This window comes from Lissotriton vulgaris, chromosome 3_1 (assembly GCF_964263255.1).
Source record: "Lissotriton vulgaris chromosome 3_1, aLisVul1.2, whole genome shotgun sequence".
Taxonomy (NCBI): Eukaryota; Metazoa; Chordata; class Amphibia; order Caudata; family Salamandridae; genus Lissotriton; species Lissotriton vulgaris.
The window spans coordinates 1919935381-1921046687 of NC_141689.1; the positions used below are offsets into that span (position 1 = coordinate 1919935381).

General features: G+C 45.6%; 2 protein-coding genes and 1 pseudogene across 2 annotated transcripts; 1 reads left to right on the top strand and 2 right to left on the bottom strand.

The window, feature by feature from the left end:
• The first annotated feature begins 266896 nt into the window (after positions 1-266896).
• On the top strand, positions 266897-280756 carry APELA (apelin receptor early endogenous ligand). Its single transcript, XM_086963317.1, has 3 exons — positions 266897-267107; positions 270790-270879; positions 279752-280756. The coding sequence occupies exons 1-2, from the start codon at positions 267032-267034 to the stop codon at positions 270876-270878; spliced, it is 165 nt and encodes a 54-aa protein (XP_086819443.1). The 5' UTR covers positions 266897-267031; the 3' UTR covers position 270879; positions 279752-280756.
• A 61784-nt stretch (positions 280757-342540) lies between these two features.
• TMEM192 (transmembrane protein 192) lies at positions 342541-870810 on the bottom strand. The gene is made up of 6 exons (XM_086962393.1): positions 870542-870810; positions 818121-818267; positions 697615-697873; positions 590263-590397; positions 394554-394656; positions 342541-343694 (listed from the first exon to the last, which is right to left on the bottom strand). The coding sequence occupies exons 1-6, from the start codon at positions 870554-870556 to the stop codon at positions 343571-343573; spliced, it is 783 nt and encodes a 260-aa protein (XP_086818519.1). The 5' UTR covers positions 870557-870810; the 3' UTR covers positions 342541-343570.
• A 129679-nt stretch (positions 870811-1000489) lies between these two features.
• Positions 1000490-1004622, bottom strand: LOC147728624 (cytoplasmic dynein 1 intermediate chain 1-like; annotated as a pseudogene).
• Positions 1004623-1111307: the final 106685 nt, after the last annotated feature.

The window sequence follows — 1111307 nt, forward strand, 5'->3', positions numbered from 1 at the left end:
ATTAAAAATTTTGTGGCTTCTCAAGTTTCTATTTCTAGAAGAACATTTGTAACTGTAGCCATTATTTATCATGAAGGGCATTCTACATCATCAGGACATTATACGGCTTATTTGAAGTGTGCTACTGGCTGGACACTTTGCAATGATAGCCAATTGACTTTTAAAAAACGTTTGCCTTTTGCCTTAAGTAACTCTTATTTGTTATTTTTGGAACCCAAATTTCAGTAGAGTGGTTTGGTGTAGGAATATGTATACTATAAAGATCTGAAACTTAGTAGTTTAAAAATATCATGTAAATAAGGGTGTACAAATCTATACATGAAATTTGTGTTTTGCATATTGATAACATCAGGTACAAATTTACTTAATGTTTGATGGTATAACATATGGTACAAATTTTGATTGCAAAAGTACAGAAAATAATAGATGAGACTAAGATTACAAAATTTCAGAAAAAAACTACTTAACTCATAGTATTTGGCCACGTGGAAAAATATGAGAGAAGAAAATGAGTACTTTTGAGAATTATTTAGAAACTTATATGGACGTAAGTGTTTCGGAGAGGTATTTAAAAGATAATGAGTTAGCTTATACAATTTGGCCACGCGGAAATGTATGAGAGAAGAAACTGTGTCTTTCAAATACATTTTTTATAGGCGATTGCTGCACGGGATTTTGTTGAGATATCTTGAAAAATAAGTGGTATACTTTAATTAGGTTGTAACTGTGGAAGATGTAGTGTGCTTACTCAAGAAATTGCGAATTTGAGGAAAACATTTAAGACATGTTTTTTTCAAGTATTTATAATATGTATGCAGATTTTGTATGGGTTTTTTAAACACAATCATTTTGATTGTGTTTTTTTTCCCCGCTGTTATATGATGATTAATGTTGAAATCACTCTTGATAGTGAAAATCAATGTTTTCTGAGGACAGCAAAAATAAATCATTTAATATGTTGTTTACTTATTTTGCTACATTGTATTCAGAAATATGTATTATAACAGATTTTTTTTTTACTCTCCTCCACAGATATTATATTTATAAGGTACATATATTTAATAATATCTGACAGTTTTGTTTGGACCAGTCTTATTGTTTCGTATTGTTTTTTCTATAAATAATATACTTTATAATTGTATTTTTAATTTCTTTCCACAGGTGCTACGTTTTCATAAGACATTTAATTTTTTTTTCTTTTTATTAGGTAAGTATATATAATAAAGAAATTTTTACAACATTGTGTTATTTATTTCTCTATCCTTCTTAAAACAATGTCATCTTTTATATTGAACACTTCCACATAGGATTGGGTGCATTGTTAGAAGGTATGGTTTAAAAGTGATTAAATAAAATGAGCGATATTTCACTGAGTGAGTTTAGGACAAGTGATATATGAAAACGATGGTGTATATGGTATTAAATGTTACATGGTGTTCTTTGCAGGACTTTAAATCCTGTGTTGTAGTTCCAATTTTGACTCAAGATTAGGGGGCTGGGGTGCTTAGTGGGACTTGCATGGTCATGATTGAGGTACTCCTTTTATGAGCCATGGTTCAAATGTGTTTATGATAGAGTGGTTCCGTCATGGTTCTGCTTAGTGAATAGAACATGTTAAGGAAGCACAATGTTAGTGTTGTGCATGCATAGCGGCAAGTTCATCAGAAATGTTGTTCGTCCTGAGGACAGATCAGACAATGTTCATGATGGAGGACGTTTGTGATGAGTATTGAACCATTTAACAGTTGTTAAAAAAAACCTGAAGGGTTTTTATAAAGACGAGATATGTTTGTCATTCTAGAGCCCTGTATCATAAAGAACTGTTCTTCTGAACTAATACGTATTGAAATTAGTTGACTGTCATTTATGAGATTTTACTCAGTGACTTTCTGGGCCATATTCTTTCAAATCTGTACATGTGATTGCTGCGTGAAGACCTACGCCTACTTCAATTTGAATATAGAGGTATATTATGAAAGGTGTTTATCTGTGGTTTTTTTTACTTTAAACGTCAAGAAAGCAGAGATAAAATTATCTCTCTATTATTTAGCAGCTGCTAACACCAGTTAGGAACACTTAGTAGAAGATAGTGAACATTTTGGGTGCACTTTGTATGTCAGTTGCATTTATATGTAATGAGATGCAAAGTGGGCGTGCCAAGATGTTACCGACTGAAAATAGTCTTTAACATCGTTATCTCTTATTACTAGCTTTTGGAGATATTTGCGCTAAGCTGGAATATTTCTAAAAGCTAAGACTTGCCTTGAGTAGTTCTTAGCTATGTTATCCAATGGGGGGTGGATAACATGGCTAATAGCATTAGGTCGCTATCTATGAATAATCCTGATTTTTTTGTGATACTTATGCTTTGTACGTTTTTTACCGCATTTGCGTTAAACCTTAATAATACCAAGGTTTATTTGCGGAAGAAATCGCTGCAGCGCTGCGGTAAATGTTTAGGGCCATATTACCAAGAACTAGCGATAATTTTTGTCTCTAACTTGTTTAGACACAAAAATTATCGCCGCACATTGGCGATTTTTATCGCAGATAAACCTTGCTATTAGCAAGGTTTATCGTAAATGCGATAAAAAACGGCCGCAATGCATGAATATCGATGAAAAGTCAGCGATATTCATGAATTATCGAGCAAATGCTCTTAGCCATGTTATCCACCTCCCATTAGATAACATGGCTAAGAACTGCTGAGGGCAGGTCTTAGCTTTCGGAGATATTTGTGCTTCGCGCGAATATCTCCAAAAGTTGATAATAGGAGATAGTGATGTTAGGGACTGTTTGCAGTGGCTAACATTTTGGCATACACACTTTGGATGTGATTAGTGATAAATATCACCGACATGTAAAGCGGGGCCCAAGATGGTTGCTATCTCCTATTAGTTGTCACTAATTGGTGTTAGCGACAGCTTGATAATAGGGAGATAATTTTATCTCCGCTTTCTTGGCTTTTAAAGCCAAAAAAGCGGTGATCAACCCCCTTGATAATATGCTCCCTAGTCTGTAACCAAGTAGAAGGAATACTACATACTTGAATATTGTTTAGTGCTTATTTTCATTGAGATCGTCACAGAAGTTCAATGGACCCGAGACGCTGTTTTTGTGTATCTTGGCGACTGCCAAGCCTTTGTAGCAGTGGGAGTGAGGCCTCTCTAAGGGGGGCAGCGTAGCTCCTTTTGATGTTTATAATTGCAGTTATAGTAAGCTGGAAATTTTACTGATATAAAACCAATGAAATTCCACGTTATAGTTAGTTGGACTCACTATAACTTGCGCGTGTAATGCACTGCTGATGACATCACATATTACATCACTCATGACATGGTCAGTGACATCACTCATGACATCACTGATGACACCATCCTTGTGAGAAAGTGACATATATCATTTCAGTGTAATGTAACCCTTGAAACACATATTCAAAAATAGAAACTAACATTTTCAAAAAAATGGAGATACCTATACCAGTTACAACAACCAATTCAGTAATTCCAACATTTATATACACATCCACTAATTCACTAACAGTTCTATATAGTCACTCGTATATATGCTTACTGATTATATATAGTGATACAGCTATACATCCTATTATATACCGACAGACATCCAAAAGTAAATCACACATATATTCACACTTGGAAATAAACTAATAAACATCCATTTATTTACATATACAGATGTACACACAGTAATACCTTACTTCTAAGTAAACTTTCAGTTACTTACTCTTTTAAACAATCACTTATAGAAACACATATTTATTTAAAAAGGAACTCTTTCAATCTCTCACTGTCACATATACTCAGTTATATATATCAATACTTACATAAACTACATTAAAACATATGTGGTTACCTATAAACACACTAGTGAAGCAGGTATTCACTCACTAACACACACATATACACGCTCAGCCATCCATACAGTCCTGTACATCCATTAAGTCACTTATTTAAACATTTATTTTTCCATTAACCTCTACATATACATATATAAAACATATTTATTTTTTAAAAAGACACACATTCACTGAATAGTGTCATCAGTGATGTCATCAGCAGTGCATTACACGCGCAAGTTATAGTGAGTCCAACTAACTATAACGTGGAATTTCATTGGTTTTATATCAGTAAAATTTCCAGCTAACTATAACTGGTGTAAAACCTATGGTTTTTTCAGTGAATTTCATAGGTTTTTCAAATGCTATTTCCTAACTATAACGTGTGTAAAACCTATGGTTTTTTCAGTGAATTTCATAGGTTTTTCAAATGCTATTTCCTAACTATAACGTGTGTAAAACCTATGGTTTTTTCAGTGAATATATATATATATATATATATATATATATATATATTCAATGAAAAAACCATAGGTTATAGACCATATATAGTTAGGAATTCGCATTTACAAAACCTTATTTTACTCGCATAAAACCATTGAAATTCCATATATAGTTAGTTGCGCTAACTATATATCGCGCACCCGCAATCCACTGCTGATGATGTCACATATTACATCATTCATGACATGGTCAGTGACATCTCAAATGACATCACTGATGACATCTCAAATGACATCACTGATGACATCACTGATGACAACATCCAGTGACTGTATGTTTCTGTGAAGTTAAAATATGTCTTACATATTGAAGAATGAGTGGATGTATAAGTGTCTGGATGAAGGATTTAGTAGGTGCATGACTGACTGTATGAGTGAGTGATTAAATGTGTCTCACTGAGTGCATGGGTTAGTGACTAAACTGTCTTAATTTGTGCATCATTATGTCTGTTGTTCTGTAAACTGTTGCATGTGTTGATAAGTAGCTATATGAGTAACTATATGGGTTATTGATTGGTTACCTTAGTATTTGTATGGGAGACTGAGTGTGTGTGTGGGTGGCTGGGAGGTGTATGACTCTGTGCATAGATGTGTGAGCAGTTGATTCACTAGAGGTATGGTTTCAAAAGTGCATGTGGTAACAGCTGTATGGGCGGTTGACTGTGTGCATGAGTGTATTGGTGAGTGAATGGATATCTCAGTGCTACATGTCAAAGTAAGTACATATGTAAAACACAGTACATGTGAGAGTTGACATATATAAATAACTGTGCATAAGAGCCAGTGAATGTGTGAGTGGCTGTATGGATCATTGTGAACTTGTATCAGGGATTGTATAAGAGAGTAAATATGTGTTAGTATATGTTTGAATAAGTAAAGTTTGCATAACTGTATAGTTGAGGAAATGGAGGTGTGATTGATTCTTTGCATGACTGACTAGGTGTGTGAGTAACTCCATGGATGAGTGACAGTCTGTGAGTGTCTGTTTACACTGATTGTATCTAAGGTTATATTAGAGTCTGAAGAGGTTCATCGTATTATCACATGAATGATAAAATCAGTGATGTGATCAGTAATGTCAAATGAGATGTCATCAGTGATGTCATCAGTGATGTCATTTGAGATGTCATCAGTGATGTCATTTGAGATGTCACTGACCATGTCATGAATGATGTAATATGTGACATCATCAGCAGTGGATTGCGGGTGCGCGATATATAGTTAGCGCAACTAACTATATATGGAATTTCAATGGTTTTATGCGAGTAAAATAAGGTTTTGTAAATGCGAATTCCTAACTATATATGGTCTATAACCTATGGTTTTTTCATTGAATTTCAATGGTTTTTTAAATGCAAATTTCTAACTATATATGGTCTATAACCTATGGTTTTTTCAGTGAATTTCATTGGTTTTTTAAAAGCTAACATCTGTAGCTGTAAAATGTATTATTCTTTAAATCCCAAAATATATTTAGATGTTTATTGATAATTTTTTTTTTAATATTTTTTTTCTTCGCTTCTAGTTCGCGAACCGGGAAGCTTTCCGTTAGCTCATCTTGATGCCGCGATCTAGTCCGCGAACCGGTCAACGTTACGTTAGCGGAACAGTGACGCGCCGCGGAAGCGCGACGTATCACGTTATCGCGTAATGCGTCTAATGACGCGCCGCGTTAGCGCTCCCGGAAGTGCTCCGGACCGCGAACCGGAAGCGATCTGGGACGCGGCGCGCGCCGCGTAACGTAAGCGGAACAGGTCATGTGACTTGTTTATCAAACTTCTCATTGGTTCATTTCACTTTTGGTTTCCAAATGATGTATGACTAGGTCATGTGACCTAAAAATAACACTTTTCATTGGCTCAGAACTTTTGTTTTCCCCAAATCAAGTAAACCCCTCCTTATTTCCTCACTCTGACTTTCATCTTGGTGAGAGAAAGACCATTTATCTGAAGATCCACAATGGCTTCCATTGTTGCTGCAGCTGGTGCACCCCCACCACCACCTCCACCTCCCCATAAGAAGAGAGGACCACCCAGTCAAATTATGACTAACAGAGAGGAGGAAGATGAGGAAGAAGAAGAAGAGGAGAGAGAGGGACAACAATTTGTTGATGAGTTGCCCCGGGTTTCTAAAAGAAAAACCAGTTTCATCTGGCAGTTTTTCACCATCCCTCCTGGAACCAAGAAAGTGAATGCAAAATATGCCACCTGCCTCATCTGTGACCACAGATTGTCGAGAGGCACAGAAAAGAAGTACAGTATGGGGAACTATACAATGCACCGTCACATGAGCAGGTGGCATCCCTTGAACTACAGCCGGGCTGAGTTAAGGGATCTTGTAGACAATCCGACGGCAACTCCTGTGGCAAGATCTACATCCACATTGTCTTTGACGGGAAGAGAGGCACAAGAGACTGTGCCAAACATCCAACGTAACTTCCAGCACATGAAGGTGTCTTGTATTTACTGTGGTGCTATGCTGTCATATGGCAACATGAGTGTCAACCTCATGAACATTGCATATGAAAATCATAAGTGCCCTAATGCACCCAAAAAGTAATTTTCTTTTTTTTTGCTCCAGTTGAGCCGTTTTGAAAGCCTGTTTTTTGTTGTCTCCCCTCCTTAAAAAACACAAAAAAAACATAAAACAGTTCTAAAAATACAAAAAAATCAAAAAATGTTCAAAAAATTACAAAAAAAACATAAAACAACAAAAACAAAAAAAAACAGTTCTTTTCAGAACTACCTCCCCTTTCAAACAAAATTGCTAGAATGTTTATCACTCTGGCAAGCTCTATTTCTTTTGGTTCGCTTCAAGTTCGCTGACCGGTTCGCGAACTTTAAGCGAACTAAAAAAAATATTTTTTTAAAAAAAAAGAAGAGTTAGTATAAGGGAAGTAAACAGAGAATAATGTAAAAAGAAAGACAGCTAGAGAGAGTAAATGAGAGATACTGTCAATGACATCATCAGCAGTGCATTGCGGGTAAAAAGAGTGGAAAACATTTACCTTATAATTCTTGTTACCTTTTTTAAATATTTTTTCATACTTTCAATCTGTAAAACAAAGAACAAACATTTCAAAAAATATTAAAACATGTATTTAAAAATTAGAAAAGACAAGGGAAGAGGTTCCCATAATCAAAATCTAAATTTGCCAAGCACAAGTGGGAGCGTATTTACAAGACACTTGTCCCATGAGGAACACTTTACATTTTAAAAGGCGAACACAACATCTTAGACACTCAAATACCTTATAAATATGGCCCAAAACAACCTATGAAGCTCTAGCAGTACATATCTAGAAATGTAATTGATTTCTTAAATCGTTTTTAAAAGCAACATATCTGTTTCAGCTTACATAACAGACCATGAAATGGCCTCCATGTATTACAATATCTTGTGTAACTGCATGCCAGAATGTTACACCAAATATGCAATTATAATTTCTCTTTGAAACTAATTCTATTAGTATATCACTAGAGACAAAACCACATTTTAAAAACACAGCTTTCTTCATCATTTTCTCCTTAAATCATACTATTCTCTATCTAAATTAAATAAATCTTTTCTCACCTTAGCAAATATTTTTTGAGTTTTGAAAACAGTCTCAGAAATACACCAAATTGTCTTCAGCAGAAGAAAAAGGATGCACTCCAAAGGCTGCAGCTATTGAAAGCACAGAAATACAGATATTCTTTTCACATATCTCTCATATTAGCCAATCATACCTCTTCCCTCACTTTTTTCAAATCAAAACCCTTCCCCCCTCTGCCCTGTCTGCCTTGTTTCCATAGCAACCACCTCCTGGAAGACCTCTCATGTTTGCAAATTCACACAACAATGTTTCAATTGAACTCTGAACTCTCAGTGCACCTGCGTATCCAGTGCAATCTTTCATTAAATGTTTCTTCCTTGACCATTCAAATTACATCTTTCAAAGAACACATCCATGCACCCTAACTTTCTGTTTTCAGAAATGGAAATGCACCAATCACTGCTAATGAATCATTAGCATTGTAAATCCACAGTTTTTTTTCTTTAGAAACTCCTACTGTTTCAACTGCCCTTTCATTACCACACTTCATCTGACTGCAGAACAACCTTCTTCCACCATGTTTAACGTCTGGATTGTTGGACATAGTTACATCCACTGGGCTCAAAGGTATGCTGAGAGCAGAAATTTACACAACCTCAATTTACAAGATGTGGAAATTAAGTGGTTGGGCCAAAGAGGATTAAAATGTCACCAATTGATACCATTGGTGAAAACCTTTATGCATTTGCCAAAACCTGACCTGTTAATAGTGCACTGTGGAGGTAATGATTTGGGCACTTTGACAGGGGTAGGTCTGGAAATGCTTTTAAAGGACACCTTGGAGCAATTAATGGCACTTTTTCCTCAAACTGCCTTGGTATATTCCAATATATGCCAAAGACAGAAATGGAGGTGGTCCAACCAATTTTGTCCACAAATTGAGAAAGCGAGGAAGCATGTAAACAAATCTGTTTCAGCTTACATGAGAGACCATGGAATGGGCTCTCTGTACAACAATAACTTGCGTTACTACATGCAAGATATCTACAGAGGAGATGGAGTTCACTTCTCAGATGAGGGCAACAGAATTTTCATTCTGAATTTAAGACTCTGCATTGGTACCTACTTATAAGTACCTAAATGTACCATAAACCCAAAAGCTCTTCTCAGAGCTACCCTACATCTGATCACTCACAATTATTATTTTTCTCTAACTTTTTTCACTAATTTTCCACAAAATTCGCTCCCCGGAGCGCTACCCGGTTCGCTAACCGAAAGCTAACCTCGCGGAATTTTTTTAAAAAAAATTTTTTTTCCGCACATATAAGCCTCCTCAGCCACGCTCAGAAAACCTAGGGGGTCAAGATAAGTCTACCATGACCCCTTCTACCCATTCTAAACATTATTTGCCCTCCATCTTGTATCTTAATGCGAACGAAACACAAAATGGTGGACTCCCGTGACGCTTAAGGTTCGCTAACCGGGCAGCTTCCCGGAAAGCGGTCCTAAAAAAAGGCGGGAAAGTAATTTACAGAATAACGACTAGAAACACTCTCACCAAATATAGATTAGCTCATACTACATAACAATCCCTTCCATTCTCACAAATTTCATTGAAATTCCATTTAGCCATTTAGCCTGTAGACCTCTCCAAGTACCGTGAGGTAAATTACTTCACAAAACACATCTGAATTGTTGGAATTGACAACCAATGAAAATGTTACTTTCATTTTCTACTTTTATTACCTGACATTTGATTGGTTATATACCTGTATATATATAAAGGGAGAGAAGGAAACACAGCCATTTTGACTACTACTTCTTGTTGTACCTCCTATTTCAAAAGCTTCAAAAAACTTCAACTTCTTTGTGAAGGTAAGTTATAATTTAATATATTGTGCACTATGACTTAATATAGTAGACTTTTTCTGCTACATATACACTATCCCTCTGTAGTAGTAGTGTCTTGGTTAAATCACATACACTTTTTTTTAGTCCTATTTCCACTCTCATACTATACACTGCCAAAAGATAAATTCACTGATAAAAACTGCCTATCTAAAATTAATCCCAACAGTGCCCTATCTCTACTAATATATATTTTTTTAATCCAAATTTCAGGCAAAATGGAAGGCGAGCAGCAAGTTTCATTTTCGATTGAACTGAAGGAGAGCAGCCAAGACAAACTTGATGACTTTATGGATGACAGTAGAGACCACGAACTTCTACAATGTGTTGAAGCAGTAGACAACTTGCTTCAAAATGAAAAACAATTACACCCTATAATAAATTATGACATTTCTGACAATGAAATGTTAGAAAATTTAATAAAGTATGAAACACAATCATAATAAAAAAAATAAATAAATAAAGAAAACAAAAAAAAACAAGAAAAACAACAAACAATTAACATACAGTATTAGAAAAGTCTTTCATTCTTTTATCCATAAAGTTCGCTGCCCAGAAAGCTATCCGGTTCGCGAACTTGGCGCTTACCACGCAAAAAAAAATTTTTTTTTTTGGACCCTCCTAGGCCCTTTTAAAACCTCCACATAAAACCTAGGGGGTCAACGAGGATCTACTATGCCCCCTTATGGTAATTTCCCCCTTTGTTTTGGCCTCCTCTTGTCTCTCGATCCTACCGAGAGACAAGATGGCGGCCGCTCCGGACTGTTTAGAATGTTGACAGACACCGGAGGGCCAATCAGCTTCTCATCGCAAAGTTCCGTTACGCGAAAGGTTCGCGAACCGGATCGCTGCCCGGAGCGCTGTTACAGATATATATCTTGATTTAAACGTTAATTTCTCAAAATCCACTGAAGCACATATATTGAGACCTAGCAAAGGCACATCGGGCTAACAGTCCCTACAATTTTGCCAAGTTTCGTGAAAATCCATTCAGCCGTTCGGGCTAAAAGTGAGTCCAACCGCCCTATGGAAATTAACATGGGAAAAAGGCGTTTTGGGACCCCCCTTTTTTCTCGGCCCCCCCTCCACAAAACCCCCCCAAATTTTCAAGGTCTGCTCAGAAACAAAATGTGCCATTTTCCTGAAAATTTCAGCCAATTCCGTCCACGAACGCAAAAGTTATTAGGCATAGAATTTTCAGAAATCCCATAGGGAAAAAATCCTAACTATATATACCTACTGGCGACCGCCAGTAGGTAATATATATATATAACCTACTGGGAGACACCAGTAGGTAGTTATAGTTAGGACCTATTTTCCATAGGAAATCCGCAACAGTATTAATATCCTTGGTACACTGGTTGCAGCGGCCATAAGGGGACACAGGACAGCTGCCGTTAATTTTCTTTCTCGCCGAGGCATGTATTCTTCACCACCTACCTGCAGTCAGCGGGACCCACAGTCTGCCTCACTCCCCCACGCCATCGACTCAGCGGTGCCGCCACAGTGCACTCTGGGAGTAGAAGTCCAAAAATTGAAACGGACTCGAACTAGGTGTGTCAACCACATAAGGGGGAGGAGCGTCATGTGCTGAACCTACACAACGAGCAGGAAGGAACATTTGTGAACTTTGCATGCTGCAGTGCTGGGCGTTGAAGAAGGCTACTCTAGCCGAAATGCATTCGCCGCCATTGCTGGGGACAGAAATAAACGTGCTACCTGACCTGCAATCCCCTTGGCTTTCCGCGTTCTTCTTGGAGGGATGTTATGGTGATATTTACTGTGCCTGCCAGACGACACAGAACGGAAGGCTCCCTGCATCAAGGGTTTGCGAGGTAAATCTGGCACGCAGCTGCTTGCAGCGAAAACGGCATCGAGGGATCGATAACCTCCGCAGGCCGCCAGAGGACCTGGATGAATGCTGGGCAGAGCGAGGTATTTTACTTCCAAGGGATTTCCAGTCCGCATTGACTGCCCCAACCCAGTAATAATATCCTTGGTACACTGGTTGCAGCGGCCATAAGGGGACACAGGACAGCTGCCGTTAATTTTCTTTCTCGCCGAGGCATGTATTCTTCACCACCTACCTGCAGTCAGCGGGACCCACAGTCTGCCTCACTCCCCCACGCCATCGACTCAGCGGTGCCGCCACAGTGCACTCTGGGAGTAGAAGTCCAAAAATTGAAACGTACTCGAACTAGGTGTGTCAACCACATAAGGGTGAGGAGCGTCATGTGCTGAACCTACACAACGAGCAGGAAGGAACATTTGTGAACTTTGCATGCTGCAGTGCTGGGCGCTGAAGAAGGCTACTCTAGCCGAAATGCATTCGCCACCATTGCTGGGGACAGAAATAAACGTGCTACCTGACCTGCAATCCCCTTGGCTTTCCGCGTTCTTCTTGGAGGGATGTTATGGTGATATTTACTGTGCCTGCCAGACGACACAGAACGGAAGGCTCCCTGCATCAAGGGTTTGCGAGGTAAATCTGGCACGCAGCTGCTTGCAGCGAAAACGGCATCGAGGGATCGATAACCTCTGCAGACCGCCAGAGAACCTGGATGAATGCTGGGCAGAGCGAGGTATTTTACTTCCAAGGGATTTCCAGTCCGCATTGACTGCCCCAACCCAGTAATATTATCCTTGGTACACTGGTTGCAGCGGCCATAAGGGGACACAGGACAGCTGCCGTTAATTTTCTTTCTCGCCGAGGCATGTATTCTTCACCACCTACCTGCAGTCAGCGGGACCCACAGTCTGCCTCACTCCCCCACGCCATCGACTCAGCGGTGCCGCCACAGTGCACTCTGGGAGTAGAAGTCCAAAAATTGAAACAGACTCGAACTAGGTGTGTCAAACACATAAGGGGGAGTAGCGTCATGTGCTGAACCTACACAACGAGCAGGAAGGAACATTTGTGAACTTTGCATGCTGCAGTGCTGGGCGCTGAAGAAGGCTACTCTAGCCGAAATGCATTCGCCGCCATTGCTGGGGACAGAAATAAACGTGCTACCTGACCTGCAATCCCCTTGGCTTTCTGCGTTCTTCTTGGAGGGATGTTATGGTGATATTTACTGTGCCTGCCAGACGACACAGAACGGAAGGCTCCCTGCATCAAGGGTTTGCGAGGTAAATCTGGCACGCAGCTGCTTGCAGCGAAAACGGCATCGAGGGATCGATAACCTCCCCAGACCGCCAGAGGACCTGGATGAATGCTGGGCAGAGCGAGGTATTTTACTTCCAAGGGATTTCCAGTCCGCATTGACTGCCCCAACCCAGTAATATTATCCTTGGTACACTGGTTGCAGCGGCCATAAGGGGACACAGGACAGCTGCCGTTAATTTTCTTTCTCGCCGAGGCATGTATTCTTCACCACCTACCTGCAGTCAGCGGGACCCACAGTCTGCCTCACTCCCCCACGCCATCGACTCAGCGGTGCCGCCACAGTGCACTCTGGGAGTAGAAGTCCAAAAATTGAAACGGACTCGAACTAGGTGTGTCAACCACATAAGAGGGAGGAGCGTCATGTGCTGAACCTACACAGCGAGCAGGAAGGAACATTTGTGAACTTTGCATGCTGCAGTGCTGGGCGCTGAAGAAGGCTACTCTAGCCGAAATGCATTTGCCGCCATTGCTGGGGACAGAAATAAACGTGCTACCTGACCTGCAATCCCCTTGGCTTTCCGCGTTCTTCTTGGAGGGATGTTATGGTGATATTTACTGTGCCTGCCAGACGACACAGAACGGAAGGCTCCCTGCATCAAGGGTTTGCGAGGTAAATCTGGCACGCAGCTGCTTGCAGCGAAAACGGCATCGAGGGATCGATAACCTCCGCAGACCGCCAGAGGACCTGGATGAATGCTGGGCAGAGCGAGGTATTTTACTTCCAAGGGATTTCCAGTCCGCATTGACTGCCCCAACCCAGTAATAATATCCTTGGTACACTGGTTGCAGCGGCCATAAGGGGACACAGGACAGCTGCCGTTAATTTTCTTTCTCGCCGAGGCATGTATTCTTCACCACCTACCTGCAGTCAGCGGGACCCACAGTCTGCCTCACTCCCCCACGCCATCGACTCAGCGGTGCCGCCACAGTGCACTCTGGGAGTAGAAGTCCAAAAATTGAAACGGACTCGAACTAGGTGTGTCAACCACATAAGGGGGAGGAGCGTCATGTGCTGAACCTACACAACGAGCAGGAAGGAACATTTGTGAACTTTGCATGCTGCAGTGCTGGGCGCTGAAGAAGGCTACTCTAGCCGAAATGCATTCACCGCCATTGCTGGGGACAGAAATAAACGTGCTACCTGACCTGCAATCCCCTTGGCTTTCCGCGTTCTTCTTGGAGGGATGTTATGGTGATATTTACTGTGCCTGCCAGACGACACAGAACGGAAGGCTCCCTGCATCAAGGGTTTGTGAGGTAAATCTGGCACGCAGCTGCTTGCAGCGAAAACGGCATCGAGGGATCGATAACCTCCGCAGACCGCCAGAGGACCTGGATGAATGCTGGGCAGAGCGAGGTATTTTACTTCCAAGGGATTTCCAGTCCGCATTGACTGCCCCAACCCAGTAATAATATCCTTGGTACACTGGTTGCAGCGGCCATAAGGGGACACAGGACAGCTGCCGTTAATTTTCTTTCTCGCCGAGGCATGTATTCTTCACCACCTACCTGCAGTCAGCGGGACCCACAGTCTGCCTCACTCCCCCACGCCATCGACTCAGCGGTGCCGCCACAGTGCACTCTGGGAGTAGAAGTCCAAAAATTGAAACGGACTCGAACTAGGTGTGTCAACCACATAAGGGGGAGGAGCGTCATGTGCTGAACCTACACAACGAGGAGGAAGGAACATTTGTGAACTTTGCATGCTGCAGTGCTGGGCGCTGAAGAAGGCTACTCTAGCCGAAATGCATTCGCCGCCATTGCTGGGGACAGAAATAAACGTGCTACCTGACCTGCAATCCCTTTGGCTTTCCGCGTTCTTCTTGGAGGGATGTTATGGTGATATATATATATATATTCACTGAAAAATGTATTGACATAAAACCATTGAAATTCCCACGTTATAGTTAGTTGGACTCACTATAACTTGCGCGCCTGCAATGCACTGCTGATGACGTCGCATATTACATCACTCATGACATGGTCAGTGACATCACTCATGACATCACTGATGACACCATCCAGTGAATGTGTGTCTTTCTGAAAAATACATTTTTTTTTAATATGTTTTTGTAAAGTACGATGGAAGAATAAATGGTTAAATAAGTGTGTAAATGTATGTTTGTTTTTAAAAGAATTGATTGGTTAACTGCCTTATTAAGTGTATCTTAGTGAATACATATATTAGCAAGTAACTTTTATATATTGAAATGTATGTATCAGTGCTTCACTTTGTGTATAAGTGGCTGTATGGGTTGGTGACTGACTCACTGTTTGTATTTGTTTTGAAGACAGCATATGTACAGGACAGTATGGATGTATGAGTGTGTATATGTGTATGTTAGTGAGTAAACGACTGTCTCACTATTGTCTTTTTCAGTAACGACATATGTTTTAATCTAGTATATGTGAGTATTGATTTATAAAACTGAGTATATGTGAGAGTGAGAGATTATAAGAGTTCCTGTTTAAATTAGTACGTGTTTTTATAAGTGATTGTTTAAGAGAGTAAGTATGTGTAAGTATTCTTAGAAGTAAAGTGGTAGTGTGTGTATAGCTGTATATGCAAATAAATGAATGTTCATTACTTTTTTTGCATGTGTAAATATGTGTGTGAGTAACTTTTGGATGACTGTCGGTGTGTAACAGGATGTATAGGTGTATCACTACATATAATGAGTAAGTATATGTATGAGTGCCTATATAGAACTGTTTGTGAATGAGTGGATGTGTATATAGATGGTGGAATTACTGAATTGTTTATTGTAACTGGTATGGGTATCTCCACTTTTTTGAAAATGTTAAATACTATTCTTGAATATGTGTTTCAAGGCTTACATTACACTGAAAGGAGGTCTGTCACTCTGTCACAAGGATAGTGTCATCAGTGATGTCATGAGTGATGTCACTGACCATGTCATGAGTGATGTAATATGTGACGTCATCAGCAGTGCATTGCAGGCGCGCAAGTTATAGTGAGTCCAACTAACTATAACGTGGGAATTTCAATGGTTTTATGTCAATAAAATTTCCAGCTAACTATAACTGGTGTGAAACCTATGGTTTTTTCAGTGAATTTAATAGGTTTTTTAAATGCCAATTCCTAACTATAACTGGTGTGAAACCTATGGTTTTTTCAGTGAATTTCATAGGTTTTTTAAATGCTAATTCCTTTCTATATCGAGTTTCTAACCTATGTTTTTTTTTACAATTTGCTGTTTTGTGTAAGTATTAATTTTTGAGTTTTTTTTTATATAATTTTTTCCTGGGCGCTCCGGTAAGCTCTCCGGTAAGCTCTCCGGTAAGATCACCGGTAAGCTCTCCGGAAAGCGCACCCAGAGCGCTACTTTCGTTCGTGAAAACAATAAGAATGAAAAGTTAATAATAATGCAAAACATTTCGTACCATACAAATAAACGCAGTTTTTTTTATGAGGAAAATGATTATGCATTTCCGTAAAAGTATGATGATGTCACTTCGGCGCGCAACGTAAGCGCCCTCGGAAGCGCCTACGTTCGCGCCGCGTGTACGCCCCCGGAAGCGCCTACGTTCGCGATGCGTAAGCGCCCCGGAAGCGCCTACGTTTGCGCCGCGTATGCGCCCCGGAAGCGCCTACGTTCGCGCCGCGTATGCGCCCCGGAAGCGCTCCGGTGCGCGCAGCGTCAGAGCGTCAAGTCATGTGACCTTAAAATAACACTTTTCATTGGTTGCTAACAGTTTTTTTTACAAAGAATGAAATCCCCACCCATTTCCTTCACTTCTTCTTTCACTTTTGTGACTGCAAGACCTGCCTTTTTGCTCCTGGATATTTGTTGGTTTTACCATGGCTGCCAGACAATCCAGCAGTGAAGAAGAACCAGAATTCATTAATGAAGAGCCTCCTCAACGAATAGTTAAGGAACATTTTATTTGGAAATTTTTTATAATCCCACCTAATCAAAAAAAGGTGAATGCTCCAAAAGTGGAGTGCAGGATCTGCAAAGAAGTGCTGTCGCGGGGTAACCCCTTAAAAAAGTACTCATTTGGAAACTACACAATGATCCGACATGTGGAGAGGAAGCACCCCCAGAATTTTGCCCGGGAAAGTGTCAGGGCTCTGGCACAAGAGGTTCCCATTGATGGGGCCTCTACATCAACCGGAGGAGCAACTTCTTCTGGGAGGGGGAGATCACAAGAGCTGGTTCCGAACATTCAACCTGCTTTTAACCATGGTGCCCTCAGATGCAGATACTGCAATCAACTGCTTACCTTTGGAGAACAAAGTGTACAGCTCATGGCTCGATCATTAGAAAACCATCGCTGCTCTTCCCACCCCTAATTTATTTTGTTTTTTTTGCTCCTGTTGAGCAGTTTCCATTCCCTGTTTTTGTTCCTGTTTAGAAAAAAGCAGAAAACCAAAAGTTCTTTTCAGAACTACCTCCAATTCTCATCAAAGAGCTATATTCTAAAAAAAATGAAAAAAGAGTAAATGAAATAGAGTGCATTGATAATGGAAAGGAGAATGAGTAAGAAAGAACAGAAAGGTATGAGAGGAGAAAGGAAGTGAAGTAGGAGGACTGAAAGAAGGTGAGTGTTAGGAAAGAAAGTAAGGAGAAGAAGAGTGAATATGGGGAATGTTGATATTCAAAGAAAATGTTGAAAAGGAACAGGGGTGTGGAAGGATAAGAAAAGATGCATTGCTGGAGTTGAAGGCAGAAGGCCTCATTTATGAAGCCATGCGTTACTTTAACGCCACCAAAGCATCACTTTTTGTGACGCATCAGTCCAATAAAAAATGCACCTTATTTATTCATATTTACAAAGTGGCGTTTCTAGGTAAATACGTCACTTTGTAAACCCCTGCGCCACATTATTCCTACGTCAGGTGTAATGTATGCAAAAGGGACGTATTGACGCAAGAAAGGGTCGTAGAGGTGCCACAGTGAAGAAACTGGAGGCCTCATTTCTGAAAAGTGACGCATCGCTGCGTGAAAACAGCGATGCGTCACTTTTCTGTGCGCACTCCTTACGACATTCCAGATGTGTCATATTTAATGTATGACGAATAATGTCGCAAGGAGTTACAGATACGTCAGTATTTCTGACGTATCTGTAAACACAAAAATGACGCATTGCTGGAGTGCGTCACAAAAGTGACGCAACTCCAGAAATGCGTCCTTTCACATGGGGAAAGCACCATGTGAAAGGTCTTGCGTCAGTCTTACACCTGCTGTGAGGCAGGCGCAAGATTTTGACGCAACAGCATCCTAAAAGTGACGCAGTGAAATCTCATAGATTTCACTGCGTCGCTATTACGAAGCTTTTTGCGGGGGAACGCCCCCTCTGCATACATTATACCTGACGCAGGTATAATGTGGCGCAGGGTTTTAAAAAGTGACCCATCTACCTAGATGCATCACTTTTTAAATATAGCGTAACGAGGCACATTTTTTTACACCACTGGTGCGATGCGTCACTTTTCTGTGCGCACTCCTTACGACATTCCAGATGTGTCATATTTAATGTATGACGAATCATGTCGCAAGGAGTTACAGATACGTCAGTATTTCTGACCTATCTGTAAACACAAAAGTGACACATTGCTGGATTGCATCACAAAAGTGATGCAACTCCAGTAATGCGTCCTTTCACATGGGGAAAGCACCTTGTGAATGGTCTTGCGTCAGTCTTACACCTGCTGTGAGGCAGGCGAAAGATTTTGACACAACAGCATCCTAAAAGTGACGCAGTGAAATCTCATAGATTTCACTGCGTCGCTATTACCAAGCTTTTTGCGGGGGAGTGCCCCCTCTGCATACATTATACCTGACGCAAGTATAATGTGGTGCAGGGTTTTAAAAAGTAACCCATCTACCTAGATGCGTCACTTTTTAAATATAGCGCAACGATGCGCATTTTTTACACGGCTGGTGCGTCACAAAAAGTGATGCACAGGCGGCGCAAAACTGTCGCCAGGCCTTCATAAATAAGGTCCTGGATTTTCCCCATACTTCGCTCCCCGGTGCGCTTCCCGGAGCGCGTACCGGGCGCTCCTCCCGCGCAAATCTACAAAAAATATTTTTTTTAAATGCCCCGCGGGACCCTATTTTAGCCCCCACATTAAACCTAGTGGGTCAGGAGGGGGTCTACCCTGCCCCCTTATAGTAATTTCTCCCTTTTTTTATGTCACCTCTTGTGTCTCGATCCTACCGAGACACAAGATGGTGGCCGCTCCGGACTGCTTCGAATGTTTACAGACACCCGTGAGCCAATCAGCTTTCCGCGCGCAAGTCGCGTGTCGCGCCTGGTGCGCTCCCCGGTGCGCGCACCGGGGCGCGCCTATAGATATATATATTTTTTTGAACCTAAATTACTCAAAATCCACTGGAGCACATATCTTGAGACATAGCAAAGGCACATCGGGCTACCAGTCCCTACAATTTTGCCAAATTTGGTGGAAATCCATTCAGCCGTTCGGGCTAAAAGTGAAATCGACCGCCCTATGGAAATTAACATGGGGAAAACGCGTTTTGGGACCCCCCTTTCATCTCGGCCCCTGCCTGACGAATCCCCCCCAAACTTTCAGGGAAGGACCGGAGCTCGGCGAGGCCATTTTGAGGAAATTTTCAAGCAGATTCGTCAACCGGTGCCAAAGTTATTCCAAATAGAATTTTGAGATTTAACATTGAAAAAACTCCTAACTATAACTACCTACCTAGGTTATATATATATATATATATTACCTACTGGCTATCGCCAGTAGGTATATATAGTTAGGATTAATTCCCTATGGGACTTTTGAAAATTCTATGTCTAATAACTTTGGCGTTTGTGGATGGAATCGGCTGAAATTTTCAGGAAAATGGCACATTTTGTTTCTGAGCAGCTCCTGAAAATTTGGTGGGGTTTCGTCAAGGGGGGGCTGAGAAAAAAGGGGGGTCCCAAAACGTGTTTTTCCCATTCATTTTTCCATAGGGCGGTTGGACTCACTTTTAGCTCGAACGGCTGAATGGATTTGCACGAAACTTGGCAAAATTGTAGGGACTGTTAGCCCGATGTGCCTTTGCTAGGTCTCAATATATGTGCTCCAGTAGTTTTTGAGAAATTAACGTTTAAATCAAGATATATATCTGTAACAGCGCTCTGGGCAGCGATCCGGTCCGCTTACTTTTCGCTTATCGGAACTTTGCGCGCAGAAAGCTGATTGGCTCTCCGGTGTCTGTCAACATTCTAAACAGTCCGGAGCGGCCGCCATCTTGTCTCTCGGTAGGATCGAGAGAGAAGAAGAGGTGAAAAACGAAGGGTGAATTTAATGAAAGGGGGCAAGGTATCCCCCTCTTGACCCCCTAGGAATGCTGTTCGGGTTATTAAAGGGACCCGTGGGGAAAAGAAAAAAAAAATGATTTTTCACGGTAGAAGCGCTTCACGGGCCGCGAACTGGGCCGCAAACTGGTAGCGAAACGGGAATTCGCCATTTTGTGCTTCGTAAATTAAATTACTAGTTATAAGTGGGTACGGGAGACGTATCCTAATCCCCTATGTTTCCTGAGGGTGGGTGAGGAGGCTGATATATGTTGATACATCTCTTCCAGCGGCTGTGCGTGAGCTTTTTTTTTTTTTTTGCTGCGTGACAGTCCGGAGCGGCCGCCATCTTGTCTCTCGGTAGGATCGAGAGAGAAGAAGAGGTGAAAAACGAAGGGTGAATTTAATGAAAGGGGGCAAGGTATCCCCTTCTTGACCCCCTAGGAATGTTGTTGGGGTTATTAAAGGGACCCGTGGGGAAAAGAAAAAAAAAATGATTTTTCACGGTAGAAGCGCTTCACGGGCCGCGAACTGGGCCGCAAACTGGTAGCGAAACGGGAATTCGCCATTTTGTGCTTCGTAAATTAAATTACTAGGTATAAGGGGGTGCGGGAGACGTATCCTAATCCCCTATGTTTCCTGAGGGTGGCTGAGGAGGCTGATATATGTTGATACATCTCTTCCAGCGGCTGCGCCATCTTGCCTTTTTTCGAATGCCACAATTTTGTCGTGCACGGCAGCCATTTTAGATGCCAGGCTGGTCCCAGGCTATCACCTACCCCTGCGGATGTAGTTTATGGCCCCAGCTGTAGAGAATTCAGACATGCCAATCCTCCTGATTCAGGCGTGTGAGTACTGATTTCAGTGCTAGTCTCCCGCCTCCCGATTTCTGCAAGCAAAAACCCGGGGGCATATTACTAACAACTAGCGATAATTTTTGTCTATAACTTGTTTAGAGACAAAAATTATCGCCGCACATCGGCGATTTTTATCGCAGATAAACCTTGCTATTATCGCAGAAAAGTCAGCGATATTCATGTATTATCGACCTAATGCTCTTAGCCATGTTATCCACCTCCCATTGGATAACATGGCTAAAACCTGCTCAGGGCAGGTGTTAGCTTTTGGAGATATTCGCGCTTAGTGCGAATATCTCCAAAAGTTGGTAATAGAAGGTAGCGATGTTAGGGACTGTTTCCAGTCGCTAACATCTTGGCACGCCACTTTGCATGTCATTAGTGATAAGTATCACTGACATGCAAAGCCGGGCCCAAGATGGTCGCTATCTCCTTTTAGGTGTCACTAACTGGTGTTAGCGACAGCTTGATAATAGGGAAATAATTTTATCTCCGCTTTCATGGTTTTTAAAGCCAAAAAAGGGGAGATAAACCCCCTTGCTAATATGCCCCACGATTCCTTGGGGGTTTCAGCTGATAGGGCTTGGTATTGTGTTACATGGTAATTTTTCCATGAAACGTCAGAGGGTCGATGTAGGGGTTCTAGAAGAGGTGATAAACCATTTAAGCCTCATGAACAAGCGCATGGTCTTTTAAAGATTTCTGAAGTACTCGGGGCGGCGGTGTGTGTGTGCCCTCTTTCAGGAGCGGGCGGGGGGGGCACTGCCAGCAACTTGCCAGGTCAGGTAGTGTTCAACACGTGCATCACCCTTTCTCTGCCTGCTATTGCGCTCCATGCTTCGGAAAGGTAAGAAAAAGAACGTGCATTTGAGTTTGAAATGTCCGATCCTGCAGCAGCACACTTCCAAAGCCCACACATGACAATAACCCGATTCAAGGCCCCATTCACCCGTTTTTCAAAAAATAGATAACACTCCAACAAAGTAAGATTATAAAACTTTATTAACTTTTAACGATAATGAACAGAACAAAAACTAAAAACATTTAAACATTTATTAACACAAAAAGCAACAATGGTTAGAAGCTATCTTTTGTGCGAATAGTCCCAAGGCAGCACAACGTGCAGAGTTCTGGACGGCACCCAGGTGATGTCGCCTGGGTGCCGCACTGGTTTAGGGATCCTACAATGCTGCTCCGAAAATTGGCGTGGGGCGTCCCGGGTGGGGCGGGGGGAGGCCTCGTCAGTAGCGGTCTGTTGTGCGAATAGTCCCAAGGCAGCACAACGTGCAGAGTTCTGGACGGCACCCAGGTGATGTCGCCTGGGTGCCGCACTGGTTTAGGGATCCTACAATGCAGCACAGAAAAACAGCGTGGGGCGTCCCGGGTGGTGCGGGGGGAGGCCTCGTCAGTAGCGGTCTGTGTCCAGTGTCACATGGCTGACACAACATGTACGACAGGCACCCAGGTGATGTCCAGTAAACTGCCGCACTGGTTTTGGTATCCTACAATGCTGCTCCGAAAATTGGCGTGCGGCGGCCCGGGGGGGGGGGGGGGAGGCGGCGTGAACGGGTCTCCCCAGGTGGCGGCCATCTAGCTGAGTTGCGCTCGCTCTTGCGGCCACAGCGTCTCGCTCACCATGTTGTGGAGTTGCTCCCACTCTTGCAGTGCAGCGATAGGCGGCTGCCACATGGCTGTCAAAATGGCGGACGGCTCTTCGGTTTTGGGCCTGGTCCACTGAAATGGCCCTGGGACACCTTGGAAGTCGGACGCTTGCCTGCTAGGGCTTGGGCTCCATTCTCGAAAAGCGTCCCCTCAGCCGTGAAGATTGTATAAAAGTCTTGGGGGCCCCCGACTCCCGCAGGCTTCCGGTGGGGAGCGGCTGCCATGATTGCTCGCGGAATGACCACGACGGAGCCACGAGATGGTGGTGCTCTCATGCTGACGCCAGCTTCAGTCTGAATGATCCAGAAACAAGGTGGGGCTTTCATCGTTTGGGAAAAAAAAATGTTCTAAACCAATGAAAAGTGTTATTTTTAGGTCATATGACCAAGCCTTCCATCTTTAGGAAACCAAAAGTAAAATGAACCAATGAAAAGTTTTATAAACAAGTCACATGACCTGTTATGCGACATAGGGCTACAAAAAGCGTAGAAAATCCGTTGGCACGTGAGGCGGCGTCAGTAGCGGACCGATGTGCGAATAGGCCGAAGGCAGCACAACGCGCCGAGATCCGGATGGCACCGAGGTGGTGTCCAGCAAATTGCCGCACTGGTGTGGCCATCCTACAATGCTGCGCCGAAAGACGGCGTGTCCAGCTGAATTGCGGTCACTGTTGCGGTACAGTGACTCGAACGCGCCGAGATCCGGATGGCGCCGAGGTGGTGTCCAGGAAATTGCCGTACTGGTGTGGCCATCCTACAATGCTGCGCCGAAAGACGGCGTGTTCAGCTGAGTTCCGGTTACTCTTCCGGCACAGTGACTCGAACGCGCTGAGATCCGGATGGCACCGAGGTGGTGTCCAGCAAGTGGCTGCACTGGTGTGGCCATCCTACAATGCTGCGCCGGAAGTCGGCGTGGGGTGCCCCGTTGGCTTATGAGGTGATGTCAGTAGCGGACCGATGTGTGAATAGGTCGGAACCAGCACAAGGCGCCAAGATCCGAATGGCAAGTCCTGGATGTTGAGTGCCTCAGTTGAGATTTCTGAGAAGTGCTTGTAGAACTGTCTGAAGCTTATTTGCACCTGCTGCAGCTTCACTAGGTCCGGCGGAACTTGTTGCCTTTTCCTTTGTGCTTCTTTTCCTACAATGCGTTTCTTCTGAAGACACGACCAGGTCCCTGAATGTGTGCAGGGGGACGCTATTGAATGAATGAACGCGCCGAGATCTGGATGGCACCGAGGTGGTGTCCAGCAAATTGCCGCACTGGTGTGGCCATCCTACAATGCTGCGCCGAAAGACGGCGTGTCCAGCTGAGTTGCGGTCACTGTCAGTAGCGGACCGATGTGCGAATAGGCCGAAGGCAGCACAACGCGTCGAGATGCGGATGGCACCGATGTGGTGTCCAGCAAATTGCCGCACTGGTGTGGCCATCCTACAATGCTGCGCCGAAAGACGGCGTGTCCAGCTGAGTTGCGGTCACTGTCAGTAGCGGACCGATGTGCCGAGATCTGGATGGCCAAGTTTCAAGTTTCATCTGGCAGTTTTTCTCCATCCCTCCTGGATCAAAGAAGGTGAATGCTAAATATGCCACCTGCCTCATCTGAACATATGAAGTTAACTTGTATACACTGTGGTGCTATGCTGTCCTATGGCAACATGAGCATCAACCTGATGAATACGGCATTCGAAAATCATAAATGCCCTAATGCACCCAAGAAGTAATTTTTTTTTTGCTCCAGTTGAGCCGTTTTCAATGCCTGTTTTTTGTTGTTTCCCCTCCATCAAGAACAAAACAAAAATACAAGGCGCTAAGATCCGAATGGCAAGTCCTGGATGTTGAGTGCCTCAGTTGAGAGTTCTGAGCAGTGCTTGTAAGACTGTCTGAAGCTTATTTGCACCTGCTGCAGCTTCACTAGGTCCGGCGGAAATTTTTTCCTTTTCCTTTCTGCTTCTTTTCCTACAATGCGTTTCATCTAAAGACACGACCAGGTCCCTGAATGTGTGCAGGGGGACGCTATTGATTGAATGAAAATGGCGGCTTGACACAAAGCTGACTCAAGCGTTACTGTTGGTGCTATACAGACAAAAATTGGTTTTCAGTTTGTACATTCTTCAGGTTTTTTTTCCATCTAAGTCTGATTGAGAGTTTGTAGAAAAATGGCTTCAGATTTTCCACATACTACTCTTCAACATTCTTCCTAAATGTAACAATGTGAAACTCACTAGGAGAACGGCTGTTTCTGTTTCCTTTCAAAATGCTGCCACCAATATTTTCTGAATAGAAGACACCATCTTGTAACATAAAGGGCCGAAAGGGGTTCTGGTCTGGCCGATGGTTGGTGGAGACATTTTGACTATATCTTGGACCTGCCCGGCCTCGCCCAAAATGGCGCCGGTATAAATGGGACTCGTAACTCTTTGCCCGCAAATGTATATCTAGAAAATGTTATTGTAAGTGGCCCTGTCGTATTTTAATTACAAAATGTACGTCCACCGATTCCGCAACTGTTAGACACCTTTGTTCTTGTCACCTAATGGCCCGCTCGTTACGTTCTTCTACAGTGTAAATGTCTCCTCATCATATACGATTTGAGTTTGCTCCGTGGCCGGCCCACGTGGTTATAGGCCCGTATTTGTATACTGACATTTTCACAATAAAGGTTTTTAAAACAAAACACGGTAGTAGTATTTTCATTTGTAAAGTTTTTACTTTTAGTGACTGTTTTGGAATCAGTAAAAGGCAAGTGAAATAAAGCAGTCCAATTACATGACGGATAAAAGGTATAATATGTAGGAACGCAGTAAAGATAAATGGTCAAGGGCAGTTGTGTTTTTCATGTCTGCAACATAAAGTGATCGATAAGAATCTGATAATCAGGCGTATCGGCGACTAAGACAGCAGGCCGAATCTCTTTTACTCAACGGCTCCGTCATGGAAGGAAGAAACGCCCTTTTTCTCGAAAAAGGAATATATTTTACTTGCAAGACAGTTGTAAATTTTCCGGGAAAGTACATTAGCCTGGAATATTATAACATATGTTTGAAAAAAAAATATTGTTCGAAAATAATAAAAAGCGTAATTTTTAGGTCATAAGACCAAGCTTTTCATCATTAAATTAACAAAAGTAAAATGAACCAATGAAAAGTTTTATTAACAAGTCACATGACCTGTTATGCTTACGTTACGCGCTGCGCGCCGCGCCTCGGATCACTTCCGGGTGCGCTAACGCGGCGTGTCATAAAACGCATTACGCGACAACGTAGGTCAAGAATATAGTCTAAATGTCTCCACCAACCAGCGTTCAGAACACAACCCCTTTCAGCAGTCCAAAAAGTTCTGTTAAATGACAACAGAGGGGACAGGCAACAAGAACCATCAGTCAAAGAGGGGAGGGCAAGTTCTTCTCTTCCGGGTCATGTTGGGGCGCTACCGGAACTGATCGAATTGGTAGTCTACAGTGTTTCTGGATGTTTCACACTAAAGCTGGCGTCAGCATGAGACCACTACCATCTCGTAGCTCCGTCGTGGCCATTCCACGAGCAATCATGGCAGCCGCTCCCCACCAGAAGCCTGCGGGAGTCGGAGGCCCCCAAGACTTTTGTAGAATCTTCACGGCTGAGGGGACGCTTTTCGAGAATGGGACCCAAGCCCTAGCAGACAAGCGTCCGAGTTCCAAGGTGTCCCAGGGCCATTTCAGTGGACCAGGCCCAAAACCGAAGAGCCGGCCGCCATTTTGAGAGTCCTGTGGCAGCCGCCTATCGCTGCACCGCAAGAGCGGGCGCATCTCAACTACATGGTGAGCGAGACGCTGTAGTCGCAAGAGCGGGCGGAAAACAGCTGAATGGCGGAAGAGGCACAGTGTAGCAAAAGCGGGCGGAATGGCAACTAAAACGATAAAGGGGCGCCCCACTACAGCTTGTCTTCAGGTCAAACGGATTGTGGGACAAGGTCCAGAATTGAAGAGTCATCAAAAGGCAAAAAGTACCGCCGGGAGCCGGCCGCCTATGTCGGGGGCGATCTCAGGCTACACCAGTGCTATAAGACTTGGGGAGGGTGTCGGAGCCAAGCGTCTTCTCCGAGTCCATGGCCATCACAGCGTCCCTCAGGGGCCTCCGTCAAGCTGTTTAGGAAGGTAACATATCACATTGTTTTCTAATGCAGTCAGGTCCACAAACGACACTCACTTACTTTGAGAATAGTGAAGCTGCAGTAGGTGGAAATAAGCTTCAGACAGTGTTACAAGCGCTGCTCAGAACTCTTAACTATGGCACCCAACATCTAGAACTTATGCTATTTGAGAATGGTAGTGACATCGAAGCATCTCAGGGACCAAAACCATTAACGTACTTTCACGTATGAAAATCTTACTTGGGGAGGGGGCAGGAGCGAAGCGCCCCCTCCCAGTCAGCGCCACCACACCGTATGTTGAAAATCTGAAGCCATCGTTCTACAAAGTCAACCAAACTTGGATTGAAAAATCTAGAAAAATGTACAAACTGAAAACCAGTTTTGGTCTGCATAGCATCAGTAGCAACGCTTGAGTCAGCTTTGTGTCAAGCCGCCATTTTGATTCAACAAAGCACAGGCATTGAAAAAGGCTGAAATTCAGAACTCTAAACTATGGCACCCAACATCCAGGAGCTTGCTATCCGGATCTTGGAGCCTTGTGCTGTTTTCGATCTATTCACACATCGGTCCACTACTGACATCATCTTATAAACCAACGTTATGTAAATAGTTTTTTAATAAAATGTTTTACCCTGTTTCTTTGCTGGTGTGTTGTCTATATTTTTAATATTTGCATAGGGTTTGTCATTATTTTGTGCGGGATGGGTGATGGAGCCGAGCTGTCTTGCAGCCCTCATGGTGTGGAGCTCAGTTCATGTCACTATTTTCGTATTTCTCAAGAAGGGTTGTTCCTAATATTTCTATTTTAGCGAGGTCAAAAAGAGATCCAATTAGTGGCCTACTGATTTTGCTCGATTACTTTTATTTTTTTTACACGATTTTTCACTATCTGCAAAGACTAAACAGAGTATTGCGACTTTGTGCTTGTTTGTAAATAGAGAATGATCCAAAGAGAACCAATTCTAAAACAGTAAATGCTTGGACAACAATCAATCAAATGGAGAGACAAGGAGGTACGACGGATTACAACGGAGGGGAGGGGGGGGGCAGCGTTCAAAGCACATCAGCGTGCATAAATACGAAAATGTTTTTATCTATCACGTACTTGACATTTTAAAGCTTTTCATATTTGCTATTAAAAAACCAATGAAATTCACAGAAAAAACCATAGGTTATAGTGGATATATAGTTAGGAATTTGCATTTACAAAACCTTGAAAATTCTATGAAAAAACCATAGGTTATAGGCCATATATAGTTAGGAATTAGCATTTACAAAACCTTATTTTACTCGCATAAAACCATTGAAATTCCATATATAGTTAGCTAACTATAAGCGCTAACTATATATCGCGCACCCGCAATCCACTGCTGATGATGTCACATATTACATCATTCATGACATGGTCAGTGACATCACTGATGACATCACTGATGACATCTCAAATGACATCACTGATGACAACTCAAATGATATCAATGATGACATCTCAAATGACATCACTGATGACAACTCAAATGACATCACTGATGACATCTCATTTGTCATCACTGATCACATCACTCATGTGATAATACAATGAATCTCTTCAGACTCTAATATAACCTTACATACACTCAGTATAAACAGACACTCACAGACTGTCACTCATCCATGGAGTTACTCACACACCTAGTCAGTCATGCAAAGAATCAATCACACCTCCATTACCTCAACTATACAGTTATACACATCTTACTTATTCAAACATATAATAACACATATTTACTCTCTTATATAATCCCTGATACAAGCTCACAGTGATCGATACAGCCACTCACACATTCACTGGCTCTTATGTTCAGTTATTTATATATCTCAACTCTCACATGTATTGTGTTTTACATACGTACTTACTTGCACATGTAGCAATGAGAAATCCATTCACTCACCAACACACCCATGCACAGTCAACCGCCCATATAGCTGTTTCCACATGCACTCTTGAACTCATACTCCTAGTGAATCAACTGCTTACACATCTATGCACAGAGTCACGCACCTCCCAGCCACCCACACACACACTCAGCCTCCCATTCAAATATTTGGGCAACCAATCAATAACCCATATGGCCACTCTTATAGCTACTGATCAACACATGCAGCAGCTTACACAACATCAAACATACTGATGCACGAATTAAGACAGTTTAGTCACTAACCCATGTACTCAGTGAGACACATTTAATCACTCACTCATACAGTCAGTCATGCACCTACTAAATTCTTCATCCAGACACTTATACATCCACTCATTCTTCAATATGTGAAACATATTTAAACTTTACAGACACATACAATCACTGGATGTTGTGATCAGTGATGTCATCAGTGATGTCACTGACCATGTCATGAATGATGTAATATGTGACATCATCAGCAGTGGATTGCGGGTGCGCGATATATAGTTAGCGCTTATAGTTAGCTAACTATATATGGAATTTCAATGGTTTTATGCGAGTAAAATAAGGTTTTGTAAATGCTAATTCCTAACTATATATGGCCTATAACCTATGGTTTTTTCATTGAATATATATATATATATATATATATATATATATATATATATATATATATATATATATATATATATATATATATATATATATATATATATTACCACAACCTCTCCAACGAATGAGGAACTGGAGTCGCACTTCACTGGGTTCAGGGGCCAAATCTTTTATTATTTCACGTTGGCAGTGGCAGTCCTGACGCGTTTAGTTCAACAGTGAACTTTTTCAAAGGTAAGCCATGCACACTTTGTCACTGTTCGGTTTCCCACAGCGATTGCCTTCGTTTAATTCTTTGACCCTCTGGTGGGCTTTAACCCTCTGGTGGGCGGTGTTCTCAATTAACGGCATGCTGGTACCTGTAGTACTCGCAAACAGTGTCTTTCAGAACCCTCCAGTGGGTGGTGCATTAAAATTCCATTGGTGTTACTGTGTCCGTGAACCTTCGCGCTCCGTGGCAGCCCATTTTCCAAGCTACACGGAAATCATACCGGAGGCAGTCTTCGGTGGCAGCCACTTTCCCTTTTCTGCTTTCACGATCACAAACTGAGGTTCCTGTCGGGAAAGTATGGCGCTCTTGCTGATTGTGCGTAACTCCTGCGGCCAAGCCGCTTAATATTACAACAACCTCGATGAAGAACTGGAGTCGCACTCCATACATATATATATATATATATATATATATATATATATATATATATATATATATATATATATATATATATACACACACACATACATACACACATATATATTCACTGAAAATGCCAATGGTTACAAAGACATTATAGTTAGGCTCAGAATTAAAGCGTACAAAGCCTGTGAAATTCAGCAGTTATAATTAGCTTAGCTATCTATAACTCGCGCCCACGCAACGCACTGCTTATGACCTCACATATTACATCACTCATGGCATGGTCAGTGATATCACGGATGACATCAACGAGTGACTGTGAGTGTTCTTAAAAAGTGTATCAGTATTAAATATATATATATATACCAAGGTGTATTGGTGAATCAGTGGGTGAATGAGTGCCTCTACGGGTGCTTTAGTGGCTGGGTGACTGACTGTATAAGTGAGTGATTAGATGCCTCAGTGAATGCGTGGGTGAGGGACTGGTTGTGTGACTTTCTGTATCAGTCAGTCAGTTGGTGTCATAGCGTCTATGTGGGTGTGTGAGTGGGTATGTGAGTGGCTGTATGGGTGAGTGAGTGTCTGTGTAGGTGGGTGAAGGGGTGTGTGATTGCCTGTATGAATGAGTGAGAGGGTGAGTCAGTGGCTGTATGGGTTAGTAATTGCATGTGTGAGGGGCTGTATTGGTGAGTGAGTATGTGTATGGCTGTATAGGTGAGTGAGTGGATGTGTCTATGGTATTTGAGTAACTGGGTATGTGAAATGCAGTATAGGTGAGTGATGGGGTATACAAGTGAATGTATGGGTAAATGAGTGAGAGAGTGAGTGAGTGGATGTAGCTGTATGGGTGAGTGTGCTTGTGTCAGCAGCGGTATTGGGGCATGAGTACAAGTTAGAACCTTTATGAGTAAGTAAGTGGGTGTGTGCGTAACTGTATGGGTGAGTAAGTGGCTGTGTGAGTAGCTCTATGAGTGTTTGATTCAGTGTGTGCGTAGCTGTATGGGCATATGAGTGGATATGTGATTGGCTGTATTAGTGAGTGTCAGAACTGGCATCCTTGGCATGGTTTTCACCTGTCTTTTTGCCTCTGCCTTCTGTATTTTTTGCTGTGTGCTGGATTTCGTTTTTGCTGGTCTAGTTGCTTTGGGCCCTTTGCCACTGCTGATCAGTGCCAAAGTGCAAGTGCTCCCTCTGTAAATTGTGAATACGGATTGGTATTTCCATGATTGGCTTGTTTGACTTACTACTAAGTCTCTATTACAATGCACTGTGTGTGCCCAGGGCCTGTAAGTCAAAAGCTGCTAGTGGGCCTGCAGCACTGATCGTCACACCCACACAAGCAGCATTTCAAATGTGTCTCAGACCTGCCCCTGCAGTGTCTGGGCACAGTCTCTACTGCCATGTCGACCTGGCAAATGAACCCACTTACCAAGCCCTAATGTTCTCTTTTATTACATGTGAGCCACACCTAAGGTAGGCCCAAGGTACCCTAGTGGGCAGGGTACACTGTATGTTAAAGGTAAGACATGTGCTGATGTGTGTGACATGTCCTGATAGTGAAATGCAGTGTATTTGGTTTTTCACTATTGAAAGGCTATCTGTACCCTAGGATAGAATGGGAGTTTATTTATAACATCTTATAAGTATAACTTTCCATTGGGACAAGATAGAAAGCTGGAGTTTAGTATGCCTGTACCCAGAATATAAAAATGCATCTTTTTTTAGTAAAGATGATTTTCATATTGTGTGTTTGAAAATACAATTTTTAGAAAGTGTGTACCTCTGCTGCTTTTGTGGATTGACTGTTTGACTTTGGAGTGACAGGGGTTGGGGGTGTGCATTCACTATAGACCGCCACAGGGGTAGGAGGTGTGTCCTGTCTTTCCTGGATTAGTCAGGGCTGGGCAGAATAGACCTGGGCTGCATCTAGAGTAGGGGGAGGAGATTTCCTTGCTCCTGAATGGGCCTGGTCTGAATTACACATAGCTGTCTTCACCTTCTGCCGGGAAGCTAGATCAGAGAGGATAGAACAGGTTTTGACTGAACATAGAGCCTCTCTGCCACCAGAGAACAAAGGAAAATGCAGAATAAATATTGGGGCCACAGAGAGAAATAGCAACATCGATGCTGGTGAGTGACGCCGCGACCTGCATGAAGCCTGGGCACCGAGGCCACTGCCTGTACCGGAGCCAAGGGCAACCCTCATAATACTCACAATCACCACCTGACTCACATCGCAGCCCCGACTTCACCGACGTCGGTGCTTCATCCTCATGGAATCCATACCTGACGTAGGTCACCTCCTGAATCCATCGATCCCACATTATCATGAGGAATTGACGCCTCAACGCCACTGCAATGTCACCTCCCCAGCTACAGTAAGGAACCAACGCCTCACCTCCCCTGTGGTCATAAGGAACCGACGGTGCACCAATAAAGCATCACCTCCCCAACGCTGTGCACCATCTTTGTTTTCTTTGTTTAAGAAGGCACTGTTCTTTGGGATTTGTCTGACTCCAGCCCGACGCCACACACCTCGCGGTCGGCGCCGTACTTTGGGATTTACACCTGTCACCACATCGCAATAGCCCCTGGTGGAGTTATTTGTTGCTACAAGCTTTATTTGTGTGAATAACCTATTTTTGGTGATATCTGTATATATGTATTGTAGATTTTTTGGTTTTGATAAAGATTACTTATTTTTCTTAACTGGTGTGGTGTCTATTTGTAGTGTTTTCACTGTATTACTGTATGTGAGCACAAATGCTTTACACACCGCCTCTGAGACAAGCCTGTCTGCTTGTGCCAAGCTACCAATGCTTGTGCCAAGCTACCAAGGGGTGAGCAGGGGTTGTCTAAGGGTGTAACTCCCTTACCCTGACTAGAAGCAAGGGTCCCTACTTGGACAAATGTGCAAATCATTACCAACTAGAGACGCCCCATTTCTAACAGTGAGTAAGTGGGTGTTTAAGTGGCTGTGTAGGTGAGTGGATGTGTGTGTGTAGATCTATGAATCAGTGAGTGGGTGTGCAAGTACTTGTATAGGTCTGTAAATGGTTTTGTGAATGGTTGTTTGGGAGTGGGTGTATGAAAGGCTCTATGGTGGTGTGAGTGGATGCGTTAGTCATTTTTGGGATTATGTCATCAGTGATGTCATTTGAGATGTCATGAGTGATATCACCGACCATGTCGTGAATTATGTAATATGTGCCATCATAAGCAGTACATTGTGGGGGCTCAAGCTCAGCTAACTATAACTGCTGGATTTCACAGTTTTTTTCCTTTTTGTAAGGGAGGGGGTGCCTCGTGGACCCCCATCACTGGTCCATTTTTAGCCCCGGGGACCACATTCCGTGGCCCAGGCCTTTTTTCAAGGGGTGAGGGGGCCATGCACACCCCCCTTCACAGGCCGAGTTTAAATTTACGCTTCCTCTTCCAATGCTGAAATCCAAAGATTGTAAAAGTACACTTTTTCGAGCATTGCAACATCCATACCTGAATTTGCATCAACCAAAACACCTCTACTTGTGTCCTGAGGTCTTCAGGACTTAAGAGGACCTCATCCCCCACCAGTAGCGCACCAGAAGCCGCGTTCGCAGAGTGGTGTAAAAAGGGGTGTGGTAATATATATCACTGAAAAAAACATAGGTTTCAGGGGTGTTATAGTTAGCTGGTCATTTATTTTTATTTTTATATTTTTATTGGTTTTTCCACTTATAACATATGACATATAACATATAATTGTCATCGTTTTGTTAGTACAAGGGTGACAGCCAGCGTGGCGTAGTTGCTGGTAATACAGTTTACCCATGAATCAGATATGCTTGTCCGTCCCTGCTTTACTTCTTTAACACCTATAACATATAACATATAACATATAATCTTCGGTGCTTTGTGCTGCAGGTATCAGCCAGACTGGCCGGTTTACATCAAAATATATGCTAGACCGGCCCCGTCCATCTGTCTTCTGTGAAAGAAAAAAAAAGGGAGGGAAAGAGCGAAGAGTCTAGGAGGGGAGAAGGAGGAGGGTGTCCTGCTCTAGTGGGGGGTGTGATACTTGGCTTGGTGAATGCTTTTGACTAGCACTTTCATGTGGGTTTGTATGGGTCTAGGAACTTGTCCAAAGATGCCCGCATACCCCTGTTGGGTTGTCTCCATGGCGTGTTTCGTAAGGCTGTGTTGTCGGTTCCTCTCAGGTATGTCACTCAGTTGAGCCACCCCTTGAAGGTGGCCTTGGAGGTGTCCTTCCATTTTGTGAGTACTATTTTGACTGCTGCTGTTAGAAGGAGATCTAGAAGGTCTCTGTTATGTTGTGCGTTGAGTTCAGATGTTATAAATGCGGTGGTGAGTGTAGCAAACTCTTCTTTAAGTGTGTACCCTAAAGCTTTGTTTATGAAGGTGAATATTCTGTTCCAAACATGTTTGACCTTTGTGCAGTGAAAGATAAGGTGTGCCAGGTTCCCCTGCTCTCCATCACAATTCCAGCAGCGGTCATTTTCCCTCAGACCCAGAGCCGCTAAGTGAACCGCTGGAAGAAGGGGGAAGCCCCTACAATTTCAACATATTTAAAAAAACGGCATAACCTACCAGATATAGATCTCCTTAAAATCAGAACAGCACTAACCAAATCAAAAATAACAAGACACAAACCCTCAATTATCCAGTACATGGAGAATCTGAACAAAGTAGGCCACCAAGTTTCCCACCTCTACAGACTACTCCGACCCAGTTTCTCCAAGCTTAATATTAAAACAGCCAGATACTGGGAGACACATCTAGGTACCGCACTTAGCGAGAATGAAAGACACACCCTCTGGGCGTCCCCAGCGAAAAACATGATCTCCCTGGAAATAGTGCAGATAAAATTCTGGTTTAGCTGGACATTTCACTAGTACAAAACCATAGAAATTCCTCCATTATGGTTAGTTCTGCTAACTAAAACTCGCGCGCCCGCAATGCACTGCTGATGATGTCGCATATTACATCATTCATGACATTGTCAGTGACATGTTTACAATAGAGGGGAGAAGGTAGATCGCTAGATCAAGAGGGCACCAATTACCACTCAAGGGAGTGGAAGGTCCAGTCTCAGTATGTGCCCGTGGCAATGGTTGCAACAAGGGGGGTACTGGACTGTTCCTGAGCGTGACTAGAGGGAAGATTAGTTGGCGTGACCAAAGGTGTGGATGTGACACCCAAGGGCATCCATTTTGTTGGATGGATTGGCCTCACACACCCCGAAGGATGTCATGCTTCATCATCGGCGGTTGCTCCTCGTCGGGGAGGCGGTGCAATCCCCGACGGGCTCACCTCAAAGAGGGGCTCTTTGGCGGAGATCTTTTTCCAACTGCCTTATGGTGAGGTGCGGGTGTGTGGGCAGGGTGGTGTGTGGTAGTGAAAAAGGGATATTAAAATGTAGCTAAGGGTACCTGGAACGAACTTTATTCAGGGGGTCCCTCGCTGCAGTTAAAAACAGGGGGCTAGCTCACTAGGAGTCAACGAGTAAATTCAGGTGAACCTAGATGGGGCTAGTAGTGTAAAACGGTCGACATGTTTCTCGCAGTGGGCTGTAGTAACCCGCGATTCATCAGGACCTAAAAAAGGTGATTAAACCACATGCTAGTGTCATGTGTGGGTTTGTGTTTGTATTACCTCTGTATTGGTTGTCCTATGCCTAATAGTTAAGAACTAACTGCCACATGAGGGGTCGGCGGGGTGAGGCATCAGGGATGAGTCAAATAGTCAAAACTCTAGTCTCCTGCGCCCCGGCTGCTTGACCTACCCTTCACCACTCGAGCTCGGCGGTGAAGGGTAGGTCAAGCAGCCGGGGCGCAGGAGACTAGAGTTTTGACTATTTGACTCATCCCTGATGCCTCACCCCGCCGACCCCTCATGTGGCAGTTAGTTCTTAACTATTAGGCATAGGACAACCAATACAGAGGTAATACAAACACAAACCCACACATGACACTAGCATGTGGTTTAATCACCTTTTTTAGGTCCTGATGAATCGCGGGTTACTACAGCCCACTGCGAGAAACATGTCGACCGTTTTACACTACTAGCCCCATCTAGGTTCACCTGAATTTACTCGTTGACTCCTAGTGAGCTAGCCCCCTGTTTTTAACTGCAGCGAGGGACCCCCTGAATAAAGTTCGTTCCAGGTACCCTTAGCTACATTTTAATATCCCTTTTTCACTACCACACACCACCCTGCCCACACACCCGCACCTCACCATAAGGCAGTTGGAAAAAGATCTCCGCCAAAGAGCCCCTCTTTGAGGTGAGCCCGTCGGGGATTGCACCGCCTCCCCGACGAGGAGCAACCGCCGATGATGAAGCATGACATCCTTCGGGGTGTGTGAGGCCAATCCATCCAACAAAATGGATGCCCTTGGGTGTCACATCCACACCTTTGGTCACGCCAACTAATCTTCCCTCTAGTCACGCTCAGGAACAGTCCAGTACCCCCCTTGTTGCAACCATTGTCAGTGACATCACTGATGACATCTCAAATGACATCACTGATGACATCATCCAGTGAATGTTGTTTTGTTTGATATTTAAATATGTACTATATATATATAGCAATCTGCATTGAAGAATGAGTGGATATTTAAGTGCCTGGATGGCGGATTTGGTACACAGACATTAAATTTCGATATACAATAATATCGAAGTTTAAATATCGATGGGACAAAATATCGAAGGTAAGTAATATCGACAGTCTTAATATCGATATTAGTATGATATCAGTAATATCGAAGTTTTAAATATCGATGTCAATAATATCGAAATAAATAACTTCGATGTTACTAATATCAATTTTTAAATAAATTTCGTGTATATTATATTGTATTTATTATGTTTTATTATTTATTTTTAATGTAATTTAATTAAATATTGTCTTTTACTACTGTAGCGGGTTGTGGGTTTATAGGATAATAGGGTGGGAAGTAATTTAATTATGTTAAATTAATTAATAATTAGTAGGAATTATTAATTAATTAATTGAGAATTAATTTTTAATTAATTTTAATTAATTGATTAATTGATAAATATGTTCTGTAGCGGGTTATGGGTTTATAGGGGAATAGGGTGGGAAGTAATTTAATAATTATTAATTAATTATTATAAGTTTGTACATATTTTAATTAATAATTAATTGGTAATTAATTTTTATTAGTTAATTAATTAATATAATTTTGTACATATTTTTAATTATTAATTAGTTGGTAATTAATTAATATTAATTAGTTAATTACATTAATTATAGTAATTATTTTTATATATATATTTTTGTTATTCTTAATTAATTAATTGGGAAAAATATTATTCATTATTAAATTAAATTAAATACAGCTAATGTGCTAATATATTTACTTTATTGTTATTGTTAATTAATAATTAATTGGTAATTAAATAATATTAATTAATTTTGGGTAAAGGAGTATTTTTAGGGTTCAGGGTCAGTTTTCAGTTTTTGGGTAAAGGGGTATTTTTAGGGTTCAGGGTCAGTTTTCAGTTCTTGGGTAAAGGGGTATTTTTAGGGTTCAGGGTCAGTTTTCAGTTTTTGGGTAAAGGGGTATTTTTAGGGTTCAGGGTCAGTTTTCAGTTTTTGGGTAAAGGGGTATGTTTAGGGTTCAGGGTCAGTTTTCAGTTCTTGGGTAAAGGGGTATTTTTAGGGTTCAGGGTCAGTTTTCAGTTTTTGGGTAAAGGGGTATTTTTAGGGTTCAGGGTCAGTTTTCAGTTTTTGGGTAAAGGGGTATTTTTAGGGATAAGGGTCAGTTTTCAGTTCTTGGGTAAAGGGGTATTTTTAGGGTTCAGGGTCAGTTTTCAGTTTTTGGGTAAAGGGGTATTTTTAGGGTTCAGGGTCAGTTTTCAGTTTTTGGGTAAAGGGGTATTTTTAGGGTTCAGGGTCAGTTTTGGGTTTTTGGGGTACAGGGATATTTTTAGGGTTCAGGGTCAGTTTTGGGTTTTTGGGGTACAGGCATACAGGGTAAAAACAAAAAAAATTACATTAAATCAATTAAATAACATTAAAAAAATAAAATTACATTAAATTATTAAGTGTTTTATTTATTTTAAATGTATATGTATTAGTTTTAATTTTGTTTTAATATTTTTATTTAATATTTGTAAAATTATATGTATTTTAAAATTATTTTTACATTATTAATAATACATTTAAAAACACGATATTTTTAATTCCGATATTTTTGTACTACGATATTATTTTTTCGATATTTTTGTACTTACCTTTATGAAGATATGATTCCGATATTTTTGATGTCGATATTTTTGTGCCGATATTTTTGTATTTCGATATTCTGTCTGTCGATATTATGTCAGACATTCGGCGGATTTAGAAGCTGTGTAATTGACTGTTTAAGTGAGTAATTAAAAGTGTCTCACTAAATACATGGGTTAGTGACTAAACTGTGTGAATGTGTGTATCACTCTGACTGTAGTTGTGTAACCTGCTGCATCAGTTGGTCACTAGCTACATGAGTGTCTATATTAGTATTTGATTAGTTGGCTGAGTATTTGTATGGAAGACTGTGTGTGTGTGGTTGGGTTGGGTGGGGGTGTATAAGTTTAAGAGTACATGTGGAAACAGTTGTTTGGGTGAGTGAGTGTGTTTATGGGTGTATTGATGAGCGAATATATATCTCAGTGCTACATCTCCAACGAAGTAGAAAAATAAAAGGCAGTGTATGTGACAGTTGTTGTATGTAAATACCTATGCGTAAGAGTCAGTGATTGTATGAGTGACTGTATGGATGAGTATATACTTGTAATAGTGATTTTATAAGACACTAAGTATGAGTTACTATCTGTATGAATAATGAGGTGGTATTTGTGTAAGTGTGTAGGTGAGTAAATATAAGTACGATTGATTTTTTAGTTTGAGTGAGTAGGATGACTGCATAACCGACTGGGATGAATGCTGGTGTGTCAATGTCGATATAGGTGTATGAGTGCATTTGATAGTGTTCTATTGATCAGCTGTAGCATGTATGAGTGAACCTATGGGTGAGTGAGTAGATGTGTGTGTGGGGCGAGCTGGGTGCCCGACTACCGCAATAAAATGTATGATATGTATGTGTCTTTAATATACATATTAGGGCAAGAGATTATCTAAGATATTCATAAAAATAATATATTTGTACTAATATTATTTTTAAATATATTTTCGCGAAGTCGTGTCAGGTGCGTGCTTCATGAGCGCAGGGTGCGTGGATCCCATGTGACCTCAAAAAAAAAGATATGATTGGTTCATAACATTTCCCACTGTAACTATTGAAGGACCCCATCCCATTTCAATCATTCTTGTTGGAGCATCTTTAGAGAGACATCTCTTTTCCTTTTTTTGGTGTTTATCAAAATATATTTAAAAAATAGCTTCTGGACAGCAGCAGGAGGAAGTTTCTTCTGAAGAAGAATTTTTTCAAGAGGCACCACGTCCACAGAGGCCAGAATCATGTGGAAATTCTTCACTTTTCCACCTGGACAGTTTAAAGTCAACACAACAAAGGTCACATGCAAAATTTGTGGCCGAGTCCTCTCTAGAGCCAGTGAAAAGAAATATTCTTGTGGCACTGCTTCAATGTATAAACATCTGCGAATCATACATCCTCTGAATAATTTCAGTGCAGCAAAGAGAGTACATGTTGAATGTATAAGTGCTTAGGTATTGGTGAAGTGATAGGATACATAGATAGTGCTGGATGGGTGATTAAAGAAATGAACACACAGGAGAACTCCAACACTGCATAGGTATTAACTAGGTATTTACAAGAGCGTATTAATAGTATGTTGCTTGTGAAAGGTCTGCATGCATAGTATACAAAACATTGCACTTGTGCTTGGGTAAGTGGCTAGGTCATTTCTTAAGTATATGACTAATACCGGGAATAATTTCAGTGCTGCAAAGAAATTGCATGCTAAATTTATAAGCCCTTAGGTATTGGCAGAGTGATAGGATACATACATAGTGCTGGATGGGTGAATGGACAAGTGCATGGGACAAACAGAAGGTTTCCTAGGCTGCATAGGAACTAACTGAGTATTTAAAAGACTGTATCAATGCTATGTAGCTGATTAAAGGTCTGCATGCATGGTGCATAGAATATGGTAACTGTACTAGTTTTTCTGATTAGGCCATTCCTTAGGTAGTAACTAGAATAATTTCAGTGCTGCAAAGAGAGTATATGCTGAATGTATAAGTGCTTAGGTATTGTCAGAGTGTTAGGATACGTAGATAGTGCTGGATGGGTGATTGGAGAAATGCATGGGACATATATAAGGATTCCTACACTGCATAGGTACTAACTGGGTATTTAGAAGAGCGTATCAATAGTATGTAGCTGGTTAAAAGTGTACAAGCATAGTGCACATAATATTGTAGCTGTACTAGTTTTACTGGTAGGCCATTCCTTAGCTACATGACTAGTAACAAGAATAATTTCAGAGCTGCAAATAAAGTACATGTTGAATTTATAAGTGATTAGGTATTGTGGAGTGATAGCATACATAGATAGTGCTGGACGAGTGATTGAAGAAATAAATGGGACATATAAAAGGATTCCTAAAAAGCATAGGTATTAAATGGGTATTTAGAAGAGCGTATCAATAGTATGTAGCTGTTTAGAGGTTTACATGCATAGTGTACAAAATATTGTACCTACACTTGTATTAGTGGCAAGGCCATTTCTTAAGTATATGACTAGTAACTGGAGTAATTTCAGTGCTGCAAAGAGAGTGCATGCTGAATTTATAAGTGCTTAGGTATTGGCGGAGTGATAGAATATGTAGATAGTGCTGGATGGGTGATTGGAGAAGTCCTTGGGCCAGACAAGAGGATTCCTAGATTGCATGCGTAATACTTTACTTAGTAGCTTGTTAGAGGTTTATATATATAGGTTCTGCGAAGGAGGCACTACAGGTCCAGAGCAGGCTCTGCCCAGAAAAGCTGGTCAACTCCTTGCCACTTCACAACCTTGGAGCAGAATACTCCTTAAACTAGCGTGTTTTTGAGAAGGGAATCCCCCTCTCACACATAGATAAACACTTTAGGGCGTGTATACACATAGTCTGAATTACACACCCACTAGTTTAATCACACACACTTATTTTAATCTCGTCCTGAAGAAAGCCAGCATATTCATAAGGCACTTGCTGAAACATGTTGACCCACCAAAGGATGTGGGAGGTCGTAACTCGCCTCTAACATCCAACAGCCTTATTTTTAACCGCTGACGGTGGCCCAGGTATTAAAGTTTAATTCACCTCCGGGTACTGGGACCCCCGCCAAGCCGTTTTAAATTCACATTCATAACACTCTTCACCGCACACTCAGCGACATACCTGCTCCGCTGTAATCAGGCGTCGAAGCACACCCGGGACACGCTAGGTGTCACTGTGTGGGCCCGATGATGAAGCATGCCACCAACTAGGTTGGTGGGTGAGGGCTTCATGAGCACACTCACCAGGTGCTTCTACCCCCTGACAAAACATACTTGAGTCATTAAACTTTTTTTAACTTCTTATACATAAGCTAGTCTCTTTTTGATTTACTATATATAAACCCGGGGATATGGACTAGCTTTCTGGTCCTCTCTCTCTCTCTTGATACGCAATTATATATATAGTGCACAGATGAATGTAGTAGTGCATTGATAGTGTTTGGATTACTTAATCTTACCTTGACAGTAGCTAAACTTTTTCTTTTCGTTTTTTATAATTAACATTTCTCAATATTTCGTATTTTAGAATTAGGATCTGTGAAAGAGAAGAAAAAATACAGTAATAATATATAATATTATATTTTTTGCACCACAATATAATTTTAACATTATATGAATTATTCTTTTTGCCTTTTTTGCTGTTCTCAGAATATATTGAATGTCACTACAGATAGTGATTTCAATTTTACTCATCACATCAGTGGGCAAAAAAAAAACAATCAATAGGATTGTTTAAAAAAACTAAATTTGTGTCAAAAATATTTTCAATATAGTCAACTATCTTTGCACATTCTAAAAAAACAATATCCCTAATAACATGCCGTATAATACAAATCACACATATATATATATAATGCTTCTTTGTAGGACAATTTTGTTACTGCAATATGAAAGAACCAAAACAATAAATGAATCAACAATTGATTATAATTTCCATGTACTCCAAATAATGTTCTTTAAAATATATGATGTGAGAACATCCAAGAAAAAGTACTTAATTGATATAGATATCTTTCCTCTAGGCCAAATGATATTTCTGAAATCTTTTATACTGAAATTGTCAAATAGTAATTGTATTAATACATTTTGACATATTCCCAATAGGCTGAATTATGTCCTTAGAACTTTGGCTTTACAAATATTAGGTAGGAATTTGGTAATTCATAAGGCAAACGATGTTTAAAAACCAAATGAGCCTCATTACAATATGTCCATCCTTTATTGCATTTTAAATAGACGGTGTAATGTCCAGATATTGTAGAAGGACCATCATGGAAAATAATTGCTACTGCTACAAAAGTTCTTCCTGACATTGATAGCTGACTTGCTACAAAATGTTAATTAAAGTTTCCAATTTTCTTCCATCAGGTGTATAACGGTGTATCATTAAAATGATATATTGTCTAAATCTTTGTATAAATAATGTTGATAACATTTCTGATTTTGTTGAAAGGCACTGTTTTACAGTCTGGTATTGTCAAATATATGAATCTTTCAGTGTCTATGTTAGTGGTAGAACTAAATGTACAATTTTCACATTCATGTTTCCATTTATAACTAACTCCAAAAAGGTTTTAAATTTCTATTCCTTCATTTTCCAATTCTGCAAGCATATACATTAGGAATTCCTGAGCATCTTGTTGGACATTCTGTGTAAATTGCGTAAAACCAGAACATATATCCAGAAGATTCCGAATATCAGAAACGCTTTGCATTTTACTTTTATTAGTTCTCAATTTTTCATAGATACAATGCAACAAGGAACAAAATCATTTTTCACTATTTGCTATAATTTGCTGTTGCAGACTTTCTAGAAAACAGAACAACATTGACCACAACATTAGCATAGCATTTGATACCTGAACTATTTTCTAACTGATACCCGACAATCTCTTCAATAGTGTCCTTTATCTTTTTGCTTGCAATCTCAACATTATCTTGAATTTTTTTCTTCTGTATAACTTCACTACAGATATTCTTATATCTTCTTTTTTGACCTACTACACGCTTTTCATATACAGGATATTCACCTAAAGTAGGAGCATGCATTCTTCTTAATCAATTACACTCTTTTACACAGTTTGCATCTTCACTAAACTTTCCCTCATCAAAATCAATCAAACACAATCCGGATAATGTTCTGACTCAGGACAAAGCAACATATGCCATACCCTCTTTAAAAACGGTATTTTGTCTTCCAATGTTTACCCACCCCGATCCCGCTTCACTGCATTCGGAGCCTTCAGCGTGAGATCACGTCCTTCATCTGGGGCGGGAAGCGCCCCCGGTTCTCGCAGAAGGTCCTTATGGAACCGAGAGATAGAGGCAGCCTGGCATGGCCCAACTTGGTACACTACTATTGGGCAGCACACCTCTGTTTTGTGGTGGAATGGGGCGCACGTGAAAGCGACAAGAATTGGTTCCACATGGATCGAGCGGTCACAGGACGCACCATATGGGACTTGCCTTGGCTTCCGCGGACGGCACGCTCCAGAAGTGCGTACATAGCAGTCCCCACAAAAACGGTCCTGGATGTTTGGGACAGGGTAGCGGTGTCTAGAGGTCTCACTACGTTCCCATCCCCACACACCCCAATAGCAGGCAACCCACAATTCCCCCCGGCCCACCGGACTCGGGCATTTGAAAAATGGACGCATGGGGACTGTAGAGTTATTGGGGACCTTTTCCTTGGGAACTCGCCTAAAACGTGGGATGACTGCAGGGAGGAATTCAGGATACCACCGATGGCTGGCCTACAGTATGCCCAGCTACGTCACTGGACTATGGGTGAAGACATGTATCAAGCAGCCACTAGGGCCTACACGCCCTTCGAGAATCTAGCACGTTCCCTTGGGGGGCTGAAGAGACTTATCTCACAAATATACCACATACTGCAACACCCTACCTCGACACCTGCGCACCCCTATCAGAGACAATGGCAGTTGGCAGCAGGCACAGACATCGAGCCCTCCCAATGGCACAGACTGTGGCGTGATATCCCCAAAATCTACCGCAGTATCCCGCAGAGGGAAAACGCCTACAAGTTACTCACCCAATGGTACTATACCCCGCTGCGACTTAGCAAGATGTTCCCCAACGCCTCGCCGACGTGCTGGAGGTGTGGCTCTGCGACTGGTGACTTTGTGCATATATGGTGGACGTGCCCGACCCTAGCTGTTTACTGGAAGGAGTACTCAGCCACATCAAAGGGGTACTGGGTTTCCCCCTGCCTGAGGAAGTGAGCACGATTTTGCTTGAAATCCGGCCTACCACGCTTAGGGCACTTACCCGCAGCGACTGGATCCTTACGCTCCAAATGCTGGGCACAGCTAAACAACTCATCGCCCTATACTGGAAGCGGGCTGAGGTGCCACCAATAGCTTCCTGGTTTGTGCATCTCTGGCAGGTCCTGGCAATGGAAATACTCACGGCAAGGCTACAGGCGAGGGACACACGCTTCAAAGAGGTCTGGGAGCCCCTAATGCGATATCTCTGCTCTATAAGCTATGCGCGACATATGCCCCCTAGACTCCGCGCTCTGCACCTCTTTGAAGACACCATCATCCCTGGGGACCCTGCCAGGCTATGCCCTTGACTGCCATTCACACTACAAGCTCTGCTGCTACTACACATGCCCTCCCATGCCCTACTCCCTGAAACGCCGCACATAACCACTGCCCACACTCTTTTTCTCTACCTACTCTCAGGCTACCTGACCTCACATACTTCCTTCTTTCCTACTTGCCAATCTGGCCTTCGTCTCTCTACGAGACAGTTACACCCGGTTGGGCTTTCTTTCCTTTGTGACACTTAAGCCAGTTACCCACCATACGCCTCCCTTACGAACCGGAAACGCACTCGCATGCGACAAGCCCCTGCAAACTTCACTCCTAAGCCATGCGGCCGGCCCTCCCTGGAGGGTTGTAGGCAAGGCGCTGTGTTAAAGCTTCTTCCCCGTCCCAGTTGGCGTAGAAACACAAGAGTTATCATGTACGAGGCCGGCCTCGGCATGAGGTTGTAGGCTTAACGCTGTGTTCACAATAAAAACAGATTTGAACAAAAAAAACGGTATTTCCAATGTTTACCAAAGCATTATCTACACTTAAACTTTGAGATTTATGAATAGTCAATGCATATGACAGAGAAAGAGGAAACTGTTTTCTACGAACATACAAATCTTTAACAAGCAAAAAATGAACTGAACAACAACCAATTTGTTTTACTTCTTCACTGTGATCAAATTTGATTTTCAAAAATTCAATTCCAACTCTATTTTGATAATTAAAAATCAACAATTTTACCCATTGCTCCATTATCTAAACCTTTTTCCACATCCAAATTATGCCGTAGAATTACCCGACAGTTTACCCATACATATAAATTCTTTTCTAAACCAGCAGTTTTAGATATAGTTTTTTCCAAAGAATCCAATTTTGTTTTTAATTTTTCCATCAAAATAATAGTGATTCCTTCATGCTCTATTTTATCAATGGCTTCCATTTTTATTATTTGTTCATTTTCTAGCTTTAAAAAGTCTTAATTAAATATAGAACGCTCACTCAGTGTTGGCATTAAACAGATTCTAGATTTATTTTCTGCAATTTTTTTATATATTTTTTCAGGAACTATACTTTCATTTGGAAACAAGTTTGTAAGCAGCGGACTTTGCTAAGCTTGTTTGCCATGTTCTTTCAATACTTCAATTCTTATATCTTGAAGAATAGCTCCATAATCAACATCATTTGCTTGTCGCATATTTTTATTGAGTTCTTTGTATTCAAAATATGAACAAATGTTACCGTTACCAACACTTCCCAAATATTTTTTGGTGTCTTCATGTACAAGTGTTTTAAATACTGGTTGTCCTTTTAAGGGAGTGAGTTGCAATTTATTTTCATGCTCTACTGGTAGCATAAGTAAACGATGTAATGTAATTCCTTTAATGTTGTGTGCTGCCAACACAGTTGGAGCAGTTACAACACAAGACAAATGTGAGTCAGTTGTTTTCTGTAGATATCTAGTCAATACTTTAATTAAGAAACTTTTCCCTATTCCAGCTTGACCGCTGACGTACATTCGGATAGGTTGAAATGATGTACATGTGCATTCTTTCTTCTCATGAAGAAAACCATGGTCAATCTGTTGTCTCAATTGCTGATATATTTCATTCTGTTCAACATTTAGTTGTTCTTCCAAGTTTTCTAAGTCCATAATATCTTCTTGAGCTTGATGCATTGCAATTTCCACTTCGTTCATGGCAATTGCCACTTAGTTTTCAAGAATTGGTTGTCCTAGTGGATCTTGACTCAGTGGAGCAGAACTTTGACTATCTTGAGAACTGTCTCTAGCAATCTCAGCTGCAACAGTAGCTTCTTGATCAATTTGATCATTCAACATTTTCAGATAAGTTGCAAAAACTGTACATTCTATGCTATCTTTACAAGCATTCAAGGAATCTTCATAGCACTGAAAATCTCCAAGTAATTCCAAATCTGTATTCCACAGTTTGAAGAGTTGCAAAAGTGCTAAATAGTAAAATTCTCTTGTTTCAGGAGTATCACAACTCAGTTTTCTGTGATTAATCAGATTTCCTATCCTTTGTTTCACCAAACATCCTTCGGAACCAATTACTGCATATTTTCCGTCATTTATGTTTTCTGTAGTATTCCTTTTAAAAGTGTAATATTGCAGCACTTCATAGAGACATATGTTCTCAAGATGATGGCTTCTATTTGGATAATATGTGTCCAACACATTTGTTTTGACAATATCTGTACTTTCCGCTTAATTTTCTGCTAAATATTCGATCTCTTGTATAGATTTAAGTACTCGATTTCGCGTTGCAGCAAGACCTAGACTCACCCAAATGATTCCTCTAGACTTTGAGTATAAACTTGCAGATGATAACCGATTTGAGCATTCGTACGCTCCAATTTCTCGATGGGATAACATCTTCAAACTGAAACTGTACAATTTTTTACTAAGACTCTACCCATATTTATTTCAACTCTGTATTTTCTGATTTTGTTATGTGAGATGTTACATACCTGGCAACAGCAATGGAATTATCCGCAACATACTGGATATCCATATTAGCATTCCACATTGAGAAAATAACTGAATTATAATCATTGATATACTTTGATTATTCACTTCTTCTCAAATTGTACGTATTTTTAGGAGATTTTCTAGTAATGGTATGTCTCACAGCTGAAATGAAACTGTTTACTCTTCCTTTGGATATTACTGGACATGGAAATCCAAAACGACATTCGGTATAAAACGTTTCCTTAGACTTATACTTTTGTCGACAGTATTTGCCACATCGATGACTTTGGAATTGTATCACTTGTTGCTTTAAGGTGTTTTCTTCTGTTCTTTTTGGTGTAGCACATGTGACATATTCTTTAATAAAAGACAAAACAGTGTCATCCGAATCAGTTCCAAATTTGCGTGCATCCTTGATCCATATCAGCATATGTATATGAGGAGCATCTCTAGCTTGATACTCCTTTCTCCAAAAGAAATCCACAATTTCTCTAAGAGGAAGATTTGTTTTATTGCAGATAAAAGACATCATAGCTTCAAACCTATGATTGAAATATCTGCATACATTAACAGGATCCAAAAAGCACAATTCTCAAAATATATTTGAATTTGCTTCTCGAAAAAATTCAAGTAAATCATCCCAAGCATAGGGGTTGATTATGTTGGCGGTGAATCCGCATCCTCCGGGCTGGTGGAAGCCACCTCTGGCCCAGAGGATGCGGATTCAACGCCACGGACATTGCAAACACCCACCGTGACATTAGAATGCCGGTGGGATCAGCGGCGGACGGCAAGTCCGTCCGCCGCTGATCCGGGGTGAATGCACGCATATATGGTGGCGGTGTCTGCAATACACTGCCAACCATATTAGGTTGCAGGCGTAAACATGCTTTTCCACGGCGGCTTTTCCGCCGTGGAAAAGCATGTGGTCTTTTGTGTTTGGGGGCCCGTTGCGGGCCCCCAGGGTTTCAGGGGGTGGGGGGTGCACATGGGGGGCCTGCCGCTTTGTGCATGTAAATGCAAAGCATGCATTTTTAACCTTGCGGCGGGTGCTGCTTGTAGCAGCACCCACCACAAGGTTAAAGATACGGGATGTGACCACCAGGGTGGAGGTCACATCCTAATTGGTATGGAGGGACCACTGCTGCCCCTGCGGACGGTCCCTCCACCTTGGGGTGGCGGACGTACGCAGGTCCATCCGCCATCCTAATAGGCCTCATATTCAGCACAGCTTAGGGTAACAAACTATGATGGAGTTCCTAAGTTCCTTAGCATACATTTAAGTTCTCCATGACAACAGTACCAATACTCATTCGTACCGAGCTGACATGCCATCAAATTAATCACCTGTGATTCGAAAATGATCGTCTCTCTGATGTACTTTATCCATAAATACTTTTGCAGAAACATTTTGAAGATGTACTCCTGTTTTTAATATGTGGTTGACTGCATATGAAAGTCCAGACAAGTCACTCTCAAACAAAAGAAGAAATATATGGGATACATTGCCAAAATCTTGGATCTTCTGCATACAATTTTGTTGTCCGATATTCTGATGCAGGAATCTGCACTGATCGTTCGTCATATCGTCCACCTTTTCCAGTTAAGAACAGCTGCGGAAAACAAGGATCTTCAAAACTTTTTTCCCATTCACTCATGGGACTCCCCTTCGCTTTCTTCATTTAGAATAATTCAATAGTACTCCCCATCACTTCTTTCGAATGAAGTGGATGTACACTATAATGTTCATACATTACTTCACTTTTGGACATGTCCACTTTTTCAATTTGACCACTTGATGTTTCTCTATCATCTCCTAAAAGTATTTCTTCTTCTTCTACATACACATTTTTGTAGTAATCATTGTTTTTTATAAGTTATAATGTTGCCTTTTGCACTTTCCTGACATCCATTAATTCCTGCCAGATTTGGAACACCATTAACTGGAATAACTAGTGGTTCACTTTCTACATTCACTACACCAATAGTTTCAATATTTTTCTTTAAATCTAGAGGTAAATATACAACTCTTCCTTTTAATCCTCTCTGTAAATCTGTAGGAGGCAAGTTACCTGTTTTAGGCTCCATACGAACAATAGCCTGAAATGGGTGCATACATTGAATCAGAATATACTCATACGTATTTAAATCTATCAGTTCTGGAGGAATAGTTACCAACTCTATATTATTATGGACAGCTCTAGCGGGCATTTTATTCTCGTCTAATTTGTTATAACAATATTTACAAATACGCTGATCAGAACCCAAATCAAAGCAATCCTCTACCAACAAATAAGTTGAAAATTCCTTCCACTTATCACTTTTTAAATATTGATCAACAGTCCTAGTCTGATTTTTATAGTGAGTTCGTCGGCAACAAATACACAAATATTTAGGCCTTTCACATGACATCACCTTAAACTTTGACATTTGTTCTTCAAAATGTGTTGTAGTAGTATGTTCCACATTCCCTTCAACATTGTCCTCTTTTAATGTGTCAGTTTCTGCACTATCTTGTTCAGGACCAAAGTACCGAAACTCGATTTCATCACAATCCTTCTTTACATTTGATACTGACCCAAGCAAAAGAACACTGTTCAACTCTTTTAAAATTATTGCTCGACTTTTTGCAAAATACAATCTTCTGACTAACTTACGTATTTGAGAATGATGTACTGCTAACATTCTGAAATTATGAAAAACACTTTTACATACTTTCCTAGAAAGACAAGACAGAGTGTGAACTTGCAAACCAGTATTTTTTCTCACTCTACAAGGATCTAGTCCTTGCAACATCTTAATCTTTTGTTTAACACTTTTATTACTATACTCTCGTACGCAATTGCGTAAAATATCAATAAATTCCTGTTGTATACTACAAATACTACTGCAATCCCAAGAATACACTGGGGATTTAGGACGTCTCCCTAGAACTTCATCAGCTGTTAGTTCTTCAACATTTCTAGAAATCATCTTCTCTTTCTCAATAGGACAACCATTTCTAACCTCATAAGCTCGACCACTAGTATCAACTGCAAGCAATAAAGTATTGGTCTGAAAATAACTCTCTTCATTAAAAAAATGCTCTGAACGTAAACTGTGTTTCCATTCACCCAAACAAATATCACAAAAATTAGTTCTGTTAATCACTCTTTTCTTGTTACTTTTTGCCTTCATAAAATGTATTGTTTTATCTAGTAATCGAATTCTGTTTAAAACTAAAATGAATAATTTCCTTCTTAATTCAAAAGCGTTATCAACAATATTTTTAATTTCTTTCTTCTTTTTATAAAATGGTGCTCTTCTTTGGTATTTCTTCACATCTTTCAGCAAATTAAAGACAACTCTATAGTAAAACATCTTCTTTCTTATTTCTTCATACTGACTCTGCCGCCTTTTACCATACATTGCGTCTTTTGAATGTAATTTCCCATTTATTACATTTTTTCTCATTACTTTTTTGTTGTTGAGGCATTCTTTATACTTTCCACAATCTGCACACTGTTTCTAGGCTTTGAAGGTTTTTTCATAAATTATTTTGTTCTCTTACCGCAAGACTTTCTCCTTTTTCCCAACATGCTTTTGTTCATCCAATACTTGCTGTTGAGTTTTCTTCAAATTATAGTCCTTTTTGTATTGTTTCCTCTTTTCTGTTTTTCTAGCCATAATAAGTTTCTTTTAATAGTGATGAGCAATATCTGAAAAATAGATTGCACAAAGTTCCCCTGGGGGTGGTATCTATGTAATAAAGAGTGGACTATCTTCCTATCTCAGAAAGGGAGGTTGTATCTAGAAGTCAGGGGCAATTGTCCCTTTTCGGAATTTACGGACGTAGGTGTTGAGGCTCCGTCTATGCGTGATCGAGGTCACTCATTGATTACGCAGGTCCCACTAAAGCAGCCTGGGGAAAGTTATCTACAGCGACTGTGGGGCGGACGACAATACAGGAACTCCTCCTGTGCCAGATCCTGACCCCACAGGTTGTATCTACTTAACCCTGCAGCCCAACATGGGCTCCTTTTTAAGTTTATGAGCAACCTTTTTGGTCCTGATGAATTGCCGTGATGGCATGAAACATGTCGACCAGATCACTTTTGAGGGTTGAACGGGTTTCCCACACATAGGGTGGTTGAAATACCATACCCCTCTTAGTTTTAATAAAGTAGGTAGCTACAGGAATAAAATACCCAGAGTAGACTACACTAACTTTTTTTAGAATCACCACACGTCACGCTCACTACTTCACTATTAGGGCCCCTCACACCCACTCAAACATCGGCCTTGGAATAAAAGATCTCCATCAAAGTGTAGCACCAAGTGCTACCCATCAGGCATTGCAGCGCCGGCTTGACGCAGGAGCAGGAAGCCGATGATGACACGAAGCAATCGGTTGGGAATGTGACAGCAGCCATAGAACCAACCTGTTGGGTGAGGTTTCCCTAAATTCCGAAAAGGGACAATTGCCCCTGACTTCTAGATACAACCTCCCTTTCTGAGATAGGAAGATAGTCCACTCTTTATTACATAGATACCACCCCCAGGGGAACTTTGTGCAATCTGTTGGGATACGGTTCATTGGGACATGCACATTGGACCCCTATAAATATTGTCCCCTCACTGTCCCCCTCATTTGTTGTTTAACAATAACTGAAAAAAACATATGATATTATTTTAAAAAATCTATAATTTATACTATTCTATTACTCAAAAAATATATTCTACATAAAAACCATTTAAACACTCCCTTTTGAAATCACAACTAATTTAGTAAAGTATACATCTACTAATTAAATAATTATTGGAATGAATAACCGTCACACAAATGCATGGACAGTGAATAAGTACCTAGAGTGCTAGTAGTTCACAGCAAGGTGACTTTATACGTACTTATGCTTCAGCAGAGTGACTTCAAAAGGACATACTTCTGTCAAGATGATTGTAGGAGTGGACACAGACTCATAGTGTGATTGCAGACAACATCACTATTCCCTGGACTTTTGCAGGACTGACTCAGTAGTAAGGGTGGGTGTAAAATCCGTTTCGCGGGCGAATTTGCGGATTTTCCGCGATTTCGCGATCCGCGAATCTCACGAAATCCGCGAATCAGCGGGGACGAATTTTCAGCCAAGCAAGGGTTACAGCAGCAGGTGCAAAAGTTGAACCTAATTTCTTTGTAACCTTTTACAAAAGGGTTACAAACAAATTAACTTCAACTTGGACACCTGCTGCTAATTGCTTCCTGGCGCCTCGTTGCCTACTTGCAACTATTCTCTGACCCTGCTCTGACCCTTGAAGCAGGGTCAGAGAATAGTTACAAGTAGGCAACGAGGCACCTGTCCAAGGAATTAAACCTCATCTGGAAGCACTTACAGATATAAAAAACAGTAAGAAGGGAGAGGATGGCAAATACACCCATTTTGAGTTGTCAGGAGGGGTTAAACTAAAAGAGACCTTTACAGCACAATTTTCATATGCATTTTGCTAAAAATAAAAAGCTGTATGTTCTGTAGGGGCAGCTCAGGAATCTGGCCCTTCAGAGATCCGGCCTCTCTTTCTTTCTCTCGTTCTCTCTCTCCCTCTCTCTTTCCCTCTCTTTCTCTCTATCTATCTATCTATCTATCTATCTATCTATCTATCTATCTAGCTATCTATCTATCTCTCTCTCCCTCTCCCATAAACGACTGCATGGGTAACTTCGCTATGCAAGTGGCTCGCGAAGACGCAAAAATCCCCGCGAACATGCAAAAAACCCCGCGAACACGCAAAAAACCAAAAATCCGCAAATTCGCACAAATTCGCGAATTTTGCGGATCGCGAATTCGCAAATCCGCAAATTTGTGGATCGCGAATTCGCAAAATTCACCCATGCTTGCTCAGTAGTCTCCAAAGGGTTAGGGAACCGCATACATTGTGCACATTTGACTGTACTAATGCTAGTCTGAATGCCTAACTCATTCTCCAAGACCATAGACAGTGACTGGGTTCTCAGACTACTAGTACTTGACAGCAGGAAAAGTTTATAAGCGGTTATGTGTCAGCAGAGAGATTAAATAAGGACATGCTTCTATCAGAATGATTGTAGAAGTGGAGACAGACTCAGTGTGATTCCAGACAAGCATGAGTATTCCCTGGATTTTTGAAGGAGTGACTCAGTAGTCTGCAACACATTAGGGGACCGCATATATTGTGCACATTTGACTATACCACTGCTTGTCTAAAAGCCTGACTCATTCTCCAAGTGCATACACAGTGACTGGGTTCTCAGACTGCTAGTAGTTGACAGCAGGATAAGTTTATAAGCGCTTATGTGTCAGCAGAGAGATTAAATAAGGACATGCTTCTGTCAGGATGATTGTAGAAGTGGACACAAACTCACAGTGTGATTCCAGACAAGCATGACTATTCCCTGGACTTTTGCAGGACTAACTCAGTAGTGTGCAAGGGGTTAGGGACTGCATACATTGTGCACATTTGACTGTACTATTGCTAGTCTGAATGCCTGGCTCATTCTCCAAGATCATAGACAGCGACTGGGTTCTCAGACTACTAGTACTTGACAGCAGGAAAAGTTTATAAGCGGTTATGTGTCAGCAGAGAGATTAGATAAAGACATGCTTCTGTCAGGATGATTGTAGAAGTGGAGACAGACTCACAGTGTGATTCCAGAAAAGTATGGCTATTCCCTGGATTTTTGAAGGAGTGACTCAGTAGTCTGCAAGACATTAGGGGACCGTATACATTGTGCACATTTGACTATACCAGTCCTTGTCTAAAAGCCTGACTCATTCTCCAAGTGCATAGACAGTGACTGGGTTTTCAGACTGCTAGTAGTTGACAGCAGGATAAGTTTATAAGCGTTCATGTGTCAGCAGAGAGATTAAAGAAGGACATGCTTCTGTAATGATTGTAGGAGTGGACACAGACTCACAGTGTAATTACAGACAAGCATGACTATTCTCTGGACTTTTGCAGGACTGACTCAGTAGTCTACAAGAGATTAGGGGACTACATACATTGTGTACATTTGAGTGTACCACTGCATGTTGAAAGCCTAACTCATTCTCCAAGTGTATAGACAGTGACTGGTTTCTCAGACTGCTAGTACTTGACAGCAGGGTAAGTTTATAAGCGCTTATGTGTCAGCAGAGAGATTAAATAAGGACATGATTCTGTCAGGATGATTGTAGGAGTGGGTACAGACTCACAGTGTGATTCCAGACAAGCATGACTATTCTCTTTACTTTTGCAGGACTGACTCAGTAGTCTGGAAGGAGTTAGGGGAACAAATATATTGTGCACATTACTATACCACTGCTTGTCTGAATGCCTGGCTCATTAAAAAGGAGCATAAACAGTGACTGGGTTCTCAGACTGCTAATAGATGACAGCAGGATACGTTTATAAGTGCTTATATGTCAGCAGACCTGCTCCCAGGACACCCCCGCACCGCACGGCCACCAGCTGCTGCATGTGTCCTCCTGCCGCTGCTGCACTCAGCTTCGCTGAGCCTACCGCCACGACCCCGCCCCCCGCTGCCCTAGCGGGATCGCATCCTCTGCCTGACTGTTGTCTTGTAATTCTGTTGTTTTTTATCTCCAGTGCCCTCAGTGAATTTTCGTGCTAGTAATCTGTATTTGGTTCCTTTTCTCCCTGTTGTTGTTCTCCCTGCGCCCCCGTGCCCCCCTGCCCCGCTCCCCGCTTCCCGCCGCCGTACTCGCGGCCACGCCCCCCTTTCTTTCTGTACCCTCCCTGCTCCCGCCTCCCAGCTCCTCCCTCCCTCCCACTTCGCCATAAATGGCGACCGGGCGTACGCGCAGCGGGCGCGCCGATTGTGCGCCAAAGGCGCGCCAAAGGTAAGTCCGTTTGCGCCCGTCCGCGCCTGGCCCGCGCCCAGTGCCAGGACCCCTGGCCCCCGCAGCCGCCAGCCCACCCGCCGGACCTACAGCTCTACCAAACTCAACGCACTCAACGCCGGCCGATTCTCAGGTTGCTACCGAGCCACCCCGAGACACACCCACGGACCCTTCTGCTGCAACTCCTGCAAGTTCACCTGCATCCGATCCTGCACCACTCCAGCAGGGCCCAAGACCTCGACGAGCAACAGCAGCAGCTACCTGAAGTGCATCCTACTCACCACCCGCTCCGTCCACAGACACGCCGTCGAGCTCTGGAACCTGCTCGACAACACAGACCCAGACGTCGCCTTCATCACGGAAACCTGGATGAACGCCTCCTCAGCGCCCGACATCGCCATCCCGGACGGCTACAAGATCATCCGAAGGGACCGGGTCAACCAGACAGGAGGAGGCATCGCCATCATCCACAGGAACTCCATCCGCATCACGACCAACACCGACGACACCCTTGCACCCGCCGAGCACCTGCACTTCCAGATCCACATCAACCCCAAGACCACCCTCAGAGGCACCCTCATCTACAGACCCCCGGGACCACGCACACAATTCAGCGAGGACATCGCCGACTTCGTCAGCCCGCATGCCCTCCCCTCCACTGACTACATCCTCCTCGGGGACCTCAACTTCCACCTGGAAAACAACAATGACCGCAACACCACCACCGTGCTGGACAACCTCGCTAACCTCGGACTCAAGCAACTGGTGACCACCCCCACCCACTACGCCGGACACACACTCGACCCCGTCTTCTCATCCAGTAAGGACATCGCCTTCAGCCACGCCACCGGACTCCACTGGACGGACCACAGCTGCGTCCACTTCAGCTTCAAAAGGACCACGATCCACCACCAACAGCAACAGGTTCCACGCAGAAGCTGGAACAAGATCACAGCCGACCAGCTCACGTCGTCCCTGAGCAAGAACCCACCCACCAGTGCAACGAACCCCAGCCAAGCGGCCACCAACCTCACCAAGTGGATCAGCGACTGTGCAGACGACCTCGCCCCTCTGAGGACCCCGCCTAGCAGACCCGGCAGCAAGAAAGCCCCATGGTTCACCGACGAACTCAAGAGCTCCAAGAAGGACTGCAGAGCCCTGGAGAATGCCTGGCGCAGAGACCCAACACCAGACAACATGACTGCCCTCAAGATCGCCACCCGAAAACACCACCAACTGATCCGCACCACCAAGAAAACTGCATTCAAGGAACGATTGGACAACAACGCACACAACAGCAAGGAACTCTTCAACATCGTTAAAGAGCTCTCCAACCCCAACGCCGGGAACAACGACATCACCCCTTCGCAAGACCTCTGCAACTCCCTCGCCTCCTACTTCCACAACAAGATCGCGGACATACACAACAGCTTCAGCACTCAACCAACGCACGCCACGACGGAACCACCGCCCCCGACCACCACCCTCCGCGCCTGGACCCCGATCAGCTCCAATGACACCATCCAGACGATGAACTCCATCCACTCTGGATCCCCGACCGACCCTTTCCCTCACCACGTCTTCAACAAGGCCGACGCTGCCATCGCACCCCACCTGCGGGACATCATCAACACCTCCTTCAGCACCGCTACCTTCCCGGAGAGCTGGAAGCACGCCGAACTCAGCGCCCTACTAAAGAAGCCATTAGCCGACTCCACCGACCTCAAGAACTACCGACCCATCTCGCTGCTCCCGTTCCCCGCAAAAGTCATCGAGAAGACCGTTAACAAGCAGCTGGCCGCCTTCCTTGAGACAAATGGATCCCTCGACCTCTCGCAATCTGGCTTTCGGGCCAACCATAGCACTGAGACCGCCCTGATCGCAGCAACCGATGACATCCGAGCCCTGCTCGACAACAGAGAAACAGCGGCCCTCATCCTCCTAGACCTCTCTGTGGCCTTCGACACTGTCTGCCACCGTACCCTAGTACAGCGCCTCAGCAACGTCGGAATCCAGGAGAAGGCACTAGAGTGGATCACCTCCTTCCTCACCCGAAGGACACAGAGAGTACGCCTTCCCCCGTTCAGATCAGAAGCCACCGAAGTCATCTGCGGCATTCCTCAAGGCTCCTCGCTTAGCCCAACCCTCTTCAACGTGTACATGAGTCCCCTCGCTGCCATCGCACTCCAGCACAACCTCAACATCATCTCCTACCCCGACGACACCCAGCTGATCCTCTCCCTCACCAGCGACCCCGCCACCGCCAGAGCCAACCTACACGAAGGGATGAAAGAGGTAGCCAAATGGATGAAGAACAGCGGCCTGAAACTGAACTCGGACAAGACGGAAGTCCTCATCCTGGGATCTTTACCCTCCGCCTGGGACGACTCCTGGTGGCCCCCCGCCCTAGGCTGCGCACCCAAACCAACAGACCACGCACGCAACCTGGGCTTCATCCTGGACTCCTCCCTCTCCATGACCAGACAAGTCAACGCCGTCTCCTCGTCGTGCTTCAACATCCTACGCATGCTACGCAAGATCTTCCGGTGGATCCCCACCGAGACCAGGAAGACAGTCACCCAGGCCCTCGTCACCAGCCGACTGGACTACGGCAACTCCCTCTACACCGGAACCACCGCCAAACTCCAGAAGAGACTCCAGCGGATCCAGAACGCCTCAGCACGACTCATCCTGGACATCCCCCGTCACAACCACATCTCCGGACACCTGAAAGACCTGCACTGGCTCCCGGTCAACAAGAGAATCACCTTCCGTCTCCTCACCCACGCACACAAAGCCCTGCACAACCAAGGCCCAGGATACCTCAACAGCCGCCTCAACTTCTACGCTCCCAAACGCCAGCTTCGATCGACCGGCCACGCCCTCGCCGCATCCGAAGAGCCACCACAGGAGGAAGGTCCTTCTCCTACCTCGCCGCCAAGACTTGGAACTCCCTCCCGACCCACCTTTGCCTGACCCAGGACCAACTCGCCTTCAGGAAGCAGCTCAAGACCTGGCTGTTCGAGCAGTAGCGGACCCCCCCTCCCCTAAGCGCCTTGAGATCCTCCGGGTGAGTAGTGCGCTATACAAATGCTTTGATTGATTGATTGATTGATTGATTGATTGATTGATTGAGCAGAGAGATTAAATAAGGACATGCTTCAGTCAGGATGATTATTGGAGTGGACACACACTCACAGTGTGATTCCAGACAAGCATGACTATTCCCTGGACTTTTGCAGGACTGACTCAGTAGTCTGCAAGGGGTTAGGGGACCGCATACATTGTGCACATTTGACTGTACCAAACACAGTGCATAGAGAATTTTTAAGTACATAGATATTGCTACACTGAAAGAATTAATGTATGGTGCTAAATTGGTGATTGGAGAAGTGTCTCACTACTAACAAAGTCTGTGTCATCCTCTGAGGCGGAAGCCGGAGGACTGTGTGTGTTGATACTATTTTTAAAAACTGCACTGTTTTGTTCTTGTGAGAATTTTAAAACCCACTGAGCACTCTCGCTCTAAGCGCCGATCTTAACGCGCTGTTACCGCCCTCCTCGAACCCCTGGAACAGCGACCCCTCGCTAGTCTGGAAAACGCCCTAAAGGCGATAGCCACGCCCACTGCGAGGCCACGCCCACCCCAGAAGACCACATAAACGCTGATTGAAAGCGCTTGTGTTTGTCTGTGTCATCCTCTGAGGCGGAAGCCGGAGGACTGTGTGTGTTGATACTATTTTTAAAAACTGCACTGTTTTGTTCTTGTGAGAATTTTAAAACCCACTGAGCACTCTCGCTCTAAGCGCCGATCTTAACGCGCTGTTACCGCCCTCCTCGAACCCCTGGAACAGCGACCCCTCGCTAGTCTGGAAAACGCCCTAAAGGCGATAGCCACGCCCACTGCGAGGCCACGCCCACCCCAGGAGACCACATAAACGCTGATTGAAAGCGCTTGTGTTTGTCTGTGTCATCCTCTGAAGCGGAAGCCAGAGGACTGTGTGTGTTGATACTATTTTTAAAAACTGCACTGTTTTGTTCTTGTGAGAATTTTAAAACCCACTGAGCACTCTCGCTCTAAGCGCCGATCTTAACGCGCTGTTACCGCCCTCCTCGAACCCCTGGAACAGCGACCCCTCGCTAGTCTGGAAAACGCCCTAAAGGCGATAGCCACGCCCACTGCGAGGCCACGCCCACCCCAGGAGACCACATAAACGCTGATTGAAAGCGCTTGTGTTTGTCTGTGTCATCCTCTGAGGCGGAAGCCGGAGGACTGTGTGTGTTGATACTATTTTTAAAAACTGCACTGTTTTGTTCTTGTGAGAATTTTAAAACCCACTGAGCACTCTCGCTCTAAGCGCCGATCTTAACGCGCTGTTACCGCCCTCCTCGAACCCCTGGAACAGCGACCCCTCGCTAGTCTGGAAAACGCCCTAAAGGCGATAGCCACGCCCACTGCGAGGCCACGCCCACCCCAGGAGACCACATAAACGCTGATTGAAAGCGCTTGTGTTTGTCTGTGTCATCCTCTGAGGCGGAAGCCGGAGGACTGTGTGTGTTGATACTATTTTTAAAAACTGCACTGTTTTGTTCTTGTGAGAATTTTAAAACCCACTGAGCACTCTCGCTCTAAGCGCCGATCTTAACGCGCTGTTACCGCCCTCCTCGAACCCCTGGAACAGCGACCCCTCGCTAGTCTGGAAAACGCCCTAAAGGCGATAGCCACGCCCACTGCGAGGCCACGCCCACCCCAGGAGACCACATAAACGCTGATTGAAAGCGCTTGTGTTTGTCTGTGTCATCCTCTGAGGCGGAAGCCGGAGGACTGTGTGTGTTGATACTATTTTTAAAAACTGCACTGTTTTGTTCTTGTGAGAATTTTAAAACCCACTGAGCACTCTCGCTCTAAGCGCCGATCTTAACGCGCTGTTACCGCCCTCCTCGAACCCCTGGAACAGCGACCCCTCGCTAGTCTGGAAAACGCCCTAAAGGCGATAGCCACGCCCACTGCGAGACCACGCCCACCCCAGGAGACCACATAAACGCTGATTGAAAGCGCTTGTGTTTGTCTGTGTCATCCTCTGAGGCGGAAGCCGGAGGACTGTGTGTGTTGATACTATTTTTAAAAACTGCACTGTTTTGTTCTTGTGAGAATTTTAAAACCCACTGAGCACTCTCGCTCTAAGCGCCGATCTTAACGCGCTGTTACCGCCCTCCTCGAACCTCTGGAACAGCGACCCCTCGCTAGTCTGGAAAACGCCCTAAAGGCGATAGCCACGCCCACTGCGAGGCCACGCCCACCCCAGGAGACCACATAAACGCTGATTGAAAGCGCTTGTGTTTGTCTGTGTCATCCTCTGAGGCGGAAGCCGGAGGACTGTGTGTGTTGATACTATTTTCAAAAACTGCACTGTTTTGTTCTTGTGAGAATTTTAAAACCCACTGAGCACTCTCGCTCTAAGCGCCGATCTTAACGCGCTGTTACCGCCCTCCTCGAACCCCTGGAACAGCGACCCCTCGCTAGTCTGGAAAACGCCCTAAAGGCGATAGCCACGCCCACTGCGAGGCCACGCCCACCCCAGGAGACTACAAATGTGCCGGCCATACCAGCGCAGCGTTCGAGCGCAGCGGGAGCGCCGTTTGCGCGCCGAAGGCGCACCTAAGGCAAGCCCGTCTGCGCCCGTCCGCGCACGGCCGGGCCCAGGGCCAGACTCTATGCCTGTCCCTCTCAGCACGAAGGTAAGCTACTCACGTAGAGAGCTTCTCAGCCTAAGACCCAGTAAAATCAGCACATGCCTCGTCCCGCATGATCCGAATATCTCCTACTTTAGCTGCAACAACTGCAAACCGGCAAAGTTACTCCTCCCAAAACCCCCGGTCCCACCGCCTGTCCTTAAAATTGCGACACTCAATTGCAGATCGCTCCCTAAGCATGCTTTGCTTATTAATCACCTCATCGTCGATCTCAGTTTGGACATACTCTTCTTGACAGAAACGTAGATCACTGAGCATTCCAATTCCGACATGGTACTGGCCCTCCCCCCAGGCTTTCTTATCGTGTCTCAACCACGCCCCTTAGGAAGAGGAGGTGGCATAGCCATCATCCACAGGGATCACCTCGCCTGTCGCACCAACGAGATGGCAACCCGGGACTCAGAGAGCTGTCTCTTCACTATCCAGCTAGCCCCGACCAGCTCCCTGTCAGGCCTTCTGGTGTACCGGCCTCCCGGCCACTTCGCCCCCTTTGCAGCGTCCCTCTTGGAAATTGTCTCTTCCTCAGCCCACCTGACATCGAACTTCCTAATAACAGGCGACCTCAACATCCACTTTGACGACCCTCTGGATGCAGGAGCAGATGACCTTATTTGTGACCTGGCGGCTCATGGCCTTCTACTTGCCAACACCGGTCTAACACATATCAAAGGGCACCTTCTCGACCCGGTGTTCTCGAACATCCCCTCTCTCCAATTTATTAGCTCCCAACCGCTCCCATGGACGGACCATTTTCTGGTCGCATTCCACATTCCTGGGGCTATCAAGAAACCCCATAAACCCTCTATCTTTACCAAAGACAGATCGTGGGCCAAACTCACTGCAGTGGACTGGTCTATTGCTCTGGACTCCTCTACCCCGAGTCTTGTGGCGGACCCGTCCGAGGCTGACACCCAAGTCAGGGACTGGATCTCTTCCTCCCTGGACATCATCATTCCCATAAAAAATCGGGAGATCAAAGATAGGACAAAGGGCCATGCCCTATGGTACACCTCTGAACTCCGAGACCTCCGCAAAGAGTGTAAAAAGGCTGAGAGACTGTGGAGGAAAGACTGGCTCCACAGTAATAAGGACACCTACAACAGAGCGGTTAGACGCTACAAATCGGCCATTAAACTTGCCAAGACTACATTCTACGATAATAGAATAAAAAACGCGGCCAATTCTGCCAAAGAATCCTACCTGATAGTCAAGGAACTGCTCAACATCCCCTCAGCCCCCGCTGCCCCCCCTTCCCCTCCGGACAGAAGCAAGGACTTAGCCGCCTACTTCGATTCCAAAATCATGCGGATACTGGAGTCCCTCCCCCCGTTCAGCCCCCTTGATCCAGCTGATACAGACGCCTGCTCTACCAGCCCGCGGCTGACCTCCTTCAGAGGAGTCTCCCTCGATGAGGTCACCGCCACGCTGGCCAAAATGAGAAGCGGATCCCCTTTGGACCCGGCACCTGTCAGATCCTTAAAAACAGTGTCTCCCAGCATTTCCCCCACCATCAGGGACCTCATTAACACATCTCTTGCCCAAGGCACAGTGCCTCCCACATGGAAGGGCGCAGTCGTCAAGGCCCTGCTGAAAAAGCCCCACTTGGACCCGGACGATATGGCCAACTATAGACCCATATCTCTCCTCCCCTGTATCAGCAAGATGGCTGAGAAACTAGTCAACGGGCAACTTTCCCAATTCCTTGAGACGAACAAAATCCTACATCAGTCCCAAACAGGATTCCGGCCGGGCCAAGGCACAGACACTGCACTCCTCTCCGTCATCGAGGAGGCAAGATGTATCCTGGATTCAGGAGGATCAGTGGCAGTGATCCTCCTGGACCTCAGTGCCGCCTTTGATACGGTGGATCACCGTGTCCTCCTCCATCGCCTGGCCAGGGCAGGAATTGTGGGAACCGCACACGCTTGGATCGAATCCTTCCTTTCCGGTCGTTCATTTCAGGTGTGGGACGGCAACTCTCGCTCAGACCCCCTCCCTCTCACATGTGGAGTGCCCCAGGGGTCCTCGCTTAGTCCCACCCTGTTTAATGTCTACATGGCCCCCTTGGAAGATGTTGTGACCCCCTACGGGATAAAAATAGTCAACTATGCCGACGACACCCAACTCGTCGTCTCTCTTTCCCATCTGGACAATCACCCAGAAATCCTACTGAACTGCCTGCAAGATATACACACCTGGATGTGCGAATCCTCTCTGAAGCTGAACGGTACAAAAACCGAAATCATGCTTCTGGGCAATAAATGGTCCTCCATCCCTCCATCAGTTTGGCCGGACGCCTTCGGTGATATCCCCACGCCTAAGACAGAAATCAAAACACTAGGTTTCTGGCTGGAGCAGGACCTTTCCATGAAGACCCAGGCAACCAAGACCGCTGGGACTTGCTTTGGCCTTCTCCGATCAATTCGCAAGATTCTCCCCCTCCTTCCCCCCCTGTCCAGGAAACTTCTGGTCCAAGGGCTTATACTAGCGCGGCTGGACTACGGCAACGCCGCGTACCTCGGTGCTCCTGAAACTACCTTGGCGAAACTCCAACGTGCACAAAACGCTGCGGCGAGACTCATTCTGAACCTTCCTCCCAGAGCCCCGACCAAACCGGCCCTTAAATCTCTGCACTGGCTCCCTGTGCGCCAGCGAGTAGAGTTCAAGGCCCTGTGTACCATGCAGAAACTCATCAAGGGGGCCGGACCTGCCGCCCTCAAAAACATGGTCACCCCCTACAAAGCCCCCAGAAACCTTCGTTCTGACAGCGAACATCTGGCCATAGTCCCAAGATTTAAGAAGTCGCGCACCGGTGGCCGCCGCTTCTCGGTCAAGGCCTCTTCAAAATGGAACGCACTCCCTCATATGTTGCGCCTTGAACCATGTCACACCCTCTTCCGTAAAAAACTTAAAACCTTCCTCTTCCCCAATTAGTTTCTGGTCTCCCCTTCCTGGATTTCACAACCTTACAGCGCGGGGATGCCTTCGGGTCACCAGGCGCTCTATAAATCACAAAATAAATAAATAAATAAATAAACAAGGCAATACCTGATCAGCAAACAAACTCTTTATAGAATAAAACGACTGCATAAATCTCTACTGCTACATTACCTTTCTACAACATCTTTTAATATTACATGTAGCCAAATACAAATCAGAAACGTTTCACATTTCTCTACTATAACTCTCACCATATCACTGAAAAACATAAAAGAGTATGTCTATACAGAACTCTATGTACACCACACAAATTCAAAATACAAGCTTTATTTTCAAACCAAACACCAGAAATTATGTTGCATATTTTACCTATACCTCTGTAGACACTTATAAAAACTACTCTCATCCCTAATACCTTAACTCAACATATACATTTCCAATTTGAAATCAACACCTAAAAGTATGCACTATAATACCAAGGTACATATGCACACATTAAAACAGTCAGTCATAATCAGAAACCCCTATTCCAAAACACACATAATAGTATACAAACTGTATATTAAACAATATTTAAACACATTACAAAAAACTGCAATTGATATTTCTTCCTTACAAAATATATGAGTAACTTCAAATGTTATGAATTATATTTCATGTTTAAAAACAAAGGCAGGAAATAGTACACCTCGCAATTTAATAACTCGCCTTTCAAATTAATTTGAACATTATGAAGTATCTGAATGACACACCAGATTTTCTTCTGCACACAAGGAATATATGCACTGCTCTTAGCAAAATCAAAACATGGCAAACTCTCCCTCTCATTCTGCACACATATTCATGTAAATATCAAATCACATTGCTTCCCAGGTTAATTCAAATTCTAAGACACATTTCAATTGGTTACACATATCAAGCCTTGCCAACTGACCTCTAACTGAACCATAGTTGCTTCTGGAATTTTCTGGAGTAGCCCCTGGTCCGTGCACCATAAGCGATGGAACGGATCCAGACGAGACTTCAAAAGTATATTACAAATAGTTGTACCATTCTTTTTTTCATAACACACTACTTTTAACTATACCAGTGGCTTGGGAAATCTCACTGCAATTACATATTACTGTAATATTAATATGAAATTCACATTTTAATGCCACACATTACTTCCAACCCTACCCCCATTCTGCTTAACGCCTGTTACCACAGTAACAGTTCAGGGAACACTCAACTGAACACACAGGTCACAAGTTCAGTACACAATGTGGTAAATTCAAACAGCAAGTGTGCTTGACTTTCCAAAGTACAAGCTTATCCTATCTAATGTACCATTCAAACAGTTTTTACTAACCAATAAGAAATATGTTTTTTAAACACAGAAACATTCACCCTATTTTTCAGTCTATAATATTCTAAAATAAACTAATCATTTCTCTTTGTTTTTAAAACTGCATCTTGTCCACCATTTCAGAGACATCTTATTTTACAAACTGCCTACTTCAACTACAGACATCTTCTGACTGCATCCAGACTTCCCTTCAAGATGTTTAGAGTGTGGATTGTGGGACACAGCTTTATTTTCTGGTGCAAAAGATATACTGAAAGCAGAGGTATTGACAAAGACCTAGCTTTGCAAAATGTAGACATTAAATGGATTGGACAGCGAGGATTAAAGTGGCACCAATTGATGCCATTGGTTAAATGCTTGTTGCATCTCCAACACCCTGACCTCATAATTGTGCACTGTGGTGGCAATGACCTAGGCACTTTGACTGGGGTAGGTATGGAAATGCTAATGAAGGACACCTTTGGAGAATTTATGTCACTTTTCCCCAAAACTGACTTTGTCTACTCTAATATATGCCAAGGACAGAAAGGGAACTGGTCGAATCAATCTTGTCCACAGATTGAGAAAGCTAGGAAACATGTCAATAAAGCTGATTATGCTTATCTCAGAGATTATAGTATGGGGTAAACATACAACAAGAATCTGCTTTTTAATAAGGATGGCATCTACAGGAGAGATAGTGTACATTTCACAGATGAGGGTAACAGAGTCTTTCTCAACAACTTTAAACTCTGTATAGGCACTTACTTGTAGGTACAAAAATCTCCCAATAAACACAAAGGCTCACTTTAGAGCCACCCAAAATCCAAACATATAACCAAGATTTATATTTAAAAATATATCTGTTTTTTGTTTGGAGTCGCGCACCCAGCGCTTTTTGGAGTCGGGCACCCAGCGCGTTCACACCAGGGGGCCGTGCTGGGAGTCGCGCACCCAGCGTGTTCACACCAGGGGTCCGCACTGAGAGCTGCGCTGGGGTCACGACTCCAAATTTTTTATTTAAAAAAACTGCCTCCTACTACTAATTTCTATTCGCCCCCGGGACCCCATCCCCTGGGGCCTATACATAACGATGGGGACCGTGGGGGGAGCCCCAATGCCCCCATGGTCCCTGCCGGCTCCCTGTGTCCTCCCGGAGCCGGCATTGCTTTTCCACATGGAGAGCTGCTAACATGCAGCTCCACGTGTGGAAAAGCAATTCTGCCTTGAATTTTGAAAGAGAGAGCAGGTTTCCCTGCTCTCTCTTCCAAAATCCAAAGCAAAGTTTGCTATGGTAGGGTGGGAGACATGCTCCCACCCTACCATAACAAACAGCAGTGTCCCGGGGTGGGCATCCCGGAACACTGCAGGAGCCGGCCCTGGGGGCGGCAGTACCCAGGGCCATCAAAGGCTCCAGTAGGGGGGCCCGGCGGCCCCCTCACAACATTTGAAAAGCCCCAGTAGGTGGTGGTTCCAGGGGTCAAATGTGAATACTTAGTGCCCCGGGGAGGTGGCGGTCCCCGGGGCGTGTGGGGCAGAGCCCCAACACAGGTTAGTTCTTTTTTTTTTAAAACAAGCCCCAGGGTGGCGGTCCCCAGGGCTTGGGGGGCCTTATAGGCCCCCCATTTAAAAAACAAGCCTCTGGGATGGCGGTCCCCGGGGCTGGGGGGGCTGTGTGCATGCCCCAAATACTTTTAGAAAGCCCAGTGGGTGGCGGTCCCCCGGGGCTATGGGGGTGCCCCTGGGCCCCCGCACATATATTTTTGTGATGCCCCTGGGACTTGGCCCACCCGGGGGCTAATTATTAACGAAGCACTTTTATGGCCTGAGTGGCTTAAATAAAGTTTTAACAACAATAACGAAGCGCGGATATATATATATATATATATATATATATATATATATATCACGCTCCTTGCTTGTTCCAGTTATTGAAAGGCACACGAACACACACAAGGCTTCAAGCATAAGCCTTTAATCACTGGTACAGAAGCGTCTGGCTGCCCACCTTTCACAGTCAGAGTCCCACTGCCTGACGCGTTTCGAAATAACTTCTTCCTCAGAGGCTTGTGTGGAAAATGAAAAGAGCACCAGCTGGTTCAAACACTCCCTTTTTCTTCTGCATGATAGCACGCCCCCTGATTGGGCTGTTCTGAATGAATCCTGCGCTGTGCATTGAGGGAAATGTAGTGCCATGTTATTAAGGTGCTCTGTGCAAAATGTTCTGTTGGATAAAAGACCTTCAGATAGGTCCCGGCAGCTGGCGCTTCCTGATCCAAAGTGAAGTGCCCCACATGTGAGGACCGGCTGATGACAACCCCCGTGGCCCCCAGGTTCTCGGGGTGGTGCACTTTCGACGGCCCAGCAGCCGCCTATAAATCACGCTCCTTGCTTGTTCCAGTTATTGAAAGGCACACGAACACACACAAGGCTTCAAGCATAAGCCTTTAATCACTGGTACAGAAGCGTCTGGCTGCCCACCTTTCACAGTCAGAGTCCCACTGCCTGACGCGTTTCGAAATAACTTCTTCCTCAGAGGCTTGTGTGGAAAATGAAAAGAGCACCAGCTGGTTCAAACACTCCCTTTTTCTTCTGCATGATAGCACGCCCCCTGATTGGGCTGTTCTGAATGAATCCTGCGCTGTGCATTGAGGGAAATGTAGTGCCATGTTATTAAGGTGCTCTGTGCAAAATGTTCTGTTGGATAAAAGACCTTCAGATAGGTCCCGGCAGCTGGCGCTTCCTGATCCAAAGTGAAGTGCCCCACATGTGAGGACCGGCTGATGACAACCCCCGTGGCCCCCAGGTTCTCGGGGTGGTGCACTTTCGACGGCCCAGCAGCCGCCTATAAATCACGCTCCTTGCTTGTTCCAGTTATTGAAAGGCACACGAACACACACAAGGCTTCAAGCATAAGCCTAAGCATAAGCCTTTAATCACTGGTACATTGAATTTTCAAGGTTTTGTAAATGCAAATTCCTAACTATATATCCACTATAACCTATGGTTTTTTCTGTGAATTTCATTGGTTTTTTAATAGCAAATATGAAAAGCTTTAAAATGTCAAGTACGTGATAGATAAAAACATTTTCGTATTTATGCACGCTGATGTGCTTTGAACGCTGCACCCCCCCCCCCCTCCCCTCTTTTGTCTTAGTAGTACTCTCTCTTTGCAGATACTGAAGGGTAGTTAACGCAGGCCTTTACCCCCGTTGTAATCCGTCGTGCCTCCTTGTCTCTCCATTTGATTGATTGTTGTCCAAACATTTACTGTTTTAGAATTGGTTCTCTTTGGATCATTCTCTATTTACAAACAAGCACAAAGTCGCAATACTCTGTTTAGTCTTTGCAGATAGTGAAAAATCGTGTAAAAAAATAAAAGTAATCGAGCAAAATCAGTAGGCCACTAATTGGATCTCTTTTTGACCTCGCTAAAATAGAAATATTAGGAACAACCCTTCATGAGAAATACGAAAATAGTGAGATGAACTGAGCTCCACACCATGAGGGCTGCAAGACAGCTCGGCTCCATCACCCATCCCGCACAAAATAACGACAAACCCTATGCAAATATTAAAAATATAGACAACACACCAGCAAAGAAACAGGGTAAAACATTTTATTAAAAAACTATTTACATAACGTTGGTTTATAAGATGATGTCAGTAGTGGACCGATGTGTGAATAGATCGAAAGCAGCACAAGGCTCCAAAATCCGGATGGCAAGCTCCTGGATGTTGGGTGCCATAGTTTAGAGTTCTGAATTTCAGCCTTTTTCAATGCCTGTGCTTTGTTGAATCAAAATGGCGGCTTGACACAAAGCTGACTCAAGCGTTGCTACTGATGCTATGCAGACCAAAACTGGTTTTCAGTTTGTACATTTTTCTAGATTTTTCAATCCAAGTTTGGTTGACTTTGTACAACGATGGCTTCAGATTTTCAACATACGGTGTGGTGGCGCTGACTGGGAAGGGGCGCTTCGCTCCTGCCCCCTCCCCAAGTAAGATTTTCATACGTGAAAGTACGTTAATGGTTTTGGTCCCTGAGTTGCTTCAATTTCACTGCCATTCTCAAATAGCATAAGTTCTGGATGTTGGGTGCCATAGTTAAGAGTTCTGAGCAGTGCTTGTAACACTGTCTGAAGCTTATTTCCACCTACTGCAGCTTCACTATTCTCAAAGTAAGTGAGTGTCGTTTGTGGACCTGACTGCATTAGAAAACAATGTGATATGTTACCTTCCTAAACAGCTTGACGGAGGCCCCTGAGGGGCGGTGTGATGGCCATGGACTCGGAGAAGACGCTTGGCTCCGACACCCTCCCCAAGTCTTATAGCACTGGTGTAGCCTGAGATCGCCCCCGACATAGGCGGCCGGCTCCCGGGGTCCGGCGGAACTTTTTGCCTTTTGATGACTCTTCAATTCTGGACCTTGTCCCACAATCCGTTTGACCTGAAGACAAGCTGTAGTGGGGCGCCCCTTTATCGTTTTAGTTGCCATTCCGCCCGCTTTTGCTACACTGTGCCTCTTCCGCCATTCAGCTGTTTACCGCCCGCTCTTGCGACTACAGCGTCTCGCTCACCATGTAGTTGAGTTGCGCCCGCTCTTGCGGTGCAGCGATAGGCGGCTGCCACAGGACTCTCAAAATGGCGGCCGGCTCTTCGGTTTTGGGCCTGGTCCACTAAAATGGCCCTGGGACACCTTGGAACTCGGACGCTTCCCTGATAGGGCTTGGGTCCCATTCTCGAAAAGCGTCCCCTCAGCCGTGAAGATTCTACAAAAGTCTTGGGGGCCTCCGACTCCCGCAGGCTTCTGGTGGGGAGCGGCTGCCATGATTGCTCGTGGAATGGCCACGACGGAGCTACGAGATGGTAGTGGTCTCATGCTGACGCCTGCTTTAGTCTGAAACATCCAGAAACACTATAGACTACCAATTCGATCAGTTCCGGTAGCGCCCCAACATGACCCGGAAGAGAAGAACTTGCCCTCCCCTCTTTGACTGATGGTTCTTGTTGCCTGTCCCCTCTGTTGTCATTTAACAGAACTTTTTGGACTGCTGAAAGGGGTTGTGTTCTGAACGCTGGTTGGTGGAGACATTTAGACTATATTCTTGACCTACGTTGTCGCGTAATGCGTTTTATGACACGCCGCGTTAGCGCACCCGGAAGTGATCCGAGGCGCGGCGCGCAGCGCGTAACGTAAGCATAACAGGTCATGTGACTTGTTAATAAAACTTTTCATTGGTTCATTTTACTTTTGTTAATTTAATGATGAAAAGCTTGGTCATATGACCTAAAAATTACGCTTTTTATTATTTTCGAACAATATTTTTTTTTCAAACATATGTTATAATATTCCAGGCTAATGTACTTTCCCGGAAAATTTACAACTGTCTTGCAAGTAAAATATATTCCTTTTTCGAGAAAAAGGGCGTTTCTTCCTTCCATGACGGAGCCGTTGAGTAAAAGAGATTCGGCCTGCTGTCTTAGTCGACGATACGCCTGATTATCAGATTCTTATCGATCACTTTATGTTGCAGACATGAAAAACACAACTGCCCTTGACCATTTATCTTTACTGCGTTCCTACATATTATACCTTTTATCCGTCATGTAATTGGACTGCTTTATTTCACTTGCCTTTTACTGATTCGAAAACAGTGACTAAAAGTAAAAACTTTACCAATGTAAATACTACTACCGTGTTTTGTTTTAAAAACCTTTATTGTGAAAATGTCAGTATACAAATACGGGCCTATAACCACGTGGGCCGGCCACGGAGCAAACTGAAATCGTATATGATGAGGAGACATTTACACTGTAGAGGAACGTAACGAGCGGGCCATTAGGTTGCAAGAACTAAGGTGTCTAACAGTTGCGGAATCGGTGGACATACATTTTGTAATTAAAATAGAACAGGGCCACTTACAATAACATTTTCTAGATATACATTTGCGGGCAAGGAGTTACGAGTCCCATTTATACCGGCGCCATTTTGGGCGAGGCCGAGCAGGTCCAAGATATAGTCAAAATGTCTCCACCAACCATCGGCCAGACCAGAACCCCTTTCGGCCCTTTATGCTACAAGATGGTGTCTTCCATTCAGAAAATATTGTTGGCAGCATTTTGAAAGGAAACAGAAACAGCCGTTCTCCTAGTGAGTTTCACATTGTTACATTTAGGAAGAATGTTGAAGAGTAGTATGTGGAAAATCTGAAGCCATTTTTCTACAAACTCTCAATCAGACTTGGATGGAAAAAAAAAACCTGAAGAATGTACAAACTGAAAACCAATTTTTGTCTGTATAGCACCAACAGTAACGCTTGAGTCAGCTTTGTGTCAAGCCGCCATTTTCATTCAATCAATAGCGTCCCCCTGCACACATTCAGGGACCTGATCGTGTCTTCAGATGAAACGGATTGTAGGAAAAGAAGCAGAAAGGAAAAGGAAAAAAGTTCCGCCGGACCTAGTGAAGCTGCAGCAGGTGCAAATAAGCTTCAGACAGTCTTACAAGCACTGCTCAGAACTCTCAACTGAGGCACTCAACATCCAGGACTTGCCATTCGGATCTTGGCGCCTTGTGCTGGTTCCGACCTATTCACACATCGGTCCACTACTGACATCACTTCATAAGCCAACGGGGCACCCCACGCCGACTTTCGGCGCAGCATTGTAGGATGGCCACACCAGTGCGGCAACTTGCTGGACACAACATCGGGGCCATCCAGATCTCGGCGCGTTCGACTCACTGTACCGCAACAGTGACCGCAACTCAGCTGGACACGCCGTCTTTCGGCGCAGCATTGTAGGATGGCCACACCAGTGCGGCAATTTGCTGGACACCACCTCGGTGCCATCCGGATCTCGGCGCGTTCGAGTCACTGTACCGCAACAGTGACCACAATTCAGCTGGACACGCCGTCTTTCGGCGCAGCATTGTAGGATGGCCACACCAGTGCGGCAATTTGCTGGACACCACCTCGGTGCCATCCGGATCTCGGCGCGTTCGAGTCACTGTACCGCAACAGTGACCGCAACTCAGCTGGACACGCCGTCTTTCGGCGCAGCATTGTAGGATGGCCACACCAGTGCGGCAATTTGCTGGACACCACCTCGGTGCCATCCGGATCTCGGCGCGCTCGAGTCACTGTACCGCAACAGTGACCGCAACTCAGCTGGACACGCCGTCTTTCGGCGCAGCATTGTAGGATGGCCACACCAGTGCGGCAATTTGCTGGACACCACCTCGGTACCATCCGGATCTCGGCCCGTTGTGCTGCCTTCGGCCTATTCGCACATCGGTCCGCTACTGACGCCGCCTCACGTGCCAACGGATTTTCTACGCTTTTTGTAGCCCTATGCCGCATAACAGGTCATGTGACTTGTTTATAAAACTTTTCATTGGTTCATTTTACTTTTGGTTTCCTAAAGATGGAAGGCTTGGTCATATGACCTAAAAATAACACTTTTCATTGGTTTAGAACATTTTTTTTTCCCAAACGATGAAAGCCCCACCTTGTTTCTGGATCATTCAGACTGAAGCTGGCGTCAGCATGAGAGCACCACCATCTCGTGGCTCCGTCGTGGTCATTCCGTGAGCAATCATGGCAGCCGCTCCCCACCGGAAGCCTGCGGGAGTCGGGGGCCCCCAAGACTTTTGTACAATCTTCACGGCTGAGGGGACGCTTTTCGAGAATGGAGCCCAAGCCCTAGCAGGCAAGCGTCCGAGTTCCAAAGTGTCCCAGGGCCATTTCAGTGGACCAGGCCCAAAACCGAGGAGCCGTCCGCCATTTTAAGAGCCATGTGGCAGCCGCCTATCGCTGCACTGCAAGAGTGGGAGCAACTCAACAACATGGTGAGCGAGACGCTGTAGCCGCAAGAGCGGGCGCAACTCAGCTAGATGGCCGCCACCTGGGGAGGCCCGTTCACGCCGCCTCCCCCACGCCCCCCCCCCGGGCCGCCGCACGCCAATTTTCGGAGCAGCATTGTAGGATACCAAAACCAGTGCGGCAGTTTACTGGACATCACCTGGGTGCCTGTCGTACATGTTGTGTCAGCCATGTGACACTGGACACAGACCGCTACTGACGAGGCCTCCCCCCGCACCACCCGGGACGCCCCACGCTGTTTTTCTGTGCTGCATTGTAGGATCCCTAAACCAGTGCGGCACCCAGGCGACATCACCTGGGTGCCGTCCAGAACTCTGCACGTTGTGCTGCCTTGGGACTATTCGCACAAAAGACAGCTTCTAACCATTGTTGCTTTTTGTGTTGAGAAATGTTTAAATGTTTTTAGTTTTTGTTCCGTTCGTTAAAGTTAATAGTTAATAAAGTTTTATAACCTTACTTTGTTGGAGTGTTATCTATTTTTTTAAAAACGGGTGAATGGGGCCTTGAATCGGGTTATTGTCATGTGTGGGCTTTGGAAGTGTGCTGCTGCAGGATCGGACATTTCAAACTCAAATGCACGTTCTTTTTCTTACCTTTCCGAAGCATGGAGCGCAATAGCAAGCAGAGAAAGGGTGATGCACGTGTTGAACACTACCTGACCTGGCAAGTTGCTGGCAGTGCCCCCCCGCCCGCTCCTGAAAGAGGAAACACACACACCGCCGCTCCGAGTACTTCACAAATCTTTAAAAGACCATGCGCTTGTTCATGAGGCTTAAATGGTTTATCACCTCTTCTAGAACCCCTGCATCGACCCTCTGACGTTTCCTGGAAAAATTACCATGTAACACAATACCAAGCCCTGTCAGCTGAAACCCCCAAGGAATCGTGGGGCATATTATCAAGGGGGTTTATCTCCGCTTTTTTGGCTTTAAAAGCCTTGAAAGCGGAGATAAAATTATCTCCCTATTACCAAGCTGTCGCTAACACCAGTTAGTGACAGCTAAAAGGAGATAGCGACCATCTTGGGCCCCGCTTTGCATGTCAGTGATACTTATCACTAATGACATGCAAAGTGGCGTGCCAAGATGTTAGCGACTGGAAACAGTCCCTAACATCGCTACCTTCTATTACCAACTTTTGGAGATATTCGCGCTAAGCGCGAATATCTCCAAAATCTAACACCTGCCCTGAGCAGTTCTTAGCCATGTTATCCAATGGGAGGTGGATAACATGGCTAAGAGCATTTGCTCGATAATACATGAATATCGCTGACTTTTCTGCGATAATAGCAAGGTTTATCTGCGATAAAAATCGCCGATGTACGGCGATAATTTTTGTCTCTAAACAAGTTAGAGACAAAAATTATCGCTAGTTGTTCGTAATATGCCCCCGGGTTTTTGCTTGCAGAAATCGGGAGGCGGGAGACTAGCACTGAAATCAGTAGTCACACGCCTGAATCGGGAGGATTCGCATGTCTGAATTCTCTACAGCTGGGGCCATAAACTACATCCGCAGGGTTAGGTGATAGCCTGGGACCAGCCTGGCATCTAAAATGGCTGCCGTGCACGACAAAATTGTGGCATTGGAAAAAAGGCAAGATGGCGCAGCCGCTGGAAGAGATGTATCAACATATATCAGCCTCCTCAGCCACCCTCAGGAAACATAGGGGATTAGGATACGTCTCCCGCACCCCCTTATACCTAGTACTTTAATTAACGAAGCACAAAATGGCGAATTCCCGTTTCGCTACCAGTTTGCGGCCCAGTTCGCGGCCCGTGAAGCGCTTCTACCGTGAAAAATCATTTTTTTTTATTTTCCCCACGGGACCCTTTAATAACCCCAACAACATTCCTAGGGGGTCAAGAGGGGGATACCTTGCCCCCTTTCATTAAATTCCCCCTTAGTTTTTCACCTTTTCTTCTCTCTCGATCCTACCGAGAGACAAGATGGCGGCCGCTCCGGACTGTCACGCAGCAAAAAAAAAAAAAGCTCACGCACAGCCGCTGGAAGAGATGTATCAACATATATCAGCCTCCTCAGCCACCCTCAGGAAACATAGGGGATTAGGATACGTCTCCCGCACCCACTTATACCTAGTAATTTAATTAACGAAGCACAAAATGGCGAATTCCCGTTTCGCTACCAGTTTGCGGCCCAGTTCGCGGCCCGTGAAGCGCTTCTACCGTGAAAAATCATTTTTTTTTTTTTCCCCACGGGACCCTTTAATAACCCCAACAACATTCCTAGGGGGTCAAGAGGGGGATACCTTGCCCCCTTTCATTAAATTCCCCTTTCGTTTTTCACCTCTTCTTCTCTCTCGATCCTACCGAGAGACAAGATGGCGGCCGCTCCGGACTGTTTAGAATGTTGACAGACACCGGAGAGCCAATCAGCTTTCTGCGCGCAAAGTTCCGTTTCGCGAAAAGTAAGCGGACCGGATCGCTGCCCAGAGCGCTGTTACAGATATATATCTTGATTTGAACGTTAATTTCTCAAAATCCACTGAAGCACATATATTGAGACCTAGCAAAGGCACATCGGGCTAACAGTCCCTACAATTTTGCCAAGTTTTGTGCAAATCCATTCAGCCGTTCGAGCTAAAAGTGAGTCCAACCGCCCTATGGAAATTAACATGGGAAAAACGCGTTTTGGGACCCCCCTTTTTTCTCGGCCCCCCCTTGACGAAACCCCCCCAAATTTTTAGGGGCTGCTCAGAAACAAAATGTGCCATTTTCCTGAAAATTTCAGCCGATTCCGTCCACAAACGCCCAAGTTATTAGACATAGAATTTTCAGAAATGCCATAGGGAATTAATCCTAACTATATATACCTACTGGCGATAGCCAGTAGGTAATATATATATATATGTATATATATATATATATATATATATATATATATATATATATATATATATATATATATATATATATATATATATATATATATATATATATTACCTACTGGCGGTTGCCAGTAGGTAGTTATAGTTAGAGCCTAGTGTCCATAGGAAAAGCATTTTTTGATTTGCTAATAACTTTGTTGTCGTTTGACGAATCTTCCTGAAATACCCCCCCCCCCCCCTCCCACAGAAAGTCTATCCGGGTCAGCTCCTATCCTGAAAGTTTGGGCGTGATTCGTCAAGCGGGGGCTGAGAAAAAAGAGGGGTCCCAAAACGCGTTTGCTCCATGTTAATTTCCATAGGACATTTTGCAACAAGCTACAGCCCGAATTACCCCATATTTGGCAGAAAGGTAGGGTTTGGTTCAGAAAGCGACCTTTTTTTAAATGGTGTAACTCCGTTTAGTAGTTTTTGAGAAATTCAAAAAATATGACTAAAACAATAATTTTCCCATAGGAAACTTTGTGCAAGGCTACAGTCCGTTCAGTAGTTGCTGAGAAATTAGAAAAATAAAAGTTTCGATATCTGGGCGGAGCCTAAGTCACATGCGTGAGCTTCACTGTGATTAGCGACTAGCACTCCAAACCAGGAGGTGCTGGCAGCCATCTTGTGGCTTGGTAGAAGCGAGGCATCTGAAAACAGAGAAACAAAGGTATAAAACAAAAGAAGGGGCAGGGTAGAAAAACCCTGACCCACTAAGTCTGCTCAGGGGGTGCCAGAAGGACCCTCAGGGCCCAAAACATTATTTTTAAAAATCTGCAATAAGGTGTTGGGCTTTCGAGATTTATTTCGGAGAGTGTTTCAGCAATTCCTGTGATAGTGGCTCAAAGCTGATTTATATTTTAATTTGGACTTATGATCATAGAACTTTCTCCACTCCCTTTCAAGTCACTTGCAGAGTTTTTTTTTCTTCCAAGAAAGATGGATTATACCAGCGGGCAGGAGGGTATTGCCTGGACACAGCTTTTAATTTCGCTGGTAGGAGTATATCAAGGGAGTTTCTAAGCCAGCTGTCGACCATCGGCTGGTCTATATCGACCTGGTGGGCCAACTGGGGGAGAGGTACTGGATAAGTGGGAGAGGAAAGCAGGAATGTTGGGTGTGGCCCAGTTCCTGACCAACATGAGTGAGGCTATCTTCGTACTGCATTTAGGTCAGAGATCTGACTGGCATCACTACATTTATGGTAAGGTTAGTGATGTATTTCTGTAGCGGGATAGCTATTATTAATTAACTAATATTCTTGTGAGTGACAATTGACACTTTCTCTGAGGTTCATGTAGTAATCAGATCCTGGCTTCTTTAAGGATGGTAAGATGCTCCTCAGTTTAGATGTGAGGTGAAATCTCCTTTATGCAGACAAGCATATGCCAATTTCAGATCCAGGATTGCACCCATTATTTTTTCGGTAGATGGTCTGCATGTTGGATGGGCATATTTGACACTTACTGCTTGTCCCAAACTCACCATTGGCTACTCATTGCCTTTTCATAAGTCCTGATGTATTTCATCCAGTAGTGTTTATTTTTTTATCTCATTTATTCTGTGTGCTCTAGTGCCTGCCTGTGTATAGGTCATGACAGACAGAGTGATTTCTGAAAGAGATTGTCTTTTTTCAGGAAGTTAAAGGCCCTACCCTCATAGCGCTATGACCCTTTACAGAGAACAAAGGTGCTCACCTGCTACCTTTACTTCTGCTTGAAGATGGAGATTCCCCACACCAACAGAAACACAGCGAATATTGTTTACACACTAAGAGGTTAGAAAGGGATGATTAGCACTTCAACACATGTTGTATTATGTATCCCATTATTTAGGTTAAAGAACCACTGAGGCCACTCTATTTTCTTCTACTCTGGTGCAGAATGACTGTTTGCCAATTTAGACATGGGAGAACTTCAAAGCGATGACATCAGAGCCTTGCAGATACATAGTATTCTTGACCCCCGGTTCTGTAGGAATTATAAAGAAGAGATTGTGTGTCTCCATGAAAATGTCATTGGCCCCAAATATTTCAAGGTGTCAACCGAACTGTGTCAAACCAGTTTGATTAAGGCATACTTCTGGCCCATCTTTAAGGCAGGGGTTTGAGCTGCATGTTTCCATAGAACTGATCCCCCACAGGTCGGTCAGAAGCTCAGAAAGGCATAGCTGACCCTATTGATTACCTTACAATCTAGCAGAAAAATTAACAAAGCATTGAAAAATAAAATAATGCCTAGTGTTCGTCCCAATGGGGCCCATAGGTTATACTAATCCACTAGAAGTAACACAAACACAAGCCACATCTCTCAATCACTTTCAGTTTCTCTCATGTTGACATTCCGAGAGATAATAAAAAGCAGTTCAAACTGTCTCTGAAAGAAGTAAAAGATGAAATTGCCGGTGGGTGAAAACAGATATCACTTTTGAACCCTCTACTTTTTAGAACGAATCTATAACGTATGGAGATGATGTTACCACAGAATCTACAAATAACTGTGTGTATGTGAGAGAAGCAAGATCATTTATCATGCATAATTAAATTCATAGGGTTAACATAAGAGTACACAAACCAACTGGTGAGACTGCAGTTTTTTAAACAAAATCCCAGTAACTCTCAGGTGCCATACAAAACTATCATTAAAGAAGAGGACCGGGATGGGAGCGGGGATGTAAGAGACACTCTTTCCTTTGACTCAATTACAGATCAGAATAATTGTGATATACAGAGGAAGACTGCAGTTGGGGAACTGATTAATGTATGATTAATGGCCTATCTCGAATGAAAAGTCTGACGATTCTGCAGAATTGTAACCTAACAAGGTAGAAACAAATGATAGCAATATGGACCATAATGGTGGGACCTTAAAACACCTGATCATATGTAAGAGTGTCTACTTAGAGCAACTAGAAATGTGAGGTTACTTGACTCTAAAAGCATAGAATTGGTAATGCCATAATGGATCCTAATAGAATTAGCAGAACACATCCAGTGAAACTTGGTGAGTATTACGGCTGCCTAATTAATGAGTGAAGATAAGTTGACCAAACAGAATTGGGGAAGCGATCCCAGATGGGTCCACACAACCCATTTACCACTCTTTGTTAAAGAAAATATGAATGTCTGGTCAGAGGTAACTTTTTAAGAGACATGAACCAAGTGATAAGTAGCGTGGAAATTAGTGGGGCTGGGAATAAAGAGAAGATATTGAGAAAATTAAATGCTATGTACATGGAGTCAAATCCCCAGCAAGGATGCGGACAAAATTTAATTTGTCTGGGCATCTAATATTTGAGGAACAGGGATTAGACTCACTAGACCCAAGCGAGGTTCCAGGATACTCCGAAAAGGTATTATGGGCAATAAGTAGCAAGATAAAATACCTAAACTGGCCAGATCATGCTCTTTGAAAAATGCACTTGGTAGGGAGGGTACATCAAATTCCTCCACAGCACAAATTTGAGTGAAAATCGAATCCAGTATAAATACGCGCAGTTCAAAGGATAAAACACTCTTAAGTGAGCTTAACCTCCCATGAGTAGCCAATCCCCCTCTGCATACACCTTCGCCTGTGGGGGTTTGCCCAGGTTCTTCCCTATAGCTAAGCCCCGTGCCCAGGTCCCAGTGCACAGCAGGGGGGTTGGATGCAGGGCCTGGCTTCTGACCAGGGCATGCACTCTAGCCCAGCAGGCAAATTACAACCAAATCCCTGTAAACAGCCTACCCCCTGCCCCATTCGGCCATGAGAAGTGGTTGGTTGGATACAGCTCCCAACCCCCATGAGGGAAAACATTGTTTACCCTGAATCCCAAACATTGCATGCAATTACAACGCGGTCATTATAAGGACCGCATTCTAACAATGCATGCCATTACTCCGCAAGTTGGAACAACGACTTGCGGAGAGGTCAGAAGGTGTTGGACTTAAAATTTAACACCTTCCCTACTATTGCACAGACTGGAGTTGGAATAGTAAATTATACTAATCCAACATCCAGCACCCCCTCTAGAGCAAGTCGTTGGTGCGACTTGCGGAGTAATGGCATGCGTTGTTACAACGGGGTCATTGTAACAACTGCGTTGTAATTGCATGCGGAAAAAAGCATGCGTGGTAAGGTGACATATTCAACTCACAGTGGCAGGGAAGTGGTTGAACGCAGGGCCTTCCCTTTGGCCAGGCTCTCTGCCTAACCACCTGCGGGTGTCTTGTGCCCAACCATCTACAGACAGCCAAACAACCACTACACACAGCCTATAGCCTGTTCAATGACATTTGGTCGCAGTGTCAGTACTACGTCCAGGTACTTCTAACTTATCATGTTTTTTCATACCGCAGTATTAGGTTGGAACCACAGTACAATACAGGAGGGCCATGCTAGGTACCACAGATCCAACCACTGGAACTGCAGTTCCCACAAGTAAAAATAAAATGTTTTATGTAACCTTAAGGAGAGCCTCTTTGGGACCCACCGAAGCCAGGACTGGGGGGTCAGGGTGTGCTCATTCTGCCCCATTATGAGCCAATGTTTACGTGTTTTTTAGGTCTCAGGGATCTGAGTCCTTTCATGGCAGCTTCAAACTTTGTCTCATGTTGACTCCAATCACATTGAGTTGGTACTATGGTTCCTTCTCTGGATAAGCTATACCGAAGTGGTCACTGGGAGCAAAAGGGCACACAGGCAATCAAAAGGTACTATGGGGCAGATTTATGAGGCCGTTGCGCCTCTTTGCACCGCAATTGCGTCACTTTATTTGACGCCACTGCGGCGCAAACAATGCGCCCTATTTACAACGTGACGCATCTAGGAGATGCGTCACGTTGTAAAGCATAGCGCCATAAGGAGTTGTTCCTGCGCAGGGGGGGCATTCTTGCGCAGGAACGCCTCCTGAAAGTGGCTGAGTGAAATCTATGAGATTTCACTCAGTCACTTTCAGGGCAATGCTGCGTCAAAACCCTGCGCCTGCTTGAAGCAGGCGTAGGTCTTGACGCAGCATTGTGCAGATGGTGTACCCCCGAGCCTTGCTGGAGCTGCGTCGCGCTTGCGGCGCAACTCCAGCAATGCGCCACATTTCCGGCACAGATGCGTCACGCATCTGTGCCGTTTTTGCACCATGGTGCGCCGCATTATAAATGCTTACAACAAGGGGTGGTGAGGGACAGAGTCTCTGAATTAAGCAGAAAGCTCTCACCCAGTCAAGAGATCAGGGCTAGATCCAACACCGTTTTTTAGCTCACTGCACCATCCCAGTTTCAGAACCTGGCTGTATGCAAATTAGTCTGTTCCTGTCCCATTGCATGATGGGAACAGGGCAGACCAAACTACAAAAGCCAATTCTTACACTGGGAAGGAAACAAACTCCCGGGGACCGGTTTCTGGCATTACAGCCGTCTTCGGCCCGGTTTGCTTGAATCCTGATGGTGCAATGAGCAAGGGTCTCACATCTGAGCTCCATCAGGATTCAAGCAAGCCGGGCCGAAGAGGCTGAAATGCCAGAAACCGGTCCCCGGTAGCTTGTCTCCTTTCTGGTAAAGAATTGGCTTGGTAGTTTAGTCTGCCCTGTTCCCATGATGCACTGGGCCAGGGACAGACTGATTTGCATATAGCCAGGTTCTGAGCTGGGATGGGGCAGTGAGATAAATAACGGTGATGGATCAAGCCCTGATCTTTGGACTGGGTAAGAGTGGTCTGCTCAATTCAGACACTCTGTTCATCACCACCCCCTTTTGTAAATCGCATTATAAATGCGGCGCACCATGGGTGGCGGAGCTGTGGCGCACGTTAACTGGCGCATCCCTGGGGATGCGCCAGTTAACATAAATCTGCCCCTATATTTTCAAAATGTTGGTACCGCATTATTACCACGGTACCCAACGTAGAGATAGCTCTAACTTTTCTGAGGGTTAACTCCTTCATACTAAAGCTGTGTCCCCTTTTAAACGCTAATTTCTCAAAAATAGCTGAACTGGTTTACACCAAATCACAAAAAGCAAGCTTTCTGAGTAAGTCTAACTTTGTACCAAATGTGGTGTTATTCTGTCAATCGTTTTTTTCTGTATCAGAGAACAAGCTTTCCTATGTGAATTAAAATGGGAAGTCATACTTATGTGCCCCCTCCCTTTTTCTTGGTCTGTGTTTAACAGATCAGCTCTAAACTTTTCATGAAAGAACCAAAGTGATTAACTTTTTTTTCCGAATGTTTTGTGCAGATGCGTCAATTGTGTCAAAGATATTAAGAAAACAAAAAATGCTCTTCCTATCAAATGCCAGAGTAGTATGTAATATATATATATACACAGCTGTGCAGAGTGTAATATGTTATTTATTACCATTGATGAGTGTGGGCAGTGTTTAATTTGTACAAGAAAAAGTGTTGGTGTACAAAACGCAGTGTAGAAGCCCGCAGCTTGTACAATTAAATACTCCAGCATCAATACCAAGGCTCCACTTCACTATCAGACACCCTCTTTATCTCACTCTTGCAGGTTCCTTCTCTCTCCCTTTCTGACCTTTTTTCCATGTTTCCCTTATTCAGTCTTTCTGTTTAGTGTACTTTTCCTTCTCCTAGCTAGATAAACGCAGGAAGCGGAAAAATTAGTGCCGGGCCCCGATAGTGAGTGCCAGTGACCCGCACCTGCAAACACCCGCTCGAATTAAGCACTGAGGGCCATATTATCAAGAAAGGGCAATACATTATTGCCGCTTTTATCGGCAGGAAACTGCCGCTAAAGCGACGATAATGGGCTTTATAATATGCCCTTGTGAATTCCCATAGAAGCCCAGGTTAACACCAGAACCTGGGCTTCTATGGGAATTCACAAGGGCATATTATCAAACCCATTAACACCTCTTTAGCAGCAGTTTCCTGCCAATAAGCGGCGATAATGCATCACCCTTTCTTGATAATATGGCCCTGAGTGTGGGGAGTGTCCATAACTCATGAGAGATGAAGCCTCGAATGGGTCACGATGCCACACCCTCCCTCAAAATTGGCAATACATAGCTCATTATGCCCTGCACGTATGCATATATGTTTATGCCATGGCATTTATGCATGTGTATTTTTTCAACAAAAGATATTTAAACTAAACCAGAGTGCAAGGGGTTAAATGTGTACAGTAAGGTTAACCTCCATTTAATGTGTCTTTTGATTAAAAGGCGGATTGTTTCCATGTCTAATGTAATTGCCACATGGAATCTGTGAGGCAGTAAGCAATGATTTTCTCTTGTGAATTTCATGCTACTGTGGTAAAAAAAAATTGAATTTGACCTTTGGACTGTAGTAATGAATGCGTGAAATTGTGTCAAAGATATTAAGAAAACAAAAAATGCTTTTCCTATCAAATGCCAGAGTCGTATGTAATATATATACACAGCTGTGCAGAGTGTAATATGTTATTTATTACCATTGATGAGTGTGGGCAGTGTTTAATTTGTACAAGAATAAGTGTTGGTGTACAAAACGCAGTGTAGAAGCCCGCAGCTTGTACAATTAAATACTCCAGCATCAATACCAAGGCTCCACTTGACTATCAGACACCCTCTTTATCTCACTCTTGCAGGTTCCTTCTTTCTCCCTTTCTGACCTTTTTTCCATGTTTCCCTTATTCAGTCTTTCTGTTTAGCGTATTTTCCTTCTCCTAGCTAAACGCCTGAAGCTGAATAATGAGTGCCGGGCCCCGATAGTGAGTGCCAGTGACCCGCACCTGCAACCACCAGCTCGAATTAAGCACTGAGGGCCATATTAACAAGAAAGGGCAATACATTATCGCCGCTTTTATCAGCAGGAAACTGCCGCTAAAGCGACTGAAATGGGCTCCATAATATGCCCTTGTGAATTCCCATAGAAGCCCAAGTTAACACCCAAACCTGGGCTTCTATGGGAATACACAAGGGCATATTATCAAGCACATTATCGCTGCTTTAGCAGCAGTTTCCTGCCGATAAAAGCGGCGATAATGCATCGCTCATTCTTGATAATATGGCCCTGAGTGTGGGGAGTGTCCACAACTAATTAGAGATGAAGCCTCGAATGGGTCACGATGCCACACCCTCCCTCAAAATTGGCAATACATAGCTCATTATGCCCTGCACGTATGCATATATGTTTATGCCATGGCATTTATGCATGTGTATTTTTTCAACAAAAGATATTTAAACTAAACCAGAATGCAAAGGGTTGAATGTGTACAGTAAGGTTAACCTCCATTTAATGTGTCTTTTGATTAAAAGGCGGGTTGTTTCCATTTCTAATGTAATTGCCACATGGAATCTGTGAGCCAGTAAGCAATGATTTTCTCTTGTGAATCTCATGCTACTGTGGTCAAAAAATTGAATTTGACCTTTGGGCTGTAGTAATGAATGCGTGAAAGTGTGTTTATTAATGCAGTTGCAATAAAATAACGTAAAGTATTGATCACATTTACTTTCACTGCCATGGCACATGCTAACACACACATTTTCTTTCACCTTGCCGTCAATAGTGTGTGTGTACTCATGGTTATGGTCTCATGGTTATGGTAGAGTTTCTATTGGAAAAAGCATTTTCTGTTTTCTTAATTACTTTGGCACTGTTTGCTGTATCTGCACAAAACTTTCCAAAATAAAAAGCAAAAATTTGTAATAAAGCATTACTTATCTGGGAGAGTCGCCTCTTCGGTTTTACTGTTACAATTTTACTGTGGGCAGTTGTTGTTTGATATGGGAGTGACGGTGACCCACAAGGCGTGCACCCAGCCTCAAGGTGCATGTTACAATCAATGTTCAAACAGTGTTCTGGTCTGGGCAAGGAGAGGTTACATTTTAGAGACTTGCGGACACATGCTTCATCGTTTCTTTTTGCGATTCGTTATTTGCGAAAAATAAGGAATCGCAAATAACGAATCGCAAAAAGGTATGCATCAATTTATTCGCATTTCTTTTGCGGTTCGGTAAAAATCCCAATTTTTACCGAATCGCAGGAAAAATGCGAATTCTTAATTGTGAATTTGCATTTTGCGAATTCGCAAATTGCGAAAAATCGCACATGATGCATCTCATTATAATCACAGCCAGGAAGCTCTGAGAGCAATTACACCCACCTGAAGGCCAGTTTGAACTGCAGGAGTGGCTTTTGGCAGTTTGAACTCAGCCTGAAGCAACAGTAAGAGGCTTTCTGTGTGGTGTGCTTTGAGAAATGGCAGAAAATCTTTCAGAGGAGCAACATGCCAGGAGAAGGAAAGTGAAATTCAGTGACCAGGAGCTAGAGATATCAATTGAAGAGGTCACTGCGCGCCAGGAACAGCTTTTTGGAAAGCAGTCTCTGAAGGTTCCTGAAGGGGTAAAAAGAAAACTTTGGCTGGCTATACAAGCAAAAGTAAATGCAGTGGGTGTTGCACACAGAGACATCAGTAACCTTCAGAAGCACTGGTATGACCTGCGCAGTCGTGCCAAAGAAAGGATTGCTACCCGCATCAAGTCTGCCAAAAGAACTGGTGGTGGGACTCCCAGGGACAGACCTAACACCCCTCTGGAGGACCTGGTAGAAGGAACCCTTTCCACTGAAGCGGTCATTGGAGTCATAGACATTGATACTTCTGAGCAACCTGGAACCTCTCAAGGTAATGATACAAATGTCACTTTTTAATGTAAAGTTGGTGTGTGCTTCACACTCCTAACAGTGTAATACCTCTATTTAATATTCCTCTGCTTGTGTTGTGCATATCACAGGATGTGTGTACTCTCAATGCTTCTTGTAGTGGTAGAAGCAATGCCTCATGGTACTTGTAGTTCTGTAAAATGTAAATTTACTGACATATGTAATTTTTTCAAAAAAATACATGACCAACAATTGAGTATTTAGAATAAGTGACTGGCCTTGACACATTTGTTTTCAATATTGAAAATATTTATTTTAATGACACATGAAGTGCACTTCTTTAGTAGTAACAAACTATTTGCACTCTTTTAAACCTTAGATGCTGACCTGGACACTCATTTCATTGAGTTTGCTGAGTCATTTACTCAGGAAATGCTGGACTCTGCAGGAATAAATTCTGAAACATCATCACCCGCAGTACAGGCAAGAAATCCACGACACAGAGTGCGCCAAATTCAAGAATCTGACAGTGATGACAATACAAATGTCCATGTTGATGTCCAAAACTCAGTTCAAATCCCTGCTCCTGTACAAAGACAACTTGGCAGGCGACATAGGATCCAGCAATTTTACAGGCGGAGGGCACGTCCTTCACAGCGCAGATCAACCTTAGATGATGACACAAGTGCCAGTGTTGTTGAGTTGAAGCTGCTGAAAGTGCGGTGTCTGCAAGGAAAAGACATAAGGGTGATGAAGGGGAAATTAAATCACATCAGTGCCATTAGCAGTAGTCTTACTCAAATGACAAAGGTCATAGAAAAGGCACATATGGTGTCATCTGATAAACTAGACCGCATGGCAGTAGCCATGGAATCAATGTTTGCAACAATGCAGGCTCAACAAATTGCAATAGGTTTAACAGGTCATTTTCAAGTATGCAGGCATGTAGTAGGACATTGAATCGGATGTGCAGCAGCACTGCTCAGCTTATCAAACATACACTTGAAATGCAGAAGGATATGATACAGTGCTGTGGGGACCTATCCAGAGGAATGAATGCACTCCAAAGTATTGCAAATGACATGCAACTTTTTAAACCAACAGGAATGTCAGTGGAAGGATCGGTTAGTGATGTTGCTTCAAAAATGAGTGGTGAAGGGAGTACAAGTCAAATTGGATAACGCCGTAGCAATAGAAAAGTAGACAAAGCAAGCAGCATACCCATCCATGGCCACTGCTAATCTAACATCTAAGGCGTTAGGGGTGCGAGGAAGAAAAAAATGACATGTTTGCAATGGCCTGTTTTTTCAATGACATCATACGAATTAATGCTTTATAGAAACTGGAGGAAGTAAATGCATATCAATTTAATTTGTAGAGCAATCATTATGGTGTCAAGAGTTCCATGACTTACATTTTAATGTGAAGTTAATAAACATAAGATGTAAGCACACTGCAAACATTGTAAGCGTCATACCTCTGCTAAAAATAATGTTGTGTGATCTCTGCCCTCCTTCTCCTACCCTCTGCTGCGTCTGGTCCATGAATTCTTGCTTGGGGTTGTTGAGGTTGGTTGTCAATGTTGGGTAATACATCCTCAAAATCAAGTTCAAGGCCTCTCTTGGTAGCTACGTTGTGAAGCGTGGCACATGTTGCAACAATCTTACAGTAAACATCTGGTCTATATTGTAATGCTCCTCCAGTTTTATGGAGTATGCGAAATCTTGATTTCATGACACCAAAAGTCCTCTCTATGACATTGCGGGTTGCAATATGGGCATGGTTATACTGTTTTTCTTTGCGGGTAGTAGGATTGAGATAGGGTGTGAGTATAAATTATCTCACAGATTATGCACTATCACCTATGGTTTTGACAAATAGAAAGCACAATGCATGAGTATGACCATATAGTAACATGCCATTTTCACAAGAATAAAAAATGAGAAGTACTTACCAAGCAAATATCCATCTTCAGAGAATGGTATCATTTCCTATTGCGGTAAATGTACTCATTTTCTGAAGGTGGGCAAATGGGAATATGTGTGCCATCTATACAGCCTATCACATGTGGAAAATGTGCCATGTTGTAAAAGTCTAACTTAGTTTGCAGCAATTCCTGCTGAGTACTTTGGAAAGTAATGTAGTGCCTAATCCTTTGCAACATGGCATTTAGGAAGGTGTTGAAAAATCTAGAAAGGGAACTCTGCGACACCACACCAGCAATGGCTAAGACACCCTGGAAAGACCCTGAGGCAACAAGGTGAAGGGAACACAGTACTTGTACATGAGTGGGAATGGCTTAGGTCCTACGTGTTTGTCTTTGCAAAATTAAGTCCAAATCTGTGATCAGTTCTAAAACAGAGTCACCATTAAGCCTATACTTGTCATAAATTTCTGCGGCTGTTAGCCCTAACAAAGTAATGCGCACTCTAAATATCCTATCATTGATCATCCTTCTCCTCCTTGCAGCAGCTCTCAACCTCCTCCTACGTGCCAATGCAATGACTGCAGCCATTGTGAAAAAATGTAAGATGCGTTGTGGTACCCCTTTTATGCACTTAAAATAAGTTTCACCTGATTGTCTTAAAAATAAAATACCACCTGGTCAGAGTGCTTCTAAAAATAAGAATTCCAATTTGCGATTTCTTAAAAAATCGCAAATTGCGAATTTTCATGCATGCTCTTTTGCACCAATAAATTGCAATTCCTTATTTTTTGAAAATTCTTTAAGAAATCACAACAACTTTTGCGATTCCTAAAAATGTGAATTCCATTTTCTGCTTGATGCATCCCAAAAGATGAAATTGCATTCACAAACGGCCGAATTTTGCGATTCGCACCGTTTGCGAATGCAAATTCAAATGATGCATATGCCCGATACTGACAGTTGGAAGGGTGTGCTTCTGGTTTTCCGATAACTTTAGTGCTGTTTTTGCGAATTTGTATGAAATGTGGCAGATGCGTCGCATGTTCACTTTACTCTCGCAATAATAAAATGTGCGCAGATCATCAAGGGGGGCACTTTTGAAAGTGGGGAAAAACGGTTTCTTTGGTAAAACTAGGCATAATTTGACATGTCTTCTTGCAATTTGGCAGGCATTTAGTTTAGTTTTTTTGCCTTTTGTGAGTATTGCATGAAGTAAAATGGGTAGGGCACAAATGCTTTCATATGCTAATAATGCTTCTTTATCAATCTGCAGGAAATGGAAATTTGAAGGCTATTAGCAAGTTATGCTACGTGGAAAAGGTTAAGTGGGGAAGGTTAAAAATATTATTTTTGATAATTACTTTGGTGCAGTTTTAGGGTTCTGTATAACACTGAGAAATAATTCCCACTTTTAGCTTACTTGTGATATTTTAGAGTTTCATGCAAACCAGTCAAGGGGGACGGACCTAAAAGGTTAGTCTAAAAGGCAGCAGTTCTCATTGTAACTCCTTCAGGAATATTTGCTCTCAGTTATGAAAAGAAAATCAAAATGGGATTAAAACTAACTTGGCATGAAACTAAAACTTTACTCAGGAAAGTGCCAAGGTTTTATTTGGTGTAAATCTGTTCAGTAGTTTGAAAGTGATTAGCATTAAAATAATGTGTCAGTTGGCTTGAAAGAGTTAAAATGTTAGAAATATTTGGACCCTTAGTCTATGGACAGTTCTCAAACCCAAGTTTGTAGACTGTTCAGAGACCCAGATTTAAAAACAAAAAACTCTCATTGGACAAGAAAGGTTTATTTCTTGTTTTTAATTTCAAGTCTGGGGTAGCAAATAATCCATAACTCACACAACAGCCATTCCAACAATAACTTGCACATCAAATGCAACCCTAGTTTGAAGACTATCAGAAGATCTAGATTTAAAAATAAAAGACCTCATTGAACAAGGAAATGTAACTCCTGCTCTTCATGTCTACTCTGTGGTGGCAAGGTTTGGCCTGCAACCCCTTAAAACAAGGTCCACAACTGCTTACAAAATATCTATAAAATTACCCAGCCAGACTACAAGTCTGGCCCAATAGCCAGCTCACGGTGTGCAAGACTGTACAAAGCGGAATTGGCCACCTGCAGCAAGTTACAAATTATTACCAAATTAGTACTCGCTCCACCTACCCTGAAGTATTAAAAGATTTTCCTCAAAATCCATATTCTAAGGGTAAACAAAACTTGATAATAGTCTGATACATTTTTTACGGGTTCCTAATAAAGTTTGAAACACAATTCATATCTCGTACAACAACCACGCCAACCATAATTTACACATCAAATGTAATGCTTATGATGTCACAATAAATAACAATAATGTTCATCAAAGAATAACACATAATCAGGCCAATAAAATATACTGCATTCCTAGTCATCTCTGTCAAAGCGGTAACAGTAAATTGATATGTAATTTCATCTTGAAGATGATTTCCAATATTTGTTATTGCATCTGTTTCATTAAGGGTGATGTCATGAGCGTTGCATTTGGTGGGAAAGTTATGGATTGCATGCCAAGCCCTATGGGCCGCTTAGCAGCCAACCACAACTGCACACAGACAAAAGCTGTGTGCAGTGGGTGTTGGCGGCTCATGGAGGATGGAGTACTGGATCTGGCCTTAGGTCACACCCTACGTCTAAAGACTGCTGCATAAGGCTAAAGGCCATGCACGTCAGGGATTGGCTGCCCACAAAAGGTTGGGTACCAGGGCATTGGACAGTCCCTACAGCACACAGATGAAGTCTGGGCACAGTGGCGGCTAGCAGTAAACAGTAGATGAGGTCCCAAAAACATTTCCATGCTGAATAGGATCAAAAACAAGCCTGAAATTCACTGAAAAAAACACAAAGGGTAAAGTGAAGCTATAGTTAGCTTTGTTTATAATACTGATTCTATTGGACCTGTCTGCCGCATTTGACACGGTCAACCATGCAGTCTTTCTAGCAAGACTGAAGAGAGATGGGGTAGTGGACGTAGCCCTGAAATGGTTTCAATCTTACCTGGTAAATAGATGTCAGGCAGTGGCTCTCCCCCCACCAATCAGACTTTGTTGATATTAGACATGGGGTACCCCAGGGTTCTGCAACTAGCCCAATACTATTTAATGTCTATATGAGTCCTTTTATCGCTGTTATCAAGTCGCATATTGTCAACCTTGTGAATTATGCTGATGACGCACAGCTCATTTTATCACTGGAGAGAGATCAGGCGGTCTTACTAGCAAATTTTCACGCCTGCATGCAAGATACGGTGCACTGGCTGAGAAACAACTCTTTGCAATTCAAAAGCGATAAAACTGAGATACTATGATGTGCAGCAGGTAAAGTGCCACCCTCACTCCCAATGGGCGTTTGGCCCATCCCCACGGATACACCTCTCATACCCGTTGAAATGGTACGTAATTTAGGAATTACCCACAACAATAAGCTGAACCTGGAAAACCAAGTAAACAAGATTGTGGGAAGCAGTTTTTCTCTCATCAGAGTACTCCAGAAGATTCTTCCGTTGTTACCAACCCAGGCATGAGCACAAGTAGTATGGAGTGTAATCCTGAGTCGTCTAGACTATGGCAATTCGCTGCTGCTGGAGTCTCCAAGGTATCTGATTGGGAGACTACAGAGAATCCAGACTGTAGTGGCAGAGCTTGACCTATCGAGACCTCGATGGTCATCCACATCTCTGACATTGGCGGAGCTGCATTGGCTCCCTGTATTACAGAGGATTCAATTTAAACCAATCTGTATCGTTTTTAAGGCACTGCATGAGACTGGGCTTAAACCGCTGCAGAACAAGTTTAGCTGGTATGTTCTTACCCGCAGTCTCCGCTCCTCCTCGGCTAACCTAGTAAAAGTACCCAGGATTAAATGAGTAAAATCGGGGAATAGAGCCTTCAGTTTTGCTGCAGCCCGATTCTGGAATGGTTTCCCAACTGATCTGAGACAGATGCAGTACTTGTTGAAGTTCAGAAGTAAAATAAAAACCTGGCTATTTCCCAGAGCTTAACTCTTTTATAGTAACATGGTCCTTGTGGCACTATGGTGGCAGGACACATGATATTACATACAATGTATCTTAGCGCCAGGATGCCCGTAGGGTTACAGTGTGCTTTACAATTCTGGATAACAATACCAATAATGTTTGTTTAAAAAAAACTTAATTTTCCTAATAAAAATCACAGTTAAATTGCACTTAGGGTTACAAAACAAAATCTAAAAAGCACTGCAATTAGCAAGTTATGGTCCAGTGTACTAACCATAACTTGAGCTCCCATCCTGCACTGCTTATGACCACACATATTATATCACTCATGATTAGATCACTGGTGATATCTTAAATGGAATAATTCTTCAATGGTATCCAAAGCCTTTCCTTCAAGTGCTAGACTGAAAGACATTTTGAAAGGCTGGTTGGTCTTCTAAAGCTATGTTTAAAATGTATTACTTCAAACCTGTGACTTATGCCTCTTTTTCAGTAGGAAATGCAATTACAATTTACATAATAGAAGACTTTGGTCTTTGCATTAAATGATAGTTTCCCATGGTTTAGTGTAGGAAAATCCTAATTGTATTAAATACACAGGTGTGAGTATTATCCCACAACTAAATTACAATTTATGAGTGTAATATGTTAATATCAGAATGACTTGTTATCCTATAATTTATTACCCCCCTCATTTTTAGGTCTCACTGAACCAACGCGCATGCGTTGTTCTGCGAGAGTATAGTAGGGCTTTCAAAAATGCTCCCAAAGTCTGCAGATCAAACACAGTTCATGTGCGCTGGGCGCGCGAACCATTTGTCTGCCGCAGGCTTTGGGAGAAATTTTGCGGCCGCTTTGATGTTCTCAGTGAGCTGCGCGGCCACTGAGAACATCAAGTGGCCGTAAAAGGTTCACCATTTGTCACCCCTTCCCTTCCTGCTGGCATTCCCCACTCCTTCTCGCCATGTCTGCCCCTAAACGTGTTTTGTGCAAATTCTTTACCTGGGTAGAATTTTATTTTCGTAAATCCAGATATCCTAGAGAACGTACATCAGTATTGCACAAAAGAAATTTTTTAGATATTGGGTAACCTGCTGTTTGTGGCAAAATATTAACTTTATTGACTGTTTGACTGTTCTAAGATGAAGTAAAGAAACCATTTACCACCTTACATGAACTCTGAACCTTTGTTTGGATAAGGATTGAAAACCTTTCTGCACCTTTCTGTATCAAATAGGGTGCTCCACTATTAATGTTGTGGAAATATATTTTATGGCACATACACAATTGCACATACATAACCACTGCGCAACCCTCAGAAACCCCCCACACTTAACTCCCACAATCACCACCCCCTCACCGTATACGTGTACTCGCAGCACACAAGTGCATGCGCACCATCCGTTCACCTCTACGTATGTGTGCACAAACCCACACATTTGTTGAATGTGTCAAGGCACGTACATAATGACGCGAGCCTCCTTTAGCTCGAGCACCCTTCTTTGGACCTGACTGGAGGCCTGACTCCACCCCCTCACCCCTCCGGTGACTGACGACATCCCTGTGTCTTCCAAACAATAGCTGCATTGTACTTGTTTAAAGCACCGCAGCTTCAGCATCCATCCGGCTTCCTGACATGTGGTTTGTTTTGTCACCAGAACTTTGAGAGGCATTTACTATCATGATTATATATGTTTTGGCATAATTTCTTGTATAGACTCTTAGAGTTAGGGCTGATGTGTTGCACGCAATTAATATTATAATAGCCCTCTGTGCGGCTGTGCACAGAGTGCAGTCTCATCAGCGATCTTGGCTCATGAAATGTTTGTTCAATGTGTGTTTTTGAATCGGAGGCTGATGCGGACTGAAAAGGAGCTCTATCTATCTATCTATCTATCTATCTATCTATCTATCTATCTATCTATCTATCTATCTATCTATCTATCTATCTATCTATCTATCTATATGTCTGTCTGTCTGTCTGTCTGTCTGTCTGTCTGTTAGTCTCCCTGCCTGCCTGCCTGTCTGTCTGTCTGCCTGCCTGCATGTCTGTCTGTCGGTCTGTCAGTCTCTCTCCCTGTCTGTCTGTCTGTCTGTTAGTCTTTCTCCCTGTCTGTCTGTTAGTCTCTCTCCCTGTCTGTCTGTTAGTCTCTCACCCTGTCTGTCTGTCTGTCTGCCTGTTAGTCTCCCTGCCAGCGTGTCTGTCTGTCTGTCCATCTGCTTTCCTACTTGTCTGTCTGTCAGTCTGTTAGTCTCCCTCTCTGTCTGTCTGTCTGTCTGTCTGTCCATCTGCTTTCCTGTCTGTCTGTCTGTCTGTTAGTCTCCATGCCTGTCTGTCTGTCTGTTAGTCTCCCTGTCTGTCTCCCTGTCTGTCTGTCGTCTGTTAGTCTCCCTGCCTGCCTGCCTGCCTGTCTGTCTGTCTGTCCATCTGCTTTCCTACCTGTCTGTCTGTCCATCTGCTTTCCTACCTGACTGTCTGTTTATCTGCTTTCCTACCTGTCTGTCTGTCTGTCAAGTCTGCTTTCCTACCTGTCTGTCTGTCCATCTGCTTTCCTAACTGTCTGTCTGTCTGTCCATCTGCTTCCCTACCTGTCTGTCTGTCCATCTGCTTTCCTACCTGTCTGTCTGTCTGTCCATCTGCTTTCCTACCTGTCTGTCTGTCTGTCCATCTGCTTTCCTACCTGTCTGTCTGTCTGTCTGCCCATTCTGCTTTCCTACCTGTCTGTCTGTCCATCTGCTTTCCTACCTGTTTGTCTGTCCATCTGCTTTCCTACCTGTCTGTCTGTTAGTCTCCCTGCCTGCCTGCCTGTTGGTCCATCTGCTTTCCTACTTGTCTGTTAGTATCCCTGCCTGCCTGCCTGTCTGTCCATCTGCTTTCCTACCTGTCTGTCTGTTAGTCTCCCTGCCTGCCTGTCTGTCGCCCATCTGTTTTCCTACCTGTCTGTCTGTTAGTCTCCCTGCCTGCCTGCCTGTCTGTCTGTCTGCCTGCCTGCATGTCTGTCTGTCTGCCTGCCTGCATGTCTGTCTGTCGGTCTGTCTGTCTGTTAGTCTTTCTCCCTGTCTGTCTGTTAGTCTCTCTCCCTGTCTGTCTGTTAGTCTCTCACCCTGTCTGTCTGTCTGTCTGCCTGTTAGTCTCCCTGCCAGCGTGTCTGTCTGTCTGTCCATCTGCTTTCCTACTAGTCTGTCTGTCAGTCTGTTAGTCTCCCTCTCTGTCTGTCTGTCTGTCTGTCTGTCCATCTGCTTTCCTGTCTGTCTGTCTGTCTGTTAGTCTCCATGCCTGTCTGTCTGTCTGTTAGTCTCCCTGTCTGTCTCCCTGTCTGTCTGTCGTCTGTTAGTCTCCCTGCCTGCCTGCCTGCCTGTCTGTCTGTCCATCTGCTTTCCTACCTGTCTGTCTGTCCATCTGCTTTCCTACCTGACTGTCTGTTTATCTGCTTTCCTACCTGTCTGTCTGTCTGTCAAGTCTGCTTTCCTACCTGTCTGTCTGTCCATCTGCTTTCCTAACTGTCTGTCTGTCTGTCCATCTGCTTCCCTACCTGTCTGTCTGTCCATCTGCTTTCCTACCTGTCTGTCTGTCTGTCCATCTGCTTTCCTACCTGTCTGTCTGTCTGTCCATCTGCTTTCCTACCTGTCTGTCTGTCTGTCTGCCCATTCTGCTTTCCTACCTGTCTGTCTGTCCATCTGCTTTCCTACCTGTTTGTCTGTCCATCTGCTTTCCTACCTGTCTGTCTGTTAGTCTCCCTGCCTGCCTGCCTGTTGGTCCATCTGCTTTCCTACTTGTCTGTTAGTATCCCTGCCTGCCTGCCTGTCTGTCCATCTGCTTTCCTACCTGTCTGTCTGTTAGTCTCCCTGCCTGCCTGTCTGTCGCCCATCTGTTTTCCTACCTGTCTGTCTGTTAGTCTCCCTGCCTGCCTGCCTGTCTGTCTGTCTGCCTGCCTGCATGTCTGTCTGTCGGTCTGTCAGTCTCTCTCCCTGTCTGTCTGTCTGTCTGTTAGTCTTTCTCCCTGTCTGTCTGTTAGTCTCTCTCCCTGTCTGTCTGTTAGTCTCTCACCCTGTCTGTCTGTCTGTCTGCCTGTTAGTCTCCCTGCCAGCGTGTCTGTCTGTCTGTCCATCTGCTTTCCTACTTGTCTGTCTGTCAGTCTGTTAGTCTCCCTCTCTGTCTGTCTGTCTGTCTGTCTGTCTGTCCATCTGCTTTCCTGTCTGTCTGTCTGTCTGTTAGTCTCCATGCCTGTCTGTCTGTCTGTTAGTCTCCCTGTCTGTCTCCCTGTCTGTCTGTCGTCTGTTAGTCTCCCTGCCTGCCTGCCTGCCTGTCTGTCTGTCCATCTGCTTTCCTACCTGTCTGTCTGTCCATCTGCTTTCCTACCTGACTGTCTGTTTATCTGCTTTCCTACCTGTCTGTCTGTCTGTCAAGTCTGCTTTCCTACCTGTCTGTCTGTCCATCTGCTTTCCTAACTGTCTGTCTGTCTGTCCATCTGCTTCCCTACCTGTCTGTCTGTCCATCTGCTTTCCTACTTGTCTGTCTGTCTGTCCATCTGCTTTCCTACCTGTCTGTCTGTCTGTCCATCTGCTTTCCTACCTGTCTGTCTGTCTGTCTGCCCATTCTGCTTTCCTACCTGTCTGTCTGTCCATCTGCTTTCCTACCTGTTTGTCTGTCCATCTGCTTTCCTACCTGTCTGTCTGTTAGTCTCCCTGCCTGCCTGCCTGTTGGTCCATCTGCTTTCCTACTTGTCTGTTAATCTCCCTGCCTGCCTGCCTGTCTGTCCATCTGCTTTCCTACCTGTCTGTCTGTTAGTCTCCCTGCCTGCCTGTCTGTCGCCCATCTGTTTTCCTACCTGTCTGTCTGTTAGTCTCCCTGCCTGCCTGTCTGTCCGCCCATCTGCTTTCCTACCTGTCTGTCTGTTAGTCTCCCTGCCTGCCTGCCTTTCTGCCCATCTGCTTTCCTACCTGTCTGTCTATTAGTCTCCCTGCATGCCTGTACGTCTGTCTGTCTGTCTGCCTGGCTGCCTGTCTGTCTGTCTGTCTGTCTGTTAGTCTCTCTCCCTGTCTGTCTGTCTGCTGTCTGTCTGTCTGTCTGTCTGTCTGTCTGTCTGTCTGTCTGTCTGTTAGTTTCGCTGTCTGTCTGTTAGTCTCTCTCCCTGTCTGTCTGTCTGTCTGTCTGTTAGTCTCTCTGTCTGTCTGTCTGTCTGCCTGTCGGTCTGTCTCCCTGTCTGTCTGTCTGTTAGTCTCCCTGCCTGCCTACCTGTCTGTCTATCTGTCTGTCCATCTGCTTTCCTACGAGTCTGTCTGTCTGTCTGTTAGTCTCCCTGTCTGTCTGTCTGTCTGTCTGTCCATCTGCTTTCCTGTTTGTCTGTCTGTCCATCTGCTTTCATACCTGTCTGTCTGTTAGTCTCCCTGTCTGTCTGTCTGTCCATCTGCTTTCATGTCTGTCTGTCTGTTAGTCTCCCTTCATGTCTGTCTGTCTGTCTGTTAGTCTCCCTGCCTGACTGTCTGTCTGTCTGTCTGTCTGTTAGTCTCCCTGTCTGTCTGTCTGTCTGTCTGTCTGTTAGTCTCCCTGCCTGCCCGCCTGTCTGTCCATCTGCTTTCCTACCTGTCTGTCCATCTGCTTTCCTACCTGTCTATATGTCCATCTGCTTTCCTACCTGTCTGTCTGTCTGTCTGTCAATCTGCTTTCCTACCTGTCTGTCTGTCTGTCCATCTGCTGCTTTCCTACCTGCCTGTCTGTCCATCTGCTTTCCTACCTGTCTGTCTGTCCATCTGCTTTCCTACTTGTCTGTCTGTTAGTCTCCCTGCCTGCCTGCCTGTCTGTCCATCTGCTTTCCTACCTGTCTGTGTGTTAGTCTCCCTGCCTGCCTGTCTGTCCGCCCATCTGCTTTCCTACCTGTCTGTCTGTTAGTCTCCCTACCTGTCTGCTGTCTGTCCGCCCATCTGCTTTCCTACCTGTCTGTCCCTTAGTCTCCCTGCCTGCCTGCCTGTCTGCCCATCTGCTTTCCTACCTGCCTGTCTGTTAGTCTCCCTGCCTGCCTGCCTGTCTGTCCGCCCATCTGCTTTCCTACCTGTCTGTCTGTTAGTCGCCCTGCCTGCCTGCCTGTCTAACTACATGTTTTCAGCACGGGAATTTGCCATTGGCAGAAGAGTCTCCGGTGCTGCTGAAACCAGTGCTCATTTTGTACCGGTGTTTGCCATCGCTCAGTAATTTTTAGGTCTCGCTGAACCTACGTGTATGCGTTGTTCTGCGAGAGTATAGTAGGGCTTTCAAAAATGCTCCCAAAGTCTGCAGATCGGACACAGTGCATGTGCGCCGGCCGCGCGCACCATTTGTCCGCCTGCAGGCATTGGGAGCAATTTCGCAGTCGCTTTGATGTTCTCAGTTAGCCGCGCGGCCACTGAGAACATCAAAGCGGCCGCAAAATGCTCACCATTTGTCACCCCCTCCCTTCCTGCTGGCATTCCCCCCTCCCTTCTCGCACAGTCCTTGTTTCCCTTGTTTTTTCAAGAGGCCGGTCAGCCTACGTCTATGACAAGATCACAGGCAACTCCTAACGCCCCCATTGATATCAGAACCTGCTCGTTACTCCCCAGTCCAAATGAATTGTTAGAGGAATTTGGCCTGTTGTCGTACGTGCCTAGAAACCCTCGAAGAGTCTCATGCCCTTGCCAGATGACACAGGATTTCCTGAGCTACCTCTTTCCTAAAGCTGTTGTTTTAGTTATCCCCATCGACATTAAGTTCCCTTTTTCCCTCTTGGTGTATGTCCTGACCTTGCTGTTTTTTGTAAAGCAGTGACATTTAGTGTTCTCCGCAGAGAAGTCACTGCCGCACCAATGTGTAATAACAAACCGTTTACCTCAGTCCCTTTCTGGCTGCCATGCCTTGGTTTGGTTCTATAATAACTGCCATACCACGCAGGGGGAAAAGGGCAGAGGACACATCTGCACGATCGTTCGTGGACGCATTTGCAATGTTTTAAAGGCAGCAGTGTAAAGAGGTGTGTTTGTGTGTGCCTGGTACATGACTTTTTACATCTCCTTGGCGCTTTCACTTTGCCAAACGGCGGCGCTATATGTGCGCAAAATTTTACATCACAGCGCTTTAAATTCTGGTACGTGACTTTTTACATCTCCATGGTGCTTTCACTAGCTTTACCCCGAATGTCATGCCACAAATGTGGCACGTAATGCCCCCCATCCCCACCAATTTACGACCTATTTGAGGACATTCTTCTTAAATGTATTTTCGAATTATTCATCAACTATCTTTTTATATGCTAGCCGGTAAATATTATAGCTCTTTAACCACAGCGCTATGTGTGCGCAATGATGTTAGCGCTATAGTATAGATATATACAATAATTACCATACCACGAAGGTGGGAACAGCCAGAGGCCACCTCTGCCCGATAGTTCCTGGATGCTTCTGCAATGTTTTAGAGGCAGCAATGTAAAGAGGTGTGTGTTTGTGTGCGCCTGGTACATGACTTTATACATCTCCTTGGTGCTTTCATTTTACCAAACCGTGGCGTTTTGTGTGCGCAATGATGTACATTGCTCGCTTTATATTCTGGTTTGATAGCTGAGCGTACTAGTTTGCCTACGAACTGCAGGAATATGTGCCACACCCAATAGTCACAGGCTCAAATTTGTGCTCGTCCGCTTGGTTTATCAGCCTCCCAATGTTGATAAATCATTTGTAATTAATCGGACACATCACTTAATCTTCCAGTGCTCAACACACATATATATCATTTACACTTGCCATCTCGCCATTGTGTGTTTGTGTGCGCCTGGTACGTGACCTTTTACATCTCCTTGGCGCTTTCACTTTACCAAACCGCGGCACTATGTGTGCGCAATGAACACTGCACTCAATGCAACCTACTCTCCACACAATACCACTCACTGTCACATAATTACACACCACATAATTACACTGCACTCAATGCAACATACACTCCAAATACCACTGAGTGCCACACAATTGCACGCCACATAATTACACTGCACTCAATGCAACATACACTCCAAATCCCACTCAGTGCCACATAATTACAAACCACATAATTACACAGCTCTCAATGCAACATACATTCCAAATACCACTCAGTGCCACATAGTTATATGCAACATAATTACACTGCACTCAATGCAACATACACTCCAAATACCACTCAGTGCCACATAATGTAGATTTTTCTAGTATTCATGACGGAAAATCTTAATTTTATTAAAGACACGGAGGCGAGTATTATGCTTTCTAATCTTGCATTTAATTGCACAGCAGCCAAGATAAGCAAAAAACTACAGTTCCCAGAGGGCCAGAGAACAAACTGGGCCATGGGAATAAGAAAAAACGAGAGTGAAGTAACCAATCACGGAGGACCTAACAAATAAAGACCCTAACTGACTGCACAGCTTCCTCTTTTCGCTGGCGAGCAGATCATGGAAAGTCATTAAACAAAGGAAAAATGAATAAAATTAAGGATATAGCCAAAGTCCAGGAACATAAGTCTTGTATCAGAGGAATCCAAGGAAGAAGACCAAACAGGATTCCAGAAGGAGGATCCAGGAGCACCGGAGCTGGAGAACTTGGAGGTGATCTCCTAAGATGAAGCCGGTGGCAGGGCTGGATTCGCTGTAGGGAGGGAGAACAAATGTTAGTAATGTTGCGGCGGGATAATACTCGCCTCTGTGTCTTTAATAAAATTAAGATTTTCCGTCATGAATACTAGAAAAATCTACATTTTATGGCAAGACCGGAGGCTGCTATTATGCTTGTTTAAAGCATATTAACAACATCAGAAGCCACAGTATGAACAGGTTTACAATAGAACATGCGAAAAATACTGTCATTGGACCAATCTGCTGATCTCAGAATGTCTTCCAAACGAGAGCCAGACCAAAAGGCTGTAGAAGCCATGGCTCCCCTGGCCGAATGAGCCCCAATAACGGAGACATCAATTCCGGCAAGAGACATGACCCAACGGACCCAACGGGCAAGGGTAGGAGAGGAGACAGGAAGATGGGGTTTACGAAAGGAAATAAGGAGTTGAGAATGAGAGGGCGTTCTGAGATCAGCGGTCCGTTGTTCGTACACTTTTAAACACTGTCCAACACACAATTTGGGATGAGCTGGAAAATAAGGATAAAACACTGAATCCAAGTGAGTCTTAGTTCGTCTGCGTATCTGAAATAGAACACCTGTAGGAGAGAATTGGCGAGCAGAAACATCTAGAGCCTTAACATCAGAAACTCTCTTAATGGAAACGAGACACAGTAACATGGTAAGTTTAGCAGATAGCATCTTGAGTGAAAGAACAGAATTGTCTGGCCAATTTGTAAACAATTTAAAAACTACTGTAACATCCCATAAAGAAGTATACTTAGCCAACGGTTGTTTCACACATCGAACTCCTTTCAATAGACGACAAATCAGAGGGTGAGCACCAACCGGTTTACCATCAATTTGGGAATGGTAGAGAGAAATGGCTGAACGATAGAGATTGACAGTGCGATAGGCCTTACCTGCACTGGCCTGTGAACCAAGGAAATTAATGATAAAATTCAGAGAGGCTGAAACGGGATTGAGGTCCCTTTCCAAACACCAGCTTGTCCAAAGAGACAAGGCGGATTTGTATGCCTTGGAGGTTCCAGGGGCCCAGGCCTGGCTGATAAAGATCGAAGCCTCTTGTGAAATGAGGCCGTCAGAAGTGGAAGGCCGGAAACTTTCCAGGCCGATAGCGACAGGGAGTTGTCGAGAATGAGACTGTGTTGTTCGCCCAGGGGATTGAGTAGAAGATCCCCGAAAGAGGGAAGAAGGACTGGGAAGTCCACTGCCATCTCGAGAAGAGTCGGAAACCACACCTGCGCCTGCCAGAAAGGGGCTACAAGAACCAGAGACGAAGACTGGTGGCGAATATGAGAGAGAACCCTGTTGATCATCAGAAAAGGAGGGAAGGCATAATGTAGATGACGAGACCAATCCTGCAGGAAAGCGTCTGTCGCCAAAGCCATTGGATCCGGTCGCCAACTGTAGAACCGGGGCAATTGGGAATTGAGCCGGGATGCAAAAAGATCGATAGAGAAAGGGCCCCAAAGTTGGGAGAGAGAAAGGAAGACGGATGGATAGAGCTTCCAATCGCTGGAATCTCGAAGAAATCTTGAGTGCCAATCCGCCACGCTGTTGAGATCTCCCGGGAGATACTCTGCTGTCAAAGAAAGGTGATGGGCGAGACAGAATTCCCACAGACTCTTCGCCAAGTCTACCAGGGGCTTGGACCTGGTTCCGCCAAGATGGTTGATGTAGCGGACCGCAGAAACATTGTCCATACGAAGGAGGATAGAACAGTGAATTCTGTTTTTTGAAAGGCTTTTGATCGCAAAGGAACCTGCAAGCATCTCTAAACAGTTGATGTGCAACTTGGACTCCTCGGCGGACCATGAACCTCCAGTCGAGATTGGTCCACATCGGGCGCCCCAGCCCGACAGGCTTGCATCGGATTCTAAGACAAGATCTGGGGCAGTGGCGAAGATAGTGCGTCCGTTCCACGTGGTCTATCCACCATTGAAGCTCGGTGCGGGACTCGGGGTCTAGGGCAACAAGATCCGAATAAGCGAGACCTTGTCGTAGGTGTCTTATCTTTAGGTCCTGAAGAGCGCGATAATGGAGAGGGCCAGGGAAGATGGCTTGAATGGAGGAGGAGAGGAGACCAACGATCCTCGCTCGGGATCGGAGGGACAAAAGAGAGGACTGAAGAACTGACATAATCTCCGCTTTGATCTTGGAAACTTTGGAGAGAGGAAGGCGAAGGGACGCTGCAGCAGAGTCCACCAGAAAACCCAAGAATTCCATGTTCTGAGACGGGATTAGAGATGACTTGTCTGTATTGATGAGAAAACCCAGGTCCAAAAGAAGAGATTGTGTCAAAAGCAGGTCGGAGAGAAGAGACTGTTTGACGGAATTCATGAGGAGGATGTCGTCCAAGTAAATAATTAGTCTTATGCCAAGAGATCGAAGGTAGGCGACCACTGGTTTTAAGAGTTTTGTGAAGCACCAGGGCATGGAAGATAAGCCAAAGGGAAGAGAGGTGAAACAATAGTTGACACCTGCCCATTGGAATTGAAGAAACTTCCATTGGGAGTGATGAATGGGTACCTTGAGGTAAGCATCTTGAAGATCCAAACGGACCATCCAGTCGTTGGGGCGAAGGGTGTCTCTCAGATGTAAAATAGTTTCCATTTTGAAATGGCGGTAAACCACAAACTGGTTGAACCGCTTCAGGTTGATGACAGTGCGGAGCTTTTTGTTTTTCTTTTGAACTAGAAAAATAGAGTTTAGAAAACCTGAGGAGTCGAAGGGAAAAATTTGAATTGCTTTTTTTAGGAGAAGAGCATCAATTTCGTTTGAAATCTGAGAGGCCATGAGAGTTGAGAAGACAAGGGGAGGAGGAAAAGAAGTTTGAACGGGAGGGGAAAGAAATTCGATTAGGTAGCCTTGCACGGTGCTTAAGACCCAAGGGTCTGAACTGAGAGTGCACTATTTTTGAAGGAACAGCTTTAAACGACCCCCCACAGGAGGGGAAAAAGAAAGGCTTACCTTGCTGGTTGGAGTTGTGGCGATAGTTTCGTTGACCTTTCCCTCTGAAGCCACGGCCACGTTGGGGGTAAAATTGGGGCTTGTAGTCCTCGTTGTTAGTGGACGGCCCTCTGGAGCCTTGATTGTAGGGACGGCCGGCCCGTCCAAAAACCCAAGGGGCGAAAACCTTTTTTACTGTTTGCTGGGCTTTATCCAATAAAGCAAAAGTAGAAACGAAGCTACTGAGATCACGAACCAAATTTTCTCCGAACAGGAGACCATTCGCCTTGGGGCCAGGATCCATGGGAGCGAGATTCGAGAGTTTAGGATCCAATTTAATCAGGAGACCCTTGCGGCGTTCATGAGTAATTGCGGAATTCGCATTCCCTAGGAGACAGAAGGCGCGTTGAGCCCACATGGAGACTTCTTCAGCAGAGAGTTCCGTACTCAGGCTCAGATTTGAGCCTGGCTCTCACAGCGGCCTCCAGAGGGAGACGTAATCTGGCTGAAATATATTCTCCGACATGATGGGAAGGAAGCCATTCGGCAGAATTTGGGTGTCGAATAGTAGAGGGATCAAACATGGGAAAACCCTCGGAGTCAAAAACTGGCTCAAAAGAAAAAGAATCTAATTTAGCTGATTTAGAAGGGAGGGGGAAGGGTCAGCAGCGTCAAATATGTCAAATAATTGATCAGCATCATCATCATCATCTGTGTCCAATATGGTGGAAATTACCAATTTTCTCCTAGGAGACTCTGCATGTTTGTCTTTTTGTTTGCGCTTGCCCTCGGAACCAATAAACCCCTCCTTAGTAGGAGGCCTGGGAGGAACTGAGTCCTCAGTCAAGAGCGAGGAAAACTCGCCAATCAATGACGCTTTTTTAGAGACACGAGTTTGAGCAGAGTGGTCCACCTTTCTTTTTCTGCTTTCCCCCGCAGATTAGGCCAAAACTTTGGACATGATGCTTAACATGGAGTTCTCCATATTTTTGGACATTCTTTTCATGGAGACTTCCACAGCTGTTTCAACAGAATTATTTATAAATGTACTCAAATCCTTTTTAAAGGTTTGGGAGTCCTGAGCAGGGACTTCTTCTGAGGAACTATCGAGTTCCATAACCAGGCAGAAACAGCAAAAGTCACAGAAGGCTGGAGAGGTAGGCGAGGTTTAATAACTCGAGCAGGGGCGTGTTTGGAAGGCGGGCCGAGTAGAGGGTGTCAACCGGCTTCAGAAGGAGCAGAGAAGCTGGAAGCGTCGACACGCTGAGAAGTCGGAGCCTCGGGGAGGTGAGAGGATGACAGGAGAGACGTGCGAAGCAGCGCGAGCCAGGAAGCTACCAAGCGCCTGAAAGGGGAAGGGGGGGGAGCGAGGAAAAAAGGCACCGAAGCCGAAGCAAGACACGCGTATAGCTTGAAAACAGCAGCGCAAGGTCGCGCTTTACAAAGAAATAATAAACACCATGAAAACGGGCATAAATTCATATAAAATTCACACAAAGTCAATCAAATAATTCTGTGAGCAAAGATAAAGACACTTATCTGACTGCGAGCAGCAAGAAAAGAGGAAGCTGCGCAGTCAGTTAGGGTCTTTATCTGTTAGGTCCTCCATGATTGGTTACTTCACTCTCGTTTTTTCTCATTCCCATGGCCCAGTTTGTTCTCTGGCCCTCTGGGAACTGTAGTTTTTTGCTTATCTTGGCTGCTGTGCAATTAAATGCAAGATTAGAAAGCATAATAGGAGCCTCCGGTCTTGCCATAAAATTACACTCCACACAATTACACTCTAGTGAATACAGCATACACTCCACACAATACCACTCAGTGCCACATAATTATATGCTACATAATTACATTGCGCTCAACGCAACATACACTCCAAATACCACTTAGTGCAACATAATTACACGCCACATAATTACACTGCACTCAATGAAACATACACTCCAAATACCACTCAGTGCCACATTACACGCCACATAATTACACTGCACTCAATGCAACATACACTCCAAATAACACTCAGTGTCACATAATTACACGCCAAGTAATGACACTGCACTCAATGCAACATACACTCCAAATACCACTCAGTGCCACATAATTACACGCCACATAATTACACTCTACCTAATGCAACACGCACTCCACACAATCCCACTCAGTGCCACTTAATTATATGCTACATAATTACACTGCACTCAATGCAACATAGACTCCAAACAATACCAATCAGTGCCACATAATTACCTGCCACACAATTACACTCTACTGAATACCTCATACACTCCACACAATGCCACTCAGTGCCTCATAATTATATGCGATATAATTACACTGCGCTCAATGCAACATACACTCCAAATACCACTCAGTGCCATATAATTACACGCCACATAATTACAGTGCATTCAATGCAACATAGAAGCCAAATACCACTCAGTGCCACATAATTACACGCCACATAATTACACTGTGCTCAATGCAACATAAACTTCAAATACCACTCAGTGCCACATAGTTACATGCCACATAATTACACTGCACTCAATGCAACATACACTCCAAATACCACTCAGTGCCACATAATTACACGCCACATAATTACACTGCGCTCAATGCAACATACACTCCAAATACCACTCTGTGCCACATAATTACACAAAACATAAGTACACTCTGCTCAATGCAACCTACATTCCAAATACCACTCAGTGCCACATAGCTACACGCCACATAATTACACTGCACTCAATGCAACATAAACTTCAAATACCACTCAGTGCCACATAATTACACGCCACATAATTACACTGTGCTCAATGCAACATACATTTCAAATACCACTCAGTGCCACAAATTACATGCCACATAATTACACTCTACTGAATGCAACACGCACTCCACACAATACCATCAATGCCACATAATTATATGCTACATAATTACACTGCACTCAATTCAACATACACTCCAAACAATACCACTCAGTGCCACATAATTACACACCACACAATTACACTCTACTGAATACAACAAACGCTCCACACAATACCACTCAGTGCCACATAATTATATGCTACATAATTACATTGCGGTCAACACAACATACACTCCAAATACCACTCAGTGCCACATAATTACACGCCACATTAATACACTGCACTCAATGCAACATACACTCCAAATACCACTCAGTGCCACATAATTATATGCTATATCTTTACACTGCGCTCAACACAACCTTCACTCCAAATACCACTTAGTGCCACATAATTACACGCCACATAATTACTCTATCTATCTATCTATCTATCTATCTATCTATCTATCTATCTATCTATCTATCTATCACCCTCACTCGATCTATCTATTGCCATTACTCACTCTATCACCCTCACTCTATTTATCACCCTCACTCTATCGCCCTCACTTTATCTATCTATCGCCCTCTGTCTATCTATCGCCCTCACTCTATCTATCTATTTATCGCCCTCACTCAATCTATCTATCGCCCTCACTCTATCTATCGCCCCTCACTCTATCAATCTATCTATCTATCGCCCTCACTCTATCTATCGCCCTCACTCTATCTATCGCCCTCACTCTATCTATCTATTGCCCTCACTCTATCTATCTATCTATCTATCTATCTATCTATCTATCGATCTATCTATCTATCTATCTATCTATCTATCTATCTATCTACTATCTATCTACTATCTATCTATCTATCTATCTTTCTATCTATCTAACGCCCTCACTCTACCTATCTATCGCCCTCACTCTGTCTATCGCCCTCACTCTATCTATCTATCGCCCTCACTCTGTCTATCTATCGCCCTCACTCTATCTATTGTCCTCACTATATCTATCTATCTATCTATCTATCTATCTATCTATCTATCTATCTATCTATCTATCTATCTTTCTATCTATCTATCGCCCTCACTCTGTCTATCGCCCTCACTCTATCTATCTATCGCCCTCACTCTATCTATCGCCCTCACTCTATCTATTGTCCTCACTCTATCTATCTATCTCCCTCACTCTATCTATCTATCGCCCTCTATCTATCTATCACCCTCAATCTATCTATCTATCTATCTATCTATCTATCTATCTATCTATCTATCTATCTATCTATCTATCTATTTATATATCTATCTATCGCCCTCACTCTATCTATCTAGAGCCCTCACTCTATCTATCTAGCTATCTTTCGCCCTCACTCTATCTATCTATCGCCCTCACTCTATCTATCTATCTATCTATCTATCTATCTATCTATCTATCGCCCTCACTCTATCTATCGCACTCACTCTATCCCCATCACCCTATCTATCTATCTATCTATCTATCTATCTATCTATCTATCTATCTATCTATCTATCTATCTATCTATCTATCTATCTATCTATCGCCCTCACTCTATCTGTCTATCTATCGCACTCACTCTATCTATCTATCTATCTATCTATCTATGTATCTATTACCCTCACTCTATCTATCTATCGCCCTCACTCTATCTATCCATCGCCCTCCCTCTATCTATCTATCGCCCAACCTCTATCTATCGCCCTCACTCTATCTATCTATCGCACTCACTCACTCTATCTATCGCACTCACTCTATCTATCTACTGCATCACCACAGCATCACTCAGCACCACCACATTATCACTCAGGGGCATCACAACATCACTATGCGCTACCACAGCATCACTGAACGCCACAGCATCACTCGTCGCCACCACAACATCACTCAGCGCCACCACAGCATCAATCTGTGTAACCATTCAACAACAACTGGTTCAAATATGTTCTCTCAATGTTTCAATCTTTATTTAAACAACACCAACGACATCCTGCCCTCGCAGGAGCTGTGCGACTTATTGGCCACTTTCTTCCATCGCAAGATTGCCGACATCCACGACAGCTTCAACTCTTCATCCGCCCCGACCACAACAGACCACACCCTGAACGCCACCTACAGCAACCAGCTGACCTCCTGGTCCCACGTCAACGACGAAGAGACACGCAAGGTCATGAACTCCATCCACTCAGGATCTCCATCAGACCCCTGCCCACACCACGTTTTCAACAAAGCTGACGCAACCATTGCACCCCATCTGCAAAAGATCATCAACATCTCCTTCGACACAGCGACATTCCCGGAAAGCTGGAAGCACGCCGAAATCAAAGCCCTCCTCAAGAAACCCAAGGCATACCCCAAAGACCGCAACAACTTCCGGCCCATCTCCCTGCTCCCCTTCCTGGCAAAGGTCATCGAGAAAAATCGCCAACATGCAGCTGACCCGCCACCTCGAGGACAACAGCATCCTAGACCCATCCCAGTCCGGATTCAGATGCAACCACAGCACCGAGACTGCCCTTATCGCCGCCACTGACGACATCAGGCACCAGCTGAACATCGGCAGCACCTCAGCCCTCATCCTCCTGGACCTGTCAGCCACTTTCGACACGGTCTGCCACCGCACACTAAGAGCACACCTCCAGGAAGCCGGAATCCAGAAGAAGGCCCTGGACTGGACCACGTCCTTCCTCTCCGGCAGAACCCAGAGAGTCTGCCTCCTGCCCTTCCGATCCGAATCCACCGACATCATCTGGGGCGTACCCCAGGGCTCATCGCTCAGCCCGACCCTGTTCAATGTCTACATGGCCCCCCTTGCACAAGTATCCCGCTAGCACAACCTGAACATCACCTCCTATGCCGACGACACCCAGCTCATCCTCTCCCTCACCAAGGACCCACACACCGCCAAAACCAACCTCCACGAGGGAATGAAGGCCGTCGCCGAGTGGATGAGGAACAGTCTTCTGAAACTGAACTCGGACAAGATGGAGGTCCTCATCCTAGGTTCCACCCCCTCTGCTTGGGACGACTCCTGGTGAACGACAGCACTGGGAGCAGCTCCAACACCCACGAACCATGCAGGCAACCTAGGATTCATCCTCGACTCCTCCCTCTCCATGTCGAAGCAGGTCAACGCCATCTCTTCCTCCTGCTACAACACCCTCCGCATGCTTCGCATGATCTACAAGTGGATCCTGACCGAAACAAGAAGAACAGTGACCCAAGACCTCGTCAGCAGCAGGCTATACTACGGCAACGGACTCTACGCAGGAATCCCGTCCAAACACCTGCAACGACTGCAACGCATTCAGAACGCCTCAGCCCGACTGATTATCAACGTCCCCCACCGCAGTCACATCTCCCCACCTCAGAGACCTGCACTGGCTCCCCATCAACCAGAGGATCACCTTCAAACCCACGCACACAAAGCACTCCACAACACCGGACTGAATACCTGAATGACAGACTCAACTTCTACACCCCCGCCTGCCAGCTCCGCTCCGCCAGCCTCGCCCTTGCCGCCATCCCGCGCATCCAATGAACGGACTCCGGTGGCAGATCCTTCTCCTTCCTCGCTGCTTCGAGCAGTAGGTGCACCCCCCCCACCCCCCCTCAGGACCTTGAGACCCTCACGGGTAAGTAGCGTGCTTTACAAATTCACTGATTGATTGATTGATATTACAAATGTCACAGAAAGATGTTAAAATTTCACTTCTGTTCTTGGATTTTCTTCACAATAAAATACACTGAACATAATCTTCACAAAAGTTATTTACAAATGTTTAAGCTATTGCCATTATAAATTTAAATAACTTTTATTTAAGTATTAATTATTTAAAAAAATTAAAAGCCATTGTTATTTGTGAAATCAATACATCGAAGTCACGTAAATACAACACATATTTAATTACAAATGCTATAGGTGACACTTTTGCTGAAGTTATAACTATTGGCATTGTAAATGACAAAGCTATTAATTTTGCTGTTTTCAAAACCAACACATAAATAAAAAACTTTTCATTTACAATACCAATAGCTCAAACTTTCCTAATGCGAGACCTATTGCATTGCAAATGCTTGTTTTTCCTTCATATCATTACTAATATGTTTCTGACCCTCTAGTTGTCCAGTCCAAAGATCCTCAAATTATCTAATAATTATACAGATGATAAAGATTGAACTTAAGTCTTTCATGCGCTAATTGCCTGCAGGTTGGATTTTGCCAACATACTTTATCTAGGTGTCCCCCAGAATCTGCTGTTGCGACTACAACGTGTACAGAATGCCACAGCCAGGCTAATTTTGAATATTCCCAAATGTCATTTTTCAGACAAGGGCTAAAAGAACTACACAGATTACCAATCAAATCTAGGATCAAATTAAAATTCTTATGATCACACACAGAGTGCTCCACCAGAAGGGTCCCAGCCATATCCAAGACAAGCTTTAACATTATACTCCTGTAAGGGCACTCTGCTCATCTAATCTCAATTTCTTATGCACTCCTAAATTTCACAAAGCCAGATCCGGGCAAGTCTTTCTTTTTTCTGGCTCCCAGTTTCTGGAATGCTCTCCCATCCTTCCTTTGATTAATTTCTAGCTAAAGCCTGTTCAAGGCACAGCTGATGACAGTGCTGTTTGGTGAGCTGTATTCCCATCCTACCTGACCTACGCAAGTGTAGGTTTGAAGCAACAGTTGCGCTCTATAAATATCTCTTCATTCATTCATTCATTCATTCATTTTTCCGTTCCTGTTTTCCTGTACTTCATCTGTGTATTGTTCATGAACAAACTTGCAAGAATTTATTGCACCAAGAAAGTGACTGGAATATTTTTTATATTAATCTAATTGGAGGCCTATGGGAATATCTTGTAGCTCAAAACCAGAGTCTGCTGGAAATTAAAGTTTTTTTTGGTAAATGCTTCTAGTTCTATCTTTATTGATTAGTTACTGGTTGCTCTGCTGGCAGCTGCTATGTGATTTAAGCTAGAAAGGTAATAATAGGAGCCTCTGTGTTTATAATAAATGTAAGACTTTCCTAAACTAAATCTTGTAAAAACGTCATCCATTGTTTTACCTATATACCAGCTCTACGCAGAAGAGGTTACTGGAAGTTTAAAATGCTAAACGTGCTTGCTCCTCGCTTAGTAAAATGAAAGCAGTGCAAGGAAGACTAAAGAAGGGACTGTTGTGCCGCCATAGCTTGTTCTTGGATTACTATTCACTGGAGCAATCCTGTCTTAGAGACTCTCTTTTCAACTCTTGGTTTTAGGCCTGCTGAGTCCTTCATCTCAGCCCAGCATGCTCCCTGGTTACAATCCGTCACTGGGCAGGAGCCCAGGGCTTGTTCACATTGCCAGCAAATACTGTGCACCCTGTACCGTTCTAGCACTTTTCCATGTCAGTGGCCAACATTCCTGAACATTTTGGCAGGATTGCACTCAGGAGTAGGACTAATCTATTTGGGCCCCACTGGGTGACTGCAAACACATTTCATACATATGTGTGCTCTCACCATTCTTTCTTCAGGCACAGGGAACAAAGTAATGTTTGTTTATGTTCCAAAGTGTATAGCGTTTCTATGGTGCAAAGTGTAGTGTACTAGTTGAGATATAGTATGTTCCCAATATTGTAGTCAGAACTCTCTTGCAGGGGGTGTAGATATCAATAGTGCAGCAGATGCAATGGCACTAGGGCCCAGGGCTGTATAACATAACATTACATGTGTATGTGTAAAGCGTACGTTCACCCCTGACGGGGCATCTTGGCGCTGAATAACAGATGTTTATTGTTCAATGGGGTTCAATGTTCCCTAATTATGTCTGGAATTTGTTACTAAATCGTGTCTTGGGTGTGAGTCGTTTCCCTTGCTTCCACTAAGCCCCATGTCATTGCAGATGTCAAGTTATACACCCTGTTCCATTATTTTTTTTTTTATATATATATATATTTTTATTGCAGGAATTAGTTATAGTTACACATTGGTCAGTGATAAGGCAAACGGTGATGGTAGCACCAACAGTGAAATAACATTTAAACACGGCCATTTAGCCCACAACCCGGGGGTCGGGCGGCAAGTTATGCTGAAACGACGGTTCGGGTCCAGCGGCCTTCTAAATATGACCAGTTATGAGTTAAAGTTTTACTTCTGCTTTTCTAAAGAAAGAAAACTCCCCCCCCCCCCTTCCAACTAAACAACACCCACCCAGAGGTCTAATGTCCAATCAGAAAGTTCAATAATCAAACAGTGCAATAGGAAGCTTGTGATGTTCCCTCCGCCCTCTATCCCCCACCCCTCTCCCACCCCCGCCATCGGTGTCTTAGCAAATGTACAAAGAGCGTGTGGTAGGAGATATTACGCATCCTGACGGGAATACCGTGCCTTTATTGCATTACGGAGACGCAGGCTGCCCATCGGCACTGGGTGTGCTGTGATCGCGCAGGGCCTGCACCAATGTCTCCCACGCCTGTGCTGATTCTAGCGCCTTCTCATTCTGCTGCCGCCTCGCTAGCTGGTATCGCAGGGTGCTCTCTCCCTCAGCCCACTTAAAAAAATTCAGTGCGCCATTTAGTGCCCGTTGGACCAACTCGTGCCTTCCAGTGTCGAGTTATTTCCCGCTTCGCCAGGAGTAGGCCCATATCAATAAATTTACTGGGGACTTTGTTTTTGGGGGTATGAAGAAACCAGTGCAAGATCCCCACCGCAATGTCAAATTGTAGAGACCGCTCTGTAACCCTATTAAGGGTGTCCCCTATCAACGTCCAATACGAGGACAAAGCAGAGCAGGACCATAGCAAATGAATAAGGTCAGCCCCAATCGTCCGGCATCTCGGGCAGGCCGCCGTGTCAGAGGCGAAGTATTTCTGTATCTTCTCCGGGGTCAGGTAGGCGCGGTACAATATGTAAAAGTGGACCAATTGGAACTGAGCGTTACGTGTGCCCTTCCAGGCCCAGCGCATTAACTGGGCCCACGTGGTCTCCGGGATCTCCCTCCCTATGTCTGCCTCCCATCGGGTCCTGAGTGTGTCCAATTGAGGTAACCGCTCGTTAACCATCCTGGAGTACAAACACGTTACAGCTTTGACCGTTCCCGCCGCCATCATGACATATTGACATGCCGCTGACGTCTGTGGTTCCTCAAAACCATTCTGCCAGTGCGCTTGGAGTGCCCTCGTGACCACCGTGTGAAGCAAAAAGTCGCCCCAGGGGATGTCGAAGCGGTCCAGTAGCACCTGGAAAGACAGTAGCACTCCATCTTCGTAAAGGTCACCTATAATCTGTAAGCCCGCGTCCTCCCAAGCCCGCAGTTGTGACCAATCGCCCCCATGCGGTAATGCATTGAGCATCCCAAGTGGGATTTCCGGGGCGTAAAGGTGTTTCATTCCCGACTTGCGCTGCACCCAGTTCCAGCACGATCTAATAGTGCGTTACTCCAGTGTGAGGTCCCTCAGAGCCAGCCTCTGTTGCAGTGCTATATAGGATAGAACGTGTCTGGGCATGCCCAGCCCCCGCTCCTCCTCTGGGCCTCGAAACTCCCGTGCTATCTCCTGGGTGTAGGTCTGCAACTGGGCGGCCAAGTAATAAGTTTCAAAGTCGGGTACAGCCAACCCCCCTCCGTTTTAGATCTCATTAGGGTCTTAAGCACAACTCTGCGGCGGCCAGATCCCCAAAGGAATGCCACGAGCAGTGAGCTCAAGTTCCGGAAGACTGCCGGAGGGATCCAGACCGGAAGCGCCCTGAAATAATACAGCAGCCGAGGAAGTGCCACCATTTTCAGCAATGCTATACGTCCTGCCACCGATAGGGGCAGGGTGGCCCAGAAGGACATGCTACCCTTCAGTGCCCGGACGCATCGGGAAATGTTGCCCTCCAGGATGTCAGCAGGGCTGTGGTAAACGTAAATAAACCCTGTTCCATGTTTCGCCAAAACCCCACAGTCATTGTAACTGTCGAGGAGACGTAACCTCACACACAAACATAGGTGGAAGTCCGTCCTGCACTCACCCTCTGTAAAGTGTAAAGCCATGCATGCATAATAGGGGCGACGGCACCGCTGCCTATTTTAAGCGAATACCCCGCATCCACCAAATTCTATATAATACCGATTGTTATTTAAAGATCATTTTAAATGGGGTTCTGAGAGTTTTCCCTTACGGAATTGCTAGAAAGAGTTGTTTTAAGGACCCTCGCTAGTAACATTTGTCAAAACAATTTAAAGATAATTGCACAGAAACGTTAGTGGTCCTTCACCAAAAAAATGGAAGCAAATCCTTGGCAAATTGAATACTGAGACAATAACAGGAATAGTTAAACAAACATTTTGGCATGAATATCAATCACTATAGGAACTGGTTAAAAGGCAACTTCAATAGGACATGTTCTTGAGTTTATAGTTGGTGCAAAATAGCTCAGTATCTCTTTATCATGCCCAATAAGCAGTGACAATGCCCAAATGTATCTGTCAGGACATCACAGAGGCCAAGATGTGGCAGGCTTTCAATGACCCTCAGAATTCGACAGTATACCTTAAGATGACATAAGTGCCCAAAGTCCACAATTTGTTCCCATGAACATAAAAGTCCCAGTGCTAGCATATAAGTGTATGAAGGCATTGGTACACTATAATAGAAACCTGTGTCGACACATCATTTCCCCCTTATCTATAATGGTGCTAGAAGTCTAACTTCCACTATGATGCTCTAATGTTCTTCTATTTTCCACAATGTCCCAGGACATTACCACTGTTGGAGTATATACACAAACATGAAAGTAGGCAGTAGCATATACATATTTTCACACAGGCCCTGCGACTCAGAAAGGCATATAGGCAGACATACAGATATACAGAATTGTCAGCAGACACACTAAGATTAAGATACCTTTATACAAACATATATCAACACTTGCACACCATAGGCACCTAGACTGACACACAGAGAAAGAAGAATACACACAGATACACAGCCTGTCACGCACAAAGACTTACACCCACACATACAAACCCCCACCAGCATCAATCAAAGCTACACCTTCATCACCCACTGGCCCCGCCACAAAGATCAGCCATCTTCTTATAACCCTGATGCATTTAGTCAACCTAGCAATAACACACAACAATGTCATAACATAAAAGCAGTGTCACTTTGAATGTCAAATGTAGTGTGTGTGAGTCTTGTAATCAAGGCCGTACTGGGAACAGCAACCAGCCCTGTCAGGTTGCTGCTCGACCGGCCCTAGAAGCGGGAGGAAGTGGGGTGGTATTAGCCACGACGCAACACTCCCGCTTTTCTTACAGGGGTCTGATATTGCAGCACTGCAAGAAAAGTGGCCCTGCTGCCACAAATCCAACCCCCATCCCTCCGACCCACCTTGGAAATGCCCACTGCCTGCTTCATCCAGTCCGGCGCTGTTTGTAATGACAGAACCTTTGTGGCTCCTGATGGACTCCGTAGAACTGTGTTGTAAGCATTAGAGCATAGTGAATTTAATGCAGGCTTAGCATGTTAAGTTTGTGGTCGCACGCAGAGGAATACAGACATGTTATACTAAGCTCCGTGTGTGGCATAATCATTAGTGAGTTCCCAGGCAGGGGAGGACGCTACATCAACTAAGACACATGAGTCCCAAAGACCTTCAACCATCACATGCCCAATTCACCCAGTCTTAAGTTTATATTTATTTTATTTATTTATAACGTTTTATATAGCGCGAACAAGATGGGGAAAAATTTTAAAATAATAGTTCTTTAAAGTTGCATGTGGAGGTCATGATGAACTAAACATTTTATAACTATGCTGAGAAATAAATGATCTATTCCACATTAAAACATCACTAACATCACTCACCCATGGCCTCATTTCCATCAGGTTCATACTCTCTTTGCCTCCCATTATTTTCCATGCTCACATGAATCTATTTGAATCCCTCTCACCTTGCTTCTACCACATTTCCATTGCCTCTCACCTTCCTTCCCTTACTTTCTTTTTCTCATTCTTTTCTGTCTCACTAGAAGTGTGTGTCTCTTTTCCTTTCTATCTTTTCTTGGCATCTTATCATACCCTACCCATCTGTTATGTTTTGTTACTGCCATTTGTATAGCGCAGCAGCTGTCCCAGCAAAGGGGCGTCCCGGCGCTGTCAGCAAAGCAACTAACACAAGGTGATGGCAGAGACTACACAATGGGAAATAGGTATGTTTTTATGGCCTTCCTGAAAGCCAAATAGTTAATATGGCTTTGAATGTGAGTGGGCAGTGAATTCCAAAGAAGGGCTGCCCTGCTGCTGAAGAAACGGCTTCCTACCTGCACTCTCCGTAACCTTGGGACCCTCACCACGGGCTGGCGAAGTGAACGGAGCGAGCGTGTGGGAATGCAAGGAATAACTAGGTTGGCCAAAATACTAGGAGTGTTGAATTTCAGGGCTTTAAAAGTGATGCACAGGGCCTTAAATTCAATTCTCCTGGCCACCGGCAGCCAATATAGCTGGTGGATTGTGGCTGACACCAGCAGGACCTGAGCAGGCCAATCATCGATCTGGCTGATGCGTTCTGTACCCGTTGTAGCCGAGCAATCTCGCACTTATTTTCCCACTAAATAAAGAGAACAGGCATATTCCAATCTGGACATTATAGCTGCCTGAATGATTGTTTGGCGCGTCGGGGGGGGGGGGCAAAAAACCCCAGTAGAGGTCTAAGCCCCCATAAAAGCCCAAAGCAAGTCCCTGCTACCTTTTTGGTTTGGACTTGATAGCTCAGCGATGAGTCCAACCATAGCCCCAAGTTTTTGACGGCTTGCTTAGGAGGGGGGGCACTACCCAGGTTTTCTGGCCACCAAAGTTCACTCCATAGACCCTGGTCCTTTCCCACCAACAACACCTCTGATTTACTAGCGTTCAGCTGGAGGCAGTTGGCGGTCATCCACTCAGCGACCACCACCTGATCGCCCTGAAATTTCAGGGAGTCCCTCTTGGTGTCGCTTGAGAGTGCCATCACCAGCTAAGTGTCGTCGGTGTAGGAGACCATGGTCAGTCCCCTGTTAATAGCCACCACGGCCAGCGGTTGGACATAGAGATTGAATAAAAGGGGACTGAGGGAGGAACCTTGTGGAACTCCTTGTTTAATGGGGTGAATGCCTGAGACAAAAGGGGGAACAGTAACCATAAATGACCTCTCACTGAGGAACGAAATGAACCACTTCAAGGCCGAGCCGACAATCCCCGACTCCTTCAGGGGTTGTAGCACCATGGCATGGGACACTGTGTCAAACGCGGCCCTGATATCTAAAAGGATCAGCGCCGACATTTGCCCAGCGTCCAGAGCACACCAAAGATGTTCCGTCACAGCCACAAGAGCAAACTCTGTGTTGTGACCAGGTCGAAAACCATTCTGGGAGGAGTTCAGCGTGCCGTTCTCGGCCAGGAAGTCTGAGAGGAGTGAATTGACATGCGCCTCTGTGATCTTGGCTGCCTATAGGAATAGTGTATTGGGGCAATAGTTTTCCGGCTTGGCCGGATCCAACAGAGGATTTTTAAGTAAAGGTAGCACCTTGGCATGTTTCCGCACCTTGGGCACAATAGCAGTGGAAAGCGGCATATTAATTGCCTGTTTCAAGTAGGGCATAATCGTAGGCAGCAACCTTCTAAATTGCTCCAGTTTAAGGGGTTCAGAAAAGGGGGTGGTGATGGACAGAGTCTCTGAATTAAGCAGAACACTCCCACCCAGTCAACAGATCAGGGCTTAATCCATCACCGTTTTTTAGCTCACTGCACCATCCCAGCTCAGAACCTGGCTACATGCAAATGAGTCTGTCCCTGGCCCAGTGCATCATGGGAACAGGGCAGACCAAACTACCAAGCCAATTCTTTTACTGGAAAGGAAACAAGCTTCCGGGGACCGGTTTCTGGCATTACAGCCGTCTTCGGCCCAGCTTGCTTTAATCCTGATGGTGCAGTGAGCAAGGGACTCACATCTGAGCATACCCTTCCACGCTTATGGTGGACAAAACGATTCAGAAAAGGGGGTGGTGATGGACAGAGTCTCTGAATTAAGCAGAACACTCCCACCCAGTCAACAGATCAGGGCTTAATCCATCACCGTTTTTTAGCTCACTGCACCATCCGAGCTCAGAACCTGGCTACATGCAAATTAGTCTGTCCCTGGCCCAGTGCATCATGGGAACAGGGCAGACCAAACTACCAAGCCAATTCTTTTACTGGAAAGGAAACAAGCTTCCGGGGACCGGTTTCTGGCATTACAGCCGTCTTCGGCCCAGCTTGCTTTAATCCTGATGGTGCAGTGAGCAAGGGACTCACATCTGAGCATACCCTTCCATGCTTATGGTGGACAAAACGATTCAGAAAAAGGGGTGGTGATGGACAGAGTCTCTGAATTAAGCAGAAACGTTTAAGGGGATCAGCCGGTGAACCAGTTTTAATTTTCCTGCAGAGTGCTTGCAGTGGTCTGTGGAATGGGTGCAAGAGACTCCAAGGTATTGGCAGGTGGATCACACCCTACCACTAGAGGGGTGATAACTGTGGCAGGGAAGAGCCTATAGAAGTTATCTGTCTCACATTCAACTGACTCTCTCTCCCCCTATATTTCTCTAGCCCTTTTATTTCACCCTTTTCTTTCTGTCCCTCCCTTGCTCCTTCTCACCATCTCTGTCAGCATCTATTTCTCTTCCTTTCTCCTTTTTTTATATATATCTCCCTTAACACCCTTTGTCTTAGCTCTCCCTTTCTATTCTTTCTCTTTCTACTTTCATTCTCTCTCGATCCTCCTTCTTTGTATCTCTTTTCATCTTTCTTCTTCTGACTCACTCTCTTGCCTTCCTCGTTCTCCCTCTTTTTTGAGACACTGAGGTGATAATGCAGGGTAGAAACAGTCACACTTGGGAATCTAGACATACAGTCTGCCCCATCACAACCCGTCCTCCATAGACTCATCTACCAGTCCCTTCTTGCAAATAAACAATCCAAAATGGCAAATTGGAACTCCTATGTGTCCTGCATTGTGCAAATCATAATTTTTTAATGCTTGTTTATGTGCAAGAAGGGACACCCTCCTGCACATAAACAATCATTCATGGTGTTTTGCTGTTTCTGTGTGTGCTGCACAATGTAGCTCACAAAGAAACAGCAAATACGAGGAGAAATAAAGCATTTCTTCTTGTTTCACCTTTTTGAGACCAGGTTTTCGCTGGTGTTTATTTTGGCGATGCCTCTTATTTACGCCACCTTTGCAAACAGAGGGCAGCATCAGAATCAAAGGGTGTTGCGGCGGAACGTCCACCACAAAACCCATTGCACAACCCGTTCATGCTACGTGTAGCGGGAAAGGGGGCCTTCCTTACAAGGCGGTGTTAAACTATAAGTTGCCTAACCCCATCTAGTAAATTAGGCAAAGCTCCTATCGCCACAGGAACGTCATTAAGAGTGACGTTCCTGTGGCGATAGGGACTGGTAAATATCCCTCTTAGAATTTTAGGACTAGCAAGTGCACATCTGAAGTTATTTAAGATTAATTGGGAAAGTACAAGTCGGAACAGATGAATCCATGTCATTAGGACAAAAATGTTCCAGTTCTGGTTTTAAATTAACCTATCACTGCATTGTGGGAGTTTATTTTCATTCTTTTATTTTGACCTGTGAATAAACACACATGATTCAAATAGGTGCGTAAAAGCCATGGAATTAAAAAGTAGGGTCATAGTGCAGTTGACCCATTTTGCAACTAAGTAACACAATATTTTGACACACATTTATCCTCACACATAACATTAACTATGTTGGGTCTTGAAAGTGCAATAACTGTCCATTTTTGTTATAAAAACAAATAAACATTCAAGGGCTCATATACATAGAGGGAGAAATAGAGTGAATTATATGTAAGGCACTCAAAAGCACTGCAAAGTAGCCTGTGTCTGCTCACGAGAGTGGTCTGCTGCCTCACTCAAATGTTGCACAAGATACTTCTCCTAGCAACAGATTGTGAGTGGATTGGACCGTTGCCAGCTGATGCCCGAAAATTTGTCATCAGTCTGTAAGAAAAATATTGTCATAGATAGTGTGTAATCTTTAAGGTGTGGTGCAGTATCTACACTGCGAAGCTAACTAATAGATTCAACTCTATAAAAGGGTGTTTTTGAATTAGAGGGAATCACCAAACCTAGATGTCTTTGAAGCACACCAGCAATGTACCTATCAGAAATGTATAGATGTTTTATTGTTTTATAAATATTACACTATAGTACTGTTTTGGTTGAAGAATCTAAAGGAATTTTATTTTAAATGAACTTTAGCTTGTATGTTGCAATCAGTATGTGCTGTATATCCTAAGTAACCTCCATAGAAGTCTGGGATTGTTTAACATTACTAATACTGATGCCCGAGTGTCTGAAGGATTGCATTCCGCACAGTGTTATTAAGACATAGTACGATCGTCCCTGGTACAGGAACAAGGTTGGACTGGCTGCACTGGGCATCGGGTGTTTCCCCGGGATGCTGGCTGGTAGGCAGTCGGTTTTGTTTCTGGAGGCCGCTTTTGTAGCAGTGCAGCAGTTCCGAAAGTACCAGCTGCAGAGTTCCTTGTGTATCTAGTAGTTTTCAGGCAATGATAAAAGTGTCAAGATAACTCTGGTGAATAATGTACCTGCTGGAGAGAGATCGGAGTTTTGTCTAGTTTTGACTGACCTAAGGTTGTGCAGAGGGTTAAAATGCCTGCTGCAATGGAGGGTTGTATGTCAACACAACGCGGGCTTTTACCCCGCGTGCCATTACAACGCGGGCTTTACAACGCAAGTCGTTACCACGACTTGCGCAGTAGGGTGCTGGACTTAGGAATAGTAAGATTTACTATTCCAACACCAGCCTACGTACAGTAGGGAAGGTGTAGGAATAGTAAATCTACTATTCCCTAGCCTAGAGCGCCCTCCAGCGCAAGTCGTGGTAACGACTTGCGTTGTAATGCCCACGTTGTAATGGTAGTGCGGTGTAAAAACCCTGTGGTAATGGATGTTCCCCCAATGGAGCTGTATCATGCAGATCACAGAACAGTATGTTATGTGCATGGGTTAATAGGTTACTGCTTTTGTCACAGAGACCCTTTTGGTACTGTGCAGTACATAAGTTACAATCATAGTCTAGCACTGTGAGCTTTGAAGTGTCAATAAAGAGTTGCTTGCAAACTACACGGTACGGGTTAGAAAATATTTTTCGTATCAAGTCTTTCATTATCGTAATGATGCTAGAAAGGGTTTGTTTGAGTAGAAAATAATTCTTATTATTAAACCGTCATGGGCAGTGAATGGAGTGAGGGGTGGTGAGGGGTATGGTATGCAGGAAAAAAATGAGTAGGTGAGGAGCAGAATATATTCTTTTTGATGAATAATATTCAAAGCAGGTGTATAAAAGAGGAAGGGGAAGTTTGGAGCAAGAGAGCTTTTTGTAAGATAGTAAATGATGCAGAGCATTAGGATAATCATGTGTAATGTGAACGGATAGTTGGATATTCGAAAAGCGGGTCCTATGTGAAGTTAGTTGCCGTCTTACTCCCTGCAGATAATATCCATTAAGGAGACCCACTTGTAGTCAAATACTCCCATATTGTCCTTGCCTATGAAATATACTCAAGCCTACTTCACATCTTCAAGTTCTGCCGTTATGTTATGTTATATTATATGCCTTTTATATAGCGCAAATCACCTTCAGGTCTCTAAGCGCTTATAGAGAAAAGTGAGCAAGTCACTAGGGCAAAATGGAAGGCAGCAGTGTGATCTTTTATATACCTAGGTGCCTGACCGTAGATTGCCTTGTGGGCAATACATAAACCCTTAAACTGCGCTCTCTGTTTAATGGGAAACCAGTGTAGTTTATATAGCAGAGGGGTAGCACGTGTCTTTCTAGGAAGTCTAAAAATGAGCCTGGCTGCATCATTCTGCACCACCTGTAATCCCCTGAAAAGCTTCTGGGGGCGGCTAATGTAAAGGGCATTCCCATAACCCAGCCTAGAGATGACAGTGGCGGAAACAATTTACTGTAATGAAGATGTTGACAAGAGAGGAGCAAGCTTCCATAACTACCTAAGTAGTCCAATGCAGGTTCCTACCACTGTGGTGACCTGGCAGGACATAGATAATTCCGGATCAATTTTCAAACACAGGATTTTTACAACCGGGACTGCACCTAATTCCGGAGGCCAAAAAGGATCACACCAAGGACTATCACTTATTGGAATGACAAGCAGCTCGGTCTTATCAGGATTTATTTTCAGTGAATCCAGTTCACTGTGAATCTGAGCAGCTTTTTGGCCGATTCCTAGGCCTGGTGGGAATTACTAATCCGGATAAGGAGTTGAGTATCGTCGGCGTAATTAAAGACCTGACAGCCCATGTGAGTCAAAGTCTCCACAAGAGGTTGCAGATAGATATTAAAAAGGAGAGGAGATAACGCTGAGCTCTGTGGTACACCAAAGGCCAGAGAGCCCAAGTCCGATGTCTGCTCACTCAGCTGAACCCTCTGAGTACGGTCCGACAGAAATGACTTTAGCCATTGGTATGCTTGCCCGCTGATGCCCAGATTGGTGAGATTGTTCAGCAGTATGTTATGGCCAACCGTATTGAATGCCGCTGATAGATCTAGTAAAACCAGGGCACAGGGTTGGGATATTACTTTCTAGTATGCAGGTCTTGGAACTGGATTACATTTTTCAGGCTCGTCAAAGCAGATGGATCAGGCTCATGGTTGAGATAGCTGGGACAGTTTTGAATCTGGTGAATTATTATGATCCTGTATTCAATGATATAGGCATTGCAGCAAATGTATGCCTCATTGATTTTATCTTAGGGGTCCTTAGTTTTAGGACGGGATTTAAATTATATTCAACATATTAGGTTGGATACGTCAAATAAAACTAAGTTAACACTTAAAACCAAAAACAATGAAATTGTTGAATAGTATGAAACATAATCTTGCCCTAATAGATACATGGCACTAAGACTACTTAGGCTGTTCACAATTCGCCTGCTATTCCTCCAGGTTCAAGTCGTATAGATGTTTTCGTGGTTGATAAATGGTTAGAAAAGGGGAGTCGGAGATAATTACAAATTCTTTCTCCGATCTCTCAGTTATAGTCAAAATAGAGGGAGGAGGAGAGAAAAATAGGGGTCTTAGGCAGTTTGATAAGTCATTACTCAAAGACCTAGGATGGATTGAAGAAATTAAGCTTTTTATTCAGAACTTTTTCGAAGTTAATGAGAATTCGACCTCAATATTTTCAGTTTGGGAAGTTTTAAAGCTGTTTTCAGAGGCCATGTTATTTCTTATGAGGCAAGGATAAATAAGAAGCGGGCACAAAAAAATAGAAGCAGCCAAGAGTTAAACGTTCGATACTTCAATTAGATATTTCACAGGGGGGCTTAGCCCTCCCTCATTTTGAGATATACAATCAGGCAGCGCTGACTAGTTTGTTACTTCAGTTAGCTGAGTCAAATTTGATAATTAAATACGCAGTACAATGCCTGTCTTTCTTCGATCTCCCAAATTACAGAAAAAAACAAGGTATAAGACAATAACTTATTTACTATCCTGTGTAAACTATTTCTTAAAGCATGTAAGTCCCAGAATGTGATGCATTTATTAGAATTTCGGATTGTAAGAATTCGGGGTTACAGTTTTCTCAAGGGATTTTACGTTCATGGAGTGATTTAGGGTTTGAACGATTGGGCGGGTTCTGCAACCCAACAAATCAGATCACTTGGTATTTTTTTGAAAAGCAGTTTGGGCATCAGAATGCATCTCTTTGTCTTAGTTTTAACCAACTAACTAGTTCTTAAAGAGATAATTATGTGTTGTTGAGTACTTCGGCAATTACAATACTCTCGCAAATACAGAAGAATAAATTGCTTGGAGGGGGTAGCTGGTATCTTCTGCGCCAGATGATTGAACAGAAAGAGATAGATCAATTCTTGTCAAAAGTAGAAGAAGAAACAGGTTGTAGACTTAATATCAAAGAGTGACAGTTATTAAGAGTAGTGGGATTTAGAGCACTAAAAGCAGCCAATTACAAAAGGATGGATTGTTATCAAGTTGGTTGACTTATTATACACCAAAAAGGTTACATAAGACATTTCCACTCCTTTCAGACCACAGTTTTAGGTGTCAACCTAGACGAGTAGGAGGATGGAATCATATATTCTTTCCTTGCTGCCATTTACAACAAAGGTTATTCATCAATTGTTGTCTGTGCAAATTACACCGTCACTTAGATTGGTGTTGTTCGGTTCCTCACATGAGGTTTATCATCTGAAGAAATATTATTCTTATTTTATCTCAATTGCTATAGTGATTGCTGGAACCCCGATTCTTCAGAATTGGAAATCAGATAGGATACCATCAGTAAAACATTGGTATGGTAAGATGGCCAGGACATATGCGTTTGAAGAGGCACATGCTAAACGTATCGGGCGTTATGTAGATTTAAGGGGATATGGTTAGAGTTCTCTTCATTTATGGTAGCAAATGGATGATGATTATGAATTCCACCCTCTTTGCTTCTTGTGAGATACAATACAGATTGAGTGCAAGACGCTTAGTATTCTGCTCCTAATGGCTACTGGGAATACAACATTTTTTAAAGTTAATTCTAGCCAACATGAAAGGATGTCAGCAATTTGTATTTTGTTTTAGAATGAAAGTGGGAAATAATAAGATATGCTTACTGGTTAATATTACACTTAGCACTTTGTACTTTTTATTAGGAAATTTCCTTGGGATTAGTAGTAGGATATTTACATTTATTTTATTTATTAATTTTTTTATTGTTACTTCTGATGAGTTAGGCGAATATAGTAAGTTTGATATTTTTACTTACTATCAGAAAAATAGTGCTGCAGGATGTATAGTTGGTAAATTGCACTACGTAAATGCATTTTTTTGCATGATGCACTTTCTGCAAATTGTTATTATATTTTTTCTCAGGTATTGTTCTAGCTGTTATTTGAGATGTGATTCGAGAAGATGTTAGTAGTAGTAGTAGTAGTAGAAGTAGTAGTACTTAATTTGGTTTTTATGAGCCATCCCAGTATACATACACAGTACAATAACAATGTATCAAAGATAAAAATATAGATATAAAACAGCACATGTCCAAATCAGTTTATAATTTTTAAGATGTCTGTTCAACCATAAAAAAGGGTCATAATATATACACATTTCATCCCTACATGCAATTAGTGCAAACACAGCCCTAAGCTGTGTACAAAACAGCAAAAAGATCAACAGTTTATTACAAAAATTTCAATTAAACATGAGAAAAAAAATATCTATATTGATAAAAATTGGGAAGCGGTCAAAATATGAGCATAGTCACTAAACTACTGCTGTTGTAATTTTGCTTCGCTTGTACCAAACATCCTGTAGAAATTTACTAACAGCAAAGACAATTACAGGAGAAGTGCCACTTTTTAAGAATCTATGAGCTGCAAGGTATCTAGTTAATCCCAGGTTCCGACATATTGTGCAGATTCATTTGCGGTGAGACTGATGCTACTTTGGGCAAAAAAACATTATGTGTGTTCTTTCTTACAGTTCAAGCCACAGGCTGGGCAAGTGCTAAAAGCTGGAGCCTTGTTCCATTTATTAGTAAATGATCTTAATGGCAGGGTACTGAATCGAAAACGGGCGTACAGACTTTGAACTAGAGGCGGGGAAACTGAATCTAAAAATGCCACAAAGCATAGAAAAAGCATACAAACCAGGAACATGTTGGTCAAGAATCCATTTGACCTGTTGTTTACATAACCTTCATGAAGTGTGGCTCACTGGTTGTGGAGAAGTGTGGCTCACTGGTTAGAGCAGGCAGACCCTGAAGCAGAGGTCAGACCCGGGACCAGGGTTCAATTCCCGACGCGGCAGGGTCTTGAGCGCAAATGTCCACGGACTCGATAATTCTCTCTTCGGTGCCTGACCTAATCATGGGTTCACACTCTGCAACTCTGGGCATTAAGCTTGCTTAATCTCCACAACGGCCCCCCGCGGCGGGATGCCTGACTTTCACCTTGGGGATGCCTGTTAGGGGCTATCTCACAGGGAAAAGCCAGGACGGGTTCCCAAGGCAAGCGCCGAGATGCCTCCGGGTAGTCGAGCGCTATATAAGAACATACAAAAAAAAACAAAAAAAAAACATATGTTCAATAATATATTTTCAGGTCATTGAGAACAGCTTTACGAACGTTATTCGGCTCATCCCAGAGCCTTTGCAAATCTAACCTTCTAAACCACTCAAAAACTAATTTAACCCAGGGTATTATCTTGACCCGTAATTTGAAAATATTGCATTCTTGATGTTGTGCCTGCTGCTAAACTTCGCACACTTTGCACTTTGACAGAACGCTTTTTCACCTTTTCAACAATCTTTTAAATCACTTGTGTGGTAGTTTGTGTAACTGAATTGTGGTGTTGGGGAATTTAAAATTTGAATTCTTAGACTGGTAGGACGGTGCGCGAGCACGCCAGACCCCGTAATTTGAAAATATTGCATTCTCGATGCTGTACCTGTTGCTGAACTTTGTGCACTTTGCACTTTGACAGAACGCTTTTTAACCTTTTTAACAATCTTTTAAATCATTTGTGTAGTAGTTTTGTAAAGTAGTTTGTGTAACTGAATTGTGTTGCTGGGGATTTTAAAATTGGAATTCTTAGACTGGTTGAGGGAGCGGGAATCGAATCCTGATTTCTCTGTGGCTATATAGACCAACACCGCCACTTTTCCTCTGGACGGTGCGGTCTACTTGTTTGACGCTGGCCACTACTAAACGGGATGCTGCGCGAGCGCGCAGTGGGCGCGCTGCTGGCGCACCTAAGGCAAGCCCGTCTGCGCCTGTCAGCATCCCGGAAATGGTCCGGGGGGGTTATGCTGCCGGTTCTCCTCCAGAGCTGCCTAAAGGTATCAAATATGGCAGAGATAGCTTTTTGGACATCGCTATGAGCTCGGTATGTAGACCTCATCTTGATATGCAGGGGACCAATGTGTGGGGTGTAAAGATTGTGACTGGGTAGCTTGCCCCCTCCTCGGGGATTGCATTGCAAACTCAGATACAAATTTACTTAATATTCTACCGGATAACACTGGTAACTTCTTAAAGGCTTTGTTACTGAACACTCGCTCTATAAAAAAACATGAACTAGAAATCTCTGATCTTTTAACTGACTCCTCACCTGATTTGCTGTTCCTTACAGAGACATGGGTAACTGATGCCTCCAACCACACTATCGCAAAGACGATACCCCAGAGTTACCAGATTATGAGGAATGATCACGCTACGGGGAGAGGAGGAAATTTGGCCTTAATATTTAAGAGTTCCCTTTGGTGTGTGCCTTTAGCAATCACGGAGATAGAGCGCGCAGAGAGTTTGGGTTTTCTCCTGACTATTTCGGCCCATCAATCTAGCAGGGGAGTATTAATCTACCACCCTACGGGACCGGCAGGGAATTGTTTGGAGTCCATCAGCCACGTTACATCTCCTATAGCGGCCAAATACTGTCATGTTCTGGTCCTAGGTGATTTTAATATCCACATGGATAAGCCATTGGATCCTGACTCCATGAGGCTACGTGAATCCCTCGATATTTTCAACCTGACTCCACACGTTTGTGTTCCCACCCATGACAAAGGGCACACATTGGATCATGTCTTTTCTGCAAATCAGATTCAAATTGACGCCCCTCTCGCTTTAACTTGGTTGGACCATTATTTGGTCTGTTTTAAAATCCGTAGAGAGCCCGTAAGGTCCCAATCTCTGGGTAACACCAGTGTCAGCAACAATTTCAGGCACTTTCATTTGATCACACCCGAAGAAATACAATGCGCCTTGAGTCGCCTCCCGATCCCCTTAAGCGGAAACCTTGAACAGGATGTGCAGTCCCTAGAAAGCTGGCTACAATGCCAGGCTTTGGAACTTGCACCCTCTTCTTTGAGGGTTGCTAAATCCACCGAGCATCTGCCCCTTGGTTCACTGAAGCCGTAATGGATAGTAAAAGGGCGTGTAAACATCTGGAAAGAGAGAGAAATTATAGACCCACTGATAAATCTATCTACAAACTAGCGCTGAAAGATCGCGAGGTAAAGAAACTTTTTCTCACAACTAAAATCGATCTGGCAGGCAACAAAAGTAAAGCACTTTTTAGCATTGTAAAAAGTTACTCTTCACCTACGTCAATTAGTCTTCCATTTGCTACTACTAGCGACTTAACCAGCCGCATGGGCTGTTTTTTCTACGAAAAAATTAAAAACATGCAGGACTCCTTTGTAGCTCAGTTGATAGACCATGAAGCTGCTGAGGAACCCCCCATGGGTGTGTCCCCCCGCATTGTTGCCTCTTTCACGGCATTCCCTGTGATCACTCTGGAGCGTTCTCTAGCACTTATAAAAGCTCTGAAATCAGGCTCGCCATCGGACCTATGTCCAGCTAAAGTGCTGTCCTCAATAGCAGAAGTGATCAACCCTGTAGTGAACCTGACCTTGAACACCGCCTTGCGGAAGGGGCTTATGCCACTAACGTGGAAACATGCTAAGATTCTCCCGCTGCTGAACAAATATATAGCTGATCCCGAGGCCGCCAGTAACTATAGGTCTATATCACTTCTGCCTTTTTTCTCCAAGGTTTTGGAGACGTATGTTAATGAAGTTACAACGGGTTATGTGGAGACTAATCATTTGTTGCACTTTAGCCAGTTGGGTTTCAGAGCTAACTTTAGCACCAAAACAGCCCTACTAGAAGTTGCGGAGACAATTAAAGCTACGCTGGACAGAGGAGGCAATGCGGTTTTGGTATTACTAGCCCTCTCTGCGGCTTTCGTTACCGTGCCCCACAATAGATTACTGCAAAGACTTAGGGAAAGTGGTATCGGCGGCATGGTGTTGCAATGGTTCACGTCCTTCCTTGCCAACCGCTCACAAACAATTTGGTCTCCTCCGTTTGCCACTGTGATTCCACCCATGAATGTCGAGGTCCCACAGGGCTCAATTCTGAGGTTCTGTGAATTCTGAACCTGGGTCATAAAGGTCGTGGTTCCGTTACGATTTTGGTAACAGCGAACCGTAAACAGTGAGCTCAGCCAGCATGAGTGTTTTCGTCATGTTACACCGATGGATTCACTGTGTATTTGACGATTTCGTTTTGAAACCCTTGGGTTCCATTTTGTGCATGGCGGCCATTTTGTGGATTGCCCTCACATAGGCTGATGACTGTGGCCAAACAGTCTTTAGGACACATACACCTTAGCTTGAGTTTGTGCTGACTCCTGTTTGACCTGAGCGAACTGACCCTGCTGCCTGAAGCCAACCTTGCGAAACCAATTCTTGCCCTTTAGCTGATCAAGATTAGGATCAAAGAGCAGGACATTGTTGAGTTTATTGTACACGCACACACCCCTTTATCTTGCTTCTCATCTGTTTCTGTTTCCATATTTATGGTCTATTTATGATGTGGGCTGCAGGCCTTTTATTATGGGTTTTGTCCAGCTTGTCTAAAGAGGAATGTTTATCTTGGGTTTGTTTGATGAATAATTATGGGCTGGACAAACTGAAAAATGGGTTTGTCATCATGCAAATGCTTTTGTCGTGGAAACATGTTAGTGGTCAAACTGTAAATAAGGAATGTTTGCCTGAAGCACAATTTTTGGCATAAAAAGGGACGACCTGCTTTGTAAGTTTGAGCAGTCTCCTGAGAACATACACCGTGTTGTACTTCTAGGACCTCTGTTACTGGCTGCAGCTAATAAATTTGATCCTTGACGTCACCAAGAAGTATCCTGTGTCTCTGTTTGCCAAGACAGGAGAATCCGAAGACTTTGGGCGTGCCCCTGGCGCCGCTGGGTTTAAATCCTGGTTCTTCAATACTGAGCCCAACTTTATTTAATTTGTATATTGCCCCCTCAACCTTCTCGCTGAGAAATATGGAGCTAAAATAGTGTCATACGCTGATGACACTCAGCTGTTGTTTACATGCAGGATGGGTCTTGAATTCAACTGCAGCTTAATCAATACATGCCTCTCTGAAGTCTTCTCTTGGCTGAGACACAACCAACTAAAGTGTAACTCTGAGAAGTCAAAGATCATTTTCTTTGATCCACGTCAGTCTGAAGCTTGGCATTCTTGGTGGCCTCAAGACTTGTCCCACCCCTTGTCCTCTGTCACCATTGTGAAAAATGTAGGGGTCAAATTAGATGTGGCCCTCTTGATGAAGGCCCAAGTTCAAGCGGTGGCTGGGGTTTGTTTCGGGATGCTGAGAATGCTACGGAACTTTCTCCCCCTGCTCTCAGTTCCCTACAGGAAAACAGTGGTCCAGGCCCTGGTGGTGTCCAGATTGGACTATGTTAATTCCCTGTATCTGTGCCTTCCTGAGTATCTTCTAGACCGATTGCAGGTGATCCAGAACATGGCAGCAAGGGCCATTTTTCTGTCAGACTCAAACCACCCAGCTTCCCTCGCTTCACTGTCTTCTGGTGCGGTAAAGAATACGTTTTAAAGCCTTGACCTGGTTTTTAAAGCATTTCATTAGATTGGAGATCACTACCTTAGAGAAAGATTTTAACCTAATATCCCGCAGCGCACGCTAAGATCTTCCTCTCAGCTTCTGATCTCTGCCCCGAAGGTCTTGCTCTCCCGGGTACGGGGGAGATCTTTTTATGCAGTGGCTTCCCGGCTATGGAACAGTCTGCCTTTCTCTCTTAGACAGATTCCGGACCTAAAAACTGAAGTCTAAAAACATGGCTCTTTCAGCAGTGAGCTTTGGCGTAGTGGAATGCTTTGTCTGATGTTATGGGGTCTCTGTTTGCTCAGCGCCGGAACACTCCTGGGAGTAGCATCGCTCTATAAATATTAGATAACACCTGCAACATTTAATAGATCTATAAGGGAAACTCTGTAGTCTCTTAGCTCGGTGTGCACCAATGGCAGTCCCAATACACTAGTGGTTTTGGTGCAGCCAAATCTGCGATTCTTTTTAGTTCTATATCAGAGTATAGTGGGATAAGAGGGGAGCAAGTTGGTATTATTTTTATTTAGATCTAAGCCCCTAGATGTACAAAATCAAATGAATTGGTCAATAAGGTGCTGGAACCACATGGACATCTTGGAAATAAGGAGAGAGTTGTCTGTGAATAAAAGTATAGGAATTTGTCTGTTGCTCAAAGCAGGAGAGTCATTTCTACCCTTCAACAATATTTCCACTTCGTCAATCATATATAGGGTGAATAGCGTTGGTGCGAGAACGCACCCTTGGCACACACCATGCACCATAGGGATGCGTTCAATTTGTTCACCCTTTTGGCCACATTAGACTTGGGCAACATTATTTGTGTGAGGCTTAATCATAAGCTAGGTCAAGTATCCAGGAACCCCCATTTTGTCAGAAAACGCCACAAGTTCGTACATGGAATAAGGTCAAATGCGGCTCCGAGGTTTTATGAACACAACATAGAGCTTTTGATGAAATAATAAGACGTATTTCCAATATAACGTGCCAAGTCTAAAAATCTGGTCGGAAGTACTGATCTTTGGGCAGCAACCAGCTAGAAAAGAGGACATAATTCTGTTAGAATCCAGCCAAAATAGCAATTTCTCAAGGACTTGTCTTGCAAAAATCTTCTGTGCATTATCAATTAAAGTGATTGGTCTATAGTTTTAGGGGGCCCATAAATCCTCTTTTTGTATATTATTATAATTTTGGCTCTTCTCCAGGATACTAGTGTCTCTCACCTTGCCCCAATTACATTTGACAATAGATTTATGTAACTTGTCTAGACTTTGGGCTCTGATTTATAGGGATTTCATCCAGACGGGGTGCCTTGGCGGATTGAAACAAGTTGATGAATCTGGCTGTGTCTTCAAAACTGAAAACAACTGGGTCAGCACCTTCTGTGCCAACTGTGGATGGTATTTCGTTAACGGTCGCCTGATCGCTGCTCAACAGTGACTCCTTAATATATTTTACAACATATAGTTCAGAGAAGTGAGACACCCATTTTTCAGGCGAAATGTGGCAGTGATAAGTTGTCGCTTTTTCTGACATAGACTGAGCTATTTTGTACCAAAAGATCTGATTATCATTTGTTTTAACAGCAGCAAGCATGTCTTGCCAAATTTTCTCATGCCAATTCCTTTTGGCTAAGCTCAGGGAAGCATCGTAGGTACGCCTGGCTTCAGCAATTAAAATCCTGTCACCATCGAGGACAGCCAACTTCAATGAGCACTTTGCCTGTTTACAGGCATGATCACACCACTTTACCTCTCTGGCCAAATTTGGTTTCAAATGGGCCAAGTCTTTGTAAAAAATCCTTTGCAACTCTTTAAGCAACAATTTGTGTATACGTAGAATGGGAATATCTGCTTCACTCGATTCAACATAATTTGATAGAAAGATAACAAACAAACTATGTACCTGTGAATACAGTTTTTGGTTTGACAAGGCATTTGGCCGAAAGCATAGCGACGATTGTTAGCTAACATTGGTTCCGGTACTATTGTGTGACATACATTCTTTTTCTTTTTCAGAAATTCCTCAGTTAGTGTTAAGTTCAGAGAATTATGGCCACTATCTGGGCGCAAATCCACTTTCATTTCGACCAGAAGTGACCATAATCTTACATCTAGAAGATGTATTTAATAACACTAGTGTAGGATCCTCTCTTAAATCTAGGTGCTCTATCTGGGTCAGAAATGGTACATCCGTTGCAAGCCTTTAGTTCTCTGCCAACCGTTCTGGAAGCTAATTTCAGCACAGTGGCAGAGAAATTCACCCTTGGCTTCCCTCTCAGTAATGGAATACCCCATATTTCATCCTCCACGTCTATTACCTCGTTAATATATCAGGAGGGTTCATAGGAAGTGTTGTAGTCACCTGCCATTACTATTTTTGTGTTTGAATGTAGGGAGTCTAAAACCTCTTTCAAGAAGGAAAGAGTGGGTGATGCCAGACGAAGCCTTGTAGAAAGGGTAAAAATAATCCCAATTAGGTCAGGACACTTTGTCTGCAGTAAGGAATATGAGCTAACGAAACCGTTCCTGATTAAAATCATAAGGCCCCCAATTGCCCTCTGAAATTGCTCCCGGGGGTTTTGCTTCCATACTAAAAGTGGTAAACGCATCTATAAACACGTTCTTGGGGCCCATGTTTCTTGAAACATACAAACATTGTGGCCCCAATACAAGATGCCCAATCAGAATCAACCAATTTTTATGTTAATCCAGACAAGTTCCAAGATAGTAGGATAATACTAGAGTTCGAATAGAAATCCCTACCATCCTTAGAATCAGGGATGATTGATGAACAGTGAAGCTCCTCTAGATGTAAAGTAGTTTTTCCATCAGGAACGCTCTGCTATTTATTAATTTATAGTATGTTGTCATTAAGAAATAAATGTTATAAGGGAAAATATCAGGATATTGTGAAAAATAAATACAAACTTGGTGAACATTATCGGCGCCATCTTGCCCCTTTCCAGGCCCATTCGTGCGCGTAAGCGGCAGCCATTTTTGAGCACCATGGCCTCCCTGCCCCTCACTAATAGCCAGCGCGTCTCTCTCTCTCTTAACCTCGCAAGCATTCCCCCGCACGCTGACAACCCCCCCCCCGCTCTCTCATGCCTTGGGTCATAAACCCCTCTCCAGCGCAGCTTCACCACGGAACCCCATCCTGTTCCCAGCGCGACACCTCCCTTCATTCCTTTCATGGCCTCAAACCCTTTTGATGCAAACCCCCTTTTCCTGTGTCCCCGTTTGTCTTCCTCGTTCCCAGGCTGCCACCTGACCCTGCGGATACTGTTTATTACCCCGTACAGTAGGAAGCTTCCCCTCCCCATCAAAAGACCCCCGAACCGATCAAAGCCCCCACCCCATGAGATCCGATCAACCCCACGCATTCCGTGAATCGGCGGAATGCCCTGCTGTGCGACCACCATCACCTGTTGTGACCGGGGTGGGGAATCCAACTGTAAATGTATGTGGGAACGGGTCTGGAGGGGAGATTCCGAGGATGTTCTTTCAAGTATTAAAATATTACGAGAATGTGTTATGTGCAATAAAGGTCGTAAACTCTAGTATAAGAGGCCCGGCCTCAGAGATGTGGTTAGAGCACCTCGTGACGATACTTGCTGTCTGAATTGATGTGTTCTCCTCCGGAGAGAATAAAATCCTCGTTTCCCGCCTTCCAGTCTCCAGCGCCTGCTTCTTCATTGATTAATATTGGTGGGTCATAGAGGCGATACCGCCGGGCAACATAAAAGGGTCTTTGGTTACCGGTTGTCTTTGGAACCCTTTTTAACAATTGGCGTCCCAAACGTGGGGCCCATCAGCGACTCGTGGATCCAGTGGGAGAGGTCCTGACGACAGAGTGAACGACTGCAACGATCGGAAGGTACCCTGTCCGATAGACCCTCGTCTGACAGCCGATCATCCGAACTTCACTGGTTCCGAACAGACCTCTCTCGAGTGATCTGCGGTCCTGACTGGGAACCATCAGGAGTGCCACGAGAAGTACGAAGAGAAGAGGACGATCGGGCGCTGGATTCGGAAGACGAGAAACTGTCCATGCGGTCCGGGTAAGGTCGTGTAAACACGACGAATTGCGAAAGTGATAGATAATTGAAAGAAATTGATAATTGTTGTGAAAATACTAGTATTACTCTTTGTTAATTTATTGGAGATTCACTGTCTACAAACGGAGAAACAACAGGCTCTCCCTTTATAAACAGCGAAGGATAGGTACGCACCCGTCGGACCTATTTTTCTCCCCCACTGAACAATTGCCCCTTCGCCCCATTGATTAACTGTTATAGATTGTTTTCTGGAGATTCTCTGTCTGAAAACAGGGAAGATTAGGTCCCCTCTTTACAGATAGTGAAAGGGTAGGTGACGCGAACCTTTGCGAGCCTACTTATTCTCCCCATTGACCATATTGATTTTTTATTTTTGACCTAACGTTGATTGATTTCTCAGAATTGGTTCATGAGGTACTCACTACGTGCAAACAACGTAGAATAGAAATATTCTGTCTAGTCTTTGCGCGCAGTGATAAGATAGGTAGTGCTGATTATTATCCCATTGTGATCCGTCATGCCTGTCTTCTCCCCACTGGTCAGTAGCCTGTTTAACCCGGACCGCTTATTAGAGATGAACCATCCGGCTCCGCTGGAAGGCACCCCTAATAAGGACATGTTCATGAAGCATGGATTAATTGCTATAGCCTATAGTGAGCTGTGGCATAAATATACGAAAAAGGATCGAGAAAGACAGTGGCCACTGAGAGGATCCTTTGATCTCGACAAAATAGAAACAGTAGAAATAGCCCTTCGTAGGAATGAAACAACACCTATTATGCTCGATAGTCTCGGTATGTGGCGCAAAGAAGCCACGCAACGAAGGGAAAGCGACGAATTTAGAAAAGGTGAAGGGACACGACGGACAAACCTCCAAACGTCTAGTAGGCAAAGGGAAGGGCCAGCGATGGCACAGCCCCGAGGAGTAGACATGAAAAGCGAATGGTGTAAGGGGATGTGCCGACAAGCCAACCCCGGAACACAACGACCTGAAGGTAATCCCCCGACATTACGCACAGGACGGACAGATTTAAAACAATACCAATGTGCTTTCTGTAAATGCCTTGGACACTGGAAAGCCCAATGCCCGACTCTGCAAAGCATAGGTAAGAATGAAGGGGTGACAGAAAGGACGGACCGACAGAAAGGAAAAAGACGTGAGATAAAAACCAATCAGACTAGTGCAGACAGAACAGATAGGACCACCCCGTTCGATTATGCTCGGTGGCACAGATTTCGTCAGACAAATTTTAACGACATGTTGGAGTTCTGGGACTGATTGCTCTCTGTTGCTCCCCCACTCTGAAAAACAAACACAACTGCAGGTCAGTGTAAACAACCCCCCCCCGTTAGAGAAAAGATTCAAGAAAGCCAAGCGTCTATTATATAACTTAGGATTTAATTACGGTAAAACACACAACCAACAGTAAATAGAATAACTAGTAGAACTCTCTAAAAAGCAAACTTGACTAATAAGAAAAATACAAAACATGTTATGCTCACTCCGGAAGTCCTCGAAATATAACAGTTCGATGGTCCCGCCCATCCGAAACACATAGCACGTGTGGGGCGGGGCCTGCCAGCAACCATGAGCCCAAAAAGAGATTGCTGGCGAGAAGGTACTGGAGACCCCACACAGCGGGCAATGAAATGGTCTTCCCATATTGCCCTTCCAGGGATGGCGTCCCCCGGACCGCGAGTAGGGAGGAGGCGGATGAAGGTGACCCCCTCCCTCATATCTCCTGGTCCGGCCATCACGAATTCCTCCATCGAACGGATGCAGGGTGGGCAGGGAGGAAGAGGCGACGCGGACGAGCCTCTTCCACCTCCACAGGTAGGAGGCTTCCCTGCCCTGGCCCGACGCCGACGTCCTCCAGCCGGGCGACGGCCATATACCTACGCTGCACAGGAAATATAATGTCCGGCTGGTATATTTCCGTAGCACAGGACATATAATGCCCGACTGGTATACTTTCTCAGTACAGGACATACAATGTCCGACGGGCATATTTACGGAGTACCGGATGTACAGTGGTCCCCCAAGAGTCGGAATCAGGGGTGTAGGGTGGTCATCATGTGCGCCCCTGATTCCAAGAGACGGCGTAGGATGCACCGGGAGAGGAAGACGGCACGGTGAGCCTCCCTCACCTCCCCAGATGAAGGCTCCACTGCTGCACCCTGGCGCCCCGAACCAAAATGTCCTGCTCCAACCGCATGATGCTCTGTTTTTCGCCATCACAAGAAGTTTTCCTCCACTCCTGATGGATACGGCAAAGGTTGCTGCAGGGCCTCAAAATGGCGTCTGGGCCCTTGAAAGGCGGGTCTAGGCCGCTGGAGTAACTTTGTCCGAAATTGCAACTCGGGCGCTTGCCCACCTGGGCGCAAGCCCCCACCATCGACAAAACATCCCCTCGACTTTGAAGATTCTACCAAAGTCCCAAGAGCCCTCGGCCCCTTCAGGCTTCCGGTGAGAAACAGCTGCATTGATCTCAAATGAAATAACCACGGCACAGCAACAAGATGGCGGTGCTCTCGTGTCTGCATCAGCTTCCGTCTGAACCACCCAGGAACATTATGGGCTAACGAACTCGAGCAAGTTCCGGCTGAACATCAACATGACCCGGTAAGAGAGACTTTACCCCCTCCCTCTCTTGATTGACGGTCCACACCACCAGCCCCTTTGTTAGCACAGTTTTCTTTTGGACTACCGAAAGGGACTCTGGTCCAACCGCCAATTGTCGGGGATATTTTGCCCCTGATGCTACTTCCGGACTAAACCGGCCTCGCCCAAAATGGCGCTGGTATCAATGGAACTTACGGGTGCCTCGTGGTGTTCCTTAGCTAATGAAACTTGATGTACTAAGATATATATGTATATATATGAACCATTGCGCACTCGATGTTAAAGGGAGGAGGGTTCACTTGGCAGACATTTAAGAAGAGGTTCTGTAAAAATGTTGATTTCAATGAACAATTTATTTTTGATATTTGTTGTAACTGATACCTAACGTCGCTCATGATGCACGCCCGCGGTTTGCATTTAGGAAATGTGATTACGATGAGCTTGACTGTGTTTCCATCTATGAACTGAAATGCCCCTGATTCCTTCGTCACGCAATGAAATGTTTTTGGTTACTTACAAATAATTAATTAGACCTTTTTACATGTTCTTGTACTACAAAATAACCCCCTACTGTATGTGCTTCCATCGACGACATGTCAGGCCAAAATATGAATTGCGCTCTCACATTTTACGTACTGAATAATTCTACAAATAAAAGTCTTAAAAGCTATGGATAGGCTCCGCGTACTTTTGTAAATACGGGTATCGGTGGGAGGGTTTTTCTGTGTGCAACTGTTCTGCTCTCTTTTTAAGGTTATCCGAGAAATGGTTGTTCGGCCCTGGGTTGACGGTCAAAACGAAGGTATGATACGCTGCTTATGAAGAAGGACCTCGACTTCAGAGAATGGGTAAAGTAAAATGGTGTGATTGATAAATTGTTATAAGGATATGGTGGTCGAAGGTACTAAGGTACAGGGTTGAACGAAGAACTGGTATGCCTTAAGAACATCACAGCTTTGGGAATGATTTAGGGACCCCGATGACCGGATACATCTACGAAACCGGGTACCTCGCGCTAGGCACCTCTGATTCCTCTTTTTAGCGTTTTTCACTACACACGATCCTTAATGCCATCCTCGAACCTCCCCATGAACCACCTATCACATTGCCTGCCCCCATGACTTTAAGAAACCAGAACCCTAAGGGATTATATCCCGAAGAGACAAGTACGAGTATGTGGTAAGTAAAGGATTTTCGTGCCCTTACACTTGATGTGTTCGAATGTTGTCCCCCTACCTCCCCTTTTTCTCCCCCTTTTTCCTCTGCAGGTTACATTAGAATCCCGATTAGAGTATCATAAGGGATCTGGAACCACGTCACGCCCGATGCATGAAGACGGACTAGCGCTACAAAATGGCGCAACAAGGACGCTCTCACGACCTTTTTACCAAATCTAACGCTTTTCTGTCCCAAAACCGCATGCTTCCCACCTCCTAACACAGACCCGAAACGTCTAACGTTGGGTAACGCACTGAATAGCCCAAACAATACACGGTCATTCTCTATGTCACACGTGTACTGTTCGGCCTATTGTCTCTCTCTCTCTCTCTCTCTCTCTCTCTCTCTCTTTCTCTCACTCACTCTTCCACCCCTCCACACTTTCCCTCTTCCTAGCAACTGGCACCTAATTGGCGAACCTGGTGCACCTCTTGATTGGCCCCAAATACCACAAGTATTTGTGCAAATCTGTCCTAAATAAAATTGTATTGGTACCACGTTACTACCTCTCCTTTTCTACTAAAATATGGATGAAATTTAAATTGGCCGATAGGAAAGGGACAGGTAAGACGACTAAGGTTCCCTAAATTTGACCCACTCTCAGGGAACTCTTTGTCAGTGGCTCCTATGATAAAAATGTGTCTGTGGTGATGCGACCATCCCCATTGAAAATTGTCTCCGTACCCCAAGCTGTAAGAAATGATCGAGACACCCCCATCTACCCAAAATGCCCCCAGTTTGGTATCCATCAGATCCCTCCCCCCCCGAGGATAAGTTTAATAATTATTGCAAACCACCCCTCCCGAGTTTTTGTAGTAACCAGGTTGCGAGGATTTATATAGAAAGTTAGAAGGATGTGTGCAAAGTTGAAAATTAGATTGAAAAACGAAAGAACTTGTTGCAGTAAGCATGGTTGAAAATAAGATGTTTTTATGTAATGCAGACTTGTTTAGCCTATGTTCATCCCTCAGAAGGATGCTTATCAGACTATGGTGAATAGCACGTTGCACTTTTTGTAAAATACAAGGCCCTGAAGACCAGCCTAGCCTTTCAAGACTTGTACTAGGGAAATGGGTCTCTGCCAGAAGAACTGACATCCACTATAATAAACATATGACAAATGAACGTAATAATCATCAAAGCGTCAAAGAATTAGCCAACAAAAGGAAGTTGTAAGGAATCCAGCAAACCCATCATCAATTGTTTATACGTAAGCCGCAAGAATCTCCAATGTAGCGAGTGCTTACCCCAGTTGCTTGGTGTTGGGAGAGAAATAGACTTATGTAATTACCTTTTTCTGCAAAATCTCTAAAGACTGTCTTTTCAAAACTCATTTAAGGGTATCACTGTCGGAGGAGAAAGAGACCGGATGTGGGAGCACGCGGCCTGACTGCGGATTGTGGAACATCAGCGACGGAGGCCGAGGCGAGACCACAGCAGTAAGGAGACGCCGGACGGGGCACTGTTTCAAACAAAGCTAAAGGAAAGGGCTGACCTGAAGCCCCTGCTCTATGATCAACGTGTGCCAAAAAGCCCCCGCTCTCTGAACATGGTCTCGGACTCGCCTGACGCAAAACTCTCCGCCCCCCTCCCCCTGATCTGTTCCCGACTTGGCCTTGCTCCATCCCCTCCTCCTCCGACCTACCATAAGGACTGTTCACACCCGCACCTTTCCACCCGAACTCCCAAGTTCCTCCAAATCCTACTGAGCTACCCAGAGAAGAGTACTCCCTACGTCAGAAGGGAGGGAGCTCCGACTAAGTAGACCACGAACTATGCTAATCTTAGAACGGTGACCTAGAACTCCACCAAGGGTCGCCTCCAAAGAAAAGATGAACGAAGTATGTGGTTCTACCCGCTGCTGAACGCCTCGAAGATGATGGAAGCGACAGGAAATGCCCACCACAGAGACTCAAGAAACAAACAGATCTCACAATTCAGGAACAATCGCATTTTTTATTGCAAATCTATGCTCTGCATTACGGAAAAAGATGCATCTGCTCCAAAACAGTAACGCATTGCTCCTATGAGGCCTGGCGAAACAAGCCCCTGCCCGCAGACCTCCAACGACTCAATCCACATGAACATTCCTGTTGACAGACCGAATTGTAATCCAGGTGCTTAACAGTGCCAACAGAAGACGACAAAAGACAACGAGAACTCTGATATTTTTTCTATCTCTCCTTTCTCTCCCAATCACCATTGGACTGACTATGCACCCGCCGTATACAAAAAGGACTCACTTATATGATAACTTACCAGTTCTTATTCTCTGATCTGTACCCAACGCCCTCGCTACGTAATTCTAGTCTGATATTGCATTACAATGACTTTTCCTGCAATCAACTTAACGATGAACCCGCCTACTAACTGATGAGATTTTTCAATATGATGTTTATAATGTGGTGTTTACGTACAGTTCTTTCACCTAAGTCCCCTCTCCCTTACTTATGATCACTGCATATAGGGGTAGATAGGAAATAGGCCAGCAAGATGTCTTGGAAATGTTAAAGGGAGGACTGTGAAAAATAAATACAAACTTGGTGAACATTATCGGCGCCATCTTGCCCCTTTCCAGGCCCATTCGTGCGCGTAAGCGGCAGCCATTTTTGAGCACCATGGCCTCCCTGCCCCTCACTAATAGCCAGCGCGTCTCTCTCTCTCTTAACCTCGCAAGCATTCCCCCGCACGCTGACAACCCCCCCCCCGCTCTCTCATGCCTTGGGTCATAAACCCCTCTCCAGCGCAGCTTCACCACGGAACCCCATCCTGTTCCCAGCGCGACACCTCCCTTCATTCCTTTCATGGCCTCAAACCCTTTTGATGCAAACCCCCTTTTCCTGTGTCCCCGTTTGTCTTCCTCGTTCCCAGGCTGCCACCTGACCCTGCGGATACTGTTTATTACCCCGTACAGTAGGAAGCTTCCCCTCCCCATCAAAAGACCCCCGAACCGATCAAAGCCCCCACCCCATGAGATCCGATCAACCCCACGCATTCCGTGAATCGGCGGAATGCCCTGCTGTGCGACCACCATCACCTGTTGTGACCGGGGTGGGGAATCCAACTGTAAATGTATGTGGGAACGGGTCTGGAGGGGAGATTCCGAGGATGTTCTTTCAAGTATTAAAATATTACGAGAATGTGTTATGTGCAATAAAGGTCGTAAACTCTAGTATAAGAGGCCCGGCCTCAGAGATGTGGTTAGAGCACCTCGTGACGATACTTGCTGTCTGAATTGATGTGTTCTCCTCCGGAGAGAATAAAATCCTCGTTTCCCGCCTTCCAGTCTCCAGCGCCTGCTTCTTCATTGATTAATATTGGTGGGTCATAGAGGCGATACCGCCGGGCAACATAAAAGGGTCTTTGGTTACCGGTTGTCTTTGGAACCCTTTTTAACAATATGATGAATGATTTGAATGATTGCATAATTTTGCTTTATATCTACTACTCGTTATAATGCACTTTTTTGGGAATCATAGTATTGCGTTGCTTGCATGCAGTATATTTTTGCTGCTATAGTAGATGCTTTCTGTCTGAAATTATGTTAGATTATTATTTTTCTTTGTGCTTTGAAAGATATTGTTTTGTTATATATATTATATTCCTGCTTTTCACTAACTCTAATAAACATTTAAATATAAAAAAAGTACTATTACCTTGCAGGTACCAGGGTAATGAATGAAAGGTGCAGCATGTGTGGTGGCTCAGGGCCATAAGTTCTAGGAAACCCACTGAACAACGATTACTGCTCTATTTTACTACTTAACAAGCAGTCAAGAGTGCTTTTTGGTTCTTTTGTAACCACTGCACCTACAGTAACACACTGCAATAAAAGCTGTAACTTATTGGACGTTTGTGTCTACCTACAACTTATGTTACATTCAGCATATTTATCTGGCACATTTTCACAGTTTTTGTATGGTCCTAAAATGATTCTGAATCTGGACACACTAACACCTTAACAAGGGCATTCTCCATTCTATTCTACAACATTAGCACTTCAGCTGTCGGAAACACTATATAAACTTCCCATATGACAATTCATACCAGGCATTAGCAAAGCTTATAGGTCTCGCCTAAACAAGACCTATTGGCTTTATCAGTGTTTTTTTGCCATATTATACAGCAGGGCTAGCTTCAGTGCAGCGTTTCCGAAAAAAATGTTTTAAGCGCTGTAAAGCGGACAACACTGGCTGTGTCATACAGCTTTTTTTACATTAGTTTCAGCCATTTGCAACATAGCTAAACAACATTAGCAAAGCCAATAAGTCTCACATAAAAATCAAGAACTATTTGGCTTTGCCAATGCTTGTTTTATATGTTTTTCTAAAAAAGGAACTGAACAATAGAGAGAATATGTTCATCACAAAGTTTTTTTCATTATAGGTCATTAGAAGAAATATAAAATCTGTGAATTTTTCTACAGAATCTGAGCTACAGAATTTTGTAACCTGGTTTACATCAAACTGATACTAATATCTTTTCGCAACACAGTTTCTGCTTTTTTTCTATTGATCTGCAAGGAACATGACAGAGCAATACACCGAGGGGCCTGTTTATGAGCCAGATTGCGTCGCTCTTGCACCACACATGTGATTCATGAAGCCACGCAAGGTCACTTTGCGTGGCCATGAGTCGCTACATAAATCTAGAGTAAGGCAATGCAGTGTAAATCGCGGACTTACCCTACTCGGCCCAGGGAAGGCATTCCATGGCGTTGCGTGGTTGATCCAACTCCTGTGGTTTTTGGCGCATTCCAAGATTTGCCAGAACTGGAAGACCTGGGAATGCTCCAAAAAGATACGCCTTCCAAGGAGAGGTATAACGAGGAGAAATATCTTTATTTCTCCTCATTACTTACTCTTTCTGTAAACGCTGCATTCTGCAGCACACACAGAAAGAGGACTATGTCTCCAGGATTGTTTTTGTTTAGGAAGTTGTCCCTTTCTGCATATAACAATGCTGAATGATGCAAGGGTGCCTTCATTGGCGCTAGGCTGACAAAAGCAAAGGAGAAGGCACCGTTGCAGAGGAGAAGGCAGGAATGTGCTGTATTGCCTTTAATATGGCGCAATCCTGCCCTTTCCCTGTCATGCAGTGCAGCGCAGGAAGCTGACTTGCTGCGCTGTGTGACATTCTCGTAAATAGACCCCAAGGATTTAAGTGATTTTTGGGAAGAGTGATGATGCGGAGTTCTATGACCTTATAAATGAACTCAACCTTCTGCCTTACTTCTCCATATGGTCACGGAACTCCTCAGTGACTTGCAATATCCTAATACTGCATGGCCAAGGGAACGTATGCCATATATCCCTGAATGCGTCTAAACAACCCGGTTCATTCAGGTATAAACCAGTAGGCTGCAAACCCCCAATTCCTGATGAAAACGAAACAGGTGTTACATTATTGTATCGAAATTATGCTGTCCTTTTCCAATTTTTCAAGGTATTTCTTCTTCATGCCTCCTTCCCAGGGGTCATATGACGTTATCATTTTGGATATCCATGCCCCCCTGGCTTTGGCCTTTGCATTATGTAATGTTGCCCTGTATTTCTTTTCTGAGTCTAGGCCTTCCTGTACTCGAAAGTTATTTGCACTTGTGCTTCAAAGACCATGTCACTGTAAGCACACTTATCGCTTATTTCCATTTAGAATTGATGGAGAGATACAAATTCAGTACTTGGGGAAACTGCCACTAGTTGTTTGGGTGCCCCTTTTAATATATTCATTTTAGAGATGCCATTCAGACGCAATATGAAGATACCAAACTGCTCAGACTACTAAATCCGAATGGTGTTTTTTATATTCGTATGTTTATAAAATAAGACACATTTTAAATTGCAACAATTCTATAGTGAGGTAGTGACACAGCACGAATTTGGGTTTGCTATAAGGATCCGTGTTGTGTTGTACAGCACAGGTTTTGACATCCTGTTTTGGAAAGTAACGTTCCACCTGGGTAAAGACAGCAGGATGTAGGACAATGCAGTTTATAGGGGCTATAAGTCGAAGGCCTTTCTTTGTAGTGGAGGTAGGCAATAATACAGGGATTTAACGAGCTGATAGAGGCTGATCATTAGCCACTATGACTGTCTGTCTGAGTCAGGTGCGAGCTCTCTACTGCACACGTGGTCATTATTCCAGTGGGCTGCCGAGACGTCACACACCTCTCTCTTTACACCTCCTATTCCCTCTGTAATACCTCTTTCTTTCTTTCTCTTCTCTTTCTCTCTCTTTTCTTTTTGCCTCTCTTACTCTCACTTTATTCTCTAACCTCTATTAGCCTCTGGTTCTCTGTGTTTCTTTCTTCAGCCGCTATTTCTTTTAATCTATCTCCCTAACTATCGATCTCCTAATTTCTCTGTTTCTCTATATCCATCTCTTCCTCTCTTCCTCTCCCATGTTCTCTCTATGGCTCTGTCTACTTTCTCTCCACTTCCTCTCTTCCTCTATCTCTCCCCATCTGCATAAATATACTTATCTCATGCTGGTGAAAATACGTGTAGTTCAATAACAGGTAATTTGGAACAAGTCTACGATAAACAAAGATTCACAATTCATTACTTCAGAGCAACGGTATTACTAAAACAGTATATCACAACTGACATGAAAAAGCACTTATTAATGCCTTACACATTCAGTTCTAGTATCACTTTACTGAAGAAAACAACTGGCGCTAAACTCAAATGATTTTCTTTTGTGATTTTATCGCATGGCTCGGATTTAACCCTTGTGGATTTTGGGGTTATTTTTCGTTTTTAGATATCTTTGTTTGAAAAAAAGCATATATGCTTAAACTACACATGCAAATGTGCTACATATACGGCCATATGTAGGAACAATTTTTCTCGTTGACACAGAATGGGTGAAACCCATTGATACATGACTCATTTTCATTGTTGTTGGAGAGGAAGGGGCACCATGACCCAGCAAAGTCTTTATCCTTCCTCAACTATGGCCCCTCCCCGCACTTAACAATGGTGATATAATTTCATCAGTTTTCTTTAGCTCCCCGATCCATAAAGTTACATGAGAACTACCAACCATACCATAGACAATTGTGGTTTGATGGAGCAAGGATTCGCACGTGAAGCGACTTGCTTGAATTCATGAACCTCGAAATAATATTAATCAACTAATCAACCTGTTTTGTCTTAGTAATCTGCCCCTTGTCCGACATTCTGGGTGTCCAAGAGATGCTTGGTTATGTGTCTATTAAGATTAATTCGCTTGCAACCTAAAATGGCCACTGCTACGTGGGAATTTAGACTGCGCATGCGTCGGTCATATCCATGTGACGTGACGTATTCAATGTCTTGGTGGGAAACTGTTTGCACTTGCGCAATAGAGCTAAGATGGCTGCTCTGTGTTCTCACATGCTTGAAGCTTGCATTGCTGCTTTCGCTAAGCTGTTCGTTCTGCTTAATCCTAATGCTATAGTTTATTATAAAGTAATGGGAGTAGTGTAGAGATTCATGGTATACAGTGAAATAATTTTATTCTGTGTTCTAAAACTGTTTCTTTTTCCGTTGGCCTGTCATATTACGCTGTACTCCATCTTGAATGAAACTGCGTCTGCGCGAGATCTGCGAGTCTCCAGAGCAATGACCTTTGAATCCCCGCCAAGGAGCTGACTGACTGAGAAGATGCTCCTGGGAACCTCACCTAGTGAACTCCAAAAGAATACATTGTAATTGTAAATAGAACATGTATTGTTATGTGAACTGAAGACATCATGAAAACACAAATTCAATGAGCCGGAACCTTAATTTAAATAGGAGACGGCAAATTCTGAAATATTAGGTGGTGTGATGACCTGTCCTCCTCCTTTGTCCAATCAAAATTGGGGATCCTTACACTTGCAACATTGGGGGGTGGTACACTGACCCGAAAAACAGTATAACTAGCTTAGGTTTAGCTAGAGAAATTGTCTGACTTGTCCGAATAGCTGTCCTGTCACTGACCCAACGCACTCAATAGGTGACTGAAAGCAGAGAACTGCGGAGCACTCTGTTGGGAGGTTCGAGAATCCAATTGGGGTTCAAGGGAAGTGAAAGTGCTGGTGAAGCACTTTGCTGATAAAAGTTATAACACAATCGGGGTTTTGGAAGATTCCTTGCAGAGAGGGAGTAGCGCAGGCATTGCAACCGAAGCTGCAGGTGTTGGTCGTAACCTTTGGTGTACCCGGTCCTGATCCAAATTCTGGGGTTATCCTGTCCTGACTGTCCATGAGCTGCACCTGCTCGCCTACTGGCACTTAAGTCCTTGGGGTTCTTCCCGTCTCTCCAACTGACCCGTGGCCAGGGTTGGTCTTCAGTCTATCCTAGGTAAATAGGAGTCTGTGTGGGTGTTGATATATTATCTTGCATTCCCAGCTCTTGCCTTACCCAAATTTTGCAAAGTTTGCTTAATTGCATATGTTCCTTTTCTTTCCCCGTTCCTCTGTAATATGAGGCTTTCTCGTGTTTCATTTATTATTAGTATGTTCCACTTTTATACCCACCTTTAGACAAATGCTAAATAGTTTTTCTATATAGTATATGTTCCTTTTTTTCACCTTCCTTTTCTGAGATAAGCTGAATTAATAATATGTTCCAAATCTTACCTTCCCTATAGTTTAATTGTGTTGAATTACATAGTTGCATTTCTCGTTTTTCCGAAACTGTTAGGTGAATTACGAAAGTCTATGGGTTTAGCATGTTCCCTTTCTTTACCCTCCTTTAATCAAAGTTGCGAAAGATTGATATCTAAATATAGCATGTTCCTTGTTTCTACCTTCCCTTCATTTTAAAAAGTTCTTAAATGCTTAGCATACTCTATCTCTTGCATAGCTATACTCTATTTATGATTTTGATTATAGATAGTCTCATTGCTTTTAATATTCTGCTTATGACAGATGATGATGATGATTAGATAAAAGTTTGAACCTACCCAGAGTCTGTGGTTATTTAATTTTTACAATTGTTATAAATGTTCTTGTGTACCTAGCTTAAGAACTCAACTCCCTGATCCAATATGTTTAGGTTCCTAGTATCTACATTGATAGGTTATAGATATAGGAATTAGAGATTAGAATCACAAATTATACTGATACTAGAGCGTGAGTTACCTAATTAATGTGTGCGGTTTAGAAATTATGGACCCAGGTGAGTATTAATAAAATTTCCTAGCTGGGTGACCTGCGCGTTCTATCAGTATACTTTTCTGGTAGCAGAGCTATGGTTAGGGATTAGTTAAAGTTAGGTAGTAATAAGATGTATGGTTGTTTCTATCAACTCATAAAACTCTCTGCCAAGTTGTGAAGCGGTTCAATCTTCAGGGCCCTGCTCCCAGAGGCAGTGAGATGGTTGGTCGGTTCCTTCCGCATCTAAGGGACGTGTGTCGGGCAGATGAGGATTAAAAAAAAAAAAAAAAAAAAAAGTTAGGTAGTTAGTTAGTTAGTAGGTTAAAATTCATATTTTATTGATCAATCAAATGTGCTATTATTGAAATGTTTATTTGATTCTGCTATATTGAAGTTTATGTATTAATCAAAATTGTGCATACCTGTTATATGTATTGTTTGGAATCCCCGGGGGCAGAATAGCAGGTGGTAATAGAAGCCACATCGCAGTGAGGTCACTTACTAGAGTAAAATTAGTGCATGGTTGGGCAGAACCGGAAGCACTAATTAGGGTTTTCTGTGTGAATGATTGAATAAATGATAGCAACGAGTTCGCTAACAAAACTTCTAATGTAATATAACCTAGTAAGGGTCACACGGGAGGAGTAGCAGATTCGTCGGAGCTTGATTGATAGCAAAAGGGTTCGCTGGTGAAACTTTAGACTTAGTATATATCCCTGAGTGGATGAGTCGAGGGAGTAACAGGTTCTCTAATGCTTGTATGAAGGGTAGGCAGAAAGGATCTATCCGCAGTATATGAAAAGTAAACAGAAGAAGTTTACTTGCAGTGAAATAAATCTTTCCTTTCTAGACACTCGAGTACAGTGGCGAATGTTTTGCGTTGTAAATTAAACAAAGCACTTGCACTTTAAAGGAAGAAATTAAGTTTCCGTTACCCTGTGAAGGAGGGAGTCAGTCGCGGAGCTGCGCTGACGTCACTCAGTGCCGCACTGGTATTGGTCAAAGCAGCGGGTGTGTAGCTGAGATCGCCTTGTAAAGGAGGGGTGAGCGCAGGAGCGTGAGAACTTGACTCACGGGAAAGGCTGCGCACCCATTGGTTGAAATTTCTTGCAACCACAGTGGTGATTGGTTGTCGAGAAAAATAAAACGCGCTAGTATTGGAAGTGATTTTGTGAACTAGGGAAGTTTGAGGAAAGTATTTGTGGTATCCAACTTTCCCAGAGATTAGACCTGATCCCACATACCAGGGGTTTGCTAGAGAACAAGCGATACGAGATAGACCTCGCAAAATGTAGGGAAGTAAGAGAAAATTGACTTTCGTAGACAAAGTTAAAAAGACAAACCAATTAAAACTAGAGAAGGAGTTATTATCCCCCCGCCAAACACTCCCGCATCCTTTATGATGTTTGACAGAGGTTCCCATTCTTGTGTATGGTTAGGGAATTGGGTGGAATATACTAAAGATGATGGAATTTTAGCATTTCCCTTAGAAGGTACCTTTAATGGAAGAATTTTGTTCAACCTGAGAACCCGAATGAATGATTTACATCCCAGACCTAGATTGACACAATATAAGGCGTTAGAGGAATGGGAAATAGAAGCTTTTGAGCGGGACAGACCAAAAATTGACAAAGGGTTAAGTAAGTTTTACCCAAAGGTTAAAAGAGAAACCAAAGAAAAAAGAATGAAAGAATGGAGACAGAATATGCTAGTGGAAGGACTTTACCCAGTCCTAATGTAGAGGAGCCTGTGGGAGGTAAAAGGACTGAGAAAACTAGACACTTAATGACTAGTAGTGATTCCGATGATGATTACATGGAGGATTTATTAATGAAAAATCCACCACCTTATAATGAAGAAACAAGAATAGTAAGTCCAAATAACCTGTTCTTTAGGCCTCCTTGTAATGAGGGGTCAATCACGTCAAACCCGACTGCCCCGTTTTTTAAGCCACCTTTAATTCTGCAAGTGATACATGAGACCTTTATCGAAAGGGTATTACAAGAAAGAGAAGCGTTAAATAAACAGAGAAGTGAATTAATTCAGAAGATTTCCCAATTAAATACAAGTCCTGAGGCTTTGACAATTCCAGTTACTATTGGCCCAGTTGTTCCTCTGTACGGGGATAAACAAGCCAGTACAAAAGCTCCAGTTATACAGCCAAGAAAAGACCCTCTGATAATAGATGATCAGGCAAGTGAATGTGAATCAGTGATTTCCTTAATGGATTTACCAATACGAGAGCCTGAAAGTGGTTCCATGAGGAAAACCACTCCTGTACCCGCAAGGGAAGTACAAATAGAAACCTCATCCGGTACGAGAAGTGCCACTGTAGTAACTCCTGAAGAAATAGACAGATGGACCCGAGAAATAGAGAGACCAAAGATACAGCCCATGCCATTAGACATATATAAATTAAGAATTGAAATAGAAGAATTGATGGCTGGGAAAGTGGGATTGAAAAGATTAAATACCCTTAGTGAAGATGAATTGCTGTTTGTCTGCAAAAGCAATTATGAAGACACAGGTCATTTTGCTAACATTGTTTTTATTTACAATGTAGCTAAGCCACTTAATAAGGCAACCATTATAGACGAAACATTTACAATATTTAGTAAAGTGCCCTGGTAAAGGGGAAAGGGAGGTGTGAAGTGAGTGTTGGAAGGGGTAGGTGACATAAAACCAAAGCCAAAAAGGCTACAATCAATCAAGGATTCTTGGACTAATTCAAATTGACAAGGACTAAAGTTCAATGTGAATACTACAAAATACCATGCTTCATAAATGTGTTTAATAACATAATTGTGGGAATGAAGCTGAAGAACATAGAAAAACAGTCGAGGTTTCGACCCCTAGTGTGAAGGCAGGCTGAAATTGATCCCTTACATTGGGGTCTTCATCAGGACAAAAGACAGAGACACAAACCTATTTAGTACAAAAAGGGGGTATATTACCATTAGGGACAAATCCATAATATAATGCTTAAAAATTCAAAATTCAGCACATCAAAGTTGGAAATAACAAGACATACCAGGGATGATTGTTATCGGGGGCGGAGAGGGAACTGATACTCCCACAAGGCTCGGTAGGTAGGGCCAAGGCTGGAGGACCACGCTCTGGTGTCAGATACGACTGGAAATTATTGGGGGAGTCATTCTATATAGGAGGAAACAATGAAGAAACTAAGCTTGTACCAAGCGATATGCATAATAGCCACATGTAGTAGAGTAGATAAACTTACAGTATGCTCCACTGTGATTAAGAGTGGATGCAGTAGCATCAGTGACGTCGACGACTATGTATTTCGGACGAGGTTGCAAGATTGTATCGAAATGGAATCTCTAGGAAAAGAAGGAATTGGTCACTGGTAATACCACATAGCAGGAGGGCCTATGTGAACCAATCTGGCTTGTCGATATCCGATAAAGAAGTTAACACAGTCCCCTGAAGCAAGTTCCAACATACTTATTTATACATCCCGGCTTCTGGCATAAGACAAGGACGGTGGTCTCCGGATAATTAATATAGAGACAGTGTAGGCAGTGTGGGGATCAATGAATCAGCACTTGGAGGACTCTGGGAAAGAAAAGTGGAGAGAACATCAATGTATGTTTCGTTATAGGAGGGCCACTAAAAAGAAACAAATATGCAAGGTGGATCCGGCATACCGTAAAAATTTGCAAGATGGAAACACCGAGCCTGATTGGGGTCTCCTAGCTGAAAGTTCGGGACGGCATCTGTCAGTTACAAAAAGATAATAAAATAGAAGTCGCCATTAGAAAGTTGACGAACGTTAAGGGCCAGAATTGGATCACAAGAGGTACGGTAAAAATGTACCTGCAATGGAAGGAGTTAATCCGTGTATCGCCAAATGCTGCGTAGCGGAGTTCGTAACGGAGTCAGACTCACGATTACAAGCTTAAGTTCCGATCACGTGATATGGATCGTGTCAGACATAGAAGAGGGCGAAATGTATAGTGGATTGGGATGCTTATTTAAGCGGCCATGATGGAGTGACTAGTGCTATCACAATACAAGCTGGAAATCAATTAGGACATCGCAGTGTAGGTGTGTGTAAGAATCAAAAAGGGATGAATATATACACACACGAATAGTCGCAAATGGAGTGTTTCACCAGTGGCTACGTAGCAGAGTGCATAACGAAGTCGGTCCAAGGTGTACGAACTTGGGTATCGATCATAGGATATGGGCAACATGTGTAACGGGACGCTTGTTGAGGCGGCCATTGTGGAATGACTAGTATCAATACAGGCAGAGATATAGGACATCCCAATGTTGGTGCATGTGAGAATCCAAACGGATAAATATGTACAAGAAAGGTCGCAAAAGGGGATGTGGAGCATACCACGATCTACACAGTGGACGTGACAATTCAATAAAGTTAATGGACCCTAAACATCTAGTTATCACCATAATGATTACCTAATAATATTGTATACACCAGCACCAAAGTGTGACATACCTATCACATGACGGTAAAGGCCAACCAGGCGCGGTGATAGAATAAACAATACGCAATCCTTAAACATAGAATGCTGTGTTGCATACAATCTAGAATTACAACTCTTAGCCAATATGAATCTTTCAAGAAGGGCGTACCTGTCACAAGACGGTAAAGGCCCATCAAACATTTCTACAGATATTGCCTTATGTTATAACCCACTGTAGCTTGATAGTTTCAAATTAGCACAAAATCTGGATAGATCATATATGGGCCTCCCTATCGGAGTAGCGCTAGCTGGGAAAAGGAACTATCATATTCGTTAAGGCCATTACTGATGGAATTAAAACGGAACATCCATTTGAGCTCCCTAACATTTAGAATCTCAGCAATGTTTCCACCTCTGGGGCCAAGTGTAACCTGTTCTAAGATGACCCACTTGAGACTTTCTGGGGAGTGAGTTGCAGACTTGAAATGTTGCACAAGTGGTGCACCCTGAGCTTCACAGCGAATCTTACTCATATGTTGAAGAATGCGGACTTTGGCTTTTTGTTGGGTCTTTCCGACATAAATCAAGTCACATGGACACAGAATAGCGTATATGATGTCAGTAGAATTACAGTTGGTGTGAGATCTCATGGATGTTTGATATGTAGATACTGAAACTCCTTAGTCTGTATGCTACTGTCACAGGCCTTACAGTGCCCACAGCGGTAGTGACCCACAATTGGTGATAAATTCCACATTGACGACAGAGTAGGATCTTGTGGACTACGTAGGAAGGAACGAACAACAGAGTCGCGTACACTCTTGCCCTTCTTGAATGCATGAAGGGGGGTGTCTGTCTGATGTATATCATCGGCCACTAGTGCCCAGTGATGATTGATGGCACGTTTTATATTGTTACTCTTTGTAGAGAAAGTCGTTACGCATACAATGCGATCCTTCAGAGTGTCAGATTTAATCCTGGGGACGAGCAAGTCTTCCCTGGGATTAACGATCGCATTGCTGAGATTCTAAATGTTAGGGAGCTCAAATGGATGTTCCGTTTTAATTCCATCAGCAATGGCCTTAACGAATATGATAGTTCCTTTTCCCAGCTAGCGCTACTCCGATAGGGAGGCCCATATATGATCTATCCAGATTTTGTGCTAATTTGAAACTATCAAGCTACAGTGGGTTATAACATAAGGCAATATCTGTAGAAATGTTTGATGGGCCTTTACCGTCTTGTGACAGGTATGCCCTTCTTGAAAGATTCATATTGGCTAACAGTTGTAATTCTAGATTTTATGTAACACAGCATTCTATGTTTAAGGATTGCATATTGTTTATTCTATCACCGCGCCTGTTTGGCCTTTACCCCCTTGTGACAGGTACGCCCTTCTTGTAAGATTCATATTGGCTTACAGTTGTAACTCAAGATTGTATGTTATATAGCATACTATGTTTAATGATTGCAGATTGCCTTTTCTATCACCGCGCCTGGTTGGCCTTTACCGTCATGTGATAGGTACGTCACACTTTGGTGCTGATGTATACAATATTATTAGGTAATCATTATGGTGATGTTTAGAGTCCATTAACTTTATTGAATTGTCACGTCCACTGTGTAGATCGTGGTATGCTCCACATCCCCTTTTGCGACCTTTCTTGTACATATTTATCCGTTTGGATTCTCACATGCACCAACATTGGGATGTCCTATATCTCTGCCTGTATTGATACTAGTCATTCCACAATGGCCGTTACACATGTTGCCCATATCCTATGATCGCTACCCAAGTTCGTACACCTTGGACCGACTTCGTTATGCACTCTGCTACGTAGCCACTGGTGAAACACTCCAATTGCGATTATTCGTGTGTGTATATATTTATCCCTTTTTGATTCTTACACGCACCTACACTGCGATGTCCTAATTGATTTCCAGCTTGTATTGTGATAGCACTAGTCACTCCATCATGGCCGCTTAAATAAGCATCCCAATCCACTATACATTTCGCCCTCTTCTATGTCTGACACGATCCATATCACGTGATCGGAACTTAAGCTTGTAATCGTGAGTCTGACTCCGTTACGAACTCCGCCATGCAGCATTTGGCGATACACGGATTAACTCCTTCCATTGCAGGTACATTTTTACCGTACCTTTTGTGATCCAATTCTGGCCCTTAACGTTCGTCAACTTTCTAATGGCGACTTCTATTTTATTATCTTTTTGTAACTGACAGATGCCGTCCCGAACTTTCAGCTAGGAGACCCCAATCAGGCTGGGTGTTTCCATCTTGCAAATCTTTACGGTATGCCGGATCCACCTTGCATATTTGTTTCTTTTTAGTGGCCCTCCTATACCGAAACATACAGTGATGTTCTCTCCACTTTCCTTTCCCAGAGTCCTCCAAGTGCTGATTTAATTATCCGGAGACCACCGTCCTTGTCTTATGCCAGAAGCCGGGATGTATAAATAGGTATGTTGGAACTTGCTTCAGGGGACCATGTTAACTTCTTTATCGGATACCGACAAGCCAGATTGGTTCACATAGGCCCTCCTGCTATGTGGTATTACCAGTGACCAATTCCTTCTTTTCCTAGAGATTCCATTTCGATACAATCTTGCGACCTCGTCCGAATTACATAGTCGTCGACGTCACTGACGCTACTGCATCCACTCTTAATCACAGTGGAGCATACTGTAAGTTTATCCACTCTACTACATGTGGCTATTATGCATATCGCTTGGTACAAGCTTAGTTTCTTCATTGTTTCCTCCTATATAGAATGACTCCCCCACTAATTTCCAGTCGCATCTGACACCAGAGCGTGGTCCTCCAGCCTTGGCGCTACCTACCCAGCCTTGTGGGAGTATCAGTTCCCTCTCTGCCCCCGATAACAAGCATCCCTGATATGTCTTGTTATTTCCAACTTTGATGTGCTGAATTTTGAATTTTTAAGCATTATATTATGGATTTGTCCCTAATGGTAATATACCCCTTTTTTGTACTAAATAAATTTGTGTCCCTGTCTTTTGTCCTGATGAAGACCCCAATGCAAGGGATCAATTTCAGCCTGCCTTCACACGAGGGGTCGAAACGTCGACTGTTTTTCTATGTTCTTCAGCTTCATTCCCACAATTATGTTATTAAACACATTTATGAAGCATGGTATTTTGTAGTATTCACATTGAACTTTAGTCCTTGTCAATTTGAATTAGTCCAAGAATCCTTGATTGAATGTAGCCTTTTTGACTTTGGTTTTATGTCACTTACCCCTTCCAACACTCACTTCACACTTCCCCTTCCCCTTTACCAGGGCACTTTACTAAATATTGTAAATGTTTTGTCTATAATGGTTGCCTTATTAAGTGGCTTAGCAACATTGTAAATAAAAACAATGTTAGCAGAATGACCTGTGTCTTCATAATTGATTTTTCTTGATATAAATAATTTTCTGTGTGTTAACTGGGACCCCTCTCTCTCAGCAATATACATACCTAGGTCCCAGGGACGATATTGGGTGAACCCCCCTTTTTGCAACTGTCTGCAAAAGCATCACTAGAAATACAAGCGTGTTTCACGAAAAATTAATGGACATGGCAGCTAGCATGGGAATTGACATTGGCAAACCTAAAGTGTTGCAAAAACCCTATCGAGTAGAATTCTCTGACAAAGATTTAGAAAACATGAATGTGTCGGGGAAAAGGGTCCAGATCAGAGAACTAATGAATCTGATGCAAAAATGGGGTGAACTAGAGAAATGGAAAACAAGATGGGCAAAGAAAAAGGAGGAAGTGCGGTCAAGGCAATTGGCCTCAGAATATGTCCTAAAAGAGACATAAAAGGTAGAAAAATGATGTCCCATGCAAGAAGTACCAGGTGGAGGATATGTACATGTGCCATGGTCCAGACAAGATATTGTATCATTTACAAATGACTTCTCAAAATTGCGAGAAAAACCTGTAGAGTGGTACAGACAGGTCGAGAGATTTGTGAAAGTTTCAAAATGCCTCCTGAAAGATCTAGATGGCTTCTTTGACATTGTAGTTCCCGTAGATCTGTGGACAGAATGTAAAATTGCTGTTGATTGGCCAAGTGAGGAATACCCTAGAGACCCAACGACCGGGGCTCCTTCCGAAGATGTCATGAGGAAGTACAATCAGGTGATGTTGTACCTGAAAGGAAAGGTGCCTGCAAAAGAGACAGACTGGACCCGAATAGATAGAACTACTCAGAATCGAGATGAAAACTGTACATTCATATTATGAGCGTCTGTTACAAGTGTTCAAGACGTATAGTGGCCCGGACAATATCGAAATGAAAGACATGACCCACTTCATATATCGATTTGTGTTAGGATTAACGCCTGAGATTTCACAGTGGATCAAAGACAATAAAAACTGCTGCCAGGCTAAACCAATTGATGAAGTCCTTAAATATGCTAAATACTGTGAAGATGAGCTGGAAAATAAGCGAAAAGAATTTTAAAAAAAAGTCATGTGGGCACAGGTAAAATTAGCATAGCACCAAGAACAGCAGCAAAAGGATAAATACTCAGAATCAGGGCCCTGGGAGTGGGGGAAAGCCGAGGATAAAAATGAACAGAAAAGAGGCCAGAAAAAAGTTTCCCTGCCATGGGTGTGGAAAGATGGGGCACTGGAGGGACGAGTGTAAGGCTGTACAGAATGATAATATGCAAATTAATGATTTAAATCCACAGACGCATAATGAGGTACCATGGAAGACCCAGCAACAGGTAAAACAGAATCAGTTGCCTTGTGCACCTAGGCCAAATTATAGGAGCAAAGCACAACAGGGTGAAGACACCGAAATTTGGGAAGGAAGGGAAGATAGAAATGCAGCAACTTCGCAATTCCTGTTAAATGATACATTCCTCTGTGACGAACCTTACTGATGGTGCCTGAGGGGGGAGGGGGAGGAGTGTGTGCTTGGCGCCTCCTTGCCGGTAGACCAGTCAGGCCATCCATTGAAGGAAAGTTTGAAGGAAATGATGTCACCTTTCTGTTGGACACTGGTGCTACCCGTTCTACTGTGAGAACAGCAGATGTTCCAAACTTACCTCTCTCGGGAGAAGCGATCCAAGTTGTGGGCGTTTCTAATAAATTAATTAGTACCCCAGTTACAGAACCTATGGAAATTAAAATAGGGAATTTCAAAGAGATGCATAGATTTGTTGTCTGTGATTCAAGTCCCGTGAACTTACTAGGTCGAGATTTGCTGTGCAAAATGAATTGTACCATCTTTTGCACTCCAAATGGTGTCGAAATTCAGACCCCAGATGAAGACGGATTATATAAATTAATGCTGATAAGACCTGACTCAGAAATTAAAAGACTGACAATACAAGACTTACCTGAGGAGCTCCAACAGACAGTGAAACCAGAGGTATGCGATTTTAATGAGTGCAGAAGTAAAAGCAGGGGGTGCTATTGAAATAAAAAGGTTGTTGGAAGCAGGCATTGTGCAAGAGGTGTTGAGCAGTCCTTGTAACTCGCCCATAATTGGCATAAAGAAACCAAGTGGTAAGTACAGGATCGTACAGGACCTGCGCAAGGTTAATAAAATTGTTGTTCCTTGCTGTCCTGTTGTGCCAAACCCTGCAGTGATCTTGTACCAAATACCATGGAATGCTGGATGGTGTACTGTCATTGATTTATGCCATGCATTCTTTTCAATTCCATTGCATTCAGACAGCAAATTTATTTGCTCATTTGAATTTGACAGTCATGTTTACGTCTGGAATCGTGTTCCTCAGGGGTACACAGAGAGTCCTTCGATTTTCTGAAATTCTGAAAAAATGCCTTGAATCTCTGAAATTGCCTGGAGAATCAGTCCTGGTGCAATATATAGACTGGTAGGGTGTTTAAATATCGAGTACAAAAATATAGTTGACAAAAATATAGTTGTATAAATATCGTTTACAAAAATATCGACACCCTATACCTAAACAGGTAAGTACATAAATATCTACTCAAAAATATCGGTGTAATAAATATAGATGTTAAAAATATCGACTTTTTAAATTAATTAAAATTACATTAAATAATTAAAAAATATAAGTACTATTAACAAAATACATTACATTACTTTTATATGTTAACTATTTATAACAAATTAACTCAACTTTTTCATTATAAACTTAATAAATGTGTACATATACATATATTTAACACATAAAATTATATAACAACAATAATACATACATTTAATTAAAATATAAAAAATATTATTAGTTAAAACATTTGATAGCGAAGGGGTAAAAATTACTATTCCCACTCCAAAGGATGCAACAGTAGGGAAAGCGCTGGATAGCGTAGGGCTAAAAATTACTATTCCCACTCCAGAGGGTACAACAGTAGGGAAAGCGTTGGATAGCGTAGGGGTAAAAAATACTATTCCCACTCCAAAGGGTGCAACAGTAGGGAAAGCGTTGGATAGCGTAGGGGCAAAAATTACTATTCCCACTCCAAAGGGTGCAACTGTGAGGAAAACGTTGGATAGCGTAGGGTTAAAAATAACTATTCCCACTCCAGAGGGTGCAACAGTAAGGAAAGCGTTGGATAGCGTAGGGGTAAAAATTACTATTCCCACTCCAGCGGGTGCAACAGTGAGGAAAACGTTGGATAGCGTAGGGGTAAAAATTACTATTCCCACTCCAGAGGCTGCAACAGTAGGGAAAGCGTTGGATAGCGTAGTGGTAAAAATTACTATTCCCACTCTAGTGAGTACAACAGTAGGGAAAGCGCAGGAACTCAAAAAAAATAATAAACCATCTGTCAAATTTAGTATTTAATTTAATGTAGATTGTAAACTTATTTAATATATACATTTAAATATATTATTATTAACAAACACCTACACACCTAAAATTAATTACTCAATTACATTTAATATTTACTAATTAATTATTGATTAGTATTGTATTTTATTTTCAAAACATTTGCATAATTAATTAATTGACTGCTTTAACACCATATACACTTATAAACACAACAACACAAACGAAAATGTATTTACTCATTCAAAAAAAACAATTATTTAATTATAATTAATTAATCATTAATTCATTAATTAATTATTCAATAAAATGTAATTACTTCACTACATTTTCACTTAAAAATTCCACTACACACACCTAAAATTAATTAAACAATTAACATATTTATTAACATAATTAATTATCAATTAACTAATTGAAATTAATTAACTAATAATTATTAAACTATTTATATTAAATTAACACATTAATTAATCAATTATTTTATTTTATTTAAATTACTTCCCACCCTATTCCCCTATAAACCCACAACCCGCTACGGAACTAATAACAATAAATTCAACATAAAATACATTATTAACTAATAAAATGCTACAAAATATACGAATTTAACAAACAATACTCATTAAAAACACTAAATTACTTATAATTATTAAAAAAACAATATTTTTGTAAACTATGTTTTTGTAAACGATATTTATTACAACTATATTACTGTTATCGATATTACTTACCTGTCTGTCGATATTCTGGTCAAACTATATTTTTGACATCGATATTTCTTCTTGTAGATATTTCTGCGGCGATATTAAGGTAACTCGATATTTTCCCGTCGATATTCCCGCTCTACAGCATATAGACGACCTCTTGGTGGCGTCTAAGAGTAGGAGAGACAGTGTTGTTGACACCATTGCTTTATTGAAGCATTTAGGTGAAGGAGGACATAAAGTGTCGCCAGACAAATTACAGTTCTGTACGTCCTCAGTGAAATATCTGGTGTCAGGAAGGTTACCACAGAAAGGATTAGAATAATTTGAAACATGGAACTGCCCAATACCCAGAAAGAAATCAGAATGTTTCTTTGAGGTGTAGGATACCGTAGGCAGTGGATTGTAAGATTTGCAGTCCTAGCAAGACCATTGATAAAGATGGCAATGAAAGGAACTAAGGACCCAATGGAGTGGGATGACGAAAGCATGTCAGCTTTTGTGAAATTACGAGAATGTCTGTGTACAGCTACTGCATTAGGAATGCCTGACTACTCGAAGGAATTTGCATTGTTTTGTGACACATGAGACAATTGTGCGCTTTCAGTCCTGACCCAAATTCATGGTTTAACCAGATGTCCAGTAGCATATTTTTCCTCTACTTTGGATCCAGTGGCTGCTGGATTACCTGGATGCCTGAAAGCAGTAGCTGCAACTTGCATGAGTCTTGAACAGAGCGAATCCATTATTATGGGACATCCTGTAACTGTGTATGTTCCACATGCAGTTGTAATTTTATTGACCAGAACAAAAACTCACTATTTCACACCTAGTCGGCTGACTAAGTATGAGAGAATCCTTGTAGGTGCAGGAAATGTAACTATTGCCTGATGTAATATTCTGAATCCAGCTACCCTACTACCAAATTCGCTCACAGCAGAAGTGAAGGGAGAAGTTGAGCATGACTGCCTTGATCTGACTGAGTATAGCACAAAACCACGCCCAGACATAAAAGAAGAGCCCTTAACTGACGAAGATTATGAGCTATTTGTAGATGGCTCATGCATGAGACATGGAGAGGGAGGTCTAAGCGCTGCTTATTCAGTATGTACTTTGGCAGGTCCAGTGGAAGCATCCTATTTGCATGGAGTCAAGTCTGCACAAATAGCTGAATTGGTTACATTGGCAAAGGCCTGTAAATTTGGAAAGAACATGAAAATAACCATATACACTGATAGCCAGTATGGTTATGGCGTTGTGCATGACTTTGGCCAACTATGGATGCAAAGGGAGTTTCTAACTTCTTCAGGTACTCCTATCAGAAATGGAAATTATGTGCAAGACTTACTGGAAGCAATCCAGTTACCAAAAGAATTGGCCGTGGTCATGTGTGCTGCTCACAAATCTGGCAATGACAAAGTGACAGCAGGTAATCGATATGCTGACCAATTGGCCCAACATTGTGCTAAATACAAAATGGCTATTAATAAAAAGATGGGGGTAAACGGAAACAGCTGCCAACTTAAGATGCTTGAAGGAATAAAAACATGGGAAGAAGTGAGAGATCTACAGAATGCAGCAGAACCAAAAGAAAGGGACAATTGGAGAAAATGTGGTTGTCAGAGAAGGGATGAAGATGGTGTCATTGTTTACCTTGATGGTATGCCTGTGTTGCCAGACTGTCTGCTTGCTCCTATGGCTAGATTGATACATGGAGACACACATTTGGGAAGAGATGCTATGATACGCATCTTTAGGCAGACATGGTTCAATTCGAAGTTGAGAAACAAGCAGAGGCACTCTGCCAAAGGTGCCTGGTTTGTCAACAATTCAATCCTGACAAAAAAATGTTGTTTTGCCAGTAAAGATTGGAAAGGCAGAAGACCCTTTCATACGATTACAACTTGACTTTATTCAGTTACCCCCTTGTTGAGGAATAAAGTACGTCCTTGTCATTGTCTGTCTATTTTCAAAATGGGTGGAAGCTTACCCTGCTCCCAGAAATGATAGCATCACGGTAGCCAAACTGTTACTTAGGGAACTGATACCACGGTACGGATTTCCAGTCACAATTGAATCAGACAGAGGTTGGCATTTCCATAGCGAAGTAATAAGGCAAATTTGTGAAGCCTTCAAAATTACCCAAAAACTACACTGTGCATATCGCCCAGAGGCTTCTGGAATGGTAGAACAACTGAATGGCACTATCAAATCAAGACTGGAAAAATGTGTGAATCTACTCAAATGGAATGGCCAGATGCTTTGCCACTTGTTTTGATGGGACTCAGAAGTATTCCAGACCGGAACACAGGCTTGAGTCCACATGAGATACTGATGGGAAGAGCAATGCGGCAAGCATGGGTGCCAGGATACAAACTGATAAGCATATCTGATGATTTGGTACAAGAATACTGCAAAGAACTGACTGACCAAGTGCGTTCTATCTCTCACCAGATTGGGAAAGATGCTGTCGCCAGACCAACATCTCTAGCACATGACTTGAACCCAGGTGATTGGATCGTAATAAAGAAACATTCTCGGAGGAGTTCAATCAATCAATCACAGCATTTATATAGCGCACTACACACCCAAAGGGTCTCAAGGCGCTAGGGGAGGGGGGTCCGCTACTGCTCGAACAGCCAGGTCTTGAGTTGCTTCCTGAAGGCGAGGTGGTCCTGGGTCAGGCGGAGGTGGGTCGGGAGGGAGTTCCATGTCTTGGCGGCGAGGTAGGAGAAGGACCGTCCTCCTGTGGTGGCTCTTCGGATGCGAGGGACGGCGGCGAGGGCGTGGCCGGTCGATCGAAGCTGGCGTTTGGGAGCGTAGAAGTTGAGGCGGCTGTTGAGGTATCCTGGGCTTTGGTTGTGTAGGGCTTTGTGTGCGTGGGTGAGGAGTCGGAAGGTGATTCTCTTGTTGACCGGGAGCCAGTGCAGGTCTCTCAGGTGTCCGGAGATGTGGCTGCGACGGGGGATGTCCAGGATGAGACGTGCTGAGGCGTTCTGGATCCGCTGGAGTCTCTTCTGGAGCTTGGCGGTGGTTCCGGCGTAGAGGGAGTTGCCGTAGTCCAGACGGCTGGTGACGAAGGCCTGGGTGACCGTCTTCCTGGTCTCGGTGGGGATCCACCGAAAGATCTTACGTAGCATGCGCAGGATGTTGAAGCACGACGAGGAGACGGCGTTGACTTGTCTGGTCATGGAGAGGGAAGAGTCCAGGATGAAGCCCAGGTTGCGTGCGTGGTCTGTTGGTTGGGGTGCGCTGCCCAGGGCGGGGGGCCACCAGGAGTCGTCCCAGGCGGAGGGTGAGGATCCCAGGATGAGGACTTCCGTCTTGTCCGAGTTCAGTTTCAGGCGGCTGTTCTTCATCCATTCGGCTACCTCTTTCATCCCTTCATGTAGGTTGTCTCTGGCGGTGGCGGGGTCGTTGGTGAGGGAGAGGATCAGCTGGGTGTCGTCGGCGTAGGAGATGATGTTGAGGTTGTACTGGCGTGCGATGTCTGCGAGGGGGCCCATGTAGACGTTGAAGAGGGTTGGACTGAGCGAGGAGCCTTGAGGGACGCCGCAGATGACTTCGGTGGCTTCCGATCTGAACGGAGGGAGGCGGGCTCTCTGTGTCCTTCCGGCGAGGAAGGAGATGATCCACTCCAGTGCCTTCTACTGGACTCCGACGTTGCTGAGGCGCTGTACTAGGGTACGGGGGCAGACAGTGTCGAAGGCCGCGGAGAGGTCTAGGAGGATGAGGGCCGCTGTTTCTCCGTTGTCGAGCAGTGCTCGGATGTCATCGGTGGCTGCGATCAGGGCAGTCTCGGTGCTGTGGTTTGCCCGGAAGCCAGACTGCGAGGGGTCGAGGGATCCGTTTGTCTCGAGGAAGGCGGCCAGCTGCTTGTTGACGGTCTTCTCAATGACTTTTGCAGGAAACGGGAGCAGCGAGATGGGGCGGTAGTTCTTGAGGTCGGTGGGGTTGGCTGATGGCTTCTTGAGTAGGGCGCTGAGTTTGGCGTGCTTCCAGCTCTCCGGGAAGGTAGCGGTGTCGAAGGAGGTGTTGATGATGTCCCGCAGGTGGGGTGCGATGACAGCGTCGGCCTTGTTGAAGACGTGGTGAGGGCAGGGGTCGGTCGGAGATCCGGAGTGGATGGAGTTCATCGTGCGGATGGTGTCTTCTGTGTTGATCGGAGTCCAGGCGCGGAGGGTGGTGGTGGGGGGCGGGGGTTCAGTCATGGCGTGCGTCGGTTGAGTGCTGAAGCTGTTGTGTATGTCCGCGATCTTGTTGTGGAAGTAGGAGGCGAGGGAGTTGCAGAGGTCTTGCGAAGGGGTGATGTCGTTGTTTCCGGCGTTGGGGGTTGGAGAGCTCTTTGACGATGTTGAAGAGTTCCTTGCTGTTGTGTGCGTTGTTGTCCAGTCGTTCCTTGAATGCGGTTTTCTTGGTGGTGCGGATGAGTTGGTGGTGCTTTCGGGTGGCGAGCTTGAGGGCAGCCATGTTGTCCGGAGTTGGGTCTCTGCGCCAGGTTCTCTCGAGGGCTCGGCAGTTCTTCTTGGAGCTCTTGAGTTCGTTGGTGAACCATGGGGCTTTCTTGCTGCCGGGTCTGCTAGGCGGGGTCCTCAGGGGGGCGAGGTCGTCTGCGCAGTCGCTGATCCACTTGGTGAGGTTGGTGGCCGCCTGGCTTGGGTTCGGTGTGCTGGTGGGAGGGTTCATGCTCAGGGAGGTCATGAGTTGGTCAGCTGTGATCTTGTTCCAGCTTCTGCGTGCAACCTGCTGCTGGTGGTGGTGGATCGTGGTCCTTCTGAAGCTGAAGTGGACGCAGCTGTGGTCCGTCCAGTGGAGTCCGGTGGCGTGGCTGAAGGTGATGTCCTTGCTGGATGAGAAGACGGGGTCGAGTGTGTGGCCGGCGTAGTGGGTGGGGGTGGTCACCAGTTGCTTGAGTCCCAGGTTTGCGAGGTTGTCCAGCAGGGTGGTGGTGTTGCGGTCGTTGTTGTTCTCCAGGTGGAAGTTGAGGTCCCCGAGGAGGATGTAGTCAGCAGAGCAGAGGGCGTGCGGGCTGATGAAGTCGGCGATGTCTTCACTGAATTGTGTGCGTGGTCCTGGGGGCCTGTAGATGAGGGTGCCTCTGAGGGTGGTCTTGGGGTTGATGTGGACCTGGAAGTGAAGGTGCTCGGCGGGTGCGAGGGTGTCGTCGGTGTTGGTCGTGATGCGGATGGTGTTCCTGTGGATGATGGCGATGCCTCCTCCTGTGTTGTTGATGCGGTCCCTTCGGATGATCTTGTAGCTGTCTGGGATGGCGATGGCGATGTCGGGCGCTGAAGAGGCGTTCATCCAGGTTTCCGTGAAGAAGGCGACGTCTGGGGCTGTGGAGTTGAGCAGGTTCCAAATCTTGATGGCGGGCCTGTGGACGGAGCGGGTGTTGAGCAAGATGCATTTCAGGTGGCTGTGGCTGTTGCTCGTCTTGGTCTTGGTCGGTGCTGGTGTAGTGGAGGTCTGGATGCAGGTGAACTTGCAGGAGTTGCAGCAGAAGGGTCCGTGGGTGCGTCTCGCAGGCAGCAGGTGAGGCTCTGAGGCACAGGAGGAGAGGAGCGTGGGGGCGACCAGGCCGAGGGCACAGTGGTCGCTCCCAAGAAGGAAGCAAGGTCCGCTTAGAAGGGAGCCGGGAGGGAGGGTTCGCTGGGAGGCGGGAGCGTGGGAGCCAATCGGCTCGCGGGGGCGGGGCCGCAGGCAGGCAGCGGCAGGAAATCTGATCGGGCTTGGCGGGCGGCCCTGCGGCGGCTGGGGCGCCGGGAACAGCGATGGTGGGCGAGCAGGCAGCAGGTGAGGCTCTGAGGCAGAGGAAAAGAGGAGCGTGGGGGCGACCAGGCCGAGGGCACAGTGGTCGCAAGGAAGAGTTGCCTTGCACCGAAGTGGGGAAAACCACGACAAGTGATTCTGGTTACCACTACAGCTGTGAAGTGTGGAGGAATGCCACGGTGGATCCATGCCAGCCATACGAAGAAAGTGACTGAACATGAAGAAACTGAGGCTGAAGGTTCTGCAGCTGAGGGGTCTCAAGAAATTGGTCCTGAAGTAGCTGAAGAAGAAGAACCGAGCTCCAGTCAAGATGATTGGGTCCCAATAATCGACCTGACTATAGATCCAATAAGAACAAGAAGACAAACCTACTTAGATAGAGAGTGGGATAGTGAGGATGAGACAGGAATAGAAGGAGATAATCAGATCATCGAAATCCAAATCAAATCTGATGATGAGGAAGACCAGATAGGGAAAGAACAGGTTATTGACACTCCTCCAAGAACTCCTGAGCCTGAAAAGGGACAGATAGAAATCAGGGCGGAAGTTCAAGCGGAAGAAAATCAAAAGTTCGAAGTGCTTGAACAGGATCAGATAGGACTAGACAAATGTGTTCAGGAAGAAGAAATTGAAACAAACCAAAGCCAGAACCAGCATACACCTGAACAAGGCCAGTTTAGGGACGAGGCAGAAGAAACTAATGTAAGACCTGGACCTAGTCAGTTAGGGAATGACTCAGAAAATGATCTTGAAAATGTGCCACAATTGAGTGAGAATAAAAGAGCATTTGAAGAAGGCCAAAGCGCAGTGCCAGTTAAAAGACTCAGAAAAGGAGACAAGGTACCTAGATTTGTCAAAAGACTGAGACTAAGACTAAAAACTATCGATGAAGAACTTGAGCAGGAAAACGAAGACTCCAGTAAAATTGATCCGTCTGTGATAAAAACCAGGAAAATAAGTGCCCGAATAAAGAGACTGAATAACAAGTATCAGAGTCCTGAATGGACTTAACTGGTGTTGGAGGATTTTGAAAACCTTGAAATAAGTGACTAAAGTGATGAAGAATTGATTACTGACCAGACTGACGAAGAAGTGAAACCAACCTGAAAGTTGCCCTGAGTAAGTAACCTGTGCAAAGTTACAAAGAGGGGTTGAAGCTTCTTTTTGAGTCAAAATGTCTGATTCCTCTGTGAATGGAAGACCGAGACGAAGTTGTTTTAAAACATGCTGCAAATTATGTTTATGTAGTGTAGCATTAGTACTTATACTATGGATAGGACCAACAATACCTATTCCGTACATGATGAGTAAAGATACTAATTTGTACTCTACTAAGCCTGTGACGAAGGACATAGAAGAGCTGCAAATAAAAAATACACCACAAAGACTAGATACACAGGAAAAAGCGCTTAGCCTTAGACAAACTAGAATGGACTTAGATGCACTAGATGAGGAAGGACTGCACTATAATAGAATCTAGAACAGAACTCATTTAAATGTATTTGCAAACCTTTTAGTACATTACGTAGAAGCAATGGAGAGAGAAGACTGCTACGTCTGTATGAAGCTACCTACTTCAGTAGCTGAGGGTGTGACATACCATCACTTGCCACTAACATATGGAATTTCCTGTAGTATTTTAGCCAGTTTATTCTATAAGAGAGGACCTTTACAGTATTATTACTCTAATTCAAATGTGATATTTTCTGAACTTCCTATACGTAGTAACCTAAATCCTGTACATACCAAGAGTGATGTAACACGTTATATGGGTGAATACTTTCTGACTATAGGTACCATAGATTTAGGTGAAGCACATAGAGATAACTTGACATGTTCATTACATGAACAAGAGAAAATGTTCCTAAATATGGCAGAGAAAAGAAGAGAAAGTTTCCAAAGAAAAGCAAATGATAAAAGGCAGAAAACTTCTAAATGGGCTGAAAATATAGGGAGCACCACAAATGGGGGAGCTAATGCTGCTATGTTGCCGGATTTCGAAAAGAAGGGGAAACTTTGTCTTCACAGAGAGAAGACTAGTTACTATAATAATATATTCATCGGTTCCAGTGAATGCGAACACAATTACAAGGTAATTGGAGGGTGGGGTTTCAAAAATGGGTCAGAACCTGTGTTTCCTGGAATTTATTACATATGTGGAAACAAGGCTTATTTCAAATTACCAGACCATTGGTATGGAAGCTGTTATTTTGGTATTGTCTTCCCAAAGAAATACCATGTAAATGAAGTCACTGGAAGCAATGAAAGAACTAATGGATTAATACGTAGTAAAAGAGAAAGTGTTGGAGAAATAATAGGTGATATATTTAGTGCATTGATACCTACAGTGGGAGTGGCTCTGAATACACACAGAATCTGCAAATTGTCAACAGTAGTAGATCGATTATCAACTGACACTGCTGGAGGTTTTCTGATGGTCAATACCGAATTGGTCGCGATCAGATCTATGGTTTTACAAAATCGACTTGCTCTTGACACCCTATTGGCAAAAGAGGGCGGAGTCTGTAGAATGTTGAAAGCGCAACATTGTTGCACTTACATTCCAGACAAAATTGTTGAAATTAAGAAGTACGTGAAAAACATCGCTAATTTGGAAAGAGAGCTCAAACCACTTGAGGTTGATAGTGCCTGGAAGAGACTAACTGATGGCCTCTCCTCTGTAGGTAGTTGGTTTTCTAATCTAGGTAATAATCTTGAGAGTAAAATACTGATGCCAATAGCGGGAAGAGGTTTATTAGTGTTCATCATAATAATTTGCTGCAAATGTCGAAAGCACAAAAAGAAATATTCTGTCAACAGGCGAGGAGTAAAAGGAAATGTCGAAGCGCTCGAATTAGAACAAATGAATAATCAGATATATAAAAAATGAAAAATTCTCATCCTATTAAAGGTGTTGAGAAAAAGCTAAATAGAAAGTTTGAAGAGATTGAAATGGGTGAAATGTGAAAAGTTGGCATCTGGTTCCATTAATAGTGATGATAGTAAATATCATCAAAGAGGGGATTGATGGAGCAAGGATTCGCACGTGAAGCAGCTTGCTTGTGTTCATGAACCTCAAAATAATATTAATCAACTAATCAACTTATTTTGTCTTAGTAATCTGCCCCTTGTCCGACATTCTGGGTGTCCGAGAGACGCTTGCTTATGTGTCTATTAATATTAATACGCTTAATTAATAATTAATTAATTGTGGGTTTGTAATGCGCTAGAATCGACTCCCGAAGGAGTATCTCTGCGCAGTAGACCGCTGGGGAACCCGTCCTGGCTTTCCCTGTGAGATGGTCCCTACTGGGTATCTCCAAGGTGAAACCAGGCATCCCCGGCGTATGTGGGGGGCCGTTGTGGAGATGAGGCAAGCTAATGCCCAGAGTTGCCGAGTGCGATCCCTAGTTAGAGTAGGCACCGAGGTGAGAATTATCGAGTCCGCTGACCCTGGTCCACGACCCTGCCGCGTCGGGAATTGAACCCTGGTCCCGGGCCGTTCTCTGCTCCCGGGTCTGCCGCCTCTAACCAGTGAGCCACACCACTCCACTGCAACCTAAAATGGCCGCTGCTACGCAGGAATTTAGACTGTGATTGCGTCGGTCATACCCATGTGACGTGACGTATTCAACGTCTTGGTGGGAAACTGTTTGCACTTGTGCAATAGAGCTAAGATTGCTGCTCTGTGTTCTCACATGCTTGAAGCTTGCATTGCTGCTTTCGCTAAGCTGTTCGTTCTGCTTAATCCTAATGCTATAGTTTATTATAAAGTAATGGGAGTAGTGTAGAGATTCATGGTATACAGTGAAATCATTTTATTCTGTGTTCTAAAACTGTTTCTTTTTCCGTTTCATGTTACACTTCGAAACTTGGCCAGTCATATTACGCTGTTCTCCATCTTGAATGAAACTGCGTCTGCGCAAGATCTGCGAGTCTCTAGAGCAATGACCTTTGAATCCCCGCCAAGGAGCTGACTGACTGAGAAGATGCTCCTGGGAACCTCACCTAGTGAACTCCAAAAGAATACATTGTAATTGTAAATAGAACATGCATTGTTATGTGAACTGAAGACATCATGAGAACCCAAATTCAATGGGCCGGAACCTTAATTTAAATAGGAGACGGCAAATTCTGAAATATTATGTGGTGTGATGACCTGTCCTCCTCCTTTGTCCAATCAAAATTGGGGATCCTTACACTTGCAACATTGGGGGGTGGTACACTGACCCGAAAAATAGTATAACTAGCGTAGGTTTAGCTAGAGAAATTGTCTGACTTGTCCAAATAGCTGACCTGTCACTGACCCAACGCACTCAATAGGTGACTGAAAGCAGAGAGCTGCGGAGCACTCTGTTGGGAGGTTCGAGAACCCAATCGGGGTTCAAGGGAAGTGAAAGTGCTGGCGAAGCACTTTGCTGATAAAAGTTATAACCCAATCTGGGTTTTGGCAGATTCCTTGCAGAGAGGGAGTAGCGCAGGTGTTGCAACCAAAGCTGCAGGTGTTGGTCGTAACCTTTGGTGAACCCGGTCCTGATTCAAATTCTGGGGTTATCCTGTCCTGACTGTCCATGAGCAGCACCTGCTCGCCTACTGGCACTTAAGTCCTTGAGGTTCTTCCCGTCTCTCCAACTGACCCGTGGCCAGGGTTGGTCTTCACTCTATCCTAGGTAAATATGAGTCTGTGTGGGTGTTGATATATTGTCTTGCATTCCTAGCTCTTACAAAGTTTGCTTAATTGCATATGTTTCATTTATTATTAGTATGTTCCACTTTTATACCCACCTTTAGACAAATGCTAAATTGTTTTTCTATATAGTATATGTTCCTTTTTTTCACCTTCCTTTTCTGAGATAAGCTGAATTAATAGTATGTTCCAAATCTTACCTTCCCTATAGTTTAATTGTGTTGAATTACATAGTTGCATTTCTCGTTTTTCCAAAACTGTTAGGTGCATTACGAAAGTCTATGGGTTTAGTATGTTCCCTTTCTTTACCCTCCTTTAATCACAGTTGCGAAAGATTGATATCTAAATATAGCATGTTCCTTGTTTCTACCTTCCCTTCATTTTAAAAAGTTCTTAAATGCTTATCATACTCTATCTCTTGCATAGCTAAACGCTGTTTATGATTTTGATTATAGATAGTCTCATTTCTTTCAATATTCTGCTTATGACAGATGATGATGATGATTAGATAATAGTTTGACCCAGAGTCTGTGGTTATTTCATTTTTACAATTGTTATAAATGTTCTTGTGTACCTAGCTTAAAAACTCAACTCCCTCATCCAATATGTTTAGGTTCCTAGTATCTAAATTAATAGGTTATAGATATAGGAATTAGAGATTAGAATCACAAATTATACTGATAGTAGGGCGTGAATTACCTAATTAATGTGTGCTTTTTAGAAATTATGGGCCCAAGTGAGTATTAATAACATTTCCTAGCTCGGTGACCTGCGCGCTCTATCAGGTTCATACTTGCGTATTTCTCGTGCAGCATATCCTCATAAAAGGTAGGACTGTGACTTCATACACAAAGATGCCCATGCTGTTTAGCTCAAGATCTTGGTAGTGATCTTTTCCTGGGCTGAGTTATCACCTTAACTAAGATGGACTCTCTTGCTCTACTCATACTCATATGAATATCTAATGCAATTATATTCTAGGCTTTCATGTATACATTCGTCTGGGTGTCCCATCAGCCAGGCATCCTTTGTTAACGACTTTAAAGGTAAAGGATGACTCCCTTTAACACCCCCATACTTGGCCCTGTTAGGGCATAAAACAGCCAGAAACCTTGTTCTTCCAACTACAGACCAAACCTCTCACTGAAAGAAATATAAGAGCCATCATTTTGAAGATGGTGTAGAAAATCCACACCTACTCCGTGAAAAGGAGTCAGTAGCCCACAACAACATCTTGAAAAGCACACCTTTGCTATATGTATTTGCATTTGTTTCTCTTTTTCTTTCTCTTTCATTTGGTTTTCGTTCTTTCCTCTCTTTTTCACTTCCTTTTTTACTCCCTTTCCCTCTCATTTCCTCTCTTTTTGCGTCATTTTCTCGCTATCCTAGTTTTTCCCTTTCTCACTTTCTTTTCCGCTGACTCTCTCCCTGTCCCCAGAGCACCTCTACATTGTCCTCCCTCCAGGGCAATCTGCGGCTTCCCCTCTCCCTTCTGATCCTTATTTACCCCTTCCACTCCTACCCATCTTCTGACTATGTGAGGCTCTCCTAAGGGGGGCAGACAGCCCGGGCATCAAGATGAGGAGTGGAAAGTTGACGGTAACCTACTGGGGTCCCGTTTAGGCCTACTGGAGCCAGGTGGGTCCCTGTGGCCATGAACCCTGTCTCTTCCTCTATTCTGTCACTCCCTGAACCCCTACCCACTCAATGCTGAGTGAACGCCATGCATTATGTGTTGCTTTTCTGTCACAGCTGGAAGACTCCCTATAATACGTTGTGATGTAACACGGCCTCCAAAGGGCTGCCCTTCTGTTGCTCCTCTATTGATTCTGGGTAGTTGTTATAAAGAAGTCAATAACTCAGGATACGTGAAGAGTCTTCTTTATTCGTACTTTTCACCATCACAGGTTCCAGTCAGCTGGAGTCAGCTGTGGAATGTTCAGTCAAGCATTGTTAGGCAGGGACCAACAGGGTGAGAGGGAGAGGGGAGGTGGGGGGTACCAAGTGTGGAATATAACAGTAGACTTCGTGTAATAGTGCTTGCAATGGGTTGCTCCTATGTTGTTTTTCTGTATTCCATACACTACATATAAACCCTGATGGTTTAACTATGCCTCCAATTGGTTGATTTCCTGTTGATTATTTGTTGCTCCTGGTTAGAATCCATAACAGTCCTTGCTGCCTAATAGTGCCATCAGTGGTATACTCTTTGGTTGATTCTGGTAGGCTTGTTTTAATGCTACCTGGTGGTTTACCGGTGCCCACCATGGGGTGCATTTCTGTTGCTCCTAGATGTGCATGCCCATTAGCCATGCGCAACAAGGGTTGTCCAAAGGATGAGTGCCACCGCAAGGGTACAAACCTAATATCCTTTCTTCCTCACCTATTACACATTGACTTTATTTGAAAGTCAGCGTTTAAAAAGTAACAGGCTCCAGACAAATACTACTATAATGTTTATGAAAATAGTTGTCTTTTTTGCAATTAAAGCTTGCTTCAAAAAGAGACATATCTTTGTGGGATTTGTTGTGTTTCTTTTTTTTTTACTTTTTTACTTTATTGTTTTTTTACGTTTCTTCTTTTATTCAAACAAGAGTGTAAACTGACCACTTTAACCTTGAAGAAATAATTGGTGCAAAAACAGAAGGAAAAAATCAAGGGTAAAAGTCCCTGTTGCGGTCCGTAGCTTTCTCTGAATAGGGGTGTTCCATTTCCAATACTTAGTGCAAAAGTGTTCCACCCCATCCATGTCAATTTCAGAGTCTTCCGCCTCCTGAATCTCATCAGGAGATAGTTTGGACCTTGGCTGCTGGTAGCCTTCCTTTCTCTGTCCTTACAAGGCTTCCCTTTCGGCTAGGTCCTGGAGCCACCTGCCCGAGGCAGCCAACACATGCTGCAGACTGCCTTTGGCTGTGTGCAAAATGGGTTGGTCACGGGGCTGGCTAGCAGCAGGCATAATCCCTGCAATATAGTTCTTGAGTTTGCAAACTTCTAGTTCAAAAGATGTTTTTCGCGTACGGTGGACATGTCGGCAGCTGCCTGGGCCCACAGGTCAAGCAAAAGGTTGCTGAGAACCAGCAGTGGGGGTTTCATGTGTTTTGGCTCTGCTGTTCTGGCGCCTCATCTACGATGATCCTGAAAAATAAACATCAAGTACACCCCTTCAGCTGTTGACCCTCTGTGGTAGCGAGGTGAGCAGTTCCAGGCTTCTCTGGGAGGGAGTGTGAGGCAGAGACTCACAAGTCAACAGTTAGGCAACATAGTACTTACTACCCAGTCCAGTGCTTCTTTCTGTGAAAAAGAGAATTACTTTAATAGTCTGCACAGCCAATACTACACACAAAAATAATGAAGGTGTAAAGATATACACATGTACTACTGGGACTACTACACATAAACTAATCAGGTTCAATGAAAGTGCAGGTGCAGGTTCACTATAGAATGTGTAAGCAACTTTCCTGATTCTGTGACCAATAGGTCAATCCTCACAAATGCCCCAGCACTGAGATTTTAAAGTTATAGCAGTATTCCAACTCACTTTAGTACAATGTTTGAGGCACTTGTGAAAGTTCAAAAGTTCTTACCCTGGGAATTGACGCTAAGATGCCATGAGCGTGTACCTGGGCTGCTTCAGTTAGACTCTCTTCAAATTCTCAGTCTGTCAGCACACTGGCCAGCAGCTCACATTGCAGCTTTTGGTATGCTCAGGCACTCTGCTGGTGTGTGGGCATGCCATATAAGGACTCTGCCACTCACAGGAGTCAGCACCAGTCAATGCTTGGTAGTGATGCCCTCTGGGGGGATTGGAGTGGTCAGTGGTAGCTGCTTCAGATCAAGGTTACTCATAGCTGTAGGTGTCATAGGGCAGCGTTACTCATAGATGAAGGTACGTCAGGATGCGGTCGCTCGTAACCGCAAAACTCAGCAAACTCTCACACTAGTGGCCACATCTCTTGCACAGTAAACAAATGACTTGAGGTTAAGTCACGGAAGCTTGGAGACCAGCTTCAAACTTGGGTTGGCACCGGTTACACTCATCATGGCAGGCTGAGATTTCTGATACTGCCCCAAAGTTCCTGGGCACAGCAGCTGGGCTTCTCCTTCTTGGCATGTTTTCACTCATGTTGGTAGGGAAATAGCATCGATGTGGTTTGAGTCCCTGGTATCCTAATCTTTTATTTATTTTATATTTTTTCTATAGCTTTACACTAATCAAGTGTCTACAGAGAGGCCTAGGCCTGTCCTTTGACATGATCTGGAATGGTGCACCAAGCATGCCCTTTTTGTACTGACAATGGACTACCGTCACTGTCATGGGTTTAGCACTTAAAATAGTGGTGGCAATGTATCATGTTTTTTTTCTGTGTCACTGGAGTGGAGACTTACCACTCATGTAAAGTTATATTTCTATGCAATAACCCGGATCCTAGCACTAACATCCCAGGTGTATGTTGTGTGTGTGGACTGCACGGTACATGAATCTTGTCTATGACTGAACTAGAGTGATAGAGGCCTGGGGGATCCATATTAGATACCCTGAGTCTGGCAAATGGCCCAAGATGGTCATTAGGTTGTTTTCCCAGACAGTGTATTGCTCACATTCAGATGCTGGAAGGAGGAGACATAGACACTGAAGTGGGGAAAGAGACATTCTATTAGCCTTTTACTGAAAGGTGCTGTTGATTACGCTTCATGTTGCACTGCTATTTGGTAGATGGTGTTGGTGAAGGGTGAAACTGCAGTCTCTTGTTCAGTGCGGAAGTAACCGCTTAATTAAGGCAAGCCTTATGTCTTTCTCCTGATCACTCTTCAGTGCGGCTGATGACAGCGAGGTGCAGAAAGATCACACTTCTTTGCACCTCTATTATGGTTTCTCCAGATTGGAAACAACCTTGCAGTGAGGAGAATCACTCTACCCAAAGGCAGTGTCAGGAGAGCAGCCTGTAGATAAAGCTTGAAAAGAGAACTACTTCAATACTCTAAAAATGCCTTCAGGAAGGCCAAACAGAACTTCTGTTGTGACCCATAGTAAAGGCAACTTGTCACATTAGGGGTCTCTTCATGTTTGTTTGTGTCAGCAACAGCCCCTACACATTGCTACTCTGTGTGTGTCAGTCACACTCTATAAGCACTCCTACACTGTTCATCTCCCAAGCTTTGTCAGGAAGTAAATCTGGTCTTTATTAACCAAATCAATACCATAAGACAAAGGGCTCAGTTACATGCTGGTGGATGAAGGATGTTGCCCAAAAGCCAAAAGCAGATGTCCCATCCACAAACCTTGTAGTCCCACTGAGAGCCGGGGCAGCAGCAATGTCAGCTGGCAGCCAGTGGAAACTGTGAACCGGGTGGCCAAATCATAGTGATTATCACGCCGAATTCTTTAGAGTTGAGTGACCATCATTGGATTTGCCTGCCATTGGATTTGCTGTGTGAACCATGGCAATTCTGGGCAGTATCGATGAACAATGGTTTTGAAAATCACAGCCATTGACTTTTTATGTTACTGAAAAACTCTAACTATGAAAGGTGGACTATGGTAAAAAGAAGGTTGCTTAGCGGGGCCAGGTGGAATGGCAACGAGGGTGGTGGGGGTAGAGGGGATGGTAGGAGACCATTTTCTTTTATTATATGTGGATTTGCCTAGGGGGTGTTATTTTGAGAGGGTGGTGTGGCGGTGGGGAAGGTGACAGGGGCCAGGTATGAATTTTTCAGTTTGTGTGAGGTAGAGGTTGGGAGGGTATATGCAGAAGGTGATGGGTTTGGGAGGCACAAGACCAGATATTTGTTTTACTTCTTAGAGATCAGGTCATGTTCTATATGCGCCCCAATTACTGCCCTCTGTGTATATGCTGGAGGCAGAGGCAAATGCTGTCTATAAAATAAAATGATATGTGGGTAAGCAGTGAATAAGAGGGATTTTCTTTTACCTTGGGCTCCTGTGTGACATCATAGACAACTCAAGTTTCGCTTTTGTGGTCTATTTGATCATTCAGAACATCTCAGTGAAAAAATATCCCTGTTATTCAGTTTCCTACCTCTAATCCCATGTCTTACCCATTGTACCATGTTCAAATCTCAGTCCTTTTTACTTACAGTGACACTCAAGGGCCCTTTGACTCAAGTCAAGCCATTTCCTTTTGTTCAAAACCGCTTAGAGCTTAGTTATTATCCTCTAACTTTGTATTTAATTGCTTGATGATTCCCTACTTAACCATGCTTAGAGGTAGGACACCCTTTTCTTGGTAAGAGTTTGCAATCTCCAAATTCTTCTAATCATCATATCCTCATCATCAAGACGATACAAAAGCAATTTCCTGTTTACATGTCTGTCAGCCACCTAGACAAACTAACTGCAAATGACACAAAATGCTATTGATAGACACTTAGCTGATCTAAACAAGAAGGGCCATTTCAAATCAACCAGGACAGCACTTCACTGGTCACCTGGTTTACTGGTTAATATTGGTTCAGCTGATACAGGGCTCTTAGGTGTTCCCTGGGATCACACCTTTTGATCAATGTGTGAATATAGAGGTCATAACAGTGGTACTTTCAAGGTAGAAATCTTCCTTACCCCCGAATGAGTGTTTAAAATAGAGCAAGTGGTAGCGATCCCATCCTCCTTGATGAGAGCCTTGACCCGTCTTTGGGCACATGAGGAGCAGAAACTTGGTGGCACCACTAAAGATGATTGGGTAATTATATCCATATTTATCTGCTTTTTCATTTTCTTTTCACATATACCCCTGGTATTCTCCATTAAAGGAAATTCCCTTTGGGATTACCTTGATGTATATTTATATAACAATCTGAAACCCTAAAATATTCAGTATTTCTTAGTAAGAAATCTCTCTCACCGAGGTTGAGTTCACTCTGATAGTATCATCTCATTAAGGGGGGTTTGAGGTTGCCCATGATGAAGCATGCCACAAACGGTTGTGCGAGGCTTCCTCGTCCTATCTATAGCCTATTATTTAGTTCATCAAGTTGCCACATCACTTCAAGATAACTTTGAGCACCATCGCATTTTTTGCTTTAAACGCAGCCGCTAGATGTTTCGATGCATTAACAGTCTCTCTCTTCTCTCATTGGCAAGCAAAAGTCTTTCTCGTTGAACCTCAGTAATCAGCATAAGACATTGCTGATAACTTCTCTGATCAAGCTGAAATCTAGAGAGGGTACAGATTTGTTAACTTTAAGTAAAGGCTCTCTGTGAAATTCACACCCAGATACATTTAGGGCCTCATTCACAATGATTTGGTGTAGGGCAGCCCCGCAAGTGTTTTTGCTGCGCTGCCTTACGCCAAATCGAAAGAGTTGGAATACACTATATTTACATGAGCCAGCACATAATATGGTGCCTAGCACCAAGGCAGGTACCCTTGCCAGCGTTGTTGGCAGGATTGTCCATGGAGGCATTTTCCTCTTTCTATGTGTGCTGCAGAAAGTGGAAAATACGAGGAGAAATAAACATATTTCTCCTCATTGCGTCTGCCCTGGAAGGCGTACAGTTTTGATGCATTCCCAGGTTTACAGACCCTTGTGAATCCGTCAATTTCCCATTGGTGTTTGATGGGAACACCCACCGCAACAGCCATGGAACGTCTTCCTGATGCAGTGTAAAGTAATGCAGTGACTTGCGATGAATTGCCTTAAACCATATCTATGAGGCCGTGAAAAGCCATGCAAAGTGGCTTTCCGTGGCCTTTTAGATATGGGTCTGCACTCTGCACCACTGGAGTGTCATAAAAAGTGACACAACTTCAGTGCAAGGGGCTTGTAAATAAGACCCTTAGATACTTGCCCCACTTTATACTTTAAAAAGGCATTCTAATGTTGTTTTGCTAAAGAAACCAGATAAGCCCTCTCTGCACCTTGCATGCACCTTGCAAGTGTTATAATGTAGGCATTCTGAAGAGGTCACTTTGCAAAGAACTGTAAACACCCACAAATATGGAAACTTTAGGACATCATTTTGGTCCTCACCATGAATAAACATATAAACCTACTCGTGTCTAGGGCAAAAATAAGTGCCTATTGGTGGGGGAGGGGGCGTCGGAGATGGAACAGCCCCATATGAAATTGGGGTTGTTGGGTATGGAGGGTTCACGACCGGGGAATAATATTTTACTTTGAATTTGTAAAGTGAGATTCCACTATGCAGAATCCACACCTGAAACAAAGTTCTCATGCAAAAATGGCACTCATTTGAGTTCTCTTAGAAATATGTGCCACTTGCTAATTTCAGGATCGCTTCTGAGGTTTTTTGTGATCAGGTGTGATCGTTGTCAGAAATGCACTCTGCTCTCTAATTCACAGCAATATACTCTGCTGCAAATGTAACATGTGAACTATTTTTGGCCTCTCATTGCCTAGTAGTTGAGAGAGACACTCCCCTCAAAATCATATAGACTTAGAATTATTTACCACACTCAGAAGAACAAAAGTAGTTTTATCAAGTCTAATATATGACCCTTCCCATCTGACTCACTCCAGTAATAGCAAAGTCTTGGAGGACCATACCGTGCCCTATATTCTCTCCACATATGGACAAGTTATTATTTTATTTTACATCTTGCATATATAGCTATAAGTTTTTATGGATTCATTTTAAATGATTCAAACTTAGAAATAAATTAATAAGATGAATACAACTACAAGAGCTTATAATGGTGGACTAACTAAAAGTGAAAGTAATCACTCGGCTGTTTTGACTGCCATCCCTAAAGTTGCCCATACATTCACCACACACTACAAAATAAAGATGTATGACCTTATCAACGTTCTCAACCAACCAAAGCAAAAGAAAAAAAAAATCTACCCAGCAGTTCTCCTGTGAGCCAAGCCAGTCAGAAGATAGTTTTTGGCTAGGGTCACAAATGTCATGGCGGACCCTCTCTGGTTTTCTTGTATCATAATTTTTTTTAAAAACAAAGCCCTGGGCCACATTAGGAGGCTGTTCCAGCTTATGACACCACCCTATAGTGGTTGATGTCACTTGCATTGTGGCTCACAGCCCCGAAAAGAGTGGGGCCTAGGCCACGCAGTCCTGACCCCTCTCCCCTTTTGGCAGCTATGCTCTGGGAATATTGGAAAAAGTAATCATTAAAATGTTAGGGCATGAATAGCAACAAAATCCTATCCTCTATCGCAGGCTTCTCCAACGAGTAGCTCATGGGCTACTGGTAGCTCTCCAGCTACCTACCAGTAACTCTCCTGTGTGCATCCCACTTTCTACATTGGAACATTTTGCTTGGTTAAATTAACATATGTATTACAAAATTGTAAATTGCAAGTGTGCATTTTCAGAACTTATAAGCTGATGTTTGGTGAAAAATGGCTGAGTTTCTCCGCCCGCCGTTGTTTGTCAATCTGATATGTTTATCATGCTGTTAAACTCCCCTCCTGCTGTTTTTTTGCGCTACCATTCTGGAGAGGATACACTGCACATCGTGCAAACCTGAACAGACACTGGCATGTCAAAGTAAGTAGAAGGCTTACGTCAGGAGGGCTTTATTTAAAATGTGCTGTGTTTTGCAGACAATAACATCAAGAAATGACGCTTAGAGTGTCCCTGAGGGCTCTCCACCATTCACAGACTGGTGTCTAAATATGAGGCAACATAACCTGGATCAGGAACTTTCTATGGCGATCCCATCTTTATCAGGGTAAAATCGTCAACAGAAAAAGCCTTGCCAAAGCCAATACTTTCACCTATGCAAAATCTTTTAGCTTCACAGCAGTGCGAGCTGCTGTGGAACATGGCTCAAAGTAAAAAAATTAAGTGCTACAACACGGTCAACGCTGACCTCGTCATAGCAACTATTGTTTTTTTAATTTAAGCCATGTTGCACTGCAGCCCTGCTGTTATACAACATGCATAAAACACTGACAAAGCCTATAGACCTCGCATAGGCAAAATCATTGGCTTTGTGATGGAGCAAGGACTCGTAGAGAAGAGACTTACTCGGAGCAATCCACTTGCTTAACTCACTAACAAGTTACTAATCCTGTTTTCATGATTAACTAATACGCACCACATGAATACGCGAGTTAGTGAAGCTTGCTTATATGTGTACTAAATGGATAACAATGAAGACGGACTAATACACTCTAAACGGGGAAACTGTTGTGCGCATGCGTCAACTGCATCTCCACCGTACGACGAACTAACGCTTGGAGGGAAATTCTGGCGCATGAACAGAAGATACAAAAAATGAAGTCTTGAAGACTCGTGTGAATGGCATCTGCTTGTTTGAACTAAATTGAGTGGTTTTTACTAATGCGGGAAAATCCATAAATAAATAAACTGGATTAGAGTAAAGGTGGGTGGTATACTGTGTCAACATTTTATTTGTGAAAGTAACATCTGTCTTTTGACTTTATCACTATTGCGTATTTGGGCCTCTCTTGCATAGCCGGATTGAATGAAGTGATGCAATGCCTGCGCATGCCCACTGATTGGATCCATGAAGGCCATGACCGAGCTATTGAAAGGAAGTCAAACTAGAGTGTTGCAAGCATGGGAATGGATGTTGCAGAGTTCATCAAGGAGATGTTCTATTCACCGTAGTGTCATTAATGTTTCAAAATGAATACATGTAGTGGATGGGAATAGAATTTATGAATACAAATTAAGGGGATGGGTTTACGAACAATATTTGAACTGATTTTAATGACATGTAAGCATGGTGTGATGGAGCTTCCCCCTTGCCTGACCAATCAGATTTCGTATTTTTACGATATTGAAACTTTAGTGGGTGGAATATTCAGAACGAAAGGTATAATTAAGATCGTTTTAGTTAGTTAGAACAGAGGATGCAGAGAGATTTTGGGAGATGCCTTTCCTGGGAGGGATGCTATGAGACGCTGATAAAGAACAGAATGCAGCATTTGAAGCAGAACTTTCTGTCCTAATTAATTGGGTTAGATCAGAAGATCACGGAAGAATCTCGAGGAGGAAGAGAGTGTCAGAGAGGGGTGCGACGCAACTGTCGGTATGCTAGAGAGGTAATCTATCCTGTCCTGATTCCTGTCCTGAAGTCTTTGTCTCCTGACCTACCCCGGGGGACCCTTACCAGCCCTTTGGCCAGGGGGTTGGTCTTTCACACCATTCTTGGTAATTCGGGTATTTATTGATGTCCTTTTCTCTCTGTCCTCTCCCTTTCTGAGCATTGATTATTGTATGAGTCCGAAGTATTTGCTTGGTGTTTATGAATTGAATTTATCTCTACTATGAATGCTGGTGACTGCACTGTATTTTGGAATGGTTTATATGCATTAATTTAGATAAAGATTTAAAACTGTCCTGAGTCTGTGGTTATTTACATTGAATAAAAGAACAATTAGTTTTATGTTATTTTTCACCATCAACTAGTTCAACTAATGGTCCATTGACCAGAGGAAAGAACTTGTTGATCAGTGAAAGGTTAGTTAGGATTATTAAATAACTAATCCTGAGCACTGTGGAAAATTACAAACTTGACCTCAGTGGTTTTACGCACTGTGAATGTATGGGCCCAGGTGAGTATATGATAGTGCAGTAACTGTTGTTGTTGAACCGCTGGATCATTTGCAAGTGCGTGTTAACATTACTGCTGTCAACCCTACTGATGCACTGAGGTGATCACTGCTGGTAATCTTGGATATGATAGCCACTAATCGAATTGTGTCTGATGTAGTCACTATTACAACACTAATAATATTAGTAGCTCACAATGATTTTCTTTGAACATAAGTAGCTCCTATTATATAAAAGGTTGGAGACCCCTGCTCTATCATCTATCAAACCACCAGGCTACCAGAAAAACGTACTAGAATTACATATTTCACACCAAAGTCTCCATCATTATGCATCTCATTTAACTCAGATTGGAGCCGATGCAAAGACCCACAGCTGACTCTGTGATCAAGTGAAAGGAGCTCTGGAAGATTTTTGTTCCTAAAGCACAAAAATTAAGATCTGTTATTCCTTAGCTCATCTCTGTTCCTGTCAACCCAGTGGAAGCATCTGCGTGCTTGTTGATCTTTTAACAGCTCTTCAAAACTGATATCATCCAAACTATCCCTGTCATCAGGCCATCCAGGTAGTATAGGAAGTCAATCCGAACCATTCTTTAAAAACTATAACCCACAACATTGTTCCCTACTGCACTATTTTAGTAAACTCTCATTGACACTGTTTGGGTTCTCTCTGCCTAAAATGTGGTCTGATTAAGTTGCTTAAGTACGCTATTGCTAACTAGAAAAACCTCAATAAACTACTGGTGGATGAACATCCTTCCTCTCCTTGACAATATTATAAGAGAGTTGTGGTTTCTTGCCTGCTTAAGAGCTGTGTCAAGAACAAAATTGTTCTTGATGACTACCAATGTGGTTTCAAGTCAAGCTGAAGGACTGAGGCTGCCATGCTCCGAATTAGATGCCACTCTTCGCTTACCAAGCAAAGGTGAATCCTGCCACCCGAGCCCTCTTGACTTGTCTCTGGCCTTTGGAACTTAGACTACCAGTTCTGTCTTGCTATCTCAAAGTATTGATTAGGCATGAAGGGAAAAGTCATCAACTAGTTGATAACTGAAAAAAATCACACCCAACAAGTATGAATCGGAAACTCTCTCTCTGCCGCCCTATCCCCATGCCACTTGGAGCTCCACAAGGCTCCACCTTAGCCCTCTTTTCAACCTTGTTGGGAATAACTTGCTGAATTACTGTATACATCAGGCATAGGAAATCAAGACTATTCCAATGACAAAAACAATTATGTGTGTGGAAATGTTTAATTCCTCATTCCTCGTTGTGAAAAATAGGAATATTTAGGTTGAGTCTCCTGAGTTTCCTACAACTACACAATACATAGCTCTAGCAGTGCATCTTCAAGCAGGGTTTGGTGAATGGGATGAGTACAATACCTACGAACACCTGAATGTGCAGAGGATGGTGACAGCTGGAACAGTAACAGGGGTTCCATAAAGTGTGAAGGAGGGCAGACGAATGGGGAAGTCTGAATCAGCCAAGAAGCACTTTAGGTGGGAGTTTGGGCCTTTTCGACAAGCTGTTGTAACAGGAAAGCATTGTGCAGCGGAAAGATAGGCCAAGCAGATATTGGACGGAGGGCTTGCTCAGGGCCCTCCTGGCTGGGAAGTTGTGCAAGCAGGGTGCAGGGTTGATGGCTCTTGTAAGCGGACCTGAATTGAGGTAGGAATAGTTTCCCATTGCCACTTTATAATGTTAAACTAAGTGCAACTAAACACTATGACCAGGGCCACTGACATTTTGCAGAGAGAGCACCAAATTATGAAGTAGCGTTTACTAAATTATACAGCAAGAAAAGGCAGATTATGTGGCATAATGCAGAACTTTTTTAATATTATTAATTCATTGTTTTGTCATTTTAACACATGGAAATACTGCCTGAGAAAATAGTTGACCTCATTAGTATCAGTTTAACAACTAAATACAGAAATAAGTAATGAGAAACAAGCAAATGAAGGAATTATTAGATAACTGTTGCAAAGGTCCTTCCACTGTGCGTGAACACATGTTGTGGCATTTTTGCTGACTTTTGATCTGTTCGAGCTAGAAACATTTTTTACAGATTATGCAGCAGATGATGAGCATGTGGCACATGCAGCAAATCCATAAATATCTGAAAAAAGTTGCAGCGCGAATCTCACAATTCCAGAGGCACAGCCTATAACTGGCTGATTGGATGTAGTTTGGCCCATATGAAAGATGTAGGCTGAGGTGCAAGAGATTGAAAGACCTGCTTCACATATAGTGCACTAAACATCCTTGCACATAAGCATGAGGTGTTGCGGAGAGTGTGAGAAGCAGATGATCAGATCTACCATTTTAGGTGAGGTCATTATCATAAAGTTGAGATAACCATGGAGTACATAGCATTGGAATAAATTATATATCATTACATACTTCACCTCTGGTGTTTCTAAGCACTGTAAATAACAGATTTTGTAATTACTCGATTTAAATTAAACCTGCTTGAATTCACCAATATTATGCACCTTCTTTCGCAATACCACATGCATGTATAGCTTCACAAGCTATGGCATGATGCCTACTGAGGGAGGTAAGAAAGGCAACATTCACATTTGAAGAGGGCAAACAGCTTTGCGACTGACAAACTATATTTAGGCGTATGTGAACAATGTGCACTGGTGTTTTTTGCTGTCACTCACAGTAAAGAGAGCCAATGAGAAACTGGGTTGACCCAGTGCGCCGTTCTTTGTGCTGTGATGGGCACAGACAAAATATGCATGACAGTTTAACAGAACAATGGATGAAGACCATTGCCCGAAAAGCCCGTCCATGTATGGTATGTTAGATATGACTTTATGGAGAAGAAAACAATACTTTGGTGGCACAACTATAGATGCCTCAACAGCCAGACCTAAAGAGTTAAACCAAATGGGTTCAATAAAAAAGGAGATTAGCAAGGCCCAGTCGAAGCTCATTTGATGATACAGTGCCTACCTACTGCCTTTGGAAGGCCATAAATATAGAAAGGGGGTATTTGCTGTGAGTCAACACTATGAAGGCTGTCAGGGAACGAAACCATCTGCAAAGTGAACAGAGTCAATCAATAAATCAGGAGTTTGTAAAGCACGGCTACTTACCCGTGAGGGTCTCAATGCGCTGGGGGGCGAGCTGCTGATCCATCTGTGAAGGTTCAGTTGAGGTCAGGGCTTTAAGTGGGCCGGGTCCTACCGGTGCTCAGCATCGTCAGTTCTTAAAAGCAGGTCCCTATCGGGCTTTCCATTTTTACCTTCAGGGTGGAGAGAAAAAAAAGCTTAACTCTGAAATAGTACCATCCGTCACTGCTTTTTTTTTTTTTTTTTTTTTTTGGTATTCAAACTGCTTTATTGCATAATAAGGAAAGTACACTGCTGTGCTCGCCTACAACCCGGAGGCTGGCAGCGTCATGTCCATAGTGATATGAAACGAAAGCAAGCAAAGATAAACACAGCCTTGTTACCGGCATCCCGGAGGCCCGGTGGCGACAAACCATATCGATAAGGGAGCGCCTGGTGGTGAGCACAATAAGAGGAATCCGTCACTGCTTTTGACATAACTTCAGAGAGACTAATTTTTCCATTTCATATAGGGCAAACATGAGCACCAGTTACATTACATGTAATATTCATGTTCTGAATCACAGGATGTTGTGCCAACGTGAGGTTCGAACCTGCTTTCTCCGCTCGAATGTCAGCAGCTCTAGACTTGTGCCACAACCTTGCCCACAAGAAGTAAGCATTTTCATGTGTTGCTTATTTATCTTACACAATTTACAACCATTGACAAAGCCAGTAGCCCTGGCTTGTTGTAGGTGTAATGTTGCGTGTTGTGTTATATATCTGGATAAATGCACAGACGCAGCAAAATACCACTGGGACGGCACACTATGCTAAATACAGATTTTTAGCTTAAGTGTTTTAAGCCACGTCCTTAATTACGTCTGCCACGCCCCTATGAGAGACCCCCTGGTTTTTCCATCCCACTTAAATCCCTGCTTGAGGTCCTTCTTGAACTGGGTCAACAACGTAGATTGCCTGAGGTGGAGGGGCAGGGTGTTCCAGGTCTTGGCGGCGAGGTAGGAGAAGGATCTTCCTCCGGTTCTGGTGTTGTGGATCTGTGAGTACCAACATGCAATAGAAATTACTGTTCTCTTGTCCCAATGCAGTAGCACAGATGAACCTGACCATGCCAGCAAACAAATCCGGCAAGGGGTGTTCACTACATACAGCCAACATTAACTCCTGTTGCAAGCAGAGATCCAGGCTGTCTGGTGGAAGCTCTCCTGCACAGCACTCCCCAGGTCGAAATAGGGCTTGCAGTACAACTTTTGACTCTTCATGAGTCCTCAGTCTGACACCAAGGTCATGCAGTCAGTAGCCTCCCAGACCTTTCAAAATGTTTCCTGTTCCAGTAAACTTCTCAGGGCAGAAGTTCATGTCAAGTCCGAGTGGCAGCAAATACAACACAAGGATTGGTGTGGCCAACCCTCACCACTTTACATCAGGGAACAGTCGATTTATTTAACCCTTGTAACGGGTGTCAAACACCAATACCCACGATGGCCTTCAAATTGTTACTGTTACGAATGCCTCAAAATGGCGCTATTTGTCACAGTTCCCCCTCATGAGCGATAAAATGATTCAGAGTCTCCTTGGAAGAGAAATGAGTTACCCCATATTTATTTATTTATGTCCATTACAATAAATACACTTTCCAAATATCTCTCTATTCGATACAAGTGTCCACAATGTCATTTTAACCTGTACCGTTTTTCAGTTTCGCCCTAAAATAAAGGCACATAAAACGTTTTTTTTAATTAAATAAGGAACGACAAAGCTATTGCGTTTTTCCACTGACACATCAGAAACACACAAGTACCAGGCACGCTCTTGTGCCCGAGAACTGCAGCGCGGATCTGTTGTGCCAAATACCAATATAGTGCGGGTGGCCTCCCCGTGAGCTGCTGAAGGCCCGCAGAAGCCGGAGAGAAGAAGAGGCCGTGGCCATGCTATGATAGAGAGGCGCTAATGCCGGCCCCCTCAGGATGCAGGGTTACGACAGACACCTTGGCTGACCAATAAAGTTACCAGACAGGAGGTCTTCAGTTGTTTTCGCATCTCATTCCGAGCTGAAGGGGCGGTGTACACAGCTGTGATATAATGGCATTATTATACCTTTACTATACTCCTTATGTTATTCTTATGTGTGGCATATTCGAGCAAATATAATACACGTCCCAGTTTCCAGAGTGCCTGAACTGAACATAGAAGAAATTAAGCGTTCTTGTATTCCAGTGAAGGATTCGTGACTGAACTGCATAAATGTTAAATCAAAAACACATGGCTAAATGCCGCTATTACCGCTAGATTAAGTTGTGTGATCGTAGGGAAATATGTTATTTGACTGTGCCTCCTGTTTCTTCATTACTGCATAGGCGAGTACATTGAAATAGGTGAGTTTAGGATGAATGCTGTACCAACACCTCTCCTGTCTGATTTAATAGACCATAATGTTGCTCCATATATATTAATCTGGCCCACATTTAGGGTGCAAATGGCAACTAACTTGCCCCTTAGTTCACTACTGGCATTATCATCCGAGCGGGGAGATGGGGGACATGAATGTTTCTTTGTTCATGTTTAAACAGATCACTTTAAATAAATGCCTCTCAATGCAGTGATATGATCTGTTGTACTAAGGCAGTGGTTCTTAACTTGTGGTCCACAGACCCCAGGGGGTCTGCCACACATACTCAAGGGGCCACGACCGCTTTGAATATTAAATAATATCAACAAATTAATAAAGTGCATATGAACAAAGAACCAACATGTACAATTGAAAATTGTTATAACATTCTGTAAATGTGAAGGAATTTGAAACTGGAGGCTCTAAATTAAGTTGGTATCCTCAGAATGATTGGCGGGAGTAATGTAATAGCATCAAACAGAATAAGAAAAGAATATGGGTGGCATATATAGAATTTAGAAAAGCTCCAACCTTCCCATTTAAACTACAATGTCGATTGTTTTAAACATTTGCGAATTAAAAGAAATATTTAAATTGCATACTTGTTTCAAGAATACTTGTTTTGTATTTTTTATGTATTTTTTTGAGGTTCAAATCATTGAAATTGCTTAGGCGGGGACCCCTGGTAGCAGTAGTAACTCAGCAGGCTCCCTGGATTCTAATAGTAATTCGAAGGAGGCCCCCAGATTCCTGTAAGGATTAAGTGGGGATCCACAGAAGTCAAAAGGTTAAGAACCACTGTACTAAAGAAAAATGTTTTCACAAATTAAGGAAATGCATTTTTTGCATTTTGAGGGGACTTTTTAATATATTTTAAATGATGTTTGTTGCACAAATTACATGAAAAACATATTCAAGCCTTCTCTTTTGTATGGGCTCTTAGAGCCAAGCCAGAATCATGGGTCGGCTCTGATTTGCTCTCCCTGTTAATTTACTGCCCACCTCTAGTATTAACATTTCTACATAGGCCCACCCACTGTAGAGCTTCACTACTTCCAGGCATAGGTTCAGAACAATGTTATTGGGATCTAAATGATGAACTGTCGACTGGCTACAGAGTATAAGAATGCCTTTGTTAAGTCGTTGTTTTTCAAGAAACCACAATATGCACACCAAGGGACTTATTTACAAGCCACTTTTATTGATGCCCCAGCAGCGCAATGAGCTTCCCCATATTCACAAGGCTTTGTAAAGTCACACTGCGTGACTTTTCGTGGCCTTGTAAATATGTTTCTGCATAACTGCGTGAAAGGGGCATTCAATGTGTGTTGCTGTAGGTGTTCCCAAGCAACATCCCTGGAACTTGACGCAGAATCAGATTTACAACATTTTGCAAACCCGGGAATGCGTCGGAGTCTTACGCCTCCCAGGGGAGGTGTAAGGAGGCGCAATGAGGAGAAAAACTTTTATTGCTCCTCGTTTTTCCTCTTTCTATGCATGCTGCATTCTGCAGCATGCATAGAAAGAGGAAAGTGCAATCAATTATTGTTTTTGTGCAGGAAGGTGTCCCTTCCTGCACAAAAATAATCATCCCCTCAGTGCAAGCACCCTGTGGTAACTGTTGACAGCTACCTATATCTATTAGATTGGTCCTTGATACTTTGGCTTGTGTGTATATTAATGAGAGAACCTCAACCACAATAACTACAGTAGTATTCCGTCTTGAGCCTATGCACAATATCCTGAGATAAAACGTTATCGAGGGGTGATTTAAATGTTTTAGTCAATGGATTAGATGTCAGCAGGAACAAACTGAAAAAGACTCCAAGTCTTACAGGTTTGTTCTCCTCAGCAACATACCTTTAACCTCTCACCCTTCTGGCTATAAAACATCCTGAAGAAGTTACCTTAAAGTTACCACGCCAGGTGTAGGTAAAATGACCTCAAATTGCATAGTGGGCAAAGATACCTCAAAGTATGAGAGCCACCTTATACCGAGCAAGGGAAAACTGTACACCTCAGCAAAATGAAAGAAACAACATTGTCCGTCAGCATAAGCATTCATGCACATAATGCTTCACACAGACACAAGACAGGATCTAGCCAATCACTAGTCTGTGTAATCCATCACTGATCAATATATTAGCCTGCTCCAATCTCACCGGCCGGCCACCTCTAAACAATATGAAATGCAACCCCACATAAAGTCAACAAGTACTGCAGAACTGCAAGGGGTGACCAGATTCCAAAAGTTCTCTAGGAGCATGCAAATGGTAGCCTTTGATATACAAATGTGCAGAACACAACATAAATTCAACTAGTCAAATTAAAGGAAAGTGAAAACATTAGTTGGGTATTGAGGATTACAGGCAAGTCATCTGTGCAATAACCACCACCTGATTGCAATAAAAAACAATGAGTGACACCAGGCACTAATTCCTCTGTGCAGATGCAATAAACTGGATTCTTACAGCATATCAGAAGAAGTTCAGAGCCGAAATATCAGTAAAGGGATCCAGTAATAATTGGTCAACATAATTCCTTGCTATCATCACATTACAAAACAGTTACACATCATGAGGTGCACAAAGATTGCATTAAGCGAACGTGAGATAGGAGGAAATGAAAACAAACATATTACAAATATTTCCTTGTAGTACTCTGCAATTTTTATAGTTGAGAAACCAAAATTTAGTTTGGCCCAATTTTCCTTTTAAGTGGCATCATCTTCATTGCAACAGTGTTTTCGGGGGCACCATCTCTGCCACATGAGAAGGGAAGCGGAAACTGCTACCTCCCTGCCTGGCTTGCATTTGTGTGCGGCATTCTCAGTCTGGACTCCCACGACAGACCTAACAACCTGCCCCAGCAAAACACGTGTACTTTGTGTTTCAATTCCCGAAAACAAAGCAAATTGAGTAGCAGGATTCTTGTGACCCATCCCCCCCTTCCCCCCTCCTTTTTACATTCTTCTCCCTTCCTCTGCTGTCTTATATCAACAGCTTCGCCCTCGCCCCCACTCCTCCTCTTTCTACCCCCTTCCCCTCCCACCCACCAAGATCCCCATCCCCTGCCATTTTGCACCTGGAATGCAGTGGCCTATCTACGGGGCAGCCGCGCAGTTAGGCAAACTCGGCCCTTGGGAAACATTAAGGCCACAATAAAGCTAGCGACTGTGCAGAAATTAAGTTTTCATGATTGCAGTTTTATACAGCGCGAACTCGACCCGAAGGTATTGGCGGCTTTACATCAGCACCAGTTACACTTCCAGTTTTGTAGGCAGGGGGGAGATAAGTGATTTGCCCAGAATCACAGAGTGTTGAGCGATGGCAAGAGTCGAACCTGCCTGGTTTTCCAGTTCCAAGTCGACAGTTAAGTCATTATACCGCATAGTTCTGTATACCTACCTACATGCTTAAATCATGAGTTGCACCCAAGTCTCAGGGGAACAGATACATCACGGCAGCAAGTATGTCCTCTGACATTTCATGCTAATCAACCCTGATAAGCAAGTGTAAGAGGCACACAACGAGCTGCAACTGCCAATGAACCCTCCCCTCAGATAAAAGGGATAATGGCAGGCCTACAGCTCTCCCATCAAACGCCCGGCTCAGATGTGTGAAAGGATAACCGCATATTTTGTGTTGTGAGCAGGCAGATAGATAAGGCAGCACCCGGGCGCATTCCTCCACGGGGTAGGTCAAAGAAGGGAGGTCAGGAAGGGGCAGCCAGAGAGCGGGGCTCCCGGTTTATTTGGAAATCACAACACCACGGGCTTTGCAAACAAGTATTGACAATTGTGACTAGTTAAGTAGTTGAATGGCCAAGGACTGCACAAGGGCATGCACCTTGCACCTGTTTCCACTGGACGGCCTCTTAACACAAAATAAAACACCAGCAATGTGTACCTGTTTAACCTCTAGACAAGTCTGTATTTTCCATTAGTACATTTGTTAAGTTAACTTCTGAACATTTCATCACGTCTATCTAAACTTCTTATGACACCTATACATTTCAGAGGGGTTTTCCTTAGATGATGCTGCAATAAAAATGTTTTACTTCTTTATATTCATGGAGACAGTTGATTAGCGAGCATTAACAGGCTTCCCTCCCTCCTCCAACCCCAAAACTCAACTGGCTTCTATCGCTCAATGAACTGAATTCAGAGCATGTATTATGGTATATAGAGTTAGACCCTTAGAGAAGGACAACTTAGATCAAAGGATTTGCAGGCGTTGGTTACACCTAGAATTCAGAAGAGCACTATGGGGGGATGGTAGTGGTGGGGGTTCTCTTTCGGGACCAACTTTCTGTAGAAGTTATAAGAGCACAATATATTGGATGTTTAAAACAGGTTCAGGGCAATTATGCTTACAGCACCTGGACACCTGTGGGTTTAGGCACTTTACAAATAATTGGACGTCTGCTAGGTTTATATACAATCTGTGCTGTGCTGGTTTCCAAGGTCCCACAGGGTTGCAGAGTTCATTCATTCCCAAATGGGGCACGCTGCATTTAAGGGGGCACAGCCCATCAAGGAAAACATTTTATAAAACCTGGCCCAATACAACTGTCCTTTGAGTAAAGAAAGAAAAAAGTCCACTCTCTCCTTGTTCCAAGTCAGAGAAGCATTGCAGCGCCACCAGAAGTCCCCTTTTTGCCATCATATTCTGGGCCCAGGGACAAACACATAACCAGAAAAGCCTCATGTGTTGAAGTAATCCCTTACATATCCAGATGTCACCTCCACATGTCCAGCCTCAGAATCCCATGTCCATAGACTTCCATCACATCCCATAGATTGCCTCTATATGCATCTGCACTCCAAGCGGGAGACAGGGGATTGAGGTCTTTGTACTATGCAAAAATATCCACAGATCAAAGCTTCATATGTGTGCACCAACAACGCAGGACATTCATGTTCTCTAACGCCCATTCCCCTCCCCGGTGAGGAAATGTACTCTTGTGTTACACCAGTATGGTGGAAAATGATTTACAAATGGAAATTCTCCTTTTTGTGAACTGCGTTTTTATAGCAATCCATTTGCACACCTATGTCTAACCACCGACTACATGTGAATCTAATCGTAACTTTATCATTGCAAATCCTGTTCTAGCAGTCTCTGTTCCTCTTTTGAGATGATGTAGACATTTAAGTCGGCACCTAGTAGTACATTTATACTCGGAAATGCTGGATAGGAAAAAAGGGTAAAGTTACTTGTTAGGTACAGCAGTAAGTTTACCTGAGAGTAAACAAACACATGTGCATTTGCCATTTTGAATAGGCCCCTATATATTTTTACACAATCCTTATCAAAGAGTAGAACAATCCTCAATTTCATGTTCGATATTTGGAAACCTTTTTGAAATTGAAATAGGACTTCGCTGTCAGAAACTCCAAAATACATTGTGTATGTAACCCGAGGGATAGGGTTCCTGCACGATGTTTAAGCCATTAACTGGTAGATTCATCAAGCCGAAATCGGCTCGCAAAGGGCCAGATTCTGAGAATCTGGCCCTTTGTCAGCGCTATTTTTGCATTTGGGATTCATCATCCCAAATGCAAAAATCGCAATTTCTAGAAATCGCTAAATTGCAATTAATTGCATTTAAGGAATCTCAATTTGAGATTCCTTAAATGCAATTCATGAACCATTTTAAAATTGCGAATTCGCAATCTAGGGCCGCTATTGACCGCGAAGTCTAACTATGTGGTAAATAGCAAAAACTTAGCAAAATGCACTTTAGTGTATTTTTCCAAGTTGTATGTTACAAACACACATGTCCTTTGGACATGTGTGTGCGCAACACCAGTGTACATTACCATTTCAGGGGTGCTACAGGGTGTCCTTTGGACACCCTGGCACCCTTGAAATTGCTTCCTTATTTGCGATTCGCTAATTGCGAATCGCAAATAAGGAATGACTCCCCATTCATTCCTATGGGCCTTTAGGCCCATAGGAATGAATGGGAAAGCCATTCCTTATTTGCGATTAGCAATTAGCGAATCGCAAATAAGGAAGCAGTAGAAATCGCATAAAATATTGCGATTTCTACATGCATCCCGTTTTGCGAGTCTTTAATAGCGAATCCTTAAAATTCGCTATTAAGGACTCGCAAAACGTTACTTTGATGAATCTGGGGGAAAGAGCTCAGTCACCTGAAGGCTAACTCTGCGAAACATGATTGCTAGCCCTATTATCACTGGTCTGATCATGTAAGACATTTCTAGTCTGAGGTCACCTGTGCTAATATGTGCCTGAGCCTGTAAGAGTTCTATATATTAGTAGGGCGCCACTAATCACCAGTGAGTCTATCCAGGGCTGTCAATACCAAGGTTAGATTAAGTGATTTGCTGAGAATCGCAGGATGTTGAGCCAATGCCAAGACTCGAACCTGGATCCTCTGTTCCAAAGTTGGCAGGTCTGGCCCTTGCCTTCTAATCCTCCGGGAATTACAGCTTATGTCATAGGTCTGTACCTCTCAGTTCTCTATGTCCTAAAAAAAGATATTTGTTATCTGATTTTTGATCCTATAGGCTATTAATGCCAGAAGTATAGCTTTTTTTTTGAAGCTTCAGTCTTTATTAGGATCTGTGTAACCTGAGAGAGATCGCGCTGCTACCTATGTCATAAATCAATAAGATTTCTGTATCCTAGAAGTCAGTTCGAATTTCATTCTGAGCTCATGACATTTGTGTTTTACTCTAGCTAACCCTGCTACTAACCCAATTCCCCCAATCAGGCATAAGAACTAGAGCTATGCAAGCCACTACACTCAGGGCCGGCTTTAGCACTGGTGGCGGCCAGTGCAACAACGTTTGGTGATGCCCCCATCCATGGTGGAGGTGGTTACCACCTCCACCACGGATTCCCTCATCACCACTTTTTAACAGTGCACCTCAACTCTCCAAAACCACTCTCTTTCAGGTACATTTAATTAGTTATATAGCACCACTCATACCAGTGTAGGGTGTCTGAGAACCTTGCATCACACACACATTACACAAAGACAATCAATCATAGGTATGTAAATCAGCTTATAGAAAATGTTACTTAAGCCAGAGGACTACAAGGTGTAGGAGTCACACATCATTCATACTGGTAGGCAGTATAGTTAAAGAGTGCTTGGTCTGTAGGAGAGGAAACTCATAGCTGGGGGTTCTCTTTAATAATAAGAATTGATTTCTACCCTAATACATATTTATATGCTTTGTGAGTTGTACAAGGTGCAAAGCGTGTAAACATGGGCAAAATAGAACAACATATGACACTGCATGCAGGAAAGGTGTTCGGATTAAGGGAAGAATTACGTCCAAACCTAGTTTTGTAGAATACATACTAGAATGCCCTTGTTCGAAGGTATTCGTAGGTATACGTAGGACGTATGACCGTACCACTACCCAAAAGGATACTGCAATATTTAAGGGCAATAAAGAACATGGATGTGATATAAACAAACTACATTAGTGGTTTAGTGCAAGTAACCAAGTGTTGGAGGGGAAGCTATTAGGAGTTGGAACTGAGGAAACTTGAAGTAAGCCTGATATTAGAAATGGATAGCAAGAGCCAATAGGGCTGAATGCTGATGAAGATTTGTACAGTTTCTTGTAAGTAGAATGTACTCATAATATATCCTACGTCTGTTTAAATGCCCGACATAAGATGTTAGGTGTTTTTAACATTTATATTTGCTCTGATTTTTTCTTTTCTAGAAAGGGGCATTTTAGAGTGGCACCGGCAGACAATTGCTTCAGCCCCTAGGTAGTTAAGGGGATTTGATAATCGCATGACAGAAATCCTTCCGCCAGTAGGTGCACACTACAAGGATTCTGTTCTTTTCTTTTACTTTTATTGAATTATTTTGCATAACTTGCGAATCATTATGTAACAAGAAGAGAGGAAGTGAATCCTACTTGGGATATTTATGTTGGTTTAATGATTTAATAACAGTTAATGAGTCTACCCCATAATGAAGTACCCGGTCTGTTCGGAATTGCCCCATACTTATTTTTGATTCTCTGAATGATTACAGGAAGTTACTAAATTTCATTGTATGAATTGCTAACATTCTATTAGAAAAAGATATTTGGGCATTATGAATCATACTGACTGATGATAGTCCTATATAGACTCCAAGCATATTGTTAAAATAATGTAAAGAAGGAGTCAAATGTCTTTTTAATTGTGATGCACTTTGTTGTTATGCCATTTTCTTCTCACTGCACTTTCCTTCACTATAAGCATGTGCACTGAATCTTCTAAGAAAATACTTTTGACATTACAAATATGCAATGAATAAATTAATAGCATAATAAACCTGCCTATATTGTATGCCTTGGTACAGTATAAATATACTTTCCGTCTTCTAGTACGAGAAGTCCATCTGTGTGAATGATGACAATTTAAATCCCAGTGAGCCATTTTTTCTTATAATATAGTTTACACCCCAGATTCTCTGAAATTATGGGGTCACACTTGTCAAACCTTATATACCTGTCTCTTCTAGGAGCACCACAAGCAAGAAAATATTGAATATTAAAGTGCTCTAGGGCATTATGGGGCGCACCTTCCTTGGAGCAGTAAATAATAAATGAGAGAGGGATTGTGGCAAAAAAAAAGCTGTGTTTTTTTAATATATATGTAGGGATAGGGACATGAACAGGGTCTCCCTCACCAAGCCCATTTGGGGCCCTGGGGACCATATCCCCCAGTGAGCAATAGAATATATAAGAGTAGGGAATATGTGGCCGCTCTCCCAGAGCCTTGTTACACCCCATAAACCCCATCCCATGGAGCCAAAATCATATAAAAGGGAGGGGGGAGGTGCCGCAGGCCTAACTTCAGGAGCCTAGAAAGACTTTGGGGACCGCATCCCCTGGGGTCAGTTCAATTACTCTGTCCCAAGGAGCCCACTCCCAGGACAGACTAGTTTCCCGACTCGAATCACTTCAGGCAGGGACAAAATGTGTTTGCTCCCACATAGCAGAAGCATTTTTATATTTCCTGCCAGACAGGAGCAACATACCTTCCCTGCCTGCAGCAGTGCAGTCAGAAAAAGGCGCGTCAGCTCCCAGCCCAGAGAAATTTAAACAAGCTGTCGCCGAGTGGGAGAAGACTTCTGTTTCCCTGTCCATGCTCCTTCAACCGAGAAAACAGATATTGCTGCCGCCTGCAAGCATAAACCGCTGCTCCATGCAGACAGGCGCAATGCCAGCTCCCGCACAATGGGGGGTACCGGCAGGTGTCACGAGGGCTCTGAGGCTCCCACCATGGCCCCCACATTGTGGTCTGTGGGTACCGTGTGGCAGAGGAAGGCTCTCCCATTAATTATTAAATTGGCCCCAGGAGATGGGGTCCCCAGGACCTAACAGGGCTGAGTAAGGAGGCCATGTGGCCCCCTGCGCTTAATGATAGAATCTGTCACCAGGGCCCCCTTAATATTAGAATTCAGGCCTGGGGGCCGTGGCCTATTAAGGCCTGGGGAGGCAGCCACGTGGTCCTCTCTCCTTAGTGATAGCATTCGGTCCCGGTGTATGGGGTCCCCAGGGCCTAATAAGGTGTAAGAAAGAGGGACCGCATGCCCCCTCCTGTATTATTAGTGTTTGCCCCCGGGAATGAGGCCCCCAGGGCCCATGTGGACTCAGTGAGTGGGCAACACGCACACCACAAAAATAACTGTTTATGGCACTGGGGTATTGGGTCCCTGGGGCTTCTTAAGGCTGAGGGGGCATCTGCCCCCGTCCCTTGTTATTATTCTTTGGCATCAGAACCTGGGGTCCACAGGACTCATTCGGGCTTGGGGAGCAAGACCGCTCACCCCCTATCATAAAATATTTGTTTTCACCCCGGGGGATGAAGTGACAAAGCCTTTTGTCAAGTTCTTTGTGAGTTTGCTGAGGCAGCTTCTTTGAAATGTTGTGGGGAAGGGAACAGTTCTCTCCCAGCTACACTCAGGTCCTATTTGGTAGACCTGGCATCCTTTGCGTGGTTTTCCCCCTAACTTTTTGCCTTTAAGCCTCCTAATTTGCTGACATTGTTTTTGCTGGCTTTAGGACTCTGCGTTCTATACCACTACTAACCAGTGATAAAGTACTTGTGCTGTCTCCCTAAAACATAGAAGAATTGGATTATACCAAACTACCATATTTAATTTACCTATAAGGCACTAGTAAAGTGGAACTACCTGTGCTACAGGGCCTGCAAATCTAATGCTATTAGTGGGTCTGCAGGGCTGGTTGTGTCACCCACTCAAGTAGCCCATTAAATATTTCTCAGGGTAGCCAATGAAGTCTATGTTTGCAGTTTTAAACAGCCATTTTGACCCGCATCATTCACAAGAGTGATGGATAAAACAGGCACAACCATCGATTTCACCCTGGTGGACCCCGATCTATTGCCTTTTATTCCCAACTTCCAAATAAAGGAAAGAGCAGAAACCGATCGTAATCCTCAAACCTTTATATTAAACATTGTTCTAAAAAGGTCTGGGCAAGTCAAGGCTCTTACACTATTAACTCAATCTTACAATTTAAAATGACACACATGGTACAAAAATAACATAGACACCATCATGGAGACATGTTTCACGTTATTGGCATCACCAGAAGCAGAGCCACTCCACATAGAGGCCTGGGAGACGTTTGTCAAAAATTTAAATTAAAAAAATTTCAACCGGTTTTAAACAGCCATTTTGACCTAACAAAATAAACCTTTTCCAGGCCCAAACCTTCCTTTTAATACATGTAAGTTGCCCCTGTGTTAGGTCCTGGACAGCCAGAGGGAAGGGTGCAGTGTATTTAAAAAGTTGGACCTGTACTTTTAAGGTTTTCATGTCCCGTTAGTGAAAAACACTTAAAGTAGTTTTTTACTACTACTACTCGCCCATAGGATAACAGTGGAGTTACCTTATTACATTTAATAAGCTGTAACCTTCAAATAAGAACAAGTAACCAGTCATGTTTGGTGACTTTGGAATTATAATGAAAAATCCTCTCTGATAGTAAAGTCATATTTTGAATTACAATTTTGAAAATGCCGGATTTAGAAAGTTTCCATTTTCCTGCCTCAACAATTTAGTGCCTGCAGCCTGTCTCTGGGTTACATGACTGGGTGTAGATGACAGTTGGGCTTTGCGTTTTTCTCAGATCTGGGTTGAATCCCTCGTTATTTTGCTCACCAAGCCACCTCAGTTCAGACATGGCCATATGCAAATCAGTCTTGACCCTGTACCTCATGGGAACAGTCCAGCCCGAACTGCCAAGCCATGTCTTTCCTGGACCGGAATCAAGCATCCTAGGACCGGTTTCTGGCTATCAGCCATCTTCAGCCAGGATAGCTTGACTCCAGTGGCATAGTGAGCAAGGGACCCATGTCTGGGCATACCCTTCCCACATAGGGTGAACAGCAAAACACACAAGATGATGGACGGAATGTTGCACAATGACAAAACATTCACCCCCTAGTCACAGATCTGGGTTTAATCCATCGTTATTTTGCTCACCAAGCCACCCCAGTTCAGACATGGCCATATGCAAATCAGTCTGGACCCTGTGCCTCGTGGGAACAGTCCAGCCCGAACTGCCAAGCCATGTCTTTCCTAGACCGGAATCAAGCATCCTAGGACTGGTTTCTGGCTATCAGCCATCTTCAGCCAGGATAGCTTGACTCCAGTGGCTTCGTGAGCAAGGGACCCACGTCTGGGCATACCCTTCCCACATAGGGTGAACAGCAAAACACACAAGATGATGGATGGAATGTTGCACAATGACAAAACATTCACCCCCAGTCACAGATCTGGGTTCAATCCATCGTTATTTTGCTCGCCAAGCCACCCCAGTTCAGACATGGCCATATGCAAATCAGTCTTGACCCTGTGCCTCATGGGAACAGTCCAGCCCGAACTGCCAAGCCATGTCTTTCCTGGACCGGAATTAGGCATCCTAGGACCGGTTTCTGGCTATCAGCCATATCTGAACTGGGGTGGTGTGAATGAACTCCAAGAAGGCATTAGAACGTGTAGGGCAGGAACATTTTCAAATTTGTAATCTAAAATCTGACTTTACCATTAAATAGGACTTTTAATTTAAATGTATTTGAGTCCAAACCGGACATAACTATCTGCTACCAATCGAATGATAGCACTTTTTAAATGTCATAAGGAAACCCAATGTTATCCTATGAGAGAGGTAGGCCTCACAGTAGTGAAAAACGAATGTAGTCGTTTTTCACTTCCAGGGCATTTACAACTTAAAAGTACATGTCCAACTTTTTAAATATAAAGCACCCTGCCATATGTTCTCTTTAGGGCCTAGCCTATGGGAGACTTAAATGTAATAAAAAAAGAGAGTTTTATGCCTGGTAAATGTTTTGTTTTGCCAGGCGGAATTGGTAGTTTAAAATTACACTACAGGCTGCAATTGGAGGGCTGAGACATGTTTTAAAGGGCTACTTAAGTGATCTGCTCAATAAGTGCTGCAGGCCCACTAGTATCATATAATTTACAGGCCCTGGGTACATGTTGTACCACTTTACTTAGGACATATAACTAAATTGCATGTGCTTATCAGGTGTCCAATTGTACCGTATATTAACACCATCAATGTTGATGGTATTCCCCTCCTGGTGCTGACCCTGATTTATTCCCATTGTTCATGATGAGCTGAGCTTGTCATGAGCATCGAAGGTGTTAAGAAGAGAGCACAAGCACTTTAGCACTGGTTATCAGTAATAAAGTACAGAGGGGCATATTTACAATGCCCCTGGAGCACTTTTATGCAACTTGAGCATCATTGTTGTGATGCTCTGGAGGCGCAGTGTGCTGGCCCATATTTACAAGGCCACACAAAGCCACCCTGCATGGCTTTTCATAGCTTTGTAAATATGGAGTAAGGCAATGCCTTATTCTGCGTGGAAGGGGCATTCCATGGGTGTTGCTGTGGGTGTTCTAACGCAAGACCCATGGTTTTTGACACTGGCCCAGATTTACAACATGCGTAAATCTGGGGCAGTGCCAAAACTAACGCCTTCCCAAAGCAGGCCTAACAAAAGAAATGTTTAAATTTCCTCCTCGTTTTTTCCTCTAGAATGAGGAAAACGCTTCCTTTGATTGTTTTTGTACAGGAAGGTCTTCCTCCGTAGGGTAGCACAGCTAGAAGGCTGATACTAGCCTTACGCCAAAATATTGTAAATATGTCCCTCTCAAAAACAATTTCAGCAAAATAGTAAAAGTGAAGGCAAAAGGTTTGGGGGACGACCCCCCCCCCATGACAGGTCTAACTATAAGAATATGTAAAAAGGATATTTTGTAGAAATAAGGGTCCTGTTCCAGTTCTTTAGAAATTTTGAGATTAGTAAATGATGTTTGCCAGCAATTCTTGTTCTGGTATCTTCCTCTTACCCTTGACCTCATCCTCTTAGCTATAACCTCTTTTGAACAGGATTTTATTTTTCAAATGCGTTTATTGACATTAAATGAAAAAAAACATATTCAAGAAGCAAACAACAAAGAGGTAAGCAAGGTACTATTTCCCACATTTCCATCCCGACAAATAGGATCATAAGTTCAGCTACTCATATTCATATTGCATACAGCAGACATTAATTATTGCAGCAGAAAGCCCACCACTCACACTTACAGAATTGTGTATGTATCAATTGACAGCCATTGGGGTAGAATATAAAACACTGGACTAGCGCGTATGTCAAAGCTTAAGCCATTTAAGATAGTATAAAATAATTATAACACTACAAATTCATGTTGTTCAATTCAGATTATGCTCATTTTATACCATCAGGGAGTGTACATCATCACATAAATTGATATCATCTACATAATGCTATGAATGTGGCATATCAAAACATGGGTGGGTCACCTCTGCAACAAATCTGAACCTGATTTTGTTGAAGAATCCTCCTCCTCCTATGAGTGTTTGCAAAGCTCCTGCTCTGTAGCTGCTCATTTCAGTTGGCACTGTAACCACCTTACTCTATGCAGGAGGCCATGCTTCTCTTGAGGAATAACCTACTATCCAATGTAGCTCCTCTCTTGCTCTTTCTATGAGTGGGAGCTACCCACATAGACAGACAGTGGAAGTCACTTCAAAGGACTACGTCGTTATCTCACAAAGGGGGGACACAAAAGTTACATTAAACATTTGTGTCTCAGGGCAGCAGCAAATTATGTGTATGCACCGAGCATTGCAATACTTTGCTTCAACTCCTAGGCTGATCCTGCAGCCCACCCAAGGGAATGTATGCACGGTGAATGGTCTTAAATTGGGTAAACATCACTTACCACAAATGCAAAACCACGCATGCCATCACAACGCGGTCGTTACAACGACCGCGTTGTTACAACGCATGCTATTGCAACGCAAGTCAGAAGAACGACTTGCTGTAGGGGTAGAAGGTGTTGGATTTAAAATCCAACACCTTCACTACTGTTGCAGAGACTGGAGTTGGCATAGCAAATTAAACTATTCAAAAATCCAGTGCCCCCCCTACAGCAAGTCGTTGTTCAGGCTTGCGTTGTAATGGTATGCAGTAACAATGGGGTTGTTGTAACGGCTGCGTTGTAATGGCATGCGTGGTAAACGCATGCAAACTAATGTGGAATATTCCTTAAATTGAGCTGTAATGTTTTCTACGCTGACACTCCAGGTGTATGTGTCAGCGGCTTTTGGAGAAAAGTGATCTTTCTTCTTCATCATCCCAGCCTAAGCTAATGTAATCTTCACATTTTCCATGCCTATGTATCCTCCATTGCATATTCATTTATTTGCTGCATATTTTTCAATTATAAATGCCTATTGCATTAAGTATTGTCAACAAGCACATATTGTTTAATGTTTCTTTCAGTGTGATTTTATAGTTCAGCAAGTGTTTATATATTTAATTAAAATAGTCAACCATATTTTATATTTTTTTATGTTTGTTGTAGCAATTGTTTTTATTTTCGATTTAATGAGTAAGTAATGTTTTTTTAGAAGCAAAAATAGAGGAAGGTGCATGTTGATTGTTATTTTTGATAACATTTAATAAAAGGCCCCTTTGTTTCAAAACAATTAGAAAGGAGTACTTAAGCTAAATGCAAACGGGTTTTAGAGAGAGAGGAACCTTCACACTTCCAGGGAGCATACACTTGAAAGACTGGGCTCGCCCAGACAGGAGCTGTAAACACATTTTTAAAGGCCACAAGCTGGGACACTAGCTCTCTTCATACAGAAGAATTTCGCTGTTGTTCCATTGAGGTATGTGGGCGAAAGGCAAGCCCACCTAAAAATTCATACATGCTCCTAATATAGTTTAGTTAGAAGCAAAAAAGAAGGGTCTGGAGAACATATAGGTGTCCCTTCATGCACAAAAATAATCCTGCCTGTAACGCAGGCACCCTTGCACCCTGGTGCAAAGGTGTCTGTATTAGCACTAGGCAGCCCACAGTGCACCAGCACGAGAAGGCAGCAGAAATGTGGCATATCTTTCTAAGTCTGACACATTTCTGATGTCTCCCTTTCACACAATGCAGTGCAGCAAGTTGCCTTTCTACATTGCGTTTTGTGAAATGTTAGTAAATCTGACCCCAGGTTCTGGACGAGACCTGACTGTAGGCATTTTGCCCTGTGGAAAGGTAAGATCCGTCAGCAAACTGCTAAGGGCCAGATGTAATAATAAACTGTTTTGCGATTCCCTAATTGTGAATCCTTGCGATTCGCCATTAGGAAATCGCAAAACAACATGTATGAAAGTGTGTTGAATACTTTCTGCTATTCCTAATGGATCGGAAATAACCCACCTCATAAATATTAATAAGTTTGGTCGCAATTTGCGACCCATTATCAAAGGCAAAAAATCACAGGGATGCTGGCCTGATGAGATCAGCAGACCACCATGTCTGTGATTGCTTATAAATAAAGCAATGTTTTTTTTGTAAAGCAGCCCATTTTTCTTAAAGAAAACGGGCTGCTTTACAAAAAGTAAAATTAAACGTTTTCCTTTCATTTTTAGGTTGAGCCTGGGCAGCGCATGCACTGCTCTGTGAGGCATGCTGTATTGGAGTATAGCCTTGAAGCCCCGCCCACTCTCCACCCATATCTGTCATTGGCTTGTGTCATTGTCCTTCATAAATGCTGGCTTCTGATTCGTTAATAGGCTTGTTAGTCCCTCCTCAGTACGGCCTTGTCCTCATTTGTAACCTCCCATGAGGACTGACCCTTTTACTTCGGTTGTTATACAGTACGTCTTATTTAGTCTGTAAGCACTATTTTCTTTAATGAGTGTCTCCTACTGCAGGCACAACATGCTTTCCTGCAACATTCAGAGCCCCATGTGTGCTTTCACAGGGCGCTTTTACCAAAAAAAGTATTTGTTTGAGAACTTGACAAACAAAGGCTTTTTTTGGTAAAAGCGCCCCATACTACGCTTTCACTTAAAATGCAGACGCGGACCTTTCTTTAGACATGGCTCGTCTAAAGAAAGGGTTATGGCCTCTATTAACATGAAAGCGAGGCAAGGGGCGCTTGTAAACAACAAGCATTTGCAATGTAATAGGTCTTGTATTTTAGATACTTTGACCTATTGGTACTGTAAATGATAATGCCTTTCATTATTGCAGTTTTTTAAACACATAAATAAAAGGCATTGTCATTTACAATGCCAATAGCTCAAAATCTCACAATTGCGAGACCTATTGCACTGCAAATGCTTGTTTAATAGCAGGAAGTGGTCTGTGGAACCACTGCCTGCTCTTAAAAAACGTTTTTGCATACATAAACAAAGGGGAAGCGGTCCCTTGCGGAACCCTTCCTTATTGCAAATGGGTTACCACTAACGTGAAGTTGGTGGTAAAATACAAATGTTTTGCTACCACATTTACAGTCAGAAAACATTTATATATACCTTTACGATTAGGTATTTGGGAGGTATGCCCTTAACACGCCGCTTTCAAATACTGAATCGCGAACCCATTTTGCGATCAGTAATAGGTTACCAAATCGAAAAATAGGGTTTGATAAAAAAAAATTTTAAAGGTGGGACCTTTGGGCCCTTGTAAGTAAAAAAGAAAAATGAAGTGTAAGACTTCACGTTTACATTTACTGCATCCTAAATACGAAGTAAATGTAAACGTGAAGTCTTATACTTACGTTTCTTTTTACCTACAAGGTCCCAAAGGCGAGACCTATTGGCTATGCTAATGCTTGTTTTTAAATGCAGCCTCTTTAAAAATAAAAAAATAAAAAGTTTTCTTTTTAATGTTTAAGAGCAGGTAGTGATCCATGTGGCCAATGCCTGCTCTTAAAAAACGTAAAAAACATGTCAATCATGTAGAGGATATATTGATAGATGTGTAGGGTGAGAGATAGGGTAGTGCATTGGAAAGAGTAGTAGAAAGAAGTTTGAGATGAGTCAGAAGGTTGGGCCAGAGGATATATTGAGAGAAATATAGGCTCAGAAATAGGGTAGTGAATTTGAAATGCTAAATTAGAAGAAAGTGATAAATATATAGATCCATAAGTACATTGAAAGTATACAGATGCATAGAGGAGATAATGATATGTATATCAAAGATATTGATAGAGGTACAGGATAAGAAATAGGTTAGTGCATTGGATATGCTTTTTCAGGAGAAAGGTAACAGACACACAGATCCAAGTACATGGAAGGTACATAGATGTACAATGGAAGTAAGTACATGTAGAACAACAATGATTTGTATTTATTTATTTACAACAACATAATTATTCTACATGTTTATACAAAGCAATACACAAAGATAGGTACATGTCTATATTGAAAATAAATGCTTATATACAGAGGAATATGCTGTAAATTTCTGTTTGCTTATGGTGATTATGTGGGGAAGAGCCAATTCTTGAGTAGTTTTCTGAAGATAAGGTGGTTGTCGGTTGATCTTATGTTGGGGGTTAAAGAGTTCCATATTTTGGCTACTTGAACAGAGAAGGATGTGCCACCCATGGTTTTTTCTTGTATCTTGGGATTTTGAGGCGAGATGCCTCTTTAGAGCGTAGGTTCCTTTGTTGAATGCATTTGGTGATTTTATTCCTGATGAAGCGTGGGTCCATTCCATGTATTGCTTTGTGGGTGATACAAAGTAGCTTGAACATGGATCTTCTGGCAACCGGTAGCCAATGCAGGGCTTTCAAGGCAGGTGGTCTCGCGGTTTGATATGCAAGAGTAGTCCGGCAGCCGAGTTCTGAATCCGTTGTTGTCTTTTCATGGTCGTTAAAGGGGATCCGTGGTAGAGGCTATTGGCGTAATCGAGTTTGGACAGAACAACCAAGATGCTAGCTTGGACCTTGTGTGGAAATCCCAAATGTGGGAAAATTTGTTGCTGCGTTTTTATAGTAACAAAGCTTGATCTTGCTAATTTGTCCACTTGGGCATTCATCGACAGCTTGGAGTCCATGGTCATTCCGAGGTTTTTTACTTCCTTCGATACTCTAGGTGGTGATCCCAGTTCATCAGGCCAGGCGGCAAGCAAGTCATAATGTTTCCAATAGCCACACATGAGTATTTTCGTTTTTGAAGCATTCAATTTGAGATGGCTCCAAGTCATCAACTGATCCACAGCTCTGAGACAACTGAAAATTGGGAAATTTTCAATGTCTTTGTGGCATTCCAGTTGAAGGAGTATTTGCATATCATCTGCATAGTTATAGCACGTGATTGATTGATCAGAAATGGTAATGACTTCATGTAGATGTTGAAAAGCATGGGCAAGATGATAAAACCTTGAGGGACCCCTGCATTTGTGGAGTATAGTTTGGACGAGAAAAGTGGGGTATGGATGACATTAGTTCTGTTTTGAAGGTAGGACGCGATCCAGTGTAGAGCAGTTTCCACTTTGTTTCAGAGTGTCATGGTCAACTGTGTCAAAGGAAGCCGAAAGGTCCAAGAGGAGTAGTGCAGCAACCCCGCTGGGGTCAACTGTATTCTTCAGGTCATCCCAGATGGAAAGGAGGGCAGAATGAGTGCCTCTTTAAGGACGGAATCCTGTTTGGAAGTCTGAGAGTATGTCATTCTCTTCAATGAATTGTGACATCTGGGCGAACGCTGCTCTTTCTATCAGTTGCCCAGGAAAGGTCCATTTGTAATGGGTCTATAGTTGTCAGGGTTCAGCGGGTCCAAGTTTGTTTTCTTCAGTAAAGGGCGTATGTGTGATTTTTGGAGTTCTACTGGAAATATTCTGGTAGTTAAGGAATCGATGATTATTCTTACTGGCGTTGTCAATGTTTTTAGCAATGTTGTATAGCAGCAAAGTTGCTGTGTAACATGGCTTAAATTAAAAACAAATAGTGCTATGATGCAGCCTGCATTAACCTTTTTACTTTTATCAATGTTCCATGTGCAACATTTCAAAAAAACATTGACAAAGCCAAACGATTTTGCAAAGGTGAAACCTTTGGGCTATGCCAATGCTTTTTCTGTTGAAGATTTTACCCCTATGAAGATGGGATTTTAAAAGAAAATTGCTGGCCCAGTTTATGTTGCCTCATATTTAGACACAAGCATGGTTGAGCGCCACCCGGTACCCTATAAGTGTCACTTCTTGATGTTATTGTATGCAAGACTTGTAAGACATGACACATTTTAAATACAGCCCTCCTGTCCTAACTCCTCTGCTTACACCGGGGGTGGGCGGGAAGACAACATGATAAACACATCAGAAGGAGGGGGTTGTATGACGTTACAACGCATACTATTACAACACATGGCTTTACAACGCATTTTTAACAACGCAAATACCTTTACAACGCATGTTTTTACAACGAATACTGTTACAACGCGAGATAGTGTTATTAGTAGTAAAGTGCTATTACAACGAATTCAATTATAAAGCATACCTTTACAACGCATAAATAATGGTTTTTTGGGGGGGGGGGGTTGGTAAAATAAAACCTGTCACGGAATGCAGGGAAATTCGGGGTTTTTGGGTGGGGAAGTGTTTTAAAATGTAGATAAAAACTGAACGTTAATTTAATGAAATGTAAAGCATTTATTAAAATTAATACTCAGGTATTAAAATTAATACTCGAGTATTAAAAATACTCATTTATTTTTAACTTTTTAAAATTTTACACAGGCAACGAATTATAAAATATAATAAACGTACAATATATTACTAATTAAGAAAATAATTATTCGTAAAAACTAACATTTTACATACACATAGTCGCCATTTTAAACAGTGTAGTTCCAAAATTTGTCCTACAACTCTTTCCATGAAAGTAATACCACAACACTACTTTCAAAATGGATGCCAAAACGGAACGAAAAAGTGGAAACAACACATCTTTAGATGATGTTTTAAATTATAAGTTTCCACAGTAATGAAACGTATTTAAAAAAATAAAACCAACGCTGTCTTTCTTAGGAATAACAATGACACTGACTAAAACTTATAAATACGAGCAAGACACCATTTTAAAATCAGTTGATTATCAACTCCCAGAGTGACCAGACGCCAAAAGCTGACCCTCTGATCTCTTCATCGAGATAATACCCGAATCCATTTAAGAAGTATTAATTTTCGAAATACAAGTAAGTTTCTAAAACGAATAACAGAAATATTTACTTGAAACATTTAAAACGCTGCACCTAATAAGTTTGAGTTTCCAATTTAATGTAAAAAAATAGCACCAAGATATTACCATATTTTTGGATACATATATCAATAAAAAAAGCCACAAAATATTTAAAGCTGACTAATATCTAAAGTTAATTGTTTATTTAATAAAATGATTGTCAAATAAATAAGATGTATTATTTTTCAAACATCACAAAATGTTTTATTTTTTTCCAAAGTAGAACTTCTATAAAGTGTGACGAAAAAGACAACTTAAAAAAATTGCATTTTGCAAAAGGAGCCACACTCCTCATCAAGAATAATTTAAAGATACTTTTTAAAATTTTTGAAAACACAATTCTAAATTAGTAAGACGAAAAAACATTTTCTAAACCACACATATTTAATCTGATTTTCAAACAGAAATTCAATAACGAAAAAAAAAAATATCTTCATCTTTGAAAATTCAAACGTCGAGTTTTAAAGAAGGAAAATATTTTATACTTAACATAACAGCATTTTTTTCTGTCTTCATTAATGAAAAAAAGATTGTAAAAGTGTAAGAAAGTGTAGAGGTAAAAATAATTCAGGTAACTCCATGAAGGTGCAGCAGTAGAGAAAATATGCAATACTGTAGGGGTATCAATTACTATTCTAACTCCAGGAAGGTGCAACAGTAGGGAAAGTGTAGGATGGTGTAGGGGTATTAATTACTATTCTAACTCCAGGAAGGTGCAGCAGTAGGGAAAGTTTTGGATGGTGTAGGGGTATCAATTACTATTCATACTCCAGGAAGGTGCAACAGTAGGGAAAGTGTGGGATAGTGTAGGGGTATCAATTACTATTCTAACTCTAGGAAGGTGCAACAGTTGCAAAAGTGTAGGATAGTGTAGGGGTATCAATTACTATCCTAACACCAGGATGGTGCAGCAGTAGGGAAAGTGTGGGATACTGTAGAGGTAACAATTACTATTCTAACTCCAGGAAGGTGCAGGAGAAGAGAAATTGTAAGATGGTGTAGTGGTAACAATTACTATTCTAACTCCAGGAAGGTGCAGCAGTAGGGAAAGTGTGGGATACTGTAGAGGTAACAATTACTATTCTAACTCCAGGAAGGTGCAGGAGAAGAGAAATTATAAGATGGTGTAGTGGTAACAATTACTATTCTAACTCCAGGAAGGTACAACAGTAGGGAAAGTGTGGGATAGTAGAGGGGTATCAATTACCATTCTAACTCCAGGAAGGTGCAACAGTTGCAAAAGTGTAGGATAGTGTAGGGGTATCAATTACTATTCTAACACCAGGATGGTGCAGCAGTAGGGAAAGTGTGGGATAGTGTAGGGGTATCAATTACTATTCTAACTCCAGGAAGGTGCAACAGTTGCGAAAGTGTAGGATAGTGTAGGGGTATCAATTACTATTCTAACACCAGGATGGTGCAGCAGTAGTGAAAGTGTGGGATACTGTAGAGGTAACAATTACTATTCTAACTCCAGGAAGGTGCAGGAGAAGAGAAATTGTAAGATGGTGTAGTGGTAACAATTACTATTCTAACTCCAGGAAGGTGCAACAGTTGTGAAAGTGTAGCATACTGTAGGAGTAACACTTACTATTGTATCTCCAGGAAGGTACAGCAACAGGGAAAATATGGGATAGTGCAGGGGTACCAATTACGATTCTAACCCCAGGAAGGTGCAACAGTAGGGAAAGTGTGGAATGGTGTAGGGATAACAAGTACTATTCTAACTCCAGGAAGGTGCAACAGTAGGGAAAGTGTGGAATGGTGTAGGGGTATCAATTACTATTCTAACTCCAGGAAGGTGCAACAGTAGGGAAAGTGTGGGATGGTGTAGAGGGAACCAATTACTATTCTAACTCCTGGAAGGTGCAACAGTAGGAAAAGTGTAGGATGGCGTAGGGGTATCAATTACTATTCTAACTCCAGGAAGGTGCAGCAGTAGGGAAAGTGTGGGATACTGTAGATGTAACAATTACTATTCTAACTCCAGGAAGGTGCAGCAGTAGGGAAATTGTGGGATGGTGTAGGGGTAACAATTACTATTCTAACTCCAGGAAGGTGCAGCAGTAGGGAATGTGTGGGATACTGAGGGGTAACAATTACTATTCTAACTCCAGGAAGGTGCAGCAGTAGGGAAAGTGTTTGATGGTGTAGGGGTAACAATTACTATTGTAACTCCAGGAAGGTGCAATGGCAGGGAAAGTGTAGTATAGTATGTAGGTACACTAAAGTAAAATGTAACTTATGCACAGAAGTGTTGACATTTTTGACTGTATCACAAACATTGAAATAAAAAATTACATTTCCATTTCTTTCTCATTTTTTCAGATACTCACATAAATCTTCTCAACACCAAATCAAAAGGCGAATCCCAGAAGACCAAACAACAAAAAAGACCAGCAAAAAACGAGGAACCATACCAGAAACCAGACCACGAAGAAAGCATCTAAATCAAAATGTATTTAAAATGAACACTCCAAACTAGGAAAAAAATTCAATAGGCAAAACTTCAAAAAACATATTCAAGAAAGCTGCAACAGTACAGAAAGTGTGGGATAGTGTAGGGGTAACAATTACTATTCTATCTCCAGGTTGGTGCAACAATAGGGAAAGTGTAGGATGGTATAGAGGTATCAATTACTATTCTAACTCCAGGAAGGTGCAGCAGCAGGAAAAGTGTGGGATGATGTAGAGGGAACCAATTACTATACTAACTACAGGAAGGTGCAGCAGTAGGGAAAGTGTGGGATAGCGTAAAAGTAACAATTACTATTCTAACTCCAGGAAGGTGCAACAGTGGGGAAAGTGTGGGATGGTGTAGAGGGAACCAATTACTATTCTAACTCGAGGAAGGTGCAGCAGTAGGGAATGTGTGGGATACTGTAGGGATAACAATTACTATTCTAACTCCAGGAAGGTGCAGCAGTAGGGAAAGTGTTGGATGGTGTAGGGGTAATAATTACTATTCTAACTCCAAGAAGGTGCAGTGGCAGGTAAAGTGTAGTATAGTATATAGGTACAGTAAAGTAAAATGTAACTTATGCACAGAGATTTTGACTTTTTTGACTGTATCACAAACATTGAAATAAAATATTACATTTCAATTTCTTTCTCATTTTTTCAGATACTCACATAAATCTTCTCAACAACAAAACAAAAGGCGAACCCCAGAAGACCAAACAACAAAAAAGACCAGCAAAAAACGAGAAACCAGACCAAGAAGAAAGCACCTAAATCAGAAGGTAAATAAAATGAACACTCCAAACTAGAAAAACAATCAATAGGCAAAACTTCAAAAAACATATTCAAGAAAGCTGAAACAATACAGAAAGTGAGGGATAGTGTAGGGGTAACAATTACTATTCTATCTCCAGGTTTGTGCAACAGTAGGGAAAGTGTAGGATGGTATAGAGGTATCAATTACTATTCTAACTCCAGGAAGGTGCAGCAGCAGGAAAAGTGTGGGATGATGTAGAGGGAACCAATTACTATTCTAACTCCAGGAAGGTGCAGCAGTAGGGAAATTGTGGGATGGTGTAGGGGTATCAATTACTATTCTAACTCCAGGAAGGTGCAACAGTAGGAAAAGTGTGGAATGGTGTAGGGGTAACAATTACTATTCTAACTCCAGGAAGGTGCAACAGTAGGGAAAGTGTGGGATACTGTAGGGGTAACAATTACTATTCTAACTCCAGGAAGGTGCAGCAATAGGGAAAGTGTTGGATGGTGTAGGGGTAACAATTACTTTTCTAACTCCAAGAAGGTGCAGGGACGTGTAGTATTGTATGTAGGTACAGTAAAGTAAAATGTAACTTATGCACAGAAGTGTTGACATTTTTGACTGTATCACAAGCATTGAAATAAAAAATTACATTTCTATTTCTTTCTCATTTTTTCAGATACTCACATAAATCTTCTCAACACCAAATCAAAAGGCGAATCCCAGAAGACCAAACAACAAAAAAGACCAGCAAAAAACGAGGAACCATACCAGAAACCAGACCACGAAGAAAGCATCTAAATCAAAAGGTATTTAAAATGAACACTCCAAACTAGGAAAAAAATCAATAGGCAAAACTTCAAAAAACATATTCAAGAAAGCTGCAACAGTACAGAAAGTGTGGGATAGTGTAGGGGTAACAATTACTATTCTATCTCCAGGTTGGTGCAACAATAGGCAAAGTGTAGGATGGTATAGAGATATCAATTACTATACTAACTACAGGAAGGTGCAGCAGTCGGGAAAGTGTGGGATAGTGTAGAAGTAACAATTACTATTCTAACTCCAGGAAGGTGCAACAGTGGGAAAAGTGTGGGATGGTGTAGAGGGAACCAATTACTATTCTAACTCTAGGAAGGTGCAGCAGTAGGGAATGTGTGGGATACTGTAGGGATAACAATTACTATTCTAACTCCAGGAAGGTGCAGCAGTAGGGAAAGTGTTGGATGGTGTAGGGGTAATAATTACTATTCTAACTCCAAGAAGGTGCAGTGGCAGGGAAAGTGTAGTATAGTATATAGGTACAGTAAAGTAAAATGTAACTTATGCACAGAGATTTTGACTTTTTTGACTGTATCACAAACATTGAAATAAAATATTACATTTCAATTTCTTTCTCATTTTTTCAGATACTCACATAAATCTTCTCAACAACAAAACAAAAGGCGAAACCCAGAAGACCAAACAACAAAAAAGACCAGCAAAAAACGAGAAACCAGACCAAGCAGAAAGCACCTAAATCAAAAGGTTAATAAAATGAACACTCCAAACTAGAAAAAAAATCAATAGGCAAAACTTCAAAAAACATATTCAAGAAAGCTGAAACAATACAGAAAGTGAGGGATAGTGTAGGGGTAACAATTACTATTCTATCTCCAGGTTTGTGCAACAGTAGGGAAAGTGTAGGATGGTATAGAGGTATCAATTACTATTCTAACTCCAGGAAGGTGCAGCAGCAGGAAAAGTGTGGGATGATGTAGAGGGAACCAATTACTATTCTAACTCCAGGAAGGTGCAGCAGTAGGGAAATTGTGGGATGGTATAGGGGTATCAATTACTATTCTAACTCCAGGAAGGTGCAACAGTAGGAAAAGTGTGGAATGGTGTAGGGGTAACAATTACTATTCTAACTCCAGGAAGGTGCAACAGTAGGGAAAGTGTGGGATACTGTAGGGGTAACAATTACTATTCTAACTCCAGGAAGGTGCAGCAGTAGGGAAAGTGTTGGATGGTGTAGGGGTAACAATTACTTTTCTAACTCCAAGAAGGTGCAGGGACGTGTAGTATAGTATGTAGGTACAGTAAAGTAAAATGTAACTTATGCACAGAAGTGTTGACATTTTTGACTGTATCACAAACATTGGAATAAAAAATTACATTTCTATTTCTTTCTCATTTTTTCAGATAGGCACATAAATCTTCTCAACAGCAAATCAAAAGGCGAATCCCAGAAGACCAAACAACAAAAAAGACCAGCAAAAAACGAGGAACCATACCAGAAACCAGACCACGAAGAAAGCATCTAACTCAAAAGGTATTTAAAATGAACACTCCAAACTAGGAAAAAATTCAATAGGCAAAACTTCAAGAAACATATTCAAGAAAGCTGCAACAGTACAGAAAGTGTGGGATAGTGTAGGGGTAACAATTACTATTCTATCCCCAGGTTGGTGCAACAATAGGCAAAGTGTAGGATGGTATAGAGATATCAATCACTATACTAACTACAGGAAGGTGCAGCAGTCGGGAAAGTGTGGGATAGTGTAGAAGTAACAATTACTATTCTAACTCCAGGAAGGTGCAACAGTGGGAAAAGTGTGGGATGGTGTAGAGGGAACCAATTACTATTCTAACTCTAGGAAGGTGCAGCAGTAGGGAATGTGTGGGATACTGTAGGGATAACAATTACTATTCTAACTCCAGGAAGGTGCAGCAGTAGGGAAAGTGTTGGATGGTGTAGGGGTAATAATTACTATTCTAACTCAGAGAAGGTGCAGTGGCAGGGAAAGTGTAGTATAGTATATAGGTACAGTAAAGTAAAATGTAACTTATGCACAGAGATTTTGACTTTTTTGACTGTATCACAAACATTGAAATAAAATATTACATTTCAATTTCTTTCTCATTTTTTCAGATACTCACATAAATCTTCTCAACAACAAAACAAAAGGCGAACCCCAGAAGACCAAACAACAAAAAAGACCAGCAAAAAACGAGAAACCAGACCAGAAACCAGACCAAGAAGAAAGCACCTAAATCAAAAGGTAAATAAAATGAACACTCCAAACTAGTAAAAAAATCAATAGGCAAAACTTCAAAAAACATATTCAAGAAAGCTGAAACAATACAGAAAGTGAGGGATAGTGTAGGGGTAACAATTACTATTCTGTCTCCAGGTTTGTGCAACAGTAGAGAAAGTGTAGGATGGTATAGAGGTATCAATTACTATTCCAACTCCAGGAAGGTGCAGCAGCAGGAAAAGTGTGGGATGATGTAGAGGGAACCAATTACTATTCTAACTCCAGGAAGGTGCAGCAGTAGGGAAATTGTGGGATGGTGTAGGGGTATCAATTACTATTCTAACTCCAGGAAGGTGCAACAGTAGGGAAAGTGTGGAATGGTGTAGGGGTAACAATTACTGTTCTAACTCCAGGAAGGTGCAACAGTAGGGAAAGTGTGGGATACTGTAGGGGTAACAATTACTATTCTAACTCCAGGAAGGTGCAGCAGTAGGGAAAGTGTTGGATGGTGTAGGGGTAATAATTACTATTCTAACTCCAAGAAGGTGCAGTGGCAGGTAAAGTGTACTATAGTATATAGGTACAGTAAAGTAAAATGTAACTTATGCACAGAGATTTTGACTTTTTTGACTGTATCACAAACATTGCAATAAAATATTACATTTCAATTTCTTTCTCATTTTTTCAGATACTCACATAAATCTTCTCAACAACAAAACAAAAGGCGAATCCCAGAAGACCAAACAACAAAAAAGACCAGCAAAAAACAAGAAACCAGACCAGAAACCAGACCAAGAAGAAAGCACCTAAATCAAAAGGTAAATAAAATGAACACTCCAAACTAGGAAAATAATCAATAGGCAAAACTTCAAAAAGCATATTCAAGAAAGCTGAAACAATACAGAAAGTGAGGGATAGTGTAGGGGCAACAATTACTATTCTATCTCCAGGTTTTTGCAACATTAGGGAAAGTGTAGGATGGTATAGAGGTATCAATTACTATTCTAACTCCAGGAAAGTGCAGCAGCAGGAAAAGTGTGGGATGATGTAGAGGGAACCAATTACTATTGTAACTCCAGGAAGGTGCAGCAGTAGGGAAATTGTGGGATGGTGTAGGGGTATCAATTACTATTCTAACTCCAGGAAGGTACAACAGTAGGGAAAGTGTGGAATACTGTAGGGGTAACAATTACTATTATAACTCCAGGAAGGTAAAGCAATAGGGAAAGTGTGGGATAGTGTAGGGGTAGGATTTACTATTCTAAATCCAAGGAGGTGGAACAGTAGAGAAAGTGGTGGATAGTGTAAGGGCAGGATTTACTATTCTAACTCCAGGAAAGTGCAGCAGTAGAGAAAATGTAGGATACTGTTCTCTCTTATTTGTCATTTTAATCCACATAGTAAAATTTTTAAAAAAATTCTTCACTGATAATGTGTCCTCAGGAAACAGCTTCCTACATAAAATCTAGAAAAGGAAACATATTACTTAAGCATGCAGGATACATATATTGTAAAGAAAGGATAAGTTTTCCAAGAAATCATTGGAGGTGTGTGCAATACTGCTCATCTCATTGCAGCAGCAGCAGAGTGGTTACCCTTGATGATATCATTATTAAAACAACAGATCATAACCACTCTGCCTCTGCAATGGAGATTGATGTAAGGGAAACCTTAAAAGAGATGAAAGAACTTGCAAGCACCTCCAATGATTCTACAGGATCCATTTTAAGAGAGGTTGCACAGCATGTCCCCAGTCATGTTGCTAGTAATATGCCTATAATTCCTAATTTGAGGCGAATTATACAAAGACAAAAGCAGGCAAGTAACACACAAACCACAACACCTCATACCTTTTCTGACATTGGTATTCCACATGAACTTACTATTTCTTTTGCTGATGAACCCTTCCTTCTCCATGACAACGAAAACCCTCAAAAACGTATTCTAATTTTTAGTACACCCCGCAACCTTGTTAAGTTAGAAAATAGTGACATTTGAATGATGGATGGGACGTTTAAAAGTACACCCCATCCTTTCACTCAAATTTACACTATACACGCTAAAATTAACCATAATGTGATCCCCTTAGTATATAGTTTGCTGCCTGATAAGTCTTCTGCAACCTACACTGAACTTTTATCAGTTATTAAAAATACAACATCCAAAAGTCCTAGGAAAATAATTGTCGATTTTGAATTGAGCATGATCAATGTGATCAGTAAAACGTACACGGATACCCAAATTCAGGGGTGTTTTTTCCATATTTCCCAGGCATTCTGGCTTAAGTTACAGAAAACAACCCTGGTTGCAGAATAGTCAACAGATAGCAAACTACAAGTTGAGTTAAAAAATTAACAGCACTTTGTTTTGTTCCTCCCGAAAGTGTAGATGAGTACTACACTGCCATTACAGAAACTGATTATTACAATGTAAATGAAGACAAATTGGCACCCATCCTAAATTATTTTGAAGACACATGGATTGGGCACCTAGGTTAAGTCTGTGGGTAGGTTTTTTAAGTGTTCAGAAATTTGGTGCTCAACTTCTTACGGTAAAGTATTAGTTTGTCGTAGCATCAAGGTAGGTGCTTCTTGGTCAGAGGAAAACCTTAACCTCTGTAAAGAGAAGTGGTGCAGCCACCCCCCTCTTATATCAATTTGGCAGGGAACCAGAGCACACTATACGTTTTCAAATGATATTTTCTTCATCAAGTGTTCATTCATTCGGGATAGATCACACCAAATGGAGATTTTTCAAAAGATTTTATTCATAAACAGTGTCCACCTCTCGGGAATCACTGTACCTGTCACTTAAGCCTACACGTGTTTCATCACAGCGGGTGGCTGTGACTCTTCAGGGCTGAACTTATTGATCTAGGCGCGTGGTCGGGGAGCCGGTGATAGTTCCAACCCGGTCCTTATCGGGTAGTTTTGTTGTGTTGTGGATTTAAGGCACTAATCGGTGTTTCAGGGTGCCGTCAGCAAACTTTTAGGATTTTCACAGTGAGTAAATGTCACTAATTGTGTTCAGGCCGTGTTCAGCCCGTGAGTCAGCTTGTAAAGCTTTGGTCTCCAAGTGCTGGATTGGGCACCTAAGCAGATCGGGTCGCAGGAGGAAACCACGTTTCCATGTGGAGTGGTGGAACTGTTACACAAGCTGTTTAGAGGGAGAAGCTAAAACAAATAATGCCATTGAGGGATGGCATGACTCCTTCAACCATACAATTGGCAAACCACACCCTAATTTCTACTCTTTTTTGGAAACTTTGAAGAAGGAGCAAAGTTTTCAGGAAATGAGACTTTCACAAACATTAACTGATAGTCTAAACCCACGAGTCACACAAAAAACAAAGGAAATGTCTGAGAGACTATTGGGTATTATGCAACAGTTTTCGTTGTGTGTGGCTCTAGACTACCTTGAAATTGTTGCTAACATTCTAAGCTTCTAAATAGCTTTTTCACCTTACTTTCCTGCTTTGCCCTAAATTTAATCAAACACTAATTACAATTGGCAATAACATTTTTCTAAAACATATTTACAAAATATACGTCGGGTCAGCCTACCTTTTGTTGCCTTCTTTCTTTTTCTTCTCCTTTTTCCACCATAAAAATCCAATTTTTGCAACATCCAAAAACCCCAAGCAATCCAAAGTATAAAGGAGATAAAAATTGTTTCTTTTTTTCCAAAAGTGAAAATCCATTCCAATTTTGCAACCATCTGAAAGCATATTTTGTTTCCAAAAAATGCATTTTTTATAAAAAAATATTATCTTCTAGTCTTTGTTCAAAAAATTAATCTTAAAAAAGCTTCTTTAAATAACCATGTATTTTTCATCTGAATTTTCGTTATAAGCACTAAATTTTTTTCAAAAGGTGAACTTCTTTAAAATCCAAAAATATCTAAACAGATATTTTCTAAAAACATTATTTGTATATTTTTTTTTAAAAAGCAATATCTGTTTTCAATCCATTTTGGACTCATTCCTTTAACTTTTTCATCTCCTTACGGAGCTGTTAAAGATTTTTTTAAGAGAAAATGTTTTCCTACTTTGTATTTTATGTCCTAAAAATCTTCCTTTTAAAAAAAAACATAGTTAGAAAACGAAAAAATCCAAAAAATCCATTATTCTTCTGATTTGTAAAACCCCAAAAAATCCATGTCCATAAGCATCCAGATGAAGACCACGATAAAGAAAAATCAAACTCTTTTGCACTCCTTGTTGATTGAATATGTAGATCCATCTTCTTGATTTTTTGAAAACATAGTGCAAAATTATGACAGTACTATAATAGCATCCTAAATAAAGTACTACCTCCTAGCAGATCATTTTCTCACTATGTCACCCTCGCTATTTACCAATATTATGCAGAAATCTGCTTCCATTATTTATAAATAGATCCAAATCTACCTCCAAAGAAAGCATATTCTCCCTATCTTAACCTCTGCTAGTTTCCTTTTTGCATCAGAAAGAATTTTGTATTTCTTCTGACCAACCAAGTCAAAACAAACAATTATTCCCTACTACCAAATCATACTCTCACTATGTCAGCCATAATACTTTTAAAAAACAATGCAAACAATGAAAATTATGTATCTAAAAAGTGTTTCTTACCAAAATTTCAGTAATAAATCAAAGAAGCTTTTTTCCATAGTAAAATAACCAGATTTCACACTTTTTGTGTTGAGCAAAAACAGCAAGATATTCTCAAAAAAATGCATTTTTAAGTTCAGCTTTGCGTAAACAAATTCGGAGTATAAAACATTTATATTACATTTCTTTTTCTTTTTTTTGCAACAAATTCTATTCACAAATAACTTTTCTCTTTAACTTTTTGCGACCCGACATAGGCATACTCTAATAACACGATCGGCGACATGCTGTTTAACAAGTTTAACATTACATTCTTAAACTGCAACCTCTCCTTATCCTATCTTTACAATATATGTCTACTTTTTTATTTTAACATGTATAAATAAAGTTTAAATTGTTTCCTACCTGGACGTAGATCAGCTTCCAGCTGCTTCCTCCATCGATGCTTTTCAAAATGGCCGCTTACGTTCACATTTACGTGCTTACGTCATCAGAAACTTCAAAGATTGAAAACGGACTATTTAATTATATTATTTTTTGAATTATTTATTGTTTTTAAATAAATATTATATTACATTAAAAAAATATGTAAAATATGTGAAAATATCTAAATAAAAAATGTTTTTTTCTATATTTTTGAAATAAAAAAAAATAAACGAAACTATGTGATCTTTATTTTTATTAATGTTTTTATTTTATCTACACATCTAATTTCTATGTTATTACTTGTAAAATAATGTAATTTTATCCTTACCTGGATGCTTATTCCATTTCCTTTCAAAAGATCCCCTTTCTTCTTCTTTAACACCTTCCTTTTCAGTTCCGCTGGAGAAACAGCTTCATCTATGGAAATAAATAAAGGACAATTTTTCCCATTGGAAACAATGCAAAATCGTGGGAACTTTTTTTATAAAAATAGTTTAAAATAATTTAACAACTAATTAATTTTTTTTAAAATATATATATTTAACATTTCACTTTTAATACATTTTAATATTTTTTTTAAAACATTATTTATTTATTTATATTTTTTAATATTAATTTTAATACCTAAGTTGTTAAATAATACCTTTAAACTACATTTTTTATCTTTAAATATAATAATTAATTATTCCCATATTAAAATTAAATTTCAAAATTTACCCAGTATATTTTTTAAAAAAAAAATACTAGAGTATTAATTCCCAAATTTGTTAGTTTCTTCTAGATATATTTCTTTTAAAAGTCTATATAATTATATTTAATACCTGAGTTTTAAAGCAATACTTTATATATATTTGCTCACTCTTAAAACTATTTGTTACAAAAAATAACACTTTCAATATACTTGTCAATATTAATACTCTTTTTAAAATTAATAATACTAAAGTATTATTTCAAAATACTGGAGTATTGTTTCCATTTAATAATTTTAAAAATTTACATTTAAATTAAAAATAGATTTTTTTAAAAAGTCCATATAATTATATTTAATACCTGAGTTTAAAAACAATACTTTATATATATTTGCTCACTCTTAAAACTATTTGTTACAAAAAATAACACTTCCAATATACTTGTCAATATTAATACTCTTTTTTAAATTAATAATAATAAAGTATTATTTTTAAATACTGGAGTATGTTTACCATTTAATAATTTTAAAAATTAAAATTAAAATTAAAAATACATATTTTTTTAAAAGTCTATATAATTATATTTAATACCTGAGTTTTAAAACAATACTTTATATATATTTGCTCAGTCTTAAAACTTTTTTTTACAAAAAATAACACTTTCAATATACTTGTCAATATTAATACTCTTTTTTAAATGAATAATACTAAAACATTATTTCTAAATACTGGAGTATTTGTATCATTTAATAATTTTAAAAATTAATAAAACAACTTCACTAAATAAAAATATTTTTAACAACATTAAATATAAAAAATCACAAATATAATTTAATAATTTTTTTTAAAAAAAATTTAAAATAAAATAGAAAACATAATACTTGCGCTGTAAAGGTATTTGCGTTGTAAAGGTACTTGTGTTGTAAAAGCATGCATTGTAAAAGCATGCGTTGTAAATCCACTTGCGTTGTAAAAGTTTCGTTGTAATGGTAGTGCATTGTAAAAGTTGCGTTGTAAAGGTTGTTTACCGAAGGAGGGGGGTGGGTGACAAACAATGACGGGTGGGGTGGTTGAAAAACAATGAAGGTCAAGGAGGATGACACAGGCGGGTGTATAGGAGAGGGACTGCAGAGACATGCACTCAAAAAAGCAGATGTCCAAAAGTAACAAAGGAGACTGCGGAAAGGGCACTAGTCACAGGCTACTTGGTCCAAGCTCCAGTGCAGAGACTGAAGACTGAAGACCAGGTAGAAGCCGGAGGCAAGGAGGAGGTGCTGAACAATAGGAAGCAAGGAAAAGACAGTGATGTGGGAGCCAACCAAAGGTAAGTAAAGGTAAGTAATGGGCGGGCTCTAAGCACCTTTTTAGATTTTCTGTTACTTTGCAAGAGATTTCATAAGCAAATCGCAAGCCTTGTGCAGACAAAACCTGAAAAAGCTTTGTGAGTTAGGAATGCCTATACATAGGTAATAAATGCCAGACATAGCTGCAGTGGCTCTGGCACGAAAGTAATTATATTAGTAATAAGTCTCCCCACATGATTTTTTGCTCACAAATCAGCTTTAAATATATTTGAAAAATTCTGCCATTTGTCTCCAAAGTTTATGAGTTCTGAAAATACAAACTTGAAATACATAATTTTGTTATACATATGTTAATTTAACCAAGCAGGTAGCAAGAGAGCTACCTGCTTGAAGTGATGTGTAGTACAGTAGAGGGGATTGTCGTATCATAGAATGGCGTGCCATGTTGGAGAATGTCGTGTCATAGAGTGCCTTAGAGTGTCTTAGAGTGGGGGCATAGATGTGGAGTGACTAGTGGAGTGGAGTAGTGTAGAGTGGAGTGGCAAAGAGTGGAATAGAGTGGAGTGGCATCGACTGATATAGAGTGGGGTGGTGTACAATGGAGTAGCATAGAGTGGCGGGGAGTGGCATAGTGTGGAGATACAGGAGTGGAATGGAGGGGCATAGAGTGTTGTGGAATAGAGTGAAGTAAAGTGTCATAGAGTGGATTAAAGTTTCGCAGAGTGGAGTGGCACAGAGTGGAGAGGTACAAAATGGAGTGAAGCAGTGTATGGTGGCGTTGAGTGGAATGGTGTGTCGTAGAGTAGAGGGGAGTGGCTTGTCATAAAATGGCATGCATGGCATAACAGAGAGTGGCGTGTCGCAGAAGGTCTTAGAGTGGAGGGGCATAGATTGGAGTGGCATTTCCAGTGGAGTGTTATGAAGTGGAGTGGCACTGAGTGGAATAGAGTGGAGTGGAGTGGAATGACATAGAGTGGAGTGGTGTAGAATGGCGTGCAGTGGTGTGGATAGACAGAGTGGAGCAGGAGGGCATTGAATGTTGTGGTATAAAGTGGAGTAAAGTGTTGTAGAGTGGAGTAGAGTAATGTAGAGTGGAGTGGCATAGACTGGGGTGGCACAGAGTGGAGTGGCATTGAGTGGAGTGGTGTGGAGTGGCATAGAGTGGAGTTGCATAGAGTAGAGTATCATAGAGTGGAGTGGCTTAGAGTAGAATGTTGTGGAGGATCATAGAGTGGAAGGTCATAGAGTGGAAGACCGTGGAGTGGAAGGTCGTAGAGTGGAGTGGCATAGAGTGGAGTAGAGTGTCAGAGAGTGGAGTATGCATCATGTGGTAGGACAGTGACAATACAGACAATACATTTCCAATTGAAATGACTATTTCATTTGCAGAGGCATACAGTTTTGCTAAGACTATACAGAGCACAAACGATAATGTATGAAAAGTGTATTGATGTGTTTTGATTAAAATATTTGTTTCCACCACACTTCAGAATCACAAAAAGTGCTTCTTTATGTTTTCCTAATTCACAATTTATTTACAAACATTTAAATGCAGTTGTGTTCTTGAACCTGCAGTTTCTCCTCTCACATGGGTACACAGTAGGATTGTTACATAAATCCTCTCACTTTGAACTTAAGGAAAGAAGAGTGAACACTAAGCCCCCTTGGACGACAGAGCTTGACATTTGACCTCATGAACAGCAAATGTGACTAGGGAAGAACAAGATATAAAGTCCTGTTTAACGAAAGTGAGCTGTGGAAGAATACAGTAAATTGGATATGCTCAACACGAGGGATGAACCCAAGCTTGACAGCCTAAAACAAATAAAGTCAGCAAATAGAAAGAAAGCAAGTGTGAGTTATAAAACACAAAGCTAATGGCAAATAATGGTGGAGCGCATTCCCAGTGAAGCTTTCAGAATGTCCCCCAGATGTCATTATCAAACCAGAATACTGTGCTGTCTGGTAGGCTTTGACCTCAAAAGGACCCAAAACAGTCATACTTGTACTTCCATTCAGAGATGGCGTAAGTCTAGAACCACAAATGGCCAAATACTGGTACTGCAACACCCTTCCTTAGAAAATAATGGAGGAAGGGACCTAAACTAAAAGCTAATAGGAAATAATGCTAAATTAAAATAACTTATTTTAACTTTTAAATAATATAAATACATTTAAGTCAATGCATACTTATAAACTTAAAATATTAGTTTATCATAAAATAAGTTGATAACCTTTTTAATGTAAACATTAATGTGACTCATTTGTACGACCAATAATTACTTTAATTTAAGTTGATTCGGTTCAGGTTTTTTGCCTTAGCTGGAACGATAACTATAAGATCCACATGGGAAATTTTCATAACAATAATTTCTCTAGTAAGGGTGTCTGTAATTTTCAGGGTCTGTTTGCAGTAATTGACACGCTTGTGGAAAAAGAGGCTGGGGCTGAACGCCCCCTTAACTTGATAGTGGCAGGTGATTTTAACGACAAACTAGTACACCTGTCCTCTCCATCATCAACAACTTTTGAACTATTTGTTCGAGAAGCTGATTGTAACGTGATGGACACTAGGGGGCGGGTTCTATTTTCCCTATTGGCCGAATGGGTTCTGGCCAATAAGGTCCTTAACTCTGCTGGTTGTGATATTCAAACTTTTACAGGTAGAGGTGCTGGGAGCACTATAGATTATATTTTACACTCCCGGAGTACGTCTCCAATTATTAAAAACAGTGAGGTTCTCACTCATATCTATAGTGACCATAATCCCATTACTGCGCAACTAATGACCCCCCCTGTGCAATATAAGTCTAATCTAATGCCTTCCCAAGCTTTAAGCAGGAAGGATGCAGGGTGAAGATTGGTGTGGCGAACTGTGAACTTGAAACACATCATCTCCCAGGTAGCCTGCAACAGTACGGCACTGGTGAACTGATGCAATCTGGTAACTCGCAATCCGGCCCTTATACTAAATCATTTCACTAACCTCTTATTGTGGATAAAAGAGATATTATCTAGATCCATTGCTCAGCCACTCCTCCATGCTAAATCCCGGTTTGATAAAGAAAGTAGAGCAGAAAGTGTATCCCTATGAAGGGCCTTAAAGCAATCCCCTAGAGACCTGAGTGCCATTATAGCCAGCAGAAACATCTATCAGCAGGCAATAAAGAGAAGGAAATTGTCCATGAAAGAGGAGAAATTGGAATCCATTGTTAGAGCTTGACAACTAAAAGACCCACAATCCTTTTGGAAAGCTGTGCGGTCTGTTCTATCCCCCTAATACCTCAAGATAAATTAACAGTCCATATTCCGGCTGAGGTCTGATTAGCGCATTTCTCTGGGATGTATGCTATTGAGAGTAGGGCTGACGGTGCACCTCAGTTGTTAGTCCCATTGTATCCAAATCTTCATTTTAGTGAGAAAGAGGTTTTTAAAGCTATTGTAGATAGCAGGTGTATAAAGGCTCCGGGACCGGTTGGTGTCCCGCTTGATCTATTTAGGGAGGACCCAGAGTTCTGATTCCTGTACTCACTTCTGTATATAACACTGTTTATAGTCTGGGTGTGCCCAGATCGTGGCGCACATCAATAGTTGACCCCATTTTTAAAAAAGGTAATGTGCATGATGTCAAGTGCCATCGCTCGATATCCCTTATAGACTCCACAGCTAAAATCATTGGGAGAAAAGTTTTAGACCGACTACTACACTGGACTAATAAAAATAGCATTCTAGCCCCAAGCCAGTATAGGTTTAGAAAGGGTCTTGGGACTATTGAGCAGTGCCTCAACCTCCATCCTATTGTGGCAAAGTACGAATATGCCAAAGGAGTCTCTAACCATTTGGCGTCTATGGATTTGTCAAGTGCTTTTGACTATGTATCCAGATCAAAGCTGTGGATCATTTTAGAGGATATGGGGGTTGGTTTCATTTTTAAGACTCTTACATTACGACCTCACAGCAACAGTTAGGTATGAAAGCGCTGGTGAATGCACAGAACCTTTCAGCATTAAGCGTGGGGTGCACCAAGGATGCTTCCTTGCCCCAATCCTTTTTCTCCTCTATACAAATGATTTGGAGAAAACACTGGTATCTGTCGGGCAGACAGTCCATATGTGGAGAAAAAGGTTGGCCCGTGCTTTTTTATCCTGATGATGCGGTCCTCCTGGCAAGGACGGCCAATGGCCTCAAGAGACTTATTTTCAGTTATATTAGTTTCATGAGAGAATTGGACCTGGAGACTAACCTTAAGAAAACATTTACTGTGGTATGTGGTCCCAGTAATACGAAAATCTGTTCCTCAAATATTGATGGCAAAATACTAGACAGAGTTAGCTCTTTTCCTTACTTGGGCTTGTAGTTTGATGATGGATGTACTTGGTCAACTTGTACTAAAAATAGAATATCTCGCTATACTCAAGCTGTAGGCACCACTTCTTCGCTTGCCATGTCTACTGGCAAAAAACCTTTCGCCCTGATTTTAGAGATATATAACCGGAAATGCCTGACAATTTTAATGTATGGAATGGGTATTTGGGGATGCAGGGATGTTCACGCAATGCAGACAGAAAAAAACAGATTCTGTTGCAGGTTATTTGGTGTTCCTCCCCCAACCCCGCATTTTCCCCTGCACCTGGAGCTAGGTGTGGTGTATGTCCAAGACACCATCAATTCTGCCCCCTTGATCCCTTGGTGCTCAATTTGGTACAATAAGGAAGCCAATCTAATCAGGCAGTTATTAGAAATTATTATCCAGTGCTCACGGCCTAGACATCCCATGGATAGAATATATTAATTAGGGTTCTCTAGCTCTTGGCTGTGCCCACCTGTTTGAGTACTCTGAGTCCATCCAAACAAAGGATAAATACTGGGTTCAGGAAAGTTTCCGTAAGCATAGACAGGCTACTAGGGAATTAACGAAAGTAGCCAAAACTCTAGTTAGAGATTATTGTATCATCCAAACAGTGCCAACAATTGCTCCATATTTATTATATGTGACTAACGTGTACGAGAGAACTCTGCTGGCGAGATTTTGGCTAGGCTTATCTAACTGGTTAATATGCTTCTCTTGAGGCCAGCACTCCACAGCTTCAATTGGCACTTGCCCATGTGATGAGCAACCTAGCCATACCATATTACACTTTGTTTTCTTTTGTCAATGTATTTACTGTCCACAAGAAAGTTTTTATTACCTTTGTTATTACGCAGACACAAATTTCAAAAGTGCAAAACCACCCTTTTTTACTTACTGCAACTTAACGATTGTAACGTGTGCTACACAGTTGCTAGTTTTTTAAGTGCATTTTAGCTAAAAGAAGGAGCATGCTGTTTTTATAAAAATGTTTATATATCCTTTTTTTATAATAAGAACTCCTGGCTTTGCACCGTTAAACGAATATTGATCCTTGTATTTTTTATTCATGCGTTGTTTTGTTATATTTGATTTAATGCCTTTGGAATCAAACTTTAAGTATTGTCATTTTATCAAATGTAAACTAACAAATGATTTCTTCCTTTTAACCCGTTAGCCACGGCCGTTTTTTCGCGGCAGTGCGGAAGGAGTGGGCGGGGCCGCGTCGGCCTTTGGAAGTTCGCAGCACCAGCGAGGTAGTGCTCGCGACGGCCAACGGCAGCAGGGAAGGGGTTAACTGTGGTCATTTTTAAACATTTGTGTTTCATATAGCATGATCTTTTATTGTGTGTATCTTTTAGGATCAGCCTTAGGAAGGTTGAATAAAGACAATGAATTGAATTGAATTGAAGTTGATTCTAAACATAAATTGAAATAAATGTTACTACATAATAAATTAATATACATTGTATACGTTATGTGGGACTTTTTTTACATATCAAATCTTAAACTAAATAATTTAAATCTACTATATTAAAAATAATCAAATAATCAATAATACTGTAGCATTGTTTTGTATTCTTCTACGTTTAAAACAAAGATTTTACATTAATTTACATTAAAGTATTCTATTACTTTCTTTTAACATTTACTAAACCTTTAATTATTCCCTATAGTTTACAGTAGTAAGATCTCAACCCAGGTGGAAAACATTTCTGCCTATTTGTGAAAAGTTACGAGTAGTAACTTTACACTTGTAAATAGGCTCCAGCCCTGAACTCAAGGAGTGGGGACATGTATGTCTACACTTTTGAGTAACTTTACACTTGTAAATGGTGAATATCCAAAAGTAATAAACTTACATTATAGAAATGGTTATGGGTAGGTTTACCCTAGTGAATAGCCACCTCAGGGTTAAATCAGGAATTCTCATTAATTCCACACCACCAGAGTTAACGGGCTCCTATTATTATTATGGTGATGCAGAATGAACACTCTACACACATGGGTACTGGTCACCAATGGTGTCTAGTCAACATGAGCACATGGGCAGTACCCTGTCCCATCAGAGCCATCTCATAATGCCCTTAGTCTCTGCACTGGTATTAATTCATTTAGCAGTGTTCATGAAAACACAAGGTTTGTGTTTTCATGAACAATGCCAGTGTGCAGGTCTGCCCTCCAGGGTTCTCTGGGCTCCTGATGACAGGAGGAGGAGAACGGGGCTGTGGCATGATCTAGCTAAAAAGTGACACTGTGTATGTGTATGTGGATGATATGTGCATATCTTCGGAGAGTAATTCAACTGCAGGCCCATCACAAAGTATAATCCATTTTTTAGCAGACGTGCTGCACATGCTCATAGTTTGTAAGCATTCTAAAATATTGCTTTGCCTACTCCGTTATTTCCTTGCACCTTATCACGTATTCACCTGCGCCGTTCACTTTCACTCAACCACTTTTGTGCACAATAATTTTTGGATTACATCTACATATAATGTAACAGTTATTCTTAGGCATTTTAACATTTCTGTTATTCACTGTTACTGGTAATAGGTCAAGTGTGCTTGTCCAAGACTGATGCTTAATTAACATGCCTGTATCTTGATTCGTGGCAGTAGCAGCCAAGGGAACCACGTGACCTGATCGTAGCGCCAGGAGGCGCATAAAACTATCGACAGCCCTGTTGAGCGGGGGGAGCGCCTTGGGACTTGCCTGTTGCCACTGACATTGCCATTTGACCTGCTGGGGTAGCCACTTGCCTCCCGCTGTCCGCTCCCACTTCTACCTGGGGAAGCGCCGGCCGCCACGTGGAGTGCAGGTCAGGGGACTGCAATCCCCAGCAGCCCAGGGAACCACGTGACCTGATCGTAGCGCCAGGAGGCGCATAAAACTATCGACAGCCCTCCCTCGCGGGACGCCGGGCTAAGCCCGGGCAAAGGGCGGGCCCTCTGTGGCCCTCAGAGGCCAGAAGAGGTCGGGTCGAGACATCCATCTTGGTCGGTCTCTCGGGACTAATGTCATGAACTAAGGTATGCTCAATCAGAGACACACCATCTAGAGCCTAACAGCGAGTGTCCTTGTTTATTTTTCTCCAGTAGCCTCTTTGTCTACCTAGATATCCATTGGTCCCTTACAATGTGCGTGTAGTTGGGCCATAAGCATGTTGCATCATGACCTCTAAAGGGCCAGCTAAACAATCCGCCTCTCAAGGAGGGTCACTCAAGGGGACACTGGGCCTATATATAACTAGGGTAACATCGGCTTTTGAGACAATAGAACACAGCCTTTCTAAAGACATCCCGTCCGATTTCAACCGACTCGCCGAACTCTTTACTACAGAGGGAATTAAATGCTATTTGCAATACCAGATATATCCCTATAGAACAGAGAATTGAACAAACCGGCCCCCCAACGTGCCCTATGGGTATTGGAAGCCCCTGCCCAGGATTTCGTATCAACCTATTAAAAGTCCCCTGGAAACTCCTGTCGTACTACCAGATAAATTTACAATTCAGCCGATAGCACATCCCCAGGTCCCCACCCAGAGCACAAAACGTAAAGGTATGAAACACAAGGGGAGACCAGCGAAATACCAAAAAATAAACTTAAGCCCCCCTTTGGTTACTGCCACCACCACCCTCGAGACACCCAAAGCATGTCAAACACTGGATACCCCTATATCCCTTTTACCATCTATTTTGTTGGCCCACTTTGAAGAATTGGTAAAAACCCTACTATCCCCGCTTATTGAAAGGATAGAGAGAATTGGGGAAAAGCTCTCAACAATAGATGAAAATACCAATCCAACCAAGCCAAATAATCAATTTCAGAGCATAGTTGCCTCAAAAAAGTCTGACACCACTGCAAATAGCAAAATTGTCCAGAATAAGCCACCAGATCCTGTACTAACAGTTTTTAAAAATCAAAGATGTAGCCAAAGAACCGACAATGGCCCTTAGCTCTGCTCCCAGAGCTGGGTGGTCGAAAGTAGGCAAATGTTCTGATGGGTTAGCTGCGAGTAATAAATGCATAAATTTACCACCAGAGGCAGCACCCTGCGTGTGTGTCCTCTCGGGAGTGCCTGAGCTCACTACCGGAAAAATTGAAGGCGACCAGGACCTTAAAAACAAAGTCCAGTTTTGGTTGACAAAGAACAGACCGCTTCCACCCAATATTATCGGGAAAATCCTAAATGTGAGAAGGGTGGGGTGGATAGGCTCCCGTCCCAAGAACACAGCCGGAGACCTGGTTATTGTTAACTTCCGGGATAACCTGGTCGTCCCTTATCTGCGAAGCTGGGAGCCACAAAGAGGAGATGGGCCAATAACTACACGTGAATTGTGCGATTTTTACCCTAGAACGGCGTATTCGCCAATCACAAGGTGGAGTGTAGAGGTAAACCACCGGGGGGCAGGAGGGGCCCTGTATCAATTAGCTACCAGCAGATACCCACCCATAATTACCAGAACCTACTCCCTGGCTCAGATATGTTGCTCTGATAGGACAAGGATATCGCTCCTACCTACTCTGTATTGTCTGATTGTAAGGAAAACTGATGTACTATTTTTCTTTTTTTAACTTTTACTGTTATTTTAATGTAGATGAATTTTGTACTTTGTATGCTTTTATGGTTAATGATTTTAACCGAATAAAGTACTTTTGAATTTGAATTTGAACAATGCCAGTGTGCAGGTCTGCCGTCCAGGGTTCTCTGGGCTCCTGATGACAGGAGGAGAAGAACAGGGCTGTGGCATGATCTAGCTACAAAGTGGTGTTTAAAAACATGACACTGTGTATGTGGATGGTATGTGCATATCTTCGGAGAGTAATTCAACTGCAGGCCCATCACAAAGTATAATCCATTTTTTAGCAGACGTGCTGCACATGCTCATATTTTGTAAGCATTCTAAAATATTGCTTTGCCTACTCCGTTATTTCCTTGCACCTTATCACGTATTCACATGCGCCGTTCACTTTCACAAAACCACTTTTGTGCACAATAATTTTTGGATTTCATCTACATACAATGTAACAGTTATTCTTAAACATTTTCAAATTTCTGTTATTCACTGTTACTGGTAAGAGGTCAAGTGTGCTTGTCCAAGACTTATGCTTAATTAACATGCCTGTATCTTGATTCATGGCAGTGGCACTGTGTTCTAATAAAATGGCAGAGGGTGCTTGATTTCAAAATGAAATTTATGTAGGCTTCAGCTGTCTTGGAAGGGGTACCATGGCACTGTAGAGGCACTCTTGAGATGTAGTCGGCAGGATTTTGATCTTTTCCTAGACGGTGCACAATTGTGTAGTTATATTCTTGGAATCATAAACCCCTAACGTTTAATGCGAGGAGGCATCTTGGCCTTCGGATTGCCAACGATGATCAACAATGCTTGATGATCTGTCACAAGTGTGAAAGACTTTCCATATAAGAATTTTTGGAAATGTTCACAAACCCACACCACTGCTAAACTTTCTTTCTCAGGATGTGAAGAAGCACGTTCAGTTTGGGACAAACTTCTTCTTACATACGCTACAATATATCCTACAGCATTTGGGTGTCCACTGTACTGTGCAAGGATTGCACCTTCTCTGACGGATCTAGTTTCAACAACAACCTCTGCATGAAGCTTTAGATTAAAGTATGCCAATTCAGTAGCACACTCAATAGCTTGTTTGGTTCTCTTGAGACGTTGCTCGCATTCATGTGACCAATGAAATGAAACATTTTTTTCATCAAATCTCTCAACAGGAATGTCACGGTGGCAAAGACTTGTGTGTATCCAGAACAGTAGCTGGTCATGCCAAGGAATGAAAGCAACATGGAAATATATTGTAGGGGACGGTCAGTTGACAACACTAGCACTTTAGCTGGATTGGGTGTCATACCCCCATCATGAAAGATATGGCCAACTAATTTTAACTTTGTTTACTGGCAATCACATTTATCTGCATTCAAAGTAAAACATACATCTGCAAGTAAACTACACACTGGTGTGCGAGCTTTATCGTGCTCTTTCTGTGTAGCTCCGAAAATCAATATGTCGTCATTATAATTAAAAGCATTCATGACAGGCTGTATGATATGTTGAATGGCATTTTGAAACAGCTCTGCAGCTGATGACACACAGAAACTTAGTCTTTTGTATCTGAAAAGAACAATATGTATAGAAATGGTTGTAATGGGCCTGCAGCTCTCCTCGAGTTCCAACTGATGATATCCTTTATTCAGATCAAGGTGAGAGAAGACTTTTGACACCATTCAATTGTGCTATAATGTCGGCGATGTGCGGAGCTGGATGTCGTTGTCGTTCAATTGCCTTGTTCGCTTGACGCATATCAACGCAGATGCATACAGCTCCTTCATTGTCCTTTTTAGGCACTACCACTATGGGAGAAACCCAGGGCATTGGACAAGTATAACGTTCAATGATATCATGTTTGAACAATGATTTAAGTTTTTTTTCAACAGCTTCCTGGAAATGAAATGCAATTTGTCTATGTTTTTGAGCAATAGGACAGACATCCTTATTATTATGTAATTGTACTTTCAAAGTCATGGGTTTTTGTAACACATGAAACAATGAAGGGAACTGTCTTACTATTTCGTGATGAGCATTCATGTTTAAGAATTAACAGGAATGAGAGAGTGAGAAGGAAACTCGTCCCTCGTCAATATCTTAACATGAAATAAACAGAAAGAACGAGCTAGCTCCCACAATGAACTGAATTATTGAGTGGTCTCTAGCACCAAAATGAAAAGGGAACCCTAAGAGTTTTTTTAAGAGATCTCACTCACTAACACTAGTTGGTGGCATGCTTCATCATTGGGTTCCCACCCAGGGTGCCTAGAGCATCCCTGTGTGCTACGACACCTGAGTTACAGTGCAATGGGTTTTTTGTGACTGTAAAGATATGAGTGCTTTTAAAATGGACTCATGGTCGCCAACCCTACAAGGTATTTTAATAATGGGGACCTTCGACAAGTTTAAAAACAAAGTCTTAGAGACATAAATGGTCGCACGCATACATTATCAGGGTCTACATGTTTCATCCATTTCCAATACGTGCCTTAATAGGGTTTTTGTCAGGACCAGTATTCGCATGCACACTTAAACATGTAGTGTTTGTTTACATTGAAAACATAAGATTTAAGGAATCACGTCTTGTAAAAATGTTATTGCATTCTGTAGCTTAACTGAGTAAGCAAACACTTGATGCCGTACCTTGAAGTACATGAATGGTTGCTTTTACTTTTGTTTTCTTGCGTTATTCCATTAGAAGCCCAAGTTTACAGTCGAACATGGTCTTCTATTGGAATTCTCTGGAATTCTCAAGAGCCTATTATCAAGCCCATTATCGCCGCTTTAGCGGCAGTTTTCTGCCGCTAAAGCGGTGACAATTTTAACTCCGTCCTTGTAAATATGCCCCTTAGTTTTTGATGGCGTAAGTCATGGCAATGGAGATAGTTCACTGTATTTCTCCTCAGGCATTATTAATATTGACAAACCACTGGGGTTCCTTTATTTATCAGAACAACAATAGCAATATAACACTATACTATAACACATAGCCTGAAAAGTAAAAGGGGAATAGACACATACACAGATCTGCGGGGTCTCTGTAAAGCTTTATTACTATACCACATCCACATGTAACTAACAGGGACTGTAAATAGACTGCACACCACTGAAAGAAAAAGGATTAGCAACACAATAGGGACAAGGTTAATGTTTAAATGTAAAGCAAACTATATAACAGGAAGGATATCACCTTATTAGTATGAAGTCTTGCTCTAGCTGTCATCTGGGTTCCTCTCTCGTCTGTGCCTTAGCTCGTCTCAGATACACGCATCTGCGCTGATCACTCTGCACTGGATTCCTCTCCCCCACGAACTCTCTCCACCTTCCAGCTTCAGCCTAATAGTTTCTGCCGCTCTGATAACCGTTCGCTCCACTAGCTTCTTCACTCTGTCTGATTATCTCAGCTCCAATGTCCAATTCACTCCAGCTGCTCCCACAGACTAATCCACGATATAACTTCAGTCTCTTCCAAAAGGCATCACTTCAGACTCCAGCTGATCACAACTCCTTCTGACAAGTAACTGCTTCTGACTGCTTCCTTCAGTTCCAAACATCATCTCACTTCTCTCTGCTCAAAACACCATCTGCTCACAACTGCTTCTGACTTCTCTCTCTGGTTCCAGCTCACTGACTGTCTGTCTGTCTTCTCTCTGTTCCAAGCATCTTCTTCTTTCTCTGGCTCCAACTGTCTCACTGACAAACTGACTAACGGACTTCTCTCTCTGTTCCAAGCATCGACTGTCTCTTCTCCTCTGCTCCAACTCCTTCTGCTTCTCCAACTCCACTCCTTCTGACTGACTCCGCCTCTGCACTTCACTAATATGGAATGCTCTCTCCTCATGGAAAGTTCCAGCCAGCAGCCTCCTCCCACCGATTCCATGTACCAGGCTCCTTTCTCTAGACGCTCCCACAGTGAACAGCTGCTTGTTTCGTCTAGAGACCTGAGCCCAGAGACACTTCCTGATTAGATTCTGCTCTGGCCGGTTCTCTCCAGTTCGCAAAGGGCAAACAACACCTCATAACTAAAACATCACCTTTACCCTGCAAGCATCTCAGTCTGCAGGGACAGAAAGCAAAATGGAGTCTCTCTAGTTCTGTGCCTTGTAGGCCTGAGAAGGATAAAATAACACTTAGCTCTATCAGAGTACCTACACAAACCATACCAATATGTAATATAAAGTCAGGACTACAGGATCCACCCTCTACTATAGGTAGGATGATGAAAGGACACATAATTATGTCAAAGCCAATAGGCAATAGATGGATTAGAGTCAAGAATAAGGGATCTATCATCATATAAAGCAGCTATCCTCTAGTTTATGCTTCTAGGTTCTGACAAAAGGCCTGAAAAGGACCAACACAAGGCAAGAATAGAGATTCAGGATGGTAGCAAGCTTAAAGTCACCATCACTCAGAAATAGAGCCAAAAATACGGTCACAACACCCGCCAGAACGGTATGATCCTCATCCTGGCCCCGCCCTCAAGTCGGGCAGGCCACTGCAGCCACCAGATGCCTCACTCTGTTTCGCAAGGGAAGGTCGCAACAGCGCCACAGTCCAACCGCCTCAGGCCGCCGCCACACCAGCTCCAGCCAGGACGACTCGGCCCTTGATGCAAGTAAACAGCCGCTGGGCAATCTCAGGAGGCCCCAACTGGGCCCATCAGGTGTTCCTCTCCGCCAGCGCAAAAGCCAACATCGACCCCGGGCTCTGGGGTAGTCAAGTACTAACGGAGAACAAGTGTGTAAAAGCTCTCATTCAGGATTTCACAGAATTATTGCTTGGGGTTGCAGGAGCAATCAGTGATTATGTCCAATCTGCCATCTTGTTTGGCCCCACCATTGTTTTGCATTTTGATAGCTGAATAATAGGCAAAGCAACTCATACATCTTGTTGCAGTCCCAGTTTGTGCACTAAGTGGACAGAGGTACTCAAGAGAACATCTAGAACACCTAGAAAGAAGAACAATATTTCTGAGGCTCCAACTCTATAAGTCGCAGTTTAAAAACTGAGATATATATATATCAACTTCCGAGGTCAAAACCAGTATTACATGCAAATATGCTATTTTGATTTTAACTGTCCATAAGAACTTCAAAAGTCTGGTACCAACACAGCCCACAGGACCCAACAAGCATTGGCATAGTCAATAGGTCTTGCTTTTGGGACCTTATAAGTATTTAGTTATGCAGTACAATATCCTTGCTGCAACAACATTAACTGTTGCATGGTTAAACACTTATAAGGTCCCAAAGGCGAGACCTATTGGCTATGCCAATGCTTGTCTAACGTATATTGGGGACTCTATCCTCTGTATTGCCTAACAACAGTCTAGGAACATGGAGCGTTTCCTCTCCTGGACTTACCTAAAGAAAGCACTGATCCAGCTCCACCTCTTACTGGGTACACTTGCTATGTTTGGACCTTCCCATTACCCGTAACTCTGTATCAACCACTAGAGCAAGTGCTCTGCTTGGCCATGAAAGAAAGGAGACAGTTCAAGCTGGAAGTGGTATTACCCTGACAACCTGCGTGCCTCGCTTTAACAAGTAGGAGTACTTCAATAGACACGGCAAGACAAGGCCCGTCCAGAACATAGGGAAGCGAGGTAGCCATCTTGGAATGCTTGTAATATGGTTACATTTACTGAGAAACGTCAATTGAGGCTACGGAAATAGGAGCGTATTTGTTCAAATAATGGCATAACACTTTAATATTTCGATGTATTATGTTTACTTTAAAATGACAGCACCATGTTTAGCTAGTTTATAACGTAGCGTATTTTATTTATTTTATTTATTTATGCAATTTTATATAGCGCGGACTTTACCCGAAGGTGTCAGAGCGCTTCACAATAGGAACAGAAATGATACAAACTGAGAACATTACACGAGCAACAGATTGCAGAGGCATACGTTACGTTACATACGGTAAAGTGATAATTGTGAGCAAACAAGAATACATGAGGTAGTAAAAATTGTGAGAAACCAAAAATACATGAGGTAGACAAGGTAATTGTGACACTTGTGAGCAAACAAAATACATGAGGTAGTAAAAATGTGGGCTACCAAAAATACATGAGGTAGTAAAAAGTGCACAGGAGGAAAAAGTGACAAGTGTGCAGGCTACAAGAGAAAATAGAGTATAATTTGCGGTATAATACTGCAATATATGTTAGACACTCAAGCACAAGAACAAACGATTACGAAGGCAAAAGTGGCACTTGTGCAAGTATCAAAGGTAAAAAACATGTGAGAGGAAGCAAACCGTGTGTTACAGGGGCAAAGTGGTGAGTGCAAGTTGCAAGAGGGTACCAAACACAAGTACATGGATAATACTGCAATAAAAGGCAAACACTCTAACCGCAAGAACACACTGGGAAGGCACTTCCATGGACATGAGAAGTAGAAATTATCAGTAGTGGGAGATCTTCCTTCAGATAAAAGAGAGTTACTTTTGGAGGTGTCTCTGGAGGAGGAGAGCTTTGAGGTCCCTTTTAAAGGCCTGGGAGGAGGCGGTGGTCCGGAGCTGAGGCGGGAATGAGTTCCAGATTCTCACTGCGTTGCCTGAAAAGGATTGGGCCATCGTTCTTTCCTTCTTGAAAGTGGGAGGTTCAAGCAGTAGATTCTCCGCATTGCGTGAAGGTCTAGAACCTCCAGAGAGTTTCAGTTTATTCGCCAGGTATAGTACAGTACAGTATTATTAATTTTATACTCGCGTAGTCTAAAGTACCATTCTAAGGCGGCGGCGTCTGAGGCACAAAGGTAGACCCAAATTATTATTTTGCTGATTTAATTGCTTCCAGACCAGCAGCGTGGCGTCTGTTTTCATTGCACCTTGTGCTCTCAGAGACCGCCCCAGCAAAATATTAGCAAGCTGTTTATTTATTAGACACAAGTTACAATAGCGACATAGTTGAAAGTTTTCAATGAATGGAACGGAAATTCAGCACCATTCAAACACACGACGGACATCAAAGAGAGGCTATTCGTATTTCAGTAAGAGATAACACCAAGAGTACACCCACAAGTTCATAGTTTAATTGCATCGTGATTTAATTTTGATAATGGCCCTCTTTGAGAGAGCATTTTTTACTCTGCAGGGAAAGCAAAAGTTTAAAAAAAGCTTTGCCTTAATTTATCTTTATTAAAATCCATTTTCAGGGATAGTAGGCGCCATATAAATACAATTACAATACAATACAATAACAAGACTATTCCCTAAAATAAAATTGATACTCTGCATTGTTGTAGAAGGCTTGGTAAAGAACATTACAAGATGGCTACAAATTTCCCAGAACCACTTGCGGTTATTAACTAGCCCACACTCCCTCAACAGACTTTCATCTAATCTAGAGTGCCCCACAGACGTGGAGTTGCAACTGAAAGAAGCGCTGGGGACGTCTGTGCTGAAAGCCACATCCTATGAAGGTGGCAGCTGCATCAGCCAGGGTCGGGGCTATGACACGGACCACGGGCGGGTCTTCGTAAAGTTCAATCACAAGCCTGAGGTGCAGTGGCTGTTAACCCTAACCTCACACAACATACTTGCTGTTACATTCCCCTAAAACCATAAGAACGAGGCATAGTGAAAGAGGCGAGTCTAGACAGTTGTAATAAGCCAGTTGTGTTTAGCCAGTCTAATTGTTTTCCTGGCTTTGTAGGACCAGCTGTGAGGTCACCTGATCAACTGCTGTCAGATAATTGAGGAACCCTTGCGGGGAGAGGCAGTCCCTGTTTATAATGCAAAAAGGGAAACTACTAGGCGTGTATTGTTTAGCCTGCTGTCAGATAATGCAGTACCTGGCAGAAGTTTCGCCAGAGGGCTAGGTCGGAGCCGAGGCAGTGCTGCAATTTGTAAACGCTAACTGTAATCTATAAATGAGGGGTCAGTGTGTGGCAGAAGAAAGGGGTGGAGTCACGAGGGAGGAGCTTGAAAAGCAGAGTTGACCGTTAACTTAACATTTATTTGAAACAAGAAAGACACTCTAATGATCTTCTGTAGTAGCCCGATGTAGAGAGTATCATTATCTACTACGAATGGAACAAACGCGCCCACCTCGCACTGAAGGTTAAAAAAACACAAGTGCGCGGGCCTCGCACTGAAAGTTTAATAAACAAGCATCGGAGCTTGAGCGCACATAGCGAGCATTGGAGAGGCGGAGCGAGACGCGCGCTTGTGCTCGTAACTCCAAGCTGGTGGCCGGCGAAAGCTTTTGAGTATCACTTCCAAAAGCCAGTTTCTAAATGTCTCGCCAGTGCAACGCATGCGCTTGCTCAGGCGAAACCTAAAAAAAACCAGCCTTCACACTGCCCCTTTTAACCTGACCCATCTGGCAGTGTCAGACTGCTGAAAGGCTACTCGACAGTAGGTATCTAATTCAAAGTCGAATGCTCCACTGAATAAGTGCATCTTCAGATATTTAAAGTCAGCCTCACATTGAAGAGTTATTGAGTTTCCAAGAGCATAGTTTAGAGAGCTATTGGCCTCCTGCCAAGCCATTTTATAGTGGCAGTAATAATAAGTGGTGCTGAAGTCTTTCACGGCAGGGAATATTTTTTTTCTTTTGTTTAGTGAGAGTGTTTCTTTTCCTAGACTTACAAAACGTCCAAAATTGTTTCTTTTAAGGCTAGGAACCACCACTTTTTCAGAAAGATGACTGATGATTGTTACGGATCAGGTATTTAAAAAAATGTGGTTGCATTTGTTTTACTGAGCTACAAATGAATTTTGGTTTCAGTTCCCCTGGGTGTGCAGCCTCAAATTGTTCGCTCTACGGTGCCTCAGTAACAAATCACTGCTAAATATTTACCGTGTGGGAGAGCAAACCAACCGCATAGTATTGTCTTCTAATTCATTAAAATGCCTTGGTCGAAAGTGCTGTTCTCACACATTCCATAGCCCAGCAATCTTGGATATGTGGCGCTCGGAAAAACGTCACTGGTTTAGCTTGTATTCTCTTCCATTTATTCCCAAACCTTTTTTCCAATAGTTTTGTATGTTTCGATGCGGCCCGTGGGTTCTATGAATAAAACATATCACGTTTGTCTAGAAAATAAAATCAGAAAAAAGTAAAACTTTTGGTTACACTAGATGATACTACCTCGCTGTAGACAAAAGCATGTCCCTGAAGTTTTACACGTCATGTCAATGAGGAGTTGAGTAATTTCCTCCTGAAAGTGCAGTGCATTATTCTAGGTGAAGTTACCCTCCCATATTTGGGGCCTACCACTTGCCAGGAAGGTTAACTGCTGTAGATTTACTTGCTACTGGATGCACCATAAGCTCCTACTGACTGCTTGCTGCCTCCAGTGACGTAACAGAAACGGACGGACCCTGAAATCTGATGCACGGCCTCTAATGATCCAGGTGCGTAATTGCCACTGGTGATCATTGACCTAGGCCATCCAGGATACAAAGGTATTCTTGAGCTGCCCAGACCCTTATGGCGGGTGGGGTCCCCTTGCACCAAAGCCATTCACCATGGCCATTCGTGATTCAGAAGTATTTGTTTTTTGGAGATTTCTTTTTCTGTTTTTTTGCATTTTTATACAGATTGAACTTGACCAGATGTATTGGAGCACTTTACATGAGTGCCAGTTACATTACACAAGGGCACATTAATTTTTTTTTAAACACGAGAGAAAAAGGGATTTGCACAGAATAACAGTATGTTGAGCCAGCGCCAAGACTCGAACTTGGTGCCCCAGCGTTGGTCGTAATGCCGAATTCTCAATGAAAGTATAGCTATAATGCAGTCGCGGCCGGCATGGCTCACGGGTGGGGGACTGGAGGGTCACGCGGGTAGGTCATGCGGGTGGTTTCATTTAATAATAATAATTTTAAAAAAATTAACTTACCTTTCTGCCGTCCGGGTCCCGCGTCTTCTCTGCTCCTGCTCTCCAACCTCCAGCAGGAACAGGAAGCAGGCAGCCAGACTCCCCCCCTAAACTAATCACAGTGCTGCAAGCAGCGTTGTGATTGGTCGGGACGCCGCCCCAGCCAGGGGCTAATGGGGTGGCCATGTTCTCCATGCAGGCTGCAAGCCGGCATGGAGAAGAGCAGAGTGTGCATGACTGGTTTGGGCGGCCCCAGTGAGCCGACCAAACAGTCTTTGCACACTCAGGAGTGGGCACACCCCTCCGCCCCTGCCCTTCTCACAGAGCAGCCCCGCCCACCCACCACCAAACATAAAATGGTAATAACTGAAAGTTATTACCATATTATGCTTCTGCTTCTCGCACTGTGAGAAAGTAGTGGGGAGACGCTCCTCAATCCTAGTGGAGGAGCTGCCCCTGCTATAATGAAGTAAGAGTGTTAGAACAGCAATTTGTGTTTTGAGCACGCTAATAATTACTGGTTACAGGCAGGGTTATGGATTTTTGAATAAAGTACAACAACTTGGGGGGAAAGAGCAAAAGGTAGAGGGGCTGTAGAGGCAAATAGCTCTAAAACATGACCATAAGGAAAAAGTAAGGAACCAGTCAGCAGTGGATCAAATAATAGGCATCAACAGAATCGCTCTCAAGTTGAGCTTGCCCTGCTTTAGAGTTCTTTGTGGAATCTTGGGTCTCGCGGTGTGGTTTGAACTGACACAATTTACCCCATCAGGTGGGCCCCATGAACAGCCCATACAAGTTAGTCCTGGCCCCTTGATATACTTCTGTAAAAAAATTGATGTCCAGAGATTTAAATTTTTTGTTTGTGTTTCTGTGTCATTAGAGAAGTAATTCAGTTTGGGTAGACGTTGCCAATCTAGGCCAAATTTTTCTGGACAACATTTTTCAAAATGGTGGATGTGTGTGCAGTGATGATGTATTATTTCAGGAACCATGAGACCTATATACTTCATTTTGGTGTCAAAACATAGGTTTTGGGTGTCAAGTAGTCTTATAGATACAGAAAATAACTCCTCAGGGGAACCCTTCCACCATTTTCCAAAATGACAGCTCTATAACGATGTTTCTTACCCATTATGTTGGTAATTTATTTTAATATTGTGTTTGTTTCAGGTTTTTCAATTATCCAAATTTGTAAACATGAGTGAAGTAGGTGGTAGCAGAGGATCTTTACCTACCAACAAAGTGTTGCTAACTACAAAATCTGAGGAATCGATCTGCGTCCCGGTGAGGTGCTCGGGCCTAACGGCCTTCCAATTGAGCTCTACAAACTCAAACCTGAGGGCGTCAGCTCCTATCTCAAGCGCATGTTCGATAAAAGTAAGTCCAGAGGGATATTACCCCGAGACCAAAGGCTAGCAACTATAGTAGCGATTCCTAAAGAAGGAAAGCCTAGGGAGCTATATACCTCGTACAGGCCCATCTCCCTGCTAAATGCGGAACCAAAAATATTAACGAAAGTCCCAGCAAATAGACTCCAGCCGGTCCTCAGCACACTGTCCACCCGGACCAATCGGGTTTCATGCCCCGCCGCAATACGGCACTTAATCTCCGGCGACTGAATGGGGTCTTGGGGAGGTGCCAAACGATATGTGAAGATGCAATAGTGGTATCGTTGGATGCCACAATGGCCTTCGATACCCTCGAATGGCCATACATGATGGCGGTCCTTCGCAAACTGGGATTCGGCCCCAGCTTTATATCTTGGGTACGACTCCTCTACTTGGAACCGCTGGCCCAGGTGGTCGTGAACAACAATTTCTCAGAGGTATTCGTCTTGGAGAGGGGGACACGCTAGGGGTGTCCGCTTTCACCCCTTTTGTTTGCCCTATCCCTGGAGCCACTGGCCACCTGGATCAGACAAGACATCTCCCTGAAGGGGCTTCGGTGAGCCGACGGCTGGGAAGATAGGATATCCCTCTATGCCGACGACATCCTCCTCTATCTCTCACGACCAAGGAAATCGTTAATAGTAGCCCTAGACATCTTCACGAGCTTTGGCAGAAACTCCGGGTACAGCATCAACTGGAGTAAATCCCATTTGTATGTCCTCCACGGTGACAGCCCCATACTACCGGGCAACTGTCCCATAAAGGTGGCCACTGAGGGCTTCACATACCTGGGCATTTTTATATCTAAAGACCAACCGCCATGTATGAAAGGAATCTGCTTCCGCCCCTTCAGGGGCTCCAGCGAGACTCCGCCGCCTGGCAGAAGCTTCCGGTTTCCCTGTTAGGCCGTTCGGCGCTATTTAAAATGATGGCGCTGCCCCGCTTCCTCTACACCCTACAGAATTACCCCGACCTAGTTCCATCTTCGTACTTCACAGCCGTGGAGGCAGCGCAGAGAAACCTCCTTTGGTCCGGAGCACCCCGAATAGCACTGCAGAAACTAACATTGGGGTGCTATGATGGAGGGTATCGCCCTGCCCGACATCCGTAGGTACTACTGGGCCGCGCAACTCTCGGCTGTTAATCAAGGTACCTACTGTGACGGGAATGACCCGGGTATGGTATGGACAGGTGGCTATTGCCGGGAGGGAACTACGAAGCGGCGCTGTACTCACGACCAGGCAGACACGCACTAATGGGGCCAACTCTCCACATAGTACAATTATGGCACATGGTCCAACGCAACATGGGCTGGCATAAGACTCTTACCTTGGACACCCCGCTTTGGGTCTCTGAACGACTCGGCCTCCTGGGTCGCACCAAAGGATTCAGGAACTGGGACCTTATCGGCATCTCCCGGATAGGGGACCTCTGGACTCTGGCCGGGTCAAACCCTTCCCATCCCTACAAACCACTTATGAGCTAGCAAACACTGAGTACTTCAGGTACCTCCAAGTTCGTCATTCACTGCAGCAAAACATCCGGCATGGTACAACGCCCCCCTTGGGGTCCTCCCTGGAAGACAGACTGTTGGATGGCCATATACAGGAACAAGCAATCTCACTCACCTACAAGAAATTGATAAATAACCTCCCCGACCTACTCCAGGGCCTTAAAGAGAGATGGGAGGCAGATGGCTTTGAAATTGACGAGGAGGAGTGGAAGTGTGCGCTTGCCTCCCCTAAGGAGGTGGCCATCTCATCGAGGCTGCGCCTCATACAACTTAAAATTCTACAGAGTGTACATATCGTGCACCAGGTTAAAAAGTATGGGTAGGAATGAAAGTGAGGCATGTAGGAGGGGATGCAGAGAAGTGGGCTCCTTCTTTCACATGCTGTGGGAGTGCCCACCATTGCAGGCATACTGGGTGAAGGTGACGCGCTGTATGCAAGAAGTGTGGGAGGTAGAGCTACGCCCAGAAGCGAAACGCTGCATTTTGAACATATGGGAGCCAACGGATTTCCCAGCTAGAGGCAGGCTCTGGGCAACGCTCGGCCAAATGATAGCTAAGCGTAACATTGCAAGACTCTGGGGGGCAACCACGCCTCCAACTCGCTGAATGGAAATGAGACATGGACTGGTGCATGTTACAAGAGAAGACAGTATATGTAGCCCGAGGGTGCTCGAAAAAATGGGGGAGATATGGAATAAATGGAATGATTATAGAGGAGGCATATGTGAGCCCCCCCTCCTTGACGATCAGTACCTGAGATAGAGATCTAATTGCTTTGACATACTGCTGTCCTATTGACTGTGCCATTGATGTAACAAAATGCTCCCTGTGTGACCTACTGTATGCCTCTGCTGCCTTTGTGTGACCTTGATAAACACTGTTCTGGTTTACTTTCAATAAAAAGATTTTTTTTTTAAATCTGAGGAATCCTTCAACAAAGAAAAATATGTCATATTCCTAACTAATCCGAAAGGAAAGCTAACATCAACTGCGACTGGACAAAAGAGAGTTTGAGATGCTGCAGAAATACAGCAAGACAAAGTTCACATAAGATTGAAACTGATGGGTGAAGAGGATAAAATATTTTATCATTGTGACAACAAGCGCTACAAGTCGTATACAATGGAAAAAAGCCTGGAAAAAAATTGTGAAAAAATAGAAGAAACTAGTGAATCACAAAAAGTGTTCTGAGAAAGCGAAGACAACGAAACCAATGCCCATCCACTTAAAAGATTGATGGCTACCCTTCGTCCGCCTCCAACAACTGATCAGAAAAGCAGAGGATCTTCAATGTGTTATCTGTGGTTTAGCCAGAATAAAGGGCCAAATGGATTGACGAAAGGACGAAGCACAGAGTCTAAAAGGGCAAAAATGTTTTCATCTGCAGCTAGTTTCTTCCAAGATTAAGTTTTCAGCCGAGTGGCTGATCTAAACAGCGAAGTGAATGTATTTGCAGTGGATTTGTATGCCCAACTGAACTGCATGCCAGCATACATTTGAAAATATGAATGTACAATGAGTTCCCAGCAGCAACGTGACTTCCAGTCTTCAGTTAATTTTGCACTCAGTGAGATCAGAGAAATAATGGTCAGCATGGATTAAACTGTATTGATCCCTAATAATGAAATAAAGGTTTTTCTGGTGAGAATATACAATGACAGCATTTATTTTTGTCAGTCTAAAAAAATGAATGAGCCACTTATGGTGTTCTCAGCTGATTTGACTCCTTAAGTTCTTGCTGACAAAATAAGATCACAGAATGAATTAAAATCAGCAAGAACCCGTTTAAGACATGTCCTGAAAGATTTACATTTTAGACTTAATGACAAATGTTGTAATGCCCCAGAGCTTCACAAAGCTCAACAAGAATGGCTGATGTTGTCTCAACATTTTTTACATCATAGTTTAATATCACCAAAGAAAAACTGCTACAAACTATAGTTCTTGAGTTCGGAACAGAAGCCAACAACATTGATAATGGCCTTGAAGATGTAGGCGAAGAAGTGGAAGATAATCCCATGAATCGACAGGCTTATGCTTTGCAAATGTATTGTCTTTTCCAAATCATGTATAATTAAGTACATCACTGCAAAAAGAAAACTCCCTACACGTGATGACAGCCCACGCAATCAATGGCAAGTGCAAAAGAGCTAATCACTTCTAGGAGTAGGATTGGTGTATTAACAAGTTAAAATGACATAGTACGGACCAAGAACTTGTCAGCAGCTCATGCTGTAAAATCTTGTGAATCCGACAGCACACTACTTCCAAGTCACTTTGCTGCTCTTGATAATTTTTATTTTGAAGACAGTTCTACTTTGTCTGGAACATCCAGCGCACATGATACTGCCATTGTGGTTTTTTAAGACTGTACCAATGAAGTACCAGAAGTTTCTGGAAAACAAGCTGTGGCAGCTGTAGGCATAAACAAACAAACCTGCAAACTTATAACCCAACTGCCTTGCCAACATGTGCAAAATTACTACAAACCATTAACATGTCCAAGTCTACCAGAAAGTTTCAAAGTAGACGAGGACATGGATCTTCTTCTACCTGATGCTGCGGGCTGCAAAGCTGATTTAACTGAATTTATCATATTGCTTACCGGTGCGGACTCAAGGATGAAGAAAAACCAGTTCCTCCGTGGGCTGGAATTTATGCTCTGATCTCCCAGAATACTGTCCCACTGACGAAGTTTGGGTTTTTACCAGTAATACTATCTCCAGTCACAAACTATGCAACAGAATACACAGCTCCAAAACATTTCCAAAATGTGTGTGCTCAGCTTCAATACCAGCCTAGCCTGTCAATGTTCTGCAACAAAAGAGCTTTCTGAATTGCAGCTGACATTTGTTTGAGCAATCCAGTAGAATTTGATGATGTTAATCAATGATGGGCGTTTTCCACATGACCAACGTTGTGTGCAGGAAGATATAACAGTGGATGTGGCATAGGCAACACACTTATTGAGGCTGAAATCTTTGGAAGCAAAACAGTCCAGTCAGTTTTGAGAGGAACTCATTATGTTTGTTCTTTACAAGTTATGCTCTTCATATATGAGGCTATAGAAATATTGCATTGGAATGCTTTCTGGAACAAGAATGACAAATTAAGTTTTGCATATTTTATCTCAGAAGTTAACAAGGCAAAGGTTGCACTTCATTGATAATGCTTAATGGAAAGCCAGGCAATCTTCAATACATTCTTTTTAAAATCAGAAAATCAAGTTTGTAGAATTTAACAAAGAATGAGAAGAAAAATCAGAACTTTGCAAGTACCGAGGTAATGTTTTATACATGATAGCTCTAGTGAAAAACCCTTTTGAAATGACTGAGCCTGTACGACTATACAACTTCGTGACCAAACAATATGTGGATACCAATATAAAGACACATCTAGTAGATGCTCTAGAACGTGAATAGAAACGATATGCAGAACTGAAGCAGGAGAAACTTCAATTGAAAGAGAAAAAGCTGCTTGACATAATCACTAAAACTGAACTTTCACGCTTTAATTGCCATAGTAAGAGTTTCGTCCAATCAGCCACTACAAGACAGGTTACAAATAGAGAACTTTAGCAAGCACATAGACAGATGTATGTAGCACAAGAAAGGAGTGAATGTATCAAGGACATTCTGTTACTTGATCTTCTTCCAACAAACACATTATTCGATGGAGATGCTGCAACCAAACCAGTGAAGCACAAACTCGTACAATTCAAAAAGGTGTCCTCATTGAAAACTGCTGTTGTTGTGGACTATATGTCACAACTACGAATGGGCAAGATTGATTCATCCATGCAAAACTTCGGAGAGGTCTTTTAGACTGTGCTACATATATCAAAGTCAGTGTGCACCTTACAGGAACTGCACATTATTTTTGACAGTTATCTTGAACTATCTGTCAAAGAATGTGAGAGAATCATACGTATATCTACAAATGGAACAATTGACCTTGCCTACATCACAAATTTGACACATACCTGTGCAACGTGATAAATTCTAGTCATCAACATCAAACAAGATGAACTTGAAGATGTTAACTCGCCAAAACGTTTCCGATGCTTCAGTGAACATTGAACTTCGAAATATTGCAATTGGAATGATTGTCAATGAGGAGTTTGTGCCTGCAGAGATATAGTCAACAGGTACGGGTCATACTGTTTAAAAACGTAACAGCAAATTGGAGAAAGATTACCTTTCTGTTGTGCCACATAGTGAGTGGGCTGTTCGAAATGGTTCCAATTGTGTCATTTTACTGTCAAATGACACTGATGTTCTTATTGTACTAAGATTTGTTGCAATGTTCAGAAGTCAAGGATTGCCAGAGTTATGGATACGTTATGGAACAGGCCAGAAAAGACACTTAGTTCTGCTTCATATTCTGTACAAGAAATGTGACCCAGAGATGCCCATAGTTCTTATCAAGGCACATATTCTTGCGGGTGATGACACTATAAGAAAAATTAGAACAAAGCTTGGCGCTTTAACTGTTTCTAAAAGTATTTGCTGAGACAGAAGAAGAATGTGAATTTGAAGGCGTAGAAAAATACCTTGTGCGTGTTTGGAAAACTGAAAAGTTCTGACTGTCACACATTTGACGATCTTCGGTACACTGAGTTCAAGAGATCAGTCCTGCTAAGTGACCTTCCACCGACGTCATATTCTGTGCGTGGGCACATTAAAAGAGGGCTCTACTTAATCAGAAGATTTGTAAATGTTTTGGATCATGCATCTGTAGAGATAGATCTGTGTGAATTTGGTTGGGAAGATATTGATGAGGTGCTGAAATCTACTAAATTTCTAAGTCCTCTACCCTCAGAACTTACACGTACATGTAATTACAAAACCTGTGCTACAAAAAGATGTGCCTTTAGATATGCTCTTCTCAAATGTTCAACATTCTGCAATTGTACCACGAGCTCCTGCCGAAACAAATGAATAAAGTGAACTATGAAAAAGTGTCTAAAACAGGAGTGATAAACATTTTTTTTTCATATTCAGATCATAAATATGGCTTGGTGTAGACCAGCGGTCTTCAATCTGTGGGGCGCGACCTCCAGGGGAGTCGTGGAGTCCTGGGAAGGGGGTCGCAGATTCTGCAGAGTGCAGTTCCTGGCATTGGGCTGATCGAGGGTGCTCACGGCGGAGGCCTAATTCACACCAGCGCCTCATTAACAAGTAAAAGGTCTTTTAAAGACCTGTCAAGTACTTGGGTGTGACTATGTGTGTGTCCCTGAAGCTGTTACAGCCGGGCTCACATACACGAGCTGGGGGGAGGGGGGGCTGGGGGAGTGGCTGTAGTGTAGCCCTATGAGTTCAATGGATGTTGCGCACCTGGAGCTGTGGGTCCCGTGACATGTCCCCCGCCCCCAGCAGGGAGGCACAGAGATGCCCTCCCATGAGCGGGAAAGAAGAAGGAAGACGACGCAGAGAGATACTGATCCCCCCCCCCCCCCCATGAGACAGGCAAAGAAAAGGTGGGTGGATGAATGATGGGTGGATGGATGGATGTAAGGCTGAAGGATGGATGGATATGTGAAAAGGTGGGTGGATGAATGATGAGTGGATGGATGGATGAAAAGCTGAAGGATGGATGGATGTGTGAAAAGGTGACTGGATGAATGAAAGGGTGGATGGATGAATGATGGATGAATGGATGGAAGGATGAAAGGGTGGATGGATGAAGGATAGATTGGTGAAGGATAGATGTATGGATGGAAGAATGAAAGGGTGGAAGGATGAAGGATGAATGGATGAAAGGGTGGGTGGATGAATGATGGATGGATGGATGGATGTGTTAAAAGATGGGTGGATGACTGAAGGGTGAATGGATGGATGAAAGGGTGGATGGATGAATGATGGATGTATGGATGGAAGGATGAAAGGGTGGATGGATGAAGGATAGATTGGTGAAGGATAGATGTATGGATGGAAGAATGAACGGGTGGACGGATGAAGGATGGATGGATGAAAGGGTGGATGGATGAATGATGGATGGATGGATGTGTAAAAAGATGGGTGGATGAATGATGGGTGAATGGATGGATGAAAGGGTGGATAGATGAATGATGGATGTATGGATGGAAGAATGAAAGGGTGGATGGATGAAGGATGGATGTATGGATGGGAGGATGAAAGGGTGGATGGATGAAGGATGGATGTATGTATGGATGGGAGGATGAAAGGGTGGATGGATGAAGGATGGATGTATGGATGGATGGATGGGAGGATGAAAGGGTGGATGGATGTATGGATGGATAAAAGGTTGTATGGATGAATGATGCATGGATGGATGTGTGAAAAGGTGGGGGGATGAATGATGGGTGGATGGATGAAAGGGTGGGTGGGTGGATGGATGTGTGGATGGGAGGATGAAAGGGTGGATGGATGAAGGATGTATGGATGGATGTGTGAAAAGGTGGGGGGATGAATGATGGGTAGATGGATGTGAGGATGAAAGGGTGGATGGATGAAGGATGGATGTATGGATGGGAAGATGAAAGGATGGATGTATGAATGGATAAAAGGTTGCATGGATGAATGATGGATGGATGTGTGAAAAGGTGGGTGGATGAATGATGGGTGGATGGAAGGAAGGATGGATGGGTAAAGGATGGATGTATGGATGGAAGGATGAAAGAGTGGATGAATGAAGGATGGATGTATGGATGGAAGGATGAAAGGGTGGATGGATGGATGGATGTGTGAAAGTGTGGGTGGATGAATGATGTAAGGATGTGATGCGGTCTAACAGGCGCATTTATGGTTGTCAAAAGTTGATGATGAGGGGTACCAGTTTCTAGAAACTTTTGTCGGAAGGGGGTCCTTACGCCGAAAAAGGTTTTAAAAGGGGGTCTCGGCATCAAAAAGTTTGAAGACTTCTGGTGTAGACACAAAAAAATCAGAGATCACGGATAAAGAACCTAGCTGTAGAGGTAGATTATCATCAATGTGATGAATGTAATCTAGAAAGGAAAAATTTCCTTTTTGGGTCCCCTCACTCACCGGGGTTTCCCCACGGTGACATGCTTCATCATAGGGTCCATTCCAACCAGCTGCGGGTTGAGGCGTGCTGCGACTTGCGAAGATACGTAGGAGCACTGTAGTGGGGAACTATGTGTAGTGCAGTGGTGTATATGGAGTGGAGTGATTTAAAAATACCTAACTAGTGGGAGAATTTATTTTTATTCTTGCTCTTAGTGGATATATTAAAAACGGGGTGGGTTTTCCTATTTAGGATTACAGGCGCACTGTATATTGTTTTATCAGGCACATCTACTGTACATATACAGCCTGGCGCATGACATGTTCTTTGTCCTTCCTAGGCACTACAATTGGGGAACTGAAGTATTTTTTAACAGACCTGCTAACGGCAGGATGTTTATTCTTAACATTGTTGTTTCCTTCATTTCAGATACCTACTGAACATTATTAAATGTCGTATGTATATTTTTCAGCTAATGCATATTAGTCAGCATTTGTAATTATCACTTTATCACTGCACTTTTGGAGTGGTACACACGGGGCTGGTCCTTGTGGCGTCCTGAAGAAGAGCTGTGGGGTAAGCTCAAAACATGTTGACCCTCTACTGGGACCCCTGACTCATTGCAAACCAGGCTCACCTAGAGACCCACCCCGTTTTTAATCGATCAACTAGGAGCAAGAATAAAAATTATTTCACCCACTAGTTAGGTATTTTTAAATCACTCCACTCCACATACACCACTGCACTACACATAGTACCTCACTACAGTACTCCTACGTATCCTCGCAAGTCGCAGCACGCCTCAAACCGCAGCGGGTTGGGATGGCCCCTATGATGAAGCATGTCACCATGGTAAACCCCGGTGAGTGGGGGGGCTCAAAAAAGGATATTTCTCCTTTCTAGATTATATTCATCACATTGATGATAATCTACCTCTACAGCTAGGTTCCTTATCCATGATCTCAGATTTTTTGTATCTACTACTAGAATAGGAGGGTGGACCTAGCAATTCCCTCTGCCTCCCCCCTCTTTTTGAATTTATGGCTTGGTGTATACATAAAAGGATTTAAAAATATTATTCTTTGTTTCATTTCCATATATGTCTCTTCTGCCTCTGTTGTAGCTGCCATTTTGAAAAATGGCAGAAGGGTTGCTCTGCGGAGTTACTTTTGTCTCTACAAAGATTACTTGGGCCACAAAACCTATGTTTTCACACCAAAATGAAGAATATAGGTCTCATGTTTCCAGTAATATTACATCATCACCGCAACACATCCACCATTTTAAAAAATGTTGTCCAGAAAAATTTGGTGCGGATCATCAATGTCTATACAAGATATATTACTTCTCTAATGATCCAAAAACACAAATCAAAAATGAGAATCTCTGGACAAAAAGTTATGGAGGTATTTCAGGGGGCCGGGATTAAGTAGAAGGGGACACCACTTTAGACGAGAGGCCGCATCATGTACCTCTGATAACCTGAAGGGTGAAAAAGGCTGCTTCATTGAAAAAGGTGCACATCACAAAACATTACAAAGCTCTAGGCATAGTGCCTTACAAAACAAAATGCCTTGCAGTGCATAAATACACCTACTGCTTCTCCTACCCCTACACCCTAATTTTTACAGTCCAACACTTCCCCTCAAACTTGACCATCTGTCCCTGCACTGCACTCTACAATGTGAACTTAATGAACTAACTTGGCTTCTCCTACTGGAAACCTTTACCTCCCTGCTTTTGCAAGCATAAATACCCCCCCCCCTTTCAACTGCTTTCTATTGTCCCCCCTCAACACCAATACAAACTGATTGAAACCATGAAAACCTCTCATCAAATGTTACAGTGCATCTGCTCCACAGTGCTAAATCGTATAACAACAAACTGCCCCTATGCACCTGGTTCAACTAGGCACTTAACACGCCAATGAAATTCACCCTTCTAACCCCCTTTCTAATAAAAGGGTGGGCAGGTTGGCCAAAAGAAATGTTCTCTCTCGCCTCCCAGCTACTAGCCACCATGTACACCTCTACACAAAAGGGTGGCTGGTAGCCCAAAACCTAGCCTAACCCTCATGCCAAAATAGCCCGGGGCGACATCAGGCTCCCTGGACTGCACCAATCACCCAAACTTCCCCAGGGAACATTCCTTCTGTGTCGGCAGCATTCCCTCCCAACCACCCCCCCACTCCATGACTTACTTCTTACAGTCTCTTCATATTTCTGTTGCCTGAATTATTCAGGCTGTAACAGATGTGTCAACTACAACACCAAATCAGCAAAAAAGAAAAAGAGGTACATCCCTCTTCAACCCTAAATGGTATGAGATCTGTCAATCAAAGTCACAGGAGTGATCTAAATTTAACAGAGTAAACCTGATTACAACAGAAGTGGCCAGTCTAGGGAGGAAACCTTAGACTGGGTTGCATGTGTCTATAAACTGGCTCCATAAATGTGTAAGAAAGCCGTGTGAATTGTAAATTTGCTTAGTAAGCAATGCAATTCCCTGCAGCCAACTATCACCCGTCTTGCAAAACATCAGTGAAAGAGGATGCATAGCTTCACAGCAGTGAGATGTGTGGCAATCCACTTGCGCCAGTGTGGGTGGTCACATCATCAATGAGTGGGACATGATGCAGCGTACCCAAGAACACAAAAGTCTAAAACACCTATTGTTGATTCGAGTGGCTCGTCGATTCCCAAACTGCAGATCGAGAGGAGACAACATTTGAGCAAAATCATAAAATATGCACAAAGTTACAGTTCAGCTTTTTACATTGCCATACTTCTGTTTTAAATACTTTGAATCGTTTAAGATAGAGTGAACATAGAATATATTACAAAATACATAGTTTTGCTTCATTTACACATTGGCTCTGAAGTCGATGTTTAAAGGCAGTACAATGTACAAAAGTTTTCTTGGAAAGCCAGGATATCATAGAGGATTTGCCAAATTATCATTATGCACTTGTAAGGCAGCCCTGATGTCAGAGCAGAAAAGTAACATAGGTTTCCCATCCTAAAGCCCTGGTCAAGATCACTTCGACTGTGAGAAAAAACAAATGTACTGAACTTTCAACATGGCGAGGAAATTATCCTACACATGGCTAACCTCTTCCAGCACTAGCTGCTGGCAGTGATCTCAGGGATTAGGTGATGTAGAGATGCATTTCCTGAATTGCTTATTTTGCTTTCCACGAAGAAGTCATCTGAAATGGCACCTTCCTGTGATGGAGCTACATGTCTTCACTTTGCCTGGAATGTTCTGGATTCTCCTGGTTCTTGTCCACCACCACCTAATCTTACAAACGTTTAGGCTCTTGGAAGGAGCTGTTGATAGAGGAAGCATTCATTCAGCTCTGTTTAATTTCAGGAGAGTATTAGCGTGAAAAGGACTGATCAGTACTGTCAAGTGCTTTGGAAGAGATAGAAACAGAAGAGGGTCCAAATGATCAAAAGAAGGCTTGCCTGGTCAATATGATAGTCTGTACTAATTCAGCAATGGTTCATTCCCTCTTGGTCTAAATAACTGTCATGTCATCTTTCTTTAAGTGGGTACCAGATGTGTTGTTGGTGCATTAAAGAGATGACAGCCCCAGATATTGAGATTGCCTATATTTTATTAAGGTTCGCTCGCGCATACAATTGTTCATCAATTTTCTACCTTGCTGTTCTTATGCTGTCCTGTGCTTGAATGCTCTGCCTCCTTTTTACTTCTTGTCAATCCATTCAATTCAGTACCCAAGATGGTGAAATGGGAAGGTCCCATCCTTCAGAAACAAAGGGCCATATGTATCAAAGGGTTTTACCCATTCTGTGTCTATGGGAAAATGTGTTCATACATACGGCCCCAAGTGTCCTTATCAAGATTGTTATTAGCGAGACAGTTCAATCCCTGATTACTGTTGATGTCTGATAATCAGCAAGTGGGTCCATGTTTCGTACTGGGAAGCCTCTTAGTTTTAATTAGTTCCTTTTGCTTGTTTGCATACGGACTTGGGTTAAGCAGCCCTCCTTTCAATATCCTCTATCCTCCCTGATCTAGACCATCTCGGATATGTGGCGTTTTAATGAAATGCAGTGTTTAATGTATTAGAAATCAAGCTTACGCTAACAGAGGCTAATGTTATGTTATGCTATGTTACCATCATTTGTAAAGCGCAAAACTACCCACTCCCGAAGGTGTATCTTGGTGCTAGGTAGACTTAAGGAAAGAAAAGCCATCTTAAGAGAAGAGCCAAGTTTCCGAATATTTTTGAGGTTTCGAAAGTCAGAACAAAAAAGAATGTGGTGTGGGAGACTGATTCTGTAGTGGATGTCAGATAGGAAACGAAGCAAGTCCCCCATGCCTTGAGGTTCGAATTCCGTGAGGTCTTAGATGGGCTTGGTCCATAAATCTCAGGTTTCTTGTTGGGTGAGAGCAGGAGCGTCTGGCAATCAGGTAAGACAGGCCATTCCCCCACAAGAGATTTATGGATAAGATATAGAAATTTGAACAGTGAACATTTCCTGACTGGAAGCCGGTGCAATCCTCTCAGAGTAAGAGTAGAAGGGGTGCTTTTCCTCTATCTTGAAATGATGCTGTAAAATATCGCATGATCACTGCTCCTGCTGTTTTCTCAACCGTAATAAAGAATTGCAAGCTTTGCATTGAAGGACTAAGGTGTTCCCAGTCTTATTGAACGTGATGTGCCTAATCAAGGACAGCTTGGCTGTCCCAGCCCGTAGTACACAATTTGTATCAACTCATGTTACCTTAATAGACTCTGAGAACCTCTGAATCTAATACATTAGTATTATGAGAGTATCTTTGAATGTATTCTGTTATAAAACATTTTCACCACCATATTCAGGGCACTGCATGCTTTTCCGTTGTTGGGAAGGAAATTTGTCAGGCTGGTGCCCAGTAACATGCCAGCACAGATCTGCTCAGGCTGATTCCTTGTTTCACCGCTGTGTACGTCATTTGTGTCACTGTCATGGTTTGGACTGCATTTTGATGCTGATTTGTTGTTTGATAATGAGCAGGACACTCTGATTGTGCAAGTTTTCATGAGTCTGGCATTATGATCTGCACACTTTTGGGTTTGAGTTTTTAATTTACATACATGTCCAGTATCCGTAACAATCATGAGCCATAAAAAACAGTTATGTGGGTAAGCCTGACCAAACAAAAACCACTTCTTTCCTTGTCTCCTACCAATTTGCCTAACTTCCTGGTTTTTACTGTTTTCATAAAGATACCTGTGCATTCCTTCCTCTATTGCTCTTCTTTCTTCCATCACAATTTAATATGCCTTCTGACCGATAAGTACTTTGGTTAAATGAATACATTTCTTCAAGACCATATGTGTACGGCTCCTTATAGATACACCTTGTTGATCTTCATTTGAATTAATTCTGCATGTGTGAAAATGACAACTACACAATATTGCCTCAGATTTACCACCTTGGCAACAACTGTGGAAATGGATTAACATGATTCCTGTCATGCCAGGTAGGTTGTGCCACAGTTAGTGGGATTTTCCCACTATGAATTGACTTTCTAACCTACACTACTCCACAAAAAGCTCACCAGTGTGGAAACTTTGCACTGTCTGCAAAGTTGGGAGTTTATCTCTGGAGTTTACACATTACCAACCATGCCACATGTGTGGAAATGAGCCTTTTTAGGGGCCCACTGGTGCAGTGGTTCACCCTTATCTGTCCACTATTTCTTAAACCAACAATGAAGAGATTGGCACAGAAGCTGTAATATCAAAGAAATAGATTTATTAACTTCTCATGAGTGGGACTACATCTATACAACACCCTCGGGCACTGTATGAGGTAGTCCATAGAATACAGAGGCCATGGGCCTCATATACCCAGTTTACAGCTGAGTAAGCATGGAGACCCAAATATGAGGTACAGGCATATACAGGAATATTTATTAACTAACATGGGCATACAAATATGTCTTGGTCAGCAAAGTGGGAAGGGAGAGATTTCTACTATCAGTTAAAACAGCCTGAAAGTTACAGTCTAAGACAGGTGCATTCTAGCAGCTACAGGCCTTTCTGAGCATGTGCAGTGCTCTGGCTCAGTACTGAAAGAGTTAACTATAGTTGATGACTCAAGCAGAATAGAAAAGCAGGCAACAGTGAAGACGGAAGAAGCACATGGCTAACACATGGCTAACTAAAATAGATGCCACAAACAAAATGGCTTCAATTTATGCTAATGGTAATTTCTGCTATTTCCACACATGTATCCAGCACCCTTGGCAAGAAGACAAGGCCAACAACTTAGCAAAGAAGGACTAAGAGTTCTAGAACTGGAAAACATTCTCCTCCTGCCATTGTAGTCTGCCCCAAATGAAACTGAACATTCCATGACTTTGGAGAGTAGCCATTGCCTTTCCACCTTTTACCAGTAGTTTTGTAGGCTTTTTTGCACTTGTTGTCATTGGGGTACCTCTCTTTTTTAGAGATCTGGAGAACTCTAAAATTATCTTGATGTCTTAAAATCTATGTCACTGTAATCATGATCACTTTAGTTGTTCCCCTTTTAGCAATCCTGGTGCAAGAAATGCATTTTCTTTGTACTTGTTGCCCTCTTGTGAGTTCATGAAATCCCTCCACTCGCAAACCTATGTACTTCTTCCTCATCTCTGAGATTATGTACTACCTGCACACCCCTGAATGTGTGTGCTAAATGTCCACTTCTGGACCTGAACACTAACTGCCAATCACTGAGCCTGTGTAATGTTAGTCCATCCAAGCCTTTATGTACCCTAACTGGATAAATAGCAATACAAATGTGTGACTTAGCTACTCAGAAACAGCCCATCTTTCAATTGGCTCCTGTTACTGTACTCTGTAAATGGTGGCTTTTGATTTGTTCTTTGGCTTAGTTGTCTCTCCTTAGTACCTTCTTTTCTCCACTTTTAACCTCCCATGAGAACTGCCCCTGTTACATGTGTTGTTACTCTACATGTTTTAATTACAGCCCGTGAACACTATTTTCTTAAAGCACTTTCTCCTTCCTGCTGTTGCAGGAGGGACACGCTCTCCTCTAAAGCTTTTTTTTATTAACCAGGGAGGCACACCTCAGCTGCAATAATGGCAGCCACGCCTTTCTTTTCTTATTTTCGTCTTGCTGAACTCTGATGCATGCATTTTCTTTCTATTGCTTTACTTTTGATTGAATCGCGGCACGCCCGCTATAGCTTTAAACATCTTAAGCTAAAGCCGGGTGGTGTGACTGCTTCAATAGTAAATAAATAGAAAAAACATGCTGCTGCACGCCTTTTTTTTCCTATTTCTTTACTTTTGTTACAATCAAAGCCCCCGCGCTTTAGCTTTAAACATACTAGGCTAAAGCGTGGGTGCCGTCATTGCTTCTAAAGTAAATGAATAGAAAAAAAATGCGGCTGCATGCCTTTTTCTATTTATTTACTTTTGAAGCATTAACAGCACCTGCACTTTAGCTTAAGATGTTTAAAGGTAAAGCGGGCGTACAACCACTGTAACAAAAGTAAATAAATAGGGGGAAAAGCATGCTGCTACCATTTCTTTTCCATTTGTTCACTTTTGTAGCAATGTCAGCACCCGAGCTTTAGCTTTAAACAGCTTAAGCTAAAGCACAAGTGCCGCGATTGCTTCAAAAGTCAATAAATAGAAAAAAAATTCGTGACACGCCCTTTTTTCTATTTCTTTACTTTTTGTTAAAATTGCGGCACCCGCGCTTTTGCTTTAAACATCTTAAGCTAAAACGCGATTGCTTAAAAAGTCAATAAATAGAAAAAAACAATTGCAAAGCAATAGGTATTGTATTACTGAAAGTTTGAGCTATTGGAATTACATTATTAATAGCAAAACCAAAAGCTCAAACTTTCAGTAATGCAAGACCTATTGCATTTCAAATGCTTGTTTTTTCTCTCCTAGGTCCTTTAACTCCATGTTCCATCGGAAGGAAATTCACAAGGTTTCCCACCAGAAGATAAAGTACATGCCATATGTCACTAACCTACACACTACATACTGGTACTCTGGCAAATGAAACTTTGTCACAACTTGATTTGCTTGATATTTCAAACTATGTGGACTGCTAGGGACTTGGGATATAAACTGGAGCTTCACTACAGCAGAGGGACCTGCAATGGACCACACTGTGCTGCTTCCTGAACATTGAGCTATCTGCCTCTTCAAGGCTCAAACCTCAAGGACAGAAGTTGTCATGATGCCCCGCTGAAGCTATCTGATCTAACCTTCTGCCCCTACTCAACTGGAAGCCTCCAGACAGTCAAAGAAGTCCTCAGACCTATATCTGGAACACCAAGAAAAACTCTGCCCCTTCATCAGTAATAGGGGAGGGCTGCTTATAAAACTGATACACCAGGATCCTATTGAGCTGCATTGTAGACCTACCTAACAAGAACACTCCCTCTCTGGGCCAATGGTCGGGTAGCTTGGTACTTCATTGTGGAAACATCTCCATCTTGCCTTTTCCAGTATCCACTGGCCTTCACTGGGTGTGTTGTGAACATGGGCTCGCCACCATCTTAAAAAGACCTGGTGGCCAGTCTCAGCATTCCTGAACCCCACTAGTGGGCTTGCTGACGACTGTTAGAGCTCAGGGCTGGTACTTTCAAATAGTGGCCGTTGACACTGTGAAGGGATTCCTGGACTTTCCAATTGCCTGTCGGATTGCAGAGACTCGTAACGGAGCCTGACTGGGAGGCTTCCAACACCTCTGCCCTTCCATCGCTGCTGCCGGGGCCGGGACTGCGAGACCCAGGGTGCGTAGCGCTTCAACAACACAGCGCACCTGGTGTCTCTTCCCGCCCCCAGCTCCCTCGTGGGTATTTACGGCTCACGGCCCCCGCTTCGCGGGAGCCGCTCGCAGCCGTTGACACTGTGAAGGTATTCCTGGACTTTCCAATCAATTGCCTGTCGGATTGCAGAGACTCGTAACGGAGCCTGACTGGGAGGCTTCCGACACATCTGCCCTTCCATCGCTGCTGCCGGGGCCGGGACTGCGAGACCCAGGGTGCGTAGCGCTTCAACAACACAGCGCACCTGGTGTCTCTTCCCGCCCCCAGCTCCCTCGTGGGTATTTACGGCTCGCGGCCCCCGCTTCGCGGGAGCCGCTCGCAGCCGTTGAGACTGTGAAGGGATTCCTGGACTTTCCAATCAATTGCCTGTCGGATTGCAGAGACTCATAACGGAGCCTGACTGGGAGGCTTCCAACACCTCTGCCCTTCCATCGCTGCTGCCGGGGCCGGGACTGCGAGACCCAGGGTGCGTAGCGCTTCAACAACACAGTGCACCTGGTGTCTCTTCCCGCCCCCAGACCCCACATATAACCACGCCCCCTACCGCGCATCGCGGGACGCGCGCGGGACTCAGCCCGGGAAAAATCCCGGGCAAAGGGCGGGCCATTTGAGGCCGTTCGAGGACAGGAGAGACGGGGACCGAGCCACTCCCCCTGGTCGGACTATTTCATCATCCCATCCCCCACAAAGAACGGATCACACAGGCGTCAGAATGTGTACCAGGGAAACAAGGAGCAAATCTTCACTGGCTGCGGCAGGAGCCGCTAAAGGTACCATTGATAACTATTTTGTTAAAGCAGGATCACTTCTGATAGAGGACATTGCTGTGCTTGAGAGGCATATTTCCCAGGAAATTGACTGGGTAAGGAGATCATCAATGGGCCCACTGACTATAGCCAAGACTCCTGATGGAAGACTAGAGGCCAACAACTCTATCAATGGGGCATCAGGGGTCAATCAGTCATTTACTAACCCAGACCCCACAATGGAGGTCATAAGTGATTTTGAGGACATGAGCTTAATGACCCTACCGACGGGCCAAATACCACAAACCCCACTTCCAACCACTGGCCATGACTCGGCAACAGCCACCATTAGCGAGAAAGTTTCTGATCTTGTAAGGGGAGCCAGGGAAGGAGCTATCCAAAAGAAAAGGAAGAAAGGGGGGCAAACTAAGGGAGGGAGTAACCTAAAAACTCCTAAGCCCAACCCCGTAACGGACGCTGCTAGTTCCGGCGATACCAGCTCGAGCTATCCATCCAGGGATAGAGTAGTGGCCCTACCTACCGTCATTGTACCTATGGATACACCACAGCACTCCAACAATATCTCAACGGAATCCTCTAGTGAGGATATCACACTCGCAGACATAGGCACACTCCTTAGGTCTCTTTTAAACCCCCTAGAAGCCCGCCTGATAAAGATCGAAGCCAGGCTGGTTAACATTGAAAAATCTACAGTCCAGCTGGCAGATACCCTGAAACTAGAAAGCAAGGGAGCCAAAGGGGGGCCAGATCCAAAGCCCAAAAAGGGTGATGACCTAAAAACCATGACGAAGAAAAATGGCCCAGCTACCTCTCAACACACCCAACCAAAATAAGACCCCTCAATCCTTGGCTAATGCAAACACGATCAATCCACCCACACAAACCCAGGCACCATCACTTCTACCTCCAAACACAATTACACACCCTGAAGATAATGTCATTCCCACTAATAAATCACAGAGAGAGCCTAAACCTCCAGATAATATGCAAAATAATGCTTGCAAAACCAAACCTGTGAATCTACCGCCTGAGGCGTCCCCCTACACAGTAATTTTCGCGGGGGTACCCGAGCTAAAACCCACCGCCATAGAGACGACCGTCTCCCTTAAGAGCAAAGTTATCAACTGGCTGTCTATACACAGACCTCTCCCACAAGGCACAACTAGTGATATTCTCATGGTAAAACGGGCTACCTGGGTGGGAAACATGAGAAAAACAATCAGTGACGATTGCGTCCTGATTAGCTTTAGAGAACCCAGGACAGCCTCCTACATTTGCAGTTGGGCCCCTGACGATCAAGGGAACAACATCCAGCCTCTCCCCCTCTCATTTTTTTACCCATCGAGTATGTATACATCGGAAGACCAGAGATGGGGGTACCTCCAAGAAATGGCGGGAGAATGGGTGAGTAACTGTGGAGGGAGGAGGGACCCCTACCACCAAGAAATGGCGGGAGAATGGGAGAGTAACTATGGAGGGAGGAGGGACCCCTACCATCATAGGAGAATGATGCCTGACTATCTACCCTCATATGGCGATGAGGAGAGTTGGGAGATTAGCACTAGGAGGGGGGGGCGGATGGGGGGGAAGATCGAGAGGAGTCCCCAGGCCCTATAGAATCCACCAGCCAGTCTACCTCCCCACCTTCAACAGGTACAGCAGCCTTGAAATGGTTGATTGACAGCTCAAGTCCAAAGGCAGGGACCAGTACCGTTCCCATCCCATAGATGACAGTGAGGATAGAACCATCTCCCCCGAACAAGCCCCGGTTCTATGGGAACAGATAGCTGCTCCCAACGAGCTCGCACACTGTCGAGATCCAGCTCACTCTATACCAGATACATCTGGTAAGGGCAGTAATCTACGGGATGGTCAGGGGGATTTGTCACAACATTTACTGGTAAATCCGGGCACCAATGAGAATAACCATTCTGACATTGAGCTACCATCCACAAGGCCTCCAAAATTGAACCTGATTTCATGGAATGTAGCTGGGTTGGGTAATAAAATGAATTGTCAGGAGTGGGCTTCCTTTATCAACTCAAAAAGTATTTGCCTCTTCCAGGAAACTTGGGCAAGAGAGGAGTATACGTGCCAGGGGTTTGCAGTGTTTTCAAAACCTGCTAAATGGGGGGGTCGGGGTCGACCGTCAGGAGGGTTGGCAATTTGGGTAGCCTCCCAATTGGGTTGTCAGGCCAGATGCTTAACTGTGGATTCTGGCGACATATTAGCTGTCTTGTTAGAATGGTCAAATTCCTCCAAACTGGCGATAATAAACGTCTATTCTAGACCAGTAGCCACACCACGAGAATCGAATACCATCGAGAAACTCTCCGCTTTCCTGAGCGAAATTCCAAGGGAGCTCCACTACGTGGTTGGAGGGGACCTGAACTTGCATTATGAGCCATTCCCTGGCCTTCTTGATGGACCCTCCCTAGAGGAGGATTCAAGATGGCTGGTACCTGCCACGGTGGCACCCCCACCGAGAGCCTGGACCTCCCTCGCACTGCAGATAACCGCCCCCACTCTTAACCATGGCCTCAGGGCCTGCAATGGGCGTACTAAATCAGATATGCCAAGCAAATGTACCTTCAATAGAGCAGGAAGTGAATCCAGATTGGATTACGTCCTAGTCCAATTGTCATGCTGGTCACGTATCATCGATTTCAGGGTAATTGAAAGATGGGACAGTGACCATAACGCCCTGGACCTTGAATATGCTATGCCAGGTAATAAGGACATGGGATAGGACAAACAAAGTGCAAAGACAGGGCTACTCCTGGAGAACAACAGAAGGAGAGTAAGATGGGGTAAATTGGTCACAACTGGCGCTAAGTTACCCAGGCTTTATGCCAGAATCATTCCAGTGCTGGAAAAGGAATTTGCACTTAGCGAGGAACTTAGCAACAGGAAAAATAGAAAGCAGTTATGGCGAACCCATGAAGATCTAATAAACACCATGGAGTCAGATCTGTTTGTAAAGGGCGCAGGTAGAACTAGTGGGACACACAAGAAGACCTGGTACAATGCCACATGCCGGAACTCCAAACGAGAACTTCTACTCGCAATCAAGGCGAATAGAAGCCGGGAGGAGATACAAGTTAGAAGACGGGCATATAAAAAACTGCTGGCAAACGCCAAGGCCGAATGGGACCAACAACACTGGGAGAAACTCTCTTTCGCATTGGCTACCAAAGACTCTCGTAAATTTTGGCGGGCAGTTAATAACGGATCTGAAGATCTCCCTTCGGCAATTGAGCCCAATATTGCCCCACGCATATGGCAAAACCATTTCCAGTCCCTATATGCATTAGAGGATGAGGCCCTGAGCCCCCCCCCTGCACTTTAGCGAGTGACTCGGAGGGTGAACCTTTCACTGAAAAAGAAGTTCGGGCAGCTATCACGGGGTTGTCAACAGGCAAAGCCCCAGGGCTGGATGGGGTGCCAGGCGACCTATTCAAACAGGAGCCAGGGGTATGGGCCCCCTATCTCCTGTTGATATTCAATGCGGTCCTTAAGGGAATGGAGGTCCCGGATACTTGGCTGGGTGCAGAGGTGGTTCCAATATTCAAAAAGGGATCTCCACTGCTCCCAGCCAACTATCGTCCAATAAGCCTTATTGATGTATCACAGAAGCTCTTCGGTAGGCTAATGCTGGACCGGTTGCAGAACTGGTTGGAGGAGACAGACACCCTGAGCCCATACCAGGCGGGATTCAGGAGGGGGGTGTCCACAATCGATCAAATATTCCGATTAAACCTCATTGACTGGAGGATCGCACTGATCGAGGGCAGCACTTTGTACACGGTCTTTGTGGACTTACGTGCCACCTTCGATCTAGTGCCAAGATCCAAATTGTGGAAGGTAATGGAGGAGTTAGGCGTCCCGAAAGACATCCTTGCAATCCTGATGAAACTGCACCAAAATAACTTTGCACGTGTCAGGTGCGGGAGAGGCGGAAATTTAACTGAAAGATTCCCCGTTCGCAGAGGGGTGAGACAGGGCTGTGTGCTTGCACCGACCCTGTTCTGCCTCTTTGTGAACGGGGTAATCGCGCACCTGACAAGGATTGCCAACACTGAAGCCCCAAAACTGAGCGGCAGCAGGGTGCCCGCAATTATGTTTGCGGACGACACCCTGCTGCTGTCCAAATTCCCGATGGGCATGCAGCGGGTGCTGGATGGTTTTCTGGAATTTTGTACAGAAAGGGGACTTGAAATCAACCCGCAGAAAACTAAATTCATGATCCTAAACCCTATGCCCTTCAAACGCCCCAACCCCTTGCTCGGTACAGTGCGCTTGGAAAGGGTTTATACAATTGAGTATCTGGGGATAACCCTAAACCAAAATCTAACGTGGGGGGCACACCGGACAAAAGCAAATATGAAACTGGCCCAGAGGGCGGGAGGTATTATGAGAATCGCGAGTAAATCATCATATCGCCCACTCAGCCCTGTAATCCAAATTTATAAAGCCCAGGCGCAGGGGGGAGTTATTTATGGGGGAGAGTTATGGGGTCACATTCCGTTGCACAACTTGATGACCACAGAAAACAAATTCCTCAGGCAGCTGACAGCCCTCCCCCCAAGCACTCCTCTCCTGCCCCCGAGACTGGACCTGGGTCTGAGGCCCATTACGGAGGAATTAGGGCTCAAACCATTAACCTTTTGGTGTCGTCTTTGGAGCAGTCAAGACCTCACCACCTACAGAGCCGAGCTACAAGAATTCCTATCCCTGCCCAATGCCACCAAGACGCCTTGGTTAAACTACATCAAGAGAACTTGTGAGACCCTTGGACTACCAGAACTATGGTTAGACCCGGAAAGTACAAGCGTCAGGATTCCGAGGAAAGCGCTGTCCAGAGCGTCCTATGATAATATGCTTCTCCGAGCTCTGGATAGCACTCGTGAAGGATCCCTAACTCACCACTTCATTAAAATTAAAAACTCATATAACCTCGAAAGCGTTCTGGATGGCATGACTCCGGCTCTAACAAGAAAACTATTCCTCCAGTGGAGGTACGGGACCCTCCCTCTCGGGTCTTTTACTCAAGCATGGTCCTGTCGGCCTGCCACAGAGACGTGCCCTGCCTGTGCCCATATAAAGGAGAACAATGTGCATGTGGTTTTTTTCTGTCGAGCCTACCGGAAAAGCAGGAAGTACTGGCTTGTCCCCATTCTCAAAAACTTGGGATTTAGAAAATTCCTACCCGCATACAGAGTTTTAAAGACTGATTTATCCCCGCCAATTGTGTTCGCTATAGCAAAAATTTTAACTGCTATGTGGTATGTCCGCACCCGATTGATAAAGGAGGTCGGAGACTCTTGATAATTTCCATCCCTTGACCAACTGGCACCTTTTTTTCATTAATTTTTTAATTTTCAATGTATTTTATATTAATGACATATTGATATTCCGGATTTTTAACTGATGAGGTAAATTGTGTACATCTTTTATGATCATGTGATTGAAATAAAGATTTAAAAAAAATTGTGGATCTGCAACATTTTATCTGACTGTGGAGAATATGATTTGGAAGAAGAAATGATGTTGTTCAATTCAATTCAATATAAGCTTTATTCAGTATGTACAGACATCCATAAAAGTAGTTACAAAATTAAAAACAGTAATAAAAACAATCATTTGAAAAGATTTTAGCAGCAAATTACATAAAACAAATCCTTATCTAACTATGGTGTTCATTGATGGAAAGTTATAGAGAGTGAGCACACTTTACCAATGTGGGTGGATAGATGCGGGTAGCCTGGGCAGAATATGCGGCTAAAACTGTTGATTATGCAGATTGTTCAGTGTGGAGATATACACCAACACTCCGCCCGCGCTCCTCCAGAAGAGACCGAGGACAACAGCATAACCTTCCCCTTGTGTCCACGAGAAGGAAAAAAGTATGAGAAAACAAGTACTCTGTATGTTGTTGGGCTTGAGAAACCAGGCTGTGTGACCCTGGTGGTGGGAGGCAGGAGGCGGAGAAACCTGGTTCTCAAAAGCTTAGAGTAGGCGCAGACAGGAAACAAGGTTATCTTTGCCTTTTTGGGGCGAAGGGGACATAGAAGATCAGGCACTCATGTCTGCGAGGGAGAACAGTAGAATAAGCGGAGACTGTCTAGGTTGGAGTTGGGTATTCATTATGCCCAAAGATGACCAGATCATGGTATGCACTGCAGACGTCCTGGTTAACTCATGGTATGCGCAAGTCCTGACTGCTTCATTGTATGCACTTCGTGTTTAATTCATCAAACTCAAAAGTCTCGTATAAATCATGCTATGTATATTTCCTGCCTGATCCACCGTATACGTATGTTCCCCTATTTCATAGTTAAATAAGTCTGGGGTAAAGCATGATTTGCACAGATCCTGGCTAATTCACAGTATGCACAACTGTGGGTTAGTACTAGTTTGCATATCTATGGTACAAAAAAAGTATTGGCTAATTCATAATATGTATAACCCTTGCCTTGTATGTACGAGTCCTGGCTAACTGGTGAGAAACACAAATTCTATCTCAGTGGTAGGTAAAACCCCGGGCTAAATACAGGTATGAACCAAAATTGGTTAAATCATTGTACATACAAGACCTATGATAGGCACAGGTCCGTACTAATTGGGGAGAGGCCTTACAAAGGCAGCAAAAGCGGTCGACCTCGAAGCTGGGGAACCAGGTTCGAGCCTCGCCAACGACGCTCAACATCCTGTGATTCTGGGCAAATCACTTAATCTCCCCATGCCTAACAAAAATGTAACCAAACAGGTGCTCATGTAAAGCGCTCTGATACCCGAAGTCTCGGGTCTATTCGCGCTTTATAGAGCTATATAAAGCTCTATAAAAAAATGATGAAACTTGTTTAGACTTGAAATGCACGAGTCCTGCTATTTTGTTGCATGTCCCATTCATGACTTACCCAAGGCATGCACAAACCCTTACTAATTAGCTGCAAACAAATCCTGCTTCATGCCTCTTTGCAGGCATGCAAAATGTGGAACAAATGCAAAATGTATGACGGATGGATGGATCAAAGTTTGCATCTCTGGACATTCCACTGTCCTCGGGACCTTGTGTTCAGAGTTTGTTACTGTGTTGTTTAATTGTACGTAAAGCTTCCATCCTGTTAATCTTCAGTGGGAGGGTCCCCACGCGGACTACTAGCGGGAAGCGTGAACCGAGCCCCCCACTGCAGGGAGACCCATCTTGAACACGTGGTAGCTGGCAGGTTATAGTAACCTCTGCACGGGCAGCACCTGACGTCTTAGCTGGACAGCAGGGCAGGAGATGGCACATTCTACCCCACAGGGCTTCCCCCCGCACTCCACCACCCCCTCCCAAGACATTAAGGATACTGAAGCGGATGCTGCCCTTTAACAGCTCCCAGCTTCGTTTTACAGCTAGTTCGGAGAAGATGGGTGGGGGCGTTGCCGAGGCAGCATCACTGCCGCGGCACCTGGGCGTCTTAAGTAAGTGCGTGTGTGCGCTCCGGAGCTTTCAGCGAGGAACAAAAGATGCACTTCCTGTCATCCCCACCGCCCCCCGCTTCGGGGCTCCGCGGCCAGTGCAATCTTTAACAGTTGCAAATGGGGCAGCCCCGGCGCTTGTTTTACATATTCTGCCCTGAAAGGGGCGAGCCCGCAGCCTGTACATCATTGACAGAGTCGCCCGCTCGCAGGTTGTCCCCTTCCTTCCCACCCTTATTTATCTATGTAAAGTAGGGGGCGGGGCTGGGTGGGAGGGCGAAGTATAGAGAATGGGGGAGAGGGGCGAGAGGAAGGCACTGAGCGCAGAACAGAGAAAGGAGTAACTTGTCCGGGGAAATTATTAACCTCACGGGCACCCGACGCTGGCAGCGCTCTCCGGGCAGCCCACTTCTGCGTGAGCCGGGACCCTTCCGAGTCCGACTGACTGATCATCCCACCCTCTCCTACTGTGCGGACTGACGGGTTCACCCCGACGGCAGAATGAAGCTCCAGAGGCTCTTTGCAATAATACTGTGGATATTGATGGGCGCGCTGTTAATTAACGGACAGAAGCCAGGTAGGAACCTTTTGCAATAACGAGTTATTTATCATCTGGAAGTCTTCGCGTGCATACTTTTCAATTTGGCTAGTGCGTTGAAGGGAGGTTCATACATGTCGGTGCTGCAGATACATTGGTGCAGCAGGTGCAGTGACACCGAGGCCTGAGAGGCCAATTGAACCCAGATAATTACGGTATTTTGCCACCGTACTTGCTTGCAACCGGGCATTATTGATTCGCTACTGGTGCGCGCGCGTAGACCTAACTCGTCTTTGCAATTTTTGTGTGTGAGCATGTGGGGCGTGACGGTGATAGAGACATGTTTTCCGTATTTCCATGCGTCTGTTACTTTACTGTACAAAAATGGGAGCACTTGAAAACATACTGGGCGGCACTTTCTTAAAACGTAATGGGTACATCAATGGTAATACTAGTAAAATGTACTTCTAGTAATAAAAAATGTAGTGTTTGCATCTGGGCGCTATAGTCGTAATATTAATGAGTGCCTCCCTTTCGGCTAGAGTTGCAGACTTTGGCGCTGGGGTGCGAGCTGCGAGTCTCTGCGTCCGGCTCAACATCTTGTGATTCTGGGCAAATCACGTTATCTCCCCGTGCCTACCAAAAACGAATGGGTCCCTGTGTAATGTAACTGGTGCACGTGTAGAGCGCTCAAATACCTCCGGGTCGAGTTGCAGCTATATAAAATTGCAAAAAAATAAATAAATAGCCACTTTGGAATTCGATAGCTCTAGATGCAGATTGGAGTCCTGCTCCATTCGATGTATGAGACGAAGTTCCTCGATAATGTCTGCAGGGAACCCGCAGGGAGCGCGGGACAATCCGGGACCTCGCTGGGTCTGTGCAGTGCAGCGCTGGGTCTGTGCAGTGCAGTGCTGGGTCTGTGCAGTGCGGTGTTGGGTCTGTGCAGTGCGGTGCTGGATCTGTGCAGTGCAGTGCTGGGTCTGTGCAGTGCGGTGCTGGGTCTGTGCAGTGCGGTGCTGGTTCTGTGAAGTGTGGTGCTGGGTCTGTGCAGTGCGGTGTTGGTTCTGTGCAGTGCAATGCTGGGTCTGTGCAGAGCGGTGTTGGTTCTGTGAAGTGCAATGCTGGGTCTGTGAAGTGCAGTGCTGGGTCTGTGCAGTGTGGTGCTGGGTCTGTGCAGTGCGGTGCTGGGTCTGTGCAGTGCGTGCTGGTTCTGTGCAGTGCGGTGCTGGTTCTGTGCAGTGAAGGTGCTGGGTCTGTGCAGTGCTGGGTCTGTGCAGTTCAGTGCAGGCTCTGTGCAGTGCAGTGCGGTGCTGAGTCTGTGCATTGCAGTGCTGGTTCTGTGAAGTGCGGTGCTGGGTCTGTGCAGTGCGGTGTTGGTTCTGTGCAGTGCAATGCTGGGTCTGTGCAGTGCTGGTTCTGTGCAGTGCGTAGGGAGCTGCATCAAGCCGCAGTATATCTCCGCTGCCCTGTTACTTATCACCCCACCTCAGAGACCTCCAGCGGCTCCTGCAGCCCCAGGGACAGGAGCGCGCGCACGCCAGTGATAAATGCGACCCGGACACTGCACTCCGCGGCCGTTAAGGGAAACAGAAAACAGATTAGGACCCCATTAATCACGGATGCGGAAAACCAGGGGTTACAGTGTCACTGCGGAGCGATCTCTTTCACCGCTGGCCAAAGATAGATGGAAGCGCTGGCTTAGGGCGAGATAAGAGCGCTGCTGAGTCCTGCATAAGTGCTGGCGACGTAAAGCAGGCCTCCAACATCACACCCCGACCCGAGATGCGCTGCTATCTCAGGGACACCCGCAAAGACTGCAGCAAACACTCTACCCTGTATTTAACACCTCTGTACTACAGGTTTTACAATTTCGTTTGCACTTTTGTATAGCGCGAACTTGATGGACCCAATGGCTTTAAAGCGCTCTACAGGAGCACCAGGATACATTACACATGTAACTTAATATGCCCACCGAAAACGTCTCTTTTGTAAATGCACCTTATATACAGACCTTAGAAACGGAACAGGTGCGGGATGAGGCGCTACAAATATAAACGCGTCATCAGATATACTGTGGGTGTGTGTGAAAGCTGTGATAACAAAATATAGTTTGTATGTTCCACGAAAAACCCCTATCGCCCAGGTTGCTCCCCTATTCGTGGGGGAGGGTAAGGGGGAGGAGGGGGCGGGGATAAGGCTGCCCAGCACCGGCTGCTTCCCGGCACTTCTTGTTTGTGAGCCAGAAAGTTCAATTAAGCCGAGAATCCATGTCAATGGCGACCACTGATCTGCTCCATTAGAAGTGAATGGCGCTGGCTTCAAATCAACAGCTCAATACCTACTTTACATCTGAGTTCACTGCGGCGGCCCCAGAGCACAGCCCAGATGCATCCAAAATGGCGCCCTCCTGCAGCCTCTCCCTCAGTTAGCACCTGCCTGCACACACTGTGGACTCAAAGCACTAGCATTCCATAACACAGGGCACTAGGACGGTTAATGATTGCAAGGCACAAACACTTGGCTGCATGCACCCCACTTGACCCTGCATCACAAAGACCCCTCAAGAATGCGAACTTATCCAAAACTGAAACATCTGCATCAATTACCAAGAAAAAACGAAGCTCCTGCAGTATGTACACCGACTGCGCTTAATATGTCTAGCAACGTATAATAAATAGTGTGGCTTAATATAGGACTGACCGAGATTCTTGAAGCGAGTACTAGAAACTAAGGGCGATTTGCTTTTCATGGCCTTATAAATCTTTATGTGGTGCAAAAGTGACGCAGGCAGGGCTCTCATAAATAAGCTCCTAGCTGTGGGCGCCCAGAGGAACATACTACCCACCCACAGAGAGCTTTGATGTCTTGACCACTTTTACAGATAGCATTTTCATTGTAGCAGGAGCCCTTGACATAAAGTGCTGCACTTAGAACAGCGTGGCTTGCATGGGCTGGGTGAGACAACATTTACTCCATACTCCTAAGGAATGGGGCATGCAGCTGGAACACCGCACCATCTAGTTAGTTTCACACATGTGGAATATCAACTTTTATAGCTAGAGGCAAATGGAGGTACACTGATTTTCCAAGGAGCTCACACATTTCCTTTTTGGTGTCCCAGCCCAGACATCTCCAGGTTCCAGGGCCAAGAGTGTATGCGCGAGGGTTATGTTTTGCATTTAAGCCTATGCATTGTATTCACCAGCCCCTGTTTTTACGTGCTTTGAAACAGGTGGTAAGTTATTTGGGACCCAGCAACGTCATGTCACGTCACGTCATGTGACTAAAGAGACAGCTTAAGACGTGAGCATGTTATCTATTAGTTGTCACTCTGTTCAGAACAAACACCTGGCACCCAAATCATCCAAATTCCCAATCTCCACTGCTCCACCGGCACCCTGGCTGGAGGGAGTGGGCCACCGTTGGCCTAGTGCTGGGGCCCACTCCCGGCGCTCCCACAGGCCCCGGCCTGACCTCCCACGCATTTAATGGCCGCACCGAGAACTGATCTTGTCGGGCATCAAAGGAGGCCTCGTCGCTGCTTGTTTCTCGGACAAAGCTTCAGAAGATAGAATGCAGATTGCGCTTCAATTGATGGGGGTGGCGGGGCGCGGGGGCGGGGTGTATCAGGCTCCATCTGCACAGGGAATAATTTATGGAAATCACGCCGTGCCATCTTGAAGTAACCTGGCTTCTTTCTTTCCTCTTCTCGTTTCAGCGAACCAAGGCCACCGCCGCCGGCTGCACCGGCACAACTGTTCCCTGAGGAGGTGCCTGCCGCTGCATTCCCGCGTGCCCTTCCCCTGAGGTAACCGAGGCGCTTAACTTTATGGCAACTTCGCAGATCACACGCAGGGGTGTTATATACGTGCCCCCAAAACCGCAACCAGGCATTTGTCTGGAATGACTCCCATGTCCACAGTTTACACAGACACACCACCAAGCTGGTGCATTAACCAGCTGAGCTAACTCATTTTCTAAACAAAGTGTTATAAAGACTGAAATCTACACTCTTCCTTCGCCACCGGCTGGAAATTCTGGGTGGGTTGTTTAGGATAAACTACGCAGGCGATGGGAAACATGCGCTCAAAACATTACATGTTACTACCTACATACCGCGTCCCTGATTTGCTTCTGGTCTGAGTTTACTGTGAATTTATATTTTGTGATGATTTCTGCAAAGGCTGTGTAAATAGATTTTCCCGAGCCTGGGCTGTTCCATCTCCGCGTGTATGTGTGTTGAACAATCTGCCCACCCCCTTCATGGAGGGGTCGAGTTACTCCTCGCTGCAGGGGTCTGCAGAATGCTTCACACGCAGGCAGGACCCATTCAGATGGGTTCGCGGGAGCCACACCTGCGCACTCACTGTCTATGTAATCCGTGACGTGTTGCCCTTTTAGAAGAGAACTTTTACATCTCCTCAAGCCATATTCTGGCATCAGACCGATTCCATAGTGCAGATAACTTCGGAAATTTCTACCACAGTCGAGTTGAGACTGCTTTCTGGTGTTTGGATCTGAGGGTTCCATGCAGTCTTTGGTAAATAACGTTTTGAATTTCTCAGTTTTCCAAGCTTTTCTTTCCTGAATAAATGAGAGGTTTACAAAGGACTGCTGGGGAAATAGGGGTGTAGCTATAATTGGTGCACCAGGTGCAGCAGCACCGGAGCCCAATGTACATACATTCTTACTGCCTTTTAATACCCAACTGAAGCATCAGCAACTTGATGTTTATGCAGACTTGAACTCCAATGACCTGTTACATACAGCATATTTTCAAATGGCCAGTTTGGTATAACTCACCTCTGACCTCAGATATACACACACAGAAGACTAATGAAGAAGGACACATTTTTGTATATTAGTGTGTGTGATCAATCCTGTAGAAGAGCCACTGCAAGCACCAAGTCACCGCGTCAAAGGCTGAGAAGCAGTGAGCAGATTTACAAGAGCAGAGGGTTGTATTTGAGCAAACGTGCTGGCAAGCATGGATATCGGTGTCAGAGACTCTTGGCGTTTGCTTCTCAGACCGCAGACAGCCACAGTATAAGTGAGGGTATAGTATAGATTGAATAGAGGGAAGGACCATGGAACTAGGGAAAACCAAACACACTTGTGTCACCAATCTACCAGTCACCAGAGCTTGGAGGAAACCACCTACCTGCCTGTGCATTTAGGGCATATTTACTTGAATTCAATGTACTAAATCTTGTAGAGTCATAAGCACCCAGAGGATATATATATATATATATATATATATATATATATATATATATATATATACTTCAAAAATGCTGCTCGAGCGATCCTGGGCCAAGGAACGCTGATGTCATCGGTAGTAGCAGCCGCTACTCTTTATTTTCCACAGATTCCGGATCCCACTAGTTAGAAGGACACAGAGATGACACACCAGATCTTTGCACAAATCCTTTATTGTGCACTCGTAGAACAAGGATGACGCGTTTCGACGTAAGCCTTTTTCAAACGCGTCGTCCTTGTTCTACGAGTGCACAATAAAGCATTTGTGCAAAGATCTCCTGGTGTGTCATCTCTGTGTCCTTCTAACTAGTGGGATCCGGAATCTGTGGAGAATATATATATATATATACGCACGTACTATAAGGCTATAAGGATAACAGGCTGTCTACATTTAATTTATCTGCAGACTATCAGTAAACCATTCCATTCATTACTACCATTATTTGACTTTCCCTCAAAACATCAAGAGCATGGGGTAAAGAAGGGGGTAGGTAATTCATGCACAGTAGGACATGTGCTTCCTATCTGAGGTGCAACAAAGCAGTGCATTTGCGACACGTAGAAACTAGTGATGCAAGAGAGAGAGTGAGCAGGAAAGGTAAAGGGAGAGGAAGAAAGGCCAGGAGGGAACAGAGGAAGGTTGTAGTAAGAAGTTAGAGGGTGAGAGGTGACAGTGAAATGAATGAGGTCTAACAAAGTTAGCAAGAGCTTACCTCTATTCAAGAGATACTCTCTGAGGTTGGTACCTGCTTCTTCATCCATCTTCCCAGTGTTGACAGTCAGACTTTTCATGCAACATCACTCTACTAGAAACGTTTAACTGTGGACTCACCGACGAAGGCAGAGAATGTGGTCTAACAGCTAGGGCGGTCGACCTCAAATCTGGGGACCCGGATTTGAGTGTCGGCAATGATGCTCAACATCCTGTGATTCAGGGCAAACCACTTAATCTCCCCGTGCCTAACAAAAATTAATGCGTTCTTGTGTAACGCAACTGGTGCTCATGTAAAGTGCTCTGAAACCCGAAACCTTCAGGTCAAGTTCGTGCTCTATAAAACTCTGGAGAAAAAAAATCCACAGATCAAAGAGTGACACTGGAATTAAATCATATATATGTGCCCTCCTTATGATTCACAGATAGGAACATTTTGAGCCATAGCACACTGTGACCCTGGTTCTGGTGCTTGCCAGGCTGTTAATCACAATGGCAAGAGGGTGAAGGTGCAGTTACTTTAGACTTTGAATATCTATTTTCATGGAATCTCTGTCAGAGACTACTCTTTGTCAATTTAGAGATTTGATCTCTAGAAAACGAGATAGAGGGGTTTAAAATCGTGTGTGTTTTTCTGGTTTTTGCTTTCTTCAGTAACAATAACTTTCACTGGCTCCTTTCACGGAACTGTCGCCCGTCTTGCACCTCTGAGATCAATTTGATAAAATAACTTCAGAGTGCCTCATCTGTTTTGCATGTTTTTATTTTATTGATTCCCAGCATCCACTGGCTTCACTGCCACAGATATATAATTCGCTAAAGTGGGGGGAGGTGGTGTTGAGTTTGATCTTTTTGGGCCAGTGCTTGGCACTATTCTCTACTAGTGATGGACGTTGCGCACTTAGTCAACTTTTGCTCAACACTTTCATAACTTACTGTATGATCCCAAGTTACTATCAGTGTTCTGAACGTGGTTTAACTTGTATATCATGCATAGCCTTTGTGGAAATATAAGCAAATCGCCTCCTCCAATGCCCAATTAATTTTATTGACTGGTTAACCAAAAGCACAGAGTCTGGTGTAGCTAGGATGTCCTCGGAGGTGACGATAAGTTTCAGGGACTTGGGCTCAAGCCTCATTAGCAATCATCTCACCCAGTCACCTACATTTCCTCATAATACATGTGAATATTCGTGTGTAAATGTTAAATCTAACATTGCAGTTTGTCAACAAACTATCCAAGAGCATGGTTCATAGATATTTGTAAATCCCTGAAGGTGTAAATTACAGATCAATTTTCTAAATATGTTGGTAATGCACTTTCCAGGCTGGATAATGGTAGCCCCTGTGAAAAGAGAAGTACAAACGTAAAGCAAACTCCATAGCAGTTTTATAACATCAGGTAAAGTGACCCTGACGCCAAGAAATGACCTATATGTATTACAGGAACAACAGAGCATTTAATTAATAAACCAGGGCTCTCGCCACCTTGCATATACAATTATTTAGAGGATATATCTACTGAGCCATTATTTAAATACAACCGAACTTTATAAGGAGAAAGTACCACATTTTTCTGTGGAAGGGGGGTGAGACTTAAAGGCTAGAAGTACCACACAACTCTGCGTCACCGTAGCGCTGCTTTTCCTGCGCTGGACCTTCATTTAACAGAAATCCTCGACTTTCAATCTTGGTTCTCTTCTACCTCCCAAATGGGGCAACTTCACCCGGAAACAGTGATTTGTAAAGGGAAATCACAGAACTGGAAAACCCATGTGTGGGTGGCATAGGGCTGTTTGCTAACCCCCTGGGCACTCCTAAACTGGGGGCAAAGACCCACCCAGTTAACCATTCTAACTTTACAGCTGCTTGAATGAATTGCGCTCTGATAAATATCAGTATCGCTCATATCATGGTTAGATTAGAATTAAAAGTCTGGTTTATTCTAATTGAAGCCATGGTGAATGTTTTGCTTGATTGCCGGGTTAGACATTTGTACACTCAGCCTCTTTTCAATGGGTGCTAGGCAGGCTCTCACCACGAGAATCAACTTCAGGCCATTTAATCACCTGGGGAGTGTTTAACCTGCCCAGTTAAAGCAAATTAATCAACCGTAGAGAGCCTGCATTGTCTCACCAGCCGCACTGTCTGCAGGAGGTAGCTCCTGGAAGGCAGCAACGGCGCTGTATAGAATGTGGCACTCGTAGAGGTGCCTCATGCAGAGCCCCAGGCTGCACGGATCCTCGTGCAGGGCCATTGCAGATTAATGCCTGACCTCACAGGTCTCTGCCATGTGCCACGACCCGGGGCCACTTGTGAAACAAACAACGTCAATTACTTTTTAGACCCACTGTTGTCCTAAAATTCTGTGGCATAAGACATGGACTGTTGTGCTAATAAATTATCTTTTTGTAACCCAGTGTTACCAGAGAAAATCTGCAACCTAATGCTTGTTTACCAGTTGCTCTGTATATTCCAATCCCTGCGCAAACCCCTGTTAATGCTAGGTCGGAATCACGAGCTGGTAAATACCTCCACCTTCGTTAAATTTCAGCAGGTCATTCCCGCCGAAATGTAACGGGGGAAAGCATACGGGGCCTCATTATGAGGTTTTGCCACAAGACAGCACAGGCCTTCCTGCTACTCTGCCCTACAGCAAAAGAAAAGGGCAAGAATGCACTGTATGTATCAGATACTGCGCATTTCTCTCCTATTCCCATGCGCCAGCGCACAATAGGCTGCCATAAGCCAACGCAGGCACCTTTGCACCATGGTGCAAGTGTTCCTGCGTTGCAGGGATGATTATTTTTGTGCAAGAGGGGAAACCTTCCTGCACAAAAACAATCCCAAGGGGCTTTTTCCTCTTTCTATGTGTGTTGCAGAATGCAGCACACATAGAAAAAGGAAAATGAGGATAAATATCATTGTGCCTCTCCTACACCTCCCCTGGGGAGGCGTACGTTTTTGGCGCTGCCTCAAACGTACGATATTTTGTATATCTGGGACAGTGTCAAAAAGCCATGGATGTTGCAGGGAACTCCCCCAGCAACACCCATGGCATACCCCTTCATGCAGTTTTCTGCGTGAAAGAGCACATATTTATAAGGCCATGAAAAACCACAAAACGTGGCATTATGTGGCCCTATAAATATGCCAGTTTGCACATTGCACCACCAGAACATCAAAAAAGTGACTTTCCTGCAGCGCCAAAGTGCTGCTAGGACTTCGTAAATGAGGTCCACAGTATTTTTCGGTAGCATGAGGATTTGGCGCATTAAACTGAAAATCTGCTTCTCATTCCCCACAGACACGTAATAAGTGTTATTTATTGCGCCCGATAAATAACTTATACCATGGTATTGTTATATCAGGTGGGTAAATAACACCTAAATCCGTAGTCAGTCCCCTGGTGTTCCAGGTGCAAAGGTTACAATGAAAATAGTATTGGTGGGCGATGGAAAGGTTTTTTAAACGTTTTTTGGGTGATGTATGTCAAAATGGCGCCCCCTCGCCCATAAGGAAACATGGGGGGGGGGTCAATTTTTCCGAAACGAAATTAGAAAACGACCGGAAGCGACAGCCGCACATTAGACTATTAAAGTTAATTTGCTTTAGGATGGAAAGATTGTACTCTTGTTTTGCGGAAAAGCTACAACTATCAGTAAATCCGTTCAAATTTAGAATCGCTTCCAGCATGAGACCCTCTTTATAGGCAATAACCAACCCCTTCTAACCTTGATTTTATTGTATTGCTAACAAAGGTGTTCAAGTCTTCTGGTTCCCTATACTAGCTGCAGGATGTAGGGTATGTTTTATGGGAACAATTGGATTCCGGATAAGCAATTATTACAAGACCACGACCCGCAGCTATATGCTCCCTGTTTAAAGGAGAGCGCCCATTACATGTAAATTAAAATGTGAAGTTGATTTTTTTTTTATGGATGGGTCTTTTGTCAGCCATCTTTCCAGGATGACACAAAAGTATGTGGGTGTAGTTGAAGCGTCAATTTAAGCTTACGTTAGCTGAGAAAGTGCAAGGATCTCAAGGTCCACTTGCCCTCAGAGTTGTATTTGAGGTTTTTCAACATCACGAGCTAAGTTACCTTATTATTTTAAGATGTGGAAGTCCACTGCACTCTTTAGATCGTTCATGCTTGCTGGAGTGAATTCTGCTTTCCAGCAGACCTATGCCCACTACACCACAGCACACAATCTGAAGCACACTTTTTTGTGCTCTTGCTGGCGCTGCATCCCAAGTGTGCCCAGCATAGACCAGGGCTGTGTGTTGTAGTACAAGAAAACATGTTGTCACCAGCAAAGGTGCAAACTCGAACTGCTGCTCAGTCTTTCACTGAAACTTGATGGCATGATTCTGAAGAGCTGGGCAAGGAGGACCCATAGAAGGATGCAGTGTCTGAATGCACCCACCAATGAGCGGATGCCTCGGGGGTCCCAGGGACACTCTGCTCCCCCACAAGAGGTACTACTAAAGAGTGACTTAAGAGGTAGATTTACTAACATTATGTGCTGGGGTTGCAAACAAAGCAAATCAAACTAGCACAAAATATTCATTTGAGATTTACATTCCAGCACAAAGCTTATTTTTCTCAGGAAAGTTGTCTAAAATGTTTCTTTTCATTACTTTGTGTCAAGGAAGAGTTCCATGCATGGTACTTAGAATCATCCATGAAATGACCCATGGTTTTTGATGCAAAGCCCTACTTAATAACAATAATAGACAGGCTTTGTCTTAAAAAAATAATGCCTTTTTGAGGTAGGCATTAAAAGAAGAAATGTTTTATTATCTCCAAACTTTTCAGACTTTGCATGTGTCCTTCACTACATGGTTTTAAAGTTTGTTGAGGGGTAGTATTTTGTCCTGCAGGGGAACCTTTCTAGTGCCAAGTGCTAGACATTATGCAGTCATCTTTGCACTATGGTGTAAATGTGTTTGCCTGGCACTCTTCGCTATCTAAATAAATATAGTGCTTTCCTGCTCTCTCCCTCTCTTGCAACACAGTAACTTTAACTTCTGTGCTGCGTAGCGTGAGTTTTTAGTAAATCTGCCCGACTGTCCACCTCTTCCTATATGGTGCACAGTCAGTGTGCCTCCAGACAGCCTGTTTTCCACTGTGGCTGCTTCAGTAATTTGACACGAGTGTCTTGGTAAAGGTGTTCCCTCATTTTCATTCAGCCGTGCCCCATGCAAATGAAGGAACACCGCCCGAGATCACATGGGTGCAAAATGTGCACCCCCATTTTCCGCATTACAGACGGAGCCACACAAGTATCCGTGGCCTGTTCTTTGATATGGAAGTTCCTGTTCTGTAATATGGAACTTTCCTTGGAACTCATTAAATGGGTGCAAACTCTTGTGGCATCCTAGGGGCGCTTCTGTATACATCCCCAGGTATGATCTTATGGGGTTGAAGGCACAACATTGACTGGCTGCTTAGGGGAGGGGGGGTCGATTAAACAAATGTACAAACCCCAGCAGATACATCATACGACTGGATTGGGTGCAGGGGAGACTAGCTGTTTCTGGGATATGTTGTGTTCAAGGCAGAGCAGGACTTTATGGGGCTGTAAACTGTAGGACGTATTAGCAGCCTTTTCCATGTAAGAAAACACTATAAGTGCTTTACACAGAAGAGGAAGCACAACCAACCAAGTTTATTGTCTGGCAAGGTTGCAGCTGGCCCTGTATTTTGTTCTGATTGTCAAAGCTACATATGAAATGCATGATTATGGAGGTGACGGGAAAATATTCAATGTAGGAACATTAATGAGCCAGTCAAAAAATATTTTGGAGCACATTTACTAAAAGTGAAGTTACTGCACTGCAGGAACAGGAGGGAGCTGAATGGCGCCATATTTACAAAGATATGCTGCTGTTAAGCTCTCCCCGTGCTCCTTTGTGGCCAGGACTGTTTTTGTGCAGGAAGGTATATTTCTAATCGTTTAGTTACATTTTGTTTTAAAATGCTGGGCACGATGACGCTAACTTTATAAATCACCGCTAGTATTTTGTCTTGTGGCTTCACCAACAGAGCGGGACAGCCACAACGCAAAATGTTAGTAAGTCTGGTCCATAAATTCCAGACCGGTAGGTTTTTATCACCACATTTGCAATTTTTTTTTTTTAAATGAGCCACATCTTTTTCAGGCCGAAGGTAGGGAAATAACAGAAGGCTAAAATAGTCTTCTGGGCTAGATATGCATTCCTTTTGGTCTCCAATTTTGCGACTCCCTACTTTAGGGCGATTATTAATAAATGTCTCCAATTTAAGGATTACAATTATAAATTGTCTTGTAACTCGAGGGATTAGTTCTGGGTGGAGTGTGGGGGGGGGGGGAGGGGGGGGGATCTATGAAAACTTAAGATACCGTTTCGGTGAGATTCACTCTCCAGCAGTGTCAGTGCATTTGAGCAAATGCAAAAAATTACGTGCTCTACGGGCACTGTAATATAGAGTTTTAATACAACAGGGTGTGTAATATTGAAAAAGAAGCAGTGTCAGTCACCCACTAAAGAACTTCACAGAAACAAATGATACTGCAATTGTACTTCTAGGGTTGCACCCGGGCCCGACACAGATCTGGAAATGCAACCCCGGAGAAACCTGTGTTCACAGATGCCCCCATACCTTGTAACGATAAACAGTAATACACGGTTTTCTTTCAACACGCTTGTTTATATATCTTCCAGATGCACGTCCAAGACAAAGAATGGAAGAGAAAAAGCAGCAGCAGAACTCGCGGGAAGGCTTCGGGACTGCTTTGCCCACGCAACGATGCCCTCCACCCTGTCTTCACGCGCAGCCATCCGAGGCTCTTCCGGACCCTTTCTGGCTGCGTCACATCAAAGGCGCCCCGGCCCGCTCAAGTGGGGTCACCGAGCGGGGGCCAGCACTTGGAGTGCTCACCGGTGACGTGGGCAAGACCCCTCTTTGCAGAGCGCCAGTGGAGTGGAACGGGCCAGAGGCCGTTGGCAGCTTCCACTCGAACGCAAAGACGTGTGAAGGAGTGATTGGCGCGCTTTGAAGGTCACAGAGCCTCGCCTCGTGCGTACCCCGAGGAATGTACCCTGAGCAATACTTTGATGAAGTGACTTGCCAAAGATGGAGAGATCCCTGCATGTGGGACCTGAGATAAGGGCTCCTAATGGCCAGCTCCAAAGGTCACCGAGTCACTCCTGTAAAGAAACTGTAAATGTTTGTATATAGTATTCAGGGGAGAAGAAACAGCCCGGAGCCACGCGCGAAGGAAAAGATAATATTTAAGAGATGGAATTTATAATCTAACCTCCTGCTTTTTCGAAATAATCGGCACTGAGAAAAAAAACTTTTAAACAGCAGACCTTCTTTACTCACATTCGTTATTACACTTTCCAGATGGAAATGCCATTTTCTAGAAAATGTATATAGTGAAAGGCTTCAAAGCTGTTCACTGGCTTCTCCATTTCAAAATTTGAAAGCGATTGGGGAAATAACTTACCAGAAAAATGTATACATGTTAACATTAAGAAAACCCAGATCACGGTATATTACAATATGTTGCCTGGGGCACCATAACTCATTGAATTATAATCTGGAAATGGCAACCACCGGCTCTATTAACATTTATAGACCTATTAGCTGTTTGTATATTTGTAAAGGCATATGCACTTCAAGTAATAGAGGGATATGGAATTTTAATAAACTTTGCACATTTTTTTATTTGCAATTTGACTTTTTCCCTTGACTGGAGTAACACAGAAGCAACTCTGAGAAACACGAAGACTGCTCAATGCTTTTCAACCTGATTTATATATTTATTTTGCATCTTTAATGTATGGAAAGAATACCAGAGCCCTAAACACCATGGTACCACTGGCAGAACATAGAGAAATGATAGGTCAGAAAGTTGTGCAATGCGGTAAACATTAGGGGCAACCAGGAAAAATTATTATCACAATTAGGGAGTTCACAACAATCATGAGAACTGAGATTTTGGGTAAGGGGGTTGTCCTGTGTTAAGTTGAAGGTTGTAGATGAACGGCATAGTTCGAGGTTTGGTAGAGATTGATACGTGGTCAATTTGTGTAAAATTACAAGGGACAGCAGGAATCATCAAAGTAGAGCATTGCAAGGAGTTTGATATGCACACTTTGACTCCAGTTGACGAGAAGTTCAGATATAAAAAAAAAAGGGCACCCAGATTCTGAAAGCACTACATAGCCATGCAGATGGTGCTTACAAATGTATTTAATATAACACGACACCATAATAGGTAAAAACATAGGGCCTCAGTTATCAAGGGCTTGCATTGCCCTTTTGTCACGCAAGGTGGAGCAAGGACAACACAAGCTCTTATGTGGGATTTACCAAGCCACGCAACGCCACTGTGGCTTGGTAAATCTGGAGTAATGCAAGGCAGCACAAGTCGCTGTCTTGGTTACTCTGTACCAGGAAGGCGCTACATGGGTGGAGAGTGGGTGTTCCCACCCATGTATTTTGGTGCATTCCCAGATTTGATAACACTAGTAGACCTGGGAATGCGTCAACATGGTATGCCTTCCCACAAGACGAATAATGAGGAAAAATATCTTTATTTATCCTAGTTTTTTCCTCTTTCAAAGTGTGCTGCATTCTGCAGCACACTTAAAAGAGGAAAACGCCCTTAAAGACGGAAGTGTGCCAACAGAGACAGCAGGAATGCGCCATATGTTCGTAAATATTGAGCATTCCTTCCTTATTTATTTTATTTATTTATTTTATTTTGAAAGTTTTATATAGCGCGGACAAGATCTTTGCAGATATCAGAGCGCTTTACACAGAAGGGGTACATGAGTGAGCATAGTCAGATAGATAAATCAGAATCATGTAAACAATAATACAGATAATACAAATAAACAACGGGGTCAAACAAGTAGTACAGATCGGTGCAGAGTCTATAAAAGAGTCCGAAGTAATAGTTCAGGTGTATTTTGCCATGAGGATAGCTTTTACTTCTTTCTTAAAGAGTGTAGTGGAAGAGATGAGCCTAGTTTCGGGAGGGAGTGAGTTCCAGATCCTGGGTGCCATTCCTGAGAAGGAGCGTTTATAGGTTCTTTCCTTCCGGAATCTACGAGGTTTCAGCAATAGATTGTTTGTGCCTCTAGTGTTTCTAGCACCGCCAGAGATTGTCAGCTTCTGAGTGAGGTAGCCGGGAGAGTTCAGGTGTACCGCCTTGTGTGTCATGCAGGCGATTTTCAGATGTATTCTGGCTTCAAAAGGCAGCCAGTTCAGGGATTTAAAGTCAGGAGAGATATGAGAGTGCTTTCTTGACCCAGTGATGAGTCTCGCTGCAGCGTTTAGAGAAGCTCTTAGGGGTGCAGTAGTAGTTAGGGGGAGTCCGCAGAGGGCGACGCTGCCATATTCAATTCGGGGGATGACTAGTGCTTGTACTGCGGTTTGGAAGTCTTTCTCTATTTGGTGCAGGGCAGCAAGTTGTCTTGCTGCGTTGCGTTGTGTCACATATAAATAAATATGGTCTATAATCCACATAGGCCCCCGTAGACCACTCAGCTAAATATGAATTGTTCAGAGTGGTCTGTGCGCAAAGTAATCAGCACGGGAGTGAGTGCAGGTACAATCAAGACGAGTAGCAGAGAGAGGAGAGTGGAATATATAGGTATCCACAGAAAAGTGTGGAAATCACAAAATAATTGTTACTGAACAAGTAGATTTTATGTGTGTAGCCTTGTAAGGAGAATTATTTTGTATGTATGTAGGTGCATTCCAATCGTTGCGAAGTCAACATGCCAGAATAACAGAGAGCCTCATAATGATGTCGGGCGGTCAAACCACCAGCCGCTATTGCATTGGTCAGGAGACTGCCCAACGAGCATGCAGCAGTCCGACCACCCTATTTCGATTTGATTGAAGGACTGGCGGCCAAAAACTCTTTGGTACCGTGGAAGGAGCATGCTGCGGCCATGGAAATAGGTCATAGCTCATGCCGCTGACGTGCAACACATTCGAGCACCGTGTGCCATGCACATCTCCTTAGGAGTTCCGCAAGGATCCATCCTCTCTCCCACTCTCTTTAACCTTTTCATGGAGCCCCTCACACTCATTCTTAAACAAGCCGGGATCAACTACCATCTCTATGCTGACGACACCCAACTCTATTATAAGATTTAAACTCATGCTGACATCCTTCAACTAAACAACACTCTCATCAAGATCCAATCCTGGTTCCACAGTAACCACCTCAAACTCAACCCTAAAAAAACTGAAATCATTCTTTTTTCCCATAAAAATAACCAGCTCCACATTCAGAAGTGGATCTCTGACCTTAACGCCCTCAACTGCTCCTTATCTTTGTCCTCCTCAGTCAAATCTCTAGGGATCTCCCTTGACAACCTCCTAACCCTCAAGGTACACATTAATAATTCTGCCAAAGGAGCCCTCTTCACTCTCCGCCACCTTAAGAAAATCAAGCCCTTCGTCCCGATCGATGATTTCAAACTAGCAGTCCAATCCCTTGTTCTTTCTCGCATCGACTATGGCAATGCCTTTCTCACCGGAATTCCCAAGATCCACCTAGCACCTCCTAAATCTGTGTTTAACTTTGCAGCTAGGTTTACCGCAGACTACAAGCGATTCAACCACATATCCCCTGCCCTTAAAACCCTTAAATGGCTCCCCATTGAAGGTAGATCCATTTACAAAACAGCCTGCATTACACACAAAATTCTCCATCAGAATACACCGATCTACCTCGCTAGCAAATTCACTAAAGCCGGTTGCTCCCGTTCCTTGAGAAGTACTAACACCCTCCTTCTTATCCCCCCTTCTAAAAAAGAAAACCACCCAGTCTCGATCCTTTTCTGGCAACGCTCCTTGCATTTGGAATGCCCTTCCAACTGACCTTCACTGCAACCCTTCCTACTCCAGTTTCAAAAAAGAACTCAAACTACATCTCCTCAATAAATACTGGGGACCCTAATCCATATCTGTTCTCTTCCACTGACTGCATCTGTCCGACCCTAGATGCAATCGCCCTCCCTTGTTTTTAGCCTTACTCGCCCTTTCTCCTCGTCACTTCCCCCTCCCTGTTTACCACCTTCACTCCTCCTTGCTCCCCCCCTTCCCTTGTCCACCCTCAGCCCGCATCCCCTTCAACCCCCCCATCATTTCTGCCCCTCCCGCTTCTCTTCCTTACCAACGTAACGGACCACTAACCTCCCTATCCTGACCCTGCAATTTTCCGGCTTCTGTTATTTTTTTTTTCTCAATTTGTGCCTTTTGATATTTTTGATTTATCACATCTTACACATTTTGTTGTGCTTATTTCCCATATTTATCTTTTGGAAATCTGTCAGGCGGAGACTTTTATGTTGTTTATATACATTGATGTTATGTATGTCCCCTGTCTTATTGACCTTTCTTGTCTCTAAAATGTAAAGCGCTCTGATACACCCGGGTCCAGCCAGCGCTATATAAAACCTCTAAAATAAAATAAATTAATGTTGTGCATGGCATATGGTGCACAGAGCTTAGTGGGGGTACTACATGTGCCCACAGGGACACTCTCCATTGCCCTACAATGGCCGGGGCCCTGTCAGGCGGCCCTGATACTTTTCTGACAACCTGTGTTGCATCCGACAGCTGTGGGCCCACCCACCAGGATCATAATACAGCATCAGACCAAAGGGCTGGCAGCGGTCGAATCGCCACCGATGATCTGTCAGCGATCTGACTGTCAGCATACAGCGGATGAGAGGAGTGTATGAGAGAGAGAGAGGGAGGAGTGACATTAAAAAAATTGGGTTAAGCAGATAAGAATTAGGGAACATTGATACGGGGAAAGAGCAAAATAGGATAAAGCCAAAAACTCCATAGAAGAAGAAGACGAGGAGAAGGATTCATCAAGGTGTGGAGGGAACAACTAGGTGGATTTCCTAACCTGCAAGATAGATGTCTGAAGAAGCATTAGTTCAGGTAGAATTTAAATAGGAAAGTTATATTCAGGAAAGAACTAAGGAATTCCACTACTATGGAAAGTGTGCTACTGTAGTTTGTGTAGTCCAGGCAGACTGTCTCTTTATTTACAGATAGTCATGGAAGCCCATACTGAGATTGATTTTGAACTCACAGCAGTCACAGACAGAAAATAGGAATTTATATCACAGCCGCAATTCCAATTCCACCCCTGCAGGGTAAGAGCTTGGGCATAAATGAGGATGAAGGACTTCAAAGCAATCACAATTCTTAGATGGGTGCTGTTGGCTTTGGGTACAATAAACATGGATGGAGAATTCCTCTTACAGATGGCAATAATGAACAAACATAAAATAATGCAGCTGTACACACCATTTTCTCCTACGCCCACTACCCCAAAATCAGGTATCAGGTGTAAAAAACAAACACTAATATTTAATTTGAGAACGTTGTCTTCAAAAGTATCCACAAAAAACATCAAGTGGTTTAGAAACAATGAAGAAATAGGCTTCGAGGATCGTAGTTAAATTGTCTGCTGGCAACTAACTAGCTCTGCACCAGCTTGTACCGCCTATGTTCTGGTTCTTTCAACAAAACAACACACTATGGAATATAAATTAAAAAATCGAATTGAAGCCAGTCTTATCTTGACATATTTGATCTGGAGAAATGCTACTGGGTAAAGGTGTAGAACAGACCGTAAAACTCTCCCAAAGAAGCCAAAATGGAGAGCCAACACAAGCCAGGCCCTAAATTATAGAAAAAAAAGAATTTGAAGCTGGAAAAACTATATGTATTTTGCCATAACATTGAGATAATGTATGCTTTTACTGCTATTTTTTAGAAAGTAATTCCCGGTGCTGCCACAAACCAACTGATGTAAGAATGGCATGACCAAAAAAGTTGGGTGAGGCTGGGAATTTTGATGCTCAAACGGACTTCGCTAAGTATGGGGTGTCAAAAAAATAGACTAGCTCTACTTTGACCAAGCCCCTCTAGCAGCATTGATTGGGAACTGTTGAGAGAAGCAGCGGACGTGTTCCTAACATTCAAGGTACATGGCAGCGCTTGGTCTTGCAATTGATGCCATTACCAGTGCCATGATTTGACATATGCCACTTTGCATGCCCGTTCATGGTAAAAAGAGCCATTGATCTGCTGATGACTAGTTCGGGGCCTAACCCGATTCAGGAAAACAAGGGTATTGGTACTCGACAGAGGTCAGGGAATGGACGATCATCATCTACCAAGGATTGCTTACGTTTATTTAATATCACAACATGCGGACTGCTTTCAACATTTCTCTTTTTCTTACTTAAGGACACTTTTCTAGTCAAACGTGCAAGACAAAAATCTGTTAGATATCACAGAAGAGGGATGAATGTTAAGTATTCATACTTATATAACATGCATGAACAAGTTATATTACAAAAAATTTGAAAGCATCTCTTCAAGACACAAATGTGTCCTTCTTCATAAATTATATGCTGATGTTTGGAGAACAATTGCTGAATTTCCAAAATATATGAAAAGCTTATATTTGAGTGGGGAACCTTATTACGAATATTATCTTGGTGCCATGGGCATGGCATCTATGGCTGTTAAATATTACCCTCAAGAGCAATTCCACATCCAAGTATTTTTTACAGTACTCCTTGTAACCGTGCCTGATAAAATGAGGTAATAACTGCTAGTAATCTTGCATATGTTGGTCACTAGGGTAATCTTGTCTGAAGTGGTCACTATGACAACCCTAACAATATTAATAGCTCAGTATGACTGTCACTGATCAAAGGCTCTGCATCAGAATGTTCCGATCCTGAAGCAAAAACATTCAATAATTTGAGTACTGCTGTCAGAATAAGATTAAGAAAGGTATTCACAAGTTTTCTTTTTGAAGAAGTCACCAGGAGAGTTCTGCATAATAATAGACTTGAAGGTTCTGAATATATTTCTGAAAGCCACTCACTTCAAGAGGAACACCCTGCAGCAGGTGTTCAATTGATAAAGAAAGGGAACTTTTTTAGCATCAATAGAGCTGCAGGATGTTTATTTACTCATCCTCATCAGACAAGACCATCAAATGGTCATGTGGTTTGCATTAGCCATTGGCAATTCATGTTTTTTTGGGGCTGATGGCTTCTACCAAGGTGTTTGCTAAGGTTTTGGCTCCAATCATGGCTCTGCCACACAAGAAAGTTATTCAGTTTCATCCTAATCTAGATGATCTGCTGATTGTCTCTCACTACAGACAAACTCTAATTTGGAATGTGCAGGAGGTGGACTGGACCTTGAGATGCTTCGAATTCCTCCTCAATTACAAGGAATCAGTTTAGGAGTCCACACAAAGTCTTGTGTACATAAATGCAAAAACAACAGTTGATAGACAGAAAGCAGAACAATGTCATACATTCACCCCAGTACAGAGATCTGGGCCTAAATCCATCGTATTTTTGCACTCCACACCACCCCAGTTCAGACATGGCCATATGCAAATCAGCCTTGACCCTATGCCTCATGGGAATAGTCCAGCCCGAACTGCCAAGCCATGTGTTCCCTGGACCGGAATCAAGCATCCTAGGGCCGGTTTCTGGCTATCAGCAGTCATCAGCCAGGATAGCTTGACTCCAGTGGTGTGGAGAACACAGGACTCACGTCTGAGCATACCCGTCCCAGTCGGGGTGACAAATGAAAAAACAACAGTTGATGGACAGAAAGCAGAACAATGTCATACATTCACCCCAGTACAAAGATCTGGACCTAAATCCATAGTTTTTTTTTTTTTTGCTCTCCACTCCACACCACCCCAGTTCACACATGGCCATATGCAAATCAGCCTTGACCCTGTGCTTCATGGGAACAGTCCAGCCCTAACTGCCAAGCCATGTCTTCCCTGGACTGGAATTTAGCATCCTAGGACCGGTTTCTGGCTATCAGCCGTCATCAGCCAGGATAGCTTGACTCCAGTGGTTTGGAGAGAACAGGACTCACGTCTGAGCATACCCGTCCCACTCGGGGTGACAAATGCAAAAACAACAGTTGATGGACAGAAAGCAGAACAATGGCCATGTCTGAACTGGGGTGGTGGGGTGAGCTAAAGAATGGTGATGGATTAAACCCAGATCAGGTGACTGGGGGTGAGTGTTTGATTTGCTCAAACGCTCCGTCCATCATCCCCTTTGGTATCACTTTGTTCGCCCTAAGTTGGAAGGGAATGCCCAGACGTGGGTCCCTTGCTCACTCTACCACTGGATTCAAGATATCTTGGCTGATGAGGATTATGAATCTGAAACCGGTCCCAGGATGCTTGTTTCCGGTCCAGGGAAGACATGGCTTGGCAGTTCGGGCTGGACTGTTCCCATGAGGCACGGGGTCAGAATGATTTGCATATGGCCATGTCTGAGCTGGGGTGACAGAGTGGGCTAAAGAACGGTGATGGATTAAACCCAGATCTGTTTACTGGGTGTGAGTGTTTGATTGGTTTAGATGCTCTGTCCATCACCACCCCCTTTTGTACGGCATAGTAGTGGCGGCGGTCGTTGTGGCGGGTGCTAGAGGTTCTGGCGCAGGGCACGGTCCAGGCGCGGATGGGCGCAGACGGGCTTTCCTTAGGCGCACCTTCAGCCCGCCAGCGGCTCAGCAGCACAGTGGCCGGCATATATGGGGAGAGAGGAGCAGCTGGGAGGCAGGGGCAGCGGGCAATCAGGGGGCGGGCCGCAGGGGAGGCAAGGGCGGTGAGGGCGGTGAGGGACAACGAAGGTAACAGAAGGAAAAAGGGGCACATAAACGAGGGAAAAACAAGCGGTACAGAGCGCAGAAGGGCACAAAAAACAAGTGGAACAGAGGGCAGAAGGACACAAAAACAAGTGGAACAGAAGGCAAAAGGGGCACAAAAACGAGGAAAAAATGAGTGGCACAGCGGGCAGAAGGGCATGAAAAAAACGAGTGGAACAGAGGGCAGAAGGGCACAAAAAATGAGTGGAGCAGAAGGCAAAAGAAGCACAAAAACGAGGGGAAAACGAGTGGCACAGAGGGCAGAAGGGCACAAAAAACGAGTGGAACAGAGGGCAGAAGGGCACAAAAAAACAAGTGGAACAGAATGCATAAGGGCACAAAAAACAAAGGAAAAACGAGTGGCACAGAGGGCAGAAGGGCAAAAAAAACGAGTGGAACAGAGGGCAGAAGGGCACAAAAAAATCAAGTGGAACAGAAGGCAAAAGAGGCACAAAACCGAGGAAAAAACTAGTGGCACAGAAGGCAGACACAGGGTAGCAAGGGGTACAGAAGGAAAGACCGGGCAGAGAGAGCACGGGGACAGCGAGGGGAACAGAGGGAAGAAAAAGGGGCACAGACCATGTACAGGCAACGAAGGGAAGACAGACAACAGCAGTCACAGACATAACAATGAAAATACTGGCAATACAATAAAAGCAATAAGCGGAGGATGAACAAACCTAACTACCGCCTACCACTGGCCAATAGGGATGAGGCGCAGGTGGTAGCCTGCGGGTGGTGGACGGCCTCGAACTTCCAGTACTAAGACTGAGTCCTTTGATGAATTGTCCAGATGCAGTGAGCTGTTGCTGGTCCCAGAAATGCACCTGAACACATCTTGTTGTCATCTTTTGTTAACAGGGGGGAGTGACCCTTGACCCTACCTGTTAGGTCGCTTCCCCCTCCGCACAGCACCGCCTGTGTCTCCCTGCCCTAGCTGCTCTGAGAAGACACAGGTCCTCATCCTCGGACCCTGCCCCTCCACCTGGGACAACACCTGGTGGCCCACCGCCCTTGGGGTCCCACCCACCCCAACAGACCATGCGCGGAACCTCAACATAATCCTCGATTCCTCCCTCTCCATGAACCACCAAATCAACGCTATCTCCTCCGTCAGTTTCAACTTCCTATGGATCCCCCGAAAAAGACCTTCAAATGGATCCCCCCTGACTGTAGAAAGACAGTCACCCATGCACTCATCACCAGCAGACTGGACTACGGCAACGCCCTCTACGCCGGAATCAACAAATCCCTCCTACTCAAGCTTCAAACCATCCAAAACACGTCCGCCAGGCTCATCCTAGGGACACTGCGCCGCAAACATATGACACAACACCTGCGAGAACTCCACTGCCTCCCCATCGAGAAGAGGGTCACCTACAAACTCCTCACCCTTGCCTACAAATCCCTCAACATCGGACCCAAATACCTCAACGACAGAGTATGTTTCCATGCACCCAAGAGGAACCTCCGCTCCGCCGACCTCGCCCTGGCAGAGGTTCCACGCATCCACAAAAGCAGAGCGGGTGGGAGGGCCTTCTCCTACACCACAGCCATAACATGGAACACACTCCCGGTAAATATCAGAAGATCTCCAAAACTGCACACGTTCAGGAGGGACCTCAAGACCTGGCTTTTCGACTGACCGGAGCAGATTCCCGGACTCCCACCCCCAAGTGCCTTGAGACCCTCGCGCGTGAGTAGCGCGCTTTACAAACCACTGACTGACTATCTGTCTAGATCATCTGATTATAGAACAAGCAATTTATTATTTGTTAACTTTGATCAAGGTAATAAGGGTGCAAATCTTGCCTTCCTTCTTTAAGTCAAGAGGATAAGGAATTTACTTCAATCGCCGATGTAAATTTTGGTCTTGAGCTTTCAGGTTCAGTTCAGACAATTTAAACAGAGAGATGGCCACCTCATGGGCTGAATGGGTTGGTGTCTATATAACAGATCACTGTGGGGTGAGACATTCTTCCTTTTGTGAACCATTATATTTAGAATTTGGAACATGGTTCAAAATTAGTTTGGGACAAAGATTCTGAATATAAGAAATGTATCATAAAACGATGGATTATATGGCAATTTCATGTTTTTCTGAATTTGTGTTTGTCATGAATTTTGTCATGTAGGTATATTGGTATAAATGGAATAAAACTTTGGTATGTCTGCGTTAGTCAGAAATGGGTTGAGGATGGTAATGTAGAATATGTAATTGATGAAGAAATGAAGATTACTAATGCACAATGCAAGTATTCATTTTGCTTCCAGATTTAAACCTACATTCACACATATTCACTCATACATCTGCTTAAAAACATAGGCATACATACACAGACACAAACATATGCAAACACTGCCCCTCCCAACTCACCTTTCTCTGGAATAAGTTAGGACATGACATATGTTTCCCCAAATGAATTGTTGTTTCTGGTGTCTTGATTTAAATGTTGCCTATCTGCTTGTCACTGCTGACACTTAATCTGGAATATTCACTGACAGTAAGGGAGTGAAATGGGGCTATAGAAGTGCAGGCACTTACTATGCTAGCGTATCTGTTTGCTGTTTGAGTCTAGAACAACTTAAATTATGCAGCAATGGAGGACTGTAGGAGGCTGGCTTAGTACGTGGTCCACACTTAAATGATTGATGCACCTTGCACTAATTCAGGCAGCCCTTATGGTGATTTTACTGTTTTTTGATAATCTTAAACTCTCAAATTGATAGCTGTGGAGAGCAGCCTTCAGGCCTATCTTAAAGGAGTGTAAAGCAGCTTCTTTTACCACATGTAATCAATAGTGTAGATTCGATGAAAAGGAACCACATGGTTTATATGAAAAATAGGTCTATTTAGTATACAACACAATCACTAACACATTGGTATATCTCCTTGCCGGAGATATGAACAATTCATACAAGAATACTTCAAAACGATTAGGTAAGTATCACAAAAATACACTGGTCTCCAGGAGGAGACCAAACCATATACTAAGAAATTGGAAAGCGAACTGCAAAGGAGAATGAGATTTGAAGCAGCAGACTCAGAGGAACTGGAAGAACTAGGAACCGCTTGAGGTAGGTAACCAGGAACCCTACGAAGGTTGCGTGCAGATTGCAAACACAGCTGCGTATCTGATAGAAGTCAATGGAGAAGTGGCGGTTTAAGTTTTAAAGAAGGACCCTTCACAGAGGACCCTGAAGAAACCCTTTGAAAGACAGAAAGTTGGAGAGCTACCCTACCCGTGAATGCCCCAGGAACCAGCTTACCTGCACCAGGGGAGCCGGGTGCATAGGGGTGAAGTGACGTCAGACGTGGCCTTAGAAGACTATCTGAGTCTTTGGAAGAAGTCCCCTTGTAGAAGACTGTGACGAAGTGCAGCGGAACCCAAAAGTGGATTCTTGAAGAGGAGCACCTGCAAGAAGAGAGCTCTTAGTCTATGCCACTTGGAGGTGGCACGAGGCACAATGCCCACCGATCCTTGCCAGACTGGAGGAGAAAGACGTGTCTACGGCGGGATCCCCGGTATCAGGGGCAAAACGTGCCCCTTGTGCTTTTATTACATAACCAAAGGACACTTCTGACCCCGCTACTTCTACATACTAAGCTAGAAGTTGGTGGCACCCACTCTTGATGACAGTGATTTGTCCCAGAGAAATGTTCCTCATCGGCGGACATGAGAGGGGACACGCCATATAGGAGAACGTCAAAGAATACACGTCCAATACTGGAGACTGGTTACATCCTCTTTAGGGTCCACTTATATTGGATGTGGATGCACTAAAAAAATGAGCCGATACCGGTAATTCTCAATACCAGGATCGCCATTTGGGTCAGCATTTTAACTTTTCGCTGTGGGTTGACAAGTGACAAAGAGTCAACAATCACACTAATATAAGCCTTGGAGAAGTTACATCTGTAACGAAACACGTGTTGGCTGTTATCTCCATATGCTAACTAAAAAGGTTCAAGAGTGGGACCTCTATGTGTTGAATTGTAAACAGTACCACATGATATGATGAAACAGTGTATGCTATTGGTCTAGTTGTACATTGTATATATTTGTACTACTCATGGAGTGAAACACAGTCAATAGAAAATAAATAGGAGTTTTTTTTGCATATTTAACTCTTTAAATTGATTTACCTGTTAGTTGTTACATTGACTTTGGATTAAGAGATATGATCTACTATACATGAAGGGAAATTTACAATTTGAGAGTGCCGAGGTACAATCGTCTTGTTTAGTATAACAGGGGAATTTGTTGAACTTGCTTGTTGTGACATCCGTGGTAGTGGGGTGTCGTTTTCTTGTTACCTTGAGGGGCACCATTATTGACGAGTTTTGACGAGTTTTGATTAAACAATACGGATTGAATTCTTGATGTTTTTTTGAATTGAGGTGCTACCCTATATACCACCACTACCTCCTGTATATATTGTGCAATGCCCCCCGATGACGGGAGGTTCAGGAGTGAAGACAAAGGACACCCTGAACCGCCGCCTAACCTTGTGGAGGGAGGTGCTGCCTGTCGGTTCACACACGCCGCCACAAACTTCACCTGGTTGCTGGAGGAGCTGCCCTTGCCCGGTCCAGGATCCACCGCGCTGCTGCTCCTGTGTTCACGACTTGCAGCAGTCGGTGAGGGGCAGGTCTCAGCTGTTTGCAAGTCGGACGCCCGGAGGAGGAGGATCCACTGAGAGCAGTCAGAGGGAGCGCGCCAGCAGGGACTCATAAGACCAGGAGTCCCTGCTCTGCACAGGTGTGCACGGCCGCGCCCCCTGACAGACACGCCCACCGCCTGGCCATTCTGAAAAGCCGGCCTCCTGCCTGAGTGTGTGGGACACCCTGAACCACCGCCTAACCTTGTGGAGGGAGGTGCTGCCTGTCGGTTCACACACGCCGCCACAAACTTCACCTGGTTGCTGGAGGAGCTGCCCTTGCCCGGTCCGGGATCCACCGCGCTGCTGCTCCTGTGTTCACGACTTGCAGCACCCGCTCCGCGGGTGCCGCTGCGCAGCAGTCGGTGTGGGGCAGGTCTCAGCTTTTGCAAGTCGGACGCCCGGAGGAGGAGGATCCACTGAGAGCAGTCAGAGGGAGCGCGCCAGCAGGGACTCGTAAGACCAGGAGTCCCTGCTCTGCACAGGTGTGCACGGCCGCGCCCCCTGACAGACACGCCCACCGCCTGGCCATTCTGAAAAGCCGGCCTCCTGCCTGAGTGTGTGGGACACCCTGAACCGCCGCCTAACCTTGTGGAGGGAGGTGCTGCCTGTCGGTTCACACACGCCGCCACGAACTTCACCTGGTTGCTGGAGGAGCTGCCCTTGCCCGGTCCGGGATCCACCACGCTGCTGCTCCTGTGTTCACGACTAGCAGCACCCGCTCCGCGGGTGCCGCTGCGCAGCAGTCGGTGAGGGGCAGGTCTCAGCTGTTTGCAAGTCGGACGCCCGTAGGAGGAGGATCCACTGAGAGCAGTCAGAGGGAGCGCGCCAGCAGGGACTCGTAAGACCAGGAGTCCCTGCTCTGCACAGGTGTGCACGGCCGCGCCCCCTGACAGACACGCCCACCCGCCTGCAACGCCCCTTATTACCAACGTGCAGGGCGCTAAGTGGGACGCGAGCGGGACGCCGAGCGAAGCCCGAGCAAAGGGCGGGCAGTCTGTGGCAGTCAGGGGCAGACAGAGGCTGGGCTGGGCCACGTCTCTTTCATCCAGCCCTGGGCCCTGGTGGGTTGCGTGTCATTCCCTAAAGGCGTACCTCTTACCATGTCAAGCCGTTCTGGTAAATTACTTAGGAGTGAGGGCGAAAGGGGAGGTGCTGTTGGGAGCCCAGTGATTGGAGCTATGGACCGTTTCATAACCAGAGTGGCGGCGGTCATTGAAAAGGAGATCGCCATGTCTGAACGCCGTCTCTCCGAGGTCTATCTCCCTTCTAGACGCTCCTCACTGGGCGCTGTAGCCCAGGCCTTGTCACCGGCCTGTGAGTGGGTCCAATCTGTTCCCCCTGATGTCCCGGATGGCTCTGTAGATCCCCCCCAGATGGTAGAAATAGGGAAAAACATAGATAGGTTGGAACATCTGGCTGCGCTTCTACCTAGTGGCGTTGTGGAAGAGGGTGGCGCAAGTACATCACATTCACCTGCACCCCCAAACATAGGCACAACTCAAATATTATCGCCAACTCCACCTGTTCCCAACAAAGTAAACCTAGCTGGGGCGCCATCTGTGCATGATTCTAGTGGGCAGAGTAAAAGGGCCAAAAATAAAAGGGCAGCCAGCTCTAGTAAGGGTAGGCTGGTGAGACAGGCCGCGCTCTACAAGCGACCGAGAAAGCCTCTTGGGCAGGCCGGGAAGGACGTAAAGGGGCCGGTCCCAGAGGATAAGGCAGTGGTGGAGGGGGGCTCTGTGGACACACCCACGCGTAATAATAATTGTTCGTCCCCTAGTAGTAGTGCTGGTAATATCTCCACATTTATTGACCCCAAGATCATTGACAGCATTATGGAGAAGGTAAACAGTCTCTTGATGCCCCTGTTGACCCAGGTTAAGGGTTTGGGGGCTAGAATAGATAAACTAGAGCAATCTACCCTCGACGGCTTTTTCTCACTTAAATCTACAATTAAACAGCATAAAAGAGTGAGTGAGAACCAGGCCATGGGACTAAAGGGGAGTGCGCCCCCAGTAGCTTCCGTGCCACTACAGGCGGATTCTAATCCTCCAACTAGGGCAAATAAGGTAGATACTAGCAAAGTGCAAGCACCAGTACCTGTAATTCCTCCCCCACCAAAAGTAGGGCCCCAACACAAGGGAATGGAAACATCTTCTGAGGTTGCCAAAAGTACACCAAAATTAACACCCCAATTGCAGCCCCCGACAAGTAGAGGGACCGTAAAGGTTAGCCAAGCCTCTGGTACACAAGACAAAGGCAGCGACAGAGATGGTCGCCAAAACTGTCCCTCAACCTGCAGCCCCAGTTGCTACCACAGTGGCCCCCCGCAAATTCCCACGGCGGACCCCCCCCCATAAATCTCCCACCAGATTGTCAACCTTTTGTTGCTGTACTAGTAAACGTTCCCCCACTGAAGGAAGACCAGTTGGAGAATCACCAGGCCCTCAAGAATAAGTGTATTCACTGGCTAAAGTTAAACAATCCAATCCCGAGTGGTGTGGATGGGCTAATTCTAAGTGTTCGCAGAGTAGGGTGGGTAGGACAAGGAAAAAAAACACAGGAGGGGGATTGTGTAATAATAAACTTTCAAGATCCCAGAGTGGTGAGCTCCATCTGTGGCCCCATAAAAAACATGGATGTGGTAGGGGTTAAATTAGTGGATCTAACCTTTTTTTACCCCCGGCCAATTGTTATGTCCCCCTGGGCGGGCCCTAGCACATCTGGCTTAGGCCAAAACTGGGACCCATGTTGCTTTGGGGGTCTTGGGTACAACGGGTTGAACCCCCTGTGGGGGCCAGGGAGATGTTGCCTGGAGGGGGGTGATACGAGGGAAATTGCAGTTTCTGACATGGTAACTGGCAATAGAATAGGTTTAATGACAGCACCACCACCCCGAATAGTCTCACCTATAAGTACAGGCGACAGTGGGTTGGTAGACTCTCTGCCCATTTCTTTGGACTGTAATTTGACTGTTCCCCCTGTGAGGCCTGTGGACAGGAGTGTTCTCGAGGTCAGCGACACATCAGCTGTGACGGACCGTGTTTTCAAGGTTTTCAGCTGGAATGTCGCAGGGATCGCGAGAAAGTTGGCCCTCCCAGACTGGAATGCTTTGGCTGATGAGCACGCCATATGCATCTTCCAGGAGACCTGGAGTTTGGAGCCGATATATAGGGTGGGATTCTCCTCCTACTTTGTGCCTGCACTAATCTCGGAATCAGGGAGAGGACGCCCTTTTGGTGGTCTGCTCATATGGGTGGCAGCTTCCCTAGACTGCAGAATAGAGGAGTCTCAGACAGGCTGTCCAGATATTCAAAATATTATTCTAAGAGATTCCAGGGGCCGTACAATATTGAATATTTATAACGTGTACGCCAGAGGGACTAAGGGCGGGAGGAAGTCCACTGTATTATCTCTTCTGGGGAGCCTTCTTAGTACAACTTCACACAAGTTGTGTACCCTGGTCGCGGGAGACATGAACTGTACGTTCAAGCCTTTGGGCTCGGATGTTGCCTTAGACCAGGATGAGGAGGACGCCAAGATAGGGATCCCAGCCCTGGAGATTCCACCCATTAGGAGATGGTCAGAGGTGGCGTTACAGTTATACAACCTGAGTATCGAATTAAATCTAAGGGCAGTGAATGGGAGGACAAATTCAGATTAGGGGGGGGCTCATACCTATAATAGACCAGGACACACTTCTAGAATCGACTATATCTTATTAGATATATGTCTGTGGAGCCAGGTGAGGGGCATGGTTGTGGTCCCGACGGTCGAAAGCGATCACAATCCACTTTCCTTGACCATGGTCCAGTGGTGGTGTTTTTCTAAGAAGGGTCCCATTAACCCCACATTAGCTCCCCCTGATGAGTCGGTAGTCTCACTCTGTGGAAGGTGTCTAAAATGGGCCAAATTGGTCCTCTCGGAGGAAAGGGTTGGAGAAATATCATCCCTTTTAGATCACGCACTGTTAAACCTGGGGTCCCTCCCGGAAGGGGTGGGTAGGGCTTGCGGGGTCTTTGTCTCCCTAACAGAGGCTCTGACAAATGTGTTTACCATCCCCTCGAGTAAGGTAGGGAAGAAAGGAGGTGTAAAGCAAGGTAACGGTTGGTACACACAAATATGTAGGGTACATAAATCAAGACTTGTAGAGGCAGTGAAACTCAAATCCCACCCTGATATATTGGAAGCAAGGAAGGCTTATAATAGATCCCTTAAATTTGCTAAGAAGGAGTGGGAAGAGAAATTTTGGGAGGACCTACTTGTTGCCAGCAAAAGTAAAGACTCAAGGGGTTTTTGAAACCTTGTAGGCTCCCGGAACAGGCCAGACGAAGCTATGAGACCCTGTAATATTCCCCCACAAAGCTGGGTAAAACACTTTGGGGCTTTATACCTCCCGGCGGATGGGGCACTAAATGTCAGGGTGCTCCCCCCACTAGTATCTGAACCTCACGGCTACAATCTCTTTTCAGCTCTAGAGATCGAAAAGGTAATTGGGTGGGTAGCCCCCCGGAAGGCAGCAGGCCCAGATGGCTTACCGGGGGATCTCATGCGGGCATATCCAGTGGCCTGGGGAAGGGTTATTGCAGCACTCCTCAATGATATTATGAAGGGGGGGCCAGTGCCCGATTCCTGGAAAGGGGCGGTGATGGTCCCAATTTATAAAAAAGGATCCAGAGAAATCCCGGGGAACTACCGGCCCATAAGCCTCATTGACTCCACCCAAAAGATAGCAGGTAAAGCTATACTTGGTAGGATTCTTCATTGGGTGGAGGAAAACAAAATACTATCAGACTTCCAGGCAGGGTTCCGGGCAGAAACAGGGACGATAGAGCAGGTGTTTAGGCTAGCACTCCTTGGCTGGAAGGTGGTGGAGCTAGGCACGGGCAGTCTATACTTGGCTTTTATAGATCTGAGGACTGCCTTTGACCTAGTTCCTCGGGAGGAGTTATGGAGGGTGCTTTATGGGTTGGGATTGCCTCCTTACATCTTGTCCCTCCTTATTAGCCTTCACTCCCATACCTTTGCTCAGGTTGGCTGGGGGAAAAATGGAGAGTTAACTGAGAAAATCCCAGTGTCTAGGGGTGTGAGACAGGGATGCGTCCTAGCGCCCACCCTCTTTTCACTATACGTTAATGGGGTGGTGGAATATCTCCAGCAAGAACCAGCCGACGCTCCTTGTCTCGGGGGAGTGCGGATTCCAACCCTACTTTTTGCGGACGATATGCTCTTGATTTCTAAGACTCCGCAAGGCCTCCAGAAGCTGCTAACCCGTTTCCAGAACTTTTGCGTTTCAAGGGGCTTGGTAATCAACGTGGATAAAACTACGTTTTTAATTCTAAACCCTCCAAGGAAACTGGGCCGCCCACCTATTCTCAACTCTGTTCCCTTGGAGAAAGTATCCGAATTTGATTATCTTGGAATACGGATTACGGATAGCATGAACTGGTCACCTCACATTGCCAAGATGGTCTTGAACCACAAGAGAGTAGGAGGTGCCCTTCTGAGGGAATTCCGGGCATCACCGAGGAGGTCGCTTGCCCCAGCAATTGACATTTACAAGGCTAAGGGAGTAACATCAGCCTTGTATGGGGCCGAGCTGTGGGGGCATTGCTGCCTGGATTCCCTGGCAACAGCAGAGAGCAAGCTTTTGAAATCTTTAATCGCCCTCCCTCCGAGCACTCCAACAGTGCCTGTGCTGTTGGACACAGGTTGTAAGAATATCAAAGACCAAGCCCGGCTTCGTCCACTCCTTCTATGGGCATGTATTTGGAGGGGCCAAGAGCTAAAATCATATGCTGAAGGGTTGGCTGAGATAATGAGCCTGGGCGGTTGGGCGAAGATTAAGTGGTTGAGAGACACCAAAAAGCTTTTGGAGGAACTTGGGCTGGGGGACTGTTGGTCATCAAGAACGGCTCCACCAAAAGATGTTCTGAAAAGATTATACTGGAATTGGGTTGCGGATCAGCTAGTTAAAAATTCTAGTCATTGTAAATCTACAGCTGCCTTTTTAGCAATAAAAGATGTAGTAGTTTACGAACCTTACCTGGACCTAATTACCCTTCCAGCTGATCGAGCACTGTATTTCAAATTCAGAGTGGGCTCCCTTCCAGTTGGGGCCCTGGTGTCAAAGTGGAAATCAGGTGCCCACACGTCCCCCTTTTGTGCCCGTTGTACCACTAGGACAGAGTCTATATCGCATATCCTGTTTGAATGTCCGGACTATGCTAAACCCAGGAGTTTTTGGCTCAAACCCCTTTGTTGCAATATGGGTACGCGTAGTTATCTGGTAGCCCTTCGCATCCTAATGACGGACACTTCCCCTCCCATTGTTTGTGGTGTAGCCAAATTTTTAAAGCATTTCTGGTTGATTCGTTGCAAGAGATTGTCAATAGCGGTTTAATTCGTTTTTAGCTAACTTATTCTGGCATTACATGTCTTTTTATCTTTCTTAAATGTATATTCAATATTGCTCCTTAAAAATGTTTTTTCTAGTTTTGTAAATGCTGTATTTTGTGTACGCTTTCAAGATATCTTGCATATCGAATAAAAGCTTCAACCAACCAATGACCTTGTTGCTGCAGCTGTCAGATGATACTGAGCAAGACCAGGAGCTGTGCATGAACTGTCCCATGTCGAATGTCAGTATCTAGGCAGTCGGTGTCCAGCCTTGGTAGCTAAAAACTGGCTTGGAAAGCAAAACAAATGCAACGGTGGGGACCAGCAGGGCCCAAGGCACTCACCAAGTGCAGGAGAGTTAGATCAGGCCCGAGCAAGCAGGGAACACACTGAAGCAAAGGAAGACCCTAAAGAGGACCCACAGGTCAAAGGCACAGTAGTCACAAGAGGAACTCAGGCAGCTCATCAAAGATGGAGGCCCACGATGCAAGGGATGCAGTGAGGATGCTGATCTTTGAAGGATATGGTGTTAGAGCTGTATGTTCTTGTAGCTCAAAGATCTCTGGAGTGCAGAGCCAACAAGCTTTGGTAATAGCAAGTCAACGCTGTGTTCAGGGGTTAGGTTTCAGTGGCTACAATGGGGGATACTCTCCTCAAAATTGTAGAGAAGACTGGTCAGGCCTCTAGAGAGCTGCAGAACCACAACCTGTATTGCTGGGACTTGGGTAGTCTGTAGGGTGACAGGAGCAGCAAACCGGTCAGCTTTGTTGTGGTGCCTGCTGATAAAGGGAAGTGACTCCTTCACTCCAAGGGAGATTTATTTGGATGTTCTTGATGCTCACAGGTCTCCTAGAGAACCAAGGTTAAGCACAGACACAGAAGAGGCAGAACACTTGAAGAACAGTGAGACCAGGAACAGCAGGAGTCTTTCTTGATGCAGTCTCGATTTAAGTCAAAGTCAAAGTGTCCAGATAGTCAAATAGCGTCTTCGTTTCAGAGGTGAGACTTGTTCCACAATAAAACCAAGGACCGACCCTCAGGGGCATATTTAATACCCAAGGAAAGGGTTGGAATGACTCGGGGGCCCTCCTAGAGGAGGGGGTGGACAGAGGGAAGGATATTCCCCTGTCCTTTGCCCAGTTTCGAGCCAGAGCGGGAACCAATGGTTCCTGAACTGGCTCAAACTGGAGTATGCAAGGAGGTCACCACTTGTGCCCTTCAATGCAATCTGGTGGCATTGGAAAGCGCCCCCACAACTAGCCCAATAGACTAGATCCTGCCTGGAAGCTGGTCAAACCTCCCTGGGACAGGAAAGCTATTGTTCTATTTTCCCCTGCTCAGCTCAGCAGCAGGAGGCAGAATTGTGTCTGTGGTCGGCAGCAGCACTAGCTTGCTGGCAGACTATGAAAGGCTGGTACTGGGAGTACAGGGGGTCCCCTAAGGAGCCCCCAAGTACATCGGATCATACTTTCAGCACCGGATCCAGCATTGTGGTATGATTCCAACTTGTGGTATAGTCAGACAAACATAATGACTAATGTCCACTATATACCTTAACATGGCTGACTGCACTTACAAAGCCTGGAGAATCGAGTGCGTAGTTTGTAGGGGTGTCTTACTCATGCAGGGGCACCCTCACACTTCTAAACAAGCACCCTTTCCTCAGGACTGAAGGGCCTACTATAGGGGTGGCTTATATGTTTTAAGTGCATTGACCTCAGCTATAAGGAAACCTATATCTGTTGTGAGGTGTGCAAGCACCATCTCACACAGGCTGCAATACCAGACATATAGTCAGAGTTTAAGTGTACGACCATGGCTGGCAAAATACATGCGCAACCCATGTAAGACCCCTGGTGAACCTATGTCCTGGGTATCGCAGTACCATATACTAGGGACTTATAAGGGTACACAAGTAGCCAATTGTGCATGTACCAATGTACTTACCAGAGCCAATTTAGGGGAGAGAGAACAGTTGCTGGGGTGCTGATTAGCAGAATCCCAGCAGACTACAGTCAGAACACACTGACACCAAACAAAAAGTAGAGCTAACCATGAAAGCAGATCCTACTTTCCTACTAACACCCGCCCCACAAACATAAGGACATGAGACTAACCTTGCCCAGTTGAGTCTTCATTTTCCAAGTGGAAATATCTGGAATGCTATTGAGAAATGGACCACCTCAAAAGTTTGGGGATTTCACCCTTCATCTGTTTAATCCATAATAGTGGCTTATGGTCTGTCTGAACAATGAAGGGAGTGCCGAACAGGTATGGCCTCTACTTCTTAAGGGCCCAGACCAGAAGCAAAGGCCTCCCTCTCAAAAGTTAACCAATGCTTCTCGCTAGGGGTCAGCCTTTTGCTGATAAAAGCTACTGATTGATCCTTGCCCTCTGCATTACGTTGTGACAAGACTGCACCTACCCCGAACTGAAGCAGAGCACATGGTTTGCTTCAGGTCATCAAATGCCTTCCAACAGCTAACTGTCCACTGAACTTTCATAAGCATTCTTTGGAGGTGAAATCATTAAGAGGTGTCACTATGAATCTATAACCCTTAACTCATTTTCTGTAGTAGCCAGTCAGGCCCAAGAAAATGCTGGCTTGAGTCTGACTAGTGGGTGCAATCCGGTCCATGATGGTCTGAATTTTGCACTCCAGTGGTTGAACTTGGCTTCCACCTACAAGTTGGCCTAAGTACACAACCTTGCTCTGCCCTATCTGGCACTTAGTGGCCTTGATAGTGAGGCCTGCCTTCTGCAGGGCCTGAAGTACACTTCTGCCTAAGACCAGGTGATCCTCCCAGGTGGTGGTAAAGACATCTATATCAGCTAGCTATGCTGCACTATAGGTTTCCAGACCTGTTAAGACTTTATTCACCAGCCTCTGAAATGTGGCAGGCACATTTGTGAAGCCAAAAGGCATAACAATAAGTTGACAATGCCCAATAGGGGTTGAAAATGCTGTTTTTGGTTTGCCATCCTCAGAGTTCTGATTTGCCAATAACCAGCAGTCAGGTCAAATGTACTGAGATATTTGGCAGAGGCCAAAGTATCAATCAGTTCATCTGCCCTTGGAATTGGATGGGCATCAGTTCATGTGAATGCAATGAGGCCTTGGTAGTCAAACCAAAACATCATCTCTCTCTTACCATCTTGGGTGTGAGGTTTTGGTACAAGGAATACCCGACTAGCCCAGGGGCTATCTGAAGGCTCAGTGACCCCCAACTCCAGCATGTTTCGGGCCTTTGTCATCCTGATGCTATCTCTGACATGGTCAGGCTGTCTGTAAATTTTGCTCTTCACAAGCAGGATTGTACCTGTGTCCACTTCATGGGTACACAGGGTCATTTGACTGAGTGTCAGAGAAAAGAGACTAGAAAACTGATTGAGAACCTATCTACAATCAGCTTGCTGTTAATCAGTAAGGCTGTCTGCCAAGACTACTCCTTCAACTGATACATCAAAAGGGTCCTGTGAGAGGAAATCAGGAAGAGGGTCACTCTCTTCCTCCTGTCTCTCATCAGTAGCCTTTAGCACGCCCATGTCAGCCCTGTCAACAAAAGGTTTCAGGCGAATCACATGAAGTACCCCACGAGGACCTCTTGGAGTACCTTGGTCAACTAAATAGGTGACCTCGCCTTTCTTTTCCAGTATAGTGTAGGGGTCACTCCATTTATCTTGGAGAGCTGCTGAGGCCACAAACTCCAACACCCACACTTTCTGCCCTGGCTGGTAAACAGTCAGTACAGCCTTTTGGTCATGTCAAGCTTTTTGAAGCTCCTGGCTGGCCTTAATGTTTTTGCAGGCCTTTTTCATGTACTCAGCAATGTGAGAATGCAGGCCAAGTCCATAGTCTACTATGTCCTGTTTAGGAGGCTTGAGAGGTTGCTCCCATCCTTCTTTAACTAGACATAATGGACCCCTAACTGGATATCTAAACAGAAGTTCAAATGGGCTGTAGCCTACCCCCTTCTGAGGTACCTCTCTGTAGGACAAAGAAAAGGCAAGGTAGTAAGACACACCATTTTCTTCTCAGTTTTTCTGGGAGTCCCATGATCATGCCTTTGAGAGTGTTATTGAACCTTTCAACAATCCCATTGCCTTGTGGATAGTAGGGTGTGGTAAACTTATAGTTAACATCACATTCTTTCCACATAGCTCTGATGTAGCCAGACATGAAGTTAGTACCTCTGTCTGACAAGACCTCCTTAGTAGACCCAACTCTTGAAAATATTCCCAGGAGGACCCTAGCTACTGCAGTAGCTGTAGCGGTCGTACGGGGGAATAACCTCTGGATGTCTAGGGGCATGGTCTACTACCAGTAGGATAAACTATGTCTAGATGTTGGAAGGTTTAAGAGACTTATAACTTATATCCCTACCCTCTCAAAGTAAACCCCCAACACTGGTAGTGGGATTAGGGGGGCCTTTGTAGTTCCACCTCACTTACCACTTGCTTGGCAGGTGACCCAGGAGCAAAAATACTCCTTGGTGTCTTCAGACATGTGAGGACAGTGAAGGTGAGAGACAAGCCTGTCCTAAGTCTTCTTTTGCCTAAGATGGCCTGCCAGGGGAATGTTGTGTGCTAGGTACAATAGGGATCGCCCGAACTTTTTGTGGCGCCAGGTTTGGAGTCTCTTCATTTTCAGAACACAGATGGCCATCTTCCCAATAAGTCCTATGAGACTCACTGGCATTCCCTGCTTCCTCAGCAGCAACTTGCTATCTGAGCTGCTCAAGAGAGAGGCATCCCTTCTGCTCCAGACCCAACTCTTCCCTGGAAGATCCACCTGCTTCCAACAGCTCTGCTTTGTCAGGCCTAAGCTACTCTAGGGCAGTTCCTTCCCACGCACTGAGATCATCTCCATCAGCAGACTGATCCTCACTGGAAGTCTGGGTGGAGGATTCATTTTACCCTTCCTGCTCCTTCTCATGGGAGTGGGCTGGTCCATTTTTTCTAGGATATAGGGCTTCCTCGGTGACCAACTTCTTGGCCTGAGCTCTAGTGACAGCAAAAACACGTTATGAAATTCCCATAATTTCTGCATGGATCCTAAACTCCACTTTAAACTAGGCTGAAGTTTCTAAATCATTGCCCATGAGACATTCTACAGGTAGGTAGGAGGACACTACAACTCTTTTAGGGCCAGTTACCCCTCCCATATGAGATTGACAGCTGCCATGGGATGATCTGTCCTGACATTGTGAGCATCGGCCACTTGGCAAATGTGACCAAGTAGAATCTGTTCAGGGAACACAAGTTTCTCTGTCACCATAGTGACACTGGCACATGTGTCCCTGCAGGCTTCAGCTTCCTCGCCATTGATAGGAGGCCGCTGTCTGTATTTGCCCAAGTTAGTGGGACTTACAATAAGGGTGGCAGGCTCAATGCCACCATCACAGACTAAAACAGCCTGAGTGGGTGTCCTGACTAGGCCAGAACACACTTCGGTACCCAAGGTTAACCCAGCTAAACTCTTAGGAGCACCACTATTGCAAGTGCTGCTGCTAGAGGCTCTAAGAGGTGTGGGGGTAGTAGTAGTAGTATTTTATAGTTTTTAAGTGCAATGATCTCATATGTAAGGAAACTTACATCTGTTGTGTGGGATGCAAGCACAATCTCACACAGACTGCAATGGCAGGCCTGTAGACAGAGTTTAAGTGGACTCCCATGTGAGACATAATACATGCTGCAGCCATGGTAGAACCCTGGTGCACTTATGCCCTGGGTATCTCAGTACCATACAGTAGGAACCTATAAGGGTAAACCAGTAGCCAATTGTGGATGTACCAAAGTATTCACCAGAGACAATTTAGGGGGAAGAGCAGAGTTGCTGGGGAACTGATAAGCAGGATCCCAGCAGACCACAGTCAACACACACTGACACCGGGCAAAAAGGGTGGGTATCCATTTAGGCAGATCCTACTTTCCTACCAAGACCATATTGCATTGCAAGGAATACCCTAAATTTTGTGACAAGAATAAGCAGTGTCAGTACTCTCTCTTTATAAATATTGTGCCACATCCTGACTAGTGCAGGAACTCTGTTTTTCAAATGATAGAAGTGAAGGTAATCAGTAACTGTTGGTACCGGCCAATTTAAAGCACTGCTACTTGTACTCACAGAACCAGGTTCACAGAAAGGTGCAGGGCACTTCTGAATGTTTGGTAATCTGTGTCTGTGTCACAGCAGGAAGGATACCATGGAAAATGGCAGCAGGAGCTGCCAATAGGACTGCTAGTTTTGTATGTGTTGGTGATGCGCAACCCACCACTTACATGACTCTACTCCACCTAACCCCATGCCGAAGTAATCCACAGTGTGAAGACCACTGACACAACAATTAAGAAATAATTACACTTCTGATATGCCTCCCTTATCAGGTGAAATTGTAGCAGTACAGGAGGCACAAATATTTCATTTTATACTTCTCCTAAGTGTGGTGGGTGCTTGACCTATATCGAATTGCATAGACGCTGTACAAGATGTGAGAAAGCAGCGCATGGCACAGACGTTGGTAGGGTAACTATGCTTTATCGCCTAAGTAACAGTAAGCACAGTTCTCTCCATAAACCTGACAAACATATTTACTGTAAACCTCTATAAATTGATGCTTGATAGAGGTTTCTGGGTGTGGGTGTTTGTGTGTGTGTGTGTGTGTGTGGGGGTGGGTGTGTGTGTGTGTGTGTGCGTGTGCGTGTGCATGTGTGTGATGAAGTAGCGCATATATCTTACATACTCGATCCTGACACTCTTAAAATAATCCTCTCTTTTCCTAGTCACACAGAGACATCAGTGTATGTATTTGCATCTTGATTTTGTTAAGACTGTGGTACATGTGTAAGTGTAGGGATTCGTCCACCTGCTACCATGTAGCACTCACAAAACTCCCATCAGTTTCTGCAGTCAGCCCTGTGTACTACAGAGCCTTTCCAGGCACACTGCTAATCGTACTTAATGGTGCACCCCAGTCCTAGTTTTCACACTACCTTATTGATGCTATGTGGTCCATTTTAGTCCTTTCCCACCTCAAATCTTGCAGAGAGTGTGTTCTGGCAAAAAGGAGTGTTTGTTGTTTTGTTTTCTCATCCCCACAGATTGATTTAAGTACACATAAACGCTTTTGTGGCATTCCTCTATCTCAGCTAAGATACTTACTCCATTCCTGGGTTTACAGATTTAATTCTTATGCCTTTTGGCATTTTTTTAATCGTTCCCTTTTCCAGTCCCTGTGAATTCATTAGTTTCTAGGGAGTGCTGCTACTACTAGCGCCTGCCTATGTGATTGAAGCTGGCTTTATATACACCTTTACTCCTTCCTTGAACAGATAAGAGCCAGATATACGTACAATGGATTTACTAAAATGAGTCGCAAATTGCGCACCAACATTTAGCAAATCCAACAACAATTTTCAAACTGACATGTTCTTATCGGTCTGTTCACAAAATATCAGATAAAATTCTCTGGTATTTATTTCACAATATTAAAACAGAATCCTACAGCACTGAAAGTGGAAAAAGCCCCTGCACCATGTCCCCTATGCAAACAGAGGACAATTACTACCAGTCAGTTACCCCAAACCCTGTGGTCTTGAGGTGCGCGAGCAGCACCCTCTAATCAGTAATTGTAATTACATTTATATAGCAATTACTAACCCTGACGAGGCGTCAAAGCATTTTTCGGCAAGTAGCACGCTACTCTGGAACCCAAAAAGGGTGTAGAAGGATCTGAAATCTGCCTTATACCCATTCATTACATTACATTGCCTGAACTGTACCGTTCTGGTTCCTTCTCCTACAGTATCCAGGCGGGGTGGTATTGAAGAAACCTGGAACTTCAACATGGGTCAGTAGCTGGATTGGGGCGTCTCACTCCAATATGTATTTTGATTCTTTGCTAGATTGCATTAGTTTATACCGGATTTATCTAGTGGCAGTCAAATCATGCATTCTTGAAAAGCTCAGCCACTTCTTCTACAAAGGGGTAGTCGATGAAAATGTGCAGAGTTAGTGCTACTGTTTTGAAAGTTTTTGAGACTTAAAGGACAGGACATTTGACCGCATAACAAATTATCAAGCTCTCGACTGAAAATTGAATGATATCCTGGATAGAATTGTATGTGTAATTGTTTCAGGTCGAACAACCTGTACTTGAAACTGACCTGGGAATTAAATACCTTTTCAATTTGATCGTAGATGTGAGCAATTCTCAAAAAAGTTACATTCACCACTTCTCCCCCTTCAGTAACTAATGCTGTTTGATAAGCATTCCTAAGGATCCAGGCCATGATCAAGGCTGTCCACTGTGAAGAAGAGATCAACCGGTCGATTCTGTCGCACTGCAATTCTCGTGGTAACGAGCAGCGTGGTTCATAGTGTCAATGAGCACTCTAGGTGAACTGCTTGGCCACTATGTTACACCACTGCCTAACCTCACACGAGGAGCCATTGCAACCTAGATGTTGTCCCAAAGGTATGTGTCATCGGGGTCTCCTACAGGATCGTTTTTTAGGTTTCACCTGGCGTTCACTGCGAAGCAGTGTCGTGCAGGCGTAATTTTTTGATCTCCAGTACTGGGGCTTTAACCCGCCTCTCTCTTCCATTGGCTAGCTCCATAAATGGAGGCTAGCCATTGGAAGAGAGATGTGTCAATCATTGTGGGAGCAGATTCGTGGGCGTTTCCGTGTTTTTTTTAAGCTCCGCCCCTTTTCTCCGTCATGCAGCGGTGGGTGGTTTTTTCCCCCCCAAGGTTTGTTTTTGTCATTCCTCCGAAGATAGCGCCCGGGCAGTAGCTTACTTGCGAAGCTCCGGAGTGCCGTCTTAAACCAGCAGACGTGGCCGCTCCGAGATGCCGGTTTCAAACTTTCGAGTTCGTATATTTCTACAGATTTGTAAAACTTACTTCCAGCACAATATATTTCAATGAGCTGCTTCCAATCTCTTTGTCCTTCTTTTCGACCTCTAGGCACTAGAAGGTCTGGGAGGATAGAGCAACATCCACCTATATAATTCGCTCTCCCCTGGCTCGCGGGTTAATGAAAGGCAGGTACCCCCCCACCTGACTAAACCCAGAGTGGTGGCTGGCCGTGCCGAGACTATGCCTGGCTACCGCAGTCAGAGGGCAGCTGTGCAGTGCTGCATGCTGCCTGCAGAGCATCGGACTCGCTCCCGTAGCCAGGCTGATCATTATGCAGTTCGTCTAATAGCTCCCGTCTACTCGCTGCATGGAATTCACTTTAAATAAATGACATTACTTGGAACGCAGGCAGGTGGGGAGCAGTGCGGGTCACGAGGAACAGCGGCCAAAAGGAACACAAACATGGCTCATTCCTGGCCCAGCACGCACCAGTACACTGGAAACTGTCACACACGAGACAAGCCTGCATGAAAGCAGTCTCCGTGTGTCAAGATCGGATGTATTCGTATTCCCTGCACTTCATAATGAGGGTTTCAGGGATGTGTAATTATGTGGTGATTTTGAAAGTTTGTTTTGTAGTTCAAAAGGGGTCATGGTACCCGCTGACAGACGCTTCACAGCTGCTCACTATTATAAGCCGCTTGCCCCAACTCGGACCCGAGGCAGACCCGCCATCTTTAAAATACTATGTGAGAAGTGATGGGGCTTAAAGTGGCCAAGTCTGAACAGGGGGCAGGGCTTTCAGTCCCACACCACCTGGCCATCATCGGAAGGGGTGAACTTAGAGCCCTGCACTGCCCGAACCGACCCTCCCTGAAAAAACAAATGTTAAAGGCTTCGAAGGCTGCTGCCGACGTTAATGGGAGGTTGTAAAATATCTGATGAACCTTTGCTGCACTGAGCCCCACATCCGAACATGAAACCTGCTCTCTGCATGGGTGTCCAGCATACTCTCTGCTAGAGTGTGCAGCCCATAGAGTTTGTTCTATTCTGTTGATGAGCTCACAATGCTCACGGTATACTGCTGATTGGCTAAGCTGTAATGTTTCAACCACTGCACTGCGCCTGCTCACTATACTGGTCAAAGGAAGAAGATGGCGGGTACCGGTGGCGAGAACCGGCTGATGTCGCTGCCAATGTCCCGCATTCATGTCATCATGAAAAGTTCCCCAGATGTGATCAACATCAACCAGGACGCGTTGCTGCTCACCACAAAACCCACGTGAGGGAGGGAGGGACGGGAGGTGGCAGTAGAACGGCCCCTGAAGTTTATAGACCTGACTCGAAATGGGATGGCGAGAAACGATGCGTCCAAGGTGCTTGAGAAAGGGTGTGGGAGACCATAGAAGGGTGCTGTAAACTCTGAACTGCGTCAGGGTGGACAACTGACCGTTTGTCAACCACTATAATTATGGGCTGAACAAGGATAACCTGTCCCTGGGAGGTAAAGATCACTCACTCCAATACTCTCTGTGCAATTTTTCAGTGGGGATTGGACGCAAATGGCTGTGTGTGTGGCTATGTTTGTGGGGCTGTGTGTGTGTGTGGCTGTGTGTGTGTGTGGCTGTGTGTGTGTGTGTGTGTGGCTGTGTGTGTGCGTGTGTGTGGCTGTGTGTGTGGCTGTGTGTGTGTGTGTGGCTGTGTGTGTGTGTGTGTGGCTGTGTGTGTGTGGGGGGGGTGCTCTGTGTGTGTAGGTCCCTGTGTGTGTGTGGGGGGGGGGCTCTCTGTGTGTGTGGGGCTCTCTCTGTGTGTGGGGGTGATCTGTGTGTTTGTGTGTGGCATTTGCGAGAGATTAAGCTATTGGCATTGTAAATGACAATGCCATTTATTTATCTGTTTTCAAAACCAACACATAAATAAAAATGTTGTCATTTACCATGCCAATAGCTCTAACTTTTTCAAAGGCGAGACCGTTGCATTCTAAATGCTTGTTCTTTGGGGTGCAGGCCATGTAATGTTTAGAAAATATGTTTTTAATGATATTCAGAATTATACAGAATTGCTGTAGTTTCTGCAAGAGCTTAGTGAAATCCAACCACCCCCTCCTCACCCCCTCTAGGGATGAGTGGGATTACCCCATCAGGACTGTGCAGACAAGTAGAATGTATGAGCAGTGGCATGAGCCGTTTTGAAGAAATGGCTAATAAACACATCCCCAACACTTATTCTGTAGAGAAAGGACAGTTTGACGATTACGTTTTTTAGTTTTGACATCTGTGTTATAGTTGAGTCCTTCACCCATAGGAGTCCTTGCAGAACACAGTCTTGCTTTTATAAGAGGTTATTACTATCGTCTGTGTTTTCCCCCAAGTTTTATTTAGTTTTGTTGAGTTCGGTGGGACAAAAACACAGGACATCTACCTTTGGTCTGGGTCTCACAACAAAGTGGGGTGGCGATGGAGGAGCTTGGCTTTAGATGAAACCACAATACCACCTGCTCTCTGCAGTCATTCTAAAGGCTGTTTATTCACACAAAACTTGTGCGTGTAAAGAAGCAACAAGTCAAATACATTTAGTCACCAAACATCTATAGCATGTAGCGATAGAGTATTGGTTCTCTAGGTGTCATCAAAGCACACTATGTTTTATTTAATTAGTAACAATAGTTTTTGCAAACACCTGGGTTGTCAAGCCAGACTTAACAAGCATTGGCAAAACCAATAGGTCTTGCCAATGAGAGTAACTGGCTTTAGCAATGTTTTGTACCCATGCTGTACAGCAGCACGGATGCTTTGCAGTGTGGCTAAAACTAATTTTAAAATGCGTTATTATATAGCCAGGGCCAATGCCCTTTTTTTCAAATGCATTAGTGTTAGATGCATCATAATCCTTTTTAGGGCTCGGGCCTACGTCACACTGCGTAGCAGTGTAGGCGGAGCCCAAGAGTCCTTGTGTGAGGGTCTCCGAAAAACGACCTAACAAATTCCTGGCTGCTCGTGATTTTTCGTCCTTTTTTTTGCCAGCTGCATGACAATTGGGCTTCGCATACGTGTGTTTTCAGAAGAGAGCACGCAATAGGCCATAGGCGGTAGAGTAGCTCCGCCTATTGCATATTCTGTGCGGACACGCGCAGCAGAAGGCCATATTTCTTCAATTATCACAGCTGTCAGGGGCCGCGGTAATTGAAGACAGATGCTGGGCGCGCGTGCACCACTCTCGCTTTTAGGGCTCGGAAGAGAGCCCTCTTGAACGGGGTTTCAAAATAGGCATGCACATTCCTCAGGCTCGTCCGTGTGATTTTCAATACACGGCTGCTATAGGCCTTTTGCTGCGTGTTGTTTTGTCTATTACGCGCATTTCAGGCACGGGCGCGATAATTGAACGCATATGGTGTGTGCGCGCACCACTCGCGGCTTCCGTCTCTGAGGCGATCTCAAGTTACTGGGAGGTTTTAGCTGAGTGTGCTGCACTTCATCGACCGGGAGGAGGTGAACCAACTGCGCTTCACTGTCACGGGCCAGGACCGGGGCCAGCCCGCACCGTGGAAAGCCCCAGTCAATATCATGGGCACAAGAGAATGCAAAAAAGAATTGTTGAACTCAGCGCATTGATGCCATAGCGCAAGTCAACTCCAGGACAGCTGGACTAATGGTGGCTCTTCTGTAACGCCACAACCACAGCGTGACTCTGGGCTGTGGAAGTGGGGGGCACATACCCGAGGGCCGCGTCGAGCAGGGAGTCCGGGAGGCCCCCACGCATATCTGCACATAAGATACACTGAACTAAGTCACGTCGCCGTAGCTTCCTCTGCTTGAGGTGGGCGCCCCAGAGACTGTATCAACCGTATTTACCATCATCCTTACAAAATACTGTGTGCACAGCCTTTATTCTGGCAACCATTTGCTGATTGCCAGCACTGTATTTATTTAAAAGAAATCTGTGTGTACACAAACACTACATACTCACGAATATACATGCATGTGATGTATGCAGATGCTCAGAGTGCGCAGTGCTGTTTATTATCGTTACTGAGTGCAGCGAGGGACACAGGGAGCTTCCGGGGATGCCATGTCTGTCCCTCAAAGCTGTTTAAATAGCGTATTTTTCTTTGCGGAAGTGCACGTCCGGTTCCTGCCAGGGTGATTCTGAGCACAAGGTTATATCACACGAGTGAAATGAAATATCTCATTACATGAGCCTCTTACAAGACGGTTAGTTAGAATGTGTCGTGCTCACACCATTCAATTCACAATTGCACTAATACCCTTGTACATATAGTTATTAGCAGATGTCATTAGTAACATTTAATTGGCTCACAATTATTATCATGGTATCACATGTATATCACACGAAAAGCACTTCAGTATGTGCTTAGATAGAACGCATGTTTCAATGCAGACCCTCCCCACACCTCTCACGGTGGCCCCGTGATCTTGCACCAGCTTCTCTTCAGCCCATGCACAGGATATGTAGGCTACATAAGTGGCAGTATACTCTGCGCAGCAGCCGCATGGCCATCTGTGTACATTCCTGCAGATGAAGGTGATGTGCTTAACTTGCACCATAGCACTGTTCTGTGGAACTTCACCAGCACGTTTCAAAATGTATTGAACTAATGTAAACCCTTGCAAAATTCGCAGAGGGCACGGTGATCTTCTTTACCTCTGTACAGTCCTGCCGTTTACGTCACGTTTTTAACCCCCTATACCATCCTGAAGGAGGGAGTAATGATGCACTTAGCCAAATGAACATGCTGCAGGAGGGTATGGTGATTTGTTTTTGGCCTGTACTATTTAGATGGAGAATGCAGTGATGTGCTTAACTCCATGTAAATTCTACTAGAGGGTATACTAAATCCCCTGTATAATCCTGCTGGCGGTGGCAAAATGCATTGTTAGATGGGGACCGGGAGGGTCGGCCGAGGACAAGGGGAGAGGCCTCCGGTGAGGGCCGTTTTCAGCGATCGTACAGACAAGTAACTTCCCCCCCCCCACAGATGGACACCACACAAGGATAAGGTTAACGTTCTTTATAGGCAATTCTTGAAGTACGGTAGTACGGTACAATGAGATCAGGACACGAGGATCCTCTCAACTCTAGTCTCTGACAGGGAAAAGGGTTAGCGGGACAGTCTTTGTTTCCAATCTGGTACTGCGATGAGACGATGGTAGCTCACAATCCTCGAGCTCGGCGTTCGAGAAGGACGGGCCGCGGCAGCGCCAGCAGGTCCCGAGGTGGTCGTAGATAGGAACGGGCCGCGGCAGCGCCAGCAGGTCCCGACGAGGATGAAGGTTGCAGAAGGCCGCGGCAGCGCCAGCAGGCAGGACGACAGTTCACAAGGCAGGGCTGCGGCAGCGCCAGCAGTCCATCAAGGATGAGTTCTTCACGGTGTCTCTCGACTCCAGGATACACCTGCCTTCCTGCTCTGGAGCTGCCCCAGTTATAGGTCTGGCGCCCTTTGATGTCCGAACCCTCGCACTTGGAGGTCCGGGATGAGGGAGTCCAGACACCCAGCAGGGGGGTGGAGCCAGCGCCCGGGGAGGCTGGGGGCGATCGGCACCTGGCGGGGGAGAGCCATCTACACTCCATTCTCCCATTGACCTGCCAAGTGGTCCGTTCACCTCCTGGGTGGATGGTGGTGCCGGGATGTCGGGGCCTGGCCAGGCCCAGGGTTAGGGTCGAGCTGAGGCCACGCGGCCTCGTGGTGCAGTGTCCAAGATGGCGGCCAGGCTGGCAAGGGAGCTGACAGTGGCCCAGGCCAGTGATGCAGAGATGTCCGGGAGCAGGAGTCCCGTAGGGGACGGTTTGCGGGTTGCTTCTGTGGGTAGCACCTGGAGAGCCGGTGTCCGGGCCTTGTCATGTGGGGAGGGAGCGAGCCCTTCATGTGGCCTGTCCAACATGCGTCCCCCCCAGCTGAAGGCGGGGAGAGTCACCCATCCTCTTGGGGACTTTCCTCGTCGAGGCGGAAAAAGCGTGACAGGCCATCCGCGTTGGCGTGATCCTGGCCAGGTCGGTGCTCCTCAGTGAAGTCCATCGCTTTCAGGGAGATGGACCATCGCAATAGTTTGGGATTTTCCCCCCGCATCTGCATTAGCCATTGCAGGGGGCGATGATCTGTATGCACCCGAAAGTGGGTACCGAAGAGGTAGGGCCTGAGCTTCTTGAGGGCCCACACTACTGCGAAGGCCTCCCTCTCGATGGTGCTCCAGCGCTGTTCTCGGGGCAGTAGGCGTCTGCTGATGAAGGCCACTGGTTGGTCCACTCCATCGGGGTTCAGCTGGGAGAGGACGGCCCGAATGCCATGGTCGGAGGCATCAGTCTGGACGATGAACTCCCGGCTGTAGTCGGGAGCCTGGAGCACAGGGGCGGTGCACATGGCGGCCTTCAGAGTCTCAAAGGCCGCTTGACAGTCTGGAGTCCAGTTGACCATTTTTGGGTGCTTCTTGGATGTGAGCTCTGTGAGGGGCCCCACAATGCTCCCATAGTCCTTCACAAACCGCCGGTAGTATCCAGTGAGCCCCAAGAAGGCTCGGACCTCGGTTTGCGTTAAGGGGGGCTGCCAGGACTGGATGGCAGCGATCTTGAGCTGGAGGGGGGCCACCAGACCGCTTCTCACTTGGTGTCCGAGGTAGGTCACGGACCCCTGGCCAATCTGGCATTTGCTGGCCTTGATTGTGAGGCCGGCCCGTTGGAGGGCCTGCAGGACCTCTCGGAGGTGGCGGAGGTGGTCTGACCAGTGGCGGCTGTATACCGCAATATCGTCCAGGTAGGCGGCGCTGAACTCTTCAAGGCCCGCCAATACCTGGTTCACAAGTCGTTGAAAAGTGTCTGGAGCGTTTTTCATGCCGAATGGCATCACTTTGAAATGGTAGTGTCCATCCGGGGTGGCGAAAGCGGATCGTTCTTGGGCCCTGGGGGTGAGGCCGATCTGCCAGTAGCCCGCTGTCAGGTCGAAGATGCTGAGGTAGCGGGCAGCCCCCATGCGGTCGACCAGTTCATCTGCTCGGGGAATGGGGTGAGCGTCGGTTCGGGTGACAGCTTTCAGGCCCCGATAGTCGACGCAGAATCGGAGCTCAGGGGTGGTGCCTGGGGCAGCAGCTTTGGGGACCAGCACGACTGGGCTGGCCCAGGGGCTGTCCGAGGGCTCGATGACTCCGAGTGTGAGCATTTTTGATACTTCTTCCTGGATGCAGGCGCGTACCCGATCTGGTACGCGGTATGCTCGGTGTCGGATAGGGGGACTGTCCCCAGTGTCCACGTCGTGCAAGCACCAGGGGGTGACCCCGGGGGTGAGGGAAAATAGGGTCGCAAATTGCAGCAGGAGGGCCCGACAGTCTTGGCGCTGCTCCGGGGTCAGGGCATTGGAGAGTCGGACCCCGTCCACTGAACCATCTTTCTCACGGGTCCTCAGTAGGTCAGGGAGGGGCTTGGAGTCTTCTTCCGCTCCACTGTCTGTAGCCATCAGTAGGCTGAGCTCCGAGCGCACAAAGTGGGGTTTGAGTCTGTTGGCGTGGAGGACCCGGAGAGGGTTCCGGGGAGATTCCATGTCGATGAGATAGGTGACAGGGCTCTTGCGCTCGACCACCTTGAAGGGCCCCGTCCATTTGTCCTGCAAGGCACAAGGTTCGATGGGGGACATCACCCATACTTGCTGGCCAGGTTCGAACTCGATGGAGGAGGCATTTTGATCGTACCACTTCTTCATGTCCTCCTGACTGGCCTCAAGATTGGCTTTGGCGATCTCTCTGAATCGTCTGGTTTGATTGCGGAGGGTCAGGAGGTACTTGTAGACGTCTGGAGGGGTATTCAGGGGGGCCATTTCCCAACCTTCTTTGACTAGGCTGAGGGGCCCTCGAACGGGGTGTCCGTACAGGAGTTCGAAGGGGCTGAAGCCGAGGGACTTCTGGGGGACTTCTCAGTGGGCTAAGAGGAGGCACGGGAGTAGCACATCCCACTGGCGGCGTAGGGGCTCTTCCAACCCCATAATCATTCCCTTGAGTGTGCGGTTGAACCTCTCAACCAGTCCGTTTCCTTGCGGGTGATAGGGGGTTGTGAATCGGTAGGTGACCCCGCACTGCTGCCAGAGGGATTTCATATACTTTGAAATGAAGTTCGTGCCCCTGTCGCTGACGACTTCCCGGGGGAAGCTCACTCGGGAGAAGATCCCCATTAAGGCTCGGCCGACCACTGGTGCTGTTACAGTTCGAAGGGGAACGGCCTCGGGATAGCGGGTGGCGTGGTCCACCAGGACCAGGATGAATCGATGCCCTTGTGCCGTTCGGGGGTCCAGGGGCCCCACAATGTCTATTCCCACCTTTTCGAACGGGGTGGTAACCACAGGGAATGGTTGCAGGGGTGCCTTGAGTTTGCGGCCGCTCTTCCCGCTGGCCTGGCAAGTGGGGCAGGACCGGCAGTGGTTGAGGACGTCATTTCTCATTTTTGGCCAGTAAAAGTGGGTCACCAGGCGGTTGTAAGTTTTGTCCTGTCCCAAGTGTCCAGCCAGGGGGACATCGTGGGCCAAGTTCAACAGGAAGTCTCTAAAACGGAGGGGCACCACCAACACTCGACCGGCTCCCAACTCCGCAATTCTTTGTTCGCTGTACAATAGGTCATTGTCCCAATAGATCCAGTGGGCCCCGGCGGTATCTCTCGCGCTCTGGGCGAGGGCTTGTTGTCGTAGTCCCTCGAGGGAGGGACAGGTCTTTTGCTCGTGACGGAATTGTTCCTGGGTGGGTCCCCCTTCTTGACGCCACTGAGCCAGATCTGGAAGGTCTTGGGGCTGAGAGAGCCCTTCTTGGGTTTGTTTCGGGGGGTCGGTATGGTCGGCGTCTCCCACTGGAGCGATCGGGGGAGGAGGTGCTGGCCATTCGGGTTCTTCAGGTCTGGGGATGGTGCGGGCAGCCATGGACCGGGTGGTTACGCATGCCCAGTCCGGGAGGCCCAACATCCCCAGGTGCTCTCTTCTTTCAACGGCGGCCCACGGGGAACTCTCGAGATCGTTCCCCAGGAGACAGTCCACGGGGGCATCGTCGCGGACAGTCACTTTCAACATGCCGGATACTCCTCCCCATTCGAAGGGGACGCAGGCCATCCGACACAGGCTCTTAGAATTGTCGGCTGAACGGACGGGGCAGAGGACGTTCGGCAGGATTTGTTCCGGGGTCACCAGGTGACAGCGGACGGCCGTCACACTGGCCCCCGTGTCACGCAGGGCTTCAGCCTTGCGCCCATTTATGTTCACCCACTGGCTGTATTTTCTGGTGTTGGCGGGTAGGGGAGCCCGCGGGATCATGTCTCTTCCCCCTAGGCACGCCAGGACCATGGCGGCCGGTTCCCACTCTGGTTGCTCCTGTTCGTATTCCTCATGCTCTTCGGAGACTTGCTCTTCTCCTAGGGCGGCGGCAGCTACCTGGCGGGGCCCGGGAGTCTGGTTCTTGAGGCAGTTCGGGTCACTGGCGTAGTGGCCGACTCGCTGGCATCGGTGACAAGTGACATTGGCTCGGAACCCCGGGCGCATCGGGGGGTTACCCCGGCCGGCCGGGGGCGGGGTGTTGGTAGCGGGAGCGGCCGGGACGGCGTCTCTGCCCCGGCCCTGGCCTCCTCGGGGACGGTGATGACCTTGGTTGTTTTTATTCTGTTCGTTTGGCCCACTCCGGCCCACTCGGGTGCTCTCCCATCGGTCAGCCTCGGCGGCGAGCTGCCGTGGATCAGTCAATTTACTGTCGAGGAGGTGCTGCCTGAGCTCGACGAAGCAGTTGTTGGAGAGGTGCTCCGACACAATGAGGTTGAAGAGCTGCTCGTAGGTCGTTACGTGGCTTCCCTTGATCCATCCCTCGAAGGCTCGGCTGAAATAGTTCACATCTCCACCCAAGTTGAATCCGGGATTCGGGTGCAGTCGCGGAACCTCTGGCGGTACATTTCGGGTGTAAGCCCATATCGAGTGAGGAGGGCGGCCTTCATGTGGTCATAGGACGTCATTTGATAGTCCGGGAGCTGTAGCAGGGCATCACGGCCTTCATTGACGAACCTCCCCCATAGGCCGGCTCCCCAGTCACTTCGATCGATCCGGTGGGAGGTCATGGCGATCTCGTAGGCCTTGAACCACTGTTGTATGTCGTCATTTCGGAAATATTCTCGGACGACATCTTTGGGGATGTGGACCTTTGGTTCTGTAGCTCCTGGGGTGCGCGGTTGCTCGGGCACCCCCAGGTCTTTGTTCTGCTTCCGTAGTTCTATCTCTGCTAGCTTGCGCTCGTGTTCGTATGCCAGTCTTTTTTCTTCGAGCTCTCTTTGTCTTTGCTTTTCTTCCCGCTCTTCTCGGAGCCGTAAGTGTTCTAGGTTCATTTTTTGTTCCGCTAGTTTTAGTTCTCCGTCCAACTTGAGCCGTGCCAACTCTAATTCGTGCAGTCTGCTTTTTTCTCGTTCTTGGATCTCTTCCCGGGAGAGACCCGCTCTCCTTTCTTCGGACGGAGCGGTGTTCGTCTCCGGTGCTTCGATGTTTTGGTCCCGGGGTCCGGCGGCATTTGCCCCCGCCCACGATTCTAGGGCGTGTTTAAAGTCATCTTTTGTGCTCAGACCGGTGGTAGCAATGCCCAGTTCCATACAAAATTGTTTTAATTCTCGGTGGCTGTACTCCTCCAGTTTTTCCATTTGGAATTTCTCTGTAGATCCGCTCTCTTTGGTCGTCATTGTGGTTTAGTCGTGGGGTGAGTTACTTTCTGTACGATTACACGTTGGTTCGGATCGCGCCGCTGGCCACCAATGTTAGACGGGGACCGGGAGGGTCGGCCGAGGACAAGGGGAGAGGCCTCCGGTGAGGGCCGTTTTCAGCGATCGTAAAGACAAGTAACTTCCCCCCCCCACAGATGGACACCACACAAGGATAAGGTTAACGTTCTTTATAGGCAATTCTTGAAGTACGGTAGTACGGTACAATGAGATCAGGACACGAGGATCCTCTCAACTCTAGTCTCTGACAGGGAAAAGGGGTAGCGGGACAGTCTTTGTTACCAATCTGGTACTGCGATGAGACGATGGTAGCTCACAATCCTCGAGCTCGGCGTTCGAGAAGGACGGGCCGCAGCAGCGCCAGCAGGTCCCGAGGTGGTCGTAGATAGGAACAGGCCGCGGCAGCGCCAGCAGGTCCCGACGAGGATGAAGGTTGCAGAAGGCCGCGGCAGCGCCAGCAGGCAGGACGACAGTTCACAAGGCAGGGCTGCGGCAGCAGTCCGTCAAGGATGAGTTCTTCACGGTGTCTCTCGACTCCAGGATACAACTGCCTTCCTGCTCTGGAGCTGCCCCAGTTATAGGTCTGGCGCCCTTTGATGTCCGGACCCTCGCACTTGGAGGTCGGGAGGTCCGGGATGAAGGAGTCCAGACACCCAGCAGGTTGGTGGAGCCAGCGCCCGGGGAGGCTGGGGGCGATCGGCACCTGGCGGGGGAGAGCCATCTACACTCCATTCTCCCATTGACCTGCCAAGTGGTCCGTTCACCTCCTGGGTGGATGGTGGTGCCGGGATGTCGGGGCCTGGCCAGGCCCAGGGTTAGGGTCGAGCTGAGGCCACGCGGCCTCGTGGTGCAGTGTCCAAGATGGCGGCCGGGCCGGCAAGGGAGCTGACAGTGGCCCGGGCCAGTGATGCAGAGATGTCTGGGAGCAGGAGTCCCGTAGGGGACGGTTTGCGGGTTGCTTCTGTGGGTAGCACCTGGAGAGCCGGTGTCCGGGCCCTGTCATGTGGGGAGGGAGCGAGCCCTTCATGTGGCCTGTCCAACATGCATAATAACCCACTGACTGTACTATTCTGTAGGAGGTTGTAGTGAAGTGCGTTATAACCCTCTGTACTATCCCCAGGAGGGCATGGTGGTCAATACCCACTGTTTAATCCCGTAGGATGGTGTGACGCTGTAGTTATCTCATGCAGAATGTAAGAGGATGTACTTAACCCCTTGCACAATCCTGTTGATGTTTGGGGTGACATGCTAAACTCATGTGCAACCTGGTGATGTGCTTGACCCGACTGTGCACTTGTACCCAGTGGAGACATGCGGATTGGGCCGGTTCAACAACAGACATTAAGGTGCAGAACCTCCTCTCACCCACCCTCTCGATAGAGGACCCCTCCCCCTCTGAACACATGCTGCCACCCCTCTCCATCTGGAAGGGATCGGGACGTAAAGTGCCAAATCTCGGAGAGCTGGGAAGTGTTACTTTTTCCCCCTTCAGAAATGCTGTGAGTGAGAGTGTGTGCAGAGTTAGAGTGAGAGTGAGTGCTGTAGAGTGAGAGTGAGTGCTGTAGAGTGAGAGTGAGTGCTGCAGAGTGAGAGTGAGTGCTGCAGAGTGAGAGTGAGTGCTGCAGAGTGAGAGTGAGTGCTGTGGAGTGAGAGTGGGTGCTGCAGAGTGAGAGTGAGTGCAGAGTGAGTGAGTGCAGAGTGAGTGAGTGCAGAATGAGAGTGTGTGCAGAGTGAGAGTGTGTGCAGAGTGAGAGTGTTTGCAGAGTGTTGTGTGCACAGTGAGAGTGTGTGCAGAGTGAGTGTGTGTGCAGAGTGAGTGTGTGTGCAGAGTGAGTGTGTGCGCAGAGTAAGTGTGTGCGCAGAAAGTGTGTGCGCAGAGTGAGAGTGAGTGTGTGTGCAGAGTGAGAGTGTGTGCAGAGTGAGAGTGTTTGCCGAGTGAGAGTGTGTGCCGAGTGAGAGTGTGTGCAGAGTGAGAGTGTGTGCAGAGTGAGAGTGTGTGCAGAGTGAGAGTGTGTGCAGAGTGAGAGTGTGTGCAGAGTGAGTGTGTGTGCAGTGAGAGTGTATGCAGAGTGAGTGTGTGTGCAGAGTGAGTGTGTGCGCAGAGTGAGAGTGTGTGCAGAGTCAGAGTGTGTGCGGACTGAGAGTGTGTGCAGAGTGAGAGTGTGTGCAGAGTGAGAGTGTGTGCTGCAGAGTGTGAGTGTGTGCGCAGAAAGTGTGTGCGCAGAGTGAGAGTGTGTGCAGAGTGAGTGTGTGTGCAGAGTGAGAGTGTGTGCAGAGTGAGAGTGTTTGCCGAGTGAGAGTATGTGCAGAGTGAGAGTGTGTGCAGAGTGAGAGTGTGTGCAGAGTGAGAGTGTGTGCAGAGTGAGAGTGTGTGCAGAGTGAGTGTGTGTGCAGTGAGAGTGTATGCAGAGTGAGTGTGTGTGCAGAGTGAGTGTGTGCGCAGAGTGAGAGTGTGTGCAGAGTCAGAGTGTGTGCAGACTGAGAGTGTGTGCAGAGTGAGAGTGTGTGCAGAGTGAGAGTGTGTGCTGCAGAGTGTGAGTGTGTGTGCAGAGTGAGTGTGTGCGTAGAGTGAGAGTGTGTGCAGAGTGAGAGTGTGTGCAGAGTGAGTGTGTGTGCAGAGTGAGTGTGTGTGCACAGTGAGAGTGTGTGCAGAGTGAGAGTGTGTGCAGAGTGAGAGTGTGTGCAGAGTGAGAGTGTGTGCTGCAGAGTGTGAGTGAGTGCTGCAAAGTGTGAGTGAGTGCTGCAGAGTGAGTGCTGCAGAGTGTGTGTGAGTCCAGAGTGAGACCGAGTCCAGAGTGAGAGTGAGTGCAGAGTGAGAGTGAGTGCAGAGTGAGAGTGAGAGTGAATGCAGAGTGAGTGCAGAATGAGTGCAGAGTGAGAGTGAAGAGTGAGTGCAGAGTGCAGAGTGAATGCAGAGTGTGAGTGAGTGCAGAATGAGTGCAGAGTGAGTGAGTGCTGCAGAGTGTGCGTGAGTGCTGCAGGGTTTGAGTGAGTGCAGAGTGTGTGCAGAGTGTGAGTGAGTGCTGCAGAGTGTGAGTGAGTGCTGCAGAGTGTGAGTGAGTGCTGCAGAGTGAGTGAGTGCTGAGAGTGAGTGCTGCAGAGTGAGAGTGAATGCAGAGTAAGAGTGAATGCAGAGTAAGAGTGAATGCAGAGTGAGTGCAGAATGAGTGCAGAGTGCAGAGTGAATGCAGAATGAGTGCAGAGTGAGAGTGAGTGCAGAATGAGTGCAGAATAAGTGCAGAGTGTGAGTGAGTGCAGAATGAGAGTGAGTGCAGAACAACTGCAGAGTGAGTGCAGAGTGAGTGCAGAATGACTGCAGAGTAAGAGTGAGTGCGCAGAAAAAGACCACACACAAGACCACACACATAAGACCACACACATAAGACCACACACACACCACCACACACGCAACCACACACACAACCACACACACACACCACCAGCCGTCACTGCACACTTTCACCGGGCACAAACACCACCAGCCGTCAGTGCACGCTTTCACCGGGCACAAACACCATCAGCTGTCAGTGCAGGCTTCCACCAGGCACACAACACCAGACATCAGTGCACGCTTTCACCAGGCACACACACCTCCAGCCGTCTGTGCACGCTTTTACCAGGCACACACACCACCAGCCGTCTGTGCACGCTTCCACCAAGCACACACACCACTCCCATCAGTGCACAATTTCTACAGGCACACACACCACCAGCCATCAGTGCACACATCAATTGTTAACACATCCACAATTAACTATTGTAGCAATTGCAGTATGGTGCACTTTACTTTTAACCCCTTCGATGCGGCCGCGATTCCCCTGGTGTGCTGTAAACAGCACGAACAGGGGCGGGCCGTGACGAACCCCAGCCGTCATCAGCACACGAGCACCGTAGTGCATGACGGCTGGGGTTCGTCATGAGCGTGGAAGGGGTTAAACATATTCATCTAAAGCTCAGCATGCCACCATTGCTACAATTCCAATCCAACCCACATAATTCCACTACACAGCACATGCATACACTCCATAACACATGGCTAAAAGACATTGCCATTTACAATGCCATTAGCTCTAACTCAAATAAATCCGAGACCTATTGCATGTCTAATGCTTGTTTATTATTAATTTTAGATATGCAGCTACACCGTTCCGGAGTGGTGTACTACTCGCCGTAAAGTGCTTCAATGCTTCATCAGAGGTAGTAGGCACTATATAAATGCAAATACAATACAAGACCACACAAAGTAAACTGTCAAGTTCTTCCTATTATGGAGTTTGGGCATCGAGTGGGACAGGCAGTAGTGCACCAGCACTAGGCAGGCGTATGTCAACAAAGGTTGTTTTATAGTGAAGTATAACTGTGTGTCATCACGTAAAGAGGAGAAGAAAGAACACAGCTGATTACAAATTTCTGAAAATGCTGGTCTGAGGGGAAAACTGACAGTGTTTGTAAAGAGGGAAATCCTTGCCAGGTGAGCCAGACTCCTACTATAATTTTACGATTCTGTGAAAATGGAATAAAGATTATAACTGATATCATAAAAGTAATTGTCAGTACAGTAAAAAAAAAATCGACAGTTCATATCTACTTAAAGTAAAATAAAACGAAGCGATTCTGGGTTTCAAAAAGCAGGGAACTTAAATACCATCAATGATGTTATCTGCTGTAATGATCAAAACAATGTTTTTAACGTTAACGGTTTCACACAAAACGTTGCTTACTGGAATAACAAGCATGTAAAAAAAAAGGTATTTTTCTGGTAATAAATTCAAACTGACACCAACTACAAAAAAAAAACATTACCGCCGTGCGACTGGAATCATTCAATATGTCAGCAAATGGGTAGTTGGCCCTCTAGAATTCTTGCTAGGGTGTATCATAACTGCCGGAGTGGTTTCTCCTCATGTATTTTATTCCCATGTCGCTCAGGTAGTATACTAACAGCTCGCTCGAGTGTCATTTTTCCAAAGTCGTATCAGCAACAACCCACCGAGGTGGTCTAAACACAGTGATTGTTGAAGCCCCTTTGAGGGGTGTTTATCTTTGCCTGACAGTCATGGTTAATGTGTGTTTTAGTGCACAGTAGGCAGTGAAGAAAGAGGCATGCCTTATATGGAGAACTGGCTCCGGGGGCCGGTTCTGTAATCCTCGTGAGCGCTCTCCGCTGATACCGGTGCTAGCATCTTTCTCGATATGCTCGCCGCGTGTGTGTGTGCCCTGCTGACGCCAGGAGCAACCAGACGTTCTGTGTGTACTTCCGACTCAGGTGGTGCTGCCTTGCCCGTGTCCCCATGAAGAGCTGGTCAAAAGCACACACAATCATCATGTTTCAGTGCTTAATTTGTAAAAAATAAATAAGTGCTTGGGCTCTCGTCAGAAGTAGGGTGACTATATTTTGAGAAACAAAAACTGGGACCAGTTAGACATAAAAGTAGGACTAACGTCTTTAGTGTCACGACTATATCTGGCATGTCCTGGCTTTTGTGTGGCCCTGTAATATGTGCCCCCTATGTGCTAGGCATCTAGTAAATGCATGCCTTTACCATGTGTAAAGGTAGTTTTGTAAATGTGTGCCTATATATAATCTTAGCTATGGCAGTACATCCACCCTGCAGCCAACTTCCTTCCTCCCCACTCTGGGAGCTGCAGGGGACCTGCTTCTGTGCTGCCAGACAGAAACAAATACATTACTTAAATTGTTTCAGACTTCAAATGTGCCTCTGAAAGGATGACCTGACCTTTGTCCCAAAAACCAGGACATGTATTTAAAATTAGGAAAAGCGTCAGACACCGGGACAGTCCTCTGAACATCGGGACTGTACCGGGAAATCTGGTCACCCTAGTCAGGGGGTACCTGAAGCTTGCACCACACAATGCCCCTGCTATGCTGCCATGAGTAGTAACAAAACAACTTCTAAACACCACACTCCTACAGGTGTGACAATTCAGACTATTTCAGGCTCCCAGAGCTATAAGAATGGTTTGGGCAGCATGTAATAGTCATTTTTAATGTATACTGAATTAAAACTTACCCATTGTTGGGGTCATCTCTAAATTAACCAGATAGCGACACCTTGTGGTAGACTATCTCATGCGCTAGTGTTGACAATAGAATGCTGGGGCTGAGCACCAGAAAACACCGGCTCAAATCGAGCACTGGTTTTAAATAGCTTCTGCCAAGGAGAGAGACACGCTGAACAACTGTTGGCAACTCATTCCGGTGGAAGGTTTTTCTTTAAAACTAGGGCCATGCCCGTGTGTCACGGAAAGCAAAGCAATCCCTAAGCCAGATTTACAAAGCAACCCAATGCCACCTTGAGTGGCCCTGCGTTGCTTGGTAAATCTGGATTAACGCATGGTAGTGCAAGTCTGTGCCTTACTGCCTTGCATTACTCTGAGCTTGGAAGGTGTTACATGGGTGGAGAGTGGCAGTTTCCACGCACCCACCCATGTATGTTGGCACATTCCATGTCTTACCAAGACAGGCAAGCCTGGGAATGCGTCAAAATTCAACGCCCTACCCATAGAGGCACAATGAGGTGAAAGGACTTTATTTTCCCTCCTTTTTTCATCTTTCTAAGTGTAAAGAGAAAAACGCCCCCAAGGATAGTTTTTGTCCAGCAATGTGTCCCTTCCTGCACAAAATGAGGCACCCTTGCACTATGACGCGAGGGTGCCTGCGTTGGCGCTAGGCTGCATTGAGTTTGCCAGCACCGAGAGCGAGCAGGAATGCACCATATGTTCCAAAACATGGAGCATTACTGCTCTCTTCCTGTGACATAGTGCAATAAGTTGTCTTTATGCGGCTGTGCTGTGTCAAATGATAAATCTGGTCCTAGGTTTTCGGGGATTTCAAAGGAAGCGACATGCATTTTGTTAAACTTCCTCTTTAAGGGCCAGATTTACAAAACCGTCACGGAACGCAACGCAGGACCCAAAGTTGCTGCGGTGTGTTGTGTGACAAGGAGAGAACAGGAAAGTGCCATATGTACAGAGATGTGGCACCATCCTGCTGTATTAGTGCTGGTGCACAACCAAGCTGCTGAGCGACGCGCACACACTTTTGCACAATAGTGCAAAGAAGTCAATGTGAGGCTAGTACACATTTTGTACTGGAAGAGTCCCATTCTAGTACAAAATACAATGTATAAACTAAATGTACAACATTTCCTACATTGTATATTTGCTGTACAATGCAGCACACATGCAAAGAATAAACAGGAGAAATAAAAGTGTTAATTTTTTGTTCAAAACCCTATAGACCATTGGTATTAGATAGGATTTTGCGTCAAAACCCATGGATGATTACACAGGAACACCTATGAACCACCCATGGAACGCCCCCTCGATGCAGAGTAACGCAAAGCAGCGCTTCGCCCTTTTTTGCATTACTTTTTCTTACAAGCCAACACAAATACTAGTTAGCATTGGTTTGTAAATCCTGAAGGTGATTTTGCGGTGGGTCTGCTTTATAAAAGTAACGTAAACCGGACGCAAAACCTTTGTAAATCATGCCCTAAATATTTACAAATGTCAGCCACTGTCGTAGCAAAAGCATGCGCCCTGATGCAAGCTAGTAAAACTGGTCCCATCCCCTAGTTTGTCAGTTTAAAAGCAGCTATAATTGGGGTTCTGTCGAACCTCCGATTTCTGGGCGCCGGTGCTGCACTATTGATAGCGAGGCCTTGTTACTAATATGGTGTGTCGGCATCAGCTAATATTTTATGAAGTGGAAATCCCTTTGCATTTTTGCGCTGGACATGTGTTGCGCAATGTCCCAAACTCTATATGCAGAGACGTGGCTATCAATAATACAGCAGGTGCAGTGGTACAGAGGTCCAGGAGTTTGAGGGGTTCACAGTACCCCAGGGCATTAAGTGAGAAACAAAACTGGGGGGGGGGGGGATCTCTCAAAGGGGCGTGGCCGATGTAATTAAGGGTGTGGCTTAAAAACACTTTAAGCTAAAAAATTGTGCTTAGCATAGTGTGCCACCCAACTGGTAATTTGCTGCTTCTGTCATTGCATCCAGATATATAATACAACAGTAACATTACACCTACAAGTAGTCAGGGCTATTGGATTTGCCAATGGTGGTTAGTTGTGCAAGATAAAAAAAACAGCATCGTTGTATAGAATATTGAAAATGCTTCAGTTCTGAAACGATTAAACTGAAATAACTATTATATCGAGTCTCTTTAAAGTTACCTCAAAGGCAGTGAAGGGTGGGACTGTTGCAGAGTTAAGATTTTTTAGTCACCCTGATGGCGAGGGCAAACAACATGGGACGGATAGGGACTCGTCTCAGTATCTGCTTTATAGAACTGCATGTGCTGAGCACCGGCAGGACCCGGCCCACTTAAAGCCCTGCTGTACCCCCAATGATGGCTGTATTTTACTAACGAAAGGGAGTAGTGACGTCCATTTTTCACTGTTTGCATCAGTACCCGATGCACCCTTGTAACGCCGCAGCCCATAGGTTGTAACTGCCTCTTGTAGAAACCACCTGTAAACAGGCCAAGTGGGTTTTCCACCAGAGTGTATTGTCTTATTTCTCTGTTTACGTGAGTAGCTAAACGTCCAATAAGAAAGCAACGCCGTGATTCCTCCAATGGTACTCACTGTATTACACATCCGTGGCGCCATCACAAGTCTATAATACGGAAACAGTGTGATTTTAATGCTTTGCTATTTCAAACCCTGGCTCTTGTGCACAAGGGCAGAAACAGATAATCCATCATTACACACGTAAATCACTCACGGGGTGCTGACTGAGCTCCCCTGCTTACCCAGCGGGAGAGGCGGCGTGGTGGCGGCGCGGAGCCTGCAGTGGTGCCCTGGGGGTGGGGAGGCGGCAGAGCCCGTCCTCTCATCCCGGGGCCCTGGCTTTGAAGTTGCCCTGGGAGGAGAGGCAGTATAAGGCAGCAGCAGCATGTGGGAATGTATGGCGGGCTCAGACCTCCCGGCATACAGGTTATAAAGGGAGTGCGGGGAGGGCAGAGAGAGCAGCGCGCGCGAGAGCAGGGGCCATTCTAGACGTGACTTTGATGCTGCAAGAGGGCAGGGCAGCTGCAGGACTGAGGTGGTACAATCATGACCCTCGCTGCAGATTCAGCTCCGTATCTGACAGAATGGTTGGACACGTCTAGTAGGTGCTCCTGCAACTGCTGTCCAGGGTCGGTCTGGGACAGAAGATAGGCCCTGGAACCAAAATAAAAGTGGCCCCAACTGGCCAAACAGGGAGCTAAGAAGTGGACCACATTTTCAAATCGGGGCAGTTTTGAACTTGAAAAGTCACTTGCCCAGGTGTCTTGTAAGATATGGGACACTGCATGCAATTCTCCTTGCTACAGGTAATGGTAAATATCTGGCACATCAATGGAAAGAACAGCCCACCAGAGCATAAAACAGGCCCACACACAGTCCTGGACGACCAGCTACCCAGGCACTGCCTGATTGCCCTATTGCCGGTCTGATCCCGATGCTGCATCACCAACCTAGTACCAACTCGCATTACAATTATTTTTGTGATTTTATATACAGCGGACGTGGTCTGGAGGCATCAGCGCGTTTCACAATAAAGCCAGAACATATCAACAACAAATACTCAAATAGCAAATTTACATGTGCATAAAGGTGGAGTGAATGGCAAAGCTCTTCACACATATTCATACCAAAAACATAGCATGAAAAGCAGGTGGTAGAGTAACCCATGATGATCATCAATAGTCCATGCAGGTTGAGGTTGGTATGCGATTGGAAGGAGGTAGGAGCTTTTTAGGTCAGTTGTCCTTCAAAGAGAAGAGCTTTGAGGTCTTTTTGAAGGTGTCTACTCTTGGCACATGGGTAGGCAGAAACTCGAGGGAGGTAGTTGCAGATTCTTATGGCGCTTCCAGAGAAGGATTGGTACCCGTATCCCTCGTGCTTTAAGGTGGGGGGTTTCCGGAGAAGAAATTGAGCGTTAAAAGTCTACCATGTTAAAGAACCGAATAGCTGCATTGAAACTCCATTTGCAGGCAGATTGCTAAAAGTACGGAATGAAACTTCAAGTGTGAGCGAATGTGTCAATTTGTTTCCAGAAATACTGTTCACAATGTTGTATGTAAAAGCATCTCTGATGCTGTGTAGAATAACTACATATTTTAAAAAAAGTTTACTGCATTACTTTGTAGACACGCACACTGCACATAATTACAAAATGAGATACACTTTTTTCATGTGCCAATCCAACTCAAAAAGGCAAATAAAAAGAAAAAACGTGCAAACGCTTTTTCTTCTTTTAATTTTTTTCTTTTTTAAAGAAGGTGGTGGGAACCAGCATGGGGGGCAATTTGGGGGACATGAAAGCAAAAAAGGCAAAATGGATGGGTAAAAGCAACGAAGGCAGGGGGCCTGAAGGAACATGGGGCCCATAGCTACATGGAGGATGCATGTGGTGGGGAAGCAATAGAGAGGGTGAGGGTGGAAGAAAATGGTCAAAAGGGAGACCAACATGGAGTGCAAAGGGCAGAGGAGAAAAGCAAACTGGAGAGAGAGAGAGCGCAAAATAGGGCTGGGGCAGTGGAGAAGTTAACAGGCGAGGCAGCAACTCGGGTGGGGGAGCAGACGAGGGCACATGCTTCACAGAGGGGGCGGGGAGACCCGCACAGATGAGGGACAGCATGTGGACAGGGGTAGAGAACCACACTAGGGAGACAGCTGGAAAACACATACACTCTCTTGGAGTACTTCAACAAGAAGAACAAAGTAGCACCTGGAAAAGTGAGCAGTGTAAGGACGCAGTAATGTGTTCATTCTCCAGGGGATGGATAAATACAAGAAGAGGAAGGAAAGCGCACACACACTACTGAATGAGAAGCAAGCAAATGAAAGTGACAATGAAGTCAACCAAGAGTAAGCAATAGGAGCCTCTAAGCCCCCTGTAAGTTAACAAACATCTTGCAAAAGATAGCCCGTGCACTATCTAGTAGGTGAGACCTAACAAAAGGGGGCAGGATCTGTGAATGAAAGGCTCAGCAAAGTTCCCATCCTTTTATCAACAGCAAATCTGAATTGAGCCAAGGAGGACAGAGTACTGGTACGAGGAAAGGCAAATCAGGAAAATAAATATTACTGGTAAATATTCAGGTTATTATCCGTTCAATTCCTTGCTTGCTCCCTGTCCTTAATTAATGAGGACACCTTGTAGCTATAACTCTTCAATTAATTCCCCAACAAAACACAAACTCTAAAAGACAGAAGTACCCTGGATACAAACTCTAGGAACGTTAATTAATTAATTTATTTTGAAGGTTTTGTATAGCGCGAACAAGACCCTTGCAGGTATCAGAGCGCTTTACAGGGCAAATATAGGTGGATGACATATACATAAATATACACAGAATTATGTGAATACAGTACATATCTACACGAGTGTATAAGAAAAAGTTCAAGTGAATTTGGACATGAGAATCGATTTCACTTCTTTTTTGAAAAAAGCAGCAGACGGACTAAGTCTTGTTTCTGGGGGTAAGGTGTTCCAAATCCTGGGAGCCATTCCTGAGAAGGTACGATTGTATGTTTTCTTTTTGGAGAAACGTTGTGGTTTAAGTGGGAGATTATCAGAACTCCCGGTAGCTCGGTTACCACCCGATAGCACTAGTTTCTCTGCTAGGTACCTCAGGGTTTTGTGATGCAATGCCTTATGTGTCATACAGGTGCTTTTTAAATGGATTCTGGACTCAAAAGGTAACCAGTTGAAGGCATGAAGGTCAGGGGAAATGTGGCAGTTTCTTTTGTTGCCAGTGATGAGTATAGCGGCTGTATTGATTGAGGCTCTCAGCAAAGAGGTCGTTGATTTAGGAAGGCAACAAAGAGCGGCACTACCATAATCAACTCTGGGGATTACTACAGTTTGAACTGCCTGTTTAAAGTCATTTGTGGGTATGAAGGGTTTAAATTTTCTCAAGGTGTTCATCTGAAAATGTGCTCCTTTAGTTGTAGCGCTGATGTGTTTCTGTATATTTAGTTTATTATCCAGGGTTATTCCTAGGGATTTAGCAGAATCAATGATGAGAAGTTGACTGTCGAGTGCAGTTAGGTGCTTCATCCACTCGCGGATGATGGTTGTTTGGTTGGGGGGAGCGATTAAGAGGAATTCTGTCTTTAGTGTGTTTAGTTTTAAATGGTTCCTAGCCAGCCAGGTCTGTGTGTTTTGGAGCATTGAGTTAAGGGACTTGATGTCTTCAAGAGAGTCGACCTTAATCTAGAGCTGTGTGTCGTCGGTTTACATGTGATATTGGATATTTGCGGAGTTGAGAAGCTCAGTGAGTGGTTTCATAAACAAATTGAAGAGTGTTGGGGAGAGGGAAGATCCCTAGGGTACTCCCAAAGTGACTGGGGTGGGGTTAGATAAGGATTGGCTGATCTTGAATCTTTGTGTTCTATTTTGGAGGAAGGAGGTGAACCAGTTTAACACCGTTCCAGATAGGCCAATTCTATGCTTCAAGAGGTCCAGTAGGTTGTCGTGTTTGACTGTATCGAGGCTGAGGATAAGTCCATAAGATTAGTAAACAGGCTTGGCTTTGATCCAGTATTTATAATGCGTCCTCTATTATGTGGGTCATGGCTGATTCGGTACTGTGTCCTGAACGAAAGCCTGATTGGAATTGGTCGAGGTATAAGTAGAAGGAACTGCACATGTAGCCACCTTACAGATACCCAGAATAGGAGCATCTCCTACCTCAGCCAAATCGTCATGTACATCGTCCTTGTAGCAAACCTAGTAAAGTACAACCTGTTGACTTTTAGGCCACTGACATTACGGATTTAATCCTGAAGCACAATGTTGAGGTAAAGGCTTGCTGTCCACAAGGGAAAATTTCAAAATTGAATCTCAGACAGTCAATAATCGAAGGACTTGGAAAGCTAGATGTTGCCTGGCCAAGCGATATCTTGGAGGCACCAAGCCTCCTCTACCACTGATCTGGCTGTAGAAAAAAACAAGATTTGGAAATGCTAAAAGTTTTGAGTTTAAAGTGCTGCACCCTGCACTCACATAGACACACTTTTCACATTGCACTCGTACAGGCACATCACTCAACCTGCACACCACAATGTCTCATCCTGCATCACAAGGGCACGCCACTTACCCTGGAGTCACATGAGCGCACCTCTCACACAGCACTCAAACATACATACCCATATCCTTGCACTGAAACAGGTATACAGCTCACCCTGCACTCAGAAGGGAATGCCTCGCGCCCACCTCTCACATTGCCCTATAGGCAGGAGTGCAGCTATCAATAATGCAGCAGGTGCAGTGGTACCGGGATCCAGGAGCGTTAAGGGCCCACTGTACCCCCAATGATGGCTGTAATTTACTACCAAAATAGGGGGGTGGTGGCATCCATTTTCACTGTTTGCAGCAGGGCCCGTGGCACCCTTGTTACGCTGCAGCCCTTCAGTTGTAACTGGCTCTTGTAAAAACCATGAGTAAACAGGTGAACTGGATTTTCCACTAGAGTATATTGTTTTCTTTCTCTGTTTACATAAGTAGCAGAGCGTCCAATAGGAAAGCAACACTGTGAATCCTCCAATGGTCCTCACTGCATTAAACATGCAAAGCACCATCACAGGTCTCTAATACAGAAACACAGTGTGCTCTTAATGCTTTGCTATTTTAAATCCAGGCTCTTGTCTCTACGGTCATAAACAGATAATCCCTCATTACACATATAAATCGTGTCTGGGGTTCTGATTTGAGCTCCCCTCAAGAAGAGGGTTGTGATGTTATTATTCACTGGCAAGAAAATTCACAGTGCCAAGTTGATGGACTTAACCTCCAACAGGTTTATGGGAAAGTATGTGTTCAACACGGTACTCATGGGGAGTTTCCCCGCACATCACTCCGAACCCAAACTCTGATGAGTTAGTAGTGACCAACAGATGATCAAGGGGAAGTGGAAGGGGCATTCCATCATGGGGTTGGGAGCATGTGTCTACCATCACAAGGTTCAAACCAGTGATGGCTGAACTGAGATGGGTGTTGAAGAGTCATCCAGCATTTAGCCTCAATGTTCCACCAGGTATAGCTTCATGGAATCTTAATGTAGCTTAGCAAGAAGGGAAACCCTTTACAGGATGCCTGCAGTTCCAGAAGCTTCAGAGTAGTTTCGCGGGTCAAGGAGTGGTCCACCATCTAGATCATTGGTACTCACAAAATTTCTCTCGGGGGCCAAATTTACAGTGTGATTTGTGTCAGAGGGCTGCACTGGTGGGGGCGGGGTCAGTGGGGGAGGGGGCGGGGCTAGAGTATGAAAAAAAACTGTGACCATGAGGTTTAACACAGGTCCCTGCAGCGGACGTCTTCGTCCGCTGAGCCACCAGACCCGCATAGACCTCTCTCTCTCTCTCTGTCTCCCTCCCTCCATACCTCTCTCTCTATCTCTCTCTATCTCTCTCCCTCCTATCTCTCTTTCTATCTCCTTCCCACTATCTCCCTCCCTCCCTCCATCCCTCTCTCTCCCTGTCTCCCTCTGTCTCACTCACTCTGAAATGCCCTCCCTCCTATCTCTCTCTCTATCTCCCTCTATCTCTCTCTGTCTCCCTCCCTCCCTCCATCCCTCTCACTCCCTGTCTCCCTCTGTCTCACTCACTCTGACTGTCTCACCCCTCTCACTCCCTCTCTCTCCCTCACTATCCCTCACTCTGACTGTCACACTCCCTCTCTCTCCTTCCCTCTCTCCTTCCCTCCCCTCCTTCCCCCTCCTTTCCTCTCCCTCCCTCACCCTCCTTCTCTCACCCCCTTCCCTCTCCCTGACTCCCCTTCCCTCGCCCTCACTCCCCTTCCCTCACCCTCACCCTCACTCCCCTTCCCTCACCCTCACCCTCACTCCCCTTCCCTCATCCTCACTCCCCTTCCCCTGTTCCCCCTTTCCCCTCTCCCTCACTCACTCCCCTTCCCTCTCACCGTCCCTCACTCCCCTTTCCTCACTCCTCGTCCCCCGTATCCCCTCTCCGCCCCTCACTCCCCTTCCCTCTCCCTCATTCCCCTTCCCCTTCCCTCTCCCTCACTCCCCTTCCCTCACCCTCACTCCCCTTCCCCTGCTCCCCCTTCCCCCCTCTCCTTCCCCCACTCCCCTTCCCTCTCCCTCCCTCCCGCACTCCCCTACCCTCACTCCCCTTCCCCCGCTCCCCCTTATCCGTCCCTCACTCCCCTTCCCTCTCCCCTCACTCTGCTTCCCTCACTCTGCTTCCCTAACTTCCTCCCTCACTCCCCTTTCCTCACTCCCTCCCTCACTCCCCTTCCCCCACTCCCTCACTCCCCTTCCCTCACTACTCTTCCCTCACTCACTCCCTCACTTCCGCCTCCCTCACTCTGTCTCCCTCCCTCTGTCGCCCTCCTCCCTCTGTCTGTCTCCCTCCCTCTGTCTGTCTGTCTGTCTCCCTTTCTCGGTCTCACTCTCCCTCCCTTTCCCTCCCTCTTCCTCTGTCTCCCTCCCTTTCCCTCTCTCGTCCTCTGTCTCCCTCCGTTTCCCTCCCTCCCTCTCCCTCCCTCTGTCCTCTCCCACTGCCTGTGTGTGCCCGGGCTGAGACAGCTTCATGGGCACACACACACACAGCCGCACCCGAGCACTTCACAGGTCTTTAAAAGCCCATTTGCTTGTTAGTGGTGCTTTGTAGTATTTCACCTCTTCTTAGGCTCCTGCAGCTCCACTCTGACTATTGCTGAAATGAATCACCCGGCCCCCACAGAGCAGCAGAGTCTCTCAGAGTCACGCTCCGGTTGCAGACAATCTTTAAAAATGTTTATATAAAACACAGGTACTGCAAGGTCCGCGGGCTGCCAGGGAAGGCTTGCCCGGCCACTAGCGGCCCGCGGGCCATACTATGAGTACCCATGATCTAGATGGTAGAAGTTACTGTCTCCATATTTAGGGCAGAGGGTAGACTACCAAGCCATTAAAATATGGTCCCCAAACAAGGACAAAAAAATATGGGTTGAAAACAAACTATACAATGTACAAAGTACAAATCACCAAACGGAATTCACTCGAACATACTGTTAGGTTTATATGTGAGGTGTATAATTGGACAAGACTAAGGTGGTATATTGGGGGTGTTACACGACGTCTGAAGTCATTGTGTATTTCAATGTTTTTTTGATACACTCCAGTTTATAAATATCAACAATGAGACTTAGTCTAATAAGGCAATCATTTTCTTTACTTCATGAGTAGGACTGGAAGTGTATTTTCTTCCTCCACAACAACCCTTTACTTTTTATTGGTATTGTCTCAACTCAGAGTATCCTTGAATTTTTACATTTAAAAGAACCAACCTCGAAATCACCAGTCGCTGTGTTCAAAAGAAATACCCCATACTGTCACAGGTGTATATATCACTCAAATGTGCACCAATGTGAAAAAAATGTGAACAAACGAGGTAGCACCTCTCGTGCGCAACACCCACAGGGCTGACTGGTTAATAATCACCAGTTATGCCCACGTTTATCATCATAGGCTGCTACCTCGTAAAAACAAAAATTGTATGTAATATCGTGGTAAATGTCCAGAAAAACAGTGAACATCTGTGTCAAAATAACACAATTCAACCCCGTGCAGTTAAAATTGAGATAAGCCACACAGTCACCTCGGAACCACTTTTATTCTAGGTTTGTGTGCTTATTCAAATTAAAACATACTGCATGTGTGCAGACCACTTAATGATAGATCGACATGTTTCATTGCCTGCCAACTATAGCGGCAATATCTTCAGGGCTCGAGGACTTTGTCCTCCTTTTCTGGACCCTTATTATGGACACACAGTGACCGGTAGTAGCCAGGCCCCTTGTACCAGCTAGCCACCACGTCACACAGGGACTATGAATTCCTTAATAGCCCTGTTCCATCAAAAAGACACTTATTTAGTCCATGTTCGGGTCTAGGTACGCCACGAGCCCGGTCTCGTTCCTTTTGAAGGAAGTACTCATGAAGTAAAGAAAATGATGCCTTAGCAGACTAGGTCTTATTGTTGATATTTATGATTTTGATTGGAGGGCGGCCTTTTCTGTACTTTCCCTCTGTTGCTCCTTATTGTATTGAACACTCCAGTTTAAACTGGTATCTGTGAAACATTTTATAGACAGGTAAAGGAGCTACTTTGACACACATTCTACAGACTGCAGAGCAATTATGCCTGTCAGCTACTATAAATCGTGTTTGAGAAATATCCCTGGATTTTGCCACCATTAATTAATGCAATTGCTAGATCTGAGTAAGGTGATAGATATAGATCAACACCACGGAAACACCGTCAACCAATTTTCTCAAACTCACTTGTTTACACAATGCAAAGTTCCAACTGGATGAAAATGATGATGACTATATTGCATTTATGTCTTAGTAAAATGTTCTGTTTTTCAGTACTTGTACAGCGTGACGATTCTATGATTTCATTTATTTGTTTTTGGCAATATAAAACCCCGCTTTTAGTAATAAATTACAGTGAACATTTTAAATCATGTTTGGTGATGTGTATATTGTACATTGCATAGGTTATCAACCTCTATCACTTTTCAGGAGTTCTTGTTTGGGGGCACCATTGTAGGAGTTTAGCCCCACTGCGAAACAGAGTAATTTCCTGCGATCTTAACAAAGGGAACTGAAGTAGGATTCTTGAATAACCACTACACGATGGAGGGCCGGACTGGGCCCCCTGTGGGCCGCACGGGTGGGGGCCGGTTTTGGGCCCCTGGGGGTCGTTTTTGTTACAGGGCCGTTTTTGCAGCATAGCTGCAAAATCGTCCTGTACCAAAACAGGCCGAAATCCGGCCCCGGCAAAGAGCTCGGCGGCACCTTCAACCGCAACCCCCCCTCCCCCGAGTGGGGGGAAGGGGGCCGGCCAAGCACTTTGCCAGGGCCGGCTGTGGTTTCCAGTCCGGCCCTTACACGATGTCGTTATTATTTTGGACTGCTGCCATCATCTAGGTCAAAGTCTTCAGCTTAAGTATTCATTTTAAGATAGTGCATAGTTCTCCTTCCTTCTTTCTTACAAAGTAATGGTAGGAGTAATGCCCCATTTCTCTTTCTTGGGGTGGAACATGCCACACCTGTCATACAGGGAAAAGCTTCATTACCTCCTGTAGATATTTTTGGGCTGCGAAATGGAGCAGATGCAGTTTTAATACCAAAGGCTTTGGAAGCTACTGAACTCTGCTATTCTTCACCACTGAGAGGATTCTTGCATAGGTGGTTATCTAGATCCTACGATAGTGGAAATTAAGCCTTTCTCCCCCACTGGAGTGGAGTGACCTGCATGAGATGGTGTCCACAAGGGCAGCTACGCGGGGAATGTAGTGAAACTTCTCGGTTTCTGATGAGGACTCCTGAGTGGGATTGTTCTTCCTTCCTGAAATGCCTCCTCTTTGACTGTGTGCTTCCTGAGGAAGAGGATCCAGCTGAGCTTATTGAAAAAATATTCTGTAGCTTTGAAAGGCTAGAAGGCCTTTGTTAGATGAAAGAAAGAACAAGGTCTTTCCAACAGTGCTTAAATCAGCAATTTAACTGTAGCTGTGCAAATCTTACACGGCTCATGGACTCCATCGATCAAAGAAGTTCTTAACATCAAAAAGCTGACTTATTCCCGATCTTCCGATTTCAGTTCTCTAGACTTGAACTATCCTGTATTGCCAGACCAGTATGATGCTGGCTGCAATGTTAAGGAAGCACCGAACAACAGCAGGTTTGTGTCCATAGTTTGTTTGCAAGTTTTAAGCATAAACTTTTACATTTTCTTGGCTGCAATGTCTAGTAGTCAAAATCATGCCAGAGATGAAACCTGAGCAGGCCATGTCTGCAATTGTGCTTGCTAGTCTCAGGAAGAGGCTTTCAAATTAAACATTTTCCAGCTGGATGGCCTCGGAGTCCAGATGGAAGAAAATTGATCTGCTCTTCAATGAAGTTGCCATCACCAACATACATTGAGCCTGGGCATTCCAGGACACAGACTCAATTGACCTTGAAAACCTGGTTTTTGGTTTCCTAAGACGACTTCTGAGATGAAAGCCTTTGTTTGAATCTCTTGATCTCCTGCTGGAGAACCTGCAACTCAATCGCCAGGTTTGTTTTAGGTTGGGAGGTGTTATGGCCACCAAAACAGAGATCCTAGGGCAAGGACCTCAATGTTCACAGCTCTTTCCAATCCTTGGTTCATGACCGGACGGCAGCTCCTAATTGGATGCGGGTCTTCAGGATCACCAGTGCATGGTCTCTAAATGGGTGTACGAATCAGTGTCCTGTGCTCCAAACAAAGTTCTCTTACAAAGAGGAGGCCCGGGAGATGGATCAACAGGGGATCCAAGCCACGCTACTTGAAGGGGCTGGGAACAGTTTTGGGACCTGCAATTAAACTGGGACCGGCTTTGCTGGTTGGGTCTTGAGACTGGTGCATTGGGATGGTCCTGTGGCCTTGGGAACTACTCCAATAATGGTGGGAGGGTATCTAGAGAAGACTAGAGCTGCACCACAACTTCAGGTTGAGTGTCCAGAGTATTTTCCATGGTCTTTAACCCTGCATTCAAAGTAAACAGAAGAAGCCCGAACTGGGATTAAAGGACAATATGGAGGTGACGCCTGCAGCGGATACAAAACTCTGACTCTTCTTAATGATGAAATACAATGTCTGTGTTCCAAACGAATGGATTTAATACACAACATATTCCTACAACTGGTGGATTTGCAGAGAAATTATTACAGAAGCTCACCCCATCTGTCAATGAAAGCACCAGTGTTAGAAATTGGGTCTCTAGTTGGAGAGGTTTGCACACTGTCCAAGTAGGGACCACAATCCTGGTCAAAGTAAGTCAGAAACACAATGTAAATTAACCTGTGTTCACCCTCTGGTAGCTTTGCACAGAGCAGTAGGGCTTAATAAAAAAGGCAATGTGTAAAGTATTTGTGCAACACTTAAATTACAGTAACACAGTAAAAACACCACAAAAAGACTCCTAACTGGTTTAGAAAAAAAGAGAATATTTTTATGAGTAAAATTTCCGGTCAACTGCATTGGAGGGCAGGCTGAATACAGGACCTGTGCAGGGCCTGCTGTAAAAGTACCTTAGATGGAGCAAGTGTCTAAGACCTGATGCGTCCGATCCACGTAGTTGGGTAGAGTACTGCGTCAGCATCAAACCCCTTTTGATGCAGGTAATGTGTAGTTGTCAAGCTTCGCAGTCGAGTCCTGCGTCTCCATCAAGCCACGCAGGGATTGTATTGTATTGTATTGGCATTTGTATAGCGCATGGCTACCGGAAGGCATCCCAGCGGTGTGAGAGGTTGCTGTGGGTGCCGATCTTTTAGGGGAAAAGCCAGGTCTTAAGTTGTTTCCGGAAGTTTACGATGTCCTTGAATCAACCATCCGTCGGCGCCGAAGGGCACTGCGTCGGTTCCGATCGGTGCAAAGAAGTCACTAGTGTGGCTCACTGGTTAGAGGCGGCAGACCCGAGACCAGAGGACGGCCCGGGACCAGGGTTCGATTCCCGGCGCGGCAGGTTTCTGGACCAGGGTCAGCGGACTCGATAATTCTCTCGCCTCGGTGCCCACTCTGATCAGCGATCACACTCGGCAACTCTGGGCATTAGCTTGCCTCATCTTCACTAACGGCCCCACCAGACCGCCGGGGATGCCTGGTCTCACCCTGGAGATACCCATTAAGGGACCATCTCTCAGGGAAGCCAGGAAGGGTTTCGCAGCGGTCGAAGCGCCTTGGGACCCTCCGGGTAAGTAGTGCGCTATATAAATGCCTATACACATATACATACACATACACTGCATCGCTTTTTGTAAAAAAACTGCAGCAGAACCCTCTTTCAAGGCCCAGGACTGTATTGACACCTCTTGGCAGAGCAGGACTCTCAGCGGGCAGAATCTAGCAGCTGGAACAGAGGTGAAGGAAGTCTTTGATGGCCCAGAGACTTCAAAACAGGAGGCAAGCGAGCATGACCTTGGAGAAACCTGGGGTCAATGGTGTAGAGAGCAGATCCAGTCCTTCTCACTCTCAGGCCAGTAGCAGCAGGCCAACACAGCAAAGCAGGTAGCAAAGTGGCAGTCCCTCCAACAGCACAGCGATCCATCATGCAGCAGGCCAAAACATAAAAGCAGTTAGCAAAGTGGCAGTCCCTCCTACAGCACAGTAGCTCTTCTTTCTGGCAGAAGGTCCTTAGTTCCAGCAGTGTTCTGAATTCATGGTGTCAGAGGTCCTGCACTTATACCCAATTGCCCTTTAAAGTAGTGAGACTTTAAAGAGATGCATTGAAGTGCACAAGGCACTGCCTTTCCAGCCCTAGCCGCAGACCACTAGAGGGGGGTATGCAACCGTTTGTGTGGCGACAGGCACAGCCCGATTCAGATGCAAGTGTCTGCTCCGCCCTCTCATCCGCCTCAGGTTGACTCATCAACATGCAGATAGCTGCTCAGTCACATCTACTCTGCTGTTGAGTATGACCGTCTAGAGGGAATGCAGGAAGCCAGCAGTAACCCACCCCAGACATGTATTCCAGGGACAGGCAGAAGGCCCCAAATGGTTCAAATAAGAAAATACCAACTTTCTAAAAGTGGCATTTTCAGAACTGAAATTTATAAAACAACTTCACCATAAGTCGTTTTTTGAAATTGTGAGTCCAGAGACACCAAATAAGATTTTCCTTTCTTGCCACAATGGGAAGCTACACTTATAAAATGTTATAAGGCAGCCCCAATATTATTCTATGGGAGAGATAGGCTCTGCAGTAGTGAAAAACGAATTTAACAGCATTTCAATACCAGGACATGTGAAATTTAAAAGTATATGTCCAACAATACCTTATTACCCTTGGGGCTGCCCAGGGGAGAGGTGACCCTATGTATCAAAAATGAAGATTTGGGCCTGGCCAGAGAGTTAACTTGCCTGGTTGAAAAGGCAGTTTACACTGCACACCCAGGCTCTGCAGTGGCAGGCTTGAATCATGTTACAAGGCAACTGGAGAGGGTGGCACAAGCAGTGCTGGAGGCCAACTAGTAGCATTTAATTTACAGTCCCTGGGAAGATGTAGTGCACTTTACTAGGTGCTCAAAAGTAAATGAAATATGCCAATTGTGGATAAGCCAATGTTATCACCTTTAAAGTACAGAGCACATGCATTGTATCTCTGGTTAGTAGTGGTAAGCGCCAGAATCCTAAAGTCAGCAAAAATAAAGTTAGCAAAACAGGAGGTCCGAAGGCAAAAAGTCAAGGGAAACCCTGCCAAGGATTGCCAGGTCTAACAACCAATAAGAAACGCAACAATACAACATCAGTACAAAAAAAGATAGCATGACACAGCTGGACAAGCAACAGAGTTTCCAAAAAGTTGTGCATCACAACAGATGTAGCCTTCCCATGGTTCAGGCCATGCTGTCTATGGTCAGACAGGGTGAAGGATAAATAAAGTCTGCTAATTTTAACTAAAGAAGATCATAGGAAACGATTGCCAATATTCACACCAAAATGAGAATGCAAACCGGGATATAAAAAAATAGTTGTACATTTATGTTCGACCCAATTTAAAGCACTAACGAAAATGTTAATATTGTCAAAAGCCAGCAACAGATCATCCACAATGATAGTTTTCTTCCTTTATACTGCAGTGAAATATGCAACTAGAAGCACATTTCACCTTGCAGAAAGCATTGACTTAAAAAACATAAAAGAACTAGCAATATTTTAAGAGAACACATTTTTAATCTTAATTTAAAAAACTGAAATTGTGGACTGAAGAGGGAATTTACCTCGGTTTCATGTGTGGTTCTTCAGCACGAGTTGCCGGAAGCTCTTCACCGCCATCCGCAGGATTCTCTCCCTTATGACCAATAAAAACGAGCAGAAATAGACCATGGACCTGAAGCATAGCACTCAATATGATCACTTAATGTCAGATACCTGTTTCAAATTTCCGCCTTGCTGGAATATTAGCCAAACCAATACTGACTCCAACAACGTATGTATCGTAAACAGAGGTTGTACATACATGTCCGGCTTTTGTATGCGTGAAAGGTTAGAAATAAAATCGGTCTCAGTCACTGTATTAAAGAGAATAACAAGTCAAAAGTGGTGCACACTGCTCCGATTAATTTATTGCATAGTGTTCTAAGTAGTTAGGTTTGAAAACACTGGAGGTCAAGAGGCATTCTACAATAGAAAAATTCTTACGAAATTACAAAAAGTTTACCCAGTGAAGTTATAAGAAGGATATTCTACAACAATATGTAATCCTCATTTATTTTCAGTGCTGTGAAAGTGCATGAAGACAGAACAATACACTTTATGTGACCCCCTCACGGAATTCCATCATCTTCTAAGCAAAGTTTCTGTTTATCAGCTCCTTGATGGCAAAGGTACCGTGATTTACTGGGTTGATATTAAAGGACCTGAGATCAGCACTTAGAACTGAAGAAAAAATATAACTCAATCCACCAATCCCTTAAGTGAAAAGCATATAGGTGTACGGCAGCACCCTCCAACAAATTGCTGGCTTAAGGCCTCAGTTCTTCTCCATCCATCCTCCTCATCCAAAGAATATTAAATAAGAGCTAGATGAACTGGAAGCCATGATACCCAGATGACAAACAAACATCATTGGTAGACAGCGTTGCACGAGACTGCACACTACTGCAAACCGGCTCCGATTACAGATGCACATTGCCAGCTCACAAAGGAAGAAAAACTGTGATTTTTACAAGGCCATACTAACTTAAACATACTAACAAGAACACACTCGCTGGCTGCCTAAGGGTTTATTCCACATGATCACATAATAAGTGCCAATATTTACAACGTTTAACGAAAATTCATGATAATTTTTATTTGTTTTGTTTTTCAGAGGGAAAATTCATCAAAAGTAATACATGAGACAGTTGAAGGTATTTCCAAAACAACTTTCAATGCACTGCATCAAACTGTCCTGGGTCTAAAAGAAGTACACAGAATCCACAGGTCAACCGGCATTCACAGAAAAAGAGCAAACACGCTAGAGGAAGAAAGTTCACAGGAGGTTCAGGGCGATCGCCGGTAGCACCGACCATCACTGCAGCAGGTAGCGCTGCTAGAGGTACAGTGGTCTTCTGAGCCCACAGGCACGTTCACGCACTGGCCTGCTGAGACGCCATGGCCAGCAGTCGCTTGCTGAGTATCGCATTGTGACGCTGGAGGTATTCAATCACATCTCCTTGTTTTTCCACAACTTCGTCCAAGCTTGTGCCGTCCCTTAGAAAAAAAATACACATAAAAAGTGATTCAATTAGGTCAATGTCTTGAAGTCAGAATAACGCCAGCCCTAATGTTGCGTACTGTATCAATGTGTAGAAGTTGCAGACAAAGCAGGCGTAGTCGTTATACATACAATCTCTGCACGGTTTCAAAAGGTCATAGAAAACCTTACGGATAGTTCAATAGCTCGCAACTTGCATATAAGTGGTATATGTTTGCACAGTACTTATGTATAGTTCTCTGCAGCTGCTTAAAAAAGCTGGCCTATTGTGGATAATATAAAAGATTAAGCTTAAGTACTATGTTAGAATAGTGGGTTTATGGTGCACCAGCGAGACTAGTAGCTAAGCAGCATTAGAAAGGGCAAATTGGGCTAGGAGGCAGACAGGCATGCTGATGACACTGACAGAATATGCTTTATGCGGTAATTGGAAATTACGCTGTAATCAAACAGTGGTGTTACTCTGCTGTACAGAATGAAAGCGTATATATGCAAGGCAAAGGCCTATAGGTCTAGGCAATACCCAGCTATTGGCCTTGCCAATGTGAATGTCTTTTACCCATGCTGTCTAGCAGCACATCTGCTGTTCAGCATGGCTGAAAGTGACTGAAAACCCCAAATCACAGGATTTGAGCCGACCCCAGGAAAAAGAGAGTACCCAGATAAGTTTCTGCAGCATCTTTATTTATGACTAACACGCTGTGCCATCTCCTACAATAATGGAGCACTGTTCATTATCCAACAGACACCCACCGAACCCTCAGCACCAATATTCTCGGCATGAGCCCTGTGACCAATCGGTAAGTGGGAGGGGGAAAAAACAGGGCAAGGGAGAAAAAGGATTGGAAGGATTGTAAGGAGCGGGGAGAGAAAACAAGGGTGAATACATAATACAGTAAGCATAAATACCTAACAACCTCATAACGCCTATGCAAGAACTATTGGACTGCGGTGGAGTAGGTAAGATCAAATTGGAATGTGGTAGATTGGAGGGGGATAGATTGGAGTGGGGTAGTTTGGAGTGGGGTAGTTTGGAGTGGGGTCGATTGGAGTGGATTGAAATGGAGTGGGGTGGAGTGGAGTCGATTGGATTGCAGTGGGTTAGATTATGGTGGATTAGAGTGGGACAGATTGGAGTTGGGTAGTGTGGAGTGGGATAGAGAGAAATGGGGTAGATTGGAGTGGGGCGGAGTTGGGTAGTGGGTAGACTTTGGGAAATTGGAGTGTGGTAGACTGGGGTAGAGTGGGTGGGATAGAGAGGAGTTGTTTTAAATTCCCCAATCTAGGCCTAGGTTGCCACAAAACCTATAAACTACATTTGCCCTACCTTGCTCTGCATAAAGGTTCGAACACTGACATTTTACCTAGTTACGTACAGAATAAATGTTGATCAGTTTCTTGGAAACTGGCCTCATTTATTGTGCATGGGGATTCTTTGAAAAGTCCCTGCACACGACCTACATAACAGCATGAACACATTCTGTGAAAAATTTCATGGTCACCTTCATACTAGGGTGAAAGAACTACTTAGCATAATCGCAGGTATTATTCTAGGTTCATTAGCGTAGTCATACTTACAACACATCAATTATGTAAGGAGCCCCGAGGCTATCTTTATGGTATACAAGACCCATTCCAACACTAGATAGACCAGGCGCGCAACACCCCTTGGGCTCACAGGGCTTCAGCCCCCCCCCCCCCCCGCCATCGTGTGTGTCAGCCCGGGCGGAGACAGCTTCGCGGGCTGGCGAGCATCTAATTGCGGCTGTACCCGAGTACTTAACAGGTCTTTAAAAGACCATTTACTTGTAAATGAGGCTTTTGTTGTGTGTTCACCCCTTCTTACAGGTTATATCAAACAAAAGGCTCAGGGGAAAAGGAAAATTGTTAAAACATTGGAAGAGTATCCATTATGATAGTCAGAGAAGCCCAGTAGTATCAAAATTATACCAAGTGTAACCTAAATATAATTACACCTACCGCACTAAAATGAATCACTGCACGGTGAAGCCTTGCTACTTGATAGCGTATTGTAGGAATCGTCAAGGACCTTACGATGGCCACCTATTGACGATTCCTACAATACGCTATCAAGTAGCAAGGCTTCACCGTGCAGTGATTCATTTTAGTGCGGTAGGTGTAATTACATTTAGGTTACACTTGGTTGCTTCAGGTTCATCGGTGCAGCTTATGTGACCTGTTTTTTGTGGCAATTTCCAGATATTGAATATCGATGCTGGAGGACCTGAATGTTATATCGGTCTATGCCTCATATATTTTAAAATAGAAGGTAAACATGCCTTCTTGGTTTTATACATATTGGTGCAAGGATCCCTTTTCACTTTGTGGTGAGGATTAAGGTTATTAATCCTTTTTTTAAACTCTCTTCACTGGGATTTCTTTTCCTGTACTCAGCCGCCCTTTTCTTCATGAGAAGCCTACCTTGATTTTTTGCAACAATTATTGTTAGTACTATTGCTAAAGTTATATTTTTTATTGCACAGATCTCTTGTTCAAGAATACCTTTTGAGTCCTGAAGATGACCGCTAAATAACGTATCGGTCGAAACGCCGTCGACGCTTTTCTGTGGCTAAAGTTATTATAGGGACACAGTATTTATATTTATGGTGTTCCTTTTTCTGTTTTATGATATGTATTGTTGTTCCCACTTGTCTGGTTTATATGTATTGCTTTTTTTGTATACCAGCGTTTTTCTTGCATGAGATTATTTGTATGTCTAAACTAAAACTTTTTCAATTGGTAAAACAAATAAATGTATAATTTAGATACTACTGGGCTTCTCTGACTATCATAATGGATACTCTTCCAATGTTTTAACAATTTTCCTTTTCCCCTGAGCCTTTTGTTTGATATAACTAGTATTTGTTCCTGGTTCGGGGTTTGTGGACAGCCCCTGTGGTTGTTAATCACCCCTTCTTACAGCCACTCTGTCTATGGTTGGAAGAATTAGCCCCGCCAAAATATTTTTCATCCCCCCCTGAAATTTGGCTCTAGTTGCCCGCCTGAGATAGACAGAGGAGAAGCTTCAAACTGACACTAGACGCTGAGGTCCCGGCCTGCAGAAGCTCCAGCACGCAATGGCCTGACATCCCTTGCGGGATGTCCAACTCAAGACCAAGACGTGGTCCTTCATTCTCTCCCATCAGGTAATGGGTTTGGCAGTTTCCTAGGGGAATCTTGGCTTTACACCCACATACATGTTAGGTACACTTAGACACACTTAGATAGGGTTTGCACCGTAGGAGCACGCTTGATTACTGCCTTGCATCGATATGCCTGCATATATTTACTGTTCTAGCACCATGGTAGAATTCTACCTTTTATTTACCATGTCGGTGCTTGTAATCTCATATAACTGTTTCTGTCTAATGATTGTCGCCGCACACATGTTTTATACTAGAATGACGCAGAATCAATAAATGCTTAGTGAAAATGCCCCCATCATTTATTCTGTATATCTCTCTGAGACTAAGTGAGCACGATTGACTGAGCGAAAAGTACTGTACTGTTTCCACGATCCCCGAATGATGTATTGTATTGTATTGTATTGTATTAATATTTATACCGCACAGCTGTCACCCTACGGGTATCCTGGCGCCAGAAGGAATATTCAGATGGAAAAGAACAATACAGCGGAGTTTGTGTCAGATGGAGTGACACAACGTTTGATGAGCCTGGGGTCAAACTTTAGGTTTTGGCAAAGAGCCATGTCTTTAGACTCTTTCTAAATTCCAGCAGGTTGTCGATCAGTCTAATCTTTTGAGGCAGCTCGTTCCACAGCCTTGATACTGAGGTGCAGAAAGCTCTACCACCTACCAAGGATCCAGGGTAGTCATGTTCGATAGTTGCCAGAGACTATTTGCTCCTTGGTAAAGTTAGGAGGCTCTTGGTGACACTGTGGCTAGCTGGTCTAAAGGCTAACATACCCTTTGGGAGGCATGGAATCAGTCTGGACACCAATCCCTTAGTTTAGGTTGTCTAAACAAGCAGATCCTATGTATTATTAGGAACTACACAACATGGTCCCGCCAACGTTGGTTTGGTTCTTATTTAACAGTCAAACCTGAGAAGTTCAGTCGTACTTTCTCAGAGACCCGTACTCACATTTACCCAGAGATGTCTGGGGTGGGAAGGAAAGAAATACAGCAGCAGGTGAGTAGGCATAAGTATTGGCTGTTGGTTTGTTCAAGATTGAAGGATTATAGTTCCCTACATTGTGCATAAACCGTATCTCTTTTTGTAAATACTTCCTCTCAATGTCTTACACTGGAGACGCTGGTATGAGTGGTGCTAGTGGTACTAGTGCAGAGGAAGCCAAGCGGGAAGGTGCTCTTAATACTTCAGAAAATTGCAGACATGCACTTACTATGAAATTATTAGACTATGGGGGTCACATCAGTAGGTGGGACCGTAACCTTTGTGATTGAGGCACACAAGGCATTCGGAACAGAGGGATTCTATTCTTGGGTTAAATTCCCACCTGCAGATGCATGCACACATACGTTTCATTCTTATACTCAAGATGAACTTCCAGAAGAATACTTTCCATACAAGGACATAAAAGTCCTGTTAACTTACCATGAGCATAATAATTGGTTTAAAGGCACCCATACCACAGACAAAGTGAGACTCGGTTCACTCAGCAGAGACGGAGCGACTTGGCCGGTCCTAGCTGTTTATACACTGCATCCAGAGATTGATACATGCCAGCAGCAGACATACGTCCACTTCACAAAGAAATAATAAAACTATACAGGAATCCTACACAGTTCGTAATGCGAACACTCACAATTCAACCTTCAAGGGTCACTCAAGCTGGTTAACCACAATGGACTGCAACAAAAATGACACCACAGACGTTGAACTCGATTATGGGAAGAATGCCCACTAGACTTGAGCAAATGCCATTCTGGATAGCACAAAAAATAGCACAGCTTGAGGCAGTGTTTCCCCACACAGGCCTGCAGGAAAAACACAGAATACTGACAATTTGCTTGCCAATGGGAATAGCTCCCTCGACAGAAGATTGTACCACTTGGGGTACAGTTTTCGCTGCAGTTTATACCAGAACTCATGGTAACCCTCAATAGAAGTCATACCCAAAGTATTGAAACAAATACAGAATGATTACGGGGCAGAACCTGCCCTGGACTTAGGGGTGAAATTGATAGGCAATTCTGCCCAGGTATCTACAATTATGTTAGCTAACATATAAGGAAAGGCAGCAGCGGTGGCTATATGCCAATGCCTGAGGGAATGCACTCCTGCACAACAGGAGCAAGAACTACCTAAGATTATCGAAGATACCTATGCTTTGCTGGGTAGAGATATCTTGGGAGCTAGACTTATGAAACCACAATCAACAAGTTATCCTGAAAAGGACAACTCAAAGCAGGCACCCAATTCTTCTAAAAAGAAATGGGACAACAAAGAATCAAAAAATAATAAGCAAAATGCATCACAATCACCAGGTGAGTCTCCTTAACAGGAGCCCTCTGATAGAGAATATAATCTTATGAACCATGGTAATAATAAAAAACCTGACAAGTATCAGGATACTGATACACGTTCCTCTCGTTCTTTTCAGGGTTCGTCAAAAAGATTCGGAGAGGGGAGAACGTTAGAACGCAGATGGAAGAGCGAGCAAAGACAAGAGACACACATCGCACTTCAGACTACATAATCAAACAAGAGGATAATCTCAAAAGCAAACCTCAATTTAAAAAGAAGAAGGTAGCTAGCTCTAAAATAGGAAATACCCAGGCTACTGAGGACTCTACTACTGAACGGGGAATGGGCTCTGGTGATGCTAGACAGCACAGCTGAAGTAACAATAGCTCGCCAGAACCTGATGGACTTTCTGGTGACAGCAGTGTTAAATGAGCATATCACAGTGCAAAAACAGGGTAAGTGTCCCATATCAATAACATGAAATAACCATCCACATGGAGGGGGCCATACCTAGAAACATGAAAGGTCTCTTTAGGGAGAACCTAACATATGGATATGATATCCTATTGGTAGAAAGAGATTGGCTGCCTGAGTTTGTTATGGATTGCCCTAAAGGGGAAGCGGTTTTTCCCACCTCGTTCTAGAGTCCCTGAAACACACATACGCGCAGGAGTGGGCGTTAGTGCAAGCTCCCGCACTGTACCGCAATCATGCAGGGTGGGATGCAGAGTCACCTCTCCATGAAATCCCTGTTAAAACTACTCCTTCAGAGGCAGTATCCAATAAAACATGATGTGAAGAAACAGGTCAGGGAGGTCCTAGATTAACTTGATTACCAAGGTGTGATTGAAAATTGCCCCTCCTTCTTGAATAATCCTTTGTTTCCCATACTGAAACCCAACAATTCATATAGTCTAGTTTTAGACTACAGGCATTTTAAAACATGCATGGAAACATTTGCAGTACAAAATGCGCACAGTGCTGCATTAATGAAAAACATTGTGTGGAAAAAATACAAAACAACATTAGATATCTGATATCGATTTTTCTGCCAGAATATTGCGTCTGAAAGCAGACATTTGATAGCATTTCAGCGTTCGTCTCTCAGAGCCAATTCTGTAGAGTGTACCAAGGGTATAAAATAGCCCCAGGTTGTTCTCAGCAAAAGTCATTTCAAAATTCTGATGAGGAGGCATTGTCCTATGTAGATCCTATTTATCTGACGGACAATTAATTATTGGATCACTTGCACAAGGTGAACAACATAATCTTTGGGTTCGCCACCTTGGGCTACAAATGTAACATTAATATATCGAAAATTGTACTATTTTGGGATATGAATTGTCAAGTGAAGGTTTGCGCTGCTCCAACCTCCAAAAGCTCTGAAAGAATTACAATCCATTTTAGGATTTCTGAATTTTGGCAGAACATACATTTTGGATTATGCAGAAAAGCAAAACCTTTCTACGACCTAATCAGACCTGATTTTTCAGTTCGACATTGGACACAGGAACACACAGAAATTCTCTGCTCCATACAAGCTGACATGATAGCTTCAAAACACTTACACACATGTGTAAACACTACAAGTTTTGTGATCTATGTAGTCACGGGTCAATCAGGGTATACTTATCTACCATTCAATGAAGGCGAGACTGTACCCATTGCATACAAATCACATTTGTATACAAACGATGAGATGCACATTGCATCCACTGAAAAAATTCTGACAGCAGTACAGACTGCTGTAGTGAGAGAAGGAGCACTAGCTCAGGGGAACTGTATAATTGTTATGACTCCGGTACCAACCTTAGAGGCTGTTACCAAAGCAAGCATTTCAAACACAAAAGCATTGCATCCGTGATGGATACTATGGGCTTATTCTCTTAATGCATTAGATGTGGACCAGTGGTTTCCAAACTTTTGACTCCTGAGGATCTCCACTGAATCACTACTGGAAGCCGGGGACAAGGGCTTTGGAAAGTGAGCAATCAGACAGCAGCACGAAAATCCTACTGCTGATCCTGGCTGCATCTATTTTTACCTGCCTGCCAAGTAACGGTAACCTATACACATGTGCCTTTCAACGTTTTATTGCTTTTATTGTATTGCCTGTATTTTTATTGTTGTGTCTGTGACTGCTGTTGTCCGTCTTTCCCCGTTGCCTGTACATGGCCGGTGCCTCTTTTTCTTTCTTCTTTTCTCCTCGCTGTCCCCGTGCTCTTTCTGCCCGGTCTTTCCTACTGTACCCCTCGCTGCCCCGTGTTTCTGCCTGGTTTTCCCTTCTGTTTCCCTCGCTGCCCCATGCCTCTCTGCCCGTTCTGCCCGTTCTGCCTTCTGTTCTTAGCTGCCCCTATATTTCTGTATTCTGTATTTTGCCTCTGTGCCATTTGTTTTTTGTGCCCGTCTGCCCTCTGTGCCACTCGTTTTTACCTCGTTTTTTGTGCCTATCTGCCCTCTATTCCACTCGTTTATTGTGCCTTTCTGCCCTCTGTTCCACTTGTTGTTTGTGCCTTTCTGCCCTCTGTTTTCCCCTCCTTTTTTTTGCTTTTCCTCCCCGCTGTTCCACTCGTTTTTCCCTTTTTTGTGCCTTTCTGCCCTCTGTGCCACTCGTTTTCCCCTAGTTTTTTGTGCCTTTTTGCCCTCTGTTCCACTCGTTTTTCCCTAGTTTTTTGTGCCCTTCTGCCCTCTGTTCCACTCGTTTTTTGTGCCTCTCTGCCCTCTGTTTCCCCTAGTTTTTTGTGTCTTTCTGCCCTCTGTTCCACTCGTTTTTTGTGCCTCTCTGCCCTCTGTTCCACTCGTTTTTCCTTTTTTTGTGCCTTTCTGCCCTCTGTGCCACTCATTTTTCCCTAGTTTTTTGTGCCTTTCTGCCCTCTGTTCCACTCATTTTTCCCTCGTTTTTTGTGCCCTTCTGCCCTCTGTTCCACTCGTTTTTCCCTCGTTTTTTGTGCCCTTCTGCCTTCTTTTCCACTCGCTTTTTGTGCCTTTCTGCCCTCTGTTCCACTCGTTTCCCCTCGTTTTTTGTGCCTTTCTGCCCTCTGTGCCACTCGTTTTTCCCTCGTTTTTTGTGCCTTTCTGCCCTCTGTTCCACTCGTTTTCCCTCGTTTTTGTGCCCTTCTGCCCTCTGTTCCACTCGTTTTTTGTGCCTTTCTGCCCTCTGTTCCACTCATTTTCCCCTCCTTTTTTGTGCCTTTCTGCCCTCGGTGCCACTCGTTTTCCCCTCGTTTTTTGTGCCGTTCTGCCCTCTGTTCTACTCGTTTTTTGTGCCGCTCTGCCCTCTGTTCCACTTGTTTTTTGTGCCTTTCTGCCCTCTGTTCCACTCGTTTTCCCTTTGTTTTTTGTGCCCTTCTGCCCTCTTTGCCACTCATTTTTTGTGCCCTCCTGCCCTCTGTTCCACTCATTTTCCCCTAGTTTTTGTGCCCTTTTGCCCTCTGTTCCACACGTTTTTTGTGCCTTTTTGCCCTCTGTTCCACTCATTTTTTGTGCCTTTCTGCCCTTTGTTCCACTCGATTCCACAGCCGCTGTGCTCCCTGCGACCCCACCCCCCTGACTGCCCACTGCCCATTCGCTGCCCCGCCTCCCGATTGTATTGTTGTGGCCCCTGCGCCAACATTCACAGCTCTTGTGTGCTGTGAGGACGCATGGGCGTTTCATTTTTCACTACGACGACAAGTCCTGCGGACCCTCTGGCAATGTCTCATGGACCCCTGGAGGTCCGCGGACCACAGTTTGGGAAACGCTGATGTAGACTACAAATTTGATTCTACACTGAGAACACACTCATTCCTGCAGTACAAACAAGAATATCCTCTCCTGAATGAAATAATGCCTCTAGATCAGCATGAATACATAATTTACAATGACAGATCTGCCCAGCCTGCCGTAGGAAGTAAACAGCAATACAGTGCAGCATGTGCTATTGTGAAGACATGTATGAGGGACGGCACGTTCCATCCTAGCAATACGCAGAATCAGTCTCTAGGAGATTGCACAGCTGGCAGAACAACTGGCAGAACTAAAAGCCCTCATAATGGCACTAAAAATATGCAATTTGTTTTACTGTGTCAAGTCATACAATGAATATCTTCATTATTGGGGACAGAATGGGTTTATAGAGTCCAAAGGTTGCACAAAAGCATAAGCTGCTTTGGGAACAAGTGGCAGTGCTGAAAAAAGGCTTGCCACAGGCTCATCTAATTCACACATTGAGGCATCAGCGTGTTGGCATGAACGCTGAAGGGAATTCACTGGCTGATGAAGCTGCCAAGGCAACAGTGAGAACTTCAGCTGTCGCTGCAATCACTTGTTCTAGTACGAGAATAGGTGGACAGATAATGGTAGCTGTGAACGCTAAACGCAACAACAGCTCAGCCTTGCCAAAAGGGTTTCCACTCAAGTACTCCTACAAGTTAGATGCGCAAAATGTTCTGTATGCTCAAATTCCAGGAGTGGGGGATAGAGTAATACCAAACATGGATTGCAGATAAGGTTTAATTCTAGCTGTACACGAAGGTCTGCGTTCAGCACATGCAGGTATCACTACAACTATTTTATTACTGAAGCAGCGTTACTGGTGGCCGGGTCTTACTAAACAAACCAAGGTTTTGTCCTTAAGTGGGACATCTGTCAGCAGTTGAAGGATTCCACTGTAGCACATCCACCTCAAACACAATTACTGATATCAGACAGACCGCTCGCATGTGTCTATTTGGACCACTGCGGCCCCTTACAATCAGACGGGGATTACAGGTACTTCCTGGTGCCAGCGGATTTATGCTCTATATTCCTGTGTGTTAGGCCCAAGCACCTGTCTGACGCCCAAACTGTTATCACGGATTTACGAGTCTTTATAGGGACATATGCAATTGGCACATTACATTCTGACCATGGCCCTGCCTTTAGCTCATGGGCTTACAAAGAAGCCATAGATAGTTTGGGTGTTGCATTGTGGTACATCATCCTGACGCAAATTCTATAGTGGAGAGGAAAAACCGGGACTTAAAGTAATCCTTAACAGCAAGTGTTTTAGGCTCAGCTGGTAGTTGGGTCAATCACCTCTATGCAGTGGTTCCCAAACTGTGCGCCGCGGCACCCCAGTGCGCCGTTAGGAGTAGCCAGGGGCGCCGCGCGCACTATGTGTGAAAGATAACCTGTGGCTGTGCTGTGGAAGCTTCTCATGTACTTGTGAAAATATGGGCAATTAACAAATGAATTGGTCAGCTTGAAGGCAGCAAGTGAATCTTATTTAACACCCAGCCGCCCGCGGCGCAGGGGGAGGGGGTGTAAACAGTGCACACCTGACGCTTTCCATTACTTCTCCTTTTAATTCCACATCCATCTTAAGCCTCTGAGGTTTGTTAAACTGCTGTCCAAAGCGCTGTGAAGCTGCATTATCACATGAAGAGCAATACAAAAGTATTCAATAACTAAATGATGTGATACTAATAGACCCTATATATATATATAAATGATGCAATCGGGCCCCCCAGATAGCACCTTAGACCTCACAAGAGGTCAAGAAAACACTATATTAACGAAACAATGCTTCTACTTGTGGTAATTTTTTAGGAGACCCTGCTCAAACTCTGCCCCATCTACCAAAGCGCACAAGAAGGTCAATAGTAAACACTACTCTGTTCCTCCTGCACACCATTCTACATTTTTCGGATTGCTTTCTGTTTGTCCTGTGTTTTTATAGCGCTAACTTAAACATGCCGCCTACCGAACATTTTCCGTGCAGGCCTCCATCTCGGCAATTGCATCTAGTCTCAAGCGGAACCCTACCTCATGAATATTGATGAGGCAAGATGTTTGTGTGTATCCTGAAGACCAGAATGTTTGCTATGTGCAACGGGCAAAACAGTGGTGTGCTTGCGTGACGATGCGGTGCAACCAACAACTGCAGGACACCGTTTCCGATGACGTGTCTGGCCTCGACTCTCATAGCTGTGAAGGGCTCTGCCAATAGTGTGATAAGCCAAACTTCACTGTCCATTAGGATGAAGCAAAAGGCCTTGGGCAGACTGTTGAGGTCAGCACACGCTTCTCAAAAACTTCCGCCTTGCACTTGCAATGCCATACTAATGTCAGAGCAGACTCTTACTAACAAGAATAAAAAGAGTCCATTCAAACAATGCACTTTCGTTATTTTTGGGACCAAGAACTGACCACCGGAAGTCCTCAACTAGAAACCTATGAATTTGGTTCGCTCGAGCTAGGCCATTCAGTCCGATGTAAGGATGACGCAATCCTCTCCCAGGGTATCAGATGGCACGCAGCGGGGCTACAGCTATATATACATTTGATTGCTGTAATGGATTTTTCAGGGGCTCCTCAAGTAACTAAGTAATGCAGCTACAGTGGGCAGAAAATACATCAGGCTTAAAGGCAGCCTGAAGGAAAGAGAAGACGGACCCAGTGCATTGGGCCTGGTTCCCAAACTGATCTTTGCAGTACGTTTTACTACAAAGAACTATTCACAAACTATGTGTGGAGTTTACTCCTCTTCAACTACCCGTATTGTATTGTATTTGTATAGCACTTACTACCCTGACGAAGCGTTGAAGCGCTTTTTCGGCGAGTAGCACGCTACTCCGGGACCCATAGAGGATTAGTGTTGAATTAGTATAGTGAAACAAGCAAGTGCATTTTAAGGGTTGGATAGGTTTAGTTGATTAAATCTAATGTGTAAGATCGTGCTTCGCCACATTGCGATACATGATATGTGTATATCAAGACTCACACAATGGGTAGCCACGGCGAACTGCCAATTAGGTCGAGGGAGCCACAGAACACAGAACACAGCCGTACCTTCTTTATTGCTCTGTGGCAGTTTTTGGTTTTGATAGACTGGAGCTATGCACGCAAATGAGGATAAAAAAAAAATGTATTTATATAAAAAAAAATACAAAAAAAAAAAAATAAGAGAAAAAGAGGGAGCCACAGGTCTAAAAAGTTTGAGAACCACTGACCTATATGGGATGCAGAGGGCACTTAATATTATGCAAAGAAGTTTCCTGTGGGGGGCGTACTCCATTCGAAGTCCTGTTCGGGGTTAGAATGTGGGCACATACAGCATGTCTCTTCATGACACTGCATGCATTGTCTACAGCTAAGACTTAAAAATTGGAAAGTCAATTTGTTTGGCTTTTGTATGATACACACACACATATGGTTGCAGATGAACATAGCCAACTGAATTTTTACATTCAGCATTGAACTGCCCATCTACCTGCATCCTGTTGCACTGTTCTTTGTCAAACTGGATTGGGATCATGTGGGCACTCCTCATTGGACTCTGTGGGCAGGTGTGCACATATTTGGCTTTAAGAAAGGTTTATATTCGGCTTGTAGAGGTTGGAGAATTGTAGAAAATGGCTCTCTGTGTAGAGGGAGCATTTGTCTCGAAGATGGGCAGCTGGCTCATTGCGGATTATTTATTTGTGCCTGACACCCACTATGGCTATACACAGCTATACGGCGAACCAGCCAACCCCATTCTTTTCCTTGGCACAAATCATCCTGTTTTTCACTTGTGCAGAACACGCTTCGCCCCTTCCTCCTTATGCCGCCCCCACTACCAGCTTCACTTATTTGCGAAATGGCTAGTTGGTTATGTGTACTGATGTTTTTGCCTTTGTTGGTCTGCGTGCACTATTTTTTTTTTAACCAAATTGTATTGGTTTTCTTCATTACAAATTCCTGAGATCAACAAGGTGTAGTTGCCCCAGATTCAGTTTTTCACTAGTGAGCATATTTTGTCATTTGTACTGAGATTGCAGAGTGTTCTCGAGATGGACAGCATTTCCAATTAGGTACAGTTTATTTATTTCATTGCCAGTCTGTGTGCATAATTTCCTGTATGTTTGTTTGACTGTGTAAAAATGGATGTCTATAGGTGTATTTGGCTACCTGCATCTGCAACCATATGTGTGTCTTTCACGTTTTTGGAAGTAGAAAATCTCCAGTGGGATGAAACTGCAGGATGTAGCAGAAGGCTCCATGAGGCCGGTTACCATTGCTCCTAGGTCAAGCTGAACCGTACCAGGATTTACAGCAGAATCAGGCCGGCGAGGCACCTTTGGCCGTTCAACAGGCAGGCAGGTCTCTGTATTCTGTCGGTTCTCACGCTACTATTTAGTGAAAGCTTTCCTGAGGCCAAACTTCTAGAATTGGGCAGGAGCTGTACGCTCAGCACCACCAAGGGTCCAGGACTGGAGTGAATCTACTTGGGGGGTCAGGACTCACTCTAGCAGATGCAAGGTCCAGGGTTCAAGGTCTCTGTAGCTTGTTATGTCACTGTAGCTCACACAGGAGACCAGCCAACTAGTCCTTCAGGCCACTCTAGTAGTCCTGAGTTCAAGCAGAAAAGCAGGAAAGCCTCAAGCATCAGGGCAGTCCTCTGGGGGCCCAAGGCATTCCTTCGGTTGTCGTTCACAGGTTCAGGAGTATAAGTAAGAGTTGGTCTGAGGTTCCATTATTTATACCTGGTGCCAGCCTTTGAAGTGGGAGAAGGTGCCAGGCTACCCCTACATCTGGTCCTGTACAGGTTCCAAGTAGTCTTGGCTGACAAAGACTGGTGTCAAGTTCCTTTGTGAGTGTGCTGGAAGCAACCATTCGAAATGTAAGCGGGGCAATTGATTTGAGACCAAACATTACATTTCTACCTGTTCCCAATCAAATGTTAGTACGTATTAAATGCAATAAGATAACCCAGTGGTATTCTACGGGAGAGGTAGGGCTTACAGTAATGAAAATCGAATTTAGGAGTTTTTCACAACCAGGACATGTAAAACCTAAAAGCATATGTACTACTTTTTCAATACTGTGCACTCTACCCTGTGGGCTGTTTAGGGTCTACCTTAGGGATGACTTACATGTGTTAAAAAGAAAGGTTTAGTCCTGGCAAAAGGGTTACTACACCAGCCCAAAGGGGAGAGGTGCGGTGCCGCGGCCAGGGCGACTGACGCTGGAATCTGGGGATCACGGTTCGATCCCCGGCGCAGGCAGCAGATTAGCCCAGCACCATGTGACTCTGGGCAATAGGTTGCTTAATCTTCCCGACGGTCCCAGTGCCTAGAGGTCCTTACGGGTGATTGTTCGCACTTTACAAATGTGGATTATTATTATTATTATTATTATTATTAGTTTAAAACTGCACACACTCTACAATGACAGGCCTGAGACAGATTTCAAAAGGCTACTTTAGTGGGTGGAACAATAAGTACTGCAGGCCTTATAGCATTTAATTTACAAGTCATGGGTACATGTGGTACCACTTTACTAGGGACTTAGAAGTAAATTAAATGTGCCTGTAAGGGAATGGCTTTTTTTGCATGATAACCCCCAAAGTTTTGGACTGATGCTGATGCCTTTTCAAATCTGAGAGGGCACTGAGGCCTGCTAACCAGACCTCAGTGGCAGTGTTTTAACCTCTTTGTTGAATTGACTTGGCTACATCCAATCGGCATAAACTGACATACTTATAAGTCCCTAATAAATAGTACCAAGGGTACCCAAGGCACGTAAGACAGAGTGTCTCCCCAAGGCTGAAGCACTGGTTGTGCCACCCTGTGTCGGACAAGAAACAAAATGGCTCCCAGCCTGCCGCTGCAGCCTGGAAGACCAGTTTTAAACTGCTAGTTCACCTTTACCATTTAAACCAGTGGAAAGCCCCCACTTCCCTTAACAATATATGTAAGTCTCCCATAAGGAAAGCCTATAGAGCCTGGAGGCAGGGAGCTATATAGTATTAAGTAGGACATGTGCTTTTTAATCTGTCTCAGTAGCAACACTTCCAAATTGTTGTGTTGCTGTGGAAACGTTAGTGGTCCCATTGGCTAACACAGGGTTACCGGCTGAGCTCTCAGTCTGACTAACTTCTGAAAGGGACTACTAAAATGGGTACTTCAAGGTATCAAATTAATCGGGACATTAAACGAGACTTGATGCTCAAGTTAAATTTAATGTCATTTTTAAAGAAACACAACTTTAAGAAAGTTGCCACTCTGTAGCCCAGTTGATCCAGGGCGCTCACACGGTTGCTGGCCACCATACAGCTTTCTGCCCTCCTGGGGAGTAGTGTGAACCACTCCCAGACTTGGGTACATTGGGAGCCTGCTATAGAGGGAGCTATTACCTCCCCTTACAGCAGGGGTCTCCAAACCGGTCCTGGAGGGCCGGATCCATGCCAGATTTTTTGGATATCCCCATTGAGATACATGTAGTAATTTTAAAAATCTGGCATGGATCCGGCCCTCCAGGACCGGTTTGGAGACCCCTGTCTTACAGGAAGCCATTCAGGGTTTTGGCTCAAAAGGTGAGCTTCAAAGGCGAAGCCGCCTTTGATGGGCATATGGTGATCACACACCTGAGCAGTTGCCCCTTTGCTCGGGTAGAGAGGCTGGTAGCGGTGACAGAGAGGGGAGAACACTGCCCAAACTAATTTTACAGTGGGCCTGTATCCACAGGTAGCTATATCTCTAGGGTGGACTACTGATCTCCTTACATCCAAGGAAGGATTCATACATCTTGGGAGTGGGCAGAGTAGTGCACCCTGGGCTTGCTAGATGCCCACATAGCCACATGAATGATCACATCAAATGATCACAGGGGAAGAGGGATTCTGGTAGTCCACTGGCTAGTGACATCATCGTCTATCCCGGGGCGCTTTCTGGGCATAAATATGACCCCCCTTGCACCCTGAACCTCAGATCACGACATTTCTAGAGAATCGCTGCTGACTAGCTCTTGGCACCCCATAAAAATGATTCTCAACTGCCACAAGTTGCACCCGAGTCTGATGGACCCAGGAGTGTTGTCTGAGTCCAGATTGGCCATCCAAGAGGGACACTAGTCTCCACTACAGGATACCACTTGAGTCGCTGTGTACGTAGAGCGGTATCCCAGGAGCAGATGGCCTTCTATTGGCTCAAAGAGGACTTCAAGAGACCCTCGATCTCCGTGGCTATAGTCATCCCACCTCATCTGTAATCCGAGGAATAACCGCAACGAACTACCCTCGACCGTGCAGCACCCTGAACATCCGCCCTCGTATGCACCCCCAACAACCAGATCACTCCATTGAAGTATAAGGTGGTCATGCTGTAAAGTTCGTAGCGGGACTGGAGAAAGCTTTGGTGGTCAGGTAATTAACCAAATATTCTTTCAAACTTTTCAAAAGTTAACAATCTTTACAGTGAACAATGCATTAGTAAGGCTAGAGTCGCACAGACAAGTAGTCACATGCACAGTGCAGTGACTCACCCAGGTGACTGGCCTCTGCTCTGACAGGACAAGTCCTGGCAGTCCTAAAGGCTCATTTCTGTCCTCTGGTCCGTGTCTCTTGTCTCAGAGTGCACAAGTCTACTGCCCTCCTCTGTAGGTGTTTGCTGGGGTGGGCATGCTGGGGGGTGAATGGGGGTTTGATCTGGTTTGGCTCATGTTGATTGAGTGTGGAAATGATCCCACCAATATGACTTTGATCCACACACTCCATTCACAGAGCAACATACCAAGCCACATCACAACAAATCCTACTACACTGTGTCTCAATGCTGTACCAACTATCAGTTAACATTGACTTTCCAGACAACACCCCATAATATGGGAATATTCTATTTGCAACCCAATGGAACATAACTTGGAAATTTTTGCAGGATTGAAGATAGAATGCTTGAGTTTGATTCCTTTGGGAAAAAAAAAGATGTAGCTAACGGTGAGTACGCTTTAGAAACAAGGATTGGCAGTCTCCAGAGAGTTTCCTCATGGTAAATCGGAATCGGATTATGGAGTTGTTCTACGGCAACAGTGACGATTGAGTGTCTATAATTAATCTAAGATTCTTTACCTCAGAGAAAGAAGACTAAGTCACATACCTTGGGGAATACTCTTTGTGGTGGATACTTTATTTAACCACAGAGTCCTCAACCTTGTGATTCGCCCAGGCATCAGACTGGATCTGGAAACTCAAAAGCATTACTCATGTGTGCTGGTAGGTGGTGTTGTGCAGGTCTGCACCTTTGCTGTTCTACTCCAGAAGTGATACGCAGGACTGCATAAAAGCACCATCCAGGCGTGGTGACATCAGTTGCTTTCAAATGTTTCTCTGTGCCCTTAGACGTGGAGCTCATCCACAAACTGACTTCATCCGCTTGCAGATCGCTAGTTAGGTATCTTTTTAAATGGAAAATAGTCCATTCCACACAACAGGGAGGCGAGAGGGAAGTGGGGAATCTGCAGTTAGATAGAGTATCCACCAGGAAGAGCAAACTTCTAACTGCAGATTCCTCACCTTGTGAATAGAAGCCAAAGCTGTATCTCTACAGGTGGTGGATCTATGGAATGACTCAGACCAGAAAGTCCTGCAGGACTGAACAGGCTAAATGCCCATTTGACTGACATAACTGTCAAAGTAGTAGTGCTTTGTGAACGTGTGCACTCAAGTGTATGTAGCAGCCTAAAAGTTATCCAGGACAGGCACTTCACATGCTTATGCAGAGTAGCAGTCTTGGCTTGAGTGGAATAGGCCCTTAATCCGCCAAGTGGTTGCTTTATACCAAACACATAGAGGAATTGTAATGCAGAGGACTATCCACCTGCAGATGGTTCTTTTCTGCACTGTCTTTCCTTTCTTTGCTACTGAAAAGGCAACGAATATTTTACCACCAAACAGATGGGCCATGGAACTATCAATATAAAAATGGAGGTCTCTCTTGGTGTACAAACAGCAGACACTCTCCTCGAGGGGTGTGACACGAGGCAAATAAAGCTTAAAGTGTGATAGCACCGCTTTCAGGTTGGCTTGGTTGGTATTTTACCAATTCAAAGCTGTAATACTGTGCCTGGAGTGGCAAAAGGCCTTTGTCATTGTACAGCTCAGCATGCATAGCACTGTGCTAGTCCTATGCTTAAAAACGTTGCTGTAGAAATGGCAAAAGAATTTGTCCCTTTCTATCTCATGTGAATGGCACTGTGCCAATCCTATGCTTAAAGACTTTGATGGAAAGGCACACATTTGAGGTGAGCAGGTTTCGAGTGTCACTGGTTTTGAGGGTGCTCTATACAGGAGCTGCTTTCCATCTAACTTGAAAACTACCCAGAGTTTTCTGCTTCTTTTTTACATATATATTATATAGATTTTTTTTTACTTCAATCCTTTCTCCAAGTACTTCTCACTGGAAGCAGGTATGGACTCCAAGATGGTGCAAAGAATATTTTTATTTAATTTCAAACAGAATAAAGTGAAAGTGCAATGCCCATGATGCGCTTCGGCCGCTGTAACATGGCCTTGATCATATGGTTACTCTGCGATTGGTCACAGCTATTATACACCCCTACCCACATGTGATAACAGATAGAAGCAACAGACTAATATTGTATTGTTATTCCTTCAATGAAGAGCAGACCAATAGTGCCAACAAATTCTTGTAACTTGCTTATATCGCAATTATTTAAATTTGAGCATAATAACATGGTGCAAACGCACTTGATAGACATATTGGATTCTGCTAAACCTTAATTAATTAATTAATTAATTGCAAGTTTATATAGCGCTAGGATCGACTCCCGGAGGAGTATCTCCGCGCTTCGACCGCTGCGAAACCCTTCCTGGCTTCCCTGAGAGATGGTCCCTTAATGGGTATCTCCAGGGTGAGACCAGGCATCCCCGGCGGTCTGGTGGGGCCGTTAGTGCAGATGAGGCAAGCTTATGCCCAGAGTTGCCGAGTGTGATCGCTGATCGGAGTGGGCACCGAGGCGAGAGAATTATCGAGTCCGCTGACCCTGGTCCAGAAACCTGCCGCGTCGGGAATCGAACCCTGGTCCCGGGCCGTCCTCTGCTCTCGGGTCTGCCGCCTCTAACCAGTGAGCCACACTACTGCACAACTGTGCACAGAACAACTGTGGCTATTTCATATTACTGCTTAATATAATAACTCATCAGTCATACCTGTCTCTATACAAACTTATCGGAATCACTGCTTGTGTTATTTATCGTCACATGTGCATCGCCTCTCAAAATCTCAGAGTCAGTACTGCCCATCCTAGATCAGCTCAAAAACAATGTATAAATATTGCATAACAAGTTGATTTCTTGTAGAGTAGGTCATGTCTAGGTCTAAAATGTATATATACATATAGACACATACATACTTTCAGTCAACCCTCTTCATCTATTGGTTACTTAAATTTCTTTCTGGCTGCCCAATTCAGCCGCTGGCTAACTTTGAACACAACGACAGCAGTCTTCTCTTTTAAGAAATTGTTCCCTTAATGCTACAGGCTACTATGGTAACGTGTGCTTTTTGAGATAAAAAAATATTTTTGCTTTTAGGCACTTTCTTTATGTTGTCAAGGGCCCAGCAGCATTCCCAAACAATGAACGTTTGCAAAATTAATAACCAAACAAGCATTGGCAAAGCCAAAAGGCTGGTAGCCAATGCCAGACCGACTAACTTTGCCATAGTTTGTCTTTTCATGAATGTAAGCGTCTCTGGAATAAAACTCCACCTTATTCCTGAGAGTGCTGTACGCCAATAAAAAATTAAGTCCTCTAAACATATCTTATGCCGCTGTCCAGCTGCTTTAACGTGGAAGCAAATAATGTTTTCATGAAACCACCTTATAGACAATGGAATTTCAACGTGTAAAGCTGTAGCCGTTTTTGCCTGAATAGTCACAATATTCTAGTGTTAAGCTGAACAGCATAATGTTTTTTTAACTTCGTATCAAAAAATTGTCTTGAGTTAATACTACTGCATGTTCAGTAGTTAAATACAAATGCTGTATTTTATACATAAGCAAAAAACAAAAGGGTTAGGAGGGTCAAGGGGAATATTTACCGACCTGTTTACTCACTCCCCTTACTATAAATACATGACACAAAGAAGAGTAAACCAGGTCTAAAGAAGGTGTGTGTCTGAGCAAACGGCTGTGAAGCAATAGGATCCTATTGCTTCACAGCCGTTTGCTCAGACACACACCTTCTTTAGACCTGGTTTACTCTTCTTTGTGTCATGTATTTTATACATATACATAATTTATACATAATGTTGCTATTTTTATATGATAGAAGACTATTGTGATGCACATGCACTTTTTGAATTCAGGAGTACTGTATCCAAATTGCACTACTGATGGTTATAATATGGTGCAATTTTAAATGGTGTATATGTGACTGCAATGCACAAGATCAATTCTGATGCTGTCTCTTACTAAGAATGTAATGGGCGGTGATAATTATGAATACATGAACAGAGATGGAATACTGTTGAATAGGGCATCCTCAGAAAGGAGATATCAGTTTTTATTTAGTGTTCAATTTGTATATATATGTGCATCTTTTATGCTTTTTATATCGAATAACGAATATTCTTCTACTACTACAATGCTGTAACTGGAATGGTGTTTAATATTTTTTTCCAATAAATATTGAAAGATAATTCTAGTTAACGGGTGAAAAGGCAAACATCTTTGACTCAGCAGTACAGTCTTTCAAAATTTCTTGTGGATACTCTAGCTCTGTGAGGTAGCTAAAGTTCTGGTATTTCTTGGTTATCTATATTGTCTTTTAAGCACTTACAGTATCATATGTTACATATTTTGCTCCAATAGTTTCCAAATACTAACTTAATTGATATGTAGCCAACTAACAGCATCTGCATATTGATCAGGAATATCGTAGATATAAAGTGGTCATTTAAAGCATCATAGGAACAAAGTATTCTTATGACTAAACCTAGCAGGTGAGGAATACACTGCTACAACGTGGAGCTGTCCTAACAATTCCCCGAACATTTGGGATATAGTAGAAAGAGTAGAGAAGATCTTTCTTTACAGATATACAATATTCACTTACTCAGGGATACATATTTTGTTTACCTGGTAATAACCAAAAAAACGGGGGAAATGTGGAATTTGTTTAATCTTGTCAGACTGTAATGCTGTATAGATAGTTCAATATTATGTAATGCAACTGGATGTCACAGTGGTAGATCTTTACTACATCTAAGTAGGACTGTCACGGATTTGTCTCATTGAAGGCTATTTTTCTCAGTCTTCTTTTTCCATCTAAGTGTAGCGCAGTTCTTCTTGTCTCAGCCCGATGCAACACTGCATTATGCCATTTCGTTTTTGGTTGGGCTCTGGGCCCTTCGAAAGTTTAGTTAAGGCTCTTCTTGCTATAAATAAGGACAGATCTAGACATTTTTACTCAACTTTGCATGTTTTAGAATGTTTAAAAAGCCCACCGAGGCGATCCTCTATGCTACACTGCTCACCACATTTAAGTTAAAATTATTACTATTTCTGTGACCTAACAACAGTATCTAGCCATCTTTGGACACTCCAACATTATAGGAATTAACCTGGCTAGTGATTCATTACATTTAGGGTATTCAGAGGTTGTCCCAGATATATTCTGCTGATCATGCTTGGGGTCAAATAAGCCACATGCATACTTTTGTAGTGTATATATTTAAATAGGATATTAAGGGATACTATATGTGGGTGCTATAGAGTTTGCTTCCATTGCTCCTAATTACGTTCCAGTCCAATCTTTGCCTCCTATTTGTCTAAGGGTAGCCAGGGATCTTCCCAACCGTTATAAAAGTACCTCACAATCTGTTTAATCTCGTCCCATCTCCCATAGTGTATTTTCACAAGTGAACTCACTTTCCTCAATAATGTCTCAAAAGGGACAATGGTAACTTGTCAGAACAAATCCCCAAGAACCATGACTCCAGCCCTCTCCCAATGGGTCATTTCTCTTGCCTTGTTGAATCCTGTTTGTTTGGGGATGCCAGTTTGTGGAGTCATATGATGGAGTGAGAATTCGCACGTAAAGCGACTTGCTCCTTCTCATGAACCTCGTTAACTTGTAATAGTACTAAACAATCCTGTTCGTCATTAATATTACACTTTTACAGTACACGCGGGTGTCCTAGAGATGCTTGCATATGTGTTTACAAATCGTAACTCCGCTTGCATACTACAGAATGGCCGCTTTGCAGAAATTCAAACTCCGAATGCGTCGGTCATACCCATGTGATGTGACGCACTCGCAGATTTGGAGGGAGAAGTTCGCTCATGCGCATTGTAGCTGATATGGCCGCTTATTTCTAACCATGCGTCCTGCTTGAATACGCTGCTTTGCATTTCTATCTATTCCTGCATAATCATTAATCGCTATAGTTATTATGAAGTAAGGGGTGCAGTGCAGAATATCATGGTGTACAGTGTGTTCTATTTTTCTGTGTTATTAATTTGTTTTCGCTTACTTTTTATGTACCACGCATCCATGGGCCTGGGTGAGGGGATAACTCCATATTGAAACTCGTTCCGACCCTGTCACGTGATGAGGGAAAACCCACACAGGGCAGAAGCAGAACCTAGCCAGCTGGCTTCTGAAGCGAGATGCGCCTGGGAACACACCTCAGTCCTGGGAGAAGATGCTGAAATCCACCTAAAATTGTTACATTTGTTTCTGTCCACTGTATGCACCATTGTCTTCTACACAAATGCCTGGGAACAGGAATGGTAGGGGCGGGTATGAAAACTTAATATTCATCATGGGAACGTAGAATTTTAGGAGGTAATAATGACCTAATCGCCTCTCCTGACCAATCGTAAGTTGGGACCCTGTCACTTGCAACATTTGTGGGTGGTCTGGGGACCCAAAAAGGGTATAACTAGCCTAGTTAGTTAGGGAAAATTGTCCGACTTGTCTGAATAGCTGACCTGTCAGCGACCCCACGACTCTATAGGTGATTGATACAGAGAGCTGCGGAGCGCTCTGTCCGAATTTTCCACAAACTCTAAGGGGTGGAAATAGTCCTAAGTGCTGGCGAAGCACTTGGCTGGACTTGGCTGGGAGATTTGAGAACCCAATCGGGGTTATTGGCGGATTCCGTGCAGTGAGGGGGTAGCGCAGGCGTTGATCCGAAGCTGCAGGTGTTGGTCGTGCCCTTTGGTGAGCCCAGTCCTGACCCAAATCCTGAGGGGTATCCTGTCCTGATTTTCCGTGAGCTGTACCTGCTCACCTTCTGGCATCCCAAATCCTTGAGGGTCCTTGTCCTCGTCTTTTCCCGAAGCTGACCCGTGGCCAGGGTTAGTGCTCATTCCTATCCTAGGTAAATATACCTGTGGGTGTCCGTATACTATCCTTTCCTTCCTGCTCTTTAATAAAGCCTCTATGCCCATGATATTTCTCCCTGTTCTCTCTACTGATTCATTTGCAAATTGTTGTTAGCATGTTCCATTTTTCCCCTTCCCTGCAGGGCATATCGAAACTGTTTTTGCTTAAATAAAGTGTGATGAATATTAGGATCTAAGTTAGATAGACTAAGATTAGGGTTTGAATCACTTATAGGCTATAGAAATTCACTGACTAATGTGTTTTAAGCTTACCGTCCTTAGTTTAAGCCTAACTGAATAGCATGTTCCCTGTTACCCTTACCCTATAGAAAACTCAGTTGCCCTAAATGGTGTTGTCCCTCATTCATAGTTACATAATCTTTGTGATTCTGCTTATTGATGTTTTTATCAGCATTTGCCTTACACTTTTGTCACTTTAAATTTTACATTCTTATATAAAGACTTTAAAACGCCTCAGGTGTCTGTGGTCATTCAGAAAAGGTACAACTGATGTTATGTGAATAGACTAAGTGTTTTAGAAGTGTTATCACCTGTCCTCGACAGCTCCTGATCCATCAGGAGGAGTAAGTGCCTGTGGTAAGTCAGGTACCATGGTAATAGTGTTACAGGAAACACACATAGAATTCTGATAGTGGCGTGTAAAATCATCCGACTTACAAAATTGTATTTCGTAATCACGTCATGGGCCCAAGTGCGTGAAAATCTGGTAAATTCTGAGCCGGGTGACCTGCGCACTCTATCAGTATTTTCTGGTAGCAGAATGATGGTTAGGACTAGTTAGGATAGGTAGATAAGAGAGTTACTGTTGAACCGTGAAAATTAAAACGTGCTGCTGAAATTTATATATATATGCTGCTACAAAAAAAGGATTGTTGTTTCATTTAAATGTCAAAGAATAAGCTTCTTATATTTCATGCAATATTGAGTATATTACTAACCAATTGTGAGTAGGTGTTTTATGTTGTGGGGATCCCCAGGGAAAAGAAATAGCAAGTGGTGAGTAGAATCCACTTGGCTGTAAGGTCACTGGCCAAGGGAGAGATTAGTGCATGGTTAGGCAGAACTGGAAGCGCTAATCAGGTTTTCCTTTTTCAAAATTCATTTGAAGTATAAATGTTAGCTACCAAAACCGTGGTGAAACTCTCGTTGTGATATCACCTAGTAAGGGTCACAGACGGCAGGAGTAATAGGTTCTTGGAGCTTGAGTGGCAGCAAGGGAGGACATTGGTGAAAATTGACTTAGTATATATCCCGGAAAGAAGTGGATTAGTCAAAAGAGTAGCAGGTTCTCTATTGCTTGTGTGAAAAGGATAGGCGGAAGGGATCTATCCGTAGTGAATGAAAAGTAGACAAAAGTGGTTTACTTGCAGTAAAAGAAAAACTCTCTTTCTTTCTAAAACCCTTAGGCACAGTGGCAAGCGTTTTACGTTATTAACTAAAATCTGCACTCGCACTTTAAGAAAAATTCAAAGTTTCCGTTACCTTGTAAAGGAGGGAGTCGGTCGTAAGGCTGCGCTAACGTCACTCCGTGCCGCGCTGGTATTGGTTGAGCCAGCGGGTGTGTAGCGAAGCTAGAGTTGTAAGGGAGGGGTGAGCACAGCAGAGTGAGACCGCGTCTCACGAAGGGGTCGCGCACCCATTGGCTGACAGATTTTGAAATCTCAGTGCTGATTGGTTGATGAAAGTTGAAAGACGCACTAGCATTGGAAGCACAAAAGTAAACAAAAATTGAGCGAACCGAGCTTATAAACTGTTACGAGAGGTGTATGTGGTATCCTGAATTTTTACCGGATCCAAGGAATCTAGGCTGTCATAAGGAATTAATGAGTAGAGGTAGACCTCACAATATGTACGGAGTTAAGAGAAAAATGTCTTTTGCCGAAAAGATAAAGAATTATTTCAAGAAAGACAAGCCCATTCGAACTAGAGAGGGAGTGATCATTCCCCCTCCTAATACACCCGCCTCATTCATGATGTTTGATAAAGGGTACCATACTTGTGTGTGGCTAGAAAATTGGGTAAAATACACTGAAGATGATGGAGTCCTAGCTTTTCCCCTCGATGGTACTTTTAATGGTAGGATCTTGTTTAACTTGAGAACCCGAATGAATGAATTACACCCCCGACCCAGACTAACGCAATATGAAGCTTTAGAGGAATGGGAAATTGAGGCTCTAGAGCGAGACAGACCCCGAATGGATAAGGGAGTGAGCAAGTGGTATCCTAAATTACATCGGGAAACAAAGGAGCAGAAGATGAAGCAGTGGAGACAGAATATGATGGTTGAGGGACTGTTTCCGATGTTTGGGGTAACCGAACAAGCAGGTGGGAAAAAGACAGAGAAGAGTCGACATTTGATGGCCATGGGGGATTCGGAGGATGAATATCTGGAGGATTTATTGATGAAAAATCCACCTCCTTATGCTGAAGCTTCAGGAACTCTAAGTTCGAAAAATCCTTTTCTCCCCCATGCCAGAAGTAGAAGGGCAAGCGAGACAGATGTAGCTGGCATTTGTAGTAAACCCAGTAATAGTGATGATTTTTGCAGACCTAGTACAGCAGTCCCAAATTACCGACCTTTTGGTGAGGATAGACCAGGGTCAGCCATCCCCACTGCCCCGAATATATACCCTCCTTTGGTACCTCAAATACTGCATGATAACTCGTCAGAAAGAGTTTTACAAGAAAGAGAAAGAGATGCCCTTATTAAGCAACGTAATGATCTAATTCAGACTATAGCTCAGATACATCCCAGTCCTGATGCCCTGACAATCCCTGTAACTATCGGTCCTGCTATACCCCTTTATGGGGATAGACAGGCTAGTCCTAAAACTCCAGTCATTACTCCAATGCCAGCTCCGCCCAGAAAAGAGCCTCTCATCGTTGATGACCAGGCAAGCGAATGTGAGTCTGTAATCTCCCTAATGGATCTGCCCATAAAAGAGCCGGGTTTCAGTGAATCTCGATCAGGGAGTCAGACTAAGGCCAGGGAAGTCCTAATTGAAACAACATCCGGGATCCGGAGTGCCACAGTGGTGACTCCAGAGGAACTAGATAGACGGACTAAAGAAATGGACCGAGAAACTTCCCCGCCCAAACCTTTGGATATTTACAGGCTAAGGATAGAAATGGAGGAGTTAATGGCCGGAAATGTGGGATTAGACAGATTAAATACTCTTAGCGAAGAAGAGTTGCTGTTTATCAGCAAAAGCCTTACCCGGAATACTAGAGTGCTTCATGAAAAACTAATGGACGCTGCTGCGGACATGGGAATTGATGTAAGTCGATCAAAAGTCCCGCAGAAACCGTATAGGGCAGAATTTTCAGACAAGGATTTAGAAAACATGAATGTGTCAGGAAAGAAAACTCAGATAAAGGAATTGTTGAACATACTGCAGAAATGGGGAGATCTGGATAAGTGGAAAGCCAGGTGGGCAAAGAAAAAGGAAGACAGTAGGGCAAAACCAAAAGCTTCTGAATTTGTGTTAACACAAGTAGGCCAAGCAGAAAAACTGTATCCCATGAGGGAAGTGCCAGGTGGGAAATATGTACATGTCCCGTGGTCCCGGCATGACATTGTGTCGTTTACCAACGATTTCCCCAGATTAAGGGAGAAGCCAGTGGAGTGGTATAGACAGGTGGAGCGGTTTGTGAAAGTCCAAAAATGTCTCCTGAAGGACCTGGATGGGTTCTTTGACATTGTAGTTCCTGTAGATTTATGGACTGATTGCAAGATAGCCATTAATTGGCCCAGTGAAGAATTACCAAGAGACTCCCAAACCGGAGCTCCTTCCCCAGATGTAATGAGAAAATATGACCAAGTCATACAATATCTAAAAGACAAGGTGCCAGCGAAGGAAACAGATTGGACTCGAATAGATAGAACTACCCAGGACCATAATGAAACAGTTCACTCTTATTATGAGAGGCTATTGCAGGTATTCAAGACCTACAGTGGCATCGATAATATTGAAATGAAGGACATGACTCATTTTATTTATCGATTCGTGCTGGGGTTAAGACCGGAAATATCCCAGTGGATCAGAGATAATAAAATCTGTTGGCAGGGAAAGCCCATAGATGATGTCCTAAAGTACGCCAAGTACTGCGAGGATGAAATGGAGAACAAAAAGAAGGCCCTGAAGGAGAAAGTAATGTGGGCACAGGTAAAACCTCAAGTTAAAATGAGTAAAGAAGAGGCTAAGAAGAAGTTCCCCGGTCACGGGTGCGGGCAGATAGGGCACTGGAGAGACGAGTGTCCGCATTTACAGGCTGGTAATGCCCCCATAAATGGTTTAAATCCACAGGTGCAGAAAGAGGGGCCACGAAAGAATCAGCAACAGGTAAATCCACCTCCATTGCCTAGAGCTCCTAGACCTAATTATAAGAATCAGGCCCAACAGAATGAGAGGGTTGAAGTGTGGGAAGGACAGAATGAGAGAAATCAGGCAACCTCACAGTTCCTGTTAAATGATACATTCCTCTGTGATGAACCATACTGACGGGGCCTGAGGGGGGAGGAAGGGGAGTGCGTGCTTGGCGTATCCATACCGGTAGACCAGACAGGGCCATACATTGAAGGAAAGGTTGAAGGAAATGATATCGCCTTTCTGTTGGACACTGGTGCTACCCGTTCGACTGTAAGAACAGCGGACGTTCCAAACCTACCCCTCTCGGGAGAAGCAATCCAAGTAGTGGGCGTATCAAATCAGATAATTAGCACTCCTGTAACTGAACCCATGGAGATTTCTATAGGCAATTTCAAAGAAATGCACAGATTTGTGGTCTGCGATTCCAGCCCAGTAAATCTACTGGGACGTGATTTGTTGTGCAAAATGAACTGTACCATCTTTTGCACACCAAAGGGTGTTGAAATTCAGACCCCAGATGAAGATGGCCTGTACAAACTAATGTTGGTAAGGCCTGATACAGCAGTTAAAACTCTAACCATTCATGACTTACCTGAAGAACTCCAACAAAAGGTGATACCGGAGGTGTGGGATTTCACCGGGAGAGATGTAGGATTAATGGCAAATGTGGACCCAGTTAGAATAGCCATTAAACCCAATGCCACCTACCCGAAAACTAGACAGTATAAGATGAGTGCAGAAGTGAAAGCTGGAGTCGCACTTGAAATAAACAGATTATTGGAGGCAAACATAATACAGGAAGTATTGAGCAGTCCTTGTAATTCGCCCATAATTGGAATTAAAAAGCCTAGCGGAAAGTACAGTGTAGTGCAGGACCTGCGAAAGGTGAACCAGATTGTTGTACCTTGTTGTCCCATTGTACCAAACCCTGCTGTGATCCTGTATCAGATTCCTTGGAATGCAGAATGGTTTACTGTCATAGATCTGTGCCACGCATTCTTTTCCATCCCATTGCATCCAGACAGCAAATTTCTTTTCTCGTTTGAATTTGACAGTCATGTCTATGTCTGGAATCGTGTCCCTCAGGGGTACACAGAAAGCCCCTCAATCTTTAATCAGATCCTAAAAAGATGCCTTGAATCCTTAGTCCTACCGAAGGAGTCTGTCCTGGTTCAGTACATAGACGACCTTCTGGTGGCGTCTAAAAGTCAAAGTGACTGTGTTACTGATACCATCGCCCAGCTGAATCATTTGGGAAGGGGAGGACATAAAGTATCTCCTGACAAATTACAGTTTTGTAAGAATTCAGTAAAGTATCTGGGACACTAAATAGAGAAAGGAATCAGAAGAGTTACTTCAGAAAGAATTAGAATAATTCGAGATATGGAATTGCCAAGAACCCAGAAAGAAGTCAGAATGTTCCTAGGAGTTGTGGGATACTGCAGACAGTGGATTGTGGGATTTGCTGTTCTAGCCAAACCTCTGATAAAAATGACCAAGAAAGGGGCAGACGATCCAGTTAGTTGGGATGATGAAAGCATGACAGCTTGGATAAAATTGCGAAACTGTCTGTGCTCTGCTCCTGCACTGGGCATGCCTGACTACTCCAAGAACTTTGAGTTATTCTGTGATACACGAGACAATTGTGCACTCTCAGTCCTAACCCAAGAGCACGGTCTGACTAGACGTCCTGTGGCCTACTTTTCAGCCACTCTAGACCCAGTGGCTGCTGGGCTTCCCGGGTATCTGAAGGCAGTAGCTGCCACTTGCACGAGTCTGGAACGGAGCGAAAACATTGTCATGGGACATCCTGTAACGGTTTATGTTCCACATTCAGTTGTGATTCTGTTGACCGAACCAAGACCCAGTATCTCACTCCTAGTCGGCTGACTAAGTATGAGAGAATTCTTATTGGTGCAGAAAATGTAATAATTTCCCGATGCAACATTTTAAACCCTGCAACGTTGTTGCCCCTCACCCAAAATGTAGAAGGAGGGTGAGATTGAACATAATTGCATTGACCTAACTGAGTTTAGAACAAAACCTCGTCCTGATATAAAAGAAACGGCCCTCCCCATTGAGGACCTAGTGATGTTTGTGGATGGCTCCTGCTTGAGACATGAGGACGGTGGGTTGAGTGCTGCCTATGCTGTAGTCACACTGGAAACGACCCTAGAGGCATCATATTTAAGTAAAGTTAAATCTGCCCAAGTGGCCGAGCTAATCGCATCGGCCAGAGCTTGCAAACAAGGGAAAAATAAACGAGTAACCGTATACACTGACAGTCAATACGGTTACGGGGTTGTTCATGACTTCGGCCAGCTATGGTTGCAAAGAGAATTCATGACTTCCTCAGGTACCCCTATCAGAAATGGAAAAGTGGTGCAAACCCTACTGGAAGCAATCCAATTGCCCAAAGAATTGGCAGTAGTCAAATGTGCTGCTCACAAATCTGGTAATGACGAAGTGACAGCCGGAAACAGATACGCTGACCAAATTGCCCAATACTGCGCCCAATACAAAATGTCACTGAAAATCCAATTATGGGGGGGCGGACACAGTTGCCAACTTATGGTGTTTGAGAATGTATCTACCTGGAAGGAACTGAGAGAGTTGCAGCAGGCAGCAGATGAGGATGAAAAACACAGATGGGAGACTGAGGAATGCCAGCTCAGGGAAAGGGATGGTATCATGGTTGATAAGACCGGTGTGCCTGTGTTGCCAGATAGTATGGCCGCCCCAATGGTACGGATGATTCATGGAGATACCCATATTGGAAGGGATGCAATGTGCCGTGTGTTTGACAAAGTGTTCTACAATTCAAAGTTCAGAAATTTCGAGGATTTGCTCTGCCAGAGGTGCCTGGTGTGTCAGCAGTTCAACGCAGGAAAGAGGACTGTGGTAGAGCAAAGCACAATTGGAAAGGCAGAAGGCCCCTTTGTCAGACTACAGGCAGATTTTATACAGTTGCCCATGTGTAAAGGATACAGGTATGTCTTGGTAATAGTTTGCCTATTCTCAAGGTGGGTGGAAGCATGCCCAGCAAAGAAAATCGATGCCATTACAGTGGCCAAGTTGTTACTAAGAGAGCTAATCCCTAGGTTCGGTTTTCCAGAGACAATTGAAACAGACAGGGGTGGGCACTTTGCCAACGAAATCTTAAAAGAACTCTATACGGCATTCAAGATTGAGCCTAAGCTACACTGGGCATATCGTCCAGAGGCTTCTGGAATAGTCGAACAAGTGAATGGCACTATAAAGTCAAGGTTGGCCAAAATGTGTGATTCCACAAAATTGAACTGGATAGAAGCTTTGCCCCTTGTCTTGATGGGATTGAGGAGCATCCCAAACTGAAAAACAGGCCTGAGCCCCCATGAAGTACTAATGGGAAGAGTGATGCGACAGGCATGGGTACCTGGACACAAACTGCTGAGTATTTCTGATGATTTGGTGCTAGAATACTGCAGGCAGCTGGGTGACCAAGTGCGTTCTATCTCTCACCAGATTGGAGAGACTGCTGACGAATGGCCAACCACTCCAGCCCATAAACTGAGACCTGGAGTTTGGGTAGTGTTGAAGAAACACACCCGGAAGAGTTGTCTTGGACCAAAGTGGGGAAAACCGAGGCAAGTGATCCTTGTAACTACCACTGCGGTAAAGTGTGCTGGAGTACCGAAGTGGATTCATGCCAGCCATACCAAGAAGGTAACCGAAGAAGAGGCGGCTGAGGCTGAAGGTGGTACAGCTGAAGAGACTCCAGGCGAGGGTCCGGATCTAGCTGACTTAATACTGCCAAGCACCAGTCAAGACGAGTGGTTTCCAGCCGACGACCTGATTCTTGATCCAATAAGAACCAGAAAATATTCCTACCTAGATAGAGAGTGGGAAAGTGAGGGTGAGACAGGATTAGAAGAAGAAGGTCAGGTTATCGAGAATCACATCAGACCTGATCAGGAAATAGGCCAAGTAGGGACAGACCAAGTCATCGACACTCCTCCAGAGACTCCAGAAACTGGAAAGGGACAGATAGTAATTAAAGCTGAAGTTCATGCGGAAGAAAATCAAGGGGTCGAAGTGCATGAACAGGAACAGATAGAAATAGACGAACGTGTTCAGGAAGCAGAGTCCAAATTGGTTGAAAATCAAGATCAAATACAAAACATACCTGAACAAGGCCAGCTTAGAAACCAGGCAGAATAAACCGATGAAAGACCTGTACCTAGTCAGACAGGAAAGGAAAAGGACACTGCCAAAACAATAGTGCCACAACGGAGTGAAAACAAAAGAGTTCACGAGGAAGGCCAAGTTTCCTCGACCACTAAAAGGCTCAAGAAGAAAGATAAACCAAAATATATAAAGAGGCTGAAACTAAGACTGAAAACTGTAGAAGAGAAACTAGAAGACCGAAAAAGAGCTGCTAGTGAAAGACAAAGAGACGGAGCTCAGCAAAATAGACGCAGTACCAGAGCAAAGAAACTAAATACAAACTATCGGAGTCCTGAATGGACCTTTTTGGTGTTGGAAGAGATTGACGACCCTGAAGAAAGTGACAGAAGCGATCAAGATTCAATCGAGGATCAGAGCTCTGAGGTAGAAGATCCACCCTGAAAGGTGAAACTGCGTGAGCCTCTTGTAAAAAGAAACAAAGAGGGGGTTGGAAAGCCACCTAGAAGCAAAATGTCTGATTCAAATGTAAATGGAAGACCGAGAGGGAATTGTTGTAAAACTTGCAGTAAGATATGCTTATGCAGTGTAGCAATAGTTATAGTAGTATGGATAGGACTAACAGTCTTTATACCTTTTATGATAAGTAAAGATACTAACCTGTACCCTACTAAACCAATGACCCCAGATTCAGAGATTGTAAATACTGTAGAGACACCACAAAGTGTAGAAAGACGTGACAATTCAGTCAGCCTGAGACAAACACGACCTGACTTAGAAGCACCAGATGAGGAAGGACTACATTTTCACCGCATGAGAAACCGATCACATTTAAATGTCTTTGCAAACCTTTTAGTGCATTACGTAGAAGCTATGGAAATAGAAGATTGTTACGTATGTATGAAGCTGCCCACATCTGTAGCTGAAGGCGTGACCTACCATCATTTACCCCTGACCTATGGAATTTCCTGTAGTATATTAGCAAGCTTATTTTATAGAAGCACTTTACAGTACTATTATTCAAACACTGAAGTGATTTTTTCTGAACTGCCTATTCGGGGGCACCTGAATATTGTGCATGTCAGAAGTGAGGTGACTCGTTACATGGGAGAATACTTTCTGACTATAGGTGACATAGATTTGAATGAGGCTCGAAGAGATAATTTGACTTGCTCATTACATGAGCAAGAGAAAATGTTCTTGAAAATGGCAGAAAAGAGAAGGGAGAGTTTCCAGAGAAAGGCCAATGATAAGAAACAGAAAACTCCTAAATGGGCTGAAAACATGGAGGGCACCTCAAATGGCGAAGCAAATCCTGCGCTGTTGTTGGATTTTGAACGAAAAGGGAAACTCTGCCTTCATAGAGAAAAGACTAGTTACTATAACAATGTATTCATCGGTTCCAGCGAATGCGAACATAATTACAAGGTAATTGGAGGTTGGGGTTTCAAAAATGGGTCAGAACCTGTGTTTCCCGGAATTTATTATATATGTGGAAACAAGGCTTATTTCAAATTGCCGGATCACTGGTATGGAAGCTGCTATTTTGGCATTGTCTTCCCAAAAATATACCATGTGAATAACGCTGCTGGAAGCAATGAAAACACTAATGGCTTAGTGCGTAGTAGACGTGAGAGTGTAGGAGAAATTATAGGTGATATATTTAGTGCACTGATACCTGGAATGGGGGTAGTTCTGAATACTCACCGTATCTGCAAATTGTCTACAGTAGTGGATCGGTTGTCAACTGACACTGCTGCTGGATTCCTGCTGGTCAATACTGAAATGGTTGCGATCAGATCATTGGTTTTACAAAATCGCCTTGCTCTTGATACCTTATTGGCAAAAGAGGGCGGGGTCTGCAGAATGCTGAAGGCGCAACATTGTTGCACTTACATTCCTGATAAAAGTGTAGAAATTAAGAAATATGTGCAAAACATAACTAATTTGGAAAAAGAACTTAAACCATTGGAGGTTGATAGTGCCTGGAAAAGACTGACTGATGGTCTCTCTTCCGTAGGTAGTTGGTTTACTAACATAGGCCGCAGTCTAGTGGGAAAGATACTGATGCCAATAGCTGGAATAAGTCTAATTGTGTTCATTATAATAATTTGCTGCAAATGCCAAAAATGCAGAAAGAAGTACACTGTAAACAGGAGGGGAGTGAAACGGAATGTGGATGAACTCGAATTAGAAGAATTAAGGAACCAGATCTATAAGAAGGCTAAGGTTCCCATCCCAATAAAGATGCTGAAAAACGGCTTAACAATAAATTTGTTGAGATAGAGATGAGTGAGATGTGAAGAAAAAATGAAGTTGGCATCTGTTTCCATTAATAGTGATGATAGTAAATATCATCAAAGAGGGGATTGATGGAGTGAGAATTTGCACGTAAAGCGACTTGCTCCTTCTCATGAACCTCGTTAACTTGTAATAGTACTAAACAATCCTGTTCGTCATTAATATTACACTTTTACAGTACACGCGGGTGTCCTAGAGATGCTTGCATATGTGTTTACTAATCGTAACTCCGCTTGCATACTACAGAATGGCCGCTTTGCAGAAATTCAGACTGCGCATGCGTCGGTCATACCCATGTGATGTGACGCACTCGCAGATTTGGAGGGAGAAGTTCGCTCATGCGCATTGTAGCTGATATGGCCGCTTATTTCTAACCATGCGTCCTGCTTGCCTACGCTGCTTTGCATTTCTATCTATTCCTGCATAATCATTAATCGCTATAGTTATTATGAAGTAAGGGGTGCAGTGCAGAATATCATGGTGTACAGTGTGTTCTATTTTTCTGTGTTATTAATTTGTTTTCGCTTACTTTTCATGTACCACGCATCCATGGGCCTGGGTGAGGGGATAACTCCATATTGAAACTCGTTCCGACCCTGTCACGTGATGAGGGAAAACCCACACAGGGCAGAAGCAGAACCTAACCAGCTGGCTTCTGAAGCGAGATGCGCCTGGGAACACACCTCAGTCCTGGGAGAAGATGCTGAAATCCACCTAAAATTGTTACATTTGTTTCTGTCCACTGTATGCACCATTGTCTTCTTCTACACGTATGCCTGGGAACAGGAATGTAAGGGGCGGGTATGAAAACTTAATATTCATCATGGGAATGCAGAATTTTAGGAGGTAATAATGACCTAATCGCCTCTCCTGACCAATCGTAAGTTGGGACCCTGTCACTTGCAACATTTGTGGGTGGTCTGGGGACCCAAAAAGGGTATAACTAGCCTAGTTAGTTAGGGAAAATTGTCCGACTTGTCTGAATAGCTGACCTGTCACCGACCCCACGACTCTATAGGTGATTGATACAGAGAGCTGCGGAGCGCTCTGTCCGAATTTTCCACAAACTCTAAGGGGTGGAAATAGTCCTAAGTGCTGGCGAAGCACTTGGCTGGGAGATTCGAGAACCCAATCGGGGTTATTGGCGGATTCCGTGCAGTGAGGGGGTAGCGCAGGCGTTGCATCCGAAGCTGCAGGTGTTGGTCGTGCCCTTTGGTGAGCCCAGTCCTGACCCAAATCCTGAGGGGTATCCTGTCCTGATTTTCCGTGAGCTGTACCTGCTCACCTTCTGGCATCCCAAATCCTTGAGGGTCCTTGTCCTCGTCTTTTCCCGAAGCTGACCCGTGGCCAGGGTTAGTCCTCATTCCTATCCTAGGTAAATATACCTGTGGATGTCCGTATACTATCCTTTCCTTCCTGCTCTTTAATAAAGCCGTTATGCGCCCATGATATTTCTCCCTGTTCTCTCTACTGATTCATTTGCAAATTGTTGTTAGAATGTTCCATTTTTCCCCTTCCCTGCAGGGCATATCGAAACTGTTTTTGCTTAAATAAAGTGTGATGAATATTAGGATCTAAGTTAGATAGACTAAGATTAGGGTTTGAATCACTTATAGGCTATAGAAATTCACTGACTAATGTGTTTTAAGCTTACCGTCCTTAGTTTAAGCCTAACTGAATAGCATGTTCCCTGTTACCCTTACCCTATAGAAAACTCAGTTGCCCTAAATGGTGTTGTCCCTCATTCATAGTTACATAATCTTTGTGATTCTGCTTATTGATGTTTTTATCAGCATTTGCCTTATAATTTTGTCACTTTAAATTTTACATTCTTATATAAAGACTTTAAAACGCCTCAGGTGTCTGTGGTCATTCAGAAAAGGTACAACTGATGTTATGTGAATAGACTAAGTGTTTTAGAAGTGTTATCACCTGTCCTCGACAGCTCCTGATCCATCAGGAGGAGTAAGTGCCTGTGGTAAGTCAGGTACCATGGTAATAGTGTTACAGGAAACACACATAGAATACTGATAGTGGCGTGTAAAATCACCCGACTTACAAAATTGTATTTCGTAATCACGTTATGGGCCCAAGTGCGTGAAAATCTGGTAAATTCTGAGCCGGGTGACCTGCGCGCTCTATCAGCGACATAAGGCAAAACATCCAAAAGACACCTCAGATCAGCCCAGCTCTCTCTGGCCACCGTTCCAGATATCAACAAAACCAGAACGGGAGGAAAGGCCTTCTCCCTCGCAGCCAAAGCCGGGAACACGCTCACCCTCCACCTCCAGCAATCTCCCACATTGCCCCAGTCAGGAAGGACCTGAAGACCTGGCTCTTAAGATGACCCCAGCACTCAACGGAGCTGCCCCCCTCCACCTCCACCTCCCCCAGCCCCTTGAGACCCTCACAGGTGAGTAGTTGTGCTTTACCAACCCTGATTGATTAATTGATTGATTGCGATTTGCAAGCTCTTATTAAAACAGCCACTGGCTGCCAGTACCAAGTCTGAAAGTCCACACTCTGCCTGAACATAGGGGAGAAAATGATTGTTAGGTAGTCCATTTCGTCTGTGGGATGGAGTCAGTCCTGCTTCTTACAGGTGATCCCCCCCAAAAGCCACTGCGCCACCCATTGTAGTTGAGGGGCCGGGTAGTAAAGCTCAAAATCCGAGGCCCACAACCCATCCCGCTTTACTTGGAGTTTTGGCTTCCATTGTGCCGTCCTGCAGGTCCCAGAGCTCCAAATATTGAACCCCAGCAAAACAAGAGAGGGGTCACAAAATAATAGGTCCGAAGAGTGAGCATTACCCTTTTTGCCAATGAAATACTTGCTATCACTCTCAGGGGCAAAGTTATCCAGGACATAGTTCTCTATTTAGAACTTAAAAAGTCAGTCAAATGATCGGCACCACTGGTTTTTCAGCGCCCCTCACATCCGAAATGCAGAGATGGACCCCTTGGCCAGATGTAGAGAAGGGGACAGACCGGGGTCAGTCGACACAATCCATTGGAGACAGGGAAACAATAGCGAGCACTGCAGCTGTATAAGCCATTGGGCAGTCAAGAGCAGAATATATTGGCCAGAAGCGCCAACAGACTTCGCTGCGGCCTAGGCATTCGTAGAGGCGGGTCTCTATGGACACGAAGAGATGGACCCATTGGCCAGCTCTAAAGACTCCCACAGACCAGGGTCAGTCAACACAGTCCATTGGAGACAGGGAAACAATAGCGAGCACTGCAGCTGTATAAGCCATTGAGTAGTCAAGAGCAGAATATATTGGCCAGTGGCGCCCACAGCCTTCGCTGTGGCCTAGGCATGCGTAGAGGCGGGTCTCTATGGACACAAAGAGATGGACCCATTGGCCAGCTCTAAAGACTCGGACACAGGGCCGGACGGGTCAGCCAACACCGTTCATTGGAGATGGCGAGGAAATAGAGAGCACTGCCGTAGCCATTGGGCCGTCAAGAGCAGAATGATGGGCCAGAGGCGCCCACTGCCTTCCCTGTGGCCAGAGTATTCAAAGAGGAGGTCTCTTCGCCAACGAAGAGATGCTCAGCAAAGACAATGGCACGGACACTCTTTCCAAGAGGGCCCATCTGGGCTCCTGCGGCCTGGAGTCTGCAGATTTAAGCAGAGGAGACTTGTACGGGACATATGTGGGCGAAAGGGCAGGTCAGAGAAAATGAAAGAAAAAAGTGAATAATTTAGAAGCAAAGATAAACGTGGCTGGCGGTTCAGTTACTGAAAACGTTACCTAAAACGGCTAAACAATCATGTGCGCTCAAAAAGAGCAGTTTCAGAAGGAGGCTGCGTGTATGCAAGTCACTGATGAATGGGCCCATTGTCGCTTTACAAATCTTTGTGCCTGTTCGGGGGAGAAAGGGCGGGCTTGATTGCCCAGGCCATAAATAGCGGGGGCAGCAGGTCAATCTTCCTCTTGACAGTAGATATCGCTAAATAAAGTTTAATTTGCATTTTAGCATTGTTCCAGTCAAGGTTTTGAAAAAACGAGCTGGTGGTCAGATAAGATGGGGCGACGAGTTCTCCCATCCAAACCTCTCGGTGAAAGGAAAGTCTCCGTTGACATTCCCCGCTCCCTTCTCACGTTCAGCGCACACTACAATAAGCTTGCACGGGGAGTTCCCTCTTTTGTTTTAAGGCTTGAAAAATGAGCGTCTGGTGCTTTATGGTGCCAGGCGGTAATGACCCGTGTGCGGTGTAAACCGATCCGTCTGGGCCTGGATCCACTCATGCTCGGCTCTTCATTCATAATCATTTGTCTCTATAATAGATTATAAACCGAATTGTGCAAGTCATTGCTGTTTTTCACTGTGATGAGAGAGATGTCAAAGGAGAGATGTGGCCTAACGGCTAGAGCCCAAGCCGGTTCGAATCTGACCTCGCCTCAAAATCCTGTGATTCTGGGCAAATCACATATCCCTATGCCTTCAAAATGCGTAATGCCTGGATCTTATGGAACACATCGAGTTCTTATGCAATGTGACCTTGGGCAAGGGTCGCTCTCTGTAAACCTACAAAAAACAAACAGAAGCACAGCAGGGGTCTGGATACCCGTTTGGAAATCTCGTGCACTCATTTCCAAGAGATTTGTTTGGACATATTTCCCTGGGGTGCAGAGCACGAAGGCCGGATTGTGTAGCCGGGCAGAGCAGCGACTGACCAAAGGTCACTTGATGGCCCGCAGAACAGACCCCGGCCGTATTGAAGCCAACGAACAAAGTGACCGCCATGGCGTCAGAAATGCGGGGGAAGACATGGACGGGTCCTTGTAAAGACGACATAACGGAGCTCAAATACTTCAGCTTCGCTTAAAGTTACCTACACTACCTTCACATGCACACCTGCTTTCCCACAAATATAAGAGAGTCGTTCCTTCACCCGTTTTTTTTCCAAAGCATGTGCATTAATGCAACAAAAATAGCATAGCTCAACGTATACGGTGTCACGAGTTCAGTTTAACGGCTGTTTGCAGATTCCTGAATTTTAATGGGAATGCTTGCGCATACATTCCCACCACAGCCTGCCTTTGCCCCTGGGTGAGCTCAGAACTGCAAAACAAGACTTGCTATGATACACGGTTTCAAGGCGCGTCCGTAGCAGACTTATCTGTAGGTGCGGTCTTTTAACTTTCCCTAGTGAGTGATGATGTGGTTTGGAGGGTTTGGATTCCCCCTACGGTGGTGATTTGTAGATAATTGGAGGAAAATATGGATTTTGAAATTTTTTAGGTTATTCGGAATGCATAATATATGTCCTGGATTATGTATGTAGGTTCATTTGTAGTTAGAGTTCAGGTCTTGCACCCATCCGGCTAAACAGAGTCAACTAAGATAGTCTTATCTGATGATTTTTGGGTCCAGGCAAACCTCAACAAAAGTGACAGGATGGTCTTTTCATGTGAGCTACGTGGGGGGTGAGTGTTAGTGAAACTCAAGTCATCAAACTACAGATACGCTCCGCTGTCTTATTGCCTGGACTGTTCCTTCTTAGCTAGAAGGCGGTCACCTGGCTCAAACTGAGAGCTTGTCCCACACTTCGGTAGATTGAATGGCCTGTCTCTCTACACCAGCCCTATTCTGCAGATCTTTAGTCTGCTTTACCCTTTGTCTTGAGGTCTGCCATTGCTGAGAGGACTGGTCCCTATCGCCATGTCTCCCTGTTTCTCATTCCCCCATAACATTAGCCATCCCAGGACACCACCTGAGACAAGACATCATGATTTAACTACAACGAAAAATGTACTTCAAGACGGTGCAATATCTAGAAACGTCTCCAGCAGGACCAGAAATCAGAAGTCCATCCATGCATGGGTGCTCCCAAAAGGTTGCACATATCTCAAATTCTGAATCGAACCCACTGGCTGGCAACAGGGAGGTGAGGGCCGCAAGAGGTTTCATATAATAAGCACACATTGCTCCTTGACACTGGTCCAACATTTTTGTACTTCTGAGCTAACGTTCAAATCCCTCACTTGTAACCTACAGTCTCTGGATTCAATTAACTGATTAGCTCCAAACATCAAAAGGTCGATGCTGATGATCATGTTTTCTTCATGCTTTAGAACACCTTGAACAAGTAGCCCAGAAAGGAAAAAAAACATCCCTAACAGGACTGACGCGCTGCAGTAGAAAACCACACTTCCTGAGTAATCATATTACATGAGAGTATGATTACTACAGGAGGTAATTTGTGGCTAACATGACCACATTTGGAGCCTTCTAACTGCGGTGGGAGACACAGATCACAGTTTGACAAGTACAGCACAGTTTCACACTTGGTGGCCTCAGGCTGAAGGGAAACAATCTCACTTGCACTCTAGAGAAAGGCTAACCGAAGCCAAGAATATGTACCGGGGCGTGCAGCAAGCCAGGCTATGTATTTAAAGGCCCATACCCTTGATGAGCAATTATGTGACTTAAGAAGCCCAGTGAGGAATGGGCTGAGTAGTAAATGACCTGCGTGGATGCATCACTCAATAATCTTGATGCCAAAAAGGCACTTTCTGCTCCTTGCAATCATTAGTGCACCTCAATATCAAAACATATTGAGGTTGCTCAGATAAAAACACTGCAAATAAACATCCATCTTGCTGGATAAGGCAGAATACCTTGCTCTTGCTAAAGCAATAAGAATGTGCCTTCAAGACCAGCTCATCTCCAGAAAGCAGAGGAACAGAGAAGTTTTGCCAGAAAAAGGTAACTGACAGCATAGGCAAAGCCAATAAGCTTCAAATTTTATTCCTGCCAATACAGCTCTATTGACTTAGCAAATACTAAACAAACAGAAAGATAAAAAAAGGAAACAAAAATGCTTGTTTGCTGCTCAACACGTTTGGCAAACAAAAAAGCACGATGAAGTGTGCACTTACATGAGTCATCACACAAGCACTCGCATACGGCATGACATAGCTCCCATTTTTTAAAAATTATTTACCATTCAAAGATGGCAGACATCAATCTTGGAACTATAACTAAAAAATAAAGAAATAAAGGGGTGCAAAGTTGAGTTCAAAGTTGAGTTTTCATAAGAGAGCAGATTTACAACAAATTGCAAGTATCTGGCTATTTATTTTATTTTAATTTTTTTAATCGAACTTGGAGGGAGCAGCAAGCAACTCTGTAGTGGGTGTGGAAGTGAGAAAAGAAGACCCCCCAAAAAGCAGCACGATTAACAGGGAACAAGTGGGGAAAGCAAAGGAAGACGTGTGGGCCTCAGTAAAAAAAATAAAAATAAAAAAAATAAAAATAAAAAAAATAAAGGCGGGACGGGGAGTAGGACGGAAACAATGTATTAGTCTAGGGGTCGAGTAGGACAACACAGTGAATGCGGGAGCAGGGACATGAAGGGGAGAGTGCAAGAAAATAACAGCCAGTAACCATGGAATAATAAAGCCAAAAACAAAAAAAATCATTGCTTGAATGTGAGCAGTGAAAGGATACATGACCTACAGTTAAAAGGATGGAAAATAAACTGTGTTCCAGAACAGGGACAAACACAACAAGCATTGGCAAAACTAACAGGCCTCACCTTTTTGATGTAAGTGCTAAGTTGTTGGCTTTTCTAGTGTTTGTATGTAAATAAAGTATTGCTAAAATACTGTAAACGAAAAACAATTTCAGAGTTACTATTGATGGAAAAGCAAATACATATCTTATGGTAGCTCAAAACTGTACCCTCAGTTCAATGTTTTCAATATTTATAAATGTTATGGTTTGTTTTTCAAATACCGTTCACTAAAGAAACACTCAGAATTATTCTTTTTACAGTGTCAAAATGTAAAGGATTCAGACATTTGGTTTTCTGCAGTAGCCTCTTCAGCACGTTTATGGTCCTCCAAAGAAAAACTTCATGCTAAGTACACCTTCTGCATCAGATTCCAGCTGAGTGACGCAGCAGAAGGCCCTTCCCCAAGAGCAGTATGTGAAACACAGGTGATAAAATAAAAACAACCCTTACAAGTCTGCTCTTAAGCCACACCGCTGCCAAAATATCCCTGTTGCTGTGCTGTTACAGACATGCTGGGAGGAGTGGGAGCACCAAAGCACAGGGGAGAGATCTAGAAAACACATGCCCTCTCAGGCAGCCTCCGATTGGTAACGCGGGCACTCGGGCAATGCCCGAGGGGCCGGTGTCTGAGTTCCTGCTGTCGGCTGCTTTTCTGAGCAGTCTGGGGCCGATTTGGGCGGTGTCTCTATTTTCGGAATACAGCCAGCGGCCCAGTGGGTGGCTGAGTGGCCTTTCTGCAGGCAGATGGGCGCTCATTACCAACCCCCTTGCCACCAACACCGCCGGCCCCCCACCCCCGGTTTAACAACAGGCAGAGGTATCACTCCCTTTGTCTCCTGGCCGGCCCCTTAATATATGCACATACTGAGCGGAGCAGGGGGCCTCAGTAGAAGGGGCCTCACTTGTTTTCAGGTGTGTTTCACTAGTGTAAACTAATGCATGCATTTTTTAAGCCCCCCTTCTTTTCGATGCACTTATGCTGAAGATGTGATTTGAGGAAAGGCATTATAAAAATGGGGGCCGATTTTTTGTGTGTGCCTGGGCCGATTTTCAATCCCAATCCGACCCTGCTCTCACGGAATGCAGAATGAAACTGAAAAAGAGATTCTCTAAATGTGAGCAGTGGAAGGATAAAAGTCAGCCAATTTAAAAGACTGTAAAGAAGCTATGCTCCATGGGGAGGGACAAACGCAAGAACATGAAGGGCATACATTGATTAAGAAGCAAGCAAATGAGAGTGACAATAAAGCCAACCAATGTTAAGCAATGGGTAGGCTGCAGGCCCACTGTAAGTTCACAATAGGTCCTTCTCAAGGAGACAGCTGTCTGGTAGGGGAGAAGCCAACAATGTTAAGCAATGGAATTATCCAAATGCCACTGTAAGCAGTGATTTAAATGGGCAGGTTCTGTTCCGAAATAATTTTAAAGGGAGAGTATCTGCACATGTCAGCACTGCTGCAATACATTTAATGGGAGTATACTGTCACTTCTCAGGAGGAAACAGGTACTCTATAGTGACTACCTTCACATTTATATATTTTCATTTAGAGCACTGACTGTAAGTACTTGTATAGTTCACAAAAGGTCTTTGACAGCAAACAACTAAAACTGTTTCTAGGTGAGACCCACGATACACACAAATGTTAATGGAAACTCAAGAATAGCAGAAGAGGTGGGAGTACGAAAACAGAGTGCAAGAACACACAAATACAAGTTAAAATGTGCCATCTTAAGGTGTAATTAAAAACCAACTGTAGTTAGAGAAAATATTGCTGATGGCTCCAAGTAAATAAAAAAGCAGTGACTTAACAGTTAAATATATAACACTGCAATACTGTGACTGCAGATATTAGCCAGTCTTTGCTTTACGAATTGTGGAGGCTTAAACGCACATTATCAGCAGAGCGATGCAGACAAAATAAAGGAGCCTGGGTGTAACTGGGGGAGGATAACAAAAGCTACCCCAAACCACAGCTAAAATCCAAAGGCAAGCACTTCAAGTTTAGGAAAGGACGAGAAACATTCCTCTTTCAACTAATCCTTTGGCTAATGCCGTGAGTTTCAGCGTTCAACCCAGATGATTATTTACACGGCACTGCGTGTATCTATATTTTAAGTTTTGTAGCTTGCACACTCTAAAACACTGTCTCAAGTGTTAATGTGGTTCAATCGATCATCTATGGTTAAGCAATGGCAGCCTGTGATTGTTTTTATTCCACCGTTGCATACCAACTCATGACATAACCTAGATGTAAACAGTGGTCAAAGTGGGGGAAAAAAAAGTAGGGGAACTGTAGGCGGAGAATCAGAGGGCGGGAATAATACGAGGATTGGGTCAGTGGGCGGTGTCAGAAGTGTGGCCAAAAAGAGCAAATCATTCCAATTTTAAGTATTTGGCATTTCACTGACCAGTTACAGCTTATTAAAATAAATATGTAATTCAACTTATGGATATACATGTTTATTTAAGATTTAATGTGTTTTATTATCATTAAAATACATTCACAAAGTGGGATATGTTTCCAAACACAGAAGGTCTCAAATGCTGGAAATTCCGTTGTCTGTCAACAAGTAAAAATCCACGGTGCCTGAAATGTTTCTCCCCCTAATCTGGCTTATTATTTGAAAGGAACACTGGTTCCCACTATAATTCCCACAATTACATTGCTTTCCAACTGCAGTTTTCTTTTTCTTAATAATTATGACTGCTGCCATCTGCAGGCGGGAATCCTATACGTAGTGTATGCTTCCCAGTTGGTTACTTGTTGCAACAACGTTCTCTTTCCCCCTCCAAATGGGAATGTTGATCGTTCATTGTGGCCTTCAATAAAGTAAGTAGACTCAAAGCGCTATTGTTTCAACATGAAGTCACTCTCACTGCAGCACTTGAGACCTTCGAACTGCAGTTGACAAGAACATCTACTGAAATACAATAATTACTAAATACAAATTTCCCCCTGCATTTCAGGGAATTGATATATCAAATATTTAATACGTCTGATACCAAGGCCCTGGCACACTTTTTTAAACTCATCGGCTTTGGCCTTGTTACTTTTCAAACTGTTTTCGGAGTAATGCCACTTTTTATACATTCTATTTTTTCCAGCATATATGGTGAGTTCCCGCTGCTGCTCTTCTTGGTTTGTGGCATCGTCATGCTGTTCCTTCTATATCACAATGGCTGCTTCATCTGTGGTCATGCCCGGACAGGCATCGCTGCAGCTGTACTGTAAGCGGATGCTACAATATTTTGAAATGGTGCCTCTAGATGTCAAATTTTGTCTGACCTTCCGATATGCTTCCTTCACTTGTGAGCAAAATGTGTTTCAAATTTTGTCTGACCTTCCGATATGCTTCCTTCACTTGTGAGCAAAATGTGTTTCATTGTATCTGGCGCCACTTTCAGTGGGCCCTGAATGTCTTCCTGGCTACCCCATCTCATGCAGCCCTGGATTTCGAACTGTTGATGGGTCCTTTAGTGGCCTATAACCAGTACTTTTCCTTGGGTATGTGACTTGTATACAACCCAGCGTAGGGGCCAGTGGCCAGAGGCGGTCCCTGTGCGACAGCATAGCATCTCCTGGATCTCAGTTTCCTCAAAGTTCATACAGGTTCTCCTCGGATGGCCCCATGGACAACTGGAAACGAAGAGCATGTTTGCTCCTTTGACCTGCTCAATTGGATGGCAGTTATTTCCAATTTGGAAGATTTGGATATGTTACTGGAATTGATGTTGTTAAATTTGGCACCCTACATCTTGGGGACCGGCGATACACTGTAATTAGATATATGTTTGTGAACAAAAGTTTCATTGCATTCGGCAATGCACAATGTTTTGAAGACACTATTGCCCTGCAATTGCTTTCGCACTTTTGTTCTGTTTACCGTTTGACTTCTGTCAATATTTAGTGCTACTGTCCTGACCAAGGGGAGGGTGTCATATGTCCAGTGCAGGCCCATTGTAGTTTTCCCTAGGTTAGCATGAACATGTTGCAGACTATCCTCTGCTTTGCTCACGTTTCTCTACAGATATATTTTGCTTTGTGCCACATTGTGCTTTCATACAGAACACGCTGTTGTTTTTACGTTCTGTTCTTTCCTGGGATTTAGTCTGAAAATGTAGAGAAGGTCGAACAACTATGCCCCTTGTTATTCTGTTCTGGTCAGGCCCTAGCACCTAGACAAAACACGCAAATGCAGCTGCTGTTTGGGAACACATACTTTATGTCATATAGGAATGCACAGATAGTGAACACACTCTTAGAGATGGACCTTTCCAGGGGAAAGATCGTGACAGAACCTGAGATGTAGAGTTTTCATCTGTGTATACTGGGGTATGTGCTCCGCTGCCAACACCTACAGAACGTCTGATATTTAATCATTTTGCTTCTGCAGAAAGGGAGAGTTTAGCTAATACTGTTGTATATAATGACAGCTCCTTGAATGATTTACAGAGTACTTGCTATGCTAACCATATTTGTATTAACCATTTTCCTACTTGTTGTGGCACATATACTGCATACTAGAGCACAATAGCTAAAATAAACATTTTAAACTTTTGTAGTGTTTGTCAGAATTTATTGTGGACTAGTACGAGTGTGTGAGCAAAACAGTGTGCACTGCAAGATGCCATTCCTGAGAGGGTTTGAAGTGTTGTTTGTTGGGGTGTATAATCACTTGTTCCTCTGAGAGTGAGTAGGAGTGCAAGTGAGACACTATGGCTAGTTGGTCCAGGGCTCATGGGTAACCAGGTAGTAGGATGACTCAGTCCCTGCCTACTAAAGTTCCATAATCCCAAGCATAGTTCTGTGACTCCACAGAACCCCTGCAAAATTATCTTATGGGACATGTTTAATATTAACCAATAGCCCCAAAGTAATTGAATGTGTATAAGGGATAAGAAGAACCCCATGTGTATATAATGATCTAGGAAATATGGAGAAATTAGCGTAGTTTATGAAGAGTATGCTTAATCCAGAACAAGGTGTTGGAGAAGAAGGGTTGTAGGGGTAAAATAATGCAAATCAATGTTCACCTCAGAGCCAGGGGTAGCAGCTGTCTATTTGTGTGTACCCCAATAAGTTTACATGCCTTTAGGTGCTCAAGGATAATGTCACAGACTAATTCAAGGAGGCCCTTTAGAGTGATGCCTGAAATATTGATGTGCTCTTCTTGAGGATAACCTGTAAGGTATACAATCTAGAAACTAGGTTCTAATACTGTTGTTTACTTCAAAGTATATGGTATAAAAGGAGAAGGTCTGTAAATTTTGGTGACAGCAGCTAACAATGCAGTTGAGAGGGATCGCCTTTGGTAGAGTGGAACGAGACACATCCCTGAAAACTGTATAGCAGTCACAAATACAAACAATGGCAAAAAACCTGCTTCTGTCCATCCATCCATTTTCCCACCAAGTACCAGAGCTGTGCTTTAACCTGGGATGACAGGTATGCTGATCATGCATGGTTTCCAGTTCACAGCAATAATGCTTGAACCACCTGAAGTTACGGAATTAACTTTCTCTGCCTCAGACAGCTCACTTTTGACGTAGCGCCAAAATGGCAGTGCGTTCCTCTGCATGTGGCATACCAGGTTAGTGAAGATAGAGATAAACTATAAGTTATATTAAATTACTGGGTGATTCTTCAAACATCTCTAGCAAACAATACAGCTGAGGTGAAGATCAGAGAAAAAGGCAGCCAACTATTGATCTTCAAAATGACTTAAATCGTGTTGAGTATAAACAATTAAATAAATTACCCAAGTGAGGCTACTTGGATATGGAATTTCTGAATATGAAACGGGTAATGCGGTTAAAGCACATTTAACCCCTTCCATGAGCCGAATGCAAGGGAGCCGTCTGCGTCGGATGGCTCCTGCCCGCCCGACGCCATGGCACAGGAAATCCCTCTGGTGCAGGCACCAGCGGGATTCCCTTTTCCCCAAAAAATCTTTGGGAGCTGGGGAAAAACGTTCCCAGCTCCCGAGTCTGTATTATTGGTTTCTATGAAATGACGATCAGCACGCACGTTGCACTGATGTCATTTCATAGAAACCGAAACTGAAACGAGCTGATAGGCTCATTTCGGTTTCACTTTCTACGTGCTCAGGGGACTATCTCAACCCCCAGAGCACGTAGAAAGTCAGGAGGGTGATCCCAAGCAGGGATCAACCCACTAGCCACCAGGGAGAGTGGAGCTGCCCCTTGGGCAAGGGCCTTTACTGCCCCCATATAAAATTAGGTACATTCAGTCTTTCTGCCCCCAATCTGCTCTCCTGGGGCGGGGGGCAGAAGGCCCACTAGATTGCATGTTTTTTATAGCATTTTGAATTAGGGGTGGGGGCTGCCCTATATAGGGATGCCAATGCCCCCACCCCTTACAAAACCCACTAGATGCCTGGGTTTTTCCCCATTCAATTTATGGGTGGGGCTGCCCAAGATGGGCATGCCAATGTGCCAATACCCCCATGCTCCCCTCCCCCCCACAAAATTACAGTCTTTCTGCCCCCCATGGGGCAGAAAGCCCACTAGATACCAGTGATTTTCCCCCATACAGATATTAGAGGATAATGTGACTTTCTAGCTAAATTTGAGGTGTGCAGCAAATGATTGGAAGGAACATTTTGGGGGATCAACTCAAGCCACACCTCCTTGGATTCCCACGGGTGTCTAGTTTTCAGAAATGTCTCTTTTTTTATAGGTTCCCCATGATGTCTGCAAACCCGGGACCAAAAACACAGGTGCCCACCTATCTAACACAAAACGAATTGTTTTTTCAAGGGGTTCAACTGCGTTTCTGGTCTCGGGCTCAGCAGCCATCTAAGGAAACCTACCAAACTCCCACATTTCTGAAATCAAGACTCCAGAAGGAGTCCAGGGAGGCATGGCTTGTGTGGACCCACCAACGTTTTCCTACCCAGAATCCCCTGCAAGCAAACCTCAAAGTTAGCTGAAAAAAATTAAATTTTTTGCAAATTTCTGTGTGGGAAAGTTGTGGGATCACTGAGCTGACACAAATGTCCTACCACCCAGCGTTCCTCCAGGTCTCCCGATAAAAATGGTACCTCACTCACATGGGTGGGCCAAGTACCTGTGACAGGCAAGGGACTAAAATGTATTGTGGAGACATCAAAATGACCTATCACAAACCAACCTGGTTTCGCAACGGGGGGTCACCTGGGTCTTTGGCCCCGGCGGCCAGCTAGGGAAATTTACCAAACCCACACAGTTCTGAAAACTAGACACCAGGGGGAGTCCAGGGAGGTATGGTTTGCGTGGACCCACCAATGTTTTCCTACCTAGAATCCCCTGCAAACCTCAAATTTAGCTGAAAAAAATCACATTTTTCTAACACAGGAATGTGTGGGTTTTGTTTTTACAAAGTTTGAGGTTGGCAAGAGATTCTGGGTAACAGAACCCGGTGAGAGTCACTCAAGTCACCCCATCTTGGATTCCTCGGGGGTACCCAGTGTTCAAGAATGTATAGGTTTGCTAGGTTTCCCTAGGTGCAGGCTGAGCTAAGGTTCAAAATCCACAGCTAGGCACTGTGCAAAAAAGGGTCTGTTTTCACTGTAAAACTGTAGTGTGTCCATTTTGCGTTTTGGGCTGTTTCCTGTCACGGCCACTAGGCCTACCCACACAAGTGAGGTACCATTTTTACCGGGAGACTTAGGGTAACCTAGAATTGTAGAGAACTGTTATTACCTATTGACTTTCTATGCATTTCTGTCTTCCTAATATAAGACAATGTGTAAAAAAGACGTCACTTTGAAAAATGTCCTATAATTCACAGGCTAATATGTGTAACCACAATTTCGGAGATGTGCAAATAGCTACTGTTTCTAAACTCTATATTTTGTTCCCATTTCAGAAATACATAGGTGTTTTTGATGTCAATGTTTCACTCTTTATATTTTACCAAATTAATTGCTGTATACCCGGTACACAATGAAAAACTACTGCAAGACGCTTCTCAGTTATTGGCTCTGGGTTCCTCGGGTTCTTGGTGAACCTACAAGTTCTATACATTCCCACAACCAGAAGGGTCCAGCGGTTGTAATGGTATATTGCTTTCAAACATCTGTCATACTTAGGAGAAGTTACAGTGAAAACGTTGACAACTCATTTTCAGTTTGTCTGATTTTCAACTGATTTCTATTGAAAAAACCTTGAAGATTCTACACAGATGACCCCTTGCTGAATTCAGAATTTTTTCTACTTTTCCGAAATGTATAGCTTTCCAGGATCCATTATTGCTTTCACACCCATTTCTATCACTAACTGGAAGGAGGTTGAAAGCACAAAAGTAGCAAAAATAGGTTATGTCCCAGTAAAATGCCAAAACTGTGTAAAAAATGTTGGTTTTCTGACAAAAGGCTGCTTGTCCCTGAAAGCTGGGAAGATGATGATTCCAGCACCACAAACCCTTTTTTTATACCATTTGAAGGGGAAAACCAGATGCTTTCTTCTGCAGCACTTTTCCCCATTGTTACAACACACATTTTTATTTAAATGTTTTGGCAAATTTCTGGGTCCCCTTCAGGAGAAATCACAAACCCTGGGTACCTTTAAAATTCCTATGATGTAGGAAGAATAGTGCACAAATTTGGCGTGGATACCTTATATGGACAATAAAATACAGGGGCCTAAGCGCGAACTACCCCAAATTGACAAAAAAGGCTTAGTACAATGGGGGGAGGCCTAGCAACTAAAGGGTTATGATATGCATTTTCTCAGCATTGAAAAAAAGTGATTAATTTACTTCAGAATTAAATAACTATAGGTTCTCGTTTATAGCAATGTTATTTTGTCATTTAACATCCGTAAAAAGAAAGGGGGCAGCTGATATGCAAGTAGTGTATTACCTGAAACCAATCTCAGAATTTACATGGCGTGGATACGCTTGCATCTTTTCTTCTTCAATTATATCTGGCCTTGGCATTGCTTTGTTGAATTTGCCTATTTTCACTGGGAAAAGAACAGACAAACAACGACTTAAGAGACTCAGGCATAGCATATAACACAGTAAACTTATCAAATGGGAGGATTTCAATACTAAGTGTACAAAAAAGCTATTAAATCAAATGGAAGCTCTCTTCTTGGGAAGTACTCAAGGTGGACTCAAGCTATTACATTTGCTACCTTCCAATGGCAGATACACCAGTCATCTGTAAAATGGAAGAAGACCAAAACAAAACTAGAATTACATGCACACATGTTCCCAGGGTAGTTTATGTATGTGGGTCACTAGGATACTTAGCAGCAATTACCATGAGGAAGCAGTTTTGGGTTAGCTGTATTGAGGTGATGAGCGGGATTAAAGAAAATGACCGCTGGCCAAATTGATTCTGCCTTTCTATGCAGGACTTTCACTTTGTAGGTGGTTTCAACAAGTATAACTATAGAGTATCAAAGGATCAGAAACATACACCCGAAGATCTCCAAAACATAAATGCATTACATTAAATATGTGTCTGACAAGGTTTAGCTCGGAACAGAATGTGTTTGCATACATAAGGGGGGCGCTTACCTGCAGCATAGTACCGTAAGACATTAAGATTCAACAATGACAGAGTGACAATAGTAAAAGAAGTACCATAGTCTCATTATCACAATTCTCACCTCTCTCCAAGCAATATATATATATATATATATATATATATATATATATGAGGTACGTCCAGTCCCTAGCGCAGCGCAGCGCAGTCAGCCACACCGTCAATCAGGAACCAGCGAGACCCAACGTGGTGCAAATTGATTTTATTTAAAGTTTAGCCCAGCACCACTCCGCCATGACGCGTTTCGGCTAGAGATAGCCTTGATCACATATCACAATATATATATATTAGCACTCCCAACATTTAGCTTATACATTTACCAAACCAGGCAGCATCACCATCTAGCTCAAATGGTAGTCATCACAGTACTGTACACAAATGAAATTGGATGAAGATAATGGTCATAGAGCGGTGAAAAGTATTAATCTCTAGGTTGAAGTAATACCTAAAATAATGAAAATAGCCTTCAATCTAAAAAATGGTCTTTAGTGAACAGACAACCATGACCTGATTCAAATGCATCGTAATTACACTTCTGTAATAGGGTCTCACGCTCTTTACGCATCTCTACTGTGTGTGGCAAGAATATTGTCATTTTTTTGTAAGAACGTTTCTTTTAAAAGTAGGTGCTGATTGATTAATTGGCGAGATTAGAAGAAATAGGATGAGATAACAATGCAAAAACAATGGCAATCCAGTATACTTTACGATAAAGAGATCTCACTATGGTTAGGTTTAGGGAACTTTTCCCTTTATTATACCATACTGAGATCTCCACCCTGACTGCGCAGTCCCCAAATGGTAAAGAATAGACAAAAAAGTTTATGAAACTTGGAGAAAACAAAACCTGCTGAAATATTTGTATGTTAAATATTTGTGTAAATTAATGTTATGCATTTATTTTAGATGCAGAACTAAAGAAATGCAACATTAAAAACTTAATTTTGGAGACAAATAATTCCCACCATTGAAAAATTAATTCCCACCTGAAGTAAAAGAATATTTTTACTAAGCATAACTAATTATTAACAATGGTGTATAAAAATCAGTGTACGCAATTTAATCAGAGGAGAGGCGAAGGCAGAAACTCAGCATGTAGGTATCGCAATAGCATTTTGTTGAATGTTTGTAGAACTATTGCAGCACTACAAAACATAGTGCAAAATGCCGTTTGTGAATATGTCCCAATGTCTCTAACTAAAGTGTATCAGTAGTTAATTCAAATTTTTATCTCATCAATTATGGGGTTCATATATATGTCCCTCAAACCTTTCAGTGCTCACAAACTAGTACATGTGGAGAAAGAAGGTAAATTGCCGTAGCCGAAGTATTGTGAACTGTCTACTGCTGCCTGGCTCTAACCCATCACACAACTTCAGATTGCAACCACCACTTCAGCATGGAATTTGTCTGACCATTTAGAATGTAACCACTTACAGTTGAAGACAGAGTCTACATGTCTCCCTTTTATATTAAGTACAGCTTTTAACTGGGCGTGTGTCATCCATATTAATCCAAGAAGACCATCTTGGTCATATATCAATAACATGATGATGTCTAGGGTTGGCATGAATGCAGAACTGGAGTTCAGATTGTACACCGTGAACAGCAACCAAGCTTCTGAGGACAATAGCCTCTTTCACAAGTAGATTTTTAAAGGGATCAAGATATGCTTCTTTTTGAAGCCACTACACTGTATATAAATGGGGTGGTGGAAGGTTAAAAGGGGGAGGCGGTGATCAGGGCATTATAAACGGAACCAATTTATTATGAGACCTGATCTAAATTTACGACTGGAACTATGTATTGAAGTTTTGGTCAGTGATTTGCACTATACAACCCCAACCTTGCTTATTTCTATCAACATATTTGAAATATTGCATATGAAAGTCAGGTCCTCTTGATCTGCAAGCACAGAAGAAATATCACCCTGAGAGGTAGATACCTTTAAGTTATTTACCATTTCAGGGGAGCACCAAGATTATGCACTTAATAGCACCATAAATGATCACCTCCATCTAATTTAAAAACATCTGCCAGAGGAGAAGTAAGAAAGCCACTTTTAACATCATTAACCCTTTGCTGAGACACCAGGATAGTGTATGCTGGCTATGTGACTCTAGGGGATGAAAGGACAGTGATCTTTAATCCGAACACTCATTTGTAAGGCGGCTGAATTGACAAAGGCGTATTTGCTCAGTTTGGCAAGACACAGAATTGGTAAAAAAAATCTTATACTTGGACTTCACTTTGTTATGTATTCAAGTGTATTTACATGCATAAAAAGTGCTTTGAGAATCTGACCTAATATTGTCACTGTTAGAAATGGGTGTCTTTAGCTGGCAATGGTTTGCACCTTTGTCCAAGTAGGAACCCATGCTTCTAGTCAGGGTAAGGGAGTTATGCCCTTAGACAACCCCTGCTCACGCCCCCTTCATAGCTCGGCATGAGTAGACAAACTTATCTTAGAGGCAGTGTGTAAAGCTTTTGTGTACACACACAGTAATACAGTGAAAACACTACAAATGGACATCACACCAGTTTAGAAAAATAAGTAATCTTTATCTAAAACAAACAAGACTAAAACGACAAAAATCCACAATACATATGTTCAGATATCTTGTTCTGTTAATGTTCCAATGGAGTCTAGTGCAGTCTGTAAAATAGTTTCATGGAACATTGCGGGACTTGCCAGCAAACTTGTCACCAATGAGTGGACCACATTCATTGATGAGCAAGATATAATATTCTTACAAGAAACACGGTCTGTGGACCGGGTACTCTGTGAGGGCTATATTAATTTTTCGAAACCAGTGGCACAGGGTGAGAGGGGCAGACCAAAGGGGGGTCAACTGATTTGGGTTAAACAGCTGCATTCATACCAACTTAAGGAGATTCCTATAGAGTCCCGGGATATTCTTATTGTTAAGTTGTCGCATGCTAGCTCCCGGGATATTGTATTGATCAATGTTTATTCCAGGGGCCAGCAAGGTGGCAAATCATCTGACACGATTGATATGTTAGATCTCTTTTTAACGCATCACAGAGGCGATTGAAATATTATAATCGCAGGGGATTTCAATTGCACTTTTGAACCGCTAGATTGCGAGGACTTGAATTTTAGTTTTGTGGAGAATGACCAGTGGTCTATCCCACCTCTGGAATTGCAACCAATAAAAAAATGGACCAGTGCAGCTCTCCAATTAAAAGCACTCTGCCTGGAACATGGGTTAGGAGCAGCAAATGGTCGTACTAAGTCTGATAAAGCAGGGGTCCCAACATTCAACAATGGACACCGTTCTAGTCGTATAGACTATTTCATAATAAACATGGAAATGTGGCCAGATTTGTTGGATATGGTGGTGGTAGCACGGCTCGAGAGTGATCACAATCCCCTCTCAGTTACCATGCGGGATATCGGCCCCAAATGGAGAGAAAGTATGCCAAACTGCCTAGACTACATAGATGGTCATCTAACAAACAATACAAGATGCCTGAAATGGTGTACGGTTGCACTTGATTCCGAGAAATTGCTAGCTATGAATAATTTGGTAGCAAACACTATTTTTACTCTGCAGACAGAGGACGATATCGGGCTCGGCAAGGACAGGTTTTCCTTGATACACGAGCATCTTTTTAACCAATTGAAAAGTTTTTTTTTATTGTTAAAAATAAAAAAGGACCACTTCCATCCACCACTAAGGCGGCACCCTGGTATTATTCTACCTGCTGCTTAGCTTACAAGCCTTTGGCAGTTGCAATTAGGAGCAAGGACCAGGTATCTATAACAGAAAAAAGGCAGGTCTACAAGATATCCAAATCTAAGGCAAAACGTGATTGGGATGAGGCTCACTGGGCCGAACTCCTTGAGGGCTGCTTCGGGAGGGACATGACGCGATTTTGGCACCTGGTTAAATGGGGGAGTGGAAACATCTGTAAAGCGCCCTCCAATCATGTGGAACCTGGTCGGTGGATTAATCACTATAGAGGCCAATTTGCAAAAGATACGGGGCCCCAGGATTCCTTTGATGTGCTCGGGTTTGACTATTCCCCTCCCCTCAATATTACTTAGAAGGAAGTAGAAGCAGCTCTTCTACAAATTACTAAAGGGAGGGCCGCAGGCATTGATTGCATCCCGCTGACCTTTTTGTACAAGACTTGGCGCGATCTGCAACATATATCCAACTTTTAATGATCGCCATTGATAAAGGAGCAGCGATCCCCTCTTCCTGGGTAATCCTTCCTATCTACAAAAAGGGAGATCCCTCCCTCCCAGGAAATTATAGGACCATAAGCCTGATCGATTGCATTCAGAAGGTTGTGGCAAGAGTGATCTTAGGAAGAATGCAGTCTTGGATGGATGAGTCCCACATCCTATCGGATTTACAAGCAGGGTTTAGACGTTGCATTAGCACAGTGGGTCAGGTGCTAAGGTTTATCCTTATTTATTGGCTCACCGTCACTTTGGGGAAAGGGTCTATATAAGCAGCTTTTGTGGACCTTAGGTCTGCATTTGACCTAGTCCTGCGCTCTAAATTGTGGCATAATCTCGTAAGGTTGGGTATGCCACTGAAAATTTTGACCTTTGTCAAGTTGTATACAGACAATTTTACACAAGTTTGGTGGGACAAGGCAGGGCACACCACTGATAAATTTTTGGTTGAAAAAGGGGTAAGACAGGGGTGCGTCCTTGCACCCACCCTATTTTCCATTTACATCAATGGGGTTTTGAAATATTTTGAAAACTGTCCAACTGATGCTCCGACTCTAGGTGGAACAAAGATCCCACTCCTAATGTTCGCCGATGACACCCTCATTCTTTCCAAAACGCGTCAAGGGCTCCAATGTGCCCTGCATAGATTTGAGGAGTTTTGTGTCGATCATGACTTGGCGATGAACGTTGATAAAACCAAGTTCATGATTCTCCGGAACTCCAGTAAACCTACCGGCAAAGTTAGGATGAAGGAGGGTGCTCTAAAGCAAACTGAAATTTTCTCATATCTGGGAGTAACTCTAGATAAAAGGATGAGCTGGAAGCCACAAATTGACTGTCTTTTGACCAGACATGCCCAACTATTGGGGGTGCTGCTTAGGGAACACAGTCGCTCTTTTACAAAACAGGTAGCTCCTGTACTGCACATTTACAATACCAAAATTAGTGCCTCAATTTGGTATGGTTCAGAGCTATGGGCTTATGTGAATATGGACGTCCTGGTGGTGGCACAAAACAAATTCCTACGCTCATTAACGGGGTTGCCGAAGTCCACTCCTTTAATTCCCTTGTATATGGACTTGGGGGGCCACTCTATTCGGGATATCGCCCGGTGTAGACTAGTATCCTATTGGCGAAGACTTTGGGTAACTCCCGAATTAGCCATCTATGCATCGGCTGCATTAGAAATTCGAGACATGGATGTGAACAACAAAATGGTGCATCAAAAATGTTCTCTGCGAGCTGGGTTTGAGTCGGCTATGGACTTTCCCTGTGGATAGTCCTTTCCCAAGTAAACCCGAGCTCAAAGCAGCCTATTGGCATCTAGTCTATTCTAGGCAGTTTGCTTCTACTAACAGTTCTTCTTTGTCTAGCACCTTTCTGCAAATTAAATCAGAACCCACATATGAATCGTATTGGGATGTAATCACTTCTTCCCGTGATAGAAAAACTTTTTCACCAATTTAGAGTGGGTACTCTACCCACCAATGACTTTACTTCAAAATGGTCTAACTCGGACAACAACCATAGTAATTGTCCCTTCTGCCCAGGCAGGATTGGAACTGTGGCCCACATTTTAATTGCTTGCCCCGTGTACCGTCAACCGAGACAACACTGGCTGAAATCTGTGTGTTTATTAATGGGGACCAGGGACTTTCGTGAGGCTTATAGACTACTAAAAACTGCAGTGTATGGCCCTATAGTGATTGCATTAGCTAAGTTTTGGGGCTGGGCATGGGTGATTGGGTGATTCGCTGGTCTTTATTGAAGAACAGATAACATTTTTTTTTAGTATACTTAAATTATGATGCTATTGTATATGTTCTTCTTCTCTCTTTTATGATTGATTGATGCTCTGCTCAATAGGGATGTAGCTCTCCGGCCCGTTGTTTGGTCGTGTACTTTAATTCTGTTTTAAATTATTTTATTTTTTTTTATACTAAATTTTGTGTATTTGAGTGTTCTCCCAGTCTCGCTGTTGTGATAGTGTAATGTCATTGTAAAATTCAACCCCAGTCTTTGTAACTTACTGACTTTTGTGTTTTTTTTTAAATCGAAATAAAGTTTATAAATTGGAATTGGATATCCTCAAAAATAGGTTATTCACACAAATAAAGCTTGTAGCAACAAAGAACTCCACCTGGAGCTATTGCACTGTCGTGGTAGATGAAAATCCAAAGTATGGCACCGACTGCAAGGTGCGCTGTGTTGGAAGCGGAGTCACAAAAACCTTCATAGAACACTACCTTGGCAAATGATGAAAGCAAAGACGGTACACGGTGTCTGGGAGGTGATGCTTCGTTGGCGCTGGGCGGCGATGATTCCTTACGATCACAGGGGAGTTGATGCATCGGTTCCTTACTACGGTGCAGGGGAGTTGATGTGTCGGTTCCTTACTGTTGTGCGGGTGGTGAAGAAGAAGTTCCTTAAGACGGTGAAGTGTCAATAGATTCAGGAAGTCACCCACGTCCTTTAACAGCTACACGATGATGAAGCACTGGCGTTGTTGAGGTGGGGGCTGCGATGCAAGTTGGGGTGGTGTGTCGTGAGCGCCATGAGCGGCGCCCTCGGCTCCGATGCAGGCAGTGGCCTAGATGACAGCATCTGAGTCAATACGGTGCGGTGTAAGTCGGGGCAGTCCGTCGTGCTCTTCACGAGCAGTGCCCAAGGCTTTGTTGCAGGTTGCGGTGTCGCTTGCCAGCATCATTGTTGAAATTCCACTCTGTGGCAGCTGCAATAACAGTTCTAGATGCAGGAGGACAGGGGAAATTAAGTCTTTGTGTCCTTGAGACTTCAGAACAGGAGGCAAGATCTACACCAAGCCCTTGGAGATCTTCAAGCAGGATATACAGCTCACAGCAAAGTCTTGGTCCTCTCCTTGGCAGAAACAGCCACTGCAGGCCAACCCCAGATAGCACACAGCAAAGGGGCGGTGCTTCTCTTTCAGTTTTCCCAGCTCTTCTCCTTGGCAGAGGTTTCTCTTAAGTCCGGAAGTATTTTGTAATTCTTGGGTCTGGGCCTCAATATTTATACAGCACGGTCCTTTCTTCTCCGGTGGCAAATAGACCTGTGCTTAGTTCAAACCAGTTCTGTCCCCCTTGGCACAGCTTCCCAACAGGAGGTGGAGACAGCATTGTGCAAGCAGACTAGACCCATTCAGGTGCAAGGAAATCTCCTTCCACTAATCTAAATGCAGCCCAATTCTATTCAGCCCAGTCCTGACTCATAGAGGAAATGCAGGGCACACCTTAACCCCACCAGTGTCTGTCTGCTGTCTGCAGTGAATGCACATCCTCAGACCTTGCCACTCCTAAAGCCATATAGTCAATCCACAAACCAGCAGAGGCCCACAGGGTGGCTAAGCAAGAAAATACCCACTTTCTAAAAGTGGTATTTTCAAACACACAATATAAAAATCATATTTACTAAAAGATGCATTTTTATATTCTGAGTTCAGGCATACTAAACTCCATCTTTGTAGCGTGTCCCAATGGGAAGTTATACTTATAAGATGTTATAAATAAACTCCAATTCTTTCCTATGGGACAGACAGCCTTTTAATAATGAAATAAGCTGTATTTCACTATCAGGACATGTCACACTTTTCACATACACTGCATCCTGCCAACAGGCATACCTTGGGGTGGCTCACATGTAAGAAAAAGGAAGGCTAGGGTCTGGCAAGTGGGTGCACTTGCCAGGAAGACATAGCAGTTAAAACTGTATACAGACACTGTGGTGGCATGTCTGAGAACCCTTTGAAAGGCTGCTTGTGTGGGTGGCACAATCAGTGCTGCAGGCCCACTAGCAACATTTGACTTACAGGCTCTGGGTACACACAGTGCACGGTACTGGGGACTTAGTACTAAGTTAAACAAGCCAATCATGGAAAACACCAATCCATAGTCACAATTTACAGAGGGAACACTTACACGTTGGCACTGATTAGCAGTGGCAATGTGCCCAAAGCATCTAAACCAGCAAAAACGTAATCCAGCTCACAGCAAAAATACAGGAGGCAGAGGCAAAAAGACTGGGGAAACCACGCCAAGGATGCCATGTCGAACAGTCATCTAACATCTTTCATACTTCATGCACAACCTGAATCAAGTTGTGCAGGTCTAAGTTATATCCCCACCAATCCACTAGCACTCCACCCAGAATGCCCACTGAGCTTGAACTAAGTTCAGATTTAATTGTGTACATGTGCACGTGAGTCACATTTGGTGCATAATTTGTAAACTGTAAACGAAAAATGTTCAACTTTTTCATGGTGCAAGCTAAAATTATGCTTGCCCAATTTTCAGTTAGTCATCATCAGATGTTTTTCCAACATGGTAAATAACTGTCTAATAATATTTGATACTTCACATTCCTTATTTACATTTCCATGACATCTAACTCATAAGCAATAATTAATACCAAATAATGTTATAAAAAAGCTGACTTTAGAGATACCAAGTACGATAAACTCATACACTTATAGAACTTTCTAAAATTCATATTTCCGGATATAAAAAAAAGAAATAAAAACGCTATGACGCAGCCAGTGCTGGTCGCATCATAGTACATTTTATTAGTGCTGAGGGAGGGAGGGAGGGTTTGGGGGGAAAAACGCTGTGACACGGTCAGTGGTGTCTGCATCATAGCACTTTTTTGTTTGATTGTTTTGTTATGGAGGGTACATGGGTGGAGGTCAGCAACAACAACAGAGGGGGGCCTTGATGAAAGTTTCCTAAAAATAAATAAATAAATACAAAAAAAATAGCAAAAAGCACTAGAATACAGACAGCACTTTATTTGCTAAAAGCGGCAACACGGACTACGGAAGAAGGTGGGAGTGGGCAAGCAACAAGTCGGAGAGTGAGAGGAGGGTGCGAGGGGAAAACAACAAGATCGACAGCAGGAACAGAGAAGGAGGGGGCAAGCAAAAACACAGAGGGTCGGGAGGAGCCAACAATAACACGGAGGGCTGGAGGGGTAAAGTAATAAGACAGACAGTGGTAGGGGCCAAGAAACAACATGAAGGGTGGGATGGTCAAGCATCAACATGAAGGGGGTAAGGAGGGAGCAACAATATGGAAGGCAGGAGGGGGCAAGCAACAACAGGGGTAGCGGGATGGGGCAAGCAACAACACAGAGGGGGCACAAACACATGGGTAAAAGAGAACGACGCAGGGAAGAGCGAAGCATATGAGGGAGATGGCCTGCAAACACATGCCCTATTATGGAGTGCTTCAACAAAAAGAATACAGTAGCTCCAAAAGCTTGAGCAGTGGAAGGACACAAGTACTTGGGCCATGATCCAGGGGAGGGACAAACACACAAAGAGAAAGTATAGCAAACATGCGCTGACCAAAAGGAAACAAGCAAACAAGACTGACATTGAAGCCAACCAATGTTAAGCTATGGGAGAGCTCTAAGCTCACAAAATGTCTTTCAAGAGACAGCGCATGTGCTGTCTCAGGAAGGACCTAAAAAGGGACAACAAGTTTGTTTCTGTGTTTACCTAATGTTGCCTTGTTAACAAAGGGCTAGCTTAGAAAGGTATATATGTGCCCCCTCATGACTACTTGTTATACTATGATTCCAGTATTTCTTCACCCTCTACCCTTTGTGTCATGTCATTATGTGGAATGTCATTTGTTTATGTCGTCAGGGTTCTATTTCAGTTGCTGTAAGTACTTCCTATGCTGTGCCTGCCTGGCATGGGGTTCCTGTTATTAATAAACTCGGAACAAGCATATCCTGTATCTGCTGCCTCTTTGGATGAATGATCCCACAACAATTTTGGCGACAGGACGGATCTACTACCTTCACCTTGCCTTATCCAAATTCCTTGTTAAATTACAAGAGTGTGATTTTTCAATTGAATACGTAGCTGGGTGGAAAAAAAGGTTGTGGATTGCCTTTCTAGACTGCCAGATAAAATGTGTGTTTATGATGAGGTTTCCACAGATGAGGTGGTTGCGAGCATTGAAGAAATTCCGTCTGCGGAGCATAGTGCCATTTCTAAACGTGAGTGGTTGGATGCTTCTGCCAAACACTTGGAGCTCCTTGCTCTTCACAAAATGATTAACCACGGTGTGTTGAGGGAGAGTGTTTATCCTCACAATGTCAGACCATATTGTAAAATTGTACAAGAACTCTGCCAATCCTAATGGCATCATTCTCAGAGGTGAGCAATTCATCCCCTTGTCACCTTGAGGCTCAGACTCATTACTTTAGTGCATGAGGGTCACTTGGGCCAGATATTTACTTCAAAGAGAGTCAAGTAAAACTTTTGGTGGCCTAAAATGGAATCTGATGTCAAAGACTGAGTTGAGAAATGCCTTCATTGCAAAAACTCTGAGAAAAAGTTGAAATTGGGGAGGAAGGAGGGGGGGGCGGAGTTGTCAAGGATTTCTCTCTACACATGGCTGAAGCTGATTCGGTGTGGGAGAAGCTCAGCCTTGACTTCATTGGTCCCTTCTCGTTCCTCTCCGAACTTGAACGTTTTGCAGCGGTCTTGGTTGATGCTAAGTCACGTTGGTTTGAGGTCATTTTCATGAGGAACATTAGCTCCAGATCCACCATTGCTATGTTGGAAGACATTTTTAGAAGAGAAGGTGTCCCTCTAAACTAGTTACCGACAATGGCACACAACTCACTTCTTCTGAAACAGAGGCTTTTTGAGCCACATGGGTGTTAAACCCATTCGCATTTCTTTGTACAACCCACATAGTAACGGCCAAGTTGAAAGGATTAACAGGTTAGTTAAGGGCACCATGGAATTCGCCTTTAAAGCTCGGCAGAATGTGCAGAGTGCTGTTAAAGACATGCTCTGGGCATATCGCACCACAACTAATACAGCCACCAGTAGGACTCCAATTGAGATGATGAGGGGTAGGGTGCCTTCCTCCAAATTGTGTCCTTTTTGGATGGGGAAAAACTAGAATTTTGTTCCCCTTAAAGATTCAGTTGTACCTGCCAGCTCAGTTTTCTTCAGGGTTGGTGACTTAGTGAAAGTCAAACCTGGTGGTTGCAAAGTTGGGTTTCCCAAATTTCGTGGCCCCTTCAAGGTCATTGAAGTTAGACAATATGCAGGTTTGGAACATGAGAAGAGTTGCTTTGTTTCAAAGGGCTGGCATTTGTTCTTCTGAGGATGTTTCCACATTACCCAAAACCAATGGGGTTACAACCTTCCGCACCTTTGCAACTGACAAATGTAATGTAAAATGCACTGTCCTGGCGTTTGGCAGATCTGAGAGAAGCAGGAGATTTGTTGGGTCTCCCAAATGGCTTAATGATTTTGTAACTCATTGATTTGTTGCTTCACTGTTAGCAGAGAGTTCATTTGTTCTTCTCTTTCGTTCATTGTTTTGTTTTCCCTTGTGCGTTACTTTATCCGTGGGATTGTGGGTGGTGTGTCCTGTGCAGGGTTCCTCATGTGTTTGTTTTGTCAGTTTGGAAGAAGGGGAATGTGTTATACTGTGATTCCCATCCTTCTTCACCCTCTACCCTTTGTGTCATGTCATTCTGTGGAAAATCATTTGTTTACGTTGTCGGGGTTCTATTTCAGTTGTTGGAAGTACTTGCTATGCTGTGCCTGCCAGACATGGGGTTCCTGTTATTAATAAACTCGGAACAAGCATATCCTGTTTCTGCTGCCTCTTTGGATGAATGAGCCCACAACACTACTCTTATAGTTGGAGAAAATTTCCAACTTTCAGGGGATTCATAAAGAATACCAGGCTCAGAACTGTAAACCTAGGCCAGTCAGTGATTTTAATTATTCACATGCATAAAATGTACGAATGCAGTTTCCACTTTGTGTAACTTTGACATTACTTTGCCATTAGCAAGTTGGATGAGAAGTAGTTTTCTGCACTTGAGCTAAAAAAATTGGAAATTTTGGTATTTAGGAATTCCTCACTTTTGGATTTAGGAGACTATGGCCAAATGAGTTGACGGAACCTGAGACTCCAATATGAGAGTCCAGACATTTGTGTGTGCAATTGGATACGGAATTATCATTTCAACCTCAGGTGCAGTGCACTGCTGCTATTTTTTTCTCCTTGCTTACATCTTTTTAAAAAGAGACTAAAATGTCTCCTAGTAGTCCCTCGGAAGGACACTGTGCATGCCTTAATAACCTCTAGGTTGGATTATGTCAATGTATTGTACTCGGGCGCAACCACAACATTTCTCAACAGGTTGCAACGTGTACAAAATGCAGCGGCACGACTGGTCCTGAATTTTCCCAAAAGGCAGTCCATTCGGAAGGTCTGGAGCAATTGTATTGGTTGCCAGTTAGGTAAAGATTAAAGATTCAAGCATTAATGATCACTGTTAGAACCGGCTGTCTCTAGTTGGCAGAGGTATGCACTTCTGACAAATAGGGACACACCTTTTCTAGTCAGGGCAAGGGGATCACACCCTTCGATAACCCCTGCTCACCCCCTTGGTAGCTTGGCAGAGCAGACAGGCTTATCTCAGAGGCTGTGTGTTAAGCATTTATGACCACATACAGTAAAAAAGTGAATACACTACAAATGGACACGACACAGTAGTATTATAAAAATAAGTATTTTTATATAAGGCTTAGCACAAGACCAAATAACGACAAAAATGTACACAATCTTAATAAATGCTCTGGGAAGGAAAACGGGATAGTTCAAAGGTAGTTTCTTCTTTAGGACAAAGTCTTTCGTATCAAGCAAATCTTCTTCTTGGAAACACAGTTCTTAGCAACAGGGTAACCCACACGGGGGCTACGCGACGTAGAGGCAAAGTTAATCCAAAGGTTCGGCGTCGACCGCGAGGAGCGCTACGTCGAGCCCGGAGTCACACGGACCCCCAACAACACAGTGCCTTTTGGAAAATGAAGCACACGATGATCAGCGGCGTCGAGCAATCCGGCGTCGCGTCTTCGGTGTCGATCAGGCCTCAGCAGGCGTCGTCGTCGATGATGCGGTTGCGCAGAGTGAGCAGCGCTCACGGCGTCGAGAGGGCACGAGGGCGATGCGATCAGCAGCGGTGCAGACACGAGGTCCCTTGGAGCTGGAGCCGTACTCCCACTCACTGGCGTTGCTGCTGGTGTCGGTCGGGCCCGGCGGCCGGTCGTCGAGAAAGCGGGACACTGGGGCCGTTACCCACTATGTCGAGCTGGATTCGGCGACGTTCGTCGGCGTCGAGATTGCTGGTTCTTTCAGAGGTGCTGGATTCACGGTTCCAGCAAATAGCACTTTAAGCAGATGAAGTCCTTTAGCCCTGTGACTTCAGCAGGAGACTGGCACTCTTCCAGTCCTTGGAGATTTTCTTATCAAGCGTGAGAGTACACACACAGTTCCTCTCTCCTGGTTCCTTGGCAAAAATAAAGAAGCACTGCAGGATTCCCCCCAGCAAACAGCACACTGGCAGAAGGGGTAGGCAAGTCCTCAGATCAGCAGGCCTTTTGTCCTTGGTTACAGGGTTCCTTGTCAGAAGTGATCTAAATTCTTGGTTCAGGGGTCCTTCTCTTATACCCCTTTTTCGGCTTTGCTCCCTTTGTCCATGTAGGGGAATTTCCCAACATCCTGGGTCTGTTGTGGGTGGAGCCAGGCAGTAGCACCTGGCCTATTCACTGAGCAGGGCTGGGTCCTCAGATGCCCAGCAGGAGGTGGAGCCAGCATTGACACTGGCAGGAGCAGAGCTATCGGCCTCCTGGCAGGAGGTGGGGCTAGGATCGTCCATGGCAGGCACAGAGCCATCAGCCGCTTGGCAGGAGGTGGGGCCAGCATTGTATCAGGCAGAGCAGGCTATCAGCAACTACTCTCCCCCTACTCTCAACACAAATGTCCCACTCATCCCACACGGACTCATCCAGACCCCTGGAGCCACCCAGCTCCTGTCACACACACGCAAGACCAGCAGAAACCAGAAATGGTTGGACAAGAATATAGCCACTTTCTAAAAGTGCTATCTTCCAACCCAGAGTCCAAAAACCATCCACACCAACGGATGCGTAATTAAACCCCGAGTTCAGGGATACCAAACTCGACATTGCACCATGCTCCCCGAGCCAGCTAGGATCATAGCATTAATAATCCCGGCGGCCCATTCTACCCAACGGAGAGCAGGCTACCTCGCAATAGTGAAGAACGAAGATGGCGGTAATTCACTATTAGGACATGCCAACTTGGTCAGGCGTGTCCTACCTTATACTTACAATGCACCCTGCCCGTGGGCCTACCATAGGGGTGACTAACATGAAGTCAAGGGAAGGTTTGAGGGGCTGGCAAGTAGGTATACTTGCGCAGCCTGCGTGACAGCACCAGGCTGCACGTGGGTCTCGCAATGACCGACCCGTAGACATTCTTTTACGAGGCCGCCCTTGTGGGTGGCACAACACGTGCTGCAAGCCCACAAGCGGCATTTGTATTTACAAGCCCCGGCACTCCTGGTGCACTAGACTAGGGACTGACAGTAAACCAAATAAGCCAAACATGGATACAATCGATACATCAATTTAACATAGGGAGCACTTGCGCTGTGGCACTGATCAGCAGTGACACCGCGCCCAAAGCATATACCAGCAAAACATCGTAAAACAGTGGAGGCACACAGAAAAAATGGAGGAGAGACTCAAGCCAATGATGTCAGGTCTAACAATCACCCATAGGGCCATATACAAAAATGGTCCTTCTTATATACAGGAGAAAGTTAAAAAATACTCACCACATAGGGCATTGCAATCATCAAACCAAGATCTTCTATGTATTCCCAAGGTACATACCCAGAGCAGGGGGAAGGTAATTTTCCTTTCAGAATGCCAACCTGTGGAGTTCTCTGCCAGACCAGCTTTAAGCCACACAGTGTTAGAGCTTGTTTTTAAAGCCAATTTATAAACCTTCCTGTATAGCAAAAGGTAGACATTTAGTAGATTTTTTTTAAAGTTGCTGGTTCTGATCTTTTTGGTACAAAAGGGGGTGGTGATGACGGAGCATCTGAACCAATCAAACACTCACACCCAGTCAACAGATCTGGGTTTGATCCATCACCGTTGTGAGAAGGGACCCGGCGGAGCTCACTGTGTGGCCGGACTACGGGGCCCAGACTCCCCTATACGAGTAGAACACTGCCCAGTTAGCCACGTCCAGCAGGAACCACGGACGGCGATCCATGCCTCTCGTCTCTTTCCACAGCGAGGACTGACGTCAAGGGGAGGAGCGACGGAGGAAGAACCAGTAAAATCCGGCGTCAACCAGGAAGAGGGGTCGCAGAACGTCGAGAGGGCGGACCTTAGGAAGGACGAGGCTGACCACGCGGAAGAGGCCGAATCTCAGACCCGGGTGCCGGAGCTGAACGCCGAGAGTCAAGACAGCGTTCCTGAGCGTGAGGAAGAGGCGGGGGAGACCGAAGACCGCTGGACGGAGGAGTGGTGGTGTCCCCCGGAGGAGGCTGGAGAGCGTGCCGTGACTCAGGAGAGTTACGGCGGGGCCGGTGAGTGAAACCGGTCCTGTGTGCATTGTGGGTTGCTTGTTGTTGCGGGAGGTTGGTGGCATAGTGTGATATTGCGGGAGGAGGGTGGAAGTGGTTAGTAAAACGGGGAGAACGTCTGAAACGGCATGCTTGCACTAAATAGGCACTTAAAGCGGCACATTGGCTTTCTTTTGGGAAGTTGTACTCCTGCACTTTCATCTGTCCCATCAGCCTTTTCTACTTTGACCTAACTCCACGCTCAGAGCCTATTCACAACCCCCCCTTCACCAACCCTCCACGCCCAGAGCCTATTCACAACCTACCCCCCCCTCCCACCCCCCCCCCCCCCACAATTTCAGATCTATTAGGCACTACCGGGTGTAGGAAAAGGGAATTATACAGAACAGACGAACTGACAGGCTCCTTTTCTCCTTTCCTCTCGGTGCCCTCCAGGTAAACCAACGCCACGGAGTCCTCATCGCCCCAGGATCCTCATCTTCAGGCTGAAGAAGAAGAAACAACGTTGAGTGCCACGGCCAGGCCTTCCAAAGCTGAAGAGACATTTACTGAGGGAGGAACACTAGAGCCTGTTGTTAAACCCAAAACTGTGACATCTGATAATAAAGGCGTGTTCGTCAATATATTCAGCCTCCGCGTCTGAATATCCGACCTGCCCTCCCACAAATGGTGTCAGAAGTGGGATCTGACGGAGACATGGAGGCTGCACTCGCGAACATGGCGGAACAACAGGAACATTTGGGCAAGGTGATGGAGAGATTTCTCCATGTAGTAGAGGAAGACCATGAGGTGACACAGAAGGCCATAACCGGAAAAAGCCAAACGCATGAAGCCGCTATGGACAAATTAGCCGAAATCTTGGGAAATCAAAGAGGACCCACTACCCTACCCTCTATGGTTATGCAGAAGTATGTCAGTGGAGAAGATCCAGACTTCTTCTTTACAAACTTTGAACGCATAGCCACAGCAGCTGCGTGGCCAGCCGATAAGTGGGGTCAGTATTTAGGCCCTCTTCTATCCGGGGATCTGCAGGCTGCTTACCAGGCAGCCACTATACAAGGGACAGTGCCGTATACGGACATTAAACGGTATATAATGGAGAGGTTTGGAGTGGACGACAAATCGTACAGGATAAAATTACGCAAAAACAAAGAGGGACCCCAAAAAACACCACGTGCCCTGTACTTTAGGGTAAAAGACATGACCGACCGTTGGTTGAAACCAGCTACTACCGATAAAGATGGTATCATGTCCAAGATCTACTTGGAGCAGTATCTGGCCTCCCTTCACCCCCCAATCCAGAAGTGGGTCAGGCAACAGGCTCAATTGACTTTGGAAACCGTGGTAGAAATAGCCAGTGCCTACAACCGGGCACAGGAAATCCAAAAGGGCAGAGATGATACCCCATGGAGGGCAGCGGACAGGGAAACCATAGGCCTCCTGAGTCCCTGTTCTTAAAAAGCCTGAACCAGTGACTCTCTTCCCAGGAGCTGTTACACCCACACCAGTATTCAGACCCCCGAATCCAGGACCCCAGTGTTTCCATTGTGGGGGGCCAGGACATATCGACAGAATTCTGTCCACAGAAGGAGGAACCTATGGAGATAGGGATGGCCAGGAATTATTACTGTTCCTCATCAGGAAAACCACTACCCCCTTATCACTGTGCAGTGAAGGTTAATGGACAACCCACCTTGGCATTGGCCGACACAGGGTGTCGACAGAGTGTAGTCCGTCCTCAGGATTTCGAACCATGGGTTGGACCCAGTGAAGGAATGGTTGCTATTCGGTGTGTGCATGGAGACGTTAAGCAATACCAGACTACTCTGATTCGAATACAACATGTTAATGATCCTGGCACATCCCTGAAGGTAGGCCTCATACCTAATCTACCTGAAAAAGTTATCCTCGGAAATGATTATCCCCATCTTTCTCAGATGATAGCTCATGACATCCAAAAAGGTGAAGACTGGTGGGCTGAAGCTCCCTTTTCTAAAGAAGAAGAACCCGAATGGCCGATGTCAAAACCTCGGAAAAGTCGAAAGCAGAGAAGAGCAGAAAAGGGAAAGACACCGAATGTCCTTCCTGCTGTACTTGAGGAGAACCCATGGGAAACTGACAGAAGTTTTCGTGCCTCACAAAGGGAAGATCCAGTATTACAGGAAGCTTGGAACAACGCCCTAGACCATAAATACCCGCTTCATGGTAGGTCCTTATTTCTTTAAAAAAAATGGGTTGCTGTATAGGAAAGGAAGTCCTACCCAAAACCCACAGCTTCTAATACCTATGCCCTTTCGAGAGAAGGTATTGTTTTTGGCCCACAGTCATTTATTAGGAGGACACTTTGGGCCCGACAAAACAGAGAAACAAATCTTGGAACGTTTTTATTGGCCTGGTATCTACCAACAGGTCAAAAGATATTGTAGGGAATGCCCAATCTGCCAGAGACATAGTAGATACATACCACCCCGTGCTCCCTTACGTCCACTCCCCGTCATAGAAGAACCTTTCAACAGGGTAGGCATGAACATAATAGGACCATTGTTGCCATCCAGGAGTGGGTGTAGATATGTTCTAGTACTAGTGGATTATGCCACACGCTTTCCTGAAGCTATAGCCCTACGTCGCCCTGATGCTATCAATATTGCCAAGGCTATGATAACTGTATTTTCAAGAGTAGGGTTCCCAAAAGAAATACTGACTGACCAAGGAACCCCTTTCATATCCAAGGTTATGAAACAGGTCTGTACCCAATTAGGGATACACCAAATCAGAACTGCAGCCTACCACCCCCAGACTGATGGGTTGGTGGACCGGTACAATGCCACCCTTAAGACTACCTTGAAGAAATTGTTGGAATTAGAAACCAGGAAATGGGAGGATATGTTACCATTGGCTCTGTTTGCTATACACTGTAAAATCCCAAAAAGTACAGGTTATTCTCCTTTTGAATTGTTATATGGTCATCAACCTCGAACTTTCTTAGAGATGGCACAGGAGAAATGGGAGAGCGAACCAGACAATACAAAACCCTTAGTAGATTATGTATCTACTCTTAAAACACATCTTGGACAGATTCGGACTATTGTCCGTAGTAATCTGGAAGAAGCCCAATCCGCTCAGAAAACCCAGTATGATAAAAAAACAAAGGAACGAAAGTTCAAGGTAGGAGATCTTGTCTTATTGATGATGGCCTCCCCTGATCACAAATTGCTAGGCCAGTGGCAGGGTTCCTATAAAATTACAGAGCAGGTCACCCCGGTAACCTATCGAATAGAATCAGATTCAGCTAGGGGAACCTCGCAAATCTACCATGTCAATTTGTTGAAAAAATGGGAAGGACCTATGCCGACCTTAACTGTAAAAGTCGAGACGGAGGTTCCCTTGTTTGTCCAGTGTATAGACACCGCTCTTCCTGGCACTTTGAAAGAAAGGTTGACCCAATTGTTCCCAAGAGAACAGAATTACGCAGTCATTGAGAAAGAAGCTCTGGCCGTGAAATGGGCCATTGAAACCCTGAGATATTATTTGGAAGGAAGAGAATTTACCCAATTCACAGATCATGCACCCTTAGAATGGTTAGCTCGAAATAAGGGGAACAACGATAGAGTGTTAAGGTGGTTCCTGGCATTACAACCCTATAGATTACGCACACAACACCGGAAAGGGTCTGAGCAAGGCAACGTAGACTTTCTGCCCAGATATCCCCAAGAGAGAAACCCTAGTATCAAGACAGCAAGGGAAAGGGGATGTGAGAAGGGACCTGGCGGAGCTCACCGTGTGGCCAGACTACGGGGCCCAGACTTCCCTATACGAGTAGAACACTGCCCAGTTAGCCACGTCCAGCAGGAACCACGGACGGCGATCCATGCCTCTCGTCTCTTTCCACAGCGAGGACTGACGTCAAGGGGAGGAGTGACGGCGGAAGGACCAGTAAAAACCGACGTCAACCAGGAAGAGGGGTCGCAGAACGTCGAGAATCGGACTTTAGGAAGGACAAGGCTGACCACGCGGAAGACGCCGAATCTCGGAGCCGGGTGCCGGAGCTGAACGCCGAGAGTCAAGACAGCGTTCCTGAGCATGAGGAAGAGGCGGGGGAGACCGAAGACCGCTGGACGGAGGAGTGGTGGTGTCCCCCGGAGGAGGCTGGAGAGCGTGCCGTGACTCAAGAGAGTTACGGCGGGGCTGGTGAGTGCAACCGGTCCTGTGTGCATTGTGGGTTGCTTGTTGTTGCGGGAGGTGGGTGGAATAGTGTGATATTGCGGGAGGAGGGTGGAAGTGGTTAGTAAAACGGGGAGAATGTCTGAAACGGCATGCTCGCACTAAATAGGCACTTAAAGCGGCACATTGGTTTTCTTTTGGGAAGTTGTACTTCTGCACTTTCATCTGTCCCATCAGCCTTTTCTACTTTGACCTAACACCACGCCCAGAGCCTATTCACAACCCCCCCTTCACCAACCCTCCACGCCCAGAGCCTATTCACAACCTACCCCCCCCCCCCCCCATTTCTGATCTATTAAGCAATACCGGGTGTAGGAAAAGGGAATTATACAGAACAGACAAACTGACAGGCTCCTTTTCTCCTTTCCTCTCGGTGCCCTCCGGGTAAACCAACGCCACGGAGTCCTCATCGCCCAAGGATCCTCATCTTCAGGCTGAAGAAGAAATAGAAACAACGCTGAGTGCCACGGCCAGGCCTTCCAAAGCTGAAGAGACATTTACTGAGGGAGGAACACTAGAACCTGTTGTTAAACCCAAGACTGTGACATCTGTTAATAAAGGCGTTATTCGTCAATATATTCAGCCTCCGCGTCTGTATATCCAACCTGCCCTCCCACAACTGTTCTTTAGCCCACTCTGCCACCCCAGTTCAGACATGGCCATATGCAAATCAGTCTGACCCTGTGAATCATGGGAACAGTCCAGCCCGAACTACCAAGGCATGCCTTCCCTGGACCGGAAACAAGCTTCCGAGGACCGGTTTCTGGCATTGCAGCCGTCTTCAGTCCGGCTTGCTTGAATCCAGTGGCAAAGTGAGCAAGGGACTCACGTCTGAGCATACCCTGCCAACTTATGGCGAACAAAGCGGTACAAAAGGGGGTGGTGATGGACGGAGCATCTGAACCAATCAAACACTCACACCCAGTCAACAGATCTGGGTTTGATCCATCACCGTTCTTTAGCCCACTCTGCCACCCCAGTTCATCCCCTTTTGTATTGTTTCTGATCTATTAGCTTAGCACTGGGGCGGTTCTTTTGGAAGCAGCTGTTCGTGCTTTATACATTTTTTTTTATTAATTTCATTTATACTATGTATAACGAATAATTACATTTTGGGTAGTCTAAGGGAAAGGCACCCTCTTGCAGAGAAACTAGCTGCATTAGACCATAGTTGAATATGAGGTGGTGTCCCCTTTTTCCCACCTAGGAAATACTCCTACTCCTGCCTGTGATGAGTGTAAATATCATTCTATGTTGAGAAACAAACTTAAAGTGGCATGTGAATATGTGCAAATGTTGTGGGTTTTCATCTATTTTTGCAGGAATGACCATCAACCTACTCCATACCCTAAATTTGTAATTGTAGAACTTCCACTTGACTGGCAGAATTGTCACATTCATAAATGCTTTTTGTAGGGTTAAAATGCTGACAATACCAATTCTGTAAATCAACACACACATCTTATCAGTGGTAGCTGGTTAACTTTGAAGATGTTTGGAATAAATATGCACCACGAATTGGAACAAGTTATCCAATCTTCTCTAATGTGGTTAACGGAAGTTCTCCACTTCATTGACACATTTTGGGGGAAACTGTGCTGCAAAATGTGTGGGCATTTTTTTTACACGATTTCCATAAAAACGCATAAAGCAACATTGGTGATATAATTTACAATTGAAATGTCATTTGCCTGTCATTTTTCATAGTATCTATGTTCACTTCTACGCTTCCTTTTCTTTCCTTTACCATATTTTCCTTGCCTAGTACATTCCTTGGTTCTTGCATTGTCAGGCAGAAGACAGAGGAGACAGGCAGATTTTACGGGCTGGTAAAGCACTGCTATCTTTCATGTTAAGGAGACCTTGTTGATTCAGACAGCAGAGGAGTTACATACACCACTCCACTCTTACAGGGTACTACCCCTAACAGCAAGTAGCGATTATCAATTATAAATATATATCTGGAAATGCAATATTTTGTGACCAAACATCACAGTCAGTTTAGGAAAATGCCTCTGGATGTTACCGTCTTAAATGGCTGTTCTGCACACCCAAATCCAGACAAAGGACCCTATATCGCCTATAGCAACACAAAGACAATATTGAAGCTGTAAAAATAATTTGCAACAAACTCTCCTAGGTTAGACAGGTGGGAAAAGTTAGGAACAATATTACTTAAAATGTATCTGAATTAAGTAGGATTGCAGCGTTCACTGTAAAATAGTCTGAATAAACTGCAGGATACGGTGCAGCTTTTCACTTGTGCAAAGCAGTGTTCCTACCGGGACCTTGCAGGAAACCGCCCACTATGCTAATCACAAGACTCCGTGTTTGCACAGTGGGGGGCAGCACACCTAGAGCGAATCCAAATACCGTCTAATACAGGCCATATTTGCAGTGTAATTACCGACACCCAGGTTGCAATCAGTGCTCATTTTATGCACCTCGGGCAGACAAAAGGCCCAGTCACCTGGTTACATTCGAAACAAGTGCACTCGAGGCTTTAGTTAATGGTACGTGCTCCTAGCTTTCCGGGACAACCTTTTGTATCATTAATGGGGGAACGACTCCTGCGGTGACGGAGCGAGGATTATGACGTTCATTGCCTTCGTGTTTTGAAAAATACCACAGTTAGAATGCAACATTTTAGAGCATTTCGACGGGATTGCTGAAATCCCCTCCTGCAGGAAACACATTTTCTACAGAAAATTCACGGTTTTTGTATGTCCGTAATAACGTCGCAGGATTCTGCGTTTGCACACGTGGCTACACCTTCCGTAAGTGGTAGATTCTGTGTTTCTTTCCTGTCCCTCCTGAATTTAGTTATTTGGAGCGTTTATATATGCTGCCTCGTGGCCATTGGGGTATTAGGTTGGCTTACAACTGAACATTGCAAACATCCTGGGAGAATGAATCAGGAACGTCATTAGCAGGGATGCACAGCACGGAGGAAGACTTTGACTTGAGTGATGGTTTACACGCACTGGGCACTCAGATGCCAGCCTGTCGTGCTCCGAAAACCAGCTCCCAACAGAAATACACGAGGACGAACATGGTTTCATGTCAAAACCTCCTCAGAGAAGCCTAACACTTACAGCGGGGCATAAAGGCCAGATGCGCCCCTCCTTGTCCTTATCGCACCCCCTCTGTGCAGGGAGAACGACCCTCCAATTGTTCCGCGCTGGCCAGCTGCTTTTGTGCTGACAGGGTCACGTGACCAAAACAGGACTCATAACAATGGCGCCCCCGCGGAGGTACATGAATATCGAGCAGCAGGCTGTAAAGTAATCAAGGAGGCCGCTATTGTGCCGACTCCTGGTGGTCTTCTTACACGGCCGCTCTTGCATATTAGATCTCTGAAAGCCAGCTCTGGGTCATTTAGGAGAAATCAATGTCGAACCCTCATAAACCCTCACATACATGTGAAAGCACAGAATGACCAGTCGGGGCTGCTGGGGGAAACGGCAGCACATACATACAGTGGTCTTAATCAATATCCAACTGGGAGCCGCAAACAGATCCCATGCACGTATGCAAGACAAAATAAAATTATATCATATATATATCCACTTTGGGTTTCTCTTACTATAATGTCCTCACTTAATTCCATATATGTGTTTTGGATATAGTCTTGACTCTAAAACTCACATCTGGATTTTGACTGAATCTTGTATTTTTAGATTATTTACTAAAAAATCAAAAGTAAATAAAAACACGCTTGGGTTCTTCTAGAGACTTTCACAGGGCGACCAGGGCCTTGGTTTTCTTCTTGCTTAATCTATAGGCCCTCAGCACCAGTAATGTTCTCCAATCGGAAGAAATCGTCTCATATCAGGGTCTGAAACGTTGCATCACACAACTTCTGGTTTGCTTCCTCACCCCTGGTTCACTAGCGTATTATATTCAAAATTTGCTGCAACACTGGACCAGCCCTCATATTTGGCTGAAAAGCTGCTGACGTTTGTGGCACTCTATTTCCACAGCCTGGGTAACAGGAATGACTTCTGGTGAGTTTCCTGCCACTGAATTTTTTTAGCATACGTCTTCAAATGTTTTGAAACTCATTTATTTCACCGTGGCCATCAGTGACCAGTCTTCTTTTATCAGGTAATTTTTATTTTATTTGTGTTCCTTTTACTGTTTATTGCATTATTCTTCCCACTGTTTTTTTGTTTGTTGTTTGGATTGTTTAGTTAAAGTTATTCTGCATTTTAGATTACAGCACCTCCCTGCCCTTTGGGGTGAGTGCGTAGTGAACTAACCATTTCGAGAATTGCCCATAGCATGTGAAGGAAATCAGACGAGTTGTTTCAATAGTGTCCCTTTTCCAACAAATGCGTGAGACTTCCAGTTATTTCAATAATTGTCCTTATCAAACTGCCACTTCCAGTTTAATGGCATCCTTATCGTCAATAACATGGGTCAACCACAGCTAAGTAGTTGCGATTGCATCAGGCACGTTCAAATGGGCAAGTCCTTCCCTAGGATATTAAGTCCAAAACATATCCCGTGTACGAAAAGAGTCAGCTGATAACTGAAAGTGACACGCATGTGTTGGAAAAGGGACACTTTTGAAACAACTCACCACGGGCTACTTGATGTGTGAAAATTGGAATTGTGCCTACCATTCTCTTTTGGTCGCCAATAAATTTGAAGTGGCGTGTACTTGGTTGAGAAAAGGGAAGATATTGAACACAACTCGCCATTGGCTTTCTCAGTGTGAAAATATGAATTGCGCCTACCGTTATCTTTTGCCCTGAAGAAGCCCTGTTTGGGGAGAAACTCGTTGGCTGTACACATTTGTACAAAGAATACAAGAAAGAAAAGAATTGCAATGCACAACCAAGAGAATCTGAGAAATAATTATTTTTGTCGTCGACTCAATTCTGTACCTTTTGTGTTTCCCCTCATCACTGTTTTACTTAAACAAGGCACTTCAAATGGACCAGCCCTCATATTTGGCCGAAAACCGGCAGACGTTTGTGGCACTCGATGTCCACAGCTTGCACACCAGGAATGACTCCTGGTAAGTTTCCTGAACTGACTGTGGAGCATGGTGTCCTCTCTCAATGGCATTTGTCACAGGCTTTTTTTAGTCGAGGTCCCCAAATGTTTTAAAACTCATTTATTTCACCATGGGCATCAGTAAACAGTCTTCTTTTTTCAGCTAATTTGTATTTGCTTTTTGTTCCTTTTACTGTTTGTTGCATTATTCTTCCCACTGCTTTTTTTTTTGCTTGGATTGTTTAGTTCAAGTTATTCTGCATTGTAGATTACAGCACCTCGCTGCCCTTTGGGGTGAGCACGTAGTGACCTAAACATTTTGAGACTAGCCCATAGCATGTGAAGGAAATCAGACATTTGGGAACTGACATTCAACTCCCACTTTAGGGTTGGAGTGTACATTTCGAGTGATTAGAAAGGCATTTGAAAGTAGAAAAGCCCTTATCCAAACAATGAATCCGGTCTTTTCCGTCCTTTGGGTTTCATGTCAAGAGACTACAGCAATGTGATATTTCTTTCTGTGCTCAGTAGTTAATCTCAAAATAAATTTACAATCCAGTTAACATACTACTAAATCTCGAACAGCTCTAATTTTTCCACCTAAACCCACTCATGAGGTCAAATTACATATCAGGTGCGTGATATGATAGGCAGAATACAATAATAGGCAGCCTAAAGCCGTGCATTATCAGCATACCGCCGAGTTAACAGTTCGTGCCTCTTGTTAATATTTCACAGGAGACTCACAGTGCTTTTTCAGACACCTTTTGCAATAGAGCTTATTCAGTAAACCTGGGAGTGCTGAAGTACGTTCATGTTCTGTTAGATTACCTTTTACTATGCGGTTTATAAAACGTTAAAAAGAAGAGAGATTAAACATTTGCAGTAATTTTTAAACTATGCATATTAACTTTGTCACCCATGCACCACATCAAAATTTGAGGGCGGCTGCACATTAATTTTGTATGCTTGCTGTAGCCTTCTCTGCACTAGGAGGATATGCCCAAAATTGTTTTTTTTTGTAAACTTTTTTTTATTGAAAAAGGCATCGCAATAGGTATCCACAGAGTATATATAAACAAATAATCATATGCCCAAAATTGCTGTGAAAAAATATCGGCTTTCGATAGCTACACAGCCTTGTGAACAAACGTGTTTCCACCTATAATCCTAATTATTTTACTGCGAAACAACAAATATAAAATCAGATTTCCCTTGCTGTTGATCAGGATATACTCAGGCTAGACTTTAGCCAGCCAAGGACCACCAAGCAGTGAGACAGGAGACTGCTTTTCAGTTGTGAAACTCAAAGCTAGTAAAAGGTTATCACGTAAAGTGGCTCTAGTGATACCTCTAGGAGTGCATGGCCTTTATACCTAGCCCAGGTTCCTTTATGATAAGATGGATATGGATAGGTAAAGGTTCAGGGAAACTTACTCCTATGCACATGGGTGACGGCAAGAAGAGTTGGAGATTAAAGGTCCACATAAAGGTAACTTTACTTAGGCCAGACGTTCACCTATTATTAAGTAGTGAGCCCAGAATCACAACTTTGGAAAATAAATGCAGGGGGAGAAGTTTGCATTTAATAGCCACGCTTCAGAAAGACATACTTGAGTCTAAGCAACACACTGCAAACGTGCATCCCATTAAAAACGCCAGAAAAATGCACACTGAGAAGCCACAAAGTGGCGAGTCATGTAACCTCCATAGGCACACAACGGAGAAACAAAGTAGATGCTGTCATCTCTATGAAAAGGGTGCACAAACCCAATCTCGAGGCGTAGAATTATCAAACGTCCATCTGTGGCTAATTCAAGAAGCATTCTTCCTTCGTTTGCTTTCACTGTTAATCGGTTTTTATCACTGCAACATGGGGAGCGGAGAAGCCTGGTAATTGATGATTGGGAGAAAACTCGTCAAAGCTGAACTTACAGATATTAGCATCTAATGGAGATAGAGGAAAGGAAAAAAGGAGACCATTCTGTTTTGTAGAAAACAAAACAACTCAGGTTGTGTTCTTGGATGTCAAACCAGCTAACTGGTAGATGAAAGAGGAAAGGGGCCACCTCGTTTTTAGGTCTCGTAACGATACAGCGCGTAAGGGCTGTATCGCCGAGATCTATTGTTACTGGGTCTGCTTCCCAGGAGACAGCACCTGGCCGCGCGCATCTCGCAAAAGGCGATCGGCGCAGGCCACGCGCGCGCTCGAACGCGCTCGCCGTGGCTGTCTCCTGGGAAGCGCAAACATACACAGGCACACCTCCCCCTGCACGCATGCGCACACACATACACAAGCACACATACACGCACGGAGAGACATCCCCCCCACCCCTCCGCCGTCGCACATACAGACACACACACACGCACACATACAGGCATCCCCCCCTTCCCCGCTCACTGGCACTCCGGACTTGTGCAGCCTCCGACCGCGGGGCTCCCCTCGGGCATGGGGGCCCCGCGTCACCACTGCTCCTCCAGGCACTCCGTGGGCACGGGCTTCACAAAACGGAAGTCCCGCCCCACCATAGGTTTCGTTTTTAGGAGTGCGCGCGCCGTAGCGTCCTCCTCCGTGTCAGCAACTCGGGGCTTCTCCCGTCTCGTTCTGCCGTCCTCTCTGTCCAGATAGGAGCTCAGATGCCAACTCAGATCAGCTTGTGGCCCCCTCGGAGCTTGGTGCATGCTGGGTTGGTGTTATATATCATGACAATAACTGATTTATGCTATGCCCTTTGAATTGTGTTTTTCGGAATTCAAATGAAAATGGAGGATTGTGATATAATGATGGGTGCTAGACCAAATTAGTGGGTTTGTTGTTGAAGGGTTTCTCATCCTAGGGGGTTTAGGGGTATTGAACCTCCGGTCCTGTGCACCATAGCCTGGCTTACATTATCCCAATAATTAGATTGGTGCAGTCCCAGTTGCCTTTATCCCCGTGAATTGTTTGAATTTTACGTCATCTCGAATCATACATGCACCACCCATTTCCGGCTGTACCCGCCAACCGGTGAGCCTGCGGTGTTCTCAGGCCTTTCAGTCCTACCGTTGGCGCACCCCCCAAATGTTGTCTTCAAAACCGCAGCAGGTGCACGGTACAGTGACCGGTTTGGCAAAGATTACGTTGGACGTTGTTCCTCTCAGAACAGTGGTTTTGGACTCGGACCAAAATAAGCAGCGTGCGCCACCTTCCCATTCTTCTTCTAAACGCCCTTCGTTAGAGAGCGCTGGCTATCGAACTGCCATGGAGTAAATTCCCGTTGATTCCACAGGCAGCTTGGAGTTCGTATTTTTAGTTAATGGCGTCTGTTGATTTAAGTTTTTCCCTTTATTTTTAAATAGTAGATTTTCTGTGTTTTCTTCCAGCTGAACAGGCACAGTCATGTGTGCGAAGAGCCACATGAAGCAACGTGAACAACCAGACACCATTTGTAATTGGTGAACAGGGATTTCTACCAAGTTTTGGCCATTGTGTTTAGATTTTATTTATACCTTAGTCATCTTCGCATCCTTCATTTAGAATCGTTGCTCTTTTAGTGCAGTCTGTTTTTGCTTTTCTTAACGTAATTCAAGGATAATTTGTAACATAAAGCATGGCGTTCACAGGAAAGGTATCTTGATGCTAAAATAGCAGAATCTTATTGTTGCCCAACCGAAAGTACTCATTTTATTGTCCTCCTTATAAGGATGAAAGGCTGAGTGGACCAGATGGGATTTAAACACATGACCACGCGGTCGCAGACCGATGACTGCACTAGATACGTTAGTCCACTTGTCCACCAGACTTTAGTCATATACTTCCCTGAGTGGGTCTGCGCGCCTTTCTCCCCGGGTGTCCTTGCTTAATTTGAGCCGGTGGTTTGCCGGCAGGGCCACCAGCACTTATTTGGGGACTGGCAATTATATGTTCCGCGTTAGATATTCCCTAGACTAGAGCAAAAAAAGGAATACGCACAATTCGAAAAGACACAGGACGACAAAGACGGAAAACTGTCACAAAGGGAAATAGTAGGTACTTGCGGGAGTCAGATAAAGAAGCAGCGGGTGCATGATAGAGGATTAAAGAGGTTGAAGTTCAGTTGCCCCGCCGTGGACTTCTCAGCAGGAGCTTCGGGCACCGGCACTCTTTCATTTACAAATTAAGCACTGCCGGTTGTACTACTGTGCCCCCTGTTGCACATTGCCCACGTGCTGCTGGTGCCCAGCCCAGGTCAGACCAGAGTCCACGGGACCGAGCGCTCCCTTGAACCCCGACTTCCTCTCTCTCTCTATCTCTCGAGTCGAGACATCTGTGTTTTGAAGGCTCGCTCCGGCTGAGGGGATGCGTTCGCCAGCTGTGCGCTGCTCGTTTCCTCTTCGAATAACTGTGCTATGATGTCAGTCTGTAAAATACAATTTCGGAGATATCCAATGTTGCTGTGATGGCCTGCCTGGGCTTTGTGAATAATAACTGCGTCAGCCCTGTGGTGAGGTGCATCATTAGAGCTGTGTGAATAATAACAGCTGTGAGCAACAGCATACTCTTGCACACACTCAAACTGCTCACCAATTCAAAGTTTGCTAAAAATTTTATGCAACGCATTGTCATACACAATGCCAATAACTCAAACTTTAATGCTGCGAGACCTATTGCATTGCAAATGCTTGTCTATTTTGCACTGAAAGCAGTAAGACAACAAATCAGAGTGAACATTTTTACTTTTTATTTGCACCAAAACTGACGAGTGCCTTGCCCATAGTAAGAGGTTATTGACCAACTTTTGTTGACAGTCAATTGAAATAGAACCTTATGGATTCCTCTTGCCAGAGAGAAATAACTTGTAATTCTCTTTAACCCACAGAGAGCTACATGTCAGAATTCTTAATTCCAGTCCTAGTATTGCACCATAGAGTTAACAGGGAACTCATAATAAGGGCCTAAAAGTTGGAACTATAAATGTACTATCAAATGCTTTGAATAAAGAAACTCATCAATAGCAATGGCTTCCTTTAGCATGTTATGTAGTGGGTCTTGAAACTGGCATTTACTTCCATTTTTTTTATACAGGCAGAGGAGTTGTGTTGTATTTTGTCTTGCTTTTGAACACTGTCAGAGTTTGGCAATGTAGGGAGGGTTTACCTGGTGTTTTTTCATCATGGTTTCTGGATTTGACTTATCTTCCACCTGATCCTAACTCAAGTGGTGATCAGAAGTGATGTTATAGTGTTCTTGTGTAAATGTACTAAACATCCTACTGAAATGGAAGTATGTGATCCCATCCTCCAATGCACATTACACTGATTTACATCACTACAGTGGCACTTACAATAAATATACCATGCTTTACAAACAGAGGCCGTTCTGTTTTACTGTCCACAATCATGTTTGCAGATTATGTGTACAACAATCTCAAAATAGATCTGTGTATGCACTAAAACAAGTGCAAGAAAAGTAACCCCATTCTGCAGACACTAACACGTAAGCACAAAACAATACAATTTTGTGTTAACCCTAATGCGTGCATTGTAGCACCATTCACACACAACACAACAATAGAAACAGTAGAGGATTTAAACTCATTAACATAAGTGTTTGGGAACATTATTGTGAGTACCATAGCAAAAGTGTGTACAAGAATGTGTGTTTTGTAAAACGAATGTGTGTGCTGCTCTACATCAAAAGATCCTCCTTAGTGTAAACTTTGATCAATTAACACTACAACCAGGGTAAACATGCAAGACGCAAAGCTTGTCCTGTATAGACCTTCACTGGTCTATATACAGCAATATAATCATATAAAGTTACAGTACAGCCTAGGCTACCAAGCAATGGAGCCCAGTAACAGATGAAGGGTTTGCAAGATAATATGACAACAACTGAGAAGATGGAAGGGAGGTAAACAAGCATTGGCAAAGCAGGCAGGTCTTTCCTTTAGGACCTATTGGCATTGCTAATGGTTTTTAACTATGATGTACAGAATCCCCAAAGTGTGCAGCATGCCTAAAGAAAACAAAGTTAAAAAAAGGCAATATGACGTGGTGGTAACTTTATTTTGTAAGCATGCGCATCGCGCTTGTTTGCGCTTACAAAATAACATACAAATTGCATCCGTATATAAACAAAAAAATAGTAGCGCATATGCTTTTTTGAAGAGCGCATGAGGGGAGTGACATGGAGATTGCATATGGGGAAAGCAACATGGGGACAGAAGCAACACAGAAGTTGGGAGTGGGAAGAATATCTAGTCGAATTAGTTCAAAAAATGGGATAACCTAGAACTCATTGCAATACCATTTCAGTGAGTGGCTTCTTATTGAAAAATTTCCGTAGAAAACGATGGTGAAAAGTCTACCACTCTATCATGACGCATTAATCCAATATGGCAGATTTTTCAAAATGGCTGCTCATTATTTGAGATATAGGGTATAACTGTTTATATGCCCATGTGTGGTATCATTTTATATGTGTTTAGGACGGGAAAGTCAAAAATAACATCAAAAATTGTTTCTGATGACCATAATATCAAATAATCGCGGAATATATCAGATAGACAAAGTTTATATAATTTCTTCGTTGACTTATATGACAAAGTGTGAAGGAACGTTAATATTACAATTAACTTTTGAAATAAAAAGTTTTCTATTGTTTGTGTTTTGTAACTTTGTTTTTATTGTTTGTTAATCAAAAATGTTTCATTTATGTGTTACAGGTTCTTGCGAGTTGCTGTGAGATACAGTGAAAATGGACGTAGAAAAGTGTTTTATTTGTGATGTGGTGTTTCAAGAAGATATGTATCTGTACTCACTGTAAGAGGAGTGACTGGAATTCAAAAACATGCAAGGAGAGAAAAATATCTAAGTTTCAAGTTTGTGTTGGGCAGAAAGTTCACAAGAAATGTAGAGCGCGTTTTGTTAACTTGAAAACTCCATTTCAGGAGAAAGAATCAGATTCCACAACTTCTCGTGTTCTACAGTCATGTGAAACCCCGCCTTAATGACCGTTGACAATTTTCCAGTTGGGGTCACAGTGGTAATAATGCCCATCCCATGAAAAGTACCATGGCCATCTATTGTAATAATATTGTGATCAATATTATCAGCTGCATTTTGAACGAATTTCAGAGGACTTTCAGAAAGTTCCACAAGGACAGGTATAGTATTTCCTCTTTCTGCTGCAGCTGAACGTTCAAAACGAAGAACGTCTGAATAGGAGCTGCAGAATCCCATATGATTTACTGCTTCAACTACAAATCTCGAGCATGTATTGTCATGTAATTGAACTGAAAACCCTAAGTGCAACGGAGCAACTAAGACTCGTGGGCGCACAGCTTGCATAATTGCCTGTCCTATAGAAGCTACTTCTCTCTCTCTGTTGGTTTTATCAGTAAGAAAAACTGATAATAAGAGCCTTAACGTATCAGGAATATAGCTCACATTATAGTCAACACTACTCATGTTTTCAATGGGTGGATATATTTCTAGTTCTACAGGTATGTCTTTAATATCATTTTTTATTCTTTCAGCAGCTGCCATAAGAACATTGTTTCGATCCTCTTCAACATCTTCGTGGCTATGACTTTGGTACTCTTGCAATACATGAGCAACAGTAATTTTAAAAGTAACGATATCACCGGTCCCTGCAACTGTTCCTATGAAGATTTCATCTTCAAAATGCTCTTTGAGTTTTGGTTTCATGTACTTCGAACTGTATGGTTCGCTATCTTCTGGCAGTAATTTTCGCATTTTATTAACAAGTTCTTCAACAGTAGTTTGTTCTTCATCATTTTCCTCCATGTATTTAACTACTTGAAGAATATTTTCCAGGCAAACGGAGTCCTCTGGTTGACCTGAAGATGTTGGAGGGTTATCAGTGAACTGCCTGGGATTGAATTTCCCAGTATAAAAATTGACGGAACACTGTGGTAGCATGCATCTACAGCATGTAAATCAGACACATTTTGGATACGTCTTTTAACTTTGTCTGCCCATTCATCATTGCGTTCGTTGCAGTTTTGTAAAACAAATGATTTGTTCGTGCATTAAACCACACATTTTTTTTCCTCTCCCTGAAGTATAAACTTAACTCAGTACCACAGAAAAAACAATTTTTTCTAAAATCAAATGGGGTTTCACACGACCGTAGAACACAAGAAGTTGTGGGATCTGATTCTTTCTCCTGGAATGGAGTTTTCAAGTTAACCCCTTCCATGCTCATGACGAGCTCAGCTTGTCATGGCATATACCTCTCAGGTGCTCATGACGAGCTGAGCTCGTCATGACCACACCCGTTTTTATTGCTGTCCACCACAGCAGGGAAAACTCCTTAGCAGCGATGAGGTTAACAAAACGCGCTCTACATTTCTTGTGAACTTTCTGCCAAACACAAACGTGAAACTTAGATATTTTTTTTTCTCTCCTTGCATGTATTTTGAATTCCAGTCACTCCTCTTTCAGTATGTACAGATACATCGTCATCTTCTTGAAACACCACATCACAAATGAAACACTTTTCTACGTCCATTTTCACTGTATCTCACAGCAACTCGCAAGAACCTGTAACACATAAATGAAACATTTTTGATTAACAAAAAAACAAACATTAACAACAAAGTTACAAAACAAAACACAAAAAATAGCAAACTTTTTATTTCAAAAGTTAATTGTAATATTTACGTTCCTTCACACTTTGTCATAGAAGTCAACGAAAAAATTATACAAGCTCTGTCTATCTGACATATTCCGCGATTATTTGATATTATGGTCATCAGAAACAATCTTTTATGTTATGTTTGACTTTCCCGTCCCTAAAAACATATAAAATGATACCACACATGGGCATATAAACAGTTATACCCTATATCTCAAATAATGGGCAGCCATTTTTAAAAATCTGCCATATTGGATTAACGCGTCATGATAGAGTGGTAGACTTTTCACCATCGTTTTCTACGGAAAAATATCAATAAGAATCCACTCACTGAAATTGTATTTCAATTAGTTCTAGGCTCCGCAACAAATTGACTAGTCTAGAACAAACAACGTGTGACAGAGGAGGGTGTGGGTGAGAGGAAGCAACACAGAGGTTTGTAGAGAGGAGAACCAATGGGCAAGTGAGGAGGGTTCAGGTGGGGGGGAGCAACACAGGGATGAGGAGGAGAAGCAGCAGGCGAGACAGCACATGGAGCAGGCGTCAAAGAAGCACACAGACTAGAACGCATCAGGTTAAGCATACAAGGGTGAGTGCAACACAGAGTCTGGTGTTGAGAAGCACACAAGCGAAAGACAGCAACACAAAGTTCATGGGGAGAGAAGTACATAATGGATACAGTTGGAAAACATGCACTCCCATGGAGTGCTTCACACAAAATAAATAAGTAGTGTTTCAAAAGCAAACAGTGGAACAACAGAAGCTAGCCAGTCAAAAGAGGTAGTAGACAGGCTAAACTCCATGGAAGTAACAGCAAAAGACTGCTGACAAACTGGTACAAGAACAGGAAATCCAACCTATGATAAACAATGGGCAGGCTCCAAGCCCTTGATTTTTCTCTGTAAGTCTACAATATAGCGTTTGCAACCAGACAGCTTTGCTGCCTGGTAGACTCGGCCTAAATAGAAAGTTCTATAAAGGATGTCGAGCAGGGGGAAATCTCTTCAGGAGGGTGTGAGAAGTAGTGCAGTGACTGTACGTTAGCAGTAACATGATCGTATTGGAAGAGGCAGATACGCAACTCCTTCCAGAAGTGGGGAACAGAAGGAGTCTGCCCATGTGAGCCCAGAAAGAGATCCACACCTTGGCTGTCTAGCAGCAGAAGTGCAGATGTCTTTTTCTTCCGGTAGTTTCAGGTCTCAAGTCTGGTGATGCTGATGTAGGAAGAGATGCAAAGAGCCATACAAGCATTCTATATTATATAGATATTGGACAGCTGTTACATGTATATGATTACACCATATTTTGCCACTGAATGAGGAAAAAAACCAAATTATAAAAAATAAAAATAAATAAACGGGGTTGAGGCCGCTCATACAGCAGAGATGAGATACATGAACTGACAAACAGGATGCCACTAGATTCAGAGGTGAAGCTGCAAGTATGTCATGGCGAGGTAGTCATGCGCAATGAATAATCATGGGCTTCAAGCCAAAACAGGGTGTGCTTCAGACCACTCACAGGCATTTTCTATATTTCTGTCCCCATTCTGGTAGCACCCTGACAATAAAATGGATATGAAATGAGGATTAAAACTAGACATTTTCACATCAATGGTAGGCTGGAAACATCAAGCTCAAGGAAGAGACTCCACGACATGTGTTCGCAACATGACTCAACATGGATTTCCGGATGAACGGAGAGTTGATCATTTTGTATACGATTATATATAACGGACATTAATTACTGGAACACTAAGCATTATGTAGTTGAATATGGATAAATAGCACTATGTGGCACTATTACTTTTTGTATTTTGATGACACAGATTAGGATTCATAGGGCGAAATTGTAAGGTCATGTGGTGTTTGGTATTGACGTGTTTATTGGTGAAGGGGGCGGGGAGGAGTGAAACCGGCTGCGAGAGCACGTTCAAGTCAGTTTGTTTCAAACGTGGATGAGGAGGTCATGCATTTTGGTTATGATATCAAGATCAACAAAGGTATCAATCAGGTTTAGCAGGAGTTTCTTAATTCAGAAAGGGTTATGGCAGTATGCACTGGGATGGATTGTAATTCTTTTATTTAAGACACAAATTTGGAAGCACATGGTAGGATTGTGTGCTCGCATGATGTCTACAGAATTGGTTATCACCTGGGGAGTTCAATGGAAGTAATGAAAATGAGTTACTGCTGATTTTTAAGGGGATTTGGTAGCATGTACTGGGTCGGGATTCAGGGAAGCTCTGGATCGGAGACATATGGCAACAACAGGGGCGCAGCACAAGGGGAGGTTAGTTCTAATTGATTTCGAATTTTTGCTTAATTGTTGCTTAATGTATTATAGGGATGTAGCACCAATGAAATACATTATTTTTTTTTCTTTTTCATGAAACCCGTGTAGAGATAATGTTTATCTTAACATTGTAGATACCCCTGACAAAGGTCTGATTAGACCGAAATGCATTGGGTGAATAATGATATGATGTCCTGGAGGAAAGGAGTATTCCTATGTGCCAGGGAATAAGGCCTGGATGGGAAATTCTTGAGCATTAAAAAACGTTGGAATCTCGTCAGCTTCTCATGTGAATGGATAAAGCATGGAAAACACTGACTAATAATTGGATTAAAATTGATTACTTTGGTATAAACTGGTTTCTTAAGCATTTTGTTCAAAGGCTGTGCAACATGTTGGTGACGCGAAAACAGCGCGCCACAAACCTTTCAGGTAGTCAATCCACAATATTTTGTAAGAAATTAGATTGTTTGGGGTTGGTGACTACCCACCGGAAGGAATAATGACAGCCCTAGTCAGCATGAACCCTCAAAGTCACTAAATTAACCTGAGCATAACCCCCTGTCAGGTAAGGCACAGAAGAGATGGGCTTAATTTAGGGCAATGTGTAAAGTAGTTGTGCTGTAACAAAACAGAAATAAACTCAAAATGTAAATAAAGCAATAGAAAATCCCAGACCAAATTAGAAAAATAGAGTAAAATGTAATAATAAAAATGATATAAAAATAACAAAAATCCAAAATGGGGAAACAGAAACATAGTTTTTTTAAGTATTAAAGGAAAAGAACGCAAAAAAGTACAAAGAGCCTTGAAGAACGATTTTGCTTAAGCAAATTTTGTTTCCTTACTTGATTCGCCTTTGATTATTTGCTTGCAGGAAACTTGGATATGAGGAGATTTTAAAATGGATAATTTTAAGGTATTTCCGACTCCACACCATCATCATCAACAACTTTATTTTGCATTTAAATAAATGCATAAAAGTACATAAAATCATAAATAGTATCCATCCAAGAAAAAACATCCTCTCAACCAGTTTGTATACAATAACTTATTGATTCAGAAAGCCATTTATAGCACCAGAAAATATATTTGAAAAAAACTAGTAAAGATAAAAACAGCAGATAAAAATGTAAAAGTTATAATGATCTGGGATCTATAAATGTTAAACAAGACATTACGGTGGAGGTAATAAAACAATGCTCTTTGAATCTTTTAGTACGCACAAATGGCTACAAACACAGTAAATACCAGATCTTAAAACGTGCCCCTTATGGTATGCACCTTTCTAATCTTTAAAACAGCTACTAAAAAGGATGCAGTCATAAAGCATATGTATGGTGTTTCCATTTGTCGTAAAACTTCAAGAGCCTGATTGTGTGAGCATAAGCCAAGTTTTCGCAATACTGGGATAGTAAATTTATTCCTCTCAGCCTTATAAAATGAACAAAAAAATAGAAGATGAGAGATAGAATGGTTGGAAAGACCGTCACAAGGACATAAGGGCAACTGTTTTACAGAATAAGCTTGTGCAGACCATTACCCAACCATTAAAGGAATAGAATTCAATCTAAACCTCACCAGTACAAAGAGGTATCTGGAATTGGTAACAAATGAAAGATAGGATAAATGCCCAGAAGCCACAGATGATGAAGCTCGGAAGCTGATGACTGACATTTTATTTTTTTAGCCATCTATCTTGGGTACATTTAGCAATAAAAAGTTATTTTAATCTGATTTTAGGAAAAGATATGCACTGGGACGGTGAATCGAACAATATCTCCAGATCCAGCTCATTTAAAGACCATTTCACATAGGCCAGCCAGGTAATTGAGGAAGCTTTGTCCAAAGATAGATTATCCTTTAGCACACTTCGATTTAATTTGACCGTTTCCCTTTTCCAAATTGATAGCCACGCTATTAACGGAGCCATTTTTATGGTATCAATTATAAATGAGGAGCCTACTTCCTTGTGGACTAGGATATTTGGTCACGAACCAGGAACAGCCAATAATCTTTTTAAGAATTTGTCCTCTATAACTTGAAGGGATTCAGCTTGTGCTATGCCCCAGATTGGTGCACCACAGGTCGCTATGGATAATATTTTCGCAGTGTACATTTCTAACATTTCTTTGATCATTTTATTTCCTAGGTGTATAGCAAACTTTCAGGGGCCAGCTATACTTTTGGACATCTGATTCAGTCTGTTTCTGACACTTTCAGTCCAATTTAGTTATTCATCAAAAAGGATGCTCAAGTATATACATTCACACATTTTCTCTAATAAGGGTCATGCTAAAGGGTGTTTATGTATTCTGCTGAAATCTGAAATCAAGTGGCGGTCTACTAGATTGGCATTTTCTGAAATTTTCTTCTGATGATTTATTGTTCAATCTTAGATAGGTATGGTAGGTTAATAGAATACCTTATCTGCAATGTTAATTTGTCCCCCTCTTGTAATTTTGCCACAGCTTTGCTAGTGTGTCAAGAAGCTATTCTAAATGCAGAACGTCTGTTCCCAAGTGCTAGTTATTAGTGGTTGGGGGGGGGTTTACTACCAACATTTTTTCAAATGTCTATGAGAAGAGTGGTTTCAATTAGTTAAACACACTATGTGGTTTAGCAGACCTTATTCTCCCACATAAGAGGAAAGATAAGTGTGCTCCTATAGTAATAATATGGGGACTGGAATTCAATTTAGTATTAATCAACGCTAGATTTGATGATGACCATCCTTTAGATAATTGTTCATGGGAATGTGGAAATGTAAAATAGTTATTTAATTGTACCCTTATACATTAATGTGGTTCAAAATTATTGTCTTGTGTTGTTCTAAATGAGACCTTATGGAGTCATCATTGTCAGTTAAATATAGGAATTCTTTTAGAAGATAAGCCATTAACAATAGAATTTACACTCAGGGGAAGTTCTGGATGAGGCACAAAGGCTGTAAATACAACTTGCTGAAGATTCTTTAGGTAGTATACACATATCTATATTCAAAGGTCTTTCTTTCCTTTATTCAAAACTTATTAGTAAGTCCAAAGACTAAAAATCACTGTTCACCTCTTAAAAGATGCCTGAAAGGGTGGAAATCTTTCTTTCTAAAATAAAAAAAAGAATTTAAAATTGCAAGTCTAAGGTGGTCAAGTACAAGTGTTCTTACAACAAGGAACACCAGTAAATTCTGGTGTATTATAGCAAAATGTCTGGGCAAAGATCATTTTAAAAAACACAACTCCATTAGGTGAAAAGCACTGGTATATCCATAAAGAACAGTTATACACAGTAACTAGCGTACCTTTTCCATTGTTAGAAATGAGGAACCCATCAACTAGTAACTTAGTACGGCAATATATGTTGACATAAGAAATGTGCTTAGTAATTATGGAGCTGAAAAAACAAAAGACTGGCAGGCCCAGATGAAATCTCGGTCAACATATTCAAATCATGAATTAATTCTTGGGCAATCTATCTTATATGACTAATTCATTTTTTATTTAAAAACTGATTTAATTCCAAAATCCTGGAAGGGTAGCAAAATCAAACCATTATACAAAACAGACGATCAGACCGACCCTAAAAGTTACCGTCCGATAACTATCTGGACACAACAGGCAAATCTACGCAAAACATCTTTTAGCAAGATTATCCACCTAGTGCTTCTAAACGATTTGCTTTCAATTGAACAATATGGTTTTAGGGAGGGATGTTCATCGGTGGATAACATTTTGTTTATTGATGATTGGGGAAAATATGTGAAAATAAGAAAGTCAGATTTATATGAGGCATTCTTTGACTTCAGTAACACTTTTGATAATGGTAACTGACCAAAGCTGTGGCAAAAACGAATACATTGGGTGTATCCCTAGCTCTTTATTTTGTCCTTTGGTGAATTTTTATTGTGAAAACTGGTTGAAGGTCTTATTAGGATCTGAATAAGAATCCCTTCCAAAATCAATGTTCTTAATGGTCTGAAATTGGGTATTTCCGATCTCCTCTGTTATATTCACGTTATTTGGCCGACTTTCCAAAAATATTAAAGATGTTAATACATATCTCCTGAAATTGTGCACAGGTGGGGTGGAATTTAATAATGTATGTACTTGTCCATGGGGCCGGTTTCATAAATCTACTTGCCCTGTAACAAAATCCACTTGTCCCTTTCGTGCAATGTAGTGCAGTTACAAATTATGGCAGCAATCTCATTGTATAAGAGCTCTGATATAGCCTCTCTGATTATGCCAGAGCTCATACCATAGTAGGGCTTGAATACTAACGATTCCCCTATTATGCCACTTTTACCGCACATCTATATACTGGGGCTGAAGGTAGTGGCAAGCAATAGTTCCAGGATTGGAATGCCTTTTTTTAGTCTGTGCAAACCTACTAACTTGCATGTTTTAAGGGTTTTCTGGGACTGCGATTTCTTGACCTACTGATGTAAATTCTAGCAAATTCATTAAATCTGCACTAATGCAAGGACATATGCCATGGGTGCACTTTTGTGATTTCTTTAATAATTGGGCCCCTAATTAAGTCTGGCATCAACCAAGACCGTTTGTGTTTATTAAAATTCTATCTCTCCCTCTCTATCAGCTGGCTTTACTATGAGTGATAGCATTCTGCTCCTTCACAAGGAGCATATTGGCACACACATGTGCAATATCTGCTTTTTGGAAACTAAGCAATTATTTTTGTTGATTTTTGCCAACGCTTTATATATTGATAAGGGCTTGGCAGCTCCCACGCCAATAAGGTACAAAAAGCATGCAAAAGCAAGACACATATTGACAAAAACGAACAGGCGGACTACCAATTTCAGATCTACTGACTTTGAAAATGCTTGTTAATTTTTATTTTTCCCATAATCTTGTTGAAAATGGTTACACTGATTTTCCATTAGGGAAATGTTTTTGAAATCCTAGCATACATCAACACATTATTTAAATGATGGTGCAAAGAAATGGTACCTAAAATTTTACAGTAGTGTAGCAACATTTTTTTTTCCTAGTTGCATTTTTTTATGAACATCTTATTTTGAAAGCAAAGAATCATCCATCTTGCTTTCAAGCTTCTGCAAATATTTGCATCTAAATCAGAGAATTCTAGGAGCATTATACATAGCCTTGTACTGCTAAACTTTGAAAACGTGTACACATGTTTATACTGGAACTGCTGTCAGTAGTGCAGTCCGAGCTTACAACATTTCCCCAGAACGCTTACCCTAAAAATAAAGGCTTTACATGAATGAACCATACATACCAGTTCGAACAGCATTAACATATGAAAGCAAAAATTACCTTAGCTGCAGATAATGGCCTTCCCTGATCCATAATGTGGCATTGTAAACTGCCAGCCAAAGGGTTTTTGCTTCAGGGGGTTAGGCATACTTGTCCCAAGGACAAAATACACATAACAACTTGTTGTCCTCGACTCCTAACAATATATCCTGGGCGTTGCACTATAGGAATTCCATATCCCTGTGGGCAGTAGTATACTTTCATGTTGATGTACACCAATTATTTAATCTTGATGTCCCTTACTTCCATTGGCATTCAAAAGCAGCAGAGGTACTAGTGGCTTTCTCAGAAAAATCATAATTTAATGGAACACAACACAAGGTAAAGATACAAATTATGATTATGAGGGCTACAGGTTTGAATTCTTTAACCACATCGCTGTGGCGGCTTCTCCTGCTGTGTACGGCGTTTTTGAAAATACCGCGTTACATGACGAGCTCAGCTCGTCATCAGCATACGAGCGCCGTAGCTGATGACGAGCTGAGCTCGTCATCAGCATCGAAGGGGTTAAGTCAGTATTGCTATAAGGGCTCCAAATTGGAAATAGCAGACGTTTAAAGTGAATATGGGATGAACATTTCTAACAATTTAACCTGGGCGAATCATGTAAAGGGCCAAATTACTAAGTCAACAGCAACAGGACGGGCCTTCACAAGTTTTTCAATCCTGTCAGTGGTAGATAAATTCCCACTCAACTACTTCTTTCATTCGCTACCCTGAAAATATATGCTAGTATTGAATCTAAATTATGGAAAGGTTACCTAGGTATGGAGCATTCTTCTTCGATTGAAAAGATTTGCATTGAATTTTCATTTAAAAGAACTCATTTTAGAGCATATGGTCAGATTTTAAGTTACAGCTTTCGGCAATTCTCCCGCCCAGAAAACTATCTTAAGAAATACATCTGAAAAGTTTTGACCCTCGATTCAAATAAGGTTTTACTTAAAAAAAATATTTTTGTGTTCTGTTGAGAAATTGAATGTCCCGATAGAAGAAATGTTTGCATATAAACGCAATTAAATGTTTGTCTTTTAACTTGACAAAACTGTTGAAGCCAGAATACTACCAAAGCGATCTAGATCACTGCAGGCAGGCTGCAATACTGCAAATTAATAATTTATTTTTTAGATGTGGTTTAATGCAATTTTATTTAAGAGCAAATCTAGATTTGCGAGTTCGGCATATTTTTATGAATTTTTAATTTTAGGTTGCTTCCTTTATGAGTTAATATGTGGGTAAAAAAAAGGAGGAGCAGCTGGCCATCAGAGCTGTCAATTTTGCCATGCCATGGTGCAAGACGTCACCCGTGTTTTGTTTTTCTTGTCCAGGTTTGGGTAATGTGTAAAATAAAAACATTAGTCCTATATTGGTAATATATGCTTGTGAAACGTTTGCTGAGGCATTAATTCTTATGATGAATCCTTCATCAGTAAATGTGTGTTATAAGTTCAAAAGTTTCTTTTAGATCATTTTTAAAAGTATAATCAAGAAAATGTAGTGTTTCATTGAAATTGTTTAAGGAAGCACATTGGCAATTTTTTAAAATCGTGATGTTTGATAAGTGGTGCTATGATAGACTTTTATGTGTTAAAAGGCTCATTTTCACGGTTTAGAAAAACTGGGATTTAACAATGATTGATATGTGGCTTCACTATGAAATATTTTATGATGGAACACAGTTTTGTGTTTATAACTGGTTATATTACAATGATTGGAATGTGGCCCTTTGATGAATTTTTATGTGATGGTGCAGTAATGTTTCTGTAGATTTAGTAATAAGTCAAATAAATAAATATTGATAGAGCCAATGCTATTTTATGGTTGCAATAGACCGGGACCTAGGTGTTATTTGCGGCTCACCTCAATGGAGCGCGGGTCAGATACACCAAAAAGGATCATCTTGGACAAAAATATACCTTCTGGCTTAGTCTTTTAAGTCTGAATCTATCACAAGAGTATACTTTTAAAGCCCCAAGGACCTCAGACGAGGCACTTAGAGACTCACAAGGTGTCATGCAGAAGTCAATAGCAGGGTCTAGTCCAGGTCCCACTGTCACTGGTTAGCTAGGTACTTCCAGGAAACGACCTCTTGCAGCCTGTATTCACAAAGGTAGTGAGACAACTGACCCTTAGAGCTCCCTTTTTTCACCTGGGGACAAAGGTGAACATGTCCACTCGTTCAGTGCTCCTCAGGTCACACACAGCAGGTCCAGTCCTCTTCTGATCTTCCGCAGTTCCAAAACGTCTTCTGAAGTGGGTTCCTGGAGATGCCACATGTATGACTAGTATGACCTAGTGGGTGGGGTGACTCCTGACCTCTCCCTAACCAATGTAGTAAAAGTTCCCAGGGCCAATCCTACCCACAGTTTTACTAGTTCCTGTTTCCCATATAGCAAACAGGCCCAAAATTCAACGTGTCATGGCATTTTTTAAAAAGGTGACAGCCTTCTGTCAGATTGAACTAAGATTCTGGGAGCTGAGTGACGGAGATGTGTGGCTAATCCTAGTGTACCCCCACATCGAACACTAAAATCTAATTGGAGCAGGTACTGACTGTACTCACAATAAGCCCAGAGACAGGAGTTTGGTAAGAAAAATGTAGAGCCCTCTGCAACCAGACAATGGATACACAAACATTGTCTTGGCATCCCGTTCTCTCCATTCCATGTGCACCCCAAGTGTTATATGTGAACCCAGAAGACAGGCCAAGCAGGATTTAACACTCAAGCAGGTTTTAACACTGGCTCGCTCATATTCACTGGAGTTCAGAGGAGTCCTCTCTGCTCATTCTGATCAGCCTATTCTTGCATCTGGGAGGCATTTCACACCAATTCCTGACCAATCATTGACTGGGAGAAGAAGGAGAGCCAATGCAAATTAGCCTCCAAGAAATTCGGGCAGCAAAAAGGTAACTTTCTAAAAAGTATTTCTTTAGTATTTATCATAAATTCGACTTCCCTATTGAACAGATCTTTTAATAACTATCAAAAATAGTTGCTTAATTAGTGATAGAGCTAGTACCATCCCAGAGATACAGTATACACTGGCCAGGCAGTTAAGATCCAGTGGCCATAAGTTCCTCCAACCAGGAGAATTAAAAAGGCTATAATGGGTGGGCGCGCCTTTTCCTATTTGGCCCCCAAATACTGGAATGCACTGCCAGAAGATATGCGAGCTTGTCCCACGTTCACGATCTTTAAGAAAAAATTTAAAAGCTGGCTATCTTAGATGAATGATTCTGCATGTTGTCGTCTGCTCCCCGGGTGCCGAGAGATCCCTTTGGGGATAATTTGTGCGCCATATAAATATAAAATAAAAATATATTAATCAGTACACTGGGTTTCTACATAGGACAGCTATCTAGGCCTGCAATAGTGAAATAGCGTTTTGGGTCTTATTACTGTAGGGACATGATATTAATGTTTCCACATACCCCACTTATAAATACCATGCACCCTATCTTGTATACTACTAGATTCACATAGGGGTGACTTACTATCATTTAAAACAGAGAATTTTATCTCTTCAAAGGGTGTATTTTTAGAGGTCACAGTGCAGGTTTTACACTGTTACAGTCAGGGTACACTGGCAAGTCTGAAACCATGTTTGCACTATAACTATAGTGGATGGAAGAATAGATGGTGCAGTCCACTATTGACATTGAACTTCTAGGGCCTAGGTACATATTGTACCATATAGTAGGGTCGTATAGGTGATTTAACTCTACCAATTTGGATTATGCTAATTCAACCATGTTAAAAGGGAAAGCACAGGCACTTTACTACTTTTCCATAGGAAATCCACAACATTCTATATGGAATAACTTTGGCGACGGTTGACGAATCTTTGCGAAATTTTCAAAAGTTGTGGGGCGCTCCGGTCTGCTCCTATCCTGAAAATATCAAGGGGATTCGTCAAGCGGGGGCCGGGAAAAAAGAGGCGTCCCAAAACGTGTTTTCCCCATGCAATTTTCCATAGGAACCTTTCAACGCGGCTACAGCTGGAACTGCTGAACGGAATTACACCAAATTTGGCAAAGAGGTAGTTCTTAGTTAAGACTTGGGCTTTTTGCTTAAATGGTGTAAATCAATTTAGTAGTTCCTGAGAAAATGAAATTTAAAAGTACATATACATCTATGGCCGCGCTGGATCCACGCATCCTGAGTGCACCCTGCTGTGCATGAGCTAGAACCGAGGCACAAGAAACCTATTAAAAAAACGCACAAAACGCGAAAAGGGGGCAGGGTAGAAACACCCTGACCCCCTAGGCCTGTTCAGGGGGTCCCACAAGGACCCCCAAGGCCAAAACTATTTTTTTTAAAAATCGGCAAAATCTTCGCAGGGTGCGCAAATCTTGCCAAGGAAAAAAAAAAAAAATAAGCCCAGAGACAGGAGTTTGGTAAGAAAAATGTAGAGCCCTCTGCAACCAGACAATGGATACACAAAAATTGTCTTGGCATCCCGTTCTCTCCATTCCATGTGCACCCCAAGTGTTATATGTGAACCCAGAAGACAGGCCAAGCAGGATTTAACACTCAAGCAGGTTTTAACACTGGCTCGCTCATATTCACTGGAGTTCAGAGGAGTCCTCTCTGCTCATTCTGATCAGCCTATTCTTGCATCTGGGAGGCATTTCACACCAATTCCTGACCAATCATTGACTGGGAGAAGAAGGAGAGCCAATGCAAATTAGCCTCCAAGAAATTCGGGCAGCAAAAAGGTAACTTTCTAAAAAGTATTTCTTTAGTATTTATCATAAATTCGACTTCCCTATTGAACAGATCTTTTAATAACTATCAAAAATAGTTGCTTAATTAGTGATAGAGCTAGTACCATCCCAGAGATACAGTATACACTGGCCAGGCAGTTAAGATCCAGTGGCCATAAGTTCCTCCAACCAGGAGAATTAAAAAGGCTATAATGGGTGGGCGCGCCTTTTCCTATTTGGCCCCAAAATACTGGAATGCACTGCCAGAAGATATGCGAGCTTGTCCCACGTTCACGATCTTTAAGAAAAAATTTAAAAGCTGGCTATCTTAGATGAATTATTCTGCATGTTGTCGTCTGCTCCCCGGGTGCCGAGAGATCCCTTTGGGGATAATTTGTGCGCCATATAAATATAAAATAAAAATATATTAATCAGTACACTGGGTTTCTACATAGGACAGCTATCTAGGCCTGCAATAGTGAAATAGCGTTTTGGGTCTTATTACTGTAGGGACATGATATTAATGTTTCCACATACCCCACTTATAAATACCATGCACCCTATCTTGTATACTACTAGATTCACATAGGGGTGACTTACTATCATTTAAAACAGAGAATTTTATCTCTTCAAAGGGTGTATTTTTAGAGGTCACAGTGCAGGTTTTGCACTGTTACAGTCAGGGTACACTGGCAAGTCTGAAACCATGTTTGCACTATAACTATAGTGGATGGAAGAATAGATGGTGCAGTCCACTATTGACATTGAACTTCTAGGGCCTAGGTACATATTGTACCATATAGTAGGGTCGTATAGGTGATTTAACTCTACCAATTAGGATTATGCTAATTCAACCATGTTAAAAGGGAAAGCACAGGCACTTTACTACTTTTCCATAGGAAATCCACAACATTCTATATGGAATAACTTTGGTGACGGTTGACGAATCTTTGCGAAATTTTCAAAAGTTGTGGGGCGCTCCGGTCTGCTCCTATCCTGAAAATATCAAGGGGATTCGTCAAGCGGGGGCCGGGAAAAAAGAGGCGTCCCAAAACGTGTTTTCCCCATGCAATTTTCCATAGGAACCTTTCAACGCGGCTACAGCTGGAACTGCTGAACGGAATTACACCAAATTTGGCAAAGAGGTAGTTCTTAGTTAAGACTTGGGCTTTTTGCTTAAATGGTGTAAATCAATTTAGTAGTTCCTGAGAAAATGAAATTTAAAAGTACATATACATCTATGGCCGCGCTGGATCCACGCATCCTGAGTGCACCCTGATGTGCATGAGCTAGAACCGAGGCACAAGAAACCTATTAAAAAAACGCACAAAACGCGAAAAGGGGGCAGGGTAGAAACACCCTGACCCCCTAGGCCTGTTCAGGGGGTCCCACAAGGACCCCCAAGGCCAAAACTATTTTTTTTAAAAATCGGCAAAATCTTCGCAGGGTGCGCAAATCTTGCCAAGGAAAAAAAAAAAAAAAGAGCGCTATATTGGGCATCTTGATTAAAAAACGTGCGGGGGGCCCAATCCCCCCCACACTGCCCCGGGGATCGCCACCCTGGGGCAAAAGTATGTATAATTGCGGGGGGCACACTGTCCCCCCCGCAGCCCCGGGGACCGCCACCCCCGGGGCTTAATTCTTTAATGTTAATGTGCACCCCCGCAGCCCTGGGGACCGCCACCCCCGGGGCATTTTTTTTAATTTACATACCCTGTGTGGGTGGCTCAAGCCCCGGGGACCGCCACCTCCTCGGGGCACTAAAGTCCGTGATGGACCCCCAGCCCCGGGGACCACCACACCCCAGGGTTTTGCAGATGGTCTGAGGGGGGCCACGTGGCCCCCCTCCTGGAGCCTTGTGATGGCCCTGGGGACCGCCACCCCCCAGGGCTGGCTCCTGCAGTGTCCCAGGGAGCCTCGCGGCTCCCACCCTGTCATAGCAAACTGCTTTGCTATTTGGAAGAGAGAGCAGGAAACCTGCTCGCTCTTCCAAATAGCAAAGCAGATTGGTTTTCCACGTGGGGAGCAACATGAAAGCTGCTCCCCATGTGGAAAAGCAACGCCGGCTCCTGCAGGAGGCGGTGAGCCGGCGGGACGGTGGAAGGATTGGGGACCCCCCACAGCCCCCAACGGAGTGGGCCAGCCCCGGGGGATGGGGTCTCTGGGGCTACTAGTGGCCTGGGAGGGGGGGCCGCACCCCCTCCCCAAAATATACATTATTCAAAAAAAAGGGCCATGCCCTAGGGCAGAGCTTTCCAAACTCTGTGTCCTGACACAGTACTGTGTCGCCTGCAAATGGTGGGTGTGTCGAAGAGTAGGATCGACGGATTTAAAGGTCAAAAGGAGACTCACTGGCATCATTCACTCGCTCAGTGACGTTTGGGCTATGGTTCGACTACTCCCTTCTTGTGCACTGCCAGGTTAGGAGAGGCATGACCTGGCTGCGCATCAGGAAGACCAGGAGCCGGCACTTTACAAAGCGCTGCATGCACAGCCTCGGGCGCACATGCACTATACAAAGCGCCGCATGCACAACCTCAGGCGCACAGGCACTCACCGTGTTCACAACCTTCTTGTGCACTGCCGAGTTATGAGAGGACTGATCCGGCCCAAGAAGTCTGTGCAGTAAGAAGGCCCCGGAGCAGACACTATAGAAGCACAGCATGCGCAGTCTCAGGCACACAGGCACTCACCACTCACTGAAGCCATCACCTTCTTGTGACAGGGTGATAATTAACACGCTACCTTCACTGAACAGTGCACCAACGAGAGAAGCGTCTCCCCAAAACAAAGAAGGCATAAGAGGGGGAGGGGTCCAGGAGACAGACTCTCGGTTTTTAAGGTTGAACAAAGCACCCATGTTAACCTGCTGACCCTCCTGTAAAATCGAACATCAAGTTCAGGGAGGCCAGACTGGGTAATTCGACCCTAGGGACTCCCAGGGCAAACAGAATGATTGAGTATTTTTATTTAACTTACAGGACTTAGTAGCGATAATTATCATTTTTATCTCACGCCTCCTAACACTGATGTTCAGCTTGCTTCCGAACACTCCCACTTTTGGCAGTTAAGAAACGTGAGGCATGAAGATTTAATGACTTGCGCAGTATCACTCTTATTTTATTTGTAGTCCCCGGGAATATATCTCCACTAGCCTGAGAGATGACTGCCAACCCAACAGAAAAGCATGAGAATTCCTCAAGCTAGTATTTGGGAAACTGTTGTATCCCATGGCGGAGTGCGGGCTCGAACACTGCCCTGAGACAATGTTTTGCAGGCAAACTACGATTCCCATGAGCCTAGGGGGAAGCGCGCGGCGGAAGAGGCAGGTGACGTCATCACGCAAGGCAACAAGACGAAGCCGGGAACAGCGGAGCTCCGCCGTTGATTCTGCTTTCACCTAGAAGACACGGTAGGGGTGTTCGCACCAGTTCTTGTTTGTCCATGTCCTGGGAGTGATTCATTTACTCTTCGTGTTCCTGTTGCTATTTGGTTCTGCTTTCGAGTCCTTTGGCTCTAGCGGTTCATTCTCCTGATCTCTGCTTTATTCATGAAAGGAGCTCCCGTTATCACGCATTGGGCGGAGTTCTTCCTTGAGCATATGGTGTGACTCTCTGCAGCAAGAGAATATTCTTGACTGTTTGTTCCTTGCCCGCTTTTCGGGTCCTCTTGAGATTGCTTTGGAGTTACTCTCTGCGTTGAGAGAGTATTCTTGTTCTGGTTGTATCCACTATTACGTTCAGACTGTTTTATCGACTGATAACTCTTAATGGAGTGGGAACGTTGCAAGTACTACTGATGACTTTGTTTTCGTATCATGGCAAGTTCTTTGTTACCTACACCAAGTCAGAACTACTTGCTGGAGTAGTAGTTCGTTTTTTCTTTTTGCTGAATGCAAGTGCAGCACTTTGACTATTGTGTCCTATTTATAACAGTGCTGTGTTACTGTTCTCTAAAGAAGATCATTGGATGTATTTGTCACATTGCATACTTCAGGGTGCTATTAACCCGGAGCGCTATCAATGAATTGGATTACTGAATTTCATAGCGCAATCTTTTGTTTCCTTGCAACAGGGGTTATTGAGCTTCGCCTGGCAGGCTGTACCCATAGCTCCCTGTTGAAGCCTACTCCTTGTATCATTTGGTACGTGTTTGCAGTGCCATTTGTGGTGATATGTCACTGATCTGTTGATATGCTATAACCTGTAGTTCTTTACATTTTAGATTTGTTACGTTCTCTGCACATCCAGATTGCCAGGCAAAGCACACTTCTTTCCCTTTACAGGTATTGCTGCTTATATGTTTATGTACCAATAATCAGTATTAGCACTTGTAACCTATGTTTAAGGTGGCCGCATTGTATGTGCCTTGTTCTCGTTACAGCTCTCTCTAACCGCTGTCCCCATCCTACCCTTCCCTTTTTGTCCCTCGCTTGACCACTCCTTTGAGTCTGTGGTAATTCATACCTAGGGGCTGTCTAGTGGTGGAACCCATTGAGCATCGTACGATCCTGAGGACACCCGGACCTGACAGAAACACAAATCTGTTCTGACAGTAAAACAATCCAAGCTTTACTGAAACAGTGAGTGTCTTCTAGTGCCTTCATGAAAGGACAGAGCTGGTGTGCCTGTCACAAGTCTCCCGAAAGAGTATTTGATAGCAAGCCGGCGATAACTAGAAAAGGCCTAACCCCAACCTTTTTCAGATGGTTTGGGGGCCCGTAGTGGTTAATGCAAATAGTTGTTTTTTGGTGTGTTGAGAAACTAGCCTCGTAGTAGTGTCACATTCATAGCTTGGTGGTATATTTCATTTAGTCTTTCTTTTTGCGCACCTAGGATGTCAGCAGAACAAGCAATAGTTTTGCCAGTCACTGTCTTTGTTAGAACAGATTCACAATTGCTTTATTAACCTTTCTACTTTCTCAAATTTGCTTGAAAATGCACCATTGGTCCACTTTTTTTTTTGCTCGTAGGTGGTTCGCGGTCGCTATGCTCGCTCGCATTACCGTGTCGCGAAATGATGCATGTCAAAAAAGCGTGCCACTAATACGAAAAGTTTGGAAAGCTGTGCCCTAGGAGATGGGGTCGCCGGGGCCGATTATGGCCTCTGGAGGGGGCCACACGGCCCCTTCCCGAATTTTTAATAAAACATTTTTTCAGGGGGCAGGCCCTGGGGGATGGGGTCCCCAGGGTCAAAATATTAGGAAAAGAAGGGGAGCCACACAGCCCCCTTCTTACACCGAAAAAAAGGAAAAGACCAGCATTGAGCCAGAGGCCACGCCGCCTTCTGGTAGCACTCTGCAAACGCGCCCCCTGGCGCGCTTGCAGAGGGGGAACAAATTCCTCTTGAATAATAGCGGTACCTGGTGGCCAACTAGCCCACCAGAAACCTCCAGTATGCGCCAGGGGGCTGCGTTGCAGAGAGGTGTTCTGAGGCCACGCCCCTTTTTACACCTCTCTGCAACGCAGCTCTGAAGCGCTTACTGGAGGTAACTGGAGCTGCATCGACACCCACCAACCACGCACGCAACCTGGGGTTCATCGTGGACGCATCACTGTCAATGACCCAGCAATTCAACGCCGTATCCTGCTCCTGCTTCAACACCATCCGCAGGCTTCCCAAGATCTACAGATGGATCCCCACCGAAACCAGAAGGTCGGTCACCCAGGCACTCGTCACCAGCAGGCTAGACTACGGCAATGCCCTCTATGCAGGAATCACAGCCAAACTCCTGAAAAGACTTCAAAGCATCCAGAACGCCTCCGCACACCTCGTCCTCGACAACCCCCGCCTCATCACTGCCCACCTGAGAGACCTGCACTGGCACCCCGTCAACAAGAGGATCACCTTCAAACTCCTCACCCACGCTCACAAAGCACTCCACAACACCGGACCAACATAACTCAACAAACGACTCACCTTCCACACTCCCAACCACCAGCTTTGATCCGCTGACCTCTCCCTCGCCACATCCCACGCATCCATCGAACTACCACCAGCAGCAGATCTTTCTCCCACCTCGCAACCAAGACAAGGAACACCCTCCCCATCGACCTGCGACAGACCCGGGACCTACTGACCTTCAGTAGACTTCTCAAGACCTGGCTGTTTGAGCACTAGCAGTTTTCTCAGAGTGCCTTGAGACCCTTGCACGTGAGTAGTGTGCTCTACAAATGTCCGATTGATTGGGAAGGCATGTTTCACAGGAAGTAAATGAAGACATTTGTAAAGGGAGTTGTTAGACCTGGCACCATTGGTGTGGGTCTCCCTTCCATTTTTTACTTTTGCTGGTATTAGATGCTTTGGGCACTGTACCACTGCTATTCAGTGCCACAGTGCAAGTGCTCCCTATTGTAAATTGATGTATTAAACAATGGTTCCATGTTTGGCTATTTGGTTTACTTGTCAGACCCTAGTCTAGTGCACTGAGTGTACCCAGGGCGTGTAAATCCAAATGCTGCTGTTGGGCCTGCAGCACTGGTTGTGCCACCCACAGAAGCAGCCTTGTAAAATGTGTTTAAGGTCTGCCATTGCAGAGCCTGCGTGCAGTCTGGTACTGTCATGCTGACTGGGAAGTGCACCCACTTCCCAGTCCCTAAATCTTCCCTTTTCTTCATATCAGTCCCCCCTATGGTAGGCCCATGGGCTGGGTGTATTGTAAGGATACGGTAGGACAAGCCCTGGTGTGTGTGGCATGTCCTAATAGTGAATTACAGCTATTTTCGTTTTTCACTATTGCACCTGTTCTCCATAGGCCAGAATAGGCTGTAAGAGTTATTACATTTTATAATCCTAACTGTCTCAGACAACATGGTAGAAACATTTGAGTTTAGTATGGCTGAACTCAGAATAATAAAATACATCTTTTAGTAAAGTTTATTTTAATATTCTGTGTTTGCAAATACCACTTTTAGAAAGTAGGTATTTGCTTGTCTAACCATTCAAACCTGCCTCTGCTAGGTTGTGTATTCCTATGTCTGGTTTTGTGAGTGACAGGGCTGGGGAATTCCAGGAGACAGGCTGAGTCACCCAGTGGTGAATAGAGAGATCTGCATCTAGATGGGAGGGAGGAGTTGCACCTGAACCTTGAATAGGGCTGTGCCTGCCTTCCACAATGCTGGCTCCACCCCCTGGGGAGCGGCTGATGTTTCTGCCCGGCACACTGAAAGAAGAAAAGGAGTCCTGTAAACAAAGTGCTCCAGGACTGCACTTGCCTTCCACAATGCTTGCTCCACCTCCTGTGGGGCGTCTGATGTGCCTGCCCTGCACTGTGAAAGGAAAGGAGAAGTCTGGTAAACAGAGTGCTTCAGAACTGGTTTGGACTGGGCAAAGGCCCCTATCAGAACAAAGGATTTTGGGGTTTAAATATTGGGACCCTGATCCCATGAGATTAGATCACTTTGGACTACAAGAAGAAACCTTTACTAAGGAGAGGAACCTGAAGAAACTGAGGAGAGACTATTTCGAAGCTGAAGTGCTGCTTGGGGGATTGGCCTGCAGTGGTTGCCTTACTGCCAAAGTAAGGAGAAAGGAACTTTGTTTACTTTGCTTTCAACTTGTGAAGGATCTCCAAGGGCTCGGAAAAGAACTTGCCTAACAGACTTCAACCCCAAGCTCCCCAGAGTTCTTTGGAAGTGCCTGCTGCTGTTTTGGGCCTTCTGAGGGACTGCGTGTCGCAAGGAGCTGGAAGCGCGACTCAATGAGAAGAAGCGTGTCGCCGTCGATGTGCCTGCCGTCGCAACTCCGAAGGAGGGTGTCACCGCTGAAACTGTCGCACTGCACTGCATTGGAGAGAAGCGTGCCGCAACGAAGAGGAAGCGTGTCGCCGTAACTGCTGCTGCCGTCGCAACTCCGAAGGAGGGTGTCATCGCTGTAGTTGTCGCACTGCACCGCATCAGGAGAAGAATCTCGCACCGAGGTCGGAGCGTGTCGCCGTCCCTGTGCCTGCCGTCGCAACTCCGAAGGAGGGTGTCGGCGCTGGAACTGTCGCATTGCACTGCATTGACCAAGAGAACCTCGCATTCCCGAGAAACGCGCCGCCGTCGGAGCTGCTGCTGTCGCATCTTGGATGTCGCCGCTGTAGTTGTCACATCAAGCGGAAGCTTCACGCATCGTGGGAGAAGAGCGTCGCCGCTGGAGCTGTTGTTGTCGCATCGTAAGGGTGTCGCCTCTGCAGTCCATGCATCAAACCGAGAACTTCTCGCATCCCCGAGAAGCGTGCCACATCTGGTAGATCTTCACGTCTTTATTTCTTTGTATCTGAACTTTGCGCAGTTCCCATCGCTGCGACATTGCTTGTCGTGGAAGCGCTACGCAACTTAAGGTACATTGACGCAGAGTGTCACATCTCAGAACTGAACTGAAATAAGCTTAAATCTACCATCTTAAAGTAATCATAGTGTGTATTTTTGTTGTTTATGGTCTTGTGGTAACTCTATATAAAGTCTACTTATTTTTTATATAAAACGTGTGGTGTCCATTTCTAGTGTTGTCACTGGGTTACCTTATGTGGTCACAACTGCTTAACTTACAACGCCTCTGAAGTAAAGCCCTTCTGCTCGTGCCAAGCTACCAAGGAGGTGAGCAGGGGTTATTTTAGGAGTGTAATCCCCTTATCCTGACTAGAGGAGAGGGTCCCTATTTGTTACACGTACCTACCTGTGCCAACTAGAGACCTCCAAAACTAACAGGAGTTATGTGAATATGTTTTTCTTGCTTGTAAATGAGGCTGAGAGAGAGGAAGCTAAAAAGTACAAAGAGTGGACGCACCCAAGAGAGTGGTCTAATTGGCTACAAAAGAAGAAGGTTGACGAGACCCTGGTCAATTGGTTTAAGGGCTTCTCAAATTATATGGGAATCATGTCTGAACGTTTCCCAGGCCTGGGTGCACAAATGGCATGGTACCAGAATTCGGTTGCTTGTGCGCATGATGAAAATAGTGGTGTGGGATGGAAAGAATATGATAGGGATTTTAGGAGAGCAAAGGCAACTGACCCTGCCATTACTTGGGACCAAATTGACATCATTTCATGGTTAAATCACATGAGATAGGGGACACAGGACAGCTCAAAGGCACAGTCCTTTCGGTTAGGCCCTCAGTCAGCTCGGGGGGCGTAGAAAAGAAGGGGGCATGTTGGGACTTTAATAAGTGTACATGCACCAGGGCGGCAGGCACATGTAAATTTAAGCATGCATGTTCTTTCTGTGGCCACACCTCACACCCTGAGTTCAAGTGTTTAAAAAAATCAAAGGACAAAGGAGGTAAAAAACAAGATTGAGGGTGTACCCCTCACCAAGGCCCAGACCCCATCATAACCATTGCTCTGATCCCATGGTTGAATAAATACAATTGCCCCACATCAGCTAGAATTTTAATGGAAGGTTTCAGAGACGGTTTCAGAATCCCTGCTCCTGACTACATAGGAGTGTCACATTGTCAGAACCAGCTATCTGTGAGAGCCAATAATTGGGTGGCGGCAGCAAAAATTGTAAAAGAATTAAGTTTGGGCAGAGTAGCAGGTCCATTTGATAGCATACCAGTGGAGGGTTTTGTGTGCTCCCCATTGGGGGTGGTTCCCAAGAAGGAGCAGTCAATCAATCAATCAATCACAGGCATTTATAGAGCGCTCTACTTACCCGGAGGGTCTCAAGGCGCTAGGGGGGGTGTGCTGCTGCTACCCGAACAGCCAGGTCTTGAGCTTCTTCCTGAAGGCGAGGTGGTCTTGGGTCAGGCGCAGGTCGGTCGGGAGGGAGTTCCAGGTCTTGGCGGCCAGGTAGGAGAAGGACCTTCCTCCTGTTGTCGTTCTTCGGATGCGGGGGACGGCGGTGAGGGCGTGACTGGTTGATCGGAGGTGTCGTTTGGGAGCGTAGAAGTTGATGCGGTTGTTGAGGTAGCTCGGGCCTTGGTCGTGAAGAGCTTTGTGTGCGTGGGTAAGGAGACGGAAGGTGATTCTCTTGTTGACCGGGAGCCAGTGCAGGTCTTTTAGGTGTCCGGAGATGTGGCTGTGTCGTGGGATGTCGAGGATGAGTCTGGCTGAGGCGTTCTGGATCCGTTGGAGTCTCTTCTGGAGCTTGGCGGTGGTTCCGGCGTAGAGGGCGTTGCCGTAGTCCAGACGGCTGGTGACGAGTGCCTGGGTGACAGTCTTCCTGGTCTCGGTGGGGATCCACCGGAAGATCTTCCGTAGCATGCGCAGGGTGTTGAAGCATGACGAGGAGACGGCGTTGACTTGCTTGGTCATGGAGAGGGAGGAGTCCAGGATGAAGCCCAGGTTGCGTGCGTGGTCTGTCGGTTTGGGTGCGGTGCCCAGGGCGGGGGGCCACCAGGAGTCGTCCCAGGCGGAGGGCGAGGATCCCAGGATGAGGACTTCCGTCTTGTCCGAGTTCAGCTTCAGGCGGCTGGTCGACATCCACTCGGCTACCTCTTTCATCCCTTCGTGCAGGTTGGCTCTGGCGGCGGCGGGGTCGTTGGTCAGGGAGAGGATCAGCTGGGTGTCGTTGGCGTAGGAGATTATGTTGAGGTTGTGTTGGTGTGCGATGGCCGCGAGGGGGCTCATGTAGACGTTGAAGAGGGTTGGGCTCAGCGAGGATCCTTGAGGGACGCCGCAGATGACTTTGGTGGCCTCTGACTTGTACGGTGGTAGACGGACTCTCTGTGTTCTTCCGTCGAGGAAGGAGATGATCCATTCCAGCGCCTTCTCCTGGATTCCGACGTTGCTGAGGTGCTGCACTAGGGTGCGGTGGCAGACGGTGTCGAAGGCCGCGGAGAGGTCTAGTAGGATGAGGGCCGCTGTTTCTCCGTTGTCCATCAGGGTTCGGATGTCATCGGTGGCAGCGATGAGGGCGGTCTCGGTGCTGTGGTTGGCTCGGAAGCCAGACTGTGAGGGGTCGAGGGATCCGTTCGTCTCGAGGAAGGCGGCCAGCTGCTTGTTGACGGTCTTCTCGATGACTTTGGCTGGGAACGGGAGCAGCGAGATGGGGCGGTAATTCTTGAGTTCGGTGGGGTCCGCTGTTGGTTTCTGGAGTAGAGCGCTGAGTTCGGCATGCTTCCAGCTCTCAGGGAAGGTGGCGGTGGTGAAGGAGGTGTTGATGATGTCCCGCAGGTGGGGTGCGATGACGGCGTCGGCCTTGTTGAAGACGTAGTGAGGGCAGGGGTCGGTCGGAGATCCGGAGTGGATGGAGTTCATCATGCGGACGGTTTCTTCGGTGCAGATCGGAGTCCAGGCGCGGAAGGTGGTGGTGGGGGGCGGTGGTTCGGTCGAGTTGGACGTGGCATTCGTCAGTTGGGTGTTGAAGCTATTGTGTATGTCCGCGATCTTGTTGTGGAAGTAGGAGGCGAGGGAGTTGCAGAGTTCTTGCGATGGGGTGATGTCGTTGTTTCCGGCGTTGGGGTTGGAGAGCTCTTTCACGATGTTGAAGAGTTCCTTGCTGTTGTGTGCGTTGTTATCCAACCGGTCCTTGAATGCAGTTTTCTTGGTGTCGCGGATCAGTTGGTGATGCTTCCGGGTGGCAAGCTTGAGGGTGGTCATGTTGTCCGGTGTTGGCTCCCTTCTCCAGGCTTTCTCGAGGGCTCGGCAGTTCTTCTTGGAGCTCTTGAGTTCGTCGGTGAACCACGGGGCCTTCTTGCTGCCGGGTCTGCTGGGCGGGGTCCTCAGTGGGGCGAGTTCGTCCGCGCAGTTGCTGATCCACTTCGTGAGGTTGTCGGCGGCCTGGCTGGGGTTCGCTGAGCTGGCGGGAGGGTGCTGGCTCAGGGAAGCGGCGAGCTGGTCGGCTGTGATCTTGCTCCAGCTTCTGCGGGCGACCTGTTGCTGGTGGTGGTGGGTCGTCGTTCTTCTGAAGGTGAAGTGGACGCAACTGTGGTCCGTCCAGTGGAGTCCTGTGGCGTGGCTGAAGGCGATGTCTTTGCTGGATGAGAAGACGGCGTCGAGTGTGTGTCCGGCGAGGTGGGTGGGGGTGGTCACCAGTTGCTTGAGTCCGAGGTTGGCGAGGTTGTCGAGCAGGGTGGTGGTGTTGCGGTCGTTGTTGTTCTCCAGGTGGAAGTTGAGGTCCCCCAGGAGGATGTAGTCAGCGGAGGGGCGGGCATGCGGGCTGACGAAGTCGGCTATGTCCTCGCTGAATTGGGTGCGTGGGTCCGGGGGACGGTAGATCAGGGTGCCTCTGAGGGTGGTCTTCGGGTTGGTGTGGATCTGGAAGTGTAGGTGTTCGGCGGTGGTCAGGATGTCGTCGGTGTAGGTCGTGATGCGGATGGTGTCCCTGTGGATGATGGCGATGCCTCCTCCTATCTGGTTGGCGGTGCGGTCCCTCCGGTGATCTTGTAGCCCTCTGGGATGGCGATGGCGATGTCGGGTGCTGAGGAGGCGTTCATCCAGGTCTCCGTGAGGAAGGCAACGTCAGGAGCAGTGGTGTCGATGAGGTTCCAGAGTTCGATGGCGTGTCTGTGGACTGAGCGGGTGTTGAGCAGGATGCACTTGAGGTGGTTGCTGCTGGTGTTCGTCTTGGCGGGTGCTGGTGCGAGGCAGGTCCGGATGCAGGTGAACTTGCAGGCGGTACAACAGAAGGGTCCGTGGGAGCGTCTCGGGGTGGCACGGCAGCATCCCGGGACTCGTCCATCGTTGAGTGCGATGAGGGTGGCGGCGTCGTACGTCCGGCGGGTGGGCTGGGAGCTGCGGGGGCCAGGGGTCCTGGCACTGGGCGCGGTCCAGGCACGGACGGGCGCAGACGGGCTTACCTTTGGCGCACCTTCGGCGCTCCCACTGCGCGCGTCCGCTGCGCGGTCGCTGAGGGGGCGTCATAAGAGGGGAGCAGGGAGGGCGGGTCCGCTGGGAGGCGGGAAGGGGTTAACCAATCGTGTGGCGGGGGGCGGGGCCGCAGGCAGGAGGCGCGGGAACGGGACCGGCAGAGCGGGCGGCCCAGCGGCGGCTGGGGCGCTGCTGGCGGCGTCGGCGAGGGTCAGCAGGTAGGCTGGGCTGCAGTGGCAGGCACGGTGAGGAGCAGGGGGGCGACCAGGCAGGAGGCGCAGTGGTCGCTCCCTGGAAGCAGGCGAGGTCCCCTTAAGAGGGGAGCAGGGAGGGCGGGTCCGCTGGGAGGCGGGAAGGGGTTAACCAATCGTGTGGCGGGGGGGCGGGGCCGCAGGCAGGAGGCGCGGGAACGGCAGAGCGGGCGGCCCAGCGGCGGCTGGGGCGCTGCTGGCGGCATCGGCGAGGGTCAGCAGGTAGGCTGGGCTGCAGTGGCAGGCACGGTGAGGAGCAGGGGGGCGACCAGGCCGGAGGCGCAGTGGTCGCTCCCTGGAAGCAGGCGAGGTCCCCTTAAGAGGGGAGCAGGAAGGGCGGGTCCGCTGGGAGGCGGGAAGGGGTTAACCAATCGTGTGGCGGGGAGGCGGGGCCGCAGGCAGGAGGCGCGGGACCGGCAGAGCGGGCGGCCCAGCGGCGGCTGGGGCGTTGCTGGCGGCGTCGGCGAGGGTCAGCAGGTAGGCTGGGCTGCAGTGGCAGGCACGGTGAGGAGCAGGGGGGCGACCAGGCCAGAGGCGCAGTGGTCGCTCCCTGGAAGCAGGCGAGGTCCCCTTAAGAGGGGAGCAGGGAGGGCGGGTCCGCTGGGAGGCGGGAAGGGGTTAACCAATCGTGTAGCGGGGGAGCGGGGCCGCAGACAGGAGGCGCGGGAACGGGACCGGCAGAGCGGGCGGCCCAGCGGCGGCTGGGGCGCTGCTGGCGGCGTCGGCGAGGGTCAGCAGGTAGGCTGGGCTGCAGTGGCAGGCACGGTGAGGAACAGGGGGGCGACCAGGCCGGAGGCGCAGTGGTCGCTCCCTGGAAGCAGGCGAGGTCCCCTTAAGAGGGGAGCAGGGAGGGCGGGTCCGCTGGGAGGAGGGGGGAGTTCCGACTGATTCACAATCTTTCAGCCCCCAAAGGCCAATCTTTGAATGACGCCATAGACGGTGAGCTGTGCACGGTCAGGTACGCATTCTTTGATCAGGCAGTTGAGATGCTTAGGGGGCTGGGACATGACGAACCCTTGGCAAAATCGGATATTGAATCAGCCTTCCACCTTTTACTAGTACATCCACTGGATTGCCACCTGCTGGTTTTCCACATGCTGGGTTTCCAGTTCCAACGAAAGTACTAAATGGATAAATGCATGCCTATGGGGTGTTCTGTTTCCTGCTCGTACTTTGAGAAGTTCAGATATTTTTTAGAATGGGTTTTAAGGCAGGTGATGGGCCACCAGTCAGTCCTACATTACATAGACAATTTCCTTTTCTTGGGATCACCAGGCTCCTAGGAATGTGGCCGGGCGCTGCAGAGTTTCTGTGCGCTCATGCATGACTTTGGTATGCCTTTGGCGCAAGGTAAGATGGTCAGGCCAACCACAGAGATCAAATTCTTGGGGTGGGGCATTGGATTCAATGCAAGGGGTGTCACGATTGCCAAAAGAAAAAATCGCAGCATTCAGGTCAGCATTACAACACTGTTTGAGGAAGGGGAAGGTTACACTGCACCAGCTACAACAAACAGTGGGACTGTTAAATTTTGCTTTGTAAGTCATTGCCATGGCACGGCCATTCTCACGCACCATTGCATAGTCTATGTCAGGCCTCAAAGAAAAAAATCATCACACCAGGTTATCCAGTGAGGTCAGGTAGGACATGCGGATTTGGGTGGCATTCCTGTGTGATTTCTATGGGAAGGCAATGTGGCCCAGCCCACCGAGATCCAGTCTGGAGATCGGGGTGATGACTGACGTGGCAGGTAGCGAAGGATTTGACCGGCATGGAGGATGGAAGCTGGCTTTACGGGGAACATTGGTTTCCTGGAGTTGTTTCCCATCCTAGTGGCATTGTCCTTATGGCCAGAGCAGCTGAGAAACCAATCTGTAGACTTTTGGTGTGAAAATAGGTCTGTGGTGAACTGCATCAATCAGCAATCTGTAAGCACGACTTGTGTTTATTGAATAAAATAATACTGTTGTGCATGAGGTTAAACCTGCTGTTTAGAGCAAAACATATTCCAGGTGTATTGAAAATGCTGCTGATGCGCTCTCTCGCTTTAAGATGCAGGTGTTCAGGTCCCACCACCCAGAAGTGTCAGAGAAACCAACGCCGTTCACAGACCAGCTTTGGCAGCTTGGTGTCCCCAATAACCGGACCTCGTGGCAGCTAGCCTAGCACCCAGGACCAGGAAGGCATACAAAAGGGGCATTTTGGGCTTACTGCAATTTTTGTGGGAAGGATGGGAGGAGACCTGGCATGATACTGGGGCAGTTTTTTCCTACTTGAGAGCAATGAAGGATGGGGGCGCTCAGTGGCATCAGCACGATGACACATAGCAGCAAATTCCTTTTTCCCAAGAGTAAAAGGCAGGGGTGACCCCCATTAGCACATTTATAGTGAGGAAAGTGCTGAAAAGGTGGCAACGCTTGCAAGGTTCACAGCCAGATGTGGGGCGACCAATAGGTATCGAAATTTTGGCTGCCCTGCTGGGCGTGCTGAATCTGGTTTGTGACTCAGCGTGCGAAACGCTCCTGTTTAAAACTGCTTTTTCTCTAGCGTTCAATGGCGCTTTCAGGATTGGGTAACTGGTGTAAAAATATAAAAGGGACTGGCAGGGGGGATTGCAGTTCAGCCACTTAAAAGTGCAAGGAGACTCGGTATTTCTATCCATTCCCAGGTCAAAAACTGATCAGGATGGTAGAGGGGAAGGTGTGGTATTGCTAAGGGTGGAAGGGAGCACTTGCTGCCCCATCGCCAACCTTGAGGCATTCCTGGAACACAGGCCAAGGGGCACTGGGGCAGTTGCTAATGCATGCAGATGGGACCCCGCTTACTACATTTCAATTCAGAAGGGTCATGGACATGGCCATCAAGAAGGCTGGTTTAGATCCAGGCAGTTTTGGGACCCACTCTTTCAGGATAGGGGCCACCACTGTAGCGGCGGCCAGGGGGTTTTCCAGGAGCGCGATACAGAGGATTTGTAGGTGGTCCCCAGACTGTTATAAGCCCTATTTACAGCTGCATATGCTCTAGAGTTGTGGTGTTTTTCACTTACAGTTGCTTTTCTCTTCCCGGTTTGACTTGCAGCTCCTACATCCTGTCCGGCAGGGGAAAGTTTGCAGCGGTTCGTCGTCCGTCAGCACCTGTTGTGGACCAGGTGCCAGCCTGGGAGCACAGAGAAATGGATGTGTGGGTTATTGGCCACTCATATGTAAGAAGGGTGAGACAATTTTTCTTTGCAGGCGATTATGCGCACAGAGCACGGCAGGCAGGTTTTAATGTTTCTTTCCACTAGCAGAGTGGGCTACGGTTTGGCCAGCTCAGAGATACGTTGGTAGGCTTGCTGGGCAAAACCCAAGTACCCCCTGCAGTGTTCATCTTGCATCTGGGGGTAATGGCCTAGTATACCTGGGCAGGAAGGGCTTAGTGGAGGCTCTGATTACAGAAGTGGGGTGGCTGGCAAAGAAATGCCCGAAAGCAATACTGGTATGGTCACATGATTCCCAGATTTCAGTGGAGAGGGACGAGTCCGTGTGGGCCTTGAACCACTCAGTGAAAAGGATCAACAACCCAATTGATAAATTATTCCGATCCCCGAACTTGCAGACAATAGCACAAGGGTGCATCCCGGGGGAGCCGTTTTTCCTACAGGATGGCATGCACCTCTCTAAACGGGGTAATTAGGTGTTCATGGAAAATTTACTTGCATGGCTAGTGAGGACACGGAGCAGGGCATGACTTTTCTGGAGGCAAAGGGGGGAGGCTAGATAGTCAGGCAACTATACTGGCCTGTGGCGGTAGGGACGTGATTGGTGAGCATAGTTTACGGTCCTTGACAGGCATCACCATTGTCAAATGGGGATGCCTGAGGGGGGGACAGATGGTCTTTCATGGAACTCTAGGGGCAGTTACAGCCGGGAGGCTGGAAGGGTACAAGGGAGGGGAAGTTATTGCTTCCGGTAGGCTGTTTGGCCAACTCCCACACACGCGCAAGGGCGCTAGTAAGCTGGGGCATAATTGCACGGGCCCTTATGGAGATAATGTTGAGGGCGTAGGGGGTACCCGGGGTGAGGTAACCTTCCGGTGAACTGGACCCCATGCGCAAGGTCACTCCGGTAAGAGGGTGTAACCTAGCTTGATCTGGATCTTGGGCCAGTCATTTACCTAGCCGTAGGCTCAGACAGAGATACGCAGAAAGATAATGTTGTTGATCACTTAGCTTTTGATAAGAATGGCTATGTATTAGAAACATGTTAAGGATAGCTAAAAACGACACACTGTACCTATAAATGTAATGAACCGGACTTTCTGCGTATTGGATAAATGATGCATATAATGTTTTGTTTATTGTTATGAAATAAATATGGCTGGGGTTTACGATCCTTAACCCGTTGGCTGCTTGGAACGTTCTGCTTCAGTACTGAACGTTCGAAAAACGGGTGGGGCCGCGTCTGCCAACGGACGTGGCCCCACCCGAAGCGTGGCGTGGCGAATTAGTGCTCGCGACGACCGTTGGCCGACGGCAGCAGCCAACGGGTTAACACAAGCAGGTGTGTTGTTTAAGTTGTTGCCATTGGGGGAAGAGGGGTGGTGGTCCGCATGGGGCGGGGAGCGGCCCCCACCCCAAGGGTTTTGAAGTAAAGTAGGAGGGGGACTCGGCAGTTCCTGACCTAATACTGAGCAGGCCCACAATCAGGCACGCGGCCGAGTATGGCGGTCGCGCTGGTCCCCCGCAGGCAGGCAAGAGGCGGGGCTGCATCATGCACAGTAGTGACACGACGTCCCCTGACCTTGCCTGCAGCCGATTGGCTGGCTGGGCGTTGACTTGGGCATCCAGGTCTTATGTCAGGTAAACGGCCGAGAAAGCTGGTTCCAACCGGCTCCCAGATGAAATTGGCTTGAAAGGCTGTGGAGCGGTAGGATCAGTCTCTTTCTCCGCCGCGCCACAGCCTGAAGGGACACAAGGGCCTCGAGCTGAGGCTCCAACTTGCATCTTTTTTCCCCGCCCACGAACCCCTGAGGCAGAAGTTTTGATAATGTTATGTTCTTGTTCTCTTTTTAGTTTATTAGGTAATGTTGATAAAGCAATTGTTTGTGTTAACCAACTGTTTTACTTTTAGGGCGGTATCTTTTCATATTTTCTGTAAAGATATATGTATTATTCCTTGGTCAGGCGGTAAGGTCATGATTGATGAGCATAGTTTATAGTCCTTAGCAGGCATCACCATTGTGAAATAGGGACGCCTGGGGGGAGACAGATGGTCTCTCATGGAACTTCAGGGGCAGTTACAGCCAGTAGGCTGGAAGGGTGCGGGGGAGGGGAAGTTCCGCTTCCGGTAGGCTGTTTGGCCAACCCCCGCACATGCGCAAGTAAGCTGGGCATAACTGTGCGGCCCCTTATGGAGATAATGTTGAGGGCGCAGGGGGTGCCCGGGGTGAGGTAGCCTTCCGGTGAACTGGGCCCCATGCGCAAGGTCACTCCGGTATGAGGGTGGGACCTACCTTGATCTGGATCTTGGGCCAGTCATTGACCTTGCCATATGCTCAAACACGGATACGCAGAACGATAATGTTGTTGATCACTTAGCTTATGATAGGAATGGCTATGTATTAGAAACATGTTAAGGATAATTAAAAATGACACACTGTACCTATCAATGTAATGGACCGGACTTTCTGCGTATTGTATAAATGATGTAAATAATATTTTAATGTTTTGTTTATTGTTATGAAATAAATATGTCCGGGGTTTACGACTCTTAATCCAAGCTGGTGTGTTGTTTAAGTTGTTGCCTTGGGGGAAGGACGGCGGTGGACCACACTGGGGCCGGGAGGGGCACCCACCCCAAGGGTTTTGAAGTAAAGGAGGAGGGGGACTCGGCAGTACCTGACCATATGACTACCATCAAACGGATTCAGTTTCTAGTGTTTTGCAATTGACACAGTAAAATGTACAAAACATGCTCCAGTACAAGAAACTTCATAAGGAAGGAAGTACTTTAGGAAAGAGGGCTCTGGTTGTTCTACCTACACATATGCTGTTTTCTGGATGTGAAGGTCCAAAGAACTTACAGTGAAAGCATCCATACCCTTTGTGTGACAAGGGAACACTATCGTGTAGGACTGATTTTTTTTGTGGGAAGATTTTAATGAGAATCCTGCTTGCCCTCTGGGTCTTTCTCTAGTAAGATCACTGAAACAGTGTTGCCCTGGGTATTTCAAGGCTCAAGATCAAACAAAGCTATCCAGGAAGGATTAAAACTCAAGGCGCCCAGTGTCATTTCAGGCAACAAAATGAGCCAAAACCCTCTACAAAAGCTTAATAGGGAAATTCGATGCGAAATCTGTTTGCGTCTTTGCAGAATGATCAGCCAAATTACACCGGAGGTCAGAGCATCATTAAAGGGAACTTGACGAGCTCCTTAAAAAACATAATGTGGTTGCTAAGTTTGTGGTCTGCAGTTACCCAACGTAAAAAGATGGGGAGAAAAAGAAGGGAGGGGTAGTATTGTTGGGGGAGTTTTGAAATAAAGGTTAAAGTGACGTTCGAGATAGGGGGAAAATGACAGTTTAAACGTAACATTTTAAACAAGAAAAAGACACTGCAATTCAAGAGTTACAGTTATTTCATGCAGCTATAACTTGCATCTCGCCATGCACAGTGTTGCCGTCAATGATCTCAGTTCAGTATCGATCGGCAATGTTATCATGATGTCACAAAACATGTAATGAGTGCTGTAATGTGTGACGTCATAAGCAGTGCATTGCAAGGGTGCAAGTTATAGCTACTTGAATTAATTAGAACTCTTGAATGTCAGTGTTTTTTTTAGTTTAAAATGTTTAAACTGGCATTTGCACTAAACTATGACGTCATTTTAACCGTTTTTTCTGTGAATTTCTGAGTTTTTTTAAATACAAAGAAAGATATTATTAACGTACTTAATTATAACATCTTTTTTTCCAAGTAAATTTCTAGGTTTGTTTTTAAAGCAAATTAGTATTTTATTACCATACGTTAGGCATACCCTCTGCCATCCATAACCAAGCGCATGGCATGTGACCATGGCATGTGACCAGGCCCTGCGCTAACCCCCCGCAGGCCTCTGATCCCACTCCATGTGCAGCCTTCAACTGTGTGCAACATTGAGTTGGCTGTAGGCAGTAAACCCATCAGTGCCCATGACTTTTGCCTTTTCGCGGAAACCCACTGCAGAGACTCAGAAACCCCCCACCAGCCTACCCTCTTCTTATGAAACAATTTCCGATCCTGTGAGACTGGGGAGTGCCAGTGCAGACCCCTAAGCTCCCAATGGAGTTCAAGGGAGCATGCTGGCTGCTGCAGGGATTGCGGAAACCCAAAGATTTTTTTTTTTGGCCGGAGAGTGGGGTCATATCTAGGTCAGGTAGCTCCTGCTTGCCCCGTACACTTTATTTTTAATTTCCTTTAAGATTCAGGATACAAGACCAAGTCCCCGTGTCTCAAACTGGAGGCCACAACATTACATTGCTGTTCATGTTGCTACCAGCCAATCCGAGTGAAGGTTCCTGCAGGAGTACACAGGAACCTTTTGCTCTTGCAGGAGTGAGGTGACTTATGGGAAAAAAGCCCCCTCAGCCAATCAGATCACTCTATTAATTGAAACTGCGAAATCGCTGAACTCTCGCCAGCCTCCTGTGAACCCAATTGTCCAGATATGCAAAGAAACTTTATTCTTTTAAAAACGACTGAACAGATTTACACCAAATCACAAATAGCTCACCAATAACACAAAAAACGGCTGTAAGGAATTTCACCAAAATTTGGCAGAAAGGTAGATCTTGGCCCAGAAAGCATGCTTTTCGTAACTTGTGTAAATCCTATCAGTAGCTTTTGGGAAATTAACGTTCAAACTATTTGTATATATCGCACAGAGGAGGATCTGAGGATCTAACAGATCAAAGATGTTATCTGACTGACCTCCACCACATCAACAAAGTTGAGACGGCAGCCTTTTTATTTCCCTGTCTTACAGAAAGGTTGTAAAAAACCTATGGGTGCAGGGTAGGGATACCCTATGTCTGTTAACACACACTACACGGGGCCAATAAATGTATTGCTATTATTTTTTGGGGGGACGGGCACACTTCCTCCCCTCCCAAATAATTTTTAAGGCCTAAGGGACCCCATTACATGGGCCGCTTTTCATAACATTGGAACTCCCTCTGAGCTCTGGGGCAGACTGTGCTTTTGGGAGGGCGGTTGGTGCAGACCCATCTTCTAGCCTCTTAGAGACCCGAGGGCCTCATTCCCCAGGGCCACATTTTACATTATGGGGAGAGAGATATGCCCCTGAGCTGTAAATTTGCCTCAGGGACCCCATTCCCAGGGGCCCAATTTCTGCTTGTGTCCCAGGGTCTCATGCCTGCTGTGTTACCTGCCCAGTAGAGTGTGGGCAGGTAATACAAACCTTATTTGCGGCCCGCACTCATCCGGGCAGGGGACACAACTTTGTTCACGCCCTGGCAGGAGACCAAAAATAAGATGCTCAAACGTGATATCGCTCAGAAGTGGGGGGCTTCTGTAGCTCCCATGGTGGTGCAATGGAAATCCAACATGGATTGGTGCATGTTCAGAGAGAAGACGGTCTATGTTGCCAGGGGTAAGCCCCAAAAGTGGCTGAAAGTGTGGGGGGCCTGGAATGCGTACAGGGGAGACATTTGTGTGCCCCCGGAACCTGTCTCGTTGGAGGAACATCTGTCGCCATAGCCTGTGACACCAACTGTACCACATTGTAAATATTATCCTGTTTTTTCTTCTCCCCCCTCCTTTCTCCTGGTCTATTCTCCTGTTTCCGTCCTTGTGTTCCCTATGCTCCCCCCCTGCCCCTCTAGCGACGCCTCGCTGATTTCTCCTCCTCCATTGCCACTCTCCTTGCGCCTTTTCTGGCGCCCTTTTTCTTTATGTTTCTCTATGAAACGACAAAATAATAAAATCAACCTTCATTGTACTGTGACATTGATTCTTGCACTATTGTTCTCCTGTCTAGTTATGCTGCCTTGCCTCCGGGATGTCAGGCTGAATAGCTGTGTGCACTTTTTTCAAATAAAGGTTTTAAAAATTAAAAAAAAAAAATAAGATGCTCCCACCCCGGCAGTACTAAAGGAAAGAAGCCAGCTCCCGCTGTCATCCACAAAGGGTGCTGGCTGGGGAGCTGGAACAGCCCATAGGAGCCTTAGTGCTTTCCCTGCAGCCCCCAATGCGTAGATGTATTATAGATGACCCAGGTGGGCACGAGGGAACCCATTTAAAAAATAAATTCCAGCTCCTGTGGCACTGACTATTGGTACTGACTGAGCAGGATGCAGGGGCCGCGGGGATCTTAGGCTCTGCCATGAGACCCAAACATTGGAATGTGTTGTGGGTGCCCTAGGCGGGCACCGAAGCACCCAATTAAAACAAGCATTTGCAATGCAATAGGTCTCGCATTAGGAAAGTTTGAGTTATTTGTCCTGTACATGACAAATTTGTTATTTATGTGTTATTTTTGAAAATTGTGAAATTATTAGCTTTGTCATTTACAATGGTAATACTTTTATTTTTTGAAAATGTGACACCTATAGCATTTTTAATGCAACATGTTTTGTATTTACGTGACTTAGAAGTATTGATTTTACAAATAATGTTTTTTGTAAAAAAAATAATTAATACTTAAAAGCTATTGCAATGTATAATGGCAATAGATTAAACTTTTGTAAATAACTTTTGTGAAGATTATGTTCAGTGTATTTTATCGTGACTAAAATATAAGAACAGAAGTGAAATATCAACATTTTTTGTGACGTTTGTAATAAAGCTTGAAACATTGAGAGAACATATTTGAACCAGTTGTTGTTGAATGTTTGCACAGATTGATACTGTGGTGGCGCTGTGTGATGTTGTGGTGGCGACAAGTGATGCTGTGGCGTTCAGTGATGCTGTGGTAGCGCATAGTGATGTTGTGGTGCCCCTGAGTGATGCTGTTGTTGTGCGATAGATAGATAGATAGATAGAGTGAGGGCGATAGATAGATGGAGTGAGGGCGATAGATAGATGGAGTGAGGGTGATAGATGGAGTGAGGGCGATAGATAGATGGAGTGAGGGCGATAGCTAGATGGAGTGAGGGCGATAGATAGAGGATATATTGAGTGAGGGGGATAGATAGATGGAGTGAGGGCGATAGATAGATAGAGGATATATAGAGTGAGGGCGATAGATAGAGTGGGGGCGACAGATAAAGTGGGGGCGATGGATAGATGTGTGTGGTTGTGTGTGTGTTGTTGTATGTGTGTGCGTGCATGGTTGTATGTATGTGAGTGTGCGGTTACAGAAGGATGTATGTGTAAGAGAGCAGCAGATCAGCATATTATAAGAGAACAGGGAGTTAAAGAAGGATGCGTGTTGAAGAGATCAGCAGTTCAGCACAGGAGAAGAGAACAGGCAGTTAGAGAAGTTGGCGGTGGAAGGGAACAGCAAGTTTCCTGAATAACCTCAATTAAAGAATAATGAAGAACTGCTTTTGTGTCCTTCTAGTAGCTTACAGAGTGATATTTTGCATCTGGGCCCGGTGGGCCGATAATTTTCATTGTACAATGATCGCCGACATCGTGAGATGTTTTCATGTTAAGAGATGTATGCTAATGGGGCGAACAAGCAGTACATTTTCTGTTAGAATATATTTTAAGAACGTTCTTGTCACGTGTTTCCAGAATATTCAGCTTTGCAAACAATTTTAAGTATATATTGCAAGAACATTAAAAATATAAGGGTCCATCAAGATAGTTTAGTTCTGATTAGAGAACCAGGGATTCAAAATTAGAAGTAGTCGATTGTACGGCGTAGCAGGTTTTAAGCATTTGTGTACACAGGAAGATGGGTCAAGACACCTGTAACCGCCCAGCAGCTCAAAGGCAGAGTCTGGGAGTGGCAAAATAAAATCCACAACTGTTTTCTTTTTGTACAATCCTTCACAGCCCTCACAAACTTTTTTTACGACTGATGATGCACGATAGGTCGTACAGAACCCAGCTGTGGTAGTGCAGAGCATGTGTTTGTGTCTGCACACATCATGGGTGTGTTCATGTGTCTGTGTATAAAACGGCCAGGGAGGAAGTGTGAGGAGCAACTGTATGGGTGCAAGAGAGGACAGATGGGGTGCTCACTGTAAAATGTGGGCATGCAGGGCTTAGATGTCCGTGGGCCGTAAGGAGGGGGAGGCTTGGAGAGCGCAGGTGAGTGACCCCGGGTCCCAGAGAGCATGCAACGGGCACGCAGGACGTGGCTACGTGGGCGAACTGTAGACGTGCAGCCCTCCTCTCGCCTGAGGTGATTGACAGCAGCAGACATGAAATGAGCACTGAACTCACCTGAGGTGATGCAGAGTACCGATGAGGGAATTAAGTATAATGAGTGCACAGCGTGGCTACATGTACAGCTGGGGTATGAAGAGCCAGGCTGGGGTGAGGTGGCAGTTGGGTGAGTGAGAGCGAGGCATGGATGACAGAGCGTTGACAAGGGAGGGCACGGACCCCATGGCGGAGGCACCGTAGAGAGCAGCTGAGCGCACGCACAGCCCACCTCTGGGTTATAATAAGCACAGATGAAGGCAGAAGAGCATTTCTGAAGTCTGAAGGAACCCGGATAACTGCTGAGGGCACTTGGAGCCCTGCAGAGGGAGATTTGAATAATTACGAGAGTGAACAAGGAGCGACTAGGAATGAGCAAGATGAAATCGCTGTTCTTGAAAGGTGCAGCTAGGGATGTGGGCAGAGCGCCAGAACATGTGGCAAGACACAGGCGTAGTGGGGCAAAGCATTGAGGAAAGCACAGTGAGGTGTTGAGCAGCAAATAAAATAAGCCTAACAAGCTCTTGGCATTGCTGTGGGGGGCCGTGGCGGGAGCGCCTTCGTGGGGGAGCAGCAGCCTTTGATGTGTGAGCGAGTTTGAGAAGTGAGGCGAGGGCTGGCGAAGCGTCATTATCAAACCCGGAGCAAAAGAATGAAGGGCAGAAAAGGGAGTGCAAAGAAGGAACAGAAAGAGTCGGAAACGTGGTGGAGGGTAGAAGAAAGATACGAAAACAGGCACTGGGAGGAAGGAGAATTCAGACAGGAAAGCACCGATGGAAGGAAGCAAGCCTAACAAGCTCTTGGCATTGCTGAGGGGGGAGCGGGGCAGGAGCGCATTGGCAAGGGGAGCAGCAGCCTTTGATGTGCGAGCGAGTTTGAGAACTGAGGCGCGCGCTGGCAAAGCGTCACGGTTGATTACCAGCAGCCTTTGATGTGCGAGCGAGTTTGAGAAGTGAGGTGCGCGCTGGCGAAGCGTCACAGTTGATTACCTCACATGCATTGGGGACAATCCTCGCTGGTTTCAAGACTTGTTTTGCCTACAATTCTCTCGAAGAACAACGCATGCGCGTTGGTTCTATGAGACCTAAAAAGGCTCCTCCTGCTGGCACCCAGTAAGGATGCTAGCTGGGGTGACAGCAGGTGGTGGCCGGGGACATGGGGCTTCCCCCAAAGCCCCAAAATGGAGGACGATGTGAGTGCCATAAGTGGGTACCAGGGCATCAACTTAAAACAAAATACAATACAAAACAGAATGATAAATGAGCAGGTACAAGCTGCTCGTTTATTATTCAATGCTCCGTAAAAGGAAAACCCCATAATGCCCTAGGGCATTTGAAATTATATTTTTAATTCCTGGTGGTGCCCCTTGAAGGGGCAGGGACATCAGCAACCACTGTTTTAATGTGTGAGGCTGCAGAGAGTGCACAAGCCCCCCGCAGCAACATTGAAAAAACACACAGCAAGTATCCTTTATCATTAAATCGATGATCCAAGGAAAGCTTTCCATATTTTCAAAGAACTCTGAACTGGAGCCGTATGTCATTCAACTGGAGTATAGTGACCCCATGTGGCGAGTTTTAGGATTGCATTTTGTGGCCTGGAAAATATTTTCAAATAGGCTCAAAGACAAGTTGATTTCTTTTTTTAATATGGCATTATGAAAAATGTGTTACGACAATCACTTTTATTAAATACTGCACTGTGTGAATTTATACAATATACAATTGATTACAGTAATTGGTGACTTTTTGACAAAGCCAATAGGTCTGATTTTTACATGTTGATGTGCTGACCCCTTAAAGGTTGCTAGCCACGCACTGTTAATTGCCATTCATATTATGTCACTATTGAACTGATCAATTTTATCATTGATAATTACTTTGCAAAATCTGAAAGGACATCATTGTTTAACCACACTGTGCATGGGGGGGATGAGTTATAGTTACTTTAGGGCAGGAGTTATAGTTACTTGAAATAACTAACTCATGAATCTCAGTGGCTTTGTTTATTTAATACAGTATGTTTTATCTGAGATTTTCATCTAACTGTAACGTTCCTTTAACGTTAGTTTTTTCAGTGAATATATATATATATCCGTGAACCAGAGTTACCATAGGAAGAACGTTTAATTGCACATTCAGGAAAATGCAAGCTCTTGTAATGACATTGGAAATCTTGTTGCATGAACTAGCTTTTGAAAATGGTTATCAGTGAAACAGCAACATTACTTCTCTCCCCTTGCTTATCCATTCTTACTATGTATTTGTATTGCATATTTTTCAATAGAATATGTAAAAAAAAACATTTCTCTGAAACAGCAAAATGTTTCATCTCGGTAAATTGAGCTGAAATGGCTGCGTAACCTCCAGATCATTTTTATAAATTATATTGTGAATGTAAATAGTTATTTACCCATGTAGCCACTACCACAAGTATAAAACTTTAGTTATAAACCAATTTTTATTAATTTTCTAAGTTAAAACAGCAACCATAAACTGTAGTATATAAAATTTATGAAATGTGGGTCACTTATGCCATCCAGTGCAAGGAAACGTGTTTAGGTCCCGCCTACAGACAGGTTTTGTTTGTTGAAGGCAGTTATAGCAGCCTTTGGATCAGCCTGTTGCTGATCACTGGTTGGCTTTCTTGCCAATCTCCTTTACTTGCTTCTTATTTTATGTCTTTCCTTCCTCTTCTTGTGTTTCTGCCTTCCCTGGATCACTGCTTCTTTACCAACCTTTTGATTGGATCTCTGTATTCCTTTGCCACTCCTATTGTGAACTATATATTTTTTTACATTTTCTACTCCCAGTCCACTCATTTGTTTCTTCTTTGCTCCTTCCCACTGTACTCTTTAAAAAAATGGAAAAACAATAAGTCTCTTCTAGAGGGCCTGAAAGTACTAATTTGTTAAAGGGCCATTCCTTTCTCTTTCATGCGCTTTTGCTCTTTTTTTTTGCAATCTGCTGTACTAAGATTGGTATCCGCCATCTTTAAACAGTAAATTTAAAAATAAAATTACAGCAGCGTCACAACATATGCATGAATAGTAAAGTATGCACACGTACCCATGCTCAATCAGTGGTCACCGTAGCATTATGGTACATAAATGGACATTTGTGAAACACTATTTTGTGTCTATATGATCGTTTTTTTGGGTCGATGCTGAATTCATCATCAACAATAACCATTTTCTTTACTTTTTGCCAATGATGCACAAAAAGAATCAAAGAACATTCACAAAGCCTTTCGGTCTCTTAACAAAGTCTATTATCAAAGCCAAAAAGCAAGACCAATTGGGTGTGCCAGTGTTTTCTTTAAGAACCGACTTGTAAGAGATGATAACAATTGTTATCCCAAAGTATGCCATGACTCTCTACCAAAACTCCATCAGAGTACGGTCCACTTATTTCCGGACACAGCCAGGCTAAGTACCTTTAAATGTCAATCACCGAGGCTAAAACCGCTTTCTTTCCACAGAACTCTTATTCTCTGTAATTTGACTGACCTCACTTTGTGCCCAAATCATACAAGAGCAAATTATACCGCATGCAATTGCCATCAACGGTACCCTTCCTTGCCGATAGTTTGCAGCTAGAGAATAAACACATCTTCTACAGTAAAAACATGTCATTACCATTCCATTATTCAACACAAACATTATTTAACCCCTTGTCTGCTGATGACGGAACCGCTCCGTCATCAGCTGCGGTGGCGCTGTGCTGATGACGGAGCGGTTCCTTCATGGCCCGCTCGCTGCTTATGCGCGGCGCGAATTCCGCGCCTGCGCTGAGCGTTCTATTGAGCTGGGCGGGCCGTGACGGAACCGCTCCGTCATAAGCACAGCGCCACCGACGCTGGTGATGGAGCGGTTCCGTTACCAGCATGCGGCCGCCGCGCGGCCGCCCCGCCCCCTTAGCACTGCGGCGGAATAGCCGCCGCAGTGAAGGGGTTAAAGGCTGGCTAGATTCATCTTACCATTTGACAATAACACCAACATACACAATTTGAGTTCCTCCTAAGTAGCCAAATGACTCTCGCTGAAGTGGGTTAGATCTACTTAATACTGAAAACTCCAATATAAAACCAAAAGATATACATTGAAGCAGGAAAACACAGTCCAAGAATGAATGTCTGTTTATGTGAATGAACCAATGTGGAAGAAGGCTGGCAAACTAGAAGCTAAAAAGAAAAAAATGAGCGGTCAGGTCAGAGGTGTCACAAGGTCATGTCGAACCAACTCTGATTGATGGATTTGATTTCTTTGACTAAGTAACCAGGGAATTAGAGAAGTGTAGAACAATAAATAACTCCTGTTTTAAATAAGGATGTGTCAAACCTCTGGCAAAAAAGAGGGAGAGCTGTGGGATTTTTTTGATAGAGTGAGAACTGGCTGAGTGACGGCACAGACACATAGTCTTTGGAGAAGAGAGCGACCCGCAGCATGCGGGGCCATCTTTTCCAATGGCTTCATAGGCAACACGTCAAGAGTGGAAGACATTGTGACTTTTTTGCAGTGCCACAATGATTATTAACAGTGACGACTCCCCTGGAGTGAGAGCAAATTAGAGATTTAAGATCTCAACAATGTGGTCACTGTCAAGTGATAGTAAGTGTCAATACAACATTCACTATTGACACAATCTCACAGGGTCAGCCTTTGATGGAAATCAAATACCCACGAGCAGCAGTATCAGAGAAGGGTTATGGAACTGACTTCATATTCGTTTGTCATATTTATCAAATAGAGCGACAAGGCAGTCGGATGAGCCAAAGGAAATACGAGATGGTGTTTAAGAAACACGTTCAAAACCTCTTTGTATAATTCATTGCATTGGGCTGGCCTCAGTTCTGGAGGCCAAACTTATTGGAGGCCAAAGAACATATGTAAAGGCCCACAAAGGAAAAATAAAAAGTCCAGTACATAAAAGGCCTACACAAAATAACAATTAAGAAATGAATGCATACATATTAAAGAAGCAAATGTCTTAATGTACAGACAGTCAGAAGCAAAAAGGAAAATATGGAGTAAGAAAATGTGTTGAGATTTGGCCCGAGAGCCCCCGACTCTTGCCTTAAGTCAGTCCAGAATAATACCCTAACTTCTTTCAGGAAAGGCCTCCCCGGCAATCCTTGTACTGAAGTAGCAAGGCCCCCCTAAATGAGGCGCAGTCTAGAATGCTTACATGGTTTCTTAACATCAATCAAGGTTACTTCATCTTCCTCACATTCGTCATTATCTCGTTCACAGCAACTCTATGCCACTACTTATGTAGATCCAAAAGTAATGAATGCATATATTTTATTGAACAATTATTTATGCAACAAAATGCCAGATAAAAGGCATAACATAATTCTACTAATAAATAGAAAAAAGATCAAAGGGCCTTTGCCCTTTTATAAAAAAGAAGGTGTAGACATTTTATAAAACTAAGTTAAATTGATCATATGTAAGGCTCTGTCCAGAAATGTTAAAAAGCTACCAGTCACAGCTGGCTAACAGTCTGAACACACTGGGACACCAGGTAGCACACCTTTACAAGATCCTAAGCCCCAAACACACCAGACTCAATGACAAGGTCATGAACTTCTGGGGGGAGGCAGCAGGTCAAGCACTCAGTGAGGAAGCCAGAGCAGAGCTATGGAGGTCCACCAGTCGGAAAAAAATAACGGCCACGCTGAACCAGACAAAATTCTGGCTGATACATAAGGCATACTGGACACCAGCTCGCTTAGCCACTGTAGGCATTAGAGACAGCGACGCGTGCTGGAACTGTGATGAAGAAAGGGGAGACTTAGAACACCTTTTACTAAAATGCCCAAAAATCAAGGACTTCTGGGGGAAGATCAGAACACTTATCCACGAGATCACAGGCACAGACATACAAACAGACCTCACAGGCCTAGCACTAGGGTTTACATCCCAGGCGATCACAAAAACGGAGGACAGGGACCTCATAGATCTCATGCTGACAGCCGCAGTCAAAGTCGTCCTAACTAACTGGAAGGACACATCAAAGGCGTCTCCACAGGCGTGGCTCAACTGGGTCACGTTCCTGAGGGGGGCGGACAACATAACAGCAAAATACACACCGAAGACGCACAAACAGTCGACCATGTGGGGATCATTAGATCACTACCTGTCATCATCACACAAGCCGCCATGAACATCTGGGGCCACAGGCCGAAATAGGCTAGTGCCAACAGAGCACCGAGCACATCTCCTACTCAACCTATAACCTATAACCTAGACCTCTCTCTACTGTCCCCCGGGGTGGCGCGGGGAGCAAGCCGCCTGACAACAAACGCCAAGGTATACCAATGGGCGCAATATGGACTACCAGACTATGAGACTTTTGGACTATGAGACCACGAACTGGCGAACGATCTCAAGAGTATGTAATGCCCCCCCCCCCCCCCCCCTCTCTCTTCTTTTCTCTCTTTTCTTCTTTTCACTCATGTATAAGCCTCTTCCATGTATGTAAAATTATATTTTTCTATATACAATAAAGAATTTCAGAAATAAAAAAAAAAAAAAGCTACCAGTCAGTTGAGGGATTGCTCCATTTAAACATGCTTTCGCTGCTTCTTTACAGTTTCTGCGGTTTAAGCAAAAGAAGATTGCTGCAAGAGTTTCTGCTTCGGAACAACCAACTTGCTGCAGATGCAAATAAGGTAGAGCAATGATTCCTGATCGATTTTGCATAGGGGACACATACTGTCCTCTTCGCCTCCCAGATGTTCATAATGGTAAACTCTCAGAAAGGAGTAAACACAATCTGGCTCTAATTATCGTTCTATTCTTCTTAGGGCTGAAGGGTAGTCCCAGTACTTTTGTATTCCATTATTTTTATTATATTTGCTTAGCGTCAGTGAGATCCAAAAGTAGATTCTACGCCATGATAGTACTCCCAAAGGAGGGGGTTTAACTCTTGGTAAGCGGAACAAGTAGTTCCACGGTCACTGGTACTTCCTACTACTGCTGGGTCCTCCAGGAAGCCAGTACCAAAGCAAGTTTCTCATGGGGTAAATTTAGCCTATAGTGAAATGAATGAAATGAAATGAAAAAGAATTTCTAAAGCGCATGGCTGCCCTTGAGCGTCCCAGCGCTACATGTACACACAGACAGACCTCCTCTGAACCGCATCCAGAGATGTTAGTCATTCTGGGGGAAAAGGAACGTTTTCAGAGATTTTCGGAATCTGGTCAAGCTAAGTTCTTTCCTCATTGATGTTGGGAGGGAGTTCCATAGCTGACCCGCATTTATTGAAAAGCGGCGTCCTACGGTCCTTGCTCTTTTTGCTCTCGGGATAGCTACCAGGTTTTCCTCGCCAGAGCGGAGCGTTCGAAGTACTAAAATGAAGTACACTGTTCAGAGAGTCCAGTGAATTCCCAAAAGGTATAAAGAGGTAAAAGCAGATAATTCTAATGCTCTATTTGTGGTAGTGTGGGCAAGCACTTGGGCTTATCAGAGGGTAGTGGTAAGCATTTGCTGTACACGCAGAGGAAATAAATGAGACACACACTCAAGAATAAATGTGAGACCAATCTATAACAAGCATTAGCAATGCAACAGGTCTGGCATTCACTCGAGTTTGAGCGGTTGGCATTGTATATGACAATTACTTATTTCTGGTTTGGGTTTTAAAATATAAACAAAAGGCTTTTTCATTTACAATACTAATAGCTTAAACTCTCGCAAATGCGAAATCTATTGCAGGCCCGGTACACTTAAACCTCAGGGATGACCTACAACATCATCAGAGCACGAGGTGGAAAGAAAGTCATACATGTGTTTATTTGACCCAGTGTGTGACTGAGGGAGCGCTTCCCGCTTTATTTACTAAAAACCAAAGCACAGCGAGATATGCTGCAAGGTCGCTGAGCATTCCAAGGACAAAAAGGCCCTGTCCTTGAAAACACCAGCAAGCCACATGACGGAATGCAGATCCAGGAAGGGATAATGGATTGGAGTTGTTTGCAGTCGCGCGGGGTGCTCGGTCCATCCTCCTTACACTCTGCCGAGCTCGGCTGTTGCAACTATGATCAGCTGAGAAGAGAGCAGCGTGCACACTGGGATGCTGAGAGCTATTGGAGAGTTACCGCCGTGAGACTAGGCTTTGCCTCTGCCAAGTGGCATGGGTTACTCTTTCTCTCGCAAGTCCCATTGACGTGCGTTTCCTATGAGCACCTTCTTCACCATTGATCGAGTGTTGACTGTTGGTTCACCCCGAACCAACTGAAAGACTTCTTGTAGTATTGCTTGTCCCTTCCGGCATGGACATGCAACTGTTACATCAGTGCATACGTTCATTATACACATTTTGAAAAAATAATTTAAAAGTGAAAGAACTTTGCCATTGTGCCATGAGTGCTGTGGGGTGAACCCTCAGTAGCCTCGAAGCACTGAACCGAAGGTGCAGCGGTTTGTGGCGGAGTGCGATCCTTGCTGGCTGTGACCACGAGGAAGGAAAAAATAACCCCTGTGCAAGCTATCTCAATAACCTTACAGTTAGACAGGGCTTTAAGTGAGTTGGGTCTCACCAGTGCCGAGCACCTGCAATTTTTTTAAGGGGGCCTCGAAACGGGTCCCTATCGGGCTCTGTTTTGTGCCCTGGCACAGGCGGTCCATTTTTTTCCGGACTGCAGTGTCAGCAGGCACATGGATGTGCGCTGCTCACTGTAGTAGTGGTTCCAAATGACGAATGCCACAGAGAGGGGGTAAAATGCGTCTTTATTAGTCCGTAGGTATAAGGGACACAACAACCTCAGCCACAGCTCCAAGCCACAACGGGTGACAGCCTCTCTCGCACTGCGGCGCTCGCCTCGGAATCTTAGTCGTAGTGACATTCAAAATGATGTCACCACGAGCAGTTCCATTACACGCAGTGCTGTCAAGGAGGGGGGAACACGGTGAATGGGAGATACCACACATCCCCCCTTCCCTATGAAATGAAATATCAGAAAACAAGATATACAACAAAAAGTTACATCGTCACATATTGCTCCCAATGTCTGGGCGGTCTGGTCACTCTCCGGCTTGTTCTGCTAACCGGGTGTGGGACCGTCCCATGTTCATTGGGAGGGGGTTCCTTGCCCACCACTGATTTGCTACCACACCCTCCCTCCTTACTGGTATCCTGCCTAGGAGGGTGATACCTCACAACTCTTCCCAGGTTCCAGATCTTTCCTTCCTGGGTTTTTACAGCATTCCTAAGCAATTTTACAATCTTCGTGGGCGTGCTGTATTCTGACCAACTCACCACGCCAGTAGGTGTTCTGATCCTAACGTCATCCCCTACTTTGAACCCAGTCTCTTGTGTGGAGTGAAGTCTATCAAACCTTTCTTTCCTCTCTGCCATGGCTTTGCTCTGTCTCACTAGCCCCCTCGATTCTTTGGAGTGGTCTGACCATCCCCTGTGCCACCCCATCCAGCCTGGTGATAGTTTAGTGTTTTTTGCTCTGAGCAACTCAAAAGGGGTGACGCCCGTTGTCTGGTGCGGCGTAAACCTGTAAGCTTCCAACCGTTTCCATACTTCTTCCTTCCAGTTCAGGCCGCTGTTCTTCGCCAACTGAATGCTCTCCTTGAGAGTCTTGTTGAACCTCTCAACCATCCCATTGGTCTCATGGTGGTACAGAGCACAACGTTTGTGTATGATCCCCCGCTCTTCAAGGAAGTCTTTCATCTCTTTCGAGCACAGTTGCACCCCATTGTCCGTGAGTAGACTGCTGGGTAGCCCCTCTCTGATGAACAATTCTTGAATGAACTCGACAGTCTTCGTAGTGATTTTGCTTACAACCTTCACCTTCGGCCATCTGGAGTATAGATCCATGAGCACCAGAATGTAAGGTGTGCGCACTTCTCCCGTCAGAGGGCCAACTATGTCTAATGCTAACTCCTCCCACGGCCCGACGGGGGTGGCCTACACACCATGGGCGGCGTTTGTTGTCTCAAAACTTTGTCGCTGACACTGCACGGGATACAGTCTCTTACTTTCCTTTCAATGGCAAGGTCCATGCGTGGCCACCAGTAGTCTTCTCTTAATCTTTGTTTGGTCTTGGTGATGCCCAGGTGACCGTCATGAGCTATATTCACCAGATCTTCTCTCACCGCTGTAGGTGGTTCCAACCTCGTCCCTCTGAACAAGCAATCGTCGACCACTGACAGTTCATCTTTGACGATCCAGAACGGCGGTAGAGCTTCGTCCCTTTTATCTTCATGTCTCCACTAGCTTTGTACCCTCTCGCACACTTTGGGAATGAGCTCGTCTGTCCTAATTGTTTCTTTCCATGTTCCTTCACCTATGGCTCTCTGGGTTATTGTGCATACATTTTCTGTTTGGTAGTCTTCCTTCCCCTCTTCGTCTTTTCCTTCTGCCTCGACTCCATCTTTTTCCGTCACTAGACGTGACAAGCAGTCTGCAGCAAAATTCCGTGTTCCAGGGACATATTCCACACTGAACGTGTACTCTTGGAGACTTACAACCCAACGCCTGATTCTGCTAGAGATGGCATCTAGACCCTTCTTGCCGAACACCTCTACCAATGGCCTGTGGTCCGTCCGAAGAATGAACCTTGTTCCCCATAGGAAGTCCCTGAATTTGCCCATTGCCCAGAATACCGCCAAGGCCTCTTTTTTGATCACAGAGCAGCCACTCTCTGAATTCTGCAGTGATCTTGACGGGAAAGCTATTGTTTCTTCCCCGTTTGCTCCTATTTGAGTGAGGACCGCTCCTAGCCCCTTGGCACTTGCGTCGGTGGTGACTACGGTCACCCGATTGGGTATGAAGGACTTGAGGCTGGGGGCTTCTGCAAGTGCTCTCTTCACGTCCTCAAACTCTCTTTGGCACTACTCACTCCAGCCGAACACTGCATCCTTTTTTAGCAACTGGCGTATTGCAAACGTCCTTCCAGTAAAGTTCTGTACAAATTTGCTGTAAAATTCCAACATTGGGGGGCGTGGCTAGCAGCCGATGATGGCGGCAGCAAACTAGAGAGGCTCCCGGAGTAAGGCAGCTTTCCGCATCAATCCGCATGCCTATCCGCACAACAACGAACCCAGACGGGGTGTCCAGGGCCCGGTGACCGAACGGCACTTGGAGGAGAACTTTGGGAGTATCGGTGCCACAGGAACGGGAAGAAACAGTGATCTCTGGGTGCGGCCTGGTGGCATGAATACAGCCGCGGCGACTGGTTTGGGAGCTGCCCGGGCGGAAGTGGAACCTTGTTGGTGCTGTTAACCGGAAGTGTCCGCAGCGAGTCCAGACCCCGCGATAGGGCGTTAGAAGTTTGAAGCTCCTTAGCGCTCACATAAGGGCTGGACATTTTGCTCCAAAGGCGAGACTTTGCTGTGGAAGACGGCGCTACTAATTGCCACTGAAATCTGAAAAGTGAGTGCGTGGTCGCCGCCATTTTCTATCACATTCGCCGCTGTGGGCGCGAACCTTCTCGTTTGCAGGGCCGGGCGTCCTGTACCATACTCTTGGAACTAGATCTTGAGCGATCATCACAATTGAAGTAAGGAGTACAGACCCGACCGTGAGTAGCCAAACGACTACGCAGATTGGGCACCGCTGCAACTCGGACGGCCCGGCAGTCCGCTCACCACGGGCACTCCCGTTACAAGGGACCGCCTCAGGCTGAAAGTACCGGAGTGGTAACATGGCGGGCAAGGGGTCCAGACATACCTCCACCCAAGCTAAGCTTGATAAATTTGCCTATGAGAAACAATTACTCTCCCAAACGGAACAGCGCAAATCCCTGGGCAAAGGCTCTGAAGGAGAGGGAGCGAAGAAGGCTACTTTGGAGGACGTATTGAACGCTTTGGCCCAAGTACAGGCAACGGTGGGAGCAACTGCAACGGAAGTAACTTTGATACGAGCGGACCTCCAGAAAATGAGCGAAAGGGTGAAACAAGTGGAGGTAGTCGCTAAATCTTTGGTGGAGGACGTCTCAGACTTGCAGGTGGAAATGGAGAAACTGCAGGCCGACAATAAGTTGCTCAAGGAGAAGCTGGACGATCACGAAGGACGCTCCCGACGAAACAACGTTCGCATTTTGGGTGTCCCGGAATCTGAAACCACGGGAGCTATGGATTTATATGTGGAGGACTTGATCAAGAACCAGCTAGCCCCAAAAGGTCTCTCGACCTTCTTCTCCGTGGACCGGTCCCACAGAGTACCAGGAGGAACACCGAAACCAGGGGCCTCACCACGCCCGATCCTGGCGAGACTTTTTAACTTTAGGGACCGCACTACCATCCTCCAGGCAGCCAGAGTGGCACCAGCCGTTCAAATTCAAAACTCACGCATATCCTTTTTCCCAGATTACACGGCGGAGGTAACGTGACGGAGAAGAACTTTTTTGGAAGTAAAGAAGACACTGCGTGAGCAGGAATTACCATACTCCATGCTGTTTCCGGCTCGGCTACGGGTGGTCGCTGATAAGAAAGTCTGGTTTTTTGACTCCCCTGAGGCTGCAAGGGACTGGCTCGAAGGCTGGCGCACAGTAGAACGCAAGTCCGACAGAATGCATCATAGACACCGAAACAATAGTTGGACCAACTCACAAACTTCGGAGAGAAGAGGCGCGAGCACATCACCGACACCGGATCTATCTGCGGCAGCCGGGGGAATATAACATGGCCGGCCTTTATATGACTTGAACACTGGCTCCCTGAATGAACACACACACAGGTCGTTAGTGGGCGCCGGCCTGGATACTCCGAAAGGTGCAGGGAAGCCGCCTGCCCGGGGAGACACTCTCCCCCAACGTGCAAGTACTCTGTTTTTGAGATGGGTTAAGCGCTCTGCTAAGTTGGGGAGGCGGGCAGTTGAAGGTCCGTTGAGCAGGGAGGCAGGGAGGGAATGGGTGGGGGGGGGGGAGGTTGGTTTTTGGTTGGGAATTCAATATGTTGGTCAGGAATGGGTACTCACTGTAGAAGTGCTAGAGCTGGTAGGATAGGCCTACAGGTACGACTGATCCTTCTAAAATTGTTTGTATGTGTCTACATGATTGGGAATGGCGACTGAGCAGCTGAGCCACGTGGGGAACGCTGAGTCACGGTCGGGAGGTTCCTCCCTTAGAATACTCTCGTGGAACGTGAGGGGGCTTGGGGATAAGGTGAAGCGTGGCCTGGTACTAAATGCGTTAAAGAGGCAAAAACCTCACTTGGCGCTCTTGCAGGAGACACACCTGATGGGGGGGGCCACTAAGGCCTTAGATAGGAGAGGGTACAAGATAGTGGCACATTGGGAATTTACATCGGGCTCTCGGGGAACTGGTATTTTGCTTAAAAAATCCTCACAATTCATTCCAATGGGCACAAAAACAGATGGTCAGGGGTGCTTCGCAGCCTTGCAAGGGCAATGGGAGGGTCGCCCCCTAACTGTGGTATCGGTGTACATCCCGCCGTCCCTTCATTCAATAATGCTTCCAGCTCTTAGCGACTTTCTGTTGTCTCTCCCTGAAAGTGATGTAATTGTGGGAGGGGATTTTAATGCAGTGGTAGATTCACAGCTGGACAGATTCCCTGTGACAACTTCGACAGGGGGGCCCTCCCGATTTCAGCGATTCCTGACAGCGATGGGACTGATGGACATCTGGCGTCACGTACACCCCCAAGACAGGCAATACACGTTTCACTCCACAGTCCACAACAGTCTCACTCTGATAGATTATTTCCTGGCATTGGGGGGAGGGTTACAGCACATAGATTCTGCAGACATACACCCGAGAGGCATTTCAGACCACTCCCCGATCACCCTAACAGTCTCCACCCAGGAAAAATCTTGCCACCGTATATACCCCATTCAGGCGTCATACCTCAAAATCCCGAAAATCAGGAAAACCCTCCAAAAGGCTACAACACAATATTTCGAGGAAAATGTGGCTACTGTGGCTTCTTCCGAGGTGCTCTGGGAGGCCTACAAGACTGTGTTGAGGGGGCAAGCTATAAGCTCGATCGGGGCCTATAAAAAGGAACAGACGGCTGAACAGTCTCAGCTTGAACTGACACTACGCAGTTTAACAACTTTGCATGAGGCTAACCCCACAGTAGACATGGCACATACCCTTGCACTCCATCAACAACTATATACAGAACATGTTCGCCAAATGGTGAAGGGACATATTGCCGATACACAAAATCGGATATACGACGTTGGTGACAAGGCAGGAAAGATGTTGGCGACAGTGAGAGACAGCAACGGCGTATCACAAACAAGCCCTGAACACATAGTGGAGGCATTGGCGACACATTTTGAACAGGTGTATACTCCGGAGAGGGTAGTGACCGCTGACATGGCACAGGAAGCACTAAGTAGAATGGAATTCCCAGTACTGCAACCAGAGGCAATAGCGGACCTGGATGCGGCCATAACCAGCGATGAAATACAGCTGGCCATACGAGCACTCAAGCCTGGCAAAGCTCTCGGACCAAACGGCATTCCAGTGGAATGGTATCAGTCCCAGTCCGAGTAACTCAGTCCATACCTACTCAACATGTAGTGCCGAGATAGAGGTGAGCTTCCACTCGATCAAAGGACGGCCACTATAGTGGCGTTACCTAAACCCGGGAAGCCACAGGATGACTGCGCCTCATACCGCCCCATCTCCCTGCTCAATGCAGAAGGTAAAATCTTGGCTAAACTCCTGGCTACCCGATTGATGGCACATCTGCCTGATCTTATCCATCCGGATCAATCCGGATTTATGCCCCACAGGAACACGGCACTAAATCTCCGCAGGGTACATGGGGTACTGGCGAGGGCGGACTTGATCCAAGACCACGCAGTTATATTGGCCCTGGATGCCAAAATGGCTTGTGACTTAGTAGAATGGGGCTATCTCTTTGAGGTTCTGTCATGTATGGGCTTCGGCTCGAAATTCATATCGTGGATTAGACTGTTGTATACGAAACCGATGGCACACGTAGTGGCGAATGGCCACATTTCTCGTACATTTTCGCTGGGGAGAGGCACCCGACAGGGTTGCCCCCTATCACCTCTGCTTTTCGCGCTTTCCCTAGAGCCACTGGCTAACTTAATAAGGCAAACGCCCTTACTTAAGGGAATACACTGGAAGGAGGGTTGGGAAGACCGACTGTCCCTCTACGCGGACGACATGCTGGTGTACTTAACTGACCCCGAACATGGTGTACCGGCCCTCTTGAATGTATGTGACGATCACGGTAAAATCTCAGGTTACACGATTAATTGGAACAAGTCGGAGCTATACGTTCTGAAAGGCCAGATCCCAACGCTCGGCCCCGATTGCCCCCTGAGAATAGCTGGCTCTTCTTTCAAATATCTAGGTATTCATGTCACACGGGATCCCTTGGAATATACGAAATTAAATCTGACGCCGCCGTTAGAACGGCTCAAACAAGATGTCAAGTTCTGGGCAGGGTTACCTTTAACAATGCTGGGAAAAGCAGCGCTATATAAAATGATGTCTTTGCCACGTTTTCTATATATACTGGAAAACACGCCTTTTCCGGTGGCACCGGGATACTTTAAGAAGGTGGCAGCAGTTGTCTCCGGTCTGCTTTGGGGGCAATCGCCCGGCACGCATAGCGCAAGCCAAGCTACACAGGGGTTGGTACGATGGCGGAATTGCGTTGCCGAATCTTCACTTGTATTATTGGGCGGCACATCTTAAGCCCATTAACCAGTGTATACATGTCTCGCAGACTGACCCAGCGTTCCAGGCGGATAGGGCACAACTGGGCACCAATAACATGCTGGCCCCGCTTTACGACCAACGTAAAGTGAGAACATTAACGGGGCCTACCAAACTTACTGTGTCGATATGGTATGCGGCACTAGCCACATTGGGCTGGAAGGGGAGAATTACCAAGCTCACCCCACTTTGGGACACCCGTGCCTTGGGAAACCTGAGATGCAGTAGGGGCTTCTATCACTGGGATTCCATCGGGATATCCACAGTGGGCGACATGTGGGAACGGGGTGAAGTCATTTCACTCGACCGACTGAAGGAACTATATGAACTGGGTCCACACGAAACATACCGCTATGTTCAGGTACGCCATGCATTGCTTGCAGCCATCCCCTCCGAGTCGGTGCTGCCGGAATCATCTCCGCTAGAAGATCGACTTCTGACTGACTTTATGTTAGAAAGAGCGACATCACTGACTTACCGTAAACTCCTGAATAACTTGCCTGACCCGTTGGCCCCCCTGAAAGATAGGTGGGAAGGGGAAGTGGACGCCCTAGATGAACACGAATGGAATGAGGCGCTGGCCTCCCCTAAGGAGGTGGGCATCCCAGCTAGGCTGAGACTTGTACAGCTTAAGGTCCTCCACAGAGTATACTACACGAGAACACTTTTACATCGCATCCACAGAATACAACATCCTTTCTGTCTACGTGGCTGTGGGGAGGAGGGGTCCTTTTTCCACACACTCTGGGATTGCCCTCGTATACAACAATACTGGAGACAAATATTACGCACTGTGTCTCAGACTCTGGAGACATCACTTCTCCCAGAACCGAGGCTATGTTTATTAAATGTGTGGGGACCGACTGACTTGTCCAGATGCGGCCAACTCTGGGTCACATTAGGCATGATAGTGGCTAAGAGAGATATTGCCCAGTGCTGGGGGGCGGCAGAACTGCCGACGAAATCGCAGTTGGCATGAATATGGACAAGATGATGGTGACAGAGAGGGCAGTCTACTTGAGCCGCGCATGCCCTGGAAAGTGGAATAAGATATGGTCCCCATGGAATGTGTATCGCGGTGAAATTTGCGACCCTCTGCCGGAGGACGACCAGTTGGAATCGGATGATGAGGGGGGGTAGGTTGAGGGGTAGAGGGAGAGTAGGGACGCTATACAACTACACGTAGATGAAGGGATGTTGCCACCTTTCATGTAGGCCTGAACTCCTGACAACACATGGCAGCACGCACTGTCTTGGGACCTTTCATACGGCTAAATTGCACTATATTCTAGATGACCGCATTGTGATTTCCTGATTGTTATTTTTGTTAATTTCATAAAAAACAAACGAAAAAAAACCTTAACTGTTTTGCAACATGATATTGATTGTATACCTTTCACCGACCATATGATACACCTTTTCCTTCGCAGCATGAATATAACATGGACTTACTATATACATGACTTCCAATGCTCATTCATTAGCGGCCGGCCCTTTGGGTTGTAGGCAAACTGCTGTGTAAATTTGTAAAGGTATAATAAAGGTTTTGAAAAAAATAAATAAATAAATAAATTCCAACATTCCCATGAAGGACTTGATTTCGTCTTTGCTTTTCAGGGGCATCAAATTCGTAATGGTATCTTGAAGTTCTGCTTTTGGACGGATTCCCCCTGCTGTCACCTTGTGTACCAAAAAATCCAGTTCCTTGCAGCCAAACTTGCACTTTTCTCTTCTCACTGTTAGTCCTTGTGACCTAAACCTGGCTAGCACTTGTCTCAACCTCTTGTTGTGTCTCGTTGTTCCTGTGCTACCAGCAAATCATCCTGGTAGCACAGGACACCAGGGATCTCTCTCAAGATGTTGCCCATGAGTCTCTGGAACACGGCTGCAGCCGATACTAAGCCGAAGGGCATCCTCTTAAACTTGAATGCACCCATGGGCGTCACAAACGCTGCAAGTTCTTGCGACTCCTCATGTAGCTTGATCTGGAAATAGGCTGAGGTGAGATCAAGTGTTGAAAACACTTTTGCGCCTTCTAGCATGCTCACCATTTGAGTGATGTTGGGCAGTGGGAACCTGTCAACCACAACCTCTTTGTTCAAGGACCTAAGGTCAATGCACAAACGAACCGACCCATCCTTTTTCTGAGCTGCTACAATTGGCGCCAACCATTCTGTTGCCTCCACAGGTTCGATGACTCCTGCTTTGCACAGTTTCTCCAGTTCAATCTTCACCGCTTCCTGGATTGCAATGGGTAGCTTCCTTACTTTGGCTACCACAGATTTCGCGTTTTCTTTTAGTTTGATCTTGTGGCAGTAATTCTTCAAACATCCAAGTTCTTCTCTAAATACCTCTTTGAACTCTGTCACAAGTCTTCCCTCGTTTCTTGCACTTCTTGTATTAGAATTTGAGGATCTTTGTTGGGATTTAGATAGACCCCTAACTCTTTCTGTGCCTGCCAGCCCAGGATGTTGTCACCAACCGTAGACACATAGACTTTGGACACTGTTGCTCTATTCTTGTACTCTACTGTGCCCCAGAAATAACCCTTCATGGAAATGGGGCGACCTGCATACCCCCCAGGCCTTACATCCATCCTATTCAATCTAATCCTCCCCTTGGACACCCGTGAAAATTCCTTGGCACTAATGATCGTTATTCTGGAACACGAATCAAACAATGCTTTCACTTCAGTGCCTTTCACTTTTATGGTGTCTTTGGGATTGCAGACCTGATCTCCACCTACTTGCAAGACTATTTCGTCACACACTGTGTTAGTCCTGTCTTTACTCTGCTTGCTAAACCCCTGCCCACTCCTGCAGTACTGCCTGAAATGGTCTTTCCTGCCGCACTTGTTGCATGTGAATTTGAGTGCAGGGCACTCCTTGTCGTTGGCCATGTGTCCTTGCTTTCCGCATCTATAGCAGGTACCCTTGAATGACCATCCTGTTTTGCTCTCTCGCTGCTCTTTATGTACTATCTTCTGACCTTTGACCTCAGACCCACCTTCACATTCAGTCACGACTTTGCTTACTTTGATTTAGTCTTCGCTTCCTTTCCCACCACTGTCCTGTTTGATTTCGCTAACGCACTGCAACATGTGTTCCACCTGTTTCGCAACTATTAGGACTTCCCTCAGTGGCGGGTCATCTTTCAACCACAACTCTTCACGTATGCGTTCCGTCCTACATGCTAACACAAACTGGTCCCTGATTCTCTCTTCACATGCACCCCTAAACTTGCATGTCGTGACCAGTTTACGTAGATACGACACAAAATCTTCTACAGTTTCCCCTTCCTTCTGTACTCTCTTCCCAAAATGGTACCTTTCTATTATGGTGCTGGTCTTCGGAAGGAAGTGTCGATCTAATTTCTTTAGACTAATTTCCAACTCATTCAAACCTCTCGCTTCCTGCCCACCTAGATCTGGGAGGAACTCCAACACCTCTTCCCCCTCTGCTCCTAGGTAGTACGACAGTAAGGCTACTTTCCTTTCTAACCCTAGATTGGGGCCACATACAGTCGCATAATTCAGAAACACCTTTTTCCATTTTTAGGTTTTGCCTCGCCAAAAAGATGCGCTCTGCGCATCTTTTTTGCGCAGGCAAAAACCTAATGAGTACTGTGTGTGGTTTTGGGTCGGCCCTCGTCATTCATTGGCTGGCTCCATAAATGGAGCCTAGCCATTGGACGAGGGGCCTGTCCGTCAATGCCGGACCAGACACGGGGGCGTTCCCGAGATTCTTTGGCTTTTGGCTACGTCAGCCGAAAGCCTCTTCTCGGGAACGCCCCCGAATCTGGTCCGGGATTGAGGGCACCCGCCGGGAAAGGGCATGAAGGTCAAACCAAGCTGCAGGGAGGTATCGCCGGCAGCCTGTCATCCGAGGAGATGGTTGGCTGCAGGGAAAGTAGGAGGCATGAAGATTATACCGTGCTTACTTTGAGCAGCTGAGCTGGTTGCAGGGGTCCACCAGCGCTCGTATTTGAAAACCCGCACTTATTATTGTTTTAACACCAGCCTCCATCCAAAATAAGAGAGAGAAACGGGGTGAAGACTGATAAAGAAAATGACGGTAAAACGCTGACAAAGGGAGAAAGCAGGGATTAAAAAAACCCATGCATGAGTGAAATAAATGGGCAGGACATGTATGGTGGTTCATGAAAGAGATATGAGGTGGAATCAAGGTTAGACAGCCTTGGTGTTTTACCTGTCGCCCACCCAAAATTGCGTGTGCAGAGTGCAGAGTGGAGATTCAGAGTGCAGAGTGGAGATTCAGAGTGGAGCTTCAGAGTGGAGCTTCAGAGTGGAGCTTCAGAGTGGAGAGTGGAGCTTCAGAGTGGAGCTTCAGAGTGCAGATTCAGAGTGGAGCTTCAGAGTGGAGCTTCAGAGTGGAGCTTCAGAGTGGAGCTTCAGAGTGCAGAGTGGAGCTTCAGAGTGGAGCTTCAGAGTGGAGCTTCAGAGTGGAGCTTCAGAGTGCAGAGTGGAGCTCCAGAGTGGAGCTTCAGAGTGGAGCTTCAGAGTGGAGCTTCAGAGTGCAGAGTGGAGCTTCAGAGTGGAGCTTCAGAGTGGAGCTTCAGAGTGGAGCTTCAGAGTGGAGATTCAGAGTGGAGCTTCAGAGTGCAGAGTGGAGCTTCAGAGTGCAGATTCAGAGTGGAGCTTCAGAGTGCAGATTCAGAGTGGAGCTTCAGAGTGGAGCTTCAGAGTGGAGCTTCAGAGTGGAGCTTCAGAGTGGAGCTTCAGAGTGCAGAGTGGAGCTTCAGAGTGGAGCTTCAGAGTGGAGCTTCAGAGTGGAGCTTCAGAGTGCAGAGTGGAGCTTCAGAGTGGAGCTTCAGAGTGCAGAGAGGAGCTTCAGAGTGGAGCTTCAGAGTGCAGAGTGGAGCTTCAAAGTGGAGCTTCAGAGTGCAGAGTGGAGCTTCAGAGTGGAGCTTCAGAGTGCAGAGTGGAGCTTCAGAGTGGAGCTTCAGAGTGGAGCTTCAGAGTGCAGAGTGGAGCTTCAGAGTGGAGCTTCAGAGTGGAGCTTCAGAGTGCAGAGTGGAGCTTCAGAGTGGAGCTTCAGAGTGGAGCTTCAGAGTGGAGCTTCAGAGTGCAGAGTGGAGCTTCAGAGTGGAGCTTCAGAGTGGAGCTTCAGAGTGGGGCTTCAGAGTGCAGAGTGGAGCTTCGGAGTGGAGCTTCAGAGTGCAGAGAGGAGCTTCAGAGTGGAGCTTCAGAGTGCAGAGTGGAGCTTCAGAGTGCAGAGTGGAGCTTCAGAGTGGAGCTTCAGAGTGCAGAGTGGAGCTTCAGAGTGGAGCTTCAGAGTGCAGAGTGGAGCTTCAGAGTGGAGCTTCAGAGTGGAGCTTCAGAGTGGAGCTTCAGAGTGGAGCTTCAGAGTGGAGCTTCAGAGTGGAGCTTCAGAGTGCAGAGTGGAGCTTCAGAGTGGAGCTTCAGAGTGGAGCTTCAGAGTGCAGAGTGGAGCTTCAGAGTGGAGCTTCAGAGTGGAGCTTCAGAGTGCAGAGTGGAGCTTCAGAGTGGAGCTTCAGAGTGGAGCTTCAGAGTGGAGCTTCAGAGTGGAGCTTCAGAGTGCAGAGTGGAGCTTCAGAGTGGAGCTTCCGAGTGGAGCTTCCGAGTGGAGCTTCCGAGTGAAGCTTCAGAGTGAAGCTTCAGAGTGCAGAGTGGAGCTTCAGAGTGGAGCTTCAGAGTGGAGCTTCAGAGTGCAGAGTGGAGCTTCAGAGTAGAGCTTCAGAGTGGAGCTTCAGAGTGCAGAGTGGAGCTTCAGAGTGGAGCTTCAGAGTGGAGTGGAGCTTCAGAGTGGAGCTTCAGAGTGGAGCTTCAGAGTGGAGCTTCAGAGTGCAGAGTGGAGCTTCAGAGTGGAGCTTCAGAGTGGAGCTTCAGAGTGGAGCTTCAGAGTGCAGATTCAGAGTGGAGCTTCAGAGTGCAGAGTGGAGCTTCAGAGTGCAGAGTGGAGCTTCAGAGTGGAGCTTCAGAGTGGAGCTTCAGAGTGCAGAGTGGAGCTTCAGAGTGGAGCTTCAGAGTGGAGCTTCAAAGTGGAGCTTCAGAGTGGAGCTTCAGAGTGGAGCTTCAGAGTGGAGCTTCAGAGTGGAGCTTCAGAGTGGAGCTTCAGAGTGCAGAGTGGAGCTTTCAGAGTGGAGCTTCAGAGTGCAGAGTGGAGCTTCAGAGTGGAGCTTCAGAGTGCAGAGTGGAGCTTCAGAGTGGAGCTTCAGAGTGCAGAGTGTACTTCAAGGAGCTTCAGAGTGGAGCTTCAGAGTGGAGCTTCAGAGTGGAGCTTCAGAGTGGAGCTTCAGAGTGGAGCTTCAGAGGGACCTTCAGAGTGGAGCTTCAGAGTGCAGTCAGAGTGGAGCTTCAGAGTGGAGCTTCAGAGTGCAGAGTGGAGCTTCAGAGTGGAGCTTCAGAGTGCAGAGTGGAGCTTCAGAGTGCAGAGTGGAGCTTCAGAGTGAGAGTGGAGCTTCAGAGTGGAGCTTCAGAGTGAGATCAGGTGGAGCTTCAGAGTGCAGAGTGGAGCTTCAGAGTGGAGCTTCAGAGTGGAGCTTCAGAGTGGAGCTTCAGAGTGGAGCTTCAGAGTGGAGCTTCAGAGTGGAGCTTCAGAGTGCAGAGTGGAGCTTCAGAGTGGAGCTTCAGAGTGGAGCTTCAGAGTGGAGCTTCAGAGTGGAGCTTCAGAGTGGAGCTTCAGAGTGGAGCTTCAGAGTGCAGCTTCAGAGTGCAGCTTCAGAGTGCAGCTTCAGAGTGGAGCTTCAGAGTGGAGCTTCAGAGTGGAGCTTCAGAGTGGAGCTTCAGAGTGCAGATTCAGAGTGCAGATTCAGAGTGCAGATTCAGAGTGGAGCTTCAGAGTGGAGCTTCAGAGTGCAGATTCAGAGTGGAGCTTCAGAGTGCAGATTCAGAGTGGAGCTTCAGAGTGGAGCTTCAGAGTGGAGCTTCAGAGTGGAGCTTCAGAGTGGAGCTTCAGAGTGCAGAGTGGAGCTTCAGAGTGGAGCTTCAGAGTGCAGAGTAGAGCTTCAGAGTAGAGCTTCAGAGTGGAGCTTCAGAGTGGAGCTTCAGAGTGGAGCTTCAGAGTGGAGCTTCAGAGTGGAGAGTGGAGCTTCAGAGTGCAGAGTGGAGCTTCAGAGTGGAGCTTCAGAGTGGAGCTTCAGAGTGGAGCTTCAGAGTGGAGCTTCAGAGTGGAGCTTCAGAGTGCAGAGTGGAGCTTCAGAGTGGAGCTTCAGAGTGGAGCTTCAGAGTGGAGCTTCAGAGTGCAGAGTGGAGCTTCAGAGTGGAGCTTCAGAGTGGAGCTTCAGAGTGGAGCTTCAGAGTGCAGAGTGGAGCTTCAGAGTGGAGCTTCAGAGTGGAGCTTCAGAGTGCAGAGTGGAGCTTCAGAGTGGAGCTTCAGAGTGGAGCTTCAGAGTGCAGAGTGGAGCTTCAGAGTGGAGCTTCAGAGTGGAGCTTCAGAGTGCAGAGTGGAGCTTCAGAGTGGAGCTTCAGAGTGGAGCTTCAGAGTGGAGCTTCAGAGTGCAGAGTGGAGCTTCAGAGTGGAGCTTCCGAGTGGAGCTTCCGAGTGGAGCTTCCGAGTGGAGCTTCCGAGTGGAGCTTCCGAGTGGAGCTTCAGAGTGGAGCTTCAGAGTGCAGAGTGGAGCTTCAGAGTGGAGCTTCAGAGTGGAGCTTCAGAGTGCAGAGTGGAGCTTCAGAGTGGAGCTTCAGAGTGGAGCTTCAGAGTGCAGAGTGGAGCATCAGAGTGGAGCTTCAGAGTGGAGCTTCAGAGTGCAGAGTGGAGCTTCAGAGTGGAGCTTCAGAGTGCAGAGTGGAGCTTCAGAGTGGAGCTTCAGAGTGCAGAGTGGAGCTTCAGAGTGGAGCTTCAGAGTGGAGCTTCAGAGTGGAGCTTCAGAGTGCAGATTCAGAGTGCAGATTCAGAGTGGAGCTTCAGAGTGCAGAGTGGAGCTTCAGAGCGGAGCTTCAGAGTGCAGAGTGGAGCTTCAGAGTGGAGCTTCAGAGTGCAGAGTGGAGCTTCAGAGTGGAGCTTCAGAGTGGAGCTTCAGAGTGGAGCTTCAGAGTGGAGCTTCAAAGTGGAGCTTCAGAGTGGAGCTTCAGAGTGGAGCTTCAGAGTGGAGCTTCAGAGTGGAGCTTCAGAGTGCAGAGTGGAGCTTCAGAGTGGAGCTTCAGAGTGCAGAGTGGAGCTTCAGAGTGGAGCTTCAGAGTGCAGAGTGGAGCTTCAGAGTGGAGCTTCAGAGTGCAGAGTGGAGCTTCAGAGTGGAGCTTCAGAGTGGAGCTTCAGAGTGGAGCTTCAAAGTGGAGCTTCAGAGTGGAGCTTCAGAGTGGAGCTTCAGAGTGGAGCTTCAGAGTGGAGCTTCCGAGTGGAGCTTCAGAGTGCAGAGTGGAGCTTCAGAGTGCAGATTCAGAGTGGAGCTTCAGAGTGGAGCTTCAGAGTGGAGCTTCAGAGTGCAGAGTGGAGCTTCAGAGTGCAGAGTGGAGCTTCAGAGTGCAGAGTGGAGCTTCAGAGTGCAGAGTGGAGCTTCAGAGTGGAGCTTCAGAGTGGAGCTTCAGAGTGGAGCTTCAGAGTGGAGCTTCAGAGTGGAGCTTCAGAGTGGAGCTTCAGAGTGCAGAGTGGAGCTTCAGAGTGGAGCTTCAGAGTGGAGCTTCAGAGTGGAGCTTCAGAGTGCAGAGTGGAGCTTCAGAGTAGAGCTTCAGAGTGGAGCTTCAGAGTGGAGCTTCAGAGTGGAGCTTCAGAGTGGAGCTTCAGAGTGGAGCTTCAGAGTGCAGATTCAGAGTGGAGCTTCAGAGTGCAGATTCAGAGTGGAGCTTCAGAGTGCAGCTTCAGAGTGGAGCTTCAGAGTGGAGCTTCAGAGTGCAGAGTGGAGCTTCAGAGTGGAGCTTCAGAGTGGAGCTTCAGAGTGGAGCTTCAGAGTGCAGAGTGGAGCTTCAGAGTGGAGCTTCAGAGTGCAGAGTAGAGCTTCAGAGTAGAGCTTCAGAGTGGAGCTTCAGAGTGGAGCTTCAGAGTGGAGCTTCAGAAAGGAGCTTCAGAGTGGAGAGTGGAGCTTCAGAGTGCAGAGTGGAGCTTCAGAGTGGAGCTTCAGAGTGGAGCTTCAGAGTGGAGCTTCAGAGTGGAGCTTCAGAGTGGAGCTTCAGAGTGGAGCTTCAGAGTGCAGAGTGGAGCTTCAGAGTGGAGCTTCAGAGTGGAGCTTCAGAGTTGAGCTTCAGAGTGGAGCTTCAGAGTGCAGAGTGGAGCTTCAGAGTGGAGCTTCAGAGTGGAGCTTCAGAGTGGAGCTTCAGAGTGCAGAGTGGAGCTTCAGAGTGGAGCTTCAGAGTGCAGAGTGGAGCTTCAGAGTGGAGCTTCAGAGTGGAGCTTCAGAGTGGAGCTTCAGAGTGCAGAGTGGAGCTTCAGAGTGGAGCTTCAGAGTGGAGCTTCAGAGTGCAGAGTGGAGCTTCAGAGTGGAGCTTCAGAGTGGAGCTTCAGAGTGGAGCTTCAGAGTGCAGAGTGGAGCTTCAGAGTGGAGCTTCCGAGTGGAGCTTCCGAGTGGAGCTTCCGAGTGGAGCTTCCGAGTGGAGCTTCCGAGTGAAGCTTCAGAGTGGAGCTTCAGAGTGCAGAGTGGAGCTTCAGAGTGGAGCTTCAGAGTGGAGCTTCAGAGTGCAGAGTGGAGCATCAGAGTGGGGCTTCAGAGTGGAGCTTCAGAGTGCAGAGTGGAGCTTCAGAGTGGAGCTTCAGAGTGCAGAGTGGAGCTTCAGAGTGGAGCTTCAGAGTGCAGAGTGGAGCTTCAGAGTGGAGCTTCAGAGTGGAGCTTCAGAGTGGAGCTTCAGAGTGCAGATTCAGAGTGCAGATTCAGAGTGGAGCTTCAGAGTGCAGAGTGGAGCTTCAGAGTGCAGAGTGGAGCTTCAGAGCAGAGCTTCAGAGTGCAGAGTGGAGCTTCAGAGTGGAGCTTCTGAGTGGAGCTTCAGAGTGCAGAGTGGAGCTTCAGAGTGGAGCTTCAGAGTGGAGCTTCAGAGTGCAGAGTGGAGCTTCAGAGTGGAGCTTCAGAGTGGAGCTTCAAAGTGGAGCTTCAGAGTGGAGCTTCAGAGTGGAGCTTCAGAGTGGAGCTTCAGAGTGGAGCTTCAGAGTGCAGAGTGGAGCTTCAGAGTGGAGCTTCAGAGTGCAGAGTGGAGCTTCAGAGTGGAGCTTCAGAGTGGAGCTTCAGAGTGGAGCTTCAGAGTGGAGCTTCAGAGTGGAGCTTCAGAGTGGAGCTTCAGAGTGGAGCTTCAGAGTGGAGCTTCAGAGTGGAGCTTCCGAGTGGAGCTTCAGAGTGCAGAGTGGAGCTTCAGAGTGCAGATTCAGAGTGGAGCTTCAGAGTGGAGCTTCAGAGTGCAGAGTGGAGCTTCAGAGTGCAGATTCAGAGTGGAGCTTCAGAGTGGAGCTTCAGAGTGCAGAGTGGAGCTTCAGAGTGCAGAGTGGAGCTTCAGAGTGCAGAGTGGAGCTTCAGAGTGGAGCTTCAGAGTGGAGCTTCAGAGTGGAGCTTCAGAGTGGAGCTTCAGAGTGGAGCTTCAGAGTGGAGCTTCAGAGTGGAGCTTCAGAGTGGAGCTTCAGAGTGCAGAGTGGAGCTTCAGAGTGGAGCTTCAGAGTGGAGCTTCAGAGTGGAGCTTCAGAGTGAAGCTTCAGAGTGGAGCTTCAGAGTGGAGCTTCAGAGTGGAGCTTCAGAGTGGAGCTTCAGAGTGGAGCTTCAGAGTGGAGCTTCAGAGTGCAGCTTCAGAGTGCAGCTTCAGAGTGCAGCTTCAGAGTGCAGCTTCAGAGTGCAGATTCAGAGTGCAGATTCAGAGTGCAGATTCAGAGTGGAGCTTCAGAGTGGAGCTTCAGAGTGCAGATTCAGAGTGGAGCTTCAGAGTGCAGATTCAGAGTGCAGCTTCAGAGTGCAGCTTCAGAGTGCAGCTTCAGAGTGCAGCTTCAGAGTGCAGCTTCAGAGTGCAGCTTCAGAGTGCAGAGTGGAGCTTCAGAGTGGAGCTTCAGAGTGGAGCTTCAGAGTGCAGAGTGGAGCTTCAGAGTGCAGAGTGGAGCTTCAGAGTGGAGCTTCAGAGTGCAGAGTAGAGCTTCAGAGTAGAGCTTCAGAGTGGAGCTTCAGAGTGGAGCTTCAGAGTGGAGCTTCAGAGTGGAGCTTCAGAGTGGAGCTTCAGAGTGGAGAGTAGAGCTTCAGAGTGCAGAGTGGAGCTTCAGAGTGGAGCTTCAGAGTGGAGCTTCAGAGTGGAGCTTCAGAGTGCAGAGTGGAGCTTCAGAGTGGAGCTTCAGAGTGGAGCTTCAGAGTGGAGCTTCAGAGTGGAGAGTAGAGCTTCAGAGTGCAGAGTGGAGCTTCAGAGTGGAGCTTCAGAGTGGAGCTTCAGAGTGGAGCTTCAGAGTGCAGAGTGGAGCTTCAGAGTGGAGCTTCAGAGTGGAGCTTCAGAGTGGAGCTTCAGAGTGGAGCTTCAGAGTGGAGCTTCAGAGTGGAGCTTCAGAGTGCAGATTCAGAGTGGAGCTTCAGAGTGCAGATTCAGAGTGGAGCTTCAGAGTGCAGATTCAGAGTGGAGCTTCAGAGTGCAGAGTGGAGCTTCCGAGTGGAGCTTCCGAGTGGAGCTTCCGAGTGGAGCTTCCGAGTGGAGCTTCCGAGTGGAGCTTCCGAGTGGAGCTTCCGAGTGGAGCTTCAGAGTGGAGCTTCAGAGTGGAGCTTCAGAGTGGAGCTTCAGAGTGCAGAGTGGAGCTTCAGAGTGCAGATTCAGAGTGGAGCTTCAGAGTGGAGCTTCAGAGTGCAGAGTGGAGCTTCAGAGTGGAGCTTCAGAGTGCAGAGTGGAGCTTCAGAGTGGAGCTTCAGAGTGCAGAGTGGAGCTTCAGAGTGGAGCTTCAAAGTGGAGCTTCAAAGTGGAGCTTCAGAGTGGAGCTTCAGAGTGCAGAGTGGAGCTTCAGAGTGGAGCTTCAGAGTGCAGAGTGGAGCTTCAGAGTGGAGCTTCAGAGTGGAGCTTCAGAGTGCAGAGTGGAGCTTCAGAGTGGAGCTTCAGAGTGGAGCTTCAGAGCGGAGCTTCAGAGCGGAGCTTCAGAGCGGAGCTTCAGAGTGCAGAGTGGAGCTTCAGAGTGGAGCTTCAGAGTGGAGCTTCAGAGTGGAGCTTCAGAGTGGAGCTTCAGAGTGGAGCTTCAGAGTGGAGCTTCTGAATGGAGCTTCAAAGTGGAGCTTCAGAGTGGAGCTTCAGAGTGCAGCTTCAGAGTGCAGCTTCAGAGTGCAGCTTCAGGGTGGAGCTTCAGAGTGGAGCTTCAGAGTGGAGCTTCAGAGTGGAGCTTCAGAGTGGAGCTTCAGAGTGCAGAGTGGAGCTTCAGAGTGGAGCTTCAGAGTGCAGAGTGGAGCTTCAGAGTGGAGCTTCAGAGTGCAGAGTGGAGCTTCAGAGTGCAGATTCAGAGTGGAGCTTCAGAGTGCAGAGTGGAGCTTCAGAGTGCAGAGTGGAGCTTCAGAGTGGAGCTTCAGAGTGCAGAGTGGAGCTTCAGAGTGCAGAGTGGAGCTTCAGAGTGGAGCTTCAGAGTGCAGAGTGGAGCTTCAGAGTGCAGAGTGGAGCTTCAGAGTGGAGCTTCAGAGTGCAGAGCGGAGCTTCAGAGTGGAGCTTCAGAGTGGAGCTTCAGAGTGGAGCTTCAGAGCGGAGCTTCAGAGTGGAGCTTCAGAGTGGAGCTTCAGAGTGGAGCTTCAGAGTGCAGAGTGGAGCTTCAGAGTGGAGCTTCAGAGTGGAGCTTCAGAGTGGAGCTTCAAAGTGCAGAGTGGAGATTCAGAGTGCAGATTCAGAGTGCAGAGTGCAGATTCAGAGTGGAGCTTCAGAGTTCAGATTCAGAGTGGAGCTTCAGAGTGCAGATTCAGAGTGGAGCTTCAGAGTTCAGATTCAGAGTGGAGCTTCAGAGTGCAGAGTGGAGCTTCAGAGTGCAGCTTCAGAGTGCATCTTCAGAGTGGAGCTTCAGAGTGGAGCTTCAGAGTGGAGCTTCAGAGTGGAGCTTCAGAGTGGAGCTTCAGAGTGGAGCTTCAGAGTGGAGCATCAGAGTGGAGCTTCAGAGTGGAGCTTCAGAGTGGAGCTTCAGAGTGAAGCTTCAGAGTGCAGAGTGGAGCTTCAGAGTGCAGAGTGGAGCTTCAGAGTGTCAAGAGCAATGCCAATAGCTCTAACTTTAACAAAGGCAAAACCATTGCATTGTAAATGCTTGTTTCCATTGTATTGCAGGCTCCCCAGGGTTAGTCAGAAAGAAAGGTGGAGGTGTCACACTCTGCATCTTGATACTTATTCATAAGAGTCCATCCTGAATGAGAGAAACATATATCCTAGATGCACAAAGGGGTAGAAATGAGTGCCAACTTATTACCCCCTTACGAAGTGCAGAATGGTTTGCATGTGATCCTCACAACAAAAAAACACCCTTATGCAAAACTAACAGTCTCTCATTGTCTGGTGGATAAGAACAGTAAACTTTAGTCTACTAGGTGGCACTGTGGCGCCAAAGTCAGCTCTCCATGTGAAGAAAATTCGCTTGGAAGTATGCTGTTGTTTTCCCTTCTCAAGGAACACCACTCAGACTCACAAGCGGCCAATCTGATTCAATCCTCTTTCTCTCTCCTCAAGGTAGCTGAGGTGCGTCACGAAAGTTCCTTTCACCGGTGATCATACGGTAAACTGCCTCAGAGGGGAAGCACTTCATTCGCCCGCTCGCCGAAAAGAAGGTGAGTTTCTTCTCCAAATCGCGTTGAGTTTCCGCTTGTTTTAGCCCCCTAAGCCGTCATGCCTCAAACATCCTTATTGCTTATTCTCTCGCTCGTGCCGCTCCCACGCCGTTCATTTCCACAACATCATTCCTCTTTTTACTTTATTTTGAAGTTCAGCGAGAGTCCACCGGTCCTCACACCGATACGGCCCAGCGTTGAAACAGTTACAGTACCTCTTAGCTGTACAGCGACTCACCGCTGGTCTGCTTCTTTCTCCGTGACCTTCTGCTGCCCAGCGACACTCCTCCGAATTCTCCACTTGCCGATTACGAGTGTTCTCTGCTCTGCCCCTCACCAATGCTTCCTCAGAGTTTACACCACCTCTCCGCTGAACTGCGACTCGTCTTCTTCTTACTCCGTCACTTTTTGCTGCCCAGTGACACACCGCCTAATTCTCCCCCTTCCGATTACATTCTCTGCTCCGCCAATACTTCACCAAGGTTAATTTCCTTCTCGCTTCTCTCTTAGCTTAGTCAGGGTAATATGTTTATCTTCCCTTCTTTTGCGTGTTGAGGCTGTTGTCCCTGGTTGACCCTCGTCGCCAGTGTAGTAGTGGTTCCAAATGACGAATGCCACAGAGAGGGGGTAAAATGCGTCTTTATTAGTCCGTAGGTATAAGGGACACAACAACCTCAGCCACAGCTCCAAGCCACAACGGGTGACAGCCTCTCTCGCACTGCAGCGCTCGCCTTGCAATCTTAGTCGTGGTGACATTCGAAATGATGTCACCACGAGCAGTTCCATTACACGCAGTGCTGTCAAGGAGGGGGGAACACGGTGAATGGGAGATACCACACTCACACTGCTCACTTCTAGTGGAGAAGTTACGGCATGATGTAATGCCAGGTGAGTGCTGTAGGGAGAAGGAAAATCCTTTAAAGAGAGTGATTTTCTCTCTGGATTTCCCTTCTCTTTTTGAAACCCAGGAGCAGCAACATTGTCGTTGTGTCACCAGGGATTTAAGTGGAAGCTTTTTCAATATTATACACAAGCCATAGTTATTGATTATTTATCTTATTTATCTACAAAGCCAATTGTCCTGACTTTTTGTAGGTATGCTGTTACTTGTTGTATCATATATCTGAATGCAATGACAGAAACAGCAAAATACAAGTCGGGCACCACACTATGCTAAGCACATATTTTTAGCGCAGGTGTTTTTAAGCAACTTCCCCTTAATTACATTGCCCACGCCCCTTTGAGAGGCCGCCCAGTTTTTTCATCCCACTTAAAACCCTGCTGTTAGACACTTTTTGTGGCATGTTCCTATCAAATACCTGCTACCAAAAGTTTGAAAGCTTCAGGCAAAAGCATTTACGACAAATATAATCCATTGAAGAAAAAAATGCAACATTAGAATCCGTAGTTCCAGGTATCAAACTTTCCAACACTATCACTTGTCAGATGACCCACTTTGACAGGTGTAGCTCTCGACTTGCTCTAGTCCGGAACTTGTATAACAGTCCCTCCTACACCATAACTGAACTTGAATGAGTAATGAGTGGGATCGAAACAACAGACCAACCTGGCAATGTTAGCTCCGAAAACCTGCCAGTATCTTAACAACTTGCACTGACAGCTTCCCCGCCACCTCCACCAAGACAACATATTCCTTTAGAACACTCACTTGTCAGCCTCTGCACTTCTAGTCGGGTCGTCAGGCCACCCAACTCCTTCTTCTCATGCCTGGGAGGCGCTGGACCTCCGTCCCTCGATTCAGAAAAGGGGGTGGTGATGGACAGAGTATCTGAATTAAGCAGAACACTCCTACCCAGTCAACAGATCAGGGCTTGATTCATCACCGTTTTTTAGCTCACTGCACCATCCCAGCTCAGAACCTGGCTACATGCAAATTAGTCTGTCCCTGGCCCACTGCATCATGGGAACAGGGCAGACCAAACTACCAAGCCAATTCTTGTACTGGAAAGGACACAAGCTTCTGGGGACCGGATTCTGGCATTACAGCCGTCTTCGGCCCGGCTTGCTTGAATCCTGATGGTGCAGTGAGCAAGGGACTCACATCTGAGCATACCCTTCCACGCTTATGGTGGACAAAACGATTCAGAAAAGGGGGTGATGATGGACAGAGTATCTGAATTAAGCAGAACACTCGTACCCAGTCAACAGATCAGGGCTTGATCCATCACCATTTTTTAGCTCACTGCACCATCCCAGCTCAGAACCTGGCTACATGCAAATTAGTCTGTCCCTGGCCCAGTGCATCATGGGAACAGGGCAGACCAAACTACCAAGCCAATTCTTTTACTGGAAAGGAAACAAGCTTCCGGGGACCGGTTTCTGGCATTACGGCCGTCTTCGGCCCGGCTTGCTTGAATCCTGATGGTGCAGTGAGCAAGGGACTCATGTCTGAGCATACCCTTCCACGCTTATGGTGGACAAAACGATTCAGAAAAGGGGGTGGTGATGGACAGAGTATCTGAATTAAGCAGAACACTCCTACCCAGTCAACAGATCAGGGCTTGATCCATCACCGTTTTTTTGCTCACTGCACCATCCCAGCTCAGAACCTGGCTACATGCAAATTAGTCTGTCCCTGGCCCAGTGCATCATGGGAACAGGGCAGACCAAACTACCAAGCCAATTCTTTTACTGGAAAGGAAACAAGCTTCCGGGGACCCGTTTCTGGCATTACAGCCGTCTTCGGCCCGGCTTGCTTGAATCCTGATGGTGTAGTGAGCAAAGGGGGCCAGTAAACATGGGAGGTTACAAATGACGACATTGACGTCACTAAAGAGGGACTAAAACCTACGAAGGAACCAGACACAAGCATTTATGAAGGACAAAGACACAATCCAATCAAGAATGTGGGCGGTCTTCTCCTCCTTACAGTACCTACACCAGATCTCCAGAGCAGCGCTCAGGCTCGACCTAAAAATCATGTTGATTTTTGTGGAATTTTAAGGCCAATAACACAATTCTAAGGTAAGTACTTTCAGAGTTATGATTTTTCAGTTCGGAAAATATATCACTTCTGTGCACAATTACGCACCATTGAAAACAATGGGGAAAAAGCAGAAAAATGTATATAAAATCAGGCAATACTTTCACAACATTCACCTTCTCGTTTTAGGTCAATGTCAGGACCAGGTCCAAAGTTCCAGCAGGAGAAGTTCAGAAGCGTCCCGGATCGGGCAGAAGCAGAGTGTTGAGGTTCTTGGAAGTTGGGGAACAAAGACATAGGAGGCCACTTGAAAACACATTGCACAGGAGGACTTACAGCTAAGTCCGGTGGGTCTCCTCTGCGAGAGGAGGTCGCAAGTGCTTGGGAACCGTGGGAGTACAGCGGGTTGGTCAGTGCCAGGGCCAGTCGGGCTGGATACAGAGCGAACTGGTCAGCCAGGCATTGTGAGTCTTGAAGTCCTGGCTCTCAGGAGCAGGCAACTTGGAGAGGCGATCTCTGGACAGCTGTGCCTCTCAGGAAGTGGGCCTGGGGTGTTTGGATGTCCATTGACGGGTGCTTGCTTCTGGTGCTTTGGGAGTCCACAGTGGGCTCTTCAGTGTTTGCATTGGGGGTAGGTGTCCTGGGGATTGGTGCGTGTTGCGCCAGTAGGTCCTGGTGACTCCAAACTTGGTGTGGAGTCAGATCTGACCCTCTGGAGCTTTTGTACCTTTTCTTGCTTCAGTGCTGCATCAAGGTCGTCGGGGAGCAGCAAGTGGACAAACTGGACTTCATGGGGTTGGTGCATGGGGGGTGCAGGGGAGCGATACCTTCACTCCAAAAGAGCTTCATGGCAATTTCTTGCAGACTGAAGGTTCTCCGGCTTCTTGGAGTCCTTTCAGGTTCAGGACTACACAGCAGGCAGCAATTGTCAAGTCCTTGAGGCAGCAGGCAGGGTTTGGCGCCTCTTACTTCTGCAGCAGGGCTTCAGTTCTTGTGTAGCCGGCCTTCTTTGTCCTGGTCTTCTCTTGTCCATTGAACCTGATATACAGGTCTCAAATTGCCACCTAAATACTGAATTTAGCAGTGTTACAAGAAGAGATGGGTAATAGCCAATGGGCTACTTACCTTTAGGGTATCTACACCCTGTAGTGACCACTTCCCGTGGGTAAGGGCATTAACCGAGCCTAATAGGTTGTTTTTTTCACCATCCCAAGATGGTGGAATTTCAGGTGGGGTGGTTCATATTGCCTGCCCGCCATAGGTGTGGTGCAGGCTAAGTGGGAACTCTCCCCCTAATCTAAACGTTCCTGCCTTTCCTCCTGCAAAAAAAGTGGAGCAGCAAAGGGGGCTTGGCTTCCCCCACTATCTGGAGGTTCCTGGGATGGATTTCAAAGATGTGATCGCCTTTGAAGCTTCAAGTCTAGGTAGGTCATCTTGTCCTGGAGGAGGTGTGAAGCATCTCCCCCCAGAGCAGGCGTTGTCTCCATCCTCTGAGAGCGCTGGCTCTCACACCATGAGGTGAGAAACAAGTCTGGTGGTGGTGGTCTGGCAAAAACAAGTCAGGGACCACACCAGTGCTTGATAGGTTTTCAGGGGAACCTCTAAAAGGGTCTCCTGTGTGAATTTATAATTAAAACCAACACTGGCATCATTAAGGATGTATTAAGCCAAGTTTGATTTAGTATCAAACATCTTTGAAATCTGTGAAACCATCATTGAGCTAGGAAACTCATGTTGACAAGTATCCAGCCCATTAACTCTTTATGGCTGTCTTGTGCACTTACAACATCTCAGAATAGACTGGACATTGTAAGTGAATATCTGCTCACACTGATATGCCCTCCCATAGGAAATAGTGCACTCTGCCTTAGGGCTAAAAGCCTGCAGTAGGGGTGACTTACCTATATCTTACACAGTGTATGGCAGGCATGGCACACAGGGCTTTGTGCCATGTCAACTCTTCAGATTTCTCTGCACCAAGACATGCAGCCTGCAATGGCACAGTGCATAGCCTTAGTGAGGGGTCCCTGGAGTGGCACAACCAGTGCTGCAGCCCCAAAGTGCTCTCTTCAATACCCATGCAGCTGGTACCAGGGGTACCATTTACTAGGGACTTAAATGGGTAGGTGAAGTGGTGCCAATCATGGTACATGGTTTGGGGAAAAGATCTGGTACTGGGAACCTGGTTATCACCTGGTTATCAGGGGCCTTGTGCACTTACAGTTCAAAATAACATCAGGCAAAAAGTTTGGGCTAACCATGCAAAAAGAGGCACTGTCCTACACTGGGTCTTACACCACTTGAAGTTTTCCCACTGGTGAAGTGAATGACTTCGCCTTGTGCATGCCATCATCACCTCCCTCATTCTTTTGAGAGATGAAGTGATGCATGCAGACCTATGGAATCAAGAACTGCACTACATCAATTGAGTTCTTAGTGGTTTATATTCAATGTGGGGATGCTGTTATGTGGAGCCACAGCAGTTTAAAAAAGTCATCATTAGTCACAGTGCACCCCAAGCAGGGGGGCACTGTTGCTTCCTGGGCAAATAGTTGGGGTTAGAAAGGGAATCCTGGCCCCCTACTTAATTAATGCATCTAGGTTGGTTCCTTGTCCAGGGATCACATGCCGGCCCAGCCTTAGTGACACTCACTTGGTCTCCAACAGTGCCAGTATTGGGGAGAGGTTAAATTAAAAAAACTAACCTTCCCAATTACTGCACAGAGCTGGAAAAAGAAGACATTGACACCCCTGGTGCATGGGTCGCCAGAGGGCATGTCCGAAGTCTCAAGTCAGCTGACTCAATTGAGGAAACTCAATTCAGAAAGTGCCATGCTGCCTCACCTACCACACAAAGAAGGGGTAAGAGCAAATCAACCTTAGTGGCCTTCACTCTGCCACATCAGGTCCACAATGAGGTGTTCTCTCAAAGGTGGGCGCCCAGGCAGAGACAAAATCTCAATATCTAGACTTGAACACAACATGGACCGCAACAAGTGATCAATATGACAATGTCTACCCCTACTGTCAGATGCGCCTTTGTAAGAGTGACATTTATAATATTTTCCTTAAGAAAGCTTGCTGGTTGAATCCCTGGAGCGAAACATGTATCACCTATGTCTATTTATAATCAAGAAAGATTAAAGCTTAAACTGTTACTACTGAATCTATGAGTAAACCTTTCATTAAATAGGAGTGAAAGAGTGGCAACATACCATTCTTCTCAACTATTGAGCAGAAAATTGCTCACCCCGTCCGTTAAGCCTGGTAGTATTTGTTACAAAACATGGTTTTGTCCGCTGACATGGAAAGAAATGTGGATTAGACTCTAGTCTGTTAGAAATGTCTGGTCTTATTCTGTAATATTATAAGGAGGTAGGAGAGTACTTTCTGAGGTAAAGGGGACTTCCAAAGTTCTAAGACTTCTTATCCTCATGGACGTTTGGAGCACTTTTTTTGTGGGGTGAGATTCAAGAGGAATTTGATGTAAGGAACATAAGGCTTTGTCTACTGGTGATCCTTCTCAGGCTCTAGCTTTCACAAAGGCTGTCTTCAGTAATTTCATTGGAGCTCCTGAAAGGGGCAGGAGAGAGCCTGCGAATCCGCTACTGAAGAAATGTGCTATGAGCCTTTTGTCACTGATCTATCTTGAGGGCAGGAAAGAATGCTTCAGAATCCAGTCTGTGTTCACAGCAGTGGCTGCTTTTGAAACCTTCTCTGTCTGCAGTTTGCAAAAGATCTCAAACTTTAGAGAATTAATGTTCCTTGCCAGCTCCAGATCATGTGCTCCCCAGGAGTAGCAACAAGCCAGGAGAAGGGTTTCCTACGAGACTGTTCATCTGCCCTACTTGACAAAGCATGAACTGGTAAAAGTACAGTACGTTGGGTTTGGAATACTTCAGGAGCCTGTCGAGCAAAGTTTATATTGTCCTTATTTCAAAAGTGATAAAGACTGATGCTGTCCCTAGGGATATCGTCCGGAGGGGCAAGCTGCCATTATGAGGCTATGGTGCCTAGAGAACATATGACTTTTCAGTGTCTACATCCCACTGTGGGCTGCACTTCTTCACTGTGCAGGTCAAGAATCATTTGTGTATGGTCCATCTCATTCTGTAATGGGTCTGATTAAAGGATTTATTTGAATAATCCCAAGAGGAAATCAAAGTGCCTAAGAATCTTCGCTCCCAATGATTAACCTCCTTTTGTGTGCTGATCGGTTGAGTTTGTAATTGTTTTGTCTCTTTTCTCTCTGGATGTTGCTAGTAAGGATGCTTTGGTGAATGAGCGCTGAATAAATAATAATACTAATATTTGTTTTTGCAAAAGGGGTTCTCAGTAACCTCAAATGGACAACAAGAGCAAAGCTCGACTTGTCTATGATGTTACCAAGATCCGCAAGGTGAAAAACATCCGTTATTCGCTTTTGACCCATGTATCATTTTTTGTTTTGTTTGACCCCCAACTGTCCCCCTCACCTCCCGATTCATCTGCCCTTGCTTTCAACTGTTACGCAGAGCAAAAGAGTGATGAGGAACAATACATAACCTGGCTTTCTCCTTCATGTTCCAAATGCAAAAAATAACTTGTCTCCAACCACACAACCCGACTGTGCCACCGACTGTGCCACCAACCCCTCGAGAAACTGCGCCCTCTGCCCTCCTTTAGAACAGAGAGCCTGTGTTGCAATGACAGGCTCTCAGAGAGCCATGTCAGAGCATCTTGAAATTGCTCTGTCACATAGCAGAAGGAGATAACAGTTTTTGTTCCCGGACATTGGCACATGCATTTTCATTGTTGCCTTTTCCGTCAACGTTCCATTTATAACCAAACACTCTGGGTTTGATTCCACCAGTTTAACTGCTCATTTTCTGAAGCCAGGCCAAATTACAATTAGTGGCGTTAAATCACCACGAGTGGCGTTAAATCACCACGAGTGGTGTTGAATCACCAGCAGTGGCATTAAATCACTTAGCAAATAGGCTCATTCCATGCCACCCTGCCAGATCTCTCTGCTCCTCAGGCACTGTGCTGGCTGTGGTCCCTCGATTTAGGAAGAAAAGATGGGTTGGCACATCCTTCACCCTACTTGCGGCCAGGGCTTGGAAGGCACTTCCCTTGAACTTACGTTCAATGAAGGACAAATACTCTTTCAAATGTAGTCTCAAAACAGCTGTTTCAAACTGCTTACCAGTTGGCTGGCTCTTGCTCCGGTCAGCTTCTAGTCTGCTTAGCACCAGCACACTACGAGAAGCCACGCGCTTTACACATTTATGATTGATTGCACTCTGAAGGCAGGATGTGCTTCACAGATCTGTATTTTCTGTTAAAGGAGCTATCTGACACATGCAGGTGATCCAAAATCCTTAAAATTCTTATGAACCAGAATCATATGTATTTTCTTATTGAGCATTACTTATTCTAATGCCAGTGGTTCATCATTCCAACGTTCAATAACTTTGTGTCTGGCTTTGAATGAGAGTGGCACCCCAGCAAACAACACCTGCAAGTAATACAACTTCAAGCATGCCAACAACATGCCATTATGGTGGTAGACTCTACTTAATACAGCGCGCACGCTCACCTTGCCATTATTTTGCTGAGCTTTTACTCTTTTTAAAATCACTTTGCACTTTGCACTATTGCGCTGCTTGACTTAGAACGCAGGCGCTTATTTTAACTTCTGCCATCTTTGGGTGTGATAAATATCCTTTAGACCTTACCTGCACAATAATTAGTTTTCACCCCGTACTTTGCGGGATTCAGGCCGATTTAGGGCTCGTTTTGACCGCGTCGCGGCGATTTGGCCGCCATCTTGGGTGTGGGAACCAGGAAGGTGCCGATTTGCGGGCGCCATCTTGGTCGCGGGTCCAGAGGTTGCCTCGTAGGACTCCCGCGCTTGGAGGAGCACTTAAAAGCAGGATTCCTCACCGGCATAGGTAGACTAAACTTAATACAGCGCGCACGCTCACCTTGCCATTATTTTGCTGAGCTTTTACTCTTTTTAAAATCACTTTCCACTATCGCGCTGCTTGACTCAGAACGCAGGCGCTTATTTTAACTTCTGCCATCTTTGGGTGTGATAAATATCCTTTAGACCTTACCTGCACAATAATTGGTTTTCACCCCGCACTTTGCGGGATTCAGGACGATTTAGAGCTCGTTTTGACCGCGTCGTGGCGATTTGGCCGCCATCTTAGGTGTGGGAACCAGGAGGGTGCCGATTTGCGGGCGCCATCTTGGTCGTGGGTCCAGAGGTTTCCCCGTAGGACTCCCACGCCTAACGGCATTTAAGATGCATAGCAGCCAAGCGCGCAGCAGGTGCGCCAACGGCGCGCCAGAGGCAAGGCCGTTTGCGCCTGTTCACGCACAGATCGCGACCAGCGCCAGCCACGCTGCCTCTTTTGCCCATGCTCGCCTAGTTTACTCTAGGGAAGTGCTTACTCGGATTGGTCAGCGTTCTAATTTGAGCAGCCAGCCGGATAAACCCACCAGTTACCCTAGGGTGCTATCCTGTGGTCTGCTTAATTTCCGGTCCCTCTGTAAACTTCACGTGGAAATTTCACTCTTAATTGAATTTTATAATTTGGATGTGCTTTTTCTCACGGAGACTTGGACTAGAGCCGACAGTGAGGTAGAACTCGGGCTGGCCTGCCCCTCGGGCTATAAGATCAAGCACAATCCTCGAGTGGGAAGCAGAGGAGGAGGCGTGGGGTTCATTTTTAGGGACACATTGGCTTTATCCCAGCTTGAGGTCAGAGAGGTCCAAAGTTTTGAACTTATGGGCTTTTCCTTAAAAGGCCTGGGAGGAGCCATGTACTCTGGGTTGCTTTGCTACAGACCACCTGGTAGTGCCCCGTCAGCTCTGCCCGAGCTGGTTGATCTTATTTATGACCTCTCCAACACACATGCCAGATTTATAGTTCTGGGAGATTTCAATCTCTGGCCTAATGGGCCCTCTGATACAGCCTATAGAGATCTGTGACAGGCTTGCAGTAATATCCATCTCCAGCAGCTGGTGCTCTCCCAAACTCATCTGAAGGGCCATGCCTTGGACCTGGTATTTGCGGATGATACTCAGGTGAAGATCAGGGATATAATTTCTCAATGCTGGACTGACCATGCCCTTATCCACTTCTCCTTACATCTCCCAGCTGACTCTCCTAGTGATAACAACTCAGGTGCCACCAAACTTAGTAGGCAGTGGTCTAGACTTCTGAAAAATTCCACACTGCCAACTCTACTATCTGGTGATTTTTCCCTGGGGGGAGATGTGGAAGAGAGCTATTTGTGACTCTGTCAACAGATCACAGAGTCTTTGGATGAGGCAGTTCCCTTGCGGAAGGCGAAGGATAGACCTAAGCATGTCACGCCTTGGTATTCTAATGACCTTCTCCAGCTGAAATTGCGGTGTAAACAGATGGAAAGAGCCTGGAGGAAGCACTATCTAGAGCCAGATAGGGCTCTTTTTAAACAGGCACTCCTGGACTACAAAGCACAGATCAAGTGTGCCAAAGCCAAGTATCTCGAGGATATGTTGGCTCAGGCAGGGAACAAATCACAGACCCTTTTTAAAATTGTCAATGACCTTTTCCATCCGGCCTGTGCCACTAATCACATCCCGGCCTCTCAGTCCCTATGTGACTCCTTGGCATCTGCCTTTGAAGATAAGATCGCTAACATTCTGAGGGGACTCTCCGATCCGAGCACTCCCTGTTTCCAGCCCTCGGATGATTTAGCACCTTCACCAACTCTAGGGACTTTCAAGGAAGTTATAGGGTGTCCACGGCTGGACAGTTTCACTCTCCCTTCCTATAAGGATTTTTGTCTTGTGGCCAAAGGTGTGTCTTCAGGCTCCCGCTGAACCCGCTACCTCATAAATTCTGGAAGCTGTTCAAGGAGGAACTCTTTCCCCTTCTCCACTCTATTTGCTTGCAGTCCTTTAGTACCGCCACGGTTCCTGAAAGTTGGAAACTAGCAGTGGTCTCTCCTCTTCTGAAGAAGGCCACGCTGGACCACACTTGTTCGGCGAACTATAGGCCTATTTCACTCCTAGCCGGGCTGATGAGGTGTTACCTCGAAACCGGTCCGGTCCTCGGATGCTTGATTCCGTTCTGGGAAGGACATGGCTTTTGTAGTTCGGACTGGACTGTTCCCATGGGGCACAGGGTCAGAGCTGATTTGCATATCGCCATTGTCTAACCCAGGGTGGTGTGGAGTGCAAAAAAACGATGGATTTGGGCCCAGATCTTTGGACTGGGGTGAGTGTGTGACATTGATCCACATTCTGTGCATCACCTGTTGTGTTTGCATATTCTGCCCTAAGTGCGCTGGGGATGCCCAGACGTGGGTCCCAGGCACTCCACACCATTGGAGTCAAGCTAGCCGGGCTGATGAGAGGTGTTACCTCGAAACCGGTCCGGTCCTCGGATGCTTGATTCCGTTCTGGGAAGGACATGGCTTTTGTAGTTCGGACTGGACTGTTCCCATGGGGCACAGGGTCAGAGCTGATTTGCATATCGCCATTGTCTAACCCAGGGTGGTGTGGAGTGCAAAAAAACGATGGATTTGGGCCCAGATCTTTGGACTGGGGTGAGTGTGTGACATTGATCCACATTCTGTCCATCACCTGTTGTGTTTGCACTAATCACATCCCGGCCTCTCAGTCCCTATGTGACTCCTTGGCATCTGCCTTTGAAGATAAGATCGCTAACATTATGAGGGGACTCTCCGATCCGAGCACTCCCTGTTTCCAGCCCTCGGATGATTTAGCACCTTCACCAACTCTAGGGACTTTCAAGGAAGTTATAGGGTGTCCACGGCTGGACAGTTTCACTCTCCCTTCCTACAAGGATTTTTGTCTTGTCCCCAAAGGTGTGTCTCCAGGCTCCCCGCTGGACCCGCTACCTCATAAATTCTGGAAGCTGTTCAAGGAGGAACTCTTTCCCCTTCTCCACTCTATTTGCTTGCAGTCATTTAGTACCGCCACGGTTCCTGAAAGTTGGAAACTAGCAGTGGTCTCTCCTCTTCTGAAGAAGGCCACGCTGGACCACACTTGTTCGGCGAACTATAGGCCTATTTCACTGCTCCCTTACCCCGTTAAGATCTTGGAGAAATTTGTCACCAAGTCTCCGTCCAGTTTTCCGGAGACTAATGTCTGTTTGGACGTGGCTCAGTTCGGCTTCCGACCAGCTCATGGCACGGACACCGCGCTGGTGGTGGCCCTGGATGATCTTCGTTCGCGGGTCGAAACTGGTCGGGCAGCTTTTTTAGTGCTGCTCGACATTTCGGCCGCGTTCGACACGGTCAACCACGCCACTCTAATCAGCAGACTGGAAGAGATTGGGGTAGCTGGCCTGGCCCGAGATTGGTTAGTTTCCTACCTTCAGAACAGGCGCCAAATGGTGGCTTTGCCGCCTTTTAGATCTGGCATTAAGAAAGTGGGGCAAGGCGTGCCTCAAGTGTCGGCAATCAGTCCGATTTTATTTAACCTGTACCTACGCCCTCTGATCAAGCTGATCAAATCTTTTGGTATATCGGTAATTAATTACGCCGACGATACGCAGCTCATAATCTCCTTTGAAGGCAGAGATGCCGTTTCTAAGGAGACTTCATCTCTGCATGACAGCCACCGCGGACTGCCTGAGACATAATTCCCTCCAGTTCAATGGTTCCAAAACTGAGGTACTGCACTGTTCAATGGACCGAACCCCTCACCCCCTGCCGGCGGATTTTTGGCCAGTTTCCTCCTTGGGCACGATTGTGGCGACGGATGCTGCCCGCAACTTGGGTGTTATGTTTGGACCTAACTTACAGCTGGAGGCCTTTGTGAACAAGACAATTGCCACATGTATGATGCTGCTCCGGACTCTGCGTAAGATCCTTCCCATGCTTCCGGCACCTGCTAGACAAGAGGTAGTGCGTAGTATTATTCTTAGCAGGCTTGATTACTGCAACGCACTGCTTCTGGGTGCCCCCAGCACTTTGATTGGTAAGTTGCAGCGCGTACAGAACATGGCTGCTAAGCTGGCCCTTTCGCGGCTTGGCTCAGCCTCTTCTACTTTGGCGCTTAAAGATCTTCACTGGCTACCAATCCATCAGCGTATATGCTTTAAAGCGTCTTGCATAGTTTTTAGGGCCCTGCACGGACAGGGGCCTGTCTTGTTACAAGAACTCTTTTCTTGGTACTCAGCAGCCAGACCTTTACGGTCTTCTTCGGCCTGCCTGGCGGTAGTCCCCAGAATTCAGAGGATACGGATGGGTGGCCGTTCCTTTGGTTATACTGCCGCTAAACTCTGGAATTCTCTTCCCCTGTGTCTGAGAAATCTGAGGGAACTTACCTCCTTTAGAAAAGGACTGAAGTCCCATCTCTTCCCCAGGGCAGTGTAATCTTGTGATTGCGTAAAGTTAGATAGAGTAGAAGCGCCAGGATACCCTCTGGGTGACAGTCTGCGCTATAAAAGTACGCAATACGTACATACATACATACATATGGTGAACTGGTACCAGGCTGCAAAGGCTGCTTTGCACTTTAACTTTCCCAGGTATGCAGCATTGCACACTGCTTTGTTTGTATTTTGATTTACCGAGTATGGTAAGGCTCACCTTCCCTCAGGTCTATCTCGCAGTAGAGGGGAGGCCCATCTACCCACACTAGAGCAGGGATGCCTTTCCCTAATCTTCCCTGGTGACACCATCTATTATACCCACTCTGTCCAATCAACAATGTGGCCACCTAATTTGCTATAAGGTATTCTTTCATCCCTGAAGTACCCATAACGATCCACTTGCAATAAATATTTAGCTGTTCCTAAAACCAGGACTCAACTGACTGACTACACCAAAGTCACAAGTGACACCTCTACCAATACCCCTCTACAACCATGCACAAAGCAGCCACTTAGTTGACAAACCATAACATGCTTTGGTGCCCCGTCGAGAGGGATGGTAGTTCTATAAAAAGCAGTACAATACAATATAAATCCAAAAGCTACGGTAATCCGGACTCTAGTATTGGATAAAGCCAGCTACATGTCCCACAACCCTAAGATTATCCAGTGACAAACTGCTGGAAGTCTCCAGCATAATCAGAGATGCAACAGGCAACCAGCTTTTCTGGAGGTGGTACCAGGTCTCTGGAAATCTCTTTCACTGGTACTTTGATCTGTCTAATAATTTTTCTTTTACAGAAGATTTCAGGGCCTAGTCATTCGCTAGGTATTATGCTGGATGTTGTGCTTTCTAATATAGAATAATATAACATAGCCAGCTCTGCAAATAGCAGCTTTTACCTTACCTTATTGCGGTCATGTTCTCGACTCAGAAGAGTGAAACGCCAAGTCGACACTACAGGAGTGCAAACATGCGATTTGCAGTTTCTTTGCGGTGTGCGCCTTAACCCACTGTACTATCAAATAGTGATACACATTCAAAAGTTATCTGCTACTCCGTGAATACAATTGTCTGTTATAGGGCAATTAAACGTGATTCAGGTAATATATTGTGCCAGTGTATTCCCTGTAACCGGGTTTCTGTGGACAGAGGCAAGGCATGCATGTTTCTATTCTGTTCTACATGTTGTTTTCATATGAAATAAAATTCCACGTTGATTTGAGGAGACTTGAATTTAATGCTGAGAAAGCTATGGATATATTTAATAATATACTAGCATACAAAGGGACCTTACACTGAATATTAAAACACCCACATTAAACGTCTGTTGATGCAGAATTGGTCCACCCCCATAATAATAAGAGCGCCCTCCTCCCCACAATGTGTGAACTGAAACGAGGAGCGCGAAGGCCTTTAATCCGCACAGATCCTTCTGCAAATACACAAAGCCTTCTTTTAAATTGTGTGTTTGTGTTGCGCCCATAGGCTGAGATGCATAGACAAGGGATATGGCACCGCAGAAACGTGTCCAGGCGCTGATCAGAGTAGGGGAGATTGGGATGAGACAAAGACGACACTGTTTCTGCAGAAGGATCGAACGTTTATCAGTGTGACAGCCTCATTCCGCGGGAGAGGAACGTAAATACGCCAATTAAAAACACGTTTCCTCACGTGTAGCCAGCTAGATAAAAAACCCTCTTTCGCACGTTTTGAGGAAAGCAGAGCTAAATGCAGTGAGCCCCGCATTAGGCTCGGTGGCTTGCCGCCCCGCAGCCCCAATAATTCTCGTGCCAAGGAAAACCACCAAACAGACTGCTGACGGCAATGCACATTTCACACGCCGATCGACAGATAGACACCCACGAACATCAAGAAACATCCCGGCAATTACTGCCGGGGAAATGTGGGCTGATGAAAGGGCCCTGAACAAAACATCTTAACAGCAACGCCATCAAGGGCCCCCTGCTTCCTGCAGCCACCCCCTTGATCTGCGCGTCCCCTGGCGTTCAATGGCAGTCACTTTTGAGAGGTGTGGGTAAATGTGCGTGCGTGTAAAAGCCTTCACGTTCCATTCACCGAACAATTCCTTAGACACACAGATTCTGTTCTTTCAAATATTAGCGGTAGATGTTGCCCATGACGCTGATCTGCATTTAATAGCTGCCTGTTCGCAGATCAGGGCCTCTTAAGCAGTTTACATCAGTGACCTCAAATATCAACCTCGGACGGCACAACAGAGGTTGCCTCCCATTCGTAAGTGGAACCTGACCCAACCAGCGAAACCTAAAACTCCCACACGCCCGGCTTTCCCGCCACAGGGCCGTGTGCGCTCCAGCCATCAGGGTGCACCGTGGGCTCCATGGGACACTGCGCACCTCGGCCGCCCCAAAGTTAGTCCTACAGCTCAAGCCCCATGGATGCTGGATTTATAAAGGATTAAAGGCAGGCCCAGTCACTTTAAACAGGTGTGAAGCCCCCTATTAGAGATGCATGTTTCCATTCAAGCACAGCAAGGCTCGCAGAAGGAATCCCAACTTCAAACACTGTAAATGACAAAGGCCACGGCGTGTTTGTCCAGTTACCCAGAGGAGGACGCCCCCCTCGTTCCTTCTTTGAGTACCTGGGGCTGAGGGGCAGCCAGCAGATACTTTGATATGCATGGAGCCGAAGGGCTCCTTTCTTAAAGCCGACCATATGCAACAGGTGTTTATTCATTTGCAAACTCGCAAGAAACAACCAAAGTCAAACTCATCCAAGATTCCTGGTAGAAAAAAAACACAGACTACCACATCAAAGGTGCAGCCCTGCCAGCAGCATGAAGGGGAAGGACAAAGGGCCACTGCTGTCACGGGAGGTTGTATCTCTGGGGTGGATCGTCAGCCCCGAGCACAGCGGGGCTGACCACAGGCAGGAACTAGTTTGCAACTCACAACTTTATTTTGACAGGATCGCATTTTCAATTTTGTGTGACAAACTTGTAATGTGAAGGGTGGACGCACGGCTTGCTGTGCCTTCAAGCAGAGTAATGCACGTGTGGTTTAACAGTTGAAAAAAAGGTGAGCACAAAAATGGCAGCTTTGCAGCATGGATATCCGATTTGCCATAATCGGCATTTGTTTTGTTGCAAACATTCTTTATAGATTGTAATCAGTTAAACATAAGATGCAGCAGAGGTTCACCACTCAGTAATGGCCCACCCCAAATGAGAACAAGAAAAGATGATCACATTAGTAGGAAATTCTAACAATTGTTCAACCCAAGGTGACTATCTCGTCCCAGTCTCCTTCAACCGGATCCAGTCTAACAATGCTTGTGGTGTCTACTCAGTATTTACAAAACACAGGTCAATTGATGGACAGAGAAGGAAATACCAAGGTAATCACAATAGCGAAACTAGGCTTCCCCCTACCAAGCGTACGGAACTCCAACAATTCACCTACCAGCAGTTGTGTCCAATAAACCATACAACCTGCCACCCCACACCAACAGGGCTAGCCTCAACCCACCTCCCAGAGGTTCCGGTATAAGTTGCCAAGGATCTACATTCCCCATTCGCACGGCGCAGAGGAACCCTGAATACCAGTGTTCGGTCAGAGTGAAAATAGAGACATTGCTTTTGATTGCTAATCAAAAACGCAATTTTTCTTGGGCACAGCATATACACCACGGTATGTGGAGAAGTCAAGCCTCTCCAAGCATCATGTAAGTAGGGCGACCCATGACGAGACCTACCACCTTGAGGCGGCGCTGCCATCATCGGGCCTTGACATAAACTCAAATGAAATTGAATTGGAGGTAAATTGATCACATTTCCATAAATACCATTAAAAATATCTTTCTTGTAGGTGACACAGAAGCCGCACATGACCCCACCCGGAGGAGCAGTAAACAGACCCGACACGCCAGGAGAGAGGACTGCAAGTACCAGCAGCCCCCTGGGGCTTCCTACGCGCATAAAGCGCCCGCAGATTCCCCCAGCATGGGGCGCGGGCGAAGCCCGGGCCAAGGGCATGCCCGTCCACACCTGTCAGAGCCTGAAGTAGGCTGGGCTGTGACTACCCTCTTAGCGCCTGCCACAAGTACAAGGTACTGGCCCATACACTTCGTATCTATTATTAAATAAACGAGCAGTGTAACCCTAGGGTAACTAATCAAACCTGTTGTGGAGCTGCCTGTTTGGTATACGATGAGCAGACGCAGGGGCCAGGGAACTGTGGGGGCACTCAATTCTTTTTTAAGCAGAGCTACCTCTGTCTTGGAACATGAAATAGAGATAACGCAACAGCGCCTATCCTTGGAGCCGCTCCCTCAGATAAGCCCCGCTGTTATGCCTAAGTCATCATCCCCTATTCTAATACAACATTCACAGCAAACTCAAAGGGAGGCCGTAGTAGATGTAGGAGAAGGGGATGAAACCCCCACCCAAACAATAAAGGTAACAAAGACTGGAATATTTACTAGGGGCACAGGGTGAGAAAAGGCCAGTGGAGGTACCTTGGAGAAAACAGGGAAGAGGAAAAGAGGGGGGGGGGGGAGGCACAGAATCAGAAACCAGCGAAGGCCCCCAGGCAAACTAAAGAAAAAGATAAACTGAGAGGGAACCATGTTGAGGAGCAAAGTTCCCAGAATACCCAGGATCAAGATCGTATCCCAGTAGCCGCTATAACAACTACTGACCCTTTGACAAATGAGGATATGTGGCGTAGACCAGAGACGCTAGTAGCTACGATGTTGAATCCTATCACAGCTACATTGGCAAGGGTGGAGGGGAAGCTACTGGTCCTTGAACTACAGCTGGAGAAAAATGAACAGTTATTAGGGACAATGGCGTTCTTAGGGAAAGGTCTAGAGGGTAATGAGTCAAATGTAAGAAGATGTTCGGAACAAGAGACTCAAACCTAAAGTAACCCAAGTTGTGTAGATGGGAGGGGGTTTGTGAGGGGGTTACCCGAAATCAGTGGTCGAAGTGGGGAAAAAAGTAGGGGAATTGTGGGTGGAGAATCAGGGGGCGGGAATAACCGAAGATTGAATCAGTGGGCGGAATCAGGGGTGTGGCTAGAAATAGCAAACCATACCAATTTGTTGTATGTTTACCATTTCACTGACCAGTTACAGCTTATAACGTTATTTAATAAAAACAATGGATAAACATGTTTATCTGAGGTTTAATTCAGGAAAAAGCAAACACTCATAGGGAATACAGGTTTATGTAAAGCGTGTGAAAAATAAGCAGGAACAACATGTTACCTTAATGCTTTTACTCTCAGTGTTCAGAAATCCATGATTAATTTTTCTCTCAAACATTGAGGTCATGAATACAGGGCTCCTCCTGTACACATGTGTTAAGCAAGGCTCAGAGGAGAAAGGGACTCTTCAGGAGAATCTAGACTCACGGAAACCCACAAAGGCTCCTTCATATTCATGTCAGCCAGCGAGCTGCTCAATCACAATATAGCAAAAAGAACAACTGGTGGACAGAATGCAGAACAGATATCATACATTCACCCCAGTAGAGATATCTGGGCCTAAATACATTGTTTCTTTGCTCACCATGCCATTCCAGTTTGCAGCCAGCCATATGCAAATCAGCCTTGATCCTGCACCCAATGGGAAAAGTCCAGCCTGAACTGCCAGGCCAGGTCCTCCCTGGACTGGAAACAAGCATCCTAGTACCGGTTTCGGGCTTTCAGCCCTCATCAGCCAGGATAGCTTGATTCCAGTGGCATGGAGAGCACGGGACTCACGTCTGAGCATACCTGTTCCACTCGGGGTGACAAATGCAAAAAGAACAATTGATGGACAGAATGCAGAACTACGTCATACATTCACCCCAGTACAGAGATCTAGGCCTAAATCCATAGTTTTTTTGCTCCCCATGCCTTTCCTGTATGGACCCAGCCATATGCAAATCAGTCTTGATCCTGCACCCAATGGGAACAGTCCAGCCCGAACTGCCAGGCCATATGTATTCAAGTGTCCTTTCATTCGGTAAGTGAACACACGGCAGTACCCATTGAACTATGCACATAACATATTGCTCTTTGATATGCATGGTACATGTTCTTTGCAGCAGGCATATTACCCCTCTGCGCTACATTAGATGAGTAAAACAGCCACTAGACAAAACATGCTCCCATCTCTATCCAGCAGGTACATTGATAACTAAAGTTATCTTGGCACTTGTATTGTTAACCAAAACCTGCTGAATATACAAAGAACTTAGCAGTGTTTTTTTATTCTATGTTCATAATACTTTATTCGATATATTCATATCATAAAAGTACAAACATTTAAACATTTCCAGACATAATATGTTACTTAAAAAATATTTTAACTAATTCTTAACATAAAAACAATAAAAAACTATGTACAATTTAAAAAGAGTAGTTATAAGAGGGTAAAGTGCAGCCACAGTAATGTATGTATAAATTAAAAGTTAAGGCATGATCTAGTTTTTGTTTTCATTTAGCAGCATTGTGCGTATAAACCAAGCACTGGCAAGAAACCTTGCAACCCCAAATACAGTATACAGAGATGAAGTATCTGTTAAAAGGATACGTAGGGCAATCCTAAAAACTCTAACGCCCAACTCCCTGCATACTGGTTTTAGCCACCTTGTTCTTGGCCTCTTGTATGCCATACAAGCGAACAGGAAGTGGGGTAGGGATTCCTTCACACATGGGCATCCTGGGCAGGTGAAGCACTGGTCCCTCAATCTTTTCCACCACTCTATAAATTTATTAAGAGGGAGTATGCCGTATCTCATTTTCAGATAGAGGGATCTATCTCTCAGGATTTGAATAAAGTCCAGAAAGGGCTCTAGCTTTCTGGTGGGCTTATGTTCTAGGAATTTGGTAGTAAGCACCCCCACTTAGTGCTCTTTAGATCCTCGGCCTGTACCCACTCCCAGGGGAATCCCAAAATTCGCCCAATCCCAAGCTCACAATCAGCTGCCTTAGTTTATTAAGCCAATGTATCTTGTTTGAGCTATTCAGGACAATCAATTCATCCAAGACCTTAGCATAGTTTTCCAGTTCTGGTGTCCTTCTCAGGCGCACCCAGAACAGCAAGGGTCGGAGGCGTACTATGTCAGCAAGTGGACGTTTGCCTGTATCATTAAAAAGGGGTTTCAAAGGTGTTGAGTGAGGAAGGGAAACTAAGTCTCTAACAAACTTGTTCTCAGCTCTTGTCAGGTCCTTAATGCTTTCACAACCCCATAGTTCAGAACCGTAGACCGCTGAGGCCAGCGCCTTGCCTTCATAGACAGCTAGAGTCGGAGCTATGGGCCTACTAACTGACATACGCGGATTCCTCAGAATTGCTCCAGAAATTCTTTTGAGGTTTAGTAGCATTTTGGCCACGTGGGAGTCCCATTTCATTCTGCTGTTAATCCTGACTACCAAGTAGTCAAATTCCTCCACCACCTCTAGCGCGGACCCATTAAGGGTTATTTGTACTTTCCTAGCTTTATTTTGGGAAGATAACACCATTAACTTAATTTTGGTGGCATTTACAGTTAGCCCAGAACAATGTCGGAGCCATCACACAGCCCTGGCGGACCCCCCCTGTTCACAGGCACCCTCCCTGTTAGCTGTCCTTGGGTCCACCAGCGGATTCTTGCGTAATTATCCTGATGGAGCCTTACAATAAACTCCAGAAGATAACACAGAAACCCCATGTCTAGCAGCACCTTCCAGAGCTTATCGCGAGGGACCACGTCAAACGCGGGTTTTAAATCAACAAAGGCCAAATATAGGCTGCCCTTAGCGATGGACACAGTTTTCCAATATATCGCACAAATCCTGAAAACCTGATCCATCGTGCCTACATTTTGGCGAAACCCCGCCTGGAAATGGGTCAGATTATTACCCTCCTCGCACCAGGACCCTATTCTAGTGACAATGACCCTGCCAACTACTTTCTGGATGGTGTCAATTAGAGTTATTGGTCTATAGTTGGCAGGGTCCTCCCTATCGCCTTTCTTGTATATGGTCACTACTTCAGCGCCCTTCTGTGATTCAGGGACCGGATATCTATGAAGAATCAAATTCATTAGGAGGGCGATGAAGTCGGACCACAACTTGGGGTCATTCAAAAGTAGGTCGCCTGGTAACCCATCCGGCCCGCAGCTTTACCGGGGTATAACTTTATAATAGCATCATGCACTTCCCTGGCAGTAAAGGGGTCTAAATGTGATTGGTTCTCTAGAGAGAGCTCGGTAGATGCCCATGATGGATGATCCATAACTACTTCACCACAATACAATTTAAAGAAGTGGGTATACCACTGATGCTCCGTTATGTGATTAAGTACGGGCTCTACTCCCCTTCTGTCTAATTTATTTACCAAGTTTCAAAACACAGTTGAGTCCTTCGAATTGGCCGCTTGCTTTAATTGCTGCCAATGTTCTTCCTCCCACTCCCTTTTGGCCAATTTAATGCAAATATTATACTCTTTTCTAGCTAACCTCACTGATATCGCATCCTTTCTCCTAATGGAGGTCAATATGGCCTTTCTCTTTTGCCTACATTCCGCTGTATACCATGGGGTCCCATTCATTGGTTTTTTTTTCCCGTCATCGTAGGCCCCCTAATTTCCCTAATAGTAAAAAAAACACAAATTTTCTCTATTAGGTTCTTGTAGGAATCAATTAGAATAGAGCTTTGGCCATTAATCTGTGCATAAGGCATAAGGGGTAAAAGGTCTCTAGTCTCACAAGCTCTTTATTACTATTAAATTTCTCCTTTTCGCACATTACCCTATTCCATTTTAACTTACGGTTGCAATTGGAGGGAATTACTTCTTTTGCAACCATTAAAGGGCCGCTCCTTATTTCTTTCTCAGTCCCCCATCTGAATTTCATTCAGAGTGGGTTATGGTCGCTATCCTGGGTTTTCCCAACCTCCATATCCACTAGTCTGTCCCATGAACGGGTGTCATGTAAAATATAATCAATACGTGACGGGCAACTAAGTCTGTTATATGTCATTTCCCCACTTGGGGTCTGAAATAGTCCTCCCATTTAGTGCACGCAGATTATGTTCTAGTGTCAATGCGTTTATTTGAATTGCTCTAGCTGTTCATTTGTTAATGGGTGCCAGATTTAAAAGAGGAATAGATAGCCTCATATCCTCTGCGCTGAAGCCAAGGAGGTCTTCTTCAGCTAGCGGTTCATATGTGCAATTAAGATCTCCCCCAACAATTACATTGGACAGGGGAGAAACAGTTGTTAATGCTGCGTCTAGTAATTCTATTGTGGGTGAGGTTTGACCACCCGGGGCACCTCTAGCATATACACAGAATAGTTCCATAGAATTTCCCACATGGGGGCCTTTGAGAGATATATGTAGTATGTCTTCTGAAGGTAAGTTATGCACAGTAACAGCGCAATTCAATGCCACACTAATCCATATGTGAAGGCCACAAGATGGGCGACCCCTTCCTACTGAAGATGCCGGGATGAAATAAGTGGCATATCCATTTTTATAAAGTGGGATCGTACTCCATGTTTCTTGGAACATGCAAATCTAATATGCATCAATAAATTTGTTCCATTCTGGGATGGCCATTTTTTTTTTGAAGCTCCGCTATATTCCATGAAAGCAAGTTTATTACAGTGGAATTTGCATCTGCTCCCTTATGAATTACTTGTGGAGCAGATACCTCATCGACTATACAAAAACTATTCTGCACTGTGCTAGAGGTGTCCTCCAAGGACCCTGCCAGCACTTCACTAATGAGCGTCACCTCCTCTGGGTCCATATGGCTTGCAGTGCACCTAGTCTGAGGCTCGGTCCTCTGGACATTATAAACTACATTCTCAATGCCTATATTGGTTGGAATTACATAGGGCTTTTGGATCTTATCTGGCTTGTCTGTAAGTCAGTCTATCTCCTCTAAAGACGAGAGAGCCACAAAACGATTGGAGGTAGCAATATTGAAAACTGGGCCCAAGATACTCCTGGGGTTCATAGGGTTGTGAGTTTCAACCAGGCTCTTGGGTAGAAGTAGCTTAGTGATCTTGTTGATATACCTCCCTCATAGCTATCGCTATACCAATCTCGAATGAAATTTGTGGCCTTGTAGTATTTAAAGTTTATAATTAAGCTGTCCCCTGGTATATCCTGGGTCTTTGTCCCAACCATGGTAACCTCTTGACATTTAAAATTTTGCCATCAATGCTGGCGGGTAGTGGCCTATTAATGCTTAGCCAGTGAGTGACCTTGTTTTTCAGGACCTGGTAATTTTCGAATTGCCCTGGCTTTAATTCTGGGACCCCAGTTAATACAATTACGTAGGGTTCTGATTCGGGTGGAAGATTTACATGCTGCACATTCCCTCTTGGATATTTAATCGCCATTCGCCTCCCCCCAAAGTTATCATTTGCTTGTCTCCTGTTACAAGATGGCTCTGAGTCCCGGGTTTCTCCTAGTTTAGAAATAGGTGGGGCTGGCTGAATAGGCTGGCCAGTGACAGGAATATCTTTGGCAGTTGATTGGGGCTTGCCCCTAGACTGGCACTCACTGAGTTTAGGCTTTTGTGCGGGTACAGGAGTATTTGAAGAATGCCTAGTTATAGATAATTCTTTAAGTAAATTCATATTCGAGATACCAGTGGCTTGAACTGATCCAAGTTGATCTGCTATTCGCTTGACCCTTTCTACGAGAGGGAGCAATAGAGATTTCAACAGCTGCTCTATATTTCCAAAAAGATCATCTGAAGAAAGGGCATGCAAAGAATTTTGATCGATTTTACTTTGTGGATCAATGCTAGGAATTTTGGTGGGTAGTGTGGGTTTTGGGTTTTTTGCTCTCGAACCTTTTTGTTTGTTTAAACCCCGTTTCCTTTTTCTGGGGAGAGATGGCGCAGGTGTTCCAGTGCTAACATTTATAACTGGAAGTTGTTCTTCCAAGGAACTATCCATGGGGGAGTCAATTGTAATGTTGGTAAAATTACAAACCCCCAAACTAGCTGCAGATAGATCTTAGAGTTGGGGCGGGATACCAATATCCATTGATAAAGCAGAGGCAGCGTTATGCACAGTTGGAGATACGGCTTTCTGAATAACGCCTAAGGAAGAGCGTTTGTTATGCCATTCTGCTGATATGCGCCGTTTAGCCTGCTCTATCCCTCGTTCTACAACTGTCACGACCCTAGTGATGTAATTATCTAGGGTCCCTTTAAAGGGGGTGGATGAACCCCCCACTACCAGTTTCCCACCCAGACTAGGTTTTGAGCTCATTGTAAGGTATCCACCGTATAATGTAATAACAAGCTATTGAAATAATGTTCACAACAGTTCTTACTTATGAGTCCATGGTGGAACTAACGGATGTCAGGATGAAAGAGGGGTGGCCCAGCCCAGCCTTGTCCAGCCCCGGACGGCCCGCCCTTGTCCCGGGCTTCTCCCGGCACGCTCACGCGCAGCGGTGGCCCGGAACTAATAAATAGAGCACGCTCTGTCCAGGGGGCGGGACTGACCAGCGAATGTGGACCAGGTGGTACAGGTGAAGCAGGGGCTCCTGGTAGTTGGAGTCCCTGCAGCGTTCGACGCAGCCCACCTGATGCCCTCCTCAACCCCGAGACAGGAAGGAGAGCGACAGCAGCTCTCTGATGTCCAACACCTCACCTGAGTCCAAGCGCGAAGCGGCACCCGCGCAGTGGGTGCGGCAAGTCGCGGGCTGTCTCCTCCTCGGGCAACAAAACAGTGGCGGCGCTCCTCTCCAGGTACAGACAAACAAAGTCAGTTAAAACTCCTGAACATGTACAAAACCGGTCCCCCCAAACTAAACTGGCCCCCCTACCCTTCCAGTAGCCCTGGGAAACGCCTGCTCCTGCCCTTTCACTGCTCCTGTCCAGTCAGTACTCCTGCTCATGCTCGATCAACTCTCCTGCTTCGTCAATTCCCCTGCCCCCTCCCTTCTCCTGGCCCGTCACTTCTCCTGGCCCGTCACTGCTCCTGCCCTGTTCACTGCTCCTGCCCTGTTCACTGCTCCTGCCCTGTTCACTGCTTCTGCCCTGTTCACTGCTCCTGCCCTGTTCACTGCTCCTGCCCTGTTCACTGCTCCTGCCCCGTTCACTGCTCCTGCCCCGTTCACTGCTCCTGCCCGGTTATTACTCCTGCTCATGCCTAATCACCGCTCCTGCCACATTACTTCTACTGCTTCGTCACTTCTCCTGCCCCGTCACCTCTCCTGCTCCATCGCCTCTCCTGCCCATCACCTCTCCTGCCCATCGCCTCTCCTGCCCATCGCCTCCCCTGCCCATCGCCTCTCCTGCCCATCGCCTCTCCTGCCCATCGCCTCTCCTGCCCATCGCCTCTCCTGCCCATCGCCTCTCCTGCCCATCGCCTCTCCTGCCCATCACCTCTCCTGCCCATCACCTTTCCTGCCCATCACCTCTCCTGCCCAACACCTCTCCTGCCCATCACCTCTCCTGCCCGTCACATCTCCTGCCTGTCATGTCACCTTCCCGTCACTTCCTATGCCCGGTCACCTCTTCTGCCCTGTTGCCTCTTCTTCCACGTCGCCTCTCCTGCCCAGTCACTGCTCCGTTCACCGCTCCTGCCCCGTTTACCGCTCCTGCCCCGTCACCTCTCCTGCCCCGTCACTTCTCTGTCACTTCTCCTGCCCCGTCACCTCTCCTGCCCCGTCACCTCTCCTGCCCAGTCACCTCTCCTGCCCAGTCACCTCTCCTGCACAGTTACCTCTCCTGCCCAGTCACCTCTCCTGCCCAGTCACCTCTCCTGCCCAGTCACCTTTCCTGCCCAGTCACCTCTCCTGCCCAGTCACCTCTCCTGCCCAGTCACCTCACCTGCCCAGTCACCTCTCCTGCCCAGTCACTTCTCATGCCCAGTCACCTCTCCTGCCCCGTCACCTCTCCTGCCCGTCACCTCTCCAGCCCCGTCACCTCTCCAGCCCCGTCACCTCTCCAGCCCCGTCACCTCTCTTGCCCCGTCACCTCTCCTGCCCAGTCACCCCTCCTGCCCAGTTACCCCTCCTGCCCAGTCACCCCTCCTGCCCAGTCACCTCTCCTTTCCTGTTGCCTCTCCTGCCCCGTCACTGCTCTTGGCCCGTGACTTTTTCTGCCTCGTCACATTTCCTACCCCATCACTTTTCCTGCCCCGTCACCGCTCATGCCTTTTCACTGCTCCTGCCTGTTCACTGCTCGTGTCCGGTCAGCACTCCTGCCCGATCACTGCTCCAGCTCCATCACTTCTCCTCGCCCATCACCTCTCCTGCCCCGTTCACTGCTCTTATCCGTTCACTGCCCCTATCCGTTCACTGCTCCTGCCGGTTACCACTCCTGCCCGTGCCTTATCACTGCTCTTGCCCCTTCACTTCTCCTGCCCCATCACTTCTCCTGCCCCGTCACTTCTCCTGCCCCGTCACTTCTCCTGCCCCGTCACTTCTCCTGCCCCGTCACTTCTCCTGCCCCGTCACTTCTCCTGCCCCGTCACTTCTCCTGCCCCGTCACTTCTCCTGCCCCGTCACTTCCCCTGCCCTGTCACCTCTCCTTTCCTGTCACCTCTCCTGTCCCGTCGCTGATCCTGACACGTCAACTCTCCTGCCCCATCACTTCTCCTATCCGTTACTTCTCCTGCCCATCACTTCTCCTGCCTGTCACTTGCCTGTTACTTCTCCTGCCCGGTCACCTCTCTGCCCTAGTACCTCTCCTTTTCTGTTGTCTCTTCTGTCCAGTCACTGCTCCTGCCCAGTTCACTCTGTGTACAACATTGACAAATTACACAAGGTGTCAAGTTCCCCACAGTACTCTGTTTGGGAAAGCTCCTCTGTAATCACCAACTCCGATCTCACTGACACTTGATATGCTAAAGGCAGAGGGGGGAACATTGTCATTCGAAAGGGGATAATCAGCCTCAATTGGAATGACAATGGGCCTGCCCTCGGTCTGTGCGAGCTCAGGGAGGGGCTGCTGTAGCCTCTGGAGTTCAACAGAGAAGTGCGAGCAGCCCCTGGAAGATATAATAAAAAAAGTTATCGCTTTAAGTAGGACTATTCTTGCCGTCCCGGGATGCTTTTTTGAAAGTAAGAAGTAAGGGAATGGACAGAATTAATTATTAGAAGTAGGGGCACGCCGTGCCCTTCCGTCCCCGCCCACTTCTACCACTGCCCGAAATACAGAGTACCCACTTTTTTACAGTAATGCCCCCAGCCGGCCTGTTAAAGCAAAACGTGAGTGCTGCCTCAAGTAGAACTAGTAACAATCAACCATGCAGGAAACAGGCAAGTGATATGAGTATTGAAGTGTGGCTCAATGGTTAGAGCGGCAGACCTTGATGCAGAAAGCTGGCCAGGGACCTGGGTTCGATTCCCGCCTCGGCGGGATCGGGCTTAAATTCCTCTGACCGGATATTCTCGCCTCAGTGCCGAATCTAAGCATGGGCCCCACGCTGCAACTCTGGGCAATAGCTTGCTTAGTCTCCACAACGGCCCCCGATGCACAAGGGATGCCTGGTTTCACCATGGGATGCCCAGGAGTGGACACCTCACAAGGAAAAGCCAGGAGGGGTTCCCTTGTGGTAGGAGTACAAGCGCCGGGATGCCTCCGGATTACTGTTCGCGCTATACAAATACAACACATTTACATTTACATTTACACCACTACCTCCCCCAATGCAGCTACTAAATCTGGAGGGCAAATACAATATGGTGTAGAGAGGGGACCAGACAACCAAATAGAACGCCAAAGACACGAAAGGGCGAATGCCGACCAACTACGAAGTCAATTACATACCCTACATCTCCCGCCGGCAGCTGCTCCCCTGGTATTAGTCCTAGGGAATGCGCCGAGGATGGATGAAGGCCAATCGGAATCTACGAGTAAACTTATCCATAAAGCATTACACTGGCTGACAGAAAAATTGAATGGGCGGGCGGGGGGGGGGGGGGGGGGGATGGGAGAGTCGGGAATCTCTCAAGTCAGATGATAATGGCTAGTAGGGCTGTGTGGGTGGGACCAGCGAGAAAAGAATTGGCAGGAGATTGTATTGTTTTAAATTTCAATAATGAATTTATAGTCAGATATATATTCTAACATTTGGGAAATGACACCATAATAAACTCTGAAATTGTTCTACTGTTAGGTTACTACAGCAACCCACCAAAACCACTCAAATTAATTTTGAGAGTCAGGGGCTCCGGACTCCCCCATACAAAACAATTCCTAACTTGATTGAGCTATACAATGAATATGGCAACTGTCTAAATAGGATGCTAGCAGAGAGAAACATGGTAATGACGGGTGAACCAGAAACAATATCGGGGAAGATGGGTGAAACCTTCCAAAGAAATGACCTAGAGTCAACCATTGACTATATGCTAGTCACTGCCCCTATCAGTTGAGGAGCCACCAGGTTCGAAAATCAATTTACAATTCATACCAACCATGAGATCCTATCACTACAGACAAAAACATCTATAGGGGAACCATAAAAAATTCAAAACCTGGATACCCCAATAGTGGCAAGAAGGAATGGAATACAATTAAAATGGGCCCATGTAAATCAATCTAAACTGACTGCAAAAATTATATCTGCAACACTTAATAACATAGCAACATGTTTAGAACCTGTGACCAAAGTAGATGAAATAGTAAAGGCCTTCTGTGATCTCCTAGAGCAGGCAAAACTGACTCTTACATGTACTAAAGATATTAATAAAAGATCCGAAAGGGGATGGTTTGACTCACCCTGCTCAGCGGCAAGGAGAGCTTTGATCCACGCTCTGAAAAGTAGACCCAGAAATCAGGATGAAATCAGGGGACTGCGGGCTACATATAAACTTAATAGGAGAAATAGAGATAAAGCAATAAAAGAAACTATACGGGAGGACTTTAGAGAGGCAGCAAAAATGGGTAACAGCCGTGATTTCTGGAGGATATTAAATGTACCACATTTTAAAAATCCTGCAGATCCTACAGTAGATAATGTAGACAAAGAAGTGTGGGTTGCCCCTTTCGAGAATATTTTTGCCTCTAAGCCCCAAACCCCAATTCTCAATATGAAACAAGGTCAGCAAGCTTCTTTTTTCTTCTCACTCAGTGAAGTAAGGAAGAGTTCGCGCTGTGTATTTTAACTCACTGTATTAATTTTTAAAATCCTATCTGGCTTCACGCTTAGGGACTGTGAGAGTTCTCACCTGTTTTCTCTACGCTCTAGACCCCGGTCCGCCCCGGCTGAGTGCCGTTTGTGCGGAGGGTCGCATTGTAGAGCGCCATTCCCTGCATTGTTTGATCCACTTCCGCCCTGCCTCTTACAGCGCAGGTTAGCGGTCTAGTGGCTATTGACTGTGGTGTATATATTTCTGATTCACTCAGGCCACAGTTGACAGACGTGGCGTTCCAGGCCGGGCTGGATACTCGCTATCTCCCTATCCTGCCAGGCTGATTACAAGCTGACTAATTGCTTTTTAAAGCGGATTAGCGCACTTCGCGCTGTGTATTTTAACTCACTGTATTAATTTTTAAAATCCTATCTGGCTTCACGCTTAGGGACTGTGAGAGTTCTCACCTGTTTTCTCTACGCTCTAGACCCCGGTCCGCCCCGGCTGAGTGCCGTTTGTGTGGAGGGTCGCATTGTAGAGCGCCATTCCCTGCATTGTTTGATCCACTTCCGCCCTGCCTCTTACAGCGCAGGTTAGCGGTCTAGTGGCTATTGACTGTGGTGTATATATTTCTGATTCACTCGGGCCACAGTTGACAGACGTGGCGTTCCAGGCCGGGTTGGATACTCGCTATCTCCCTATCCTGCAAGGCTGATTACAAGCTGACTAATTGCTTTTTAAAGCGGATTAGCGCACTTCGCGCTGTGTATTTTAACTCACTGTATTAATTTTTAAAATCCTATCTGGCTTCACGCTTAGGGACTGTGAGAGTTCTCACCTGTTTTCTCTACGCTCTAGACCCCGGTCCGCCCCGGCTGAGTGCCGTTTGTGCGGAGGGTCGCATTGTAGAGCGCCATTCCCTGCATTGTTTGATCCACTTCCGCCCTGCCTCTTACAGCGCAGGTTAGCGGTCTAGTGGCTTAATGCCTCATCTACATAAGATGACGACATGGCGGAAGCGCAGCGGACGAGCGCAGCGGGAGCGCCGACATCGCGCCGAAGTCAAGCCAAAGTCCTGCCCGTCTGCGCCCGTCCGCGGCCGGCTGCGTCCTGCGGCCCCTCACCCTGCCCAAACGTTCTGGTATATATATATATATATATATATATATATAAGTCCTGCGGACTTATATTCCCTTCAACACCCAATCCCTCTGCCACCCGAGGCCATCAGGCGGGCTCAGGAGTGCGGCATTTCCACCACTCCCTGTATGGTTCTCCCTCCCCCGCCCGGACCTGTTCCCTCCCATGTTCTCGCTAACTCCCCATCACCTACACCTGCCATCTGTACTCTTACTATCCTCTACCTGAATACGCGCTCCTTGGTGAAACACCAACTAGAAATCTACAGCTTACTAGATGATACTAATGTAGATATCCTCTTTTTATCTGAGTCTTGGCTGACAGAAGACTCTGCGCCCAATATTCTAGCCGCCCTCCCCATCGGCTATTACATTCTACATGTTAATCGCCCTGGGGGGCAAGCTGGCGGCGGAGTAGCAGCTATTATTCGCAAAGAACACGTATTCTCTACCTTAAACTCCACTCCCATTCCCAACTCTCAAACCCTTGTTATCCAGCTTCGCTCAACCACCACCTCCCTTATCTGTGTCCTCATGTACAGACCTCCCACCAACATGCCGTCTTTTGCTGAAGCAGTCGGGGAACTTCTTTCCCAGCTTCTTATAAATCACTCCAGAATTCTTATCCTGGGCGATTTTAATTACTGGCCCACCGACCCCCAAGAATGCAGACTTTCTAAGCTGTTTTCAGACACCCTCACTAGCCTGAACTGTCAGCAATTGATCTCTGTTCCCACCCACTGCAAGGGTCATATACTTGACCAGGTTTGGACGGCCAACCTCGATCTTTCGCCTCCATTGATCACCCCTTGCACCTGGTCAGACCATTACTTTGTCTCTTTTTCCATTGATCTTCCTAGTTTTTTTCGCCCCCCGCGCCCCGCTAGCATCACAGCTCGGAATTGGAAGAACGCCGATGTGTCAATACTTCACTCTCTTCTGGCGGCCTCAGTTCCATCAGCCTCAGAATCTGTCTCTCACCAAGCCTCCGCTCTCGAGCACTGGGTGAAGACAGCTGCCGATACTGTAGCCCCTTTAAAGGCTATTAAAGTCTCACGCCCCCACGACGCCCAGCGATGGTTCACTGACCAGCTGAAACTAGACAAATTAGCTCTTCGCCAGGCCGAACGGCGCTGGCGCCACAAGTATGACCCAGCACTCAAGACTGAATTTACGAGCTTACTCAGCAAATATAAATCTTCCATCCTAGAGGCTAAGACTTCTTACTTTTCTTGTAAAATCCTGGAGTCGGCTTCAAAAGCCAAAGACATCTTTTCGATAGTCAATGAGCTCTCCCTTCCTGATCGTGTCACCCTCCCACCCGTTCCCACTCAGGCCTTGTGTGATGAGCTCAATGCTTTCTTTCAAGATAAGATCTCCACAATCAAAAACAATATCTCTCCACCTTCCCCTTCCAAATCATTTCCCCTCCCCCCAGAAATCCTTCAGAAATTCCTATCTTTCCCTCCCATTTCCATCACCGAATTCAACAGTCTTCTTCACAAAGTTAGCTCCGGGTCCCCGAAGGACTGCTGCCCCCCACATATTTTCAAAGAAATCTTTATGCACCGCCCTGACCCCGCTCTAGCCCTTCTCAACTCCTCCTTAACATCAGGCGTCGTCCCAGAAGCTTTCAAGCAGGCGGTAGTGTTACCCATCCTGAAAAAGCCCAGTGCAGACCCCCTAGTGCTAAGCAACTACAGACCTATTTCTCTTCTCCCTTTTTTGGGAAAGATCTTAGAGACCTACGTCACTAAATGCTTGAGCACTTTTATTGAGTCTTCCTTTTTCCTTGACCCCCAGCAGGCGGGCTTTCGCCCCCTGCATTCTACAGAGATGGTGATTGCAGCTGTGATGGACACACTTAGAACTGGAGCCGATAACAACATCCCCCAAGCCCTCGTATTGTTAGACCTGTCGGCGGCTTTTGACACGGTCGATCATACTATCTTGATCGACCGTGTCAGAAACGCCGGCATTCGGGGCACTGCCCTTGACTGGGTTCGATCCTTCTTGCAAGACCACTCCCAGGCAGTCCACCTTTCCACCTTCTCTGCTTCTTCTCTCCCCCTCACTTGTGGTGTTCCCCAGGGTTCTGCTCTCTCCCCCCTCCTTTTCAATCTTTATATGCAACCACTCATGGCTTCTCTTCGCCATTCCTCCGCTACAATATACAATTATGCCGATGATTTACAACTGATTTTCCCTCTGGACACTACACCTTCCTCTCGCCTCAACTTCCAAACAACCATGCTACTCATCTCTGACTGGATGGCTCACAGCCAGCTCAAGCTGAATCCGTCTAAAACGGAACTTGTCCTGGTGGGTGGTCCCACCAATCCATGGGATGATAACTACTGGCCCCCCTCTTTGGGTCTCCCCCCTTGCCCGGTCAGCTCTGTGAAAAGCCTGGGAGTGATCATCTCGGAGGATCTCTCCATGAAACCTCAGATCTCAGCAGTAACATCATCCTGCTTTTTCCAGCTACGCAGGATTCACAAGATCTGCAGATTTCTAACCAGAGAGGCACTCACACTAGTAATACTGGCTTTGGTCATCTCCAGAGTTGACTTTGCCAACATCCTGTATGTGGGGATTCCTGTCTATCAGCTCCAAAAACTTCAGCTGATCCAGAACCAGGCCGCGCGCCTGGTGTACCACCAACCCAAACACCAGCACGTCTCCCCCCTCCTGAGGAGCCTTCATTGGCTCCCAGTGGCTAAACGATGCTCCTTCAAGCTCGGCTGCACCCTATTTAAATCTTTGCATAACCAGGCCCCTGAGTTCATTTCCTCCAAGCTTAAGCGATATTCTCCAACCCGCAACTTACGGTCTTCTGCCGATAATCTTCTTTCCACTCCATCATTCCGCTGTAAAAAACATGGAGGATTATGCATCTCTTTCCTAGGCCCCTCCTACTGGAACTCCCTCCCTTCTTCCTTTCGCCATTTTACCTCATATGAGTTGTTCCGCAAAACCCTAAAAACACACCTTTTCAAGGTGGCTTTTGAGTAACTCTTCTGCCCTGGCTAGCTATGTTTGTTATGAGCGCCAAGAAACCGTCTCGGTGTACGTGCGCGGTATAAATTTTTTAACATAACATACATAACATGCAGCGTAGTGCAGGCAAGGCCCCTGGACCGAATGGTGTCCCTATAGATCTTTTTCAGGGAATAACAGACCTATGGGCACCATTACTGACGAACATGATGAACAGCATAATTTGAGTCGGTCCCCCTCAATCTTGGTCTGTTGGTGTTATAGTCCCTATTTTCAAAAAAGGGGACAGGTCTGACCCAAAAAAGTACAGGCCAATTTCCCTGCTGATCAACAAAAGAAGGTATTGGGTCCTGTCACTGACCAGCCTGGACCTCAACAATCGCTAAACAGAACAAAGTGGCTAGTCAGGTTTGTTTTGTAATTAGTTGGGACACACTCAGCCAATTTGTACTGCGTGAACCAGAAATTTGTTTTACAAAAAATGTATTTTCATTTTTAATTTAGTTTCATTGATTTATCCGTATGTCTTCAAAGGCATGTTTGTCAAAACAGTCGAATCAACAACAGACAATTATGTGCGCAATATATACAAGTGTAGAAAATGTTCACAATAGATACTCAAAGTTCAAGACACCAACAAGCAAATTATTACATACAATACACATTGGAACATAAAAAGCATTTCACAAAAAGAACCAGTCCTTTAGATTGTATACCAATGGACAGGCGGAAACCAGAGTACAATGAAACTGCCTGCCTGTCTCACAAAACCTGTAGTTAGGTATTTTTAGGATTGACAGCTAGGGCCAACGGCAGTGGTATTAATTATTCCCTGGCTGCACCCTTCTTCCTTGTCACAGGCTGGGGGTCAACACGTTTCGAACCATAGATGATTACGAGGTTCTCCTCAGGACGTGGACTGGGTGAAGGATTCACCCAGACAGGCCGGCAGTTTCATTGTACTCTGGTTTATGTCTGGACATAATTTTTTTCTGTAGAAGAAATCTAGTTAATTTTATTTTTGGGAAATTTTCAGAAATAGGTGAATTGAATTCAAGTAAGAGACACGAGATAACTTGAAACCTGCTCCAAACAATGGCATACATTTGCTCCATTGAACGGTCTGAGGAACACCATAAGTAGTACTTTTGACTTTTTACAGCAAAGGAGATTGTGTCTTTGAAATACAAAGTGAGGTACAAGTGGCATCCGGGTCAGTATTTCAAAGGGTTGTCCGTATTGAGAAAAAAAGAGTTTTGGAAAAGCTGTTGGCTATTTTTTCGTTTTCATTTATTTCTCTGGAAAGGAAAAATCCCGCATTTTACCTTGATTTTAGGTTTAAGCACTATGCATGATTATGCATGGTCACCAAGGTTTAATTAGGGGTGTGCAAAATTGCGTAATTTGAAGTAGCGTAATTTGGCGAAATTACCACATTATTATGTGAAATGAAGCGTGATTATGCAAAATGCATCTCGCACACAAAAAATTACCCAAACGGTGCATTAGATTGAAATTTCAACCTGAAAATGTAATTTCGAGTTGATTTTCAGTCATTCACATTCAAAACACCGCTGCTAATTTTCAGACTGGTAGTTTTGCACTACCAAATTAACCAAATGGTCGGCTTGGGTACAGAATTTAACTGAATGTTTGTTGACTTCTCACATTAATTAAACTGCCATTTGCATTCAAAACACTGCTGCTCGTATTCTGATCTGCAATTTCACTATTCAAAATTGTTGAAACGGTCTGCTCAGGTAAAAAAAAAATATACCTGAAATACAGCTCATATTCGAAAGTTACCTGAACGGTACATCTCGTTAAAATATCTCACTGAAACTACATGTCGCATAAACTCAGTCATTTCATGTATATTTCGTTGCTTGGAACTATAAAAAAGTATGTCAATTTTGCCCAGGACTAGGTTTACCCTTAATTTTGACTGCACATTTAGCTGAGGTGGAGTTTATATGCATCGACTCACCAAAATGACTGGAGTAGGACAAGTGGCGGCATGCTGCCTTAGACTCCCAATATGGTGTCGCTCGGAAATATTAAGGGGATGTCTGAAAGGCATGGCTGCCATTTCTAAGGACTCTTGACAATCAGAAAAGCGCAAGAGACCAATCCACAAATGCATTTATGAGTATATGAATTTATACTACAGGAGTACTACTTCACAAACATAATTGCACTTACGAATTTGGCTAATAAACTTTAATCTACCCCTAAATAAATGTTTTGGTTGCTTCTTTTTTTAATGACTATTGTTTGGACACACACAAAATGTATTTTTCATACTTAAATGCATTACAACCGTTGGGGCCAATTCACTAACGCATTCATGAGTATGTGAAGCAGTCCTAGAGGTGCACTACTTAGGCCTGATTACGAGTTAAGGTGGTATTTATCTCAACGGATAAACAACAATACAATGGGGTACATTATTTATTGGGTGCGATTACGAACACCTATTATGAGCTATTGGGGAATAGAATGCAGATGTTGGTGTTTAATGCACAAAAATTCGCATGATACAATAGTTCCTGTATGTTGTTCCTCTGTTAAATTTCGGCATGGTTGACCTGCCGAAATTAAACGAAGGCTGAGTTACTTAATGCATCCAATAATTATCGAATGCATTAAATACCTTTAAGCTCACAATTTCGACCCATGCACAAAGAGGGGTTTATGGACGGGTCATAATTAACCGACCAACTCATAATCAGGCACCTGATGTATTTATAAATGCCTGGATGAAATGGCACACGAGTGCCCGGCGACAATAGCCATGTTTAACTGCTCTAAAAGGGAACGGGCGGATTTTAGCTGCAACTTTAATGGTCCTCAAATATCAGATCTAACGGGAACCTGTCTGATAAGGGCGAAGCAAGTAATACATTGACAGTTGTGCCACCACTGGAGTAAATGAGTTTCACAAGTTATTGGATGCAGGAGAAATCGAGGTGTACAGCTCTTTGCCATTAGCTGTAAGGTAATAAACTGGCTTGCGGGATGCTTGACCCATGCTTGCCCAGTGAGGAGTGGCTGGGTGTAGTGTTCTACGGACTGCAGGTTTGTCCCCATGACTGCATCACAAGCCAATGTTAACGTCTCTGACCAACCTGTGAAGAGCTGAGGTGTCAGGGTAAAGAACACAATGCTGAGAAGGTTAGTAACATAGAATCCAGATGATGCAGTAGCTGGCAAGGATACTGGACAAGAAGAGGGGCGAATGATAATCTAAGGCACTGTATTTGAGAGTCTGAAAGAAGCTCGGGAACAGCAGTGGAGCTGCAAGAGATAAACGTATGGCACCGAGGGAATTTATTGCACGAATGAGCCTGGGATAAAGAGTAGTGTCCGCTGGATCATTATCGAACATTTTCCCATCCATTGAGAATTCTCAAATTTATCAGAATCCCTTATTTATTAATGAAGACTAATTTTTTGATCATATCAGTTTGAAATTTCTTCTCAGATGAAAAGTGCAACACAAAAAAATAAAAGTATACCGATGAGTACAGTGTATCACTGTTGTAATATTTGACAGATGGATGGAACCATTGCCCCACCACCCTGCAAGCAATTCGAGCGACCGAAGAATGCTTCTCTTTCATCACAATCCTCAGCTATCACACACTGCACATGCTCAACTAGTCCGCTCATAACAGAGCAGTCGCTGTTTACCAGGATTTGTAGACTTTAAGTTCTTCTCCTTTTTAAATCCTGGTTTCTTTTTCCATTGACACTTAGTTATTTAGGCACCTTCTTACCTTAGGCCCAAAGGCATACATCTATCTGCAAGTCGTTAATCCTAAAAACAACTATTTAATCACACCAACAACAAGCTTCTTGCCTTGGGCATTGCAGATGAATAATCATAAAAGGAAAACGTATTTATTAGCTGCCTGTTTAGTATTTTATGAGTTAGCTTTTTGACAGCTGAACGTATGTATTCTGACCATGTGCCTATGTCGGGACTGTTAGTGTCAACTGCTCCTTTACCTAACAGCCCAAAGACACAATTCACTCTCTTTAGAAACCCATGCACCCAAAACACAGTACCACTACATTAAATAACTTCACTCAGCAGCTAAGCTACAAAAGGAATTATAACACATGCTGCTGACAGAAATACGTCTCTCAATCAAGTGCACCCTTATAGTCTAGGCCAGCTACTTATTTCTTTTATACCACATATTCAAATAACTAAAAAAAGAATGAGGATTAGAGGCTATTCACAAAACCTCAATAAACGTGAAAAACAACTCTCTTTACAACATAGGTTTGCACAGAGCCCAAGCCCTAATACCACAATAAATTACTGTATCTGCTACTCTCACACCCCTAAAAGTCTTTCCAATGTCTTATCACAGTTTAATTTGTTTCTAACTCTATAACAAGATAAGTGCTGAAATAAGCCCTCTTACTTGCACATAGACATCCACATGGAGGTAAATCAAAGCGTTCGAACCACATAAGTAAACAGAAAGCATGGAAAACTCCTCTCACCGAAACAGTACCACAACCACTAGATATCATTATCTGGAAATGTTCAATCGTCAGCACAGTCAACGTAATTGGTAAGAGATCACGCGCTCAGTTCCTGGTGATCCTGTTTATCCCTGCATTGTCACTCAAGACCTTAATTCATGCTTCTTCATTTTCAAGCAGGTAAGCGCATCGCCAAATGCCACCAGCAAGTACTTGCCTAAATCCCTTCTTCTCCCTTCCCAGCTTCCACCGAGACTATTGCGCTGTGCATCGACACCCCGCCCCTCTTTACCTATTCCGGCGGCTCTAATTGAGGTAAGCAACCCCTATACTATGGTTGCATACATCCCTTCATGCCTACAACCATTTATTTAAGGCTCCATTTTCCACCCAGGCCCGCAATTGAGCTGTCATCTACACCACCCCTGGACACTCGTGCATTGACGCCACCCTGGTTCGCAGAGTGCCTCAGCAAAAGGTAAGCGCCCACCTAACAACCTCCCCACCCGGGCACCGCCATTGCCAATTGACTACCCCCACAGTCCCTTCAGTAAGAATCACACAAACCTCCGCGTTTTAGCCACCATCCGTGGACGCTCACTCTCGGGGTCTTTAATCATGGTTCTTCACTTCTATGAACGCACATCTTAGCACTCTATTCATGCACCAGTATCTCGCAGCGATGGTTATATTGCCTTTAGTGCACCAAACTCCACGAGAATTCCTTGGCCTTTTAATGCAACAGTTCCACCCCGGTAAGTTCACCTTGCTCCCACTCATGAGTCTGCTACAACACACTGGCATGTACGCACGACAGGGAGAGCAATTCTTCTTCCACACAAAATCCCCTCAGACAATGTCTGTATATCCAATGTGCACCAAATTGATTGCTTGCCACCACACGCCGGCATGCACTTTAGATTGTACTAGGATTCTACCTCTCTTTTCTAAGTATATCTAAAATTTCCTTGCATTGCCTTTCTTCCCTTAAATGTTTTACAGGCACCAATTTTCAGGCTTGTATAATACCGTCCTGATGATGATCCTAGTATCTTGTCAATGGATCAAAACGTCGTCGACTTGCTAAAACAGCTGGCATATTAATCTATTGCAATAAAACAAGTGCCACGACTGTCGCCTTTAAGCTTGTTACTACTAATTTCATTTTTTACAAGCTTTTCCTGTCTCACCTGAATGTTTTTGTGTATTTTTATATGTTTTGTGATTGTGTAGGACACAGGACAGTGTCCCACTTTATTGTTGTGTGTTTATCATTTGCTTTGATCGTTTATTAAATGTACTATCCGTCTGGACAGCAGTAATATATCACTGACTCTAGTTTATATTTATCATAGTTCTATTCGCCGTTTTTATGGACCACAGTTGACTTAAAATACTGATGCCCGAGGTCCTTATTGCCTGTGGGTTCCCTTGTCTTTTTCTGAAACAGTTCCTGCACAGTGTCACACAAATCACCCACAAAAATGAAACCCCATAGCACTTTGAAACGAAATAGAGTGAAGAGAAGTTAACAGCAGAAAACATTGTTTTATTATTATTGCAAGAAAGATTATTCTTGAACCCAGGGACAAAACTGCCTTAATATAATGATGAGAGCTAACATACCCCACACCACACCTTAAACCCAAGAGAATACTTCCCCCTTCACTGCAGTTTAGTGCAAACTGATCTTGTGCACACCCGAGGCACATACATCTGGTTTGCATCAGTAGATCTTACTCTTGCCAAAGTCCTAAAAATGTAACTAACACTATGTCCCTACTCCTACCAATCTATAGTAACCAGCCAATTCTTATCCTTGAAAGAGGAGCTCTGTCTCCCCTTCAAAAACGTACGGTCCATTGTGGACAACTTTATCCAACTAAAACCTCCAAAAATACATCGAGCATAATGCATTGAAAATGCCGAAAAAGGAGGTTTTACTACTGTTTGCCTCTTGGACCTACTGGCAACTCTTGATTCAGTAGATCACTCCATCCATATTGACCAATGCAGGTCAATAACCCGTGTATTACACTCTGCCAAGAACTAAATCATGTCACTCTTATCCAACTAAAAGAACATGTACAGCGTATACAACATTGTCTGAACTCCATCAACCACCAAACTTAAATGTAAACAGTTAAGTAATTTAGCACCAGGGAATAAGGAAAACATTACTTAACTGTAACACGTAAATTGCAACCTATAGTACTGCAGATCACCTGGTTTGCACACTCCTGCTATTTTGTGTTGGGCATGGATGTTGCAAGTTGATTTTCTTTGAAGTAGAGGGTTCGAGGTGACTTGTGTGACCTCTGACAAAACAGACAATGCACTAGGATATAAACTCTACCTCAAAGTGTATTTTACCAAATGTCTGAGAATAAGTGTAATGATGCAAAGCAAGCCAGCCCACATATACTACTAGAGATAATACAAAAAAGTATTGTATCTGTGGAGGCGGGAAGTTGCATTTTAATCTATAGTAGTTCTAGCAGCAAACCAATTCATAGAGGTAAGTAACATTTTCCATTTGCAGCATGTGCGTCTGATGATCAAGTTTGCATAGATTGAAAAGCAGTGCCTTTCACTTCAAAACAGTGGCTTGCGAGCTGTAGTGGAAGATGTTTGGATAACAGTTTTAAAAACAGCTTGCCTAACTTGGGCTCGTTGACAGACATTAATGTGCATAGAATAATGCTAGGTAAAAGTGTGGATGGTAGACAATTTTGCAGCTCTACCTATATTACATAGTGGCTCCCTTTTTAAGAGTAACATGTGTCGTAAGCACAGATTGCAGTATGCATTTCGCTTTGGCATATGAACTTGGATAGACTTGACAATCCATTTCACAAGGCCGCTTTAAAATGGGTTTCCTTAAGTTGGACTTAAGAAAAAGCTACCAAAAGCAGTTTTTTTCTTTCTACAGGATTTAGTATGGTACATATAATACATGCAGGCTTTTTGATATCTAGAGTGTGTAAGACTCTTTCTGCAACCAAATGAGGTTGGGGGGGAAAAGAAACTGGCAAATCAATGGTTTGATTGACGTGGAATGGAGAGACTACCTTAAGCAGAAAGTAAGGGTATGTTCTGATGACGACCCCATCTTTGAGCACTTAACAATTGTCTCCTCCACCGAAGTGAGCTTCCAGTTCACTAACTCTATTAAAATGAGAGCAATAAGGAAGGCTAACTTTCATGAAAGAACATGTGGTGGGCAAGCGTGTAACTGCTCAAATGGCGGCCCCATGTGCATGGTAAGACCAATGTTGAGGTCCCATGATGGGACTAGTGGTACTCTATGAGAGATAATTCTTTTAAGGCACTCCATAAAGTGTCTGACAGCTAGTATTTTTAATAATGACTAGTGATATATATTTTGCAAGTATGCCGCCACAGCAGGTAACTGAACACTAAGCTTGCCTTCTGCAAGTACAACAAAATATCAATCTTGAACAGATGCTGGTATGGGGAGGGGGTTTGCTGAGACAATGTAACATGCATTGGGTCACAGATATTCTTAATAATGTGCATTCACTCTTCTTAGAGTTGAAGATAACCAAACTCTAAGAATTCAGCTCTAAAACTGCAAGATTCAATGCCCTGAGATTGGGGTGTTGCAGCGGTCTGTGATGTGCGAGGAGGTCTGCGCACTGCGGCAGCCTCTTGTAGGGATGTAGGTAGTTCTTGTGAGTGGCAAAGATGTTGACTGCAGAGGTCCCCCTGCGATGAAAATATAGCTGAAGTATCTGGAGATTCATTTTCCATTCATGTGCTTGTTGGGCAGGTCAGCAAATTGTTCTCGGCTCTTGGGAGATGTTCTACTAAGATATGGACTTGATGTCAAATGGCCTAATTCCAGATAGTATGCATAAGCCTGGACACCTGTGGGGAGTGAGTGTCCCTTTGTTTCGGAAGGAAATACATTGTGGTCATGTTGTCAGTGCGATTTGCAAATGAGCACAGTTTTCATGCAAATCAGTTTGTAAAGTGCTGTGTGCTAACTGAACAGCTATTGATTCCAATATATGGACCTAGATTGCCAGGTGGCCTAGATGTGCATGCTACCCTGTGATGGAGACACCAACAGTAGATCCTTCCATTAACCAGTCGCCTGTGACCATTGTCTGGCAAGGCACTCCTGCAGAGGGAGCATGTGCAACTGTGTATTTGGTATTATTGCAATGCAGGATGCCGTCATTCTCATCAGTTTCATTCTCATTCTCACTTTTAGAAGACACAACATACGGTAGAGGGTAAACAGCATCTGAAAAGCTGTTGTTGGGGTAGGCTTTGCCCGTTACTGTTTTTGGGTTGGTTCCAGATAACAATGTGTTTGCTGTGGACAGAGGTGAGATTTTTTGGCACGGACTGTGAACCCCGATGTGTGGAGTAGCTACACTCCTATTTGAGAGTGAGCTGGTCAATACTCTCAGCTGTTGTTCTTTGCCAGCCAGTTGTCCAGGAATGAAAAGAGATGAATAGTACCAAAGATGTGCAGCAACCACTGTCAGATTTTTTTTTAACATGCGGGCATTGTTGTGACCTCAAAGCGTAGTGCTATGAATTTGTAATGCTTTCCACTAACCACAAACTTGAGATTCTGGTGATGTGCCGGTTGGCAGCAAATGTGGAAATAGGTATCCTTGAGATCCTAATTGGTCTTGGCTGATGCTGTAGCAGCATGGTGCAATATTGGGTGGTGTGCTATGAAAGTCCAGGTAATAGTTGTTGGGCAACGGTGGAAAGTATCCACTCGTCTGAGGTTATGTCTTCCCACTGAGGAGATATGAACTTATCGTCCTCTGAAAGGTGTTGTGTGATCACCAGGATTGTGCTTTGAGTACTTCTGGGCTTACCACAGTTGTTACCCTGAAAGCCTCATTGGGGTAGGACTTGGCTGACTCACTTTCTTGAAAAGACTGTAGTGGTTGTTGTGAAGTGGCTGCTGGCTTGACTCCAGCTCGTAACTTTAGCCAACAAAATCGGATCTCATACCCTGGGTATAGAGTGCTTCGATCCCCTTGGCTGCTTGTTTTTAGTTTTTATAACACTAATGGGGGTTATGAACCCAAAACCGGTCCCAGGACGCTCGTTTCCGGTCCAGGGAAGGCATGGCTTGTCAGTTCGGGCTGGACTGTTCCCATGAGGCACAGGGTCACACTGATTTGCATATGGGCATGTCTGAACTGGGGTGGTGGAGTGAGCTAAAGAATGATGATGGATTAAACCCAGATCAGTTGACTGGGGGTGAGTATTTGTGGTGCTCAAATGCTCCGTCCATCATCCCCTTTGGTAGAGCATTATAACAGAGCAAAGCCAAATCTTTGGACTGCAGGATCCTTAACGCCAATTTTGGTCAACAAATTAATTAAAAGTAAGCTATAATCCACTGCATCAAAACCAGGGCACACATAAGTATGATTTTGATACCTCTTGAATGCTCCCATTTTTCACATGTGAAAAAATTAGCTAATTTTCCCTCTCTTTAGTAAAGCGGTAGAATCTTATTGAAAGGATCACACTGCCACTGCTCCTATGTATATTTTGTAGGCTTCCAATTTACAATTTGACACAGATCATTCCAAAGTCAGACATATTCAGCTCATCCATAACTTCGACATTTAGGTCTGGCCAGCTGCCTCTTCCTTATGGTGGGTGGATACACATAACAGGCAGTTTATACAACTGGACAGCAATGAGAGAGGAACTGTTGATGCTTATGAAATCTGTCCGATTACATTTTTCTTTTCTTAATTAATGTATGCACCTTTCAAGATATAAACGGCTGCTAAGATTTTGGTATTCAAAATGTTTTCAGAAAAGGGTTAAATTCAAAGTGTAACTCATCATCTGTCAAATCTGGGATGGTGAAATTAGATTTTGATGTGTGCCAAGGTTTCATTGGTCTCTTAGTATGACGATTCAAAAGTCACATCCAGTCAGTCACTTCCTAACCACTTTTCTGCAAAAAATTGTTGCAACTGGATTCAGACTATTTCACACATAAGGCTATTTTGTCTTTTGCAAACATTCATGAGCCCTTTTCTTTTCCGAGGTGCAAGTTAAATACGTATTTTTAAATTCAAAGTTTTTTTCCCTCTCAAATAAGAAAGCTTGTGGCTGCGAATCACACCTGGTCATTGATCTTTTCTGGTTTCCTACCCAATTTGTATCAAGGATTTTCTAAAAACTGCTGTGGAAATTATTTGAATTTATTGTAGCAGAAGTTGTTGAAAGCGGGTTCATACAAATAATGTATATATGTAAACAACGGGAGAAAGAGGGAAAGAATGCTGAGTCACTCTTAGTCCCCCTATTAATAATCTTTGATAAACAACAGAACCTGGTGTGCTACAACGCCTGGTGACAGCGGAGCAGGTTTTCTGTAATCCTAATGTGATTAAGTGCAAGTGGTTTAAAAAGTGACCAATTCAACCATAAACAAACGTTATTCGTAGTTAACTGAACACTGTTAAATGTTTCTGCCTCCATATGCAGTTTGTGAGGCTTTCGTCAGGACCAAAAATCTAGAAAAACCACTGTGGTCTGGAAACCGGTGTAACTTACAGTTTGTAGTCAAGCCGTCAACATTTGTGAAAGCCCTGTGTATTTAAAATGCCTGGCAATTATACCCCATGGGACCTGGTGGGGGGGCGCAAACTTGTAGTCACACTTACGCCAAAGGTCGTCACCCGCAGTAGACCTGCAATTCCATACTTCAGGACCGCGAAAAAGTTTGTTCATGGTTGAATTTGTCACTTTTTAAACCACTTTCACTTAATCACATTAGGATTACACAAAACCTGCTCCGCTGTAACCAGGTGTCGTAGCACACCAGATATTCAGCCTCTCTGGTGGGAACCCGATGATGAAGCATGTCACCAACTAGGTTGTGAGTGAGTGTTCTTTTAACTCTCAAGAGTGATTTCTTCTCGACGTTTTTTCTTTTGAGTTTGGCCACACTCTTCTGTTGTTTATCATACAAATAATTGACAGATATGTTCTGAAACAGTCGCCTTTTCATTCTTTGCCTGTGGTGCAAAGTGCGTATCTTTCATCAGCCAGCTCTTTAAAAACCAATAAATTAAAAAAATGAATAGAAATATGCTTTCTGATAAAATGAGTCATTGGACTTTGACTTCAAGAAGATCTAGTGTGCCACATTTGTAAGGAAAGGAGTACTGCATAAATAATGATATGAAATAATAATATTTGTGTTATATTGAGAACTGTCTTGAACTAAGATGGTGGATGCGAAGGAGCTCCCTCATTGAGCTACTGACTACACCATCACCTACGAAGCCCACTCCGCCACCAATGAGCTATCCTGTTGATCCTCAACTAAGCTGCCGGTGATGTGTCAGCACTGGATCCGTTCAGGGATGTGGAGCCCTGATTTACAGAAGGCAGCACGGAACTGGCGGAGTGTAGTTTTCTCCTGAGGTGTTTCCTGTTGTACTGGGCCATTGGAATACTGAAAGTAGTCCCCAGCTGTCTATTGGACTCAGCGAACAGATGGCTACACCACTGGCCCCGATGCTCAGATTCCGACAGTGGGCAGATTTAGACCCACCTTATTTCATGTGATGCCCCCTTAACTGGGTTAAAGAAGGGTCGCAGAGCTCTGGCGGAATAGGGCAATTCATTCCCTTCTTGGCCGCTGCACCCAGTAACAGCTCCAAGCACGGCAGGAGGAACTGGCCTACTCTACTCTGTCCTGTTGGCACTCCAACATGTAGCCTCAGAGCAGTGGGTCTGTGCTGGAGATCCTAACCCTACACCCCAAACCTCAGGCCCGCCAGCGCACAGTAATGGAAAAAGGAGGAATTAGGAAAGGCTCTGATGCCAAGCATGGCAGGAGAAAGGCTTCCCCATAAAGCAGCCATGGTTATTGAAGAACTGCACTGTATCAAATATCAAGACTGTGGACCTAACTGCAACATCACTATACTCCACATAGCAGCCATTTTTGGAGGACATTTGACTTGTGAACGCTAGTCAGTTTCCTTCTAAAGTCAGAAAACAAATGTGCTCAATTTTCACATCATTCCTATATATATATATATATATATGTATATATATATATATATTCACTGAAAAAACCCATAGGTTATAGACCATATATAGTTAGGAATTAGCATTTACAAAACCTTATTTTACTCACACAAAACCATTGAAATTCGCATATATAGTTAGTTGCACTAACTATATATCGCGCACCCGCAATCCACTTCTGATGATGTCACATATTACATCATTCATGACATGGTCAGTGACATCACTGATGACATCACTGATGACATCATCCAGTGACTGTATGTTTCTGTAAAGTTAAAATATGTCTTACATATTGAAGAATGAGTGGATGTATAAGTGTCTGGATGTAGGATTTAGTAGGTGCATGACTGACTGTATGAGAGAGTGATTAAATGTGTCTCACTGAGTGCATGGGTTAGTGATTAAACTGTCTTAATTTGTGCATAATTATATCTGTTGTTCTGTAAAGTGCTGCATGTGTTGATCAGTACCTATATGAGAAACTATATGGGTTATTGATTGGTTGCCCAAGTATTTGTATGGGAGAGTGAGTGTGTGGGTGGCTGGGAGGTGTGTGACTCTGTGGATAGATGTGTGAACAGTTGATTCACTAGATGTATGGGTTCAAAACTGCATGTGGAAACAGCTGTATGGGTGGTTGACTGTGTGCATGAGTGTATTGGTGAGTGAATGGATATCTCAGTGCTACATGTCAAAGTAAGTACATATGTAAAACACAGTACATGTGAGAGTTGACATATATAAATTACTGTGTATAAGAGCTAGTGAATGTGTGAGTGGCTTCATGGATCATTGAAAACTTGTATCAGTGATTGTAAAAGTGAGTAAATATGTGTTAGAATATGTTTGAATAAGTAAGGTGTGTATAACTGTATAGTTGAGGAAATGGAGGTGTGATTGATTCTTTGCATGACTGACTAGGTGTATCAGTAACTCCATGGATGAGTGACAATCTGTGAGTGTCTGTTTACAGTGAGTGTATCTAAGGTTATATTAGAGTCTGAAGAGGTTCATCGTATTATCACATGAATGATGTCATCAGTGATGTTGTCAGTGATGTCATTTGAGTTGTCATCAGTGATGTCATCAGTGATGTCACTGACCATGTCATGAATGATGTAATATGTGACATCATCAGCAGTGGATTGCGGGTGCGCGATAAATAGTTAGTGCAACTAACTATATATGCGAATTTCAATGGTTTTGTGTGAGTAAAATAAGGTTTTGTAAATGCTAATTCCTAACTTTATATGGTCTATAACCTATGGTTTTTTCAGTGAATTTTCAAGGTTTTGTAAATGCTAATTCCTAACTATATATGGTCTATAACCTATGGTTTTTTCAGTGAATTTCAATGGTTTTTTAATAGCAAATATCAAAAGCTGTAAAATGTCAAGTACGTGGTAGGTAAAAACATTTTCGTGTTTATGCACGCTGATGTGCTTTGAACGCTGCCCCCCCCCTCCTCTTTTCTTTTAGGAGTATTCTCTCTTTGCAGATAGTGAAGGGTAGGTAACACAGGCCTTTGCCCCCGTTGTAATCCGTCGTGCCTGCTTCCCTCTCCATTTGATTGATTGTTATCCTAGCATTTATTGTTTTGGAATTGGTTCTCTTTGGTTCATTCTCTATTTACAAACAAGCACAGAGTCGCAATACTCTGTTTAGTCTTTGCAGATAGTGAAAAATCGTTAAAAAAACAAAAGGAATCAAGCAAAATCAGTAGGCCACTAATGGGATCTCTTTTTGACCTCGCTAAAATAGAAACATTATGAACAACCCCTCATGAGAAATACGAAACTAGTGAGAGGAACTGAGCTCGACACCATGATGGCTGCAAGACAGCTCGGCTCCGCCGCCCACCCCACCCAAAATAACGACAAACACTATGCAAATATTATCAATATATACAACACACCAGCAAAGTAACAGGGTAAAACGTTTTATTAAATAACTATTTACATGGCAGCCTGCTGCAACATCAATCCAAACAAGCCTTTGTATTTGGGGCTCAAAATCAACAAGTAACAGGGTAAAACGTTTTATTAAATATCTATTTACATGGCAGCCTGCTGCAACATCGATCCAAACAAGCCTTTGTATTTGGGGCTCAAAATCAACCATCAATAGTAAGATTTTCATAGGTGAGTGTAGGTTCATGGTTTTCCATCCCCAGACTAAAAGCCTGGAGTGGGAGTGAAAGAACAATAACTAGGTAAGAAGGAAGGCAGAGGTTGTGGTAAGGACTCTGGATATGGTATGTTGCTTGGTCCCTGAGATGCTTCGATGTCACTGCCTTGCACAAATGGCATAAGTCCTGGATGTTGGGTGCCATTGTTGAGGGTTCCGAGCAGCGCTTGTAACACTGTCTGAAGCTTATTTGCACCTGCTGCAGCTTCACTATTCTCAAAGTAAGTGGGGGCTGTTTGTGGAACTGACTGCATTGGAAAACAATGTGATGCGGTGCCTCCCTGAACCGCTTGACTGAGGCCCCCGAGATAATTGCGCCTGCTCCACACCTTGTCCCACAATCCGTTTGACCTGAAGACACGTCCTGCGGTGCCCTGGTCCGACCATCACATATACCTGCGCCAGGAGACGGCGTGGGGTGCACTAGAAGGGAGAGGCGGCGCAAACGAGCCTCCCCCACGTCCCCAGGTGGAGGTTTCTCAGCTACACCCCAGCGCTTCACTCGACCAGCTGACTTGCGCCCGCTCTTGCGACACAGTGCCTCGCTCGGCCAGCTGAATTGCGCCTGCTCTTGCTATTACAACGTCTCACCCGCCATCCAACGGAATTGCACCCAATCTTGCGGTACAGCGACAGGCGGCTGCTACGGAGCTCACGAAATGGCGATCGGCTCCACAGACTTGGGCCTGGCCTGCAAAGATGGCTCTGGGCAACCATGGAACTCGGACGCTTGACTGCTAGGGCATGGGCCCCATTCCCAAAAGAGTCCCCTCAGCCTTGAAGATTCTACAACAGTCACCGGGACCCCTGACTCCCGTAGACTTCCAGTGGGGAGCGACTGCCATGATTGCTCGCGGAAGGGCCACGACGTAGCCACGAGATGGTGGTGCTCTCATGCTGACGCCAGCTTCAGTCTGAAACATCCAGAAACACTTTAGACTACCAATTCGATCAGTTATGGTGGAGCCCCAACGTGACCCAGTAGAGAAGAACCTGCCCTCCCCTCTTTGACTGATGGTTCTTGTTGCCTGTCCCTTCTGTTGTCATTTAACAGAACTTTTTGGACTGCTGAAAGGGGTTGTGTTCCGACCGCTGGTTGGTGGAGACATTTTGACTATATTCTGGACCTGCGTTGTCGCGTAATGCGTCATATGACGCGCCGCGTTAGCGCACCCGGAAGTGCTCCGGTGCGCGAGGCGCAGCTTCCCGGAAGCGATCCAGGGCGCGGCGCGCCGCGCGTAACGTAAGCATAACAGGTCATGTGACTTGTTAATAAAACTTTTCATTGGTTCATTTTACTTTTGTTTTTCTAATTATGGAAGGCTTGGTCATATGACCTAAAAATAACACTTTTCATTGCTTTCGAACATTTTCTTTTCCCAAATGATGAAAGCCCCACCTTTTTTCTTCTCACTCTGACTTGTAAAGCAAAGGACCCAGATGCATTTACAGTTTATCACTAACAATGTTCCAGGCTAATGTATTTTCCCGGGAAATTTACAACTGTCCTGCAAGTAAAATATTCCTATTTCGAGAAAAAGGGCGTTGGACAAAAGAGGCTCGGCCTGCTGTCTTAGTCGCTGATAGGCATGAATATCGGATTCTTATCGATCACTTTATGTTGCAGGAGTGGAAAACACAACAGCCCTTGACCATTTATCTTTACTGCGTTCCTGCGTATTATACCTTTTAACCGTCATGTAATCGGGCTGCTTTATTTCACTTGCCTTTTACTGATTCGAAAACAGTGGCTATTATTCAAAACTTTACCAATCTAGGTACTACTACCATGTTTTGTTTTAAAAACCTTTATTGTGAAAATGTCAGTATACAAATACGGGCCTATAACCACATGGGCCGGCCACGGAGCAAACTGGAATCGTATATGATGAGGGGACATTTACACTGTAGAAGAACGTAACGGGCGACCCATTAGGTTGCAAAAACTAAGGTGTCTAACAGTTGCGGAATCGGTGGACGTACATTTTATAATTAAAGTACGACAGGGCCAGTTACAATAAAATTATCTAGATATACATTTGCGGGCAAGTACCATGGGTGACGTTAATTCGAACTTTCAATAGTACAGTAATCAATAACACATCAGAACTTAATATCAATAGGGATGTCCAAATGTTCAATCAGTACTCGTCCCCGCCCGCCATGTGCTTCAAAACTGCATACGTATCTCGTGATATCAAGGTTGGGCAACCAGTACACAACAAGGAGTTACGAGTTCCATTTATACCGGCGCCATTTTGGGCGAGGCCGGGCAGGTCCAGGATATAGTCAAAATGTCTCCACCAACCAGCGGTCTTTCGGCAGTCCAAAAAGGTTCCGTTAAATGACAACAGAAGAGATAGGCAACAAGAACAATCAGTCAAAAGAGGGGACGCTTTCGGTAATGGGGCCCATGCCCTAGCAGGCAAGCGTCCGAGTTCCAAGGTGTCCCAGGGCCATTTTAGTGGACCAGGCCCAAATCCACAGAGCCGGCCGCCATTTTGAGAGTCCTGTTGCAGCCGCCTATTGCTGCACCGCAAGAGTGGGCGCAATTCAGCTGGATGGTGGGCGAGACGCTGTAGCCGCAAGAGCGGGCGCAACTCAGCTGGATAGCGGGTGAGGCACTGTGCCGCAAGAGCGGGCAGAACTCAGCTGGATCGCGGGTGAGGCACTGTGCCGCAAGAGCGGGCAGAACTCAGCTGGAAGTCGAGTGAAACGCTAAGAGGCGCCCCACTGCAGATGAGGGGCCTCCACCTGGGGAGGCGGGAGAGGCCCGTTTGTGCCGCCTCCGCCCCCCCCCCCCCGGGCACCCCACGCCGTCTTTCGGCGCAGCATTGTAGGATGGCCACACCAGTGCGGCAACTTGCTGGACACCACCTCGGTGCCATCCGGATCTCGGCGCGTTGTGCTGCCTTCGGCCTACTGTAGCAGCAAGTGCGGGCGCAACTCTGCTGGACGGCGAGGGAAACGCTAAGGCGCGCCCCACTGCAGATGAGGTGCTTCCACCTGGGGAGGCGGGAGAGGCCCGTTCGCGCCGCCTCCCCCCCCCCCGGGCACCCCACGCCGTCTTTCGGCGCAGCATTGTAGGATGGCCACACCAGTGCGGCAACTTGCTGGACACCACCTCGGTGCCATCCGGATCTCGGCGCGTTGTGCTGCCTTCGGCCTACTGTAGCAGCAAGTGCGGGCGCAACTCAGCTGGACGGCGAGTGAAACGGTAAGGGGCGCCCCACTGCAGATGAGGTGCCTCCACCTGGGGAGGCAGGAGAGGCCCGTTCGCGCTGCCTCCCCCCCCGGGCACCCCACGCCGTCTTTCGGCGCAGCATTGTAGGATGGCCACACCAGTGCGGCAACTTGCTGGACACCACCTCGGTGCCATCCGGATCTCGGCGCGTTGTGGTGCCTTCGGCCTATTCGCACATCGGTCCTCTACTGACGCCACCTCACAGGCCAACGGATTTTGTAGGCTTTTTATAGCCCAAAGCCGCATAACAGGTCATGTGACTTGTTTATAAAACTTTTCATTGGTTCATTTTACTTTTGGTTTCCTAATGATGGAAGGCTTGATCATATGACCTAAAAATAACACTTTTCATTGGATTGAAACATTTGTTTTTCCCAAATGATGAAAGCCCCACCTTTTTTTTTCTCACTCGGCAGTCCAAAAAGGTTCCGTTAGATGACAACAGAGGGGACAGGCAACAAGAACCATCAGTCAAAAGAGGGGAGGGCAAGTTCTTCCCTACCGGGTCACGTTGGGGCTCCACCGGAAGTCATCGAATTGGTAGTCTACAGTGTTTCTGGATGTTTCAGACTGAAGCTGGCGTCAGCATGAGAGCACCACCATCTCGTAGCTCCGTCGTGGCCATTCCGCAAGCAATCATGGCAGCCGCTCCCCACCGGAAGCCTGCGGGAGTCGGGGGCCCCGATGACTTTTGTAGAATCTTCAAGGCTGAGGGGACGCTTTCGGGAATGGGGCCCAAGCCCTAGCAGGCAAATGTCCGAGTTCAAATGTGTCCCAGGGCCATTTTAGTGGACCAGGCCCAAATCCGAAGAGCCGGCCGCGATTTTAAGAGTCCTGTGGCAGCCGCCTATCGCTGCACCGCAAGAGTGGGCGCAATTCAACTGGATGGTGGGCGAGACGCTGTAGCCGCAAGAGCGGGCGCAACTCAGCTGAATGGCGGATAAGGCACAGTGCCGCAAAAGCGGGCGGTAAACAGCTGAATGGCGACTGAAACGCTAAAGGGGCGCCCCACTGCAGCAGAGGAGCCTCCACCTGGGGAGACGGGGGAGGCCTGTTCGCGCCGCCTCCCCCCCCCCGGGGCGCCCCACGCCGTTTTTCGGTGCAGCATTGTAGGATGGCCAGACCAGTGCGGCAACTTACTGGACACCACCTGGGTGCCGTCCGGATCTCGGCGCGTTGTGCTGCCTTCGGCCTATTCGCACAACGGACCGCTACTGACGCCACCTCACAGGCCGACAGATTTTGCTGACTAAAAGACAGACTAAAGCAGCCCATTGTTGCTTTGTTTAAAAAAAAATTTTTTTAACGTGTTTACTTTGTTGGAGCGTTGTATATATTTATAAGTTATTAAAGTGTTATAATCCTACTACTTTGTTGGAGTGCTATATATTTTTAATGTGACACATAATTGTGAAGACTTTGATGTACAAAAAGGCAGCCCTGGAATCTTCCGCTTCAGGCTCGGTTCCACACACCCTTACAGTGAGAATCCCCTCCCCAATCACAATACAGGATCGTTATCAGATAGTAGGAACGCGTGTGGTGTGACGGATCTCATGGGGTGGGGGCCTTGATCTACTGTAACTCCTTTGAAGAGGGGTGATTCTTTACAGTTGGGGCCATAAACTACATCCGCAGGGCTAGGTGATAGCCTGGGACCGGCCTGGACAATCAGACACAAAGGAAGAGGAGTGTCTTAGGGTGCGGTAGTGAATAGGGTGAAAGGGAGGTGTCGGGCGGGCACAGGGTGTGATTCTCAGGGAAGAGCAGCGCAGATGGGGGGAGGTTTATGGCCCATGCATGAGAGAGAGAGCGGGGGTGACCAGTGCGTGGGGGAGATGCTTGCGAGGGTGGGGAGCCATGCTGAGGATCGGCGGCGTGCAGAGAGTGGGTCTGGTCAAGGCATCTAAAATGGCTGCCATGCACGACAAAAGTGTGGCATTGGAAAAAAGGCAAGATGGCGCAGACAATGTTTATCAATACGGATTAATTTATAACAATTATTTTTAACAATATATTTACTCGCAGTGACAAAATGGCGGTCAACACTTCCTGATTTCCTTCGAATCGAACGTTAACAGACGTCACGCAGCAAAAAAAACAAAAACGCTCACGCGCAGCCGCTGGAAGACATGTATCAACATATATGAGCATTCTCAGCCACCCTCAGAAAACATAAGAGGTCAGGATACGTCTCCCGTACCCCCTTATACCCATTTCTCACATTGTTTAACTCCATCTTGTAATTTAATTAAAACGAAACACAAAATGGCGAATTCCCGTTTCGCGACCCGGTTCACGACCCGGTTCGCGAACCGGGAAGCGCTTCTACCGCGAAAAATCACATTTTTTTTATTTGCCCCACGGGACCCTTTAATAACCCCAACATCATTCCTAGGGGGTCAGGAGGGGTCTACCTTGCCCCCTTTCATTAAATTCCCCCTTCGCTTTTCTCCTCCTCTTGTCTCTCGATCCTACCGAGAAGACAAGATGGCGGCCATTCCGGACTGGTTAGAATGTTGACAGACACCGGAGAGCCAATCAGCTTAGCTTCACAAAGTTCCGTTACGCGAAAAGTTCGCCAACCGGAGCGCTACCCGGGACGCGGTCACAGATATATCTGTTTTTTAAAACGTTAATTTCTCAAAATCCACTGGAGCACATATATTGAGACCTAGCAAAGGCACATCGGGCTAACAGTCCCTACAATTTTGCCAAGTTTCGTGCAAATCCATTCAGCCGTTCGAGCTAAAAGTGAGGCCAACCGCCCTATGGAAAAATGAATGGGAAAAACGCGTTTTGGGACCCCCCTTTTTTCTCGGCCCCCCCTTGACGAAACCCCCCCAAATTTTCAGGGGCTGCTCAGAAACAAAATGTGCCATTTTCCTGAAAATTTCAGCCGATTCCGTCAACAAACGCCAAAGTTATTAGACATAGAATTTTCAAAAGTCCCATAGAGAAAAAATCCTAACTATATATACCTACTGGCGACCGCGGTGAGTGACTGTGACTGTGAGTGACTGTGAGCAAGCAGACGGAGGGGAGGAGTCCTTGGGCTTGGGCGGTCAGTAATCGGAAACCCATCACGTTCGACACTTGACTGCGGCAATTGTATTTCGCGTTATTTCAAGACACCGCAAATATGTCAGCGGAAACTTTAAAAGACAGAGAAGCGGCGGCAGATATGCTGTACTCTAATCTCCCTATTACAACCAATAAGAAAAAGGGAGCCAACAAACCCACTACGACCAACAATGATAATTCTGACGAGGATAAAATCAGGGCGGCCATGAAACGTTTGGAGAAATGTATGCGGCAAGAACTCACCAAGTGGTGGGAACACAAATCACTCTCAAAATATCTGGAGGAAGGGCGGGTCCCCCGTGGCCTTCGCATTCTCCTGGCTCCGAGTTACGAAAATCCCAACCCGGAGATGTTAAAGGAGTGGGGACAAATCAACCTAGACTCATCCAGCAGATTAATACAGCTACTTGTCAAATATGCTGTAATTGATAGAGATGCCATAATGAAAGAAATTGAATCCATCAACGAATTACTCGCTACCTTTGAACCCAATGATCTGATTGACAGATTACGCAAAGAAATTGACGAGCGTCTCAAGCAGCAAGAGGAAAAAATCAAAAATCGCAAAATCTACAAGTTTGCCCGTGACAAGGAGGACTACGCCCAGGGGCGAATATTTACATTCGCAAAGAAATATGAAAATGCCAAAAAAACGAGATTGGCACAACAGTCAGCTAAGAAACCTGCACCCTCCACAGAAACACCAGCGGCTGCCTCCACCTCAGCCGGGTTGGGCACAACTTTGGAAAGTAGTGACAATGAATCTCTCAGCAGCGGCTCATCTTGGGAGAACAGAAGTAAGCAATTGGATTCAACAGAAATGGCTGTTCTAGACCTAGGAGAGGAGGTTGATTTTTTACGCTCGGACAGGATACAAACGCTGAGGCCCAGGAATCGGAAACAGCAATCCCAGAACAAAGTAACAAAACAAGACGAAACAAACGACGGAGAGAACGCCGCAAAAAGCAAAAACAAAAAATCTCCAAAAAAACAAAAGAAGCAGTACTGGCGAAAAAACAAACAGTAAAGAATACAATCATCAATTTATCCACCGTTGCACTAACTGAGGCTGAAAACCAACTCTTAAGTTTGGGGCTCAGTTATTGTCCGGTGTCAGACTTCAGTTACACAAAAACACGTGTGGATATCTTTCTCTACATTCGGAAACTAAAGCTCATGAAATTCTTTGAAATCAAGGACGGCAACAAAAACAACCCTCCCAAACAGTCTGGAACTGCAACAAACTCTCTTAATATTCCGGCAGGAGAAACAAGAACTTTATTGACATTGCATCAACTGGCTATGAATGACACACCGGCAGCCGAAGCAACATCGACCCAAGAAGAACTTCGAACAGCAGAAATATCCCAGGTAGGAATGAACTTAAGTCCGTTCAAACCAAAGTCTACTTTTATGCCAGTTATGCCTCGTGACTCTATAGATACATTTCATGACATGGTCATTGAGGATCTTAAAGGACTGTATCACAAAGTCAAACATAAGAAAAGATACAGGAGTAATCAAGAACTAGCTTATACTACACTAATTAATAAGCTTAGTAAAGATCAGAGCATTATAGTGACCATGGCAGACAAAGGCGGTAACGTGGTCATTTGGCCACAGAAAGAATATGTTGCTGAGGCTCTGCGACAATTAAATGATGGAACTTGTTACAGCAAGTCAAACATGAAATCGTATATAGAGTCAAAGGAAAGCCTCAAAAAGTTGTTGTTTAAATGGAAAAGGGAAAACATGCTCTCTAAAGATGAGTTTAACTTTCTGAATGTTGATAACCCTGTACTGCCAAAACTTTACTTGTTGCCTAAAGTGCATAAGATGGTGAGCCCGGTCCCTGGGAGGCCGATCATTTCTGCAATTTCCAGTATAGCCGAACACATTGGTGAATACATTGATTATTTCCTCCAAAACTTGGTGCAAACATTACCCTCCTACATCAAAGATACTGGTCACTTTCTAAACAGAATTAACAACGTTCCCTGGAGTGATGATTTACTACTAATCACCCTTGATATAGAGTCACTCTATACCAGCATCAATCATCAGGCTGGACTTAGAGCACTTGAACATTTTTTGGGGACCAGACCTATTAATTGTTATAATCATAACAAAATGTTAATAGAATTGACCAATTGGTGTCTGCATCATAACTATTTTATGTTTGGCAAGGAAATATATTTACAACAAAGAGGAGTGGCTATGGGCGCCTGCTTCTCCCCCAGCTATGCGTGCTTGCACGTTGGCTGGTGGGAGGAGCAGGTACTGAATGTCAACTTCAGTGAAATCATGTCCAACAATGTATTGCATTGGTTGCGTTTCATCGATGATGTTTTTATAATTTGGAGGGGGGAGAGAACTGATGCGGAAAGTTTTATTCAATTGATCAACAATAACAATGAGAATTTACATTTTACATCACACATTGACAACTCAGAGGTGGAATTTCTTGATGTTAAAGTGTTTGTGAAAAATTCTAAATTGTGTACCAAACTGCATCGTAAAAGCACTGCTGGCAACAGCATACTCCACGCCAGCAGCTCCCACCCTCGTCACGTCATCGATAATATCCCCTTCGGAGAACTGCTTAGGCTTAAACGAATCTGCAGTAGTGATGAGGACTTTCAACTGTGTGCTACTGAAGCCCTTGACAGATTTAGGGAAAGGGGATACAAAGAATCAGTACTTAGGCAATCCATTGTGAAAGCTAACTGTAGACCCAGGGATTCGCTTTTATCCAGTTCAGAGTCGAATCTTGAAGCTAGCACAGAATCGAGTAATAGTCCACCTAGATTGATTCTGACCTTCAACAAACAGGAACGCAAAATTAGATCTATCATTAACCAAAGATGGCCAGCCCTAAAAACTGATCTAGTACTGGCCCCAAGAATAGCGGATAGACCTATTATCACCTACAGAAAAGGTTCCAGCATGAGAACCCAATTGAGTCGAGATTTTCCTGAATTAATCAAACAAGATAACTGGATGACCAGGCCTGGTTTCACACGGTGTTCTAGTTGTAGAGCATGTAAATTTGGGATCAACACTACCAAATACTCTACACCTTTTAGACCTGACCCTGTGGAAATCAAAGGGAAACACAACTGCAAAACAGATTTTGCAGTCTATGTTCTGACATGCACCTGTGGCCTCAGATACGTGGGGAGCACAGGCAAGCAGGTGCATGTCAGAATTCTCCAACATTTACGAGCAATCGTTAATAACGATAGCAGTTATCCCGTGGCCCGCCACTTTAAAACCATCCACCAGAACAATCTTGACTGCTTAACATATTTTGTCATAGCCTCAGTACCAAAACCTACTAGAGGGGGTGACAGGGATCTCATGCTGAGGCGATTGGAATCCCAGTTCATTCTTGAACTGGACAGTCGCTTTCCAAACGGTCTTAACACCACGGAAGACCTACATGTGTTCCTGTAATGGCTCTTTGTTAGTTAATTTATACTGAATGTCAGTCATTATGCCAAGATCTGACTTTTCTGTTTTCTTAATTTCTGTACAATTTTATTTTCACTGAACTAATCTTTTTTCATCATGGCTTTCATGGTGTATAGCGGTTAGGAGTTTTGACTCCTATACCTACTATGGTTTCTCAATATATAAAATGAAAAGAAAAAAACTACATAAAATTATTGTCACAAAAAACAAACTTTTCCCCCTTTTTTACCTTTTTTATCTCTTTAGGAGGTACACACATTTCCTTAACACTTGAAGCACGTTCGATTTCGGACACAGACTGATGGGGCGTGATTGGAGGCAGCCCTTCAACTCCTTCGTATTTTACGATATTTTCTGGTGACCACGATACACACAACTCATCACAATCTATACAATAAGCATTTATGCTGATATTAAATTGGGCAGACTTATTGTCTGTCTACTTTGGGACTATATTGCTGTATCAACTTGGCATTAAGATTTATTGATTCATCATTATAATCTTGTTTGTATATACTTTGCCATTCAGCTATTAGTTATTGAACTATCAACAACTTACAATATTGCGTTGTTTGCACATTGTCCCAATTCACATGTTTTTTATAATGTATATATATTGTTATAGATTACATATATTTATTTATTTTTTTAATCAAAAAAATGAATTGTACATTGTATATTGATTGAGATGTAAATAACGCATTTAGGCTGTTATTCCATTTGTGTATTGTTTTAACGTGGCACTGATTTAGAGGAAAGACTGCCTCAGCCTGAGTTTGGTAGTGTGTCTTTTATGTCACTTTATCACGTGATGGTGAAAAAAATGCCCGGGAAAAACTTTGTGTATTTAAGCCATTCTGAACTTACTGACATTTGATCTGTGAACAAGGGCGGACGCCCGAAACGCGTAAGATCTGGTGGCCTTGAACGCATAATAAATCGTTTTAGCCCATAACGGACGTTGGAGTGGCGTGGCTTTCTTTCTTGGCTCTGCTGTGGCGGCTGCTGCGCTGGTTTGAGGAGAGAGCTGCATCTGCGCATATATATATATATATATATGATAATTGAAAAAAAACATAGGTTTCAGGGGTGTTATAGTTAGCTGGACATTTCACTCATACAAAACCATTGAAATTCCTCCATTATAGTTAGTTGTAGAAACTGTAACTCTTGCGCCCGCAATCCACTGGTGATGATGTCACATATTACATCATTCATGACCTGGTCAGTGACACCACTGATGACATCTCAAATGACATCACTGATGACGTCATCCAGTGAATGTGGTTTGATTCCATATTTAAATATGTATTATATATATAGCAATCTGCATTGAAGAATGAGTGGATATATAAAAATCTGGATAGAGGATTTAATAGCAGTGTGATTGACTGTTTAGTTCACTAATTTATAGTGTCTCACTAACTATATTGGATAGTGACTAAACTGTGTGAATATCTGTATTACTTGGTCAGTTGTTATGTAAACTGCTGCACCAGTTGGTTACTAGCTATGTGAAAGTCTATATTAGTTATTGAATAGTTAACTGATTATTTGAGATGGAGAGTGAATGTTTGTGTGCTTCGGTGGGGGGATCTGTCAATGCCCAAAGATATGTGAATAGTTAATTCAGTACGTATATGAGGTTAAGACTACGTATTATAATACTTGTTTGGGGGAGTGAATATCTTTATGGGTGTGGTGATGAGCAAAAACATTTCTCAATGGTACATGTCCAACAAAGTAGAAAAAAGTAAAAGACAGTGTATGTGACAGTTGTATATAATTAAGTGTACATAAAAAACTCATTGATTGCATGAGTGGCTGTATAGATAATTTTAAACTTGTATTAGTGATTTCATAACACACCAAGTATGAGTTACTATATATATGAATAAATGAAGTGATATTTGTATAAGTGTGTAGCTGAGTAAATATAAATAAGATACATTGTTTGCAAAAGTGAGTGGGATGACTGCATAACTGAATAGGATGTGTGCTGGTGTGTAATGTTAATATAAGTGTATAAGTATATTTGATAGTGTTGTATTGATCATTGACAACATGTATGAGTGAATCTATAGGTAAGTGATTAGATGTGTGTGTGGATCTAGGAATTACTGAGTGGGTTTTTAGATACTTGTATTGCTGTGTCAATGGATTAAAATATGGTACTCTGTATTTTACAGTGAGTGATGAAAGGTTATAGTAGTGTATGATGATGTGTATCTGATTGTCACGTGGATGATGTTATCAGTGATGTCATCAGTGATGTTATTTGAGATGTCATCAGTGTTGTCACTGACCATGTCATGAATGATGTAATATGTGACATCATCACCGGTGGATTGCGGGCGCAAGAGTTACAGTTAGTACAAGTAACTATAAAGGAGGAATTTCAATGGTTTTGTATGAGTGAAATTCCCAGGTAACTATAACACCCCTGAAACCTATGGTTTTTTTCAATGAATTTCTAAGGTTTTTTAAATGATAATTCCTAACTAAAAACTGCTTGAAACGTATGTTTTTTCAGTGAATTTCAAAGGTTTTTAAATGATAATTCCGAACTATAACCTGCCTGAAACCTATGGTTTTTTCAGTGAATTTGAAAGGTTATTTTAAATGACAATTTCTACCTATAATGTTGACCACTTCCCCATATTTTAAACAAGAAACCAAATCTGCAATGCTACCTAAAAAATGAGGCAATAGTTCCATTTACCACTAACAAATTAACATCAACATTTAACTACTGTAAGAACGTCGAATATGTACTGTGTGAATTACATCCAACTCACAACCATATTTAAAGAGCAATATGTGATAGAGGTTCTAATTATACACTTAACAAAATCACAACACCCAGTGCCACCACCACCACAACCACCCCCCTCCCCCCCGGACCGCTCCCCCCTACTACCTCAGAGGCAGCGCAAAACAGGACAACCGAACTTTCCAAAATAATATATCCCCTCAACAGCACACTAGCTCAATGTACAGAGATGTGGCAACCAAGTATGTATAAGAGAAAGAACTCGAACATCAACAATAATGTACACAACGCTAACACTACTGGTGAAATACTATACACAATTCACTATACAAACCAAAAACGTTTCCGTGTGTAGATGTACCATTGATACGTATAGTGTATTGAATACTGAACGCAACCATATTATCTCAGACACTGTTGAATATTTCCGTCATGTAGCTGTGTTCACCCCCGCCCCTCTGAAACAGAAGCGGAGTGGGCTGGTCCAACGTGCACAACGTCAACGTAAGACTATAAATAATTAGGCTACACCTTGGGCGTGGTTCACTTCTGCAAAGAGAAGAGACTGCGCCACAGCGAAGGTCCACACCCTGCCACGTGGTTGCCGCCATGACCACGTGCCTCCTTGATACAGGCCCATTGAGAACTCAGCGCCACAGCACCGCAGACTTATGTCTGAATCGACTACTGTCTTTAATCTACACTGCGGACAGCAGCGTGCACAACTTGAATTCAGCTTTGGATTTAAATTTGTTGTCGGTATCTGTGCTGAGTACTGCCTTCAATCTACACTGCAGTCAGTAGAATTGACAACTTGATACCAGCTGCGCATCAGCACTACAGAAAACATTGAATGAATTCAGCCTCGATTTATTTAAAGCAGAGACAATTGTACTATGTCCTCAGATTTTGTTACAGTATTAACAGTGGAGAAGTGTGGCTCAATGGTTAGAGTGGCAGACCCTGATGCAGAGGTCTAGCCCGGGACCAGGGTTCAATTCCCCGCCTCGGCGGGTCTTGGGTTCAAAATTCCACGGACTCGATAATTCTCGCCTCGGTGCCTATTCCAATCATGGAGTCCCACTCTGCAACTCTGGGCAATAGCTTGCTTAATCTCCACAACGGCCCCCACAACGCTAAGGATGCCTGGCCTCCACCTTGGGGGTGCCCAGGAGTGGACGCCTCACAGGGAGAGCCAGAATGGGTTCCACAGCGGTGTTCGTACAAGCGCCTTGAGACCCTTGCGGGTGAGTAGCGCGCTATACAAGTATCAATTTACATTTACATTTAACAGTAGGAAATTCAGCCTTCATTTATTTAATGCAGAGACAATTGTACTATATGTCTTCAGAGTTTGCTTAAATAAGTAACAAAAAGCCTTCGTCCATGTCTGTGTCAACAACTGCCTTCAATCTCCACTGTGGACAGCAGGGTGCACAAATTGAATTCAACTTTCCACCTACACTATTGACAGTAGGGAATTCAGCCTTTATGTATGTAATACAGAGACAATTCTACTGTAGGTGTTCAGATTTGTTTTACGTAAGTCACAAAAATCATTCCTCGATATCTGTGCTGACACCTGCCTTGGATCTACATTGTGAGGGCAAACTAACTGAAAGGTACTGTGGCAGTGGCCATTTCATTTATTGACATTTATGGAAGCACCCTAATGTAATTGCAGTTTGCACACCACAACCCTCTTTTTCGCTGCTATCCTGTCCGGACTTTGAACTGAGCACTTTGCACTTTGTAGCGTGGCATCCCGTGGTGCTCTCAGAGCGTGTACCCTTGGCCTATCTTGAATCTAATTGTTTTTTATCTTGTTTTTAGGAATTGCACATTGGGTTACACTTAAAAGGTTTTTTGGGGGGTTTAATGGACTTTTGATAAGAGTGAAGGTATAATTGTTTAGCCAGGCTTAATAGGTGCCGCCCGCGCCCGCCAGAAAATCGGAAGAGGATGGGCAACCCCCCTGACATTTGCAACTCAGGAATTGAATTGAAAGGTACCGTGGCAGTGGCCGAATCCGTATTTTGACACCTAAGGAAGCACTTTAAAATAACTGTCGTTTGTACACAACGACTTCCCTTGCTGCTATTTTGCTCTGGATTCCTGAACTTAACATCTTGCACTTTGTCCCGTGGCATCTTGTGGTATTCTCCAAAGAGCACACGCCTGGTCTACTTTGATTTCAACAGTATTCTATCTCGTTTCTAGGACCTGTATTTCTGGATATTGTAAAAAAAAAAAAAAGGATTTCAAAGATCTAAGGATTTTTTGATAAGAGGGAGAGCATTATTGTATAGCTAGGCTACAAAGAGCTGTACATTGTGACATTAAGGTCCTGCTAGCTATTGGAGGGAGAAATATGGGGAAAAGAAAGCACACTGCGAGCCAGATACCCAATGCACCTAGTAAACATAGAAATATAAACATGACACTTTTAAATTATTTAACTGGGGCCGTTGGAGATATTGAGCGACAGATTACTAGCGTAGAGGAAACAAATAATGAATCTGTAATTCCCCACTCCCCCCATTTACAAGACCAGGCTAGCGGATTGAGCACAATGCCAACAACACTACATTGGTAGGGAAAGAGCCATTGATTAATGCTTCTCGTACACAATCCAATAACGGATGTGTACAGGAAATTGCTGATCATATCCTAAATGATTTGCAAGGAAGCAATAATATACTTTCTCAGAAGAAAAGTTGTAATCCCCCAAAATCTTTGGTTGCTAATAATCCTAGTAGAGAAACTGCAATAGTACATCAGGCTCTGGTACATCGCCCCATTCGTCCCTATTAAACTTGATATCTCGTTGCAGGACGTTAATGCAGCAGTTAAAGCTAGAAAGAGTGGAAAGGCGGCCGGTCCCGACGGGATACTGATCGACCTCTACATGTAAAATTTGGAGGTCTGGGGCCCCATTTTAACAAGGGTATTGCTAGGATGTTGCGAGAGAGGATTCATTAAAACATAGTCCGAATCAATTATAGTTCCCATTTTCAAAAAGGGCGACCGAAATGACCGTGCCTGCTACCATCCAATATATTTGCTGGACTCCTTGATGAAGGTTGCAGGCAGGATTATTTTAGATCGTTTGCAGGGATGGACCGAAGAAGAAGGGATCTTAAGCGACGTCTAGTATGGTTTTATGGCAGGTTTAGGTACAAACGAGCAGATTTTAAATCTAAGTATTTTAATTGGTAAATATACTAGGGCAAAATCTGAACACTTTTATTTGGCCTTTGTAGACCTCTCCGCAGCTTTTGACTGCGTAGATCACGAAAAGTTATGGGGGGTGCTAAAGGATCTAAAAGTTGATCCTGTTTTAATTCAGTTTTTAAAGTATCTTTATACTGGAGCCATGGCAAAGGTCCGCTATGGAAGTATGGGAGAATGCACTGCCCCATTTAAAATTGAGCAAAGCGTAAGGCAGGGATGTGTGTTGGCACCACTCCTATTTTTCTTATATACCAACGCTTTGGAGCAGGAGTTCGTGCCACATACTAGGGACCCGCCATATGTAAATTCCCGCCCCATCGCATCCTTCTTCTATGCTGATGATGCTGTGCTTATGGCCCGCAGCCAAATTGGACTACAGAGGGCGCTTTCATTTTACTCTATATTTATGGATAGGCTTGGCTTGAGATTGAACGCCAAGAAAAGTTTTGTAATGGCCTGCCGAACATTAAAAAATAAATTAAGAAAATTTCAGGCGGGGGGGGGAGCGAAGCTGAAACTACCCATTCATTTCATTATTTGGGTGTGCTGTTTGACAGGACAGGTTCCTGACCACCAGCAGTTAAGGCAAGGAATCTTTTATACATGAAGTCTATAGCAGCCCTTTTTAACTTTTAAAAAAAATTGGGGAAAAGGCCTTTAGAAATCATGCAGAGGAATTACCGCACAGAATTTGAGTATAGCCATTTACGGGGAAGGAATCTGGGGATTCCAAGACTGTACCCTAATCCAGCGTACCGAAAACGCTTTTTTACGGTCTTTATTAAGCATTCCAATTAGCGCATCTGTTTTTAACTGCCATGCAGAGCTGGGAGTCACATACATTTCTGACCTGATTAGGGCCCAGCCAGCCCTCTTATGGCATAGAATTTGGACTACGGAGAGAGCTACCCTAAACAGGGATATAATGAGGGATGCCAAGAAACTTGATAATGCGTGTAAATTTCTATGAATAAAATATGTGGAAGATTTTATGCATATCGGCCACCCCGAATATTTTTCCCTGCCTGAAAGTTTGAATGTTATTAAGCGTAAGGAGTTTAAAGGAATCATCATGGCCCATCTAGAAGAAAATAGGCTAGCTCTTGCCCTGAACAAACTAACTGTGATCAAACATCAGCTGATTATAACCACGTGTAGTATCCAACCATACTTGCAATACGTACCAAGCAGATACAAAAGATATGTCTTGACGAGATTTAGATTTGGGACCTTCCACCATCTGATCCCTTACCCAAACATTAACGACAGGTCAAGAAAGTTATGTCACTGCCCGTGTGATAACGTATCACAACAAAGTACGATCCACATGGTTTTATTTTGTAAGTTTTACCTTACTGAAAGGCAATGATGGTTAAAACACTACTAAAAAAGGGAGGGTGGAGGCAATGTCGTCCTGCTTTCATTTACTTACAAATGTTGGACAGTTTTTATTGTATTGGCTCGATGGCGGGATTCTTAAAGAATGCAAGGATCAGGAAAGTTAGCATTTCGTGAACTCCAGGGAAAGTTGACTTCACAATCCTTCCAAATGATGAATTACCTCTCTGAAAGTATAGTATGAAATTACTAGTGCAATTTAGTGGATTGTCGTACATAGATGTATTTATATTGTGTTATTAGATGATGAATTTGTTTTATATGCTTTTATGATTTTATTACTTAAAATCGAATAAAGCTTGTTTGACTGACTGACTGACAATGTATGGAGTACATTACAGATAATGCAGTGCAACCTAAGATGTACATTGCGAACAGCAGGGTTCACAACTTGAATTCAGCTTTTCATCTACACTACGGACAGCGTTCAAGTTATCTTTGATTTATGTAAGGCAGAGACAATTTTCTTAAAGGATGCCACAAAAAACATTCCTCAATGAGTGTACTGAGTACTGTTTTCAAATGTACATTGCGATCAACAGAATTCACTACTGGATACCAGAGGCACTACAGACAACATTTATTAATTAATTTATTTATTTATAAAGTTTTATATAGCACGAAAAAGATCCCGAAGGATATCAGAGCGCTTTACAATAAGTAGAAAATCATTCTCGATGTATTTAAGGAAGAGACAATTTTACTGTGTCCTCAGATTTTGTTAATTGTGACAAAAAGGCATTCCTCAATGTTTGTGTCAACTGCTGCCTTCAATTTTCACTGCCGACAGCAGGGTTCACAACTTGAAGTCAATAGTAGGGAATTCAACCTTCCTTTATTTAATGCAGAAAATTGTAAAGTATGTGTTCAGATTTTGTAAAAATAAGTGACAAAAATCATTTGTCAATACTTCTGCCTTCGATCTACAGTACGGAGCAGGGTTCACATTTTCAATTCAGCTTTCAATCTATACTACGAACAGCATGAAATTTAGCCTTGATTTTTTTAAGGTAGAGATAATTGTACTTTAAGTCCTCAGATTTTGTTAAAAGATACGACAACAAGAATTTCTTGATGTCAGTGATCACTACTGCCTTCGATCTACATGGTGAGGCCTCACGATTCAGGTAGAATGGCGATTGTACATGACACATTCCAGTAGACAGGACACATTATACCACTGCGACCCCCCCCGAACCACGAACCATCGCAGAATGCGCACACGCCGAGTTCTTTCGGTACCACTAACTCACTGCAGCACAAGTCATCTCCCCGTAGCCGTATTAAGAAAGAATTCACAAGGCAAAAAACATTGCTCCCAGTGCAGTCTTCCTGCACTACGCATTATCGCAGGATATGTACAAGCTCAGTGCCAAAGATAGTACTAACTCAGTGCACCATAAATTATCGCAAAGAAGAGTGAACAGTTTTATGTCACGGTTAGACATACTGTCCCTTTTAAATGTCCCTGAAACATACATATTTTATTAATGTATTCTATACATGTTCTATCTTCCACTTCAATCATGATTATAGATGATGCACTCCACCCTAAGATCTACATTGTGGAGAGCAGCGTTTACAACTTGAATACAGTTTTACAAGTACACTATAGACAGTAGGGAATTCAGCCTTGATTTACTTAATGCAGAGACAATTACACTGTATGTATTTACTTTTTGTTTAAATAAGTGAAAAAGCATTCTTCTATAACTGTGCTGACTAGTGGCTTCACTGTACACTGCGGACAGTAGTATTCACAACTTGAATTCAGCTTTCTATCTACACTACAGACAGTAGGGAATTTAGCCTTCATTTATTTAAGGCACAGACAAAAAATACTCCTGTGGCACTGCTAGTTTGCGCAAACGTCTTTAATCCCAGCATCCAGTGAACTATGTTCACAAAGAATGTAGAACACAGCGCCAAAATGTACCTCCACCACCGGCAATACCAAGTACCTCTGGGGCATTACCTTCAGCATCACCAGCAGACATACATCCCCATTTTGAGAAAGTTAGAATACACGGCGTGAAATGCAATCGTTTAATTTGTTATGGGGAGCAATCAGTAGACCTAGTTTGCAGAGCAATTGATAACCATTGATGGTAGGTTTTTCCCCCTCAATGTTCATGCAGTACAGTATGCAACAGTCAATGCTTTGAGTACAGACTGCTAGAACCATGCATCATCGGAGGGTGAGCACACGCTGAGCACCAGACGTACCATTAACTCAGTGCACCATAAATAATCGCCACGTGCCCTTAGTAAGGCAAAATTAAGTAGTCAAAAAACATTACCCGCAGGGCGGACTGTTCGGACCACGCATCATCGCAGGTTACGTACACGCTCAGTCCCAAAGGTAGTACTAACTCAGTGCACCATAATTCATCGCCTTGTGGGCGTATTATGTAATTATTCAACTGACACTTTATTCATTATTTGCAGAGTGCAGTACCAAACTAAATAAAATGTCTATCAAACCCTATACAATATCCCGTTAATAGCCATCTTTCTAAAACGTCTTTTATATCAGTTCTAGGTTTAGTTAAAAAACAAAATTCACTCTGCAATTGCAAAGGCGCAATCAATGGCAGTCTACACAGGTCACAACTTGAACTATAATGTCACGGCAACATACACATTTCGACAATGTATTCCATACATGTTTCTTCTTTTATTTCAATCGTGATTACACATTATGCAGTCCAGTAGACAACGCGCGGACTACCAGACGTACCACTAACTCTGTGCACCATAAATAATCGCCACGTGGCCTTATTAAGGCAAAATTCAGTAGCAAGAGACATTGTTAGCACTGCGGTCTGCCTGAACCACACATCATCGCAGGTTCCACACAAACCGACCCTACCTCAGTGCACCACAACTCATGAACACTTTACAATAGAATCTTCTGTGTATTTTTTTACATATAGTGCTCTTACCTTTGTACAGCAGAAAGCATAAAACATTTACGATTGAATATCTATGTATGATATCATAATTACTATTCTACTTGTTACCAACAGCAAAGTAATACAATGGAATCGATCACACGTGCCCGTACACACTTCAACTATCTATCTGTGTCTGTGTATTTATTATGTTCGTAAAATGCTGCTCCTGGGCCCTACCACATTATATTGTGATATAAATAGCGTATACAACCATCTTACCTCTGACAGTAAGTGTGGGCTATTCCTTCATTTAAATTTTTTTTTTTTAGCATATTTATATAACGCAAATCAACCCAAAACTATATCAGCAATTTACATGAGCACTGTATTTACAGTACATTTTCTGGCACACGTAGATTACGTCTTTTCTCTACAGTAACAGGTTGTGGAAGCAACACTGAGCCTCGAACACGGATTTCCAGCACCAAGTTCAACAGTATACCTGAATGACCACATACGTGTATATATTATCTGCCTTTCATGTGCCAAAAACTGCAATTTAAACCTTTAACAGCCCTGTATTATTACAGCTACAACACTCCACTGAATGTACAACATTCATAATCCCAGAAGTGCGTCATGTCCACCATCTTTTATCTTTTATGTATGCAACTATGAATGAATATAGAGTAAGTGATACCCGTACCTTCCATGTTGGCCATGTTGTGGAACTTTACAGATATAATGACACATTTGCGTTTAAGACCCGGGTGACGTCAGCACTACAAAACGGATACCCAAATCACTTGATTTCTTATATACCTCATTACAGAACCACGCCCATAGCTCCGGAGTGATCGTTCAGAGCCTCGCGCAGCACTGGCATACGTCAGGCCAGCCAACTTAACTTACAATACCAGGAAAAAACAAAAACAAAACATTGCCCAGATTTCCATTGTACTGATTTCTTACTTCCAGGTCTAGTTGTCAGAACGACACACACACACTTCCTCATGGCTGGTATACACCCACACCACACCCATCCAGCACATGCGTCACTACACACGTGACCCTACCAATAAAAGATACGGATCGCACGTGCTCTACACCATTTTAGAGTTGATCCCATCCCAAGCGCTGTGATAGTCCATCCTGGTGGTTCAGACGCCTCATGTAGGCCCGAACCACCGAGTACAAGGGCCCACCACTATGTGCGTGGCCTCTTTGGTCACCGAGTTAGTGGTATCAGAAGGACTGAGCGGGTGAGGAACCTGCGATGATGATGGGCGCACGGGTATGTCGTTAGCCATACCGATATCAAGACTCCCACCATATATCAGATTTCTTGGTGGCAGAGCGGGACTGCATGATGTAGAAGGTGTCCTGTCCACGAAAAGGTGAGCAGTGAGGCCTGGGTGCGCATCGGAGGGAGTTGATGGGGTGCAGCAGACTGGATACAGAACAGCGACGCAGCGATTTAGGCGTACGCAGTCCTATATACCGAATCTTATTGCATTTATATAATTTTTTTTCCAATAGCGGGAACGGTCAAATGTCCGGTATATAAACTGTACAAATAGTAGTGGTTTTTAAATGCGAGAGGGAATGTGTGTGAAAGGGCGATGTAATTCTACTCCACATTAAGATAGTAACAAATACCAATCATAGCATCTTTTTTTTACTATCTTTTAGATGTAGACCTTCAGGGTGCATTATGTCCCGGCACGTGGTGAAAAACACACCTGTGACAGAAAGGTGAGCTGCGAATATTCTTTTCAGTTACTCTCTCACTTCCACTCTCCTTTCATAAACAAATGACGCACAATCTTATCTTCCTTTTTATCTTACAGGTTGTGTTTCACAAATTGGCGTCATCCCCCCCAAACACCTCCAAAGCTCTATGTTCGTGGATTCTGCGATGATGCGTGGCCATCGTAACAACGTCTGAGAAAGCTGCTTCGACACATGGTGCACCCTCTTTGAATCACGCCAATGGCACAAGGTGAGCAAAGAAGCTTGTTTCCGAAACAATGACAAGTCATCTGTGAAAGAAGATAGTGGGTAGTGTGCAGCAGCTTCACTGCGTAGGAATGTACAATTACCTTCGAGAAGTGACAATAGATAGGTTACAACAGTCTGAGCGACAGATTTAAAAGCCCTTTGCACCACTTTTGTGTCACTTTTAACATGGGAAAAGTGGCGCAAGGAGCTTGTAAAACTGCCTCTGAGTTCGCAAGAAAAAGCACACACCTCCAGACTCTGCGAGTCAATGGGGTGCAACAGTCTAGGTACGCAATATTGATGACTCACCGCTATGTAGTGGGGGTGCATGGGTAATAGTACTTTGGAAGAAAAACAGCGCACAGGCACCTCCTTACAGTGGAAGTTGATCAAATACATTCCCCTGAGTGTACAAATAAATAAACCAAAAATATACTTGTGCAGTTGTATGTACTATGCTATTACTAACTCTATATACTATCTTTCAGATCACTAAACTGGAGGGTGCACTATGAACCAGCACATGCTTGGACACACAACTAAGGCAAAAGGTGAGCTATGAAGATTTTCTCCAGTACTAACTACTCCATCTATAACTTTCTCTCTCTCATGTTTTAATGTCGTTTTTTCTCTCTTTCTCTCTCACTCTCTCTCACATCGTTTCTCTCTCTCTTTTAAAATTATGGACGCTGCTGTTCACTCTGCCATGTACATCCAAAGCTGAGTTCAAGTTGTGAACTCTATTGGTCACAGTGTTTACACAAGGAAAGCAGAGCAGCCTAAATATACAATGCCTCCGATTAAATGCGTTAGAAATGAAAGGGCTTATTTACAAGCCCCTTGCGCCACTTTTGCGTCACTGTTAACATGGGAAAAGTAACGCAAAAGTGGCGCAAGGGGCTTGTAAATAAGCCCCAAAGAATATTGTCCTGCATAATGACTTGATCTCTCACCTAATTCTGTCTCATCTCTGAATCATTTTAAAGACCTGTTGATCCATACTGTATATCTGACGCAGTAGGCACTTCCGTACAGACACCTCTTGAACGCAAGCCTATAAGAGAGGTGGAATGAATCAAGCACACTGCAGACGTGCAAATTAAAAAATATTGCCAAGTATTACCTTAACTTGTAATGTTTTACCTCATTTAGTCACATCAATCTAATTTTGAACACTTATTTTTATTTTTGTTTTGCAGATTACCTACCCAACTTCTATTGGAGTCCAGATCACATTTTGTTTCATTTTTTTTTTAAAGTTAAGTTTCTAGTTATTTATTACATTGCTAAGTTACGTTTCCAGTTATTTATTGTTGTTTTAATAAAAGTTCATAAAATGAAAGTATATACGTCACGTTACAACATTTCACTATTATTTAGTGTGATAATCAAATCGTTATAAAACATTGAAAAATAGAAATTATATTTAAAACTAAAATTATAATACTGAAGCTAACTCTTTACCGGCTCTTTACCACAGTCTATAGCTACGACTAACGGTTCCTATGGAAAACATTTAAACCTCCAGCACATTAACTGTTTCGATTAGCAACATTGTGTGGTGAACTTCTAACCTCTGTGCTCACTTAAGTGTTCCATGAACTGTTACTGTGGTAACAGGCAGTAAGCAGTTTGAGGGTAGGGGGGTTGAAAGGTACTGGCTGTACAGAAACCGTTATATTTACCCAGGATCCTCTACATGACAGAAAGGAAAGCAAAGTAAAACAGAACACTGTGTACCAGATTTACAACCTCCTTGCCCACTTTCGCGTCCAAGGCCCACCCTGCCAAATTAGAAGTGTGTGGACCTCAACGACCCTCCAACCCCCGGGGACCACCCCCCCGGGGATTTGTGTATTGTGGGAGGCAGGCTGCGTGGCCCTCCGCCTGGAGCCCTCGAGGGCCCTGGGGACTGCCATGCCGGCTCCTGCAGTGTCCCGTGGTGCCTACCCCCGGGACACTGCTGTTTGCTATGAGAGGGAGGGAGTTGTGCGTCTTCCGCCCCTCCCTTAGCAAACTTGGTTTGGATTTTGAAAGACAGAGCAGTAAAATCTGTTCTCACTTTCAGAATCCAAACCAGATTGCTTTTCCACATGCAAGTTAGTATCTCCCCATGTGGAAAAGCAATGCCGGCTCCCGAAGGACGCGGGGAGCCGGCGGGACCGTGGTGGCATTGTGGCTCCCCCCACAGTCCCCAGCATTTTTTATAAGACCTGGGGGATAGGGTCCCCGGGGATAATAGAAATTACTGATAGAGGCTATTTTTTTTTACGGTAAAATTAGAAGTCGCGCACCCAACGCAGCGCTCAGTGCGGCCCCCTGGTGTGCACACTCTGGTTGCACAATTCATTATCAGTAGAGTGCACGACTCCAGCGCCTTTGGTGCACAACTTCTACGCGTTTGGGAGCCGGCATTGCTTTCCCACATGGGGAGCTACTAATATGCAGCTCCCCATGTGAAAAAGCAATCTGATTTAGATTTTGAAAGAGAGAACAAATTTACTTGGTAAGGGAGGGCGAGATGGGCACCCCAAGACACTGCAGGAGTCGGCCCTCCCACAATACATAAAGCCCCGGGGAGTGGTGGTCCCCGGGGCTTTGGAGACCTTGCAGCCCCCCAACCATTTCTTTTGTAGCCCCGGGGAAGGTGACGGGCCCTCGAGTGCTCCAGGAGGGGGCCACGCAGTCCCCCTCCCACAATACATAAAGTCATGGGGGGTGGTGGTCCCACGGCTTTGGGGCCCTTGGACCCCTCCCCCCACCATTTATTTTTTTAGCCCCAGGGGGTGACGATCCCTGGGGCTGGGGGGCCCCCCCAATAAAATTTAATAATGTTGACCCGGGTATTTAGCCCCCCCAGGGGCTAATTATAAAAAAAGCTCTGTTTTATTTAATTATTTTTTTACGGCAGAGTCCGCGCACCGTACACCCACCTGCCGGGTCTTTTAAAAAACAAAAAAAACAAACTTTGTGGGCCCTTGGGGTCCTTCTGGAACCCCCTAAGCAGGTCTAGAGGGTAAAAGTATTTCTACCCTGCCCCCTTTCTACGTTTTGCACAAATATTCCACTGACTTCTTCAGCCTCGCTCCTACCAAGCCACAAAATGGCTGCCAACAGTTCCTGCTATCGAATGTTGACAACCTCTTGACAGCCAATTAGCATTCAGCGCGTGATCGGAAGGGTGCGCTTATGGTGCGCTCATGGTGCGCTCAGGGTCCGCGGATCGACTGCACCCATAGATATATAAATGCTTTTAACTGTAATTTTCGCAGGAACTACTGAACAGATTCACACCATTTAAGCAAAAGGCACAAGTCTGAACCGAGGACTACATCTTTGCCAAATTTGGTGTAATTCCGTTCAGCAGTTCGGGCTGTAGCTGTGGCTAAAGTTCCTATGGGAAATTGCATGGGTAAAACACGTTTTGGGGCCCCCCCTTTTTCTCAGCCCCCACTAGACGAATCACTGTGAAACTTTCAGGATAGGATCGGACCGGAGCGGACCGTAAGTTTTGAAAATTTCGCGAAGATTCGTCTACCGGCGCCAAAGTTATTCAAAACAGAATGTTGCGGATTTCCTATATATATAGTTCAAAAAGGTGCCACTACCTCCCGAACTCCTTGCAGACGGGTGCTCCCCGTGTTCATGTGGCCTGCACACATTTATTTTCCAACAAATGTCCCTCTGACGCTAGTGATGCCGACATCATTACATGGGTGCACTTCTATTTTCCTCATAGTGATGAAAACATCCATTGCCGGTGATTCATTATAGTAACCCTCAATTCTCTGATGGGCACAGTTAAAAACAAACAGCACTATAATGTATCACTATGCGCTGTAATTGGGGTGCGACTGCTTTACACAGTTCCCCTCGTCAGCCGTTTCTTGCCAGTTGGATAAAAAATACCTGAAGGTGCTAGTCTGAGTGACCATTGCCTTGCCATGTCATCATGTCCCACATACTTGTTGGCAGGCATGTTTCTCCATTTAGCAGCGACGGTTCAAGCAGGTTGAACAACAACAGTTCACTAAAGTGCCACTACCTGCCACACTCCTTCTAGACAAGTGTTCACGGCGTGCATGTGGCCTGCACGCATTTATTGTCCCTCCACCAGGAACAGACCGGGGCACTCCACCGGTGTTTAAATGCATTTATTTAGTTCTTTTAAAACCTGCGTTTAATTCATTCCGCATGACAAGTTTCAGCTACTCAGCCTTTATCAAATGCCTAGAGTGAAAATTTGTTACTTCTCGTGTAGGTGGTTAGGTAGTTCCTTTAGCTTCCCCTGCGTAGTGGAAAGCAATGAAGGACTATGAATTCACTGACAGTTCTTCCGCTTGTGATGCCGCCATCATTGTATGGTGGCAGTTCTCATTTCCTCATCGTAATAAAAACATCCATTGCCGGTGATTCATTATAGTAACCTCCATTCTCTGATGGGCACAGTTAAAAACTGACAGCACTACAATGTACCACTATGCGCTGTAATTGGGGTGCGACTGATATATATATATATACAAGCAGCGCGTCCCGACCGTGTCCGGGAGCAATCAGGCTTCCCCGACCCCCACCTGCCCTGACATTGTCCAGAAGCCCGGGCCCCCGCCGGGCCCGTCCCCCGCCTGCCCTGACCCCTGCCTGCCCCGACATTGTCCATGGGTCCCCTTAACTCAGCTGCCGCTCCTCCCCCGCGCTCCTCAGTTTACCGGTCCGCCGCTCCTCGCTCCTCATCGCCGCTGTCCGCTGCTCGTCACCTCACTGCTCCTCCCGCCTGTCCGCAGCTTGTCACCTCACCGCCGCTGGTCACCGCTCTTCCGGCCTGTCCGCTGCTCCTCATGTCACCGCTCCTCCCCTGCGCCATGTCCGCCGCTCCTCGTCACGCTCCTGGACGCCACTCCTCCCCGCGCTCCTGACGTGAGCATGCACGTCGGGCCGGTGCTACTTATGAGGGACTACTTTTTTTTATGTACATTTTTAAAAAAAACGTTTTTTAAAAAAAATGTATATAGCCTATAACCAACTGCACACCCTGATGATTACAACGGTGTATCGGGTGTGTGGATTGGCGCTGTGGTTCCCGAGTTTACCCGCCTCAAAGTTCTTCCTTTATTATAGTAGTATATAATTGAGAAAGAATACATAGGTATTTGAAACGCGTCTGACTAATTTGGAAAATAAAGACCTGCATTTCCACGATACTTGGAGTCTGTTGTTCATCCTTTGGCGGGGTTCCGGCTGGGCACTGCAGAGAGGAGTGGAGGTATCGATAATATATATATATATATATATATATATATATATATATATATATATATATATATATATATATATATATATATATATATATATACATATATATAAGACCTAGCATCATTGCAGTGAGTCTCCCTTCCATCTTTGACGGATTGCCTCCTCGGTTTTGATATGTTTTTGCTGGATTTTTGCTTTGGGCACTGTGCCGCGGCTAATCAGTGCTACAGTGCAAGTGCTCCCAATGTTAAATTGATATACTGATTGGATTCCATGATTGGGTTATTTGATTTATCTGTCAGTCCCTAGTACAGTGCTCCATGTGTGCCCAGGGCTTGTAAGTCAAATGCTGCTGGTGGGCTTGCAGCACTGGTTGTGCCACCCACAGACGTAGCTTGTAAAATGTGTCTCAGGACTGCCATTGCAAGGTCTGTGTGGTCTAGCACTGCCATATCGACTTGGCCAAGTGCACCCACTTGCCAGTCCCTAAACCTTCCCTTTGCTTCATATTAGACACCCCTATGGTAGGCCCAAGGGCAGGGTGCATTGTAAGTATAAGGTAGGACATGCCCTGATGCGTGTAGCATGTTCTAATAGTGAATTACAGCCATTTTCGTTTTTCACTATTGAAGGCTACCTGTTCTCATAGGCCAGAATGGGCAGTTAAGATTATTACATCCTTATAATCCTAACTTACTCAGGGAACACGATAGAAATTCAAATTTAGTATGCCTGAACTCAGAATAATAAAAATACATCTTTTAGTAAAGTTTATTTTAATATTCTGTGTTTGCAAATACCACTTTTAGAAAGCCGGTATTTGCTTGCCTAACCATTTGAGCCTGCCTCTGCTGGGTTGTGTATTTCTTGTGTGGGTTTGTGAGTGAAGGGCTGGGGAATTCCAGGAAACCGGCTGGGGCAGCCCAGTGGTGAATAGAGAGGTCTGCATCTAGATGGGAGGGAGGAGTTTCACCTGGGACCTGAATAGGGCTGAGCCTTCCCTCTACAATGCTGGCTTCACCCCCTGTGGCTTGTCTGATGTCTCTGCCCTGCACTGTGAAAGGAGAGGAGTAATCATGTCAACAGAGTGCTTCAGAGCTGTATCTTCCCTCCCCTGTGGTGGCTCCACCTCCTGTGGGGTGGCTGATGTCTCTGCCCTGCACAGTGAAAGGAAGAAGAGAGTCATGTAAACAAAGTGCTCAGGAACTGGTCTGGACTAGGCAGAGGCCTCTCTGTCTTCAGAGAACAAAGGATTTTGGGGGATAAATATTCGGACTCTGATCCCAAGAAATTAGATCACTTCTGGAACAAGAAACCTTTCTGCCAAGTTGAAGAACCAAGGAAGCTGCAGGAGTTTGGACTGCCCTCTGCCAGTGGGCTGGTTGCTGGGTTGGCCTACAGTGGTTGCTTCTTTGCTAAGGGAAAGGAGAAGGAACTTTGTAAGGACTTTCATCTACAGAATATTCTCCAAGGGCTTGAACTGTGCTTGCCTCCTGCTGAAGTCTCAGGGACAAAAGACTTCACCTCCAGCTCCCTCCTGAATTTCCTTGCTGGGAATTTTGACTCCAGACACTTGCGTGCCACTGGGAGCTGGAAGCGCGACGCATCAAGAAGAAGCGTGTCGCCGCTGCAGCTAAAATCGTCGCAACGTGGGCGAGTCCCTGGGCCACGCCCACATCGCAGGCCACGCCCCCTCCGCTAGGCAGCCTATAAATACGCGCCTCTGAGAGCGCCGCCCTGAGAAACTGAAGGACTCCGCAGGCACACGCCGGGAGCTTCACAGCGCGAAATTTTAAAATTGAAATTGATTGTTTTTTAACCTGTCTATTGATAACCTACCTAAGCCCTCTGGAAACAGCCGTGAAGCGCTGCATAGCGCCGGCTGCAACGACCACTGCAAACGCCATTCAGGCGAGTCCCTGGGCCACGCCCACATCGCAGGCCACACCCCCTTCCCCTGCTACATTATGTGTCGTTACCGGACGCGCAGCGGACGAGCGCAGCGGGAGCGCCGTCTACGCGCCGAAGGAGCGCCAAAGGAGGGCCCGTCTGTGCCCGTCCGTGTCCCGGACGCGGCCAGCGCCAGTCCCCTTGCAGCTGCCCTCCTACCCTGTAATCGACCGCGTGTTCCCTACTGTCGTGAGTATTTAATTGCACTTAATACTAAACCATGCTCCTGTTCGAGTAAATGGGACCTGGCAGATACTGCCCAGTACGCTTGTCAATTATGCACATTTCGCTTTCAACCTACTTCTCCAACCCCTACACAGTGTGCCACTGACCCGTCATGTCTCCGGGCCGGCTTGATCAATGCCAGATCACTGGTAAAACATTCTAATGAAATATTCGAGCTACTAAGTGACAACGAGTTTGACCTTCTCTTTGTCACAGAAACATGGCTCAATGACACATGTAACCCAGTGATTGAACTTGCCATCCCACGTGGCTTTAAAATTATCAGACAAGACCGCCCCCTAGGCAGAGGAGGTGGCGTAGCAGCCATTTTTCGGGATAAATGGACCTTTTCTCTAGACCCTATGGGCCCATCCATTGAGGCTGAGGTACTCCATTTTTCTCTCACTTTAGGGGCTCATTTTACTTTAGGTGGATCTCTGGTATACCGACCACCTGGCCACGCAGGAAAATTTCTAGAGTCACTAGAGGACATGATAGTCCCTCGCGCCCTGAAATACCCCACATATCTCCTTCTGGGGGACTTTAATATCCATGTGGACCACCTTGATCTATCTGACACAGTTCGGCTTAACGAGGCGTTTGCGATGGCCCAACTGAAACAGTGGATCAAGGCTCCCACCCACTCAGGGGGTCACGCCCTTGACTTGGTATGTACCAATTTTAACATTAATATGTCTGAACCTGAGAAATTAAACTGGTCTGATCACATGCTAATAAGATTCTCCTGGCCCTTGTCCCGCCCTGCTGAGACCAACCATCCTATGGCTCATACACAGAAAATTAATTTAGCTTTGCTCTGTGATCATCTCGATACCTCTCGCCCCTCACTGCCTTCAGAAATCGAACCAGCAGTGAGCTTATTCAATTCATGGATTGAAGAAGGTGTCGCTCTTTCAACCAAATCAGGTCGCGTCTGTAGAGTCCGCTCCTCCCCCTCTAAACCCTGGTTTTCTAACACCCTCCGCGACCTTAAATCAGGCTGTAAAAAACTCGAAAGACGTTGGAGACAAGCATACCTCCCTGAGGCCAAGAAAGAACTTAGAACAGCTCAAAAGAAGTATTATGCTGCAATTAAAATGGCAAAAAGCTCATACTATGAAGGGCGTATTTCCAAGGCCAATAACAACAGCGCAGAAATCTTTGCTGTTGTCAAAAGCTTTGTCTCTCCTTGCGCCGCTCACCCTCTTCTAGCCTCATCGGCAAAATGGTGTGAAGAACTCTCTGTGTTTTTTGTGGAAAAAATTGATAAAATCCAAGAAGATCTACTTACTGTATGTAACAACTTTCCAGCCTCCATGACCATCCCTATCCCCACTATGCCCACTTCTACGGATCAGTTTGCCCTCTTCACTCCAGTGAATACAACTGAGGTCATGAAAATTCTGGCTACTTTAAAATCAGGTTCCCCTGCGGACCCCTGCCCAGCCAGAGTCCTTGCGGGCCTGGCTAACACAGTCGGCCAAGAGGTGACACATATTGTGAACCTCTCCTTTTCCAGCGCCACAGTGCCAGCTTGCTGGAAACAGGCAAAACTACTACCACTCCTTAAGAAAAATGGCCTAGACCCAAAAACTCCCACCAATTTCCGGCCTATTTCTTTACTGCCAGCTCTAACAAAGATATGCGAAAAAGTTGCATTTTCACAGCTGGACCGATTCGTAGAAAACTCCCAAGCTCTTCACCCTGCGCAATCAGGCTTTAGAGCTGCTTTTAGTACAGAGACGGCCCTAGTTGAGGTCTCTGAGGCTATCCGTGAGTGTTTAGACGGAGGTGGCAGAGCGGCGCTGATTTTATTGGACCTCTCTGCCGCCTTCGATACGGTCCCTCACTCCCTTCTACTTACTAGACTAGCAGACATAGGCATAACCGGCCCTGCTCTCGGATGGGTAAGATCTTTCTTAGATGACAGGTCCCAGCAAGTGTGGATACCGCCTTTCTCTTCCTCTCCCAAAAAACTCTCTACTGGCGTACCACAGGGTTCCACCTTAAGCCCCCTGCTTTTTAATGTCTATATGACCCCCCTTATCTATCTTGCGGAACAGCTAGGAGCCAAAATTATGGCCTACGCCGATGATACTCAGCTCTTGTTTACATGGCCCAAAAACAACCTGGACACGACGAGAGTCCAATTCTGCTTATCATCGGTCTTCCGCTGGCTGGCCTTGGCTCAACTTAAGTGTAATGAGAGCAAATCTGAAATTCTGCTGTACGGTTCCTTCCCAGATAATTTCTACGATTCTCTCTGGCCCACCGATTTTCCTAGCCCCAAATCCACAGGTGGACCTGCAAAAAATCTGGGAATCTGGTTTAGCAATAATCTCAGATTTGAAGATCACCTGAAAAAACTCACCGGAATCTGCTTTTCCACTCTCAAAACTCTACGCAGATTCCTTCCTTTGCTTCCGCGATCAGCTAAGGAGACGGTCATTCGCGCTCTGATATTGTCCCGACTGGATTATGCGAATGCTCTCTACTGTGGACTCCCAGCCTATCTGATCCACCGCCTCCAAGTCATCCAAAATGCTGCGGTCCGGCTGCTGTTTAACATCCCCAGAAGATCTAGCGTCCGCCAACCACTCCGAGACCTCCACTGGCTTCCAGTGGCTCAAAGGATCTTATTCAAGATCCTAGTGCTAGCTTACCGTGCACTCCACCTAACAGGCCCAACGTATTTGAGAAAAAGATTTTCTCTCTATACACCCAACCGCCCTCTCAGATCAAGCAATCTTCATCAAATGACTGTACCAAAGTTCAAATATAGCAGGCTAGGTGGACAATCCATTTCTGTTAGAGCAGCGAGAGCTTGGAATGCCCTGCCTCTGCAACTGAGAACAGCCCCTTCCATCATGGCGTTCAGGAAAGGCCTAAAAACCCACCTCTTTAACACCAATGCCTAATGGCTGCTTCTCGTTTGCACTTACTGTGACCTGCCCCCTTCTTTTTTTCTTCTCCGCGCCAGGATACTATACTATTTAGTAGCAGAGCGCGTTACAAAAGCCTCTATAATAATAATAATAATAACGACGGAGAAGCGAGCCTTCGTTGCATCTCCCTAGAAGCATGTGTTCATCGAAGCTGCCTGCTGTCGCATCACTGGAGAAGCGTGACGCCATCGAGAGAGTCGCCATCGCATCACGGGAGAAGCGTGTTGCAGGGCCTGTCGCGGCTCCAACATACAGAGTCGTCACAAGGCTGCCAGATCGTCATCGCATCGCCGCATCAAGGGCGCCATCTTCTCGCATCGCAACCGGATCATCGCATCAAGGCGCCATCTTGTGCACCGCAACGGGCCCGCAGGCCGAGAATCTACTCATCACCTCCGCACCGGTAAGGCTCACGACGAGTCTCCTACTCTGCGCAAGCATTGAGGAAGGACGCAACTACCATTTTGCGAGCCTTTTGTCCACTTTGCGTTACGCATCCAGGTACTTTGTTGAGAACTTTGTCGCGTTTAACAGCAACTTGACCTAAGAGACTTTAATCATCTTTTAAGTAATCTTAAGTGTAGTATTGTGGATTTCTGTCGTTTGTGGTCTTGTGTTAAGTCTAAATAAAGAATACTTATTTTTATAAAACCTGTGTTGTTTCCATCTGTAGAATCATCACTGTATTACTGTGTATATTCACAAATGCTTAACACACTGCCTCTGAGATAAGCCTGTCTGCTCGTGCCAAGCTACCAAGGGGGTGAGCAGGGGTTATTAAGGAGTGTAATCCCCTTATCCTAACTTAGAAGTAAGGGTCCTTATTTGGACAAAGGTGACAACTAGAGACCCCCAGATCTAACTATATATATATATATATATATATATATATATATATATATATATATATATATATATATATATATATATATATATATATATATATATATATATATATATATATATATATATATATATATATATATATATATATATATATATATATATATATATATATATACACACACATTAACTTGTGCTTCTACAATAACCCAAGAAAATTGTAAAATCTTAAGGAGCCTGGGAGAAGGCGCTGCTGGATTACTGACTGGATCATCTAGTGCCCAGCAGCTTGAATGAGAGAAGAATTAATAGGACTGTCAGCGACTCTGTGACAATGGACACCAACAATATCCAAATTGCATCAAAGAAAATGTTCTCCCTTGATTGTAGCTTATACCTGCAAATGTAAAAATTATCTGATTAAAAATGTGATGCAATGAAATAAAAGTGCTTATGTATTCAACTGTTTCTTATGTAAAGAGCTCTGACAACCATCGGGTCTCCTTAATGCTATACGAGCGAAAAATATATAAAATACAATAATATCCTGCTATGAGTCTCCCACATACAACTTGTTTGGACCCTGGTGCTGAGCCAGAGGTCTGTCTCCTTAACAAACTTCCTGGGATCAGTAAGCTTACTATCAATTAACTGCAGACCTAGGTCTGGAAAACAAAGATTAAACATGTGCTCACATGCAATCAAATTGCAATGCCCCTGGTACTCTGTTACCTCACTGCCCTTCACCCAACCATCCAGTGCTCTGAAGAAAGAATCAACATACTCGACGCATATTTGAGGACCAAGTTTCTCACTCGCCCTAAACTTCTGCCTGCATTTCTCTGGGGTCAGACCACATCTCCTAACCAGGGCCTCCTTCATGGCGGTGTACTTTATCTGATCCTCTACCCTTAAGGCTAGTGAGGTGTCCCACCCCTCCACTGAGAACTGCTTCCATAAACCTGCACCCCACTCCCTCTCGGGAATGCTGTACATTTGCAAAGCAATCTTATAAGCCTGAAACCACCGATTTATGTCCTCTTCCACTTCATAATGAGCAACCAGACTTTTGTGTACGTGTACCTTTCCCTTTGAGTGTACTGAAGAAAAGCTGCCACCACCTGTGCAGGATTCAGCCCTCTTTGCTTTTAAATCCAGCTCCTTCAAACTCAGCTCCTCTTCCACGGCTAATTTATCCTTTTCTATTGCCAATTTCTGCTTTTCTACATCCACACTGACTTTTGCCAGCTCCAACTGGAGCTTCCTTTCTTCCCACCTATTTTTTTACTCTGCTGCAGACAGGCTCTTGGAAGAAACAACTGCCAGCTCTGGAGGGAACTCTTCCACTATTCAGGCTGCCCCCACCCCACTGCCATTCCAGATGCAAGCTTGGTTTCTACTCCTCTGCCTCCTCCACAACAACATTCTCATCCTCCAGGTACATAGCTGCATCGCTGACTGCTAACCAGGACCTCAACATCTTTTTCTGCTCTTCCAGTGAGGCTGTAAAATGCACATTTGAGCTCCCTGCAGAAACCTTTGAGCTGGGACACCGTGTACGTTTTCAACTTCTGCTGCTCAAACTCTTCTACTGCTGACGGCTCTCCCGACTGAGACATTACTGTTGCAAAAAATCAAAGGGGTGCCAAAGAGAAAAAAAGTTAAAAATAGTATGTTGGTACGTAGTGGTCGGAGATATGGAAGTAGTGCACACCAATCACAGTATGTAATGCACAAATAGGGGAGAGGATATGGTCTCACGGCTAGACTGCCGATCTTGGAGCTGGGAAACCAGGATTCGAGGCTCGGGCCGACTCTACATCCTGTTATTCTGGGAAAATCACTTAATCTCCCTATGCCTACCAAAAACAAATGAATGTGTCCTTGTGTAACGTAACTGGTGCTCATGTAAAGCGCTCCAATACCTTCTGGTCGAGTTTGCGCTATATAAATCTACAAAAAAAATACAAGTCCTATCCTCACCGCTAATCACCAACATTAGAAGCTGGATCCATATTGGGCAGAGGTATGCACCCTGTCCAAGTACAGACCCACACTCTAATCAGGGTAAGTGTAGTACACACTAAATGTTTACCTGTGCTCACCCTCTGGTAGCTTGGCACCGACCCGTCAGGCTAAACTAAAGAGGAAATGCGTAAAGTATGTGTGTACGCACACACTCACAGAAACACAGTGAAAACATTACTAAAGTACTCCACACCAGTTTAGGAAATTAGACCAAAATGACAAAAATCCAACATACACAAGTCAATATATGAATTTTTAAAGATTCAATAAAACTTAGTAGTCTACAGCTCCAACTGGGGCTATCTTGTCCCGCTTGTGCATGACAAATCCAAAAGTTCAGTCCAACGGCGGTGAAGCGTGGGTCGGATACAGGAATCACGCAGACCCCCTTACAGTACCTTGGATGCTTCTGACATCAAAGAAGATGTATCACGCAGAGGAGGTGAGGCGTAGAGGATGCAAGTGAATGGGTTGGTTACGGAAGGCGGTGCAGGGTTGTTGAACTTTGACCCCGGAAGACGATGCGTTGCACATAGGAGGTAATGTGTCTGATGCTAGTGAGAGGTCTTGGTTCCTGACGGTGACAAAGCTTCGGTGATGTGTTGATGTCAAGAGCATGGTGCGTCGATTCCGTGCATCGAAGAGGAATCGCTGGACTGAAGGCAATGCGTCGGTAGAAAGCCATGCAGGGCCGGGGCTGCATAGGAGGGATGCATCAGAGACTATGGTGAGGAGGTGCCCCAGACTCAGAGTGGCGGTTCTTTGGAGGCCCTGCGACAAACTCAGAGCCAATGTGAAAGTCGAGGTTGCTGAGTTGCGCATTCGGTGAGCACTGTCCTAGGCTTAGGTGCAGGCAGCTCACGCATGGGAGAGATAGGCCTTGCTGTAGTAAAAATAGAATTTAGCAGGTTTTTACTACCAGGACACACAAAACTCACAAGTACATGTCCTACCTTTTAAATACACTGTACCCTACCCTTAGGGGTGCCTTACAATTGCTAGGCATTGCATGGGACCAGTAAGTCATCCTAAGCTATGTACAGGACACTGGTCATTACAAGCTACCCAGCTACGCAATGCCTCCACTGAAAATACTGATGTCTGGTACGAAACATTTTGTCCTAATAAATCTGTATGGATGCAGGTACTGGATTTATTATAAAATGCACCCAGAAGTCCCTTAGAGGTGCTCCTTGATACCTTACTTGTCACAGAGTGTGCTGGCTGACTGTTATCTTCCGGCCTGCCACCACAGGCAAGTTTCTGACCCCCTGTAGGTGAGAGCCCATGCTCTGAGGCCAGGAACATTGCCTGTCTGGCAGAAGTTGATCACACCACCTCTAACAGGACGGATAGCAGATTAGCATTTCAAGGCCAGAGGCTTCAAAGCCTCTACCATCTTTAAAATGAGACCACAGCTTCTTCCCAGACCTGGGGAATATCAAACCCTGCCCTGAGGCCCATGTGGCACCAGAGCAGGTGGGAAATTAGATAGTCAGAAGGCATGTCACACTTACAGGCTAGGCAACCCACTAAGGTGGGCCATCTGAAGCGGACAGTCGAAGAAGAGTGTCAACATCTTGGTTTTGGTGAAACTAGGAACTTTGGTTCAAGATATGCCCACTTATCGCAGGAAGTGGTCATATAGGGGGTGTAGATGTTACAGGGGTGGGTAGCCCATTGGTTACTGCCCTAGACTCCCCCCAAACACCCCTAAAATCAGTATTTAGAGGTCCCCCTGATACCAGAGTTTTGAAATTCGTCTACCTGGGGACTGAATAAGGACCGCAAGAACAGAGGACCTGCTCCACTCCCTGGTTGCTGGTAACCTCGACAATTGCCAGACCAACTCGTCCAAAAGCTGAATATCTTCCCAAAACCCTTGTAGGTCTGTCCAGTATATAAACAACCACAAAGCATCTCCCTTAGGGTGGAGGAGCCATCCCCATTCATCTGCAGGCACCAACTGCACTTGTCCGGTACTTTGTTTAGCTGGCCATCTGGCCCACTGAGCGAGCATCTCACCAGGAGACAGTCACCGTGGCTCCAAGAGGTCAGCCCGTCTCTCCAGTGAGTTTTGAGACGCTAGACCAAGGCTTGTTGAGTGTCCAGGCAAGACAAAACTGCAGCCGAAAACCACCTGCCCACCGAGGGATGTCAGGACTAACTAGGCTCACACCAAGGGTGGCCCTGCTGTCTGTTTTCTTCCCCGTTGCAAGTCAAGACCAAGAACCTTGAGAGCCTTCAACTTAAGTGGCCAGCTGGCCAAACACCTCTGCACCCAGACCCCTCAGCCCGGGTTCACAGAAGCGGACTGCGTCTCCTTGCTCCACAGACCCTTACAAGCTTAGCCTCCCTTTTGTCTTCTGCTGGACTTGTCCCCAATTCCCCACTTGCAGCCTTTTCGTTACAAGTACTTCGGACTAAACTGTATGGCGCTGGAGGCTACCAACGCGACTATCACCTCTGCACCCGGACAAATCAGGGCAGGTAACTCCGAACTGCTGGTGGTTCTCTGGACCTAGGGCCCCAATCACCTTAAGTCCTAAAGGACACCCTCTACAACCACTTGCAAGTATATGTATGCAGTATAGGACTTTCCTTCTATAGCATAACATTACCACGTTTGAGGCTCATACCTCCAAAACCATTATTTGAGTATTCTACTGTTTCTTTGTAAAATTCCTAACTCGGATAGTACTTACCTGATTCCGATGATCTTGGTGTCTAAAATTATATAAAAATCTGTGTTGTTTTTCTAAATTGGTCGTGAATTTTTTCTTGAGTCTGTGTATCATTTATTAACTCTGTACGTGCAATAAAGGCTTAACACTTCCATCTGATAAACCTAAGATGCTCGACCACACTACCACAAATATAGCACAAATATAGCATTAAAGTAAGCCCTATAAACCAATAAAGGCCGTCTGGACTTTTTATACAGTGTGCCCTTACCTTGGCACACTACATAAAAAGCCAGATTCCTACACCTGTGAATCCAACTTGTTTGACATATGCATGGACAGCATATGTTTAGCACAAATTGAAATATTCTGGCAAGTTTTGGAGGGTAGCTTAGCAATTTCTCAATGTGATAATTTGTAAGTATTAACAAACCTCCACATGGCTTAACCTTATTTGCTGAAAAAATATTTGGAATCGTAGGATTTTCCCAACACCTTTTTCAGGGTTGAGACTGTGAAATCGTGCACTGGTGAATGTGTCTCGCTTGTGAGTAAGTCTTGTATACAAAAAAAGGCTTGGGAACGCGCCCGTTGTTTACCATTTGTTACCTTGTGCTGCAGTCTTCTTCACAGCCTCGTAATTCATCAAGGCAGGCCTTACATCATTTGCACACCTCTCTGTGGAGCAGGGCCCAAGTACGGATTAATTCAGCTTAATTGGTGCCGGTCAGCAGCTCCCAACGTGATTGAGGTACTATGTTGTTCTTTTTAACTTTTAGTGCCTTGCAAACAGAAGGAGGGCGACTGCCAAAAATTTGCTCAGCAGGACAAACAAAATTGCAAAGATTTATTTTCTATAGTTAACTTTCTTTTATTTTGGCAAGTCTTCTTTTCTCACTTTGCACTCATGTTGTCTTTTGTTTTTGATCGTGGGTGCGGTTATCAAAAGATGAAGATTATTGTAAAGCCACAGTGTTTCTTTCTTACAAGTAATTTCTGAAATGATCCTTGAGCACATAATCGTGCAGTACACCCCAATCGCTCCCACTCAAATCCACCATAGCCCCTCTCAGCCAACACCAATCCACCCGACTCAATCCAATCCAATCCGAACCACTCACCCAAATCCAATCTACCACACTCCAATCCTCCCAATCCACCCCATTCCAATCGGTCCCACTCTAATCTGCCCCACTCCAATTAAAAACAATCTGCCCACTTCAATCAGCACACACCCATCTGACACACTCCACAGTAAAATAATCCACCCCACTCCACAGCAAAATAATATGCCCCACTCCACAGCAAAATAATCTGCCCCATTCCAAAGCAAAACAATCCTCCCCACTCCAATCCAAAACAATCCACCCAACTCCAATCTGCCCTGCTCAAATCAAAAACAATCTGCTGCAGTCTAATCCAAAACAATGAGCCCCAATCCAATCGGCCCCACTCCACTCCAAAACAATCTGGCCCCTCCTATCTGAAACAATCCTCGCCTCTCCAATCCAAAACAATCCGCCCCTTTTTAATCAGCCCCAAACCAATCCAAAACAATCTGTCCCGTTCCAATCCTAAACAATCTACCCCACTCCAATCCGCCCCACTCCAATCCAAAATAACCCCCGCTCTAATACACCTTCTCCAATCCACTCCACTCTAATCAAATCCACCTAACCCCATACCAATCCAACCCACCCCAATTCACCTAACCCCAATCCAATTCAATTCATCCCACTCCCATCCAATTCAACCTAATCCAGCCAAATCAAATCTACTTCACTCCAATACACCCCAATCTAATCCACCAACCTCAAACCAGTTCACTCCACCCCAATGCAATCCACTCTACTTCACTCCAACCACCCCACCCCAAACCAATCCTGCCCACTCAATTCCACCTCACCCCACTTTACTACAACCAATCCCACCCCAATCCAGTCCCCCTAACCCCACCCCAATCCATCCCACCCTATTTCCATCCACTCCAGTCTAATCCACTTCACGCCAATCCACCTCACTCCACTGCAGTCTAATCCGCCCAACTCTACTCCAATACACCCAGTCTACCCTAATTCAATCCAACCTACTCCAATCCAATCCACCTCACCCCAAACAATCCTCCCCATTCCAATCCACCCCAATCTAGCCAAATCAAATCTACCTCACTTCAATCCTAACCACTCCAATCCACCCCAATCCAATATACCTCAATCCTATCTACTCCGCTCCAGCCCACCCCACTCCAATCCAGCACACCCACCACACCCCAAAACCAGTCCTACCCACCCCATTTCAATCCACTCCACTCCAATCTTACCCACCCCATCCAGTCCTCCTCACTCCAATCCATCCCAATCCACTGCAGTCTAATCCACCCCCACACTACCCTTTATCAAATGCACCCCAGTCCAATCCATCCAGCCCACCACGCTCCAATACACCCCAATTCTGGCCAATCCACTCCACTCCACTCCAATCTAATCCATCCCACTCCAATCCAATCCACCCCTCCAGTCCAGTCAAATTCGCCTCCACTCCACTATAACTGATCCCATTCCAAACCACCTTACTGTAATCCAGCCCAACCCACCCTAAACCAATCTTATCCACCCCACTCTAATCCACCTAACTTCAATCCACACTACTCCATCCAATCCACCCCAATCTACTCCACTTAAATCCACCCCACTACCTTAACCCACTCCGCCCTATTCCACTCCACTCTATGCCGTTACACAACACTCCACTCTACAAAACTGCAATCTATAACATTCTCTGCCACTGAACCACGTAACTCTTCTATAATAATAATAAACCACATTTGTAAAGCGCGACAATCCCCCGTAAGGGTCTCTAGGCGCCTGGGGCAGTCGGGAAGATTAAGCAAGCTATTGCCCAGAGTCACATGGTGCTGGGCTAACCTGCCGCCGGAGCTGGGGATCGAACCGTGATCCCCAGATTCCAGCGTCAGTCGCCCTGGCCGCGGCACCACACCTCTCCTCTAAGACACACTACTCCACTACCAAACTCCACAACACACTACTCTAACAAATCCAGTCTACAACACTCTACTCCCCCCACTCCACTCTAGGACACTCCATGTCACTTACTTTTATCCATGCGGAACCGCAGTCACACTGGTGTACAACATGGCAAAACCACATTGCCAAAGCCAATGTTTGTTTTTTAATGTACTTAGCTCACAAAGTCAGTCCATTGTTTGCTTTTTTGTTTCTATTAGTACATCCTAAAAACTCATGTTAGAAGTGCAATGCTTATAATTTTAGGAATTCACTTTATCTAAAGAAGCATTCTTTTATTTCACCACACAATTAAAAAAACATACACAGCATTTCCATTTGTTTAATAGTCCGATAGCTGAATAACGTATCCCCAAAACACATGGAACTGATATAAGACATCACAAGTGAATAGAATCCCTTTGTTTTCCTTCCTATTATTTCAAATATATCTTTCTCTCACATTAGTCTATGCTTCCCTCGCGTCACTCCCTACCTTATCCTACTCTCCTCCATATGTCCCTGTTGCTTGGATCAACAAGTCACTATCAGTTGCCCTTGTTTGTCTTTCTACTGAAGGACCCACGCTTCACTGAGGTTTCCTTCAGCGGTCTCATTTTAATGTTGATTTTGGAAGTAAACAAGGGTCCTTGCGAGTCACATTTCAGGCAGGTTGCATCCACTTCACAGTAATCTGTCTGGATCAGCTCCTTGAAAGGCCAACGCGTTCCTTGAAACTGGACACCAAATTTCTTTCCCCACTTACGATGAAACAAGTTAAAACATACAAGGCATTGAAACATTTCAGTTCTTAAAAGCAGAACGCCAAGAGAAAATTCAACTGCTGAGATTTCTAAGTCTCCGTTAAAGCTACCAAAGCCAGACAAATTCCCTGCTTATCAGAAGTTCGTATTGCGCAGAGGCTTGAGCAGGGAACCTGTCGCGAAGCTCCAAATAGCCCAGGGACCCCGTCGTTAAGATGGCGGTCACATTCAGCCAATGACAGCTAAGCAGCGTTGGAATGGCCACATGCACAGATCTACGCTACGGCCATAAAAGGTGCATTAAAAGCAGCTGACGTTAATAAATTTGGCTTTAGAGTTGAACTTGCTTAATAAGATTTCCTAAAAAAAGACAACACCTGGCCTAACGAAAAAGATCAGATTTCACCGTGTGCTGGAAAGAGGACGAAAAGCTACATTTTAGTCACTCAAGGCCACCCAATTGAAACAGAAGGCTGAGACGGGTCTATAAATCTGTATTTTTACAATTCACACCACCACCAGCTAGTTTTGTTAACTGTCAGGGTGGGGACAGGTGGAGAGATAGGGGAATACCCAGGACCACTGTGGTCGCTCCTGAGTGATTAAAGTAAACTCGGGAGATTCACTGGACTTGTCTTCAAGACTATGTTCTCTTTATTTAGCGCTCTCAGATTAAGACATAAGCATACTGCGGGATGGTAAAAGTGGATGCATGAAGAATGAAACTGTCATTCACTGTAATGCCATTTATATGTCACCACCAATGAACAATGAGTGCTGAACATTCACAATTTTTAGTAAGAAAACGCAATCAACCAGTGCTTTTTTATGCCCTTCATTTATTAGCATTATGCACAAAAAATGCTTTTGCTGGAAATTGATAGTATTAATGCTTCCAAGTGAAATGCAATGAAAGCTTAGAAATCAAAAGGAAAAGAGAGTGGTCAAAACTATAAGACATTGGTAGAGTGGTTGGCATGTGCACTCAAAGGCTTCTGGAAGCATTAACAACCTCATGGGACGAGTACACACACATAACGAGCAATCACATTCATGAAAGAACTAACAAAGTAAATATTTTGCATGCTAGGAGTAAAACTGCCATCTACAGATGACAGGCAAAGACATGTCTAAGGAATGGAGACAGCAAGAGGTCTCTTAGGAACTCTAGCTTTAATATGGTGGCAAGAAAAGCGAGGAAAGCAAATTTGTCGAAGGTTCCACAAGATGTTTCAAAAACTGTTTCTCGATTGAACTATGTATGGCTTACGACTGTGGTTGGGATGTATAGGGGACAGACTCACATCCATACACTTTCTCATGTCACAAAACTTTGCCATTTATTCAAAGCAATAGTAGCTCCATTGCTCTTTCCCTCATCATAAAGAGAGCCTGAACATGTTTGCGTTCTGCATTCCAGGTTGCTGGGAAACATGGGGTTCTGATCAATTGGCAAGCATGCTGAACAGAATTAGGGAATTGGAACCAGGTGTGAACATGATCATTCCTCTCATGCCTGCGGGGTATACTCGATGGCACTGCTAAATACTCATTAACATCAATCAACAAACAATAATGTTTACATTTTAAAATTTTGAACCAAGAAATTTTAGCACCACCACAAACATTGGAATACTTCTTTCCTCAAAGTAAAATCCTTCCTATTTATAGCATGGAAATCCGATGGGTTTACTCTCCCAGTTTTTGTCTTAGAGTTCAACAATTAATGCAAAGGCTTGATTCTCTAGCGCATCTATGGATTCTGCATTTGTTGGCATCTGGGTGTTTGTGATCATGATCAAATGTTTATTCAGGATTAAACCCTTCAAGATGCCGTTTCTAACCAGGGGCATCTAAGATTTGGGGTCCTGCAGAGACCTTTCAGTTCACTGAGTCGTCATGCTCAAATTATCCTGCCACTTCATCCCTTCTTCCTGATTAGCAACATTATCTTGAACCCACTGTCACTCAGTTCGTCTGAGTGAATTTGTGCAGTGTAACATTAGGAGAGGTCTCCTTATCTAGGTGCTGGGACATTTTTCTCTAGGAGGCCCAAGATTTCTGTATTCTCTATTTGTCTTCTTACTCTGTCAAGGTTGTCTGCTTCATCTGTTTGTTTACCACGTCATCAGAATAGTAATTTGCCATCATCAATGACCATCCATGATCACACAGGCTACATGATCACGCAGGCTACATTGTTCAGAAGTTTTATTTTGCATCACACAGTAAAATGTTTCCAGAAACATGAACTGGCACACTTGAATCTCTGCATATCCAAGGCTAGCTCTCTCTACAATGTTATCAGACAGCTGAAGACCACCTTCCTCAAAGCTTTTTCTGTTGCCACAATTTTCTACACTAAGGTTGAGAATCAGGGAATGTGGTGAATGCAGAAGTTCATCCATAAGGAGCAGGACAGAACCACAGTTAGGGCAATTTTTATTTCAACTGCAAAAACAAAGGCAGATTTTGCTAAGTCTCCTATATGCTGCAAAGGTGGAACCGTAATCAACAACAGGCTGGAATACAGTAACAAGCTTTATGCCGATTTGTCCTAATATCTTTTTTAAGGGCCCCGGATTGCACAAACTGCTTCATAAGGCAAAAGGTGAGGCTGGGCTAGGCCGATAAGTCATATTTCTTATTAGCGTTCATTACTCCAATGGCTGCCAGTAGCTTTCAGGATACAATTTAAATAAGAATAGCTGCCCCATAAAAAACTTACAGGAAAGGGTGACGATTACTTATCTACACAGGTTTAGATATATGGGCAGCACAATTTATTGTGGGTCTGAAAAACTACAGTCTTTAAGAACACTCATTAAAAATGATTAGTAGCCGGAAGTAGGCTTCAGACAGCCATTTGTTTGTATTTACGAGTTTTAACTGATTTCTGTTTTTATTTTTCCGCAAGATTCTAGGTCTAATTTTGTTTTGTGTTAGCTTTTTTCTTGAACGATTTTATCCTATTTTGAAGTTTGCTTTATTTTTTCCTATTCCACTCTCTCCTACTGGCTGTTGTCAAGCACATCCGGGGGTGTGAGGGAAATATCTTTCTGCTGCTGGACACACCCTTTGGCTTTCTGCAGGTTGGCCAGGCAGCCATGTAACATGCATCTTGCAAGTCCGTGCTTAGGAAAAAAGGTCGCTGAGCCTTCTCCCAGCTTGCCAATTTTTGCAACTGGAAGCTTTTTTGAGGTAGCACTAGTAGCTGGATGAAGTGGACATGGATCTATCAAAATAACTTTTCCTTAAACAACATTCAGGTTGAGCTAGTTGTTTTCCATTCAGATTTGGATGGAGGGTGAGATCTGGTTGCAAAGACTAATATCACTAAATAGTCCAGAATGATCTTCAAGAAGAATTGTGTACATAACCCATCACAAAACAGAATTACAAGTTTTACTGGAATGCATGGGAATTCATAATAAAAATGCATTGATTGTATATTGCTTTATTCTATACTTCTTGTAAATAACAACTGTTTCAAATATCCAGTTTAATGGTACTCATTTGAACGACATGAGAAAGATGCATGGCTAGGTAGGCCTTTCAGGAATTCGAACTTTAGACCTGCAGACCCCAACAGATGGGAGGAGTGAGCATTAACTCACTGCAGCCAACTCGTTGATTCAGGATAGCACATACGTACACGTCTGCATGGCAAAAGTCCTAAAAAAAGAAGTGGGGGGATGCTGACGTCACGACAGGAAGGGACGTCACTAAAGGTGGCTTGCACTCAGTTGCAGTTTATAGTTATTGAGCTCCCAGTAAAATAAGTAGGGGGACGCTGTCCACCCTCGTGGTACCCCGACTCGAGCCCTGCATGTCTGGCTTTGTAAGTTGTCAACACCATCTCTCTAGCCCATTTTCGGCCTGTGAGGTGCAGCTCGTTGCTTTCAAAAACATAGGTGAGTGACAGGGAACTGGCTGGTGGGTGTGGAAATAGGTTGGCACCAGTCTTGATTTCCCACCTCTTCTGGGCTGTCTTGGCTCCATGAAAAAGTCAGAGTAGAGTCTAAAGTAGTCTATGGCACATAAAACTTCGCTCGTCATAAGTCAACAAGTAGTCACCCATCGTAATCTCCCAAGCTTTCAGTCCCAGTTCACAGAATAGAAACATTTATAAATACCGGTTTAATTCACAAAGAAAGGGATGGTCCCCGACTCGGGTAGTAATTGAATTTAGCTTTATTGTTCAATTACTTAAAATCGTTACAATACACTATTTTTACAATAATCTAACGGAAAAAAGAAAAAAGTTAAAATCTCGGGTAGTATAGGGCAGCCTTCCGCCCATATCAAAGAGTAAAACAACCATTTATGGTGGAGAATGTGCCTCGAAAATGACGTCATTGTCTTTCTGACATACCATTCATTCTAGCACTCAATAGCTCCAGAACACCACAACCCTCTGCACCTGCACAATATCTACGAAATCAGAGCCCACATACACCCTGCTTTTCTGGATGTAACACCCCATTGTTTCCAATGGAATCATTTGTACACAGTTAGGAGAGTCATGTTTGAGCTATAACAAAAATAAATAAACAATCAAACTGACCACCCTTGAAACTGCCAGGGCACCTCAGTAGTGTGAAAAATGATGGCAACATGGGGCCACGGCCAATTAGCAGAGCACACACTAACCCTACGAAGAATAAAAGGGGAAATGACGCGACCTTGTCCTCAGATAACGAAGAGCCCATAAAGGCTATCGGGCAGGCGACGACGGAAGGCAGACGGGGGAGCATTTTAAGAGTTGACATTCTATATATCCCTGCAAATATTTGAGGTCTGTTTACAACCTGCGTCCAGAAGAGGCCAGTTCCCCTGTGCTGCTTCAAAGCAACGAATAACGCTCATTAATTAACCTCGTCGATAAAACTCAACCACACAGCACAGCCTCGGTTCCCTCCAGCCTCGTAGGGCAGTAAAATGTGTTTAGAGTTCCGAGCAAACACGGACGTGATATGTGTCTCGCAGTAAAATATTTCCTGTCGAGTGTACACTTGCTCCAGCCGGTGAGCGAGGAGCGGAAACCGCCCTGCCAGGGGCGTAACGCAGGTCTCTGCAGTCCAGAGGGCCCCCAACGCTTCATGGAGCCCCATTCAGCCCAAGGCCAATGATTATGTATCTGTTACATCAATGGAACGCTAAGAGCCCCCTCACCTCATCATATTCTGAGAGGCCACCTTTTTGCGTTAGGGCATTGCGTCCTAACCTTACATTTCCATTCAAAGTGGCTGCACAGTAACCCCATTCTCATACCATAACAACCCACCTGCCCCCCCCCCTCTCAGTTCTCCCCCTCTCCCCACCTCCAGGGGCTGAGCCACGCTCCACTTGCAGAGTAACAATAGGGTTTGGCGGGCATTGTGTGCAGGTGACACCAGACGAGGAGACAATGGCGCAGGCTCACCTGTGTACACGGAGAGACAGAGCAGGGTGGCCAGCAGCTCCAGGCCCAGCACTCCCAGGATAAGGTAGATGTACAGGGGGCGCCCCTGCGCGAAGGACAGCTGCATGGACAACAGCAGCAGCAGCGCCGCGTTCCCTGGAACCACGAGAAAAAAAACGTTATATTCAATACATGTATGACAACAGCAGCCAGAAAAAAATATGCGGAGCGAGCACCATGTATGTACTGTTGGACACACGTCCTCTGATACTCAGTCAACGGTAAGCTCGACTGTAAATACAAACAAGTGAGAGGAATGGAAACAGGTTAACAAAACAGAAAGGCAGAAGGAAAGACAGAAAGAAAGGTTACAAATAATAGAGAAACGCAAATATTGCCAAATAAATACAATATGTAATGATCAAATAGGACTAGCTATAATTACAGCGGGAGGGGGACTCAAAGAAGTACGCTAGCTGGCAGACCTGTTGGTTTGTTCATGAAGCCCTCACCCACCAACCTGGTTGGTGGCATGCTTCATCATCGGGCCCACCACAGTGACACCGAATGTGTCCCGGGTGTGCTTCGACGCCAGATTACTGCAAAGCTGGTATATTCGCTGAGTGTGCAGTGTCGTGAGTGAGAAAGTGAAGTTAAAAGCTATACAGTAGGTCCCAGTACCCGAGGGTAAATAAATAAGTTTAATGACTGGGCCTCTGTTAGCAATAAAAAGGCAGTTAGACGCGGTGGAGTGCGAATTATGACCTCCTGCGTCTTGTGTGGTCTACATGTTTCAGCCAGGCCTTATTAAATTTAAAATTGGCTTTCCTCAGGACCAAGTGAGTATGTGTATAAAGTGCAAAAAAACTAAATTATAGTGTTTGTGTTGTTGATTTATGTGTCGCACTCTCTAAGGTGCGATTACATGTAAGAGGGGGATTCCCTCTGGTTTTGACAGGCTGTTTGCTGTCAAAAGCTTCCTTGGGTCACCTGGCAGAGAAAGAGACCGGTATTCCCGGTCTAGATCCTCCTTGGACCTATCGTCCTTCTGCGGTGCCCGGAACGAGCGTGGGTGAGGGCTTCATGAACAAACCAACAGGTTTGCCAGCTAGCGTACTTCTTTGAGTCCCCCTCCCCCTGTAATTATAGGTAGTCCTATTTGATCATTACATATAATCCTGGGGATATGGATTAGCTTCTCTAGTCCTCAATCTCTACTTTGATTTGGTGAAATAAATACAATAAACATTAAATTACAGTATAACCTCTGCATATATTATCCCACAATACGTTCATATGCACCATAATAAGTTGTATGCATTCCACACTAGAAAACAACCACAGGACAATCAACCCTTAACACACCTACTACACAATTATTCGATGGTAAGTTTTTGCCAATTATATCATGTAGAAGTGAAGCCTGGTAAAAAACAGAGAGAAACACACTGTACTTTTGTTATGTTATGCTAATATAACTTATAAAGCACACGATTACCCGGGGGTGTCTTGGCACTAAAGCTGACCGTAAGCCCTAAAGGAAGGAGGTAATAGGTTTAATTTACAAATAACCAGGTTTTCAATTCTTTTCTAAAGGAGGCTAGGGAATTGGCAGCTCTTATATTCACCAGGAGCGTATTCCACAGTTTAGCTGAGCCATGGCCTATGCTTCGACCTCTCCAACTCGAGGTTCGAATCCTTGGTAGTGACATCAATTTGGCATTAGTATACCTTAGCTGTCTGCAAGGGGGGTACAAGGGGAAAAGGTTTTTCAGAGATGCAGGTCCAAAATTGTTCAGTGCTTTATAGGCCAGGCACAGTGCTTTGAACTTAATACATTTAGCCACTGGCTACCAATGAAGTTTCCTAAAGTCTTCCGCAACGGACTGATATTTTGGTAAGTTTAATATAAGCCTGGCAGCTGCATTTTGCAGCATCTTAAGTTTTTTCAGAAGTTGTTTCTGTAATTCGAGATAAAGGCCTTTACAATAGTCTAGTTTTGATAGTATTAATATAGTTACCACCGTCCTCCTGGAATCTGTGGGAATATAGGGTAAGATCTTCAGTTTCCTTATCACATAAGATGTAGCCAAAACTGCGGCATTGGTTTGCTGTCCCTGAGGGTCTTTGCCTTTTTTACTGATTTTGGAGGCTCGCTCATTTCGGCCGGCCACCATAGTCCATCCCATCTTGAATGAAGGTTGCCAAAGATCACTACTTCTGCTTTATCTGAAATCAATTTGAGGCAGTGTCTTCCCATCCAACTATTGATTTCCCTCATGCAGTTCTGAAACTGCATAGCAGGGGAGGCTTGATTTTTATGAGCCGCGATCACAATCTGAGGGTCATCGGCATAAGATGTTAAGTTGAAACCAAAGTGTTGGATTAACGGAGCCAAATCCGACTAATAAATGTTGAATAATTGTGGGCTCAGGGACGAACCCTGCAGGACCCCACATGGAAGTACATATGGAGTTGCTTTAAACTTATCCAGGGACACCGTCTGTCTTCTATTCTGCAGAAAAGATGAAATTGAAGAAAGAGCATGGTCCTTTACCCCTAGTTTTTCCAGACACCTCTTTTATCCATCACTGCACTGATCTCCTCAGTGGCCTTGATCAAGGCTGTCTCCGTACTATGTCCTGGGCCGAAGCCAAACTGGGAGGGATCTAGTATATTGTTTTCTTGAATGAATTGAGTTAACTGGCTTTTCATGATTTTTCCACTGTTTTTGCTGGGAAGGGCAGCCTGGCAATCGGGCCAGGTTGATCCCTGTACAGAAACAACAGTCCTGCTCTCTATGTACATCTGTGGGTGTTTGCATAATATAAAACAAGAGAGCGCACAAAGGAGCACTGAACAATGGACGCAAAATTGTGACACGATTTGTGATCCCACGGGGCAGGGTATTTAGGGGGGCGATGGGTTCCCATTGTGTGGGGTGGAAAAGTTCCTCAAGGAGGTGTCCAGTACCTCAACTCTGAGTAATGGTCTACTAAGGCAGGTAGATGTTCGTTTGGCAGTCATAAGATCAAAATCAAATCATATGGATAAAAACACCAGGGGATCCCAGACAGGGTAGGCCTGCAGCAGACTGTGCCAATCCCTCCTACCCCATCCATCATTATTAACAATCAAGAATCAGAAATAGGAAAAATATCAGAGAAGTATAGATCAGAGGCTATTCAGTAATGATAAAGATTATCTTCGCCAAACAGTATCCCAAGCCCAAAAGCTAGAGGACAAATTATTTACAAAGCGCCTGTGAGATTCACAAATACACATCAAAGTTCCCTGGTTATAGGCGCAAAAACACACCCAGAATATATGTGTTAAAGATGGACACAAATCCCGACAAAAGTATTTATAAGCACTAACACATTAACATGACCAGATACGTTCAGAATGCAAAAACAAAAGGCAAACTGCAGCTGCCAATATCCGCACAACACAGCACTACTGGCAACAAACTGTATTCACACACAAATCACACACCCTTTCCCACAGATATGCGCAGATGACTGACTTTTGACTTGACTTGGCACAGAAAACCAAATATCAGGACAGCAGTTGAGTGCTAAGCTAACATTCCATTTACACAATACACAAACCGTCCTAAGGAAGCTGCAAAAATATGAATGCAAAATCTGACACTAAAGCTCCACGCGCAGGGTACAGAAGGGCTGACAGTACAAGAGCCACCAGAAACAATATGAGACGCCTGATGTTCGAAAAAGTTGGGGAAAAAACAGTAAGGGGCAGACAACGGCCTAATCTGCAACCACCAATTAATTAGACATTGTTGTTCATGTGATCTCCATACAATAATCACAATATGTTCTATTCCCAATTGTCACCTCTCTTCTGAACATCACAATAACCCTAACTACAAACTAACACCTGTGCAAACAGCTACAACCTTACTACTTCAACTACTGTAGGTCCCTGGATCATGAATGATGAACTGCCAATTCAAAAAAGGTAATAGTTACTACATCAGATAAGTCAAGTGTACCAGAAAGGAACATCTCTACCGCCAGAGAGACCCCCGCTTTCAAATAAGAGGCACATGCTCTGATTCATTGCAAAGGTAGGATGCCACATGTGAACACAATCCAAACTTTATCACCGGCGCACCAGCACGCTCTGGAAACCCCGCACATACCCAGAGCATTCCACAACAACCCCAAGCAAAGAGAACTTCTCTCCAATGAACCTGTGAGCTTGATGCCACCCAACGAATTGCAATCATTTTAGAAACCTGCTGCGCTGCCTAATAAGGGACAACACATCAGAAAGCCTAGACAGAAGTGTATGCGAATGCATCTGAGGCGTAAACAGGTTACAGAAGCATTATGAGAAAACTAGATCATGGACCTTTAGTCCCAGTACCTACCTACATGCCCCTGACATACTAATCCCCCAACATACAGCACAAGAACAACGATACTTGCTACAAGGTTTCCGGGAAGACAGCAAGAGCCAACCACTGCCACATAGGACACTACCAGGGACACCACCTACAGAAGCAGAGGCCACCAAGTGGCTGCACTGATGAAGGCTACCAGAAGCACACAAGGGGGAAGCAGGCAGACGGAGATGCTCTACTATTTTGGACAAAAGCAGAAAACTCTTTAGAAAGTCAAATGGGATGCCATCCTCACGTGGCACTATGCCCAGGTACATAGCACAGTGGCATAAAAGAAGAGCAACAAATGAGACCCTCGGCCAATCAAAGATACCTAGTACAGAGACACTCTTAAGTGAAGTCAACTAGTCAACTAGTTGAACCATCCTTTACAACGCAGCCTTAACCATGCAGAGCCTTTACTACACAGCTTTTACCATGACTGCATTTACCACACATTTTATTTTTGGGTGCTTTTACAATACATACAGTCACCTTGCATGGAAAGTCTAAGTAAGGTAGGAGGGGTGTGTGTGTGTTTGTACGTGTGTGTTTGTGTGTGTGTGAGTGTGTGTGAGTGTGTGTGTGTGTGTATAGATACATGAATAGATATACATACAATCACAGAAAAAAAGAAAGGTTAAAGTAACATAATAGTTAAGTGAAATGTTGGGTAACAATGTTTTAAACTAAAAACCATTGAAATTCACCATTTAAAGTTATAGTTATAACAAGTAACTATAACTCGGGCCCTAAGGTAACTAACTCACGCTCTTCCCAAGCACAGATTTCTTATTAACAATTTAACTGCAAATAATACAAGTGATGTCATATAAGCTGTCATGAGAAATGTAAAACATGGGGTAATAAGCAGTGCATGGCGAGGGAGCGAGTTCTAGTTAACTTAGGACACGAGTTATAGTTACTCAAGACAACTATGACTATGACTGGTGAATATCAGTGTTTTCTAGAGTTTAAAATATTAACTTGTTACTGAACATTTCACCTAACTATAATGTTACTTTAACCTTTGTTTTTTTCGGTGATTTAAAAAAATATAAAAAAATATTTAAGTACCATACGTAAATCCAACCCCCCCTGCTCAGCACGGTCTTTAGCTGTGCACGACTGGGAGTTGGCTGCAGGGCCTGGCCTGAGCATGTAGCCAAGCCCATGCTGTGCACAGCCCAAGCAGCCAGTCCTTGTGGCCAACTCACTAAAGGCAGCCAATCCCACACTTGGCAGGACCTTTGGTCGCCCAGGACGAGGGTTGGTCGCTGCACACAGACTTTGGCTGTGCACAGTTGGCCACAGTGCTTGGCCTGTTGACAGGCCCTGTGTCCAACCCTCCCTCCAACCCCCCAAGGGCAGCCAACCCCATGCTTCACTCAGCCTTTGGCCATGCTCCGCAGGGGTTGGCCATAAGGGCATGGCCCTGGGACCCCATCTCCAATAGACTTTTTTAATTTGACCCCTTGGTTGCGGCTGTAATTCTGCTGTGGCGCTCGGGGGGGTGGAGGGGGAGAAGCGCGGCGCCGCCATGCTCGTGACGGAACCACGCTGTCATGAGCCACAGGCGAGCTGTGCTCATGACTGTGTTGTTCCGTCACAACCCTCCCCACTAACTAATTCGCCCGCACAGGCAGGGAATCAGTGCCGCATGGGCATAGCGGCTGCAGCATGACGGAACCACGCCGTCATGAGCACACGCCGCCCGTGGCTCATGACGGCGTGGTTCCATCATGAGCGGGGAAGGGGTTAAAGGGGAGGGGATCGGGGGCCACCCCAACCCACTATAGGCTCTGGGGACCCATTTCCCGGGGCCAACATTTACAAAAAAGGGTGGGGGCTGCGCAGATCCCTCCCCGAGTCTCTTAAGGCCCTGGGGATCCATTCCCAGGGCCTCTTTTTGTTGTTGTTAAAGTGGAGCAATATTTTGATCTGTTTTCCAGCCCGTTTCTGTGCAGGCAGGGAAACAGATCCAAAGTCTGCTCCCAGCAAGCAGGCAGGGAAAAGCTGTGGCCCGCAGGTGGGTTCCCCAGGACACAGTATGTGAGCAAGCTCCATGGAATGAGGTCCCCAGGGCCATTAAAGGCTCAAGGAGGAGGGATGCGTGACTCCCCCCTCCGTTTAACTTACTTTGGCGGCCCTGGGGGATGGAGTCCCTGGGTCCTCTAAAGGCTCAAGAAGGGGCAGCCAACTCCCCTAAAAAAGATGTTATGCGCCGGTGGATGGTGACCCTGGGATAAAAACGGTTAGGGAGGGAGGCTTTATTGCCCCATCTCCGAAACAGCCCGGTATATGATCATGTGCCCCCTAACCCCCCCAAAAAATACAACGGGCCCCTGCTGATGAGGTCCCTGGGGCAGAAAATGGCTTACGTAAGGTGCCAGGTGCAACCCCCCCCAGAATATAAACCATTATATATATATATATATATATATATGTTCCAAAAGATCGTCGTAGTCCAATCTGCCTTCCGCGCAGAACAACGAAGAAATGCGAGACCACAAAGTAGGTGCAGTTTCTTAGTGCAGTTTATTACGTGCCAAAATTAAAGCCTGCAATTCCGCCATGACGCGTTTCACCTCGAGAGAGGCTTGTTCACATGATATATATATATATATGCAGGACAGCTTGGGTGTTATTTGATGAAAATAAAGAACACTTAATTTTGCACGAGATCTTGGGTCTGACTTGTTCGTTTTTCCGGAGCAGTGGAATTGTGATGCCATTGGCATTAAGCGATACAGGATTTCATATTCATATATATATATATATATATATATATATATATATATATATATATATATATATATATATATATATATATATATATATATATATATATATATATATATTCACTGAAAAAACCATAGGTTTGACACATGTTATAGTTAACTGGACATTTTACTCATATAAAACCAATGAAATTCCCCAGTTATAGTTACTTCAGCTAACTATACCTCGCACGCCCGCAATGCACTGCTGATGACGTCACATATTACATCACTCATGCTTTGAACATTCCCTGAAAGTTTCGGGGGGACTCGTCAAGCGGAGGCCGAGAAAAAAGGGTGGTCCCAAAACGTGTTTTTCCCATGTTAATTTCCATAGGAAACTTTAGATACGGCTACAGCCCGAACGGCCGAACGGCTGAATGGAATTACACCAAACTTGGCAAAATGGTAGGGACTGGAATGGAGATGTGCCTTTGCTATGTTTGGTGTAAAATCCCTCCAGTAGTTTTTGCAAAATTGAATGTGAAATGTAGCCCAATGCAATTTTCCATAGGACCTTTAGACACGGCTACAGCCCGAACGGCTGAATGGAATTACACCAAACTTGGCAAAATGGTAGGGACTGGTATGCAGTAGTGCCTTTTTTATATTTGGTGAAAATCGCTCCAGTAGTTGTTGAGAAAATTGAATTTTCCTAAATTATATATCTATGGGCGGGACACCCTCCGCACACGGTTCATGCACGGTCCTTGCACTGTGCACGGACTCTAGCGCGCGCAGGCGGAATTCTGATTGGCTTTTGGACGTCTGTCAACATTCCAGTCAGTCGAGATGAGGAAGTGCTGTCCGCCATCTTGTTTTTGTGGCAGAAGGTAGCTGTAAACAGAAGGCTAGTACTTGAAAAGGGGGCAGAGTAGAGATTCCTGACCCCTCCTAGGTTTTGTCATGTGGTCTCTATAGGACCCCGAAGATCGAAAAATTATTATTTTTGTTTTTTAAATCGCGGGGTTCGCGCACCGTGTGTGGACGATGGTCTAAAAAGACAAATAAAAAAATACATTTAAATAACAAGTTTGAGTGTTGAGATGTTGGTTAAGTGCAATATTGAGTGGTGACTTTTTCACCTTTGGGTTTAGATAGAGGTTTTGTGGAGAGTTAGTATGGTAATAGATAGAGAGCAGTGGGTGTAGGTTGAAGATTATGTGAGTTTGAAAGTGTTGGGGCAGGGTAGAAACAACCTGCCCCCCTAGGGCTGCTCAGGTGGTCCCACAAGGATATTAACATATTTAAACGTTATCTGCTAATAGAATTAGCATTTAAAACACCTTGCGAATTCACTGAAAAAAACATAGGTTTCAGGCCTTATATAGTTAGGAATTAGCATTAAAAAAACTTGCAAATTCACTGAAAAAACCAGAGGTTTCAGGCCTTATATAGTTAGGAATTAGCATTAAAAAAAACCTTTGAAATTCACTGAAAAAACATAGGTTTCAGGCCTTATATAGTTAGGAATTAGCTTTTAAAAAACATTTGAAATTCACTCAAAAAACTATAAGTTTTAGGGGTGTTATAGTTAGCTGGACATTTCACTCATACAAAACCATTGAAATTGCTCCTATATAGTTAGTTGTACTAACTATATTTTGCGCACCCGCAATGCACATTTTTTTTTAAAACATCCATTTAGACACTTATTTAAAAATGTATTCTTCCATCGACCTTTACAAATACATATATAAAACATATTTATTTTACAGAAAGACACACATTCACTGGATGGTTCATCATGAGTGATGTCACTGACCATGTCATGAGTGATGTAATATGTGACATCATCAGCAGTGCATTGCAGGCGCGCAAGTTATAGTGAGCCCAACTAACTATAACGTGGGAATTTCAATGGTTTTATGTCAGTAAACTATAACTGGTGTGAAACCTATGGTTTTTTCAGTGAATTTAATAGGTTTTTTACATGCTAATTCCTAACTATAACTGGTGTGAAACATATGTTTTTTTCAGTGAATTTCATAGGTTTTTTAAATGCTAATTCCTAACTATAACTGGTGTGAAACCTATGGTTTTTTCTGTGATTTTCAAAGGTTTTTTAATAGCAAATGTATTTAGCTATGAAATGTAATATTTTTTTAATGAATCCTATATTGTATATTTATATAATACTATTTTTTTATGTTTTTTTTATTTTTTGGCCCCGGAGCACTCCCGGGGTTCATACCGATGCGCTTACCGGTAAGCGCAGTTTTGCCGCGCACCGGTTCGCGTACTGGTGAGCGCCCCGTTTGCGCTATTGCCGCGAACGAAAACATCATCGTGACGTATCGCGTAGCCGCGTGATGCGTGTTATGACGCACGGCGTAAGCGCACCCGGAAGCGCCGGAGCACATACGATCACGCTACGTAAGCGCCCCAGGGTGCGCCTTAATGCGCTTACGTTACGCGCCCCCGGGCGCCCCCCGGGGTGCGTAGCGTAAGCGCGTCAGGTCATGTGACCTGAAAATAACACTTTTCATTGGTTCAGAACACTTTTGGTTTTTTAATGATGAAAGCACCCATCTTTTTTCCTTATTCTGACTTTGTCCTTTGACTGAGGAAGACCTGTTTGGAGATCTCTGACTAATATTTTGAACTTTAAAATGGCTACAGTAGCAGCAGCAGCTGGAGCATCTGCACCACCACCACCACCAGAAGGACCACCACAACATCACATTTGTGGTCAAGAAGAAGAGGAGGAGGAGGAGGAGGAGAGAAGGCAGACAAGGCATTTCCTGCCTGAAGACAAAGCCCCCTATAAACCTAAGGAGCACTTTATATGGGAGTTTTTTTTTTATATCCCAAGGGGTGCAAAGAAGGTAAACGCTGCAAAGGTGACTTGTCTCATCTGTGGCGCTGTACTATCCGGGGGAACCCTGCAAAAAAATATTCATCTGGAAATCATACAATGATTCGGCACATGCAACGATTGCACCCCAATAATTATTCTGCAGCAGAGGTGAGAGAACTGTGCAGAAACCTTCCACAATCGTCTGCCAGCACCTCAACAACCAAAGAACCCACTCCATCGGGTCCAGAAGCAAGTCAGATGGTTCCAAATATACAAACTAAGTTTGGTGGTTTCAAAATCATTTGCATATATTGTGGCAAAACCATTACTTATGGTGAGAAGAGTATTACCCTCATCAACATTGCTGGTGATAACCACAAGTGCCCGAAGAAACCCTAATTTTTTTCCTGTTTTTTTTTTGCTCAAGTTGAGTCGTTTATAATTCCCTGTTTTTTGTTTCTCCCCATAAAAAATACAAAAAAAGTATGAGTTACTATCTATATGAATAAATAAAGTGGTGTTTGTATAAGTGTGTAGCTTAGTAAATATAAGTATGATCAATTATTTGCATAAGTGAGTAGGATGTCTGCATAAGTGAATAGGATATGTGCTGGTGTGTAATGCTGATGTAGGTGTAGAAGTATATTTTATAGTGTTCTATTGATCTTTGTTAGCGTGTATGAGTGAATCACTAGGCAAGTGTTTCGATGTTTGTGTAGATCTAGGAATCACTGAGGGTTTTTTAGAAACTTGTACTGGTGTGTCAATGGTTTCAAATACGGTACTTCATATTTTATAATGAGCGTTGAATGGTTATGCTACTGTATGATGAGGTGTGTCAGTTTGTCACATGGATGATGTCATCAGTGATGTCATTTGAGATCCTTGTCATGAATTATGTAATATGTGACATCATCAGCAGTGGATTGCGGGCACGTGAGTTATAGTTAGTACAACTAACTATAATGGTGGAATTTCAATGGTTTTGTAAGAGTGAACTGTCCAACTAACTATAACACCCCTGAAACCTGTTTTTTTTTCAGTGAATTTCTAAGGTGTTTTAAATGCTAATTCCTAACTATAACATGTCTGAAACCTATGTTTTTTTCTGTGAATTTTAAAGGTTTTGTAAATGACAATTTTTAAATATATTTATTTTTATATTTATTTTTTTGATACTGATTTACAATTTTTTTTAAAACTGTTTATTTTTAGATATTTAATTTTTTAATTACATTACATTGTGTGGACCTCCTTTTTATTTTTTTTGGGCCCTTGACCCCATCCCCTTGAGCCTGACCCACAAATCTAAATGTGTTATTTTCTTTTTATAGGAATGGGATTCCTATGGAAGGAAATACAAGTTACTTGTAAGTATGCTTGGAACTACTTTTCATGGTCAGTGCTGGGCTAAAAGATGCAGCACTGGTTTCTCTCCTGATAACAAATGAATAAATCGGAATTCGTTGTTCGGATGATTTAAGGTGAATATTTTTAAGTTAGAAAACTGCACACTTAGAAGAATTTGCAACTGAAACCAGTCAATGTCAACCTATGAAAGGAAATTCACTAAGCAGGTAAATAGTGTTATTATTACTTTTTCTTACTCAGGCGTGGATCCTGGATCCAGCACTGCTGCATCACCTCTAAACAGTCGAAAGAATGCAAATTACCAAAGACGCGCGGAAGCCCACGTCTCTCTTTTTTTTTTAATATCGCTAGAATGCGCAGATCATAAGCGCAACGCGCGATTTTACCAAAAAATAATAATAATAATTGGGGCCCAGGGGGTCCTTGTGGAACCACCTGAGCAGACCTAGAGGGTCAGGGTGTGTCTACCCTCCCCCTTTTCACGTTTTAAACTCACATTTCACACGCTTCTTCACTCTCCCTTTTACCGAGGCATAAAATGGTTGCCAACAGTTTCAAGTTTTGAATGTTAACAAGCACTTGACAGCCAATTAGCATTCAGCACGTGATCGGAAGGCTGCGCTTATGGTACTATGACAATAAGCGGAGAATCCGTATACATTTTTCTTTATGGGAAGGTGGCCCCACCTCCCGTGATCAATTCCAGGCACCGAGGTTCCCACCCACGGGGCATGGCTAATTATATATTTATATTTTGTGGCGGAGGGCTGCATAGCCCCCCTACTGAAGCCACTTCAAGGCTCCGGGGACCCCATTCCCTGGGGACATCCTTTTTAAAAAATGTATTCTGACGATCATCGTTGGGGACTGTGCGAGGGTCTTCAATTCACCCACTGTCCCACCGGCTCCCCGCCCCCTGTGGGAGCCGGTGTTCTATCGTCATCCGTAGTCCATCTGTGTATTTACCACCTAGGAGTTGCCTTCACTTTGCGTATGCACGTTTGTGGTAGCGCATCCGTGTTAATATTATGTATGCGCACAATACGTTCCACCGTCTGGACATGCACCCTAACGTGTTTCATTTTATTTGCGCATGCTCAATTACAACATGCCCAATCACAGCTCTCACACCCAGTGACACCATGCTCAGCCAATCATCCTTCTGCAAAGCATTTATAACCTGCCAACCTTCTCGAACTTTTCGTATTCCGCAGTCACAGTCATTGATAATGTTCCTATCCACTTCTTCGTAGGTGAGCACTTTTTTCTAAGAATAATTAAATGAATTCTTCTGAATGATCTTTAAATACCGCTTACATGCAAATTTTTGTTTGATTTGACAATGTTGTTTTTAAGCACACTTTCCTACTTTTTATATCGTTAAAGTTGACTTCGTAACTTTTGTTTCTGAGCAAATCACTTAATCCTGCCGCCTTCAATTTTGTAAGTAGAGCGCCACATGCTGCTTCCTCACCATGCAGTGCACCTGTAATTGATTGGCCAATGTTGTATTTTAGCACGCTCTCCATGTTTTTAATAACGGTAAACTTGATGTCTTATCCTTTGTTCTGTGCAAATCAGTTAATCCTGCCACGTTTCTTTAATTTGCCAAGCGCCACGTGGCCATTCCCGCATCAGAGTGCTACGTACTGTTCAAGTTAATGCGAAGTAGTTGTTCTCGTGTAAGTAGTGAGTTACAGGCCCCATGCATTGCAAAAGTAATGTTTTCGGCAATAGTGTATTTTAGCACGGTTTCCAGCTGCTATACCTCCAATATCTTACCTTGGTAGGCGATGTTTCTAGGCAAATCACTTAATTCTGCCGCCTTCAATTTTTTAAAATAGTGCCCCACATGCTACTTCCTCCCCATGCACTGCACATGTAATTGATTGGTCTAGGTTGTATTTTAGCACGCTCTCCATGTTTTTTAATAACGTTAAACTTGATTTGCTATCCTTTGTTCTGTGCAAATCTCTTACTCCTGCCACGTTTCTTTAATTTTCCAAGCGCCACGGGCCATTCCCGCAGCAGTGTGCTACATGCTGTTCAACTTAATGCGATGTAGTTTTTCTCGTGTAAGTAGTGCGTCACGTACCCCATGCATTGCAAAAGTAATGTTTTCGGCAATGCTGTATTTTAGCACGGTTTCCAGCTCTTATACCTCCAATATCCTGCCTTGGTAGGCGATGTTGCTGGACAAATCACTTAATCCTGCCGCCTTTAACTTTTTGAAAGTAGTGTGCCACGTGCTACTTCCTCCCCATACACTGCACATGTAATCGATTAGCCAATGTTGTATTTTAGCACGCTCTCCAAGTTTTTTAATAACCTTAAACTTGATTTGGCCCCTGTTCTATCTCATTATACAGATATCTCAACCATGGGACGTCCTGGTCGCCACAAGCTGTTTATTCCTGCTCATGCACTATACCAGATGGTGGTCAACCACTCGACATACCAGATCCACACACTGCTCTCCATATACTATCAGCTGAAAATTGCAATGGACCTAATGGAGTTATCAGCTTTGACTTTAACATTTCATGATTGAAAAGCATTCGGAGATAAGCATTTGTGTATTTCATGTGTTTGCAGACAGATAACTGTGCTTTTAAAAGGGTTCTATCAGATCAAGGCCAGGAGTTTGTAAATGAAGTTAGTGACCCATCTCGGCCTAACATTTGTATAATGCAATGCTATTTCCTATATTGCTTGCCAAATATAACCTCTGATGATTGCTTTTCATCCCCAATCCTATTGAGAACAAATGTTTTATGCACATTTAAATTAATCTTCGACATATGTACAACATATACATCTTTAACTCTTTTTTCAGTTTGCAGAATGCCACATAAATCAGCAGCAAAGTGCTGAGGTTGAAGAAAAGTATATCCTACTGTTCCAGCGGATTACACCGATGTCTCAAATATGGCATGAACCAGTTGTCTGAAGCCATGCAGATTCACAAATTTTTAACGGACAACGTTAAGGTAAATACTCTCAATATGAGTAGTCGACGAAGTTAAAAAATAACATATATAATTTCTTCGAGGGGTTTTTGGTGTCAGATAATGTCCATTTAACACTTGTACGGATGAGTCTGATACAGGGTGGATCTCTGTATAACTAATGGATGATTAGGTATTAGGATGGCATACAAAGCTCCCAACCTTCTTACTTTTTATCTTAAAGGGTTCCAAATTGGGGGCGAATATTAGGTTGTGCAGTAGAGGTTGACGGTGTTGCTCCACTGGTACATGGGCCTTCTCATGAAACAGAAGGAACCTCTCTCAATATCCTTAACTCTTCCCTTCCAAAGTTGACCGGATTCTTAGTCTGCAAGTCCTTCCGCATACTTGCAGTTCCTCACCAGTACTCTTTATTGGGGTCTCTTCTTGAAAGCAGTCTTCATATCCGGCAAGTAACCAACCAAAGCGGAGTTTAAGTTGTGAACTCTGTTGGCCACAGTGTTCACACAAGGTAAGCAGAGCGGCCTAGATATACAATACCTCCAATTAAATGCATTAGAAATAAAAGAGCTTATTTACAAACCCCTTGCGCCACTTTTGCGCCACTTTCAACATGAGAAAAGTAACACAAAAGTGGCACAAGAGTTTTGTAAATAAGCCCTAAAAAATGTTGTCCTGCATAATGACTTCATCTCTCACCTAATTCTGTCTCATCTGTGAATCATTTTAAAGACATGTTCATCTGTAATATAAATATGACGCAGTAGGAACTTCTATACAGACACAGTTTGAATGCAAGCCTATAGGATAAGTGAAATCTATTAGGTACACTGCACACATTAAAAATATAGAAAATATTGTCAAGTGTTACTTTGACTTGTGTGACCTCATTTAGGCATATCCATCTAATTTTAAACGCTAATTTTCTTTTTTGTTTTGCAGATTAACTACAGTACTTCTATTGGACTCCATATTATATGTTGTTTGTTATATTGTTTTGTTAAAGTTATAGTTCTAGTTATTTATTGTGTTATCATTTAGTTATATTTCCAGTTAGTTCTTGTTTTAATAAAAGTTAATTAAAAAAAACTTTTTTGTGGGGATAGCAGTCCACAATAGAATTGATATTTATAATTTGAAGTATAATTCTGAGGCTAGCTCTTCACCAGATCTTTACCAGAGTGTATAGCTACAAATTACGGATCCAATTAAAAGAATAAAAAGTACAACGCCATTAGCAACATAGTGTGGTGAACTTCTAACCTCTGTGCTCACGTAAGCGTTCCATGAACTGTTACTATAGTAACAGGCAGAAAACCGTTTGGGGGTAGGGTTAAACTGTTCTATTTACCCTGGATCCTCTACATGACAGAAAGGAAAGTAAAACAAAACACTGTGTACCAGATTTACAACCCCCTTGCACCACTTTTGCATCCAACCCCCCTACAAAATCGCAGGTATGTGGGCCTCAACGACCCCCCTCAAACTCCGGGAATCACCACCCCTGGGAATTTGTGTATTACGGGAGGCAGACTGCGTGGCCCTCCACCTGGTGCCCTCAAGGGCCCTGGAAACTACTACGACCGGCTCCTGCAGTGTCTAGGGGTGGCTCCCCCCGGTATACTGCTGTTTGCTTTGACAGAGCGGGACTCTCACGACTCCCGCCCTCCCATAGCAAACATAGTTTGCGTTTTGAAAGACAGAGCAGTGAAATCTATTCTCACTTTCAAAATTCAAAGCAGATCGCATTTCCATATACAAATTAGCATCTACCCATGCAAAAAAGCAATACTGGCTCCCGAAGAACGCAAAAGTTCATCACAGAATGTTGCAAAAAAAAACAGCAAGTGTGCTCCAGAAACATGCACCCTAGTTTTGATAATGAGTGCATTATAGTGTCTTACAAACATCAACCAAGATGTCTCCACACACCACCACCGACATATGATAGACTGGGAAGAAGTTGTGACTGCAACACTCAATAGGGAACAAATTGCAAACATTGCTAAAACTCACATCAAACAGCAATGGTAAGCAATGGGGTGGCTAATGTTTCTGAGATGCCTATCTGTACATGCTTCAGTAGAGGGAGGATAGAGATTAATGGAGCAGACAATATCAGTGAAAATTACACCCTCTACTTGGTTTACTCCATTTGCCCTGGAGGCACTGCAAAACATATGTAAACAGTGAAGAGCAGAATGAAATGGCCTACGAGAAGAGGAGATGGTGCACTTCCATGCTTGGTATGTAGCAAAGGTCTTCCAGGCTACTAGGCCGGGTTAGTAGCACTGTTTAGGACGTCCCTGGTGTACACAGCTCTACTAATATTTACATCTCAAATGCACTTCGGATTATCCTGATGAGTGCCATTGCTTGTGCTGTATGATGCAGTGTTGAAGTGAGAGGTAAATGGCTACAATTCTGAAATGCTATCCTATGGTTAGAGACACATGTTCTAGTGATATGGACAAAAAACAGTTGCCTGCAAAATCGGGAAACCATGGAGCTCTCCCAACTAGCTTTTAGTCATTATATCCCACAAGAGTGTGTGCAGCCTTAGCATCTCCAGTGGTTTGGGAGCTGAGCTCACCTCCAAAACGTCATGTCCGCTTCTAGCGTGGCATGGGCCCTGTACCATGATATTGCTGATCACCTTAAGGACCCTGATATGCATTTATGTTCTTGGTTTTCACTTTGTCTAACCAAGCAATTATTAATATTATTATTATTATGGAATTTGGTAAAGCGCGCGGCTACCCTCACCGGGGTTGTCCGGGCGCTGAGGACAGGAACTGCAGTGATCAAGGCAACTAGTAGCAGGAGAACAGGTATGTTTTCAATTTGGACCTGAAAAGGGGTTCTGATTCGGTGAGTCTGAGGCCAAGCGGTAGGGAGTTCCACAGCTTAGCAGTGACCACTGCAAAAGCTCTACCTCCTCTTCTAGTACGATGAAAGCGGGGAGGTAGTAGGAGACGGAGGCGGTTGGATCTAAGGGAGCGAACTATTTGAACCTGCTTCAATCTGTCTCGGAGATAACCTGGCCCATAACCACTGAGTGCTCTGAAGGCCAGGACCAGGGCTTTGAACTGTATACGATGAGAGATCTGGAGCCAATGTAAGTTCTTCTGGTACGGGGAAATGGAATGCCGATAGGGGACATGACAAATCAGTCTTGCCGCCGCGTTTTGGACAATCTGCAGTCGGTGGCGTAGGTATGCAGGCGCCCCTACGTAAAGACTGTTGGAATAGTCCAGGTGTGAAGTGATGAAGGCGTGCACAACAGTCCTCATCGAGTCCCAAGACAGATAGGGGGAGATTTTTTTAATCATCTTTAGTTTGCCAAAACAGGCAGATGTAACCTTTTGGATTTGAGTTTTGCATGAGAGTTCATTGTCAAAATACATACAAATGTCAAAGTGTAGTTTCATTGTTAGCCCTTGTCAGATACAGCCTCACAACACATTAACCATGGCATCCCCCTCACTAAACTGGCATCGCAGATGTTTTTCTCTTTCTGTCTATTAAAGTCCTCTAAATACCTCATTACAGCAGTCAAACTCATTATTCCTGTAAACAACCCTTTCTTCGCCAGTTCCAATAAATGCCAAAGAATGGAGAGCATACAGTGCACTGAAGTTGAACAATGCTCTTTTTGGCACCGTGGCACAGGCGTTCCTTTGTAGGGCTCGAACTCTGCCAATGCGCAAGCATTGCAGATGTCGAGACATATTGGAGCTTATCCAGAGCTTAACTAAACGGGCGATTTGATGCTGTGCACGTGAAAAAGCGCGTGCACAGCATCAAAGCCACCAGCCTCCCTCCACAAGCTTACCCCAGCGTGCGATCTGGCATTTCTCCTCCCCTAATTATTCACTGCCCACGGCCGGCCGGCACATCAAAGGCTGCTGTTCCCCGTGCGTCTCGTCACCCTTACTCTCCCCTATTCTTCCCTTCTTGCCTCTCCCCGCCCCCAACACCCCTCCCCACCCCCCTCCCCACCACAGCAATGCCGAGGGCATGTTATTTACTGCACGCTTTCACTTTATTTTTTGCTCAATGTTGGCAGCCACTGCACACACCACTCATGGGATGCTGCTCTTCTCAGTCACTGTTTTTATACTGGTCTTTATGTACTTCGACCGCCGACAGCAGGGCATTTTTGTCAACATAAGTTGACAAAATGACAGTGCAAAGCATAATAAGTGCAGTGCAATAATGAGGTGTCCTATAGCACGTAACAACCTGACGTGAGTCGGTGGCAGGCAGTGAGCAAGGTGCCCTGGCAGACACCTCTGTTACACAGTGGCTTAGTTTAGCAGGGTTTGCACTGTGGGTGAGATCTGCCGACCACCGGCTCAAATTCAATGAACCTCTTTTGTCTTTTAGAAGGCTTTGAGAAGGTGAGTTCCAAGACGCTGGGTTATAATTCATGTGTGTGTACAGAGCTTGGAAGTGGCTGATGTGGCGCTTTCTATACACATACGTGACACGCAGTACCTAGTGGCAACCGATTTTCCAATTCTTAGTTTCTGGGCAACAGTGGCTTTCAGGTCTGTGCTTGGCAGCTCAAAAATGCCTCCGTCACTGCATAATCTGCTCACAGCGATAGAATGCATAAAAATCAATCTGTGCATCCTGACTCCAAAGAAGTGATCTTAAATTGTCAACCCCGGCATTCTTTACTACTTTAAATTTAGATGTCCAGTATTATACATCTCTGACAAGTGAAATTGTGCAAGCCACAAACCAAACGCTCTCTCACCTCTCAGTGTGTGCTTTCGTTGGCCAAAGGCATGGCGCTCATGTTTGCATTATTGTATTGGATGCTGTCACTTGCAGGATACATGCAGATCTTTACGACATGTGCTTTAACCCACTGAGTTGTCTTACGAGTCTTTTAACCAGTAGATGACGAAGAGATATCCACTGAAGCTGCATTAACCCTTTGAGGTGTATAACTGAAAGTAAAACCCTGAACCTTCGGGTACTGGTGCGCGAGCCTTTCTCATCTTCTACCTAGAATTCTGTTGTACAGCCTGCAGTTTATGCAAAAATATGTGTGGCTGGTTGGTGAACCCTATCAGCTATCTCTTTCAGTTTTAAAAAGTGGTTTGAAGATGACATGCATGTGTCTAAACAGTTTTCTGAGCTGTCACACTGCACTTCTAAACTGTGGCCTATAGGCTACATACAGATTTCTTTGACTGTTGCCTAGTGAGCTAGCTTGTTCTAGGTAGAACACGTGAGCTACAGAATTCAAGTCTAAGCCGCAGTCTCATTAACCTTGTGTGCTTCCTTAATAGAATTCTTATTTGTAACCTGCCGCTGGTACTCAGATCTCTGCTGCAGGTGCATTAAGCACCTGAGAAGTCTCCATGTCATATGAGCCACCTGCAATTCACAAACAGTCTGAATATGGCGCGTTAACACACTGACCTCCCTTACTAGATTTGCAGCCTTTCGCCTGAAGTTGAGAGTAATCTGTGCAGAGGGTTTCTTAGCTAACAGACTTACCTTATCAGGTGGAATGTGTTCACCCGTGGCAAAGCAGACACTTTCGGGAGTTTTTCATTCTTATCTCTCTCAAAGCTACAGTCATGTTTATCGAAACAGATATGTACATTGCTCAAGATTCTTTTAATTTGAAAATAGAGCCGTGGCTTTGATGTTGCCTACCTGAACAAGGTTCAATTCCTGTTTCAATAATAGTGTGCGTAATTCCTTCTGATATGTTCTGCATAGCGTCTACCAGGCTGTTCAGTCACGCCAACAAAGTAATGAAAGCTCTTCTGTTTTACTGATTTTAACAGATAGGCACAGAGAGTTAATTATCAGGCTATGTGTATTTTAAAATATGAAAAACAATGTCAAATTTGTATTTTTTTATTATTCATAATGCTTGATTTGAAGGATGGCATGTGGGGTGGGGGTGAAAAAAGGCATAGGGGCAGATTTACAAGCCCCTTGCGCCACTTTTGCGTCACTTTTCCGATGTTAAAAGTGACGCAAAAGTGGCGCAAGAGACTTGTAAATCTGCCCGTAGTGTTTTTCTAAAGAAGCTTAAATAGGTTTTGACATCCACGTGTGTTTGTATTACAATGCAAATGTTTTGTTAGGAATAGTTTTCATTATGTTACGGACAGCTACTTATAGTGCCAAAACCCATCAAACATCCCAGTATGACTGTGCATGGATTGCTTGGATAAATTTGGAAATAAACAAGTTTCAGCTTCATTTTTTTTCAAAACATAAAGTAAAAAATGTATATGGCTAAATGCAGTAGGAAATATAAATGGCGCTATGCAAATATAATGACTCCACATTAAAAAAACAAAAAGTAAGAAACATTGTCATTGTCTAAGCCAACAGCTCTAACTTTAACAAATGTGAGACCTACTGCGAACCCTATTTCTGCCTAATACTTTCTAACTAGTAAGCTTTCTTTCTGCGTTCATTTCAAGCATGGTGGCAAGTTGCATACTTTTATCTTGAAACAATGAGTGTGGGATGCAACCGATGCACCCACCACACAGCTCCACCGAGGCACCCACCACACAGCTCCACCGAGGCACCCACCACACAGCTCCACCGACACAGCTCCACCGATGCCCCCACCACAGAGCTCCACCGATGCACCCACCACAGAGCTCCACCGATGCACCCACCACAGAGCTCCACCTATGCCCCCACCACAGAGCTCCACCGATGCACCCACCACAGAGCTCCACCTATGCCCCCACCACAGAGCTCCACTGATGCACCCACCACAGAGCTCCACTGATGCACCCACCACGCAGCTTTACCGATGCACCCACCACACAGCTCCGCCGAGGCACCCACCATACAGCTCTACCAATGCACCCACCACACAGCTCTACCAATGCACCCACCACACAGCTCCGCCGAGGCACCCACCACACAGCTCCGCCGAGGCACCCACCACACAGCTCTACCGATGCACCCACCACACAGCTCTACCGATGCACCCACCACACAGCTCCACCGATGCACCAACTAAGCTCCACCGATGCACCCACCACACAGCTCCACCAATGCACCCACTAAGCTCCACCGATGCACCCACCACCCAGCTCCACCGATGCACCCACCACACAGCCCAACTGATGCACCCACCACACAGCTCCACTGATGCACCCACCACCGAGCTCCACCAATGCACCCACCACACAGCTCCACCTACACAGCTCCACCGATGCACCCAGCGCCACCGATGCACACACCACACAGCTCAACCGACACAGCGCCACCGATGCACACACTACACAGCTCAACCGACACTGCTCCACCGATGCACCCACCACACAGCTCCTCCGATGCTCCTCCGATGCACCCACCACACAGCTCCACAGCTCCACCGATGCACCCACCACACAGCTCCACCGATGCAGCCACCACACAGCTCCACCGACAAAGCTCCACCGATGCACCCACCACACAGCTCCACCGATGCACCCACCACACAGCTCCACCACACAGCTCCACCGATGCACCCGCCACACAGCTCCACCGATGCACCCACCACACAGCTCCACCGATGCTCCAACTAAGCTCCACCAATGCACCCACCACACAGCTCCACCAATGCACCCACTATGCTCCACCGATGCACACACCACTCAGCGCAACCACAGCATCACTCAGCGCAACCACAGCATCACTCAGCGCAACCACAGCATCACTCAGCGCAACCACAGCATCACTCAGCGCAAACACAGCATCACTGGTTCAAATATGTTCTTTCAATGTTTCAAACTGTTTTCAAGCTTTCATCCTTTATTACAAATCACAAAAAGATGTAAAAATTTCACTTCTGTTCTTGGATTTTCGTCACAATAAAAAACACTGAACATAATCTTCACAAAAGTTATTTACAAAAGTTTAAGCTATTGCCATTACAAATTAAATAAATTATTCAAGTATTAATTATTTAAAAAAATTAAAAGCCATTGTTATTTGTAATATCAATACATCTAAGTCACGTAAATACAAAGCATGTTGCATTACAAATGCTATAGGTGTCATATTTGTGAAAGTTATAACTATTGGCATTGTAAATGACAAAGCTATTAAAGTAGCTATTTTAAAAAATAATACATAAATAAGAAAAATTTCATTTATAAGACCAATAGCTCAAACGTTCCTAATGCGAGCCCTATTGCATTTCCAATGCTTGTTTTCCCGGACTACAGTGACAGCAGGCACATCGAAGGGCGTGTGCTCACACTGCTCACTTCTCACTAGGAGAGAAGTTACAGAATTTCGTCATGCCAGGTGAGCGTTGTAGGGCAAGGGACATCCTTTTAAGAGAGTCATTTTCTCTCTGGATTACCATTCTCTTTGTGAAACTCAGGAGCAGCAACATCGTTGTGGTGTCACCAGGGCTTAACGTGGAAGCTTTTTCAATATTATATACAAGCCACAGTTGCTGCTTATTTATCTTATGTACCTAACAGGGCTCAAGTCGGGATACCACGCAGGTGGACAGCGTCCCCCCACTTATTTTACCAGGAGCTCGATAACTTTAAACTGCAACTGAGTGCAAGCCATCTATCGTGACGTCACTTTCTGTTGTGACGCCAGCGTCCCCCACTTCTTTTTTTAGGACTTGGGCCCTGGTAACTAACAATCATTGACAAAGCCAATAGTCCTGACTTGTTGCAGGTAGGTTACTTGTTGTATCATACATCTGGATGCAATGACAGAAACAGCAAAATACAAGTCGGGCGGCACACTATTCAAAGCACAGATATTTAGCTTAAGTGTTTTTAAGCCACGCCCTTAATTACATTGGCCACACCCCTTTAAGAGACCCCCAGTTTTTTATCTCACTTAAAAGTCCTGCGTGTGTGCTGTGACTGGGTGTGTGCCTGTGTATAAGCTTGTGACTGGTAGGTGTATGTGTGCCTGCTTGAATGTATGGGTTTGAGTGTGGATGTAGATGGGGGGGGGGGGTGTTGAGTATGTATGTGCGTGTGGCCCATCCGCCCCCCCCCCCCCCCCTTCTGCTTAAACTACCGGCTGCTACTGCATCACCGAGCACTGCCTGCACCGCTGGCTCACTCTGGGAGGTTCTTTTAATCTCTTTATCTTTAAATATTTTTCAGTCACCCTTCTACTCCTACCCCATTTTATTTGCATCGCTCTCTCTTGTTCTGGAGTCGGAAGAACGATGATTTAAAATAAGTGCGGGTGACGGTCCCCAAAAATGAATATCGGATGACCCCACCTTTGACCAGCAGCTCCAACTGACCAGTGGGGGGCGAGTGAAAAGAAAAGACCGGGATGCAATAGTGAAAAACACACGTGCACTGACTCGGCTGAAACTGTATTTTCTTTCCTTCTCCTCTCCACCTCACAGTTCACAAAATGTAAGCTCTTGATATAAAACAGTCACTCCACTTTTCCTCCCCATCTTAACATTTCCAAAAGGTAAACTATTGACATAGCACGGTCACTTGTGTATACAGCCAAGACCGGGGCCACCTGTAACCCTACTGCGATTGCAAGATTTATTTATAACAACGTCACCCTACAGCACCGATTTTCGCGTTGGCTCGTGCACTACCTGGGAGACCCAATGATTCCCAAGGTAATACAAGATCGTACTTCTTTTGCCATTGGCGAAGGCTGCTGGCATCACGAGAGCGCCCCCTTCTGGATATTCTTATTGTGCTGTAGCTGTGAGTTCATGGACACGTCCTGCGCGGCTCTCTGTAATATGTTTTGTTAGCTAGATAATTATTGTATACGCACGTTCATTATGTTCATGGCAAGTTAACAGACCACGATCACTGACACTTATACAAATGGAGGACCACACAGAGCTTAGCTTTTTAAAAAATTAGCGTCACTGTCACTTCCTATCCAATTGTAATATGAATCTGTACAATGTCAGTATTGCTCTGCCTCTTCAGCCACAGTAAATTTCGCCGTTTAAGTAAATCCCGCTGTTTTATTTCAGCATTGTCAAGAATATGTTAAAAATAAAGCAGTCGCATACGAGACCAGGCTCTGCTTTCTGCCTGGGAACCAGGATTCCCCGATTGTCATTTGTATTCAACATGGTGTGTGTCAAACTGACTTTTCGATGCACCAATGTGTGCGAACTGCAGCCTGGTCTAAGTATGGGAGCTGCATTTAATACTCTGAATATTGTTTACTCTTGTAGAAGTAGTTTATTGGTGACAACGCTGACATCCAAACAGACTAGGCACCACAGCATAACTAACCTTGCAGAGATTCGTGTAAATAGGACCAGAACTGGATGACAACCTACTTTGGAATAATACAGGGTAAGCCATTTCTTAACCCTTTAAATGCAGCCGCCACTGGCCGACACTAGAGAGGCAGGCCTCGAAAAAATCATAAAAATGTTACTAGACCTGCAGGTCCAGGAATTTAAATAATCTCCTAGACCTAATTGTAATGCTCTTGACACATGAACTGGTTTCAAATGATGTGATTGTAGGAAAATATTTTAATTTGTTGAGCCGCCATTTTCTTTATTATCACATATGAGAGTATCTTCACATATGTGAGTTCAGCATGTCTGCTGTACAAAAAAACTATTTTGTTTGATTTAATAGACTAAACATTTGCACCTGATATAATACAAATCTAGGACACATGGCCACTGACTTGCCTGTTAGTTCAATAATAGCATTGTCATCAGGGCGGGGGCAGGAATGTTTCTCATATCATTTTTAAAAGCTATCACTTTTAATAAATACATAATTAAAACATGATGTGGTAGCACATGGTCATTTGGAATCAGCAGATTTTACATTGAAATGGCCACACTATTTCCCACTGACATGCGGTTTTAATGATAAAACTATATAGTGTACAAACAATAAAGTTTGGAAATAAAATTTCTGCAAATATGGGGAATTTGCACATCACCAAGTAATGTTTTTTGATTTGATTTGCTCCAACTTAACTCTTTGCGTCACACTTCCTAATTACAAAACAAATATACATTTGTAATTCTTGAAATATTTTGAAATATTTGCAATATTCATTTAGAGGCAAATTATTTAAATCTTATGTGTTAGAGCAAAAAAAATGACATCTTCAGACAGCTCACTTGACAAAAACCTCTAACTGTAGTAAGAAAAAAGAAAGTAGCAATTAGTAAAAAGACTAATTGACATTTGACCTCTTTCCTTGAACAGATAGCAAATGTGTCAAGATAAAAACAAGATTTAATGGCATCTTTATTGCTCATTCACTTTCTGAATGAAAAGAACACCTGTTCCTTTCCAGTTTAAGTTCACTCACAAAATGGGACTAGTAGGTGCTAAAAATAGCTCGACCTGATAAAATTTCACTCACAATTGGGAGTGGGCGAGTAGTTTTTTTGAGTCCTGAGAGGGCTACAAGGGATTCTACGGTGCTTGCACCAGAGGGACCTTTTGTTATTTCCTAATGGGCGGAGTGATGTGGAATCTCTTCCATGTCAGCTCCTACCCCTCACCCGCCGGTGCGCGGACGTCACAGATTCTCCATCGGAGCGACACTAATGAGCAGGCGAGTGCTCTCTCCCGCTCTGGTGGGGAAATAATGCTGAGAATAGCCTCCCCAGGTTTCAGGGAGGCCTAGTTTGAATGGGGAGAGCCTCCCCTTTCAAACGAGGCAATCCTGAAACAGTTTTCTGATTGTTGATCACAGTCGTGTCGCAGTTCTTAGTCAGGAAAGCACTAGGCCACTAGGGAAATTTGTTTGGGGGTTGGGGTGGACGGCCCTTGCTGTAACGGGCTGAACCCCCCCCCACTCCCGGTAAATTAAAAAATAAATGTATTACCCTAGGGAGAAAGGGGGGGGGGGGGGGCGGGCAGAGGAAGAAAGAAAAGGTAAAAATTAAATTGACCGGGCGTTAGCCCTTCTTCTTTACAGGCCACGAGATATTTTTTGGGTAATGTGTGGTAGGTAGGGGTCAATCTTCAGCACATGGGTCGACCCCCATTCGGGGCCACATATATATTTTTCCAAATTTGTGTTTATCCCTGGGAGGCAGATAGGACCCACAAGGAGAAGTTCATAAAAATGTTGAGCATCCACCAGGCAGACCCATTGTGTCAGCCTGTGGGTCCATTTTGGAACCCTTAGGGGCATACGTAGATTTCTTTATCAAAGATTTTGTTCCCAACACTGCTTGCTACATCAGAGACAGTATGGCGATGATCAATCTAATAGAGCATTATCCCTTCGACCCTACTGTTCATACACTATGCACCCTAGATGTAGAATCTCTTTACACCAATATCCCTCAAACAGCTGCACTACTGGTGATTCAAAAAATCTTAGATACACGACCCCGTCCACACAGGGTTCCAAGCCTCTTTATCCTTCAACTACTTGAGATATGTCTGTCAAAAAACTTTTTCTCATTCGAAGGGACATACTACCAACAGATCAAGGGGACATCCATGGGGGCTATTTTTGCCCCCAACCTAGCCATTCTTTTCATGGATGCGCTAGAGACTGGTGTCATCCTTCATAATAGCAACCCATTTTTTTCCGGTATCTCCCTCTGGCGTCGTTACATAGACGACATCTTTGTAATTTGGAACCTAGATATTGATGTGCTGAACCTGTTTCTCCACTGGTTAAATAACAATTGTGCAGACCTTACTTTCACCATGACCCATGACAAATCCCAACTAGCATTTCTTGACCTATCAATATACCACCATGAAGGCAAATTGCTCACGCGCCTCTTCAGGAAACCAACTGAGCGGAATACTCTGCTTAGTTATGAGAGCTGTCATCCGAGAGCATTAAAGACTCATTACCTTACTCGCAGTTCCTGCGAATAAGACGTAACTGTTCCAACAAAACTGACTACTTCAGAGAAGCAGCAGTTTTATCACACAAACTGAAAATGCGTGGCTACCCTAGAAGAATCGTTAAAGCTGCCTCAAAAAGGGCTTGGTATTGCCCAAGGGAGGTCCTATTGACACCAAAGCCAAAAGAAAATAAAGACAGAATTGCATGCGTGACCACTTTTTGCCCCATATCTAATAAAATTAGAAAATCAATCTTGAAGCACTGGCCCACCATAAATGCGGGAATCATAACCCTGGAGAGACCTCTTTTCGCATTTAAGAAAAACAAGAATCTTAAAGACCATCTGGTGCGGGCGGCCCTACCAACCCCTACCCCTTGTACCACCATTGACTCTAACTGGGGGATGCCACCACTGAAGGGCCACGTGAAATGTGGGCATTGTATTGTCTGCGACTTTACAATTGAAACCAGGAGTATCTCCCATAATGGGGTAAACTTTGAGATGAAATCATTCACAAACTGTAACACTTGCAATGTTGTGTACGCTACTTTCTGCCCATGCAATAAAATGTATGTAGGCCAGACAAGCCAAAAGGCCAAGACCAGGATCAGCCAGCATCGAAGCAGGATAAGATGCAATACGCCGAATGCCCCTTTGGTAGAGCATTTCACCGAGTTGAACCACACAGCAGATGACATCAGGTGGACCATTCTGAAGTCCATCAAACTTCCACAAAGAGGTGGGAACTTATCCCAGATAATGAACAGAGAGGAACTGAAATCCATCATTCAATTTAATACCATCAGGACTGGTTTGAATAGGAATGAGGACTGGACCAATCTGCTCTGATTGTAAAGAAAAATCTGTCAGCTGGGTACCTGTGTTAAAAAGTACATGTATGTTGTTAATCATTGTGTATATAGTATACTGAGCAATTTTAACCATATGACGTTTGAAAATTGCATGTGCCTCTATTCACTCCGTTTGCACGCTCCCTAAGCACTTTTAATTCACTATTTCCCCACTCCAAGATGGCGACCGACTAGTCACCACCTTCTCACTGTAAATCGCGATAGTAACCAATCGGTTTACTTTTTGACAAAACCAAGCGGTTTTGCAAAGAATTCCATCTTTTAAAATTGGGCACTTCCTAAGCCAGGTTTTCACTGTATACTATGAGCACTATTGCCTTAGGAATGCACGAGTAACTCGTCACCACTCCAATATGTCCGCCGCCAATACAGAAGACCACGTGACCGAGGTCACATGATCGCCACCCATTCAAAGCTGTTCATGCAGACTTCCTGGCACAGAAGCTGCATCGCCAGCGCGGAACAGATGTAACGACGTCTAGACCACAAACGAGGTGAGACTCTGTCCAGCCCCTACCCGAACCCGTTGCGCTGACACAGTCAGCAGAGAGGCATACCGCGTATTGACGGTCTCCTTCTCCCCCGTTTCTTCACAGCGGATTGGTGTATCTACCCGACCGCCGTCACAGAGCCCCAGGAACTCGAATGAGAACGCCAAGCTCGGCGCTCATTCGACCTTACTCAGCCGATTGGCGCTGCTACGGGAATTAATTTTCCCATGTGAAGGTGAGCAATTTACCCGCTCCCGCGCCTTAAGCTCATTGTTCACAATCTGCCCAGTGCTTATTCTGGACAACATCTCGCCCGCAGATCGTTCCTCTAATTATCTCCTCGCCACGAGGTAGCCTGAATTGGGTATTTGTACCAGCTCAAGCAAGTTATAGGTAAGGATTATAGCCAAACGCACGCCAGCTCACGAGCACCAACCTGGGCATTACAAAAGTATAACCATGACTGTTGTTTCACAGCCTCTTGTCCATCACTGTACTGCAAAAACGAGGCCAACTTCAAATGAAAGTGCGTTCATCAATCATTCTTCTGGGTACGCCAGTGTTGCTTCATTTACTTCATTTTATTCTAGCACTGTTCTACCTGAGCACAATCCAATACCAGCACTCCTTCACCTATTCCCCACTGATGTTCGTGATACCCGATACCCTAGCAGTACGTATAATCACAGGATGTCATCTCCTCACTCACACGGAAATGACTACCCTTTACAAAATAGGCACAGTCCAACCACTGCGCAATTCTTTCGCCGTCAGTCAAGACAAACACCACCACACTGCGATTCCGAAATTGCATGGCAAGTATTGTGTGACAAAGTTGACTTCTTGTTCTTATCTTTGAAAAATAGACAGAGAAGCGCTCTCTAATATATGGCTGTCTCTCTGTTTTTCTCCTGTTTTCTTTTACAGGCTTGATTGTTTAAATTCCAGGCATATATTAAGTCCTGATGATGATCCTTTTATTATAGAGCATAGGATCGAAACGCCGTCGACACTGCTATGTAGACATACATTGCTATTTATTGTGGATTATTGATGTATGTTCTACGATAGGGAATACTGCCAATTTTTAATTCTGAAGCAGTACCACTCTTTTGCTCAATTCTTCCTTTGCCTGATGTTAAAAACTCTTTTTCCTTTGCACCCTTTTTCACAATCTTTCTCTATATTCTGATGAGTTCGGTACAGGCTTGTGCCTTACTTCAAACAAAATTATGTTTGTTATGTGATTGAAAGATTCAAATTGACCTTGTGTCTAACATTCTTAAAATAAATTCTATGCCCGGCTGGGTAGTAGAAGAACTGTACATGGTTTCTGATTGTGGTCCATTTGTTACCCTTTTTTCCAAGAATTGTTTTGAGCTTAGGACCTTTGTTCTTGTAAATAACCACAAGGAGAAGAAGCACATTCAAAAAATGATATATTTACTGCATATGCCATGTAAATCTGCCATCTGCAGATTATGGTAGATTTATGTGGTTTATGCAGTATATGTGAGTTGGCATGCAGAAGGGCCTAGGCAAAGGATGGATGGTCATCTTTCAGTTATTTATGCATTAGATTGCTAAACTGGTAATAATAAGGTGAAAATACAGAATTCCTGTGTTTACAAATTAAAAAGATAATGAAGTAATACTATTTTTTAACAAGTGTTCATTATGCTGCATAATTTAGTCAACCCGGTCTCGTAATTTGGTGCTCTCCTGACGCATAGTTTCAGTGACCTTGGTGATAGCAATGTGAGATTTCACAAGGAGCACGCCTGTGCACAAAGTTGCAGGGGCTACTGTGTGAATGTGTGCTTCTTGTGATCAAAGGTAGATTTGTAAAGGTTTGCGTAAGCCATGACAAAAGTATGCTGTGCAATTGGGAATGGGGCAAGGTAAAGTAATACCGTCTCTTTCCTTCTTTTTTAGCATCTTTTGGTGAGCCTGTAGATTGACCAAAAAAGTATGTTTTTGTTAATTTACTGTTGCACACACCTCACAGACACACACACCCACCGACTGATTTAGAACAATACTTCTATCTTCTACGTAGGACAATCTTTTAGAAGGAGGGTTTTAGCCAGTTGGCAGAGACAGCAGATACTGAGACAGCATTTGAGATAGAGCAAAATGGAGCAGAATATGGAAGTGCCATCTGACGACTCGTCTTCCAGTGATTCTGAGAGACATGGAGATGGCAGTCATGCTGTTCCTTTGCCAGCATACTGTGCAGCACTGTAACCATAGTAGGGTAGACAAATCCAGAGAGCGGGCATGTGTGGCAGCAAGCACAGAGAGAGTGCTCGCTTTGAATCCCCCCAATTTATTTCAGCCCCAAATTCTGTCGTTCACTGGCGACGCTGGCTGTAAAGTCGGTAAGACCAATTTTTTGCCAATCGACTACGTCCTTCGCTTTTTTGGATGTTGACTTCCTTGAGCAAACTGTACATCAAACAAATTGTGCTGCACAATTTCTGAGGGAGCATGGAGGCACTCTAGGGCTTCATTTTAGGGCCCACCACTGGACTTCCACTTCACTTGAGGAGTTGAAGATATTGTTGGGCCTTATGCTCAAAATGGGGTTAGTGCACAAAGCAAGCTTAAAGTCTTATTGGTCTTCTCGCACGGTTTGGGTAACACCCAGCTTCGCACCATATATGAGCAGAGATCATTTTTTGCTATTGCAGTTTATGCTGCATTTCAATGACAATTCTGCTGCATTGACCGGGACCATCAGACCATGACAGGTTGTTCTAAATTCAGCCTGTTGTGGACCATTTTCCAGGATTCTGGAAATATATACTCCTTTAAAGAATATATAGCAATTGAGGAATCCTTGATCCTATACAAAGGGAGGCTGCTGTTCTGGCAGGAAATTGCAAGCAAAAGAACATGCTATGGCAGCAAATTGTACATGCTGTGCGAGAGCTCTACTAGATACATGTAAAGCTTGAAAGTGTATACTGGGAAGGACTCCACTCTAAACCCTGTAGGTTGCCCTCCCGTGCGAGGAGTCACAGGAAAGATTGCATGGGAGCTTGTCCAGCCACGCCTTCACAAACGTTATGACCTGTATGTGGACAACTTCTATACTGGAGTAAGCTGTTTAGTGAGCTATACAAAGCTGGCACTGTGGCATGAGGTACAGTTTGTTGTTGCCGCAAAGGATTCCCACAGGAGCTTGTTTGTAGGAAGCCCCAAAATTCCCAGAGCACTGCGATGCCATCCAACAAAGTGGTCAGAGTCAAGTTGTCTGACAGGCGTGATGCTCACTACAATTCAAGATGAGAGCACTTCTCTAGTCGCGGTTTGGGGTCATAGTCGAAGTTCACAAGCCCACCTGTATACTTGATTGCAACAAGTACATGGGCAGAGTGGATAAGAAAGATCAAGTTCTTCAATCATACAATGGGAGTTGTAAAATTCGCACTTGGTATAAGAAGCTGTTTACCACCAGACCTAGATGGCAGCATACAATGCATATATTGTTCATAGTCAGGCCACCACAGGAAGACTCATGTCTTTCCTTGACTTTCAGTTGACTGTACTGAAACTCTCACTACTAAATAAGCATTAGCCTCCACTCCATAAACTCTGAGGATGTAGCAAGGCTGCAGGTTCTGTGTTTTCCTACTTGCTTTATGTTGTGTCACACAAAAGCAAAGTTTTGGGAAATTGACTGAGGTGGAGCTACCCTTAGGTAAACTTCTCAATGGCTCAATGGCTAAGCAGGGATACCCACCTTCCATGGGCCACTGCTTCACTAGGAGAGCAGTCGTAGATTTTTTTTGCCTTTACTTGAGAAAATCATTGACTTGCTTATGGCCTGCTGAATACCTTTATCTACCTTAAGAGCGTGGTAGGTTTTTAGTTCACTGATTGCCAAGTGCATATTAGTCCCCACACTGCACATAATGGGGTACAGAACAAAGGCCTCATTGTCACAGAGTACGCTGTTTGGCAAAAACGTAAATTCTTGACTAGTTTCTTAACTGTTTTTTAGGGAGCTTATGTATACAACATAACAACCATCCTGATTTCCCACGAGAACCAAAGTAAGTGTAATAAGTCAAACAAATGTCCCATTGGACTCATTCACAGTAACTTCTACTTTTAAACTCCATTATTAACTTGTATCATAATCAATGTTATTGAGAAAAGCAACAGGAGACAATATTTTGTATGATGATGGTTTCCACATTTTTAGTATAAGGAGAATGTACATTTCATTATGTATCAAAATTAGTGCAGTCGAAGCATTGACATTGAACGTTTATATATATATGTATATATATGTACATACATATATACAACATGGAACAAGACGCAGGACAGATCCCATGATTGGATAGGACTTTTAGCAAACATAAGCAGAGATCATGTCTGTTCATATATGGTATCTCCTGGTGAATCATAACCTGTTTTGAAAACAACTTAGGGAGGGGATGTAATGTAAATGTTTTGAAACGCATTTACTTTTCAGAACTCATCAGGACAATAGTTAGCTGACTAAAGTTCCACAGAAACCGTGAAATCTTGGGGCCTTAGGATCTTCGCTTACGTTTGTTTGATATAAACGTTTGTGTTGTGGTCTCCTGGCCCACCCAAAATGTGTGTTTCTTACCAAAGTTTGACGTTTGCAAATGCTTCTGGGTAAAATTACCTGGTGAGAGCCACACAAGTAACACATCCCTGGACTTCCCTACTTGTCTAGTTTTCAAAAATAGATTTTCCTAGGTGCTGGCCTAGCTAGTCCCTAAAATCCACAGCTACCCACTTTTCAAAAAAAGGGGTAGTTTTGAATGGAAAAATGATATGTATCCATGTTGCGTTTTGGACACTAGGTCTACCCACACAAGTGAGGTACTGTTTTTATCGGGAGACTTGATGGAATGCTGGGTGGAAGGAAGTTTGTGGCTCCCATCAGATTACAGAACTTTGCATAACAGAAATGCAAGAAAAATGTGTTTTTTAGTCAAAGTTTGAAGTTTGCAAGGGATTCTGGGTAAAATAGACCTTGTGATAGCCATGCAAATCACCCCACCCTGGTTTTCGTCAGGTGTCTAGATTAAAAAAATGTGCTAGTTTTCTGGGTTTCTCTAGGTGCCAGCAGAACTAGTGCCCAAAATCCGCAGCTACCGACTTAGCAAAAAAAAAAAGGTTCCATATTGTGTGGTAAAATGTGATGTATTCATGCAGCATTTTGGCCATTTCCTGTCGCGGGCACCAGGCGTACCCACACAAGTGAGGCACCATTTTTTCAGAAGACATGTGGAAGCATAGAATAATTCTACATAACCCCACAGCCAGAAGGGTGTAGCGAAAGTAATGGTGTATTGCCTTTGTAAATCGCCCATCATGACAAAAAGGGTTAAAGATAAAGTAACAACTTATTTCCTGTTCTTCATATGAACAAAACTGAAAACATGACATGTACTCAACAGAACACAAAGAACAAGGCTGGAAGAGAATCTCAAACCAAGACAGACACATTTTCACTAAACAACACATCGTCACGCTGTGGAAATGTACCCAAAAGTGAGCACACTGGTGCAGGGTTACCCTCTCGTCCGCGGGTCCAAAGACTAACAAAAGAGAGATCGGCACTGGAGCTGAAGTAAAACAACAAGTTTATTAATCCCTCCTGAGTGGGACCACGTCCACACAATACTCTCAAGTATTGTGAGAGGAGGTACCCTGAACTCACAAACCATCGTCCTTATATACACTTTTGTTGCAGTGTAAGCATATGGACAGAAATGGAAAGAGCAAGTTTAAACACAGAAATAGCTATCGGCAAACAAGGGCAGATAGATGACCACTTGGTCAGCAAATTGGGTGGGGGAACAGGAATGCCTATGGAAGCAGTAAACAATCAATAGATAGCCTCTATGACCAGGTGCACTGGCAGCTCCAAACCTCCCAGCACGTACATTGCTGAGCCATGTCGAAAGAGGTCAACTAAAGTTGATGACACAAGCAGAGTGAAAAAACAACAGAGGACGAAGGAAACAAAATGGAAGCCACAGCAAAAATGGCTGTTGCTTATGCTAATGTAAAATATTACACGTGTACACAGACTACCCTTTTAGCATAAGCTAAGATATTTTCTTGTCCTTTCTAAGGGGTAACATCATTTCACAAATTTCTTGTTCTATTGCTAAACGGGCATTTGCATTTCGGACATTCATTTAGATGGTACACAAGTAGTACAAGTGGAAATACAGACGGAACAGAGTATTGGTCCACATTGTATGCATAAACAACAAGAGAAGATAATTGTAATAATTATGAATAGGGTAGACAATACTTTCAGACCCCATACCGAAAATAAGTTCCAGAACCATCCAGTCCAAGTCCATGTTCCTGGGTCTTGATGTATCTCAGTGGCAATTTTTTGCAGTTTGGAAATGACATTGTAAACAGAAGGGAAGTGGTCAGGGATAAATACACAACAGCTACTCCCAATAAAGCGACATGCTACACTACGATCAGCTATACCATTCTATTTTGCAAAGTCACAAGTCTTGTAATTTGGAGTTCTTCTGTAATATTTTCAAGAGCCATTGCTGTTTGATTAGTCACAGCCTCAACCACTCTGGTCAAGCGTCTTATATTTCTACTATTTAAAGGTGCACCAACAAAGAAAAAGAGTCCCAAATTAAAGTCAACATATTGTTGTAATGCAGTTTCAGTTTGATCCACTTCGTCATTATTTATAGTTCTTTTGAATCAGTTCAAAGAAATGTCATGAAACAATTTTTGGTCTTTATGATAGGATGCAGGTCCTAAGAACACAGGGTGAAACAAAAAGGACACATAGCATATTCCAGACGATCCAATTGGTAGATAATTATACAACAAACTTGGTGGTAGTGTTCCTCATAAGAGAAAACGTCCGCACCTAATGTTAATGTTATTCTCACTGGATACGTTATACGTGAGTTATCAAAAAGAGGTGCACTGAGAACTTGATAGTACACCCACCACCAGGGGTGTTTGAGCAATGCAACTTAATGCAAGTACCAAGAATTACGAGAACCACCAAGTTGCGCAAGCACCCTCTTCAAAGTTCATTCTAAGAGAACATTACTGTAGAAAAGTAGTTTTAAATTTCCTCTCCCCAAGGTTATTATATCAACATCAGTCAATGCTTCAACAGGACACGTGTTTCGCCCTCTCCAGGGCTTTTTCAAGGCTGGAAACATAAAAATTTTACAATAAGTACATCTAATAAAACTATGTATACACTAATATGTACAATATCCCTAAATATATACAATCGAACTGTTAGTACGGTCTCATATATACACTATTTACATTTATCGAATGCTAATGTAAATAGTGTATATATGAGACCGTACTAACAGTTCGATTGTATATATTTAGGGATATTGTACATATTTAGTGTATACATAGTTTTATTAGATGTACTTATTGTAAAAAAATTTATGTTTCCAGCCTTGAAAAAGCCCTGGAGAGGGCGAAACACGTGTCGGCAGTGTAAAGCTGGGAAACTTTTAACATATTTGATCAATAAAGAATGTGAAGCACAAGACTTGGCTTTGGATCCATACTTTGAAACTCCTGTTGAAGCATTGACTGATGTTGATATAATAACCTTGGGGAGAGGAAATTTAAAACTACTTTTCTACAGTAATGTTCTCTTAGAATGAACTTTGAAGAGGGTGCTTGCGCAACTTGGTGGTTCTCGTAACAATTGGTAGATAATAGTAACCTTTACTTCCACAAATAAAATAAGTGTTATGTGACAATAGAAAACTGGTATTGTTCGTTCCAGTGATATTTAATACTGTAGTACAGTCACTTATTCCCACCGGGATACTGCCAAAACTGCTCACACAAAGATTTGCTTGGGCTCTAGTAACAGCGATAACAGGAGGCCCATTACCCTTGGCCGTTCGAGTGTTGGGATAAACATAGCTTGCGGAGGAATTTCTTTTGCGATACTCCTCCATTTCCCATATAGTTCCTTTGGCTTGTGGGAGGCCTTCATCATCAGGGTAACAAACCTTGTTTAACTGTGCATTAAGTCTTCCTACATCCGGTGGAGCAATATTACGAACAGCAGAGGCCCACAACAGTGCGAACCAGGCTCTACAAGAGCCATTATGTAAAAATGGCAGGGGAATGTGAGGCGTTCCTCCCTTTTTCTGATGGGATGGCATTATTCCACATACCCAGCAGTTGGTAGTATTTGTAGAAGTATGAGTATGATGCAACATTTGTATGACAGTGTTAATGAGATATGACATTCAAAGCTTCTTCTTTTGATAGGGAAGAGTGAAGTAATAATGCTCAGTGGGGACAGGGGTGGTAGCAGGCAATACGTTTTGAGCCGGAGTTACTTCCTTCACAACCCACATTATTGTAGCAATGATAACAGCAGTCAAAGTCAATCCAGTAATAAACATTGTGCAGCCTCTACAGATCTTTGCAGCTCTTGATTTCTTCTCCTCAGGCATGTTCATCTCGTCGTCAAACAACAAAATAGAGGATGCCCTAAGGTCCTGGGCAGGAGTTGGTTTCTTCACTAACGTTGAGACGAGCAGTCACTAAAAGGCTATTCCTCTTTGTAGTCAGTCTTTAACCACCCAGGACAGTGGTTCAAACAGTCTCTTTTTGTGATGAAGTGTCTTACTTACTGGAAGCAGATATCTAGATGCGACGGGAATCGTATGGTCCGGGAAGACTTCCCATGGCCCTTCAGGTGACATAGCTTGTCCCCTCTTGGTGACCAAAATGTCACGATGATCCGTCAGCACAGCAGGACTCACGAAGGTATGCAGAATCTTTCGGCAGTGGCTGACATTGACCCAGTTTTTCCTGTTGGTCATTCGGACTGCAGTTTTGGTAGGAAGGATGACCTGCTCTGGGCCACGCCAGTGAGGTGCCAAGCAACTTGTCCGTTGAAACGATTTTGTAAGGACAAAATCACCAGGACGCAGATCATAACCAACACCCCGCGACCTGTCTGGAAGAGCTTCCCACACGCTGATAAGTAGACGACAAGCTGTCAGTTAACTGGGACAAATAGTCACTCATCAACATGTGGGGAACATCATGTATAGGGAGAGGCTTAGGAACCCCCAAAATATTCATGGGCCTCCCAAAGACAATCTCATGTGGCGTAAGGCCAGATCGTGTACGTGGTATCGATCTGATAGAAAGCAAGGCTAGGGGCAGTGCATCAGGCATTTTCAAAGACATGGAAGCCTGTATTTTAGCCATTTTCAGTTTCAGGGTGTAGTTGTAACACTCCACCAGCACTGCTGACTTTGGGTGAATCCCCAACCATATTCTACAACTTGCCCAATGAAATTAGGTTCATTGTCGCTCCATAGGACCCGACAAACGCCAAAGCGGGGAAAGAACTCCTTTAAGAGAACTTTTGCTGTTGTGAGAGCTGTATTATCCTCCGTAGCCTAAGCCTCCACCCATTTACTGAAGGCATAAACCACTACTAGGTCATATTTCACATTATTACAGCGCTTAAACTGAACATAGTCCATTTGTAGGACATCAAAAGGTGCAGATGGTGTCACAAACCCTCCTGTGTGAGTTTGTGTTCCCTTTCCAGCATTATACTGGAGACAGACCAGACAAGACTGGACTATCTTTTTAGCAGTGCCGGCAATATCAGGATGATCCTAAACTTGCATGAGTTGTTTTGCCATTGACGATGCACCGCAATGTGCAGGCCCATGTGCTAGGTAAATCAAGGGGTATAAGTATGCTGTGGGTAACCTCCATATGGTCATATCTTTATTCCTCCAACAGCCCTCATCATCCATTGTTCCCTCCTTAGACCACTGGTCTAGTTAATCAGCAGAGGCAGATTGTTGCATGTCCAGCACTTCCTGTCAAGAAGGTTTCTTTATATAAGAAAAGATGCAATAACAAAAAAATAAAAGTCAAAACAGATGTACAACATAAAGTGTGTTGATAGCATGTTGAAAGCTTGAGGTGCGGAGCACCAGGTGAACAGTGCACGATTAGGTGGGTCCAAAAACCCATCATAACCACTTCATAAAACACAGGAGTGACTACCCTGATTAATCGTAGCACCATTTGATAAGCAGCATAAATACTACTAAATATAACGGAGTGCTCCTCACGAACCCAATTTACGCAGCACTTCCTGCCTGGCATCATGCCAACGTTCAGCTTGTGACTTAACCACATACATAGATGTGGTGCTTCACTGCATTGCGGTCTCACTGGCTGTGTGATCCGCAAAGGCATTACCTGCTCCTATTTTATCAGCCACTTTCTTGTGTGCACTACACTTAACAATTGCCACTTTCTTAGGATAGGTTAGGGCAGTAAGAAGATTATGCACTAATTCTCCATGCCCCATCTGTGTCCCATGTGAGGTGAGAAAAACCCTTTCTTTCCATAAGCGGCCAAAATTGTGTGCCACTCCAAATGCGTACCGGTGGTCAGTGAAAATATTGACAAGTAAGTCTGTACTAAGCTTACATTCTCTCGTCAGTGCAATCAGTTTGGCCGCTTGGGCCGACTTATGTGGAATGCGAGCTGTCTCAACTACTGTCTGAAGTGTCGTAATAGCATAGGCAGCAGACGTAGTGCCATCGGGTAATTTCAAACATGACCCATCAACCCATAACTCCCCATCAACAATAGAGAGAGGAGTATCCTGTCGGTCAACACGTCCCTTTGTTTGCTCTTCACTGAGAAATATACAAATCATGTGGTTCTTGCGACTGAGGCTGAGTAGCTGGAAATGGTACTAGTGTAGCAGGATTTAGTGTTAAACATCTTTTCAATGTGATATAGGGGGCCAAAAGTGTCAATTCATATCCTGTCAAGCATGCATTAGTCAAATTCTGTGTTTTCGTCTGATTTAGTAAAGCATCAACTGAATGGGGTACTAACACAAGCAGTTTGTGTGACAAAACTATTCCTTCATTCTGACGTTTAGATACAGCCGTTGCCTCCACCGCTCGGAAACATCCAGGCAGTGCGCGATGCGATTGTGTCAAGGACAGCTGAGAAATATGCACAAGGATGTTGTTTATCACCGTAAATCTGTGTTAACACAGAGAGAGCACAACCTTCCCTCTCGTGTACATAGAGTGTGAAAGATTTAGTGTAATCTGGGGTACCTAATACTGGTGCAGAACAAAGGGCTTGACGTAACTGTTGGAAGGCTCTCTGGCATTCAGTAGTCCATGGGAGGGGCAACAGGGTATCTTTGGTCAAAAGGGCTAACAAAGGTTTGACAATATGCAAAAAACAGGGGATCCACTGCCTACAAAAGGAAGTAAGGCCAATCAATGCACAGACATCTTTTTGAGTACGGGGCACAGGAGTATCTAAAATGGTCTGAATGCGATCTGGTGTGAGTGCACGTCCCTCCTAAGACAGGAGGTGACCTAAAACATAACCTGCTGTCTACAATATTCCAATTTCTTTCGCGAGACTTTGTGATTATGGGAGGCAAGAAATTATAACAATAACAGTGTTCCTTCTTCACACTGCTATGGGGTATCTGCAGCTAACAAGATGTCATCAACGTATTCTATAACGGCCATCCCTTTTGGTACAGGAAAGCAATCAAGAGGTCTTTTTAATGCCTGACTGTAAATGCTAGGACTCTCTGTATAGCCCTGTGGAGCTCTGCAGAACCAGAAGGAACGATTTTTCAACGTGAATCCAAACAGATAACGGCTTCCAGGGTTAATGGGTTTTGAGAAAAATGCGTTTTTTAAATCGATCACCGAAAATGTAGTGGCAGTGGGTGGGACCATAGCGAGAAGGGTTGTGATATCAGAAACTACCGGTTATTGGGGCACTACACTTTTATTAACCTCCCGCAAATCAATATTGAATCTGTACATTTTAGTGTCAGTGTTTATTTTCACACTAGGAAGGCTAGGGCTATTGCAAGTATTATAAGGGACTTCTTCTACTACACCCACTTTGATCAAATCCTGAACAATGTGTGCTAGTCTATCTTCACCTTCTCAGGATATTTTGTATTGAGGCAGTCAAGGCAATGAAACACCTTTCCCTACTTGGCTTTGCACTAGTGGAATTACCATTTGACCCACATCAGTATCTGATCTAGCCCAAAAGGTATATGGTAGGGACGCCAGAGCGGCATCCTCATTGATAAGACAGGATCTCTCACCATTGGATAATTGTAATTCAAAATAACACGAACACCTTCCAGAGAACAAAGTATTCTAGCACGAAAATAATTAAGCATATCGATACCCACAATGTTGTCCGGCGTGTTAGGGGAAAGCAAAAATGGACATGCTGCAGTGAATTTGTCAAGTCCGAATTCAACTGGCTGTGATAGCGTGCTAGGTGTAGGTGTTCCATCGATTCCTGTTGATGTCATCATTGTGTCAGAGAGGGGAGCCCTAGGAACCAATCTTTTAGACAAGAGCACTGCTGGTAGCCCCTGTGTCAACCAGAAACTGATCAGTAGATCCCAAGACATTTGCCTCAACATAAGATCCCATTTGATCTACTGGCCCCTCACATGGTCCCTTACCCCATACTAGGCATCTCTATGCTTAATCGGAATCTGCAAGTGCATCAACAGAATAATCAGACATTTGGTATTGATTTAGTCGATCAAAAGTATTGGAGTAATCTGGTCCTTGCTCAACTGCCTCAAACCTGGGACGAGCTCCTGAACCTCCTCTGTTTACTGAATTCCCTGGGCGTCCTCTCATACTTCCCCTTCCCCGCTGGTACTGCTGACCTTGCAAAAGAGGGCACTCAGAACGCCAATGCCCAGTCCCTTTATAATAGGCACACTGATGAGGAGACCAATTTGCTTGAGGGAGCGCTCCGGGTGTATACATTAGACGTCCGCCTCTTCCACCTCCCCTAAATGGTGGACATATACTAGGACCATCATAACTTTTGTCTTGAAGTCTTTAACCTTCTTATCCTCCCTGCCTTTCGCTTCTTTTTCCTGTCGCTCATAATATTGGGCCATGGTCAAAAGGGAAACTGGGGAAGATGTGGTCCAAGAACTCTCGCTAGCCTTTAAGCGACTAACCATTTCCGGTAACATATTAGCGACAAATTTGTCAACAAACAAATGCTTACCCGTATCATCGGCCAATGACTGGCCGCTAAAATCATGGAATGTCTCCTCAAATCTTGAAAATAAATCAGAAACTGACTCATCCTTTTTCCGTTTACAAGATGCTAACATAGTTCAATCTATTTTCTTAGGGGGGTATGAGAGTCTTCCAACTTAGCCACAATAGCTTTATGAAGATCTAATATCTCCTTCTGAGGTTTCTGCGCTGGCTCCCAGCCTGCATCTATTTCTTCTAAATGTTCCCAGGTATCACCAAAAGCCACATTGTGATCTATTTTACGTATTGTTCTCCACATATCAGGGGGCAAAATAAGCCAGAAGAACATATCAATATCTGGAAAGGTCATAGTGTAGGAGCTGATGGCTCCTTCCACCTCCTCATAGAAGGCGGCAGCATTTTTCTGAGGGCCGGGCAAAGCAGCCTTAAGAGCCATAACATCTCCTCTGCTCCAAGGAGTGTGAGAAGTTAGCCTGGCATATGATATATTCTAGTGGGCACCTTGCACCAGTCTAATCGACCCTTATTGATGATGGTTGTAAAGTCAACCTTATAGACAAGCTATCCTAGTGGTAGCATGAACCAGCAGTCATAGGCTAAGACTTCAGAGAGCATATGAAGCAAGCTATTTTACCAATTATAATCCCTTGAATACCAAATGAAAGGACACCACACAAGGTATGTATCAAATATATATGTATTTATTTCTAACACAACCCCTCTGCATTCTTTATGAAGTCAGAGATCGAAGTGCATCACAAGTTACTCAATTAGCATACGATAAGTTGCACAAATACAGTTATGCCCTAGGGGCCTCACAAACCATATACTAAGTAAGTGGTATAAGAAGCACTACAGAAACAGTGAGTAGGCCTAGGGCCTAGGTAATCGCTGGGGCTACACTAAACAACCAAAGGTAAGGAAGTAGGAGACCCACGGGAGAAGCGTGCAGTATCTAAACACAGTCGCGAGTTACCATTGACTTATAATGGAGAACAAAGAAGTTACAAAGTTACTGTTTAAGGACACTTCCGGATGGACTACAATAAAACCCTTTTAACTAGGACACTTTGAGAGTCAAGACCCATGGGAGCACCGGAGTACTCTTGTTACCTCACCCAGGGAAGCCGGGTGCAAAGGTGCCTTTTGGTGTCGGGTTTCGTCGTTGTTTTCTATGGAGATCTGCAAAGAAGTGTTGCAGGCGACCAGAGGAAAAGTGTCCGGGTGGATCCAAGGGTGGATCGATGAAGTGAAGAACCTGGAAGCAGAGGGGACAGAGTCTGGGTCTCTAGCCAGTGACCAGGAAGGAACCAGGCGATGTCGCGATGATCTCAGGTGAATAAGGTGAGCTTGTCTCTTCAGCCACGAAGTCCAGGAGGCATCAAAGATGACCAGGAGCCGGATACGAGCTGTCCCACGATGGATCTAATTGACTGCAGAGTCGGTATCCGGATTGGACCCAACAAGCCTTGGCAACCCCAACCCACGCAGGATGTCGAGATTGGCTCTGTTGCAGACCAGCAAGGTCTGTGGCGCTTCTCCTTTGAAGGGAAGCTGGAGCAAGCCTGGAGCAACCAGGAAAGCAGCTTAGTTCAAAAAGAAAGTCTTCAGGGGGGCTCACTAGCCAACGGGCAAAGAACTGGGAAGACTCGTCGAGCTGAAATGGAAGAGCAGGCCCCCCGCGGCACTCGTGGAGTGTGGAGGGCTGAGCTTCGCTGCAAATGGCGCTCGGGTCTGGGGCTTCTCGTACCCCAATGCACAACTGCGAGGGTACCTCGGTCGTCGAGCAATCAGCAAAATGCAGGATATCCAGGGTGTCCGGTCCCACGTCTCTCGTGTTCGCCATGGGTCTCAGCTTTGCTGTGGATGTGGGTCGGAGAAGTCTGAGAGTCCAGTTCCTGTGTCGCTGAGTCTTCGGGTTCCGGCGAAGGGTCGACAAAGCAGACCGGCAAGTTACTGATGGTGCCTCTTTGCACAGGTTGGTCACTCGGTGACCACAAGGGAGATGTCTTCTGTCTTCTAGTCAGCATAGAATGTCGAAGGTCCAAGAGTTTTGTATCAAAGTTTCTTTCCAGGATAATCTAAAGTCCTGGGGACACAGCTCCAATCTTTATACTGATTTTAGGGGCTGGATTACCTGCTAGGTCCCTCCTATGGGTGGACCTGGGAAGGGGGTGGGTACACCCCTTTCCCTTTGTCCAGTTTCGCGCCAGAGCGGGGCTGGAGTGCCCCAGCAACTGGTTTTTAACCGGGCTATGCATGGAGCACCTTGTGGGCCCCAGGCAGTGTCTCAAAAAGCATCTGCTGATGCAACCCTCCCTGTCCCAATAAACATCTGCCTGTCTGGGGAGGTGCTGACACCTCCCTAGACAGGAAACCTATTGTCCAGGCCTTCCCTGCCGGAGTTTTGTCCAGCAGCAGGAGGTCAGACTTGTGTCTGTGGCAGCAGCATCCAGTTTGTGATGCTGGGGCTCTGTTTAACTTTAACCAGGTAAAGCAGGAACATACATGTCTTTTCCCTCTAGAAGGGTGGAATGCTGCTCCCGCCACTAGAATTTGCGGGAGGGGGGTAGTATTCCAAAGTGTTTGACACCTTACACGACATGTTTTGATAAAGCCAAACCAAAGTTAGCATTAACCCCGAGGATTATTATGCACTTAAGAGTATATGGTATGGCTATATCATAGAACAGCTGTAAGGAGATGGTTACGAAAGCTGCAGAGGGGCTCAGCTCATGCTAGGGCACCCTCTCACAAAAAAACAAGCAATCTGCCTTCAGGATTGTTGAGGACTACCATAGGAGTGACTTATAGGTTCATATGTGTCGATATATAAGGTAAATATAGGTGTACTACATCTAAGTAAGGGGTGATTACACCACCTTACCCAAGCTGAGTGATCAGCTTGTGGTGTCAGTTTGGAGGGCCAGCCAGGTGTGGCATAATACTTGCTGCAGCCCCTGGTAGGTCTTGGATGCACCTATGCCCTGGGTACCTATGGTACACTATACAGGGGCTCACAGAGGTGACCCAATACCCAATCTGGTATGTACCTAAAGTACGTGGTATCAATTTAAAGAGAGAACAGCTGGGCTGTGGGTCTGATTAGCAGGCCCACAGCCACATTGAAGTCGAAAAACCAGATAATCACAGCAAAAATTGGGGGTGACCATAGGAAGCAGACCCTACTATCCTACAAGGAGTATAAACCAAATTATAAATACAATATCCCTTTGCATCATCCGAAGTTTTATCATCACTTGTTGCCGCACCCTTCGGGGGAACATACAGGGGTGCGGCTTCACACATTGGTTTCATAGTAACTTTATTACTGCCGGAATTGTCTTCTTTCACCTGAACATCTGTTTTCTCCACCTGTGATTGAACTGCTTCTACTACTTTACTCTTTCTAGCTAATTATTACTCCTTACGTAAATGTAATGTTTTATTTTGTAATTTAACTATTGGTCTAATCGTATCAGGTATATCTGAAAAAAGGTAAATCCCATATACTAACCGCTTATAATCAACGTTCAGATCAGCTGGTTCTGTTTCGTCAGAAATATGCCGCCAACCATATATTACCTCCCAACAGAATTTTTCTACGAATTATAACTGGTCTATATCTTTCCAAGAATTAACCATATTTATGAGGATCGTTGCTGTAGCAGTCCGACGAGCTTCGTCTTTAGCAGTACTTTTTAATGCATCTTTTTCTGCTTTAGTCAAAGTAAAGGGAGTCTGTAGCCCAACTTGCTTGTCTTTGTCTTTATCTTTATCCTCTGAGGAAGAGACCTCATCATCAGAAGCCTCATCCTCGGGGGCACTTGGAGCGGGAAATTTATACGAGGGAGGGTTGTTCTAATAGGATCCAATCATCCTGAGGCGAATTAAGTAGTGGATAGATAGAGGGCCTAATAGGATACTGGCCATTTATCGCTAATCAACGTTCTCTATCTTCCTTTTCTATTCTTTCCTTCTTTGTCTATTAATTCCACCACATTCTGATATATCATCTTCCGCTGCTCCTTTTCTGTTATAGCTTCTGCTACCTTTGCTCTTTCTCACACATCTTTATCCCACATACGTATACAATCACACATATCCTGTCTACTCTTTCTTTTAAATAAACACTGTTCTACATACTGAACTTTCTTAAAATTGAATGACCCATTCACTGGCCATTGTAAATCGGACTCTTTCTTTGTGTATTTGTTCCACAATGAAGCCAACATTATGGGACAAATACCATTTTTAATATACATTTCTCTATTTGGAGTCCCTTCTAAAGGAGTCAGCTGACTTTCATCTAAAGCATTCTTGTAAAATATTAACTGCTCCAAACAAATATTCCAAAAGGAGAAAAATCTCCACATGCCTTCAGTCTTTGGAAAGAATGAATACCAAATCCAAACCAAAACCAAAACCAGTTAAATCAAGAGTGCCGCTTCAACGACCTTACCAAATAGAAGTCGCCAACTCCCACCTGCCGATCTCTGGTTGAGCTAATGGTCACAGCAAAATACGCCAAAGAAAGCTCCAGTCAAGACCGGCCACCACCCAGAGGGTCACATCGGAAAAAACTGAAAAGTCACGTCGGCCTGCTAAGACAAGGGTCTCCTCATGCAGTGCACATCCTCAGTAATATTTCGATCCTCCGTCAAAACCAATTCTTCGGACGGCCGCGTCTCCGATAGGCCCCACGTGCCGGGCACCAACTGTGGAAATGAACCCAAAAATGAGCACACTGGTGCAGGGTCACTGTTAGAAATGGGATTTCTGGTTGGCTAAGGCTTGCGGCAAAGTCAGGCAGAGCCACTCTAGTCAGGGCAAGGGAGTTACACGCCAAAGATAACCCCTGCTCACCCCCTTGGTAGCATGGCACCCTCCCTGTTTCCTAGCATGGCACGAGCAGTCAGGCTTATCCAGGAGGCAATGTGTAAAGTATTTGTGCACGCACAGAGCAACAACATCCCAGGCACACTACAAAAGGAACTCCACACAAGGTTATATAAAAATAGCCTTTGTATTCTCATAACACGTTAGAATAGTAAACACATAACATACACTGTGCCAACTGGCACGGGGAATATTAACCAGGGATTATTTACACATGACAGGGTCACGTGGGCCAATGTCAGGATCAGCACTTAGCAGAAATTGGTAAAAGTAAAGTAGATCATAAACATACAACCAGTAACCACTGGTAATCACTGTGCTCCACCTCAACCTGTAATATAAACTACATTATGCACAGTCACATCAGGCGCGAATTACATTCTGCGCCAACCTCGCCAGCATAAACTCATTATGCGATCTCCTCCCTAGTCTAAACACATTAGACCCTACCTCCTAAGTATAACTCACATTAGGGGCGTACCTTACACAGTGAACTATCATCATCTCACTAGCATAAACACATGGTATGCAAAACAACTTCATAGTCATAAACCATATTTAGAGGTATCAAACAGGGTGCTTAAAACATACTAAATGCATTACATTTCCTAGCACCACACCGCATGAGCAAATCAATCACATTAGGGCCTTGTGCCCTATACATCTACCAGTCCCTCTGGCCAACTGGCCACCCAAGAAGGGGCTCAAATGCCCTGTGTCCAGAATGTCAGGGCGCGCTGCCAATGCAGCGAAAGTCAAGGGAGTGCCATCTGCGCAAAACATAAGCGTGGCAGCTACCCACTACTTGCTGGGCAGCTGAGAACTATCACATGGAGCCTAAACAATGCAGCTGGCACTAAGTGCTGTGCAGCAGTGGAAGGCCTGGCACCTCTGTGCCCTTTCTATCCCTCTCAGGGACTCTCTCCAGAACTGCCCCAAACGTTGCAGCTACCTGCGCTCTCGCAGGGCAGCTGGGATCAGCCAACACTCGGGCACCACTGTGCCCCTGGACTCAATGGGCTTCCTACCCGATGAAAAGCATGTGCCCCTCCGGGCCCTCTCAGGAATTATGGCCAACTGGAGCAGCTGCCCTCTACCCATCGGGGCAGCTGGAAACAACAAATGCGGGCACGGCACCACAGTGCCCTCTGGCTGGTTTGAAAAGAACTTGCCCCCAGTTGGAGCGCACACAGGCTCTAGGCAACTCAGGGGCCAATCATTGGAGCCATCTTGCTCTTAAACTGAATGCCTTCCCCGTGGGAGCGGCCCGCTGCCAAGTGGGGCCACTCGAGAAACAACTAGGACAACCCTGAGCTCTCTCCTTACCGGGCTCCTGGCGTGGTCTCTGATACGCGGCGGGGGCCAGCACCAACCATGTGCTTCGACCCCCGGCGCCGCAACCACTCCATCGCGGGGCTCTCTCCTAAGGGTGGGCGTAAAATCCGTTTCGCGGGCGAATTTGCGGATTTTCCGCGATTTCGCGATCCGCGAATCTCGCGAAATCGCGGTAAAATCCGCGAATCAGCGGGGACTAATTTTCAGCCAAGCAAGGGTTACAGCAGCAGGTGCAAAAGTTGAACCTAATTTCTTTGTAACCTTTTACAAAAGGGTTACAAACAAATTAACTTCAACTTGGCCACCTGCTGCTAATTGCTTCCTGGCGCCTCGTTGCCTACTTGCAACTATTCTCTGACCCTGCTCTGACCCTTGAAGCAGGGTCAGAGAATAGTTACAAGTAGGCAACGAGGCACCTGTCCAAGGAATTAAACCTCATCAGGAAGCACTTACAGATATAAAAAACAGGAAGAAGGGAGAGGATGGCAAATACACCCATTTTGAGTTGTCAGGAGGGGTTAAACTAAAAGAGACCTTTACAGCACAATTTTCATATGCATTTTGCTAAAAATAAAAAGCTGTATGTTCTGTAGGGGCAACTCAGGAATCTGGCCCTTCAGAGATCCGGCCTCTCTTTCTTTCTCTCGTTCTCTCTCTCCCTCTCTCTTTCCCTCTCTTTCTATCTATCTATCTATCTATCTATCTATCTCTCTCTCCCTCTCCCATAAACGACTGCATGGGTAACTTCGCTATGCAAGCGGCTCGCGAAGACGCAAAAATCCCCGCAAACACGCAAAAAAACCCGCGAACACGCAAAAAACCCCGCAAACACGCAAAAAACCAAAAATCCGCACAAATTCGCGAATTTTGCGGATCGCGAATTCGCGAATCCGCAAATTCGCAGATCGCGAATTCGCAAAATTCGCACATGCTTACTCTCTCCTCGACTGCTGGCACCTGCAGGGCTCTCCCTCCTTACGGGAGCCAAGCCTCACTTCGGCACCATTTTTCACCCAGTCCCCCGTCTCAGGACCGGGGCTTCAGTACGGAGCCAGCAAGGCTCCAGGCTGCCTCCTTTCTCTTCCGGTCCTGCTGCGGCCCGCCCACGTCACCGGCAGTTGCCGGACCTCCGGGGCGGCCGCGGCTGGACTGCAGCTGCAATCCCGGCAGCGTTCGATGAGGGGTAGGCTTCCTCGGAATGAATAAACAAAGCTGGTATGCAGGGTGGGCACCCACTAGGACTGCCATAAGCGGGGTGGGCACCGGCAGCAACTATAAACGAAACGAAGACGCAATGTGGGCACCTGCGCACTAGAACCCCCAGAAGCGGTCATTATGCAGGGTGGGCACCTGCAATCAACGGACAAATAAGCGGGGTGGCACCTGCAAGACCGCCATCACGGGGAGTCCCCACGCAGGGGATTCCCCCTCCAGCAGTGCAGTGCATCCCCGGGGCAGCGAAGCTCCGGCGCCCCAGGGGAACGCAGGCAGTGCATCTCTGGTGTCAAAACTGCCAGTGTTTTTAACTAGTGCTTTTACCTGGTTTTAGTGGTATATTCCTGATGCTTAGGGGCTGCTGGGGTGGACTCCTGGGGGCAGAGGCTGACAGCTGGGGTGCGGAAGTGATTACTCCACACTCGGCATTCCCGCGTGACATCTTCCGCTCCTTTGATTGGCGGGGACCGTCCGTGCGAGCGGTCCCGCCTCTCTGGAAGGTAGCGGTCTAGTCGGGGGCCGTGCAGATAAAAGGGACGCTGAAGTGAGTGCTCGGCTATTTGCAAGTGATTGGTGGCCTGCCGCTGCAGGGGGCTACTCGAGCTGCTCGGCGGTGTATCTATTCTTGAACTGCCAGTGTTTTTAACTAGTACTTTTACCTGGTTTTAGTGGTATATTCCTGATGCTTAGGGGCTGCTGGGGCGGACTCCTGGGGGCAGAGGCTGACAGCTGGGGTGCGGAAGTGATTCCTCCGCACTCGGCCTTCCCGCGTGACATCTTCCGCTCCTTTGATTGGTGGGGACCGTCTGTGCGAGCGGTCCAGACTCTCTGGAAGGTAGCGGTCTAGTCGGGGGCCGTGCAGATAAAAAGAGATGCAGCCGCGTGCGCGCAGCGGACGCGCCGAAGGTGCGCCAAAGGTAAGCCCGTCCGCGCCCATCCGCACTAAGGACGCCCGCAGCGCCGGCCATGCTGCCTCTTCCTCGGCGTTCTTGGAATTGGAGAAGGTAAGCTGTTCGCTTGGTTACTCCAGTGCAAATCCTCATTGTATTAACAGAGAGACTAGCTGTAGGGGAGTTTTATATTTGGCGAAGACTGCCTCTCTACTGGCTGACCTCTTGGTTAAGGACATCCTACCATGTGGGCTTCTGAATGTTAGATCGCTGCCCAAGCATAGGGTTGAAATCCAGTGCATGAAGTGAAGTTCTGTGCATGATAGAAACCTGGACGCAGTCAGATTGCAACGTCGATCTTGGCTCTGCCTGCCCCCCCGGGCTATAAAATCCTCCATAAACCTAGAACAAGGAAGAAGGGGGGGGGGGGTTGGACTGATCTATAGAGAGTCCCTGAACCTAGCCACTATCGATATTGATGGTGTTGTAGGAGTTGAAATCTTTGGGTTTGTAATCAAGAGTCCTTGTGGCCAGTCTGTTACCGTCCCCCGGGGCTATTTAGCGTGCAACAGCAACATTTGTAGCTGGAGATGTTCACCAACATGGCCGCTATGCACCGCAGACTGTTGATTTTGGGCGATTTCAATCTTTGGGCAAATGGCCCCTTGAACACCTGCCTGGCCAATATCACTCGGTCCTGTGAGGATTTGGGCCTCCTGCAACGAGTATCTAAGGCCACCCACACTGGAGGGCATCTGTTAGATCTCATCTTTTCTGAGGAGGAACAGGTGTACATTGGGGAGATCCTACCTATGGACTGGACCGATCATTTTCTGGTCAGGTTCTACATAAATATCGCCAACCTGGATAAGCGGAGTGGCAACCGGGTGGGTGTATTCTTGGGCAGGGACTATAAGGCTCTTCTGCGTAAAAGTGACCAGGACCCGGTGTTTCTGGTGGAGGATTGTTTCTCCCCGGAAGTTCAGGTGGAAAAGAACTACTCCGCCTTTTGTAGGAAAATTCCCCTGGCTCTTGACTCTCATGCTCCTCTTAAGAACCTTCGGAACAGGGGTAGACCCTCTGCCCCTTGGTTCAGCGACGAGTTAAAAACCATTAAACATGAATGTAAACGGGCTGGGAGGAAATGGAGGCATGGTTACCCGGATGGGGACAAGCTGTCCTGGAGACAAAAAATTGCAGAATACAGGAAGAGTATTAATAGGTCTTAAGCTGCCCATTTTTCCAGCTTAATGCTTAATGCCCCCAATAGCGCTAGAAGTACTTTTAACATTCTTAACTGCCTGACCAATCCAGACTGCGTCAAGAGTGTGATCTCTCCCTCTCAAAGTCTTTGTGATGATCTTGACAGGTTTTTCTATGATAAAGTCAATGGCATTATTATGGATCTCGGTGGTGTCCCACATTTCCCAGCCGGGACGACTATCCCTGCTTTGGAGGATAGCTGTATTGTGTCTGGTGACGCAACCTTGGAGGGGGCTACTTTGGTCTCTCTTTCCGAGTTTTCATCTCTGGAACCCGAGGAATTTTGTAGGCTGGCTGATGGTATTGCCTCTGGCTCTCCTTTGGACCCGCTGCCTTGTAAGATCTGGAAAGAATTTAGAGCAGTTTTGTTCCCCACGCTTCGTCTGATTGCAATCAGTCTCTTACTGAGGGGGTGGTGCCTTCTCAGTGACACCTTTGCTTAAAAAGCCCTCCCTAGATCCTAAGTGTCCTAAACATTTTAGACCCATTTCTCTCCGTCCTTTCCCTGCTAAAATAGTTGAACGGGTGGTGAGTAACACGCTGTCTAAATATTTAGAACAAGCTAAGCTCCTGGAGGTGGAACAATTTGGGTTTAGACCGGCCCATGGCACTGAAACAGCTCTGGTTACCGTGATGGACAAACTTCGGAGGAGGGCAGACAGGGGGCAGGCAGCCATACTTATTCTGCTTGACCGGTCTGCTGCCTTTGATACGGTCAACCATGGTATCCTGCTGAGACGACTTAAGGAGGTGGGATTGAAGGGCTGTGCCCTGAGGTGGTTTCAATCGTTTTCATCAGGCAGGCAGCAGGCAATCTCCCTTTCCTCCTTTCAATCTGAGTTTACTAGTGTCTCACATGGTGTTCCACAGGGCTCGGCTATCAGCCCCATTTTGTTCAATATCTACCTGAAACCTCTGATGAATGTCATTAAGCGTCATAATATTGAGATTGTTAATTATGCGGATGACACTCAATTAATTCTTTCTTTGGAGGGAGCTCAGTCAACCTCTCGACGAATTTCACAGCTGCATGTGAGATACTACATTGTGGCTGAGAGACAACTCGCTGCAATTCAATGCGTCTAAGACCGAGCTCCTATACTGCTCCCCAGAAAGGATCCCCTCCGGGCTGCCCAGGAATTTTTGGCCCTCTGACCCCTCCAACTTGGTTCAGCCTGTGAAATCTGTCCGCAATTTAGAGGTGACATTCTCACCTTGGAGGTGCATGTGACGAAAGTAGTAGGGTGCTGCCTGGCTATTATTTGTTCTCTTCGAAAGATCCTTCCTCTGTTGCCACCTCTGGCGCGCTCCTTGATAGTTCGGAGCTCGGTATTCAGCAGAGTTGATTACTGCAATGCCCTCCTCCTTGAGTCCCCAAGGTTTCTGCTTGATAGGATGCAGAGGTTACAGTCAACTGCAGCTAAATTAGCACTAGGCTGGTCTAGAAGGTCCTCTGCTTCCTTAGCTCTGGCAGAGCTGCACTGGTTGCCTGTGAAACAAAGGATCCAGTTTAAATCACTCTGTCTGGTATTTAAGGCCTTGCATGGAATGGGTTCTATCTCCTTGCAACGCAAATTTGAGTGGTATGTTCCTGTTCGAACATTACGCTCCTCTGGGGCTAATCTGATAAAAATCCCTAGATTTAAAAAAGTTAGAGCTGGTGGTAGATCCTTTGAGGTCGCAGCTGCTAAGCTCTGGAACACTCTTCCGGTTGAGTTGAGACAAATCAATGATCTCCTGCCTTTCGGAAGGAAGCTGAAAACATGGCTATTTCCTAAGATCTAGGGATTCTGAGGTCCTGAAGGAGGTAGGCCAGGTTCAATTCACTTTTAGCGCCAGGATGCCCGATAGGTGACAGTGCGCTCTATAAATGCAATAAATAATAAATAAAACAGAGAAAGGTACTCCCAAAGACAAGCAAGGCCTCTCAGGGCTAAAAGAAACCCAGTCCCAGGTTCTAGGGCAAGGAAATGGAGCAGGTAGCTCCCTACACAGGAAAATCCTCCATGCATCCAGGGGCAGGGCAGGGCCCAGGGAGGTAAGCCTTCCCCTGGGCCCCAGCAGCAGCACACCCCTGGTAGATTCAAGTAGCGAAACAAGAACATTTACTTGGAGCCACAGCCTGCTGCTGGGAGTCCTTCCAGCGAGGAGAGCTCGGACAAAGGGTTTCCTGTCAGGGGTGGTGCTAGCACCATCCCAGACAGGGTTTTGTGTATCCCAGGTAGGCAGGGCTGAGAGGAAGGTGACTGCAAGTGGCACCCCTGTGCTCACTGTGCATATGCCGGCTCAAACCAGTTCCAGGGGCACCCCAGCCCCTGAGCTGGGGAGAGACCGGACAAAGGAGAGGGGTGTAACCACCCCCCTCCTGGTCCCACCCATGGCAGGACCTAGTCGCGTGCCAGCCCCTTTTCTTAGGATAAAGGTAGGAGCGGGCCCCCTTCCCAAATTATATCATCTTGAATCTTGAACTACTTTCCACGAAAGGAACTCTTGACTTCTTTGAAGACTCTCCCTTGTGGCTAAGGAGTAGCCACCCTGCACCCGCAGGCACCACCTAAGCATCGCGGTTTGCTGCACGTCCATCCTCCAGATCAAGACTGACCAGCTCCACGAGACCCGGATTCCCTGGCATCTCCGACCTCTACCTGCATCATCAGCCCAGCTGAGATTCGTGGGTGCGACGAGACCTGAGGGACCGGCCATCTTCTAAACCTGCACGACGCTTAACCAGCACAACCGCCGAGGGATCCTCGAGTGAGTGCCCTGCGGTTTGAGAAGCCCCAACCCAGAGCAGCTCCAGCACCGAAGTCCAGCCCCCCAGCATCCACGAGATCTGCGTGGGGCCCTTCTGCTCTTCCGCTGCTTGCCACGTTGTCCGGTCACTTGCCCGACGACTAGTGACTCTCCTGATGACGTACCACGACGATTTCACCGCTGGTCTAGTTGCTCCAGACTGTACCTTGCTCCCTTCCAAAAGAGGAGCACACCGGACCCTCCTGGTCCTCTCCAGACGCCATCTTGACTTCACAGCGTGGGCTTGCCTTTGCCAAGGCTTGTTGCTCCAATCCTGGTTCCAGCATCGCCGACAGCAGACACCCTCGTGGGACAGCTCGCACCTCTAGCCTGGTCGCCGGCAACGCCTCCTGGCCCGTGTGTGGGACCAGGAGGGGGGTGGTTACACCCCTCTCCTTTGTCCGGTCTCTCCCCAGCTTAGGGGCTGGGGTGCCCCTTGAACTGGTTTGAGCCGGCATATGCACAGTGAGCACCGGGGTGCCACTTGCAGTCACCTTCCTCTCAGCCCTGCCTACCTGGGATACACAAAACCCTGTCTGGGATGGTGCTAGCACCGCCCCTGACAGGAAACCCTTTGACCGAGCTCTCCTCGCTGGAAGGACTCCCAGCAGCAGGAGGTCAGACTTGTGTCTGTGGTGGCAGCATCCATTTTGTGATGCTGAGGCTCGAGTTAACTTTAACCGGGGTTCACAGTTACATACATGTTGTGTCCGTCTAAAAGGGTGGAATGCTAACCCCGTCGCCAGAATTGGCGAGGGGTTAGTATTCCAATTCGTATGACACCTTACTCAACATGTTTTGATAAAGCGATACCAAAGTTGGCAAATAACCGCGAGGATTATAAGGCACTTAAGAGTATATGGTACGCGTTATCATGGAACAGCTATTAGGACTTGGTTCCGCAAGCTGCAAACAGGCTCAGCTCATGCCAGAGCACCATCTCACATAATTCCAAGCACTCTGCCTTCAGGATTGATAAGGCCTGCCATAGGAGTGACTGATAGGAATATATGTGTCCATTTTAGGGTTAGATATAGAGATACTATATCTAAAGCAAAGGGTGATTACACCACCTTGCCTCAGCTGTCGTGCAGCCAGTTGTGTCAGATTTGGGTGGCCAGCCAGGGGTGGCATAATACATGCTGCAGCCCCTGGTAGGCCCTGGGTACACCTATGCCCTGGATACCTAAGGTATGCTGTACAGGGACTGATAAGGTGGCCCAGTACCAATTGGTAAATGCACCTAAAGTACATGGAACCCATTTTACAGAGAGAGCAGTGGGCCTGGGGTCCTGAATAGCAGGGCCCCAGGTCAACTAAGTTGAAAAACCAGCAAAACACCAGGCAAAAAGTTGGGGGCAACCATAGTCATATATCCACCTTCCTACACTCTGAGCACTTTTTTTTTGCTCAGCCCCTCTCTCCCTTTCACTGGACAGGCTAGGGATATCAGACGCACCACAGGGGGTGGAGCCAGCATTGTGGAGGGAAGGTACAGCCCTATTGAGGTCCCAGGTGCAACTCCTCCCTCCCATCTACATGCAGATCTCCCTATTCACCACCGGGCAGACTCACCTTGGCTCCTGTAGCCAAGCACACCAGCCACCCCCTGTCACTCACAAGCCAGACCGGCAATTCACATCACACTGCACACAGACATGCCAACTTCTAGAAGTGGCACTTCTCCACTAGCCACAATCAATCTGCACACACCTTGGCACAGCATTTATCCTCACGAGTTCGCACATACCAAACCCGCTCATGCACTCCCCACATATCGGGAACTACCATGGACACACATATCCCCATGCATTCCTATGGGAGGGAAGGCCACTCACACCACACGTACACAGAGAGCGCACACATGTTACACTGGACCAATGTGAAAAAGTGCGCAGAGGCCTAAAATCACCAACACCAGGTTACAGAAACAGGCTAGGAGAATGCAAAAAGTTTACGGGTGAACCTGCCAAAAGGGCCAAGTCCAACAGTCACCCTCTCGTTCACGGGTCCAAAGACTAAAAAAAGAGAGATTGGCACTGGAGCTGAAGTAAAACAACAACTTTATTAATCACTCATGAGCGGGACCACGTCCACACAACACTCTCAAGTATTGTTGGAGGAGGTACCCTGAACTCACAAATCATTGTTCTTATATACAGTTTTGTTGCAGTGTAAGCATATGGACAGAAATGGAAAGAGCAAGTTTAAACACAGAAATAGCTATCGGCAAACAAGGGCAGATGGATGACCACTTGGTCAGCAAATAGGGAGGGGGAGCAGGAATGCTTATGGCAGTAGTAAACGATCAATAGATAGCTTCTAAGACCAGGTGCACCGGCAGCTACAGACCCCCAGCACGTACATTGCTAAACCATGTCGAAAGAGGTCAACTAAAGTTGATGACACAAGCAGAGTGAAAAGACGAACAGCAGAGGACGAAGGAAACGAAATGGAAGCCACAGCAAAAGCTTATGCTAATGTAAAATATTACACGTTTCCACAATGCGACAGGGAAACAATAAGAACCAACATAGAGTTCACAAAACAAAGAAAGGGCACGATGGCTAACATCAGCCTCCAACAAAAGCCTACAACCAACCTGAAGGTCTCCTAGGCCTGGACAAGATTCCGAGGACCGGTTTCTGGCAAACGGGCTGAAGACGGCTGGAATGCCAGAAACCGGTTCTCGGAAGCTTGTTTCCGGTCCAGGGAAGGCATGGCTTGGCAGTTCGGGCTGGACTGTTCCCAAGAGGCACAGGGTCGGACTGATTTGCATATGGCCATGTCTGAACTGGGGTGGTGTGGAGTGCAAAAAAACGATGGATTTAGGCCCAGATCTCTGTACTGGGGTGAATGTATGACATTGTTCTGCATTCTGTCCATCAACTGTGGTTTTTGCAACTTCTAAAAGTGGCATTTCTAAAATAATTACAATAAATCTGCGCACACTATTGAGCACATACTAAACTTGACCCTGCACTCCCCTCATACCAGGAATTACACACATATCCCCCATGCATTCCTATGGGAGGGCAGGCCACTCTCGCCACACGCACTCAGAGAGCGAACACACTTTACACTGGGTCACAGTGCTAAAGTGTGCAGTGGCCTAAAATCACTACTACCACGTCAGAGCTTAAGGCATAAATTTCAGGGGTGAACCTGCCAAAAAGGGCCAAGTCCAACAACTTCCTTCCTAAAAATCTCACTGGGTACAATGATTGTGGAAAGTGTCTTTATACATTTAGAAACACCACCTAAGTCTGTTTGGAACAGACATCCACCACTACTGCAGCATACCTATCATGTTCTGATTGCTGGAAGAAAGGTCCATGAAATTATTCCACACAGAATTCAAATCACAGATATTCTAGCCTTTCTTTAATGCACCCAAACTGACCTTAAGACGTTTTCCGTCCTCCCTACACGCCACACACTCTTCTGCCCATTACTTCGCCTGACCAGACCAGCACAACTTTTCCTTACATTGTTTGAGCGTCATTTATTGTCTCAAATTTTCTTTCATGGGCTAACAACTTCAACTTATTCTTCGCATCAAATGGGGGCACAAACCTGTCTCCTTTCATTACGCTAATTCATCAATTAAACTTAGCTTATTACCTTCCCAAATGTCTGATTTTCATCAGGAAGAACACTTTCCCTGCATGAACCTCTCTTTATAAGAGTCTTTAAGGACTGCAAGCCATTGTCCTCGCTCATTGCTACTATCCAATCTTGTTTGCATAGGGTATCTTCAAACCTTTGATGGCATTCCCTTCAATTGCTATCAATTCTGTCTCAAAATTACAATCCCTTTTGAGACATCAGGTAATCTTAACAAGAAGATGGCAACTTTGTTCTACCAACCATGAACATATTCCACTACATAATCATGATCCTGCAACTTTGCTACTAATCTTGCCAGTCTAACTGAACAATTCATCGTACCAGGACTCAAAAATTTCAACATTGCTTAATGGTCTGTACATAAAATTATTCTACATCCGCAGGTATATATGCAAAAATAATATGTACAAGGGCTCAGACTCTATTACTGACCAGTCTCTATCTGTATTTGATAATAACCGAGAGGTAAACACAGCAGTCTCTTCATACTTACCATGCACCTGAGAAAGTACTGCCCCTACCCCTACTGGCATCAGCTCTAAGAATAATTGTCCGCTTTAATGGGATCAGAACTAGCACTCCTGCACCACTTATTTTAATTTTTATTTCCTGGAATGCCCTCGGTTGATCTTCGACCCCACTCAGTCTTTCCCTTTCGTAATAGCACCCTCAAACTCTCAGTCTGATCACCGAAACCTCTCAAACACTTGGAGTAGTACTCTATAAGGCCCACGAAGGATCAGAGCTTATCCATATCAACAGGAATCCCAGGATTCACAATAGTACTAGCTAGATTTGACTTTTGCCTCATCCGTTCCCCAGAGAGCAAGTAGCCCAACTATTCTACATTTTGCACAAAGAACCTACACTTTTTTTCCCCCAGAGTGAGACCTGACGCTGAAACCCTATCTAAGACTTGCTGCAACCCTACATTATGTACCTACGAAAAATCAACAAAAAATAAGATGCCATCTTGGAAAAAACAAAGTGTTTGATGCCAACCTGAATACTGAATCTCTGGGAAAATACTGGCTGCTGAGGACAACCCAAACAGCAGCCTGGTGAATTCACAAACACCATCAGTGGTGATAAAAGCTGTTAATGCTTTTGAGTCTGGGTGTAGTTTGATCAGGTGGTAAGCACTCCTCAAGTCCAGTTTGGAAAATTACCCATGTAACATCACAATCAGCTCACTGATATTTGGAAGTGGAAATCGGGCAGTGACAATATATTCATGAAGGCCACAAAAAATCTCAAGGACCCATCAGCCTTTTTTCAATGAAAACTGCAGAAATCCACTCTGCAGCTTCAAAAGGTTTGATAACCCCATTCCTGATCACTTGATCCAAGATCTCTTTTACATCTCCCCTAATTACTATGGGGATACATGTCTTACGACACAAGATCATTTTGTGCACTTATTCCTTTGCGTCACCCTAATCGGTTTTCAAACACATTCTTATATTTGTTTAGCAGATCATCCAACTCTTCATTTCGGCAATTGTCCTATGGTCACCAGGCCTAGGGTTAACCACAATACATAAGCGTACGGTGGTGTCCAACCTAGGATAGGTGAACTTAACTGTGCAATGTACACCTTGCCTATTATTTGCAGTCTTTTGAACTTGATCCTTGTCTCCTTGAACCCTGTAACGTGGATATTAGCCCCGTGGGAGCATTTTAAATGTATAGCCTTAAGTTCTAACTTTATATCCGGCCAGGTGACGATAAGCACATCTTTTTATAGCATTGTGTACATTTATTCCAAGTCCACCATCAATGTTATTTCCTTGTCCTCTATCGCAAACACCGCTTTGGGTCAGTTCTTCGTTCCAAGGGGATTCTCTTTTAATTTGCCACATTAATATCATTATCATCTGTACCACTCTCCACCTGAGCACTTTGTGAGTAGTGTCATCTGTTGTTTCCTCCACAGTAGCAATACGCCCTTAACACATTGCTGTACATACTTGTGCTAAATGCCCCCTTTTCACAATTCTGAGATTATTTCCTCACAATTTAACAATTCTTATAATCTGAATGCAAATTGCTTCAACATCTGTAACAAGGCCTTGTTCTTGTGATATTACCACTCTCCCCATTCATTGTCTTATAATTGTAGTTCTTGCAAACATCTGAAAACGTTTTATTTACCACAGCTTTTATTTCTCTGACTGGTTTCCTTCCATCAAAACTGCAGATTTCTTTATCTCCAGTCATTGCATCTCTTTCATACATTTCTTGGATTCTTCGTTCTACATTGGCAATAGCAATCGCTTCCTTGAGAAAGGGAGGGTTAACTTTCAGCCCAAATACTACAGAGCATCTTTCTACTGCAGCACTGCACTAGGATCTGGTTTTTGATTGAATTCCTGTCATCACTCTGAATTGACACCTTTACTGGTAATTCGCGCAATCTAAATCACAATTTAATTTACTGACTGAAGCTTTCTGTGGCTCTGTGTCGAATTTGTGACAACACTGCCGCGTTGACTGATTTAGCACATCTATACTCCAAGCACAGTTAGACTGCTTTGTACTATGCAACATTTCACCTCCCTGTTCATAACAGACTTATAGCAAGTACTTCGAGATGTGCTACCCTTCCTTTCCTATTACACTAAGGAGCAACACTTTCTTCCTTGCTGGAGGGGGAACTCTAAACCATCCATTGCTAGTAAATAGTTTTCAAAAATCTCTACCCACTCTTCCCATTCCAGGTGTGGAGCTCCAGGTTGAATGAAGGACCTTTGGGAAGCGATTATCATTTGTGATATGTTCATGTTTGACATAGTTGGAGACCTAGCCAATAATCACAAGTGATAATGATATACAAAAGCAGTATGCATAAAAAGTCTTGAGTACTCTTATATGTTGATTGGATGTCAAAAGAGGGCACAAAGTTAATTAGGAGAGAAGAACAATTATTATTGTTAGCCCTTTTTAGGTCGAACCTAGAGCAGCGCATGCGCTGTTGCTCGACTTATAGTAAGGGGGTTTTCAAAGTGCTACACACACGCTTTTCCTGGCCTAAAGTTTGCGTGCACGCGCGCAGCCGCCATCTGCCTTTTGTTATCTCTTCCTCCACATTACTTTCACTTTTGTGGCCGCGTGGCTTGTCACTTTCACGGCCGCGCGGCCATTGCTTGTTGTTCTTTTGTATTCCTGCTTGCCTTTCTTTTTTGTCCTGTAGGGCTCACCTACGGGCGCAAGTATTATTCAGAGAAGCGCCGCAGTGCCGCAGCTCCTGTGTCAGTGGTGAATAAGTTCTCTCTCAGGGTCCTGGTGTTCAGAGGCCGCAGCTACTCAGAGATGTCCATAATAAGCATGGAGGCCTGACCTGTCCTAATCCACTTATGGCAGTGGTAACGGGTGTGGATCAGGAATTTCTTACCTCGGGTCAGGCCTAGGCCAGCAGCACATCACTCCACTTCTCAATCGCCATGGCGATCAGTCGCTGTAGTTAGACCCTACAATTCACATCTCTCTCCACACAGTTCGGCGTGATATAAATCTCCAGCAGTTAGTCATGCTCTTTGTCATCTCCGCCTCACCACAACTCGCTGCCTCAGGCATACGCTCGATCCCCGCGGCACAGCCTCTCTTTCCTTCTGTTCTGTACAACGCCCAATAGCATGTTCTACCCTGGATAAATGCCAGATAACAGGGGTTTTGCAGTGGAGCCTCGCAAGGCACGTCCACCATCTGGCTCCTCTAGCCACGCCCTCGCCTGATGCATAGCCTCATCTACCCATAAAATATTTCATATGCCCATGTGTTGCAGTGATTTGCCAGGAACACCTTCAAAAGCACTCATAAAGTCTCATGTATCATGCAGCATCATATATCCAATAAGTAGCAGACATCACTTTCATTGGAATACCAATCATATGATATTTAGCACTGACTGCTCAAGGACCCTGAGAAACATCACAGCAAGAGTCCACATCTCTGCTCGGGGGGTGAGGGCTTTGCAATCAGGCATATTGTCGATATCCACTGTCTCTTTTTCTCTCTTACACACTCCTCTTTCCTCTGCGTTTACTTCTCCAACATATCCTTCAGAGCATGGTTGGCAGTGGGTTCAAGGAAGTGTGAAAGGACATATCATCCCATTGTATCTTGATTACCTGCTAGGAAAAAGGTTAGCGCTTTCTGCCAGATTGCCATGCTCAAATTATCTTTTCAAATTGAGGGATTGTTTCATCTACCACTGCATCTTAAATCTTGGATGCAGTAACTTTTTTACAACAGGATGTCAGTTCAGTGATGTCCGAAAACAAGACCTAACACTACCTCATTTAAACTAGATATATATTTTCTACTAAAAATCTAAAGGAAAGGCTGCAGTCAAGTGCTATCAAGTGTGGTGTCTGAAGTCACTTATCTTTGGGCCTTAATACCTATAATCCAAGATTCTAAGTTTAATGTCCATTCATACCCAGTAATACCTATAAAATCTCTAGCCCCTCCAGAAAGACTTACTGGCCATCCTAAACAACATTGCCTTTTTTCTCACCCAATGCTAATTGCCTTTGCTATGTAAATCTCTGATTTTCCAAATGATCAAACTAAAGTAGAGGTTGTCCCATCTTACTTTTCGTAGGAATACTGTCAATTGGAATACTCTATTAGTTCACAGAAATGATTACTTGTGTAACTTTTCTGCTTTCAGGGAACAAATGCAGAAGTGACGTACTCTTCCTCTAGATAGTGAGTTATTGAATTTAAAACAGGGCCATCAAGATTTAGTAAGCTATATAACCACTATTGATCATTTAGTGGTGGAGACTGGTTGGCCTGAAGAGAAGCAAGCACTGGCATAGCCAATAGGTCTCGCATTTGGGACCTTATAAGTATTTAATTATGCAGTGCAATATTCTTGGTGCAACATCAACTGTTGCATGGCTAAACACTTATAATGTCCCAAAGACGAGACCTATTGGCTATGCCAATGCTGGTTTTCCTAGCAGGTGGCATGCTTGTGCTTACGCAAGTGCCCTGTAACCTTTGCGAGGCATGATGGGAGTCAGTCGTCATATGAGGAGAAAGTGGTCAATCACTAAGTAAATTGGGCACTTGGTGAGCCTGAGCGAGAGCGAGTTGATATTTCTTTTCCATCAAGAGCAAAGGGAGTGTGTAAGAAGTTTAATGTAAGTGAGAGTGCGAGGATTCCCCACTTCAGCGGTGCTATAGCTTGGAGTCGCTCAACTTTGATTCCAGTTTTGGCACGACCTGGAGCAAGAGGTAGAGCTGACTCAAGCTGCCTGACTGGAAAAAACACCGTTTTTTGCAAATCGGGTGGCAAGTCCAAACAACAGTTTTAGCCATAAATAATGTCCTAATCTTTGCTATGTAAGATTGAGGTTTGTATAATAAAGCAAGATATTCGGGTCTCTTTGTCTCTTCTTTGTACAGGGTGACAGCCAAGGCATCAAGGTTTTGTGGCAAATTTCCTTTCTCTTTCTTTCCAAAATGATAAAAATTTAGCCATGAGAACTCGGTGTGCGATTTGCAAGCAAAACTCTCTGAGAATTATTAAAGAAGCCATACCATTATAGTCTAGGTTGAGAGAGTTGTCATCAGAATAGTCCCCTTGGTGGTGCCCTTGGCCAGCAATTTCGCCATAAATTGTAGTAAACACTCTGGAGATTAGTTTCTCTTGTTGTAGAAGTAGTTTAGCGGTGACATTTGTAACACTACAAGGTGAAGCATTCCTTAAAGATAAAATTACAAGAGGAACACAGCGTCATTATATGCAAAGCCCCATCAGGACATCGCATACGGTCTTGCGTTTCCCACTCAAGCCCCTATCATATTTGCCACAAATCGGCATGTCTGTGGCAGCCTCAGGAAAGATATCCAGGAGTGATTGGGCAAGGAAGTTAACTATGCTTATGCACTTTTGAAGAGAAGTTTACACTGCTAAAGAGGACTTCCAATGAGCAGTGCCCTCAAGCAGAAATCTTTAACCCACAGTAACACACAAAGCTCAAATTTACACAAGCACCCAAAAGAGATCCAGATAACAGTATGGGTTACATGAATAGTCCCTTTCCAAGGAAGGACATGCTCTTAATTTCAATTTTTCACACAGGTTCAGGACCAGAGATATTGCCCGCCCATTCACCTAATGAGAACGTGTTGTATCCAAGGAATCACAGGAGAAGAAGGTAAACTTAGGAATTAAGTTTAATTCAGAGTTTCAAGTACAGCATTAGATCCATCAGAGTGCACATTCAACCAGCTCCAGTCTTCAACTCAAGAACAGGAGCAGAACATTCCACAATAACCTAGCAACCAGATGCTAGGATGCCAAACATAGGAAAAGCATTAGCAATGAAGGAACATAGAAGGAACATAGGATATAACACACCTCCTTTCCCACAATAAACAAAACAAATTAAAATAAAGAGATAAACAAAAAACAACAATTTGCAATTGGACAACCAATTAGGTAATGTAATCATTCAAGTATTTCGGTATAAACTTAACTCTGGATGATTTTAAACAGGAAGCAGAGACCTCAGAAGGGCCTGAAGCAACTTCACTCTTATCTAGAGAAGTCGAGTTATTATCATCAGAACTGGTCAAAGCAGTGGATTGAAGGGAATCTTCCTCATGAATATTAGGATTGTCAAAGAATGATAGAGCCCCATCAGACACATTGGAACTACATGAAGGAAGATTACATGGAGAGAAAGTGACAGGGTCAACCACATTGGGAATACCGTTTGAATCTGAAACATCAACAGAAGCAACGTCTGACCCCTTTACTTTAGAAACGGCCCTTTTACTCCACCATTTACCACCAGTAACTTTAACAGCATGTTTGCCAATTTGAACAATAGACGTCTCTGGATAAAACTTTGAGCCTTTGGCCTTACAAGGTCTTCGGATTCTAACCTTGTCACCAATGCTCAAAGAAATTTCTTTTACATGTTTATTCAGATCATATCTGACTTTGGACTTAAGCTGAGCAGAAGCAACCTTATCTTTAACAATATCCAGATCAACAACATCTTTACCTTGAGATGTTTTGCTAACAACCCAACCAGGGGATAACTCATTAAAGGATTGTCTCCCTCTTAATAAGAGGAAAGGTGTTACCCCAGTGGTAGAGTGTGGTGTGTTGTTGTACGACCAAACTCTGTCGTAGACAACGTCCTGAACACAAAGGTTAGAAGAAATAGCTAGTTGGACTGCGTCCTTCAGGACACGATTCGCTCTCTCCACTAAGCCGTTGCCCTGTGGGGAGTACAAAGCAGTGGTAAGGTGTTTAATGGCAAAGTTATCCAAAAAACTATTCATTTCATAAGATACAAATTGTACCCCATTGTCGGAAACTAAGAACTTGGGAATTCCTTCGGACTGGAAAAGTTTCTTAAGACATTTTATGACATTATGAGTATTAGGTTCTTTTAAAAACTCACAGGCAACCCACTTGGAGTGATAATCTACAATGGTGAGTATAAATCTGAAGCCCTGGTTTAAACCACCAATGGGCCCTAAGAAATCCATACCTAATTTCTCCCATGGACTGTCAGGGAAAGTAACAGGACACAAGGGTTTGTTAACAGTCCGCAAAGATTTCTCTGCATGTGAACACTCACTACAACCATTCAAGAAGGTGTCCACACAGATGTCCATCCCTGGCCACCAATAGTGAAGTCTCAATCTTTTTTTTGTACTTGTAATCCCTCCATGACCTTTATGAGCAATCTCAATAATCTTGTCTCGAATGGAAACAGGAGGAATGAGGGAGACACCTCTCAAAAGGAAATCACCCTCCAAACTTAATTCATCTCTAACCTTGGAAAAAGGAAGAAGATCCTTATCAATAAGATTTTCTCTAGGCCAACCTTCAGCAATATATTTTTTAAGTGTAAGAAAAGAAGAATCTTGCAAAGATTCTTTAATCCAATCGGATTCAGAAACCACATCCTTTGCTAAAACTAGTCCATCCAAAAGATTAACTACTACTTCTTTGTCATCAAGGACAGGAGAAAACTTTAATTCACTTGAAGGACACCTGGACAAAAAATCTGCAGTGAAGTTCTTTCCACCAGGGATATGTCTCATGACAAAATTGAAGTCATAAAGTTTTGAAAGAAGACGACTCAATCTAGGGCTAGCATTCCTTAAGCCTTTGTCATTCCAAATAAAAATCAATGGCTTGTGATCTGAAATTAATACAAACTCACGGCCCCAAACATATGTGGAAAAATGTCTAACTCCCCAAACACAAGCTAAAGCTTCTTTTTCGATGGTACTATAATTTCTTTCAGAAGGGGAGAGTAGACGGGAAGCAAAGGCAACAACATTTTCAGTCCCACCATCAGCTTGACTGAGAACAGCACCTAGACCGGTATTACTAGCATCCACTGTAATGAATGAGAGAGAGTCCCCATCAAACGGTTTGAGAGCTGGGGCACGTATGATCAATTCTTTTAAGGATTCAAAAGCCACTCTATGTACTTCATCCCACACGAATTTGACATTATTCCTAGTAAGTGACCTCAAAGGCTCACTAACATGAGCAAAATTCTGTACAAATCTGGAATAAAATTCACTCAAACCCAAAAATGATCTTAATTGATCTTTGTTAATGGGTTGAGCGCAATCACGAATGCCTTGTAAAAGATCATGTTTAGGAGCGATGCCTTTGTGAGAGATGGTATGACCAAGGTATTCAACCTCACTAAGGAGAAATTTGCATTTCTGTTTTTTAACAGTCATGCCATGGTCACTTAAAATACCAATAACTTGATCAAGTTTGATAAGATGTTCCTCCACAGTGTTAGTGGAGATCAAAATGTCATCTTGGTAGGCCAAGACATCACGAACTTCTCCAAATAACTGAAACATTAGTTTCTGAAAAACTGAGGCCGCTGAAGCAAGACCAAAAGGTAACCTCAGATATCTAAACAAACCAAAAGGAGTGTTGAAAGCAGTTAAATCTTTAGATTCTTCACACAACTCTATCTGGTGATAGGCTGCTCGTAAGTCTATGGTAGAGAAAACCTTTGTACCTCTAAGCTGAGCCAACATATCTTGAATACGGGGGAGAGGAAAACAATCTACCTGAATATTTTTGTTTAGAGCTCTCAAGTCTACACATAGCCTGAGTTCATCACAGTTCTTCTTAAGTGCGACAACAATTGGAGAAACCCACAACGAAGAGTCAATGTTTTCAATGACTCCCTCTTTGCTCAGTTGTTGAAGATGAGCCTTGAGTCTTTCCATGATGCTTAGAGGGACATGTCTTACCTTATGAATTACTGGAACAGCATCAGGTTTCAAAATAATTTTATGTTCATAGCCTTTAACTGATCCAAGATTGTCAGAAAAAACATTGTTGTATTTATTTATGATACTTTCTAAAGAAAGTTCTTCAGTAACTAGAGTATTAATATTGAAGGTACGGTCTAAAGAAATAGGATTTCTGGTACCAGGTCTTAACACTAAAGGGAATTTACCTTGATCTTTCCAACCCAAGACATTATAACCTTTTTTTGAAACGTAGATTTTGGCCTGAATAGAACGGTCTTCAAAGGTTAAACTGTCATTAAAGAAACCCAATAAATCAATGACTTTGCCATTAAATGCAACTGTACGTATATCGGGAGGTAGGAGTGAATTTGTGTCCCAATGTTTAAGAAACAAGAAATCCGCAATGATGGTAATGGGGGATCCTGAATCTACAGTGACCTTAACAAGAATCTGACCAATTTTAAGATCACATATTGGATCATAAATAGATGGATCTTCATGATCATCTATCATGTCTACAGACAACAATATTTTCTTTACAATCTGTTCTTCACATGTATTAAGATTATCAGAATCCGAGACCTCAAGGTACATTGTCTTGGATTTAAACTTGCAGACTGTAGCAAAATGACCAATCTTTTTACAGTTCGTACATTGTTTTTTTAAGGCAGGACAAGAAGTTGAATTAGCAAGGTGTAATTTTGATCCACATCTGTAACAAGTGGGAGGTTTATCAGACTTCTTCCAATCGAGTTTTGGAGGTTGACTACGTTGAGAATTTTTTAAGGAAGTGGATTTTACTAAATCTACATGTGTAGATTTATTATTGCCTAACTCTTTGGAAGCAAAAGCAGATCTTTCTATACCTCTAGCTAATTCCAAAGTTTCTTGCAAAGAGGGGTTACGACAACACAAAATCCTTTCCTGAACTTTGTTATTAAAGCAATTTACAACAATTTGATCCCTGAGATACTGATCAATAGGACCTTCAAATTCACAAGTTGCAGCCAAAATTCTCAACTCAGCTAAAAATATGTCAATTTTCTCATACTCCCTTTGTTTGCGTGTGTAAAATCTATGTCTTTCGACAATTACGCTTGGTTCATCCTTAAAATATTTTTCTAGACGAGCAATAGCCTCAGTGTACTCATTCCAGTCATCTGAGGGAGGTCTAGTAACAGGAGGTTGGTGATCAAAGATTCTTTGACCCTCAGCACCCAAAGCACTATATAACATTGCATTTTTCCTAGCAGCAGGAAATTTCACGGCATCAATGGCAATTATATAGCTATTAAAGGCTTTAAACCAGTGGGACCATTTAATTTTAGGTGTACCTGGTTCTGGAAGAAATGAAGAAGGAAGAACTGCAGTCTGTTGAGCCATTCTGAATTAATAAAATTACAGGATTAAAATCACACTTGATACAATATATATATATATATCAACTGTAATAAAATATAGAATTAACAATGTTAACTGTGAGTATCAACATAAATAACGCACGTTGAAGTTAATCTGTAGTGTAAAAATGAAATATCAGCTGTGTGTATCAGCGAAGATAATCTGTACACTGAAGTCAACCTATAGAATTGGCTGTGTGTATCAGCGTAGAAGATACACGAATTTGTAGTGTAAAAATAAATATTAGCTGTGTGTATCAGCGTAGATAATCTGTACATTGAGGTTAATCTATAACGTTGGCTGAAAATATACGTTGCAACAGTCTATAATCAGCTATATATATATCAGCGTAGAAGAAAATGAAGAATAGACCTTGTAGCAAGTATTTGATGTCAGCTGTGTGTATCAGCGTAGTTAATACACGTTGTGGTAAATGAGCAAAATCAGCTGCGTGTATCAGCGTAGAAGAAGATGTACGTAGAATAAATTATGTAGAGACAGCTGTGTGTGTCAGCGTGGCAAACACACGAGTTTGTTTCAGAAAAAATGTTGACGACACACGTTGTATTAAATATGCAGGAGCAGCTGTGTGTGTCAGCGTAGGAAACACACAAGTGAATTAAATGGTAGATTCGGACAACAAGTAAAATAATGATGAAGTACCTTGTGAGTCGCAATCCGCGATCGTGATGTTGATGAAGGTAACTAAGCAACCACAAAATGGCCGCTACGTTGTACGTACGCGATGACGTGTTCCTCACCGTCAAATCATGACGCGCTTTGTTGATGGAAGGAATGGAGGCTGGGAGAAGAAATGCAGCGCGCGTCTTTCTCGTGCTGCACAAACCGCCACAGAAACGGTAATGGCGATTTTGAATGGCGAAAATTCTATAAGGCAGAAAGGCACTGTATATTAGTGACGATTTTTAAGAAAATTTGAGAAAATGAGTTAAAAACGAATTGGGGATTGTGTAGTTTCTATCAGCATTTAGGAAAATAAACACGCTGCCAGGTCAGCCGCCGGTGCCATCAAGAGCACAATTCAAAGACAGTTAGGTAATACACGCTGTCAGGTCTGCCGCCGGTGCTATCAAGAGCACAATTCAAAATACAGTTAGGTAATCAGAGATAGAAAAAAATTAATTCATGAGAAGTAAAGTGAAATAATCAAATCTGGTGCTGGTGCAATCAACACACAGTGGAGGGAATTAACCAGGCGCTGGTGCAATAAATCACCAAAGGAGCTGACTTGATAGAAGTCATGGAGAATTTTACTGGTAGATAGTTAATGAAACAGAGTTAGATTATGATGAAAGGTGAAATAATAATTGAATAAGTGGGCAGCCGCTGGTGCAATCAAGACACTTTGGGGAGTACAGGCGCTGGTGCAATCAAATCACAAGTAATAAAGTAAAATGCTTACTTTTATATGAAGTAAAAGGTTGTTCCTTGTAAGTACTCAGTTTGAAGGAAGTTGACAGAAGGTTTAAGTTCCTGGAGGAAGGTAAAATATTGAATGAGCGCTGGAGTCTGATGAAATCTGTATAAAATTGAAAATCTTGAGCGTAGGTTCGCAGGTAATGCTGACTTGACCACCTCGTCGCCAATTTATGTTGTATCCAAGGAATCACAGGAGAAGAAGGTAAACTTAGGAATTAAGTTTAATTCAGAGTTTCAAGTACAGCATTAGATCCATCAGAGTGCACATTCAACCAGCTCCAGTCTTCAACTCAAGAACAGGAGCAGAACATTCCACAATAACCTAGCAACCAGATGCTAGGATGCCAAACATAGGAAAAGCATTAGCAATGAAGGAACATAGAAGGAACATAGGATATAACAGAACGGAAGCCTGATTTACATGTTGAAATCGTAAATACTGTAGCAGGTTGTTATATCTGCACAAATCTTGAATCTTCCGGACCTGAAAGCCCTATCGCCACATGGGTAGAGAGAGTTACTGGCAATCAGAAATGCGGGCATTGACAAGATGACATGCATCCCTATTAAAAAAGAATCACAGTAGAAGCCGAAAAGAGTAATTGGATAATCAGCCTATTACCATGCAGGTAATTTTCTCATAATCAAGCTCTTGAAGCCATCAGCAAAATTTACAAGTTGTGCTCGATGACCGAGGATAATTTGAAAAAGAGTATCTGATTATTTCACAAGATGAGGTTGTTCCTGATGATTTCAGAATGATTTGCCGATTCCTCCAATAGCATGTCCACCACTTTGGCTAAACTCTTGTTGCCAAAGTTAAACCAGTTAGATAACTTCAGAATAATTAGCCACCTACTGCACAGTAACCAACATTTAAATAATAAACCAGTTTTATGTTTTAAGTGAATAAGCATAGATTGCGTCACAGAGATCTGCGAGCAAGCTACGTCGCAGATTATTATTAGTACAGGATTTATTTTCTTTTTACACCTTTTTATTGATACTTGGTAAACACAGGCAGTCAGTGTACAAATGATCCCTGTAATCTAAATAATAATGTGAATCGTGTATTATTGGTCTGGCCCCTGGAGTAGAGTGGCAATGGAATAGGAAATTGTGCAGCAGACTAAAACATCCTGCATTTTTTTTTTAAACCAAAGGCAAACTGAGCAGCATCTTCCCTCTGCATTGTTACCGAGGCAGCTCGACATTTTAATGAAAATAAATATGCATAAAAATTGTACCATTGAGATTTTGAAAGCTATATCTATTCAGCAGCTACCATTCCACATTTTCTTGACACCAGGAAATAGGGCTATCGTGCATGGAAGAGAGGTATGGTTTTCATGGGGGTTGGGGAGGGCGTTAGGGTTTGATTACTAACCCTTAACTGGTGAATTTGAAGGCCGTTCGTTTTTTTTAAAACTATAAGTTTACGTTAACTGTTTGTTTTTTCAGTGAAGTTATGTCTTTTTTTCGTGACATATTACCTTTGCTTGCTAGGCAGCCAAACACTGCTAGCAGGCCTCCGGCAGTGCAGCTCGGATTGCTGGAAGGTCTGGCCCTACCGTCAGGTCCTGCAGCCAATGTCCTCGCATCCTGACTGCCCCTCTACTCATGAATAGTCATGATGAATTTTCCTTTTTTATAATGAACAAACTTACTTGAACTCTTGCATTCGAGCTTGTGATTTGAGTAATTGTGACTAGCGTACCATGGAAATATATTTTATAGAGAGGAAGGGAGGCCTGATGAAGGCTCTGATCAATATGGGGGTCACATATGCACACAGAGGCGTGAGAGAACTGTACAGATAATAATAATAAATTAATTTAGCATACGGAAAATTGACACCACGCTGCTCCCGACCTGCCTCCCCTTACAACCTGGTATCGTTGCTCTCCCCAGCTGCCTGCACTCGCCGCTACCATTATTTCATATCGCTCTGCAGGACCGCTTATTTGCATACAGCGCTGCTATTGATTTATTTATTTAATCACCTCGCATTGTAGGAGCGCTCTATTTGTTTACACCGCTGCTAGCAATCTAACTATCCCGCATTACTGGACCGCCTGAACTGCATTCATCGCTGCTAATTACTTAATCATCTCTGACTGCACGCTTTAATTGCAAACATCGATATTACTCATCTAGGCTACTCGCATTGCAAGACTGTTATCTTTGTAATTTATGTGCCTTAGAACGCAGAATCACCTCGCCTGCTACGTAGTTGCTGAGATAATTGTGCCATCGCTGTGTTGCCCTGACTGACTTTTATTTCGTGTCTTCTGCACACTTTGAATAACTTTGCCTGCTTGCTCCGTCCCGCCGGCCATTTTGTTGTTGATATTATTGTTGTCACCCTGCCCGAGTCTCCGCCCCGTTCCCGCCTTCCCAGCTGACCCTCCCTCGCCCCTCCCCTCCCACTATCCACATATGACAGATGCATTTGCGCGCAGCGTTCACGCGCAGCGGTCGCGCCGAAGGTGCGCCAAAGGTAAACCCGTCTACGCCCGTCCGCGCCTGGCCCGCGCCCAGCGCCAGACCCCCTGGCCCCCGCAAACCCCACCCCTCCCGCATCACATACAATGCAGCTACCGTCACTGCCCTTAATCCCGGCCGATCACCACACTGCTACCAAGCGGAACCTGGACGCACCCATGGACCATTCGCCTGCCTCTCCTGTAAGTACAACTGCATTAAGAAACCCACCACATCCTCAGATTCCAAACCGCGCTCCGACCCCAACCATCTGAAGTGCATCCTACTCAACACTCGCTCGGTCCACAGTAACGCCATCGAACTATGGAACCTACTTGACACCACAGCGCCGGACATCGCCTTTCTCACAGAAACCTGGATGAACACATCTTCAGCACCCGACATCGCCATTGCCATTCCGGAAGGCTACAAGATCATCCGAAAAGATCGCACCACCAAACAAACAGGAGGAGGCATCGCCATCGTCCATAAGAACACCATCCACATCTCTACCAGCTCCGACGATAACCTCGCTACCGCCGAACACCTCCACTTCCAGATCCACACCGACCCGAAGTCCACACTCAGAGGAACCCTCATCTACAGACCACCAGGACCCCGCGCATAATTCTGCGAAGACATCACTGAATTCGTCACCCCTCACGCCCTCCCCTCCGAGGAATACATCTTGCTAGGAGACATCAACTTCCACCTAGAAAAGAACAATGACAGCAACACCACCACCCTTTTGGACAACCTCGCCAATCTCGGACTCAAACAACTTGTCAACACCCCCACTCACAACGCAGGACACACGCTCGACCCTATCTTCACCTCCAGCAAACATATCTCCTTCGACCACACCACAGCCCACCAATGGACTGACCACAGCTGCGTTCACTTCAGCTACAAAAAGACTACAACCCACAACCTCCCTCAACCAATTCCGCGCAGAAACTGGAACAAAATTACAACCGACCAACTCTTCACATCACTGCAACAAAACCTCCCTGCAAAATCATCGGACCCAAACCTTGCAGCAACCAACCTCACTCAATGGATCACCCACAGCGCTGATGAATTAGCACCCTTGAAAAAACAGAAGTCCAAACAAATCAACAATAAAGCCCCTTGGTTCAATGAGGACCTCAAAAACTCCAAGAAGACCTGCAGCACCCTCGAGAAAGCCTTGAAAAAAGACCGAACCTCTGACAACCAGGCAGCCTTCAAGAACGCCATCCGTAAACACCACCAACTGATCCGATCCACCAAGAAATCAGCACTCAAAGACCGACTCGACAACAACGCCCAAAACAGCAAGGAACTATTCAACATTGTCAAAGAATTCACCAACCCCCCCGCCGGCACAAACGACATCACCCCCTCCCAAGACCTCTGCGACTCCTTAGCCTCATTCTTCCACAACAAAATCGCAGACATACATAACAGCTTCGCAAATGAGACCGGAATCCAAGCCCCTCCACCCTCACCTGAACTTAAACACCCCTCTAATAACCTCTGCGCCTGGAACCCAATTACCACTGAAGAAACCATCCGTCTAATGAACTCCATCCACTCAGGATCACCAACCGACCCATGTCCCCACCACATTTTCAACAAAGCAGACTCCGTTATCGCACCCCATCTCCGAGATGTCATCAACTGCTCCCTTAACGCTGCCACCTTCCCAGAAAGCTGGAAACACGCCGAACTCAGCGCCCTCCTGAAGAAACCCACAGCAGACCCCACCGAACTCAAAAATTACCGCCCCATCTCACTCCTTCCTTTCCCTGCCAAAGTCATCGAGAAAGCCATCAATAACCAGCTCGCCACCTTCCTGGAATCCAATAAATCCCTCGACCCTTCACAATCCGGCTTCCGAGCCAAACACAGCACGGAGACCGCCCTTATCGCAGCAACGGACGACATTCGAACACTACTGGACAATGGAGAAACAACCGCACTCATCCTACTTGACCTATCCGCAGCATTCGACACAGTATGCCATACCACCCTTATCAAACGCCTCAGTAACGTCGGGATACAAGGTAAAGCACTAGACTGGATAGTCCGGTTCCTCGCCGGAAGAACTCAGAGAGTCCGCCTTCCCCCTTTCAGATCAAAGGCCACCGAAGTCATCTGTGGGGTACCACAAGGATCCTCACTCAGCCCCACCCTCTTCAACGTATACATGAGTCCCCTCGCATCCATCGCACGCAAGCACAACCTCAACATCATCTCCTACGCAGATGACACACAGCTCATCCTCTCCCTCACCAACGATCCCAGCACCGCCAAAACGAACCTACACGAAGGAATGAAAGAAGTAGCTGAATGGATGAAAGACAGCCATCTAAAACTGAACTCGGACAAAACTGAAGTCCTCATCTTAGGCTCATCCCCCTCCGCCTAGGATGATTCTTGGTGGCCACCGGCCCTGGGAAATGCGCCCACACCTGCCGACCACGCACGCAACCTAGGTTTCATCCTAGACTCCTCCCTATCAATGACCAGACAAGTCAACGCCGTCACCTCATCTTGCTTCAACATCCTACGCATGCTTAAAAAAATCTTCTGCTGGATCCCCACCGAAACAAGAAAAACGGTCACCCACGCACTGGTTACCAGCCGACTGGACTACGGAAACACCCTCTACGCCAGAATCACCGCCAAACTCCCAAAAAAACTCCAACGCATCCAAAACGCCTCAGCCAGACTAATACTGGACCTCCCCCGCCGAGCTCACATCTCCGGGCACCTGAAAGACCTCCACTGGCTTCCCGTCAACAAGAGAATAACGTTCCGCCTCCTTACCCACGCGCACAAAGCCCTCTACGACCTAGGACCCGACTGCCTCAACACACGCTTGTCCTTTTACACCCCCCGTCAACTACGATCATCCACACTAGCCCTCGCCGCAATCCCACGCATCCATAAATCCACCATGGGAGGAAAATCCTTCTCCTACTTGGCGGCCAAAACCTGGAACTCTCTCCCCACCCATCTCCGCCTTACCCAGAACCACCTCACCTTCAGAAAAGAACTAAAAACTTGGATATTCGACAAATAAACTTCCCCCTCCCCAAGCGCCTTGAGACCCTCTGGGTATATAGGGCGCTATACAAATGTCAAACTTGAACTTGAACTTAACCGAATTTAGGAATTTTAGAAAATGTGTTCATTTTAGAGGACCGAAACAAAACATGTTTACATATAAAAGACATGGGTTTAAGTCACTTTAAAAGGACACAATGTGTAGAGGCAGTAAAAATGGCAGAACAGTCACTGGATGAACAGATGTTGCCCTGTTTCGTGGGTAGTAGCTAGTTTAAGAATACTTAAAAGTCTGTAAGCTTGAATTCAGCAGTTTGTGGAACTTAATGAATGTTGGCAATTTAAGTAGGTATGGGGCAAAATATGCACTTTGCTGTTAATGTTTTTGCGTCCAACAATAGGAACAATTTCTTGGTGTAGGAAACACAGTCGTGGGATCTCATGCAGCAGCAAATCAGACTTTCTGCAAGCCTGCAACTCTCCTAGCTGTCTGAAACGTACATGGTGCAATGGAGGTTGATGGGTGTGGGGTGGGCAATAATGCAGGGACTGGATAGGGCTTCACAAAGGGGAAAGAGCATGAGATGGGCATAGAGGCAAATGGCATGACAGGTGGGAAATGGGGCTCAATCAGAAGTTAAAGGGTTTAAAGAGAGGCAGTGAGGGCTCAAATAGTCACAAGATGCCAAGTATCAGATGTACACCCACAGCTCTTTGTAGAAAAGGGAAAGTATGGGAGTGTGGCTAGCATCCAAAGAAGATGGCGGCAGATCTGTGACCCTCCCGGGGCGGCGGGAGCACAGATGGAGCGAACACAGCAATTTTTACACGCACCACCTCCAAAATAGAGGATGTGCTGTGCGAATACCTGAGGAGCTGGAGGAATCCTGTTTTGAAGTTCTCTGAAGTCTGCAGGCAACGTTGTGTCGCAAGTGAGTTGCGGCTCCGATGAGCTTGCGTCCACCATTTTGTTGTTTCTTAGGCCGCTGACGGAGTTCACTCCAACGCGGCATTCCAACGACGCAACTCGCTTCTTGCCAGAGGATGACTTTTGCGATATCCTGTGCTACTGATGGTATTTTTATGGTACCTTGAGGCAGGCAGGCATTATCAATCCACGGGTACAGTGCAGCGCGGCTCCGCTGAGCTTGTGCCCACCATTTTGTACTTCACCACTGATGAAACTCCTCTTCAGTGTGGCGCCCATTTATATAATTTTATGAGAAACGAGCACTAGATAACAGGGCATAAATAATATCTCTCTTCACATTAACTTTAAATTGTGCCTCTCACTGCTCCTTACATAATTTTGAAGTCTGCGGGTTCAAGATTAGCCATTGGAGAGGTACCTTCTTCAGTACCCTGACTGAACTTCCAACCTAACCTGCTTCATTTAAACTGTGAGGACATCACCGCTTTATGAATATCCTTTCTATGTTGTTTTATTTGTGACTTGCTCTTTATTTAAGCAATGCATACTTCATTTTTTATATGTGTCATTCTCAAACAAATAAATGGACTGGTCATGAAATATTTTTGAGGGCGCTTACTCTCGGCACAGAGTCAACTTTATACGACTCTTTTCCAGCCATCTTTGATGCCTTTCTTGATGATGTATCTTATGACCACTCTTTCTTCTTTTTACTCTCAAACCATTACTAGGGATGTAATTGCATTGCTACAGCAAATTGTTTTGTTGCACAAGACCTTGACCATCTTTTTGTATGTTTGTTACGGAGTTACTTTTCTTGGTTATTGCAACTTGATATTTAGTCATTACTGATATCTATTGTCAAAGTTCATTTTCCTATCTATGGGAAGACTACCTAAGAGTTTCCCTTGATCTAAACCTGCATCTCGTAGATTTCTTATCCATACTAGTTCACGCTATAATTGTCTATCCATGGATGACTCAGCCAATACCTCACCTAAGGGTGCATCGACATCTCATACTACTTTAGCCTCTAGCGTCACTAAAGCATCAACAAAAATGTTGAAGAAAGATCCTCCTTCTCCTCCTAAGCAATCTACTTCTGTCACAATGAACTTGTTGCTGGAAGAAATTAGGGCCTTACGCCCATTTGTTGAGGAAACCAACTCTAAGCTTCAGATGCTCTCTGATAAATGGTTAAATGTGGATGAACGAGTTACTACATTGGAGCAGAATATTGGTTCCTTATCTTCCTCTACTTCCAGAGTGGACTCTTTATGTTCCCAGGTATCCATGCTACACAAGCAAATTGAAATTTAGAAAACAGGAATAGGAGAAATAATCTTCGTATCTATGGTCTTCCTGAGGGAACAGAAGGTTTGGATCCAATTACTTTTTTCAAATCCTTTTCTTCCAAAGCTTCTTAAGTTACCTGAGAGCACTATTCTAAACGTCCAGAGAGCTCATTGACTGGGTCAACCATTACATCTGACGTCTTCTTCCTCAGCAAAAATCCAAGAGGAGTAATCTTATATTTTCTTGAATAGACCGACTTATTAAACATTCTTTCAGTGGCTAGAGCAATGAATCGCATAACTTGGTCAGGAAACTCCTTATTCTTCTCTCAAGACTATGCTAAGCCGACTGCTGATCAACGCAAGGGGTTCCTAGCACTAAGGGCGCAATTACGCTCAATAGGTGCACAATATGGTCTCTTTCACCCCTGCCTATTTAAAGTGACCATTAATAATAAAACTACCACCTATGAAGATCCAATAAAGCTGAAGAGTTTCCTATACTCTTACCATGCTGACACAATGGATACTACTTCTTCATTAAGCTCCAAATAGACAACTTGTGGATTCGGTTATGTTTACAAATTTTTCATGAATTTTGAATTTGTGTTTGATTCATTTGTCACCTATTAATATGTAAACAAAAGTTAACTTACACTGTTATTGTTTTCATTATATAATTAACCTATTTTCTTTCCAAACAGGTAGCTCCCGCGTGTTATTCTCTCCCCTATGTTATGAAGTCTGTTTGTTCTGTGCTCCTTCCCGCATGGGTCTTGGACACGTCATTGTTCCGTGTGGCCTTCCATCCCTCCACCCCTCCTATGTCTTGGATTATGTGAAAGTCTTTTTTTTCAATTGCTCTTTGCCTTTTTTGTACTACTTTTCTTTCTTTTTCTCCTTCTTTTGCTCTGAATGCTTTATCCCAAACTTTGCTTTCCTCAACACTTTTCTCTACTCCACAACATTCTTCTCCATTTCAGATGTTGATCATTCGCTGTATTCCCTTTTCTTCTTCCTCTTACTTTGCTTTTCTATTTCAATTATTTCGCTCTACGTACAGTTGGCTTGTTGTCAAACATAGCTTAAATAGTTCAAGATGTTGTTTTCATCAGAATTTTCTATGCCTTCAAAAGTTATACTGTGGAATGTCAGAAGTTTACATTCACCTATCAAACGAAAGAGAGTTTTGAGACATTTGGCTAAATTAGGAGCAGACATTGCATGTATACAAGAATCTCATTTGGCAGCTGAAGAATCTGCAAATCTAAAAAGAGGATGGGTGGGTGAGGTTCTTTTCTCTCCGGGTGATGGCAAACGCAATGGAGACCTTATTCTTTTTCGCAAATCTTTTTCCGTTAAGATACTATCACATTGTACAGATCACACAGGTAGATGGATATTTGTCAAATTTGTAGTGGATAATGCTCCAGTCTGTTTATTGAATATCAATGCACCCACAATTGGTGATCCCTCTTTCTGGACTTCCCAGGCCCAACAAATCACACAATGTTACAATAACAACTTTATTCTTGCAGGAGACTGCAATGACATTTTGGATCCCTTTTTAGATTGGAAATCATTGTCTCCCTTTATCCCTCATAAATCTCAAACTATTTACATAAACAATGAAACAACACAAACTCATAGATGCATAGAGGCTCAGCAATCCCACCTTGAGAGAATATTCCTTTTACTCACCAGCACATCATACTTAGTCACGTCTAGATTATTTTTTTGCATCTCATAACATCTCTCAATCACTAATGGCGGCGGATGTTGGTTCTATACTAATATCTGATCATGCCCCCATCACTATTCACCTTATGGTTTGCACAAACCCAAATAGTCCCGGAAATGGCGTTTTAATATTGCCCTACTTATGGATCCGGTTTTCACATCATCCTTTACTTCTTTTTTTAAAGAATATTTCATTTTTATTCAGTCGGATATCATGTCTTTTCATGTGGTTTGGGACGACTTCAAGGCATCAGCCAGAGATTTTATTATCAGTTTTGTCTCTAAAAAACATAAAAAGGCACAACAAGTAACCAACGCCCTGTTAGCCAAAATAAAGGAATTGGAACACTCTTATTACTCCTACAAATCAAAAGCTTGTTCATCTGAACTCCTAAAAGTAAAATTTCAATTTAACCAGGATACTACTACCAGTGCTTCAAATTTTTTATTGAAATCCAGCGCAATATTCTATGGTGGTCAGAATAAAGCCGGAAAATTATTGGCTAACTATTTTTTTTTTTTTAAATCTTTATTGACATGAAGGCATCAGTGACATACACAATATTGCAGAAGGATTCAATTTGGTTCTACTTCATATTAGACTGGTAATACAGTATGGTAATGCGTGCTCGAACATGTAGTAAATTTAGTCCCAACAGGTACTGGGATTTATAACAGCAATTGCCCTTATTACAGTATTTGGAACGGTACTAATCTGTCTCAGTTCTATCTAACGTATCCCCTTCTAACCTTAATGTCATGTTCAATAATGTGTGAAAATTTTAAAAAGCAGTAACAAGAAAAAACAAAAGGTAAAGAAAATCAAAATATTTGTCATCATGTATAGTGTGTCTTCTGTACACTTCAACATTTAGCAGCCATTCAGTTTAATTACAATTCGGTACCTGAGAAAGCATAATCGTGCGACAGCCCGGTGCATGAAGAATTAAACACCCACCCTCCTAATCATCCTCCTCCTCAGAATCTAAATCCTCGTTCTCTGGCAAAGGTTCACAGATTTCTCCTCTATAAGTGTTCCAGGGAGCCCAGATCTTGTTCCATTTCTGGGGGCATGCCCTGAGCACATACACCGCCCTTTCCGTTACCATCAACAAGTCCATATTCTTGGCCCATCGAGTTGCTGTAGGTAGTTCTGGAACTCCCCATTTTTGTGCTATGTCCCTCTTGGCTACTGTAATGGCTAGCGTGACCCATAACAGTCCATACCTGTCCAGATCATTGGGGTCCCAAATGTTCAATAAACACTTTCGAGGTTCAGGAAGGACAGACACCTTAATTGCTTGAGAAACAGTACGCATAATCTGTTTCCAGTACTCTTGTATCAGCGGGCATTCCCACAGGGTGTGGTACAGGTTCCCTTCCTCCCCGCATCCCCTGAGGTAAAATGGGTGTGGTGTCCGTTGTATCCTGTGAAGTAATGTTCTCGTGTAGTAAACTCGGTGCAGAATTTTGAGTTGTACTAATCTGAATTTCGCCGATATGCCCACTTCCCTCGGTGAGGCTAGCGCTTCATTCCATTCTGTTTCATCAACCTCCCCTATGTCCCTTACCCATTTCTCCTTAAGGTGTAATGTGGGGTCTGCCAGGTTGTTGACTAACTTTTTATATGTAAGAGAAGTTGCACTTTTTATATGTAAGAGAAGTTGCACTCTGAGGCATATAATCCAGTCTGTCTTCCAGTGGCGACGACTCTGGTAGATCAGTGTCTGGTGGAATTGCTTGGAGTAGTGCGTGGCGTATCTGTACGTACCTAAACGTCTCGTTGGGGCCTAAACCGTGTTGCTGTTGGAGTTGTGGTAATGCAATCACTGTGCCTTTCTCCCACAGGTCCCCTATCGTGGAGATTCCTATACGGTCCCACTGTGTAAAACCTTTACATAATCTGAGGTTTCCCAATGATTTTGTATCCCATAGTGGTGTCAGTCTGGTGAGTTTCCCTGCCCAGCCCAATCGTGTTTGTGCTTTATGCCACAATGCAGCTGTGTGTTGCGTCGGGCCAATCAGTTTTCCAACCTGGGATTTGTTGTATAGGACTGAAAGCATGCCGTCTGTTCCTAGTTGAGACCAATCCGTTTTATACGCCGGGTCCTCACGTGGGGTATGGACCCATTGATTGATTATCTTAAGTTGGGCCGCCCAGTAGTATAATTGTATATTGGGTAGTGCAATCCCTCCCTCGTACCAACTCTTCACCAGTTTATCATGGGCGATACGTGCCGGGCCATTATTCCAGAGTAAGCTGGAGACCAGCGCCGCAATCTGCTTAAAATAGCGTGGTGCAACCAAATAAGGGGTATTTTCCAAGACATATAAGAATCTGGGGAGTGCCATCATTTTGTACAAAGCCGCCCTTCCCAGAAGGGTCAGGGGCAAAGTCGCCCAGTGTTTAACGTCAGCACGTAAACGTTCCAGAGGTGGCTTTAAATTTGCGTCAAAGAAGTCAGCGGCACTTCCGGTAATGAAAATACCTAAATATTTAAAGGAGGTTGTTGTTAATGCCAAGGGGCAGTCCTCCCGCAACAATGGTGCCGGGCCCTTGAGCACATATACCACAGATTTTGACCAGTTCAGAGTATAACCCGACGACTCCCCATGTGTGTTACAGAGGTGAAGCAGGGCAGGGATCCCGCTGTCAGGGTCAACCATGTAGATGAGCATATCGTCTGCATATAGGGAGATCTTATCTTCCCACCCCTCCTCCCACTTGATACCTCGAAACAGCGGTGTTGTTCTAATCAGGATTGCCAATTGTTCAAGCACCAGGGCGAAGAGCAAAGGAGACAACGGGCATCCCTGTCTAGTCCCCCGCTTCAGTGGGAACGACACTGAAATGTGTCCGTTTGCTACCACCTGCGCTACCGGTAACGTGTACAGCAGGCGTACCCATGCTCTAAATTTCGGTCCAAAGCCCATACGAGTAAGCACTGCAAATAGATACTCCCATTCCACTAGGTCGAAAGCCATTTTGGCATCGAGGGAAAGGATCACCGCCTGCTCAGTAAGAAGGTGTGCACGCGCCACCACCCCATGGACCCTCCTGAGATTCATTGCCGTGTTCCTGTGGGGCATGAAGCCTGACTGGTCAGGGTGTATCAGCGTGTGAAGGTGTTGTGTCAGACGGCTGGCCAGGATCTTTGCTAGGATTTTCGCCTCCACGTTAAGCAACGAAATGGGGCGGTAGGAGGTGCATGCAGTCGGTGGTTTACCCGGTTTAGGTATAGCCACTATGGTGGCAGTACGCTGATCAAGCGGTAGTGTCGCCCTATCAAGGCTGTCAGTGTACATATTCAGCAACGGTTTACTCAGCATAGGGGCCACCGCCTTATACCATTCCACAGGCAGGCCGTTGGGGCCTAACGCCTTACCAGACTGCAAATTTTGTATCGCTAATTGAATTTCCTCTTCTGTAAGTTCAGTTTCTAAGTCTTGCTGTGCCTCTTGTGCGAGCGCAGGGATGGCAATATTCTCTAGGGAAATCGTCGCCGTCTGTGTAGTGACGTCACGTTCCGGGGTATATATGTCCTGGAAGTGACTTGCCAGAGTGTGTACTATTTGTTCAGGGTGTGTCTGTAGTTGACCATCATGCGTGTAAAGTCTCTGTATGCCTCTGTTACTACCCCCTCTCTTGTCCAGCCACGCTAGCATTTTCCCCGCCTTGTCTCCCACATCGTATACTCTATGTACCGTGTTTGCTTGATAACTTTGGACGGTTGTTTTGAGATGATCCCGGTATTGCTGTTGGCGGAGCTGTAATAAGTGTGTTGTTTCTGGTGTGGGATTCAACATGTGTGCAACGTTCGCGTTGTGAAGTGTTAGTTCTAGTTCCGTGAGTTCACGTCTAGAATCCCGCTTGTGTCCCGTTATCGCTGCTATCGCTTCCCCCCTGAGGACTGTTTTATAAGCTTCCCAAAGGACAGAGGGCGAGGAGACGGTCCCTTCATTTTCAGCGAAATATTGCACGGTCGCCTGTTTAAGTTTTTTCTTTATCTTAGGGATTTTCAAATAATTATTGGCTAACTATTTGAAGGTTAAACAAAACAAACTCAATATAGAATCTATTTTTGGTCAAGATGACTCACTGAAATTCAAAGATGAAGAGATCCTGAATGAATTCCTTCACTTTTATAAATCACTATATACATCTGAAACCCGTTCTTCTGACCACTCTATCTCTCAATTTCTTTCCAAAATTTGCTGTTCCCCTGACACAAGCCCAGATGTTTCACTATTAGAATCTGACCTTGCACAGAAAGAACTTCATGCTGCTTTAAAAATACTCAAAAAAGATAAAGCTCCTGGCCCAGACGGCTTCACTGTGGAATTCTTTAATCATTTCGCCCACTTACTGATTTCCCAAATTACATATCCTTATACATGCCTTTTTACAGTCTGGAGAGTCTACTGGCTCTTTTTCCGATACTCTTATTTGCCTCATACCTAAGGATGGTAAAGATCCCCAACATTGTAAAAATTATCAACCTATCTCTGGTCAACATAGATTACAAATTTTTTTCAAAAGCTCTAGCATTACGTTTAGAATCTCAGATGCCTGATTTGCTGGGAACAGAGCAATCCGGCTTTATAAAGGGAAGACTCATTAAAGACAACACTCGCTAATTTTTTAATATCCTCTCCAAAGCGCCACACACCTCTCATTCCTTGGCAGCCATAGGTTTGGATGCAGAAAAAGCATTCGAATGAGTCGAATGGCCCTATCTTTTTGGTACACTTCAGTGGTTTGGCTTTGGTCCAAAAATTATTGCTTTAATCTCTATTTTGTATTATAATCCAAGAGCAGCTGTAACAGCGAATGGTGGTATCTCCTCCTATTTAACCTTGGTAGAGGAGTTAGACAAGGATGTCCACTCTCCATTCCTTTTTAATCTCGCCTTAGAACCTTTTTTGCTAAGGATTCATCAGAATATTAACATTCACAGCTTTACTTTTAAGGAGACTAATATTAAAATGGCAGCTTATGCTGATGATGTGCTTTTATTTCTTTCGCAACCTCAAGTTTCTCTCCCTGCTTTTCTAGAAGAGGTTGATCTTTTGCGTATGTTTCTGGATACAAATTGAATAAAGACAAGTGCGAAATACTACCCTTAACAAAATAATCTTTTAAAGCGGACTTTGTTACTTCAGGTTTCGCATGGAGCCCCCAATTCATTAAATATTTAAGACTACACTTTACTCCATCCATATCGGGAACAGTATCACGCTGCATGGAAAATTGCATATAAAGGTTGTCCTCTTTAACAACGAAATGGCATTCCCTATACTTGTCCTGGTGGGGTTGTTTAGACACCATAAAAATGATGCTTTCCCCCATAGTTTTATATACATTTTCTAATATTCCACTGTTGATCCCCTCAAATATTTTTAAAAACTTAATTCCATCTTATCTTTTTTTTTATGGGGGAACAAGAAATCATGTATGTCCATCCAAAAATGGATTTGTCCAAAATCAGAGGGTGGGACGTACTTTCCTGACTTTCCTATTTCCATAAGTCCTTCATAAGAAATTAGTCGTCACGTTGGCTCTCTGATCCTTCCATAAATTGCCCTCCTTGGGCTACACTTGAATGATCTTTTATTTCCCCCTTCTCCTTTCAAGAATATTTATCCTTCACACGCAAGCCGCAGTCGGTTTCCACTCCCATAATCAGACATACTTCCAAGAGTATTCCACCGACCCCCTTGAACTCCTTTCTCAATTTTTCTATAAGGCACAACGTTTACATTTTAATAAATAATAGACCTTTATTTGGGAAATCTTGGAGACGAGGCTTGATTTGGGTGAATCAGTTATATAATTAGGATGAGATTATACCCTTTGCACAAGCTAGCACTGTTTTTGGCTTCCCTTCAACCTTTCGCTCCAAATATTCACTCTTAACACAAACTATCCAATCTACTCGCCTACAGTACACAACATCCCATCATAGTATTCCTCCTGAACTTGATCATACAGATAAATTGCGAACCCTCCTGCTTCTTGAATCTAGGGCTTCCACTATATATAAACTCTTACATACTTCACCTACTCCAAGAGGCAAAACTAAGGTAGAATTATTGTGGGAAACGGAATTTGAAACTTCTGCGTCTGTGGAATTTTGGGATAGAATATGGCTTAAATTTAGGAAGTCTTCTAGAGCTGCATACACCACACAGACACTCTTTTTTATATATAATAGGCTTCTATTATCTCCACTCATCCTCAATGCAAGACATTCAGCTCTAGGATACTTGCTGGTCTTGCTCGTTACCACATGCTGACTTATTTAATTTGTCCATCACATGTAAGTTTGTCCAGGTTTTTTGGGAAAAGGTATGGTCACACCTTAATTCGAGTTTTCACTCCAGTCACCTCTTCTCTATTTCACATATCTCTTTAGGTAGCTTATCTCCTATATGGGAAAATTGTGACTCCAACGTAAAAGTAATTGACTTGTTATTAGCAGTGGCCTTCCAACAAATAACCAAGAATAGGAAAGATTTCACTAAATTATCAGATCAAGCAATAGTGGTATGCTGTTTGTTACAATCATAGGCTAGACACAACATTTGTGTATCCGAAACATATGGCATCCAAACGTTTAGACTTGTGGGCACCAGTTACACTGTTCCTTGATACAAGTGCTAGATGCTCTGTGCTCCCTTCGCCTCTGCAACAAGAAGTCACTAAACCTCCATGACTTCCTCCATTTTGTTATTCTATAGTTTTATTTGTACTCTACTATGTATTATAACTTTTTGTAGATCTCTTTCTTCATACCGATGTACCATACAATATTGTTATTTTACATGCATATGATATGTTTTTTTATTTATTTACACTCTTTGTGCTTATCCCTTCCAACTGATATATTGTATGTACCCTTTTACTTTCACTGTTCTTATATTTTGTACATTAATGTAATTCTTTATCTTAATAAACTTACTTTTGAACTTAAAAGAAAAGGGAAAGTATCCAGCATAAAGGCTTGCTGAGTCAGACTGCAAAAGATAGGCCATGTTCAGTGGGTTACTCATTTTACTCAATTTCTAACTGTAGGAAATTGGCCTTTTTGTAACATCACCCCAAACTTTTGCCCCAGTGCTGATGATTATGACTCTGAAAGTGCGCTGAAGCCTTCCAACTCCCTAAATGTCATGCATGTGAATTGGCAACCCCAATTCACAAGGACTTTAGCCCCCTTATAAGCTCCTGGTTAATGGTACCAATCGTACCTCGGGCATGGTGGTTAAAAGGGATACCAGGTCCTAAAGCACTGTGTGTGGCACCCTAACTGACTGAAGTAAACAGAAGACAAGAGTACGTCATTGCAGACTTCATGAGCAATGCAAACTGCTCAAACTTGACTTTGCCCTCACAATGAGTAGCAAGGTCATAGCCCTATTTTTTAATATATGTCAGTCACCCCAAAGTTAGGCCTCCTGAACCAAGGAGGCAGGGTGCATTATATTAAAGGTGTGGACATATACGTTTAAGCTTATATATCCCTTTAGTAGCATCTTTCCATTAATGGCTACTGTAAGTGTTATGGAGGCCATAGGATAATTTAGTCGGGCACCCTTTGGGTTGGCAGCTCCATTATGGTCCCACTGAAAAGGGTGATGTTTAGTATCAAACAACTTGTCACATCAGACCTGATATGATTCTCATGTCCAATTTGATGTGGTTGCCCTAGCCTTTCCTGTGCCATGGCTGACAGCCTGCAGCTGTTGTCGCCAAGACAGTAATCAGACCCCCCTGCCAGGAGCTGTTACCACTCCCCAGAGTCAGAAACAAAGGCCTGGCCATGAAAGAGGTGATACCTCCCTCCCAGATAAGATGGCTAGTGAAGTAGCACATCAAGGCTGTGAGCTTCAAAGTTTATATCGCCTCTGAAATGCATCCAGGCTGTCTCCCAAAGGAAGAAACAGCCACCCTCCCTGCCCTCAGGCCCATTTGCACCCGGGAAGGCAGGAAAATTAGCTAGTCAGGAGGTGTACACCCCAGAAGGCTAGCCATACCTCTAGGGTGTGCCACAAGGTCTGTACAGCCAAGGAAGGTTACTGCCATTTTTAAAAGCGGCAGAATAGAGGTTTCTGGGTAGCAAAGGTGTCACACACCCCCGGATATGGTCACCTCAGGGGCAGATTAGCTGCTGGGGCTACTGGCCCATTGGCTATTTGCACTCACACCCCTAAATCTAGGAATTAAAGAAGCACCCCTGGCACTAGAACCTCAGAGATGATTCAATTTGCACCAAGGACAAACAAAGAGACCCAAGTCTGCAACTTCAGGACCTGCACAAAGAAATGTTGTCATTGTGGGCAATTGCCTCCCTTATATTCATGTGATTAGTGACTGTACACTCCCATAATGACAACCAATGCAAAATAGCAAATAATAGAGGGATGTGTGGGGTTTGGAAAGGGTCATGTAAAGTGGGTTTTAATGTGGGAAGACTCCCCCTGAATAAAGACGAGCAAGGGATCCGTCCAGGATGCCCAAACAAGGTCGCAGAGCTGATCACCAGAAAGTGTCTGCACAGCGACAGGGAGCAAGCCTGATGGACGGGTTATGCTTTGAAATTATATATCAGAGAACTAAAGAAAGGATAGTTTGGTTGCTGTATACATACACTGGGCCAGAAAAGTATAGCGGAGGGAGAGTCAGCAACTAGATGGTCAAGGAAAAGCAAGGGCTAGTAACAATAACGACAACACAGTACTGTAAGCAGATACCATTCCAGGGGAGGTCAGAAAACAAAAGAACTCCCCAGCAAGTGATGATGTAGTGAGAGAAAACAAAAGTGAGACAATCCTGCAAGTATCTGTTCCAGGCGTCAGTGAGGGTCTCAGAGGAGAGACCCGTGTCCATCCAGTCAGAGAAGGGGTTCTAGTCTGAAGGATGGCCTGCACTAAGAATATATGTACACATGAGCAGTGTAGAGATATTGTCACCTATGCATAACGAGCAGGATGGGTTGAAAAAGTGGACCTCCAAAGGGATGTAAAGGAAGGACTAAATCACAGATCAAAAGAAAAGATTTGAAAGGAAGCAGAGAAATGAAATGAGTATAGAGTAGAGAAAACCGTGAAGACAACTAGGGTACCAAGAACAAAGGAAGAGGAGCTGGAGGTTTTATAGAGGAGAAAGTATTGAAGAAAGAAAAAAAGGTTATCAACAGAAGAATGAATAATAATATGGTAAAAGGAAAGGAAAACGAGGGTGATTTGCAGGTTATATTAAAAAGGCACAATAAAAGGGGCTGTCCAAACAACTGGGTTCATATTCCAATGTGCAATTGCGACTGTTTACATGAGAATCATGGTAATCCGTACATCCATTGTATTAAGAAACTGAATTCCATTCCACAATCCATCTATAGTCTCATTTGTTCCACAATAGAGTACATCAATGGTTTACGGGGTGTTTTAGTGAAAAAAAAAAAGAATCATCATCGCAACCCTCTATACTGACGATTTTCAAACATATCTCGACGAGCCCCTGGTTTCCAGTGTGGTAGTGATGCAAACACTTAATAACACTGACCAATTCCATCGGAGGCCTCAGTGCAGGTCAAAGACCAGACATTCCGCTTTGAACCCATGATAAAACCATGACTTGAGTAGAGACTCTCGGACTGCAGGTGAGCACATAAAATATTTCGAGTCTGGCTTACAAACCAAGATCGCGTAGCCCAGATAGACAATACACACACAATGCTGGAAAAGATCTCTAAAAATAAACAACATTGGTTCTCCCTGCCTAAATCAATATAAGGCAAAATTGCCTTGCTGGAAATTACCACACTTCATAAAGTTTAATATATTTTACAGAACAACCCTTTTACCCTACCTAAAAATATATTACCAACCTTTATCCCACTTCTGAGAGAGTTTCTTTGGGCCAAAGGTCAACCACGTGTCTCATTTACAAAATGCTCTAAGTTGACATATGAACGGGGACTTGCTATGGTAGACCATGTAACCTACTACAGAGCTGCCCATCTCCTCTTTGTCAATAAATGAATCTATGCACCACAGTTTGGTTCACTTCCTGATTCGGCATATGTAGTCAAACTGGCACTAGGAACTACCTCCTCAATTCACTACTTGTACAACAGCAATCGTCACTGGCCTTGCCATCAGCTACTAGGACTACTCTTGAGATCTGGAAGACCTCCAATAAGCAAACAGGCTGGCATGAGAAAATGCCTGGTCAAACTCCAATGTGGATTGAGGAGTTTGTAGTTGGGAACACCTGGGAATCACCTTATTGTTAGATGTGTTACTTGCATGGCAATAAAATCTTTTTCGGATATAAAGAAAACAAATGGGTTGCTAAAGTCCTCCTACTCAGGTATATCCAAGCGCTGCATCTGTCCTTCGCTACTGAAATACAAGAATATGGAATACTTGGAGCACAAATACTAATGTCCCAATTCTCCAATGGGGTAAAATATCCAGTGCTTATAAAGCATCGATCATAAACACCCCGATATCTTCGATGAGCTTAGAGGAAAATGCGAGTGAGACATCGGTCCATTAAAGGATAAGGAGTGGATGGTTGCGTTCATGGCCACACGAGAGACATCAATGTCTTGCAGACTCTGGCTAATACAATTTAAAGACCTCCAGAGTCTATTTAATTTTCAAAACGTGTTGGCACTTCCCAAGAGGTCAGGGCCCAAATTGCTTAAAATATCAATAAGAGGTGGGATATTTCATATGAACAATTTGGTTATGCAACTGCATTAGGCTCTTCTGAGAGATAATTTTAGTCTTTAGAACATTCCTGGGACATCCAATTCAATTTCAACCAAACCTAGCTTTACTACATATTGTTGAATGTGAACGATTGTCGCAAACAGAAAAGGCTTTTTTCTGACTGGGCCTGACAAGGGAGGGGGAAGGGGGGGGGGGGGGTGGGGGAGGGACATTGCTCACTATTGTAGGGGTCCGGTCCCTCCACACCTAATGAATTAGAAAAGATGACTGAACAGGTGTTATATTTTAGAAAGCCTGATCTATGAAGCAAGGTGCTACGCCCCGAAAAAACTAACAGTTGGTTTGGTTCCAGTGACACAGTGTGCACTGGACCCACATCTGGGCATACCTGTCCCACTTAGGGTGACACACTAAAGTTTACAAAAAAGTGATGATTGGAATGCTTGAATTAATCTCAGCCACTAGTAATTACTCGGTCTGCTGTTGCAGCTTATGCCTTAAGTGCGACAGGTATGCCCATATGAGGGTTCCTTGCTCACTCTGCCATTGACATCAAGCAATATCTGGCTATAGACCCCTTTTCAGAGCAAAATCGGTTCTAGGTTGCTTGTTTCCCGGTTCAGGGAGGACCTGGATTTGCACTTTGGGCAGGACTGCTCCCATGAAGAGCAGGGTCAAGGCTGATATGCATACGGATAGGTCCAAATTGAGTTGGCATGGTGAGAGAAAAACAATGAATTTGCATGCAGCCCAAGTGATTGCCAGTGGCTGAGATTAATTCAAGTATTCTATCTATCACATTTTGTTGTTGTTGCAGTAAATGCCTCCAGAAACACAGCAAGATTTGGGATAGCAGGAGGAGGAGGGAGATGACTGATAGCTGGATTCTTTATGTCATGCATTGAACAATGCTATAAGCCTTTTAAATTTGTTTCATGTGAGAAGTCAAGTCAAGTCAAAGAATTTATATAGCGCACTACATACCCAGAGGGTCTCAAGGCGCTTAGGGAGGGGAGGAGGATTACTTGTCAAATATCCACGTTTTAAGTTGCTTTCTGAATGCTAAGTGGTTCTGGGTAAGGCGAAGGTAAGTGGGGAGTGAGTTCCATGTTTTAGCAGCCAGGTATGAGAAGGATCTGCCTCCCATGGTGGACTTGTTGATGCGAGGTACAGTGGCGAGGGCTTGGCTGGAAGAACGTAGTTGGCGGGAGGGGGTGTAGAAGGACAGTCGTGAGTTGAGGCATTCTGGTCCGATGTCGTAGAGTGATTTGTGTGCGTGGGTTAACAGTCGGAAAGTGATCCTCTTATTGACGGGTAGCCAGTGGAGGTCTTTCAGGTGGCCAGAGATGTGTTTGTTGCATGGGATGTCTAATATGATCCTGGCTGAGGCGTTTTGGATTCGTTGGAGTTTCTTCTGGAGTTTAGCGGTAGTACCTGAGTAGAGGGTGTTTCCGTAGTCCAGTCGGCTCGTGACCAGAGCATGGGTGATTGTTTTTCTGGTTTCGGTGGGGATCCAGCGAAATGTTTTTTTGAGCATGCGGAGAATGTTGAAGCAGGATGAGGATACGGCGCTGACTTGTCTGTTCATTGAGAGTGAAGAATCCAGGATAACGCCTAGGTTCCGTGCGTGGTCTGTCGGGATGGGTGCTTTTCCAAGGGCTTCCGGCCACCAAGAGTCGTCCCATGCAGAGGGGGATGTACCTAAGATGAGGACTTCTGTTTTATCTGAGTTCAGTTTCAGACGGCTGTGTTTCATCCATTCGGCAACTTCTTTCATTCCTTCGTGTAGGTTAGTTTTGGCGGTGCTGGGGTCATTGGTGAGAGAAAGGATCAGTTGAGTGTCATCCGCGTAAGAGATGATGTTGAGGTTGTGTTGGCGGGCGATGGCCGCGAGGGGGCTCATGTATACGTTGAAGAGGGTGGGACTGAGTGAGGATCCTTGTGGTACGCCACAGATGACTTCAGTGGCCTCGGACTTGAATGGTGGAAGGCGGACTCTCTGGGTTCTTCCGGTGAGGAACGAGGTGATCCATTCAAGTGCTTTTCCTTGTATTCCGATGTTTCTGAGGCGTTGTAAAAGGGTGCTGTGGCAGACAGTGTCGAAGGCTGCAGAGAGGTCGAGGAGGATGAGGGCGACTGTGTCTCCATTGTCCAGTAGAGTTCGAATGTCGTCTGTTGCTGCGATGAGGGCGGTCTCAGTGCTGTGTTTTGCTCGGAAGCCAGATTGTGAGGAGTCGAGGGATTTGTTGGCTTCGAGGAAAGCGGCGAGCTGGTTGTTGACAGCTTTCTAGATTACTTTGGCCGGGAATGGAAGGAGCGAAATGGGGCGGTAATTTTTGAGTTCGGTGGGGTCCGCTGTGGGTTTTTTCAGAAGGGCGGTGAGTTCAGCGTGTTTCCAGCTTTCCGGGAAGGTGGCGGAGTTGAAGGAGCAGTTGATGACATCTCGGAGGTGCGGTGCTATGACGGAGTCTGCTTTGTTGAAGATGTGGTGAGGACATGGGTCTGTGGGGGATCCTGAGTGGATGGAGTTCATCAGGTGGATGGTGTCCTCAGTGGAGATTGGGTTCCACTCGTTGAGGGTGTTCAAGGGGGGAGAATGTTCAGCATATGGTTGGGTGGGTTGGTCTCCGGGTTGGTTGTCGAAGCTGTTGTGGATGTCTGCAATTTTGCTGTGGAAGAATGAGGCTAGGGAGTCGCAGAGGGCTTGAGAGGGGGTGATGTCGTTGGAGTTGGCCGAGGGATTGGTAAATTCCTTGACGATGTTGAAAAGTTCCTTGCTGTTGTGGGCGTTGTTGTCAAGTCGATCCTTGAATGCTGTTTTCTTGGCCTTTCGGATTAGTTGGTGGTGTGTGCGGGTGGCGTTTTTGAAGGCGTCCTTGGTGCTAGTGGTTGGGTCTTTTTTCCAGGCCTTTTCAAGGGAGCGGCAGAGTTTCTTGGACTTCTTAAGATCATTGTTGAACCATGAGGCCTTCTTGCTGACAGGTTTGCTTTGACGTTTTTTCAGTGGTGCTAAGGTGTCGGCGGTGTTGGATAACCATAGGGTGAAGTTGGCGGCGGCTTGGTCTGGGTTAGAAGAGTGGGCTGGGGTGTTTAGAAGGAGCGATGAGGAGATCTGGTCGATGGTGATTTTGTTCCAGTTTCTTTGCAGAGTTGGTTGGAGGTGGTTGATGGGTTTTGGCTTGTTGTAGGTGAAGTGAACGCAGCTGTGGTCAGTCTAGAGGAGATCCGTAGTGTGGCTGAAGGAGACATGATTGCTGGAGGTGAAAATGGGGTCGAGTGTGTGACCTGCGACGTGGGTGGGGGAAGTGACCAGTTGTTTAAGTCCGAGTTTGGCGAGGTTGTCCAAGAGGGTGGTGGTGTTGCGGTCGTTGATCTTTTCAAGGTGAAAGTTGAGGTCTCCCAGAAGGATGTAGTCTTTGGAGGGGAGTGCGTGTGGAGTGATGAAGTCCGTGATGTCTTCACTGAATTTTGCGCGGGGTCCTGGTGGTCTGTAGAGGAGGGTGCCTCTGAGTGTGGTCTTGGGGTCGATGTGGATCTGGAAGTGAAGGTGTTCGGAGTTGGCGAGGTTGGCGTCAGAGCTGGTTGAGATGCGGATTGATTTCTTATGGACGATAGCGATTCCTCCTCCTGTGTGGCCGGTACGGTCCTTGCGAATGATCTTATAGTCTTCAGGGATGGCAATGGTGATGTCTGGGGCGGAGGAAGCGTTCATCCATGTTTCCGTTAGGAAGGCGACGTCCGGAGAGGTGGTGTCAAGTAGATTCCATAGGTCAATGGCGTGCCTGTGGACCGATCGGGTGTTGAGCAAGATGCATTGCAGGTGGTTGGGGTCGGGAATCTGTGGTGTGGTCGCAGCGGAGATGTTGTCGGTGCCGATGAATTTGCAGGAGTAGCAAGAGAAAGGTCCATGGGTGTGTCCAGGAGCGGCTTGGACGCAGTTGGTGGAGCGGCCGGGGTTAAGGGCTAGGAGGGTGGAGGCATCGTAGGTAATGCGGGAGGGCTGGGCAATGTGAGGGCCAGGGGGTCTGGCGCTGGGCGCGGTCCAGGCGCGGACGGGCGTAGACGGGCTTACCTTTGGCGCACCTTCGGCGCGAATTGGGCGCGGTCGCTGCGCGTGAACGCTGCGCGCGGGAAGAACTGTCATATATGGATGGTGGAGGGGGAGGGGCGAGGGCGTCTCAGCTGGGAGGCGGGGCGGGCTACAGATGACCACAACAACAACACACACAAAATGGAGGCGGAGGGGGGAGCACAGCGGAAACGCGCAGAAACAGAAAAAGCGGCGATTTTTAAAACAAAAGTGCAAAATAATCAGAGCGGCAACCAGGCACACAGCAGGCAGCAATAATTAGGCAGATATCAACAAAGCAGTGCAGCAACGATGCACAGCGGAAACGCGCAGAAACAGAAAAAGCGGCGATTTTTAAAACAAAAGTGCAAAATAATCAGAGCGGCAACCAGGCACACAGCAGGCAGCAATAATTAGGCAGATTTCAACAAAGCAGTGCATTATTGTCAATTGTTGTCTGCATTAAAACTGTAAATAAAAGGATTGTTTATAAAACAAAAAACTGTATCTTCAGCTTCTTTTCGAATTTCTAGAATAAAATCTTCAACCTGGTTAAGTGGTGTTATGATTTGTACTGGGAGCGGTTTTAAAATCTCTACAATAATTTTCTCTATTTAGGACCACTATGCCTCCCCCTTGATCTGCGTTTTTTTTACTACACCCTTGTTTTGCTTTATGTTTAGTGTCAGGCATTCTAACCTAGTAAAGTTGTATGGACCAAATTCAAAGGTCTGCTTGATTTCTTCCCAGACCAGGTTCTCAAAGGTCAATATTTTAGTAGGCATTGTAGAAAACGGGTTAAAGAACGAGGGAGGACAGAAGCTGGGTGCATCTATAATATTGTTGTCAAATTGAGAAAGAAATTTCCCTGTCTAATTTGTATAAAGAATTTTAACAAATGCTCTCAACTGTGTTGGGACAAACGGTAATACCTTGCTTAACAAGTCAATTTCCTCTAAGGATAAGATATGTCCTGTATGTCCCTATTCAGAGTCAAAGCCTGATGAAAGTTTGGAGTCATTATGTCACTGGGTGAGGTAGTTGTTTGGGTATCCCTCAATGGATGACCCCATCAGTAGCATTTTTGTTGAGCCTGACGTTTACCTGACCAGACGTAAAATTGGTTCTGCTTTGCCCCCTGCGTCGCCCTGTTTGATTGCTGGTCTTTAAAAAAAATGCTTTTTCACTAGCTCCAGCAGGGTTGCCTGTACAGGGAGTGGGCTAAAGATTCAGAGAACGTCACAGCTTTTTAGGTCTCGCCTGAGCCAATGCGATTGCGCATTGCTCCGCCGAGATTATAGTAAGGGGAAAAGAACCCTCTACCAAAACGGCGGATTAGACACAGTTCATGTGATCTATGCGCGTGCACAACCACGTCACATACCACCATTGCGCGTGCACAACCATGTCACATATCACCATTTGTCTGTGCCTCGCATCAGACTTCAAAGGCTGCCACTCCCCCCAATCAGACTTCAAAGGCTGCCGCTCTCCCGCCCCCTCGCATCAGACTTCAAAGGAATGCGCTACCGCTCCCCCGCCACAGCAATGCAGAGATCTTGTCTCCGCCTGCTCTCCCGTGTGCTTCATCTTCCTTCCTTGGCCCTGGGTGTTTTCCGTGTTCTCCCATTCAGTGCCTTCTCGACCCCGTACTTGATTGCTGTCCAAGCCCCAGCACTCGCTGCCTCTATCATTATACACTCTCCCTGTGTTATCCTGTTTCCCCTTGCTTTTTCCGGGCTCCATCATTCTGTGCTTTGATAAACTGAATATTAAAAGTGGTTTGGGTTTGTTTGAGTTTTCTTGTTTCTCTAGCAGAACCTAGGAGGTATTGTTACAATGTGGCAGTGGTGCAGTGCCCAAAAGTGAGGGACCACTAAAGATTTTGTTGATATAATCGTCCAATTAATTGGGGGTTCTCTAGAAGTGATGCTGATAAACTTATAAAGTGGGGTTACCATCTGGCAAACCAGGAGCAGCTACAGATGGGTCAATGTTCCTGACACCAGCTGACACCAGCTACTGCTTCAGGATGGAAAGAAGCTCCTGCTGCCCTGCTTGGCCCAAAACTTGTTGCAGATGTTTCCTGCCTTCTGGTGGCAATTAGAATTTCGGTTAATGAACAAAGATAATGCCGCCAGCTTCTAATCTCATCGATGCTTCTATTAATTATGGCATTAAAACGCTGATGAATGTGAGTCCACCTCTCCTTCCTAGTCGCCATTTCTATTTCAGTGTCACTAAATACATTTTTTCTGTTCCTGTAGGGTGAATCTCCTTTTGGCTACTAATTTACCATTTTGAAAATGTGATGTGCTGTCATTCAATCCGGATTTCCTCTGCACTCCAGAATTCAGCATTTTTCCACTTATATATTTCCTGTTTTTATTACATCATCCGCTGACGCTGTGACGGTGACTATGTGAGCATTGCATCGCTCCTAAAACAGTGAATGGGTAATTTACAATTGTGATTACAGATTGCGAGTTTAAAACAGGACATTCACATGTATATCAAACTGTGATTTAATATTTCTCGTAAATAGATCATAATCCCTTTCTTGTTTTGTTTTCACAGAACAACCAAAGCAAACACATATGTGCTTATAAGTTTTTATGTGTGTATCTGTACAGTACACAATGCAGTCCAGGGATGCAGAGAATAGCACAATTTAACCACCCAGAGCAATGATTATTTTGTTTGTGATCAACCATGCAGCAAAGGATTTTACGATTTAGAAAAGGGGGTGGTGATGAACAGAGTGTCTGAGTTAAACAGACCACTCTTACCCAGTCCAAAGATCAGGGCTTGATCCATCACCGTTATTTATCTCACTGCCCCATCCCAGCTCAGAACCTGGCTATATGCAAATCAGTCTGTCCCTGGCCCAGTGCATCATGGGAACAGGGCAGACTAAACTACCAAGCCAATTCTTCACCAGAAAGGAGACAAGCTACCGGGGACCGGTTTCTGGCATTTCAGCCTTCTTCGGCCCGGCTTGCTTGAATCCTGATGGAGCAGTGAGAAAGGGACTCATGTCTGAGTATACCCTGCCACACCTATAGTGGCCAAAAACGATTTAGAAAAGGGGGTGGTGATGAACAGAGTGTCTGAGTTAAACAGACCACTCTTACCCAGTCCAAAGATCAGGGCTTGATCCATCACCGTTATTTATCTCACTGCCCCATCCCAGCTCAGAACCTGGCTAAATGCAAATCAGTCTGTCCCTGGCCCAGTGCATCATGGGAACAGGGCAGACTAAACTACCAAGCCAATTCTTCACCAGAAAGGAGACAAGCTACCGGGGACCGGTTTCTGGCATTTCAGCCTTCTTCGGCCCGGCTTGCTTGAATCCTGATGGAGCAGTGAGAAAGGGACTCATGTCTGAGTATACCCTGCCACACCTATAGTGGCCAAAAACGATTTAGAAAAGGGGGTGGTGATGAACAGAGTGTCTGAGTTAAACAGACCACTCTTACCCAGTCCAAAGATCAGGGCTTGATCCATCACCGTTATTTATCTCACTGCCCCATCCCAGCTCAGAACCTGGCTATATGCAAATCAGTCTGTCCCTGGCCCAGTGCATCATGGGAACAGGGCAGACTAAACTACCAAGCCAATTCTTCACCAGAAAGGAGACAAGCTACCGGGGACCGGTTCCTGGCATTTCAGCCTTCTTCGGCCCGGCTTGCTTGAATCCTTCTGGTGGCAATTAGAATTTCGGTTAATGAACAAAGATAATGCCGCCAGCTTCTAATCTCATCGATGCTTCTATTAATTATGGCATTAAAACGCTGATGAATGTGAGTCCACCTCTCCTTCCTAGTCGCCATTTCTATTTCAGTGTCACTAAATAATTTTTTTCTGTTCCTGTAGGGTGAATCTCCTTTTGGCTACTAATTTACCATTTTGAAAATGTGATTTGCTGTCATTCAATCCGGATTTCCTCTGCACTCCAGAATTCAGCATTTTTCCACTTATATATTTCCTGTTTTTATTACATCATCCGCTGACGCTGTGACGGTGACTATGTGAGCATTGCATCGCTCCTAAAACAGTGAATGGGTAATTTACAATTGTGATTACAGATTGCGAGTTTAAAACAGGACATTCACATGTATATCAAACTGTGATTTAATATTTCTCGTAAATAGATCATAATCCCTTTCTTGTTTTGTTTTCACAGAACAACCAAAGCAAACACATATGTGCTTATAAGTTTTTATGTGTGTATCTGTACAGTACACAATGCAGTCCAGGGATGCAGAGAATAGCACAATTTAACCACCCAGAGCAATGATTATTTTGTTTGTGATCAACCATGCAGCAAAGGATTTTACAGCATGGTCAGTGTTCTGGGATTTCTGCCTAGAAAACCATTGATTCAGGTGTGCTGGTCCAGTTCATTCAGTCGAAAGAAACCATAATAAACTACAAGAATCTCAATATGCAAATTTGTAAATGAAAAACTCTGAGTGGAAACCAGGTGTTCCTGTGATACTCATGAGGTCAACTGGCACCCATTATTTGCAGCATTTTCAGTATGAACTCCTCACTCAAAAGCCCTGTGCATACAGTACACTCCATTGTCTTTTCATACCAATTTCTATATCCTTTTAGGACATTGTGTTATCTCAAAGGACCTCCTAAAGCCCACTCCCTGTACCAAATACAACCCGATTACAACCACCAGCATGTTGCTTCTTACCTAGTTAACCTTTCCCTAACTCACAACAGTGTCACCTGCAACAAAATGTTATCACAAACTCATTTCTAAGAGCTTTATCTGATATATCCTTCAGCCACATCTACCCATATCACCCACTAAGCAGTCACTCAATGATTTCAACTGCCTGACTTCAGTCATGTCCACCAAGTTATGACCTGCAGCTGTTTACACTGCACACCATTCTCTTGTCACACATCTTCAAACAACATCCGGACAACTATGCACACCACTGTGTTGAAATCGCAGACAAGATAATTCCACAAGAAACTTATATTAACCTCTGCTGCAGTCACTAATCCAATATACCCAAAGTTACTTACTAGACTGAGCCAGCTGACACTGCTTAATACTATCACTTGTGCATAGCTGCTGTCCACACCACATACTCAAACCATTCATCAGTATCCAATCAATGGAAGTCTTTTATCACATCCACTCACATTACCAAACACTTGCTGAGGCCACTTCAATCATTCCTTACTCACCACCAATGGAACAACTCAACATCGCTCACACAACATTGCCTCAACACTGGTTTACTCACACAGCTTATTTGGTCATACCAGCAACATGCATTATTTTCTAATATTACTCACACACAACTTGTCTACTATTCACGCACATGGATCAACTAACAGCTCAATGACAGCCTCACCCCTCAAAGAAGGAACAAACCTCTTTACTTTTTCTCTTTCCCATAGCCACTTATATCACAACTCAGACATTTACATTGCTTAGCGACTGCAATCACAACTCAAGATACCCACATGCACACCCACACACAAACTCGAGAACTCATCTATAACAAAACCAATTGCTCACACATTCACTCACCTTAAGTCTTATAGCACCCTCATTTGTAATCCAGCCTCACACTCCATAATATAGCTCACACACAACCACTCGTTCACTCAAAACCACTTGCCACACTGCAGCCTTTCTGCAGCCTTTCATTTAAACATGTGCAATATCTCAGTCACAAAAACGTCACCACTCACAGAACACCCAAAGGACAAACTGTTTTTACCATAAAATCACCATCAAGTTAAAACATCACTCATTTGCAACAACAAGCAAACATATCCATTTCTTGGACTTGGCCTTTTTTGCATGGTCAACCCCAAACTTTTTGCCTTCCTTCGTCCCCCTATTTTTTACTGAATTCGTTTTTGTTGGCCTTAGGACTTTGTGAACTTTCCCACTGCTAACCAGTGCGAAAGTGCTTGTGCTCTCACCTCTAAACAGGTTACTTTGGCTCATATCCAATTGGCATATTTAATTTACTAATAGGTCCCTAGTAAAGTTGCACTACAGGGCCAGGGCCAGGGCCTGTAAATTAGATGCTACTAGAAAGTCTGCATCACTGATTGTGTAGCCCTGTAAACTTGTATCAGGCCTGCCATTGCAGTATATGTGTGAAGTTTTTTAACTGTCATTTTGACCTGGCAAAATAAACCTTTTGCCAGGCACAATCCTTCCTTTTTAGCACATATAAGTCAATCGGGCAGTCCCTGGATGGCCCAGAGGGCAGGGTGCAGTGTATTTATAAAGTAGGACATGTACTTTTAAGTTTTACGTGCCCTGGTAGTGAAAACCCTTAAATGTGTTTTTTACCACTGCAAGGACTATCCCTCTCATAGGATAACGGACTATCTCTCTCATAGGATAACATTGGAGTTGCCCTAATATATTTCATAAGTGTAATTTCCGAATGGAAAAAGATAACCAGTTCATGTTTGGTGTCTCTGGAATCACAAATAAAAATCTTAACTTACGGTAAAGTCGGATTTTAAATTGCAATTCTGAAAATGGTATTTTTAGAAAGTTGGCATTTCCTTGCCTTAGCCATTTGGTCCCTGCAGCCTGAACCTGGTTCAAATGACTGGGTGTAGCTGACTGTTGCGCTTTTTGTATTCCTCCTAGACAGCAACACACAATGGGAAGTGTAGGTGAGACTGGATAGGCCATCACTGGCAGGATGGGAAGGAGGGGCTGGGCCCAGTCTTACTTACACTTGAATAGACTGTGTTATGCCTCCACACAAAGTGTAGCATACCCCTATAGTTAGTCTGGAGCCAGGGCCAAGAAGGCAAGGCATCAGTGCACTTCAAAGGCATGCATCTAGAAGCTTCACCCCACTTCAAAGGCACAACTGTATATAAATACTGGACCTCAGACACCAACTCTTCAGTACACTCCTGGACCCATGGATCATCTGCCAGGATGAAGTACCTCTTTGCTGCTACAAGGATTACCACTCTGATGGACTGCTGCTCTAAAGGGACTGCTGCCCTTCTGTGCTGACCTGCTGCCTTCTGCCCGCTTGCCTAGGGAAGAAGAACTGGACCTCCAACTTCATCTTGAACCCAGGACCCCAAATTGAGTCCAAGGTCTAGCCTGTTGACCTCCTGATCTGAGCCTCAGGGACAGGCTCAGTGAGCTTAAAATCAAGCTTTTTGGCTTTTTGAGGCTGCAAACAGGCTCGTTCACACTGAGACTGTGCTGCTCGCACCAAAACCAGCGTGAGCTGCCACCAGCCTGCCTCTGCGCACCAAAACATCGACTACTCACAAGGAACCGCCAATGCAAAGCACCAACCCGCCCATCCGTGACACTCTGACTGCTCTTCGCACCACACCGACAACTGCCCGCGATGCTCTCCTTGCTCCCCACAACCCTCTCCAATGCAAACGGGATTCTTGGCACAAAACTTGAGAAAATAAAACTTCAGCAAGACTAATCTGGGACTGTACCAGACTTGCGCTCTATGGCAGTAGGCCTCAACTTTTGACTTTGACCTGGCCCACTGCAACCAGCTAGCCACAGTTGGCGCTTTCTGCTTATTGGAGCTATTTTACACTTTATTCTTTAACAAATCACAACTTCGGTTCTACTGATTAGATTTTTGTCATTTTAGTCTAGTTTTATTTATTACATGTTATTCTACTTTTTAACTTTGTGTGGGATACTTTGTGTGGTGTTTTCACTGTTTTACTGTTTGAAGTTTTGCGCAAATACTTTACACATTGAATCCAACTTAAACCTGACTGCTCTGTGCTAAGCTACTAGGGCATTGAACTCAGGTTAGTTTGGGGCTTGCTTGTGCCTTACCCAAACAAGGATTTTGGTTACTGCTTGACCAGGGCTCACAATCCAGTCAACCAGTAACTAAATTTCTCCCACCATTGCAATATCATCGGCTCATGCCACCACCAATTCCCTCGCAGCCACTCAACACACCACAAATGTCATCACATGCAACCCAAGTTAGACACTCAGAACATGCTAAGCCACATTATGGCATGTGCAACAGTGACAGTTGCCGACACTTACTTGCAGCACAAATCACTCATACAACCATGAGCACAGTACATTATTTATACACGATGCCATGCATTTAATCACTCGGTTACTCACAAAACCACTTGCAGCACACCCCCTTCTGCAGGGACTACCCTCAATCACTTTACCTAGGCTATTCAGCTAAAATTCCTACCACTGACTTACTACTTCTAGACACTGATACCACTCACCTTATCCCATTTAGAGCACTCAGCAATAGCTACTAAGCAATTCTAGCCATTCATTGAACCCACCATTAGCACTTGCCGCAGTTGCTTCATTCACACAGGCACCGAAATGCAGCCACTCACACTCGAAGACAATTGTTCACACCATTCACTCACCCACAACCATTTAAAATACATACAGATACATAAACAATAATTCATGCTGTTCTCACATCTCTCACACTCAGCTGTGCACTGCTACGCCTGCCACATCGCAGGCATTCACAATTTCAATTGCATCCTAAACACTCAGTCACTCCCAACAATACTTAACTAAGCCATTTGCGTTGCTTATTCACAACACCACTCGAAAAAGCAGCCAACACCGCTTCTTCACATCACATACCATAATTCTTCAAAATACGCATCTACTCATACTTGAAATTGACAGGACTAACCCCGGAGTCATTCAATAACATCAGTCAATCAGATCTACTCACACCCTCCACAGACAGTTGAAGCATTCCTCACTGACATCACTCTTTGCATAAAACTTCTGAAGCAGCCAGGAACCTGAATCTGAAAATATGGCAGCCATTCAAATAATTTTCAGTGTGAAAACAGCAGTTCGTTAAGCCGTGGAGCATGGGGAACTCTAAAAATGCACATGGCCTTTACTTGAAAAAGGGATATGGGTGTGGGGTTTCCCTCTGGGCCTTCCAAATGCAGCAAACAGAAATAATTCGAGAAACCTTTACAGTCTCTGGTGCTATACACTGAATAAAGTAGTCCCGGACAAGGTAAATTCACACAGAAAACAATTAATATAGGCCTGAAATCAGTGCTATATTAAAGCTTTAGAGAATTTAATAATGTATCAAAACAGAAAACACTAGAATAAAGTGGGAAACAATCCTGCATCCAATGCAACACATATAAAGAAAACAAAAAATTAAGAGAAATTCACAAATTTACAGAAAAGGTTCAGGCCTCACCTGCAAGCTATAGAACATCCAGAAAGCCGCCGCAAGACTGGTCCTTGACCTGCCAAGACACTGCCACATCTCCCAGCACCTGCGCACTCTCCACTGGCTCCCCATCGAAGCTAGAGTCGCCTTCAAAATGCTCACCCACACCCACAAGGCCCTCCACGACACCGGACCAGCATACCTGAACAGCCGACTTAAATTCCGCGCACCCCAGAGGACACTACGATCAGCCCAGTTCTCCTACGCTGTGGTCCCCGCACCAGAAAGACCAGATCGGGAGGCCGCACCTTCTCCTTCCTCGCTGCCCGAGCCTGGAACGCCCTTCCGCTCAACCTCAGACAGACAACATTGCTCCACATCTTCGCGAGAAACCTCAAAACCCGGCTCTTCGACAGACCTCACCCCCTTTGATAGACTGGAGCCTGCTAACCCCCCACCCCTGCGTCTTGAGACCCTTACGGGTGAGTAGTTGAGCTTGACAAACGCCTGATTGATTGATTGAGGCAGGACAAGAAATGCTTGTAACTTGTATAAAGAAATGCAACAAGCAAACAATATGTAGAGACACATTTGCACATTAGTAATTATTTCAATTTTGTTTATAGGGCATATAAGGTTGACAAGGTTTCAATCCCATAGAGACAATATTGGAATCATCATCAGGACATAAAAATTACATGCCTGAGGGAATTTAAGCCAAGCCTAATAGCCAGGGTCACGTAGTGAGGCAAACACGATATTGCCGGGGAGGTAATATTATGGGCGCACAGGGGCACGTTATGTCACACAAGCGCCTGGGAGCAAAGCCAAGGTAATATGATAAAATTGGAGCAATTCCCAATTGAGGGTTAGCCGGCTCAGGAGTATTCACTTTATCGTTGCGTTACTCACAGCACCTTTTCAAATATTTTCAGAAATTGGCTTGCTTGCCGTATTTCTTGCAATTAGGTCACAGTGCCTCTCCATACTGCTAACCCTCAATTGGGAATGGCTCCTGTTTTATCATATCACTCAACAGGGAGCTATCACTGAACTGGCAGGCCAACCGCACCTCGTCAACTAGTTTCTGGATCATCAGAATGTTTAAGAAAATTTTTCAGTTCATATCCCCCTCGGCACGGAAACAAGTAGCCCTGGCTTAGGTCAAGTCAAGGATTGACTATTGTAATGCACTTTATTTAGGTAACAATAACATCATCCAAGCCACACTGCAGTTGGTGCAGAATGCACCGACAAGTCTTACTTTGGATATTCCAAAACGGCAGTCGGTGTCTAAAGTCCAGAAGAAAAGATGGGGAGGTAGAGCTTTCTTGGTTGTGGCAGCTAGACCGTGGAACTCGCTTCTTCGTCATCTAACCTGTATCAAATTGCATTCTCCCTTCAGAAAAGCTTATAGACCTAGATTTTCACCCTATAGGGGGAATCTTCTGCTCATTTTGCAGTTCTGCTAAACTGCTTTCTGGCTACATAATTTAACTCCATGCATAAATACATCCACAAAAATAACAATGAGCTTTACCACCTCAGCAGGGGTATGAAGCGCTATATAAAACCCAGCTACAACACATTATAACACAACTACAAAGACCCCAGTAATGGGTACTGAATGAGTTTTACAAGGAGAGGGACAATAGGCTCCTCTCCCAGTGTACTAAAATGCCAGATTCCAACAACTATAATCTTCCCACAATCAATCAATCAAGACATTTGTAAAGCGCACTACCCACCCGTGTTGGTCTCAAGGCGCTGGGGGGTAGGGTGCTGCTATTGCTCGAAAAGCCAGGTCTTGAGTAGCCTCCTGAAAGTTAGTAGGTCCTGGGTCTGCCGTAGGAGGATGGGGAGGGTGTTCCAGGTCTTGGGGGCGAGGTGGGAGAACAATCTGCTGCCGGTGGTCGCTCTTCGGATGCGGGGGACGGTGGCGAGGGTGAGGTCGGCGAAGCAGATCTGGCGGTTCGGGATGTAGCAGGTGAGTCGTCTGTTGAGGTATGCTGGTCTGGTGTTGTGGAGTGCCTTGTGTGCGTGGGTGAGGAGCTTGAAGATGATCCTCGCGCAGGTCTCTCAGGTGGGGTGTGATGTGGTTGTGGTGGGGGATTTCGAGGATCAGGCGTGCAGAGGCGTTCTGTATGCGTTGTAGACGTTTCAGGAGTTTGGCTGAGGCTCCTGCGTAGAGGGCGTTTCCGTAGTCCAGCCTGCTGCTGACAAGGGCCTAGGTGACCGTTCTTCTTGTTTCGGTGGGGTTCCACCTGTAGATATTGCGGAGCATGCGGAGGGTGTTAAAGCAGGAAGACGAGACTGTGTTGACTTGCTTGGTCATTGAGAGTGTTAAGTCGAGGATAAACCCCAGGTTGCGTGTGTGGTCGGTGGGTGTTGGTGCTGCTCCCGGTGCGGTCAGCCACCAGGAGGCGTACCAGGCTGAGGGGGTGGGGCCTGAGGATGGGGACCTCTGTTTTTTCCGAGTTCAGCTTCAGACGGCTGTTCTTCATTCACTCAGCGACGGCTTTCATTCCTGCGTGGAGGTTGGTTTTGGAGGTGAGGGGGGTCCTTGGTGAGGGAGAGGATCAGCTGGGTGTCGTCGGAGTAGGAGATAATGTTGAGGTCGTGCAGTCGGGCGACGTGGGCGAGCGGAGCCATGTAGATGTTGAACAATGCTGGGCGGAGGGATGATCCTTGGGGTACTCTGCAGATGATCTCGGCAGCTTTGGAACAGAAAGGGGGAGGCGGACGCTCTGGGTTCTGCCGGAGAGGAAGGATATTCCAGAGGTCCATTCCAGAGCCTGGTCTTGAATCCCTGCGTTGTGGAGGCGTGTGCGTAGGGTGCGGTGGCACACAGCTGCTCAGTTCAAGGTGGCAGTAACCACCATCCACTATGAGAACAACAGAGCCAATGTGCTCTGCAGCATACATGTTGGAAAATGGGGTACCTTTGCAGAACAGTGGGAGACAAACAAAATAGCAAATAAGGAAAAAGAGTAGAATTACACACCAGTCCAGTCAATACGTGGATTTGAGTCATTACAGGAGGTGCTTACGGCCTGAAGGCATGCATTTCAACTGGAGGACATACGAGTCACGTCTGGGCCTAGGCAGAGGTCTTCCAACTTGTGCCCAGTTTGAAGAACTGAGCAGCATGCACCTACAATAACTGTAAGCACTATTCAAGTCCACAGATCGTTTTCGGTGAGATAAACAGAGGTCCAACTCCAATCAGCTCAAAAACTGAATTCAAGGTTTTGGCACCCAGCAAAATAGGGGAGAGGACTGGTGTGCCGACTTTTTCCCACCCAAACCTGGGGTAGCTGGCTGGAGTAAGAACACAATGTTATGCCAGCTCCTAGCTAAGTGTCTTAAAACCAGCTAGTTATTTTTGGCGATTTTAATGTTGGTCAAAACTCACAGGTAGAGGGTTTCCTATGAATGCTCTGCCATCTTGAGAGGAAAACACATCATGACAAGCATCCACCACTTAAACAGTGGATAAAGGCATATTTTAAAGTCGCTCACCTTGTGCACCTGGGTGAAAGAAGGCATGTTTCTAAGGGGAGCGGAATGGATTTAAAGAGTAGAGTGTTGGTAGGCCTCTCCAAAAAGGCACAATAAGCAGGTTGTACCTGTGCTTTGAATACTGCTATGGGTCAGACAGTCCCCTCACAGTCATGCTAAACATTATTGCTGCAGAATAAAAAGTGGAGCACTGTTGGTGCTCCTCAGCTCGGCAGAGTCTACAATTCACTCATTAGGATCACGGAAACCAATTCCTAAAGGAAAGATAATTAAAATGTTGCCCTTTATTGCCACCTAAGGTGTATGTGTTCTTTGAGCAGACAATCTTGAACGTCCTTCACAATGAAATCTGCATGCCACTAATAAATTAGCAACTTGGGAAGGATTCTTATCCAACATACCCTCCACTAAGATTATCCTGAGAGAATTTGTCAATAAACCACTCTGGGCCTTTCAAGCAGCATAGTACACAATACAAACAAAACAGGACAGGATCATCAAGCAGGAAGTCTACAAGCTGGATGACTGAATACCCAGAGCACAGTGTGTGTAAATGGGTCTGCTCACCTGCAGAATGCACCAGCAGCGGGAGTCTCTTCACGTGCCTTGTGGCGCGGTATAGGGACAGGTAGCCGCGGCTTCTCACTTTGCTGTGGTGGTACTGTAGGTATCGCTCATGAATAAACTGCAGGACCCACATGATGACTTTGGAAGTGAGGATAACGGTCTGCAGCTCCAATGGCTGGATATATGGCTTGCACTTTTCCTCTTCAACAGGAAGTGAACACAGAATGCCCGCTACAAACGCTAAAGCTACAAAGGCAACCTTTACAACGGAGAGGAAAGAAAAATAAAAAAATTAAAACAAACTCTGCCATCTGGTTTCAAATGCCATTTCTATTTATAATGCTTTTTTCAATTTAGACCAAAGTTTTACTTTATAATTCAAATATTTGCATATACCCGCCTCTCCCCACGCACACACAACTGTGTGCAGTCTGCATGGAAATCTTATCTGAAGTCATAAATACTTCTTGAAACGGACCCAACTTTAAAGCAAAGCCATGTGATGCCAGAGCGGTTCCCGCGGGTTTAAATTTCAATTTACAAAGCTTTAGCTTCCTAGATACTTCTCTGTTTGCCTTATGTGTAAAGGTAACAGGCGCCCAATTAAAAAAACTTGAAATCAGGGTTCTCAGGGTTTTCAACCTAGAACAGCTCCCCGCGCCACCCACCGGTGAGGTTTAGTGAGGGAAGCCGTGATTAAAAGAGCATAACCCCCGCACTCCCCCATACTGTGGGAAGTATCTACACCGGTTCATAAATCATATCTGGGTCATATACATGTCAACATAATATCCCATAAATTATATCTGGGTCATAAACATGTCATATATCATATCTGGGTCATAAATCATACATGCCATCGCCATAGTCATAAATCATATCTGGGTCATAAATCATACATGTCATCATCATTGTCATAAATCATATCTGGGTCATAAATCACACATGTCATCATCATTGTCATAAATCATATCTGGGTCATAAACATGTCAATCATCATATTGTGCAGATCATATCGTGGTACATTCAGTTCGTAGATGGCACACCTACCAAACCAGTTCTTTTGTTGGTCCTTGGTAGTCCTCATTGTCGTGTTACCTCTGGAACCACCATTTGGCTGGTCACCCACGCCCTTTGCGTGTAGGGAGGGGTAGCTTCTCCAAGGAGTTAGGCCCAACTCGCTACCTTTTTTGTGCCCTGGCGTCCGGCCGGGTCTGGGCCGCGAGCGCCGTCTCCGTTCGCTACTCCCCTCCTTGGCTTGGCCACCTCACCCTGCCGTGCGGCATCCCAAAATGAGTGGCCTACTTCTACACACCGCCCTGTTGGTGTGTCTCCTTAGCCATCCGTTGTAACAATTTCCGTCACGCCGCAGGGAGGCGCACGTCTTCCTGCGGCTCCCCCCAGCTCCCGTGATTATTGTGGCTTACATGCGCAATTGCGTCACCGCACGGCACTTCACTGACTCTCATCCTTCCTTCCGCCAGCTAGACTCGGTCGTGGCCGAATGGTTCTAGGCGACCAGGGCAAACCCAAGGTGAAAAACCGCCATACATATTCTGAGACGGCCTTGTGCACTTGTGCGCGGCTGTGCTTTTTCCTTTATTTGTGAGGCCGGCCCCCGTACCCACACCGGGGTGGGCGCAGGATCTGCGCTCGGGGCCACTCGTACCCAGCGCAACCGTCATTCCCTTTGGCCCGGGAAACTAAGTGATTTGCCCAGAATCACAGGATGTTTGAGCCTCCTTGTCGAGGCTGGACTGTGGTTTATGGTATGCTCAACCTGCCCACTGTCTGGACTCCTTCCTGTGGCCTTATTAGGCCGCGCCATGTCGTATGCATTTCTATTTTATTTATTTTTTTGTAATTTTTTTTTTGCCGATGCAGGATTGCCCTATGCTCTCATGTACTCACCGTCTGCCTTTTGTAATTTGCCCACTTGCAACTATCCCCCTCGCTGTTGCCGGTCGACCTAAAACATTCGCTTCATGGTGGGCCGGGCGTGACGGGTTATTGGATAGTCGTGATCCGCCCTCTGCACGGATGTGTGCCCCTGGGGCAAAATGACTGCCCAGGTGGGGATGGGCACCCTGGTGCTGGCAAGCTTCTGTGCCTGGATCTAGTGGCCACGCGGATTCCTGTGGCCATTGCTGTGATTTGAGTTTGGCTCCACAGTCGCCCTTTTCAAGTCCGAGTAGGCTAGCCCCGCCTTTCATCTTTGAGAGGTCGGTAACCCACATGCCGTAGCACTGGCAATAAGCATCTGATATTTAGCGCCGGGATGCGGAATCGTCACGCCAACAATTGGTCTGAACATCCCCGTAAATGCATGAAAGAAAATTGCACGAGATTTGCACAACCTCATTGGGCACATGATCTACGCTCTAACAAGCCAAGTATATGGTTAGCATGAAATGACCTTGCTTCACATTCCATACTATACAGATGTTCAAGAAAGGTAAAAACAGAAAGTTGGCACCTTGTATTTAACTTGTGACAATAAATTCAAGGTATGTCGGTATTCTTGAATGTTTCATGTCCGGTGAATTTTGTTGAAATTGCTGAGAATCCGTTACAACTGTATTTGACTGGATTCAGTTGTGTGTGCATACACAGATAAATATATTTGTACATCTATACAGATGTCGAAATAAACTATTTAACCTCTGCATTGTACTAATAAATGTATGCATTTAAGTTTTTTGGCACGCTGATACAAATATTATGATTGAAGCACGTGTATCTTCACTAGCGTGAGCACCACTGGAGTAAAGTTCCAGCTGCAGCTTAGGGTTTTGCCAGTGGTGCCATTAACATTTTCGTGTTAACCGTGTCTTATGGGTGCATTTGAGGAGGTCCACTTATTTCTGGTTTAGTCAAATAGGAAGGTTCAGTGATATACAATATCACACCCAAACATGCACTGACGAATGATGAGGTTTACCCTCAGTAAAGCTCACGCCGCCTTCCATTCTTCAGAGGCGGATGCCGTAGTACCTTTAAATTACGCCAGAACACTTTTATTGCCAATGATTAGAAATGACAGGAGTGTGGCGTCAAGCATTATATAAAAAACAAGTTGCTTTACTGTGCCATAGTTTGTTTGAATACAAACTGAATGTAACTGGTCAACTGGAATTTCTACCAGGAGACAACTTCAATTTCTTTAACAGACTGTCGCCGTGACCCGCGCAAGTAGGGCATCATACTACGAGGGCCTTCAACTGACGGAAAATCTTAGTTAACCCAGGCAATACCTGCTGCCGTACACAAGCCTCAGCTGTTCAAAAAAAAAACGGCGATGCTTACATTTAGACACATCGCTCTCTTGCTTGTTAAACGTTGTCACGCATTTAAGGACAAAGACAGCATTGACTGGTCTAAAACCAATTAAATTGGACGGCGTTCCTAAACATGACACAATGGAGCGCTTGTGGCAACGCACAAAAGTGTGCTATCATCCTGGTGTTCTCCGCCATGGCACTGGGTCGACGGAGGTCAGTTGCGGTGTCCGTGGTGTTCGAATTTCGCTCTCCTTGCCCATTGGCCGCCCTCTTGGCGCCACTGTGCATTCTCCTTCATTTGGCGGGAGGCTGTGAATCGCGGTTTTCCCCTTTTGGCTTCTGGGCGCTTCAAAGGTTATGGCGCCTGCCCCCGCACCTCACCCTCCTTCGAGGGGTGCAGCGGCCTTAGCAAACACTTCTAAATGTAACTGCCTTGTGACCTTGCTACTTTATCACCCTTCAAATCGTGTTTAGCCTCTGCATGCTTACCGGCTTAACATTGTTGTCTTCGATGACTTTTTTGTTCTCTTAAAAAGTTTTTAATGCCTCTTACCACATCTATATCGTGATGGCGGTTCTTTGATCGAGCTCTACCTCGGCATTGAGCTTCCTCTAGCGCAATGCGGCATACGCAATAACGGCATCATTTTTTTTTTTTTTTTGGATTCAAAATCAGTGGCTCTTTTCTGCACCGATCATTTCTAAAGGGAAGCTCTATCTGCCCACGTTTGCTTCACATCTTTCGGCTTTTCTTGTGACCCCACTCATTGTAGTTGTTCACGTTACATGACGGGATTACAAGCCTGCCACGCATGCGCAACGTCAGTTCAGCTTATATCATTGCTGTTTACGACCTGTATTAACACAACGCTACCCGGGGCACTTTCCCTCATTGCCTGAGCTGTTCGCGACCAGTCTTCCACACAACGCTACCATGGGCACTTTCTTAAGTACATGCGCCGGTCTCACCCCGTGCTATCCGGGGTACTTTCTTCATTACCTGTGCTGATCGCAGCCAGTTTTGCACAACTCCGACCGGGGCACTCTCTACATTACATGTGCCGGTCACCCCAGCATTACCCGGGGCACTTCCATCATTGCCTGAGCCGGTCGCAATAGGTTGTTTGCACAACTCTACCCGGGGCACTTTCACTCATGCTCAATTCACCCAGGGGCGGTGCTCTTTACAAGAGCCGACCGAACCGGACGCATTTTCCAAAGCTTGGATCAGAATATTGTGCGTCTCTAAGCGACTTGAATACGAGCTGACTCCCTCCACGAGCTTCTATTTCAATAGTGGCCTTTGTCAAGCTGCCTATGCGGAGCGTGCTGCCGCTCAGCGAGAGTCATTGTTCTTTAACCATATGCCTCTCATTTGGCCGATCTGTGTGATCCTGGGCACATTGCTATCTCCAAGCGCGCAAGCCGCCGTATCTGCCAGCCGCACTCAGGCCTAGTGTTACGCTGCAAAATGCTATCTACATTACCACGTGCGGACTGCAAAGCACACAATGAACATTCCTCGCTTATGAGAGGAATTTGTCCGGAAGTTCCCCTTCTAAAGAATCATCTGTTATCAGCACAATTCGCCCCTTTGTGGGCTCCACCGCCCAGCACTTTACACTTCGAAATCTGCATTTATGTCCGCGACTTATTCATGCCTTTGCTGCGGCTAGCGCTTAACCCCCCCTCACCACTTTACCTCGCCACCACCCGGGGGGGGACGGGGGGGCGGGGGACTGAGGGTGCACTTCGTCGTCGTCTTTTTCTTGCCGGATCGTCGCTGGCGCTACGAGCCTCTTGCTTCTCTTACGCTGCGCGCCTCTTGGCCGTGCCGGTCCCCTTGGCCTTGTCCTTCGATCCCCGGACTAGGCTCTCTGGTCAGGGGTCACTCCATACCTCCTACGTCGATGGTCGTCGGGCGCTCCCCCGAACCGCGTGCTTCACCATCTCTGCCACCGGCTGGGCCTCGCTGCGGCACTCCTCTCCTGCCGCCCTCGTGGAGCTTGGGGAGATCTCCTACCACCTTCCATGCGGCGCCATGAGTCCTACGGCTGAAAGCTTCAACAAGCCGCCCCATGTATCCCCGTTCTAGGGGGGGGGGGGGCATGTTTTCTCGTGTACACAATGACCCAAAAATTCAGGTGCGCCGCTTCCCCCCGCTCCACGAAAATTAGGAGCTATCTGGGGGGAGCGGTGGCTTATATCCCCCCCTTTTGCTCGTCCGCTCCGTGCAGCTGCCCCCCCATTGGGGGGTTTGTACCATGCTGTCCCCCCTATTGGCTGGGGGTTCCTTGGTGCCAACAGGATGTTCCCCTGAGAGGTGTTGAGCCTTCCTGCCGCTTCTGGGCGCCCAGAACCGGTTCTTCCACTGGGGCTCGGCGTGGATAATGGCGCCGGCCCTTGAGCCTCCCCCCCCCCTTCAGGGGGGGTGCGGCGGCCTCTGCAATAACCCCCGCACTGCAAGAAAAGAATGTTCGGCAAAGTCCAGACTCTGAAACAGTCACAAATAAAGATAACTTTACATGCAATGCAACATTCTGCGCACGCAGAGTGGAATGTCTGTCTTGGCCCGGTGGATTTGTTTTATGGAGGGGCGCTAATGAGCCGTCACCCTAGGAGTCGGAGCTTTTAACACAGTCTTGCTATCTATGCTGAATTCTGAGCAGAAAACCCTGCCGTCTGCTGCTACAGAGAGCCCATCCATCCAGATCAGGTTTCACTGCTCCCACACCACCGAGGCAGGCCAAGTTTTGACTGCAAAAACCAACACTTGCGAGACCAACTCAATGGAAAACCAACAAAACCACGCTAGCAGACACCAGCTCAGTTTGTATCGCCTCTAAATTCCGACTGCTTAATTATCTAAAGAAGATGCTATCTGTGTGTTCTTTGAACAGCCTATAACATGCTCCAGAAGGGAATAGGTAAGCATGCATACTGTTAATAATAACGCACAGCCTGCAAATAGCAAGCAGATAAAAACATAAAACACGTTCAAAGGTCTTGCTATCAATCGAACTAAATCAGTAAAATATGTCAAACAAATTGAACTGCTCTCTAGCTTACTCAAAAGAGATGTCCATTTTTAGGTCTGGCTGCAAACTGCTTTTCCCGTTTGTCAGCTATAGCTATTATTTCCAATATACAAAGAGGTGGCTGTATGCTAGCCACTTGATCATAATCGGATGACTTTGTTGTCTACCTCAGTTGTCTCCACTTGACTCAATGGGTTTCCTCCCTATTGGATTAGGAGTTTTTTAATTTCACAGTGGCCTAATCGGCTGACTTGTATCCGTCCCCTGTTGACTTTGCTCACATTCAGGGAACTACTTTATTTTCTTTTAAGCACTCCATAGGAGTGCACGTACTTTCTTACTCTCTCCCCCATGTGCTCCTGCCTGTGAAGTCTTGGGCCACTAGGCCCACATGCTGTATGAAAACCACACGGACACAGTGGTATAGTGGAACTGGCCCAGGGCAAATTTATTAACAGGGTCACCTGACTGGTGACGCCTGTGATGGGTGGGTGTTGTTGAACAGGGTGAAACACTAGTACGTGTCCAGCCGTACACTACATCCCTCCCAAACTTTAATGAAACGAAACAAACAAAAGTCCAACCTGTAAGAAAAGAAATAAACAATACACAACACCAAATGAGTCTCTTCAGGCCAGCATCTAGGCAGCGCTGGAGGTTTGGACCGCATGGTCAGGATGCTTTAGTCCACCCTGGCGATGTATTTCCGACCGGCCTAGTGTCGCAGTGTTGGAGTCTATTTACAAAGTTCAAGTATTGGTGCAACTGGAACGTGGTGGAGTCCACTATGGTGATCTCGCAGACGCTCGGGTTCTGGTGGACGACAAACCTACAGCTGTTGGGGATGATCTGAGTGTATGAGACCTTTCCTCGGAGGCAACGTGCTTGATGGTCTTTCCAGCTCCTGACAGCCGAGCAACTTCAGACTTGCCTCTCTTGCCTGGATTCCTCTCTCACTGGAGTCTCCTGGGGGGCCTTCCTGCAGGGCTGCCATGGGACCGTGTGGACTGTGCAGGCTTCGTGTAGGCCGCGCGAAGGCGTTGCTGAGGAACTGTCAACAGGACCATAGCCAAGATGCTCATGTAGCAGCAGAGGTTCGTGTCTCAATCTAGATGTCGTCGCCGTCAGGACTCAGGTTCAGTGTCTTCCTCTGGTGGTCTTTGGGTGACCAGTCTTCACTGTGACCTCCATGCTTCCCATGCCTGTCGTGGAGCTGCTGCCGAAATCTCTCTGATCCAGATTCCACTATCACAGAGACTAAGATGAGGACCTTGCCCCTGGATTGCCACATGACAGTGTGGGCTGTGCGGGCCTTTCGTAGGCTGCGCTGGGGGGGTCGCTGCGGAACTCCCAACAGGGCCACGGCCAAACCTCCTGTAACCCCAAGGGTTGATATTCCAGTGGTGGGGAATGCTCTACTTAGGCAGGCTTCGGTTGACGGGGGCACACAGAAGGTTCCTGGGTGGCTAGCCTTGATGAACTCCAGTTGTCTGGAGTGTTGGGATCCACTCTGGTGGTGCAATGCTCCTTTGACGTCCTTGGTGATAATGCACCTGGATGACGATGACAAACACAGTGATTTTCCTCCAGTTGGGCAGCAGTTGGCGATCTCTTGCTTTGGGTGACCTTGTGGAGTGAGGAGGGCTATAGGGACTCCGTGGCCACTTGCAGTTGTCTTCCAGCAGGTGCACTTGCTAGGTGAGGTGCTATCGATACCAAGTAGTCGGTGACAGGTGAGAGGACGGTCGAACTGTGAAGCATGGGGCCTCGACGCAGATCGCGCTTGCTAGCGGCTTATGGTTGGTTCTCCTGCGAAGCTGCCTCCATGATGACTTTGCACCCCGGTGGCTGGCTTGTGCTGATGAACACCTACTCCAGTGCTGTCACAAGTCCTCTATCCCCTGTCCTGTCGCTCTTCTCATCTTGAATGCCTGTGGTGGTTGTCTGCCCTGTGGCGTTGTGGTGGTTGTCTGCCCTGTGTTGTTGTGCCACTGTTCTTTCTTCCTTTGCAGAGTGGCGTCCTGCCACTCTATCTTCCTCCTCCCAACCAGGTCCTCATTTGGATGTGGCATTCTGCCACCTGTCTCATGTTGGTGGGGCACATGTGGTGGCAGCTTACCACATGGAGTGTGCGACTCTCCACTTGCCTGTTGTGGGCCTCTTGCGACTCTACCTTGAGGCAGTATGGGAGAGGACTCTCTGCTGTCTTCGGTCCACTGCGGGGGTTCGCTGGTGCAGTGGAGATGTAGATGCTCTCCGTGCTGCGTTCAGCATTACTTCTCTGCGGAGAGGTCTCTCTACCCCATGGGCGTCTGCCCAGGGCGTCTGGCTTCTAGGTGTGAGTGTTGCGTACCTTGGACTCTGTGCTCTTGGCCTTTCTTCAAGACACCCTCTTCTAGTGCTTGGTGTGCTTGCTCTTTTCCCTTGCAGTGGTGGCCATTCACCACCAGGCGCATGTGGCGCTGTTTCCTCACTGGTGGTGGTGTTGGGCAGCCTCTGGGGTTGTGCGCTCTGCACCCATCTTACTTGTGCTTTTCTGTAGCCTGGTTGGGGCGTGGCTGGCTTCTTGAGCTCTGCTGCTCTGCTGCTCTTGTCTGCTTGATGCTGGTGCAGCTTTGGGGATCTTGGGGCTCCTTCATGTACAGCCTGCGGCACTTCACGTGGGCCTCCATGTCCTCATTGCTGCTCTGTGCCTCAGGGTGCACTGCACTTGGGTCTCAGCCATCTTCCTCTTTACGTGAGCCTTCCAGGTCATGTGGGCGTGGGACGGTCTCCAAGTTCCTTCTATGGCAGTTGGGCACGATGCTGCAGTTCTCTTGCTCCTTCTTCTTCTTCCAGTGTGTAAAAGGTAGCCAACATGAGGCATGTGGTGGTCACTTGGCTAGTTTCTTCTCCCTTGTTTTGGCATTAAGGGGTACTGTCCTGGTGCCTGCTGACTAGGGACACTGCTTAGATTTCCTGTGCCTTCCTTGTAATTCTTCCACTGCTGATGGTGTGTTTCCCGCAGCTAGGCCCTACCACCTTTCCTGAACCTGCGGTGCAGAGATTCTCCCGTAGTCTCTGTATGCAGGGAGGCACTGGGGGGCATCCAAATTGTGCAGTCAGTAGTGCTGCCTTTTTGAAATTCAAGGCCCTGGCAGTCCGCCTCGCACTCTGGGGCTGTTTGTCTGTGGCTGCAGTGCAAACAGGGGTTGCTCCGGTTACTTGTCTCTTTTAAGGTGCGGTGGGGTATTGCGACCAACAGGTGGCATTGCATTGCATTGCTTTGTGAGGCCATGGTAGTCTCCCTTGCACTGCGGGCCATTTGGTGTTTATGCCTGGGTAGAAAGGGATTGCTAGCTGTTGCGGGGATTCTTTATGCCACATCCTTCCTTTGGGGTGGTCTCGCCATGCCTGAGTCAGCGCTGGACTGCCGAGTCTTCAGGGCCCTCATCCTGAGCAGTGCACTCTCGAGGCTGTCCTCCTAATTTTTAGTACGCAGCTAGGTGATGCCAGTCACTTTATTCAGCAGCCGCTGCAGACTGGCTAACACTGCAAGGCTGTGCCTCTTTTGTGGGCTTTGCGGAGGAAGGCCTTGCGGGCACTCTGTTGGGGTGCAAGGTATATTTCGCAGATGCGGGGGCTGATCAGGGCATGTGCAGCCTCCCTGTGCTTCTGGGGGACACCGCCAGCCACTGTAGATGTGCATACTTGATCGGTGACCTTCTTCTGACTCACGGTCGCTGAGGTGCCAGTGAGGGGCGAATGGCCACTAGGTGGAGCTTCTGGTGCTGCAGGAGGCCGTGGCAGCTTCGGCAATATACTTGATGCTGGCAGACTGTCCGGCTCCCACGGACGGTGTCAGTATACAGGCGTCAAGCGATTCTGGTCTGCAGTCAGGTACGGCCGGAGCGCGGTGCCTCACAGCATTCTCCTGCCAGCCCGCTAACCGCAGCAAGTATCTCAGTTGCCGGTTTACTTTGCAATGACCCGCTTAACTTTGAGTGTGCTTCTGGCTCGGCTCTCAGTTTCACAGCTTCACTGTAACGGCAGTCTCCTCGCCCGTGCGGGCATTTTGCGCTGTTTTTCCCTGGCCTGTCTGAAGGTGGGAGCTTTCAGGGACATAAACATGCAGGCAACTGTAGGCCTCTGCCGGCGGATGCAAGTTAACTGACTGGCAGGGTTTCGGTCGTGCTAAGCCTGACCAAAGGAGCTCTGCCTCACCTCGAGGGGGTTCCGGGATGTTTTCCTTTTCCGGCAACGGCTTCTCAGTATCGCACTGTCCTGTTCCTCAGCAGGCGGGTGGATGGCTGCGAGGGCATCAGACTGTTGCAGACTCACAGTCTCTCCCCTCTCCTCGGCTAAGAGGTAGCGTCTCCTTCTGCCTCAGAGCCATTGCTCTCACCGTGGGTGTGGGAGTGTTTTCACACGGGGTACCATTACTACTGCGGGGGCAAGGCAAGCAGCTGTCGACACACACCGCATGCGGGGATCGACCCACTCATCGACATTGTGGAATCTTGTGCCACTAGGCCAACATGCTGTATGAATAACCACATGGAAACAGTGGTACTGGAACTGGCCCAGGGCACGTGCGCCCGGCCCCTTTTATTAACAGGGTCACCTGACTGGTAACACCTGTGATGGGGGGTGCTAGTGTAAGTGTTGAACAGGGTGAAAAACTAGAACGTGTCCAGCTGGACACTACACTGCCCACTTGCTCTCTGTATTGCTTCACCTAACCCTACTGCCAGTTTGTCCTTTGCGTTCCCCACCCTCTCAAACCTGTTATTTAGTTTTTAATAGGACCTCACCGCAGCTCCTGCTCCTCTGTTGCTCCCTGCTACTCACCACTTGTCACCCTTTTCACTGCTCTTCTCCCACATCATATTTTCTTTTTAGGTTGAGCCTAGGCATTGCTATAGCAATGCTTGTTGGCAAGATATTTAGTGGGGCTTTCAAAAGTGCACCCAAAGGCGGATTGCCTACAGTGCATGTGAGCCAGGCGCGTGCACATCGCACACTATTTGGAGCCGGCATCAGACTTCAAAGAAATCCGCTCCCCCGCCCCGTATCAGACTTCAAAGGAATCCGCTCCCATGACCCGCACATCAGACTTCAAAGGAATCCACTCCCCCGCCCCCGCCACGCAATGCCGAGAGCTTGTTCTTGGCTTCTCCTCCAGGCACCTCCAATCCCAGTGATGTCGCCTACCGGTGAAATATAAGTACATTCCAAATGTTATTCAGCAATACAATGTTATATCTGTGAACTGAACATGTAGAAAATGCTTAAACCCATAAATGTACTAAAGTGATATTGAAGGATTAATTCACTGTAACCCGGAGCGGTGGTACTACATCCCGGTGAATCAGAGTTTTGCAAACGTCGTTTTATAAATTAATTACTTTATTCATTTTTACAGTGCATTAGCAGTCAAAGAAGAGAATTCTATGCTCCCTCCCACCACTCCCGTCCATCAGTTTTGTTGCATGCTCCTGTTTACCCTCCACGTCCCTTTGTGTTATTGCGTGCTCCCTCTCCACCCTAACATGCTGTTTGGGGCTCCTCACCCTCCCCATTTCCTCCGTGCCGTTTAGCCCCCCCTTGCACCATCCCCGTGCCTCCATGCGGTTTAGTATTCCCTTCGACTCTCCCATTCCTTCTGTGCTGTTTAGGGCTCCCTCACTAGTCCTCCGTGCGGTTTAGTGCATACTTCCACACTCTCTGTCCCAGTGCTGTTTAGTGCTCACTATACCCTCCACCTCAGTCCGTCCGGTTTAGTGCTCCCTCCGACCTCCCAGTCCTTCTGTGATGTTTGGTGCTCCCTGTCCCTCCATGTTATCGTGCAGGTCTTGTTCCCTTGCCTTAGAAGCAGGAAGAGCTAGTGACAAAATCCCCTTTTTCTTGGCTTCTCCTCCAGGCACTTCCAATCCCAGTGATATCACCTACCAGTGAAATAGAAGTACATTCCAAATGGTATTCAGCGATACAATGTTATATCTGTGAACTGAACATGTAGAAAATGCTTAAACCCGTAAATGTACTAAAGTGATATCGAAGGATTAATTCACTGTAACCCGGAGCTGTGGTACTACATCCCGGTGAATCCGAGCTTTGCAAATGTCGTTTTATAAATTACTTTATTCATTTTTACAGTTCATTAGCAGTCAAAAGAGAATTCTGTGCTCCCTCCCACACACACTGCGCCCTCACACTACTTTAAGCCACACACACTGCACCCTCACACTCTGCACCCTCACACCTTCTGCACCCTCACACACTGCACCCTCACACACACTGCAGCCTCACACTACTTTAGGCCACACCAACTGCGCCCCCACACTACTTTAGGCCACGCACACTGCACCCTCACACTACTTTAGGCCATGCACACTGCGCTCTCACACTACTTTAGGCCACACACTCTGCACCCTCACACACTCTGCACCCTCACACACTCTGCACCCTCACTGCAACATACACTCCAAATACCACTCAGTGCCACATAATTACACACCACATAATTACACTGCACTCAATGCAACATACACTCCAAATACCACTCAGTGCCACATAATTACACGCCACATAATTATATGCTACATAATTACACCACACTCAATGCAACATACACTCCAAACAATACCACTCAGTGCCACAAAATTACACGCCACATAATTACACTCTTCTGAATACAACAAACACTCCAGACAATACCACTCAGTGCCACATAATTATATGCTACATTATTACACTGCGCTCAACGCAACATACACTCCAAATACCACTCAGTGCCACATAATTACACGGCACATAATTACACTGCATTCAAGGCAACATACACTCCAAATACCACTCAGTGCCACATAATTACACACCACATAATTACACTGCACTCAATGCAACATACACTCCAAATACCACTCAGTGCCACATAATTACACGCCACATAATTATATGCTACATAATTACACCACACTCAATGCAACATACACTCCAAACAATACCACTCAGTGCCACAAAATTACACGCCACATAATTACACTCTTCTGAATACAACAAACACTCCAGACAATACCACTCAGTGCCACATAATTATATGCTACATTATTACACTGCGCTCAACGCAACATACACTCCAAATACCACTCAGTGCCACATAATTACACGGCACATAATTACACTGCATTCAAGGCAACATACACTCCAAATACCACTCAGTGCCACATAATTATATGCTACATATTTACACTGCGCTCAACGCAACATACACTCCAAATACCACTCACTGCCACATAATTACATGCCACATAATTACGCTCTACTGAATGCAACACACACTCCACACAATACCACTCAGTGTCACATAAGTATATGCTACATACTTACACTGCACTCAATGCAACATACACTCCAAACAATACCACTTAGTGCCACATAATTACACACCACACAATTACAGTCTACTGAATACAACATACACTCCACAAAATACCACTCAGTGCCACATAATTATATGCTACATAATTACACTGCGCTAAACGCGACATACATTCCAAATACCACTCTGTGCCACATAGTTACACACCACATAATTACACTATACTGAATGCAACACACACTCCACACAATACCACTCAGTGCCACATAATTATATGCTACATAATTACAATGCAACATACACTCCAAACAATACCACTCAGTGCCACATAATTACACGCCACACAATTACACTCTACTGAATACAACATACACTCCTCATAATACCACTCAGTACCACATAATTATATGCTACATAATTACACTGCGCTCAACGCAACATACACACCAAATAACACTCAGTGCCACATAATTACATGCCACATATTTACACTGCACTCAATGCAACATACACTCCAAATACCACTCACTGCCACATAATTACACGCCACATAATTACACTCTACTCAATGCAACATACACTCCAAATACCACTCAGTGCCACATAATTACATGCCACATAATTACTCTATCTATCTATCGCCCTCACTCTATCTATCGCCCTCACTCTATCAATCTATCTATCGCCCTCACTCTATCAATCTATCTATCGCCCTCACTCTATCAATCTATCTATCGCCCTCACTCTATCAATCTATCTATCGCCTCCACTCTATCAATCTATATATCGCCCTCACTCTATCAATCTATCTATCGCCCTCACTCTATCAATCTATCGCCCTCACTCTAGCAATCTATCTATCGCCCTCACTCTAGCAATCTATCTATCGCCCTCAATCTATCTATCGCCCTCACCCTATCTATCTATCGCCCTCACTCTATCTATCTATCGCCCTCACTCTATCTATCGCCCTCACTCTATCTATCTATCGCCCTCACTCTATCTATCTATCGCCCTCACTCTATCTATCGCCCTCACTCTATCTATCTATCGCCCTCACTCTATCTATCTATCGCCCTCACTCTATCTGGTTCAAATATGTTCTATCAATGTTTCAAGCTTTATTACAAATGTCACAAAAAGATGTTAATATTTCACTTCTGTTCTTGGATTTTCTTTACAATAAAATACACTGAACATAATCTTCACAAAAGTTATTTACAAAAGTTTAAGCTATTGCCATTATAAATTACAATAACTTTTATTTAAGTATTAATTATTAAAAAAAATTAAAAGCCATTGTAATTTGTAATATCAATACATCTAAACCACGTAAATACAACACATATTGCATTACAAATGCTATAGGTGTCACATTTGCGAAAGTTATAACTATTGGCATTGTAAATGACAAAGTTATTAATTTCACTATTTTCAAAACCAACACATAAATAAAAAATTTGTCATTTACAATGCCAATAGCTCAAACTTTCCTAATGTGAGACATATTGCATTGGAAATGCTTGGTAATCTTTTTGCGCCCGCCACACTATTGGTGGGCATCTATCTAAAAATGTTTATTTACCCATTTCAACATGACATCCCGTGCGTGTACACAAAGGTGCAGAGGGCACCAAGGATGACGCTTGTATTATTTGAACAAGCCTATTCAAAGATGGCCACCGTGGAATCATGCTCAACCTCTACAGTCTTCTTTCTACAAATGAAGTCAAAGTCATCCACTGTGGATGACCTCCTATCCAGCATGTTTGTCTTTGAATAGGTTTGCTCAGATATTACAAATGTATTCAAAGATGGCCCCTAAGAATGTACTTACATCCATGGCGACAATCTTTGACTGCATTTGTAATGTTTGTACAAAGTCATTGAAAGATGGTCATAGCCGATGCACAGACTATTTTACACAAAAAAAGTATTGGCAAAGTCAATCGGTTTCACTGCTTAGACCTTCCGGTTTTGCCAATCATTGCTGAATGTGCAGTGCTAAAGGTTTTATAGTCCTCCCTACCAATCTTCTTCTCAAAGCCTACTTGTGGCAACGGTAGACCAAATGAGACTTGGGAGGGTGGCAATGAAAGAAATTTTTGCTACAAAACAGCAAGGCAAAATAGAAGTATCATTTTTAAGGCCACAAATACTGTATTACATTCAAGGAATCGGTGTACAAAAGCTCCATATAATAATAGGTCAGAGCGCTTTTTTCGGACTCCTGTACACAATGATTTAATCCTGAGCATGGGCCCCTCTGAGTCCTCATCATCATGTCATGAAGGGCTAGATCCAAATAATGCATGCCTTAACAGGGTCTAATATATAGAAAGTTTTTCCACAAATACTGAAGTTGTGAGTCCCATGCTTCTAAACCAGTATCCGGTTCTTATATGTGAATGACCACAGCCAACATGAGGTTACATATGACCACAAAAAGAAATGCGCTCCTTATTAATGGCACCAAATTAATCTTGTTGGTACTGCCTCCACTTGGAAATACCTAATACTGTTGAACAACAGAAGGTATTTTAATTTAATAATTAGGCCAGATTTAAACCAAAAACGTTATTCAGATTAGTTGTGGGAACTGGTAAGCAGGAAAGAAGTTTGCAGAATTTACCTAACGTTTGCAAATTTTCAAGATGAGACACCATCTTGGGTGCTCGCACCATCCCGTTGTGCATGCCAACCAACACATGGTCAAACATTACAAAACACTGCTTGATATAAGTTCTAAATGTCTTGTTCTCAAGGGTCGAGGCAAAATTATCCAGTCAGATCCAATCTCCACAAGCACAAGGATGATTTGTGTTAACTCTGGGTGTTTCCGCCTAGGCGAGACTAGCACGTGCTCACCACTTCAGCCCATAAGCCAGGAATAGCAAGCGAAAGGGAAGCAATAAATAAAGTATTAAAGAAAACAACCCGGCTGTTATGCATAAATAACAATCCATGTAATGTGGTTGAAGGTCAAAACGTGTTAGATTATGTATTATTTGATGATGTTAAATTGATGTAGAAGTTGACACTCTGCAACGCTATGCAATACTGGTCACCTTTCTTAGGGTAAGTACTCTTATCTAAATCCTAACTGAAGGTTGCAGACCTACACATATTGAAGGGTATACGCTTGATCAGATTTGGACGCTAGGGGCCAGATGTAGGTAAGTATATTTTACCGATTCATAAATACCGGATTTTACCGATTCGGTATTTATGAATCGGTAAAATAGAAGGGGGGAGATGTAGATAGAATCGGTAATTGAATTACCGATTCTGTAAGAATCGGTATTTACCGAATCGGTAAATACCGATTCGGTAATGCCCATTGATTCCTATGGGCATTGAAGCCCATAGGAATCAATGGGCATTACCGAATGCACAAGTTACTACTTGTGTAACAATATATCTGTAAGAGACATTAGTTAGTGATAGATTCCTTACCTTAGAATAGATACCCCTTTCTTCTCTCTCTTGCCCGGCAGGGCTCTGCTCTGGGCACTATCAAGGGCTACCTTTCAGCTCTTTCAGCCTTTCTGAGGCTGCCTGACCAACCTTCTTTGTTCAAGTCCCCTATCGTTAATCGATTCCTGAAGGGCATCACTCATACGTTTCCTCCTGTTCCCTTCGTGATGCCTCAGTGGGACTTGAACCTGGTTCTTACGTTTCTGATGTGCGCTCCCTTTGAGCCACTTCACAACTGCCCTCTTCGCCTTCTCACTTTGAAGACTGCATTCCTGGTAGCCATCACCTCTGCCAGGAGAGTGAGTGAGCTCCAGGCTCTGTCCTGTAAGCCTCCTTTCCTTTCAGTCCATCCGGACAAAGTTGTGCTACGGACACGGCACTCCTTTCTACCCAAGGTAGTCACGGCCTTCCATATTGGGCAATCTATCACCTTGCCCACTTTCTTTCCGCCTCCGCACCCCTCGAGAGAGGAAGAGAGGCTCCACCGTCTGGACCCAAAACGTGCGCTTTCATTCTATTTGAATCGCACACAGCAGTTCCGGGTGGATGATCAACTCTTTGTTGGATACGCGGGCGCTAAGAAAGGTAAAGCGGTACACAAGAGGACCATCTCTCGGTGGATCATCTTGTGTATCCAGGCGTGTTACTCCTTGGCTAAGAAGGAGCCCCCTGTTGGGCTGAGAGCTCATTCTACTCGAGCCACAGCCACTACGACTGCTTTGGGCCGTGGTGTGCCCTTGCAGGACATTTGCCAGGCAGCTACGTGGGCCTCGCTGCACACGTTTGCAAGACATTATTGCCTGGACAGTCAAGTCCGGAGGGATGGCCGCTTTGGCTGTTCCGTCCTCCAGGACTTTCTGGTGTGATATTGGTTCGCAGACCCACCACCACGGGGTTGGTATTGCTGGGGTATCTATTCTAAGGTAAGGAATCTATCACTAACGTGTCTCTTTCAGATGCACAAGTTACTACTTGTGTAACGATATATCTGTAAGAGACATTAGTTAGTGATAGATTCCTTACCGCCCACCCATCCTCCCCGTTCTGCGAACCGATATCTAGGGTTAAGGTTACCCCCTTTCAGGGCCCTAGTTTCATGGCACCAGTGTTGGTTTTTGTCATGGCTCTGCGCTTCTGGCGCGGAAAAGCTGTGGCTAAGAACTGACGTCGGCACGCGGAGGCGGAGGCGGCGTCTATATACTCCGACAACATCATCACGGCGCCCACGACGCCGACGACGGACGCGGAGCCGCAGACGACGCCTACCGACGCGCAAGGGTACTGCTACGCAAAAGTTTCCGGATCCAGTCTGACGCCCCCCAGGCGAGTATATAGACGCCGCCTCCGCGTGCTGACGTCAGTTCTTAGCCATATTAAGCGCAGAGCCATGACAAAAAGCAACACTGGTGCCATGAAACTAGGGCCCTGAAAGGGGGTAACCTTAACCCTAGATGTCGGTTCGCAGAACGGGGAGGATGGGTGGGCGGTAAGGAATCTATCACTAACTAATGTCTCTTACAGATATATTGTTACACAAGTAGTAACTTGTGCATCTGAAAGAGGCACGTTAGTGATAGATTCCTTACCTTAGAATAGATACCCCATCAATACCAACCCCGTGGTGGTGGGTCTGCGAACCAATATCACACCAGAAAGTCCTGGAGGACGGAACGGCCAAAGCGGCCATCCCTCCGGACTTGACTGTCCAGGCAATAATGTCTTGCAAACGTGTGCAGCGAGGCCCACGTAGCTGCCTGGCAAATGTCCTGCAAGGGCACACCACGGCCCAAAGCAGTCATAGTGGCTGTAGCTCGAGTAGAATGAGCTCTCAGCCCAACAGGGGGCTCCTTCTTAGCCAAGGAGTAACACGCCTGGATACACAAGATGATCCACCGAGAGATGGTCCTCTTGTGTACCGCTTTACCTTTCTTAGCGCCCGCGTATCCAACAAAGAGTTGATCATCCACCCAGAACTGCTGTGTGCGATTCAAATAGAATGAAAGCGCACGTTTTGGGTCCAGGCGGTGGAGCCTCTCCTCCTCTCTCGAGGGGTGCGGAGGCGGAAAGAAAGTGGGCAAGGTGATAGATTGCCCAATATGGAAGGCCGTGACTACCTTGGGTAGAAAGGAGTGCCGTGTCCGTAGCACAACTTTGTCCGGATGGACTGAAAGGAAAGGAGGCTTACAGGACAGAGCCTGGAGCTCACTCACTCTCCTGGCAGAGGTGATGGCTACCAGGAATGCAGTCTTCAAAGTGAGAAGGCGAAGAGGGCAGTTGTGAAGTGGCTCAAAGGGAGCGCACATCAGAAACGTAAGAACCAGGTTCAAGTCCCACTGAGGCATCACAAAGGGAACAGGAGGAAACGTATGAGTGATGCCCTTCAGGAATCGATTAACGATAGGGGACTTGAACAAAGAAGGTTGGTCAGGCAGCCTCAGAAAGGCTGAAAGAGCTGAAAGGTAGCCCTTGATAGTGCCCAGAGCAGAGCCCTGCTGGGCAAGAGAGAGAAGAAAGGGGTATCTATTCTAAGGTAAGGAATCTATCACTAACGTGTCTCTTTCAGATCGGTATTTACCGATTCGGTAAATACCGAATTTTGCAAGGGTGCAGGGGGTGTCACTTTGACACCCTCTAGCACCCCGAATTGAGGAATGTGTGACATGTGGCATACAGACATGCCCTAAGGGCATGTCTGTCTGTCACATGCCATAGGTGTGCATGCACACATGTGCATGCACACCTGGAATCGGTATTTTACCACCCAATTGGATTGGGTGGTAAAATACCGATTCGGTAAGGCCTGTGGGACTCAGAGGAGTCCCACCTACATCTGAAAATTACCGAATCAGTAACAATACCGATTCGGTAAATTTACCGATTCGGTAACTTTACCGAATCGGTAAAATTGGGCCCCTACATGCCAAATTGTGAATACCGGTCGGTAACGGCCGAAATCGGCCGTTACCGACCGGTATTTCGGCTCCTACATCTGGCCCCTAATCCTTTAATTGAAAATGTGCAAATTGAACTTATTTTTTCAGCTGATCACTTTGTTTCATATTTTGAGTTTCTTTCTACATAAAATCCAAAACTAAAACACCTGATTTAGGTCAGGTTTTAGGTCAGGAGATGAAAATGGTCTACATTATTTAACCGTAAATATCATATCCTTTCATATAATTAGATTTAATTCTCATTTTTGACTTCTCAATCACTGCATCTTCATCAGCAGGAGGGGACATGGGGAGGTTAAAATGGAACTTGATGAATAGCAAGGCGTTGGTCATGGACCGCCAACCGTGTAGCACAAGGTGAAGGCAAATGTTAAGTGTTCACCTGAAAGTTTTAAGGCAGTCTTCAGAAATCATTTTGGGCAGTAGGGAATATGGCCCGGGATGCCCGCCACCCCCTCCCAACACCACTTCCCAATGGGAGAAGACAGACACAGGTTTGAACTTTTGGAAGGCGGTGGGGAGTTACCCCCCCCGGCCGTATTTATTAAAATATGAAACAAAATTTAAAACATTAAATAAAAGTTTCATGAATTATGTACAATTTTACTTTTATTACATTTTGATGAAGACATGTTCTTTGGCTAACCTTAACAGATCTCTAATACAAAGGTTTCCTAGCCGAGTCTAGCATCCTGAAAATGCATACATTCTAAATTAAATTTGTACATCCTAGCATTAAGGGCCAACAGCAAGGTCTTAACCGGTGTCAGATCCCTACTACCAAAATCCCACCCTCACGGTGTGAGTGGCGCATGCGCAGAGGACTTTACCCTCATTGCCAACTGTAACTTCCCTTGTCGTGGGGGCCCCCTTTCACTCGACGCCATCTTAAAGGTCGTCCGAGTTCCCGTGTGAGGTATCTGTAGGAAGGACAGCGTGGACTCCCCCCCCATCCCCACACTCTCTTCCGCCGTCGCGGATATCCGGCCCCCGGGAAATTCGTAGGAGGGGCATCAAGCCGCCTCCCCCCTGGGAGGGGACTATGGCCGTCTCCCCCTAGGCGACCCATCCTTAGTGGGTGCCGCCTCCCCGTGGAAGGGGCCAATGGCCGCCTCCCCCCGGGCGCTCCCATCCATTCGGGGTGGCGCCCCCCTCTAGGGACTTTGAAATTACTGCTCACCGATCATGACCTTACCGCCCGGCCAAAAAATAAATACGACAGTTGTTTTATCTACTAAGGGAAGAAAATTCTGACATAGCCTTGATGAGTCATCAACTTAACCTTTCTACAAAGGGAAAAATTGTCCTAAAAGCAGAAGCAACATCATTATATGCAACATTCCCTTACTTCTCTACAAAGGAAAAAAGGCCTATACACTTCGTTCTAATCAAACTTTATTTAAACAAACATTGCCATAGGGGCTGGTGGGTGGGTCAAAATTGCTGCTTGTTCCGTCGAGGGCTCACGAGCAACGAGTTGGTGCAGCCTTCAGAGCACAGGAACAAGAGGACGCTTCTTCGGATTCCCGCTTTTATATCCGTCTTCGGGAGGGCGGGGACCCTCCTCCGGTACGCCTACTGGGTGTGGTCTTCCGTGCGGGTGTCTAGGACAACCCCTCCTGGGCGGGAAAGGGCACGCCCCGGCTACGCCACTTTGGGCATACCAGCCGAGCCACGCCCCCCGCCCAAAATGGTTTCCCGGGGGGATCGGGGCACCCAACCATACGTTCGGGGGGACCGAGTGGTCGCCCCTTTCCATATGACCCGGGATGCCCGCCACCCCCTCCCAACACCACTTCCCAATGGGAGAAGACAGACACAGGTTTGAACTTTTGGAAGGCGGGGGGGAGTTACCCCCCCGGCCGTATTTATTAAAATATGAAACAAAATTTAAAACATTAAATAAAAGTTTCATGAATTATGTACAATTTTACTTTTATTACATTTTGATGAAGACATGTTCTTTGGCTAACCTTAACAGATTTCTAATACAAAGGTTTCCTAGCCGAGTCTAGCATCCTGAAAATGCATACATTCTAAATTAAAATTGTACATCCTAGCATTAAGGGCCAACGGCAAGGTCTTAACCAGTGTCAGATCCCTACTACCAAAATCCCGCCCTCACGGTGTGAGTGTGTGAGGTATCTGTAGGAAGGACAGCGTGGACTCCCCCCATCCCCACACTCTCTTCCGCCGTCGCGGATATCCGGCCCCCGGGAAATTCGTAGGAGGGGCATCTAGCCGCCTCCCCCCTGGGAGGGGCCTATGGCCGTCTCCCCCTAGGCGACCCATTCTTAGTGGGTGCCGCCTCCCCGTGGAAGGGGCCAATGGCCGCCTCCCCCCGGGCGCTCCCATCCATTCTGGGTGGCGCCCCCCTCTAGGGACCTTGAAATTACTGCTCACCGATCATGACCTTACCGCCACAGGCTGGATAGTTGACCGACTATCCGGCCCCCCACTCCTCCTAAAGGTCATGCTTCCTCACACCCCTTAGCCATGCTCTGAAGTCTCCTATGAGTAAATCATTCCCCTCCTTGGACAGGTGAACCCCATCATTCAGATACATGTGATCACCCCGAATACACCCGTGAGGAATGCTATGCAACTGCGCGGAGCGAAACAATTTCCCAATTTTATTGTTGACCCTTTTCACTGAGTGGTTCAATGCTGACACTGAAAGACCCCCACCGCCAAATCTTCCTGGGGATCATGTGGGACCAGGCAATCGTGCACCCCGGGAGTTTCTTAGCCAACCAGCTAACTGCAGACAGGATGTGTTCTAATAACACTCGTCTTCCCAGCTTCACTAAGTCATTGCCCCCCAGGTGTACTATGACTATAGATGGCGGTGACCTTTGCCGCCCTAAAAGACCCTCAAAAAACGATTGAAATTGGTCAAAACAGAGCCCGCCCTTCCCATGGAAGGTTACTCTGTACCCGTATTCCCCAGATGCACGAGTCGCGTCACCTGCCTTGAATACGTCCCCGGCGCGCCTCACATATGAGTGGCCCACGACCCACACCACTCTCTCGCCAGTTGGTGATCCTCGACCGCTGGTCTCCTGATGTTGGGTCGACTTCCAATTCCGCCCCGCGTGACAGGCTCGCGAAACTGTAATTCAAACAAAAGACAAGAAGCGTGAGTGCATGTCAATTGACCTTTACAACATGTGCAATCGCACATACCTTTTGAAGCAATTCGAGGACCAACGGCCCAGCTGGTTCACTTCCTCCGCACTCTGACCCCGGGCCGTAGCCTCAGTAGCAGCCCCTATCCTAAATGAGTGGGTCCCAAAATCGCACGGGTCCATGCCCGCGGCAGCGATTGACAGTGCAAGCACCCTCTGAACCTGAAATCTCGTCAGTGGGGTGCCATCATTGTGCCTAAGCAGGCTCCCCCCTCATCTAGCCGTCCTCAGTGCCAAGTATTCCTCTAGACACTTTATCAGACAAGTGGGAGACCCTCGTGCGCGCTGCACGACAACACTATCTCCCATAGCTCCCTGGTCTGTCTTGGACCTGGCTATCGAGATTACCATCGAATCACCCCTTATTTGTAAGTGATCCCTGCACAAGCCTCCCTCCATATCCTTCTTGTTCCTTGCTACGAGCTCGCTTACCCGCATAGCCCCATGGAATGCCAAGGCGAAAGCTGCCCGGAACAGAACTGCTTCGAAAGGGGAGGAGCACGTCTCATCCAGCTTTGCTAAAAGCAGAGACAATCTGTCTAAGCCAATCGGGCGCCTCGTATCCTGTTTGCGACCCTCGAGGCGTTGCCAGCCGCCGAGTGCCTTCCTAACCAAAAAGGAACCCGTCGGGTCACTTATGCCGTGTAGCTGTGCCATGAACGAAATGGCCGCCCTATGTCTATTGGCCGTTGCCGCTGATCGGCCTTCTCTGTGCAGCGCTACCAGGAACCCCAGGAAGGATTCCTCCTGCCCCCAGCTCTGTCTCCCTATCGGACCCAAAAATGTGCAGTAGGAACGAAACGCTCCTTCGTAAGCCTTCCTTGTCCTGGGAGCTAAGCTGGCTGCCACGAGGTCTTGTAATCCGGGGCACCGATTAGCCATAGCACTTCGGGGAATGGTGCCGCCACTAGGTCCGCTGTGGGTAGATGGCCCCTGAAAGCCTGCATTTGTGAACGAGAGAGTGCATCAGCTGCAAAATTCAGTACGCCTCGCACATGTTTTGCCCTGAACTGTACATTCAATTTCATGCAACGTAAAACAATTTCTTTCAACAATCTCAAGATCCACTTGCAGAGGGCTGCCTGCTGATTAATGCACTCAACCACAGTCATATTATCCGACCAAAACACCACCGAGCGGTCCCTCAAGTCGTCTGGCCATGCCATCAGAGCAACCCAAATGGGAAATAGCTCTAAGAACCCAATGTTACCTGTCAGACCGCTGGAGTGCCACCACGTCGGCCATACTTGTGCCGATCATCGGTTACCCAAGATGGCGCCAAATCCCACGCTCCCAGCTGAGTCGGTCCATAAACCTAGTTCATCCGAAGATGCTGGTGGTTTGTTCCACACAACTCGACCATTGAAGTCCGCCAGAAATGCCAACCAAATGCGCATGTCCTGGCGAACCTCTGCCGGCAGTCTCGTACGGTGGTGTCCCTCCTTGAGGCCAACCATAGCTTGTGCAATAGAGCGTGAGAAGGGGCGGGCCATTGGTATCACCCTTAAGGCAAAGTTAAGCTGACCCACTGTTTGTTGTAACTGGTGCAGGGTCACTTTCTCCTTGCCCAGGCATTGCGTCAAGGAAGCCCTAAACTTGGCCACCTTTTCCATCGGTAAACGGAAACATCCTTCCACAGAATCGAGCTCAATTCCAAGAAACTCCAGTGAAGTAGATGGTCCAACCGTCTTACCTGGTGCCAATGGGACTCCGAACTTCCGCATGAGGATGCAGAAGTCCTGCAGCGCCTGCGCACATTTCGCATTGCCGGCCGCTCCCAAGAACAGGAAGTCATCTAGATAGTGCATAACGTGCCTATGCCCTGTGGCCTCGGTGAATGCCCACTCTAAAAAACAGCTGAACATTTCAAAATATGCACAGGAAATGGAGCAACCCATAGGCATGCATTTATCCATGTAATAACTCCCTTGAAACGCAAAACCTAGCAAGCGCTGGTCTCGCGGGTGTACCGGGAGCAACCTGAATGCCGATTCGATGTCCGATTTCGCCATCAGCGCTCCGGGGCCTAGGTGATTTAACATGGCCACGGCATCGTCGAACGATGCGTACCGCACTGAACAAATATCCGGGTCAATGGCCTCGTTCACCGAGGAACCTCTTGGGGCAGACAAGTTGTGAATCAGTCTAAACTCCCCTGGGTCTTTCTTTGGAACCACCCCTAGCGGGGAACACACGAAATCCGCCACCGGCGGGCAATGAAAAGGCCCCGCCACCCGCCCCAAGCCGACTTCTTTGGAAATTTTCTTTGCTGCTACGCTTGGGTTCTGTTGGACAGATAACTGATTTTTACAAAAGGAGTCCCCCCGAAAATCCCCCGCCGGGATGTTGAAGCCATATAGGAATCCATTCCTCAACACCCCGGCGGATACATGATCAGGGTATTTGTTCAACCAAGGAGTCAGAGCCATGATATCGACAGGTGTAGGCAATCGGTTCCCAAACATCACCTCATTCTTGCTTAGACCCTCCTTTTCCCCCCGTTCCGCTGTTCTTAGATCTACAGCTACTCTCCGGGTGTGAGGAGTTCCCACAGCCCGCACACGCATGCCTGAACCTACATGTTCCCTGGGGCCTGCTACAGTTGCCTCTATTGAAGCCCCAACAAATCCCCCGCTTGCCGCCATTTCCGCCGGTCTTGGGCTGAAACTCCCCACCGGCGCCTGCTCGAAAGGGCACCGCAGGCTTCTGGCGAACTGACCCCGACCCGCTCCCGCCCGGCGAGGATGTACCCGCCGCCCCAGGCAAGAGCTGCTTGTGCCATGACACCGAGTCGAGGCAGTCCCAGGTCAAAGATGTATCAAACTCTTTTGCTTTTCGGAATTTCATGTCATATCCTTTCCACTCGTCCCCCTCATACATAGTATAAAAATCCATAATCCTATTCTGGTAACAGGACAACTCGGTCAGCACTTCCGGCTTTCGTTCACCCATGACTGCCGTAAATATGGAAAAGGCATTCACCCAATTCGCTACGGTCTCATCGACCCTAAATTCCGCCATCTTGGCCCGCCATACGCTGGGGTGCCATAAATCTTTCTGGGATTTTGCATATTCCATCTTGCGATGGTCAGTCAACAATGAAAACATATTCACATATTTTTCCCCCATATCAATTCCTTTGTGGCCGCAGGGATGTGCTGGGCCACCCTTTCGCGCCTTGAAGGTAACGAACCTTCCCCTGCCATTGGCAATGTGTGCTTACCGGGTTCTACCGTCGTGTCCGCCGTTTTTTCCCGGCTAACCGTAGGTACTCCTGGCGCCACCTGTGGGGGAACAAGAGGAACATTCGCCGTCCCGGCTTCTCTCGACTGCCGTAACTGCTCGATTATTAGTCTAGCCTCCTCGGCCGGGTCCCCCGCGGCCACTGCCCCTCCCGCTTTCTTCTTGAGCCAGGGTAACACTGCCGCTAACTGGATGGCCAGTTCCGGGGGCATCTCCTCATCATTAACAGGGGTAATTACAACCGGGATTCGTAAACCTATACCTGGGTTTGGTACCGGGGTGTCTGCTGGTGTGATGGGGGCGACTGGGGGCACCTCAGGAACCGGATCCTCCCCGGAGACTGCCCTCCTCTTAATACGCTTCCCCCTACCCTCAGGGACGATTCCCGGCAAGGCCGGGCCTATTACCTTCTTAGGACGGCCTGAGCTGTTCTGAGCTGCTAACTGTTTTTTAACTTCGGCCAAACCTCGACCGATCGAGTCAACTTTACTGAATTTTCGGTCCATGACCGCCATCCGATTCGACAAGGTGCGCAGTACCTTCTCCAACTCGGAGCTCTTTCCTGCTTTTTTGCCGGCCATAGCTTCGTTTACTCCGCTCTAGTCGATCAACGAGGTCCCAGATCCTTCGTACTCCAAATAACTGAAAGAGAAACAACAAGATTACAAGTTCTCAAAATTGCCGCTTGTTCCGTCGAGAGCTCACGAGCAACGAGTTGGTGCAGCCTTCAGAGCACAGGAACAAGAGGACGCTTCTTCGGATTCCCGCTTTTTTATCCGTCTTCGGGAGGGCGGGGACCCTCCTCCGGTACGCCTACTGGGTGTGGTCTTCCGTGCGGGTGTCTAGGACAACCCCTCCTGGGCGGGAAAGGGCGCGCCCCGGCTACGCCACTTTGGGCATACCAGCCGAGCCACGCCCCCCGCCCAAAATGGTTTCCCGGGGGGATCGGGGCACCCAACCATACGTTCGGGGGGACCGAGTTGTCGCCCCTTTCCATACTGGATGGTTATCTATCAATCATGGCTATCTCTGTGAGAGTTGTAGGGTTTGAATAACAAGGAGCTGCTAGGTGGCCTTTGCTTTAAAAAATCACTTTCTTGGCTTTACAAGGTACCTTTACTTGTAATGTTTGGAATCTTGAGAAGACAAAGGTAGGGATCAAACCAAGTATGCTTTTAAGGCTGGCCTTTACATCTCTGCCACAGGACGAGCATCATAAGCCAATCAGTGATTAATTCGCACAGCATGAATAGAACTCTACTTGGATGCTTTACAGAACTAAGCCAAAGACAAATGGCCAACATGCGTTGCCTTTGCATGTTTGTGAAGTAAGCGTTATTGCGAGGTGCAAATGTTTTTTTGATAGCAACGTTTTTTGGCCAGGTTACAATCCAACTATAGTTCTTCTAACAACTGTATTATGCAAATAAAGTTGGTCTACTACTTCAGAGATCCGGTTTTAGTTTGTGCTACATTTTAAGCGATCTTGCATTACCACAAGGCTGTTTTGTACGAAGTGCACAACGGACTGTTCTGCAGAGATGGCGGTCCACATTGAAAAGTCTGCGCCAGGTGTTAACATTAGCCGCATTAATTTAATAGGTGGGAGCCATCTTCCTTACTTTATACCAACAAGTTTTGTGGTCATAACTTGTGACCGGCATGGGTTCAAGGCTTCGGTTACGCTGTATACCGATGTATATGTTAAAGATTCTTTCTTTTGCAATGTAATGTCTGGACAGAGATTTAAAAAGCTAAATTATCTATACTTCTTTAGCTCCGCTCTGCAACAACCACTAAGCTTCGTTTAACAAAAATACACATTTATACCCAATAAACTTTAAGATAGGTAAGCTCAGGGGAGATTCCTGGAAGTTCAGCGCCTAAAGCTATGAAATGGCTTGAATCCATACGTTTTCGGAAACAGACTCTTCAAACTAGTCTACTTCACCAAAAAGTGTTGACTAGTGATGAACCTAGGAGAAGGATCCACCTCGCAGATCACATACGAACGCCCCACTCAATACAATGAGGCAGACACTCAGACCTTCAGCACACTGAAGTCATCAGAAAAAGAATTGCAGTGCTTTGGAAAACTCCCAAATAAATGAATTGTGAATATGCGCTATCTTTTATTCAGTGCTAATCTTCACATCACTCCCAGTAAGTAAGCTCTAATTGTTTGCTCACAGATAGCACTGCAAACTTGCCTCACCACTAAGGTCCAAACACTGAGAATAGTGGGTCAGTAGTAAGTACATGCAGTTGGACATCTGACACTGCCAGATGCTTTCCACGGCCGCCTGGATCTGGAGAAAAAACGGATATGTCATCATCAATCATCCAATGGCTTACGGTTCAGGTCCCACTTGTCTCCCTTCTCTTTTTCTTCGAGCAGCAGAAAACGAACGTGGATTTAAGTAACCTTGAAATTCAAACAAGCTCAACACTAGGAGGTCCTACAGTGGAAATGTGGATGGATCTGAGATATTGAGGGCTCGGTGCCGTCAAGTTATATCCAGACAGAGCAAATGAGGTGTCCAGCACCATTCATGAAGGTGGGCAACCAGCAAAACGGGAGCTGTTGGTACTATAGCGGAATTTTGCAAGACCCGAAACATATATCCAGGGATACCAGCGCAGCCATGTGTGGTGTGAAATGCACGATTTCCTGCGATGATGAGGATGTAAACTGTGCTATAGATGCCGAGGAGACTAGATTGTTCTGCTTTTGTTGTAAATGAATCTAGGACCCTAGTGTAATTTTCCCGATTCATGCCCTTATATAGGTATACTTTATCATATCCTTATATAGGCATAGAAATCACTACCATATTTGGCCTGAGCCTTGCAGCCCAAATACGGCATGGCTACTTCCACTAAGTTCCGAGAATCAACAACGAATTCTTGGAAAAACCTGCCTTCAGCAGCTAGGGACTTCCCCCTGCTTGAATATTAAGTTCTCCAAGAACTCCTGGCGTTTTCAAAGAAATTGGCCTTTGAGTGACGTTATTAAGTCCAAACATGCGTCAAACTCGGCACCTTCAAGGTATAAATATGCCTAGGTTTGCCCAGACAAAGACACGGTGGTTTGGAGCAGATCGACTATCTACTTGCCAGACGCCCTGCAGCAGCAAGTGCTGAAGGAAGCCGACCCTCCAACTGACGCACTGAGAGAGACGCTGTCTTTTCTCTTGCCGAGAAATCCAGCTCCAGTGTTTCCGGCTTACCCTTGTAGGTATCTGGGAAATCGAGTCGTGAGAGAGAGAGAGGTACAAGACCTCCTTCATTCTAAAACCAAGGTACGGAGCTGATTAGACTTCTTAGAGAATTCTTGGAATAGATCCCTGGCAGAGAACTACTAAACTTAAACTACTCCTCACCTACTTCCTCCCTAGTACTAGACTTAGGTTAGGAACACCGGGGTAGGCGTATTTTAGAAGCACCAGTTGAGTACTTTTAGTCATTATTTATTACTGTATGTATTTTATACATTTTATGCTTTTTATGGCTTAGAAACCCTATCATGCTTTTACAGTACTACTTTATAATACTCTTTGTATTATATGCCTTGTACTTTATAACCAGTATTACGATTGTAGCAGTTCATTTCCAATGCTTGAGAACGAAGACTGTTCAATAAATACTTGTATTGAAAGCGCCTGTCTCTCTATTTCTCTGCATCTCTGGTGAAACAAAGCATGCACGATTGACTGAGTAAAATAGTTATCTATCGTTTCCGCGACTCTAGAGATTTGATTTCTTATTCTTGGGAAACAAAGTTGTCATGTTTATGCGGTTGTCAGAAACTAATCCCTTCTTTTGAATTCGAGAAAGTTTCTAGTGACCTCTGAGCTAGCTGGCACCCACTATTAAGTTTAATATAATTCGGTAGAGACCTAGTCGACCTAAGTCCTACGTCTAAACTACAGTATATATTATTCCAATGCGCAGAGCCTATTGGGAATATAGGAACTACACTACACTTTACCACACCAGAGTCCTTTGTGCTGCTTTTCTTTTTCATTTTGTAAGGAATGGGGGCAGCAGCATTTCAAAAATGTAGGTCACAAAGCAGTCCTACTGGTGAACCCTTTATTGTTTAACAACTTTGTAACTCAGAATATAAGACATGGGTGTGCAGATCTAAGTCCTTCTAGTAGAAATAAATGCATATTAGTTAGAATAGAGATTTTCACCTTCCCAGGGTTCCTGAGCTTGGGGTTTATATGGTTATTTAAAACAACTACTGAAAGTTTCAGATAAATCCATCCTGGACATCTGTCTGTGATTTTAAAAGCCTTCGATAATTGTTTGGGTCTACAGGAATGAACCTGGTTTGTTTCATTAGTAGGTGACCTACCTATTGAACCCCCAGGAGAGTGGTTAGCAAAATAGATAGTCCTCTCATTATACTTAAGTTGTGGCAATCTATATAGGTTCAGCTTTTCATCACAGTGGTGTTCTGCCTACATGTTATGTTATGTAGATTTGTAGAGCATTATATCACCCGGGAGGGTATCCTGGTGCTGAGCAGGTGTGCGTCTAGCCAAACCTAGGACCTAGTGGGACTACACGAAAAGCTAGGTCTTCAGCTTCTTGCAGAACTCAAGAAGTGAGGAGAAGGCTCTAATGTGTTGAGGCAGGTTGTTCCATGATTTAGAAGCGATAGGGGAGAAGGTGCGACTGCTGAATCTGGTTTACCGTATGCGCTGAATTTGTGCAAGTAGGAGTCCGGATAGGCGAATGTGTCTGAAAGTTTTGTAAAAGGAGATTCAATTGTTGAGGTATGCTGGGCTAGTGTTATGTAGTGCAATTAATGTTTTGGTGAGGAGTTTGAATTGTGCTCATTAATGTATGGCACCCAGTGGAGCTCCTTCAGATGTGGAGTTCTGCGGTGTGGGAGGTTGACATTAATTCAGGCTGTGAGTGCTGAATGAAGTAAGTATTCTTATGGGGTAACCCAGTATCCCTCAGAACCTGGGCAATGCAGTAATATTATCAACAATGGTCCTGTCGGGTGTGAACAAGATTGCTTCCAATACTGTACGTATCTCAAAACGTATTAATGACCAAATAGTAGATTAAATCATTGCGTGCAAACCAAACAAGAGGAAGGGTCAGAACATATTTTTAATCATAGAATTAATCTTCATTCATGTTTTCTCTTTTAGCATTCAACTGACTCCTTAATATATGCAAAATAGATTATTTACAAATACGGCGCATCAATTCAAAACAGTGAAAATTGTGACATAAAGTGAGTTATTGTGACTAAGTGATAAAACAATTAGTGACCTATATACATGTGAATGGGAGGAAATGAAAGGGGAGAAATTCGAAAGCCAATCTCTGATTTAATAATTCTCAAATCCAACACGCTATATTAGTGAGCTATTTTATGCTGGACTTGGCTGATTGGTCCTTATGGTATATTGTCGACGTTTCGACCCTGTGGACGCCTTAGTAGAGGGTCTCGTGCGGGTCTTCTTCAGGACGGGGGAGGGTAATATTGCGCCAGATATTGTGGTGACAGCCTGGGTCCCCTCTGAGGTTGGACACCTTGGAGATATGTTAGTTGGGACCTCCTCTTCTATGTTGTTATATCAAGTGAGGACAGAATTCTGTCTCTATAGCGATTAAATCCTGATTAAATCATTTGCCGCCATCGTGGTTATCACGTTTGTTTGTGGAATAGGGAGAACGGCCGCCATCCGTTCCGCCTTCTCACTCGTATTCTGACTCTGACTGCGGTAGCAGCTAGGGCACTTGCTGCTCGAGACTAATGCGGAAGCAAGTGCCCTAGCTGCTACCGCAGTCAGAGTCAGAATACGAGTGAGAAGGCGGAACGGATGGCGGCCGTTCTCCCTATTCCACAAACAAACGTGATAACCACGATGGCGGCAAATGATTAACGAGGGATTGACTCTCCGCAAAGATAAGGCAGAGAACTGTTGAGACTACATAACGATCGTCGGAAATAATAGACAGACGCTCCAATATAACAAGGATACGCCCAAGTCAACCAGGATTTAATCGCTATAGAGACAGAATTCTGTCCTCACTTGATATAACAACATAGAAGAGGAGGTCCCAACTAACATATCTCCAAGGTGTCCAACCTCAGAGGGGACCCAGGCTGTCACCACAATATCTGGCGCAATATTACCCTCCCCCGTCCTGAAGAAGACCCGCACGAGACCCTCTACTAAGGCGTCCACAGGGTCGAAACGTCGACAATATACCATAAGGACCAATCAGCCAAGTCCAGCATAAAATAGCTCACTAATATAGCGTGTTGGATTTGAGAATTATTAAATCAGAGATTGGCTTTCGAATTTCTCCCCTTTCATTTCCTCCCATTCACATGTATATAGGTCACTAATTGTTTTATCACTTAGTCACAATAACTCACTTTATGTCACAATTTTCACTGTTTTGAATTGATGCGCCGTATTTGTAAATAATCTATTTTGCATATATTAAGGAGTCAGTTGAATGCTAAAAGAGAAAACATGAATGAAGATTAATTCTATGATTAAAAATATGTTCTGACCCTTCCTCTTGTTTGGTTTGCACGCAATGATTTAATCTACTATTTGGTCATTAATACGTTTTGAGATACGTACAGTATTGGAAGCAATCTTGTTCACACCCGACAGGACCATTGTTGATAATATTAGTGAGTGCTGAATGGTCTGCAGAATTCTGGTGAGTTTCTTTGTTGATCCTGGCATACAGTATGTTCCCAAATTCCAGCTTGCTTATGACAGGCGTGTGTATTGTGGTTTTTCAGGTGCTGATTGGAAGCCATTTGAAAATCTTCCTCAGCATCTTCAGGGTATGGAAGAATAAGGAGTGGACAGAGTTGACTTGGGCATTGATGTCAAGTTTGCTGTTGATGACTATTCCTAGGTTCTTGGCGTGGTTGGTTGGCATTGGTCCACACTCTATTGGCCACCAGCTAGAGACCAACAGTGGAGTGCTCTTCCCAAAGATGAATATGTTGTTCTTATCAGTGTTCCGCTTCAGACATTGGGTCATCATCCAGTGGGCTATTTTAGTAATGCGGACATTGAAATTGATACATGTACTGGGTGTCATGTCTGTGAGGGAGAGAATGAGTTGTGTGTCGTTGGCATATGAGATGATGATGTCGTGGGAGCAGCTGATGCTGGCTAGAGTGATCATGTATGTGTTGAGGAGGATCGAGTTCAGGAAGGACCCATGCGGAACACAGAAGAGTTCCTGGGCGTCCTGGTGTATGGCGCCAGACTGACTGACTGACTGGGTTCTTCAAGTCAGAAAGGAGCAGATTTATCAAGAGTTCATGTCGTTGGATTCTAAGGTCGTATAAATGTTGGGTGAGGCTGAGGTGAGAGTATTTCAAATGCTGCAGAGATGTCCAGGAGGATTAGGGCTGCCATGTCTTCTCTGTCTAGAATCATACAGATGTAATCCATGGAGTCAATGAGGGCAGTCTCCGTGCTGTGGTTGGGTCTGAAACGAGACTGAATGGTGTCAATGAGTTGGTGATCATTGAGATATTTGGTATACAGTCTGCTGATGATTTTCTCTACGATAAGAAGATTTTCTCTCGGCTGAGAATGGTAGCGGGGAGATCGGTCTGTAGTTGTTGAGCGTGGACGGGTCCATTGAGGGTTTCTTAAGCCGTGGGAGGACAGCTGTGTGTTTTTAAGCATCGGGGAATGTCGCAAAAGAAGTTTGAGGCATTCAGAATGAATGCGAGCATGGTGCTGACGTGTTATAGTTAGGCTGTCCGGAATTCGGTTAAAACCGACTCTGCCCAACTTTACCCTACTGACTGCAAATCAGGTGACTCTGTTTAAACCGAGTATTGCTGATTTTTTCAAATGTTATTCACCACTTGGCCACTTGCACCTTTTGGCCACATGAGGGAGCCAAAGCAGAACAAACTGTTGTTTACAGCAGTTCGGGCATTGCATGCACTTGGAGGGGGTGGGGAGTGGTTCTAGTCCGAGGATAAGAGAGGACAGAGCAGGAAGGGCATGGAACATTTCGTCGGAAGCAGCTCCTAGCCTTAGGTCAGGCCGGGCACTTTCACAGAGCGGGGAATCGGCGGCGGTTCCACACATAGAGCAGCCCTGGCACAGTTTTTTAACCGAGGACTCTGGACTGTCCGCACATCCCCCAACAGTCCACCCAACTCTTGACAGTGAACCCTCTCAAGAAAGTGGGAGTGCATGGGCAGGAAACGTGCAGAGGGCAGATAAGAGTTGGCTTGGACAGAGAAGGCTCGGCCGGTCCAGGGGCGGCGAGAGGGCACCCAGATAGGGAAGTGGTGGCGCGAATGTGAGCTTTACCACCGAGATTACAATGCGCGGCCCCTCACGTGTTTGCACAAGGCAAGGGGGCGGGGCGGGTGGTGTGTGGGAGACAAATATGTTGCCTCTCCTGCACCAGAGCGGTGGGACTCAAACCATAAATACAACCAGTAGGATAATGTAAAAAAAAACAACAAAAAAACAGAGGGCCTCACATAGTATACTCATCAAAGCTCCCGGTTACATATTGTATGAAACTGAGAAACCATGTAACCCCTTTGAACCCCGGACAACTTGCAAGGAGCTCCGAAGGTGATTGGATAACTGTGAGGCCATTTTGTTGTTAATGGCTGGAAGAGTTTGTGTTTGCGGTCGGGCCTGTATGAGACAGTTGTAGTCGGTGACAATCGTTTTAGTGAATTCACAGCAGGGTTAAAGCTGGAGGCAGCAGAGAAAGTTCTGATAAATCGCGCCGTCACGCCTGCCGGTACACCTCATTTTCTTAGGAGTGCTCTGCCTCGTGCGTGATGGGGAACACCAGGACTATAAACCTCTCTTGGCACCACATTTCTCAGGGTAGAAGGCCTGGGGCAGACTGTCTTAATCAAGGCATGGTCTCAGAACTGCAGCTGAGGGCAGTGTTGCTGTTTTGAGCAAGTATGGGCCACACAGCGGAGATCGGAGGGTGCCTCGTAGAGTGTCCATTTTAGGCGAATTTTATTTATTCATAGAGTTTTATATAGCTCGAATATGACCAAAGAGGGTATCGGAGTGCTTTGCAAATATTCAGGGATAAAAGAGAGGGAGACAAGTAGTGCAGAACAAGAAAAAAATACAGGAGTTCACAGGAGAACCGATATATTGCAAGGGCGAAAAGTCAATATACAAGAACATATATAATAAATAACAAATAAGGGTGTGGATAACAATAAGTTTGTTAAGAAACAGGATGTATCAGCATCAATCTGGGAGAGGAAGCCCGTAAAAAGAGGAAAGTGTAAAAAAGGGGTAAATGTATGATTTGTTCAGTATTCTGTTCTTTTTTTCTTTTTAGGCATGCCATGTAGGCTTCCTGAACAGAGAGACTGTTGCAAAAGGTGTTTCACATAATAAAAGTCCTGTTTGTGGTTAGCTGAACGAGTATGTTTCTTGATAAAGTGTTAGCGTGGTTTAACCATTGACTTGAGCTGATAATCGTTCACCGCCTTGAAGACGAGTGAAATGCTGAGTTGTTCCTCTTGACACAGGAACCAGAGATCTGTAGATTATGTGAAGATGCTGTAGTGGGTGTATTGCTGATTTAGGTAGAATCTGTGTTGCAAACTTCGCCTTGGTAGGCAGAATTCCAGTTTTGAGACCAAGATTTGGGAACTTCTTGCATATTTTCTGTCCATCTTAAAGTCCAGTCAGACCATTGCATTTTATCAGGAAACGGGCATCCCGCCCTCAGGTTAACCCTTGTTTTATCTTTCCTGTTTGTAATGTTAGGAGTTGTGACATAGACATTGCAGTGGCCAATGCTTTTTTGTTTGTGATTGTTTTGTTTGTGATGCCCCACCTATTAATGACATAAAGGCTTAGACCTCTTATTGATGAAGCAGCTTCCAATTAGTACCACATGCTTAGCTCTGGAACTGTACACATCTCCTGGGGTCTTCTCAGGCATCCCTGAACGATTCTGTGGCATACTCCACAGCTCAAGTTGTCATGGCACGAGCTGCTGCATTTTACCCAGAATTCAGCATTAAAAGTGCTGATTCATAATTTGAATTTATTTGAAATTCAATAGAGGGAGAGGAGTTGGCCTAACGGCTAGGGCTCTCGATGTACACTTTCTATATGTCATGCACTATCAGTGTAGAAAGCAAGCAATAATAAAAGCGAAACGTTCCATAAACACTGGGAAAACACTGTTTCTGTTGTTTTTATTGGCGCGAAAATGGGTAACTACTGATAACCACTATTTTTTAAGGTCTTGAAATCACTGGAAAACAATGAAAAAACCCCACCAGAATTGACCAAAAATAGAAACTGAAAACAGGAAAGCCTAGTTATAGTGCTCTGGAGAAGGCATGGTGGGGATAGGTGTCGATTGGGGCAGGTTTACATAACTGCAATGACATCTTTCCCTTCAACAATGCACAAAGTCTGCAGGCGAAGATTTATATAGCCAAGCTATATACTACATTAAAAAAGATTATTGATTATATTCCCCAGATTTGGAGGCTCTTTATCAGGCAACAGAATGTCTCATGCACAGGACTTCGCAGGGGTCACGTCGCAGCTGCGGGCTGTTTATCTCATATTACCTATTGTGGAATAAGACAGTCTAAAACACAAGTCTTCAGTAAGAGAACCTTATACAAGCCAGGGTTTGAATTAAGGAACTCTTTCCACTCAGCACACTCAGCACTAAACACACATCCTGCATGTCTGAAATGGGTAAACCCTTATGGACACAAGTGCAACTAACTTCATTCACTAGCGCAATTCCATTTGACTAAGCCACAGAATTGGAAGTTGCACTGGTACAATAAAACATTTTGCCAGCCTGATGGAATTTTCTGGGTCAACAAACCAGATTGCTGGGGTGAGTTTCTGTGCATTCCAGGAAGATGACCCTTGACAAATGTACTGAATACCAACCACATGCAAGATAAAGAGTTCTCACAAACTTTTGGTAGGAGCCATGAAAAAGGTTAGCAATGTTTTCCGGTCCAGACCAGGATTAAATCCGATTTCAGGTTGAGAAAGGGGAAAGTACATCCTCAAAGGTGATCAAGGTGTTGGGGAGGGGGCTTCTGCAAAGAAATGAATATATTTCGAGATGAAATACAAAATGTTTCAATAACTGACATACCTGCCACTCAAACTACTTTCAGTTTCACTATACTAATTCACCACTATTCCTTTATGGGTTCCGGGGTAGCGTGCTACTCGCTCAAAAAGCGCTTAAACACCCCATCAGGGGTAACAAGTGATATATAAATGCTAACCTTTTTTCCCTCCGCTATCCTTCTGTTTCCAAATAACTGACTAACCTATCCACCACTCACATTACTTTCATATTTCACTATACTAATTCAACACTAATCCTTTATGGGTTTCGGAGTATTGTGAAAAAGCGCTTCGACGCCTCGTCAGGGGTAATAAGCGCTATATAAATGCAATTACAATACAATATAGGACATTTTGTGTGGCATTTTGTCATGTAGACATGTAGAATTCCATTTTTGTGAACGAAAAACTTTATGCATGCGTGTACTGCTGGAATTCTTTCCCATATCTAAAAAACCCTACATTTCCTAAAAACGTCGGTATAAATCTACATGAATAAATATTTACCTTTTTTTTTTTTAAAGCAGGCCCTGCGTGTTTCACTTCAAGGACCATATCAACTACTCAGCCAAAGGAGTGCTGTACAGCATCATCAGCATTGGCTGCAATTTGTCCGAACTTCTAAGAGACAATGTATTGTTGGTTGCCCTTGTTAACTTGTCTTTTTTTAAGCTAAACACCAGTAAGTTGCTGCGAGGTGGCCCGAGCACCAGCAGAAACAAATACATCTTGCTCTGCAGGACTGAAGTGGTCACAGCTCAAGGTGCAGAGGCCGGGCTGAGAGTGACCCCAGAGCTGACACGACGCACGCGCTGCTTCCTACATAACGTAATGGGTTTCCCTCGGTGACGCTCCCTTCTGTTAAATGCCTTTGCGAGTCCCTGACAACGGGACCTCGTCTGGCATGTAGTTCTCACCAAACAAGAAGCAGATGACTGGGCCCGGGAATTCCAAGAATGTAAACAGGGGACCAGCTGCTCTTCTGCCACGGACACCCGACAAGGAAGAATGTCACCTCTCCAAGACGTTTATTGTCCCACGCAACGACCCTTCTGGTTGGAAGATGCAGCTTCTGTTTACTCCTTTCTGTTTATTGTAGCTCAAGACACCACTAGGTCTCTGGAAACGGCTGTCGCGATTTAAAACACTCCAGTAATTTTGTCACGGATGCGATTGGCCATATGGGCATCTTTGCATCCTGAAATTCACCTGAGCCTAGCTGTAACCTATAGATTCTTTATTACATTCGCCTCTTAAGGGGCAGTAAGCGCTATATAAATGCAATTACAATACAATACAATGCAATATTATTTGTAGTTGCTTTCTGTATGCTAGCTGTGCAGCAACATATTTCCCACTGTATTGGATGTCGATCAGTCATTGCTGTAAGAATTTCATTACTAACCTCTGCAGTTATCTGTGCTGAGTTTACAACATTCTTTGTTATATTGGCATACGTTATACATCTGTACAATTTGAATGATGTCTGTTTGGTGTCTACATTTCCCAATGGCTGTCATTAGTCCAAATTATCATACTCCAATGGCATTAATTTGTATCTATGATTTAACCCCAGCATGCCCGGTGCTGCTTTGCATTTTTCATCAGTCTCCCTCATTGTGGCAAGCACTTCTCTGGATCCTCTCGTCATGCGGTGTTCCCTACCCCCTAATCATCGATTAAGCTTGCAACATTTCGGAGGCCCAATGCCATGAATTTGACATTCTTTTCATAGGTTATGCTGAATGGGCATAGTTTATGGTCACGTAGTCCCTGCTGCCCAAGGTGTTTTATAGTTAGGGATTTCTTGACCACAGTAGTATATATTTTTGGGCACAGCTTTCTGAATAGCAAGTCTACGTAAAGGAATAGTTTTAGACAGACTTGCATTCTGCAAACTGATACCATCATGTGAAAAGGTGTCTCTCTTAAACTTGCCCAAGAAGTCCAATTTTCTTTGCTTTTCAGATTGACTCAACGCTTCAATAAAAATGTGCATTGATCACACCATAAAATCAGCGACAACAGGCGTTTTCTTAAGAAGTTCGTGCTGAATAAAATAGATTTCTGTGACGTAATTCAGGCCTTTATGATCTCTTAAATTGATTATGGGCGACCTTCTACTAATTGAAAACCTAAAAATACCTCCTAACCCACACAAGGCCAGCTAAAGTCTGTGGTTAGACTTGTATTTGGTTACAAAAAGTATAACCACACGAATCAAATGTTAAAAGCTTCATTGGTAGCCCTAAAAATTACCAATTCGAGAGTGCTTGTGTCCTTTCTAAACAGTCAAACATCAGCAAAGGGCATATTTCTAATCCATGACGACGATTTTCGATGCTGCCAAACCTCAGAAGTAAAGCCGTTGCTAGGCTATAATCATAAATAATCCCCACTCAGCTATGAGCAAACCCTTTCTACTGCTGTTCCCTCTGTGTAAAGCTAATTCCTTGCGATGTCTACAACATACTATCCAAACACAAGGAGATGATGGACGGAGCGCTGAAACTTTTCAGACACTCACACCCAGTCACAGATCTGGGTTGAATCCATCATCGTTCTTTAGCCCGCTTCACCACCCCAGTTCAGACACAGCTACATGCAAATCAGGCTTGACCCTGTGCCTCATGAGAACAGTCCAGCCCGAACTGCCAAGCAATGTCTTCCCTGGACCAGATACAAGCATCCTGGGACCGGTTTCGGGCCGTGCATCATCTCCTTGTGTTTGCTTAGAACATACTATCACCTTTCTAAATGTGTGTTTTTAAACATTTTTAGAAATAATATAGCAAATGTCCTCCAAATACTTAGGCTCATTGGCGCTTTTCTTTGCAGCTGTATGACAGTACTGTAGGGGTATGCCCTCAGAGGGAGTTCGGTAGGGGTAAACGTGGAACGACCATGCTTAATATTGTAAGAGGCGATGTGTTACATGTTGCTTTTTTTCTTGTGGTTGTGCTTGGATGAAGCTGGGGTGGGAGTCTGTGCTACCTGGCAGCTAACCTGTATGGGATTAGCTCTGCTTTCTAACTATTGAAGGATTTGGCTCTTCACTCTGCTTTGGGTACCTCTGCTGTGTGGAAATCGAGGGGTATTCTTGTCTGCATTGAGTTGGATCTCAGTCGGCTGAGCAAGGGATGGCTCACCCATAGGTAAGGGATAGGTCTGTCTTTGGCAAGGTACTGGAAGGACTATTCTCTGAAAGTAAGAGATAGGTCTGATCTCTGGAGTGCATGAGGAGCTGATGGCTGGATTGCTCGACTGTCAATGATGTAGGAGAGTAGGGTCTGCTATCCTATGGTCACCCCAAATTTTTGCTTTTTGCTTCACTGGTTTATGACTTAATGTGGCTGTGGGCCTGCTAATCAGACCCACAGCCTGCTGTTCTCTCTCTAAATTACTGCCAATGCACTCTAGGTGCATTACAAATTGGAACTGGTTCACCTTATTGGCCCCTGTAACAGTGTACCCTAGGTACCCAGGGCATAGGTGTTTCCAAGGCCTACCAGGGGCTGCAGCATGTATTGTGCCACCCCTCGCCTGGCCTCCATATTTGACACAACTGGCTGATCACTCAGCTGGGGTAAGTTGGTGTAATCACCTCTTACTTAGGTATAGTATCCCTATGCCTGACCTTAAACTGGACACATATGTTCCTATCAGCCACTCCTATGGAAGGCCTCATCAATCCTGGAGGCAGAGTGCTTGGAAATATGTGAGATGGTGCTCTAGCATGAGCTGAGCCTGTCTGCAGCTGTCGGGAACCACTCCCTAAGCTGTTCCGGGATACTGCCATACCATATACTCTTACGCGCATTATAATCCTCGCGGTTATATGCTATCTTTGCTTTGGCTTTATCAAAGCATGTCGAGTAAGGTGTCATACGAATTGGAATACTATCCCCTCGACAGTTCTGTCGACGGGGATAGCATTCCACCCTTCTAGAGGGACACGACATGTGTGTAGCCTTAACCCCGGTTAAAGTTAACCAGAGCCTCTGCATCACAAAATGGATGCTGCCACCACAGACACAAGTCTGACCTCCTGCTGCTGGGAGTCCTTCCAGAGAGGAAGGCTTGGACAAAGGGTTTCCTGCCTTGGGAGGTGCGAGCACCACCCTAGACAGGGTTTTGTGTATTGGGTAGGACAGGGCTGAATAGATTGAGACATGCCCGGGGCACACAAGGTGTTCCCGTGCATAAGCCAGTCCAAACCGGTCCTGGGACTTTCCAGACCCAGGCCTGGCGAGGAGCTGGACAGAGGAAAGGGGGTGTAACTGCCCCCCTTCCTGGTCCCACCCAGAGGAGGGACCTAATAGGCCATTGCACGGCAGATCATCCTGAATCAACTTTACACGAAGAAGAAGACTGGACTTCGACATTCTGCTGCACAGAAGACTGAAGAGAATCTCCCTTGTGGCCTAGGAGTGGCCACCCTGTGAACACAGGCACCAACCAGCGAATCGACGTCTGCTTTGCCGCCACCTCCCGCCGGAGCCCGAGCCCAGAGCCTGACAAGACCCAGACTTCTAGACTTCTCGCAGCCCGATCCACAGTCCCTGAAAAGAAGGGACCCGTGGAGGCACCGAGAGACGTGGGACCGGACTTCTTGGAAGACACCCGAAGAGCTGACAGCGCAGCACCAGAGGCATCCTCGACGTTGTGCTTTGGGGACTGAGAACCCCCACCACCGAGCAGCCCTTGCACCGAAGATCAGCCCCCCCAGCATCTCCACGATCTGCGTGGGGCCCTTTTGCATTGTGCCACTCGACGTGCCATCCCGGCCACTAGCCACGTGGTCAGCGGCCATCTTGGCGACTACAACTACAAACTACACCGCGGGTCTGGTTGCTCCAGACTCGCCCTAGCTCCTGTGAAAAGGAGCACCCGCTCTGACCTTGCTGGTCCGAGTGTTAAGCCTTTTTCGACTCCTGCGTGGCTTGCATTAGCCAAGGCCTGTTTGCTCTGATCAAGTTGCCGACACCGCCAACAGCGAGAAGCCTGCGTGGGACAGCTCGTGACCGACTCCTGGACGTCCTCGACCCCCGGTGTCCACGTGGCTGCAGAGAGAAGCTACACCTCAACGCCTGTTTGCATCCGACATCGCCTGGTTCCAATCTGGTTCCACGGTAGTCACTGGCTAGTGACTTTGAACATTGTCCCCTCTGCTTTCAGGTCTTCACATCTTCAGATCCACCCTTGGATCCACTGGAACTCTTCACATCGAGCCGCCTGCAGCATCTTCAGCTCCAAGCACCATCGAGCAGCGTGACGAAACCCGACACTACTTCGACCCTATGCACCCGCTTCCTGTGGGTGAGGTAACTCAGCTCCGCCGGTGTTCCTACACTGGTACACACCTCTAGGGCCTGTGTCTCAAGTTTCAGCTTTCTAGGTCACTCGGAAGGTTCCGAACTAACTAACTTTGTACTTTTTACGCACCATAGACTTTGCATTGGTGAGTGCGTGCACTTTAAACACTGCACCCGAGTCCCGTGGGCCTTTCCCGACTTAATCACTGCTAGTCTCGAATAGCTCCAGCGATTCCCAAGGCCCTAGGCCTGTTTCCTTTCCGATTGGTATCTCTTATACCACTTTCTTAGTATATGGTTTAGGTGGCCCCTAGGGCTCATCCATATTGTGCAACTTTTGTGTATTTTAAACTGTCTTGTGTTTAACGCTTTTGCTTCTGTGCTCATAAAGAGTCCAGGGGATACTTTTAGTTAATAAATCAATATATATTTTCAATATATATCTGTGTGGTGTCCTTTCATTTGGTACTAGCAGCCCGTCCCGACGTTGTCCGGGTATGAATTGCTGCCGGCCAGTAGTATATTGTTTCGTAGGATTTCGTTTTGATAGCATTTGTTATCTGTGACAGGCCTGTGAAACGCTCCGATTCACAGTGCGCTGCTGATGCACTTAAAAGTGCACGTTCAGTAGTGTGTGAACTCGAGTTTCCCTACTGTATTTTTTCTTGCAATATTATATAGTGCGAACTCGACAACATGGCATGAGCACAATTTACATTACAGAAGAACACATTCATTTGTGGTAGGCACGGGGAGACAACCTGGAATCACAGGATGTTGAGCTGTTGCCGAGATTCGAACGTAGCTCCCCAGCTCTAAAGTTCGCAATTCTAGAACTTGTGGCGGGAGGTGTGTCTAAAAGTGTATGTCGGTGCTGGCTATCAATGAGAGAGACCTGTGCATTTTTCAAATGGATGATGAAAAAATATGAGTCTTTGCTGGAGATGGGGGCCGCCGTGCCACCAATGTACTTACCGGGGGAGTGTAAACACCCATTATTCCGCAACTTTCTTTCCGCATACCATCACTCCGCATACTTTCATTACAAAAGTACCATGACTTCGCAATGCCATTAGAACGCATGGCATTAAATTTTATATGCTTTTACCATGCATACATTTACAACAAAATTCGGTGTAAATGCATGAATGGTAAAAGCATGTTTTTTTTTTAATGTTTGGATAAGGTAAGTATGGGTATAGGGGTATATGTTTTGGGGTACTGAGGTATATATTTTGGGCTGTTTGGGTATTTTAAGGGTTCAGTTATAGTTTTGGGTTATGGGTACAGGGGTAGTTTTAGGGTTTAGGGATAGGTATGGGTTTTGGGTACAGGGGTATTTTTAGGGTTCAGGGCTAGGTTTGGGTTTTGGGGTATAGAGGTATTTTTAGGGGTCAGGGGTAGGTTTGGGTTTTGGGGTACGGGGTTATTTTTAGGGTTCTGGGCTAGTTTTGGGTTTTGGGGTACAGGGGTATTTTTAGGGTTTATGGTTAGGTTTGGGTTTTGGTGTACAGGGGTATTTTAAGGGTTATGGGCTAGTTATGGGGTTTGAGGTACAGAGGTATTTTAGGGTTCAGAGGTAGGTTTTGGGGTACAGTGGTATTTTTAGGGTTGAGGGCTAGATTTGGGGTACAGGGGTATTTTTAGGGTTCAGGGGTAGGTTTGGGTTTTGAGGTACAGGGGTATTTATAGGGTTCAGGGCTAGGTTTGGGTTTTGGGGTACAGGGGTATTTTTAGCGTTTAGGGATAGGTTTGCGTTTTGGGGTACAGCGTATATTTATAGTGTAAAGATGGGTTAGTGTTTAAGGGTGTTGGGGTATTTTAAGGAGTAAGGGTGGGTTATGATTATGGGGTGCAGGGGTATTCTAAGGGCGCAGGGTGGACGCCTGGAGCTGGAATGTACAGACCCTGGGAAGAAAAAAAAAATGACATATTGGGCACAACGCTCGCTTTTTTTCCCGCAATCCTGCGCCCCGCACACGCCCCCAGCACACACCCACAGTACACGATATGAGACATGGCATGAAGGGCGGAACGTACCACACGCCCCCAGCGTTTGTCACGCCCCCAGCACATCCCCACAACGCAGACACGCCCACAAGGGACTACTTTGCTGGCACGGTTCTTTTACCTTTTAAATGTATGTGGTGGGCGTCTGCATAGCCTATGTCCTTCTGCTGCAACTACCTTTTCCAACGCTGTATTGGGTGTTGTGATTGGTGCTGTGGTTCCTGAGATTACCTGCCTCAAAGGTTTGGGCTCTCTCTTTATTATATTAGTATGGATAGATACAATTGATTTCACAAGCATAGCGCAAGCGTTATGCAGGAATAAACTAAAAAGTGCAGACAATTTATAGCGCCACGGTCTCATAAACTTGGGCTTCTGGTCGCAGTGGTGTCTGCAACCCTCGCCAGGGGGTGTGTAAAAACGCCTGTTGCAATCTCACTGTAATGCTGACAAACCTTAACATGTGCAGACAATTTATAATGCCACAATTCTGGTAAACTGGGGCCTCTGGTCGCAGTGATGCTGGTGTCTTCACGCACTGATTAAACGCTGTAATGGCAGAGTTTTTGGCTTTATTTAGCAGTGATATAGATCATTAGTCTTGCTCGCATCTAGTATAGGTATTCTTAGCCTGTGTTGGCCCTTTTAAGCCCTTTTTTCCAGATCTAGAAGAGGATAGCTGCTTAATATGCCTTTATTCTTGACTTTAACCTGTCTATTGCCTATTGGCTTTGACATATTAGACACATTGGTATGGTTTATGTAGGTATTCTGACAGAGCTAAGGAGCATTTCACCCCTTTCAGGCCTACAGGCCTAGAGCTAGGGGGGGACTCCATCTTGATGAAGCAGGGAGGCTTTTCAGGGCAAAGGCGAAGTTTATAGTTAAGGCTGTTTTTCACTTGGAGAGAACCGGTCTGGGCCAGCCCTTATCGGTAGGCTGTATTATTCTCTGTGTTGAAGACACCACAAAAGGCTGGCCAGCTGGGTGTGTGTCCTTGATGCGAGGTGATGCAGAGACCTGGTAGGCGGCGGGCTGATGGCTGGAACTTTCCATGAGGAAACAGCATTCTATATTTGTGAAGTGCAGAGGCGGAGTCAGTCAGTCAAGCAGTCAGTCGAGGAGAGAGTCAGCCAGAGAGTCCAGCAGAGAGTCGAGCAGTGGAGTGGAGTTGGCAGAGAGAGAGAGAGAGGGTTCAATCTGGAGAAGAGCTGAGTTGAATAGTGAGCTGGAACTGAAGGAAGCAGTCAGAAGCAGTTGCTTATCAGGAGGAGGTGTGAATAGCTGGAGTCTGAAGTAATGCCTTTTAAAAGAGATAGAGGAGAGCTCGTGGACTAACCTATGGGAGCAGATGGAGTTAATTGGACATTGGCGCAGAGACAGAGTGAATAAGCTAGTGGAATGAACGGTGATCAGAGCGGCAGGAACCATTAAGATTGAAGACGGAAGGTGGAGAGACAGTTCGTGTGGGGGAGAGGAGTCCAGAGACAGAGTGATCAGCGCAGAGGTGTACCCAAGAGTGCAGGAGAGAGAGAGAGTCTGAGATGAGCCAAGGCACAGACGAGAGAGGAACCCAGATGACAGCTAGAACAAGACTTCACACTAATCAGGTGATATTGTTTTCATCACATTAGCTACACTTACACTTTATGTCTAATCTTTTCCCTTTCAGCGGAGTGTTCCTGTTATGTGTAATCCTTCTCTTTCAAGCGGTGTGTTCTACCTATAGCCTTTGTTGATCTGTGTAAATGTTTATATTGTTATAAAAAACAACCCCCAGTTTATAACAAACTGGTGTGTAGCCCCTATTCTTGTTCACTGAAGGTAAATGTACCTCCTAGGTAATTACTAGATATGTGAATGGATGAGTAATCCCAATCAGGTAAGTGGTGATCACATAAATAGGGAGTGAGTGGACCTTTGATGCCAAGAGCAGGGAGTACACTATAATCTGGAACTATATTCAAAGTTATTATTGTAGTTTCATCCCGAGTAGACAGCTGAGATAATATCCCAATATATATATATATATATATATGTATAGGTGTTCATAGGAATGTGGTAGTCGTTGATATGCGGCGTTAGTGAGAACACTGGGGGGTCGAACCAGTGCCGATACCCACAGGATTGTGGCTTGAATAAGTGAGAACGCCAGGGAGGATACTGGCGCTTAGTTTCGCCAGATTGCGAACAGTTTGGAAAAGGGAGCATTGGGTTCTGCAGGCCCGTGTGTAGACACACCGGATTGTGTGTCATATCTGCCCTAGGGTAGAACGGTCTGGGTCAGGGTGGCCGCGAGACCAACTGATGTGAATAAGTGTGGTGTAGGGTATGGATATCCCTAGTAATCAGTGAGTATTCTTAGTATCCCTATAGATTTAGTGGTGTTTTTAATAATATGAGCTTGTATATTGCGAGTTCCCCATCCTCAGGTAGGTACCAGGTGCCTGGATATAGAGGAGTCCTGAGGAGGGAAGGTGAGTACGTTCTGGCTGGGTTGGAGGGGCCCCTGGGGGCTGATCCCACCTACTCAGAAAATCCAGCCATAACATCTGGCGTAGTCGAACAGTTTACGAAACCTGTGTGCCTGGCCATGTGCTTAGATTGTCTCCCATGTGTTGTGTGGGAGTGCCCTGAGCGCCAGACATAACATCTGGCGTAGTCGTCATCTTACGAAGCCTGTGTGCCTGGCCATGTGCTTAGATTGTTTCCCATGTGTTGTGTGGGAGTGCCCTGAGCGCCAGACATAACATCTGGCGTAGTCGTCATCTTACCTATCCTGTGTGTCCTGGCCATGTGCTTAGAGAGTTTCCCATGTGTTCTGAGGGAGTGCCCTGAACGCTGGTTCCATCTGGCGTAATGTTGCAGTTTATGTAGCCTGTTAGACCTATGGGCTTGAACAGTTGCAGCGTGAGGAGATTGCATTACATCATGGCATTTGGTTTATTAAGGGTGGAAGGAATGGTTTTCATCTTGGTGTTTAAACTGTCAGAGTTGAAGGATGGCATTACATGAGGAAGCCAGTTACATCTTTGTGATGGTCCAATTGTAGAAATGTGTGTAAAAAATGCTTTTAAATTGCCCATTAAATTGCTTGCTGCATCTGCTTATGCTGTGCAATGTGAAATGTGTTCATTGTAATATGATCTGTGGAGTTCTTTGAATATAGCTCCTTGTAAATATGACTTGTGAATAGCGCCATATTAATGTGGCTTGTGAGGTGCATGTTCTCATGTTGATCTATTGTGTTCCTTGTGCATTGCGCCTTGGATACATTGTTTGTGAAAAGCTTGTCTTGTAAATATGACTTGTTAATAGCGCCGTATTAATGTGATTTGTGAGGTGCATGTTCTCATGTTGATCTGCTGTGTTCCTTGTGCATTGCGCCTTGGAAATGTTGTTGGTGAAAGGTTTGTCTTGTAAATATGGCTTGTGAATAGCGCCATGTAGTCATGGCTTGGACAGGGCATGTTATCATTACGTTTGGCAGGAGAGAGCTGGATCTCTCTCGGGTGCTTGGGGATAACGTTTTTGAAAATATGTGTGTGTCATCTGTAAACGTGAAGAAATGTGCTAATGATTTTCCCATGTATAAATGGACGTTGGGAAAGGATTCTGCTTGAGCTGCCAAAGGGTTAATATCTTGAGTTGAGATGGCAGTCTTTATTTTTTTTTTACATGCTGTCAACATGCATGGTTATCTGACCTGACTATAAAAGTCAGTGGATTATTTTAAGGATTATTTGATGGTTTGATTTTCACTTTTTGTTTGGTTCCTTGGTCTGCCTACGTGCTTTGTCAGTTTCTTGACGGGAAGGTAACATCTTGTGTTTTGAGAAGGGTTCTGTTCATTTCACATTCCTTTTGAAATGCGTCTACGAATTTGTGTGGGTTCACCTTGGAACTGATGTGGTTATAAATCAACCTTACGGGGGAAAGCTGTGTTCTTTTAAAATGAGTGAAATGTTAAAAAGATAGCCCGTTAGAGTGCACGCTACGAGCTGTTTTCATTAATTATTTCTGTGAGGGGTTTCCATCTAGACAGGAATGTGCTGGTTGCAATAATGACGGGTTCAGTATAATGAATCTTGCCCGATAGTGCATGATAACATGTGCTTTTAATTAGTGGATGGCAACCATGTGCCTTTGAAAGAAAAAATGTTAAAATGTAACATTATTATTTTCCCAAATGTAAATTAAAATGTATGTTTTTATAAATGTGTCAGTAAAAAGTTAACTTAAATACAATGTTGAAATGTATATGTTGTTTTACAAATTATTTCTCTTTGACAAATGGACCATGTTATTTCGTTTTTTCCCAAATGCAGAATGTATAATTTTGTGTGCCAAAGGTAGTTGCCCCTTTCTAAATAAGTGCCCATATTTTAAGTGTCTTGCCTTTAGCTGAATTAGTTGGACAAAAGTCTTTTTCAAAACTGGAGCTTTTTTAATTGGCAGTACACTGTAACAGAATTCTTTTTTGTTAAATTCTAGCTTCCGTTAGTTAGAAAATAAGGCATGAGAAATTTGTTTTTCGACCTTGGCAGACCAGCTGGTTTGTGCCTTCATTCTGCAAGTTTCGATCACGTCCCAGTTTGTTATGATTGGCTACAGTTCAATTTTCTTCCGCGAACGGCTTGTTTATTTAAGGGCGGGGTGACCTGGCTCTTCCCTTGGTGTTAGTTAGTCGTAGTGAGCCTGGGCGGGCCTCTCTGATCAGGGAAATGGGAGGCTTGCAGTGCCCTGCTGATGCTGTGAGCTCATCATTTGACGGTAATCCAAATTTTTTTTTCACACTGTAGCCTGGCTCCTGCTCTGAAGGGAGGGGTTGGTTTAGAGAGGCTCATCATATTGCAGTGTTTAAAGTAGCTTCCCACTGTAGCATGGCTCCTGCCCTGAAGGGTGGGACTGGCTTAGTAAGGATTAGGGTATGTTAGGCCCTACTAATGTTATTAAAAGTTAAATTTTGAATGTTTTTAATTAATTAGGATATTTTCTTTTCAATAATGAAAGGCACCCGGGGTGCTTTTTAAATGGAAAATTTTATTTTACAAGAATAATGATACTTGTTCTCTTGTTCCTAGGATTGCTGCAGTTGTGGTTGGTGCGTCGGCCCACACCCCTCCCACTCCATTTATTGTTTTAGCTTTTTACTTTCATGTTTTTATTTTAGTTTATTATTTTTGGATGATGGAACCAGACCAGACCAGACCAGACCGGGTAATGGATGGCCGCATTGGAGGAAGTGCCCGGATACCGAGGATGCAGGGTGGTGGCCTACACTGAAGACTTTTGGACAGAATTTTAAATGGATTTCATAAATAATCCCTTGGACAAGCAGGCCCCACTTTTAAAGCAAAAAATATGTCACCTATTATAGTTTTTCTGTTTTCTTCAAAACAGTTTTTGCGTGATTCCAATGAAGGACTTCTTTTTTGAATGGCGGTGCCCACATGTGTTCTTAAATGGGGGTTGTTGTAGTTTTTTTTTTACTGTTCTTACATTTTCACCTTGATTGATCAAAGGGTGGTTACCTTAAAATTTGGATTGTTCTGGGTGGTGTGTCTTTTAGTATGATTATGTATTAATGTTTGCCCAAACCTTGACACAGTTTGTCATGTTTATTTCTCAGATTTCACTTTAAATTGACAAATGTCAGCAGGTAGGCCTCATTTAGGCCTATTGTTATTTTCATCCCACAAACAAGCCCCTACACCAATAGTTTCATGAGTCATCATTAGCTTAAGTTGCCTATAGTACGTAGGGCTCATTTAGGCCCTTTCTTGTTTTCTCATTAGGAGTTGAAACACATTTAGTTCTTAAGTTGACAATAGTAGGTAGGCCTCATTTAGCCTTAAGTTGTCCGAAGTAGGCCCCATTTAGGCCCCTTGCTGTTTTCATTCAACACATAAGTCCCTACATCACTAGATTTCACCAGTTATCATTAGAAGTTGAGGCACATTTAGTTTGAGGATGCTTTGGTTAGTTTCTGTTGTTATCAGATCCAATCTCAGATATGTTTCAGCATTCAAGTCAAGGGTGCTTTGATTTGTTTTTAGGTTTCTATTACCTACAATTGAGTTTCAGGTGGAATTTTCTTAAGTTGTCATTCTTTTTAGGGAGTTTTTTAGGTTTTGATTTGTTGATAGATTGTGTTGATGTGTGTTTATCTAGATGTTATTGTTTGTCAGATGTTCGCAAGATAAGGATCTAAGGGTGGATGGCAGAGATATTTAGCAGTGATATAGATCTTAATCTTGCTCACATCTAGGATAGGTATTCTTAGCCTATGTTGGATAGATTATGTTGATGTTTGTTTAGATGGTTGTTGTTGTTTATAAGATGCTCGCAAGATAAGGATCTAGGGTGCAATGTAATGGCAGAGTTTTTGGCTTTATTTAGCAGTGATATAGATCATTAGTCTTGCTCACATCTAGTATAGGTATTCTTAGCCTGTGTTGGCCCTTTTAAGCCCTTTTTTCCAGATCTAGAAGAGGATAGCTGCTTAATATGCCTTTATTCTTGACTTTAACCTGTCTATTGCCTATTGGCTTTGACATATTAGACACATTGGTATGGTTTATGTAGGTATTCTGACAGAGCTAAGGAGCATTTCACCCCTTTCAGGCCTACAGGCCTAGAGCTGGGGGGGACTCCATCTTGATGAAGCAGGGAGGCTTTTCAGGGCAAAGGCGAAGTTTATAGTTAAGGCTGTTTTTCACTTGGAGAGAACCGGTCTGGGCCAGCCCTTATCAGTAGGCTGTATTATTCTCTGTGTTGAAGACACCACAAAAGGCTGGCCAGCTGGGTGTGTGTCCTTGATGCGAGGTGATGCAGAGACCTGGTAGGCGGCGGGCTGATGGCTGGAACTTTCCATGAGGAAACAGCATTCTATATTTGTGAAGTGCAGAGGCGGAGTCAGTCAGTCAAGCAGTCAGTCGAGGAGAGAGTCAGCCAGAGAGTCCAGCAGAGAGTCGAGCAGTGGAGTGGAGTTGGCAGAGAGAGAGAGAGGGTTCAATCTGGAGAAGAGCTGAGTTGAATAGTGAGCTGGAACTGAAGGAAGCAGTCAGAAGCAGTTGCTTATCAGGAGGAGGTGTGAATAGCTGGAGTCTGAAGTAATGCCTTTTAAAAGAGATAGAGGAGAGCTCGTGGACTAACCTATGGGAGCAGATGGAGTTAATTGGACATTGGCGCAGAGACAGAGTGAATAAGCTAGTGGAATGAACGGTGATCAGAGCGGCAGGAACCATTAAGATTGAAGACGGAAGGTGGAGAGACAGTTCGTGTGGGGGAGAGGAGTCCAGAGACAGAGTGATCAGCGCAGAGGTGTACCCAAGAGTGCAGGAGAGAGAGAGAGTCTGAGATGAGCCAAGGCACAGACGAGAGAGGAACCCAGATGACAGCTAGAACAAGACTTCACACTAATCAGGTGATATTGTTTTCATCACATTAGCTACACTTACACTTTATGTCTAATCTTTTCCCTTTCAGCGGAGTGTTCCTGTTATGTGTAATCCTTCTCTTTCAAGCGGTGTGTTCTACCTATAGCCTTTGTTGATCTGTGTAAATGTTTATATTGTTATAATAAAACAACCCCCAGTTTATAACAAACTGGTGTGTAGCCCCTATTCTTGTTCACTGAAGGTAAATGTACCTCCTAGGTAATTACTAGATATGTGAATGGATGAGTAATCCCAATCAGGTAAGTGGTGATCACATAAATAGGGAGTGAGTGGACCTTTGATGCCAAGAGCAGGGAGTACACTATAATCTGGAACTATATTCAAAGTTATTATTGTAGTTTCATCCCGAGTAGACAGCTGAGATAATATCCCAATATATATATATATATATGTATAGGTGTTCATAGGAATGTGGTCGTCGTTGATATGCGGCGTTAGTGAGAACACTGGGGGGTCGAACCAGTGCCGATACCCACAGGATTGTGGCTTGAATAAGTGAGAACGCCAGGGAGGATACTGGCGCTTAGTTTCGCCAGATTGCGAACAGTTTGGAAAAGGGAGCATTGGGTTCTGCAGGCCCGTGTGTAGACACACCGGATTGTGTGTCATATCTGCCCTAGGGTAGAACGGTCTGGGTCAGGGTGGCCGCGAGACCAACTGATGTGAATAAGTGTGGTGTAGGGTATGGATATCCCTAGTAATCAGTGAGTATTCTTAGTATCCCTATAGATTTAGTGGTGTTTTTAATAATATGAGCTTGTATATTGCGAGTTCCCCATCCTCAGGTAGGTACCAGGTGCCTGGATATAGAGGAGTCCTGAGGAGGGAAGGTGAGTACGTTCTGGCTGGGTTGGAGGGGCCCCTGGGGGCTGATCCCACCTACTCAGAAAATCCAGCCATAACAAACGCCTCATTGATCACTGTGGAATAAACTAAAAAGTGCAGACAATTTATAGCGCCACAGTCTCATAAACTTGGGCTTCTGGTCGCAGTGGTGTGTGCAACCCTCGCCAGGGTGTGTGTAAAAACGCCTGTTGCAATCTCACTGTAATGCTGACAAACCTTAACATGTGCAGACAATTTAGAATGCCACAATTCCCGTAAACTGGGGCCTTTGGTCGCAGTGATGCTGGTGTCTTCACGCACTGATTAAACGCCTCATTGATCACTGTAAAGCAGCGCTTTGGCAGAGACCTGATAAAACCTCTGCACCCAAATTGTTTGCGATGTAGAATTCCATTTTTTATAAATGTGATGTTATAACAGGAGAGACATTTACTGTGAGTGGTGTTAAAGTGGTAACAGCAACAAATATGAAATGACTTGACCCGCTGAATATCACAAACCACTGATTCTCTCTCCCTCCCACCCTCCCTCCCCCGCCTGCCACGTCCATGTTCTGTTATCAGGTGTTTTTATCAAATATCTCTGCCTCTTGTGAGTCTCCGTAGCTCCGGGGGAGGAGGGTTAATCCGGGCCTCAGTCCCTGTATTCCTGCACACTTTCACCGATTCTGAGTAACCACAGGCCTGTTTTATTTATTTTTCTGAGTTGTCGAGGGGCCTTCTTTTTGCCTGTTTATTCAAATATATTTGTAGCCCGTCCCGACGTTGTCCGGGAGCAATAGGCTGCTTCTGGGCCCCCGGCCGCCCCGACGTAAAAGCTGCTTCAGGGCCCCCTGCAATACTGACACCCGTCACAAATTGTCTGCTCCTTTCCGTGCTCCAGGAAGTCCCTTACCTCTCTTCCGTGCTCCTCCCGCCGAACGCCGTCTTTACTTTTTTGCTCCCCACGGCTGTACTCCTCGCGCTCCTGATGATGTCAGCACGTTCGTGCAAACGGCCGGCGCTACTTCCAAGGGACTATTTTTTTAGTAAGGTATATTTTTTAAAGAACGTATATTTTTGGGGTTTATATAGCCTATGTCACTCTGCAGACCCTGCCAATTCCAATGATGTATTGGGTGTTTGGATTGGCGCTGTGGTTCCCGAGTTTACCCGCCTCAAAGGTTCCCAGTTCTTACTTTATAATAGTAGTATAGATTCAAGGGGGTTGTGTATGGTAATACAGCTGGCTTCACATGCCTTTCAGAGTTTAGCCTAAGACTGCTTTGTCCACGTTACCACTAGGATAACTGGTCTATAAGGTTGACTTACAACCAATCATCATAAGGGTTGCTTGGCATGGTACAAAGTGATCACTAGAATTAGTGCGCATTATATACCAGGCCAACTTCTCACAAATGACAAATGGGCATTTGACCTTTCTCAAGTCTGTGGGTGACTGTATCAACTGCAGGGACTGGGGGTCCTGTTGCTCCCTCGTATTGATGCATTTCCTTACATGTTAAAACAAGCCTTTTTGCTTTCTCCCACTGATCTTTGTTTCTTTATTGTTCCATTTTCTCTCAGTTTTAGCAGTAAGCCGCAAAATAAAAAAAATTCAATTTGGGAACAGTGGTTCCGACAGAGACAATAGTAAAAAAGGCTCCACTGCCAATCACATTTCTTTGTTTTGAATTTCTGAACAAGAGGAGGATCATAGAATGCCAAATAACACACATATACAAAGTGTTAAAACTTTAAAACCCACTCTGCAACTTTTTAAACCCTTGTATTCCAAAAACTGCTGAAGGAATCTATGTAAACAATCAGATGCACACTGTGTAAAGTTCTAGGTTCAGGCCAAGAGTAAATCATTTCGTCAGTTTTCGCTGTAGGCCCAAACAGAATTTTCTATGCGGCAAAAAAGGAAATGGATGGATGGATGGATGGATGGATCTGCATGCTAGTAGGCAAACTGAACTGTAGCTGGCTACGGCAACCAATAGTCAAATATCATGCAAATCTAACAGCAGGGTCAAAAGTTATAGGCAATCAAACCTTGAGAAAGCCAATAGGTCTCACCTCCATGGCTTTTTAAGCATCGACAAAAGAAATACAATGCATGTATGAACCTGTACGGGCCATGTTATAACATAACATTACATAACATGCATTTGTAAAGCGCACATTCACCCAATGGTATCTTGGCGCTAAATAACAGATGTTTATTGTTGCCCAACTCATTGGTACTCTTTTTATCGAGCTCAAAAGGCTGAAAGTCTGAGTAAACCGGCCAGGATTTGAACCTGTGACCATGAGGTCGAACATAGGCCCTACACTTGACACATGAGTCCACTAAGCCACCAGACCCGGCTAAGGGTTATGTAGCTGCATCATTCAGTAGGTGTGCGCATGTATATACCATTATATTTAATTTACGATTCAAGATGGTGCACGTTACTTGGACTGGTAAATAAAACATGATTTTTCGCTTGCGCAGTAGCACGTTTATGAAGGTGACACAGACCAGCAGCAAATGGGGGCTTTCGGGCCCTCCAAGAAATGTAAAAATAACAATTACCCTCAAGTGTCAGGTGCAACAGTTCAGCAAATTGTGCATCACTTATAATGAAAAGCTTGCCAACAGATCCAGAGATCAATCTGAATTGCATAAGCACATAGCCAGGACACCCACTGCTTCACACTATCCTCAAGAGCCATATTGTCTCTACTATGCTGATGACAGATTTGACCTTACACTAAATCTAGTTTAATTACTGTATTTTTGCTTGATAATAGGTTTTATTTGGCCAAATATATTTTCAGTGGCACAGTGTATTACTTATGACAGAAAGCAGTATGTGGTCTAACAGTGTTTTTAGATTGACACAAATGGATAGTCCACAGGCGATACTTTGGTATGAGAATGCATGTGTTTTCTAGCTCTCTACCACATGTAATTCTTTCTCCTCCCCAAATACACACCCTCACACTACCTTGCTCAATGTTGCCGTCTCCCTCGTGTTACAAGCAACGGTGCTTCTCTCCACCAACCTCCCTGTTGCTCCCTTGTTCGTCATATCTCCCCAGTAGACCACCTCACCGTGCCCCTTGGCTTCTTTGTCGCCTCAAGCCGAACGCAGGAGGCTCAGGTAGCAAATTGCTACAAGCCCCTCTGCATTCATTAAAAACAAAACCTCGTTTTCAAACTTTGTTTAAATTTTAAACGACATTTTAAAAAAAGGTGCATGCTTTGTTTTATAGAAAAACCAAAGGGGGTGATGGACGGAGCGTTGACAATACAAACAGTCACCCCAGTCAACTGATCTGGGTTTAATCCATCACCGTTCTTTAGCTCACTCCGCCACCCCAGTTCAGACATGGCCTTATGCAAATCAGTCTGACCCTGTGCCTCATGGGAACAGTCCAGCCCGAACTGCCAAGCCATGTCTTCCCTGGACCGGAATCAAGCTTCCCAGGACCGGTTTCTGGCTATCAGCCGTCATCAGCCAGGATAGCTTGAAACCAGTGGCAAAGTGAGCAAGGGACTCACGTCTGAGCATACCCTGCCAACTTAGGGCGAACAAAGAAAAACCAAAGGGGGTGATGCTTTGTTTTATAGGCATACATGCTGGCACCTACAAGTTGATGTGCCTGAGTCGGAATAGAATCGCCAAAAGGCACCCGCTAAGCCAAGAGTCCCACTCTCCATGCCTATAGGCTTTGCCAATGCTTATGTCTGCAGTTAGGATCTTTTGATTATAGTAATATTAGATCTATTATATATACATTCTATTTATAATATATATGTTTTTTCAGTCAGTCCTCTTCATCCCTTGGTAAATTATTATTCACACTTTCTTCTGCCCACTACAGCATTCAGTACGGGGGCAGCTGGTTTGCCCACTTCAGCTACTTGGTATTGCTACAGGAAGATTATTCAGGAACTCCTCTCGGCAAAACTACCTAATCTTATTTCTATAGGAGCCATGTCTTCTCTGTACCCCCTTTAGTGGCTAGGAGTTCTTCCTTTTGCTTCAGGATTGTCAGCAATACACTTCCACTGTCAAGAAACCAAAATCAACTCTGTCTTGTGCACAGGAAGAGGCCCTGGGCTTTCAAAATAGAACCCACGGGCATCCATTATTCTGCTTCCCTTATGCATACAGTGCATATACTACACTGGCCACCACATAAACACACATGCACAACATACACTTGGGATGGTAGCTGTAAGCACCTTTCATATCAGCAGTTACTCTGCTATGCCATAGAAACAGCCTAGAATGGGAGTAGGTAACAAAATAAGCACAATATCTGTTTGCTCGTTGACAAGATGCTCTCAGCCAATGTCAAATAACTCGTTTTATTAGGAGTACAAAAAACGAGAAAAAAACTTTGAAACTGGATAATGTGGGAAGATAATTAAAAGAGACCTTTTTTATGGGACAACTCCTCTTGCACAGCATTCAGACCCTGTACAAAGGTTGGCATACTCCAGCAAAAGGTGGTCAGTGCAGTGGGCATCGAAGCGGGTGGTGGGAACAAAAAGGAACGGGCTGCAACTTGCTCGGTGGCAACCCTGTGGCGTGGTACCACCTAGAGCTGAGCTGCTTCAACGTTTGAAATACAAGGGTTTTCTAGTTTATTACTAAGCTGTAGTTAATTTGGAGCACTATAGCATTCTTTTCAATGTGAAGCCTAGTACATTAGGGTACAAGTTACCAGGGAGAAGATTCTCTGTGGTGCAAAGATTTTGGGGCAGGTACATTTCCCAATGATGCCTAAACTAATTGCTGGACCCGGACCTTTTCGCAAGGTCTTCACCAGATTTTTAGGTTGAAGCCTACCAGGCAGCACAGCTATCTGATTTGCCATCGACTTCTTGTGGGCATACGGAACGCTTCCCTGAGAATGCACCGTTGTCCAAGAAGGGACCCTTATTCCTAGTCAGAGTAAGGGAGATACACTTCTAAAATAACCCTGCTTACCCCTTTGGTAGCTTGGCACAAGCAGACATGCTTATCTAAGAGGCATTTGAGCACACATACAGTAATATAGTGAAAACACTACAAATGGACACCTCACCAGTCTAGAAAAATAAGTAATATTTATCTAATCGAAACAAGATCAAATTGACAAAAAATCCACAATATAGTAATAAAAATATAACTTTCAAAAGGTAGAAACAGTTCTGGTCAAAGCAAATTGTAGATGCAACACATTCAACATAAAGTACCTTGGATGCATCAAAGTCAAGAGCAAGAACAGCCAAAGGGAAAGTGATGCGTCAGTTCCTTACTGTAACGCAGGGGAGGTGATGCATCGGTTCTTACTGCATGGGGTGGTGATGCATCGGCTTCTAACTGCGGCCCCGGTGGCTAGCAGACTTGGGGCTCCGATGCGATGCGTGATGACCAGGGATGCATCCGTTCTCGATGCGGCGGCTTGTGTTGGTTTATTTAGCCGCACTCCCACGATGTGTCGGTTCTTGCAGCCGCACAGCAGGTCCTTCGTCGAAATCGGTGCAGTGATCTCGGCCTTCGTAGATCGTGCACTCGATGCGGCGTGCAGCGATTTCTCAAGCCGCGGGCAGACATTACATTGATTTCTTCGATGATGGGTCAGAAACACGTATGAATGCGTCACGCTTCTCCTTGCTGCGTTACTTTTTCAGCTCCCAGTGACAGAAACAACCTTCAGAAGCCCAGGACAGCACCAGGCACCACTTGGCAGGTCGTAACTCTTAGCAAGGGAGTTCAGGGGAGCTGGTGTGGATCTTTAGTTTGCGAACTGAACATCATCTGCGCCATCTTGCCCATTCCTCAGACTCACGTACGAATATGCACGGCAGCCATTTTAGGTGCCATGGTCTCCCTGTTCACGATCGATCGTTAGCGCACTCCCCTGACCCTGCAAGCATCCCCCATGCAACCTGGCTGCCCCCGCTCTCACATGCACAAGTCATAAACCCTCTCTTTCCGCGTGACTCTGTCCCTGGGAGTCACGCCCGAGCCTGACCAACACCTCCTTTCCTTCCATGAATACCCCTCTTTTAATAAACCCTTCCTCTACGCTCGACTGTCCACACCGACCCTTCCTTTCATGAATATCTCTCCTTTGATGACCCCTTCCTCTGAACCCGATTGTCTGCACGGATCCCAGGCCATCACCTAGCCGGAGGATTCAGTTTATTGCCCCCTACTATATGAAGTCGCCCCTCTTCAAAGGAGCTACTATTGATCATGGCCTCCCCACCCCCCCTGAGATCCGATCAGGCGCATACATTCTAAAGGAATCGGCAGAACACCCAGCTGCGTGATAGCCCCCTCCTATTGTATGTGGGGTGAGGACCTCTACTGTAGCCACGTCTTGGAGTGGGCCGGAGACGGGGGGGGGGGGGGGGGGGAAATAGGGGTTCAGGGGATGTCTCTTTCTTACTCCACAATGTCTTTATTGTAATAAAGAGTGGTCACATGCCATGAAACCAGTGTATAAGAGACCAGGCCTCAGAGAGGCTGCTAGAGCACCTCGAAACGATACCTTGTTGTCCGATCTGATGTGTTCTGCTCCGTCGGAATAAAACTTGTTTCCTGTCTTCCTGCCTCCAGCGCCTGCCTCTTTGTTTGATAATCCTTGTATGGTATTAGAGGCGTTTAACGCGGGGCAAAAATACTTGAGAGACATCGACTCAACCGCCTGACCATTTTTTACTTTCAACAATTGGCGTCCCAAATGTGGGGCCCATCAGCGACACGTGGATCCAGTGGGAGAGGTCCCGACGACAGAGTGAACGACTGCAACGATCGGAAGTGCACCTGCCCGATAGACCCTCGTCTGGCAGCCGGTCATCCGAACTTCACTGATTCCGAGCAGACCTCTCTCGAGTGATCTACGGTCCTGACTGGGAACCATCAGGAGTGCCGCAGTAACAACAGAAAATAGAGGACGATCGGGCGCTGGAAACGGAAGACGAGAAACTGTCCATGCGGTCCGGGTAAGGTCGTGAAACACGACGAATTACGAATTTATTGATTGTTTGCCTAATTGAAATACTAGTATTTTGTTTTGTCACCCTTTGAGATATTCGCTATCTACAAACGGGGAGGAATCGAAATATTCGGTCTCCCTTTGCAGATAGTGAAGGGTAGGTAACGCGGACCTTTGTCCCCCGTTGTAACCCGTTGTGCCTATCTCTTCTCCCCACTGATTGATTGTTGGACCCATGGGTTCTCTGGTTCGTTAGATTCAATACCTGAGATACCCGGTTGCTCCTTGAGACATTCGCTGACTACAAACTGGGAGGAATAGAAATATTCGGTCTCTCTTTGCAAACAAGTGAAGGGTAGGTAATGCGGACTTTTGTCCCCCATTGTAACCCGTTGTGCCTATTTTTCTCCCCACTGATTGATTGCTGAACATAGATTGTTTTCAGTATAGTGCTTTTGAGATATTCTCTGCTTGCAAATAACGGAGAACAGAAATATTCTGTCTAGTCTTTGCGAACAGTGAAGGATAGGTAGTGCGGACCTTTGTCCCCCGCTGTAATCTGTCATGCCTGTCTTCTCCCCACTGATTGGTAGTTGGTACAGCCCGGACCGCTTATTAGAGATGAACCATCCAGCTCCATTGGAAGGCACCCCTAATAAGGACATGTTCACTAAGCATGGACTAGTCGCTGTAGCTTATAGTAAGTTATGGCATAAATATACCAAGAAGGACCCCGAAAGTCAGTGGCCACTGATAGGTTCCTTTGATGATCATAAAATAAAAACGTTAGAAGCAGCCCTTCGGAAAAATAAGACAACGCCCACCATGCTCGATAGTGTCGGCATGTGGCACAAAGAAGCAGAACAACGAAAGAAAAGAGAAGAAGCAAAAATAGGGAAAGAGTTACGAAAGGCAGCCCACCTGGCCGCTAAGAAACTAGAAGAAGAAATAAAAGGGAGAGAGGAAGCTAGACAAAAGCAAGAATCAGGGTCGGCAGGCCAATGCCCTGTTAGGACCCCCTCTACGCTCTACCCTGAGCTGCCCTCCAAACAACGGGCGAACAATGAGTTACTGCTAGGTCCTCCGATTATCTACATGCCCCCCCATATGCCCCCTGCCAGCCTCTAGTACAGCACCTGCCAGTTCTGAGTGCGGGCGAGAGTGACCTTAGCGCTAGTGCCCCGGCCCTCGCGGCCTCCGCACTGGCCGCATTAGTAACAACATCAGACGAACTCGAGACCAACAAGCAGCCACCAGCCAGACCAAATAGGTTGAGCAAAGAAGAGCGGGATGGGATTGACAAGATAGCAAAGACACTGGTAGAACGGAAGGAGAGCGAAGAATATACGATGGATATGCACAATTCACATGCCGGTAGCCACAGGCGGCATTTCATTTTACGATTCAGCTACCACACCCTGAACGCATATGAGGATAGGTATCAGAATAGGGGTCCTGATAAACTGACAACTCTATATAGAAAGGTCGATGTTGGAGATGGGACTGAGCACGATGTGACGGACCTCTTCATGTAAACGCTTGAAGTCTTCCGCCACCTCACGGAACAGAAACCAGAGGTTAAGATTACAGTCCCTGAAACGGCTGGGTCCTCATCAGAAGTAGCCAACACTATGATGCCTATCAGAGAAGCCGCCCACTACTGGGTTCCCCCAAGAGGTCAGGGAACAAACGACGATATCAACCACGCAGATGCAAAAGGGAGGGTTGTGTACAATTGGGTTTATAAACCATGGGATCGACAGGATATTTTAACTTTTCGGCAAACCCTGCCTGATTTAAGAAAGAACCCGACAGCATTTTATACCGAATTAGGCACAGCCTTGGGTTCAACGATAATGACTCTAGCGGACATTGACTTGTTTTTCGGATTATGTCTGCCAGCGGATGTGTGGAAGCAAATTCGGAAAACCGACCACACAGATCTGTTCGGCCATACCTGGAATCAACTCAATGAGCTAGATAGACGGCGAGAACCCGGAAAGAAACCAGTAAAAGACATACTGGAACTCCCGGACAAAATAGTTCAGAAGCTAAAGACATTGATCCCAGAGAAAAAGGTAGATTGGTCGATAGTCGCGGCTTGCCGTCAGAAACCCGGGGAAGACGTATCAGAATACTTCTCCCGATTTGAGACGGTGTTCTCCGACTACAGTGGCCAAGACATGACCACTGCAACCGGACAACACCTATTCGTGCAAAATTATGTAAAGGGACTATCACCAGAGGTCTCCCAAAAATTACAGACGAGCGAGAGTAGTTGGGGGGCCTCCAAACCCGCAGCTATCCTTCAGATGGCTCAGTACTACGAACACCAAAAGAATGAGAATGATAGGGCATCCGAGAGAAAGAAGAAAGATTTGAAAGAAAGGGTGACGATAGCCCAGATACAAGGGGTGGCGGTCGGAAGAGAACCCCACAGGGGGAACTACCAATCAGCCGCTCCTAGAAATCCACCCCCAAAGGATCGCGCACCTACTCCCTACTCTGGACGTAGGGACATAGAGGATAATCAGTGTGCATTTTGCAAAGGATTCGTGCATTGGAAGTCTCAATGTCCGGTTCTTCTGGAACTAATTAAAAATAAAGAGACAAGGGATATGACGAATGGCCCCAGGACTAGAGGGCAGGGGCGAGGATACACAAATGACACCAACAGCGACAGACCAGGAAGATCGAACACGTTTGACCGTCCCCGACAAAACCAGTACCAACTATCTGACAGTGAGAACGCCCCCGACTTTGCATAGGACTGCCAGGGGCAAGGGAGGGATCCAGTCGAGCTCTGTGTTGACCAGCAAGGTCCTTACGTCACCGCTAAGGTCCTGGATACAAAGTCTCCATTCTTGGTAGACACTGGGGCGACACGTTCCAAGGGCACCCTTGTCTGGCTCGCACATTACATCGATAGGTTTCGATGGAATGCCCTCCACTAATCCCCTGTCTGTACCTATCCCCTTCGACTTAGGAAACAACCCAACTGACACAACATTTCTGCTCTCCTCCAACTCCCCCGACGCCATTATGGGTATTGATTTACTAAAACATTTCCGAGCTACCATTAGGTGTTCCCCAGATGGAGTCCGAGTCATCCTGTACGACAACCCGAGCATGCCAGATCCTGCCCCGCACGACATATGTACTCTATAACGGATGCTGACCTGTCCTTGCTCGACACCCTGCCCTCGTACCTATGGGCCAAAAACGACTCTGATGTAGGACGAATGATGATTGACCCTGTGCACATAACTGTTCGACAAGACGCAACGCTCCCGAAACTCCCACAGTACCGAATATCACCCGATGGCGAGAAGGCATTGGTAGCGATTATTCAGTCCCTGGTAGATGCAGGAGTGGTAGAAGAAGTGGTTAGCAATGTCTGTAACAGCCCTATCCTACCCATTGTTAAGAAGCAAGGTGAGGGAGATGAGAAAGCGTACCGCTTCATCATCGACCTACGAGAGGTTAACAAAGTGTTTGTGCCACAGTACCCCGTAGTCTCAGACATCACCACCATTCTGACCCTCAGCCCACCCACTGCCACCACCTTCACTGTTATTGACCTTAAGAATGCATTTTTCTCTATCCCCATCCACCCAGACAGCCGTTATCTCTTCGGCTTCACCCTAAAAAAACGTTCGTACCGATTTTGTAGAGCTCCCCAGGGCTACACTGAAAGTCCCAGCATTTACAGCCAGGCCCTCAAAAGACAGCTGGACACCGTCCAGCTACCAGATGGAGTGGTGTTGATCCAATATGTCGATGATATCCTTTTGGCGGCCGACGCCACTCCACTTGCCATCACGGCCACTATCCAACTCCTGCACTTTCTTGCGGAAAATGGCCACAACGTCTCCAAAAAGAAACTGCAGTTCTGCCAGTCTCAAGTGACATACCTAGGCCATCTCCTGTCCAAAGAAGGGAGGAAACTTACGCCCGACCGAATCCAAACCATCCTAGATACCCCCGTCTCAAAAACACAGAAGCAAGTCGGTTCTTTAGTGGGTCTTACCTCTTTCTGCCGACAATGGTTACCAAATTTCAGTCTCATTATCAAACCCCTACTTTCCCTGTTGGCCAAAGATGTCTCCTTCCCACTCCCCTGGATCCCCGAATGTCAAACGTCCTTTAAAGAGATGTGGGATGCCTTTTGCTCGGCACCTGTCCTGGGAACACCAGATTACTCCAAGCCCTTCTCCCTCTTCACTCACGAAAGGGAGGGATGCGCGTTGTCTGTTCTAACTCAGCCCATCGGCTCTAAGCAGCGTCCCTGTGCCTACTTCTCTGCCACTCTTGACCCTGTCGCCAGAGCTTTGCCTGCCTGCCTTCGAGCAGTAGCCGCCGCTGACCCCACGCGGTCGACACCCTTTTGAACCAGACCAAGACTCAACACCTGACTAGTGCACGACTGACGGGGTACGAATTGACTCTACTTGCACCCCACATCACTCTGAAGAGATGCACGACTGAATCCTGCCACACTGTTGCCCTTGCCTGAAAATGACCCCGATGTGCCCCCTATACACGGCTGTGTGACCCGCACGGACGAACAGACCAGAGGTAGAGTTGACCGCCGACACACTGCTTTTACAGACCCTGATGGAGAGCTATGGGTAGACGGCTCTTGCATCAAACTCCCAGACGGCACCACTTCAGCTGCCTATGCGGTAACGACAGCCCGAACAGTAGTTGAGACAGCCCGCATCACACAACGATCCGCACAGGCGGCAGAGCTAATTGCCCTCACACAAGCATGTATCATAGTGGCAGGGACCACGGCGAACATTTACACGGACAGCCAGTATGCCTTCGGGGTGGTTCATCATTTTGGGCTCTTGTGGAGGGAAAGGGGATTCCTGACGTCCCACGGCACGCCCATCCTTCACGGAGATCTAGTTTCCGCCCTGATTGAAGCAGTTCTCCTACCGAAACGATTAGCAGTGATCAAATGTCAGGCACAAAAGAAGGTGACGGACTTAGTCGGACAGGGAAATGCGCTGGCCGACATCACTGCCCGAACCACAGCTGAGAATAGGACGATGACACGCATGTATGTGACCAGGTCACAAGCAGAAAAATGGACTGACGCAGCCGCTAGGGAGACGATTAGGGACATCCAGTCGGCCAGCACCCCTCACGAACTGACCGAGTGGGCACGGGTGGGTTTAAAGGACGATGAAGGCTGCTGGAGGACAAAAGATGCAAACAAATGGTTGCTGCCTGACTCATACTTGATTCCCATACTGACTATGGCACACTCTCCTGCACACATAGGATCTGCCCCCATGACTGAACTCATTTCCAAAGTCTGGCACAACGACAAAATCCCCGACTCAGCCAAACGCCTGGTCCAACAGTGCCTTATCTGCCTGCAACACAACCCCGGGAAAGGAACTGTGGTACCCCGGGGAGGGTTTGGAATCCCCGACCACCCCTTTGAGGTCCTCCAGATGGATTACATCCAGCTAGAAAGATGCCAAAGCTTGAAATATGTATTAGTCATTGTATGTGCCTTTAGCAAATGGGTGGAAGCCTATCCAACCCGTGATAACACTGCCATGACTACTGCCAAAGTACTACTGAAAGAGTTTTTCCCTCGCTACGGCCTTTGTCGAATTTTATGGAGCGACAACGGCCCCCACTTCATAGCTGAAGTTATCCAACTAATCTTGAAGGGGTTGGGTGTAAAACAGAGGTTTCATGCGGTCTTCCACCCCCAATCCGCTGGCTTAGTCGAGCGACACAACGCTACATTGAAACTAAAACTGTCAAAAATAGTGGCCACCACAGGACTTAAGTGGCCAGATGCCCTCCCACTGGCGTTGCTATCGATGCGTTCCACTCCCACTAAGCACCATTTGACCCCCTACGAGGTTGTATTTGGGCGACCGATGAACCTCTGGACTGCCCCCAAACCGACCTCCATTCACGACGTCCCCGTCGTCCTGCTGTCAGATTACTTGTACAAATTAACTAAAACGTTGTCTGTCATTCATCAGCAGGTGCAGCAGGCTATCCCCGATGCTTCCAGGGGTCCGGGTCATGACATCCAACCGGGGGATTATGTGCTAGTCCGGAATTTTCAACGGGCAAAGAGTCTGGAACCCCGGTGGACGGGCCCCTGGCAAGTACTGATCACCACCCGGACGGCCCTTCGAGTGGAGGGGAAACGGCACTGGCTGCATGCACACCACTGCAAGAAGGTCTCCTCGACCCTGACCACAACAGAAAACGTCAACACCCAGAAAGAGCTTCTAAACCAAGATCGGCCATCACTGAACTGCTATCCTGATACCGAGGCACTTGAACTTGCAAAATTCTATGATCCCACTGTACCATCCTGGAAAGGGTATTTCCTACGTCGAAAGGAGGGAGCTTCGGCTAAGTAGACCACGGACTAAGTCAAATCTCAGAACGGTGGCCTAAAACACAACCAAGGGTTACCCGGAGAGAAGTTGAACAAAGTCTGTGGTTCTGCCCACTACCGAGCACCTTGAAGATGATGGAAGCGCCAGATAAGAAGATGATGGAAGCAACCGGAAATACCCACTACAAGAACCCAAAGAATGACAGTATGCACAAATCGAAGACAATCGCCTTCTTTATTGTCTTCCTCCTTTGCCTCCTCCTCATGACTTCCTTCTGGATCTTGGAAGAAAGCACACCCGCTCATCAGATATTGCTGACTACTGCACAGCCAACCACCATGAAAGAGCATCACCTGATCTCCCTTTCGCCTCAGCTCCGAGAAAGGCGTAAGGAGTTCTGGAACAATTCCTTCGTGTAACTGTTGCACCAGCACAACCTTGCTGCCAACGCCACCAACTGCTGGATCTGCGGGTTGCTCCCGCATGCCACCGGACACTCCATCCCCTTCATCCCTTCTCCTTTCTCAGTTCACGGCTCCTGCCTTGCCTGGTTGATCCTCTTGCAAGAAAGCCACAAGGACAACGCCACTTCTGGTCAAACAGTGTCGCACTTCTACTATGGGTTCTGGCTGAACAAAACCGGAAGAACTTCTGCTACCTTTTGTCCTGTAGTCTCCGGTTCCGCCTTCCATATGGACATCCCTGACAAAGAACGAGTTGAAATGCAAGTGCTCCATAATCCAGCTAGACCCACCTTCTCCTACCTGCGGAAGCGAACGGCTGCCACTGACTGTGGCTCTGTCTGTTATCAATGTCACGGGTCTTGTGTGCATCGAAGGCCTGGGAACACAGCTGGTGGGTCACAGTTTCTGCCACATCACCAGGTCATTGGACTCAACTGACCCCCCCCCCCCCTTTGTCGCCTCTCCGAATATGTACTTTGTTTGCGGCACCAAAGCTTACACTTGGCTCCCGAAAGGTTGGGGGGGTACTTGCTACATCACCTTCATTCTCCCCCCCACGTATGTGGCCCCAGCCAACCATCACCGGCAGAAGCGCGCCGGAGACATTGGACAAGCCAACTCCACCGGAGCACAGTTCCTGGATGCGGTGAAGGGACTTGTTCCTCTGTGGGGCCCGATGGCAAACAGCCGCGCCATCCGACATCTGACCCAGGCAGTAGAAACGACCATCAACATCACGGCTGGCATCCACGCTAACAACACGGCTGAGCTTCAGGCAGTCCGCCTGGTGGCTCTTCAAAACCGCCTTGTTCTAGATGTGGTTCTAGCCGACCGTGGAGGAGCATGCCGCATCATCGGATCCAGCTGTTGCACCTACGTGGCAGATAGCTCGCCTTCAGTCTACAAAGCAATCGAACACCTCCACAGACTTTCCTCAGAGGTTCACCAGGAGCAAGAAGGATGGTCGCTTGGAAGCTGGTTTTGGGATACTTTGAAGGATTGGGGATGGAGGTTGTTCACATTTATATTGATACCGGTTGTGGTACTGTGTGGGTGTTGCCTAGGGATTCAATGTTTGCCACCTTTGTGTTCACTCATTTCTAACTGCATGTGCCCTAAGACTTTGGACTTCAGAACTGAGCACATGAGTCCCCTCTATGAGATAGGGTCTTATGGGGATAGATCCGAATTGACAAGCTGGCGAGACATGTTAAAAGGGAGGACTGTGGAACTTTAGTTTGCGAACTAAACATCATCTGCGCCATCTTGCCCATTCCTCAGACTCACGTACGAATATGCCCGGCAGCCATTTTAGGTGCCATGGTCTCCCTGTTCATGATCGATCGTTAGCGCACTCCCCTGACCCCGCAAGCATCCCCCACGCACCCTGGCTGCCCCCGCTCTCACATGCACAAGTCATAAACCCTCTCTTTCCGCGTGACTCTGTCCCTGGGAGTCACGCCCCGCGCCTGACCAACACCTCCTTTCCTTCCATGAATACCCCTCTTTTGATAAACCCTTCCTCTACGCTCGACTGTCCACACCGACCCTTCCTTTCATGAATATCTCTCCTTTGATGACCCCTTCCTCTGAACCCGATTGTCTGCACGGATCCCAGGCCATCACCTAGCCAGAGGATACAGTTTATTGCCCCCTACTATATGCAGTCGCCCCTCTTCAAAGGAGCTACTATTGATCATGGCCTCCCCACCCCCCCTGAGATCCGATCAGGCGCATACATTCTAAAGGAATCGGCGGAACACCCAGCTGCGTGATAGCCCCCTCCTATTGCATGTGGGGTGAGGACCTCTACTGTAGCCACGTGTTGGAGTGGGCCGGAGACGGGGGGGGGGTTCCGGGGATGTCTCTTTCTTACTCCACAATGTCTTTATTGTAATAAAGAGTGGTCACATTCCATGAAACCAGTGTATAAGAGACCAGGCCTCAGAGAGGCTGTTAGAGCACCTCGAAACGATACCTTGTTGTCCGATCTGATGTGTTCTGCTCCGTCGGAATAAAACTTGTTTCCTGTCTTCCTGCCTCCGGCACCTGCCTCTTTGTTCGATAATCCTTGTATGGTATTAGAGGCGTTTAACGCCGGGCAAAAATACTTGAGAGACATCGACTCAACCGCCTGACCATTTTTTACTTTCAACAATGGGGGTGAAGTCTTTGTATCCCTGAGACTTCAAGCCATTGGAGATCTTCCTCAAGCAGGGGGCAAGAGTCCTTGTCCTTCACTTGGCAGAAACAGCCACTGCAGGCCAACCCCAGACAGCACACAGCAAAGTGTTGGTTTCTCCAGCTCTTCTCCTTGGCAGAGGTTCCTCCTGAATTCCAGAAGTAATCTAAAGTTCAGGGATTTGGGCCCCACTCTTTATAGCACAAAATCCTTTTTTTTCTGGTGGCAGAGAAGTTCTTTGTCCAACCAAAACCAGTTCTGTCCTCTCGGGTGCAGCCTCTTGGCAGGAGGTGAAGACAGAATTGTCCAAGGCAGACCAGGCCTTTCAAGTGTGAAAGAAATCTCCACCCCCTACTCTGAATGCAGCCCAGGACTATTCAGCCCAGCCCTGACTCACCCTGGAAAGCCAAGACACACCTAACCCCCGCCCCCCAAGTGGCTGTCGGACCAGAATGCACATCCCCAAGTCAATCCAAAACCAGAGAGTCAATACACAACCTAGCAGAGGCAAAGAGGATGGCTAAACAAGAAAATCCCTACTTTCTAAAAGTGGTATTTTCAAACACAGAATGTAAAAATTATCCTCACTAAAGGATGCATCTTTTTATTCTGAGTTCAGGCATACTAAACTTTAATTATCTATCTTGTCCTAAAGGGAAGTTATGTTTAAAAGGTGTTATAAATAAACTCCCATTCTATCCTATGGGACAGCTAGCCTTTCAATAGTGAAAAACAAAATTGGCAGTAATTCACTATCAGAACATGGCACACACACCAGGGCATGTCTTATCTTTCACATACACTGCACCCTGCCCACAGGGGTACATTGGGCCTACCTTAGGGGCGTCTCACTTGTAAGAAAAGGTAAGGTTAGGCCCTAGTGAGTGAACTTGCCAGGTTGACATGGCAGTACTAGACTGCACACAGACACTGCAGTGGCAGGTCGGAGTTGCATTTTCAGGCTGCTTATGTGGGTGCCACAATCAGTGCTGCAGGCCCACTATTTGGTTTACAGGCCCTGGGCACAAACAGTGCACTGTACTAGGGACTTAACAGTAAACCAAATAAGCCAATTATGGAAACACCAATGCATAACAACAATTTACAGAAGGAGCACTTGCACTTTGGCACTGAAAAGCAGTGGCAAAGTGCCTAAAGCATCTAGACCAGCAAAAACAAAGTCCAACACACTGTAAAACTACAGGAGGCAAAGGCAAATATACAGGGGAAACCCACGCTAATGATGCCAGGTCTATCAACCATTGCTCCTTGTATTCTTCCATGAGTCATCCTTTCTGTAAACATGCCTTTACATTTTGTTCTTATCTTGTCACATTTGCTGTGTGTTCAAAAACAGAGGTCAAATATCAGGTTCTGTCTATAAGGGAGCTTGGTGTTTATTTTTCTTTCTCTGGCTTTAAAGTGAGAGGATTTATGTGTCAATCTTGCCGGGTATGGGAAAGAAAGTATTTTTTTCTAGCAAACCACAAAATTTAAATGTCAGTAAATTAAATATGCAAATGTTTCAGAATATATCAAAATTAGGAAGACGCAAATTGAGCACTTTCGTTGTAATTTGGAAGTGAGGTGGAAACAAATCAGTACACTAGGTGATGCCATTTCCACACATTCTCGTTTGTGCACTGTATAGTTTTATAAATAATATTGTATGTGCAAATGTTATGATCATTTCAATTGAAAATGTTATGTCTGTAATGGCAGTGTGCTACCATAGCATGTATACTCCACACTACATCACTCCACTCTACACCACTCCACAAACCTCTATGCTCCTCCACTCTATGTCCCTCCACTTTACAACATTGTACTTCACTATATGCCCCTTCACTCTATGACACTCCACTGCACGCTACGACAATCTACGCCACTCAACAACACTCCACTCTATGACAATCTATGCCACTCCACAACCCTCTATACCACTCTACGATACTCCATGCCTCTATACTCCACTCTATTCTTTGCCACTCCATGCTGCACCAATCCACTCTACATCACTCCACTCCACTCAACTCCACTCCCCTCCCCGGCACTCCAATCTACACACTCCACTGGACACTTTACTTTACTAACCTCTATGACACTCTACACCACTCCACTCTAAGGCGCTACTACACACCACTCTATGCCACTTCACTCTAGGCCACTCTACTCTATGCCCTCTACAACACTTTTTTCCACTCTTTGCCCCTCAAAGACATTCCATTCCACTCCACTTTACTCCACTGTATGCTTTACCATTCCGCTACGCGGCACTCCACTCTGCGCCACTCCACTTGACATTCTACTTTACTCACCACTAATACACTCTACGCCACTCCAAAATATGAAGCTCTACTACACAACACTCTACTACATTCTACTCTATGCCACTTCACTCTAGGCCACTCTACTCTAGGCCACTCCGCTCTACGACACTTTATTCCACTCTATGCCCCTCAACGACATTTCAGCCCACGACACCCATGTCCACTCTACTCCATTAACGTGACTGAACAGCAGCCACACTGGTGTACAACATAACTAAAACACATTGGCAAAGACAATAGCTCTTGCATAGGAGAGACTTATTGACTTTGCGAATGCTTGTTGCTTTCTGTTGCTGAAGCCATTTTCGTAGGCTTTCGGACTCTGTGCACTTTTTACCGGCTATCTCATGGTAAAGTGCCAGTGCTCTCTCCGTACAACATGGTACAATTCACATCTATCCTATTGGTACATTTCATTTACTTGCAAGTCCCTAGTGAATGGTGCTACATGTACACAGGGCCTGTAAATTAAATGCTACTAGTACACCTGAACAACGTATTGTGCCACCACTGAAGTAGCATTTTAAAACATGTCTCAGGCTTGCACCTGCAGCCTGTTTTTAACTTTTAAAATGCCATTGCGACCGGAAAAATTAACCTTTTGCCCAGCCTAAATCTTCCTTTTTATTACATATATGTCATCCCTAAGGTAGGCCCTAGCAGCCCATGGGGAAGGATGCATTGTATTTAAGAAGTAGAGCATTTGGGTTTAAGTTGTACACGTCCTGGTAGCAAAAAAACAGCTACATTTGTTTTCCCTACTGTAAGGCCTACCTCTCCCATTGGATAACATTGGGTTACCTTACTACATTTAATAAGGGCTAAAGTTTGATTGGGGGCAGATAGGGATACGTTTTAGACTAACATGAAGTGGAATTTAAAATCCCTGTTAATTGTAAAGTTGGATTTTAGTTCACAATCAGAAAATGCCACTTTCAGAAAATTATAAAAAAACCTATAGAGGTTAAGCCCAAAAGACCGGGACAAGGTAGGGCTATTCAAAATTCCGAACTCAAAACAATGAACCCGGCTCCGTATGACCGTACACTCCTACTACTCATGGAGTAACGAACAGTCAACTCTTTTATATGTCCGAATGGAACTTTTATTAGAGCATTCCAGTTTCTTTAAAAGTTAATCAAAACAATTTTTTGGGGACTGAAAAAGAAACATAATCATATCAAATTTACACATGAACTTACACGTATATACAATTCACAATAACATACAATGATAGCTCAATCCACAATGCCTTCTCTTCGTGCTAGAGCGAGGATCATCAGTTACGCTCTCCTTGTTCCTCATGGCCTCCTCACGCACAAATGGAACTCTTCACGTTGGACTTTGAGAAAGTAACTTTTTCAGCAGGACTAACCTGGTCCCTGTATCCGGCCCACGCACTATCGTGGTCAGGCTGAACTTGTAACTCTCCCCTGTTCTATCATGACCAGATGACTGAGAGTGGCGTTTTGTGCTTCTTGGTGCTATATCTACCTAAACCATTAACATTGAATATCTCTGGTTCTACTGATTAGATTTTGTCATTCTGGTATTTTATTTAGTAAAATGTACTGTATTTTTCCCAATTGGTTTGGGATTTTTATTGTGTTATGCTTTTACTATATGTCTGTTTGTATGCTGCATAAATACTTTAGACTTTGCCTTTAAGTTAAGCAAGCAAGTTGTGTCTAGCTACCAGCAGTTTAAGCCCAGGTTAATTTAGTGACTTTTGTGGTTCACCCTGAAGAGGATTGTGGTTGTTGCCTTAGAGGTCTTCCACCCTATCCAACTAATAACCCGATATCTTACACTGATGACAAGTAAACCAGGGCAAAAAGGAAATGATTTTGGCATTTCTTGTGTAATGGGCAAATTGGACAGCATCAAGGAGTTGCTGGTCTTTCTGAGGCCACTTCTAGGCACTCCAGCTCTAGGGTCTTTGCCTACTAACCCCCCACCCGAGAAACAGTCAGAGCTGGGAGAGTAGCACACTATGTGGTCTGGAGTGATCCCTAGAGCTACCTTTCTGCCAATTCCAAATTAGGCAAACAAGACAGCAGAGAGATAAAAGGTATCCTGATGTTCGTCCAAGTAACTACTCGGATGTGCCCTGTTGGACTTGGCCCTTTTTGCAGGGTTATCCCCAAACATTTTGCTTCTTCCTCCTATTTTTCCTGACCTGCTGTTGTTGGTTTAAGGACTCTGCTCACTTTACCACTGCTGATCAGTGCTAAAGTGCATATGCTCTATGTGTAAATTGTGAACATGATTTGTTATCCCGGATTGGCATATTTGATTTACTGGTAAGTCCCTAGTAAAGTGTACTGAGTGTGCCGGGGCTTGCAAATCAAACGCTACTAGTGGGCCTTCAGCACTGATTGTGCTACTTACATGTGAAGGCGCTGGTCGCCGAAACGCGCGTAGAGAATTAATTTGTTGATGCCACCTTTTAAATATGATTCTATACAAAATATTGTTTTAAACTGTATTGAATGTCCCTTATTGAATTTTTTATTATGCTATGAGAAACTTCTCCTTTTTAAATTTATTGATTTGAATTTTGTATATTGTTTTTGTGATTCTTTTACTTGGTACATAATAAAAATCGAATTTAGACCCACTCACATACTTTCTCTTCCCTATGTTCATTTTATTGAAACAGAAATAGTCTGTAGTTTGAGTGCCTTGGTAGTTACTTTTCATGCTATTAATCCCTGACCTAGGACTTGCAGTACCCTTCCTCTCAGGGGGTCCTTGATATCTACACACTACTTACATGTGTAGCCATGAACAGGTATTTCAGACCTGCCACTGCAGTGTCTGTGCTCAGTTTGTTAACTGCCATGTTGACCTGGCAAGTGCACCCACTTGCGAGGGCCTACGCGTCCCTTTTCTTACATGTAAGGCACACCTATGGTAGGCCCTAGGTGCCCCCCTGGGCAGGTTGCAGTGTGTGTGACAGGTAGGAGATGTACTGGTGTGTGTGACATGTCCCGATAGTAAAATACTGCCAATTTCGTTTTTCACTAATGAAAAGCTATATTTCCCCATAGGATAGAATGGAATTTATTTATAACATCTTATAAATATTACTTCCCATTGAGACAAGATAGAGAAATAAAGTTTAGGCTCTCTGAACTCAGAATTTAATAAACACATCTTTTAGTAATGATGGTTTTTAAATTGTGTGTTTGAAAATGCCACTTTCAGAAAGTAGGCATTTTCTTTTTCAACCATTCTGTGTGCTTCTGCCTGTCTGTGTATTGGCTGTCTGGTTTTGGAGTGACCGGGGCTGGGGGGGTGCATTCTGGTCAGACAGCCACTTGGGGGGTGGGGGGTGGTAAGGTGTGTCCTGCCTTTCCTCAATGAGTCAGGGCTGGGCTGAAAGACCTGGGCTGCATTCAGGTAGGGGAGGAATTCTCACTAGCACCTGAATAGGCCCGGTCTCCATTTAGAGTGGTGGAAGAGATTTCCCTTGCACCTGAATAGGGCCTGTCTGCCTTACACAATGCTATCTCCACCTCCTGCTGGCCAGCTGTACTAGAGAGGACAGAACTGGTTTGGACTGGGCTCATAGACCCTTGCACAAAGAGAACAAAGACATTTTGGGGTATAAGTATTAGACCCAAAACCACTGAACTTTAGACTACTTCTGGAATCAAGAAGAACCTCTGCCAAGAGCAGGAGAAATGGAGAGAAGTACTGCCCTTGCTGTGTTTCTGGGGTTGGTCTGCAGTTGCTATTTCTGCCAAGAAAAGTAGAAGGACTTTGCTGTGTGCTGTATCCCTTGCTTGAGGAAAGTCTCCAAGGCCATGAGTAGAGCTTGCCTCCTATTTTCAAGTCTCAGGAACACAAAGACTTCACCCCCCAGCTCTCCTGAACTTCATTTCTGGGAGGTCTGACCTGCCAAGAAGTGCCTGTGACTCTGTGGGGCCTCTGGAGGTTGTTTCTGCTGCTCGGAGCTGGAAAGCAACATAACAAGAAAATTGACGCATCGCTATTCTTGCGACAGTTTTCTGACGCATCGCCGTGGTGCAAGAAGAATCTCCATGCATCACCATGCTGCTGCGGAATCCTATGCAGCGCCTGTCGCCACTGCAAGAATCGACACATCGAGGGATTGTGGCTGAAGAAATTAACGCAGAGCCGCATGACTTCGCTGCGTCGTCCGCCGACGCATCCCGGATTTCCACGCATCGTCCCTGTGCGGCAAGTTTTTCCAAAACCCATCACCCGCAGATCGGAGTTGTCTCAGAATTGACGCATCGCTTCCCCCTACAGACTGGACCCGATGCACCTCTCCCCTGTGCCCTGCGGAACTGTTGCATCGCATCCAAGAAGGTCTCAGGAATCTACGCATCTCTTTGTTTTTTGATGCTTCCCATCGATGCGGCTGTTTGGCTTGGTGAATTTTGTTGCAACGACAGGTACTTTGCACAAAATCATGCATCCATTGTTTTCTATGTACTCAATTGCTAAAACCTTTTGAAAGTCATTTTTCTGAACACTTGTATGTTGGATTTTTGTCATTTTGGTCTTCTTAAGTTTAGATAAAGATACTTTATTTGTCTAAACTGGTGTGGTGTCCATTGTCCATTAAAGCAGCTGATGAGATTAGGTCTGCTATGGACAAAGGGGGAGCGGCGATCCTGATATTATTGGACCTGTCCGCAGCCTTCGACACGGTCGGCCATACCATCTTGGTCGGCCGTGTCTCTGCCTTAGGGATTACTCACAAGGCAAAAAATCTCATCTCTTCATTCCTTGAGAATCGATCCCTAACAGTCAAACTGGGTCAATTTTGTTCGCCTACTTTCTCACTCCCATGCGGCGTTCCTCAAGGATCCTCGCTAAGTCCGACATTGTTCAATATATACGTGTCGGATTTGGCGAGGGTAATCAAAGCCCACAATATCAGCCTTACAACCTACGCCGACGACACACAGCTCGTCCTATCTATCCATCAAGATGGTGCTGATGTGGCCGCCATTTTTAATTAGGCATGTTAGCAATAAGCGACTGGATGGCTGCCAATTGCTTAAAGTTGAATTCCTCCAAGACAGAGATAATGGTCTTTGGTAAACTGGAACCCATCTGGTCTCCCGTCTGGTGGCCTGACAAGCTAGGTCCTCTCCCCACCCCGGTCACCAAGGTGAGGAACTTAGGGGTAATATTTGATGATAAATTGCTATTTACCCATCATGCTAACAATGTGGTGTCCTCTTCATTTTTTACGTTACGGAAAATAAAAAAGCTACTACCTTATATCCCCAGTTCTCATGCAAAAACACTCATCACCTCCTTGATTTTTTCACGTATAGATTATTGTAATGCTCTTTTTTTGAATGCACAGGCCAAAATTACTAATAAACTTCAGCTAGTGCAGAACGCGGCAGCCAGAGTCCTTCTCAAGATTCCCAAATTTCAATCCATCTCCTCCCACTTGCAAAACCTTCATTGGCTTTCCATCAAAAACCGCACCAGATTTAAGTCCCTCTGTATAGCATACAAAGCAATCAATAACATAGGTCCTGTTTTTCTCAGAGAGGCCTTTAAACCTAAAAACAACCCCAGAACCTTGCGCTCCTCTTCCTTTCATTGTGTTAACATTCCTCGCACCCGAAGAGTTAACTGGGGAGACAGATGCTTTGTAATAGCCACAGCCAAACTTTGGAATTCTCTCCCCACCTACATCAAAATCAGCCCCACCCTCATGACCTTCAGGAGACAGTTGAAAACGTGGCTTTTCACTCAGTAAACTGCTCTTTCTGTTTAATTATTTTCTGTCTGACTACTTTTGATCTATAGCGCGAGACACCTACGGGTATTTGCGCGCTTTAAAAGTCGCATAAATAAATAAATAAATAAATACATAAATTGTCCTTGAGACCCTCTGGGTGAGCAGTGCGCTATACAAATGCCCGAACTTGAACTGTATTACTGTGTGTTTTGAGTACAAATACTTTACACATTGCCTTTCTGATCGTGCAAAGCTACCAAGGGGGTGTGCAGGGGTTATCTAGAGTGTGTATATCCCCCTTTCCCTGACTAGAAGCAAGGGTCCCTATTTTCACAAAGTTACCTACCTCTGATAACTAGAGACCCCCATGTCTAACATGCCCAAACAACAGGCAGCAAATATTAACAATCCCTCTGCTGTCACCACTGCATCCCCACTAACATTACCTAACCCTGCGGGCCCTGGTATGACTGCAGATATGAGCAGGCTCCATTGTAGTTTACCACAACTTTCAGTAGAGATTCCAGCTCCACGATGAATTTATCATCCGAGGTCAACAAAATAATGTATCTGGGTCTTTGGCCCTTATTCTACCATGGTTCTCACAATAAGGTGCTGTTTCTGCCTTGTAACAAATTAACTTTTTCTCTTGGGATTCTATTGGCGTGTTTCATTTATCCTCCCAGGATCAGAGTCAACAAAATAATGTATCAGATATTTGGCCCTGATCCCCTCATGGTTATCACAATTAGCTTCCCTCGCTTCCCTTGTAAGAAATCAACTTTTTCTGCGTGACCACCCCAGAATTTTTGCCATTTGTTTGACCCTATATTTGAGCTGGTTTTAAAACTCTGTGCACTTGACCCCTGCTGACCAGTAGTAAAGTGCATGTGCGGGGAGTAAAGTGCATTGTTAAATTGGCTTATTCCTAATTTGTATATTTAACTTCCCCATAAGTCCATACTATATGGTGTACAAAGGGTACCCATGAACTGGAAGTTGAATGTCACCATTGGACTTCAGCACCTTTTGTGTCATCCACTTTAGATGCAGTGCAAACATGGTAGTCAGCTTGTGAAGCCTGATTGCTGCAGTGTAACCTGCAGTGCGACCTTTTAAAATAACAGCAGGAGTAAACCTTACTTTTAATTATGAATAAGTCACCCCTACGTAAGCCTTATAGCCCACAAATTATGGTGCATGGTATTTAAAAGTGGGGCATATAGAACATTTATATTTACATTGACATGTCCCAAAAAGCTATTTTCACTGTGGTAGGCTGAGCTATCCTATGTAGAAAACCAAAGTGTAGATTAAGAAAGTAAAACTGCTAACTCGGGGACGACATCGGAGGTCCAGATCACGCAAGCGGTCAGCCTCCGCCAGTGCGACACAGACCAGTGGAACAATGGACTCTGAACACACAGATACTGGCAGTTGAACCCTGTTGGGGCCTGGGCCCTGGTCTTTTCCGGTAATGTGTTGCACTACTTTGTAATGGATCATTTAGTGGGGCTGTTTGTGTGGGGGAACCGTCCATGCCAGACTGCCCGCCTTTGAGACTCATTGGGGCTATATGTGGTGACGCTGTTGGGGCTCGGGAGGCGACTTCCATGGGCCTTTGACCCCCACGAGTTGTGGGAGTTGTCGGGGGGCGGGGGGGGGTGTTGTGATCGGGATGTTGGGATCCTTTGGTATGGCTGGCCCTGGGTCCTCGGTTTTGGATACGGGTCTATCCATGCCGCGACAGATACTTCAGTGTTCTATGAGGTATAGGGGTGGGGGGAGTTGGGATGGGGATGTGGGGAGCGTTGGTTTGTTGTTGGGGGGGGGTTCAGGACTGGGATGGGGTGGGGGGGGTTTGGGGATGGGTGGGTGAAACCGCACGTGTATATTACTGCTGGATTGAGTGAGTGGTGGGGTGCGTTGGGGTGGCGCGGGGGGCCTAATGGGGGAGACCACCTGGATAATGGCTGATCAGACTGCTATGCTTCCCAATAAGTCCATACGTGTTGTAACATGGAATGTGAGGGGGATGCTGGATAAAATCAAACGTGGAGCTGTGTTGCGCTGGGGGAAAAGGGAGGCGGTGGGTGTGCTGTTGCTCCAAGAAACTCATATGCTGGGCTCCAAGGTCCTTAGCCTTCAGAGGTTTGGCTTTCAACAGGTCTACCATGCCGGCTTTACGAGGGGATCGAGAGGGGCGGCCATCTTGGTTCATCGCAAGGTGGCCTATGTTCATGGAAAGCAGTGGGTAGACCCTCAGGGCCGCTTTGTCTTTATCAAGGGAAGGATGGGTGCCGAACCTGGGGTTTTTGGTAGTGTTTATGCCCCCCCCCCCTATGCAGTGGGCCCTGTCGGAGAGACTATTTGCGATATGGGATGAAATCCCGGATGTGTTGACGGTGGTTGGGGGCGATTGGAACGAGGTTATGGATGTGGGATCAGACCGCCAGAGACGATTGCCAGTGGCTGTGGATCCTTCTCCCCCTGCCCCGCATACTAGGCTGCGTGCGACAGCGGACAGCTTGGGCTGGGTGGATGTATGGCGCCATTTTCATCCGGCTGCGCGCGAATTCACGTATGTGTCGGCTGTGCATGGCTCCTTTTCGAGACTCGATTACATCTTTATGCCTGGTGCCTGTTTGAGTCGTGTGAGTGACGCTGCTATCCTGCCCAGGGGTCTGTCCGACCACTCCCCCGTTGTGGCTACCATAGACCTTCCCACGAAACGGCAGCCGTTCCGTTGGCGGATGTCCTCATGGCATCTACAGCAACCTGACTATGTTCATCACTTGCGCGAGGCGATTGATAATTATTGGCGCGATAACCTTGTGGAGGACATTGACGCGGTAGTGGTGTGGGAGGCGCTGAAGTCCACGATACGGGGGGTAGACATCGCTTGGTGTGCAGCCGCCCGCCGGAAACATCGGGAGGCCATTACAGCCGCAGCCGCTCGGGTGGAAACCTTGGAACAGCGTGGCCGAGAGGGGGGGGGATGAGGCTGTGATACGGCAGCTCTGCAGGCGCAGCAATCCTATGCCTCGGTCCTACACGATGAGGCCAAACAAGCGTGGCTTGCCACGCGCAGTAGGATTTATCAGTGGGGCAACAAGTCCTGCACGATGCTCCACAGGCTGTGTCAGGCTACTTTCCAGCCGCTCACGTTGCCGGGCCTCACGGCGAAGGATGGCTCAGTGGTGACGGACCCGGCCCGCCTCGCGGCTAGCTTTGCCCACTATTTTGAGGCACAGTATGCCCACCGGGATTCCCTGGAGGCGGAGGAGGTATCCACATATCTCGATGGCCTGTCGCCACAGGCCGTCTCTGATGACACCAGAACTGCGCTGGACATTCCGCTCTCTGCTGAGGAACTCGGGGAGGCGCTGGGGCAGCTCAATACCGGGAAGGCGCCGGGACCGAGCGGTTACCCGTGCGAATTTTACAAGAAGTTTCACCTCCAGCTGGGGTCTCAGTACAGACGCGCGCTTGAGGCAGCACGGGTCCGGGGGGAGCTACCGCCGGATTGGCGCCACGCCGAGATCGTGGTGTTTCTGAAGCCGGGCAGGGCCCCTGACAGGCACGACTCGTACCGGCCCATTTCGCTATTAAACATAGAAGCCAAAATCTTGGCGAAGACCCTGGCGAACCGCCTACTTCCCTTAATTACGAACCTGGTCCACCCCGACCAGGCCGGGTTCATGCCCCGTAGAGCCACTCGCCATAACATCCGGCGGGCACAGGCGGCGGTGGATGCCATGGGGGCCCGGGACGAACAGGCGGCACTCCTGCTAGCAGATATGGACAGGGCCTTTGACTCTGCGAGTTGGGCATACCTGTTTGCACTCTTGCCCCGCCTTAACCTGGGTCCGGTGTTCCTATCGTACCTGAAATTACTGTACACCAATGTCACGGCCTCGGTCCGGGTGGTCGGTGCCACGTCCGGGCGCTTTCGGATTGGTCGGGGGACCCGACAGGGTTGCCCACTGTCCCCGTACCTATTTGCCCTGGCGATGGAGCCCCTGGCATCTCGGGTGCGTGCTGATGCACAGATACGCGGGTTTGTGTGGAGTGGAGAACTTGTAGATAGAATTGCATTATATGCGGATGATATCCTCTTTTTCCTCACGGACCTGCAGCACTCAGGACCCCGGGTTCTGGAGGTCATGCGCATATTTGGCGAGATCACCGGCCTTCGGCTCAATCTTCACAAGTCAACCCTGTGGGTGCTGGGCGGCGGGGTTGTGGCGGACCCCTGGGCAGCAGGACTGTGCGTGGCAACGGATGGGCTGAAGTACCTTGGCGTCTTTCTCTCGGAGTCGCGCGCCGTCGCTTGGGACCGCGGTATCCTGCCGGTGTGGGAACGGGTCCAGGCCGATGTCAAGACATGGTCCAGGATGCCTCTCACCATCTTTGAGAGATCAGCCATCTTCAAAATGGTGGCGCTTCCACGCCTATTGTACCAGCTACAGAACTTCCCCTACCCTATTGGCCCGCGGTGGTTTCGCCAGGTTAATTTGGCGCTAGGCCGTTTTCTGTGGGCTGGCGGTGCGGCCAGAGTGGCGTTGAAGACATGCTTCCTATCTACCTATTGGGGGGGCCTGGCCACCTCTGATCTTTTATCTTACTACCAGGCTTCTCAACTACTTGTCCTTAACGAGTGGTGGTATAGCGACAGGGGGGACCCGGCATATGCTTTGGAGCGATCGCTTATGGGCGATAACACACTGCACACCATTCTATACTCAGCCCGTTTGCGACGTGCACTGCCGTCGGTCACAAGAGTGGTCTTTACGGTGTGGAGACAGGCCCTACGCCGCATGGGCTGGTGGGGCAAATTGACGGCAGAGACACCGCTGTGGCATAATGGCCTGCTCCCGGAACTTTCGGCCCTGGCCGGATTTGAGGGATGGGAGGCAATTGGTATCTCGCTACTGGGCCAGGTGATGTCCGGCACTACCCTTAAATCTTTTGAGGAACTTCGCACGGAGTTCCAAATGCCTTAGTCCCATTTCTTCCGCTATTTACAATTGCGCCACGCCCTCACCCCGAGCATTGCCCATCTAGACTACCTTCCTGAGTTTAGCCCGGTTGAGGCGAAGGTCTTTATGGGAGACCTGGGGGATAGAAAGGTATCCCGTATTTACCAGACACTGGTCATCCACTGCTCCTCTACCCTACTCTCTCTTCGGGCGGCATGGGAAGTGGATGTGGGCCCCCTGTGTGAGGACGATTGGAGGGAGGCCCTAGAATCCCCGCGTGTGACCGCCATCGCTGTGCGACTCCGGCTCATCCAACTCAAATACCTGCACAGGGCCTATTACACCCGCGAACGATTGTGGAAAGCTGGGTTGATTGAATCCCCGGAGTGCCTGCGCTGTGGAGATGTGCCTGGATCCCTGTTGCATACTGTGTGGTCGTGCGCTCGATTGTCTGGCTTTTGGAGAGGCGTGTGGAGCTGTCTATCCGAGGTCCTAGGTTGGGATCTTCCCCGCACCCATCGACTGGGGTTGCTGCATGTTATGGAGGGCATTGGTGGGAACATCTATAAACGCCACCTACTGCTTTTGGGGCTTGTTGTTGCCAAGCGGGATCTGGCCCGGGCGTGGAAGGGAGTGCGGGCCCCCCCCTGTCCGCGTGGAAAGCTGGACTGGTCTATTGCATGGGACTTGAAAAACTGATCTTTGAGGCAAGGGGCTGCCCACGCAAACACTACAAAATCTGGAAGCAGTGGGCCGATTACAGAGGACTGACGCTGGATCCCCCAGCGGAAGAGGACATTTGATTGTGCTACAATTGTTGGCCCGATTCTGCGACACACCGGTCGCACTACACTTACGCCCTTTATTTGCTGCTACATGTACACGTGCGTGGGGGAGGGGGGAATGGGGGGGTTCTGGGAACTGGGGGGGGTGGGAGTTGGCGGGGTAGGGTGGGTTGAGGGTTTATTCATATTGAGCTTATTTTCGGTGCCTGATTGAACATTTGCTACTCATCTGATACATTGTGTCTTTACTGTTGGTGGTGATCTCCGATCTGTGGGGTGCCACGATTTTATTGCTTACTTTGCTCAATAAAATTGGTTGTGAAAAAAAACTGCTAACTCGGGCAAGGGACTGGCTAGAAAAGTAATGAAACAATCAAGGGCATCGGGCATTTTTTAATGCTTGGCGGTGACGGACATTGAAAAACGGCTATACGTCTGCCTATCTAAACAAGGTGGGCAGACATACAGCCAAACTGTCAGAGGAGTAGCCTCTGCTGTCGTCAAATTCGGGTTGCCCTAATTTAAATCAGGCAGATGAACATAGTCTTGGCACGGAGGGAATGCTGTTGAGACGTTGTTCTTTGTCCGCCAAGATATAAATCAGGCCTATAGTCAGTAGGTAAAATCATTGAAGGGCTGGTTGCATGTAGAGACATTTAGGTCTGAAGATCCTTGACTTGAAGTTAGGGTGATCTCCTCTGTAAGCTGCCTTGCCAGCAACTGATTGAAAATAAGCTGGAATGTGCCCTCTAAGGAAACCATAAGGAGTCAAAACAATGCCAGTGACAAAAAAAACTTCTTGAAGCTTGCCAAGAACAATAGAACAAGGTACCTGCAAAGAATCTAGGAAGAAAGAAAAGAATGGGACAAAGAAACCAGACAAACACTTGAGAGCATTTGGGTGCACAGTGTGAAGTTTTCAGCCTACGTATACAGGGGGAGATGACCCGCATAAGCATCTAGGACTCAAGGAAGTAGTTCTTACATACTGATTTGGTGAACTATTAAAACCTATGGAGCATCGGTCATGATGGAGTGGATAAGAGACTAGGAAGTCCTGCCCCATCATGCCATCTTCATTACTGTTGCTAAGCCCCCCTATGCCCGGGGCCCCCAGAGAGCTAGGCAGCAAGATAGCCACACCTCTGAGTATCTGCCGACTGTGGCCCATTTCAGTTATTTATCCTGGCATCCGTTATTAATCTTTGCTCTGTCTGGGCAGACTGCAACCCAGAAAAACCACCCGCAGGGCTCCGGACCCTCCAGTGCCCTTCCAAAAGCCTGGTAGGCATGCCATTTGCTTGGGGCCTGCCCGTGGGATGTGTGGCGAGGTGGCCTACTAGAGGGGAGTGCACTGCGGCCCGAGAAAAATCAGGGACAATCGACCTGTCGTGCTGGCGATGAGTTTGCCGTGGGGATCTCTCTGCTGGGCAGTGGGGTCACTATTGGGGGCCTGCTGTGCGGATCCAATGGGCAGCCTGTGCAAGGAGGGCCTCAGGTGCTGAGGAGGGATTGCGCTCCGAAGCTGGGGCTAACTGCCTGCATTGCCATCTGGCTGAAGGGGCCGCAGGGGGGACAAATTCCCAGACCCTGGCAGCAGATCGCCCCTTGATGTGAGGGCGCAGCATGACCTCCAGTGTGAAGCGACCGCAGTGGTGAGCGTCGTGCGGTGGCTGTGCAGGGGGAGGCCCTTCCTGGATGATTGGGGCTGCTTGGAGCCCATACTTTGAGGAGTGCTGGCTGCTGCAATAAGGGGACTTGAGACTGCATTTGACAGGCTAGGCCCATCAGTGCACACCTGTTGGATTACAGAGCCCACAACATGATTCTTTGCTTCTCTAAAGTTCAATTTTATTGATATATGATATGGAACTCAATTGAGATCCACATAAAACATGACATAAAAAGCACCAAATACCAATACATAAAATCCAGTAGATACGCTCTGTTGAATCAGAAATCAAGTGAAGGGTTCATGTCCATTAATACAAATCTAGGAAACATTAAAAAAAGTTACAAATTCTATAGCAAAACATTTCATTGGGGGGGTTATGAATAGCTTCTACTAAAGAGTTGGCAGATAAAATACTTAATTTTAAACAAATTGGTCTCAACCACTTTCGGCGGTGAGCCATCAAGGCAGGGCATACGAATACAACGTGGTTAGTATCCTGGATAGAATTATTACACAAGTTACACTTTTCGGAGGAACCATACCATCTAGCTAGTAATTTGTTCAAGGGGAGGAGATCCTGCCTCATGAGGAACCAAAAGCGCTGTAAGCCATGAGGAAGGTTCCAGGAGGCATAAGGTTGCATACGTTTAAATAAACAAGAATTAATAACAGAAGAAGCACCTTTCTTTAAAATAAGGGATTCTCTATCCCTCCCAAAACTTAGATTCCATGGTACCAGTTTTAGGGTGAACTTTAGCTGATGGGTGGAAAGCGAAAAAAGAGTTGATTCTTCCAGTTCAAGTAGTGCAACGGCCCTTCTAAAGTTCTTTATAAGTAAGGAATACTCTTTTAGGGGACCCAATAATTCTTTTTGGATGAGGTATCTTAAGGTGGCCGGTTTTCCCTTTACCAGACAAGAGACCCAACGTATAATTCCCGCCAGGCCCTGGACCAAACTGCTTCATATGCCAAATTCAAGCCTAAGAGATGCCACAGTACAAGCGTTGTTGACCGTAGTTAAATGTCGTAAGAGTCTGCCCTCAACAGTATCCAAAAAGCCCCATTGCCCCAAATCAAGAAGTTCAATGCCATAAAGCAAAGAGGCTGGGGTTTTTGCCCGAAAAGCCTCTAACAAGTGAACAAAATGTCTTTTGCCTGTGGCTTTATAAAGTGCACTTAAGCCTTTACCCTGTGTCATAGCCTTCCGAGTGTTATTATCTATATGGGCCTTTTCGCTCAAGTTGCCACATACTATCTTCCCTAGGAAAACATAAGATTTTACGATTTCCAGCCTATGACCACCTAAAAACCAACTAGAATTCCCAAGTTTCGGTTTTTTCCTTCCCATCATACACATTACTTTGCTTTTTGAGATATTAATCTTCAGATGATGGGACTCGGCAAATACATGCAATGCCTGCGGACGGTTATTTAGACCTTTTGGGGTAAGGTCTAGTAATAATATATCGTCTGCATACATCAAGCAGGTGATTGGTTTGTCCCCCAGAACAGGGGCAATGCCTTCGCTTAAAGATAAGGTCTGGGGGAGATCACAAACGTAGAGGGAAAACAATAATGGGGCCAATAAACAACCCTGTTTAAGACCGTTGGCCGAGGGGATGGCTTGAGATAAGCCTCTCTCCCCTCCCAATAATACTCTGCACCAGTTATCAGAGTGGAGGTCTTGAACTAAGTCTAAAAGCCAGGCTGGCATACCTAAGGCCGATAGTTTCCTCCACAGCAAAGGACGATCAACTTTGTCAAAAGCTGTGGCCCTGATGTATTTATCGGATATTACTTGCAGGGCTGTTAAATTATCCATGGTGCCATGGCTCTTACGAAATCCCATCTGCTCTAGGGGTAGTATATTACTCTGGTCCACCCAATCGTTAATTACTTTCAAAAGACATTTTGCAAAAACTTTGCCAATTGCATCCAAAAGGGCAATTTGATGATAGTTTTGGGGGGACAGCCGGTCACCCTTTTTAAAAAGGGGAACCAAGATACTCCCCTTCCAAGATGGAAGAACCGTTCTGCTCAAAAAATAAAGGTTGAACACCGGGCAAAGCAATTTGCTCCATTTTACACTACTTTGCTTTAAAACAGAGATGGGGAGTTCGTCCGGACCCATTGCCCCGGAAGAGCGCATTTCCCCAATAGCCAATTCAATAGGCTTTTCAGAGAGAGGGACCAAGGGCTGACTATCCTCACTAGAACTTATACGGGGGACCACTATTCCATTACTTGCATAAAGGACTGTAACATGGTCCACCCAAATTTGCTCTTCAATGGGGATTGGAAGCGGACTTGTTCTGGCCCCGCATCCCTTGCCTATGAGGGACCAAAATCGTTTCATTTGTCCATTAATGGCAGCCTCTCTTAGTTTTATCCAGATAGAATCCTCCCCCTCTTTTCGTAATTTGGCCTGTAACCTTCTCCTCCTTCTTTTTAGTAGGGCTATTCTGCGCGCTCCTGCAGACGATTTACGCAAATACTGTTCCCTTACTAACTTATTTATTTCTTTATTAAGGAGTCGGAGGGGACTTGAGGGTATTGTGGTGTATCTTTTCTTATTTGAGTTTTTAGCGACAGAAGTCACCACCTTCATAAAATCTAAGAAACGCACAATTTCTAAACCATGCCAATTAGCGAGGTCATTTACTGCTGCATCAAGAATACTCTCTAAGCCTCTTAGGGCCTTTGCATTCCAGTAGCATCTCCCAGATTTAACTCCAAAGCTCACCAAATCACTATTTAACGACCAACGGTCCGATTTGGGAGGATTTATTTTCACAGAGATAGATAATAATTTGTGGTCGCTAAAGAGTGTTTCAATGACCCTGAGATCCTTCAGTAAGGCAAAGGCAGAATTCTCCACTATTACATAATCTAAAATAGATTCACCCTGATTAGATTTATGTGTAAAATTTGCAGGGGAATCGGAGGGGAGCCTTCCATTCACAATGATCCCATCCATCTCAGAGAGTTCTTCGAGAAGTATCATCCCTCTCTTATTCGTTTTAATATTCTCAGGGAAGAGGGCTTGGGGAATCTGCTGTTATTCTTCTTTATGTTTGTCTCGAAACAGGCGCAGACTCAGATTAGAAATTTTACAGTTCAGGTTCCCTACCAAGATTATATGAGGAGTGGGAGTTTTCTCCCCGATACTCTGTACATAGGCAAAGACTTTTTTTTAAATTAAGTTGGAGCAAGCATCGGGGGGGAATATAAGCATTAATCAAAACTAAGGGTTTAGGAGCTTAAAGATTGTCAAAACTAAACAACGTTACTGCCTGAAATAGGATTACAAGAATCCAGATGATGAGAGAAATTCCATTTTATCTGGTTAGACAGTAGACAAGCTATACCCCCACTAGCATGACCTCTCCTTGAGGGGGAAGCACGACCCTCCAGTACAAAATAGTCCCTTCCTACCAAAATTAACTCCGAACACCACGTCTCTTGGAGACAAATCACGCTGGCTTCTCTAGGTAGCTCAAAGAAATACGATGTAATGGGATCAAGCTGCCCATCTACCATGACTTCACTGTGGCGGTGCCGGCGCCGGCGGAAAGGCAGGAGTTACTACCTACCAAGCGACCCCTACAAAAGGAAGGAGTGTCATACTGATTGATCTATCCCACCAAGCAGCGTGCTATAGTGAATGGCTGACCAAGACTCTTCACTGATCCAAATCTAGCCACAGCCCCCTCCCATCCTTTGACCGATTAACAGACTATTTGGACTCCATACAACTCCTCTGGCTGAATAATGAACAAAGGCAGTGCCTTAATAATAATAAATAATAATAAAGAGCTTATAGAGCGCTCAGTAACGCCATCACGGCGTGTCCCCGCGCTAAGCTACCAGTGAACCAACCTAGAACACCCAGACTCTATGCAGTATAAAGGTGAGTTTTGAGCAGAGCCCTGAACCGTAGTTCATTGCCCTCCAGTCGCAGCACAGGGGGTAATTTGTTCCAATTTTGAGCTGCTAGTAGCGCGAAGGACCGTCCACCTATTCTCGCCTTCCTGATCCTGGGGACTGTCAGCAAACCGGTACCCTCTGAACGGAGGGTCCTGGTAGGCTCATATCGGCTAACTAGCTCCTTCAGATATGTTGGTGACTTGTCCCAGACAATACGGTGGCAGAAAAGGAGGCACTTAAATAGCACACGCTTCTTCACCGGCAGCCAATGAAGCGCATCCAGTGCCAATTTCGAGCTAGCTCTCCTGGGTCTTCTTAACACCAGTCTGGCGGAGGAGTTCTGGATGACTTGTAGGCGACCTATGCTGCCTTCGGTTGCCCCAAGGAACAGAATGTTGCCATAATCTAACCGCGAGGTCACCAGTGCCTGCGTTAGTGTCCTTCTGGCCGATAAAGGGAGGAGGTCTAAGGTTTTGTTTAGGGTCTTTAGGACTCCAAAACATTTGCCCACAAGGCGCCTTATGTGGCCTTCATATGAGAGCGAGGGGTTCATCCAAATTCCCAGATTCTTAGCCTCCTGACATGGTATGGGGGTAGGGCCCAGGCATGACGGCCACCACTCATCCGACCATTTTTCGCTTTTTCCCCCTACCACCAGCACCTCTGTTTTGGAGCCATTGAGTTTTAGACAATGGGCATCCATCCACTCTGCTAGTGCCTGCATACAAGATTTAAAATTTTTAGGGGTGTTGGTGGTACTCTGAGATAGGGAGATCAGCAGCTGAGTGTCGTCAGCGTACGACACTAATTCCACCCCAAAAGAGTGTACAACTTTCGCCAGGGAGGCCATGTATAAATTAAAAAGAGTGGGGCTCAAAGCCGAGCCCTGAGGCACTCCCTGGTCTAGTGACATCTCCCCTGAGCGGCATGTCCCCTGCTGAACCTGGAAACATCTCTCTGTAAGGAAGGATTGTAGCCAGCCCAGCGCAGGACCAGCGACCCCAGCTTCGTTCAGACACCGTAGCAAGATGGAATGCGCTACGGTGTCAAAAGCCGCGCTTAGGTCAAGCATGATCAGGGCCATTGTATGACCAGCATCGATGTCCCAGTTGAGGACATTGTGCAAGTGATGCGGGCTATGCCTGTAGATAAAGCGCATGGACTGAATGGTTTATCGCCTTCCTTCTATTCACAGCTGCTGGCTTCCCACTTGCTTGCTCTCAACGAAGAAGCCTTTCTGGTACAACAGGTCCCCCCCCTTCAGGAGCCACTCATTGTTACCATACTGAAATCTGATAAGAATTCTGCGAGCTGCGATTTGTATAGGCTGCTTTCTATGATTAGCGTGGATAATAACATTCTGGCCAGACTGATCACAGACAGGCTGGCTCCCTTGATGCCCACTATTGTCTGGCCAGACCAATCAGTTTTTTTCCCGGGCCACTCAACTGCGGGGGTGACATCGCTTTAAAAGACGAACAATTTTGTCAATCAACTATGGCAGCTTGCTCACCATCATACGAAGACTGGCTCTGCCCCTTACACTGCTGGCGTTTGCCAGGCACACAGATACAGCTGAAGACTATAGGGCGACTGTATCATGGGGGAACATTCATCACTGCACATGACATGCCTGAAGACCCACACAAAACCACACTGGCTGCCTTTCGGATACACAGTCTCTGTGCCATCGGCCAGAAGGTATTCCAAATATTTCCTGCTGCCCCTCTGGAGCAGGCCTAGGAAATGTTGCTGGGTGCCACCTCCCCAAGACAACATACCACTAGTTTGTATGCAACAATGCAGGACATTTCACAGATGCAAAAAGAAAAGTTCTACTGGTGTCTTGAATTTGATGTCTTTAATGTTACAGTTTGTTTCAGTGAAAACATCATGCAAGTCATCCCATGGACATTCTGCACAGCTTAGACTTAAAATCCAAGATTTTTTTTGTTTTGTAAAAACTTTGATGTTTTTTTCTCCACTGTTCATTGATGATTCTTTCAACAGTACATATGAGGGATACGAGTATAGAACCTGAGAAAAGTAATAAAAGAGAAGATGTACCCACAAAGGCTAATTTTAAGTTGACAAGAATATGGCATTTCGTAAAGGGAGTAAGCATCTCACTAAACATTTTGAAGGCAGGGGGTTTTATAAGGACTGCAACTGATGGTGGTTCTCCCAAGGATGCTGTACAGGTGGACTGTCCTGCTGCACCTACTTTTTCCAGCAGGATTTAGTTGTGGTCCCTTTCTGGAATTATGTTTTAAGTGCTTCCACATAGAAATTGTCCCATGTAAATCATTTTTGTAGTGCCCTAATTTACTGCTTGCTGGAGGTACTGCAGTAGAGATATTTATCTGTAACCATTTTTCCCTTGATGGTATTGTCAGACGCTTCACAAAAGAAATTTGTTTTGTGCTTGCTGAAGTAGTTGCACACAAAAGAATATTTGTAAATAATTAAATAAGTTTATGTTATGTTTATTTGTTTATTTAAATAATTTATGTTTATTTGTTACTTGTTTGGTTTAAATTGTTTTGTAATGTGTTAATAAAATGTATCTGCAAAGTTATCAAAATGTATATTAGTAATTTTTGTTATTGGTAACAAACACACCCAAGGGGTACTCATACATGAACTCGCACACCTATAGAGTCATTTACACAGGTACCGACACCCCCCACATATAGCCACTCAACGTCCCATACCGTCACAAGTCACACACCTATTTAGAGATGCAAACGGCTACTTAGATAGACTTGTACCGCCAAAAAGCCATTCACACATCACCTCACACATTCATACAGTCACTCACACACAAAGCCACACACTGACACAGTGACTCATACACTCAGTTATACACTGACACACGCACTCTTAAACCCAAACATATGCCAATACAGCCACTCACATACCCAGTCATACACTGATAAAACAACACACAGACTAAAACATCTATACACAGACCAATGCAGCCACGGAAACACCAAGGCACTCAAAGATACAGACACTGGGAGACCCAGGCTCACATTGATACAACCTTTGACACACATAGGGACACACTGATACAACCACTAACATACCCAGACACACACTGATGCAACTACCGATACACCCACCCATACTCCGATACAGAAACTGACACTCCCAGGCACATATCGATACAGCCAATGAGACACCCAATCACATAGTGATACAGCCACATAGATATTGGGCCAAACACTGATACAGCCTCTTAAACACCCACATACATACTGATCTAGCCAGTGGCACACCCAACTACACATTAATAAAGACACTAAGACACCGAGCCAAACACAAATGCATGCAATAAGACACCCATGTACACTCAGACACACATACTGACACACCCAGGCATACACCGATACATAGAATGACACACCCATGTATACAGTAATGCAGACACTGACACACCAAGCCAAACATTAATGCATCCAGTAACACACGCATACAGACACAGCCAGGCATACGACAATGCAGACATTGACACACCCAGGCACACACTGACACACCCAGGCGTACACTGATGCATACACTGACACACCAAAGCATACACCAATCCAGACACCCAGGCACACATCAATGTGGACACTGACACGCGCAGTCAAAACACTAATGCATACAATAACACACCCATGCAGACACCCATGAATACACCAACACATCCAGTCATACACTAATGCATATGCTCATACACCCAGGCAGACACTGATGTATACAATGGCACGCCAAAGGACACAGCAGTGCATACACTGACATACCCAGGTACACAGTAACATAGACACTGAAACACCTACGCACCGGCTGATGCATACACTGAAACACCCAGGCCTACACTCATGCACACACTGACACACCCACGCATACAGCAAAGCAGAAACTGATACACCCGGCCATACACTAATGCATTCAATAACACACCCAGGCCCACACTGATGCATACGCAGGCACGCCCAGGGACAAACCAACGCATACACTAACACACCTAGAAGGATGAGCTTTGCAACTTGCTGTTTCCACAGTATGAGAGACCTGCTGGTCCTGGGCTTCCATTTCTTGACAACATAAGATCACTTATTCTGTATGAATGGCAGGATGTAGATCTGCTTGCACTTCTTCATTTCATGCAAAGGATGACCTCTTTAGAGAGAGCGGAGAAAGTCTGCCACGTGCTATTAAAAGACACTCTATGCTAGCCACTCTCACTGGTCAGACAAGAAGAGCGTATACCAGTTGATCAAGTAGATAAGCATAAGGAGAGAACAATCTTTAGTCAAGGATTTTGGGTTCCTGGCAGGAACACGGCAGAACGACAATGAATGATGGGATCTGTAGGTTGAAATAGAAGAACAAGCATGATTCCTCTCTGAGATTGCTTGGGATGGGATTAAAGCTTCTGAAATTACAACAGGAGCCTCAGTCCTGGAAAAGACAGCACAAGTGAAGGTGAGACTGGGAGGCTGACGCAACAGAAAAGAAAACTTTGTTGAAATTCCTGTTTACTGATTGTAAGTGGCTCAGCAATCATCTGGAGCAGATATTAAGTGCAGCCTTTAAGGATAAGAAGCGCATACACTCTACAAGGGGTAATCCTCATCCTTGTCTTATTATGGAAGCTAGTATTAAAGCAAAAATAATTTTTGCTCATAGAGATCATTAAGGTGCAAACAATTTCAACAAAGAAATGCGGAGAGAAAAAAACTACTGTACAGCCTTTCACTATTCAGAATAAACAACAGTGTTTCTGAATATTAGGCTACGGCAAAAGCTACCGGATCTGACATAGGGTGTTCAAAGATTTTCTTCCAGCATGGCAGGCAGACGTCGCAGATCAACAATATATAGATGGCCCATTCCAGGTGAGCTTTCTTCGCGCAGGACCGCTCTCTTAGCAGCAGCGCACAATCCTCTGCTTCTGACCTAAGGGGCTGTACAGGTTGATTCAACAGGGTTGGACAATTCTATATTGAGGTACCTACCTATTAGGGGATTACCTGGCACTACACATCCCTTTCTAGTTGTAGGGGATGGACTTTCTGGCCCAGAAGAAACACCAGGGATTCGGCTGGACTAATAAGTGTGAAACATGTTGAACTCACATACACATTACGGCTATCTTGGTTCATTGAGCCCTCGTGATAGCCCCATTCATACTAAAACTAATTAGGTATCCCTTAGACAGTTTGAATTCATTTGGTACTTTATTTACCCTCACTCCACCCTACAAATTCCCTATCCTTACACACATCTTTATCATTACGGCGGAATACTAAAAAGATCTCAGACAAAGAGCCCTCTCCTGGGGCCTGTGTGCATTGCAGAGTCGGCCCGACAAGAAGGAGTCCCTATGATGAAGCATGACAGCCATCTGGATGTGTGAGGGCCCTAAATAACATCATAAGGATTTCTGTGAATTATTCACTTCCAACCTAGTTTTCCACTCTTTCCCTTTATAGGAACAGGACCATCTGCATTTATTGATTATGTTTTAGGAGAATGTGTACTGGACCTTTATTAGCTCCCTGTCCCCCCTAGAATATATTGTTATTTTAGTACTTCTAAATAACAGCTTATTGATAAACCGCAAAAAAGGCAAAACTAGATCCTCTACAATTATTGGAGCGATATTTTGTACTTATTTTGGTCTCATCTATTGAACTTAGGCAGTAGAACCATTCTGTAAGAACTTGGTTTAAATATCTAGGAAACATGGCAGCAGAGCTCATAACGGACCCAATTATGAGGGCTGTGAACAATGTTCGGTTTGCTCTGCGTCGATTTCGATTAGACTAGTGGCTGTGCAGCAAGGCTTTGCAGGGTTTTGAGTTTGTTCTGATGAAGACCACTGTTGGGCTTGGCAGAGTACCTTCAGGCCCACTTTCAAGGGTCGAGTACTGGGATGTCACCACTTGGGAGGGCAGGACTCACAAATGGCAGAGTCCACATGTTGGGTTCAAGGTTGTTGGAAGCCTAATATATGCCTGAGGCATCTGATGAGGGGGTAAGCCAACTAGCCCTTGGAGTCACTCTGGGGTCCTGGGTTCAGAGTTGAAGGTCCAGTCCTTCTAACCTGAGCAAGAAGGCAGCAGGTCAGCACATCAGGGCAGCAATCTTTTAAAGCAGCAGTTCAGCAAAGTGGCAGTCCTTTCAGAACACAGCAGTCCTTCTTCCTGGCAGTGTATTCACAGGTCCAGAAGTGTACTTAACTGGTGGTGTGGGAGGTCCAATATTAATACCTTTTGCCCTTCCTCTGGAAGGTGATAGAATCTTCTAGAAATTCCCTTTGAAGTCGTGAGGCATTCTCCCTCAATACTAACTACAGGTGGTATGCAGCCCTTTGTGCGGAGGCAGGACATAGCCCATTCAAGTGTAAGTAGGGCAGGGGCCAGCTCCGCCTTCCCATCCTGCCAGTGATGGCCCATCCAGGCACATCTAAGCTCTCTATTGTGTGTGGCTGACTAGGAACAATACACAAATATCAACTGTCAGGTACATCCAGTAATGTGACCCAGACACACGTTGCAGGCACTAAATGGCTAAGGCAAGAAAATGGCAACTTTCTCAAGGAACTGATGGCATTTTCAAAATTAAAATGTAAAATCTAACTTCACCATAAGTTAAGATTTTTCATTACAATTCAAAAGACACCAAATATGAACTGTAATTACAGCTTATTAAATATAATAAGGTAAATACAATGCTATCCTAAGTGGGAGGTAGGCCTTGCAGTATTGAAAAACGACTTTAGGAGTTTTTAACTACCAAGATATGTAAATCTAACATGTACATGTCCCACTTTTTAAGTGCATTACACGTTTAACTCTGGGCTGTCCATGGCCTACTTTAAGGGTGACTTACATGTTTTAACAAGCATTGGCATAGCCAATAGGTCTCGCCTTTGGGACCTTATAAGTGTTTAGCTATTCAACAGTTGATGTTGTTGCACCAAAGATATTGTGCTGCATAACTAAATACTTATAAGTTCCCAAAAGCGAGACCTATTGGCTATGCCACTACTTGTTATTATAATGTACAAGGCCGCTGTTTTTAGCACCCTATCAGCCACCTACTTTGCCCTTCCATCTATCTCCAACTCCCTGCTGACAGATATCAACAGTCCCTCCCCTCCAAACAACTTGGAAGTAGCCGGAAGAAGCTAAGGTGATTCTAGTGAGCAGGGTAGGTGCGGAGATGTGTGTTCAGTAGCAAGTCCCTTCTTTGCTGTAGCCATGTGAAATTGGGCTGCTATCTAATTTTATTCTCCAGCAGTAGGAGGGTGGCAAAGTTATTTCCTCCCTGGGCTCGATTGGAGAAGGGGGCAAGGGCCAGCTCTGGGCACAAGGTACACTGACGCCACCTTCTCTGTCCACACTGTCGCGAGTAACTGTTCGCACATCCCACTGCTGGGCACAGCGGCGTGGGCCTCTGCACTGGCTGCCTCGGCTTACCTGGGGCCAGCCAGAATAGAGGACATTATTGTTGTATGATATATGAGGATGCACCAGTGGGACTAAGGAAACTGAGATCAGCGCATCTGAAAAAGAAACACCGCAGAGGGTACAAGTGCAGTTCACCAGCTCCACAGTCTCCGACATGGCGCAGTGAAACAGCAGCAACTGTTGTTGAGGTCTTTTAGTATAAGTTGAACTGAGGTACTACCCATAGGATTACGTAGATGCGACATTTTAAACCTTGCGATTTCCTCCATTTCGGAGTAGCTGTTCTCTGCCGGGCATACACACTCCAGGGGCATTACTGACGAAGAGCCCCATCATGAGAGATATCGGGCGTCTTGAAAAAATTATTCCACAACCAGTGTCTCGCAGAGGATGCCATGATTTGAATTGGGTGTGATATTGTATTGTACTGTAATTGCGCTGATATAGAGCTTACTACCTGGCACATGGCATTAAATCGCTTTACAGATAATATATAAAGTAATTGTTTGGTGCATAGTTACCATGCCGTTACCATGCCACGTGTGACACCTTAAGCCAGGCCTGGATTTTTATCCAACAGAACACGCATGATTGGATTTTTAACTACATACTTATAACAGTGCATACAAAAATTGAGAGCAAACATTTATTGCACAAGCTGTTCCTCTTGACTTACGCAAATTTTAAATTAGAATCTTATCTTAGTTCCCAGTAGGACGGGAAAACTAAGGGTGTGCTACAAGGGTAAGAAAAACACACACCTATAGCATTTTAACAAAAAATACTGTTGGATTCAAAAGGGATGCCTTCAACGCCCCCTATAAAAACAATTCAAACGGCGAAAAGGAAGCGACGGACAGCAGCCCTGCCCTGCGGGCGTTCCTATAAACTTGATACCTTGATGCACTGATCTGTCAAGAAAAGTGTCTCCCCAGAGCACTCAGTTTCAAAGCGTTTCAATAAAGTTCAAAAAAAGTTGTAATGCATGTAGATCTTTTTCCAAGTTATTCTTTACTTATGCATTTTTTTATGATTCTTCTCATTCTTTACAAGTATTTTAACTCATTGGCCCAATGCATTTCGGGCTGAGCCCTTCCTCGGGGGCCCTGTACAATCCTGAAACATTGATAACAAAGTACAGTTTCAAAAAATAAATCTTTACACATTTGTGCATTTCATGATTAAACAATGTTAACATGTGACCACATGCGGGGGGGGGTTGAAAAATCAGTGTTCAGAATGTTTTCTATGCTAATGTAGCGTTTTTAACAGTGCTCTACAATGTTAAATGGGAAGGTGCACTTGAAAAGTGTCTAAACGGTGACTGGTGTCGTCACGATTTTAAATAAAAGTGCTCGTGAAAAAAATCGTTCTGCAAACCTGTTCAGGCGAGTCTGCTGGTCGCTCTGTGAAAAAAATGTCTGTAAACGAACGAAACGTGACATGTATTAAAAAACGGGTCTGCGTGTGGCAGCATATTCTATCGAATATACTGGCGTGAATGACGCTTACCGAAAACAATAGTCATGAAGATCCGTGGTGGAGTCCGGTGTGGATGTTAGTGTTCCGACTTAAATTCAATCACACTCAGGAGTGCGTACCCCGACCCCCACTTTTGGATTCTTGAGTTCCTATAAACTTCCCATCTGCTGGTCTCCAGGGTCTGTTAACTGCACCGAGTGAATATTTCACGCAGAGTAAAAGCGCAGCAAAGGCAACATACACCACCCACTGGAATATGCAGTGGAAAAGGCAAATTCCACAGTGAAAAACAAATACATAAGAAGCATACCCCATGGAACGTTATCAATGGAATTATGAGTTTTTAATTGAGACAAAAGATTAGATTATCAGTTGCAAATTTAGTTTTCTTCACAAAGCAGAGATAAACAGCAAAAAGCACTCTCAAAACTCGGTGACTGCAAACGTTCTGCCCAGAACAGGGAGCCTGTTATGCAACTCTGACACTTTAACTATTTTGTTTAAGAAAGAAAAAGAAGTAACTAAATTTCAAATAGTCTCCGCAGTTTGGGATTCCGGTGACAGAAGAAAAGAACGAGACACGTGTGTTGTGATCCAGAAGGCAGCGCAGGGTCTCGCTGGAACACACATCCTAAGCAGCATTCGTGCTCTAGTGCACATACGCAACTCTAGGATAACTCTGCAAGCATGACCTACTTACAAACGCAACTCATGACCAGCGGCAAATCAAATAAGCTTTTTTCTGTATCAAAAAATAAAATAAACAATGTGCGCGAATATCTTTCTCTTTACCTGGGGGTTGGCTCGCTGAGTTCTCCTTCTCAAATCAACGTAAAACAGGCGGCACAGCTAACTTTGCCCTCCGCCTTGGGAAGCCGATTGTGAAAATATAAATAAATAAAGTGAGCGCAGTGTCCCTAGCGGGCGCCGCGCTCATTAAAGTAATAAAAAGCGTCACAGTGTGGGAACAGGAAACTAACGTGATGAAGCTTCTAATAAGAAGCTTGGTTGCCATGACAATACTTTTGTCACAAGATGGTGTCGGACTGTCCACAGTCCCTACGGACTACGCGCACGCGCTGCATTCGCTAGGCGAGACCTAAAAAGGAAGGTTAGGGCCTTGCAAAAGGTTTATTTTGCCAGGGCAACATAGCAGTTTAAAAACTGTACACACAGGCTGCAAAGGCAGGCCTGAAACATGTTTTATAGGGCTACTTAAGTGGGTGGCATAACCACTGCTACAAGCCCACTAGTAGCATTTAATAGACAGGCCCTGGGCACAGGTAGTACCACTTTACTAGAGACTTATAAGTAAATTAGATAGGCCAATTGGGCTTAAGCCAATTCTACAATGTTTTAAGGAAAGAGCACAAGCACTTTAGCACTGGTTAGCAGTGGTAAAATGTGCAGAGCCCTAAAAGTCAACAAAAACAGGTTCAGAAAATAGAAGAGCGAAAGCAAAATGTTTGGGGATGATCCTGCAGAAAGGGCCATGTCCTCACGCTACCAATCAATAGTAGTGCTCAACACAGGGGAGCGTTTAGTTCCCCTCCCCAACCTGGACATAAGGATAGGAGGGTGCACCATCACCAATAAACATTAGGGGGATTCCTTATTTTGGAGCTTATGGGGGCGTGGGGGCAGTAGTGTGGGGTTCCTCCTTTTCAATGCTTGCGACAGGGTACCATAACACTTCTTTGCCCCCATTTCTCAAGTGAAAAAACTCTTGAAATTCAAACTACCAGGCATGCCATACAATGTATAATTAGTATTTATTTCAGGGACTCCGTGGACATAATGAAATTCCAAACGGCATTTCAATTGAATTAGTCACCGTTAAACCCTCTAGAAGTCCACATCGTGAACACTGCAAAAATGTATCCGAATCAGTCACTCACTTTTACTCTTAGAATTTCTCATTGGGTATGAGTCACATATCCTACAGCAGTGGAGATGGAATGGTCTTTCCGCTCGACCTCTTAGGAGCATCCCCAAATGATGCACCCCCATAGTTACTGAAGTTAGACAATCATAAATGTAGAAAGGCTGCACACTTTAGGGCATCCATCTTTGGGCATCCTAGAGAATGTACTTCCTTGTTCCTTCTTGGGAGTTGAATACTAATTGGGCTGGCATGTTCCTTTGTATGTGGTACCTAGCTGATGGATTAGTCTGCTGCTTTTACCTAAGAGCTAGCTCCCACCTAAGATGCAAGGTGGGCTTCCTCAGATCTTTTGTCCTACTTACCTATATACTAACCTGGACTCCTCTCCAGCATAATAATCCAAGCATCTTACCTACTCAGTTGGACTCCATCACCACCAGGTAGCTATAAGAGTCTAAGCCACCTCCAGTCAGTAGAAGGGTGGGGGGACCTCAGAAGTCTCCTATGACCAGCTCATTGAGTTCCTTTCAACTCCCCGATTAAGCACCTCTTGCAAGCTCCTCAACCTCAGCCTTCAGACTCTTGAAGTAAATCAGTCAGCAATTCTTCAAACATTAAGTTCACTCATTTATTAATCACAACCACGTAGGTATTCTCTAGTTCGCCCTGTTGACAATAGACTTTGAACGAATCCGATACAGAACTGCTATCCCATCTCAAGGCTGTGTCTCTGAAACACTGCCAGTATGATGCCAGAGGAGACCTATGGAGCACACCGTATCCTAAACAAAGACTTGTATGTGGCCTGACAGCACACTTACAGCTAAGCCTCTAAATGTTTCTCCCAACAATGGTCCTCTGCAAAGGGGCTTAGAGCATCTTTGTAAACTTTTAGATCACAAAATAATATTCTTTATCATCAAATACCCATTGCTTTCAACAAATGTTTCATGAAGAAAACCAAATGTAGTATGTCAGCAACATTTCCATGTATGCATCCTGATGGGAGAACAAATTGTTTTATATATGCTCAAAAAAATGTTTTGAGAAGGACGTGGCCAGGATGGTAGATGGGTTAAGACATCTTTCCCAGTCTCTCCGTCCCCGGCCCAGCCAATTATAGCCACTTGTCAGCACTATAGAAGCCGTTGATTGGTGCTGCTGCTCCCCGGGAGCCAAGGGGCCCTGCTACAGAGCCGGGATCGCTTCAGTTGCGGAGTTGACCATCACCCGACTCTAGCTCCAGTGACCGGCGGGCTCAGGAGAGAAGCAGGCGGCCCGACGCCCAGACGTGAGGCGGGCCAGAAAAGCTCAGCCTGAAAGATCCTAGGCAGACTACACCAGAGCACACCGCAACTGTGAGGCCGGTACACAGAGGAGCTGGGGTTGTCAGCCTCACCCCACAGCGACCCTGAGAGCTTACCGGAGAAATGCCTGTGGTACAAAAGGGGGTGGTGATGTAAATGTATTTGAGCTTATATAGCGCACAGCTACCCGCAGTGGGTGTCCCGGCGCTTGCTTAGGGAACCCGTCCTGGTATTCCCCTGTGAGATAGCCCCGGCAGGGTATCCACAAGGTGAAAGCCAGGCATCCCGCCGCGAGGGGCCGTTGTGGAGATTAAGCAAGCTATTGCCCAGAGTCGCAGAGTGTGAACCCGTGAGTCGAGAAGGCACCGGAGCGAGAATTATCGAGTCCGTGGAATTTTTAGCCCAAGACCCGCCGGGGCGGGGAATTGAACCCTGGTCCACGGCCGATCTCAGTTTCCGGGTCTGCCGCCTCTAACCCCTGAGCCACACTTCTTCACTGGTGATGGACGGAGCATCTGAATCAATCAAACACTCACACCGAGTCAAAAGATCTGGGTTTAATCCATCACCGTTCTTTAGCCCACTCTGCCACCCCAGTTCAGACATGGCTATATGCAAATCAGTCTGACCTTGTGCCTCATGGGAACAGTCCAGCCGGAGTGGCAGGAAATGCCTGTGCCCGGATGTTTCCCCAGGCCCAGCTAGCGGGAGACCTGGGGGACGACCGTTTCGCCGCTGTTCAAGACGGAGAGTGCAGCCCTCCTTGCCTGACATTCTATCACTGCAGGGGACAGACAAGAGCGGCCGGTGAGTTTCTGCAGCGTGAGGTGGATGAGGCGGGGAGAGAACACGGACACGTGGTGGGGCCTATCCCTGGCAGAGTGGGCCACATCCACCCGGCTTGGTGAGACCGGTGCCTGAAACTAGTGACACAGGCAACGGCAGCAGAGCTGGGGAGCGCAGCCACCTGCACCATCTGGTGGCTAGGAGCTGGGTCGTTTCTGTGGGGTCGGTGGGCACGGTTTGGACTCCCTGGTCTTGAGAGTGCACGCTGTGAGAGGTGGGAGATGCATACCCCTCCCTGGACAGCCCATCCATACAGCTTCAAACAGGAGAGGCCACAATGCCTATAGGAGAACAGAGTTTGAGGGAGCGATAAGCCTGAGATCTGCACCCTTGGGCCTGGGACTGTTGATGCTAGGGGCAAAAACCAGATATACCCCCTTCCCTGCAGACAGTGATCCTGCCTCTGTTATCAGCTGCCCACTCTGAGATCCACAAGCGGGGGCCCACCCAGAGCTAGACACCCTTCTACCACCCACAATTCTCCTCCACGCTATCCCCCAGGGTTCTCGTACACATGACCCACACCACTGAAACTCGACAAGCTGTGGCTTGGCTGCATTAATTGCTGCTGGCAACAAACCTGTGGGAGACCTTCAATATGGGACAGCGCAAGATGGGTTCTAACTGACTGCCGGGGGAGATGGCGCCAGGCCACTCTAAAAATGACCGCACCCTCAAGGAGATGCTTACCAGTCTCTGGGGATCCTCTGGCGACCACCCGTCTCCTCCCAACCCACCTCAGATGCGAGACCAAGACCCGGTGGAAGAGCCTGTGACCCGCTCTTTCCTCGAATCCTTGTTTATAACTCTCAGAGATGATCTGCAAGCAGTCAAAAGGGACCTATCCCAGAACATCAAAGAGGTCCAAAAAGATCTGATTCTCTGGGGGACAGAGTAGTGACTTTGGAGGAAGAGCCAGGTGGAGGATGAGGAGTCCCTCCAGCTAGAGATTATACATCTCTGCGAGCAACAAATTGATCTACAGGCCCATGCAGAGGACGTCAAGAACAATTCTCGCCAGAATAATATCCGAATAAGTGGCAAAGTTTCAAAGACAGAGGGCGAGGATCTTTTCAGCTATGTCAGAGACCTCTTCGGTTACATCTTGGAGGCACCTCCGGAGACAGAAATAAAAATTTACTGTGCCCACTGTGTTGGATTACCACGTTCAGAAAGACCAATTTCTATACAGGCAGATCAGAAGCAACTTAACCCGCTGGAAGCACCACCAGATCTCCTGGCCAGGGAGGATAGCAACTATTAAGATGACCATCCTGCCAAAGATCTTATATCTTTTTCAAATGCTTCTAATGGCCCCGCCGAAGGGTATGCTTACTAAATTACAAACAGAATTGCTCCAATTCATCTGGCTAGGGAAGAAACCACGCATGAAGGAGTTGAGATACATTCCACCCCAGGCTGGAGGATTGGGCATCCCGGATCTCCATTTATACCATAAGGCGGCCCAATTGCATTACTTGGTGGAATGGAACCGGGCCGAATCCGAAAAACACTGGTTGTTCCAGGTTAGGGCAGAGGCAGGCTCTTCACTATGGAAGATTCCCTTTCTGAAGAAGACGCATAAAACTAAAAATGTATATCTGTCCCTGGTAGAAATGGGATTTCTGATTGGCTAGGGCATGTGCCTAAGCCATGCAGAAACCAACACTCTAATCAGGGTAAGGGCGTTACACACAGAGGATAATCCCTGCTCACCACCTTGGTAGCTTGGCAGAGCAGTCAGGCTCATCCCAGAGGCAATGTGTAAAGCGTTTGCGCGCTACGCACTCATGCACGCACCAATGCCACACTAGACACACCCAAAGGACTCTCTACAGTTAAGTGTATAAAAAATTATATATTCTCTATGTTGCTTAGGAATGAATGCAATAATTCCACAAATCACATTAGCCAGGGTATGCTGCTTATACTGAGGGCCTGAGATGTAACGACTTTCATGGGTCCTTTCGGTGAGGACAAGCTCGCAATGCAGTCACTGACCTGAATTCCCCATAGAAAAGAAACAGACCGGAGGCCATTGTAGTATCAGCAGAGAGAACATGCCCGTAAGCTATCCAGCGTTTATGTTAACTTCACTTGGAAAAGCATGCCCCCCGTACGATGTCCGCTTTCCACAATTACTTTACTTAGACAGGTATAACAGACTCTTGCACAATGTTGCAGGCGAAGGTATGCCCACGTAATCACTGATCCCCTTTTTGAAGGCACGGGTCTCTTGTATTATCAGGAGCGGGTGCCCCAGTTGTCATGATCATAACAGAAACAGCAGTCCCCCTTAGGCCCGCAACACGCTCGTTGGAAATATAGTGTGCTGCGGCTCAGCCCTCAGGACTGAGCATGACCTTATTGCTCCTCTGTCCCTCGCTGGCCTTCACACTCCTTTGCTGTGCGACAAGGCCCTGGCTGGGGCGTACACCACCACCACCACCCCCTGCGGGGGTCGCTCCAGGTCCCAGCGCCACCTCCCCTAATGCCTGCCCGTGCCTCGGAGGGCACTCTGGCAGCAGCGGGAGCTCGGTGGGGATGACAAGGGAAGCCCAGGTTCGAGGCCCCATTCAATCCCCGGGCTGGGTGGGGAAATCTTCACTGACGCTGCACGGGGAGCGGTGCAGCTCCTTCCTGAATGGAGCGCGACCCTACTACCCGAAGGCTGTAGTTCACGTCCGGCTGGGCAGGGCTAAGTCGCCAACGGCTTCTCCTCGCAGAACGATTTGAGTTGCTAGGCAATGCCTCGCAGCCGGCTATGCGGCAGCGCCGCACTTTCTTTAAATGAACCTTGGCCCCGGACTCAGGCTGGGGGCGGTGATCGGAAAAAGGTTTCTTGGCGACTTTCCTTTACAGAGGCAGCATGTCACAGCTTCCAAAGATGCACAGGGGAAGTGAGGCCTGGGGCTGATGGCAGATAGTCTGACCAACAACATAAAATACAGAGTTCCACGGGCAAAGTCAACTAAATGACTAACGATAACCTCTCTCTCATTGGGTTCAACAGAAAAAGTGAATGTTGTGAACCCTTTACGGAATTTAGGGATACCTCACCCAGGTCACCGGTTGGACTGTGGTAAATATTTAATTACCGTCCTAATTTCTATGCAGGTAAGTACTAAAAATAAAATAACTCAATCGGAAAGAAAGACGCAGAGTCCGTGGTGTTAGAGTTCTTAGGGGTTTTATTCCTTAAAAAGGAATGGTTCTTGAACCGGATATCGGGTTCCTGACACCACTGGGGTTCAGGAAGGGATAGAGCAATGCTTTATTGACAATACATAACTTTTATACTCAAATCATATAATGGAAACCAATACAGTAGGCGTAACAGCTGAGAGAAACAAGATAAGAGCACACACGTGTTAGCAATACGTAATCAGAAGGCGTGAACTAGGCGTGAACACAGAGGTGTGTGCTAGAAACGTCACATGAAAGTGTCACAAGTGGGTGGGGACATAGCAGAATCTTGCAATGTCAGCAGAAATCTGAGATCTGGATGCGCTCGCAGCTGCATGACGTGTGATTGACGTGAAGCTGGAGGGTGCAGGGGACTTGACATTTACACTAGAGGAAAGAGACAGAAGTCTGGCATGTCAGATCAACTCGTTCCTATATCATATCTGATATCTGATGTTTGGGAACCATATTATCTAGAGGGAAAGGTCTCTTGGGCAGAGGCTATTCTATACTGACTGTGAGTGCGTGTATAAGCGTCTACGTGTCTGCATGAGATGCGAGGGGGCATGGGCCTACCATGGTAACAGGAGCTATGAATTACTTGCACGGAGACAGTGAGGCCGGGCCCTTTGCTCTGCAGCTGGAAGGATGTTTACCTGAACTAGTAGGCAGGAATGTATTTTTGAGGAGCGGAGCAGATAATTCGAAGGTTGAATACAGTCTTGGCAGGCAACAGGCTGAGCTAAGCGCCGTTAGCCGCGCAGGGAGTAAGGCAGAGGTCACGGGTACAGAGGCAGGCCCAGGCTGAGGCATTCAGAGTCAGAAGGCAGGGAAAGGCTCGATGGCAGAATTCAGGGCCTACTTCGCCAGAGCTGAAAAACGTGTAAAGTACACCACAAAAAGACGTTGGCAAGGCATACTTAGGAACGGAATATTCAACCCGTTCAGGGTGGATCTGAAAGAGGACATGTTAACGTTGGACGCAAATGTATTTGCGTCTTCATAGCTGGCACAGGAGGGAAGTTACATGCACTTTAAGCTCGTACATGGAGACGGTGGGGTACACGTTAGGGAACATTTCTTGACCATAAAATTTATATTTCCTCATTCCCTCCTTGTTCCCTACGGACCCTTCATGATATATCGATCCTCAGGAATCGATCAGTCTGTTCACGTAACATCATTTGCTCTTCTTCCTTCTTTTCGCGTTTTGAGTGGAAACTTGAATGCGGAATACATGATGTGGCGCACAGACCACAAATCGCTGGCCCACATTGTAGGCACAGGCAGCAACTGAATACTATGAGAAGGGCAATGCCTAGGAAGGATAGGATCTTCCATCCCCAAGCGGTCAACGTTGTCCAGAACCAACCGGACCAAGTCCAGGTGCCTGGATTCTGATGTATCAAACTTGCAATTTTATGAAGACGTGTGATAGCTTTATATACTGTTGGCGCGTTTTCTGGAATGAAAACACAGCAACTCGACCCGATGACCTTACAGGCTCCGCCCCTATCTGCTAGGATGACGTCAATAACAAGACGATTTTGAAGAACCACAACCCGCATGGCAGATTGCTCCTCTGTTAAGTTGCCTAGAGCGGAAGTAGTTTCATTCACTACTGCTTCGAGGGTTCTAGTTAATTTTCGTATCAGTTTACTATTAAAGACAGTACCTAAGTAGGGGAAGAAACCTTTATTGAAGTCTGTATATTGCTCCCATGCCGTTTCAGTATAGTCGACAATCGGGAGATCTCTTCGGAGTCTATTGTTTACTAGATTTATATTTCTGTGATAATCAGGAGGGGCTAGGAAAACAGGTGGCAGAAGGAATGCAATGTAACAAGTACCATCCCAATCTGGAGGTAAGCGTATGTATGCGGTATGGCCACAAACAAAGTAGGAATGACGAGTAGCTCTAAATGTAGACTTGCCTTGATCACTGAATTCGACCACAGTAGTACATTTACTATGACCTAAGTGTACTGAACCCTTCTTTCTGACACATAAGTCACCCGTGACTGGTAATACTGACATAGCAGGGAGAACTGGTGCAGCTTCGGATTCAACAGTAAGAATCATGAGGTTAATTGTATAATTACCTAATCCATATACTTCATTTTCTAGATCAGTTCCTGTCCTAGTGGGAAGTCCCTTCTTGTCAGGGTAACAGGCTTTAAGCAGAACTAAGTTCAGGTTTCCCAAACCCAATTTCCTTCGAAAACAGCAATATCAGAATCTAAAGAATTAATTAATCTAAACCATGCTCCACATGAGCCATTGTGAGTGAACGGGTATGGAAAGAGAGGCAGAACTCCCTTGTATTTCTGATAGGGAGGGAGTCGGCCACATATCCAACAGTTTGTAGCATTATTAGTCTGATGGGAGTGATGTAACATACTAATGAATGTGTTGTTGCGCAGCGCAAGTCTGTAAGATAACTCGTGTGGGGGTAATTCACTAAAAGAATGTTCGGCAGTGACATTGTAAGCAGATTGGGCACGCTTGAAGATAGGGTAATATATATGCAACAATATACTGGCAGCAATCATCAGAAGGCTTAGAAAAAACATAACCAATAATGTCACTATACAGTGACTACGAAGTGATTTACAATATGCACGTTTCTTGAGTTGTCTCTCTCTCTCTCTATCTCGGTCTAGGGGATACAGGTCAGAAACTAATTTAACCGATTCACCTAGGGGAGGACTTAAACAATTAAACTGTCTGACTTGCTAGACCGCAATTTTGATTTATACTCCTCTTGCGGAGTTTTCTCTCTCTTGGGAACTTTAAAGTCACTAGAATCGGGGCAGTCCTTTGAGGGGGTGGAAGAGTCAGTTTCTGGCAACAGTTCATTACACTTTTTAATATGACTCGTATGAATCCACCCTTTTCGGCCCTCAACCTTGATTGCAGTCCTCGTGGTCAGAAGGACGAGCTTCGGCTCCTGCCAACGGGGCTCCAGCGGACTCCTCCTATCGAAATTTCGTATCAGGACAGTATCTCCAGGACGGACATCGTGTGGCTTCACATCAGTGTTGTCGGGAAAGGCTGCGGCAACCTGTGAACGACATGATTGGAGTGCAGACATCAAGGAGGCAAGGTAATCTGTCAGCATATTACAGTCAACATCGGTTATTTTCTTAGGCATGGGCGTCCCCCACATATTTGGTGGTCGGCCAAAGACCACCTCATACGGGGATAGTCCTGATCTCGAATGTGGGACCATTCTTATGTAGAATAGTGCAACTGGCAGGGCGACTATCCAGTCGACCCCTTTCTCTTTGCATATTTTTGCAAGACGTGTTTTCAGTGTCTGATTGTGCCTTTCTACAAGGCCAGCTGCCTCGGGATGTCGGACGCAATGGAATTTCCACTGGTATCCTAGCAGAAGTGAAACCTGCTTCATGAGCTCGGATGAGAATGGCTGTCCGTTATCTGAGTACACGATATGAGGCAAGCCGTACCGTGGGAAGAATTCCCGAACCAGCTGCTTGGCAGTGGTCGGGGCAGTGTAATCTGGGACTGGATATGCTTCGGTCCAACGGGAAAGTGCACAAACAACTACGAGGACGTACTTGAATCCTCGACAACGTTCCATTTGGATATAATCCATCTGGAGGACTTCAAAAGGGTGATCGGGAGGATGAAATCCACCTTGCTCTACAGGGACGCTTTTACCTGGATTGAACTGACAACAGATCATGCAAGTACGCACTTTCTGTTTTGCTGCTGCTCGTAAATGTTTGTTGTACCAGAGATTCTGTAAACTGTCTAACATAGCTTTTTCTCCTAGGTGTGCTGGACTATGTGCTGTATTTATTATGACTTGAACCATAGAGTCGGGGAGAAACCATGTAGATTTTCCCTTCGTCATCCATCCCTGATCTGTCTCGATCCCTCCTAGTTCAGTCCATTTCTTGATTTCATCTGGAGTAGCATGTGTCTGAATATCGATTACATCTAGTGTGGGATCCCTAACTGTCATACAATGTGTCGGCACTTTGATCTTTGTTACATCAGTTGTCTGGGTGTGAGTCAATGCTGTATGTTTTGCTGTTTGGTCTGCCAGGTCGTTACCCTGGGAAATAGAGTCTGTAACTTTAGTATGTGCTTTACACTTCATGATAGATATGCCTGAAGGCAGATGTATTGCTTCTAACAGTGCTTGAATGAGGGGACCGTGTTGAATCTTGGCACCGTGAGAGGTCAAGAAACCTCGTTCTTGCCATAACACTCCGAAGTTGTGTACGACTCCGAAAGCATAACGTGAATCGGTGTATATGTTAACATTTCTGTTCTTGCCTAGTATACAGGCTCGGGTCAGAGCAATAAGCTCTGCTGCTTGAGCGGACAGTGTATCAATACGATGTGTTTCTTTGACTTCAGTTTCAGTGGTCACTGCATACGCGGCTACTAATTCTCCTGTGTTTGTTCTCATACATGAACCGTCCACGTAAAGTGTCAGGTCTGGATTTGTCAGTGGAACATCTGTTAAGTCTCGTCGGGGCTTTGTTACGGCATTAATGATCTCTATACAATCATGCGGGGCTGAATCTGTCATAATCGAAGGTAACAATGTTGCAGGATTTAGAATGTTACAGCGTCTGATTTCTATGTGTGGCTGGAATAGCGTTAATTCATAACCTGTCAGTCGTGCTATAGTCAGGTGTTGAGTCTGTGTTCGGTTTAGAAGGACCTCTACAGAATGTGGAACTTGTACTGTCAATGGATGTCCTAATACTATTGAGTCGCTTTGTCTGATTGCTAGGGCTGTCGCTGCAACTGATTTTAAGCACGCAGGCAGAGCCTGGGCCACTGAATCCAATGTACTTGAAAAATAAGCACAAGGCTTATGTGAACCTGCTTGATCTTGAGTGAGGACAGACAACGCTGTACCATCACGTTCTGTAACAAAAAGTGTAAAAGGTTTGCTGTAACATGGTGTCGCTAAAACTGGTGCTTGACATAAAGCTTTCTTCAATTCCTCAAAAGCCTGTGTATGTTCCTGGGTCCAAGGGAGGGCAGTCGAAGTCGCTGCCTCCTGTGTTGTCAACTGAATGAGTGGTTTAGCTAGAAATGCATACTGAGGAATCCATTGTCTGCAGTACGAGGTGAGGCCTATAAAGGCCCGCACTTCCTTTTGTGTCTGGGGTTGTGGCATGTTTACAATTAGCTGGATGCGGTCAGGAGTGAGCTGTCTCCCCACTTTGGACAGCAAGTGACCCAGGTACACAACTTGCTGAACACAGAATTGTAGCTTCGAAGGAGACACCTTGTGTCCCTTGTTAGCCAGAAAATGTAAAACTATCAGTGATGCTTGTTCACATTCGGGTTCACTTCGTGCGGTGATCAGCAGATCATCGACGTACTGTAGTAAGGCAGTGTTAACTGGCATTTGGATACAATCAAGTTGTCTTTTCAGTGCTTGGCTATAGATGCTGGGGCTTTCTGTGAATCCTTGAGGTGCGCGTGAAAATTTGAAACTTCGGCCATTTAAACTGAATCCGAAGAGATATTGGCTCTCTGGATCAATGGGTACACTGAAGAAGGCGTTCTTGAGGTCAATTACAGTAAAGAACGTCGCTTCTGAATCAATAGCAGTCAATAAGGATGAGATGTCGGGAACCACAGGATACTGTGGAACAATGCATTTATTCAGTTCTCGTAAATCAATCACCAGCCGATATACTGGCGGTGCATTGGGATCAGTACGTTTAAGAATCGGAATAATAGGGGAATTACAGATATTGGAGTCGGTTTCTACGACCACTCCTTGGGCAATGAGCTCTTCAATGATTTCCAGTAAAGCCACTACAGCATCGGGTGGTAACTTGTATTGTCTGATTCGTGGTAAAACAACTCCTGGTTTGAGTGTAACACGGTATGGTGTGATGTGCATGCAACCTACATCGGTTGGGCCTTGTGCCCACAGGTGTTTCGGTACATTTTTCAATCTGACATCAAACTCTCGTAATACATAGTGACCCTTAAAGTCACGTAGAAAAAGTCTAACTCCTTCCGGAGAACAACATATCACAGCTCCTAGAGCCTTCAATGTTTTGATACCTAGCAAGTTTTCTGGACATGATTTAGTGAGTAACAAGTCTGTAACGCGTGATAATGGACCTACTGCTAGGGGGACGGGTTTCGATACTTCATTTACAATAGGCTGTCCTGAAAAACCAAGGGAAACATTCTGTGAGCCTGAGAGGGGTGCCCCTGGGACTTCATCATGGCTGATCGTTGTGCGGCTTGCCCCTGTGTCAATTAAAAATTTTCTGTCTTTTCCCAATACTTGACTGTGTACATAAGGACCCTCTTGATCTACAGGAATCTCAATAAGAGGCAAGCCAACCTCCCTCTCTAGGCTGTTTCATGTGTATCGCTGATAATCGGGATAATCAGATTGGGCATACTGGTACATCCGCTGTGAAACTTGCTACGTCGCGGCAATGGGCTGTGGCTGTGATACCGCTACGGTCTGTACTGTATGTGGTGGAGCATGCATAGGCTGTATATTCTGTTTAGTCTGTTGCTGGACCTGGTCTTGTCTAGGATGACGCGGTCTTTCTTTAGTTTTACCTGTTGATATATTGTGTTTCAGGACTGGACATTCATGTACGTAGTGACCTGGCTGTTTGCAATAGTTGCATGTCCCTTTAACGGGAGCTGCTGAATTACCTGTCTGGGTCACACCCTTTCCCTGACCGTCGGCTGGAACCGACTGGGCCACTAACATTTTCATTTTCGTGTCTTTCATACGTCTCTGTTCGTGATCCTGTTCTTCTCTAATTCTGTTCTGGTGATATTGTAACATTTGTAACATCTGGGATGGCGTATTTGCTTGCCATGTACTTTCAACTTTATATACACGGTTCTTAACTTGTGTCAGGGAATTCTCAACTAATTTTGTTACGAAAAGATGTGGGTATGACTCGCTACCTGGTTTCAGGCCACTATTAATAATGAAACATTTCTCGAATCTTGAATAGAAGTCACTAGTATCTTCATCGTGTTTCTGTTTACAGGCTGAGATTGCGTCCCAGTCTTACTTTTTAGTTGTCAATAATCTTGGCAAAACCTGTACTATTAGACCTGGTAATGCTTTAGCTTTGTCCCCAAGGCCTAGCCCTGGAGTACGAGCTTTTTCCTCGTCTTCTATTTCAGTCCAAATAATCTTTTTATCTCCCACCTCCCATTCTTTTTACTTGAGTTTCTCGTAAATGCCGGTGGGCAGCAGTACTTTTAACAATTTCATAATATCCGTATACGTGTAATCTCCCATGAGTAACATTTCCTTAAGTTCTCGGTGAAAACCTGCAGGGTCTTTATCATGACAGGGTACTAGTTTCTTCATTTCTAACAATTCCAACTTTGTTAAAGGTGTGTACACAAACACACGTTCCAAGGTATTATTGGCATTCATAACTGGGTGTACTTCTCGTAAAGGATTCTGCCTGTCAAAATGAAACATTTTTCTTTCTGGGGGCGGAGCTGAAACATATTGTGGGCCTAAGAAAGCGTTATATCTGCGCCGTTGTTCTAGAATTATTTGAATTAACTTGGTACTTAGGCCTCTCCATCTATTCATAAGTAGTGCTTCTAATGTATCAGGTAAGGGACCTGGATCAGAATGTTGTTGTCTGTATAACGTGATGAGATGCTGAATCATGTACACACCAGCTAATTTCTGCTCGTCTGGGGAAAGGTTCAGAAATGTCTGTGCTACTGTATCATCATTGTATGTGCTAGAGTTGTCAGCCCATAGTACTGCTGACCGGGCTAGTTCTTGTTCATCCATAGAATTGAGTACATGGTACCCCATTCGTTCTTGAAGAATTTTATCGGTACCCTGAAACAGATATTCAGGAGAACTCGGTTTTGATATGCCAGAGAGAAAAACTCTCTTGCTTTCTGGACGAATGCCTTTCTTAAGGTAATTTCCCTTACCCACATACGCTATCATTTCTTTAGCCGTGTCAGGTTCTTCAGGTCCGTCCTCCTCGGAGGAGTCATTCCTGCCGCTTTCTTTTTCTTTTTCTTGTTCTTTTTCGTGTATTTCTATTACTGCTTTTCTGATTTTCTTGTACATGCTTGCTATACAATTCAGTTTATCATGGTTTCCTTCGGCTATATTTTGACCCCACCTGTTTAGTGCTTCCATCTCTTCCTGGTCTACTCCAGGCCTGTCTCGTTCTCTTATTAAGCAATTTATGAAGAAACGTAATATACAACCTTGAGTGTCAACTTTCTGGTGAGCCAGGGCCTCTTTAATACTTTCAGGATTTTCCCCAGTCTGGATAAAATGATATATTCTATCTAGGTGTTCAGTCATTCCTGGAAATAACACTAGGTAATCTGTAACTTTTCGTAAACGTAGGGATGCTAACAACATTCTATCGTCTTTACCGGGTACTGGATCGTATCTGCAAATTGGAAGGGGATCTTTAAGCATGTCGAAACGTGGTGTTTGGGGTGTACGTTGCTTCATTATGTCCCTAAGGTTCAATCTGTGTGTTGATGGCGGAGTCTGGAAACCTCCTGTCGCACCTCCTGAGACGGAGGCTTGAGCATTGTGTGTCTGTGGAGTCGGTATCTGTACCTGAACTTGTCTCTTACTAGGATCAGGCGCAAACGGATTTAGTATATTAATCTTAGATGTGGGAAGTGGTGGAGGTGGAGGAGCAGGTGGAGCAGGCTGTCGAACGGGTGAACTTTGTTGCGGCAATGGCTGGACATTGTCTTGAAGCGGGTTGCCACCTCCGTCACCGTCAGCAGGCGGTACGTGGGCACGTGGATTGGTGTAAGCGGGAGCTACATCGTCTAGATAGGAAGCAAGGAATATGTCTTTGGTGGTCCTGTGACTTACTTTAGTTGGAACCAATGGTGGCGGCAGATCTTTCGGTATTTCTGAAGTGGCTTTAGGCAAACCCTCGGCCACAAAATACATGTCATTTGCAAGAGTGTTTCGCATGCGGTCTACTTGTTCTGCTTTTACTCGGATCCCTTCATTAACTAATTCGTTTTCTCGGATTTCATCAGACTCTTCTCTATGTTTATCTTCTTTTCGGAGTGCTTTTTCGGCACGTTTATGTGATTCTTTACGCCACAATTCTATGGCATCTTTCTGGGATTGTCTGGCTTTCTTTTTCCATAGCGCTTCCTCTACTCTCATGATGCACTCGGCATCCCATGTTCCTGTAACGGGCCACCTGTGTCTCTCCTCTAGGTGCTTGGTATAATCGGCCCATAAATCTAGGTACAGTATGGCATCTAAGCCATGCTTATGGTACATAAAATTTCCAGGAGTGTCCCTAGGGGGGACAGGAATTTCTTCCTCTAGTATCCCTTTCCTAGTTCCTATCTGTCTTAATTTATTAAAAAACGGCATCTTGTTACTTAGTACTGGATACTCGATACTTGTTACTTACTCTGAACACAGCTAGTTACACAAAAACACAGTAATGTACATCAAACAGTCACTCATACCACGACATTAATCACATGAAACATTTTGAACACATATGACTACCCTTGATACTAGATGTACTGCTAAACAGTACAGATACACTGTTGAGAACAGTGCAAGAACTTGAATGCCTGATGTACTGCTAAACAGTACAGATACACTGTCTAAAACAGTGCAGACCGTGTTTGTGTACCCAAACCCGTCTTTACCGGATACATAATAATGCACCCGTCTAGATGCGTCCCCAGCAATGGTACTCACCGGGAAGCACGGAACTGAAGGCCTCGGAAAACTCGACTGGACTGGACCGGACTCGACTCGACTCGATACGTGAATACTTCGGAACTGGTGGGCCTCTTGACACCTCGGACCTTGCTTCTTTCGGCTAGGCTCTGGTCGGGATCCTCCGCACTCCTCACCGCCTCGTCTGGGTGCTGATCGCAGTCTCCGTCACCTCCGTAGGCCTGAGGGAGATACAGGAAATCCTGCGGGTACGCGTAATTGTCCGTCTTGACTTATGGCAGGGGGCAAAGGTTGCAACGCACCAACCGGCGCGTGGGGTGGGGGAGGGGTCCCTATTTGGGCGCCAAAATAATGTGGTAAATATTTAATTACCGTCCTAATTTCTATGCAGGTAAGTACTAAAAATAAAATAACTCAATCGGAAAGAAAGACGCAGAGTCCGTGGTGTTAGAGTTCTTAGGGGTTTTATTCCTTAAAAAGGAATGGTTCTTGAACCGGATATCGGGTTCCTGACACCACTGGGGTTCAGGAAGGGATAGAGCAATGCTTTATTGACAATACATAACTTTTATACTCAAATCATATAATGGAAACCAATACAGTAGGCGTAACAGCTGAGAGAAACAAGATAAGAGCACACACGTGTTAGCAATGCGTAATCAGAAGGCGTGAACTAGGCGTGAACACAGAGGTGTGTGCTAGAAACGTCACATGAGCTGCATGATGTGTGATTGACGTGAAGCTGGAGGGTGCAGGGGACTTGACATTTACACTAGAGGAAAGAGACAGAAGTCTGGCATGTCAGATCAACTCGTTCCTATATCATATCTGATATCTGATGTTTGGGAACCATATTATCTAGAGGGAAAGGTCTCTTGGGCAGAGGCTATTCTATACGGACTGTGAGTGCGTGTATAAGCGTCCACGTGTCTGCATGAGATGCGAGGGGGCATGGGCCTACCATGGTAACAGGAGCTATGAATTACTTGCACGGAGACAGTGAGGCCGGGCCCTTTGCTCTGCAGCTGGAAGGATGTTTACTTGAACTAGTAGGCAGGAATGTATTTTTGAGGAGCGGAGCAGATAATTCGAAGGTTGAATACAGTCTTGGCAGGCAACAGGCTGAGCTAAGCGCCGTTAGCCGCGCAGGGAGCAAGGCAGAGGTCACGGGTACAGAGGCAGGCCCAGGCTGAGGCATTCAGAGTCAGAAGGCAGGGAAAGGCTCGATGGCAGAATTCAGGGCCTACTTCGCCAGAGCTGAAAAACGTGTAAAGTACACCACAAAAAGACGTTGGCAAGGCATACTTAGGAACGGAATATTCAACCCGTTCAGGGTGGATCTGAAAGAGGACATGTTAACGTTGGACGCAAATGTATTTGCGTCTTCATAGCTGGCACAGGAGGGAAGTTACATGCACTTTAAGCTCGTACATGGAGACGGTGGGGTACACGTTAGGGAACATTTCTTGACCATAAAATTTATATTTCCTCAGGACGACTATTGTCATCCCACCCGGTGATCGTCCAGCGTCATCATCGGTATCCTGCCCCTGCGACAGACTGGCGGTGCAATGCCTGTCGGGCAACAACGGATGCTGCACTTTGGCGGGGATCTTTTATTCCTTAGCCAAAGGGTGTGTGGGTGTGAGGGGCCTAAAAAAGTGCAATAGTGAGCGTGAGTGTAGTCTAAAAAAAGTCAGTAGAGTCCATAGGGCAAAATTTTAATGGCATGGCTCACTGCTTTATTAAAAGGAACGATAAGGGGTATTGAGGCGGGACAATTAAAGTAATCGAGCCTCATTCAACCCTTAGTGAACGTATGGTCAACATGTTTCTTGCTGCTAAGGCAATTCGTCAGGACCAAAACAGTGCTCATATAATTGCTGTCGATCCCTCAGTGATCAGAGGAATCAAGTATACGACCTGGTGTGTGTCGTAGGACAATCCTTCGTCCAGTCCCTCCCCAGAACCGTAGTCCCAGGGTTGGAAATCCCTCGCGCTGACCTGGTGGGGCCAGAACTGGGTGTAACGCACCTGTTCGTTGCTGGCAGAGGGCGTCTAGTCACCTACCCCTCCCACATCGGTATTACCGCAGGACAGCCGGCTGATGGCAGATAGGCAGGCCCTCAGCGTCTTTCTCCCTTAATGCTGCAAACTCCTTAGCAATCCCACCTCACGATCGCGGTTCACGCCGGCTGTGTAAGGGCACACACACACAGCACAGGTTGGAAGGGAAAAGTCATGAAAACTTTAATGTCCCTGAGTTTCCTACAACAGGAGGCCAGCTCACACAGGCCCTAGGAGACTCCTCACAATCAGGGGGTGGACACAGCACAGTCCCTTTCCTTTCCTTGGCAGAATTAGCTACTGCAGGACAACCCCAGTCAGCACACAGCAAAGGGGCAGCACTTCGCCTCCAGTCTCTTCAGCTCTTCTCATTGGTAAAGGTCCCTCTTGATTCTTCAAGTACTCTAATTGACTGGCGGTTTAGGGCACTTTCCTATACCCCAAAATGACTTTGATGTCTTTGAGGTAAGGGTGTCTGAATCCTGTCCAAACCAGTACAGCATTCACTAGGGGTAGCATGTGCACAGGGGGTGGAGACAGCATTGTGCAAGGGAGGTAGGCTCCATTCAGATGTAAGGTAAATCTCCTCCCACCACTCTACATGCAGCCAGGGTCTATTCAGCTCTAGGCTGGGTCACCCAGGAAGGGCCAGGCACACCTCAACCTTCCCCAGGGGCAGTCTACAGGGAATGCACATCCTCTGTCTCTCCCACACCGAAACCAGACAGTCAATCCACAAACAAGCAGAGGCACAGAGGATAGTTGGACAAGAAAATAGCCACTTTCTAAAAGTGCTATTTTCAAACACACAATTTGAAAACCATTCTTACTAAAGGATGTGTTATTAAATTCTTAGTTCTGGGACACCAAACTCCACTTTTCTATTTTGTTCCTATGGGAAGATATGTTTGTAAAATGTTACAAAGCATTCCCCATTCTGTCCTATGGTGAAAAATGAAATTGGCAGTATATCACTATCAGGGAGTGTTACACATACCAGTACATCTCCTACCTTTCACATACATTCACCCTGCCCAGGGGTACCTTGTGCCTACCATAGGGGTGCCCTATATTTACTAAAAGGGAAGGGTAGGGCCTGGCAAGTGGCTACACTCGCCAGGTTGACATAGAAGTTAACAAACTGTGAACAGGCACTGCAGTGGCAGGCCTGAGAAATCTTTTTTAAGGCTACTCAGGTGGATGGCACAATCAGTGCTGCAGGCCCACTATTAGCATTTGATTCACCAGGAAGCAGTTGCAATTTGAAACTGATCATCAGTGGCAAAGTGCCAAAAGCTTCTAAGCCAGCAAAAACGAAATCCAGCCCAGCATCAAAAACACAGGGGGTATAAACAAAAAAGTCAGGGGAAACCACGCAAGGATGCCAGGTCTAACAGTCCCTTATCACACAAGCGACCATGGAGGTCTGGGATCAAACAAGCGTTAAATGTGGTTTGACTTCCTTTCACTCCCCCATAACAGCGCTGCTTGACAACCCAGATTTCTCCCCGGGGTTCGGTCCCAGAACATTCACGATGTGGAGGCAGACAAACTGACGCTCAATGGGACAGATGATTGAAAGGGGTCACTCCCTCCTCTTCAATCAACTATGCATAGATTTTGCCCTCCCGAAACTGAACATTTACACTATCTGCAGCTCTGCCATTGGCTTTTACACCAGAGCAACAGGCCCGGCACTCAGAGGCACCTTACCCTATATGAGAGATGGCGGATTACCAAATACTCAGACAGGCGGCTCATTTCTGAGCTATATGCGCTCTTGAATCAGCGGACCAGGCACATGTAGAAGGCCAGTCAGAACCGATGGGAAAAATACCTAGGTAGACAGTTGAGCGATAAAGAATGGGGGGGGACATATTCTTTAGGGCCAGACACACTCCCTGTAACGCAGCACTCACCGAAATGTTAACTAAAGTGGCCACATATTGGTATGCCACCTCTACTGTACATCTACATAGAGCAAACCCAGAACGTAGCGCAGAATGCTGGAGAGGCTGCAGGGCTCAGGGGACCTTGGTACACTTACTTTGGGATCGCCCACGACTCTCTTATTGGACACCGGTAATCAATGATATTGACTTGCAATTTAATACACAATTACTTAGATTTCCCTCTTATACATTGATGGGCTTACCTAATTCTCTTACGTACCCATTAAAATCCCGGCGGGGGAGAAAAATAGGACTTGCCATGGGGGCAGCAGTGCAGAATATTCTTTCACATTGGAGATTGGTGCATGTGCCCACTCACCTAGGATGTCTTCACCACCTGTGGAATATACTTGGCATGGAAAAATAATGTTTTTGTTAACTCTTGTTAACCAATGTGCATCCTTCGGAGAACTATGGCACCCTTACTAGTCTCTTCTCTCGCAGGACTTCCGGTAATTAATGTGCCCAAAATATCTCCGCCTCCTGCATTTGACAGAGAGTGACTCTAAAGTCTGATCAGGTCATGAACTAAAATGTACGATGTAGTTGTTGTCTTATACTCATTTGAGGAAGTCCGGGGTGGGTGGGGGGGAGGGAAGTTGGGTCTGGAAAGTTCGTTTTAGATAACTGGATGCCAAGAAATGCATGACTTTGTGTTTGGCCTCGAGATGGCTCGATATGGCTGTACTACCGTCTTTGGCATTGTTCGGAATAAAGAGATTTGAACCATTAAAAATGTTTTGATTTATTAAACATTAGGTAGTCTGCTATATAGGAGCAACAGCAGGACATGTATCTAAATTAGTATTTCCCAAACTGTGGGTCCCGACCCACTGGTGAGTTGTGGTGAGCCGATTTTTGGTGGATTGCGAAGGTGCAAGCAATACACATGCCTTTAAATTCTGTATTCATCTTGTCACATTCGCTGTACTTCAAAGACAGAGATCAAATGTTAGGGTATGTCTTCAGCTTCTTTTTTATTTTTCGGTTAACATGGGGATGGAGGTTTACAAATTTCACTAACTTTGAAGTCAGAGAAAGAAAAGTAAAATAAATTATGTGACAATCTTGGTGGAGTACAGCGAGCGTGAAAGGAAAGACTGTAGGATGTCATTTTTTCTAACACAGCAAAACGTAAATACCTGTAAATGAACTGTATAAATTCAGCATTTAGGAAAGCAAAATGTAGCACATTTTTTTGTAATAAGTGCAAAGTAAACACAGATTATCAGAATTTCTTTTTATAATAATCAAGACACTTTACTGGTGATCCACAAATGATAAATATGCCAAGAACCCCTATTTCCACTACTTATCATCTGTGTGCAATACAGTTTTATTAGTAAAGCTGTGGATCTATGAAAATGTAGTGGCCATTTCAAAGGAAAATCGAAAATCTGCTGTCTGTAAATGACAATGCGCTGCACACAATGCCTTTGTTACATTATACAAACTCCTGCCTCATCAGTTAAAACTAGGTGCGTCGCCAAAGTTTGTTGTTCGAAAAATTAGGTTGTGGTTCTAAAAAGTTTGGGAAGCACTGATCTAAATGTCTGCCTATCAATCTCCAGCTCCAAAAGCGGAGAAGAACGGGTTGTTCCTCAAGTCCTATCACTGCATTTGAAGAAAGAATCAGTTCAAAAAGTTGGTTTTTCATCAGGGAAAAATAAGGACACTAGCCCACATTTGTTTTATGATTAATGGAGGCAATAATCCAAAACACTTGCATACATTTCAGTGACGCAGAAGAAGAATATCTAGGCTGACAAATAAAAAAAAATTATCATCTTATAATCGCGGAATAATTTTAAAGAAGAAATATGGCTATGATACTCACATTTACAAGGAGGAGAAGAAGAGCTAAGCACACTGTAGGAACCGGATGGAAACTTGGTCTAATGTCCGAGTGAAGGGACTGAGAGGGCAGCAGCGGAGCGTCCAGAAGAGGGTCCTCGTCCACACTTTGTGTGATCTCGAAGGAGCTCTGAACATGTAAAGCAAAGGACAACATATCACAATTTAATTACTTAACATCACAGTACCATATACATCCAGTACATGTTAAACTGCATCACAAGGTATTGTACATCAAGTGCCTGAAGAAGGCATTCACATTTTAATATTGGGAGTTTTGAGGGGAACTGATTAAAATTGTTTGCATCCACTCAATAGCTACCCAATTTTAACATCATTAATTTTCACATATTTAATTTGGCACTGTATCTCAGTAACCCGCATTAACACTCTGACATCCCTACCAGCGAAATTTTTGAAGTTAATCTATCACTACCACACTGATAGATATACTGCATTCTCTCCTGGGTAAGGAGAGCCCAAATGATGTAGGGCGGAATCAGGCGGGAACTGATGGGCACTTTTTTCCAAGAAGGAAATTTGAGTGCAGAACGACACATAGTCACGTCACTTTAACTATCACATAGTATTGTGTTTTGTTGCTTACAAAGTAGTTACGTAATTTCTCTTGGACTCCCAGGTACTATTTCTAGTTTTTCAATTGTACATCAAGTGCCTGAAGAAGGCATACAACTAGGGCGTGGAAGGAAGGAAGGAAGGAAGGAGTGCAGAGAAGAGTGCCCTGGGCTCAGAGGCGACTCAAGGAATTGTTTTACTAGTTCAAGGGAAGCGACTCTTAGAAAGTCATGTAGGGACAGAGGCGTATACTATGGATAGGAAGTAGGCAAGCAAAGCCGCAACCAACTATCAGTTAAACTATGCGCACTTTTTTAGGCTGAGAGCGTGCAGCGATATGGTGGGAAGCAAACAGTGTGACTAGAAGGAAATTTCACATGCAAATTACAGCTGCTCAGAGAGGCAGGCATGAGTGAATTTTTTATGATATGTATAAATAGTCAAATAGTGGCAAAGTCCGAGGTGGAATTATTAGTAAATGAGTTTTGAAGTGGGAGAAACGTGCGGGTAAGTAATGTATCCACATTGGGAGTTATGAGAGGTCTACTGAGGGATCCTTAGGAAATAACAACGAATACAGGGATTAAAGAAGAAGGCCACCACTTCCTGGGACATTGTCAGTGCCAATATAATCTCTTGTAATGTTTTACATAACAATACAGAAAAGAAATAGATAAAAGGATGATGCGCAGCCACACCAAACTGGGCCTTCAAAGGGGCTCTCAACAGCCTGGGAAATAGGGAATAGAGGCCAAAATAAATAACTTCCCATAATTGCCAGGGAGGATATTTTTCTATCGGACCAATGATCACTTAGAGGTTTCTGTAACAACCAGTAGTTTAGGATTACAAGTTCACATGGTTACCATTGTGGAAGGAAGTAAAACCAAGTGGGATAGGTACGAATGACTTGATAGGAATCTGACAAAATTATTTTAAATTTGATTCTTATCAAAAGCCCACAAAGCAAATCTCCTTCAAGCTTTGACAGTGGGTGCTCGAATTTGTCTGCTGACGGCTGTGAGAAACTTTTATATGTTAAAGTGGACCAGGCAAACTCTTTACCACAGCAGGAAAAGGCCCCAAAGCCAGGATACTATGGCTGCCATTCCAAAGTCTGAGTTAACACGTTTAACTGGAAACTGAAAAAGGAGCAGTGATTACAAAAATAAAATATTTGCAGAAATAGTTCTGCAATCACTTTTGATGCACTCATCTGAAGTCTGCTCACCTGCATTTTGAAGACCGTATACCTAACATACCCTGCTGTCAGCGTCTCATCTTCCCCTTCCCCTTCTTGTGCGCTCATCATCTACCTCACTCCATTCATGGTCTCACCCTCTGACGCTCTCTCTAGCCCCTTCACACACTCGTCATCTCATGCACTCTCACTCATACAGCCATTACAGGTCTCAGTTTTAGCCATGTTGCTTCTTTTTCAGCAAATAGCTTCTTAATTTCTCAGAGTCTTAGCCAAGACCCCACCAGGGTTTTTCTTGCTTTGGGAGCATGCATAAGCCTGAAAGGGGAATAGCATGTGCACCCCTGCTCAACATTTGCTTCTCTCAGTTCAGGATGAAGAAAATCTGTGCCTTCAAAATATTACAGAGCTTCTGCTCATGTTCTAACTGACTGCTGTTCCAATTGGTAGCTAGGTCGTTTGGCATAAATGAACAGCCGTAGGCAATATCCCAGCCTCTAAAAGTTTGCATCCGATGCCACCATCTATATTGCTGGGCAGACCTAGTGCAATTCCTCTCTTTGGATGTAAAAAGTAGAGTGCTGCATTGCTGCTGAACCATTCTTAGCTACGTTTGGGCTACAGAGCCAGGTCCCAGTAGAAATAATCCAAAATATTCGCCAACATGTAACAGGCACATGATCAACAGTACACACCAGAAAACATATTCCACATACATACAGCAGATATGCCACGCAGTCGACTATTGTGTTGATTCAAACAGCACTTACCATCAAGATACATCATATAAAACATCAAACAGACCACATCAAACACACCAAAACAACTCAAAGATGCCACACACAGAGAGAAAAACCAGTCCTATTCTATCTCTAACTGCAGGTCAAAGGGCATGGTTCAATCCTTCGAAATTCATGAAAATGTGGACAAAGCTCTCGACCAGACCTCTCCAAAACCAAAATCACAGAGACATAGCTGTCTTAACAGGACACTGCCACCCCCAGCCATAAACGGACCAAAACAACATTCTAACAATGCATCATACAAGGACAGATCGGACAGAAACCCAGAAAACGAATGCAAAACACACTTTCAACAGACAGCAGTGCTTCTAGGCCTCCCTCGCTCCCTGACTCCTGCCAATTACAACGCCCTGATACTGATACAGCTGATACTGATCTAGACCTGCTTGACTTCAGATCGGTATCGTTGCTAGCGCGCTGAGCATTATTATCTAAACTCCGCATTCCGCATTGATTTCTGCATTGTAACTGCGCGCTGAGCATTAGCATTTTAACTCCGCATTGAATTTAAACTTTAGACTGTGATTTACTGAAGCGCTCTGTGGCCAAAGCATTACTGAAGGGGTAGCGCTCTCACCCGGTGCCCTAGAGACCGCGCTGCTTCTAGTTGGGCATTTCAGGTTTACTAGCATTGTCTGCTGAGTTTCGTTTCGAGGCTCCACCACCATCTTGATTGTTGTGCTTCCCCTGACACGCCTCCCCGAGACCGCCTCCCAGCGGACCCTCCCAAGCTCCGCCCCCTCCTCTATCCATTTAAAGCACATGTCCCAACACGCAGCGTCCACGCGCTACGGCCGTGCCGAAGGTGCGCCAAAGGTAAGCCCGTCTACGCCCGTCCGCGCCGAGACCACGCCCAGCGCCAGACCCCCTGGTTCCCTTAAGTCCCAGCCCACCCGCATTACATACGATTCCTCCTCCCTCCTTGCCCTAAACCCAGGTCGACTCCCCAACTGCGCCCAAGCCGCACCTGGACACACCCATGGACCCTTCACATGCAACTCCTGCAAGTTTGACGGCACAAAAACCAAATCCTCACCCACTAACACCAAACATAGACCCGACGCAAACCACCTAAATTGCATCCTACTCAACACCCGATCGGTCCACAGCCACGCCATCAACCTTTGGAATCTACTAGACACCATCTCCCCACACGTCGCCTTCCTAACAGAAACTTGGATGAACGCCTCTTCAGCCCCTGACATCACCATAGCCATCCCGGAAGGCTACAAAATCATCCGAAAAGATTGCATCAACCAAACAGGAGGAGGCATCGCCATCGTCCATAAGAACTCCATCCGCATCTCAACCAGCTCGGACGTCAACCTCTCTAGCGCCGAACACCTTCACTTCCAGATCCACACCGACCCCAAGACCACACTCAGAGGCACCCTCCTCTACAGGCCACCCGGACCCCGTGCACAATTCACTGAAGACATCACTGATTTTATCACCCAACACGCCCTCTCCTCCGAGGACTACATCCTATTGGGAGACCTCAATTTTCACCTAGAAAAGAGCAACAACAACAACACCACCACCCTTCTGGACAATCTCGCCAACCTCGGACTCAAACAACTTGTTAATACCCCCACACACCACGCTGGACACACTCTCGACCCTATCTTCACCTCCAGCAAACACATCTCCTTCAGTCACACCACAACTCTCCATTGGACGGATCACAGCTGCATTCACTTTGTTTACAATAAGACCACAACCCACAACTATCCTCAACCTACCCTGCGAAGAAACTGGAACAAAATCACCATCGACCAGATCTCCACATCGCTCCTTCAAAACCCCCCTGCCCACTCATCGAACCCCAACCAAGCAGCCATTAACCTCACCCATTGGCTAACCAACACCGCCGACAACCTAGCACCTCTGAAAAAACGTCAAATCAAACTAAGCAGCAAACACACCCCCTGGTTCAACGAGGATCTCAAGAAATCCAAGAAACTCTGTCTATCTCTTGAGAAGGCCTGGAAAAAAGACCCAAACACCAACACCAAGGACGCCTTCAAAAACGCCACCCGCATACACCACCAATTGATCCGGACTGCCAAGAAAACCGCATTCAAAGACCGACTAGACAAAAACGCCCACAACAGCAAGGAATTATTCAACATCGTCAAAGAGTTTACCAACCCCACTGCCAACTCCAACGACATCACCCCCTCTCAAACCCTTGGCGACTCCCTAGCTTCATTCTTCCACGACAAAATCGCAGACATCCACAACAGCTTCAACAACCTACCCGAAGACCAACTCACCCAACCCTCTACCGTACCTTCACCCCCCCTTGAACATCCTCAATGACTGGAACCCAATCTTCACTGAGAACACCATCCGCCTGATGAACTCCATCCATTCAGGATCCCCCACAGAGCCCTGCCCTCACCACATCTTCAACAAAGCAGACTCCATCAAAGCACCTCACCTCCGAGACGTCATCAACTGCTCCCTCAACTCCGGCACCTTCCCAGAAAGCTGGAAACACGCTGAACTCAGCGCCCTTCTGAAAAAACCCACAGCTGACCCCACCGAACTCAAAAACTACCGCCCCATCTCGCTCCTTCCATTCCCGGCCAAAGTCATCGAGAAAGCTGTCAACAACCAGCTCGCCGCCTTCCTCGAAGCCAACAAATCCCTCAACTCCTCACAGTCCGGTTTCCGAGCCAAACACAGTACTGAGACCGCACTCATCGCAGCAACAGACGACATCCGAACTCTACTGGACAACGGAGACACAGTCGCCCTCATCCTCCTCGACCTCTCCGCAGCCTTCGACACAGTCTGTCATAACACCCTGTTACAACGACTCAGAAACATCGGAATCCAAGGAAAAGCAATAGAATGGATCACCTCATTCCTTGCCGGAAGAACTCAGAGGGTACGCCTCCCACCATTCAAGTCAGAGGCCACTGAAGTCATTTGCGGCGTGCCACAAGGATCTTCACTCAGCCCCACCCTCTTCAACGTATACATGAGCCCCCTCGCGACCATCGCACGCCAACACAACCTCAACATTATCTCTTACGCTGATGACACTCAACTAATCCGCTCACTCACCAAAGACCCAAACATCGCCAAAACCAACCTACATGAAGGAATGAAAGAGGTTGCCGAATGGATGAAGCAGAGCCGTCTGAAACTGAACTCAGACAAAACAGAAGTCCTTATCTTAGGTACCTCCCCCTCGCCTGGGACGACTCTTGGTGGCCAGAGGCCCTTGGAAAAGCACCCATCCCGACGGATCACGCACGGAACCTAGGCGTCATCCTGGACTCCTCACTCTCGATGACCAGACAAGTCAACGCAGTCTCTTCATCTTGCTTCAACATTCTTCGCATGCTCAAAAAAACATTTCGATGGATCCCCACCGAAACTAGAAAAACGGTCACCCACGCACTGGTGACAAGCCGCCTGGCTACGGAAACACCCTCTACGCCGGTACCACCGCAAAATTTCAGAAAAAACTCCAACGCATCCAGAACGCATCAGCCAGACTCATATTAGACATCCTGCGTAAAGAACACATTTCTGGTCACCTGAAAAACCTCCACTGGCTCCCCGTCAATAAGAGAATAACTTTCCGCCTCCTCACCCACGCACTCAAAGCCCTTTACGAACTTGGACCCGAATGCCTCAATACACGTCTTTCCTTCTACACCCCCTCCCGCCAGCTTCGCTCTTCCAACCAAGCCCTCGCTGCTAGTCCCCGCGTCAACAAAACCACCATGGTAGGAAGATCATTCTCCTACCTAGCGGCCAAAACCTGGAACTCACTTCCCTTGCACCTTCGCCTCACTCAAAACCACCTAGCATTCAGAAAGCAACTTAAAACTTGGATATTCGAGAAGTAATTCCCCACCCATCCCCAAGCGCCTTGAGACCCTCTGGGTATGTAGTACGCTATATAAATTTTTTGACTTGACTTGACTTGACACAAACTATTACGTTACCAGAATATGAGATCTGAGTCTACCAGTTCTTACTCGTGCCCCACCCCATCCTCCAGAAATCATAATCAATATCCATACTCTTGGCTATACCCAGCAGAGATGCCCTCTGTACTTCCCTAATCATTCACCGCGCACAGTTCTGAAACTGTGACTGCAGTCAGCAGTCATATAAATCAGGGTTTGGAACTATACCAATAAGCAGTGTTTCTCAATAGCAGACACTCATGTAGGGACTGCCCTCTCAAACCACTCCAGCACAACTTTCTAATCAAACTGTTCTACAGATCTAATGATCATTTTGCTGCTACCCTTTACCCTTTGTTTCCGGCCTTGTGGACAGGAAATGTTGCCATAATGACCTCTGGAACACACTGATGCTCTCCCTGCAATAATCCGCTCAATGTCTCATTTCAAAATAGTATTAAAGACCAATAGGTTTACCAAAATGCTACTAAATGTTTATTTCACATCCCCCTAGGATAGCTAACAGTGATCAACTGCGTACATCCCGAGCAGAAATCAACACTTAAGGCCTGATTCACTCAGATGTTTCTATATATTGATGTCACTTGATCTTGTTCTTTTCTTGGCTTACTCCGGAATTTCAGTAGTACCACTACTTCACCCCTAGGCACAATTCACAAGGATAAATCTGCATTAAAGTGGCGATCGACGACGCCAGCATGTGCATGGTTACTCCCGCGTAGCGTACGCCACTAAAATACGAGCAGTTACTACTGCTTGAAAATGAGTTGCAGTTTTTTTATTTCGTGTATTGCTGAATCATTTTCAAAAATAATAACGCGACATTCTGGTTAGCGATTTCGGACTTAAAGACGAAGCATTTTGACAGAAAATAGTTTATTTGCCCCCAGAAGGCACGCCAAGCATACTAATTGCTAACCACGTCGATGGAAATTCATAGCAGCAAAACCTAAAAAGGCCACAAGAGGTCCTCGTTTGACAATTATTAGAAGAGCTCTCGTACTACTGCATAAAAGCAGAAGTTACACAAGGAGAAAACTAGCCTCAAAACTACTAAAGACAGTACTGGAAAAAGAAACAAACCCATGGATACCTTCTTATACATTTATTTTTAAAGAACTACCCCCCAAGACACTGAAACGAGGAAAAAAGTGATAGCAAATCTATTCTGGCTTATTTACTTGGTCGAATATCTTAAGGAGTCAATAGATCTACTACAGAGATCTTTGTGTACCCATCAATTTTCAAGGTTTAGTAAAGGTAAGAGAACTCTGGTGGTTGATGCACGTGTAGAGAGAGACCTGCGTTTGATTTGATTTGATTTGATTTGATTTATCAATTTCTAAAGCGCACGAATGCCCGGAGGCGTCTTGGCGCTATGATTTTCCATTTTCCTGTGCAGGTCTGAAGTTAGCGCAGTTTATGCAGCGAATAGCCAGGTTTTGATTTTCTTTCTAAATATCTCCAATGTTGGGCTGTTTTTTATATCTAGTGGCAGTAGATTCCATGTCCGCGCTGCGTGAACAAGGAAACTTCTTCCTCCCCAGTTTGATCGTTTAAACTTGGGTATCGCTATCAGTTTTTGTTGTCCAGATCTGAGTAGCCTAGAAGGTTCGTAATGTTTCAGGTGTGTTTTCAGGAAGTGAGGTCCTTTGCCCTGCAGTGCCTTGTAGGTCAAGCATAGTGATTGACTCTTTTGGCCACTGGTAGCCAATGGAGGGACTCTACTTTATGGCTAATGGGCTGAAACTTTGGAATTTCCAGTATTAGTCGTGCTGCTGCATTCTGGAGTCGCTGCATTTTTTCCATGATTTTTACTCTGGCTCCCTCATATGATGCGTTTCCGTAGTCCAATCGAGACAGTGCAAGAGCTGTCACTACCGTTTTACGTGTGTCTTGGGGCAGATATGGGAGTATCTTTCTTATCATTTTTAATATCAGCCAAAAAGACGAGGCTAGCTTGTTTACTTGGGCTTCGTATGCTAATTTGGTGTCTATCATGAATCCTACATTTTTAACCTTCTCTGAGGGTTCCGGTCTTATTCCCAGTTCAGGAGACCACCAGTCTGGGGACCAGATGTCTGCATTACCTCCCAGAATCATTACCTCACTCTTCTCTCCGTTGAGTTTGAGGCAATTTTGTTGCATCCATTGACTAACTTTTAGCATGCATAGTTGGAATTTTTTGGCTGTTACTTTCTTGTCTTTGCCTATGGAGATGACGATTTGTGTATCGTCTGCGTAGTAAATTGGCGTAAAGCCATTTTCCCTTATTACTTCAGCAAGGGGGGCCACGTATAAGTTAAAAAGTGTTGGGCTTAATGAAGAGCCCTGTGGGACACCGCATGGTACCTTGAAGGAGTCTGATTTTGCTTCTCCTAGTTCCACTGTGAATTTTCTGTCCTTTAGGTAAGATGCGATGAGATTGCATGCGTGGTCGCTTGCTCTGGCTTCTCTAATGCGTTTTATTAGTATCTCGTGGCTGACCGTGTCGAAGGCCGCCGAGAGATCTAATAGCACCAAGGCGGCCTTTTCCCCATTGTCTAGTATTCTTCTAAGTTCTTCAGCAGCCGTAAGGAGGGCTGTCTCTGTTCCGTGCCCTTCGCGGAATCCGAATTGGGAATGGTCAAGCCAATTGTTGTCCAGCAGGTACCGTGAGAACTGTTTGTTCAGCAATTTCTCCAGTACTTTTGCGGCGAAAGGGATCCTAGCTATAGGTCTATAGTTGCTAGGGACTTCACTGTCCAAATTGGGTTTTTTCAGGAGCGGCCTGATCGAAATGGTTTTCCAATCATTTGGAAATATGTTGGTGTTCAGAATTACTTCAAACAATTTTTGTAGTGCTGGTCCTATTTGTTCTGAACATTTTTGCATCACCTTCGGTGGACAAGGGTCTAAGGGGCTGCCCGAGTTAGTTGTCATTATTTCTTTACTAATTTGTTCCACTGTCGGTAGGGACCAGTGAAAGGAAGGTGTACAACTGGATTGGTTATTTAATTTTGTGTTATTGGTGGGGTTTTGAGTTATATGGTCTGTCTGATTGTTTTTGAATAGTTTATATACTGAAGACGCTTTACTTACGAAGAAATGGCCTAGAGTGTTGCAGAAGTCAGATGATATGTCCTCGGGATTATTATTTTCGATTTTAGCAAGTTTTTTGACTACTGCAAACAGATCTTTACTCGAGTTCTTGGATTCGTTTATTTTGTGTACAAAGAATTTGCTTTTTTCTGCGATTGTCATATTTTTGTAGGTGGCCAGTTCATTTTTGTAATCTATCTTTAATTTGGGGTCATATTGCATTCTCCACTTTTTCTCTGCTCTTCTGCAGGTCTGTTTTTGTGTTTTTAAAGCGTCTGAGTACCAGGGTTGCGAAGGTGACTTCCTTTTAAAGGTCGCTCTTTTCTGTGGTACAGAGCTCTGAATTGCTGTTTTTAGTCGTTGAATTGCGTGCAGGCTATATTGCTGTCACTATCTAGAGTTGGAAATGAGGAATTCAGTGCCTCTACTAATATTTGGGGGTCCACTTTTGACCAATCAGGATAAGTGACTCTCTTGGGATTTTCAATTGGTTTTCCCAGGTCCTCCATAATCTCTAGTTGGAAAGATACCAATTTGTGATCTGTCCACGCAATCGGGTGGACTTCTCCCTTTGTTAATTTTTGGCAAGATGTAAAAATACCATCAAGTGTGTGTCCTGCTACATGTGTGTCTAGATGGACTTTTTGGTCTGGATCGAAATTAGCCATTGCATCTTTAAAGGTGTTAATCTTGGGGTCTATGGTTTTCTCCAAACGTAGGTTGAAGTCTCCCAATATTGTATAGTCTGGGTTCATTACACAAGATTCCAGGAAACGGCTTAATGAATCAATGAGCGGTCTTTTTGCATTTGGTGGTCTATAAATTAGTAATCCATTGAAAGTGTAATTGTTGGTAATCAGGATTTGAAATGTCATGGTTTCACAGTCAGGTTGACTACCTTTTTCAGAGCTCTTGATCCGGAGGCTTTCTTTAGCTATAATCGCTAGTCCTCCTCCCCGTTTCATTTTTCTGTCTACTCTATATAAGGAGTATTTTTCGGGTATTGCCAATGAGAGGTCGGCGTCAGTTACAAATAGTACATCGACTTCTCGATTTTCAATCAAATAGGCGATGTGGGTGCTGTGTTTTACCATTGATCTGGCATTTATTAGCCCTGCCTTAATGATGCGCCTTTTAGTACTCTCTATATTGTTATCTATTAAAGTTTTGTTTGTGTTATTTATTGTGGCGAATTCAAAATTAAGAGGGCAGCAAGGACATCGCTTACCTTCTTTCTGTAGATCTATTGGTGGGCATGTTGCGATGCATCTTAATGTTAGGCTCTCTTGTGATGTGTATTTCCTACGACCGGTCTCTTTATCTTTTTGAGCAGGGGGTCTGGCCCTGGGCTCTGTCCTGGCGCGGACGGGCGCAGACGGGCTGGCCTTAGGCGCTCCCGCTGCGCTCGTCCGCTGCGCTTCCGATGGCAGCACATGATATAGGCGGATTAGGGGGGTGTGGCCTGAAAGGTGGGCGTGGCCAAAGATCTCGCCGGCATGGCGTCCAAGGAATCGTTGCAGCCGGCGCTAAGGAACGCTCTCAGCTGTTTGTGGTAGGCTTGAAATTTACACAGATAGGTTATTACACAAAATATCACAATGGTTTTAAAATTCTGTCTTAAAATGCTCCCGGCGTGTGCCTTTCGGAGTCCTGGGCAAATCTGATGCGGCGCTCGGTTTCGGCGCTTATATATGCTGCCTACGGGGGGCGTGGCCTGAAAGGTGGGCGTGGCCAAAGATCTCGCCAGAATGGCGTCCAAGGAATCGTTGCAGCCGGCGCTAAGGAACGCTCTCAGCTGTTTGTGGTAGGCTTGAAATTTACACAGATAGGTTATTACACAAAATATCACAATGGTTTTAAAATTTGTGTAGTCTAATCACAGGTTGGACTCCGGGAATAGCACAAAGTGTAAAATGCCGGTTGGAAAGCACAAAGTGTAACATGAAGCAAGGAGGCCGGTATCATCTGCAGCCTGATAAGTCTCAATCGAAGACTACACAGTCCGTCCACTGTACCTATCCTGAAAGTCTTAAAAGCAAAAGTAGTGCCCTCCATCAACTATCTTTCCTGGTGCCCTTACTAACTTTCTTATGAGACACCAAATCTCGGCAGACAAGAAAGTATTAGGCATCCCACGACAGGCCAGGAGAGCAAAAGTAAGGCTGGAGCTAGGTCTAACTCGTCCAGACATTACCTGCCTTGGGGACACTTTAAAATACTATATTAACATCCTGTGAGCTCCAGCAACATCTTTGAAAGAGCAAATTAAAAATTTTTCGAAGAAAGTGGATCCCCATGGCAGGTGCAATTGACAGTGGCCATAAAATTGTTAGAAATTGAGGTGCAAAATTTGGACAATTAAAACATTCCAGTAGCTGCATGGAAAAGAGCAGTGAACAGACAGGTTAAGAAAATATCACACAAAAGATATCTGGAAAGCTTACACCATCAATCCAATTTCTCATCATTGGATGCCTCCTACATAGTGGGAAAATCAAAGCCTTATTTCGAGCAAGCACTGACAATCCAAGTCCGAAAAAATATCACCTACATGAGCGGACCACCTCCCTGGATCTTAAGAGCTAATTTGGGCTATTTGAACGAGCACTTGTACAAAACCTGAACATAAAGTTCCTTTCAATTGTCCTAGGAAGAGTGCGCAGCACACTCAGCTGGTAAGGTCTGTTTGCAGAACTCCGGTGCATGGTTTTCAAAAAGGATCTATTCCATGGATCTCACTTCTTTATACGGACTCTCCAGCTCGGGTTCGTTAGGAGGGGCAAGACGCCCTCCCCGTGTTTTAGGTGCGCCGAGGTACGAGGCACGGATGGCCCTCACCCTGGGGCGGTTTAAATTGGCACTGGGACCTAACACGAGTATTGCTCAAAGAGGGGGAGAGGATAGTTGCATACAGATGCAATTCAGGTCATCTCTGTATGCTAACAACATCTTTTTGTTTCTGTGGACCACGAGAGCGGACATTGACCCTGTGTTATCACCCAAGCCGGATAACAGGCTGAAAGGTAACCTGTTCCTTCGCCCTCCGGCTGAGGTTACATGTCTTGGAATTCAGCCTCACATTGGAGGCAAACACTTTCTGTTACCTAGTGGTCAAAGTATACTAAATGGAGGCCAACTACAAAAAGGGGAATGCGGCAGCGACTCTGCGCTCCCCCAAAGGATGCAAGGAATTTTGGAAGACCCAACCTATGAACCTTATGACCAGGATAGCTCTGACTATAATATGGTGACGGTTTTGCATCGTTGAAACACACAAAAGGTGATGGGATGCTGCCTTCCACAAGTCTAACCACTGGCAATAGCTCAGAGTAGCATTCCAACCCATTGTTCTTTTGATCACCACATCACCTCAGTTTGGACCCGCCATATGCAAATCAGTCTTGACCCTGTGCCTCATGGGAACAGTCGAGCCCAAACTACCCAGCCAGGTCCTCCCTCAACTAGAACACAAGCAACCCAGGATCGCTTGTCGTAATCATGAACTCATCAGTCGGGTACAGCTCAGTTCCACTGGCAGTGTGCACGGGCCCAAGTCTAGGCAGACCCATGTCACTTAGGGAGGTACATGAAACACACAAAAGGTGATGGGAGGATGCTTGCATTAAGTCTACCCACTGGCAATCGCTTGGGATAGAACTCCAACCCATCGTTCTTTTGCTCACCACGCCACCCCAGTTTGGGCCCAGCCATATGTTGTGTCTACTTAATTACCTTATGAACCCTCCAATACAAATCCTACGATATTTCTTCAGGGAGCTGGACTCCCTATTGACTCACGTAAAATAGAACAAAGGCAGATGCAGTCTCACTTAAAACATAAAATGCTTCAATGGGGTGTAGACTGAGGACACCATACTAGGTGCTCTACTTCCTGCCTGCACAATTCCAGTGGCAACACCCTCGTCCGGAGGAGTGAATTTACATGAAACTGGCCAGTCTGTGTCAAAAATCTCGGGCAGTGCTCCAGCCAACCTCTTTAAGAAAGAAGGGCTGACTTACCACGGAAACTCCAGTTTACTCCATTTAGCCTTAGCCTACTGGAGAAGGCGTAGAGGGCTTGAGCGAACAACCATACTCAATAGTATGTTCACTGGTGGGCCTATCGAAAACATTGGGCTATACCCTGCTGGCAACAAGGATCTGGTCTGGCATCAAACCTGTGGGAGAATGCAATGAACTCAAGAGAATGTCAGACCTTGTGGAGGGGGGTGGTGTGCCGACGGAGCAGTTCCCTCTCAAAGGCACAATAAAAAAATACCAATACAGGAACGATGAGAGGCGCCGATGCTGAACCCCCCCAAAAAATGAAGTAACTGAATTACTATTCACATTAACCATGAGACACGTTGCCTGGTTTCATGAAGAACTTCAATCGATAGAAAATTAACAAAGAGGAGGGAATGGAGAGGATTAGAGATATAATCTTCCTCCTGTATAGTTATTCATAAATAATGTGATTCTACTCTATATGGCATACAAGTTCTTGTTTTGGTTTTTTAAAATACATTTTTGTAGTGGTTAGAGAAACAGTGTGTTGCTGCTCCTTGAAATGTCAAGGGGAGCAGTAAGTGTTTTTAAAATACCCCTCACACACTACGAATCCCATAGTGTCATCCTTCATCATAGGGTTCTTCCCGTCCCTCTACGGGATAGGGCTTGCTAGTAGTAAACACTTAGTGCTCCCCATGACATTTCAAGGAGCAGCAACACTCACTGTTTTTCTAACCACTACAAAAATGTATTAAAAAAAAAACAAGAACTTGTTTGCCAGATAGAGTTGAACTTCAATCCATGACAGATAGACAGACCCGAGAACTAGAAACCAGAAGCGGAGGAAAAGTTGTGTAATATATGTGTGGGTGCTCAATGAATGCTTCTGAAGTAGCTGTCCGGGAACAGAAGGAGGAAAAAGAAGAAAAAATATCAATTACTATAGCTTTCGCAGAGCGAGCAGCGCATGTGCGCTGCAACGGGAAACAAAGATGGCGTGGGCCAGTCCAGACGGGCTGTCCCAAAAGCGACAGGGTGGTAACCAAAAAGCCAGATTCCCAATCACAAGCCAGCGTTTACCCTAAACGATGACGCCAGCCAATAGAAAAGAGGCGCAGGGCCTAAACCCCACTTCCGAAATCAACTCGACGACAATAGATCTCGCAGAGCGAGCAGCGCATGCGCTGCAACGCTAGGCGAGACCTAAAAAGGGTCCAGTGCGCCCTTCATCAAATGTTTGCCCCGGGCACCACAAATACTTCTAAAAGGCTTGAACAGAACACAAAGATTTCTGGCAGTCAAATGAAGGTCGCAATATCAGACCAAGGTTGATATGATGGAGTAAGGAAATGGGTTCCTTTGTGAAATTAAAGTATAGCACATTCGGCTTGAATGTGTTCATAAGGATCAGACCAGCCATCCAGTTGCTTATGTGTCTAAATGAAAAAGGTGTGTGTAACTTTAGGGGGAAAAGGAAAATTTAGTGATCGTCAGTTTAAAGACTCTCTCACTGAAACCAACAAAATCAACAAGACTTTGAAACATGCCAGCTGGTACACCTCAGAGCTCAGGACCACCAAGCAGAAATGCCACTAACTGAAGAAACGATAGCGTGCCACTAAGAACACCGTTGACAGAGCCTCTCACAGAACAGCCCCCAGCAACTATCACCAGTACATCAAGGAAGCCAAGAAAGCAGCCTAGACCACCTGCATCAAATCCACGGCCAACCACACAAGGGAACTCTTCAAAATAGTCAAAGAATTCTCCAACCCAGCAGCCACAGAGAACACCATCCACCCCTTCCAAGAAATTTGCGACTCCCTCACACACTACTTCCACAGCAAGATCCCCAACACCTTCAACAATTTCAACCCCAACCCCTCCACCCGCAACCCCTTCGACCTCAACCAACCAGTGAACAACAGCCAAACCATCACCAACTGGTCTCCGCTCCATCCCCTGACCACCTCAACAATCATACCCTACATCCACTCCGGGCGCCTATCGACCCCTGCCCCCACCACCTCTATAACCTCGGAATAAACCCTATCCGCACTCAATTCACCAGCATCCTCAACACCTCCATCTCCAGAGCAACCTTACTCGACAGATGGAAACATGCAGACGCCAGACCCCTCCTAAAACATCCGACGACCCTAGAAATGTAAAAAATTACCATCCGATCTCCTTGCTGCCATACCCAGCCAAAGTACTGGAGAAATACATAAACCACCAGCTCACCGAATTCCTGGTACAAAACTACCTACAACACACCTCCCAAACAGGATTCCGGGCCAATCACAGACCAAGGCTGTTTCTGATTGCTGATCTCCCCACCCAAACCCAATCCAGATATCCAGGAATGGATCAAGACCATCTCAGCACTAAACTGCCCTCCTACCATTGTTGACTCAGCGAAATCCCTTGGAATAACCCTGGACGGCAGCCTGAACATGCGTGGCTATATAAACTCGTTGGCCAAAATGGCTAGATTCCACCTGAGTTACCTAAGAAACCTAAAACCCTTCCTCAAGGTGTCCCACCTTAAAACGGCAGTACAGGCACTAGTCATTTCCAGATTAGAATGTGGATGCTCCACTCTTGCAGAGCTACCCAAGAAATCTCTGGCCCCATTGAAAGCCTGCCTCAACACCACCAGACTACTAACCGGCTCATAGAAATTCGACCACATCTCTCCCCACCTCAAAGCGCTGAACTGGCTTCCCCTAGAGGCCAGAATCCAATTTAAACTGGCCTGCATTACTCACAAAGCTCTTTATAACAACTCCCCCACATTTCTCGTACAAAAACTTGCGATATTAGGAGGACCCAGAAACTCCCGATCTGCCAAAGAAGACCTACTGCTGCAACCAGCACGCTTCCGGAATAAAAAAAACTACAATCGGGCCTTCACTAGGGCTGCGCCAAGGATTTGGAACTCTCTCCCACCCACCATCAGAAGACTTCCATCCTTGGCACACTTTAAGAAGGAGACCAAAACCTTCTTATTGGGCAAATATCTTGTCTAATGAACACGTTACATTATTATCATTCTATGGACGATATCTATTCCTGCAATCCTGGGCATCCCCCCCAAGAGTTGAGACTATGGGCCCGATGTAGGTAGGGCTTTACCGATCGGTATCGGCCGAAAATACCGATTTTTGGCCCTTACCGATCGGTAAACAGCCATCGAGATGTAGGGAACCAAAAACAGAACGAATCGGATAGAAAACCGATTCGGAATGTGTACCGAATGTGAAAGAATCCGATACGTACATACCGAAAATCGGATATGTAACGAATCGGAAAAACACCGATTCGGTTACAAAGACCGAATCGGTCCATGTACCGAATCGTTAGTGACACCGAATCGGAAAATCACCGATTCGGTCCCACTACCGATTCGTTAGTGACACCGAATCGGAAAATCACCGATTCGGTCCCACTACCGAATCGTTAGTGACACCGAATCGGAAAATCACCGAATCGGTCCTACTACCGATTCGTTAGTGACACCGATTCGGAAAATCACCGATTCGGTCCATGTACCGAATCGGAAAAAATACCGATTCGGACATGATCCGAATCGGAAAACATGCCGATTCGCATGAATCTCCGATCGGGAAATTCCCCGATTCCGACAGTTGGGGAGATGTAGGGAGGCACAGAAACACCGAAATCGGCTCAAAATCGGTAGAATTCACTCGGTATTTACCATGGATTGCAATCAGGTGGTAACCAACTCCAACCCATATAAACAGTCCCAAAATGCATTGCAACTTGCAGGATGGCAGCTTTCTATGTCATTGCGAGGCGGCTACGGCTACAGCAGGAAGGACTGAGGGAATGGCTAAGAAATGAACAGGTCTACAGACAGAGGATAACCCTGTTCATGCTCACTGAGGCTGAGATCCTACAGAGATACAGGCTGGACTCTGACACCATACTTGAGCTCATCAGGGACCTTAAGCCATACTTGGACCACCACACCCCAAGGGCACACGCCATCCCTGCGCACGTCCAGGTGCTATGCAGCCTACACCTGGTAGCGTCTGGCAGCTATCAAAGTGGAGTAGCAGCAGCAGGAGGGGTGAGCCAGAGCAGCCTGTCAAGGTTCTTCCACATATTCCTTGACGCCATGATAGACAGGATGGACCAATACATCTCATTCCCTGCAACCCACGCAGAACTGCTACAAACCAAAGCGGACTTCTACCAGATGGCACACTTTCCCCAAGTCATCGGTTGCATAGATGGCACGCATATTCCGATTTGCCCACCAGCGGACACCGAATACATATACCGCAATCGGAAATCGACACACACCATCAACGTGCAGGTGATCTGCAATGCCAAGTGCACCATCACAGACCTGGTAGCAAAATTTCCAGGGAGTACCCATGACTCCTATATATTCCAACAGAGCGGCATATATGCACGGCTGATGGCTGGCGATTTTGGAGAAGGATACCTCCTAGGTGAGCCACATCATCAGACCCCCATAACACATAGTAGGTAGGTGTAATACATGTATGCATGTGTCTAATGTGACCCCTTTCTCTTCCAGGCGACAGTGCATATGCCCTCCGCTCATTCATACTCACCCCCTACCTCAACCCCTCCACACCCAGCCAAAGGAGGTATAACCGTGCCCACATACGCACCAGGAATGTTGTTGAACGGACCTTTGGCATCTGGAAAAGTAGATTCAGATGCCTGCACAAGAGTGGAGGTGCAAGGCAGTATACCCCCATCACCTGCTGCAAGATCATAGCTGTATGTGCAATGTTACACAACCTTGCGGTCAAGAAGGGCACTGAGGTGGAGTTGTCTGACTACGAGGACTATGACGACGACGAAGCTGTGCCACTGACACAGCCAGCTGGGGTGTGTACGCCATGTGATGGCAGATACAGACGTGAGGAGATCACTGAGAACTATTTCTGACTGAGTACAGATGCAAAGACAGCTAAATGTTGCTTGGAAAATAAAATTTTTAATAGTGATGCACCACAGTTACATCACTGAAGTGCATCAAAAAATGGAGTCTGTCAAAACAAATAAAGTCCAGGGTTCTGGTTTGATCATCCCCCCTTGCCAGCCTATTTTTTGGCCCGCTTTCCAGACCCACTGGGGTGTCCCTCGGCCCCCTCCGAATGGCCTGCAGCATCAGCGGATCGCCTGGTGCTCCTCCTTGGCTCTGATGCAGCGCTGGCCGGGCTGCTGCGGCTGCTGCTGTCTCCAGCATCACCCAGGTCCAGGGCAGGATTGGAGGCGGCGTTTGATATTAACATGGCCTCCATGGCCGTGGTGATCCTGGCCATCCCCCTGGTCAGCTCAGCCGTATGCTGACTCAGCACCGACTCCTGATTTGAGCTACGATGGCACAGCTGTGCGGTCGCCGCTGCAAGGCGGGCCATGGCCCGGTTGAGCACCCGGGCATCCCTCCTGCGCGCAACCTCATGCTCCTCCTGCCTGGCAGAGGAGTGGGTGATGGCAGTGGTCAGCCTGCCCAACCCTGCTGCCACCTCCTTGTTGCTGTCCACAACAGCCTGGAACCCCTTCACCAACTCCCCCATCTGCAGGTTGTGCTGCAGGAGCTGGCGTTGGCAGGCCATGGTGGATCTGGCCTGTTGGCGCTGGATTTTGACCATCTGGCCCTCCAGGCCCAGGAACACACTGCCCTCCCGTGCTGGTGCAGCAGTGGTGGTGGTGGTGGTGGTGGTGGTGGCACGGCGTCTGGCACTGCTGCCTCCGGCCTGCTGAGTGGGCTGGGGTGCCACTGGTGGTGGTGTGGTGCTGGCCGGTCCCGGAGCCCCTGCTCCCAGGACAGGTAGGACGGGTGGCAAGGCCACGGTTGTGGCAGGAGCTGTTGTCGGCGGAATGGTCTGCCTTGTTGGGGAGTTGTATGGTGAAAATTGCAAGGGGGGTGAGCTGGGCAGTACTGGGGAGTGCACTGCCTGGAAATCAATCACCAGGACTCCCTCCATTCCAAGCCCTGGGGTGTCTCCTTCCTCATCCTCTTCCTCCTCCTCCTGGCCAGGCTGGCTGGTGCTCGGCCCTGCCACTGCAGTATGTGATGTCGAAGCTCCCTCTGCTGCCACAGTGGTGCCGCCTGATGGTGCCCCTAGGTACAAAGAAGCATTTGTAAACTGAGTGCCGATGTATTACAGTCAGTACAATTATGGCATTCCACATGTCCTTGCATCTCCTTACACCGTGTCACACTGTTTCCTGTCTTGTGATTCTGCACTGACATATTTGGCTAACTTCTGCTGACTACATGTACCATGATGCTTGTCTCTTGTATGTTGGTGACAGTACAGTGCTGGTGTTTGCCTATGCATTGTGTCTAATGGGGAGGTGTCTGGTAGGGTGTGTCATGATGCGCATGCTTCTTACCTGTAGCTGTGGCCATCGCAGTGCTGTCCAGGGTCCCGATCCCTACGATGCTCTCCCTCTCGATGGTGCTGGAGACAATTTCCTCCAGCTCGGTGAGGGGTGGCGCCGGGTTCTTGCCTCCTCCGGTGAGTCCAGCCTGCCTTTGGAGGTCGGCCAGCTTCCTCTTCGTGAGGCTGCGGAGGTCATAAAACCTTTTCTTAAGTTCCTCAATGGACCTGGGGGTGACTCCAGCAGCATTGACCTTCTGGGCGATGTCTGCCCACAATCTCCTCTTGGTGCTGTCTGGCACGTTGAGGGACAGCTTGCCAAAGAGCTGGCGGTGCACCCTCACCACCTCCTCAACCAGCACCTGTAGTTCTGTGGTGGTGAATTTGGGCTTCCTCTTTTGGGAGGACTTCTGGCTTCCTGCCTGATCTGCCATATTCTCTTGCTCCTGCTCAGTCTGCAACCTCCTTCTCCCACTGCTGCTAACTGTGTGTTGGGCTCAGGCAGGCTTTCCAGAAACTTCTAGAAACTTCTTAATTGGCTGCACCTGCCAGGGTTGCCACTCCCTGTTTGGGTGGGGGAGGGGGAGCCACCTCATTGGCTGAATCGCCTATTGCCGAGTCTGCTTTTACCGATTCGGTAAAATCCGAATCGGTAAAATCCGATTCGGTATTATCCGATTCGGTAAAAGCCGAATCGGGTCATGCAATGCATTCCTATGGGCTTTTTCGCCATGGGTCTATGATTGCCGATTCGGTTTTTACCGAATCGGCTTTTACCGAATCGGTATTCGCCGAATCGGAAATATCCGATTCGGTGGTAGCCGATTCGGTATTTTCCGATTCGTTGTTGGCCGATTCGGTAATTTCCGATTCGGACCGAGCTGAATCGGAACGTACCGAATCTCATTACCGATGCCGACCGAATCGGTTTTCATTCGGTATTTTTTTCCTACATCTCGTTTTCCGATTTCAGAATACCGATTCGGCCCGCCTCGGTATTTTGAAATCGGAAAATCCCGTTTACCTACATCGGGCCCTATGTGCCTTCTTGTACAATGTATCTACCGGTTTTAATTTCTTTCCCACATGTAGCCGGGACTTTGGACTGCGTGTTTTCTTGCAATATGTATTCCCTAATTTACCCAAGTGATCCCTCCCTTCCCAACGCTTTGTATACCACCCTTAATACTGTAAAGTGCTCTTATACCCTCACAGGTCTGGTTCGCGCTCTATAAAACTATAAAATAAATAAATACTGACTACATCAGAACACTTCTTGACCACAGAGAAACTGCGGACCTCATCCTCCTCGAGCTCACCCTCATCCACAGACCCCACAACAAAGTCATACAGCATGACGCCCTCAAGTGCATCGTTTCCTTCCTCACTGGACGCACTCAGGGCATCAGTCTGCCCCCTTCCCCTTTGCACCCAAAGACATCATATGGGGCGCAACCCTAAGGATCATCCCTCAGCCCCACCCTGTTTAACACCTACATGACCCCCCTCGCAGATGTCGTCAGATATCACAGCTTTACCATAATCTCCTATGCAGACGACACTCAACTAATCCTCTTGCTCACCAAGGACCCCGGCAATGCCAAAACCAACTTCTCCAACTCCATGACCGACATAGCCAATTGGATGAGAGACAGCTACCTCAAACTCAACTCTGACAAAACAGAAGTACTGATCCTCGGGAACAACTACACCACCTAGGATCACAGCTGGTGGCCAGCTCAACTTGGACCAACCCACAGACCATGCATGTAACTTAGGGATCATCCTCCACAGTCAACTGACATGGAACGACATGTCAACGCAGTCGCCACCTCCTGCTTCTGCATGCTCCGCAGAATCTTCAGAAGGATCCCAACCAACCCCAGAAAGATTGTTGCTCAGGCCCTTGTCACCACCCGCACAGACTATGGCAACTCTCTCTACACCAGCATCTCCACCCAGCCCCTCAGAAGGCTCTAGACCATACAGAACGATGCAGTGACTTATCCGGGACCTCCCAAAACTGACACACATCGCCCCCACCTGAGAAACCTCCACTGGCTCCTTATCCAGAAGATATTCCAGTTCAAGATCCTCACAAGTGCCTACAAAGCCCTCCATGACCAGGGACCTGCCAACATCAACCTAAACAAAACTTGCAACAAACCATCCAGACATCTGCGGTCCGCCACCCTCGCAGACACTCCCCACTTCCGTCACAGCGGTGGCTGCTCCTTCTCCTACATCTTGGCGAGACCTGGAACGACCTGCTCCTCCATCTCTGAACAGCCCCCTAAATGGCAGATTTCGGAACAAGACTCAAGACCTGGCTCTTCGACAGACACAGCATCCAGATTCCACTATGGGTGACAGTGCTGCGCTTTACAAATGCTGACTGATTGAAAGATGATCAAAAAAGAGGATCTGATGTTACCAAGCGAAGAGATAAAGACAGAAATCAAGAAGTGACCAATTACTGAGGTTTAAGGGATAGGAATTTCTAGCAAAATAAAGGAGGATAACAGGAACTGAAAAAGCGCAGTCAGTAAGAAATGCTGGTGATGCCAAGCGGGTTAAGGCAAGATGGTACAGTAAGGTGAACAATGACATTAAATGTGACACACAGATCAATGAGTATGAGGATGGATTATGGGCAAATATGATGACCTTATGTGATTACGTTGATATCATGTGAGACAGTTCTTTCGAAGTGTAGAGCATGAAAACGTGACTGAAGAGAACGGAGCAGGTCATTAGAGGAGAGATACAGTGTATGGTGTAAAAACACAAGGTGATACAGTATTTTACAGAATAATAATGGTAGTCGAGAGGCTGGGCCTTAGTTGGAAAGAAAGGATGTAGACTTCTGTTATTGACGGTGTCAATACTGCTGATTTGAAGCTGTGTGTTTAGGTACTGGATATAAGGCAGTGAATGAAAGAGAGGTAATGCAAACAATTTTGCACGAAAGAGCATGGGTTTGGATGATTGTTGAGTAGAAAAGATAAGTTGTGCATGGCGAAGGGCGCATTTTGTTAATTGTATTTGCAAGTCATTAAGGGTGGAGTCTAAATCAGGTGTGAGACTTTGGAAGTAACCAGGTTTACCGTTGCACGGACCCAAGGATATAATAACATTTTGTGCATATTTATACAGACTCACATTTTGAGTTGACTTTTACAAAACAGGGCTCTCATTTTGATTTTCATGGAATGAATACTAGTTAAAATCCAAGGGTGTATGCAAAAATATGTGCAGGAGATAATATGCATCAAGCACATGTTTCACGGCATTGGTGAATTTTACAAATGGCACATTGTTGGGGAGGTAGGGTATTATTTGTGGGCTAGTTAAGAAAGTTTGAAAGGTAATAAGGAGACTGTTTCCTTCTAGAAATGGGAAGTAGAAGTGAGGTGAAGGGGTGGGTGGGGTTAGGTGAGGGATAGTGATCAATATTTTGATAATTGACTCGGTCTGAAGGAGATTGGTCAATGATGATTAAAGAATGGTTCAGATATCGATAATAAATGCAGGTGTTTCCCTCAACATTGTGTGGATTTTGAGATGCAATCGATCAGATAGAAGTTGGCAAACCAAGGATCCTGAGAGCTAGGCAAACAAGTTCAAAACATGACACTTGGAGTGGAGGGAGAAAAGAGTCACAGACAGTATCAATTACATGAAGGAATGAGCCATCATAACCTAGAGGGCAACAGAGGGTCATAGTGTTGACAATAAATGGGGCAAATACAAAAGTGAAGCGGTAGTCAAAAGGGGATGGTGAAGTGGATGACGTTGGAGGAGGTATGCTTGCAAATGGTTTGGTAGGAAGAGTTCCTACACCACTACTTTGCAGGTGTTCTAAGGTGTGTGAGTGAAGGTGGCATGGTCGAAATAGGCCTGTTTGGGATTTAGTTAAGAGGGTAGTTTAAGTGGCTAGTGGTTGTTTTGAAAGATCATGGTAAAAGTTGAGTTAAGGTTGAGCAATGGATCCGAGGATGTGTGACACCAGTCGTAGTGGTAATAAAATCACCCATGGAGACCTGATGGTTTTGGGATGGCAATATCCAAAAGAAGGATGGTAGCAGGTGGATGCATTCCTGGAAGACCAAGTTGATTTATAACTATCAAAGTAGTGATGGTGATGTAAAGAGGAAGTACTGTTGAGGAGATAACGTTTGCAAAGCAGTAAATGGTCAATAGTTGTTTTGAAGAATGCTTTTTAAGTAGCCATGAGGTAAAAACATATATATATAAATATATATATATATATATATATATATATATATATATATATATATATATATATATATATATATATATATATATCCACGGACTCCTCTCAATCAGGAAAAGGATGACAAGCCACACCATCAGGTACTGGGGAAAGTTGTTTATTCGGGCATAAACAAACGACGCGTTTCGAGCTCACGGGCTCTTGGTCATATATATATATATATATCCATCAAAGTTTGCTCACAATTGAAAGCGCCTCACACAGACAGGTTTTTCCACGTTTTAATTGGCAGAGATCTGCAGCACAGGTACAGGATACATCACCAAATGTGAATGAGCCGACGCGTTTCGTGCTCCCTCGCACTTCTTCACAGGCTCAGTGTCTTTAGGCAATGTGAAGCAAACGAGCACTTCTTATCTCAGATGATACCCGCCCCAGTGGGCGTGGACAGAAGCACTGCCTATTGGTCTCTGTAGTGCTCGTAGGTATTGCTCCAGTGAGCTGCTTGCACGTAGCCACAATAAAAGTTTGTAAAATACCCCAGTATATATATATATTTTATAAATGACAAGTAGACAATAATCATCACAACCACATTTGTTCGTTGTAATACAGTTGATACTTGCCAGCGGGGGTGCATCACCCACAGGAAACACCAGCCATAATAATTACATTTTCAGCTAGCTCAATCGTTGTGCAATGGATCTTCCTTACTCAACGGGGGTTCACAGATTCCACCCCTATATGAGTTCCAGCTATCCCAGACCTGTGTCCATTTATTGGGGCACCCTCTTGCAACATAGATTGCTTTCTCTGTGACCATGCACCAGTCCACGTCCTTGCTCCAGTCCACTAGGGCATGAGGTAAAATTATTACATTAATAACATTATTTTATATTGCAGATTAAAGCAACCTGAATGGATCCCCGTATTTCTTCTTACCAGCGCCTAAATGAGATATAACCTGATGTCTTCTTTGTCTTCTTAGAATGTAACACTTAATTTTTGATGAATGGTAGTCATAACACATGTAGATATATGGTAGCCTTTATTCATGTAGCGTACTCACATGGGACAGATCAAGGAGTGGACGGCTCAGGTCAAGAGTCATATGACGCAGATCTCAGAAGAATTGTTACGCCATAACTAAGATGTTTGAGATGCATCTCGCTGCACCCTTACAGATTGATTCTAAGTAGAGAATATGGGTCATAAAAAGGGAGCAGTATACAAGGGGGTGAACAAACTCGTTGCGATAAGCTAACTGAAAATGAGCACACATCTGGCTTCTTACAGTTAATGAGAGGTTGATTCTGTGTCCTGGGTAAAGATCTGACCCTCAAAGAAATGGGTAGTGCTATTAAAGGCCTTCTCCCCGATGCAGTTTACAAAGCAATTCGTTTCTTTAAAGTCCTGGGAAAACATGCACGTCTACTCAAAAATGATTTATAAAGGAACATAGAGATAGTCAGATCCTAGAACGATATAACCCAGAAAGAGTTTATCCAAGAATGAAGAAAGGTATTAGGTTCCCTGGTAAATAGCCGAGAGGTCTTCCCAGACACAAAATGCAAGAAAAGTAGGGAGATTTACAGAGGCAGTTGTTAAGTCCTGCTTGGTTAAATTTAAGGGCCTTTTAACTGGTCTCGTCAACAAAGAGTGCAAAACGTGTCGGCCCAACTTATTTTAGGAATGAAACGCCCTGATCACTGCACACGGCACTTAGATCGCTACACTAGCACCCAGTGAAACAAAGGACTTCCTTCAAAACCTTATGCATTGTTCATAAAGCTCTTTATGACTGCTCTAAAAAATGTAACTGCCTTGAGAGGGATGCGGGCAAGTAACCTGCAGTGCAACTCAGACAAAAACAAAGTCCTACTGATTGGTCCAGACTCCACCAACTAGAGAAACAGCTGCTGGGTAGAGGCACTACCTCAATGTCCCACAGACAAGTTATGTAATGTAATGTAATGTAAAAAGAATTTATAAAGCGCGGCTAACACCTGACGGTTTCTTGGCGCTAAAAGACAAAGAAAGAGAAAAAACAGACAGTCCAGGAGGCTGAGAAGATTAGTTATAGGCTATGCGGAACAGGTGGGTTTTTAGGAGAGACCTGAAGTGGGTTAGGGGGGAGGCCAGTCTTAAGCCTAGTGGAAGGGCGTTCCAAAAGGAAGGTGCAAGGAATGAGAACCTTAGTCCTCCCTGTTTTATACGTTTGAAGGTCGGAATCTGGAGTAGAGCCAAGTGGGCGGAACGGAGATTGAGAGAAGGAGCATAAGGGTGCAGAAGTGAAGAGATGAACATGGGTCCTGTACCGACAAGGGACTTAAAAATAACGCAGCCCAGTTCAAGTTCAAGTTTATTTCACGTTTATTTGGACCGTTGGTCCACAAACAATACATATCGATAAAAAGTTCATCCAAAAAGTTAAATAAAACATTTCATTACACACAGACACCCTAAAAACATATTTTAAAAATGCTAATTATTAAAACTCGTTTAAAAGGTATAAAACTGCCTTCAGCAGCCCAGTTTGAATTTACACCGCTCAGCGACAGGGAGCCAGTGAAGAGATTTTAAAAGGGGGCGTACGTGTTGGTGTTTGGGTTGGTGATGAATGAGCCGTGCTGCCTGGTTCTGGACCAGTTGCAGCCTCCTTAGTTGGTATGCCGGTATGCCAACATAGAGAGAGTTGGCATAGTCTATCCTGGATATGACTAACGCCAATAATGCCAGGGTGAGGGCTTCGGTGGTGAGGAAGCGGGGAATCTTACGGATTTTTCTCAACTGGAAAAAGCTGGAGGACACCACCGCGGTAATTTGGGATTTCATCGTGAGATCATCACTAATGATGATCCCAAGGCTCTTCACTGAGCTAACGGGATTAGGGGGGGTGCCCAATCTTGTGGGCCAAAAGGTGGAGTTCCAGGGGTTGATTGTACCCCCGACAAGCAGAAGTTCTGTCTTGTCGGGGTTAAGCTTCAGATGATTCGCCCCATCCAGTCACTGATGTGACAAAGAGTAGTTTGAAAATTGTCGATAGACTGGTCCGTGGAGTTAATATTGAAGACCAGCTGAATGTCGTCCGCGTAATTAAACACGGTGACATAGCTGCCTCGTAAAGAGCGGATACGGGGGGTAAGGTATAAATTAAAGAGATGGGGAGATAAGGAGGAGCCCTGCGGGACGCCACAAGTTAGCTCAACCTCGTCCGCAGAAAACAGAGAGCCGAACCGCCTGATGGCGGTTGCTCAAGAAGGAGCGGACCCAGGCCAGGGCAGAGCCCTGGATGCCGGCCTCCTCGACACGGCCGACCAGAATATCATGGTCGACCGTGTCAAAGGCGGCCGACAAATCCAGGAGCACCAGGACCTGGCTGATGTTAGAGTCCGCTCCTCTCCGCAGTTCCTCCATGACTGAAAGTATAACAGATTCCGTGGAGTGATTGGGTCTGAAACCAGCCTGTTGGGAATCAAGGAACTGAGAGTCCTCGATAAAGGTACTCAAAGTATTAGTCACGTGGGACTCAAGGACTTTGCTAAGGTAGGGAAGGAGGGAAATGGGGCGGAAGTTACTCATAATTGTGGGGTCTGCTGTGGGTTTTTTAAGAAAGGGCGTGACCTTGGCACATTTGAATGATCCGGGCACATTTGAATGATCTGGGAACAGTGCCAGAGGAAAGAGAGTTGTTCAACAGTGACAGAGAGGGAGAGGGGCATACTGTGAAGGCCTCGCGGAGGACTATGGGGGGGCAGCAGTCAGTAGGGGATCCAGAGGCAACTTTTTTAAGGAGGGCGGGGAACTCTGTCTCCGAGATTAAAGGGATCTGGGTCAACTGCCTAGGGTTGAAGAAAGGCAGGGTGGATTCGAGCCCATGGGGGTGAGGTGGGACTGAAGATAAGATACTGTTCTTAATGTTGGCTATCTTCTCCACGAAAAAAAGATTTAGGGAGTCACAGAGTGCCCGGGAGGGAAGGGGTTTAGGGGTGATCCTGTCAGGGTTTGACAACTCCTCGACAATAGAAAAGATGTCCTTGGTTTTGGTGGCGGAGCTGGCAATCTTGTTTGAGAAATAGGTGGATTTGGTTCGCAGGACCGCCAGTTTATAATCTTTGAGCAAGGTAGCGAAACCTAGTTTCATGTCGGGTGCATAGCCTCGTCGCCACTGGCGCTCAGCCTGCCTAAGGCCCAACTTCAAGGCTTTGAGGTCATCCGTAAACCATTTTTGGGCGTCATGCGGACGTCTAAGCTTTATCTGTCTGAGTGGGGCCACGATGTCACTGGCTGACTCCAGCCAGTGTGTGAGGGCAGAGGTTTGGGTGTCAATAGATCCCAGACTGGAGGGGATGGAGGTTTTGAGTAGGGTAGTAAAGTCATTGAGATTAGCCTTGTTCCGATTCCGGGCCAAGAGGTTACCTTCCTTGGGTCTGCTAAGGCTGGGGATAACCGTAATGGAGAAGGAGATTATAAAATGGTCTGACCAGAGGCAGGGTGAAATGAGAGGGGTAGAGATGTCCAGGTTGGATGTCCAAACCTGATCCAGAATATCGCCCTTAATGTGAGTGGCTGTCTTTATATGTGTTATACAGTTTTGCTGGACAGGAGATCGGTAAATAATATAGAGCAGGCATTCTCCTTTGCGTCGGAAGGCAAATAATTAAAATCGCCTAAAACCAAGATGTTTGAATTGTTGATGATAAGTTGAGATAACATATCGCCAAACAACAGAGGAAAATTCGGAATGGGTTGGGGGGGACGGTAAGCTAACACACAAATAAGTGGGGTGGTGGAGGATTCCAGTCTCAGCGCAAGATACTCGACGGAGGGAATGCCGACTAAAGTCAAGGCGGAAAACCGAATAGGGTTTTTAATAATTGCTGCTACCCCACCTCCCGGCCTCCCGGAGGCTCTGTTTACCTGGAGGATGCAGTAACCAGTAGGGATTGCAGTGAGTATATCGGGAGCAGAATCCTCGTTCAGCCAAGTCTCCGTTAACAACAGTATATCCGGTTGCTCAGAGTCTACCAGGGCAAAGATTTCCAGCTGGTGTTTTACCAGCGATCGAGTGTTGAGATAGATCACTGTCAGCTTCAGAGATGGAGTATGATTATTGGATAGAAGATTGGTAGTTGAAGGGAGAGCTGGGGGTGACCCTGTTACTATCTCGAGGAATGTGTCTCTGATGCAGAGAAATCCCAGTGGCTCAGAGTCCAACAGAGTCAAGAGGGGGGTAGACCTGTGTGGATGTAATCGAACCAGATCAGAAGAGGTGTATTGAATTAAACCGGCAGGGGGACATGCCCCGTGCCCCGGCCGGCCGCGGACGGGCGCAGACGGGCTTGCCTTAGGCGCACCTTCAGCGCGCCCGCTGCGCTCGTCCGCTGCGCGTCCGACTGAGGCACATGCTTTAATGGCGAAGAGAGGGGGCGTAGCCTCGGAGTGATGGGCGTGGCCTCGCTTCAGGCTATGGCGGCGCAAGAAAGGTTTTGCCCGCTGCAGCGTTTAATCGGCTGCGCGGTGGGATCCGGAGCGAGCTTTCCAAGGAGGGGGAGTGCCCAGGGGAGAGTGCTTCAGCAAATAATGCCACACAATAAAAAACGATTGATTATTAAAACCGCTAAGCTATCTCCCGGCTTCCGCCTGAGGAGCTGTTTGTTTTAGTCTAAGTGCAAAGGAAATATTTGTAAGATTGTGTGATGCACCAAGAAGTGCTTTACCAGGAACACAGATGGACACCTCACTCAATTTCCAGATTCAGACTAAAAGGGTGGCGGGCATCTGCTTCAGTCTGCTGCGTGGGCTGAAACCTATTCTGGCCTTTTTCGATGCCCCAACCAGGAAGATTATTATTCAGGCCTTGATCCTGTCCAGGCTCGATTATGCTTGCTTGCTGTATTTGGGAGGCAATTAGTCTGAAATTCAGAGGCTACAGAGAGTCCAGAACGCGGCTGCAAGATCTATCCTGGGCCTGCGTAGAACCTGTGCAGTGACTAGTGCTATCCATCGCCTCCACTGCCTGCCTGTGGCCAGGTGAACTGAGATTAAGGTTCTGTGCATAGCCTACAATATTCTGAAACAGGCTACCCCGCAAATTTTGACTGATTTTCTTTTACCTTATATTCCCACGCAATCACTTTTATCCATGGGACAATGTTTGGTAGTGATCCCTCGGGTGAGAAGGGTCCGTGACGGCGGTCGCTCTTTTCATAATAGAGCCGCCATTCTGTGGAATTCTCTGCCGGCCCACACTCGAGGGCTCATAAACTATCTTCACTTCAGGAAAGCTATTAAAACATTTCTTTTCCTTTTTTTTGTAGGCCTCCTGTGCTTTTTACGCGTGCTATTTTCTTGTTGCTTAGCGCCGGCTTGCCTCTTAGCTGGGGCAGCTGTTGCGCTTTACAACATTTTTAACATAACATTTTAACATAACAGTCCTGCTTCGTTAACACCTTAGCAGCTGTGGAACGTCCAGCTCCAGTGCTGAACGTTCCATTGCGCAGGTGCAGTTGGAACGTCCACCGGCCGACGGCAGCACTCCCGAGGTAGTGGTGCCGTTGGAATAGGCGCAGCACTTAAGGTGTTAAGCTTAATCTTCCTCATAATGAAAAAACTGCAATTCAATCACTCTTTTTCAGCATAAGCACACAACTTGGGTGCTAAAACAAAATGTCTATTCAGGACAACCAACATTTGGGCAGTACCACAGTCCATCTTTATCTGTTTTTTTCGGTTGACAAAATAAGGTACAGGCCAGACCTAAATCCTACATCAATACATATTATTATTATACTTAACTCCCACTCATACAGACTCCATAAATCAAATGAAATATGTAAACAATATCCCCTTATACTAATCTCCATACTGAGCACAGTACTCTACAGCAAACCTACAGGACAAAACATGATTAAATATCTGTGCTGGCTTTAGGGAGGTGTGACCGGTGTCGCTGCAATGGGCAACGAGCTCAAGGGAGCGCCCTTTGCGAGACAGGTTGAGGAGAGGTAAGAAGGGGATAATAAAAACGGCTTGATAAATCTGGTGATTAACACGCTTGATGGAGAGAGTTGTGATTTGTCTAGTCACAGTTTTAACTCATGGTAAAGTAGCACAGAGAGTTAATGTTCCTGTTGCAAAGCCCAACGTTTAACATGCAGATTATAGATTTGAATTTTCTTTTGCCACATAGATTCTTTTGTTATTTGGAGTTTATAAATTGCAATCCTAATAAAGCACATTGAGCTATGAACTGGCATCAAAGCGCTGCATGCAAGTTGTATGGCATAGGTTTAGAACATTATTGATTTTTCCTTCAATCTTTTGTTATTCTAAGGTTGCTAAAACGGGTTACTTGGGTAATAACATAGTTTTACTAGTATAACAACCCCAATTGTGCTATATTTAAAACACTTTGTGCCTGGTTTGCATCACAAAAGTGACACAAACCTGGAACAAGGCAGCCTATGGTACTCCAGCACAATAGAGAGCAACAGCACCATATCCTAGTATAGTGCGCTCTCCATTTTATGCAACTTCTGCGTTTCGTGAAATATTAGTCAATCTGGCCCTTAGTTTCTCTAGGCCAAGCACTCTAAACATAAAATGCCTACCAGTATGGATGGCATATGACTATGCTTCCGTTTTTCCGTTTTTACTGATTTTTACAGATATATACAGACAGAAAACCATGCATTTATTTTTAAAAGAGGGAAAATTCTGCAAATGTTTTTTGTGAGAGCCTCTCCATGCTGCCTTTCAGGACTGCTAGGCAACAGCTGAGCAGATAGAGTTAAAAAAAAGATGAGATTCCCTTAAATAGGCACATGTTAACATATATTTGTAGTATAATGCTAATATGTACTTGTGAGTGAAATGTTTTGTTATACGTGGCTTCCTAATTTACTAAATTGTGACAGGCATTTACGTATGAGTGCACGTTCAAGAGTTAATAAATGTGGAAATATGTCATTTTAAAGCTCTATTTATTCTCAAAACACAAATAAATATGGATAAATACCAATAAGATGGCCAAAACTAAATTTGGATAAATACGGATGGAAATGCTTATAAAATAAATACCATAAAACCGGGAGCCCTACATATTACTCTAGACCAGAGTTTCCCAAACCGGATCATGGACCGATTTTTATGGGCTGCAAAATTCCAAGCAACAAATAGAGGTATCTTTAAAATATTTATTTATCATATCACATTTGCTGAGCTTCAAGGTAGAAGCCATATGTCAAGCAGTATTAATTTTTTTAACATGGGGACCGGTATTTACAAACTCCTCTCACTTTGCAGTCGGAGAAAGAAAAGTTAAGTGAATTGTCTGACAGTCTTGCTGGGGTAGATGGAGTGTGTATGTAGGGTGTCATTTTTTTGTAACACAAAATGCTGATACCTGTAAATAAACTGTACACATTTAGCAGTCAAGAAAACAAAAATGAATAACACTGTTTTTAGTCATTCGGAAGTGTAATGGAAACAAAGATTTTAATAGGATCAGCACAAATCAAGATACTTTACAGGGTAATGCAGAAATAATAAATATTCACTAAAACACGATTTCTACACATTTGTGTGCAATATACTTTGATTATTAAACTAAATCACTTTGCAAATTTAGTGATCATTTCAATGGAAAATGTGCTGTTTCTAAACAACAATGAGCTACCACATAATGCTTTAGTTACATTAAAATAATCGCCCACCTCATGTCCAGTAAAGCTAGGTGGGTCGCAAAAGTTGGTTGTACTATAAAGTGGGTCGAGGTTGTAAAATGTTTGGGAAGCACTGCTCTAAACCTTGAAGTCCTTATTGTCTTAAGTAACATTTCTTTTATATTGATTGACAGGTGTAGTATTCATTGCCTATTGTATAGGTTTGTGATGTAAAGCGCTCTGCAACTACATTGGGACGAGTAGCACTATAAAATAAATAAAGGTGAGAGAGGGCCTGAGGAGAGACGAGAGGCATTGGAGGGTTGTCCGGAGGGAATTCATAAAGAGGGAGGTCACTGGGGCAGCGGGTGCCAACAAAGTTTTTAGCACCAGGCACCACCAACTCGAAAGCTGGTCCTCATAAACAAATAACATATTAAGATCTACAGTTAAAGAGGTGTTAACGCAAAAGCAAAAACACTCTAAAGTGGAATTATGAAAAATAACCACATTATTTCGCATAAATACACAAGCATTTAATGAAAATTGAAGGCTATCCAGTAAAATACAGTATGCTGAATTTTATTAAACATTGCAGGATAGACCGAATCTTACTATTTTACTGCTGCTGAAACCAGAGCGTAAACATACCTCACCACTAGAAATGTGCAAAAATCAACATCAGTGCAGGAGATCCGGAAAAACTAACAGAATGGAACAGTTGACGGGATGACTCAAGCCCTGAATAAATTCTAGCATAAAGACATGCTAAATGAATAAATACAAACGTGACAATTTAAAATGAAACAGAACGGCACCTCAATCCCAGTCTTGATAAAACAGAGCGCTGGAAATGACCTGGGCACTGAAAAAAATTATTTCCGTACTGACCATGCAATGCTAACACACTAAACAAAAGGCAGTACTTTAAACAAGCATTGTAAATGCAACAGGTCTTGCATTTGCTCGTGTTTGAGCTACTGGAGTTGTATAGGACTGTTTTGTACCCATGTGTTTGAGTGTATGTGTGTGATATGTAGTGGGAATATGTGGGTTGGACTGGAATTGTTAGTTCTGGAATTGCGTGGCATGGATTTGCGTAGTGGAATTATGTAGGATGTTGTGCAGTGGAATTCTTTGGAATGGTGTGCAGTGGAAATACTTGGTTAGTATTAAAATGGTATTGAGTGTACTAGAATTATGTGGAGAGGGATTGTGTGTTCTGGGGTGTAATTATGTGGAATGGTATTTTGTGTTGTGGAGTGGTATGTAGTGGAGTTTATGTGGTGTGCTGTTGAATTCCAGTTCTCCTTCCTGCTGTCTGGTGAAAAGGGGGACCAAAAGAACATTCCTACCCCTGATCTCACAGTAACTGAGAAAAAACCCCAGGGATAAAAGGGGACAGAGAATGTCCTTCCCCTTGCTCTTTCATCTATGAGAAGAGTATTTGCTTAAGAAAAAAACCCACAAATTTCCTCCGTGCTGGTGTGCAGGCTCGTGCAGATACAGGCCTGCAGAAAACCACACTCCAGCAAGGTTGCAAACTGGTATTGCCCTATTCCCCGCTCGCCTCTAAAGGGGATTCTGGGAGCTGTACATCGCAACTGAAATAGAAAGTGGGTACCCTGTTATGTTGAAGTTGGATCCCTGGATTTTAACAGCCATCCAGTGACATGGTGTGTAGAAGCTAAAACAAGTATGAACACCATACAATGGTGGACGAAGTACTCAAAACATAACACAATATGAGTGCAGTGATTATAAAGGTTAACAATATAAGCAAGATAATTTAACAAATGCTTACGTAACCTATACGCTCTTTCCTACACCTTTGGGGCCCTCTGGTCACCCCACTGAAAAGCTGCCACTCTTGGAGGGAAAATGTCTATTGACATGCAGCGCCGATTCAAACTGCGTTTCCAGAATTGCACTTTGAGACACCCATGAAACATACAGGAGACTAGTGTCACAGCAAGAGGGGTCCCGTCCCGTTAGCCGGCAGTGCCCACTATATGGCAATATCAACACCCACAGTGCTCCTGGTACAACATCAACTAGGACCCTAGTTATTTACCAGAATAAACAGCCCTATAATGTGTTACTTTAAACAGGTATGCTGTATACATGACTTCTCTATTTTAATGAGATATAAAGTTAAAAAGAGTGAAAGAAACTGGGCAGTACGGGGATCGATCATGTGACTTTGGTGTTGTCAGCCCCAACTTTAACCAACGGAGCTAACTGGCCATAATATAGAGAGAAAACAAAGGAATATTTAATGCTACAGGACTGCCTGAAAAATTGAGACCCCCATGAAAACATGGAGGAGGCTAGTGGCACAGCAAGAGGGGTCCTAAGCGACTCAGGAACGGTATCGTTATGTGCCTGCGGACCTTGTTCCAGCTCATTACGCATTTTCTGGGTACAAACTAAAACAAAAAGGTGGAATATTTGGGGAGAGGATGTGACGTAACCTCAAGAGCTGCAACATGTTGAGCTACCAATTTTGGAACAGAGGAACCCGGTTTGAGTCTCAGCATCTGGTCTCCCAACGCCTCATTAAAAAAACTATTTTAATACATAATGATCATTTACTAACAAAATAAAACAATGGACAAAGGAAAACAAAATGACAAAATGTAGTATGCCAATAAAAGCAAGTTTATTAACAGTACGACAAAGGAACTCCTGTCAGGTGAACGCAGGAAGAAAAGCAATTTTGGTTCAATAACCAAAAAATACACAACAATCCGTAAACATGAGAGAAAGCAAATGAAAAAAATAGTGCAACAAAAATAAACAAATGGCCAATGTGAACTGATGCATGTAACAGGGTCAGTCGCCAGGGAGGAATTAACCCCTTCCCTGCTGCCGTTGGCCATCGCAAGCAGTACCTCGCTGGTGCTGTGAACGTCCAACGGCCGGTGCGGCTCCGCCCACTCCGTGGAACCGCCGCACTGCGGCAAAATAACGGCCGCGGTTAAGGGGTTAAACAGCCAAAATCCGGGACAAATGTAAAACATTCACCAAGGAAACCCCAGGAATTTCAAAAGGCAGCCAATGCAAGAAATGATAAGTGATGGGTGTGCTGAAAGCCAAAGAGGTACAACATGTTGAGAGACAGCGCATGTGCTGCCTAGGCTTGACCTAAAAACTTTACATTTTGAAACGATGGAAAATGTATGAAGTGCAGGAAAAACATGAAAGACCCTAGCGGGTTCAAATGTAGAGCCACAGTATCCTCTACAAGTTATAGCTTGCAGCTCAGTTCATATAAAAGGTAACATGTTTTGTTTCAAACAGGACATTCACTCGCAGCCGCATTTCATGGTTTTCCTTGTCCCCTCTTCACTGGAATCAACCCAGCCCTTGAAACTGTTCCCAGGCGACTCCTAGGCAGGATTGTTGGACAAAATACAGCTCCTTAAAGCAGGGTCTTGTAAGTTTATCAAACAACATGCGATAAATCTATCATGCAGTCTGTAAATTCGAAACAATGCTACACCCCAGAACTCTTTTTACCTTGAGCTGCAGGAGCTGCTTTTCATGTCTGGCTTGACAGCGCTGCTGTCTGTTCACCTCTGTTATTAATTCTTTAAAATATACATAGCGATTGCAGGTCTCCACCCAATGTTATATTACTGTCTCAACTCATGCTATTGTCTTCTCTGTTTATCATTCAACCTCCTGAGCAGTGCCTGCATTCTGATGCCTGGGGAATCATTTTACTTCTCAAAAGTACACTGGATCATCCCGCATTCAATTCTTTATCTCATCGATAATTTGTATACAAAAACAATCATTTTGTATTTTGTTTTTTAACTACAGCTGAGGAAGATACATCACCCCTTATTGAGTACGCTGTGGATTGTGATGATTGATAAATATAAAAATAGGACATGGCAGAGAATGACTGGGACTGATGAATCTGGCCCTAGAACATGGTCGCAGCATGTGGTGACTCCGCGTCCAGTCAGTTCTTGTTATAGGAGTAGAAATTCACTTCACTGTATTCGTGCTGTTGCCTGCTCATACCTGTCCTTGTCCCCATACTGAGAGATGGTGAGAGGGCATAGAGGGCGAACAGTGAGTCAACTGCTGTGTTAATTGCACTTTAACTGAGAAATTCATAAAAATTGAGTAGCCCCAATTCGAGTTGCATTACCTCCAAATTCCTCCCAGTGGGTAAGGCTAAAACTAGCAAAAAGGGGCTTTAACTGCTCAAAAGAAAAATCGGGGGAATTTGAACCCAGTGGGGCTTCCCACCAGCCACCATGATGCATGCTCTAGCCCCGACTTCAAGGCAGTGGAACACAATCAAGAGAATTAGATCCTGGCTGCAATTGGGGAAAACATATGCACCCTTGAAGTAAAAACTGATGCCGTAGCAAACAACCATGGTCTATTGTGAGAAGGCTAAAACAAACCTAAAGAAAAGGTTCACCACAATGAAAACATATTGCAGAGAGGGTGCATTTCCTTTAAGACAGAGAAAAAGACTTTGAACGGCAACCCTGTCAAAAAAAACTACAGATAATAGGAATGTCCGATAACATGTTTATTTACTAAGCTGGAAAAGGCTTGGAACTAGGCTGCACACCATGAGGGCGTGAGAACGAGCCCTGAGGAGGACAATTACCAAAACAAAACTCACAAAATGCCAAAAGGAAGTCAATGATCCTGATGGAGCAGAAAGTCGACAAAAATGCAGCATTTCCTGGCCGCGCAAGTTTGGGAGGGTTGCGAGGTGGGCCTGGTTATTGCTGCCACCCTCTGGAACTCTAGAAGACACTTGCTTCTTGTAGATGCTGATACATAATCTACAACCTAAGGGAGCAGTGATGAACCTACCTTGCTGCCCAATGTAACCCCCTAGCCAGCCAGATGCGTGTGCAGGAGTTCTGTGGTTTTTTTTGTTGACATAAGTTAAATAGCACTTTGGCCTGTCCCCAGATGCTTTTAGGGGCTCATCTCACATGGTCACATAAGATGAGGGATGCACCTACTGAGCTACAAATAGGTATCTACACATACCGAACCATGTGACAAGTTATTTTGAGAGTTGGTACCCCCCTACTTTTTATCAATAACTATTATTCTGCTAGTTCTTCTCATTCACTTAGACGTATGCATAACACAAACTCCATCCAACAAATGTTGTTGACAGGCTTCCTTCACCCTTGTCCTCCAATAAGTTTTCCAATAGCAGACTCTGGGCATGGAGCTTTAATGAAGTTTATAAGCCAGACATACCCCCATGTATCCCTAACTGTAAGCCTTTTCAGGCTGAGTGGTGGTGACAGAGTTGTTCAAATATAATCGTGTTTACGCGACAGATGGCTGTTCTTGATCTATACAGGAGTTTGAGGGAGGGAGTAGAGTTGTGTTAAAGGGACATGACAGGGGGGCTGAGCCTACGGTAAAGAGATCTGTGTGTTATGATGCTTTACCAGTTACAGCGCCATGGGGGATCAGGAAGACACTCAAACTACTCAAAGAAACGTCCTGCACCCACGAGCTAAATATACATTCATGACAAGGAGTATATGGGGCAGGAGCACTGCTAGTAGAGGCTCAATTAATAAGATATGAAGACAAGGTCGTCTTCTTCCAAGCAAAACATACAACTGATAAGGAGGAGAAAGGGTACATTGTAGATGGAGAGAATAACTAAACTGTATGACTTTTTTGTATAGACCCAGGGAGCAGCAATTTTTCTTAGCACTCGGTTCCATTTAGAGTCGAGTCTCCTTCATCAGCAAGTCAGGACTGTGCTTGGGAAGGGCAGGATAGATGGGCACACAATAACTCGTGGCAGCCAGCCTTTCTAGAATATCAGAACTGACCCAGAAACTGTCTGCCTGGTAGGACACATCCTGGATATTGCCCCCTCTCAATTCTAAATACAGAATATAACGCACTTTTAATTGTATTTATATAACACTTACTCCCCCTGACGAGGCATTGAAGTGCTTCGTGGCGAGTAGCCTGCTACTCCAGAGCCTAAGATTAGAGGTTAGTAGTAAGTAGATTAGTAAATTGCTTTCTTCTAGTTGTGTAAGGTTTGTGCTCTTGATTTATTGTGTGTATAGTAGAGTTTGGAGTAGGTATAGAATGACAGAAGTGGATTTGAAAGGAGACGTGGTAAGTTGTTGGTGTGCCTGTTATTTGGGTGACATGAGTAAAAGGAGGTAAAGTTTGGCAATGATGTTTGGGTGTTCATAGAGGTTTGGGATGAGTCAGAGAGAGAGAGGGAAGGGACAGAGGTGGAAAGGAGGAAATATATTTATTTTATCAAACTGAAATTAGCTTGCACATACACATGGCACATGGTATGGTTGTATCACCTAGAGCCAACTGCTCCATATAAATACCCTTATGTGCACCGAAACAGTCAAATTTAACAAGGCCTGATGTGCAGTTATCTTGTTGTGAAATACGTATTTTTTCCCCATGAAATTTATTAGAGTTTTGGAAGCAGTCATAAACTCTTCTATTTATGTACTTGTAGCTACATAGAAGCAGCAAATGTGACATTCTCTGATATGTATGTGTCTCTTGTGGTGTGTTATATGAATGTATCTGCTTACAATAGGAAGCATAGCTCCATAGTGCAATGACATACGTATAACAACTACTTCATACCTATACTGTGAGATCCATAGTTGGTCATGGCTGAGTGTACTGTTGTGACACGCTGTTGTGTGACAATAGAAGTCACGTCGGTAGAGACAGATTTCGTACCGAATCATTCTCTGATTGATATTTCATCTTTTCCGACTAAGAAGGTGAAAGTGTAAAATTGAAAATAGGCTTGAAAACAGTGTTTTCGGACATAAACGCATTAGCCAATGATGGAGTGCATGCATTAGCCAATGAAGGAGTGCAGACTTTACCAACTGATTAAAAGCCAGTGATCATGTGTTTAAATGAAATGGATGTATGTATAGGAAAGGACCGAAGTTGCAATTCTTTTAATGCATAAATGAACACAGTTATAATAGACTATTTTAAAGTATGTATAATCTCATGGGAGGAACCACAACATTCAGCTCTGTGGTAGTGCCAGCGTGAAGAATTGCTGTACAATGATTGAAACAGCACCAGATGCTGCGTCTCTTTGCACTGAAGATGCAACCAAGCAGTGGCTTCTATAGCCTTCTGGACTATATAACATTACAAACACAACCTTATTTTGCGCTCCAAATTTTCGGACACCACTGCATGGATCACCCCCAAACTTTCAATAACAATAGTACCCACTTGACACTTTTTTGGCAAAATTTCATGCAGATTGGTCAAATTACGTTAAAGTTAACAAGTCGAAAAATGCCTTTCTTATGAAAACTAGGTCTTAACTATAACTACCTACTGGTGACCGCCAGTATGTAATAAATATATATATATATTTTACAGAGACTGCTCACGCTCTTGCCATGGTCTGTACCAAGCAGACAGTAAATAGGATAAAGTCTGGTTTAATTTACAAAGGCTTGCATTTTTCCCATGAGGCGAAGATACGGTTCTGAAAAATAAATTAGGAGGGTGTAAAAGCATAAACCCCATTAATAAGGTGTAGCGTAATCATAGCACAGAAGCCAGTGATTTTCTGACAAAGAAAATGCTCTTTTAAATAGGGATGCATGTGAGGCACTTTCTGTTCCAGGCTTGTACATTAGACATTAAAAACTTTGGAGAAGATTCATTGCCTCAGACTTTTACTACACATCAAATGTCAAAGCAGACCACTCAAAAGCCTCCAATCACATGGCATAGTAACACTCCCTGCTTCCTTATAACAACTCAAAATAAGGCACGTCCCCACCTAGTACTACATTCTACATTACACAGATGCCAAAATGAGGAATGAATGCTTTCAGGAAAAGCTGCTATCTGAAGTAAAGGATATGTGTTGCACAAACCTAGTCTATTTGGTTTCCAAGCAGCACCATCACAGTATTTGCAAATGAAATCAGAAAGGCAAAATACTGGGGAACAGGTTGCTCCCTCAACTGCCACTGTTTATTCTTGAAGATCAAAATAAGTTTACAATGCATCGTAACAGCTAATTGAAAACATCAATTTATAGCATACTGGAGAGCCCCTTCTCCACCATTTCTGGCACACACATGCCAGGCTCAGGAGCCATGGGCTGCTGGATGGATAATGGGAAGTGATGGTGGAACAACCTTTATGTGGTGGAAGTTGGACTAAGAAACTTGGAGGAGAGGAAGTAGCCGGATGGCTAGAGCGGTCGCCCTCGAAGCTGGGGAACCAGGTTCGAGTCTCGGCAAGGGACTCTCAACATCCTGTGATTCTGGGCAAATCACTTAATTTACCCATGCTTAACAAAATCAATGTGTCCGTCTATAATGCAACTAATGCTCATATAAAGCGCTCTCATACCTTCGGGTCAAGTTCGCGCTATATAAAACTCAGAAAGAAAAAATAGTAGAAAAAAAATACGAGGCACTAAACTCTGATCACTGAAGTGACCTTCTGATAGACCTACTATTCAGGGAAAGCACTGTCATGGACACAATGGAGATTTACTTCGCTGCTACAAGTTACGAGATACAGAGTATAGTTGGCTAAAAGGCAGCAGCTTCAAGGTGTCACGCATGGAGGCATTTGGCACCGACAGGCAATTTTTTGCCTCTTGCGTGTAATGTACGGTAGTTGGTATGTCTACACATGAGGGGCTTGTTTGCCACGGGGCTTTTTCAGCGGGTGGACCAGTTCAAGATGGCAAGACAGTATTAGTCAGGGGTCCGGGGGAAGAGGGGGGCAGGTTGACAAGTGATAATGGGGTAGAACACCACTGTCTCATCACCTTTTGCAACGGGGAGACACAGTGGCTAGTTGCGTCCAGGACGGTTTCTGTGAGTAGGCCAAGTGTAGGATGGTTAGGCCAGAAGTAGAGGTAGGGTGGAAGCAAAATCGTACTATATGAGCACATTTCTTCCATAAGGACCTTAAGGGAGGCCTGCTATCCTTAAACTGCCCAAAGTTATTACTAAATGTATATATGTCTATATGCTATACTGAAGTGTACAACGCTATGACGGATGAAACACTATTTTAAAAGCTATATCACTCCACACTGGATCATGAATAAAGATGATCATGTATTTTAACTGTGCCCGACAACTGTGCTATTGAATGTATATGTGTCTATATGCTAAACTGAAGTATGAAACATTAACGACTGATGAAACTCCACTGTAAAGCGCTCTGACACCCTACACTGGGTCATGTTCGCGCTATAGAAAACACTAAATAAATAAATAAACAAAGGCAGTGAGTATATCTGTCAAGGGGCTTCATTAGAGATGCTGGGATGAGACGGCTTATTGGCCCCGAGGGCATGACAAGTAGTGAGTTTGCATTGAGCGCGACCCAGGCGCTGATCGGCAGGGAGGGTCGCAGCTGCAGTGTGGGCTTCCTAGTAGCCACAGGCCACAATTAAATCGAAGGAGGCCGTGAGAGTGAGAGCAGGGAGAACAACTGCAGAGAGAAGCACCAGGCCCACCATTGTTACATCAGCAGCACGAGGGGCAGGAGGCTCAAAGAGCAGCATGCACTTACTGGCAGAGCTCGCTGCGCCCCGTGATGCAAGAACCAACGAAGGGTCACCCATCAACAAAAGATGTCATATTGAGGGATGGTGGTGGGAACCCAAGATGATATTTTGCCCGCAATGCCATCCAAGTACCAGGAGGGGGCATCTGAAGATGAGCGGCCAATAAAAGCCTGGCAATCTCTACAGTGCATGACATCAGCACAGGGGCCGGTGTAGGGAGACAAAACAGTGATGAGGTACTCCGCTTTCTCTTGGCCGATGTTCCGAGGTGCAGAGCAACAGCCTTGGTGGAGGCCAGGCTGAAGTGGAGCAGCTCTGAAGAAGGGGAGGCTTAGTCACTAGAGTATAAGGACAAGGAGTGGGAAGACTAACAATATGAGAGGAGTGCCCCAAGAAGTTTGAAGGTATATTCTAAAAACAGGAAAGGCCAGAACACATAAGAAACATGGAGCTTACTGAGCAGCATGGAGGCTGCTGGGGGCAATAAAGGGGCTAAGCTATTGAGGTTAGAAAGGGGTGGGGGGTTGCAGGTCCCATAGAGCCATGGGGTGCAAAGAAGCCCACATGGAAGGAAATGGACACCAACCCCGGCTCACTGGGCCTCTTTGAGCAGAGCAGGTCTTCAATGGGAGAGAGCCGCTGCGGCCACACGAGAGAGCTCAGTGCGGCTCCATTACCCCAGGATGAAGAGAGGGTATGGTCAGCCCGAAGCCAGCGGTGGACTGGTTGGCAGAGAGACGAAGGTCAGGAGCTGCCTACCCAAACAGAGACCTTAAACAAAAATGCTGCAAAATGGACTGATGGATTATTGCCACGATCGAGTGGAAAAGTATGGGAAATGGGGTGGGATGTTGCCGTTTGATTACAGTGAGGATGAGCTGAAAGAAGGGGAGTTGGGTGAAGTTGTGACAAGAGAATTGAGGAAAGGAATTGGTGGTCTGAGGAGTTTTAAGGTCAGATGGAGAGGGGGAGTAAAGCAATAGCATAAGTTGGTGTTTTGCAGGAGCAAACGAAGAAGAGACCGTTGGTGGACAGGAAGGTGATTGAGCTGGCAGCACTGTCACTGGTGGGACAGCAGGCTTCAGTGCAGGCATCGACCCTAAAGCCAGGTAAGGGGCAAATGCAGGTGTACACCCATAGATGGTGTTTAAGGCAGTGGAGGTGGGGCGGACGGGGTGAAAGAGTGCTAAGTGAGGTTACAAAAGGGTAAATCATTGGCGAGCCAGGGGATTGATACAGAATTGTCTGGCCCTAAATAAGTATGAGGTAAGAAGGCAGTGGGAGAGCAGGCGCGAGTGACAGGAGAAAGCAAGGATGAAGGGAAGAGAGTAAAGAATTGAATGTAATGAAACTGCCTTATGTGGGCATAACAAAGCCATTGAGCAGTTATTAATGGGAGCAACTAAAGAAAAGATATGAAAATCAGAATATAAGGAGGCTTTCAAGCGATTACATCGGGAAGTCAAGGAAAAGAGGGTCAAAGGAGGAAGAATATGAGCTGGCAAAAAGGCTGTGTGAGCCATTCACCATACAGGATTGGATGGCTGCATTTTTAATGTATGCAAGTGTTTACTGCGAGAAATTCTCTGAGAGGTGTGTGGCATTATTTAATATATGGATGTCATATGTAAGGACCATATAACATTCAGTGGGTATGCTTGGGTGCATTATGATGCGGAATTCAGAACGCGATTGGCATAGGACATAGAGGGGAAAGGAGGAGAACTCCACAATGATCTATGATTATACAAAATGGCACCTATGAGAGCATCCCATCCAGACAGGGGAGGGAGCCGTGGGCAGGGGACAGCAGAGGCAGTCTGGAACATGCTGGCTGTTCAACAGAGGTCTTTGCAGGAGAGAACATTGCAAATTCTGCCACAAGTGCTCAAAATATGTGGGTAAACATATGCTCCTACAGTGTGGGGGCAGTGTTGGTGGGGGTGGTGCAATTTCAAGAGGGGATGGTGGCAGCATTGGCCAAGAGGTGAGGTAGAGGGGATCAAGGGTCTATCAGAAAGAGCTAATACGCCAGTTAAGCTGGACAGGCTGCAAGACAATAGTGGAGGTTCTGTGGGCTTGCCTAGGGAGCAGACAGGGAGAACATGCAGATGACAGAGTCTATGGTAGATAGAGGAATGAGGATATTGAAATTGCGAATAGGGTTGTTGGCAGAGTCAACGAGAAAAGTGCACACGCAGGCATCGAAGGAGTGCTTGCATTCAGGGTGCAGAGTAGAGGTTGTACCTGTTGGACAGGCAAAGAAGAACCAAAGACGTGGTAAACTTTATTACGTCACTGATTGACAAAGGCTTATCCTAAATAACCATATTGGTAAAGTTGGAGGAGTTGCCATTTTCAGAAAATTGCTAGGGAGCTGTACGCCATTGTTGGGGTTTACTGAGGGCCAGGATTTTGGAAACAGGGAATGGTGGAAAGGTGCAGAAACATCTGAATCGGGCCGTGTTTCGGAAGGTTATGACGACGTTGCCAAATGTTTACAGAGGGGAAGGAGAGATGGTATTTTTTGAGGCACAAATGTCTTGGTATTTTTAGGGGCTTCTTGGTCTCTGAATTGCTCGACAAAAGAGGTCAGGGTAGGCATGCGGGCAGAAGACAGAATTCAAGGGATGGGATATCGATTAAGTTCAAAGATGGATCAGAGGGCGTAGGGGACATCATTGCATTTGAAGACTCACCCAGTATCATGTTTTTGAAGTTTATTGGGGGAAGTATTTGTTAAAGGGGGTAAGGACCAAGGAGGGGATGTATTCAGGCATCCGAATGGATCATGGGTTACCAATTTGCATTTGTTGCTAGTATTGAGGAAGGTGCTGAGGGAGTTCGGTTTTACCAGGGTAGGAATCTAGTACCCACACTTTTAAAATAAGGGCAGCTACAGAGGTGGGGAGACATGGTTGGTCGGCCGACAGCATTTAGAAGTTGAGAAGGTGGCTGTCTAACTGTTACAGGAGAAACATGCAGGAAGTATTTAGGGAATTTTGAGGGAGGGCTCAAAAGGTCGTTGTTTGTTTTCAATGGTTGACTCTCAACCCTGCATGGGGAAGGGAGTTCATCTGGATTTGTGGGCACTTGTTCCTCAGGGGGGCAGAGAAACAAGCAGCCATAAGGAAGCAAATGCTGTTTGAGGAAAAGACATTGCATGCAAGATGGTGGGGTGAAGGAGGTAGGAAATGACAAGATTTGTTGCCCACGTTTAACACAATGCTGGACTGGGAGGCATGCCCTTATATTTTGGTAGGGCATCTGGGGTAATATGATTTAGTGGGGCTAAAACAGCTGGCTCTTATAAAGGCAATGAAGAATGACTAGGCGGAGATAAAGATATAGTGGGCTGGCAACTTCATATTATGGATGTAATTGATACCCCGTCATGAATAGAGGAGGATGGTAAAGCCTACAGCCATTGACAGAGTAGCAAGAAAGCTGAATAGAGAGATGAGAAAGTTCTGCCAAGAACAAGTGGTCTGCAGGATAACTCACCCAGCCCTAAAATACAAACAGCAGCAATTTCGTGTTAGAAGGGACGGGATTCACTTATTCATAATGAATGCGTATTTGGATTTAATCTAAATGAGGGAAGCATTTGGCAGTGCACATGGGAGTGAAGATGTCGCAAGAGAACTATTGCGGTGGCAGAAAAACGCCTTCTAAAAAGGTTTTTCTGAGGGGGGGCTTAGCAGGAAGTATCAGAAAAAGAAAGTTGTTCAGTGCAGTTTGTGGTGGATGAAAAATATTGTGGGGGGAGGGGAGAGAGGGGAGTGGGAATAGCAGGGGGTTTCAGAGAGTTGACAGTTCATTCACCAGGAATTGTAAGGTTTATATTGATAAGTTATTGAATAAAGCTATAGCTTTAGGGGCTGGGTAAGGAAAAGGCACATGATTTGGGAACATTTTTGGGTTGTCTTTTATACTATAATGAGGCTCTCAGCTTGTTGATAGACTACAGATCAGGGTGGTTTATGGTTCTGATGTACACCGGAGCCATTAATAAGGACTTTTCCACACTAAATTCTGTATGAGAGGTTATTGGAGTGCTCCGTCGCACCCAGATTCAATATGTAGCACAATTTTTTATGCGTTTACATTTTAGTAAGAACTGTGTATTATTTAATTCCTTGCTGTACATGTGTTTCAACAATGGTTTACTCTTTTCAGTAATATAACTTCATATGATATTACTACTGTCCAAGGTCACAACTTCGCTTCCGGTGGCATTATTAAAATGGCATTACAAATAATTAGAGAGAACTTTATATTCCTTGTAATTGCTTGCTGTATTTACTTGACTGACCAATCTAGCAACGCATCACCACTGAACCTTAAATAAATGCATTAAATCTGAATTCTTGGGGTAACAATTTCTACATAAGGAATTTACCATACAGCTCCATGGCCGCTATAGTGTTGTGAGACTATGTGCACTAGGACCCTTACAATTCTGGGCGGACTCAACAAGTAATTAGGTAACTTGCGAGGTGTGGTTATCAATGGTTATGACGTGAAGAGAGAGCAGTGTGTATTTGTATTCTGAGGAATAAAGACATATAATCCAGGGCTCTGTGTGTAGCGTATTGCTTTGCATGCTCCCGGGGCTGGAAAAGTCGCTACAACTGGCAATGAGTAGGATGGGGGTCGGGGGAATCAGTGCTCCGAAGAAACTAGACTGCTCTCCCTGAGAGTTTGCAACGCTACTGCAAACTGCTTGTGCATGCCACATGTGCCTCAGTTGATAATAAGCAGTTCGAAGTTGGCATGTGTGGAGTCGAATCCCCGATCCAGCCATACAAAGAGGTTGAAGGCCGTGCAGAGAAACACTTTTGAAGCTCACAAGAAAACCCTTGGTAAGGCCAAGAGAAGAGATATTGCACCACATCATAACACAGAGCCATCATCGATACAAAGCGAAAAGCTTAAGGCAAGATCTCGAATCGGGTGCAACGACCAGGCCCGGTTGAGCCGCCAATGAATGCACAGCGGCAAGTAGCATCCAGTGCACCGAAAGTCTTTCGCAATTGTAAAATGTTTCCATGGCTGCAAAATTGAGCGTGAAATATGGTGTAGCCGCACTCATGAAACCACCACCACCATTCGACACAGCGAAGAAGCAGAATATTGGCAGACAATAAGAAAATAATTAAGTACCTAAAGAACCTTGCTGGTGATGGAGTGAAAGAAGTGATAAAGAAAATATCACAAGCTGATGCAGTATCATACTGTGAAATCAATGAAGCATTAGAAACCAAGTTCAATCCAATCCCAAATGTAGACTGTAAAAGTTACATTTTCAACCAAGCAAGACAGCAAGCAGGTTAAACGATGTCCGAGTTTGTTGAGAGACTTGATGTGCTTCTCAAACTCTACAAGTTTAGTGATTTCAATGATGAAGATGCCACACGTCTCTGAGTTATTGATGGCTGTCTTTCAGAAGACGCATGTTGAAAGAGACATTCAGCTTAGAGAAAGTACTAATGGTGGCAAAAGCTGAGGAAGGAGTAAATTGACAAGCCGCTGATATGGAAGCTGGAATAGTGGAAAAATATTAATTAGCATTGTTCATGAAAAGCAAGCACAAGGTAGATGCATGCAAGTCGGCACTTTCAAAGAAGAAAAGGTTGTGTTCCCGATGTAGGTTTTCATTTCTCCATGAAGGCAAATGTCCAGCGATAGGACAAACGTGCAAAGGTTGCTGCAAAGAAAACCACTTCATAATGTTTTGCAAAGCAGTAGAGAAACTAGCTATGTCAAAGCGAGAACAGAAAATGGACACCACACGATTCCAGAAGCATTCTCGCCAAACCCAAAAAGCAACATTAGTTACGACAAGTAGAAACCAGACAAAGTCGATCATTATCATGCTCATCGTACAAAGGCTCCTCGACGTCCTTATCGAGTGCCAATGAAGAAGATGGATGTGCATTGACGGCATCAACCAAGGAACGGCAGACACATGTAGGTTTGGCTGTTTGCAAAGAAGAAAAAAAGACAACGGAGAACCACCACACGAAACAACAGAATTCATTTGGACATGGCACCAAGATTACAATAAAGGTCAACAACCCCATAACCTTTATCATAGACAGTGCTGCATAGATTAACATCATTCCGGCTGAAAAGTTAAACAGCCTCTCTCCTGTGCCAAGTCTCAACCCGTCAAACACAAAAGTATACATGTGGGCTGCGTCTAAACCGTTGCAGAGTCAAGAATAATTCACAGCGACAATGAAACACAAAACCGTATTGGTGTAAGCTCCAATTTACGTTCTTCAAGAAGCCTCATCCAGTGCATGCCTACTCAGTTTTGCCACTGCCGCTGTCATGGGACTGATATCTCTCAATTACAACCTCTACACTCAATCTGAAGTTGAGAGTCAGTTTGTGTTGTTATTTTATAGCCCAGTAGGCTCAAGATGATGAAAGTGTGATCTCACATCAATGAGGGCGTCTGCCCTGTTGCGCAGCGGCACTTCAAAGTCGCTTTCCACATGCAGGATGCTGCTGAGAAAGAACTAGAAATGTAGTTGAAGCATGATATCATTGAGCGCTCCACCGGCCCTACGCCATGGGTCTCGCTCATAGGGGTGGAGCCCAAAAAGGACATTGAGGCTCCAGAGCGCATCTGTGTTGATATGTGCTAGGCCAACAAAGGAATCTAATGAGAAAGACATGATGGTCCACACATATATGACATGATCATGCAACTAAACTGTGCCAAAGTCTTAGCCCATCTTGACCTGAACAAGGGATACCATCAACGAGTTCTAAGAAAACTGCAGGTGCATCACTAATTTTCCGAGTCATTTTGGTTTTTTAAGACAAAAGAGGTTATATTTTGAAGTGTCGTCAGCTACAGAAATATTTCAGGATGTTATATGTCAAGCATGCTTTTAATTACAATGGTGACCGACTGCTATTTGGTACAACGAAAAAGGAGCATGACAAGGCTCTTACGCAAGTGTGCTAGTTACTTGCGGATGCAGGTCTCACTCTACATGCATCAAAGTGTGAGTTTCACAAGCCCAAACTGAAATTCTTTGGGCACATATTCTTTGATGGGGGAATGACTCCTGAACCAGATAAAATGCGAGCACTATGAGCAACCTGCCCCTACCCCCGCAAAATGTCACCATGCTGCGATCCTTAGTAGGCATTGAGAGTTATTGCTCAAGGTACATTCGTAACTTTGCTACTATGAGTGCCCCATTGAGAGACCTGACAAAAAGGAGATGTCCCTTGATAGAGGGCTGCTGAATGGGATCAAATCTTCAAAAGAATAAAACATGTGATTGAAAATGCAACCGAGATGGCCTATTTTGACCCCAAGTTACATACTGAGATCATGGTTGATGAAAGCCCAGTGGGGCTGGGGGCAATCCTTGCTCAACAAAATGGCCATTCGAATGCTGTGAGACACATAGTGGCTTAAGCCCGTCGAAGCCTGTCTGGCACAGTTCGGCATCTAAAACAGGGGGAAAGTACAGTAACTTCATTGTGAGGTCCACCTCATCGGCAGCCCTGTCCATTGAATATCTCATTGCTGCTACTAATGCTGATAAGAACATGTTTATCCTCAAATACATCATTTCAAATCAGTCATGGAAGAAGCATGCTTGACCTTTTGCTGACAAGGTTGAATTTAAAAAATGTACAGGATGAACTGTCCGTTACCAAGGAAGGTGTTTTCTGGAGAGGCTCACAGATCATCAAACCTGAGAGTCTAAGACAGAAAGTCACTGAACTAGCCACCAAAAGAGCACTCAGAGACAGGGTGGTTCCTACACCCAGATGAGCAAGTGGAGAGGGAACTAAGTGTCATCTTTGCAACTGCTTTTCTCCCAAAATGACGGAGCACCCATTCAGAATGTCTGACGTTTATACACTTGCGTGGGTAAGAACAGCTATTGGTTTATGCTTGCCTTTACAGAACGGACATCACCTCTTGGTAATCGTCGATGACTGTTCACGCTTTCCTTTGGTAGAGGAGTTATCAACTACCCATGGCAAGGTGGTGGGGTATCCCTGCTATTATCAAATCTGACAATGATCTGCCATTCAATAGCAAATAATTCATGGACAATCTGGTCAGACTAAATATCAAGCATCAAAAGCACACACCTCTGTGCGACCAAGCTAATGGTGTTGTGGAACAATTGATGGTGCAATCAACAGGTGATTCAACTAGCATCAATTGAGGGAATCAAGTTAAACCAGGCCTCAGTGCCTATGGGTCAACTCCTCACTCCACAACTGGTGAGAGTCCCATCATCTTACTATTGGCGAGAGCCATCAGAACCAATCTGCCCCCGTTGACAGTGGACCGATCCTTGAATGAGGATAAGGTTCATGTCACAGACACTTCTCTGAAGTGCCAGATGAAAACATGCCAATCGTCCGTTAAGAGCGCAAGAAACAGCCTTCGATATAGGTGATTGGGTCTTAGTTAAGCAGAAACTAAAGCGGAAAACGGGCACCCCGTTTGCTGTCAATCCTTTGAGGATTGTGACGTGCAAAGGACATATGGTGGCAGTGCAGTGGCCTGCAAAGTCCATCACACGGGACTTGTCACACTTTAAGTACCTACCTCAACGGTTGTCAGCTCCTGCGATCATGAAAAAGGCGACCCCGCTTGACTGTCCAGATCAAGCATTGGAACCTGTGCCATTAGTGAAAAATCAGAGTGCATTTCACCCAACTCATACCACTCAATCTGGCCGACTAGTGCGAGTACCTCAACACCTTATTGAAAAAATTTGATGTGACTATTGTTTGTACATTTTAACAATTGAAGAGATGTAGTGTTGCAAGACTGTGACCGCTAGGACCCTTGCTGTTCTGGCCGAAATTTACAAGGAATTACATAACTTGCTGGGAGGTGTCAAAGTGTTATTAACGGTTATGACGTAATGAGAAAGCAGTGTGTGATGTATGCTGAGGAATAAAGATGCACAGTCCAGATCTCCGTGTGTGGCATATTCCTTTGTATGTTGGGGCTGGGGAGGACGCTACAGTCGCTTCTCACATTTTAAACTTAATTTGACAATGTCTTAATGTTGCGGTTAGGGGTTGTTTCCATTGTTAATCATTTGAATGACAAGGTAGGAAAATATTCTGAAAACCTGGAAATAGAACGTTAGTGACCAGTTTGTGTTAAGTCAGTGATTTGTCCAAAAAATTGAAATAATATATAAACATGCGTAATGTGTATATCAAGTCGGGTATGATAAGTCCACTCCACTATTGGCAACTTCCCCCAACGTCGAGGGGGAAAACCTATGATTGCGCTGTTCTTGCAGGTAACCACAAAGCATGTTGGGAATTGTAGCTAGAACTAATTATAGAGCAAAAATAAAACTACAAGTCCCAGCATGCCAGATACAGTTAGTTGGACAAATAAACCTGCCTATTGTAACTGTCACGAGGAAGATGACAGCTACGAGGGTCGCGTAGGGTCAGAAAGACTGTGAAGCCTGCAGCAGAACATTGTCGTCCTCGTTCAGCCACGCAAGCTTTCTTTCGAGGGCGGTGGATCACGGAAAAGCACGGTTTCACAATAAGCTGGAAACGGGAGTAGATAGCTTGTTTACATTGAGGCGCCCACCCGCCTCCTCCGTTACGCCATAGCCAGGAGTGCCCGCCTCACGTCACCAAGCTGCCTCCCGCACCTGACTACAGCTAACCCCGCACCCACCCCTCCCTGGTCTGTAGCGACTGGTGACAACAAAGAGTAGAAAATACACAGCGACCCTGGTGTGCGGCGGGCTAACTAAGCTCTAGGGCCATGTGCTACGCTCCTTCACAGGCAGCTTTACACGCACGGGGTTGATGAGCACATTGCACGCCCCCTTAAACAGGCGGCGCGGAACGCGGAAGCACTCACGTGCTGCGCTGCCATCCTCCGCCTCTCTCTGGTCTCGCTGCTCCGTACCCATCTGCAGTATAGCCTCCCTTTACCCGCGTGAGCAGATATCTGGCTCTTTGTTGCCGCCTCCGCCTCCGCCTCCTGTCAATTCACAAGTCCCTCCCCAAAGCCTGCCCCGCTCTGGGTCATGGTCTCGTCTGGCACATGCTGCACGGAAAGTCTCGGTAGCACATGAAGCCCCATCCGGAAGTCAGATGTTTGGAAATGGTTGCTCAGTCACAGGTGTCATGTGCCTTCACTGCTAATGCGCATATATCACTGTACGGGGATTACTTTAAGTGGGCCGGGTCTTGCGAAGCACTTTTAAAAAGCAGGTGCTAAAGGTCACATCGAGCTCTCCGTTTATGCTGTCACCCTCGGGGTGGGAAAAAAAATCTTAACTCTGCAGCGGTTCACGTTTTAAATACATTTTTTTTCTATTCTGTACTGCGCGAACTTTACCCGACTATATTGGAGCGTTTTACATTGGCACCAGTTAAATTACAGAAAGACAACGATCATGTTATTTTTTTTAGTAGGCACGGGGATTGTCCAGAATCACAGAATTTTTGTAATTTTTTTTTCAGTTCAAGATATTTTATTACAAGATTATTTTATATACAGTACAGTACCAGTATAGTGAGGGTAAAGCATGTAAGTTCAGACGCCGTTGGGGTTACAATAGACGTGACATCAATGGTTAATGGTCTGTTAGGCAGCTGTTCCTCGATCAAATGTTCGGCGTACCAAGTTACTCTTAGTGTTGTTTTACCCTCCAGAAGAGGAAAAGAAGGTAAGAAGACGAAGGGGGAAGTGGCAGAGAGAGAGGGGGGGGGTGAGGGGAGGGGGGGGGGGGGTTAGGTCGAGTAAGTGTTCCGGCAGTTGAGCGCCAAGCCTTCAGAGCCTGCGGGCTCTTCTGTGTGTTATCTAGGGGGGTTTGTGGGTTTTCAGAATCTTGTCTAGAGAGGCCCACATTTCCACTCTTGCCTTGTGTGTGGATGGAAGCAAGAGTGACCCGACTGACACGGTCCCCTGGCTGCCGACGGATACCACCGAGTACCGCGGCTACTGCTGCCCGATTGTGGGCGGTCACTCTATATCCGGCCTCTACCCTCCGAGGCAACTTGGCATTTAGAGGCTAAATCATTTAAGGCTTTCATTGAAATTTTCCTGATGATGGACCCCGTGATTTACTAGGGGTCCGAAACGCCGTCGACCTTTTAAAGCACCAAAACTTATAAACGTGATTACTATGTGTTTTAACACCATGCGCGCTAGCGGAATTCCGCTCGCACGCTGGGTTTTGCGGAAACGCACTTTACGTGACGAGCTGGGCTCGTCATCAGCGTGCGAGGAGGCTACGCCATGACGAGCCCAGCTCGTCATCAGCGTCGAAGGGGTTAAGGTGCTTAGTTGTTATACTCTGTACAATTGTATTCATGTCGGAGATACTTGCTTTGCCTTATAAAGCCCTTCTTTGCTTTCTACATCTAACCTTTGTACCCGTTCTGTAAGTGCTGGGCACAGGCTTGTGTTCCACACTGGCTGACTTGTGGAAGGTACTCAGTGTGATTTAACTACATGTAACTTGAGTAAAAACTCTGAAAGACCACTGTCCGGCTGGACATGTCTCTCTAAATATAGATTGACTCTGTCTATATTTTATTTGTTCTCTAATCTCCTGTATGCACGGGACCAATGTTGTTTGAAAAGAAATGAAACCTTTGCTGTCATGTTATCCGCCCCCTGAGGAAGGTCACCCAGTTGATCCATACCTTGAAGGTCGCCTTCCCTGTGTCCTTCCAGTTTGTTAGTATTGTCTTGACCGCCGCTGTGAGTAGAAGGTCGACCAGGTCCCTGTCCTCTGTAGATTAGAGTTCAGGCATCATCAATGCGGTTGTTATCCCCACGAAGTTTGGTTGAATGTTATGCCCCACTACCTTGTTAATGAGGTCCCACACTTTTCCCCCAGCAGAATGTCCTAACCTTGGCGCAGTGAGAGATCAGGTGTGCGAGGTCGTCTTTTCTTTTTTTACCGCAGTTCCAGCATACGTCAATTTCTCGAGAACTCCGACTGGCGCTAGGCGGGCCGGGGTCCAGTACACTTTGTGGAGTAGCCAGTATTTGGTTTGTGCTAGTTGGGGGATTACTTTGTTCTTGGATGCTGAGGCCCACAGGTGGTGTTTTTCTTTCTGACTGAACTTCCTGTTGTGTAGCGTTTCCCAGACCTCTAGCGTTTTGGCATTTAGGTTCGATGATGTGGGGCAGAGGAGTTTATATAGGTGGGATGTCTGGTGTCCTATCTTGTTTAGGTTTCCCATGTATTGTATGATAGATGGGACTCCCTTACCAAGGTTTGCTCTCGTTAGTGCAGCTTTGATTTTTAGGATCCCAAAAAATTTGATATCTGGTAGATTGTGCAGGTGTTTCAGGGTGTCGAAAGTTAGTGGTGTGTCGCTCTTTTCTAGTTGTATGGGGGTAGAGATCCCCCTCCCGTACCAGGCCTTCCTATCTAGCATCTTATCCTTGTATTTTATCCTAGCGTTGAACCAGATCGATTCCCACTTTGTGTTTTTGATGCTTTGCTCCATCTTTTTGTCAACCTTGAGAAGGGCTGTCTTGGTGTTTTTGATTATGGTGTTGTTGGCTTTCGGGTGTTTATTGGCCGTGAGCATGGCAATGGGATCTAAGCAGTCTAGGGAAGCTCTCTCTAGGGAAAGCCACACTGGTGTATAGTCAGAGGCCGGTGTGAGCCAGTACCCTCCCTGTTTAGCTAGGCATGCTGTTTGATAAGTTTTAAAGTTTGTGATGTTGAGCCCACCTAAATTTTTGCTTAGTCTTAGCTTTTGCAGGCTAATCCTGTTTTTTTTTGTCTTTCCAGATGAATTTGTTCGTCATGTTATCGAGTTGTTTATGAAAGTCTTCTGTAGCCATGAGGGGCAGCATACTGAGCATGTAGTTCACCATGGGGGTTACCATCATTTTGAAAGCTTCTACTCTACCCCACCAGCTGATGAACTTGGGAGACCAAGAGTTCAGTTTCTCTTTGATTTTCTTGAGTAGGGTGACTTCATTATGGTCTAGCGTAGCCTTAAGATCCCTGTCAAAATAAAGGCCCAGGTATTTCAGGGGCTTCTTTTGCCATGTAGTACTGCGCTGGTGGTGTGGACATTCATGGGTTTGCATTCCGACTTGTCCTTGTTTAGTTTGTAACCTGAGACTTTGGCGTATTCCTCGATGGTGCCCATAAGGGCCCCTATCGATGTGGCAGGGTTCTCAGTTGTAATTGGAATATCATCAGCATAGGCTGATAGTTTGGCAGTCTCTCCCTTTATTGGTATACCTTTTATGTCGGTGTTGATCCTGATCATGGCGAGTAGTGGCTCTAGCGTGAGTAGGAATAGTGCTGGGGACAGGGGGCACCCTTGCCTTGTTCCTCTCCCCAGAGTTAATGGTTCGGATGTGCTACCGTTTACTAACACCCGGGCCTTTGGTTCGTTATATAGTGCCATTACCATCCTTCTGTAGTTGGCTCCTAGTCCGAATGTCTGCATTCATAGTTCGAGGAAGGCCCATGATACCCTGTCAAATGCTTTTTCAGCATCCAGTGCGATCATTTTTTTTTTTGAAAATCTTTTTATTATCAGCATTAGACATGGACATATACAATTGGGTTCATTGCATACCGTATTATTCTTATACAGAAAGTCCATATATATTTGGACTTGATGCAGGAGCGTTTGGCGTGTTTGCAGTTTTAAAATTGTTATTTACTTATCGTTTGTGTGTTAGCGGTTAGTAGACTGCTGGGTTTTAAAATCCCCCTTACCTGCACCTTAAACTGTGTCCCTCACCGCCGCTTGGCGGGCTTGGTACCTGGGGTGGGTCGCCATTTTTGAGAGGGGCAGAGTAGCTTCCTTCCGCCAGCGCTTGACTGCGCATGAGCCAGCGAGGGGACGCCTACTTAATGCTCCTCCCCTAGCGTAGCGGGATCGCGTAGCGGGCGTGCCCTCGCGTGGCCGGAGTCGTGCCAGAGTCCTGCCCGTCTGCGCCCGTCCGCGACAGGACGCGCTGGATGTGGCTGGACTCTGACTCTGCTTCTGGCTGTTCTCCTGGCCATAATCCTGTGCTATACGAGAGATAGACTTGTTGCCATCAATCAGTCACGGGGGATCTGTGGCACGCCTCGGGTGGATCCCTTTTACGTGCGGGTGCGGATGTTTCACTCTTTCTGCCCCCTTAAGTAGGGGCGGTATGGATGACAGCACTGTGGCTGTTAGTCCACAGCCCTTTATCAGCATTTGGAATCTAAACGCTAGGTCGCTTGTCAAGCACCACCTAGACATTTTCGACCTGCTAGGCAGCGACTCTCCAGACTTATTTTGCCTGACTGAGACTTGGCTGCAGGATGCCGATACGGCCGTTGTCAACTTGGCCTTTCCGCCGGAATATTCGGTATTCACTCTTAACCGAGCTTCTAGAGGTGGAGGGATAGCCCTGGCAGTTAAGTCCTGTTATCCGTGCACCTGGCAGGGTCAAAGAATTTCTGGTTGCGAAAGTGCAATGTTTAAGGTAGCCATTACGCCTAATTTCACCCTGTCGGGGCTACTGATCTATCGGCCCCCAGGGAGTGAAGTGGCTTTTAGAGCGGCACTACCAGACGCCATTAGTGAACTGGCTGCAGGGTGCTCCAACTTCTCCATCATTGGGGATTTAAATCTGCACTTTGATAACCTAACTAGCCCTACGGTGTCCAGTTTCATGGCAGATCTTGAGGCGCTCCAGCTGACTCAGCTGGTGTCACAGCCCACCCACTCAGGGGGCCATACCCTCGATCCGTTTTTTACCAACCTTACGGAAGTCTGCATTTCCAGCCTCACACCATTGGCATGGACTGATCATTATTTGATACAGATCCACTGCCCTACACCGGCTATACAACCTAAGTCAGTGGTGTGTTCTATCCCGAAACAGCGCTGGAATAAACTAAAGCTGGACGAGTTTTTCCATCTCTTATCGACCGACTCATTTGACTTAACTGGGTCGGCAGATCAGGTCTATGATAGGTTTTGTAACTGGGTAACCAGGGCTTTAGACACCCTCATCCCCATTGTATGCTGTAAAACGGGGCCCGGTAAATCCAGCCCTTGGTACGATGACTCGCTGCGGGCACTTAAGGTTTCTTGTAGGCGTGCAGAGCGGGCCTGGCGCAAATCCTATAATAGCGTGAAGAAAGTTCTGTACTTGTCCACGGTGAAACTGTATCACCGGGCAGTGTGCAGAACCCGCGCCGCCTTCTATGCCGCACAATTCAGGACCAGTTCTAACCCGTCTAAGGCTATCTTTAAGGTGTTGAAAGATCTTACTGCCAAAAAGGTAACTACGATCCACCAGAGCTCTGTTGAGCACTGTGAAAAACTGGCGGATTTCTTTCTGGAAAAGGTCAATGCCATTTATCGGGCTTTTCCGGTGGCTACTCCGTCGGCTAATCCACCTCTTAAGCCGTTAACATCAGAGGAGTTGCATTCTTTTCCTACTCTAACACCTGAAAGCCTCGACAAATTGGCTCATCAAGTGAAGTCGGGGTCCCCAGCGGATCCGCTTTGCCCAGCTGTGTTCAAAGACTTAGCGGTACATGACACCTCACCACTATGCTCTTTGATCAATACGTCGCTTACATCCGGCGTAGTCCCACTGAAGTGGAAACGAGCCATGGTCCGTCCTATTCTTAAGAAACCTAACTTGGATGGTAGTAAGCCCGAGAGTTATCGACCAATCTCACTCTTACCGTGGCCTGCTAAGGTGACTGAGGCGCATGTCAACGCGGTCCTCTCGGAACATCTACTTCATGCTGATGTCCTCGATATGACGCAGAATGGGTTCAGGGCCGGGCACAGCACGGAGACGGCTCTGCTATATATGGTGGAGCATCTTCGCTCCGTGCTCGATGCGGGGCAAACGGCGGCGCTGGTGCTATTAGATCTGAGCGCCGCCTTTGATACCGTATCGCACCCGATCCTTCTGCGTGGTTTAGAGGAGGTTGGTGTCACCGGCATCGCTCTCCAATGGTTCCGGTCCTTTTTAGCCAATCGGGCCTTGATCGTGACCGTCCCGCCGTACCAGTCCAATTACCATCCGCTGGGCCTGGGGGTCCCCCAAGGCTCCTCGCTGAGCCCTACGTTGTTCAATCTTTACGTAAGGCCGCTAGCTGAGGTTGTCAGGCAATGGGGTATGACAATGGTGTCATACGCCGATGATACCCAGCTAGCGGTCACGATCAGCGGGGATGCCGATGTCGATGCCCCCAGGTTCCAACAAGGACTGCGGGCGGTCGCCGGCTGGATGACGTCCAACTGTCTCCAGCTGAACGCTAGTAAGACCGAGGTCATGATTTTTGGCAAACAACCAGAACTTTGGGGAGAGAGATGGTGGCCAGGGGATCTGGGCCCTACTCCCATCCCAGTCGCCGAGCTTAAAAACCTCGGAGTCTGGCTGGACCCTTCCCTTACATTTGCCTGTCACACCAAACGTACGGCGGCCTGTTGCTTTGGTATCCTGCGCGGGCTCCGTCCGGTGCTCAAGTTCTTTGATGCCTCCACTAGGCAACTCATGATCCAAGCCACTGTCATCTCTAGGCTGGATTATGCGAGCTCCCTATTGGTAGGCCTGAACCAGGCAGAGATTGGACGCCTGCAACGGATCCAGAATGCCGCAGCAAGATCGGTGGTAGGACTGCCTAGATCGTGCCCCACCTCTAGTACTCTGCGTTCATTGCACTGGCTCCCGGTGGCTCAGCGGATCCAGTTTAAGGTCCTCTGTGTCGCCTATAAGATTCTGAAGGGATCCCCAGCTATGATTCTTGCTACACTTTTGGCCCATTACATTCCAGCCCGAGCTTTAAGATCTGCTGATTTAGAACTGGCTGTTGTCCCGCGCTTCAAGCGGAGCAGGGCCGGCGGGCGCTCCTTTCAAGTTCGTGCGGCGGTGCTTTGGAATTCCCTTCCCCCGGCGATTCGTGCCCTTAGGGATCTGCTCTCCTTTCGCCGTGCGGTGAAAACTTTTTTATTCCCTTAGTTTAAATTTGTCTGTTTTATTGTTTCGTTGTGTTGTGCAGCTGCCTTGTCGGGCGCCAGGACGCTCCTTTGCTGGAGCATCTGTGCGCCTAATAAAAACGCATAACATAACATATATATCACATATAATATTACATATATTGACATTTTCAAGTTTTCTGGTACCTTATCAACTACTCCCACACAAACTCCCCCCACCCGCTTGCACCTTAGCACTGACACTTGTACATTTTATTTACACTCGGTACGTGATCCCATTAGTCCATGTCTGTCCCCCAAACATCACTCTGCCATCTTCACCCACAGTTCTACGTCCAATATGTATCGAACATACTCCTCTACACCTGGATCCGTGCTCGCTCCGTGGTACATGGGGTATCTTGTAGTGAATGGGCAACCCCCCTCTCGCTAGCCACGTAAACCCCCATTCTAATCGCCCATAGAGGACAAAGACATACTATCATTGTTATCGGATTCAAAAGCCCCAACCATAGCATTCCAATCTAGGAATATCGGAGCCCTCCTGAGGCCCCTACGCTTTTCACGCTGCAGCGCCATACCCTCTGCTTTCCCCCATCGCACTACTTCTCCCCGCCACACATCTGGTTCTGGGGGCCTAGCCGACTTCCACTGCATAGTTATGGTTCTCTTGGCAAGCAGCAGTGCCAGGTCGGCAAATCGTGTTGCTACGCTTTTTTTCTTTTCAGTAGGGCTCAACCCCAGCAAGCTATACTCCATAGATGCGTATGGTCTGGCTGGAGCCAGCTTGGTCAGCTTATCATGGACTGTCTTCCAATAGTATCCCAGCTTTGGGCAATCCCATCACATGTGCATTAATTGCGCATCAGCTGCTCCGCATTGGGGGCAGGTGTCCGCCGTATCTGGGAACATGGCGTGCCATCGATGCGGTGTGAGGTAAGCTCTATGCAGCACCATAAGTTGAATACATTTAAATTTCGGGTTTCTTGATACTTTCTTTGGGAATTTCAAAATTCGTACCCACTCCTTGTCTCTAATAGCCCTCCCTATGTCACCCTCCCATCTGTCTCATAGGGGTTGTAGTGAGGCTGCCCTCCCTGTCCTAATGCCACATCCAGTGCGATCATAACTGCCGGATCTTTGCTGGTGGAGGTGAGGTTGATTAGATGGCAGAGGAGTCTTGTGTTGTCCTGGGACATTCTGTTCTTGAGGAAACCTACTTGGGAGTTATGTATTAGGTTAGGGAGCTGCACATTGAGCCTTGCTGCTAGGACCTTTGCATAGATTTTGCAGTCTACATTAATTAGGGGGATTGGGCGGTAGTTTTGGGGGTACTGAGGGTCCATGCCTTCTTTTGGTATGACTATTATGTTTGCCTCTACCATTGAGTTTGTCAGGCTTCCTTTTCGCACGCAGTGCGTGAAGACTTCTACCATGGTGGGTTTTAACAGGTGGAGGAAGTGTTTGTAGAAGGCTGCCGTGTAGCCATCCGGCCCTGGCGCTTTGTTCTCCTTGAGCAATGCTACCGCTCTATCTATTTCTGCCCATGTGACGTCAGTTTCCATTGAGGCTCTCTGGTCCTCTGGCAGCGAGGGTAGGTCTAGCATGCTTAGGAGGGTTGCTCCACAGTCAGCTTTTAGGCCCTTGTCTTTTGTGTATAACTCCTCATAGAAGGTCCTGAAGATCTTCAGGATCTCCTTGTTCGCTGTTTGCGATTTGCCTTTGCTGTTTGTTAGGGCGGCAATCATGTGCTGTCTTTGCTTGCCTTTTAGGTATGAGGCTAAAGCCTTCCCCGCTTTGTTCGCTGTGCACAGATTTATAGCTTTGTATCTGCATTCCTGCTCTTTCACTCAGTATTCTGTTTAGTTCGTATTTTTTCTTCGTCAGCTCAGTGAGGGTGTTCCTGTCTGCTAGGTTGGCTACGTGGCCCTTTTCTAGTTCGCTGATCTGGTTTTCTAGTTCTGATATCTTTTTGGTCCTTCCTCTGTTCATTCTCGCCTTTATGTTCAGTATTTTCCCTCTAACGGTGACCTTCATGGCATCCCATAGAGTGCCTTTGTTTGTATCCATGTTATCGTTGATTTCGAGGTATTCTTTGATGGCCCCTTCTATTTCTGCCATGTTGGCTGGCTACTTGAGGATGTCATTGTTTAGTCTCCATCTGCGACTGGGGGTCTCATTGTGCTTCCCACTGAGCAATAGGCTAATGTGTGCGTGGTCTGATATCGTTATGGGTGCTATTTCGGTGTGGTCTATAAGGTGCGTGTGCGATGCAGACATGAGGATGTAATCAATCCTACTGTATGAGTTGTGAGGGTGTGAGTAGAATGTGTATTCTCTGGCGTCTGGGTTTTGTAGTCTCCAGGGGTCTCCAAGTTGGAGCTTGGCGCAGAGGTTCTTTAGGGTGTTGTGTTCTTAGGAGCCATGGCTCTCTCTGGGTGGGTGTCTGTCTGTAGTATGGTCAAACACTAGGTTCAGGTCCCCGGCCACCAGCAGTAAGTCATCTTTTGGAAGATTGTCAAGTCTGGTCTCCACCCCCTCCCAAAATTCCTTGTTCTCAGTGTTGGGCCCGTATATGTTGGCGATGTGGATCGTCTCTTCCCCTCGTTTGAGGCTAGTTAACAGAACTCTCCCTTCCTTGTCAGCATAGCTGTCATGTAGTGTGAGATTGGCTTTCTTGTTTATCAACGTGATGACTCCTCTCTTTTTGCCTACTGCTGGTGAGCAGAACGCTTCCCCTATCCAGTGTGCCTTCAGCTGTTGTGCGTCCTCTATTGAGAGTTTTGTTTCTTGGAGTACACACACATCGCTTTTGAGTTTCACTAGGTACTCTAGTATTTTCCTCCTTTTAACTGGGTGGTTGAGCCCCTTGACGTTAATGGATACTATCTTGATGTCTGAGGTCGTCTGACTATGTAATGGGTCTATCATCTCTTTCCGTAGGCCTCGCTTGCTAGTGTGGCTTCCCTGTCTTTTTGTGAATGGTCTGTCTGTCTGCGAGGGGCTACCGATGCTGTTGTGCTCCTCTTTAGCAGGCCTAGAGGCTCTGACAGAATTGGGTCCTGTTTTACTCTGTTCCCCGGTGGGTAAGGATGTGTGTTTAGAGGGGTAAAAAGATGAAAAGCACAGAAAAAGGAAACAAAAGAGACTGTACCTGGCTGACCCCCCCTCCCCCACCCTCCCCGTGCTTTGTGCTACAGGCGTGCAACAGCAAGGATCCCTCCCTTCCCTCCCCCCGAGGTCATAAAGTCCTACTGGTGTTCCGTGGCCCCCGGTGGCGTCCCCCAGCCTGGAGAGGCCCATAGGGCCCCCGTACTGACAAAATTCTTAAAGGATATGGGAAACTTTGTTTCTTGTTTCTCGCCATGCCACGTGGGTCCTTTGCCCGCTTGGAGTGTTTCCTGAGGTAGATTAGTTCTATGTCTATAGGTTCCTGTCTGTGCAATTCCTGGCAAGCAGACAGGTGAGGTAGATTGGTTTGCTGTGTGCTGGGCTGTTGTGTGGCCCTCTCCTGGGTCTGCTACCCGTTCCCGGCATCTGCAATGTCTGGCGGGGCTCTTCTTTTCCCCATGCCCGGACTTTGGGCCTCCATGTCCTCTGGTGCTGGGCCTTGTAGGTACCTTCTTAGTTCGTTGGGGTCATCGAAGACCGTTGTACGCCATTTATCTGTGATCTTCATTCGTGCTGGGCCCGCGAAACTGAAGACGATGTCGTCTCTCCTTAATCTGTCTCTTAGGGCTAGGAATCCCTTTCTGGTTTCTACCGTTTGCCTTGAGTAGTCCTGCGTGATTATAATTTTGTTGCTGTTCCAACTCAAGTTTTGATTTTTTCCTTGTGAAAGCAAAGATTGCTTCTGTTTGGTTTGCTCTTAGGGGTCTACATATGATCGGGCACGGCCCTCTGCCCTGTGCTGGTTTAGTAGCGGGCACTCTGTAGGCCTTGTCCACCTTAAACTGTCTGTCAAAATAAATTGATCTCAGTGAGTTGTGGCAGTAGTTTCTCTAATAGAGCTGTACAAGACCCCAGCTTGTCTTCTTCTCCTTCGGAAATGCCCAGCAGTCTTATATTCCCCCTTCTGTTACGGTCCTCTTGTTCGGCCAGTTGCTTCTGGAGGGTGGTGGTTGTCTTGGCTATGTATCCCAGGTCTCTGTTCGAGTGGGCACTGGAGTCTTCCTTGTCACTAATCCTTTTTTCAGCTGCGTCTAGCCTGATGTTCATTTTGTTCTGGTCGGCTCTTATGGCAGCTAGTTCCAGTTGTATGTTGTCAATTGTTTTTTTGGTTGACTTGGCCAAGTAGTTGCCTTCATTGATTCTTTTTAGTATAGTGTCCAGCATGATTTCGTTCTTGGCATCATTTTTAAGTTTGGCGGGCGAGTCTGGTGGGATTGTTATGGTCTTTTTAATGTCATTGGATAGCTTCCCGTCGTGGCCTGCCATTGCTTCGAAGCCTCGTCTGGCCAGCAAGGTCTGGAGCCTGCCGTCCTTTTGTTGTTTGGCAGTGTCTCCTCTGGTATCTGGGTTCCCCTTGTTTGTACTTGGGTTGTCTAGGCGGAATCTGCTGGGTTCGCGAATGGCCCTCGTCCTGGTCTTTGCGCCCGCCAGCTCCCCCCCCTATGTTGTGTCGTTCGTGGTTATAGCTTGGGATCTACTTGTGTGGTAGCCCCCATAATAATCGGGTCCGGTGTATGTCCTTCTGTGGGCCTCCTGTTTACACTCTGTGTACTCGGGAGTCTTGACCACTGTTCTGGGCGCTGTTGGCTTTCCTCCCTACAGATGGCTGCCTTCTGTTTAGCATCCTCAGTTTCGTTTTGCACTGCTAGGATTAGCCTCTACTGCGGGCTTGTCATAGGCTGGGTCTGCTGTGTTCACGTGTGAGGGGTTCTGCGCTGCTTCGATTTCCGCCTACGTCTCGCCGCTTCCTCCTGTTGGATTTCCGATCCTCTCAGGCTTGCTTATAGGCTGGGTCAGGTGTGCTCTTGTTTCGGGGGGTAGGAGCTGCTCTGGTTTCCGCACTCGTCTCACCTCTGCCACCCGTTGTGCCCTCTTGAGCCTTGAGCCTATTTGGGGAGCGGTTGTGCGTGCCCACCGTTCCGCTTGCTCCGTTCGAGTTAGCTTCTGATGCAGGCTTACTTGTGTTTCCGTTGCCCTCCCGATCTCCCGGTATTCTCTGGTGCCTTGCTTTCTGTTTCCTGTTTGGGAGCTACTGGTGTTCCCTCGTCCGGATGGCTGCCCCTTGTTTAGTGCCCATGGTTTGTTTTGCTCTGTTCGATTTAGCTTCTGATGTGTGATTGCTTGTGTTTCTGTTTCTGGGCACGGAGCTGCTCCTATTACCGCACTCATCTCACCTCTGTCTCTGTTGCATTCTGTCGCACTCTTGGCGCTCCAGGTACTTCCGGGCACCTTGTCTCCTGTCTGGGAGCAGTTGGAGTCCCCCGTCCAGATGGCTGCCCTCTGTTTAGTGCCTTCAGTTTCGTTTCTCTCCGTTCGGGTTAGCTTCTGATGCGGGCTTGCTATGAGCTGGGCCTGCTGTGATCGCGTGACCGGGGCCCTGCGCTGCTCCGATTTCCACACTTGTCTCCCCCCAGCCTCCTGTTGTGCTTGGTGTTTCGGGAGCCTTGTCTTCTGTTTGTGGAGCGGTTGAGCGTTCTCACCGTCAAGATGGCTGCCCTCTGTTTAGTGCCTTCAGTTTCGTTTCTCTCGGTTCGGGTTAGCTTCTGATGTGGGCTTGCTATCAGCTGGGCCTGCTGTGATCGCGTGACCGGGCCCTGCGCTGCTCCGATTTCCGCACTTGTCTCCCCCCAGCCTCCTGTTGTGCTTGGTGTTTCGGGAGCCTTGTCTTCTGTTTGTGGAGCGGCTGAGCGTTCTCACCGTCAAGATGGCTGCCCTCTGCTTAGGGCCTTCAGTTTTGTTTCCCTCCGTTCGTGTTAGCTTCTGATGCTGGCTTGCTATGAGCTGGGCCTGTTGAGATCGCGTGACCGGGGCCCTTGGTCGCTTCGATTTCCGCACTCGTCTCACCCCAGCCTCCTGTTGTGCTTGGTGCTTTCGGGAGTCTTTCCTTCTGTTTGTGGGGCGTCTGGGTGTTCTCACTGTCAAGATGGCTGCCCCCTGTTTAGTGCCTTCAGTTTCGTTTCTCTCCGTTCAAGTTAGCTTCTGGTGCTAAGCTTGGTCTGATGTGATCGTGTGTCCTGGGGGCCTGCGCTGCTCCGATTTCTGCACTCGTCTCACCTCTGCCTCTGCTGCGCTCTGTTTGATGGCTGCAGTTCCGTTTGTCCCATTCAAGTTAGCTTCTGATGCGTGCTTACTTGTGCTCCCCGAGTGTGCTGGGTATACTCAGACGTGAGTCCCAGGCTCTCCACACCACTGGAGTCAAGCTATCCAGGCTGAAGAAGGCTGATAGCCAGAAACCGGTCCTTGGATGCTTGATTCCGGTCTGGGAAAGACATGGCTTGGTAGTTCGGACTGGACTGTTCCCATGAGGCACAGGGTCAGAGCTGATTTGCATATAGCCAGTGTCTAACCCAGGGTGGTGTGGAGTGCAAAAAAACGATGGATTTAGGCCCAGATCCTTGTACTGGGGTGAATGTATTACATTGTTCTACATTCTGTCCATCAACTGTGTTTTTTGCAATTTTCACCCGAGTGTGCTGGGTATACTTAGACGTGAGTCCCAGGCTCTCCACACCACTTGAGTCAAGCTATCCAGGCTGAAGAAGGCTGATAGCCAGAAACAGGTCCTTGGATGCTTGATTCCGGTCTGGGAAAGACATGGCTTGGTAGTTCGGACTGGACTGTTCCCATGAGGCACAGGGTCAGAGCTGATTTGCATATAGCCAGTGTCTAACCCAGGGTGGTGTGGAGTGCAAAAAAAGATGGATTTAGGCCCAGATCCTTGTACTGGGGTGAATGTATGACCTTGTTCTACATTCTGTCCATCAACTGTGTTTTTTGCAATTTTCACCCTGAGTGTGCTGGGTATACTCAGACGTGAGTCCCAGGCTCTCCACACCACTGGAGTCAAGCTATCCAGGCTGAAGAAGGCTGATAGCCAGAAACCTGTCCTTGGATGCGTGATTCCGGTCTGGGAAAGACATGGCTTGGTAGTTCGGACTGGACTGTTCCCATGAGGCACAGGGTCAGAGCTGATTTACATATAGCCAGTGTCTAACCCAGGGTGGTGTGGAGTGCAAAAAAACGATGGATTTAGGCCCAGATCCTTGTACTGGGGTGAATGTATGACCTTGTTCTACATTCTGTCCATCAACTGTGTTTTTTGCAATTTTCACCCCCGAGCGTGCTGGGTATACTCAGACGTGAGTCCCAGGCTCTCCACACCACTGGAGTCAAGCTATCCAGGCTGAAGAAGGCTGATAGCCAGAAACCTGTCCTTGGATGCTTGATTCCGGTCTGGGAAAGGCATGGCTTGGTAGTCCGGACTGGACTGTTCCCATGAGGCACAGGGTCAGAGCTGACTTGCATATAGCCAGTGTCTAACCCAGGGTGGTGTGGAGTCCAAAAAAACGATGGATTTAGGCCCAGATCCTTGTACTGGGGTGAATGTATGACATTGCTCTACATTCTGTCCATCAACTGTGTTTTTTGCAATTTTCACCCCGAGTGTGCTGGGTATACTCAGACGTGAGTCCCAGGCTCTCCACACCACTGGAGTCAAGCTATCCAGGCTGAAGAAGGCTGATAGCCAGAAACCGGTCCTTGGATGCTTGATTCCGGTCTGGGAAAGACATGGCTTGGTAGTTCGGACTGGACTGTTCCCATGAGGCACAGGGTCAGAGCTGATTTACATATAGCCAGTGTCTAACCCAGGGTGGTGTGGAGTGCAAAAAAACGATGGATTTAGGCCCAGATCCTTGTACTGGGGTGAATGTATGACCTTGTTCTACATTCTGTCCATCAACTGTGTTTTTTGCAATTTTCACCCCCGAGCGTGCTGGGTATACTCAGACGTGAGTCCCAGGCTCTCCACACCACTGGAGTCAAGCTATCCAGGCTGAAGAAGGCTGATATCCAGAAACCTGTGCTTGGATGCTTGATTCCGGTCTGGGAAAGGCATGGCTTGGTAGTTCGGACTGGACTGTTCCCATGAGGCACAGGGTCAGAGCTGACTTGCATATAGCCAGTGTCTAACCCAGGGTGGTGTGGAGTCCAAAAAAACGATGGATTTAGGCCCAGATCCTTGTACTGGGGTGAATGTATGACATTGCTCTACATTCTGTCCATCAACTGTGTTTTTTGCAATTTTCACCCCGAGTGTGCTGGGTATACTCAGACGTGAGTCCCAGGCTCTCCACACCACTGGAGTCAAGCTATCCAGGCTGAAGAAGGCTGATAGCCAGAAACCGGTCCTTGGATGCTTGATTCCGGTCTGGGAAAGACATGGCTTGGTAGTTCGGACTGGACTGTTCCCATGAGGCACAGGGTCAGAGCTGATTTGCATATAGCCAGTGTCTAACCCAGGGTGGTGTGGAGTGCAAAAAAACGATGGATTTAGGCCCAGATCCTTGTACTGGGGTGAATGTATTACATTGTTCTACATTCTGTCCATCAACTGTGTTTTTTGCAATTTTCACCCGAGTGTGCTGGGTATACTTAGACGTGAGTCCCAGGCTCTCCACACCACTTGAGTCAAGCTATCCAGGCTGAAGAAGGCTGATAGCCAGAAACAGGTCCTTGGATGCTTGATTCCGGTCTGGGAAAGACATGGCTTGGTAGTTCGGACTGGACTGTTCCCATGAGGCACAGGGTCAGAGCTGATTTGCATATAGCCAGTGTCTAACCCAGGGTGGTGTGGAGTGCAAAAAAAGATGGATTTAGGCCCAGATCCTTGTACTGGGGTGAATGTATGACCTTGTTCTACATTCTGTCCATCAACTGTGTTTTTTGCAATTTTCACCCTGAGTGTGCTGGGTATACTCAGACGTGAGTCCCAGGCTCTCCACACCACTGGAGTCAAGCTATCCAGGCTGAAGAAGGCTGATAGCCAGAAACCTGTCCTTGGATGCGTGATTCCGGTCTGGGAAAGACATGGCTTGGTAGTTCGGACTGGACTGTTCCCATGAGGCACAGGGTCAGAGCTGATTTACATATAGCCAGTGTCTAACCCAGGGTGGTGTGGAGTGCAAAAAAACGATGGATTTAGGCCCAGATCCTTGTACTGGGGTGAATGTATGACCTTGTTCTACATTCTGTCCATCAACTGTGTTTTTTGCAATTTTCACCCCCGAGCGTGCTGGGTATACTCAGACGTGAGTCCCAGGCTCTCCACACCACTGGAGTCAAGCTATCCAGGCTGAAGAAGGCTGATAGCCAGAAACCTGTCCTTGGATGCTTGATTCCGGTCTGGGAAAGGCATGGCTTGGTAGTTCGGACTGGACTGTTCCCATGAGGCACAGGGTCAGAGCTGACTTGCATATAGCCAGTGTCTAACCCAGGGTGGTGTGGAGTCCAAAAAAACGATGGATTTAGGCCCAGATCCTTGTACTGGGGTGAATGTATGACATTGCTCTACATTCTGTCCATCAACTGTGTTTTTTGCAATTTTCACCCCGAGTGTGCTGGGTATACTCAGACGTGAGTCCCAGGCTCTCCACACCACTGGAGTCAAGCTATCCAGGCTGAAGAAGGCTGATAGCCAGAAACCGGTCCTTGGATGCTTGATTCCGGTCTGGGAAAGACATGGCTTGGTAGTTCGGACTGGACTGTTCCCATGAGGCACAGGGTCAGAGCTGATTTACATATAGCCAGTGTCTAACCCAGGGTGGTGTGGAGTGCAAAAAAACGATGGATTTAGGCCCAGATCCTTGTACTGGGGTGAATGTATGACCTTGTTCTACATTCTGTCCATCAACTGTGTTTTTTGCAATTTTCACCCCCGAGCGTGCTGGGTATACTCAGACGTGAGTCCCAGGCTCTCCACACCACTGGAGTCAAGCTATCCAGGCTGAAGAAGGCTGATAGCCAGAAACCTGTGCTTGGATGCTTGATTCCGGTCTGGGAAAGGCATGGCTTGGTAGTTCGGACTGGACTGGAGTTGTTCCCGACTCCTTACTTCGCCTTCTTCTCTTGTGCCGTTATATTCGATTTTTCTCGTCCTGTGTTGGTCCTTTGCTGGTTCTTTTGCTCTCTTCTTGCGCCCTGATGGTTCAGACACCAGAAAACCTCCAATTGCGATCTGGTAGTGATCGTCTCGCTAGCTTTCTTCGCCGTTATTTGCCTCGTGGTGGGGAGGTGCAGGTCTTAGGCTCCCGTTCACATTGCCGTCCAAGCCACGCCCCCGAATCACAGAATTGTTAACCAGTACCGAGACTCGAGCGTGCTTTTCACTCCAACTCCAAGATCTAGCCTTACGCCACATCTTCTTCCACAAGAACTAAATAATTTTCAATTGTATATACAAATAAGCCATAGTTGTTGCTTATTTATCTTATGCAGTCAACAACCATTCACAAAGGCAATAGTCCTGTTTGTTGTAGGTGTAATGTTACATGTTGTCTTATATATCTGCATGCAATGACAGAAGCAGCAAAATACCAGTCGGTGGCACACTGCTAAGCACAGATTTTTACCTTTAAAAGTTTAAGCCACGCCCTCATTTATGTTGGTCACACCCATTTGAGAGACACCCCCGCACTCCCCCCAGTTTTTTCATCCCACTTAAAGCCCTGCTGTTTCTGTAAATATTTCTCTTCCAAAAACACAATAGAACTCTACATGATACTTCTCAACCACATTTGGTGGGTATTAGCTGCTTTGATTTTTATGGTCTGGCTTGACAGGCAACTGTTGCCTGACTTAGATAACTCGCAAGAGAGGAGCACTGGCTCGGCCCACGTTGGGGCCGGGGTCATAGTACATGTTTTGATTGGACAGAAGTATGCTTCCAGAAATATAAATGCATGCACTCCCCAAAGCTGTAAGCTGTGATACATTTTTTTTATTCATCCAGCTGACTGAGCTTGATGATCAGGGGCACAGCATGCTACTACAATGTATTTAATGTGTCTTAGCTAACTAGAGATGATTGATGGTGCTTTTCTCTGGCATCAGCACAGATTGCACTGAATGGGGGGTGAGGGGGGGGGGGGCGCAATCATTTACCTACATGGATTTTTAGGTCTGGCTTGACAGCGCATTCATAAGTCAGACCTATTGGTGTTGCCAATGCTTGTTTCTTTTGTTCACCAGCCTGACAAACAAAATGTGCCTCTGTAGACTTTAACGGAGTCACCCGCTTTCAAGCGTATATATCGCCCTCCAAAAATGGATTAAGACCACATTGACCTTAATGCATATATGCCGACATTTTAGACCAAGAAAGTGGGAAATTTTGAAAACAAACCTGGGGAATGTATTTTTTCCCCTTCACCTAAATTAAAGCGGAGGCAATTCTAGGTGGGAAATAGTAAAATAAAGATTTTTTTGGGGCTTCAAAACTTGGAAGTCTTCCACCTGAATTGGTTCTGTTGGCATATATGTAAATGGGATCACCCTCCTAAAACTTTTCATGATGGTGCTATATCACTCAATCCAAGTGCTCTTCTGTTTACCCTTTTATTGTATATGTTTGCCAGATTTGCACACTTTCGTTTTGTAATACTCCAAATGTTTATATAGGCCAATGCTTTACTTTGAAGTCCGGCGTTTCATTGTCACATTCTGTTGGTCCGAGGGCTTCAGCCTTCCTCCACTGCTTAAGGTGCTTGTTAAACTTGGCCCATTCGGCAGGATCCTAAACTTTTTTTCTCCACCCTCCTGTATTTTTTTAACCCGTTTGTTTTGGCTTTTAGTACTCTGTGCTCTTTACCATTGCTAACCAGTGCTAACGTGCTTGTGCTCTCTCCTCTAAACATAGTAAAACTAACTTATACCCGATGGCACTAGGTGTACATAGGGCCTGTGAATTAAATGCTACTAGTGGGCCTGCAGCATGTCGACCTGGTAAAGAAAACCTTTTGTCCGGCCCAAACCTTTCTTTTTAATACATATACATCACCTTAGGGTAGGCCCTGGACAGCCTAGAGGGCATTTGCAATGTATTTAACAAGTAGGACATCCGCTTTTTACTTTTACGTATCCTGGTAGTGAAAAACTCTTACATTAATTTTTCAAGGCTGCAAGGCATACCTCTGGCATAGGCTAACACTGGAGTTACCTTATAACATTTTATAAGCTGTAATTTCCAAATTGGAACAGGTACCCAATTCATATTTGGTGTCTTAGGAATTGTTATGAAAAATCTTCTCTAATGGTGAAGTCGAATTTTTTAAATTACAATGTTTAAAATGCCACTTTTAGAACATTGGCATCTTCCTGCCTTAACCATTTAGTGCCTGCAGTCTGTCTCTGAGTGGGTAATGAAACTAGCTATCCTTGAACAGATGGACTAACAGGTATATAAGAATGGTCCTGAGGAAAGCCACACAACCCATAGGGACAACAAAAATGTCTGAAACATGTAGACCCCCTCAGTGCAGAAGTAACTAATTGTATCTAGAGGCCCGGCGTTTGTTTTTAACCATGCTATGGGGTTAGACCTGTCATCCTTAGGGTTATCTTTCCTCAATCTTTTTGCCTTCTTACCTCCACTTTTTGCTGTATCTTTTTGCTAGCCATAGGACTCTGAGCACTTTACCACTGCTTACCAGTGCTAAAGTGCATGTGCTTCTTCCCTAAACATGATGACAGTGGTGTATACCTGGTTAGCATATGTAACCCTTTCCAAGCTCATGACATCTCAAAGCCGTCGTGAGCCACGGGCGGCGTTTGCTGATGATGGCGTGGAGCTGTCATGCAACTGCCGCACCGCCCACGCTCCATATACGCAACACTAATTCACCCACCTGTGCAGGCGAATTAGTGAGTGGGCGGGGTCATGACGGCTCCAAGCCGTCATGAGCACATGCCGCCTGTGACTCATGATGGCGTGGAGCCATCATGAGTAAGGGAGCGCCACACCGACCATCTAGCCCTGCTGTGCTGCGGCCGAATTCACGCTGTGGCCAAAAGGTTAAGTTACCTGTAAGTTCCTTGTTAAGTGGTATACCATAAACCAAAGGCCTATAATCTAAATGTTGCTAGTCGGCCTGCAGCACTGATTGTGCCACCCACACAAGTGGCCTTTCAAATCGGTTTCAGGCCTGCCATTGCAGGTAATGTGTGTGCAGTTTACTGCCATTTCAACTTGCCATTTGAAACCACTTGCCAAGCCTTAAACTCCCCTTTTAATACACATATGCCACTCCTAAGGTAGGCCCTAGGTGGATCCAAGGGCAGGGTTCTGTGTAAGTTACATGTAGGACATGCACTTTCAAGATTTACACGTCCTGGTATTGACAAATAGCTACATTAGTTTTTCATTACCGTGAGGCCTACTCCTCTCATATGCTAGCATTGGGAATTCTTTAAAACACTTTAAAGGGGGGTGTGGCCAAAATGGTGGCTTAGGAGGACGTGTTTCACGGAGGCTCCTCGTCCCAAATCCCCTAATCGTGCCTAAAATCACACCATCTCGCCTTCCAAGCCCCATACCGACCGCCAGCGGTAGGCAAGATACTGATAGAGAACTCAGCAGCCGCGGCGGGGGTTGGGACGGAGACGAGACCCGTGGGGAGGCAGAGGCGGCCGTTGCCGGCCGGGGACGTGGCTGCGGCGGCCCAGCCCACGAAGCGTCAGTAGTGGAAGGGCCCCTGGTGGCAGCTGAGAGGCCGTACTAGCACGGTGCAGAGATTCCCCAACCCGCGAGGAAGAGGACGAGTGATGCAGGGTGAAGATCCGGCCGTGGGCCACTGGGGTACGGCCCACGGAGAGAGGCGCTGGACCGGGCGGCTGGGGGAGCTACTCGAGGCCCAGGCTTGGGCCTACTCGGCGGTGAAGTGGCGGCCGCGGGAACAGACGGCCGCGGAAGCTGCCACACACGGAGGTGAGGGAGTGAGGCAGGGCAGACCTGAGGGCAGCAACTCGGGGGGCAAATACTCGAGCCCCCGGCGCTAAACAGACCGAAGTCGGCACCGCTGGGGCCCTGGGACACGCGGCCGCGCCCCTGGGGGCAGCACCAAGAGGCCTGGCACAGATGGGGCCGAGTTCGGAGTGAAGAGTCCTCACCTGGGAAGGTGCGCATCAGAGGTGGGCTCCGGGGCCATGGGAGAGAGCTCGGGGGGCGCCACACGAGCCCCCGGAGAGGGACCCCGAGCGAGCCTGTACCTGAAACCGGAGCACTAAGACCCCTGCTGCACACGACCGTGCCGCCGCGGGTGGCCCCACGTCGGAAACCCTGGCCCAGCGACAGGGCCACGAGATTTTGTTCTAGGGGCAGGCAAAAAAGAAGGCCCTGGAGACCCAATAACGGGGCATTGGATTAAGGGCCCGCAGAACAGCGGACGACGGACCCTGACGCCCGGGGCGAAAGCTCGGGGGCATTGCACGGGCCCCCGGGGATCGGTGGCGGCCGAGGGTGAGGAGAGGTGACCGCCCTGCGGGCTGGATGAGATCACTGCGGAACGAGGAAAGAAGCTTGGCCCCTGACACCACAGAATAGCGCGGTCCGGGAGCCTTGGCCGGTGGGCACAAGGCAATCTCCGCTACACAGCGCCACTCACACACACAACTCCTCCTCCGCCCCACACGGGCCCGCCATTGATCGTGGTCTCGCTAGAGGAACGCGGCACGCCTGAGGAGGCGGCGAGACACGTTGGGGAATAGACTATGTCTTCCACCAACCGTAAGGGGGGGCCGCACCATTCCTGAAATGCTGGCCAAAGGGACTTCCAAGACCGACAAAAGCCCTGATAAACCGACACAGTCGATTCCTCCTAATGGAAAAGACCGAGATGAAGGGGAAGCCCAAGCGACTAAGGCATTCATGGAGGCCCTCTTCACCTCTCTCAAGGACGACATTCAAACCCTCAGACAAGAAATGGCGGGGGACTACAAAGAATAACGCCGCGACGTCGAATACATCGGTGAACGGGTGGCCGCGACCGAGCTCGCTGGGCAGGCTAGGAGCGGAGAGATAGAACTTTTGCAGCAAGGAATCATTAGACGTAATGAGCAACAAATGGACCTCCAAACCCACATGGAAGACCTTGAAAACCGCTCAAGGTGCTACAACATTCGGGTCGCCAACGTGCCATCTAAAGCGGAGGGGGACGACGTGGCGGGGTACCTGCAGAGCTTATTCCGAGCGGTGCTAGATGAAGGCGAGGACTGTGAGATTCGTATCGACAGAGCCCACCGGGTGGGCCTGGCTCGCCGGGCTCCGGCTCCCCCGCCGGACATCCTGGCCTTTCTGCCCGACTACCCCCTCAAGGAACGCATCCTGAAAGCGGCACACCTAAAGCAACCTCTTCGATTTCAGGGTCACACAGTGGAACTATTCCAAGACTTGTCAGCAATCACTTTGCAGAAGCGAAGAGCGTTCAAAGTGGCCACCACCTTCCTACGCGATAAAGGAGTCCCGTACTCATGGGGGCACCCCTTTAGGCTAATCTTCAAATGGAATGGGGCCCTCCACCAGCTAAGGTCCCTACGAGACACTTGCGCCCTGCTGGGCATTCCACAGGAGGGGGACAAGCCTGATGCCGACGACGAGAAGCGATCTTCTCGGGTCCTGTCCAGATCCCCGCGAATGACCGGGGACAGCTGGCAGATGGTACGGCGTGGACGCTCCTCCAGGAAGGGCCTCAAACCAAATCCGGAGACAATGGCACAAGAAAAGGCCGCGGCGATCCAAGAGGTCTCCAAAGACACCAATGCGGACTCATAGATGGATTCAAACGATGGTGTTATCCAGCTAAGTTGCAACGCTATGGTTGGGGGATGGGACGGGGGGCGCGGACCGCCACTGCCACGCATCCCACACACTTGACACTCTACCACAGACCTGGACTGACGTTACATAGGCCTGGGACAATGTTCACCAGTTGGGGTTTCAGGCTTGAAGTTGGGGTGGGGGTGGGGGTGGGGGGGGGGGGAGTTGGATGGGGGGGATCCGGGGTTAGGTTCCGGTGTGTTCCTTCCACTCAGACAACACGAACAGGAGGGTGGGGCTGCTTCGACACAGGACAATGGAAGAGAGTGATAAGGTACATACCTCCTCATGGCTGACAAGTCTATTCAGGTTCTTACTCTTAATGTTAAAGGGCTCAACAACCCAATCATGAGGCGGGCAGAACTCTCCTATCTGGAGAGCTCTGGGGCAGCAATATGCCTCCTCCAGGAAACGCACTTGCTGGCTAAAGACTGGCATCGCATGAAGTCTAGGGCGTTCCCAACACAGCTTTTCTCCTCCACCACGGAGAAGAAAGCAGGAGTGGCCCTGCTCTTTGCTAAACACTTCAAAGGCCGGGTGGGGGCAAAGTAGCAGAAATCAAAGGCAGGCTATTAGCCCACACTGTTCTTATCGGGAACCTATCCATCACGGTGTGATCCATATATGCTCCCAACACCAAACAGGAGGTGTTTCTTACAGGGGCATGTTCGGAGGTCATGAGTACAAGCTCAAGGTACACATTGATAGGCGGGGACATAAACCTAGTTATGGACAATGAGAGGGACAGGTTGGGTCGGAGGTTCGGCGACTCCGGGGCTCTCTCTACTGAGAGAAAGCGCTGGCTCGCCAATAGGGGGTTCTTGGACACATGGAGGGAGGTCCACCACACAGCCACGGGGTACACCTTTTATTCACATGTGCACCGTACTTTTGCCAGAATTGATAACTTTCTTAGCTCAGCGGAACTGGCCCCCATGGTACAAGATTTGGAGGTTGCCCCAGCAGGTCTGTCAGACCACGATGCTGTAGTATTGCGCTTACAGGTCCCGCGAATGCAGCCACGTAAGGGTAACTGGCGCCTCCGAGAGAGTCTGCTTACCTGCAAAGGGGTCATTCAGCAGCTCGCACAAAGCATCACAGATTATTTGGGCCAGAACGACACGGGGGACGTGGCCATGACCGCAGTCCGGGGGGCACTCAAGGCGGTCGTCAGAGGGGAGCTGATAGCGATCTCGGCTGCGGACAATAGGGAACAGAAGGAACGCCGTCAGGAGTTGACGGCACAGGTGCTAGAGTTGGAGCAGGTGCACAGCCGGACGGGGGCCCCTAGGATCTGGCGCAAATTGAAAGCAGCCAGGGCACAGCTTGCGAGCCTCGACTTGGATCGGGCAGAATATGCTGCATTGCGCCTCAAGCACACGTACTACGTGGGGGGGGATCAGACAGGCCGCTTGCTTGCCAATAAACTTAAAGCGAAAACCGTCCGATCTAAAATCCCGATCATCCGCGAGGAGGGTGCTGGGGAGCTCCGGGAAGACGGCAACATTGCGGAGGCATTCAAGACGTTCTATACTAAACTCTACAAGGCCGATCCGGCTTCCGACGTTGAGGCAGGAACGGCATACCTGGACGAAGCTAGGTAACGGCCCTTAATGAGGTGAACGCCCTGGCTCCTGACGCCCCCATACAGCTGGCGGAAGTGATCTCCGCTATTGCACGCCTCAAACCACTTAAAGCGTCAGGCCCAGACGGATTTTCCCAGGCTTTTATAAATCCTTCTGCCCACTCCTGGCCCCAGTATTGACGAAACTGTTCAACTCCTTTCAAGGGCCAGGATCGATCCCGCCGGAGAGGCTGGAGGCTGACAGTATTGTCCTGCCGAAACCAGGCAAAGATGCGACCCAATGCGCGGCATACCGGCCGATTTCTCTCCTCAATCTTGACCTAAAGCTCTTCACCGGGATTCTAGCCGCAAGGCTGGGCCTGTGTCTTCCCGGTATAATAGAGCCGGATCAGGCGGGTTTTATACCCTCCCGTCAAAGCGCGGATAACACCAAGCGCCTGATACACGTGATTGATAAGGCACACTATAACGCAACAGACGCAGCCCTTCTATCGGTCGACGCCGAAAAAGCGTTCGACCGGGTGGACTGGATCCATCTAGACAGGACGCTGGCGAGATTTGGAGTGGGTGACAGGTTCAGGGCCTGGGTGGCAGGCTGCTATATGTCTCCCCAAGCGACAGTCAAGGTGAACGGAACGAGCTCCAAGCCGTTTGCTATCCAACGAGGCACGAGGCAGGGCTGCCCACTTTCGCCACTGCTGTTCGTCCTCTATTTAGAACCTTTCGCCCAGCGAGTACGGGACAACCAGGCCATCACAGGCATTACATTTAGGGGCGAAGAGCACACTATAAGCCTATATGCAGATGACATCCTGGTCGCCGTGGACAACTCTAGAGTCTCGATACCAGCATTTTTAGAGGAAATGGAGCGATTCGGGTGGGTGTCCGGCTTCAAAATGAATGTCGGAAAATCGATAATTCTCCCCTTGGGGTGCAACGTCCGTCAAGCCAGTAGAGGCTCGCTGCAACTGGGAGGATTGTCCACACAAACGGCGATCCCTTATTTGGGGATCGAACTAACGCCCACAACAGCACAGACAGTTGAATTGAACTACAACAAGCTTCTCGCACGCATCCAGGGGGATATTCGGAGATGGCGACAACAGCCACTTTCGTGGCTTGGCCGGGTGGCCGCTATCAAAATGTCCCTGCTGCCAAAAGTGCTTTACCTATTCCAAACCATCCCGGTCACCCCTCCTATAGGCATGATTAAAAAACTGCAGGACTCAATACAGCAATACATCTGTGCCGGTAAACGTCCTAGGTTTAGGCGCTACCTGATCACACCGGTCCCTGCGGAGGGAGGGCTGGTTGTACCCGACTTGCAACAGTACTTCCAGGCAACACAAATGCGATACCTCCTGGAGTGGTCCAGGCCGACCTCGGAGAAGCGCTGACTGTTTCAGGACGGAGCCATGGCGGGGATGCCGCTCTGGCGAGTCCCATTTCTGGTGCATCCAGATAGGCCAGCTTACATTAAAAAATCTCCCATCACCAGGACACTCCTCTAGGTCTGGGACGCAGTCGCGGTAGCCAGAGACCTCACTTCCTTTCCCTCGCCAATGTCGCCTCTGCTCGACAACCCAGCGTTTCCGCCGGGAGTGGTCTCTGGTTCCTTCCCGCAGTGGAGACAGACGGAGTGCAACTCGGCCGTACATTTGTTTGATAAGCAGGGCTTCATGACACTGAAAGCTATAAGTGATGAGTACTCCATTGACAAGCCGCAAAATTTCCAATATTTTCAGCTACAACATTGGCTTACCCATAAAGATACCATCCCACATGTAGGCCGCTATCTCAAGCCATATGAGAAGTGGCTCCTGGCCAAATCCACGGATAAACGGGCGATCATGGAACTGTATAAGTTGTTGACCCCCCCCCGCCAGTGGCTAAATCTGCGGGACAGACATGGTGGGAACGGGAGCTAGGACGCACTCTCTCGGACAAGGAATGGCAGGACATCTTCTACCGGGAGCATCATACAGCTCGCAACATGGCCAGTCGGGAATCAGCGGTCAAGGTGTCAAACTATTGGCACTTGAACCCGGAGAGACTGCACCAGAGCAATCCGAGTCGGGATCCCATGTGCTGGAGGGGATGTGGACACATAGGGACCATGCTCCACCTGTTGTGGGGATGACCGGAAGTGCAGGAATACTGTGAGGAGGTCCTCCGGGACGTAGATGAGTATTTTGAGACAGAGATTCCCCGCTTCCCCATGTACGCAATCTTGGGACTGCCCAACAAACTTACTTTCCCACTTAGGTCCATTCGGGGGAGGCAAATGGGGCTTGCGATAGGGGCAGCGACACAACATATCCTTTCACTCTGGGGAACGTCAAGGAAGCCCACACACACGGGCTGGCTCCACCGGCTATGGTACATAATGGGGATGGAGCGAATACAAGCGTCCCTAACACAAACGTCAGACACCTTTAGAGAAACATGGTCACCTCTGGTCTCCTTGCTGTCCCACGAATTCCATGAGCTTACGTGCCCAAAATATCTCAGAGTTCTCAGACTGGTAGATAAGTTCCACAAACCACCAAGAGACGAGAAGCGAAAGGTATGAAGAGGGTCCATTTGAACGCCCTACAATTGCACAACGAAACACACCGGAAGGGGGGGGGAGGGGAGTGGGCAGTTCAAGGGAGAAGACAGTTGGGGTTAGGGAGGGTTTAGGAAGGGGTTTGACACGAGAGCTCTTCGATACAGTTTTTTGCGGTGCAGAACCCACACCACCATGCACGAACTCATAGCATCTCGCCCCAAAGATCAACCTCCTGATACTAGAATAGGGACAAGGGGCTATAAATGCATTTTGTACTGTAATTGTACGATTGTTGCAATGTTTTGTCTAAATGAAAATAAAAATAAATTTGATTTAAAAAAAACACTTTAAAGCTGCTGTAATTCCTGATTAGAAAGGAGTAGCTGCATCATGATTCACATATTTGGAATGGTAATGATAATGGTAAAGCTGGATTTAACATTACTATTTTAGACATGGCACTTTTAGAAAGTGGACATTGCCCTACTCTTACTGATTTATGTGCCTTGCATCCAACTTCCAGTACACGTCTGGGCTGGGTGACAGCTACACTTTGTGCATTCCCTCTAGGCAGCCACAAACACAGGAATGGTGGGTATGACAGGGGACATATCTGCATTCGTCTGCATTCTGATAGCCTTCCTGGGCAGGAAGAGGGAGAGGGGGTTGACACTTATATCTGAACAAACAGTGTCCTATTCCCACACAAAAGACTGAGTCCCTCCCCCCCACACACACAGATAGCCTGGCAGACAGGGCTGGAATGAAAAGGGACCTGTGCACTTCAAGGAAGGAGCTGCTTTGAAGTCACCACCCCACTTCAAAGGCACAGTTGTGTATAAATAGTGATGTTCTGACTCTATCAAGATGGTACACGACTAGTTCTGTGAAGAACTCTGCCAGGAGTAAAGACTGCCGTTCTACAAGGATTGGCAATCTTCTTTCCCTACTTTTCTATGGATCTGCTTCATTGCTTTGCTGAGCTGCCCTGCTGTAGATAAGGACTGGTCCTGCATCACTAGAACCCAGAGTGACTCCAAGTGCTTGCTGGCTTGCTTCCTGTTTTCTGAAGTCTCAGGGTCATAAAAGACTTCTTGCAACTCTGCTGGTGCTGCTGGACTCTGTGATCTGTGAGTCCTACCTTTTCCTGAGGTGCCCCCTCCAGTCCTAGGCCTCAGAAGAGGGGTCTTCAGTAGTTTTGTCACAAAACCGACATATCGTCACTACTGTGCCGATTGGAATCCAACGCAGTGCCAATCTGGAGTCATCCCTGCACAGCCTAATGATGATGGAGTGCTGATCCGAGGTCCTGACTGTGAGGTTCGACTCTGACACAGCACAGATCTGAGGTCCCGGACGTTTCTACCATTAGGCAGGACTAGGCAGCCGCCTAGGGCGGCAAAAGACGGAGGGCGGCAAAAAACCTGATTTTGTGCTGACCCTACCCAGCATTTCAAAAGGCTGGTTCATTTGTAACCAACCACATGTGTAGCTTGTGCTCGGTAGAGAAAGCGCTTCTGAAAAACATAACACAGGCACCAAAATGCTGCACGGTCGTTTGTGTGCCTTTTAAAAAGAAGTTTTCTCTTTTATATGCAAAGAAGAAATGTACTAAAAGTCGTGCTCTTGAGCGAGAAAAGACGCGAGGTTTGATAACTATTGAAAGTCCAATGTAGATGTACTTACTGATTTTTCGAGTTGTATGGTTATGTGGATATACTTGTTGCTGTTTTTTGTGTACAATGGCAAGTTTTTGTCATGCTTTAAGAACATTTTGTACAGCGCTTACAGGTGGCGAGGTTTCATATTCCAAGATAAACCCTTCCTTTCGGAGCATGTAGGCCATCTGTCGCATCTGGGAGTCCTATGGGCTAGATTTCAGACTAGGTCACACTGACGGATGCGTTTCCTTCAAATTCGGGAGCAAAGACAAGGTTTACATTAACTAACAGGCTACTTTGCCTGATGCTGCAATGGGAAACGTTGTCAGTAGAACAAACATGAGTTAGTGTAAGATTATGAGACGTTAGTGCACACTAGAGATGAAATGCTTTACACATCAGCAAAATTGGCTTTTTTATCTGTTTACAGTCTTTGGCCAGGCCCAGTGAACGATGGCATTGTGCATGCTGACTGTGCAGGAGAGATTCATGTATAGGAAATACTAAACCGATAGATAAGATCTGGGATGGTGTCATGAAGGCGTGCGTTCCAGCAGGGCACGGATGTTTTAGGGGCAGATTTATGTTAACTGGCGCATCCCCAGGGATGCGCCAGTTAACATGCGCCACAGTGCGCCACAGCTCCGCCACCCATGGTGCGCCGTATTTATAATGCGGCGCACCATGGTGCAAAAACGGCACAGATGCGTGACGCATCTGTGCCGGAAATGTGGCGCATTGCTGGAGTTGCGTCGCAAGCGCGACGCAGCTCCAGCAAGGCTCGGGGGTACACCATGTGCACAATGCTGCGTCAAGACCTACGCCTGCTTTAAGCAGGCGCAGGGTTTTGACTCAGCATTGCCCTGCAAGTGACTGAGTGAAATCTCATAGATTTCACTCAGCCACTTTCAGGAGGCGTTCCTGCGCAGGAACGCCTCCCCCTGCGCAGGAACGCCTCCTTATGGCGCAGTGCTTTACAACGTGACGCATCTCCTAGATGCGTCACGTTGTAAATAGGGCACATTGTTTGCGCCGCAGTTGCGTCAAATAAAGTGACGCAATTGCGGTGCAAAGAGGCGCAACGCCCTCATAAATCTGCCCCTTAATGTTAATGCGAGGCACTTTCTAAAGCGCATTCAGCAAACTCGGGTTGTTTTCAGGGTTAGAACATGTGCTGCAGAGAGCACCACTTGATAACATCTGGAGGTGACTGCCTGGCATTCTAGTTATGCTGCTTGCTGCAAATCCTCTGAAAAATTCTGCATTAAGTGTTTGTATTTTTTTTAGTAGTTTATATACTGCAAACTCGACCGGAAGGTACCAGTGCACTTTACAGGAGCACCAGCTGCATTACAGAATCACCGACGGACACATTCATTTTTGTTCTTTTGTAGACACGGGGAGACTAAGTGATTTGCTCAGAATCACAGGATGATTGAGCCTCCCTCCAGACTCCAACCTGGTCCCCAGCTTAAAAGTCACAATAAATTCACCTAAAAACAAACACACATATGTGCCCTGCACGATCACGCACCCACGTCATAGGCCCCTGTATTTGTAGTTCAATGATTGCCCAATCAATAAAATAAAGTGCATTCCAGTTATTGTACGTGAATTCGGTACACTATGGGGCAGATTTACAAGCCCCTTGCGACACTTTTACGCCGCAGTTGTGTCACTTTTGTGACGCAGCGGCGGCGTAAACAATGCGCCACGTTGCGACTTATTTACAACGTGACGCATCTAGGCAGATGCGTCACGTTGTAAAGCCCTGTGCCAGGTTTCATGTGGGCGTTCTGTCGCAGGGTGGGTGTTCCCTCGCAGGAAAGCCCAGTAAATCGGACGCAGTGATATCTACAAGATTTCACGGAATCAGTTTTACGACGCGCTGCGTCAAATCCTTACGCCTGCTTGAAGCAGGCGTAAGGAGTGACGCACCACGTTATGTATGGGTGGCCCCTGTGCATTGCAGGAGTTGCGTCATGCTTGCGACGCGTCGCCAGCAATGCGCCGCCCTTACGCCACAAGATGCGTCACGCATTTTCCCTTCCTTGCACCATGGTGTGCCGCATTGTAAATGCGGCGCATCTGTGGTGGCGGAAGGAGGGGATTGCATGACGCATCTGTTCTAGCGCATCCCTGCTGATTTGCATAGATGCGCCAGAACATGTAAATATGCCCCTATATCTGGGCTGCGTCACCTGCTTATCAACATGCATAGAACCGGAGTGATGTTCCTTGGCACCTACGAGTCTCACCAGTCAATTAATTCTTTTAGCCTAAATTACAGGGGGAGAGAGTGATGGTAGTAAAAGGGAGGGGGCGGCATTTCTTAATTGTTGCCTAGGGTGGCAAAACACCTAGAAACGGCCCTGGCTGTGAGGCTCAACTTCGACGCATCAACCCAACTGCGTGAATTGGAACCGACGCATTGTACTCTCGACATCGAAGCTTTGCTCCATCTAAGGTACTTTATCAGCAGGACCTTCTTGAGTCCTGTAGCCACCCTGGTGTCCAGCATGATCAGTCTGAACTTTGGATTTACCCTGGTCTAACGCTACCTCAAGTAACCTTTTAGTGCTATTAACTTCTAAGCATTATTTTTGGTTTATTCTTTAAAAATTCATAAGTCCGGTTCTACTAGTTGGATATTTTAATTTGTGGTCCCTACTTGAATGGTGTGCATACTTCTGCTAACTAGACACCCAATTTCTAACACAGGGGACCTCCTAATAGAGGGCATGTATAGCCTGTAATCAATATACACTCTTGGATCCGGTCCCTTTTAAAGTGCTCCCTTGATGTTAAAGGTAGAGCCTGTCCAGCTACAGAAGGTATCTGGACGAAGACTCAATTATATGGTCCCAGAATCTCTGCTGGATAAGAGTCCCTTTAACAACTAGAGTAGGCTCTTTTGGTCAGTGTAAGGGTGATTTAAATACCAAGAGTGGGCTGCCTCTCTTTCTTTTCTATGTCTCACAGTCACCTTTTGAGGTGCTACGTTAATGGGTTCCACCACTTTGTCTAGAAGAGCTAACCATGACATAAAAACAAGCTACATTTTCTTCCTGTCTGAAAATAGCATTGGCCACCTCCTGTAGATTTGTAATAATCTGAATATCGGAGATGTTAAAATGTTGCAAGTGGGGGGAAAGTCTCTACATGATCTTAAGGCAATCTTATAGTTTAGAAGGCAAATGCTCTAAGGTGAGGCTCAGGGGCATGAGTAAAATGTGACATACATGTCTATGGAGACATGAATTCCCTCCCCAAGGGCAAAGTTTAGTAGCTGAAACCTCGAAATAGAAACAGGTTAACAGTGCTTCTGGTCTCGAACTTCAAGATGAATATGACTTGGGTCCTGGGCAATTCTTAGTGTATAACATGCCGAATAGGATAGCAGTACCCAAACAGACGCTGAGGCACAAGGCACCCACTACTGTACCGCTACTTCCAACACTCCTCACCCATGGCACTGCTAGTCGAGCAGCCTCTTGTCTATATGCTCCCCTATTGCAACAGGGAAGACCTTTATAATGCTCATTGAAAAAATGGCGGGAGGTATAACTGGGCAGGGAGATAACACATGAAGCCTGGAAATAGGGGCCTCGCAGTGTGAAAATTATTTCCCAAACTGTTAGACTGCGATATACACAATTCAACTACTTACATCACATCTACCTGACACCAGCGCATATTGGGCATATGTACTCGGGAGGGTCGACACTGCCCAAGATGCTGGCAATGGAGGCAGATTTCATTCACATGATGTGGGCCTGCCTAGTGATAGAACAGTTCTGGGAGGAGGTAAGTTGGGCTATATTGAAGCTCACTGGGAGACTGTTTCCAAGGGTTATGGAGGGAGGCTTCTTTGGCATAGACAAGAGTAACAAGAAAACTCAACACTTCTGCAGATTCCTCGATCTAGCAATGGTATTGGCTAAGAGGCCCATAGCAAATATATGAAAGACAGCAATTGCACCAAATATAAGGGAATGGCTGCCAGAATTACAAAGGTTGACTGTGACGGAGAGAGATGCCTTGTCGGCTCTTCGGGCAGGAGAGAGGCACGGAAATCAGATGCATACAATGGGACAGTATCCTAGAGAAAATTGAGGCCAACTCTGATGATTGAACTGGATGTCCATATGGTGATGACAATGGGATTCAGAAGTAGCGGTGGCAAACAACACATATAAGCCCACACGTTCCTGGGCGTGACCTATAAGAGCGGGACAGGGTTGGACCTGACCCATACTCCTCTCCCTACCTGCCACACCCTCCCTGTCAGAAGCCGGTCACTGTTCAAAGGACACCCACACATGAGATGGCCCTTACCAACACAAAATACTCTCTATTAATGAACCCCCGTGCTCAGTTGGGTTATGTGTTTATTGTAAATAATGGTTATATTTTCCGATGCATTGTAGTTGAATACTGTGACCATCAGACAAAGAAGACTAGGTTGCCCACTTAACATGTTTGTAACTATTGTTTGATCTGTGTGACAGTGTTACATTTCTTTGTGAGACGGAACTGTCTCCACACTGTACTCATAACCTTAATAAAGAACTACTTGAAAAAAAAGGCCTCTGGTCCCAAACCTTTCACCAGCTGACCTGCCCCCTACTCTTTTTTGTAAAAAATTTGGTAGTAGCAAAAGTTTACATTAACGTGGGACTCAGACTGTGCCTTGGATATTTCTAAATTTGCATTACTGTTGCCCTTCTCAGTCCTTCTCACCCCTTCCTAGTACTGTAGCTATTCTTCTGTAATTCCTTCAGTTTATTCCCAACTCATGGTCACAACCAGTTTACACCTTGATTAAGCCCATATTAGTTTTTACTGTCAATTGAAGCTTCAATAGCTCTAGAGATATACTTGGTAGGGGTGTGGCTAGGTCAGAAACCCGGCATGCAAAGTAATATGAGCTCTGTGGACCTGCTCAATCTTCACCCTTGTATCTCCATTGAATGACGTTTACTTGTCAACAAAGACACAGTGCTTGAAAAAAGCGCGTAACCATTTAGAACCACTCTTGAAAGGCATTGTTTGGAGAGTTCCGACTCCTCCCCTGCTACCTGAATAATGTGTTTTGATGGCCGCCGCTGTATGATGAGCATGAAGCAGTGATTGTAAGGCATGGCTAAACAGTGCGGGCTAATAACCTCGTGATGTATGTCCGTGCTGCTGTCCACAACCCTGCCTGGCATCAGAAAAGGCTGAATGTCTCTTTAGTGGCACAGTGGGAAGTTTGGCCAGAGGTGAGAAAAGAAGCCCTCCACTATGATTCACAACTTCACAGGGAATATCATAATGTGTTGTATCTCGTCTTTCACGCAATGCCTTTTTGACACTATCAAAGCTGCACCTTTGTTTTTGCACCAGGAGGATAAATTCTGGGAATATCTTAATTTTAGTATTTTCACAGTGTAGTCTTCCTTGCTTTCTGATTGCCTGCAGTATTACGTCCTGATCCTGGTAATTGAAGATGTTAGCAATAATTGTACTTGTGGGGCTCCAGGTTTAGGTTCAGGAGGAGGGATAGGGGATCTGTGGGCTCACTCAACCTAGACGAAATTCAATAGCGGTAGATAATCTGACTTTGTTGCAGTACCCACCTTTCCCTTTTTTGTCTGGTATCTGGTGCAGCTTTGACTGAAAGTGTACTGGGTTCCTGCTAACCAGATCCTCTGTACCAGTATTCCTTTCCTAAAACTGTACGATTGTACCATAAATTGCACTCCTTTAGGATCGTTGTAAGTCCCTAGTAAGTGGTACCCCATGTACCTAGGGCCTTGAAACTAAAGAGGGTTCCAAAAGGGTGCAGCACAAATTGTGTCACCCTAAAGGACCTCTCACCAAGCTCATGCAAACTGCCACTGCCATTGCTGTGTCTTGGTGTAGAGAAAAAGAAAGAGTCGATATGAAACACACCTCTTTGTGCCATGCCAGGAAAACACTGGGGGCCCGATTCACAGAACTAACTTAAGACAAATTCATAAACTTACTATCATATACTTATTTTGGTATTCCATTCCATTCATTTATCTTTATTTCGGCAATTTTGCCCAAAAAGATGTACATACAATTATAAAATCAACAATCTATCAAATACCTGGATAATAAATAAATCAAGATAAGCACAAGTAATCAGTATAATACATTTCCAAATCAATCAGTAAACATCTGCATTATCGACTCTAAAATTAATTTAAAAAGTGCATGTACAAAGATTAAGATTAGGTGTTGTTTACTATAGCCCTGCGCTTAAACCATATTGCTGTGAGAAATTTTGCTACACCGAAAACAACCTTACTAGATAAATCTGTTTTTAAAATACGATAGGCTTGCATACAGTGTGTCATTCCCATGTTTTTGCACAATGGCACAAGCCAATACCTTCTTATTCTTTGATAGGCAGGACAAAAAAACATGATATGTAGGTCATTTTCCAAATCACAGTTGCAGCTAGGACAATTTTCCGGGGAGGCTGGAGACCATTTAGCAGTAAAAGCTCTAATCGGTAAGGTACCATACCTCCACTGTAAATACAACTTCCTAGTTAAAACAGGAAAAATGTCATCGAGAACACATTAAAAATAATAACACTCTTTTTCCTTTAAAAAGCAATCAGTTAAGGTGCCAGCTTGAGCATTACTTATAGAGTTGGATAGTTTATTTTCATAATAAAGTTTTGATAGGCTTTTTCTTGAAACCCTGGTACAGGCAATTTCAGGATCATACCACATTTGCGGGACCCCTAGCTTGGTAAATTCATTTTTTATACAATCAAGCCATGGTATTTTCACTAAATTTGCCAGATTTAGAATTTCTAGGAGTTCCTGCCTGTAGTTAAGGAGCTCCGGCGTGCACCAAAGTCTGCGCCAGAATGTCAGTGGCTTAAGACCCAAGACCTCATCTATTGGCCTGAGGCCCATATCAAGTCTAAGAGGTAACAGGGGAGTACTTGGGGGCAAAGTTAGTAATTGTCTGAGGAATTTGTTTTCTGTGATGACAATATCAGGCCTGCAGACATGCCCCCATAGTTCGCCCCATAGGTAACTGCACCTCTTACCTGTGTTTTATAAATCTTAATAGGTGGGCCAATGGATTTAATTGTGGAGGTATTAGAAAGCTTAAGAATACCCCCTATTAGCTGTGCCTGTTTGAGTTGGGATATGATTTGGTGAGGGGCCCACGTCATGCTTTCGTTTAAAGTTACCCCTAAGTAATCAAAAATCCGAACCCTTTCCAGCCTGATTGCTCCTATTGTAGGGTTTGGGCGTGTGGTTACTGGGGAATTAAAAATCATGAATTTGGTTTTAAAAGCATTGATTTCCATACCCCGTTCCACACAAAATGCCACAAAACCATCCAATATCCTTTGGATCCCCATTGGAGATTCTGACAGCAGCAGGGTGTCATCTGCAAACATTATTGCTGGGACCCTGCTGCCGGCTAACTTGGGGGCGTCAGTATTTGATATCTCATTTAGATGGGAAATTACCCCGTTGACGTAGAGGCAGAACAGGGTAGGTGCTCGAACGCACCCCTGTCTTACCCCCCTGCCAAAGGGGAATTTTGAGGACAATGAACCATTCCTCCCGCTCCTCACCCGAGCAAAATTTTCTTGGTGGAGCCGTATTAAAATATTCAAAAGTTGGGGTGGAATGCCCATCTCAGCTAATACTGTCCATAGCTTGCCTCTTGGAACCAGATTGAAGGCAGCACGTAAATCCACAAAAACTGTGTATAAACAACCCCCTTCAATCTTGACAGTCTTCCCAAATAACAAGGTCAGACGAAAGATCTGATCCATTGTGGATATATTTCTTCTGAACCCTGCCTGATAGGGACTCAATATGGAATTTTCCTCCATCCAGTCCTGGAGGCGATCTAAAATTAGCCCGCCAAAGATCTTTTGTGGCACATCAATTAAACTGATCGGACTGTAATTGGCTGAGAGCTAAGGAGAGCCCTTCTTATGAATAGGCACAATCTCTGCGCCCAGCCAAGTACTAGGTACTGGCATACCTCTAAGGACTGCATTGTAAATGGCTAACAAATATGGAGCCCATATTATTGGTTCATGCTTAAAAAGGTCCCCAGGAAGCTTGTCTAGCCCCGGGGCTTTGCCCTCGGCCAATTTGAGTATTGCCTCAGAGACCTCCCTCACCGTAAAATCCACGACATCCATTTGGCAAGTGGGATCTAAGGGAACCAACCCTGTACCCCCCTCCAAATTGCTGTCTCCTGCTGCGTATAGGGTCCGGAAGTGGTCCTCCCATACGCTTGCAGCTATATTTGCCTCAATAGCAGCTACTGGCTCCACCGAGCCCGTATTTGCGATTGACCAAAATTTACGCAGGCAAGGGCGTTGGTTAAACTTATCCAATTATCGTGATCCCATTCCTCTTTCGCACACTTAAGTATGTGCTTGTAGTCATCTCTCCTGGCCTGTATAGCTAGCTTGTCAGTATTCTGTTTTAAGACAGAAACTAATTCGGGTTTCGCTTTTCTACAAGCGGAGTTGTACCATGTTGCTCTATTGCCCTTGATTAGCCGCTTAGTCGCGCTGGGATATAACACCTCTGCCAAGTTACTTATTAGCTCTTCATGGAAGGCCCCAAGCTTATATTGCATGTCTGGAAATTGTACATGCGCAGTTATGGTACTAACCTCTTCGAGTACGGGAAGTGTTTTAGCATAAAGCTCTGAAATCTGCTCTGGGTGTGCCACTAATTTAACCCACTTAACTCTTCGCCTGTCATTGGATAAGGTCAGCCTCAGATCGGGAACATCAATACTATCCTTATTCCCTGCAGTAATACCAGGCGTGGAAATTTCTAATCTTGATGCATTGGGATCACTGTCATTTCTTACAATCACACTGAAATCCCTCACTTTAGCCCATGACAAAGTTTCAACAAATATGTAATCTAGACGGGACTCCTGACCCAGTTTGTTGTAGGTGCATTTTGGGGGGACGTGTGATTTCACCCGTCTGTTACAAGCCCTGATCGAGTGCTTGAGCGTTAGTGGCATAATTTGGACTGCTAACGGTGTCCATGCCCTGGGAGGTGGAGCTACCGATGGCGGTATTGCTCAGTGATCATCTTCTTCCATAACGGCACCATCTATCAAGCCTGGCAGTGGCTCGAAGTGACAATGGAAGTCACCCCCAATCTCGAGCTGGATGCCACTAGGAATGGAGCTTAGAAATAAAGACAGCTCCTCGACTGTTTTGGACTCTCCAGTAACACTCACTGGTCTAGAGTACACGTTGACCAGTGCAAGCCTAGATCTGTTAGACCACTCCAGAAGCACATACTGGACATTGTTGGATGATGTATTCAGGGGCTTGGCCGTACAGCCCAGATGAGTACCCTCACTTACTTATCAATGAGTAAGTGCCTTCTGTGAATACCAAAATGAGTAAGTGCCTTCTGTGAATACCAAAATGGTAGTAAGTTTAGGATTGTATCTTAAGTTAGTTCTGTGAATCGGGCCCTTGATGTAGGGGTGTGGTCACCCCTACAGCAGTCCTAACAGGCCGAAGGCAGGGTGCACTATACCCATGTGTGGGCATATTTGCCTGGGTGGATGTGTCCCCATGATATCTAAGTTCACCCTTAGATATCACGAGTACACAGGGAAATCATCATATTCTCGAGTGTCCAGAGTACCCCAGCAACATAATGGTTTCACCCCAAGGTGTTTGGTACCAAATGCCTTGTCTTGATAAACCCACACTGATACCAATGGTGGATTTACCAGATAATGCACCCAGAGAGCACCTTAGATGTGCCTCCTGAAAACCTAACGACTACTAGTGTGTTGACTGACCAGTCTTGACTATAGACAGGTTTCTGACCTCCTGAGGCCTTCACTATTTGAGGCCAGGAACAAAGCATGCTCCAGGCAGAGGTGTTCACACCTCCTCTATGCAGGACATGCTTTCCAGAACAGGAAGCTTCAAAGGCCCTGCTGCATTTGTTATGCGACCCAGCCTCTCCAGATAGTGGAGATGCCCACCCCTCTGTCATGACCCCACTTTTTGGCGGCAAAACAGGCAGGAAAACTATAAAGATTAGGAGGTGTGCCCACATTCAGCCAGCATCATCCCTATGGCAGGCCAGATGATGTGGATCCCACTTTTCAAATTCCTCAAGCTTGTTTTGGATTAAATTAGCATTCTAGAGTCAGGGTTATGCCCACATCCTATAGGAAGGGGTCATATAGAGGGTGTAAACACCCTAAAGGTAGGTAGCCCATTGGCAACTACCTGTCACTCCCCTTAAAGCCCCTAAATTAAGTAAATTGGTGAGACCAATGAACCCAAGAACTTAGATTCAATGGATCAAGAGAAGAAGGACAAAGAAAGGTAAATGCCTGGCGAGAACTGCAGCAGATCCGTAGACTTTGGCACAAAGCTCGGCCCATCCTCAGCCCTCTCTCGACAATCGCCACAGACTGACTTGTCCTTTAAGCTGGAGAACTGCCAAAGCCTTGGGTAGCCTGCCAGCACTTCAGGACTGACCGGAACCGTGCAGCACCACCCCCCGGTATCAGACGCCCTGCACCAAACTCCAACACAGGCAGTCAAGTCTGGATTCTCACTGCACCAGGACCAAGCATCCGCCAAGATACATCAGCATCACTGAGACCCACTTCAAGAGTGGCCCAGCTGCCTTGATTTTGCTCCTGCCAGATGTTTGTCCCTGACTGCGAAGTGCTTTTTTGCACACCTAGCTGACCTAACCATTTAGCACCTGAGCCACCTGGCCCAGGTCCCGACGAACCGGAGTGTTGAAAGGCAGGTCTGAGATTTATGTAGGCCAATGTGAACACTGACATCAAATTGTGCTAATCTATACCTGAAGAAATGTTTCTTCTCCTCAATTTTCAATCTCTGTACTTTTTCATCATTTAATTGTTCTTATAAGCAGTGAAGCTGAGCTCTACCTTCCACATACCCCTTATGTGGACTACAATCTTGGTCCTTAAAATTCACAATATATGACTCTCAGGGGCATATTTAGGAATAAGTGGAGGAGCTCAGCGTTAGCCTCCTTGGTTTAACTTCGTGCTCTGCCACTTCTGAAATGCTGGGCTGCACCGTATTTACAAGTATACGGTGCATCTCTGCGTTTGCCCCAGCACTCGTGCTAATTTAGCAACTTAGCGCCAACCCAAATACATTTGCACTGTAGTGTAAGGGTGCCGACATTGCAGGAGAGGATTGTTTACGTGCAGGAAGGTGTCCCTTCCTGCACATAAACAATCTGTAATAGTGTTTTGTAACTTCTATGTGTCCTGCTTAATGCAGCACACATAGAAGGTGCAAAATATCCTTTTTTTTAAATGACTGTTTATGTGCCGGAAGGGGCACCTTCCGGCACATCAACAATCAATGGCCTTTTGCTGTTTTTACACATGGAAACAGCAAAAACGATGAGAAATTAAACATTCGTCCTGTGTACCAGGGTAAGACCAGGTTTTCCCAGGGCTTAATTTTAGCTCTGCCTCCTATTGATGCCACCCTTGTAAATATAGGGGCAGCGACAAAATCAATGGGTGTTGCGGTGGAAAGCCCACCACACACCCCTTTCCCGCTAAGTATGGTGTGAAAGGGTGCCTTATTTACAAGGCAGCATTAAGCCACGTTAAGTGGCTTACCGCTTCCCTGCAAATAAGGCGGAGCCCCTATCGCCTCCACAACATCAAAAAAATTGATGCTGTGATGGCGATAGGGGCTTGTAAATATGCCCCTTTGTCTCTTCCAGATGGATGGATGGCATACCTTCCTGTTGTAATAATTCTCTCCCCGTTTGAAAATAAAGTATTTTCCATTTGTGAATAATTGTATCCTCTCAGTGCATTTTAACACAACGTGTTTTCCACGGGAGCCATTATTTTCATGCATAAATGTAAAGCAAATTAGCAAAAGGCAAAATTAACTTTAGGAAAATCATTATATTTCACGGATATCATTTGATTCCATATACAGTCCTCGCGTGATCAAACCTCAGTCCATCCCAATATGCCCCAAGTCTTTCTTGAATTATCAGCAAGTTGAGCAATTCTTGTAATGGCTAGCCATCACGCTTCCATTTTAGTCTTATTCTATCACTTTTCCTCTTTACCTACATTTCAATGCTGAACTTTCGGAATGGCAAATTAAGTCTTCCCTGCCAATTTATATACCCATTTTTACCTACACAAAGTGAAACATTGCGGGAATTATTTAAAAGATTGAGATGTAATAAATCTAGAGCTTAAGTACTCACAAACATTTCCCTGAGGCCCACAAAGCACCATCTGTGGCATGCCCGGGCTGCAATGATGCTAGGGTCGCGGTAAGGAAAGGTGGGCGAAGGGGGATAGGAAGCAGGTGCATGATGTGGACAACAAACCACGCCACCGACGCTGTACTGTCATGCTCCAAGAATTAAAGTCAAACCATTAACTACTAATGTAAAACGTAAGATGGAAAATGATACTCGTCTGGTGACTGAATTGCAAAATATGAAAAGAGCAAACTTGGTATCAGTCCTGGCTTCCCTACTTGACGAAATTATGTGATTCTAGGCAATTGGGTAATTTCACTTTGCCTCCTATTTCTTCATTATCACATATGAGAGCCCCTTAAAATGTTAGTTCAAGATGTGTGCTTAACAAAACTTCCTCTTGTGTTTTATTTAATAAACTATAATGTTTTATATAACAACCAAGGCTACACACAAGGTGCACCTGACAAATGGCTTGCCTCTTGGTTCACTAATGACATTGTGTTCAGAATGGGAGCGGCATGAATATTTCCAAGGTCATGATTGAAAACTATCACTGTTAATAAATGCCTCTCAATGCAGTGATACAATCTGTTCTACTAACTAAAACATGCATGTTAATGAAATAAACTGCAAACTGCAAAAAAGTATTATGTATTTACATGTTTAGTGCAAGTCTTTAAAGCTAAAGATAAGTTTCCAGGACACCTTCTTTTTTCTTTACTGTTACTTTAATTAACGTGTAACAGTATGCCTTCTTTTTTTTACTGTTATTTCAAGTGTACACATATGGCAGTTTGTTTCACAGCTTTCTGACTGTTCCTGCTCTGTCAAGTGAACAGCAGTCCAGTGCTGCTGTTCACCAGCGGGTCGCAATTAAAGGTCAGGAGGGCCGCATGCGGCCCCGGGCCAACTATGAGTATCCCTGATCTAGAGATTCTATTCATCATGTTTCCCATTGTGCTGATCCCCTGTTTCTGTATTCACCCTGCTGCAATTGGCAAATAATCTCCAAAATCACAAACCAAATTTCATTGCATTCTGTAACATCATATTTGAACAATGATTCTTCTGATTGTTTTTTTATTTGAATGCGCAGTAATTCCAACATCAAACCATTTGCATGGACACGGTGTGTCATATTTACTGTATTCAAAATCACATGTTATTTTAACATAATTTTCTTCCCTGTACTTTGATGTCTGTTTCAAATGTATGTGTAATTCGCATATGGTAAACATGGGAACATTGCCACTCTTGTCCTGTTTAATGTACTTTCTATTATTTGCTCACCTGACTGCCAATATATAGATTTCCTGATGCTTACTTTTATGCTTGGCCCTTACTTATACAAAAACACATTTGCTTGCTAAATACTTCTTTTGATTCCTCCGCCTGTTCCTAGATTTTTCAATTTTTCACAATTGCTTTTTGTAAAATATACATGTGAAAACTCTTTTCAGTTCTCTTTCAGTCTCTTAATATAACAAGAGCTGTTCACTTCTGCAGCATTCCAGATTATTTTCTCCTATTTGCTAAATTGCTTTTCCTTATATACACGCTGTATGAATTGTTACTTTAATTTTTGCTATGTTTCTTTAAAAGGTACTCCTCTTAATTTAAGTTGGATCATCTGGCTTTATGACAAATAGTTCTTAAGAGTGGGTGAATGAAACATTTCTTAAAGTACAATATTATTTCTATCAGTGGATTTTTGATAAAAAACTTGTTTCATTGTTCCCTCCGTTTAAAAAAAACAGTAGATTAAAAAGCAGTCCATTTGAATCTTGTGTAGTTTCCTTGTGAACAAACATTAGAGCGTAATATATTAAATTCCACTACCTCGTTCTAATGCATATTTCGTTACAGACCAAACTAAGAAGATATACTTTAATATTTTTGAGGCATAAGAATTTTGTTAGAGTTTCCATTTCTGCCTTCTACATGAAGATGGATGTGTATTTAATCGATGCAATTTGACACTAAACACACGTGCTATATATGATATTAGCAGGTGGAAAAATGTAATGAGTACAGGCTCTATTGATTAGCCTAAAGAACAGGCCTAGTGAGGTTCTAAGGGGACGATTTACATTGGTCTATTTCTGCAAATTGAATGGATTCATTTAAGAATGATTCCGCCTTGCTAAGGGGCTGCATTTCCTTTAATATCCTTTTGATTGTTGGAGGCGATCAATTAAAGTTTTGTAGATGACTCAGTCAAAAAGGGCCCTGAGGTTAGCAGGAATTTACACAACTGGGGTGTTTGAAACTTGAACATAAATAAGTCCAGTTGAACTGTTTCTGAGCAATACAGTGAACTAAAGCCTCATTTTCTAATGGTTACACAACTGTTAGAATTTACGTAATCTGGGATCGGCTTTGTTAAAATTAATTTGATAACTTTATGACTGCAGTGCCGATTTTACATATACCTGTTAATGGAGTGATTACTGTGATCAGTTTTGACTTTTTTTGGAAGAGGTGTGATTTTTGGGTGTTTGCCACTGGGATTCTGCGAATGAATCATTGACTATTTCACTGTGTCTATCAGGGAACATCAGAATTGGTCTTCTTGAGTGAGCTAATGTTTTTAAAGAATTCTTCTTCTGGTTTAGTAGGGAAGGAATTAAACTAGGAGCACTGTCTTTGTCTACTCTAGACTAAGAGGTAGGTGCTTCTAAACCCTTATGAGCCAGCAGCTTATGAATTATGGAGTTAAAGAATCCATGTGGCAGCTTGTTGGCCATCCCCCCAATGTAGAGTTGAACATTTCTGTCCGCTTTATTGATTTTTCTGGATTCATTAATTATTTGCTTGATAATGGCTCATTTTTATATTTTTTATGTAGAGTTTTTTCTTCTTGAAGTATTGATCTAAGCAATTGTGTTTCTAAGACTGACCATGGTATATGGAAAGCTGTTCTGCATAACATCTTGGAAAAGCCTTCCAGGTTCTCAGAAAGGGTTTACTGAGCCACTCCAAATTGCAGTAAGGAGGAGCATGAAAAGGTTGTTCCCTTCTAATCAAAGTTCAAAGAATCAAAGTTGCATGTCTGAAGGGGTTGTGACTGCTGTTGCAGTTGCAAACCATTGAAAAGTAAGACTTCTTAAAGAGGTGGTAACCCATCCGCAAAGGGGGAAGCTGTCTTGTTGGACATCTTCTCATTTAGGAATTGTGTCAGGTGGGCTTGGGGGGTTGTGGTGAGTAAGAGGTGTTCAGCCCTCGGCCTCCTCTGATGTCTTCCCAAAAAAGAAACTTTTTTTTTAATGCAGCAGTAGTACCTTTAGGGAATCTGGACTGCTAAACAAGTTTCCTTTTTGCAAGGTAAATCCAGGAATAGTGGCGAGCTGATTCCAATAATGGAGAGAAGATTGGAGTCAGCCTAGACAAAATCCTAATCAATAATGGCAGAATAGGCTTAACTTGTAATGGGAACTCTGTCATTCCTCAAATGATATTACGGGGATATACAGCTGAGTATCATTAAGGCTGATACCGGAGCAGTAAACTAGTGACTGTAAAGCGATAAGGAAAACCAAAAGCAGACTGTACACATGGAATGCACAAGACCGGTGGTGACCTGCACCTTGATACACCTAGCGCGCTACAGGAGGTTTACATGTAGTTGTGCGGCAATTCAGGGAAGTATTACAGGTCCTACGGGTAAATGTAAAAATCCGACAAGACTAGTGGACCTGAGTCTGAGTTAAATCAGGGATGACTGATGCTGAAGCCCAAAGCATAAAACCCAGCTATAGGTCAAGCCAAACAATGCAAACATAAGGAGATGATGAACGGAGCTCTGAAACGTTTCAAACACTCACCTCCAGTCACAGATCTGGGTGGAATCCATTACAGTTCTTTAGCTCACTTCGCGACCCCAGTTCAGACCCAGCCAAATTCAAATCCGTTTTGACCCTCTTCCTTATGGCAATAGTGCAGCCCGAAATGCCAAGCCAGGTCTTCCCTGGACCGGAAACAAGCATCCTGGGACTGGTTTCGAGGTAACACCCCTCATCAGACAGGCTAGCCTGAATCAAGTGGCAAAGTGAGGAAGAGTCCCACATATAGGCATACCCTGCCAAATTAGGGCAAACAAGGCAAACACAAGGAGATGATGAACGGAGCACTGGAACTTTTCAGACACTCATGCCCAGTCACAGATCTGGGTTGAATCCATCATCGTTCTTTAGCTCGATTCGCCACCCCAGTTCAGACCCAGCCATATGTAAATAAGTCTTGGCCCTATACCCTATGGGAATCGTCCAGCTCGAAATGCCGAGCCAGGTCTTCCCTGGACCGGTAACATGAATCCTGGGACCGGTTTCGGGTAGCACTCCTGATCAGTCAGGTTAGCTTGAATCCAGTGGCAAAGTGAGCAAGGGACCCACGTCTGGGCATACCTTGCCAATTTAGGGCACACAAAGCAGACACAAGGAGCTGATGAACAGAGCGCTGAAACTTTCCGGTCCCAGGATGCTTGTCTAGACTGCAGACATGCAAGCCAACCATAGCCCCAGTGCTGCTACCGACTTGTGAACTCTCAGTCAGGTCAGACACCCTTTCTTGTGTCCTTAATGCCCACTCAGCCTTGCGGCCCTCTAACCCCTTAACTCCCCATATCACTCCTGCATCTGCATAAAGCACAACCTCCAGTCTCTGCAAACCTAAAGTAACCTTGGCTCCGTTTGTCCCCAGCCCTGCCTACTCTTCTCCCTTGCCTTGTGAAATGCTCAAAAACAAACTCATTTGAAAGTCCTCCCCGCGCGGGCTTGTCAATTGTGGATGAATACTTGATGTTTTAGGTGCAGTTATCCAATGTAAGTCAGAGAGGGGCCTTTTGCAGTGATAGCCATTATCACAACCAACATGTTCACTGTAAACACCCACAAACAGCTTCATGGTTATTACCTCAAAATTGACAAGTTTCCTTACAAAATTGCGTTTTTGCACACGTTCATTGTGCCGAGGCTCTATCTGAAATGCCATTCCTAATGCTCTAAAAATGTCTATGAATAGACGTGTCCGTTCATCCCAGCAAGCGTCCAAATGTTGCTTATTTACAGTAGCTTCATTGTCCAAACATATCTTCTTTTGAACTCCAAAATGTATTGAACTTTTAAACACCAACTTTGTAGATGCACTGACAATGCAAATTATAAGAATGTTTTGTTAGAGCAGATTTAATAATCAACATGAATGTAATTTACATGTGTTTAAGTTAACATAACTAGGCCACACAACTAATTTACTGGGCCTTTTGTTCGGTTTGCACTGACAGCTAAGAAAGATGGTGTTCAAAAGTTGCACTGCGTGCATGATTTCTCCTTCTTCCTGTGCTGGAGATGTTCTCAGTATGTTTCAAAAATCCACATTTTGTTGACTGTAGCTGCAACTATATTGTCTATTAATTTTCAAATGATTTATTGTTCAATCACACTGTAATTTCGCCTTGTATGAAGAGTAAGGGGGATCATTATTATTCATAATTTGGATGACCTGTAATATGTAACACATTTTCTGCAAAGTCGATTGGTTTGTGTGATGTAAAAAATGCATTTTCTGGGATGTGTGTCATTCTGAAAAGCCCTTAAGCCAGATTGACATTTGACTCTGGACTTAGATATTTCCCCTGACTCTAAATGCTGATTTCAACGGACTAACTACTTTTTGCATTCTACAATGATTTTTGAAATTTGAAGCAGCCCTTTAAGATTGTGACTTTGAATAATGTCCTACAAAGGTTTTCTGTATTTGCCCTCTTTGGGCCATCATCCTTTGGGACTTACATGGCCCTGATCTTGAGTATCGGCCCCTTAACGTTTTTTGGTGCAAAGGGCTTGCGTAATTGAAAATGTGCACTTCCAAAAATGTCAATCCTGGAATCGCATGGATTATACTGATGTCCCTGACTGGTTGACGCTTTCGAGAGTTGCATTAATTGAGTATATATAGTGACGTGTGAAATTATTTATTTTGCGTGGGGAGTTGTAGTATGCAGATTGTGTTCACGTATTCATGTGATTTGCAGTGAGTTTTTTTTCTGCTGCATGTAGAAATAGCATAGCGGTCAGGGCCGGTCCTAGGATTTGTGGGGCCCTGGGCGAAAGGTAAGATGTGAGGCCCCTCTAATTTGCTTGTGACATCACAAGGTGTTAGGTGTGGTTAGGTCCAGCATACATGCTCCTTACTATATATTATGATCCAAAAGTTCTATGAAAAGATCTCTGGTAAAGCGCCTCCTTGTGGGTGCCCATTGGTCATTGCAGTGCTGACCTGAAATGGAGCTTGCCCGATGATGAAGCATGACACGCATACAGGTGTGTGAGGGCACTTGATCCTATTGCAGCATATCCCCGCAGGGTACCAGTGTGTCTGGGGTCTGAACCACAATCCAAATTAGACCCGTCCAACTGGTGATTATCTGCATTTGGCAGCCTTCTGCAGATTGAGAGAGGCTTGTGTGAAGTCCTGCTAAAAATGCTGGCTTCCTTCGGCCCTTAGAAGTCGGTGGAATTTGGATGTTTTAAAGTTTGTGTTGTTTCTGCTGAGGTTGTCAGCCTTGATTTCTCTTTGGCTTCCTTCCTCCTTAATTAGGTGTACTTTTTTAGCATTAGGCCGTATCTCTGTCTCTAAATAAATAAATATATAAAATAGTACATAACTACAGCTTATGTCACCAATTAATATTTTCTAGCAATTTGGGCATCTTTTTACTCATTGAAAGCCTTTATTTCCAGGCACATGTCGCCATGTGGATTACTGGGCCTTCTATGATTATCACCCTTTTTGGGGAACAGGCACACATCATTCCCTATCACTGTGGCTAAGCTGGGAATTTCTTATTATAATTACAGTTTGTGAGTCTCCCTCTCTCATACCCTCACCCATCTCACCCACTGGTGCTGCGTCCCATAAAGTAAGCTGTACCTCATTGGTCAAGCAGGACATAAAAAACATTACACATAAGCTCAAAACAACACAACACCCTTCCAACCACACACATGTTGTAGCTTGGTATCTATGTTGGTAAGTGCTTCAGCGCCTCACACATGGATAGTAAGCACTAAACAAATGCTACAATACCATACAATATGTTAATTGGACAAATCGAAGTAAAACACACTTGAAAAGCTAAAATCCCATTCAAATGAATTAGAAATGCTTCCAAATTGCTGCTGTGGGTTACACAGCATTGAATGTTAATCTAAAAGGCTGCTTGGTGGGGGAACGTAATGTCTGTTGTAATCAGTGTGCAACCTGGAGCAGGCTAGCTGACATAAGGTTGGCATGGAAGTTCAGACCTCTCATCTTTCGTGTAGAATTTCAGAAATGTACCTATTTAATTACTCACTTAACAGGCTGTCCAGCCTACGATTAACGTATCCTTAAACTTGGTAACAGTAATGTATGCTTTTCGCAACTCTACAAATTACGTTTCTCAAGGATAAACCTTTGAAAAGGAAAGCTCCAAAGGGCTGCCATCTTTCCAATGTACCAATACCAAACTCTGAAGATGGGGATTAAGGAATGAGTTAGTGAGCTTCATTCCCATACTATGGCTGCACCTTTACATGCGAGGACAATAGGAACCCCATGCACAATGTCTATCTTCTTTCTGATCTCTCCGTAAAGTGGATTTGTACTCAGTACGTTCAACAAACATGGCTAAATACTTGCCTGGCCTTTTTCATTGTGTGTTGTCGCTAATAATTGGGGCCTAGGATTGGATAGTAAATCTGTTGACAAACAAAGCCTGGAGAGGAGGCAAGCAAAGACCTCAGTTTGTTCACAGTTGATAGCATAATAGTTTTGTGAGTTGCACCCTAGCTGTGTAACTGCAGATCAGTAGTTTGAATCTATGCAAGACACAATCGTTCTTCCAGGATCCATTATCTGAGCGTCATTAAATAATATAATAGTAAATCCTTAGAAAAAGTGGAATGAAACACCTTTATATGCATGTGATAATTCAAATGACAGCTAAAAATACCTTTGCCACACCACCACATAGGTATTGTGCGTTTCACCACTAGGTTAATATCCAATGTGTTGTGTGCCTCTTTTCATGCAAAATATTTTAGGCAAAGGCTCAGAATAACATCACCATTAGCAAGCATCGGCAAAGCCAATCGGTCTTGCCTAGAACAAATATTGTCTTTGGCAATGTTGAGTTGCCGTGTTGTACACCAGTGTGGCTGTTTTTCAGCATGGTTAAACGTTAGTGGCATGGAGTGTCCTTGAGTGAAATGATAGGAATAGAGTGTAATTGACTGGATTTTTTAGAGTAGTAGTTGTAGAGTGTAATAGGGGGAGTACAGTGTCATAAGTTGAGTAGAGCGGAGTAGAGTTTAGTTGTTCAGTGTCAGAGTGTCGTAGAGTGCAGTGTCATCAAGTTCAGAGTCATAGAGTGGAGTGCTGTATATTGGAGTAGGGTGGAATGGGAGGAGTGGGTTGTGTGGACTGAGGTAGTGAGTGGATTGAAGTAGATTGGGGTGGATTGGGCTGAATTGGGATAGAGCGAGTTGGAGCGAGTAGAGTGAGTTGGATTGGGTAGGTGGGGTGGATTGGATTGGAGTGGTATGGATTGAAATGGGGTGAGGTGAATTGGAGTAGGTTCTGTTAGATTGGTTTGGGGTGGGGTGGGGTGGATTGGAGTGTGGGGGGCCGGGGTAACTGAGTGGGGTGGTCTGAACTGGGGCAGGGTGGATTGGATTTGGGTAGAGTTGGGTGGATTGGAGTAAAGTGGGGTGGATTGAACTGCAGTGGAGAGGGGTGGACTGAATGTGGTAGATTAGACTGAAGTGGGGTGAATTAAAATGGGAAGGGAGGACTGGATTGGGGTGGGGTGGATTGGAGTGGAGAAGAGTGAACATGAGTGGGGTGGGGTGGACTAGAGTGGGGTATAATGTAGTGAGGTGGGTGGAATGGGTTGTGGTGAATTGGATTGGGGTGGGATGGATTTGAGTGGAGTAGATTGAATTGCAGTGGGGTGGATTTTTATTGAGTGAGGTGGCTTGGATTGAGGTGAATTGGATTGTGGTGGGGTGAGGTGGATCGGATTGAATTGGGGTGGTTTGGATTGGAGTGTGGTGGGTCAGATTGGAGTGGGGTAGATTGGATTTGGGTGCATTGGATTGGATTTGGGTGGATTGGGTTGAAATTGGGTGGATTGGATTGGAGTGGGTTCGATTGGATAGGGGTTAGGTGGATTGGATTGGAGAGGGATGGAACTGAGTGGTGCAGATTGCTTTGGATTGGAGAGGAGCAGACATGAGTGGGGCAGACAGGAGTGGTGCAGATTGGAGTGGGGCAGATAGTTTTGCATTGGTGCTGATTGAAGTGTGGCAGATTGTTTTGGATTGGAGTGGCGCTGATTGGATTGGAGCACATGGTTTTGGATTGGAGTGGGGCAGATTGTTTTAGGTTGGAGTAGGTCAGATTGTTTTGGATTGGAGTGGGGCAGATTGTTTTGGATTGAATTGGGGCAGATTGGCGTGCGGAGATTGGAGTGGGGCAGATTGGAGTGTGGAGATTGGAGTGGGGCAGACTGTTTTGGGTTGGAGCGGGCTAGATTGTTTTGCATTGGAGTGTGGCAGATTGTTTTGGATTGGAGTGGCCAGATTGGAATTTGGAAATTGAAGGGTGGCAGATTGGAGTGCGGTGATTGGAGTGGGGCAGATTGTTTTGGATTGAAGTGGGGCAGATTGGTGTGTGGGGTGAGAGGATTGGAGTGTGGTGGAGTGGCGTGGTTTGGAATGGTCTAGGGTGGATTGGATTAAGTAGGGTGGATTGGTGTTGGGTGATGTGGGATGGATTGGCGTGGATTAGAGTGGGACCGATTGGAGGTGTACTGAACTATTATGTGTTAAAGCATTTTTCAGAGAAAAACACATAAGAAAGAAACCTTGTCAATTTGCAATAATATTTGAGAACAGCGTACACAAGCAAAAACAAAAGAAAACATTAGTGAAAAGTAAGAAAAGAAGATTAGGCAAAATAAAATAAATTTAACTATAGAAAATAAATATTTGCAACTTTGGGCTGCTGGGCACGTTTTTACCAGTCTCACGTCTTCTGTTTGCAGGGCCCTAAAAGTTCAACAGAATAAAAAAGTACCTCAATCACATTGGGAGCAGGGAACATGCACTGATTAAGTTGAATCAATCAGTGCCTGGTACCTGCTCCACAGAGAGTAAAGGAAGTGATGTTAGATCTGCCTTGACCAATTATGAGGCTGTAAAGAAGAGTACCACGCAAATCAACATGTGGTAAGCAACGCGCAGGTTCCAAGCCCTTTTATGCATACAACAGTGTCTCGCAAGCAAGACGCATGCAGTAGCGCATGCTCTTGCAGGCATAACCCTAAAAAAGGTCAGAGTAGCACTAAAAGATTTTCAACAATCACGTGCGCAGCCGCATTTTGCAATCTTCAGAGATCAAAAGGAAGAGCTAAAAAAGAGGGATGTTTAAGGACCTTGCTGCTTTTCTGAGGAACTGATTGGGGACAAGGGCCTACGGATAAAGGGTGATCTGCCGGGAGAAGTTAATCAGAATGCATTTATTCCTTTGCACATTACACTGAATAGGTTTTTCAATGTCTTTGAACTTATAATATCAATGAAGTTGCTTGTCATTTCTACATCTGAAAAGGCAGACAAGATGTTTTCATGGTTATTAGCTGACAGCGTGTCACACTCTTTCACAACGAGAAACGTTGTCCAACTACAGTACTTCTCTTTTGCCTTCTACCCCACATCACCCCACCCCACCTTCCCTGCCCTGCTAAACAAGACCCAGGTGTAGCACAAACATGGGCTATCAAAATAGTATCTATGAAATCCCCTACAAGTAATTAAATGGACAAGAAATTCACTGCCACTCTGACATAAGTGAGGGGCTCAAAGTGTGTCACAAAGCAGTAAATCGGCTTTATTCGCGATAAGAGCGGCCACGTAGCTTCCTGCTGGGGAAATTGGGTGGTAATCCATTTGAACGCACTTAGCTGCATTTACTAGACAACCCTCTAGGTTTATCACTGGTGGCCTAGACTGGGAAGCAAACATGCTAGTCTCTCTGGGAAATAAAAATGAATGATCTAACAATAGTGCTGCGAGGCCAAGGACAGGCCCCCCTGTCCTGGGTCTCCCAGCACAAAATAATGGCTACAAAGTCCTGCCATGGGGGGGGCCACATCTGGACCTTGCAGCCTGGTGGAGAGCTGCGAGGCCCCCCTGCCCTGGACTTCGCAGCAATAGATAATGGCCCAATTCCCAGTTAAAGGGGCCCCACGCCTAACCTTGCTGCCTGATTCAGTGCTTCGAGGCCCAGGGGATAAGGACCACCTCCTCTGTACATCAAAGCAGTAGTGAGACACTTTGCTGAGCACTGTCTTACTGTGGCAGTCTGAGCTAGATGCTCCCCCCTCCCCTCATCAACATCTCCTTACCTGCTAATGTCCGGCTCATTGTGAAAACAAAAGGGCCTTCTGTCGCCTGGAGACGAAATACACAAAGGGCAGACAAGTACTTCACCACAGGTTTTTAACAGAGGTGCTGCCCCGCACTTGTTCCAGAATGCTGAGGTAACTACTGGCTTTGCTGCTTTCACATCATCTACCCCTTGTTTACCCTCCCCCCACCTTTCACACCCAGGAATGCCACCATGCCCTGAACAGCGAGGTCAAGACACCTTATAAATACATTAGCAAGGTGATCGGGTTGGGGAGGGGGGCCTCGGGTAGGAGGAGGGCTGCCTGTGAAAGTGTGGTATTTCACACAAAACGGGGGCCCCATGTTATTGTGCCGAGCGCGAGGCCCTGGGCGGCTGCCCACACTGCCCATGCCTAGCGCCGGCCCTGATAGCGGTGTTGTATAAATGGTGTTTGATTTCTGTTTTATGCATCACATTGTATTATTTTGCAATAATTGCTGAATCTTCTTTAAATCATTTTTCTGATGAGGAAACATTGAGACTTTATGTGGTTTATATGCAAAGGTTTGATATCAGATATATGGAAATCCAAGATCTCGAGATAAAATATTAAGGTTGTCTGCTGAATAGGCATGTTCCTTCAGGTCAAGTTATAGATTAAAGTTCTACATGTTTAAATCCTATAAAAGCCCTCTACAGTTTAGCTGTATGATGTTGTTTATTTCTTTTTTAATGGAAATAGACACACTGACTCAAAGGTAGGTTAATGCTGGTGGATAGCCTTTCTTGGTGTGACTGAAACTAAACCACTCTGAGTGTTTTTCCTTTCTTATGGTGAGTTTGATTTCTGTCCCGTACCCCGGTGTGCAGAAAAGGTATTTGTTTTGTTTACGGAGTGCATTTCAACTCTCCTTTTGGAATCACATTGTGATTGGTTGTATAAGTATCAGTGGTGGCCGGCATTGCTTAAGGGTGGCAGGGCGGGTGTGGGCGTGTGGGAGGGGCACGAGGGGGGGGAGTTACAGGGAAACGTTGCGGTAAAAAATAAAAATAAAAAAATAAACACTTACCTTGCTGCTCCGGGTCACACTCTCTGCTCGTCGCACAAGAGGCACAGGAAGCACAGCAAGGCTCTCCTGACCAATCACAACACTGCAATACACAATTGTGATTGGTCTGAGTGTCGTGGTTCGACACTCAGCCAAGGAATGCGGGCCTGGGCATGTTCCCCATTCAGGCTGTAATGCAGCCTGCAAGAGAACAGGGAAAGTGAGCAGGACTGTTTTGGGAGGCCCGAGAGGGCTGGCCAAACAGTCATGAGCACTTAGGAGTGGACAAACCACTCCTCCTCTGCCCGGCTCCGACCCCAGAGCAGCTCCATCCACCTGCCCCCCCACAAAGCAGCATGGAAACATACAATGATAGTAACTCTAAGTTATTGTAATTTTAGGTTTCCTTTACTTTGCACTGCTTAAAAGCAGTGAAGCAAAGCTCCTCCGCCATAGCGAAGGAGCCACCTCTGATTAGTAGCGCATGTTTCGTGCTTGGTTGAGATTACAATGGGCGTGCTTTTAAACAATAAATTCCTGCTAATGGAGGAAATTCTCCACCTCCGACTGATATCCCACCCACAAAATGCTTTTGGACCGTGGCTATACATGTTTGTGGCTCAAAGAATGGAATAGAATTACTAGTGATAATAATAATTTGCAATTTCCTGTGTGTGGTAGTTTTCAAATTAAAAAGATTGAGAATTTAAGGCGTGCCATATTTGAGATGAAGTCGCAGCCTAGATCTGTGCAGCTCAAAGCCTTGAATGAGTGGGACTACTTGCCGAATGGGAGAGCAAATATAAAAATGTGAAAGGGACAAATTGGTAAGACTGTTAACCATTTGATGGTTGCGAGATTGCGTTTATGTGAGAAGGCATGGAGGCAGGAAGTTTTAAAAACTATTGGTGGTTTCTCTGTGAGAACTGATGAAACAGAAAGAAAGAAAATAGAAAATAACAAAAGAAAGAGAATAAGAAAGACACAGGGAAGAATGAGAGAGACTCAGAAGGAGAGGAGCAGTTGCTGGAAAGATTGTTTACTGAAAGGAGACCAACGCCGTATAATGAGGCTCATGTGCAGGCTTAGGTGGCAAAGATAGGAGCAGGAGAGCTGCTGAGTTTAAGGAAAGATGAGGCAGTATATAGTTTGTCTTCAAAGAGTGAGACGAGAAAGACAGTAGAAATTAACACCTTCAATCTCCAAAGAGATTTGGAGTTAATGATAGCATCAGGAATGTATAAAGACAACATTTAAATGTGTTATAGAGATGAATTGACATATTTAGGTATAGAAGTAGGAGAACATGCTCATTAAGCATTTGAGAAACCAGAATTGGCTAAAGAAGTAAATGTAGATTTAAAGCAAAAAAATATTGCGAATCATATATGATAGGGATGTCCGTAAGTGAATTAATTAATCAGAATCCTAAAACATTGCAAGATGCTCTTATAGAAGTATCAGAGACAATTATAAAATGGGAGTATAGATTAAAAAATAACAACAGGAATTGACAGAACCATCTGATAAGCCTGAGGTGTCGAAAGAGTAGAATGTAGAAAAATGTGAGGTGATTTTCGTAAAAAAGTTCCTATTAGGAGAGGTGCATGAAGGAGTATATGTCAAGAAATGATCTTTTTACATTTACAAACAATTTCCTGAAGCTCTGAGAGGAGCCTGAGAAGGTGCATAGAAAGGTGGAAAGAATTGTGACTATTTCAAAATAACTTTGGGCAGATTTGGATATTTTATTTTTGATTGTAATGTTTCAAAATGTTTGGGCTGAGTGTAAGACAATAGTATAGTGTCCAGTGGAGGAACACAGAGAGAAGCCCCTAACAAATAGGCCTTCCCATGCACCAAATCAAAATTGTATTTTGGAATCTGAACACAAAGAGGTATTGACTATCCTTATGAAGAGGAATTAAGAAAAATGCTTGACACAAATAAATGACCACAAGCCACTGATCTTCTGCCAGGATCTCAGACAATATTACTGCAGGATTCTGTACCACTGGACAGCAGGGATTTACTTTATTATTAATTTTGTACAGGTCCTTCACTATCCTCCATTTTCTCGTAGGCTTTTTAACCCTCATGATGGGAGGGATACACGGTTCCCTAACACTTTCTTAGAACGCCGTTGTTTCATCAGTAAGTGATGCAATACCCACCTCTTCCTCACAACTAAGGGGTCGATTATGATTGCGGTGAATCCGCATCCTCCGGGCCGGTGGAAGCCACCACCGGCCCGGAGTATGCGGATTCACCGCCACGTTCCGAGAAAACACCCACCGCCAGATTAGAATGGCGGTGGGAACAGCGGCGGACGGCAGGACCGTCCGCCGCTGATCCGCGGGGTGTTGACCACAATTTGGTAGCGGTGTCTGCAAGACACCGTCAGCCAAATTAGGCGGTGTGTGTAAACATGCTTTTCTGCGACAGCTTTTCCGCCGTGGAAAAGCATGTGGACCTGTGCTTCTGGGGGCCCCTTGCGGGCCCCCTGGGTGAAGGGTGGGTGGGGGTGCACATGGGGGATACCTAAGGTACCCCCCCTGCATTTGCATGCACAAAGCGGCAGGCACCGCGTGTGGAAAATTAATACGGTTTGGTGAACATTATCTGCGCCATCTTCCCTTTGCCCCGATGCCACACTCTTTGTCGCACACACCCACCACTTTAGCTGCCTTGATCAGAACCACCCTCTGCACACCCCTGACCCCCAGCACGGCTCTTCACCCTCACAAGCACCCCCACGCACTGATCACTCCCGCTCTCACATGCCTTGCGCGTAAGCGGCAGCCATTTTGAGCACCATGGCCCCTCTGCCCCTCGCTGATAGCCAGCGCGTCTCTCACTCTCTCTTAGCCCCGCAGGCATCCCCCGCATGCTGACAACCCCCTCGCTCTCATATGCCTCGGGTCATAAACCCCTCTTCAGCGCAGCTCTGCCTCGGAATCCCATCCTGTTCCCAGCGCGACACCTCCTTCCATCCCTTTCATGGTCCCGGGTCCTTTGATACAAACCCCCTTTTTCCTGTGTGCCCGTTTGTCTCCCTTGTTCCCAGGCCGCCACCTGGCCCTGCGGATACTGTTTATCACACCCCCGTACAGTAGGAAGCTTCCCCCATTAAAGGACCCTCGATTTGATCAAAGCCCCCACCCTATGAGATCCGATCAAACTCCACGCATTCCGTGAATCGGCGGAATGCCCAGCTGCGCGATAATCATCACCTGTTGTGACCGGGGCGGGGACTTCAACTGTAAATGTGTGGGAACGGGCTTGAAGCGGGGATTCCTAGGATGCCTTTCCGTACATCAAAGTACTGACAAGTATATGTTTCATGTAATAAAGCAATAAACCTGTGTATAAGAGGCCAGGCCTCAGAGATGCGGTTAGAGCACCTCGTGACGATACTTGCTGTCCGAATTGATGTGTTCTCCTCCGGAGAGAATAAACCCTCGTTTCCTGCCTTTCAGTCTCCAGCGCCTGCTTCTTCATTGATTAATATTTTGTGGGTAATAGAGGCGACACCGCCGGGCAACACAAAAGGGTTTTTGGTCACTGGTTGTCTAGCCACCCTTTTACAAATTGGCGTCCCAAACGTGGGGCCCATCAGCGACTCGTGGATCCAGTGGGAGAGGTCCTGACGACAGAGGGAACGACTGCAACGATCGGGAGGTACCCTGTCCGATAGACCCTCGTCTGACAGCCGATCATCCGAACTTCACTGGTTCCGAACAGACCTCTCTCGAGTGATCTACGGTCCTGACTGGGAACCATCAGGAGTGCCGCGAGGATTACGAAGAAAAGAGGACGATCGGGCGCTGGATTCGGAAGACAAGAAACTGTCCATACGGTCCGGGTAAGGTCGTGTAGACACGACGAATTACGAAATAATCGTTTGATTGATTGTAAAAAAAAATACTAGTATTACCCTTTGTTGATTTCTTTGGAGTTTCGCTGTCGGCAAACGGAGAAACAACCGGCTCTCCCTTTGCAAACAGTGAAGGATAGGTAACGCACCCGTCGTACCTATCTTTCTCCCCCACTGATTAATTGCCCCCCCCCATTGATTAACTGTTACGGATTATTTTCTGGAGATTCTCTGTCTGCAAACAGGAAAGAATAGGTTCCCTCTTTGCAGATAGTGAAAGGGTAGGTGACGCAGACCTTTTTGCGGGCCTACTTATTCTCCCCATTGACCATTTTTGATTGATATTGGTTCTTGAGGTATTCACTGCCTGCAAACAACGTAGAATAGAAATATTCTGTCTAGTCTTTGCACACAGTGATAAGATAGGTAGTGCTGACTATTGTCCCCATTGTGACCCGTCATGCCTGTCTTCTCCCCACTGATTGGTAGCTGGTTCAGCCCGGACCGTTTATTAGAGGTGGACCATCTAGCTCCGCTGGAAGGCACCCCTAATAAAGAAATGTTCACAAAGTATGGATTAATTACCATAGCCTATAGTAAGCTATGGCACAAGTATACCAAAGCAAATCAAGAGAAACAGTGGCCACTGGTAGGATCCTTCGATCTTGACAAAATAGAAACGTTAGAAATAGCCCTTCGTAGTAGCAAGACCACGCCTATTATGCTTGACAGTCTCGGTATGTGGCGCAAAGAAGCAATGCAACGAAAGGAAAGAGACGAAGTCAGAGTAGGTAAAGAAACGCGACAGGCGACCTTCCAAGCGTCTGGTAGGCCAAAGGAAGGGGCAGCGACGACACAGTTCCAAGGATTAGACACAAAAAGGGAACAGTGTAAAGGGACGTACCGACAGGTCAACCCCGAGACACAACGACCCGAAAGTAACCCCCCGACACTACGCGCAGGACGAACAGACTTAAGGCAAAACCAATGTGCTTTTTGTAAAAGACTCGGGCACTGGAAAGCCCAATGCCCGACTCTACGGAACATAGGTAAGAGCGGAGGACCGACAGAAATAACAGGCCGGCAGAAAGGGAAAAGGCGCGAGACAAAGACGAATCAGACTAACACGGACAGGACAGATAGAACCACCACGTTTGATTATGCCCGATGGCACAGATTTCGTCAGACCGATTTCAACGACATGTTTGAGTTCTGGGACTGATTACTCTCTGTTCCCCCCCCCCCCCCCCCACTCTGAAAAACAGAAGCAATTACAGGCCTGCGCAGACAACGCCCCGTTAGAAAAAGGACTCAAGGAAGCCAAGTCTCTGTTGTATAATTTAAGATTTAATTACGGTAAAGATAACACACGACCAACGATAAATAGAAAAACTAGTAAAACATTCTTTAAAGTAAAACTGTACTAATAGGAGCAATACAAAACATATTACGCTCACTCCGGAAGTTCCCAAAATGTAGCAGGTCACCGGTCCTGCCCATCCGGAAGGTGAAACACACAGCACGTGTGGGGCGGGGCCTGCCGACAGCCATAGACCAAAGAGGTCGCCGGTGAGAATGTACAGGAGGCTCCACGGGCCCGGCATGAAATGGTCTTCCCATCCTCTCCTTCCTGGGGCGGCGTCCCCAGGGCCACGAGTAGGGAGGGGGCGGATGCAGATGACCCCCTCCCTCGTATCTCCTGGTCCCGCCATCACAAATTCCTCCGCTGAACTGGTGCAGGGCGGGCTGGGAGGGAGAGGCGGCGCGAACGAGCCTCTCCCACCTCCACAGGTAGGAGGTTTCCCAGCCCCGGCCCGGCGCCGAAATCCTCCAGCCGGGCAACGGATATACCTGCGCAGCACAGAACATACAATGTCCGACGGACCTATTTCCGCAGCACAGAACATACAATGTCCGACGGATCTATTTCCGCAGCACAGAACCTACAATGTCCGACGGGCATACTTGCGCAGCACCGGACATACAATGGTCCTCCAGAGTACTCGCAGAGTCAGGAGTGTAGGGTGGTCATCATGTACACCCCTGATTCGAAGGAACGGCGTGGGGTGCACTGGGAGAGGGAGGCGGCGCGAACGAGCCTCCCTCACCTCCCTAGGTGGAGGCGCCACAGCTGCACCCTAACGCCCCGAGCCAAGTGTCCTGCTCCTACGGCACGGCGTTCCATTTTTTTCGCCCCAAAGAAGTCTCTACCACTCTTGAATAGACACGACGAAGGGCGGCTGCTGCAGGGTCTCAAAATGGCGTCTGGGCCCCCTGGAAGGCGGGTCTAGGCCGCTGGAGTAACTTTGTCCGGTATTGCCCGCCTGGGCACGAGCCCCCACCTCCGACAACATCCCCACAGCTTTGAAGATTCTACCAAAGTCCCAGGAGTCCTCGGCATCCACAGGCTTCCGGTGGGGAACAACTGCCTTGATCACTAGCGAAACGATCACGACATAGCCACAAGATGGTGGTGCTCTCGTGTCAGCACCAGCTTCAGTCCGAACCATCCAGAAACATTGTGGTCTAACGAATTCGAGTAAGTTCCGGCTGAACCTCAACGTGATCTGGTAGGGAAGATTCTACCTCCCTCCCCTTTTGATTGACCGTCCACATTACCAGCCCCTCTGTTAGCACAGGTTTTTGAACTGCCGAAAGGAACTCTGGTGCAACCAACCCGGCATCGCCCAAAATGGCGCCGGTATCAATAGGAACTTACGAACACCTCGTGGTGTTCTTTAGCTAACAAGACTTGATGTTCTGAGATATGTATGTGAACCTTTGTACACTTGACGAAAAAGGGAGGAGGGTTCACTTGGCGAACATTTGAAAGGATCACGTTAAAATGTTGATTTCAATGTACGATTTATTATGATATTTATTGTAACCGATACATAACGTAGCTTATGACGCACGCCCACGGTATACATCTAGGAAATGTGATTGCAATTAGTCTGACTGTGTTTCAATTTATGAAATAAATACCCTCTGATCCCTCAATTATCAATAGACGTTTTTAGTTTCTTGCAAATAACTAAGTACACCCTTTTTTAAAAAATGTTTTTTAAATACTGCAAAATAGCCCCCCCTACTGTATGTGCTTCAGCCATCGCCGTGTCCGGCCAAATACGATTGCACTCACATATTTACTTACTGAACGATTATGCAAATAAAGGTTTTCCAAACTATGAACAGGTATCGCATACTTTTGTAAATGTGGGAATTGGCGGGAGGGCTATTTTGTGTGCAACCGTTTTGCTCTCTTTTTAAGGTTATTAGAAAATGGTTGTTCGGCCCCGGATTGATGATCGAATCTAAGGTATGATACGCTGCCTCCAAATATGCGACTAGGCTCAGGAACTAACGCATGAAGAAGGACCTCGACTTCTGAGAACGGGTAAAGTGAAGCGGTGTGATAAAGGTATGATGCTCGAAGGTACTAAGGGACAGGGTTGGCCGAAGAACTGATATGCCTTAGAACATCACAGCGTTGGGAATAATTTAAGGATCCCGATAGCTAGATACATCTACAAACCAGATACCTCGCGCTAGGCGCCTCTGATTTCTTTTTAGCGTTTCCCTACACACGATCTATAATGCCACCCTCGGACCCCCCCATGAACAACCTATCACACTGCCCGCCCCCCTTGACTTCAGAAACCAAGACCCTAGGGATTATATTCCGAGGAGATAAGACGAGTATGTGGTAAGTAAAGAACTTTCGTGCCCGTACATTTGATATGCTCGAATGTTGTTCCCCCTCCCTTTCTTCCTTTTTCTCCCTCTACAGGTTACATTGGAATCACAACTAGGGTATAGTAAAGATCTGGAGCCACGCCATGTCCGATACATGAAGCGGACCTACACTGCAAGATGGCACCTAAAGACACCCAACTCAATGCATGTCCTTATGTACCCGGCCTAATGCTCTTCCGTCCCAAACTGCATGCTTTCTACTTTCTAACACAAACCCAAAATGTCTCATGTTGGGTAATGCACTGAATAGCCTAAATAGTACACGGCCACTCTCCATGTCACACGTGTACTATTTAGCCTATTGTTGATCTCTCTCTCTCTCTCTCTCTCTCCTCCACACTTTCACTCTTCCTAGCGACTGGCACCTAATTGCCGAACCACTACCCCTGGTGCACCACCTGATTGGCTCCAAATACCACAAGTATTTGCACAAATTTGTCTCAAATAAAAATTACATCGATACCACGTTACTACCTCTCCTTTTCTGCTAAATATTGATGAAACCTAGATTGGCCGAAAGGAAAGGGACAGGTAAGACGACTAAGGTTCCCTAATCTGACCCACATTGAGGGAACTACTTGTCAGTGGCATCCACGATAAAAAATGTCTCTGGTAAACGCGACCTTCCCCGTCCCGAAATTATCTCAATACCCAAACAGTAAAAGTGATCGAGACATCCCCGTTTTCCCAGAATGCCCCCAGTTTTGTATCAGCTGCCCTGGACGAGAGTTTGAAAAATGTCCCTTGCCCCAGTTCGCTATATTCCTAGTTGTTTTCCATTAGACCTCGCTCACCCCAAGGATGAGTTGAATAGTCATCGCAAGCCCCGAGTTTTTTAATAAAGTAGCCAGGTTGTAAGAAACTATGTAGAATTTAGAATAATGTTTGCGAAGTTAGAATTAAGTCAAAAATGAAAGAACTTGTTGCAAGTAAACCCTGTTGAAAGTAAAATGTTTAGCCGAAAGATAGGATGCATTGATATAATGAAAAAAAAAACGTTTAGCCTATGTTCATTCCTCAGAAAGATACCTATCAGACCATGGTGAATAGCACGTTGCACTTTTTCCGTAAAATACAAAGCCCTGAAGAACGGCATAGCTTCGTAAGACTCGTACTAGGAAAGTGGGTCTCTGCCAGAAGAACTGATGTGACTATAATAAAATGCAATGAATAGGTATCAGACCTCGTACCACGACAATGAATGTAATACCAACAAAAAGCCAAAGAAATAGTCACGAAGGAAAGCTGTAGGGAACCCAGCAAACCTATCATCGATTATTTATACGTTGGCCGCAAACCTCAATGTAACGGATGCTTACCCAGTTGCTTGGTGTTGGGAGAGAAATAGATTTATGTGATTACCTTCCACTGCAAAATCTCTAAAGACTGTCTTTTCAAACTCATTTAAGGGTACCACTGTCGGAGGAGAAAGAGACCGGATGTGGGAGCACGCGGCCTGACTGCAGATCGTGGAACATCAGCGACATTGGCCAAGGCGAAACCACAGCAGTAAGGAGTCGCAGGACGAGGCACTGTTTCTGACAGAATGAAAGGAAAGGGCTGACCTGAGGCCCCTGCTTTATGATCGACATGTGCCGAAAAGTCCCCGCTCTCTGAACCTGGTTATGGACCCACCCGTCTAAAATTTTCCGTCCCCCTGGTCTGTTCCCGATCTGGCCCTGCTCCATCCCCTCCTCCTCCGACCTACCATAAGGACTACTCACACACCCCCCTCCCTCCACCTGAACTTTCAAAATCCTCTAAATCCTACTGTACCATCCAGAGAAGGGTATTTCCTGCGTCAAAAGGGAGGGAGCTCCGACTAAGTAGACCACAAACTGTGTTAAATCTCAGAACGGTGACCTAAACACCACCAAGGGTCACCCCAAAGAGAAGCTAAACGAAGTCTGTGGTTCTGCCCGCTACCGAGCACCTTGAAGATGATGGAAGCAACAGGAAATACCCACTACAGAGACCCAAGGACAGACAGACTCCACAGCTCAAAGACAATTGCACTCTTCATCACAATCCTTTTCTGTCTCCTCCTAATGACCATGCTCTGGGTTATGGAAGAAAATGCACCTGCTCCAAAACCGTAACGCATTTCTCCCACGAGGTCTGGCGAAACAAAACAAAGACACACTCCTGCCCGCAGACCTCCAACGGCTCAACCCACATGGACATCCCTACTAAAGAACGAATTGTAATGCAGGTGCTCAACAGTGCCAACAGAAGACGACAAAGAATGCTGAGAACTCACTAATAATGGTCCACGACCATAAGACGCTGGAAACCCTGATTATTGTTTTTACTATGTCTCATTTCTCTCCCAACCACCATTGAATTGACTATGCTCCAACCGAGTACAAAAAGAACTTACTTACGTGGTAACCTATCAGTTCCTATTCCAAATGACTATAAGCATCTATGACCTGTACCCAACGCTCTCACTACATAATTTTTGTCTGATATTGCATTACTATGACTTTCCTGCAACGAGCTTAACGATGAGCCCGCCCACTAAGACGAAAAGACTTTAAAAATGTGATGTTTATGTACAGTTCCTTCACCTGGGTTATCGCTTCCTTACTCATGACCACCGCAGTAGACATAGATAGGAAATAGGCCAGCAAGATGTCTTAGAAATGTTAAAGGGAGGACTGTGGAAAATTAATACGGTTTGGTGAACATTATCTGCGCCATCTTCCCTTTGCCCCGATGCCACACTCTTTGTCGCACACACCCACCACTTTAGCTGCCTTGATCAGAACCACCCTCTGCACACCCCTGACCCCCAGCACGGCTCTTCACCCTCACAAGCACCCCCACGCACTGATCACTCCCGCTCTCACATGCCTTGCGCGTAAGCGGCAGCCATTTTGAGCACCATGGCCCCTCTGCCCCTCGCTGATAGCCAGCGCGTCTCTCACTCTCTCTTAGCCCCGCAGGCATCCCCCGCATGCTGACAACCCCCTCGCTCTCATATGCCTCTGGTCATAAACCCCTCTTCAGCACAGCTCTGCCTCAGAATCCCATCCTGTTCCCAGCGCGACACCTCCTTCCATCCCTTTCATGGTCCCGGGTCCTTTGATACAAACCCCCTTTTTCCTGTGTGCCCGTTTGTCTCCCTTGTTCCCAGGCCGCCACCTGGCCCTGCGGATACTGTTTATCACACCCCCGTACAGTAGGAAGCTTCCCCCATTAAAGGACCCTCGATTTGATCAAAGCCCCCACCCTATGAGATCCGATCAAACTCCACGCATTCCGTGAATCGGCGGAATGCCCAGCTGCGCGATAATCATCACCTGTTGTGACCGGGGCGGGGACTTCAACTGTAAATGTGTGGGAACGGGCTTGAAGCGGGGATTCCTAGGATGCCTTTCCGTACATCAAAGTACTGACAAGTATATGTTTCATGTAATAAAGCAATAAACCTGTGTATAAGAGGCCAGGCCTCAGAGATGCGGTTAGAGCACCTCGTGACGATACTTGCTGTCCGAATTGATGTGTTCTCCTCCGGAGAGAATAAATCCTCGTTTCCTGCCTTTCAGTCTCCAGCGCCTGCTTCTTCATTGATTAATATTTTGTGGGTAATAGAGGCGACACCGCCGGGCAACACAAAAGGGTTTTTGGTCACTGGTTGTCTAGCCACCCTTTTACACGCGCGGTGCCTGCCGCTTTGTGCGTGCAAATGCAAAGCATGCATTTTGAACCTTGCAGCGGGTGCTGCTTCAAGCAGTACCCGCCACAATGTTAAAGATACGGGATGTGACCACCAGGGTGGCGGTCACATCCTAATTGGTATGGAGGGAACACTGCTGCCCCTCCGGATGGTCCCTCCACCTCGGGGGGGGGACGGACGGACTCAGGTCTGTCCGCCATCATAATCAACGCCTTAGCTTGTACGGAGGAGTATAGGGATACACTGGATTTGGTTCTGCAGTGATCTGCACTAGCTGTGCACTTTTGATCAATCCAATTTCTTTACTTCAAAAGTTCCAATCCACCTTATTCACAGTATGTCTTAAAACTGGAGTTAAGTCTTCTTCTCTAAAAACTGGGAACATTTTAACTCTTGAGGTACACCATCCGGTGTACAGTAAATTATAAATATTTACTTGTGTCCTAATAGATTAACTGGACTCATCTGACTGATGGTACACAGTCTAAATATCGAGTTTTTATTATCGACCTACAGAAATATCGAGTCTGAAATATTGAAGGTACAGAATATCGAGGTCAAGAACATCGTTGGACAGAATATCGATCCTAAGGTAAGTAATATTGAATTTTTTTATATCGATGTAAGTAATATTGAAGTCAGTAATATCGATATCAAGTATATCGATGTTACTAATCTCGATGTTACTAATATCGATATTTGTATTATTGTTATGTATTTTATTATGTATTTAATATGTATGTGTTATATGTTTTTTGTTAAGTATTTTACTTGTTTTAAATTATATGTGCACTTTTTATATATTAATAATGTTATTTTTAAGTCAATTTTATGTTTTACTACTGTAGCGGGTTGTGGGTTTATAGGGGAATAGGGTGGGAAGTAATTTAATTATACTAAATTAATTATAAATTTTCAGGAATTATAAATTAATTTTAATTATTTTTTGCGTTTAAGTTCTGTAGCGGGTAGTGGGTTTATAGGGGAATTGGGTAGGAAGTATTTTAATTGTAATTAAGTAATGATTTGTTTTTATTCATTGGTATTGATAATGAATCTATTATTTTATTGGTAATTAATGTTTGTTTGTAATTGGTAATTAATGTTTGTAATTGTTAAATTAAATTTTTTATTTGGTAATTAATTTTGTTTAATTGGAAATTAATTTTTAATAATTGGTAATTAATGTTTTATAAAAAAGTATTTTTTGGTATAAAAATAATTTTATTGTTGAATGTTTTTGAATTGCTAATCAATTTTTAATAATTAATATGTTTTTTGTTTTGAAAAATATTTTATTGTTCAATATTTATTGTTTGGTAACTAATATTTATTAATTAATATTTATTGGTATTTTTTGTTAATTAATTATTTAATTGTAATTATGTTTTTAATAATTATTAATGGGTATTTGTAAATGATGTTGAGTTATTTAAAATTTAAATTATTAATTATTTTAAATACAAAAAGTATTTATAAGTGTGTTATATTTAATTTCTATGCTATCCAATGCTTTCCCTACTGTTTCACACTCTGGAGTTGGAATAGTAAGTTTTACCCCTACGCTATCCAATGTTTTCCCTACTGTTAAACTCTTTGGAGTGGCAATAGTAATTTTTACCCCTACGCTATCCAACGCTTTCCCTACTGTTGAACTCACTGGAGTGGGAATAGTAATTTTTACCCGTACGCTATCCAATGTTTTCCCTACTGTTGCACTCTTTGGAGTGGGAATAGTAATTTTTACCCCTACGCTAGCCAACGTTTTCCCTACTGTTGCACTCAATGGAGTGGGAATATTAATTTTTACCCCTACTCTATCCAATGTTTCCCTACTGTTGCACTCTTTGGAGTGGGAATAGTAATTTTTACCCCTACGCTATTCAACGTTTTCCCTACTGTTGCACTCACTGGAGTGGGAATAGAATTTTTTACCCACCCGCTATCCAACGCTTTCCCTACTGTTGCACTCACTGAAGTGGGAATAGTAATTTTCACCCCTACGCTATCCAATGCTTTCCCTACTGTTGCAGTCTCTGGAGTGGGAATAGTAATTTGTACCTTCCCGCTATCCAACGTTTTCCCTACTGTTGCACTCTTTGGACTGGGAATAGGAATTTTTACCCCTACGCTATCCAACGCTTTCCCTACTGTTGAACTCACTGGAGTGGGAATAGTAATTTTTACCCACCCGCTATCCAACGCTGTCCCTACTGTTTCACTCTCTAGAGTGGGAATAGTAATTTTTACTCCTACGCTATCCAACGCTTTACCTACTGTTGCACTCTCTGGAGTTGGAATAGTAATTTTTACCCACCCACTATCCAACGCTTTCCCTACTGTTGAACACACTGGAGTGGGAATAGTAATTTATACCCATATGCTATCCAACTTTTTCCCTACTGTTGCACTCTTTGGAGTGGGAATAGTAATTTTTACCCCTACGCTAGCCAACGTTTTCCCTACTGTTGCACTCAATGGAGTGGGAATAGTAATTTTTACCCCTACGCTATTCAATGTTTTCCCTACTGTTGCACTCTTTGGTGTGGGAATAGTAATTTTTACCCCTACGCTATTCAACGTTTTCCCTACTGTTGCACTCACTGGAGTGGGAATAGTAATTTTTACCCACCCGCTATCCAACGCTTTCCCTACTGTTGCACTCACTGGAGTGGGAATAGTCATTTTCACCCCTACGCTATCCAATGCTTTCCCTACTGTTGCACTCACTGGAGTGGGAATAGTAATTTTTACCCACCCGCTATCCAATGCTTTCCCTACTGTTTCACTCTCTGGAGTGGGAATAGTAATTTTTACTCCTACGCTATCCAACGCTTTACCTACTGTTGCACTCTCTGGAGTTGGAATAGTATTTTTACCCACCCACTATCCAACGCTTTCCCTACTGTTGCACGGACTGGAGTGGGAATAGCAATTTTTACCCCTACGCTATCCAACGCTTTCCCTACTGTTGCACTCACTGGAGTGGGAATAGTAATTTTTATCCACCCGCTATCCAACGCTTTCCCTACTATTGCACTCTTTGGAGTGGGAATAGTAATTTTTACCCCTACGCTATCCAACGCTTTCCCTACTGTTGCACTCTCTGGAGTGGGAATAGTAATTTTTTACCCCTACACTATTTAACGCTTTCCCTACTGTTGCATTTTCTGGAGTAGGAATAGTAATTTTACATCCTACGCTATCCAATGTTTTCATTACTGTAATTTTTTTGGGACTTTAAATAGTAGTTTTATTTATTTATCTATTTAATATTGTTTGTATTATTTTAGATAATGTAGTATTTAATTCATTTTAAAAATATTGAAAGTAGTCGGAGGAGCTACGTGGGCATCCAAGATGGTTGCGTAAGCAAAGGGCTCCCGGGACCCGCGCCGCCCTCCTGCAAATATCCTGGTCTTTATAATGGGTTTTTGAAGATCTACTCTTGCTGATCCTAATACTCTTTCAAGAATTGAAATCTGATTTCGGGAACCGACTTTGCGTCGACTCCAACTTTCTGGCCTGCCCCCGACCGGGACCGGGGACTCTGCTGCTCTGGCGGGCCGAGGAGTAAGTCAACAACAACGGCTAAGGGACATCCTCCCTGCCGGCGGCATTGTTGCTTTTAGTTTCGATTTCTCCTCGACCTCTTTTTTTTTTTTAAACCTTTATTTGGAGACAAACAGGTTCAAGGGGAGTGTACATACAAAACAGACAGTCACATATGGCCATTACAGTGGTATGTCAGAGCCAAGGAAAAAAAAAAAAATAAATAAAAAAAAAACCAGGAGATACAAGGAAGTACAGGGCATGGCACAAGGCAATACAAGGAGCAATAGCGAAGTGTACAGTAGAGGTTATAATACTATGATCCAGCATGGGCAGGCGAGCCAAAAAGACAATGCAGTATGAACACATTACATTAGCGGAGAGTACATGAGACAGAGGTGACTCAAACATGAGGAACATAGGAAATAAAGGTGCCGCACAGGGATACAGTCTGAATTACCAGTAATACGCCAGTCGTAAGGGAGACTACAACCCCCCAATATCTCGCAGGAAAAGGAGACAGGCAGCCCCTCCCCCGATATCGGAAGAAAAGCAGGCGTTGTGTAAAATCCCAGCCTATCATGTTGTTATCAACCTATCCCTTCGCGGTCCCCAGGTTCAGAATCAGAGTCCCGCGCAGCCCTGGCCAGGAGGTACACCTGGAGCGGACTCCAAAAGTCCTTTGGTCTGCATCGAACAGGCATCAAGTCAGAATAGATATTGTATTGATCCTGACAGTATATGAGGTCAGTCACCCAGTCCTGAAAGCGCGGCACCCTACCACGACCCCAGCAACAAGCCACCCTACGCCTAGCCAGCAGCAGGGCCACGTCAACAAATCTACGGTGAGAGGCAGGTACGTCCTTAGAGAAGCCAAGTAACATCACTAAGGGGTCAAACGCCACCCCATCCTCCGCCATAACCTGCAGAGCGTCATGAACCTGAGTCCAGTACTCCAATACCCCCGCACAGCTCCAAGCCAAATGCAAAAAGTCAGCGCCTTCCGCCCGACACCTAGCACACCTGTCATCCTCCGCCAAATGGAACCGTAGTTTCCTCGCCGGGGTATAATAGTACCTCTGAACAAACTTGTAATGGATGATTTTAAGGCGACAACTAGAAGAAACATTGGCCGTGAGCCCGCAACAGTATGTCCACTGCTCGTCTGTAATAGGAGCACCCAATTCGGCAACCCACTGCTCGCGCACCCGATTGGCCGGGACCGATCGCTGTCGGCGAATAGCCCCATATAATTTCGACACCAGGTGTCGCCCATCTGAAACCAACAGCACGTGGAGGGGAAGGGTAACCCCAGGCTCCGAAGGGTAGTCCGGTAGCAGAGCACGCATGCCCTGCCGCAGGCGGACAAAGTAGAACAGGTCTAGAGGGGAGCAAGCAGCCGCACCGAAGAAGTGAGCCTGCGTACGGAAGGCACCTTCATGAAACAAGTCGCCCCACGTGAGGACACCCAGCCGCTTGCACATTCGCTGAAACCCCGTTTCCAACAACAGCGACAAATCCGGATGATAAGCCAGAGGCAAGGCCGGCGAGTAGAGAAAGGAAACACCTAGCAAGTGAGCCACCCGCTTCCAAGCATCCACCGTGCACGTCACCGTCGTGCGAGGCGTTTCCACATCGGACACCTTGCCCAAAACCATCCCCTCAAGTGGGAGCGGGTGGGCGACCCAATGCTCAGCAGCAATCTGGGGCATGAACGGCGTGGGGCGCATCCAGTGATAAGCATAATGCGCCTGAGCGCTGAGATAATAAAGTTCAAAATCAGGGACGTCGAATCCGCCATCAGCATAGGGCAACGTAAGGGTGGCCCAGGCCACCCGTGGCTGCTTGCCCCCCCAGAACAACCGCAGGAGCTCGGAGCGGAGTCTACGAAAGAAATAAGCACCAGGATGATATGGGAGGTTTTGAAAGAGATAAAGAAAGCGGGGCAGAACGACCATCTTGATAAGAGACGCCCTACCGGCCATGGAGAGAGGCAAAGACATCCACCTGGTGACATCATCCGCCAGTTTAGTAATGGCCACACCATAGTTAAGCCGAACCGCGTCTTCCCTGTCCAAGGATATGACAATACCGAGATATCGCAACTCCGAGTCACACCATTCCAGAGGGTAGTCAAGGGGAAACCTGGCCACCGCAGCAGTGAGGGGGAAAAATTGAGATTTCCGCCAGTTGATATGAACCCCGGAGACACCTCCAAAAGCGACCAGCTCCCGCAGGAGCGAATTAAGGTTGTTCTCAGGGTCTTTGACATAGAGTGTGACATCATCGGCGTATAAAGAAACGCCTACCTGTCGCTGAAGACAATTAAAGGCGCTCTGCTGATGAAACTGACGAATCCTACAGGCTAGCGGCTCAATGGCGATAGCAAACAAGAGGGGTGAGAGGGGGCAACCCTGTCGGGTCCCTCTCGTGAGAGGGAACGAGGGGGATAGCACCCCATTCACTACTACCCTAGCCATCGGATCAGTATATAAAAGCTTAACCCAAGAGATGAAAATCCTGGGGAAGCCCATCCGACAAAGAACATCAATAAGGTAGCCCCACTCAACAGAGTCAAACGCCTTAGTGGCATCAAGAAAGATAGCGGCAACCGGGACAGTGGGATCAATGGTCGACACAAGCGAAAACAAAGTGCGGAGATTGTGAGAGGTAGCACGGCCGGGCACAAAGCCCGACTGATCAGGCAACACGAGAACGGGCATGAGTTCGGCTAGTCTCACCGCCAAGACCTTCGCGAGAATTTTAACATCGCAGTTGAGCAATGAGAGGGGCCTGTAGGAGCCCACATCCAGCGGATCCTTGCCTGGCTTGAGCAGCGACGTTATGGCGACCTCCCGCATGGAGCCCGGTAGACGTCCCTCCTCCAGAGCCTCCTCAAACACCTCACGGAGCACAGGGGCCATGGTGTCCACATAACACTTGTAAAATTCCGCAGGAAGACCATCCAGCCCGGCGGCCTTCCCATTAGAAAGAGACATGATGGCATTCCTGACCTCCTCCACCTCTAGGGGCCTGCCTAAGAACTCCCGATGACCATCCGATAACCAACAGAGCGCCACCTCATCGAGGAAGCCGCCGTATCTAGTCTCTCCCGTCTGCTGTGTCGTGTAAAGGTGTGCATAGTGATCAATAAAAGTGCGCTGAATCTCCGAAGTGTCTCGACAGCGAGTGCCATCCGGAGTCACCAATTCCAACACGTCCGACCCATGCCTTGGATGCCTAGTAAGGGCAGCAAGGACCTTACCGGGCCGTTCCCCCTCGCAGTATCGCCTCGACGTCCAGTACTTCCCCCTATGCTTAGCCTCTCGAGCAGCCTCCTCCTCATACTCGGAGAGCTTAGTGCGGAACTGTGACAGAAGAGCGGGATCCGAATCAACCTGCATCCTGCGCTCCAGGTCTCGCAAATCAGCCTCCAATCTCTCGAGGGTCCGAACAATCAGACGGAGTACTCCACAACTTTTAGAAATAGTGACACCCCGGATCGTAACCTTGAATGCCTCCCAGATGACCTCAATGCTGTCCACAGAGCCCTTGTTCCTAGGGAAGAACGCCTCCACCTCCACACCGAGTTCCTCCTTGAACACCGGGTCAAGCAAAGCAGTCGGAAACAAACGCCAAGGTGGGCGCGGCCTATGCAGCCCGGGGACGGATAAAACAACCTTCACCGGACAGTGATCAGAATACGTCCGAGCCAGATGCGCAGCCTCCCTTAGGCCAGCCATCAACCCTCTAGAGAGAAACACATAGTCCAGTCTCGCCCATGAGCGAGCATGTGTGGTGTAATGAGTGCCCTCCTTGGTGACAGGGTGGGTGTACCTCCAGCTATCAACCATCCCAGCCTCCTCCACTATCCCCCGCAACACTTCTCTAGCTTGTACATTGTACTGAGGGCTACCCTCCGATCTATCCAACTGGGCCTGAAGTGCAAAATTAAAGTCACCCCCCCACACAATGTGAGTAGCATCCACAGCAAGGACATGACCCCATAGAGTGACAAAAAAGTTTGGCGTATCAACATTAGGAGCATAGCAATTAACAAACAGTACAGTGTTCTGCCCAAGCCGACCCCACAGCAGCACATAGCGCCCCTCAGGGTCCCCCACAGATCCAATTTCCTGAAACGCGAGCGATCTTTTTACAAGGATGACAACCCCACGAGCATAAGAAGAATAGGAAGCAAACCCCCTGGCTGCAGCCCACCTCCCACCAAAAGTGGGGGAGGGAGCGGGGCGCAGATGCGTCTCCTGGAGAAAAGCAACATGAATAGCATGCCTGTCCAAGTACTGGATCACACTACGACACTTCCTGGCATCATTAAGGCCCCGTACATTCCAGGACAAAATCGAGATCTGGTCTACAACAGCAGTCGACATCACACAGATTCAGGGCCCCACGGGACCCAATAGACAAATATAGGGCATCCAACTACCAGCAACAGCCAGCAATAGGTCCACACCCCAGGGCACGGACAGGCCCCCACATGCACTCCACACATTTCCCAGTCATCTCCGAAACATCCAAACAATAACACAACAACTCCCCCCAACCAACCCATCCATGCAGCAAGCACTCAGGACAGACTGCGCGCAGCACGCCGCCAAGCCATCCCACACGGCCCACAACTCGCACACATGCTACGCTTGCAGAGTGCGCCCCGTCACGTGGCAGCCTAAGATGGCGGCCGCTGCACTCGGGCCCAAAATGGACGGGAACATGGTCCCCAGGACCAGTCCCGCCAGATAGAAAAGTGGAACAGCCTGGAAAGCGGGCGCCACAACATTTCCGTGCACTCAAACAACAGCAGCAGCTCCCATAGCGAACCAGAAGTCCCGGGCAAACAGACATGGACAGCTTCATTCCCACCCCATCCACCCACCTGACACCACCCCAACTATCAGGCCACACATACCCCCCCCCCCCCCGTTCCCCAACACACATCCAGTCAACCAACAGAGGACTAGAATCCAAACCAAAGGTAAACATGGGGCACACCCTCCGGGGAACCTTCCAGAGGTGCACGACGCCACTCCCTCACGCCACGCCAGTGTCCGCGCCAACAAGTATCAGGCGGCCCCAGGCACAGCGCGGGGGGGTGGGTGCCCAGAGCGCAACACCAAAGATCACCATCCTGCGGTGCCATACCGACCCCTCAAAAATGAGTAGCAAAACACACTCATTCAGCACAACACAGACATGACCCACGCATCAGCAAAAAACAACAACGGACGATAGCTAGGCCGCAAATACGGAGAAGGAAGACAGCAGGACTCATTACAAAAGATACACGTCCACAGTACTCCAAAAAATGGGAAGAAGATAGACAAGGTCCAAAGTCACCAGAATCAGGCGACCTCCTCCTCAGCCGCCGAATGTTCACCCTCCGGATCTCGATCGTCACCCCGATCCGCAGCAGCTCGCTCGCGCTGGAGGCGCTTCGCAAAGTCCTCAGCATGCTGTGGGTTGGTGAAGAAATGTTGTTTAGCCTGAAAGAAATGTTGTTTAGCCTGATGCGTCACTCTAAGTTTAGCCGGATAAAGCAAGGCGTAGTCCACTTGGAGGTCTCGAAGCTTCCTCTTCACCCCCGAGAACTTCCGACGCTGGTCCTGCACCATCGGCGTGAAGTCGGGGTACATGGTGAAAGACACCCCTTCGAAGGAGAGAGCCCTGTTAGTGCGGGCAGCCTGAAGAGCAGCGTCTCGATCACGATAATTCAAAAGGCGCGCTGTGATGGGACGCGGTGCAGCCCCAGAGGCCGGGCGAGGTCCCAAAGTCCGATGCGCTCTCTCAACAATGAACTGGGACGAGAAAACTTCCGTCCCAATGGCGCCCACCAGTAGCCTCTCCACATAAGTCTCCATTTTGCCCACATTCGCGGACTCCGGGACACCTACAATGCGCACGTTGTTGCGCCTACTTCTCGCTTCCAACTCTTCGTTCTTAGCGGCAATGACACGCAAGATATTGTCCATTCTCGCCAGTTGGGTGGTATGGGTGGCCGCCGTGTCATCATGGTCCGAAATGCGCTGTTCCGCCGCCGTCAAGCGCTCCTCATGCACGTCCAATTTCTGAACGACCGCATCCATGCGCGACGATATCTTGTCCACTTTGTCCACTATAGTGGCGAACCCCTGCCTCATCTCCTGCATCATTTGGGCAAAGTCCGGTGGTGGTGGGTGCGGGACACTCTCAGCGACAGTCGGGGGGGGGGACCGCGAAGTCCCAGCTTCCTGGAGCAAACGCGTCCCACGCCTAGCCCCTCCAGAGTCAAAGGACAATTTGGACTGTTTAGTGTCCGGCTTCCCCATATCGGTGGTGCAGTGGGGATCGAGGCAAATAGGAGTCAGGATAGAGGTCGGACAGGGGACCCGGCAGGTAGAAGCAGCTCAAATCGTGGGCACGAGCAGGCCAGCACGCCCCGCCACTCCAACGACGAGAAATGGCCGTCTTCACCTCCAGCCCAAGGGGGGCAAACTCTCAGAATCAAAGTAGAAGATCCGTTGCGATTCCGTAAGCAATGGTATCTGGGCAGGCAGATGGGATAGCCGATAGATAAGTCCGACAGCAAGGAAGAGCCAAGCGTCTCGCCCGACCAGCGAACAGGCCTGACGGAGAAGGGCGGAGCTAGGCCTACACCCCACGTGCAGAGCCCCGGACTGGCATGAACAGTGATGCCGGGCAAGAGGGCATCAGACCTCCAGAGTGCGAGTCGGAGAAACTTGGATCCACATAACTTTGGCCAGCAACCTTCGAATGGCTCAGGAGTTGGACCGTGGGTGGACAGCCGATATCCCAACCGATCCGTGGGTCAGTTCAGGGCGCAGCGATGGTAATCAGGATACCTAGGCGGATATAGCTCCGGGCAGCGGGAGCCTCACGACAGTGCGGCCATTCCGCAGTGCGCCCTCTAGCGCCCCCGTTCTCCTCGACCTCTCAATTGACTGTTCTAAGAGTGATCCGGCTCTCAAGTTGAGGTGGCCTTGGCCCGCTGTGCTTTCTTGCCATATCTCTCGTCTCACATTCTACAATATTGGACTGAAATTCTGATTTGGCAACTCAACAACATCGGCCATTTTCACCAGGTCCAGAGGCCCCTTCGGGGCGCGGCTTCCAATATGGCGTCCAAATCTGAGCTCGAGAAGCGCAAGACGAAGACGCCGACCCGTGGGGACCTGTCCAAACTAATGTTATGGATCGCTACACGCAACCAAGGGTTCCCCCGGTGGTGCGGCCGTACTCTTGCAGACCCCAGGACGGACCCCATAGCGCCATCGGAGGTTTCGCTCCAGGACCTAATGAGCGCCATCACTGGGATGAAGGCTGACATGGGGCTACAATATTAAGCTATTGTCTCCAAGATTGACACGGTGGCCGTTGATGTCACACTTATTAGAGCGGACTTGGCTAAGACTAATGAGAGGGTCAAGCCTTTGGACCTGAAGGCCTCCAGTCTCGTCACTGATATGGCGGACGCACAGTCGGAGATTGGTAACCGCGATCATCGCATGACATGATGGCCAGACTACTGGACGATTATGAAAATAGGGCCCGGCGTAACAATATTCGTTTGGTGGGAGTTCCCGAGAACCACGGCGCCGCCACCGTTGACCTGCTTGTGGAGGATCTGATCCTCACCCATCTTGCTCCCGCCGGACTCAGCAAATTCTTTGCAGTTGAGCGCGTGTATCGCTTCCCGGGTGACAGACTAAACCGGGGGCCCCCCCCCCGAGGCCTATAATTGCTAGGCCCTTCCACTTTCGGGATCGAGACGCTATCCTCCAGGCCTCGCGTGGCCATGGCCCATGAAATACGAGAACAGTTCTGTTTCCATATACCCGGATTTCACTCCTCAAGTACAGCGACAAAGGATGGGTTTCCAGGGAGTGAAGCGGCGCTTGCAGGACTTGGGACTCAAGTATGCGATGCTGTTTCCGGCTCGACTGCGCGTCGAGTACCAAGAACGTACATTCTTTTTTGATCGACCAGACTGTGCCAGTGACTGGCTTGATTCGCTGCCGAAAAGGGACGATGGGAGCGGCAGCCCTGGTGGAGCGGACGGAGGTGCATCGGCACAGGAGTGACATTTGGTTCTCGATACCTGGTTTCTTGTTCGTATTTGCCAGCTGAGTTATGCCATTTGCTTCTTAATTGGTGGTGTTAGGCCCGAGGGTGGTGCGGGTGAGGGTAGTCTCTTTCTCCTCCGGGTTCTTTGTGTAGTGTATTATGAGAGGGCGACAGGCACACTGCGGATTGGGGTGGCTTTTTAGTCGTACGCAGGGCTGCAGGGTGGGGGTGTTGTAACGGGATGTTGTTGGGGTGGGGGGGTCTGTTTTTGTTATTGTATTTGTTCTTTCTACATGGCACATAAGCTTTGCTTTTATCCTATTGTTGTTGGGCTCGGGGAGAGAGGGTGTGGTTCTTTGCCGGGATGGGGGGTGGTGAGTTAAAGTTGCTGTCTTGCAACGTTAATGGTCTGGGTGACAAGATAAAACGTGGCGTTGTTCTCCAGTTTCTCAGACGCCACTCCCCTGACATCGTCTTGTTACAGGAGACACATCTGATAGGGAATGCATGCGGGGCCCTAGATAGACGCGGCTATAGATTGGTAGCTCACGCTGGATTTACATCCGGCTCCAGAGGGGTGGGCATACTGATTAAATCCTCTCTGCCCCTTGAAATAGATGACGTTACAGTTGATGATAGGGGTCGATATGCTGCTATCTCCGGGCGGTGGGAGGGGAAGGTGCTCTCAATCGTCAGTGTTTACGTTCCCCCGGGTCTTCAGGCTACTACCTATGCCGACCTGGGACGGACTCTGCTAGGGCTCCCAGATGGTCTCCTTGTACTGGGAGGGGATTTTAACTCAGTGGTCCCTGGCGACTTCGACCGATACGCCCCCCAGAGTTTTGTCGACTTCCCAGTTGTGGCTTTCTGAATTGCTGGAGACCTTTGGGTTGGTGGATGTTTGGAGGCTGCTACACCCTTCGCAGTTGCAGTATACGTTCCACTCTGGAGCACACGGCAGCCTTTCTAGGGTCGACTATTTCCTAATGCTGTCTGCCCACACTCCTCCGGTGCGAGAGATTCCTCATCTCCCTAGGGGCATTTCTGATCACTTACCCTTATTGCTCAGGGTCTCGGTGGGTTTGTGTAGCGAGGGCAGAGTCGCTCCTATTAATCCTTGGCACCTGAGAAATCCCAAGATACGCTCTGAGCTTATTAAGGCTATTGATTGCTACTTTAATGAAAATGTGGGCTCTGTTTCCTCTTCCTTGTGGGAGACTTTTAAAACCGTCATACGGGGCTCTGCATTGTCGTTGATTGCTGCCAATAAGAAGACTAAGCAGGAGGACTTATTGCGCCTCGAGGATGACATAACTTTGCTTGAAAGTGAATTGGGTGGTAATGATACTCCTGCTGTTTTACACTCCTTGACTTTGAAGCAGGCGGACTATAGAGCCCTGGTGACCGACGCCGCCAAAGTCATGAATCTAAACGAGCTGGGCAGACTCTATGATGTGGGGGATAAGGCGAGCAAGCTTATTGCGTGGCTAGACAAGTCTGAGAGAGCGAGTCGAGTGGTACCGGTGATTGAAATGTTGAATGGTGATTGTGTGTCTGACCCAAAGGGGATTGTGGATTGCTTTGTGGATCACTTTCAGACGGTTTACCAATCGGTGAGTGATAGGGATGAGTGCGACTCCCGTTTGCTCCTGCGTTATATTGCGCTACCCTGCCTCTCGGATGAGAACAGGTCCATTATGGATGTGAAGGACTGGGCTATTTAAGGCCCAGCGGTGCCAGGGGACAACACCTGAAACCTTTGTGGGTTACCTGTTCTGGCGTACAAATCACAGAGACACGGGACACTTCCTTTGGCGTCAAAGATCAGCGTTTATTTACTGCAGGGATACAGAGATCGCTAGAAGTACAACATAGTGTAGGTTCTGAGAGTCTGCTTCGAATTGTAAAAGTGGATCGCTCCTTTTATACACATATTCGCCATTGCACAACATACGAACAAAAGGTTACAACTCAGTTCCCACAGTAAACTTCAAAAGGGTCGCATTCATGTTTTCAGAAGCCCGGAACATAATTACAATAGCATTGCCGGTTCCCAACTGTAAAAGCACGCTGTCCCACCATTAGGCACATTCCATTCTGGTTGTAAATGAGCGAAGAGAAGGGACGGAAACAGGTGCAAGGAAAACAAAGAAAGACAACAGATTGAAAAGAGTGTGGGGGCAATATCGAAAGCATGATCACAGGATCAAAGGATTCGAGCCTAGCGCATGCAAGGCTGAAACAATAGACCGGCACGGCAAGATGAGCCTCGAGCGGAGCCATCTGCCTTTGCCGTGTCATTTCCCTACTCATAAAGACACACTCAATGGGATATGCATCTTCCGCAGGAGCTTGGGAGGCCCAGGGTCATCAGGCGGACATTGGTCGTTCGCCGGCTACGTGAGGGCAAGAAAAAAAATGGATGCCGTATCTAAAATGGAACCCGAGGGTTCAGATGAAGAAACCCGTAAATAAGACGAACCCTTCTGGGTAGTGTAGCGAAAACACGTACACCCACTAAACTCGTCATTTGCGGTTCATAGATACCAAACTCATCCATATCCGATCAGACCCAAAACGTCATTACGATTCTCACGGAACCTCAGATGCTCCTTTTGCCCTCATGTAGGCAAGCACTAGTTGATATCAGAATCAATATCGATATTCATTAGATCGTTCAGATGTTGCTGGAACATTATCTTATCCATCAATGTCTCTCTGGTAACAGATGGCCTTCTTATACACGTTGTAGCATAGAGGCTACATAAGGCAGGACCACACTGTACGCAAAGACAACACGTGAACAGAAACGTCACAACAACCCCTACAATCATCAGAATCTTCCAACCCCAAGTCAACATCAGATCCCAAAACCATCCTAGAAGCGTCCAATCACCTTCGTCCACGTGTATGGACTCGGAGATTTTATGCAACTTCGAGATGGCTTGATAAACAGTTGGAGCGTTATCAGGTATGAAAATACAGCAGCTCGAATGGATCACCTTGCACACACCACCTCTATCTGCGAGAACAACATCTAGAACCATACGGTTCTGTAACGTCATAAGTCTATCCGCTTGAAGCTCTGCTGTCAGGTTACCAAGAGCACTTGCAGTTATGTTAGCAGTCGATTCCACCACACGAGTCAACTGTCTCAGGTTCCTACTATTGACCATAGGTCCCCAAAACGGTAGGAAACCCTTAAAGAAGTCTCCTGCCTCTTGACGGGCAGTGTCCTCTTTGCTAATAACGCCTCTCACAACTCTGGTCTTGTGATAATCTGAGGCAACTGTAAAAGTCGGTGGTAAAAGATTCGCGATATAACAGGTGCCCGAGATGTCACGAGGCAACCACGTATAAGCGCGAACATAACACACAAAATAGGTACCCTTGGCAGTCAGGAAGACAGGGGAAGAGAGCATCGGTAACACGTACGTCTCAGTACAAGCACTCTTCCCAAGCTGAGCTCTCGGATTTCGACCAAGACCTTGCAGACAAAAATGACCTAGGTGGGGTACGATCCAGATCGGAGACGAGCTCTTAAGCTGTCTATCACCCACTGACATACTATACTCAGCCTCACTCAGATCCTTGTATGCTTGCACCTCTTCCTCTGGAATAAGCGATGCATCGAAAATATCTCTATCCAAATCAGCAATCGCTATCGCGAAAGACTTGTGGTACAGGCCGGGACCAAGGTCTGTGGAGCGTGGCTCTCGACGGGGGTAGGAATCTAGTGCACTACGGAACATAGTTTGAAATGCTCGAGCTGACCCCTGGGAGCTATAGGGAAGAACCAAATACGGAATACCCTTATCCATGGTATGTGGCATTAACCCACACACCCAACAGTTGGTAGTATTCATCACCAACTGATGCTGATGCAGAAGTTGGACAAAGGAATTGTTCATAAATTCCGCACGTCTAACCTGTTCATGGTGGGGCAGAAGATGAAAGGAATGTGGAGAAATAGTGGGAACAGAATTCAGATCATGAGAAGGAGGGGTAGGTGAAGTGGAAGGCAATAACGACTGAATCCCAAAATACACTCCACCCACCAGTAGCATAGAAACAGTTAGGAACAAAATGAAAACCTGAAACAAAAAACATTTTGTTCGCAAAATCTTATGCAATTTGGATCTTTGCGCCGACATCCTCTCCATTTCCGACAGCTTAGAGAACTCCATCCTCTAAAGACCGTCCGTAACGTTCTTGACGCACTTCATTCTGAGTAGCGATTATCAATTCCCAGGAGTTCCCAGAAACCGACAAAAGTAACCGACCTAGTGTCAGAAACCTGCTAAACAGAAGGAGGTACCCGCACGGCCCTACGGTCAACCCAGATGGTAGGTTTAATCAATTAAACATTCAATTTTAATATAATCTCCTAGCTGCACGGAAGAGAAACACACGTGATATATAAAGAACTCAAAAATCAGGGGAAAAAAATGCAAATGTCCACAATGTTCATAGCAACAGTGAGGGGGTAATGTACATTCAAAAATAGAAGGGAAATTTTTTATTAGTCCATATCACGCGATCGAAGAAAATATCGACATTTTCCAGGTCGAGTTTGCTCTTCAAACAACGGTTCAGATGGCAAAACAGTGTTCCATTGTTCAGATGACAGTTCAGAACTTGAATTCTCCAATGCTGGGGACAAAGGTACGGTTTCAGATGATTCAACAGGTGTATCTGATTGAGCTGAATCGTTCTCTACAAGTTGAGCATCGCTAAATGGCACGTAGCGTGAAATAGTATCGGTCTCAGTCGGGGCAACTCCTTTCTTTATCCAGTTATCTGCTGGCAAAGGAAGCGGAACTTTCTTTGTATGGGTGGCATGCACCCAAAGCTTCCTGCCGTCCAGCCGAACTGCAGTCCTTGTTGCCAACAGAACTTGGTAGGGTCCCACGAACCTCGGCTCAAGATTCCGTTTTCTCCCAAAATTGCGGACAACGACCCAGTCACCAGGTTGGAGCCGATGTCCTGGTCCTTCCGTTTGTGCCGGTAGAGCTATAAAAACCTGTTGATGAATCAAACTCAATTTAGCAGTCAGATCGTAAAGATAGTCAATCAACATTGGATATTCAAGACTGTCAAACTCCTTAGGCCTTGGAACTCCCCAAATATTCGCAGGACGGCCGAACACAATCTCATATGGGCTAAGCCCTACTCGAGAGTGCACAGTCGCCCTGGTCGATAATATTCCTTGAGCAGAACTTTTGCTGTGGACAGGGCAGTGTTATCCTTAAGAGGTTAGGCCTCAATCCATCTAGAGAATGGGCAAACCACAACCAACACATATTTTGGATTATTGCATCTCTCCATATGGATGAAGTCCAATTGGATAACTTCAAAGGGGCATGTAGGAGGAGCAAAATGACCAGGTGGAGTGGGGGTGCCCTTGCCAAGATTATGCATCAAACATACCATACAGTTCTTAACCACTCTCTCAGCACACTTAGCAATCCCATCATTCTTCCATACAGGAGACAACAACTTACATATACCTTTCGCACTAATATGTGACATGCCGTGGGCCATAGTAACAACGGCAAGCACATATGCATCCGGTAACATCCATCTCTGATATTCTGACAAATCAACCCAACATCCATTCGTGTCTAACTTCCCCGTGCTTTCTTTCCACTTAGTCTTTTCAGTTTCGGTAGCCTCATTCTGAATCGCTTTCACACTCTCAACTGTGTCCTCACACATACCAGTCTCCGCCGGCCATCTCACTGAACTCGTAACATACATTCGACTCATCAAATTCTTGGCCGTTTGCTTAGCAATCTCATCCGCAAACGCGTTACCACGACCAACATCATCTGTAACTTTTCGATGCGCGCTGCATTTAATGATCGCCACTTGCTTAGGCAATGTAAGTGCATCCAAAAGATCGTTCACGAGCTGTCCGTGTTGGATCTTCATACCATGCGACTTCATAAATCCTCTTTCTCTCCACAATCGGCCAAAGCTATGTGCTACGCTAAATGCATACTGACTGTCAGTAAACACATTCACTCGCTTCCCTTTAGACAAAACACACGCTCTCGTTAACGCAATCAACTCTGCCGCTTGTGCTGAATTCTGACTCAATCTCGCAGTTTTCACAACCGTACTCAACGTCACTACAGCATATGCAGTCGTTACATCACCATTTGGCAACTTGAAGCACGAACCATCAACATACAAAGTACCATCGGGATCTACCAATGGAGTGTTTTTCAGGTCAATACGACCTTTCGTCTCTTCTTCAGTTCTTAAGTAACATCATCTGATTCCATATTAATCGGCAACAATGTCGCTGGGTTCAACACATTACAACTTTTTATCTGTATATGACTTGCCAAAAGTGTCAACTCATAACCGGACAACCTTGCGCTCGTCAGATGTTGAGTCTTTGTTCGATTCAAGAGAGTGTCAACTGCATGCGGAACCATCACTGTGAGCATATTATCCATGACCAGACCCGCGGACTGTCGAATGGATACCACAGCTGCCGCTGTCGCTCTTAGACAACTCGGCAATGCTCTAGCTACTGGGTCTAAGGTCGAAGAAAAATATGCACATGGACGCTGTTTGCCGCCAAATTGTTGCGTCAAGACACTCAACGCACAACCTTCTCTCTCGTGGACGTATAGTGTAAACGGCTTGCTGTAATCAGGTGTACCTAAAACAGGAGCCGAACACAACGCATCACGCAATTCAGAAAAACTTTTCTGACACTCTTCAGTCCATGGCAAAGGAGTCGGAACATCCTTGCACGTGAGAGCTAACAATGGCTTCGCTAACAATGAAAAGTTTGGAATCCATTGTCTGCAGTATGACGTGATACCTAACAAGGCACGTACATCTCTCCGAGTTGTTGGCACAGTCATTCGAGCAATTGCTGCAATTCTTTCTGGGGTCAACCTTCTTCCCTCCTTTGACAATAAGTGACCTAAATAGGTTACTTCTTGACAACAATACTGTAGCTTAGAAGGTGACACCTTGTGATGTAAGTCACATAAATGCTGTAACAACGATACTGTAGCAGTTTTGCAAATTCGCTCAGTGTCAGCAGCAACTAACAGGTCATCAATTTATTGAATCAAGGCCGCACCAGTCGGTTACACAAATGAATCAAGTTGACTCTTAAGGGCCTGACTGTAGATCGATGGACTCTCACAGTAGCCCTGTGGTGCGCGTTCAAACCGAAAACTGCGACCACCTAATGAGAAGCCGAATAGATCTCAGCTTTCCTCAGCAATCGGAATGCTAAAGAAAGCATTCTTTAGGTCGATCACCGAGAACCAGGAGGCAGAGGCTGGAATCAGGGTCAGCAAAGCTGTAATGTCAGGCACCACTGGAAACTGTGGGATCACAATTTAATTCACTTCTCTCAAATCAATTACAAAACGGTACACAGGAGGCTTGGATGGATCAGTTCGTTTCAAAATGGGTAACACAGGACTATTACACACATTTCCCCGAGTTTCTTCAATAACATCCTTTTCGATCCAATCGTAAATGATCGCTAATAGCGCTCGCTCGCCATAAAGAGAAATACGATACTGGGGAATATGTGGTAATCGCACATTCGATTTCAATTGGACTACATAAGGTGGTATGTCCAGTAGGCCCTCATCATTGGGACCTGTTGCCCATAAAGACTCAGGAAGGGAACTCAATTCCGGCGGGAACTTATCAGTTGACAAGTACATAGGAGAGATCACTCTCTTACCTAATGTAAGCTCCACTCCCGTAGGAGAGCAGTACAGAGTCGCATATAACCGCTTTAACAAATCCAGACCCAAGAGATTCTCACCACAACCAGTAGTTAAAATCAAAGGAGCCTCTAGCTCACGTGGCCCGATCGTAAGGGACAAAGGGCTAGAAACTGGATTGCTAACCGGGGCGCCAGAGAATCCAACGGAAACATTCGTTAAGCCAGACAAAGGTGCGCCAGGGAGTTTCAAATGCATGATGGAACTTTTTGCTGCACCAGTGTCCAACAGAAAAGGCTCAACTACGCCCGATGTGGCAACTGCGACGTAAGGCCCTCTCTGATCAACCGGAACTGATACTACTCCCTCTCTTTGTCTATGGCTGGCCTAGTAATTGTCGTCTGCACCAATCTCATGCTCAACATAATAATCTTCCACATGATACTGTGCAGATCTACCAGACGATGTATTTCGCTGATCAAAACAATTGTTCCCGTCCGATGAAGCAGTAGAACGCTCATTTTGATTTTGAGAGGTGCCACGACCTCTACCTCGAGATGCCTGCTGAGGACCACTACGACCTCCTCGGGCCGAAACACCATTATTTCGGTCACGTAAAAGGGGACAATTAAACTTTAAATGGCCCTCACCCCTACAATATGCACACTGATTATACCCAAGCATAGATCTGGGTGCAGAAGAGTCAGAGCGTGACTGCATCCTAGAAGACTGCGCTTGTGGTCGATATTGCGGTTGCGAGTCATTTTGATTCGAGCGTGGAGGATACGCTTGCTGCAACAAGACCTTAGTTTTAAGCTCTTTCGTTTTCTTGTCTGCACGATCACTCTCTTCTTTTTCCCTATTCTCATAATACTGAGCCGTCGCTAATATTTGAGCTGTGGTTGAAACAGCCCATGCACTTTCTGAATTTTTCAATTTGTTGCATAGCTCAGGTAACAGATTTAACACAAACTTATCAACGAACAACCGCTGACCTCCCTCAGTGCTCATATCCTGACCACTATGATCGATAAATGCCTCCTCAAATCTAGTAAAGAAATCGGAGACACTCTCGTCTTTCTTTTGCTTGCAAGCGGACAATTTATCCCAGTTCACCCTCATCGCTGGCATGAGTGTTTTCATGAGCGTAATGATTCTTTGGGGCAGATCCGTAATTAACTGTTCAGGCTTAGCCCCACCAACTTGCCGTCCATCAGCCGCTACAAGTGCAGCCCAATCACCACCCAACTCAGCTGCATGATTTTCTTGACGAATTTTCGCCCAAACCGGTTGCGGTACGACATTACCAAACAGCATGTCGATGTCAGCAAGGTTCATAATAGAAGCATCCACTAATTGGGATAACTCCTTATAATAACCTGCCGGATTCTTCCGCGGGTCAGGCAAGGATTGTTTCACCTGCAAAACTTCTGATCGCTTCCATGGGAGATGTATCCAAACTCTCTGAAAGTGTGGCGGGATTACAGGATTGGCATTAGCATCACCTGGCATCCACACTGGGGGAACTTCTCGCATAGGATACTGACTGTCGCTTTCAGATCATCGGAGTCGTCGTCAAACGACACTCGAGAAGGCACTGTAGTCCTGAAAGCTAACAATCGTTCTAATGCACGTCGTACATTACCACCCACAATCATGCCGTTTGAAAACTGATTCTGAAGTTCAGTCATATCGGGCGGTACATTATCTAACTCATCATTATCCCACTCTTCTCTCAAGGATTTGCACATCTCCTCGAACACGAATCTCTGTGTGGGCTCATTAAACTGAGAGAACGTATCGAAAACTATGCGCGAAGTGTACTTAGCAGGGTGTCTAATCCACCTGCGCGCCATAGTTACTAACGTCGAACTCTCCCTTCCACCAGGAATTTGACTCCGTCTCTGAGAGACGTCAGAGGTATCGGACTCAAGTAATGATCCGAAAAGCGGGGAATAGAGATTAGCATCAGAATTAGGTATACGATTACGAACAGAAGGAGAAGAGGAGAGAAGTACAGGAGCAACAACATGAGCACTAAACGTAGGAGCAGTAGGAGTAGCCAAGATAGCAGGAGTAGTAGTAACAATAGACTGAGAAGGCACAGGCAAAGGAGCAGTAGGAAAAAGAGCAGGTAAAGGAGCAGGGCCCACTTGAGGAACAAGAGGATTCGGAGGAACAGGACCAACGACAGGCTGACCAGCAGCCGCCGGAACAACAGGCGGAAGGACAGGAGGAACTACAGGGGCTGTAGTACCCTGTACATAAGGAGGTGGTGATTTCAATAAATAAGATAACAAAGTATCCTCTTTCGATTCTTCTCCCTTCTTTTCAGAACTTGACGGCAAAACCGGATAACATTTATCCACCGCCATGCGATGCAGTCTGGCAGAAACTTCCTTTTCCTTCTCTGCTTTATCTCGCTGATACTGTTCAGCACCTTTTATTATCGTAATGATACCCTCTCTCTTATTTTTCTTAATCTGCTTGATTTCTTTCTGTTTGGCCTCTTTGCGCCATAACCGAAAGGAATCAAACATTGCTGGCCTAGCTTTCTTTTTAAACAATTTTGCTTCGAGATTATCTAAAATCTCAGTTTCAAAACTACCATGGGGTGGCCAACTAAGGACACCATCGTTTTTCGTATAACGGATCCAACATTCATTATATGCAATAGGGCCCACTCCGTGTCGACTACAGAGCTCATAAATCGGAGTTCCAACTGGAGGTATCGGACACGAGTCCTCCAACCGGGAATCCGTGTTGCAACACTTAAGGAAACCAAACAAAATACTACGGCCAGGCATCGTGCACACTAACCGAGTTTCAAACTTCAAGGGTTATCGAATTACGATATCCTCGCAAAAATACGAGACCCTCGGTTTTTGGCAATTGCAATCGTCAAAGAAAAAACCCAACGACTAAGAATCAACAACTAAGAACCACAAATGCAATGGAACCATGCAAACAACCAAGTTTCAACAACAACGACCAAGTTACAAAGTACAAAGCAAATGTTCCAAAAAGGAACCAAAGAATTAACCTAAGGACTGGGAGCGACCCACAAATACTTAACTGAAAGAACAATGGCGTCACCAGGAAGGCCCGTCTATCGTCTCGCCGTACAAAGGACTACGCCAGGCGCCAAAACAGGTCGACAGTCAGGGCATCAGTCCGTCGCAGCCGTCTGGAAGCGGGAATCTTCGCGGGAAAAATCTTCGGGCCACTTATTTCGACAACAGGATCGCTGAAGCGGGGTGCACCTTCCCTCAGAGATTTCACACGAAGTTCCTCACGATCGCCAGGCTTTGGACCGGTACCACATGATGCCGCCCCACGTTGGGCGCCAACTGAAGGACTGGGCTATTTAAGGCCCAGCAGTGCCAGGGGACAACACCTGAAACCTTCGTGGGTTACCTGTTCTGGCGTACAAATCACAGAGACACGGGACACTTCCTTCGGCGTCAAAGATCAGCGTTTATTTACTGCAGGGATACAGAGATCGCTAGAAGTACAACATAGTGTAGGTTCTGAGAGTCTGCTTCGAATTGCAAAAGTGGATCGCTCCTTTTATACACATATTCGCCATTGCACAACATACGAACAAAAGGTTACAACTCAGTTCCCACAGTAAACTTCAAAAGGGTCGCATTCATGTTTTCAGAAGCCCGGAACATAATTACAATAGCATTGCCGGTTCCCAACTGTAAAAGCACGCTGTCCCACCATTAGGCACATTCCATTCTGGTTGTAAACGAGCGAAGAGAAGGGACTGAAACAGGTGCAAGGAAAACAAAGAAAGACAACAGATTGAAAAGAGTGTGGGGGCAATATCGGAAGCATGATCACAGGATCAAAGGATTCGAGCCTAGCGCATGCAAGGCTGAAACAATAGACCGGCACGGCAAGACGAGCCTCGAGCGGAGCCATCTGCCTTTGCCGTGTCATTTCCCTACTCATAAAGACACACTCGAAGGGATATGCATCTTCCGCAGGAGCTTGGGAGTCCCAGGGTCATCAGGCGAACATTGGTCGTTCGCCCGCTACGTGAGGGCAAGAAACAAAATGGATGCCGTATCTAAAATGGAACCCGAGGGTTCAGATGAAGAAACCCGTAAATAAGACGAACCCTTCTGGGTAGTGTAGCGAAAACACGTACACCCACTAAACTCGTCATTTGCGGTTCGTAGATACCAAACTCATCCATATCCGATCAGACCCAAAACGTCATTACGATTCTCACGGAACCTCAGACGCTCCTTTTGCCCTCATGTAGGCAAGCACTAGTCGATATCAGAATCAATATCGATATTCATCAGATCGTTCAGATGTTGCTGGAACATTATCTTATCCATCAATGTCTCTCTGGTAACAGATGGCCTTCTTATACACGTTGTAGCACAGAGGCTACATAAGGCAGGACCACACTGTACGCAAAGACAACACGTGAACAGAAACGTCCCAACAACCCCTACAATCATCAGAATCTTCCAACCCCAAGTCGACATCAGATCCAAAAACCATCCTAGAAGCGTCCAATCACCTTCGTCCACGTGTATGGACTCGGAGATTTTATGCAACTTCGAGATGGCTTGATAAACAGTTGGAGCGTTATCAGGTATGAAAATACAGCAGCTCGAATGGATCACCTTGCACACACCACCTCTATCTGCGAGAACAACATCTAGAACCATACGGTTCTGTAACGTCATAAGTCTATCCGCTTGAAGCTCTGCTGTCAGGTTACCAAGAGCACTTGCAGTTATGTTAGCAGTCGATTCCACCACACGAGTCAACTGTCTCAGGTTCCTACTATTGACCATAGGTCCCCAAAACGGTAGGAAACCCTTAAATAAGTCTCCTGCCTCTTGACGGGCAGTGTCCTCTTTGCTAATAACGCCTCTCACAACTCTGGTCTTGTGATAATCTGAGGCAACTGTAAAAGTCGGTGGTAAAAGATTCGCGATATAACAGGTGCCCGAGAAGTCACGAGGCAACCACGTATAAGCGCGATCATAACACACAAAATAGGTACCCTTGGCAGTCAGGAAGACAGGGGAAGAGAGCATTGGTAACACGTACGTCTCAGTACAAGCACTCTTCCCAAGCTGAGCTCTCGGATTTCGACCAAGACCTTGCAGACAAAAATGACCTAGGTGGGGTACGATCCAGATCGGAGACGAGCTCTTAAGCTGTCTATCACCCACTGACATACTATACTCAGCCTCACTCAGATCCTTGTATGCTCGCACCTCTTCCTCTGGAATAAGCGATGCATCGAAAATATCTCTATGCAAATCAGCAATCGCTATCGCCAAAGACTTGTGGTACGGGCCGGGACCAAGGTCTGTGGAGCGTGGCTCTCGACGGGGGTAGGAATCTAGTGCACTACGGAACATAGTTTGAAATGCTCGAGCTGACCCCTGGGAGCTATAGGGAAGAACCAAATACGGAATACCCTTATCCATGGTATGTGGCATTAACCCACACACCCAACAGTTGGTAGTATTCATCACCAACTGATGCTGATGCAGAAGTTGGACAAAGGAATTGTTCATAAATTCCGCACGTCTAACCTGTTCATGTTGGGGCAGAAGATGAAAGGAATGTGGAGAAATAGTGGGAACAGAATTCAGATCATGAGAAGGAGGGGTAGGTGAAGTGGAAGGCAATAACGACTGAATCCCAAAATACACTCCACCCACCAGTAGCATAGAAACAGTTAGGAACAAAATGAAAACCTGAAACAAAAAACATTTTGTTCGCAAAATCTTATGCAATTTGGATCTTTGCGCCGACATCCTCTCCATTTCCGACAGCTTAGAGAACTCCATCCTCTAAAGACCGTCCGTAACGTTCTTGACGCACTTCGTTCTGAGTAGCGATTATCAATTCCCAGGAGTTCCCAGAAACCGACAAAAGTAACCGACCTAGTGTCAGAAACCTGCTAAACAGAAGGAGGTACCCGCACGGCCCTACGGTCAACCCAGATGGTAGGTTTAATCAATTAAACATTCAATTTTAATATAAGTCTCCTAGCTGCACGGAAGAGAAACACACGTGATATATAAAGAACTCAAAAATCAGGGGAAAAAAATGCAAATGTCCACAATGTTCATAGCAACATTGAGGGGGTAATGTACATTCAAAAATAGAAGGGAAATTTTTTATTAGTCCATATCATGCGATCGAAGAAAATATCGACATTTTCCAGGTCGAGTTTGCTCTTCAAACAACGGTTCAGATGGAAAAACAGTGTTCGATTGTTCAGATGACAGTTCAGAACTTGAATTCTCCAATGCTGGGGACAAAGGTACGGTTTCAGATGATTCAACAGGTGTATCTGATTGAGCTGAATCGTTCTCTACAAGTTGAGCATCGCTAAATGGCACGTAGCGTAAAATAGTATCGGTCTCAGTCGGGGAAACTCCTTTCTTTATCCAGTTATCTGCTGGCAAAGGAAGCAGAACTTTTTTTGTATGCATTGGCATGCACCCAATGCTTCCTGCCCTCCAACCGAACTGCAGTCCTTGTTGCCAACAGAACTTGGTAGGGTCCCACGAACCTCGGCTCAAGATTCCGTTTTCTCCCAAAATTGCGGACAACGACCCAGTCACCAGGTTGGAGCCGATGTCCTGGTCCTTCCGTTTGTGCCGGTAGAGCTTCAAAAACCTGTTGATGAATCAAACTCAATTTAGCAGTCAGATCATAAAGATAGTCAATCAACATTGGATATTCAAGACTGTCAAACTCCTTAGGCCTTGGAACTCCCCAAATATTCGCAGGACGGCCGAACACAATCTCATATGGGCTAAGCCCTACTCGAGAGTGCACAGTCGCCCTGGTCGATAAGAGAGCTAAAGGCAATGCGTCAGGCCATGCCAAACCAGTTGTTGCTTGAATTTTAGCAAGTTTCAGTTTCAGAGTACCATTGTACCCTTCCACTAAACCCGCCGACTGGGGATGATTAGCACTTTGGAATTTTTGGCGAATTCCCAGGCCCTTACACACACTCTTCATCACACTTCCCACAAACTCACTTCCGTTATCCGACCATACGATCCGTGGCATGCCATACCTAGGGAAATATTCCTTGAGCAGAACTTTTGCTGTGGACAGGGCAGTGTTATCCTTAAGAGGATAGGCCTCAATCCATCTAGAGAATGCGCAAACCACAACCAACACATATTTTAGATTATTGCATCTCTCCATATGGATGAAGTCCAATTGGATAACTTCAAAGGGGCATGTAGGAGGAGCAAAATGACCAGGTGGAGTGGGGGTGCCCTTGCCAGGATTATGCATCAACCATACCATACAGTTCTTAACCACTCTCTCAGCACACTTAGCAATCCCATCATTCTTCCATACAGGAGACAACAACTTACATATACCTTTCGCACTAATATGTGACATGCCGTGGGCCATAGTAACAACGGCAAGCACATATGCATCCGGTATCATCCATCTCTGATATTCTGACAAATCAACCCAACATCCATTTGTGTCTAACTTCCCCGTGCTTTCTTTCCACTTTGTCTTTTCAGTTTCGGTAGCCTCATTCTGAATCGCTTTCACACTCTCAACTGTGTCCTCACACATACCAGTCTCCGCCGGCCATCTCACTGAACTCGTAACATACATTCGACTCATCAAATTCTTGGCCGTTTCCTTAGCAATCTCATCCGCAAACGCGTTACCACGACCAACATCATCTGTAACTTTTCGATGCGCGCTGCATTTAATGATCGCCACTTGCTTAGGCAATGTAAGTGCATCCAAAAGATCGTTCACGAGCTGTCCGTGTTGGATCTTTGTGCCATGCGACGTCATAAATCCTCTTTCTCTCCACAATCGACCAAAGCTATGTGCTACGCTAAATGCATACTGACTGTCAGTAAACACATTCACTCGCTTCCCTTTAGACAAAACACACGCTCTCGATAACGCAATCAACTCTGCCGCTTGTGCTGAATTCTGACTCAATCTCGCAGTTTCCACAACCGTACTCAATGTCACTACAGCATATGCAGTCGTTACATCACCATTCGGCAACTTGAAGCACGAACCATCAACATACAAAGTACCATCGGGATCTACCAATGGAGTGTTTTTCAGGTCAATACGACCTTTCGTCTCTTCTTCAGTTCTTAAGTAACAATCATGTGGCGCTACATCATCTGATTCCATATTAATCGGCAACAATGTCGCTGGGTTCAACACATTACAACTTTTTATCTGTATATGACTTGCCAAAAGTGTCAACTCATAACCGGACAACCTTGCGCTCGTCAGATGTTGAGTCTTTGTTCGATTCAAGAGAGTGTCAACTGCATGCGGAACCATCACTGTGAGCATATTATCCATGACCAGACCTGCGGACTGTCGAATGGACACCGCAGCTGCCGCTGTCGCTCCTAGACAACTCGGCAATGCTCCAGCTACTGGGTCTAAGGTCGAAGAAAAATATGCACATGGACGCTGTTTGCCGCCAAATTGTTGCGTCAAGACACTCAACGCACAACCTTCTCTCTTGTGGACGTATAGTGTAAACGGCTTGCTGTAATCAGGTGTACCTAAAACAGGAGCCGAAAACAACGCATCACGCAATTCAGAAAAACTTTTCTGACACTCTTCAGTCCATGGCAAAGGAGTCGGAACATCCTTGCACGTGAGAGCTAACAATGGCTTCGCTAACAATGAAAAGTTTGGAATCCATTGTCTGCAGTATGACGTGATACCTAAAAAGGCACGTACATCTCTCCGAGTTGTTGGCACAGTCATTCGAGCAATTGCTGCAATTCTTTCTGGGGTCAACCTTCTTCCCTCCTTTGACAATAAGTGACCTAAATAGGTTACTTCTTGACTACAATACTGTAGCTTAGAAGGTGACACCTTGTGATGTAAGTCACATAAATGCTGTAACAACGATACTGTAGCAGTTTTGCAAATTCGCTCAGTGTCAGCAGCAACTAACAGGTCATCAACGTATTGAATCAAGGCCGCACCAGTCGGTAACACAAATGAATCAAGTTGACTCTTAAGGGCCTGACTGTAGATCGATGGACTCTCACAGTAGCCCTGTGGTGCGCGTTTAAACCGAAAACTGCGACCACCTAATGCGAAGCCGAATAGATTTCTGCTTTCCTCAGCAATCGGAATGCTAAAGAAAGCATTCTTTAGGTCGATCACCGAGAACCAGGAGGCAGAGGCTGGAATCAGGGTCTGCAAAGCTGTAATGTCAGGCACCACTGGAAACTGTGGGATCACAATTTAATTCACTTATCTCAAATCAATTACAAAACGGTACACAGGAGGCTTGGGTGGATCAGTTCGTTTCAAAATGGGTAACACAGGACTATTACACACATTTCCCCGAGTTTCTTCAATAACATCCTTTTCGATCAAATCGTAAATGATCGCTAATAGCGCTCGCTCGCCATCAAGAGAAATACGATACTGGGGAATATGTGGTAATCGCACATTCGATTTCAATTGGACTACATAAGGTGGTATGTCCAGTAGGCCCACATCATTGGGACCTGTTGCCCATAAAGACTCAGGAAGGGAACTCAATTCCGGCGGGAACTTATCAGTTGACAAGTACATAGGAGAGATCACTCTCTTACCTAATGTAAGCTCCACTCCCGTAGGAGAGCAGTACAGAGTCGCATATAACCGCTTTAACAAATCCAGACCCAAGAGATTCTCACCACAACCAGTAGTTAAAATCAAAGGAGCCTCTAGCTCACGTGGCCCGATCGTAAGGGACAAAGAGCTAGAAACTGGATTGCTAACCTGGGCACCAGAGAATCCAACGGAAACATTTGTTAAGCCAGACAAAGGTGCGCCAGGGAGTTTCGAATGCATGATGGAACTTTTTGCTGCACCAGTGTCCAACAGAAAAGGCTCAACTACGCCCGATGTGGCAACTGCGACGTAAGGCCCTCTCTGATCAACCGGAACTGATACTACTCCCTCTCTTTGTCTATGGCTGGCCTAGTAATTGTCGTCTGCACCAATCTCATGCTCAACATAATAATCTTCCACATAATACTGTGCAGATCTACCAGACGATGTATTTCGCTGATCAAAACAATTGTTCCCGTCCGATGAAGCAGTAGAACGCTCATTTTGATTTTGAGAGGTGCCACGACCTCTACCTCGAGATGCCTGCTGAGGACCACTACGACCTCCTCGGGCCAAAACACCATTATTTCGGTCACGTAAAAGGGGACAATTAAACTTTAAATGGCCCTCACCCCTACAATATGCACACTGATTATACCCAAGCATAGATCTGGGTGCAGAAGAGTCAGAGCGTGACTGCATCCTAGAAGACTGCGCTTGTGGTCGATATTGCGGTTGCGAGTCATTTTGATTCGAGCATGGAGGATACGCTTGCTGCAACAAGACCTTAGTTTTAAGCTCTTTCGTTTTCTTGTCTGCACGATCACTCTCTTCTTTTTCCCTATTCTCATAATACTGAGCCGTCGCTAATATTTGAGCTGTGGTTGAAACAGCCCATGCACTTTCTGAATTTTTCAATTTGTTGCATAGCTCAGGTAACAGATTTAAGACAAACTTATCAACGAACAACCGCTGACCTCCCTCAGTGCTCATATCCTGACCACTATGATCGATAAATGCCTCCTCAAATCTAGTAAAGAAATCGGAGACACTCTCGTCTTTCTTTTGCTTGCAAGCGGACAATTTATCCCAGTTCACCCTCATCGCTGGCATGAGTGTTTTCATGAGCGTAATGATTCTTTGGGGCAGATCCGTAATTAACTGTTCAGGCTTAGCCCCACCAACTTGCCGTCCATCAGCCGCTACAAGTGCAGCCCAATCACCACCCAACTCAGCTGCATGATTTTCTTGACAAATTTTCCTCCAAAACGGTTGCGGTACGACATTACCAAACAGCATGTCGATGTCAGCAAGGTTCATAATAGAAGCATCCACTAATTGGGATAACTCCTTATAATAACCTGCCGGATTCTTCCGCGGGTCAGGCAAGGATTGTTTCACCTGCAAAACTTCTGATCGCTTCCATGGGAGATGTATCCAAACTCTCTGAAAGTGTGGCGGGATTACAGGATTGGCATTAGCATCACCTGGCATCCACACTGGGGGAACTTCTCGCATAGGATACTGACCAGATGTCGCTTTCAGATCATCGGAGTCGTCGTCAAACGACACTCGAGAAGGCACTGTAGTCCTGAAAGCGAACAATCGTTCTAATGCACGTCGTACATTACCACCCACAATCATGCCGTTTGAAAACTGATTCTGAAGTTCAGTCATATCTGGCGGTACATTATCTAACTCATCATTATCCCACTCTTCTCTCAAGGATTTGCACATCTCCTCGAACACGAATCTCTGTGTGGGCTCATTAAACTGAGAGAACGTATCGAAAACTATGCGCGAAGTGTACTTAGCAGGGTGTCTAATCCACCTGCGTGCCATAGTTACTAACGTCGAACTCTCCCTTCCACCAGGAATTTGACTCCGTCTCTGAGAGACGTCAGAGGTATCGGACTCAAGTAATGATCCGAAAAGCAGGGAATAGAGATTAGCAACAGAATTAGGTATACGATTACGAACAGAAGGAGAAGAGGAGAGAAGTACAGGAGCAACAACATGAGCACTAAACGTAGGAACAGTAGGAGTAGCCAAGATAGCAGGAGTAGTAGTAACAATAGACTGAGAAGGCACAGGCAAAGGAGCAGTAGGAAAAAGAGCAGGTAAAGGAGCAGGGCCCACTTGAGGAACAAGAGGATTCGGAGGAACAGGACCAACGACAGGCTGACCAGCAGCCGCCGGAACAACAGGCGGAAGGACAGGAGGAACTACAGGGGCTGTAGTACCCTGTACATAAGGAGGTGGTGATTTCAATAAATAAGATAACAAAGGATCCTCTTTCGATTCTTCTCCCTTCTTTTCAGAACTTGACGACAAAACCGGATAACATTTATCCACCGCCATGCGATGCAGTCTGGCAGAAACTTCCTTTTCCTTCTCTGCTTTATCTCGCTGATACTGTTCAGCACCTTGCATCATCGTAATGATACCCTCTCTCTTATTTTTCTTAATCTGCTTGATTTCTTTCTGTTTGGCCTCTTTGCGCCATAACCGAAAGGAATCAAACATTGCTGGCCTAGCTTTCTTTTTAAACAATTTTGCTTCGAGATTATCTAAAATCTCAGTTTCAAAACTACCATGGGGTGGCCAACTAAGGACACCATCGTTTTTCGTATAACGGATCCAACATTCAATATATGCAATAGGGCCCACTCCGTGTCGACTATAGAGCTTATAAATCGGAGTTCCAACTGGAGGTATCGGACACGAGTCCTCCAACCGGGAATCCGTGTTGCAACACTTAAGGAAACCAAACAAAATACTACGGCCAGGCATCGTGCACACTAACCGAGTTTCAAACTTCAAGGGTTATCGAATTACGATATCCTCGCAAAAATACGAGACCCTCGGTTTTTGGCAATTGCAATCGTCAAAGAAAAAACCCAACGACTAAGAATCAACAACTAAGAACCACAAATGCAATGGAACCATGCAAACAACCAAGTTTCAACAACAACGACCAAGTTACAAAGTACAAAGCAAATGTTCCAAAAAGGAACCAAAGAATTAACCTAAGGACTGGGAGCGACCCACAAATACTTAACTGAAAGAACAATGGCGTCACCAGGAAGGCCCGTCTATCGTCTCGCCGTACAAAGGACTACGCCAGGCACCAAAACAGGTCGACAGTCAGGGCATCAGTCCGTCGCAGCCGTCTGGAAGCGAGAATCTTCGCGGGAAAATTCTTCGGGCCACTTATTTCGACAACAGGATCGCTGAAGCGGGGTGCACCTTCCCTCAGAGATTTCACACGAAGTTCCTCACGATCGTCAGGCTTTGGACCGGTACCACGTGATGCCGCCCCACGTTGGGCGCCAACTGAAGGACTGGGCTATTTAAGGCCCAGCGGTGCCAGGGGACAACACCTGAAACCTTCGTGGGTTACCTGTTCTTGCGTACAAATCACAGAGAAACGGGACACTTCCTTCGGCGTCAAAGATCAGCGTTTATTTACTGCAGGGATACAGAGATCGCTAGAAGTACAACATAGTGTAGGTTCTGAGAGTCTGCTTCGAATTGCAAAAGTGGATCGCTCCTTTTATACACATATTCGCCATTGCACAACATAGGAACAAAAGGTTACAACTCAGTTCCCACAGTAAAATTCAAAAGGGTCGCATTCATGTTTTCAGAAGCCCGGAACATAATTACAATAGCATTGCCGGTTCCCAACTGTAAAAGCACGCTGTCCCACCATTAAGCACATTCCATTCTGGTTGTAAACGAGCGAAGAGAAGGGACGGAAACAGGTGCAAGGAAAACAAAGAAAGACAACAGATTGAAAAGAGTGTGGGGGCAATATCGGAAGCATGATCACAGGATCAAAGGATTCGAGCCTAGCGCATGCAAGGCTGAAACAATAGACCGGCACGGCAAGATGAGCCTCGAGCGGAGCCATCTGCCTTTGCCGTGTCATTTCCCTACTCATAAAGACACACTCGAAGGGATATGCATCTTCCGCAGGAGCTTGGGAGTCCCAGGGTCATCAGGCGGACATTGGTCGTTCGCCGGCTACGTGAGGGCAAGAAACAAAATGGATGCCGTATCTAAAATGGAACCCGAGGGTTTAGATGAAGAAACCCGTAAATAAGACGAACCCTTCTGGGTAGTGTAGCGAAAACACGTACACCCACTAAACTCGTCATTTGCGGTTCGTAGATACCAAACTCATCCATATCCGATCAGACCCAAAACGTCATTACGATTCTCACGGAACCTCAGATGCGCCTATGACGGTGGACGAGGTCGCTGGTGCTATTTGTGCCCTTTGATCTGGTAAGGCTATGGGGCCCAACGGTTTGCCCATCGAGCTTTACAAGTTGCGGCCTGACAAGATGGTGGCATATTTGTGAAATATGTTCACTGAGGCCTTTGAAACTGGCCTCCTCCCTCTTGATCAGCGCTTGGCCACTATCGTTGTCATACACAAGGATGGTAAACCTTGTGACCGATGTGCCTCCTATCGCCCCATTTCTTTTCTTAACGCGGAACCTAGGATACTGGCTAAAGTGCTTGCCACTCGTTTGCTTACGGTCATCTGCGACCTGATCCATCCGGATCAATCCGGTTTCATCCCACATCGGAACACTGCACTTAATCTTCGGAGGCTTCATGGAGTTCTCGCGAGAGCTGGGACTCTGACTGAACCTGCCATTTTAGCTTCTCTTGACGCCACCATGGCTTTTGATACCATCGAGTGGCCTTATCTCTGGGCAGCTCTCTCGAAGTTCGGGTTTGGCTCAAATTTTATTGCCTGGGTCAAACTCCTTTACGCACAACCACTGGCCCAGGTGGTGGTAAATGGCAGGGTGTCTGGTTCGTTTGCACATGGGCGTGGCACCCGACAGGGTTGTCTGCTGTCTCCATTGCGTTTTGCCCTAGCGCTGGAGCCGTTGGCAGAGTGGCTTCGGTGGGAGCCCTCGATCAGGGGTATCCAGTGGGCCCCTGATCTTGAAGATCGTGTCTCGCTATATGCTAATGACATTCTCCTTTACCTTACCTCACCCCGGAAGTCTCTCAATGTGCTTTTTGACGTTCTCACCTCCTTCGGGAAAAATTAGGGTCTCGTTATTTACTGGACCAAATCCTGCGTTTATGTTCTGGCAGGGGAGCTCCCTTCGTTGCCGCGTAGATTCCCGATCCAAGTGGTTGATACTGGTTTCAAGTACCTGGGGATTCATGTCTCCTTGGATTCCTCCGTTCGTTATGACCGCAATTTACATGCTCCTCTCCGGCGTCTTAAACTTGATGTCCAGCGGTGGCGTCGCTTGCCCCTATCCCCGTTGGGGCGTGCAACTCTTTTCAAGATGATGTCGCTCCCTAGGTTTTTGTACGCACTTCAAAATTTTTTCGATCCTATACCCTCCGGGTACTTCCGTGAGGTCGAGAGACAACTGATTTGGGATGGGCGAGCTCGTATCTCCTTACCCAAACTTACTTTGCCGTGGTACGATGGTGGCATTGCCCTCCCCGCTATTACTGGGCCTCGCAGTTGAGCGCGGTTAATCATGTAACCTACTCCCCTGGTCCTGCTCCTGCTTTTGCGATGGACAAACTCCTCCTGCCGGGTGGGAATTTTGATAGGGCACTGTATTCCAAGGAGCCATTCCGCACCCTGACTGGTCCCACGAAAAGTTCTGTACGAGTGTGGCGGGATGCAAGTGCTGCTATGGGATGGAGCGAAAGGTTGACACGAATGACGCCGTTGTATGACTGGGTAGCTTGTGGAGAACGAAAGGATTCGATAAATGGGATACGATTGGTATTAGCAAGGTGGAGGATCTCTGGTCCAAGGGCACTGTTAAGTCCTTTGAAGCTCTTAAAGCGGAATACGAACTTGGTGACAGGGAGCACTTTAGGTACCTTCAGGTGCGGCACGCCTTGACCTCCGTTTTTCCTCCGGGGACGGAGATTCCCCTGTCTTTGCCGCTTTAGGATCGGATTCTAGATGGCCATGTGCCAGACAGTACAATATCCCTGATCTATAAAAAGCTCATTAATAACAGGATCGATCTTCTTGTGCGACTCAGGGCTTCGTGGACCGCCGACGGCCTGGAACTCGATGACGAGGATTGGCAGATGGCCGTCTCCTCCCCTAAGGAGGTGGCCATACCAGCTCGCCTTCGTTTTGTACAGCTGAAGATCCTCCACCGAGTATTTATGACTGGTACAAGACTGGTGCGAATGGGTTACTCTCTTGATGGGTTATGTAAGCGTGGCTGTGGTATGATTGGCACCTTCTTGCATATCATTTGGGAATGTCCTGAGGTGTCTGCCTTCTGGTCTAGAGTGCATGCAACTATGGAAAGGGTCACCGGGGTCTCTCTTTTGCCTGAGGCCCGACGGTGCCTGCTTAACATCTGGGAGCCCACGGATTGTACCACGGCTCAGACTTTTTGGGTTACTCTTGGTAACATGGTTGCCAAGAGGGATATTGCTCAACTCTGGGGTTCCCATAGGCCTCCCACGATAACTGCTTGGAAGGAGAACATGGACTGGTGCATGTTCAGGGAAAAGACGGTCTCTGTGGCCCGGGGCCGACCTAAGAAATGGGGCAGGATCTGGTCCCAATGGAATGCATACCGTGGGAATATTTGCACACCCCCATTTGACTACACCATTGGTGTTTCATTGTCCCCGTAGTTGACGTTCCGGATGTTTGTCTGTGATAATTTGTATATATCGAGCTGCTCGCCACCCCCCGTCCCTAGCCATATGTCTGATTATTCTATGGAAATTGGTTCCCTTGCCCTCTCCTCTAGAGTCCCTGTAATCGTTCTTTGCCATGTGTTTGTGTGCTTTGTTTGTTAGACGTTTCTTCACCAAAATTTTAAAATGAAACCTATTCCATCCTTTTTCTGATCCTGCATTATGCGCCTGTTACACCGAGAAGTTGCTGACCTACGTGCAAGATGAAAGCTTCGATGTACAATGTTATAAGACTATCTGTCATAGCGGCCGGCCTGCTGGGTTGTAGGCAGACGCTGTGTACTGCGCATACCGGAAATAAAGGTTTGAAAGTATATTTTATTTTTTTAATTTATTAAACATATTATATTTATGTTATTATTTTATGTGTGTAGATGTATTTGTAATTTATAGTATTTTTAAATAATGTATACGTAATTAAAATAATTATTAAAACTTATTATTAAGTAAGTATATATTATATATTTTATGTATATGTTTAATTAATGTTTTATTATTATATATGTATTATTTATTAATTTTATACATGATTAAATATTTTTAACTATGTTTATTTTTTTAAAGTATTATTTACTTTATTTTACACATTTAATTTAACAGAAAATAAAAGTTTTTTTTAATTACGATATTTTTAACATCAATATTTTGGTTTCAATATTTTTGTACTTACCATGTTGTAGATAGGATGTCGATATATTTGCCTTCGATATTCCAGCTTCAATGTTTCTGTAGGTCGATATTTTGTTGGTCGATATTCTGTTAGTGGTTCCTGACTGATTATAAAAGAATGGGTATATTCATAATCAGACCACTTTTTGTTAGGACATTAGCTGACAGCTTAGAAATGCCTAGAGCTTGGTCTTCTTTTCCTGAGAGAGGTAAGTTGGCTAGCCATCACCAATTTAACTGTGGAGTGGGTAGCATAAGTAATGATCAAAAATGATACTAGATGGCCATTTACGTCTCCTGTCACAAAACATCCATTTTGGTCTACCTCTAGAACTGCACCAATCATGCAATCCTCCTTCTCCTCAAACACCATCATTGTGCAAAACGCAACCTTGTAGGAACTCCAATTATGGTACATTAAACACACAAATGTTGATGGAAGGAATGTTTGCAATACGTCTAACCACTGGCAATCGCTGGCACGTGGGTCCAATTGCTCACTGTGCCACTGAAATCAAGATACATACCACTGACGATCTTCAATCAGGACAAAACCGGACTTGGATTGCTTGAATTCTGATTCAGGGGGTCCCTGGTCTGGCAGTTTGGGTTGGACTGTTCCTATTGGAGCAGGGTTGAGACAGATTTACATTTGGCTTGGTCCAAACTAAAGTGGCATGGTGCAGAAAAGAGCAACGCATTGATATGCTACCCTGAATGAGTGTCAGTTTTTAGACTTATTGCAAGCATTCCTCCCATCACCTTTTAGGTGTTTGATCATCTACACAGTAGCCAGCACGGTTTTGGAGTGGTTCATGATTTTGGACAACTGTGGTTACAAAATGGTTTTCTTAACTTCCAGTGGATTCTCCCTTGAAAATGGGCCACAAATCCTGGATTGTTTAGAGACTTTGCGTTTTCCAAAGAAAATTGCACTTGTATAATGTGCCGCACACACCAGTGGACATGATATGGCTGACAAAATTACGAAGTGTTGTGCTCTTGCATCTGGTACATTAGGAAAAATAAAATATCAATGTGAAATGGAAAATGTCAATAATTTCTTGTCAGTGGCAGCTCAATCACTCAATTAGCTGAGGAAATTAAAAAACACAGTGCCAGAGGATGAAAATAAAAGATGGGAAAGAGAAGGATTTAAAAGATGAAAATGGAAGTGATTAAAGGGTTGTACTGAATTATTACATGTTACTACAAATAGCAAGGTACTTACCTAGTCCTGCACATGTTGACGTGATGCAATGGTCAGGATATTTAGAAGATTTTGGTTCAATCCTCATTTAAGAGTTAACTCAGAATTCTTTTGCCAAAGATGTGTAACCTGCCAACCGTTAAATGTCAGCAGAAGACTCGGTATGGCCATGAGTTACATAGGTAAATCAGAAGGTCCCTTTACATGACTACACATATATTTTGTTGAAATACCCACATATAGTAATTGGAGATATATTTTGTTGGTTGTATGTCTGTTTAGTAGGTGGGTAATTGGAGGTATATTTTGTCAGTTGTATGTCTGTTTAGTAGGCGTGTCAAGGCCTACCCAACCAGGAGATATGATGCTTTCAGTCTAGCCAAGCTTATACTGATGAAATTGATCCCTAGATTTGGTTTGCCAGCTTCTTTAGTGTCAGACAGAGGAACTCATTTTAGGAATGAGGTTCCTTTACATAGTTCTGACAGTTGAACAGAAATTCCATTTTAGATAAATCCCAGAAGCATCAAGAGTCATAGAAATGGCTTATGGTACCCTGGAAGCAAAGATAGCAAAGGTATGCTCTTCGACATCATTGAAATGGCCAGATGACCTACCTTTGGCTCTCCTAAGTATGAGGAGTAAGCCCAACAAAACTACTTGCATTTCTCTTCCTGAAATTCTATTGGGCCAAGCTGTGAACATTTCTGGTATTCCTTGTGAATGTTACTGATGATCTGATTCTGCATTACTCTTTGTCTGATCTGGTACGCTCTATCTCTCACCGCGTGAATTTGGCTACACCTCAGCAAGTGAAGAATCCTGCAATGAACTAGAGCCTAGTGACTTGGTAGTGGTGAAGAATCATGTGTGAAAAATATGTCTGGAACCTTCATGGAATTGTCTCTATCAAGTGCTTTTGGTGGTTAATACTACTTTTAAGTGTTGAGAATTATATGACAAACAAGAAACTTTTGGGTCTACAGAGCACATAACTGTTAAAGGCGAAACCCTAGTTAAAGAAAAGGAGGGATATCCTTTAAAAAGATCGAATTCCCACACTCACCGGAGGTGGCATGCTTCATTATTGGGAATCTCCTCGTCCCATGATACCTAGTCATGGCAGGAGCTACAACCCCTTCACTGAGAGGGAGGAGCCGAGGGATGTTTTTTGTGTAAGAGAGGATTGCTAAAAACCACGATATTACGCTCATGGTAGTGGGTGTAGCAGAGCAGGTGAAAGTGGTGATAAAACTAGCCCAAGAATAAGCAATAACACTTTATTGGTGCGCCCCTAGGCCAGGATTAAAAACAGGGCACTCACGGGAAAACATATATACCTGCAGTTAGTGTCAGTATGTGTTTGACATGTTTCAGCCCAATCACCCTCATGCAGAGGTTTAGCGGCTTTCTCATATGTGTAATCAAACATATGTGAGCGAAAGTGTGTAAGGATATCAAGAATACAAAGCCATCCAGTGATACTGTTAATTCGTCATGAAGTGGTGGATTCACTGGTGGTACCCGCTGATGTCGAGGAACATGCCTCAACTCACCCTGACATGTTGCTCAGGGGAATTCACCGCCCTGTTTCGTGGAGAGTAGTCGTCCATTGCATCATAGCAGGAGGAGGATCCATGTATCACACACGAACAAAGTGGAGACTGCAGATGAAGAAGTGGTGATACAAACCACTAATTCACAGAGTCAAGCTCAAATTTGCTACGTGAATCCAGCGGGGTAAAACAAAGAGAAGTTCATCTGCAAGAAAAAACAAGAAGACAGAGTTCAAGAACACCAGAAAGAACATGAAAATCAAACTTCAGAACTAAAACCCTGAAAACTACAAGAGCAGCTCATGGTGTTTCAGTTACAAGTTTAGCAAATCATGAAACATATGAATATGAAATTGAGGCTAATGGAACAGATATATATTAATAGGTAATTCTGATATTATCAAATTGGTCAGAAAGAGTAAGAGAAGGAAAAAGAGTGCTGTAAAAAGTTGATAGTCCCCCAAAGAATGAAGAAAAATCAGCTGAAACAGATTCTGAAAAGCCTAAGATTAGAAGATCAACAAGAGTAACAGATGTATGCAGCAAATAAATGAACACATCTGATACATATTTAACCAGAAGAAAGACACATTGATCTGAGATACTATAGATTTCCTTGGGAGGAACCTCCTTGAATAGAAATGAATTAAGAATGGGGGGACCACCATTGGGTAATTTCTTGATGGAGTAATGAAGTTGAATGTTTTTAATTCTAAATGAGATTTTCGATATTTCATAGTGAGCCTGCATAACTTTGTTAGACTAGAAACTGAGTAAGAAAATCTTTGTTTATACCCACATTTTAATAGTAAACCTCCGCTTTGTACCTTGGGTATCCCGCTGATGATAGTTTTGTGTCATTGAACTTATGAACTGAACTCCTGAATGACATGCTTACATCTGCGTGCACCAGCCTATTTTGTGAACTGAAATTCTTGCACTAGAATGTCCAACGTTTTCAAGGCTATATTTTACAATTTTTGTACATTGTTTAGATATTTAGTTCTTGGTTTTGAAGGTTGTATTGAAAGTAAATGGCTATATATTTTGCTTCACCCTACAAACTGTTTTTATGATTCTAATATTATTCGTGTTAATTGGCCTATTAGTGAGTTTATACATTCCTGTTGGAAATGCTTCTGAAGATAATGATTCATATCATAGTAATGCCACAAAATAGTAGAATAGATCATAGAGATGTTTCTGCTGAGAATTTTAGGAAAAATACTTATGTTAATTTGTTTACGGAATATACCAGAATTATGAATATTTCTAACTGCTATGGTTGCACCTACTTGCCGAGGGAGTTACTTATTTTCATCTCCCCTGAGCTTCACAATATTCTATAGTATTTCTTTGTTAATTCTATTGCGACAGGACCTATTGGAGGAGTATAATGTTCACTACAATTTCCCTTTCCATAAGTTCTCTAATTAAGATTTTGGCTTTTGTTAGCAGCGATAATAGACCTTTTGCACTACTTACACAATTTTATAAAATGACTAACAACAAGAGTTTGTATACGTTGATGGATGTAGAGTCTAACTTTGTTAGGCAATTTAATGAAAGGAGAGAAAAAAATAGGTGAAATGCTCCATAAGGAAATGAGATTCAATTACAAGAAGACGAGGATAGATTTAGAAATTGAAAAATAAATCTTAGAATTAGAATTCATCAGGAGGAGAAACGAGTTACATGTTGGATGCGTGAGAAACATGATGATACAGAGATTATGGGGATGAGTGAGTGTAGGTATGGTTATATAGTTGATTGATATTATATGTTGAGTAATTGCTTATTATTTATGGGCATTTGTCATGTCTGTGGTCAAGTAGCTTATTTTAACACTCAAGGTAATGGGATAGCCTCCTGCTACTTAGCATTTGTCCTTCCAAGAGTGTATCATGTGAATGAATAAGATGAATGATAGGAGTCTTACAAAAGCGAGATGTATTTTTGGACGAGTGCTTTTAGTTATATTTGGTGTACATTCCTTCTGTTGGTGGCTCTGAATTTTGTAAAGATAAGGAAGCTATCTACTTCAGTAGATTACTTAGCTGCTAACACTGGGGGGCATTAACACAAATGAAAAAAGAGGTACTTGCCATTCATCCAGTGGCCCTAAACAGATTTGCTTTGGATATTTTACTTGCAAAAGAAGGTGGTGTGTGCCCTGTAATTAGGGTTATGCAATGTGCCTGATAATAGCATGCTAAATAATGACTATAGTACCTATATAACTATTATTTAAAATAAGGCGAAAATGTTAAAGAGAATGGTGATTGGTTCATGTTTTAGTACTATTGGGAAAGGATTTGCAAGGATTGGTGAATGGATTGGTGATTTGGGTGAACGTTTGTTTAAAAGAACATGCTGTTCTTGAAAAAAATCAAGGCAAAGGTTTATAGTGAGATAAAAGCCTTGAAGAAAATGAAGATGAAGAAGCTAAAACTAATGCATGATTAATTAACAATACTGTGATTTGTGATGATTTAAAAACTGCTAGTGGGGTATTGTTAGAGCAGATTTACTAATTAAAATTAATGTTATTAATACATGCTTAAGTTAGTACAACTAGGCCCTAAAACGAATTCACTGGCCCTTTTGGTATGCTTGCCCTGACATAAACGGATGTTAACATTCCATTAGTATAGAAAGACGACTGTACCTCAGGCACAGAGAAATAAAGCTATAAATATAAAGATAATGACACATACGGAAGCATTTAGTGAGCACTCGCTGATTAATAGCTTGTGTATTTTTTTCTGATAATGTTCAATATTTAACTAAACGGAGTATAAAAAATAAAATTGGACACAATAAGATGGTCAAATAAATCACCGTGCAAGTAGTCTCATTGACTACAACCAGCGAATGTATAACTGAAAATGGGTTAAATACAGTGGCAGAGGGTGATTTCAGCATGGGGCTGGGACCACACAGGCAGGCATGCACATTTACTCACACCCATCCATTTACACGCACTCACATACTTTGTTTGGATAGTGCACATTAAATAAATATTATTGTGCCTGGACCTACCTGGTGTGCCGTTTTTCCTTAAAAACCGAATGTGGAGGTAATTGGGAAATCGCGAGCGAAATATAGAGTGGCCACTGCGGCTACCCACGGCACCAGCGTTGTAAGCCGGGGGATCGCTGAAAGCAGTGGTGTTTGGAAGCACTCACATACCTATTCACATCATGCACTCACATATGCTCATACATTCATACATACAGGCATGTCACTGAGCTACTGCAGTTCTTATTACAACATGCCTTGTGTGCAAGCGTGTTGGTACATCAGTCCATTTGTACTAGGGTTTATTTTTCACAAGTCGTAAGCGATCAAATATCCTCATGGAATGACAAAAGGAGGGTTGCTAATTCTTATTAAAGTATAATACTGTTGGGGAGAACCTTCAGAATATTATGTTTTAGTCAGATATAGGAGTCTCCTTTCACGGATAGGACTTGATCTTAATGCATCTGCATCGATTTACAGACTCCATAAGGCAGTACCTTACTGTTTGATTGATAATCTTATTGCGGTTATAGATGAGCGTTACAAGGGGCTGATTTTGGTAACAGGAGATTTAGTTTGCAATTCATTAGAGGATCGTAGTGAGTTTGATTAATTTATAAAAATGATTTAATCACGCTTGCACACCATCTCTCCTTTAACTTGTAGTTGTAGCGTGCTCCAGGGTGTACCCTCCTTCCGAGTACCTTTATACAAAAATAATTGCGTGACCCTTAACTGAGCAACGTCCCCTGGTCACGGCATGATAACCCTTTTTTGCCATTTAGTTTACAGGAATGCTGTTTTACTAGGCACACTTACTATCATTTTAGTTGCGTTCTCAATCATATACTATTGTTGTCACCTTGGGTTTAATAGTGCTGCTATACCACTGGAAGCCTTTCTTTACATGGATCACGTTTTTTTCAAATTCTTCACAATATACTCTATCACCTAACTAATTTTCATTTGTGTGATATTCTTCCCTATCCATCATGGCTACCTGTTTTCACCTGTTTTTTCACCCTATTCTCGTCCGTTTTCGATCTTAACTAATCACTGAGGGACTTTGTCTGTCGTTAGTGTTTAGCAAACACGTAGCGTTTTAACGTGGGCTTTCGAGCTCGCGGTGGAAAATACTTTTGTGAAGCGGCTTACGGGCGCGCTACCTCAACGTTACTGGTAAGCGGGGGGAATAGTACTATCGGATTCTTTATGCGTAGGGTCCGTTTTATATTATAGCTGTTTCATTTGGTATCTTTATATAAAAGCGCACTTTTCACCCGATCATTGTTTTCACACTGAGCTTCCTTTCTCGGTGGAGGTTAACTTACATAATTTATATCTTGCACCGGTATCTGGTTATCTTTGGTCTTTCAACTAGACAGTATATGTGAATTGAGTAAATGATACGCATTGTGTAAACTATAATATTTCACTTGGTGGTAACAGAAAAACGGTTAAATATACTCTTTATTATGATTGCATTAGTTTATTAGTTGTGAATAAGACATCAGTTGTGATTATGACATTGAAGTCCCTGACATATCCTCACATTTGGTTTTTAGAATCCAGTCCCTGATGAAGGCTAGCATGTAGCCGAAATGCATTGGACGCAAAAAAAGTAATTTTCATAAGGCTGGATCGTTGATTTTGATTTTGATGAAGCAAATTTGAAAAAATGAAAAAATAAATACTAAGATATCAGAAGAGAACTTGTTTTGGAATACATTTTGTGGAACTTTTTCAGCCCAGTGAATGGGTTTCATGCCGTGACCAGGGGACGTTGCTCAGTTAAGGGTCACGCAATTATTTTTGATTCATTTATGACATGATGACTTTCTAAATAGCCATACGTCACTTATTAATGTGGTGCAAAAAACCTTACAAGAAAAAGTAATAGAATGTCTGCTTCCCACACAGTTTAGGAATTTATATGGTAGATGTACCTATGATCTGTTTGCAACAGTCTGTACTCTCTTAACTAATTGCCAGAATGCCATGACAGATGTTTCACTCATTTCTGGAGTTAACATTAAATCATTGTAGCATCTACTCTGCAGCTAACTTATAACCAATCAAATATTGGTGCAAATATATGAATCTTGCCTAAACGTAGAAGACATCCAGTGATGCCTAGTTCAGTTGGCAAAAGTAATGGGAATTAAGTAGGGTGTTCTCAGAGTGCAGGAATAATTAAATAATTTGTCTGGACAGGACACAGTGTTAAGAAGAGGAATATTGGAAGTTGCCGTCAATATGTAAAAGGAAACATATTAATTTGTTTTAGTGTATGTTGGCAAAATTCAATGGTAAGTCCTACTGTACTAATAGAATGTGCCATGCTTAGTTGGAAAACACACATAAATAATGTAAATTGCAAAGGAAATAATTGTTTGTTTGAGTTGATCTTCCAATATAATATATATGTAGCTACGCAGCGCTGAGGGGGAGCCAACGGGGGGTTTTAATTAAAGAAAAAAACACTTACGTAGTGCTGCTGGCTGCCTCACACTCCTCTGCTTCCAGTTCCTGGCATCACAGACTCCCCGTCGAATCGGCACGCTGCTCTGAAGCATGAGAGCTGCATGAGGATTGGCCTGAGCGGGCTAGATTAACGCTTGTTTAGGTACAGGGAGTTTATGCTGTTTCTCCAACTCGCCTGGGTTAGAGAAATCTAAGTGCGCCTGTCAGTTTGGCTGGCCTAGGACGGCTGGCCAACCTGACATGCGCCCAGCTGTGCCCCTCCCTGCACATGCTGGCTCAGAGACAGCAGCTGAAAAATTAAACAATATTAAAATATTGTTTTATTCTTCAGCTGCTGTCTCTGAGCCAGTGGGGCGATGCGCCTCAGCCATCGCGGAGGAGCTGATGCTGAGGTTTCAACAAAAGATAGATTTTGTTTTTAATTTTGTATCTATAACACAAGCCTCTGGTGAGGCCTGACTTGCAGTTCTATCACTGTGGCATTATCGCGGTCAGCTGCATGGTAGGGGTCTGTCTTCAGAGCTTTAGCCGCTGCAAATTATCCAATCCTGAAAACCTACATGGCCCCTTCTAGTTATATGCTCCTGCAGCATCGGCTGATCTGTAAATTTTTCCTGTGGGCAGTTTTTGATTTCTAGTCCGGCACTGCCACCTAATCCTCTGGAACAAACTTCATGGTCTTGATATTGATCAAGGCTTGTTGCATTTATAGTTTGGTGAGAAAATTCCAACAAACTACGGGTTGAGGCAGGGATGCATATAGGCGCTGTTCCTTTTCAATCTAAATTTGTTGTACTTACAGTCTTGTGTTTTGTGTCCCTTGTGCACCGGCCAATGATTCTTTTATGATGTAAACGCCTTGTATGTTTATGCCTACTGTTGATTCTTTCTGCATTACACTCATTGTTGTATAACAATGTGTTTCATATTAATTATAAATGTTGGGGTGGTCATCTACCTCTGAGCCTTCTTCCTCCTCTCCTTCTTCCTCTTCTGGAGTTATCTCATGCTCAAGGGGGTTCACTCCATCTCCTAAATCTAAGGGAGCCTGACTCGCCTTATCTAAGTCATCCTTTTCCAGGAAGGCTATCAGGGAAGGAATGGTAGGGCCTCTGCCCTTCTTAAGCCCTCTTGCTGTGCACAGGGCACCAAGTCTTTGTGGCTAAGGTTGTCATATCTGGAAGTTGCCTTGGTAGGGTCAACTGTTACAGGAGCAGAGCCTGAGGCTCCACCTGCATCAGACATGACTGCTAGTGAGGTGTAAGTGGTGCACTTACCTACACTAAGTGTTTTCCTACTGTACCTTGCTAGTGAGTTGTAGTCAGGGTGTGCTAATCCCTTTAATCTACAACTACTAAGTTCAGTAGAACTTAATATGCTAAGCTTTTGATTTATATGTACCTAAGGTACTTGATGTGATCTTTCAGTTTGATAAAAAGATTGCAATGGTAAAACAACAGCAAGCTCAAATCCGCACCGCTGCGCACCAATGTGAAAAGTTGGCCTGATATGTGTTGTTTCCAATTCTGGAACCACCTTGTATCAGTCCAAACAATCCCTTATGGTGTCTGGTTGTAAGTCAACCTTTTTAGACAAGCTATCCTAGGGGTAGCATGGACTAAGCAGCCTTGAAGGCTTAACTTAAGAGGTCGTGTTAAGCGAGCTGTTTTACCACATACAATCCTGTAATACCAAATGAAAGGACACCACACAAGTATATATTATAAAAATATATGTGTTTATTTCTAAATTAATCCCCAGTACTCTTTATGAGCAAAGGGGCACAAGCGTTAAATCAAAAGCACAGTATAACATACAAAGTAGCACAATTATGGATGAGGGCGGGTGGCCACTCAAACCATATATTAAAAAAGTGGTATAAGAGATACCAATCAAATAGTGGTTAGGCCTAGGGCCTAGAGAATCGCTGGGAGCAGTCAGGACTAGCAATGCTGAAGTCGGGAGAAGCCCGCAGAATTCGGGTGCAGCACGTAAAGTGCGTCTTGCACCAATGCAATGTCAATGGTGCGTAAAAGTTACACAAAGTTAGTTTAAAGATACTTCCGCTGAACCTAGAGGAACAAAACTTAAGACACAGACCCTAGAGGTGTGTACCAGTGTAGGAACACCGGCGTTGCAATGTTACCTCTCCGACAGGAAGTGGGTGCACAGGGTCGAAGTGGCGTCGGGTTTTGACACGCAGGCTCTTGGTGCTTGGAGCTGAAGATGGTGCAGGCGATGGGAAGCAGAAGTGTCCGGTGTGATCCAAGGGTGGATCTGAAGTGGTGAAGACCTGAAAGCAGAGGGGACAATGTTCAAAGTCACTGACCAGTGACCACCGTGGAACCAGATTGGAACCAGGCAAAGTCGGGTGCAAACAGGTGATGAGTTGTTGCTTCTCTCTGCAGCCACGTGGACACGAAGAGGTCAAGGACGTCCAGGAGTTGATCACGAGCTGTCCCACAAAGGATTTAGCTGATGGCGATGTCGGCAACTCGATTGAAGCAAACAAGCATTGGCTAATGCAAGCCACGCAGAAAGTGAAAAAGGCTTATTACTCGGACCAGCAAGGTCAGAGCGGGTACTCCTTTCTACAGGAGCGAGGGCAGGTCTGGAGCAACCTGACCCACAGTGTGAATTGTAGGTTTCGTCGCCAAGATGGCCGCTGACCACGTGGCAAGTGGCCAGGATGGCGAGTCAAGTGGCACAAAACAAAAGGGCCCCATGCAGATCGTGGAGATGCTGGAGGGCTGATCTTTGGTGCAAATGCTGCTTGGTTGTGGGGCTTCTCAAACCCCAAAGCACAGAGTCGAGGGTGCCTCGAATGCTGCGCAGTCAGCGTCTTGGGGGTCTTCCAAGATGTCTGGTCCCACGTCTCTCGGTGCCTCCACGGGTCCCTTCTTTGCAAGGACTGTGGATCGGGCTGTGAGAGGTCTGGGAAGCTGGGTCTTGTCAGGCTTTGCACTCGGGCTCCGGCGGGAGGCGGCGGCAAAGCAGACGTCGAGGTGCTGGGTGGTGCCTGTGTTCACAGGGTGGCCCCTCCTAGGCCACAAGGGAGATGCTCTTCAGTCTTCTGTTCATCAGAATGTCGAAGTCCAGTCGTCTTCTTAGTTTAAAGGTGATTTCAGGATGATCTGCCGAGCTAGGGCACTGCTACCACTCTTATTCCAATCTGAGGGGTGGATCTCCTGCTAGGTCCCTCCCTATGGGTGGGACCAGGAAGGGGGGCAGTTACACCCCCTTTCCTTTGTCCAGGTCGCCCTGGAGCTGGGGCTGGTGTGCCCCAGAACCGGTTTGACCGGATTATGCAAGGGGAAGCCTTGTGCTCCCCAGGCACTGTCTGGTTTCTTTCAAACCTCCCTGCTACAATCCACTATCTCCTGTCTGGGGTGGTGTGACACCTCCCTGTGACAAGAAAGCCTTTGTCCAGGCCTCCTCTGCTGAGTTTCGGTCAGCAGCAGGAGGTCAGACAGGTGTCTGTGGCAGAAGCATCCATTTTGTGGATCTGAGGCTCTTTTAAAAATCAACCGCGTTTTAGCAAAAGTAACATGTCGTCCCCTCTAGAGGGGTGGAATGCTACCCCCGTCGCCAGGACTGGCGAGGGGGTAGTATTCCAATTCGTATGACACCTTACACAACATGTTTTGATAAAGCCAAACCAAAGTTGACATATAACCGCGAGGATTATAATGCACTTAATAGTATATGGTTTGGCATTATCCCGAAAAAGCTAAGGGAATTGGTCCCGACAGCTGCAGACATTCTCAGCTCATGCTAGAGCACCATCTCACATTAAACCACGCACTTTGCCTTCAGGATTGTTAAGGCCTGCCATAGGAGTGGCTCCCAGGTTGATATGTGTCCAGATAGGTTTAGATATAGGCATACTATATCTAAGCAAGGGGTGATTACACCACCTTGCCCCAGCTGAGTGATCAGCCAGTTGTGTCAATTTTAGATAGCCAGCCAGGGGTGGCAAAATATATGCTGCAGCCCCTGGTAGGCCTTGGATGCACCTATGCCCTGGGCACCTATAGTGCTCTGTACAGGGGCTGATAAGGTGACCCAAGCCAATCTAGTTATGCACCTAGGGTACATGGGATCCATTTTACAGAGAGAGCAGATAGCCTGGGGCCCTGATTAGCAGGGAACCAGGCCAACTAAGTCGAAAACCAGCTAAACACAAGGCAAATAATCTGGGGTAACCATAGTCAGGTAGCCACCTTCCTACAGTTGTGCTTTTAATTTCTACAGCTATACACACATATTTTGAATACTGTTTTTTATTGCCATTAAGAAACTATGGGCCAGATGTACAAAGGTTTTTTGCGTGAGCAAATGAGTTTTAGACACGTTTGATCCCACAAAAAACCTGTGGCCCATGTACTAATCCCAATTTGTGACTCGCAAAATAGGATTAGAGAATTGCTATTAGGGAGGGGCGTTCCAAGGGCATCCCTTCCTAATAGGGACTCCTTAAGCTATGTAAGAATGTTACAATTGTGCAATTGCAGTCGAAAAACACTCGCAGTTTACCACCCTTCTCAGAAGGGTGGTAAAGCACTCGCAAACAGGAAGGGGACCGCTTTCCATTTGTGAATGCATGCGTAAATATTCTTTAAGGGCAGGCAGTGGTCCCTGGGACCACTGCCTGCACGTTAAAAATGAAAATGAAAAGTTTCATTTTTATTTTTTTAAATGCATTCTGTTTTCCTTTAAGGAAAACAGGTTGCATTTGGGAAAAAACTGCTTTATTTAAAAGCAGTACCAGACATGGAGGTCTGCTGACCCCAGCAGGCCACCATCCCTGGGGGTGCCAGCCATTCCAAATGGGGACGCAAATTGCGACAGCCTCATTAATATGCATGAGGCATGCAATTTGCGACCCATTAGGAATCGCAAACAGTATCTCAGACACTGTTGTGCCTCCCAATTAGTGGGTCCCAAATACGACGCAATTTGCAACTTGCTAATTGGTGAGCCGTACATCTGGCCCCATATGTATTGAATTGGGAAACATTGTCAATGGGTTTCTCCCAAGTTACTGGTTCTTTTATTTTTCTCACTGTAGTCTTGGAACATAAAAGCAATGTTGTTAATCCTTCGGGAGGGAGGAACATTTTGATTCAAAAGAAATATGTTGTCATTCCAGCAAGGCTGCAGGTTGGTAACATACTGGCTTCTCAAAAATACAAATTATCCCTTCAGACAGCCCAGAGCAGTTGGCCCACAGCATTCAGACGTGCAACTTATCCAATGCACTCCTCTTGATGGCAAGCTTTTCAGTGCTAATTATTAGAAGTCTTGGTTAACTGAAAATGGAAGTTGTTTAATGAACTATGTTATATTTTTTCATGATGTTTGCTTTGTGCTTTGTCATAGTATTACCGTTATTTTATTATCTTCTAAAATAGTTTTACACATCATATCTATTATGTAGGCTTCCATTAAAGCTTTACACTAGCTTGCATGTCATAGTATTGATGTAACGAGAATAAGTCTTGTTGTATTATAATCAATTTTAAAGTACCAAAATAACATCTGTGAAAAAAACCTTTACAAGAATAATAAGGCTTCTTATTTATTGTGTGTGCTTGTCGGAAAAAGGAATTACTTGTAAAACACTGCACCTTTGACAGAAATGTCAAAATGTGAACTCCCTCTTGTTATGTTTAGTAGAGACTCGTGGGACACTGTCTGTTTCTCAGCCCTTGCTGTTAAGTTTGTATACCTGTGCTTGCCTGAGGGCTAAAGGAAATCGCTGCTGTTAACAATGCTCCAACATTGTTTTTAAGCACCTCCTGTTGTGTTATTTTTTCAAAGTGGTGAGACTTACTGCTGTTTTATATATATGCTATTTTGGATTAAAAAATAAATTACACCATTTAATTATTATTAGTTTTCTTTAAGCTGATATGCTGAATTTTGTATTTTCAGTATTCATTATTTTGTATTATTTGTTGAATTTGTTCAATAATGCCCAATGATGCGATTGCGTTGAAAGCTAATAAAACTTTCAATTCTAGGTTTAGTTTTAGCACAAACAGTAGTAGCAATGGTATCAGTAGTATTTGTATCTGTAGAAATATTAGAATCAGTAGCAGTACCAGAAAAAGCATTAGTATTAGAAATAAAAGTAATGTTAGTAGTTCTTTAGTAACAGTGGTATAAGTAGTTGTTACAGCAACAGTAGGACTGCTAATTCAACATTGAGCCCTGGGGGCAATACTAGTAGTATGAGGGAAAGGGGTCAGAGAGAAGTGGCGAATGAAGCATATTGAGAGAGCGGATGAGACCAATGAAACAAGAGTGGGTCCCAGCAGAAGGTGGAATATGGGAATTCAAGTATTTTGTGGTGTGTTCATCTGCAGTACTATGAAGTAGGAGATTTCAGGATAGAAATACTTTTAGGCTGTATCCTTCTAGCTTGTGCCTTCTGGGATGTGTCCCTTTGTATGAGTCCTACTGAAATTCAACTCAATAAAACTGCCACTCAGTACAGAGTACTCGAAAAATAATGCTAAGGTGCATGAATTATAGACAATATTCAAGAGTACTTCTATGCCAAAAGAAAAAAAGTAGTATTATGCCTTGTACAAAGAAACCCATAAGGAATACTATGCTAACACAAATATTACTCCTGAGAATGTTGTGCAATTGCTATAATGCCTAGCAGCAGCACTGTGCCAGGAAAAATAATCCCCAACACTCATAGTGGGCCAAAAGAGATGCTGATTGTTAACCGTTGAACATCTGGCCACCTTGAATTTATTGCCTGTAGGAATATTGGGGCCGATTAGGATGGCGGACGGAAAGCGTCCTGACCGCCAGTGTTGCATCAAATGACCGCCCGACCACACCGTGGGGAAACCGGAGGTGCAATTAGGATTCCCCTCCAGCAAAACCCGACCGCGGCGGATGGATGCCACCAAAGACCCCTGACCGCGGACGGAACCATAGAAAACCCGACCGCGGCGGAGGGATGTCACCAAAGACCGCCGACAGAACCTTAGAAAAAACCGACCGCCGCAGACAGAGTGGCCGCGGTAACGGGCCCAACCGCCGACAGTGCAGCGGAGTGACCGGCCGCGCGATTAGGATAACACCGCCGGGGCAACGTAAAGAATCACCCTCCACAACCGTTGCGGAAAATAACATCGACAAATGTAAGTATCAGCGGAAGGGCCAAAGCTAATCCCCCACGGCGCTCAGACCGCAAAATAAATGGCAGCTGCAAGGTACCAGGCAATCCAGAAAATCAGGACCCAAACCTACCATGAACACACCCCTCCCCCAATAACTCACATCAAAAACACACCCCCATGGTGGAACACCTGACAGGCAAGGGTCCACACCCACAACTGGGTGAATGTATGACATTGTTCTGCATTCTGTCCATCAACTGTGGTTTTTACATTCCACACCCACAACATACTGGACTGCAAGATACCATTGGGACACAGCCACAAAGAAGAAAATAAAAGGAGCCCCTCCCATCCCCACAATCCTTTGCATCACGGCAGAACTGGGAGGAAGCGGCACACAGCAGAGCACAGCACCACATACACCAATAGCCACACAACAACCTGCACATCAACACACACACCTCACCTACCACCACAACACCATCCCAACAAACCACACCTGCACCCCAACACCCTGCACAGCACACACCATGTCTCACAAGAAACAGCCTAAATTCACAGAGAGTGAGCTGAAAGTCATGGTGGATGAGATTATACGTGTAGAACCCAACCTGTTTGGAACCCTTGTACAACAGACCACACTGGCCAACAAAACCAGAATGTGGAAAGGATAGTCACCAGAGTGAACGCATCAGGGACTGTGCCATGCACCAAAAGAGACATCCAGAGGCGGTGGCACGACCTCAAGGCAAAGGTGAAGTCAATCAGAGCCAAGAGCGGGCCAAGCCTACTGGCGCCGGCAGTCCCATCCAGCCAATACCATACAGTGAATGGGAGGAGAAGGTGCTTGGAATACTGCACCCGGAGAGCCTGGAAGGAATAGCTGAGGGAATGGAGGCTGGTAAGTACAACCTAATGACCACAACTACAATGCCAAGTACTGCCTTGCACAACTGCTGAGGTACTCCGCCTTGGCCCCACAACATGCATGTGGAGCACACATTCATCCAAACGTGTGAATGCCAGGGCCAAAATGCATCCACCATGACCACCCACACACGGAGCAACCCCCATTTCCTGGGTCACATGTGGCTAAGCAGCCAGCACTACAACTCCCAACAGGCCCCCTTCACCCACAGCTCAGCAAGATGGAATCCCTCCACCATGTGCTAGCAATGAAACCCCCTCACCAAACTGGCTAACAGGTAGGTAGCCATCTTCACAGGGAGGGGTGCACCTGGTTGAGGGGCCATCACAGCCAAGTGGCTTATGCCACCCTAACCTGTTATGATGCCCAGTACTGTGTACCACAACAATGTGATGAGTCCGTCAATCTTGTGCTGCATGACATGACATCCCAATTGTCACAACAACCAACCTGTGCAGTACACATCAATGACTCTCTATCCTTTGTACAACAGGTGATCGTGAACTGGCAGGAAATGTCAGAAACCGGCAACACCAGGCACCTCCCTCAGACCATGGACTCTCCGGTGCAGATGACCTTGACGCCTCGGATGCTGTGAATAAAGCCGGTACACCAGAGTCGCCATTGCCTTCACGGTCCCAGGACATTGCTGTCACCACCACCTTGACCACAACAACAACAGTGGCCCTGTTGTCGGGACCTGTACTGCCACTATCACCACCACCACCACTGCAACAAGTCTTCCTTGTGCCACTCTCCCAGACCCATTGGACAATGAAACTCCCTCCACATCCCAGGAGAGCAGGGAGAGTTTCCGGGCTAGGACCTAGGTGAGGCAACAGGTCCCGGACAGGAGGGCAGGTGCAAGGGTAGGTGGCCAGCAACACCCACCCAATTGTGGTGCCGAGGCCCTGAATGCCATCAACAGGGTCGTGGACGTATATGAGCATGCACAGGCACAGTCATGCCTAGACACACTGGAGCACCGGCAGCTCTTGAGGTCCATCGACAACAGGATGGCACAACTGGTGGACATCATGGGGCAGCAAGCAGCGGCTCGAAGGGAGCAGCCTGCAGGCCATATACCACCTCCCCCTACAGTGGCCTGCAGGATGTCATTCCACAAACATCCCCTGAGGCCACAGAGAGGGATGTGTCCCCCGAGCAGGCTGCCCCACAGCAGCCCCCCCCTCCGGCCAAAATACAGAGGGGACGTCAGAGGAAACAGCCAGGTGAAACCAGTGGCAAAGCACCAGCCAGCTGCCAGACAAGGAGCCAGCACTGACTTCACCATACCCTGAGCCCATGATGCACTCTGCTGACTATCCTGGCCCACACCGCCAGGCCATCGCATATATCTGTTGTACTGGGTTCCCACAACAATATGGGTTCTACACGATGTTCTCGTCCTTCATGACTTTCAACTTGCTGATCCCTACCCCCATCTTGTAAATATGCACTCCACCAACACTGCCACCATTGTAAATAAACCCCCTTAAAACACTCATGTCTGTGTGTACTCCATGTTTTAATCATAGGGTATACAATGATGTAAACGTTACCATGTCCAAGGAGCAATGCCTGTCTGTACTCATGGTGAAAATGAAGTGACCTAGGGAAAACAAGAGAACAACATACATATGTCAGGAGACTGCATCACAGCCTTCACACCACACCGCACTTCACGGCTGTGCTATCTATCCACTCCACAATTTGCACCAGTCACAACATACCCATTCTTGAGCCGTGCATGACTACCATGTCCCACACACATTTGCATCCAGCACGGAGCCAACCACAGGCAGCAGTCACAACCCACATCCAGACATCATCACCAACCACCCCTCCCGCATACCATGTCAACACCGTACGTTGACAACCACCTTCAAGGGAAGTAGCGCTCAATGAGCTGACGTCTCTGGTCCACACCTTCCTCTTCTCCACTTTCATCATCACTGGACACGTGCGGGATAGCATTGGGAGCCACTTGTTGGTCTGCAGGGTCCAGGATCAGGGGGATCCCCTTGCGCAGGGCCAGGTTGTGGAGCATGCAGCAGGTGACCACGATTTTGCAGATCTTTGCGGGTGAGTAAGGCAGTGCCCCTTCGGTCTTGTCCAGACAGTGGAACCTTGACTTCAGCAGCCCGAATGTGCGCTCCACCACCCGACGTGTCTTGCCATGTGCCACATTATATCGCTGTTCGCCTGGGATAGTGGGATTCCGTACGGGGCTCAACAACCATGGGCGGTTTGGATACGCAGAGTCACCTATGGGAGAGGTGGACAGGCACATCCAACATTACCACTGTGGTGGGAGTCAGCAGGGCACACATACAACACAGTGGTTGACACTTGCAACTCACCAACAAGCCAGCCACGTTCCGGATGCATATTCGCCATCAGTTGGGACACAATGCTGCTCCGCAGGATGTGGGAGTCATGTGCAGAGCCTTGATATCTGGCACACACATGCAAGATGATCTGATTGGCCTGGCACACCACTTGGACATTAATGGAGTGGTAATGCTTCCGATTACGATAAATGTGTTCACGTGCCTGTGATGGAACCAGACCAATATGTGTGCCATCAATGGCACCCACCACATGTGGAATTCGACTCAGAGCTTAGAAATCAGCCTTCACAGCTGGCAATTCCGCTGCCTCTGGAAAATGGATATATTCATCCTTAAACAGCATAATGGCTGCCAGGGCATCATGCAGTACCACACTAAACATGGGTTGGGACATCCCCCCTGCTGTACCAATCGTGTGCTGGAAAGTGCCAGTAGCGAAGAAGTGAAGTGCCGCCATCACCTTGGCCGTTGGTGTTATTGCGCCGGGATATTCCCTGCGTGGCTGCAGGTGGAGCTCCAGTTGGGCAACCAGGATCTGCAATGTGTGGCGGTCCAAGCGGAATCTGTGTATCACCTCATCGGCCGCAATGTTCTCCAGCACAGTGTATGGACGGTGCACATTCAGAGCCCTCCTAGGATGGGAGCACATGTCAATTGTAAACACAATACAGCTGTACCACATTTGTGATCATGACAGACACAACAACAACAATGACTGACATCACCAGTGATGGTACCACAGACTACATGTGGGTTGGCCCTGGCACACAACAATGGCACACCTGTAGACTTGCCACACATTGACATCCCCACAATGACGTCACAGCCATGTGTATGCACAAAGGCACGTTTCCACATGTAGCACAGACACCCTTGATTGTGCAACATACACCTAATGTGTGGATCTGCATCCCCACAGGCCCCAATGTTTGTGCTGCACCATGCCAATACATAAATACACAGTCCATGAGGTCATGCACCTCTGACTAGACTTGCATAGACTGGACATGGACACATGAGAGGACAATCCATCAAGCATGCATCACACAGCAACTACATCACAGTGCATCCACCACATCATCACACGTCGTTGTACAGACCAAGCACAGACTCACATGGAACACAATCTGCAGGTCCATGGTAACACTGAACTGTGTAAATGTCAACCCATGTCATATGTGAGCCACCACATCACTACATTGTCACAGATGTGCACTGGCCTGGCATGTGCACTCAGCACTGGTCTGGGTGGGTAACTTGCAATTTTTGCACTGCCCCGTTGCATGATCATGGTGGCCAATGGACACCCGTGAATAGCACCCTCGCCACAGCATGATGTGTTGGCAGGTACCATGTACCTGCTCTGCCACCCATATCCTCTTGCCAACACGGAATGTGTGCCTGACCGTGCAGTTATTGGCCTCGCGCTGGCAGTGCACGCCTGCCGCAAATACAAAACTTGCATTCAGCCTCCAGGAAGGCGTTTCCCATTGGCTGTTGAATAGGGTGCCATGGCGGGGACACACCTGTGCGGTCATGCGTGCGCTGCCGCTAGGGTGCATCTTTCAAATGCATCCAGTTTCCGGCACCGCAATGGAGGTTCACGCATACCGCGGGGCGGGGCAGGCTTTCTGCAACATTTAAATCTACATTGTGAAATGGCAGTTGGTAGGTCCCTCCATGCAGATAGCGGTACCACCGCCGTTCCCCGGTGGTGAGTCACTGCCCATGCCCATTCAGTACCCCTAGACTGAATGGGCATGGGTGGTGACTCACCGCCGGGGAACGGCGGTGGGTACCGCTATCTGCATGGCGGGCCCCTAGACTGAATGGGCATGGGCGGTGACTCACCGCCGGGGAATGGCGGTGGGTACCGCTATCTACATGGCGGGCCCCTAGACTGAATGGGCATGGGCGGTGACTCACCGCCAGAGAATGGTGGTGGGTACCGCTATCTGCATGGAGGGACCTACCAACTGCCATTTCACAATGTAGATTTAAATGTTGCGGAAAGCCTGCCCCGCCCCCACGGTATGCGTGAACCTCCATTGCTGTGACGGAAACTGGATGCATTTGAAAGATGCACCCTAGTGGCAGCGCACGCATGACCGCGCCGGTGTGTCCCCGCCATGGCACCCTATTCAACAGCCAATGGGAACCGCCATTGCGGTTGCAAAATGCAAGTTTGAATAACGCGGAAGGCGTGCACTGGCACCGCGGGGCCAGTGATTGGAGAGTTTTAAATATGGCAGACCTGGGACACCAATTGCAGCTGCCCTGTACCAATGAAATTACCTCTGGGCCCTATATATGTGTGTGCGTGTGCACCACATCTCCACTGCTGCCTGCACTCATCACCTCTACATGCTGCTGCCTGCTCTCTACAACACCCACTGCTGTGGCTGCAGATCCAGTCTCCAGCCAGTGCTGCCTGCACCCATCACCTCTTCCTGCTGCTGCCAGTGCCTGCTCCCTACAGAATCAGGTGCTGCTGTGCCAGTGTCCTGGACACCGTGATGTCGAGGGTTGTGTAGATCCGGTGCCGTCCCTTCACCACTGAGGAGCTGGATGTCCTCGTGGACGGGGTGATCAACCAGTATGGGAGGCTATACGGTGCCCCTGGAGTGCTGGTAAGTGCAGTGTGATGTAAATGAGGGGGCATGGTGTGCACCACTTACTCTTTGCATCTGCTGTCTGGACATGCTGGGGGCTGTGTGGGACCCAGTTGGGCATGCTGTGTGCATGGTGATGTGATGTGTACCCAGTACCTCATGATTCGTGGTCCGCACTTTGAGATGGGTGTGGCACGCAGTGTCGCAGAGCACATGCCATATGAAGGCTAGTAAATAGTGGGCTGACTCAGGTCGGTTGTGTGCATGTGACAATCTGTGGGGGTGGTGTGGTAATTGCATGTCCATGTCCCTCCATGTTGGGGCCATGGGACGGATCCCTTTCCACCAGGGCCATATTGGTCGGTGGTGTGCATTTTAGGTCATTGTGGGAGTGCTCCAGCCCTGCCTGGACATTGGGGGGTTTGTCTGGTTCACTCACAGGCTGATTTGCTACTATGATATGACATCTTATTCACCCATGGGCACCAAGAAGATACGTGTATGCTGGTACATGTGCTGTTCCAAACCCCAAACCAGCTATCTAGTTTGTGTGTGTCTCCCATACCTTTTATGTAAGTCTCATGGCATATGTACCTACCGCCATATCTGCTGTTCCCCTGCTATGTTTATATGATTCACATGTACAGTGTGCCTGTGTTGACTGACTAATGTACACTGACATGTCTTCCTCTTACCTCCCAAATCCGTAGCTCAAACTTCACCAGCGTAAGGCCATATGGAGGGCCATAGTACACGATGAGCGTGCCGTGGGGGTGTGCAACATTTACATACACACTGCCACAAGCGGTGGGACGACATCTCCATGCTCAGCAGGAATGTTCTAGAGATGACACTGGGGGTGATTCCAAGTGCTGGCAGGTTGGCACACCGTACCATGACCCCACTGATGGCACGCATCCTAGCAGTGACACATCCTGATCTGGCTGCACGTTTGAGTGAGGACCAGCAGGAATCTGGGGGTGAGTCTACAGTATTGGCTCATTTTCTTAATGTGTGCCCACATAGTTTGCATGTCAGAGCCAGTACTTGCCTCTGTGATGTTGGCAGTGTGCTTCAATTGCTTGTGAGTGGACGCTGTGTTGTGTGCAGTTGTCATGGTTTTCCTGCAGCATGACATACATGGTGCATTCCTGTGTCTGGCCCTGTACTTGACAATCAGATCTGTGGCCTCATTGCATCACCTGCATATTTGTCTGCATTGACGTGCCATGGATGTTTGACGCACATGTTTCACATGTACAGGCAATTTGTGCTAATGGGAATAGGTGAAGGAGGTTGTGGATGCACAGACTGGGTACGACATGTTGTTTTGACTTCCAGGTCTGTCCGTCACTTGCCTATGAAGTTTGTGACTCTGGCACTTACATGTACCCACATCTCTCTCTCTTTCAGCATTGGACGAGGGCAGTGTTAGACAGACAACAGAGGCATTTGGTGACAATGCATCGTGCTCTGATGTGACACAGGATACGACCGAGACAGATGTGAGCAGCATCGTTGAGGGTGGCAGAGGTGACCATGAGCACTCACGTGTTGAGACACCAACATCCTCGTGATCCGACAGCGGGGGTGAGTCTTCATTATTAGGTGACACAGGGAGTGGGAAATCAACCCCCTCAACCGGCAAACATAGCGTACAGGGCCCACACTCCCGCAAACTGCAACAAGTACTGCCCGTGCTCGCCAGAATCGGAGACACAGAGTGTCCTTTGGTCCAGGCACCGCTGCACCTGACCCTGTGTGCCAAACTGCCCTCAGTGCTGAGGCATTTGACCTGCTGTGCCAGCTGTGTGTGGGTCTGACTAACATGCTAAATGCATTCCTGGACCACGACAGAAAGTTCGGCCAGGTGGTAGCTTTCATAGAGGGGATGCATGGGGATGTTGCTCGTATACACAGGACTGTCCAGTCCTTGTCCTCGAAAGTGACGGTAGCCATTCAGCTGTCACATGCCCAAAGTTCAGCTTCTGTCCCTGCGTCCACACCACAGGCTGTAACAGAGGAGAATGACCTCTCCGATCCTGCTTCACACTCTGGATATGGCACACAGAGCCAACACAAGCAGCAGGCAAAGCAACACAGGCCACAGACACCATCCCCTGGGAAAGCTAGAGGCAGCACAGGGCTTGACATAAGCTGCCCCTCAGATGAGACACAGGGCACTCAGGCGTCCCCATCCATGTCCACTCCCAGGGACAAGGCATCTCCCAAGGACAAGGCAACTCCCAGGAAAAAGGCATCTCCCAGGAAAAAGGCATCTCCCAGGGAAAAGGCATCTCCCAAGGAAAAGGCATCTCCCAGGAAAAAGGCATCTCCCAGGGAAAAGGCATCTCCCAGGGACAAGGCACCTCCCAAGGAAAAGGCATCTCCCAGGGACAAGGCACATACCAAGGACAAGGCACATACCAAGGACAAGGCATCTCCCAAGGAAGAGGCATATAGCAAGGACAAGGCACCTCCCAGGGACAAGGCACCTCCCATGGACAAGACATCCCGAGGACATACAGCCATCAGCCAAGTCTCCCCTGAAGCTGGTGTTGGTGAGGGATCGTAAGGTACATGTCTCAGAGGTCGATTCTCCCCATTCCTCGACTTCCAACACCACCCCTGTGAAGTGGAGGAAGGAGTACAGTGTTGTGGAGTCCCCTGTTACACAGGTGTTTGAGGGCAGAAGGCAGGGCCAGAGCAAGCGTTCAGCAGGGTCCAGCATGTCCCCAGAGAGCAGACCACCACCAGCACATGATCCACCTTTGATGGGAAGTGTGTCTGTGGAGCCAGCACCACTTCTAAATCTTAGCAAGTCCACACCGACCTCACAGATCCCCAAAAAGCGTAGACATACACCGCAAACAACTGAGCCTCATACTGTCTCTCCTGGACAGCTCTCTCCAGCTCCCAGAGCCACCCAGCCTCATGGACTATACAGGGCAGTGGGTCATCAGTACAGTGATGTCACAACCTCAGCTGTTGTTCACTCTCATGTGTCAGATAATGGCACTGTGTCTGTTGTCCACTCTCAGGTGTCAGATACTAGCACTGTGTCTGTTGTTCGGTCTCCTGTATCAGGTACTGCCACTGTGTCTGTTGTTCACTCACATGTATTAGATACTAGCACTGTGTCTGGAGTTCGCTCTCCTGTATCAGGTACTGACACTGTATCTGTGGTTCACTCTAATGTAGAAGATACTAGCATGGTGTCTGTTGTTCATTCTCCTGTATCAGGTACTGCCACTGTGTATGGAGCTATCTCTCATGTATCAGATGCTAGCGCTGTGTCTGTTGTTCACTCTCCTGTATCAGGCACTGCCACTGTGTACGGAGCTATCTCTCTTGTATCAGATGCTAGCGCTGTGTCTGTTGTTCAGTCTCCTAGGTCAGGTGCTGCCAGTGTGTCTGCACCTCCGATGGTTCACAGTCCACCTGATTCTCTGGTGTGAGTTTCAGTCCCCCTCACACACATCTCTTTTACATTGCTGTCTGGACTGTCCATTGTAGGCACCCTGGCTGTGTTGTTGTCCATGGCAGTGTCTATGCACCACATATCCCTGTGCTGCCTCAGATGTGCCTGCTCAGTTCTGGCCACTGGCCCTGTTTGAGTTATGATGCAATGTGCCCCTCACTTGTGCTGCCTCAGATGTACCTGCTCTGTTCTGGCAACTGGCTCTGTTTGAGTTATGATGCAATGTGCCCCTCACTTGTGCTGCCTCAGATGTACCTGCTCTGTTCTGGCCACTGGCCCTGTTTGAGTTATGACGCCATGTGCCACTGACGTGTGCTGCCTCATAGGTACCTGCTCTGTTCTGGCCTCTGGCTCTGTGGTAACTGTGCTGTTTCTTGCCCCTTGGTTGTGCAGCTTCTCATGGACATGCTCTGCAATGTGTACTGGCCACTGGGCTGGCTCCTGGGTACATCAGAGTGCTATGTTTGTGATGTTTAATAAAGGCAGTTACTCATGTTGTGTACTTTGTCAGTGTCCGTGCTTGTTCTGTACTTGCATTGTGGATTTCTTGTGATTTACAACATGCCCTGTCTACCACGGGTTAGTTCACGTTGGTGACGCACCTGACAACAAGTGAGGCGAGTTTTGATCATGCCCCCTGCACCGCTCAAGATACATCTATTACTGGGCCGGCGCAGCAAGAGTAAGGGAGTGACACCTCTGCCATTGATTGGAGGGTGGCAATGAACGCCCATTTACTTACAGAAAGGCCTCTCAGGCACCCACTGGGCTGCTGGCGGTCGTTTACAAATGCAGAGACCGCCCAAATCGGTCCACCACAGCTGGCCAAAAAAGCAGCCCTCAGCTGGGACTGGACGCCGCCCCCTCGGGCATTGCCCTAGTGCCCTCGTTGCCAATCCGACGCTGCTGGTGTAAACAAGTAACAGTGTTCATGCATGCTGTGGCGTGGTATGTGTGTATTGCATGCTTGCGTACCTGCGGCGGCGTTCACAACGGTGCATGACTTGCTGGTAGTGAAGTACGAACAGGGCCGGGAAGGCGTGTAGGGCTGGGTCCATGACGGTCGGGTCCGAGCGGTGGGTCTTGTGGCACTGCTTTCCCTCTCCGTTGTGGTGCTTTCGCCGTCTATGAGATGGAGGTGTTTCTGCTGCGGGTTTCTGGTTTGTTTCCGACTACGTTATATTGCGGACGGTCGGGACGTCATTCCGCACTACGGTGAGCCTGGATATGCTCCGTCCGCCGTGGTGTGTTCCCGCGGTGGTTCACGTTTTTCCGTGGCGGACAGTAAATGCGCCCAGTTCCCCTTCCTAATATGGCGGATGGAAGGCCTGCTGCTGGCGGACGATGAGGTGCATTTTCCGCCACCTCCAGCACAGCGGTCATGCATCTGTCCGCCATCCTAATGGACCCCATTTGGTCAAGAAAAGGAAGTAGGTCAGCCAGACAAGATTGTCATTCCCAAGAGTCCCCCTGGCCCTCTTAGCATGATGCTGACTCTCTCTCCAACAGGGCTGTGTAGCAGTTTAGATGATGCACCCCTGTGGAGTGGTGCTACAGCTTTTGATTCCTTATTGCCCTGCTTACATATTGGATGCATTGTAATCTGACAAAACCAGGAGTGGGGATTTGGGAAGACCTCTTGTGTGCTAGATTATAGAAGGAATCAGAAAAAGAATCCCCCAGCTAACACTCCATGGGTCTGCAAAAACTGTAAATCACTAATGAAGCGGATTTCAAAAGACGTTCTAGCCTAGTAACCAAATTGGCTTCAAGTTGTCTCTATGAGACCATCTATTCACATGCAGTATTCACCTTCGTTTATGAAGTATACTGTGATGTGAAGAGTGTCCAATGTATTTCTTTGTGAATATGGACAGTATTTTGACGTGAAACCTCCTATAACCCATCCTGTTCTCCGTCGGGCTGTCCTGCCTTCAAGGACCAGGCCCTTCACAGATTAAAGTGACATCAATTTACATTCCACTGCATCTGGCATTTTCTATCAGGTGCGTGCATAGCTGGTGCAAAACACAATGTAAACTTAGAATTTGTTTTGTAATACCCATGCTATATCTATACATCGACAAACAGCATCTCATATGAATCGGCTAGCTTTTCAGTCTTCCACAGAGTTCTTCGCATTTTAAGTTCCAGTGTGTTGCAGTTGCATGGGTCTGCATTACTGATGCAAATGCCGTGTGCGTATGAATGACGCCTCAGAGCAGACATGAGTCACAGTGTCATTAATTACCCTGTCAACGGAGTTCAGCCAGATGTTTCAAAAGGCATGACAATCAGAAAGTAAAACCGGAACAGGATCTTATTTTATGTATATAGATTTGGGGTGCTGAATAGCAGGGTTAAAATAGAGTACAGAAATAGTCATGCAAATTGTTCCAAGTGTTAAAACCTCAAAATTATGCATGTACATGACTGGAGAGTGGGGGCTGCATCACAGGGATTTGATGGTTTCTTTATGTAACAGAACCCAGAACAGGCATACCTTACTGGGACCCTGTTTTGCTAAGGACATGCTATGTTGTCGGTTTCATGAAAGAGGAAGGGGGAACTACCTGCGCCTTGTAGTCTCACAGCGATGGCAGACTATGGGTGGGAGTACCCTTGCTGCATTTAAAGGATACCTTTTGAAACACTTCTGGCAGCTCAGTCCTGAAGTCAATGTCAGGATGTGTGTATTAACTGTGTACTGTGATAAGCATACTTCTCATGCATGCGGAGGGTCGATACACATCTTAACACTACCATTTATTCTCAGAACAACATTATTACAGACTCAAATTCCTGAAGATCATTTGAAATTAGTTAAATTAAAATGAAACTTTGATCAAACCAAATTACAGTTGTACACATCTTGGTCAAAGACAAAAAAGCATAGGCAATGCCAATAAGTCTGGCTTTGCAAGAATCCTGTACGGCAATGTAAAGCATTAAAAATAAATAGCATGGAAGTGAATATGTATTTCTGTGGAAGCAAAGAACTGCAGAATAAGCTTGGTGTAGTTTATAAGGTCAGGTGACAGTTGCATTGTCAAGCAAGTCCTAAAACTCCATTAAGTTTAATGACTACCCTCCTCCCATCTGTGCTCCTGCCAGAGAAAAACAACATAAAGTATCTTGCTGGGTCGAGATACTTTAACAGTATCACAATGTCATGTGTGTGCCCCTGAAAGTTCAAGCTCAGGCTACTGGATGATTCAACAAAATGATCACAGCTGTATGGAGGGCAAGCATTTTTTTGTGTTGAAGGATACAACTTCTGCCCAATCAAAATAAGTACTTCTTGCTCACAACATGTGGGTGGAGCCAAAGCCCTTCTCTAGTAATGCTCACATAATTGTCTGACAACAGCTGCGCTGTTAACACACACCATTGTTTATTTTTATGCTCACAAATAAATATGTTCCATACAGCAGGCGGCAATAAATAAAGAACATAAATGCTCATATAGTACACCCATTAATACTGCAAGGCACTGTGTAAAACACCACATCTAACGTGCTTCATCAAGTGCCTTGCAGTCAAGCACTCCACATCCGCAGATGATCATACCTGTCTGCATGTGGAAGTAATACTGTGAGACCATGGTGCGCCCAGGCACGAGATTAAATATGGGCTTCCTGGAGACTAAGGAGATTGTTATCCTTCTTTGTAAATTCTATCCAACCTTACCTACCAGGTTTACCTTATGGGTCTAAGTCAGAAGAACACCTTGCTTTAAGTCTCTAGGCTTTCATTCACAAAATTGGTGCACTCAGGGTCTTGTAGTGTGTCTAGTTAATTTGGATTGTTCACACTTAACAATGAGAAGTTCCAGGACTGGAAAATGTGAGTTCTTGTGACATGGAGTCATACCGTAATTGTACAAAAGTATGGGAGAGTAGCGCAGAGAAATAGAGACTCCAGGAAAAGCTAGTGATACAGTAGAATAGTTAAGGCAATCAGATGCAACCCAGTGGTTAAAAAGATGGACCTCCATCTGCTAGGATGAAAGCTGTACTGTTCCATCTTCTTCACCGTCTGCTCTATTGGCATGAATCTCAGCCAATGTCCCGGCGAAGTGGCTCAACTGATCATTATGAGGGACAGCAATCTCTCCAACATCGTAGATCCATGTATGACCATCCGAATCTCCCACAGCCACTTCTTTACCACTGTGAGACCACCTAACCCGGTTCAGAGCAGATGCTCCTTCTACAATCACAGTTGCCGTTGGAACCTCGGTATCGATGTTAAGGTTCCAGAGATCCAGGTGCCCCATCCCGTCAACGCATGAGGAGAGCCCGGGATGCACCATTGACCACATGACGTCGTGCACATAGTCTGCATTGTCTTCAAAGGAGTACAGCGGCCTGTTGTGCTTTTTCGTCCACAGCTTGACGGTAAAGTCGAAAGAGGAGGTCAGGAAGAGATGCGAGAAGTCGATGGGCCCCAGCGCCATCTAACAGCTGATGCCAGTCACGGGTCCCTGGAGGTCTCGAAAATCTCTCCAATGCCACCCTTGCTTCTGTGTCGGCACGCTGTGTAAACTGTACCCTCTTCGCAGCCAACAACAAAATTGTTGACGTCCTCTGTTGGGAAGGCCATTCCGTTAACCGCCACTTGCTTAGTCTTATTATACACGAGCTCCATGCTTTCCTGTGGTGTTGAAAGCATATCTACACTCCAAGAACACATATTTCCATCGGTCGATACTGTAATGAGGTTATGGGCATTTTGTGTTCCAACTACATTTACACAATAAACTGGATGAGTGTGGGCATCAGCAGGAAGAGGGGTCTGTTGCACAGGCGTTCTTCTATGACTTCGATTATCCCAAATTACTATCTGGGCAGAGTAGGTCCCTCCAACAACGAGGTTTGGATGGAAGCGGGCAAAGCATGCTGACATCACAGGTGACTGACAGTGGAACACATATTCGGGAGTGGATCTCTTAAATTTCATGTTCCAAACTAATGCAACCCCATCAGGTTCATGTAGGGCATCTTCATTGTTATTGTAGGATGCAACAACCAACTCAGGGTACTGAAAAGACCAATCCAAACATGTAACAACACAATGCTTTGACTGACTGACTGACTGACTGTGCTTGTAAAGCGCACTACTGCCGAGGCGTCTTGGCGCTGTGTTAGAGTGGAACAACGACTATGCCTATATTCTGTTGGCTTTAAGGAAAGAGCCAGGTTTTGATTTCCTTCCTGAATGCATATCTATTGGACAGGCTTCTGATATGCAGTGGAAGTGTGTTCCAGACTTTTGACGCCAGGAATGAAAAACGCTTTCCTCCACAGCGTGCTCTTTTTATCTTTGGAACTTGTACAAGACCAAGTGATGAGGATCTTAGAGTCCGGGCAGGGACATAATGTGAGAAGAGATCCTGCACCTCTTTCGGACCCTCTCCGAAAAGAGCCTTGTGGACTAGACAGAGTGACTTGAATTCTATCCGTCTGCACACTGGGAGCCAATGAAGAATTGTTATAGCTGCAGAGGTAGGATGGTGTCTTGGCAGCCCAAGCAGTACTCTAGTCTCAGCGTTTTGGATGGCCTGAAGTTTATTTAATTGGGCTACCCCCAGTTCAAGGTAAAGGGCGTTACAGTAGTCAATTCTGGAGAGTATGGTGACACGATGACAGTTTTCCTTAAGGCAAAAGGGATATATGGGAGAATCTTTCTCAGCCCTTTGAGGGTGAAGAAACAGGCTGATGTGACCTGATTGATCTGTGATGCCCAGGTCAGATTTTTTTCCACCAATACTCCCAGGTTCATTGCCTTTGAAACTGGTATCGGAGGTGGTCCAGCCGTGCTCGGCCACCATAGCTGATTCCAGATTTGATCTTTTGAGCCAAATACGATGACCATTGTCTTGGTTGCATTTAGCTTTAGAAAGTTAGTATTCATCCAATTCATCACGGATGAAATGCAATTACAGAAGTCCGAGGCTCTGGAGTCTGCACCCTTAGCTAACGATACTATAAGCTGCGTATCGTCAGCGTATGATACCAACTTAAAGCCATGGCTCTTTATCAAGCTGGCCAGGGGGGCATCATATATATTGAATAACGTTGGTGATAGGGCCGATCCCTGGGGGACTCCTCCCGGTAAGGTGAATTCTTCTGATCTAAGACCATTCCAATAGATCAGTTGTTTCCTGTCTGCCAGAAAAGATGATAGGAGAGAGAGAGTGCTGTCCCCTTGACGCCAGCATCCTTCAGCCTTTGTTTCAGTACAGTATGGTTAACCATATCAAAGGCCGCTGTTAAGTCAAGCAGGACCAGTACAACACTCCCCCCTTCATTTGTTACCCTGCGGATTTCATATATTGCCAAAATTAGAGCGGTTTCCGTGGAATGTTTGGGTCGGAAACCATGTTGGGTGGTATCTAGATTTTCTCAAAAAAGGACATCAGCTCAGTGTTCAATGCCTTTTCCAGCACCTTCGCTGTAAAAGGCAGACAGGAGATGGGTCTGTAGTTCGACTCAACCTGTGGGTCCAGATTAGTCTTTTTCAGAAGTGGGCGTATACACGCTTTCTTCCATGTTGTGGGGAACACTCCATCAGACAGAATTTTATTAATTAAAGGGGATACCACGGAACTTATGGCTTCTGATGCCATATGTAGAATATATGGTGGGCAGGGGTCCAACGGGGAGCCCGATTTGATACTTAGTATCAATTCCTCTACCTTCTTTTCTGTTAGTGAGGAAAAAGATGACAGAGCTTCATGTTCCACTCTGACTTCAGATTGAATTACAGTTTGCTCCTCCATATTACGTGTTGATTCTTCTAGGCTATCATACACTAACTGCACTTTATTCTGGAAAAAAATGTCAATTTTATCTATAAATATTTGTTCCGGCGTGAACATGCTGTCTCAAGGACATCTCATCAGAGCATTAACTGTCTGGAATAGTTCCTTCGAAGAATTTGCAGCATCCTGGATTTTATTTGTATAGTATGCAGTCTTTGCTTGTATAATTGCAGCTTTATATTCCTCCAGGGCTGCACAGTACTCTTTCTTATGGTCAGGATTGTATTGGATCTCCAGATTCTTTCTTTTTGTTTGCACTTAATCTTTATTGCTTTTAATTTGGATGAGTACCATGGTGAAGAAGCTTTTTTTTATTATAGATTTTTTAAACACTTCCGGTGCCACCTTATCTGCTGCTGTGATTAGCCAGCTATGGAAGTCATCGATGGTTTGATTTAAATCATTCGATGTTACAGGCAAATTGGCGAGGGCTGATATAATCTGTGCTTCGCTCACTGACTTCCAAATTCTGTACTTGCTGTCTGGGGTGTACGGGATACATCTTCTTTGACCAATGTTCATCACAGAACTGCCGATTGAAAGAAAGATTGGATCCAGCTTGAACATCCCCTTCTCTCTCTTGCACATCCAGTCCACTGTAATCAAAGAGTATATTTGATTCTTCTGCCAAAGCTCGCTCTATGACCCGAATGGTCCGGTCAAAGTACATCAGGAACTCTTCTGAGTGCAGCACTTGCTGTTTTTCTTCCTCTGTCAGCTCTCTTGGGGCAGCTTCTTTGATTTCCTGTCTCCGTTCTTCAAATTCAATCTGTAAGTCGTGTACAATTTTGAGTACTGCCAGCTCCTCATCCTCTTCATTCACTTCAATTTGGTGAGTAGTTACTGGTGCCTGTGTCTCCTTTGAGAAGGCCACCACTTCTTGTGGCAAGAAATCTACCTGGACAACTTTTGAAATCCAAGTTTCTGTACCATGTGTCCGAGTTCTGAGTCTGAAGGGAGTAGCAGCGCCGATGGATCAGTGTCCCACCGGAGGGTCCTTCCTTTAGGTCCCAGCTCATCCTGGCTGCTTGCTTCACTTGGTGTGCTCACTGATTTCGAGGAGGGAGACATAGGGGTTGGGACTAGTGGTGGTTCTGGTGATATGCCAATGCAGCAGGGCCACTGTCTCGTGAAGTTTACAATCAAGATCAGAATCTTCTTGAACTAGTTCAGTCTTTAGCTGCACATCAGTCTCTTTCTTTTTCCTTTCTTCTTCTTTCCTTTTCTTTTCCTCCCTTATTTGAGCAAGGCGTTGTTTTTTTTCGCTCAAGTTCAGCTTTAAGATTACTTTTGTCAGTCGACATTGCAGCTTCCTTAAAAACAAAGTCCGGACAGACATAGAATCCCCCTTCTAAGCCACACCATGAAAGATGCTTTAAAGTAAATAGAAAATGGCTTTTGTTTATTCGACATGTCTAACTATTCAGTGTGCCAAGTTGAATGTGCTGTCAAGCCACACAATACAAAGACGCTTGGAAGTAAATAGAGAGTGTTTTTTGTTTATTTAACATATCTCACTGTTCAGTGTGCCAAGTTTAATGCAAATTATTATCCCTTTCTGCATCTCTTCATACAACTTCAGAGGTTTCTGTTCCTTCTGAATTTTCCAGTACCCTCTCTCCTAAAGGCTTTCCTCGCCATGATTTTTCCTTCTCTCTTCACAGCACAGATTCCTCTGCCTCATTCAGTGGCATAGCAAGGGTGAAACGGATGCACACCATAATCATACTTGTACCATAAGCAATACTATTGTTAACAAATGCTGTAAACCATGCCATGTGAACAAAGGCTCCGCTATTCATTAACGTTAGGAGAAACGTAATAGTAGTGCACAGAGATAGCTAATTACCGTAGACACTGTCATAAAGGTGGGGGCGGAGGGTGGTGCTATGATCTTAGTTCACCATGAAGTGCACTCTATCCCAATTGTCCAGATCTGTTGGCATATAGTTGGTGCCCTGGGTAAAGGAGAGGAAGTCCTGGGAGGCAAATTGAGGCTGTCGATTTGAAGCACCTGCGATAGTGAAGAGTCAAATATATGAAGGATGCAAAATGGAGAAAAGTGGTAGGCTGCTGTCATGGTTCTGCCACCAAGACGGCTCTTACACCAGTATATTATAGAACACTCTCCAACACCTTCAGATACTAGCTCCACAACACAACACAATCAAGTCTATGGGTCTTATTTAGATCTCTGCGGATGGAATACCCTCACAAACGTGACAGCTATCCTGTCCGTCGTATTACTATCTCCATGGGATATAATGGGATCTTAATTCGGTGGACGGGCTATCAGTCACGTTTGTGATGGAGTATTGCCCTCCACCAAGATCTAAATCAGCCCTTATGTTTTTTCCCCACCTTCTTCATGCGTCATTGTCCCTGTACTGCTATTACCAAACCCTAACACGTCCTGAAGGTGGAGCTTTTTCACTCTCCTGGTTCCTGGATCCTACAGTTATTCTTCTTACCCGCTCATAAATGCATTCTGAAATCTTCTCACACTTGTCTCAGATCCACACCCTGAACCCGGCTTTCTGCTCTGTTCAGTTTCCTGCTCACAGTCCTTTCCAACCTGCTCCAGTCCTCAGCTTCTGTACTGCTTTCATTTCCAGCATGCAGGTAATCTCTTGTGCATGAGAAACCCCTCCTCTTGAATTTTCTTGTCCATGCAGAGCAAGCACTGCCGTGGCCTAGCCCCGGTCTCAGCAGGTTCCCTAACACCTACGGCTCAGTCAGATATGGAAGGAAGGGGCAAAAGATACAAATGGTGGGCAGACTGGCAACAATAAAATAACAGGAGAAGGCTGCTGGCATGCCACCCGTAGTAGCTAGGAATCCAAAGTGCGGGGTTCTGTTGGTTCTGAGGACCTCTGCAAGAGTGGATCTAGCCTGTCCCACCACGGGTGAGATCCTCTTTGTGATCGTCCTAGATAAGCAGAAGGAAATTGAGAAGGACCAACAACATCTGGTTGTTCTACAGTGGATGTAGGCCAGTCCTCAGAGTGTGCATAGGTGCACATGCTGATTAGTAGAAAATGCTTGTAGTTCAGCACAACAGACCTCCATCTCAGCTTTCTCCTTCTCCTTCTTATTTTGCCGGATATGCCGGATTTGTGACTCTGGTTCCTTAGAGAGATGGGGTTTGCTCTGGCAGAATTAAATGAAAAATTGAGAGACATTGGGTAGAAGATACATCAGTCCATGGGACATACCATTCCTCCCCCTGGGACTCACAGCTGTCATTCAAACAATTGAAACTTATCTTAATGGATCTCCAGCTGAGATAGGGGATGATGTGCCTGTCGCGAGTTAGATCAATCATAGCTTTATTCGACAGTTAAGTCATAACATCATTTAATAAAAAATCTAATATTTACAGATAAAACAGTAAGATAAATACCGAAGTACATTTATATAAATATATAAAAAATGTGATTAAACTTCCACAAGACAACTGCAGAGTATGATCATTACATAGACACAAATCTATAATTTTTTTAAATCGTGCAATCTCTTCTTTGTTATTTAGTTTTTTATTCAGTTTAAGCTAATCAAGGGCAGTAAACAAAAAGCATCATTGCCTATGCAGAACTACTGCCCATTTCAGGAACTTGGCTATAGCTATGGCAATAGGGGGACTTGGATCTGTGGCTAAGATTCTTAATGCCTCCCTATATCTGCGTGTTCCAATTAATCGGCATATAGGTTTCACCCACTTTTTTCGAGGTGCAACATAGCGGGGACAAAAAAACAAGACATGACATTGTAATTCTTGCTGGTCCCTGCACCACGGGCATTTATCATCGCCATTTCTTCCTGCCCATTGTTCTGTGAACAACTTTATCGGAAGAGTGCCTATCCTGAATTGAAAGTAAAGCTTCCGATCAATCGGGTTCTCTATAGCATCCCAATATGGTTCCATCATTGGTCGAGCTTTGAATTAAAGAAATCTACCTGTAAGGTGAGAGGACATACCTTTTGCAAATGTAGTTGTAATAGTCATCTCCCAATAAATAGCTTTCAGAAGCTTCTTAGAGGGGAATACTGCATTTGCAGGGTCATCCCACAGTTCTATCATTTCCAGTCTTACTAACAGAGATTTAATTTCCTTCAGCCAAGTTATTTTTTGGAAGGTGTCTATTTCAATAATAATTTTTAGACCCTGGGCGTAATGGTAAAGTTCCTCTGTGGTCCATATTCTGTGCCAATACAGTAGTGGACGCAGAGTAGCTAGGTCTTTAACTACTTTCCTCCCAAGATCCCACATCAACTGTTTATGGGACACCTATGGCTTTTCTCAAGAACTCATTTTCTGCCAATGCCAGGCGTGTTAGCTTCTCAAATCCCCATAATTCTAAACCGTAGAGGACCGAGCTTAATACCTTTGTACCTTTACTCCAGAAATTGACTTATAGGTTTCATTATTGAATTCTTGAACTTTTTCAGGAGGAGAACGACTGCTGCTGGTGCTTTAATACAGCCAAATCAAGTTGGCTATTCCAGCGCATATCCCTTTGCAGGGTCACCCCCAAATAAGTAAATGCATCAACCTGCTCTAGTGGGCAATTGTCCATATCCATACTTCCTCTGTATGGTTTAAATGGCTTGGAGGGTTTACAATCATTAAGGGCCATAAACTTTGTTTTCGCTGTGTTTATTTCCACTCCGTGCGAACAACAACATTCTCCAAACCGACAGAGTGCCCGCCGAAGGCCACTCGGTGTCTTGGAGACTATCAAAGTGTCGTCCGCAAACATGAGGATTGGGACACGATTACCCGCCATAACAGGGGCATCAGTTGGTTCCAAGGAAAGGTAGTCCGCCACCCCGTTCACGAAGAGTGAGAACAGGGTGGGTGCCATGACACATCCCTGCCGCACTCCCCGCTCAACCGGGAAGGTCTCCGTCACCTCTCCTCTTAGCCCCCACCGGACCCGGGCAAAGTTGTCCTCGTGTAGACGCACAACCAGAGTCAGCAACTCCGGGGCCATCCCCAATCCCTCCAGGACTCGTCACAATTTTCGGCGCAGCATCAAATCGAAGGCCGCCCTCAAGTCCACGAACACTGCATACAATGTCAGTTTTCCCAAGACCACCGTCCTCCAATAGAGGATAACAAACCGAAATACCTGGTCAATCGTACTCGTCTTGGGGCAAAAACCGGCCTAGAGTATGCTCAAGATGTTATTGTCCTCCATCCAGACCTGAATTTTCCCCAAGACAAGACGGCCCATAATCTTCTGAATAGAGTCTATAAGGCTGATAGGCCTATAATTGCCTGCTTGGGCCTTGTCCCCTTTCTTATACACAGGCACAATTTCTGCTCCCTTCCAGGAGTGGGGGACATCCATCCCTTGGGCTATAGCATTTACTAAATAGAAAATGTATTTCCGCCAACGGTACCTATCGTTTAAAAACACGTCGGCAGGAACACAGTCCATCCCCGGGGCTTGTCCTTCAGTTACTGAGTCTAATGCCCTATCTACGTCTCCTAGACTAAAAACATCATCTTTATAGAAAATGAATGGGGGAATACTTTCACTATCGTCACTACTACTACATGCATATTGAGGCCCAAAATAATTAACCCACAAATCTTGGGCAACATTGTCCTGCGGGCAATCTGGACAACCACCCCATCCCATTAAAAAATATCCCAAAAGGATTTCGAGTCTTTAGCTGCGCACGCTTCCTTAAGTTCCCTCCATTTACCCTCTTCCCATGCCTTTTTTGCAGAGGCCTGAGTTTTCCTGTAGTTACCGCGTACCACTCTTACTTCAGTAGAATCCCTTGCTTTTAATGCAAGGCTCAACTCGCCACGTGATTGCCTACAGGCGGCATTATACCAACTCTCAGGTTTCTTTCTTTCCTTGTTCCTAGCTGGGCCTGATTTACAAAAATGTTTCCGGAGCTTACCGAATATTATAATATGGGTATCCAGAAGGGAGGGATTCATTACCCCATTAAGTGCACCTGCCTCCATGATTTCCAGTGCCCCGTCTACTTCGCTCCTAATAGCGGTCAGGGCATCTGCATTCTTGGTGACATTACACCATTTAAGGTGGCGTTCATCATTCGTCAGGGCGATTTCAATGCCCTGTGCGCCCTGGGTTACTACTCCCCCTCCCTCTAGGCCCAACCTGAATTGTGAAGTCAAAGGATTATGGTCACTCCCAATGCAGTTTTGCACCTCCATATCCACAAGAGAGTGCCACATTTGTAAATAGACAAGCAAATAATCTATTCGGCTAGACCTTTGGCCGTTATCATAAGTTGTAGCTCCATTCCTATCCAAAGTTGTTCGGCCGTTAGCTGCCCTTCGCTGGTTACCAAGACATAGCCCTTTCAGTTGTATTGCAGTCTCTGACCATCTATTTATGAGCTGTAACTCAAGTTCAGGGACCCCCCACCTGGAGTCTTCCTCTTCTGTTAGGCTCAAATCCTCGTGCCCTAGTGGCTCAAAAGTTGTGTTAAAATCACCCGCTATCAGGGGCAATACATCACTTTGTAAAGCCTCAATTTCCGCTTCTAAGGCTGTTACTACTTCCAATTTCCTTCCACCAGGTAAGCCCCTTGCATAAACATTAAATATAGCAATTATTTGGGTAGCAGAGAGGGTAAGGCGCACCACAAGAATATCACAATTTTGGACAGGGAAAGGCTGAATCTTACAGTTTAGATTTTATTTGACCCAAATCACCAATCCTCCTACAGGACGGCCTTTTTGGTTCTTCACGGCCGGGGCATAGGAATTAAGGAAACCCACCCTGTGTACTGGCTCCACAGTCAAAGTCTCTTGAAAGAGACAGATGTCAAAATTATCAATGAAATCTGCCCAGTCTGGCGAGGTCACCTTCGACCCCATACCAGCCAGATTCCATGATATCATTGATGTCAAGCATATTTCACTGGGAGGGCTATTAATGTACTCAGCCCCATCAGTGTAGGGAACTAGGCATGGCAGTGCGTCCAATTCCACTTCAGTATTTGGTTGAGTGTTTTCCCTTCTCAGTACCTGGGGCAATTGGTCATCTTCAAACTTCTCTGTGAGGGCTACACTCCTTTCATATGGGCCGATTCCACTTGACCTAAAATGCACTCTATCACACACCAGACTGTTATTATCAACCAGTGGCTCTTTACTCCCACAATCATAGATTTGATGTCAATCGCAATCCTCCAGTCCCGATAGGACATCAAACCTATTAGATAACATTATTATGTTCCCTGGGGCCCTCCATTCCATTCGCTCCCCGTTTGGGAATTTTCCCCTATTCATGGAATAAGCTGGTGCATAGAAGTGAGACAGTGGTAGCGATAAAATTGGCGATGCTGTATCCCCTGATGGCCAGTTACAAATGTATTTAACGACATTTCTATCCCTATCGCGAGTTAAAGTCCGTCATGGTTGCCTCAGCCTTCCACCATTCTGAGGTCTGTAAGTTGTTGCACCATTACATTTGGGAATAGGAACAGCTGTTATGTGAAGTGCTTAGCAATGCAGAAATATGGTAGAAAAAGACGATATAAAAACAAATTATGTTATTATTACTAATATTTTGTCGTGCTTGCCAGCACATATGTATTCTTATTCAGAGGGTTTGCAGGTACCATGTGGGCCAAGGAATGGAACCTGAGGTGTTCAGGAAAGCAGTAGTCACTTGATGAAAACTCAGAGGTATTTCCCAGCCCTCTACTCTCCACAACTGGATAACCATCTTGTTCTTGTTTTCGCTCTGTACTTGTGCCTATGATTTTCTGCTCATGAATTTATTTCCGTTTGCATCCACGGGTTCTACTGTTGCCATTTGTGTTTTTCAGTCCTCCTTCTACTTGAGGTTAGATGGCATACATATCGTCCAGTTAACTAGACCTGATGTTCTTGGGTTGAGGCTTTTTAATATGTATTAAGTTAAAAGCATTTCTACCTTAAACACTGTGCAGGGGCGGCCTTAGGCATGTTCAAGCTGTGCACCTGCACAGGGCCACCAAACCCCAGGGGCCACCACGCCAATATATATCCTTAATATAATAATCCTCTGAGGATGGATACACATTTGCGTGGCAGCCCCTGGCAGGGTTTTGGCGGCCTCCGGCTTTGTTCCACTTCCAAACACCCTGACCCCCCCCTCTTCACTGGCCTCCGCGCCCCACCCCGCCGGGAACCCCTCTTCCGGGCCCCCCTACCTACGCTCCCTGCCCAGGGCCGCCATGAGCCTAGAGCCGCCCCTGCACTGTGCATAGTAACACATTTGCCTAAAGAAGGTAGTCTGGGTGGATATATTTATCTGCACTGAAGGAGGGGCTCAGTGAGTGCTGAGTGGAACCAAAGGAAATAATTTTACTGAAATATATACTTATTACACACAGTGTGCTGCTCTGTTAGGTTGGTGGGGAAGGTGGAGATGGGTTTAGAGTGGGAAGAATGAGGATCTTGGCGTATGTGAGATATGGTCATCAGTCACTATGGGGCTTGAGTCTGAGACACTGTGGGGCATATTTACAAGGGAGTTATCTCCACTTTTTTAGCTTAAAAAGACAAAAAAGCGGAGATAAAACTATCGCCCTATTTACAAGAGGGAGCTAACATGCATAATCGCATGTTAGCACCCTTTTTCCCAACGCATCCCTTTGCATCTCTAATGAGATGCAAAGTGGGCGTCACTGGGCGTACCCCAGATGGACTACCTTGCAAATATCGCTGATGTTCACATCGCAATATTTACAAGGCAGCCCACAGGATTTTAGCACACGTTAGATTTTGGAGAAAAACTGCGGTTTTCGCCAAAACCTAACGTCTGCTAAAATCCTGACCTACCTATAATTAGCATAGGGGTGGATTGTGGTGATACGATCACAGGGTCGTATCAGCAAGGTTATCGCCTTTTTTGCAGGGAACATCGCTGGAAAACCAGCGATGTTCCCTCCAAAACGGCAATTTCCCCGCTATCGCTGGTAATTATATCGCCCTGGGGAAACGCATTGTAAATAACGTGCTAACAGGGCGATATAATACAGTGATAGACAGCGATAAATAAAAAAGCGCTAAACGCACTTTGCGTTTATTTATCGCCGTCCTTGTAAATATGCCCCTGAGTTGGCAGGGCACTCTTATACAGTGGAAGGCAGAGGTTGTTTTAAGGTCATCAGGCCAAAGATTTAGCATAATGGACTGAAGAGGTTACAATAGGAGAATCTCAGTGAGGGACAGGGGTATTCCCGTGCTGGAAGTTAATTGCTGTTGGAGGAAAGCAAGTTGCCAATGGGGATACAGATAGTGGTGGCTCCCCTGCTCAGGCGGAGGAGCGTCCCCCCACTGCTATTTCAGCAATGCAAAAAGTAAAAATAAAATGATAATAACAGAAAGTTATTATCATTTTATTTTTCCATGTGGGAGCCGGGGGCGGCTGGGCTCTGTGACACCAGAGCAGGAGAGTAGTGGTTTGCACTCCTCTAAGTCATGGGCGTAGGAACTGTGGGGGATGTGGGGGACATATCGCCCCCAGATTTTGGAGTGGGGGGGACACGGGGGACAAGGGTGGGGGGGACGAGGGGACAAAAGAATTTCCCCTCTCCCTTCTGTTATGCACAGGGCCATTAGCGCACGAAAGCGCTACCTAATGGCCCTGTACTTGACGTGTGATTCACCTGCCCGCAGTCAAAAGAGGCCACCCGCCCTCTGCCCTTTGTAATTCTGCCGCAAGGCTTGGCCAGTCTGGGAAGGGCAGAGAAGGGAAAAAACTCTTGTCTCTTTTCCGTCATTCCCAGAGAAGGCAAGGGCAGTGTCCGCTTCTCCTGCTCAGCCTCTGGTAGCTGCCCTCCTCCCCCCTCTCTCTCTCCTTATTGCTCCATCTCTTTCTGTCACTGTCTCGCTTATCTTTATGTGCGGATTTCAAAAGACAGCTGTTACATACTCTCTCTTGCCTCTCATTTTCTTTATTTGCTCCCCCGTGAAATGGATCCAAAAATGAGCAGAACACTTTAGCTGGAAATGTCCGAATTTTCTGACAGGGTTCTATTCCAAAGTACAACCGCGGTACGGAGAGAACAAAGTATCAAAATAGGAAAAATTATTAAATAACCAAATAAAGCAATACAGAGTGGTCAGATTGTTATTTATAAAGCTGTGAAGGGTTTATTAAGGATTTCAGAGAATAAGGGCGCTCTGCCTGGAATTCAACGTTAATAGAATAATTGAGATGAGTAAGAAATGGTGCGTAAAGAGCAAACGGAAAAACCCCTTAACCGGTCATACAAAAAAACAGAAGATTTTTTCATTAATGTAAAACAGCAAAGCTCTCGCAACCACAAATAAAGTATAGCTTCAATATACTGTGTGAGAAGACAAAGTATTATGACAATAAATAAGCAGATGCAGATCCTTGTGTAAAGTCTTAGTAGGTAGGTTGTTTAATGAGTCCACAACCGTAGCAACGGTCCACAATCAGCCTATATTTAAAATCATTCGTGTTTGTCATTCGTGTAGGTATTAGTGCTTATAAGCATGCTTCCTCAGATAGTAGACGTGTGCATTTTAATCACATGGTGTGTTGGTGAGGAACACAAGGTTGTGACTCCAAATTCAGTGCTGTGACAGGTGCCATGCTCACAACGGTCCTGCATTAGAATAGCTCAGAGTGAACAAAGTGAAGCTACTAGTTTTTTTACGCAAAACGTGTATAGGTCTGTGATAGATCCATTTATTAAAAGGTGCATTCATTTGTGGCTTGATCTATAAATGTGATTACCACTTTATCTGAAAAACGGAAAAGCATACCTTGTGGTAGGACACCCATGCTCCTTAGCGCTGCTTTACAGAGTTTTCCAGTGAAGCGCTAGTCATGTCCAAAACCTTTCAGGCAAAATCCCTTACTGATTTCTGAATAATGAGTTTAAAACATTTAAGGTAACCTTGTTGTTCCTGCTTACATTTCACATGCTTTGCTCATCCTTGCATTCGGTGTTTGCTTTTTAGGTTTCGACCTGGCCGTAGCACTGCGAAGCAGGGCTACGCCCAGGCGAAAGCTATTGTTTACATTATGGGGGACTTGAATCCGCCCCTTCTTCCATTGGCTAGCTCCATAAATGGAGGCTAGCCATTGGAAGACAGCGTTGTCAATCAGTCTTTCCCAGTGAGAACGCGATTCGGGGGCGTTTCTGGGTCTTTTTTTAAGCCCCGCCCCTTGCTGCTGTGTGTCCCGGGCCGCGCTGTGATTGGCTGCCGGCCCGGGACACCCCCGTGACATCATTCCCCGGGCCGCGCTGTGATTGGCTGCCGGCCCGGGACCTGACTTGTTATTAGATTGTTTTGTACTTTTATTTAGAGCGAACTGCTCCCGAAGGTATTGGAGCGTGAGCACTAGATACATTGAGCAAGGGTTTTAGGCATGGGGAGATGAAGTAGTTTGCCCAGAATCACACGATGTTTAGCCAACGGAGAGACTCGAGCCGGGGATGCCACATCACGTACCCAGCTTCACTACTCCAGGTGAGCACGTCCCAGTGTTTACCGGAAAAGCTTCGCCTTCTGAAGCAGCTGAGCGGCTGCAAGAGTGTGTGGCGCACACTGGGGTCGTCTCTACGGAGCCTTTGAGCCCGAACGTTCTCCACGGCTCCGTCCGCAGGTCTCTGTGATTAAAAATGAAAACATTTGGGTGTTGCATGTATGTTCACACAAAAGGGCAGAGAGGATTACACACACGATTAAGGATGGGGCACCTTTTCAGTATTTTTTAGGTACTGGAAGGGATGATCAGCAAGAGATACGCAAGTAAATGAACAATATGTATAATCGGGGCCAGATAAGCGTCTTAAACGTAATTCGGAAATTTAAACTACAAATCCCAGCATTCTTTCGTCACGTGATGTTGCACGTACGGTTAACTGGCCGTAATGGAGGTTTTGGCGTTTGAAGTGAATAACAGGCAAAGCGGAGCGTAGCCAGCGGTCAGCAGCGGGAACAACAAACGTTGAGAACAATCGTGTAACACTTCAAAGTAAGTGCGAAAATACACGATGTAACAAGAGACTAGGAGGCAGGAATGGTCGATAGAGAGAATTTACAAACGTATTGTGTTAATTATTTATAGTGGCAACGTATGTGGAATCTTAGCGGTATATCGGGAACAGTTGGAGATTAAGAACACACTCTTATGTACACGGGTCCAGTACCTTGGAAGTAAGTTGAGAGATAATCGTGGTTTGAAATGTTGTTACTGAATAGTTTTTCAGGTATAATAAGCGGTCTATAGTTTATTTTAGCAACGGACTACATAGAAAAGAAGTGTGGACCTTGAAGTAGTTGTACAGCCTTATGAAGTGTCACCTTTCATATACACTACGGGTGAGTGCGTAGTTCAAAACAGACTTCTTGCCTTTTTGCCGGCCCGGGCGCTCGCTGAAAAAGGTATCTGGCTGCAAGAAATCCCCCCCCCCCCTACTAATTCTGTGCCTCAGCAGTGGTCACGTTTCGACATTCTAGTGCTGGCTATGGCGCCGCGGGGGAATGTCATGTAACCTCACCTCCTGACTGGTCCTAGAAGTGAGGTCCGACCGGATTTAGAAAGCGGGAATTAGTGGAGGAGTGTTCCGCGCTGGCATGAAATCATTGCTGATCTAGATTTCAGCCTGGCCTGGCTCGGAAAGGTGAGTGCTGGCATACTTTGTTTTGCGTTCATTTTCATAGGGAAAAGCCCTACAGACAGCCCACATCAGACGGCAATTCACTCTGGGTGTTTTACTTATATGTTAAAACTGTAAAATATAGGACAACATTTAAATGTCTAAAGTAGCACAAAAAAAAGAACTTTGAATCAATCAATCAAGCCCCAACCAGGGCCGCCTCGCACACGTTCCTCATGAATCACGTCCTCTTCAGTGTATAAAAAGAACAGCATCCGGATCGTAATCTGAACAGGGCACTGCCCGGCGGCCCCCAAGCAGATCTGGTGGTGCCTTGTCTTCTGTTGTGAATGATAGCAAGGCACCCCAGACAGTCACGTCATTACCATGCAGTGCAGAAGTTGATTCCAGGCAGAAACGGTCGGTTTGGGTCTTTTTACTGAGTTGGCATGGCCTAGGCTTCTCAGTCTCACAGTGGAAATCCAAAAAACAGAATAACGCTGAGAATTTTTGAAAAGTGGAAATCCTCATTCGTGCAGAGCAGCCTTCAAAATCAGTGCGATACAACGATAATATTATATTTATCGTAGGATGAAAGTAATAATTCTAAAGAAAAATCAGAGCAGACTGGACTTCAGGGTCCGAGTCCTGTGGCTACTGAAATCAATGCAGTCTTATTCGGAGTATGGTCGCAGTTCTCTGCCTCGCCCAGAATTAAAACAGAAAGTTGATGTCCTTGACGAAAATCAGTGCTGTGGATTTCACCCTGATTGTTCAATATTTTGGTTATTTATCAGGCCAGGCAACCAAATGGGTCTTTGGGAAAAAAGAAGCTCTTTTTGCAACATATGCTTCACAAAAGGGTGTGTAAAAAGATATGGTGGGAAGGCACACATATCTGTAACTCATTAAGTGCAGGCTGTTAAAAAAATCAAACAAAAATTTGAAGTGTTTTTTATTGTTTATGCAGTAAGATTTTGGGACCAAATCTAATTCTCAATGAACCAAGTGCTTTACCAAGTCAGGAAGTGTTTAGTCCTGTTGCGCGCTTTAGTTCACTGACTTCTTAAGAGTATCTGGTTGCTCAAATGGGTGTAATTTCTGATATTGATACGTTTCCCTAGTTTTCACTGCTTGATTTTGCTCGCAAGAAGTGTCACTCATAGTCGTTGAAATGTCACTCATAATTACACTGACATTATGAAAATGTCACACATAGCAATCTGAAACCTTGGCAGCTGTGAACAACAGTGAAGAGTAATTATATACTCCGCATTATGACTAATGGATACTATACATCTAGTTGCAGATATTAAAGATTTAGCGTCCCGATCATCCCGTTTGCATAGATTGTCACGAAGGAGATTCCGGTTGATTAAAGCGGCGGTGAGTTTCCTAGTATTGTAGTTGTGTAGTGGCAGAGGAAGGATGTTTTGGAGTTGATTACGAACAACGCTGATATATTAATAAACAGGCCACGTTATTCATATAGACCAATATTGATAGTTGCAATAGTTGAACTGCATTTACAACTTTAGATAGGTACATTAGGCATATGTAGGGATGTAAATGCTGGGTCTTGGAGGTCAGTTTCCACGATACATAGCAGATCTAAGTATTGCCGGCATCACCACAGACAGCGGCTGAGATGTGCAACAGGTGGACTGTACTCCATATTAACAAGCACTGGCGTTGCCAATAGGTTTCGCATTTGGAAAGTTGGAGCAATTGGTTTTGTAAATGACATTTTATATTTATATATCGTTATTGGCATTGTCAATAACAATATATAAATATAAAATGTCATTTACAAAACCAATAGCTCCAACTTTCCAAATGCGAAACCTATTGGCAACACCAGTGCTTGTTTTTTTTTGCTGATAAGGTGTATTATTTCGTTTACTCTGTGGATTTGGGTCCTTCGGGAAAAGGAAGGCGCCAGGTGACCTTCAGTATAACTTGAGACGAACCAGACGACTAAGCAGAGCTTTTTGAAGTGTCACTGGGAAGACCAAATCACGCATATTTTCGCAGAAAAAAGTTACATCCACTTAAACGAGCATTCGGAAAGCCAACAGGTCTTGCGTATGCGAACTTTATTGGCTTTCTCCGTGGACTTAAGCCATGTTGTACATGGCTGAAATGTAGAAAGATAGCGCTTTGATGCAGCCAGAGCGCAATAGGTCTTGCATTTGCTCGAGTTTGAGCTATTGGTCTTTTATTTATGTTTTGTTTTTTAAAACAAATAAATAAAATGGATTGTTATTTACAATGCCAATAGCTTAAACTCGCATAAATGCGAGACCTATTGCATTGCGAATGCTTGTTAGTTTATTATGTTAAGCATTTTTATTATTTAACTTTCGGCATTATTTATTCAAACACTTCTGTTTTGAAGTAGAAAAAAATCCGACACTTACAAATTTTAGTTTGCACAGTGGCACGTTTTTAGTCATGTCAAAGAAGAGTAGATTAATACTGTTTTCCCTGCGTGCGACAGGCAGGACAATTCTCACACCTACAATTCATTTGGTCACCCGTGTCCGGTATGGTTGAGTTGAGGGTACTGTTTATCAAGTAATGAGCATGGGCGGGAGGTTTTTAAGTTTCGCCTGTGTGTGTGTGTGTGTTGCTGCTCCTGGGTGTGTGTGTGTGTGTGTGTGTGTGACTGCTCCTGGTTGTGTGTGTGTGTGACTGCTCCTGGTTGTGTGTGTGTGTGACTGCTCCTGGGTGTGTGTGTGTGTGACTGCTCCTGGGTGTGTGTGTGTGACTGCTCCTGGGTGTGTGTGTATGTGACTGCTCCAGAGAGTGTGTGTGTGTATGTGACTGCTCCAGAGTGTGTGTATGTGTGTGTATATATGTGACTGCTCCAGTGTGTGTGTGTGTGTGACTGCTCCAGTGTGTGTGTGTGGGGGGGCTCTGGGTGTGGCTGGCTCTGGGTGTGTGGGTCTGGGTGTGTGTGTGTGTGTGTGTGTGGTAGTAATTGCTGTCTTCTGAGCTCGTCCGTAGGGTACAATAGTTCTCACATTTGCGAGATATTAAGCTATTGGCAATGTAAATGACAATGCCATTTATTTATCTGTTTTCAAAACCAACACATAAATACAAATTTTGTCATTTACAATGCCAATAGCTCTAACTTCTCCAAAGGCGAAACCGTTGCATTGTAAATGCTTGTTACAGGGTGTTGTTACTTTTTTTCAGGCAGCATTTTACTCTTGTCCAATGCATAATTTGAATTGAGTCTCAGCACAATTGGGTTGTAGCTGAAGGCAGTGCCAGTTTAACCCAGTGGGGCAGTATGGTGTTCAGTGGGGGACAGGATGTGGCACTCTGGCCAGACCTGCCAAATTTGGAACTGGAGCACCATTTTCAGCCTTCATGACCAGTCCACCAGTCCACACTCCTGACAGAGCTCATTCCGATGCTACACCTTAGAAGGCCCAATAGACCTTAGAAGCCCTGGTGTCTTAGCACCAGCAGGTGGACCCTAACAGTGGCAAGTGTGGGTTAACCTTGAAGGCCTGTCCACCACAATCCATGCAGTTCATCTCCAGTCTTGCGAGCAGGCATACGAAGAAGCACACACTAGAGCGACAGTGACTCTGTCACTGTGGTCACAAGACCCTTGAGGCCAGTCCACCTTGTCATTGGTACCTCCATTGGACTTTTTCAGCACTAGTAGTGCAACTTACATGGGGTTGATAATGTTGGATTTGCATGCACATCAGGGGGTGATTATAATGGTGGTGGGACTGCCACATCACCGCATCGTTGACAGTCCCACCACAATTGATGACTGTATTACTGCCCGCCATATTCCAATGGCGGGCGGTTCCCTGGCACTCGGAGAGACCGATCGCCACGCACACTTCTCCCTTCCATAGGGAAGGGAGAAGGCTAGGATCCTTGTGTCTTGCAGAAAGGAGAGCTCTTCATGAAGGATATACAATGTAGAAAGGGCTAGAATAGCCACTCTGGAAATTTCCTTTGTGGGCTGCAAGCTAATGATGTTTAATTTAAGTTGGTGTCTGCAGGTGAGGCGAACTGTATTCTTTGTTAGAGACCGGTACATTATTTAAACCATCAGACTGTAAAACAGAACAAGAGAAAGGCATCAAGAGTTGTTGGCAGAAGGAGGAAGGAAAATATGGAAAACAGAGAATAAGGAGAAAGCAAAGATGAGAAAGAACATGGAAGAGTGAGATAATGTGGAGGGAGAGTATGTTGGTGGATAAAGGAGGCAGGAGATGAAATCAGATAGACAGCCTTGGTATTCAACAACCCAGCTCCGACACAGATTCACTCACTACCACCCTTTAATAGTGCTGCCCAAGTCTCCATACCTACTCTCTCAGAAGCATTCAATTAGTTATATAGCGCTACTCATACCAGTGCAGGGTGTCAACACTTTACATCATTCACACTACACAGAGGCAGTCAATCATAGGTGTGTAATTATGTGTAAAGGAAATGTTAAATAAAACTACAGGGTGTAGGAGTCACATGTCATCCATACTTGTAGACAGTATTGTTTAAGAGTGCTTGGTCTGGATGTTGGAAAGTGGGTTAATAGTAGGGGCAAATGTATATCTGTCCCCGGCAATAAGGACACTACCTCAATATATAGCTATACCAGTCTTTGAAAATTATTCTCATGCTCAACCCTCATGCTCAACCCTTGCTAGCTTGGCTGTTAGCAGGTATGTAAAGCATTTAAAAACACCAATTCAGTAAATAATTAAGACACAACACAATAAAAATCCAACACCAATTTATAAAATTAAAAAATATTTTTTTCTTTAAAATGAAAAAAATCCAATGCAGGGAAACGGGAATATGACTTTTAACATTTTTTGCACGATATAGCACATAGAAACGTATATCCCCTTTTGGTACATCTGGTCATGCTGGACCTGCTCAAAGTCAAACTTTCAGGCCGACCACGATGAAGCTCTGCAGGGGCTACTCCTTGCGGTAGATCTCGGTCAAAGTTTTTACCTTCTGACTTAGAAACTTTTCTGGAGCTTTTCTTCACTGGGTCCATCGAAGCTCTCAGCCACCCCTGATTCGGTGAGGGTTCGCCAGCTTGTCTTGTAACGAACTCCCAGTCAAACTTATGGAAGTTCAACCTGCGGAGCTTTCCAGCGGTACGAGCTAGGGATGCAGGTTGGCACACAGTTGATGGTGGGTGGCTTGGCTCTCATGGTTGGCCCGGTCACCTTTTCTAAGTTCAGAATTAGAAATGTTTGCAGAGCTTTTTCTTGCAGGGTCCCTCAATGCTTTTCACTAAGCCGGATTCGGTGAGGGTTCGCCAGCTTGGGTTTCTACCTATGCCCGATCAAACTCTGGAAGTCGGACCCCTGGAGCTTTTCAGCCGGAAGAACCTGGGCAGCAGGCCAACTCATGGTTGATGGTTGTCGGCTTGGCTGGCTAGAGTGAGTCGGTCCACTTATAGAGCTTTTTACCAAAGTTGCTCCAAACTTCTCCAAACCTCTGGAACTTCTTCCTGAAGTTTTCCAAAGGGTTTCAAAGTGTCCAAAACTTCCTCCACGGGTCTGGAATCTCCAAGATGGTCCTTGAAATGGACTTCATTTACCACAATCCACTTGGACAAAACCCTTTCAAATGATCTGGTAGTTCTCCAGGCTGGGGATTCTTGGTGGGCCAGGTTAGCTCTGTTAACCTTCAGCTTGCAGGGAGTCCACTCTTTAGTCCTTTTAAAGCAAGGTAGTCCATATGACTGTAATTCCAGATTGTGCAACAGGCACAATCTTCAGTCCAGAGCCTGGTTGGTTCAAATCAAACTCCTCAGCAGGGACCCTTCTTCTCCCAAGTTTGAAGCATCATCATCTGAGAGGCTTTGTCCCTTTCAGATACTTATTCCAAGTTCTCTGGGTCAAGAAGGAGGACACTCCTGTCCAATGAGGTGCAGGGCAATGCTCCAGGGTATGACCACATCCTCTAAAGTGGGGCATTATTTTCCCAAAGAGAGCATAATTTCTCCAAAATTCATCATGGCTGATTTTCCAGCAGAGGGAGCAGAACTAACTCAACCAGCCTACAGGATGGCTTCATATACCTAGGTCCACTCCCCTTACATCTGGGAATTCCTCCGTAATCCCCCGGCTGTGGGAGAGGTGTAAATGAAAGTGATTTTTCCAGCTTGTCTCCTTCTCTTGAAGAGCATTGTTTATTACCACTCCCCCTGGCTCTGGCGTTCCTATGCCCAGCAACCTCTACTCTCAGACAGGCCACCTAACTCCAGGGGTCATTTATCACATCTTCAAACAGCCAGTCCAATCCATTTACCTCTGAGAAATCAAGGCAGGGCACTAAGGGCTGAATTGTGGATTGCAGACAAGAAAATCTTATAACTTCTTGTCTGTACATTTTAGAATAAATTCAACAATACCACATTGTTGCATTTATCATTAACATTCTTCTGAGTCCTTTAATCCTAGTTGTATGGCTTTCCTTTCTCCAGTTATTAATTAATAACCTCTTGCAATGTTAACCTATGGGCTGGGGATCTGCAATTGACAAATTAACTGGCCAATTTCTCAAATACCAGGGCCTGTATAAGGATCCTCCTTATACCTACAGGACCCCCACCCCTAGAATACATAGCAAAGACTTTAGGGGTTCTGATTATATCAAAATATTGCAGATCCTCACTTCACAGTGCTCCTAGCACAAAAGCCGATTTTGGGAAGCACTATACTACAATGTAAGATTTAACAGAAAGGGGTAACCCTGTGTCCCTCAGAACCTGGGTATATGTGATTAAACAAAAAATGGTTCTGTTGGGTGGTTTAGCGAATTACTTTAAGTAAAGGCTATGTTAGCTCTTAAGATATTGACAAGAATGATAATCAATTACATTCAATTACACCTCTCTGAGAAGAGATTTAGTTCAAGGTTTTTATGTATGAAAAAGTCACAATAGTAATACACTGGAATTTCTTCATTCCATTTCCAATTCAATAACTGTTAAAAACATGTGAAGAGTGACTGTTGGTGAACACAGTGAATAGTGAAACAAATTCAGTGACACTTATTTACAAATTTATACATTATTGTACATGGGGGGGGGGGATGCAAAGTTTTTGGTTTTGGCGGTCAGTGTTCTGAATGAATATTCCAAGGACACAGATGGTTATTGCGCCTGTTCCCGGAGGTTTCTTGACCAATGTTGTGCGTCGACGTTTCGACCCTTAAGTGCCCCAGTTGGTGGTCACGGCGGGTCTTTATCAAGACAGGGAGGGGGGGGGGGGACCTAGAACGGAATGAGAGGGGTTTTAGGAGAGGTGTGATCCAAGTTTTAATTTACATTGAGAAACGTGAGTCCAATATACTCACATGGGGTCTGGAATCACAGGACGGAAGGTATCGCACTTGTGGGACACCCCCGCGCCGCACGGCCACCAGCTGCTGCGTGTGCCACTCCGCTTTGCCCTCTGCCTCGCTACCTGCCTCGTGGCCGGCTGACGCCACTGCCGTCTGTTTTGTCTGTTTTTTCGAACCATTGTGCTTGTCCCCTCTGCCTCGTGGCCGGCTGACGCCGCTGCCGTCTGTTTTGTCTGTTTTTTCGAACCATTGTGCTTGTCCCCTCTGCCTCGTGGCCGGCTGACGCCGCTGCCGTCTGTTTTGTTTGTTTTTTCGAACCATTGTGCTTGTCCCCTCTGCCTCGTGGCCGGCTGACGCCGCTGCCGTCTGTTTTGTCTGTTTTTTCGAACCATTGTGCTTGTCCCCTCTGCCTCGTGGCCGGCTGACGCCGCTGCCGTCTGTTTTGTTTTTGTCTTTGCGAACTACTGTGCTTGTTTCCTCCCAGTCTTTGCGTCCTGCTTAACATTTGTGCCTTTTGTTGTTGGTAACGTCTGCCTGTTTTTCGCGCTCTCCTTCCTGTCTGCCCGCCTTCCCTCCCCGCTTCCCGCTTCCCGCCACCACCGCTGACCACGCCCCTTTTCCCTCTGCTCCCGCCTCCCAGCTGCCCCGCCCACCCGCGCACTTCGCCTTAAATGGCGACCGTGCGAACGCGCAGCGGTCACGCGCAGCGGGTGCGCCGATTGTGCGCCGAAGGCGCGCCAAAGGTAAGCCCGTCTGCGCCCGTCCGCGACCGGATCGCGACCAGGGCCTGGACCCCTGGCCCCCGAAGACCCCGACCGACCCGCTTGACGTACTCCGCCGCCACCCTCATCGCTCTCAACTCCGGCCGACTCCCTGAATGCCATCAAGCCACACCACGACACTCCCACGGACCTTTCAGCTGCCACGCCTGCAAGTTCTCCTGCATCCGGGCCTGCCTCGCACCAGCACCCGCCAAGTCGACCTCCAGCAGCACCCACCTCAAGTGCATCCTGCTCAACACCCGCTCCGTCCACAGACACGCCATCGAACTCTGGAACCTCCTAGACGCCACAGCCCCTGACGTTGCCTTCCTCACGGAGACCTGGATGAACGCCTCTTCAGCTCCCGACATCGCCATCGCTATCCCAGAGGGCTACAAGATCGTCCGGAGGGACCGAAACGCCAACCAGATGGGAGGAGGCATCGCCATCATCCACAAGAACACCATCCGTCTCACGACCAGCACCGACACCACCCTGACCACCGCCGAACACTTGCATTTCCAGATCCACACCAACCCGAACACCACCCTCAGAGGCACCCTGATCTACCGACCCCCCGGACCACGCACGCAATTCAGCGAGGACATCGCCGACTTCGTCAGCCCGCATGCCCTCCCCTCCGCTGACTACATCCTCCTGGGGGACCTGAACTTCCACCTGGAGAACAACAACGACCACAACACCAGCACCCTGCTCGACAACCTCGCCAACCTGGGACTCAAGCAACTGGTGTCCACCCCCACCCACCTCGCCGGACACACACTCGACGCCGTCTTCTCATCCAGCACAGACATCGACTTCAGCCACGCCACAGAGCTTCAATGGACGGACCACAGCTGCGTCCACTTCACCTTCAAGAGAACGACGACCCACCAACATCAGCAACACACCGCCCGCAGAAGCTGGAACAAGATCACAGCAGACCAACTCGTCACCTCCCTGAGCCAACACCCTCCTGCCAGCTCAGCGAACCCCAGCCAGGCCGCCGATAACATCACGAAGTGGATCAGCAACTGCGCGGACGAACTTGCCCCGCTGAGGACCCCGCCCAGCAGACCCGGCAGCAAGAAGGCCCCATGGTTCACCGACGAACTCAAGAGCTCCAAGAAGAACTGCCGAGCCCTCGAGAAAGTCTGGAAAAGGGACCCGACACCGGACAACAGAACCTCCTACAAACTGGCCACCCGGACACACCACCAGCTGATCCGCGCCGCCAAGAAAACAGCATTCAAGGACCGATTGGACAACAACGCACACAACAGCAAGGAACTCTTCAACATCGTGAAAGAGCTTTCCAACCCCAGCGCAGGAAACAACGACATCACCCCATCGCAAGACCTCTGCAACTCCCTCGCCTCATACTTCCACAACAAGATCACGGACATACACAGCAGTTTCAACAACCAACCAACGCACACCACGACCGACCAGCCGCCCCCCCCCACCACCACCCTCCACGCCTGGACCCCGATCAGCACAGAAGACACCATCCGCACGATGAACTCCATCCACTCCGGATCACCAACCGACCCCTGCCCTCACCACGTCTTCAACAAGGCCGACGCTGTCATCGCACCCCACCTGCGAGACATCATCAACACATCCTTCGACACCGCCATCTTCCCCGAAAGCTGGAAACACGCCGAACTCAGCGCTCTACTCAAGAAACCAACAGCAGACCCCACCGACCTCAAGAACTACCGCCCCATCTCGCTTCTCCCGTTTCCAGCCAAAGTCATCGAGAAGACCGTCAACAAGCAGATGGCCGCCTTCCTCGAGACGAACGCATCCCTCGACCCCTCACAGTCCGGCTTCCGAGCCAAACACAGCACCGAGACCGCCCTCATCGCCGCCACCGATGACATCCGAGCCCTGATGGACAATGGAGAAACAGCGGCCCTCATCCTCCTAGACCTCTCCGCGGCATTCGACACGGTCTGCCACCGCACCCTAATACAGCGCCTCAGCAACATCGGAATCCAGGACAAGGCGCTGGAATGGATCATCTCCTTCCTCGACGGAAGAACACAGCGAGTTCGCCTACCACCGTACAAGTCAGAGGCCTCCGATGTCATCTGCGGCGTCCCCCAAGGATCATCACTGAGCCCCACCCTCTTCAACGTCTACATGAGCCCCCTCGCGACCATCGTACGCAAACACCACCTCAGCATCATCTCCTACGCCGACGACACCCAGCTGATCCTCTCCCTGACCAACAACCCCGCCGCCGCCAGAGCCAACCTGCACGAAGGGATGAAAGAGGTAGCCGAGTGGATGACGACCAGCCGCCTGAAACTGAACTCGGACAAGACGGAGGTCCTCATCCTGGGCTCTTCACCCTCCGCCTGGGACGACTCCTGGTGGCCTCCCGCCCTGGGCACCGCACCCAAACCGACAGACCATGCACGAAACCTGGGCTTCATCCTGGACTCCTCCCTCTCCATGACCAGGCAAGTCAACAGCATCTCCTCGGCGTGCTTCAACATCCTACGCATGCTACGGAAGATCTTCTGGTGGATCCCCACAGAGACCAGGAAGACCGTCACCCAGGCCCTCGTCACCAGCCGACTGGACTACGGCAACGCCCTCTACGCCGGGACCACCGCCAAGCTCCAGAAGAGACTCCAGCGGATCCAAAACGCCTCAGCCAGACTCATCCTCGACATCCCACGATCCAGCCACATCTCTGGACATCTGAGAGACCTTCACTGGCTCCCCATCAACAAGAGAATCACCTTCCGCCTCCTCACCCACGCACACAAAGCCCTACACGACCAAGGCCCGAGCTACCTCAACAGCCGAGTCAACTTCTACGCTCCCAAACGCCACCTCCGTTCAGCCACCCACGCCCTCGCCGCCGTCCCCCGCATCCGAAGAGCGACTACAGGAGGAAGGTCCTTCTCCTACCTGGCCGCCAAGACCTGGAACTCCCTCCCGTCCGACCTGCGCCTGACCCAAGACCACCTCTCCTTCAGGAAGAAGCTGAAGACCTGGCTGTTCGAGCAGTAGCGGCACCCCCCCTCCCCAGCGCCTTGAGACCCTACGGGTATGTAGCGCGCTTTACAAGTGTCACTGATTGATTGATTGATTGGAGGGAAGCCTGAGGTCAATCTGGGGAAGGTAACTGAAATGAGTACCATGCCAGTAGGAGAGGATCAATTATATTTGCAAGGGCAGTGCTGATGTGAGACATGCACCGCCTAAAAATGCTGTTGGGACCATACAGCAGGTGAGGTATTAATCACTACACAAGCATCTATGGGTGCCGCCCAGTGAAGGTGAGGGCGGCTGGGAACTATTAAAAAATCGTGTTGATTGTGAGCTAAGCGAGCTGGCTAGACATGCATGCCGCCCCGTGATGGTGAGAAATTAATGAAAATTAAATATGGCAAGTGCCGATTTCATCACGAGCTAAGGACAATGTTCAACTGACACGCAGGTATGAGGCAGAGTAGGTCAAGCGCTCATGCGGGATTAAGACCGCCGACTAAAAGTGTGATTTACCGGGTGAGCCGTGAAAAGAAGTTAGTGCCTAAGTACGCGATCAGCGTGTTAAGATGCTTTGAAGCGCGATGCCAACAGCAAATGAAGGTTTTAAGAAAGTGCCTCGAAGTGCGCGCGAGGTAGCTGTATGTTGCAGCTCGAGTGTGCTTACCCCTTGGCAAGGAAAACGGCGCCTCCTTTGTGGTTGAGCCGAGCACCGTCTGAAGCTATGTGCAGTCACTCGAACAGCGCTGCCAAGGATCTCGAGGACGTTATGCACGTCCGTAGCCATAGCAACGCCTGAGCGTTGGTGGGAGGCGTACCGCTAGAACGTAATAGGCTAGGTGAGACGAGCCTCTTGGTTGCTAGGCACCCTAGGGGTTACTGCTTGCCGCGTCTGTGGAATGAGGCGGCAGCATAGGAAAGGGGTCCGGAATTTTGAGTCATTGATTGTCCGAGTCATAGTGATGACTCATGAATATTTTATATTATTATAACGTTGTCATGTGGGACGAAGGCGAGGATATTACATTGAAAAACACAATTCCACAGAAACAGCGTTAATGCATTTAACGGACATCTTAGGGTACTCTTGTATTACAACCAAAGACATAATTCCACAGAATCAACGTAAAGGGATTTAACAAACATCTTAAAGTACTCCTGTATTACAACCATGTACAGCTGGGAAGATAAATTAAGTACAGGTTATAGTACATGTGTCGTTCACAGACATCATTCAAAATAAGCTCATGAGTGTTCTGCAGAATCAAGAATAGGTTAAGGGTAAGTTTATTATCTGGATATCATAGTAGGCCCATTTGTTTGGAGATTTCCTCCTGTTCATTTAGTACCTGGCTTACAGAGTTCAAAATGTGGATCCATTTGCACTCCTTTCTGTTGAGTGCAGAAGTTATGGAACCACCACGTGGATTTGTATTGATTCTTTCTATTATGCGCCAGCGTATGCTTTCTGGATCATGATTCTGGCTAACAAAGTGATCTACCATGGGGGCACCCTGGACCTTGCATCGGATTCTTTATTATTTTTGCCCAGTGACAGAGGCCTTACCCTATTTTGGATCTACAACTTCTCAACGCCTTCCTGTTCAAGGATAAGTTCATGATGTTCATGCTGGCTCAGGTTTTTCTACCTGGCATCCTGGAGGCTGGATGGTGGCATTGGACCTGCAGTATGCTTAATTTAACATCCTTGTCCTCCAGTCCACCAGGCACTACCTGCGGTTCAAGATATTCCATGAGTACTTTTAGTTTGATGTGCTCCATTTCGGGCTCACCAGTGCCCCTGAGGTGTTCACAAAGGTGACGGTGATGGTCGCTGCCCATCTTGAGAGGTTAACGTGTTCCAGCCTTTCCCTACCTCGATGACTGTTTGCTGAAGGCAGGCCTGCCACATTTATTTTCAGACCACCTCCACACAAAGGCAAACGTCATGACATTGTTGGGGTTCTCTCTCAACCTGCCAAAGTCAGTCCTGTCTACCTCACAAAAGTTCCCCTTCATCTGAGCCATCCCGGGTACGGTGCACTTTCGTATCATACGGACCTTTTCTGTACACCAATGAGTCCAAAACATTTGAGTTGTGATCCCAGGGTTTCAGCCTCTGTCCTGGGTCTCAGTGGGGGTGGCTCTTAAACATTTTGGCCTGCTACCCTCCTGCATTCCGCTCACCGACCATGATAGAGGGCATATGCTAGCTCTGCAGTGGGATCTGAAATGTCAGTGGCCCAAGCCTTAAGGGAACATGCCATATTCCAAACAGGTAATGGAGGAGACTGCAAGAGATCTGTAGTGGGGGCTGCTCAACCACATTGGATCAGTGTCCCACCCATCTCCTTACCCCACCCCAAGCTGACGTGGTGATGGATGCATCAGTACTGGGTTGGGGAGGGCACCAGGAAGAGGTGGAGATCAGAGAACTCTGGTCTCTGGTGGAGGCCCGCCTCCAAATAAATTTACTGAAGTTATGGGTGACTCACTTTGTGATGAAGGCCTTCCAGCCCACCATCAAGGGAAAGTTAGTTACATGTTCTCACAGACACCACTGCCTCCCATGTGGTGCTGCAAGAGGCACAGCAGGGTGGAGTCCTTGATCCTGTGCCAGAAGGCTCTATGCCTTTTTAACTGGCTGAATTGTCAGGGCATTTTCCCAGTGGTGAACCAACTGGCAGGCTCTTATAAATGCCAAGGCGGACAAACTCAGCCGATGATGTTAGGCAGACCCCACCTGCCAATTACACCCAGAAGTGGCACAGGGTGTATTCCAGCAATGGGGACAACCCTGGTTCAAATTTTTCACCACCAACCAATGTCAATACTTTTTTGCGCTGAAGTTCACAAGAAGGCTGTCTCTCTGAGACACATTCTGCCTAGAGTTAGAGACTTATGTATGTCTTCTAACCTCTACCTCCCATGCCCTGAGTTCTGAAGAAGATCAGGAATTACTGGGCCAAAATTATTTTAGTGGCTCCAGATTAAGACAGAAGAGTGTGGTACCCAGAACTTCTGGGTATAGGAATCTGGTCTCCAGTCAGGCTGCTGCTTGGGGAGGACCTCCTGTCAAAGAAGCAGGACAGGTATGCATCCGAGACGATGCAACCTGGACATCCATGGGTGGAGATTAAGCAGTGACAGTTACCCTTCCTTGACCCCCCTTCCAACGTAGTTGATGTGATCCTAGTGGCTAGATGCCCTTCCATGAAATCTGAGTATGCTGGGCTTCGAATAAGTTTGTGGCTTGGTGAGGGACCCATCAGATGGATCAATTGCAGCCTGAGCTGATGGCTGTATTGTTTGTTTTGTCTTTGGCCCAGCAAGGACTTGCTGTGGATAGTAAAACATATTTTTTGTCGACTTTTTTGCCCTTTTTATATTTGCCGGACCAGACGTCCTTGTTCAAATGACCAATTGTGATGCATTTCCTAAAAGGCTTTCAACATATGTTTGTGATGCCACAGTGGGACCTAACGCTAAGTTCTCACTTTTCTCATGTGAACCCTTTTAGAACCAAGGCAAAGTTGTGCATTGCACCTCCTCACTTGAAAAACAGTCTTTCTGGTTGTGTTAACAACGAACGGTGGGGGAATGAACTTCAGGTCGTCTTGGTGCAACCTTGCAAAATCACCTTTTTTCCAGAGCACCTGTTGTTAAGTATTCGAGCAGCATCCCTACTGAAGGTATTCATGCCTTTTCACATCAGACATGCCATCATTCTTCTGATCTTCTTTGCCTCACCTTATCCCATGAAAGAGGAAGAGAGACTCTATTACTTAAACCCTTAAGGAGTGCTAAGCTTTTACATCTATCGTACCAATGAACATTGGGTAGACCATTAGCTCTTTGTGGAGTTCTCTGATACAAAGAAAGGCAAGGCAGTTCAGAAAGAGACTGTCTTACGAAGCATAGTCTTCTGTATTAAGATCTGTTATGCACTGGCTAAAAAGCAACTCCAGAAGATTTCAGGGCTCATCCCACCATGGCCAAGGCAACTACCATTGTGTTGGCAAGCAGAGTACCTGTCTTGGACATCTGTTAATCATCTATGTGGGCAAGAAGTGTGCACATTAACGAAGCACTACTTCCATAGAACTAGGACTCCTGAGGCGAAAAGCTGGGAGTCAGGGCACCCTACCTTGCTAAATTGTTCATTCTGTGCTGTTAGAGCTGCATTGTTTTAATTCACGTACTTTTGTGCTTCGTGTTATTTTTAATCCGCCTCCTTGCTGCCCTTCACCCAACTTTGTGGTCTCCCCCCCCAGGGACTCTTTCCGCCACCAGAGAGCCGATCTTGGGCTCCTGCTACCTACGGGCCTCAATTCCCCCCAGCACAGACTTTGGGCGCCATCTTAGGGGAGGACGAGGTTAGCGGTCTAGTGTTGCGGCCGATTTGGGCCCAGGCACTATAGAATGAACTTCACTTCCCGACAGCGCAGCGGGCGGGCGCGCCGACGGCGCACCAGAGGCAAGCCCGTCTGTGCCCGTCCGTGCCGGCCTGGGCCTAGGGCCAGAAATTCTGGCTGTTTCTCCTAAGTACCGCATTACCTTCTCGCGCGAAATGCTTTTCCAACTTCAACCTAAGAATAACCCCCCCAGAACATCTGACATTCAGACCAGATGCCCCGGCGCTGAGAGGCATTCGATGTTCTGATCCCACTCAGGAGAAGAAAGTCGCCGAACAGGCCATGACTGACCTTAGCATGGCACTTCTAAGTTGCAGGTCCCTACCGAAACACTCCTTAGAAATGAACTTTTTGATCCAGGATGCTAAACTGTACATATTGTTTTTAACAGAGACATGGCTGTCCCCGAACTCGGAGTCAGACATTGTTGATGCGCTTCCTTCGGGATTTCTTATGCAGTGTCAACATAGGTCCCACGAAAAAAGGGGGTGGGCTAGCAATTGTGTATAGGAACAAGTTTGTTTGCAGGATATTAGAGGGCCGCATCACTGATTGTGAAAGCGTTCACTTCACCTTGCAAATAACCCCGAATAAATATCTATCAGATCTCCTGATATATCGCCCCCCGGGCAGCCCAGGTCAGTTTGCGGGATCTTTTTTAGAAACTACCATCGTTCTAGCCGCAGCTGCACCTAACTTTATTCTATTGGGGGACTTAAATTTTCACTTTAATGACCCGTGCGATAAGATGGCAACGGATCTTAAGCTTGAGCTACAATCTTTTGAGCTGTACCTTAAAAACAAAGATGCCACTCATACTAAAGGGCATCTTCTTGACCCTTTATTTACGAATATTTTACACTTAGAATCAAGTCCCCCCCTTCCCTTACCCTGGTCCGACCACTTTTTGGTCCCATTTGCTTGGCACACTAGCACCGACTACCCACAGGTACAGGCTCCATGCATTCTAGAGAGAGCATGGTCCAAGCTCCCTCTTGATAGCTGGACCCATAGATTGGTGCAGACAGCTCCCCTCCCTGATCCGGACCCTTTAGAGGCGGATAAAAACTTCTCAAACTGGCTGAATAGCTCCCTTGATTCGGTTTTACCCAAGAAAAAAATCGTAAAGAAGAGCAGGATTTTTAAATCACCATGGTATACGCCAGAACTTAGAGAGCTTAGGAAAATCTGTAAAAAATCAGAACGCACGTGGAGAAAAGACTGGGCCTCTCATAATAAAGCCAAGTATAGAGCGGCTATTAGGACTTACAAATCATCCCGGAAACAGGCCCAGGCCGCTTTTCTTGAGGAGAAAATTAGAACGTCCTCTAACTCCTCCAGAGAGACATTCAAGATAGTGAAAGATCTCCTTAAGGTACCTAATCCTCCAATGGTGCAGGAGGCGTCAGAAGTCAGATGTAACCAATTAGCGGTCTTTTTTTAAAGCAAAATTCAAAATATATTAAAAACCTTACCACAAAGTGATTAAGCATCTGACCACGTTCAACCTAATGCCCATATTTCTGGACCCTTCCTAGATGCTTTTACTCCGGTATCAAGGGAGGAATTCCAAAAAGCTCTGACCTCTATGAAGAGCGGATCCCCCAGTGACCCTGCGCCCCTGTATATCTTGAAACGTGTGTAAGCCACTATTTGCCCCTTGGCTACGGACCATGTGAATGCCTCTTTCGCTCAGGGAATTGTTCCTCCCAGCTGGAAGCAGGCCATTGTAAAAGCGTTATTAAAAAAAACAGAGCTTGACCAGCTGGAGTTGGCCAATTTTCGTCCAATTTCGCTGCTACCGGGTATCGGCAAGATTGCGGAGAAAATTGCAAACCAGCAGCTTTCCTCCTTGGAAAGTAACAGGCTACTACGCAACTCCCAAACGGGCTTCCGCCCAGGTCAGGGTACAGAGTCCGCCCTGATAGCAGTGACTGAAGAGGCAAGGTGTATCTTGGATTCGGGAGGATCAGCGGTTGTGATCCTCCTGGATCTAAGTGCAGCCTTTGACACGGTCGACCATAAGACCTTAATCCAGCGCCTGACTAACTTGGGAGTATCGGGCATGGCCTTGCTGTGGCTCTCATCTTTTTTGAGGGACCGAACCTTTCAGGTTTGGGAGGGCAATGCATGCTCCAAACTTACCCCCTTCCAGTGTGGGGTCCCTCAGGGCTCTTCGTTGAGCCCTACCTTGTTCAATGTGTATATAGCCCCACTGGAGGATGTGGTTAGTCCCTTTGGGATTAAGGTAATCACCTACGCAGACGACACCCAACTAGTCGTCTCGCTCTCCCAAGAGAAGCACTGCACTGAAAACCTTCATTCTTGCCTCTCTGAAACCCTACTCAAACTGAATGGAGCCAAGACAGAGCTCATGCTCCTAGGCCATCATATAACATCCTTACCTATTTCCACCTGGCCCTCCTGCCTGGGGGTCCCTCCCACCCCAAAGAACGAACTAAAAAGTCTGGGGGTATGGCTCGAGCAGGACCTTTCATTTAGGACGCAAGCGAAAAAGACAGCTGGCATATGCGTGGGCCTTCTGCGGTCTGTCCGGAAGATTCTTCCCCTCTTACCAGAGCAGTCGAGGAAACTGCTTATTCAAGGGCTAATTCTGTCTAGATTAGACTATAGCAATGCCCTCTATTTGGCCGCCCCTGAATCTACCATTAACACCCTCCAACGTGTTCAGAACTCGACGGCCAGGCTGCTTACTGGCACTTCTCGTAGATCTTCAGCCAAACCTGCACTCAGAGCCCTTCACTGGCTGCCAATACGTGAAAGGATTAAATTCAAGTCCCTATGCATTGCTCATAAGTCCTTACAGGGAAAGGGACCCCCTATTTTAGGGAGTCTGGTCTGCCCATATAAGGATACTAGGTCCCTTCACTCAGACCACGGAAATTTGGCCATAGTTCAGAGAGTCAAGAAAGCTCGTACAGGGGGGCGCCGATTCTCAGTGAACGCGGCCACCCTATGGAATGCTCTCCCGGTCAGGATTCGAGCTGAACCTAGTTATCTGAGGTTTCGCAAGCTCCTTAAAACTTTTTGTTTCCTCTGGCCTCCTAAATTCTAGCGCCCTCCTCAGCTGTTCTTGTTCTATAGCGCTAGGACGCTCTCGGGCAGCCATGCGCTTTATAAATCTATTTTCATTTCATTCATTCATTCAGAGTCTGGTCTGCCTAGATGGTGCATTTTGTCTGATCAGTCCTGCAGGACATTTTAGTCTGAGAAATTCCACAGACCCACCAAGTTGGGAGGTACAGCTTTGGTATGTATTCACGAGGTGAGGAATTTGCAGTTAGAGGTATTCATCAGAAGAACAAGTTACTAATGTTCAGTAATGCTCTTTCTGGTGGATACTCGTTCTAAACGATGACAACTAATAGGGGAGAGGATGTGGCTTAACGGCTAGGGCAATTGACCTCAAATCTGGGGAACCGAGTTCAAGTCTCGGCAACTATGATTCTGGGCAATTCACTTAATATCCCCATGCCTAACAAAAATGAATGTGTCCTTATGTAACACAACTGGTGCCCATGTAAAGCGCCAGGATACCTTCGGGTCAAGTTCTTGCTATATAAAACTCAGAAAAAAACTGTAGATTACTCACCACCTCCCACCTCCCCGTTCTGTGGAATAGTGTCCTTTCTCATCAAAAAAGGTTCAACTTTAGGAATCTGCACAATGGTCTATGCAATTTCTTGATGGAGTCACACCTGCAGGTGCGGACATGCTTATGGAAAGAAACTGACATCACCACATATAGGTGGCGCTGATATATGGCTCTGCTACACACTTCCGGAGCAGAATGGAGTTCATGCACAGTCACATAATGCCTCCTACCGGTGTGCAGAAGCTCTGCTTTTAAATTACCCGGATCCAGTCAGGTGCCTGTGGATAGTCACAAATTGAGGAATCTGCTGCTAATAGAGTATCCACTGGAAAGAGCATTACTGAAGTTAGGTAACATGTTTTTCCCTACATACCCTGGTTCAGAAGAAAACAGTGTGTATCAGAGCTCTCTCGGATTTAAAGGACCTACAACTTCCAAAAGTGATATCCATGGACAAGTAGAAAAGACTATTTTCAACCATACTGCTACCTGCGATCAAAATCTATTTTTTTTTCTGAATTAATTTAAGCCAGTTGCTGCCTATCACTACCTGATTTCCAGCATTTATTATTTGAGCTTTTATGATTGAGAGCCCAACTACACAAACAGCATAGAGGCTAGGTATTAGACCTGTCTGGCCTTTTGCGTAGTCCCTCCAATTTATCATTTATTTTGTCCCCTTTTTACCCCTCATGCCTTTATTTATTTTTGGTGTTCACTAGATTTTTATGGTGTTGGTCTGGGGGATAGGTGCTCTTTCGCCCTCATAGTTTTTTTACCTCAGGCCTAGAGGCCTTTCCTGACAGGGATTTCCTTGGAGTCACAAAATGGTGGCTACTAATTGCCACAACTGCCAACTCCTGAGGAAACTCCCATAGGATAGTATTGAGGCCTTCTAGAATCTTCTGGATCCTGCTGGACCCTGTGTGGCCAGCCTATAAATAGGACAGAGGCCAGGGAGCCATTTTGTAATTGAGTGACCAGGGAACAGGAGGAGTGAGGCACTAGTGTGGGGAGGTAGACACTGTAAGGAGCCTGATTGACTTGCGGGCCAGCGGCGATCCTTGTCTGATGTGACCCTCCAACTTCTGACCAAGCCCTACCTGTGAGCTGTATTCCAACCTGAGCCACCCACTTGGGCTCGTGAGGAGTTAATGACTGGCGACTCCTGAGAAATTACCCCCAAGTATTTCTTAAGCGCTGTGACACTGACGAGGGGGACTCGTCGTGAGGGAAGTCCCACAGACGACCTGCAGCGTGGTGAACTGGTTTGGTGGCTCTGAGGGAGGTAACGGAGAAGCCTGAGATTGCAGCGGAGCCTTTGGGTGTGGAGTATCCCCTGAACCTGTCGTCTCCTGCGTGGTGCCAGGGCTGCTGGTGAGGAGGTTCTCAGCGGAGCTGAACGAAGTCGGGGAGACACAGGTGGAGACCAGTGGAATTGTCCAACGCTGTGCCGGCCGCTGAGGAGATTGGTATTGTGAGCGCCGCCTGAGGGAAGTGTTCATCGGGCCGCGCATGCCCGGAAGCCGGTGAAGCCTCCTTGTGGAAGAGGGCGGCGTCGCGCTGCAGTGGACGGGCTGCCGCGCATCCTCCGTGAGGCAGGGGCTGAGGAGTAATGTCTCCTCATCGGCGTGGCAGCGGAAGAGAGCACTAGCGAGACGAGTGAGGCCGAAGATCGTCTGCGAGCACCAGCAAGTCGGACGGTATCAGGTCTGGTGACGGAGCGAAGTCCGTGAGGCCATCTAACCCAGAGAACAAGTAAGCGGGGAGCTCGTTGGGCGGGAGGTGTGTCAAGTAATCTCCTTGTACACACCGCCGCTGCCAAACAGCCCAAGGAACCGAGTACCAAACAACACTGACTAACGCATTCCTATCACTTACTGGAGCAGACCGGCCCTCAGGGGAGGTGGGGAAAGAACCTTGATCTACAGTTGTTGAAGGCCACGAAGAGAGCAGGGCCGCATAGGTGAAGGGAGAAGGGGGGAAGAGTGAAGATTTGAGCTCATGTACCCCTTGATTGTTACTGCGGGGCCCTTTGCAGATAAACCCTGAAAGGAAGAGCCTCACTTTATACAAGTGTACCAATTTGGAAAGTAGCCCTAACACATCTGTTTACTTTTAGCTAGAGAGAGTTCGACCTCAGGAAACCATCTGACATAGAAGCCATTGGGGGGAAGGAGGGAATTGCAGTGTGGCTGTAGGAATTGGCTTTGTTAATCCTGAGTCCCCATAAATACGGTATCTGGTGATTGATAAGGAAGTAAATCCTATGAATGTTTCTATGCTGAAGATTTAGACTTTGCTCCCTAGAAACTACTATAAGGTGATGTAAAGTTAGAAAGCCAAATAGTGAAATATCTTGACAACTGTGAAGAAATTTATAATTCTACTGTTGAATGTAATGTAATGAACTGTTCTATCTAAAGCTAAATAATTGACAAAAGAGCAGAGAATATTTTTATAAAGCAGCTCATATTTTTACACAAAGAATGGTGTAGCGTCATTTTTGAGTGATATTGCCTTGAATTACTGCTGGGTGGTTTGCAACCATTACACATGTGCCTCTATTGATATTGTCTTACCCTAGGCCAGGCTACCCTAGGTGACCTGACATATTTAGGTTCCAACAAGTTGGTGTCTAGCGGTGGGATCTTGACTGTGATTGCGACTACTCTGCGGTAATTGAGTGTAATCCACTAGCCTACACCTGGAGTTTTCTCCTAGCGACCCTCCTAATTTTTAATTTTGCTTTTTCCAAATTTGTTCCTGGTGGTGGGGTGGAGGTAGCTTCAGGTTGCCCTTGCACCTCAATTTTCCTTGTGTGTCTAACTTTGAATTGCCTTTTGCAAAATGGAATTTGCACTGGAAAAACTGGACACTTATTCTGTGGCCCAGCTAAAAAGATTTCTGCCAACAAATGGGGGTATTTTTTAAGCATGGTGCCAGGAAGGGGGAACTCCAGACCAGTTTAAGGGCTTGGGTGGAAGCACACAAAGAAGGGAAGGAGGAGGATGAAGGGACAGACCGGGACACGGTTGTGGAGATAGATGGATTATTCCACTCAGAGGGGGAAAACCTACTCCCAGGACCAGTGTCCTACTCTAGGAGGGGCAGTAGTGTCTCCGGGGGAAGCTTGACCGAAGCAGAGCTCACTGTCAGGAGGGAAATGAGGCAATTAAAATGGGAGTTGGCTAAGCTGGAGCAGGAGAAGGAAGAGCGGAGGATGGCTCATGAATTTAGGTTGAAAGAGTTAGAACTCCAGACCCTGCAACGGGGATCCTCTCCTGTTATGAATGGTGGCAGCGAATCCAGAGAAACAGCCAGGGAGTCCAGACCCTATTTGCCTAAAGACCTAATTGCTAGCTATAGTCAAGGGGATGATATAGCCAAATGGTTGGCTGCCTATGAGGTCTCCTTAAGAGCCCATGGGGTGCAGGAGAAGCACTGGGGGGGTGGTTTGTACAAGTACATGCCTCCTACTGGTCGGGACACCTTGCTGGCCCTGGAACCAGAGGAGCAGACCAACTACCCCACCATGAAGCTAGCCTTGATCAGGAAGTTTGGGTTAACCCCAGAGAAATATCGCCAGAAGTTCAGGGGGAGCCACAAGTTAAGCACCCAGAACTGGGTGGACTTCCTTGATTATGCAAGAAAGGCATTGGAGGGCTGGGTAAAGGGCAGTGAGGTGAAGGATTATGAGGGGTTGTATGATCTATTTTTGAAAGAGCACCTACTTGAGAAATGCTTTCCCGAGCTGCGCCCACATCTGGTGGACAGCAAGCTGACCAACCCCCGGAAGCTTGCAGAGGAGGCGGACATCTGGGCAAGTACCCGGGTGTCCTCAAAGGGGACTGGAGGGGATTCCCAAAAGGCCGGACAGGGCGCCCCTCAGAAGAAGGAGGGGGGAGATAAAAAGCGGAAGTTCTCTAAAGGTCCCCAAAACAATTTCCAGGGAAAGGGAACAGGTTTCACCCCTAAGGCAAACCCGCCCAGAAACCCTAATCCTGGCCAAAGCCAGCAGCCAAGGGTTCTCCACTGCTTCGAGTGTGGTGGTATTGGACATTATAAGGGAGATGTCAGATGCCCAAAGAGACCACCCCCTCCCACCGGAGGAAAACCACCGGGAGTAGCTAGTGTAGCGCTCGGGGAGGAGTTGCCCTTAGATAAGGGGGATGAGTGGGCGGGTGTCACCTTAGTGTCCCTGGGAGAACGGGAGATGGTTCCTAAGATCCAGGTGCCCCCAAATACTGCTAAGTATGGGCAATGGCTCACCATCAATGGCCAGAGAGGGGAGGCTCTGAGAGATACAGGAGCCAGTATGACCATGGTGAGGAGTCAACTGGTGTCTCCAGAGCAGGTGGTTCCCCATGTACTCCACCCCGCCGCGATGGCTGACGGCAGAATGGGCCACTATCCCGTGGCTGAGGTTCCCTTTGAGTGGGAAGGGGTTGCAGGTTCACTTCGAGTTGCCGTAAGCCCTGCCGTGCCAGTTGATTGTCTGCTGGGGAATGATATGGACAACAAGGGGTGGTGAGGGACAGAGTCTCTGAATTAAACAGAATACTCTCACCCAGTCAAGAGATCAGGGCTAGATCCAACACCGTTTTTTAGCTCACTGCACCATCCCAGTTTCAGAACCTGGCTGTATGCAAATTAGTCTGTTCCTGTCCCAGTGCATGATGGGAACAGGGCAAACCAAACTACAAAAGCCAATTCTTACACTGGGAAGGAAACAAGCTACCGGGGACCGGTTTCTGGCATTTCAGCCGTCTTCGGCCCGGCTTGCTTGAATCCTGATGGTGCAATGAGCAAGGGACTCACATCTGAGTATACCCTTCCACGCTTAGGGTGGACAAAAATATTTACAACAAGGGGTGGTGAGGGACAGAGTCTCTGAATTAAACAGAATACTCTCACCCAGTCAAGAGATCAGGGCTAGATCCAACACCGTTTTTTAGCTCACTGCACCATCCCAGTTTCAGAACCTGGCTGTATGCAAATTAGTCTGTTCCTGTCCCAGTGCATGATGGGAACAGGGCAAACCAAACTACAAAAGCCAATTCTTACACTGGGAAGGAAACAAGCTACCGGGGACCGGTTTCTGGCATTTCAGCCGTCTTCGGCCCGGCTTGCTTGAATCCTGATGGTGCAATGAGCAAGGGACTCACATCTGAGTATACCCTTCCACGCTTAGGGTGGACAAAAATATTTACAACAAGGGGTGGTGAGGGACAGAGTCTCTGAATTAAACAGAATACTCTCACCCAGTCAAGAGATCAGGGCTAGATCCAACACCGTTTTTTAGCTCACTGCACCATCCCAGTTTCAGAACCTGGCTGTATGCAAATTAGTCTGTTCCTGTCCCAGTGCATGATGGGAACAGGGCAAACCAAACTACAAAAGCCAATTCTTACACTGGGAAGGAAACAAGCTACCGGGGACCGGTTTCTGGCATTTCAGCCGTCTTCGGCCCGGCTTGCTTGAATCCTGATGGTGCAATGAGCAAGGGACTCACATCTGAGTATACCCTTCCACGCTTAGGGTGGACAAAAATATTTACAACAAGGGGTGGTGAGGGACAGAGTCTCTGAATTAAACAGAATACTCTCACCCAGTCAAGAGATCAGGGCTAGATCCAACACCGTTTTTTAGCTCACTGCACCATCCCAGTTTCAGAACCTGGCTGTATGCAAATTAGTCTGTTCCTGTCCCAGTGCATGATGGGAACAGGGCAAACCAAACTACAAAAGCCAATTCTTACACTGGGAAGGAAACAAGCTACCGGGGACCGGTTTCTGGCATTTCAGCCGTCTTCGGCCCGGCTTGCTTGAATCCTGATGGTGCAATGAGCAAGGGACTCACATCTGAGTATACCCTTCCACGCTTAGGGTGGACAAAAATATTTACAACAAGGTCCCCGGTAGCTTGTTTCCTTTCTGGTGAAGAATTGGCTTGGTAGTTTAGTCTGCCCTGTTCCCATGATGCACTGGGCCAGGGACAGACTGATTTGCATATAGCCAGGTTCTGAGCTGGGATGGGGCAGTGAGATAAATAATGGTGATGGATCAAGCCCTGATCTTTGGACTGGGTAAGAGTGGTCTGTTTAACTCAGACACTCTGTTCATCACCACCCCCTTTTTGTAAATCGTTTTTGGCCACTATAGGTGTGGCAGGGTATACTCAGACATGAGTCCCTTTCTCACTGCTCCATCAGGATTCAAGCAAGCCGGGCCGAAGAAGGCTGAAATGCCAGAAACCGGTCCCCGGTAGCTTGTTTCCTTTCTGGTGAAGAATTGGCTTGGTAGTTTAGTCTGCCCTGTTCCCATGATGCACTGGGCCAGGGACAGACTGATTTGCATATAGCCAGGTTCTGAGCTGGGATGGGGCAGTGAGATAAATAATGGTGATGGATCAAGCCCTGATCTTTGGACTGGGTAAGAGTGGTCTGTTTAACTCAGACACTCTGTTCATCACCACCCCCTTTTTGTAAATCGTTTTTGGCCACTATAGGTGTGGCAGGGTATACTCAGACATGAGTCCCTTTCTCACTGCTCCATCAGGATTCAAGCAAGCCGGGCCGAAGAAGGCTGAAATGCCAGAAACCGGTCCCCGGTAGCTTGTTTCCTTTCTGGTGAAGAATTGGCTTGGTAGTTTAGTCTGCCCTGTTCCCATGATGCACTGGGCCAGGGACAGACTGATTTGCATATAGCCAGGTTCTGAGCTGGGATGGGGCAGTGAGATAAATAATGGTGATGGATCAAGCCCTGATCTTTGGACTGGGTAAGAGTGGTCTGTTTAACTCAGACACTCTGTTCATCACCACCCCCTTTTTGTAAATCGTTTTTGGCCACTACAGGTGTGGCAGGGTATACTCAGACATGAGTCCCTTTCTAACTGCTCCATCAGGATTCAAGCAAGCCGGGCCGAAGAAGGCTGAAATGCCAGAAACCGGTCCCCGGTAGCTTGTTTCCTTTCTGGTGAAGAATTGGCTTGGTAGTTTAGTCTGCCCTGTTCCCATGATGCACTGGGCCAGGGACAGACTGATTTGCATATAGCCAGGTTCTGAGCTGGGATGGGGCAGTGAGATAAATAATGGTGATGGATCAAGCCCTGATCTTTGGACTGGGTAAGAGTGGTCTGTTTAACTCAGACACTCTGTTCATCACCACCCCCTTTTTGTAAATCGTTTTTGGCCACTATAGGTGTGGCAGGGTATACTCAGACATGAGTCCCTTTCTCACTGCTCCATCAGGATTCAAGCAAGCCGGGCCGAAGAAGGCTGAAATGCCAGAAACCGGTCCCCGGTAGCTTGTTTCCTTTCTGGTGAAGAATTGGCTTGGTAGTTTAGTCTGCCCTGTTCCCATGATGCACTGGGCCAGGGACAGACTGATTTGCATATAGCCAGGTTCTGAGCTGGGATGGGGCAGTGAGATAAATAATGGTGATGGATCAAGCCCTGATCTTTGGACTGGGTAAGAGTGGTCTGTTTAACTCAGACACTCTGTTCATCACCACCCCCTTTTTGTAAATCGTTTTTGGCCACTATAGGTGTGGCAGGGTATACTCAGACATGAGTCCCTTTCTCACTGCTCCATCAGGATTCAAGCAAGCCGGGCCGAAGAAGGCTGAAATGCCAGAAACCGGTCCCCGGTAGCTTGTTTCCTTTCTGGTGAAGAATTGGCTTGGTAGTTTAGTCTGCCCTGTTCCCATGATGCACTGGGCCAGGGACAGACTGATTTGCATATAGCCAGGTTCTGAGCTGGGATGGGGCAGTGAGATAAATAATGGTGATGGATCAAGCCCTGATCTTTGGACTGGGTAAGAGTGGTCTGTTTAACTCAGACACTCTGTTCATCACCACCCCCTTTTTGTAAATCGTTTTTGGCCACTATAGGTGTGGCAGGGTATACTCAGACATGAGTCCCTTTCTCACTGCTCCATCAGGATTCAAGCAAGCCGGGCCGAAGAAGGCTGAAATGCCAGAAACCGGTCCCCGGTAGCTTGTTTCCTTTCTGGTGAAGAATTGGCTTGGTAGTTTAGTCTGCCCTGTTCCCATGATGCACTGGGCCAGGGACAGACTGATTTGTATATATCCAGGTTCTGAGCTGGGATGGGGCAGTGAGATAAATAATGGTGATGGATCAAGCCCTGATCTTTGGACTGGGTAAGAGTGGTCTGTTTAACTCAGACACTCTGTTCATCACCACCCCCTTTTTGTAAATCGTTTTTGGCCACTATAGGTGTGGCAGGGTATACTCAGACATGAGTCCCTTTCTCACTGCTCCATCAGGATTCAAGCAAGCCGGGCCGAAGAAGGCTGAAATGCCAGAAACCGGTCCCCGGTAGCTTGTTTCCTTTCTGGTGAAGAATTGGCTTGGTAGTTTAGTCTGCCCTGTTCCCATGATGCACTGGGCCAGGGACAGACTGATTTGCATATAGCCAGGTTCTGAGCTGGGATGGGGCAGTGAGATAAATAATGGTGATGGATCAAGCCCTGATCTTTGGACTGGGTAAGAGTGGTCTGTTTAACTCAGACACTCTGTTCATCACCACCCCCTTTTTGTAAATCGTTTTTGGCCACTATAGGTGTGGCAGGGTATACTCAGACATGAGTCCCTTTCTCACTGCTCCATCAGGATTCAAGCAAGCCGGGCCGAAGAAGGCTGAAATGCCAGAAACCGGTCCCCGGTAGCTTGTTTCCTTTCTGGTGAAGAATTGGCTTGGTAGTTTAGTCTGCCCTGTTCCCATGATGCACTGGGCCAGGGACAGACTGATTTGCATATAGCCAGGTTCTGAGCTGGGATGGGGCAGTGAGATAAATAATGGTGATGGATCAAGCCCTGATCTTTGGACTGGGTAAGAGTGGTCTGTTTAACTCAGACACTCTGTTCATCACCACCCCCTTTTTGTAAATCGTTTTTGGCCACTATAGGTGTGGCAGGGTATACTCAGACATGAGTCCCTTTCTCACTGCTCCATCAGGATTCAAGCAAGCCGGGCCGAAGAAGGCTGAAATGCCAGAAACCGGTCCCCGGTAGCTTGTTTCCTTTCTGGTGAAGAATTGGCTTGGTAGTTTAGTCTGCCCTGTTCCCATGATGCACTGGGCCAGGGACAGACTGATTTGCATATAGCCAGGTTCTGAGCTGGGATGGGGCAGTGAGATAAATAATGGTGATGGATCAAGCCCTGATCTTTGGACTGGGTAAGAGTGGTCTGTTTAACTCAGACACTCTGTTCATCACCACCCCCTTTTTGTAAATCGTTTTTGGCCACTATAGGTGTGGCAGGGTATACTCAGACATGAGTCCCTTTCTCACTGCTCCATCAGGATTCAAGCAAGCCGGGCCGAAGAAGGCTGAAATGCCAGAAACCGGTCCCCGGTAGCTTGTTTCCTTTCTGGGGAAGAATTGGCTTGGTAGTTTAGTCTGCCCTGTTCCCATGATGCACTGGGCCAGGGACAGACTGATTTGCATATAGCCAGGTTCTGAGCTGGGATGGGGCAGTGAGATAAATAATGGTGATGGATCAAGCCCTGATCTTTGGACTGGGTAAGAGTGGTCTGTTTAACTCAGACACTCTGTTCATCACCACCCCCTTTTTGTAAATCGGGGAATGATATGGAGCACAACGCTTGGAGAGAGGTGGAATACCGGACGCACTCTGCGATGCTGGGTACACCTGACTGAGCCTGTGTGAGCACAAGGTCTGCGATTGCCCGGAGAAGGAGTTCGCCTGGGTTGGAGCCTGGAACAATGGCCCAACCCGCTGCCAAAAAAGGGACAGACCCGAAGACAGGAAGAGCCTGCTTCGGCTTCCACATCCCATGTGACAGATCGGCCACCTGCGGTGGTGGACCAGGAGTCCGTGGAGGGGGAAGTAGTCTCTCTGGAGGACCTACCCATCCCTGCTGAGTGGCATGTGGAGGGAGGGCCTACCAGAGAAGAGTTCTGTAAGGGCCAGTAGGAGTGCCCTACCCTTGAAAGACTGAGGCGACAGGCTGAAGCCCAGGCAGCAGGAGACGTTGCGGGACACTACCACATTTACTGGGAGGATGGACTCCTCTACAGTGAACCCAAGGTACCCTTACCTGGTTCATCAAGGGCCTTGATAGTCCCGCAACAATACCGAGCCTTTCTGCTGGAATTGGCTCATGCTATACCCTTGGCAGGACACTTAGGACAGGACAAGACATTTGCTTGGCTTGTCCCCCACTTTTACTGGCCTCAGATGAAAGTGGCGTCCAACACCTACTGTCGGACATGTGTATCCTGCCAGGCCAGTGGGAAAACAGGGGTGAAGCTGAAAGCTCCCCTGGAACCACTTCTAGTTGTTAGCACCCCCTTTGAAAGGGTGGGCATCGACATTGTAGGGCCCTTAGATCCACCAACAACAGCTGGTCACAGGTTCATCCTGGTTCTGGTGGATCATGCCACACGGTACCCAGAGGCAATTCCTCTGAGGACAGTCACTGCACCTGTAGTGGCTAAGGCCCTAATGGGGATCTTTACCCGAGTGGGTTTCCCCAAGGAAGTTGTGTCTGACAGGGGGACCAACTTTATGTCAGCGTACATGCGGGCAATGTGGAAGGAGTGTGGAGTGACCTATCGGTTCACCACCCCCTATCACCCCCAGTCGAATGGACTGGTCGAGAGGTTCAATAAAACCTTGAAGGGCATGATCAGAAGTCTGCCTGAAAGCCTGCGGAGGAAATGGGACGTCCTCCTACCCTGTTTGCTTTTCTCCTACAGGGAAGTGCCACAGAAGGGAGTGGGCTTCAGCCCCTTCGAGTTTCTGTATGGGAACCCTGTACGCGGTCCTCTCAGCCTGGTGAAGGATGGATGGGAAAAGTCTCCCAGGAAACCCCCCCAGGATGTGGTGAGCTACATGCTGGCCTTCAGGAGCCAAATGGCGAAGTTGTGGAAGCAAGCTTCTGACAACTTGGAGGCCAGCCAGGCAGTGATGAAAGAGTGGTATGACCACAATGCTCACCAGGTGGAATTGGAGCCTGGCCAGAAAGTGTGGGTGATGGAGCCTGGAGAGCTTAGTGCCCTCCAGGATCGCTGGACAGGCCCATTTGAAGTGTTGGAAAAGAAGGGTAAGGCCACATACCTGGTGGACCTTAAGACCCCTCAGCAGCCCCTGCGGGTGCTTCATGCCAACCGACTCAAACCCCACCATGAGAGGCCAGAGGTCATCTTAATGATGGTGACTGATGGGGAAGAGGAAGCGGAAAGTGAACCTCTCCCAGACTTGTTCTCGTCTCAAGAAAAGGATGGGTCGGTGGAGGGAGAGATTCTCTCTCCCACCCTAACTCCTGAACAGCGGGAAGACTGTCGCCAGATACTGGAGCAGTACTCTATGTTGTTCTCCCTTGTCCCGGGAAGGACTCACCTGTGTACCCATGATGTGGACACAGGGGACAGCCCACCAGTGAAGTCAAAGACCTACCGGCTGTCCGACAAGGTGAAGGCTAGCATCCATGGAGAGGTTGCCAAGATGCTAGAGCTAGGAGTTATAGAACCTTCCAACAGCCCCTGGTCCAGTCCGGTGGTGCTAGTGCCAAAAGCCGCTCCACCGGGTACCACGCCAGAACTGAGGTTCTGTGTGGATTACCGGGGACTGAACTCAGTTACAAAAACTGATGCCCATCCGATCCCTAGGGTGGATGAGTTAATTGACCGGCTAGGAGCTGCCCAATACCTAAGTACCTTTGACCTCACTTCAGGGTACTGGCAGATCTCCTTGACAGATGGAGCCAAGGAAAGGTCAGCCTTCTCCACGCCTGAGGGACACTTCCAATTTTGCGTGATGCCCTTTGGGCTCAAGAATGCCCCTGCCACTTTTCAGCGGCTGGTGAATCAGGTCCTCTCCGGAATGGAGGGTTTCTCCGCTGCTTATCTGGATGACATTGCTGTCTTCAGTAGCAGTTGGGAGGATCATTTGCAACATTTGCAAGCAGTTCTCCAGGCCCTGAAACAAGCTGGATTGACAATCAAGGCCAGCAAATGTCAGATTAGGCAGGGGTCGGTTGTGTACCTTGGACACTTGGTGGGTAGGGGGACAGTGCAGCCCCTGCAGGCAAAGATTGAGGCAATCATGGCCTGGGAACCCCCCAAGACACAGACTGAGGTCTGAGCTTTCCTGGGCCTCACAGGCTACTACCGTCGCTTTGTGAAGGGGTATGGTACCATTGTAGCGCCCCTCACAGAGCTCACCTCAAAGAAACAACCTCGACGGGTAGTTTGGACGGAAGCTTGTCAGCAAGCTTTTGAAAAACTGAAGCAGGCAATGTGTGCAGCACCGGTCTTGAGGGCCCCAGACTTCTCCAAGGAGTTCATTGTCCAGACAGATGCATCAGAACATGGCATTGGGGCAGTGTTATCGCAACTGAATGAAGAGGGCCTGGATCAGCCAGTAGTCTTCTTATCCAGGAGACTGCTTCCCCGGGAACAGAAGTGGAGTGCAATTGAGAGGGAAGATTTTGCGGTGGTGTGGGCTCTGAAGAAGCTGCGGCCATACCTGTTTGGCTCACACTTCCTGGTTCAGACTGACCACCGACCCCTTGGTTGGCTAATGCAGATGAAGGGGGAGAATCCCAAGCTGTTGAGATGGTCCATCTCCCTACAGGGAATGGAGTTCCGGGTGGAACATCGGCCTGGAGTGGACCACGCCAATGCAGACGGTCTCTCTAGGTACTTCCGCCTTAGTGATGAGGACTCCCAAAGGGTTGGGTAGTTCTCCCCACTTTCAGCTGGGGGGGACGCGTGTTAGACCTGTCTGGCCTTTTGCGTAGTCCCTCCAATTTATCATTTATTTTGTCCCCTTTTTGCCCCTCATGCCTTTATTTATTTTTGGTGTTCACTAGATTTTTATGGTGTTGGTCTGGGGGATAGGTGCTCTTTCGCCCTCATAGTTTTTTTACCTCAGGCCTAGAGGCCTTTCCTGACAGGGATTTCCTTGGAGTCACAAAATGGTGGCTACTAACTGCCACAACTGCCAACTCCTGAGGAAACTCCCATAGGATCGTATTGAGGCCTTCTAGAATCTTCTGGATCCTGCTGGACCTTGTGTGGCCAGCCTATAAATAGGACAGAGGCCAGGGAGCCATTTTGTAATTGAGTGACCAGGGAACAGGAGGAGTGAGGCACTAGTGTGGGGAGGTAGACACTGTAAGGAGCCTGATTGACTTGCGGGCCAGCGGCGATCCTTGTCTGATGTGACCCTCCAACTTCTGACCAAGCCCTACCTGTGAGCTGTATTCCAACCTGAACCACCCACTTGGGCTCGTGAGGAGTTAATGACTGGCGACTCCTGAGAAATTACCCCCAAGTATTTCTTAAGTGCTGTGACACTGACGAGGGGGACTCGTCGTGAGGGAAGTCCCACAGACGACCTGCAGCGTGGTGAACTGGTTTGGTGGCTCTGAGGGAGGTAACGGAGAAGCGAACCCAAACGGGGTTCCAGCCTTACCCTGAGATTGCAGCGGAGCCTTTGGGCGTGGAGTATCCCCTGAACCTGTCGTCTCCTGCGTGGTGCCAGGGCTGCTGGTGAGGAGGTTCTCAGCGGAGCTGAACGAAGTCGGGGAGACGCAGGTGGAGACCAGTGGAATTGTCCAACGCTGTGCCGGCCGCTGAGGAGATTGGTATTGTGAGCGCCGCCTGAGGGAAGTGTTCATCGGGCCGCGCATGCCCGGAAGCCGGTGAAGCCTCCTTGTGGAAGAGGGCGGCGTCGCGCTGCAGTGGACGGGCTGCCGCGCATCCTCCGTGAGGCAGGGGCTGAGGAGTAGTGTCTCCTCATCCGCGCGGCAGCGGAAGAGAGCACTAGCGAGACGAGTGAGGCCGAAGATCGTCTGCGAGCACCAGCAAGTCGGACGGTATCAGGTCTGGTGACGGAGCGAAGTCCGTGAGGCCATCTAACCCAGAGAACAAGTAAGCGGGGAGCTCGTTGGGCGGGAGGTGTGTCAAGTAATCTCCTTGTACACACCGCCGCTGCCAAACAGCCCGAGGAACCGAGTACCAAACAACACTGACTAACGCATTCCTATCACTTACTGGAACAGACCGGCCCTCAGGGGAGGTGGGGAAAGAACCTCGATCTACAGTTGTTGAAGGCCACGAAGAGAGCAGGGCCGCATAGGTGAAGGGAGAAGGGGGGAAGAGTGAAGATTTGAGCTCATGTACCTCTTGATTGTTACTGCGGGGCCCTTTGCAGATAAACCCTGAAAGGAAGAGCCTCACTTTATACAAGTGTACCAATTTGGAAAGTGGCCCTAACACATCTGTTTACTTTTAGCTAGAGAGAGTTCGACCTCAGGAAACCATCTGACATAGAAGCCATTGGGGGGAAGGAGGGAATTGCAGTGTGGCTGTAGGAATTGGCTTTGTTAATCCTGAGTCCCCATAAATACGGTATCTGGTGATTGATAAGGAAGTAAATCCTATGAATGTTTCTATGCTGAAGATTTAGACTTTGCTCCCTAGAAACTACTATAAGGTGATGTAAAGTTAGAAAGCCAAATAGTGAAATATCTTGACAACTGTGAAGAAATTTATAATTCTACTGTTGAATGTAATGTAATGAACTGTTCTATCTAAAGCTAAATAATTGACAAAAGAGCAGAGAATATTTTTATAAAGCAGCTCATATTTTTACACAAAGAATGGTGTAGCGTCATTTTTGAGTGATATTGCCTTGAATTACTGCTGGGTGGTTTGCAACCTTTACACATGTGCCTCTATTGATATTGTCTTACCCTAGGCCAGGCTACCCTAGGTGACCTGACATATTTAGGTTCCAACACTAGGTGTCTCAGCATAAGTGTAAAACAAATGGTGAATTTGTTGAGCATCAGGACACTGAGGACGATTGGTTGGAGAAGCAAGAAGAAAAGTAATCACTAATGCGAAGGGTGGAAAGTGCTGCAAGTAGAATCTGGTAGTCAAGGGTGCAAGGTGCAAAACGGCACAAAGAACTCGAGTATAACAAGGATAGAGGCTAATCCATTTGTGTTGTGCGGTACAGCATTTTTTCACCTGATGAGATAGCGCCTTGACACCTTTGGGTAATTGTATCGCGCTTTATAAATCTCTCTTTCATTTCATTTCATCACAAACCTTAAATTAGGGCAATTTTGTTAGATTTGAGTGTTAGACATTGGAATTGGAAAGTGATGCAGATTCCGGTTAGGTACTGTGCTAGTTCATTGAGCACACAATATTCTAGGGTTCGTTTTTCAAAGAAGGGTAGTTAACACAGGTCAATAGTTGAAGAATAGTAAAACACCAGCAGTCTTACAGCATTGTGGTTAGCATCTTAAGGACATCCTAAGGGCATGGAGTTTATTAGAGAGCCAGATGCTCCCCGGTTTAAGGTTTTGAAGGGGCTTGTTTAGGTGCAAGGTGGGTGGTCAGAAGGCGGAAATATTCATTTACTGTACTGAGTTTATCAAAATAGCTAAGGAATGCCCAGTACAACTACAAAGAACTATAGAAATGCCAAACAACGTCCTCTATGCTGTGATATTGCTTTTGAAACAGCATAATCCTTAAATTATCTAGCCTGCTTGTACATTCTTCATTTCTTTGCAGTTAAGTGTGAACCACTGTTATCCTCACAATTCTGTCAGGGTCATTGTAATGTTTATGAGGATTAATAGTGTCCTACACATGTTCAAAGTGGACCCCAATTTCTACTCCCATTTTAGCCTCTTGTAAGTTGTTACCTTACCATTACCACAGGTTTTCTGATGTGTTTTTGAAATCCACAGGATTCAAGCTACTTTTCCTATTGGGAGTTTGATTGAGCTGTATCTACGCTCCCAAATTCGGTAAAATATTTTGTAAGAATGTATTCTCTCTGAGAGAAAGAGACAGTAGGAACATATCTGCAGGAACATTTTCTAAATGGGCTGGTAGTCCGTTCTATTGCATCTGCAGGTACTTATGTGTTTTTTGTTCCCAGAAGTTACAGGAATTCTGGTCCTGTATTTACTATCATTGCATAAACCAAATGACTATCAAAGAGCACAATCTATTATACCTCCTCAAACATATATTAGAGTCTATATATGTTGCTTCCATATTCACAAACCTAGATCTATGTGCATGCCATGTTATTATTATTTTAAAAAGTGCTAAGCGGGAAATTACTATTCGCACACCCTTTGGGTACTAGGAATATTGTGCGATGCACTTATATCCATGGATATCCTTCAAGGGTTGCCAAGGGTCGCGGATGTGACCCCTGGCTTGCTCCTTGCGACCCCATGCATTGTGTTTGGCCTCATGGGTGGAAAATCAGTACCAAAAACACACATGGGCTCTGCATTCTTTATTGTCTGCCTGCCTGATATTTATTGTACTTATAGTTAATAATATTCTATTATTTACTATTAGTGTACTAAAATATGGAGCACACTTAGGGCCTATGGTGGCAGCTGTGGTAAGTAAAAAAATTGTAAGTGTATGTTTTATGTGTGCTTGCAGGTGAGAGCATGTTTAAGTGTGAGAGTGTGCATATGCATGAGGAAATATTTCTGTATGTGTAAGCATGTGTGTGTGGGTGAAAGTGAAAGTGAATGAGAGTCAAGTGACAGGTATTGGTGAGATTTGTGAGTTTAAGGCCAAGAGTTTCTATTTTTGACACAAGGCAAAGCTGCACCAAAGCTGCTGTGCTGTCTTGCATCAAAGGGGGTGCTTGTTTTCTTTCCCAGAATGCTGGCACACTCTTAGCAGGCATGCACCAAAGCACATACCTTTGTGCCAGGGTGCACGGTATGTTCATTTCTGAAGCATAGGTTTTGTACTGGAAGGGTAAATTCCAGTACAACATTTATGCTTTTAAGGCATTTCCCACATTGTATATTTGCTGTACAACACAGAATACATACAAAGTTGAAAAAACAAGAAGCTATGAGAACAATTCTTGTTATGCCTGCCTCCACGAAGCATAAGATTTTGGGACAAATTCCTCTACCAATGTTTGTAGGTAGAGATTTGCATCAAAATCAATGTGTGGTTGCATGGAAATCCCCCATGCACTATCCATAGAACACCCCCTTGAAACAAAATAATGCAAAGCAACACATAGCACAATTTTGTGTAACTTTGTAATACTATCCAACTCAAATCCTGAATTGTTGTGATGCTAGGTCATGTGACATGCCTTCCTTGCTAAATTAGGGTCTGAGGTCATTTGTTGCCACTTCCTGTGATGTAATTAAGCTCAACGGGTGTGTTATGTCGCCTTTGCTGCCCCAGGCATTTTAGTGAATTGAACATGCTTTTATCTGTACAATGCTTCTGCAATTTTCCAGAGGTTCAACAATCATGTTTTTCAGAGGTCCTACATCAGTGTGTATTAGTAGTCAACACTATTGTTACAAATTAAAAGTATCTTGAAGAACATCTGTGAGGTGCAGTGCAGCCTCTGTTATTTTACGATTATGGCAGAACCAACTGCCTTGAAAACACGAAAAGTGTCACTTTGAAAGAATGGCATTGCATATCTTGGAGTCTGGTTGATAGCCCAAGAAACTGGGTCATTATGATTACTGTTGATACCTTCACTAAGATTGCTCTCTTCTCTTTTTAAAACTAGACCTTCTGCTGCAACCATGGCACAACGATTGACAATGGATGACTTTAGCCTACATGGACTGTGACATCCCATCTTCTCAGATTACTAACATTATTATGGGCCTCATTACAATGGTGCTCGGATGAGCTTTCGACCACCATCGCAGCAGAATTGAGACTGTCCGACAAGTAGTCGGTGGTCCACCCGCCATATTTTGATAAGACTGCTGTGTAGGCAGTTGGAAACTGCATTTTTCTACTACAGCTTGTGCTGCAGCACGGAAAAGGGCCGCATCACAAGCTGCAATAGAAGAAGGCAGGTAAAGTACTCATACCACTTTGATGGTCGAGATGGGATCACAGACCATACCAATGGGTTTGCCATATTCAAAGGTTTTTGTGCTCCTCCATTCCTGGATGTAAAGTATACTCTGGTGACTCTGAGTATATTTGAAGTACTTTATTGGCAACTCTGCATCTCACATCTTCAACAGTACAACCATCTTCAAATCACTGCAATCCCAACTGTCCCCACAGAGAATTCCCATGCCCCATTCATGATTCTACCTACCTCAAAGTGATGTAAGATACATTCCAAACATGGAATGCATCAACACCACACATCCCCCTCCTGTATTTGATGATCATACAGCAAGGAACAAAACTATATACAATATACTTTACAATTGATACAATAAAACTATGACAACACAATCTCTGAGCTTGTGAGGAGTATGAATGACTCTTCCCATTCCCATTCTTCTAAATCTTCTTGAACCCATTTCTGCTTGTTCTTGTGTTTCTGCAGACGCATCTATGGTTTCCAGCTCACCAAGTGTTTCTTCTAACTCCACTCCATCCTCAACCTCATCCTCCCACAACCAATCATCAAACATGGCTGTAGCTCCCCCAACATCCCCCTTCTGTGCTTTTTCAATATTTTTTACATTTGGCTACACGGCTCATGTGCCAGGCACGATTGTCACTTAATCTTGCTGAATTCTTTAAACACTCTACCACCCTTAGTGGTGCTGAAAATACACTTTCACCTTTAGCTACTTTTCCCCATTTTTTTGTTTTTACCCAATCTCCTACTTGTAGATCTTCCATTTTTGTGACATTCCTTGTATCAAAATTCTTTTTGTACTGCTGTGCCTTAATAAGGTTCTCCTTGACTATCCTTGGTGACCATTCAACATGTTTAGTACTGTCCATCCATCCTATGTTATCTTTAGTGAATCTTTCTCTTCCTCTCATTAGAACAAATGGGCTAAGACCTGTGAGAGATGGTGTTAAACAATAGCCCCACAAACTTTTTTTTATCTCAACTTCCCAATTCTTCCTATTTTCACAAGCAATTTGAATAGCACCCTTAATAACACGATTAAATCGTTCAACTGCACCATTTCCTGAGGAATGATACACTGAGGTTTTTACGTGTAGTATACCATTTCTATTCAAAAATTGTTCCACTTTCAGCACTGTAAAATGTGTGCCATTTTCACTTATTATCCTCTATATCAATCCTTCCTTTAAAAACACATCACTTAAAAATGTAACTACTGTATCTGCATCAGTCTTCTAAACAACTTCCAACTCAATCCATTTGCTAAAATAATCTATTAAAACGATGATAAATGTATTTTCTCCGCTCTTGCACAGGACCAACAAAATCCACTGCTAATAAATCCCAAACCATTTCTGGACACTCCATGGGTAACAACTGTGGTCTCATTGTCCTTAAGCTCTTATCTGAATCCGCACACTCCCTGCACTCTCTTATTTATTTATTCATTTCTAGAGCGCCTGGGTATGCCAACCGGCGTGTCCCCACGTGTCTTACTGCCCTTTCTACTTCAATATCTACTCCTGTCCGCCAATATGAACATTTTACTCTTTTCTTAGTTCTTACAATTCCAAAGTGTCCTTCATGGCACAAATCTATAACTTTTTTCCTCAATCCAATAGGTGGTACAATTTTTCCTCCTCTGCTCACATTCCTAATTCTACACTTAACTCACTTCTTACTTCCCAAAAAACTTCTTTCTTCAACTGAATCAGGTTTCCTTTCTCCCCATCCTTTTAAAATTCTCTCTTATTTTCAGCAACTCATCTTTCTCATACTCTAAAATCCACTCTTTTTTTCAATAGATTTCATACTATCATACTCAACAATTGCAACCTGATAATCATCCCAAATGCTCCTTGGTACTTCCTTAATAGGTAATGGATTCCTACTCAAACAATTTGCAATTTTGTTTTTCACACCTGGAACATACTTTATCCTGTAATTATTAATCTTGTAACCTCATTCAAAGTCTTGCTATTTTTGCTGATGCCTTCACCATTCCACCTGTAGTTAATACATTTACCAAAAGCTTATGATCTGTCCTCACATCTAATTCATTACCCCACAAAAATGCTCTAAAATGTTCCATTCCCCACACACACTCAAGGCTTTCTCTTTCAATTACAGAATATAATTCTTCTGTTGGTGTTAAACTTCTAGAAGCAAAACCTATCACAACCTCCTTATTTCCACTTTCATTCTGTGTCAACACTGCACCGAACCCCTCCCACTTGCATCCACTGTTAGTATACTTCTCAATTCAGGATCAAATCCCTTAATCGGTGTAGCATTACAAATATCGCTTTTTAAAGTCTCAAAACTCTCTTTGCATTTAGTATTCCAAACAAATTTACTTCTTTAATTAAGTAATTGTCTCAAATCATATGACTTCTCCGCGAAATTCCTTACGAATTTGGAGTAGTACTCCGCAAGTCCTAAGAATGAACGAAGTTCTTCTTTGTTCTTTGGTTCAGGTGCTTCCTTCACAGCTTCAATGAATTCCTTCTTTGGAGAAATTCCATCTTTCCCTATATTGTGGCCTAAGTATGCAATTTTGTCTTTTGCAAACCCACATTTTCGTATTCATCTGTCAATCCTCTTCTCCTTAGTACATTGAACTCATCTTCCAACCTCTGATCATGTACTTTTCTGTTCTCACCCATTATCAAAATGTCATCCTGAAAATACAATACACCAGGTATGCCTTTCAAAATTTCACTCATCAGTCTTTGAAAAACTGCCACCGCGGAAGCTAGTCTGAACGGCATTCTAATATATTGGAAACATCCAAAAGGGGTTATAAAAGATACTATTTTCCTGCTCTCCTTATGTAATTGGATCTGAGGGTATGCGGATGACAAATCGACTGTAGAGAACCATTTCATTCCTTTTGTTTTTGCTAATAACTCGTTAATCTTTGGTAGTGGATATTTGTCAACTTGAATTTCTTTATTTACACTCCTCAAGTCCACCCATAACCTAATTTTTCCATTTGATTTTCATGCCACTACGATCGGAGACATCCACTCTGAAGATTCTATCCAGTCAATCACTCCTCCTGTGTCCAATCTAAGCAGTTCCTTTTCTAACTCACTACTCACAACAAATGGAACACTCCTGACTTTGAAATTTAAAGGTACTGCACTTTCTTTGAGTTTAATTCTATGTTTAAACCCCTTGAGCATACCAATCTTCCCTGAGAACACATCTTTGAAATCTTCACTTTTGTTCTTACCCAAATCATCATCATCATTCAGTACTAGTACTTGTTCTTTGCTGTTTGGATTAAGAATGACCTTCAAACTCCCTAGATCTTTCCCACCTAGCACACTCAGACCGTATTCAGCATCATACATCCTTCCTTCTGCTTTCCGCCCTTTAAACTCAAATGTGACATCTCTGCATCCCACCATAGGAATACTTTCACCTGTGAAACTCGTAGGATTGACATCACATACTTTAAGTTCCTCTCCAATTTCATTTATACATTTTTCCTTCCACATATCCAAATTTACAATAGTGTAAGGCGACCCTGAGTCTGTCACTAACACAACTTTCACTCCAGCCACCACAATCTCACAAGATGGTTTACTACTTACTTTGCTCTTTACATCCAAAACAGCATCATTTATCATGAAAATCTCATCATCCTCTTCTGAACATTCCTCTTCTGTTTCATTTTCTTTTTCAGTCACATATTTAATTTTTGTAGTTTTATCTTTCCTATTACAGGCTTGTGCATAGTGTCCAATTAATCCACACACAGCACATTTTTGATCACTTGCTCTACAAACTTTGCTGTTAGCTATATGACTATAACTTCCACACCTATAACAAGCTAAAATTCCTTGAGTTTCTTTTCTATAATCTGTTCTTACAGGATTATTAGTTTTCCTTTCTCCTTTAAACTCCTTAGCTTTATCTTTCTCAGGATGTTTATTACTCGCTTTACCCATTTTTCTCACAACACAAACTTCTTCTTTCCCTTTTCCTTTGTCTTCATCTAAGGCTGCTTTAGCACATCTTACTGACACTTCTGCTTTCCTCACAATCGCAAGTACTTTGTTCAGTGTGCCATCAACCATGGTCCATAATCTTTCTTTTACTCTTTTATTATTCGTTAACATAATAATCTGAGCTCTTATCAATTCTTCTTCTATTTGTCCAAATCTACAGCACTCTGCCATCTTCCTCAAAGCACTTAAATAATCATCTATTTTCACTTTCTGCTCTTGTTTCCTTCTAAAAATGTATACCTATCAATAGCAACACAAACAGTCAGTGCATAGTACTTTTCTAGATCTTCCAAAGCATTTGCATAAACATCTACTTCATCTTCACCTCTTTCTTTCTTTTGCATTTGATGATATTGTCAAATCCCTTCTGGTCCTAAGGAATGTAACAATATACCCTTTTTTATTGCTGATGTCATGTTTTCGTTGTTTATAGTGACCATGTAATTTATGAAATACACTTTCCATTCTTGCCATTTAATACATGGCTCCCCTGGTTCTGTTAAGAATGGTATTGATGGTGTTAGCGTAAAAGTTTGTGCAGCACATATTTTACTTTGTTTTCTTAAAAAAAAAAATTCTAATATTAATTCTTTTTTTTTTTTTCACTGTCTCACCATGAACTGATGACTGTTTCCGTGTTCTTCCATATCCTTGATCGCGTGGTGGTTAAATTTCCTTTAAATATACACGTACCTGTTTACCTTCCGCATCACCTTCAAAGTTAACGTTCTTCGTAAATCAAGAAACTTTTCTGTTTTTAATTTGCGGTGAAAAACTGAAAAAAATGTTCTTAAAATGGCCGCCGCATACGACGTCACAACGTCTTCCAATGCACTTCTATAACTTTAATCCTGATTCAAAATGGCCTCTTGACATTCGACATCATGACGTTGTGCGTTGCGCTTCAGAGGGTTTAGTACTTCCTCACTCTCTACTGCTCCTTTCAGTTGCCTCCCGCGCGGTCTCGCATCAACTCTTCTGGCCTCACACGTTTCTGCCAATCTTCGCACGCCTCTCCTCGCGCCCACAACTTTCACCGTAAGTTTCTTTTATCTTCTTTTTATATATATAGATATATTGCACCACACACCTTCTTTCGCGGTGTTCCGGCTTGCACTCTGGCTCACCTTAGTATTTGAATGTCTTCTTTCTTTATACTTCAGTTTTCCTTTTCTCTTATTATTTGTTTTCCTTGCGTGGGTTCTTGCAGAGTTGCTACCCCGACACCAACTTGTAAAGTATAGTAAAGTATACTCTGGTGACTCTGAGTATATTTGAAGTACTTTATTGGCAACTCTGCATCTCACATCTGCAACAGTACCACCATCTTCAAATCACTGCAATCCCAACTGTCCCCACAGAGAATTCCCATGCCCGTTCATTCTACCTACCTCACAGTGATGTAAGATACATTCTAAACATGGAATGCATCAACAGCAGCACCGTTGTGGGCGGGGTAGGTGATATACGCCTTGCCAGTAGCTTGCCAGGTACCGACCTCACAGCACTGGCCCCACCAGGTCAGCCGGTTCGACATCCAACCAGGGACTGCGGTCCCAGGGAGGGCCTCAACGAAGGGTTGATTCTGCGACACCTTACAGGTCGTATACTTCCTTAATTTTTGAGGAATTCATGAGCAATCTTATGAGCAATTGGTCCTGATGAATTGCCTTAGAGGCAAGAAACATGTCGACCATACCCGGACTGAGGGTTGAATAAGGCCTGATTACCCTAAACCGTCACGCCTTAATACCCCTCAACTTTTCACGGTTTTTTAACAAGGCAGTGAGCCATGCTATTAAAGGTTCCCCTGTTGGACTCAACTGACCTTTTTTAACCTCACTCACGCTCACTTATTGCACTCCCTAGGTCCCTCACACACACGCACTCATTGGCTAAAGGAATAAAAGATCTCCGCTAAAGTGCAGCACTTTTGTGCTGCCCGACGGGCATTGCATCGCCAGCCTGCCGAAGGAGCAGGATAGCCAATGATGACACTGAACAATCATCGGGTGGGGTGACAGTTGTCATCCAGCCTTTGACTTGTGTGAGGCATCCTTTATTCCGAAAAGGGTTTTCCACTTTCCCTGCTCAATCACACATCTAAGAGAGAGGTTCAATGGGTTAATTTAGTCAAATCCTTTCTGGGGAACTCTGTACAATCTTTGTTGTTATGCATCAACACCACACTGGATAGACATTGTGTCCTTTTTGTTGATTTCACATGTTTATGAGCCCTGAGTCCCTAGTTAGTCAAGTTCCGACTGGTCCAGGTATTACCGTGTGTTGGGCATCTGCTTCCATTGGCAAGGGAGACGGCAGCAAGACAGGAAGCAGAGGACAGTGACCTTTAAGTAAGAGACAGAAAACCTACACCAAATTAAGGGAATTGGCTGGAGAGCTCCTCCAGCACACAGAATTCAGGGGAGGAGCCATAAAGAGAGCACATGAAGTTAGCACCATTTGTGCAGCATGGGCATATGGGTCAAATTGACCCCTTCGTTCAGCAGTCCACCCCTCAAACAAACAAACACTCACACAAACACACCTTTCCCTGCCTCTGCATGACTTTAAACTTTGTTTTGGTTTCCTGACTGAACTTATAGTCTCACTCAAGATCCCAACAGCTCTTACTGATAATGGCTGGTTAGAGACAGCACCATAGATGGATCCAGGAGTTACAGACCCAAGCACCCTCCATAGAACGATCTAGCATTGATGTGTCAGCTGTTTCTGCACTTTGTTCTGCATGCCTGATGGCGGCTATGTGGCACCCTGACTCCCACCAACGAGCCCCCTGAGGACTTAAACAGATGAAAGCTAGTGAAAACATCTGTGTCATAGGATGGTCTGGACTTCCTGACTGCTGACTCTTGTCCCTTACAAAAATCTAATTGATGCAGCCATTGTTTTTGTACTGATTTGCTCTTTTTTCTGTCTGCCTGTATTAACCTACCATCCTGTGTAAGCATTGGCGAAGGAAGTAGGGATGCAGGGGTGCTGCAGTACCCACACAAATAACCATGCTGGAGTTCAGAAGGTGAATAAACAATAAAGGTGCTTTTAAATTTTGTATTTTTCTTGTCACATTTGCTGGGCATTCAAAGATAAAGGTCAAATGCCATGCTATGTCTTCTGACAAATAGCTGCTTATTTGTTTAACAGGAGATTGGTGCTTTTTTTATTCTCTTCACTACAAAGAGAGAGGATTTTGTAAAGTGAACTATGTGACAAGCTTGCTGGAGAGGAGGGAGCATCAAAGGAGAGGCTGTGGGATGTCAAAGTTTTTTAAACACTACAACATCTAAGTACCTGTTAATGGACTTTACAAATATTTCAAAATACGTCAGCAGTGAAGTTATGCTCTATATGATTTTATCAGCAAAGCTGCATGCCTGTGCGAATTTAGTGGCCGTTTAAATGTAAAATGTACTGTCTGCAAATGACCGTAGGCTACCACACCATACGTTAGTAATATATTTGTGAGAGTGTGCTCCAAAATACACACCTGCTATCTGCATATCACAAATATATGACGTTACAACAGAAACAATTACAACGCATGCTTTTACAAAGCAGTTAGTACATCGCAACTACCATTACATTGCATAATTTTACAATGCGTGCCATTACAATACATTTTTAAAAACTACCATTACAAAGCATTCCATTACAAGCATACCATTACAACGCATACCATTACAAAACTTGTAGGGCAACAGTAGGGTAAGTGTTGGATAGTGTAGGGGTTAAAATGACTATTCCCACTCCAGTGGGTGTAACAGTAGGGTAAGTGTAGGACAGTGTGGGATAAAAATGACTATTCCCACTCCAGTGAGTGCAACAGTAGGGAAAGTGTTGGATAGTGTAGAGATAAAAATTACTATTCCCATCTACCCCAAAACCCATACCCACCCTAAAACAAAAAAATCTCCATTACTTACCTTATAATGCGTTGTAATGGCAAGCGTTTTAATGGCATGTGTTGTAATTCCATGCGTTGTAGTGACATGCGTTGTAATGTCATGCGTTTTAATGGCATGCGATGTAAAGGCAGTTGTGTTGTAACACTTGCGTTGTAAAATCAGTGCGATGTAATGACTGCGTTGTAATGGATGTTTCCCGTACATCACACCCTTACCACTCTCCTGCTGAATGGACGTGGCTCATTTGCTACACTCGTCCTTTGTGTGATGCTTGTATTTTTTAAAACCCCTATGACTTCAGTGATGTAACATTGATGGCAGCATCCCCACTCTGAAAATTGTTCAAGCACCAATGTGTGGAAGACCCCCACAGCGCTGACCTAGTGATGGCTGATGGGATCCTCTACACAGCAGACTGGTTGAGGTTCTGCTGACTGCTGAACGTTGCTGCCAAAACAAATCAAGCTAGTGCAGATGCAGTGTATCTGTGCAAACAAGCATGTTGCAATTTTCCTTTTGATCAGTGGCTACTGGCTACCGATGGACCCACAGTGCAAAATGTCTCAATGTTTTACTGCACAAGTGGATCATCCAGATTTTTCAAATATCCCACCCTGACCCATATGAGTACTGCTAAAGATATCATTGTATCTAATCTTTGTAACATGGTGAGAATTGTTTGTACTACAGTTCCTTCAGGCCCAATCTTTAAACAACCAATAGTGGCCCCTACAAAGCTTACATTTGTTCTCCTTCTCTGGAAAGAATCAAGTGGGTACTGGACTGGTAGTAGTGCCTCTAGTCTTGTGGATTATAATGGTCTGCAACCCTCCAGGCAATTGTGCTGTGTTCTACTACCATTTCTAGAAATCGTCCGTGCCTGTCAGAACGTGTGACAATGATTCGGGTGTCAATATGGTGTATGTCCAATACTGATAATGAAGATTAAGTTGGGGAATACGATGCGCCCCGGCCATGTAGAATCGTTATGAATAACAGATGAACATGAATAATGAAATTTCCTGAAGAAGTTCATTATTGAACGAAACGCGTTGGCTGAGCTGTGTTTGATTCTATATGAGAAAAGAAACAAGATTTGGAAAAAAATAAAGACGATATATGAACTTATTTTTTTGATAATCAAGTTTTATTGGTTTTAAACACAAATCAACAAGTACACAGAGGTCATTAAAAGAGTTACATTCCCATGATCAATGCAACCCCCAATCACGACCCCCAAAAGTCCTACACAGGCAAAATACAAAGGCATGTTACTCAAAACCCTCAACATTACCCAACCACTTCCCCCACACTCTACGATACTTCTTGCTGCATCCCGTGACCATGTACAGGGTTATCTCCGGGGTCACGCACCAATCCACCCCTCTGCGCCACCTCCCCTGATCAGGTGGGTCAGGACTTATCCAAGCTGCCGCTATGTCTCACTTGGCCACGATCAAGGCTGTATTAAAAAATAACTTATCATTCCTAGACCCATCCAGCCTATCCTTGATTCCCAGCAGTGAGTGACGCGGGTCATGCGGAACCTGCCAACCCAACACCTCTGCAAGTTCCGACTCAATAGATCCCCAGAATTGAACAACCGGGGGCACGACCAAACCATATGGAAAAAGTCCGCCGGGATGTGGGCACATCTTGCGCAAGACGCATTCGGGCGCAAGCCCACTCGGAAAAGGCGCAGGGGCGTGAGATATGTGGCATGCAGGTAGTAAAGCTGAATCAATTTGAGTTTGGCAGAGACAGTGACTATCATGGGGGCCATGAGAGCATAGCGCCAATCCACTTCATCGAGGGGGCCCACTCATTCCACCCATTATTCCCTCAACTTATCTAAGGAGGCGGGTGTATTGCTAACTAAAGTGTGGTCAATACAGGAGACCCCCCCTTACCCAAGTCCCCCATCATTATCTGGGCCTCAGTGGGGTTGTATTCGGGGAGCCTCGTGTCTTCCGGGATGTGCGCTCGGAGGGCGAGTCTCATCTGCAAATATTTATAAAATTGGGACAATTGTAGGGAATAGCGAGTTTGGAGCTCCTGGAAGGTGAGTATATGGCCTTTAGCCCTGTTAGGGTTTGTGCACAGCAAAGAGCATGTCCCCTCTCATTGCAAGTGGTCTCTGTAATAGCTCTCTTTAAACATACTTCTGAAGGCCTTTCTTGTAATCTCAGCCCCTCCCTAAGACTTCTGTGTATGTTGCTCAATGTATTCACAAGTTTGGAAATTGCTGTCTTGTTTGCACATTGGACCTTGCTTTTACCAAGGATTATTTAGAAAACATTGGACCTTGCTTTTACCAAGGCTTATTTAGAACACCCCTCCCTAGGCCATGTGTTACTTCAACTCATTAGCATAATAACTGAAGCTCTGCACACCTGCTGGTGAGAACCACACCCTGTTCTTCGAACCACACCCAGTTCTTCGAACCACACCCAGCTCTTCGAACCACACCCAGCCCTGTCTATAAAAGGCAGCCCCTGAGCCTCACCCAGTGCTTGTGCCCGTTTACCTCCCACTTACCTGAGAACAGATCCTTCGGCGCTGGCACTCCTGCTCTCTCCAGACCTTCATTGACTTCAACGGGCGCAGCTTCTGGCTCTTCCTTCTTCTGGTTTCCGGCTACTTCTTGCCTCAGCCCCTCTTCTGTCCACTGCAATCGCCCTGCAAAAGAGAAAGAGGTCAAGGTTAGACTGATCAGTATCCCTTTTCAGCAACAAGTAAGTGCAAAACCTTTTATTACCTGAAAGAACTTTATCGGCGATTTCTGGATTCATGTAAAGACAATTTGGAACAAGATATCTCCCACGAACTTTGTGGTTCAAACCCTTTGTTACAAGGATACTTTGTGGAACTTTGTGAAATAAACATTGTTTTACATGGAACTTTTTAAAGAATCGAACAGAGGAAACCTTCGACAGCAAGGCAAACAGTAAATCAAGGACTTGCACAAATTACCTGCTGTATTTTGATGTAAAAGTACAGTATTTGTTTCATAAAAAGTCTGGAAATGTGTGAAAAGTGAGTTTGCTATTAAGAATTTAAGCTTTAGTTATATTAAGGTGAATGTTAGACGTTGGTAATTCTGATAATGATATTAGTTTGATTTTACAGAAGTTTTACAGTAATAGAAAGCACATCCCAGAACAGTAACACATTCCAAACCTGGAAGCTTGAGACCAGAATCCAAGAGGTACTTTTAGAAGAGAATTTCTTATAAGGTTAAGGTTTAGTCAGGAACACATTTAGGGATAGGTTGCACTTATCTGTTCTTTGTTTATGTTTCATTAGGCACCATTTTCTACAGAAGTCAGAGAGGGCCGCAGATTTTAGCAGCTCTTCTACAGTGGAAACACAAGAACGGTGTTGTCTCTTTTTTATTATTTTATCCACTTCCCCCCTCCCCTTGAGCTTCTGGTTCTTAGTGGACTGTTTTAAAACTAGTGTGCTGGAACAAGCAGATTCAGGGTGGGGTCGGACTGTCTTCAAGCTCCATCAGAACTGAACAGAAACTCAGGTGAGCTGGGCTTGGACAAGCCCACATATCCCCAAGTTGTGGGATGCCAATAAGATCCCACGTTTTAAAACCTTGTAGTCCGCTAACCTCCCGGAGCCTGGTCCCATGCCAAAGGGGTGTACATTGAGTCAGTTTCTGCGTCCATCCGGTCTGACGCAACAAGGCCCGCTAGGCCAATAACACAGATAGTGTTGCCTCGGGCAATCGGGATGAGATGGGCCCCCCGTACATCATGGCCTGGATACTAGGTAAATCTAGTTCACTCAACTCCAGCCTATAGGTCGGATCAGCCCAACCGTAGATCACCAGGAGCCTTACGGCCAGGAAATAGAGGTATAAATGCGTCATTCCCATACCCCATCAAAGGAAGGAATCCAGCAGGTAAACAGAGCCAGGCGCGCCCTCCCACCGCTCCAGAGAAACCGGGTAGTTAAACTGTCCAGTTCCCGGAACCAAGTCCTGGGAAAGCAGAATAGGGTATTTTGGAGGACATAAAGAAATCTGGGGAGGGCCATCATTTTAAACAGGGCCACCCTCCCCAGGGGGTTCAGTTGTAGCGCTTTCCACTTAAGGAGATCTTCCTTGGCCTTCTTGACCAGCGAGGTTACTTTAAGAGCCCAGCCCAACTCGGAAGGAGGGCAATCCATATCCCCAAATTTTTAAAGGATTGTCACCAGAGTGGTATGGTGGATTGCCACTCAAAGCATTCCATCGAGAGATGCAGGCGGACCAAAGCTGATTTCCCATGGTTTAGCCGCAGGCCAGATGCCTGCTCAAAAGAATGCGAGGTCTGGAGACAATATAGCCCGGAAGAGGCTGTGTCAGCCAAAAAAATCAGGACATTGACCGCGTATAATGCGATCTTGTCCGTTTCGATATTAGGCCACTCCCAGCCACAAATGCATTCCTCTGCATGCTCCAGGAAGGCCAAGAGCTCCATAGCCAGGGCAAATATTAACGGGGAGAGAGGGCAACCCTGCCTTGTGCCCCTGGCAATGGGAAAAACCTCCGACAGCACGCCGTTGACCAGCACTCGAACCCTCGGGTGGGAGAACAGGACACGGACCAGTGATCTAAAGTGAGTCCCGAACCCCATCTCGACCAACACATCCTGCAAATACGTCCAGTCCACCGTATCAAAGGCTTTTTCGAAGTCCACGGACAAGAGTGCCAAGTATAGAGTAAGCACATGCCGGTGGGCCAAAGCCAGCTGCAGCCTCCGGAGGCAGTAGCAGGTTCCTCGCTGAGGCATGAACCCACATTGGTCTGGATGGACCAACAGGGTTAGGTAGGGGTTTCAAACGTTGAACCAGAATGGTGGCAAACAACTTAATTTCAGTGTTGAAGAGGGAGATGGGACGATAGTCTGCACATCTACGGGAGGGGGGCTTGGATCTCGGAAGAACCACAATGGTGGCGATGTTCATTTCCTGCAGTATGAGTGAATTGAGTGGTGCGAGGGTGCCATGTGCGCCATGCATCGCAAAGTCCCAGGGACTCTGACCAACTCTGCAGCTGTTTCGTGCGTGCTGTGCGGGTAGCAGATGGAGGACCCGATATATCAAGGACTGGTGCCTAAACTGCATTAAAATCACCCGCCACAACCATGTTGCACATGGGCGAATTGTTTAGCAGGGCCGCCGTATTTGCCAGTGTGGACGAGAGCATCGAGGGGGAGCATATACCGACATGAGAGTGAGAGGAGAGCCAGCCAGCGGCCCACAAACTGTCACCAACGACCCTTGAGGATCGTGAAACACTTGGGAAAGAACAAAAGGCAGGGTGCGTCTCAGGAGGATAGCCTTCCCTCGCAAGCCCCTGGAGAAGCCGGAGTGCCACACCCTGTCATAGCCATAGCTGGTCAAGAAGGGGCAGCAGTTACCCAAGAGGTGTGTTTCCTGAAGCATAAGAATATCTATGTGGAGACACTGCGCATATCTGAGAAGCGCTGTGCGCATGTGCCGATCCAGCAGGCCCTTGACGTTCTACGACAATCCGTGGAGAGACGCCCTGGGCACTGTATCAGTGATCATGGTAGGTGCAGCCTGGTTCATGACACGTAGCATAATAGGGGGGTGTAGTTGCGCATGGCGGCCTGCACTGACAGGAGCATTTGCGTGCTATGAGAGCGTGTCCTGTCCATCTAATAAGAGTCTGTGCCATTCTGCGATTGCTGAAACATCAAACCGGGTGCAAGTTTGGATGCTGTGTAAACGTTGATATAATAAAAATAATAAAACCAAGGCTAAACACTACAACTTCAGAGGACAACAGTCTCCCCTCCCCCTCCCCACTCCCACCCTACACTTCGAGAATGGAAGCATCTGTCGCCCCAACAATGAACTAATGGAACAGAAGCAAACTAAAACGCTTGTGAGTAAGGAAGCGTGGAGGACCCCTCCTCATGACAGGATGTACATAAACAAGATCATCATAGGAAAGAAACATAAGACAACTCTTAACACACTCCCCGGCTGTGGAGCCAGGCCCGGCAGGCAGGGACCAGATCAGGCAGGATCCCTCAAGAGCATCGGGCTACGCAAAAGGTCAGAGTCTGGAAGATCAAGATGAGAGCGAGGGGGCGAGGCAGCTCCGCACTCCAGGCGGCCAGAGTGCCTCCTGGCGGAAGATTCCCTAGAGAGCATCTTTGGCCACCGGCAGCGGCCCAGGGGGGGAGTCCGACCGAGCCCGCCTCTGTCCACTGCGCCTGCGGTGACGGTTATGCTGCGGCTGGGGGGCGAAAGGCACGGGCTGGACAGTTCTGCCGCATCCCCCATCTGGCCACCAGTCCGCAGAGGGCGCTCTTCAGTTGCCCATGTCCAAGCCTCAGTAGGAGAGTCGAAAAACAAGGTGATATAAGAACTTTTAATGCCATAACTGGACTTCTCTGGATTATTGTTTTTTATTTTGGGGGCACCACTATGCTTAATTTCTTGCATTTGTCTGCTTAGCGGAGGTACTTGGCAGTGGGTACCATATTGAGTGCGCAACAGGTTTGAAAGCCTGGGATGCCTTAGGGATGTGCGTTTAGTAGGGCCTAGCTGCCATAGTGTGTATTGTATGGACTGGTAGTAGTGCCTCTTGTCTTGTGGAATTTAATGTTCTGCAACCCTTCAGGCAATTGTGCTGTGTCTTGCTCTGTTAGCTCTTTAGCTATTGCCTCAGTGCCTTTGCTTAAAAAGAATACTGGTTCCAGGCGTTGCTTAAAAATAGATCAGATTGTTTCCAATTGTGTTTAATCAATTGAAGGCGACTTCAATGGATGTGAAAGACACAGTTCAGCTTCTAAGTGGCAACAACGGCACAAAATCATCTTTTTTAAAGTTCTGCTAATTCTGAATACCCATGATGTTAATTTTGAGCTACATAAGAACTATCCATTGTTTTTGCCAGCGAATGCTGAATGATTATTATTGCAAAGGCCTCAGACCAAAAATCAATATGGAATGTGGTGACTGAATGTCTATAAATGCTATAAATCCGAGATGAGCGCTGTCCTTTCTAGGGCTTTAGAACAAGTGTCCTCCTTGGTGAACGATCATACTTTGGGCCTCATCACGAGTCCCACTTTAATCCCAAAGAGTCTGAAAAAAGGAATTTACAAGCCCCAATGAAAAGACGAGACGCATAGTAATTCCTGTAATCATCGGGCCTCCATGCCTGCTGAAAGCAATAGAAATATGCGGGTGATAGTCCTGGGAAAAGTAGTGATTAACCCTGGGAAATGGATGCTGTATTCCTGTTTACTCCAATAATTGCCAACTTCTTATAGGACCTTTGGGGTCCAAATTGAACTAGGGGGTCATTCTCTTCAACCCCGGGAAATACTGATACAGACTTTATTGATAAATCCAGGGGACAGCTACTTCTGTTTCTTTATCAATAATGATCATGAACACATTTCATTGTTGATCGGAGTGACTAAGAAAGTGCTTGCTGTCCCTACTACCCTCTTACTTTGTGCACACTGAATCTAACACTGACTACTCTAATCAGTTTCTAAGTCTAAGATATGCAATGCCGTACAAGTGAGAAACATTATTTGATGTTTAAGAATTTGCTGATGTACCACATTACAATGCGAAATACGTTGAAGGAAATTCCTAACAGCTCTGTCATCGTTTCTGATAACAATAAAAACAATTGCAATATTGAAATTGTGAATAACTGCTGCTGTGTTGCGCCCAGCACGGCAATGGATGACTAATGAGAGATTAAATTTGAAAATAGAAATAAATAACACTAGTATTGAGGAAACTCCTGAAATCTGTATTTGTCATATTGTATCCTCGTAGCATCCTCTGGATCGATTCATGGCTTAAGTGGGTCCACCCCTTGATAGCCTCAATTCTGAATACTATAATAGCACAGAAGATTAAGGTGATCAAGTGAGGGAAGGAAAACAAGAGAACGGAGGGGAAGGAGACCTGCAAAGAAAAGCAACACCATGAACCATAATATACTTATATCAAAGTCTAAAGTAATAAGGACTTTTCTCTCTTTAGCTGTAAAATAAATAAATTGTGTCCTGTACCACTAAAGGACACACTATGGAATGTTCATTCCTTTTCTAGTCAAGGGTTGTTGGTAGAAGTTATGCTGAAATAAAGAACTAATATCTCAGGAAACTGCGTGCAATAGTATACCACCCCTCAGTCAGTAACATATACATGTAGCAGAGATATTCACATCATACCCACCTATAATAACAGTATGCGACTTGTCACAGTGGATGAATACAATATGATCTCATAACCCCCCCTGTTGAAGGAAACAGCAAACAGAACAAAATTGAACTGCGACATTTGTAATATCATCAGTGGTTTAGAACTTCTTGTGGACAAGAACCATAATAATTTCGTCTATCCAGCTAATGGACTCCAATTTAGAAAGTAACATGTATTTCTGATGTCACTCTTAGTGCAGCGTTTAAGTATCAAATGTCTTGATATAAGCTTTAGAAAATATACCAGCAAGCACTTAGTTGAAGATTCAGTAGAATGTAGATGAGTTTAAGCACATAACTTGGGATCCTCCTACCATCTTAATGTAGTTCCCACTTCAGCCTCTAGCGATTACTTCAATCATCCAGTACGGCAGATACTAGCCACAAGATCGCCATTATCCTTAGAGTGGAACCCCAGCCTTACCGCACCAGCCGAAGTTGTGATGGGAATAATCTGCCCGGTTTTCAACCCGGAAGCGTCCTTTATTCACTTCCGGGCTGACGTAAGGACCCGCATTCGTTCTGGTGGACCACGGTGGTGAACCGCACTTCCCTTCTGCTCATTGCTCGACTCCACCATTGGCGCAGCTACTTTACGGCCTGAACGTATGAGAGGAGGGTGGCCCGGGTTACACAAATGGCAGCGTTACTATCGTCCCCTCTGTAGCACTACCTGTGTCCGTAACAGTATTATAGATTATTTCCTATTTGTCACTGAGGATACCTGGACTACGAAAATGGTGTTTTTATAAGATAAAAAAGCAAATGAGACTGAAGTCAAAATAAAGATTAGCCTATAAAGTCGACATCATCTGAAGAATTCAAAATTTGCAAACATTCGTGACAAGAATTTTCAATTCTATTAAGGACTAGGAGGCGAGGATTATGCTAGTCTCATTTCTTTATTGAAATACCCAGCAGCCAAGTAAAAAACCACATTACCCAGAAACACTTGGGTGATAACCATAGAGTCTTGCACTATAAATAGACATGTAGACAATCCCACTTCCTCTTTCTTTGGTGAGGAGTAAATCCAGGAAACAGCAAACAGTTCAAGAAAAGTCAATGCAACAGCAAACCCCAGTCCAGGGAAACTGACGGAAAGGTCCAAAACCGTAACAGCCGGAGGCAGAAAACAGGAACCATCTTCAAAGAAGAAAGCAGGAGCTTCTACGTCGCACCGTAGACACATCACTTGGGGTCAGAGCCTGAAAAAAGACACAAAGCCGTAATACACGTCCAGTATAAACAGGAACATGTCGAAACAAGGGTGGGAAATAAGACAAGGCAATAGATACTGTTGCAACAGAATAATGCATAAACATTTGTCAGTAAACACAATGTATAAACCACAGGTGGGATAATCCTCACCTCCTAGTCCTTAATAGAATTGAAAATTCTTGTCACGAATGTTTGCAAATTTTGAATTCTATTTCAGGACAGGAGGCTCCGATTATGCTTGTTTAAAGCTCTTCCAACACCACAGAAGCAACAGTAACAACAGGCTTAAAGTAAAAAGTCTTAAATACAGAATCTGTTGACCAATCAGCAGCTTTCATAATGTCCCCCAAGGTGACACCCAATGAAAAGGCTTTAGAGGCCATGGCCCCACGTGCAGAATGAGCACCAAATACAGAAACATCAATGCCCGCCTCCCCCATAAGCCACCGTACCCAGCAAGCTAATTTAGCAGGAGTAACGGGGCGGAAGGGCTTTTGCAATGCAATTAACAATTGACCTTGCATATCAGATCGAAGAAGCGAAGTACTCACCTCATAATCCTTAAAGCATTGGACAACACAAAGGTTGGGACGAGCGGGAAAAGAAGGATAAGAAATAATCTCAGTATTAGTTTTGGTGCGCCTGGAAAGGCGAAATGTAACCCCTTCCGGAGTGAAACTGCGTCCGGCAAGGTCTAATGCCCGGACATCTGAAATCCGTTTGCAGGAAAGCAAACACAGCAACATAGTAAGCTTGGCCGAGAGTTGTTTACGAGATAACAAAGAATTGACCGGCCAGCCTTCCAAAAAACGTAAGACAACCGAAACGTCCCATAACGAAACATATTTGGCACGTGGAGGAACAGCCATTCGAATACCCTTAAGGATCTTAGACACCAGAGGATGTTCTCCCACAGGTTTTCCATCAATAGGAAGATGGCCCGCCGAAATTGCGGAACAGAAATTGTTGACTGTACGGTACGCCAAACCAGAAGCTGAAGACCAAGAAGCCAAAAAATTGACAATCAAAGCGACATCAGCTGATGTCGGATCAACTTGCACTCCAACGTTTCCATGAACCTCTGTAACGTTTGTGAGTAGCTGGGGCCCAGGCCTTGCTGAGGAATCTGGTAGCGTACACAGAAAGGCCTGACACCGCCCAACGTTCCCCGAAATCCGCCACACCAGGAGAAGGAGAGAGCCTGACTGAACCAGGGGATGCGGATTCTGAAGCGGATCTAACAGGAGATTCCGCTTCTGAGGCAGAAGAAATGGCAATGCACAAGCCATTTCCTGGAGAACCGGGAACCACGGTTGAGCCCGCCACAGAGGAGTAATCAGAATTAACTCCGCCTGAAAGCGTGTCGCATAGGCCAGAACCCTGGGGAGCATCATAAACGGGGGAAACGCATAGCATAGGGAGGACGGCCACGGTTGAAGGAAAGCATCCGTTGCCAGAGCCTCCGGATCCGGTCTCCAACTGAAGAACCGGGGAAGTTGGGTGTTGAGCCGGGACGCAAAGAGGTCGATCTGACAAGGGCCCCAAGCCCGGAGAAGTTGTCGAAACACCCGCGGATGGAGTCTCCAGTCGCTGAAATCCCTCAGATACCTGGAGTTCCAATCCGCCACAATATTGCGACAACCCGGAAGGTATTCCGCAATAACTGTGATCTTGTTGTGAAGACAATAATGCCAAAACTCTTTGGCAATCTCCGCCAACAACCTCGAACGAGTCCCTCCCAGCTTGTTGATGTATCGGACTGCTGATACATTGTCCATCCGGAGAAGTATGCAGCAGCGGGACTGAAGAGGAGACAGACACTTGATCGCGAACGATCCCGCCAGTAACTCCAAACAATTTATGTGGAGTGAAAGTTCCTGCTGGGGACCATCGTCCCCCTGTCGTGATCGAGCCGTAGCGGGCCCCCCAGCCCCAACGACTGGCATCCGACTCAATCACAATCTCCGGAGAGGAGCCGAAAAGAGCCCTGCCGTTCCAGGCCTCCATGTGATCCAACCACCACTTCATTTCCGACTTCGCTTCCTCCGATAGAGGAATGTGGTCGGAATAACGAAGGCCCTTCTGAAGATGCTGAATCTTCAGGCGCTGCAATGCTCGGTAATGCAGTGGAGCCGGAAATATCCCCTGCAGGGAAGACGCTAAAAGACCGACAACTCGTGCTAATGATCTCAATGACACTGTCGGACTCGAAATAACGGAATTCAATTCCCGCTTGATGTATCGAATCTTCTGACGAGGTAACAGAAGTTGGCAAGAGAGGGAATTGATCTGGAACCCCAAGAAATCTATCACCTGAGTAGGATGAAGTACAGATTTGGGAACATTCACTAAAAACCCGAGAGACTGAAGAAGGTCGACAGTCCACGTCAGATGAGTCATCAGCTTGACCGGACAATCCGCCAGCAGGAGGATGTCGTCCAAATAGATGATCAAGCGGACTCCGCGACTGCGGAGGGACTCCACAACCGGACGTAACAGTTTCGTGAAGCACCATGGTGCCGACGAAAGGCCGAAGGGTAGAACCTGATATTGATACCAAGTCCCCAGCCACTGAAACTGAAGAAAGCGGCAATGGGGCAGAAAAATCGGAACAGAGAGGTAAGCATCTTTGAGGTCCAGACGGACCATCCAATCCCGTTCCCTCAGGAGATCCCTCAACAGATGGATGCCCTCCATCTTGAAGTGGCGGTAAACCACTCCCGCATTGAACTCCTTCAGATTGAGGACCAACCTCGATCCCCCTCCCTTCTTCTCCACCAGGAAGACTGAGCTGGCAAAACCCTGAGGGTGGCGCACTGTCGGCACAATTGCCCCCTTCAGTTCCAGAGACCTGAGTTCCTCTGTGATGAACTCTTGACTTTGTTTTGAGAAATGGAGGGGAAAGGGAGGATGGGACTGACGGACAGGCTGATAGAACTCTAGTTTGAAACCCTGAACCGTCTCCAGCACCCATGCATCGCTGGAGATTGATTGCCAGTTCTCTAGAAAAAGGCGAATCCTGCCCCCCAGAACAACACTGCATGCGGGATGAATTCTCACCTGAAGTGGCAGAATCGTGATATCCGCCGGAGGAGCCACCAGCACGTCCTTTTTTATACTGGCCACGGCCTTTTCTTGATGGATAGAAGTTGGAGCGCTGGGTATAGCCCGAATCCTGTTGGCCTCCACGGTGGGACTGATACCCCCTCTGAGAGGGCTGTTGCTGACCACGGCCGGAGGAACGTCCCCTACTTCTTCCGGCCCTGTTGAAAACCGGACGAAAGGTCCGGCGCAGAGATGCTTGGGCCTTATCCAGGCCACTGAAGGTATTGACGAAGTTGGTCAACTCCTTTAAAAATGGGTGTCCGAAAAGCAGACCCTGGGCCGCAGGGCCCGACTCAGATGTCGCCAATTCTTCCAGCTTAGGGTCTAGCTTAAGCAAGATGGAGCGGCGCCGCTCGCTAGAGAGCGCACAGTTGGCATTACCCAACTGGCAAATGGCGCATTGAGCCCATTGAATGAGTTCATCAGGGTCAACCATCCTGTTTGTACTCTTCGCCAGAAAGCCAAGATCTAACATCTTGGTGAGGGGCCCCAAGAGATCTAAAACCTTGTCTTGGCAAGCCCGCCAAGATCTGTCGAGACCCTTTTTCGGATCCTTCACAAATTTGCGCAAATATGTCGTCATGGTGGGGTCCACCTCAGGAGTCTCTGCCAGGTGGTCTGCCAAATCGGGTCGTGGGCATTCGGACGGAGGCGGGCACGTACCTCCTTCTCGAATGGCTGACGTATGTGTTGTTGGACGTACTCCGTCACTGCTGGGGACGGAAGCCATGCCGTGGACTGGGGATGGACAATGTCCGCAGGCTCAAAAGTAAGCACCGGAGGGTGTGATGAGGCGTCAACAAAATGCTCCTTACATTTTTTCTTCTTGGGAGGAGGAGGAGCGGGGTCCGAGGACGAAGAGGATTGCTGGTCATCACTCTCGTCATCCTCCACAATAGTTGCAGGCTTGGCAGAGGACAAGGACTGCGCCAACTTCCTGAAGTCCGAAGCATGCGGATTACCAGGAGAAGAGGAAGAAGACTTCTTGGCCGCAGGGACCCAACCCTGCTGTTGGGCATACTTGGTCAAGTGCCGTTTCAGAGGCGTTATAGCACGTACAAGGGCTTTATTCATGGAGTGCTGGACCCCTCGGTCTAAAGCCTCAACAAGATCCTGCTCCATGGTGTCATGAGTCTCCTCATCAAATTCTTCTTGCTCCTCATAATAGTATTCACTCATGATGCACGAGGTTCGTGAAATTAAGCCCACAAAATGAGGAAGGTAAATAAATGTAATGCCAAAGGCAAAATTCAAAGGGGAGTGAAAAACCCTCACAGTAAGCCAAACTGTAGAAAACCACAGGTAAATATAAATAAAGAGTGGAGGGAGGGCTCACTGCCACACAAAAAACGTCACTCTAGGCAAAGCCTATGCAAATTGTTACAGCCAGAGCCTTTTTGCAGACACTGGCGTCAAAAGGGTCAATCCCGAAGGCTGTGGGCGTTAACTTCGCAAGGGACATCCTTCTGAGAGGCTCCGGTGAAGGAAGAGACACGGAGCGCCGGAAACAATAAAACGCGCATGCGCGTTAACCGGCTGCCTACCAGGAAGGAGAGCAGCTCGCGCGAGGCTGCTCAGACTTCAAACTCCACTCCACGAACTGCAAAGAGTACGGGCACAAAGCGCCCGACCTCAGGGTGGAGATGCCTCTCACCCGACCGCGCCGCACCAAAAACGGAAAACGGAGATATCAAAGCGGAACGCGGCGAGAAAGCGCAAGCAGAGCGCAATTAAAGGCACAAACAATGCGGCAAGTCAAGCAGCAATACAAGCGCAATATCAGCAATAATAACAGTAAGGTAAGAAAACACTTAACTGGCTGCGGAGCAGCAAAGAAAGAGGAAGTGGGATTGTCTACATGTCTATTTATAGTGCAAGACTCTATGGTTATCACCCAAGTGTTTCTGGGTAATGTGGTTTTTTACTTGGCTGCTGGGCATTTCAATAAAGAAATGAGACTAGCATAATCGGAGCCTCCTGTCCTGAAATAGAATTCCTGGACAAACTGTTTTTACAGGCAGCGTCAAAGGTATAAGACAATCCAGTACCACATAAAGGCCTAGATGTATCAAGCCGTTTGGGAATCACAAACAGTCTATTTGCATGTTTTGGCATGCATCAAAAATTCGCACATTAAGGAATCACAAAAATTTGCGATTCCTTATTTTGCCATAGCATTTAAGGAATCGCAATTTTGCGATTCCTTAAATGCTATGTATGTAGCATTTTTCAATTGCGAATTTTGGTTAAGAAATTGCAAATTAACATCAACTTGTAGTTGATGTTAATTTGCAAATTCTTTAAAAAATGCACAATTTGGCTGTTTTGAAGGTGGCATGTGACGCGCACACATGCCCATAGGGCATGTATGCGCGACATATGCACACACATGTACATTTCAGGGGTGCAGAAGGGTGTCCTTGAGACACCCCTGCACCCTTGAAATTATTCTCAATTTGCGATTAGCAAATTGCGAATCGCAAATTGAGATTCATTTCACAATCATTCCTATGGGCCTCCTGGCCCATAGGAATGAATGGGAAATTATTCCTTAATTGCGAATTCACAAATTGCGAATTCGCAAATAAGGAAGATTAAGAAATCGCTAAAAAATAGCGATTTTTTACATACATCCCATTTTGCGATTTCTAAATAGCGATTCCTTAAAAATCGCTATTTAGAAATCGCAAAATGGAATCTTGATACATCTGCCCCAAACTCTCTTAGGAACTGAAGATGATCAACATGGGAAAATGTAGATTTTTCGTGAATCTCCCTTGCAAACCTTACATTTGAGTAAAAGAGCTTTTGAAAGAAGCAGAGAATACATTTTGGATAAAGAAAACCTGGGTTTAAGAAGTTGACAAAATAGTGCATCAAACAACAGCATATGTTATTGAAACTTATGTTATTGAACGCTCACATTGAGGAATTTGTTCCAGTTTTCATCAACACAGCATCTCTTTTGTCCTTAAACTTGTCATGTATCATGTCATTCCTGTGTGATGTAGTATGTAACCCGGCCGCTGTGTGAGTGACTAAGTGATAGAATCAGATTCAGCGCATACCTGGGGGACGCGGAATGGCGTAAGGTTTAAATAAAGGAAGACTGTCAAGTAGAACTGTGTAACCCTGTGGTGGCGTTCTCACCATTGCACCCTTTCAGTCCACTCCCAGCCTCTTGTCATCAGAGCATGAGGCTGAGAAAATGCCCATTTTGGCGTGGTCGTCCCCATTTATTGTGGAATTTTATTGTTGTTTTTTTTGGACTCTGCACACTGGGGCACTGCATTTCAGTGACTAGTGTATGTGCTTGACTTCTAAAACATGTAGAAACTGGCTAATCCTTGATTGGCTTTTTTAATATTTCTACACGGTCCAAGTATGTGAAGTAGACATACACCCATGGCATGAAAGATTAACCCCTTTGCTGCGTCGAACGTTCAGCACCCAGTGCTGATTGTTCGAATAACGAGCGCTGGCCCGTCGGCCAAGGGTCGTGCGCAGCACTGGCAAGGTAGTGCTCGCGACGACCGTTGGCCGACGGCAACGCTTAAGGGGTTAAATGACCCTTGTGAACTGCAGTACTTATTGTGTCATTGACAATTATGACAAAGGAAAACCAATGTAAGACTATGTAGCCTGACTGCTGCAGTGTGCAATCAGCCATATGTAAGTCTTGTAACTCACATGGTAAAGTGCATCGTATTTAACAATGGGACATGTAGACAGTTAATGTTAACATGTCCCTACAGTGACAAGGCCCTAAAAGCTATTTTCACAGTGGCAGTCCTAGCTGTCCTACATAGAAATCCAGAGAACAGGTTAAAATACTAACACCACTAACTCTGGAATGGGACAAGCTACAAAAATAAATAAGCCACTAGTTTTAATAGTTGTTAAAATCCAATTTACTGGTGAAGTCTGATTTTTAATATATATTATGAAAAGGGAGATTTTAAAAAGTTACCCTTTTCCTGCCCGAACTGTCAGAAGGCTTATTAGCACAAGCCTCTGCCAGCTCCCAGCCTGTGCTTACGCCAGGCAATAGGTGTAAAAGAGGTGTGAAATGCCTCTCAGGTTTTAAACAATAGGCCGACCTGAAAAGGCGTACCTCAATGGGGAGAGGCGACTCCTCTGAACTCCAAAGAATGTTCAGACTGGAGGCTGCAGGCGTCCTAATAATAAAACACTCTTAAATCCTGCTTGACAGGTGTGTTGAGCAACATGTAACTCTTGGGGCACACTTGAAAGGGAGAGGATAGGATGCCAAGACAGGTCTTATGTATCACCTACCTGGTTGTTAGAGGACCCTGTTTTTGTTCTATCAGATAACTGTCTGTAAGTTTGTTGTGGGTACAGAGCCTACTTCAAACTCAAATTTAGTGTTAGATGTGAGAGGACACTGGTAATTTGATTGTGACACTACCAGTCAAACCCCCAGCCCTCAGAGCTCACGTTTAGTGTGTCCAAAGACTTTTGCCATCTTGAAAATGCCTTGGCACATGGCATTTTCGGCCTATTTGCAGTAAGGCAAACAGGAACTACTGAAAAAGTGGTAGGTTTTCCAAGGAACTTTTAACCCATTGGTTAGGGAACGCCCAGGAGTGACCACTACCAATTAGCTGGTGCCAAGCATAAATATTTCACCCAAAGCACCTTTATCAGTCGTGAGAAGGAATGCCAAGCAGAATGAACCTGCTTATCCTGTGACCTTTGAAAAGGACCTGAGGAGCTTGGAGCCCCTTCCACTTGAAATCCAAAGACAGAAAAATCTCCAAGGAGCATAAGGTTGGTCCCCTGGTTGGCTCCCAAAACATGAAAAAGCTGAAGAAGACCTTTATCTGACTAATCCCAGCTGCACAGTGGCAGCTGGACCTGGACTGGATTATGCTGTTGCCCTCTTCCTTACACCCTGAGTGCCACTAAGTGCTCTCCTAGAGGAGCTGGGGCCTTGGAAAGGTACTCCTGCGGTTATTAGGTCACCAGAAAATGTTTTGGAACCTTTTTATTACTTATTCTCCAGAGCTTCAAGGGGACTGACTGGGTAAAGTTTCCAACCAGCAGTTCCACGGCATAGGACTTAATTTCAGGTTAGTCCCATGCAGAGAAGATTTTTTACTCAGAAAATGACAAAGTCCCTTTTCAGACTGGGACTTAGAAACTTTTTTTAACCCCCTTTCTTCCAGGCTTTAGTGAAGTCAATCTACTTGGTGCATCCAGCCTGTGCTCCATTGCAGTCAGCCTGAAATCGCCCCTAGTTACCTGTTTACCACGACCATTGGAACTTTGCGCTTTTCTTTGGTACTATTTTCATTTAAATCTTTAAAAATTCATATCTCTGGTTGTCATTTTGGTAATTATTTTTTCTCTATTTTTATAAATTGGAGTGGGATTTTTATTGTGTTGGGCATCCAACTTTTTAACTGTCAGACTTAACTTAGAGAAAATACATAAAGTATTGAGAAGTACCTCAACACTTTACACATTTTCTCTAAGTTAAGCTTGTCTGCTCTGCACCACAGCTACAAGGAGTAAACTCAGGTTTAATTTATTGCAACCTCTGACCTGGCCTAAAAAGAATAGTGATATTATTACTCATGAAGGACACCAATCCACCCCAATTAAGAAACCACTTTCTAGTAATCTCCTTCCCACAGCTTACTGCCACCCATTGGACGACATGCTGGATCAACACGATAACTGAGGTGTAGGGCAAACAAGTATATACAACTTTATAAATAAATAGAAGGCTGGCAGGTGCCAGCAAACCTAGTTGATGGTAAACTATTCCAGCATTTGACCAAACTGTTGTGTTAACAAGTTGTCCTTTGTCTCTTTAAGGACAACTTGTTATTGTCTCATGCTCCTGCTTGGGATGTGTGTGTACTTTCACAGTTAATATGTGTTCTGCTGTCCCTGGGTGTTCTGCTCAAACTGTTGTGGTTAGAGCAGTCACACCGAGGGCACCAGAAGAGTGGTTGTGGGCTTTCTACTCTTTCCAGCTTACTATAATAAATCTTTTCTTTTACACATAACTCGTCCGGAGATCCCTCATACAACATTTGGCGACAAGGATGATCGGATGTCGCAGATGAGCCCAACGACTGGCTATTGGGAAGCGAGCGCACCCTACGCGCTCGTCATCAGTTGCTCGACTCCTATTTCCAAGCACACTGAGCATCAGCAGGACGCGCTACACTGCTAGCGGCCATCTTTATTTGGGATCCTCCCAGCAGGTATCTTAACTCTATGCTTGCACTTTAGTGACAGGCACACCTTATCTTTAAGATTTTAAATACATTGCCTGCACATGCAGTGACAGCAACACCTCATGTTTTAAATGATATTGTACATTGCCTGCACACTCGGTGACAGGTACACCTTCTTTACAGCACTTTTGTAATTCTGCCTGCACACTTGGTGACAGGCACACCCAGCACAATTCCTTAATTACTACTATTGCACCAAGTTTCTTTGTTGGCTTCGCATGCTAATTGTATTTTTCACTTATATTCCCAAGCCTCATTTCAAGTTCTGATATTGGAAAATTTACATTTACTCTTTACCAGTTAACTATTTTATAGGTATACATTTAATTTTGGTTGTTTTCTTCGTGGAAGTTACATATTGTGCGATCACTATTTAAATCAGCATGGCTTCTAACAACCAACTTCTTCATATTTCACATTTTCGTTCTGTTCCACGAAAACCAATGGAAACACTGGTGTAATTCAATAGTAAACTATTTGGTTGAGAATTATTCCATAGAATTTGATGCTTAAAGAAAATGTTCACTTTTGTATGGTCATCTAGGTTACAAGGGGCAACAAGTTTTTAATAATTTACCACAAGTTGATGCACCAGCAGGTGCACAGGAGGCTTGGAATGTTTATACGGAAGCTGTAGCTAGACTCACAAAAAAGTTATCTGAAGAGCCAAGTATTTTGCTTGAACATTTTAACTTCATGAGGAGAAAACAGAATATTAATGAATCAGTAGAACAGCACATTTCTGCACTTAGACTGTTAGCTTCTACTTTCAATTTTGGTTGTGCGCTAGACATATGTATACGTGACTAGTTTGTGTACAGTTGTTTTTCAAAGAAAATCCAAGAAAGACTACTGAGTTGCAGAGACCCTAGTTTAGCTGAAACATTTGAAATTGCGAAAAGTCTAGAAAGGTCAACAATTTCTACAAAGCTGATATCTGCAGAACCTTCTACCTGCGGTACATCCATATCATTTGTGTCTGGCGATACTGAAGTTGTTGCTCTGGTTAATGCGTTAAACAATTCTGCAAGAGGCTCATTCAGGAAAACATCCAGTTTGTGTTTTAGGTGTGTATGAAAGATGCATATTGGTAATAATCCAAATTGTTCTGCCAGCAATAAGCGCTGCAACAAATGTGGTAAACTTGGACATTTCTTGTTGGTGTGCAGAAGTTCTAAGAACACAATGAAGATTAGTTCTGTAGATGTCACCACGGATTCATGCACACATTCGTTATCTAGAGGTGTTTTAACCATTTCTTCTGACAAATCTTCTCAGACTGCAGTGAATGGCCCCTGGTGCAAAGCCATTGTGGCACGAGAAGATGTTGACTTGATGGCAGATTCAGGTGCACCCATCACCATTGTTTCAGATGTACTTTTCACAGATAAATGGGGCACAAGGTTGTTGGCTAAAACTGGCATTCATCTGAAAGCCTTTGGTGAACAAGATATTTACATGCTAGGGGATTTTATTGATTCTTTGTCAGGTTTAGGGAGGCATGTCTCCACTAAAATCTATGTGGCAATCAAAGGCAGAAATATTGTAGGAAGGCAAGATCTAGCCAGACTTGGGATATTGTAAATACCTGGTGCGGAAAATCCCATTGTGTTGGCTGATTATCCTATTTCCTTCATTGAAACCAAAAGTGATTTAAATGTGGATTGTGTTATCAACAAATTTCAAGACATTTGTAGTGACAAGATTGGTAACATATCAAATTTTGAGCACTTTATCAAACTCAAGGATGGTGCTACTCCTGTAGTACATGAAGTTAGATCGGTACCCTTGAGCAATTGGTCAGATCTCAAGGATCTTCTTGATAAACTATGCAGTGAAGGAGTTATTCATTCAACTGACTCATTGGAATGGGTCAGTCCAGTCGTTATTGTGAAGAAAAAGACAGGAGAGATTCATCTCTGTGTGGACTTACGCTCACTCAACAAGAGGTCCTCAAAGAATGAGCTGGGAGTGCTACATTTTTATAAGAAAGTACAATTATTTAATCACAATTGACACAACAAAATCAATGATTTTCAAGCAACAGTTCATCAAGAAAACAATATAATTCTTGTGTTCTTAGTATATTTCTTTATACTGCCAACAGCCAACACGTTTCGTCCTAGAAGTAGGACGTCATCAGGGCTGTAAATGTAAACACAAAATGCATATATATAAGTCAAGTAACACATATTATTGTATTTGTGAAAAGACCAAAAGATTTTTACATTTGTTGTTACAACACCTTACAACCTGGTGCCAATAAGGTAACGTTATTACAAAACATCTTTATAGCATTTGCTCACAAACTAAGAGATTCGGCGGGAGTTTTTGTATACAAAGACATCTGTACATTTATTTTGTTGCATATGTTTGACATACCGTGATAGTATGGGCAACCTGTTCTAGATTTAACTCTAATGGCAAATATGATGCCATGTGGGTTACATTCACTAATAATCAACTCTATTAGGCTCACCTTGAAAAATATTGCTATTTCGACGCTTCCAAATCTGCAATGTTTCAATGCCTTAAATCTAGGAGGCTCCCAAGGTCAGTCATACACCTTCATCAATCTAAAAGTATAATACCATACTTATATTAGAAATAGAAAAGGTTCAGTCAGACTGAACCTTTTCTATTTTTAATATAAGTATATGCATATATGCATTTTGTGTTTACATTTACAGCCCTGATGACGTCCTACTTCTAGGACGAAACGCGTCGGCTGTTGGCAGTATAAAGAAATATACTAAGAACACAAGAATTATATTGTTTTCTTGATGAACTGTTGCTTGAAAATCATTGATTTTGTTGTGTCAATTGTGATTTAATAATTGTACTTTCTTATAAAAATTTAGCACGCCCAGGTCATTCTTTGAGTACCTATTTGGATAGTTTGGAGTTGGACGGTGCCCTTGTAGCTGGTAGAAGTGTAACCAAAAAGGGTATTCATCTATAAAATTATCCCTCAGAGTGCACCAAAGTATACCCTACGTCGTCCATTTCTTTTGTTAAATCACTCAACAAGAGCATTATCATTGATTGCCATCCCCTGCCCAAAGTGCATGATCTCTTACGCAATTGGGGGGGGGTTTGGTTTTCTCGTTTCATGATCTCAGATCAGCTTATCATCAAATACCACTTGCTGTAGAGACCCAGGATCTTACCACAATTATTACACCCTTTGGACCTTTTAAATTTTCATGCATGCCTCTTGGTCTGGCCTCTGCAGCAAGTGTATTTCAAAGGTTCATGGACACTGTTTTAAGTGGTATCCAAGGGGTACAGTCATTTCAGGATGATGTGCTTATTTATGCCTAGAGTACTAGGGAACACAATTTAATTTTGGAAAGGGTTTTGAGTGTTTGTGAGAATATAGGTAATACACTTAGAAAAGAAAAGTGCAAATTTATGTTTGACCAGTTGGATTACCTTGGCTACTGCATCTCTAGTCAGGGCATTAGACCTAAAATGAGTCTTGTCTGTGTGATTCAAGACACTTTTCCACTGACTAACAAAGATACACTTCGCTCCTTTCTAGAATTATGTAAATATTACTCACGTTTTATACATGGATACACTTTGATAGTACAACCCTTGTGAGATCTATTACGGAAAGGTCAAGATTTTGACTGGTCTGATGCAGTGAATGAGTCTTTTTCTAGGATCAAATCCCTCATCACTTCAGCACCCATTTTATCAGCTTTTACAGCTGGGCAGCCATGTTCTTTGACTGTGGATGTCAGTCAGTTGGGGCTAAGTGAAATTTCATCTCAATGGGTGGACAAGAAAGAGCAGACAATTGGATTTGCATCACGTTCTTTAAGCGCTGCTGAGTTCAACTACAGCACTATTGCAAAAGAAGCGTTAGCATGTGCTTGGGTAATTGAAAAATGTTAAACATATTTGTGAGGCACTGTTAGACTTGGCATCTTTTGGCGTGTTTCCCCTAACTTTTTTTCTTTCTGACCTCCCGGTTTTGACAGGGAATGGACTTTACAGTGGAACACCGTCCTGGCACAGAGCATGCCAACACAGATGGCCTGCCCAGGTTCTTCCGCCTTAGTGAAGAGAACTCCCAGGTGTGTGGGTAGTTCTCCCTACTTTCAACTGGGGGGACATCTGTTAGACTTGGCATCTTTTGGCGTGTTTCCCCTGACTTTTTTGCTTTCTGCCCTCCCGATTATTACTCTGTTTTTGTGGCGTAATGTTTCTGCGCACTTTTCGCACTGCTGATCAGTGGTAAAGTCCAGGTGCTCTGTGTAAATTGTGCTATGGATTGGTGTTTCCATGATTGGATATTTGATGTAATTGTTAGTCCCTAGTGAAGTGCACTGAGTGTGCCAGGGCCTGTGAATCAAATACTACTCGTGGACCTGCAGCACTGAATATGCCACCAACGTGAGTAGCCCTGAAAAGGTACCTCAGACCTGCCATTGCAGAGTCTGCGCGCAGTTTGTAACCTCCATGTCGACTTGGCCAGTGCACACACTTGCCAGTACCCAACCTTACCTTTTCTTACATGTCAGGCATCCCTAAGGTAGGCCCAAGGTACCTCTGTGGGCAGGGTGCAGTGTATGTGAAAGGTAGGACATGCCATGGTGTGTGTGGCATGTCCTAATAGTGTATTACAACCAATTTCGTTTTTCACTATTGCAAGGCTACCAGTTCCCCATAGGACAGAATGGGAGATTTTTTATAAAATCTTATAAACATAACTGGCCCAGGGAATTCGGTAAGAAAATAACATTTAGTATGCCTGAACTCAGAATCTAAAGATGCATCTTTTAGTGAGGGTGATTTTTACCTTCTGTGTTTGAAAATACCACTTTTAGAAAGTGGGTATTTTCTTGCTCAGTCATCCCGTGTGCCTCTGCTGGAATGTGGATTGCCTGTCTGGGTTTTGGATGACAGAAGGATGGGGAGCCAGAGGGGCTCCAGATAGTCTAGGTAGGTCAGGAAAGGGCAGAATAGACCTGGGCTACGATGGGCGAAGGAGATTTCCTTGCACCTCAAAGGACCTGGTCTGCCTCTGACAAATGCCGTCTCTACCTCCTGCCAGGAATTCAAACCAGAGAAGGCCCAACTGGTTCTGGCCAGGCACAGACACCCTCTGCCTGAAAGATCAAAGGAGTTTTGGACATAAATAGTGGGTCCCAGACCCCCGAACTTTAGAACTCACCTGGAACAAGAAGAAGAGCCGGAAAAGCTGCGAAAAGGAACGACTGCTTTGTTGGGTGCTTTGCTGGGCTGACCTGCAGTGGCTGCTTCTGACTTGGGCAGTGAAAGGCCTGGACTGGACTTTCTGCAACCTAACTTGTGAGTCTCTTCAAGGCCTTGAGGTAAAGCTTGCCCCCTGTTCACGTAGTCTCAGGAACAGCAAAGACTTCAAGTTCTTTGACCCGCAGCACTGGGAACTGTGTGTTTTGTGCTGCAACCAGAAGAACACCAACTCAACGACATCTACGACGCCACTGCTGACTCCGTGTCCTGAAGGCACTGCAGAGGGTACCGCCGCACCACAACCCTGGTTTCACCGACGACGTCTGTTGACGTCGCCACTGAGTCGCTGCTTGCACCGCGACCTGTGGGCACCACACTCCGCACTGCCTCGCTTCTCGCCAAAGCTTTGGCACCACAGAGGGCACCACCGCACCGCGATACTGGTCTCACTGATGACGCCTGTTGATGCCGCCACTGAGCCGCTGCTCGGACCGCGACCTGTGGGCACGGCACTCCACACCACCTTGCTTCACGAGGACGCCCTGGCCCGCCTGATGGCTCCTCTTCCCGCTGAAATCTACACCGCTGCTTGCACTGTGGTTCGAGGGCCCCACTCGTAAGTCACACAACGCACTACCCTCATTCCGCACCGCAGCCTTGGCCTACCGACGCCAGTGCCATGGACTCCAGTTCGTCAGCCGACGACAGCTCTCCAGCGACGTCGACGCCGCTGCTTGCACCGTGACCAGCTAGCACCATGATGAGCACCGCCTTCATCCCGCACCGCGACCCTGCTACCAAAGGGGTGAGCAGGGGTTATTTTAGAAGTGTAACTCCCTTATCCTGACTAGAGTGGTGGTTTATGCCTGGCTTTGGCCCACGCCCTAGCCTACCAAAACTACCATTGCTAACAGGCACACAATTTAAAATCTTTACTGATCACAAACAACTTATGTATTTACTTAATGGCAATGGCACGGGTAGGGCCTCTGCAAGGCTAGTTCGCATTTTGTCAAAATTGCAAGAATATAACTTCACTATTCATTATTTTCCTGGTGGGAAGAAAGCCAGAGCGGATTGCTTGTCTAACATTCCTCTTGGCAATGATACATTGTGTGAATCTGAGGAGGAGGTTGAATGTGTGGTGCCTCTTATTGGGGATTTTACTGAAAAACAACCCTCCATCTCAAGAAAATCTTGGTTGAACGCTCTTAATGATGATTTGATTCTCCCACAAGTCATCAAATATGTTATAAAAGGTTGGCCTCAGGATAGAAATCTGGAATCTGGGTTTAAAGTATTTGCACAGGTTTCAGATGAATTATCTGTAGTTTAAGGATTTTTACTCTTCCCTGAGTTGTTCGTTCCTGCCACCAATTTAAGAGAACTCTTATTTCAACATGCTCATGAAGATCATTTAGGAATTACAGCCACTGTTCGTAACTTGAAAACAATATTATTGGTGGCCTGGACTTGATGCTCAGGTTAACAGATGGATGTCAGGATGCAGTACTTGCTTGATTTCTGATAAACATTGGAAATCAACGGAGTCTTACCTACATATGGTTCCATTACCGGTTCACCATGGGACAAAATTGCACTTGATTTTGCTGGTCCGTTTTATCTTCTTCCTACCTGCAAGAGGCACATGCTTGTTCTGGTGGACTACCTTTCGAAATGGATTTATTTTAATTTTGTAATAACACCTGACAGCACATCTGTGAGAAAGTGCCATCTTTCTTGAATGGGTATGCCCCCACTTTTTGCTGAACTGCTGATATGCTTTGACTGAGTGTGCCCTGGGCTCCTGCCAACAGGCACCCAGGGCCTGTGTTCCTTCCCTAAAACTGTGTTGAAACTAAAACCCAATTGACATCCCTGGCCACCTGTCAGCCCCTAGTAAATGGTACCCTAGGTACCCAGGGCATGGTGACCAGAGAAGGCCCCTGAGGGCTGCAGCACTTATTGTGCCACCCTTAGGGGTCCTGTACCCTGACACCCACTGTTAGACCTGTCTGACCTTTGGCGTAGCCCTTCCTATTATTTATTTTTTTTTGTCCCCTTTTTGCTCCTCATGCCTTTGTATTTTTTTTTTGTGTCCACTAGATTTTTTATGGTGATGGCCTGGGGGATATGTGCTCTTTTACCCTCATAGTTCTTCACCTTAGGCCTAGGCGCCTTTCCTGACAGGAATTCACCAAGGTATACAAAATGGTGGTTTTAAACTGTCACAACTGTCACACCTGGGATCTGTCCCATAGGATAGAGTAGGGCATTCCAGAACCTTCTGGTCCCTTCTGGACCTCTGAGGGTCAGCCTATATAAGGCGGAATGCTGGACAGCCATTTTGTCTTGTTAGTGAGGAGCAGCTGGAGTATTGGTTAAGGGTTTGGAAAGGGGTAGGGCCTTCACAGGGTAGCTTACCTCTCAAGGGTTGCCCCTTTTAGGGATCACCACCCCTCCACCTCTGTAGGCCGTACCCAGTTAGTTCCGTCCTGCTGACCCTGGACAGGGAAACAATTCACATTAAGTGTGGGACTACCCCTCCGTTAGCGGTGAAGTTGGGGGACTCCAGCTCAGGAGGGTGTGAGGTGTAAAGCCAATTCTTCACCCTTCCTTGTCCAGTATGAAGGGATAGAACGATTTGCAGGAGATAGAGGCTTGGAGCTCCGGAGTGTGGAACTTTACCCCTGATCCGCTCCTCCTCTGTGTCAGTGGTGCCGTGGACTGACTATGTAAAACCGGGACCCCATTGCTCACAGGAGAAAGCACAGTCAGAGGTTATCTCTCCTCACCTGGGGAGCCCGAGGAGGGAGAGCGGGGCCTTCGGTGGGTGTCCTGATGACCCCGAATTCCTGGTGGGTGAGCCAGGCGCTGCCGCGAAGGTAGCGTGGAGCAGAGCGTAGAGCCGACTGAATACTGGCAGCGCGCTTCCGCGCAGACTCTCGGCGGTGATCACTTTCCTGACAGGAGGGGCCTAGGACCGAGTAGGCCCAGAGGTGAGCCACTTCCCGTGCTGACGAGGGGAGCAGCCGCCGTTTCCGAGCCGCTACTCTCCCGCGCGTGCGCAGGAGCGCTGCCAGGGAGAGAAGTGTCTGAGGCGGACCGAGGTGGGGAGTGGGCCCTACGCTGAGCTCGAATCTAGCGCGAACTCCTCACAGGGCTGACGCAGGTTCAATCTGGAAACCAGCCCCGAGGTACGCGCCGGTAGGGATCGGAGGAGGCCACTGAAGCCGGAGCTGAGGCCGGAGTGAGAGGCTCAATTTTACCGACCCAAGTAAGGAGAGTGGGGAAATTGCTGTGTGCCTAGACTTTCCCACATTTCATCAAGCCAGTGACTAGAGGCACCGAAAATCGGTGTAAGAGATCGGTTCTGGTATCCTAAAGGATTTCCCTCACAGTACTCAAAAGAGGCAGAGAAAGAGAAGGCTTCAGAACTAAAAAGGCCAACTGAGGAAAACTACTATCCATACTGGGTAGCAGCCTGGGTAGAATGCCTAGGATCTCTTAGAGAATTGCCAAATCGAACCTGTTTAATCTAAGGCTCATTCAATAGATATTGTATTTTCTGCTAATAATCTGGTGTGAAAAGTAGAGGGTAGTTCAGAGAACAGAACAGGGAATAAGTAAAAACATACCTGTGTATTGTGAATTCAACTGTGTAAGATAAGGAGGAATATAAGGAGAAGAGTCAGAATAAGAGAGAGAAAAGTGAAACTACTATATTTTTATAAAGCAATCCTTATTTTTCCAAAATTACTGGTGTAGTGTCATTTTTGAGTGAAATTTCATTGAGTTACTGTTGAGTGGTATGCAACCTTCACACATGTGCCTCTATTAGTGACTGTCTTACCCTAGGCCAGGCTACCCTAGGTGACCTGACAACTTTAGGTTCCAACAAATTGGTGTCTAGCGGTGGGATCTTGACTGTGGTTGCGACTACTCTGCAGTAACTGAGTGTAATCCACTAACCTACACCTGGAGTTTTCTCCTAGCGGCTCTCCTAATTTTTACTTTTGCTTTTTCCAAATTTATTCCTGGTGGTGGGGTGGAGGTAGCTTCAGGTTGCCCTTGTAACTCTATTCTTTTTGTGTGTTTAACCTTGAATTGCCTTTCGCAAAATGGAATTTGCACTGGAAGAACTGGACACTTATTCTGTGGCCCAGCTAAAGGATTTCTGCCAACAAATGGGGGTGTTCTTTAAGCGTGGTGCTAAGAAGGGGGAACTCCAGACCAGTTTGAGGGCTTGGGTGGAAGCACGCAGGGAAGGGAAGGAAGAGGATGAAGGGACAGACCGGGACACGGTCATAGAGGTAGAGGGATTATTCCACCCTGAGGGGGAAAACCTACTCCCAGGACCAATGACCTACTCTAGGAGGGGCAGTAGTGTCTCGGGGGAAGCTTGACCGAAGCGGAACTCACTGACAGGAGGGAAATGAGGCAACTGAAATGGGAGTTGGCCAGGCTAGAACAGGAGAGGGAAGAGCGGAGGATGGCTCATGAATTCAAACTGAAGGAGTTAGAACTCCAGGCCCTGCAACGGGGACCCTCTCCTGCTCCGAATGGTGGCAGCGAATTTAGAGAACCAACCAGGGAGACCAGACCCTATTTGCCTAAGGACATAATTGCCAGCTATAGTCAGGGGGATGATATAGCCAAATGGTTGGCTGCCTATGAGGTCTCCTTAAGAGCCCATGGGATCCAGGAGAAGCACTGGGGGGGTGGGTTGTATAAGTATATGCCTCCTACTGGTCGGGACACCTTGTTAGCCTTAGAACCGGAGGAGCAGACCAACTACCCCACCATGAAGCTAGCATTGATCAGGAAGTTTGGGCTAACCCCAGAAAGGTATCGCCAGAAGTTCAGGGGGAGCCACAAGTTAAGCACCCAGAACTGGGTGGACTTCCTAGATTATGCAAGGAAGGCATTGGAGGGCTGGGTACAGGGCAGTGAGGTGAAGGATTATGAGGGGTTGTATGATCTTTTTTTGAAAGAGCATCTACTCGAGAAATGTTTTCCCCAGCTGCGCCAGCACCTGGTGGACAGCAAGCTGACCAACCCCCGGAAGCTTGCAGAGGAGGCGGACATCTGGGCAAGTACCCGGGTGTCCTCAAAGGGTACTGGAGGGGATTCCCAAAAGGCCGGACAGGGCGCCCCTCAGAAGAAGGAGGGGGGAGATAAAAAGCGGGAGATCTCTAAAGGTCCCCAAAACAGTTTCCAGGGAAAGGGAACAGGTTTCACCCCTAAGGCTAACCCGCCCAGAAACCCTCATCCTGGCCAAAGCCGGCAGCCAAGGGTTGTCCACTGCTTCGAGTGTGGTGGTGTTGGACATTATAAGGGAGATGTCAGATGCCCAAAGATACCACCCCCTCCCACCGGAGGAAAAACCCCAGGAGTAGCTAGTGTAGCGCTTGGGGAGGAGTTGCCCTTAGATAAGGGGGGTGAGTGGGCGGGTGTCACCTTAGTGTCCCTGGGAGAACGGGAGATGGTTCCTAAGATCCAGGTGCCCCCAAATACTGCTAAGTATGGGCAATGGATCACCATCAATGGCCAGAGAGGGGAGGCTCTGAGAGATACAGGAGCCAGTATGACTATGGTGAGAAGTCAACTGGTGTCTCCAGAGCAGGTGGTTCCCAATGTACTCCACCCCGCCGCGATGGCTGACGGCAGAATGGGCCACTATCCCGTGGCTGAGGTTCCCTTTGAGTGGGAAGGGGTTGCAGGTTCACTTCCAGTTGCCGTAAGCCCTGCCGTGCCAGTTGATTGTCTGCTGGGGAATGACATGGAGCACAATGCTTGGAGAGAGGTGGAATACCGGGCGCACTCTGCGATGCTGGGTACACCTGACTGGGCCTGTGTAAGCACAAGGTCTGCGACTGCCCGGAGAGGGAGTTCGCCTGGGTTGGAGCCTGGAACAATGGCCCAACCCGCTGCCAAAAAGGGACAGACCCGAAGTCAGGAGAAGCCTGCTTCGGCTTCCACACCCCATGTGACAGATCGGCCACCTGCGGTGGTGGGCCAGGAGTCCGTGGAGGGGGAAGTAGTCTCTCTGGAGGACCTACCCATCCCTGCTGAGTGGCATGTGGAGGGAGGGCCTACCAGAGAGGAGTTCTGTAAGGGTCAGAAGGAGTGCCCTACCCTTGAGTGACTAAGGCGACAGGCCGAAGTCCAGGCAGCAGGGGACGTTGCGGGACACTACCGCATTTACTGGGAGGATGGACTCCTCTACAGTGAACCCAAGGTACCCTTACTTGGTTCATCAAGGGCCTTGGTAGTCCCGCAACGGTACCGAGCCTTTCTGCTGGAATTGGCTCATGCAATACCCTTGGCAGGACACTTAGGTCAGGACAAGACCTTTGCTCGGCTTGTCCCCCACTTTTACTGGCCTCAGATGAAAGTAGTGTCTAACACCTACTGTCGGACATGTGTATCCTGCCAAGCCAGTGGGAAAACAGGGGTGAAGCTGAAAGCTCCCCTGGAACCACTTCCAGTCGTTAGCACCCCCTTTGAAAGGGTGGGCATCGACATTGTAGGGCCCTTGGATCCACCAACAACAGCTGGTCACAGGTTTATCCTGGTTCTGGTGGATCATGCCACACGGTACCCAGAGGCAATTCCTCTGAGGACTGTCACTGCACCTGTGGTGGCTAAGGCCCTAATGGGGATCTTTACCCGAGTGAGTTTCCCCAAAGAAGTTGTGTCTGACAGGGGGACCAACTTTATGTCAGCGTACATGCGGGCAATGTGGAAGGAGTGTGGAGTGACCTACCGGTTCACCACTCCTTATCACCCCCAGTCAAATGGACTGGTGGAGAGGTTCAACAAGACCTTGAAGGGCATGATCAGAAGTCTGCCTGAAAGCCTGCGGAGGAAATGGGACGTCCTCCTACCCTGTTTGCTATTTTCCTACAGGGAAGTGCCACAGAAGGGAGTGGGCTTCAGCCCCTTCGAGCTTCTGTATGGGCACCCTGTACGCGGACCTCTCAGCCTGGTGAAGGATGGATGGGAAAAGTCTCCCAGAAAACCCCCCCAGGATGTGGTGAGCTATATGCTGGCCTTCAGGAGCCAAATGGCGAAGTTGTGGAAACAAGCTTCTGACAGCTTGGAGGCCAGCCAGGCAGTAATGGAGGAGTGGTATGACCACAACGCTCACCCGGTGGAGTTGGAGCCTGGCCAGAAAGTGTGGGTGATGGAGCCTGGGGAGCTAAGTGCCCTCCAGGATCGCTGGACAGGCCCCTTTGAGGTGTTGGAGAAGAAGGGTAAGGCCACATACCTGGTGGACCTTAAAACCCCACGACAGCCCCTACGGGTGCTTCATGCCAACCGACTCAAACCCCACCATGAGAGGCCCGAGGTCATCTTAATGATGGTGACTGATGGGGGAGAGGAAGCGGAAAGCGAACCTCTCCCAGACTTGTTCTCGTCTCAAGAAAAGGATGGGTCAGTGGAGGGAGTGATTCTCTCTCCAACCCTAACTCCTGAACAGCGGGAGGACTGTCGCCAGATACTGGAGCAGTATTCTCCGCTATTCTCCCTTGTCCCGGAAAGGACTCACCTGTGTACCCATGATGTGGACACAAGGGACAGCCCACCAGTGAAGTCGAAGACCTACCGGTTGTCCGACAAGGTGAAGGCTAGCATCCATGATGAGGTTGCCAAGATGCTAGAGCTAGGAGTTATAGAACCTTCCAACAGCCCCTGGTCCAGTCCGGTGGTTCTAGTGCCAAAAGCCGCTCCACCAGGCACCACTCCAGAACTGAGGTTCTGTGTGGATTACCGGGGACTGAATTCAGTCACAAAAACTGATGCTCATCTGATTCCTAGGGCGGATGAATTAATTGACCGGCTGGGAGCTGCCCAATATCTAAGTACCTTTGACCTCACTTCCGGGTACTGGCAGATCTCCCTGGCAGATGGAGCAAAGGAAAGGTCAGCCTTCTCCAGGCCTGAGGGACACTTCCAATTTTGTGTGATGCCCTTTGGGCTCAAAAATGCCCCTGCCACTTTTCAGCGGCTGGTGAATCAGGTCCTCTCCGGAATGGAGGGTTTCTCCGCTGCTTATCTGGATGACATTGCTGTCTTCAGTAGCAGTTGGGAGGACCATTTGCAACATTTGCAAGCAGTTCTCCAGGCCCTGAAGCAAGCTGGACTGACAATCAAGGCCAGCAAATGTCAGATTGGGCAGGGGTCGGTTGTGTACCTTGGACACTTGGTGGGTAGGGGGACAGTGCAGCCCCTGCAGGCAAAGATTGAGGTAATCATGGCCTGGGAACCCCCCAAGACACAGACTGAGGTCCGAGCTTTCCTGGGCCTCACAGGCTACTACCGTCGCTTTGTGAAGGGGTATGGCACTATTGTAGCGCCTCTCACAGAGCTCACCTCAAAGAAACAACCTCGACGGGTAGTTTGGACGGAGGCTTGTCAGCAAGCTTTTGAAAAACTGAAGCAGGCAATGTGTGCAGCACCAGTCCTGAGGGCACCAGACTTCTCCAAGGAGTGCATTGTCCAGACAGATGCATCAGAACATGGCATTGGGGCAGTGTTATCGCAACTGAATGAAGAGGGCCTGGATCAGCCTGTAGTTTTCCTATCTAGGAGACTGCTTCCCCGGGAACAGAAGTGGAGTGCAATTGAGAGGGAAGCTTTTGCAGTGGTGTGGGCTCTGAAGAAGTTGCGGCCATACCTGTTTGGCTCGCACTTCCTGGTTCAGACTGACCACCGACCCCTTCGCTGGCTAATGCAGATGAAGGGGGAGAATCCCTAGTTGCTGAGATGGTCCATCTCCCTACAGGGAATGGACTTCCGGGTGGAACATCGGCCTGGAGTGGACCACGCCAATGCAGACGGTCTCTCTCGGTATTTCCGCCTTAGTGATGAGGACTCCCAAGGGGTTGGGTAGTTCTCCCCACTTTCAGCTGGGGGGGACGCGTGTTAGACCTGTCTGACCTTTGGCGTAGCCCTTCCTATTATTTATTTATTTTTGTCCCCTTTTTGCCCCTCATGCCTTTGTATTTTTTTTTTTTGTGTCCACTAGATTTTTTATGGTGATGGCCTGGGGGATAGGTGCTCTTTTACCCTCATAGTTCTTCACCTTAGGCCTAGGCGCCTTTCCTGACAGGAATTCACCCAGGTATACAAAATGGTGGTTTTCAACTGTCACAACTGTCACACCTGGGATCTGTCCCATAGGATAGAGTAGGGCATTCCAGAACCTTCTGGTCCCTTCTGGACCTCTAAGGGTCAGCCTATAGAAGGCGGAATGCTGGACAGCCATTTTGTCTTGTTAGTGAGGAGCAGCTGGAGTATAGGTTAAGGGTCTGGAAAGGGGTAGGGCCTTCACAGGGTAGCTTACCTCTCAAGGGTTGCCCCTTTTAGGGATCACCACCCCTCCACCTCTGTAGGCCTGACCCAGTTAGTTCTGTCCTGCTGACCCTGGACAGGGAAACAATTCACATTAAGTGTGGGACTACCCCTCCGTTAGCGGTGAAGTTGGGGGACTCCAGCTCAGGAGGGTGTGAGGTGTAAAGCCAATTCTTCACCCTTCCTTGTCCAGTATGAAGGGATAGAACGATTTGCAGGAGATAGAGGCTTGGAGCCCCGGAGTGTGGAACTTTACCCCTGATCCGCTCCTCCTCTGTGTCAGTGGTGCCGTGGACTGACTATGTAAAACCGGGACCCCATTGCTCACAGGAGAAAGCACAGTCAGAGGTTATCTCTCCTCACCTGGGGAGCCCGAGGAGGGAGAGCGGGGCCTTCGGTGGGTGTACTGATGACCCCGAATTCCTGGTGGGTGAGCCAGGCGCTGCCGCGAAGGTAGCGTGGAGCAGAGCGTAGAGCCGACTGAATACTGGCAGCGCGCTTCCGCGCAGACTCTCGGCGGTGATCACTTTCCTGACAGGAGGGGCCTAGGACCGAGCAGGCCCAGAGGTGAGCCACTTCCCGTGCTGACGAGGGGAGCAGCCGCCGTTTCCGAGCCACTACTCTCCCGCGCGTGCGCAGGAGCGCTGCCGGGGAGAGAAGTGTCTGAGGCGGACCGAGGCGGGGAGCGGGCCCTACGCTGAGCTCGAATCTAGCGCGAACTCCTCACAGGGCTGACGCAGGTTCAATCTGGAAACCAGTCCCGAGGTACGCGCCGGTAGGGATCGGAGGAGGCCCCTGAAGCCGGAGCTGAGGCCGGAGCTGAGGACGGAGTGAGAGGCTCAATTTTACCGACCCAAGTAAGGAGAGTGGGGAAATTGCTGTGTGCCTAGACTTTCCCACATTTCATCAAGCCAGTGACTAGAGGCACCGAACATCGGTGTAAGAGATCGGTTCTGGTATCCTAAAGGATTTCCCTTACAGTACTCAAAAGAGGCAGAGAAAGAGAAGGCTTCAGAACTAAAAAGGCCAACTGAGGAAAACTACTATCCATACTGGGTAGCAGCCTGGGTAGAATGCCTAGGATCTCTTAGAGAATTGTCAAATCGAACCTGTTTAATCTAAGGCTCATTCAATAGATATTGTATTTTTCTGCTAATAATCTGGTGTGAAAAGTAGAGGGTAGTTCAGAGAACAGAACAGGGAATAAGTAAAAACATACCTGTGTATTGTGAATTCAACTGTGTAAGATAAGGAGGAATATAAGGAGAAGAGTCAGAATAAGAGAGAGAAAAGTGAAACTACTATATTTTTATAAAGCAATCCTTATTTTTCCAAAATTACTGGTGTAGTGTCATTTTTGAGTGAAATTGCATTGAGTTACTGTTGGGTGGTATGCAACCTTCACACATGTGCCTCTATTAGTGACTTTCTTACCCTAGGCCAGGCTACCCTAGGTGACCTGACAACTTTAGGTTCCAACACCCACACACTGCCTTTGCAGGCTGAGTGGCTAAGTACAGAAATAAACAAAGAGTTGACATGGCACACATCCCTGTGTGCCATGCCCACAAGACCCACTGCCCTGGCATACCTCCGTCACTCCTCTAGCTGGGTGCCCTATGCCAGTGGTATGGGCACAGGTGCATGAGCCCTGTGCCCCTAGAGTACCCAGGGCCATTCCTGGGCACTGTAAGTGCAGTGCTGCCATTAAGAGTATATGGTGCTGGGAGGTCGACATTACGAACTCCACAGCACCATGATGGCCTCACTGAAGACTGAGAAGTTTGGTATCAAACTTCTAGGCACATTAAACCTGCACTGATGCCAGTGTGGGATTTAATGTAAAATGCACCGGAGGGCATCTTAGAGATGCACCCTGAACTCTAACCTGCAATCCACGTCTGGACTGAGAGGCTGCCTAGGCTGCCACACAGCAGACATGTTGCTGGACCCCTGGGTGGAGAGCCCCCCGCTCTCCTGGGCCTGCAACAATGCACATCCTGGGTGAGGTGCTAGGTCTCCTCCCCCAGGATGGACAGGGGGAAGCTGCAAAGGCCTGCCGCCTCTGTGAGCTTCTCCAGCCCATTTGCTGTACCCAGAAACTGGCCCCGACTGGTTCTGACCCCCACTCTGGCGGGAAGACTGGCGGGAAACCCTACGTCAGGAAGGGGGGTGTGCTAACCTGTGCCAACCCCACCCTTCAGGTGAGAAAGGCGAGGTGAAGCACGACCCTGGGCTCCGGCCATCTTGAGGATGGGGAGCCCTGCCCAATCACAGCTAGGCTACTGCCCCTCTCCCACCAGAGAGGATCAGACTAGAGGAAGTACCCACCCCAGGACAGGGACCTATTGGTCCCTGCCCTTGCCCTACCTGTGGTACAAAAGTGGGTGGTGATGGCCGGAGCATCTCAACCAATCAAACACTCATACCCAGTCAACAGATCTTGGTTTAATCCATCACCGTTCTTTAGCCCACTCTGCCACCCCAGTTCAGACATGGCCATATGCAAATCAGTCTGACCCTGTGCCTCATGGGAACAGTCCAGCCCGAACTGCCAAGCCATGCCTTCCCTGGACCGGAAACAAGCTTCCGAGGACCGGTTTCTGGCATTTCAGCCGCCTTCAGTCCGGCTTGCTTGAATCCAGTGGCAAAGTGAGCAAGGGACTCAGGTCTGAGCATACCCTGCCAACTTATGGCGAACAAAGTGGTACAAAAGGGGGTGGTGATGGACGGAGCATCTGAACCAATCAAACACTCACACCCAGTCACCAGATCTGGGTTTAATCCATCACCGTTCTTTAGCCCACTCTGCCACCCCAGTTCAGACATGGCCATATGCAAATCAGTCTGACCCTGTGCCTCATGGGAACAGTCCAGACCGAACTGCCAAGCCATGCCTTCCCTGGACCGGAAACAAGCTTCCGAGGACCGGTTTCTGGCATTTCAGCCGCCTTCAGCCCGGCTTGCTTGAATCCAGTGGCAAAGTGAGCAAGGGACTCACGTCTGAGCATACCTGCCAACTTATGGCGAACAAAGTGGTACAAAAGGGGATGGTGATGGGTGGAGCATCTGAACCAATCACACACTCACACCCAGTCAACAGATCTGGGTTTAATCCATCACCGTTCTTTAGCCCACTCTGCCACCCCAGTTCAGACATGGCCATATGCAGATCAGTCTGACCCTGTGCCTCATGGGAACAGTCCAGCCCGAACTGCCAAGCCATGCCTTCCTTGGACCGAAAACAAGCTTCCGAGGACCGGTTTCTGGCATTTCAGCCGTCTTCAGCCCGGCTTGCTTGAATCCAGTGGCAAAGTGAGCAAGGGACTCACATCTGAGCATACCCTGCCAACTTATGTCGAACAAAGTGGTACAAAAGGGGGTGGTGATGGACGGAGCATCTGAACCAATCAAACACTCACACCCAGTCAACAGATCTGGGTTTAATCCATCACCGTTCTTTAGCCCACTCTGCCACCCCAGTTCAGACATGGCCATATGGAAATCAGTCTGACCCTTTGCCTCATGGGAACAGTCCAGCCCGAACTGCCAAGCCGAGGACCGGTTTCTGGCATTTCAGCCGTCTTCAGCCCGGCTTGCTTGAATCCTTGCCCTACCTGTAACGCCCCTAAATTTAGTATTTAGGGGCTCCCTGAACCTTCCTTCCTCAGATCCCGATAAGAAAAGAAGAAAGAAGATCAAGGAAAAGAAGACCCGCCGTGCAGCTGCTAACAACAGGACAACACCCACTGACTTGGCCCCAGCCCAACCGGCCTGTCGATCTTGGAACCTGCTCCTGCTTAATCCCGGTGACTCCTGCGGACAGCAACCATGGGACCCCCTGGAGGACCTGCCTGCCTTGACCCTCTTGAAGACTGGGACTCCCATAAGCAGAGGCTCTGCTTCATCAACCATACCCCTGATACCAGCCAGAAAGCACCAGGCCAACCCACTCTGCACCCGCTGAGCCCGGCCCATGCCAGAGTGATCCAAGACCACGAGGACTTGCCCCCAGCGACTGGGACCCGAAGTCCAATGCCCAAATACCCTCCTCGGCAAACCAAATGATGTGTGCAGCCTCAGAACCAAGGACCTCTCCAACCGTGACCAGCCGAGGGTAAGATTTCCAGACGCCCAAAGATACCCCTGCACCCGGCGCCTTGCGGTCCCCTGTGCCTTCTTTTGGGGTACCTACCTCTTCTCCAAGATCCTAACTTAACTCTCGAAGTGGTGGTCGCACCTGAAAAATCACCGTCCCCGAGTCTGCAGTCTTTGTTCCCTTTTTAGGTTTTGCCTGGCGAAAGCTGCGCTCTGCGCAGCTTTTTCGCGCAGGCGAAAACCTAATGAGAACTGTAGTGTGGTTTGGAACGGCCCCCGTCATTTATTGGCTAGCTCCATAAATGGAGCATAGCCATTGGACGATGGGCCTGTCCGTCAATGCCGGACCAGATTCGGGGGCGTTCCCGAGATTCTTTGGCTTTTGCCGACGTCACGCGACGTCAGCCAAAAGCCGGGAACGCCCCCGAATCTGGTCCGGCATTGCCAGCACCTCCCTTGCTGCTCGGGACGGGTCTCCTTATTTGTTCCTAGCTGCCCAGGTCTGGAGGTGAGTGACCTTCCCCCTCCCTCCCTCCCTCCCCCCCCTCCCTCCCTTCCTGCTCGATCCCCGCCCGGGGGTTTCTTCGGGCCTTGAGGGTGACCCGGAAGTGACTAGCCGGCCGGCCGGCCAATCCTAGCACGGCGGGCCGGAAGTGCCCGCCCCCCGCCGCCCGGGGGAAGAAGGAAGACGGCGGCCCAGAAGAAGTATGGCGGCCCACGCGGGGCTCCCGTGGCCTACCTGGAGGGAGCCCCGGAAGAAGCGGAGGACGTTGCCGGTCTCCCATGCTGAAGAGGGAGACCGGAGAAGTGCTCAACAGATTGCCGCCGTCGCAAGGAGCCCCCGCCAGGACGGCGGCCCAGGACAAGAAGTATGGCGGTAAATGCTCCACTGGGGCACATTTGGAATGCATGCACCGGGCGGGGGGTGCCTTCAGACCGGGAAGAGGTTCATTTGGAAGGGTGGCGGATCGAGAGAGAGGCACAGAATGGGTGGTGCAGAAGAGATGACGGGTGCAGGAGGGAAGTTAGAGAGGTACACAGAGGAGCTGATGGTGTTTCTTTTTTACGGTGGTTATTGTTGCTTATTGACTTTTAAAGGACAGGTGATGTTTGAAATGACAGATGCGCAACTTGTTTTTCTTCTCCCGAGGGCTCATGCACTTTATCACGCAAGCTGGCAAGCGAAATCTGCGTGATTAAAGCCGGGCTATCAAAATGAGCAGTACCAGCCCACGGGCTGCACCACTTTGACATTTTCACTGCCTGCTGCTGAGAAATGGTGGGGCTGGAGGGTGCAGCGACGGAAATAGGAAGATCAAATATGCAGCGGCTGTTGCTGAACCCGGAGTAGCGCGGGGCTCTCGAAGGTGCGTTCAGCGTGCCACGGTAAACCTCCTTTTCAGGATGTGGGCAAAGGTAACCATTTACAATCTTACGCTTCACAACAGAATTCTAACCTACCCGCGAGTAAATAAACCAACTGCAGGAAAAAAACGAAAGTCGAGTTCTGTCAGCACATGGAAGGGTTCTACTCCGTGCTTGACACCTGCCTTTATTTTAAATGCTGCCTTGCCTTCCTGGTGTGGGGTCTCGGTGGCACAGCCCATCTCCCAGTATACTCTTCGATGTTTACATGAATGCTGCGGATATTGAAAGGGAAAATAAGCTTGTAGGTTGCATCATACGTACATTTTACCTGAGGACGTATTTTGCCGCCCTTTTTAATGAGCTATTGAGAGTGCGTATGAGTCTCTCACTTGGTCGGATCAAGGGCCTCTCTATAAAATGACGGGCACTTTCCTTGTGCCTTTTGGAAGGCTGCTGTTGAAGATGTGGATTAAAGACTGCATGTCCTAGGCAATGCTCTCTGGTATCACTAAAGTCATGCCACTTGGTGCTATTGTATTGCCCCTAATCAAAATAAGTAATTGTATTGGGGGGCCGGGGTGGGGCTGCTGCCGGGTTGTAAGATAGCTGTGAATCTCTGGAGTCCTGGTGTGTCTCAATTCGCCAAGGTGCTGGCCCTAAGCTGATGCCCAGCCTGATCCACCAGAGTCTTTGTGACTCACTCAGACCAGCATCAGAACCAACATTTCAGGGAGAGAGACAGAGTGCCTGAAAGGTGCAACCATGTCCCTTAAGTGGAACCTGATGCCAGAAATGCATTGATAGACGGTGGCTTGGTGAAGCAAGGGTGAAGTCTGCTGCTGAGACTAAGGTGGAGCAGGCGTGCTAGGCATACTTTCCTGTTTGTTTGGGTCCTGTTTGTGTGACGGACAGCTACCTGCAAAAGATGGTAGGAGGCCTGGGCTTGCTAAGACTCAAAGAGATAATGCCACACTGCCTGCCCTCTCCCAGCCTGCCCTCTCCCAGCCTGCCCACTCCCAGCCTGCCCACTCCCAGCCTGCCCACTCCCAGCCTGCCCTCTCCCAGCCTGCCCTCTCCCAGCCTGCCCTCTCCCAGCCTGCCCACTCCCAGCCTGCCCACTCCCAGCCTGCCCTCTCCCAGCCTGCCCACTCCCAGCCTGCCCACTCCCAGCCTGCCCACTCCCAGCCTGCCCTCTCCCAGCCTGCCCTCTTGCAGCCTGTCCTCTCGCAGCCTGTCCTCTCGCAGCCTGTCCTCTCGCAGCCTGTCCTCTCCCAGCCTGTCCTCTCCCAGCCTGTCCTCTCCTAGCCTGTCCTCTCCCAGCCTGCCCTCTCCCAGCCTGTCCTCTCCCAGCCTGTCCTCTCCCAGCCTGCCCTCTCCCAGCCTGTCCTCTCCTAGCCTGCCCTCTCCCAGCCTGCCCTCTCCTAGCCTGCCCTCTCCCAGCCTGCCCTCTCCCAGCCTGCCCTCTCGCAGCCTGTCCTCTCGTAGCCTGTCCTCTCCCGGCCTGTCCACTCCCAGCCTGCCCTCTCCCAGCCTGCCCTCTCCCAGCCTGTCCCCTCCCTGCCCTTTCCCAGCCTGTCCTCTTCCAGCCTGTCCACTTCCAGCCTGTCCTCTCGCAGCCTGTCCTCTCGCAGCCTGTCCTCTCGCAGCCTGTCCTCTCACAGCCTGCCCACTCCCAGCCTGCCCACTCCCAGCCTGCCCTCTCCCAGCCTGCCCTCTCCCAGCCTGTCCTCTCCCAGCCTGTCCTCTCCTAGCCTGTCCTCTCCTAGCCTGCCCTCTCGCAACCTGTCCTCTCCCGGCCTGCTCACTCCCAGCCTGCCCTCTCCCAGCCTGTCCCCTCCCTGCCCTTTCCCAGCCTGTCCTCTTCCAGCCTGCCCTCTCCCAGCCTGTCCCCTCCATGACCTTTCCCAGCCTGTCCTCTCCCAGCTTGTCCACTTCCAGCCTGCCCTCTCCCAACCTGCCCTCTCCCAGCCTGTCCCCTCCCTGCCCTCTCCCAGCCTGTCCTCTCGCAGCCTGTCCTCTCGCAGCCTGCCCTCTCGCAGCCTGCCCTCTCGCAGCCTGCCCACTCCCAGCCTGCCCACTCCCAGCCTGCCCACTCCCAGCCTGCCCTCTCCCAGCCTGCCCTCTCCCAGCCTGCCCACTCCCAGCCTGCCCACTCCCAGCCTGCCCACTCGCAGCCTGCCCACTCGCAGCCTGCCCACTCGCAGCCTGCCCTCTCGCAGCCTGTCCTCTCCCGGCCTGCCCACTCCCAGCCTGCCCACTCCCAGCCTGCCCTCTCCCAGCCTGTCCCCTCCCTGCCCTTTCCCAGCCTGTCCACTTCCAGCCTGCCCTCTCCCAGCCTGTCCCCTCCATGACCTTTCCCAGCCTGTCCTCTCCCAGCTTGTCCACTTCCAGCCTGCCCTCTCCCAACCTGCCCTCTCCCAGCCTGTCCCCTCCCTGCCCTCTCCCAGCCTGCCCTCTCCCAGCCTGTCCCCTCCCTGCCCTCTCCCAGCCTGTCCTCTCCCTGCCTGTTGTCGTGTCCCGGCGGCAGCAGGCAGCAGGCAAGAGCGTGCACTGCGTCCCCGAAGTAACAGCCCTAAAGCAAGCAAGAAGTACGCCCCCCTCCCACCAATCCCTGTTAGGTAGTGGAAACTGTCCAAACTGGGGTGCAGACAGCCCCTCTCACCTTTCGGCCTGGTACCACTGCACCAGCCGCACTACTTCCCTACTGACCGTTCTCCACTTCAGCCCCGTCTAAATTACAATTCCTGCTTGTGAACCTTTTGCCTGCTTGTGCTTGTTTTCGTGACCCTGTTGCCTGCTTGTGCCTCCGTGTGCCCCTGTTGCCTGCTTGTGCCTCCGTGTGCCCCTGTTGCCTGCTTGTGCCTCCGTTTTCGTGCCCCTGTCGCCTGCTTGTGCCTCAGTTTTCGTGCCCCTGTCGCCTGCTTGTGCCTCAGTTTTCGTGCCCCTGTCGCCTGCATGTGCCTCCGTGTGCCCCTGTTGCCTGCTTGTGCCTCCGTGTGCCCCTGTTGCCTGCTTGTACCTCCGTGTGCCCCTGTTGCCTGCTTGTGCCTCCATGTGCCCCTGTTGCCTGCTTGTGCCTCCGTGTGCCCCTGTTGCCTGCTTGTGCCTCCGTGTGCCCCTGTTGCCTGCTTGTGCCTCCGTGTGCCCCTGTTGCCTGCTTGTGCCTCCGTGTGCCCCTGTTGCCTGCTTGTGCTGTGTGGGTGTGTGTGGAAGGCTCTGTGTGGGTGTGTGGAGGGCTCTGTGTGGCTGTGTGTGTGGGGAGCTTTGTGTGGCTGTGTGTGTGGGGGGCTTTGTGTGTGTGGGGGGGGCTCTGTGTGGCTGTGTGTGTGGGGGGCTCTGTGTGGGTGTGTGTGGGGGGGCTCTGTGTGTGTTTGTGTGTGTCATTTGCGAGAGATAAAGCTAGTGGCATTGTAAATGACAATGCCATTTATTTATGTTAAAAAAAAACATAAATAAAAATAATGTCAAGAGCAATGCCAATAGCTCTAACTTTAACAAAGGCAAAACCATTGCATTGTAAATGCTTGTTACCTTTCCCATTGAATAACATTGAGCGCCCGACAGCTTAACAGCCCCCTGCACCGGCCGCCCGAGAGCCTTTGGCCGTGCACCCTGTGTCCTATCCTACTTCCCCATTTGCCCCGAGCAAGTGACCAGGAGCCCCCCACAGCCCCATGGCCTGCTAACCAGCAGCCACCAAGCGAAGGGCCCCTGCCTCTCATTGGATAACATTGGGCCTAACTACCTCTGCACCCGGCTGCCCCTGTGCCGCTGAGGGTGTACCAACTGCACCTACCTGACCCTGGGGGACCCCTGACTCTGTGCCCAGAACCTTAACTTCACTGCTCAAGTACTCACCTGGAAACCGATAACTCACTTTCCTGCCATAGGATAACATTGACTGGTTTGACTCGAAAAATCTTTTAAGTGTGAAGTTTTGAAACTCTAAAATATTCCTATAAAATCAGCCGAATACCGAATTCTGAAGTACTCACCTGTGATCAGGAGAGAAGCCAGTACTGTACCGTGTAGCCCAGTACTGAACCACCAAAATAATCCTAACCAGGTTTACTAGTAACCTGAATTTTCTCCAAAGGAATCAATTGTCGGCTTTTCTATAAAATTTCTTGTGTCTACTTTTGAAAACTGGAAATATTCCTTAAAAATCGTACCAACTACTGAAACATAATTACTTACCTGTCTTAAGTAGAGATCCCAGTGCTGGACCTAGGAACCCAGTACTGGATTACAAAAGTAACGGGAACGTACTTTACCTGTAACCTGAATTTTCTCCCATTGGATAACATTGCTAGATTTTCACTGAAAAGTTTCTAACTGTGAACTTTTAAAATACCTTTATAATTCTTAAACAGCATTGCAATAAGCAAAACGTTTTTATTTTTTTATTTTTTTTTATTGTATTTTTATTGCAGATTCAGAGCATATACAATCGTTTGGCCCGACTCTCCCACCCCCTACAGATATTATGCGCAGGTCGTAAAGGAAACATCACACAGCCATTCAGCCCACATCCCGGAGGCTGGGCGGCGATCGCTAGGAGGCATTGAAAAATAATATATCAAAGGAAACAGTGACATCTGCTCGGCAGGTGGTCTAGGATCTGCTTCTCTATATCTACCCACCCCCTAACCCCAACAAATAACTTGTCCCATTGCACAAATGATAGTTGTGGAGAAACATTGCCATCATACTGCAGTAACCCTCTCCCACCAATAAGCAAAACGTTTTTACTAACCTGTTTTCAGCTTACACCCCAGGACTGAATCTAGGATCCAGTCCTGGAGTTACAAAAGTAATCTACAAAGTAATTAACTGCATTTTTGTAGAAAACCCATTGAGCTCAATGTTAAATTGTGTTTAGAATGGTGTTGCCTACTGTCACTCCTGTACCTATTGTGTTTACAAAGTTATTACCTATCTGCAAAGTAATTACCTGAGATCACTCATAATTGAGAAAAGTATATTTTGATACCTGTTGGTTCTGAAAATAAAACAACTATATCTTTTGATATAAAAGCAATTGGCCTGGAGTTCAGTCCTTGAGTGTGTAAAGCCTTTTGCTGACTGAGCGTGTACAACAAATGCTTTACACTGTCCTCTGGTACTGCCTTACTGCTCGACCAAGCTACCACTTTTGAGAGTATGGTCAGACCTGACTTTAACGTCTATTATACCTCTGGGGTTTGTGGTCTCTATACACACTGTACCTTACTTTGGTCCAGTATATATAGAGCCACTTCCTCACATTCACATCTGTCATAAATTTTCTGAACAAAGTATTTGAAATTGAAGGACCACCAAAAGAACTTGTAACTGATTATGGCACCCAGTTTAAGTCCCATCAAATGTTACAATGTAGTGATGGTCTAGGCATAAAACATCTTTGGCCTTGTACTCTCCAACTTCAAATCGTTTGGTAGAGTGTGTCAACAAATTTTGAAAGGAAGGTGTACAAACTGCCTTGTCAGCCGGCTTGCAGGTTGAAAATTTCTTAAGAGAGAAAATTTGAAATTATTGCACTGCACCACGCAGCAGCACCGGTGTATCTCCCTTTAAATTGTTACACAACAGATTGCCTAGATGTAAGTTACGTCCTGGTTGGGTCAGAGAGTTCTCTAATGATACTGATAATGCAAAGGATTACTCTGGTGGTATGAGGAGTGAAATTGCCAGACATTACCTCCTCGTCCTGTCTCCCCATCCCATTCCTTAACAGTGAGCAGCTAGTCTGCTCTACAGAAACCTATTACCTAGCCGAGATTTTGCACTTCCCCCAACATGGCGTCACCATCATGTGACAATAAAGGGGAAAGTGCGGCAGAGAAACTTCCTGTTCTTTTTTTTCTGCCTTTGCAGTTTGCCTTCGTGCCTAGCTGAGCTCTGGGTAAGTGTTCCCTTTTCTTCTTTTATGTATTGTGGCGGCCTGCTTTAGCGGCCGCCTTCATTTTATCTGCTTTGTGCCCTCCTGTGCTGCCTGCTATGCCGGTTTTGTTCACAGTTCGCTCTAGCTGGGTACGCTCACCTGTTGGGACGCAGCCTGCTTCAGCGGCCGTTTTCCTGTTTGCCGGTTCTGCTGTGCCCTGCTTTAGCGGGCGGGGGTTGCGGCGGTGTTCTTTGCAGCGCGTGTGGTCCTTTGTGGTCCCGCTTCTGCGGGATGGATCCTTAGGGCAAAATTCTGGCAGCTGGCTGTTTTTTTAAAGCGTTGGCCCCTTTTCCTGGTCCCGCGGGAGCTCGGGTCCTCGGGACTTTGTTTGCTTTAAGATGGGGTCCTTTTTTTCATATACTTGTCCTCTGTGAGTGGCTGTTTTGGTGTTTCTTGGACGTTGCAGTTTTCAGGCATGGACTCGAGTGCCTCCTCCTCCTCTGCTGCTCCTCTTGATGCCCTGTGCCTGTTGATTAACGAGCCGGTGGCTGCTGCTTTCCAGGCCAGGGACACTGCTGGGCCTCTTTCCAAAGTGCCTCATGGGTCTGTAGATCCGCAGGTCGCTCCTGATTATGAGATGGGTCCTGAAGAGGATGAGGGTGTCCGGGGGCGCTTTGTTCAGGGTGCTCAGCTCTCTGGCTTGTTCGCCCATGTGTGGGACAATTTGGGTTTCCCTCCTCCGGTATCAGATGTTCTGGAGGATGACTTCTTTATGCAGTATCACCAGCCGGCTCCTGACTCCTTCCTGTTGCATTGTGCTGTGCGCAAGGTGCTGGATCACGAGTGGAAGGAAGTGGATAAATCCGCCTTCCCTAGTTTCTTGTCTTGGTGTTACCCTCTGGAGGGTTTTGCTGCTGAGTTTCCTCAGGCTGTAAAGGTCGACAATTTGATGGCTGATCTTTCTTCTCAAGGTTTAGGCGTGTCGGATGACGCCCTTCTAGCAGACGCTGTGGATAAGCGTGTTGAAAGGGCGGTGAAGCGTTCCTATGCTGCTTCCAATTTTTCTGTCCATGCAACAAATTACATGGTCCAGTCCCTCCTCAAAGATTTTCAGGCCCTGTCCCTTCTGTCGCAGGATGGTAAAGATGCCACCCCTCTTTTGTCTCTGATGGAGTTGCAGGTGAGATACTTGTCGGATCTTTCCTTTAACAATTTGAGTGCCGCTGCGGCTGCGGCTGCTTCTGGTGCTTCGCTTGCTGCATGACGTCATATCTTTATGCGTTCCTGGAAGGCTGAGTCTTCCCAGAAGTCGGTCCTCCTTAAGTTGCCCTTTGGGGGTTCCAAAGTGTTCGGCCCTCAGCTTGATGAGATGGTCAAGCAATCAGCAGAGAACCGCATGCTTGTGGCTCCGGCCCCCCCTCCTTCTCGGGGGCGTGGTTTTGGCTACCGTCACGCTTTTGGGCCTTCTGCTCTGGGCACTTTGCAGCCCTTTCATGGCAGGGGTCGTGGACGGGGGGGCCATGGAGGCGCCAAAGCCTGGGCCCCTGCCAGTGTTGCTGCTACCGCTTTTTCCTCTTCCCAATGACTATCTGCCTTTGCCGGTTGGTGGTCGCCTTCAGTCTCTCCTGCTCCAGTGGTTGTGGATTCCGGATGCCTGGGTGGTTTAGACCGTATCGGAGGGTTGTCAGATAGAATTTTCCTCTCCTCCGCCTCCGGTCTTCCTTGTGACTCCCCTGCCCCGTCTTCCTCTGAGAAGGGAGGCGTTGTTGGTGGGTGTGCAACTTCTGTTGGAGAAGAAGGCTATCATGGACGTTCTTCCTCTGGAGAGGAGCGAGAGTTGTTATTTGATCCTCTTTTTGGTCTCCAATAAAGATACTTCGGATCTGCGTCCTGTTTTGGATCTGAAACGGGTCAATCGCTTCGTTCTCCATCGTCCATTCAAGATGGTGACTCTGCATTCCATCCTGCCTCTGGTGCTTCCAGAGGGCTTCCTGGTGTCACTGGATCTGATGGATGCATATCTACACGTCCCGGTCTATCCGGCGGATCAGAAATATCTCCGGTTTGCTGTGGGTTCCCGTCACTACCAGTTCTGGGTGCTCCCCTTCGGCCTTTCATCAGCGCCCAGGGTTTTCACAAAACTCTTGGCCCCTCTGGTGGGTATTCTTCATTCCAGAGGGCTGCAGGTTTTTCCCTATCTCGATGACTGGTTGATTGTTTCTCCTTCTTTTTCTCAGGCTCTGTCAGATGTGGACTTGGGTGTGTCTCTCCTGGGTTCCATTGGGTTCCTCATCAACCAACGGAAGTCCTCGCTGATGCCCTCCCAGTCCCTGAAGTTCCTGGGGGCTCTCTTCTGCATGGATCTAGGCATGGTGTTCCTCTCCCAGGAGCACCAGTTGACTTTGTTTCATCACCTTTCTTGGCTTCTGTCCCAGTCCCAGGAGTCCACCCGTCTCTGATTGAGGAGTCAAGATGAGATGGAGTCCATTTTGCATCTCCTTCCTTGGGCCAGGCTGCATTTGTATCCCCTCTTGCATCATGTCCTGTCGCACTGGGATCCTGCCTCCCTGGACTATGAGGCCCTGATACCGGTCTCCCCGGGGATTTGGGTGGTTCTCAAATGATGGTTGTCCCCTCATTCTCTTTCCCAGGATTTCAATCTTCTTCCGCCTCGGGCTGTGGTTGTGTTGTCCACGGATTGTCAGTGCCGTGTGTTGGGGTGCTGTGATGGGTGCCTCCAATGATCAGGGTCGGTGGTCCCGTTTCGAGTCTCTCCAGTGCTCGAACTGGAAAGAGTTGAGGGCGGTTTGGTTGGCTATTCGGTGGTTCGCTCCTCTCCTTCGAGGTCATGCGGTCTCGGTGCAGACCGACAACCAGGTTGTTCGGGCTTATGTCAATCGACAAGGGGGCATGTGTTGGTCTCTGTTTCTCCTCTCCAGAAAGATCGGGCTTTGGGCCAAGCAGAATCTCTTGTCTCTGACGGCGGTCTGTCTTCCGGGGAAGGAGAATGGGTCTCCGTACTCTTTGAGCAGGGTGTTCCCCTCCTCGGTGACTCTGTGTCTGTCCCCGGAAACGTTCGATTAGATTGTCCTCAGGTTCCGCCGTTCTTGGCTGGATCTTTTTGCCTTGGAGGATTCTTCCCTTCTTCCATGGTTTTGCAGCCTCGTTCTCTCCCGGTTGGCGTGGGCGACCAATGCTTTCTCAGTTCCGTGGTCGCTGGGGCTCCTGTTTGCCTTCCCTCAGTTTGCTTTGATTCCGCGGGTCATCCAGAAGATTCGGTTGGACCGGGCGGAGGTTCTCCTGGTTGTACCGGAGTGGTCTCATCATTCTTGGTTCCCCCTGCTGCTGACCTTGTCTGTATACCCCCATTGGAGGTTTCCCCTGTGTCCCTCCCCTCTGCGGTCTCCTCTTCTCTGGATTGCCTCCCTGCGTCGCCTCCAGCTGGGGGTTTGGCACTTGAGAGGTTGAGTTTGTTGGGTCAGGGTTGCTCGGTTGAAGTTGCCCGGTGCCTCCAGTTGTCGCGACGCCCTTCCACCTTGAAGTCCTATGACCGTCATTGAAAGAATTTCTCCTCCTGGTGTCTTGGGAAGGGTCTCTCTTCCTCCTGTGAGGCTGTGAGGGTGTTGGACTTCCTGTGGGATGGTTTTTTCTTGGGGCTCGCTGTTTCTTCCCTGCGTGCGCAGTGGGCTGCCACTCTTGCTTTTCGGGGTTCCACTGTGTCCTCTGTCTCTCCGTTGGTGGCTCGCCTTTTGCTGAGTTTTTTGTTTCAGCGTCCTGTTTCTCACTCTCCTGTGCCTCCCTGGAATCTTCCCTTGGTTCTCCAGACCTTGATGGGTCCCCCTTTTGAGCCTTTGGTCTCCGTGGACCTTGAGTTCCTTTCTACTAAGGTTCTTTTCCTGGTGGCCATTACTTTTGGGCGGCTGGTTGGTGAGATTGGGGCTTTGATGGCTTCACCCCCCTTTTTGCGTTTTTGCTCTGATGAAGTAATTCTCCGTCCCAGTCAGATTTTTCTGCCTAAGTTGTTGTCATCTTTCCACTGTCAGGAGGATATTGTTCTCCCTGTTTTTTTCCCGGATCCTGTCTCTCCTGAGGAGCTGATCGTCCATTCTTTGGATGTGCTGAGGGCTCTCAGCATCTACTTGGAGCGGACCTCTATTTTCCGTAAGGTTGATTCCTTGTTTGTCACCTATGGCCTCTCTGGGCGGGGTCTTCGTCCTTCCTTGTCCACCTTGTCTCGTTGGGTCAGGGAGGCTGTGGTTTCCGCCGACGATTCTTCCCACTGTCCTCTCCCCTCTTCTGTTCAGGGTAGGTCGACCAGGGGCGTCTCCTCCTCCTGGGCCATGTTCAAAGGGGCCTCCTTGAGAGACATTTGTAATGTTGCCACATAGGCTGCTCCCCATACGTTTGTTTCAAATTATCGTCTTCAGTTGGAGATGGCGGCCTCTGTTGCTTTTGGCGCTCATGTCCTGTCTGTGGTACATGGTTTATGATTTGTACTGTTTTCTGTTGATTAAATAGACCTGTTTTCTCGCACTTTCTGGTCTGTTTTTTCTTACAATCACTGTGTGCTTGGGTATGGACTCACTGTTAAGGAATGGGACGGGGAGACAGGACGAGGAGGGAATGCCTGGTTACTCACCGGTAATATTCATTACTCCGAGTCGTGGTCTCCCCGTCACATTCCTGAGCCCTTCCCTTCCTTCCTGTATTTGGATTTAGGGTGATCGTTTCTGGGTTTTTTCTTTGGTATTCTCAGGAAGTTTCTCTGTCGCACTTCCCCCTTTATTGTCACATGATGGTGACGCCATGTTGGGGGAAGTGCAAAAGGTTGGCTAGGTAATAGGTTTCTGTGGAGCAGACTAGCTGCTCACTGTTAAGGAATGAGACGGGGAGACCAGGACTCGGAGTAATGAGTATTACCGGTGAGTAACCGGGCAACATGAAGCAGTGCCCAGGTATTATTGCAATAAGAATAATAACAAAGCACGTCAGTATTCAGTTGGTGAGTGGGTGGTCATTAAAAAACCCAATAGGGTTAGAAAGGGAGAATCTAAATTTACCCCAACTGTCAAGGTTTGTGGGATTTCTAAAGGTGACATTCGTGTGGAGGATAGAGGGTGGTGGAATAGGAGGCATCTGGTGAAAGTCACCCAGGAGCAAGCTTTAAAGATAACAGCTGCTAAAAATAAAGGTTTGTGTTACCCTGAGTATGGTGAGGGAAGTTCCTGGTGGGATCTCTCTCAAGGAAAGATTACTTCTCATTTAACCTCGGTTGCATCTTCCGCTGAGTTTGACAGTTTTCCTTCCAATGATGTTCATGGGCATGATGATTCACATGTGTTTTTGCCATCTAACGAGGAAGTACTTTCTTCTAATGCTAGCGTGGAGGATTTGACCACAAGTTCTTCGCTTTGCAAGTCTCCTTGCAGGATATCTCGCAATGCTTAATTTCCTCAGAAGTTTAAAGAGTGTTACTTAATGTAATGTTATTTTATTGTGCATGCTCGCATTGCTCCATATCCCCATAATTGTTAAGATTACTTCTCATTGTAATGTTG

What these genes read in the sequence shown, in the direction of transcription:
- TMEM192 (XM_086962393.1), bottom strand. An exon ending in CTGTCTCTCCGTGTACACAG is followed by an intron (nt 394,657 to 590,262) that starts GTGAGCCTGCGC and finishes TTCTTTTCCCAG; the next exon opens with TGAAAATAGGCAAATTCAAC. An exon ending in AATTCTGAGATTGGTTTCAG is followed by an intron (nt 343,695 to 394,553) that starts GTAATACACTAC and finishes TTTTTTTCTAAG; the next exon opens with GGACGGCACAAGCTTGGACG.
- APELA (XM_086963317.1), top strand. Translation starts at nt 267,032, where the DNA reads ATGAAGCTCCAGAGGCTCTTTGCAATAATACTGTGGATATTGATGGGC. An exon ending in AATTAACGGACAGAAGCCAG is followed by an intron (nt 267,108 to 270,789) that starts GTAGGAACCTTT and finishes TTCTCGTTTCAG; the next exon opens with CGAACCAAGGCCACCGCCGC.